A 1,153,433-nucleotide genomic window follows, 5' to 3' on the forward strand; every position below is an offset into this window, starting at 1 on the left:
TCTCATTATGTAGATGAGAAAACTGAAGCACTAAGAGTTTGTATAACTTACCCACAATCAGAGAGTTGGAAGTGTTAAGACAGGGGTACTCAACACTGACTGCACATAAGAATCATGTCAGGAGCTTGTAAAACACTTAATGATCTACCCATACCTCAGACCAATTAATTCAGACCCTGGTGGGTTTTTAAATCTCCCAGATGATTTCAATGTGCAGCCAAGGCTAAGAACCACTGTATTAAGGCCCAGTTCTTACCCAATGACCAGAGTAAGAGGCCAACTCACCTAATATTACAGCATCCTCTGGGTTTAAAGACTGAGTTTTCAGAAGGTAGTTCCTAGAGCATTGCATGAACATTGAAATGCAAGTGAATTGAAAATTGTCATGTCTCCATCAAGACCTTGGATCTGTGTTTTAACTGTCCTACAAGGTAATTCTGATGCTTATTCAAGTTTGGGAACCAGTAATATAAGGATTAGGACAAGTTTCTCCTCCTGTCTTATATCGTGGCCTAGGAGACCAAAAATCTGAATTTAATGCAGAGTTTTGTCTGTAGATGTTTATCCACCAGCAAGTGTTTTGACCATGAAGTCCTCAGATTTCTTCAGTTGTGAAGAGAAAGACAAAATCTCTTTCTTTTTAAAATTTTTTTTAATGTTCTTATTTTATTTTTGAGAGAGACAGAGTGCTAACGGGGGAGAGAGGGAGACAGAATCTGAAGCAGGCTCCAGGCTCTGAGCTGTCTGCACAGAGCCTGACATGGAGCTTGAACTCACTGACTGTGAGATCATGACCTGAGCCAAAGTCGGACACTTAACTGACTGAGCCACCCAGGCTCCCCTGAAGGACAAAATTTCTAAGATAGTCTCTGAGGTTAAAAGTCTGCATTCAGATAATTCTTCCATACGTTTCAGAACTGATTCAAGTTCCCTGGTGGAAGGAGATTTTCCTAAACCATAAACAAATGCATAGCAAAGTGATTAAGAGCATGGCCTCCTGGTTCTATCTAGGTTTGAATACCATTTCTACTTCTTCCTATCTGATCTTAGAAAAGTTTTTAAATCTGTGAGCCTCAGTCTTTATTATAAAGTTGGATTCCTATTCATACTTAGGCTTGTATCAAGGGTTAAAAAAAAGTGCTTGTAGAACACTTAACATCAACTCAGGCACACAGTGAGCTCTCAATAAATGAAAGCTATACTTATATTTATAATTATTTTTTCATACTGGTTATTGCACAAAATTTGAATTTCAATATTGTCCCTATTTCCAGGCATACTTCAGAGGCAGGTATGAAATGAGAAAGCTTTGGAAATTAGAAGAGAAAGTGACTGTAGAGGACATGGGGCTATGAGCAGAGATTATATAACAAGAATGAAATCCTAGGATCATTTAGTCTTACAGCTGCCAGGGACCTTAACTGTCTTCTAGATCAACCTTCCAACCCTGTAGATCTGGGGAAAGAGGCCATGTTAGAGTAGAGTCTTGGCCTTGGAGGGGCATCAATTTATGAAGCCTTAATGGGTGGGGTCCTATTAATGGATGTGACTGGGATTGGGTTCCTCCAGAGGCTTTCAGCCTACAAATAGACTACTTTTAATTCAAAGTGAAAAGAAAAGCCAATGTAGGAGACAGAAGATTTTGTATTGAGGAAGACCCACATTGTCTTAACCATCAAACCAAAATTTAAGTGTCTTCTCAGCTCACCAGAATGGCTCCTGGAAGTATTGCACCTTGCATACTGACACGTGTTTCACCTATCAGAAAATTCTATGTCAGACACCTATAAGATTTACCACCTGTGCTACAAAATTCCCAGTATCTTTCCAGTGCTAAATACTAATTTTACACACACATGAGATGAAGGCCAGTGAGAGGGGAGGATGCAGAATGGAATTAAGGTTGAAAGAGTAACACAGGGCTGAGGAGGGCACTGGAAGGTATTCTTGGCTATGAGAAAGCAGAGTGGGGTGCTGATACCTGAGGCCAGAGGCATGAGAAGGAATTGTCAGGTGTAGAAAGCAGATGTGAGAGAGTGTTGAGGGCAAACTGTACTCTCTTAACAATCATGTATTTTTGATCCCTGGTCTGTGATAGTCTGCTACTTTATCAAAAGCAGAGGAGGGTGGAAAGTAAAAGACCCTGAATCACTGTAGCAATATAGGTCTTCTGGGAAACAGCCTCTAATAATTTTCTGGGGCTGCTTAAACAAAATTCAGAGGCTAGAAGTCCAAAACCAAGGTGTTAGCAGGGTTGGTACCTTCTAAGTTCTGTGAGGGAGAATTTGTTTCATGCCTCTCCTAGCTTCTGATGGCCTCAGGCATTCCTTGGCTTACAGATGGTATTCTCCCTGGGACTTCACATTTCCTCCTTCTGTATATGTCTGTCTCTGTGTCCAAATTTCCCCTTTCATAAGGACACAGTCATATTGGATTATGGCCCACCCTAATGACCTTATATTAATTTGACCATCTGCAAAGACCCATGATTTCTAAATAAGGTCACATCCATAGTTACTAGGGGTTAGGACTTCAATACCGTTTGGACAGAAACACAGTTCAAACCATAACATAGCCCATGCTCTGCTCCCATCTTCTGGTTAACATGAGGCCTACAGAAACTTCCCTTGGTCACTAGATTTCTTGAGTCCAGTTTTCTATCTCTAATTCAGGGCTGCATGTCTTTCAGACACATTCCCTATTGTCTTCCACGTGGAGAAGTGTAGGGGGTCCTGTACCTCCCTGAAAGGTACTCTGTCTAGCAGAGAAAAGCCTCAAAGTCCTCTCCCTATAGCTGTTGACAGGCAGCTGTTGCACAAAGAAAATGTAGATCTGGGAGGAACCTCAGTACTCATGTGGTCCATACTATAGAAAAGTGGAGTGGGACCCAAAAAGTCATTTTTGTTCAGGTGCATGGCAGAACCAGTTACAAACTCAGTTTCCTCATTTGAAGGGCAACACTCTTCCCATTCCACTTTTGACCAACTCAGTATTATGTTAGGCACTGTAAGAGAGTCAAAGGAAGTATAATATTCCATTAGTTAAAGATGTGCATTATTTCATGTTTTTAAAATCTTTGGAATAGAGATGCTATTTATAATCAATGGCAAGTCTAATTGGCAGCATTTTCTCCTTATTAGTGGAATACAACAGTAAACACACATCTTATTTAGATATCTTAAATCCAATAAAATATAGTTTAAGAAATAATCCTAGCCTTCATGGTGTCTCCCCTCTAGTTAGGAAGATAATATTTTGTCATTTGATGTCATAATAAGCATTATTAAGACAGACTGTAACTTAGAAATTCACACTAACAGCTTTGGCTACAGAAAAAGAAAAACATAATTGAAAATTCACAACTCATCATGTCCCTAACCACTCCCTTTTTAAAACCCTTCCAACAGCTTCTTCTTGCTCTTAGGATGAAGACTAAACTCCTTATGTGGACCATGAGATTTGGTATGTCCTGGCACTTGTTAAGTTTCTATCCTCATCTTGCACCACTCTTCTTCTTTCACTCTCTCTACAGTGGTCCTCTGTTTTTCTTTTCTTTTCTTTTTTCTTTTCTTTTCTTTTCTTTTCTTTTATATTTATTTATTTATGTTTGTTTGTTTGTTTGTTTTAGTCCATCTTATTTCTATGCCTCCCCCCCGCCCCCCCGGAATTTTCCCTTGCTGTTTCCTCTTCTTGGAGTGTCTTCCTTAACATTCTTCAACCAGATAACTCTTAATCCTTCTTCTGATTTCTTTAAAAGAGTCACTTCTTTGGAAAAACTTTCTCTAATTTTCTGATTAAGTCAAATTGGTTCCTTATATGCTCTCAAAGCAATGTGTATCCTTTTCTTTGTAGCCCTTGCCATGAATACATATAGTTACATATTAATTTGATCATTTGAATAATACCAGTTTCTCCTATTAGACTTGAAGCTCCTTGGGGATGGATTCCTGTCTGTTTTTCTCATTATTGTGTCCCAGGACCTAGCATAAACCCTGGTACATGGATGATGCAAATACATATGTATTGATGAATAAATGATGAATCTGTACATGTTCACAGAAGATGTCATGGTAGCTTTGTGATTTGACCCTCATCTTGCAAATGGTGGGCAGTGAGCATAGAGAATATTACAGTCATTGGGTCACACTAACATGAAGTAAAATCTCAATTCTGCCTTCAATGGAATTATTGAGATCATTAAATTATCATATACAAAACACTTGTGCAGTATCTGGACTGCAGATAACACTTAATAAATCACAGCCTTTATTGTTGTTACTACATGCTTATGTCTAAGAGGCTGTTTGGAGGTTGGGGTCATGCCCGATTTTTGTACATTTGTAGTACCTTCTGCCTGCCACGTGTCCATAAACATCCATAACTGAACACATGGCATTAAGGTTAAAGAAATGTTTCTGGGAGCAAGTATAGGAATGATTGAATTTGCTTTGTGTCTAGGTCCATGTCTAAATAATTACTGTAAAAGTTGCCTTTATGTTTTTCAAGAAATCATTTATGAATGGTAGGAAATCCTTCTGAATGGTAGGGAGCTATCTAATCTTTCTCAGTGCAAATGTTCCTCATGCAGCATCTGTGATTCAGTAGCATTTTCAGGTTTGGCACGAGTACATGGTTTTAAAGGGGAATAGAATCCCTAAATCAAATCATGGGGCAGGGGCTTATTAATGCCCCTGGCTTATGAATTCCCACTGTGGCACCCAGGGCTGTTCACAAGCTCCTGGCTCCTAGCTACTTCATCTGGCTGTCATTTTTGGCTGCAAGCCTCATAATATAGAAAGTATGTCACAATGTGTTTAAGAATAAATTTATTTTCTCTCATTAGGCCTAGATTTTGAGGAGTCCTTTAAATCCATTAATATTGGCATTTTTCAGCAGAGAAACATTTTCATCTGTTTTTACCTTTGATCATTGATTTTAGTTCCATTTTATAACACTATTTGTGTATTGGTTCTCTATTCTCTTATCTCTAATTCTCTCTAAATGTCTTTATAGTTTTGGGGTGTGTGTGTGTGTGTGTGTGTGAATTAACATTACTTTGAGATCATTGTAGATTCACATACAGGTGTAAGAAATAATATATAAAGATCCCATATACCTTTTGTTCAGTTTTCTTCCAGGGTAATATCTTTCAAAAATATAATAAAGCATCACAGGCAGGATATTGACATTTCTACAACCTACCAATCTTATTCAGATTTCCCCAGTTTTACTTGTACTCATCCGTGTGTGTGTGTGTGTGTGTGTGTGTGTGTGTGTGTGTGCATACTTAGTTATATGTAATGTTGTTACATGTGTTGGCCCATTTTCCACCTCCATAGTCAAGACACAGAATAGTTCCATCACCACAAATATCCCTGACATTGCCTTTTTATAATGACACTCAACTCCTTCTTGCCTGACTCCTCACTTTGTTCTTTTTTTCTACATGACTTTTATATTTGTCTACCATATTACTGATTGGATTTTCTGCAATATCAATCCTGCTCTTCACTGCTTCCAGTATAAATCGTAATTATACAGACATACTCTTTTTCCTCATAGTCCTTTTTAAAAAATCTTATTCATATCCCCTGCTTTGTTATTCCCTTTTCCCTTTGTAGCTATTTTCACATGAGCATAAATAGGGCAGGATCCTGGGGAGTCATCTAATCCAGGGAAGCAAATTCTTGGAAAATATGCTGACATATACTTCTGTACTTCATATACTGCAGGCTTATGGCTTGCAGTTCTCCAAGGCAAATACAACTAATCAATTGGATATGGCATACAAAAGCAAATCTGTTTGCCATTCATGGTCTTTTCCAATCTTTCATTTCACAAATGAAGAAACTAAGGACAAATATAAAAGAGTCTGTAACAAAGTATACAGATAAGATTGGGAAACAGATCCATATCTGAAAATGATGAAATGGAAAACCAATGCCATTTGCATTCTTATAGTTCCAAGTCTTTGCTTGACCTCAGGGATGTTTTGCATCTAGGCTGGATGTATGGTACTTCTGGATGACAAAGAACTCTCAGGAAGGATCTGCTGATAAAGCTATTTTTCAAAAGTGTTCTGTGCCTGAAGAATTTCCTGCCTAAATAAGGCAAAAGAACGAAGGACTGTGGATCCCACCTCTAGTTATATGTATGTTATTTGAGACTTTTCTTCCCACCTTTCTCTTCAGCCAGTTAAAGAGCTTTAAAAGCAAGTGGGATTCAACCTGGCTGTGTGTAACTAACAATGTAAAATAGCACTGATAAGAATGGATAATAAAGGGTAATTTTCAATCTTGAACACAAAGGATGTGGTCATATAATATAGACCTCACTTCAGAAGAGAGGCAGTATTATTTAGTGGTTAGGGCCATACACACTGGGTCCAGCTTCTGAGATTTGAAGCCAATCTCCAGCACCTATTAGCTGGTGACTTTGAGCAAGTTACTTAACTTTTTTTTGCTTCAGCTTCTTCATCTGTAAAATGGGGATTATAATATCAGTACCTACTTTACAGCAATGTTGTGAAGATTAAATAAATCAACATATACAAAGCACTTGGAAGGGTTCCTGACATATAGTAAGTGATATATTCGTGTTTGCAATGGTTATTTTCACCACATCTAGACATAATGTATGTATCTTATGAAGTATATATTGCTTTTCCCATAAAGGAAATAAAACTGAGGAAGTTACATAATAAATAAGTACCAATTTTGAATAGAGAAAAGAAAACTAATATTTCTAATTTGGGGAAGTCATGGATGCTTCTTAGAAGAATAGGCTGATGAGGGGCACGTGGGTGGCTCAGTCAGTTAAATGTCCATCACAGTTTGAGGTTTGAATAGGTTTGAGTCCTGAGTCGGGCTTTGTGCTGACAGCTGAGAGCCTGGAGCCTGCTTCAGATTCTGTGTCTCCCTCTCTCTCTGCCCTTCCCCCACTCATGCTCTGTCTCAAAAATAAATAAACATTAAAAAAAGAAAAGAATAGCCAGATGACTACATATGGGAGGAAGGATACTATTAAAACAGGAATAGATGGAGAAAAGAAGAAAACATGTCATATCCTGGTGTCAGGTCTCCTGGGGGAGGGTACCAGATGCATAAGACCTAGAGCAGCAATGTCATTTCATTCCTTACCTATTTATTTGGCAATAGTTAAATATATACCATGATGCAATTATGATGAGGAACAAAAGACAATAAAGAAACTAAACCCCAGCCTCAAATATAAGTAACGTGTTCTTCCAGGAGAGAAGATGTAGAGGGTAGAGATTGGTCATTTTCATGCCCTTTTATTATATTACTTTCTAATAAATTTTTTAGCACTGAGTAGGTGAAATTTTCCAGAGAGATAATACTTTGAGGTCCTTTTCTATTACTGAAAATATCATCAGAGTTTGTCCTCTTGATGATGGCTTCAGAATAGGGGTTGCAAACTCAAATCCTACAGGGGCCATAAGGGACAATAAACCAATGAAGCATTCTGAGTATAAGTGTAGGAGCACCAGAATGTAAAAGTTGGGGTCTAGACCATGGAAACTTTGGGAGCACACAGACTATATAAAGGGCATCCATTCTGGAGTAGGTTATTGCCAGGTCTTTTAAATCTTTGAGAGAATTCAGAAATACAGAATTTAACATGAAAGCTCTTTTTTTATTTAAAAATTTTTTTAATGTTCATTTATTTTTGAGGAAGAGAGAGAAACAGAGTGTGAGTGGGGGAGGGACAGAGAGAGAGGGAGACCCAGAATCCAAAGCAGGCTTCAGGCTCTGAGCTGTCAGCGCAGAGCCCGACATGGGACTTGAACTCATGGACCTTGAAATCATGACCTGAACCAAAGTTGGACGCTTAACTGACTGAGCCACCCAGGTGCCCCAAAAGCTCTTTATTTTTAAATACTGCATCAAATACTGTAAACAAAATAGGTGTGCCAAACAAAGTGTGTTTGAATATCATTTTTTAGCCTTTGGCAACCAGCTGGAATTTAAACAAGCAATGACATATAGTGGGTGCTGTTGTCTTTCCAGCTGTCTGAGAAAACCCAGAGTTCCTGCTCCAAAGCCCACCCCCCACCCAGATACTTTCTACTCTATCCTCTCACACCCACTGGCTCTCCAGACAATAAGCTGGACAACTGAAACCAAGAGTCTTACTGCCAATGTATTGCTGCTGAGATTTTCAAGTTTCAAGTCCCTGGTTTAGAGTGAGTCATCTCAGATTCAATTAATGGAGAATTCCTCTGGGTTTGTCACCATTGGCAGAGGGGGAAATGACTCAGACAGAGGAGTATGCAGTGCCTAATGGGTCCAGCATGTGAGGGCTTTTGAGATTGCTGGGTATGGTGCTCATGGTGCCCAAAGGGAGCACAGAGGAGGGCTAGAGGTTACAACATGCTCTCAGCTAAATTCACTGCTGGCTCTTTTGGACTAAAAAGAATTTGAGATATTTGCATCTGACCTCAAACGTAAAGTAGGTCCAGCATCTCAAGGAGATGTATTATTACAAGCTCTCTGTTTCCTTCCCCAGCCTTATTTCCTTCTGCCTGCCCAAACTGTGCACTTTGCATCCTGGTATCACCAAACTACTTACAGTTCTCCCAACCCCCTTTCTTGCTTTTATACCTTTGTAAATTCCATTTTGCCTTTCTGGAATACCTTTGGCCTTATATTTATATTTTGCCTTTATTCCACAGTGCCTTGTGCATGGACAAAGGTTTATAAAACTGTATTGAATTGAATACAGTCACTACACAGCCCTGAAGTGACCACAGTGTGACCTGTCTCAATCCTGTGGGTCAGACCTAAAGCATCATTGACTCAGGCTCTGCCATCTAAGCCCTTCTGAGTTATCTGCGGGCATAATTGGGGTGATTAGAGCACAGAAAGTAGGAATGCACAGATAACTGAGAAGCCAGTAGTTTCACCTTACTGCTATCATTCACTCACATTTAGGAAACATTCATTGAAAAAATACTTTGTCAGGCATTGTTCTAAGCACTGGGGATACAGCAGTCAGGAAGAGGAATCTCCTTTTCTAAAGTTTCTATTATATGTGGCAGGGGAGAAGTAAATCAGTAAATATAAACACTAGAATACCAGGTAACATTAAATTCAATGAAGAAAACCACACAGAATAATCTGATACAGCTAGAATAGTTGGGGTAGGATTTTCAGATAGAGTAGCAGTGTTGGTCTTTCTAGGAAAGCATTTTTTTGTGTGTGTGCTGAGACCTACATGATTAGGACTCATGGTAAGACATAAGGGAAGAAAGTGCATTCCCATAGAGGAAGGAATGACTGGAAATGTTCAGAGCTTGGAATGAACTTGGTGTGTTCCAAAAAGAAAAGGGCAAGAATGGCTGGAACAGCGTTAGAGAGGGCAAGAAATAAACTCTGAAAAGTACTCAGGTGCCAGAGAATGAAGGGCCCTGTGAGACCACAATAAGGAATCTGAACTATTGTGAGTGTGATAGCAAACCAGTAGAGGGTTTTATGCAGCTTCCTGTATGTTATGACTTTCCTTCAGTTGGTATGGATTGCTGCATGACAAGAGGAGAAACAGTAAAATAACTGAGACTGAGATTGAGGACTGGATGCCCCTTTACTTATGGACCCAATTTCAGACCAAAAGGCCTTTATTAGTCATATTGAGAAAAATGCCTTGGCAGTGATATTAGGAACTTGTAGACTCCATGAGGTGCAGTATTATTGAAATGATTGGACATGGACTGTGTCCTTTCTTATGCATACAAATATCTTTGTGGGCCTATATTCCTCCTTTGCATATATAATCTAGTAGTATAGTGTTTCTTAAACCTTAGCATATGTATGAAACACCCACAGATCATGTTAAATTGCAGGTTTTGATTTGATAGACTTGGGGTGCTGCATTTCCCCCTTTTTTTAGCTGCCTGGTGAATAAGTTTATTATTGTCTTTATCTGAAAAATCTTCATAGAAAATTGTGGTTTGGTTTATTAGCTCTCAGCAGCCTGCTCCTAAGCTCTAAGGAATCTTGCCTTCTGAACTACCTAATCTTTCTTCTGGACAAGAGACATTTGGGGGGATGGTTTCACCTCTTCTTCTTAACTTATTTCTTAGGCTTCTTCTTATAAACTGGATTCTCTCATATAGCAGTGTGAGCTTTCTTAAACACCCCCATCATGTCTGGAGTTATGTTGTTCCTTATGTAATGAGAGAATTGTTTCTTGTAAGAATCTTCATCTTTTCCCACTAGGTAATGCATATAATCTGCAACTTTCTGACCCAGGATGTTCTCCCAGTATACTTCTACATTGAATTCCTTGCTTTCTGAACTATACCAGGGAATTGTTTGAACTGTGAAGGATAGACAAGCCTCCATCCACAGCTCCCTTGAGGGCCCCATAAACTTTATTTCTAGTAGTAGTTCTGGCAAGCCCTGTATCCAAATAGCAGCTGAAGGTACCAGGTTGACCATCAGTGCTTTCCACATTGTATTCATCTCTAGTCACCTCCATTTGGCCTTCATAGGTCTTGTCCATACCAAATGAGTTAAGAAGACTGCAGGCCAGCAGCAGGCTGGTACAATATGCTGCAACATAATTTGTCAGGCCAACCTTCACACTTTGGGAGCTCAAGAGCAAAGCTACACAAACTATCATATCTCCTTCTCTACAGGCATAAGCAATCTGACAAATGATATGCATGAACTATCATCCTCTATTTAGATGTGTTGTACTTATTTTTATCCTGAATTACCAAGTGTTTCCAAGCATAGTAATCATTTTACCCTCTCATCTGTTTCTAAATTTCATTTGGTATCTCTTGAAATAAGCCTTATTCTTGACACTTTTAACAAACCCCATCCTGTGGAACAAAGGCCAGTCAGTGTCTATGGCTCACCACAGACCAACTGGGGTGCTGCATTTCTAATAATCTCCCAGGTGGTGCTGAGGTATCATGTAGTCAGATTATGCAGTCTGAGGACTACATTTTGAGAAGCCCCTTTGACCAGGATGCAATCAGAGTCCTTCACCTGTTTTCAGTTTACCTGTTCAGATTCAATCTCCTTGGTTCCAGGGTTGGAGTGACCTTGTATAAAAGGAGATAGAAGATGAAAAGTGATGTTGAAATCATACCTAGGCCCATGGGATCCTGAATTAAGTAGCGAGGCCAGATGGACTATGTCAATTCAAAGTCCTCTCCATTTTAAGTGGTCATTCCAGATGCCCTCCTAAGGCACCAGGGCCATTTGTTACAGAATCTCCTAGAAGACAGAAGGCAATTTGAAACAAACCTGAGCCCTGAGCCCTGAGCACCCAGGACTGGCCAGTGGGGCCAGCTGACCATAATCTAATGGCACCCCATTTCTGTTTCCTAGAAACACCAGGCTCCCCTAGCCTGTTCCTTCAAGGAAAGCTCTTTGTATTGCTTCAAAGTCTTGCACAGGATATTAGCCACTTCCTTCTCTATAATTCATCCTTCCACTTTGCCATCTGGAATATTTCTCTTTTACAAGTGCCTAAGTTGTTACAGTTTGAGGCAGTTGAATCTTAAATTTGGTAATTTATTGTTTTTAATGCTTTCTTCCCCAAATTCATATTTTGTGGTTTGAAACAGACTCCAGCCAGGATTTCTGCTTCCTAGCTAGACATCTGGTGGTCTGCCCTTTCCAGGTCTTCTCTGGGTTTATTTTTCAGCTTCCCACTAGTGACTATCAAGGGTTTCTTCAGTTCACTCCTCCCATTGCATCCATTAGTTTCTTTCATCTCATCACTGCCCTGAATGCCTAGGACAGACCCCTTATGGTGGGAGCTAAGATAGAGTTACTGGGGACCAGTAGGCTATAATTTCAATTGCAACACAAAGCTCTTGCTGTGCCTGAAATATCTTCCTACTGATACTTGAAATCCTACCTTTAAAAACCATTGGGGTTATGGGTCATATAAATAATAGGTAGAAATAAGTACAAGGTAAACAGTGAGATTTGAGAGGAAAGGGACCTCACAATTGTTGAATATTTACTATGTGTCAAACTCTGAACTGGGATAGAATAGGTAAAATCACCCTTACTCTGCAGATGAAGAAACCAAGTCTCCAAATGTCCCAAGGAATTCTGATTACAGAATGGTGGGGTCAAGACTTGAACAAGATCTAACTCAAAGCCCATGTGTTTGTCATCAGGTTAGTATTGAAGAATTACATGAGGGACAGGACACAAGGCAGAGGATGTAAACCAGATTCTGGGAGGTATTTAAGGGTGGGATAATTGAGTACAATCAAGCCAGGAGGCACAATGGGCACAGAATTTCCAGAACAAGGTACCAGCTACTAGATATAAACTTCATATTGAACTAACCTTGGCATTACTTCAAGATTTTTTGAGCTTCTTATTTATGGCAAGAACTGTACTTCCAGTCTGGTTAGCTTGAAGCTTGTAAGTAAAAGTGAATGGCAGTAATCTGCTTTATGGAAATTCTGAGTAGGAGTAGGACAAGATTAGTTGATCCCTGGAACTTTTTCCATGATTTTCTTTGAAGAGGTGCTTTTAGGTAACAATACCCTGGTGGTTCTCATCCCATGGAAGTTTTAGCCCAATACTTGGGCCCCATCCAAGACCAACTGTTGGGTTTCTAGCTGTAGGACCCTGACATCTTTGCTCTCTGAAGATATCCAGGACTGATGAGAAGCCACAGTTAAAACCACAGCCTCAGGATAAATGAGCTTACTATTTTTCCTTGCTCTGAAAAGGACAAATCTAAAACACAGGACAATTCTAGGAGGCAGAGGAAAATAGGGAAAGTTTTTTGGTGCTGAAAGCTAGAAAACTGAATTTTTGTCATTCGGAAGGAGAAAAAGACAAATTTTGACCATTTTACAATTTTGCCAAAAGACCAACCACCCAGAAATTCCCTTCATCTCATGTTTTGATGAGTCCAACTTCCAATGTTTAACCTTCATGGAGTCAAGAGTCAGGAGTAGGTTCGATTCCGACACCCACCTGAAAAGCTCAATTTTAAAACTCCTTATACTACATACAGGGTCCCCTATTTGTCTAAGGTACTTGCAACTAGGAAAAGCCTGCTTCATTGATTTTAGATCCAGAAAATCTAAGAGACACAGTAGTTATTTGTCCTGACCAAGGTTGCTTACTAAGTCATCAGGGAGCCAGAGCTAGATCTGTGCCCTCCTAGAGCTGTCTTCTTTAAGTGTGGCAGCATTTAAGACATTACTGGAGGGGTTCCTGGGTGGCTCAGTCAGTTAAGCGTCCAACTCTTGATTTCAGATCAGGTCATGATCTCACGGTCATGAGATCTAGCCTTGCGTTGGACTCGGTGCTGGGCATGGAGCCTGCTTGAAATTCTTTCTCTCCCTCTGCTCTCTCTCTCTCTCTCTCTCTCTTTCTCTCTCTCAAAAACAATACAAAAGTGCTCCTGGAATGTGATGAGGAATACAATCATCCCTACAAGATTAATAGGGGATGCTGAGAGAAATAGTCTGTGTGCCCAGCTTAATACAGCCTTGTAACAGTGGCCTAAGGATCCATGGGGCACCATGGTTACAGTTACAAGTTTTTAGCAAGTCTCTGTCTTTTTGGAATTGCTACAAGACCCCAAGATGAACTATGTCCCACGAAATCAGAAATGAGCTGTAGAAGATGATGGAAACTTCAGAGCAAGATGATCCCAGCTAGCATTTATTCTTTCTGGATTTGTCCTCCATCTATTTCTTGCGATTTATTAAAATCCAGAAGAAAATAAATGAACTAGATTCACGATATGTAAATGAGCTTTTTGCCTAAGAAAAGGTATGGCCAAGAGAGAAAACATAAAAATCCCAAAGAGTTGAAGTAGACTTTTATTTTTATTTTTATTTTTTTTTAAAACTTTATTCATTGTTGAAAGACAGAGAGCATGAGCAGAGAAAGGGCAGAGGGAGGAAGACACAGAATCTGAAGCAGGCTCCATGCTCTGAGCTGTCAGCACAGAGCCCGACGTGGGGCTTGAACTCACAAACTGTGAGATCATGACCTGAGCCGAAGTCGGATGCTCAACTGACTGAGCCACCCAGGCGCCCCGAAGTAGACTTTTATAGATCATCTAGGTCAGTGTATCCGTCAGGATTGGGAAAGAAATGAAAATGTCTTCCCCATCTCACATGAGTGAGTTCATCTTATTGGTAGAGTGTAATCCAAATGCAAAACTCACACTTCAGGAGGTCTGAGAAGTACAGTTTTTGTCCCTAACCACTCTAAATAGAAGGATGGTAAAAAGAAGGTTTAGAGAATCAATCCAACTATTAGGCAAAAACAGCAGTTCAACCAATAAACCATAGAATAGTGAGATGTAGCTACATGTTATTTTTTAAAAAAGAGATTTTGTTCTCAAATGAATTTGAGCCATGCTTGGCAAAACAAAGTTGAATATGGTTCTTTACTGAAATATGTCTCAGGATCTTCAATATCCACTTACACAGCCCCATTCTTCATATTTTGGAAAACATGAATTAGGTAAACACTTATCTAAGCCCATTTTGCAGATGGGAAAACTGGAGTCCAGAGAGATTAAATAAGTGCCTGAAATTGAATAGCCAGTTGTTGGCAAAGCCTGGACCAGAATCTATGCCTCTTAACAAGCCAGGAGTGTTCTTTCTGCTAGGAGAGAATGAGGAGGAGGTAAGGGTGGCAGGCAGGCAAGAAAGAAGAAAGAGGAAACTGACAGGAAGGTGAGAAGAGCTAGAAATCTAGAGGAAGACTATGCATCTCTGTCTCCCCCAGTTACTGAGAGTAAAAAGTACACTCTGCATGCGTCCTGACCCCAGATGCAGAATGAATTCATTAAAGAAGGTCAGAGCCCTGAACCCACATCTCATCCCTTCCCACATGTGCCTGGAATATGTTGATGCTTTGGCCTCGATTAGTAACAGGGAAAACTGGTTCTGTGGAACATGTCATCTTTATAAATAGAACCAGAGGCCAGCGGTTTCTAAACAGTCAGGAGACACTCTGTCTTCTGGTGTCAGCTATTTATTTGTATTTCCGTTTCATAAAATGCACCTTCTCTGGTTCTAGGCTTTGCCCCATTAGACGTCTGCTCTCCTGCCCCAGATGTGCTACACAGATTCCTGGCCTCTTGACTCAAACCCCGGGGAACGGGGCCAGTGGGCACTTTCTCCTCTGGTCCCTGCCAAGGTTGTCACTGTGGTGAGGATGTTTGCATTTGATAGTAATTCCTCCTTTAGATGGTGCACTTAGGGGAAAGAAGAAAAAGAAAAATATCTTTCTCAGCTGCTATGCCTCAGTGGCCACATCTCTTTCTTTCAACCAACGTGCACATTTGTTAATTCTTTTTAACAAAACTTTTGGTGGGTTAGTTCTTTCTGGTTTGTCATTCACAAGAAGTAGGTAGTAATTCTGAAATGATGAGCAATCTGGTGATGTTATAGTGCAGTCTCTTCCCCACTCATGTCTTTCTTCCTTCCCTCCTTCCTTCCTCCTTCCCTCCCTCACTCCCTCCTTTCCTCTTTCCCTTCCTCTGTCCATTTCTTCCTTCCTTCCTTCCTTCCTTCCTTCCTTCCTTCCTTCCTTCCTTCCTTTCTTTTTCTTCACACTATCTTCCTCAGGTAAATGGACACAAACCTATCCTCAATCAACAAGGCTAAAAAAGGATTTAGGGTTCTCCAGTGATACAGCATTTCCTTTTCTGATAGACTTAATTTTATATGAACCATTCTGGAAATGGGCAACTCAATCCTCTGTGAAGCAACTTATACTGTGGATAGCTATTTATCTCCCTTAGCCAACACACGTTTTGCCACAAGTAATAGAAGAGCCAATTAAAACTGGCTTAAATCCCACCCCACGCATAGCCGCCAGAAAAGGTAATTTAAAGATCACCCAAAGAACAGTTAAGGAATAGACCTACTTCTTGTATTTTTGGATCCAGGAGCTAAAACAATGTTACCAATTTCTCTGTTTCTTCCTCTTAGTCCTGCTTCCTGTATGGAAATTCACCCTTAGAAGACTTCTCTTCACCAAGACACCCCCAGATGCCCCAGACTGAGGAAGAGAGATTCTATCCTCCGACTGCTCAAACAGGTCCTGATATTTGTCTCACTGTACCAAGTTCAACCATGTCCAGTCTCCTGAACCAGTCACTGGCCAGGGCTGTTCATTATTTGATTGCCAAGGCTGGGGTCATGGGCCCACTTCTGGAGCCAGGGGTCAGGTGCTATTACCAGGAAGGAGGGCAATGCATGCTGATCAGGAGAAAATACTCTCAGTTACACTCTGTTTATTTATCATTTGTTCATTCATTCATTCATTCATTCATTCATTTTGCAGAACTGAATTGAGGGCTTGTTTTGTGCTGGAAACTAGGGATAAAATCCTGGATAACTACTACTTATCTGTCATGATGCAGCTGAAGAATCATCAATTTTATGAGGAATTCCTTCACTGACACCCTGTCCTGATGCTCCTTCTTTTCTCAGTAAATGCCTCCACTATAGCACACACCATTCAGAACTATATTAATGTCTCCTCATCTTTCTCTCTAGTTTACATGAGCTTCTGAAGGATAAGCATTGTATCTTATTTATCTTGGACTCCCCAGGTACCAACAGTAGGCACAAAGCACTCAAAAAACCTTTGTTGAGTAAATATATGAGTGTTGAGTTATTTATTTAATTATGAATTAATATATATGGCCCCAGTCCTTGGAGATTTTGAAAACTCTCAGGGGGAAAGAAATCCATACATAACTAACTAGAATACAGTGTGATCAGTGAGACAATAGCTATATGAACAAAGGGCTGGGAAGCACAATGGAAGATGACATATAACAGAATTATTGAAAAGTTTTAAGTTATCCTTTCGTATTACAAATTTATTTTTTTATTATGAAATTTATTATTGTCAAATTGGTTTCCATACAACACCCAGTGCTCATCCCAACAGGTGCCCTCAATACCCATCACCTACCCACCCCTCCCTCCCACCCCCCCATAAACCCTCAGTTTGTTCTCAGTTTTTAGGAGTTTCTTATGTTTTGGCTCCCTCCCTCTCTAACCATTTTTTTTCTTCCCCTCCCCTATGGTCTTCTGTTAAGTTTCTCAGGATCCACATAGGAGTGAAAACATATGGAGTCTGTCCTTCTCTGTATGACTTATTTCACTTAGCATAACACTCTCCAGTTCCATCCATGCTGCTACAAAAGGCCATATTTCATTCTTTCTCATTGCCATGTAGTATTCCATTGTGTATATAAACCACAATTTCTTTATTCATTCATCAGTTGATGGACATTTAGGCTCTTTCCATAATTTACTATTGTTGAGAGTGCTGCTATAAACATTGGGGTACAAGTGCCCCTATGCCTCAGTACTTCTGTATCCCTTAGGTAAATTCCTAGCAGTGCTACTGCTGGGTCATAGGGTAGGTCTATTTTTAATTTTTTTAGAAACCTCCAAATTTTTTGACGAACTGTTTTCCAGAGCGGCTGCACCAGTTTGCATTCCCACCAACAGTGCAAGAAGGTTCCCGTTTCTCCACATCCTCTCTAGCATCTATAGTCTCCTGTTTTGTTCATTTTAGCCACTCTGACTGGCGTGTGGTGATATCTGAGTGTGGTTTTGATTTGTATTTCCCTGATGAGGAGTGACGTTGAGCATCTTTTCATGTGCCTGTTGGCCATCTGGATGTCTTCTTTAGAGAAGTGTCTATTCATGTCTTCTGCCCATTTCTTCACTGGATTATTTGTTTTTCGGGTGTGGAGTTTGGTGAGCTCTTTATAGATTTTGGATACTAGCCCTTTGTCCAATATGTCATTTGCAAATATCTTTTCCCATTCCGTTGGTTGCCTTTTAGTTTTGTTCATTGTTTCCTTTGCTGTGTAGAAGCTTTTTATCTTCATGAGGTCCCAATAGTTCATTTTTGCTTTTAATTCCCTTGCCTTTGGGGATGTGCCAAGTAAGAAATTGCTGTGGCTGAGGTCAGAAGGGTTTTTCCCTGATGTCTCCTCCAGGGTTTTGATGGTTTCCTGTCTCACATTTAGGTCCTTTATCCATTTTGAGTTTGTTTTTGTGAATGGTGTAAGTGGTCTAGTTTCATCCTTCTGCATGTTGCTTTCTAGTTCTCCCAGCACCATTTGTTAATGAGACTGTCTTTTTTCCATTGGATATTCTTTCCTGCTTTGTCAAAGGTTAGTTGGCCATACTTTTGTGGGTCTAGTTCTGGGGTTTCTGTTCTATTCCGTTGGTCTATGCGTCTGTTTTTGTGCCAATACCTTGCTGTCTTGATGATTACAGCTTTGTAGTAGAGGCTAAAGTCTGGGATTGTGATGCCTCCTGCTTTGGTCTTCTTCTTCAAAATTACTTTGGCTATTCGGGGCCTTTTGTGGTTCCATACAAATTTTAGGATTGCTTGTTCTAGCTTCAAGAAGAATGCTGGTGCAATTTTGATTGGGATTGCATTGAATGTGTAGATAGCTTTGGGTAGTATTGACATTTTAACAATATTTATTCTTTCAATCCATGAGCACAGAATGTTTTTCCATTTCTTTATATCTTCTTAAATTTCCTTCATAAGCTTTCTATAGTTTTCAGCATACAGATCTTTTACATCTTTGGTCAGGTTTATTCCTAGGTATTTTATGATTCTTGGTGCAATTCATATTACAAATTTAAATCTATCTCCCTATAATGTCTCCCTGCATTTTCTTAGTTCTTCATTCTTGAATAGCTCCAAATATGTCTACCTATTTTTCTAGCACCTGGGACAATTCCTGACAACACATAGACCTTTAATCAATATTTCTAAAATAATTAATTGCATTTTTTCAGCTATGTAACAATATCAGTTGTGTAAAGGTAGATATCTTATCCTACTCTTGGATATTCTCTGATAATGGTTGTATCATTGTAAGCAAAATTACTCTCTTGTTGATAATCCCCTGTGTTGGTATGTCTGCAACCAAAAGTCAACTTCAAAATTGGTTGTTTGAAACCTGAATTACATTTTCTTTTAGGTAAAATATGGTCAATGCTGCTTGCTTTCCAAGCTAGTACACACTAGCTAATTTGGTGGATTTTGGTACTGGTCTAGATCTCAGGAGTCAGAAACCTCTAAATAGTCCAAACCTTCATTTGAAGTATGAGTTGAGTTTTGAGCAGAACTGGGCCAAATCAGTCTTGGCCTCCCTTACCTGGCGGTATCCCTCTTCCTTCCTCTATTGTCCTATTCATCCATCGCCTTCTGCTACACTAAGGCTTCCATAGCTATGGTGGCCTTAAAAATGCACCACTTAGAATTCCTGCTGTGTCATGGGGACCATATTTAATAAATATCCCTAGATGCTGTGCTCCAAATCCATGCCATCTGCTCTGAGGCTTTGCTTCCCTTGAGATACTCTCAGCCAATGATTGAGCACAAGGGGGGTTCTAAGGCAGGCCCATACCTGTGAGATGCTAGATAAATTGGTACTAGGGCTCTCTATCAACCTAGCCAAAAATTTCCTAGCACTGTGCTGCAGTCTGAGACTGCTAACCCAGCACTCTGTCCTTCTTTCCCTCTTGCCTTCACAGGGTCAGCCCTGTTCTATGGTCTGACAGCTCTCCTTGTCTTCTCTGACTCCACCTCTGTTTCTCTCACAGACATTTTCCAGTAGATTGCTTGCATGTCTAATTCCATCTTGGCTTCTGCTTCTTGCAGGATGAGGTGTAACAGATTTGTGACCTTGAGATTGCATACAGGAAGCATGCAGCAGGGAAGCTTCTTCAACCCCAACAACTGATGAGCATTTCCTTGCTTGGGGTACAGAAGAGAGTGGTTGGACAGTGCATCAAGGAAGTATTAATTTGAACAAGAGGGGTTGGATCTACCTAATGGAGCTGGAAAAGATCTTAGACTCTTATACATGCAGTTAGCACCCAATCTTCCTCAAAACCCTAAGGTCAAACACGTGATCTGTTCTTCCTCATTTCCTGACTTATATTTCAGACTGTTTCTTGTTTTTACATTATTAAAGTTACTTTGAAGATTCACTTTGATCTGATTTAAATGGAAACAAATAGGAGTAGAAAGAAAAGGTTTCCAGTGCAATTTTCTGCCCCTTCACTCCAAGCACTATGTGTGCATCCAGTCCATACTGAGACGTTGGGCATGTCAGATGAGTAACTTCGGTCCTTTTTACATGATTTTGTCTATTCTTTACATTTCTATTCAATATTTAATAGGAATGGGAAAAATAATAAAAGTAAATGCTTTTTACATTCAAAATAAAGGTATATTTTCCATGTACATATTACATGTGATTTTCTGAACTAGACAATTTATTGAGAGGCATAGTAAACTCTTTAAATGTAGACATTCTAATAAATCATCCCCAGGAAAGAGCACATACAGCATCATGAATTTTTCAGTTTCAGAATTTAAGCAGGCTGGACTGTTACAGGGAACTCCCAGAAGGCCAGTCTCAAAGTTAGTAGTGAGACCTTATACACACCATGTAAATTTCATGTATTTGCCATAAAAAAATATCAACAGAGAGAGACTGGCAGCAATAGGGAGTGTTTAATTGCAGCCAAATCCATTCATGTCTCATGAGTTTTGTCAGCAGTCATGTATGGAGACCTGAATTGACTGGCTCCCTACTCTAGTTTTATGCCAGTAGCATTTTTGTGGCCCCTATTGACTGGTGCTCTGGACAGCTGCCTAATGGCTCACCCATGAATCTGGCCTGTATCATCCTAATCCTGGGGTATAGAATGGACTCAGCCTGAAACACTGTGTCATTTCTATGAAATGCCCCCTGGAGAGCCTGGGTGCCATCTGGCCAGAGGAAGACTGGGGAGAGGGGAGCCTGCTGGAGCTAGATGAAGGGATTTGGTTTTGGTCATGTAGCTGGAAGGGTGAAGTATAGTTGTGGTAGAAAGTCACAGGTTTTTCTCACCATCTGAGAGGGAAAGTCTTCAGAGAAATAAGGGAGGTGGCAGTGCTTTTCAGTTTTGCCATTCTTACCACCTGCAAAACATTTGGCAAAGTATGGAGACTTTTTTTGTGGTTGTCACAAGTGGCAGATAAGTGCTACTGGCATCTAGTGGGTAGAGGCCAGAGATGCTGCTAAATATCCTATAATGTTTGGGACAGCCCCACAACAAAGAATTTTCTGGTCTAAAATGTAAGTAGTGCTGAGTTTGAGAAACCCTGCTAGACCCAGGATTAGCTCTAGTCCTGGGCTAGGATAGATTATGGGTGTTTTCTTTCCTTTCTAGGATAAAAGCTTTCCTGCAAGGCCCACACCTCCCTTTGCTTCAACCTTGGCTTACCTTCTTCTCATCTGAGTCTTGCAGCATCTACAGTCCGTTCCGCATCCTCACCCCATACTGGTGGAGAACATGCATGGCCAGAAGTTGGGAGGGAAGGGAAGGCAGAGAGCTTTGATCTAAGGTACTCCCCATCTTCACTGGCTTTCATTTGTACCCTGAGGCATTCACAGGAAGGAAAGGTTTTATAGACTAACAAGGAGACTGGGCTCAAGAATTAGTGGGGTCCGGATTTGTGCAGAGGAGGGAAAGATTCCAAGAAAGAGGCTCCTTATTAACAGTTATGTGGGAGAGGGAATGTGTGTGGTATGCTTATGTTCCATTTGTCTAAATGTTTCCATGAAGTCAGAAACATTACCCAATATTCTGACTATCCATAAATGCATAACAAATCACCCCTAAATTAGCAGCTTAAAGCAATTTGTTAGTATCTCTCACAGTTCTTGAGTTGGCCTGGCTCATCCAGGTGGTTCTTGCTTGGACATCTTACATGTGGTTATAATCAGATGGCAGTTGAAGGCTGTAGTCATCTGAAGGCTCGACTGCCCTGGATGTCCAAGACAGCTCACTTGTATGGGTTGCACTTACTGTTGGCTCTTGGCTTAGAACTCAGCTGAAGTTGCACCTGGAACATCTCCATGTGGCTTCTCCATGTGGCTTGGGTTTCTTACAGCAGGGCATCTGGCTTCTAAGAGGGAACATATGGAAAAGCAAGCTGCAAATCTTTTTGTGACCTAGCCTCAGAAATCCCAGATTTCAGATGGTTAAAATAAAGTCACTGAGGCCAGCTCAGATTAATGAAGAGGGAAATTAGACAACTTCTCTAGATGTGAAGAGTATCATGTACACACGCAGGAAGGGAAGGGATTGATTGTTGCCATCTTTGACTGTTTACCACCTCCTACTCTTTGATGCCTCAGACTCTCCTTCCCAACTCCAACACCCCAAACAAGAAGGCCTAGCATTATGCTGTGCCAAGTAGGTGAGAGCCAGTATGGAGTAGTGGTTAAGACCATAGATGTTTAGAGGCAGGGAGACCTGGGTTTGAGTATGGGATTTTCTACTTAACAGCTGTGGATCTTGGACAATTTGTCTAACCTGTTTGAGTCTCAGTTGGCTCATTTGTAAAAGGGTATTAATATATATGTACCTCCCTTCTTTGTACCTAGTTGGGGGTGAGAAGGGTGTTGGCCTCAATGGATTCCTTTGGCTTTCTGGCTTATATTTAGGTTCAGGCATTGAAGGATCCAGCAGGAGACTGGAGAACACAAGGCAGGAGAGTTTGAAATATTTAATCCCAGTGGAATGCTGCAGTTCTGTCATTATCTGTGACATTTCATGACCACAGCTTCTGCAGGGCAGCTCACTTTCCTGGCTCCAGCTCTCACTGTTCCTCCCCTTGCCTCTACAGGCCTAGAGGTAAAAACAGCTTCTCAGTGTTGCTTTTCTTGGGTGCCTCAACATCCCTCCTTAGTTCCTTTAACTCCCCCCATCCCCATGAAAAGAATTCCTTCTGTAAATTACCCCAACATTTAACCTCAAGTATGATTCAAGGAAACCAGCAGTTTCCTCCTGAGGCTGTAAGGGCTACATCCACCAATGACTTCCTATTGGTCTCAGGGTGGAGCTCAAGCTCCTCTTCACAAGACACCCACAGCCCTGCCAGATCTAGACCCTGCCTGCCTCTGCAGCCCCACTGTGCTGTTTGTCTCCTTCTTTGTATCTGGTACCTGACCCTAACTCAGTTCTTAAAATGCTCATTCCCACCTCTCAGCTTTTGGATGTGCCTTTATGTCTTCCTGGAAATCCTATCCTCATTATCCTTCTTCCCTTGCAGAGTTAACTCCACTTACCCTCAGCTCAAATGTTGCTTTCTTCCAAAAACCTCCATAAATCACTAGATTGTGCATTATATTAGTTCTTTAGATTTCCTTCATACTTGTATCACAATTGTTGCATTTGTTTGATCAGTTTGTCTCTCCTACTAGACTATAAGAAGGAAGGGATTGAACTCACAGAAGCAGAAAATAGAGAAGTAGTTACCAGGGGCTGGGAAGTGGAGGAAATAGGGAGAGCTGGTAAAAGGGTAAAAATTTGAGCTATAAGATGAATAAGGTCTGAAGATCTAATGTATAATATGGTTACTTTGGTTGATAACATTATATCATATAATTGAAATTTGCTAAGAAATATGTGAGGTGTTGGATGTGTTAATTAACTCACTGGGGGGGAATCCTTTCACAATGTGTATGTTTATCAAATCATCACATTGTACACTTTAAATATCGTACAATTTAATTTCTCAATTATACCTCAATAAAGCTGGGGGTGGGGCAGAGTTAAGGAGTGGGCACCGTGTCAATTTTGGCTTACTTTTATATCCTCAACATGTAACATGGTACGCTAGTACATTGCAGAAATTGTTAATCAATATGTATAATCCAAAATCCCAAATCTTATCACTGGAGGATAGAAAAAAATGATTTGGTGCTTCCAAGGTCATTTTAAGAAATTAGACACTGTGTTAAGGACTTGAGTCACCAGATTGCATATAAGTTAAATTGCCCCTCTGCACCTCCAATTCCTTTTGGATATTTTTAGAAACCATGTGTCCAAACAAAGCTCTGCAAGGAAAATTTATACCCCTACCACCACCACATGTGTGGTATGCAGCAGAGCAGAAAAACAATCAGAAATGCACTTGATGAAGAAGAAAACAGCAGAATGTGAGTCCCTGGGCAAAGCATCTTGGAGAAGCCAGCCCAACAGCTGCTTGCATTAAAAATGATTGCTTTATATTTATGGCGGACAGGCAACAATAAGCAGTTTATAGCCTATAATCTAACACAAATGACTTGGGAAAATAGTCTTAATAGATAGTTTAGCTGAGTGTCCCAGGGCGTTAGGAAGCCCAGCAGGGAACACTCAGAATTGGCCTTTATTGATCTGACAAATCCTCCCCGACTGGCTGCATGTTAAACCATTTCTCTGCACAATTTTGTATTCTCCCACTTAAGGAAACTGCAGAAGACCTATCAAACGCCGGGGGCACAGACTCTCCTAGGTAGTCATCCCCAGACTATCTTCTGGCTTCTTAGAAACCAAACCCTCCTCCCTGGGCTGTATCAAACCAGGGAAAATGAAGCGTGACCTTGTAAAATATCAGTCCCTGGCTGTTTTCCCCCCTAATTGTGGGGATGTTATCATGGCAAAAGAAAAATATCATTTTCCGCACTCCATTCTGGAAAACGATATCCATCTGTGGGAACGCTGAGTAGGCATGACTGTTGTGGCCAGGCGTGGTATCAGACTGACAGGTTGAATGAGAGTTTGGTTTCCATAAGGGGTCAGCAGAAAGAAAAGAAGTAGGTTCCAGGGGAATTCGAGTTCTCAGTGCCCTTTCTTCTGGCCATCTAACTGTCTTCCCTTGGGCCTTTTTGCTGTTCAGTGATGCCCATTTGAGCTCAGAACACCATCTTATATCATTGGATCCTATGTTGTACACACGTATTCCTAACTGGACTGCATCCTCCTTTTTTAGGCATGCCTCAGACCTCTTTGTCTCTCTTGGACCACATTAGGACAATCCTTTCTATTAAAAAGGACTAGAAAATAGTAGTTCCGTCTATGAGAAAGAATGCAGCCTCCTACTTTTAACCACAGGTAATATTTTGTATTGCACCAGTCCCCCCCACCCCCGTGTTAAACTGGTCTGACCTAAACTCCTGTTTCTCTGTCCCTTTAATGATTAAGAATTTAAGATCCAGTGCTAGGGAATTAGGGGCCAGCATTCCAGCTGTCTCATTCCAGTGGTGTGGTCTTTGGACAGTTATTTAACCTCTCAGAGCTTCACTATTCTTATGTGTAAAATGTGGATAAAAATGATATCTATGTCACGGCGATGTTATAAAGCCTGAGTGTGATGTGTGTTAATGTCGTTTGTACAGTGCATACAGATAGTTAGCACTCAATCAATGTTAGATTCTTGCTGTAATTTGAATGTTTATGTATCTTCAAAATTCAGTTGTTGAAATCCTAGTGGCCAGTGTGATGGTATTAGGAAGTAGGAGCTTTGGGAGGTGATAGGGTCGTAAGGGTAAAGCCCTCAAGAATGGGGTTAATGCTGTTATAAAAGAGACTCCACAGAGCTCTCTCACCCCTTCCAATGTGTGAGAACACAGGGAGAATGTGATATCTATGAACCAGGAAGAAGAGAGACCTCACAAGAGTGTGACCATGCAAGTGATTTGATCTTGGACTTCCCAGCCTCCAAAACGGTGGGAAATAAATTTTCTTTTTATAATCTGCCCATTCTGTGTTATTTCGTTATAGCAGCCAAATGGACTAAAACAATTCTTCTCTCCCTTTCCTTCTTTTTCTTCTTTTTCATGAGGGTAATCTCATCTTGGCCTAAAAATACTTACAGAATGTTTAAAAAAAAAAGTAGATATTTCTGCTGGAGATGATTGTCCTAATGAAGTCCAAGAAAAAGAGTTCTGAGACATGGATCTTTCCTTGAGGAGCTTGTAGTCCAGTTAGTGATAAATGTGTACAATACAGGAAACAACAATATAAGACAGTGAGCTCTGAGTTCACAGCAAAAGATCAAATGCTGTGAGCACAGAAAGAATGAGCTCTGTGAGCATGAGAAATCTTACCAGAGAAGCAGTGTCTTCAAGTTCTCAGAAAAATTAACAGGAGGATAAATACTCTGGATAGAAAAATGACATCAATAAAAATCTTTAGGTAAGAAATAGAGTAGTAAGTTCAAAAGACAACAAATAGACCATATGACTGAATGGTCCTACATATGTTTGGCCAGTAGTGAAATATATGGCTAGAGAAAGCCTTTGCTCCATTAACCATAGCTCCCATGGGTGTTTTTACACATGAACTTGGGCTGTTCAACATCATAGGATAAACATAGTATTTTTTTCTGCAGCTTCAACTTACTTAAAAATTAAATTTTAAATGCATCATGTTTTCATTAAAATAAATCCAGATATAATGTGGGGTAGACTAAAAAATTCACATAAAAATTTAGGATAAATAATGAGAATTTATAAGTACTTTGCATTTTATTTTATTTTATTTTATTTTTTATTTTATTTTATTTTATTTTATTTTATATGTTAATTATTTTTGAGAGAGAGACAGAGAGACAGAGAGCAAGCAGGGGAGAGGCATGAGCCACAGGGAGACATAGAATCCGAAGCAGGCTTCAGGCTCTGAGCTGTCAGCACAGAGCCGGATGCGGGGCTTGAACTCACAAGCTGTGAGATCATGACCTGAGCCAAAGTCAGATGCTCAACAGACAGAGCCACCCATGTGCCTCTATAAATGCTTTGCAATTTATTGTATCTTAGAGCTATGTCGCAGATCTTATGGAGACTCTTCGTGAGAGTACTTGGTAGTCAAAGTTTGAGATTCACAACTAAACCAGTGGTAGACATTGCATGGGACAAAAAGGGGTATATTTTGGGTCAGAGGAAAAAAAAATGATGACATGTTAGATACCAAATCCTTTTTCCTAATTTTTGTATAGAGAGAATGAGGTTTCAAGAGAAGGCAGTTTTTGCCTGGGGGTGCACAGGTAAGGCTCACCAACCAAGAGATAGCTCATATGTGGGGTGACTGTAATATAATTTGTTTGCCTGCTTCTGAGATGCTCTCTCAAAATTAAACCTTACAAGTTGCAGTAGAAACCTTGTACAATGTTTTTGATAGCTGGTAAGTTTTCTATGTGAAATGTAAAGTTTTCCATTCAGGGATACTGACCTAGGTACCATTTACAGTCTGTGAAAGGCATGTAGGAAATCTTTCCCTGGCAGCATGTCATTTGTCGCTGAAATTGTGACATTTTAGATCTCCAGTCTTTTTAGCTTTCATTCTGATGGTGTCAGGTGAAGTGGCTTCTGGAGGTCTAGGGTGACCAGTGAACGCTGAAACCTACTGACAGTCAAGAGTCCTAAAGACATAAGTCAGTAAGGAAAATCAACCCAGCTTCAAGAGCAGTGTCTACATGGGTCCCAGAGGAACATGGAAATGTCACCTACTCCTATGGTGTCCACACCACACTGTAGCAAATGGAAAAGCAGAAATGATACATTTTAGCAAATAGAGACTACAGAAATCTCAACCAAGTAAGGTTTTCTTCAGACTCTAAGGAAGTTTTACAAGCCACAAACTAGAAGAAAATACTTACAATTCACTTACAATTATATCCAGAAATTACAAAGCTTCTTCATAAATCAATAAAGGAAAGATTAACTCAAAATATAAAAATGGATAATTCACAGAAGAAACCTGAAAAACCATTATCATGGGAAAAAAATCTCAACCTCATAGTAATCTTGTAACTACAAATTGAAACCATAATGAGAGAATATTTTATATCAGATGGAAAAAAAAGTAAAAGGTCTAACAAAACCAAGTTTTGACTTGGATATTGAACTCAAGATTGGAACACCTGGGTAGCTCAGTCAGTTGAGCATCCGACTTTGGCTCAGGTCATGATCTCACAGTTTGTGGGTTAGCCCAGCATCCGGCTCTCTGCTGACAGCTCAGAGCCTGGAATCTGCTTCAGATTCTGTGTCTCTGCCTCTCCCCCACCAGTGCTCTCTCTTTCTCTGTATCTCAAAAATGAATAAACATTTTGAAATGTTTTTTTAAAAAAATAAAAGAAAGAGGGGTATCTGCGTGGCTCGGTCAGTTAAGCGTCTGACTTTGGCTCCTGCCATGATCTCATGGTTCATGGGTTCGAGCCCAGCGTTGGGCTCTGTGCTGACAGCTCAGGGCCTGGAGCCCGCTTCAGATTCTGTGTCTCACTTTCTCTCTGCCCCTCCCCCACTCGCACTCTGTCTCTTCTATATCTCAATAATAAACATTAAAATAAAAAGGAAAGTCAAGATTATATTCTCTATCAAAATGTTTATGGCTATAAATTAGCACAACCACTTAGGATAGTAATTTGTCAATACTTAATAAAGTTAAAGATTTCCAAATCCTATGATCCAATAATTGCAAAACAAGCATATAGCCCAAATAAACTTCCACAAATGTGTGCAAAGAATATTCATGCATCAGTAAGTTATAACAGTGAAGAACTAGAAACAACCTATACTTACAATAATAGAAAAATCATAAAATGTTGAGTTTTTGAGGTTTTTTTGGTAATGGAATACTACACAGCAATTAAAATGAATGAGCCTGATCTGTATTGATCAGCATATTTAAATCTTCAAAATATGTTTACTACAAGAAAACAAGTTGATGGGGCGCCTGGGTGGCTCAGCCGGTTAAGCGTCCGACTTCAGCTCAGGTCACGATCTCAAGGTCCATGAGTTCAAGCCCCGCATCGGGCTCTGGGCTGATGGCTCAGAGCCTGGAGCTTGCTTCCGGTTCTGTGTCTCCCTCTCTCTCTGCCCCTCCCCCATTCATGCTCTGTCTCTCTCTGTCTCAAAAATAAATAAACGTTAAAAAAAGTTTAAAAAAAAAAAAAGAAAACAAGTTGCAGTGCATAACCACAACATGATGCCATTGGTATAAACTTTAAACCGCAGATCAATAGTGTACAGTAGTTTTAAACAACCCAAAGTATAAATACATGAATGGGAAGGATATAAGCCATCTCCAAATATGAATCACCTCTGGGGAAGAGAGTTGGGAAGGGGTAAGAAAAGTTTTAACTGAATCCTCTATGACTCAGAGAGGTTAGAAATTTCCCATGAGAAATCATACCCTGGGCTTGGTGCTGGACAAGTATGAGCCTAAATTTACACAGCTTGGATGACATACAAATCTCCACCTGAGAAATTGTTTAGAAAAAAAAAAAAGCAATATTGGACTGATGAATCCCTGAAAGCACATGATAGAAATACTTCCACAACTTGGGGTACACAAGATTGACCTACCATAGTTATGCACACATAAATCCCTACTGATAATCAGCTCACAAACAAAAATTAAAAAATACACAACCTAGAATGTAGTCCATCATGAGGGAGAGTCAGGAGACACTACTAACTGGAGAATGAGCCTTCCAAGAAGCTGATATTGTAGAACATTCCTAAAGAAACTAAATAATAATCAAGAAGTTCCTATCCCTATTGAAGTGGGCCTTCTCAATATCTGCCCAGTGCCATTTTAGAATGGCTATCGACCAAAGACTGCTCTGCATCTTCCTTTCTCCCATTTCTGAATGGATGTGTTCACTGAAATTATCCTGCTGGTATTCTACCACAGTGTTGGGGAGAGGGGCAGAATTTGTCTTTTTGGTGTATCAACCTTAAGGCAAAGAGGAACCATGTCCAGATCTGAGGGAGTTTGGATGAAAGGACTGGATAGACCTTTGGGTAGCTTCCCTTGGGGGAGGGGAGGGCTTGAATGTGTTCTACAACTGGGAGGAAGAGGGAAAAAGAGTATTCAGTGATTTAAAAGTAGAAACACTTCCCCAACAATTTTCTGGCCACTTATGGTTTGTCAGGACCATGCGACTATTTCTAAGCAATGGATTGTAAGTGGAAGTGACATGGGTTACTTCCGGACTGAATCATAGAAGAGAAGGCATAAGATCTCCTGCCCTTCCTTTTCATTCCTCAATGACAGTGGCAGCTCCACCTTGAGATAGTTTAGCCACTAGATGGAAACAGCTGGATTGCCAGATCACTGCTTAGAAGGAGCTGCAGACTTTCCATGAGAGAAAAATAAACTTTCATGTGTCAAGCTAAAACTCATATTGCATGTGACTCTTATACATAAATGCACACACACACACACACACACACACACACACACACAGTGCTCATTGAAAAAAAGATCACATACAAAAAAGAAAACTACGCTGGGAGGCAATCCACTGTGAGGAGAACTGCAGATATAACAAAATGAGAATTAATGCCCTGAAAGTCTGAAATAATGGAACTATATGATAGAGACTATATTAAAAATTACATTTTAAATATTTGAATTGCCATTTACAGAGATATAGGTACTATTGGGAAATTTTTTTAAACTATTTAAAGACAAAATCAACAGGCCTTAAAAAAATTTTTTTAAGTTTATTTATTTTTGGGACAGAGAAAGACAGAGCATGAGTGAAGGAGGGTAGAGAGAGAGGGAGACCCAGAATCCAAAGCATCAACGGGCCTTTTAAAAAAGGAAAAGCATTACATTTGAAATTGAAAAGTCAGTAGAAGACACACACATATATGTTTACTCATTTTATGACAAAGATGAAACTGAAATGTAGTAGGAAGTGAGGTTTCTTTTAAATAATTTAATTTTTCATTAATTGGATACCTATATGAGGAAACATTTTGATTTATACCTTGCATTATAAAAAATTCCAGATGTGTTATACATCTAAATATAAAAATAAAGTTTCTACATGAAAACAGGAAATATTTTTAGGCAAAGATTTCTTAAGTAGAATAACCATAAAATACTAACAATAAAAGACAGTTGGACTGTGTTAGAAGTAAGAAATTGTTTGTCAAAACATACCACTATGAAAGTGAAAAGGCAAGACATAGGATGTGAGAAGATATTTATAGTACATACATCTGATCAAGGATTGCTATCCATAATATCAAAGTAACTCCCACAGATTAATAACAAAGACATAAACCCAATAGAAAAATGGGTGAAGGACTCAAAGAGGCATTTCAGAAAGAAAGCTTTCCAAAAGCCAGTTATCACTGAAAAAGATATTCAGTATCATTGGTAACTAGGGAAATACAAATTAAAACTTCAGTAAGTTACCAATCCAATATCATCGAAATGAATAAAATGAAAAAATAAGTATTGGCAAAGATATCAAACAACTGGAACTTTCCTCTACTGCTATAGAAGTGTAAATTGATAGAGCCACTTCAGAAAACTATTACATAGTAAACTGAAACTGAAAATATGCATATTCTCTGTAGTAGACAGAATACTGGATCCCTGAAGATGTCCATGTCCTAATCTCCAGAACCTGTGTTAGATTACCTGGCAAAGAGGAATCAAGTTTGCAGATGGAATTAAGGTTGCAAATCACCTCATCTTAAAATAGATTAATGGGATGTTCCCAATGTAATCACAAGAGTCCTTAAAGATGGAAGAAGGTATGAGAAAAGACAATGGGTAAAACAAGAAGTATTCACATCAAAGTTACTGGGAGGAAGGCAGACACAAGCCAGGGAAAGCTGGTGGCCTCTAGAAGCTGGAAAAGGTAAGGAAACGGATTATCTCCTAGAACCTCCAGGAAGAAAGGCTGCCCTTCTAAAACCTTGACCTTAGCCCAGTGAGATTCATGTTGGACTTATGATCTACAGAACTGTACATTATTAAATTTTTGTTTTAGGCCACTATGTTTATGACAGTTTGTCACAACATCAAAAGAAAACTGATGTATCCTATGGCTCAGTAATTCTACTCCTAGATATATACCCAATGGGAATGCAGAGATACATATATTTAAAAAAAAAAAAAAAAACATGTGCAAGACTGTTCATACAGCCTTATTCATAGTTACCTCAAATGAGAAACTACCCATATTTACATAAATGTACAATGGATCATGTGTAATATCTTAATACAATGGAATACTAAACCACAATGAGAAAATTCGAATGCTACATACAGTGGGTATGATGGCTCTCACAAACATAAAGTTGCATAAAAGAAGTCAAGAGTTAAGGTTGAAAATTCCATTTATATTAAGCATAAGACTAGCAAAACTATTCTATTGTGTTATAATCAGAATTGTGGTTGCCTTGGCAGGGGTCTAGTGACTGAAAAAAGGGTGCAAAGGGGTTTTACTGGGCGCTGGCAACACTCAATTTCTTGATCTGGGTGGTGGTCTCACAGTGTGTTTGGTTTGTGGAAATTGGGCTGACATTTATGATTTATGCATATTTTGCATATTTTTGTATGTATTCTTTATTTCAATAACTAGTTTAACTTTTAAAAGGCAAGGGATTGGTTAGAAAACATCAGACACAACCAAGGTGAAAATTGAAAATTGAGAAATATACCTGAAGAAATTCTCTAGAATGCAAGTAGATGATTAAAAGATGGAAAATGTGGAAAGGAATGTAGGAATGAGAAAGATCAAATTTATCTATAATAGATGCTACGTAAGGAGAGAGTAGAGAGAATAGGAGAGGAAACATTCAAAGAGATAATGCTAAAAATTTTCCAGGCCTAATAAAAGATATAAGTCCTCAGATTTGAAAAGCAGGATAAATAAAAATGAAAATAAATACATACCTTGATATATTGTAGTTAAGCCAAGAAATACCGTTAACAACAATACAGGATAAAAACAGTGCAATAATAATTTCAAAGTTCAGAGGCAGAAACAGAGCAGTCAGCCTAGATTTTTTTTAAACCTAGGTGTATTAAATATAGTTTCCATAAGGCAAAATTCTCTTTTTAGTGTATGGTTCTATGAGATTTGACAAATGCATACAGTTATGTAATCTCTAATGTTATCAAGATATAGAATGGTTCCATCACACACACAAAAATTCCCTCATGCCCCATGCTGATCAACCCCTTCTCCCATTCAGTCCATGGCAACCACTGATCTATTTTCTGTCCCTGTAATTTTCATTTTCCAGAAATCATATATATCCAGAAATATCATATAAATTGAATCATACAGAAGTTAGTGAGAAAGACTGATTTCACTCAATATAATTCATTTGAGATTTATCTAAGGTGTTGTGTGTATCGATTCGTTTTTTATTGCTGCATAGTATTCCATTGAATACATGTACTATAGTTTATTAACCTATTCACCAAGTAGAAAGGCATTTGTGTTGTTTCCAGACAATAAAGTTTGTGAATAAAATTACTATACATATATGCATACAAAGTTTTGTGTAAATATGTTTCCGTTTTGGGGGTTAAGTACCTCCAAATGCATATTCAACTATATGAAGAAACTGATGGTTTTCTAATGTGTCTGTACTGTTTTGCATTCCTACTAGCAATATATGAGAATTTTGCTTTCTCTAGACCCTCACTAGAACTTTGTAGTATCCATTTTTTCTTCTAATATGTGTGTAGTGATATTTCATTGCCATTTTAATTTGTATCCTTTCATGTGCTCATTTATCATTTATCACTGGTATACAGTTTGGTTAAGTGTTCAAATCTTTGCCCAATTTAGTTGGTTGTTGGTTTTCTCTTTTGATTGTTTTAACTGTGTTTTGAAGAATAGAAGTTTTTAATTTAAATGAAGACTAATTTGTGATTTTTTAAATACATGATGCTCTTGATGTGATGTCATATCTAAGAAATATTTGCCTAATCTAAGATCACAAAGAATTTTTCCTTGGTTTTCTTTCTAAGAATTTTATACTTTACCTTTAGGTTTATATCCACTTTTAAAAAAAAAAATTTTTTTTAAACGTTTATTTATCTTGAGACAGAGACAGAGCATGAATGGGGGAAGGTCAGAGAGAGAGGGAGACACAGAATCCGAAACAGGCTCCAGGCTCTGAGCTGTCAGCACACAGCCCAATGCGGGGCTTGAACTCACAGACCGCGAGATAATGACCTGAGCCGAAGTCGGACGCTCAACCCACTGAGCCACCCAGGCGCCCCTAGATCCACTTTAAATTCATTGTTGTCAATGATATGGGTGGAGGGCTTTTGTTTTTTATTTTGTTTTCTTTCATGGAGATGTCCAATTATTCCATCAAAAATTGTTGAAAAGAGCATCATTTTCTACTGAATTACCTTTGTGCCTTTGTTAAAATCTATTGTGTATATATGTATGGATCTTTTTCTGGACACTGTCTCTATACTATCAATCTATATGTCTACTTTTTCACCAATACCACGCTGTCTTAAATACTATAGCTTGACACTGAGTTCTGAAATCAGGTGGTATAAGTCTCCAACTTTGTTCTTTTTCTAATTATTTTGACTATCCTAGTTTTTTTTTGCCTTTACAAATAAATTTTAGATGCAATTTGTCAATTTCTACCAGAATGTTGGTTATCTTAAATCTATATACAGATTTACATCTGTAGAATATTGTGTTTATCCATCTATAATTCTGATGTATTTATTTTAAGTCTTTAAAATTGTTTAAAATTGTTTCTTCAATATTTTGTAACTTTAGCATACAGGTCTTGTACAAATTTTATTAGGTGTACATCTACTTACTTCATTATTTTTGGTAATATTATAAATTACACTGCTGTTTGAAATTCTAATTTTTCATTGCTATTTTTCTAATAGAAAAAATTATTTTTGAATCCTCTATCCTATAACATGTTACTATTGGTAGATTTTTGGAGATTGAGATTTTCTATATAGCAATCATGTTATTGGTGAATGTAGACAGTTTTGTTTCTAATTTTTTAATGTAAAAGCTTTTTTTCTTGCTTTCTGGAACTGGCTAGTACCTCTAATATGATGTTGAATAGAATTCATGAGAGTAGATATCTTCACTTTATTCTTGAGGAAGCATTCAGTAACAATACATCTTACATTTTAGTAACAATACATCTAAAAAACTCTACAACTAACATCACACTATAACAAATGCCAAATACTAACAGTATAAACCAGCACCCCAACATCTATTGAGTGTACCATGTAAGTATTACTGTACTAAGTTTTGCCTATATCAGAGAATTCATCTTTTATAGCTGTACAATGTAATAGATAATGCCAGAATCCTTTTTCATAGATAAGGAAAATGAAACTCTTATTTATTAAGTCATTTTTCTTAGGTCACACAGCCAGAAAATGGAAAGGCTGGGTCTCTAATCCAAGTCTGATTGATTCAAAGTCTGCACTATAAGGGACTAGCATGCTTTCTTTATTGAGTTCAAGGCTTTTCTCACTAAAGTTTAGTGTCTCATGGGTCTAAGATTGGAAAGGCAATCTCTCATTCCAGTCACCATAAGATATTTTATGGCTTACACTCCACCTCATGGACAGCCATTCTCACATACCTATAGTTCAGAGATAAATGGTCAGTATAGTATATGTTCCTTCCTACATATGTGATGTAGCTACAAGGATCTACCTTCAGAATAATGAAGCCTAAACCCAGAATTAAAGACGGTAGGAGACTTCCTGAAGGCACATTTGGGAGGAGAGCAGAGGTCTCAAATGATCTTTTGACTTTTTTTATTTATTTAAATTTTAGTTAACATACAGAAACACAACATGCTTTTTAAAATTTTACTTCAATAAATGGATTTCCCCAAGCATATGAATAACTTATATTAGCTAGCATGGGTTGAATGGAAAAGCTTGGAGTCAGACAGACCCACCTCTTTAACCTACCATGTGAAATTAGGCAATTTGCTTATTAGTTTATTCATTCAGTGATACTATTTTGAATATCTACTACATTCCAGGCTCTGTTCTTAATCCTGGGTTATATCACTAAACAAAGTAGAGGGTCCTTCCCTCAGGAAGCTCATATTCTATCACAGGAGGTAGTCAATAAATAATAAACATGAAAAAATGAGTGACTTATACCAAAAAAAAAAAGGTAAGTTCTTGGCAAAAAAAGGAAAAAAAAAAAATAAGGCAGGGCAAGGAGGAGTCCTGAGAATAGGTAGGAGGGAATGGAAGTAGATGGCTATATTAAATAACATGGTCAGCATAGGACTCATTGAATAGTCATATATGAGCAAAGACATGAAAGGGGAAAGGGTGAGACAAGGGGATATATACGGGAAGTTTGCTCTAGGCTAAGGGAAAATGTGGAGCAAAGCAAGGTTTAACAGTGTCTGGCATATTCAACAAACAGGAAGGAAGTCAGTGGGGCTGGAGTGGAATAAACAAAGCAGGGAATAATAAGGAAGGAGGTCACGGATATACTGGGGGTATGTGTCCGACTATGTAGAATTTAAGACATTACAAGGACTTTGGCTTTGAGTGAATTGGGGTGTCCTTGAGGTATTTTGGACAGCAATGATAGAAACAGCCCAGTTAAGGGACTATTGCAGTACCCAAAGAAAAATGTGATCATGGCTTGGAGAAGGGTCATGGAAGTGGTGAGAATTAGCCAGAATCTGAATGTATTTTGAAAATTAAACTGACAGGATTTTCTTATATATTAGATATGGGGCGAGAAAAGGAAAGGAATCAGGGATGATTATAAAGTTTTTGGACTGAGAGCCTGGAAGGATGAAGTTGCCATCCACTGAGATGGGGAAGGCAATAAACAGAAAGTTTGAGAGGAAACACCAAAAATTCAGTTCTGAATTTGCTAAGTTTGAGATTTCCATTAAGCATCCAAGTAGAAATGTTGAATAGACAGTTGGATATTCAAATCTAGAATCTAGGATAAAAATACACATTTGAGAGCCATAAGTATAGAGATAGTGTTTAAAGTCTTGAAATCAGATAAGATCACTGAGGGAATTTGTAAAGAAAAAGAAGAGATGCAAGGACTGAGTTCTGAAGCCTGTGAACATGAATAGGTTGGGGAGAAGACAAAGCAGAGAACACTGAAGGAGACTATTCAGCAAGGAAGGAGGAAAAGCAGCTAAGTGTAATGAAAAAAAATGTATTAAGAGAATGATTAACTCTGTGAAATAGATCAAAACGATGACTGAAGACTTAGAATTGACCATGGATTCAGAAACACATGGAGGTCATTGTTGACCTTGGCAAAGGGTTTTTAGTGGAGTGTTGGAGGAGGAACACTGGTGGCAACTGGTGGCAATAGAAAACTTCCTTTCAAATTGGAGCAAAGTTGGTGATGGATGTTGAAGTGGGGTCAAAGAGAATTTTCTTTTTTAATTGGAGGCAAAACATGTTTTGTGCTGAGGGAAAGGCCTGGTAGAAAAACTTAATTATATAGAAGAAAGAGGGGAGAATTGCTAGAATGATCATAGAAGAGAGGGGTTAGGATCTGGTGCACAGGTGGAGGGGCTTAGCTTTAGATGGGAACGTGGATGTTTCACACACAGGTGAGAAGGCAAAGAGAAATCTTTGGATGGAAATTGTAGCAGGTGGCTAGATGTGGTGGTGGGATCTATAGAAGTAGAAATTCTCCTGTGGTTGCTTCAGTTTTCTCAATGATGTAGGAAGCAAGTTCAGACACAGAGACTACGGAAGTGGAGAAGAAGGAAGTGAAAAGGGGAAAAACAGGACAGAGAAAAGGAGAGAGACTCTTGTGGTGGTTTGAGAACAGAGAGGATGTGAAAATCACATATATCTTTGAGCCTCAGTTATATTGGAGATAAGAATTCATGAATTGCACAATAGTATATCAAAAGCCAATGTTCAAAAACTTACAGTTATCATCATCAAATCTACTGTCTGTATCTGCTTCTTGCTCTCAGGCTCTCAGTTTGGAGAAGATGAATCATGTAGCACTTTTTTCTTTAGATGCTACCTAGAAAAGTATGAACTCCATTTGATATCTGAATTTTTTAAATCTAAGGAAATTGGAACAAAAAATTGCAGAGAGAGGAAAAAAGATAAATCACCCATAATTCTACCACTTCTCTAGTGTTATGCTTTTATTTATGTCAGTGTGTATTCCAATCTACTCCTAATTAGATATCACATATACATTACACATTGTTTCTTTAATATTATATATTAAACATTTTCTGTAATGTTAATCTTCAAAGCCATTGTCTCACTGGTTGCATATTTTTCATGTGTACATTCATGTGAATGACTGTATTTTATACAACAGTTCATTATTGGACACTTAAATTGCTTCAAATATGTTATTAAAATTTATTATTATGAATGTATTTGAGCATATTTAAGAATAATTGGTGAGTTTATAATAAAGGTACCTACCATTTAATCACTAATTATCTACTACCAATTATAGAGCAGTGTGCTAATGATTTTTCATACCTCTCATTAGATTATCTTAATGGCAGAAAAGTGATTTTATGTTGAAATACTTTAGCATATGTAAAAGTTGGAAATTAATATAAACAAACATTCTTTAACTGCCTCATCATCTTTACTAGATCTTAATATTTCGCTATATTTGATTTATAATTTTCCAAAGAAATAAAATATCGCAGGTAGAGTTGAAAATTCTTATTCCATTGCCCTCCCTTCTTCACCGTAAGTCACTACTATCCAGAATTTAGTGTTTACATTTCTACTGATCTTCTAATGACTTCATTCATATAAATGTGTCAATAAAGAAAATTTAGTATTAAATTTGCTTGTGTTAAGCTTTATATATATGGCATAATTCTTCACATGTCATTTTTGAACTTCATTTTTTACTGAATTGTGTTGTATATTTATGTTGATACACAATACTCTCATTGATTCAAACAGCTGCATATTTTTCACTGTATATATAATCACAATTTATTTAACCATTATTTTGGTAGACATTTAGGATCTCCTAATAATTTACATTTGTGAGCAATGCTATATTAGCATCTTTTTACACTAAGTGTGGAATTGTCAAATTCTTTAGGATGTATATCTAGATGTGAAATTAGCTACAATGGTGTTTGGGAATACATATAGTTTAAAGTTTTTCCAGGATGTCTAGTGTGTGGCCTGGGTTGAGAACGGCTGCTCTAGATTTTATCCTTCTCAGGTACAGTTAAATTATTGCCTACCTTTTTGCGTTATAAGTGTACAACTAGATGCATAAAATTGTGGCCACTGAAGGTGCTGCCTCAGTGTTTTGGGGCTGACAAATCTTAAGAGCAGCTGTAGCTTTCTGTGTATATGGTCTCTCAGAAGAGAGATTCCAAAGCAGACTGGTCGGTCACTAGATGACACCTTTGCAATTCATCTGCCACCTCTGTCTGTGCTTTCACCTGTAGAAGGGAAGAATCAATACGCAAGCCAAACAAGCTCAGCTAAAACAGGGATGGAAAATGATTCTTCTCTACCATTGAAAATCAGTTGATGGAAGCTTCCTCAGCAGAATAACAGGAATGATTGGAAAGCCACTTAGGAACTCTGTGGAAGGTTGCTGTGATTGATTAGTGATGTCTGCCATGGGTTGAATATAAGGAAGTGGTCATATGGGTGCATAATTACCAACTCGCCCCCCATGATTTGCCTACCAGCAATCAAGGAAAAGCAGCTCTCTGGAGATTGGCTCTGTTATAATAAAAGAGGAGATCTAAAGGTTGTCAATGGCTTAAAAGGAAAGTTTTGCCAAGTTTTTGTTGTTTTTTTTTTGGAAGTCTCATTTCTTTTTCTCTTTTCAAAAGTTTGGCCTAAATTTACCCCTGGGCCAACATGTTCTTGCTGATAGGCAGGGTGAACTCTTGATCCTTCTCACCCAGGGAAGAATATAGGTTTTGGACAACAAACATAGGTGCTGGAGCCCAGATCTTCAAGTCACAGGCTGTGTGGCCCAGGAAATGCCATTGGGATGCTCTGTGCCTCAATTCCTGATTGTAAAATAGGGACATTACCTATGTCACATGTTGTTCTGAGGGGGAATTATAGGTGTTTAGTATTTTCCTGAGCCAAATTACCAATGAATGGTAATGATTGACATATTATTATAATTATTGTAATTGTTATAATTTTTATTAAAAAGCAAAATAATGATCATGGTGGTGCAGTTTGAAGATAGGTCTGGTATAGAAAATTTAACTATGGGTAGGTTTAAGGAGTCTGTCTCCAGTTACAATGAATGACTAGAAATTGGGCCCATACAATGGGATACACCAGGATGGTTGGGGGAGAAAATCTGTGAAGGCAGTAGACACAAAGGTCAAGCAACAAGAATTCCTGTTAGAGTTGTAATAGGACATAAACACAGGCAGAGTTCTGAGGCCAAATGAAGGAATACCCCCACCTCCAGAGGAAATGGAGGAAAACACAAAATGGATTCAATTACTCTGAGCATAATTATGTCAGCTATGAAGATGCATTTACATGTTGTACTGCTGTATGTCAGAACTCTGATACCTCCTAGGCCATGAGAAATAAATACAAACATTTCTGAGAAATTCTTCCTTCAACCCAGTCAACATTCCAATGCAAACTAAGAAAAGAGGTCAGGGTGTGAATTCTAAAAGCAAAATGTTCCCACTACAGTTTGGAGTCTAGCATATCTGCTTGGACCCTGAAAAGATTGACTTTCACTTCCTCTTTTATTAAATATCATGCTCATTTAAGTATTGCACAATTTACTAGTACATATGAAGCATAGTGAAAGATGCTTGTCATAAGTATATTTTAATTTTATTTCAATGACACAAAATGGCAAATAGTAATCAGAGCATTGACTTAGAAATCAGAACCAGAATGATATTTCCATGGAAAAGGATCATTAAAAAAAATCATAACAGTGGCTACAAATGTATAAATGAAGAAACTGAGGCTTACATGTAATTTTGGGGGATCAGGTTTATTGAGATATTTATAGACAATAAAATATTCCCTTTTTAAGAGTGTAGTGCAGTGAGTTTTGACAAATGTGCATAGTCCTGTAACCCAAACCATTATTATGTTAGAGACCATTTCTATTACTAAGAAAAGTTTATTTGTGACCATTTGTAGTCAATTATCTCCCCTCACCTAGTAATCAGTGACCTGGTTTCTGATCTGTTTTTTGCCTTTTCAAAATATCATACAAATATAATCATAAAGTATGTAAGTTTTGTACCTTCTTTCTCTGGCATAGTGCTTTTTTGAGAGTCACCTATTTTTTTTTTTTTTTTGCCTGTATTGATGCTTTATTTTTTATTTCTAAATCATATTCTATTACATTAACGTACCACAAATTAGTTATCCATTTAGCAGTAGATGAGCATTTGAGTTGCTTCTATTGTTTATTATACATAAAGTTTCCATAAAAATTTACATACAGATCTTTTGTGGATATAGGTTTTCAATTTTCTTGGTTAAAATATGAGGGGTGGGATTTCTGGGTCACATAGTAAGTGATGAATGCATTACTTTACTAGAAAGTGCCAAAGACCTTACCTTTTGCATTCCCATGAATAATGTGTATAAGGCTTCCAGATGTCCTATTCTCAATAGCACTTTTCAGTTTTAGCTATTCTTATGGGTATGTGGTGATATCTCAATATGATTTTAATTTTCATTTCCTCAGTAACTAATGATGTGTTTCTTTTCATGAGTTTGTCATCTATATGTCTTCTGTAGTAAAGCTTTTACCCAGTTTTTGCTTTCTTGTCTTACTGAATTTTGAGAAGTGCTTTATATATTCTGGACATGAACCCATTATGAGATATGTTGCTTATCTTTTTTATTTATGTCACCATATCTTTCAAAGAAGAGATGTTTTTAATTTTGATTAAGTTCAACTTATTTTCTGTCTGTTGTGGTCTGTGCTTTAAGTATATTATCTAAGAACTCTTTGCCTAATTCAAGCTCAAAAGGATTTTATCCTATGTCATCTTCTAGAAGTTTTTATACATTTAACACTGACATTTAGATATAGACCATTTCAAGTTAATTTTGTACATAGTGCAGGAAAAGATCAAGGTTATTTCCTTATTTAGCATATAGATAGCCAATTGCTCCAGTACCCATTGCTGAAAAGATGATCTTTTGTCTGTTGAATTATCTTGGCACTTTGGTTGAAGATCAGTGACTATATATATATGTGGGTCTATTTCTGAACTCTTGATTCTATTCCCTTGATCTCTGTGTCTCTCTTTTATCTAATACCACACTGTCTTGATTATTATATCCTTATAGTAAATCTTCAGATCAGGTTATTTGAATCCTCCAACTTTATTCTTTGTATTCAAAATTACCTATTTAGCTATTTTAGTTCCTTTGTTTTTCTGTATAAATTTTAGAATTAACCTATAAATTTCTACAAAAAAAATCATGCTGAGATTTTGATTGGGATTGCTTTGAATGAACAGATCAATTTGAAGAGAATTGATATCCTAACAATGTTGAATTTTCCAATCCATGAGCACAGGTATAGCTATCCATAGATAACTTCCTCTTGATTTCACTAATCAACATTTTGTCATTTTCAGCATTTAAATCCTGTACATATTTAGTTAGTTTTGCCTCTAAGTATTTCATGTTTTTTAATGCTATTATAAATGGTACTGTTTTTGTAATTTCAGTTTCCAGTTATTCTTTGCCAGTATCTGATGAAACAATTGATTTTCATATATTGACCATATATCCTGCAACCTTACTAAACTCACTTATAAGCAGATTCTTTAGGATTTCTTATGTAGACAATCATGTTGTCATTTATATAAATGTAAGTTTATGCCTTCCTTTCACATCTGCATGCCTTTTTACATTTTTTCATATTACTGCATTGGCTAGGATCCCCAACATAGTGTTGAAAATGAGTGGTCAATCAGACATTCTTCCCTTGTTCCTAATTTTAGGAGGAACACATTCATTTTCATCTTAGCTAACTAGTTTTTTTTCTAGATGCCCCTTATCAGGCTAAGGAAGTTTCCTCTTTCCTAATTTCTGAGAATTTTGTCATGAATACATGTGAAATTTTGTCAAATGCTTTTTCTCCATCTATCTAGATGATCATATGCTTTTTCTTTTTTATACTCTGTTAATGTAATAAATGACACAGATTAATTTTCAAGCACTGAACCAACTTTTCATACTTGAGGTAAACTTCAGTTGGTCATGATATATTATCTTATTAAATACTGAATTCCATTTTCTAGTATTTTGTTAAATTTTTAAATATTTATGATGGGCATTGGTATATAATTTTTATTTTTTATAATGTCTTTGTCTAGTTTTGGTATCATGGTAATTCTGACCTCATTAACAAGTTGGAAAGTGTTCTCTTCTATTTTCTTGATGACTTTGTGTAAAATTGGTCATTTTTGCCAGGGAGACTATAACCTGGTTTTTTTTTGTGGGAAGGTTTTCAAACTATGAATTCAAAGTTTAATAGATATAGGGTTGGTTTGGTTATTTCTTCTTGAGCTTTTGTAGTTTGTGTCTTTCAAGAAATTTGTCCATTCCATCTAAATTATCAAATGTTTGGCATAAAGCTTTTCATAATATTCTATTATTCTTCCTTTAATGTTAGTTGGCTTTGTAGAAATGTCTCCTGTTTCATTCCTGATATTAATCATTTATGTCTTCTCTTTTTTATGATTAATCTTTCTAGAGATTTTCAATTTTATTTGTCTTTTCAAAGCACAAATTTTGATTTCATCGGTTTTCTCCATTGCATCTCTGTTTCACTTTTAGTGATTTCTGCTCTTCATTATTCTTTCCTCCTCTTTACTTTGTGTTTGACATGCTCTTCTTCATCTAGTTTCTTAAAGTAGAAAATTAGGTTATTGATTTTCATCCTTCCTTCTTATCTAATACCAAAACATTCCCTTTAGACACTGCTTTAGCTTCATTCCACAAATGTTCACATGTTGTATTTTCATTTTCATTAAATTAAAAATATTTTCTAATTTCTCTTGTGATTTCTTCTTTGACCATGGTTTATTTACAAGAGTGATGTTTAATTTTCAACATTTTAAATGATTTTTGTGTGTCTTTGATTTCAATTTTAGTTCTAATGTAGTCAGATAATATTTTTTTTTACAATTTGAATCCTTTAAAAATTATTGAACCTTATTTTATAGTCTAGACTATGGTTTATCATAGTGAATGTTCCAAGTGGATTTGAAAATAATGTATATTCTGCTGTTGTTGGGTGGAGAGTTCTCTAAATGTCAATGAGTCTTATTTGGTTACTAGTGTTTTGTTTGTTTGTTTGTTTGTTTTTTAATTTTCATATGTCTTTAGTGATTTCTTGTCCACTTGTAGCAATTACTGAGATAAGAGTGTTGATAGCCACAGCATAATTATGGATTGGGCTATTCTTTTTTTTTAGGCCTACTAGGTTTTGTTTTTATGTGTTTTGAAGCTCTCTTGTTGGGTACATCCACATTTAGGATTGTTATGTTCTCTTGGTGAACTGACCCCTTTATCATTATAAAACATCTCCTCTTTATCTGGGGAAGCAATGCTTATTTAAATTCTACCTTATCTAATAATAATATAGCTACTCTAGCTTTCTTTGAGTAGTGTTTTCATGCTGCATTCTTTTCCATCCTGTTATTGTCACCATCTTTGAGTCTATTTATTTATTTATTTACTTTTTATTTACATTTATTTATTTTTGAGAGACAGAGAGAGAGCACAAGTGGGGGAGGGGCAGAGATAGAAGGAGACACAGAATCCGAAGCAGGCTCCAGGCTCCAAGCTGTCAGCACAACGGGGCTGTGCCTGGCTTGAACACACAAACTGCGAGATCATGACCTGAGCCGAAGTCGGACGCTCAAGTGACTGAGCCACCCAGGTGCCCCGAGTCTTTATATTTAAAGAGGATTTATTATAGATATCATTCAGTTGGGTCTTGCTTTGTTTAAACAAACCCCATAAGTCGCTGGCTTTAAACTGAATTGTTTAGACCATTTATATCTGATGAAATTACTACCACATGGGTTTAAGTCTGCCATCTTGCTATTTGTTTAATATTTGTCCCCTCTGTTCTTTAATTTTTTTAATGTTTATTTATTTTTCAGAGAGAGAGAGAGAGAGCGCAAGCGAGCATGAGCAGGGGAGGAGTAGTGAGAGAGGGAGACGCAGAATCTGAAGCAGGCTCCAGGCTGTGAGCTGTCAGCACAGAGCCCGGTGCGGGGGCTGGAACCCACAAACTGTGAAGTTGGAAGCTTAACCAACTGAGCCATCCAGTCACCCCCTATCTGTTCTTTCTTGCCTTTTTTCCTATTTTCTTACTTTAGATATAGTGAGAATTTTTCATCATTTTATTTTATTTCTTCTGCCGTTTTGCTATATGTTTTTGCTTTACTTTTTGATAGTTTCCCTAAAATATTGTTTACAACACATATTTCAAATTTTCATAGTTTGTCTTCTACTCTCTAATAATATTATACCATGTTCCCTATAGTGGAGTAATCTTACAAGAGTATACTTCGGCTACTTTCCTCCTGTCCTTTTTGCTATTATTTTCATATCCTTTATTTTTGCATATATTATAAACTCATTGATACATTGTTGTTATTTTACTTTAAACAATTGTCTTTTAGCAGATTTATTGAGGTATAATTTAAATACAATAAATTTTTTAAGTTCAATTGACTTTTTGAGTTTTAGTAAACTTATATAATTGACTGACTATCACCAAAATCCAATCTTAGAACAATTCCATTAACCCCAAAAGTTCTCTTATACCTGTTAGCAGTTAATTTCCACTGTCCACCCTACCCCATCCCCAGTTCTAGGAAACCACTGATCTGCTTTCTATACCTATAGCTTTCCTTTTCTTCATATTTAATTAAATTGATTCACACAATATGTAGTCTTGTATTTGTATCTGCCTTATTACAATTAACATTATGCTTCTGAGCTGCGTGAGCTGTATCCACATCGTTGCATGTATCAGGAGTTTGTTCCTTTTTTAAACATCTATTTATTTATTTTGACAGAGAGAGAGAGAGATACAGCACTCACATATGGGTGAGAGGGAGAGGAAGAGAAAGAGGGAGAGAGAGAGAATCCCAAGTAGGCCCCATGCCAGCACAGAGCCTGATAGGGCTCGATCCCACCACTGTTGCAATCATGACCTGAGCCAAAACCAAGGGTCAGATGCTTAACTGACTGAGATACCCAGCCACTTCACTCTTTTTAATTGGGGAGTAATATTCCATCATATGGATGTATCATTTTTAGTTTTAGTTTTTATCCCATCATCAGTGATAGACATATGGATGGTTTCCAGTTTTGAGCTATTATGAGTAATATTGCTATATAAGACTGTGTAGACATATATTTCCCTTTCTCTTTGGTAGGCATTTAGAAGCAAAATTACTAGGTCATATGATAAGTGTGTGTTTAACTTTTAAGAAACTGCCAAGCTACTATCCAAAGTTGTACCATTTTTCTTCCTATTAGCACTGAATGGGAGCTCCAGTTTCTCTATGTCCTTTTCAAGGCTTAGTAATTCCAATCTTTTTAATGTTGGCCATTCTAGTGGCTATATAGTGGTATCTCATTGCGATTTTAGTTTGCATTTCTCTTATGATTGATTTTGAGCATCTTTCCATGTGTCTACTTGTTATTTATATCTCTTCATCTACCTTCTTTGATGAAGTGTCTCTTCAAGTCTTTGGTTTATTTTTAATTTGGCTATTTGTCTTTTAATTATGGAGTTGTAAGAGTTTTCTTTTTTTATAAATAAATTTTGGGCACAAGACATTTTGGTGAATTTTACCTGCTGCCAATACCATCCAGTGCGTTTACATGTTAAATATTCTATTTTGCATTTCTAGAAATTCCATTTGCTTCTTTTTATATCTTCCATTTTTTTCTACTTCCTAAATATACAAATTATGTTTATAATAGCTGTTTTAATATCCTTGTCTATTAACTACATCATTACTACCATTTATGTGTCTGTACTGGTTTTCTTTTCTTCTTTTTTTTTTTTTTTCTTTTTTCATAAGGCATATTTTCAGGCTTGTTTGCATTGCTGGTGATTTTTGACTGGATGGCAGTCATATGAAATTTACATTGTTTGGTGCTCTTGTATATCTTTAAACAGTGTGGGACTATGTTCTTGTCACAGTTAAGTTACAAAAAATCAGTTGGAGCCTTTTGCAACTTGTTTTTAAGCTTTTCTTAAGGTGGGTCCAAGATATCTTTAGCTCCACTGCAAAAGCAATACTCTTCTGAGGTTTCTATTCAATGCCTTATGTTATTATGAGGGTCTTTCACTGTGGCTGGTGGAAACACTAACCATTCCCAGTATTGTGTGAACTGTGGGAATGATTCAGCCTATTCCTGTCAGGTGGTTCTTTCCTCAGCCTCCTGTATTTTTCTCTCACAAATACTCAGTGAAAGACTCAAAGGAACATCTCAATAGATTCTAGAATTCTCTTCTGTTCAGTACCCACCTCTTAGGTACACAGTGTTACAAGTCTAGACACAGTTGTCTTTCCAGTCTCTGTCTCCTCAACTTAGAATGCTGAGTTCGCATCCCTGGACTTCAGCCTAGAAATTATCTCTTGGAAGTAAGGTGGCATAATTGTACAACTTTACCTCATTTGTTTCACATTTCAGGGAGCAGTCGTATACCTCCTATTTTCCAACGTTTGAAAATCATCTTTTTTATATATATTTGTGTCCACTTTTCTACAGGCTTCAGGTAGAAAGGTGAACCTAGTTTTTGTTATTCCCTACAGCTAGAAGCAGAAGTCTCTATAGGAAGCTTTGGATCATAAGAATTACATGATCAGATGTATATTTCAATAATGTGGGGCTGCTGAGTTAAAGGTTGGCTATAGAAGGTGGGGGGTAGTAGAGGCAAGGAGTTAGGAGATGACTGCTAGGATCCAGATGAGAAGTGACAGTCATTTGTTGTAATGGTAGACATGAAACAAAATGATTGAATTCTGGACTTGAAGAAAAAATATAGGAATTGCTGATTACTGGGATGTTGTGTATGAAAAGAACGGAGAAATTAAGGATGACTAAGACTTTTGGCTTAATTAGTTAGAAAAATGGAGAGGTCTTTGAAAACAACAATTTCACTATTGGGGAGAAATTCTGAAAGGGGTGTACTGAAGAAAGAATAAGAGAGGAATCAGACACAGTGAGGACAGACAGCTCTCTCAAGAAGTTCAATCAATTACATTCCATCTGTCAAGAGACCTACAATCTAGTTGGGCAGGAGTATTATTCATAAATAGATAATTATATTAGTGTAAGGAGTATAGAATAGAGATTTCTACAGCCACAAATCAAATGAAAAAATCTCTAATATAAGGAGGGTATTAATGGAGGAAAGTATAAAATGCTTCACAGAGGTGGAGAGGCTTGAGCTGCATGGCAAAAGACCAGGACAGTTTCACCAGAGGAGGTGGGCCAGGGCATTGCATAAAGTGTGAAGAACATGAGGTAACTTGACAGATGGAAAACACATCAACACTTTCAGGAAATTATTTTTAATGTTTATTTATTATTGAGAGACAGAGACAGAGCATGAGCATGGGAGGAGCTGAGAGACGGGGAGACACAGAATTTGAAGCAGTCTCCAGGCTCCAAGCTGTCAGCACAGAGCCCGACACGGGGCTCGAACTCACAAACCACAAGATCGTGCCCTAAGCCAAAGTCAGACGTTTAACCAACTGAGCCACCCAGGTGCCCCAACGCATTCAGGAAATTTTAATTCTCTATGGCTCAGCTTAAGGTGGGAAGGATTTGTGAAAAAAAAGAAGCAAGAGACAAAGGCAGAGACAAGGTTGATTGACAAAGACCCTTCTTTACCATGTACATGCTTTAGACTACTTTGTAAGTAATGGAAATGCCTCTAAGTATCTGGAATGTGACTGGAGGTGGTGAGCAGTGAAGTAAGTGGGTTGAAGGGCCTGGGTGAGAGGCCTTTATGGCCAGAACAAATCCAAGGAGAAGGAACATTTGGAGTAGGATCTCACAGTGTTTGAAGTTGAGGAGTCAACAGGTCTTGGTCTTGGTGAACTGATGGATAGGGTGAATTAGAGGATTAAAAGGGGAAAGTTAAAGATGATGTTTAGGTTTTTGGCTTGGCCATCTGGGTAGATCGTGATACCATTAGCTAAACTTGGGAAATAAAATATTTTACAGAAATTCACACTCCTCACCCAAGACTGAGTGATCACTCATTAAGGTGGTAGTTCCAAGAGTGGGTTAGAAGGTCCTTAACCTCCTACTCTAGTGGTTTTCATCAACTCCACCCCTTATCCCCTAGCCATACTGAAAACTTAAAAGCTGTGGGAAAAAAGAAAATATGATGCTGCCTATACAAAATAGCTTTGCTACAAATCCCCTAATTAACATGCCTTTTGTCAGTCCCTTTATCTACAAATATCCCTGGAATTGCAATTGACTCTGCATCAGGTCAGATTAGTCCAAAACATTAGACTTCTCTTCATACACACAAATGATAGTATTACACCAAATGATAGTGGTATTACCACTCATGGTAGTACTTCACATAGACTAGGCTTAGTACAGTGGTGAAGAAGAAATAATTCTGACCTTCTCAGAAGGGGTCTCCCTCACGTTCTAGGATCCATCTACAGAGCCCTTTCTTATGTTTCTCCAACTATCCCACTCATACCAGGGCTTTTGCATGTGCCATTTTGTCTCTTGGAGTAGTGACCTATCCCACTACATACCTTATTATTTAAAAAAAATTTTTTTAATGTTTATTTATTATTGAGAGACAGAGCATGAGCATGGGAGGGGCAGAGAGAGAAGGAGACACAGAATCCGAAGCAGGCTCCAGGCTCTGAACTGTCAGCACAGAGCCCAACACGGGGCTCGAACTCACAAACTGAGAGATCATGACCTGAGCCAAAGTCGGACACTTAACTGACTGAACCACCCAGGCACCCTTCTCCATACCTTATTATATCATAGCCAGATTCTTCTTGTCTTTTGAATCTCCTTCTATGGCCATTTTTCTGAGACCTTTCCAGCCTCAATTAGTCTTTATCATATCACCCTGTTGATTCTCTTCCCAACACTTTATAATTTTTATTCATATATTTATTCTCTTGCTTAATTGATTGTTTTATATCTATTGCCCAAACAAGACTCCATGAGTAGCAATCATGTTTTACTTTGCCTTCACTATAATGTGACCTTCACCCAAAAAGTATACAGTAAACACATGTGGAATCAATAAATAATAAATAAAAGGCAGATAATTAGGGCTACTATTTAAAAGCATTTCATTAATTGACCAATAGGAAAAGGTATTTATTTTGGGAAGAGGAGAATTTCCTGTTGTTTCTGAAATTATACCACATAGATAACAGCTTTCCCTAAGATTCGTCTTGTGTGATTTGGAGAAAATATAATTTCAAGATTGCATTGGTATATCATCCTGGGCAAGTAATGCCAATGACTATGATAAACAACCTCCAAATCTTAGTTGGGGGGCTTAGGTTATTCTGTTAAAGACTGTATGGTCATTGCCTTCTATGTGTTGATTCAAAGATTCCAGTGTCTTCCTTTCTGTGGCTCCACCATCCTCTTAGGACCCTGTGATTCTTCAGTGGATCCCCTCTATTTGTCTAGCCAACAGGCAAAGACAGAAGACCTGCCTGATTATAGGGGTTTCAAAGGCCATGTCTGGGAGTGATATGCATCACTTTTGCATAAGCTCTATTGGTCAAAATGAAGCATATGGCCCCAACTTAACTGCAAAGGAGGCTGGGAAATATAGTCTTCCCGTGTTCCAAGAAAGAACTGTATCTGTGAGCATCAAGCTAGCCTCTGCCACAATAGGGGGCTTCATTTGGTTGTTATCAAGATTAGAGAGTTTATATACATGAAACACTCAGAACAGTACCCAGCATATCAGGGGCATCAATGATGCCAGGTAAGTTGCAAGAGGAGTTTCTTTGAGTTGGCACTAATTACTGCTTGCTAAACAAGGGTGGTATTCTAAAGTTTCTTTCAGTCCCAACAGCTGGCTGGAGAGTTTTGTGAGCCCCAGTGCCCAAGGAAGCCAGCCAAGAATGCAGATGCCACCGCCAAGTCTGTGTGGCACATCTTCATGCTTTGTTTAATTTGGTTCCCTGGGTGGGATGAGTTTTATGAGCAGGTGTTCTGGTTAATTAGGTGATTAATACTCCTCAAATTGGAGAGCCATTTCCCCAGTGACAATTCTTGATCTGCTCAAATATGAGACAAATCTTCATTGCACAGTTTGGACAGACCCATGATTGCACTCACCTGTCTGCTAGGCTTCTCAGGTCAGCACTCTGGCACTGAGAACTAGGAGCCTGACCTCACATCTGGCTGAGTCACTATCTTGATGCACCAGTTTGGAGAAATAAGAGCTCCCCAATTCATTTGCTGTTCTTTCAGACTAGGGCAAAGTCGATCTGGGGCACATTTATGGTTCCTTTCTGGGGATTCCAATCCATATAATCTCTGAAGATCAGAGTCATTGTCTCTGCACAGAGCCCTCTAGCTTCTAAAGCAAGGTGGCTGACCCACATCTAAGGGGAAATCAGGCATCAAAGCTTTTACTCAAATTTTCTCTCAGACCAATAGAAATCTGCCCTAAATTCTCCTATATTCCACATTCCCAAATCCCTTTCCTCACACTCATATACCATTCTATTTCTGTCTCCTTGTCTTTGCTTTCCTCAAGATGAAGACCCTTTTCCTCCCATTGAGATCATCAATTCTATATATCCTTCCAAAGCCAAATGGCATTCCTCAGCACTTCCAATCCAGCTTGAAGTGATTTCTCCCTTTTTAGAATTTTTGTAGCACTTACTACCTGACTCACATTAATTAGCATTTAATCATATACCATATCTTTTATCTTCTTTCATGTATCTTAATCTTATCTTCCTAATTGGATTATTGGCAGCTGTGGGCTGTGTCTTCTAGGCATATATAAAGTTCTCAGTAAATCGCTGTTAATTGCTAAATTAAGCTAGAATGCCTCTTATACTTCCAGAAAATGGGTCAAATACCAGCTCGGCCACACAGCTGAAAATATGGCTACTAATTTTAGTTCCTCACATGCTCAAGCTTTACAACCACAGAGGGACTGAATCTCTTCCTCCAGTTCCAGTTGGAAAAAATTCAGGGAAGACCCAGATTGGCTTATCTCAGTCATGTGCTCACCCCTAGAAAATCACTGTCTTGACGAGGCGAGATCTGTAAGAACAAGAAAGTTCTAAGTTATAATCACATAGTTGGAGTGGAAGATCAAGTAAGAGTTGTCCACTACAGAGGGATCTGGATTTTGGAAGGTTCTATTCTATCTTCTTCTCCAGGATAAGTTATTTATTTAAAATTATGTATTCATTCATCAAACATTTACCTAGTCAGAGTAGATCCTGCCCTTTGGAGAAGGTCAATAGTTTAACTGGCAGTAAACCTTTACTATTCTTTCTTTCTCAAGGGCGAGAAAAAGAATCATTTGCATAGAAAAAAAAAATAACCTTCCAGGTCCAGCTGATAGTACCTTTCCTTAATCCTGTGCTCCAGAAGTGACCTGAAATTCACATATGTGAATTCTTCCCTCTCCCAGGAAGATTTAATAGGAATCACAGTCTTAATCTCAAATTAAAGTTTTCATCCTCTTTCCCTCCCCCTCCCCATTCACATACTCCTCAGAGAGCTGCCTTGATGGCTCAGTGAGGTAGTGTTTCAGTTTCAGGGCCTCAGATAGGAAACAGACAACACAACCTGAAAGAGTCATTTGAAGAAGGGTTAGTAAAGGGACTATTTAGAAAAGTGAGGCAGGGTTAAGGAATCAATAAGAGATGAGGAGTCCCTAAGGTTTAGGAATAGTGGGAAGCCATTCCTATTCCTACCCTCTAAAGAGAAAAGGGGATGGGAATGGCAGCTGGAGGCCAGGGCTGGAGAACATGAACTATGACCTTCAGTAAAGGAAGGCAGCCGCTGCCAAACTGCTGTCCTTATGGAGGAAGCCCTGGTTTTTCCTCCAGATCTCTGGGCTAGTTCCCTACATTGGCAGACCCAAGAGTATACGGGTGATACAGTCCATAGAGGTCAGCTTTCCGGTGAAGATAATGGGGTGTCAGTGGGCAGAGCGATCTGGAAAATTCACTGGAGAATGACTAGCACAAATGCTAAGTTTCAATGAGATAGGAGCAAACATACCAGAATGGAGGTGTGGGGCAGGGAATGTGTATAGTTAAAAAAAAAACCCACTCAGAGATTCTAGAAGAATATAGTCTCATCATCCTCCCCCAAAAGGTCGAGTAACACTGATCAAAATAAGTAAAACTGCAGCGAAATAATGTCAAATAAGCTAGCTGATTGGGTGGATCATTCAAATATTTGTTAATTAGTCCTTCGTCAACCATCACAGAGGTATTTGTACCTCTAGGCATCAAGTATGCAAAAATGAATTAGATACTTCTGTATGTTTGAAATTTTTTATAATAAATGTTGCCTTAATGGATTACACAGGTTCACTGACTTTGAGAATCCAACAGATTGGACCAGCAAGGTTTCCTGGAGGAGTGGACAGCTCAGCTGACTCTGGGCTAGTCAGATAGGAAAGAGCCAGGAAGAATGCTCTGGAGGGATGTTGAGAGATGGGAGAGTGGGGGGAGATGAGGTATAGAGGTATAAATCAAAGTTCAGGATTGCATTGTCAGGTGTGCATTTTAGAAAAACCCCTTGATCATCACGGCTAAGGCTGAATTGGTGGAGGAAACCAGACAGAGACTTGGTGAGGTGGGGGGAGCGGTATGAGCATTGGCCATGCATGAAGCCAGGATCTGAACAATAGCAGGAGATCCAAAGATGAAGAGGGGCAGATCAAGTGATAATCATGAGGAAGAATTAATGGGACTCAGGAACTGAAAGGCTGCGGTGGGAAGCAGAGTCAAGATGCTTTGGTGCTGTTTGGCTTCTCGTCATCCCCCTGCTTTTTTCACCTAACAGCTCCCCAGTTTTTCTTTGAGAGCACAGCTGCTTACCTGCCCAACTGAGTATAGTTTCCATGGAACCGTTATCCACACATTCTTGTCTTCTTTGACTAAGAGGACGATTACATGACCTAAGCCAGGCCAGTCTTTCCCTCTTGGGAATTTGGATACCTTGGGCTTGGGCTTGATCCTAGATCCAGCCTTGATTTGTGTCTTTTTTAAAGCTTCCTTCTTTAGTTTCTTCCCCCTTAATTTTGTATGCTACCCAAAGACTTTCTTTAAAAGTATTACTTTTTTACTTCAATCAGTTATTTTCTATTGTTGCAACCAGAAAACCTCAACTAATTATAGTGGCCATGTAAATGGTGGTGCCTTTTCCTGAGAGACAGAAAAGAGGTAGAGGAGAAAATTTGAGGTGGGTTTCTTGGTAGGCAGTTTGCTTTTGAGAAGCCTCTAGAAAACCAAAGGGAAGAATCCAAAAGTTTGCCCCAGAGGCTTATGTGGAATCTGAAAATCACACCACAGAGTGTAAAAGCCATCTCTGGCAGTTAAACATAAAAAGTCCTACCCAACAAACTGACCTCTGAAGGACTTACTCATCTTATTCATGCTCCTCTGGGAAGAGTAATGCTTCCATGTAGAGGCTGACATATTCTAAAGATGCCTCAGAATTAGTGGGGGAAAGTGGATAGAGCCTAATTCTAGGCACTGGGAGCCCTGGGTCTTGGCTCTGGTTCTTTCACTAATTAGCTTGATAAACTTGTACCAGTGCCCTTCCCTCTCTGAGACTCAGTTTGTGTGTTATTGAATACAGGGGCTGATTGATATTGGGTGGTCTCCAAAATATTCAAAAGAATTTTAAGTTTACATGTAAACTGGGAAACTGGGTTCAAAAAACCTTAAACCAGTTTCCTTACTACAAGACTTCTCAGGGTCATAAATATGCTCATCGGAGATGCAGATCTCCAAGAGAGGTGAAAGTGAGCATTTCTCACCCTGTTTTTGCCCAAGATCACCCCCCACCAACATTCTTGAAGAAACATGTAGAACTAGTAGTCGTCAGAACACACATGCAGAGATTTTGGATTAGGTGGTAGCTAAGATTGTTCCACTTACACTCCCTGATTCTGTATGGCTGGTGTCCTGTGTACCTCCTGTTTTTCCCACTTGTCCCTTCCTCAGGGATGCTGGACTCCCAGGCTCTGTTCTAAAGTGTTCTCCCAAGGAAAAGCAAGCACGCTTGAATGCCTATGAAGTCACTTAAAGATCTAGTCAGACTCATGAAATCCCCCATCAGCTTAAATGGAAAACACAGTCCCTGCCCCCACTTTGCCCCCGCCCATCGTACTGTGCTCAGAGCTCAGACCCAGGCCCAGCCTAAAGGGATTGCAAAACATGCTCTAGCGTGGACTTGGGAAAACAAAGAAAACTCTACTCTTTTCTCCTCCAGACAGTCTGAGACGCTTTTGTGCCCTTGGGCTTTTGCCCAGTTCTCTCATCTGCCTCAGTCCTGGTACTAAATTGGTTCAAGGTTTGGAGGAAAGTTTCAGAGGAAAGGATGTTTAGAGTTCTTAGAAGCTGAAGTCACTCTATGGACCAGAGCATAGACCACCTATGGCCACCAGAGGGCGATGACAACAGCTTCCTGTAGAAAGCTGCTCCCAAGAATAACAGCAGTAAATTACACCTAATGTGTTTATGAATGATGGAGGGGCTGAAGTGTGTGCGACTATACATGTATGTGCAGTTGGATGCCTGCAGCTATGAGTCTGAAAACATGCTAAATAGAATAAAATAAAAGCTGTACCTCTACTATATATTCACAGGATATGGCCAAGTCGTTGAAAATTTCCTTGAAGGAAAATGAGGTAGAAGGAATTAGAATAGCATTCATAATTGTAATTGTGGTATGCGTGATTGTGTGTGGTGTGAGAGTATGCATATACACGTGTGTATTTGAGTGTGAATGTGTAGATGGATGTGTGTGTGTGAGCCTGAGTGTAAGCATGTGTGTGCACAAGTGTGTGTGCACACGTGTGCACACGTGCACACGCATGGTCAGGGCTTATTTAGACTTTGCCAGTATGAGCAGACTTCAAGGAAGTCTGGGCAATGTTTCCTACAGTTCCTGCCCTCTCCCTCCAAACAAACAAACAAAATCATTCCTACAAGTATTTATGGAGCCTGTAACACACGTGCCCCTCCCCACCAGCATCTGGAAAAGCTCAGACCTGGCCAATTTAGAGCGCTATGGAAGAATGAAGGCTCTGGGGGCTGAAGGGATGCCTCACATGCGAATGACTGTTTTGCAAAAACACTTTCTCTTCTTTGATGCTCGAAACATCCCAGTGAGGTGTTCCCAGACAGAGCTGTGGCCCCTTGCTTTGAGGAAACCAAGGCTCAGAGGTGATGTGATTGGCCCAGAGTCATCCAGTCAGGAAGCAGAAGCTGACTATGAACAGGCATTGTCAATCCAAGTCCCTGTCATCACTGCTTTGAGCAGCACAGCTGGCACTGGGTCTAGGCAGAGCAGGACAGGTCTCTGAGTAGGGGTTGACAGCAGCAACCTAAACAACACGGACAACCATTTTATGTGACACATGTGACTGTGAAGTGTGTTAGTATCAATACAATAGGTCCTTTAGGAAGAACTTGGGGATCTTTGCCGAGATGAGGTAGGATCTTTGCCAAGGTGAGGTAGGATCTTTGAGGATCTTTGTAGATGAGATAAGGACAAAGCTCCTATCGGCTGTGATGTAAAATATGAGTGAATGTGAGTGCTGCGGTTTGGGGTACCTAGCAGCTGTGTGGCCTTGGGCAAGTCACTTGACTTCTCTGAGCTTTATTTCATCTATAAAACACGGTACTCAGATGCCCCCTTGCGGGACGCTGTTGGAATGGAAGGAAAGACTAGGAGCAGAGTGCCTAGCTCAGTGTCAGAATAAAGGAAAAGTGCCACCAGCGAGAACAATCCTTAGCTCCTTAAAAGTTAATGGATCTCAATTCTGGGGCCCTTCTGGCGAAGCCCCTTTCCTTCCCTCATCTCCTGCCTCCTCCCCTCCACGCTCTCAGTTGCTCCAGCAAAGTTCCCAACTTAGTCGACATGACGCGCGGCTCAGCCAATGGGAGGCGGAGCTGGCGGTTTTGGGGGGGCGGGAGGGGTGGGCCCCGCGTCTCCGGTGTCTGCCCTGCTCAGTGAATGGAGAGAGCGAGCGCCGGCCAGCTCACCCGGCTGCCCCGTGCCCCAGCCGCCGCCGCCGCGCTCCCGAGCTCAGACTCAAGCCGGACCTCCCCAGGCGCCGTGCCCCAGTGCGCTCGTCCTCAGGTCCCCGACCCGGCCCACGCACTGGGCTGCGGGCCACCGGGGCCAGGAGGCGCTCGGCACCTAGGCACTCCGAGCGATGCGCAGCGGGGCAGCGCCGGCCCCGCGGATGGAGCTGCTGCTGCCGCCGCCGCCACCGCCGCCGCCCGGCGCGCCCCGCTCCGCCCGCGCCCCGTGCGCCTGAGCGCCGAGCTCGCTCCTCCTCCGCGCCAACTCCGCCGCCGGCTCCCCAGGCCGCTCGGGCTCCGCGCGCGCTTCCCCAGGCTCCACGCGTCTTGCCCCGCCGAGGCAGCCTCCTCCAGGCGCGGGCCCATGCACACCATGGCCACCGGGCGGACAGGGGCCGGCGCCGCCGTGCGCGCCCGCCTGGCGCTGGCCTTTGCGCTGGCGAGCGTCCTGAGCGGGCCCCCAGCCGCCGCCTGCCCCACCAAGTGTACCTGCTCCGCCGCCAGCGTGGACTGCCACGGGCTGGGCCTGCGGGCGGTTCCCCGGGGCATACCCCGCAACGCCGAGCGCCTGTGAGTACCTCCGCCCCCGCCCAACCCGGGCCACCCACCTGGGTCCACAGTGGGGCCCCAGGCACCAGATCTTTCCTTTCCCTTTGGCCACACTGGATGCAGTCTCTGCTGTCACCCTCTCCTGGGTCGGATCTTTCCTTCTCTGAGTTGGGGTCTCTGGCGTTGGGCACGTCTAGAGAGAGGTCTTGAAGCCCACCGGGATGGGCAAAGAGCAGTGCTTCTCCAGGGGTGAAGGCTCCAGACGTAGGGCCCGGTGACAGCTTCCAGCAGAACGCTGGCAGGAAGCGAAGGGAGTAGACAACACTGCAGCCAGCGAGGTCTTAGGGTGAGAGCATGGGGTCTGCGCTCATGAAAGAAGGGAGGCGAAGGAGAAAGCTGAAGGGTGATGGGGCGTCAGGGCACGGAGAGGGGAGAGGGCCGAGACTGTGACCAGCTTGGAGATCAGAATGGGCCACTTTCCGGCTGCCCTTGCGAGCGAAGTTGGGTGTGTGTGTGAAGGTCTAACTTCTGAGGAACCAAACGAATTCAGAGTGGGTGCTTGCAAAACCCGCCCTGCCTGGAGTGCAGTCTCAGAGATGCCAAGTTGCAGCCCGGGTGAATTTTTTATGGCTCGGTTATAAATGCCTCCCCAAACGGGCCGGAGAATGGAAATGCTGACAGCCCTTTAAATGAGACCGAGCGCTATAATCTTACAAACCGCACTCAGCCTCGGATCCAGGGTTTGGCAGCGAGAGGAGAGGCGTTTGGAGAGTGGGGTGGATTGACCCTCGTTTTAACCCCAATTGTGCAACCAAATATTTACTTTTCATATGTCAACGTTTTGGAAACATTTATCATTTTGATCCTCGGACCAAACTCAAAACTTGGACTCCGAGGGTGGGCTCTTCCCAGCCCGCAGTTGGGGAGTACGGAAGGAGGGAGAAATGGTGGAGGGGGTTGGAATCGGCCTGGGAACACAGCCCAGAAGTGGGTGAGGGTTTGCTCCAGTGTAATAGACTTCTCCACGTCTTGCTCTCCTTGTGTCTCCCTTCCCCACGTGTCTTAGGGGTAGGTGCGTGGGTATTCCATTCTGCCTTCTTGACTTTAGGCTGGCAGAGAGAGAGTGGCATGAGACTAAGTGGATTGTCCTGGGGTGTGTTATTCCTCTTGATCACGTCCTGTCACCCCACTCTCTTCCTCAAACTCTATGTGTCCCTGGGCAGAGACTCAAAGGTACTACCCTCCTTTTCCCTGGAGCTTTCCTGTGGCTCAAAACATCTTTTTTTCAAGTGCATTGATTATTCTGTGTGGTCGTGAAATTCTAGAGGGTTGGAGCTGAACCTTCGTTAACACATGTAGAAAAGGTTCAGAAATGTGAAACAACTTGCCCAAGGTAATACAACAAGTTAATGGCAATAAAGGGGCCACAATCTACATTTCCACAGCTTAATTCAGACATTATAGTTTACCGTACCAGTTACAATTTTGTTTTAGTGGTATTTTGGGGTAGCTACCACTGTGCTAGCCATCTTTGGAACAAGAGTCAGTGTGGGCCAAAGTCTGTAAACAGACAGTCTTGGGAGGGTTCTGGCTGGGCTTGGGTCTTCGAATAGGGTGCTCTTGCTACTGTTTCAGGTATACCCTGCAAACATTCAGTTTGCTTTGACATTAGCTCTCCTGTTGGGAGTTTTGAGACTCCCTCTCCTCCATTGTAAAAAAACATGGTGCATATTTGGGAAGCCAGGGGGAGTGAGCCCTTCTCATGCTGTCATGGAGGAAGTCTTCAAAAGCTGCAAGCACAGCACAGCAGCCAATATGCCACCCACCTACCTTCCCCAAGAGACCCAGGCAGCTTGGGGCTGTCCATCTGCTCTACAACTGGAGAAACTGGGTGGAGACTGAGTCCTGGGCGTTCACATGGGGCCCTGCTGCAGTCACGGTCATTCGCAGACCTTGGCAGAGTGGGCTGTACTTTGGAATAGTCTCCGGTCACTGGTGCCTCTTCGGCTGGGGTGCATTGGGTGACACGGCTACCCAGTCTAGCTCCTCATTCTGTTCTCCTTCCTCCCTGGGAGAGGGGGCAGCCTTTAGAAGAAAGCTGGGCAAGGAGTGCTGCGGGGCTAGGAGCAGCCGACCAACAGTCCTTCACCACCTCTCACCCTCTTTTGGTCAGCCCAGCTGTAACATTTGAATTCTGCAAACTCTCGGGTCCAGTGTGTGTGTGTGTGTGTGTGTGGGGGGGGGTGATGTTTGGCATTTCAAAGCTATGGAAAGGATTTCTTTAGGGAGGAATTTCTCATTCATCCCTCTCTTCATTCATTCAACAAACATTACTTGAACCCCTACTGCATTCCAGTAACTGTATATAAAATCATTGCATATACAGAAGAAAACTGGCAATTCAGCTTAAGGAATGTAAGCAAAGGACCGAGCAAAGGGAACTTCCTTTAGTGAGTCTTCTAAACTTTCCAGGACTCATTTCTTCATGGGGCATATGTTTTGTCAGCATCAGCATCATATGCTCGGGACCTTCCTAAAATCCAGTTTTCTGATCTCAAATGTTTCTGTTCTGTTTTATAACAAAGAAGAAGCATTTCTGCCTTCTGCATTCCTGCTACTTTACCTCCCAGAGAGGCTTTCCTGAGGAGTGTGTGTGGTTGGTTTTCTGGGGGTTTTTGAGTTCTGAGGCCTCATTTGCTCATGCTACCCCTTAAGGAAAATCTGCCAGGGGATAATGTGGTCACCATTTGGACTTTGCTTCAGGCCTGAAATGGGGTCTATTATATTGTTCATAGTTAAGCTGGTATCAGAGTTGGGGGGGGGGTGTCTGTGTTCCAGCTTCTTCTCCATAATGTCAGCACATTGCACAGAAAGAGAAACTCTATGTCGTTTATAAACTACCAACAATCTTTTTCCCTCAATGAGGAGGTGACACCCACAAGAAAGCTAAATAAACGCAGGGGAGAATTCAGTGTAATTTATTATCCGTGCAGCAAAGATAGAGGACAAGAGGAGAGGAAGTGAATGGTGGTGCCTGAAACAAAACATTTACCATGGAGCACAGAGTAAACAGATGTCGCATTTACCCCTCTGAGTACAAAAGGAGCCCACAGATGTAATTCTTCTGCAACCACAATCTCAGCCTGGAAGAAGAGGAGACAGATGAAAATGAACTCTCACGAGGGGCCCCTTCTCTCTGTGCTGCCTAAAGGCAGGCAGAGGCCTACTTCTCACCCACGGCGAGGTGGTGGCCCAAACAGCAGAGTGGGGCAAGAGTGGACATCTTTGGTTTTTCACTTGGCTCCGGAACATAATGGAGACTGCTGTATTTAAATAAACATTTCCTGTTTGCGAAGGAAAACGGGCGAAAGGCTGAAACGTGAGAATGTGGTAACTTAATTTTCTCCGTCACTCCAGATGATGGCAAGCTTCGCCGGTGGTTGGGTCCAATAAAAACCAACACCGTGTCACAGGCTTTCCCTCACTTGACCACAGAGGTCTCCAGGTCAAGTGGGAGGCTTTCCAAGATGCTCTGTGGCCAGGCCCTGCATCCTGGTATTCTTAGCCTCAGGGCCAGCCCAGAGGACTAGGGGCAGTTTGGTGAATCCTGGGGCCTCTCTGAACACAGTGCTCTCCTGGTGAACCTGTGGGTTGGACACGAGCAGTTAAGTGCACCTGCCTCCAGTGTACTGTGCAGCTGAACAGATTGCTCTACCTTTCGGGGCTTATTTTCCTGAAAGCAGAATTCTAGTGTAGTCCTAATAGTTTTCCTTGTATGGGCCTCTTCCCCTGTGCCTAGAACAGTGCCTGGCACATAGTAGTTTTTCAACCAGTATGTGTTGACTAAATGAATGCATCTCAAAAATACAAGTTTTTCTTTAGTTCTTGCACGTGAAAGATGGGCAATTAGAGCTTTGCATTTTTTATGTATGGCCAAGGGCAACTTACTAGTAACCTATTATATGAGTTATTAAGGGTTCCTGAAATTTAGCTTTCATGAACTAAAATTATTGCCTTACTAGAGTTAGCAAGGACTCCTAATGAGTGACACAACTCTGGAGTCTGGTTGCCAGGCATTGCTTAGCAACCTTGCAAAACTCCTACTGTGCACATGCCCCTGAGAAGAGCTAGAAATCCCGAACACTTAAACTGTAGGCCTTTCTAATCAGGAACTCATCAGCATCATCCTGCGCTCTCTGTGGTTTTTGATTGCTGCTCTTCTTGTATTAATTGATGTATTTGTAGGATCATTATTAAGTTTTGCTTTCGCGGATCATCTGGGTCTTGTATATTTCTGCATTTTCTTTGCATTTTAACAGTTATTTTGTTTCTCTCTGGTTCTGTTTGTTGTCACTGAGTTCGTCCTCCCCTGGAAAGTGAGAATGGTAGATCTGAGAGCCATGGAGTCTTTTCCACCGACTAAGTAGACTACATGGGCCGTGGCAAGGTTTCAGAACCCTGTGCCTATTAGTTCAGGGTGTCGGCTCTGGAGGCAGAAGGCTCTGGTTTGAATTCTGGCTCTGTTACATCTTTGCTGTTGCACCCTGTGTGGGTTACTCCACTTCTCTGGGCTGCAGTCTGTTTACTCCCTTTGTACTGTATTTCCACAGCTCTACTACAGGGATGACGATCACTCTGGCCCCCTGTGTGCATGTTGTGAATGTGGCCCGAGACAGATCACATCATACACTCAGCACAGCGCTTGGCACTTCGATTCTCCAGCTACCTCTCCTTACTTGGAAAGTATGCATAGTAAATGTTCCTCTTGGGGAATCAAATGAAATAATGGACAGGAAGTGCTTAACACAGTACCTAGCACTTAGGCCTCCATTAGCCATTGATGGTAGTGACCATGGCCATTATTTCTATGGCTTCATCTCAGGCCCCATCCAGCTGGAAAGCTTGAGATGCCCACTCTAAATGTACCCCATGGAGGCAAGGTCTTCGCCAGCACGTAGGCTGTGCCCAGCAAGCTCGTGCCTGGTCCCCCTCCCCCTTCCTCTCCAGTTAAGCCCAGGTTGGCCTCCGTTCCATAAAAAGGGGATTACAGTTGAAGTGGTTTATATCTTTTCCATGGGCGTGCTGCTTTGTGGTATATTTAAATAAGGAATGCATTTTATTTATTTATTTTGGGGGGTTAGATTTTCAGGGGGAATTTTTGGCCCTGACTTTTTTTTTCAGTGCTCATTCCTTCTGTCTTTCCCTAAATACCTTTTACTGACTTCCCATGTCTGCCTCTGTTACTGCTTTTACTTGAAACAGCTGTATTTACTAGTATGCTCCACCCTCATTATGTAAGGTGGTGTTAACCCTTTTTAGAACTGCTGAAAAGGAAACAAAACAAAACAAGTCATGGGAGGCTTTTCCAGAAAGCTGTTGTGGACCATCACTAATTCCAGATAGGATAGATGCAAAAGGTGCCCTGCTATGGTGCACGGTGTTGAGTTTTCAAAGCTCTTCATTATTTGTCATTCTCCAGCCTTAAATTTAAATCAGTCTTGCCCAGGTAGGAAGAGCTCACAGTGGGAATCTTCTGCTTCTCTGTTCTGCAGACCTGGATTATGTTTTGTAAGTAGTGCTATTGCTGGTCTGCCAAAGGCTGTACTTTCTTCCCACTCACTGTGGTCTTCATAGTTCTGTCGCCAGCACTATATTTGATACGCCATTCTCTGGGAAAAATTCCTCAAGAGTGTGTGATTAAAAGTCCTCAATAGTGAGGGGAGAGGGAGGTGAGAAAAGTAAGGATCTTTAGGTAAAGGTATAGACTTCAGAGCCAGATAGGGTCCGCTCCTGGTTTCTCCATTTACCAGCTGGGTGACCTCAGTTTTCTCACTTGTAGAATGGGAATAATAAAAATACTGCTTCCCCCCGCCCCCCCGCCTTCATAGGGTGCTATGAGTACTGAATTTACTCTCATAGACTGCCTAGATCATAGTGCAGCCTTCATAAGTGTGGCTGTTATTGTTATCATCATAATTCTTACCAACTATAGTCCTTCCAGAGCTCCAGATAAAGCCTGATTTGAAACAATACAGATTGTTAGGGTTGAAAGGGCTCCTCTAGTCCAAGTTCACAGGCAGCTTGATCTTCCACCAGCATAATTTTGGAGAGAGCGGTCATTCTCCTTTGCTTGGTTACATCTAGTGGTGAAGAACTCAGTTCTTTCTAAAGCAATTAATTCCATTTTAGAAAACAGTTTTAACCTGAAAATTTTCTTTGCCTGGGGGTTGAGCTTATCTCCCACTGACTGTTGTTACACAGAGCAAGTATAATCCTTCTTCCAAATGGTAGGATTTCAAAAATTTTATTGCCGTTGTGTTTCTCACTACCCACTTATCTAAGTCTTCTCCTCTCTTCCATACATTTTTATAATTACCTCAGCGGTTCTGTATGTGTTAGACTTTGAGACAGGCCCCCTCCCCATTCCCAGTTGTCTTCCTCTAAATACGTTTCACTGTTCTTTGCTTGTATTAGTTTGATTGAGTCCTTCCACTGCCTTGCTACCTTGACTTCTGTTGACATCCTAAAGGGACATTTTCAGTTTAGACAGGCACACCCCTAGGTTGGCTCATTTCTACCAGGCTATTCCCTGCCTCCCCCATGTCTTCCAGCCTTCCCTGCTGTTGATCCTATTTTCCCCATCCCAGATTTGTGCAGTTGGCTTTTTGGAGTCTAAGCGCAACACTTTGCATTATCCTAATTAAATTTTGGCAAATAGTTTAATTACATCAGCTTTTCAGCAACATTTTCTATTTTGATTCTCCCATCTAGTGTGTTGTGACTCCTCCCCCCACTCCCTCTGCAGTGAGGAGCTTGCCCTGTGGATCTTTATCCAGGTTGTCAATATAATCAGCACAGTCTTCTCTGCTCTCTTGAAGTCTTTCTATGGCCGGGATGTGGATCATGTAAATATATTGTCCAGTTCTTTCTGGCTGGGAAATTTTGAGGTCTTATTGGCCTGTAGCATCTTCTTTCCCTGGGGTTCTGTTGTTCATATTTTCTCTGGAATGATTTCCTATTAATGCTTAATTCCTCTGTTTGTTGAGTATTTTCTAAACTGTTGGTTTCTCATAGCACTTTCCATTGTGATTTTAGCTTCATCCTTGTTCTAGTAGTCTGATGCCAGAAGCCCTACCAGCATAGGATGTGGCGTGTGTGTGTGTGTGTGTGTGTGTGTGTGTGTGTGTGTTATTCTCTCCTGTAAAGCATTGTAGCCTGAGAAATGGGGCTCTTCTGTCAGTAGCAGAGCCCAGCTGAAAAGCCTCACTCTTGTAAAGTGATTTCCTTTAGCATCTTTTAGCACAGAGCACATTCTTTAGCACAGAGCACATTCGCTTGAGTAGTGCTGAGAATGAATGTGTTGGAGGATGAAGCATAGAGGTGCACATGCTTTCCCCAAATTGCTAAACAATAATAATGATAATGACAATGACAGTCACTGCCACCGCACCAGCTGCTGTTTATTGAGCCCCTCTTTGTGCCTGGCACAGCTCTCCCACTTTACACACTTGCTCTCACTTAATCTAACAGTCATGCAAAACAGAAGCTCATCCTGTCCTCATTTTACAAATAAGGAAACTAAGAGAGGCAAAGTGACTTCCCCAGGTTGGAGCAGTAGAGTCAGAGCTCATTCACGCAGGCTGGTCTCAGCTCCGTGCCCCACCCGCTGATCATGCCAGTCTTCAGCAAGCCTTTGAAGTCGGCCCCCTTTCTTGTCTTCCAAAACCAATTCTCAAGTAAGAAGAAGAAGGAAAGAAGGAGGAAAAAAGTGAGTCCCAGTTGAAACAGGGAGCACCTGTTTGAAGCAAGGCACCCCGAGAGGAATGGCAGTGCTGTGTTCTGGACCTCTGGTGGTACAGCCGTCATGTCCAGTTTGGGGAAGTAGGCGGCATTCAAATTGGAGCTTGAAGGATGAATAGTGTTCCCGGAGGTATTAATGGAAACATGGTAGAGATTTGCAGAAGTTCATCGTTACCTGGAACGAAAGAGAGCCTGCACCCATTTTAAAATGATAGGAGCAAAGGTGGGGTCTGGGTGTCTCAGTCAGTTAAGCGTCCGACTTCAGCTCAGGTCATGATCTTGCAGTCTGTGGGTTCAAGCCCTGTGTTGGGCTCTGTGCTGACAGTCCAGAGCCTGGAGCTTGCTTCAGATTCTGTGTCTCCCTCTCTCTCTGCCCCTCCCCTGCATGCTCTCTCTCTCGCTGTCTCTCTCTCTCTCTCTCATAAATAAGTAAGTAAATAAATGAAGTTAAAATGATAGGAGCTATACTTGAGGAAGTTTCATCTAACAAGGGTGTTTAGAGATAGTCAGGTCTTAGGAAAAGTATCACCGTGGTTATGTGGCTAATTATTATTTTTATTTTGGATTTTAGGGGATAAACCCTCCAGGAAGGGTCCTGATGAGGTTTCTTGACCAGTATTCTTCCCCCACAAGGATCTGTTTAAATTTTTGTAGGGACTGCCTTTCTCTCCAGTTAGAGGTACCACTTGCCTTCTCTCAGCCATGATCTCTGGGCTCCCCCACCCTGAGATCAGGTCCTGATAGAACAGGACAAGTATAAGATGCATCCTGGCTGGAGTGAAGATGACTTCACTCTTCACAACCTTATCACTGCTTGTGTGGCCTCAGACTCCTCTTGTCCGAAACACCAGTCTGGGTTCTCGACCCCTGATTCATTCTGCACTTTGGCAGTACTGTGAATTGTGGTTCCTGAAAGTCAGCCAGCACATTTAACCACCCACCTTGACTCCCTCTTGAGTTTTTCGGCCTCCCTAGTTCCTGTCTGCTACCTGGCATACCCACTCCTTGCTCCCCTGCACTCCAGAATTATTAGTGTATGCCTTGACTCTGGCTGTGGAGTTCACGGTCCTCTTCTGACCTGAGTTGTGTGTGGGCTTAACCATGGACTTGTGTATTTTCTGCATCTCTCCTTGAGCTTGAGCTGCTCCTGGCCCTTGCCTTGACCCTTCCAGCTTGGCTTCTTGCCTCCTCACCTTCCCCTGCCTTCCATGTAGCTCTCCATAGCCTTGGCGCTGAATTCAGACATTCATTCTCTAAGCCTCAGGTCCTGAGATTGGATTACAGGAGCATCTTTGTGGCCTGGACCTTCCTTGGAGACTGGAGACTCGAGACTCCAACTTGTGCTTATGTCCTGGAAACAACCTCAGACTTCATCTTCATGGCCACCTGAAAAGCCTTTTATGATGTCTAGCGTGAAATGTAGAGATGAAATATAGAGATGTTCCAGGGCTGGACTCTGTGAATGATAAATTGCTTGCAACATGCTCCCAAGTTATCTGCAACCCAAACAGAGGATAGAACATGTTTTTCTGTATTGAAAAGCCCAGCAATGGTGATTTCATTGAAGAGATGTCCTGTTCATAAATGTGTTACAGAAGTTTCTGGACTATCTAGTACTTTGCTGATATTCTTTCTTCTCCTCCGCATCTCTGCCCAGCCCTAGAATGTAGTTAGAGAAGTGTTTTATATATGGGGTTTCTAACTGGTATTAATGTGAAACCAGTAGGGAGTCCAATTTGATATAACTTAAAATGAGTAAAAAGAGGGTGCCTGGGTAGCTTGGTCGGTTAAGCACCTGACCCTGGATTTCAGATATCAGTTTCATTGGTTCAAGCCCCCCATTGGTCAGTGCAAAGCCTGCATGGGATTCTCTGTCTTTTTCTCTCTCTGCCCCTCCCCCCCAATTGTGTGTACATGCGCTCTCTCTCTCCCCCCAATAAATAAATATTTTTAAAAAATGAGTAAAAAGACCCAGGCAGAATCCTGGTTTCCATCCCCCTCCCCTTTTTCTTTTAACTGTGGGACTTTGTAGGAGCATCTTTCTGAGTCTTAGGTGCCTCATCTGTAGCCTTTAGAATGGTAGGACTAACTCTTCTCTCCTGGGGCTGATGCAAGGTTTATATGAGATCAGATGTCTGCAGATACCTCCTAAATTTAGTGCTCTGCGAATACCTTAATGAGTCCACCCACGATATCTGATTTTAACCACTAAATCCTGTATTTGAAAGATCAGTGTGAATTTTCAGAAGAGGAAATGCAGTGAGTTCCAAGTCACCCATGCCTTCACGCTCTTGTTGGGGGTTCCTTTTCACTTACTAAGGTGCATTGTTTACAAAAGGAAAGAAAGCGCCCCACTAGCCAAGTCAGCAGCCCAACCAGGTGGAGCTTAGAGGACTTTTTGTCTAACAGAGTAATGAATAAATGGCAGTTTCCAAAAAAGTAGAACCCCATAAGGGGCTGTATGAAGGATGAAGTTGTTTAAAGGAACTATTTATTGAGTGCCTACTATGTGCCAGGAATGGCGATGCATAAAGCAAGCAAAATGTCCTCATAACTAGGACAGCTCAAAATAATATGATGTAGTCTGGGCCGTTGCTTCCCACAAAATGACTGACAAGGCAAAGGCCACCATGCTAGGTTCAGAGAGGAGATTCATAGGATGGCAGGGGAAATGCTAGAACAATGAGGGAGGCGGGACACCAAGCCCTCAGGAACCACTGATGAAAGCGAGTCTCACTCATCCCTTTTAGTGGGTACAAATATGCAGAAAAACTCACACATCATAAAAAAAATAGTACAAGTGGAATTAAAAAAACTCATGGGGAAAATATTAATCTGAGAACAATTGTATCCGAGAAAGCATTCAAGTATGCCTCTGCAGCTAGCTGGCAAACAGCACAAGTTCTGCATTTTATTAGAGCCCTAACTCTGTGTAGAACACTGACCTTATTTGAGAAGCATTTCATAAACACTGACACACAGCACAGCAGCATTTGAGGCTATGAGGAGATACAGGGCCTCCTCTGGGCGGCCAGCTTCCCTTCCCGGACGCTTGCAGCTGTAACCAGACCACTGGACGTTGTTCCCCTGTGGTGTTATTTCACTTATTCTCTCTCAGGTTTAACAAGCAGGTAGGAATTTTCTCAGGGGAAAATGAAAGAGGGGGCTTTGGACTGAAATGTGCTCTTTGGGCAAGTTTTCCTGGGAGTGCAGTGGGCCATGAGCAAGACTAAGCTTTGGAGGGAAGGGTCTGAGAACTTAGATTTGGCCCAGTTTCTTGTTGGAGAGCTCATCCTGTGCCTGGAAACCAGTGATGTGTATGTGTATAGGAGGGTGGTTCTCAAGCAGCTTTTACCTGGTCCTGTGGAATAGAAGACCCGTGGCTTGCAATAGCCCTAAGAAATGTGTGCACCGCCTTTCCTCCTACTACAAGTTGGCAGTTTTCTTTCCATCTGCTGCCAACTTGAAAGTCCTGAATTTCTGCCATGGAACTCGGTTCTGTCCCTCTCCCTCTCATTTCCTTCCTTAGCCAAGAGATTTTTAGGCTTTTGAGGCATGTTTGGAGATCATCTGGTCTGCCCCTTCCCCACTGATCTGACCCACCTGGACAGAGAAGTGTCTCAGAAAAATCGTGGGAGGGGATGTCATCTTTGTGGTGGGAGCTTCCCTTCTGAGAAGCTTGCCTCCTTTCATTTCAGCCTTGCTCACAGCATTAGTCCTGAATAAAGATCTCTCAGCCTTAGGAAGCCTCTGCCAATCTGAGAAGCTAGGGAGAGAGAAGAGGGACCAAATCTAGTACAAAAATAAATAAGTAAATGAAAGGGATAATGTGGAGCTAGAGGGGAGAGGCACAAAATGGGTGACTTGGGATTGCAGTCCCAAGACCCTAAGCACCAGGTACAAGCAAGTACCTAAGCTTGTGTAGAGTCTAGAAAGGGAAGCCCTCAGATAGGAAAACTGCAAGGGAAGGGACGCGGGGAACCAGGACTGGAGTGGGAATCCAAAATGGGAAGGCCAACTACTTCATGGGAGTTTTTAATGAGTCTAGTGCCCCCCGCCTTCTAATTACTTCTTACTACAAGATGGTAACCAGTCTGTTCTGTTTACTCTGTTTACGCATACATTTTAATACTTTCTGAAACATTTCCCATAAGCTTCCTCCTGCCCTGTGTCCTCCTTGTATGTTCTAGAAATTTTGCAAAGACCTAAATCTCCTCTGTGTTCTTTCCCGACTGGAGCTGCATGCTGATTCAAGCCATATTCAGCCAGGAAGCTCTCTTGCCGTCTTTAAAACAAGAAACATCTTCTTCTGAGAAGACTGCACTACAGTTTTCTTTGTCTGTGTTGCTAACGAACAAAGAGGCCCCGTTGCAAAACAGCATTTCACGAGCAGAGCGGGGCTGATAGCACCTCTTGCCAAATGTGACTGTGTGTAGTTGTGTGTGGGGGGAAAACAGCTTTGTCAAGAGGAGAGCCGACGGAGGCAGCTCTGGGGAATTTTTAGCAACTGCAGCATGGTGTAGTGGAAAGAATGCTTGCATGGGAATTTGGAGACCTGGCTGTGCCTCTGACCCACCGTGTGACCTCGGACAAGTCACTTGACCTCTCTGGGCCTCAGTTTCCTGGTCTTTAAAGGGGATGAAGGGAGCAGGCTGGATGATCTCCAAGGATCTTTTCAGCCCCATGCGTCCTCACTTCTGGGGGCTGGGATTTGAGGTTTAGACCTGAGCCAGCATCCATCCAACCCAAGGGACTTTCTAGAAGCAATAGAATGGCCAGGACAGCTGCTTCAGGGAGTGGCTGGTCCTTGATTAAGGCTCAAATAATTAGCTCAGCTCCACAGTTAGCCTTCTGAAATTAGGAAAGAAAAAGATGTTTAGGTTCAAAAATAGCAGTTGGGGTTCCTTAAAACCGATTGGCTTTGGGCTTTGTACACTTTATGCACAGACATAATTTCCCTTCCTCTATAGAAAGCTGTTTAAAGTATTGATACTGGAGTTAGTGTGACCGGGCTTAAATGCCATAGCTAGGTAGGTAATCTTGGGCATGTTCTTTGATAGTAACCTGCTTCATTGGGTTGCTGGAAGGTTCAAATGAGGTAATACATTTCAAGCTTAGAGGGCAGTGTTTAACCTTAAATAACCACTCAGAAAGTCATTTTTCTGATTACCTATTTCTGCTTAACAAATCATCCCAAAACTTAGGGTTGGAAAGCAACAACCGTTTCATTGGTTGTTTCTCCATGCTTCTTTGAGTCAGGATTTGGGACATGGCTCAGAGGGATGGTTTGTCTCTACCTCCTGATGTCTGAGGCATCAGCTAAAGAATGTGAGAATGACTAGGGGAGATTTGAACCGCTGGGTGTTAGAATCATCTTCAGGCTGTTCTCTTACACATCTGGCAGACAGGCTGGGCTGACTTGAAGGAAGGTTGGCCTTAGGCTGGGATCGTTGACCAGAGTCCCTCCATGTGACTTCTCTGTGTGGCTTGGGCTTGTTTGCCACATGGTGGCCATGAAGTGTTCTAACTTCTTACATGGAGACTCAGAGCTCCAAGAACAATATGCCAGTAAATAATCCAGAGGTTGCATGACTTTTTAGGAACTAGCCTTAGAAGCAACAAAGTGCCCCTTCTGTTGTATTTTATTGTTCTAAGCAGCACAAGTTAGTTAGCTTGCATTCAAGTTAAGGACCACCTGTCAAAGAGAAGTCCCAAAGAATTTGTGGCCATGTTTTAAGACCTCTGTAGCCATACAATTATCATTGTTACTTTCTGTACTGTGTATATAATCTCTTAACTAGATAAGAAGCTTCTTGAAGGCAGAAGCTATACATTTCTCTACAGAGGTTTAGTACAACACTTATGAATGTAGAGCTAAGTGAACACATTTAAAAAAATCAAATTGACTTGGATAGGCAGGAGGTTTAGTGGAAAGACCCTGATCATTAAAGCCAAAGAGAGTTTGGTTAAAAAAATGAATTAAAAAAATGTGCCCTTTGGCAAATCACTTGTCTTTCTAGACTCAGTTTTCTCACTCCCCGCTCAAATGGAGACATTATACCTATCTCAAGGATTGTTGTAAGAATTAGGGATAATATGTGCAAAATGGCCAACACATATTTGATGCTAATGAGCATTGTGAGGCGTTGTGGCACTGTGGCAAGCACATAGATGCTTAAGGTGACAGAGTGGTTTCAAATCCCATTGCTTTCTTTTCTTGGAGGGCAAAATGGGTATAAAAGTATATTATGTCTAGGTTTATTGTAAGGAAGATTAATACATCATGTAAAGCTTCCAGCTCAGTCCCTAACACATAGCAGGGACTTAATACCTGTAAGGCCTATAAGAGTACCTGTTGAGTAGCCACAGTTAAAATTGCTGTTCTTTTGTTTGTACACTGATTCATTTATGAATTTATGCATCGAACAATTATTTATTTAATGCTCATATCTCATAATAGCTTCATTTCTTAAGTCCTTGCTTGGTAGGGCCTGTTAATGCCTAGATCTGGGAAGATACATTCATGGGTGGAGAATTGGCCCTTCAGCAAGGAGCTCACAGGTGCAGGCCAGCTGCTTGGGACAGTATTCTATTTGAACACAGGTGCAATTGAGTTTTAATTGTCCCTGTTGACTTTTGACCCGAGAGTGCCTCCTGGCTTCCTCCAGTTATAACCCTTTTTGCTCAGATATCCACATGTGTCCTTTCCTCTTTGAGCCTGTCTTCTTATTTTTTTTTTAAGTTTATTTATTTTGAGAGAGAGAGAGAGAGAGAGAGAGAGAGAGAGCCAGAGCACATAAGTACATGCATGAGTTGGGGAGGGGCAGAGAGAGAGGGAGAAAGAGAATCCTAAGTAGGCTCCCCACAAGGGGCTCCATCACACGAACTGTGAGATTATGACCTGAGCCAAAATCAAGAGTCCGAGGTTTAACCGACTGAGCCACCCAGGCGCCCTCGGTGGGTCCGTGTTCTTTACTACTGTGTAACTACAGGCAACATGTGAGCTCTTTGTGTCTGTTTTTGCTGTTGTCTTTTTAAAAAGCATTGTTTTCCTAGCTCAGATGTGTCAAACTATACCAATCTGGTCTGTGTGGTGCCAAGAAGGACACTCAGTCATTTCTCCAGGTGGTTCCTAGGACCTGAGGCTCTATTAGGAACCATTGACTAGGAGCTCCTCCCTTTCTTCCTGAAGATCCCTCCCCAAAGCCCTAGCCTTAGCCTTTTTTTAAAAACGAGTCTAGAGAATCTGATAAATTGTCTTTGTCTTTAGAAAAATACACAGACACAATACGAACACAATGTATTTTGCAGACGATTTTGAGGTTATTCATGGCCACCTCACCAGGTGGCATATTTCTTCGGAATGATTCTGTTTTAGTGATTGTGATTACACCATCTTCTGGCCTTTTGCTGAGTTCTACTTGAGGATCATAGTGTACCTGTGAGACTTAGGTCTCACTTTTCCAAGTCCTGCATCAGTCCATTGCGGTAGACATGTGATGTATTTGGCTGCCAAGAACTCGGCTTTCCTTCCTAGCCAAGTATCATCTTCTGCGCCCACAGGATGCAGTTGACTGGGTTTGTCACCAGGGGCCTTGCCCTCCTCTAGTCAGGGGATGAGCTCATGCCCCAAGTCAAGTCCTTTGGGTGCTTCCTGCCTGGAAATGGAATCTTGACCAAAGGGATGAAGAGATTGGACATGATGGCTTGCCATTTCATCTAAGCATTTCTGCAAAATGGCCAGACATGCCTGCTTTTCTTTTCCCCAGACCTGTTCTTCAGATTCCCATTGAATCCAGAAGTTCCTGATAGCCTTCTAGTGAATTCCCTTTTGCTCAAGCTTATAAACTTGCCACCAGATAACACTAACTGAGAAAGCAACAGACAACAAACTTGTGGAGGAGAAAGTGGCATAATGAGAAAGATTATGACTGGCGTTTGGAGAAAGGCAGACCCAGGTCTGAATCACAGTTTTACCATTCACCAGCTGGGTACCCTGAGGCAAGTTCATTCTTCTCTTAGGATGTCAATGTCATTGCAAAACAGGGATAATGAGTCCTTAAACCTTGATTCTCAAACTTGGCTGTGCATGGAAATCACCTGGGGAGATTTTAAAATTACTGGTGCCTGGGTCCCATCCCCAGAGATTCTCTTGAATGATTTTTGGGGTGCTTTCCTGGGTGTTGTGATTTTATAACGCTCCTAGGTATTTCTGATGTGCAGCAGCGTTGGAGAAAATTGACCTAAAGAAATTCTTCAAATTATAGAGGAGATTAAATGATGATAAGCACAGTGGAGGGATTGATAAAAGTCATTCTCCTTTCCTTTCCTTTCTTAAGGTGAGCCAGAATCGCTTGCCTTTGCTTCTAGTACAATTTTCTTTGTTTGGAACATTCATCGCCATGCATGACAAGCACGGTGCAATATAACCCTGCTTATTTATACCATTTGAGGTGAAGGCCAATCGTAGATGTATCCAGAATTATAGAATATACAAAAATGTGACTACTGGCACATCTGGGGAATAACTAGGACGAGTTCAACAGTGTTTTGTGAGAACGTTCTATGGAGTAACTGCTTTTTTTTTAAATTTTTTTTTTAATTTTTTTTTTCAACGTTTTTTATTTATTTTTGGGACAGAGAGAGACAGAGCATGAACGGGGGAGGGGCAGAGAGAGAGGGAGACACAGAATCGGAAACAGGCTCCAGGCTCCGAGCCGTCAGCCCAGAGCCTGACGCGGGGCTCGAACTCACGGACCGTGAGATCATGACCTGGCTGAAGTCGGACGCTTAACCGACTGCGCCACCCAGGCGCCCCTGGAGTAACTGCTTTAATGAGAGATGAAATTGATTTATAATTACCATGGCAACAGCAAAATAGAGTGATGTCTCCCCAAGGGACCTGGACCAGGACCCATGAGGATTCTCTCCCACGTCTTCCCTGTAACTTGCTGAGTGGCTTTGGCTCAGACAGTTCATCACTCAAGTCCTCGGTTTCCTGAGAGCACATTTTCTGATGGGTGCAACTTCAACAGAATTTTTTAGGAAATCTGTTGATGTGACTGTTGTTAAGACACTGATGAAAAGATTCTATAGGAAGCAGAGTGAAAGCAGGGCCTTGAGCCTCTCAGAAAAGATAATTATAGATATCGGTTCTCCTATCTCCCCTCTTCCCCTACCCCACAGCCTCTCCCACATCTTACCATGTAGGAACCTGTCCAAACCTCTATCTTTATGAAGGGCTTTCTATAGAGAGGGTACCAAGGGAAACTCCTATCTTAGCCCAGGGCTTCTCTACCTAGGAACTATTGACATTTGGGGATGGATTTTTTTTTTTTTTTGGTTGTGGGGAGCTGTCCTGTTCGTTTTAAGATATTTAGCAGCATCCCTGACCTCTACCCACAGATTCCAGTATAAGCAAGCCCCTCTCCTGTCTGACATCCAAAAGATGTCGCCAGACACTGCCAAGTCTTCACTTCCAGTCTCAGCGAAATGGGTTTAAGTAAACAAAGCAGCATAAATGTTGTGGGTGCACAGTGGTTAACCTCCTTAGTGCCCTCAAATCCCAGGGAGCCAGACAGCTATCAGGAATCCCTACATCCATTGTTACAGATGGGGGTTCTGAGTTCCAGAAAAGTTAATAGTAATCATAATAACCACCGGCTACCATTTATTGAGTGTTTATTATGTGTTATGTGCATGGCTAAGTGCTTTATATATTATATTGTCTCAATTAATAGTTACATTGACAGAGCTTGCAAACCAGTGGCCAGTAGGCCAAATTCAGCCTTCCAGTGTGTTGTACTTGGCTCACATGGTATTGGCTCATAGAGTTGTTATTTTTCTTTTGAATGTCCGTTTCTTGCCAACATTTTAAGATTGAGTGAATTCATATAAAAATCTACGTCCAGCTTCTTTTTAAGAAATTGGTAAATTTGGGGGTACCTGGGTGGTTCGGTCACTTAAGTGTCTAACTCTCGATTTTGGCTCTGGTCATGACCTCATGGTTCGTGGGTTTGTGCCCCACGTTGGGCTCTGCACTGAAAGTACAGAGCCTACTTGGGATTCTCTCTCTCTTTCTCTCTCTGTGCCCCTCCCCCACACGCAGTATGCTCTCTCACTCTCTCAATAAATAAGTTTTCAAGGTAAATTTGGCAGTAGGGGGTCAGATTGGCTCAGTGGTAGTAATTGTCTGGATTTTAGATGAGGCACGTCTCCTTTGCACTGCAGTCCCCACCACTCCTGGCTGGGACTCCCAACTGTGTGTCAGATGCCATTTGGCATCATGTTATTTTTCTTTTGCTTCCCTTGTTGATGTCGCGCGCCTGGCTCCTCTAGGTTGTTGCTCCTTCCTTATACCTACCCTGTGTTGCACATATTACTGTTCCAATTTTAAAGTTTATTTATTTATTTTGAGAGAGGGAGAGAGAATCCCAAGCAGGCCCTGTGCTATCAACGCAGAACTGGATGTGGGGCACAAACCCATGAAATGTGAGCTCATGACCTGAGCCAAAATCGAGAGTTGGACCCTGAACCGACTGAGTCACCTGGGAGCCTCAGTTCCCATTTTAAAGATGGGAAAACAGAGGCTCAGCCAAAAGAAAGCTCTTGTCCAAATTCACACAACAAGTAAGCTGGGAGAGAAACCCGAGCCCCGACCTTGCCAGCAAGCATACCCGTTCCCGACATCACAGAGTAGCTGCTGGGAGAGCCTCCCTGCATCCCAGGATGCCCCAGCCAGATCTTCGGCAGTTTAGGGTTTCCTTGGAGAACCAAATCTCATTGCCCTTTTGCTCACCAGGAAACCACATGTCACCAGCATAGGAAGAGTGTCTTCTGAGTGTAGCTCCCAAGCTGCGTTTCCCCTATGTCTGTGCCACTCTTTGGTCTGTGTCCAAGGGCTGCTCACACACTCCCACGTAGCTGAGGGGCCAGCTGGTGTGTGTGCTTCTGCCTAAGATGAGGCTGCTTGCCTGTGGGGAGGCTGTGATTGCTTTAGGAAATTAAGTGGGAGTGATTAATTAGGAAATGTACTGAGGACTCTGGAAAGAAATAGCTGAAAAAGAAAAAAAAAATTGGAACTCTAAATATGGAATGCTTCTGGCCACATGGCTAAGGATGCTGTGTTCAGTGGAACTGAAGGCATTTGATTCTGTTATTTCTGCTGCTGCTGCTTTGATATACCCCCCTTGCATAAGGATGCTGGAAGGAACCACAGAATCAGCTGGCTCAACCTCTTCTTTCACCAAGTGGCAGTGAGAGCTCAGAGAGGCCACCAGGGGAAGCTGGCAGCTTCAAAGGAACAGCAAGGCTTGAGACTCAGAAAGACCTGATGTATAATCCTGGGCAAATCTCTGAGTCTTGGGCTTCTTACTGTGAAACCAAGGTAGCACTGGCCATTGCCAAGAGTTGTTGCAAAGAATTAGTGAACAAAAGCATGAGCACTGACTGCTTCTAAGTAACATGTGCCAGGCACTGTTCCAGCATGTTGCTGTGTTTTCTTACTCTACGACAGTCCTATGAGGGGGGTACTATTATTAGCTCAATTTATAGATGAAGAACAAAGGCACTGAGAGGATACATTATTTACTCAGCGTCCACAGCTGGTCAGCAGCAGAGCCAGGTTTCCTATGCAGTCTAAGAATCCACCTTCTCAACCACTAAGCATTCAGCCTCCTTTACATATTGTATAATGTGTAGGTGACATTATATAATCAATAAAATAGGGAATTTATGTATGATACAATTTATTGTGTATAAGATAATTAGCATATAAGTAATTAATATATAATGTGTTATATTAGGTGGAAACCTATGAGATTGCCTTTTTTGTTAGCAGGAAATGTTTAATAGTAGTAATTTCATAGAGTTCATCCTAATATATGATACGTAAGTCACAGAAATTTTTCCGTCTCTCACCTTCAGTGAATTCCCAACTTTGAACCTTGGTTTCTTCCTCCATAAAGTGGGGCCAGCATCCCCACTGATGCTGCTATACTGTATCAGTCAGACCATGTGTGGAGAGTACCTAGCACAGTGCCCAGAAAATAGGATCCATTATTTTTTGTTTGTTTGTTTGTTTTGCTTGTTTCCAGTCACAGCCATGGCTCCCTACACACCTGCAGAGTCCTGATATGTAATAGTCCTTTCACCCCCAGTGGTTTGGCTTTTGGTTTGAGGGTCTCCGTGTCCAAGAAAACTTGTAAGTTATAGGTAAAGTATTGGGCCCAGGGACTGTTTTTCATTCCATGGACTTTGATATTTTCAATATGCTTCAGTCTAATATAAAGCTTCCTGTCAGGCCAAACTGAATGTGTTGCCTTCCACTCACTTAAGAATTATGGTGCTGCCTGCATGAAATACCACCCCGCCTAGGCTCGTTCCTTCTCTGTTTCCCCTTGGGTCCTTGTGGTAAAGCCCCTTGCTATAGTTACTGAATTTTTGTTAGTGAGCCTTGTCTTTGGAAACTCTACCCAACTGGAGTCCTCTCTGTGGGTTTTAATGAAAGTTCTCTCTGATCCCTTGGGGTATGGGCTTTGTATCCTTGCAGGAGAACCATATGGTGATGGCACCACTCTCTTTACCAAAATGAGAAATAAGACTGAGTCCTCATCTCAAATCCTGGCTGTGACTCTGGATGGGTATTCTGAGTCCTTCCAGTCAGCCTGGAAGATCATTAGGAGACTAAGTGATGAGTCCGCCCTCATCCCAGAGCTCTTCTGCTTTCCCAGGGGTCTTGGAGACTAGAGGAAGTAGCTGAAGCAGGGTGTGGAAGGAGGGTTGGGTCTGTGCAGTAACCCTAGAGTAACAATAAGAGCTTACTTTCATAGGGACATTACATTGTGTCAGGCCCTGTACTAAATGTTTCTTATTGTTTCATTTAATCCTCACAAGACTAGGATTAGGGCCTGACTGAGGCACAGAAGGGATGAATAGTTTGTCCATGGTCATACATGTGACAAACAGTAGAGCTGAAATTCAGGCCCATCTGTTTGACCCGTAACTTTGGTTTCTTAGCCACCATGCTCTATAGCTTATAGTCTTCTTTAATTTTGAGGAACTACCAAGTGGGCTTCCTTGATTCCAAAGCAGTAAGTTTTACTGATTCCTAAGTGTGAAAGCAAAAGCAGAAAGATGGTGCAGATGGTCCGTGAATTAAAGCCCTGAGCTACTTGTCATCTCAGTTGCTGCTTGGGTCTCTTTTGTGGAGCTGTGCTTCCTTGTGCAAGTTTCAAATCCTGTAAACAGGAGACTCAGGGAAGAGTTGTATAGGACATCAGGTACCAACATACTATCCATTCGTTCATTTGGCAAAGCTGTACTCAGTACACCCATATGCACCTGTGATGCTCTGATGACCAAGCCATTTCTTATCTCCTCAGTTTGCTCTTCCGAAAAACAACCACACATCACACCTACCACAATGGCTGTAGTCAAAACAACAAAACAAAGACCAAAAACCCAGCAAGTAACAAGTGTTGGTGAGAAGGTGGAGAAATTAAAATACAATGTAAAATGGTTTCTGTGAAAAGCATAAAAATAAAACGGTTTCTGTGAAAAGCAGTATGGCGGTTCCTCAGAAAGTTAAACATAGAATTACCATATGATCCTGCAGCTCCACTACCAAGGTTACACTCCAAAGAATCGAAAGCGAGGACTCTAACAGATACTTATGCCACTATTCACTGTGGCATTATTCACTAGCCAAAAGGTAGGAACAATCCAGGTGTCCATCAACAGATGAATGAATAAGCAAAATGTGGTGTAAGCACACAATAGAATATTATTCAGCCTTAACAAGGAATGGAGTTCTGACACACAACAAGGATGAGCCTTGAAAACATTATGTTAAGCAAAATAAGCTAGACACAGAAGGACCAATGTTGCATGATGTCACTTAAATGACATATAGAATAGGCGAATTCATGGAGATAGAATGTAGATTACAGGTTATCAGGGGCTGGGGGTAGGGTGGGGAATAGGAAGTTAATGCTTAATAGGTATAGAGTTTCTGTTTGGGGTGATGAAAAAGATTTGGAAATAGATAGTGACTGCGGTTGCGTAATATTGGGAATGTTCTTAATGCTACTGAGCTATGTACTTAAAAATAGTTACAGTTGTAAATTTTATGTTACATATATTTTACCAAAAGATGATAAAAAAATAATCTCATCACAAGAGAAGCAAAAAGTCTTCTCTGTAAAGGAGCAAAATCTTACAGACATCTCTTATTCATCTCAGCACCCAGGCCTTACACCTAGCACAGGGCCTGGTATATAGTGCATGCATATTCCTTTTTTTGCTGAACCAAACTGGGAACAGACTAATTCCATTTGTAGTTGAAAATGGCAGTGAGGCTGTTGAGTGTAAATTTTACTACCATGGCAACTGTGGAACACAAAGACAATAAATATGAAAATGCAGTAATATTTTTGGCAGGTGGGGTCAGCCGGAGGTAACATGGCCCATTGCAGGTAAATATAAGATTTGAGGGAGAGCAAAGTGTTAGTGATTGTTACAAAAACTCAGAAAGCACCCAAGCAGTGTCCTCTTTGTTCTGGTTGGGAGCATTCAGACAGCTTTCTGGGCCAATAGAACCAAAATGGGTAAAAGGTTGGAATCCGTGTTGGTGTTAGACTCCAGGAATCTTTGTTCGAAGCTCTCAAGGGCAGGCGAGAGGCCAACCATACTTCTCTCCATTTATTCATGACATCGTTCAAATCCTCAGGAAGAGGCGTTGTGGGTCTACACATCTCCTTGGCTGTTGGCAGAATGCTATCCACTATCTAAGGGGAAGAAGACAGACCACAATTTGGCATTTAAGGAAATAGACTGGGAAGAGATGAGAGGGATTCATCTTGCTGCGTTGTCTCATGGGCCAAAAGCTTCGTTTCGAAGAAAATGGTTTCTCAAAGCTGGTGTGAGTTTTGTGTTACATTTAGTTGTGCTCCTTCTGTGCACAGAGGCTTAGATAACCATTTTGGGTGGGAAAGAAAGTCACTTCTCCTCCTCCCCTCCAACACCCTTTCCCTCTTGACTGATACACACATTTAATCATTATTAGCAAGTGGGGGTCCGTCTTAGAATCCAAGAGCCTGATCTCCTGCAGTGTCCACCGTCCTGCTGTCAGCCCACCTGTGACTTCCTTTCAGACTCAGAGTTGGGAGCTGTATTCCCTTCTTATGTTTTGTGTGACACAGTGTCACCATGAGAGAGTCTGGCCCTCTGACACTACTCGGGGGGTAGACCCCATTTGGAAAGATTCTTAGGCAGCCTGTGGAGGAAGTCCGGAGCTGATTTCATGACAGTAGAAAGACCGTGGGGTTTGGAATTAGGGCTGCATTCGAATCCAGGTTTTGACACTCGATAGTTGTAAAACTGTGATGAGTCACTAAACTTCAGTTTCCTTATCTGCAAAATGGGCACAGTGGTAGTTAGGTCTTAGGGTTCACTGTACAGCCCCTATTCATGAGAAGTACCTGCATACAACCTGCAAGTAAGCATCTGTCCAGTACTTGGCAGCTACTGCTGGTGTGAAGAAACCCAACAGCTATTTTGTGTTGTTTGGATCTGGCACTCAAGCATAGTGATGCTGGTCTGCTGGAAAAATCCCAGCCAGTCGTAATTTAGTAGAGGTCAGGGTAGCATCCAGCTGCATGCCGTGATACAAAGAGCTAACATTTAGAGATGGCTCGCTATATTTAAAGCACCAAGCTGATTGCTTTATGCAAGTTAATCGTGTTCAATTCTCACAACTCTATATGTTGGTCCTATTATTATACCCATTTTTCAGAAGACAAAACTGAGGCTTAATGAGGTTAAGTGACTCATCTGAGACCACCCAACTAGTAAGCACTTGAGCCCAGATAGTTTGACTCCAGAGCCCCAGTGCATAAGCAACACATGGCTGCTATGGCGGGAAAACCTTCCTTGAGATTGCTTTGCAAGCTGAGCCAGGAAGATGCCAGTCTCAAGATCTGTCATGTGTTATGACCACTCAGTCTTAGAAGCCTGTGTCTCATCTTGAAAATCTCCCCATTTGCCCAAGAATGAAGTCCCCATTCTTTGTTGCCTTTCCAGGCTTGCCAAATCCAGTCCCCATCAATCATGCATTAATTAATTAGTTCATTCTTTCATTCACTCTGTCAACATTCATTTGCTCAACAGCTCCTTTGGACCATGACTATTAGTGCTGGAGATCACTTATGGAGTACTTGCTAGACCCCAGGCACTGTTGTGGTGACTTTTACACATTACCCAGGTACTCATAATACAACTCTACATGGTAGACCTCATTACCGCTTACTGCTTATTACTACTTTACAGTTGACAAAATAGAGGCCATAAGGAGGCTAAAGTAGTTGCTTAAGGTTCCAAGAAGTGTGTCAGAGCCAGGAGTCAAATCCTTTCATCAACCCTTGATCCGAGGAACTTTCTTCCCTTTCTCAATGCCTGTAGCATTAACTAGTTCTCTAAACTATTGGTTCCTAAACTTGAGGAGGCATCAGAATCACCTGGGCTTGTTTAAAAATAATTTTTTAATATATATTTATTTTTGAGAGAGAGAGAAAGAGAGAGAGGGAGAGAGAGAAACAGAGCATGAGTGAGGGAGGGGCAGAGAGAGGGAGAAACAGAACTTGAAGCAGGCTCCAGGCTCTGAGCTGTGAGCACAGAGCCCGATACAGGGCTCGAACTCATGAACCGCGACATCATGACCTGAGCCAAAGTCAGACGCTCAACCGACTGAGCCACTCAGATATCCCATGGGCTTGTTTAAACACAGACTGATGGGCCTCACCTCCAGAAGTTCTGATTTAGGAGGTTGGAATGAGGCTGAAGAATGTGCATTTCGAATAATAGGTTCCCAGGTGATGCTGATGCTCCTGGCTGGGTGACCCCACTTTGGGAACCACTGTTCTAGTCCAAGCTCTTTGAGGACAAGGATCCTATCTTTGTTGTTCTCCTTGCATTACAGTACCTGGCACAAAGTAGATGCTTGATGTGTCTTTGTCATTTTGAATTGTTTGATCACATATTCATTTCTCCTTCATATACCATGTTTTTATTTCTCCATGTGCAAATAGGCTTTGCCATGTAGGATTTAAACTCCTGGGGGTCAGAAATTTCACCTTCTTAAAAAAAAAAAAAGGAATTTCACCTGATATTTCATAGCATCTTTTACAGAGCCAGCCTCGCACACACTGGGTGTTAGGTAAATGTCAGTTGGTCGGTTGGTTGATTCAGAGACCAGCCTCGCTAAGACCGAATTTACAAGCCACTTGAACTCTGCACGTATAGCTCTTGAGACAATCTCTAGATACCTAGAAGAGGTCCCAGTATATAGTTCGTGCTCAGTAGTGCCTGTTGAATGAATATCCTCAATCTCTGTGGCTTTGTGACCAAAAACCTCAGGTTTCCCTCATATCTTGAGCACAGTTCCAGCTTGGGAGCTCAGCCTCAAAGTGTAGTTTGGAGGATGGAATTTTCCAGGGTTTTTGGTTTACCCAGGGCAATGATTCTTAACATTAGCTACACATTGGAATCACCTGGGGGGCTTTAAAATAATATTGATGACTGATACCTACCCCTGGAGATTCTGATTTCATTGTTCTCAGTGTGGCCTGGGCAGCAAGTTTTGTATAGATCCCTTGGTGATTCTACTGTGCATCCAAGAATGGGAACCCTGATCTAGAGCACTTGGTGGCATAAATTTCTCTTGAGCATTTGTAGAAGGTTGTGCATGTATGTGAACATGAGTGCACATGTGTGTAGAGAAGTGCAGGGCTATGCGCTCCTGGAGTGGCACAGAGTGATCCTCTCTGACGCTAGAATAAGGGTACAGGAACTAGAAGTCAAGCCTTGGGTAAAACCCTGGCAAAGCCAGAGGGTACTTGAGAGTGCTGAGCAGGCCTGCCTCTGTCTCCCATGGCTGCCTTTAGCTGACTGTTGGTTGCCACATTCCGTGGCCAAGGAGGCTCTGTTTCAAGGCTGAATGCAGGTGGTGTGGCTTTTGCAAGGCCCTTTTGTTCACTCTCAAATCAGAAGGGGCTGTCCTCCCAGGGGCTGAGGTGTGGGGCTTAGTATTTGGCATCACGCACATCAGTGCTGAGCTTATTCTTAGGTTTCTCAGTGGAAATGCACCCGGCTACTTGAGACCCAGGAGCTGGCTGAGAGCAATGGGAAAGGTCATGCCTGGGCCCCCACCCTAACAGGTTGCTTGACTCAGCATAATCCTGGTGTAATTAAGCATGACAAGAAGAAAAGGGGGAAAGGGCTAGCGGTTACCAGTGTGCACTCAGCCCAGGCCCCCAGGGACTAGGGTATTCAGAAGTGCCAGCTGTTCTCAATTTTATTGGAGCTAAGACTTGGCTCACCTACAGCCATCTCCACCAATTTGTCCCTGGGCATTTGGGGTGTGGTTCAGTGGACCTGTAGCATCAAGTATCCCAGAGAGATGGTTGGGTGAGTAATTCTTCCCTTCTCTTCTCTCTTGTCATATCCTCTCAGAAGCTGTGTGTGAGAGACACAATCACGTTAGTACATACAAATCACCCACTGTTGTCTGAGTGGTTGTATTAGGTAAGGCAGGCACTGTGCTGGGCCCTGGAGCAAGGACTAGTTCCTGAGACTTGGTTACACTAGTGGGAAAGCATTTAGTCAGGATAAAGTCTGGAATCAAATCTAATCACGTACTTGAGCCAGATAGATAATATAAATGGGTGAATTGGGCTGCCTGTGAAGACATAGGGAATGATGGGGGCTCATAAGGGCATACGTGAATGGGGGACCACACGCTCAGCAAAAACTCATTATTTAAAAACCCTTGTTTTCCAAGCAAACAAAACAGGGTCTGTACAGTGGGATTCAATGGTGGGGAGCCAATGTGACACCCACTTCTAGCCACTTAGGGTGGGGAGTACTCAGCCAAAAGATTGCAGGCTCCCTCATGTCTATGTGCAGGTCTAGAAACCTAAATTCCAGAATGGACTCATGATTCTGGAGGTGTTGTCTTTTGGGGCCAGCTGCACCCACAGTTGCTGCTTAGGGAGTCTACATTGAGCATCTGTGAAAGCTTCCAGAATGCAACTGGCCAAATCAGGAATTGACCAGGAATCAGGAATCAGGAATTGGTCTGGTGGAAACATCTAATAAGACTGCAAACATGATAGGGAAGAAATTGCAACGACTCTGCCCTCACTCTCCCTTTATGTTCCCTTAGGAACATGAGAAGCAAAGGACAGAGGAAGGAACAGAGAGGGATCCTGAGCACACTTACCCATGTTTCCTTCAACTTAGACTTAGGAGAGCTTGGTAGATTTCTGTCCTGCTCCCACCCAGTTTCCTTCTGGTCTCCTTCTTCCTCACCTGCCTACCTTACCCAGCACTGTGTTCATTTATCCATCACTGAACTATGGACCCAGATTTCCCAGGGGGAAGCCCCAGAGGCTTTTCCTGTGGTCTCAGTTTCCTGAGCTCTACTCTGCAGTACTAGGGTCAATGGCAAGGTTTCTGTGGATCACGAGGCCTTCAAAGGTCAGAGCCTCAAAGGTCCTTCCAGCAAGAGGCTTGTGAAGAAACAAGTCACTTGTGTTTATGGAATTTGAATGGCAAGTCCCTTTCTCTGGGGTTTGAAGCACTACATAGCTTCTAGTGCTTGCTCGCTTCTGACATGGAGCTATTTTTAGCATTGTTCTCCAGATATATGGGACTCTCCCACTGTTGTTCTCTTTTTATTTGTTCATCCATGTGCTTGTATTTTCCACAGTGAGTGTGCTGCAGTGAAATGGTTTCTGCAAAGCCCCTTGCCTCCTTCCTAAAACAATTTACCCCTTTGCAGTGCCCCACACACCAACACCATGGCCCCAAGCCACGTCAGAGTGAACAAACCACAGACTGAAATTGCAACCATTCAGGAAAGAGGAGTCTTTAATTTGGGCTTAAAATAGTCCACAGCCTGAGAGTTTGGGGGACCAGGAGCAAGGTGTAATCGTAGGAGTGGGCATTGGAGACCCACCCTGGAATGACTGGGCAGAGACTGTGGGCAGAGCGAAAGACAGGCATAGAAGTTGGGGGTCTGGGCTGGAGTCCCCCACAGTTCATTTAATACTGTCTTCTTGAGTCTCTTTTCATAATGGAAAAGTGAATGACATGGCAATAAAAATACATGGCAACCACCTACTCCATTTGGAATGGTGTGTCTGCTCCCCTCTTTCTTCAAAACTCTGTGCAGGCATCATTGTAATATTAGCTGTAATCAGAGCCACCATATTGCTGAACTCCTGGGTAACTATGCACATTATGTCCTTCAGGGGTGCCATTCTCACTGTATGCTCTTGAACAGCATCTCCTGAAGTTGTGCAAGCAGCAGGAGTGGTGATAATAAGAGTAAAGGGATGTTGAGCGTTTATGGGCTGGGCATTGTCCTGTCCTCTTGATATGCATACACTAGATTAATTCTCAACCCATGAAGAGGACATTGCAATTGTCTCCATTTTACAGATAGAGAAATGGAGGCACAGAGAATTTAAATAACTCCCTGCATCATGATGCTAAGTCAGCCACGGTGCAGAATAAGCTTCAGTCCAACCCTGGTGCCCATACTTAAGCATTATGCATCACCCTCCATGTTAATATTGTGGTTTTTATTCTTCTGGTTATTGTGAATGCTGCCTGTCTTAGCTCAGGATGCTATAACAAAATGCCATAGACAGGATGGCTTAAACAACAGACTTTTATTTCCCATAGTTGTGGAGGCTGAAAATCTGAAATCAGGGTACAAACACGATTGAGTTCTGGTGAAAGCTGTCTTCCTGGCTTGGGTATGGCTGCCTTCTCTCTTCCTCACATGTGGAAGAGAGTGGTCTGATGTCTCTTCCTCTTCTTATAAGGGCACTCATCTCCTCATGGGGCTCTACTCTCACGACCTCATCTAAACATAATTACCTTCCAAGGCACCCCCTCCAAACATCATCACACTGGGGATTAGGACTTTAACAGAAGAATTTGGGGGAGACACATTCAGTTATAACACTGATATTTCCTTGTTTTCAAACCTGCCAGACTTTGTAAGCTCCTAGATCAGGGGTCAGCAAAAATTCTCTGTAAAGTACATATTTAGGCCCTTGGTACCAGTCTCAATAGCAGCTACTCAACTCTGCCCGTGTAGCACGAAAGCAGCCACAGACAGTCTATAAACAGATGAGTGTGGCTGTGTTCCAGAAAAACTGTATTTATGGGTACTGAAATTTGAATTTCATATATTTTTATGTGTCGTGAAATATTATTCTTCTTTTGATTTTTCAACCATTTAAAAATATAGAAGCCATTCTTAGTTCATGGGCCATACAAAAACAGGCAGTGGGCTTGATTTGGCCTGTGGGCCATAGCTTGCTGACCTCCATCCCAGAGTACAGGGATTTGGAAGGTTATGTATTTATTTTAATCCATGGCTTCCCAGGATCTCTCTTGATCCTGACCCTCAGTTTCCACCCATAAATGCTGATTGAACGAATTACTGCATAGTAGGCTCTCTGAGGTATACTAGATGATTCTGGGATACTGATTTTCGGAAAATGAGTAAAAAGTTCCCTTTACTCAAAGCAAGGGATGGAAATCCAGTCTTTGTCACAATTGCTAGAGACGGCAGGAGCCTCCCTTCAGGGATTTTTGTAGAACAGCGAAAAGAGAATTTTTTTTTTCTGCATGAAGTGTAGAGATTTATTCTTCGCAAATAGACCTACAGAATGTGATTCGTAATAGGAAACAGATTTTCCCCTGAAGATAAATGGAATGTCCCCCACCTCCCAAACTGAGAAGAGAATTGTTTCCTCTTTACAAAGGAAACAAATTGGATTCTCAAAGGAATCATCAGAGAAGTTTTAAAAATTGTCATAATAAGCAAGATATGGTTTCATGAATGATGAAAGGGATATTTGCCTCTTTGGGTCTGGACATGCAGGACTGGTTGGAGAATCAGATGAGCCCTTCTCTCTCCCAACCTAGCTCTTGTCCCTAGGCATTTTATTGGTGCCAGATGCAGGAAAGTGGCTCCCACCTGACTGGGGTTGGTGGGTCCATCACTGCCCCGCTGGTGTACTATAAAGGTATCCTCTTCCTTTCTAGCTCTTCTTCTTTAGCACACTATTAAAGAAGGTCCTTATTCCTCAGCCAAGCTTCCTGTTAGCTACATTCATTTTGGTCCATGGGAGAAGGCATTACAAATGGGAGACTTGCCTGAGCAAAGGCATGGTACTTGAGATGAACCTGGTGTGTATGTGGGGTATGGGGGGGGGGGGGCAGTGGGTGGTGTGGAGAACCTGCCTAGATAGATGAGCTCTTTGGGCTACATTTCAAGGCAGCCAGGGCACAAGGCTGAGGCCTCTTGTCTTGCTGAGAGCAGAGAAGCACAATGATGCTTTTGGTTATGGATGCCAAGAGTTGGTACACAAGAGTGGCTGGGTGAGGGAGGAGCTAGTCATTTGATCCAAAAGCCTTAATTTTCCCATTCTTTGCTGGATCCTGGAGATGTACAGGAGACTCCCACACAACCCTTGCCCTCTGGTTGTTCATGGTAAAGTAGACAGATATAATTCGTTTAATTCCTTCAATTCCTTGTGATGTAGGAGAGCAGAGAGCAGGGAGCCCTGACAATCTAGCCTGCCTTCCAAAATCATTACTTCGTGGATAATACTTAGATGTGCGAACTGGGGGATGTTGCATAACCTCTAGGGAGCTCAGTTTTCTGTAAAACAGGGCCAATAATAGTACCCACCTCTTAGAATTTCTGTGGGAACTCAAAGGAGATGAACAGTACCTGACACATAGTGATAAATCAACACATGCCAAACTATTATTATTATTGTTTATTATTATTATGCTTTCCAGCAGTTATACTTTCCAACATTTGTACAACTCTTTTAATTTATCAGGCCCTTTATCTTGAATATTTTATCATCTTGAAAGCCTGCTAAGGTTCAGTAGGTGCTATTAACCCCATCCTCACATGAGCAGAGCGGCTTGCCCCAACCACACAGTTATACTGTGTCGTGATCCCTGATGGTACAGCTTCAGCTCTGTGCCGTTCTGCTTTCTTGCAGGGGTACGGGGCCATGTCAGCCTGATGGGTGATTCCAGATAGGTGAGAAGTATTCTCTGCTCTCAAGGAGCTTATAGTCTAGTTGAGATTTGAAGAGCCTTGTTCTAGGAAGTAGAGAGTCCACATACAAGTAGAAGCCACTTTTGCTGTCTCCAGCAAGAGAAAGCAGGCCAGAAATGGACTGGCCAAGAGTCCTCTAATGGAACCATCAGATGACACCCAGAATCTTCTTGTGCTGAACCTGCAAAGACCTGTCTCTGATTTCCTGCATGTCACTCGGCAAATTCCCTCCATGTGTGAAATGAGCAATGGAGCCAACTCTCTGGTAGATGGTGTTAGCTCCAAGTTGCATCACATTCCACCCCCTCCTCCTTCGCAACAGACCTTAACATTATTCTGTGATTACTTCGCATCATCCTTCCCAAATGTGCATCAAATTAAAGAGTTATTAGGGCATGGCAGGACATGTTTATGGGGAAGAATTTCCTTTAAAGTCACAGCTCAGCCTGAACTCACTTTATTAGTGTTTATACAAAGTATGTAGTCTGTTCCAATGCAATCCATGTTTATATTCCTGTAGCAATCATTGCATTCCTGGGGCTGCTCCTTCCTGTTTTCTTAAAGTGATTACTGCACCTATATTAAAAGTTAATAGTGTGTGTGCTCTATGGCTGTTGGGTTAGGAGATGTGCATCATTTGGAGAATGACACTTAACCATGACATGTCCTGCAAATGGTATAAGCTTTGAAGTGTTTGCCGCCCAAGTGGACAAGAAGGGACATTCCTTAAGAACAAGGACATTGTGAACAGTCAGGCCCCTTGGGAGTACTTCCTTTGTCACTCACCTCTGTTGTGGGTTTTTGTGACTGTAGCTAGGATGACCACTTGTGCTGAATTGCTTAGAACAGTCCTAATTTCTGCCTCTTTGCCTGAAATAATCATTAATGGCATCTCCTTTGATTCACAAAAGCATTCAAGTTTGGATGAGAAATTATATGATCACTCTAGTTCTAACTGGTGATCAGATTTACTGGTACAAATGAAATACTGATACTGAATTTGGATCACAAGTCATTGTCAATGAAAGACAAATGTAACTCAGTTAAAAATGTCAATAAAGAGCTAGGTTCAGATCACTCAGCCATTCAACAAATGTTTATTTGTGCTTTTTATATGTCAGACATTGTGCAGGACCCTGGAGATTCAAACATAAGTAAGATACAGCCCCAACTCCCAAAAAGTTGGAGTTTACTGGTTTAGCTAAAATTGTGGGTATGTTAAGGAAACTCTCTGATCAGACCATTTCATTTTGCCTTTCACCCCTCAGGACTCTATTTTTTGCAAGTTGATTGATTGCTAAGTTCTCAGGCACTGACCTCTAACTGTCTGAATATAAATGCCCTTGGTGTACTTACCAGCTTGTAATCATAGATAAGGGTCATAATCTCTCTGTGCCTCCATTTGTTCATTCATAAAATGGGACTAATAATAGCACCAGCCTTGAAGGCTGGTTGTAAGGATTACAAGAGGCACTGAATGTGAAGTACTTAGAATAGTGCTTAGTACATGGTCAACACCCAGCACACATTGGCTCTTGCATAATAATTACTCCACAAATATTTATTTAGACTCTAATGTGGGCTGGCTGCAGGTTTCCTACCTCTGTTGACTAGAACTTAGGTGGCCTTCTTAAAAACATAATTTAAGGTAATGTGTGTTAATGGAGTCCAAAGCCTGTGAGAATTTTCATGGGTGAGAATTCAGGGTCAGTGAGATTCTGACCCTGGGGATCAACCAGTTTATTTTCCTCCTTTCAAAGGTTGGGGGCAGGTAGCTTTTCCAAAATCATGCTATGGGTTAGAAACAGAGCACAGAGAAAAATCATGGATACTTAGCTTCTTAGGCCTTTCTTTCCCACTCTGCCAAACGCCCATGTGTATCAGTCAGTACGGACAAGACTATGCTGCAGAAACAAATCCAGATTAGCAGTGGCAAAACACTATAATATTGTATTACTTTCTTATATCAGAGTCTAGTGTAGTTGGTCTTGGTAGTAGGCTGTGACCATCTTGTCACTCAGGAACCCAGGTTCCTTCCATCACAGGACACTATCATTTTTGAGACATGGCCTACACATGTCAAAGAAGGCAAGAGAAGGGAAGAGAGTATAATGTGAAGGATGTTTTATAGCCTTGCCTGGAAATGGCTTGTATCACTTTCATCCACATTTCTTCAATCAGAAATCAGTCAGGTGGTCCCACCTAGATATAAGGGGTGCCCAGAAATTTAATCTTGCTGTTTACCTAGGAGGAAAACAGAATTGTTTGGTGAACACATAGCATTGTTCCTGCCATATCATGTGCCTTACATTTCTTGCCACATTTTCAAAGGCTGATCCCAATCTCTTCTGAGATTTCTGTTTCATAATTTCCAGCGATTTGTGGAGCCTTTCACAGATGCCCTCCTCTATAGGGTAGAGAGGGGTTTTAAGAATGGGCCTTCTGGGAAGAATTTGGAAGGTTTGAGATTTCTGGACATGTAGTCATTACCTGGAGGTTACTGCTCAGAAAGAAAGAAATTGTCATATGTCATTGTAGGAAGAATTGGGGAAGGATTTATTCTTTTGTTTGTTTCTGAGAGTCAGGACTGGGATGCCCTGGGGTGTGTCATGAAGGGAGAGATAATCCCTCTGGATGTTTTATTGAAGGGTGTGCTTGAGTGGACTAGGAAGATCTGGGAAGAGAGCTGTGGATTGGAGTATGCGTGCCTTTGAGTTTAGTTCAGCACTGAGGTCTCACTAACCTATTCTCCATCTTCCTGTGCTCATGTTTTGTACGAATAATAATCAACAAATTAATGACAATGTTTACATATTGGGTATTTACTAGATGACCGGTCCTGTGCTAAATCACTTTCTCATCTCATTTAATCCTCACAACATCCTAGGAAATAGGCACTGTTATTATACCCATTTTACAGACGAGAAAACAGAAACTTAGGGATGAGTTTGCCTAAAATCATTACCACTGTCTGGTAAAATTTGAGCCCAGGCTGTCTGATTCTAGTGCCTGCTTCCTTAAGCATTATGCTCTGGAGCAGGGAGAAGGATCTCAAACTGCAGTGCCTGTAAGGGCCAAGCAGGTGGCATAAGTGAGGAAGCAGATGAATGAGAGTCCATACCTTATCCAAAATGGGCACTTGCCTCTTAGCTATAGTTTCCGGTGGCCATGAGAGCCCAGTGGGTCAGATCACCTGATTTTTTGGAGACAATCTAGAATTCCAGATTTGTATGTGAAATGCTTCCAAATTGGCAATTAATTAATAAATGTTAAAAGTATATCAAGGGCCAGACTAAACATGTCTGCAGGCCAGAATTGGCCCATGGGCTACCAGTTTACAAGTTCTACTCTACTGCCTCCAGCAAAGAGCTAGATATGCCCCCTGTATGCCCTTTCCTGCTGGAGCATGAAGCTGAACAGAGCAAGACAGGGGCCAGCCGGGAGCCCTCCTGCTGCAGGGAGAGGAAGAGCAGAGACCCATGCTTGCCCGTCCTCCTTGTAGGGCCCTCACCACCCCCACATCCAACCATCCAGGTTGCCCCTCTCTCTGGCTCCTCTCCTCCCTGCAGGTAGCTGTCTGTATAGCACTGGCTGCAAACTTCTGCAGGTGTAAAATTATATATGCGAGAGTGTTGCCAAGTCAGAAATTCAGCCCAGGGAGGCTTAGTTCCCAAACAACTGAGGTAGTGTGAAGCCAGTTTTTTAAATCAAATTCAGTCATTTCTCTCCCGAATGCGTGTATGTGTTTTTAAACTTGTATGTAGTTATGTAACTGATGAGGATGAAGTGAAAAAGTCAGAAAATAAATCAGTAATGTCTCTGTTGTACAGGTTGGGGGGGGGGCGGGTAGCATGAAGGGGAAGCTCTGTGAGGGTGATCCACAGTGAAATGTGGCCACGTATGACCTAGTGGGGTGGTGATTTGATGGTTCTTGAACACATACTGTTTCCTCTCCTCTATCATGAAAGATGAATGGATGGCTGGGGAGAGAAAGCAAAGAAAGAAAGACACATATAAGCATAGGGCCATCTGAGCAGATTCTAAGAACTGCCCTTGGGCTTATCAAAGTACATCTTCCTTTGGCCAGATTTCCAGCTCTTAGATGGCTTTAGCTCTGCTGGTCACTTTAGCCATGAGAAAAGTCCTATTTCAGCCAGGCCACTTTTTCCAACATTTTGCGGGGGAGAGAGGGAAGGGTGCGTGAGTAATACATATTTATTGCAGAAAACATTGGCAGTCCTAAGAAGCAAAATGTAAAATATTTAAGGAAAAAAACAACAAAACTCTTCACCCCAGCATCCAGAGAACGCTAGTGTACATTTCTCTGAGTGTCTCCAAGGGACCTCACTTCATCCAAGGTGTCTGGGAGGAAGTGAGGGGAGTGTGATATGTGGTTTTGGCTCCCACAGAGCATCACAGTCCTTTGGGAGACGAGACAAACACACAGGAAACAGGCAGCACACACGAGGTGGAAGGAAATGTGATGAAAGGCCAAAATGGATTGTGCAGAGGCTAAATGATGCAGAAGTTCAGAAGTTCAGAGAAGGGAGAGTCAGTGTGGGATGGAGAGGCTGGGAAAGCTGCAGAGAAGAGGCTTGGGGGGGCCTTGCAAAGCCTGAAGAGAAGCCATATGTTTCCCGAGGTGGCCAAACCAAAGTACCACAAACTGAGTGGCTTAAATCAACAGAAACACATTCTGTCACACTTCTGGGGGCTAAGAGTCCAAAATCAAGGAATCGGTATGGCCGTGCTCACTCTGAAGTGTATAGCGGGGGGATCCTTCCTTGCCTCTTCCTAGCTTCTGGTCCTTGGTGGTCCTTGGCATCCACTGACCTGCGGCTGCCTCACTCCAGCTCCTGCCTCTGGTGTTTGTTCCTGTCCTCCCTGTGTTTGTCCTGTTGTCTTGTGAAGACTCTAGGCATATTGGATTGGGGCCACCCTAATGGCTTCATTTGAAACTAACTCCATCTGCAAAGACCCTATTTCCAGATAAGGTCACATTTACAGGTATTGGCAGTTAGGACTTCAACATATCTTTTGAGTAGACATAGTGGTAGGATTTGGAGGGAGAAAGGACGTTGAGGGCTTTCGAGGCCAGCAGATAGCGGGGACGTATGTGTTGATAGAGTGCCTCACAGAGTCCCAGATCTGTAAGATGTTCAGTAAAGGTTTGTGGACTGAAAGAAGAAAGAATTAAACGTGACAGGCTGAGGATAGCCATGATGCCCACCTGGCTGCAGTGCTGCTGCACTGTGAGAGACATTGGCATCTTGAGGACACAGATCTGGTTGTGGGGGTAGGTTTAATGTCAGGGGAAAGAGCCGAGGGCTGTTAAACCAGTTGCTTCCCTGCTTGACCTCTTCTGTGGTTCTGAGTGCTGAAAGCATGCAGGCTGCCCCATGGATGCTCCACAGCCTGGGTGCCCCCTGCCTCTGTGACCCCATTTGGTATCTGCTCCAGTCACTCCCATTCTGCTCCAGTCACCTGACCTTTCTGTTGCTTAGACCCTCCAAATGCTTGCTCTACTCAGGGCCGTTGTGATTCTGTTCCTGTATTTGGAAATATCTCCCTTCAGCCTCTCCCTTCACCTGGCTCCTCCTTTCCCCTTCAGGTCTCAGGCCAAATGTCTCTACCAAAGAGAGGCCCCTCCCACCACCCTTGCTAGAGCCTTCACTTCCTCTCATGCTTACTTTCATTCTCTTAGCCTCACCCTGAAATGATTTTCAGATATTTATTTTTTGTAACCTGTAGTTCTGTCATTTATTCGTGGTTGCCTGTGGCCCCCTGTGTTAGTTTTCTGTTGCTGTGTAACAGTCTTACCACAGACTTGGTCGCTTGAAACAACTCCTGTTTATCACCTTACAGTTCACCAGAGGCTTCTGCTTCAAGATCTCACAAAGCTGTTAGTTGGGGAATGTGGTCTCATCTGAAGGCTGAACTGGGATGGAACCACTTCTAAGCTCTTTATGTTGTTAGCAGAATTGCAGTCTGTTAGATTGAAGACTTCAGACTCTTGGTGGTTGTCCTCAGTTCCTCCTTGGTTCTTTTGTGGGGACTTCCCTTAGTTCCTTGTCATATGGGCCTCCCTAATATGGCCACTTGCTGATCACAGGTAATAAGAGTAAAGGTCCCCTAGCAAGATGGGCATTATACTTGTATGTAATATAATCACAGAAGTGACATCCTGTCACTTTGCCATGTTATATTGGTGAGAAGCAAATAAGTAGGTCCTGCTTTGCTCAAGGAGAAGGGATTACATAAGGGTGCTAGTACTAGGAGACAGGGATCATGTAACCTACCCTATAGTCTATCTGCCATGATTACTAAGAGAATAAAGTTCCCAGAAGGGAACTATTTTTGTTGTTGTTCAACACACTATCCCTAGTCATAAGTATAGTACCAGGTCCAAAGTAGGTGTGTAATAAAGGCCTATTGTAGGAATAAAAGAAGGATGAAGGGAAGGACAGAAAGAGGGATCGAGGGATGGAGGAAGGAAGGAAGGAACAAATGGAGGGAAGAAGGAAGGAAAGATGGAGAGAAGGGATGTCCTGCTTTCTCCTGTAACATGCTTTAACAGCCCAACAAATCTGCTTGCAGTTATCCTCAGGTAATGCCTCTAGGCTTTTATACGTGCTCTTTCCTTTACCTAGAATCCTTTTCCTCCCTCTCACATAGTCCTATGCCAGCCAACCTGGCCATGGCCAACTCATCCTTGAAGTCTCAATTAAAACATTACCTTTTCCTGGAAGCTCTTCCTGACCCTTAAAACATGATTTTTCTATACTCTCCCATAAGCTTTTGTTTATACCTCTGGCACAGTATAGAACAGGAGTCTGTAAACTGTAGCTTCCAGACCAAACCTGGCCTTCAGCCTGTTTTGTAAATAAAGTTTTACTGGAGCACAGCCATACCCATTAGTTTATGTATTGTCTATGGCTGCTTTCATGCTACACAACTGAGTTGAATAGTTGTGATAATAAATATGGCTGGAAAAACCTAAATTATTTACTATCTGGCCCTTTACAGACAGAGTTAATCAACACTTAGTGTAGACTGTTTAGCACAGCCTGTGGTAATTGATCCTTTCTATTTTTCCTACTAAACTCTGAGTTGCTTAAGGTCAGAGACCATACCAGTCTTGTTTACACCTGCATCTCAACATTTAATATAGTAGCTGAAACTTAAGGGTTAAGACAGTTTATTGAATGAATGAATGAATGATGTATCATATCAGTCAGAAAAAGAAAACCGGTAGAAAAACTCAAATTAGAATTATTCCAGAAAGGTTGATTTATAAAGGGACTATTTCAGAAACTGGGTGTAGCTCAGGGAACCAGGACTAGAAGCAGTAGGGCTGTTACCGCCCCTGAGCCAGAAGAGATGAGAGGAGGCAAAATGTTCTGGAACCAGGAAGAGGTCAGTCATGAAGAGGAACCGTGACATTTGGTGGAGACAGTAGCTAACCTGGATGACCTCTCAGGGAGGGAAGCAGGAGAATAAATACACTGTCCTCACTCTCTTCCCTTCCTCTATCTGCTGCTCAACTCAAAGCGAAATAAGACACAAGAGCCAGCCCTGTAATGTGGTCCAATCAGGTTAGTTTCCCAGGGTAGAGAGTGAATAATTGAAACTGAGGTCAGAGCCCCTCCACTAAGTTATTCTGGTTTGGCTGGAACCTGTTCTTTGCTAGTGGTAAACAAGGGGTCAGGCTGGACCACAAGACATCTTAATTCTGCCCCCCCACCCTTACCACTTTCCTAATCCCCAGATTCGGCTTTGGGATCTGGAATGTGAATGCATCACACCGTCTGAAGGCTTGTTCAGAAGCTTGTTTTCCTTGTCCTCAGACACTCCACTTCTCTGTGATTCCTATCATGGCCCTTGCTGTCACCACCCCATCACAATGCACTTGCTTCCCATCTGCTCCAGGTCTTCTGAGCTCCTGTTCTCACAGCAGTCTCAAATCTTTGATTGTTCACTCTCCATGGAATCTAAACCACATCTCTTAACATCTAAATTTTGCATATTCTTACATTGTTCTCTAAGTAGCTTGCAAGTCTCAGTTCATCTCCTCAACGAGACTCTAAGCTGACGGCAAGGTCTAAGCCATATTTTTTAAGGCCACTTGGTTCTGGGCCCCCAAAACACAAGAGTTATAGATCACAAAATTATTAAGACTTTATACGTTATGTTGTCCAGTTTCCTACCCATCACAAGTACATCATGTCTGGCGTGAGTTAACTACTAATCTCTGCTTATATACTCCTGTAAGAGGGAATTAATTCATTGTGAGGTAACCCTTCCAAGTTCACCTTATACTGAGATCTTCTTTCCTGAAACCCAGAAAGCAGCACTCTGTAGATACTTGTTGTGCAGGGGCAGATGGTCTTATCTGAACTGATGGTATGTTCTCTAACTCTGTACATTGTACCATCACACAGAAACATCTTTTTTTGACACCAGTCCTAACTTCTACCTCTGCATCCTCTTCCAACAAGTTGTTGGCTGTGAGTGAAAAATTAACCACCCCAAATGCTGTTTAGAAAGTGTTTCCTCACACAGTTTATCTCTTGAGCCTTAGAGCTGGTGTTCTTGGTCATATTTTATAAAAGTCTCAACAACAATACCAACAACTGGGGTTCAACAGATTTAAGTGATGTTCCCAAATTCACACAGCTAAGAAGGAAGAGGGGACTCAAATCTACATCTTATGGGTTTGGTGTTGAAGCCCTTTTCTCCACACTATGCTATTTTACTGGAGGTTGTTTTTACTGCTTCCTCTTCCCAGATGTGCCATGGCAAAAAGAATGTTTTGCTGGAATGCCGCAGAATGAATCAAAAGAAGGATGTGAATATACATATGCCAAGTTAGGGACAGTAGTCTGCCCTAGAACATTTTTGTTTCATTTTTTCCAGTGTTGTTCTGAATTCCTTGCCCTCCCTACCCCACCCAAGGTGTCAAGCAGATGTGAAAATACCACAAAGCTGCGACTCATAGCATTGGTTTGTGATTCACTGATTGGGATGGGGGAAAATAATGCTGGAGATTACCATGGTGATGCCTGTTTATGGAGGCAATATGGTAGATGATGAGCATCATGGCAGAAACCAGACATGGGCAAAAACAGCAAGATAGCACTCCCCCCTGGAGTTTGCAGAGGGGCTCAGCACTCCCACTGGCCCAGACCTCACTGGAAGACAGAAGAGGAAATGGGCTCTGTTGGCTGGAGAGGGGAGCAGCCAAACCACCAGGAGTGCCCTTTGCTTTCTTCAAGATGGGATGGGAAATTCTACTCTGTACTGCTCTGTTCTATTTATTTATTCATTTATTCATTCATTCATTTTTCTTCCTGCCAGAAGTTCACCTGATGCAGTAAATGCTTAGACTCTAGATGTAGATGGACAGCATGATGTGATTTAAAACAAAACAAAACAAAACAAAACAAAACAAAAACACAAAAACACTTGTCTTCTGCATCCAGAGAGCCCAAATTCACATCCTAGCCTTTGCCCCTTACTGGTTGTGTGACCTCATGGCAAGTTGCTCTGTTGGTAAAATCTAAGCTAGACTGGTGATGGAAGAGAGGATGCTTCAGCTTCCTCATGTGAAAAATGGGGTAATAATAGTACCTACCACATATGATTGCTGTCTGGGATAAGAGAGAATGAACATACAGTTTTTAGCACAGTGTCTGGTGCAGAGTTTGGGCCCCAGAACATCAGCTTTTGTTAATTCGTATCTTCAGTATTTTTATCTTGAAGGAAGATCGTAACACTTATGTTTCAGAAACTGTTGCAAAGAAAAAGGAAAAAAAAAGATGGAAAGTTCCTGACTCAAAGATACTGCATTTGTCCATGTAGACTGCTGTAACGAATAGGCCCCAAATTTCAGAGGCTTAAGAATTATTTATTGAATGTGTATTATGAATGTGAATTATTATTTATTGAATGAGTTTTATGTGGGTAAATGGAGAGACAGGGGAGGGAGGGTCTCTATTCTGTGAAGTCATTCAGGGACTCAGGTTCTTTCTGTCTGCCAGTCTTGGAGTCCTCCACTGGATTTACTGAATTCAGCCGAAGATGAAGGAAGAGAAAGAGCATGGAGGACTGAGCAAGAAGTGTTATGGGTCAGGCCTGAAGGCAGCACATATTGCCTCTGCCCACATAATAGTGAGAACTCAGTCACATGGTTGCACCTACCTGCCAGAGAAGCTGACAAATGTACACTATCTGTGTGTACCAGACAGGGAAAATGGTTCGGTGGACAGCTTGCCAGGCTCTGTTCAATGAATGGTACCCACTATTGTGATTACTAATAATACACCAGGGTGATTCTCATGGTGTCCTAAGGCCCACTTGGTGGGATGGACAACCTTAATTACACAGTCTTTACTCCTGAGAACAGAGATGAGGGCCAATTCTCACTTCATTCCTAGGATGACAGGGTATCTTTGGCCCCTTGTGATCCATCCTTGACCATATGACAGGACTGAGGATCTCAAGAGTGGCAGTCAGGGGCAGAAAGGACATGCCTTTGAGAGTTATCTGAAGGGCATTCCATTGTTAATGGTAAATTAAATATTCAGAAAATGTCTTTCTCTTCCTTTCTCTTCCATATCTGTATTGTGCCAAATGACTCATTTCAGAACTTAATGGCTTAAGACACAGGACTCACTTTAGTATTCTTCCTCATAGTGTCTGTGGGCAGGAATTCAAGAGTACTTCAGCTAGGTGATCTGGCCCAGGATTTCTCATAAGTCCTACCCAGATGGTGGCTGGAGCTAAAATCTCAAAGGTGTTGCACTTACGTGCCTGACCTCCAGGCTGGAAAGAATCAAACAGCCAGGGTGGAACCACCAGGGCTCCTTCAGCACCTCTCTGTCTCTCTCTGTATTCTCTTTCTGGTCTTCTTACGTGGCCTTAACCAGTGGCGACTCTAGGTCTTCTGGTCTTCCAATGTGACAGCTGAGGACTCTCATGCAAGTGCTCTGAAAGAGAGCCAGGCAGTCACTTCTTACCTCTTTTAAGCCAGCCTCAGAAATTCCACATCATTCCTACCCCAGGCTTGTCTAAGCAGTCATGAGGCCCGCTCAGGTTCAAGGGAGAGGGACACAGAGTGTACATGTCCATGGCAGGTTTGTCAAAGAAACAACTTGCAGACATGTTTTCCTGCCACCCCAAGTCCCTACCCCTCATCTAGAACCATAGTGGCTTCCCATCTCATGAGCAGGCTTGCAGCTGGTTTGGAACTCATGCTAGGTAGGCTAAGATATACTAATTCCCTCAAAGCCCAAAGCTGAAGGCTAAGAAATCTGGCTAAAGTTCCAGAGCAGCCTGGACTGGGCCGGGGGGGGGGGGGGAGGGGGGGGCTGGGGGAGTGATGGGCACATGAGGTACTGCAGCCTCTTCTCAGTGTCCATTTAATGAATTCTTATGTTCAGCCAAGCATGCTGGCAGTCTAGTTTGTGTTTCTTGCCATTCGAAGGTTGCAAGTAGGAGGGGCTGACATAGAGCATGGAGGCTCAGCGAAGTTAAGTAAAATACTGAAACTCACCCAGCTGGGAGTGGGGGGGATGGGGAAGAGATTTGAACCCTGACCTGTGCCACTTCAAAGCCCATGAACGTGTTCCCTGACCTCCTCCCTGGCAGTCAGAAGGATATGGAAATAGGTGTCATAGAAATGTGAGAGAGAGGCAGCGTGAGGGGCCTGCTGGTAGTGCCATCCTACCACTTATTGGTCACAAAATGCACCCCTCTTTCATCTGTAGGAAGATAGTCTCTTGGGGATCCCAGGATTCATCTGTAGGCACAGAGTTTGAGGTGCTGCAGGCAGCAGCTCTTGGTGCACTGAAATTTCAGAGTGGAAGTGGGGGGGTGCAGGTAAGAGGGATGCAGTTCAACTGATTACAGTAGCAGTAGCTGCCACGATTGAGTCTTTAACAAGTGCCAGATAAGCACTGGGATAAGCAGTGCGTACGTATCATCTCATTTGACCTTCCTAAAAGCTCTGGAGGTTGAGGTGATTACCCTCATTCTGTGGATGGAATAGCTGAGCCTCAGAGATGAAGTGAACTACCGGTAGGTCACTCACTAGGTGGCAGGGCAGGAAGTCAAACTCACGGCTGCTTGCTTCTGAAGCTCCGCCTCCCAAACATGGACTATGTGCCTGGGGCAACCCTATGACCCGTCCCTGCTGAAATCCTCAATGTTTCAGCAGAGCACACTATGTGCCCCTTCACATAATAAATATTAATTGAAAATATTGGTGCGATAGCCACCAGCACAAGCTGCTAAGATATCATGCTGTGTCCTGGTAATTAAACCCTGAGATGCATTGTCATATCTGCAATTTTCAGTGTCCCCAAACATCAGTCCCAACTGAGACTGGAGGTGAGAAGAATACTTAGAGTGAGGATAAGCATGAGATTCCTGTCTATGTGCTCGTTTCTAACCCTCACACGAGCAACTTTCTTCATTTTCCTGTGTAATTCTTGCTCTTCCTTTTACCAGCACTCCACTACATCTGAAAAGACTGTATACTGCCTCACTCCATCACAGGCTGGCTAAGAAACAACTTGGTTGCTATTTTTGGTAGTGGAAAACTGGATGAGGAAGGGAGGTGGTTCCCAGGTGAGGTTACCCAAGGACTCACTTGATTTTTATTTTTGATATTATTTTCAATACTAGGAGAATAATCCCTCCTCATACCAAGTATGAGAATCTGAAGATTGTGTCTCCATTCCCTTTATGCAGCTGTAGAGCTCCCAAGTCCCTCTGAGGCATGACTGATGGATGGCAACTTTAGGACTTGGATAGGTAAACCAAAGAAATAGTGAGCGTGTGCGTGGGGATCTGTCATGGGGAAAATGGCCTCTTAGTTCCTGAATGTTCAGGAGGGAGCAAAGTCATTTTACAAATACCTTGTTGAGGGGTGCCTGGGTGGTTCCGTCAGTCAGGTGTCTGACTTTGGCTCAGTTCATGATCTCACGGTCATGAGTTTGAGCCCCACATTGGGCTCTGTGCTTATAGCTCAGAGCCTGGAGCCTGCCTTGGATTCTATGTCTCCCTCAGTCTCTGCCCCTCCCCCACTCACGCTCTGTCTCCATCTCTTTCTCTTTCAAAAGTAAATAAAATATTTTTAAAAAATCTTAAAAACAAAACAAAACAAATACCTTGTTGAAACTACAGTGTGGCCAAAACCTGAAAAGTTTCTCAAAAAGGCATAGTAGATAGGAATTAATCACTCAGTATCTATTATTAAGAATTGTAACATATTATTCCTGGTCTTACTTGTTTATTTATTTTTGCATCTAATCTTCTTAGATAATTTTAGTAAACATATTATATATATATATATTTTATATATATTTTATATATATATATTTTATATATATATATATTTTATATATATATTTTATATATATATATTTTTATATATATTTTTTATATATATATTTTATATATATATATTTTATATATATATTTTATATATATATTATATATATATTTTATATATATATATTATATATATATTATATATATATTATATATATATATATTTTATATATATATTTTATATATATATATTATATATATATATTTTATATATATATATATATTTTATATATATATATATATAACTTGTTCATAGGTTCATTTTTGACTTTGGTTTTCTCTAACCCTGGTGTCCTAAGACCCATGGTACCCTTTTTCGCCAACACAAATATCACCATGATGCTTTCAGTTCTTCCATGGCAAGTTCTTCTCTTTGGGACCATTTTTGCAGGAGCAATCCATGTAGCTGCCTTTACCTAATGTATGAGATTAGTAAAATTACCTCCACTCTCTGCCAGGCACATACTTTCTATATTGGGGTATGGAGTTAAATGAGATATTATCTTTGTCCTCAGGGACTTTACAAACTAGCTGGAAAATAAATAGTTACCTAGGTAGGTACCAAAGTCAGTCGAGATTCTTTTGTTTTCAAGTCGTAGAAAATTCAACTCAAACTGTTTAAAGATAATAGGGATATGGGATAGACGGGCTCGTGTGATTTTGAAATACAGAAGTATTTGGCTTCAGCATGGGCAGGTCCAGATACTCATAAGATAGCACCAGGAATCAGTCTCTCTTTATCTTTTGACTCTGGAAAACTCTCTCTTCATAGTGGCAAGTTGGCTTTTGGCAGTGCTGAACAGCTTGGAAACCTAGTGGGGAGAGAGCTGTTAGAAATTTGAGTCATGTACGCATTTCTGAAACAATTCCTGTGGTCAGAGGGAGTGAAGATGCTTACAAGCCTAGCCTGGAGCTGGGAAGAGGGGCAAGCCTCACTTATGTGACATGATCTGAGAGTTGGGGGAGGGGACTTCCAAAGAAAAGTTGTTACCCAAAGAAGGGGCAACAGAAGCCAGGAAGCTAAATATAACAGGGCTCTACTACATATATAATGGATGGCTTATTCCATACAGTATCCTTAAGTTGGTTGGGCATGCTCAGGGGATGACATTAATCATTGGAATTACCTTTTCCTTGACAAGCAGCATTCCTTCAAGACTGTCTGGGTTGAATAGACCATAAACGTAACCTGCAAAAATCTGACCTAGATCTGCTCTCCATTGCAGTGACCTGGACAGAAATAATATTACCAGGATTACCAAGATGGACTTCGCTGGACTCAAGAACCTCCGGGTCTTGTAAGTAACGCATGGCTCTCCAGTGCATTTCATTTTCAACTCTTAGGCCTTGTGAAAATGTTCTGCTGCCCTGACATCACACCGTATGCACTAGGTGACAGGACTTACCATTCTGCAGCAGAAAGCACTTCATTAGTGTACCCAGGTTTTCACAGGTATCTCATTCTGTGTCTCCATGCTGCTGGCTAGGCTAGACCGATGGAAGAAATCAATTCCAGTGACAGGGAAAACAGAGGGCTATTCACAAATAAATCAAAAGGCCCAGCTTCTAGGATGACAGCAATGTCAGGTTGACTGACCATGCTACTCTTCCATAGAGATTATAATTTCTTCTCCAGCCTGTGCATTAAAAGAGCAATCAGAACAAAAGTTATTTATGTTGTTGCCTAATGGAGAGGAGGAGAGGAGGGAGGGGGAGAGTCAGACAGGGTCAGAGCCCTTGTTATACACCCACAGCTGTATAGACAGGTAGCAAAATTTGGGACGGGTATTGGTGCAAAAGGGGAGCAAGGATATCAGGTTTCCTTGCTAAATATTGAACACTTTAACCCATCCCTAAATCTGTCAGTGGTAAGAATGTGCCTAAAGGCTTGTCTATTGGCAAGTCTCGGACATTTAGAGGTATAGGAGAGGAGCAATTGGAGCCTCTTTCCTACTTTATTCAGAGGTTGATTTTGACCCATAAGTGTGGCTCCAGACCTGGAGCACCGTTTGGGCAATCTGGCCACTGCCTTGGTGTTTGTTGTGTTATGGAATTGTGGATGGCAAATGTCTACTAGAAGCAGTGGCTAAAGTCTTGGTATCTGAAGCCACCTCCTTTTTACCAATAGCCCTTTGTAATACAATGAATTTTGTGGTAGGGACAGGAAGCACCAGGTTCTGGTCCTGCATCAGAATTAACTGCCCATGGGATCTTAGGTGAATCACTGTACCTCTGTGGGCTTCAGTTTTCTTGTGTGTAACATGAGGAATGGCTAGTATACTAGTTTGCTAAGGCTGCTGTAACAAAGTACCACACACTGGGTGGCTTAAACAACAAAACTTATCACCTCACAGTTTCTGAGGCCTGAAATCCAAAACCAAGGTGTCAGCAGGTTTGGTTTCCTTTTGAGGACTGAGAGAGGGTGGGGATCTGATCTAGGCCCCCCTTCTAGCTTCTGGTGGCCTTGGGAATCCCTGGTTTCTAGATAATTGTCTTCTTGCTGAGTCTCTCACATTTTCTTCCTTCTATGCAGGTCTCTGGTTTACATTTTCTGTTTTTATAAGGACACCAGTCAGATTAGAGCCCACTCTAATAACCACAATTTCAACTTATTTACAATTTCAACTGAATTACCTCAGTGAGGACCTTATCTCCAAATAAGGTCACATTATGATAGCCTGGAGGTTAGGACATCAACATATGAATTTGGGGGGCATAAGTTCTTCTGACTCTTATAATTGTGCATTTAATGCTTTATGGTTTTAACATTTTCATGTAGTCTATTTATTCTCACTACAACCTGTGGAATATTACTTGTGCTATGTTGTTTTCCTGATTGAGAAGTAGATAGTACTGGGGTGCCTGGGTGGCTCAGTCGGTTGAGCATCCAACTTCCACTCAGGTCACGATCTCACGGTCGTTGAGTTTGAGCCCCATGTTGTGCTCTGAGCTGACAGCCCAGAGCCTGGAGCCTGTTTCGGATTCTGTCTCCCTCTCTCTGTGCCCCTGCCCCCATTCATGCTCTGTCTCTCTCTGTGTCTCAAAAATAAACATTAAAACAATTTTTTTAATTAAAAAAAAAATTTAGAAAAGAGAAGTAGATAGTAGTAATGATGGTGATGACAACCAATGTATATATGGTACCTTTCACAGACCAAGCTCTGTGTTATGTGGTTATTAACTCCTCTATGCCCAGGAGAAATAAGGGGCATAGTTGGTTTAGTTGTCCCAGCTTCACATGGCAGGTAACCATGTGGAAGAGAAATCAGAACCCTGAACATGTTCTTTCTGACCTCTGTGCAGAGCTGCTGTCCATTTACATTATAGAAATTTTAGAAAACCAAGAAGAAACAGCCTACCCATTTTGTAAATGCAGCCCTGATGTGCGAGTAAGTTGCTTATGTGAGTTTCCCTGAACACCAGTGTGTGGGGGCACTAGGATCTGAATGTCAGGCCTCCAGATAACAGATGTTTTCCCCTTGATGTGTTCTCCAGTCTGTGACATGTTCGCGCTCCTCTCACCATCCTCTGGGTGGGAGTGGTGGGGGATGGGGAGAGAAGGTGGAGGGCAGAAGGGGGAGACTCCACCCTCTGCCCAGTCTTTCTTTTGTCCTGAGGAGTCACATGTCTGTGAAATGACCAGCAGCTCTCACAAGATGTGTGTGGGTCAGAACTGAGACTGGGACAGGTTGAGGGAATTCTATGGCTCAATTTCAGGGTAATTTTATTGAAGAAATAGAGGTAGTAAACTCCTGATTCCAGGTCATTTGACAGCTTAAAGAACAAACATGTAACTTCTGTTTCCATTTCCGCCCCCTGTATCTGTTAGAGATTTCCTTTTATATAAGTCAGAAATTTTGCCTAATGTTTAATTTTCTAACCAAGTTAGCAAAGAAAACCCTTTGATTTTGTTACCATTACATCAGAAGACTAATAAAAATTCCGATTTCCATATCTGCTCTCTACAAATAAGAAAGTTTAAAATAATCACAAAAGATCATATTAATATCTTCTGTATGGTCTACAGCATTTCTTTGACTCCAGTTTATCTTTTGTTTAATTGGCACATTCTTCTTATTTTGATAACCAATGCCAAAACACTGCCCCTCCCCTGCTTTATAGACACTGTTAATATACTGTGTTTCATTACCTTCCTTATCAACTCAAAGACAATTCCATTCAAGTGGCCCTTTATTACTGTGAAAGAATCTGCTAGGTGGGATAGCTGAAATGCTTTCTAACACCAGTAAAATACCCAGACATTTAAACCATATTTTCCCTCACTCTATTCTTTTCAGCTGAGTAACCTAGACAACTATCTTTTTTGAAAAGCTTTCATCACACCTTAGCACATTCCCTATATCTGTTTCTTATTTACAATTTATAGTGAAGCCAGAAAAGACTCAATAGTCCTGAATAATTTGAGTTTGCCACCTATTTCCATGCAGAACTGTTAATACAGTGCAGGTGAATGGGCAAAAACAGATAAAATGGAGATTAGGGAACTTTGGTCTCATCGAAAGGCAATTTTCCCCAAATAAAGTACATTCAAGAAGATATAAGAATTGCCCATAACAATCCTTTGTCCCACAGAGTGGGAGTAAGGAAGGATCTCTTCTGGTGGTATCAATTATATTCCCTTTCTTAGTAGTCTGTTGCAAGAACTCTGCTATGCCCACGATGTGGGAACCAGCTTTACCCCAAATGGGGTTAATAAAAGAGTTAAAATCCACCCAGCCATCATCACAAGGGGCGATTTCCGATTCTGATCCAGTGTTAAAACTAAAAAAATAACAGTGCCAAAAGAGCTGAAAATGAACACAGTCTGTGTGTCTTTAACTCAGAACAGACTCAAACCATGGGCAGCCTTCTGGTCTTCCAGCCTTTCCTGGATCCCTGACCTCCTGCATCTGGTCAGTAAAATGAGAGCGATATCAGTGGCATTAGCACATTCTCCTGAACTGCATCCCAACCTAGAATTCTGGATGGAAGGTTCACAACGTCTGCATTCACTGATTCATTGATTCATCAAATGTTGATTATTCATTGAGCCTCTAAAAGTCAGGTACTAGGCTGGACTCTGATAGATCTAGGAATTAGATCTAGAAAGGAACCCTAGCTACCTTACCAGTCAGGATGCCAGCAGGAAAAAGATGGCACTCAGAGCTAAATAAAGAATTATTTACCAAAGTGTGGGCAAAGTTAAGAGAAACCAAGGAGACATGGTGCAGTTTCCTGGGTATAGTGACAACAAAGAGCCCCAGCAGCCCTCTGGGCCTCAAGGAGCAGTGGGAGGAAGTGGTTATCTAAGCCTACAAAGGTAGGAGCTACCTGATAATTGGACCTATGGTCTTAGGTAGAGGGACACAATCAACCTGAAATGACTTGGCAGGGAAGGAGGTGGCAATAAATCCCTCAGTCTCACTTTTGTCCTGCCCTCTCATCTCTTGCTGGTGACTTCCATTGGCTAAACCCAACTGGAAGCCAAAGTCAGAGAAGCTTCTTGAAGTGATAAAAGTTAGATTCCCAGAGCCTGAGCAAAGTGGAGAAGAGGAAGATATCTAACAAAGATATATTTGCATTTTTTTTTACCCCCCTTTCTGAAAGAAGCAGAACTAAAAGATTCATCATAGGAGGTTGGAGTTAAACTCCTTCAGAAACCCGGTGAGAATATGACACTCAGTCCCCATCGTGTTGCTCCTTGTTATTATTGGGAAGTAATCACAACAAGCTCTGTGATGGATTGATTGATAGTAAAAACCCAGCTAAACAAACCCCCAGCCACTAATATTGAACTAGCTCCCTGGTTAGCAAGATGTGCTAGTGTGAGTCTGTTAGCATTCCAAGGCACTCCTTGCCATATGGCAAAATGGAGAGGGAGAGAAGGGAAGAAAAAGAACATTTATTAAGCCTCTAATTGTACTCCAGATCCTGGGCTAGATAATTTATACACTCGGTTCCATTTTTATTCAGACAAGGACTTATGTGATGTTTTATTTATTTATTTATTTATTTATTTATTTATTTATTTATTTATTTATTTTAATTTTACAAATGAAACAGAGTCCCTGAGAGGTTGACTAGATAGCCCAATGTCACACCATCAGCCGGTAAGAAAGCAGGAAAGGGATTTTATACCAGATTTGGCAAGCACACCAGACTGGGAGTTAGGGAGTCTACCCAGTATACAAATAATTTTTCCTTGGGTGAGTCTCTTAGCCTCCCTGCTCCATGGTGTCCATATCTGTTAAGTAAGGAGGGCCAGCCTCCAGAGACAGAGTAACATGAATGTACAGACTGAAGTAGGTGAGGACGGTGGAAGACTGAGGAACCTGTGTGCCTTGCCTGACCCCATACTCAGTTCCCGCCAATTGTTGGTATTTGGAAATGCAGGAGCTGATTTTTCAAAAGGAGTTTCTTTTGTGATGTGATGTGATGTGATGTGATGTGATGTGATGTGATGTGATAGTGATTTTTAATTATTTGTAAAAAAAAAAAAACAAAAAAACTCACAAAAATGTAGAATGTCATTGAACCCAAACAAAATACCCTTATCATTCTGATAGTCTCAGACACCTCATGCATCCTAGACTAGACTTCCTTGATATAAAATCAATATGTTATGCAGCCCAAAGTCCTCTTTAGCTTTTCATTTGTCAAAAGCCTTTATTAGGTGGCTGTTGTGCTAGGCAACTGTGTTAGGGCTAGGAATATGATGACGAGCAGAAGTTCTCACCTTCTTGGGCCGCCTGGGTGGCTCAGTCGGTTAAGCATGCGACTTCAGCTCAGGTCATGATCTCACAGTCTGTGGGTTCGAGCCCTGTGTTGGACTCTGGGCTTACAGCCCAGAGCCTGGAGCCTGCTTCGGATTCTGTGTCTCCCTTTCTCTCTGCCCCTCCCCTGCTCACGCTCTGTCTCTCTCTCAAAAATATAAAAAAAAAAAAAAAAAAAAAAAAAAAGTTCTCACGTTCTTAGTCCTTACACATAGTGGGAAAGATGGACTTAAAAATAAATGCAAAGACCCAAGTGTTAAGCCCAAGAAGTACAGGGGTTATAAAATGCCTTGGAGGTGGTGGGCTAGCATAGATTCAGTTGTTTTGAAATGAAGGCCAAACCTTCCCTAAAGTTTCCTTCTGTCCTTCTGATTTTCCTTCAGGTGCTTCAGGGCACCCCTCCTCCTGCCTAATCCAGAGGAACCCTAGACTCTACCTTCCAAACAAACATCCTCCAATCACAGATGCATCCTCCTAAGTCTCATTCAGTGACCAGGGTTAGTCCTAGATGGAAACTGTGCAGCCTCCATATTTCCCTTCCCTACTGTTCAGCTAATCCATTTTAGGCTGCCATTTTTTTTTAATTAGGAAAACAAATGTTTCATTGTATACTCAATTCTTAGGATATGGCGTATGCAGGAATCAACCTCGCTTAATTAGTGGAGGACTTTGGAGGTCAGCAGAGTTCGTGGCTGGACTAGCTTTTAAAACCATCACCCAGATGTTGGGAACAGCCAGGCCCTGGGCAAGCAGAGTTCCTGGCATGGGCAGTTGTCCAACAATAGGGTCACCCTTCCTGCTAGGTGACCCAGAGACAGTGCACAGAGAAGGCCCTTTTTAATGAAGTATTTTTGAATCCTTAGAGGAGGGAGCTCCAAGGGAAGAGATGCTGAATATATGTGTGGTTTTCATAAGAAGCTGCTTTTACCTCTTCCTTTTCTGTGCAACATCCTGCAGTGCTTGGGGGGACATTTGCTGAGAACATTCTTAAAATAGAGGCATGGAAACCAATCTGTCAGGTAGAAGTGTGCAGGCGGCGAAACCCTGGTTACCGTGACACCAAGCTGGCATGTGAATTATCTTGTCCCACCAGACTGATCCCAGCTGGGGGGCGGGGGGCAGGGCAGAGTGTTGTGGGAGGGGCTGAGTGACCATGCTTGCTGGGCCTGTTGCCTAGCATGGAGACCCCTTAGACCGCTTGTCCTTGACCACTGCTGTCTCTGTGGTTCTAGGCATCTGGAAGACAACCAGGTCAGCGTCATCGAGAGAGGCGCCTTCCAGGATCTGAAGCAGCTGGAACGATTGTAAGTATAATACAACCTCCTTTCTTGAAAAGTCTTTTTTTTTTTTTTTTTTTTTTTTTTTGTAAATTGACTTCATTGCGACCTTGCCAAAAAAAAGTCTCCAATGTTTAATAAAATGTTTGCTATTTTATTTAAAGCACATCAGATGCATGTTAAAGAGACATGGAGATCCTTTTAAACTCTTTTGCTTTATTTTATTTTTTTAAAGTCTTTCTCTTCAAAAGATGCTAGATTTGGCATCTGGGCTTTGTTTTTCTTCTTCCCAGGCTTGAGCCGTTGCTATTGGTATCTGTACATGGGGGTCCTTCTGGACCAAGCCTCAGCCTTCCCTTTTGCAGAGGAAGGAAGCCAGAAGCCGGTTATCCCTGCCATGGAGGCCAGTGTCAGATACGCTCTATTCCCCTGCATGGGTAGCAGGCTCCCTCGTCAGGCCCTCTCCTCCCCGAACCCCCTCTGCCCCTCACAGGAGAAGGATGGGAGAGTGGGCAGTACCGCTGGTGTGCCTGTATCTCCTCTGAGCATCAGCCTGTGTCAGGGAGCCCACATGTTTCCAGGAGAGAATGTGGTGCCAGGGTTTAAAAATAGGCTGCTGTTCTGACTATCAGAGGGAGAGATGAAGAGGGATGGGGATGGAGATGGATGGAGCCTCCATTTGTTTTGGTGATTAATGCCTTTGCAGAAAACTCTTGGGTCACTTTGATGGGGTGCTGCTCAGATGGTTAAGTGGGCAGCTTCACCTTTCCTCAGTTAATCACATCTGGCAGCTCATAACATATGGAGATTTGCTTCCTGCGCTCTAAGTGGGGATTGTCCCCAGGAGCACTTAGTCATGCTGGTGGGCGGCTCTCTTCCCCGTTTCCCTCTACATCCTGGTTGGCCTGACATTTCAGCCTCTTTCTCCTGCAGTTGGGGAATAGGGCTGCAACAGCTCCCTGCTCCATCATCCTCCCTAGAAGGATCCTGTTCGATTTACCTATTGCCAAATCTCGTCTACAGAGATGGGGTTGGGTGAGGTGGAGGGCCTGCCACCACCACGTTAGCTTTGTGATCCGCCATCTTTTCCCTTGGAGTCATTGCATCTGGGGCAACACAGCTATTATCCAGCAAAACCCTTTACTGCTCCTCTTTTGTGTGAACCGTCCCATTTATTGCTCTCCTTGTAGGTCATAGGTCAGCATATGTTCTGTTGTTGGTTTAAAAATGTGAGGCACCTGGGTGGCTCAGTCGGTTAAGTGTCCAACTTTGGTTCAGGTCATGATCTTTTGGTTCATGAGTTTGAGCCCCGTGTTGGACTCTGTGCTGACGGCTCAGAGCCCAGAGCCTGCTCGGATTCTGTGTCTCCCTCTCTTTCTCTGCCCTTCCCCTGCTCATGCTCTGTCTTTGTCTCTCTCAAAAATAAATAAACATTTAAAAAATGTGACATTTATTTTTTTATAAAGGAAAAGATTTCTAAAAATAATGAATGCTGCCTCTGTTTACATTTATATTTTTAAGTTTCTTAAACTTTAAATTCTTCTCCTTATTTAGACCAATGGAAAAATAAAAGTATTTATTGAACCTGGTTCCTTTGTATGAGATATTAAACATTTCTATGGAAGAGTAAAATATATAGTCCCTTGTGTTTTATGTTAATGTTTATTGATTTTGAGAGGGTGGGGGGAACATGAGTGGGGGAGGGACAGAGAGGAGGAGAGAGAGAATCCTAAGCAGGCTCCGCATTGCCAGCAAAGAGCCCGATGTGGGGCTCAAACTCATGAACTGTAAGATCATGACCTGAGCCAAAATCAAGAGTCGCACACTGAGCCGACTGAGCCATCCGGGCGCCCCTGTACAGTCCTTTGTGAAAAGGCCACCTCTTGCTTAGTCTTCTGATTAGAAGGGTAAGCAAACTCCTAATTTATTCATTTCATGATTGTTGGGAGGGAACTAATTGAGTGCCTTAGACATGCTGGGAACTATGCTGATGTTTTATGTGCTATCTGTTATTTTATCCCCATAAAATTCCTGTGAGGTGTTACTACCCTCATTTTGCAGATGAAGAAACAAAGGCTCAGGGAGGTGAAGCCAAAGAAATGTCAAGGGTGGGGGGCAGACAAAATTCAAAGCCACATCTGTCTGACATCAAAGTCCTACACCCTTTCATACTTCTGTGCTCGGACATTAGATGAAGTGTGATCTTTAGCAGTGGCCCTGCAAATGGCCTCTCACATACGCACTTAACTCCAGGGAATATCAGTGAAATATGCTGGCAAAAGGCACTTTTCTTTGGCATGGTGAACACAGCTGAAATACTGTGCATGTCTGGGGGACTGAGGGGATTACAATTGCAGGGTAAACCTGGCTGTTTCTCTACTTTGGTGTATTAAGAAGCTAATGCTAGCTGCTGTACTAGATAAACCCTCAAATCTCACAGCTTAACACAGTGGAAGTTTACCTCTTATTCATATCAAACCCAGTAAGGGTGTTCTTGGTTTCTGGGCCTCTCCCCTTCAAGGGGAGAGTTGGGGACACAGGCTCCTTTTACTCTTCAGGTCCGCTATCATTAAACCTTGGCTTCCAAGGTACCAATGTGTGTCTGAATCAAGCCACTGGAAAACAGCATGAAGGGTTGCACGTGGAAGGTTTTCATGGGCAAGACCTAGAAAGAGTATATATCACTTTCACCATTATATACCTTGGATTAGAAATTGTTCATGTGGCCACAGTAATCTGCAGGAGAGGCTAGGAAAGGTAATCAAGCTATATGCCCAGGAAATAGAGGAAATGGGGTTAGTGAAAAGCTAACCAGTCTCTGACTTATAGTGCAAGTGATCTAAAGAAATGGTTGGGCAAGAAGGAGAATGGAAGTAGAGGTAGCTGGCTCAGTGTGCACAGTTAGATGGGCCCCTTTAGTTAGGGTTTCCTGGTGTCAGTGAGGGGGAGGGTGTATGTGACATTATCCTGATGTGTTATTCTGGTGTTGGTTTTCCAGTCTGCTCCCAGACAGATGAGAGCTATAGAATGGGAAAATGTAACATATTTGTTGTTAACAGCTAAAGAAGTAGACGGCTGATTGTGCCGTCTGTAGCTCTCACTCCTGGCTTCCCTTACCTGTGTCTCCGTATTTTGTGGTAGATTCATCTTTGTCATACTTTGAAATACAGCCTAGAAATGTTATGGGTTTTGATAATTCATTTCTGAAGTACTGATTTTCATTATGAATGGTCTTTATTGGTTCGATCTCTTGAGCCTTAATGAGGAAGGAGAGAGAATTCTGTCCCTCACGTCTCAAATCTGAGTTCTTCATTCTTCCATGAAAGGCCTCTGCTGTAGACTGAGTAAGGTGCTTCTCCTCACATACAGCAATGATTGTCCTTATGACAGCACTGATCATACCATGTGTTAATTCTCTATTTGCCTGATTCTTCCTCCCCAAAACCATAAATATGTTGAAGTCAGAAATCCTGTTTCATTAGGTCTTAATCTCAGAGCTTTGCACAAGGCATGATGGTTAGTGCTTGTGGAATACTTATCAAATACTTGGGTTTTTGTTCCTTACCAGTGGTTCTGAACTGGGACCAATCCCCCCACCCCCCATCCCCACCCAGAGAATACTTGGCAATGTCTGGAGACATTTTTGATGGTCACGACTGGAGGATGCTACTGGTATAAAATGGGTGGAGGTCAGGAATGCTGCTAAACATCCTACAATGCACAGGACAGTTCCCACAACAGAAAATTATCTGATCTAAAATATTAACAGTGCTGAGGGTGAGAAACTGTGCTCTTTATTTACTATGTGTCAGGTAGCATCACAGACACTTGACGTATGCCATCTCATTTAATCTATACAATATTATGAGGTTAGAATGACTGTGTCCCTGACATGACAATATAAAATTCAGAGCATTGCCTTTAAAGTTGTATTTGTAAATATGTCTTCCCTACATCTAATTTAGCTACATCTCACTTTTGGTTTCCCAAAAGAGGATAGGGTAGAGGACCGAGTTAAATGAAACCAAGAAGCATAAACAAATCCCGTAGGTGGGACATTCTACAAGACAACTGCCTTGGTCTCTTCAAAAATCAATGTCATGAAAGACATGGGAGTTGGCAGTTGCAGATTAAAAGAAGCTTAAGATATAAACAGTAGCAAAAAGTTGGAAGGGTCAATAGAGTATAAGTGTTCTAAGATCTTTGAATTAACCAGGAAGTGATAATATCACTAATGTTTATTGCTTTATCAAATCAAGGATGCATGTTGCAATCTGTAGGATAGCTTCTAGAAAGAATGGTTTAAAAAATATAATAGCCTAGTAGAGGAAGAAAGCACATAGAATGACACAAAGAGAAATACGATTCATTCAAATCAGGGATAAAAGGAAAGAGAAAGGAACATAGGACAAATAAAACACAGAGAAAACAAATAGAGGATGATCTTAAACACAGAAATATCACAATTATTTTGTATGTAAACAGGTTACTCCTCCATTTGAAAGGCAGAGTAGATAAAATAACAAACAATAATTATATGCTTTATACAAAGACAAACATTAAGCATGAAGATAGAGACAAATTGAGAGTAAAAGGATGGAAAAGATACCATGAAAATATGAACCAAAAGAAGGTTGGTGTGATTCTGTTAATACTACATAAAATAGACTTTTAAAAAAGTAACGCTGTTGGAGATGAAGAAGGCTATTTCATAATGATAAAGGAGTAAATACACCAGAAAAATAGAGAGAATCTGTATTTGTATGTGTCTAAAAACATAGCCTAAAAATACACAAAGCAAATATTGACATAATTAAAAGGATAGGTAAGTTTATATTCATAGTTAAGATACTGTTATTGTAATTAGTGGGATAAACAGATACAGTTATTAGTAACAACACGGATTATTATGATATTAGTAACAATATGAAGTATTATTCATAACAATGTGGAATAATATGACAGACTTTGCAGATCTGACCCAAATCATATGTAGAGAACACTGCAACCAAAAAATGTAGAATAAACATTTTTTTTCAGGTGCATATGAAACTTTTATCAAGCACTGGTCTACAATCGGGTCTCAACAAATATCAAAGGGTTGAAATCATATGGAATATTTTCTCTGACTACAGCAGCAGAAATTTTTAAGTCAATAAGAAAACAATAACTGGAAAGTTCAATATATTTGGAAATTGAGAATTATACTTCTAAATAAAATCTTAAACTATCACATGGAAACTGGAAGGTATATTTTCTGAATGTTAATAAACACACTGTATATCACACAATGGATTATAGCCAAAGCCATGCTCAGAAGATAGTGTATAGTCTTTAAGCTATATTATTCAAGTTATGATATATGCTATCATATACTTAAATTGAAGTAAGGATAAAATCTTGATGAAAGAACCCATCTTAAGAAGCTAGAGAAAGGACAAAACAATAGAAGAAAGGAAGTCAGTAAAAGCAGAAGTATATGAAATATAAATATAAAAAAAAAAAAAAAAAATATATATATATATATATATATATATATATATATATATATATATATATTTTAAAACTCTGAAAAGCCAAACTTTCATTCTTACAACAATAAAATTATAAAAACTAACAAGACTGATCATAAAACAAAAAAGAGGGGCACGTGGGTGTCTCAGTTGGTTAAACATCCAACTCTTGAGTTTGGCTCAGGTCATTATCCCAGGGTCGTGGGATCAAGCACTGCGTAGGGTCCATGCTGAGCATGGAGTCTGCTTAAGATTCCCTCTCTCTCCTCTTCCCCTACCCCCAGCTCTCTCTCTTTCTCTCTCAAAACAAAAATAAAACAGAACAAAGGAATACAAAAAGAAAGAAGTAGTCTTTCCAATTGCCAGTATGAAAGATAAAAAGGAGGACATTTGTATGAATTTTACAGATTAAAATGATAAAAGAGTAGTTTTTTTAAAGTTAATTTATTTTGGGAGAGAGAGAGAGAGAGCACGTAAGCAGGGGAGGGGCAGAGAGAGAGGGAGAGAGAGAACCCCAAGCAGGCTCTATGCTCAGCAGGAGCCCAGCACAGGACTAGATCCCACAACCCTGGGATCATGACCTGAGCCAAGGTCAAAAGCTGGATGATCAGTCAACTGAGCCACCCAGATGCCCCAAGAAGAAATTTTGAACAACTTTAGTTCAATGATTTTAAAGATTAAGTGAAATTAAAAACTGAAGCAAGAAGGGATAGAAAATCTATATAGTCCTGTATTAAAGAAATTAAATCTTCAACTGAAACACCCCACCCAAATCCATTTACACTCAGATGGCTTAACTAGTGAATTCTACCAAAGTTTTAAGGAATAAATAATATCAACATAAAATTATTGTATAAAAAGAATGGACATTTGTCATTTGGACAGTATAATTTTTATGGCAAAATCCAACAAAAACATTTCAGGAAAAAATATAAATCAACATATTTTATTAATATTTATATGAATTTCCTAACAACATATTAGCAAAGAGAATTTAGTGGTACATGAAAAAGATATATTAACAACCAAGCTTGAATTATTCAAGGAATACAAGGTTGGTTTAATATTTAAAGATCCCTCTCCTATATAAAAAAATGTGAAACTACTAGGATAGCAAAGCCAAAGACACACACATCTACAATAAAACTAGTTTACAAAGTATCTTAGTAAACTCTTGCACCCCTGATAAAAGTAGACAGGGAAAAACAATCGATGTTTACAAAACCATTGTGTTATCTCATCTGTGTAGGACAAAGCAGAGGCAAGCCAATTGAAATTCTTATGACTCTGGGAGCAGATCACTTAAATGACTAATATGTAGTCATTGGAAAACATAGTGGCCAGCCTGAAAAAGGCTGCCAAAAATGGAGGGGAGCTGGATTAGATGCATTTCATGGTAAGTACAGAGGAACCATGATGTGATAATGACTTATATAGTAGTTGGAGTATTCTGGGCCCTATAAATTCTTTAACAAAAACAGGGCTCTTTTTCAAAGAAAGGCCTAGCATTAATAAGTAATTAATAAGTAACCTGAGAGTAGTTGATCAGAACAGGAACAATAGTAGAAATGAAAAGAGAACTTCTTCGTGAAAGTGTTAGAAATCACCAGAAGAGTTAGATCTCAGAAAATACAAGGCCGTGGTTTTCATTATTTTGTGCAAAAAAAAATAAATAAATTAAAAAAAATAAAAAAAAAATAAAAAGCAAAGCAAGAATGAACTCTAGACTCTTGAAGCTAAAAAAGCTATCAATTCCCACCCCTTCCTCATAAAACTACAGGAATTTATTTCATTTAAGAAATAACCAAAAAGATTATGGTTGAAGATCATACAAAGTGCTTTTTCATAAGAAAAATTAAAAAAGTAAGAAGTATAATAACCTTTCTAGAAACAATGAAAACATGCAAGAAAGTGGTACCCACAAAACAGATGAAAACTATAATAGAATAGTTCAAAACCAGCTACACAAATTTAAGGTCTTACAAACTATAAAAATAAAACATAAATTTGAATAAAAAAACTCAGAATTTAGATGATTAGAGAAAAATAGGATTTGAAAGGAAGGATAAAGAACGCAGGGAATGATTTTGAAATAAAAGAACTAATTTAAAAATAAATGCTGTCAACTCTGAAGAAGAAGAATGAACTTGAACTTGGAGAATCACACTATCCATTTCAAGACCTATTGTAAAGCTATAGTAATCAAGACAGCATGGTATTGATGAAGCAATAGACATATGAATTAGCAGAACAGAATAAAAAAGACAGAAATAGACTCATTCAAATATGGTCAACTGGCTTTTAACAAAAGTGCAAAGACAACTCAATGGAGAAATAGTCTTTTCAACAAATGATACTGGGACAATTAGATGTTCATATGTAGATAATTGAACCTAGATATAAACCTTATATCTTACACAGAATTCAATTCAAAGTGGATCATAGACCTGAATGTAAAATGTAAAACTACTAGACTTCTAGGAGAGACAAGAGAAAAAATGTACATGACGTTGGGTTTAGGGATATGTTTCTTGACATAACAACAAAAGCATGATCTATAAAAGAAGAAAAAAACTTGATCAATTGAACTTTATTAAAATTAAAAACTTATGTTCCACAAAGAACACTGTTAGGGGAATGGAAAGACCAGTCACAGACGGGGAAAAAATTTTTGCAAAATGCATATCTGACTTGCATACAATATATACAAAGAACTTTCAAAAATTTAACAATAAGAAAGCACTTCTACCCCCACAAAGAGAAAGAAATGGGCAAAAGATTTGAACAAGTACTGCATCAAATATATGCAGATGGCAAGTAAGCATATGTAAAATTCTTGATACCACTTTTTTAGGGTAATGCAAATTAAACAACAATGAAATATCACTCCCCCCCCTTAATTATAATGGCTAAAATACTAAAAACTGGTAATACTAATTGGTGGTGAGAAGGTAGGGTACTAGGGACTCTCATTTATTGCTTGTGGGAATGCAAAATACTATAGCCACTATGGAAGACAATTTAGCAGTTTCTTACAAAGCTAAATATAGTCATATCTTACAGTTCAGTTCAGTGTTTAGGGGTGCAGAGAAGAGGGGATGGAGGGTTGAATAGGTGAAACCATGGGAAAGGAGGGGCTTAGGGTGGTGAAATTATGCAGTATGATACTAAAATAGTGAATATATGACATTTGCATTGATGAAAGCCCATAGAATTTTATAGCACAGAGAGTGAACCTTAATGTATGAACATTTCTAAAAATCATTTAGAAAATTGGAGGATCCCAACATGGAATACAGACTGTGACGATGAATGTATGAATCAACCTCTTAAAGGTAATGGGGAAAGTTGCTGACCTAAATGGATTTGAAAATGAGCAGAGGGAACCACACACATGAACTGTACTGTGGTTGATAAAATTTCCCACAGGAGTATGGGTTACTCTGAAATCGCTGTACATGTGTATTGGAATTGAACAATGGATGGTGGATGGTAGAGACAGGTTTCTCATTGCTGAAATGCATGGTTACAGACAAGCAATGAAGAAAACTATAATGATCTTTGTGGCAATGGATAAGAGTTGGAGACATCAGTATGAAAAAATGTTTAGTCTGATAAAGATATGTTCACTTAATATAGATGGATATATATAGAAATATATAGATATAAAAAAAAAGAAATATATTGATATGTAAATATACATAGGCTTGTACACAAGCAGATACGTCCTTGTTCTCTTAGCAGGAGAGCCTAGAGGCAGTGACACCACAGCAGCAGTGAGCATACCTAGTGTCCTGATCTTGGTTTCTAATACCATTGTCCAATGAAAGGGAACTAAGACTCTTGGAGAAATGGGTTGATTCTAGGACTTGGTATGAGATAGGTTGTACCAGAAAGGAAGTGCTCAAAACAAAACAAGACAAAACCCACAATTAGGGGATATATGAAAAGAACATAGAAGCAAACCAAAAGAGCTAACTGCCAAAGCTGAAACCATTTCAGCAACAAAGAAGCAAATCAGTATTGGGTTATAACCAAAGTGTAAAATATTCATGAGTCCATACTGACATAAGTAAATGATTGAATAAATAAATGAATGGGGAGAGGAGAAATCTCCCATTCAGGAGAATTCTAAATGATTTATGTAGATTTTCTGTTCTTAAGGAGGAGGAACATAACTCTCCACTCCTTAAATGGAGGCTTTGCACAGTGACTTCCTTCAAAAGAGTACTGTATGAAAAATGGCAGAGCATAGTAATTTCACAGTGGAGAAATGTGACACACACTACTATCTCAGCCAGATGATCAAGACCAATGTCCAAAGTGGTAAGTCATGTTGATAGTATGTACCTTTGATATGATGTAATGAAAATAGCAGTTTACATCTGTGATCTCCAGCTCAAAAACCCCTACCTACATTCTAATGAGAAAAACATCAGAAAAATTCCAGTTGAGGGACATTCTTAAAAACATCTCAACAGTCCTCAAAACTGTCAAAGTCATCAAAAACAAGAAAAGTCAGTGAAGCTGTCAGAGCTAAAAGGAACATAAGGAGACATGATGACTAACTATAATGTGACATCCTTGATAGTATCCGAAAAAAGGGGAAAAAAAAAACCATACAGGTAAAAACTAAGGGAATCGAAATAAAGTATTGACTTTAGTTCATAATAATGTATCAATATTGGCTCATTAATTGTGGCAAAGGTACTAATGTAAGACATTAATGATAGAGGAAACTGAGCAGGGGATATATGAGATTGCTCTGTGCTATCTTCCCAACTTTATGTACATATAAATCTATTCTATAAAAAGGTTATTTTTTTTTAAAAAGTTGACTATGCCAATCCCTACTTGAACAACAGATTCATAAGCAAAATAAATGTGGTTATTGTTTTACACCAAAAATATATACATACATATTAATCTAGATATAATTCAAGGGCATATAAATGTAATGGATGATGTCTTAAGAGAAATGAAAAATGGAAAAGAGTAGTTTTTTCAATCAATAAGAAGTTAGTACAGAGATTAAGAGGATTAAATACAAAGCGATAGATACAGAAGTCAAAATCTTTCTATCACATTTATAATACAAATTTCTGAGGAAGAAAACTAAAGCAATTACTCTGAAAAACTCTTTGGCAGTATCAGCTAGAGCTGAACATACACATACCCTGTGACCCAGCAATTCCATTCTTGGCTATACATCCCATAAAAAGATATACACAAGAATGTTCATAGGAGCACTATCCATAATAACCCCAAATTGGAAACAGGCCAAACGATCATCACCATGAGAAAAGATAGATTGTGGTATATTCATATAATGGAATAGACTGATGGAAAATGAAAAGTTACACCAACACAAAACGACTGCAATATGTAACAACACGACAAATCTCAGAAACAGAATGAGTGACAAAAGCCAGACATAAAAGAATATATATTACCTGATTCCATTTATATAATCTTCAAAATAGGCAAAACTAATTTATGGTATTAAAAGTCAAGGTAGTGTTTATCATTGGAGGGCTATAAATGGAAGAGAGCATTCGAGGGTTTCTGGGGTGTGTCATCATCTGTTTCTAGATCTGAGTAGAGGTGTTGTGGATCTGTTCCACTAGGTGAAAGTGCTTCTAGCCACAAAATTTACATTTGTTTATTTTTCTATGTATATGTTTTACTTCAAAACAATTATTTTAAAAGGAGACTTTAGAGACAAATATAACAACCAAATTCAGTGCCTTGCTCTTAATTGAAGCCTGGTTTGAAGAAACGAATATATAAAATAAAATTTTGAGACAAATGGAGAAATCTGAACATGGATTAGATATCACGAACACAATGTCAGGGAATCGTTTATTAATTTTGCTAAATGTGATAATGGTACTCTAGTTATCTGGGAAAGCCTCTTAAGGTTTTGAGATGCATGCAGAAATCAAACATCCTGATTTCCATAATTTACCTTACATGGTTCAGAGTAAAACAAATACAGCAAAAGGAAAATAATTGTGGAATCTAATTGGTGGGCATACAAGGTTCAAAATACATATTTTTTCTTTACACTTGAACATTTTTAATTTTTTTGTAAATTTTTTAAAGTTTATTTATTTTGAGTGAGAGAGAGAGCACACACGCTGGGGAGGGGCAGAGAGGAGAGACAGAATCCCAAGTAGGCTCCACGCTGTCAGCGCAGAGCCTGATGTGGGGCTCAAACTCACAAACTGTGAGATCATGACCTGAGCCGAGATCAAGAGTCGGACACTTAACCGACTGCGCCACCCAGGCGCATTTTTTATTAAAATTTAAATCTTTTTTAATTATCATGTACTTTTCATGGAGAAAAAACCCTGAAGCTCTAAAATTAAGGTAACTTGCCACGCTGAGATTTAAATCCAGGACTATTCTGAATTTAGGTGCTAGGAAAAGAAAACATAACTGTCAGGAATTTGGAGGAGATTATGATGTTGTATTATCCAGTTTCCTCATTTTACAGACAAGGAAACAGGCTAGAGAGGAATTTGACTTCTATGAAATGTTAATGCAGCATGCAGTATTTGAGGGGTTGAGTTGCCTTGGTGTTAGCTCAGTTTTTCCAAAGAGCAGAACACAATGGTGTTCTTAGCCCTAAGCCAGAGTTCCCATTTACTCTTTAATTAGATGTGAAGTCAATAATTAGATTATATATTTAAATGCATATGTGTGGCAAATATATATTTTTAAATTATTGCAAGATTTATTTTGTTTCTGGTAGGATAGAAGTCTGCTTGTCCCACCAGAACTAAGATTGTGTTATGTTCCTTGAGCCAATCATTTAGAGGCCAGACATTCAAACAGCCCATGAATGTGGCTTTTTCTTCCTTTGGCCTCATTTGTATCAACATCAAACACTGACCATTGTTACTAACTCAGAATTATGGACAGGGTTTTCTTTGTGCAATTTTATCGCCTGCGGTGTCTACACTTAAATTACTCTACGTCCATGAAAAAAAACCCAGTGCCTGTGTGGGTGTATAAGCTGCCAACACCAGAAACACCACTGTTGACAGATTTTTGATTGGTTTATGTTTTTATTCCCTTAAGAAAAAAAACTTCTATCTTGGAATATATTCTCCATTGGTTCCTTAAGAATTGCAAAACAGTGTGAAGGGTATGCCTTAAGACTAGGGAAATGTTAGGGGAAAAATAAAAACTGGAGACTGTGTTCACCATCACGCCTGGAGGCCTGCGATCATAGACCAGCCTGCTTGATTCTCTCCCACCAAGCCCTTTCCTCTCTGGTTGCATTGAAGGACCAAGACAGATGAGGAGGAGGTTGTTGGAAGACTCAAACCTAAAATCTTCAACTATACCTTATAACCATAACCATAACCATAACTATAACTTCGTATAATGGGCGTTGGGGCCATCTCCCTAGAGAACAAGACTCAGGATTATAAGCTTAGTGATGGCAGGAAATTTAAGTGAATATGTAGGAAGTGTAGCAAAGTAGTAAGGAATGTGGGCTCTGACATCATGGCCCACACTTACATGCTGTTTGACCTTGGACAAATTAATGAGCCTCTCCTAGCCTCAGTTGCCTTATCTATAAAACATCTGTATATCTACCTCATAGGGTTGCTGGTAAAACTAAATAGCATACATGAGAAGAATTTAGAACAGGGTCTGGTTCGTAGTAAATGCTTGTAAGCATTTCACTGCAGTCTCTGGGGGGAAAAAAAGACTGATTATGTGTTCCTGGAGATTCCTTAAGACCAGCATTTTCAGACTTTTTTCCAGCGACTTCCTCTCCCACTCCACCCTACAGCAGCTCACCCATCTGCAGACAATTCCAGATTAACAAACATCTGTTAAGCATCTGCTATGGCACCAGGTACTATGTCAGTTCAAGAGTTTTTGAGAAGAATACAGTGGAACCCATGCCATCAAGTTGCTTACAGTCTATTTAGGAAGGCAAACGTGTAATCACAAACCTTTCAACACGGCAAATAGTGAACCCTCAAGAGTACAGAGGAATGGCCATCTCTACCAGTGAGGCCAGGGAAAACTTTACCCAGGAGGCATTGCTTGAACTGAGTCTTGACTATCAAGGAGTACAACTCGTGACCACCACATCGGCAAAGGATTATATGATCTGGGGTCATTTGGAATAGAAACAAGAATAGCAAGGGCCAGTCTCTAAAAGTTTCCACGGGCCCTTAGATCTGCCAATTTTGATAGAGTGAGTGTGTGATAGATATTTAGTCTAGTGATTTAAAGATTAAGAATGTGGACTCAAAGTTAGGGTAGACCTGGATTTGAACTGGGGTAGGTCTTTCCATTTCCCTTACTAGCCATGTGTCCTCAGGCAAGTTTCTCAATAGTTCCAAGCTCCATCTGTGAAATGGGGATAATCATTGTTGAGTAGCATTGCCTTTTAAATAGAAACCCATTTCTAAAGTTGGCATGAAAGATTAAAAATGGAAAATATTCAAAATTCTTGACAGTTCTGTCTCCCATGAACAAGACATGTAGGGACTGTTTTATACTGAAAAGCACTATTGACCACTGGAATCCCCATCAGCAAAATGCTCAGGGTGAGTGGCACAGGAGGACTGAGATTGAGGGAGGGGCAGATTCTTGTCTCTCATCCGAGTCATTTGGGGGCACAGGTTCATTGAGAAGAATGTTGGTAGGACCTGCTGTACCTTGTATTTCTTATTGTCTTTTAATCTTTGCTGAGTGCCTGTACTTGGGTTCACCCATAAATTACAGGCACATGTATTGTGATTCCACTAGACCACTTCATGAGGCGCTCACGAGATGACCCATGTGAAGGGCTTCATTCACACAGCGATTGGCACAATTGTCATTCAGTGTATTGAGTCATCCTTGCAGATCCTCCTCTTCTTCTTCATCGTCCATCATGGGCTAAGAGTGATGGATAAATAAAAAGAGCAGTTTATTTGACCAAATGAGCCAAATAACTATATTTTTATGCATTGCTTTGTTTCCAGCTCTTAGGCCAAAGACCCCGTGCTAAATACGTGCCAACTTGGCTTCCTGTTCTTATTTTCCCATTAAAAATCATCAAAGCATGTTTTCTCATATGGAAAATGAGCCTAATAGTATTTTCTGTCTGATAAGAGTAAGGCTGTTGTCAGAAAATATGTATCTGCTAAAGTACTCTAAAAAGGCAGACAAAACAAAGCAAATTGTCATGATTATTTCTATCATCATGTGGGGGCACAGCAACATAGCCGGGTTAGATTGTACCCACTTCTTCCCCTGAATGCCTTGAAGATCAAAAGAATTAATACTTTTTGGTTCATTTGTTTTATTCTCTTTCTTTATATTATACTATTTTGTGGGAAGTAGAGATCTATCTGAAAGATTGGTCTTCTAATTTCAAAGTATAACAAGTAGAGCGCTCTAAGTCTGGGAATATGTCAGCCAAAGTTTCAATCTCAAAATGCTTGTGTCTCTCTCGCTCTGCCTCTCTGGGGTGAGTGTGTGTGTGTGTGTGTGTGTGTGTGTGTGTGTGCACATGTGTGTGTGTGTGTGTGTGTGTTTTGGGCTTCTCCAAGACGTGGAGGTTTGGAATGAAAATGGTAATTGACCTTTAACAAGAGAGCTGAGAGCACTGCTTCTGTGTGTTATATGACTGTGAGCTGGATTTTAAATGTTTGATTAAGTTATTAGAGTGTTTTGCTTTGGCATAAAGTACTGTAAATTTACGATTGCTGGCCAAAGCGGTTAGTCAGTGGAGAAGAATAAATTGTTTTGAGAGGTGCTTCAAAACCTGGATTTTATTCTCTTGGAAAGACAGGGTTTTAAATAAATCATGTAATACAAATGAGAATTTCCATAATTGAGGTTCAAACCAGGAAGATCCCTAGGAGCTTTGGAGTAGTAAAATGAAAAACAATATTCCAAGATGCTTTCTTTCTTTTTTCTTTTCTCTTTAAATTTGTGTTTTGAAGGTGCCTGGGTGGCTCAGTCAGTTAAGGATTTGACTCTTGGTTTCAGCTCAGGTCATGATCTCATGGTTCGTGAGTTTGAGCCCTGTGTCTGGCTTTGTGCTGACAGTGTGGAGCCTGCTTGGATTCTCTCTCTCTCCTCTCTGTCTCTGCCCCTCCTGCTCATTCTCTCTCTCTCCCCCCTCCTCTCTCTCTCTCTTGCTCCCTCCCTCTCTTTAAAAAATAAAGAAACACACTTTAAAAATAAAATTTACGTTTTGAGTGTGCTAACTTTGTTTTTAGGGATCCAGAGACCAAAAAACACAAAACAAACACACATTAAATATATGTTGTCACACAATTTTTGTCTGAGATGTGAATGCTGTAGAGAGACTTAAAAAAAAAAAAGTTTCCGGGACACCTTTGCTTATAGTGATTCACACAGTTAGAGGCCCCTGTCATCTGCACCCATGTCATTACCTGGAGAATTTCTGTCTGGCAGTCCTCACTCCCTGTCACCCAGTAATTTCATTCTCTGACAGCTTTCATGTTTTCAGAGCATGTTCTCTTCTGTCAGTTAGGAAATCTATCTTAAATGGCAACTCCCCTCTCTTGGGGGCCTTTTTTGGCTTGTGGCCTCAGACCTTCTCCCAGGATCCTTCCACCTGTTTCCTCAAAGTCCCCAGCCTTCCCTCAGCACAGCTAAGCTTCTCCCAGGAGCACCAAAGTAAATAAAACATGATTAAATGTATGTGATTGGTTTTTGTACTGCTTTATGTATTTGATATAGGTATACACTAGAGAACTTTGTACCATACAGTGTATAAATATACCACATATAATTAATTAAGTAGGGCAATTGTGGCCATTTCTAGAACAGTATGCCACCGACCCTCTGTTTGGAACCTGGGCATGTATTCTGATATTTGTTTTTATGGGGTCATGTGAAATAAAGTTAGGGCTGCAGCCCTTTGTACAAGATTGTAGAGCGCTACCCAAATTGTACTGCTAAAACACTGATTCTCATAGGAGATTAGCTCAGTGATTAAGAGCACAGGCTGTGTCCTCAGGCTACCTCCCTGGGAATCTCAGGTTCTCCACTGGCCAGCGGCACAGCCTTAGGCAAGTACCTTAATCTCTCATCTGTACAAAGGGGTAATAGAATTACCTACCCCAGAGTTGTTGAGAGAATTGAATGAAATAATGCATGTTTTGGGTCTAGCAAAGCACCTGACACAAAACAAAGTAAGTGGTGAATACATATTAACTATTAATTACAACATCATCATGATCAGATTTAAGTGGTGTTTAGTATATAAAAAAAAAAATCTCTCCTCAAAATGGAAACAAATGTAAATGTGGGGATGGTCTGTTCAGCTGTTCCCTCACTCATGAATGCTCAAGTATATGCTAATGCCCACCCTGGGTTGGACACCCCAATCATCTGTACCCAGCAACACTCATCTCCTCAGTGGCCTCCATGCCTCCCATTCACCCATGATCTTGTAGACCTGCTATTGCCTGGGAGCCATCCTTTTCCCAGCTGGTCCTCACCTCCTGTAGGGTGAGGGCTATTTTGACAGGACTGAAGGATGGAGAGTCCACAGATGTGGAAAGTTCAGTAAAGTCACTGGCACTCCTCCAGCCTTAGCATCTATCTCACTGAAGCATCCCCTGGGCTCAGAATGTTAAAATAACTCTTCCAACATCCACATTGTAAGATATCAGAGAGATTCCAGGCCTGGATCTTAGCAAAATTGAAGATGATCTTGAGTCTTTGAGCATCCTGAGACCTACCATTACTACCTTTAGAGTTTGTGACAGAGTGAGAAAAGGGACTTAGGATAACAGATGTGTTTGTGATTTTGGCCTTTACCTTGCCCTTAGAATAGTGAATAAGTACTGGCATTTATTAAACACCTTCTTAGTCAGACACAGTGCATGGTTCTGTACAAATACTGGCTCACTGCATTCTCTGAGCTATCTTCCAAGGCAGAGGTTATTGTCAGCGTTTTACAGATGAGGTCACTGAGTCTCCGGGAAGTTAAATCACTTGTTTTCAGCCCCACAAAGCAGAGACCGGAGGCTGCAACCTAAGTTTAGACCAAAGCCAAGTGCTTTGGTCTCTATGGGTCTTTGGTTTTGTGTTAGGCACCAAATAGGTGGGAAGTGGTTATAAGGCCACTTTCTTTCCACCCCAGGAGTGGGGAAGGAGCAGGGAGAAGACAAGGGCTGAGGAGGAGTCCATCCTGTCTCCCAAATGCATGTCTAGAAAGAAGTTGTCCCCCACAGAGGTGCAAACATTCAGCCCCACTCTCTAGTCCTCCTTCTACCCCTTAAGAGTTCTCAGATTTACCTAGCTCTATACCTCTGGAGCTCCCATTGCTCAATGATGAGTGGTTAGCAGACATGAGGGTGGGGATTTCACATCCATGTTGATATTCCTAGGGGGTGGCAGGGCCTGGAGAGGATTGCAGAGTGACAGGGGGATGGTGGGGGCTGCGTCCAACAATGGCCTCTCGTTTCTCCTCTCATCTTCATCCCCACCACTGCTGAACTCACCCATGTCATCATCAGCTCTTATTTGAAGGACCACAGTTCTCCTCTCTTACCTGTCTGCTTCCATTCTGGCTGCAGAGAAAGTGTTCTTCACTCTAGAGTAAGCCAGAGTGAGTTTCTCAAATACATGTAGTGCTTAAAATTTTTCGCAGTCTTCCTTTGGCTCTTAAAATCCACTTCAATCCCTTGTCCCATCTTCCTTCGCCCCCTCCTCAGCTAAAACCACCAGTCATCCTTTGGCTCTTAGCAACAGGGTCCCTTCCTCAGTTCCCTTCCCTTTCTGTGCCCCTCCAGCCTGCTCAGTTCTTCTCTCACACATTCTTACAGGACCCTGACCTTTTGTTCATCTCAGTCTGTATTGAAACATTCCTTAGTGATGCTCAATTGATGTTTGTCTCCCTCACGAGACTGTAAGCCCCCTGAGACAAATGTGTCAGTGCTCAGCACAGCAATGCTAGCACCTAACATTCAGGTGTGCCTAGCCACACCCTGAATTTGTTAACATTTGTCATGTGTGTGAGTAACATCACTGGTGAGTCCTTGCTTTGGAAACCTAGGAAGAACACACATACAGATGTAGCCACACTATGGTTACCCCTCACCGCTTCCCTTCCATTTCCAGTTAGAGAGGCTCTGCTGGGCTCTCCTCCGCCCCACCCATAATGAGAACTACCAGCAGAACTTCCTTTGGGGTACCTTCTTGTTATACTCATTATTTTGTGAAGCCCTACACTGATCCTAGGGAGGAACCCATTTGTGGAACACCTCTACCTTCACCTCTCCTGTGGTTGTGAGAGAAGACCTGGCACATAGTAGGTATTCTGGGAATATTTGGTAAATGCTCAGCAGCATATTTCTTTGACCATTCTGTATAGCAAATATTTTTTATTGAAATAGGTATGTATGTAAAAGAAAATGTATACATTTTGAATGTTATGTAATTACTTGTTGGAATCTACATTTTATTTAAAAACTGGGTGATCCATTTGGGGCCGGGTCAAGTAATTATAGTATGTCAGTAAGCTGAGCAATGTCGTATCATAGTAATTTTCTCTATACCATCTAATTTCTGTAGTGATCTCCTGTTATGGATCTGGCATTCATTCATTATTTAATCCTTACCGTAATGTTAGGGAGTACTTACTATTAGCCTCCCATTTACCAGTAAGGAAACAGAGAGGGTCCAGAGAGGTTAAATAATTTGGCCAAAGTCTCAATGCTGTGAGAAATGGAGGCAAGATTTGAAAGCAGCTCTCCCTGCCTCCAGAGCAGATGACATTGCCATTGTCCCATCCTGTGCATCTCCTTAAGATCTAAGTAGTAAGGACAAGATGTGGTTACAAATCAAAAGCCTGCTTGTTTTGTGCGCCTTGTAAATAGACTCTGAAGGGGCTTCCTCCACCAAAGGTGGAGGACTCCTCTCTCAGCCCTTCCCATTCCCTGCAGCCTCCTCCCTTCCCTCCGAGATATCTCTGCAGATGGTCTGGGAGACATGCGCAGGCCTTCCTACAGAATCAGATCTCTGAGTCAGCCCTTGAAAAAAAGAAATCTCTTTGCTGGTTTTATTTTTCTTGGTTGATTTATTTGACAAGGAACCATTTTGTACATCATTTTGGAATTTCAAAATCTTTTTTTATCTCCAAAGGTCTGTCTTAAAAAGCTGAAGAAATAAAAGAGAGGCTATGTATGCTATTCCCTGTGTGATGCTTTCTAAACCAAGGCTCTGCCTTTTTATTTTGTGACCCTGAGAGCACACAGGTTGCAGGATAGGGGCTGAGAAGAGCTAAATCCCAGCAGGTAGGAGTCCGATTTTCACTAATCCCTAAAGACACATCTCTGTCACTGTTGTTTGACTTGTCAGGACACCTACGTTGCTAAACCCCACAGAGGAAGAGCAAGCACATGAATTATTCACTTTCTGACAGAGCTTCTCTGGTGAGATTAGGTGTTGCAACCAGCCAGCAAAAGGAAATGTTCCCAGCTCTGGCTGGCTGCAGATACAATCACTGTTGATCTTTACCTGGAGGTCCATGAAGCCCCACTCTGAGGCCTTCAGTAGATATTCTAGCTTGGTGTTCCTGGGGTCACAGTTTCAGCAGCAAGTCATTTCCAGAGGAATCCTTTATCCTGGCACATGGCATGTCAGATGCAACCAAAAGAGGCACCAAGCTTCCCTGGAACTTTCTCCACTTTCACATGTGTTTCAGCTGAGGGAAAAGCACCAGGGGCAGGAGGGTAGGGGGAGGTTGGGAGAGCCTCTGACTGAATTTATAGTTGCATTTAATTACCCATGCAACTCAATTTATTAGGTCACAATGCCCCTTTGAACTGTGGCATGAAATTTTGCATGCATAGTCTGGTTTCTCCAGTGAGAAGCAGACCTTCCCCATTCAGTTTTGTGTCCTTGTTGAATGAAATGTCCATGCCTTGACCATTTTGGTTAAGAACAAGCTTTGATCAAGCGTGGACTGGGGCATTTCACCATGGCCCTTGATGCTTATGTCTGCTGACAGTGGCTAAAGCACTGTACCCACCCATGTGGATTACCATCCGTGTACCAACTCTGCATGAAAGGTCTGCATCTGCAGACATTCTTCCTCCTAAAGACACTTAAAGCAGAGTTCTGTGTCTTTTTTTTGCAAGCTCTGCTTTCTGTTTTGCTAAGAATAAGTTATGGCATAACTTTGTCTGTTTCCTTAGACCCTTCTAATTGAACCAAGAAGTTCAGGGCGATGATGTTTTTTGAGCAGTTTCCAAATCTCAAGGCGTGGAAATCAGGGAAATAATTTGCTTAGATCGTGGAATATCTTTTTTTTTTTTTTCACCACAATCCTGAGAAGTAGAGTTTGGTTAAATGGCACCTGAGATCAATTCAAATGAGCGAATTTATATTGAGCACTTATTGTGTGAAAAATCCCTTGCTAGTGATGATGGGAGATAGAGTTCAAGACAAAATGGAGTCTATTGACTTCTGAGTCATGATTTGCCTTGTAAGAGTGCCAAGGTGTAAGAGACATAACATTTTCATTTTTATGATTTTTTTGTGATGTGTATTAGATAAATAGCTCTTCAAATGCATGGCCCTGTGGGTGATTTCACTATGAATGAGAGTAAAGCAGGCATTTAAGGAAAATAAAAAAGGTGAGTTAACTTAGGAATACATTAAGTAATAATATAGATGATACCTAGAAGTGATAACAAGGTAGTTGGTGATTTATTAGAATATCAAAAGCCACTATCCTAGATGTACTGAAGCACACATCTCCAAGGAAGCAAGTCAGTTTATTATTCAGGAAGGTAAGCCAAGGGCCTTTGAGTATTTGACGATACCTGGTCATTAGCTTGCATGGCTCACTGCACAGCCAAGCCATGATGGATTTTAATGAAATTGCTCACACATGTCCTTGTGTACTTCCCATCATCCACACAGCAGTAACATTGAGATGTAGACCACTTCCTGCCATCTTGACTATCCTGATGTGGAGGAGACATGGTAGAGAGAAATGAGCTTCCCATTAAGCTTTGCACATCCCATTCCAAGCATTTGCATTGGAAGGGAGTTGCTGGAGACATGATGAAAGGCGGATACAGCACCACAAGCTAGATGGCCCAAGGTCAGAGGAGAGACAGAGGGAAAAGGATGTCTTGAGGCATGGGGACTGCTGGTCTGATGTGCCACAGCTAGTGACATCCCATCCCCTGCAACAGAAGCAATGTATAAACCCCACCACACACCCCTCTGAGGAGCCTTAAACCCATTCAGATGTGTAATACTGTTGAGTGCAGTGAATAGACTAATATCGTCTTGGCATCTCTGCAGTGACTAATTTGTGGGCTCTCTGATTTTGTTCTGAGTTAAGTGGTCTTTATGTTCCAATTCTGGCTGCACTGAACAGTGATATATTGTGTCCACAATTCCGCCCGGTTTATTGGCGCTCACATAATGACAGCCTGTTGAATGGGAAGAAGTAGTGCGTAAACAAAACAGCCTGAGCTGGAGGGGAAGCACTAATTTTCTGAGCCGTGTTTGTTCTGAGTTAGGCGTGAGATTTTCTTCTATCTGCGTAAGTTGGGATTTTGAAACTTGATATGTATATAAGTTCACATTTACACTTAGAGTTCCAAAAGAGCTTAAGTTTGATTACATGGGGAAATCAAAAACTAGCATAAAGCCATCTTTGCCTGATAGAAGAAGTGAATTCTGGAGTCCTGACTCCTCACAGTGCCTGGGAGAATCCCTCTAGGTTTGGGATCTCAGGAGTCAACACAAGACACCCCACACTAAGGAGAACCCTGAGGGCCTATCATGGGCAGAGTCCTTTGTCCTAAGAAGACAGATCAGTTGATTAATACAAAGAGTGGGAGCTGGAAATAGAGGCCATGTTCCGGGTCACACACTGGAAGGGTCTGGTACAAAAGAGGAGCCACTGTTGGTGTCAGGATTGAAGTGGATGCTGTGTTTGTCTTGAAGTGTGTTTTTCATTGTTGACATGTGTCTAGTGTGCTTTGTCGGAAAGGAGTTGGTTTGAAGAACCAGTTTAGAGTGGACACATGAAATGATTGTATTTCTCACTAATTCCATATACTTTTTATTGTTATTATTGGCTGGTTTTGAAATTGAAATTAGCAGATACTACCTATTCATGGTACAAACTATTAAGGACTAAAAGTATATAAAAGAAAGTGTCCCTGCTTTACCTGATACCTGGTTCCCCTTCCCAAATGTAGCCGTTGTCTTGTTTTTTGTTTTTGTTTTGTATATTTCCAGAAATTATTCTTATACAGGGTCATCTGGGTGGCTCAGCCGGGTAGGCTTCTGACTTTGACTCAGGTCATGATCTCACAGTTCATGAGTTCGAACCCTGTGTCAGGCTCTGTGCTGACAGCTCGGAGCCTGGAGCCTGCTTCAGATTCTGTGTGTGTGTGTCCTCTCTCTCTGCCCCTCCCTTGCCCACACTCTGTCTCATTCTCTCTCAAAAAAAAAAAAAAAAACATTAAAAAAATGAAAAAAATTATTCTTATAGATACTTAAGTGTGTGTGTGTACATATGTATTTATGTATATATGTGTGATTTTCTACACCAATCAGAACTCTATCCATAGATAGAGAAGATAATCATTTACTTGGTGTGGTTGAAGGAAGCCAGAAGGTCCCATAGCCAAAAAAACATATGCCCAGGGCCTACCATGGATCCAAGGTTGTTGTTGTTTTTAAATTTTTTTTTAATGTTTATTTTTGAGAGACAGAGACAGAGCATGAGTGGCAGATGGGGAGCGGGAGAGGGGAAGACACAGAACTCATAGCAGACTCCAGGCTCTATGCTGATAGCCTGAGGCAGGACTCAAACCCATAAACTGTGAGATTATGATCCGAGCCAAAGTCTGATGCTTAACTGAGCCACCCAGGCTCCCCTGTTTGGTTTTTTTTTTTTTTTTTTTGAACTATTTGAAAATTATTCTTTAGATTTTAAAAAATTATTAAGACTATTTTTTTAGAGCAGTTTTAGGTTCACAATAAAATTGAGGGGAAGGTACAGAGATTTGCCATATGCCTCCTTCCCCTGTACGTGCATAGCCTCCCCCATTGTCAACGTCACCCACCAGAATGGGAGAGTTAAGACAATTGAACCTACCTTGACACATCAAAATCACTCAAGAAAACACAGTTTATATTACTATTCATTCTGGGTTGTACGGTCTCTGGGCTTGGATTTAGATTTTTTTTTTTTCTTTTAATTCCAAATTAAGACTTCTCTTGCAGTTGACTAGGATTCATCTGCCCGTTTGTGAATGAAGAGGGCCTGTTTGCAAGTGGGTTGATTTTAGTATCTTTTCTCTGCCTGTGGGGGCCACATGGGGGCACTTGGCCCACTGGGCACTGTGGTGTGCAGAGCAGCATGGGGTCCCAAGGACTGGCAGGGGCTGAATGGGAAAGCCATGAGTGCAGCAGGACCAGAGGCGGGGAGTGAGGCTGTGTCTCACTGTCACAGAGGAGGAGGGGAGCCAGGAGACACTACTGGAGAATTGGGGGCTGGGACAAGAGCCCCATACTCACTCGCATTGGCCACCTGGTGCGTGGTGTGTAGGCGGTGAAGAGACAGCACGGAGGAGAAATCACAGCCTCCATGCTTGCGTCTGCATCTGTCTCCGCACACACACAGAGACATTGAGTCTCTGCAACCAGAGACTTCTTGACAACTCGGGGTCTCAAAAGACTTCTGAGAGCAGCAGGGAAGGAGCCACTCAATGAATGCTCACCTATAATCATGTGCCTTTGTTGACAGATGCCTGTCTTTGTACTTAGTGTGATAAACTGCTTCTGTGATTTCATCTTTTGAATTTCCATGTTGCTATTCCTTGGGATAGGAATAGGCATCCCAGAAAGTGTCACCACTTGCTTGTAGCTGAGGCTGAGTAAGATGAGAAGCCCTCCCTCAGGCGTGGTGTGGAATCCATCCCTCCCAAGATGGGGCGAGCTCCTTGTTGCATGCCTCAGTCAGCCCACCCTTGCCTTTTGTGGGCAACACAGGATGTCCCGGCCACATGGACAGATGGCAGGAGAGCAATGGTCAGTTAAGGCACAGATGAGGTGCAAGGGGCATTGGGCACCCTGCCAAAATCCTAGTTCTGCCACTTACTAGTGGGGTGATGAATCATATAATAAGTAACTTAAGTTCTCCAAGCCTTGGTTTTATCATCTGTAAAATGATATAAGTAAATAACGGTCTGGACCTTATAGGGTTGTTGAGAGGATTCAATTAGTTAAAACCTACAAAACCCTTAGAACACTGCCTGTGAGCACTCAAAAGAGGTTAGGTGTTGCTGCTGTTAATCTGGAAGCTTGTTCTGCTTCCTTTGTCAGTTGATAGCACTGTCTGTAACAAAGGTGGGTCAGTCCAATCCTATGGCCTTTCTCTTCCTTTTGGCTATAAACCACTGCTGGGCTGGGCCTGAGGTTGACCCAATTTGTATCTGCATCGGTCCTCTGCGAATGTGTCCTCTGGAGGCCCGGGTGTGTTAGCTGATCTAATCAGGGGAGGGATTCAGGGCCCGTTCCAATGTTTAAGTTGGCACTCAGCCTAATCTTGTCTGTCTTGAACTGTAAGTCCAAGAAGATGGGCCAGATCTGGTTCAAGTACTCTGCAGGGTGGAGCCTTTCAAACATTTGGAGTGATAAATAAATGTATCTGGGGAGGGTGGCTGGGTTGGTGGTAGCTTAATCATAGTTTTACTGTTTCATTCCTTTGAGACCATCTTGTTACCTGAAGAGAGTGGTCAGTTGGACCATCATTCTGCCCCCTGTCTTGGACACTGGGTTTTTAATAACCATTGCTGGCATTAATTGGGCATTTACCAGTTATAAGCTTGTGTTAACCACTTCCATATGCATGGTTTGGGGCAAGCCTCAGAACTACCTGATGAGTCAGCTTGATTGTTTTTTCCTCTGCCTAGATGAAAAAAATGGAAGCTTGGAGATGTTAAATCACTTGCCTAGGTCACAGATGTTGTAAGTGCAGAACCAAAATTTATGCAGCCTGTCTATAGAGCTCTAAACTCTCAGACCTTAATGTTCAACAAGTCACCTGGAGATATGGCTAACAGGCAGAGTTGGTTTAGCAGATCCCAGGCATGACCTAAGAAACCGCATTTCTTACAGGCTGACCTGTTGGTCCCTAGACCATGCTTTGAGTGACATGGCACCAAACCAGGAAGTCACATAGCCTTGACCTGACATGTTATCTTTTTGGCTGGGTCTAAGGGTTGACCTCACACACAGTTTCCTGAAAGCTATCAGCTCACCTCCTCATGGTGAAAATGATGTCATAAAGGGCTCTCCACAAGTGACGCAATAAACAATACACTCTTAGAGTCTTTGGCAAAGGTACTTGTTGAGACCATTGCTCTGCCCTTAAAAGGTCTAATAATGCATCCTACTTGACTGACTGAGGGCCTTCTGTGCCCCTGAATGTTTCTTTTTTTCTAGTCTCAGCTGGGTTTCTGGATTTGAGACCTAGGGGAGGCTACCATGACCTTAATTTTTTACCCAGACCTCTTTCTCTTGTGCTCCCCCCGTCTCTGATCATCGTCTCATTCACCCTTTCATTCCCCCCAGGCTCAAATATTTTCAGGAGTTTGAATCCTTCCTTAACCCCAGCCTTCCTTCAGTTGTCAAATCTCAAAATAATTCAGCCCGCAGAATATCTCTGACATCTCTGCCTTCCAAAACCTAGAGAAAGGGACAAGGCCCTGATCACCTCCTGATAAAAGAAGCTGGTATTTATTAGATAGCCAGTATGTGCATTATCTACTTCACTGAGCTCTATCACTATCTAGCAAAGGCATTATCAATTATTGCCATTGGTCTGATGATATACACAAGAGTTAAGATACCCAGTCACTCCAGGTCACCCGGAAAGTAAGTTTTGGCTCCAGGACTGAACGCTGAGCATCCAACCCAACCCTCTCACTCTTAACCCTATGCAATACTGCCTCTATCCTTTCTGTCCATCTCCACTACAGCTAGAGGCACCACGATCAAACACATTTGGCCACTTGTTCATTCACCAGCTACCTATTAGACCTCCAGTATGTTCCAGCACTATATGAGGTACTGGTGATTACAATGGCTAGTGATACAGGTATACTCCCTACCTGTGTGGAGTTTCATGTCAGTAATCACATTATTGCTACTTGCTAGCCATGTGACTTTTATTGGGTAATTCAACTCCTATGAATCTATATGGCCCATATGAACCTCAGTTTTCTCATCTGTAAATGGGGATTGTTACAGTACCTACCCAACTGGGATGCTGCAGATATCAAACAAGGTCATGTATGTAGCAGTTAACACTGGCATATAGTAGATGGACAATATCTTACCTGAAATTGCATGTGAATGAAATCTATGTTCCTCGGCATGCCATTCCAAAACTTTCATTCCAAGCACCCATGTATCACCCAAGATAAAGCGTTGTTCTTTCCCAGGTATGGCACACTTTTTCCCGATTCCATGATCCTACTCAAATACTACTTTCCTTTGTTGTGATGGTATCTTACCTCTTCTCCACTCTCAAACTCCCACCTACTCTTCAAAGCCCAACACAAATGGCACCTTCTCCACTAAGCCTTCAATCTCACCTGTGTAAGAACAGCTCTCTGTCCTGTGATTCTCTTGTACTCTGTCTCCCGTGTAGTATGGAATCATGCTTCCTTGTGTTCTAGTTTTTGAGTCTGCCTCCCTGGCTTTTCACTCATTAGCAAATATTTCACGGACATTCACTGCATGGTAGGTACTGTGCTACCTGTGGAGGTATATAATGGAGCTAATAACTGTCATGATACCTCTTTTCACAGAGTGTACAGTCTAGCACAGCACTGTCCAATAGAATGTTCTCTGCATTGTCTCTGCATTGTCCAATATGATAGCCATTAGCCGCATGTGGCTATTGAGCACTTAAAATGTGACTAATGTAGCTGAGGGACCGAATTTATTTATTTTGAGAGAGCGAGAGAGAGAGAGCGAGCACAAGCAGGAGAGGGGCAGAGAGAGAGGAAGAGAGAATCCCAAGCAGGCTTCACTCAGCATAGAGCCCACTGCAGGGCTCAATCTCATGACGGTGAGCTCACAACCTGAGCCAATATCAAGAGTTGGTCTCAGTATTTAAGAATCTCTCATGGTTTGCCTCCCTCCCTCTTCTCCTCCCCCTGGGTGTTGTATGGAAACCAATTTGACAATAAATTATATTTAATATAAAAAAAAGAGTTGGTCTCTTAAGTGACATCCATCCAGGTGGCCTTTAATTAAATTTTTAAGTGTATTTATTTGGCGGGGGGGGGGGGGACAGAAAGAAAGGGAGAGAGAGAATCCCAAGCAGGCTCCGCACTGTCCACATGGAGCTGGTGTGGGGCCCGATTCCATGAACTGTGAGATCATGACCTGAGCTGAAATCAAGAGTCAGATGCTTAACAGATTGAGGCACCCAGGTGCCCCAATTAATTTTAATTAAACTAGTCACATGGCTAGTGGACACTGTATTGAACAATGCAGGTAGTGGGAAAAAGCTGTTAAATAATCACACACACACACACACACACACACACACACACACACAAAACAATGGAAGGTTACAGTTGTACTAAGTACTCTGAAGAAGGAATGCATGGTTGCACAAAGGCATACTAGGACATCTGACTTAGTATGGGCGGGGTGGTAGTCAGGGAAAGTAATGATTTCCTGAGGTAGTAATGATTGAGCAAAGATCTGAAGCTTCTCAAAAGAAGGTTAGGAAGCATGAAGGGCATGCATGCAGATAAGCAAGCAGCATGTACAAATGGTCTGTGGTGGAAAAGAACATGTCCTATGAGATGACTTCTGAGAGTCCAAGAGCAAACACCATCTCCCTCCTTTCCTCTTATTTGAAATCTCCAAAGTACTTAGCACCATGCTTTGCACACAGTAGGCATGGAATTAAATTTCAAATTCGGATGTGTGAAGCCAGGGCCTCACTAACTATGCAACCTCACCCATTTCCTCCTCAGAAATGCCCCAGCTGGAGAGCCAGGAAACAGGAGCCTCCTAATCCATCTCTGCTGTGGTGGCTCCAATCACTAAGGAATCTTGGTTTTTGTCTCAGAGAACTTTCTTTACTATATATATGGCTGGCAGCCTGCAACCTCCCACCTCTTAGTATTGTGGGAAATTATTCCAGGTGTTGTTTGGAGGAGATGTGGCCATAGGCAGGGCTGGAATCACAAGGGAACCTGTATTTTGTACCATTTGTTCATTATTGGACAAACATGTGTGAGTACTTACTACAAGCAGATGCTCTGCTAGGTGTTGAGGATGTGGTCAAGAAAAAAGCAATAGTGTCCTTGACCTCACAGAGCTTGTATTGTGGCAAAGAACCTCAGGAATCCCAGCCTATAGCAGCCAGGGCTACTAGCTCTTGGTGGAAACAACAGAGTGTTTGTGGTATTCTTTCATGTTCTCCTGGGTCAATGCACAACTCAAACATGCTCTCCAAACCCAGTCATCCTACACTGGGGTCCCAAAAGCCTTGGACACAGAGTTGAACCTTCAGATTGCCCAGTAATTGAGCTGTAGACTTCTGAGACCTATACATAATTTGCTATATATTCTCCCCAGGAACTCTGCCTTGCCTACAAGTTGGGAGTGTGTGAACTCTACAAAGTCATCATCTTCTAATAAGAAGAAACAAATAACTCCTTGTTTACACCCCAGCTTGCAGTCCCCACACCAACTTCTTATTCACACCCTTGGCTCACAAAAGAGCTTAAACAAAGTTTAGTTCCCCAAGGCTGGGGGAAGGGTGGAAAGTCTAATTTTTTTTTTAACCTACTCAAGGTCTTGTCCAAACGAGTTGTCACCAAAAAATGAAAGCCAGATGTTATTTTAGTGAGAAATAAATATGTGGCCAAGCTGCAGATTGAACCTGAGGTCCCCCTGGATAGTTTCCACGTGTGTCGGTAGCTGGACTCCCAGGTATCGGCAGCCCACATTCTTTCTCTTGTCTTTTAGCTGAGGCGCAGCTCGCACAGATGGCTAATGAGCAATTAACATCTCAGCCTCACATCCTGCCATGGTGATACCCATCGGTTCATAAGTTAGATTCAAACCAGTGCCGTGAGTTGCCAGGGGCTGCTGAGTTCAGGGTGAGAGGCAGAGACCCATGTCTGGAAAGGGGGGAGAGGACAAATTCAGGCTGAAAGTGCTGCCTCTAGCTTCTCAATGAGGGATCTGCTTTTGTTGGGAGCCCTTAAATCCTCGCAGGGAACATACTTCTGATAAACATCGAGGAATTACAGATGAAATCAGGGCCTCGGAGCAAAGAGCGGCCCTTTGGGGTTTAACATTACAGTGTGTTCTTCCTCAAGTCTGATTCAGTGGTGAGCTTTTCAGCCAAAGGAAGTGTTTTTGGTAATTGGCCGAATCTCCGTAGGAAGACCGCTGAGCTTGCTACTGCTTCTATCAGAGCAGTTTTCATCTCTTGGATTTTTCTCACACTTTTCAAGTTCTAGATGCAGTCGTTTGTGCCCTGGACTTTGAAATAGGGCATGCTGGTATTAGAACTTCCTTGGAGGACAGAATCGAGACGAGAGAGGGGAAAAGTGAGAGAATGGAGCTCAAAGGGTCAGTAGGGCCCAGAGTAGTGCCAAACCCCTGGGGAAAAGGCCAGCAGTATCAGACCCAGAGATTGTGGGTGAGGCATTTAGAGGGTTAGGCAGGCAGGCGATCCAAATTAGGAACGTGTGACCTCAGACTGGGTGCATGGCACATAGGCACAGCAGGCCAGGGGGAGGCAAGGCTTCAGGCCCACCACAAAGACAGTGGGGGAGGAAGCCCAGTGAAGGTCTGGATCACTGGCACTGAGCAAGGGTCTCTAGAGAAGGAGGGCTCTGCTGAAGGCAAGGCAGACCTCTAGCTTTGAGGAACCTCTCTGAGGTTTCTTCCTGCGTAAACTGAAGACAAAATCGTTCATAGCTCATAGGGTTATTTTGAGGATGTAATAGATTCATCGTTGTCAAGTGTTTAAAAGGGTGACACTCAACAAATATTATTTCATGACAGAGTTTCAAACATGAGGGAATAAGAAAAGGGACAGTTCCTAAAATACAAGTTTAATTCTAGGAAAGATATTTTTCAAACTAGGTCAGCTTGGCCTTTAAAACAGCATTCATTGGGGCACCTGGGTGGCTCAGTGGGTTAAGTGTCTGACTCTTGGTTTTGGCTCAAGTCATGATCTCATGGTTCATGAGTCTGAGCCCATCATTGGGCTCCATGCTGACAGTGTGGAGCCTGCTTGGGATTCTGTCTGTCTCTCTCTCTCCCTGCCCTTCCCTTGCTCATGATCTCTCTCTCTCTCTCTCTCTCTCTCTCTCTCTCTCTCAAAATAATAAGATTTAAATTAAAAAATTAATAAAACATATCATTCATTTACTCATATATCCTTCATTCAATCTTTCCTTCTTTATTCAAGAAATCTTTATGGATCCCCTTGGGTGTATAAGGAATTCTTCTAGTCCTAGGGATACAGTGTCAGTCTAGAACAGGGTTTGGCAAAGCATAGCCTTCAGGCCAAATCCAGCCCACTGCCTGTTTTTGTAAATAAAGTTTTACTGGAACACAGCCATGCCCATTCGTGGATGTGTTGTTGATGGCTGCTTTTATGCTACATTGGCAGAATTGAGTGGCTGTGACAGGTAGTGTAAAGCCTGAAAAGCCTAAGGTAATTGCTACCTGGCTCTTTACAGAAAACATATACAGACCTTGGTGTCGAGAGATCTTTTAGTACAGCACTCACTCTCCAATGAAAGAAGCCAGCCAATGGGAAGTTTCAGTATAGTGAAATAATTTCAGAGGACTGTAGGAGTAGAGGAGGGTCAGATAGGATTCCTAGAAGAGATACCTTCTCAGTTGAGATCCGGAGGCTGAATTGGAATTACTGAAGTAGAGGAGAAAGGAAAAGAATTCCAGATAGAGGGAATCTATCTGCGGAAGCCCAGAGATGAGGGAGAGCAGGGTATGTTCAGGAGCTAAATGAAATTCATCACAGCTGGAGTGAGAAGGGACAGATGACACCAAGCTTCCCAGGTAGGATGAAGATATTTTAATATTTTTGGAGAGCAGTGAGGAGCTATTGAGGAATGTTCAGCACGGGAACAACATAATCAGTCTCATAAGGAGATAAATTCACCTGGAATATGTAGAATCACTTTAAGAGTTGGGTGGGAGGGGGGCGCCTGGGTGGCTCAGTTGGTTGAGTGTCCGACTTCAGCTCAGATCATGATCTCACGGTTTATGAGTTCGAGCCCTGCATTGGGCTCTGTGCTGACAGCTCGGAGCCTGGAGCCTGCTTGGATTTTGTGTCTTCCTCTCTGTCTGCCCCTCCCCCATTCACATTCTGTTTCTCTCTCAAAAATAAATACTTAAAAAAATGTTAAAAAAGAGAGTTGGGTGGGAGGGTGAGGAACAAGAATAGAGGCAAGAAGGCTGGCAGGGGGAGCCCCTGGTAGCCTGAAGTATGAAAGAGGCAGTGGAAGTACAAGAAAAGCATGGTTTGAAGACATGCTTAAGAGGCAAAGCTCACAGCACATAGTGATTTGTGGCACATGGGGAGTGTCAAGTGAAAAGGAGTGAAGTACGAGAAAGGATCACTCCCTCAGATGGGGATCATGTGGGCAAGAGCAAGTTTGGGGTCGAGGGAGATGCAATATCCACATTGGACATGCCTATGGGATGCTCATGAGAAGTCAAGTTGGATTCTTTTCAGAGCAGGCCATGTCATTTATTGTACTGCTTGAGACGAGATGAAGATGTTAGCTCTTTGTGTATCTGAAGGAAGTGTTTTCTAGGAAGAGGACAGCAAGGGGATGTCCTGAGGATGGGAAGACCCTGATGTGTCCCAGGAGAGGCAGGGAGGCTGTGTAGCTAGAGCAGCATGAGAATGTGGGAGAGTGGAAGGAGCTGAAGTTTGAGAGGTAAAGGGGGAGGGAGGTAGACAGATCATGTGGACACATGTGACCCATTGCAAGACCATCGACTTTCACTGAGTTAGATGGGAGCCACTAGAGGATTCTGAACAAAGGAATGACTTGATTAATGTGTATTTTGAAAGGATCTTTCTAGCTGCTAGAGGTGAATAGGATGTAGGTGGGCAATGGTAGAAGCAGGGGGACCAGTCAGGAGACTACTGCAAATCTGAAGGCAACTCCTCCTCCTCCCCCGCCTCCTCCATATTAGTCAATTTCCCTTTTTATCCAAACAATCTCAGAATCTCAGTGTCTTATAAAAATAAATGCCTGTTTTCCTTGCTTATGGGTCATAAGTTGGCTGAGTTTAGCTGATATCAGCTGACTTCAGCTAGGCTCAGCAGGGCTTGGGTTCAGGCTGTAGACTAGGTTTAGTATCCTTCATGTGATTTCTTATTCTCCTCTGGCTCATGACTACCAGAGGCCTATTTTTCTCAAGCACGTGGAAGAAGAGATGAGATCCAGCCAAGTCAGAGAAGCGCATTTAAAGCTTCTGCTCACATCACACCCGCCAACCTTCTATTCGCCAAATCAAGGTACATGTCCAAGTCTGGCACCAGCAGTGCAAGGAGATATACACTTCCCCCTTTCATGGGAAACACTGCAAAGACACATGGTCCAAGTCTTAGGTATATGATTCTATAGCAGAGAAGGAGGGAAGAATTAGAACCCATCTACCATGGTAGGGTAAACCCTATCTACCATGTTCTGTCTGTATTCCAATTATCCTCATCTTCTGTCATCACGTTTTGCCTTGTCATCTTCCTGTTTGTCAGCCAGTTTTCACTCTGGTCATGTTTGACTTACACAATGATCACCTTCATTTTCTCCCCCATCAGCTCTTGCTTCTCCCCGATAAAACATCCTGCATGCCCTGCCTGAGTCTTCTTCCTACAGTGTTCCTTTCTTCACGTCAAGCCTGGTCGTGAAACTTGAGTGACCATTTAGCAACACAAATTTCCCCCAATGCGAGTCATTTCTGTATGCCCTTCATGGTTTTGGTCAACCTGTGTAACACCTGAACTGTTATTAGTTAATATTTTCTTTCACTTGACTTTAAGTCAACTTACTTTTTTTCCCCTTTGCTTCATCTTTTTAAAACAGATTTTTAAAAAAATTTTTTTTAACTTTTTTTAATTTATTTTTGAGACAGAGAGAGACAGAGCATGAACGGGGGAGGGGCAGAGAGAGAGGGAGACACAGAATCGGAAGCAGGCTCCAGGCTCTGAGCCATCAGCCCAGAGCCCGACGTGGGGCTCGAACTCACGGACTGCGAGATCATGACCAGAGCTGAAGTTGGACACTTAACGGACTGAGCCACCCAGGCACCCCTTCCTTAGCTTCATCTTAAGTAATAACTACCATAAGAGAGTTGCACATTATTCTAAAAACATAAAAATCTGTGCTGATTAAAATAAACATACTTACTCATTTACTGTCTGAAATCACTTAGAAGTCTGATGACTGCATCTTGGGGACCCACAGGCCTCCCACCAGCCCTAGGGCCTTATCCCCATCCATCTACTCTTCTGTCTCATCCCTATGTATTTCTACTGCTGGGACCATGATGGTTGCCTGTCTCTGCACCTGTTGTGGAAAAGCATTTGCCCCTAGCTTTGTTCATACTGCCCTCTGAGCTTGGAAGACCCTCCCTCCCCCTTTCTCTCTATCTGTCCTTGAAGACTTGCCCCATCCACAAGTCCCTAGTCCCTGGTTGGCTCTCTCTCCCCACTTCCCTTCCAGTCTGTGCCCATCACCCAGGGTTCCAGCTCATGCTTCTCTCATTGCTTCATGTGTGTTTGTCTTACCAGCTCAGCTCACAAGTGCGCCTTGCCTCACATGATTATATCTGCCAAGTCTTAGTCCACCCACCCACAGGAGATCCTCATCCTTCACTCTTTCACGTTGAAACAGATGCTGGTTCTATAGTGTCCTATCACAGGTCTTTTGACCAGGTACTCTCTCTGGCCTTTTTCTGTTTTTCTTTTTCTTTTTTTTTTTTTTAATTTTTTTTAACGTTTATTGATTTTTGAGACAGAGAGAGACAGAGCATGAATGGGGGAGGGTCAGAGAGAGGGAGACACAGAATCGGAAACAGGCTCCAGGCTCCGAGCTGTCAGCACAGAGCCCGACACGGGGCTCAAACTCACGGACCGCGAGATCATGACCTGAGCCGAAGTCAGCCGCTCAACCGACTGAGCCACCCAGGCGCCCCAACTGTTTTTCAGTCCTTTCCTCCTTCTCTTTCCAGATGCTAATCAAATATCGCCTCCTCCAAGAAGCTGTAAAGACTTCTCCCACAGCTTCCTAGATTTCCTTCTCCATCAGCATACAGCACATTTGCCTGTGGTCATCAGTGAACTTATCTTCCTTCCCTACTAGACTGTAAGCTCTTTAAGGAGAGGATCTCGCTGGATTTTGTGTGCCAGAGCATGACATAGAATAGGCACTAAGAAGATGTGATGATATAGGTATAGATATAGATATAGATATATAGAAATACAGTTACAATTACATTTACATATACATATAGACACAATGGAATATTATTCAGCCGTAAAAGGAATGAAATCTTGCCATTTGCAAGATTTAGATGAATCTAAAGGGAACAATGCTAAGTGAAATAAATCAGAGAAAGACAAATTCTATATGATTCCATTCATGTGGGATTTAAGGAACCAAACAAAGGGGAAAAAAAAGAGACAAAAAAACCCCAGCCTCTTAAATATAGAGAATAAACTGGCTGTTGCCAGAGGGGAGGTGGGGGAATGAGTGAAATAGGTAAAGGGGGATTGAGTACAATTATTTTTGGAACACTGAAAAATGAATAGAGTTGTTGAATCACTATATTGTACACCTGTAGCTAACACTGTGTGTTAATTATACTTGAATTGAAAAAAGGGAAGCATCCAAAAAATGAGTAAAAATAAAAAGGAATAGGCACTGAGTAAACATTAAATTTCTCAATTTATGAATTAAGTCACTTGAACTTGGCTGTTTCAGCAGGACTCTATGTTCATTAAGGCAGAGATCTTGCCTTCTCTCTTTTTTCCTTCCCTATATTGCTTGTCCCAGGTAGGCCCATGGTAGGTGCTTGTTAAATTTGCAATAAGGGGAGTTTCATAGGAAATGCAGGAAGTGGCTAAGATGGGCAATGAAAATTGATGCCAATTAAGATAGTTCAGCAATTCTAAGCACCTTCAGGCCTAACCCGATTTTGAACATCAAATGTATTATGCTTTTGATTATCGAAGGCAAGGGGGATATGTTTGGAGCCCTTTGCCTTTGTCCATGATTGAAAAGATGTAATTCGTGTTAGGTAACTAGTCCTGTCCTTTCTACATCTGGAGATGGTGTCGAATTCTTTTTCAGGATAGAACTGGTGTGTGTGTGTGTGTGTGTGTGTGTGTGCGTGCGCGCACGCATACACATGCGTGTGTGTGTGCGTGTATGTAAAACAGAGAAAAAGATAGCAATCCAGATGCCAACACACCTGGAATCTATTTGTGAGGATCACTGATTCAGTCCACAGCTTGGGCCATTCATTTATTTCTTGCTAAGTGAACATCTGGGATTCAGTTTGAGACGCCAACAAGTTTGGAAGGGATCTCAAAGCTGTGGTTGGGATGGGGAACTGCTCGCCTGAGGTGGGAGTGAGAGAGGTGAGCAGGGGCTCTTAAACTATTCTGCAGACTTTGGTTCAAATGCAACAGCCAGAGGGTTGAGAAACCATTCCCATGCTGGAAAAGCATTCACAGAAAGAAAAAACCAAAGAAGATTCAATCAGATTAAAGCAATAATGCAATCTGAAAAATGCCCCCTTTCCACTTTCCCCATTCCCTTTCCACCTCACAGTTATAAATGTGTCCAGGTATCTTCCTTTTCTAGGAAAAAAGAAAAAAAAAAGAAGAAGAAAAAAACCTTGGACCTGGACCAGGAAGGAAATGCTATGAGAAAGTAAAATTCTAATTAGTTATAGATGAGAATTGGTCACAGATAATTACTCTGCATTCCTTGGCTCATGCCTGAGAAAGCCTCAGAGATCTTTTTTGTTGCTTGATGTGTAGACATATATCTAGATACCTAGATAAACACCCAGGAAAGCGCACCGTCATTAACAAATCTTGCAGAGCGAGAGTGTTTATAACAGAAACGAAAGGGAAATTTGTCATTCACAAGCTAGGAATGTTTGAATGATTTTGCTGTCAGGACTCTTTTTTCCTTTCTCTCTCTCTTTTTTTTTTTACTTTGAGCTTTCTTAAACCAAAAGCAAAGGCCAATGGGTTCAAACAGGACCATTTTAAACAGTACACTTCCAGAGGATTTGTGCTGAGTCGTAGGCGCCCCCGTGACATCCACCAGCTAGAGTATTTCTCCTTCGATTTGCATCTGTCATTTTCCTACCTGTGGGTCAAAGGGGTTGGAGACCCAGATGACGGGCTGAGAATAAGCCAGAGAGAACATGTGAAGTCTGTGATGGGCTGTGCTCATGCCATCCTATTTAGAACCAGCTTTGCTGCATTGTTTGGGGGATTTTAAGTGGGGAGGGGGGTACTCCCATAGCTGCCTAAAGTATTTTTCTCTTAAATCCTAGTAGAAATAACTTAACATTAACTATAGGCTGCTTGAGGCATGCTTAATGTCTTGATGGAGTGTGCTTTTACAGAGCAATACTGACTTCTGGGGAATTCTCAATCCTTCTCCTCTGCCCCCCAACATGGCTCTCCTATATTCATTCCCAGACAGATAAGAGAGAGTTAGCCTTTGGGGGCCTTCTACCTTTTCTCTTTAGCACCCCTCATTCTGCTGATATAGAGGCCCCACTCTAATGCCCCATGTGGTATAAGGGACCGTCACCCTCCCTCTGGCTTTCCTCGATTCTGAAACTGTCCTTGCTTCCCCCTCAGCCCACTGTATAAATCAGATGGCATGTGCCCAGTGCTCCGTACTCTTAGGACCCTCCTTCCGGGACTGTGACCCAGGGTTTTAGTCTCTGCTATTATGATTGCAACTCTCCAGTAATCTGGTTGCAGTACTCCAGCAGGTCCCTAACAAGATACTCTGGTTTTAATAACCAGAGTGAAATGGCCAGCACAGGGGTGCTTGGGCATCATTGCATAGCAACGTACAGCATGGCAGACTTCTTACAAAGTTTACCATCTCTGTCTCATTTGTTCCCCAGTAATTTTGTGGAATAGGTGAAGTGGGTATTCACTCACTCACCCATTCATTTCATTTAACCAACCAACCAACCAACCAACCAACCAATCAACCAACCAATCAACCAAATAGCCAAACAGCAAATATTTGTTGAGCACTATTGCTTGCTAGACTAAGTTCTGAGTTGCAATGAACAAAATTGACCAAAAAAATCCCTCTTTTCTCATGGCACCTCTTATTTTTGTGGATAATCTAATAGGTATCATTATTCCCATTTTTCATGTGAAGAAGCCAAGAGAAAGAGAAGTTAAACCCAAAGGACTCTAGAGGTGGATGTAGAATCCAGGCATCCTACCCATCTTTCAGAAGAAGGAGAGTTATATAGGGATCTTAGGAATCATCTCAGTAACCCACTGATTCTGTTGATGTAGAAAACCAGGGTACTGTGGTTTACACAGACCTGCAGCTCTTGGGGATAGAGCTAGGACCATCACCCAGCTTCCCAAAGCCCATACCCTGTCCATGAGTTCTTGGCCCTTATAGGCTCTGTCATCTTGTCACTGTCCCTCACCCACCTAATGACCTCAGTCTTATTCCATTTGGACTGCTACAACAAAAGACCACAGACTGGGTAGCATAAAGCAACAGACATATTTCTCACAGTCTGGAGGCTGCAAGTCCAAGATCAGGATGCCAGCATGGTTATGTACTGTGGAGGGCCCTCTGCTGGGCTGACTTCTTGCTGTGTCCTCACCTGATGGAGAGGGCAATAGATCTCTCTGGAACCTGTTTTACAAAGGTATTAATCCCATTCATTAAGGGTTTGCTCTCAGGTCCTCATCAGCCTCCCAAGGCCCCATAACCTAAATCATCCCATTGGGGGGTAGGATCCTAGAATATGAATGTGTTGGGGGCAGGGGAGACACAAACATTCGAACTGTAACAACCTCTCCCCCCTTACTCCTTCAACTCCCTTGTCCATCTTTTCCAACATTGTAGTTCCTGGAAAAACCCCAGCTTAGGCTGAATTCAATTTCAGTTGTTTGCATGCCCTCACCCAGGCAGCTTGGATGTGTCTGGAGAACAGACACATGCTTATGTAGGCAGATGTCACAACTCAGGATCACTAACCTCACTGGCTGCTGTCCCACCAGCCTCAGCCTTTCCTGATCAATTCACTCTCCTGCTCTTTCCTGAACAATGGTTTCTTATCTCCTCTCCTCAGTCACTCAACACCTCCTTCCCCTCCTCAGTCTCTGCTGATGATCCAGCTTCCTTTTTCAGTGAGAAAACAGGAGTAGTCAGAGGAGACCTTCCATAGACTCCCATAACTGTATCTGCCATACCTCTGTCCCCTAACCTCTGCCTCTCCTGCAGTTGCCACAGGTGACCTGTCTTCCGCCCTGTCAAGGGCCATTGCCATCACTTGTGCATTGGAATTTTCCCTGTCACCTATTCAGGAGCCTTGGTCTAAAAATTTCCCCCTCAATCCCCTGCTTACTTTACCCTGTTTTCCAGATCATTCTCATCAGCATATAAAAATGTTGCAATTCTCCCCCATCTTAAAAACTAAAAACAAAAAGCCTTTCTTGACCCCATGTTCCCTACCAGCTACCAGCCCGTTTCTCTCCCCCTTTATAGCAAGCCCCCTCAAAATCAGTGTTTCCCCTTGATTTTCTCCTCCCACTTTTTCTTGAGCCACTCCAGATAATAGTCAATTCCTACCTCTACACAAAGCTGCTTTTTCCACATCACCATTGAGCTGCATGTTGCTAGAGCCAATGTCATCCTCATCTTTCTATACCTCTCAGCAGCAATCCCACCCCGCCTTGGAACTCTCTCCCCTCAGTTGGCTTCCACTATTCCACCCTCTCTTGATTCTTCTTCTACCACACTGGTGGCTATTTCCTGCTCCCTCTGCTCTCCAGTGGATGGCACAGCCCATGACTGTCCTTATCCCTCTTCCCCTTTCTTCATTTCCCATGGTGGGGCTGTGGTTAGTGCATTTATTTATTTATTTTTGAATATTTATTTTGGGAGAGAACGTGAGCATGGGAGGGGCAGAGAGAGGGAGAGAGAGAATCTCAAGCAGGCTCTGCACTGTGAGCACAGAGCCCAAAGGGGGGGTTGATCTCGCAAACCATGAGATCATGACCTGGGCTGTAACCAAGAGTCAGACGCTTAGCCATCTGAGCCACCCAGGTGCCTCAGTGGTTCATGCATTTAAGTATCATCTACATCTCTATCATGGTCTTATTCCTGAAGCCCAGGTTTGCGTATCCAACTGCCTACCAGGTATCTACACTTGAGTATTTATAGGCATATCAAATTTAATATATCTGAATCTGGTTCCCAGACTTCTTCTGTCCACCCTCCTCTCCCTTCTCTAGTAGCAGTAGTTCCACAGTTTTAGATGCACAGGCCAAGCCTCGGTGTCAACTTTCATCACCCTGTCTCTCCAGCTTCACTGCAATGCATTGACAAATCCTGTCTGCTCCACCTTCAAAACATTTCTATTAACATCTCCACGGCTGCCATCCTGGTCACAGGGTAAAAAGAATTCCCAGGGAAGGGAAGAATGTGTGCAAAAACCCTGAGGCAGGAGAGGATGCAAGGCTGGAGTATCTCAGAGGGGATGAGTCATGATTCTTGAGTCTGGGGAGCTGCCTGACCTTTCAGAATGAGGACATCACTGTGCAGATCCAAGCTTTGGCCATCGTCAAGTAGTCTGGCTGGCTGAAATGGATCTGGTCAGCTCTGAGGGATATACATGGCCCTGTGGCATGCTCAGCATGTCTGCAGTGTATGTTGGATGCACATGTGTATGTATGTGCATTGACATGCATGCACAAATGTGTGTTTTCTCCCACCCTAGACATGTTTTCCTGGAGTCTGAGCCTTGGTGTACTAAGGTGGTTCCATGTACAATCCACTGGGAAATTCCCAGAGACCCCTGCTTGTGAATTTAGTCCTAGATAAAGCAGCATGTTGGTCACAGTCTCTGGGGTTCCCTGAATTGTTCTAGGCATGGTGACTTAGGTGTCATGGGTTAGCCACCCCGGAACAAGAGGGCTCTCAGTGCCTTTTGGCTCATTCTCTGTAGAGTCAGTGGTATTCTGCTATAGCTGCACACACAGGACTCTTGCCCTTCTTTCTCTCCACCCCCTCTCCCCTCCTGAAATCAAAGTTTTCTGGAGGGAGGGGTATTTGGGCATAGGGGTCAGAGACAAGGCAGGCTCAGGCCACTGATGTGCTCTGCTTTCTTTCTGACAACCGTGTAATTGGAGGAAAATTGGTCCAATGTGAGGTGCGGGGAAGTTCAAAACGGGTTGTTTGGGAGTCTTTGTGCTTGTTTTCTTTTCCTGCTAGCATCCTGAGTTGGATCCCAGCAAGGTGAGATGTTGGGCAAGCCCCAGAGCTCCCTAGAACAGTACATAAACCCCAGTACAAAGTCACGTACAAGGGCAGGCAGGGAAGTTCTGAATGGACAGATCCTTTACATCTGAAAGGGGAACGAGAATAAATGTCCTTTAGAAATGGCTCTGGATTTCCCTCCTGCCCTGGGGACAGTGATTCTGGGACCCTCAGAGCCTTCTGAAACCAGAGGGAAATGATCATTATATAAGCCTTGGACAGTAAGACCAAGAGAGCACAGGCTCAGCTTCCTAGTCTGCCTTGACTCAGTTTGTCTCGCTATAAAACGGACAGATGCTCTCTATTGCTGACCTCCGTCTTGGGATTGTTATAAGGCCTGCTGGTCAACCAGCACGAAAGTGTTACTCGGAAGCAGAATGGTGAATGGATTCAAAGACAGCCTTTGGTATCAGAGAGACCTCTTTCTAAACCTTACTTATCAGCTGTGTGACTTTGGACAAATTACATAATCTCTCTGTTGCCTCAGCTTCCTTATGTAAAATAATGACAGTAACAATGTTTACTTCAAGAGTCACTCTAAGAGTGAAGTGAGATAGTACATATAAAACATCTCACACTGTCCTTAGTACAGCATAAGTGCCCTGTCTTAATAGAAAAAAAGGAAGGAACAGCAAAAACAAAGAGATCATCATTGTTGCTTTAATGTAAAGACAGCTGGCTATTACCATAGTTCTTACCAAATATCCAAGATCCCTGTAGATTTCCCACCTTCCTTTACAGTTCTGTTCATGCTGTGCCGTTAGTTCTGGCCAGTAGACTGAGTGCAGAAGTGATAGGAGTCCCACTAGGTGGAGAAAGCTGGGAGCTGCTGGCTCCTTGTTTCCTCTCTTCCCTAGCGCTGTAGCCTTGGAGGCCACATGTTCCCTCTGTCATCTGGCAAGATGGAGCAAGTCCTTTATGAGAGTGTAGAGTCTGTGTTTAGTGTGTTAACCCAGTGGGATTTAGGAACTCATTTGTTATGCTAATAGCCTTGCTGACCAACACAGTCATCTATGGAGAAGTAAATCTATATTTCTGGGTCCTGGGGCATCTAGGGATGGTGATGCTGATAAGAACAGTTGCTGCAACTGCCATCATTTATTGACTCTTTGAGAAGCACTACGGGGACCTTTGCAGTTGTTAAACCCTTCCTCCCTCTCAGGTACCTCGTGAGGTACGTGTTTTGCTATTACATAATAATTGTGTTCCTAAAATACACTTTAAGTTATTTTTAAAATGGGTTCTCTCAAGCAACTTCAGTGAGGAAAAAAAAACTGCTTAGGGGCAAGAATTTTAGATGATGAAAACAAAGTTATTTCTCCCACAGAAATGTCAAAAATAAAGATTTTTAATTGCTATTAAGGACGTTTTGAAGTTACAAACTAAAAATAACAGATTTTCAAAATTGGCATAAGCCAACCTAAATGTCAATGAGCAAATGCTGAATTCTGTGGAAGATGAGACTCAGGTCAACTTGCTTCATTCAGAACCATCAAAATAAATCGTGGTTTGGACTAGAAGTGCTTTTAAAAGGAAGCCCCGTTAGATCTCAAGAAAGCTGCTAGCAAAAGAAAAAAAAGAAAAAGGAGAGAAAGAAAGATTAAAAATGGAAATCCCACTGGCAAAGAAGAGTCAGTCACCCAGCGAAAAGAGGCCATGGGTGCTGAGGCAAATAGGCTTTCTTTCCACACATATGGGAACCATTTCTGACATGACAATGATGTAAACCAACAACATCACAAATCAGTTTTCTTACTGAACTGATCAGGTTACATCCAGTTTGCATTATGAAATTTGCATAACAGGAAAAAAGCCTGAATTTGATTTGTTTGACCAGTAAGGAAACCAAAAAAATAAGAGGCCATTGTTTTTATAGGGAGCAACTGTAGAAATAACCCCAAATCAGGGCTGTCTGCTTTTTTCCCTTGCCAAAGTTCAAGTTTTTTCTCTTATGCTCACAGAGTTCCCCTGATGTATAGTGACACCCGTATATCCTCATGGATGATGGTGCCACCTCTGAGTTTGGTGCTGCCCTTCTTCTGGGCTTGCCTGGAGCCCCAGCTCCATGGGCCTCTCTATCTATCCACTGGGGGAGGCTTGGAGCTTCTGCTCTGAATAACAAAGCCACTTTAGCCCTGTTGCTTAGACATGTTGATGCTTCTGAAAGTACCAGTAGACCTGGAGAGCATCCAGGCTGCCTAGCAAAGTGCCTGGGGCTGAGGAACCAATTGATTTCATTACTAAAGTAAGCAATCCCAGTGACCTTTGGGAGTTAGCACACTGACTTTTTCCCTCCTTCAGGCCGTAGCTGGGCAGCTGGACAGGCCACTGTTCCCTGAAGAAAGGAAAGGACTTGGCAAGCCTTGCCCTGGCTTGCTGACATACATGCTTCTGGCCTGGAGGCCTCTTGCACTGTCCTTCCCCCGGGGGGTGGGGGAAGTACTGAGTGAGCCCCCATAGTTCTTACCTTGCCTGACTATCAGTGAGGCAGGTGAGTCTGCAAGAAGTTTCTGGAGAATGCAGACAGACAGGTGGACCCTCTGGGAGTTTTATTCACCTCCAAACAGGATGACTTCTGTCACCTAGCCCAGGAAGGCCATTGATCTTTGAGGCTCCCCAAATTTGCCGTTCCTCCCTTATGATTTATTCATGAAACTCAACAGACCCTTCCTGAAGCACCACCCGCTTGCATGCCTGGGGCTTTGTGGGCTAAAGTTGGGATCGCAGGGAGACAGTAGATGCATATTCTACACTTGAGGACCTTTAGAGTTTCCTGGGAAGATGATACTCATACATTAGGTGATAAGACAGTCTATAATGAAGAGCTAAGCTAAATACTATCATTATCCGTGGCAGCCAGGAGCACAGACTTCACATCAGGTGCCTGGGCTCAAATCCTGTCACCATCATTTTGGTCAAGTTGTTCTTTGGGCAAGTGCTTTAACCATTTTAGGCTTCTGTTTCCTTATTATGGGGCTACTGAGAGTACTAGCCTCAAAGCATTTCCGTGGGTAATGGGAAGCCCAGTGCTTCATGGTGGGATAGTTCATGTAAAGTGCTTAGTACAGTGTCCGAGTCATGGCTTTACTGTTATTACTAGCTACTGATACTAGTTGTCAGAACATATTTGAGAGATCCCAGTAGCATAGAAATCTTGAATCTGAACACAGCGCGTTCTGCATGCTGTCTCCCTTCTCTGTTCCTTTTGGCAGTGATTGGTAATCTCAGCTGATCAGTTACCCACTTAGCAGGAGCCCTGGGGGCCTGTTTTAACACCTCCACCCCTGGAACTCCTTTGGACTGTCAATGATGCCTCACATGCATCTCCTACACTCCAATACCATTCTCATCCTTAACCAGGTCCTCACACAGTCATGTGGATTATGCAAGAGCCCTCATAATTAGTCTCCTTGCTTCCTTTTTCACTCTGCCAAACGAGACTTACTGCTATTCAAGAGGACTTTCCAAAACCCAAGCCAGGTGATCATTCCCTTGCTTACCCCTCTCCTGTGGCTTCCCATTACTCCCAGGAAACAACCGAACCCAGATCCTTTATCATTACCCATGAGGGCCCTTGCTGTAAGACCTCTGCCTGGCTCTGCAGCTTCATTACTTCTGCTTCTCATGTCCTCTCTGGAATCCAGCGGTGCAGCCTACTTCCCAGGGGCCCCTTGGTGTCGTGGCCCTCCGTAGACATACAAAAGTGTAGAACTCTTCGTCCCTGTCTCTTAAAGAGTTGTACTCCTGCTTCAAAAGTAAATTCCAGCCACTTCCTTTTGGAAGCCCTCCTTTACCAGGTCTGGGTTAGCTGGCCCTCCTCTGTACTCCCATGATACCTTTGTTTTCCTGTCTTCTCCACTAGCATCGATATTCGGAAGGGAATATTCTTACTCATCTTCATACATTCCTACTTAGAAAGGACTGACGAGATGAATGGATGGGGGTTGGATGGAAAGGTGGGTAGATGGATGATTGAAGGGATAGATGAATGGACAAATTCAACAAAAAAAGTGGCAAAATCTCGAATCAGATCTTACACCCAGGTACCTCCAGAAAGGTGATCAGCAGTACTGCAGTGCTTCATGGTTCAGGCTGAAAAGCAGTATGACCTTGCAACTCACAGCCTGTGGGCTTTTGACATTGATGCTGCCCATTGTTCTAGCAGGTAAAGCTGAAAAAGAGTGCTGATCTCCGAGGGACAGGGGATAGCCAGGAGGGCTTTATCTTATCACTGACCTGGCCTATGGTTGGTGTCAATCCCCTCAGGTCTGCCCTCATATGAGTCCCATTTGGTCCTTTTCATCCAGGCCTGATGGATCTGTTTTCAGCTTGAACCACAGTAGGAGAGTTTCACCTCTGGATACAGGGTGACAGAGCAGTGGATGACATGAGGGATGGAGGGCATCATGGCCACAGCCCCTGTCTGCAGCCCAGTGCTTCCCTGTTCCTCTACCAGGAGAACGGCACATTGTGTACTATTCATTTTCCTGCTCAGGAGCTGCTCTACAGCAGCCACGTGGGAAATGCACTTTATGCAGCTTAGAGCCTCCATCAGCCCTTCAAGGAAGACCTTTCAGCTGGCTCAGTTTGCTAAGTAAACGTGAATAAACCCTGGAATGAACTGGAAATGAAATGGAGCATCAGACTCCTTGTGATAGGGAGAACCAGCATGAGGCCCGCCCAAGCTGAAGCGGAAAAACCCAGAGGCTCTGGGAGAACAAGCCGGGTCCAGCTGCCCTGGAAGCCTCATCAGGGTTTATGAAGCAGCAGGCAGAGCACAATTGGCTCAGTTTGGTTGTGTTTTTATTTTTGTCCAGCCACAAATACTGAAAAATGATTCCTTCCCTTCCTGGAGCTTTGGAGCCAAGCTGGTTTTATTTTTAGCTTCAACTCTGGTTTAGGGCTTTTAGCACACTAAACACCCTACCCACTGCAGGCCTCGGTGGGCTGAATTTTAGGATTTTTGCCTAGACTGAAGTGTTGGTCGTCTGAATATAACCGTCACCCGGCTCTGTGCAGCTGTGACAATAGAGGGTGGTTCCAGACAGACACATAGAGACCCAATTCTGGCCTTAGGGACCTCCAAGAGAGTTCTTTTCAGGGAGGGAAATGTATTCAGGATGGATGGTTGTCTGAGCTGGGGCTGAGGAGGTGGTAACCCTGAATGAAAGGAAGGAAAGGGGGGAGGAGAAAGAAGAAAGGAAAAGAGGAAGGGAACTGTCAGTTATTACAAGGCTTTGAGAGGTTAGTGGTTCAGAACTTGGGCGCTGGAGGCAGACTGCCTGGGTTCAGATGCTGACCCTACCACTTCCTAACACTGTGGCCTTGTGGAACGTACTCATCCTCTCCAGGCATCAGCATCCTCATCTATGAGATGTGGGTAGTAATGATGCCTGCTTCCAAGCTCTCCTGCCTGTGATTGTGCCCATCCAGCATGTAGCATAGCATCTGATGTGCAGTTAGGGCTGCATCATTTTTATTATTATCTCCATGCTCTTATTGCAGTGCTAGACACTTGGGCACACACTGTGTCATTAAGAATTTCTGTAACCCAATGTATAGGGTTATTTTGAAGATGGAACACTGAGGTTCAGCAGACCAGGTAACTACCCAAAAGTCCCACAGGGAGATCAAGACATAGTTAGACCTGAACCCAGCTTTGGCCAAAGTCATATCACCGCACCTTCTCTGGGATCAGTGCTCCCATATGACATCAAAGGACATATCACAAACTTATGGGAGCTGCTCTGAAGAGCAACTAGATTACCCATTACCCTTCTCTCCCCTGGGCTCCTCCTGTATTTCCATTTTAGTGACAGGAACATGAACAGTGGATACTGGGAGTGATCACTGGTCACAGGGCACCTGGGTGGCTCAGTTGGTTAAGCGTCTGACTTCGGCTCAGGTCATGATCTCACAGTTCGTGAATTCAAGCCTTGCGTTAGGCCCGGTGCTGACAGCTCAGAGCCTGGAGCTTGCTTCAGATTCTGTGTCTCCCTCTCTCTGTCCCTCCCCTGCTTGTGCTCTGTCTCTCTCTACCAAAAATAAATAAACATTGGGGCGCCTGGGTGGCTCAGTTAAATGTCCATCTTTGGCTCAGGTCATGATCTCGTGATTCGTGAGTTCAAGCCCCACATTGGGCTCTGTACTGTCAGCTCAGAGCCTGGAGCCTACTTTGGATTGTGTGTCTCCTTCTCTCTCTGAACACCACCCCCCCACATCTCATGCTCTGTTTCTCTCTCTCTCTCTCTCTCTCTCTCTCTCTCTCAAAAATAAATAAACATTTAAAAATTAAAAAAAGAAAAAGCAAACACTGGTCACACTCATGGAAACAGAAAGTAGAGTGCCGGCTATCAGGGACTGGGGTGGGGAGTTGTTCAATGGTGATAGTGTTTCAGTTTTGTGAGATGAAAAAGTTCTGGAGATCTGCACAACATTATGAATATACTTAACACCACTGAACTGTACACTTGAAAATGGTTAAGATGGAAAATTTCATGTTTTTGTTTTTTACCACAATTAATAAAACATTACAGAAGAGCACTAGTGTGGGAGTCATGCTGCTTTTGGAGTGTCGCTGGGAACTTGAGCTTATCCGTCCAACTTCTCAGCCTCTTGTCTGGTCTCCTTGCAGTCAGGAGGCCCACAAACAGCATCACTGGACCACACCTGCCCACACACACCGTGAGCCCCTTCAGGGCTGAGCAGCACACTTCTGACAGGAGCCTTATTCTGGGGTCTTCAAAGCTCCTCTCTCACATGCTTTGCCCTTTCTGACCTCCTGCTTGTCCCCTGTCTCTTAGAAATTTTTGGCCATCAACCTGGGACAAAAGGGGGAAAATAGCAAAATCCCCCCAGGGAAGCATGTCTGCTTGGCGTGGTGGAGAGAGTGTGGGCTTTGGGCAGAAGCAGGGAAGAAGCTCATCTTATCTTTTCTTCAGCTTGCTTAACTCTAAGATAGGATAGTATGGTTGTCCCAGGTAACGAAATGGGCAGGTCACTCCAAGCAAAAATTTCAACCAGGCTATAAACTGTTCTTTTGCTGCAGGAGATTCTGAGGATTCTGGGGACAGGTTTGGAGACACTGGTTTGGGCACTCACTGATGAGGCTGTGTAAAGATGCTAGGACAGAGAGTCATGGGACTGGGCAGGGATGAGGGTCTCCCTCTTGGCCTCCTCCTCCCCAGAGAACAGCCTTCTTGGAGGCCACAGTAAGGGCTTGGTGTCCCTTGAAAACTCATGTGGACTTCTTCACTGTTGGCATTAGCATTGACCATTCTCAGGAGAGCATGAGATTGGCTCTGTTGCTGCCATCCAATGTGGGGCATCCCTTCTGGGAGGAGTTTACCTCCAGCCACATGGCTTGCCCAGACTGTGGTTTTTGACCCAAAGCTGACTGCTCCATTAGGCACAGCGGGGACAGTGCTCAGGGCCAACAATACTTTCAGAGGCCCATGAAAATGTTTTCATTTCTTTTAAAATTAGAAGGAAAAAAAAAGCCTTTCAGGTCAAAGTGAATGTTATAATATATAATATTAATATATTTTTATACCAACATAGTTATAAAATGTGATATTAATTTTTTATATAGAGTTAGGGGCATGCAAAGGCAAAAGTGCCAAGGGCCCATGAAAGTTATAATACAGCCCCACTCCAGGCTGGCAGGGATTCCATTTGGCCCCTCAACCCATGGCCTCTTCTGTTTCCATAGTAACTGCTATCTCCCTACTGCAACCACCACCACTATCTAGGATGAAATACTCTCTCTGGTATTTTATTTCTTTTTAGGGACCCATTTTGCATATCAGTTTCATCACTTGGCGATTGCTACCTGGAGCACATGGCCGGAAAATTTCAAAAGCCTTGTCTGGAATCTGTGGGAAAGAATGGTGTGATCAATTAGTGATGTCTGTCCTAGGCTCTTGATGGGGAAGGGACAGCACACATGCTGTGTTCTTGCCTTTGACTGACCTTTGCTTTATATCTCCAACTTGACTGCAAGCCTTGCAAAACAGAATATGCCTTAACATGCTGTGCATCCCATGTTGAAATATCTAGAAAGTCTCTTAATACCTGTTGATTGATTGAAGTGAGTATCTGTGAATACTCTTAATCCATTTAATGTCTCCTGATACCCTTTCATTCTGTTCTTTATCTCTAGGCGCCTGAACAAGAATAAGCTCCAGGTCCTTCCGGAATTGCTTTTCCAGAGTACACCAAAGCTCACCAGACTGTAAGTAGAGCCGAATTATGTTCTCTACCTGGTGTCCTGCCTGGCTTTGGTGATATGGATATTGTGGTTGCCTTTGTGAGTGGAGCCTAGTACCATGCAGAGCTTGGTAGTTAGGCCATATGTATGGAGACTAGGAGCTGGGCTTCAATATGGCGTGCCCCTACACTCCCCTCCACACCTGACTTTTGCTCCCATTCTTCAGATATCAGTGGCTTAAGTGGCCAATGAGGGCTGGTGGCTTGTGGTAGTAGATCTCTTCTTTGCAAAGAAGGACACACTGCCATTTAACATGGTCTGACCTCACCTCAGGGAAATGCCCTGGGGATGGGATTTGAGGTAGGTTTACTCAAAGGAGACACCAGTGGTCTCAGAGGGCATTGTATTGGACTGAACACTTTAACCTCACCATCCTGCAGACCAGAACAACTCCAGCCCTTTGCCTGCTTCCTACCTCCGCCAGTCTGAGAACCCTGGGTCTGGAGATCTATGATTTTGTGGGAAAAGGAAGAAACATCTTAAATTTTGCTTTATCTTCTGGAATGGTCCAAGACATAATGCAGGGGGAAGATTGGAGATGTTTCTGTGCATTTATTCAGTATGAGAGTTTGGAGGTTCAAGGAACTTGAGATGCACGTCAGAATGGAGATTGCGGTTGGCATATTGTGGGTATTAGGCAAGTGTTAATTAATTGACAGTGAATGACTCTATGATTCTGAGCCTATAAGTCATACTGGCAGTGACTCGTGTAGCTCATGGGGTGAACTGGGTTGGCCCAAGCCTTGATTTTCTGAATGGAGTGACAGTGTCTGGCTGCTTAGTAGCCAAGCAGTGAGATTTACAACCTGGGTGGGAAGACTGTAACATTACTGGGGAGGCTCCAAACTTGTGGCCACCATTTACATTCCCAGTGGCTGTGTTTAATACCTATTTATGCAGTCAAACAATGCATGTAGGCTCCAGGATACATTGAGAAATACAAAACACATGTCAGTGTGTGTGCTTAAGAATGAGTTCTGAATTAGGAGTCTGTATCTATATCTATATCTGTGTGTGCATACACAGAAAGAGACTATATACATAAATGTATTTTAAAGGACACTTTGTTGGAACAGGAACCACAAGGGTTGGCTGGTGTTTAAGTGGTACAGCAGCGTTGTTTGCCTTCTCTAGGACACACCTGTACCTTGTCAAGGTCTTCTCGTGCTGTGTACTGCATTTCTCTGGCTTGGTCCACCTGGCTGACTTTGCTATTTGTGGGGAAGAGTATGCCCCCCTTTTCGCCCTTCCACATTGAATCCATCTTGATGGGCATGAGGATGGCTAAAGTGATGTTCAGCAGCCTGAGCGTCTAGCTGAGCTGGATAAACAATACTAAATGGGCATATGGGGAAACAACCTGGTTTTTAATTTCCTCTTCCTATGTAGTTCTTTCCTTACATGCTCACCTAATAGCTGTCTTTCCACCCAGCACCACATTGTGCCTTTTCAACCTGCTCCTAAATAATGCTGACTCTAAGCTCTTCATCTGGAATCTCAGCATCACATTCTAAGCAAACAGAAGGTGTCTGTGGGGCTGGGGCTGCTGGAAAGCTTTGAGCAGGTGGGGTCTGAGTGTTCCACTTGTTGCAGGGTGTCAAGCGGGCTGGTTCTTGCTCATGGAACATGGCCTCATAGCCGCTCCCGTCAGATGATGCCCATTTTGTGCGAGGCTGCTTTTGATGCAGGCAGAGGAGGAATTTCAGGCAGTGATAACAGGTCTCTGAGATGCTGGGGGCCAGGCCCAGGCAGGCAGCCTAGGGCATGGGAACCCCCAGGGTGGTATCCTGTCACTTTCTGAGAGAGGTTGGGGGAGTCATTTTCCCTTCTGTGCCTGAATATCCCCATCAGTATAAGGCTGACACTCCTCTTCCCTTTTATCTTCCTCGCCAAGGAGCTGTGAGTATCAGATGAGATCACAGTGTGTGTGCATTTGTTTTCTAGGGTTTACAGTGCGGTGTGAGTGTAATTACCAAGATAACTAGTGTTACTCCCGCACTTCCCATTTCCTCAGCTTTGGTCTCTGATCTCTTTCTTCCGGATGCACGAAGACACTGGCAGTTGCTATGGGCACTGAGGTGGATGACTCTGAGCTTTTGCTTCAAGCCAGAGAGCTGCAGCTGGGAAGGCAGGCACGACATTTGACTCAGTCTGTTATCTGTCCTGCTCCAGGTCCTAGCCAGGCACAGAAGTGGGCACACATAAGCACTCAGTGAATGGATAGATGAATAAGTGATATAGGGATATAGGCCTAAGTATTATAAACAGTACCCTTAGGGAGCTTTGGTTCTTTTATCCTTCATTCATTCATTCCCTCATTCATTTATTCAGTAAGCTCTTCCTCTGTGCTTGTTCCAACCTGGCCTCTGCTGGGTTTTCAGGTACAGACATGAAGGATGCCCACTTCTCGGTATGCCTCATCATGACACATTCTGAATGGCTGCCAAAAAGCTTAGAGCTAAATATAATTTTTTTTTATTATTTAAGCAACTATATTAACTCAGGTTTTGGCTATAATCAGCAATCTCTTTTTTCTCTCTGGGCTTGATCTTTGATTTTTCTTAATGGCCCTATTGTGTCTTTGTCTTATTTTGCAGGGTACAAATTAGAAATCAATAAATGTGCAATCATGGGTATGTATACATATGTCACTAGCTCTGTAAAGGAGTGTTGCATCTCAATAGACACAGTGAACCATTTTCCAGGGAATGCTAAATGTGGGTACTGTGTGGCTGTCTACTCCGTAGCATGCCATGTGGGATAAGTAGCAATTCTGGACACGCCTTTTCCTTTCTTACTAGATCTGTAGACAAAAACTGCTTAATACTCACTATTTATCCAAAGAATACCTTTTGTTAAGGCTATGGATGTGTAATAAGATGTTTGGAGGAGTGATGGGAAAGGGAAATAATATTTGTTGGAAACCTGCTATTATAATAACACTACTAACCACTAAGTGACAGAAATGTGACTAAAATTAGTTTAATCCAAAGAGGAAAGATACTGGTTTATATGCCTGGAAAGTTCAGGGACAGTTATGGACAGCTTCAGGAACAACTGGATCCAGGGGCTTGGTGAAGTTATTGGGACTTCATGTCACTCCTTACATCTTTTGTAGCAGTGCACGTGATGGTGAGCAAAAGCAGAAGACCCAGGGTACTAATCTGGCAATCCGGGTGGAGTCAACAGTCCTTCAGAAAAGAACCAGTGGTAGATTGCTTAGCTTGGTGACATGTCCATGTCTGAGCCCATCGCTATTGCCAGTGAGGTGGTGTCCTCTGACCAGTCAAGTTTTGGAAGTGGGTTCATCCCACTTGTTTGGGGATGAGAGTTTGCAGGGCTTGGGAATGGGTTTCCCAAAAGAAAGAAAAATTCTGTTATCCAAAGATGGGGGAAATGATGCCAAACTTGAAAACAACAGATGTCTACAAATTCATTGAGCAATGACTTTGGTCAGTCTGCTGTGCTTTAACTGAATGCGTTGGGTCCTCAGAAACACTTCAACGTAATAACAATTGCAAACCCATTGGCTGGCAGATACTGTTCTGAGCACTTGAGGTATAATTCATTTGATACTCCTTACAGCCCTGTGGGGTGATACTATGACTAACATTATTCTATAGATGTGAAACTTGGGCTTAAAGAAGTTAAGAACTTGCCTGATATCCTACAACTACTTAGTGACAGAACCAGAGTTCACATTTGGGTAATCTGACTCTGGAGTCTGTGCCGTTTTTCTACTATAGGCAGCAACCTGCCTCATTCCTCCCATTTTATAGTAGAGGCAACTAAAACTCAGAGTTTAAATTACTTACTCATATAGCCCACATTTCTAAGAAGTAGCACTACCCTGGGGACTTTGCCTCAATGCTCAGACTTAACCTTTACACTAATCCTATAGAGAGAATCATTATCACATCTACTTCTGAGGCTGAGAGGGGTTATCTAACTTACTCCATTGCTGTACAACCAGGATACAATGGAACTGGGACTCAGATGTGTGTCTGTGTCACTGCAGAGTCCTTCAGTTTTCTACTATGCCAAGCTAGCTATTGTGGAGACCTAAAATGGTGATAAAAAGGATTGATAATGGACCTGTCATATGTCCAAGTGCTTCTGTCAGGCCTTGCTGACCACTCTACCCCCATCCACCCTCAGATCCAGCACCAGTAATTCATTGATCCATATGTATATTAATGGTGTATCTGTCCTCTTCCTGTTTTCAAGCACACAGAGAACAGGACAGAGAATCCTAGAGCTTGGGAGTGCCCTGAAGATTAGGTAACATCACTGTGGTCTGTAAAGGGCCAGCAAGGTCTCTGCCATGCCTTGGGCACTCAATAAAATAAATATTAGCTTCCCCTCATCCTGACATAGATCAGAAGGTTCTCAAGTGTCGGGATTATGTTTCTGCTCCTCCTAAGTTCCCTACCACTCCTGACTCAGAGCTGGGCATAGGAGGTGGCAGTAGAGTGGAGGGCTTAAGGGGCTGTGAGCTCGTGGACAAGTCACTTAACTTTCCCAGGTCTCAGGTTCATCATCAGTACAATAAACAAGAGAACCTACTTCTCTACATTGTTATGAGGATAGATGGAAGTGGCCCATGGACAGCCTTCAGCATTGACTGTAGCACATAGCAAGTGCTCAATGAAAGATGTCTGTGGTCGACTATGCTGGCTGACTGAGGCGAGCAGTGCATATGCTATGGCTCTGGCATCGGTGGTGTCAACACTTCAGCACCTGACAGGGTTCAGGCTCCGAGAGAGATGAAGATGAGGCGGCGGTGCCCTTGAAGTGGGAAGATCCTGGTGTTCAGACTGGTCCTCCACCACCCACAAGCTCTGTGGCCTAAGACATGTTACTTTCCCTCTCTGGGCCTCAGTTGTCTCATCCAGACAGGATGGCACAGAGCATGGTCTGTTACATGGTCTATAGGTGATTAGTTTCTCCTTTTTTGTGTCCCCTTCCAGCTTTCTCTTTCACCTACCCATGGGAGAGGGAGTGAAGGATTTCTGGTTTTTTGGAGGTTAAAGGGTTAATGTTACCAGAAATCCTTAGAAGGAGCAGAAGACAAGGTGAAAACAGTGATTGAATGTCCTCTGCATTCTACTCATTAGAGAGCTTTAAGGAGATGAGGGGCACAATGGTTCACAGCCGGTTTTTAAGAGTTGGACTTTGCCATATGAGGATGAGCGGGTCCTGTTGGCCCCTCTGTTCTGGATTCATGTCCAAAAAGCCCATTCAGTGTTTGGTAGTGGTTTTCAACCTGTCGCTGAATAAGCAGCTTGATAGCAGCAGCACAGAGGCCTCCAATTATTCTCCACTCAGTTCTACGAGGTATTTGACAGCTTTAAAAACATGCCACTGGGGTTAAACCCCCTGGCCCTCACTCGCATCTGCGGAGTTGCAAGAGACTTGGAAGGTTAATCCCTCAGGCCGCTGAAAACACTCTGAAGTGTGGCCAGCCAACTAGCCCCAAGTCACTGGGGCTGTTGTCGTGGTGGAGCACTGTCCTTCCCAGAAGTAAAGGCTGTAAAACCTCAGTTTCCAGGGAACTTCCTTCCAATGAGGGAGACCTCCTCTGAACTCTCCTCTCTGCTTGCTTGTACCTCTCCTTCCTTTTCTCCATCATCCTGTCTTGTCACTGCCTTGTGTGTAAGTGCCATGTACTCCCCCACACACAGAAAGTTGCATTCAGCAAGGTGGTCCAGTGCCTCTTTGAGGCAGCCCAGTGCTAGAGTAAAGAATGTGGCCTTTGGAGCCGTACACACCTGGGTTGGGGTCCTACCCTCTGGTGACCCTGAGCAAGTGACTTCAACTTTCTCCGCTTCGGGTTGATTCACTGTGCAACAGAGGTCACAGCCACAGCTCCTGTCTTTGTTTGCTTGGGCTGCCATAACAAAGTATCTCAGATGGGATGGCTTAAACAGCAGAAATTTGTTTTCTCATAGTTTGGATCCTGGAAGTTTGAGATCAGGGTGCTGGCAGGGTTGGTTTTCTGAGGCCTCTCTCCTTGTCTTAGAGCCAGCATCTTCCTGTGCCTCTACGTGCGGTTGTCCCTCTCTTCATGCTCAGCCCTGGTGTTTCTTCCTCTTCTCATAAGGAAACCAGGCATACTGGTTTAGGGCTCCTCCCTTATGGGTGTGTTTTAACTTAATCACCTCTATAAAGACCTGATCTCTAAATACAGTCACATGCTGAAGGAATGGGTCCAAGGGCTTCAATTTTAGGGGGACATAGCAGTCCACAATAGTTCCCAAGTGCATATTACATCGGGTGCTTTGTGACCTGCTTCTATGTGAATCCTCCTTCTACATCTCAGGTGTAGGAGGTGAGATACTGTAATATTTCCTTTTTAGAGATGAAGAAACAGAGTCCTAAAGATTTGGACAGCTTGCCCAAGGTCACAGAGCCAGTAACTGGCAGAGCCAAAATTCAAACCCAAACTTGCCTGACTCCAGAGCTTACATTCCTTACTGTACTTATGAGAAGTTAATAACTAGTTAATGTGCTGGGCACTTAGTAGAAGCTCAGTTAATGTTTGTTCCTTTATGTCTTTGAAGCCCTCAGTGGGCCGAGACGTGTTGAGTGACTGGGGCCCCATAACTCTAGGTAGTACCTTTTGCAGTTCGTAGATCCTTTTGTAGCCAGCCACCTTTAGTCTTCCAGTTCTACACTAAACTTGAAAACATAACTACATGCAATATGTGTCACCATAAAACTCTATATCAATGTGAAACAATACTATAAAAGTGAAACACCAGTGGAGAAAACAAAAACCATACTACCCAGTTTTCTAGCAGAGTTGTTATCTGATGTGGTGAAATGATAATAGGGCGATGGGGAAACCAATCCATCAGGATGGTGGGGGGTTCAGAACCGCCTGCCTGCCAGGAGCTGCATCCCAGAGACCCGCTCCCCCTGTGCCGGCCTAGCCCTCAGAGGCCAGGGACGGGCCAGCCTCACCGTTGCAGACGTGGGGTCATTTTTTCCAGGGGCACAGCCACTAAAAGCTCATGGAAAATCTCCCTGCAAACTGGAGCTCCATCCCTACTCCCTCTCCATTCCCCCACCCCCTGAACACTGCAGTGAGGCCTCAGCCTTCTGTTTGTGTTATGCCATGCTCTGTCCCCTGCGGTTTCATCATGTGCTTGAGGACAGGTTAGCTTTAATCTGCATGTGGACAGATAATGGATTACAATGGGTGCCGTGGCACTCTTGGGATTTCTGTTTTACGTGATTTGCTCGTGCTTTAACCTAGAGCCAGGAAAGAAGGCATGGAAGGTTTCTTTTCTCCTCCACTGAGGCTTTATCCAGCTGAACACAAGTCTGTTGTCTATCCACAGAGTTGATTACAAGGCTAATACTTTGAATTGTCCTGTAGACTCTTAAATGATAGAATTTTAGAGGTAGGAATTAAAGTTATCCAGGCCAGAATTTCTCAAACTTCTCTGAGCATCTGAACACCTGGGAATCTTATTAAAATGTGAATTCTGGTTCTGTAGTTCTGAGGTGGGACCTAGGAGTCTGTTTATAACAAACTTCCAGGTGATGCTCCTGGCCTAGGACCACATTTGGTGAGCAAGGATCTAAGTTCCACTGCTTCTCAAGCTTAGCACATGGAAAAAAAAAATCTCTTGAGGTGCTGGTTAAAATGCTGATTCCCAGTCTGTGTAACCAAAACATCTAGTTCATGAGATCTGGAATGGACCCAGGATTCTGACCTTATAAATAGGCAACCTACACCTTTGGTGTATGTCACCCACGGGTATACTTTGAGAAATGCTGATCTATTACAAACCCTATTATTTTATAGATTGGGGAGCAGGCAAACAACCAAACATTTCTTGAGCACCTACTGTGTACTAGGCACCTTATGCGTATACAGTCTTCTTTAGTCTTCCTGAAGTGTAGATATTTTTATGCCTACTGTACAGATGATAAAACTGAGGCTTAAGAGTTTAACTAAGTCACCAGGAATAAACCCAGGCTTTTCTGACCTCCAGTTCTGTGGGTTGTTTTCTACCTTATCATGTGCCCCTGTGCTGAAACACACCTTAAAGAAGAGAGAGGAAAAACAATCATGGATCTCTGAAGGTTTCAAGGTTCAGTATTTTGTACTTTTATGCTTATATGAGCCTCTGTGAGCACGTGCTCATATCTGAGATCTAAAGTATTAAGACTTGAAATATTAAAACAGAAAATTTATAGACTCAAATGCATGTGTGCGAGTAGAACTTTCTAAATTCCCTACAATGTATCAAAGTTAGAGTTGGGTTTTATATTTTAAAACTCTTCGGCCCTTTGGGCCAACAGAAGAACTTTCTAAAGTGATCAGGTAATACTTATACTGAGAACATTCTACCAGCTTGAAAAGTTTTTTGTTTTTTTTTTTTCCAGAAAGAAAGAAAACCAAGCTGTGACTTTACAATGCTTTGGAATTACAGAATATGCTTGTAATTTTTACAATTCTGCACAGACTTCTTTGCCACATCTGGTTGATATTACTGGCAGGGATATATGGGGGAATAAACCATAGGCTGGAATGTGAAACATCCCACAAAATGAGTTTCTTATAGGTTGCTGCATAAAACATTTTGATTCTCCCTTTCTTTGGAAGGATGGCTTAAGTGATTTCATGGATTTAGTATTTTCTTTGGTTTGAAGGTAAGAGGTTTTGCTGGTCTACCTGGTGGGGGTTCCAAGGTGGCTTTCTGAAGATGTGTGCAAAGGGTTAACTATTCTATAGTCATGCCATGGATCACGGTGAGGAAAGTAACCCTTGAAGGTCAGACCGACACTGGACACTGGTGATGATGGTGAAACCCTGGGGCCAGCTGAATTGCTACAGAAAAGGGGAGAATGTCGAAAGAAAAGGTTATATGTATAAGGGCTTCAGAAAACCTCTTGAATTTTAGTTCTGATGGTGCATTAAACAGCTCACAGCAAGAAGAGCTCAGCTCCTTGCACATACAGCCGGAAGCCTTCATATGTCGGTGTGTTCTCTGTGCTGTATGTGAAAACAGTGAGTTGAGAAGGTGGAAAAATAAAACAAACACCCAGCTGATACCTGGCACATAGTCCATTCCCTGTTGGGGACATTCCTGCCCAATTCCTAGGAAGAGAACTGTGTGACCAGGGACAACTAAAACATTCATTAAACACCTACTGTGTGTGTGTGTGTGTGTGTGTGTGTGTGTGTGTCTGCAATGTGCTGGTTGTTGGGATGCTGAGTATAGAATGCAGACATGTCTAATCTGAGCCCAGAGGGTGTGAGGATGGGCTTCTTGCCACCTGGCTTCTTCTCAGACTTCCTTGGCTGGGACCCACCTGCAGAGTTGGAACCTCTCTGTACAACACCATGTGCTGCTCTCAGCACCTTGTGGCATGTGGTAGAGTCAGCTAGCCTCAGCGGGTCTGTGTGGCCAGCACCAAGGGTGCTCACATAAAGACTGTGCTCTCAGTGGCAACTTAGCCCATTATTGAGAATGAGAACCAGAGGCCAGCCTATGTGCACACCCGGGGATCCTTGTTCCCCTTATCTGGAGTTAAAAACTGTCAAGGGAATTGAAAATTTCTGGGAAATATCACATTATATATAGAAAAATATAAGTCTTTTGAGGTGGGCAGACCCCAAACACACGTTCTTCAATTGCCTGAATGATGCAAATGTACCCACATCTAATAATCGTGAATTATTTGTTCTTGAATCACGTTCAGCATCAACAGAAACATTTCTGAGAGCCTAATTATCCCTCATTTCCAACCAACATTTGGGAATCTTTCCAGGGGACAAATAGTGTTTTAATTTGATGCCCAAATTCTAGCATAATTTCAAATTATCAAAAAAAAAATAATAAAAGACGTCTGTAACTTTGACTTTCTTTTATCTTTCCTGTGGGCTCAGTATCGTATATGTTGAACATTAATCTTCACTTGTAAGGTTTTCAGTCCATTTACAAAGTCCTGGAGATTGAAGATTGTAATGAAAATGTTTATGCCTTATTAACAACAAAACTGTGCTAACACAGTACTGTCTAAGCCAAATAAAAAATGGAGAAGTTTGAGGGGACAGTTCAAGAAGGAAGCATAGGAAGATCCTGAACTCACCTCCTTCCATAGACATGCCAAATATATAGCTACATATAGAACAATCCTCTATGAAAAAGACCTGAAAACTAGCTGAACAGCTCCTCCACAACAAAGGATAAAAAGGCCACATAGAGATGATTAGGAAAGAGAGAGATATGGTCTTGCCAAAAGCCCCACCCCTAGTTAGGAGTAACCCACTACTGGGAGGGGTCCTATAAATATAGATTGTATCCATAAGGAGCAAGGGGTTCAAACCCCACATTAGGCACCCCAGTCATTGGGACCTGGGCTGGAGAAATGAGCCTCCAAAATATATGGCTTTAAAAACCAATGGGGCTTATGTCCAGGAGACCTAAAGGGCTGTAGGATACTGAGACTCAACTCTTAAAGGGCTCACACAGATTCACTCACCCCAGGACCCAGCTCAAAAGCAGCAAGCTGAAAAGCACCTAGACTATATGTGAAGGAAATTCACTGGCTAAGCTTAAAGGGTCTGCCAGAGGAGTAGAGGTCTGTTGGAACTCTCTCCAGGAACAGACACATGGGAAGGCACCATTTTTGTATTCTCCCTCCACCTTGCTACCTTGTCCCACCCCCCGTGCTGTCCTGCAGCCCTGCCAAACCCAGTAAGTGGGCTCATCCCAGCCTAGCATGCCCCCACAGCCCTACTTTGCCAAACCTGGGGGACCTCTTGCCCTAGGCCACTTCTCTGCCATGACCCCACCTTGCAAAACTCACTTGGCAGGCTCATTACAGTCTGGCACTCTCCTATAACCTCAAAGTTAGCAGGTGTGCACATTCCACACAGGGAATGCCCCTTGAATGCTTGGCTTTGAAGCCAGGTGTACTTGCATTTCTGGGCCCCACAGAACTGAGATAATAGAAGAGTTAGTTCTTATAAGGCTATGACACCCAGGGCATTGCACAGACATCAGACTGAAATTTACCTCCAGGCTTCCTGTGACCACTTCTTAAAATTAGGAGAGGTATCTGCTTTGCCTAATACACAGAAAAAAAACACAGAGAGTCAAGCAAAACAAGGCAACAGAAGAATATGTTCCACATGAAAGAACAAGATAAAACTCCAGGAAACATTCTTAATGAAATGGAGATAGGTAATTTACTTGATGAAGAGTTCAAAATATGGTCATAAAGATGCTCACAAAAAGAAATAGAGGAAGAAAAGAAAATAAAAGCAAAAGATGCTCACCAATCTCAGGACAAGAATGGATGAACACAGAGAGAATTTTAAGGAAGAGATGGAAAATATAAGAAAATACCAAACAGAAGTCACAGAGTTGAAGACTATAGTAACTGAACTGAAAAATACACTGAGGGGTTCAACAGCAGACCAGATGAAGCAATAGAATAAATCAGTGACCTGAAGACAGAGCAGTGGAACTTACCCAGAGCAGCAAAAAGAAAAAGGAATTTTAAAAAGTGAAGATAGCTTAAAGCACCTATGGCACAAATCAAATAGATCAACATTCACATAATAGGGAGTTCCAGGAAGAGGAGAGAGATAAAGGGACCTAAAACTTATTTGAAGAAATAATGGCTGGAAACTTTACTAACCTGGGGAAAGAAACAGACATCCAGATGCAGGAATCCCAGAAACTCCCTAATAAGGGAAATCAAAGGGACCCACACCAAGGCACCTTATAATTCAGGTGTCAAAAGGTAAAGATAAAGAAAAAATATTAAAAACAGCAAGGAAAAAACAATGTTTTACATACAAGGGAATCCCCATAAGACTATCAATTGAGTTTGGGGCACCTGCATGGCTCTGTTGGCTAAGTGCCTGAATTCAGCTCAGGTCACGATCTCATGGTTCATGGGTTCGAGCCCTGCATCAGGCTCTGTGCTGACAGCTCAGAGCCTGGAGCCTACTTCAGATTCTGTGTCTCCCTCTCTTTCTGCACCTCCACCTCTCTGTTCATTCTCTGTCTCTGTCTCATTCTCTCTTTCAAAAATAAATAAAAACATTTAAAAAAAATTTAAGACTATCAGTTGAGTTTTCAGCAGAGATGTTGCAGGCCATAAGGGAGGGGCATGATATATTCAAAGTACTGAAACTTCCAACAAGAATACTCAACCCAGTGAGGTTACCATATAAAAGGAGAGAAGAATTTTTCAAACAAGCAAAAACTAAAGGAATTCACCACTAATAAGCCAGACTTACAAGAAATGTTAAAGGGACTTCTTTTTAAGCCAAAAAGAAAGGACACTAATTATTAACAAGAAAAATTATGAAAGCAAAAATTCTCACTGGTAAAAGTAAATATATAGTAAATGTAGTGGACAAATCACTTATAAAGCTACCATGAAGAGTAAAAGACAAGGTAGTAAAACTATTAAAAATTAGTTAAGAGATAACACAAAATAAAAATATGTAAAATATGACATCAAAACATAAAATGTAGGAGAGAAGAGTAAAAATGTAGTTCTAGAATGCATTTAAACTTAACTTTCTATCAACTTAGAATATCTACATCTGTATGTCTGTATATCTATATCCTATATATACATACATACACACATATATACATACGTACACACATACATACATATGTGTGTAGGTGTGTATGTTTGTGTGTGTGTGTATACAGATACACAGAAGATAATGAGAATGGAGTTGGAAAATAACACTAAAAAATGGCATCAAGCCACAAGGGAAGAAAGCAATAGGATAAAAGAACAGAGAGGAACTACAAAACCGCCAGTAAACAGTGAACAAAATGGCAATAAGTACATACCTATCTATAATTACCTTAAATATAAATGGACTAAATTCTCCAATCAAAAGACATAGAGTAGCTGAATGGATATACATACATACATACATACATACATACATACATACATACGACCCAATATATGCTGCCTGGAAAAGACTCAACTCTGAAATAAGGACACCTACAGACTAAAAGTAAGGCATGGAAAAAAAAAAGATGTTTGTGCAAGTGGAAACCAAAAGAAAACTGGGGTAACTATACTTATATCACAAAATAGGCTTTAAAACAAAGACTGTAGTTGAAGAAAAAATGGGCATTACGTAATGATGAAGGAGTTAATCCAGCAAGAAGAAATAACATTTGTAAATATTTATGAACCAACCTAGGAGAACCTAATACATAGAAAGTAAGTATTAACAGACCTAAACATAAATCAATAGTAATATAATAATAGCAGGGGATTTTAGTACCTACTTAAATCAATGGATAGATCACATAGATGTAAAATCAATAAGGAAACATCAGCCTTAACACATTAAATCAGTTGGGCTTAATAGGTATATACAGAACATTTCACCCAAATGGAGCAGAGTGCACATTCTTCTCCAGTGCACATAGAAGTTCTCCAGGATAGATCATAGGTTAGGCCACAAAACAAGTCTCAATAAATTTAAGAAAATTGGAATCATATCAGGTATCCTTTCAGACCACAATAATATGAAACTGGAAATGAATCACAAAAGAGAAAACTGAAAAAAATCACAATTATGTGGAGGTTAAACAATACTTTACTGAACAACCAATGGGTTAATGAAAAAAAATCGAAGGAGAAATTCAAAAATACCTTGAGACAAATGAAAATGGGAATGCAACATACCAAAATCTAGATGCAGCAAAAGCAGTTCTAAGAGGGAGGTTCATAGCAGTACAGGCCTACTTCAAGAAAAAAGAAAAATCTCAAATTAACAATCTAGCTTTAAACCTTAAGAAACTAGAAAAAAGAGGAACAAATGAAGGCCAAAGTTAGTAGAAGGAGGGAAGTAATGAAGCTCAGAGCAGAAATTAATAAAATAGACACTAAAATGACAATAGAATCAATGAAATGAAGAGCTGATTGAAAAGGTAAATAAATTGATAAAGCTTTAGCTAGACTCACTAAGAAATAAAGTGATAGGGTTCAAATAAATGAAATCAGAAATGAAAGAAGATATATTACAACTGATACCACAGAAATATAAAGGGTCATAAGAGACTGCTATTAATAATTATTTGCCAACAAATTAAACAACCTAGAAGGAATAGATAAATTCCTAGAAACATACAATACTTCACAATCAATTCATGAAGAAAGAAGATCTGAGTAGACTGATTACTAGCAAGGAGACTGAATCAGTAATCAAAAACCTCCCAACAAATAAAAGTTTATGCTTCACTGGTAAGTTCTACCATACAAAGATTTTATACCTATATATCTCAAAGTCTTCCAAAAAACTGAAGAGGAGGAAATCCTTTCAAACTCATTTTACACAGACAGCATTACCCTGATACCAAAACCAGACAAGAAAACCACAAAAAAAGGAAAATTACAGGAATATATCCCCAATGGATATAGATGCAAAAATCCTCAACAAAATATTACCAAGCCAAATTAGATAATTCATTGACAGGATCATACACCATAATCAAGTGGAGATTTATTCCAGTGGAGATTTATTCCAAGGATGCAGGGATGGCTAATATTCACAGGTCAATTAATGTGATATACCACATCAACAAAGTGAAGGATAAAAATCATATGATTATCTCAGTGGATATAGAAAAAGCATTTGACAAAATTCACCATCGATTTATGGTAAAAACTCAACAAAGCAGGTATATAGAGAATGCACCTCAACATAACAAAGGCTGTTTATGACATACCCACAGCTAACATCATACTCAATGGGCAAATCTGAAAGCTTTTCCTCTAAGATCAGGAACAAGACAGGATACCTGCTCTTGCCACTTTTATTCAACATAATATTGGAAGTCCTAGCCAGAGCAGTTAGGAAGTAAAAGAAATAAAAGTCATTGAAAACAGAAAGGAAGAAGTAAAACTGACACTATTTGTGGATGCCATGACATCATATATAGGAAACCCTAACATCACCACTAAAATTGTTAGAACTAATAAATTCAGTAAAGTTTCAGGGTACAAAGTCAATATACAAAATTTTTTTGCATTTTAATACACTAACAAAAACTACCTGAAAGAGACATTAAGAAAACTGTCCCATTTATAATTGAATTAAAAAAATAAAATGCCTAAGAATAAATTTAACCAAGGAGGTGAAAGACCTGTACACTGAAAGGTACAAGACATTAGTGAAAGAAATTAGAGAGGGCACAAATAAGTGAAAAGGTATTTCTTGGTTATGGTGTGGAAGAATTATATTGTTAAAATGTCCATATCACCGAAAGCAATTTACAGATTCAGTGCAACCCCTATCAAAATCCCAATGGCATTTTTTCACAGAAATAGAACAAACAGCCCTAAAATTTGTATGGAACCACAAAATATTCTGAATAACCAAAGCAATCTTGAGAAAGAACAAATCTGGAGGCATTCCTGTGCTCCCTGATTTCAGTCTATATTACAAAGCTATAGTATTGAAAACTGTATGGTATTGGGGAAAAAAAAAAAAAAACAGACACATAGATCAATGGAACAGAATAGAGAGCCCAGACACCCATTCATATATGGTCAATTAATTTATGACAAAGGAGGCAGGAGTATACAATGGGGAAAGGACAGTGTCTTCAATAAATGTTATTGGGATAACTGAACAGCCATATGCAAAAGAATGAAACTGGACCATCATCTTATACCATATACAAAAATTAATTCACAGTGGATTAAAAACTTAAATATAAGATCAGATATCATAAAACTCCTAGAAGAAATCATAAGTGGTAAACTTCTTGACATCATTCTTGGAGACATGTTTTTGGATCTGACTCCAAAGGTAATGGCAATTAAAGCAAAAATAAACAAATGGGACTACATCAAACTAAAACACACAGTGAAGGAAACCATCAACAAAATTAAAAATAAAACTAAATGGGAGAAAATATTTGTAAATCATAGATCTTATAAGGGGTTAATATCCAAAATATATTTTTAAAAAAGCACACAACTCAATAACAAAAAACAGTCTGAATAATAAATGGGCAGAGGATCTAAATAGACATTTTTTTTAAAAGACATCCAGATGGCCAACAGGCACATGGAAAGATGTTCAACATCACTAACCACCAGGGAAATGTATATCAAAACCACAATGAGGTATCATCTCATAATGTGAGAATGGCCATTACAATAAAGACAAGAAATAACAAGTGTTGGTGAGGATGTGGAGAAAAGGGAACCCTCATGCATTGTTGGTGGGAATTTATTTATTTTTATTTTTATTTTTTAATTTTTTTAATGTGAAATTTCTTGTCAAATTGGTTTCCAAACAACACCCAGTTCTCATCCCAACAGGTGCCCTCCTCAATGCCCATCACCCACCCCGCCCTCCCTCCCACCCCCCATCAACCCTCAGTTTATTCTCAGTTTTTAAGAGTTTCTTATGGTTTGGCTCCCTCCCTCTCTAACTTTTTTTTTTCCTTTCCCTCCCCCATGGTCTTCTGTTAAGTTTCTCAGGATCCATGTAAGAGTGAAAACATATGGTATCTGCCTTTGTCTGTATGACTTATTTCACTTAGCATAACACTCTCCAGTTCCATCCACATTGCTACAAAAGACCACATTTCATTCTTTCTAATTGCCAAGTAGTATTCCATTGTGTATATAAACCACAATTTCTTTATCCATTCATCAGTTGATGGACATTTAGACTCTTTCCATAATTTTGTGGGAATTTAAATTGATGCAGCCATTGTGGAAAACAGTATGGAGGTGCCTCAAAAATATAAAAATAGAACTACCATATGATCTAGCAACTCCACCTCTGGGTATTTATTTGGAAAAAAAACAAAAGCACTTATTTGAAAAGATATCTGCACCCCTATGTTCACAGCAGTGTTAGTCATAGTAGCTGAGATATGGAAACACCAAAGGGTCTACTGATGCATGAATGGATAAAGAAGATGTGGTGTTTATATATATTAGAATACTACTCAGCCATTAAAAAAGAGAATGAAACCTTGCCATTTGGGATAACATGGATTGGCCTCGAGGGCATTATGTTTGGTGAAATAAGTCACAGAAAAATACTGTATGCTCTCACTTATATGTGGAATGTGAAAAGCAAAACAAATGAACAAACAAAACCAACCACATAGATGCAAAAAAAAGAGTGGTGGTTGCCATAGGGGAGAGGAGATTAGGGGACGGGTGAAAAGGGAGAAGAGGGTCAAGAGGTACAGAATTCCGATCATGAAATAAATAACCCATGGAGGTGTAATGTACAACATGGTGACTATAATCAACAATGTGGTATTGCATATTTTATAACTTTATGGTGGCAAGGAAGCTAGGCCCACTGTGGTGGTCATTTTGCATTGTATACAGGTGTCAAATGGTTATGTTGTACACCTGAAACTATTATAATGCTATATGTCAATTATACTTCCATAAAAAATAATAAATAAGTAAAATCTGTTTTAAGTTAAGAAGAAGAAGAAGAAGAAGAAGAAGAAGAAGAAGAAGAAGAAGAAGAAGAAGAAGAAGCAGCAGAAGCAGCAGCAGCAGCAGCAGCAGGGGGAGGGGGAGGGGGAGGGAAAATGGAGAAGTTTAAGTAAATTTTGTGCTCCTTGCCTGAATGTGGTGTGCTGGACCTGAGTTTTGGTTCATGGTTTAGAAAAATATTTTGATCTTTTATTCATGATGTTTCTTTCTTCCCATCCTTCCTTCTTTAATTCTACTCACTTTGCTTATGGTGATGAAGCCTATTTGGAAGTCTGGCCTCATCTTGATTGGGGCTGCCTGTTGTATAGCCAAAAACTTACCATGGTTGGCTGAATGGAGTAGTTAGCTATTAAACTGATGGTTTGGCCTCTCATTGGTCTGTCTAGGACTCTGGATGAGAATTTCTCATGAGTGAGTCAGCTTTTGATCAAAATATACATAGAATCATGCCAACATATCTCCTAGTGAAAACATCTCAACTTTTGGAGGTCAAAATGCTCTAAGGGAAAAAAAATTACATCTCTAAGAGGGTTAAAGGGTAACCAAGGACTAATCCCCTCCATCTCAATTTCATTTAATTTTAGATGTATGAGATTCTAAGATGTATGTGTGTCAAGATGCTCAGAGAGATCTAACTTCAATAATTTTTTAGAATGTTTTGCATGGGAATCAGTGATAGGTATAGAAAGAAATGCTAGATCATCCATTTTATTAATATCATGGCCTTAATCATCTCCTTCCTGTGTCTCCACATCTCCTACTCTGTCCTTTCTCTTTCCCAAAGTACTTGCGCATATACATAACATACCACCCACACATACACATAAAACATTCTCTCTATAGCAGAATCCTAGACAGATAAATGAAGCTCCCTTCCAGGCTGTTACATCTAAGCACAGATATAATTTCACTTTAGTACAAGATACTGACTTTTAAATTAGCTCACATTGTTGAGCAACACTGTGAAAAGATATCAGGGGTCAGAAAGGCAGCACTGGTGGTGGAGGGGAAAGATGCTTTTTCTCCTTGGCTCATAATTGGTGTTTTAGGTGCATAAAGATGGTAGTGGCAGATCTGTGTCAGAGACAGTAAATTATTAGTGTAAATGTTTTCCAGTCTCCAGAGAGAGCTTCTGTCTTCCCTGGAAGAGACGTGCATGGTCAGGCTTCTCTACCCGAGACCTTCCAGGGTTTTCATCCCATTTTACAACACAGAACAGAGGATTGTCAACCACCAGTTCCCAAGGGTTCAGTCATTGGGCAAAATTATCTTAGGGAATAATTGTTATGGCTTCTGTCACTAATGGTGTTTTCTGCAGATCCTGTTCTGCATAGCACTTCCTTTATTTAAATGAGAGTGAAAGATGGGAGATCATTAAGCCTAATGAGGCCAGGAAAGCAGTAGCAGGGGAAGACGGGTAGCCCAGAGACTACTCTACTCACAAGTCTCTCCCCAAGTGTAGAGTCATTGACAGGACGATGAGGAGATTGGGTAAAATTCGTCAGCTCTATCTTTACCAGTTTGTCCACCACCTTCTGTCTCTGCTGCTGTCACCCTAATACAAGCCACCATCCTTTCTTGATTAGATGACCTCAGGGACCTCCTCACTACATCTTCCTGCTTTTACTTATGTTCCTTCATTATCCAAGGTCCATCCAACAGATGCCCAGATCGTTTTAAGACAAAAATCAGATCTCCTCATTCCACAATCAAGCCTTCCAATGACTTTCTGTTGTTCTAAGAAAAAACACAAGCTCCTATCTTACACAGTCTAACCTCTGCCACTCTTCCTGGTGCCATCCTAGGCCACTGTCCCCACTTCCACCATGGCAGCTTTACATGCCTTCTTCCTGTTGCCCCAAATCTCCCCTATCTTTCTCAACTCAGGGTCTTGGACTTGCTATTACTTCTGCCTGGGACTTCCTGACTCTAGATGTTGGCCTGGGTAAGTCCTTCTTGAAATACATATCCTAGCTCAAACATCACTTTCTCAGAGAGCCCTTTTCTGATACCTATAGCATTGTGTCTTCCTTGCTGGTCATTGTACGTAACATGATCCTGTTTTCTTCATGGTACTTACCACTACCTGAAATTCTTTTGCTCATTTATTTGTTTAGTTGTTTATTTTCTGCTCTCCCATTCCCTATTAGAATGTAAGCTTCTTAAGAGTAGAGGTTTTGTCTTATTGACTCTATAATTGCCTAATACTGCATCTAGCACATACTGGGCACTCGATAAATGTTCTGTAAATGAGTGAATGAGAGAAGGAACTTGATCTTTCCAAAATCTACTTTTTTTCCCTCACTGTATAGTCAAATGCACCTTCTCTTCCAAATCATTGCCCTGAAAAAGCCCCAAATCACTATTTAATAGCACATGTGCACATACAATGCATACATGCACACTCAAAAGTGAGGTAACACACAAGATTTTCTTCCTCAGTTTCTGATCTCTACTTTACTTTTGGCAAGAAAAATGACTTGGCTTTAAAAAACAGAAGGTTCCTGCCCTGGAGTTTTGAGAGGGCCTTCGTAGGATGAGCCCATCCACACACAGGTGGGGCCATGCTGCATGCAGGGGAGCTGACTTCAAGAGCCAGCAGGTGGATTTCATACTCCCACCAAAGAGAGAGAAACAGCCTATGCGAGATCCTCTGCTGGCAGATGTGAGCCAGTGCCTGAGACCGAGAGCTGGGGAGGGAATGCTATTTTTTGATGCTTATTTCAAAGGCCTGGGAATAATATTCTGTGATACAATGAAATGAAAAGATAAACTGTGTTTGCTTCATCTCCTGGCCTCATTGATTTTTTACTTCTAATGGGCATTGAAAGGGATCGTGTAGCTATTGGGAGCCTCAGCTCAGTGAAGGCTTTACAAAAAAGGAAAAAGAAAACTTGTGGGGGATCAAACAAAAACCAAGCCTTAGTCTGGAAGAAAAAAAAAAAAAGAATAGATTACACTAATTTACTGAACACTGACCTAAACCTCCAAATTATTCTTCTCTTGATCTGAGATCTAAACCAGAGATTGTTTGAAAGACATCTGGTGAATTAGTCCAAACCTGAAGTGAACCCTGTCTTCTAAAACAATTGAACCAGAGCCATACTGGAACATCAAATTATTAATGTTTTCCAAACTAACCCTCTCTGAGTGTCTGGCTGGTGTTGTATAAAGCTGCAATACCAATTGCCCTTTATTCATCTTTGCTCCCATCCTGCCTCCTGCTCCTATCCACCATTTCTCCCTTCTGTGCGGATACCAGCCTTCAGTAATGGGTCTACCCTCCATACTGCACTGTAGAATGTGGACTGTCTGTCCTGCTTCTGTGATCGTGAGGGATGCTGCTGTTCTGAACAGCTTGGCCCAGTCACCAGCTTTGATTTCACGTCATGGGGAAAAGAGGAGTATCTTTTCAGTGAAGGCAGACTTACTAGATAAATTGGGGGAAAAGGGACTATAGAATGGAATAAAGGAAGAAAACCTGGAATAAGGAAGAGAGGGAGGAAGACCAGAAAGCAAACGTGGAGCAGAGGTAGTAAAGATGGGGACTCGGTGGAGGACAAAGGAAAGGAAAGAAAGAGAATAGGAATATTTGGGATGGCATGTATTTCAGGTTCATTTTTGTCTTTTTCTCATTCCTTCCAAGGTAAATGGAATAACTTTTGGTCACACGTGTCCCTCTTCAATCTGTGCCAAGCTCATTGTGAGTTCTTGTCTGTACAGTAACCCCCCAGGAGGTAAGAAGCATCATCTTCATAGATTACCAGAGTTGAACCCTTCTGGAACTTCTAGACCAATGCCCCTATTTTATAGCTGGAGGACCTGAGGCACCGAGTAGTAGGGAATGCACAAACCCCAGCCCTCAGATTTTTGGTCTGGTGCTGTGGACCCAGCTGGAAGATATATTCTTTACCTTGGCCATGATTTTTCATTAGGTGACAGAGAAGAGAAACCATGGAAGAAGGATCATTGGCTTATAAGGAATCAAGTATTGATGCCTGAGAGGTCAGGCTACGTAGCAGTTACCTTAATAGAAAAGGATATTTCTTTGAAAGATGTAATACTGGTAATAGATCTGCTGGATAAGTAAGGATTAGTGATTCTTGTCTATGATAGGATTGTTGGAGGTTCTATGGAAGCATTATGACTACTTTCTAGTAGTTATGTCATGACATATCTGAGGAAGGAAATTGAAAGGTCAAACCCCACATGAGAGCCATTCCAAGGAAAAAAGCACCAAAATAGGCAATCAGAAGGCATGAATAGAGGCTAACTCCCTAGGATTTCCACCCTGGTGTTGGAAGAATGGACAAGAAGAGGAAGTCTTCTGGAAGCAGGGTGATGGAGACTGCTTCTCGGAGCCTGCAGGCTTCCCAGGGACAACAAGCCTGGTATATTTGAATTTCCACCCCGTAGGAATTTTAGAAATTCAGAAGCTGAAGGCAGCTTGGTATCAGCCTGAGCAGCATTTTCTTTCCCTCTTCTTTCCCTCTTCCTTACTTCTATAAGGACACATTCTTTATAAGGAGCCTGTGCATTTAAGAAAAAAGACTCCAGCCTGTTACTTATAACCCAGCAGACACTGAGGAACTCACCAGGTTTTCCTAGTGGGCAAGGGCACTGCACCCTGCTTACCTGTCATAAATAACCCATTTACCTGGAGCTAATTAGCTAGACTTCAGTGTGGAGTCCCAAATTGCTATGCTAATGATGGCAGCCCTCCCCTCCCAAGCAGTGCTGATTTCCCAGCTCAGCATGAGGGCCTTCAATAATATCTCTTTCCAATGATATAATTTGATTCCTCCATGGGAGACTGCTCTGGTCCTAGCTCACTTAGCACTAAATCTCTTGCTAGATAGTCTCATTACTTAATCTTTTCAGGCCCCAGACCAGCCCCGGCCTCTTATTTATTTATCTGGGGCCCTGTTTACTTCCCTCTTGTAAATTATTTCTGGCTCCTGGCCGTCTGATCGCTGCAGTGATAGACTAATAGCTCGGAGCTACCGCATTTGCCTTGTGTGATGAGGCAAATAATATGCTTAACTTATGGGAGAGAAGTGCACCCTCCATTTATTTCAGTGGGGGAAAATATTACTCAGGGGAAAGGGCCAAATCATTTACCTAATGGCTGCTGGTGGAAGTCGGTGTAATTACTGACAGAATTATGTGAAACAAATTGCCACGTGCATAAATCTAAACTTCCAGTTTCTCAAAGGCAGAGAGAATTTCAGCAGTTGGCAAGGGTTCTGCATTTCTGATGGGTGGGTTTCTGAGGGGGTGTTGGCAGAAAGAGGATCTTGGCCCACTGGTTCGCTTGGCAAGGGGGACACTCTTCCTCAGCTCCAAACTCTTTAAACATCTAAGGCCCGGATGGGCAGTCTACAACCTTCTTGCCTGTGCAGCCCACTGCCACCTGCTGTAGTAAATAAAGTTTTATTGGAACACAGCCACACCCATTTATTTACATAGTGTCTGTGACCCTATCTGTGCTATAGTGGCAGAGTTGCATGGTTGTGGCAGAGACTGTATGGCCCCCAAAGCCAAAATTATTTACAATATGGCTCTATAGAAAGTTTGCTGAGCCTTGCTCTACCAGAAGAACCTTCGAATATTTTATATGGAGATGGAGGGATTAAATTGGATGACTCCCCTTAACTTTACTTCAGACAGTTCAGTCCCATGGCAAGGAAATTTGAAGGGAACTAGAACGGTTATCTTGCTTTGTAGGACTTCTGAAACTATTCATTGACCCTTCTCAACAATTGTGTGGTTTGGTAGGGATCGTGAGCCCAGTTGACAGAAGAGAAAACGGAGACCCTGAAAAGTGAGGTGTTTTGCCCAAGTCCTTCAGTGAGGAAATTGCAGAACTGGGATTCATGCCTTCACTGTCTGGCTCCAAATTCTGTGCCCTTTCAGCTAAACCTCACTTCTTCCCAAGGTAAAGAAGGACAGAGGCCTCGGCAGTGGGAGAGGATGTATCTAGGCAGAAGGGCTACTGAAAGGGGTCACATGAGCCGCCAAGTCACAAGGAACACCAAAGCTAGAGGAGAAATGAGGGGGCTCTTGCTTTCTTCAGTCCACCCTTGCAGTGGGGTAGATGGTGGAGCAGTTGTAAGAGTACCTTATCATGAAACACAACAGCCACTTGTCAGGCAGCAAGAGAAAACCCAAAAAGAAGAAAGCCTGGGTGATAAAAGTTTATTTCATGGCCTGTGTTGCCCATGCAATGCCGGTTGCTGAAGAAAGAGCCTGGTCCATGTGGCCTCCTTCTGGGGGAGGTGAATGCCACCAGCTGTGCTGCAGCCAGGGCTGAAAGCTAGCCTTGGCTCTTGGAACCCTTTGGAAGCAGTGCTCTAGGCTTTGGAGCAGCATGGAGGCAGACTCTGATGCCCCAAACTTCTGCTCTGAGTGTGAGAAGGGTGGGGTGTCCACAGGCCTGCAGGCATCAGCAGCGTGCCTGCTGCAGGTATAGACATCTCTGGTTGAAAACGTGACCTAAAACTCCTGGCAAAGCAGTCTTTGGGCGCTGCACCTAGGAAGACAGGAGGGCACAGTGGAAATGATAGTAAATAACACAACCGTGGAGCAGCAGCTACGATTTGTTGGGTGCTTACAAAGCACCAGACATTGTTCTAAACCCTGTAATCTTCAAGAGCTCACTTAATCCTCATAATCATCCTGTGAGGTGGGTGTAACTGTTCCATTTTATCAGAGAGGAAATGAAACTCAGAGATTATAAAAAATCTGCTCAAGCTAATGTATAAATGGTGGAGCTGAGAACCGAATCTGCCTGACACCTTAACCGTTCCACACACCAGGGGTGGGAGGTGCGAAAGCCACACACACAGAGCCAAATGCCATAGAGTAGCTCAGCCATGTGGATACATAATTTTGCTCCTTAGAACCTCAGTGTCCAATGTTTGAATGTATGTAACAGCCAGGGGCGTGGAGACAACCAAAGGTGATGGTATATTTTCAGCCTAAACCTGCTGTCTGACTCATAAGAGCTAAGCAGGTTCCTCTTCACTTTCTTCCCTCTTCCTGTGCCTGATAAAACACAAATCCAAGCTTTTCCATCACTACCATTATTATCCATGATATTCTGCCGAGCTCCGCAGGGAGTGGGATACACAGACCCAGCCTCTCCCTTTAAGGCATTTTCTGCGGAGATGGACATATATTTACCCATGTATAAATGGATATGCATTTATGGACTGTGCCAGGGGTGTGGGGGAGAGAACATTCCACCACATGTGAATGAAGCAAAAGGTTTGTGTATTGCATGCATGTCAAGGGAAGTTGTGTTTTAGAGGAAGACGTTTTTACAGTTCATTCATCCTTGCTGAGCTGCTGCTCTGGGAGATAGAAAGCAAAGAGCAATTTGAAAATAGGCAGATGGGACAGATGAGGCCTTGCTGTTACTTGTCTTTTGACCAAGCCACAAAGGCTCTTGGTTCAGTCCTCTCTTCTCCTGGAACTGGCATGGATTGTGAGTACTGATGGGTTGCCTTCAGTAGGATATCTTGACACACAAGAGAATTAACATTGTTTTGTGTTGTACTACATGCTGGGCAAGTTCTTTCTCTGGAATTTTCACTTTTTCCTTCCATCCCTGTGAGGTGGAACATTTTATGTCCATTTGATGTGGAGGGAAGAAGTTTAAAGCACTTATGGTCTTACAGTTAAGGAGAGATGGAAACAAGATCAGAACCCATATCTTTCCAACCCTGGAGCTCATTATACACTACACATCAGGTCATGTCTTCACTCTGAGAAGGAGAGGTACTGTCTTTGTGCCCTCTGCCATTTCTCATGATAGCCCAACTGTCTCCAGAGAATTTCTAGAAATTATTACAGGGTCTGTGTATAGCTTCTTGGGGTGTGACCACTTCCAGCTTAAAGAAACTGGGATTTTTAGGACTGTCTCAAGATTACCACTGATAGAAACCTGAAGCAAAGTAGAATAAGGAAAAACTAACAAGCATCAACAATGACAACACAAAGCCATGAGATGGGACTGGTGTTAAAGATCCCAAGGTTCTAGGCCTAGAGCCCACTGGGTCTTTGTGACTCTCCAGATGTCATCTCTGCAGCTCTCTGCCTGGCAGCTCCATTCATTCGGGTGCTCCCCTGTGATAGAGCCCTAGCAGACTGGCACTATATCCTTACAGCTTTGGTCTCTGGACCAGTCACCCTGGCCAGAGCCTGAGCCTATAATCAGCCCAGTCTGGGTCACATGCCCACCTTCTGTTGCTGGAAGGAAGTTGGATTGATTCTAGGCAGACAGAGCTGAGAACAAACATGCCTCAACCAGGTGGGGTTCTGACTATGATTCCAAGGGTCATAGTCACCTTATATGCAGAACATTAGGCCTGTTCAAGTCAGCAGCCATGTCGAGAGAGCCTTGTTATTTCATTCCTCATCTTCCCTAAAATAGGGAAGGCACATCTGCAGCTCTTGCCAGGACTCACACAAAGGGAGCTAAAGAAGCACACTTAATAGGATTGGGAAGACATCAAGGCTGCTGGAGGAACAGTGAACATTTGAATTCCTAAGGCTGGGGAAATCATGGGAAGAAGGGAGGCAACTTGGGAAGGCCATGGCCTTGTTTCCAGAGCTAAGAGACAGCATTCTTGGAGCTTGGCAGGACTTTAGGAGAACAGAGGAGACTTGATGCAAGTCTAGATCTCTCCTCTGCCTCCCTCTCCCCCTTTCATTCCTGCCATGCCTTCGCTCACTTCTTCTAATCCTGCCATTTCAAAACTGCCTTTTGCAGTTCAGAAGTTCACCAGGTTTTATTTTCTCTGCATCTCTGTGCCTTCTTATTCATATCTAGAAGGCTCTTCTCACATCGTATTGTCTAATTAAATGTCACTCTTTAAAACTCAGCTATCATTTCACCTCCTCCAGGAAGTCCTCCCTGATGTCACTGGTTTTATGTATTAGAAAGAGTTCCTCTGGCCCTAGCCTCCTGGGCGAACTATTATCTGAGGATCAACCACACCTACTCTTGAGACTGATGCTTTGCCTGACCTTCTACCTAACTCTAAGCCACTTGTGAGTGGGGAATTGTTTTTGTTTTTTTTTTTTTTTTTTTTTTTTTTTTTTTTGTTATCAAGGTTTAGTACAGTGCTAAAATATTTTTATTGGAAAAACTGAGTAAATGATGTCTTAGCTCAGACTGTTACAACAAAATACCAAAGACTGGGTGACTTATAAACGATAGATATTTATTTCTCACAGTTCTGGAGACTGGAGGTTTGAGATCAAGGTGCCAGTATGGTTGACTTGGGGTGAGAGCTCTTTTCCTGGTTTGCAGATGGCCATCTTCTTGAAGTATCCTTACATGGAAGGAGAGAGACCAAGAGATGGGGTGGGGAGGGGAAGAGGGGGGGAGGGATGGAGGGAGGGCGGGGGTGGAGAGAGAGAGAGAGAGAGAGAGAGAGAGAGAACGAGAACAAGAGAAGAGAACTCTCTGGTCTCTTAGAAGGGCACTAATCCCAACATGAAGACCCTACCTTCATGACCTCATCTAATCTTAGTTACCTCCCAAAGGCCTCACCTCCAAATACCATCACATTAGAGGTGATGGTAGGACACAAACATTCAGTTCATAACAAATGGGAAGTAGTGCCATAGAGCAGATATTGATTTTGTAGAACTAATTACCTCAGAGGTATTTGAGGTGGAGGATTTGAACATCGCTCTTAAATGTCTACATATGCATTTTCCAGATGTGTTCTGTCTTAATAGATCTTCAGCAAAAGAAAAAGAAAAAAAAAAAGTGTCCTGGTCAAACCAGTTTGGGAAATGTTTTAAAGGAAATACGGAAGGCTTCATGATTGCATGACTTATTTGAAACTTTATTTCGTCAATACGCATTGTGAATTTCCAAGAGGTGAAAACAAGGACGCAATTAGTTCCCATTTTTTGACTGTGGAATCTGTTTTCATGGTGCATTTGGTGGGTCTTGAGGTTTATAGGACTGGTATTGAGATGATATGAGGTTAGTTAAAACTTTTTTATAAATTAGGTTAATCCATAGAGCCTGAAAAAAATACTGAGGGCAATTCAGTATTTCCTCTGGGAATGCCATGGTGATCAAAGCAGGTTGGTGATTCTAAGGCACCATTTAATTGCAATCTCACTGTGGCCCTGGAGAGCCTTCTCATTGTTGGTTCTGATACGGTGCTAAGGTCCCTCTTCAGGCACTTCCTTCCACTGAGGTCCAGAAGCATTTCAGAGGCTTTCTTAACATCCCACCTCTTTCTCAAAGCTTCCCCTGATTTGCTAGAGGAAAGGTGTTCTTTTCCCTCTGTGCCACTTGTCTAAACTTCCTGGTCCTCTCTTTCTCTCTCTCCGGGGCCTACCACCCTCAACATTTCCCCTTTGACTCTATCTTTGCAGAATTCCTCTTGCCTCAAAGGAAGAGAATATCTGTGGCCTGCTGAGGATTCTGAGTGGGTTGTGGGAACCCAGATCCCTGTCTGAATCCACTATCCTTACCCCAGCCCGCCCAATCTCCCTCCAGAGGTGGAGTGAGTTCTTCCCAGCTGAATCCTATGAGATGGGATGCCTGCAAATATTCAGCACATTCCCCAAAGCTATTAATATTTATGCATTTACAGGGTGGGCTACATTCTAGCCTAGGGTCCTTTCCTGCTGGGCCACCCTGTCCCTCAGGACTGTAGTCTGATCCATGTACCTTCCGTGGGGAGAATGGCAATTAAGTGGAGCCTCAGAATCACCAGCCTGGATTGATCACCATGGAGCTCCCAGAGGAAATACTGAATTGCTCTCAGATACTTTTTCTCTTTCCTGAGGCTTCAGATCAGGGGAGGGCTACACCACCTCAGGGCTGCTGTCACCTCTGGAATCTTGGTGTCAGACTCTTGCACAAAGCACATAAGCACAAAGGAAACCTTCAACACATGCCCGTACCTCCCCCTCCCCTTCTGCCCACGCACTTGTTTGACCGATTACTACTCCCCACGCTTTTGTTCATGCCCATTTCTCCTGCCTGGGATGCCCTACCTTCTCTTCCAAGACCTATCCAAGGCTAGAGATGGTGCCATGTGGTTCTTAAGAGTAAGCATTCTAAGTTGGAAGATTATTGCAAACATTAAATGAAGTATTCCTTATAAAGCGTTTAGTAGACTGCTTGGTGTTCAGTAAATGTCAGTTACTTTTATCTTGTCCACAAGCCTCAACACCCCCCCCCCCATTCAATGAAGACCTTGTGGGAATCTCATCCCACATTGGTCCCCCAGATTCCTCACTGTGATCTCCAGAACCACTTTGATCACACTTCTGATGATATCGTTTGCACTGTTTTAATGGACTGCTGTTCATCTTTGGTGTTATTAAACAGGGTCTTCCCTCCATTTCTGTCTTTTTCTCCCACCTGCATGGTTGACAAACATGTTGTCTTCTGGAGTAGACTGCACACACAGGCTGGTTAATTTACTTGTCTGTTTAATTCAGACACCTGAGTGGCTAAAGTCAAAGATTTGGAAAAATCACCTTTGTTCTTCTGGCAGCCACCCTTTCATTTAAAGAGCTTGCAAAATGGCAGTCCCACAGATGGAATCCTGCCCACAGATCTATTGTGTTTGGCCTGCATAATTAAAAAAAAAATGGACTACATTTAAAAATTGAGAGTTCATATAAAAATCCAGATTGCTTGTTCCTCCCAGCAAATCAGGAGCTCTGGCAGCAATACAGGGCCCCGATTCCCATGTAACAGCAGTCCTCAGAGCCAAGTCTTGGGAGCCCCTTTTGAGGAACATGCTTTCTCCAAATTGCTAAAATCCCATCACTGTCACTGCCCCACATGGGCCTTGCTCATTTATTTTCCTAACCCTTGTAGTCTTTAAAATCTGGGTACAAGACCACCTTTCTTCTCTAGCAGCATTGTACAGAAGAGGCACCTGAGGCCGACAAAGCGAGGGCCACTGATCAGGCAGTGATGGCAGAGATCTTTGAAGGGGGATGGCCATCAGGCCACTTCTCCATTCCCCTAAATGAAAAGCAGGTCCCTAGCAGGATTTCACACTCCTTTGCTGGATTTGGAAATTGTGGAAGACCCTGCTGGGCGTTTCTTTGATGGTTTCCACAGTCCTTTCACTCTTGAGCAGTGGGTAGGGCAGACCTCATGATCTCCATCCCATAGAATAGGGTGCCCAGCAAAGTTGACGTCCTCAATGCTCTTTTGGCCCTCTGAAGTCCAGCATGAGAGCCTCTCAAATGTGGGAGTCTGAGGAATCTGCCACCTCCAGTCCGGCAAGATCAGATCTCCCACTCTGGGTGCAATCATGCAAGCACAGAGAGGATCCCCCCTCAGGGCATCCCCCTAGGAAGTACTCCACCTGTACACACCATTCCCTGTCCCAGGAAAGGCACACCTGAGCTCCCTGCCCCATGTTACAGAGCTGTCCCCCGGGGGGAGGGCTGGACTCAGTCTGTGTGGCTGGTCCATGCAGCCACTAGTGGCATCACATGGTCAAGATCAGGCCTTGGAGGTCCTCTGCCTGGTAGGGCTTTGCAAATAGGGTGTTTAGAGAAATGGGAACGTCTGTTTTTAATTGAAACAATTGCTTCACTTCATCTCAGAGTCCCTGGGTCAGGGCTCTGTTTTTGCGGTAATGCTGCTTCTCTAAAGTTCAGGCCTCTCTGTCTCCAGGTCTTACTTATGTTGTTGCCGGCAAGTGATTTGGGGTGCGCTAATTACTACCTGAACCGAGCAGCAATTCTCTGTGGTAAGAGAGACTTCCCGTGCCAGGGATCCCCTCTCTAATTTTCTGTACCGTGAAAACTTCCATTCTCTCTCATTTGACATCTCTAAGTTCCTGGACTCAGGACGTTTTTACAAGGAAAGGTTTGGGGGAAGCCAGCTAATTTATTTTCCCAAGTTATGTCATTGAAAGCTGATTCCATTATTTATTCCAGAAAAAATGTGTGTTTTCATACACTTCGTGTGTAGACATACCATAAAATGATATATTCATCTGGAAGGGTCCTTTGAGATCTTCTCGTTTAGGCATGGCAAATAGATTACATCTTGAATGCCAACTGTGATTAGATAAATAGCATGCAGGGTAATACGTTGAAAAGGATTCTGGGGCCCATCCAAACTCGGGCAGGCACCCTGAGATCTATTACGCCTGGTTGCCCAGGAGTCAGTACCGGAGTGGCAGCACATTCTCTAGGTACAGTTACCCCCAATGAGGGTCAGACTCCCCATTTTACAGATGAGGAACTTGTGCCCGAGAACTGAAGGCAGCTGGGGTTCTATTAGCTCTTAACAACACCCCAATGTGAGGGGCACCTGGGTGGCACAGTCGGTTAAGCCTCTGACTCTTGATCTCGACTCAGGTCATGATATTACAGTTGGTGAGTTCGAGCCCACATCAGGCTCTGCCCTGAGTGCACAGAGCCTGCTTAGGATTCTGTTTCTCCTTCACTCTGCCTCTCCCCCACTTGTGGGTGCTCACTCTCTCTCTCAAAAATAAATACATAAACTTAAAAAAGAAACACCCCAAAATGAGTTGGAAGAGGAAACCTCTCCTGGGCTGTCAGTGCTCCAGGATCACGGATTTGGAATGTATCTTAAATGAATGACTCCTAAGAAAAATTCCCACTACCATGGTGGAGGGAGGAGAGTCACAGAGCTATCCCAGCAGGGTCTCTGGCCAGTGGCCACATCCTGTCACCATTTCCTGTGGTCTCTACTGAAGGATACAGGCAGGTCGGACATCAGACATCAGCCATCAGCCGTTAGGAGCATTCCTTATAGTTGAGAGCTCGAAGAAGATTCTGTACAACGAGTGGTTCAAGACTGTGAAATCCAGACAGACATAGGTTTGAATTCTGACTTTGACACTTTGGGGTCCTTGCCAAGTTACTTCATTTCCCAGAGATTCAATTTTGCTTTATTTTGTTTTGAAGTAGTGATACTAACACCTACCTCATTGAGCTGTGTAAAATTTAAATGAGATGATACATGTAAAACTTCTAGCACAGTGCACAGCATTTAATTAACACTGTCCCAGTAAATGTATGCTATTTTTATCATCTGACTCCATGGAGCACATGTTACCCTGTCAAAAGGCTCTAAGGCATAGAACTTACCAGATTATTGGGCAGTCCCAGGGCTCTGAGAATCTATAGTCCTGCAACAATAGAAAACAAGATGGCAGAATACTTATTATTTTCTAAAGTTATTTTTTACCTAATTAAAAATGATTTGAGCAAACAATTTTGGAAATAAGTGCTAAATCACAGTTTTGCAAGACATGTAGCCTACTGTCTAGAAACTGTTTTCATTACCATGAGGTTGTAGAAAGGGGCTGACCCTTGCTCAGAATGAATGGCCCAGGAGAATGTGTGGGACTCTGGTTCTGTTGACCTAAGGTACAAGAGAAATGCTTGAAAAGGATGAAGAGGAGCTCCCACAGGAAATTCCCTCATTAATGCCCATCTTCATTGCCAGGAACCTCAACAGAGCATTAAAATCCAAATCCTCACTTTGGAGATATTAGGAAGTTCTCCAGTAGTGCTCCAAAAGAGCTGTGTGCTCCCCTTCCCCCAGGTCAAAGCACTTTCCAGAGTTCACGCACTCCCTGTCCCTCCTCCCCTCCCACCTCCTCCTGCCTGTGAGGAGGCAGGTGGGGTGAGCAGAAGTGCCCAAATTCAGCCAATCTGGGCTTGAATCCTGTGGTCCTTATCTCAGGAAGATTATTTCATCTCTTGGGGTCTCAATGTTGTCATCTGTTAAATGGGTATGATAATAGTTCCTAGCTCACAGGATTGCTGTGGGGATGAAATGAGTTAATGTATATAAGTGCCTAGAACGGGACCTGGAACTCAGTAAGCATTCAGTTCATGTTGGCCAACATCATTGTTACTAATGCAAGAGTAGGGGAAGGGAGGTGGGAATGTCACTTTGGAGAATGTCCCAGATTCTTATGGACTTTTGTAGACAGGAAGGATCATTTTCCTCATTTCTATCTTTCCTGAGTTTCTCCTACCTGTACTTTCAGTACTATTGCTGGAATAAACCAGAAACTGGAAAGGATGAGACCTGTAGCATTAGGGAAGTTGATATTGGCGGGGAGGTACCCACCAATTCCCCAGCCCTCTGTTAAGTGCTTACTGGATTAGCCTAACCAAAATGCAAGGGAGTGTTTCTCTATCAGTAAGGAGATGGGTGCCAGGAGAGGTGAACTGACTTGACAAAGATATCACAGCTCTGTTATAACAAGGTCTCACTAGGAATCATACTGACGTGTATGGCTCTGGGACCCAGGCTGTTTCTGCCACCTTTACTTCTGCCCTGTTGCTCAGGAAGATTCCCGTCACCCTGCCAACAATAACACCACTATCGTGTACCTTGATATGTCCGCTGCTAAATGAAGCATCTGAGCATGAACACACTGAGTGAATCATTTACCGGGCAGCAGTTTTCTCATTAAGAACACGTGTCAGCAAATGAGTCTGTATCTGGGGATGAATGAGTCCTGTGGAGGGGGAGGGTGTCATTGGTCTCTATGCAAAAGAAGGCCAGAAACAAAAGCAGTGATCCCAGAAGAGGAGAAGGAGGAGGAAGAATAAAAAATAAGGAACAGACCCTGACCTTAGACAGAAAAGTGAAAGAATATAGTGTGTGGTTTCTGAATTTGAATCCTGGCTTTGATCTTTACTGTGTGACCTTGGATTAGTTATTTAACCTTACCAAGCCTCAGTTTCTTTATCCGCAAGATAGACATAATGATGCTAATACTACTGACCCTGTAGGTTTCATTCAGTCAACAAATGTCTGTTGAGTACCCACTCTGAGCTAGACCATTCTGTTCCAGTTGCTGGGGACACAGCTGGGAATGAAATAGAGCAAAATGGAGGCACCTGGATGGCTCAGTCAGTTAAGCATCTGACTTTGTTTCAGGTCATGATCTCACAGTTCATGGGTTCAAGCCTTGCATTGGGCTCTGTGCTGACAGCTCAGAGCCTGGAGCCTGCTTCAGATTCTGTATCTCCCTCTTCCTCTGCTCCTTACCCCACTTGTGCTCTGTCTCTGTCTCTGTCTCTGTCTCTCTCTCTTTCTCTCTCTCTGTCAAAAATAAACATTAAAAAAAAAGAAATAGAGCAAAATGCCTGTCCCCAGGGAGCTTATGTTCTAGTAAGAAGTGCATATCATAAACAAGGTTAATAAGTAAAACAACTAGTGTGTTGGATAGTGGTACATGCTAAGAACAGTTACACAGAGATGATTGCAGGTGGCAAGGTGAATTTTAGGTGAGGTAGCCACAGAAGCCCACAGTACAAAGGTGACATTTGAGCAGTGACCTGAAGAAGGTGAGACAAAGAACAACGTGGGTATCTGGGGAAGAACACTATCGAATGAATGCATGCATACATGCACGTGTGCATGCATGGGGTTATGTGGATGAAATATGATTGCCATAAGTGTAAAGCACTTAAAACAGTGTCTGATGTGTAGTATGTGCTCAATAAATGTTGGCTATTCTTATAATTTATCAGATTAATCACTGAAGTTGCTGCTGTACCTTTTGTTTCTGGCTTTCTGAAAAGTCATTTTCAAAATAGGCAGAAAGGAAGGCTGCAGAAACCGCTTTCTGATTTGTTGGGAGCATACAACACGACCCCTCTTTCAGGTTGGCCTGGGCACAAGTTGAGACTCATCACACATTCAGGGATTGTGCTCATGTTTCCTCACGCATGGAGCCCTTTGGAGATTCTTCATACTTTCTCATAGCCTGCATTACTTCCCACAGCCGCCTGGGGTAGGAAAGGCAGGCGCTTCCCCACAAAGGGGATCTAGTGTCTCCTGAGTAGCCTCTCTAGAGCCAGGTGCTCTGTAGTTCCTTCATGCTTATGTGTCCGTCACTTCTCTTAATCCTTCCCGGAGTCCAGTAGGACCTGAGTTATCACTGCTATCTGACAGGTGAGAAAACCAAGTGGGGCTAGGGCCGTGGCTGCCTCAGAGAGGCACAGCAGTGAGTGGCCTGGGGGGAACCCCTGGCATCCTGTGGCAGCACATCTAGGGTAGCTCATGTAGTGTGCCTGCCCCCATCTTTCTCCCTGGTGCCACCTTGGGATGGCCAGCCATGCATGGGAATCCAGGGGACAGGGCCTGTGGTAGGCTTGCAGTTGAAGTGAAGTGGAAAGCAGCCCAGTGAGGCAGGCACACATCTGCTAATCCTGATCTTAAGAATGTCAGAATTCAAAGCAACCGTGGGCCCAGAGAACAATAGCTCCACATACCAGCAGAAAGGGGCATGGGTCACTGCCCCCCCACCCAAACAACTGTTCTTTATCTAGCAGAGCCAGGGCCTGGAGGGTTTGGCTGGGTCCAGCCCAGGAAAAGGCTGACTCACAAGAGATGAGAGAACTGTCCGGAGAGAATGGGAAAATGCAGAAGCCAAGTTTGCCCCTAGTGACATATACTTTGGGGCTGAGTAATGTGGCAGACAAATCACTCCCTTTACCATCCCACCCAGAATGGAAGCACACCCTGAAACCGCAAAGATAATTTTTACTACAACAATAAAGTAAAAGGGAACCACAGACTCCACTGCTTCTTCAGGAGAAGATGCTATGGTCCTGAGCCCTCCCCCTACCCCTCCCGCCCCGCCACTGCTTTCTAGAGTGGGATCTTTGGAAGTAAACATTCCTCTAAGGGAATTGAATTAGCCAGAAATATTTCCGATCACATCTTCCCTCCCATTGACTTACAGTTACTGGTCTTGGTGGGGAGTCTGAGGGTGGTGTTTAGAGGGCCTTCAAGGGAAATTCTAAAACAATAGGCTAGACTTTCAAATATGTGGTCATGTTGAGATGTCTTGGGTTGTTTAACCCTGGCTTGGAAAAGGAGCAGCCAAAACATCTTGACTTTCTAAAATCTCTCCAGAACATAAGTCACTGGGTGCTCTTAGAGCTCATCGTGAGATGGGCCCAGTGCCCGTCTCCATAATCTTCCAGTTGGACTCTGCCCTCCGCCTCAGAGCCGGTCTCTGCGGGGCCAGCAAGCACCATTTCTGCCCAGGCCCCAAAGGAACTAACAGGACAAAAGTCTGAGAAATGTGTCTTGGTAAGTTTTACAGGAAAACTAGCCTGAAAGTCATAAGATTGGAAGAGGACAAGAGTGACCGTGTCACATCCTTCCATTGTCCTGGGGATTGTTCTTGGACATCTTTAGTATTTCCTGATATGCCCTAGGCAAAAAGGTAAACCAGAGTTTCCAGGTCTTTTGCTCTTGCTCTGGGCTAATAGGTCATGCTGTTGAGGTTTTAGGACTCCAGAACAAGGAGGAAATACATGGGACAGAATCAAAACTTAAATATTTTTCAAATATTTTTCCCAGCACATGAGTTATATTTTGGATATTCCTCCAAAGAATGTCCAGAGAAAGAGGAATAGCTATAGGAATATCCACATCCCTTTTCCTGAACACCTGGTGAATTAACAGAGTGGCTTAGAGAGCCTGTATCCAGCTGTGTCTAACACACTACGAGATCTTGATTCTGCATTCTCAAGGTGAAAGTCATGTAGATCAGACTGCTTTGGCCTACTGTTAGCCTGGCATGCTTTTTAATTTCCTTCTTTAATCAATGGTACCAGGGGTGCCTGGGTGGTTTAGCCGGTTAAGCATCTGACTTAGGTTCAAGTCATGATCTTGTGTTCCATGAGTTTGAGCCCCGCATTGGACTCTGTGATGATAGCTTTGGAGCCTGGAACCTACTTCAGATTCTGTGTCTCCCTCTCTCTCTGCCCCTTATCTGCTCATACTCTGTCTCTCTCTCTCTCAAAAATAAACATTTAAAAATTTTTTAAAAATTAAAAAACACATTTAAATAATCAGTGGTACCATTTTCTTCTTTCCCCTTATGCCCATTTGCTGAGATTTTCACCCTACGTTGAAAACAAGTTCAAGTTCCTTTCTCTGTAAGCCTTCCTCTCTCAGCAGCCATCTCCTCACCCCATCTTACCTTTCTGTCATGATTTGGCAATGTAATCTGTATCATCTGGTGACAAATCTTAATGATGACCCCAGCCATTTAATAATCAAGCCCTATACCCTGTGCCAGCCACCATGAAAGGTGGTTGACCTAATTTCATTTCATCCTTAAAGCAGCCCCAGGAGTCAGGGAGAGAAGCCGGCCCCATGAGGTCACATGACTTCATTAAAGTCCCAGCTTGTGAACATGGAGACCAGAGTTGGCACCAGCTCTGTTTGACCTCCCAACCTCTGAACACTGATGCTTTTGACTCCTAGCGTGGTCTGCGCTGTTGGATAACTCTGTGCACATGCTTGTCTGGGCTTGATAATCAGGGAATACTCTCCACAGGCAGGAAGCTCACATTTCTTTGTGTCCCCATGGCATCTAGCACAGCACCTTGCACCCAGAAGACCTGTGTTTCTGTGTATTTTTGAAAGGTGTGTGTTCTGTTCACTTTGTACCAATTACCAGGAGACAGGAAGAAAGGAAGCTTCTTCTCTTGCTGTGAGGGGAAGGTGGTGATAGGGCATCTCAACCTCTCGGCATCACACCCTCCTGAAGAGCTGATTAAGATATCACTGAACCCACCCCAGAATTCCTGACTCAGTAAGTCTGGGTGGGGCTGAGGAATTTGCATTTCTACCAAGTTCGTAGGTGGTCTGGGACCTCACTTTGAGAACCATTGTCACAGTGGGAAGTTTAACCCAAGTTCAAATCCCAGGTTTGCCACTTACTGTCTGACCACAGACAAGTTTCTATAACTCAGGGATGCAGTAGACTTTTCTCTAAAGAGTTTCTCTAATAACCTCATCAAGCCATTGTGAAAATGAACTGAATATCATATATATACACATATATATATGTATGTGTATATACATATATATATGTATGTATATACACACATGTACATGTATAAAGTATACATATATATAGTTGTTGTTTTTTATTTTTTTTTTAACCAAACATGGACATAGCTCTTGCTATCCTTTATAAATATGAACTCATGTAATAGCTATAATGAGCTTAGGAGGTGATCCTCTTATTTTCTTCATTGTTCAGAGAGATGAATGAGGCCAAGAGAAGTTCTGTGACTTGCCCAAACTCCCCTAGGTAAGTCTGTGGAGCTGGGTTACAACCCAGGCGGACTAGCTTGAGTCCATATGCTCAGCACTACACAATGCACCATACCTGGTCCATCGTTGGCACACATTCTTTCCCATTCCCAGGTAGGCTAAGAACAGGCTCTCCAAAAGGGCAGAGAGACTGGTTTTCTAGTTCATAGGCATATTAACCAGAAATGACAAAGAAAAGACAACTGTTTTATGACCACAGCTTGAAAATCACATGCTTGACCTCACTTCTGATACCAATATGTTTGGTAGGGAGTGGCTGTTTCTCTTTAAACTTCTCTGGCACCAAAGTTTATCATTGCTCAGAAGGAGGGTGCTTGAAAGAAGCCTTGTGGGCTGAAGGAGTGTAGGAGGTGGGTTGCGGGTCAGTAATAAAAGCAGAGAGAGGTTTGCAGCTCCCCTGCTGAGGGCCTCAGGATTCTGGTCAGCAGGCGGGTGCAGAGGCGCAGCCTAAGGAAGGGGCAGTGATGGACAGAGTGGGAGGGGAGCAAATAGTTTCAGCCTGGCCGGGTAGCTGACTCCAGAGAGCAGGCAGTGGGAGAATTCCAGCTATGTCATGGGAAATGGCTATGGCCAGGGCTCTGATTAGCAGCCGACCACAAATCCTCTGGGACCCAGCCAGGGGTCAGGAGACTGGGGCACACTGAGATGCCAAATGATTGCTGTATTTTATTGTCAGAGAAGAAGGAGGTGATTTTGACTGTTATCCCTGAATGTGAATGCTGGCACTGCCAGGAGCCGAGAGCTGGGTGGGGACGTGGGAGTGAGAAGGAAGCTAGAAAAATCCACTTTTCATTCCAGGGAACATAGAGGAAAGACCAAGCCATGCTGCTGGGGCTTGGCATGATCTCAAAGCTTTTTGACCACCCTCTCTGAAGCATCTCTGCCCTTTCTTCTTCTGTCAGCAAGGTGAGACGTCAGAGTCTCCCATTGCCATGTTGGGGACATTAAAGGGAAAACTTGACCTAGATGCCTCAAAGTGTAGGGGGGTTGGGACAGCAGGGCTTCTGGGAGAATGGATGGCACCAGTGAACCCCCATAGTCTGCTTGTTTGACATGTTAGGCTTGGAGCTGAGCAATGAGATGTGGAAAATTCCACTTTCAGAGTAAACAAGCTCAGTGCCCAGGCTATAAATGGGGACACCTATGGGAACAGGATCAGGTCACCTAATTCATTCTTCCAGCTTATCTCAAGGCCCAGTACCATGAAGCCTTTATAAATGCTTGTTGAATGAATGAAGAGGCTGATTCATTAATTGATTGATTATGTCCAAAAGGATAATAGATTTAGCAAGAATATTAGCTAACTCTTTTTTTAATTTTATTTTTAATTTCTTTTTAAATTTACATCCAAATTAGCATATAGTGAAACAATGATTTCAGGAGTAGATTCCTTAGGGCCCCCTACCCATTTAGCCCATCCCTCCTCCCACAACCCCTCCAGTAACCCTGAGTTTGTTCTCCATATTTATGAGTCTCTTCTGTTTTGTCCCCCTCCCTGTTTTTATATTATTTTTGTTTCCCTTCCCTTATGTTCATCTGTTTTGTCTCTTAAAGTCCTCATATGAGTGAAGTCATATGATTTTTGTCTTTCTCTGACTGACTAATTTCACTTAGCATAATACCCTCCAATTCCATCCATGTAGTTGCAAATGGCAAGATTTCATTCTTTTTGATTGCCGAGTAATAGTCTATTGTATGTATGTGTGTGTGTATATGTATATATATATATATACACGTGTATATATACACGTGTACACGTGTATATATATATATATATATATATATATACACGTGTATATATACATCTTCTTTATCCATTCATCCATCGATGGACATTTGGGCTCTTTCCATATTTTGGCTATTGTCGATAGTGCTGCTATAAACCTGGGGTGCATGTGTCCCTTCGAAACAGCACACCTGTATCCCGTGGATAAATGTATTAGCCAACTCTTTAGAAATGTCTGACAAATAAAAGCCTTCTCTGGACTCACATGGTCCCATGTGACTGTGAAAGAAGCCTTTCAGCCACAGGGAATGGTACAAGCCTCTTTTTAAAGGGGATTTTACAAAAAAATAAAAATAAAAATAAAAATAAATAAAAGGGATTTTACTTGGTTTTACAGTACACTGTTTAGATTAACATCCCAGGCCCTGCAGTTAGACTTCTTATGTTTGTACTGGGCAGATGAAATGTGTGACCTTGGGCAAGTCACTTAACTTTTCTGAGCAGTAGTTTCCTAATCATTATCAAATGAGGAAAATAGTTCTTTCCTCTTCAGTTCATTAAAATAATCTCTTTGAAGGACTTGGTATAGTGATAGACCCGTAGTAGCTCTCAGTAAGAATAACTCTTTGATATTAGTGAGCGTTGGGTTTAACTGCAAGAAATAGAAAAATCCCATAGTAACAGGGTTTAAACAAGATAGAGATTTATTTTCCTCAGAACTAACAATCCTTGGATAAGTCCAGAGTTGGTGTAGCAGCTCTGCTGTAACAAGTATTCAAAGAGTCAGGTTGCTTTAGCTTTTACTTCCATTTTCCCTATGTTGTGGCCTTACCCTGACAGTCTAAGTTGGAAAGACAGCCATCACCTATAACTACTAAGAGACAGAATGGAGGAAAATTCAAGAAGAAGAAAGGACATGTGCCAGTTGCCTTTTTTTAAAAAATTTTTTAATGTTTATTTTTTTTTTGAGAGACAGAGAACGAGTGGGGGAGGGGCAGAGAGAGAAGGAGACACAGAATCCAAAGCAGGCTCCAGACTCTGAGCTGTCAGCACGGACCTAATGCAGGGTTCAAACTCATGGACTACGAGATCGTGACCTGAGCCAAAGTTGGACACTTAACCAACTGAGCCACGCAGGTACCCTGTGCCAGTTGCCTTTTAAGGGAACTAGCCAAATAACAATTTTGCTTACGTTGTATTAGCATATACTTGGGTCATACATCTTTTATTTTAACCCATCAATCTCTGTCTTTAAATTGGTGTATTTGGGTTATTTACATTTAATGCAATTTATTGTAATTATTGGCTTCTTAAGTCTGCCATTTTATTTTCTGTTTTCTGTTTGTTCTTTTTTTTTTCTTTTGTTTTCTTTTTCTTGCCTTATGGTGGGTTACATGAACATTTTTTTAGAATTCCATTTTGATTCATCTGTAGTGTTCTGAATGTCTCTTTTTTGTATAGCATTTTTAGTTGTTCATCTAGGTATTACATTATATATACTTAATTTATCACATTCTACTGGTGTTGACAATTTACCAGTTTGAGTGAAGTGTAGAAATCTTCCTAACCTCCATTTATATCCCTTTATCATCCCCAATTTATAATAATTGTTTTAAATATTTCTTCCGAATACACTGAGAAGCACAACAGACAGTGTTATAGTTTTTGCTTCAACCACCAAACATAATTTAGAAAACTTAAAAGAAAAGGAAATAAAATTACCCATATTTTTTTTTTACTCTTCCAATTGTTCTTTCTCTTTTTTTAATGTTCATTTTCTTTCTGTTTTGAGAATTTCCTTTAACCATTCTTTCTTTGTAGGCTATATCTGCTAGTGACAAATTCTTAGTTTTATTTACTAAACTTTATTTACTAAAATTTATTTACTAACCATTTACTAAATGGTTTCTGATGAGAAATTTGCTGTTATTTACATTATTTTTTCTCTAATAGGTAAGGGGTTGTTTCTCTCTCACTGCTTTCAAGATTTTTTCTTTTGTCTTTAGTTTTCAGAAGTTTGACATATGTGTCTTGGCATAGATTTTTGTTTTGTATACCCTGGTTGAGTCTGCTCACATTTTTGAATATGTGGATTTATGCCTTTTTCCAAATTTGGGAAGTTTTCAGCCATTATTTCCTGAAGAACTTTTTCAGCTCTGCCATCTTTCTTTCCTTCTGGGTCTCCAATAACATGTTAGGTCTTTAAGGCTATGTCCATTTCTTTTCAGTCTGTTTTCTCTCTGTTGTTGAGATTGGGTCATTTCTATTGTTTTATCCTCGAGCTTATCAGTTCTTTCCTCTGTTCCCTCCATTTTGCAGTGGAGCCCATCCACTGAATTTATCATTTTGATCAGTTTATTTTTCAGTCCTAAAATTTCCATTTGGCTCTTCTTCTTTTATCTTCACTTCCTTGCTGAGAACTTCCAGTTTTTCATTTGTACCAGATATCTTCTTTGTTGCTCATGGAAGCATTTCTCCTGTGGCTGCTTTAAAATCCATGCTAATATTGGCATTTTTTATTGTCTTTTCTCATTTAAGTTGTTATTTTTCTTGTTCTTGGTGTGACAGGTGATTTTCAATTAAAATTGAATAATTTGGGTACGTAATGGGACTCTGGATCTTATTTAAATCTTTTGCTTTAGCTGACATTTGCTTGGCTCCTGACATTGCTCTGGTGGGGGAGGAGTTGGCATGGCCTTATTACTGCCAGGTGGGGGTAGGAATGCTGATTCACCACTTGGACTCCAGTGATACCTGGAAGAAAGGGCTCTGTGTTACAGCTGGGTGGGACTGGGAATCTTAGCTCCCCACTAAACTTCTGTTGATGCTATCTAGCTGGGAAGGCAAGAATATCCTATTACTGCTTCCCACATGGCCTTACCAACACCACAAGGGTAGAGGGTGTAGAAGTGGCCTCATTACCACTGGGTATTGGTAAAAGTACTGACTTTCCTTAAGACTCCTCTGATACTACTTCAATGGTTATTTCGTTGGGGAAAGCCACCATGTTACCTACCACCAGGTAAATCTAGAAGACCAAACTCCCCCCATGGTCTCCACTAATATTATGGAGAAGAATTTCTTTACTACTCAGCAAGGATAACATGCCCTTATCTGAACAAGGACTTGGGGTAGTAATGAGGCTGATGAGGGTAGAGGTCTAGCTTCCCCACTCAGCCAGTGCTGGAGGAGGTGATGGCTACAGATTTTTCAGTGTGTTTGGTTGGAGTAAAGTCATTATCATCTGGAAGTTTCCTGTTTGGTAGGCTGCCTCTTTTCTACTCCTTAGACTAGGAAAGCAGGCTTTATTTGTTTGTGCCCATTGGCATGCTGGGGCTGCTGGCTTCACTAGCACTAGGTATGGGATACATGAAGCAGAAAGATAACCCAGAGAACTCACCACAATCCTATTTCTTGGGTTCCAAGTGCCTGGCCAGACTACCTTCTTCTATCCATCTCTTAGAGTCTTCTGATACTTGTTTTATGTCATGTCCAGGGCTTTAAATTAAACCCAGTGGAAAGAATAAGGAAAAGTGTCTGTATCTATTCCATCTTCCCAGAAGAGGATGTCCTGTAAATGGACTTTTCAACCATTTTATCAGGTATCTCAGTGGTTCTGACAGAGTAGACCTTTGATGATTTGGGCCATGGTTTGTTCATATATAAATCTACCTTTAAATCCCCTGTGATTTTCTTTTAAAGATTCTGCTTGGTGCCCATAAGAAGTGAGATAGAAGATTCTCTCTATTGAACTCTTGATAAAAAGCTGCCCTCAGTGGGAGAAAACAGGCCAAGACAGGGCAAAGGAGGGGCAGAGATGGGCCTTCAAACCTCCACAGCCTGGGAATGCTTCTCCTCCTGCCGATCCCAGGACCAGGCTGCTGGAGCAAGAAGACTTGACTGGCTGAACAGAACATTTGTTATAGTAGCCACTGGGGGTGGGAATCAATCAGGACATCCTCAGTTTGGGTCATAAGGGTCATTAAATGGGATGTTGCTTGGCCTTGTGTGTGTGTGCGCTCACACACACATGCATATGTGTTACAGCTTTCTGCAAGACATCCGTCTTGGAGGAAACCATTTTTTCAAGGCTTTCCCTTTACCATTATGTTGATTTCCTACTCCCGTCAGGGTGGAATGATCCAGGATGAGAATTGTTGGTTTTTAGTTAGCAATCAGATGAATGAACTAGGTAGCTTATAATAAGCTTGACATTTCTTGAAGCTTCTATGGGCTAATAAATTACAAGGTCTCTCAGTTATAGCCCTGTATCCACATTAGAAATGAAAATTCTCATTTAGGGGCCATTTTGCTTCAATGATTTGATTTTAACCTAAGACAAAAGGTTTCTACCTTAGCAGCTTCTGGGGCATTGAGGTTTTCAATAAGTTAATTTCAGATCCAAATTGTTCATGATGTTGCTTTATGTAAACGTGACTTGGGCCAGGAGAAAGGCTCTGATTGCTATCAGTTGCAGACACCGAGGTGTTGACAGCGGTTGGAACAGTCTTGCTTTGTCTGAGTAGGAATGCAGCCTCCGAGAGCTGACCGCACCGATAGGGAGAACCTGAGTGAATTGTCCTTTTGTTGAGGCAAAACTGTGGATGTGCTTTGTAAATTAGTTCTTATCTGACTCACAGACACAGGGTTCAAAGACTCAAACACCAGCCACGGACACTGGGTTACCAAAAACTGCCACCACATGTGTAAATTGTAGTTCCTTTAACCAGGTCCTAGTTGAGGCCTAGTAGGCCAAAATGTCTTTCTCATCCTATCTTATCCTTAGAGCTGAGTTTTAGACGACTTCCTCTGATAATGTTCCTAAGTAAAGCATTCTTTTTGCCATGAGATAGACCCCCCAAAGGACTTGGTCTGAGGTTGCTTTGAAGGTGAATTTGGAAAAGCCTTGGTGCACTTATACATTCCAAAGAAATGTTCTAACCAGTCATGTTGATTTTCTCTGATTCTCATTCTCAGTTTGCTTCAGACTTCATAATAAATTTTAGAATTCCCAAGTGTTGACACCACATAATTAGTATAATAGCTAATATTTAATGTGTACTTAAAAGTTACCAAGTATCATACTATTCTTTCTATTCATTATCAGATTTAATTCCCACAACAATTCCATGCGGCTATGTTGACTTTACAATGAGGAAAGTGAGGCACAGAGTGATTGAGGAATGTGTCCATGATTGTACAGCCAATGAAGCTCTGGGGCTGGGATTTGAAGTCAATAATCTAACCCCAGAGACTATGCATCCTCTTTCAGAACAGGCTTGGGCATGGTCCAGTTCCTGGCATTGAGATGAGACAGGCAGGCAGAGGCTGGACCTGGAACCTGAGGAAGAAGCAGAAGGGGCATAGTGTAGGTGATGACAACAGGAAGAACCCAGGAAGTGGAAGGTATGGCTCAGGTAATGCCAAGGAGCTGTCAGCATGGGGAGGTGCAATTAGGAGTAATTCAAGCAGAACAAAGGATGAAGTCAGGAGTCTGTGTTACCCAGAGATCTGGAAGGACTGGGAGCATCAGGTCTCAGCTGGGTGGGTAGGGTTCAGAGGCAGGACCCACACGTGAAGAGACTCCTGTGCCACCTAGTTAATTTCAGTGGACCTCAGGCCAGAAGAAAATGTCTGGAACCTATAACCAGAACCAGAGTCCAAAGTGGAGACTGAAGGCAAGATCTGATCTGAAAGGTCACGGTTAGAACCAGAGTCAAAGCCATATTGATGATGGAGAATCCCAGTATGTGAGGCAGAGATCCCAAAGTCCTCTCAGCCCAAATGATAATTAACTCCTAGTATTGATTCAAGACATACCCCCCCCCCCCCCCGGTAGAATGCAAGCGAGCTCTGCCTGACACACCGCCTGTCCTGGAGCCAAAGAGAAAACCCAGGCCTGGGCGTTTCCAAAAAAATGCCAAGTATCTGAATGTTGTCTGACAGTCTGTTAGTGGAGATAGGAAAACAGCAGACTTGGGTGTTGCAATACCACCTAGCTGCTCACTCAAATAAAACACTGTCTGCTGCCACAGTAGACAGCATGTAATATTTGTTGAGAGAATGGGAATTCTACAAAGGGACCTGTAAACTGCGCAATATAATTTCCATTGCTTTGTAAAGTCTGGAAGTTGGAAATGAAGTTTCTGGACTTCAGCGGTTGTTCAGGGAGATAAAAATCATTGTCCATTTGCCCGATACTGGAAATTCGCCCTGGTCCTCCTGCGCTCCTCCTGGGCCTAAATGGAGTGAGGGGTAGGCCATGTAACTTGGTTTGAGGCAGCTTGTCAGTACTCAGCTGTGAATTCTGAAACCTGGCCCACATCAGCGAAAGTGATGTCTTATCCAGACACACGCCATAGGAGATATGAACTGGATTGAAATCAGAGCAGGGAAGGCTGTGGGGACCTCAGCGCCTTCTGAAGGTATTTTTAGAATGCTTTTAACCTGAAAAAGGGAAAGTGCTACCCTTCTGGAGACCATGAAGCTGAGAATGGCTCATAGATAAATCAGGCTAATACTTAATTGGGGGGGAGCCCCTGGGCTGCTCGCCTGGGATTGGGGTAGGCGTGTCTGTTGTAATGCTCTGGGAATGTGACATGCAGAGGTTGGTTGGCTGTCATCAGAGCCACCCCTCCCCCTCTCTTTAGCCTGAGACTGGGACACCAACAGTGTCAGGGAAGGAAATAATTATTCCCTATATTTGTAAATGTGGTTTATAGAACACATGGGCAGATTTTATACCAGTGACAGCACTGGATACACAGGCTACTGCCCCCACTTTTCTCATGAGGGTCTCGAGGATCACACCACATGTCCACACAGCTCTACAGGAGACCCTGCCTGGAGACTCTCAGCCCCTACATTCAGCACATAAAGCAAAAGATTATATATAGTCAAAGTTACTCTGAAAAATCACACAAATCGCCCTCCGAAAACGGTGCCTGGCCAAGTTTGCCATAGTTGGATGAGATCAATCTCTTCCATGGACTACTGGCGCTATAGTTGCCTTGCATTTAGAAGTCATGTTTTATGGGGGGAAAAAAGAAAAGAATTTCTTTGTGCTCAGCCTGCTGAGATACACACACAGGAGAAGCATGTAGAAGCTGAGACTGAGTGAGGGGCAGCTTTGAGTCCTTTGTTGCATGCTCAGTGGAGGCATTTGCCTTCTGAGCAGTGCGGTGGCCAACAGTTCAGTAAGTGACTTTCTCTCTCTTCTCCTCCATGACAAATGCATGAAGTTGAATTTTCCCAGTTTAAATGTGTGTGTGCTGGGATTGTACTGTAAGACACAGAGCAGGCGTTCCAGCCAAAGGTCCCCACCTCAGACCTGGTACTCTTTGTGCCATTTTCCCTGGCCTCCCATGGTCCAGTGTCACCTAGCTATGGGAACTGTTGTCTGCTAACCTTTTAATAATAATAATAATAATAATAATAATAATAATAATAATGGTAGAAAGTATTGAGATCTCATCTTGCAGTAAGTGTGGTACATGCTTTATCTTCTTTGCTCTCCAAACAACACCTTGGGATAGGTGCTGTGATTATCTCCATTTTATCGATAGAGAAACTAAGGCACAGAGCGAATGAACCAAGTCACTCATCTTATAAGAGCCTGGAGCAGGATTTGAACCCAGACTTAGGCATCACCAAAATCCATGCTATTATATCACTTGGCTCTTCTGCCTCTGTCTTACCCTTTTCCTGACCACTGAGCCCTGAACCCACATACCCTGTTAGGAAGGCAAACCCTCTAGAGGCCAGAAGGATCAGGCCTGAGCACCTTACCCTGGGCTCTCTGGTTTGCTCTTGATCATGGTCCTGGAAGTTAGTAGCAAATGACCCTGTCATCTGACTAAAGTTCCCAGGAAGTGTGACACAGATGGCAAGTGGAATCCCAGCCAGCCCTTCTTCTGCCCATACTGACAAAGTTCCTCAGACACTACACACTGTAATCTCCAGAGGGGGCTCATCTGGGTCCCCAACAGGGGGTTACCCAGCATTGGTTTTTCAACTGCTAGAGCTGTTATTCCAGACTAACTAACTTTTTCACTCTTTGGAGTGCCACACCTTCCATTAGAACCCCTTACATCTGATGGCACTGGCTGGAACTCAGGGAAGTCTCAGAAGTGAGGTCAGGAGTTTTGATCACAATAAAGAGGGAAACAGGGTCATGTAGGGCAGACGGAAGTACACTCTCAGTCTGCTGATGGTGCACTTAATAAATGGCCACCGCTGTGCTGAGAGAGGGGGCCCCAGCCAGGCCAGGAGCCCAGGCTCAGTTGAAACAGGGGTGATAGCTGCTTTCGTTCAAAACATTGATCTCAAGTGTCCCTTTCACTGACCTCTTTCTCCCAGCCCCAGTTCCTGGCCTGCCACCCAGCTTCCAAGTCCCAAATTAATGTTGCTAGTGTTTCTTCTCTCATCCAGAAGTCCAGGAGCAAAATGTTTAAGGGCTCTCTTTTCTAGGGAAAGGGGAGTTTAAGTTTTCCTTTCCTCAAGTTTCTGGGGACTTGTTTTCAGTAGATATTTCCAGCACCTCTGTCATGAGTTCAAATTGCCTCTTCCCAACGCCACATTCTTCTGATTCCCAGGCCAGCCTTCTTACCCTCTACATTCTGGTGTCTCCATAAGGCAAAGAAGTTCCAGAGTGACTACTCCACCTGAAATTCTTAAATTCCTATGTGAGATAGGTGTGTGTGTGTGTGTGTGTGTGTGTGTGTGTGTGTGTGTGAGATTGAGAGAAGTACATGTATGTGATATGTGTATATGCTCACACCTGTGTGTATGACAGAAGTGGTGTATGTTTGTGCATGATCACACATGTGTGTATGAGAGAGATGTGGTGTGTGTGTGTGTGCATGCGCTCGTGCGCACAAAGTAGGATGGGAAATTATTCCTTGATCCCACACTGGGACAGAGACCATTTACCCTTCCTTATTTAGACCTTTGTTTAACCCAAGTGTCATTTGCTTGTCCCTGAGAACCTGCATAGCCTCATGGCTTTATCTCTATCTTACTTTATATTTAACCTCATTAGCTATTGGTGGGCCTCGCCTGGGCCAGATCATAATGGCAGACACACAGGATAAGGGGCCCTGATGTTTATCTCTGCTATGGAGTGTCTGGTATAGTAATTAACTTTGAGGTCTTGAATACAACAGGATATGGAAGGAAACATCAGAAAAGCCCTTGCTAATTTGCAGAAGGCTTTATAAAACAGAAATCAATTATTTATTTGTTGCCTGTATAAGGAATATTTACAGTATCCAATTGCACATCAAAATATAATGGAGAAGAACCTGGTTTTGGCCTGTAGCTGCCAGGGCTGGAATCCTACCCACTGGCTGCATGATCCTGGGTGAGATACTTTATCTCTCAGAGCCTCAGTCTCCTCAGGTGTGAAACAGCAATGATAAAATGTGGATTAAATGGAATATACAGTTAAAGCACTTTGCATTTTCCCTGGCATGCAGCAAGGTCAACAAAAGTAGGAGCTCCTATCCAGCCTGCTGTAGCCATCCAGTGACCAGTTGTACCCATCATGCCTGCAGCTTAGATTCCGGCTGATGTGGGGCCACCTAACAGTGATCATTCCAACATCACATTCAAAAGTGAGTTTAATTTAATTATTAAGGGAGTACCCCTAGACCTTCCTACTTTGGGATACCATTGCAAAAAGAGATTTTAAAAATCTCAGATTTAAAAAATTATTCTATATTATTCATGTGCTTGATCCCTCAGGTTGTACAGTATCTGGTAACTTGCCCCTCTTTGCTTTCACAGGAGCGCGCACCCACACACACACAAATGTTGAATGTCTCCTTGATTTGTGGAAGCTCCCAGTGTCTTGATTCTGTGGATTTGTCCTGATAGCCACTAGAGGGTGCCCCAGGGGTCTCTGGGGTCTGGGTCTCCTACTGATAGGCTGAAGAGTCAAGTCAGTAATAGCAGAACCCTCCTAGGGAAGAGCCAGACTGCAGTTCAGATGATGGGAACAGGATTTTGGAGCTGGAATTAATAAAGGATTCTTGCTACATGATGAAAAAAAGCCCGTGTTGTATTCCTTTGTGAAGTTGTAGGCCATATCTTTTTCTAACAAGACCATTTACAATGATTTTACCCCTAAACAATCATTGAGTACAAAACGCCTATCTATAAGCAATCAAATAAAATCTGTGAGTATCATTTCCTTTTAATTAGTCATGCAATTAGTGTGTGATTAGAATTTCCCAGGTTGTCTTTCTTCTGTTTTAGGAGGCTAGGTGGCTGGTGATCATAGATTTCAGAGTTAGATCTAGCTTCAAATCCCAGCTTCTTCCATTACAAGCTGGGTAGCTTTTGAGGTCATGTAACCTTTCTGAGCCTCAGTTTTCTGCTCTTTAAAATGGGACTGATGAGGGACATCTGGCTGGCTCAGTCGGTAGACCGTATGGCTTTTGATCTAGGTGTTGTGAGTTCGAGCCCCACGTCGGGTGTAGAGATTACTTAAAAAAGTAAAATAAAATGGGACTAATTATATTCCTTTAAAGGACTTCTTTGCCTGGGTGGTTCAGTTGGTTAGGCATCTGACATCAGCTCAGGTCATGATCTCACGATTTGTAAGTTCGAGCCTCACATTGGGCTCTGTGATGACAGCTTGGAGCCTGGAGCCTGCTTTGGATTCTGTGCCTCCCTTGCTCTCTGCCCCTCCCCCACTTGTACTCTGTCTCTTTCAAAAATAAACATTAAAAAAATTAAAAAAGAAGGACTTCTGTGTATAGTAGATGTATAGTGAGTCCCATATTGATCTGGGATGTGGTAGCTTTGTAATAAATGGCAGATATTATGCTCACTTTGATTCTTTTAAATGACACTGTTAGTCACAAACATCACTGGTCTGCCTTGGAGAGCAACTTCATGATATAATGACATGTGTCAGCTCTTCGGCCATCACGGTTTAAATTTGATCCATCCTATTTCCTTGTTATGTGTTTATTCAACTATTTAAGAAATAAGCATTTTACACAGCACCAATGCCAAATCACAATTAGTGACAACTTTTATACAACACATAACAGAGGCCGGGAACTGTTTATGCAAGACGACAACAGCCACTGAGCAATGTGCAAAGAAAATATTGTGCCTTCCTGGCCATTCCTAACATTTCAAGTCAAGGTGTTGCATTTAATGAATCTCCAGAAGGTTTAATCTTAGACTTATTAAGAGCATTATTTTGTGCAGGCAAACAAACAGCCCTGCTGGCGGCACCAAACATGTTTATTCCGAATAGTTAATTACATTGTGTCAGTTCCTGCCCTGGAGCCTTCAGGCTATTCTGTTTTTCTACCCATGTGGACATTCCGTCATCATTCATTTTTATTTCCTCTCTGGCCTTTTAAAAAGCCAAGCGGAGAGGAAGCGCATGCATGGGTGTAGCTGGAGCATCTTGCAAAGTGAAATAGGCCAAATACAGTCCCAGTGGCTGTTGGGAGCTGTCTTCAGTGTTCAAAACTCATTGGGGTTTTCCAGCAACGTCAAAAGATTCCTGAATGATTCTGACCTTGAAGCCTTAGCCCCAGTGACCAAGGCTTGGGAGTCTTTGGAAGTCCCTGGAGCTTGAAGCTGTGTGGAAAGAGGAGCATAGATTGGAATCTGGGAGCAAGAAGATATGGCGGTTGGCTTACAAAACTACTAACCCACATCTCTTTCTCTTTCTCTCTGACTTGCAAAAACAGGATATATCAGCTTAGGATCTTTCTCTAAGAAGTATGGGGGCCTCCTTGGGACGCCTGGGTGGCTCAGTTGGTTACGTCTCCGACTTCAGCTCAGGTCATGCTCTCGCAGTTTGTGAGTTCAAGCCCTGTGTCTGTCTCTGTGCTGACAGGTCAGAGCCTGGAGTCTGCTTGGGGTTCTGTGTCTCCCTCTCTCTCTGCCCCTCCCCCACTCGTGCTCTGTCTCTCTCTCTCTCTTTCTCTCTACCTCTCAAAAATGAAATAAAAGCATTTTTTAAAAAATTAAACAAACAAGTATAGGGGCTTCCTTTGGCTTCAGGAAAGCAGAGTGCCAGCCCTCTGAAGGGCCAGGGGGACACGGAAGCAGAGGGAAAGGCACATAGCTCTGTTTGCCTGGCCTGGAGTATATGGTGAGTCAGCAACAAGGAGACTCCAGTTCTTAGACATCCAAGGCCCAGGGACACTGGATCTGGGGCAGGCTGGACCAGACACCCATCACTGAGAAGCAGGAGGCTCCAGGTCTCTCCACACTCCCAGTCTGGCACCTCCAAAGCAGTTAGAAAGGAAGGTGTAGCGAGCTAAGCACTCCCAAAATAGTCCACAAGTAGATCCGTACTCACCAGTCATACTTGCACATGAGCATCAGACATGGTTCCATCCTCAAGGAGCTATAATTCTCTGTGATAGGGAGTAACAATGGACATTTATGGGGCACTTAACTGTGAGCCAGACACTAGGCTAAGTAGTTTCCCTGCATTAACTTCAAACACCTCTATGAGGCAGGCACACTCGTTATCTCCATTCAGCAATCTGGGAAACTAAGGCACAAAGAAGTGAAGCACCTTGCCAAAGGTCACACAGCTAGTAAGCGGCAGCTCAGGGATTTTGTTGCATGAAAGGATAATAAATGGTGTCATGAATTAAAACACATGCATATACCGGCTTGGCAAACTTATGTGCCAAGTAAGGCCTGAAAAACTCCAGGTCAGGAGGTTTCAAGGAAGAAGGGGTCTCAGTGAGCTGAGTTTGGCAGAGGTGTCGTAAGACATGGAGGGGTGCACCAGTTGGGTTTGGAAGGACCTACAAATGTAGAGAGAGGCAGGAAGAACATCCCGGCTGGAGAAAGTTTTGCAGGTAGCCGAGGAGGCAGGAGGAGCTGGGATGATCCGAGCAGGTGGCAGAGGAGGATGTGTGAAGGGCAGGAGGATGGCTGGGGACAGCTGGCTCATAGAGGGCCTTGAACTTGAAGCCATCGTCATCAAACCAGAACCAGAGAAAATGAAGTGATTAAATCCCTGCAGCTGGCAGAGTCCTGGTGGGGGCGGAGGATGGCACTGGGCTCCACAAGGGCAGTCAGTCCCCTTGCCAGAAAGATGGAAACTGCCCTCAGTTAGCAGGGTCATGGACCAGCCACCGCATCACTGCTATTTTACAGCACCAGCCTCTGCTTGAGAGGGAATATGCTTTGTGGTTAGGAGCAAGTGCCCAGGTTTGTGTTCTGGTCCTGCCGTGGAGCTCTGTGTCAGTGAAAGAGTGACTCAGTTTCTCTGTGCCACCTCAGTTTTCTCTGCACTATAAAATGGAGTGACGCATTCCTGGTGGGATTGTTGTAATTGAACTAAAGTGCTTGACACGTAGTAGGTACTCAGTATGTGTTAGCTACTACTGTTTCTGTTGGTGGTGGTGCTGGTGGTGTTGTCATTGTCATCTCCAGCTTTGAGACATGAGCATCATCCCAGAGCCTAGAAAATGGCAGGGACAGACTATGACTATGCAGGTTCACTTATCTCGCTGTTTCTCAGCCATGTGAGGTCGTTAGCGCTGCTAAAGGGTGACAGGGAGACCAACCAATGTGGTCTGGCCACTTGGGTGTGACCAACTTCTTTTTGGCTGCCCTACCACAAGGCTAATAGCATAGGTATGGTTCTTTTGACACACAGAGCCTCAGCCGGTGGAGGTCCATGCACGGGGGCTCTGCCTGTGGCTTTGAGCTTCTCTAACATCTGCACATTCATGTTTGTACCTTATGAGCAGCATTGATGGGGGAGATGCTGACATGCAGTGCAGTGGCTTTTCTAGGAAGGCCTCTTGTCCTCAGTGGACCTAGTGTGCATTGAGCAATAATAAATTGTATTTCCTCTCCAGTCCAGGAGGCAGGAAGCTCCAAATGGGACTCTAATTAACTCTGAAGGAACAACAGATTTCTCCAGAGCCTGGCAGTTCCGACGGGGTCTGAGAAGGTGTCACACAGCCTTGGGAAATATTTACAACCATAATGACGATGCCTCAAAAGTCGGGCTCCTGACGCTACACCTCAAACAAATGTGTGTTTCTCCCTCCTCACAAGGTTCGCTGCCCTTAATTGCTACCCTGCTTCATTAAGGGGCAATTAATTTTGTGACTGGGTTTTAAAAGGCCGTAATTATAAGGCGAGGACAAAAAGCCCATGGTTAAACATAATCAGCTGGATGTAAAAGGTGTTCCCTGGCAGATTACAGAAGGAAAGAGAGAAGGATCTTATGTCCCAGGCAGCTGACACTTCTTTACGGTTTTTCTTTTCTCATTTCACAACTGCCTCTGCTGTTACAGGGTCGGGTGTAGAACAAGCCCATCTTTTTGAGGGTATGAGACTTAACTATCTTATAGATCTTTGATTTTGAGATATTGGCCCAGTGGGCTTTCTCCTGCCATAAAAGTCGACTAGAAGGCCTGGGCCAAGGTCAGTGACCTGAGGTCTTGAGTGGGGGGCCTGGCTTCCCAAAGAGACCAAACCCCTTTTTAGGATTTTTACATGTTAGGAGTACTTTTTATTTCAGGATCATTCTGGACACACATCCATTTCTTCATTCATCACTCATCAAACGTTTGCTGAGAGCATCATAGACACCATGCTAGACTCTTGGGATGAAATGGTGAGTGCAACAAGCATGTTCCATGCCTTCAAGAGTTTATAGTCACGGAGGCCAGCTGAATGTTAATGAGATGATAACCCATATACATCATTAGAAGGAGGATTTTTTTATTTATTTATTTAAATTCTGGTTACTGAACATACAGTGTAGTATTGGTTTCAGGACTAGAACCCAGTGATTCATCACTTCCATATAACACCCAGTATTCATCCCAACAAGCACCTTCCTTAATGCCTGTCACCTATTTAGCCCATCCCCCACCCACCTCCCTTCCAGCAGCCCTCAGTTTGTTCTCCTGCCATGAGACAAAGGGGGGCTATGGGAGCAGAAACTGGAGACATCAGAGTGGTCACAGAAGATGACCCCAAGAAAATACTTCTGCACTGAGGGAGTGGAACTCAGTTAGCCAGGTCATGTGGGAGGGAGGGAGTATTCCAGGCCCAGGGAAGAGCGAGTATAAGGGCTCCCAAGATAAGAGTGAGTGTGACACTTCCAAAGAAGAGAAAATACAAGTCAGTGAAGTGCGGCACAGAGGTAAAGGGGGATGGGTGTCACAAGATAAAAGGAAGAAGCTGGGTAGCTTAATGGGCCTCACTTTTCCCATTGAAATAAAAATGGTATTGCCTTCTCTTGTCTACACCAGAGAGGATAAAGTGAGAGAATAGCTATATGATTGTGTTATCTGTGCAACAGTATTTATTAAGCTCCTGCCATGTACCAGCCTATTCCTTTGAAGTGGATAGAGAGTTAAGGCCTCAGCTTAATGTCACTATGTAATGTGAGCCAGGTGACATAATAGGACCTTCTCCTTTGGTATTTCTGTATTGTTGCCCCATTTTCACCATGGACCCATGTGATCCTGCCTGTCATGAGCCTTCCCCCTCGACCCATCTCTCTTTCTCTCTGTCTCTCTCTCTCCCTCCCTCTCTCTGTCTCTTTGTCTCTCTCTCTCTCTCTCTCTCTCTCACACACACACACACACACACACACATACACACACATTTTTTATGCAAATAAAATTGCAATCACACTGCAGCAAGATAGTATGGGGGTTAGGATGGGGGCATGGGCTTCAGTGCCATTGAGTTTATATCCTGGCTATACTAATCAGTAGCCATAGAACCTTGGAAAAGGTACTTAACTTTAAGCCTCAATTTCTACATCCGCTAAATGAAGGTGAGAACATCTTCACTGGTGGTGTTTGGATTAGATGCAACGGTCCTGGAAAGCCTTTGACAAACTTCAGGCCCTCAATAAAAGTAACAATAGTCTTAACATTATTAGCACCCAATGGCTTATTGCAATGTTTGCTACCTAGTGGGTGCTCAATAAATGATACAGTTATTGAAAGTAGGGTTAATGAAGACTCTTTGGGATAACGAGCAGGGACTTAACTTACACAAAAATGAGGACCCCCTAGTCATTAGGACTCATCTTCTTTTCCTCTCTGCTTCTTTCTGCATCTCAGTTTCATTCTGCCTTGGGCAAGTAGGCTTTCTTTTTGTTTAAAGACTTTATTTTTTTTAGAGCAGTTTTGGTTTTAGAGCAAAATTGAGAGGCAGGTACAGAAACTTCCCACAAGCCCCTGCCCCTACACATGCACAGCCTCCCCCACGATCAACATCTGTCACCGGAGTGGACATTTGTTACAACCGATGTGCCGATACTGATACATCACAATCACCCCAATCCCATAGTTTATGTTAGAGTTCAGTCTTGATAGTGTACATTCTGTGGGTCTGGACAAATGTACACTGATGTGCATCCCTTCCCTTCCCTTTCCTCCTTCCTGTTTTTTGTGGAAGGTGGGGGTGGACCTTTGTGGAGGTGGACCTCTGTGTGAAAGTTTGCTCTTGGAAAGAAGGAAGGAAGGAAGGAAGGAAGGAAGGAAGGAAGGAAGGAAGGAAGAAAGGAAGGAAAGAAAGAAGGAAAGAAAGAAGGAAGGAAAGAAGGAAGGAAGGAGAGGGAGGGAGGGAGGGAGGAAGGAAGGAAGGAAAGAAGGAAGGAAGGAAGGAGAGGGAGGGAGGAAGGAAGGAAGGAAGGACGGATGGACTGCAGGGTATCATAGAGCATTTTCACTGTGAATTGGCTTTCTTCGTGTAGCAAGAAATGTGGTCTCTGGTAGCTCCAAAGACGTGTTCTTCCATCGAGTAAGCAACCTGGAAAGGGATGCGGCTATAGTATGAACAAGCCCGAACGTGGGCTCTCACTGGCTCTCCTTGGATATGTACCTCACACTCGGAGCAGTCACTGTGGCCCCTGGATCCAAGGTGGGTGACTGGCAGCCCCCAACCATATGGTTGGGTTGAGGGGTGGGTATTGGGGGATGGGAACAAAGTGTCCCAGAGAGGGTGGGGCAGTTTAGCAGAGACAGCCCTTGATGAGGGCCCATGTCCACAGTGTAGCACGGTCGCAACCTACTGACACTCCTGCCCTGACCAGTCTGGTTATGTGGGCTGAGAGGATGAGGGTGTTGGGACCTAGACATTTCATGAGTCCCAGTTTATACTCTGTCTGAGAGCTAATGAACTGCTTTGCCATTTCTCTCTGTCTCTGGGCTGAATCCAGTGGGCAGTGACCCAACGCCCAAGTGATTTGTGGGCCTGAAGGAGGAGGGGAGAAGCTGATTATGGAGTCAGCAATTACTCTGCCCAAGCCCATGCCTGGCAGGGCCTTATCTTTATTTATAGCTGGCTGAGCCTCCCAGAGCCCAGTTTTTGCCCTTGAGTGACTAGTGCACTGCAGTTTTAGTTCATAAAACACTGTTTGTTTATAATCCTTAACGGATTCTGTTTTATTAAAAGAGAAGGCTCCATCCAGAGTATAAATAAAGTTAACTGGTTAAGTTTTAGTTTATATCCACAGTGAATATGCAATGGATGGGCATTCACCACAGAATTATGCACACTCATGACCTAACTTTATTAATTTTTTTAAAGGTCTCTGTGGCCTGGACAAAACCTTTTCCAAAGCAGGGCGGGTTAGAGTGGAGGAATTTAAGAACCTAAAATCAGCTTTGTGGCAGTGGGGTTTTTTTTTTTCTTTTTAGTTACTTGTGTTTTTTGTTTGTGTATCGCAGGCAATATGTCTTCACGTCCAATTCTGTGATTTGGGGGATGAAATTGGGGTAGACTCAGATATGTTTCTATTTTACTGTGTGTATGAGTATAAGAATGTGTGTGTGTGTGTAAGAGTGTGTGTGGGGGGGGGGGGAAGGGAGGAAGAGAGAGATTGAGCGAGAGAGCACAACCCAGGGAATAGTGAAGGCTTCTTGGAGCAGGTGGCATGGAGCTGAATCTTGAAGGATAGATCAGATTCTGACCAAAAAGCAAAAAGGAAGGAAAAAACCATGAGTCAAATTCATGCTCAAGGGGGCAGTTGAGGTTGTTTTGGTATTGCATGAGGATTAATCTGTCAGGAGCATGAAGATGACACAGGGGAGACTGGATTCAAGGATAGGGTCTCCTGCTGTCAGATCAAAGGTTTTTATACTTGACTTAGAAGGCAGTGGGAACTGCTGATTTTCTGAGGTGGGGGAGGGGCATGGTTGGCCTTACCCTTTGGCTTGTGTGACTCTTCCAACTGGCACCATCCCTCTTCCCTCTTTTAACCAGTATCTTTCCTGAACGCTGGAAGAACAGCCCCACATCGCTCTCCTGATTGCCCCTCACCCTAGCCTTCCTTCTCTTCCTCCTGGTCTTTGTGGTTGCTGCAGCCCCAGGTGCAGGTGGGCCTCTGTGTGAAGGTTTGCTCTTAGAAGGAAAGATGGGCAACTTCAAGGTCTCTGCGAAGTGAACGGCTCTGAATTTCTTACCCAAGACCTCCCAGGGCTCCAGAAGTTTCTGAGTCAATTTGGCCACTGGCAAGCAGAACAATGTTTCAGGTCTTTCTGCAGCAGCCTTGACGAGGGCAAATAAGCCCAGGTGTGAAGATGGGATTTTTCAAGGCAGTGAAGCTCCAGGGGATGAGGGGGGTGTCCTGCCTGCATCCTCCCTCCCTTCTGGGTTTTCTTCCAATAAATATATATTTATTAAGTGCCTGTTATATACTTGCCATTCTGCATCGCATGCTCCACTTTCTCTCCTTGGAGGGACCTGGAAGGGTTTCTTGACAAAGAGAAAACAACCGCAAGTATCATCATTACCCTTATACACTCAGGAAGGCATGGCAAGTTATTGGCCTGTTTGTTGAGACTCTCCCCCTGTGCCCATGGTAGACATCACAAATAGATCACAAGACACCATCTCGTAGAGCCTGGAAGGTGCCTCCGAACCACTCTTGACACAATGCTCCAGGCAGCAATTTGCAGTTAGTACGACTGGGCTTCTAGGATTGCCCCCTGCATATCTGACATCCTCACTCTATACCAGCTGGGCATAGCTGACTTCCTTCACACAGGTCTTCCTGGCATGCCTAGAGGTCCATGTATGCCCCACTCCTCTTGCCCTGCGTCCTATACTGTTTCTGTAGACACAGCGGCCTCCCCTAGAAACTGGCAGTTGATATTTGAGCTTGGGGAGGCAAGTGTTGTATGCAGGGTTTACTACTGCAGAAAACAGAAGCCTGGGCCCTCTTCTGGGCTTGGCTTTACTGCTTAGGACCTTGGGCAAATCAGCTCACCTGCCTGGGTCTTGGTTTCGTCATCATTAAAAGGAGAGAGTGGATGAAGTGGTATCTTGTGTCCCGTCCAGCTCTGGCATTTTCTGATCTGATCAATGAAGATACTTCCCTTTCAAATCTAAGAAACTAAGTTCCAGTCTTTTCTTTAGTGACAGAAAAAATAACAAGGGGAAAAAAGGCAAAATGGGTTTCTGGTTTTTATTACTATCTATGAGCCATATACATAAATATAACTAAGATCTCCATCACCCATAACTGAGCAGAACTCAGTGCTGGGTCTCCACTTTGACTGTTGGCATCATTATTACATCTCTTGAGCTCCTTGTTCCCTGGGTCCCTGTTCCTGGCCTAATTTACATATCCCTGAAGCCTGCAGAAGAAAGTGATGGGAGTCCCTGGAGCTCTTTATGCACAGACATGGCTCCATCCCCAGCATGCCCGTCCACTTGCCTGTCATGAGGGTGGCAGGTCTTAACATCCCCTGGACTCTTGTTCCTGAGCCAGCCCTGGTTCAAGAGCCTTGCAGACCCCCCCACCAGGAAGGAGATCCTGTTTCTGGCTCTGATGAGGGCCACGGGGGAGGTGGCAGGGGGCCAGGCTCCCCCTCCCTGCTGAGGCATGCTCGCTGCATTCGCAGTGTTTGAACTGTGGTTAATATATCAATATTTGCTCGGGAGGGTATTTGGCACAGAGTGGGTCCCTGGGAAGCCGGCAGATAGATTGCCTTCTCTTGTAGCATTCTTTGTTTTCTGGCAGGGGTGGAGGGGTCCCTAGCTGCTGACAAGAGGCATGGAAAAGGAGCCCCTACTTTTCTCATGAACACTTCCATCTCACAACTTGGCACTGTATGATGTTGTCAGTGCCTCATGTTGTCCCCATCATTTACTGTTTCCCCGTGTACCTCACTCCCCCCGCCTCTGCTAGAATTCTGTTCCTTAAACTCACAGTTATTTCAGCCACTCCACTGAAAGCCCCTGGGGGTCAGGCTAGTGTTAGGAGGGGTGGAGCTTAGTAGAGGCGAATGTGGGCCAGAAGCAGTCTGCCTGGGATGACTCCTGCTCCCTTTGTCTAGACACACACACTGGGCAAGCTCCTTGCTCTCCCACAGTCTCCTATATCCCTCTGGGAAGTGACAGGGAGGATGATAGAAGAGGTATGAGGATTAACTAATATCACCTATGCAAAGCAGTTAGCAAAACACCCCATGCATAGTAAGTGCTCAGTAAAGGTTGGATCTTGGTAATCATTGTTTTTCTTTTTCAGTAAATGTCTGATGATTCTTGTGTCCTTTTGCCTGCCCTAAGTTTCTGGAGGACAAGGACTGAAACCTTGATTCCTTCTCTAGTTTTTCTGTCTCTCCTAGAGCAGGATTGGCTCCTTACAACTTTGGGGTTTTAATCTAAATGTTCCTTATCAAAGGCTGGTGCCCTCACAGCCCTGGGAAGTGGCATCCACAGAGAAACCACCAGCACCAAGGAGAAAACTTGTCCCTGAACTTGGGACAGGGCTTGCCAGTGGAAGATGAGAGGAGGAACCTTCTGTCTATGATCTCTTTAGGAAGCACATTGAAAGAGGACCCAGGCCTCCTGGAAGGCCTGGGATAGTGGGGCCTAGATGTAGGCAGCCATTCTCAACTGTGATCAATGTAAGAAATCTGCTATTTCTCCTACTCCTGGGGCTTGCAGGTGGTTACTTCAAAACTCAGAACAATATCCTCTGTAACAAGGTTATAGGGACATTTCCATTCTAGAATAGAAGTTGTGAGTCAGGGGTTGCATAACAGCTTGGGGTACCCAGCATTTGGTACACCTAGGATATGCCCGTGCACCTGTGTCATGCATGGGGGTGTTAGCAACTGAGGTGCCACAGGGAGGCAGGGGGAGACAAGACTTGTGGTACCATGGGACAAGACTAACTCATACAGGTCAGCACAGAACAGCTAGAGTACGGGAACTTACTATGTGCAGGCTCTGACAGGATAAGCACTTTATCACAGTCTCTCCTTTAGTCTTTCCAGCAGTTCTATGAAGCAGGTGTCTCAGCTCATGCTCTCTAGGAGCAGAGCCTGAGCCAGGGATTCTTGGACAAGTGATTTGTTGAGAAAGTGAGGGAAGCGGGATAGGATGGGGGAGGAAGCCAAGCAGAGATGTGGCTGCAGGAAAAATCCAGTCTCTGCCTGACCCCACAGGGAGCGCTGGCATGTGAATGGCACCACAGATCTGTTCTCACTTGAGGCAAGGCAGCTGGGCTTCTGTTCTCTGGTGTCAATCAGTCACTGGCTATAGGTCACACTTCCCAGGAGGGTGTGTGGCATCACTTCCTATGCATTTCAGGAGTGACTCCTGTATTCCAAGGGCAGCTTTATGCTATTAGCAGCCAAACCCCAGCTGGGGGACCAGTGTACCAACCAGGAAAAAGGGAACTGGGTGGAACACCCAACAGCTTGCCGACCATCTACTGGTCAGTACAATTAATAGCCCCATTTTTCATATCAGTAAACTGAGGTCTAGAGTGTTCATGTAATTGGTCTATAGCTGTGTAGAGCCAGAAATCAAACCTAGGCATCTGTCTCCAAGCCTTTGGTCTGGCATGACTTGTATTCCCTCTCCTGTTAACTCCAGTGTCCCTGCTGTGGGCCAAGTAGGAATTGGTAAACCAGAGATAGATAAGACATGTGCTCAGGAGGCCTGGAGAAAGGTCATCAGAGGAGCCCAAGGGGGCAAGACCAGACTTTAGGGTTCTAGAGTATGACCAAATCATCCTTCTTTGCTCAGGACTTTCCCAGTTTTGACGCTGAAAACTCTGCATCCTGGGAACCCCGTCACTCCTGGGCAAATCAGGTGGGTGGGTCAGCCTGGCTTTCTGGATGGGAGAAAGGTAAGAATGTGAGGGACCTTATAGTGCTTGGTGGTGTCAGGTGAGGCAGGGTTAATGGTAATTAGAGCTACCATTTCCTGGGCTACTAAAGTCACAGCCACCTTACCTAGAGGCTGTTTGGGGAACATAGGTATGGGGGACTAAGCCAGGAAAAGCCCCTGGCAGGGGGGTATCCTGTCCAGGAGCTAAGCAGAGAGGGTGGTCTGAGATCCAGGGTGGGCTAATGAGAGGAGAGACTTGGATGGCTCAAAGAAGGGGAGGGGAGTGAGTTACCAGTCCCCTGAGGCCTCCTCGGGGAGCTTGCCAGAAATAGATACCGTTCTCCTGCCTCAAAGCAGGCTGTGTGTTTGCTCTGTGTGTGTGTGTGTGTGTGTGTGTGTGTGTGTGTGTGTGTGTGTGAGAGAGAGAGAGAGAGAGAGAGAGAGGGAGGGAGAGAGAGAGAGAGAGAGAGAGAGAGAGAGATTGAGAGAGAGAAGGGGGTGATGTACATTTGAATTTATTTGTGCATTTATTTGTCCCATTAAGTTCCTACCCCATCCATAGGGTAAAATAGGCTCCTGTGCTTTTGAAAAACCCCATCACCTGAATCTGAGTAATATTCTGTAGACCTAATAAGAAAAGCTATCAAGAAGCCAGGAGCCAGGAAACTCATGAATAATCATGTCCTTTGGTGAAGCTTCCTGGGGAAGAGTCAATGAAGGTGATTAAGACCTGAGGTCCAGAAGTCTAAAGCAAAAAAGTGGGTTCTGGATCCCCAGGGTTGAGCCCTGGGCTATAATGGGTCAGCAGTTATACATAATACACATTATACACACACACATACACTCACACATATGTATTCATGTATGTGTATACACACACCTATACATGTACACACACACACACACACACACACACACACACACACACAATCTCCCTGTAGCCAGAAAAACATGCTGGCCCATTCTCCATATGGGAAAGCTGAGCCCAGGCCCCTACCTATGGGTTAGGCTTGTTTTTCAGAGTTGAAAGGAAGGTCCAGGGGTCACCAGGTTTAACCTCCAAGGTGGTCAAATTGCATTGTTGACACATGGTCCAGTCTGACCACATGATGGGACTGCTCTCTCCTGCCACCTTAGGAATGAAAGTGCTCACTTGATTTTCCAGCAGCCTAGGAGTGAGAAGCAGCCCTGCCTCTGTTGCAAAATGCCCCACCTCAGTGTCAGGAAGCCCTGCCTTGGTGGCAGGTGGTGGAAGGAAGTGTAAGGCGTGTCCAGGATATGGCAGCATGGGTTTGGAGGGATGTTGGGAAAGTGGCAAGCCAGTACAAGAGGCAGTGCCCACTGGCTCCCTTTTATTTGGAGTCTTTGGGTTCACCATGGGTATTTCTATCTCATGCTGCTTTTCTAACAGTCCCTAATCAGCATTTCCTCCTGAGTGGTCTGCCACTTTGGAGGAAGACTCTGGGGAAGGGGCCCCCCTCCTCCCAGCCCTGGCCTCTGACTGTGGTGTCCAGCCTGGCTCCTCTCCATACAGTAGTGAAATGGAGAGAGATTATTCCTAGTTCTCTCTATCTGGCATTCTGACCTCTCTGTTAAATAAAGGTGATAAAGGCAGGACTGACTGAGACATGCCTTCCTGGGGACCAAGTCTAAAGTCTCTTCTTGGTCTCCGGGGTCAAAGAATGCTGTCCCATTTAGACAGATCTTCCCAGCTTGCCCTAGGGGTGAAGGGGGAGTGGGGAGAAAGATCCTGGAAGGCCAAGGCTGGGAGCCAGCTTCAAGGTCTTGGAGCTTCTGTAGTCCAGGCCTTTCCCAACATCCCATGTTTGTAAAACTTGTTGATGTTTTTTGTCTGTGGCCCACAGGAATACACACATATCCTTGACATCACAACCAAGTGAACAAATGCATGCAAATATATAGGTGCCAAAAAAAGAATATCATGAAATGGTACTTACCCTTCTGGTTTCACTGGTGGTGAGAGTAAGCATTGTTTCCATGTTTCTGGTCATTTCTATGCGATTTCATGTTTCTGTGAGTGTTAGTCTTTGACAACCACTGAATTGGTCTCATGAATCCAGAAGTAGATAACCACCCACAGGTGGAGAGAGCAATGATCCAGTATACACTCTCACTTTGTAGAAGAGAAAACAGGTGCACAGTGAGGGAAATGACACCCAAGGCTGGATATAATCACCTAGGTTTATTGAGCAGTTACTACATGCCAGGAACTGCCTAAGGTGGATACATAGTAGTGAGCAAAACACATGTGATCTGTATCCCCCAGATGCTTAGAGTCTCATAGGGGTGGTACACATTGAACAGTTAAAAGAACAAATTGGCATATAAAATTATAGCATGAAATGTGATCAACTATGGGAAAGGAAGCCGGGAGCTTTAGTGGAGACCAGCTGGGGTCAGGGAGGGGTAGGGACTCCTTTTTGTAGGGTGGTCGGAAAGCTCTCCCTGTGGCTACGAAAGCTAGGTCCAGTCCTGTGGAAGAGACAGTTACGGAGGGGTGGGGGATGGAGGAGAACAGGAGCCAGAGGAGTGGCAGAGGAGTGTGCTGAGCAAGGGAAGTGTCCAATGTGAAGACCTCGGGTAGAAGAGGAATTGAACCTGAACTGAAGGAAAGACAGTGTGGCTGGAGCTCAGTGTCCCTAGGCGGTCAGGAGGAGGCATAGGAGTGCTTTTGGCCTTTGGATCTTATTCTGAGGTCACTGGGAGCGTTGAAAGATCTTAAATCACGTATGTGACATGATCTGACTTATGGCTTTAAAATATTCCCTTGGCTGCCATGTGGAGAAGAGATTGGATGGGGCAAGTGTGGAAAGAAGGAGAGATCTGTCGATTTTTGTCTGCAAAGTCTCTAGAAGGAGGCCAGTGGGTCTGCCTTTGTAGTGGCCCAGATCTATGCACACTTAAAAAGACTGCACTATTAATGAAACGTTGGCATCTTAGGAAATGATAAAACAGGCTGCTACATGTAAAAATTAAGTAACTCAATTTGTTTTAACAGCTTGTGCTCTAGTACAGCAATTTGTTTGGCATATACACAGGCTCCATCTGAACAGTAATTATGCCATGCTAATTATTTTACTGCATTGTGTACATCTGACATTTAGTTACGGGCAAGTGTGTGAGAGTAGATTTTCTTCCTCCCTCCACCTGCGTGACAGGTAGTTTTGTTTCCCGTACCTCTTTTCCACGTACATTGTCTTTATGCCAACTTGTCATCTGCAACGAAATCGTGTTTCCATGACAGCTTTGCTCAGCCATGTTGCCTGCAACTAGCAGACAATCACCAAAATAAACAGTTGACACAGATGTCATTCTCATCCTCCCATTCTGCCTCTCCCTCCCCCTTGATCTAGCTCCTACTATAAAGATTTTATTTTTTTTTTCTTCCACGTTGAGAAAGGAAAGTGATCCCTGTCAACCTGCAGCATATCCTCTGCTACGTCGGCATGTCTCTCAGTGGCTTCTCTTGTGACCTCTGCCCTTCTCCATGGAGACTGCTGGCAAGCTGACTCCTGTGGCCCTGTGCATGGGTGACGCAGTTCAGCAGCTGTGGGTGGTAGACAGACAGGCTCCAGTCTTTGCATCCATGGGGTGGGGATGGGGGGTGACAAAAGTGGGCTCATGGTTCAAGAAGCTGGACCAAGGCTGCAGCGTGCCCTTCAGATGGTGCCATTTATGAATACCATAAAGCCACATCAAGCTTGGTACTGGCCCTGCCTGCAGAGATGGGCCGAGGGCTGGAGGGGGAGGGCTGGGGAATGACATGAGAAAGGACAGGAAGCTCCTGCCTATGGACAGAAATGCAACATCTCTGCTGGGATAAGGGCAGGAAAAGGAGGGAGACACAGATCAGCACCTCCTGTTGGTCTGTCCTCTAGGCTGGTGTCTCTGTAATGGCCTTTCCACAAAGAGGAAACACTGTGCCTCTCTGCTGGAGGGAGGTAGTTGAAAGGAGAGGGGGGGGAGTTGTGAGACCAGAACAAGAAAGAAGAAATGTCTTGCAAGAGAAAGCTACCAGAACCCCATAAGGCATTTTATAAAAAAATGAGCCTTGCTATAGGACTCTAAATCTCAACATATAGCACATGCACATTAAAATGAACACGCAGTCTTGTTAAGGGTAAAAATAAGTGTCCTAGGGGTTTAGAGATCACAGAGCCTTCCCAAGGCATTCTTTGTGTTCATTATATTTCCTTGTGTACTTGGGGTTAGCTAAGATATGTGGTGTACCTTAGGGAAATACAGACAATAGACATGAAGACCTTCCACTTGGTACAGAAATGTGCTCTCTGAGAAGTACTGGTTCCTGCTAAGTTCAAGCAAGCTTAGATTTGGATCTTTCCAGCTTACATTTTGCTATTTCAGACCTAAAGCTGCAAACCCTCTGGCCATGAATTTGCATAATCCAGCGCTCCCTGTGAGTGCCAGGCAACCTTCTGTTGGTTCACGAGATGATTTTTGGTGGCACATGAGCCAATATATATGTGTGTGTGTGTATGTGTGTATAAATTTTAAGAGTTATGTATTCATTTTAGTGTGCATTAAAATATGTATAACCAGCACATCAAACCCATGTTTTAATGGATATAATAAAGTTTCTTGTATAAATACAGGTTTGGCATGCCTTCTTTTTCCTTTCTGCGAGGCTTGTTCTCACTTTACATACTTGCTCAAAACTTACTCCTTTTAGGCATCCTGTCCTCAGTAATTCCACCTGCTCACTGTAGCCCTCAGTTCTCTCTCTACTTCTTGTCCCAGAATGACATCAAAGTCTTCCTGATCCTGCACCCTTCCCGTGTGACCCTCATGTTTGCAAGAAGGCCGCTACACAGGACTGATGCCTATGTAAGACCTCCTTCCCTCCAGACTGTATTTTATATTTAGAAAGCTCAACCCTTTCGCTCACATATCCTAGGGGGATCTATTTCATACGGGTGTACCTACCGCAAGGGAAGTGGAGAGTGCGTTTCAGCTTTACAGTCTCAGTAGTAAAGGAAGGCAAGGGAGAGCGAGGTAATGGATGGATTAGGGGTAGCTAAGCCACAGTCAGCCAATGGAGAAGATAGTAAGAAGTACAGATAATGGTCTCTGGCCTTATATTCTCCAAGGTGAAAAAGTCTGATGAAAAGTTAAACTTAAAATCGTTTATAAATTTCATATTAAAAAAAAACTACAGAGAAAAAAACAATAAATAACCTTTCTTTAAAAAAAAATAGTTTAAGTCAGTTTATGGTCATAAACTTGGAGAATTGAAAAGGAATTGGGAGATCATTTGGACCTGATCAGTATTTTAAGAAATGAAGAAATAAGTCAGAGATAAAAGGGCTTAGTTTTGGCTAAGCAGGTCAGGATCCCTTCTCGGCCCACCCTGCTAATCCAGTGGTTCTCATCTGGAGCAAGCTTCAGAATCACCAACAGGGTTTATTAAAACACCCGTTGCTCAGCCCTACCCCTAAAGTTCAGAAGGTCTGGGGTGGAACCTGTGAATTGCATTTAAAAAAAAAACATTTTAAGTTTATTTATTTTTGAAAAAGAGACAGAGCACGAGTGGGGAAGGGGCAGAGAGAGAGGGAGACACAGAATCTGAAGCAGGCTCCAGGCTCAGAGCTGTCAGCACAGGGCTCGAACCCACGAACCGTGAGATCATGACCAGAGTCAAAGTCAGACGCTCAACAACTGACTGAGCCACCCAGACACCCCAAATTTGCATGTTTTAAAGTTTATTTATCTTAGGAGAGAGAGAAAGAGAGAATGAAAGAGCACGTGAGCAAACGGGGGAAGGACAGAGAGAGAGGGAGAGAGAATCCCAAGCAGGCTCTGTGCTGTTGGCACAGAGCCCAACCTAGGGCTTGATCTCAGGAACTCAGCCTGAATGGAGATCAAGAGTCGGACACTTAACTGACTCAGCCACCCAAGTGCCCCGACTTTGCACTTTTATAAAGTTCCCAAGTGATGTTGGTGCTGCTGGTCAAGGAACCCCACCTCGAGAACCATTATGCCAACCAATTGCAAGCATGCAATTAAACCAGTACTCTCACAGCAGGTTTTCCTAAATTATGCTGTTTTAATTTGTGTTTCTTTGTGTGCTCTTTAGCAACTAAGTAATATAGTAGCAGATAATCAATGTGGTTAACAGGCCTGCTAACTTCATTCTTGGAATTGTCAGTGGTCGCACTGTTCGGAAGCCAGAGTCTCTCTGCTAGTATACCTCAAAACGGCTGAAAAGTGGTCCATCTCAGTCACTCTGCTCTTGCCCTGCAATGACCACTACGACACATCTAAGGAACCTTTCTGGTCCACGTTTCTTGATACTTTTCACCATGCAAATAAGTACCTAGAATCTGTATATGGCAACCTTTTATGTATTCTCAGGCATTTTGCATAAATGGTATCACATGTACTGTTGTGTAACTATTTAACATATTTTATTCAACATTATGTCAAGCTCTGGTTGTAGTGAAACATCTCAACCTACTTTATTTTAATTGCTTTGTGGTGTTTCATTTGCATATACCCAAGTGCGTTTACCTCCCCTTATGTTTCAAATTATTTTCAATAGGGTTGGTAAGGTTTTAATATTGCTATTAATAGAACAATAAATTGAAGTAAGATTACCATTTTGAACTTTGTTCATATATTCACTCACATAACGATCATTTGTCAGGTAGCTAATTTGTGCCAGGCACTGTTATAGGCACGGGAACTACAGCAGGTAATGAACTAAATCCCTCCCTCCTGATGAGTACTTCATAGGATACTTGAAGCAAGCCTGCCCCACACATGTTACTACTCATATTTCACAGATGAGAAAACTAAAGTTCTCTGATGTTAAGTGACTCACTCAAGTTCTCATTGAAAAGAGCAGGGAGTTTTGAATCAGATCTTTTTTCTGTAATTCCAACCGTCTTTCTAGCATTTCACCCAGATTTCTGGTGAACCTACAATTACCATTCCTCATCTTCATTCTCTTTGGAGGCCCTGGTTCCTTTTTTTAGCAAACTGTTAATTTGGAAGTAATTTTAGATTTACAGAAAAGTCTCAAAGACAGTACAGAGAATGCCTACATACCCCTCATCCAGTTTCCCTCATTATTAACATATTACCGTGATATGTTTGCCAAAACTATGAAACTGACATTTCTGTATTACCATTAATTAAACTCTAGACTTTGTTTGGTTGTCACCAATTTTTCCATTAATGTCCTCCCTATTTCAGAATTGTGTCCAGGTCACCCCATTGCATTTAGTTCTCATTGTCTGCCTGGCACCCTTTGGTCTCTGACAGCTTCTCAGTCTTTCCTTGTTTTTCATGACCTTCACAATCAGTGTACTGAGGCGTTTAGTTGAGTTCATTACAAGGTCCAATTAAGGCAGTATCAAGAGGTTAAGGGGCTGTAACCAACTCACCTGAGAATTAGTTTTGTGGGCCCTGGCAGTAAAGGGAAGTTGCCACTTCAGCACATCAGAAAGGGACATCTTGTCGACCCTGCTGCCTGATGCTCTCCTGTTGCAAAGATGCAGGGAGACAATGGAGTGACCCAGTGTCTTGAGTGAGGGTAGAGGGGCTGGATGCTGGCCATCTATGGCTGATGATAGGTTTCAGTGGCTTACCAGGGGATTTTAACCTCCTGCCCCTCAAGGTCCTGTTCCATTTCTAAGTATCATGGAACCTCAATGTGACATGATTGCATCTCCCCCACCTCTGCCTTTTTTTATGAATATCTGTATCTCTCATAAGTGTGTGCTTACTTCTGATGACTCCCAATAAAAGACCTTCAGTCACAAAGGGATGAGAAGGAGCTTCCACTGTCTGGGTTCTGTGATACTGTCACCAGAAGGAATTTGATTATTACATTTTCCAAGCCCACTGTCCATGTTGGCAGCAACATGGAGGGATCAGAACTCTTTGAAACAATGTATAAATTATTGATTAAAATTATTATTAGGCTCAGGATGGGAGAGCCCAGAAAGGGTCAATTTTTAAAGCCCACTAAATAGCCACCTACTTTCTTAGAAGGGCAGTGTTTGGGACAGTTTCCATTTTAAATTTATATATGTAAGTATATATATTTTAAGTTTATTTTATCTTGAATTTATATTTATATATGTATATGTATATATATGTGTGTATATACATAAGTATATATATAGATGTGCATATATATGTGTGTATATACATATATGCGTGTGTGTATATATATATATATATATATATATGTATATATGTGTATATATATAACTTGTATGTATATAACTTGTTTACTTCCACCACATTATAAAGTGAATGTTCAATGCAAAATTTTTAGAAAATTTTTGGAAAATAAAATCTAAAAATGACTATCTGTGATCCACTTCCTGGAAGACAATTACTGTTGGTATTTTGCTTGTTTCCTTCCATACGTTTTGTTCTCAGGACGTATTATGTAACATACTTTAAAAATATTTTTCTTACGATATGATCATAAGCAATTTACTTGTTTCAAGTAACTATAAATAAATACATAATAGTTTTATATTTAACCTTTAATTCACTTGATCATTCTATGATACATTTGGTTAATTTTTGATACTGAGAGAAATGTTTTTGAAAGTAGAGCATGTCCTTTCCTTATATATTCAATTAACTCCATAAAATAGAGTCCCAGAAGTGGGACTACTGGGTCAAAGATTATAAACATTTTTAAGGCTTCTGATACATTTTGAAGTAGAGGGGCAATTCAGCTCATTAGAGCTCTATGGCAGCCAAGTAATGGTGCTACCTTTCCTAACTTTGTCCTATGTCACAGCTTGCTCTCTAGACTTCAACAAACTTTGACTTGTTCATAATAACTAAAGTTCTGATTCTTTCATTCCTTCATCAGTCAGTGTCTGTGTCAGGCTATCAGATGCTAAGGATAAGCGTAGCAAAACCAGAGCCCCCCTGCTCTTGTGTCAGAAGCAGCATCTGGCGCTGGAAGACCCTGATTTGGTTGAGAAGAGAGTTAGATAAACCCTTTTGAAAGCATCTCTCTTTACCAGAGGCTTGATGCCTACTATCTACTTCCTGAACCTGAACTGTTTTGATTTTAGAGAAAGATGGCCATCCCATGTTCAATTTGAGGGGCATTTGATCTGAGCCCAGGAGACCAAACTAAAGTATTTTGTTTATGATGGATAAACCATTTTAATTGAAAGGCTGATGCTGGGGCCTTGCTGTTGCTGCCTCCTTTTGACAATTGAAATACACCTGGATTTCTCATAACAACTGAAAGTGAAGTCTGGAGGGTTTCTTCACTGGTTTTGCAGGCGGTACCTACTTTACTGTTCTCTGAGTAAAGTCCCTGGTTTTATGGCTCTACCCTTTAGATCTTCCTCATTGGTCATCTTAACCTCACACAAAGGGTCTTCATTTGACTTTTTCCTTTTTGTGATTTTGACTGGGTGGGAGAGTGCCATCTTGAAGTGGCTTCCCAAAAGGATTGGAGAAACAAATGTCTGCGTCTTGGCAGCCAGTAACTGAAGTCTACAGGAGTAACTCTCAGACCAGCTCTCTGATGATGAAGCCGTGGTCAGTTGTCTGGGGAACATTTTGTCTAAGTCACTTGAATCATTGAAATCAGTGTAGACTTTTCATTGTAATTATGTGGATCATGAAGTCCTGATGACTCCCAGTGGATGTCAGTAAAGAGTGACTAATGGATCATGGGGTCATTTGGTTAAGTTGGCGGGGGGAGAATCTGGGCAACCAAGGACAGTGCTTGAGGCGGTCCTTATCTGTGGCCAACCTCTGGCAAGTGCTCTCTCCTTCTGTCACTTAGGAACTCTGACTCATCAGGGCCTGCCTCCCCAGCTTCATTACAGGAAAGCCGGAGACACATGGGCAGGTTTGTGCCTCTCCAGCTTTGTCCCATGTCCCCTGGTGCCTTGGTAGTTGATATCACTGTGTCAAGAGAGCAGAGCCTGTGTCTGTGAGCAAAGCTGCCATGGAGTGCTTGTGAAAGGCAGTGCCCAGTGTCAACCATGATGTCATTTGAGAGTCAGCCCAGCCCGTGCTCTTTATGATGTCACCACTAAAGTCTCTTGGCTCTGAATTATAGTTGTTTCTCTTATGCTAGCTTTTTGTGTTGTTAGAGAGGAAATCGTCTCTGCAGATATTTTACCTTTACCTCTAAATACTTTAAATATTTTATCTCTCGCAACATCCTGATGTTCCCTTGGTGAGGTCTCGCATCTCTTTCTCTCTTTCCCATTTCTCTTTCTCTCTCCCATTCTCTCCATCTCTCTCTTCTTTTTTATATACATTTGATTTTTAATTGGTCAGGGTACCTGTCACTTCAGAACATAAATAGAATATCCAAAGTGGATGAGTGTTAAAAGAAAAGGTTTTAAATAAAAATCTATCATAGATCTTGCATGGGAGGATATTCCTACAGGGTCTTTTGAGGTCAATTTTTGCCATAGGAGAGCTGGAATCAGGCTGTATCAGTCTTCCTATGGTTTATGGGGCCATGGGGCCCCTTCTCTCTGTGGGCTCCAATGCAAATGTGTTGTCATGAGATGAACTAAAGAGCAAGTTAACCAAAATGAAGTCCCTAAGGAGTGTCAACTCTGGGACACCAGTCGATGCTTTTCCAACATTCAGGCTAGAAGCGCATTTCATCTCTTGGCAAGCTGGTTTCATCTCTACCTGAGGAAAAATTAAGAATTTTGCTCAGGAAATGTAAGCCCCTGTTCCCAAGCCTTGTTCCTCTCAAGCTGATGGACAGGTATGGAAGGAATGCGTTTGTTGGCAGGTATTAGTTCATACTCAGGCACAAATGGAAGTCATGTTCTCATCCATCCTCTCTGGGCTTTGGGGAAAAAAGTCATGGTGGGGGAGATATTGTGCAGGGAGAGGGTGCAGAACAAGCTGTCTTAGTTTCAGCCAGCTGTCACTTGTCAGTGGATTCCAACAATGGCGTCTGGCTCAGCAAACATGGAAGCCAGGAATGTGCCTAGTGATGGAAGTAGAGTGACCAGTGGGAGGCAAGATAAACCTCCACTGCAAGTCAGGAGCAGGCTACGAGGACTTTGCTTGCCCTGGATATATTCTCCCAAAGAAGGGTTTTTCCCCACCCTGTGCTGTTAATCAGTCATGGCTCCATCCCAACTGGGAGGCTTGGTATTCCCTTTGCTTCTGTTTCCAGACAGATGGCTTTTCATGGCAAGCAGGTGGCTAAGACAGGAATTTAGAGACCTAGTTAACCTGAAGTTCCAACCACAGGCTTGGCCAAATGCATTACAGTTCAAGAGGATGCTGCATGGCTGTTGCAAGCGATGCTGGAGATCTTAGCTCCTGTGTAAGGATGTGCAGGATGTAATAGGCAAAAAGCAAAGGCCATAAAACAATAGGTACAGAACATTACCATATTAGTAATCTCTATTCTCTCTTTTTTCAATATGTCTTTGAAAAAGAAGAATGGAAAGCAAACATGCCAAAGATTTAAATAGTCATAATTTCTCAAGGTGGTATTTTTTCTGGTGGTTGTTTTTTCTTTGAGTTTTTTCTGTTTTCCAAATTTTTTTATTTCCCTTGATGACATATGATCACTATGTCTAACAACCTCTACCTATATCCATAGTCCATATCCATGTATATTTTTCTCCAGGGTCGCTGTACAGTGGGGTAGGTTGAGCACTGCACCAGCACTGGCTTAGAAGGGGTTAGTGGGGTCTCAAATCTGTCACTTGATTTAATTGTCAAACTATCCCTGGACTATATCTTCCCAGAGAAAAGGAAGCCTTTTTCTAATTTATCTGTGCAGAAGGGATGCCTTTTTCTAATTCATAGAGTGACACTGGATTTCTTGGAGCAGCCCTGCGTGTGTGTGTGTGTGTGTGTGTGTGTGTGTGTGTGTTCATGTTAATAATTTTGGCCATTCCATTTAATCACCATATTGTTTTATAAAGGGGTAATTATTCCTCACTCTAAATGTGTCAGGAATCTTAATACACAGATTGAGAGTTTGGAAATTGCTTCCCGGAGGGGTAAAGTTCAAGAGTTCTTCAGAAGGACCAGTTTTCTTTGGGCCTTATGACTATGCTTTTATGTGCTTAAATCCATATTTCTTAGGGGTCAGAATGGGTTGGGGGAGGAGGATGAATATGTCACTTTAAATTTGTCAGTAACAGACATTAACCAATAAAAGCTCAGGTAAACACCCAGTGTCGTAGGGATGTAGTCAGTGTTCACTGTTCCAGGAGATAGTGATGGTGTCACCAGCAGCGTGAAATAAAGGGACCATGACCATGTGGCTCTGCTGGGGAGTGGGAGATGCAAATTCTTTCATCATCTTCTAATCTATTTGTGTAGCCTCGCCTTTGTTATGTTGAGGAAACTGAGCTAGCTTAACATAGAGAGCATATAGTTAGCATGAAATATCCAGCAAGCATGAAATAATGGAACCAAATGGCTCCTAGGGTTCTTTCCTCAAGTCAGAGAAAAGTGTGACGAGCTAAGAGGATGCTGGGCTTTGATACACATGCTCAAGGCAAGCTCATTCCAGAAATAGTATCCCTGACCCCAGAGATGGGGGAGGCCTTGTTTTAATTTCAGGGTTGGAATAATGACAGTTTTATGAACAACCAAATAGTTATTCCGGGTTCTTCCCTTGAGAGTGTGGTCTGAGACCTTGGCTTGTGTAGTCTAAGTGTGTAATAACATCTGATTGTGCTCCCAATGATCCTGTGACAGCCTTCATTTTGAGTTCTATTTCGGAATGCCCTCCTATCGGGGAGCACCTAAACATAGGCCCTAGTGGGGCGGAATTTAGAAGCAGCATTATCTCAGGACTGTCTGGGGCCAAGCTGGTCAACTCCCCACTCTCAGCTCGGTGAAAAGAAAAAAAAGTCACCCCCAACATTTTGGGGATGGTAAAAAGAGCTACCATTTGGTAAGCAGAGGGATTGCTTGTAGGGTGGCTTACGAACAGCTCTAGAATTCTCTGAGGAATAGCTAGAATTGGCATGTCAGGTAAGGTAGGGTAGAGGGAAATGCACAGAATTGGAATTACAACAGCTCCTGGGTGACTCAAATTCGTCATTGTCCTTGATGTTATCTCCAGTTTGCAACTAGAGGAAAAGCTTTCAAACCAGAAAGGAATGTTGATTGGTTTTCCCTCTCTTTGCAGAATAAATGCTTCCAATTTTTACTGACAGTGGGGTCTTCAAAAATGTTAATGATGAGATTGTGTTCACTTCATAGAATGGCTTCCAAAAGTAAATACAGAGCAGCAAGGAATATCAAGATGAGTGATCCCTTGATTAGTGGTTGATTATGAAAACCAAGCCCCTTCAGTTCTGAACACTAAACATCAACAGGATAGGACAGCCTTGGTGTCAGTCAGTAGTTGAGGTAGACAGGCCATCAGGGGTCATGGGAGAGTCTCTCTATGGAAAAATCAGGTGTTTGAGGCCCAGACACAATAGACACAAGCCCATGCGGGGCATCTTTTGCATCACTGTGGTTGATAAATCTAAAACTATATAAAGTATGATACTCTAGAACTTGGATTTAGTCTTGCTCTCTCTTGAATGCACTTAGGTAGAGATTAAGTCAGTTTCAGCACTCACCAGAAAGGTGTAGGTATTGAAACTCCTAAAGTTAATTCTGAGCCATTGGAGTTCAGAGATAAGGTCCTGGGCCACAGCTCCTGGAGTTTCCCATAGGGGTGGTTCAAGAATGGCCATGCTGAAGAGTCCTTGAGAACACAGATGTGGAGTTTGGCATCTGGACTGCAATCCTGGCCTTACCAGTTAGTAGCTGTGTTAATAGTTCTCTAACTTCAGCCTCCTTGTTGCTAAATGGGGGGAAATACAGTATTTCTATATATAGTAAATAGTTATGAGACATTAGAGATCTCATGGCAAATTCCCAAGGAATCGAAGCTAGGATTATAAGAGAGGATCCTATATGAATCTTGAGACAAAAAACACTACGTTTATCGTTTACTTATTTTATAACTGGAGGGTTGTACCTCGTCATTCCTCTTATCTATTTCTAAAACAAGTAGGTCTTGAGGTTGTAATGTACGACTTAGGGAATATAGTCAATAATATTGTAATAACTTTGGTAACTAGACTCATTGTGGAGATCATTTTGTGATGTATAAAAATATCAAATTACTATGATGTATGCCTAAAACTAATAGGATATTGAATGCCAATTATACTTCAATTAAAACACACACACACACACACTATGAGCAGACCAGGCAGCACAAAAACAGGGAAAAAGAGGCTATCCAGCTTCTGGGATGTGGGTGTTGGGTCAGAAGCAGGTAAACCAAGACTGTGGTAAATAAAAAACCAGTGAGAAGCTAAGGGCAGATAGATGCAACAGTGAGGGTGGATGGACACAGAGCAGGTACGTGTGCAAGGTAGCAGAAGTCTTAGATCACATGCTGTGTTAGTTTCTTAGTATAGCTGTAACAAATTACTACAAATTTAGTGGCATACAGCAACACAAATTTATTATCTTACAGTTCTGGAGGTCAGAAGTCTGAAATGTATTTCACGGGGCCGAAATCAAGATGTTGGCAGGGCCACACTCCTTCTGGAGGCTCTAGGGGAGAATCTACTTCCTTGCCTTTTGCAGATTCTAGAGGCCACCTGCATTCCTTGGCTCATGGTACCCCCTCAATTTTCAAAACATCAGCATAGCATTTAAATCTCACTCTCTGTTTCTGTTATCACATCACCTTCTTTCTTCCTCCTGGGCTGGAAGTGAATTCTGATGGATGGCACTAGACAGAAATCACTTTTCTTAGAAAGGATTTCTCCAAAGCATGTGTTCCCAGAGCAACTCTCTGAGGAAGATGGGCAAGGCTAGAAAATCAGGTCTCTGTTGCTTCTCTTATTTATGTCTTATACCATCACCCCCAAGCCAAGCACTCTGACATTGTATCTGTGATCAACTGACTGTGTTTCTTGAAAGATCAAGTTAAGTCCAATTTTAAATGGGAAGAAAGGTAGGACTCTCTTTACATTCCTACTTAAGGAGATATTCTTCTTGGTTCTGTTCTGCCCGTGGAGTAGTTTTAATAGCCAGAATCAAGGCTGGTTTTGGAAGCTGATGAGCGATGAAGAGCTTTATAATAAAAGGGCTTTTATTGGCCTCCCATCAGTTAGCTGATTTTTTTTTCCTTTCTTTAAATAATATGACAAATTAGTGTTCTGATAAGGTTGCCTTTGGTGTGGTTTCATGAGTTGACATAATTAAGAGCCATTCCACTTGGCAGTGTTGCAAGAAAACCATCCAAGTCAGATGAACAAGGAAATTACTTAATTAGCCACTCAGGTGAAGACTGGCTCTTGAGAAAGTGGATGTTAAGATTGGAGGGAAGACAGGAGAGGCACACAGAGGCAGCGTACCGTGGTTGGGTGGCCTGCCGAAGACAAACTCCCCCATCCCTTTCCTGCTGCCCCTGCATGAGTACTTGCTGACCGTGTACCTGAAATGGGACATGGATGCATTCTGGATGTACTGCTGCTCACCTGTCAACACCAAAGAATGATTGCGATTTTGGTTCCCTCCACTTCTCATGAAATAAACATCACCTGGAAATTCCTTTGAGATTGATTAGTCACTATTTCTTTCCCCTGGGTCCTTCTTTCTGAGTTAATCATTGTTCTAAACAATGGCAGCATTAATCAGGATGATAACAGTTTTTAGTCATTAACAGCATAACCAGCTTTTGTGCCTATTGGAGGTGCCTTTATCAAACCATCATGAAGATCGGAAACTCATTCTACAGTGGGCGCTATTTCCCGGGAGAGCCACCTGTGCCCATATCAGGAATGTGCCTGTGGGAGACTTAGTTTTGGATAGTTTCCAGGGGTCAACTGCAAGGCAAGCTGGAGAAGTCTGTTCTGGTGGAACTCCAAGACCTTTGCTGTGGGTGAGCCAGGGTCTTTGACTTCCATATGTATCAACTTGGATGCTTTTAGTAGCTGCAGAGGCAGTCCAAATGTCGTAGTTCAGTAGAATGGGTTTGGGATCTAGACAGACTTAAGTTCAAATATAAGCGTCAGCACTAACAGGTCATTGGACCTTGGGAATATTTTAACACAAGAGTAAATATAATCATCTATGTGGAGTACTTTTACATGGTGCCTGATACATGGTAAGTGCTCGTAAATGGTAATTTAAAAACTGAGACCACTGAAATTGTTTAAAAAATTCATGAGACTCCAGTCTGTTTTCTGGGACTTTAGAACCATGGAGTATATATCCTGAGGGGGCAGAAACAAACCACAGAATGTCATAAATGCCATTCAGGTGAAAAGATGGCTAGAGTGTTCCCTACTCTCAAAGTGAGTCACCATCAGAGTGGCAGACTAGTGTATAAACAGGTTCCTACAGGTGCCAAATGACACAATTACCCCTTTTAACAAATGTTCAGTTTCATCTCCTATTGATGGCCAAGGTCCTAAATCCCTCAGAACTATATACCATCCAAATTCCTGGGTCATCGTTTCTCTGGAGATCCAGAGCTGACCACTTGGGTGACTACTCTTGCACCTTAAGCTTAAAGTGCAGACTGAGGTCTGCTCCTTGACCCTGTTCTCCTGGGTTAAAAGCTTGGCCTTGGGTGCCTGGGTGGCTCAGTTGGTTAAGGATCCAACTCTTGATTTTGGCGCAGGTCATGATTTCACAGTTGGTGAGATTGAGCCTCACGTTAGTCTCTGCTCTGACAGTACAGAGCCTGCCTGCTTCGGATTCTCTCTCTCTCTCTCTCTCTCTCTCTCTCTCTCTCTCAAAATAAATAAATACACTTTAAAAGAAAAAGAAAGCCTCGACTTGGTCTGGCTCTGCCTAGGGTTTCAAGAAGAACAGTTAGTGAAACCACTAACTCCAAATCTTCTTTCCATTTCGTGCTCACATCTGCCCTATCAAAGGTGGGGCACTGAAAGACTGGATGAAACCTCCAGGCCAGAAACAGCTCCAGGCACTGTCACTAAGGAGGCAAACTCAGAGCAGGCTAGTGCGTGGTCTTAGCGCCATCTGCCAAAGACTTTTCCACCAATACATGCAAGTCTTCCATTTAAGACCTCATGTGACACACAACCTATCTAACATGAATTCCTGGGAAAATAAAGACACTGTCATATGTACACATCAGAAAGGTACATGTTTCACAAATATTCACAAATTCACAAAAAAAATCAGTTTCAGTGGTCTCAGTTTCTAAATTACCATTTATGAGCACTTACCATGTATCAGGCACCATGTAAAAGTACTCCACATAGATGATTGTATTTATTCTTGTGTTAAAATTTTCCCAAGGTCCAAGTGGAAAGCATGTATCATAGAATCAAAGAGCTACGGCCACTGTTCTGGGCCCATGTCAGAGTGCCATTTCCTTGTTATGTCAACTCATGCTTAAGAAACACTCTGGAGGGTTCTCAGGTGCTATTTAAATGGCTGAAAGAGAAAAACTCTAAGTTTTCAAATCTATTACATCTATTTCTGACTTCACTGGCAATGTTCAGAGCTCACCTTGCATAGGCAGACAAGAGAGTTCTTCTGTTGAGAATAGAGACCTCTGGGTGCCATGGAATAGTATTTGTCAGATATTTCCAGGGAATGGGAACCCTTGACTGTGGGTTGCATAAGATGTTTTAAATAAACAGGAATTGGCTAATACCACCCACGAGTGCTTAGAAATCCTGCCTTCCTCTTCCCTACAGCAAACTTGAGGTGACGTTCTGGTTGGCAGCAGCTTGGCTCTGCCATCATGTTCAAATTCCACTATTGCTGGCCTGAATTTGCTTTTTCTGGCAGACTTGAGCCCAGTCCCAATGAAACATATCCACGGCTTGCAAAATTACTGGCAAAATTGGGCTGGCAAGAGGTGAGGGGGAGAGGAGGGAGGTTGGGGGGGAGAGCGTCCAGGGTAATTGCCATGAATGGCCCAGTGATGAGTATCTACATCCAGGAAGTAATTTCGTGAGATCTCTGCTCACTCACTTCTGGTTTGGCTCTCCCAGCTCACTCATGCTGGTCACAGAGCAGTACTTTTTACAGACCGTAAGTCCATTGTGAGCTTATGTATCCTAGCAGTTTGTAAAGTGGTATTTTCTTCATTTTTAATGGTGGAATAGTACAGGCACACATATTTATTGGTGCCTTCCCGTTCCACACTGTCCCCAAATAACTGAGAAGGACTGTCCCCCTTAAGCCATTCCTAGCAAGCCATGTTTCTTCTGGGCCCAGGACAGCTTCTGATTTGCTGTATGTCCCTGGTTGAGGGTCCCCCAGCCCATCCCAATGTCGTGGGAATGAAGGAAGCATACGGTTGCAGCCCTTCCTGAAGGGTTGTATAAATCTGAAAGATTTACTTTGATCCCGGCCAAGGGAAACTTCAGCTAATCAGCAATCCCTTGCTTTTTGTTAGACTCCCCATAAACAATGAGGCCACAATTGTGAAGGAATCAGAGGACGGTAGGTGTTTGATGCCTGAAGCCTCTCCTCGAGTGCCAGTGCCAAGCAGTTGGAGCTTCTTCTCGTAATGCAGGCTTGATTAGCTGGTTCTCCTTCCGACCTCAACCTTTTGTGGAAGCATTTGTGGCCAAAGGAAATATAATTAGCAGAAAGATCCTGTACGCAAACTGTCGTCTTATCAGTGATGATAATAACAGGCCTGGTTTCCTATATTTTTCCGGTTAGCCACCGTGTTCTGCCAGTATGGCATTCATAACTCCCCCCTTCATTCCATTATCGATGTCTTTGGACTCCTAGTCTTTCCCTCTACAAATCCATCCCAAATACCATAACCAGGCCATTCATCCTGGAGAGGTATCTTGGCACGTTGCCCCCAAACATTCAATAGTTCCCTATTTCACAAAGGTAAAATCTGAACTTGGTATGTGACATCCAAATCCCTGCACGGTGTGGTGTCAGCCCGTATTTATGGCATCATGCCCTGTGCTGCCTCTGTGTGTACCATACCAGAGAGCTCGTGGTCCCTCAGACACCTGCCTTACCACATCTCTGCTCAGAAGGGCCTCCTTTGTCTGGACTTCCTGCAGTAATGCTCCATTCAGATCCTCATTCCTCACAAGCATCTGCGACAGCTCTATCCCCAGGGTCTCTCTCCTCTCTCTCTCTCCCTCCCCTTCTCCCTCACTGCAAGCTCCTTTAACACTTGTAAACTGGGAACGTATTTTTCACCACTTTGTAGAATACCTGCCCCAAGTGCAGGGACCACCCTCCACCTCTCTGCAGAGCCCATTGAGCCTGCTCTGCTAGATGGGCCTTGTCCAAAGCAGAGGTGGACTGACACGGAGGTCTGGAGCACCAGCCTGAGTCAGGAGCACTAAGCCTTGAATCCCACCATAGTGCACGGCCCTGGCCCAGTCCCTTAATCTCTCCGGTCCAGAGTCTCCAGGTTTGCAAAGTAAGGAGTGATGACTCATTTGACGGAAATAGTTGTAAGGATTAAATTAGCTATTCTGGGTTAGGCACTTAGCATGGTGCTCAAGGCACTATTGGTATCATTCTCATTATCGTTAAGTAGATGTGTGTTGATGAATAGACTTCTGGTCCTAGGACCCCGGGCCTTTCTGAGGAGTTGGACACATGGCTTGGTCTGCATGTGGAACCCCTGGTCTACTTCTGTAAGTTTGACTAAATCTCAGTTTCCTCGTGTGTAAATCGGGAAGAAGAGGAGTCCCCATATCCCAGGTTGTTGTGAGAACTGAATATGATGATGAGTATAAGATGTCTGTGCTTAGGAAAGGCTTGGTTAGTGAATAAGCTATGGAATCCTGAGAATGGCTGGGGTTAGCAGTCAGGAATCATGACCTGTGTCGTGATTTCTTTCCTTGCAAGGCTTTCCTTGCAAGGGGTCGGGGCAGGGGGCGGGGGGGCTTAGTTTCCCTAGTCCCTACATTGAGTCACATTGGGGTGGGTGAGGGAAGCCTCATCAGACTCTGAATTGACGTAATTCTCTTCTTCTGCCACCCTTTGCCCACCCTATCTGACCAGAGCCGGCAGAATTTGGGGATCTTAGAAAGATGGTCACCTTCAAGTGGCCATGGCAGACAGGTCACCTGTGTGCCCCCCAGGCAGCTCATCCGACCCCGCAGATGCTTCTCAGTGAACACTGAGCACCCCTGGGACGTTGTGCTCTGGGCGGCTGTGAGGGCTAGTGCAGACATATTAGCACCCCTCCTCTTCGTCCCTGCCCCCTCCTTTTCATCAGCTTTATCCTGAGGTGGATAATGTTTCTCTAACTGCCTAATTGGGAGAACTTAGCTGGAAAATTGCCATCATGCTCTCTTTAAAAGGGTGCCAGCAGCCGGAGGCTGCCAGCTGTAATGTCAGTAGGTAATCCTGGCTTTGCTGCCATGGAGCTAGGAGTACCCCTCTCTCTTCAGTCTACTTTCCTCATGGTTGGACCATGCCACAGGCTCTAAGAGAAAAAACCGAACATGGAAGAGCAGGACAGAGGTAGCCCAGGAAGCTGCTGCAAGCACTGATCAGTGTTCCTCCTGCTCCCCCCCCCATGGCCTTCTGCTGCCTGTACCAGTGGGGGATGAAATGCCATCAGTTGGACAGCCAGAGCACCTTGGCACCACACCTTGGTGCGCTGGTTAGCTCCATGGACTCCCACGGCAGCAACCCTGAGTTTAGACTGTGTCTGAGGGCCGTCCCGGAAAAGGAAAATCTAATCGTGAAAACTTGTTCCTGAGTTTGAGAGAGTATGTACAGCAGTGTTTAGGAGTGTGGAGCCTGGAGCCAGACCGCTTGCTTTATTTCAAATCTAGGCTCTGCCACCTGCTCGACAAGTTACCAAATCGCCTGATTTTATCATCTGTGAAATGTGGGTGATAATTCTAGCACCTACCTCTGCTCCACACATCAAGGGACCCTGGCTGATGGCAGCACTGCCACCCTTACTTAACACATGGCATCCAGGGTCATCCTGCAAGGTGGATGTCTAGCCCACACAGAGAGAAGGCACAAAGGATTGGATGTCAGAGGTTTCGATGGACCAGGCTTAGAAGGGGGACGCCTCACTCCAGTCACATTCCACTCTCAAGAAAGAATGTAGTCATATGGTCCCAGCCTAACTCAGCTAGAGAAGATAGTTTGCTGGTGCTGAAAATGAACAGGCACGGCACTCTAGTCTCTGCCCCACAGAGAAACCTTCCCGGTAACAAACAGCAGGCATTAATTGAGCACTCGCGTTAAGTGCTTTACACGTATTAACTAAATTACTCAACATGACATGATGAAACTACACACACATACTATATATCAGTGAGGGTCTTGCTAGAAACCCAGTGGAACCCTCAGAGGACCAATTAGAGAGGGTTTAAGGATATCTGTACGACATGTTCATAACAGTATTATTCTCATTAGCCAAAAGGCAGAAGCAACCTAAGTGTTCACCGACAGATGAATAGATAAGCAGAATGCAGCATGAACGTACATAGAATATTACTCAGCCTTTTTAAGGAAGGAAATTCTAGTACGTACCATATAATACAACATGGATGAGACAGAAAGTAGAATGGTTGTTACCAGGGGCTGGAGGGAGGGGGAAGGAGGTCTTACTGTGGATACAGAGTTTCTGTTTTGTAGGAGGAAAAGAGCTCTGGAGAAGGGTAGTGGTGATGGTAGCCGAACAAGGTGAATGTATCTCATGCTTCTAATCTGTAGGGTTAAAAACTATTCAAATGGTAAGTTTTATGCTACATGTATTTTACCACAATGAGGAATCATTTTAAAAGAGGGCTTAGGGGCACCTAGGTGGTGCAGTCAGTTAAGCCTCCGACTTCGGCTCCAGGTCGTGAGCTTGTGGTCTGTGAGTTCGAGCCCCATATTGGGCTCTGTGCTGACAGCTCAGAGCCTGGAGTCTGATTCAGATTCTGTGTCTCCCTCTCTCTCTGCCCCTCCCCCGCTTGCATGTGGGCTCTCTCCCTCTCAAAAATAAAGATTAAAAAATTTAAAAGAGGGCTTAAGGAAGGGGCTATTTGCAAAATGTAAATGAGTCCTAGGTGCCAATGAGTGATGGCTAAGCACAGAGGGAAGAGCAACCATGGGAAGCTACATCCACCCAGAAACCTGAGGGGTAGAGGAGGGAGCAGTTACCAGAATGAGGTGGGAACAGTAGCCATGGGAGAAGGGCCACTGAACAGAAGGTGGGGCTTTAGGTAGAGGAACTCAGCACTTGCAAACCACAGCCCAGCAGAGTGGAACCAGTAGATAAATACCCAGATCCCTGTCCTCCTGCCCATGACCCCTCTGGCTGTACCCAGCTGGAATCAGAGGGCACGCCCGGGAAGCTGGTGATGTCTTCCAGTGACTCAGCCTCCCCAGGGCTCAGAGATGGGCTGAGGGTGGAAGAGAACCCTTGGGGGTAACCAAAAAAGATTGGGTTCAGCCACCATATTCCCATTCTATAGATGGGGATACTGAAGTAAAGTAACTCACCCGAGGTCACACACTTAGTGAATGCAGAGCAGGCTTTCAGCCCTGCTGGCCTCAGAGCCTCCTGCAGGAAAGGGCAGAAACTAAAATGTCAGGAAGGTCTGCGAAATACCCAGCACTGTGCTTTCTCCTCAAATGAGTGAGAAAAGAGAGACTCAGAGAGCTTAATTTAGTAATTTTCCCGGGTCAGGCAGCTAATAAGCAGCAGATCCAGGATTTCTGACTCCAGAGCTAAGCACTTCCCACCCACTACAGGAACCTTCAGGCAGGCAGTCACTCACTGTCACCACCATTATCACCAGCATCAGGACGCGGTCCGTGAGCAAGGCTTTCAGTGTGCCTTGTGTCTGGACAAAGGAAGCCACTATGTACAGACCCTATGCCTCTCCCACCCCCACTAAGCCTTCAGGCCAGGGCATCTACTTTGTAAAAAGCCACACTAAACACGAACCCAAAACACAGTCCCTCCCCTGTCAGCAGACACCAGAATGTTGAGCTAAAAGATATGTTTGAAGCCATCTATCAAACCCCCTCATTTTGCCTGGGCTGAAATGACCTGTTTGTCCAGTGTAAGTTCAGGTCACAAGTTCAACGTTTACTGAGCACCTGGCTAGTGCCCAGCATGAGTTAGATGTGAGAGTGACCCAAGATGCAGACCTGGGTATCTCACATACCATCTGCTTCTTTTAATCCGCACCACCATCGCCTAGACCCAGAGTCCAAAAGCTATGGCCCGTGGACCAGCCCCACCTGTTGGCTGTTTTGGGGCATCAAGGGTCATTGGCACACAGTAACACCCTTTGTTTACCTATTGTCTATGGCTGCTTTCACATTATGACAGCTTAGTTGAGTAATGATGACAGGGATATTATGGTCCCTCAAGCCAAAAATATTTATATCACACCCTTTAAAGAAGTTTGCTGACTCCTGACCTAAGCCAAGTGCGTTAGTTTGCCGTGGCTGCCCTAACAAAATTCCGCATGTTGGGTGACTTAAAATAACAGGCCTTTATTGTTTCACAGCTGGAGGCTAGATGTCCAGGATCACTGTGTCAGCAGGGTTAGTTTCTTATAGGGGCTGCGAAGGAGAGTCTGTACATGCCTCTTCTAGCTTCTGATAGCCTCAAGCATCCTTGGCTTGGAGATGGCATTCTTCTGTGTCTTCACATCACCTTCCCTGTATGCATGTCTATCTCTATGTCCAAGTCCTCTCTTTTGGATAGTCATGTTGGATTTGGACCCATCCTAATGACCTCATCCTTATTTGATGGATCCAGGAAGGCCATTTCCCAATAAGGCTATTTCCAAGTAAGGCTACTTTCACAGGCGCTGCGGGCTAGAATATCAACTTTTCGGGGGACACAATTCAACCCATAGCCCCAAGCTACATTATCTCTTCCTGAACTATGGCAATAGCTTCCTAACTTGTTTCCCCCAGCCATTTTTGCACTGCACCTCATCCCATCCTCAAACCCTTATTCCACAACCCACTGTCCATGTCTCAGATTAATCATTTCTCAGCGTCATTGGAATATGTCATTCTCATGTTCGAAGCCCTCCAATGCACACTCTGTGGGTAAAGGCTGAACTTTACTATCATCTGTGATGTGCTGCTGCCCCTTGGGGGACCTTGCCACTTGCTCATACCCCATGTACCTGTACTCTCTCTGTTGCTGCCTCGCTGGCTTTCCTTCTGGTATTCAAACTTGCCATGCATCCTTCCTAGACAGGGCCTGTGTTTAAACCATCCCTCTTCCTGAGCCTTTGTTCACCTCACATCTGTGGGTTCAACTCTTACTCATCCTTCATAGATCATCATAACTATCCTTTTCTCACTCGCTAGGTCACATCACCCATTAGTGGCTTAGAGCATTTCTCTGACATTTATCCACAGCCATAATGCTCTGAGAGATGAGTCCTTTGTCATTAGGTCCATGAGATAAGAACAGGATCTTTATGCTGCTGCTGTTGTTTGCCTTTGTATCCTAGCAACTAGCATACTGCCCAGCCCACTGTGAGCACTCCAAAACCATCTGTCAAAGGTAAGAAGAACGGAGGAAAGAAAATGGAAAGACAGTCAGGACCTTGCCCCTGAGGAGCTCAGGGCCTAGTGAGTGCAATCAATGTGCAAACAGAAAATGACAATATAGTGTCAAAAGTTATTATAGAGCAAACATAGGTAGCATTGGGGGAGGCACAGATGAGGGACTTCTAGAATGGGAACAGAGTAAGAATAGGGAAGGTTTCCTAGAAGGGATGATGTTGAAACTTAGTCTCGTGAGTGCCCTTAGTCCCACCTTTGCAGATGGAGGAAGGCCATGATTAAGGCCTGGAGGCTTTGTTGCTTTTCCATTGTTGTGTAACAACTTACTACAAACTTAGAGATTTATAAACAGCATACATTTACTGTCTCATGTTCATGTGGTCAGGAGTCTGGACACAGTTTGGATAGAGCCTCCATGCAGGGTCTCACAGTACTATAGTCAAGCTGCTGGCTGGACTTCATTTCATCTAGAGGTCTGACTAGGGAAGAATCCTTTCCAAGATCCTTCAGGTTGTTGGAAGAATTCATTCCTTTGCGACTGTATGAATGCCTGCTTTTTGCTGGCCATTGGCTAGAGGCTGCCCTCATGTTCTAGAGGCCTCCCACACTTCTCTGCCATGGGGGCCTCCCCAACATGCCTTGTTTCATCACACCAGCAAGGAGAACCTCTCTCCAGTCCACTAAAAACAGAGTCTGGTGTAACTGCAGGGAGTCACAGGAATGACAGCCCATCACTCTTTCCATATACATAAAGCAATCGTGGGAGGCTCATCTTACCTCCTTTGCTATGTTACTTAACTGAGTTGAGGAGTTACATTCCATTACCTTTCCCATATTCTGTTGGTTAGAAGCAAGTCACAGGTCCTTTCCTCACTCAAGGGGAGAGATCACACAAAGGCATGAACACCAGTTGGTATAGAGTCATCAGGGGTCACTCTAGGGCCTGTCCACCACAGAAGCCTGAGAGGAAATTGTGTGAGGACACCAACTATTCCCTCTTTTACTCACGTAGGCTTGATGGAGGACCCACTGTGTAGCAGGCACCATCCTTGGTGCTGAGAACACAGTGGAGAACAAGACAGACCAACCATCTACCTTCCTGGAGCTTCTCCATTCAGAGTAGCTGAAGTATGCAGGGGAGGGGGAGATTACTTTCACTGGCATGGTCTTGGGGAATCTTCCATTCAACAGCCTGACGAGTAGAGGACCTTCCTTATGGAGAGCTGCTGCATCCTCTAAAAGCATTAGGCGGGGTCTTTGGCCCAGCCATTGGTTTAACCATCCCAGAGACCTCATGGGTTATTATGCCCCCAATCATTACTAGCAGGTGAAGCTGTCATTGCTCACTCTTACAATATTTGAGCCAACCCTCTGTGGCCTTATGCCCTTTCTCTGCCCCTACCATTTTTCCAGCCCTGCTTCTTCCCAGCCTTGAAGAGATATCTCTGAAAAACCCCTCTGGACTTCAGACCAGTGGTAGGATGCTTCCCCTGGGTCTGTTTTTCTGCTGGTCCTTAGAGTGTGCTGTGCCAACTGCCTCTGAGTCTGCCAAAAACCTGCTCTTAAATGTGGAAATATAAGCATCCAAGTGTCCAGGCCAGGACTTGAACCCAGGTCACCTGGACTTGAAGACCCTTCTCTTCCACTGCAACTTGCTGTCTGAGACTGAGAGCACCTGATCCTTGCCCTCCATCTGGAGAATTTTTGATCTCTTGCTTATCCCAGGGGTGTTCATTGAGTGCCTAATCAGTGCCCTAGGCTGAAAACAGGCAGAGTGCTCGCCCTTAGCAAGCTTACAGCCTAATGGGGGAGACAGGTATAGATTGAAGTATCACACACATAAATGGAAAAGGCATCTGATTCCACCTGTAATAAATGTTAAGAGTGACCAGAACGTGGTGACAAGAGAGCCCATGGGACAGCATTAGAGCTGGTCAGCAAGGACGGGAAAGGCACCCCTGCCTCACAGGTTCTTGACCCGAAATTAGGAAGAAGAAAAGTCAACTAAGCCAAGGGCACAAGGAGAGGCAGTTAGAACAGTAATCCAGGCAGAGGATATAATGTGGGCAAAGGCTGTAGACTGGGAGAAAGTTTAGTTGGGCTGGAGGGAAGAAGGCCAGGTGGTTGTTCTTGCTCAATCTGAAGTCAGACAGCTAGACCCAAACAGAGAGAGTGCAAAGGCCCTAAGCTTGTCTCATTCCCAGGCTCCCTGTGATCCCGACATGCCAAGGCCTCCCATTTATCATTCTGAAGAGCCCTGCCATGCTTCCTCCCTGGGGCTGTCACCCCTTGGGAGAGGTTATCACCACATAGAAATCCAACCAATCCCTTTACCATATTTAAGGCACACAACTTAGAATAATAACCTTTTTTTTCAAGCCTTCAGAAATATCAAACCCACATATATTTGGAATGTAAGATGAATAATACAACTCTTAGCACCAGGGAAGTATGCAGGCCGCAGCTCTTAGGAAAATGAAACCAATAAGCACATGCGCATCTGTAAAAGGGGAGAGAGAAGCTTGGTTTTCTACACCTTCGGGTTTGGGAGTGCAAGGTTGCACTGGGAGGACAGCAAGCTGCAAAGACTCATCTGTGAAAAAGGGAAAGGGAGACAGACAAACCCACTCGTCTTGTCCATGAGCAGCAAGGAGCAGGGTCCAGCCATATGGGCAGTCATGAGGAGGCAGGACTGTGTGCCCTGCTCAGCACTAATTAGAAGCAAACTAAGGCCTGGCTGGAGTGGCTGCAAGGACACCCAGCAGGGACCATTTCCTGCACAGGGCGGGCTGCCCTGGACGAGGGGGCCGACAGGTGCTGCCTCCTCTGACACTTTTGGCAGCATCTCCCCTGCTCTCCTCCTGCAGCTCATCCCAACAAGCGCGTGACCTTGGAATGCCCAGGGAAGCTGGGTTTGGCTAAAGGTTCTGGAGGCTGCTTTCTGCAGGCGATTACTGTCTCTCCAGCTCTCTCTTTGGAGGGCTTATCTATAAACACTGAAGGACCTTCGCGTCTTCTGAAGTTCAGCACAGGAGTGGGTGGTAGTTAGACCTGGCCATCTTGACACAGGGTCATTTTGACATGACCTAGAAATCAAGCCAGTAAATTGTCAGTGTGTATTACGATGCCTTGATGTGCCACAGGGAGACAGGGAGGGGGTGACGGGACATGTGCAACAGCCTCAGAGATGGGGAAGCTCAGGACTGAGGCAGAGAATGAGAAGAGGATCAGAAATAGTAAAAGGTCCAGGATACGACAGCCACACTGAATATCGGTAATTTTTAAAACCGTATTTTGCATGTTGAAGCAACAGTTGTAACATTGGAACGATTGTGTCAGAAAGCTCAGATCAACATGACCCACTTTGCATTGGTTGTACAGAGGAAGTGTCTATTTGACAGACTCTCGGAGTTCTTCCCTCTCTCCTTTTCTTTCACACCCTTGGCCTAGACTTCCGTCATCACTCACTCATACTATTGCAGCAGCCCCAACACCGATCACTCTGTGACCTACCCTCCATGCAGCAGCCAGAGAGATTTTTTCTGAAAGGCATCTGATTGAAAAGGATGCTTGGCCTCTGAATCCTGATACCAACTCAAGGCTGCTGACCCTGGTCCCTGAATCCTGTTCCTTCTACTTCCCTCTGCTCTGGAACCTGTTGATTTATCCAAAGATGATCTTGAGGGGCATTAACTGGTAGACAAGTCTGACCTTCATAAGCCTGATGCCTCCCAAGGCTGCCCTCTACCCAGAAGGTGTCCTCAAACCTTGGTAACACTCAGCACGCCTTCGGAGGGCCAGGGGACAGTGTTGTGGAGTATGGCCCTCGTCCGCTCCTTGGCCTATGAGCTGCTTCTCCATGAGGATGAAGAAGGGACAAGAAGTTGTACCTTGGGTATTTCCCTGGTTTAAAAGGAAAAAGAAAAGCCTTCTCAGTCTGTGAGCACGTGCATATACGTGCATTAGAATTGTTAATGTTTCTTTGAAGAGAGGTAAAATTTATGTGTGGTTTAACCAAACGATGTGTCTCCAGTGGGGGAGAAAACCGCCCCTGACCCCATTAAACACTATTTGTGATGCATGGGGGCGGGGGGGGGGCAACCTTGAACTCTATGAGCGTGAGAAAACAAAGGGGAAATCGAAATTGTGCATCTGCCAGAAACCTGCCATTCATAGAGCCCACAAATCACAGGGAAACAAAGAGAAATGGAGAGATTTGGTATTAAAAACCCATTCTTCCCTGAACCTGTGCCAGCATCTATAAAACAATTACATGTGATCATACTTGAGGCTTTTCTGAGACACTAATTCTTCTCTTGACATTAAAATGTTGTACATGCTGCTTTCAAAATGTCGCACCCAGTCAAGAAGGGCACACATCAGAAGGGCAGACACAGCATGCAGGCCAGGTTAGCCCCGCTCCTGAAAACTGGGAATCCTCTGTGGTTTTCTTCCTTTTCTCCCCTGGGAAGTTTCCTTGGAGCTGCTAATTTGTGACCCCCAGGGTGTGATATCCTTGCCTAGCTCCCAAACGGCTCCCTTGTTGCCAAGAGACCAGACAAGGGGTGGTTGGTTCCCTAAGTTCCCCCCACGCTCCCTCCTCCAAAATTTGAGAAAACTCACCAAAGCTCATGACCAGGAGAAGGTGAGGAGGCTTCAAGCGTGGCCCAAGGTGGAATGAATGCACATGCTCAGTTACTGTGAGAAAGCTGACCCCCAGATCCATTTGTGGATGCTGAGTTCCTCATTGTGTTCAATGGGTCTTTGATTTAAGATTAAATAGGGCCCCTGTGTGAAATCGGCTGTTAGTTTTAAAAGCCTTTTCATTTTGACAGGTGAAAACTTCATTAGAATTACCCTATGCAAAGATGTCAGGAAAAGTATACAAAGGGAAATTGGAAAATGTGATTGAGTCGAGCGTGCGCTTCCTCTGTCCTGGTGTTTCTGCACGGGCATATTTATTTCTCATGCACTTGCTGTTTGGCATGTCCCCTAATTGAGGCTTAGATGTAAAAATGCACAAAAGGCAGGTGATTCCACGGCTTTTGGCTCCTTGCTGGCATGGTTTCACTGGCTCATTTCTTGGCAGGGGACCCATCTTTGGATCAAATGTGGGGGTATTTCCAAATTGAGCTTTGAGAGGAAGAGCCCGGAGAAGGAGAGGCAAGAAGAAAAATAGGTGAATTAAGTGAAAAGCATGTTGTGGGCCAATTTAATTAGGGCTAATATATCAGGCCCCATATTGTTTTTGGAACTGGATTCGGGAGTAACAGGATCCCTGACAAGTTGTAGCCAGCCCTGCTAACGAGTGACTCTGGAGTTCACAGACCGGTCTTGAGGAAACCCCAACACAGAGCAGAAAGTGGCAAGTCCTCTCTGGTGGCAGGGGTGGGACACGGGGCCAACCATGGCTCTTTCTTCCCTTGGTCTCACTGCCCTTCCTGCTGAGGAGAGACAAGGGCTGGGAGCAAGGGCTTCTGGCAGTGTGGCTGGCCCTGGGCCGTGCAGGCCTGCCCTGGCCAGAGGTATGGGCCTGCTTTCAGAAAGCTCCGGTATGGAGAGCTGCACATGTTCCATCTGGGCCTAGAAAACGGGCAGACCCTTCCATCTCCCAGTCACAGCATGGGGACCATGGGGAAGGGGCTCTGAGGTATGTAATTTAATCCCCGCATTTTGTGAATAGAAAAGGACTGGCCCAGAGTAGGAAAGGGTCTCACTCCCCACGTACACTGCTGGCTTCAGCCCAAGGGAAGACTTAGGAGACTAGCAGCCAGGCAGAATTGACCTTTCTTTTGCTAGGGACCACAGGCTCCCATATCCTCTGCTTGGTTTCCCTCACAGACTTTGAGGATCACTTGAGCCATGGCTTCTCAAACCCTTCCTCAGAGGCTACAATCCAGGGACACTGCTAGGAGGAAGGGGCCACATGTCCACTTCCAAGAAAATAGGCTTGATTTGTCTGTTTTATGTAACGTGCTGAGGAGAAACCCTACTCCTTGTGGTCAAACACAGTCCTCACTATTTGTAAGCTGTGTGACTGAATATGTTATCTTACCTCTTCTTTGTCCCCAATTTCCACCTCTGAGAAATGGGAGTAGAATAATAGTACGTATTTAACAGGATTTCTATGGAGATTCAATGAGCCAGTGTATGTAACACACCAAGAATGGGACCTGGATGTAATAATCACTCAAAAATGTTACTACTACTACTACTGTTTATTTGTATTACCATGGTTATTATCATATTAGAGTTGTAGGAAAGATTCAGTTTGAAGAAAAAGGGGGTTTCCTGAAGGATAAAACAAGTTTGAAATCTATTGATTTGGAACAGAAGTAACCTGTGATAGTAAGTTAAATATGTCAACTTGACAGGGCCATGGGATGCCCAGATATTTGGTCAAACATTAACCTGGGTGTTTCTGTAAGGGTGTTTCTGGATGAGATTAACATTTGAATCGCTAGACCAAATAAAGCTCTCTGTGGTGTGGGTGGGCCTCATCCAATCAGTTGAAGGCCTGAGTAGAACAAAAAGGCTGACCTCTCCCAACTAAGAAACCATTCTCCTGCCTGACAGCCTTTGAACTAGGACATCAATTCCTCCTGGTTCTATAGCAGCCTAGTGGCCTTTGAACTCAAACTGATTTGTCTGTTTTATGTAAGGGACATCAGCTGTATAGATTTGGACTTGTCAGTCTCCATATAATAAATCTTTCTTTATATGTGTATCTGTATGCATATAACCACACGCTTATTATATATGGAGTATATAATATATTCTATATGTAACATGTATATATAACAGGATATATATACATATATGTGTATGTATGCACACATACACACACATAATATGTATCTCCTATTGGTTCTGCTTCTCTGAGAACCCTAATACATGACCTAAGGACCACACTTGGCCCTCAGTAATGTGTATGTGTGTGTGTGTGTGCGCGCGCACATGTATGCATGATTGTCTACATGTTTTCATGTTAAAAATAATCCACATATCCAGTTTCTTTGAAAAATCATAAGGTATAGTAGCAGTAGTCTCAAATTGGCTGAAAGTGATTTCAGCTTATTCCCATTAGGACACGTGATCCCCAGTTCTCACCCAGACCTAGACATATATACTCCTTTTTATAGCCAGCTCTACATAGGGAATAGAGAAAAATTTTGAGGGATACTGGGAAAGTTGATTGCCCTCTAGAATACAAGATTCATTCATATAGTCAATAGCACTGGTAGGTGGCATGGTGAATTAGACATAACTTAAGGAGCTCATTGTCTTAGAGAACAGACATTTGAGTGGAAAACTGAAGTGCTGAATGGTAAGGGGTAGATCAGATGAAAGGCCAAGTTCTCTGGGGTTATACAGTCTGGGATATAGGAGATGTTGAGGAAGGCCCCTGGAAAGTGAGGAATCCTTGAATTGAGTCGTAAAGGTTGCATAGACATTTAGATAACTGAGGAAGAAGATAAAAAAATAGCTCTAAGAAGAGGGAATGGCATGTGCAAAGACCCTGTGGTAAGAGAAGCAGAATAGATTTAAAGAACATTTTGCCATAGCTGGAGCATATGGTGGCACTTAGATGTTGAGGCCAGAGAGATAGGGAAAAGAAGAATCATCAGGATCATTTTTCTTGAAAATGATTCAAGACCATTAAGGATTTTTAGTAGAGAAATAACAGATATATTTCCATTTTAGGAAGATCTCTCTAGCTACATTATGGAGAACGAGTTGGGAGGAAAAGCTGTAGATAAGATGACCAAGGAGTTGCCATGGAAGATGTCTGAAAGTCTAAGATTTCCATTCTAGTAGTTAAAGCTTGTATCCCTGTCATATTATATATGGGATAAGAACTTAATCTCTATCACTCTTCATTGTGAATAAGTTCAGGGACCTTCTCCAGGAGGGGGTTTCCGTAGTAGGAGGTGCAGAAGGTAGTACGGCATTAAAAACAAATGTCACTTATTCATGATTTTGCCCAGGTCGTATCCTATGAAGAGGGACCATTCAAGAGCTCAGTAATGACCTTTAGGGGGATGTTTATAGGCTGTTCTTTGGGACAAAGAGACAAAGGTCTCTGCCCCCTGATGTTCACATTTACGGCTTTCTTCTTGGAGAATGATGACCAGTTTTCCTTTGTTCCCTAAGACTATCAAAATGAAAACACTATTTTCAGACATCCATGGGACTCAGGGTGAGACTGAATGCTCGACATTAACTTTTCCTTTATAAAAACAAACAGAACTCAAAACCAGTTAGCCAGGATGAGTCCCTTGGGATTAGGACTCTGATTGTCAACTTTTACTTAGGCTCCCACAGTGGGCTGTTTGTTTAAACATCAGGAGGACATTTGGAGAGGCAGCAACTAGCATTTTCTTGCCAGCAGATATTGTTGATAAATGGTGTTTCCCTGTGTCAGCTTATCATCAGTAACCATGGAGAGAATCCTAATGAGTCAGCCTGATCCTAAACCTTGAAGCACCCCTAGCCCTTTGGTAAAGATGGAAGCACCTAGAATTAGCCACAAGTTCACTAGAAGATGGAATGAGTCAGTATCTGCTCTGGCCTCTCCCCCCATCGCAGGCTTATGATGGAAGTTCTGGTACAGGTCATCATGATGAAGGTTGTAGATCATGTTCTTGGTGTCTTTGTATCCCTGTTTTCCCTCGGTGTCTAAAGAAATGATCCAACATTGAAAGGGATCTCACACATCATGTGTTGAGTGACCAATTTCTGCCCTCTGCCTAGGTGAGAGCATGGACCCTCTTGCATTTTAGAACATCTTGCCTGCTTTCATTTACAGAGCACTTTCTTGGCACTCTTCCCTTTGTGGCTGAAATAACCCTGTGAAGGTGCAGTTCATAATCCCTATTTAACTAATAGGTAGACTGAAGTTTGTCTACTTTGAAGATCTTGACCCAAGTTCACAAAGCTTCCATAATTGCTCCAGGACTGAACCCAGCTGTTAAATCCAGAGCATTTTGCTGTCCCATCTTCCGCATCCAGCTGGTGGCTGTAACATTGTCTCCTCGGGCCCAGGGGAATCCTGCAGTGCCACTCTTCCTTGGCTTTCCTTGTTTTGAACTGGATCCCACACTCTGCCCAGCTCTGCTGCAGGCCTGCACCTCCCTGCTTCTACTCTGTTATCACTGAATCCTGAGCACTCAAGGAACCAGAGGAGGGCTTGACAGGGTGATTAGATACATTGGAGGTGAGGCAGAGCAAGGCCCTCCGAGCTCAAGGCCAGTTGCTTCTCTGACATCTCCCTGGGGAAGAAGCTGCTCTCTGGCTCAAGGTCAGTTGGCCTTTGTTTAAGTAAACCCAGTAAGTGGGACTGGACCTCTCTCTACCAGCTGGCAAAAGTCCCACTTGCCTTCAGCACTCACCTTAGGTGAGTATTACCTGGACACCTTGTTCACTGTACCATGAGCCACTGAGGCTGAGACCAAGGTTATGTGGCAGGCCACTGTTACAGTTAGGTCAGTAGCCGTATGACCCACTTAGAGGATGTTTTCATATTTGTGAAATAGAGCCAATAATCATACCTGATCAAAAAGTTATTATGAGGATAAAATGGCATGATGTCTAGAAAGTATTCAGCATTATGGAGGGCACACAGTAGGTGGCCATCATGTCAGTTGTTGTTGTTGTTATTTTTTTTATTATATTGTATTGCTAGTGTCTAGAAGGTACATATGAATGGGAGAGAGGAGGAGGAGGCAACTTGGAAGAAAGAATTGATTGGATTAAGAAATGATGAATGATTGAATAGCTGATGAACAAGTCATATGTGTGTATTAGTCAGGCCTTTCCAGAGAACAACCAAAAGGAGATGATAGGCAGGTGGATGGAGATTTAGTGTAAGGAATTCGCTTTTGCAACTACAGAGGCTGAGAAGCCCTACAATCTGCCGTTTGTAAACTGGAGACCCAAGGAAGCCAATCGTAACTCACTCTGATGCCAAAGGTCTCAGAACCAAGGAGCCGATGGTATAAATTCCAGTCCAAGAGCAGGGGGAGATGAGCTGAGATGTTCCAACTCAATCAGTGAGGCAGGATAAAAGGGGTAAATTCCTTCTTCCTCTGCCTTTTGTTCTATCCAGGCCCTTAACAGATTGGATGAAGCCCACCCACACTAGCTAGGGAGGGCCGTCTACTTCCCTGAGTCCATAGATCTAAATGTTAATCTTACCTGGAACACCCTCATAGACACCCCTAGATGTAGTGTTTAATTTGGGCACCCATGGCACAAAATTAACTGTCACATACAAGCATGAGGATAAAAACAAGGCCCAACAGTACCCTGAATCCTTCCCACCAGCCTGATATGTCAAGGGCACTGTCTTTGGGGGCTGCTGTGCCTGTGAATCACCTGTTTTGTGAAAACACAAATCATAACCTGAGAGGCATATTCCACACTGATCAGAGATCCCAAAAACTAGGAAGGGCAGTCCAAAGAGATGGCAGAAGTCTAGGGAGAAGGCGTGGACCAGGGAAGATGCTTGCTTAGTGTTCAGACCATCTCTGGAAAAGGTCAAACAGAGGGAGTGGGTTTTTGAAACCTTCACCAGGCCATGGGGAACAGGCCTGAGCTCCTGAGCTTTTGTGGTGGTGGGGGGTGGGGTGGGCAGACACCCGAGATCTGACCTCTGAGCTCAGTGCTCTGGCCTCCTCTTGCCTGCCCAGGTGTGTGACCCTCCTACCCCCCTGGAATGCTGCCGTGCTGGAGATGTAATCAGCAGAATTCCTCTGACTTCTCAAGAAATGCCCCTTTGGGAGGGAAAAGTACAAACAGGCTGGGAAAATGCGAATCCTGTTTCTGTGGCTGAACAATTGCTCCATTGTAGTGACCGTGTGCCGCAAGGTAGAAGTCTAAGATTTCAAATGACATCTTTGTCAAAAGCCATCCACATGTAACTTACATCGTTTGATGCATTTGTAGGAGGGCACATCAGCTTCATCCACCCTTGCTGTTGTGTTTATTTGCTGAGCTATTTTATGTCTACCAAATTATATGCAACATCTCTCTTTCTGGAATTATTGGAGCTGGAAATATCCAGAACTAGACTCATGTGATGTGTGGAATGGTAGATGGTGAATCTATCAATAGATGGGATCCTCTGTGCCTACCAGCATTTGTTCAGATTCTGGCTTAATGTCATCTAAATAGCCTCCCCTGAATCTCTGGGCTCAGTAAAGAAAACCTCTGCATCTGCTAGGAATGGATTCACACTCAGGCCAAAAATGTGCCTAAGTTTGTGCTTAATTGTTAGTTGCATGTGGAGAGGTGTATGTGCATGGGCCTGGTGTGGGCAGGGGATGCCCACATTGAAAAAGATGAGGTTCTTTTTGTAGAAGGAAAGACACTTGGTCAGTCTGCTCCTTGGAAAGGAGAGTTCTTCCTTGAGTAATTTGTGACCGAATACTGGTCTCCAAGCCATGAAACCCCACGTGTGAGAAGATGTCAGCTCTCCAAAAGAAATAAAACCAAGCTGGGCCCAGTGATAACCATCAAGAAGGCATGGGCAGCCTGCCCAGAGTCAGAGTTTTCCTTTGCTCTGGGCATCCCTTCTGACGGGTTTTCCCCAAACTGGGAATAAGCACTTGTCAAGTATATTAAAACATTAAAAAGGAGGAGAACATTTAGAATGGTCCCTGATTCAGGCCCCTTGGGAGTTCCCCACTTATATTTTTAAAACTCGGGCCTTGGCAGGTCTTGGCTTTCCAGTTGGCATGAGATGGAGTGGAAAATACACTTGATCCTCCAAGTTGTGCCTGGGAGTTGAGTTTGAACCTAACAAAGGGCAGATGAGGGGCAGCACTTGGGAAGCTCTGGGGCTCCAGAGCAAGCTGCAGAACACCAGTGTCAAGTTGGCAGCACTCCTGGTACTGCCACTTCACCTGGCTATTCCCCCTAAACCACCTGTGGCTGAAACTGCCCATGGCTGCTAAGCTCACATTATCCATAACTGCTCTTCTTGCAGAATAAACGTCTCCCTGGTAATCTGCCCTTGATAGTCCCCAAACTGTCCCTAAGAGGTCACAGCACATGGCTAAACACAATTGTAAAAGCGCATATACCTTTAACAGTAGTATTCTTGTATTCCCTTCTCTTGACCTCCCTTCCTCCTTCCGTCCCTCCCTCTCTCTCCTCCCCATTCCCCCTTTTCTTCCCTCCCATCCCTCTGTTCCCCCTTTCATTCACCTAGTCATCCATCCATTCCCTTGTCATCCTTTTGTGGGAAGCTAGTTTTAATGTCCCTTCTCAAACTTCCTGGACCAAGGCGGAAAGAAAAGTGAGGATCTGAGGATCTCTATCCAAAGAGGGGAGCTAAGAGCTACAGTGTCTCAGTGCTATAGGCAAGGTAAGGTGAACACTGCTGGTAGAGCAGGCAGGTTGTAGTGTTTCAGCATTGGGTAGATGCCCAGCCACATTGAGTGCTACTATAGTGAATCTTAACCTAAGGCTCATGGGTGGCACTTGAGGGCTCTCTGAATGACCTGAAATTATAGGCAAAATGTGTGTGGATATTCCTGGGAAGACAGTCCAGTAGAACCATCAGATTCGCAGTTGTAAGAACCATCTGGGACTTAAATTACTGACTAGCTAAGTTTTAACCCATCTTCATTCTACCTCTTCTCCCCTTAGTAGAAGGAAGACATTGTGGTTTAGTAATTAAAAAAAAAAAAAAAAAAAAAGACAGAGACATGCTACCTGGATAATGCCAGCTCTACCAATTACCAGCTAGCTATGTGACCTTGAAGAATTATTTAATTTACTGAGCTTCAATTCTGCTACTTCATAGGAATATTCAATGGATTAAATGAGATAATGTGGGCAAAGTATGTAGTAGTGGGCATACTGCATCTAAGGGGCTCAGGAATTTAGTAATCATCGGTGCTATGGTATCGTAACCTAGAAATACCCATAAGATGCCAGTGTTCTAGTTTGAAGGTATGCTCTAAGCCAAGGGATAGCAAACTATGACTTGTGGGCCAAATCCTGCCCAATGGCTGTTTTTATAAATACAGTTTTATTAGAACACAGCCACACCCAGTCATGTACATATAGCCTGTGGCTGCTTTTAAACCACAAGCACAGACTTGAGCAGTTATGATAAGAACTGTATGGCCTGCAGAGCCTAAAATATTTACTACCTGAGGCTTTACAGAAAAACATTTGCCAACCCCTGCTATATAAACAGTCAGAAAACAATAATCTACCCTGGAGATTACCCTGTACTCACAAGTACACAAGGAGGCACAGACAAGGATGTTTGTAACATCATTATTTTACTCTCAAATAGCTGAGACCAATCTAAATGTCAACCAGAGGAGGAGTGCTGTGCTCATACTGTGGCAGATAAAAAGAATGAATTTTATCTATATTGAGTAATGTGGAAAAGTCTCCAGTAGGGATTGTTGAGCAAAAAAAAGCAAGGATGTTTTCATTTGTGTAAAACATGCCAAACATATTGTATATTTTCTACTAGTTCATATGTAAATATGCAGATGCTTAGAAAGGACACTGGAAAAATATGCAACAAATAGATAATAACGCTCGCCTTTGAGGAAGAACGGAGCTTGGGGTTTTTGTCAATAGAGACTTTAACCCTCTCCATAATGCTTTCATATTATGACCAGGAGAATGCATTCATGTATTTCTTGTTTAATTAAAATGTATTGAAAGAACAGTGTATGTAAAATGAAAGACACTTGGGCAGAACATTGAGGGATGGGTGTGATTCTGATAGGTGGAATGATGAGGGAAGAACATGAGGCCAAGCAGAAGGAGAAGGACTACAAGAGCAAAACAGTGGCAGGGAGGCAGGGAGGCACTGATGTCAGTGGGCAATGAGGACAGTGACCAGTGTGGCAGGTCACTGAATGGCAGAAGGTGAGGCTCAGGGAGGGGAGGCAGACAATTAGCATGAAAGGAAGTCATTTATCACAGTAAAGGTCAGAAAGGAGAATTAAGGCATTACACCTAATGCCACCATGGACCACTCCAGAGAGGCAGCAGGCTGGAAGGTCACAGATACTTACAGTGAGACTGGACAGAGCCCTGGGGTCCACCTGGCCCTCCAGACTCGGGGATGGGAGCTTACTCTTCTCAATTCCTCCCTTTTATTTATTTATTTTTTTAATTCCCTCAGACTATGTTCTAGGGGAAAGAAAACATAATTCACTCTGCTTCTCAGGGCTTCGTAAAACAACGGGATAGTTGGATAGTTAGGTTTGGTTTTTAGCATTAGGAGAAAAAAAAAAATGCCTGTTTCTAAAACAGGTGCTGTAACACGTAAAAGTTCCAGTCAGATGTGGTTTGGGGCAAGATGACTCTGCATTGATATTTTTAACATAAGGAAATCACCCAGTTGGAGGACACCTTAAATGTGCTTCCTGGGATGAGGAGCAATTATACAATAAACAAGAAGAAACTGAGTAAGGAGCCAGATTTGGGGCTCTCGTTTGAAATGAGGGTAGGCCCTGGCTATGAGCATTTGGTAGAAATAGGAAGTTAGGGCAAGGAAATAAAGTTTCAAGGCTACAGAGATGATTGTCAAACTTTGTGCCATTAGATACTAGGGAAGCAGTCATTTTTTGCTGCCCCTCGTCAATCCACAGTGGTCCCTGTGGTATAAGGTGCAACTAGTGAGACATGAGCCATCCCGGGTCATCTCCAGGCAGGAACTGGTTGGCAAGCTGTTTCTGTAAAGAGTCAAATCATAAATACTTTAGGATTTGCAGAACAGGGGGTCTCTGTCACGGCTGCTCAGCTCTGCTGCTGTGACATAAAAGTAGCTGTAGATAGTATATAGATGAATAGAGATGGCTGTGTTCACATAAAACTTACAGATTTGGCCCATGAACCATAGTTTGCCAGTCTCTGTTCTAAAGCAGTGATTTTACACCTTAGGGTATCAACACTATGTTTTCTCCCTTGGGGATTTGCCGTATGTTGGGAGGTGGTTAAGAGCAGAGGCTTTGAATTCTGGCCCAAAGGCCTTATTACATCTATGATCTTGGACAAACAGTGTAACATCATAAGCCTTAGTATCCTCATCTTTAAAACAGAAATAATGCCTACGTCATTGGGCTCTTTTTTTTTTTAATTTTTTAAACTTTATTTTGAGAGACACAGAGCAGGAGCAGGGGAGGGGCATAGAGAGGAAGAGAGAGAATCCCAAGCAGGCTACATGCCATCAGCACAGAGCCTGACACAGGGCTTAAACCCATGATACTGTGAGACCATGACCTGAGCTGAAATCAAGAGTTGGGCACTCATCCAAGTAACCCAGGCACAGCTGGGCTCTTTTGAACAATAAGTTAAATTATTGAATGGAGACAGGATAACATAGTGGTTAAGAATATAGAATGCAGACTTACTGGGCTCACACTCTGGTGCCAGCATTCATTAGCTCCATGATTTGGGGCCAGGTTCTTTTCATTTCCATTCCTCAGTTTCATCATTTGAAAAATGGGATTAGTAATGATGTCTCCTTTGTCATATATTAAGACTGTGATTTGAGTTCATAGATAGGAAGAGCTTAGAACAGTGCTGGAAACATAGTGCACTCTTAATAAACATCAGATATGGTAGTAAGTGGTAGTAATTACTCTTATTATAAATATTTTGTTTTACATAATAATAGAGTTTTACCTACTTACAAGTTAATTAAAGCTGATTTAAGGCTATCCTTATGATAAGGTCACTTTACTTACAGAGCAATGTAATTTTTTTTTGAGAGGGTAAGAAACAAATGGACCATCGTTTTATAATCAATAGCCTGTCTTATATCTGACACAACCAGTGGAAAAAGCAACTAAATTCTACTAATCATACGTTAAGTATTGTAGAATAATTTTAAAAAATTAAAAACATGAGTTACTCTATTGTAGAACCTTCTTCCCATAAATTGGGGAAGTAGGAAGGGTAGCAGGGTCAGGGTGTTCAGCAAAATGTCAGAACATTTAACTGAATGACTGACTTAACCCACAGTATAATCCAGGTCTGGGTTAGTCAGCTTCTGGCCCTCACCCCACTCAACCCTGACCATAGGTTAGAGTGGACAGGTGACCTGAATGTGCCCAATTGTACTTCCAGGATTTTGCTGGACTTTGAGGAAAAAGAAGCCTTTTTCTTTCTCCTACTGTAGTTGGTTAGCTGTGGGCTACAAACCTGGAGGAGCCAGAGACCATTAAGTGAACAGAACCTGCTTAAGAGTGAAGCCAGGAAAGAGGAAAGCAAGAGAGTTAAATTCTTGACGTTACTTACCTCACAGATCCAGCTGTACCTGGATCCTGTTAACCCCCATACTGTACAGTTATAAATAAATTCCCATTGTTCTTAAATCAGTTTCTGTCACTTGTACCTCATAGAGGCCTGACAAATATATCCAACTTATTATGCTCTGACAGAACAAAAAAAAAATTGAAAATCATTTTCCAGAGCTTTCCTCCAGATAAAACACGGCAAACTTCCTCCAACTCCTTAGAAATAAACCAGTCAACACTCTGGATTGGTCAAGCTTAATAGTCCTAAGGAATAGAAATCCACACTGGCTGAGGTAAACAGCAGCTTCATTTATAGGAAACAAATCAGGTCTCAAAATTGCTAGAGATCTGCAGAGCTGTGCTCAGGATAAGGGTGTGAACAAGGGTGCACCAGCACCACGAAGGCCAGGACGGAGACGCCACAGCTACTGCCAGCACTGGACACTAATCCCAGATAGAGATGGTCCTATCTGGCACCCCAGAAGTGGGCTGTGCTGCCCCGCCCCGCTGCAAGAATTCTGCATGCCAACTGACACCATCCCAGGCAGGTGCATCTGAGCATCTGAGCCGGGGTCACATGCCTGCACCCTTGCCACAAAGGAAGCTGGGAAAGTGATCTGGCTATTCTGACTTCTAGAGAGGAAGGTAGACTACACCCTGCACTGAGATTTTGTGTAGAAAAAAAAAAAAAAGTGGAGTGGAGTAGAGTAGAATAGAATAGGAGTAAATAAAATAAAATGGCATATGTCCACCATGGCTCATCTTCCCTTTCCTAGAAATGCTGCCACCCTGCGTGGGTCCCTGCTCACCATCCTCAGTCTATAGCAGCTGCCACAGCTCATCTCCTACCTGCTGTGGGTCAACCGGAACCCATAACGTGATCAGCACTGCCCACCTCTGAGACATTTTTCTGGGCCACTCGGTGATTTCACTGGGACATGTTACCTCCCTGGGCTGTCAGCCTGGATGGTGTGATTTCCAGAAGGCCCTCAGCCCAGCTCACGCCATCTGTGAGCAGACTCTAAATCCGCCCACAGCACTGAGTAATAACTAATTATCAGGCCAGTCCAGCCCTGCCATGAGGCTCTGCACACTTCTGCTCGGCATTGTGGCAGAAGGAGAGCTAGGCAAGGAACAGCACTGAGAGAGTCACAGGTCCCAGCAAGCCTGCCCTCCTTGTCATTTCCCTATTGTCTCCCTGGAAACTAATCCTGTCCCTCTTGACAACTGCATGGTGAGGCTGCTTGCTTCAGTGATCGTCAAGGTAGCTTATCCCCTTGTTAATTAACTACTCAGGAAAATGCTGTACGACACTGTGCTCTTGGGCTTCTAGCTTGTTAACACGGGGGACTCCGGAGAAACTTTGACCTGGCCTGTGGCTGTGAGTTGGATGACTCAAGAGAAAGGCTGGATGGAGGGGTGCTTGCTTCCTGCATAGCTCACCATCACTTTCAGGCACTGTGGTTTGGACATAGGTAGGATGACTGGGACCACAGCTGCCACTGGGAGATTTTGCTTTCTGCCACCTAAAGCAGAGTGTCCCTTGCAGGGCCTTGGGCCATGGAGGCTGAATGACAGAATAGAAAGGCCTGCAATGTAGAATGTAACTAGAGGGCTAGAAATTAACCTCTTCATTTGGGCAATACTGTCCAAAGGAAGAGGTCAAAGATCAGGTGTGGCTTAAAACCCAAATTCAATTTACTAACATTTTTTTGGTCATCCATTACATGCCAGACACTATGGTGAGCACGGGGGAAAGAACTACCCAAGACATAGTCCCTCAGGGAGGTCAGTCTATGAGGACAGATCAGACAATGGAATAGGCTACGTGGATGCAGAGGGGCAGTGGACCACGGAGGTGAGCAGGGATGCTGATGGGAGCATAATAGAGGGGCATGGTATTAGCTTCCTGAAGCTGCTATAACAAATTGCCATGAATTTGTAGCTTAAAACAACAGAAACATATTCTCTCACAGTCCTGGAGACCAGAAGTCTGAGATCAACAGGGCTTCCCTCCCTCTCCAGAGGGAGAAGAGAATTGGTTTCCAGCCTCTTCCAGCTCCTGGTGGCTCCCAGCCATCCTTGGCCTGTGGCTGCATCACTCTGGTCTTGTCTTCACGTTGCCTTTCCTCTGTGTGTCTGTCTCCCTCTGCCTCTCTCTTGTAAGGATACATGTAATGGCTCTTAGGGCCTGTTGAGAAAATCCAAGACAAGCTCCTTCTCTCAAGATCCTTAACATCTTTGGGGGTGTAAAGTAAGACTGTCCCATAAGGTAATATTCAAAGGAAGTGAGTGTATCTTCAGGGAACCATTTTTCATCTTGGGCTTGGGGCAAGAAAAGCTTCCTAGAGGAATTAAGGACTGCTGGTCTGCTTAGGGTTGTTTGCCTTCAGACCCATTCCCCACCCTTCCCTGCTCTGTTCTATGCCTCTGGGGGCCATCTCCTGCAGACTGTGGTTCCTGTGCTCCTGTGTCAGCTGGCTCCTGAGTCCTACCAGACAGAGCCATTCATTCACAAGAGACATGAGGAGAGGGGGCTGGGAGAGAGAAGCCAAGGTACTCTTTTCCTTCTTGTTTCCCTAACTACTCCTCTGGTAGTGACTGTGTCACTGTGTCTCCTTCATGGTTGCCTCTCCTGCCATTTGGGTCCCTGGACTCTGGTCACATTGTCTGCTCACCTGTGTTTCTCCAACATAAGAGTGGGAATAGCTTCTTATTGCTTATCTGTGGGATAGCTCAGCATCCTCTGTTAGGCTCTCGGCTCTGCTCTCACCTGCATAGCCAGTTCGCCTGCATTAAATTCCTTCTGTAGAACATACTTACAGTGGCTTCAGTTCTCCTGGTAGGCCCTTGACCAACACCAAGTCCATTTGGAGGATAAATCATTTAGGAGAGGGTGGAGGAGGACTGGTGTGCCAAGGGCTAATGGTGAGCAGGGCAGGCAGACCTTGCCTCTTTGGAACCCTCAGTCAGATGGAAGAGGCAGACATCAATCAATTCACCACCCAAATACCTGTATGATGACAAACAAGGGTCAGTGTATGAAGGGAAAGTAGGATGGCTTTAGAAAATGCAGTGAGGGGACATCAATCCAACATAAAGTGTTATTAGGGCTCCCTGAGGAGTGATGTTTGAGCTGAGCATTGAGACCTGAGCTAGGAGGTAACTCAGCAGAAGCACTCCAAAGACAGGATGAGTCATATGCAAAAGTCCTGATGTAGGAGGGAGCTCTCAGGGGTCTGAAAGAAGGTCAGTGTGACTAGTACCAGCAGCCTTAGTACAGGGCTTCCACCCTAGTATAGGAGGGGCGGAAAGGATAGGCAGAAAGCAGGTTGGACAGGCAGACTCTTGTGGGATTGGGGTTTGGGGAAAGCAGTCAAATGGTAGGTTTTTTGGGGAGCAGAAAATATAGTCTAGGCTAGAAGCCACCTAAGGAAGGTCTTAGCTGGGCCATAGGCGATCAGGAACAGATGGAACCCCACTCCCAACCCTGCCGTGGGTTGCCATGAGCAGCCATTGTACTTCTCAAGAAGTGAGGTAGCACATGCTCAGAGGCCATGAGAGAGAACTGCAGGATCCAGACACCAGGAAGAAGTTTCTAGAAATTTACAGCCACAGAGGGGCCTGCCATCCTCAAAGAAGCCCTTGAACTCAATGATGGATAGCCAGAATGAAGAATGAAGAAGACTCCAGCTGTGACTGGACAGGGGTCCTTAAGTTTCCTTAGCACTTACATGCAGGCCACAAGTCCAGAGCTGGTTGCATGAGAATCCTAGGCACATTTGCTCAAAACACAGCTTCTCTGGCCCCACCTCTAGAGACTCAGATGCAGTATTTCTGAAGAAGGGCTTGAATCTGTATTTGTCAAAGCCCCCTGGACTTTTTTATGCACAGACATGTTTAGCAACCAGTGCTCAGTCTGATTCTTCAGTGGATACCTGCCCCATGTCTTATTTGGGGTGTAATCCTTACTCCCTCCACACTACATCCCTCTCTCTGCTCGTGTTCACTCCTGGGGCCCGTTATAAATCCCTGGTTCAGAAATGCTGGTTTTATGCTGTGATTCTTTCTGGGATGGCTGTGCCAATGCCCATTGCTTCTGTTGTTGTTAATGTTGCTGTTGTGATGGTGGCAACAGCTTCTTGTAAGAAAAAACTGGGGCAGTTTTTTGACAGGGAGTATGGGGCCTGCGGATCTCAGCATGTTGCAAACGCCCTTCTAGACCCTCTGTAACCCATATTGTGGCTTCTGAAACTTCTGAAGCACCAGATACCACCTGGCTAAGATGAGAACAGCTTAGGAAGGCAGACAGGTTGTTCTCACTCACCAATGCCAGACAGTCGGACGGCTCTACCCAGCCTGCCCCCAACTGTAGGAGGTAGAGTTGCTGAGTTCCCACCTTACCTAAAGCCATTGTCCTTTGTTTCCTACTTTAGAGAACCTGGGGAAGAGTCATGTAGAGGGGCATCAGTGTTGGCATCTGGGGGCACCCCTGCCCCCCTGCCTCCATTGCCCCACCTTCTTAGAAGCCAGGGAAGTCCCCACTTGTAAGTGGTCTGGGAAGAATAGGTGGTGGGAGAATAAAAGAGGACATGCCCAGGGACTGGGGCAACTTTTAGAACTCAAAATCATGACTTTGGACTCCCGGGTCCTGATCTGAGCTGTTTGTTCTCCTGCAAGTCATTTATGTTTTGTTCATGTGTAAAATGGGGTGGTTGGCCTGTGTAACCTCTAAGCTTTTTTTTTTTTTAAGTGTTTGTGCTTCTTGGCCTTGACCATTCTCACAGGAAAATAAAAATCGATTATACAGAATGCTAGAGCTTCTGAAGGACACCCCGAGGCTGGGAGTGGAAACGTCACTGGCTTTAGAGGTGGGTTGACATGTTTTGCTCAGGAAGCTGACTGCGTGAATCAAGGTCTCTGAGAAATTTCGGGAGTACCCGTGTGGAATAAAGGTTGGTGCTGACTCCCTGGGCTTCAGGCTAGTGTGTGGTGGCCAAGTCTGCTGTAGATCAAAGATGCCAACGTTGGACCAGCTAGCTTTTCAAGAAGGCTAAATGGTGCTGCCTGGCAAAACCCGTGTTGTTTCTGTGCATGGCTTGGCCACACTGTCTATCTGGCCATGAAAATCACAGAAGGAATTTTCATCAGCTCTTTCATTAGTCCAGAAACTAGGGAGAGGATGGATCGGTATTAGGACTGGGGTGAGCATCGCATACCACTTGCTTGTCCCTTTAAGACCGATCTGCTTTGCTGCGCTGGGGCTGGCTGTGTTTGGTTTGGGTATTGACACCAGGCCATTCTGATTCACAGCAGTCACCTCCTTCTTGTTTCCATTTCATTAATTTTCATTAAGGCTTAAACAGCCATGCATGTGGCCTGGATTTGGGGAATCGGGTGGATCTGGACAATTAACAGCTCTTTAAGTTTTGCAGGTTATCTCTGAGTAGAGAGAGGCCAGAGAGAAAAACTCTTCCCCCCGCCCCCTCTTTTACTGCTGTGTTAGTTGAAGCAATTTCAGTGGGATTAATTGACTGCCGGAATGATTTGCATTTTACTGCCCAGGTCTGCTCATTGGGTTAGAAGATGTCTTAAAAGCAGAAGGCCAAGGCTGCTGACAGCCTCAGAGACAGCAGGCCGCTCCACAAGGAAAGTGGACCAGCCATTCTCATTCTTTATAACTCGGTGGTGTAATAAGCCCCATGTGTTTCCAGCCGTCCTGCTGTGGCTCTGAGAGTCAGGTTTTCTGTTTTTCCAGGGCCCAGGGAAGCAAGTAAGCCTGAGCAGAGGGGGTTGGGGGTGCTGAGTTTAAGAAAGCAAGAAAACTGGGGTCTAGAAAAGACTGGACTTGGATAGCAACCCAGTAAGAATTTTCTCTGAAGGCTGGGTAAAAATCTAATCTATGTGTTGGTGCTGTTGAACTTGTAAAAAGTTTATAGCTGTAAGGTGTTGTTGTCTGTAGCAGGGATTAGACCCTCCTACTGGGAAAAGCAGGTAACATGAATGGGTAAAGTCGGTCAGGTGGCCAGTGGAAGGAACTGAGCTCCTCTGGCCCATAGTGAGGCTTTGTGTGAATTAGGAAAAGGGGCCCCTTTCTCTCCATGGAAGCCAACTAGACCAGCTTTGATTTCATCCCGTCTGGGCCCCCTCAGCAGACACAACCAAATGCAGTGTCTCCCCAACCTAAGAGGGGTGCTCCACTCAGCTCCAAACAATGTTTATCAGGCAGGCGTGTGGACCCAGCTTGCCAACTGCTTCTGATTCGTTTTTGTTTGTTTGTTTTGCTTGTTTGTTTCAGAATAAACTGGAAATCTAATTTGCGTGTGTGAAATGTCACAGGTTTAAAATGTATGCCACAACTTCAATTTTCTGTTTCACCTGAGGAGTGTTAGAGGGTACCACCAAGGCATGTGCGAGGGGTGGACTGGGCTGCAGCTTGCAGGCTCTGGTGCTATACCATAAAGGAGTTACTAATACTCTTGACTCCTACACACACACACACACACACACACACACACACACACATACCTGAAATGAAAAAGAGTTGAGGATTCTGGGATTCTTTTCTTTGATTCTAGTACGCAAATGAGCACACTTTTGGAAAACAAATGCCAAGCATGAGCATGTTCAGACCAGTAAGGTGGAGAGTGTCCTTGAAGAGAGTAAAATCCCAAGGGAGTGAGATGCAGTGAATGTAAGAAAAGGGGTGTGTTAAGTGAGGCAAGCAGAGTTAACCAGGAGGGACAGTTCTGCTCCAAGGTGGGTATTTTTGATAGCCCATAATGAGCTTTACCTCATTAATTGCCAGGCAGGCTAGAAAAATTCCAGGTGTTCCCCTGGGCATTAAAACTTGGGAAGGGGAAGGAAGAATTCCTGGAGGGCAGCTGGCATGCCTGCTTCCTGGTGGACAGAGCTCTGGGCAATACTGTGTGCTTCCCAGAGGCCTGTGATGGCCGATTCCAGCCCTGACAGTGTTTGGTCTTCCCTGCTGAGCCCAGATTGAGTGCATAGAGATGGCTAATTAAACTCTGAACTGACAAACACTGGAGAGGCTCCCCTTTGAAGAGCAAGAGATCACAAGGACAATTTCCTGTTTGCCAATTTGCAACCCCCAGTCTCATCAGTATGGGATTGTGTTAAATTTAACTAAGGCATATGATGGCACTCAACACCATTTCCCATTTGCTGAAAGTTCTCATTCATAGATTGGTGGTGATCTCTTTTCTTCTCCCATTTCATTTTCAGGTATGTGTGCTTTGGAGGGGATGGGGAGGTAGGTCAGTCAAGCTTTAATGGCCCAGTTAACCCCGAGTCTTTTCATAGGAATCTGTCTGTTAAAGGAACAGATATAGGTCCTTCTGTCCATATATGTATATTCACACATGTATCCAGATTGCCATAGGCATTTGATAGGTAAATGCAGATGCACATAACAAATACAGAAGTAGAGGTACTGATGAGGTTAGTTTGGTTTGGAGCCTTTTCGTGTCCTCTTCCCTCTCTGGGGTGGCCAGTTGGTTCCCAGATAGTACTCACAGAGTGCATCTCACTGGCAACCAAGAGAACCAAATTCTTATCTTGGCCAACTTATGTCACATGTGGTAGTCATTCAATAAACATTAGGTAATTTGATTCTGAGATCACTGCATTTGCTTTCAAGCTGTAAGAAAAAATGGATAAGTTCAAATTGAGAATTTACCCTGTATTGGACTGCAGGAACACCCCTACCAATGACTCAGTGACTGGGTAAGTGGTGTTATTGAGTGAGGCAAGGAGGAAGCAGGGATAAACTTAGCTGAATGGAGCATGAAGTTGCATATGGTTGCTGATGAAGATACCAGGCAGAGGCAAAGGATAGTGGGTCTCATGGAAAAAGAGTGTTAAATAACATCACTTTCAGATCTGTCATCTCTCCACTTTTCTCTGGGAACCTCTGGACTGATTCAGTGGCAAACTGTGGTAACTCTTAGCTCTGGTGCAGTCTTCTCCCATTCTGCCACGTGATTTTACACACACAGTACACACGCACACAGATACTTCCCAAATTCCTGGGCACTGGGGTGGGAAGAGCAGAATATAGAGAGCCAGTAGACAAACATCCAGCTTCGAGGAGTTTCCAGTGTGGTGGACGAAGGAGGCTTATGTGTTACTTTTTTAAATAAACTGCCTCATTACTCTTTTGGAAATAGGCAAGGCAGACAGTATTAAAAAAAGTGATAATTACTCCAACATTATCTTGACGAAATCTTTGTCAAAAACTCAAACCAGAAGCTCTGTAGATTAAAAAGAAATCAGAGGATAAAATATGAGCCCTATATCTTTGATATCTATCTGTGAGCTTCCTTAGGAATATAGGGGGGGAAGAGGGAAGAAGCTAGAAAAGATTGAACGTTTTCAACCACCCACAGAAAGCTGTGGCTTGTTTAGCATGTTTTCCACTCATGGACCAGTTTGCTGGAATGGGCAGAGGTTGTCACATTCTATCTAAGGACATTTTACTGTGTTACTCTGTGCAAATCCCTATGCCTCTCTGAGTTCTATCTTCGTCATTTGCAAAATGTGTTAATAACAGGAATCTTATAAAGAGTTGTTCGTGTTAAAAGGGAAAACAAATACACCTTACCTTGTACAGTACTCCCTGAACCTTACAGTGTGGGGTCTGGAGACCCACTGACCTAGGTTCAGATGCTGGCTCTCCAGTCCTCTAGCTGTCCATTTTCTCAACTGAAAAGCTGTGCTGATACCGCATGTCATTGTGAGCAGTGAGACAGTGTATGCAAAAGAGCATAGTGCAGGGTCCGACTTAGAATGAATTTTTTTAGAAGTCTGGGATGTCATTAGCTGCCTTAAACATAACTCATTCTAGCCAGCCTCTTACTACCACCACTGCTGCCCACTACTCAGACCTCCCACTAGCTGACAGATGCTTCCAGTAACTTTCTGGGACCTTCCCAGAGCAGACTCCTAAGTTCAGTATCCCCTCTCCTTGGAGACCCTGATGGGAGAAGGTTCTGAAACATCCAGTCACTCCAAAACATGCCATAACCCCTCCCCGCCAGAGGAAAGAGCCCCTTAGCACTTGAACAATCGGAGACCCGTGTCAGGAGAATGGCCAGGAGCTTCCTGCTGAATGAAACCCGAGGGCATGGCAGGTTTACAGAGGCCCTTCATTAAGATGAGTTATGAACCTGTGGGTCTCTCTGGCTCTATTTGGCCCAGGCTAGGAGTCTGAGGCCCAGCTGGCCCCCTGCCGGCACTGCCTGAAACCCTCTTCCTCTCCTCCCCCTCCTGGTCTCCTTCCCACCCTGCTGTGTACCCCTTACCCTTGTTTAGTGAAAAAAGAAAAAAAAAGCCGTCAACCCCTCCTGAAGGTCCCCAGAGCAAGAGGTAGAGTTCAACCTGAGAAAATTCTTTCTTGTAAGTGGCAGGCACCTGGCTGAGGAGGCCTGGCCCAGACCCTTTGTGATGTGTGCTGAGACCTCTCCTGTCTTCCCTCTCTTCCCCCAGGCCATTTACAAGTCCTCACAGCCAGGGGGGGAGGGGAGCCAGGGGGGTGGGAGGAAGCAGGCACAGCCTTCGAACTGTCTGTGTATTTCCCATCCTAAGCCACAGGTCAGAGGCTATCCTGTCAGCTCCTCCAGTGTGCCTGGCTTTTTATGGTTTTGCTTTTTTTTTTTTCTTTAAAACCGTGAAATATGATAAATCGTTGTTCAGAGAAGCCAAGCACAAATGCTCTCTGGAGCAGTGGTTCTTAAATGTTAATGTGCTTACAAATCACCAGGGAATCTGGGCTTCACAGGGAAAGCCTCCAGCACGAAGGTGACATTCAGTGGCAGCCAGCTGAGGCCTCCGAGGGCTCATCTTCAGCATGAGGGATGGGAGTTAGACACTAACAAGGTCTCCCCACCTGGCCACAGAGTTGGCTGTATGGCAGAATGGAGAGTTGCGGACGGATCAGAGAGCTGGGAGGTTTGTGAAAATAACTTCCCCAGGAGAGTTTTAAAAATAGAAGAGGAAACTAATATTTACTGAGGGTGAACTGTGTATGCGCTTTATAGCTTTTGCCAGAATGACACAGTGGTGCCTGTGTGGTTTTGGAGCTGGACTGCCCGGGATCAAGTCTAGCTCTATCACCTTCTAACGGGATCTTAGGCAAGTTATGTCATGTCTTCCAGCCTGAGACTCTGTCTTTATAAGGATCATAGTGATAGGTATGCGTATGTCACAGCATTATTTTATTGGGGGTTAAATGAGATAGTATGTAAAAGCACTTAGCAGGGTGTTTGGCACATAAACACTCCATAAACATTCTGTGCCATCAACATCATCATCATCATCATCTTCATCATCATTAACATAATCGCCTAGGACTTCAAAGTTTGCGATCCTGTCTCTGATTCTACTCTCTCTGGTCAGTGGGAGCTTTTTTTCCAGCTGAAAGAATTGAAATTCTGTCAGGGACTAAGGATAAGAAGCAAAGCTTCTTTGTTTAGCTGGAGGCTGTGAGAGCTGAAAACAGAGACGCTGAAAGGAGTCAGGTGCCAAGAGGCCTCACCCTTTACTTCTCTGGTTTATACATCCACCTGGGTGAACCCTAGCCTGACAGTCTTGGGTGCTGTGAAGTATGTGCTCTCCCTCATGGAAAAGGAGGGAATGCATCAGCGAGTCATTGCCTGTTATCAGCAGCATGAGGGACAAGGACCTGCCTTTCTTTCCCCATCACCCCCCACCACCACCACTCTCCTTCCCTTTTCTTTCCTGTTTAGAGTGTCAAAAATAAAGGCTGATTCTGGAAGCTGTGCTTTTTCTGATATTCCCAGAATCCCATGCAATTAAGCTTGAAATCTGGAGCCGAGGGGCTCTCCTGGGTGGCTCAGTCGGTTAAGCGTCCAACTCTTGGGTTTCGGCTCAGGTCATGATCTCATGGTTCAGGAGTTATATAGTTCGTGAGTTCAAGTCCCCCATCAAGCTCTACACTCTCAGTACAGAGCCTGCTTGGGATTCTCTCTCTTTCCTTCTCTCTGTGTCCCTCCACTGCTTGTGCTCACTCTCTCTCTTTCTCTCTCTCTCTCAAAATAAATAAATGAACTCAAAAAAAAATTTTTTTTTAAAAAGAGAGAAATCTGGGGGCGCCTGGGTGGCTTGGTCGGTTAAGCGTCTGACTTCGGCTCAGGTCATGATCTCGCGGTCCGTGAGTTCGAGCCCCACATCGGGCTCTGTGCTGACATCTCGGATCCCGGAGCCTGCTTCGGATTCTGTGTCTCCCTCTCTCTCTCTGCCCCTCCCCTGTTCATGCTCTGTCTCTCTCTGTCTCAAAAATAAATAAATGTTAAAAATTAAAAAAAATAATAAAAAGAGAGAAATCTGGAGCCAAGAAGAAGGATTTTGGGTTTGAACTATGACATTGAGGCTAATTAATTCTTCCAAGCCTCAGTATCTTTATCTTTTGAACAGAAATGGTAATGAGAGAATCCACTAGACCATAAGCAACTTGAGGGCAAGGAATGGATCTTTCTTTTTTTTTTTACTCATTTCACTCAGAAAGTCTAGTGCAATATGTGCCATGCCACACCATTAGTGTTCAATGCCTATCTGAGAGAATGCAGGCTGCCGCCTTGCTGAGTTGCAGCTACCTGTGGAGATGCTGTGTGTGAAAGCCCTTTGCCTGCTTCTTTTTGCTGCTGTTAGGGAAAGAGGAAGGGTAAAGAAAGGAAAGTGATAGGAAGGGGACCTCAGAGAATAAGGAAGGAAGGAAAAGGACAGCAGGCTGAAGCAGGGAGGGCTCCAGGTTTGGAGGAGGCCTGCCTTTTATCGCACACTAGGTCTGTGGTTTCCGAAAGCTTGGCCATTTGACTGATCTGAGTCTCAGGCTTCTCATCTGAAAGATGGGAGTAAAAACATTCACTTTACTAGTAGTGTGTATCTTAGGAGAAACACATTTGTGGAGGCAGCCCCCAGAGGTCCTTGGGTGCAGTAGGTACAAAATGCTATGAAATCTGAGGGGGGAGAGGAAAAGAGAAGCAAAGAAAATAGAAAGAAGGGAAATATGAAACGGGAAGCAAAAGGAGAGAAGAGGAGAGGTTTGGATCTTTTGCTTCAAAATACAGCCAGTTCCTGCTGCTTCTGGCCAGTATGGGTTGGCCTTGGACCTGAGAAGTCCTTGACTTGGACACCACCTATTGTTGAACCCTGTATTTTTAAACCTGAGGTGATTCGAGCGAAGCAGTGGACAGTTGTGGTCAGGAGTGGGTTATGTATGCACAGGTTGCAGTTCCTATGGAGGAAGTAAAATGAAGGGAGGACCCCAGACTATGCTCCTAGAAAGTTCAGTGAGGTTTCCTGGCATTCTGCACCTTGCACATAGATCCTACCTGAGCTGGATGCCGTGATTATCAGTTGTCCCAGCAACTGTGTGGACAAAGAGACATGGCCCAAGAAAAATACACCTGGGAAGTACTGTTATTTGTTTTAAATAACTTTTAATATTTTAATGATAATTTCATTATTAATAATTAATAATTAAGGAAGGCACTCAACCTGAAACTTTTGGAAAATGTAGAAAAGAATACCTAAGCTCATCACTAGCTAATCCACAATGGACTTTTCGCTGTACATTTCTTCATATGTGTACATGTGCACCTTGCTTTTGGGTGAGAGCATATTTTTTATTATCCTCTAAGGACTTAGATAGGTTTCCCAAGACCCATCCATTCAATATTATTTCTTTGAGTATATATGAAGTCCTGAACTAGATTCTGATTAACTTTTCTACAGTCTGAAGTCAAAAAGAATAGTCTTGGGAAATGTTGTTAATTGCAACATTCTCTAATTTATTCTAGAATTTCCAAAGACTAGAATTTCTTCCAGGCATTGAGTTATAATATGTTCCCTATTTCTGTTAACCTCTCAAGACAAATTTCTTCTGCCCTCTCTCTTCGCTTAGAGTAAGTAAGAGCAGGAAAAACCTGATTTTGACTATTTTATTTTTCTGTGTGTGTTCTATAAAAGAGAGTTTTAGTAAGCTAGAGAGAGGGGTAGGGGAATAAAAAGGAGAATGTAGGAAAGGAAGGAGGAAGGAGAAAGAGAATGCAAAGCTGGTAGAAGAAGGCAGGAAGTGAGGTGAAGGGGAATCTGTGGTGATACCTTCTTCTGCTGTGGGACTTGCATAGTCCTTTGTCCAGCTGATAACTTACGGCATGTCCATCATTTGCCAGCCCTATGTAATAATCACAGCCTCCTGAACAAACCCTAGCCCTAATATATGCTCTCTTTGATCTCTCTGAAGTCTGAAAAAGACTCCCAATCCCCTTGACCTTTGAATAACACTCTTCATAAACTATTGGAGAAATTCAATTTATCTTCTTTCCTGTAATCCCCTTGCAACTCCCTGTGGCCAAGGTCAAACCAACCCAGCACCAGGACCAGTGCCAGGTCTGTTCTCTTTTGAATGAAAACTTCCCTGAGGGTCCTGACCTTGTTGGTGGGCCTTCTGCAGGGAACTCTTAGCCAGAGCACAAGGGGACTCCACTTTGTTCAGCAACCTTCCTGGGATATCTCTCACCACACTGCAGATTCTCAAAGAGCAGGGTAGAGTCACCTTCCTACCTGAAGATGCCTGTGCCTTTCCCTTTGCCACTCTGATGGGGATTTGTTGTAGGAAAGCCCACAGAGACTAAATGGATAGAGCAATGGATCCATCCAGAGAGAGGGAGGGAAGATTGCATCTTATGGTAGGTAATTGACTAGTTGACTCTTTCACTCGAGAAATTTCTATTGAAAGAAAAAAGATACATATGTGAGGGTATGGGGGTGTTGATTAACTGGATGGAGGAGTCTTTTCTCAAGTGTGTTTATCAAATCATCACATTGTACACCTTAAACAGCTGACAATTTTATTCATCCATTATATCTTAACAAAGTTGAAAAAAGTCCTCATGCTTGGGCTGCTGACTGGCTCCTCTGGGTTTGGAACCAAGGTGAGCCTTCTTTAAAGGTGCACACTTACACTATCAAGTGTTCTCTGCAGTGAAGCTGAAACTTCTTCCAGAGGGACTAGACTGTGGCCTTTTCCCTTGATACACACTGTGAGAGTGAGGACCCAACATGGGTCCCCAGAGCTCTCTGGGTCCAGAGACACCATGGGGATAAGCTAGCTGCTGGGAAGACAGAGGGTGTTCTCTGGAAATGTCACTGTTGACCTCTTAATCACCATCCCATGATTGGATTAATTAGACTGAGAGCTCTGCAGATTGAGCTGTTCTCACACAGGGAGTGGTTTCATAATGCACGAAACCCATCGCAGAAGGCCAATGGTCAAGAAGGAGAGTTGGGGGGTGCCTGGTGGCTCAATCAGTTAAGCTTCAACTCCATTTGGATTCAGGTCATGATCTCATGGTTTGCGAGTTCAAGCCCCGCGTTGGGCTCTGCACTGACAGCTGGGAACCTGCTTGGGATTCTCGCTCTCCCCTCTCTCTTTTTGCTCCTCCCACCATGCACACTCACTTGAGCTGTGCACTCTCTCTCTCTCAAAAATAAATAAGTAAACTTAAAAAACAAAAAGGAAGAGAGTCAGATATAAGCATAACACGTCACTAAGAGGCTCTACTTATGGTCAGGTCATGATTCGTCACCTGGAAATGATTGGTTGTCTTCTCTTTGTTCTGATTTTGGACCGGACACTTTGAGATGTTGGTTGGTTTAACATTTTAATCATCTTTTCTCATTCCACGAGGAAATCTGAAGTAACTGTGATTTGGCTAGGAGAGGGAGGGAGGAAGGGATCGGCTGATGCCAGGATTTTTATGTTATTTTTCTTGAACGAACTACAATAATCACATACTTGAGGAATAAGGTCTCTGCATCAGGGGTGAGTGAGGACCTGGAATTTTCCCTGTCGGTGTGTTTTTGGTGCTGCTTATGTATGTATGTTTAAATCCTGGGAAATAATACCAGCTGTGTCCTAAAATTTTGTGAGGCTGAACACATTTTGTTAAGAAATTCTCCCTTCCCAAACTCCAAAGCAAGGAAAGTTGTTTGCTTAAATTTTAGCTGTGTAGAGTGGGCTATATGAATGCTTTCTTTGCAGAACCCCCTCAGTTTTGTGAAGGGTTGCCTGAGCTTGGTGTTTGCCCAGAATAGTCCAGGCAGAAGCACAGGGCAGACTCGGCTTCTTATATACAGACAGAACAATGGAGGAAAAAATTATCAATGACAGTACTCTCTTCAGAGTTCCCATTGCCCTTCATGCAAAGCCCTACATGATCTGGCTCTTTTCTGCCTCTTGGATCTCATCTAGCACTTTCTTTAGCCATGCTAATCTGCTTTGGACCAAAGCAGATTGGTCTGCTTGGACCAGCCAAGCTGGTCCTCATCTGCCTTCCCATTGACTCTTCCCTGCCTTGGCCATTCTCATTCCACATGCAGGTCTAAAGCAACCCCACCCCCACCCCCCAAAAGTGAGGCAGGCTCTGCCTTCATTGGCATTTAGAGCTTTGCTACTAAGTGTGGTGCAGGGACCAGCAGCATCAGTATCACTTGGGAGGTTGTCAGAAACACAGTCTTAGGCCCCACTCAGATCTTCTGAATCAGAATCTGCATTTGTAACAAGATCCCCAGAGGATTCCATTCACGTGCAAGTGTGAGAAGCCCTGAGTTAGAACTCCAGCTTGAATGTCACACCTCCCTGTCCCCTTGGAGACCTTCTCTGAGCATCCAGTTCCCCAACCAGAACCCCCCCCCCACACACACACACACTGCTAACCATCACTTCTCTCCTGCCTTGTCCTAGCTTGCTTTCTGCAGAGTACTTATTAGAATGTGACATTTCTATTTTACTTTCAGTGTGTCTGTGTGTCTGGAGCCTCTGAAGTCTCGGTAGGACCATGGAAATTATCTTGTTAGCTTACCTGAGTGCTCCCAGGGCCTAGACCAATATCTGGTGCGTAACCAGAGTAGAACTCTGGGGACCCATCCCACATTGGGCCCTCACTCTCGTGGTTTGTAACAAGGCTAAGGGAAAAGGCCTCAGTCTGGTGCCTCTGGAAGAATTTTCAGCCTCACCACAGGGAACACTCGACAGTGTTAATGTTCCCCCTTAAAGAAGGCTCACCTCAGTTCCAAACCAAGAAGAGCCAGAGTCAGCAGCCCCAAGCATAATGACTTTAATTCAGAATTCCATACTTCAGCCAAACTCCTTAGGAGGTGGTAGAGGACAGGGTGACCCTGAAGACCTCAGCAAAGTTACTTATCTCTCCGACATTCTACTCCCTCAACTGTAAAATTGGATTACTGATCATACGTACTTTTGAGGGTATGTTTTAGGAGTAAATGAGTTATTATATAAAGAAAAAAACCTTTGAGACAATGTCTGGAATGTGGAAATACTCAATAGATGCTAGCTATTAGTAGTAGTATTACTGTTACTGTTATTATTTGTGTCATTTGGTGTATTACTCAGAATTCCTAGTCTCAAGCTATAAAATCAGACTTAGCTGATTTGAGTAGAAAAGGAGCTCATTAAAAATGATATTGGGTGGCCTACAGAATTTCCCAGAGAGATGGGAAATGAGACCTGGAAACCACCCAGACAGGAACAACACCCCAGATCACCCTTGAGTGCGACACTGCTGCCCAACTGCTGCCCACACTGGGCTGTAGATGTGGGTGGTACATACTACTGCCCACTCTAGCCACTGCTACCCCAGAACTCCATCTTGCCCAGCCTCTGAAAATGAATCTTCCAAATCCCCGTTTCTTCAAGGAACACACTCCTCATTCACTTGTGGATGACCTCTGTCTGATCAGCAGAGCCTCGATGACATGTCCCTATAATTACTGCAAAGAGGTCCAGGAAGCAAATATCTGCCCATTGTCTGGTTCTCTTGTAGAAGGGGGCTTTACCTCCCAGCGAGACTCAAAATAAGGAGAATTCCTCAAGTGTTGGAAGAAGGATGGGCTTGGGCATGGTTGTGACCATCATGTATACAGGCTTCAGCCCCCCACCCCTTTTGACGTGCTGGTGCTTCTGGAAGTACAGGAGAACTAGGAGATACAGCTCCCAAGGGGAAGGCAAGGGACCTGAGAGGCTGGGGGAGGGGAGGCTGCAGTGTAAGAAAAGGAGCTTTAGAATAAAAGCTTAATAGGATGTGAAGGATCAGGTCTGAGGATAAATTTCCATTGTTTACATGCCCCCTGCACTGCATGAGCATTTACGAATAAATAGTAAATGAATGTGCTGTAATTACTGGATGAGCCCTCTGGCCACCTGGAGCCACCACTGTGTTGGAGGTATGCTGGGGTCTGCCGTGGGGGTTGGCAGTGTTTTAGCAAGAGGCGGGTCCCTTCGCTAGAGCAGTTTGGGCTGCTTGCAGTGAGCCCTGCGGAGAAGCAAGAGGGAAGATGTTGGAGGCTGAGAATGGCCAGAGGCAACAGGAAGAGCATCCAGACACTCACACTGGGGTAGGGCACAGTGTTGCTTAAGACATTATTCTGGCCAGTGACCCAGCCTCATAGGTGATCTGGCATGAGTTTTATCTTCCCTGGCTGGACTCCCACTGCTCTGTGCTGACCCCTGCCCAGCTGGAGTCTAGAAACATCCCTAACCCTCTCCCTGGAGGGCTACGTCAGGATAAAACTTCTACAGACAGGCTAGACCTAGTGTGGTTTCTCTGCTTGATCCACCTGAGAGTCTTGAGCTCTGAATAATAAGTCACCTCTTCATTTGTACTCACCTTTCATCACAGTCCCCTTAGAGCTGAAGAGACCTGATGTGAATAATGGAAGAGTTGATTTTATACAGAGCCATACATGCCTTAAGTCATTTGCTCCTTTCAACCCCTTGAGGAAGGGCTAGCAGATATTTATATACCTCATGTGATAGATGAGGGAGACACCTGGGGTTCAGGAGGCTTATCGGAGTTAAAGTCACACAGCAGTAAGTAGAGACTCAGGTGTCTTGTCTCCTAGTCCAGGGCCAACACACCTTGTGTGGAGACACATCAGTGCAGGAGATAGGAGAACATTGTCCTTGAGAGCCTTGGGACCAGACTCAGACAGCCGAGGTTGCTGTAAAGGTTAAAGAACAGTTAGCATGGAGCAGCCAAATGACAGCACTCAATAATGCTCTTATTCTGCATTTTTTTAATTAAAAAAATTTTTTAACGTTTATTTATTTTTGAGAGAGAGAGAGAGAGAGAGACAGAGCATGAGCAGGGGAGGGGCAGAGAGAGAGGGAAACACAGAATTCGAAGCAGGCTCCAGGCTCTGAGCCATCAACACAGAGCCCAACATGGGGCTCGAACTCACAGACCATGAGATCATGACCTGAGCCGAAGTCGGACGCTTAACCGACTGAGCCACCCAGGTGCCCCTCTTATTCTTCATGTTTATTGTTATTATCTGCTGTTTTCTGGCACATGCCCAGTTGTCTGCACCCCCGCCACCACCACACCTCCATACTGCAGAAAGTCCCCTCTGTCTTGATCCAGTACTTCCACGTGGGGACCATCTTCCTCTCCCTCTCACCAGTTTCTGGAATCTGGAGGTAGTAATTCTCATACCTGTTAATAAATGACTCTTTTTTTGCTCTTTGGGGATCGAAAGTGAGCTATTGTTCTAGTCCCAACTCAAGCCAACTTAGATACAAGAAACATCAAAGGGAGCTTTTGTTACCTTCTAGCATTTCCCTGTGACATTCTGAGAGCCCTGCACCTGTCATTTCCCCCTTTTTCCTCTAAACACAGTGACCCAACACCCCTCCTCTGCCTGCCCCATCCACCATTCCACTAGCTCACACCGGAATGGAGAAGGCAAGAATAGCTATTTCCTGAGCAGGAGGCCAAGTCAGTCGTAGTGGTAACTCAAGAACACATAGCCCGTGCGGTGGAAAGAGACAAGGCAGGCAATTTCCATTCCAGTGGCAACCCTGGAGTCTAGCTCACCCCCGGCCATGATTCCCAGTCACAGGGATACAGTAGAAACCCCTTCTAACCTGGAGGCTCATGTTAGGGGAAAATGGAGAGCACCGAGTATTCTAAAGGCATGGGGATTTATCAGAGGACTGAAGCCTACAGAATATGTCTAGAACGAGAACAATCCCTCCTCTGATTCCCTTTTCTAGGATAGCCATTTGTCACTCTGCATGCCCTCTACCCAGTAATCAGTGTCTTACGGACTACCTTTCTAGCAAAGGCTCCTTCTCCTTCCTTATGTTACACAAAAGAAGAGTTTAATTAAACTCTGGGTTTCTCCTGCTGCTACTTCACAGAGCAGTGAAATATAGCTGGAGGTATTAGATTGTGCAAGAATGATTATATCTGTTGTTTCTGCTTATAAGGAAGAAGAAAACGAGCATGATCCCTGGTTTTGTGTCAGCTACATGGGCTCCCCATCGGTGCTGAAATGAACATACACCTTCTGAGAGATTAAGTGTACTAAAGACTTTTTGACCATGATGGCCATGTATATCAAGAACTACCCATGTGACATCACTGATAATAAGCACCATCTCAAGACCCATTTCATATCAGTCTCACAATTACCTTACCTGTAACACTTACCTAAGTGCTCTTAGAAGTAGCACTTTACAGATGGGGAACTGAGGCTTATGGAGGTTAAATAGCTTGCGCAAGGACACACAACTAGCCAGGATTCAAACCCCATGTGCTGGCTACAAAGCCCAAGTGTCTAATTGCTAAACATGCTTCCTCTTATGGAAGCAGGTTGATGATGGGTGGCTCAGCAGCATGGTATCCTAAAAAATATGTAAGGACAGTTTGAAAGTGGGGACATCAGGCTTTTTTTTTTCTTTTTCTTTGGAGGAAAAGATATGGAGAAAGTCCAGGCACATGTTGGTGGACATAACACAATGGCATTCAGGCGATGGCATTGGGAACTCAGGTGATGAATCTGGCCTTTGCATCTTTAAATACCTCAGAAGGTCAGATTAGCACAGAAACCCTGATGCTGAACCAAATACTTGGTCTTCCCAGTTGGCAAACATTAGCTGGTTGAAATACTTCCTGATGGAAATACCGATAACACGCTGACAAAAGTTCAGACTTGTTTCTAAAGGTCATCTCAACCAACGGAGCAATTAGTTCAAGTTTGCCTTTTGCTTTTCCCTGGCGAGAGTTTTAGCCGAAACCTCAAATTTTAGACCTCCTTGCAACATATGGTCAGTGGCGGGAGACAGCCTGACAATGTACCTCATACAGAACGTACAGTGATCAAAGTTTCTCTTCTTCTGGGCCAGAAGCAGAGTTACACATTCTGACAGGGTCGCAGAAACAGACAGCAGCCTCTCCAAGGGAAATCTCTTTCCTGGGATGTTCCCTGAAACACAGAGACATCCAGTGCCCTCCTGCACATAGCGTCTGAATACTCCAAGCCCACAGTACCACTGTGTGGAAACCCCCTAGAGCCTCCTGTCCCCTCTGCATTACCTACCATCTTCAGCGTGGAATCTGCTTCAATTTTCATCTTACCCACATCTCTTTTCCCTTCCTTTTCTTTTCCCACTGCCCTTTTTCACATCCCGTAACCTTCTGCCTAGCCTGTTACAGCTACCCTGTCTTCATCCCACCTTTCTGTGTCTCCTCCATATGCAGGTGGAGGGACCTTTCTAAGACCCCCATCTGACCTTGACTTAATCCTGCTTGAAATCTTTCATAATTTCCGACTGCTCTCAGAATAAAGCCCAAATTTTTCTCTGGACTGGACACGTCCCTATTTGCTTCTCTGTTCTCCTGTGTTACACACTCTTCACATACTTTTTTCCCTTTCACTCTGTCTGCCTCCCTTGACTCTTGCCAAACCCCGGATAGCCCATGCTCTCTTACACATTTGTATGCTATATTGCCTCCACCTGTAATCATCTTAACTACTCACTGAGTATGCGAAGTGGAAGTTGGACATCTTCTCCCAGGCAACCAAGCCTTCTGGGACCACTCCTACAAGTCGGAGTTCCTCAGGGACCCAGGGCAGGGGCCCTCTCTCTGCAGTGAATTGCATAGCACCTGGTACACAGTCAGTGCTGCAAGCCACCAATAGAACAGATGAGGACTGAATACACCTTCGACATCGCTGCTCAGTCTGCTGACTCTGGTCCTAAAGTGATTCTAATGGCAAATCTGCCTAGAGCTGTCTGGGACCCTCCATGGTATTTCCTCTTCATGTGCCTCACCTGCCAGCCGTATGTGACTCTTCTGCTCCTTGTTATATGTCCCCGGCTGTGATAGGTGGCCTCTGGAATTGGGCTTGCATTCATCTCCAGTGTCTGACACTAAGGATTTCCATGCCTCCTGATATGCACCTCCTCTGTCAATCAGGGGCGGTGGTTATAACTCTTTCTAAGGGTTGTTGTGAGGATTCCTTGATGTAATTTACATAAAGCATATTTGGGTCTGGCTAGTCAGTCGAGAGGTCGCTGCTCTTCTTGCTGTTTCCTATCTGTGCCTTCTACTCCATTGTAGCAGAGTTTATGCTGTCCACTTATTTCTCCTGTATGTTGTAGACGCTAAAAACAAACCCAGCAAACTTATTAATTGAGACTGAATTGGCCCTGAGCTACTGGATGTTAGAAGGTAACCTTTCTCTATGGGATCATAAAGAAAGGATTGTGCACTCTTTTTTTGAAACTTTTAAAATTTGCATGTTTCATAGGACTTTCCCCCTAGTAACAGGGTAGAAGCACTATGGTAACTCTTCTCCAGCTGGGTGGGCTGTGAGTGTGCTGTATGGACATGTGTGTGCTAGTTGTGCTCTGACACAGTCCCCTCACTTGCCTGTCTCATCAGACACCTAGCTGCCTGGACCTAATTGCTTTAGACCTTTAGAGACTTGCGTTTGCTGCACAAGGGGCATCCTAAGAAACAGTCTTGAAACTTGCCAGGACAATAGCCTTTCAAAGGGTATTGTCGGGACATTGTTATTTTGAAACTCCCAGAAGAAATTCCTTCCAGCTTTTGATTGTCAGAAAGGACTTTATTTCTGTAGAGGAGATTGCTATGTTTTGAACGTTTGTATCTCCCTTTACTTTGGCCACTGGGAAGCTCAGAGTATAACTCACAGTCAGCTTTATATAGGTCCATCTGGTGCTCAACACTGCCTTCTGACTTTACCTGAGGCTGCATCTTGGTGCCTTACCTTAGTTTCCTTTTACTTTAGTCTCTTTACCTCAGCACCTAGCTCAGTTCTGGGCCCATCATAATTAATTATTAACCATATTCTGTTTTCCAAAGTCTACTACCAATAGACTACTCTTTGTACTTTTTTCTATGAAAATATACATATGGGACTTCATTGGAAAAAGGCAAGATATAAATGAAGAAACCTTGTTATTGACATTTTTTTCCTCTCTCCCTTGCTTTTTTCCTCCCTCATTGTCTCTCTTCTTAAAACATAGTGAGAGTTCCCTTAAAGTAGGATTTATTGTACTTTTACAGCCGAACAGGGAATATTCCTTACCAGCTTGACTGGTGGAAAATTTCCAAGCTGCACAGTTCACTAGTTTATATTACCTAATAGAGAGATAAATAAGCCATGATTCTTCTTAAGGACTGGCTTTTAATTAGATTTTTAATGGATCCTCTTTGACTTTCCCAAGCGTAAGTACTGCTGTATTAGTTCATTATTGTGATTAAAAGCGGCTAATAATGATCATAACTAAATAATTTTCCTCAAGTGTTCCAGCCCGGTTTTCTGCCCTGTGTGTTCACATGAGCTGGCCTAAGCCTATCTCTTTTTCTATGCAGTGCACAACAGAGCCACTGTTTTGTGTTGGAGGCAGGAAGCCTGCAGACACAGGAATGTGCAGGGGACAGAGAGCGCGGTCTCTCAGAGCCATGTCTTTGTGTTTTATGGAGTGCTGCTCAAAACACCCTCCACCACATTCCTCTGACATCAGAGGCCCCTAACAAACTTAACCCAACTGGAATATTTCCCCAGGACTCTAGTTAGGATGTAAGTTGGGAGGCCCAACCAGATAGAGGTGTGTGAGCTTGCAAATGGCTACTGTGAGGCTCAGCCGCCATATTGGCCATGGGGCTGAGAATTAAAACTCAAGGCCTCCTCCCGCTGCCTGCCAGCTCTTCTACCTGAGAAGTGTAGACATGAATGAATTGTCCCTGTATGTGCGGTAGGGAGCCCCCTGGCCTATGTGGGGTAATTAGTTTTCATTCTTCATATATATTAAACAAAGACATAGTCATTGTGGAAAATTTTGAAAGCTCCTAGGAGGGACAGAATAATGATCACTAGTTCTTGTACTATTAATATTGCATGTTTGTTCTTGCCTTTTACAAAGCGTATATATATTTTTTTAAACGTTTATTTATTTTTGAGACAGAGAGAGACAGAGCATGAACGGGGGAGGGTCAGAGAGAGGGAGACACAGAATCCGAAACAGGCTCCAGGCTCCGAGCTGTCAGCACAGAGCCTGACGCGGGGCTCGAACTCCCAGACCGCGAGATCGTGACCTGAGCCGAAGTTGGCCGCTCAACCGACTGAGCCACCCAGGCGCCCCTACAAAGCGTATATTTATCTCTACGTTTTTTTTTCAGAAATGGCATCATGTTGTTGCCTTAGCAGTATATCATGACCATTTTCCCATGTCATTAAATCATCTTCTATAAAAATTATTGTTTAAGATCTGTAAAGTATGTCATTACATAGATATATCATAATTTAGTAATCTGTGACTATTGTTGGACATTTGAACTATTTTTAAGACTTATATTATTATAAGCAGCTCTGCTATTAATATCCTTTTAGAAATATATTTGAACACTACCATGATTTCTTCCTTGGGTAAGAATTTTAGATCCAGTCAAAGGGAGTGGAGAATTTTTTATGGTTTTGCTAATGTTCTCCAACATGGAGAATTATCATTTTTATGATTAATATTCTTTTCTAAGTTCCAAGGCACAGAGAATGGTGGTTGATTTAATTTAAGCTTTTGTCCTTCCATACAAGTCAGATTGAACTTTTTTTCACGCATGTGTTGGCTATTTGAATTTATTTTGTGGATTGCTTCTTCCTATCCTTTACCTATTCTGTGTTATGATGTTAATTTTGGTATAATTACCATTTAAGGGATTCAGAGTGTCCTAATTTACCAAAAAGTAAAGTAACTCACTGGCTATATCACTTCATGCTTAAGGCCAGGATAGGATCAACTCTGGGTTTGGGATTGGGAAAATATGATACCACTGTAGTCAAGTCCAGGAAAGTATATGCACCAAATTACAAACCACCCAAAGATATTTGTAAATGCTATTGCCAGGTGATATTGTATTATTATAGTTATACCACGTCTTAGTCCAGCCTGCCTCTGCCATTTACTTGCTTTGTGAACTTGGGCCAAGGTCACTTCACCCCTCTGAGCCTGTTTCCTCATTTGTCAAATGGGATGATGGCATTTATCTCACAGTTTTCTTTGGAAGCAAATGTGCTAAACCTTATAAAACACAGTGCCTAGCACAAAGATGGCAGTCATGAAAAACACTGTTATTATAATTTAAATGACTGTGCAGAATGAGGTCCGATTTTCTGTTGAAACATGTCACTTTTTAAAAAAAATTTTTTAATGTTTGTTTATTTTTGAGAGAGACAGATACAGAATGCAAGTGGGTTAGGGGCAGAGAAAGAAACACTCAGAACCCGAAGCAGTCTCCAGGCTCTGAGCTGTCAGCACAGAGCCCAATGCAGGGCTTGAACTCACGAGCTGTGAGATCATGACCTGAGCCAAAGTTGGATGCTCAACCAACTGAGCCACCCAGGTGCCCTGAAACATGTCACTTTCGAGTAGTTTTTTTTTTTTTTTTTAATTTTAATGGGTAGCTTTGATGTACCTATTGGGGCTGCCCTCACCCTCCTTCCCTCTTTGCTGATAGCACAAGCAGGGAGAGGTACATGCTGTGTTAGAAAGAAGTTTTCCAGATCCCATGGAATGGCCCCTCTTCGGGGATTTGCAGATATCCCACCTTCATCCTGACCCACAATACCATGGGAATAGAAGTATTCCCAGGACCCAAGGACATCTTGGAGGTTAGGGGGCTACTTGGCCTCCAAATGCCCCAGCGATGAGTGGGATGCCTGATGTGGCCAGGTCAAAGGCCAAGCTAAAAAGAGAATTGCTTTGGTGGTCAGTGCCTCCAATTCGTTCCCAAGGGACACAGTCTTAGAACTTCTGAGGATACCAGGACATTGGCCCAACTTGACAAACACTTCAGAGGAACCACCCAAGTGGAAGGTAATGGATTTATGAGGACTCTGTCATGAACCTTGGGCCCTGCTCTGTGTGATGGTTTTCACATTATTCATTTGGGTTGAAGTAGAGAGAATTTGTTTTGCCATTTTTTTTATTCTAGCACCCTTTATGATACACTATAAACAGTATCAGTTGTGTAAATGATGCTGAATGTTTACCTAGTAGTCAAAGAGGAGATTTGACTGTGTTTGAAGCTGGTTTGAGAGGGACATTAATTTTACTTCTTATGAACATGTAAAACTGTCTAAGGGATCCTCTTTGAGAATTTTAGGTAATACTGATAATTCCAGCTTTGAACCTCTCCACCGGTACCATATACAACTTGTAACCATGTGAATTTTGCTCCTCCAGGCTTCCATTTCTTCAAGGACAATAGTAATAATTTCCACACCTTCTTCAAAGAAGATGTTTTGAGAATAAAATTAAATAGTAGGAGCAAAACGTCAAAACTCATAGTGTCAAGATGAGCAATTAGTCTGGGCTTGAGTTTCAAAACTACCAGGAAGAGCCTCTGAGGCTTTTATGTCACCATCTTTAAAATGAAGAGTTTGAACTGGGTCCCTTATAGCTATAACATTCTGTGAGTCTATATGAAAATGTCCAAAAGGATTCATCTATAGCAAACCCCTAGAATATAGACAGTACTCCTAGAACTGAGTTAGTATTGAAGGAAATCCAGCCTCACAAGACAGACTATATTCACAGAGGGAAGAGACTGCCCACCCTTATACCTGCATTCAGGTAGCAGTAATGCTCAGAATACAGGTAGCATTGCATAAAAAGTATATTAGATTTGGCAGCAGAGGATCTAGGTTCAAATCTTGACTATCACTTTCTAGCTCTATAACTAGAAATAAGTCATTTTACTTCTCTGGCCTCAGTTTCTGTCTCTGTAAAAAAAAAAAAAAAAGAAGAAAAGAAAAAAGCAGAGTACATTTGCTGGGTTTTTGTAAGTGGAAAATAAGGTCATGTGTCCAAAAATACTTGCATATTATAGGGCCTCACACATAGTGGGCATTCACTAATGTGATCACCATTGCTATTATTGGACTAAAACAAAGAAGACAAGTTTTCTATTTCAACCACCCAAAGAATCCAGAGGCAGTGGCCCAGAGCCAAGAAATATTCCAGCGGGCAATGATTGTGTTCTGTCCCCCTGCCTTCCCTTCCCACTTCGGTTAGGGTCCTACCAGGAAGTCACAGGTGAGTTATAAGAGTTAAGTTTGACCTTTAATAATCCAAGAAAGTGCATCTGCTTATCTTTTTAAAGGAAAGCAACAGAATCCGTTTTTTTTTTTCTTGACACCAACCAGAATGGAAAGGTGTTCCTTTGTAATGGGCTGGTTTTATGCCTTAAACCCTTTCCTTATGAAAATAATTTATCCTGCTAATTACATCACATTAACCAACTACTCCCGGTATAGATTAAGGGGCTGATTTTTAAATCATTCCATAAATTAAAAGCAGTCCTCCCAGATACATGATTTCATGGATAAATGCTGCATTTGTGTTGTCAGAATTTATGTTGAGAGGAAATGGAGGAAATGTATCCTTAAAGAAATATTTTGCAGTAGTTGTTAACACCTTCCACTCCTGCTCACTGCTTCTGGTACCGTAATATAAATGTGCAAGCTGTTAGCGTGAGATGAACATTCCGGAGCTTCAGGGGCCACCTGCCTGCGTGGCTGGCTTGTTATTTAAATTCCCTTTGCATTTCACAGATTTAAATACTGCCAGCGTCCTGATTTATGATGTCCACATCACACACATAAAACTTTCACTTGGATCTCCCTCTTTCTCACACATGAGAGGAAGTCAATTGTGGCCACAGGTGGAATGGATTGTGGAACTAGTTGTCACCAGCAGGGTGTAAAGACCAGGCGAGAGCATCCAGAAGCCAGCTGGAATGTGGCACCGTTTGGGAGCCTAGTTCTGACGAGTCTGTCTCTACTCCTTCCATCAGCCACAAGAGAATTGAAGGAACATGGAAGGACTGAAGGGGCAGAGACATACGCTAGAAAAAATCCTAAGGGGTATCATCTGCCCCTGGTACAAAAGAAATCCATAGCCCCTCCTCCCAGAGATGGAGCTCATGGGATGCTGGAGAGCAGTCCTCTAAAAGGAGATTAAACTAAGTGACCTTGGAGAATACACAATTGACAGTTAAGGCCCCACATCTGGCACTATGCCAAGTTGTGGCCCTCCATGCTCAGCTGGCTCTGGGGCTTTATCAGCCCTGAGAATTCCAAAGCCCCCTCCTCTAGGTATCTGCAGCAGCCAGTGTGCTAACCTATCCAAGCATCAAGCTTGGGAGATAATCCAACACCTGCTTTTTAAAAGCAAACAACAGTTTGTGCAAGTAATATTTCCATTCTGAAATGTAAAGGAACATCTTAGCAAAGGCTTGATTTTAAAGAGGTTTATACACATGCACGCACACAGACTCTTTATGAAGGTCTTGTTAATCTTTCTGGTCCTTCACATTCATAGCTGAAGGTCTTTCTCCCTCTGGCTATGTTGAGAACTTCTCTATAAGGGTAAGGCAGGAAGGGCACATTAATGGTGAAATGAGTGCAACAATAACACCTTATGGGGCCTGACTCTGTCAAGGGGACTCATAGGTGGCAAAAATTCACAGACAGGGCCTCTGCTCTCATGGAATTTACAATATCTTCGGAAGAGACAGACTGTAAGAACCAAACACATGAGTAAATGAAATAATTTCAAAAAGTAAAAAATAATTAGAAAACACAGTCGGATGACAGAATTATGACTGGGGGCAAGGACAAGAAGAAGGGGATGGACTTGACAAGGGGTAGAAAGGAGATAAGTGTGGTGAGGACACAGTGAGTAGGGGAGGGGGAGTAAAGGCAGATAAAATCAGAGAGAGAGTAGAGGCCAAATGGTATAGGATCAAGGTGGGGACTGGAAGATGTGAGTGCTTGTCTATACCATGAAGGTAAGGAAAAGGATGAGGCAGTTACCAAAGTGTTTCCCTAGATATCTGTATAGACTCAGTGAGTAGTAATATGTTTCCTAAAGCTTTAGCAAGTGCTGAATGAATTGGCTGGGTTTATATTCCAGCAATAAGAATTCAGCCAAAAAGGATGACTGGCAAATGTCTGTCAAATGAACTGTCTGGAGTTTTTTCTGGGGTGATCTAGATTCTAACTGTCCCCAAAGTAGAAGGATAGACTCAGCCTCCCTGGGCACCTTCCTGACCCCAGAGGGTGAAGGGTGGAGGTGGAGAAGGATTCTATCACCATGACACTGGTCTGCAGGTGGAGAGAAGGGAGGGTGTTTCTTGGGGCATAAGTCATGATCCATAGACGAATGATGTTCCAGCATCTTCCCAGGAAGGTCTGGCAGCATCTCATTGATTCTTGCTTTCAAGTCTTCCTAGTCCACACACTCAGGGTTTCTTGTTCCATTGTCAGTGACTGATGGAACAGAAATGAAGCCAGCCTTGGCCTTCCCAGCCTCTATCTGGGACTCCATTAGAGCTCTGTAGTAAGGTCAGGTGGAGATGGGACAGGGAACCAAATGCTACATAGGAGTGTCTCTCCATCTGACCTCACATGTGTGCTTAACAGGATATTCTCTGTAGCCAGGGCTATAGGGTGGACAGTAGGGAGCCAAATGGTAGGTAAGTGGGCCTCTAAGTTATGGGTGAGGGGAGAATTACACAGAATGGTTGGAGACCTGAGGGCAAGCAGACTGGTGTTCAGTTCAACACATGTCGCCAGTCACCATCCAATTACACGTACAGCATATGGGCAGCATCAATTCAGAGCCTTTCTCTCCTTGGCCTCTTGGACCAAACTGCTGACAGAGTCCTGCAAAGACGCCACTGAAGCCACACACAGCATCCACCCCATCGGAGCATTCTCCTCCCTGGGTTGAACTGAAAATCCCTTTAAGTCATCTAGGAAGGAAACAACGGGAAAATAAGAGTTGTTTCTGTTTATTGAATATTTATTCTAGACACTGTGCTCAGGAATTCTCTCATTGAATATTCACAGCATCCCAGTGAGGTAGATTCTGCTACTATCCCATTTGCAGATGAAGAAACTGGGGTGTAGAGAGGTTACAAATTTGTTCAAGGACATAGGTTAGGAAATGACTGTGCAAGACTTGAGCTCAGGTGTCTGTGACCCCACAGTCCATTTGGGCACCATTGCAATTCCCATCTAAGGGACACAAGCAGTTCATCATAAGTAGGCAGGTGGAGGGTCCCAGTGGCACTTGGACAGCTGTCCGGATTTTTAGCCCAGGCCCCGTGGGTCAGACCCAGCCAGGATCAGTGCCTCGCACAGCCTGGTGAGCACTACTTTCATTGTGTCTTTGGAGGCTCTTCTCTGCACGCAGTGGGGCTTCTGGTCAACCACAGACTAGAACCACACCAAGGAGCAGGGGACAGAGCTGCATCATGTGGTGCAGAAGAGAGCAGGAGACACACAGAGTCCTGATCCAGGATGCTCAGGCTGCAGTTATACCCAAGGTGGTTGTGACATAAGGCCATACGCAAAACTAGAGAAACTCACACACCTGCGGGCTGGGCAGGTCACCTAAGGGACAGAAGCCAGCCAAATGCTGCCAGCTCTCACCTCTTGGGCCCTGTGGTAATGCATGACTGGTATACTCAGGTCTCTGAATTGTGTTTTAAGTCAAGCTAGAAATTTGGATTTTTAAAGGTGAAATCTCCCATCTTTAAAATACTGGCAACTTATTTAAAAAATTGTTTTTAATGTGCTGTGCATATAGGCATGTCTGTGGGCTGAAAGAGGCCCAGGGACTGCCCATTTGAGACATCCACAGTGTAGTAGGGGATCAGAGTGAACAGCTTTGGGACGGACTGCACCGGGTTCAAATCCCTACCCTTCTACTTCCTGGCAGTGCCACTTAAATAATATGACCTGGCATCTCCATCAAATGCCACCCTGCAGGCTTGCTGTAAGATTAAATGGATAATGAAATGCCTGGCTTTTGAAATGCCAGGTCCAGTGACTGTCAGGTAGTAAGTGCTTAACAAATGTTGCTATTGTTATCCCTGTTGTCAAGTAGGTATGAAGGGGGAGCTACCTGACTCTGCTCCTAGGAAGCAGGAAAGGGGCTTTTATTATATCGTGTCCTTCAAAGAATCTCTGTGGTCCTCTAGAACTGGAGAAATGGCAGCTCTCTGTTTGCCAGGAGGATTCTGACAGTGAGTTCCCTACCAAGAAGGTAAAGGATGCCGTGAGCTTGTGATCAGTGAGACAAAAGCAAGTGCTCTCGGGGCTTGTGCTTTAAAATGAACCCTCTTATTCAAGATTTCTCACAAGATTTCTCTTGTGGAAAACTCTCCAGCATCTGTGTTCCTCACTCTGCATTGCAGCATCCTCACAGTGTTTGGTCTGTGCCAAAGGGACCTGAAATGGCGGCTCCTGGCATGGAATATTCTGGAAGCTCTTCCTTCCCCGACCTTCTGGAGCAGCAGAGAGTCCTTTTCCCTGGGGAGATGCACTTTCTGAACCTGAGGTCATCCTACTCTCTCCTCTGAGTTCAGCCTACTGTCTGAATCTCATAGAAGGAATGAGAGATAGAGGAGGGCTCCCTCACCGAGGTCAAGAGGTGTGGTGTGTCACCAGAGCAGGGAACAGACTCATACATTGTTGCAATCCAGAGAAAGCCAAGTTGCTCCATAGCCTGTCCCAGCATAGTGAAACCTTCAAACAGAATCACAGACCAGCATCCCAAAAGAATGCCCAAGATCTCAATCTTAAAACACTTTCTCCAAAGTTACAGCACAGAATTGCATTCATGTCACACAACAGAATTTCTGTGAATTCTCTCCATATCTCACATGTCAGGCAGCTGCCGCCTACTCCCCAGTTCCCCCCAAATGTTCTTCCAAATGTAGCCTGAGCTGTTCTGGCCTCCTTGACCTGCTTTTCTTACCTTTCAGATCTAATTTCTTCCTAACTCTGCCTTCCCACGTGACTCAGGCTCACCTGCCTGGCTTCCCCAGGTCTGTGCCCCTGGCCAGAACTCCAATAAAAGCAAGCAGGCAACAAAAAGGTCTGCATGTGAGTGCTGCTGGGAAGGAAGGCTGTGAGTACATATGCACTCACATTTGGCCCCATCACATTAATAGAGTGGATGTCACAGGCTCGGGAAGAAGCCATTTGAGAGACAGCTCTTTTGAAAGGCAGAATGTTTGAGAAGCAGTGTGAGGAATAGACTTTTCATGTACGAACAGGGAAGTCCCTACATCTGCAATAATACTCATCTCATTTGACACTGAAGGAAATTCCACTCTTTATACCTCATGGAATGGAGCTGATCTTTTGATTTGCTACACAGAGAGGCAAGCAACCAGGTAACTTATGTTCTGTAGCCAATCTGATTGTGATCTCAAGCTCTCATCCTGCTGAAAGGGGAGGGAGAAATCCCCAACCATTCCAATGAAAAGAGAAGCCATATCTTTTTGCTTAAATAGTTTCTTGTGGGCTTAAAGAGAAACTTAAGTTCTTCTAATGGCAGGGGTGGACACAAGATCCTTGGTTCCATGCACTGGCTCCATCCTAATCATCCAACATCCACTGCTGGAGTCCACGGTGATGAAATTTGTGGTCTCTTCTCTTCACACAGTGGGGAGTCTTGATGACCTGTCCCACCCACTGCAGAAGCTGGGACCCACCTACCTCCTGCATCTTCTCTGTGGTTCAGACATGTTTTCCTTCCAGCCCCCAGGTGTATTCCTCCCTCTGCTTCTGCTAAGCAATCCTTTTACCCTTCACATGATAACCTCATAATAGGCCCACCAGTTCCCTCAGCCACCTTCCACCCCCCATCCCCCACAAGGAGCTCATGGGCACTCTTCACTTTTCCACTCTCAAAACTCTATTTATGCCTAAGCCCAGCATATCATTTCCAGGCTTCACTAGCTGCCCATGCTGGTGCCAGGGCACTTGGCAAGGCAATCTCCTCCTGGAAAAGGGAAGACAGGGTAGGGCCCCACTGAACTTAGCCTCTCCCCAGTCTAGCTCAGGTAATTGTTGTTGACCTGTCCTCTGGGCCTCAGCTCGGTGAACTTTGCTGAGTACCCTCAAGACTTGGCCCCTTTGAAGTTCTCCCATCTTGTCCAAAAGAACGTTCTTTTCTTTTCCTGATTGAAGGAAGCTCACTACTATACCATATCCTCCTTCTCACCTTCCCTGGGTTGTAGGTGATAGCTGTTGTTTTCTTCCCTGGAATATGAAACCTCAATGTGGCTTCTTGTTTACTAGAAAATGGGAAATAGATCAGAAAGTATTTTTAAAATATCAACACCATTTCACTTATAACATGCTTGCTTTTGTCGTAATGAAGACAGGTATGGTAGATAACATTTTCCTATTTTCCACTTGAGAAAACTGAGGCTCTGAGAAGTTAAGAGACCTGCCAGGGTCACACAGCTTGTTGTTGGCACAGCTGGGAAGAGCACGTGGTTGTTTTGACTCTGGGTTGACCCCCCTTCTGTGACACTGCACCACTTCCTCTGGTAGGGCACCCTTCTCCTCCGTGAGGCTGTGAAGTCAGCCACAGGGCACCATTAGCTCCACCAGTCTGCTCCCCTGTCCCTTAAAGTGATTATAAAGTGGAAACCATTGAATCAGCAACCATAAGAACGGCAGGAATTCTGCCTCAAATAGGCACAAATCCTGGTAGCCAGCAGTTAATGCTGAAGTCACTGTGAGCTTCATTTAATCTTTTTTTTTTTTTTTTTTAAGAGATTGCCAGCTATCAATGTCTGGGAGGTGGCCAACGATCTGTTGTAAGCACTTAATAATTTGTAAGACAAACCCCTGTATTGATGGCAATGTGATGTCGAAATCACTCAACTTAACACACATTAAAAAGACAAATCAGTTATCCCTGGGTCTCTCGAAAGGTGGTTTGGGATGGCAGCACATGGATATGTAAGTATGTATAAGCATATATATTTAATGGATTTCAGAAGGAATAAAAACTGGCATAATAATTGAGTAATCTTTTGGATTCCGTTTCTTCTGGCTGGGAAACCAAGAATCCACAAGGCCCCTGAGTCAAGTCAGAGCTGTCTCCTTATCCCCTGGGTTTAGGAGGAAGTGAGGCTCCCTCTGCGCACAACAAAGGTGCTGGAGTTCTGCGCAGTACTCTTACACAAGAAGAAAAGATGGGACATCTTTGTCTCCTCCAAGGTCCCTACAGCTCCACTGTCTCCTCCAAGCCCTCTACATCTCCTACCTAGAATTTTATGAAAGCTGCCTAACGAGCCTCCTTGACTCTACTCTGCCCTGTGCAATCCATTATCTGTGGAGAAGCCAGGACAGTCTTTTGAGAACCAAGGTCTGATCATGTCCTGCTCAAGCACACTTCCACTGGTAGCCCATTGTATCCAGAATAAAATCCCAGTTTTGTACCATGGCCAATAAAGTTCTACATGTTTTGACCACTGCCTACTTCTCTGACTTCTTCTCATACTTATGCCCAGCACCCTCCCTAAGCTGAAGCTTCTTCTGGTCTTCTGGTTCTGACTTGAACAAGCCAGGATGTCCTTTGGGTCAACCTCTGTTCAAATGACCAGCTTTTGATTTGGCACATTATTCGAGTCTGATTTCCAGTATTATTTCCCCTTCAAGGCAAAACAAGTTACGCTGTTTTATTTCTTTTAGCACATATTTTTATCTGAAAATGTATTGGAGTCAGTTATTCATCTGCCTACAGTGGAAGGTTCCAGAAAGCAGAGTTTTTCTGTCCAGTACCTGGAGTGCTATTTGGCTTATGGTTGGCATCCTTGGGAATCTTGATTGACTGGACTGATTCCTTTCTCCCCCTACCTTTACCAATTGAGAAACTACCATATTGAAGTTTATCAGAACTCCAGTCATTCATTTTTTGAAATTTATTTGCTCAACAAACATTCACCAATTCCCTACTATTTTCCAATCTGTATGCCAGCCACTGGGGCCAAGGAGTAGTCTGTGACCTCAAAGAAATCAAGATCTGGAAAACTCCATGATATCTGTTCAGTATGATGACATATATAACAAAGATGTGCATCATGTTCTCAGAAAATGGACTCCTAGATGAGAGCTTTCAAAGAAGAGATTTCAGAAGGAAATAAACCTTGAGATATACCTTGGAGGATGTGTGGGAGTTAGGCAAACAAGGGGTGGAAGCATTCTAAACAGAGAATAAGCAAATATGAGATGTCCCTCCATATGGCTAAAGTAAATGATGCTCATGAAGGAGAAGCAGGAACTAGGGAGGCAGTTAGGGGCCAGATTAAGAAGGACCTTTATAACATTAAAGAGTTTGGACTTGATCTTGAAACTAGAAACTTTTAAGAAAATCACTTTAGCCCCAGCAGAGAGGATGTGTCTTTCAGAGGAAGAAAATATTAAATCTTGAGAGACCCTGTGGGCCTGGATTCAGGGAGTGTAACAGTTTCCTAAGGCTGCTGTAACAAATGACCACAAACTGGGAAGCTTAAAACAGAAATATATTCTCTCACATTTTTGGAGGACAAAGGTCCAAAGTCAAGGTGTTGGTGGGTCATGTTCCCTCTGAAGTCTCTAGGAGAGGGTCCTTCCCTAGCTCTCCCAACTTCTGATGGCCCCAGGTGTCCTTTGGCTTATGGCAACATCACCCCAATCTGTGTCTCTGTCCTTACATGGCTATCTTCCTTTGTGTGTCCTTATCTCTGTATGGCATTTCCCTCCTCTTACACAAGAACACCAATCATATTGGACTGAGGTCCACACTAATAACCTCATCTCGATTCTCTCTCAAAGACCCCATTTCAAAGCAAGAACACATTCTATAGAACTAGGGTGTCTTAATCCTTTCAGGCTGCTTTACCAAAATCCCACAAACTGGGAGGCTTATAAACAACAGAAATTTTTGTTTCCCTTCCATTACTTACAATCATCTGTTTTGTCTCTTAAAGTCCTCATATAAAAAATAAAAAATGAAAACTGAAAATAAATTAAAAAAAGAAAATATAAACTCGTCAAATTATCCTAAATAAAATATGTTTAAGAGAATAAATCTAAAGACAAAAACAAAAACAAAAAAAACAACAGAAATTTATTTCTAACAGTTCCAAATGCTCAGAAATCCAAGATCAAAGCACTGGCATATTCAGCGTCTGGTGAGAACCCTCCTCCAGATTTCAGACTGCTGACTTTTCGTTGTATCCTCCATGGTGGAAAAAGGGCAAGGGAGTTCTGAGGGGCCTCTTTTATAAGAGCGCTAATCCCATTCATGTGGGTTCCACCCTCATGGCCTAAGCGCCTCCCAAAGGCCTCACTTCCTGATACCATCACATTGGGCATTAGGTTTCAACATATGATTTTTGTGGAAGAGCACAAACAGTTGATACATAGCACGGGAGTTTGGATTTCAGTATATCTTTTGGGGGGACATAATTTAACCCAAAACAGTGAGTAAATGGAAGAAGGGGAAAATTCCAGAGTGGAATAGAAATGGATTCAATTAAGTCTTGGAAGCTAAATGAATATGAAAGTTAGAAGGAGAGGTGGCTACCTAGAAAGATTCCCACGTTTTTGGTTTACGTGATCAGGTGGAGTGTGGAGCCATTCATTATAATATAGACTGTATCAGACAGGGTTTAGAACACATGATCCCTGTTTTTCTTCTTCAGATATTTAGCCCATTATCCAATGTAATCTTAGTAGCCTAAAGGACATCCCTAGAGAGGAAGAAGTGGAAAAAATAAAAAAGAAGGTAACTGCATGAGTAAAGCAAGAGGGAATGTTACCTTTCTCAAAATTCAGACCAGAAGCTAAAATGGAAATCAAATTACTGAATTCAGTTGGTTTCTTAAAAACTAGAGCCACATACACAACCTGAGTATTCCTTCTGGAGGAAAGGCAGAAGCCTGTTTTCCCAGTCTAATCTATTGACCCTTCATTCATTCGGGACCCAAGCCGAAATCAATAGTGTCTTGTTTGGTTGGGAAACTTTAGGGAAGAGAAGCCAACTCTTAGCCCAGAGCTTACTTGAGAAGAGCTTTCACATGCACAGGAAACAGCAGACTCTACAGGGGTAGCACCTTTTGCTTCGGCCCCAGTCATACAGGATCTTGTTCTGACATGGTTCATCCGGCGCCTATTGCCAAGCCTCTTTGATGTCCAAACCAAACACAACCCGCATTCCCATGGGCATTGGTGCCTTTTAGCATGTATACCTGGAGGTGGTGGTTCTGTGCAACAGCCATCTATGCTTTGAAATAGAGTGGGGCAGAGGTAGGTAGGTGATCCCCGTGAAAAGGCTGATTGAATCTGTAGACACCAGACAGAGACGATGATGCAGTATTTCAGCAGTGGTCTGAGAGGAAGCTTGGATGGTGTGGAATGAAATCTACCTTCCTTCTACTTAGAACCCGGTTCAATCTTGGAAGACCTCAACAGTGTGATGGCTTATTGGGACTGAGACATTACCGGGTCAAGGCCAAAGAGGCTGTGACCTACCACATTACACAGATTGTTGACAGAAGGGCTTACTGGCCTTCACACTCTGCATTCTTCTGGACATTTTCCCTCCCTCTTATTCTTCTGACACTTGGAAAGTCTTGTATGGCTTAGCTATCCTTGACAAACTTTCTGTTGCCTAAGGCCGGGAAACCACCTCTGCTCTTAATCTGACCCAGCTAATTGGCCCTGAAGAAGTAAATTATGTAGAAAGAAGAGCTGTCTGCGACTCTTGCCACATATATCACCTAAGTATAAGATACACAAAGAGTGACCACAGCCTTCTTATAAATCTATTATGGCCTCTTGACCTCTGAGCAATAATAAATAGTATTCTTGCAGGCTGTCCTGAAGATATGAAGACGTTTTGTTGAGAACATCTGGCATTCATTGACTCAGGAAAAGGAAGAAAAAAATCACAAGCCCTGGGACAGAATTTCATTTTCTTTTCATGTTGCCATGTGGGTGAAGGAGCCCTCTCTGTCTTTAAGCAAATGTGTGTGGGGGGATAAGGGGGGGGAAGGTTGGTGGTGGTATGTGAGCTCCCTTTCAAGTTTTAAAGGGGGCATAAAAATGCACATGCATTTCTGTGAAGAAGTTCTCTGGCAGGGGGAGCATCTTTTTGAAGGGGGCTGGGGATGTCCGGTTATTGTAACTTGCTGTCAATATGTCTTCTTTCCTTCTGCTCCTGTGAAGTTTTCTCTGTGCTGCTCTCCAGGGAGACTTGAGTCACAGAGTATGGATTCTGTAGGTTTGTCAGGGGACACCAGAGTGTGCAAGCTTGAAATGGACAAGAACCCAGAAGGCTAGTATGCATGCTCCCTCTCTTTGTCTCTACCTCCTTCCCTCTCTCTCTCTGTGTCTCTCTCTGTGTGTCTCTCCAGTTCTGTAGAATAACCTGGCTCTTCAGCTCAAAACCAACAAATTTAGATTCCCCTTGGAATGCAGTGGAAGTTCACTTCTGAAGCCTGGATTTGCCTCTTTTCCCACCGGATAAGCATATGCTCTCCTTCCCCCACACAAAAGTTGGCCTCTCTTTGATCAGTGAGTTTAAATCAGAATAGCTCTTAGGTAGCCAAAGTGGCTTAAAATGTTAGCAAACAGTGGGATCCCTTTTAATTTTTAAAGGGAACTCTAATTCTACCCTTTATGACTTGCTTAATTATCCTGGGCCCCTGAACAGCTGTCTATTGATTCCAATTAACATGATTGACATCTCCTCTGGAAGGTAAAAGCTAATCAACTACAGGGTCCCCCACTGAGAATTCATTTCCTTCTTGGAGTCACTCCTGGGCAAGAGGAAACTTAAATAGAGAATTGAGATTCGGCACCCACAGCTCTGATTTACTCTTTTATATACAGTCCCACAGTGTCTTGTGCAGGAAAAAAAAAAAAAAAAAAGGCTAGAAATAAAAAACAAAAAATGGCAATTTATTTTTGAATCAAACTAGTGTTAATTCTGTTGGCTTTCCTTTTCCTTCTTTTCTATTTTTTATGAATCTAAATTGATCCCTTGGATTTTGATTTCCTTTTCCTTTCGAGTTCTTAAGGACCCACAAAATCTACTCTTGATTACTTCTGACAAGTTCATAAGTTGGCACGAATTTTCTGGTACAGTCAGGTCTCTGTTTTCCATCTTTTAGATGGAGATCTTGATGGTTTTCTAGTGATATTCTCAGATTAAAAACAAAAAGCAAATAAGAGAGAGGTTATGTTAGATAACGAATCAGGCTCTATAAAGATAGCAGAGGGCTGGAATGATGTTGAACCCAAATATGAAACATAAAATAAGTAAAGCCAACAAATTCATTCAACATGTATTTCTGCCTATTATGTGCCAGGTACATGGAAGCTTCTAGAAGGGGTGGGTGTGATCTGGCCATGATACCTGTGGCATCCGCTTCCCTCCATGTGTATTCCTTCTTGTCAGAAAGGAAATCTGAGTGTTAACAGTTGGCAGCAAGCTCAATATGAACAGTATTATATGGTTGCAAAAAAAAAAAAAAAAAGGTGCCATTATGGGCCTCAGAGTATCCAGTTCAAAGGGGGGCAGTGGTTAGGCAAATCCTCACATTGATTGGCATTTTATTTGACTATAAATTTCATTAGAGCAGACACAGTGTTGGTCTGGCTGATCACTGCATTCCAATAGCCTAGCACAGTGCTTGGCATGTCACAGATACTGAATGGAGATTTGTTGAATGAATGAATTCTCTGGGCACAGACCCAATAATTTCAAAGAAATGTAGACCAACTTTGTGCTCAGAAAGCTGGGTAGAGAGAATGATTATTGGATGGAGAGATGGACAGGCGGATGGATAGATTAGATAAGGTGAGATTAGAGAAAAACGAGATGAGATTTTGTTTTGGACAAAGAATGTAGGATAACTGACAATGCTCAGTGTTGACTCTGAAGAAAGAAGTGGTGGACTGAGGATTTGTACTTAAGAAGACCTAGCCTTGCATCCCTAACTCTTGAGTGCCCCTCGCTCAGTTGGGTTGGGCAATCAGCGAGAAGAATGGCGCAAGAACCCTTGACAGCAAGTAGCATGGTCCAGCAAACCCAGGTCAGCCACTATGTTAACTTCACTCTACTGACTGGAGAAAATACTCTCCTGACACACCCCTTCTTTTTTTCTGTCATTCTGGAGCCATGTCATTTACTCGAAGGAGAAATGGGGAGGAAGGGAGACAGCCAAGAAAGAATAAATGGTTCGACTATGCTGGGAAACCAGTGTCCAAGTCTGACTTTGCAGGCTGCTACCTCCCTGGTGCAGATGAAACAATTGTGGCAGTATTTCTTGACCAAAATGGAACCAACAACAACAAATAAAAACAATACCACAAACCCACCCTGGGAGCTGCAGAACACTTTGATTTTGTTTCTTGTTCACCCATTTCCGAATGTAGGTTGTGTCTAACAGATTAAAGTGTGTTGGCTATCATTTGTCAACCCCAAATGCCAGTTTCTGGGTCTTAATGTCACTTCCTTTTACCACTACAATAAATCTTCAGACAGTGAGAAATTTCCTAACTTCCTGCAAGGAGTCCAGAGCCCTAAACCAGACGTCCTAGAGGGAAGCAAGTACTTCTGATGCTTCCATTTAAAGCACTTTGTATAATTTTGCTTCTTATATTTGATTTCATGCTTTTTTGTATATTGGGGCCAATATATTTTTTCCAAACATTTGCCAAACACTTGCCTATACCTTGAGAAAGTTTCTGTGATGAAGATGTTGATAAACACGTAAAATGACTTCACCTGCCATAGTGTCCCCACTGGCTCCTGACAGGCAGTTGGCTTCATAAGACACCTGCCTGACTGTCATCTCTGTTGAAGCTGGGTTTTCAGTCATCCACTGAAGGTCTAGCTCTATGCTGGTCACAATGTCCTTTGACTCCCAAGGGCCCCAAGCTCTGGCCTGTTCTTTTCTCAGTCTAATCTGGAACTCCACATTTTAAGAACAGTATGTTAATTAAGTGGAGGATTTTTTTCTGAGCAGCTGAACCAATGGGGCAAGGGAGCTGGGTTTCCCTTTCCAGATTGTTATTCCTTCCAGAGGAATCCCATACCACCTGCAGAGATGAGGTAGAGGCGGTCACTATAACAACTGCAAATGGCTATTATCGTCTGAAGCAAAAATGTTATGGCATTTAACGTGCATTACTGTTATTTGGATCTGGAACTCAGAACTTGGATCTGACTTGGCTTTTTATACTCAAAGACTCAAAAGTACAAACAATTTTGAGTCCTTGGCAGCAACACTGGAGGAAGTCTGTAGGCAAGCTAAATAACTCTTGCTTCAAACAACCATATCTGTGGTGATGTTTGAATTCTGATAAGTTTGGGTAAGAAAATCCCTCTCCTTTTCATTGTCTCACCTCATCTGTCACCCCAGCTGGACTACCAGCTTCACCAGAGCAGAGAATTTTACAGCTTGAAGAGCTGTAGTCAGTAAAAGATCACTAAGGACCATAATACAGACAAATAATAAAAATTGTCATTCATTGAATGCTTACCAAATGCCTGGTTCTGTTATGGAAACGTTTTGTACCTTATCATGTTGGTCAAAGGTTAAGGCAATCCATAAACCAGCTGATGATTCTGTTTAAGAATAAGGAAACTGAGGCTTTGAGAGGTTAAGGGAGCTGTCTGAGAGACCACCATGGACAGAGTGTGAATATTCAAACCTTGTCTGCTGCAAAAAGTCTGTGCTTTGAGTCCTCTCAGCTTCTCCTTTCTGGCTTGAGTTTCATTCAAGGGTCATTGAAAAAACAAAAATGAATTTTGGAGGCAATATGCAGACGTTAAGAGCAGTGAATTTGACTTTTGTTCCATTTTGTTTCCTTCTTTCCTTTCTTCCTTACAAAACCACTTACTAGACATTGTGCTAAGCTGACTATAAGTTGGCCCTGCTCTCAAGTCACTGGTCACTTACAGCATGTGACAACATGTGACAACATGTGACAACACAATGCTTGTGGCAGAATGGGCTGAGGACCTTCACGGAACCACCCCACATTTGCTATAGCACAGGGGAAATAGCAACCGTGGAATGGGGGCAGATAGTAAGTATCCCCACACAGAAGGAGACAGCATTGTATGGGAAGACCTAGAAGCAGGAAAACTCACAACATATGCAGAGAGAGACAACAAATCCGGGGGAACGTGGTCAGACCAAATGGATTGAAGGAACTATCATGGAAGATGATGGTCATAAGACTAAATGGAAAGGCAATTCAGAGCCATACTGTGGAGACCTTTGGAGGATGCTAGAGGCAAGAGACCCCAATAAAGATGGTTGCCAGTGGTGTTAGGACAGAAGATATCCAAGATGAGGTAAGGGGTTGTATTCAAATGATATTTCGGTTGTAAAACCCATAGGGCCTCGAGACATATTTGAAAAGGGAGAGAGGGGTATAGGGGAAAATGAATCTGAGGGTTTCAGCTAAAGCCATAGGGTGGTTGGGGAGCATTGTCAACCAGTATGAGGATGAAGAAGTGGCTTGAGGTGGTGGCCAGGGAGTCATCATGAGTGCAGTTTTGGACATGTTGAGTCTGAGATGCCTACAGGACATCCAGGTAGAGAAGGTTTTTTTGTTTTTGCTTTTGTTTTTGTTTTGCAGTCTACAAATAGAACTAGAATCCTCCTTAAAGAAGTGAAGTTGCCAGTAAAAATAATGTCAGCATGAATGTGTCTTGACTGTGGCTGGGGTAGACCCCCTGTGGCAAAGCCCGGAATATAGAAAGCAAATGGTGTTTTTGGCAGTCAGGGACAGGCACCCAGCTGCTAAGTAGGGGTTTAGGCCTGGAGAGGGGGCCAGAGGGTTGAAGAAGGATGGAGAAGAGGAGGGGGGCCGGCGAATTATCTCTAAGAAGAAATCACTTTTGTTTTTAATTTTGCACACATGGGGCTCATAATACTTGCAAGAACAGGGCTTAGTGATGGAGAGAGATGGAAAGATAAGAATGAGCCTCCCTTCCCGAGAGGCTGGGGGGCACTGTTGTTTTCTGCTGGACAGATTCCGGTGCTCACAAGAATGGATTTTTGGTAAAGAGGGAGAAGAAGGTGATTCCCAGCCCTCTCATGGCTTTCTTCATGCTTTCTTAAATGTGCAGTCCACCTCTCACTCCTGCTCTGCCCAAAGTATACCCGGGAGATTGTGGGTCTGGAGAACTTTCAAATATACAAAAGAGTATTTCTCTCTGGTGTGCCTTATTTTTACTTACTTACCTAGTTACTTTAAAGCAGTGTCAAAGGGAACCAGTATCTTCTGCAGTGTATCGGATTCTGGGAGCCTCACCTCCCTTCTTGTATTAATTTAGGAATGTTTCATTTCTGCAAAAATGGTGCTGTGATCTTTGCTTTTCTATGCATGCCTTTCATCTGGCGCTCACAATGTGCTGTACAGATGTTCCACTGCCAGACCCTGGTGCCCCCTAATTTGCTTTGAGATCCCTGGCTAGTTACAGTCCCTCTAGGCAATACCTTTACCTGTAGCTAAGCGCACAAACAGGACACCTTAGTGGGGGAAGGGCTCTCCCTCCACGTACTACTTTCTACTGCTTTCCTTTGCCCATCAAACTCTTCCCATATTCTGCCTTCTCTGTTCAGGCTATACAGCTCCCTCTCAAGTTATGTTCATTCGTTAATTCAGTATGTCTGCATTGAGTGACATACTAAGTACTGTATTTGTGTCCCTTGGGATACAGCCAGGAACAAACACAGTCAATCCCTGCATCTAGGAGCTCATAGTATAGTGGGGGAGATGAAAGAAAAGTGAGCATAAACTTACGATCTGGTTTATAGATGCTAAGGTGGGGGCAATTGCAGGGTGCTATGGGATCACAGAATATGGGCCCCTCACCCTGGTGAAGCAGAAAATGCTTCCTATAGGAAGTTAAGACCTGGCTTGCTATTGTCTGGATCCTGAATACTGTATCTACTATTTACAAGTTGTGTTACTTTAGGCAAATCACTTAATACTTCTGTGCATTTACAATATGATAATGAATTTAAAACAGTAAATACCTAGCACATAGTAAATGTTTAATGAATACACTTCATTCACTCCATTCATTCATTCACTCCTTCAATCAGTAAGTACTCCTTTATTCAGTAAATACTCCTTCATTCAGTGGATATAGGCCACTGAGTACCTACTGTGTGCTAGGCAATGTTCTTGAAGGTGTGGAGAGGTGTGCCCAGGTCTTGGAAAATCAGTTCTTCTAGGAAGTAGATACTTCTTCTCAGCCCATTTTATTCTACATAGACCGTATTTGGAGAAAGTCTTAGAAGGTATATTAATGGACGTTCTCTTTTGCTGCCTGTCAGGTGGCAATCAAGAGGCCTTTCCTAGGGGTGAGGGAAAGCCCAGGCAGTGGGGAAGTATCAGGTGTTGCTGTGCCCAGCTTCCACATTTCAGGTCCTCAGCAATTCTACAGCTCCACTGGCTCCAGCCTACAGGAGTCCCCTTCTCCGGAGACTACCTGGCTCCCGACCCCCATCTCAAATATAGGTCTACTTAGCATGACAAGGCACATAGGAATACATTCTCATCTTTTGCTGCTGTCAGAAATAGTCTGAAACCCAAATCTGTTGCCTTAAAGTTACCAACACCCACTGCGGCCGAATACTTGAAATTCTTGGAAATAAAATGCACTGCCCTCAGGGGCTCTTCCTCAGGGAGAACCTGACCATCGCATTCAGCTGCAGCTGCTTCAAACCCCTCACATGGAGGAGGACACTGTAAACCAGTGCTGCCCTGAGACCTTAGCGTGACCCAGCATCTCTGCGGCTGCCTTGCCCGAGAGCAGCTCTGAACCGTGGAGGGGTCCTCCCCATGCTGCGATGGACAGGGACTGACTCTCCAGAGAAGATAAACATGGTACAGAGCTAAGGAAGCCTATACTTAGTGCCATTGTGATGTTCCAAAAATGCAGCAGTAACTAGTCTCCTTTTCTGGAAAGTCCAGAACACAGAGCTGGTTCTTCAGCCCCACTGAATTGAAAGACGGTAAAGCACCACTGTTGGGGGCCCTTCTTTTTCCAGAAAACCTTTGCCCTGTTTTTCCCCTTGAGATATAATTCAAAGAACATAATATTCACCATCTTAAAATATATAATTCAATTTTTGGTATATTTGCACTATTGTATAACTGTGACCACTATCTAATCCCATAGCATTTCCATCACCCCTAAAAACAACCTGCTATACATTAGCAGTCTCTTTCCCTCCCTCGCAGCAGCCCTGGCAACCACTAATCTACTTTTTGTCCCTATGGATTTGCCTTTTCTGGACATTCCACATAAATGGAATCATGCACTGTGTACCCTTTTATGTCTAACTTCTTTTGCCTAGCGTAATGTTGGCAAGATCCATTCATCTGTAAACATGTAACAGTACTGCGTTTCTCTTTTATGGCTGGGTAATATTCCATTATTTGGGTAGATTGTGTTTTGTTTATCCAGCAATCAGCTGATGGGCATTTGCATGGTTTCTACCTTTTGGCTATATGATAATGCTGCCAATGAACATTCATGTGTAAGTTTTTGTGTGGGTGTATGTTTTTAACTGTCATGGGTATGTACTCAGGAATTACTAGGCCGTATATGTTAATTCTGTGTTTAACTTTTTGAGGAACTTCAAAACTGTCTTCTACAGTGGCTTGTCATTCATATTCATACCAACAATGTATGAGAGTTCCACTGTCTCCACGTCTTTTTCAACGTTTATTATTGTCCTTTTTTTCTTTAAGTGTAGCCACTCTACTGCCTACTGGGTATGAAGTGGTGTCTTTTCTTATGCATGCTAATTTGGTCATTCTAAGCTTTTTCTACTTCTCTCTACCCATAGCTATCCTATCAAAGATCCAGAATTTTTCCTAGAACAAAAAGAAAGATGATGGACAACTTACAGTGTGTTGTATCTCTCATAGTTACATCATTCTTAACGTTAACCTGGCCAGAATCCGCATAATCCCAATCTTGATCCCCCAGTACACATGCCTTCCAAAGACCAAGCTCTCTTTTATTCCTGTCCTTTGCTAATTTTAAGACCTGAATTTGATAAACCAGAGATAGCTACTCCTCATTAAATCAGCCACCTTTTCCTCTCTGGGCACGTAGAGGGAGGAAAGAAGGAACGCATTGTTTTCACATGCTTCTCTTTGTTTCTAAACCAAAGGGTTAATGAAATACACAGCTTTGGTTTGGAAGAAATTAAAAGCTAAGCATAATCATATCAAGGCTTACTATTCAAGACTTTGTGTTTGAACATAACACCAGCTCAAACGTAGCCAGTGTAAAGTGTCTTCAAAAGAGAATTTAATATGCATATTATCAAGTTACCCTAAACCAACTTCAGGGAACAGAGTATTTTCATGGAATTTAGTTGTGTGTTCCTGTTACCTCTATGTGTTGGGGTTATGACTTATAAATTGTTCTTATCATTAAAGTAAGTCCTGAAGGATCTCCAGCAACCAGGAAAATCACCAACTCATTGTGTATACTCATAGGTAATCTGTGCATATTTTATAACTCAAACTTTTCTAGTAAACTTAAGTAGTCATGTGTGTCAACCAGCCCATGTTAATGGTGTTTTATTTCAGTCTGATTCCTATCAGGATAGTGAAAAGCAAAGCAAAACAGACTTTAGTTTCAATCCCGGGTCTGCTCTGGCTGTATGACCTTGGGCAAGTCACTTTTCTCTAGTATAAAAGGAGATTCCGATATATAGGTTACAGGGCTGTTTTGAGAAGTAAATGAGATTACTTATGTAAAGTGTCAGCCCAGAGACAGTCACATAAGTATCAAGACACTGAGTAGAAGGAAGCCTTTAATAGCAGTACCTTTAAATAATAGGTGTATTCCAGAAATGGTACAAGTAAACACCTTTTTATTTTTGTTTCGTGGACAATGAAACATATTAACTAGATTAGGAAACTGATTTTTAAGGCACACTATGGTGAGTCCTCCTTTGTACATGGATGAATCACTTTGGGTTTTATCAGGTTTATATACATTTTATTTTTTTAATACCAGGATTTGGTATTAAATCTCCTGCCTCTGATTGAAAAAATATCACCATGATTCTCATGTTGTCAAATGCTGGTGTGGCAAACAAACATCCCACCCCACCCTCGATGTAAGCAGACTGTGTGTGAGAGCCCAGGGTCTATGGACTGAAGGAGGTACTGGCTCCTGGGAGAAGAAGACCAGTTTCACTAATCTCATTCTCCATTGGGCTTTTAAGGGAGATCTTACAAAGATGTTTTGGTTAAAATGAAAGCAAAGTGCTCAAACCATAATAAGGATCTCAATTACAACCCTGGGAGAGCAGATGGGCACCCGATTGATAGAGAGGACCCTTTTAGCACATCTGTCTTTGATAACTTCTAACACAGAGAGTGGCGCCTTTGAAATTAATCGGTAACTCCAAAGCAGTGTTTTTATTAATGTGACTGAGAACCTTTTGTTATGTGGAACAGTCCTTACTGGTGCTGACTTTGAGGACTGAATTAATTTTTCATGAGTTCATAGTGCTTTGGGCTACCATTCCAGCCTCTCCTAGTTTCTGAGGATTTTTTTAATATATAATGTGATTTGTTTTAAGCATCTGCATATGAAGGTATTTGAGGGGCTCTATTTTGTCCTTGGTCACTGTCTGGAAGAATGATTCTGGAGTTTGAAAATTCTCCAGTAGGCCCTGTAAACTGGTCTATCTCACTTTGCTACCAAATATTCTTCCTCCATCTTCCATTTTTCTTGTATATGCCATGTACCAGCAATGTACACACAGCCATTGAATCAAAAAGGCAAGTGGGAGAGGCAAGCTTCCCTCTTGGAGAAAAGTGCCTTCTTTAGAACTGCAAGATTTGAATAAGGGATGAGATCCATTGCTTACTTTTTCCTTTTCATCCCAGAAGGATTCTTAACACTCTTTAGCAGCCCCTTGGGTTCCTAAGAGGTTATGTCCTCATAAGTCTGGTTGCTGGAAATGAGGGTCTCATCTAATAGATGTAAAAAGCACTTACTTTATTGTTAGCCTATTTTAGAAAGCAAGCTCCGCCTCCTCATTTTCGAAGTATCTTCCAAATACTCTACTCCACACAGATTGCCCCCATTCTCTGAAGTCCTACAGCAGCCATACTGTCTGCAACATTAGGTATAGCATTTAATCATCCATAGCCATTCATCAAGTAATATATATTCATGGCATGAAAAAAATAGAAACTATCTTTTTGCCTGCCTTTCTTTCCCAACATTTTATAAATATGTCATATTTTACCAGCTTGTAAGCGCAAGAATTGAAGCATGCCTAAGAAGGAAGGAAAGTAGGAAGGGAGGGAGGGTAGGCCCATAGTAGTTCTGTAGTTTAGAAGACTTGATCTAAGTGCTGAGGCCACTGCAAGTGTAATGAATAAGAAAAAAAAAAAAAAAAAAAGCCTTCCCTGTGTATCCTCTTGAGTCTGAGGTAGACATCACTCCTATGTATCTCCACAGTATCTGGTACTTGGTTCCTTCTAGCATTGCTCACACTCAGTTGTTATTACCCGTGTGCATGTCTGTCACCCCCAATATTCTGTGTTCCCTAAGAACAAGGAACTTATTCTATGTCTGTATTGTTTGAAGATCATGCCTAGTGCTGGGCACACAGCCTACACCCAGCTCAGTAAATGTTGAATGAATGAATAAATGAGTAAATGAATGGAAGTGCCATGTAAATTAGTTGGGGCTTCTTCTCAAAAGAAATGATACTAAAAAATAATATGTACATAGCCAAGATATTTAGAATTGATTCTAAGAATGATGCAGTACTTCTGTAATTTAGTTTGGGCATAATGGTACCAGGAATCATGGGAAGAGTGACAAATATTGGAATATTGGTCCAGTAAAGAAACTGTGGGCAGCTGAAGGTTTTGTACCCTTTTTCATGTTGTATTGACAGTACATCTGTTAATCACCATCTCCATCAGTTTAGGAGCCACACATTAATGCACCATCCTTTGCAGAGGTGGGGAGTAGGAGAAAGGAGCCAGCTGTAAGAAAGATTTCCATCCTCTGAGGATAGTAACTAAGCAGCAAAGGTAGGATGCCTATTGGTGGGATTCTTCAGGTCATAATGTATGCACAAGACCTCTTTTTCCCCCCTTTATTAAGGGATAATTGATTGAGGTCAGAAGTTTTTGAGAGTCCTGGGAGATTTTTAATCCAGTGCCATCATGCAAAGCTTACTACATCAATAAGACGGTTCCGTAGGGGGATAGAGGAGTAATTGAGATGCCATACCAGCTGGAATCCAGATGAAGATACATTTGGAAGCTTAATCACAATCATGTTCTACACTAAATATTCATCCGTCTGTCTCCCAAAGAGGACAGGAAATTAAGTTGTCAAGGGCAGGGGGGATGAGGGTTTAGCTGAAAGAAGAAACCCACACCTCAGCCTTAATCTCTAAATATGCAAGACTGTCTTCAGTGGTTGAAGCAAAATCCTCTTCTTTCCAGTTTTATTTTCTGAGAAATATTTGAGCTGTTTATACACAATTTATCAGCTTTACAGTTACCAAAATGGACTGTTAAGATAGCTCAGGCTTCTCGCTGTGGGATAAATACAGATGAACAGTGCCATCTCAATAGAAAAATGCTTTTACTGAGCCAATATAGGAAAGTATTAAAGTTGTGTAAACACGCAAGGAGGAGCAGGGGAATTCCTAAACAGAGCTGACGGGCTGTGATTGCACATGCCATGAGGTTCTGTGTCCCGAAAGTTGGACCAAACCCTGCATGTAGTCAGTAGGAATTACGTCACATACTGTGAGTTTTCTTTCATTTCGTTTTTCTTTTTTTTTTTATTTCCAAGTTAAACTCTTATGGTCCCTTCAGGGCATCTAAATTTCATTTCAAAGGGTGATTTGAAAAATGTGTGTTGCCACCATAAACTAGATGATAGTTTCCTTCACATTTTGGTCTGAGATTATGAATCAAACATTGGCTTGAATTAAAAGTGGCAGTGAAGCCCAGTGATATTATCATGTGAGGAGGTTGTATCAGGCAGGGTGTCTTTGGGTGCAAGTAACAGAGCAGTCCCCACTCAAATTAGTTTTAGTAAGGGAACGTGCACAAGTTTCCCTTTTCTCTGGAAGTTCGCCTTATGCCACATCACTTTTACGGAAGACCTACGTTCATACCTGCTTTTGCTAAAGAAACAAAATCCAAAGAGGATTTTCACTTTTACAAAATGGTGTCTTCCTCTTTGCTTTATTCCACTTCAGCTTACAAAAGTGAGCTTTTGGTTCGCAGGGGATATCTGTATTTCACATGACGGAAGTCTTTAGGTGGGAGATACCCCAGGTGCAGGATGTTAGGGCTCCTGCTCTGCTTCTCTGTGGCTCTCTTGGTGCTCTGCCTTCCTCAGTGTGTTGACACCATCCTCTAATTGGGTCTTAGATGGCTATAGGACATCCCAGCCATCATGTCCTGATGCTTCAGTCCAGCAAGCAAAGGGGCCATCCCTTCTCTATGCCTTTCTCTTAAGGAACAAACTTCCTAGAAGCTCATTACTAGGCTCGCTTTCCCTGGAAACCTACCTCGGCCAGCCCACTGGTGATTTTTTTACAGCCATCCTTTCTTGGAAGTGGTGGTAAGAACACACCCATCCTCTTAGTGCTCTCTGTGATGTGACTAAGACATAGCTACCCATGACATCACCAAATTCATGTGGTGCAGCAGAAGGAACATGGGCTGTGTGGAGTCCGAACTACATTTGAATCCCATTTTCACCCCTAAATAGATGTGTGACCTTGGTGAATGACTTACCTTCAGTGAGCATCACTGCCCCTTGGGTAAAATATGAGGATGACCCACCGAGAACTTGGGAGAATTCAAGCATGGCACACAGTTCTGGGTAGACATAGCTCAGTCATTATTCCCTTTCCTTGCGTGCCTTTTTATCGAGTGGTTCTTGGTGCTAACTTGCTAGCTAGTTTGCACCATTCCTCCTAGGTATAGGTGTCCGTTTTGCAACCCTATCTTCTAATTACATGTATGGTATAAAACATAATTTAATTGAATGTATGCGCCTACAGCTATGTTTGATGTGAATGCATCATATATAGACATAATGTGTGTGTGTGTGTGTGTGTGTGTGTATATATATATATATATATATATATATATATATATATTATATGTACAGCACATATATCTTCAATCAACAGGTACATATTGAGGAGATATCTTAGGTTCCACGTTGTTCCAGGCACCCCAATGTTTTGCCATGGTGCTACTCAAAGTGTAGCATGCAGATTGGTGCCGGTTGACGAACTGTATGTTACTCGTCTGGGACAGAGAAGGAAATTGAGAGTAAACATTTAGACACATCATACTTTGACACTGCTAAGACATCCGTACCCGTGTTCGTCCTTGTGATCCTTCATTTTGATCGTATTCTCCAAAAGTACTGGTGCATGCCAGATTGAAAACTAAAACAAAAAGAAAACCAGCCAGCCCTTCGTGGAGTCACCAGAGGAGTTTGCTAGAACAGACACATGCTCAAGCTGCTCCCCGCCTGTCAGGTGCTGCAGTTTATTTGTGGAGTGAGAAAAGACCATTACACAAAGTCCTCAAACAACAATACAAAGACAACAGTGAAAAACAATGTCATGAGGCAGTCATAAATGATCCAGTGCCACACCAGTGGTCGGGATGACACTTGCCACAGATGTCCGTAGGGGGACGAGGTGTCGAAAAAGTCTTCCCTGAGCAGGTGGATTTGTTTTGATTTCCCCTGCATTGCGGGCCTCCTGTCAGGGTCTGCTCCGTCCCTTCTCACTCGACAGCCTGACGGGTTAATCTCCTGGTGAGCGAGGGCCTGTGAATGAAGCTGGATGGAGTTATATGTCAGCCTACAACGGGCACACTCTAAGTATCCCGCTTCATTTTCCTTGACGGCGCTTTGATGTTAGCCTAAGACACGTCAGATTACAAGGGACGTCATGTCATGTGTCAAATCAGTGTTGGGGCTCCATCCTGACACTTTAATTAGTACGGGTGGAAGGAAAGGATGTATTGTTTTTCTGTTCCAAGGCAAAGACCCTAACACCCACTGAGAACTGTTAGGTTCTGCCCAAGCCCCTTTTAAAAACACAGCCTGTACCCCCTAGGATAATGGCCACAATGTCAAGCTAATGAAAAGAGCCCCCAGCCAGGAGATATAAACCTCCCTTGACTCCAGTCCACCAGCAACGCCTTGTGTGAGCTATGTCCCCCAAGTGTCCTGTTCAGTAACACAAATGCTTGTTAATTATTGACCTTGCAGGCTTCCCAGCCTTAAAAAGTAGCTACTAATGCTTTCATATACCTCACAGGAGTATTAGCTGTTGAAATCATGCCTCTGACAGTGTGTCAGATGCCACAAATGATGCCAAATGGGGGGAGGGTAGGCTATTGTGTGTGTGTGGGGGGGGACGCCATTGGAGACCTTTGCTTTTAAGAACCATTGTCAATTACCAGCAGTTTACTCCACAGCTGGAAACACCTGCAAACACCTTGCTTTGCTTGTGCCACTGCAAGCAAGTGGGGGTGTCAGAGTTCAGGGACGTATTCTATCCAGAAAAGTGCCCAGGCATGAACGTAGCCCTTTGCCATTTGCGAACGTGGCCCTGAGTAATGAGAAACCTGCACTTTGCTTTCTGCTCCCGGAAGAAGGTCGTCCAACTTAATACTGAGTGAAATCTCTGAACGTCAATAAGCTGCATTCACTCTGACATCTAGACTCCTGTGTAATTAAGACCTCAGGTCTGGCGCTTGGTTTATCAGTGTGTCACTTCTCATTTACATAAGACTTTGGTTTTTCCCACATCTCTGCACAGACGCCGCCAAAAAAAATACTATTAACAATGAAAGGGCTGAGGATAGAGTTACACAGCCCATCGTGTCTTTAATCCCTGCTTAACATTTCCCTTAAAAAGAACATTGCCCTATTCGGAAATTAAACGCAATGTGTTAGATGTTCTTTATGGAGGGAGAAGGGAGGTGGATTTTCCACTGCTTTATTTTGAGCTTGAAAACATCCGATTTCATGCCCTTTATTCAACTGTGAGGCAGAATCTGCTGCATAATTGGAGGGTGGTTTCTTCATCTCTCTTTTAGAAAACAACAGACTCTTCTCACCTCCCTGTAGCTGGATGCTAAAAACTCAGACTAGACTCAAAGATCCCCTAGGTGTGTTAATCTAGTTTTGTTTATTCAGACTGAAGTCTGTTGGGGGAAACTGGATCCTACAAAGGAGAAAAGTGACTTCTGGGCTGCTGGAAACCATCCTTCCCTCCCCATGCAGCTTTCTCCAGGGCAAGGAGCAGTGGGGACCCAACACTTTGGATGCCTCCTCTTCCAACGTTAATGGCTGTGAGGCAGAGTTCATTGTTGCAACTCAAATGAGAAAAAGCGCATCCAAGAGAAGTTAGGGGACTCTCCCAAGACCACACGTGGAGTTGGTTATAGGACCTGGGAAATACTGCAGCTTCTACAGGCCTTTATTTGCATGCCAATATAATGTACTCATCTGCCAAATTAGGGATAGGGAAAGGAGTCTAATAAAAAGGTACAGAGGGGCACCTGGGTGGCTCAGTCAGTTAAGCGTTGGACTTCAGCTCACGTCATGATCACACGGTTCATGAGTTGGAGCCCCACATCAGGCTCTCTGCTGTCAGCACAGAGTCTGCTTCAGGTCCTCTGTCCCCCTCTCCCTGTGCCTTTCTCCCACTTGCATTCTCTTTCTGTCTCTCTCAAAATAAACAAACAAGTAACTTTTTAAAGAAGGCACAGAGATAGGAGATTCTGGTTCATAGAACAGGATGCCAGGCCCTAAGATGTCTGTTTTAAGTAGCAAGCCAGGAATAAAGGATGGAGACTTGGGCTTGCTTTCAAGGGTCCTCCATTCCAGCTCTGTCACTTCTACTGTGTGACCTTGGCCAAGTCCCTACACCACTCTGGGCTTCAGATCCCTCATCTCAGAAGCAGATTATTATGGTGCCCCCTTTGCAGCATTCCTATGAATACTAATGAAGTAATTCTCATAAACTACTTGGAGGAGTAACTGATGTAAACTTAGCTTTCAGTGAATATTGCCTATTAGTAGTAGCACTGCTACTGTTTTTATCCAGATGGTTAGTCCCTTCTGAATGAGACAAAAACAGTGATTGACTCCACTGCTGCCAGATTTTCCCCATGTCTGTCCTCAATATCTGGACAGTCCTAGGAGGCCCAGGCAGCCCTGGAAGGCACCCAAGAATCTAGGTCAGTTCTCAACCTGGGCCCTAATGAGAATCATCCCAGGGAACTTGGCAGTATACTGAGGGTCCCATGCCTGAAGATTTTTGTTTACTTGATCTGGGGTCCAGCTGGGCATCAAGAGTTTTAAAAACTCTCCAGGTGATTCTAACGTTAAGAACCCCTAGGCTAGCAAAAGGCCCTATTAATTTTGATACTGAAAAAAAGTCCCTGAAATATGAATGGTACAAGCTATTGTTTCCCAAGTATAGTGTTTACTACTGATGTTATGTGAGATCCTGATAGTTCAGATTATTTGTATGTTGATAGCCTTCCAACTATTTTAATGTGAATTAGGAATCAATATTTCACAAGTGATATTCTTGAGATTTAAATTCATTAAAGCTAAAAGTGGAAGGGAATATATATAAATTCAATTTAAATAAAATACCAAGTATCTTTATGCATTTATGGTTTAAAAGTATGACTTTAAAACATAAATGACTAAGGTTTGGGAGATACAGTATGAAGCAAGTATGGCTATAGTCATAATTTTGAGAAAATATGATAATTCTAAAGAATAAAATTGAGTAATTGTACAACTTTATCATTTGAAAAATTAAAGGTAGATTTATGGTGGAATATAATGAAACTCTGAACCCATCTAAGAACACAAATTCCTTGGTGGCTAGTAACTTACTTTGGGGATGCAATTGGAGATAAAAATGTTATTCCATATTTACTCAGAACTATAATTATAATTACTGTGTATATACTGACATGGTTAATGATAATGGCATCCTGTATTTTAAGAATGCCTTAACATTTACAAAGTACTTGCACTTACATTATGTAATCGGATTGCCTGATAACTTGCTGTGGTTGGGCTATTGGACCCTCATCACAGCTGAGGAAAATGAGGCCTAAGGGCTTGGTTAAATGACCTGTCTCACATTACAAATAAGATGTAATAGTGCAGGGCTGGGACCTTGTCATCCAAATCTAAGGTAGAACTTCTCATTTTTACCACTCTTGTTCTTCTAAAGTCTTGTCCATGTTGCCTGCTCTCTCCCTTCCACGTTAAATTATAAAATCTCCCAAGGGCATCTCTGTGTGACCGTGGATTTCCTTTCTGATAACTGGCTCCACTCTCAAGAGCATCCAGTGTTACTTCCAGTATTAGAAATTAATTGGGCCAGTTAAGTCACATATATACAAAACCACCCTAATGAGGCTCCTAAAAGTCTCTTCGCTTTATACCCTTGACCAACCCCATTTTTTTTTTTCCAGACAGTAGCCAAAATCATCTTTGGAAACATGTCAATCCATCATAACACTCCTTACTTAAATATCTGCAATAGCTATCCATTTTGCTTTGCATAAATTCTAAGCCCTGCACCACCTGACCCGTCTCCCATCTCCTGGCACTCTGGGCCAGCTCATGTCCTTGATATCCCTCAAACAGGCCACACTCTTGTTGCTTCATATCTAGACAATATTTTGTTTTGTGCAGCAGAAATGGTCTCCCTCTCCCTCTCTACCCTGCCGAGAAAGCCTCGCTTCAGTATTGTCTCCACAAAGTGGAATTCTCTGACCTCCTAAGTGGATGAGACCCCCTCCCCCACCCTTACTCTTTCGTACAGCAGGCAGATCTTTCCTTCCTATTCCTTATTATGATTTGGAATTATTTATTGGTGTGAAGCTGCATGAGGGCAGGGCATCAGTCATCTTCATACTGGTTTTCTATTATTCTAGTTCCATACTCTAGCACGGAACTTAGTACATGGTAGTTGCCTAACAAATTTTGTTGAATTGATGAACAGAATATGAAAAGGCTGTGGGGTAGCTTACCCCCTCTGAGGACAGGGCACAGTTTTCACCTCCCATACTGACAGCAAGCTGGGAGGTCAGAAGTGTTTATAAGATCCTCAGGGCTGATCAGGGCCGCCTGCAACTGTACTATCCTGAAGCCACTGTCTATACCTGACAAGTACTACTAGCTGGGTACTCCATATAGGAAATGACAACTTGCCAGCAGCTTCCAAGCTGCTTTTTAAGGGAGAGAACATTCTAGTTAAACCCAGGGTAGGAGACCCAGAGCGCTGCCAGCCCCACCCTTCCATGGCTCCCCTAGGAGTTCCCAAGGTGGCATATAAGAACCCTGCAGTTTTCAGAACACAATTTTAAAACTATGCATCTAGTAGATAAATACAGCACCAGATGTTAAAAGTCTGTATTTTGTTCCCAATGATACCACTTTCTATTGCTGAGCCAGGAAGTTGCTTTTATTGGCCAACTTTTAGTTTCCTTACCATTATAATAGATATAATACTGCTTATCCTACTTGTTGGATTGTTTTGTAGACAAAATAAGAGAAAATGAAAATATTTTGAATAGGTAGAAGCACTTTATATTATTATTTGAGCCTGAGTTACACAGATATGATGTCTTCTCTATAAAGGCTTTTAAATGAAGACACACTTATTTTCACAGATACAAAGGCATCCCAAAGACATAAACACAGTGAAAGCACAAATGCATTATTCATTAGTGTTATGGGTTTAGGTGGGTAGTCAGAAAGAAACAGTGTTCTATAGCAGGAAGGTCTTCGCCTGCGAATCAGGAGACCTGAGTTTGAACCTACCTTGTCATCCAGTTGCTATCTGTGGGAATTTGATAGGTTATGTAACCCATGGAAGCTTCTATGACCCCCATCTGTAAATTGCAGGGGGCCAAAGTGGGTGGGAAAGCGGAGAGGGGTAATGATATTACAGTAGTTTGGAGGATCCCGTGAAGCAAATAAGAAAGGCCGCTGGAAACAGCAGAGCGTCTTAGCAATGCAAGGCATTAGTATTATCCAAGCTCTTGCATTGCTTAGGCAAGGAGAAGTCAAGAAGTTGTCAGGGAAGGCTGCCCAGAATAGCAAGGGAGTACCAAGAGCGACTTGCGTAATGACAGGGAGAGGCCAGGTCTAGCCAGAGAACGTGTGCTTCGGGCGAGGGAGCAGCCTGGGAGAGGGCTTATTTCCAAGGAGCTGGCAGGACCCAGCCAAGACGGTGAGTCGTCCCCCCTTCCCAGAAGCTGAAGTGGCTCCTAAAAGCTCTGGATTACAAGGCAGAGGACAACATCCAGGTGGGCAGAATGTGTTAAAAGGATCCCAAGCACACTCAAGGATGTTTGTTTTTGATTGGAAGATAAGGATTAACTGGATTAATGGAGCCTCATGGATAGAGAATGTGCAGACGCTAATTGCCCCTAAATTACAGTGGATTCCATTGGAATTGTGTATTCTCCTCTACAAGCCTAACCGCTGCCCCTCCTTCCCTCTCTCCCTTCCTCCCCACACAATGCTAAATGAACATGTCATGGTAACTGAGATGAAAGGCCTTGAAATTTATTTTCCACTTCCCTCCAAGATCTCTTGTTTGCAAAATACAAGAGGAACTAGGTTACTAATCTAGTTTCAGTTTATTCCATACCAAAAAAAAAAAAAAAAAGTGTATTCCAGGGTCTCAAATTTCTGGAAGATTTTTTAAAGCCCTCTTTCCTTGTTATGTTTCTCTGCCACACCGATGGCCTAAATAAGTGGTTCTCAGAGTTGAGTGTGCTTCAGAGCCACCTGGAGACCCTTTTGAAGCACATTCCTGGGACCTACCCCCAGACTTTCTGCTTCAGTTGTTCTAAGGAGGTCCCCCAAACTTGCATTTCCCACAAGTTTCCTGGGAATACTGATGGTGGTGGTCTAAAGACACACTTAAGAACCACTGAACTAGGGAAAACGAAAGCATTTTGAAGAACCTGGTCAAAGGAAGAACAATGCAAACCTCAAAATCCTGGGGCTGCATTTCCTGGGAAATGGAGGTACAATCATTCAGAACTCGAAAACTATTTATTTCCTAAGTCAAATATGCATATTATCTTGGATGTTGTAAAGCCTGTAGGATAAATGTGCTTTTTTATGCATGGGAAATGCATAAAAGTCTGTAACTGGAGAAAGTTCTGGCTGGTGGCCTCCACCTGCTCCCCCCTTCACTCTGGTTTGCCCACTGCCTCTCCTGTGGATTACTGTTGTCAAGAGTTTTTTGGCATCTCCACAGCCATCACACCTCCAGACCCCTGAACATCCCCTCTGCCTTAACCTTGCCAATATGTGTTCAGTCCTGTTCCACATTTATTCATAGATCACTTCTTCTGTGCACCACTGGGTAAGGTTTGGGCTCCCTTCGCTAATGCCTTCAGAACTTTGCAAAGCACTGGACAGTGAATCAACAGATTTGGGGGTTCTGGTTCTGGCTTTGCATCTGTCTGGAAAGAACACTCTAAACCTCTGGGCATGATTTTACTCATCAATTAAAGGAGAAAGTCTAGCTAGATTAGTGGTCCTTCCCCTTTAGGAGAAAATGAAAATTAAGTGTATAGACCTATTCCGGGAAAATGCACATATGCATGACATGCAAAGTGTTGCTTACAATTTTTAAGCTGCATAAATAATAGTATAGTAATAGCAAGCAATAATAATAGCTGGCATTTGTCAAGTGTCAACTTTATGCCAGACACTGTGCAAAGCACTTTACATGTATTACCATATTTAATCCTCGCAACAACCCTGTGAGGGTATCAGGCCCAGTTTCTAGATGAGAAAATCATGGCAGCAACAGGAAGGAATGCATCTCAGGTCACCTAGTAGTACGCAGCAGAAGGGAGATTTAAGGCAATTTACATTGTCCTGAGACTGATAAATGGTCCTCCAGGTTAAGAAGGGACCCTGTACTAGGTGGTATTTCAAGTTCCTGAAGCTCTGAAGTCCAAGGATTTGCATCTTGCCCCCAATTTTCCTAGTCCTGAGAACCAAACATCGGGGAATGACACATGGTGTTCTCAAGGCTTTTATACATCAGAAGTGATCACGAAAGTTAGAATATAAAGGAGATTTGGGGTTCACACTCGCAAAGCAAGTCACTTCTGTCCTTTGTGTCTGTCTTAAAAATGAATGCTTTCTTATCACGACTTCTAACCAGAGGCAGCCTCCTCTCAAGGCAAGGGGAAATACCCATCTCGGCTTGGGCAGGTCAGTGATGTGACAAGATAAAGGGCAGATCCTTAATGAAAACCACTCTGCCTCCTGCCAGCAAAAGAGTTTTCTTAGTGCATTTCAAGTCCACTAACACCTCTTCCCAGATCAATGGCTTTTCATAAATGCACCAGGAGATCTTTGAACCACTAATGCTTCAGGGGCTGTTTAGGTTTGGAGTCAAACTGTTTAATATAACTCTCCTCCAAGTCTGGCTCTATTGAAAGGTCTCAGGAAACAAGGCAGGGGGATGTATAAAAAGCAGAACTGCCATAGCCAAGTGACATCCCCCCACCTAGGCCTCCTGTTTATACAAGCAAATTGGACCAGGCTGATTACTTGCAGGAGGGGAAAGAAGGAATGAAATGACACGTGGGTCATGGTAGAGAGTTGAGTGAAAAGGAATCAGATTAAAGGTGCCTTTCGATTGGAGGGGAGCAATTCATTTGCTTGGGGATGGAGGGAGCCATTGATTGGCTTCATCAACAGATTAAGTCACCAACAGATTAAGCACTACAATGAATACTGCGCTGTGCCAGGGAGGCGTGGGCCAGGCTTCCCTGTTCCTGGGAAAATGAGTGCCATTTTGTTTAAAACTTCTTCAAGCACTTAAGCTAAAGGAAGGATCTTTCCCAGAAGGTAGAGGACTGTCAGCATCAGGTGATATTATGCCAAAGGGCTGTCTTCCTTGTGTCTGTGCTGTGCCCATACCTGCTTTCACAGAGCCCTTGGTGAGAATGGTAATGAATAGTAATGGTAATAGTTGGTATTTCCTGAATGTCCCTGTCGGCACTGTGTTCTGTCTTTACCTCATCTAAACAGCACAGCAGTCTTCTGAGGTGGGTCTTCTGCTGTTACCCCACTTTTAGATGGGAAAACTAGGTCTCCATGCAGATAAACGACTTGATCAATGTCACATCCATCTGGGATGGGAATCTAGATAATCTTGTCCACTTAACCACCTGTGTCTATCTACATGTGAGAACATGATCCACCATCATTGAATGTTTTGCTCATTTACTCCTGAAGATCTGGGACCTAGTGATTATTTCATGTATCACCTTGTTTAGACTTCAAGCCCTGTGAGGGCAGCGACCATGTGGTTCCTTTAATTTACTTCCCACCAGAGTTCCTGGTAGAGTAGAGACCTGATCCCTATCTTTTATCCTTGAAAAGTCACTTTTTTTAATGTTTATTTATTTTTGAGACAGACAGAGATAGAGTGTGAGCTGGGGAGGGGCAGAGAGAGGAGACACCAAATCTGAAGCAGGCTTCAGGATCTGAGCTGTCAGCACAGAGCCTGATGCAGGGCTTAAACTCAGGAACTGCGAGATCATGACCTGAGCCAAAGTTGGGTGTTTAACCGACTGAGCCACCCAGGCACCCCGAAAAGTCACTCTTAACGCTACTTTAGAGTTTTGTGGATTTTTTGATATAATATTAATATAAAATCACCACATAAAATATTGCTTTAGGCACCAAAATTTTAGAAAGATAAAAAGGAGAAACCACAAGAGGTAACAGTGATTAACATTTTGCTATACAGCCTTCTACTCTTTTATGTGTATAGGCACATAAAAACATACCTTAAATAGGATTACACTAGGGGTGCCTGGGTGGCTCAGTTGGTTAGGCGACCGACTTCGGCTCAGGTCATGATCTCACAGTTTGTGAGTTCGAGCCCCACGTCGGGCTCTATGCTGACAGCTCAGAGCCTGGAGCCTGCTTCAGATTCTGTGTCTCCCCCTCTCTGTACCCCTCCCCTGCTCACACTCTGTGTCCCTCTGTCTCTCAATAATAAATAAACTTTTTTAAAAAAATTTTAAATAGGATTACACTATATACGTTGTTTTGTAGCATGATTTTTTTGCTAACAACATATTGTGGACATCTCTCCACATCAATAAGCCTAGATCTTCAGTTGTTTGTATGTCATAATCTTGCAGTGTTCCAATGTGTGGCCAGGTAAGAATGCAGTAATCTGCAGTCAATCGACTGGGTGCTTCCTAGTATTTGCTTGTCCCTACAAGATGCAGCAAGCCTCCCTACACCTACAGCTTGCTGCTTCTGTATTTCCATCACTGCTCTTGGCCCCACTTCTTGAAAACGTCACTCCCTCAGCAGTTGCTTGGATCACAGTTCTCGAAATGGCAAAATATATATGCTGTCTGTTTCAGGATGCCTTGGAGACTTATACGATCCAGTTTTTAATATAAAAATTTGGCTGTGGCATAGCCCTTAGAACAGAAGGAAGTCACAAGTGCCATTTCTGACTCAGTCCCTCCGGACATACTAGCCTTCTCTCCTGTGAATGCTCCATCCCTGGAGTAGACGCAACCTGGGGCTTGTAGCCACTTCCAGAAATACCCTGTCTGTGAAATTGCAATGGACAGCCAATAAACCCGGGGTCAGGGGTTAATAAATGCCAGGAAGAGCATGGGAAGAGGAGGCAGGCTGGAGGTTTGGGAGTTTGGGGAATGAACCACTCGTCAAAGTTCCTGGGCTCAAGAGCATCATGGGGAATCAGGTGGCTGTAACTGTATGAAGACCTGGCCAGGTATGAGGGTGGAGCTGGGGGAGAATTCAGGGTGGCAATGAGAGTTAATATAAGGTACAAGCCTGGGAGCCCTATTTATTATTTTTCATCAGCCAAAGAAGGCAGTTTTTAGATTTAGGTTTTTTTTCTTTGATGAGCTGTCACCATGGTGATAGAATTGGAAATTCTTTTTCTGACAGCATTGCTGTTAAGCCATTTGTTGAATTATTTGCATACCGTGACTCTAGAAGGCCCCCAGAGCTGTGTGCTTCCCTCTCTGTCAAGAAGAAAGTTGGTGTCAGCATCTCTTGGGTTCTTTGCCACAGAAATGTCCAGGTTTCCTGCATGCCTGGTCTCTAGCAGGTATTCCTGGATTCCCCATAGTGCAGCCAGCAGAAGGAACTCACGAGAAAACAAAATCAAAGAGAAGAAAAAAGTGAAGAATTTACCATCTGTTCCAGAGAAATTTGAGTCTCTCTACTTTTCTCTGGACCCATGTGGTTTGGTCTCTGGTACATCACATCTACAGAATCCACCACAGGGCAGAAGTGCTTGGAGGAGACATGCAGTAAGTATGACCTTCCAGAATGATCCAGGCACTTAGGAGCCCAAGTTGCTGCTTCCATTATGGGGCTGGAACTATCTGAATTCACTCCTGTTCTTCTGTGAGTGATAGTTTCTTTAAGATTCCAGATGGATCCAAGATAATTTTTGAAATTCTCTTAACTTTCTGACTGATTTCAAAACTGTGTCTGGAAAAGTGCCTTCTTCACATCCTTCTCTGACTTGGGCTCAGTAAAAGGATGGATTGCATTCTGAAACTTGCAGCACTTTTTGCCCTGACTCACACTTCCATTCAGACCTCTTCTCTGCAAAAGCACCAGCCACAGTAATGAAGAGCCATATCCTAATGAGAAGAATTGAGTTTACTGATTATCTTCTAATTCAGTGAGACTTGGATGTGTCTGGAGACTTCAGGAGTCGCAGTTGGCCTCTGATCCCATGGCCCTTTGAGAACTCTATATGCCTAGGTAGGAATTTTTTGAAGCTGCCCCTATGTCTTGGGTTTGTGTGTTCTCATTTTGTCTCTTCTCTGCCCCCATTCCTCTGCTACTCTTCTTTAAAGACAAGTAGGGGGTGGTGTATTCTGGGTTGCTATCAGTTTGCTTCTGGAGGATGGGGTGCGTGTGACAGCTTGGGCAAGGCACGGAGCCCAGGCTGTTTGTGTCACACTCCGTTCCCAGTGACAAACACTGCTGCTCGCCTCCCTGTCCAAATCTAATAGCACGTATGTTCTCCCAGTTCCGTGCTGTTGCTCAGGAAACGGAAGCAGCAGCATGATCTAGAGTAGGATTATGGCTTAGTCAACCTTAAAGCCTTGCAGCCCTTCTGGCAACTTCTGGCAGGAAAAGCCTATCTGCTCCCACTGCCCAGGGAGAGGTTTGTGATAGACAGGTTCCTCTCCGTACTGGGAAGGTTTGCCTCCTGAAGTTAGAGAATATGTGTCTGCCCACAGCTCACACTGGGGCAATGTAGTTCTCAAACTCTAGGATCTCAGCCAAATCCCAGTCTTGCTGCTCACGAGATAAGGCACATGAGATAAGTGCTTATTAAGCACAAGCTGTTATCATAGCCCCTTCAATGGCTCTCCTCTTCCTCCCTGGGTGGACTGGCCGTCCTGGAGTTTCCCAGTTGCTAGACCTTAGTGTTGCTTTCCGGATTAAGTTCCTGGCTCAGAGGCTTACCAGCTGGATGATTGGTCATGTTCTTCACCTTTCTGATCCTCCCGTTGGTTATTCATAAAAGAAGAATAATTATGCCTATGTCCCAGCTGGTTTTGAGGATAAATAAAATAGCACTCATGAGGCCCATAGCTCAGGACGCACCCAATGTGACCTTCTGGCAGAATCTAATTCTCCAAATTCAGGATATAAATGTTTCCACTGGGGAGAAAAAACAGTTCTTTCCCTTTCCCTGTATTCAGTCCTTGGTCCCTTTCAGAAAATGCACCTGCCCCTTGTATATCTGCTCCCCTCTGTCTGAGGAGATGGGTGAAGCACAGGTGAAAACACAACCTCTGGCTCCCTTACACACACACTGACACACTCACCCAACTTTTCTATCTCTGCTAGCACCTTGCAGAGAAGGCTTTTAATATGGTGGGGGAGCCCAAGAGTTTGGGGCACAGGAGGCAGGGTGAAGATTCTAGGAGACATCCGTGGGAGAAGGTAGCTAGGAGTAGGATGGAAAGAGAACAGAAGGTAGGAATGAGGAGGAGGAGACAGAGAGAGAGAGGAGATCTCCCAGTGAGCTTAGAAGCCCCCTAGTTTCCTAGAAGGCTTTGGAGAATTTACCATAGCTTCTTGTCACTGCCAATGGCCTCCAACCCAGAGGTCTAGAGCTGTCCCTAAAGAATACTAAGGACCTGTGAAAACCTTTAGTCTTATAGTCATTCTTCTTTTTAAAAAGTGTTTTTAATGTTTTATTTTTGAGAGAGAGAGAGACAGAGCATGAATGTGGGAGGGGTAAAGAGAGAGGGAAACACAGAATCCAAAGTAGGCTCCAGGTACTGAGCTGTCAGAGCCTGACACAGGGCTCAAACTCACAGACTGCAAGATCATGACCTGAGCTGAAGTGGGACACTTAACCGACTGAGCCACCCAGGTGCCCCATAATCATTCTTCTTTAAATGAAAATTCCACTGCCTCCAGTTTTTAATAGAACCCTAATATAACACCTTTTTTTTTTTTTACAAAGAACAAACCATTTTCTTATAATAATGGAGGAAATGAAACCCCAAGTCCATCTCTGCCAAGAGACTCACTGCTGTAGATGCCAACATGTGGACCTCATGGAAGAACTCACACTAAAGCCTTCTTTGGTTCTCAGGACCTTCTTTGGTGTGCTTGCATTATATGCCTGTGTGTATCTGGACACTCATGCAACTCCTCACCATAAGATGGCCATCCAGAGTGATAAAAATGTGGCTGGTATGACAATAAATAAATTGATTAGGAAGTTTTCAGGAACTCACAGAGAGTATGCTCAGATAATGGAAGTCAGAGCTTTCATTTTCATGGGCCCCTTCATATAGCCAGAGAATATCATTTAAAAAATGTTTTTAAATTGTTTTTATTACTGAGACACACACACACACACACACACACACACACACACACACACACACAGTGTGAGTGGGGGAGGGGCACAGAGAGCGAGAGGGAGACAAAGAATCTGAAGCAGGCTCCAGGCTCCAAGCTGTCAGCACAGAGCCCGACACAGGGCTCAAACTCAAGAACCGTGAGATCATGACCTGAGCCAAAGTCGGACACCAACTGACTGAGCCACTCAGGCACCCAGGGAACATCATTTTAGACTGGGCGTCTCTAGAAGTACAAACGCTACAGTGCTTTCACTAAGAAGCACATTTTTGCTTACTACCTGTTCATCGTTTGCTCATTTTCTTGTGGAGCAAGGCAGAGCTTTAAGCTTGGATGGGGTGTGTTTCCTCTTGGTGAGTTTTTGTGTTTAAGCACAGAGCACATACTCTATTGTTTACTTGTCATGGCTCTTGTTCCCTTCAGGAGGGGAGTTAGGGCATGTGCCAGAGAATTTTGTCTCCTTTACACACCCTATGTTTCATCTAAAACAGTGACAGGTCTGAAACCACTTCCTGCATCTTCCTGTTACCCCAGACACATTTTGTCCAATAGGATACCCTTAGCTGCAAGAAACATTAATCTCTGACTCGTAGAACTGATCAACCTTTCATTATTTTCAGTGGCAGGATTGTGTTTGTACAAGGAAAATATAAGAAATACATAGTGTATATAAACGCAGTCTGCAAACATCAGTTTATATAACAATTTCTCACTCATTCCCACTTTCCACAAAAGCTAAACCTCACACACTGCTGGGGCTGTGTCCATGCTCCTGGGTGTTTAAATGGTGCCCACATAAAGAAGGAGGTGATGGGCATCTAGTTCAGAGCATTTAAGTCTGTCTACCTGGGCACCCAATAAGACAACCCCCTCTTTACATCCACCTTCCTTCTTCCCTGCAATTCTGCCCAGCACAGGAAATTATTCTTCTACTTCCTTGCCCCTCAGAAGCTCTGGGAAACTCTCAAAGACTGTCTCCCCTTCAAGACTGCTAATTGCCACCATGAATCCATTCTTCTCTAATGCACCAGGACAGAGCAAAGGTAATTCTGAGAGGCTTTGTCCCCTCACTTGGCTCCACCTGGCACAGTTGGTCTCCTCAGACCTCAGCTTCTATCATTCTTCATCCCATCCACGTCCAGTCCTGCTGCTTGGCAGAGAAAGGTTAAGAAAGGGGTCTCTACCATGTGCCCATCTGTGTCTCAACTCCCTTCACAATCCTTTTCAATATTTTTCCCAACTGGAGAAATCTTTGGATCAGAGAATTTACTAATTCTGACTAATCCAGTATACCCCAAGTACTTAGTGCTTAGATCAGCACTGTCCAACCGAATTCTCTATTATGATGGAAATGTTCATTATGGTAGCCACAGCTACATGTGACTGGTATGACCAATGAACTGAACGTTTAATTTTAATTGACGTAAATTCACATAACCACATGTGGCTAGTGGCTGTCCTGTTGCACAGCACAGGTCTAGATTTTTCAAACTTAAAAGCCACGAGTTAATTTCTTTGTTCTCTATGTTGTATAGGACAATCCATCCCTAAGGCAAAGGTAGAATATATCCTGTGTGCTTGGGTACAAGAAAGTGTATGGGTATTGGTGGGTGTGGTGTGGAACATATCAGTTATCGCTTTAAAATACTATCCCCCCATAAATAAATAAAAAGCCATGCCATACTGGTTCAGTCAGTGGGAAGCCCAGAATCTACCCATTGCCTATCCCTTAAACCTTATAGAAGATACTGAGAGACCTCTGAAGGATCACAGGGATTCTTGGAACTTGCTTTGGAAACCACTGAGCTAGCTTATATTTGAAATCCAGTATGGTTCTGACATTTTAAAGATGTAGACTTGTTTTGATGAGGAAGTCATGCCTTCAAAGGGGTGGTGACTTACCTTAAGGTACACAGCTAATTCTTTCAGGAAAGATCTGAAAGCCAAGTCTGCCACACCTTATCAGAACTCTTTCCCCTGCACTTTGTGGCTTTCTACAAGATATTAACCTGGATGCTAGACTTTTCCATCTCCCCTGAAGGTACTTATTTCTTGGAGAAAGGGACCAGTCTCTTCCTCTAGCACTGTGAATGACAGGGCTTCTACCTGTCATCAATGGGGAGAACAAACTCATTATGCTGGCATTACAGGATGTGACACTAGCCCTCAGGCCAAACAGTTCCCACAACCACTGCCCTGTCTTCTCTAACCTTCTCTTTCCCTGTAAACAGGTAGCAACCCATTATTTCCCATCCTGCATTTGAAAATGCAAAGGACCTCCCTCCTTAATTCTTTTACCTATGGAGAGAACTCTGTGTTTAAATTGAATTAATTGGGCTGCTCTAGCAAGTGAATTCAATATAATGTATAATGACCCAAATTGATTGAGATTTATTTCTCTTACATAAAGCCCAAAATGCGTTTTCCATGCATGAGTGGCTTGGTCCCAAGTAATGACTAAGAGAGACCCAAACTCCTTCATGAATCTCTGGAACCTCCAATAGGATGACACCTAGGTTCAAGGCTAGGCTTGTCTGCAGCTAGGAGGATCAAGTCAGGGAGATTTAACAGTCCAGGCCAGTCTCAATTCCTTTCCTCATTTCCTTGACCAGAACTCAGTTACATGATCAGGCCTAACTGCAAAGGAGGCTAGGAAATGTAGTCTAGATACGTGCCAGGAAGACAAAGAAATGGATTTGTCCAACAACTAACCATTCTCTTCCACCCTTCTAAGCCATAGAATCCTTTATATGCAAAAAGCCAAATAGGAAATATTTTCAGCTTTACAGGCCATACTGTCCACTTCTGCATTGCAGTATAAAAGTAGCCATAGACAATATGTGAACAAAATGGCATGACTGTGTTCCAGTAAAACTTTATTACACAAATAGGCAGTGGGCCAGATTTGGCCTAAGGACTATAGCCTGCCAGTCTCTTTTCTGGACCAGGGAACATGTGTATTCCTAAACAAAACACAGAACAGGAATATTTTAGACTATTTACAAAGAACTGAAAAAAAGTATGTGTATTTTCTGTGGACGCTGGAGGCAGCAAAAGCAAATGGATTATGAGGCTATAGGAGGTGTCGGGGGACTTATTTAATTAGTCCTTTATAAAAGTGGAATATTTTCAGCTATGCTTCGAAGGAAAGGCATGATAGGTATGAAAAGAACATTTATTTAAAATGTAGATTTCAGGATTCCACCCTCAGTATTTTGGGACAGGGCCCAGGAATCTGCATTTTTGGCATGCTCTCCAGCTTGTTTTAAGCAAACGGTAGAGGTGGTAGGTGATCACAATTTGCTGAAAACTGCTAAGCCATTAGTTTTTCTGATTCTCATGGATGTAACAGTTATGACATAACTATGGGCCTTCTGAGTACATAGGAAATAAGATGCAAGGCATAGACAAATTCACTAATCTAGATAAACCTAATCCCCTTTTCCTTCAAGGAAGCTATCGGAATGTATGGGAGTGGGAGTGATCCTACAGGTCTTTCTAGTTTAATTTTTTTAACTGAATTAGCTTGGGACAGTAATTAGCGACAAATTGCATATGCCACAACCCACAATTGGTTGTGAAGCAAGGAATAGAATCAAGACTTCCAATGAGACTGACTGGCAGGCAATGTTGTTTCATTTAGGCAGTCCACCACTTGCATCCCCTCCTCTGAAAAATGGCGGCTCCCAGATCTGAGAAGCACCAGTGTTTGCACTGGTGAGAGAGTCACAGTCGTAGGGAATGAGTTGACACAGTTGGGTGATTCTGATTCTTAACACAGTATCCCTTCCCTTTCCCTCTCCATGATGCAGCTCAAAGTTCTGTGAAACAACCCTGGCCAGCACTTCCCCTCCTATCACCCAGCAGCCCAGAGTAGGAGGAGGCAAATCGGCCTGGGAGAATCAGCAGAGGCTAGGCATCAAGGCTGGGTGCCAGTGGACACCCAGCAGAGAGAGGCAAAAATTCGCTCTCTGCAACCTTGAGGAAGTCACCACAAGAGTGCCCAGGAAAAGGAGTCCCTTATGCCAGCCTGTGTGTTCATGTTGCAAAGATGTAGTTGCAATAGAAGGAAAAAGAAAACTGCCTTCTATAATACTGTATGTTAATTATACTTAAAAAGAAAAAAAAAGACAAGTTAAAAACAAAACAAAAACACTGTGTAGGCCAAAAAAACAAAACAAACAAACACATAAAAAAAAGAAACATAAGTGCCTTCGAGCCCTCCCCTTTCCCCTGGATCAGCAGTCACACACCTCAGAATGGGTGGAGATGTTTTCAGTCCCTTGGCAAGAAGACTGCCCTGCGCCCAGGAGCGAAGAGCAAATCAATATGTGTGTTTGCACAGTTCAGCGCCTAACTCAGAGATAAGAAGAGGGAGAAAGATAAATCACTGTAAGGTTTCTTTCTCTAGTAGAGGATGGGAGTGCTGCACTCAGATCTGATTTCTAGGCACAGGAATTTGCCCTTAAGTGACGTTTCCCACCCCATCCCTCCAGGACGAGGCCTGGCAGCCCCCTGTCAGCTGTCTGTCTGTAATCAAGGGTTACCGACTGAACCTGTATCTTCAGCTCATCAGCTTGGCTGTGCCCTGGGGTCAGGGTGGTACTCTAGCACTGAGCAACCCCATCTCCCTGGGAAAGGCACCTTTCATTTTTATTTTAGTGCCCTTTGTAGCAGCCCTCTGATGACTTTGATAAAATGCATACACTCAGAAAATTCAAGGTGGAAGGCACCTTGCCTTGGTTCACTCCCTGATTTCCATGTAAATAGGAATCACCTTGGGAGCTTGTCAAATTGTGGTTTATGGTGCACCCATCTCCCAGAGATTCTGACTCAATAGTGACTGAGGTGAGGCCTGAGAACTTGTATTTATATAAGTTTTCCAGGTAATTCTAATACAGATGGTATAAATGATGCTGGTAATACTGGGACAAATGGTGTAAGTGGGAGACATAAAGGACTGGGGAGGAGAGGGAGGGTTTGGGGAGTTTTGGTTTGTTTGTTTGCTTTTGAATTGCTTTTTGGAGATTTAGAACCATAACCTCACTCAACAGTGAAACCTAGCAATCTTATCAGCCTTGCATTCAAAAAGAGCTTTGTTTTGTCCGACTGGAATTTTTCTCCAGCTTAAGCCTTTTCCTTTCTTTGATCCTCATTGGCTCCAGATTGTTTCTCTGACTTCTCCCCATATAAGCAAATAAACGAAATAAAACTTGGGAGCTGCTTGAAGACACTAAGGCATTCCTTAGGCTTTTCTTTCTCTTACTTTCTTCTTTTCCTTATAGACAAAATTCTTCTAGGACTGCCTCCTAGGACCAATTATCTATGCCACTTCTTCCATGCTTCCTAGTTACTGCTGTAGTACATGCCTTTGAGGTCAACCAGGAAATTTGGCCCCGTTGCCATATAGAGGCTTATGGGAAGCATTCAGTGGACTCTGAGGAGCTGGCTGCAGATGATATGTAGTTTGGCCCACCCTTTCCACCATGCTGCAAGCGAGGACTGGCATAAGTGTTATGAACGCCCCCCAAGGTAGCTGCTTTCCTTTCCTTAAAAGCTTTTTGTGAGAGCCTCCAGCATTGCTGGGTCTATGCCTTTCCAGCCCCATTTCATGCCATAGCTCTTCTTGGCTCACTCCTTGACTTTTCTGTGTTGGGGACCCCCAGTGCCTGGGGTGAGCTGGGTCATTAGGGAAGAACAAAAGGGAATGTTCCAGAAGAGTCTGGAATGGGGGGGAGGGGTGGGCAAAGAGGAATCACAGATGATCATGAAGCACCTGATCTACTGACCTCAAGGTAAAGACTACAGGCACCTCTAACTCTAATTAAGGCCCTACTGTATATGCCATATATTTGCATGACTTTTCCAAGGCAAGATTAATTGACCTGCAGATCCACAATGACTTTTAAAGGTAGATTGCAGGTCTAGTTCCAGAAGGTGCAGAGTTTACTGGAAAATTTAAAGAAGTTGTCATCAAGCAGTGATAGTTTACATCACAAGGGCTGACAGAGTGTGGTGACATGCAAGCCATGTGACCTCAGAGAGCTCACTTACACTCTCTAGACATTAGTAGGTATATATGGAAAAATGATTCCATCAACAATAAGTAATGTTTATGGAGCATTTACTACATTCTTAACATTGTATTAAGTGCTTTATATAATATTTAATTGAAAAATCATACTAACCCTATGTGGTATATACTATTCTTTGTCCCATTTCACAGATGAAAAAATGGAGGTATAGAGAAAGCCAGAATCTGTGTGACTAGCAACATGCTCTTAACACTGTGCTGACATCAATCTCCTGTTTTATTATGGACTGAATGAGGTGTGTATGAGGAGTTTAGTGCAGTTCATAGCAGATAGCACTCAACAAATGATAACTACACATACTATGTATGTTTAATGGATGGGTCCATCCCAAATGATGTGATTTCTCAATTTATAGGAGTAGATGCACTTAATGAAGAATGAGGATATTATGTTTTGCTAACCTTGAACATTATCATGCCCTCTCCTAGGAAGGCTTTCTGGATCCCCAAAAGTCACTTCTCCCACAGTCAGCATGATGCCTTAGTTGCTAGATTTCCCCCATGAGCCTGTCTTGATTTCTGCAGCAGAAATGTTGCCATTTGGGCGCACCTGTTTCTGTATTAGACTAAGCTTCTTGGTGCAGTGACTGTATTTATTGTTCCATACCACCAGGACTCAGTCAGGAGACTCTCTTTTGCTGACTGGCTGGTATGTCTTATTTAATGCTTAACAAGAGACTTGGGGATTTGTCTTAGAGCCTAGGAGCTGGATAGTTGAACCATAACCATGGGACATCAGCTACTCCAAACCTTGTGAAAACAGTTGCTGATTTGCTGGCTTTCCTGGTTGGCTGCTGGGGGTCACTGGCCCCTGTGAGGCAAATGAAGGGCACTTGGTCAAGAGGAAGAAAAGAAGAAAGGCAGAAGATGAAACAGAAAGAGCAGGGGAGAGAAAAACAAAAGAGCATAGAAAGTAATGTTTGCATAGAAGTCTAAAATTTTTAAACTGAAAAATCCTTAGAGGGTACCTATTCCAATTTCTTAATTTTATCAAAAAGGTTTGAAGGCTCTAGACAGGTTATTACACAAAGTTACACAGCTATGGATTATGTATCACTTTTGGACAATCCTAGCAGAAACCATTCTTGCCTGTGTGTGTGTGTGTGTGTGTGTGAACATGCATATTGCCAGACTCTGGCTTCTGGGACCCCATTGCTCACTGGCTCCTGAAACTCAGAATTCCAGCATTCTTTTGCAGATGTACCCACAGCCTTTAAATGCACACCTGCAGGAGTTCTCCCACTGGATTCTGGGTCACCAGGAAACATGCCCTGAACCTGCCCTTCTAGCAGGAGCTCATTCCATCCTGCTCATAAGAACAGCTGCTAAGAAGGGGCAGGTAGTGGTAGTTGCCATGACAAGGAGGGTGGCCAGAGCTGCTCCTGTTTTATTCTTTCATAATATATAGAAAATCTGCACTGGGCCAAATCTATCTGTCAAGGGTGTTGCTTTGTTCTCATTTGGTTAGGTGGTGTGCAGTTTATTTTTGCATGGATGTGCAGCCCCCCTCAATAACTAGGTTTTACTTTTTGCCCTTTTGGCAGTTTTGTTCTGTAGCCTACAAAGTCATTGCAGCCTTGTGAGGTTGCTTCTTAATCCTCCTGTGAACAAGGCTTCCCCTTCTCTGCCCTGTTCCCCATCCTTCCCTGCAGCCCCATGTACAGAGAAAGCTGTTGCCAGCTCAGAGAAGCAAAGGGAAGCATTTGTGGCTACGTGAGGGAAGCTAGCTTGACATGAGTCTCGACCTGCCCCTTTTTGTTGACCTGTTTTAGACTTCGCAAAGCCGCGACTGTTCCTGTTCTTTCTCTTCCAGACCCCATCTCCCCAGCCTCCCGCCCCCACCAATACTTCAGATTTCTTGGCTCTCACCAAATTTATACTGACTTACCACTCCATGTCCTTAGATATCCAGGCCCTCAGCAATTTGGGCTCAGCAAATTCACTAGATACAGCAAGAGAGAGTATGAGAGAGAGACCATGTGTAATATATAATGGCCAGCCATACTTCCAGAGAAAACGACCTTGAGTTTCTCAGGCCTTGTGTACGATGTCAGAGACTATAGTCAGTTCGTGTGTGTGTGGTAAATCTTTAGAACATCAAAAGTAAAAGAACATTACTGTCCTTCCTTCCTTTCTAAAAAGAACATTCTCTGTACTCTAAGCCCCAATGGCAAGCAGGAGTCTAGATTTTTGTGTGGCATCTTATAAGTCTTTTGTTCTTTTCCCTTATCTCCTCAGTGCAAAAACTAGCACATGCTGGGCCCGTAGCATGAACAAGACAGGTAGAGCTTCTCTTCCCAGGGATCTGACAGTCTAGGGGCATCAGGCAAGCGCAGGTAAGCAAATACATACGTGAGATGCTTTGGAATAAGTGGCATGAAGTCATAGAAAAGGAAAACGTGCAGAGGAGACAGGATGCATGGGACTTTATATTTGGAGGTCTGGCGAGGACTCTCTGAGGGGTGGACACTTGGGCAGAGACCTGAATGAGTAGAAGGAGTCAGTCTTGCTCAAAAAATGTCCATCAACCCAGGAACTGCTTCAGGCCCTGACTGCCCTGAACTGCCTGTATAGCCCGGGTTCAATTCTAGGTGGGTCTTTGCCTCAGTATGGGCTTAGGGAGGGGTCAAGCAGCCGCTGAACACAGAGTAACCCAATCTTGGCGACATGTTGGCCCTTTGAAAAATGAAACCTGTGTTCAGGTCCCCCAGAGCACAGGGATTTCAGTTTTAAAGAGATGCCCCTGCCTGTATCCCATTTTGCAAAATTTCAGTTTCTCCTGGAAGAGGGCTTCCTGCCTTGGATCCTGGAGGCCCTGGTATGCTTACCTCCTGAGGATACCGGCTCTCTGAGTATCGCTGGACACGGAATCTGGGCAGTGAGCTCACAGGATAGTAGGGTGGAAATAGAGTCCCCAGATGTTGTGTGCAAGTGGGTGATGAAAAGTGTGTGGGAGGTGGGGACCAGTTACAGGGCTGGTTAGTGTTCAGATTTGTGGGCTGCTGCTCGAATTATGACATCACAGAAGGATGGGACAAGTTGTGAATCCAGCAGCATGAACATGGCTTTTCCTCTCCTTAGTTCCCCATGTAGCTGGCAAAAATTCTCTTAAACACAAGATAGAGCAATGCAGCCTTGCGGGGGGGTGGGGGGGGACCCCCCCCGGTGGGGGGGGACCCCCCCCCTGTTGATAGCTCACATTTTTGGCACCTGCTGTGTGCTCAACACTGGGGTAGGCAGTGGACATGCATTACTTTCCTTAACCGTCTCAATATTTGACACAGTAGGTCATAGTACTCGTCTCATTTTATAGATGCAGAAAGTGAGACTCCCAGAGGTTAAGTAACTTGCCCAAAGTCATCCCAGTCGGATTCAATGGCCAGGATTTAACTCAGGCCTGATTTAAGAGTCTGTATCTCTCTATCCTTCACCATAGTGTTTCACTGCCTGTTGGCTTAGGCGCCAGACCTGCCAGAGTAAGACAAATGGAAAGAGGTGACCCTACCTTCCTAAAGGCGTTTTCTGAGGTGATTTCTAAAGCTATGTGATACGGGTAACTTTCCCGGATTCACTCAGTAGTTAGTTGCTTAATGGATGAATAAGTAGGATCAGGGGTGGGGGTGGGAAGCAGGGAGAAGGAGAGACATGGATGGAGAATGATTTCCAAGGCTGGATCTTTTCTTTATTTGACTCTAGTAAATTTTAACAAGGCCCTTAATAAAATCCCAGTGCTTAGCAGAGCCTCCACGTTTACAAGTCACTGGCCTGGGGCGGAGGAAGGGAACTTGGAATCCTTGGAATCCTGGCGCAGAGCTTAGACCTGCTGACCTTTCATCGGATCAGGTGAACCGGACTGGTCAGAACAGGCACCATACTCTGAGTGCATCACTCCTGCCAGATACATGGACCAGGAGTCCTGATGCTGGCACGAGAATGGCTCCAGCTCCTTGGAGCTGGCTCCTTAGAGGACTTGCTCCAAGCCAGTGGATGAGATGTTTGAAAGAAATTCTCAGATACAGTCATCACAGGTCTGCAGAGCTTCATGTCATTGTGCTTTGGAAATGTTACAAAATAGTCGTTGGTAATGAATACTGTGGTGATCGTCAGAACCCGTGTCTCATTCCCCAATCTGTAAGATGCCCTTTCTCACACCCCAGAAGTGACTTCCACCAATAAGGAGGAGTTATCATTGTTGGTATTAACTATTTAGTGGGCAATAAATAATATGTATAACATATCAAAGTATAAAGAATAAAAAATGGCAATAAAACTGGTTCTTGTCTTCTAGCACTTAAAGAAAAAAAAAGCAAAGCAAAGAAAAACATTTTCCTGCCATTGAAATCCTCTGTATAGAGTGAAAAATGAAATTTTAATCAAAGTGGGCAGTGGTATACATGGGGCTTCTCCAGGATCATATTCTTTATTTCCTACAACATACTTAAAAAAAAAAAAAAAAAAAAAAGCACCAGCTTTTGTAATGGCAAAAACAGCTGCGGCCCATTTGCCGACAGCAGAACCAGGTAACTTTTCAAGTCTGGTTGAGTTTTTTTCCCTTCCCTTTGACCTGACATCCATAAGTAAAGATTTTAGGATGTGTAAAACCCTGCGCTCTGACAGAGTGGCCCCTCCCCCCAGGCAGCAGCTGTCTTGAGCTGCTGGACAGAGCATTCCTCCCGCTGCTCTCAGGCTCTGCAAAGCATCCCGAAGTCAGGCCTCCTGCTCTGCTCAACTTTCTTCCCCAGAAATCCCCATCCACACCATCCTTGCTGAGTCCCAGGGGAATCAAGCCATCTTATTTGTAGGCAGTTGTCACCTGACCTGGAATATGATGAGCCCAAAGGATTAGTAGCTAGACCTGTTACAAGTCTTGTCATCCTGGAACCCACAGATGACAGAGACTTCACTATGGACACCTCACCAAGTAAAACCATTTTCTAGCTCTGGCCCTTCTGCAAACCAGAGAGAGATCATCTGGAATCGGACACCTCTGAAACTTCATGCTTCACAGAAGCCTGTGAGAGGCATTTTGGAACTGAATGGAGTGCTGTCATGTCTGGAATGCTGGAGCCTGGGCCAGGCTGGGACTCGGGGGCAGTGCAGGGTCCCAGAGCAGAGCATCATGGGAGCTGAAAGCCAGTTTGGGTTATAGCCTTGGCCCATGTGGACTTAGCAAGTCTTCGGCAGACTTAGCTTCCCTGATCCCTGTTATCTTTTTCTGGGAAAATCAGACCCACATTTCTCATCTCCCCAGGTTATTGGGAAGGTCAAATGATACAGTATATGTGAAGGAACCTTATAAACTATAATGTGCCCTAAAAATAAAAGGTGTTATATGTAAATGAGTATAAATCACAGTGCACCATTTCAGTTCTGCAAACTCAGATAAGAATTTTTGTCCACATCATTTTTGTCATCTTAGTTTCTACTTCAAGCCCAATGTAGGGTTGCCAGACTTAGTGAATAAAAACACAGGACACCCAGGGCAGGCCATCCTAGATTGTTTCTGGCAACTTCACCCCATCCGTCCAGGCCACCAGGAAATTGTGGTAGAATTGCTTGGGTTCCACCCTGTCTGGGCCATTGTTCTAGGGATTTGTACAGAGTCAAAGTAAGGCAGAAACCAAACAAGTTACCTCCGTGTTTCCCCTTACCTCCTCCATATGGCAACACTGGGACTGGCTGCTCTCTGTGGGCACACTGGAGACCTGAGAATTATTTTTGCAGAAAAACAATTTGCCTGTATTTGCCTAGACATACAACATAGCTACTGCCTTGTGGAAGTCTTATTGTGACAAGAATCATGAGGTAGAGTCCTCTTTGCCTAAGCACCCAGCAGTCTAAGCCTCAGTCTCTCTGTCTCTCTGTCTGTGTCTCTCTTGGTGTCTTATGCTCTCATTCTGCCCCTAGCCCCGGGGTATTTTTTTCTGTTCTGGGAGAAATCTCTACTTTGACTTTCTGCAGTTCACTTTGCCTCTTCCTCCATCCAGTTCTTCTTTTGCCCCTTTGTTCTCCACAAACCATATTGGTTCAACTCTGGGCATCAGCTTTTGGAATACCAAAGCCAGGGAGCCTTGCCAGTAACTTCTTCTTTCTCTCTGCAATGGACCATCTCTGAGGCAATGAAGGCAAGGCTGATTGGCTACTTGCTTAAGGAGAGAAGACAGGAAAGGAGAAAAATAGATGAAAAATAGATACAAATTAATGGTTCAAAATGTGTTCCAGCCATAATTTAAATGGTGCTCACTCATTTAGCATGTATTTAATTACCCTTATGTTGTAGCATTTCTCCAGTAGTCTTTTCCTGCAGTACATTTATAATTTGGGGGAGGGACAGGCACTGTATCATGTACGCTATCTGATCCAAAGTGAGTGCTCAATGTAGGTTGAACTTGTTTACTGGCTTAGAGCTACTTTGTGGGATGTTGGGATGCACACTATCAGATGCTAAGCAACTTTCGGGAATGCTGGCTGCTTTTGATGACAACAGCAGACCCAGTATTACCTCTGTGGGTTACTGTTGGTTTGTTCTTCATCAGCATAGACAGCTGGAAGAGGAGCATCAGCCCCAACAGGCTGGAGGAGCCTGGCACAGAAAGGTGATGTGGAAAGGAGCTGGTAGCTACAGGAACACTTGCTCTTTGGCAAGAAAGGAGGAGAGTGTTTGCAAATGGACTCCCCAGGTGACACTTGGCATCATTTCGAATTAATGATACCTTTCCAAGAGTCTTGCAGACCTTGTCAGCTGACTCCATCAAGTTATGATCGCCCAGAGACACAGCTACATGGGATCTGGAAAGTGAATTAGCAGGCTGTGGGTTTCCAAAGTTGGAGGGGAGTACATGCTGTAGAATGGAAGTTTCAAGAGGAGGAAGACGATTTTCTGCTTTGATACCTTCTGAGGTCCTTTTGCTTTGTGTTCCAAGGCGACCCCTCTCTCCTGATTTACATTTCCTGGATTCTTCTAAAATGAGCAGTAATTTTTGCTCATGCTGAAATGTGACTTTGGGTGCAGAAAAATCAAGCTGCCTTAGCTCAAATCCCAGCTCACCCACTTACCAGCAGTGCGACCTCAAACAAGTTAGCTCATCTCTGAACCTCAGTTTCCACATTGGTAAAATGCAAATAATAGCACATACGGACCTTCACCATGAGGTGGTACGAGGGTCATGTGCAAAAACATGTGAAGGTGCTTGCCGTATTTGACAGATAATTAGGGCATAGTGAATGTTTGCTATTAGTGCTTTTGGAATAATTTATCTTTGAGGCAAAATAAGACCTGAAAGATTTCCCTTTTGAAAAAAGGGATGGCAAGTTCAAGTGGTTTGTTCAGACTGCAAGGGAAGTCAGCAGTTGGGTTGGGAGCCCATCTTCCTCGGTAAAAGGTGGACCTGGCCAGGACCACAAACTCTATGGGTTTCTGTGGCTCCTGCCAAATGCCACCTCTAGCTGTGACTGTGGTCTTTCCTTCAAGGCTCTGTACTCCTCTGCATGGCTGAGGAAAGCAGGTGCCATGCTATGCATGCTCCCCCTCACAACCTCACAGCTCTGTTGCCACAGATGATGTGCTGACCCAAAGATGAGTCACCACAGAAATCATTTGCCTTGTTTCGTAAGAGTCTAGAGACCTTCTTCTCCATGAGACCCAGAGTTTTTCTACCTCACATCCTGCCAGAGATTATTTCTTTCCATCACAAACAATTAATCTTTTTTGCTTCTTAATCTCTATCTTTTCTTGTGTGGACTTCACCCTGGAGAAAGATAAAGTTATCATCACTTTAGGGCACCTCCATGGCACAATCGGTTAAGCGTCAGACTCTGTATCTCAGCTCAGGTCATGATCTCATGGTTCGTGGGTTCGAGCCCTGCATTGGCTCTGTGCTGATGGTGCAAAGCCTGATTGGGATTCTGTCTCTCCTTCTCTCTGCCCCTCCCCCACATGTCTCTCTCTAAACAAACTAACTAACTAACTAACTAACTTAAAAAAGAAGAGTTATCATCACTTCACCAGGAAACAGAGCTGGGGGCATATGCCCAACATGGCAGCAGAATGACCTCTTTCACCTGGGAATACTGAAAGCAAGTGGCAGTTCTCTGAAGACTGGGCTCCATGAAGCCCCAGAACCTCCTGGCAGACTGGCTGCTTTGCAGAGGTCACTGTTCAGTACCCCATTAAGGCAACAGAGAAGAAGGGAGTTTAGTGGGGAAGATTAACATCCAGATTAACACCCAGAGATGATATCATTGTCTCTGAGTGTTCTAGCTAGAGAATTCATGGAAAACCCAAGATCTCTAAAGGCAAAGTGGGGGCATGTACTGGTATATGTACAGTATAACTGCATTGGGAAGAGACCATCTTAAGCTCTGATAAATCTTAGGAAGAAAAGCTATTGAGAAGTTCTTTCTACTTTAAGAAAGCCAGGAGAGTTAAAATTGTAGCAAAGCCAGTGGATAGGTATTCAGTCAAGCCGGCAGACTGCAGTGTATGTAGGCAAACACACATAGACTGTGCACCCCAAAATATACACTTTTAAGTACACACACACATGCACAGGTGTAATTTAAACACATTTACACCCCTATGTAGAGACTCCCAGGCCCTCTCTACCTTAATCTCATGTTAAAGTCTATTATTTCTGAGTCAAAGAGTACATATAATACTTTGGCTGGGCAAAAATACTTTGCCTTGATGGTCAGGGCAGGTCCCCTGAATTTGCCAGGGAGCCAGGATGATAGAATAGTGGAACATCCACATTCTGAGGCCTGCAGGTGTGCAGGTGACTGCTGGGGAGTAAATGAGCAGAGCTGTGTGACAGGAGTTCTGTGACTCCCCCAGTACCCAGACCACTGCCTGGGCACCATGCTGCCTCCTCATCCTTTGCCAGGGTGTGACAGCTGAGAAGGCCAAGAGGGTTGGCTTTGTTCTCTAGTTGGCTTGGGTGGGTGGCACTCATGGTTGCTGGTAGAGCAATCTCTTATCTATGAAACTTTGTGCAGGAAAGAAAACAAGTAGAGGTGTAGGGCTGGGTTTCTCTCATTGGGTTTTCAGATCCTGTTTCTAATAGTAAACACCAGGCTGTCATCGGCTTTTTGTGCTCAGAGAAGTGGGAGTGTGTGTGTGTGTGTGTGAGAGAGAGAGAGAGAGAGAGAGAGAGAGAGAGAGAGAGAGAGAGAAAGTGTGCGAGCAGGGGGGAGAGGGGTGGGAGAGAGAGTCTTTAAATTTTAATTGGTCTGCAATGAAAGATTTAACTGTTTAAAAAACAAGACCCTCTTAGTCCCAGACCACAACTTATGTGCTAATGTGGGAGGTTAGGAGCTAGTGAAGAGAGGAGGAGGGGAGGGGCAGATTCCTAATGGATCCTGTGGGGAATCATGCTGTTAAGGGACAGGGGAACCAACCATATGGATAGTAGAATACAATCCGCATCTACTACTAGCTGTCTAACTGTTGTCTCATCTCTTAGGTAGGGAAGGTAATCTTTGCTTTCCTTCTTTTTAAGAGTATTGTATAAATGAAATAAATGATTAGGGCATGCAAAGTTGGTTTAAGGTTTAGCTTATACCCTGCTTCAAAAGATGGTGGATAGTTTGGTATAAATCCCTGAAATACAGTGATGTAGCAGATGCTTTGGGGATCAGGCATTGCCATTTGCTAAGATGATTGTTTTCTTATCTATCTTCTCTTCCCCTTCACTTAGATTATACACCCTAATCCCATGGCATCCCTGGGCCCAGCACAGTGCCTGGTACTGAGGAGATGTGTCAGCAAATACCTATTGGATTTTCTGTGGGCATTTGGAGAAAATATAGCCCCTAAGTTCCTGTGGCCCTGATGATTTCTGTACCCTGCCATTTGTTTGCAGCATGAGCCTTAAGTAATAATTTCAGATGGCCTTTAAGGCATCTTGCACTGTCTGCTAAGGTTGTGTTTCAGCCCCACCCTCCCCCTCCCCCACCCCCACAGCGGAGATGATTGTGCTCTCCAGAAGGACAAGGATCATGTCTTCCCTGCTTATAGCTATATCTGCCAATCTAGAAAAGTGTCTAGAACATAGTGGGTCAATAAATATTTATTAAATGAATGACTGATTGGATAAATGAATGAATGAATGTTATAGCTGCAGCTGCATTTGTTTTTTTTTTTTTCCTGTTTCTTGATTGTCCAGCTGAAAAATGACAGTAGGGATGTAAGTACTGGTACTATCACAAGTGCCATTTGCAAATCCATTCTAAATGGCCTTGAGTTGAGTTGAACTTAATGCCTCTGTCTTGCTCAACAGGTCATCAGGGAAGATTGTGATGGTGTTGGTGATGATGATGATACCTGCCATTAATTGAGAGCCTGCCATGTGCCAGGAACCCTCTGACACATTTCACGTGTATCATCTCACTGACTTTTCATAGCTATTCTATAGTGCAGTTACTCAGTTTCTATTTCACAGTAACCGGAGCTCAGAGTAGGTTAACCTCCATATCCAAAACCACAGAGTTAGGAAGGTGTAGAGGCAGTATTTTAACTCAGGGCAGTTGACCAACCCCAGAGCCCCTTCTCTTACCTCCCTGTCTTGCTGAGCGATGTCAGACTCAGCATTGGAGGAAGGCCCAGAAGGGTTAGTAAAAGCAGCAGAAGAAAAACAAATTGTAGGGAGTCTATTATGGTTGATCTTAAAAGTCTTGTAATGATCTTATTTTCTCTGGAGGACATTGTGAAAGCTAGTGATTTACCATACTCCCTGGCTAGGGGAAGATGTCCAGGCAGCCGTCTCTCCCTACCTGTGCCTCAGGGCTCCAAACCTAACCCAACAGGGATTCCAAAGGAACTATTCCCATCCACTTTTATTTCCCTTTGACACGCAGAGTATCAGCCCCTCCAATTTTGTGGGTTTTTTTTTTCCCCAGGCGGATAATGGGCTTCTAGCCAAAAATCCTTTCAATTAATGGACTAGGAACAGCACCCATGAAGAAAATTAGAAACAGATAAGAAGAGAAGGGCCTCTGTGCTCAGAGCAGAGGAAGGGAATAATTCTTGGATTATGCTGATGATTTACCAATGTTTTCCTAATGTGAGAATCGGTCAGTAGGGGCCTGGGTTTTTTATGAGGGAGGAACCTCTTCCAGACAGCTCACTCCCCAACAGCCCCGATAAATCCCCACACCCCCACTTCCAGTGAGAACGTTGCCCTCTCCAGAGTCACGGTGTCAAAGCCTGTTTAGCTGTTCTTTACGTATCAGCCACAACCCCAACATTAGTTCATGCTTGGAATATGAAGCCATTTCATATTTATTCTTGTTTTATCTGGCAGGGAGCCTTAAAAAAAAAAAAAAAGTCCCCTGCTGGTGCTGTTCAGCTCTTATATCTTTATAGTCTCTTGAATTGATTTGACAGAGCAATCATAGGCCATGGGTGAGACCAAACGCCTCTCTCAGCAACAGGCTGGAAGAATGGACAAGACTGCACAGCTCACTTCCCTGGGGCTAGCCAGGCCACATCCATGTTCTGCCCTGAAGGGGTTATGTGCATGCCCTCACCCACTCTGGCCCATGCCAACCAATACCATAGAAAGAGTTTCCTGTGGCAGTTGTTCAGTGGGAGTTTCTGAAAAGAGCAAGGGTGTCTGGGGAGCCATTAGGAATGGGTTTCACCTCAGAACATTCTAGAAGCTGAGAGGAATCTGACTTCCCCAGAGGAGTTGCAGGCTCTTGAAAAGGCTTCCCCAAAGCCACAGTGAGCTTTGGGAAGATTTATCAAGTGACCTGGCCTGCTGAGAAGATAAGGTTCACGTTTTGCAAGCTCCAGATAAGTCAAAGGGTTTTAACACAAGGGACAGTGACTTGAAAGGGCATACAGAATCGTATGTACACATAGACATACACTCAGTTTTCTGGGAAAAGAATCTAGATTTTAGTGGGTAAGAAGAGCAGTCTGTGACCCCAGCAAGCTTAAGAACCTATGAACTAAGGCAACTTTCACTGATAGTCTGAGATGATGTTAAGTACATGTCAGAAAAATTTATTTTACTATCTGTGTACTTGTTTTCATGTGGGTTAAAAAACTAATATGTCACATTTATGATTTTACAGATATAACAGATTATGTTAAGTAAACCCAATAGTCAAGTTATTCACGGATAAGGATAAAATAAGTAAATAGCGGTACAAGTTCTGTACCTCCATAGTAAAATTCACTTTTGGTGAATTGGGAAATACTTTGATCCAAGAAGAAAAACATGGAAGATTCTAGCCCTAACAACCTCTTGTCCCAGTTGTGGAGATGTTTCTCAATTAGACCCCGATTTTAGTTTCTCCCACCAGCTGCCTGCACGCCACCCTGCATTCTAATACACATCAGAACAGAAGGCTGTGCTCTTCCAGAACACACGATGGCTCCCTGTGGCCACTACATTATGTCCCATATCCTCTAACTGGGTTCGCAAATCCAGCCTTCTATCTGATGTTAGCCCCACTATTTCCTGCTCTGGAAACTCTTCTCCAGCCAGACCATTCTTTTCACTGTCCTCCCCAACTCCTGAAAGTCCGTATTTATTTCTGCCCTGTTGCTTTTGCCATGTAATTACCTCCATAACCTGTGCTTCTTGTTTTCTCTTGAGCCACCCCACCCCCTAGAAATCTGTGGTTCCCACCAGTGTTTTCCTTCTCTGAAATATCGCTGCCTGGCGATTTTGCATGTCAGAAAAAAAAAGGGGGAGACTTTTGGTTAATTCCTCTGTTTGGCACCAGTAAGCCTAGACATGGAGAGGAGCCACAGCCAGGAGTCTAAACCTTCCCTTTTGGCTTGTTGAGCTTGTTGACGAAACAGGATAAGTTTGGGATTAATCATTGAAAAACAAGTGAGATAAACTCCTGGGTTCCAGAGATATTAACTCCTTGGTCCTCGTCCCAGCTTAGGTTATCAAAACCAAGATTTGTTCATTTTTCACAGTTTATGAGGTTTATCTTTGGCCTGTCATGAGACGCTGACAGAAAGATGAAATTGGTCTGTTTCCAGTCTATTTCACTCAGTCATTCCTGCTTATAACAAGTTGAAATGCTCCATTGTAAACACTTGAGGAGGAAAAACATAGAGACATGAGCAGTGAATGGTCATGTACCTCTTGCAGTCATCTTGCATTTTTATCTACATGTTTTTTATCGTTAAAGCCAAACTCAAAAGGTAGAGGGCCTCCCCCTTCATTCCAAGCAGAAGGTTAATTTGAAGTGATTTGGTAGGGGGAGTGGCTGCAAATGATACATGGGGGTAGTTTGAGAACTTTTTGTTTTCTCAGGATTAGACAGAGAAGATATAGGTTCAAAACACTAACGATGAAGGAGGTGCTAGATATGAGAACCTTCTAAAAAGTGGTGACTGACAAAGCATTTGGATAAACGTGAAAGTGATTTGAAGTGTGAGAAGTACTGTGTATGTGCAGAAAAACACTTTTTCAATTGAATGGGATTTTTAATGTTCCTCTGATGTATCACAAGTTTACTGATAAATAAGATCACAGTAGACTCGGGCACCCTGCTCTGTGTAAAGTCCACTAAAAAAGGTTTCAGAAACAACTCAAAAGACGGATTAGCAGGAAAAGTTACTCAAGAGAGGTGTGGAACTAAAGCCTCCAATAATGAGCATCTAGGATAAAATAAAGACTGACTTAAAAAATTGTTTCTCATGACTGTTATTATTAAACAGTAGATTAATATTAATCAGATGTTTACTGAATTCTTAGAGGGTTTTTATAACTGGCAAGTGTGTGTCTTTCTTTTGGTGACTATGTTTGTATAAAGGTAATTTCTGACCATTCTTTAGTGAGGTTGAACCAGGCCAATAATGTTCGACTCTGTATCATATAATTCATCTCATGCTTTGACTTCTAATACCATAAAGTCTCTGTTATTCATTCTTACCTAAACGTTTTTTATTGTCACTGGTGTTTTTAGATTGTTGAGCATTTTCTGTGATTTCTTTATTGTGTTTCTCTTTGTGTAATTCTGAATTGTAGATTTCAGGATTAATGTAGCTGAAAGAACTTTCCAGTTCTGGAAAGGGTCACAATGCTGTGTGTTCTTAACTAATTTTTATAAGGCAAGGCACACATGTTTCAGAATTCCCAGTGTCGCCCCAGCCAGCACAGCACAGTGGCTAGGGACACAGGCCCTGTAGGATGACCACCTAGTCTTGAACTTGGACCCTTACTCACTGACTATGTAACACCTTGGCTACTGGCTGAGCATCTTGTGGCTCAACTTCCTCATGTGTAGAACTGAAGTGAATAATATTACACCTACCCACAGAGGTATAAGAATTAATGACGTAATACATTGATTAATACACACCTGGCCCATACTCAATTCTTCACGTGTTTACTGTTGCTATACCTGCCTGACAGGAAGCATTCAGTGTTACCTTTTTTCTCCACATAGCAATCTGGAAATACTGTATAACTTCTTAGTAACAGCCACAGCATTTACTGAGCACTGATTTTTGTAAATCATGGGAAATGCTTTACCTCTACTTCCCCTATTTCCATAGAGGGGCAGGAGCATCCAGGCCCCAAGAGGAAAAACTATGAAGGTCCTTCAGGCTGTCTTCTCCTCTCCTTCACTCACTTATCCCTAATACAAGTCCTAAGCTACAAAATCTTTGAGGTTAAGAGCACCATTTGAGCCAGGAGACTCCTTTTTGTATAGATCTGCCAGCACGCAGATGGGCACCAGCTCTGCACCTGCCACTGTAGGGCCCGGCCTGCCCTTAGTGTGGGGCCAGGACTGCCTTTGTGAGGCCTGTGGATGTATCTATCCTCTTGGGGTTTGTCAGTGGGAGCCTGTGATTCATGTTAAACATGGCACCTCTGCATATCCCACCCTCCAACCCTGCTGCCAGACACGTTGTCCAAAGTTCTAGGAGGCAACTAAGAAGTCTAGTGGTCAGTGGTGGCCACACACCTGAGTCACATCTTTTATCTGAAGACCTTTAGGAACAGTAAAGCCAACGTTTTCTATCTGGTTGATTCACATTAGTCTCAAATTTGGAAGGGTTGGGGGTTGTGATTAGTTTTCACAGAGTACTCCCAAATACCCGCACTCACTTGATCTGACAACCCTATGAGATAGGAATTATTAGTATGTTGACCAGATCAGAGAACCAGGCTGAGAGTGGTGTAACCAGCAGCACAGCCTGGTGCTTGGTGAACAGCCTGGTGCCTGAAGGTCTGGATTCAAACCAGGTCTGTCTGACTCCAGAGCTCAGTGTCTTGAACCCCCTCACCAGAGGTTCTTATACTCGGAAGTTTACCCAGCATCCCCCAAAGGACTCATTAAAGCAAGGTTGCTGGCCCCCACCTCGCAGAGTTTCTGATTCCATAGGTCTGGGGTGGAGCCCAAGAATCTGCATTTCTAACAGGTTTCCAGCTGGTGCTGAGGATGCTGGTCCAGCGACCCCACTGTGGGAACCATGCTGTATACCCAACCTCGTACTGTCCAGTGGCTGTTTCTTAGCTTCAAGCTTCAGAGTCCACTAGTACATGAGGTGGTATCAAATTTTGGTGTAAAACATTAGAACCAGGAAAGTAAGCTTATTTGAATGATTAACTAAGATGTCTACGATCTTGCATAGAAGACAGATCCGTTTGAAGGCATTTTAGAATTTGTTGTACTTTCTAAAGCTAAAATGCATCAAGGAAGGGATGAAGGGATGTGTCACTTTAAGCCATGACAGAGTATTTTATTCTTAAGATACATTTTCCAGTGACATTTTATTCTAGAGACAATCTGAATGACTTTCCTTCTTGTAACTGTGAAACCAGGAACCATCCCTATGTCCCAGGTGATTCCTAGAATTTATTACTGAGAGCTTCCACCTGGTTTTGAATATGAACAGTAAAGAGGGAGAGAGAGATTGGAAATTGGTCCCAAATTCAGGGAAAAGTGATTATGTGAAGAACAGAGCCCCTGGTCATTCAATAGACACCAAAGACAAGGCCAAACAAGGGTTATAAGTGGGTGTGAAGTGCCCAGGAAAAACTCGGATGTGCAAGAAATACCATTCCCACAAACCTGATTTTGACCATTGAGACCTTTAAGTTGGAAATTCCATGTCAGTCACTACCTGGATCTCCCCCGTTCTGTCTTCCAGCATCCCACCCAGTACAGTTAGGAGTTTGCATGTGCTGAGACACCACAGATGGCTAGCACTGCTCCCCCACTGTTGCGCTGGACCACTGAGGGCCCTTGGAGCATAGCAGCTCTAATTTTTCTGAGTTTTGCTGGGAAGGGGAATTTTTGGCAATTTTGGCTTCCAGATGGGCCAAGAGGTGTGATTCTTGGGGTCTTTCCCCCTCCCTGGGGCACAACAAGGAGTGAAGGCTCTCCCAAATCTTTGGGCCCGGTGCGTCTTTCCTTCTCTAATTCCTTTCTAGTTTTCGGGAAAGAAGCCACTTCCCACCTTTTTTTGATGCCACTCTCCCTTCAGTCCCATCCTTCCCCAGTGGGACTCGATGCCAACTGTTTCCAGGAGGTGCAGAAAAATCATTTCATTCTATCCTTCTAAAAGGAGAGAAGGGGTAAGAAAACCAGCAGAACTCAGATTTGATCCTAAAACAACGTCACTCACCTCAGATTCAACCATGGTTCTCGGCGGAAAGGTGTCCGTCTCCAAGCCTCCCCACTCTTGAGGAGTAGCACACCAGGGGCACCGAGCACAGCTTTTGCCAGATGGTGATGTGAACTCTCAGGGGACTAGCTTCCAGGCCCTATGTCCTGGGGCATGCAGATGTCACTCTGGGATGGGGCTGGCATTGTCCAATCCCCTCATGTATGGGGCAGAAAGCTAAGTCTCACTAGGATAGAAATAGAGGACAGCAAAGACACTGAGGAATCTTTGCCAATGAGGCAATCAGTCCCTCCTTCCCGCCATGATTTCCTGGGAGGGGCTTGCTGTTACCTTGCCTCACAGCTGTAAGGATGACCTATTGACACAGCAGTCACCTGATAGTCCTACAGTAGCTTAAAGCTTCTGAAACCTGGTCAGACCATGAGCCAGATTCTACTCTTCATCAGCTCCTCCCCAGCTCAGGGTGCCCTTCACGAGGCAGGCCTTAGTCTCATACTGCGTCCTGGTGGAGGCCATAAAAACATAGGTGGCTGGGACCCCTTACTGTCAGGAGTCCTACTTCCTACCACCCTGCCTGGGTACTGGATGGACTAGCCTGAAGCCAAGTCACTGACCAGCCCAGAGTGACTTCACCATTTAAGAACCTGTTGTAATAACTTTCATCAGGTCAATTCCCATAAGCCAAACATTGTTTAGGGTCAGAGTGGACAGAGTTTCTTACGGGGTTTTGAATTCACTGTCTTTAAGAAACGAAACAGTGGGGGCACCTGGGTGGCCCAGTGGGTGGAATGTCCTACTCTGGATCTTGGCTCAGGTCATAATTTCACAGTTTCATGGGCTCAAGCCCCATGTCGGGCTCTGCATTGATAGTGTAGAGCCTGCTTGGGATTCTCTCTCTCCCTGACTCCCTCCCTCCCTCCCTCTCTCTCTCTGTCTCTGTCTCTGTCTCTCAAGGTAAAATAGATAAACACTGAAAAAACAATTTTAATTAAAAATAAAAGAGAGAGAAACCAAACAGTAGCATCGTGAAGGGGTTTGACATTGTAGCTGAAGCCCCAGGTATAACTAAGCAAGCCTAGAAGTCACAGATTATTTCTCTTGCATAAATTTGGGGGTATAAGTACCTATGAGAGAATACTGTATTGTGTCTGTTAAAAATGAAACTTTAGCTCCAGGCCTCCCTCTTCCCATCTTTCATCCACTTAAAATGGAACCATTTTGTGTCCCTGTGGTGTGAAATGGGAAAGGATATTTGCAGCTCAGATGTCCCCATGTTGACTTCAGCCTAGGGAGGAGGACAGTTCTGGAAGGGCTCTGCTTGCAGACCCGGGACCTCTGTATTTGCTCCTCCATCTGAAAGGGCAATGGCCTCTCTTGCAGGGAAGAGCTTCCCCAGAACAGAAGTCTAGTGACACCCACTCTCCCAGCTGCCCCCAGCCATGCTGAGCTTTGGTGAGCTTTGTGCCATGCCTGCTCTGTGCCTGGCACTGTGCTGAGTACTTTTGTGTCTGCTAATGATCTTGGCAGTCACCAGTTGAACGTTTGAGAGTGTGAGGGTTGGGGAGCGGGGAGGGGTGCAGTGCTCGTGGTTGGTCAGCAGTAGCCAGAAAGGATAATGCTGAGGGAATTGGATTCAATAGCAGTCTTTCTCTGGGAAGTCAAGCATAGTTCTCAAGCTGTGTACAAGAATGCAGGATCAGATGTCCAGTGTGTTTTGGCTTTGCTATCTGGGAGTTGGGCTGTGTGCAGAGTTGACAGGTGCCAGCTTGATGCTGGTTTGCCATGCAAGCAATTATGCCACAAAAGGGGGCAGGAAGTAGGGGTAGCAAAGGAAGCCTCCATTGGAGACCACAAGTTCCCAATCCATTGGAACCATTTCCATCTGACTAATGAGAATAATCTATTTTGCAAATGTGTCAAGTGGGCGCTCTCGGGGGAAGAGACTTCTTGACACTGATGATTCTCAATTTTCTGACAGATTAGCCAAGGTTTTTTCTTCTTCTTCTTCTTCTTTATCCCCTAACACAATTCCAATAATTTTCTTTCATCACTTTGTCATTGAGACCCGAGGAAGACAAACTAAGTTTAGTATTAGCTTTAGTATTTAGTGTTAGCTGTGCAAACAATGAGTAAGGTATCACAGTTAAGAATGGGGGGAGTATATTTTTAAATTGTATAATTAATTTGATAGCAGAATCAGTGACTTTGAGTGTCCATCCTGTTGGATGATCAAAGTAGCTACTTTTTTCCTTGCTCTGTCTACATGCCCCCATTTGTAGCCCAGCCCTAAACAGCTCATTCGTGAACCTTTTTCTGCTGTGTGTGAAAGAAAGCCCTATGTGCTCTCACACGGTGTCAGTTTGCTTGGTTGCATCGTGAATATCCTGAGGCATAGCATCCACACTGCAGTTGAGGGGGGTACACAGGAGATGGGCTCTTAAGTGAGATTGGATTGAATCTTGCCTCTAACCCCTACCAACTGTGTAATTTGAGGCAGGATACCAGATTGTTCTGGCCTCTGTTCCCCTCTGTATAAATGGGGGTAATGATAGGTCCTAACTTTGTAGACTTCTTATAAGCATTAAATAAGACAATTTGTGCAAAGTAGGAAGCCTGATGCATGGTGGATCTTAATAGCACTTACTATTATTATTCTCTTCATCCCCATTTTGACCACGGGACAGAAGGACTGTTAATCTTGGAGGCCAAGGTGGACATATAGATAATTAATTTTGTTGGGCATGGGAGGACACCAAGATGGACAGATAACTGAATTCTGGGATGTGCCTGTCACCATTGTTGGAGTGTGAACAAATCTCAGGTGAGAACGTGTGGAAAATAAAGGTCAAGGACCGTGTAAAAGTTGGGGCTGTTTTTCTGTACAAACCCAGAAGATGACTTTTGATTGTCTGTGTGTGCCAGAAAGCCCTGAGAGAGAGTCTTAACCAGCCACAGCAGCTGACCATCACACCCTGCCCAGCACCAAAGGACACACTTCCCCTGCTTGTTCTTTATTCCATGAGGCTCTGGAGCCTTCCAAGGATCCCACACAGCCTCCCACTCCAGTGCCTGTCGGACAAGGGTGTCTTCCTGGTAAAGTCATTTTCTTCTCCTTCATCTTCTCTCAAGGCTACACAGTGAGACTTTTAGGGGCAAAGTCAAAACAAGAACCCCAGTCTCTGATTGCCCGTCCACATCCCCAGATGCCGTACAATCCTAGCTGATTCTAGAAGCCCTCAGTCAGCTGCCGCTAGAACCCTACATTTTGCAAATGTTATGTTTTGCTTTTGTTTTATTTATAATATGGCATCAAGAGGACTCCAAGGGCTCTCCTAGAATGGGGAAAAGGCAGGATGCAGCAGAGAAGGTGGGCACTGCCCAGGAGCGAGGTGATGGCTTCCCATGCCAGTGGTCACTTTTTCTTATTCTCATTTTCTGCCTTTCATCACTGATTCAGGATATTTTTTCCTCATTACTTAAAAAGCATATGAGCAAACAAAACCCTTTCCATGAATCTTGGAGAAGCATGTAGTCACTTAAAATAGAGAACAGTTGGAGGACTAAAACAGAGCAGGGCCTGAGGGCACGATGAGCTAATAGAGGGAGAGTGCCCACCTGGGGGATTCTTTGACCTTCTGCTCACACTGCCTCAGCCTTGATATCTGTACAATAGGCTATTATCTGTCCTGCCTGCTTCAGAAGGATTACAGGAAAGGTCCCTGAGAAAGCAAGGGCAGCATCTCGCAGGTAGAACACCATGCACAGGGCTTATATAAGTGAAGGCTAACATATCACAGCTCTTTTACCAACCCCAGGAGCCTGGGCCAGAGCACAGAGCCCCGAGTCCTGCTCTGTCACAGCAGCTTGTCAGAAACTTCCTAAGGACCCGGCCATTCTTGCACTTGACTGACATCTCAGGTTTCCTCAGTCCCTTTGGAGATGGAGGGGAAATGTGTATTTTCAGTTTGAGAAGCAAGATAAATCTCAAAATGTCAGACCTGAGGCTTAGAGTGAGTACATAAGGGCCGTTTTCATTTGGGGCCTGACAGAACTGCGTGGGTTTCCTGGCCTCCAAACACCCACCTACTGAAGTCCCAGAGGCTGACCCTCCTTGAGAGGCTCGAGGGTAAATCCTGCACCCTGTCACCCTTTCCAACAAAGGGAACTCTTTGAAGCTCACACCAAGCTCTGGTGGTCATTATTCCACATGTAAAGGGCCTTTGCTAATACCCACTGGCACTTTCGAGTACAAGGAGGGCACTGTATCAACCCCCACGAAACGGAAATGCTATTGACACTGGCATAGGAGACCGCAGTTCCCTATGTTCAGCAATCCTGGGAGGCACCTACTAGAAAATATGTTCTGAGGAGTATTCACGCATAGAGAGCAGTGTTTCTCAAACTGTATCCTTCAGAACCTTGAGGTTCCATGGACTGTGTCTCAGACTGAGGCAGAAAGTCTGGAGGAAAGGGGAGGGAACTTGGGAAGCCCAGCGGGCAAGGCTCCAGGCCTTCCTCCTCCAGAACTTCTGCTTTCATCTGTCTTTTATGTCATGGTTCTGGATGCTGCTTCACTGACAGAAGGTTCCTCTGCTTTTAAAAACAGCTTGAAGACCACTGGCTGATTTCGAGGTTCTCTTCACAGGATTCAAGCTATAATTATATCCATAGAAAATAAATAAATAAAAACCATTGACAAATCTAGGCGAATTAGCCCTGGCATAAAGTGAAAGTAAACTTCAGTAGAGTTTTACAGGATTCTGAAGCGTCATAATCTTCTGGGTGTACTTGAGGGTCCTTATATGTGTCCTCAAGCCCCCCTGCTCCTAACTCATGGGGTTGCCTTGCACTGTCTGTGAGAAACTTCCACGGACTCTAGCCAGAGAGTGAGCAAACGTGAAAAATCTTCAGCAGTCTCCACAAAGTGAAGCAAATGCAGAGGGTCACTGTCTTTTCTGTAAGGGGCAACTTTTCAACCACTGAATGGTGGCCCAGGAGAGGGGAAGGGGGTGGGGGTGGGGGGTGAGTCCAGAGGCAAATGCAATGGCTTTGGGCCAAAAGGTAAAACGCACGTTTTCAGGAAAATTAGAAAAATTTGCCTGAGGCAGGTCCTACTTGCACACTGAGTTCTTATATGGGCCCTTTTATATTGCTGTTTGCTTTGCTTTTAAATAAAAAATGAGGGCCTGCCAACCAGGGGGCCCCTCAGGCCCTGAAAGCGTCTGCACAGAGCTGTCCCCACCCCCACTCCCAGGCTCCTGGGTCAGAGGCAGATGGGAATTGCAAACCAGTGTCTATGGGGGGTGTGGGGGGAAGAGGCAGGCAGGAGTCTGGGCTGGCTTTGTCCCATAAAGGAAAAGCAGGGATGGCCACTCTGAGAAAGGGGCTTTCTCCTCTCAGGTTTCAGGGGCGGGCCCTTGAAAACAATTTGCCTGCTAGAAAGACTAAAAAGGATCTTCACAGGGTCCCAGGCAAAACCAGGAGAGAATGGCAAGCCTCTTCCAGGCTCTCAGGACAGACCACCATAGCACTGGGTTTTCCCAGGCCAGCATTCCCTCAGTCCTGCTGGAGGAAAAAAAGCCAAGATGGACAGCATGATTTATGATGCCTGTGATCCTCCTCCACACCCAGGGCGTAGTGTCCTTCCTGAGAGGGGGGCTGCAGGCCCACAGGCTGCCAGGCAGGTGGCAGGGTGAGGCCATGCACTTGCTGGTGAGACCAGGAACCTGGGAGTACTTCAGATCCCAACTGACCACTTCCTCCTGTTGAGCCCTCCCAGCCTCGGGTTCCTCACCTCTCATGTGGACACAAGAACAGAACTGCTTTCTAAGGCTTTTTGGAAGGCTGAAAGGAGACAGTCTGTGTGGCACGCACAGCTCAGCCCTTGACACATAGTAGCCACTTGTGTGAGTGTTAGATATCACTAATTTAGCCATGCTTGTTGGGAAGCCAGCACCCTAATGTAGTATCTAATAAGGGCATCCCTTTTGTGATAAAAAAAAAAAAAAGATCTCAGCAATGTCATTGCTTCCTGTGTGATTTTGGATCAATTCCTTGACCTCTCTGAGCTTCACTTTCCCCTTTGGAAGATGAGATGGTAATGTCTATATCACAAGGCAGCCAGGATGAATGAAAGGATGTAATGAAGATAAGTGTTTAGCACAGGGCCTGGCACTTACCACACAATGAATAATGATAGGTATCATTATTAATGCTAGCTCTCAGGTATGGTATTCACCAAGGAGAACTTAAGTGCTTGCTTTTTTCCCCTAAAACCTCTGTTCCCCAAACTGAACCGGTAGTCAGGAGAGGGACATAAGCACTGATCCACCGGAGAGCATCAATCTCCCCATGGGCCCCGCACCCTGGTCCCTTTGTGTCTCCTTAGAGAGCTGTGCTGTTGACAGCTCTTGGCTGGGACAGGGACGAAATTGTTTTCAGTGTTTTGATTCTCATCAAATTTAATAAAAATCACACTCTTTAAGGCTGTGAGGTGATGGTCAAAGGTATATAGTGAAAGATAAAGTCCTAGCTATGAAAGTGAAGCAGGGGCGCCTGTGTGGCTCAGTCAGTTAAACAACCAACTCTTGATTTCAGCTCAGGTCATGATCTCAGTTTGTGAGTTCGAGCCCTGAGTTGGGCTCTGTGCTGATGGTGCAGAACCTGCTTGGGATTTTCTCCCCACCCCTTCCCCTCCCCCACTCACTCTTTCTTTCGAAATAAATAAACTTTAAAAAATTTAAGAGGGGCGCCTGAGTGGCTCAGTCAGTTAAGCATCTGACTTCAGCTCAGGTCATGATCTCACAGTTTGTGAATTGGAGCCCCGCGTCGGGCTCTGTGCTGACAGCTCAGAGCCTGAAGCCTGCTTTGGATTCTGTGTCTCCCTCCCCAACTCATGCTCTGTCTCTCTCTCTCTCAAAAATAAATAAACATTAAAAAAATAATAGTAAATTTAAAAATATTTAAGAAAAAAAGGAAGCGAAGTAGAATTAACAGGACTTCACAGGATTTGAATCACTTAAAACAAAACAAAAAACATGTAGCATGAAAACAAAGGTTTTCCCTGCCTGTGCATTTGGAAGCTGGGGTAGGACTTTCTCAACCTGTCCTATCCCCAGCTCACCACCCCCATCCCCCACCCACCTGCCAGTACAGTTACCAAGGGCAGAAGACGGACATCCCCCCGCCACACACACATCCCGAGATCTCCTGCCTCCATTGGGCTGTCCTCAGAGCTCACCCCCTTCACATCTTTTGGGGAAAGTTGCTTTAGGATCTGCCAACTAGGTCTGAGCACAAGGAACTCAAGACCCTGTTCTGAACCCAAATAAATAGCAGGAGAGGCTGCTGTGGAATTTTTATGGAATGGGTCTGGACTTTCTTGTCTCCTCAGCTTAACCTCTAAACCGTTTTGTGCCAGCTACATACCTATTCGCAGAATTGTTAGAAATAAAAGGGACCTCCGAGGACACTCAGCCTGACCCCATCGCTTTAAAGGAGAAAGATATCGAACCTCAGGTGAATAACGTGTTCAGGATCCCACCACCAGTTTCTGGCCGCCCAGGGAGTAAAACCCAGATCTCTCGAAGCTGATGACCTGTTTCTCAACTCACTCTCTCCTGCCCTCCCATTTCTGTAGAGCTGTGGGGGCAGTGACTCTGCTTCCTTTTCCAGGGCTTTTGCCCACACTGTTTCACATTAGTGTGTGTCTGCCTTTTCCATTCTTGTGGGTGTTGGTTACAATTCAGATTTGCCTAAATCTTTTAGGGTTCAGCTGTTCTCCCACAGAGAACTTTTGGAATTATATTAGGTGCAGAGTGGTTAGCTGTGACTTGTCCTGGGCCTTCCCCCAGTCGGGCTCTCCTTGCAAACCCTGAGGAGCAAGACAAGAGTGGCAAATCCCACAGGAGATTTGCTAGTCTTTACTGTGTTCTTCGTAGATTCCTTTCAAGTAGCCGAACCCGGGTTTGAGTCCTATTTTGTGGAAGAATCACTTGGTTCGTTCCTTCTGCATGTAGATACTCCCATTTCCTGCAGAGTTTGTTTTGAGAAACCAATTTCTCAATGTTTTGTTACTAGTAAGAATTCTGTTTTGTGAGAATTTTTAACAAACAAAAAAAGTCCCTTCTTGAAGATGTATGCTTACCGTATTCAGTTATTAATGGATTCACCTGGTTTTCATGACTTTGGAAGAGAAGCATTCTTTCCCTCTTGTTTTGCAAAGCTTCCCTGCATTCAGTTTACCTTTCTTTTTTTTTTTTAATTTTTCTTAACGTTTATTTATTTTTTAGACAGAGAGAGACAGAGCATGAATGGGGGAGGGGCAGAGAGAGAGGGAGACACAGAATCGGAAGCAGGCTCCAGGCTCTGAGCTGTCAGCCCAGAGCCCGACACGGGGCTCAAACTCACGGACCGCGAGATCGTGACCTGAGTTGAAGTTGGACGCTTAACCGACTGAGCCACCCAGGTGCCCCAGTTTAGCTTTCTAATAAAAAACTTGAATTCAGGGGTGTGTCTCTGAGCAAATCCATTCGGTAGTGCCAGGGCTGGGACTGTGGAGATAATAAATGTCTGATAACATTGAGGGCAGAGGTTGGCTACAGCCAGATTGGTTAATGAAAATATATCCAGAAAATTTTGCTTTCTGAAGTGAACAAGGAGGGCTGACGGCTGGCACAGCTGAGATGGGGAAGTACCAAAGAGATAACAGGAGAAAGCTAGTACATTCTTTGCTCTGGAAGCAAAATGCAGGTAGGCTTGCACGGCTCAGTTCGTGCCCTGCTGGCCTTTGGGGGAATCTCCTAGTTAATCCTCCTCCAACCTACCCCACCATACCAAAGTGAGGTCTGGGCAGGTGTGCCATCCAGTAAATTTAAATCCCAGCCCTTATTACCCTTGTATGATGTGTGCCAGTTGAGGGACACATTAATAATATCCCTGAGCATGTGGTGTGAAGTTTGCTGTAAGTTAGATCTTTCAGTCTCCCTGGGTGTATCCTGCTCTGAGTTGCTGTTTTCCAGAAGTTATTCTGAGAGAGTGGCCAGGAAGCCAGACACCCCTCCTTCTGTATCCTGTGGCTCCAAGTGGACGGGAAGCCCATGGAAAGAGCTGTGTTTCCCATGCTGGGAAAACTGGATGTTGTCTATGATCTCTTCCAAATATACAATTATAGAATTCTAGGGCTTTGGCAAATTGTATGCCCATGTCACTGTGAAGGAAAAGAAAACCACGTGGTCAAGTGAGAAGAGCAATGTGGCAGAGAAATGTCCTAGAATGACCAACCACCCCGGTCTGCCAGGGACTGAGGGAATTCCCAGGACCCAGGACTTTCAGCTTTAAAACCAGGAAAGTTCTTAGGGCACCTGGGTGGCTCGGTCGGTTAAGCGTCCAACTTCAGGTCAGGTCATGATCTCATGGTTCATGAGTTCGAGCCCTGCATCAGAATCTCTGCTGTCAGCACAGAGCCTGCTTCGGACCCTCTGTACCCCTCTCTCTCTGCCCCTCCCCACTTGCACTATCTCTGTCTCTCAGAAATAAATAAACTTAAAAATATTTTAAATCAAGAAAGTTCTGGACAAAAATCAGTCACCTCAGGTTCACTTAGGTGCCCCACCTCAGCCTCCCTGACGTGTTATGGTAGATATGGGTTGGGGAAGCCCAGCCTAGAGGGGATTTCTAAACCCAACAGGCTTTCTGGTGGAGCATGGCTAATGGAGGAAGGGGGGTGGGTGCTAACCCAAAAGGATGCCAAAAGAGAGTGCCTTGAAGTGCTGGTGACTTGTGTAATCTGCTTTAGCTGTGCCTATTTGGGCTGTTGTGTACCGATAAAAAACTCACAGACAATGGAAACAAGAGCTTATGAGGATTCTGAGTTCACCCCTGCCCCCACTCCAACACCATTAAAGGAAAAAGAAAAGTCATCTCTATATTCCATAAGAAATCATTTCATCTTCTTCCTGTTCTGGGAATGGAAGCTTCCTCTACAATGGATAGGCTGCCACCTTGTGGCCATAGGGGAATGTGGGACAATGCAACTAACCACAGAGAAGGCAGTGCCCCTGGGTTAGAATCAATTCAGCTCCCAACTACTAGGAGGCAGCAAGCTAAGTTCTGTGCAACTAGGGCTGTAATGAGATTAACAAGGGTAGAGCATATTATGTGCATACGAGAAACAACTATGCCTAGCACATTCCATGCAGTTTCTCTGAGAGCGCTCCCATCATCCTGAGAGGTAGGTGTTATCATCACCATTTTACAGATGAGGAAACAAAGCCAGGGATTGTCACTTTTTTAAGGTGACAAAACAAAGAGCTAGTGCTTGAAAGCAGGAGAGCCTGGCCCTAAAACTCATGGCCTCAACCACTTGTCTGGACAGAGGGTGAGATTAGCATGAACAGAAACAGCACAGCACAGAGTCTGGGTGGAAGAGATGGGCCATCCTGAATATATGGGAGAGACTCACCTGGGGGACCTGAAGGTTGGATGCAAGGCAGGGGGTGGCTCTGATGTCAAATGCAGTGGGATCCAGAGTACAGGGAGAGAACTAGAGTTGTCAGAATTACGGGTTAGGCAGAAGGCAAGATGGAGCAGCCATAGGAAGAAGGGTAGGAGTCAGGTGAGCACCGTTATCTACTGCTTAGTGACCATTAAATGATGTGCTGACAGACCCCCAGCGCCATAAATGTTAGCTTCTATCACCGATATTTGCTAGCGTGAGACCCATGCTAAGCGTTTTGAACATATTTCATTAATTTGCAAGAGCTCCGTGAGATCTGATTTATTATGAACCCCGTTTCGTAGGTGAGGAAACTGAGCCTCGGAGAGGTTGTCACTTACCCATAGTCATAAGGAGGATAAATGAGAGTCACGGCTTGCACCCAGGTCCTTCTGACTCAGAGCCTGCACTAAAACCTCCACGTGTTTACTGGTGGAGGAGAACAAAACCAGTGCAGACATGGAGAGCAGTGCTCACAGCATGTGCGGAAGAGTCGAAGCCAGGCAGCAGCAGAGAAGGGTTTACGCGGGGCAGATGGGCGAGGGTCTAGGAACCGAAACAAGGGCCCGGCTGCCTGTGTTCTGGCTGGTGAATGTGCTGGGAGCCCTCTCCCTCCACCTACTGGTGTGGGTGGAGAGCTGCCTTTGTACCACCTAGGGGAGAGGAGGACCTCACAGTAGCAGGGTTGACTTGTCCTTATTCACACCACTGGGAAGTGCATGGTGTGACACCTGCACTTATCAGTCGACCCCAAGCAATTCACCTCTCTGAGCCTCAGTTTTCCTACCTATAATATGGGGATCACTGTGTTTACCCTACATCATGGTATTTACCTACCTAGCAGCTAGCACCATGGGAGGGCAAATTATGAGAATTAACTGTAAGAAGAGATGTGAAAAGGACCACAGGAGAGTATGAGTCACAGGATGAAACTGAATGTATGTGCCTATGGGAAGACTCGGTGTCAGCATGGTGTATGAAGAATCCGAATGTAGTATGTTCTTTGTGAGGCTGGACAGCTCATTTAAAAAAAAAAAAAAAAAAAAAAAAAAAACCTTTTCTAATGTTTGTTTATTTTTGGTAGAGGCAGAGCATGAGAGGGGGAGGGGCAGAGAGAGAGGGAGACAGAATCCAAAGCAGGCTCAGAGCTGTCAGCACAGAGCCCAACTCGGGGCTTAAATTCATGAACCGTGAGATCATGACCTGAGCCAAAGTCGGTCGCTTAGCCAACTGAGCCACCCAAGTGCCCCTGGATAGTTCACTTAAAAAGCCCTACTACATTGGTTAGGTATCTTTCAGTTACAAAGTTTTAGGAAAAGCCAACCCAAATTTACCTTATTAAAAAAAAAGAGTGACTGTATCATGGATCTGAAAAGCACCCCTAGGATGTTTTAATCAAGGATCTGGATACAACCTCCATATCCCCAATTCCTGCCTCTCTCTCTCTCTCTCTCTCTCTCTCTCTCTCTCTCTCCCTCTCTCTCCCCCCCCCCCCCCACCACTAGTTTTCTCTGCATTACCTCCACTTGCAGACAGGTGCTCCCCTCACTGTGGTAAGGGGACCACCACAGCTCCAGACCTCACATCTTCTAGGCTCAGATTGAGTGGAGAATAATACCTGCCTTTGTCTCTGTTCCAGCATTTCTGCAAACACGCCCTCCTCCCGTTGGGTGCAGCTGGGGACAGAGGAATGAGAAGCTATGGCTCAGCCCCGGGCCACATGCTCTGCCCACCCAAGCACAGGAACCGACACATAGAGAAGGCTGGCTGCACAAAGGAAGATGGGGGCTGTTGCAATAAAAACCAGGGAGAGAAATGCTGGGGAGATAAGGCATCAGTCAATACATGTTCCCCCTCTTTGCCTTGCCCTTTAGTTTGGGATAGACTCCTTCTGCTGAACCAAAGCCGCTACTTTGTTCTTCTGATGACTCGCTGATGAACCGCAAAGCAGAGATTGCTGAAACGTAATCTCTTTCTGCTCCCTAAGACCTTGCAGAATCCAAAAAAAAAAAAAAAAAAATGGGCAGAGTGACCTTGGAGCAGGATGGCATATACCTGGCTCAGCTCCTATGACAGCCATAGATGGAACTGGGTCCTGACTTCTATTGAAAGAATTCAAGTGTACTCAGGCTGCAGTTTGGTCCCCCTTCTGAATTGAAGTCCTGCCCAGGTGGCTGGCTATAGGTGCAGCACCAAAAATCCCTGGCCTTAAGAAATTTCATCTGGTAACCTGAGTGGCTCAGTCGGTTGAACATCTGACTCTTGATTTCAGCTCAAGTCGTGACCCCAGGTCATGATATCAAGCCCTGTGTCAGGCTCTGTGCTACGTGTGGAGTCTGCTTAAGATTCTCTTTCCCTGGGGTGCCTGGGTGGTGCAGTCGGTTAAGCGTCTGACTTCAGCCAGGTCACGATCTCGCGGTCCGTGAGTTCGAGCCCCACGTCAGGCTCTGGGCTGATGGCTCGGAGCCTGGAGCCTGTTTCCGATTCTGTGTCTCCCTCTCTCTCTGCCCCTCCCCCGTTCATGCTCTGTCTCTCTCTGTCCCAAAAATAAATAAAAAACGTTGAAAAAAATTTTTTTTAAAAAAATATTCTCTTTCCCTCTGCCCCTTTCCGCCACTCACTCTCTCTCACACTTGATCTTAGCCAAAAGGCTGAGAAGCGATCACTCTCTCTCAAATTAAAAATAATATTTCAAGTATTATTTTTAAAAAAAGAAATCTTGTCTGGTAGGGAAGGCACTTAAGGGGCAAGCCACTATAATTCTATGCAATGACTTGAAAATTTTAGCTAACTCCTTTGCAGCTTCTTATAACATTCCTTCTGTTGTTTCTCTCATATGTGATGTTTCTAGGTCATGTCTCAAAGTGTATCATTAGAATAATCTGGGTACTTGAAAGTACAGAATTGGTCCTATAAGAGACATCATGATTCAGAATGGGGGTCGGTGGGAGAACAGGAATCTGCCTGTTTAATAAGCACCCTGGGTTGCTAAGTCCGCTGAGGTTTGAGATATTCTTCTATTATGTGTAAATTTCCCCTGTAACTCACATTTCATCTGTGCTTAACTGAAAATCAGCCTCATATTCCAGTTACTTCCCTCTAAATTCCGGAACAGTCCATTAAGGAGTAGAGAACATTGTAAATGGGGCCCTTCCTCTTGGAACAGTAGGGCAAGCAAGGGGTTTGAGAGTTACCCTGACATTTTCCCAACGAGAGGTCATTAGACCCCATATAGTCTAACCTTGGTATTCCACAGGGACTAGAAAAAGAGCGTTCTTCTGTTGTTGGCTTTATATAGACAGTGTGGCTGCCCTAGCTTGATGATCAGAAGCCAGAACAGTTAAAAGACGAAGCCAGCTGAGAGAGAGAGAGTATTGACAGGAAGCATGCCAGGTGACTTAATTGAATTTGGGCAATTCAGATGGGGTAGCTGGTTCTCATTTAGGAAATTCAGATTGAATAACCAGTTCCCCTGTTAAATAGGGGGATGCAATTTGAGGAGTTCTGCATGAGACACAGACAACCCCAGCCGGTCCCTACACTGAGTTCTTGCTCCTGCTCATGTTCGCTGGCTTTTTAAACTCACTTGGTTTTGTTTTCCTCCTTCCCTGGGAGTTTTCTGTTCTATCATTATGGTTCTTAATTTTATGGTAGTCCGTTTCACAGTCTGGTTTGTCACAAGTGTATTTTACAATGTCTGCCCTCCTGTCATCCATTCTTTTTCCTATCAGACTCTCCATTTCTCTTTCCCTCTTTTCCTTCTCCTTTCTTCCTTGGCCTCCTTTGAACATGGTAATGATATCCTCATGGAGTTTCCATCCAAGACTCAAATTTGAGGGGTCTGGTTCTTTTGACAAAGGAAACATTTTCTGTGATTTGTCTGTCTATATCACGTACCTCAAAAAACCTTTTAGAAATAGCTCATATCCTCTTAAATAAGTAAATAATAATGCCAGCTAATATTTACTATGTGCCAGGCACTGTTGTAAGTACTTCATAATTTAATTTTCACAGTAAGTCTAGGAGTCAGTTCCCCCCATTTTGCAGATGAGGAAGCTTGAGGCACAGAGAGGTGAGGTGATTTCCCTCAGGGCCCACAGCTGAAAGGTGGTAGAACAGGGAACAGACCTCAGACCTTGCCCCTTCTCCACCACCCTGTGCCACCTCCCAAAAAGAATTTTAGCTTCAGAGGAAGGAAGCAACATCAAAGCCCCACTTAGGATTTATAATATTCAGATGAAGAAGATATTTGCTTCCATCCTGGGGAAGGGATTGCAGGGCTTAGGTGGAGAAAATCACAGCACTAACCTACTATTGATTTATGTGAAAAGATAAATTGGCACCAGACAGGGAAATCCCTGGCTTTAGATAGTCTTGGGGAGTTTACCTGGGGGATGAGACTTGTAAGATCCCTACGTAGTGAGGAGCACTTTATTGTACAGAGAGTGATGTTTTGATCACGGAGTTTTCTGGAGCCAGTAGCTACCAGGAAGTCTGACTTAGCCTTTTGACGTTCAAATTCATCTCGAGTACAAGTGGAAATGTCACTTGAGACAGGGGCCTCAGTTCACCCAGGCCTTCAGGACAGCAGTGTGACTGCTTCTCACCTTCCAGTTTCGATCGTTCAATAGCTTACATGGCATGGCTGAAAATGCATGATTATTCTTTCACAAAGGAAACAAAGCTAGTAGGTTAAAGCTGTGGGCAGTATCTTAACCTCCCCCATTTTCTATATACATTTTCTTGTAGCCGAGGTTGTTTTAAAGAAAACTTCAATGTTGCTGAGCACAGCTGCATAGACCAGAAAGTTTGAGTGAAATTTCAAGAAAGCAGGGTGCAATGAGGATAATGACGATGTATGAAATAAGGAGATTAACAGTGGGAGTCCCTCGGAACAAAATAAGGATGTTATGCTCCAGAATTGTCTTATTCCATTAGCCTGTTCATCAGCTTAGTCCAAAAAAGAGTCTTAGAAGACCCTGATGATCCTTCCATCCACCACCCAACTGGGGATCTACTCAAAGATAAAGCTGTACCCCAAATGCCGGCTCTGTTCAATTCTTAATTATCTCCATTAAAAAAAATCTGAGAAGACAAAGCTCATACCTACTTGGTTACTTCTGAAACTATCTATGGAGGTGGATTTTTTCCTTTAATAAAAAAAATCATTCTCGGGGCGTCCGGATGGCTCAGTCGGTTAAGTGTCCAACTTCGGCTCAGGTCATGATTTCACAGTTTGTGGGTTCAAGCCCTGCATCAGGCTCTGTGCTGACAGCTCAGACCCTGGAACCTGCTTTAGATTCTGTGTCTCCCTCTCTCTCTGCCCCTTCCCTGCTCATGCTCTGTCTCTCTCTCCCCCCCACCCCTCTCAAAAATAAACATTAAACAATTTTTTAAAAAATTATTCTCCAAACCACAGATTAATGTATTTGTAAAATATAATTAAAATGACCTACTAGAAAAATGACATTAAAAAGACATACAAAATGGGGGCACCTGGGTGGCTCAGTTGGTTGAGTTTCCAACTTCAGCTCAGATAGTGATCTTATGGTTTGTGGGTTTAAGCTCCATGTCAGGCTCGCTGCTATCAGCACAGAGCCCACTTCAGATCCTCTGCCCTCCTCTCTCTCTGCCCCTCCCCCTGCCTCAAAAAAATAAAATAAAAAGACATACAAAATAGAGGCCCAAATATTTGATTTTTAGATAAAACAGGCATAGAATGACACTTCAAAAAATATAATCAGAAAAACAGGAAACAATTACAACACTGCACATTGGTCATGGAAAAGATGTGTGGAGGTGATGATTAAGATCACTAGGATGTGGCAATGTGAAATGGTTATAAAATTTTCTAAATTACTTACTTTCAGCTTCTGTATTTATGTCTTCAGGGGCCAGTAGTCAACAATTTGTGGACTGGCAGCGATCCCTTGAGAGTTAGTAGGACCCCACTCTCAGCTCTAACCTTCCGTGCCCCTAAATAACCAGGGTCCCAGAAGCTTCTTGGGAAACCAGAGTCTTTTGATAGAGTAATCCAGGGCTCTAGGAATAATGCTTCTGATATTGATTCAAACCATTTATCAGAGGAATATGAGAGCAGATGATGTATCTTTAGAATTCAGGCATAGAGCTCTTGATCAGAGAAGAAATGAAAACTTATGGCTATTCTCGTAATGGGTGGGTGGGGTAGGGGCAGCAGTGCCCTAGGGAATTAGGTAACCTTTCAATTCCATCAGTAATAATTAAAATCAGCGAGTGTTGGCTGGGCACATTGCCAGCTGATTAGGCCTGCTCTTGGCTCTGCTGGCCCTATCACCTAAGGCTTTATTTGTTTTATTTTTATGGGCATGGGGAGGGTCTACGTATGGAACACCCACCACATGCATTGGCACAGCTGTTTATGAGGAGGGAATAATCCCCGTACCTCTTTCCCCGACGCTTCCCAGCCTTACCAGGTTTTTGTCTTCTCCTCTGTCTATTCAGATCTGACTCCAACCTCCCTCAGATCTCCCCGTTACCAAAATGTGACTTGTACTGTCAAATCGCTGTTAGCCTGCACCCCACAGGGTGCCAAGTACATACCGATAAATAAACCAATGTGTGATTCAAAGTACATGTATGTTGATAAACAAAAGCAACTTGCTAATGTGTGGTATCATCATCACACACATAATGACAAAACCATATTATTGAGACAGTTTCTAAAACTAATGCCTACACCTGAGTGTTGAAATTGTTTTTAATACTTTTTTTTCTTATTAAGAAAAATAATATGTTTTGAGGGAAAAAATACTGGTTAGCAAAAAGAAGAAATCCTTCTAAGGATTTCAGTACTTGTACAGAACTCATTCAGATAGAGAGAGAGAGAGAAAGAGAGAGAGAGAGAGAGAGAGAGAGAGAGAGAAACAACTCATTATTTTCCATGGAGTCACGGTACCCTATTGCAAGGCTATACCAGAATGGATGTATCCTTTAGTTTGTGGATGGACATTTGGTTACACATTCATTTTTTTTTTCACTTGACATTACATTGTACAAACTCTCATGTCATTAGAAGACTATCTATCTTAGTCATTTAATGACTACATAGTATTCTATGGGTATAATATTTTATTTAGCCAATGCCATATTTTTCTCCCAAATTTCTGCTATCAGTGGTGAACATACATCTTTGTCTGCCTTCACAATTATTTCCATAGATGAAGTCTGTAGCTTTGTAGGCAGTGGATCAAAGGGCATGGGACCTTCCCGAAGTCCTGCCATATTACTCACATCAATATGGAAAGACAAGACCTTAGACCGTGGAGAGGGCTTTGGTCCTAATTCTCACTCTGCCACTTACCAAGCTGGGTGACCTTTGCTAAGGACTAACATTGTCTGAACTTCAGTATAACGTAGGGATGGAAGTATAAACATTGACTTCACAGGACTGTTTTGAGGTTCAGACAAACTCATGCATTTTAAGCCTTGAGCACAGTTCCCCACCTAGAAAGTGGCCTTCCCCTTGGTCAGATGGTGTACGAGTGAGGACTCTGTCTGCCATCTCCATCAGTTTTTACACAAGGCTCAAACTCAGGCATCGCTCCTTAGTACATTCTAGGCGGAGAGAAGGGTGTGTGGGTTGGAATTTGGAAGGCATGCAGAGCTGGTCTAGCCCTTCTAGAATGTGAATAAAACCTCATGTGAACAAATGGTTACTAGATAAAAAGTGTTTGGGGTTTGAGTCTTCTGAGGATGGTGCCCCATTCTCTACAAGCATGGAACCTCCAAGTTGTGTGGTTTTGCTCACTTGATGAGCAAGGCAGTGATGTCAGGTTCTGAAATCCCAGGAGCTGAGAGGAGACCGTTTTTGCCCAGGTCCTGCTCACCCAGGGTTCTTTGTGCAGCTTGCTGAGGGCTCAGGAGAGAGAGAGAGAGAAATGATACCCACTGATGCCCAGCAGAAATACATGCACTTCACTTTGATGTGCTTTGGTTGAAACCGACAAAGGATAAAATGGAGAAAGCCCCCCGGGAAGGTGAGTGGTATGCAGTTTGCTTTGTTTGGGACTTGAGTCCCCACGTCTGCCCTTGCTTTTACAGCAGGCACATTTGTATGTTTGGATTTTCAAGAAGGGATAAATCACACAAACAGAGCACCTAGAGAATCCTTCAGGGAGTCCAAGTCTGCTCCAGCCCCTCCTGTTAAAAACACATGCCCCATTCTCCAGGCTGTGGAGAGTGTTGCACACACCGCCCTTGTCTGAAGAGCTTTTTTCTGGAAAACTCATTCTTGGAGAGAACTTTCTTTGTGCAGCAGTTCAGCATTTTAGACTAAACAGATGATGAGAAAATAGCGAAGCAGAGGGGGGGGGGCGGGGAAAGAGTTCCTTGTGGTAAATAGAAAAAGGAAGGAGTTACCTTCAGTCTGATGTTCCCTACTTCTCTGATTCATGTACTCCACGTTGACAAGTGGCACCCAAGCCAAGAAAGATATTGAGAAACAGACCCTCTATTTCACTGTGTCCTGCTTTCTCTTTGTTTTCTCATTGCTTGGATGGTGCTGTGAGCCCGTCTGGCCTCCAAGTGCACATCTTGTCCTCTCTGGGCCCCAAAACAGGCCTGTGGTATTTGGCCTGCAATGCAGCATTCATTTAAAATCAAAGCTTTGAAGGTCGGTCTGGTTTGAGAACAATCTGGGAGCATGGGATTCCTTGGCATGTGGGCCTCTTGGGGCTAAGTGGAAAAAGCAGAGTCTCCTCAGGAGGAGCCCCAAGTGATGTTCAAGAAGTCTCGAGGATGATGGGTCTGGCTCTGAAACCAAAGCCGGGACAGTTTCCCCTGTCCTACATCCCTGTCCTCCCTCCATTTGGGCTGGTCTGTGGCACTCACATCCTGTTTTTATTATGAGGTGTATTTTGCTTCCAGCCCCCTCCACTCCAGCCCCCACAGCCCCCCACCCTCTGAGATGAACACTGGTTCCATTAGCGTGCTGACGGAGTCGGGGCACATGACAGCATGCCCAAGGTTGACCTTCCAACTAAGGAGGGAGGGAACTTTGGACCGGCAATTTCGGGAGACAGTTAAAAGATTAGATAGTAAATTTACTTAACAGAGACTAATCGCCTGGGACTGGGTTTCATATCCTGTTTTGAAATAATGTATTTTCTTTTGTGCTCTGGTCTGAATCTGTCATCCCTCCTCTAATAATGAGAGGCAGTGGATTTTTAATCTTTGACCCTCTTCCACATAATCTAATCACAGTGGTTTTCGGCTCCTCTTCTCCTTATTTGGTGAAGTACAGGAAAGAGAAAGAACTCATTTCTCTGGCATCACTGGTCATTCTCTACTTCTTGTAAGGAACTGGGATGACTGGGAGGATCAGACTCTACCTGTGAGATGTTCAGCTCTGTGTCCTTCAAATGGGGGAAGGTGGGGAGAAGAGAAGAAGAAAGGAAAGGAAAGCCGAAGGCTCTTCTGAATCAATGAGCAACAGGGGCAAATAGAAAGAAGGTCCAGTAAAACAGTCCTGACATCTGTTTCATACCAAGACTGCCTCTTGAGCTGTGAGTCACAAGACGGGAGTGGCCTTAGGTGAGGCAGGCATCCTCCCACAAAGTCTCTGAGTTTTAGTAGAATTACAAATGAGACCCAGGTAATCCTCCAATTGTCTACACATGGAAATTTTACACATGTAGCATGCTCTTTGTCCCTTTCAAGCTGGGAGGTCTTTGGGTGCCTCTCCTTTTCTCCTGGGGTTTTGCTCATAGGTGGAGGCTTGTTCCCCCGGCAACCCATGCTGAGGTCTTCCCTTCAGGTGGGGTTGCCAGATAGGGTGTTTCTCCAGGCTCTCTGACTTGGGAGTCGCTCCAACAGGAATCCTGGAGGCTGGGAGGTTGGGTTTAGTTGGAACAAGAATTGGAAGAAAAAGAACAGAAGGATTCTTTCACTTTCCTTCCTGCCCTGCTCTCCCCGTCTGTGTGGCTGTTGCTTGACTGGGGTTAGAGACGTGGACAAGATCTCTGTCACTTCCCTCTCCACCTTTCCCATCTCTCAGGGCTCAGTGACTTCCAGATAAAGTCAAGTCCCTTAACAGCTCAGGCAGAGTTCTCTGGTTGAAAGTAACAAAACACAACCAAATCCAAATGAAAAAGGATTTTTGAAACCATATGGGGGTGGGGCATCTCAAATCAAAGAGAAGGTTGAAAAACAGAGCTTGCAAAGACAGGCACTGATCATCTTCAGAGGATCTTAAGAGCAGTGATCACTTGACAGTTATACCCAGGCATCACTGCTAATGAATACATGCCAACTACATTCAGATTTTTTGGTTCCTTTGCCTGTAATTCAAATGCCATTTGGTAGGGAGAGAATCTCATGGGCCCAGCTTGGGTCATGCGTTTGGCCAGGGAAAGGTAGGGCATCTTGAGTAACAGCCCTACCAGATTGTATGCAGGAAAAGACAGTGCTTCAATAGGTAATTGGACAGTGTGCCTCTTCTTTATCCAAAGAAGATGAAGGTGATGACGGGCAGCCAAAACCAACTAATTTCAGCCATACTTCTGCCATTCCATGTCTCACTAGGATATAACCTCACTTAGTAGGTCTTGCCATGGAGCACACAGAGTAGAGCAGTGTAAACGCCTCACAAGAAACACTGGTGATGCTCTCTTCTCTTGCCCCATTCCCTTCACTGTACTGCCATCATACACCCACACCCATCCTCCTGCTGGCATCACAAAGGGTAGAGAGAGACGTCCAGAACTTGACCTTCTGAGTTGAGGTTATCTTATTTCTTTTGCATCTCCAGGGTTCTACTCTTCACTTGTCTTCATTAACTTTCCTCCTGGGCCCCTTTGTTCCCCATTCAGATCCCTGCCACCACTCAAGATCCCCGTCCCAACCCCCTCCCTCAAATTCAGAGCTGAGATAAATAATTCATAGGCAAAATAAATATCCAGCCCCCCCCCCCCAGCTTGGTGTAATTACCTCCCTGGTGTGCCTTGGCTTTGCCTTATGGGAAATGTGAGAAGGGAAACGAGTCCTTTTAGCCCATGAATGGTGCTTTATTATTTTGATGCATGAATGCGGAAGGAATAAGAGACAAAATAAAGTTAATAATACATTGCAGTGTAGATAATTCATCACTTAAATCAATAGGAACTGCAGGGCACTGAACTGGAACTGGTGTTACTGTGATCCAAACATGGAATTAATAATTGAAACTACACTGATCTGTCTTTCTGGAATGGGAAGACAGACAACCCCAGGGATAGATACGTACAGCACAGGAGGAGCAAGGCGATCGAGACAGACAGATGATTCATTTAATTCCTACAGCTGTCACATACAGTAAATATGAAAATCTGCTTTCTATCTGGAATCAGTCTCATTTGGGAGTGAGGTTAGCTGAATTATATCCTTAGCCGTGTGTTTATTTTTTCATTTATTGCAGGAATTTAAAATGATTGGTTAGCATGGAATGCCACATTCTCTGAGGTTGGACAAGCTCTCTAGCAATAACTAGGCAGTGGTGTGGACAGCATATGTGGCCCCAGTACCTCTTCTTCACTTACCTGGAAATTCCGGGACCTCAATTTCCCAGGATGCTCATTTCTGCAGCCATGTTGAGGACAGTGGAATCAGTTAGTAAAAGAGCATAACAGAAGAGTCAAAAAGATGAGTTCTGAGCGGAAGGCCTCAGTCCTGCCATCTTGGGCAGGTTACGTAATCTCCCTGAGTTTCAGCTCCCCTTCCTGCAAAAGGAGGTAAGGCACACCTACCTCATAAGGCACGTGAGGAGTAAATGTGTATGAAGGAAGAGTACTTAGAGTCACAGCTGGAATGTGGTACCCACAATGTTTGACATCGTTCTTGGTTGTTGGCCGTCAAGTCTCTAGGCCAGGGTAGGGTGAAGTTTGTGGTTTATGGAGAAATATTTATTGTTGCTGGAAATTAAAAATCAACCCTAGCTGCTGTGGCTCTTAAAGAAGTAGTAGCACCAGTTGTAGAAGTTAATCTGTGCCCTGTTGCCTTCTGCCTGAGAGAGTGAGGATGAGTGGGACCCCGAGCAGGGGTGCACAGCTAGGTCTGGACACATTCCAAAAGTAGGACTTCTATCTGGAGTGGGGAATTTGGCAGAATTGAACTGTCCTGCCTGATAAGGTGGGAGAAAGTGGGGCAAAGGTCAGGTATCCAGAGGACGCTTTTGAGAGAGGAAAGCAAAGGAGAGAATCCAGGGAAGAATTCAGGAAGTAGAGCCTTGCAGAGAAAGGTAGCTAAAAGTTTTAAGAACAGAGATGCTTAAAATTAAACCTCCCTGCATCCCCTCAGTCTTCCCTTAGTGGGCATCCTATACCAGTGTTCTGTGTGTTTGTGTATGTTGGGTTGGGGGTGGGGAATGATGATAACAGATAGAGGAAAAGGGGTTGGTTTTCCTGGCTGAAGTGACATGGTACATGTCAGAACGACACATCTGAGATCAGCCAGATGATTCATAAACTGATGTAGTTTAGAAGTAGGACTTCAGAACGATAGCCGCCTAGGAAGAGCCCAGTTTTAGCTTCTATTCCAGGCTCTGGAGAAACCGGATGAGCACAGGGCTTCCTCAGCAAGTGAGATGAGTCTTGCACCCATTTCACTGGCTCCTGTGTAGGCTGACGAGGGTCTGGCAAGCGTCATCTGTCAGGTATGCAGAAGTCCTTTTTCCAGGAAGTCCCTTGCTATGTTTACCTGCATTTCTGGTGAAAGTAGGGTCTGCTTCTCCCTTGTGGTGACTTTTCTACCTAAATGGAGCACACATCTGAGAAGGTCCCGGGGATGTGTGGCCAGCCGTGGGAAAGAGAATGGCAGGAGGCCAGCCCCCTGAGGCCACGGAGGAAGTCCCAGCAAATGAGTAGGATTTCTAGAAGGGAACTCCCAGTCCTTTCCCCATCCTCAGAGGAGAGGCCAGAGTCATGTTTACAGGTAGAAGACCAAGCCAAGTCTTAGTCTCTCAGGCCCAGAGCTCAGGGCAGAGTAGGTGGGTAAGGGGCCCAAGTTTGCCCAAGGCTACCCCACTAACCGATACCAGAGTTGGAATTAAACCCCATCCAACTGGCCTTAGAGATGCATCTCCTTGCACTACACTGCTTCGCTGTCAGGCTCTCCACCCCTGGGCCATGTCTGATACAAGAAGGCAGAGCATCACCTGGGTTGACCTCAGCTGGGAACCTGTATATGAGGCAGCTCAAATTTTTTAACTCTCTGTGCATGTCCACAAATGACTGCAAAAGCAATACTATGAGTATTGATTTGGGGGTTATAAATAAATTTTAGCAAGCAAGTGAATTTGCAAGGATGAAATCTGTGAATAATGAGGATCTGCTACTTATGTAATGCCAGCCATTTGCATTCTAGTCAAAGCTAGAGAAGTTGTTCATTCTACTATTCTGCTGTTCGTGTGCCCGATACAATTTATGTATCTCTTTACCTTGGTAAACTATTGGTCAAATTAGCTAGGGTAGGACTCCTTGAACAAGTCAAAATCTTCTCACTCCTACTAATGAAAAACTAAAGTGAAAAATGTATGCATTATAAAAATAAAGTGTAATTTATGTAATAGTTCCCTCCTTCTCATTCCTACCCCTATTCTTCTCTGCCCCGCCATTCCCTGCTGCCTCCCCAACTCCCACCCTCCGAGAGAGGGTCCTGTCTTTACCAGTCTAGTTCCTGAATGTCTTGTGATGTGAAGTCTGGAAAATGGACAAGAGTTGGTAAAATGGCAGGGTTGATTGAGCGATAGGGGTGTGTTAGCAAGTAGGAGTGTGCACAGCATCCATGAAGTATGAGTATGACACATGGAGATCAGGAAGGTGTCTGAAAAGTCCTCTTCCAGGTAAGTGTAATTTAAGAGGTTCAAATAAATATTAAAATCCCTTTTTAACCATCTGTATGGCCTAACTTCTTTACATATAACTCTATGTAGAAACGACCATCAGGGTTATGGGACAAGCCTAAAATCTGTGTCTATTAATGGGTATGTTTATATAGTCTTTGCAGCATTATTTTTCTTTTTTTTCTTTTAGAGAAAGTATGCCTGCAAGCAGGGAAAAGGTAGAGAGAGAATCCCAAGCAGGCTCCATACTCAGCACGGAACCAGATTCAGGGCTCATTCTCATGACCCTGAGATCATGATCTGAGCCAAAATCAAGAGTCGGATGCTTAACCGACTGAGCCACCCAGACGGCCTTGTGGTATTATTTTTCTGTATTGAAGTAATTAGAGGACAAGGAGGTGGTTTTGGATGAAAAACTATGAAGGTGAATTTTACTTCTTTTCTGAAGAATGAACATAAAATTGGAAGGGGGTGACTAGTATCATCAGAAATATGAACCTTTGGAAGAAAAAATGTTCAGGCTCAATATAACTATATCTTTCATGTTTGGTTCTCTTAGGAAAATCAATCATGGAAAGTATCTAGGAGTTTCTCTTTCCTTTTATGTTATTTAGTTTCTGTAAGCCTCAGATTCCACATCTGTAAACTAGGGGTAATAATAGTACGTATCTCAGGCCAGTTGTATGTGGATTCAATGAGATAAAATCAACACACTTCCTGACACCAACTAACAACACAGTATGTTATTTGCTATTATAATGGTCATTACCATCCTACTGGTGGGAAAACTTATTTTAAAAAAAGTTTTAAAAAGTTATTTCTTTTTTTTTTTAATTTTTTAACGTTTTATTTATTTTTGAGACAGGGAGAGACAGAGCATGAACAGGGGAGGGTCAGAGAGAGGGAGACACAGAATCTGAAACAGGCTCCAGGCTCTAAGCTGTCAGCACAGAGCCCGACGCGGGGCTCGAACTCACGGACCGCGAGATCATGACCTGAGCCGAAGTCGGCCGCTTAACCGACTGAGCCACCCAGGCGCCCCTAAAAAGTTATTTCTAAAAAGAAATGAAGACATGTCCAGACATGTTGTACACAAATGTTCATAGCAGCATTCATAATACCCCAAAATTGGAAACAGTCCAAGTGTCAGGAATGGACACATGGATAAACAAAAATAAGGTGTATTCATGCAACAGACTATTATTCAGCCATAATATATAAAGTAATGAAGTATGGGTATATGCTACCACGTGTGCATCTTGAAACATGCTAAGTGAAGAAGCCAGTCAGAAAATACCACATAGTATATGATTCCATTCATATGGTAATGCAGAATGGGGATATCTGTAGAGACAAAAAGTAGACTAGTAGTTGCTTAGGGCTGCGGGTAGGGCAGAGATGGGAGATGGGGTGATAGTTAAAAGATACAGAATTTCTTTTGGAGCAGATGAAAAGTATACACATTGGCCACACTGATGGTTGCACAATCACTTGCTTTAAATGGATAAATTAAAAGTATATGCATTATGTCCTGATAAAGCTGTTTAGACATTTTTTTTATGAAGAACAGGGGGCGGGGAAAGTTACTTCCAGATGATTTCATTTCTGACCAGGAAGGAGTCAGAAGCCAACAGTCAGAAAATTGTCATCCTATTCATGGCAGACATGGAAACAAGACCGAAGGAACCTGTCTGCGTCCCCTTATCCCTTTGGGATCTGCAAAGACAATACTCAGAATCAGTGTTAAGCTCAAGCTTAGCATCCTTAAGTTGGAAAGAATTTCAAAGGTCATCTGAGGGGAGCATGCCCCAGTCACTGCCAGCATTTTGGCTCAGCCAAACACTTCTTATCTCTGCTTGCACCAGGAAATTACACCTACAGAGGGGAAGGGAACGTAAAAGTCCATGTGGGGGATATTTGTGGCACAGCCTGGGGGGAAGAAAGGACTTGGGAAAGAATGCATTTGATCCCGCAAATGGAAGGAGAGAGCAGAGTGACAACAGCTGCCCTGAAGTGTGGGAGAGATGTTGCACACTGCTCACACCGAGTGCGGGGCACTAGCAAACACTGAGTGAAAACAGGCAGAGACAGGTATATGAGCGTACAGAAGACAGCAAAGGGAAGAGAAAGAAAGGGAGCCAACAGTCACGGAACCCTCATGATTAGTCACCACACCAGGTGCCACACAAAGGTCCTCTCGCTTACTGCCTGCAACATCCCTAAAAGTAGGTGCTAGTACACCACTTTTAGAGGCATAGAGGGGGGTTCAGAGACTACCTTATCAGAAGGTAGTCAGTTAACACATGGGGAAACTGAGATTCAAGCGTAAGATCTAGAGTGTCTTTACCAATATTGCCCTCGGAAATGGGTCCACCATAATCCACTCAGGTACTCCAGACAGAAACCTAGGAGTCATTCTTTACACTCGGATTTCTTTTCCTACTTTGATTCCCAGCCAATCCATCAGCAAGCCAGGTTGGATCAAACGTCCCCCCGCCCTCCGGTCTCTCCAGGTCCTGCACAGCCCGGCTCCACCTTCCCTGTCCAATCTCATCCTGTACCATTCTCTTCCTCTTGCTCACTCTTCCCCCCAGTCCATGGCAAGGCAGCCATGCTTCCTCTCTGCCTGGAATGCCCTTCCAGGTCTTCTTCCCCACGTGGTCCTTTTCATTCTCCAGATCTTAGCTCAGAAGTTGCCACCTCTTCAGAGAGACCTGTTGGCATCCCATCTAATGCAGCCTCCTCCAAATATTTGCTGTCCCATGGCTCGATGATTTCCTATGCAACATTTACTAAACCTGCAGTTATTTTTGCAGTTTATTTACAAGTAGTCTTATTTGTTCCCTATGTCCCCAACTACAACATTAAGTCCAGAAGGAGAGATTCAATTCTCTCTTTCCCCAAGATAGTCCTGGCACCTACAACAGTGCCTTGTACTTCGCAGGTGCTTGAGAGAGATAAAGGGTGAATGGAAATGAAGGGGTGCTCTTTGGAGGCACCCCAAAGAGAATGGAACCCCAAAGCAGACATTTCTATACAGCAGAGGGCTCTGGGATGCCCTGGTCTTCTGCTTATCTGCTGTGAACATGTGAACACCTATCTCTCCCGTGCATTTGTTTCTACAGATATTTATTGAACACTTCTAATAAAAAAATAAAATCCAGTACTTGGTAATTGAAAGCAGATATCCTGGAAGGCAGGAAATATGGTTGCTAACGTTTAAATTTGTCCATGAGGTACAGTTATGAAGTCTGTGTTCCCTGGTTAGGTGTGGGAAGGGTCAGGACTGTCTAGGAAAAGCAAAGCTCCCATCTGTTTTAGCACACATTAGGTACAACTTCATTGAAAAGGGAGAACTGAGAAAATGTCTCTCTGGTCCCTGCAATACAGCAGAACCTCCACTGCCCTGGTCAGGTGATTCACATGTGATGATAATGAAGATGATGATGATAGCCATGGCCACCATACAGAGCAAGCCTTTGCTTTATGTCATATAGGTCCCATGTGATTTTGATACAAACTTAGACTCCATAAGAGCGGGAACATTGCGTTTCTTAACCATTGATCACCAGCACCTAGAGCTGTGTCTGGCCTATAGAAAATATTTGGTAATTATTGGTTGGATGAACAAATAAAGGATGTGGGTCCTATAATTACCTGCCAGCAGCCAAGCCCTTTTAATGCAAGGGGCTTTTTTGGCTATGGTTCTTCTCCACAGATGTGATGCCTGGCACAAAATAAGCACTTAATAGTTGCTAAATAAGCAACTCCCCATTTCACAGATAAGGAGACTGAGGCCTGGAGAGATTATATAACCTGCCTATGGGCACATAGTGAGGAAGTGGTGAAGTGGTGACAATCCAGGCTCTTAAGTGTTACAAATAAAGGGTACTTCTGCTTTAGGGGTGGGAGTAGGAAACTAGAAAAGAATAAGTGAGGGGGGGGAGGGAGTTTGAGATAGCACCTCCCCCCCCCCCCCCCACACACACACAAATGCAATAACTTGCCACAACAGCTTTATGTGATGTAATTTGTGGGCAGACAGCAGCTTAAGTGCTGGACTCCTGCAGAGAGTCCATTTCTGGGTTTTCTTACCCAGTTTACTGTAGAGAGCGTGTATTTGGTTTTGTTTGGTCTTGATTTTAAAGGAAAGGATGGCAAGGAAGAATTAGGATGGGAACTAACCCTACGTCACCAGAAGAAATGTTGTCTCAAGGACCCTAAAGAAAACCCCAGGTGTGCATTCTCTTGCCTAGGAACCAGGGCAACCGCAGGGAAGGAAGGCAAGTTCACGGAACTGCACCTGTAACTGACAAATTTAGGGCGTCTCATTCCCATTTATCTAGCTGTCAACTCCTCACCTGTCAGAAAATCATCTAGATGTGTTTGAGTTTATCAGGCAGATTGAGCAGAGCAGCCCCATCCGGTGGCTTTTCTTGCTGATAGCTTGATGGCTGTTTTCAGAACGACCTGAGAGAGGGAGGGAGCTTCTTCCTGCTGCTGTTTCCCTGAACAGGAGAAAATCAAAAACAAACAGAGCCCCACAATTTGGGGTAATGTCGAAGCCAACAGTGGACTGCCTGTGGCCAGGGATTGCACAGGTTAGAGATGTCCGTGTCTGGTGGCACGCTGGTGCCTGGGCAGTAAGCAGCTCAAGGCACAACATGTCACCTGAAGATTAAAAGCAAAGCTGAAAACCTCCGTGTGATTTATTCCTCACTACCTAAAATTGACTCCCTGTTTGTCTGCATTCAGGTTGAGCCCATTTAACTGCTTCCACTGTGTCTGTTTAAAGACAAAACAGAAGAATCAGCTCAGGGGGTAAGATAAACCAAAACACCAACTACAACAACAGTTCTTTCCTTTTACTTCTCAAATGACTTTGTTCCTCTCTGCCGGTTAAGATGAAAATGACTCTGCATCAAAAATGATTAATTATTATGATTATTATAAGTTTGGTGTCTCATAAAAAATGCACTGGATATTTTTTTTTGAGCCAAAGTTCTGTAGACAGGGAATGCAATGCTTCAGTCAGACTCCCAACTGGGTTTTCTTCTGCTTATGAAAACATCAGTGCATAGTAGACATTATTGTCACCATTTTACAGATGAAGATCAGAGATATAAAGTGATTTGCCCAAGGTCACACAGCTAGAAAGAGTCAGAACTATGACAGACCTAAGTCCGTCTGAGTCAGAGTCTTGAAATTTCCCTGAGTTTCATGTAGGAGACTGTGGTCAGTAGGGCAAAGACCTACAGTGGAATGTAGCCAAGAAACTATGAAGTAGGAGATAGATTTGGTAAACACGAGAACTGACTCTAACTTCAGAAGAGTAGTTGTGATTGACAGGTGAGGTAAGAAGCAGATTTCTATGGATGAGCAAGTTAAGGTTTATATCCTATCTCCCACTGAGATTTATTGCTACTTTTTTTCTTTATGTATTTACTTAGAGACAGCTAGCAGGAGAGGAGCAGAGAGAGGGAGAGAGAGAATCCCAAGCAGGGTCCACACTGTCAGCACAGAGCCCGATGGGGGGCTTGAACTCATGAACCGTGAGATCATGACCTGAGTCAAAATCCAGAGTCAGACGCTGAACCGACTGAGCCACCCAGCCCCCCGAGATTTTTTTGCTCCTTAAAGACAAGTACTGCAAAAGTATATACAGTTAGATCTGCAGAAGGATTCCCTTTGTAATGCGCTCACAGAGCCCACTACAAAGACAGCTTCCAAAGGTTACAGTGATGCTGTTGACAATGATGGCAGTGGAGATGGCATCTGCCAGGTCGATGGCATCCCAGAGATGGGATTCTGCCGTTGTGCACATGTGGAGACAGGAGCTTCCATCTCAGCCATATTTGGGGAGAGAAGAGTTTGAAATTCCAGGAGAACAGGGAGAGGTAAATGAGAAGATTTACCTGTTGCCCTTGGAGACACAGGAAGAATAACAGTTGAGCAGGGCACAGATTGGGGGAAGCCGAGAACGGGTAGGCTTGCTGATAACGATGGCGATGAGCAATACCCCCAGTCCCGCTGACCTGGGCAAGCAGAGGAGGAGATCAGCTCTGAGACAAGAATGCCATGTTTAACAGGAGGGCAGAAATAAATAATTCCTTATGTTCAGGGAGGAGTGTGGTGAGGAATCTTAAAAACCCACTCTCTTTTCCAAGGCCCAGGGAGTGCAGTGAGGAAGGAATTTGAACACCTGCCAGAGCAGGTGAGCAGGGCTTGGGAAGAGAATCCAGAGCAAGCACGCGATGTCGGCAGGAGGGAGAGTGTCTGAGAGCGCAGACCTCATCTTTTCTGCCAGCTTTGCCATGGCAGGAAGAAAAGTGGGAAACCACATTCTATCCTTTCTGCAGAGGCAGGCTGACCACACGGTCTCACGGTTGTAGAGCCGTGAGAGGGACAGGTGCAACTGAGGTAATGAAAACCCCTCAAAGACTTGAGACAGGGGTTCCAGAGGAATGCAACAGTTTTTAAGAGTTGTTACGCAAGTATTATATCACATGATATCTGCATCACATGATGCAGAGAAGCCAAAAAATAAAAATTATTTACTCATACTACCTCACCTAGAAAAAAAATCACTATTCATACTTCGATGCAATTTCCCCCCAGATCTTCTTTCCCCATACATGTACACACACACACACACACACACACACACACACACGCACATACACACACACTCATACATGTGCACACATGTGCACATTTCTATTTATAGCATTGGGTTACACCAAGCAGATCTTTGGAAACCTCCCTTTTCACTTAAACTGTATCGAGAGAGCACTTGTCTATCAACAATCTTCTTCCTTTTAAATGGCTATTGGTTTTCCACTATAATGATAGGCCATACTATTCAGCTCCTACGGTTGGGAAGTTTAGGTGGTTTTCAGTTTTTTCCATCTTCAAAAGTGCTCCAATGACCAGTCTTGTCTATATAATTTTGTGTGCTTTTGTCATACTATTTCCTTATAAGTAAAGTTGCTAAACAACAGGTTATACACATAGTAAGAGTACTGAGATGTATTACCAAGTTGCCCAATCAAAAGGTATTACCAGGTTTTATTCCTTCCGGAAGTGAGAGCATCTGTCTCTCCCTATCCTCATTTTCATAAGGTATCGTTTTTTAAAAATGTGTTAATGCTGTTAAGTTTGCGAGGCTGTAGGGAACATCCTGACCTAACTCCTCCTTGAACCCCCACAGCGCTCTTTAGGCCGAAAAGGTTCAGGCGTTGAGGACATTTAGAGCCCTCAGAGATGGATTTGGGGGAAACAAGCCACATATAGAGGAAGACATTTAACATATGCACAATGGTGGTGACTAGGGGGTTCTCTCTGTCAGTTTAATATGTAGACGCAAGAGACAGCTTTTGCCATCAGAGTTGACAGTTTAAAGAGGTGACACTGGTAACAGGGAAAACATGGTGGCACACAGAATGGCCTTCTCTTACTCCTCTTCCTGGTGATGCCAATGAAGGGCCCAACAATTTGACTCTCTGTTATAAAAACCACTCCAACTTTAAAATTAAAAAAAAAAAAAAATCCAGTGCTCTCCTCAGGCTCCTCTAAGCAAAAGATTGGACTTCATCTGCGTCCCATTTGAGAAGAGTAGGCATATAAAAGTCTGACATAAATGGCTCAGATAAGATCGAGAGCTCACCTGGGGAGACTTACAAGTGTTTCACATTCAAAGCACATGTCTCTAATGCTAATCAGATAACCGTAGCGTTTAGTTCTTACATCTGGCACAAAACTCTTGCTTTTATGTTTCCTATTTTTTCCCAGAAGGTAATAAAATTCACAATTGTATCTCACAATCAATATAGCATCTCTTCAGGCACTTCTGCACATTATGAGCACCAAAACCCTGGCCCGCCTCAGTTAGGAGAACCATATGCTATTGCTTATTTTTCTTTGTTGAGATGCTCAGTTCTAAGATGTTGTCACTGGAGGATTTCGAAGGCAGATATTGTTTCCTCAACAGGGTAAGGTGACAGAGTGGACGAGTTCATGGTTGGGAAGGTAGACACATCACTGCACATTTCAGTTGGGGTTATTGAGCTATTCACCTAGAAACTATAAGCACCAACTCAGAAACAAACAGAAGGTTTGCCTTCAGAAAGACAGTGAACTTTTTAGGTGTAAGTGCTGACAAGTGATAAGGGAAGAATTCGGTCTGTACTCAGAGTTGCCGTATAATATCAGCTTGTAACACTGGTGTGTCAAAGTGCTCTTAGCACGAAGTTCCTTTTGGATGACCAACAGGAGATATGTCATAAGGGCTCCAAGCTTGAATAGGCAGAACTTATTTCCCTGAACTAATTTAATATTGGTCAAAATGCAGTGAGAGTCACAATTATATACATATTGGGACTGATGAGAATGGACAAAGTATCTTAGTATCTTATAGCTGTCTCAAGTTCATATTAGAACTTCCTCACAAGAGGAAAAGCCCTATTAAAGTTTGCTTCTGGGGTATACTGCTCAGAAACTTCATCTTCCTGTTCCAGCTTTACTTGAAGTTTTACTATCTTTCCTTATTGAAGTAAACAAATTCTCACACCTAATTAATGTGTTACTTATCTCCTCAATGTTTGAGAATACAACTAATGCCCTAATTTTGTTCTTCCCATTTTGTCTTCAATAGATACTTTATCATCTTAAAATGTTTCTCTTTCACAAAATTCTAAATGGAGGAAACCTCCATTTCTTCTCTTGGAGAGTCAGCCATTCGGGCTCAATTGTTCTGAGAACAAAAAGTCCTTGTCAGAGCCTAGACCAGGAGAAGACAAGCACGGTGCCCAGGGTGAACCATTTGAGGAGGCACTCACTCTGAGACATGTGTACATGCAGGATTGCACCTGCAACTGAGCACCTCCTTAAATGGTGTCCTGTGTGCCTTCACTAGCCTCACCCCAGTCCTGGCTCTGGGCCTGGTTATGATCTCCAGATGTTTGGGGGACACATCAGTGATATCTAGCATTTAGGCCTTCTTCAACAGAAATGTATTAAGGGCCCTACTAGATGTCAGAAATTGTGCTTTGTGGTGTGTGCAAATAATAAAGAGCAGACATGCCTTATGGTAAAGGGGTCCCTCTTGGCTGATCTGCAGGTGGCTCAGCTGCTAACGTAGGTTGACTGCTCTTTCTTCAATGCCCAGCCTGGTTTATGTTACATCTTTGCCTCCATTACCACATTTGGGCCAAAAGATTTGAAATAAATACCACTAGGTGACCAGAAGTCTCAAGGGTTGAGCATACTCAACTGGACTAGATCTTTTTCCAGTTTTTGCTTTGTTTATAAACAGTAAAGTTCACTCAGTTCACCTGACTTCTTACCTTTTGTTCAGCTTAAAATATGAAATGAGGTTTTTGGGGGTTTTTTTTGGCAGTATGTATTCCACAGCCTCCTAACCTCCCTTCATACGTCTTACTGGCCGATAATATGTGAAACTGTGCTCCAGGCTTTCTGTAAATGCATGTCGATATCTGCCTCTCTCTTATCTCCCAGGGTAGTAATTTATCCAGGAAACTTATTTATAACAGGTTAGGTACTAAAGTCTCCCTTACATAAACCCACATTGATGTCTCTGATCAAATTATAACTTTCAAAGTATTCCATCACGGAGTCCAGTTAAATTGTTCCTAGTGTTTTCCCAAGACTAGGCGATTTTAAAAATCTTGACTGTGCTACAAAAGTGTTTTCCCAAATGCTTTATTAAATTAAGATTTGCACAAATGCTCACCTTTTATCAGCAGAAAGTCTTGGCCCACTTGGAGAAAAATCAAGCTAATAATTTTTTTTTTTTCTTTTACCAACCCTCTTGCATTTCTCTCCATTCAGGCCGCCTTCTTTGAGCTTGCTATTGTAACTAGGGACAACCCTCTGTGGCCTCATAAATCAGAATTGTTAATATTTATGGCTTTGTTGGTCTTTTAAAATCCAGTTTGAGGATTAGGGTTCCCCCCGCCTCTTGAAACTTTACTTTTTGTTCTTTTTTAAAGGCACTAATTTATGGAACTAAAGTATCTTCTCCTGGTTTTTAACCCCAAACTAAGTATAAGGCGAGCCCTAAACAAAGCAACCACCAACAACAAAGCCTGAAGCTTGAAAATGAACATTAGCCCTTGGCCATTGACTCAGCAATCCCAACGTAGCATTTTTGAGGGTGTGTCTTTTGACAAATGCTTATCAAGTGCCTATTAGGAGCCAGACTCTGAGCTAGAAACCAGTAATAACCGGATAAACAAGACAGGCCTAGTTCCTGCCCTCATGGAGTTTACTGTCTAATACAGGGGTCACTAAACTTGTTCTGTAATGGACCAGGGAGTAACTGTCTGAGGCTTGGAAGGCCCTATGGTCTCTGTCACAACAACTCAACTGCCGTGTATTGCAAAGCAGCCTCAGACAGTCTGTGAAGAAATTAGCATAAATGATTGTGTCCCAACAGCAACTTCATTTACAAAAACAGGCAATGGATCAGATTTGACTCGTGGACCATAGTTGGCCAACCCCTAGCCAAATGAAGGAAAGAAGTGAAAATTAGTAAGGAAGTGAATATGGTTGCAATGTGCAATTATTTCTATAAAAGATAGAAGCTGGGCACTGAGCTATGCAGTGACAGGGAGACTGGCTTTGGGTGGGGTAGTCTGGGAAGGAAAGGTGGCTCCGCAAAGGTGTCCTTCAAGCCGAGTCCTCAAGGAGGTGTGTGATCTGCATGGTGAAGTAGGGGGTTTCAGGAGTGAGAACTGCATGTTCAGAGGCTCCTAGGAGTGGGGCCACCTTTCATCCCTCCCCACCTTCACTGTGCTTCAAGTGGGGCACTCCTGTGAAACATGGAGAGTCTGTTGGTGTGCCCCAGAATCTGACCACGAAAGGGGTGGCCCAAGCTGTCCTGGGGGATTCCTCAGCACTTCCAGTGTGTGGATAATGACCTCTCCTCTAGCCACCCAGGGAAGATGGGGGTTGGGTTCACTTTTGCTTTTGCTTTTTTCCCTTCTACTTCTTAAGGGAGGACCTTTCACCAGCACATGGAATACAGAAAGCTTGCTTGGAATGTGTCAGGCTAAGCAAAAACACATGGTCTGGATATATTCTCCTAAAATAGAGCAAGAGAGAGGCGGGAAATAGAACAGCCTCCCATAAATCATCATTTGTCCAGGGAAAAGGTTTCTGACAGATATGCAGGGTATCAATGTGTGTGTGTGTGTGTGTGAGTGAGAGAGAGAGAGAGAGAGAGACAGAGAGAGGGAGAGGGAGAGAGGATGTTATTGTTTGATTGCCAAGGCAGAATTTCATTGTCCGGTCCTGTGTGGAGAGCAGAATGCTGGTGCTTTCTACACCTGGAAACTGTATCTCAGTGTGGCCAACCACTAGAGAGAGACGTCCTGAACCCTTTGGAATATTGAAACTCCTTATGGGTGCTCCAACTGTCCAGAGATCCCCGGTGGGGCAGGAATAAAGCAGGTGGGGCAGCCAGGGATTCTAGAACATCAGAATCCATAGTTCTGCCCAGTAGAAAATGTGGAAACGCCACAGTCCTGTGCAGTGGAGGTATCCAGGGGAATCACAGGGCTCTGTGGCCTTGTCACACATTCCTGGCCTTCCCCATCCACGCTCCATACAGTACCCAGACTGATCTTTTCAAAGCACAGCTTTGACCAACTCTTTCTCTCCTTCTGTCTTGTCTCTCTCTGTGTGCCTCAGTCTCTTTCTGTCGCTCTCACACATGTATATGCAGACACACACACATATGTACGCATGCCTTAAATCGGTGTCCTATTGCTCTTAAGATAAAGACAAAAGTTCCTAACATGACACAAAATATCCCAGTGGTGAGGACCTCAGGTTCTTTCTTCTCTGGATTCATCTTGTGCTGTTTTCCAACCACATCAAACTTTTTATTAATTCTACCAATCCATCCTATTTCTTTCTGCCACAGAGCCTTTGCACATGCATGGGAAGTTCTAGTCCATGTTACCTCTTCATTTTGTTCTCAAGTCCAGCATCTGGCCTCCTACTTAGGTCTAGTTTCTCTTCTCTAAACTCCTAAAGCACCCTGTATTTCTCTTTCAAAGCACTTGTTGCTACTATAGATTTACATGTACTTATATTATTTGACTAATATTGATTAGTCTTTGATTAATCTTGGTTCTTACCTCCCACCCCCACCCTCCTCATCAGTCCTGGGACAAGAGACAGGGCAGAGTCTGTGTATAGGTTTTGGTTGTGTTGGTTCCATTTTTTTGTTTTGTTCTGTTTGTATTCCTCATTGCACTGTATCTGGTATGAAAACAGTGTCTGGTACATGGCTGAAACCAAAGACATTTTTTTTAATGAATAAGTGAATGTCCTGGCTATTCCTTTCTATAGTGGGCACCTGAGTATCTTTGGGGTTTCCCCTCTGCCTGGGCTGTCATCTAATCAAAGATGCATTGGTCCCTGACTGGGTATTTCAGCACTGAATGGGGAAGGGGTAGAGGGAAAGAATGACAACCCTTTCTGGAAATAAAGATTTTTTGAGTGAAAGGTGATTGTAGAGATTATCCACTGACTCCTCATTATACAGGTGAGGAGATAAAGTGTTTCAAGGTCAAGGGCTCATTACATTACCAGCCATATTTACAGCCCAAATTGTCAGTACTTGAGACACCAATTCTTACATAAAGTCTTGCTGCCTGCCCTCGTTCATAGAGCATGATCCTTCCTGAGTGCATTGCCCTTTTTTCCCTAAAGCTAGGTTAACCTTCAGCAAATTAATAAAGCTCCAGCATCTCTTCTCCGTTCCTTTTGGATTCCCTCTCTTCAGTCTCAATGTCCTCCTCCAACTAGGTGCAGTGACCCTTTCCACTCTAAGGGCGCCCCCTGTGCCCACCTTTCCTGACCGAATTTCATCCTTAAAACTTACCTGTTCTATATGCATTATACATTGGTTTGTAACTTTGTTGATTCAACTGTCGAACACCCCACCTTGTTGTGTTCCTGGGTTCATATGCAGCACAGCTCAGTTAACACACACATTCAAACTGGGACCTCCTGGAGCTATTTAGCAACAAGAATTTGGGACACTGTTATTAACCAGTATGTGAGTTTATATCCCACTTGCATTAGGTCAGACCTGTCTCAGCAGAAAAAGCCGTAGATTTTACCTCTCAAACAGGGATTCCCCCAGCCAGGCATATGTTAAAGACTGCTTGGACTCATCAAAACTGAATTGACTTGGTTCTTCCATCACTTGCCATCTGTACATGGACTGAAGGTTAAACCTTGAGTGATTTGTGCCCTCTAAGTGTACCATAAGTCATTCAGGTCCATGTGGATAGTGTAAGACACCCTGGGTGCTATCATTGGCTCAGCCATGGTTGTTGGAACTAACTGTTCCTGCCCTGACTTGCAAGTGTGGAATATGTCCCAGGTCTTAACTCCCCCATCTGTAAAATGATTCTGACTCAACAGCTGCCTTTTGTATGTTTCTATATGCATACATGTTATTTTACTTAATTGGGGAAAGGGAGGCATGACTTGCGTTTATTGTTTAATACCTGGGAGGTATGGCTAATATAAGCCTGGTGTCAGACAATAGAGAGTGGTGGAGAGCATGGTGCACTGGGCATGTGTCCACCAAGAGGGCAGGATGGCAGGATCTGGTGGGTAATGAGACTGTCTCTTCAACCTCAATCCTCCCCCTCCCCAATTGGGTAGCAGCAATGTGCTTAGGATGGAACCCCTCCAAGCCAGTTGTTATGCTCCCCACTGGTATAAACTAATCAGAAGAATTCTGTACACCCATGCTATCATTATTGTTTCAGGTAATCCAGGTTTAAACCAAACCACAGCACAATATATAAAGCCGTAAGTATTAGTTCAAGGTGACTTGATTAACCCAAAGCTCTGATCTTTGCTGGATATTCTGAGGCACATAAAGTCTGATTGCTTCTCAGTGATACAGAATGAAATTGTAATGTCTAGGACCACAATGGCCATTTTGCCCCCATGAGGGGAGCCAGCCTTTTGATGAAGTCAGCATCTTAGAAGGAAGAATGGAGGAAGTAGAAAGAAATTGGGTCCTCTATGACCTTATTGAGCTCTATCTCTAACCAGCCTTGCCTTCTGATCTATTTCTGGACTTTTCAGGCATTTAGCTTGGGTTTTTTTGTTTGGTTGGTTTTTTAGTTTTGTTTTTGTACTACTTAGATTCTTACTCAAGTTAGCTCCATCCAATATTTACTAGATGAGAATACAGGACCATGGTTTTCATATCTTCCTTTTTTCCCCCAATAAAATCTGGAAATTTGGAGTTTTAGCTTAAGTTACATTATTAAAGTACCATATAGGCCAAGTAAACATCTCTCTGAACTCCCATTCCACACATCCTACTGCTCTAGCGATCTGACTTTAATATTCTCTGGGTCTGTGACTACAAATCCTTGCTGGACCCCAGTATTTTCTCTCCAGTAGTCTTAACCTGGCTTTGTGTGGCCAGCTGTGTGTCAGAATCTTAACATTTTCTGGAACACTGAAGAATTAACCTTTCAGTTCCCACTGAGCTAATGAACGTTTGGATAACTTAAGGACTTTGTGGTTTCATAAGATTCAGGCAGAATGGGGAAAATTAGAAAAAAAAAACACCTAAGGGTATCATATCTACCTTCTCACTACTGTCCTCTTCACCACCACCTCCAGTTGGCCAAAGAGAAAGCACCTTCTCCCAGCTCTAGCAAGACCGACTGCTATGTCTCCTGACCCTGCTCTGGGCTCTGTCTCTTCCATTGAGTCACAGACCATCAGAATAGGGAAGAATTATCTGCTTGAGCCTCATCATTTTGCAGATGCTGGAAAGAGTTCCCAGACATGAGATAACCTTACCTATGACTACATAACTAAATTAGTAAAGCTATGCCAAGCTTTAAATCCACAAATCTTGACCTTTACTTAATTTTATGTTATCTACATTTTACTATGTTGTGCCTCTTTCTTTTATCCCAAACCAAACCATCTAAGCCAAGATTCTATTTTTGGTAGAACACATTGTCAGGGAATGTTCATGATACTTTAGAGCCAGTTGGCCATGAGTTTGAATCCCAGCTCTACCATTTAAATGTACGTGATCTTGGACAAGATATGTGAGGATCCCAGAGCCTCAGTTTCCCCCATATGTAAAGAAAGTATGAAATCGTACTTCTTTTGGTTTTTATGATGATTAAAGAAACCAGTCATGTAAAACATTAAGCACAGTATCTGGCATGTAGTGGGAATTGAACAAATATGCTTGACTTCTTTCTTTTCAGAAAGCTTATACTTCTAGGGAGGAGGCATTACTGCTTAACTCTTGTCTTCTGGATTTTACACACTCATCTGATTATGCAAGCATTGACCAGAGATTAATGCACACCTACAATGCGCATGCATTTGCTAGACAACATAAGTACAGTAGCGAATAAGTAAGGCATGGCCCCTGCCCTTCTAGCATTTGTAATCCAGCAGGGAAGATAGTCACTTAAACAAGTGTGTAGAAAATGTGCAACAGAGTCCCTGATTCTCCCTAGAGCCAGAAGCCATGTTAGGAAATTGATATATGTGGCCAAAATGTAGGTCTCTCAGTCTCATTGTGCAGGATTGAGTCCTGGGTTGGCCTTCTACTAGTGTGTCACCTTGGGCAAGTTGCTTAACCTCTCCATGCCTTAGTTCCCTTACCTCTGACATAAGGATAATAGTTCCTGCCTCATAGGAACGTTGCAAGGGTGCAAGCGTATATAATAGTGCCTAGCACAATGAGAGTACTCAATAACATCCCTTGTTGTTATTATCTGGGTGGCATTGTTCTCACTAATGCCAGACATCTTGATGTTCACTGGAAGCCACAACTGCGGTCCTGCATATCTGAACTTAACAGAGAAGAAACATCTCCAAGCTGACTGCCAAGCACAGAGAAGTCAGAGCTAGGGGCCTGGGGGCGCAGAACTAAGCAGCCATGTCCTCAAGGCTCCAAAGCCCTCTGCCCACATCACTAGAACAGATTCTTGGCCCCCACCTTGGGTTCCATTCCAGAGAGATCACCTGCTCCAGACAGCCTGGGAGGTGAGGCCTCTGCCAGGTTGTCACTCATAATTTGAACAAACGATATCGTGTTTGCTTTTTCTTCTACTTACAGACACTTTATCCCACAAAGTCAAAGACAGTGTGGAATAGTGGCCTCTGCAGGGTGGTTCTCACATGTGCAGGGGGGATTTTCTTATACATGTTTGATTGTGCAGTCATATTAACACAGACAGAAGCTTTCTTTCCCCTGATGAGCTCCACCTGGCTTTGAATACCTACCTGCCAGGACATTGGATGTTATTTTTGGGAGAGGCTTTAGATTCCCTAGGGCCTAGGCCAACTCCTTCTTTTATGGATGGGTAAACTAAGGCCTAGGATGAAACATAACCTGTATGAGGTCACAAGCAAGGTAGTATAGGAGCCAGGATTAGAACTCAGGCTTCCAGATCTATGTCTATTTCTAGTGTTATTCCTATTTTGCCACAGTGCCAGTAAGGCTTAATGCTGAAAGGCAGCCACTTTCTTTTCAAATCTCAACCTGAATCAATTGGCTATGCCTGCCTGGAGTCGTCTGCAAGGCAGAGTGGTGAAGCCACATCAGCCTCATGAAAAGAGTTGTGATGGATTAGCAATGTCTGCCACGGACAGGAGCGTGAGGCCATGTTCTGCACACATTATTATTCTTGACTTCTTGTAAGCCAAGAGAGGCACCACTCAAGGTACAATTTCAGTCAGAAAACCACAGGCAGGAAGGAGAGTCTGAAGTGTTAAGTTAACTTGGAGTGGAGTGGGGAATGTGGAGGAGAGAATGCCGGTTCACCACTTCACCCTCTCTCATCAACACGTGTGGTCCAGTTGCCCCCTGCAGGCAACCGTTTAATCTTTCTGCACTCCAACTCCCTCCCCTTCTCTTTCCTGAGGAAAAAAATCCTCCCTAAGTCAAGGAATTGTCATGGGTTGTAGATGAAAAGTGGGTGTGTACACGGTGGTTACAGGCACAGACTGTGCAGGCAGAGAGTTCTGGCATTGAATCCCAGCTTCCCACTTGCTAGTTAGTTTACAATGAGCACCTTATTTAATTTTAGGGGGCTTCAGTTTCTTTCTCTGTAAAATGGGGATGCTAATGCCTGTCTATCCCATGGGGGTTCATGAGGAATAAAAGCGAGAATGCATGTAAAATCCTAAGGACCATCCCTGGCATGTTATTAATTCTCATGTAATGGTGGCAGAACATGAATATATCTTGAAACCGTAAAGTGCTGTGGCCATAGCAACTTCTTTCTAGATATGTGTCCTGAGGCAAGGGAAACAAAAGCAAAAACAAACTATTGGGACTACATCAAAATAAAAAGCCTCTGCATAGCAAAGGAAACAATCAGCAAAACTGAAAGACAACCTACGAAATGGAGGAGGATATTTGCCAATGACATGGCCGGTAAAGGCTTAGTATCCAAAATATATAAGGAACTCATAAAACTCAACACCCAAAACACAAAGAATCCAATTAAAAAATGGGCAGAAGACATGAATAGACATTTCTCCAAAGAAGACATACAGATGGCCAACAGACACATGAAAAAATTCTCATCATCAATTATCAGGGAAATGCAAATTGAAAGTACAATGAGGTATCACCGCACACTTGTCAGAATGGCTAAAATCAACAACACGGGAAACAACAGGTGTTGGTGAGGGTGGGGAGAAAAAGGAAACTTCATGCACTGTTGGTGGGGATACAAACCGATATAGCCACTGTGGGAAACAGTATCTGGATGCCTCAAAAAGTTAAAAATAGAACTACCCTATGATCCAGCAATCACACTACTGGGTGTTTACCCAAAGAATACAGGGGCGCCTGGGTGGCTCAGTCAGTTAAGTGGCCGACTTCGGCTCAGGTCATGATCTTGTGGTCTGTGAGTTCGAGCCCCGCGTCGTGCTGTGTGCTGACAGCTCAGAGCCTGGAGCCTGTTTCAGATTCTGTGTCTCCCTTTCTCTGACCCTCCCCGTTCACACTCTATCTCTCCCTGTCTCAAAAATAAATAAAACGTTAAAAAAATTAAAAAAAAATAAATAAATAAAAAATAAAAATAAATTTAAAAAAACAAAGAATACAAAAACACTGATACAAAGGGATACACGTACCCCTATGTTTATGGCAGCATTATTTACAATAGCCAAGATACAAGAGTAGCCCAAGGGTCCATCAATTGATGAATAAAGAAGGTATGTGTGTGTGTGTGTGTGTGTGTGTGTGTGTGTGTTTATGCATGTGCGCATGGTGCATCCCCAGTGGAATATTATTCAGCCATAAAAAAATAATGAAACCTTGCCATTTGCAAAGACATGGATGGAGCTAGAGTATGATGCTAAAAGGAAGACAAATACCATATGATTTCACTCACATGTGGAATTTAAGAAATAAAACAAAGGGGAAAATAAGAGAAAGACAAATCAAACAGATTTTTAACTACAAAGAACAAATGGATGGCTATCAGAAGGGAAGTGGGGGTGGGTAGTGAAATAGGTAATGGGGATTAAGGAGTCCATTTGTGATGAGTACAGGGTGATGTATAGAATTGTTGAATCACTATATTGTACACCTGAAACTAATATAACACTGTATGTTAACTGTATTGGAATTAACATAAAAACCAGGGCACCTGGGTGGCTCAGTCAGTTAAGCATCTGACTCTTGGTTTTGGCTCGGGTCATAACCTTACGGTTCATGAGATCGAGCCCAGTGTCGGGCTCTGTGCTGACAACTCGGAGCCTGCTTGGGTTTCTCTGTCTCACTCTCTCTTTCCCATTCTCTCTCTGCCCCACCTCCACCTCTCTCTCAAAATAAATAAACATAAAAAAAAATAAAAAGGGGTGCCTAGGTGACTCAGTCGGTTAAGGGTCAGACTCATTTTTTTTTAATGTTTATTCATTTTTGAGAGAGAAAGAGGGGGGGGAGGGGCAGGCAGAGAGGGAGACACAGAATCTGAAGCAGGCTCCAGGCTCCAAGCTGCCAGCCCAGAGCCCGACACAGGACTGGAACTCACAAACCCTGAGATCTTGACCTGAGCCGAAGTCGGACGCTTACCCTGAGACTGAGCCACCCAGGTGCCCCAGGGTCAGACTCTTGATTTCAGCTCAGGTCATGATCTCACCATTTGTGAATTCCAGCCCCGCATCAGACTCTGTGCTAACAGTGGGGAGCCTGCATGGGATTCTCTCTCTCTCTCCCTCTCTCTTTCTCTCTCTCTGCTTTTATCCCTCTTGTTCTCTCTCTCTCTCACAAAATAAATTAATAAATAGACTTAAAAAAATTTTTTTAATGTTTATCTATTTTTGAGAGAGAGAGAGAGACAGAGACAGAGTGTGAGCAGGGGAAGAGCAGAAAGAGAGGGAGACACAATCCGAAGCAGGCTCCAGGCTCCATACTGTCAGCACAGAGCCCGATGTGGGGCTCGAACCCACAAAGTGTGAGATCATGACTTGAGGCGAAGTCAGACGCTTAACCTGAGCCACCCAGATGCCCCAAATAAATAAACTTTAAAAAAATAATAAAAATAGAAAGGAATTAACAGTGTTTAGATAACCAAACTGCTATTTATATCAAACCCCCACTACAGTGCTTGAGACTCAGTGTGGTTTAGGGACTGATATAAGGTTACACAGCGAGTAACCAGGACTAGAATCCATGGCACCTTGATCCCTCTCCACTTCCACATATACACAGCAGAGGGTGCAACAGAATCATCTGGGAAGCTTGTTAAAACATACACACCTAAAAAAAATATATATATATATCAGAGCCTCTGGAGTGGGGCCCAGAAACAGGTACCATTAAATCAGCTGTGATTCTGGGGCACAGTCAGGTTGGGCAACCATTGCTAGGCCTTGGCTACTCAAAGTGGGCCCAGGGAACCAACAGAATTGGTATCACCTGGGAGCTTTTTAAACCTGAAAAGCAGCCCAGGCTCTGGTCCAGACTTCCTGAATCAGAATCTGCATGCTAACAAGATTCCCCTGGGTGGCGTATTTGTACTGATGTTGGAGACGCCAGGTCTGTAAGACGCACAGCCACAACGTCCTCGTGGCCAGTCCCAACAGTAATGTGCTTTAACAGGTGCCAGAATTAACAAAAATATCTGCCTTACACTGAAGAGAGTATACAGACCTGGGATGAAGTAAAATTAAGCCTTCGACCTTGTAGGTATCAGCAATATTTTCAAAACCCAGCTACCTCAAAGACGGGCTTCCTCTGTTTCTTCGTGGATCAGTTGATTGAAATTTCTCACAGCAGGTCAAAGGTAATTCGATGGGTTTTTTTGTTTGTTTGTTTTTTAGTGAACCTTAATATTTCTTCAAATGTCTTGGCATCCGTCTTACTATCGTCTACATAAACGTACACCAGTTTCTCCAAGTTGTTCTTATCTAACATACAGAGAACATCTTCAGCTGACTTTCTTACACTCTGACTTCTCAGAGACCCTAATGGCTTTTTAGGTCTTTTGGCATATGGTGGATTGTTTCTGAAGAAGAGTTTTGTTCTGATGTTACTTCAAATATTGGTATTCGTGGAGTGCATGATAAACAGCCTTTATGTTTGAAATAGGCAGGAAGGAATTTCTCTCTAGGAAGAGATTGTTTGATTTCTAGTTGGACAGGCACCATTTGTGTGTGTGTTTCCCCCCTTTAAATCCCAAATGAGTTTCCCTTGTGCATGGTGTGCTTGCATCCAGGATCTGTGTTGCACTAGACCAGCAGATCACTGCCCCCTCTGTTTTGCTGGCATGGACAGAACCCAAATGTTTTGTTGGCTGGTCTTTCCTCCTATTTCTTGAACAAAGTAAGACCAAACTCAGGGGGATTCACTTCTCCAAACCTGAAATCTTAGCCACTAATGGACATGGTCCTACAGAATTAATTGGGGGGGGGGGGCGGGGGCGGGTTGGAGGGTGGCTATCAGGGGCAGGAGGGAAGGCTCCCTCGCATGTCACAAAACCGAACTTACACAGACTCGTCTTTCGAGCTCTCTTCCCTGCTGGTACTCATTTAGGTCTCCTCTCCCTCCCTCACTGCATCACACAGTCCTTAAAATCCCCTCTCTTACCCTAAACCTTTCAGCAGTGGCCCAAAGCCCAGAGGTTTGGAAGTGGGTCCAACAGTGACCTGTCTCCCAAGCCTGCCCCTTACAGGCAGCAGCTTGAGCACCTGGCCATATGGCCGATACAGAAGCGTGTCTTCCAGGGTGTAATCAGAGCCAAGGATTTTGAGCTCCAGCCTTCCCATCTCTTGGTCTTCAGAGCGTCCTGACCCAGGGCAGGAGCTCACTAAACCAGCAACCTGAACTAACGAACAGGCTGGAATCTGTTGGCTGGAAGGGGGAGATACGGGCGGGAGAGCAGGAAGCAGTTTAGTCCTGACCATTAGTATTCTCAACTCTGAGAAAGCAGCCATACAGAGTCCCTCTTGGGGGAGCCTCCAGGGAGTACTGCTGTCTAACCTGCAAAAATAGAAAAATAATTTTCTTTTCAAAACGCCACACTACCCAAGTGATTTGCTAATGGGTTCTGGCAGGCTTTGTATTAGCTTGAGAAGCCATTCAGACCACCACTGACAATGTCAAACTTATAAATTGCTCTTGTTAAAACCTGCACATCAAAATTAAATAGGAAACACCTGGTAAGCTGCCCCCCCCCCCCCCACCACAGAGAAGGCCAGGAGGGCCACTAGGTGGTCAGAGAAATGTGGCCAACCAACAGGCCTTCCTGTAGAATGCCCAGAGACATTCTGAAGTCATTGAAGGCAACAGCGGGAGATGGGGTTAGGGCTTTGGGCTTTGGGTCACATCCAACACAGAGGTGCAGGTAGGGTTTTTCTTCTTTTTGTGACCATTAAATATACAGTTTTTGTTTTGCTTGAAAATGGGAAGACCTGGCCACCCTCGCCCACATTCTCTCATGGCAATAGTCAACTAGAACAACTGTGCTCTTTAGGTAATCTCTTTACTTTGCATTTTACCAAACAATTGCTTTCCTTCTGGCCTCTTCGCTCTCCTGCCTTACCTGCTATATCCTACCTGCAGACCTTGGTTTTCTCATCTGTAAAGTGGAGGTGATAATGCCCACCTGGTAGTAATAGCTCAATTAGCCAATAGAATAATTATTTCTGGTACCCTACGTCTTGAAGCATCAGCCAGCTGAAAACTTTAAGACAGGGATCCTTGAAGCCATGAGAGATGCCTTTACTCTCACGGAGCCTCTTTTACTCTAAAGGAGGACTTTTTCCTCCCCGGCCCCCAACCAAAACAGCCAGTATTTCTAATGAACAATTGTAACATTTACAGAGAGAACCTTGTATGTGCCAGACACAGTTCTCTCACTTTGTGTCCATTATCTGTGTTTCTCCACACCCAGCAAAGCTGGAACAATTATTCCCAGTTTATTGATGAGTAGGGAGGGCCCAAGAGGCTGACTAACCTTCCCAAAGCCACCTCCTTCAGAGAAGCTGTCACCAAAAACATCCTACCTCCTCCTTCCTGTGTTTGATCACCTAGAATAAGACAATTTTCAGTGAATTGCTGGGCTCTGGAGTGACACCTGTTTCCCCAGAGCAGAAATGACACCTTTGAAGTAAAATTTTCTTAGCTCCCAGCTCTACAGGAAAAACCTATTTGGGGGCCCATTATGGCTGCATTCTGGAAGCCGTCAACTCGGATGCTTAAATATAGCAGCTTTTCAGTTCCCGGGCGCTGGCGGCAGAAAAACATTTTGAAGGGCAAATAAATATTTATGTATGAGGGCTCTTTGTGCACAGTAAATGTTTGATTCTGTTGCCCCAATTCCCTGGGCTGAGAGTCAATTATGGAGCCCAGAAGAGAGCTTGCAAGTAAATATGCATTCACCACCTAGATTCCTGCAACCAGGTTAGAGTGAACATCTATCTATATGTGGGCTCTGCGCCCTGTGTCAGTGGAAACAAGCTATGAAGTGCTTGCATGTGCCTGGAGACCTGCCTAGTGCTTCGCACTAATTATCTCATTTAATTGTCGCAACCCTTCATTTTGTAGATGAGAAGCAGCTGAGGTTGTTTCTGACCTGTTGTGTGTAGACATGGGCCCAGGAAGAAAAGCTAATCTCACTTTTCTCACTTTTCTCCCTTTCACACTAACCTGCAGACTCCTTGGAGAGTAGCTGGGGTGATAACAGTTGCAAAGATACTCCTGGGCCCTTTCCAGAAGGCAGCCCCTCTAAGCACTTGCTGTTGCTGCAAATCCTCAGAACTGCATGCTAAATGAACGAGTGAAGGTATACTCATCTACTCACAGTCATGGTAGTGGGAGGAGAAACCTCCATGTGGATTATTCCTAAATCTGTGGAGAAGATATCAGAGCAAAGAATCCTCCAACTGGATCTGACTGTTATGGGAAGGAATAGTGTTCTCCAGTGGATTTGACCTTCTCTCGTTTTCCTTTTCTTACTTTCCCTTGTCTATTCTTCCTTCTTCGTAATCTTTTCATTTTCCTTTTGGTCTCATTTTTGTTCTACTCTTCCATTCTCTCCTGTTTTGGGGAGTTCCTCTTCCTCCTCCCCCCTCCTTCCTCCCCTCTCTTCTCTTCCTCTTCTTCCCCACCCTCTTCTTCCCCACCCTCTTCTTCCCCACCCTCTTCTTCCCCACCCTCTTCTTCCCCACCCTCTTCTTCCCCACCCTCTTCTTCCCCACCCTCTTCTTCCCCACCCTCTTCTTCCCCACCCTCTTCTTCCCCACCCTCTTCTTCCCCACCCTCTTCTTCCCCACCCTCTTCTTCCCCACCCTCTTCTTCCCCACCCTCTTCTTCCCCACCCTCTTCTTCCCCACCCTCTTCTTCCCCACCCTCTTCTTCCCCACCCTCTTCTTCCCCACCCTCTTCTTCCCCACCCTCTTCTTCCCCACCCTCTTCTTCCCCACCCTCTTCTTCCCCACCCTCTTCTTCCCCACCCTCTTCTTCCCCACCCTCTTCTTCCCCACCCTCTTCTTCCCCACCCTCTTCTTCCCCACCCTCTTCTTCCCCACCCTCTTCTTCCCCACCCTCTTCTTCCCATCCTTCTTTCTACTCTCCTTTCTCTCCTTCTTCTTCCTTCTCTTGGCCTTTCTCCTGCTCCCCACATAGTTCACCTTCAGACACCCAAGACTGCAGGGGAAATATTTGCAAGGACTTCTGGGCTGAGGGAGCCAGGGGGGCATGCAGCCACTTGGGGGAAGTAATGCCAGATGTGTTGTCGGTGCTAACAATCAGCCTGAAATGTAAACGTGGGCCGAGCTCCAGTAATAAAGCCCTTACAGCTGGAGGGTTGGCAATGCCAGAAGGAAGGAGAAGTGAGGCCTTGCTTCTTAACCAGAGATGGGTCAAAATCTGGTCTTTGCATATATTTATGCCTCCACCATCCCTTTTTGCTTTTGCAGAAAGGTGATCCATCTTCCCCCAAGTTTATTAGAGGCGGTTTTCCAACACCGCTTATAAAATATTACAGGCAGCCCCATGATTCATGGCCTCATTTATAACCCAGAGCACTTGGGAAATTTGGGGGAATATTTCTCATTAAATCTATTTCCCAACTCTTTGGCACTGCCTCCACCTCCCCGAGAAACACCAGGAAATTCAAGACCAGTTTGAGCAGAGTGGCAAGGTGGATCTCCTGGTGCTGAACCCGGAAGGCTGAGTTGCAGGTGATACACTGCGATCTTCCAACTGGGCTTCTCAGGGCTGTGTGGTGTATTTCACACATCCATAGAAGCCTCGTGCACCTAAGCACTTCTTCGTGGGCCTGTTTACTCGTGCCTCTGCATCTTTCTTTAGCAGAGGTGTCTCTCCATGAGATGGTTTTGTAAGAGTAGAGAAAAGGAGTGATCTGTCAGGCCAGGGGTCACGCTATTGGTCAGTAGGAACCCTTATTATAAAGAGGGTTCCCTTCTATAAGGAGTAAACTGTACCTCATGTCTTGGGCTTTGCTATCAAATGGTGCAGCTCCTTACAATCGCTTTTTTTGATTTTTTTTTTCTTAATAGTAAGCGTTGTTTTACTTAGTAGTGATACTTTTCTTAATAGTAAGCGTTGTTTATAGCTGGTAATCAATTTCTTTAACCAGTGTCAGCTTAAGTCACTCTGCCTTAAACACTAGACCAGGTATCTGTAAGGCTTTCATGAGAACTTTTACACATTGACTATTATTTTTTTAAAAATTTTTAATAATTTTTGTTTTAAAATGATATTATCTTGCTGAAACTTGGCAGTGAGGAAACCCAGAGCTCTTATCTCTCATACCAGTAGCTGTCCCTACCTAATCTTCTGTCCTGGGGCCGATTTTTTTCTTGGTGATGGCCATCTCTTGCGATAAGGGATAGAACCAAACTTTTACAATATTTTCCCTTCCTGCCACCCATGGTTTAGATATGCCAGTCTAAACCTATAGGATACAGCATACCTCCATGAAATTAGGAAAAAGATAAGCAAGCTTGGTGGTTTTTATATTTATATATTGGGTTGCAAAGGGCAATAGTCACCTTATGGAAATCAACTCTGTGTTGAACAGCCGGAGGCAGATAAATCATCCAAATATTGGGCAATTTCATCTGCCATTCTGGTCAATGTATGCCCAGGGAGACTGTGAGATAGAAAACATGCATCTGTTTCTTACTGTCATCCCCCACATCCTTGTGTAGTAGTGTTTTCAGACCTGATTTTTGTAAAACAGGTCCTTTATCATATTCTGTAACTAAAAGTGACAAAGTATGGCCTGGGAAATTGGCTAGAGGGCCAAGTTTGACCCACTGCCTGTTTTTGTAAATAAAGTTTTATTGGAACACAGCCATGCTCATTTATTTATCTTTGGCTGCTTTTTTGCTACAAAAGCAGAACTATTGCATAGTTGTGACAGACACTATGTGACCAACAAAGCCTAAGATATTACCCTTCTGGCTCTTCAAGGAGTTCTGAACAATTACATATTACTGTACTGAGCTAGATACTCAGAGTCATCCAATGTTGTCTTTCATGGGTGATTTAAGGGCTTTTTAAGGGCAATTTTAACTAGCTGTGACTTTGTCTTACACTGACTTCTGTTTGCCATTCCAGCAAAGATCCCCCTCTACTATGGGCATTCTGCTGTTGTTTTTTTTTTTAAACCCAATTCAGCCAGCCATTTTTGGCTTCATGTGTGTATAGCCATGGCACTTACTTTTGGAGGGTTCTGAAAGGGAACCTTCTCTGGAGTATGGGCTGGCTGTAACAAGAACATCCCTGTGATGTGTTTTAGGGACTGGGGTTTCACAGTCCCCCATGTGTGGGGGACATTCTACAGATATGAGCCTCCAATGATGACCTGATGCTTTCTCTCTGTGGCATTTCTCTTAAAGTGTTTGCATATGCCAAATGATCCCCATAACTGCCTGGATTTTCTGTGGCCTATGCTCTGGGGACACGTTGGGAGGGAAACTTAGCTTACCCAAACCCAGTCAGGTTTATTGAGAGTTAGAAGCAAGGCTGCAGAGCCTTGGAACTCCTGCCAGTGAAGAGAATATCACAGGTCAGCTTCCTGTCCAGGGGCTTCCAGTCCCAGGCATCAGAATCTCCAAAAATCCTTTTGAAAAATACAGATGCTTAGGTGTTACCCCAGGAAGTGCTGATCTTGGAGATGTGGGGTGGGGATAGTTATCTGTGTTTACAAATTCTACCAAGGAGTCTGAAGAACAGCCAGGTGTGGGAGCTGCTAATCTGGTCCACATGCCTCCTTTGAGAGCTCAGGAAGTGGGCCCAAACATGTCCCAGCAGGTGACCAGCCAAGACCAAATTCTGGGGGTCTTGAGTCCCTACCAGTGGTTTCCCAACCAATGTCAGCAGAGCTTGGGGTTTTCACAAAACACCTTTGAGGCTACCCTGGGGTAAGAATGACAACCAGTGGGGAGTCCAAAGAACAGGGCTCTAATTTGTCCATGTTCAACCAGACTCCCTTCACTCACATGTTTTATGTATTAGGCTCACATTAGATTTTGTTTCTAGAGCAAGAACAGGCAGGAAAAAAGTATCTGCTAATGGGGCCCCAAAAAAAGGAAGGTGTCAGCCCTGCATCTTGTAGCAAATCAATCTACCTTTTCTACTAGAGTCTCCTTTTTTGAAAAATCTCAAGGGACACTTTACTATCTAAACCTGAAAAGTGTCACCAATTCTCATGATCATTTCTCTCAGAAGTGGAGAGAAAACTGCTTTCTGTTCTCCACAGATCCCAGATCTGAACTTGATTTGTACCTAAATCCCACCTACTCCAAACTGAGCCCTTCCTACTCTCTCTCTCCTCTAGACCCAGAAGACAGCTCACCTCAGCATCATGACTGCAAGTCACATAGTGTTTGAGCACCTCCTACATGCCAGACAATGTGTAAGGCTCTGGCCCAGGCAGGCTTCCTGCTCCGGTGCACCATCTAGGCTGGGGAGAGGACAAAAGGAGGAATGTGTCCCTCCACACCCTTCCCCGGGCAGCAGTTTCCTCTCCTCTCCTACTTTTCCTTCAAGATGATGCAAACTACCTTTCAGGCCCCTTCCCTATTGCTCAGGCCTTGGGTCCTCACCCTGCCTCAGGCCCTGGCTACGGGACACGTGCTTCAAGAAGGATTTCACGAAACTCAACAAACTGTGCAGAGAAACTGGCCCCCCGATGGCTATGCTGGCAGCCCTGGAGTTGTACTGCCTGGACAGGCAGTGTCCCTGCTCCTTCCCTGGGCAGGGATGCAGGGTGTAGATGATCAGGGCATCCCAGTCTGGTTTTCCTTTTATACCACCTCTTTGGGCTTCAGTCTTATACAGCATCTCTGCGCTGCCACCTCCTGGCCAAAATAAGGAGCGAGCAGGGGCCCGAGGGAGCAAAGTCCTGCAGCCCAGGTTGCAGACAGCAGCTGCTCCCGCAGCTCCTGAGGGATCCAGGGAACATCCAGGAGCACAGTCTGCGGAGATGAAACCTACAGGCCATGGACAGGTGATGGGATGACACCAGCCCAAATGCTCCCCCAGAAAATGGTCCCGGCAGAGGCAGGGGTCTGTTTTCTCTCTCATTGCCTTTCTTTCAGCCTTTCAGCTTGTCTTCCCCCTGGTGTCTGTTTAGATGTTTAAATGCTTGCATATTTCTGTGTATGTATGCGTGTGTGTTCAGGTCTAATTCTCTGTGTGGTATATGTTCCTTGCTTCCATAGACAACCTTTGTACTCTTTATAGTGCAGCTCAAAACAAGGGGAACAGCCCGATGAATATGAATAAGACAGTAGTGAGGGACATAATAGTAATAATAGGACACCCAGCCCACTTGCCATTTGCTTGTGAAACTTTTCTCTTTGAGGGAAGGACTGAGCTCATGTTTAGTTCTAGAAACAGCTGCTGTATCATCAGGTGGTGCTGACAAGATTTCACGAATAGAGATGTGTTTAGGGAGTGGGGAAACCTGCTTTCTATTCAGTTAGGTCAGATGAGAGCCACCTTCCCTAAATGCTGGTCACTGAGCCAAAGGCTGGAGGAGTGTGGGGGTGAGGACCAGGCCAGGGGGAAGCCATGCAGTCTGTGTAGAAGGACCCCCAGCAAGCTGCAGGGGGGTAGGGTTGCTGACTGACAAGCCCCAGATGCCCAGCCCCTGATGATTCAGGGTCTTGTATGTCTGCAAGTCAGCCTGAAACCTGCAGAGATGCTGGAGCCTGGCAGTCCCTGCCATCACCCAGCCTCTCCCCTGGATGTCACTGTTGTGCTATGTAAGCAATGCTGGGGAGCACTTTATGGGACCATGGAAAACCCTCCAGGGCAGTGCCTGACCCTTAGGGCTGGAGAAGACCCAGTAGGAAAGGGCAGGGCCAGGCCTATTTGCAGGCTTTTGGGAGAGTGGGGTTCAGTGTCCCCCAACTGGATGGTGCTGCCCGTGATAGCAGCTGTGGGCGACGCCAATCGCGGGTCCTGAGGCAGGACAGAATGTTCAGTACAGAGAGGCTTTGATGGCTAAGAGAACTGGGCAGCTGAGCCCCACCCCCACCAAGGCTCTCAGGCCTGTCCGTGGTCACCGAGTCAGAAGCAGCGAGAGAGGTTTCCAAGCCAGCGTGGTTGGTTAAGAACATGGACATGAGTCCAAATCCCAGCGTCACTGTCAACAGTCCAGTGACTTTGGGGAAATTGTCTCATCTCTCAGAGCCTCTGTTTCCTCACCTGCATTAAATGGAACTCCCTCATAGCATCATTGTAAGAAGTAAATGGGCATAACGCACGCAAAACTTCTACGTAGAGGACAGCTGTTATAGCAAGGGATTTAGAAAGAGTACACCAAGACCTTCCAACCCTTAGCCTGGGAGGACAGTTTTGTGTCTGATCCAATCATGAAAATCAGCACTAGCTCAGAGATTACAACAAATCAGGAGATTTGGCCCAGGCCTAATAGCCGAGTACCCTCTTTTTTCTTGGTTTTGAGTTTCCCTAAAAACCTAGCTGCCTCTTCACAGAGCCACATATGCATGTGTTTTGATCTACGTGTTGAGAGAAAGCACAGGAGTTTACCCCTAAAGCAGTCAAAGGACTTTTTTTCTGTATCGCTGCTGACATGTTTGGAATAACTGAAAGCAGACTCAGGACACACTAAAAGCAAAGCATGTGCAGAGAGTTCCAGGCAGGGTCTCCCATGGTGATGAGCAAGAAGAGCATAGACCCTCTGAGGTGCAGCCAGGCCAGAATGTGTCAGCCTCTACCCAGTCCTAATAATGCAATCCAATCAAGAAACCCATGATGATCTGCCGATTTTCTTCCCTGGAATGAGATTTCATGCTGTAAAGTACTGAAACAACTCTCTGATAAGAATCAGTGTGGTGTGGCTTTGGGTGGCATAGGCTGGTTTTACTACCAAGGTCTCGCTCTGTTTATGGAAGTTGCCAGTTTCACCAGGGTCCCATTCACTTTGCACAAGTTAAGCAGCATTCCTAGGATCAGAGCTGGAGAGAGGTTCACCCGTGGAGGGCCATTTCTTTCCTCCTTCACCATCCTTTCCTCCAGTAGCATAGAGTTGTCCCAGTTGGGGTTCTGACACTCCTGCTTCACCAGCATCTTCCTCTAAGTGTTGAAATGGGTCAATTAAGTGAGACCACCACTCTCAGTTCAAGGTAACTGAAGGATACAAGTGAGAGACCCATGTGATATTGAAGAACCATCATTTTCCCATACAAAATAGCTTGGGAATGGCCAGTCCAGATTTGCTAACGACTTCTACCCATAGACAAAGAAAAACTAGGAGATGGAAGGTGCCCTTTTGTTTTATTGTGCATTTGAATTCTCTGTGTTTAGGGAGCCCTTTTGACGTCCTAGTTTCACAATCACTGACTCAACCCGAACTTCCTCTTTCAGAGTATTTTGAGCCTAGTGCCCCCAAAGAAGCTTTGCATCTTGGTGTCTGAAAGGTAACGGAGAGAGCAGAGGCGAGCATGGCATGCTTTCGTGGGAGGAAGGTAAATTGGAAAAAGAGGAGGGAAACCATGCCTGAGCAGCTACAAAATTGTTCAAAACCATTTGCTCAACTCGGTTAATTGTTCTTCCCCATGGTGCAGAGACACCTACGCCTTGCGAAGTCTGTGTTTCTGTATTACAAGGAGCAGCCTATTAAAGAGAGACAGATAGTCTACCAGGAGCAGCTGACTCTCCGCCCCTGCCCCTCTCGGCTTTCCCTCTCTCCCACTTCTCTCTTGCTAACACCCTTGCCTCCCAACACAGAGCTCATGCGACTCTCTCCCCCTTGGCATCTGCTTTATCACTGGGAAGAGTTGTCAGTGATGGGGGGGGGGGGGGGGGCGACTCAAACCAGCTCTGCTTGCAGAGTAGGAATAATTACAAAATCTCAGGCCGTTATCCAATTACTTTGACATGTGGCCATTCTAGGGAGTTCTAACTGGATTAAGTTCATTATAAAAAGATTAGTCCTAGGATGGGGACTGTGCATAACAAAGTGAACCTTCAGAATGTGTGCTGCTGAGCCACCAAGGACTTTGGGGGTAAAACCAAGTGAATGGCTTTGTTTATTGAATTACTGTTTAGGGATTTGCCAAGGAGTTTTGTTCAGATAGAGTTTGTGGCTTAAAACAACGGTCAGCAGTTTTCTGTTTGTTTTCCTTTTTTCAACAGCATTCTTCAATACCATTAGAGTTATTGTCAAAGCACTAATCCAAGATGTTTGTCCCCAATGTTTTATATGAGCATGGAGGTGAGATTATTGAGCTAAATGGGTCTGAGCCACACAGAGCTTATATATTATTCATAAACTATGTGTATATGGGCACATGGAGAGAATGTGCCTATATGATACCTTACATTTGCATAATGCTTCAAAGTGGTGCAGAGCACTTGCACGTTTCTCATTTGACCCACACAGCAGTACTTTTGGATAAATAGGCATTATTATAATGATTTTACGTATAATGAAACTGAGACTCTGAGAGGTTAATCTGTGGTCATCCAGCTCGATAGTCCAAGGACTGAGATTACAACTCAGATCTGCTGTTCCTAGCCTAGCATTGCACAAACACATGGGAACTCAGTTTATATATCTATTTTTTTTCTAATGTTTCTTTTATTTTTGAGAGAGCGAGAGAATGCGAGCAAGGGAGGAGCAGAGAGAGAGGGAGACACAGAATCTGAAGCAGGCTCCAGGCTCCTAGCTGTCAGCACAGAGCCCGATGCGGGGCTCAAACTCATGAACCATGAGATCATGGCCTGAGCCAAAGTCAGGCGCTTAATCAAATGAGCCACCCAGGTGCCCCTTTATATCTATTTTAAACACATAGTATGTGTTCAGCTAATGGCAATGGAATATTTGGATTAGCCAAGTTGATTGAGTCCAGTTTTCTTCCTCTATTTCCCATGAGAATTACAGCAGCTATCAGTTTCGAACAGCTCAATGTAATTGCTTAAAAACTTTCTTTCTTCTGAGCTCAAGAAAATTTTGTATGCAGAAAACATCGTGGAACTATTCTTTGGGGGTCACCCCAAACCCTTCTTCTGATACATTCCCTAAAGTCTGTCTTCCTTTAGGGCAATTAATCATCACTTCATCTTCCTAGAATAAATGCCCAAGCCCTTGAAGATCCTGAGTTTTGACACATAGATGTAAAGGTCAGTGGAAAGATACAAATTACCAATCTCTTATAATTTCACTTAGCATGACTTAGCTGTTGAAGGTTCCATACCCTTCTGGATGAACTGGTGAGATTTAAAACTCTAGGTAGGTCAATAGGAGACCCCCAACAAATGTGGATCAGCAGTGCTCCGCTTCCTCCTCCTAGGCCCACTGTGGATGCTTCCTATGGATCATCACACACTTCTCTACTTAGCCTGGACTTGCGCTTACAACACATCTCAGAAGTCACGAGTTGGCTAGCAAGATGGCATCTATTTACCACCTCGATCCTAGACTTTGGTGACCCCAGAGAACTCCAGAGGCCTTGAGAGCCTCCATCAGACCAGCCCATCAGCCTCTTTATGTCTGATATCATCTTTATGGCCTCGTTTCATGATAAGCAATTGGAGATACCCAGGGAAGGTTAAAGAGAATGTAAATAATCAAAAGCCTTTAGATTTAGGTAGTAAATATATTCAGAGTACAATTACAGTAAAAATTAGTGCAGAAGTTAGTGTGCCAGAAAAGAAAGTTTGTGCATAAAGCAGAAATCTAGATTGCTACAGACCAGTAATTCTATATATCCCCTCTCCCCAAAAGGAAATACACATGAAAACAATATGTTGTACAAATTTTTATTCCCTAAGCCCATCTAGCTTATAGATCAAGGTTAAATAACAAGCAAATAAGCAAAACCAATATAGACTGTTGAAGTACATAGTCAGGATTCTCATTTGCAAATAATACAACCCAAGTTCAAAATGATGCAAAAAAAAAAAAAAAGGAAAGTTATTGGCTCATAAAACTCAAGATTTAAGGGCTTCAGACACGGCTGGACCTAGTGGTTCAATAACATCATTGGGACTTTTTCTGTGGTAGCTCCCAGCATTTCCAAATTACCCCTTCAGCATGGAGTTTGGCAGAAAAAGAAGCGTTTTGGTTTTTTGCTTTGTCCTGCCCCCCCCCCCATAGTTCCTGTAAAAGTTCTGGAACTTATTCTGATTGGATCTGGTTTGGTCATGTGACCACCTCTGAGCCAATCACTGCTGCCAGGGGATGTACTATTTGCATTGGCCCGGCCTGAGTCATGTGGTGCCTCTGGAGACTAGCCCTACTCACTCCTCCACCCCTAACACATGCACACCAACTACTTACACTGAAAATGTTAGAGATAATGGTGACTAGAGGGAAAGCTCAGTTCATTGCTTGCTGTGTACTAGGTCCAGTGCTAGATGCCAAAAGAAAACTTTACCAATAGGCCCGAAGCTTAGCAGCTTGCAGGCTCTTTTCCTACAGATAATCTTATCTGACCCTGACAAACACAAGATATTTTTATTCTTACCTTTGTACACATGAGGAAGGTTATGTTCAGAGGGGTTCAGTAACCCACTCCAGTAGACGCGGCACTTGACCTTCCAATTTATCCAATTCCAGATTCTGTTACATTTCTATAATCCCTGTTTCTGGATAGGTGACAGTAGGAATGTGAATATTTGAAATTTCTCACTCATTTACCTGAAAGAGGCAAATCAGAGACAGGATTTCAGTTTCTCCACTTAGGAACAAGCCTTGAACCCCAAATCAACAGGAGAACTGCATTCTCCACTGTTCGTCAGCACTTAGGTACAATGTTGAAACAATATCAGCTGTTGTTTATTGAGCACTTACTATGTGCCAGGTACTATGTAAGCACTCAACAAAGAATATCCAATTTAATGGTAAAAAAACAGCCCAGTGGACTAGCACTTCTTATTCCTATTAGACAGCTGAGAAAAGCAAGTCTCAGAAGGATGAAATGACCTAACCTAGGTAGTGTGTGGAGCCAGAGTTTGAATTCTCCTCCCTGTTCTTCCTACCAAGAAATGAATGAGCCCCATGTCTTTGATTTCAGTCACTAACTGGTTAGAATTCGTTAGAAAATTGGGTAGAGATGGGAGATGAGAAAGGCATCAATCCTAAACTTGGGGGGGGGGGAGTGGGTAGGAAAAAAATGGAAGAAAATCAGATTGTAGATGAATTCCTGGTGATTCAAAAGGCCTCAAACCAAAATAATGAGAAATAAGCAGACAAACTACAGGCCAAAACAAGAAGATCATTTTTCAAGGATTTCTAAAAGTTAAAACTGACTAGGTTTTAATTGTTCAAGCCCTGTGGGCCTGTTTGCTTTCCGTAGGAAAGTCTTGTGTTTCGCTTGCTCCTGTAACTCACTCAGGAACGACAATAGTCCCTGGGGGATCCTGAGTGGTTCCATCTGGAGATAAGGGGAAACCAGCCAGAGCTTCACCAAAGCAGTGTATACGCTCCTCTTCACAAGCCCATCCTTTGCCATGTCTGTTTGCTGCAAAACCCGTATTTCCTCATCATTTATACTTTTCAGGGTGCATGTCTCATGACAACACTGGCAGCTTTCAATTTATTAGGCTTATTAGCAAATAAAACTGTCCTGAAAAGCCCAGATTTGATATCTGGAAGATTCATTTCAGGATTGATTTAATGCAACCTGCCTCGTAGTTTATTTCACATCTCCAGATTGGAACTAAATCACCCTCGTCTTGTTGATACCCTTAACATGATGGTGTTTGCAAAATAGACCAGGCTGTAAAAGAATCCGAAGACTCCACTTCTCTTCTTTTTTTTTTTTTTTTAACAGAGATGATAAAAATACTTTATAACTTTATATGTCTAAGAGATTCTGAGGTTTTTCTTTTTTTTCTCCTTCTTTGCTATCAGTGATGGTATTTGAATGTAAAGAGTGGTAAATATATTCAAGGATGTGGTCCTCCTTAACTGTTGATTTACAACAGTGGGAAATCACCTACTTTCTCTGGAATCACCACTCTGCATGAAGGACCAGTGACACTGGCATTCAATATGAGTGAACCTATAGAAGCACCATCCAGAAACATTCCATCATTTAAGTCTCCTTGTTCTTAAGCCCTGGGCAACAGCATACTTCTTCAAGATGAAGACTTGAACAGAACAAACCTGTTATTACCAAACCAGCCAATGGCACTTACCAAGGGCTATTACCCTCTGTTAGCGTTTATCACCCGCATCTCATTTGACACTTATCATTTATTGCCTGACAGTTTTATTTAGCTTTTATCCTCCCCCACTGTATTCCCATCTGCTGAGGACATAGGCCCCAGAGTTAGTCCAATCCAGTATATATTCCATCTCTGCTACTTCATACCTGGGTAACCATGGCTATTTTAGCCCTGAATCTGTTTGCTCATTTGTAAAAATAGGATAATGGGATTAAATTAAGTAATGTATGAAACATCTCTAAAAGAGTGCCAAGCACATGGAAAGTGCTTAATAAATGGTAGCTGTTATTATGATGATTAATATAGGAGCAATAATACTAATAGCATTAAAACATGGTCTTAAATGTTACTTTCCGTTTCGTATACCAGAGTGCCTTACATAAAAGTAGATAATGTGCTTCTGTAAAACGTCCTGATTATAGAACACTTATGGAAAAAAGATCCATTTCACTAAATTTTATTTATATAGATGTAGATACAGATATACAGATATATAAAATCTCCTTAAGTGAAAGAGAGTGGAGATGCTGGCAGCTTACTTTACAAGAGAACACTTGAAACTGTCCAGTGTGCTTTGAATGTTGGGGTTTTTTTTGTCCGCATAAGTCTCCCTCTATCTTGTCTGCTTTTGTAAATTGGTTAGCCAAGCCTTCCTTCATAGAACATACATGAATCATCTCAAGCCTTTCTTAATTAGCACAAATTCCAAATTTCTGAAGTATGAGAATCCACGAGTTTTGGTGTATTCCTAGGATATACTATACTCAGTAGACCACAGCTCTAACTGAAATTCCTGAGCCAGGTACACATTTGTGCTCTTGTCTGTTACCCATTTTAACATAGTAAATCAGAGGCCATGTGACAGTGGTCGCCCATGTGCCCAAGCACAGCAGTAACACCTGAAGACCCCCACTCATCAATCCCAGCCTTCACCGGCAACAGCACTGGACTCTTTTAGGCCCAGGTGCCTCCATCTGGCTTGCTGCTGCTTTGCCTGCCTTGGGTTCTCCTTTATTCTGTATTTCTGGTTCTTTGCATGCCTGCCCCTCAGTGTTCATTCCTGTGTCATCTACAGGGTTTCATATACCCAGCGAGGACCTTTTTCATGTCCTTGTCCTGCAGTTGATCTAGAAGTGTGTCTTGTCTTCCAGTTTAGTTTGTTTTCTTTTAAATGTTTATTTATTTATTGAGAGAGAATGCGCGTGCCCACACACAAGTGGGGGAGGAGCAGAGAGAGAGAGGGAGAGAGAGAGAATCCCAAGCAGGCACACAGGGCTCAATCTCAGGAACCATGAGATCATGACCTGAGCCTAAATCAAGAGTCAGATGCTTAACCAACTGAGCCACCAAGGTGCCCCTCACGTCTTCCATTCTGAGCAAGTATCTCTGTTTTATCAATGGGGATAGATTGGCCTCTGCTACAATTATTATGTAGAAAAGTGGGTAAAATAGAATAGAGGGGATTAAAAATTAAATTTATTAAATTATTGAATTTAAAGCCCTGGCATTTAAATTTAAGATATTTAATAAGTGCTCTGAAAGGGTTCTTATAAATTATGTTCAGATATCAAGGTTTATTCTAGAACACACAATATCTTCATTAGCAACATCACAATCGTGCCACCATGTATTTGTCACTAGGTACAAGACAATGTGCTAAGCACTTATGTGCATTTCTCACCCATTTCCTGTTTAAATGCCCCTTTCTCTCACACTATAAGGTCTTGTACTGGAACAAAACATTCTCTATAAGAGTTAGGTGGTAGATTCCATCTGTTATAGCAGTAAAAGCCAATAGGAGTTTTTAGATGCTTTTTAGTCTAGTGTTTAGCCAGCACACACTTCATGTTCTCTCACATGGACAGAATTGCAGCAAATTGTATGAATTAGAAGAAGTTCACCCTTCCTCCAAGTAGTTGACTCCTACATTTCAGAAAATTGTTATGATGTACTGGTTTGTTAGGACAAGGATTTTATGGCCATATTCTGGGGAGGAAAATGTATTAACTCTACAGATGTACAGTGTCTACCTTGTGAATGGACCCCCTAGGATAATGACCATATTGTATACTTGCATTCTGGAAGTCAGAAGTTCCAGCCAAGATATTTTAGGAGTTTTAGTGTGGATCTGATGGCTTGCGCTGGGAAAAATTACTAATGATGATTATCACTACTGTAATTTATTAGTCTTATTTACTGGGCACTGTGTTAGACACCATACTTTATTTTACTTCTTAAAAAATACAAGATAGCCATTGACATCTATGAATCAGAAAAGGGAACTAAGGTGCAGGAAGGGCTACGTGACTCACCCAAGGTCCTACAGCTAGGGAGCAGCCAATCCAGGGTCCTCACCTATGTCTGTGATCTTCCTCCTCAACTCCAGTAGCTTCCAGTGTCCCAGGCCCAGAGAACACCAGAAGCTCCCATCAGCTGTTCAGGCTGGTGCCATGTTGGAAACCACCCCATCCTTTCCCCACCCCCACCTCATCAGTCTAGTTGATTATACTTCCGAAACATGTCATCGACCCACTTCATCTTTTCCCACTGCTTCCACCCGAGGCCAGACTGCCACCACTTTTTGCCTGGACTGCTACCTCCTAAATGGTCTCTCCTCATGCATGTTTCTCCCTGTTCAACTCCTTCTCTGTAAAATCAGTGTCTCTTCCAAAATACACGTCTGATCCCCTCACTGTCCTGCTTAAAACACTTTCACGATTTTCCCTATTCTCTTAGGGTAGAAATGAAAATCCTCCCACATGACCTATAGGGACCCTGCCTGGCTTCAGGTGATGACCCAGTGTCATCACCACACTCTGCCTCAGCCCCTGTCCTCCAGACACACTGGCCTTCTCCATGTCCCTCCATTGTGTTGGATTCCTTCCTACCCCAAGGCCTCATTTGAAGTTTCCTCAGTCCCCTGACTCTACCTGGTTTAGTCCTACTCATTCTTTAAACCACTGCTCCTCCAGGAAGACTTCTCTGACTGCACCCTTAACCCCATATATACCTCTGTGTATGATCAACTCTCTTCCATAACACCAAGCCCAGTTATAATTAAAGAGCCTAAAGAGCCACTTGTGCAGTTGTTTAACCTCTAGGTACCACCTCCAAATGGGAAGCTCCAGGAGAATAGGGATTACCTTTTCATCTTTACCACTGTGGCCCCAGTTCCTAGCACAGGACAAGACCTAGTAGGTGCTCAATAATTATAGGATGATTAACTAAATGACCTACTGATTCCAAAGCCCCCTCCTTTTGCTGACCACCCACCTTGCATCCATTAAGGATCAGCATCAGCATATCACCTGGGCTACGAACAGGGCATTACAAGAAGTCAAATGACATGGAAAGGTGTGTGCTTGTTATCCTGGCATGGTCTAGGCTGTTCATGAAGTTAATTTCCTCCCTTCTGTGGACATTTACTCTTTCAGGGTAGAGACCTGTGGTTTGGGAGGTCTCTAACCACTTGCTTTGAGTGGAAAAGCTGTGGTCCAGGAGGGGCATGGGAATGAGCTGGCCCCATCTTTGGTCTTGGCCTAATGATTGTTGATTTCTCATCCACAAGTAATGGGATCCAAATACCTTAGTGCCAAGGGGCAAATTTCTTGAGAATCTCTTTGTTCCGTTTCACTAACTTCGCATCCATGTGGTCCTCCCTAGGCTAAGCATCCCTAATTGTGTGGGGAGAACTAATTATAACTATGAGATTCCAGAGCCTTTATTTGCTAGGCCAGGTTCAGTTCATTGTTTGAAATTTGCTTTCAGTCTGATACGTTTTTTTAGTTGCCAAATATAAACAGATTTGCTTCTTTAATGTTTGCCATCTTGGAAATAATCTTTAAACAAAAATCAGACACAAATATAAAGGATGATTCTCAAAGAAACCACACCACAGGGTCTGTGAGGGCTGTGATGGGATTTCTCTGAATTTCTCCAGGGCCCTGGGAGCTCAGAACAGAATGTGCTGAAGCTCTCTTTCCTTGCTTTTCATCGTAACCCTATACATCTCTATTTAGAAAACACCATGAAAGCTGAAATGCTCTCAAACTTCCCTTTTGGCTGGGAGTTAGAGACATGTGTAGACCCAACAGGCTTTTCCATTTAAAAAGATCGTTTCATCAGTATGGCACTGGAACAAAAGAATGGTCAATCAACAGATAATTCTTAAGGTGCTATGGGAGAATTAGAACAAAGGAATGAACAAACCTGCCACAACAACAGAGTAGAAGCTGCACCCCCGACCTTGAGGAAGGTCCTGTCTGGTTGTGGAGATAAGAGGGAATCTAGTGCTAACCAGAGAAAGAACAATCATCCTTGTAGACTGATGAAGTCAGGAAAGGCTTCCTGGAGGAGGTGTGTCCAGAGAGGCCCTCCATGCACAGGGAGGTGGCTCTGGTTTCAGGAAGAAGACCTGCAACTGAATCCTGACTCTATTACATTTAACAGGTAAACCGGGACCAATTATCTACCCTCTCTGAGGTAATTTTTCATCTGCAAAATGACAGCAAGACTTACCTTGTAAGGTTATTCTTGTTGTTTTGTATTTGCAGATCTGTGAAAAAACGTGCATAAGGCATTAGCCTAGGGCCTGGCCCACAATAAGTGCTCAAAAGTAGTTAGACGTTTATTGTTGTGTTCATTCCCAAAACAGGCTCTCTTGCCTCTCCCTTTGCACAAGCTCTCTGCCCTCCTAAACCACTCTTGCCCTGTCTCAGAGGCTTGCTTCACTCTCCTTTCGGGACTGAACTTGAATGTCATTCCCTGCAGGAAGCCTCCCCGTCATCCTCTGTGGCTCTGGTAGCCTCATGCCTTTGCGGTTATCACAACGTGGTATCAGCCTGACCTCTGCTGAAGGCAGACACTGTCACACTGACCTCTGTTTCTTCAATAATTACGAGTGGAATGAATATATGAGAGAATGGGCTACTTCTCTCCTGTAATTTTGCTGTATGCAAAAAAAAAAAGTGAATCCGGAAGTGGATCATCTAAAGACTGGCTATTTAAGGTAGAATCCCAACAAGCGGGAAGGGAAACCAGGCTTGGGTGCCTCAAAATCAGTAGTCTGTCAGCTCTCTAGTTTCATTCCTTAATCAGGAGCTTCCTGTAGGTTAATTGCCCCTTTGGGAACCCCTAGCGAGTGATTATTGCTGTGCCATCTGCCAGCAGGGCTTGGCCACTTTGGCAAGCGGATCTCTTTAGAAGAGGACCAAACCAAAGTTCTGGTAGGCTTCTGGGAGGCAAATCAAGCCCATCATGCCCTCGGAGTACTGCAAGTCACATATTTGTCGGACTCCAGAGCCACTGCTGCCTGGTACAGCGGAACATGAGCTCCCAGCCAGAAAGGGAGAAGATGGACAAGAGGCACCTTCTCCACACCACACCCCATAAACACGGGCCAGATAACGATGACTTCCTCCTTGTCCCTCACCGCTCCGTGTGTCATTCGACTTGCCCCAGCCAGGTTCATCCTCTTAAAACATCCCTGTTCTCATGACCCCCTTCTGCTGCAAGACCTTCCTTCCCTCCCCATTGCTTCTCCCATGAAATCCAAACTCTCCTGTTGGGCCTTTGATGACCTGGGTCTGGCCCCAGATGATCCCAGTCCTTTTTCTCTCTCTTTACCCACACCCATGCTTTGGAGTCAGAGGCCCTGGCCCAAGTCCGGACTCATTCGCTTACTAATGGTGCTCTCTAGGGGAAGGCACCCTGCCCTTTAGAGCCTCAATGTGCTCATCCCTAAAAAAGGAACCACGATCTTTGCTTCCTCTACCAATTACAAGAATTAGCAGAGACGCTGGTCAGAAACACTTGGCCAACTGCAAAGTCCTTTCTAATGTGCCAGTGATTATTCGATACCCTCCACTTCAGCCCAGCTGTTCTGTTTCACAACCCCTTGGCTATCTCGGAGTCTTTGCTTATGCTGTTTTCCCCTCCTATCCTGCAGGATTCTCTGTATCCATTGATGGTGAGTGTTGTCATCTTTCTAAGCTGGCAGTCTTCCCACTTTGCCTGGTAGGCTTGGTGGTGGTATTCATATGGAAGGCTCCCTTATGGTGTCAGCTGCCAAAGGCTAGGATCTTGTAACAACAGCTGCCACAGCTCTTGCTATGGGAGGCTTCTACCTATGGTTATGCATGTTGCACAGAGTTCAACTCTAGTGAGTGCTACCCAAATCATGCTCTGAGCTGCCAAAGTCTTTGTATGTGTGGGGCTGGTTCAGAAGTGTATGGCTTTACTACAAGCAGACCTGGGAGGGTCCCCAGGCTCCCCCATTTTACAGGTATGGAGACAGGGTACAAACTGGCCCCAGTCACACAGCTGGGATGTGAAGGAGCTGGGATCTGACCCCAGTGCTTTTCCCTCCAGGTTTATTGGTGACTATGATGCCCCCCAGGGTGTCCCTCAGCCACATGTTGATTGATTGAGATGAATACACTAGGGCTTTGTCTGCAAACAGGAGGAGGAATTTTGCCACCCAAAAGTGGGAGGTGGGTGGCCAGGAACTACTGTTCTGTCTCCTTATAAAAGGAGGGGCCCAGGAAGAGAGAGGACTTATAGAGAAGAAACTCATATGTGTATGTTTTTTTCTACTCATTCCCTTCCTGCTCTTCTTATCTAGTCTGGAAGAATAGCTTGAAAAGTTATGGTGCCTTCTACGAAAAAGAAAAGTGTCAGGAATGGAGTAGGGAGTTGTGATTTGGAGCTGAATTGGGAGAAACGGTCCCAACAGGTCCTGCCACCTGCCAAGGAGCTCCAGGCATATGGCAGCCAGGCTCCCCTGCAGCAGGCAGCTTCCCCTTCGTCGTCATCTGTGGTTCTCAGTGGTAAAATGTAGTCCCAATTCTACCATATTTGAAATCATCACCATATCACTGGGAACACTGTGATGGCTACAGGCCAAGCAAACAGGTGGATCTCCTAAAAAGGCAGGATTCTGCCCCTCCCTACACCCTCCCCGCCCTGCCCAGGTCTGTGCCTCAGAGTAGAACTGTCAAAAACATTTTAAAGTCTGGCCCAGTGCTTGGGTACGTGGTGAAAACATGTCCCGGAAGCTATTGAGCCAGACTTTGAAAGGGGAGCCCTCAGGAGTCATCTCAGGCCAGCATGTCCTGGGCCGTTCTCCTTGTACAGAAGCATGTGCTGACATACACTGGTGCCACGAACCTTCTGGCCATACATCGCTGCTTTGTTTGCTGACCCTCAGCAAAACATAGAGGTAGGGCTACTGAAGCCCCGATCACCCAGTACCACCTGGCCCCACCCAGCCCAGGTCTCACCCTGCATTACATGCTTTCAGACACACTATGCCTTTCCTTCCCAGAGAACTTTTATCAAAACTCTCAACTTATGACTTGAATTTTTGTGGAGGGGCAGATGGGATCAAGGTCTCTTTCTTTCATTTCAGCCTTAAGCTCAGTGATGCCAGGGACTGTTTATTTTGCTTATCCCTGTATCCTCAGATCCTCACATGTTTGGCACATAAAAGATGCACAGTAATATTTGTGGGGTGGATGAACGAGTCAGTCAATCAGTCATTTGTTTTTCAACTCCATCTGATTTTTTTTTTTCCTGAAAGGCCATTGCCAGGTAAGGGGCAGTTTAAACTCCATGTGTAGCATATGAGAAGGTGAAATGGAATGCAGTCTTTCTCTTTAAAAAAAAAAAAAAAGTTTATTTCTGAGAGAAGGAGAGAGAGAGTGCGAGCATGAGTGGGGGAGGAGCAAAGAGAGGGAGACACAGAACCCAAAACAGGCTCCAGGCTCTGAGCTGTCAGTACAGAGCCCAATGTGGGGCTTGAACTCGCGAACTGTGAGATCATGACCTGAGCTGAAGTTGGATGCTTAACTGACTGAGCCACTCAGGCACCCCAAGGAATGCAGTCTTTCTTTTTGGGGGGTGGGGGGTGGACACATTTTTGGTGTCTGCTGCTCTTACTTGCCTAGGGAATTTGATCTGTGCCCATGTTTCCTCCCCACCAGATCATGGACAATACTAGTAAGACTATTTTTGAGGGACTCCCGGACCTTCTGTGACAGGGGCATGGAGGGCAGCGGGCCTGGGCTGGCTATCACCAGTCAGAGCAGGAGGCTGTATTTGCAGAAGGAGGCAGCAGCTCTGAAGCATTTATCCCCAGAAATAGGCTGTTCCATTTTCCCCAGGCACAAAGCACATGGGTTATTGACCAGGAGGCACATCACTCACGGCACGCGGCACCGTGAAACAGGACAAGAGACTCCGTGCCAGGTGGATCAGGCCTCTGGGGGCTCCTGGTGTGAGAATTTCCAGAACTGGAGTTCCACTACCTCTATGAACTAAGCTGTAGGCGTCAGCTGCGAACTCTTTCCCAGGGTTCTGTTTGCAGACATGAGCTGGGGAGGAGAGTCCCCCGGAGTCCCTTACTAATCCCATTAGTAGGGGTAACAGTGCTGAGGCCTTGTACTTGCTGAGTACTGACTATGTGCCGGACGCCAAGCTCCGCTCTGTCCGTGCTGTCTCCTTACAGCGCTGGCACCTGGAGCCCCATGGGAACGGTTGTCTCCCCTGTGGAGACAGGAAGCTGCGGCTGTGGGAGGTGTGAGTAACTGGCCCAGAGTCACCAGGCTAGAAGTGGCAGGGTGCATATTGGAAACCAGATCCCTTGACCTCAGAGCCCCAAGTGTGTCTGCCTGTTTTATTGTTTGCTTACTTATAGGCCTATATATATATCCCTGGCAGGCCTGTGTGGGGGAAAGCTGAAAAGGGTGTGATCCCCTCTACACCGATGGCCCTGCCTACAGCGGATGGTCCTCCCCACTTCAGAGCCATCTTTTCTTTAGGCAAAGATGCAGCCATGGGCTCTCAAAGCTGAGCGTGGACTCTGAAATACCCAGTCCTCACCCCCATAAGTGCTGTTTCATCTGGGGGCGTACCCAGGAATCTGTGCTCTCACCTCTGCCCAGAGATGTGGGTGGTAGCTTCCCCCCTGCATCACGCTGCCTGAGCCCTTGTTTCTGTCCCCTGAGGGTGACTTGTCCTACAGGTCCCTGGACTTGCCATGTGTCCTCCTTGCCTGGCTGAGTTACGTTTAGGTACCAGGCCCAAAGGTGACTGTGGTCCTCAGGGCACCCTGAGGAATAAACCAGACCAGAGCCTAACTGTAAGGAGGCATCTACCTCTCCTGCCAGCCTCAGCCACTTCCCAGCAGTTGGTATTCTACCCAGGCACCCGTGTGAGCCATCGGACAGTCTTCCCAGGCACTTTCCTCCCTCATGGGAGCCAGACCTTGTCTGCCCATGCATGAACAGACTCCTCGGGGAGGCTTCAGATAAATAAGCTGCCAGTCAGGAGACACAGCTGTCCCTCCGGAGTAACTGAGGGAGATTTAATCCCAGGAGGTCTTCCAGTTGGACAGAATTTTCCCACTCTGCTCTTCCCTCACCCGTACCAATCCTGGTTTCAGAACATGCCTATCTGTGGTCCTGCCTTTCCCACTATCTGCTTGCCCACACAGCTTGGAATGGGCTGGTTAAGCACTCTGTGCCTCAGTTTCCTCATTTGTAAAATGAAGGTTCTGATAACACCTACTCATAGGATTGTTGTGATTATTTAATGACTTAAATCTCATAAAATGTTTAACACAGTATTTCGCATGTAGTAAGCCCTCAATAAAGGTTAGCTATTATCATCATAACAGCAACAATAGTAATAATGCTTAATATTATTATAGGACATTGGATGGGGCTGGGAATCGCTTGCTGGTATCATCTGGAACAGATAACCTATCCTCTATTAGCCTTGGTTTCCATATCTATGAAATGGACAGAATAATAGTACCTAAGATAGGATTGTTGTGAGAATTGACTAAGTTCTTAGAACAATGTCTGGCAATATAAGCACTTGCCAAATATTAGCTATTATATTATCATTGTTATTACTCAGTATTTTTAATGAATAATTTATTTTTTGTCATTGGGCCCAGGCCAATAACATATAACCTGATGGAGAGAGTCATGTTAAGGATCACAGGCATGTATCACCAGTCCAGGGACTTTTGGGCAGAGGTACTTTGATGACCTTAGCCAGGGTTATTACTCTCTCCATCTATAAAATAGTGCCCATTTCCCAACTTCCTTCCAGAGATATTATGAAGAGAAAACGGGAGAACGGGTGTGAAAGTGTTTTGGTTCTAAAAGTTCTATTTTAAGTAAAGTAGTACCTAAAATATTAATTAGATTCACTCCTGACTGTTTAAATGTTAAAAAATAAATAAGAAATCCTCTAAAGGAGAATGTCATGGCAAAAGCTAGAGATTTTTAAATTATGTTTGGCATTTCCTCCTTGTAAAAGTTGTGAGCACCCATCAAGGAGCAAGAAGTGGCCCAGAGGCCAGGTTTCTAAGCAGAGGGAGGACCAGTGGGCACATATGATTTACACAGCAGCTGCTGCTGCCATCTTCCCTAGGCGTGGTCCAAAAATCCAGTCCTTGCCAGAGATCTGGAGGGACACCAGAGTGGCATAGAAGCCAGGGGCTAATTCTTTACACCTGTGTTTCTCAAAGAGTGATAGTTAACACAATATAAAGATACATGGGAAAACTTTCAAAAATTCATTGTTAATTTAATGGATAATAGAGAGAAATAGAACTCACACATTAAACTCTTGATTTTACTGATATTACTGTTTTTCCTCTTTAAATAATTTTTTAAATGTGAGCCAACTTAAAAGGAAGTGTAAGTAAATATGACCAAAATCTTGCAAGTGGGGAAAAAAATGAGAAAAGTTTGGAAAATGCTACATTAAACAAACCTTTATTGAGTACCTATTACACGCCAAGCACTCTACTGGGTCCTGGAAGTGTCACACTTAATAATGTATCATCCTTGGCTTGAAGCTTTCCATCCAGTGTGAGAAACAGCCACATCCACGCTAACTATAACACGATGTGATAGGTGATGTGCCAGCAGTTGAAGAAAGTGCCAAGCAAACCAGATACAGGAGGGATCCATTCCACTAGGTAAATGAGAAGGGCTTCAGAGAGGAATGACATTTGACTGGGTGCTGAACGTGCCAAGTACTCCAGTTAATGGTTGGTGAACAGTACTGTGGTTAACGGTGTCCCTATTGTCACAAAGCTTACATTCTTGCAGGCAAGATAGACTAAGTCCTAACAGTCAAGGAAATACATGATGCAAATGCAAGTTTCAATAAGTGCCACAAAGGAAATGAGCTACAGAATAAGGAGGGGCCCTTCTATGGGGCATTGGTCGGAGAAGGTTTCTCTCAAAGGTAAAGCTGAAACATAAATGATAAGAAGCCATTAGCCATTGGAAAAAGTAAAAGGTTTTAAGAGTTTTAAATTGTGGTATAACATACATAACATCACATCTTAACCATTTTTAAGTATGCAGTTCAGTATTATTGAGGACATTTACATTGTTCTGCCAGCAATCTCCAGAACTCTTTTCATCTTGCAAAACTGAATCTCTATACCTATTAGATAACAACTCCCTATGTCCCCACCACCCTCAGACCCTGGCAACCACCACTCTGATTTCTGCCTCTGTGAACTTGACTACTCTAGGTACTTCATATAAGTGGGATTATACAGTGTTGGGGGCTTTTTTGTGACTGGCTTATTTCACTTAGCATAATATCGTCTCAAGGTTCATCAGTGTTGTAGCATGTGTCCGAAGTTTTTCCTTTTAAGCAAAGGGCCTTTTAAGGGCCCAATAACAGTCTATGTACATACAGGATTTTGTTGATCCATTCATCCTGCAATGGACCCTTGTGTTCTTTCCATCCTCTGACCTGTAAAACATGTTCCTGTGAACATGAGTGTACAACATTTCTTCATGACCCTGATTTCAGTTCTTTGGGTTATATACCCAGAAGTAGAATTGCTGGATCATATGTTAATTACATTTTTAACTTTTTGGGGAATTGCCATACCAATTTCCACAGCAGCTACACCAGTTTACATTCCTACCAACAGTGCACAGGGGTTCCAGTTTCTCCATATCCCCTCTAAAACTTATTAGGAATTCTTTTTAAAATTGTAGTCATCCTAAAACAGAGATGGTGTGGTATCTCATCATGGTTTTGCTTTTCATTTCCCTAATGATTAGCGATGCTGAGCATCTTTCCATGTGCTATTAGTATATCTTCTTTAGAGAAAAATCTGTTCAAGTCCTTTGTCTGTTTTTTAATTGGGCATTTTTGTTGTTGAATGGACTTTATGACATAGCAATGAAAAGCTGAAAGGCTCTTGAGCAGGGCATTAACATAGATCAGATTGTAGAAATATACGTCTGGCAGTAGGAAAGACGAATTGAAGGGTAGAAGCACAAAGTGGGGCTCTCAGGGTTGGTGCTGTGATGGCCCAGTGGAGAACTGTTCAGAAGTAGCACCAAGGCAATTGTTATGACCAAGTGAATAACTGTTTGTGTCTGCTTATGCCTGAAAACCTCATCTCCCAAATCAGAGATCTATGTTCTCTCAGAGAGATGAGCTTCTTCTCAGGACCTCATAGGCTGAGTTGGGTGGGTGGATGGACTTAGTCTTCTTGTGTTTTGGGGAGCTATGGGTTTCCGTTTTATGATGATCCTGATTCCTGAGTCACTGCTCCCAAACAAAAGCACTGTTGTCATTGAGTGACCTGGTGGATGGAATGTAGTCTGTGCAAATCACTTCCTGAATAGTGAGTTGCTGGAAAAGCCAATGGAGATCCCACCTGGGTTTACAGCCAACCCTGTCAGCTGACTTCTAATCCATTTTCCAGCAGCTAGCTGAGCTCTGAAATGTGTCATTTGGGGCAGTAAGAGGACCTAGACTTCACTTGGTTACTGTTTTTAAATATAACAAATGACATTCTCTTTGTATTAGAACAAACAAGCTTAGAATTGACAAACCTGGACTTGACTTTGAAACCAAGCACATCACCTTCAGAACCTTGGTTTCTGCTTCTATAAAATCAGAGAAATAGCAATCCCCCCCCTTTATGCATTCTACATATTGCCTCATTCCATGTTCATTCCAATATCTTCCTTGTGTACTTTTCTATAATGTAGAGACGGGAAAGCTAAAGATGGAAGCTCCCAGACCCTACTGCAGCTCTGGGGTGATTTAATATCTGCCACCTGATACGCTTGTACAAAACTAGAATCCAGAACTAAGTTTACTGGGAAGAGACGAGTCCTGCCAGGGATCCCTCTTGCTGGTGTGGATACAGAGCCAACTGTTCTGGATATAGCTTTTAAAATCCCCCTCTGGCAGCTAGATGGTCTGACTCTGGAACCGGCTCTTGGGGCAGTTGCCTCCTGCTTCCCCAGCTTGTGCACTGTGTAATAGCTCTCTTGGCTGGCCAGTTCTGCAGTATTGCTCCCTGGAGCCATCCGACAAGTTAGTAAGCATTTAATCCCATTTGCTACAATATCGATAGATGCTTATAAAAATTGTTGGTCGTCTTGTTCCAACTCTCTAGAGTAGCTCCTATTAACCTGTAACGAATCCCAGGCTCATTTACATGGTTTAGGAGCACAGCACAAAATAACAAGCAAACATTCCTCACACTGTTCTTGACTCCTAGAAGATGTTCAATCAATACTGATTGTCTCTGGCTCTGAAATTGGGAGTGATCTCCTCGGTGGAAGATACCACTGCTTTCCTCTACGATGGAACCTCAGGGATATGAGGAAGGGCTTTCTCTACCTTTTCCCTCCACTCTGCCAAATCCTCCCACCTGCTCACTGATCTTGAGAAGGTTTTTTTTAAAAAGGAAAAGACTTTCTCATTTAGACTAAAGACTCAAAACTCAAATGTTCCTGTATTCATTACACTGGCTTGAGTTGAAAAGAGGTGCAGTGGTTGATTTGGGCTCCTATGCTAAAAGGGGGATTTGAGGATGAAGGAGGGAGAGGTGTGGAGGGTACTAGACCCCGGTCTACAGGCGAGAAGCAGGACAAAGGAAGGGAAGCCAGACAAAGACGGGAGCTAGGGATGCCCTTCATCCTAAAGGCCTAGAGTTAGGATACTCACGCCAATACATGGCCACTTAATCCCTTTCTGTGGCCCCTGTGAACAGCTGGAAGTTGGCCAGAATGGCTGAAGTGCCAAGAACAAGGGGATCAGTGACACGAAGGGAGACTGGAGAATTAGGCAGAGGTCCAATCAGGCAGGGTCTTGTGGACCAGTTTAAGGACTCTTATCCATGGTTGACCAGTGTTTTCTGTAAAGGGCCAATCTCTATCATAACTATTCAACTGTGCTATTGTGGCACAGAAGCAGCCACAGACAATACATAAACAAGAGGCTGAGTTCCAGAAAACCTTGTTTCAGGCAGCAGGCTGGATTTGGCCCATAGGCCATAGTTTGCTGACACCTGGCCTAGTCTAAGGGCACTGAGAAGCCTTTAAAAGCTATAAGGAAGTTACCTAATGATGTTTATGTTTGTGAAAGAGCTCTCTGGCTCCAGGGAGGAGAGCTGATTGCAGGGAACAGAGGCTTTGGAGTAGCCCCAGAAGAGATGGTGATGGCTCAGGTGAGAATATGGCCAGTGGATAGACAAGTGGATTGCACAGACACTTGGAAGTGTAAATGATAGAGCCTGGTGATTGGATGGGTACAAGAATCAAGGAGAGGGAAGCATCAGGACTGATGCCCAGGCCTCTGGCCAGTAGAATGTTCTGAGTATCAGTTTGTTTTACCCTTCCTTGTTTCTTCCATCTAACGATCTGTTAAACCCTTTCCCCCAAAACATTCTCAGTCCCCTCCTTCTGTTTCTGCTTATGGGCTCTCTATCATTGTCCCAGTCATCAAGACTCCAGGCTGGAATCATCCTTGACTCCTTCTCTCCTATGAGTCCTGCTCTTTCCTAATTAAGTACATGAGCTGTCATCTCAGCTCCACCATCTGCAATTGCAACCACCCCCTCTCTGTGACCTTGGTCTCTCACTCTTCCCCTTCCAAACCTCTTGGTCTTGGTCCGAGCACATTCCCATGGTGCACATTCCCACCTCTGCAGATTTTAATTCATATTGGTTCACACACTCCACTTATTGTGCCTAGTAGGATTGATCTTCTTTGCAAAGACCAAGACCTCCCTTTGAAACCTTGCTCCTTGACACAGTAACACTACAGAATGGGGCCAGTTGCTTAACTTCCGAAATCCTTAGTTTGCTCATCTGTAAAATGGAGTTAACTTTATTAATATGAGTATTAGCATATTGCTATGAATACTAACAAAGAAAACTCACAGAATCCATTTAGAATATGACAGATGTTCAGTAAATATTACTTTCCTTCTCCCACACTCCCAAAGGGGGTTAAATAATTTGGGGGGGGTTAAATAATTAAGCAAAGGGCACCTGGGTGGCTCAGTCAGTTGAGTATCCAACTTCAGCTCAAGCCATAATCTCGTGGTTTATGAGTTAGAGCCCCGAATCAGACTCACTGCTGTCAGCACAGAGCCTGCTTTGGATCCTCTAGCCCCTTGTCTCTCTGTCCTCCTCCCCTGCTCACATTCTGTCTCAACATAAATAAAACATTTTAAAAAATAAATGAACAAGCTTTTATGGATAAAATACTTAGAATAGTGTCTGACACGTAGTATGTGCTCAGTAAAGATTGACCAACTTTTTTCCTATTTAATGTAAACATCAGGCAGAGTTATAAACTGTTGTCCCTCTGCTTGTCATTCCATCATTATGCTAATCAGTTTGGGGAACTTGCAGATCAAGAGTGGGGGTGGGGAAGCAGCTTGGAGCAGGGACGGAAGAAGATGCAGCTGGAGACGAGAGTAGGGCACTAATGGTGTGCAGTTCCCAAAATCAACTTCACCTAATTTTTAATTTTGCTAATGGCTAGTCTTTATTTGAGATGTCATGCTGAAATAACTCTTTTAATAAAGGAAAACTAATGCACTCATTCCCCCCCCCCTTCCTCTACATCAGCAAGGACTTGGTGCAATGATGTATATCACCCTTTTATTTTAATTAAGCATATAGCTGTGAGAGGCTTGTAAAAATGTTGCCAACAGAGAAATGCTTTAACGGACGTGAACTTGAGGTTGGCTTGTCCCATATATCTTTACTACATAAAATTGCCCTCTTCATCTTGCACGTGAGGTGAATAGATGAGCCCCAGTGAGCACCTCTGGGGTGGAGGAAATAGGGTGTTTGGGAACATGAAGAGTGTGCTGTTGCTAGCATTTTCAGGAAGACTGAGAAGAGAAGAAGAAAAAGGAAAGCTGTTTTCTGTGCATGATCACATGCAGGGAAATATCCCCTTTGAGGTTTTCTATCATTTGCCCTCCACGTGTCACATGACAGATGGTATCTAAATGCACAGATTTTGAGGGGGGCGGAAATCGAGTTTTAAATCTGAGACCTGGGATCAAATTCCAGCAGTCCAGTTCCAGAGCCTCTGTGTTCAGTCATTGTGCTAAGCTACTCCCCCACTGACAGGGCATAGCCAGGTGTCCTGGTGAGAAGATTGCAGGTATTCCATGAACTGTAGATGAGTGAGTGATGCAATGTGCAATGCTTTGTAACTAGTAGATCAGTGAGTGCAGCACGGAAGGCTGAGTGTGGGGTGTCTGTGATTCCTATTTAAAAAAATATACAGGGAGAGAAACTCTGTTTAAGCCAGGAAAAGAGAGAGAGACCGAGAAACTGACTTACACAAAAGAGGTTTTAAGGGAAGAGACCACACACACACACACACACACACACACACACACACACACACACCCCTCCTAGAGAAGTAAGCTTGTCCTGGAGGAGGGAGAAAGAAGGCAGCAGTTTGGGAAGCAACGTGGAAACCCCCTGAATGCCCACACTCTCCACTCACGAGGGCTGGAAAGCGCATTAAAACTGAATAAGGAAGTTGGTGAGATGTAGCCCCACAGGGGGCATCTGTATTCCCTCTGTGCAGCCACAATTGTCTCACTGGTGAATAATTCATTCTGAGATTATCCTCCCAGGCTCTAGTTAAGTTGTTGTGCTTGCTCTCTGCAAAATCGGCTGGGTGTACGAAGCTGTTGTGCAGCATCGTGGAGAGGGGAAGTTCATAGAAGCAGGGTCTCCACAGCTGTGGGGGCTCCGGGTTGCTGAAACCTTTCACTCCCAAAAAGAAGCCAAGTGCATCCAGTCAGCATGTTTATCTTCCCCGAAGGCAGGTTTGACTTCCTTACTTTGTAGCCTTTTATTTTCCTCTTCTAGAATTCTGTCCAAATGGAACTAGACATCCCAAAGCTGTTTATCTTCTAGAATCAAGGTCATTGTTACAGAGAGTTTGCTGTTCCAGAAACTGGGTTCTATAGATTCATGCTGGAAAGAAATGACAGTCACTTCCGTGTAGTAACAGCCAAAACCCCCATTTGATTTTATCCGTTCTAAATCATTTAGTGTGTACTACTGATTATGAACATTGACTTTTCTCAAAGTGAAGTCCTTGAATAGAAGAAAGCATATTAAGTAATATCATATTGAGAGTAGATCACCAAAACATGGCATGGGAAAAAGTTCTTGGCTTTTATGTTCCCACTTTTTATCAATGAGGAAGTGACTTTTTTTTTTTAATTTTTTTTTTAACATTTATTTATTTTTGAGACAGAGAGAGACACAGCATGAACGGGGGAGGGGCAGAGAGAGAGGGAGACACAGAATTGGAAGCAAGCTCCAGGCTCTGAGCCATCAGCCCAGAGCCCGACGCAGGGCTTGAACTCGCGGACCGCGAGATCGTGACCTGAGCTGAAGTCGGACACTTAACCGACTGAGCCACCCAGGCGCCCTGGAAGTGACTTTAAACAATAATCTATAGAATCCAAAATATAATTTATTGTTGAAAAGTTAAGGCACTTGGTGGTATTTAACCTGGAAAAGAAAAGCCTAGCATGTTGTTCAATTTATCTTTATTAAATAAGGCACTTTCAGAAAACAAAGAACAGTATTATTTTTATAAAAATCAGGTATTACCTAATCTTACGATATAAAAGTTCCTATCTACAGAGATAGCCATTATTAAAAGCTTGAGTATCTTTCCAGAAAGTTTCTATCCTGTTCAAATGGAATCAGATTATATATTGTTTGCAAGTTTGCTATTTCACTTAACAACATATCATGGCAACATTTCCATGTCTGAACAGAATTCTCTTTGAAAAAACTGCTTGGTATTCTCCTGTCAAGATGCACTAGAATTTAGTTTAACATTAACCAGGCAATCACTGATAGAGATTTAAGTTGTTTCTAGCATCATTGAGACAGTATTGTAGTAAACATCCTTATGCATCTATCTTTGTACATTACTCTGAGTATATTTATAGGATAAATCTCTAGAAGTGGAATGGCTGGGGCAGAACATTTTTAAGAAAAAAATGAAATGGGCACAAATTAAAGCCAGGGTTCTTTGAGCTAGACAAAAGTAGAGTTTTGCCGTCCCTATATAACCTTGGATGCATCACTGAGGCTGTGACGTCTTCTTTTCCAAAGAGCTTTAGGAAGAACCACCCCCTGTCCAGGCCCAATGCAGCATTGCCGCATCAATGCTTGGGGAAGCTGTAGCCACGCCACACGTCTGTCCATGGATCCACACCGCTGAGAGCTCAGTTCTTCCACCTGACTATAATTAATGGCAAGTGCAAGGAAGTTGTTGGAAACGCAAATCGGGTTCACAAACCTCTTATAAAATATCTTCTAAAAGCCCTCACCTCACTGCAGCCATTGACAACATGGCTGGGGCCTCAGTGACAACTGATATACGAACTTCCTTTACCAAAGTATTCCTAGCCCCAGGGACCCTTTAAATCTCATTTTCTTTTGCTTTTACCCAAGTCGGAACACTAGGCAGAAATGCATATATATGTAAGATGAATACAGTGCACAGTTGAGATTTCTCCTGCTATGAGTCTCTCCACACCTTGAATTTTGGACTCTCAAGCCGTTTTTAAATGCGGCTTCATTTTTCTTCCCTGTCATTACCTGATTTCATCTGAAAATCTCAGCATGTGGTTCTCTTTTCCTTTAATTCAGTAGATTTGGCATTGCTGTTTATTATATCAACGTGACATCTATCTAATATAACATCTTTGAAGCACCAGGATGTTTAAAAAAGGGGGGGGAGCTTAACTCTTCAAGGCTAACTGGAGACTTTAAATTTATAGAGGTGACTTTAGCCCTTTGTAGATCTTCCTCTAGATAGAAATATATTTGTAATCAAAATGATAATCCATATTCCCTCATTCCTCAGCTGAGATGAATGGAAAGAGACTTGGGGGAAGGCTGAGCTATTTATTCACAGATTGTTTAAAGTCAGAGTTAGTCTGTCTTGGGAGAAAAGATTGTATTAGCTTGATAAAGCTAACCCTTTCAGCCTGGGGGAGAAAAATTACACAATAACATCACAAAGGTTTCCTTGGCGTCTCTCAAGAGGAATTAGATTTTCACACACCAAAACCTTCCATATTGGAGGGTATGCTTCTAGAGATAATATGGACATAAAAGCAATACCAGATTTTTCTTCTTTTGATGGGAAACAGGAGACATTACAACAGACCCCAGGATTTAGAGAGAAGGCTGGCAGGGAGCCACAGGGGCATGGTGGAAGGGCTATGGCCATCTTTCTTCAATACAGACAGTATCTTGCAAAAACCTGTCATTAGTGTCTCTGGCCAGAGGTGCCTTGTTTGGAGTTCTGGTTGGGATTCTTCAGCATGGAATATCAATAAGAAACAAATAGGGGGCTTTGACTATGATTTATGTCAGGAACCAGTCCTTTCGTTTCCCGCCGTGCCACACACAGATTGGGAAGTAAGCAAGGAAGCAAGCTGATGTATACAGCCAAGGCACGAGGCACAAGACAGAGCTAAGCAGGAGGGGTTGGAGCTGTTAAAATCTGGCTTGTAAATCTCAAGGTGTGAGAACACTACGACTTAGCTAGAAATTGCTGTTGACTCTGACCCTGGAACCTAAGCTCACTCTACATTTGACCTTAGATAGGGTGTTGATTTCAGTTTTTTAGTCTTTCAGGCCCTCAACCTGATGATGATTAAGCAATAATGCTGGGGGCCGTCTGTTCCTAGTTACTCATCATCCCACTGGAGGGATAGAAAAACTCCTATTTAGCACTCCCTTCATTTATTTCTGTCTCCTTTGTACCTCTGAAGCTGAACATATTAGTCATGTTGTATGACAAGGATCGCAGGAATATTCCCAGCTGTTTGGAAGGAGACAGGGAGAAATGACAGGCAGAGAGGCCACTATCAAGAATACAAAGCACCACAGGTGAGGTGTGTGGCATTTTGGTGTTGTCAGCAAACTAGCCAGATCCCAGTCAATCTCTTGTAGGAGGTGTGCCCAGTGGACTTGAGAAAAAAGTTGCCTGGAGAAAGAGTTGGGTAGAGGGGCAGGTGAAAAACTCCACATAAGACTGAGAAATACATTATTTCTAAAATTGACAGTCCTTTTTGATGAGTTAAGTGGAAGCGAGTTATGATCTAAATCAATAGAATTGATAATTTTTTCATCTTGAAAGGTTAACCGTATTTTTGACACTCCCCTATCTCCCAAGCAACTTGGCTTTTAAGAAAAAAGAAAAAAATCCTCTGGGCAAGGAGCCTCAGATACACTTAATTTAGGGCTGATGTTTATGACTGGTCATTGACCTTGAAATTCCATTAGTGCTAATGAAGGACAGTGCTGGATGCGTCCTGCCCAGAGACGGGAGTCCGGTAAGTGACAGGCTTGGCGCCTGGAGGGCCCCCCCCCCCGCCCCCTCCTCCAACTCCACGCTCAGCTAGATCTGACTTCCCCGGGTCCTTCTGCCTCAGCCAAGGCTCTGTCCTGCAGGCCTTCCAGACAGCCTCCCCCTGGCTGCGGGTCCTCCTGGACCTTCCTCCCAGAAGAGAGGAGAAAAGTCCTATTAGAGTGAGTTTATTGTTTGCTGTATCTGCTTCTCCTTTCCCAGAGCCCTGGAATTCAAATGCAGATATGCAGCTGGCATCCTAAAATTTTCCATCTGAAAGAGACAAAGATAACCGTTGTGAATATTTTGCTACTGGTGGGGTTGCTGCTGTTGTTTTGCCAAAGTATTTTAAAGTAAATTATGGACATTGTGACACTTTTTATTCCCAAATATTTTAGTATGCCTCATTAAAAAGTAAAAATATGCTCTTCCACAACTATAACACCATTATCATGCTTTTAAAAAATGAATAATTCCTTAGTATCATCCAATATCCAGGCCATATTACAAGTCCCCCATTATTCTAAAAATATTTTTTTTAGCAACGGGTTTGTTCAGATTACAAACCAAATGGTATGCCTGTTGCATTTAGCTGTTATTCCTTTTTAGGTCTAGAACTATGCTGTTCCCTACAATAGCCTCTGACCACAAGTAGCCTCTGGCTTACAAACACTTAAAATGTGGCTAGTCCAAATTAAGACATGCTAGAAGTGTACAAAACATACCAGATTTCGAGGACAGCACCAAAAGCAAATGTCAAATGGCTCATTAACAATTTTATATTGATTCTGTGCTGAGATTATAATATTTTGGATGTCGTGGATATAATAAAATATATTAAATATATTTCAGGTGTTTCTTTTTACTTTTCTAACGTGGCTACTAGAAAATCTAAGATTCTGTAGGGGCTGGCATTTGTGGCCCATATTATGTTTCTATTGGATAGCACTGGTCTAAAAGATCACCTTCTGCTTTTAATCTGGAAGAGTTTCTTCCTCTGTTTTTCTCTTGCCCTTGATTTATTGAAGAAACCAGGTCCTGAGGTATGCCCCATCTTTGGGATACTTTTTTGATGGCTCCTGTATGCTACAGTTTAACTTCTTCCTCTAGCCCTAGATTTCTAACAGCTGGTTAATTAGGCTTGCTTAGATTCAGGTTTCAATTTTTCCCCAAGAAGCCTCCACGAGTGACACTGTACTTCAAAGTACCACCTCAGGATGCCCCTAATCTTTGTCTCCTTGCTAAGATTAATCAAGGAGTTAGGTGGTTACTGTCTGATCCCTTTCTTGAAAAGATGCTTTTCCACCCTCATTACCAGCAATAAGCTGTGACCAAGTATTGGGCGCCCTGAATCTGCCTTTAACTTAATGATTTAACATTCATTGGTGATTGTTGCCTGAATTAATTATTTAATTGGAGGTTAGGTTGCAAAATGACTTTTTCTACCATCTGTTTAGGTCTGTTAGTTATAATTTACATGTAAAGAAAAACTCAAAACCTAGACCATTTGGTTACTGTGAAACACAGTTCCTACAGGGGAGACCAGATAAGGTGCTTGATGCCTTCTCTTTACCAGTTTTCAGAATAAAGAGTTGTAGAGTGGTGACAAGTGAATTTTTTTTATTTCTCTTCTTGAGTAGTACTGTGTACGTAGGGATTTTTGTATATTAAATATCAAGTAGGATTTTACATTTTTAAATTCGTTCCCAGCACCTAAAAATCCAGAAAAAGAAATCTAGAAATTTTGCTTTAAAATCTGTAGTTCTGGGGCTCCTGGGTGGCTCAGTTGGTTAGGTGACTGCCTTCGGCTCAGGTCATGATCTCGCAGTCTGTGGGTTCGAGCCCCACTTTGGGCTTTGTGCTGACAGTTCAGAGCCTGGAGCCTGCTTCATATTCTGTATCTCCCTCTCTCTCTCTGCCCCTCCCCAACTCACGTTCTGTCTCTGTCAAAAATGAATAAACATTAAAAAAAATTTTTTTTTAAGTCTGTAGTTCTGAATTCCCATGGGAAACTGGGAGCTCAAGCAACAGAGGGCTCACATGTTCACCATGCCCTAACCCCCACCCTCCACCCTGGCCCCCCGGAGCCATCTGGAGGGGAAACTCAGTCCTCACACAGGCCATCTGCACCCTGCCCCTGAGTTAGGTTCTCTGCCTCATCCCTGTAATTCGTTGTGTGACCCTGAGTCCACCTGATGTCATGAATAAAGAAATTAAAGTACAGAGAGAAAAGCCTGGCTGAGGGTTAAACAGCACGGTGAGGGGCGGAGGAACTAGAAGCCAGGTTTCCTCCCTCCCAGGAGGGACCACTGGGTTCATACTCTGTAACCAGGAGGCTGTTCCCAGAAAGCCTAAGTAACAGTACAGCAGCTAGAGGAAGGCGCCCATTCGGTGTGTGCTCTGTGTTGTCTGCATGCAGATGACAGCTTAATACTGCTGCTACTGTGGTTCTCTCTGACTGTGATTAAATTTTCCCAAATCCTGGGCAGACTCTGATGCTGCCCACAGCATTAGCCCTCCTTGGGGACCATGACCTGTGGAGTCTATGTGAACTACTCAAAATAAATAGGATTAGTACAACCTCTTTGGAGACCCCTTGGGCAATATTTATCAAAATTTTAAGTGCATATACCCTTTAAGACCCAGCAATTGCACTGCTAGGAATTTTTCTAACAGATATATTCACAAAATATTCCAAGATGTGTGTGCCTTGAAGTTCACTGTCCTCACAGAGAACTGGAAGCTGCCTTCACTAGGGGACCAGTTAATAGTTTATGGCACATCCATATATAAAGGAATAGCACGTGGTCATTTAAAAGAGTTAGCTAGACCTGCATGTGCAGATATGGGTGAGGTACAGTGAAGTTTAAAAGGTACCATTAAGTTAAAAAAGGAAAATGTAGAATAGTGTGTATATTATTTTCTTATTTGTGCTTATTTTAAATAATATGTATAAATGCCAGTATATGTAGAAAGACATTTTCAAGAAAGATACACAAGAAAATATTAAAATCTTCATAGGTAGAGACTAGAGGTCAGAGTGAAGGCAAAAAATAATTGGTTTTACTCTCCATTTTGTATCCTTATGGATTTTTTATGGACATGTATTAATTTTTTAAATATTAAATTTATAGGGGCACCTGGGTGGCTCAGGCAGTTATGCATCCGACTTTGGCTCTGGTCATGATCTCACAGTTCGTGGGTTTTAGCCCCGTGTGGGGCTCTGTGCTGACAGCTTAGAGCCTGGAGCCTGCTTCGGATTCTGTGTCTCCCTCTCTCTCTGCCCCTCCCCTGCTTGCACATGCACGCTCTCTCTTTTAAAAATAAAAACATTTAAAAAAATATTAAGTTTATAAACAAGTTTGAGTATTCAACTCAAGCAGCTGGGTTAGGGGAAAACCAGTGGGTGCCATTCTTTAAATCTGGTCTTCTGGTCAGAAGGGTAGTCGTGTTTCTCAAACCAGCAGCAACCATAGATATACACCGAGCAAGATGCAGCAGGGGAGGTATTGGCAAGTGGTATGGAGCTTGCTGTCAAATTAGGGAGGAAAGACTGATGGACCTAAAGTGATTCAAACAAGGGCATCCAGTCTGGAATGAAACGCTCATCTTGGCTTCTAGGCTGTTGGTGCTTCAGAATACAGAAGAGAATCTGTTATCAGGAGATAGGGCAGGTCTGGGTGGAATCCCAAAGCCAAATGTTCAGTAATAGGTGCATCCAGGCTGGATAGGCACAGAGAAGTGGGAGGAAAGTCTGGGGACAGGGTGGGTAGGACAAGAGCAGTGGAGCTGAGGATGATGGAGTGTGAGGGGGGGCCATTCAGAAGGTTCAAGGGCTTTGGTTTGGTGGGACACGAGTTTACAGCCCAACTTGGTCACTTGTTGAGGAGCTATAAGCAAATATTGTAAAGTATATAAACAGTTGTAAAGTATATACAGTTCCTTCAGTTGTAAAGTGTGGAAACTCTATCCTAGAGTCAGAGGAATGGAAGGGTCTGATGTACATTCAGTGGTCAGTCCATGTGGGACACACACCCCAACTTCTGGTGGGGCACGTGGACATGGAGGAAAAGAGGGGGGCTCAAAAAAGGGGGAAGTGAGAGGAAGCATGTGGTAAAGACGACTCAAAGCCTGAGGGTCTGGCTCCAATTCCTCACTCTACTGCCTTCCTGGCTGTACTGTGGGAGGCTTCCCTGACCTCTCAGATCTCTGGTTTTCTTGTCTGTTAAATGGGGAGAAAGTGAAAAAACTGGGACATCTTAAGTACTTGATAAAGGGGAGTGTGGTTGTGCAAATGAAGATCAGTTGGAAAAGTTGAGGGTAGTCTGGCACAGCCAGCCTTGATTTTTATACAGGCTAGGTTTGGGGGCAGTTTCAAAACACTGTTATAGAAAATCCTCCCTAAGACCGTATAGGGGCACCAGGATGGCTCAGTCAGTTAAGCAAGCATTCAACTTTGGCTCAGCGTCCAATATGGGCTGAAGTCATGATCTCATGGTTTGTGGGTTCGAGCCCCACATCAGTGTCTGTGCTGTCAGCATTGAGCCTGCTTCAGATCCTTGGCCTCCCTCTCTCTTGGCCCCTCCCCTGCTCATGTGCCCTCTCCCTCAAAAATAAAAACACTGTCTAAGACAGGGCACCCGGGTGGCGTGGACGGTTAAGCATCCGACTTCGGCTCAGGCATGATCTCAAGGTTCGTGAGTTTGAGCCCCACATGGGGCTCTGTGCTGACAGCTCGGAGCCTGGAGCCTGCTTCAGATTCTGTGTCTCCCTCTCTCTGCCCCTCCACCACTCATGCTCCGTCTCTCTTTCTCTCCCAAAAATAAATAAACATTAAAAAAAAATTTAAAAATAAAAAGACTGTCTAAGATAAGTGTGGCAAGAGGGCTAAGACACAATGAAGAAAAAGGTTTCTCCAAAAAGTGATTCAGACCTGAATCTGAATCGGCTACAGCTCTGAACTGCCGCTTTGATCGCTCTAATCCTGACGACAAATGTGCCATCTAACATAAATCTCCCTTGTTCTGAAATCAGGCTGGAATTATTTAGAAAGGCAATCAGAGGATGGCTAAATGATGGCCACTTCTTATTGCTAGAGTACATGGATATGTTTTCATTATGCTAACAAGACTTGGTGTGGTGAGAGTGTTTCAAGAAAGAATTTCCTAAGCCCTGCATTTAATTTACATTTTGCAAAACCCCATTTTTAATCAGACTCTTTATTAAAAGCATACTCATTGGGAGCTAATGGTAAGTTAGAGAAAATAAGTTTAAATCCACAGTGCAGCTGTTCTGCCACGTGCACTAGTTACATTACACCAGCATTTGGAGATTGTACAGAAACGGGAGAACCTAACAGGACAGCTACTTCAGCTCAGATACCCCATAAATTATTCAAAACGTACGCACTGCGGTCTAACGTACATATATCTGCTACGTACGTAATAATTATTCCCTCACAAGTGTTTTTAATCATTTGGTATTTAATTACTGCGCGCTATTTGTCTTGGGAAGGCAGTCTGAGATGGGAGTTAGGGCAGAGAGAGGAGGCTGGCTTTCATCAAACCAATGGAGAAACCGCTTGATTTTAAACACAGCTTTTTTTGCTTTTGTACCTGGTGCAAAACATTAGGCTGTATTCTCTGTTTCCCAGAGTCTAGGATTTTCATTGGTGTTTTCTTTACAAAGGAAGGATGGGGGCTGTGACTTCCCTCCACAGTCTCCCAGGCGGGGCTCCAGATGCCCTTCTTAAGGAGACAAAGCATAAACTGCATTTTATAAGAGGTTCTATTTGCAGAGGTCATTTTGATCAAGTGTACAGACCCACTTGTTATTACCATTTAACTTTGCAACTGTCATGGGATGGTTTAATCCATCATCAATGCATGGCCAAATATGTATGTGTGTAAGCATACGGATATGCATAGGTGGTTATATAAATGTGTGCGTTTGTGTGTCTTTGCGGATAAAAAATTTTCTTTAAACAACCGGAGCAAGCTAATGTAATGGAAATTCTGCTCATTTAGATGTTTTAGTCTTGAAGTTGATTTTCCTATGACAGGAGAGTAAGTTACATTGAACCTTTCGTCTCATTACCGTGTAAGTAAACAGACCTCATCTATATAGCTAGACCAAATCAGCCAAAGAGCCAAATACTCTGTGATCCACCATCAAGGGGAGAAAACAATTATTTTAAGAAGCTTGTTTTCAACCCAGATGGTTTGGTTCTGCACAAAATCACTTGATTATGTGCTTCTCTCAACTTTGAAACTATGGACCTATCTGTCCATGTTTAACAAGAAAGTAAATGCCACACATTTGTAACAAATTAAGTTAATGGGTTTAAAGCACGTAGCACAAAGGGGGAAGTGGGACTTCTTTTGGGGTACAACTGGAGAGTATGGCCAAGTCTAGGTAGGCAGGTCTGGAGTCTTGGCTCAGTGGACTATGAGCTGCAGTCCCTTGGAATGCACTCAAACCCAGACCAGAAACCTGTTTGTTTGGGTTTTTTTTATTTGATATTTATTTATTTTTAAGAGAGCAAGAGTGGGGGAGGGACAAAGAGAAAGGGAGTGAGAGAGAATCCCAAGCAGGCTGCATGCCCAGCACAGAGCCTACTCTGAGGCTCGAACCCACAAACCATGAGAACATGACCTGAACCGAAATCAAGAGTTGGATACTCAATCGACTGAGCCACCCAGGTGCCCCAGAAACCCGGTTCTGATGCAAGAAAGAGTGAGGGGAACCGCCATGATGCAAAGGAAAGCTAAAGGCGTTGTTTTGGGTTTTTTGTGTCTCTTACTTTTTATAATGCCTAAATAAATCTTCAGGCCATATTCTCAGAACTCTAGGCCAGGGATTACAACTCAAATGCCTTCAAGGAAAGTAATTGAGTGAAGCAGGCGGACATAATAAAATTATTTTTCTATGATGAGAAAAACAACAATGTAAGTCCAATGACAAATGGCAGTGGACACAGGGACCTTAATGTTAGGAGGCAACAGGGACTTCTGTGGACAAAACCAAACTCAAAAACTGCCTGCACCTTCCAGAGAGGGCTGCTGCCGCTAGCTTTATGCCATGGAAGAGAGGGCCTAACTTGATGGATATTTGGAGTTTTCAAGAGTAGCCACAAATTCAGATGTTCATATAAATGTTCCAATTTTAAAATGTTGGCTCAGTTTTATTTTTAAGAACATGCAGTTCAAATCAAACACCAGTTTGCATCATCTGTAGGCAAAGGAGGAATCCACAAGAAGTAAAATGATGCCCTAAATATTGGTCCTCTGCGGGAGAACAAGTCAGGGATTATCCCTTGCTATCTAAGGTGCTATTTATTCACACATACACACGGACATGATGGATGTATGGCTGGAGGACAGACATCTGTGTGTATATACAGGTGTGCATAGAAAAGCCCTTCGACATATTGGGAGAAAATGCAAGAACTGGGTGTGTACCCTGATGTGGTTCCCATGACACTTCCAATCTGTAAGAGAAGTTGCAAGTCAAGGTAGGGGTTAGGTGGGTGTTGTGAGCATGACTGAGGAGTCTCATACACAGGGTTCGTGAAATGTGTGCCTCTATATAAGAAATAACTGCAGTTCCTCCACGGGTCTTACATGGGAAGCAATTTTGGTTGAAACAGAGGTTGAATGAACACCTTTATCATTCTTTATGAAATAGGGTAATCAGGTTTGGAAGAATTGCGGTGAACTTTATTACCTGGTTTGCTGTTTTGTATTATTTCAGGCCAAGAAAGATCTGTAATAAGCCATGTTTGCTGGTCTTCTCAATGACTTTTTTATCCTGTTTCCTTGCACGGTTTGTTACTCTGATTGTGGGTGTTCCACAATCCCTTGTCATAAGAGGAAGAACTCTCTGGAGCCACCTTAGGAGCAATCCATCAATAGCACTGTGTCCCTTCTTGGTTTAGCAGTGTGGTCCATGAAAGGTCTGGGATTTGGAGATGCTGTTAATTCAGCCTCTTCTTAGTCTCCTGCCCTCTCCACCACTCATGCTTCTTGACAGCAGGATTCATTCCCATAAAGTGACATCAGCTTTGCTGGAAAACTGCCCTCAGCCCTCCGCAGACCAAGCTGTGGGCTGCATGCAACATAGGCAGATTAGGAAGAGAGTTTGGGCAAGAGTGAGAAGGCCAGAAGGAAGAGGTGACTTGACCGTCACTGATGTGACTGACATGGTCACTATTCCTTCCAGCACATTCACAAGGAATTTAGCACAGCCACTCAAAAAATGACTATGAAATGTGATAATACAGAAGTGCTTACTACAGTAAGAAATATATATTTTTTAATTTTTTTTTTTTTTTTTTTTTTGCGAGCGAGCAGGGGAGGGGGCAGAGAAAGGAGAGAGAGAATCCCAAGCAGGCTCTGTGCTGACAGCACAGAGCCCAATGCAGGGCTTAAACTCACGAACTGTGAAATCATGATCTGAGCTGAAATCAAGAGTCAGACACTTAACTGACTGAGCTGCACAGGTGCCCCAAGAAATTATATGCTAATCTATTTTCAAAATAGGCAGTGCAGGGGCGCCTGGGTGGCGCAGTCGGTTAAGCGTCCGACTTCAGCCAGGTCATGATCTCGCGGTCTGTGAGTTTGAGCCCCGCGTCAGGCTCTGGGCTGATGGCTTGGAGCCTGGAGCCTGTTTCCGATTCTGTGTCTCCCTCTCTCTCTGCCCCTCCCCCGTTCATGCTCTGTCTCTCTCTGTCCCCAAAATAAATAAAAAACGTTGAAAAAAAAAATTAAAAAAACAAAATAGGCAGTGCATTCAAATGGTTCAAAATTCAAAAGATTCCAGAAGTATACAATGAAAAGTTTTCTTCTCACTTCTATATATGGCCACTCAGGTTGTGATGTGATGTTAAGTGAAAAAAGAACAGCATAAAGCCAAACCTTTCTCCTTCTCTTCCCCCCTCCCTCCCTCTCCCCACCCCCTCTCAACATGTATATTTATTTATAAATTTATTTGCAAGCATACACACACACACACACACACACACACAGATGTATCCATAAAAGACTGAAAGAAATAAGCAAAATGGTTTCAGTGGTTGAGAAGGAGGATTATAGATAATTGCTTCTACCTTCCTATATTTTCAAAAGTGTCTTTCTTGTGTGTGTATTACTCTAAGGAAATAATAAGTTTTTTTGTTTCACATATAATACCATCACTGAAGTCTGTAAAGCAAAATTGGACATGACCGATAATCAGTAAAGAAAGAAAGAAAGGTCACTCATTTCGTTGTAACCCAGAACTCTCCATCGATGGTAACTAATGTTTTTGCACACTGCTTTCCTGGCCTTTGCATTTACATGATCGTACTTGAACACTGCTGGATAACTGGCCTTCTGATTAGCAAAATATTCAGGATATCTTTTCTGTTACACAAGAGAAAAATTACCCGAAGGAAGAATGTTGCATGTACACTCAGACAAGTGGAAAAGCTGTGGGTAAATTTGCACCCTGATAAACCAGCAACAGAGATGAGGAAAAGGACAGTGGTCAGCTGTGTTCCAGTGATTCCCCCATTGGGTATGAGGTCCTAGCACCAGACTGCCCTCCTCACAGCCGTGGTTCTGCCAGGACATGGGGCTCGGCAGAACAGAGAGCCTGGCATCAGCCGCTTGGAGCACAGAGACTTAAAATAGTTGCTGAGAAAGTATAAAAAAAATCCCTCCCTTGATCCCAGGGACAGTAAAAGGGGGCTCTGAATGTATAATCACTCACTTTAATGTTAACTTTCAAGTATGCATAAATAATCTATGAATACTTTACTATAAACATTACAATACAGAAATACCAAAATTATAAAGTATATGGTTTGGGCCATGTATTTTTTCTTTTCCTCTATTTTATTATTGAAAAAAATGTAGATTATTCCCCTTAATTCTTATCTCCCAATCCCACTCCTCACTGGAGAGAGAACCGTTTGGGATCTAGGCAGAACTTTTCTGAATGTTGGATTTGCATCCAAACCTATAATCACACACAGATACATAATGAATGGATGCTTTTTTTTTAATTAAACTCTGTTTTTTTATCCTCATGGGCTCTAAATCTCACTTATTCTAAAGCTCTTTTCCAAAGCAATAATGTTTCCCACATATGAATCACCAAATGCTAAATGTGCTCTTCTCAGCAAATGCAATTCATTTGAGAATAACTCCCAATAAATTGCCTGTGATGTTTCTTTATTGCTGGAGACAATGGACAACGCCACGGCAACGAGGGGTGCACACCAAACCAGTCATTAGTTTTAATGTGGTCTGGCAGTTTTAATCCTTTCTGTATTTTTAAGTGTAATAGCATGGTGTGCTGTGTTAAGATATTTTTTTTTTCATTCTTTTCTTTCTTGAACAGTAAAATACAGAGGGAAGGTGGGGAGGAGAATGTGATATTTTCCTTACAAGAAAACACACTGCCTACCCCATTTCTGCAGACTCTGAGCGATGTGGGGCAGAAATTAGGACTTGCTGGTAGTTAGGGTTCCAGGCTTGCTGTTTCCAGTATGCCCACTCAGTCCTCTCTCACAGGACCTTATATTTCTTTAGCTCCAATCCCCTCTGAATGCTTTGCTGCCTAACACTCAAAGCCTCAGCCCAGAACTTACCAAGAAACTAACTTCCGTATGCAAGTTTATGCTACGTGATGTGGGATGTCAGTTAAAATCTTTTCAAAAGATGGGGTGCCTGGGTGGCTCAGTTGGTTAAGCGTCTAACTTTGGTCTAGGTCATGATATCGCGATTTGTGAATTAGAGTCCCGTGTTGGGCCCTGTGCTGACAGCTCGGAGCTTAGAGACTGCTTCAGATTCTGTCTCCTTCTCTCTCTGCCCCGCTCTGCTCATGTTCTGTCTCTCAAAAATAAATAAATGTTAAAAAAATTTTTTTAATCTTTTCAAAGGAGAGTGTCTCTTCAAATTCTGTTCTATCCCCATCACCTCATCACAAATGCTAAGCTTCAGTGTGACCCCAATAAATGAAAGATGTTGAAATAAAATAGTATTTAACTCCAGAATATTTTGCAATATTAAACCAGGAAAATGCCATCTTCTTTCCGAGTCAAAAGGTCTAGACCTCATCTCCATGTTCATGGGTACCAAAGTCTGTCCTCCTTTCTAACTGTGATACAAGAAGAAGTGGGGGCACGAGACGGATGGGATTAACCAGGCCCCTCCAAGTAACTGTTGGAGTTTCACAAGGGCAGGACAAGGCTCTGGAGTCAGACATGTTCAATCCCAACCTCTCCTTGCCTTGTGCCCCTGGGCAAGTTGCCCAGTACTTGTCCTGTGGTCTCCTTAACATGTACGATTAGAACAGTGGTATTTGTCTCAGCATTTTGGAAGTGGAAGTAGACACATAGTAGGTCCTTATCAAGTAAATGTTCATCTCTCTGCACTAAGTGCAGACATAAGCTAGGTGCACTCAGACATAAGTCTAAGTGTAGACATAAGCTAGGACTCCCAAGTATCTCCTGGTTCTCTGTGGCTACATCCCTGTTGGGGAGCAGAGTTTGGAAATCTCTTCTTTTTAAAGAAGGTTGTGAGATTAGAACACTGAGGGACCCCAGGATTATCTAGAACTTCTGTGCCAGCCCAGGGCACCCTTGTGCTACCAAAACTATGGCACCAAGGAACTGCCCTTTCCCAGAGATCAGAGATGTGACCCCTTTCACTATGGGTTCTTCTAATTATGCACATGTGTCTATCTGAATGTATTATCTCCATAGCAATTCACCCTCCTGCCATTATGCCTGCCCCCAGAGCTGGAATTAGCATTTTGCAGAGATGTCTGGGAGTTTTTCCTGCATTCTCCTGATAGGAAAGAGAAATTGAAACCTATGCCAAAATGCTTGAAAGAATACTAGCAACAGATAAGGGCTAGTTAAGCATGTGCAAAGTGTTTTTATCACGATTACTATTTCTAAAGTAAAGTTTGCTGGATTAGCCCCCCAGGGGAAGTAAGGGTCAGAATGTTTAAAGTTTCATAGCTTTCCTCTCTGAGGGGAGCTCTGATTCACTGCTGTGAATATACACAGACTGATTAGCAGAAATGGAGCATCAGGCAATTTGGGGTTTTTTTCCCTTCCCTATTCAGCTTCTCACTAATCTCCTCCTCCAAGCAAGCCTAGCAGGACAGGCCTGGAGGGAAGTGAAATGCATTTTTTTTTTCTTACCTAGAACATGTAGCCCCCAAGTCAGTCAACTGGAAGCAAGTAGATGAGGTCAGACTTTGAGTCTTCATGGAGTACAGTCTTCCCGCTCTGAACGTTTGTACGCTTCTGGAAATGGAGCGCGAGGGACAGAGTTCTGGAAGCAGGCCTGATGGGGCCTTGGTGGTAGCCCTCTCTCCTGAGTTCTCCGACAAGGCTTTGATCCTCGTGCCTCAGCTTGGAAGCAGTTGGTAATGCTCAAAACCTGTCAAAGCACCCTGGGTTATTGGGGGTGCAACAAAGCCTAGCTCCCCATCACCTCACCACCTCAGTCAGAGAAGATCCAGTGTGAGCTATTTTGTACTTCAGGGCACTACGGAAATCATCCATTGGACAAAACAATTCTGCATGTAAATAGCAGTTTAAAACCCACTGAACTAGCTTAAGGCATGCTGGAAGGCACCACCGTGACTCTGATATTCACAGAGAGTAGGGAGGGTTAGATAGTAGAGGTGGGCTCAAGGGCAATGACAAGAGGTGAAGAGGGGAGAGAGGTGGGTGGGGACCTTGAGGACCAGCAAGAGAGTGACATGCCCCAGGCATGCCCACACAGCAGGGATGACCCAAATGCCCTTTGACCCCCAAGTCGTTTATTCTATGCCCCCCACAAGTGCCACCTTTTTGCTTGAGAAGCTAGAATAAAGCAAGGGATTCGAGGATCCTGCCCTAGCTTTCTGTGACATTGGGGTTATGCGGCAAAGCCTTGGCCCTCTGGTCTGGAGGACAGGACCCAGCATCCCCCTCTAATGAAGTGCTGAGGTGAGATAGATTTATAACCCATCAGAAAATGCCAAAGCATGCTGGGGTTCCTGGGGCACCAGGTTCACACCCCGCCCCCCCGCAGGGAGCCCAGCTGCTTTTGAGTTCTTTATCCTTGCATCTGCCACCCCTCCCTTCCATGTGTGTAGACTTGGGGCGTGTTCCTCCCTGCAGAGCTGAGTGAGGAAGAGGCTCAGGGTGACAGAGTGTCTGTGGCTTCTTAAGTGAAAATCCACATGTAAATGTGAATTCGTTAAAGTATCAGTTATTTTTTAACGCAAGAGCATAAAGAAGACCTATTCCTGTTGGTCTGCTGGTTTAGTTTTGAAAGTCTCACCAGCATTCATGAAGAGCTGTCCCCTCCCTGCTTAGTACTCTCAGTGGCTCTTGTCCTGAGACCCCTGTCCAAACCTGATCCCATCTGCCAGCACCTCCTCTCCTCCCCACCAGTTTCCACTACGCCACACCCTGCTCTCACCCCATTCTGGCCACTGTCCTTGGTCAGCTTCTCAAGCCACACCATCCCCCTCCCAGCATGCTCTACACCAGTGGTCCTCAACCACGGGCATGGGCCAGCATCATCTGAAGGCTTGTTTAAAACTCAGGTGGCTGAGATGTACTCCTGGGACTTTGTTTAGATCTCAACTATGGACTGTTAATTTTGTTATGTGTAATAATGCCTGATGGTTAAACTTAAAGTCCTTATTGATTAGAATTGCATACTGGAATACACACACACACACACACACACACACACACGTGTATGTGTAAAATGAGTTGATGTCTGAGATTTGCTTTGAAATTACTCCAGAAAGAAAAAACAGTGTGTACATGGAAGGAGGGGGTGGGGAAAGAAGAAATAAAATTTGCAAAATATTGATAATTGTTCAAGTTAATGTTTATTATACTGTTCTCTCTACTTTTGTGTCTGTTTTTAAATTTCTCCTAAAGCACCCAAGTGGCTTTTCCATACCCCTAGAGTTTCTATTTTAGTATGTCTAGGATTGCATTCGAGAATTTGCATTTGTAATAGTTTCCAGATGATACTAATGCTGTCGGTCCGGAGACTGCACTTTGAGAACCACTGCACCGTTTCCTTTGCATGATTCCTGCTCATCCATTTGAATTTCACTTCCCCTGGCTGCCTAGTATGGATTGAGAACTCTTATTATACACGTTCCTATCATGTAAGCATCTTCTACTTCTTCATAGTATCTAGCTGAATTATAAATGTCCATCTGTACAATTGTTTGCTTGTGTTTGTCTTCCCTATAATTCTATGAACTCTGTGAACGAAGATCCTGTTCATCACCTATCCCCTGTGCCTAGTATGTAATAGCTGCTCAATAAATGTTTGGCAGGTGGATGAATCTAGAAAGAGGCAGGTAGAGCATTAGGAACGCTGTTCAGATGTTGCAGAGAGATAACAGAGGGGAGAGGGCACCTGCCCAGTTAGCCAGATCAGCCAGGTGCTCCCTGGCAACCAGGGAAATGACAGCTACTGCATCCAGACCTCCCTGACATCCTTCCCTTTTCATATTAAACAGAAACAACACATGTGGAAGGCAGAAACCTTCTCCACAGAATCTGGGTCCTGCGTTCTTGCCCCAGGCTCTGTGACATTGGGCAGGCCCTTTCTCTCTTGGGGCTCCAGTTTGCCATCTGTAAATCAAGAAGCTTCAATCTTATAGCTCTAAAATTTGTTGGGAATCAACATTGCTCATTCTGAGCAAAGAGGCTTTATTCTGAATAATAATATCCAATAATGGTTGGGGTGTTTGGTTCTTTTCCCTAAGTTGGCCAGCTCATGTCAGCAAAGGGAATCAAATGAGGAGGACCGGCTGGCTCTTGCTGCCCTCCCTAGGAACTGGCAGGGCATTGGCTGTGAAAGGGTGAGAGGCCACAGATACAGCCCTCCTACACCAGAGCCTCAGAGGAATCAGGGAGCACGAACGTTTGAGGGGTACCCACTTCCTCCTTCTTGTCATTCTCCTTTATTGAGGGCAGCGTTCCAACCGATGGCCTGGCTTAGGTTTTAGGACTTGTGTATTTTGAATCAGTGCTCCAGAATAATTTATATTTTTTCTTTTCTTTCTTTTTTTTTTTTTTTTTTTTTCGCAATTACAGTTTTCGATAGTAACTCCGAACCTCCATTGTAAAACATACAGCTTTGCTCGTTCTGCCTGGGACTTATCTGGAGGAATCCACTACAGCAGTACAAATGCCTCCTATCATTCAAGTGTCTCGCCTTCACTCTGTGTGTGTGTGTGTGTGTGTGTGTGTGTGTGTGTGTGCGCGCGCGCGCACGCGCTTGTCTAGAAGGCCTCTTTGTTTTCTATCTTTGGGGACATAGACTACAGTTATATACAGAAATAAATTGATTAAGAAAGCTGAAGCCAAACAAGCATAAGAAGAGAGAAGCAAGAATCTTGGCTTGCTTTTGCCACATTATTTAGTTAGAGAAAATAGGCTTTTAGCCTAGCTTTTACATAGGAGATTAAGAATACTTTTACCCAGATGTTTTGATGTTCTGGTAATAGCCTTCTCAGTAATCATGCCTTTTAACCCTATGCCCTGTTTGGGGTTTTGTTTGTCAAGGCAGAGGGTATGCTTTCCTCTCTGCGGGTGTACCAAGGAGGTCCAGCTACAGACGACTGAAAAAGCAAGCTTCAGAGGACCAGAAGAAAGTGAGGGTGTTCGCAGGTTCAATGGTGTGAAGCTTAGAAAAGTTGATAAGAAGGATTAGAATTGAAAAATGAAAACGACTCTTAAAAAACCAATTCATTATAGGGTCCATTACTTTATATATATCATCCAAAATCACATGAATAAAGGGGAAAGAAAAGACGGGAGAAAAAAACTGGCTTCAGTTCAGAACGTCAATTTTGTCTTTTTTTAATCCTCTTTTTACAATTTATTTGACATTTTGAACAGTAGCCAGAAAAGCTATTATAACTATAAAACATATTCATTGGTATAAATCTCATTAGGTTGGGTGATTTAATTAAAGTATTGACATGCTTAATTGATACGTGTAAGCCAAGACCATTTTCATATCTCATTTCCATATGCTTTCTGCTTTAAGAGAATCAAGGAGCTGGAACTTTAAAAAAAAAAAAAATCTCCCTCCATAAAAAATGCTATAGATTCATCAGTGCCTGACATCCCAGGGGACCACTTCCTGCCACTCTTCTTGATTCTGAGCCAACTACTCCTCTAAGTGGCGCTGCTCAGAGGGAAGGTGATGTATACCCAGCTTGAGTGCCTGTCAGGCCCTCTTATGATCAATAGGAGAATATTTATATTAATAAAGCACCAAGTTAATTAAATAAAATGGTCCTCTGGGTAAACTTAAGATACTAGAGGATGGGCAGGGATCGATATATTCTGCCATTTGAACATTAAGTATGTGCCTTGAAATTTTATGGAGCTTTTAAAAACTCGCTTTGTAATGTAAAAAGTTTGAAACCTTCACAAGTTTCCTCTGGCAGAACCTCTAGTGCCTGCCTTCTGGAGCTGAGGGAGGCAGGGACTGGGGCAGTTTGTTAGAGATGGGAGCTCTAGGAGACCTTGCCCTGGGTAGCTCCCCTCCTTGTGCGGGGCTGGTCTCCCAGACAAGGTTTGGGAGGGGGTGGAGGCCTGAGCTCAGTGCAGGGTCCAGACAGTGAGGATGGCACTTCCTGGTCTCCAGAGCAGTCTCCTAATTCAGACGTGAGAGAGGCCTTAGATCCCCTCCCCTTCTTGGTGCCCTCATCCTGAGAAAGCCCAAACACAATGGATCCTTTGCAGAGGAATCTCTGTGGGCCAGCATCACAACCCCCTGGCCAGGTTCCACCTGATCTTTGCCTCTTGCTTTCCTCTGCCCCTTGTCCTCTCAACCGGGCTCTTTCTGTGTGTCTCTTTTGTGTGTGTGAACCTGTCTCCACCCTGTTTCCCTTGTCTCACATTTGTGCTTCTTTCTCTGTGTGTCTCTGCCTTTCATGGTCACTTCTGGGAAATAACTCTGTGCATGTGTGTTTCTCTTTGACTTTTGCTTTTCTTTGTTTTCTCTAGTTTTATTCTCTGTTTCACTGTGTCAGACTCTCTTCCTCTTTGTTTTTGTGTCTCTGCCCATTTTTCCCTCTCTCTTTCTCCATTGCTCATGCTCTCTCTCTCCGTCCCTCTGTCTGTCTCCATCTCTCTCTCTCTCTCTCTCTCTCTCTCTCTCTCTCTCTCTCTCTCTCATCTATCTCTGTCCCTCTCTGCTTGGGTTCTCCCACCCATCCACAGCTGACTTTACAGATCACAGACTCAGCCCCTCCACACCAGCACTCAGAGAGTGACTTTCTGCTTACTTCCTCTCATTCCTTGAGCAGCCTCCAGGATGGGTTTGGGAATAGGAAAGAGAACAGAGGCCCGATGTGTCTTGCCTCATACAGCCAGGTCTGTTTGCTGAGGTGACTTTCATTCCCTAAGAGGTGACGTCATACTTGCTGTCCCCCTTTGTCCTCTTCCCCAGACTGTGTCTTTTCATTTTCTTAGCTCTGACCCATAGCACCTAACTCCATGGGTGCACTGTAGTCACCTTATTAATGAGGACCTTTCTTTGAAACGTAAGCCCTAGGACAGTTTTCACAGAGTAGGAAAGACAGCCAGGGAATTTGCTTTAGTAGCAAATTCAACTCACCTTCCATCTTGAGTGATCTCAGCCTCTCCTCTTCTGGCTGTTTCCTGCATGGCTCTGCACCCAAGGTAAGCTCACTGTTCCCCAGCTTCCTTTGGAAGGTGGAAGGCTGCCTTGACTTGTCCTGAGTGTGTACAGAGATGAGTGGTCACCATCCTGCTCTCAGCCCCAGAGTCTGTGTTGGGTTGAGGCCACTCCCCTGTCTAAACCCTGCTGTCATACCAGTAGTCCCACCAGCTGCCTCCAGGCCTCCTTCTTGTCCTTCTTCTTTGTGGCGCCTCCTGCTGGCTTCCCTGCACAGCAGTTGCTGTTCAGTCCGAAGTTCCAGCCAGCTTCCTAGGGCATATACAGAGAGCTGTGGAGCTTTTAACTCTATGCCCATCTTGAGCATCCATCCAAGGACAGTCTGGTAGATTCCGTGAGGTCGGGCCTCCCTGCAGGGCCCAGAGAACCTTTGAGGCACAGCAGGCTGAGTAGAACCCAAGTATTGCTTTCTTTGGTATTAAATTTGACTGGGAGTTGCTGCTTTACAGTTTGAGTTCCTCTGTAATATTCTCTGGGACAAGGAATTTGTGGGGATTTTCTCTTCTAGCCATAGTGTATGAATGCACACTTGAACAGTTACAAGCACTCATAATAATTGGTTTTTATTTAAAGTGCTTATTATCAGCCAGGTAACATACAGACAGCTCTAAAGTCATTAGCCATTTTATAATAATTCCCTGACCTAAGTATTTTCATTGTCCCTGTTTTGCAGATGAGAAAACTGAGGCCCAGACAGGGTAATAAACTACTCATACAAAGTCACATAGCTGGCAGGAGGCCAAGTCTGAACTCACACCAAGATCTTCCAGGCCCCCAAGCCATGTTTCCAGCACTGTGCTTCACTGTGTCCAGGAGTCTTGAGCATATGCAGGACCTGTGGGGTCAGGTGTGAAAGAAGGGGACTTGAGTTACCAGGCAGAGTGTGGCTCAGGCTATAGTTAATGAACAGTCTCAGAAAGGCAAGGGAGCTGTTTCAGAAAGAGTGGCCCTTCTGTCCCTCTGTGCCCCCACCTCCTGCTGTGGAGGTCCTTCCCTCTTTGGGACAAGCGAGTTTGTTGTACTGGGCATAAGACTAGTAGCAGCAAGCGCACATTCAACACCGATTACTCTCATCTGTGCAGTTCACTGGGTTCTCCCGGCACGCACCCCTTGTCCACTGCCTTTCAAGCTAAATGGCCAGAAGCAGGTCTGGGATTAAGCATTAGTGTTAACTTCAAGCTTGGTGTAAACCTATTGAACTGCATCCATTTTTACATAAATAAGCAAGAAAACAGCATCTATCCTGCTTTAGTCGATACCAGGACACCCACAGGTGTGAGTTATTAGCAATAACTGTAATTGTTTTGAATGGAACAATAAATAGTGCAGGGGGTCACGAGGAGAAATGTTCTATAGTATTAACATAGCTTAATAGCTTTTGCCGCTATATGCTTCATCCAACACTGGGCTTTGAGAGGCTGGCCTTGCAACTCAGGATATGAAGCTCTTGCTGAATTGCTTTCCTGCTTGGGGAGAAGATAATTTTGAGCCTTTCTGAAGCCGCATTGATTTTATCAGCAGATGGCCTCAGGATAGCATCTCACCTTCATCCCTGAGGTTTCACTTATTTAATGGGGTTCTGAAAAGTTACAAGAAAGAACAGGCATATACAAGCCCCATTTTCTTGAGCCTCAGCTCTGCATTCCAGACCCCAGCCACAAGGCAGCTACAGCCCAAGGCATATGTTATCCCTCCCCTCCCCTGCTCCTGGGAGCTCATGTTTCTTCAGTGAAATAGAATGGACGGCAGAAGAGGGACCTCAGTGGCATATTCCCCAGTGGAGGAAGGAGGGGTTGCTCAGTCCACAAACATTAGTCTTGGGGTCAGGCACACGCAGGGTACCCAGAGGAGTGTTCTTCATGGCCAACCTGAGCACTTAAGGTTACAGGGGATAGAAATCAGGAAATGGCTTCACCTGCTCCCAGACTACAGGGCCTTAGCCCTTTGGGCTGCCTCTCTGCTTCCCACCTTCCCCAACTGGACTTTTTAATCCACAGCTTTTAGACCCTTTGGCAGAAAGGAGAGTGATCACAGAGCAAATTATCACACAGATAATCTAAACTTTCCATGCCTTTCTAACATCTCCTTAGCTTGATGCTAAAAGTGTCTCCTGGGGGGGAAAAGAGTGTCTCCTTTTGCACCCAGAGTTTCATTATCTGTATTCTCCTAGTCTCAGTGAGTTCCAGAATTTAGAAATGGCAGGGAGGAGGAGGAGAAGATGTTCTTGGAGACATGTTCTTGTCGGCACACAGCCCTTTTCTAGATGGAATCCATTTTCCAAATCTGTTGTACCCTCTGAGACCAGGTTTAAACTCTGTTCCAAAAAACCAAATTATTTGTCTGCTTAGCCTCCCTCCCCAGGTAACTGCTCATTCCCATACTTCAGTTTAGCTCACTAAACCCTTTTCAGTTAAAGGCTTTATCTGTGGCTCTTTAGCATGCAAGCCTTTTCTAGTGACATTACTCCTCAAGCACAGTACTCCACCGAGAGGCAGAGATAGAAGGGTAGGGGCAACAGGGGGAGAGCTCTTTATAATCTAAAGGGACAAACTAGACTTGGGTGGGGGGAAATCCCTATATCTTGAGATTTATTCTCGATCATCCATGAGCCATATGCAATAGCATGAAATCATTTTCACTTACTTTTAATCCATTCAACAAAAATGTTTTTCAGCTGTATGTCAGGGCCTTTGCTCAGCAAAAGTTTCTGACCACACAAAACTAGTAATTTACGAAGAAGCCAGCAGAAACGACCATGTTTCCATATAAACTGGACATAGATTAGCAAATGAGCAATCTGTCTAGGTCAAAACTCACTTTTACCTGTGCCTAAATCCCTAATCTGCCTTTAGCTTTTTGGTAAGGTCAGATTTAGCAGTGCCCTGGAATAGTCACTGAGTTAAAGGACCACCAGTGTGGATGATCCAGCATTTTGTTAGAGCTTTCTTTTTCAAAGGCAGTAAGAGGTACTTGGAAAAGAGATTGAGTCAGTCACAGATACTCCCTCCTTCCTGATGCTAACAGGAATGGGCCCAAGTGGTAACTGAAAATATAAATTTCGAATCCACCGAAAGAACATGTCAGAAAGTATACTTTCCACCCCCCTGTAATTTTTGCTAATTGTACAAGCAGATCTTCACCTATGGGATATTATGCCTCAGAACCTAGGCTACCAGACCACCATCTGGGAGGCAAATGAAGGTGCCCAGGTCAGCAATTAATCATGAAGCAGCCCAAATGCACATACTTCATTTCAGAACAATTCCACAAACACTCCCCCAACCCCTCTGCCTCCCCCTCGCTCACAAGGTTTCATCTCCTAATTGCAAAAGCTTTTTGGCATGGGAATGTCTTTGTGAAGAGGAGAGGACTCAATTTGGGCCATCTCTCTGAAGAAGACACGGGAACAAGGACGCTTCTCCAATTAATCAGCAAATGCTTGGCTCCAGCTTTCGGCCAGAAGATCGATTTACATAAAGCTATTCTCAAGATGAATTTGCCTCCCCCTCTGCTCCCCGTGCACTCCCCTTGTCCAGCCAGCATTAGACGTGCTACTGGGTTTCAGATTGACAGTGTCAGCTACGACAATCAAATTAGGGATGAAAGCCTCAGAGGGATGCCAAGGGAGAGGGACGGAGGGAAAGGAGGGGGTGGGAACAGTATGTCAGCCAGGAGGAGGATGGAATGCAAAGAAATGGGCTCCCTTTCCCCAACTCTACTGGGCAGACACATAGCTTCAGACAAGGGAAAAAGAAAACCCTGGTCCCATGCTTTTGAACCAGGTGGATACCCTACACCACATACTCACACCAGGATTGGTAAATTAAATCAAAACATTTCATTGGGCCTCAAAATTGGCAGAGGACTATCTCAGGTATATAATTAGATCCTTAGACTCTAATGATTTTCAACATCAGATTTCTGCCTACGATGTAAAAACACCAAAATCTCAGTTATACCTCCTGAATGGTACCTGGCAATGGACACACAAGCTGGAGTCAGACGATGATAGTGAGAATCCTAATGATGTTTCCTGAACCAGTTAGTTAAGCAGGGATGTCTGGACCAGAACAGAAGGCACAATTGGACTGTTGAGAGCTCCTCATACCTGTCTAATGTAACTACCTTGTTGCTAAATTGTGATAATTCTAGGAATTAGTGAGCTGTTGAGCAGCTCAGCCTCTGTACCATTTGCTGGAGATGGTCAGTTATAAAGCTGTCTCATGAACACAAAGAGCCTTAGTTGGCATTACATATGATAATTAAATTAAGGAAGCTTCTGTTTGGACTGGAAGCATTGGTTAACCCTGCCAGCCCTGGAGGGGTGTTGGTTCAGAAAGATGCAAATTAAATCCTAATGGCTGGAAGGAGGTTCTCTGCTCATAGGAGGGATGGCTGAATGACTGGGAGATTTCAAGCCAAGGTTTGCTTCCTTAAATCTAAAGGTTTCTATCTTGAATGGTTCCCTTTCACATTTCCTATTGTATACCCACCCCCCATCCCCAAGGAGGTCCACATTGTGCTCCTTTAGATTGGTTCCAACATTTAATACTCTTTTCCTCTCTTGGCAGAGAGTGGGTGCAGAAGTACAACATCCAGCTCCTAGCCTTATTCTAGAGCTTCACTGTCCAATGTAATAGGTGCTAGCCATGTGTAGTTATTGAGCACTTGAAATGTGGCTGGTCTGACTTGACATGTATATAAAATATACACCAGATTCTGAAGATGCAGTATAAAAAATAATGTAAAGTATCTCTTTAATATATTTTTATATTTATTACATGTTGTAATAATATTTTTGGATATATTTGGTTAAGTATAATACTTTACTGAATTCATTTCACCTGTTTCTTTTTACCGTTTTTAATGCAGCTAATGGAACAAATTAAATTGCTTGGGTGTCTCATGTTATATTTCTGTGGAGGAATGCTGTCCTAGAATTAGCAGATCCTTTCTGGGGGGGTGCTGGCCTCTGTACCCTTCAGGCCCTGGGATGAAGTGTCCTGTTGACTAGCACAGAGGGATATTTGTTTTTAATTGGGAAAAATTCATTGGGGTGGGCCCTGCATCCCCCATTTCACCCCTCACTTCCTTTGTGTCCACAGTCAGCCTGTTTTGCTCATTTCCTTTAACCTGCATGATCCTAATGCATTTGAATTTGTGATTTTTAGAATATCTGCTCATAAAGAGACAGGAAGGATGTACATTAGTGACTAATCGTAGAGCAAACCAATAACCCTAACCTTACATTCAGCCCTCAGTCCCTGTCTAAGTGATACTTAGCTCCATGGTGCTCAAACACCAGGCCTTCATCTGCTTTGGAATGGTCACAGCTTGAGATCTGCCTCAGGGCCTGGCTGCTCATTACCTACCTGCCCTCCAGTGCTCTCTCCCCTCTACTGCAACCCTCCTAGAAACCTGGGAAAATATTTGTCTGTGAGGCCCCACCAGAATGTGCTAATCACAATCGACAGAGTCTTCCCTGCACATTTAGGAGAGGCCCGGGACAAAATGCTTGGTTTCCTCTTCCTGAATTGCTGGGGTCCTGGGGGAAGTTTTAAGCATCCATGGACTCTTTCCCTCTGCTAGTTCAGCTTCCAACTGGGCCCCTGGGTGGCTTTGTCAAGTGTGGATTAGATATTGTCACCCTGTTCCCCTTCAGCCTTCTCCTGTGACACTAGTGTCCTGTAAGCATTTTGCCCAAATCCAACAGGCTCACACCTGAGACACAGGAGACCTTTGCATCTTGGACCCAAAATTTCCCCTAGACGCTTAAGGTAGTAGGATGCTATATTTGTTAGCTTTCTGCTAAAAAAATGAAGATACTGATTTGCCTTTCTATACTGCATTCAAGTATAGAAGAAGCACTTGATTTTTTATTACTCTTGATGCTTATCTGGATTTCACAGAAGCACAAGTTGAGGCTCAGAATTGATTGATGCTCTTAAAGACACAGCCCATTAAGTAGCACAGCTAGGGTGTGAACTTGCCACCTAACCCCATGCACAAATCATCCTACCCACATTCTCAAACTTGTTCAAAGTTTACACTCTAAAGCCTATCCCCAGGGTTTCTGATTCAGTAGATCTCGGATGGGTCCCAGAAATCTGCATTAATGTTTTTTTATTATGGAAAATTTCACACATACATAAAAGTCAAGCACAAATTATAAATGAACTTCCTTTGCACTCAGCACTCAGCTCTTCAATAAGTATCCATTCATGGCCAATCTTAGTCCATCTATACCTCCACCTACTTCCCCCTCTTCTACATTATTTCGAAGCAAAATCCAGACATCATCACTTAATCCTTAATTATTTCAGTATGTATCTCTCAAAGACAAAGATCTAAATGAAGGGAAACATAACCCACAATACCATTATCCTATCTAAATTATTTTGAAACCAGGGATCTGTATTTTTTTTTTTGAAGCATCATCAGTAAGTTCTGATTAGGTAGACCATGAGCCCCACTGCAAGAACAGCTGCCCCGTGCCATGCCAACTCTTAATAACATCTTCAAACTGTCATGATTTTTATCAGACTGTCCACTTTGAAAGACAGAATCAAAGTACTTAAGGAAACAAGACTGGATCCCTGCAAGTCCCAGTGATTCGATTGGCATCTTTCCCTTCCCCTTCCCCTGCACTGCCATCCCAAAACTAAAAAGATTTTGAGCCTTGAATAGGTAAAACAAAGCTGTGAATTATTTTCCTTGCTGGTTAGCAATAATCCTCAGTGTAACTTTAGACATAGGATGTCTTCTTGTTGAAAAGGAAAAAACAGTGAAACTACAGCTCTTACTTTTGGGGATGTCTAGGTATTTATTTTCCAGTCATTTGTATGAAAAGGTCTGTTTATTTGTATCGGGGGCCGAAGAGAATACAAGCTCCAGGAGAACAGAAACTTGGTTCCGTTTGCATCTGTGCCTCAACATGTGACATAGAATAGCATACAGTAGGTGCTAAATTTATTTTCTTGTTGCGTGAAGAGTCTGAGCTGACATTTAATCTGCCAATCGTAGACATCTGAATGGTATGATTAGGACTTTTCTAATGAGATTGTTGGAGAAGGCAGAATGAAAGGAGCTCTTACTGATCTCTTTCATTCAGTGACTTTTTTTTTTTTTTTTTTTTTTTTTATTTATTTTTGGGACAGAGAGAAACAGAGCATGAACGGGGGAGGGGCAGAGAGAGAGGGAGACACAGAACCGGAAACAGGCTCCAGGCTCCGAGCCATCAGCCCAGAGCCTGACGCGGGGCTCGAACTCACGGACCGCGAGATCGTGACCTGGCTGAAGTCGGACGCTTAACCGACTGCGCCACCCAGGCGCCCCACATTCAGTGACTTTTTAACATCAAGGAAACAAGCACATAAACTGGTGTGATGAAATATTTAGAAACTAATTGGAGCAGTGGAAAATAAGTTTTTGGTCATGTTTTGGTTTTCTGTCCCCCATTGATACTTTGATCCTCTGGATCCCTGAGGCAGGTGGCAGTTCTTTCAGGAAATGGTTCAGTTTTTCCATCATAATCTCTCTTGGACAAAGGATACCATTGACTAGACACCCAGCCAGAGGTACCAGGACTTCTCAGCTGAGACATATGCTTGGGGCTCACCTGGTTTTGACAGTGACCCAACTGAAGACACACAATCTTGCTTATTAAGATAAATTGCCTGCAGAAGAGATTTACCTTTTAAGATAAATCCTCCCCAAAGTTCACACTGTAGAATCCCCAGGGAATAATTTTTCCTGCATGTTTGTCCCTCCCTCCCACTGTATAAAATAAGGTAAGCAAAACAACATCTTTCTCTTCTGTTCTGAGAGCAAGAGTGATAATGTCACAGTTACTATAGGAGTTGGGGCTAGGGGGAGCAGGCCTTGTATAAGAAGGCAGCAATTGCGAGTACAAGAACTTTTAGACTCACGGATTATCCATCAGAAATGTTTTAAATCCCTAAATGAGTTTTGATTGATACCTACTGCATCAGTGGGCAGGTTTCCTCCTATTAGGCAGTGAGTGGGAAAGTAATTTTAATACATACTCAGGCCAAAGAGAATCAGAATAGTAATCCACTTCCCTGATCTCAAATCCAATAATGGTTCCAAATAGAAATGCTTTTAGATCATCCCCTCATTTACTTTGGCTAATCAAGGGTTGGTAGTTTTTTTGTTTTTGTTTTTGTTTTTTTCTTTTTTAAGTTACTAAAAAAGTGCCTGTTGGTCTCAGTGCAAGGTCTGGGGAAGTAGACAAAGAAGGCATCAGATTGCATTGTTCTAATTTCCTTTGGTCACTAAGCTTCTCCCTGTGGCCTCCTGATCTTTGGTCCTGGATATGTCATCTTTCATGAGTGATTTTTTTTTTTTTTTTTAATCTTCTGAGAACTTCCTGAATCAGGAGAACTGTCCTTGAAGCCTTCTTATGAATGCTTTGAGATGGATCCCTTGGGTCCCTTTACTGACTCTGGCTCCCATCTCCTGCTTCTTTAGATTTTGCTGATAAAGGTCATGACTGGGAACCTCCTCAGCAATCTGTCGTTGAGTCTTGGAGTCACCGTGTTCAGCCTTATGGAGAGCAGGCAAAGCCCAGCAATTTGTATTTCTCTTGGGTGATCCCTAACCAAGGACTGTCTGATGCAGGGCTACAATGACCCAGATCCCTTGGTTAGAGACAAGGCCAGGACTTTACCTAACTGACCTATAATTATTTCCCTTGTTCATCCTGCTTCCTGCATCCTTTACTAGTCTCTCCCAGGATGCAAGTGTGAATCCATCACTTGGCTAAATGTCAACTTCTTTGAGAGCCCAAACTGAGACAGACCTTCTCTCCTGAATCAAGCTCTCCTCTTTCATTCAAAAGACTCTAGAATCAAATAGAGATACTCCTGTTTAGATGATAGATGAGGGAAACTTCGATCCCTCGCTCAGATTTTATGGAAAGAATATTAGTTAGCATTTATGTGTTTTATTCTTTGCATAGTTGTAGGCATATATCCTGAAGAGGATGATAAAGGATGTTTTCGGCAATGTAAAATTCAGGGCTAACTGGGCAGAAAATCCAAGAAATAAATGCAGCCATTCGTTGAATGCCTACAGGATTCCAGGTGATTTTCAAGGTGCATATATATCCATTCCTTTCATCCCCATGATTAACCTAGGAAGTCAGTAAAGCCCCTGCCCTAAAGATGGGGAAACGGAGGCATAGAGCATTTCAGTACCTTGCATGATCATACCGCTAATAAGTGGCCCTCCCCACTTCAGAAACAAGAATTCACCAAGGTTGGGGGAGCTTCTGAACCCCTTCTGGTACATTCAGAATAATTCAAGGTTGATATCTAGGAACAAATTTCACCTCCCACAAACTGCCATTTAACACAGACAAGACTTCCAGGTAGCGTGAATGTGACTGAGACCAGTGCATTGTCCCCACTGAGCAGAGGAAACTGTTTTCCTGCTTCTCGCCTTGCCATCTTCCCTGGTAAACATGGGGTGGGCAGGGGTGGGGGTGAAGGTGGGGACTGTCATTCACTGTTGCTCTGAGAACAAAGCCTGCCTGACATTGCAGAGAGAGCACTGGGAAGCATTTCAAAGCTCCACTGGAACTAGACAACCTTTCAATCCATTTATCAAAGTGTCTGCAGTTCCCGTTTCAAGGTAGATGAAGCAATAATAAATTTGCGAAGAAAGTTAATCTGTGTCCAAAGCATTTTAGTAAATTAAAAAAGGGGGGTGCTGGCTGGAAGGGGGATATATTGGTGCTTGCCAACTCCTATTTGACTTACTGTCTCCTTAATAAGTCCTCTTTGGTCTTGTGTTTTTGGATGGAATAATCCGTCGGTTAATCATTTTCCGGAAGCAGGAAAATGCACTTTAGCTAATGCAGTCCTCCTTTCTTTCAGAGTCCTAATTATTTAAAAAGGCATCCCAATCCATAGCCCTACTGCCAACCAAGAAAACCTTTCCCACCAGCCATCTTCCTTTATTTCCCCCAGAAAATTTCAGCACACGCCCCTTACCCTCTCACTGTGCTCCAGCCTCATACCTTATATCTAATGTTTTTTTTAAAAAAGTTCCCTTTCCCTGGTTATTTCTGAACATTTTCCCTCAGGAAGGGCAAGGCACTAAACCCCCAGCAAGCAATTGGCCGGAACTAGGCTCTTGGGCACTACGGATAGATTTTGTTATTTTTACTTAAGTGTCAGCTGAAAATGGTGGCTCTTGTGGCTCTCATGGGTGGTGCTTAGCAATAGCTCCATGCTCTGGCATCACGCTGAGATAAACACGCTATTAGGAGCCCTCACAAAGGCCCCAAGATAATTGTGAAGGGACAGTTACCGAAAATGAAGCACCCAGCCCTGAACCCTCCTCCACGCCCCATCAGTAACACCATTAGAGCTGTCAGTTTGTCAGCCCACTGGAGGTATTTATGAAATCAATATACAATCCTGCAGATGGATGGCAGTGGTATTGTTAGCTGGAGAACAGAGGCTCAATGGAAAATAAAATTAATAAAATTTACAAGCAGATTGTCATGGGGAACAGATAAATTCCCTACAATCCACTGTTTTCCTCAGTTACAGCAGGAGGAAAGCCATGGCAAGGAGGTGGAAAGAAAGCTGTGCTTTTAAATGGGGTCCCTTAAACTGGGAGCAAGACTGGGTGTATTTCCAGCAAGAAAGTAGTGACCAGAAACCCGAGAGGCTGCCCCGTGCAGTTGCAGGGTTTTGCCTGTGCGATGGCTTTTGTGGAACGTCTCTCAGGAGGTGGGCCAGATTTTTCAGCTAAAATGCTGCTCTCCTCTTTTCAGCCCACCATATGGCAAGTTGGAACCTTTATACAATTGTTATTTCTTCAGGATGTTTGAGGCTACATGTCAACTCATTAAACTCAAAGGCTACATTAAACTCAAAGGGTTAATGCATTACGGGAATAGGTGCCCCTTCACCTGGCTTCCAGACATGGTTAGAGCTGACAGTCCAAACCTCTCTCCTGTTTGCTTCCCCTGCCCCTGATTTTGATCATTCCCCCTTGGCCGGCACAGCGGCCTGAGCTGTTTCCCAGAGTGGCTGAAGATAGCGGCCAAGCCTGGGAGGATAGTGGGCAGGGGCTCACTGTCCTGGAGACCAGCCTTCACCTGGCAGAAAAGACTAGACCCATTGTGGTTGCTGGAGCCTTGAGTACAGCCCAGATGCCTGGTGGAAATTGCATTAGTCAGATGACAGGACCTGCACCCCCTTCCCCTGGAGTCTGATGGAGAGCAGAGGAGTGACCTTGGTGAACCTGCCTGACCTCTGCTGTCACCATAGGCTTTGTTCGGTGCCCCGACTCCAGGCTGGAGCCCTGCTCATTGAATCAGGCCTGGCCGGGGGAGCCTGCAATGGGGCTCCTTGTGCATCTAAATTTATTTACACCGTTGCAGACAGAGGAAACTGGATTTGAGATGGGGAATACCCTGTTATTCAGCCCCAGAAGCCACTGGTAGTTATATCTGCACCCTACCCCAACTCTGAGCCTTGCGTTGGGGCTTAACAGTGGCCCCAGACAATCCCCAAGTGTCTGAAACTCCAGTCACCCACTCAGAGTGTGGTAGCTCCTCTCAGCAGGTGAGAGCAGGAAAGTGATGCCTCTCTTCTGCTTTCTGTTTTTCCTCCTGCCCCTTCACAAAATGTTAATTTAGATGGCCTAAGTTTCAGTGAAGGATGGTTGTCTGACCTCTCTTTATTTGGAATCCTCTTTAGCTTTTGATTAGGTTCCCGTGGAAACCTAAGTGTAGGAGTGTCCATTGGTACAATCTCCCTCTAGGACGACTCAGCAGTTAAAGACGTTTACCCTGTGACCCAGCACATGCTCCTTATGGGACTTTATACCAAGGAAGTGGCCGAACAATTGTCCCAAAAATGTCTGGGGAGGAAAACCCATCCTCATGTTTCCTTAAATGGCAAATACCCAACAATGTGGGATCACATAGCCCTCTATACAATTGGATGATATACAGTGATTAAAAATGTTGGCATACATGTACTGTTAATGACATGAACAGATGTTCTCAATATAATAAGTGAAAAAAGAGTTTATGACTGACTATATACTATGAGATCATATTGTGAAATTTATACATATTGCTGCTAATTGGTAACAGTGGTTATGGTCTGGGTAGATGATTTTGTACCTTAATATCTAAAAGTTTTTGTGTTATTTTTAAAATAATTGAGATATATATCTGTATCTATAGATACATGTCTGTATGATTGATATGTATGTATATGTTTGTGTGTATGTGTGTAGAGACACGCAGTTATGACTGATTACTCACTGAAATCCCAAGCAAGCTTGGGGTATGAATGAAAACAAGTGTATGTGTTTGTTTAGGGGGAAAAGGGGGAAGCAAAAAGGAAAAAAAGCTGCATAGGTCTTAGGAAAGGAAACTGAGGCTTTGGGGATTCTTAAAGAGGACCCTGGTACGAGACCCGGGTTTGAGCCAGCTTCAAGACCTGACACTTTGTCCCTTACCTTTCCTCCTCAAAGCAACACATTAGCACCCTTAATGCTAGATGGGGTGCCCATGGGACCCCCATTTTGGACAGGTTTGTGCAAATGCAATTTGAATTCACCATGGCTGTCACTTAGCTGATCTAGGAGGCCCCCAGGGTGTCTGGGTCTCTAGAATAAACAGAGATGGTCATCCCCCATCAGAAAATCAGGGTTGCCAGGTTCCCTTCCAATCCCAAATGACAAAGGCAGAGAGTCCCTGAGAGATGGGAGACTGAGTGCTGTTGACCCTGAAGTGGGGGAGGGACGGCCTGGGGAAGGGGGGCCAGGGGTCTCTCTGGGAGGTGGCAAAACAGAATTGGGTGCGGTCTGTGTGCAACAAATAACCCAGCGTCTTGGCTCGTGGCCTGGAGGTGCGAGACCACCCACAGAGCCCGCCCTGGAGGCGAGCTGCTCCCGCCTGGTAACCATTTCAGCAAAGGCCATCACTAGAGGAACAATGTGAAGGCTCATAGCAGCCTGGGGCCTGAGACTAAACAGTGCCTCCAACACTCCTGACCGCAGAGGCAGCCTGTGAGAGGTTTTGTTGTCATAATGAGATGCAGATAAAGCCGGGCCTTGGTCGTTAATGCATGTGCCTCTTCTCTTCTTGTTTAGAGATCTGAGCGAAAACCAGATCCTAGGGATCCCGAGGAAGGCATTCCGTGGCATCACCAACGTGAAGAACTTGTAAGTGATGTTTTTTTGGTTTGGTTTTTTTTGGTTTGTTTTTTTTTTTTTTTTTTTTTTTTTTTGCTTCTCTACGGATGTGGCTTTCTGGCCAGAACAGGGGTGAGGGACGGGACAGGAAGGTGGTGTCACTGTGCTATGTGCTGCCTTGGTGCAGACGCCTTTGAGACAGATTGAGGGATGTGCCTGAGTGGTTTCCAGGGAACATGCATCAAGTGCCACAACAGCTCCACAGAGTCCTGTTCCTCTCTGGTTTTTCAGCCCCAAGTGTGAGCACTAGAGTCCCGGACCTGGGTCAGAGCTTGGCCTACAGTAACTCTATGGCCTGGGGCTCTACTCAGCTCTTCCCAGGGTCATGATCTTCTGCAAAATGGGGATGATATTCTGGTGGGGGTATTGATGCCAATGAGAAAGTGTGCTTAGTACATAGTAAGTGTTCCATAAGTGGGAGCCTTGATGATCATGACCATGATCCTGATGGTAAAGGGGTGGCTGTTACTAATAAGATATTGGAGAGGGCATTGGCACTTGTGTCCCAGGCTGGTGGGGAGACATAGCCAGATCCACTCACCGCACTAGGTGCTTGGTTTTGGGGGGTGTTTTTAGTTTTATTTTGAAGTAATTATTGATTCACAGGAAGTTTCAAAAATACTAGATAGGTCCATGTGCCCTTTTACCCCAGTTTCCTCCCAATGGTAACATCTTACATAACAGTATGATCTCAAAACCAGGAAACTGACATCGGTACAATCCACAGACCTTACTCTTCAGATTTCAGAGTATAACACACACTCATTTGTGTGTGTACATGCACATGCAGTTCTGTGTAATTTTATCACATGCAGATTCTTGTGCCCATTGATAGAGTCAGTGCAGAACTATTCCATCAACTACATTTTTTTAACCTGCCAAATAACCCTTGCCATTTTTTGTCTGGTCTCCACTGTTTGCTGTTTAACAGTGAATCCTGGACCATTACTTTCACAAGGAGTGTGCCTTTCAAGTTTTCCACCCATACCACTGTGTCCATGCGTTTAGAGCATGTGTTGGGAGATGGTTTGTCTGGGCAGGCATTTCTGTCCACTGGCCTCCTACGCAGGCTCACATTCAACTTGAGAAGTCTTGGAGGAGGTTTCTTTAAAACTAACTACTTTAGCTATCAGCTTTCCTTATAAGGACTGCAGGGATATTAGTGTCCTGGGATGCTGATGATGGCTTCCAGATACAGGCTACCTGCTTCCCCTGTCCCTGAGAACTTACAGGAAAGCCTTTGGTGTTTAACATGCAAAGTACACAAGAGGGCAGAGGCATCTCAAGGTGAAGGAAGCCTAGGGCAGAGAGGACTTTGCAAGGGGATCCCACATAGGAAACTTCCCACTGCTTCATCTGGGGGCATTTGCCCAGAAGCAGGAGAGAGCAGGGTGGAGCAGACAAAGCCATGGAGAATGTGACTCAACATTGTACATATAAACCAAAATTAAGAGGTTGTGCTAATTAGCATCCCAGAAAGGCAAGGCAAGAGAGGAACTTAGAGATCCTCTAAAACCCCACAAGTCAACAGTGAGAAAATTGAGGACCAGGAAAGGGCAGTGACTAACTCAAGTTCAATAAGGTTCATGATGGTTGAACCCCAGATTAACATTTTACATATGTAAAGTGGTATATCTGTTCTGTCTCATGGCTCTGATTTTAAATGGGCCAGTTAACAACAACAACAACAAAAACATTGCAGTGATGTGTAAGCAGGGCTGTGTAATTACCAACTTCATTTTTGGTTCTCAAGAAAGTGATTAAATCTCATAGTGGTCCACGATAGTTGTTGAATCTGGGGGTTGTTGTTGTTTTCCTGTAATATGTCTAACTTCACAAAGGCCTCAGGAGCTCAAAGATTCAAGATTCTGCAGACACAGATTCCTGAATCACTCAGGAACTACTGTCAGACCCTCCTTCTCCAGGCCATGCATATATTTGTTACTTGAAGGCCTGAACTCAGCTCTGATCTTCTCTTTTATTTCTACCCAGTGTCAGCGTGTGGTCCTGGGGCGAGAGGAGGGGCAAATAAACCCACTGCTCAAAGGATGAATTAGCCAACAGAACTAAGTGTGTGTGTGTGTGGGGGGGTGTTGATTACTTTATACTTCTAATCAATTTCATCAGGATACATTTATTGGGCAGAACCTATAAGACCCAAAAGTATAATTTATATTCTCAAGTGGCTTATGGTAAAACTAGGGAGAAGAAACACATGTGTACAAGAGAGTTTTTAGTGATTTAACATTCCACATGAAAATTGGCAAATGGGGGGAGAGGCACCTGGGTGGCTCCGTCAGTTAAGCATCCAACTCTTGATTTCAGCTCAGGCCATGATCTCAGTCGTGGAATTGAATGAACCCTGCGTTGGGCTCTGCACTGAGTTGGAGCCTTCTTGAGATTCTCTTTCTTTCCTGTGCCACTCTCCCCCTACTCATGCATGCTTGCTCTCTCTCTAAAATAAAAATTAAAAGGGTACCTGGGTAGCTTATTTGGTTAAACGTCTGACTTTGGCACAGGTCATGATCTCACAGTTGGTGGGTTCAAGCCCTGCATTGGGCTCTGTGCTGGCAGCTCAAACCCTTGAACCTGCTTTGGATTCTGTGTCTCCCTCTCTCTCTGCACCCTCCACCCCCACCGCTCGTGCTCTGTCTCTCTCTGTCTCTCAAAAAATGAATAAATGTTAAAAAATATTTTAATAAAAAAATTAAAATTTAAAAAAAAAAGAAAAAGAAAATTGGCAAATGAATGGCCATGATGCACAGTAAAGGCTTGAGAGCTCGGAGAAGAAAAATGGCTTTAAGGAGTCTAGCCTAAAGGTTAGAAACATAGCTTTGGCAACCTGATAGATCTAGGTCTGATTTTCAGTTATTGTGCATACTGAGTCTATGAACTCAGGCATATTACTTGATGCTTCTGAGCCTAGATTTCCTCACTGTAGGATGAGGATAAGAATTGTACTTAACCTCCTAAGGTTTTTGTGAAAGTTAACAAAATAATGAGTATGAATAACTTAGTACTATGCTTGGCACATGGGACATAAAGTTCTAGCTACTGTTACTGCTGCATTTCTTTGTTGCTGTTATAATTGTAAAGACTTTACCTGGGCCTAAATGATGATTGGAATTCACAAAGTCAACAAGGCAAATAGTATGTGCAAATACAGAGGTAAACCTGTATAAGGTGTATTTCAAGGACACAGGCAGAGCCATCTTGTGGAGGTGTGGGATTGTGAGGCAGAACAACAGGTGATAAGATCAGGAAGAGTTGGCAAGCCTTGCCTGAAAGGTATATGGATTTTAGATGTAGGTACTGAGAATGTAGATGGCTTCCAACACAGGAAAAGTCATGATGAAAATATTTATTGTGGAAGAGGAGCCTAGGATGGGAAGAGGTGGAAAAAGGAAAGGCTGGGGGCAGGAGATGAGGCTGAGTCCAATGTAAGGGGTCAGGGCTCATGCTTGTAAAAGAGAGCAGTCAGAAGTGAAGGAGGAACCAAAGATGCCAATAGGGGCCAAGTCAACAGAAATGGGCAATCAGTGAGGTATTAGTGGCTGGGGGAAAAAAACTAGAAAATGATGAGTTTCAAGCTCAGATGATACAAGGAATGATGGCAAAGCTCCATAGTCATTCATCGTTGCAGCCATCAAAATGTTTTTTGAACCTACTAAATGCCAACTCTGGGGGAAGCCATAGGAAGTAAGATACAGAGATCTGTGAGATTCTTAGAGCTTCCAGTCCACGAAGACTGAAAGGCCAGGAGGAAGAGCCAGACATGAAGATCATAAGTTGGCTGTGAAGTGATGTCAAGTCCTTCCACGGGCTGTGTGGATGGAGCATCTTCTGTGTGCTTGGAAATTGGTGAGCCTGACATCCCATCCTCTTGACCCTGCTGGTGAAATGACTTTGGTCTTTGAGCCACAACCATGTCTACAGTCCCCATCTTCCATGGTTTTAATAAGAGGGATATAGGTGAAATAATCTTACAGCCTTAAGAGAAAATATCATGTGGGTAATTGGAGATATAGGAGCTGAGCTGAAGAGCAAGTTCAAGGAGGGAAAGCATCTGCCTAGAGGTGATAATTGAAGTTATACATTTAAATATGCATTGGTACATGTAAAATAGAAGATGCTTTGCAGAAATTAAGTTTGTATAAAACCTATTAAGGAAACACTCCTCCTCCTACCAGACCTCAATTACCCACATGTAGATAGTCTCTCTTGTGACAAATTTTAAATCTCAGGAATGTACATCCCTGTCATCAGTCTGTTTGAGAACCCCCTCCCATACCCCCATCCCCAGCCTTCTCTACTGCCTTGTGTGAGCTCAGGGAATATAACACTGTTCTATTCCTTAAGTAACATAGGAATAGAAGATAAATTACTGGAATATCAGGCTACAAAGTGACAGTAATTGGGCCTAACCATGATACCATATGTTAATAATAGAAAGGGGGTGCCTAGGAGGTTCAGTCAGTTAAGCATCCAACTTCGGTTCAGGTCATGATCTCACGGTTTGTGAGTTTGAGCCCCGTGTCGGACTCTGGGCTGACAGCTCAGCGCCTCAAGCCCACTTTGGATTCTGTGCCTCCCTTTCTCTCTGCTCCTCCCTTGTCTCACACTCTGTTTCTCTCTCCTTCAAAAATAAATAAACATTTAAAAAAGAGAGAGAAGAGAAAGTCGAGGATTATCTACTTTTTTTTTTTATAATTTTGTAGTTTTGACATGGATTTTCTTTGCTTGTCCTGACATTACCCTTCAAGAAGGAAGAAACTGTGATACATCCATTTTCCAGATGACAAGATTAAGTTTTGATCAGTGTGTCATTTGGCAAAAGTCAGCAGACAACAGTTGGGCCTAGGCCTCCCCACCTACCCTATCCTTAGTAACAGACCCAACCAGGTTTTAGACACTGTCCATAGACCTTTCTGTCTACCCAGATTCCTCTCCCCTCAGCCATGCTAGCAACAGGAAGAAAGGAAAAGTAACCAAAGAGGCTGCTAGAAGATGAAGGCAAAGAGGCAGGTGTGCAGCTTTTATCAGAGCCAGAGGGCAGGACACAGGTGGTGTTTGAACCCAGTGGGAATGGGTGCTAAAGGGACTTGGCATCCTGCCCCAGACCCAGCCAGGCAGTGGAAGGAAATCCCTAATTGCTTCCTGCTCCTCAAGAGAAGGGAGACAAGGTAATTAGCTGGGGATACCACTCTATGCAATTACTAAAAGCTGGTTTTATGGGATGGTTCCACTCTGTTGCCTGTCTGGAAGAGGGAGAGGCGGTATATTTAAAGAGAAGCAGTCAGCTGGACAAACCGATCTGGAGAAAGAACTCTCAGAGAGACCGACCTGTAGATAGAGCAGCATTTAACACAGCGGTAGCAACTGCCTCCCGTTAGCAACTGCCTCCCGTATGCACATGCCATAACAGGTTACGGGACAAAGGCATAGTGAGGGAGAGAGAGAGATAATCAGGAAAACACAGAGATAGGGAAAAAGGAAGAATTGGGAAAAAACAGAGATGACAAGCCACAATCCAACAAAGCATAAGAAGAAAAAGACAAAATCCAGTACAGATTGTTTTTTTTTTTTTTTTTAAAAAAAAGTCCCCTTGCCCTATCTTTCTCAGCCGTTGTGTTTTCCTCTGTTTTTCAGTTTCTATTTGCGAGGACTCTGTAGGACGTGCATTCCAGAAGGGAAAATCAATAAGCCCTGTCTCTGCCAGCTAGTGGAATTTGGAATTGACGGTTTCAAAACAAAGCTGGGCAGGCGGCCTTTGTGTTCTCTAGTTAGTCTGGGTTGCCGCACTGCCCGAGTCTGCCCTCCTGCTTCCTGAGATTAATGAGGGCTGTCTCCGCCCGCCCGGTGAGCAGCCAGTAATCTTGTGTGAGGGTGAGGGAGGTGTGTGGAGGGACATGAAGCACCCATCCGCTGGTAGCATCCCTGTCTGCGAATCTCGGTGACCATTCATTCTGTCATTGTGCCTGGAACAGAGTTCACGCTCCTGGTCATACCCTGCAAGGCTCTACATGGCTGGGCCCTCCCTCACCCACATCATGCTTCCTGTGCTCCGTTTCATCCCTTGAACAACCCAAGCTCCTTCCCTGCATGGGACGCCAAGCCCTTGGACCTCTGTAGGGTCAGTTCCTTCAGATCCTATAGGTCTCAGCTTGAACATCACCTCTTCAAAGTAGCCTTCACTGACCCACCCAAAGCAGCTCCCCCAGCCCCCACTGTCCCTCCTCTCTATCCCATTACCCAGTTATATTTCTCCAGGGTACCTATTGCCCTCTGAAATTATCTTGTTCATTTATTTGTCAACCTGTCTCTGTATGTCACACAGAATGAACATGTGTAGGCAGGGACCCTGCTGCCTCTATCACCATGGAATCCCCAGTGCTTCAGCGGTTTGTGGCAGAGAGTAAGGTCGACTAAAATGCATCAAATCAATGTTTGTTCATTCATTTCTCAAGTATTTGCAGTTGACCTATTACATATAGGAAATCATACATGATCATTATAACATTTAATATGAAAATAATATTATAAAATAACGAGATACCATTCTTGTACTCCAACAACTCAGTCGGATGAGGGGACAGACTAGTAAATGAGCAGTTGCAGAACATGGGCCAAGACTCCATTGGAGGTAAGGATGAAGAGGTGGGAAAGCACCCAGACAGGCCTGATTCTGGCTTCACTCAGGAAGTGACATGAGTTGGGTCTTGAAGGATGAGTAGGAGTTCATGCAAGGGAAGGACTTTGCAGACAGAAGGGGAACCGCATGTAAAAAAAATCACCCACCTGTGCAAAGGCACAAAGGTGTGTGAAAGAGTTGAGGCTTGTCAGAGATTGATGGCTGGAAAACGAGCAACGGAGGCAGTGGAGAGAGATGAGGTTAGTGAGGCAGGGAGTTGGGGCCTGAGGTAGGGAGGACTTCGAATGTCATGATCCATAGCATGAGATCCATGGAAGGGCTTATAATAAGGGAATGGCAAGATCAGATTTTAATTTAAGAAAGATCATGCCGGTGACAGTGGGGAGGACAGACTGCCAAGGGAAGACTCAAGTCCAGTCACCTGTGGGGATACTTGTGCAGTTATTAAGAGATGACAGGGCCCTGAAGCTGGGCTCAGTGAACCCAAAGAGGGAGCAGCAAACTTCAGAGACCTGCAGGGACTGACTGGGTGGGTGAATTGAGTGTGTCACCAGGGCCTAGCAGGCCAGAGGCAGAGGCGGCTTTCAACACAAGGCATCTCTGCCAACTTGTACCCAGGAGTAGTGCCTGCCTCTTGTGAGGAAAGCCATGCTGCCTTTGGAAGGTGGGTTGGGAAATCTGCTCACAAGGGGGCACACTGATACTGCTCTATCACCTCCCCAAGGTACAGCCAGTTTTCCAGCCTTTCCTCCTTTTCATTCGTGGCTCTGAGTATGTCAGGTTCAGAAGTGCTGATGGAGGAAGTTGGACTGGACCCCAGTCTGCTAAGTGCTACCCAAATAAGCTGTCTTTAAAAAGGGATCAGGGGTTCCTGGGTGGCTCATTTGGTTAAGTGTCCAACTCTTGATCTCAGCTCGGGTCTTGATCTCAGGGTCATGAGTTCAAGCCCTGTGTTGGGCTCTGCGCTGGGCATGGAACCTACTCAAAAAAGTGGGGGAGGGTCATGGTCAGCCCACCTCCCTTTCTTCCTTCCCTTCGTTTCTTCCCTTCGTTTCTTCCCTCCTGCCTTCTGTCTGCTTTTCCATCTTTCCATTCTTCCTTCCAACATTCATTGAGCCCATACCCTTACCAGACCTGAAGCAGCTCCTAGAAACAAAAAGATGAGTAAGACATTGTCCCTGTTCTTGACAGATTTCATCTTCAGAGGGAGGGAAACATATATAAATTCTTCCCTAGAGCACTCCTTCTTATCTGTTCCATGGCCAGCAATGCAAGTGCTCAATAAATACCAGTTGATTTATTAAAGTAAATCCACTGAAATGAGAAAAATAGTAGAAGACACTGGTGAATTAGATCCCATTAGTCTGGAAAAGATATGTTACTGGGTTGTTCAAAGGCAAGGAGGTGGTGGTGGTAAGTGCCCCGTCCTGGAAGTATACCTGGAATTGGCAATTGTGTAAGTGACAAGTAGAATCCCTTCCTGGCAAGATCACACAGCTTTATAGTCTGTGTTAGCCGTCCTCTATTGGGCTTTGCATATTTCTTATGCTCACTCTAAGTTATAACTGTCTGCTCAGTTGTCTTTCTCCTCCAATGGCCTGAAGCTATGTAGACAGAGAGGTCAAGTCTGTCTTGTTCACCGTCTGTTTGTTTGCAAGAGTCAGTCCTGTGCCCGGCACCTATGATAGGTGCTCAAACAATGGAAATGAATAAGTGGATGACTTTCAGAACAAAAAGACTCCAGCACTTGAAGAATTACTAAAACCCTGAATGAAAGAGCATGATCACATCTGGGAACAAAGAAAAATTAAAGCAAAGCACCAAGAACCAACCCAGAGAAACCCTCATGTTTTTTTTCCCCCTCAGGATAATGGAGCCTGCTATTCTGACTCCAGCACTGAAATTTACTATCTGGAGTATTTTCATTTGTGGATAATATTCTTTTTTAACTCACCCCAGATATGTAACCCTCCCTGCCCCGAGCATTAAATCCACAGGAAATAAAGGGTTTAAACAAGCATGTAAAATAGAATCTCATCTTTCCTGCACACTGGCAAAAGGCATAGTGATTCTGGGCTCCTCAGAGTAGGGCTTAGTGGTCTTATGAGAAATTCACCATCGGGCTGAGCTTTTGCCTGGAGATTTTTAGCTCTAAAAAGAAATGAAAGGGTGTGATCAGAAGAGTCAAGACGAGTATTTACAGTAAAGATTACACTTTGAGACTCTAGTAACTATTGATGTTCTGACTCTTTGTCTCATTGGAGTCAATGTAGTGTTTTGAAAAGTATGAATATAAGGTATAAATGGAAAGTATGAGTTTTGGAATCAGGCTTGATTAATTTATTGTTTATTATTATTATTATTATTATTATTATTATTATTATTACAGCTTTGCTGCTTATGACCTGTGTGGCTTTGGGCAAGTTACTTAACCTTTCTGAGCTTCAGTCTCCTCACCTATAAAATGGGAAAATACTAGTGAGGAGTTAAACAGGGCAAGTATGTCCCTTACCTGTATGAATAATAATGCTTTATCATTTGCCCAAAGCCTTCATAGGTATTATCTTATTTAATTACCACAACAGTCCTGCCAGATCATTAGGGAAAAGTTTATTAGCCTCTAGGTATAGATGAGGAAGTTGAGGCTCAAAGAAATGCAGGAATTCTCCCAAAGCAGCAGAGCTGGTCGGTGGCAAGGCTAGGACAGGATCTCAGGATGCATCATTGCTGTTCTGAGAGGTTAAGTCAGGAAGAGCTCTGAGATTTGGTGAGCATGGAGTGATGTCTTGTAGGAAAACAGCAGGGACAGATCAGTGGGGAATGTTGTGAAAGCATTTCTGGCTTCCAGCACCAGCCAAGACCCTGGGTAAGAATAAGCTGTGATGGTCACCACTGGGAAAGAATTTCTGAGAAAACCAGCAAGAATGTCTGAAAGTGTGAGTTCATTTTTTAATTAATAGACTTAATTCTTTTAAGAGCAATTTTAGGTTTACAGAAGAATTAGGCAGAAAGCGCATAGTCTCTATACCTCCTACCCCCACACATAGTTTTTCCCGTTAACATCTTGCACTAATGTAGTGCATTTGTTACAATTGCTGAACCAATATTGATATACTTGACTAAGATCTGTAGTTTATAGTAGGGTTCACTCCTGGTGTGGGACGTGGGTTTTGGCAAATGTATAATGATACATATCCACCTTTGTAGTAAGGTGCAGAATAGTTTCACTGCCCTAAAAATTCTCTGTGCTCCCCCATTTATCCCTCCCTCCATTCTCTCAAGCCCCAGAGTGTGAGCTTTTAAATATACAAGAAATCCCTTCATTTTTCACAGCCTTTCCCAATGGCTATTCCCCACAGCTATTGCCAATATTTATTCAGACCCAAACAGCACAAGTCTTTTTTTTTTTCCTTCTTTGAGAGAGGGTAAGTGACACCCTGCAAGTTTAAGTGCCATAGAGAAAATCAGCAAGAAAGCCAGGACCAGTCCCAACTTCCCCACCCATAGCCTGAGGTATGAGCATTAGAATTGCCTCCGGACAGCTCTCCTTCACAGAAGACCTGTAATTCAAAAGACCTGCCCAGGCTTCATGTTCTGTATAGACACCGCATGAACTCTGAGGGTGTTTCAATAATGGTTGAATTCTTAGGTTTCCAAGTGAGACTTCCTGGAGTCAAATGAGCCCTGGCTCTTACCACCTATGTGATCTTAAGCAAAATATGTAACTTTCTTAGTCTTGGTTTCCCATTATGTTAAGTGGAAATAGTACCCTCATCATAGTGTTGTTATGAAGATTAATAATAATTATTGCTCCTTTATCTCATCTCTGAGATTCTATTTGAATCAGACCAACACCTCTGATGAACTATCTTCTCCTCCTAGACAAAATACTTGCCTGAAGAAAAAGCGTAGACTTCCAGTGTTCTGCTTCAGACTCTTAAAAATAGTTAACTTCATCACGCCTTCTCTTCTTCCTTCCAGTGGGGCTGTCCTGTTCTGGTCTATGGCTTGTAATAGGCAAGTTACAAAATGGGTCAGAGAAAAAGAGGTGTACCTTCCCCACCCTGATCCCTCTTCCTGTACCCATCAAGACACAGAAAGTACCAAAAGAGCCCAGGGGTTCTGGTCTCAGTCACAGCTTTCCTGTTAACTGCTGCCTACTTGTGATGGGCTAGTAATGGCTCCCCAGAGGTGGCCACACCCTAATCCTGGAATATGTTACTATGTACCCTCCATGGCAAAAGGGACTTTGCAGATGTGATTAAATGAAGGATCTTGAGATGGATAGACTATCCTGAATTATTCAAGTGGGCCTAATATCATCAGAAGGGTCTTTATGAGAAAGAAGACACATACTGAAAGCAGAGGGAGAAAGACCATGTGATGCAGCAAATGAGGACAGAACCACTCCTGGAAAAGACAAGGAAGCAGATTCTCCCCTAGAACCCCCGGAAGGAACACAGTCCTACTTACATTTTGATGTTAGCCTGGTGAAACTAACCTAGAACTTCTGACCTTCACAATGCTAAGAAATTATATGCATATATTAAGCCTCTAAATCTGTGATAATTTGTTATGGCAACAATGGGAAACCAGTACTGATACTACACTTAGGCTGCTACTTAACCTCTTGGTCTTGGCTTCTTCATCTGTTAAAATAAGTAATTGGTGTGTTGTGATCAGTGGATTTCAGTGTGTAGTCTGAGACAAGAGCCTACAAATAAAAAGTTACTCTTAAAATATGTTCTTTAAGGGGCACCGCCTAGGTGGCTCAGTTGCTTAAGCGTCCGACTTCAGGTCATGATCCCATGGTTTGTGGGTTTGAACCCCGCATTGGGCTCTGTGCCGACAGCTCAGAGCTTGGAGCCTGCTTCGGATTCTGTGTCTCTATCTTGCTCTGCCTGTCCCCCACTCATATTCATATTCATTCTCTCTCTCTCTCTCTCTCTCTCTCTCTCTCTCTCTCTCTCAAGAATAAATAAACATTAAAAAAAATTTAATATTTTTTTAAGTTTATTTCTTTATTTTGAGACAGAGAGAGAGACAGAGAGAGCATGCATACACTTGAAATGGGAAGGGGAAAAGAGAGAGGGAAAAAGAATCCCAAGCAGGATCCCTGCTGTCAGCGTAGAGCCCAATGCAGGGCTCAGTCTCACGAACTGTGAGGTCATGACCTCAGTGGAAATCAAGGGTTGGATGTTCAACCGACTGAACCACCAAGGCACCCCTAAAAAGTTATTTTTAATAATGATAAAGTTTTAAATTCTCCCTTTTAGACTTTGGTGTTCCACATGAGATTTTGTATAGCCAAGAGACCTACTTTAAAAAAACTTGAAAAATCACTGGACTGGATAGATGATCTTTCAGGTAGGTTCAGATTGTAAAGTGTAATGATTCTTTCAGACCATCATCCATCAGAGAGGAGCTAGGTTGTGTCATTTGAGACAAAACTCAGCAGCAGAGTCAAGAAGCCAGGGTCTGGTGGAGACCAGCAGAAAAGAAGATCAGAATAATACCATATGTCAGTGTCTGGAAACTGGTTACCCAGGTTGAGGGTCTGGGATAGGCTCACCTTCAGAGAAAAAGAAAAGGTAATGTTGGATGTTGACTGGGAGAGATTTTCTGGAACGGGGCTGAAGGTCTCTGAAATCTTTGGGGCATCCTTGTGACTGGTTACAGATTTCTGCAGCAGGTCTGAGTTCAACCAGCTTTCCTGCACAGCCTCTCTTCCTACTTGCTGCACCAGTTAGACTGGTTTGCATGTCAGGGAAACGGCTGCTTCAGGAAAAAGAATTCTTTAAGGACTTGGAGGACAGAAGACTTGGTCAGCCACAGCGCTCAGGAAACATTTGCTAGATAAATAAAGAAGTCCTTTGTGCAGCGGGTGAGAATGGTGGTTTTCAGAGCCTGAGAAGTCAGCCTCAACACTCACACACTGATGATTACGGGTGTGTTATTGGAGCTGGTGTTTCAGAGTGCCTTGTAGTATCAGAACTGATACTACAGAACTGATACAAATCCACATGCACAGCGCTTGCCACGTGAGAGCAGAGCAGTTCTGTGTCCGCCACCATCGTTCAGCTCTGTAAGGGGACAGTGTGTTACAATGTGTCCATTTAGAATGACAGCCATTATTTGCCATTGTTAACAATCTTCTTTAAAGCCGTCTCTATAACCAGCCCGCAGGCGCAAGTGCCCAAAGCTAAATGACTTATAAATGCCAGTGATCAGCTCTCAGGTACTGTGTCTGCCAGGAAAACTACCTAGCCAGACAAATAAGTATCCAGTAGATAAGATTTGGTTTATACAGCACACGGCCCAGCAGCAGTTCTGAGATTTTATAGCTAATTAGCATTTTATTATGGAAGTTTGCACTTCTTTTTCTGCTTTCTGAAGGAATACCATTTCTTGGGCTCAGCAATGAGGTATATGTGCTGAGATCCCTCTAAAGCCTGTGACTTAACTGAAATGCTTCTATCTACTCTCCACTCCTTCACAGAATAAACAGAGGCTGGTTCAAGAAAGGGGTAGTAGCTTCAAACAGACACTCATTGTTCTTAGTAACTAATAAGTTCTTAAAGAACCCTTAATCTGATTAATTTCTATCTATTATCTCACTTAATGCCCATGACAACCTTATGATTATTATCCCCAGTTTACGGATGGTAAAACTGAGGCACAGAGAAAGTGATAAATCGCAGGGTCATATGCTAATAAGTGGCAGAACTGGGACGTGAACCCAGAGAGTGTAAATCTAGCACCTGTAACCGCTATGCAGGGCTGCCAACACTTAGAAAGAATTTAATGAAAATCAAAACCAATTAAACACATCCCACTTCCAGACAGGTTTTGTTTCTTCTTTGTGGAGTTTCAAAGATCTATACATTTTGCTGGAGAAATCTGGATTTCCAGCTTCTTTAGAAAAATCAGATGTGTTAATATTGGACGCTGAGTCCTGCATGGCAAACAGTAGACTGAAGCTTCCCTCTTCGAAACAGTGTGCTCTCCTGTCCCCTGAAGGCCTGCTTCCCCGGTCTTGCAGGCTTCTGAGAATCTCATGGTTGTTTACGGCCATCTCTAAGGAAGAGTCACCGATCCACCTCTTCCCTTAGCAGGATCTCCAGTCTCCAGGGGTTGGCAGTTTGTGCTTTGCTCCTTACGTATGCTACTTCTGTTCCCTGAGCCTTCATTTCCTTTTCAGTAAAAATGAAGATAATAAACCCTTAACCAAGCCATACATTTTCTCGTAAAAGTTAAATGAGAAGACAAGTGGAAAGGTCCGAAGGTAGAGCTTGGCACAGAGTAGATCCTCAGTAAATATTAGTATTCCGCACCCCATTTCCCCACGTTCTTCTTCTTCACCTTCACTGATGCGAGGAGAGATAATCCCACAGCTGGCCTATTGGCATGAAGGGTTGGAGGAGATGGAGGGGTTTGGGGACTGGGTTGGTTGTCTTGGGCATTCTCTCTGTTCCTGTATCTTGAAGACAAGCCCTTCAGTAGGGGATTGTAAGCTCACATACCAGGAGTATGTTGATGGACACAGCCTGAGCACTATTGAAGAAGTGACCGGAAGTCGTAGGCACTATGGCTAACTGGAGAGTGAGTGCTCCAGCACATGCATATAGGCCCACCTTTAACAATTTTTTTTTTCATTTTCCTAAAAGAAGCAAGAAATTTAGACTTCTGTGTAAAATCATCTGATTTCGAGATGCTGGCATCTAATGCAAAACTCTTTTAAATATTGAATGTCCACACTGTGCAGGCTAAATAACACCACCTGTGGGTCAGATTCAACCTCAGATATCTGGTGCCTCCCACTCCCTGAGGAGAGAGCCTGCTACAGGAGTGGAGTGAATGGAAGGTTCTAGTGGTTTGTCCCAAAGCCCCATGTGTCAATAATTTGATCCTTGCTAATGTGTTGGCAGGCCACAGTGCCATAATTCCTTAAGCCAGTTAAAGTCCACCAGTTTCCAAAGGCCCTGAGAGAGTGACTCTGATAGTGGCAGTCAGTATGGCTAGAGAGGGATAAATTTGAGAACAGTAGTCCTGTAACCACATCACACAGATCACTGCTAATCATTCTGAGCAGAGCACTGTCCCTGGACTTGAACTTTCCTTCTGACCACAATCCATAGTGTTTTCAGGCCGAATGCCCTGCCAGGAATTGGGTTTTGCTGCATCAGAGTATGGCACTGGCCCATTCCTGAAGTGAGTGACTTTGCCATGCTTCTTTCAAAGTCACACCCCAGTGGTCATCTTCACTGAAGCATCCCAAAGCTTCCAAACCTCGAGGGACTGACACATTCTTTAGCTTGACTCTGGGTTATTTATTTGGATAGACTGTTTACTCAACACATGCAGATCCATCTGTGTGCCTCCACTGGCACCAGCATCATCTCAACGCTGTCATTGATCGCCTGTCCTCTCAGGGCCCATGAGTCCTGTAGCCCCGCCTCCTTCCCCTCTCCCTAGCCAACCCCCATAATTTCTCTCCGTTTGTTTTTTAAAATCATAATTGTAAAGTAATCATTGCCTTGCTTCATTATGGCCATGTGTAATGTCTCCCAAATGTGACATGATGACCCCCTGCTTCCAGATCTGGACCTCATTAAGAATGCAGATTCCTGAGCCCTGTTAATGACTAAATGCATCTTTATTTCTGGTCAAGTCCCTAGAATCTGCATTTTAGCCCACTCAGGGCTGATTCTATAAGGTTTAAGAACCATGGCATGCTGGATAAGAACTTGGCAGTGACATGAGAGAAATCTGGGTCTGAGTCCCAGCCTTCCCCACTGATCTTAAGCAAGTTGCTAATTTCTCCGAGACTTTTTTTTTTTCCATGGAGACTAAAGGCAGTGCCTGTAGAACCCACACATAGTGAGCACTTCAAATATGAGTTATTATCTCATGGAATTGTTGTAACAGCCCAGCAAGGTAGGTGGGATTATTCCTCTTTTCAAGATGAAATTTACACTCAGCAAGGTTCAGCAGTATGCAGAAATCACACAGCAGAGCTGAAATTTGAACCTAAATCAATCTGACTCAAACAACTAACTATTCTTAAAACAATAGTATGAAATCAGTCCAGAATTAAAATAAGAACTAGGGGCCTGGAGCATAAAGGGTGGGGATCCAGCCTTGCTTGGGAGATGTCTGTGAGAGGCACTGGTTGTGGCTCCCATTGACTCCTTTGTGTCTAATGCCCTGGCCTTTGTTGCTCTTAATTTGTCAACCCCTTGGAATGTTGTCAGTGGAGGAGGTGCCCTGTCCCGACAATGTATTGGAGAACTGGGAAGGCCTCATCAGGATGGAACCCAGAGAACAAAGCCTCCTTTCAGTTACTTTGAGGCCTTTGTCTCCCCAAAACAGTGTAGAGTGGAGGACCTCTGGCTTTCTTTGGAGCCTTTCTGGGCTTCTCCCTGTGAGTGCCATACAAGCTGGGGGATGAGTCTGGCCAGTTTTAAGTTTATGCTGACTACACTGCACCAGTAAACTGTGACCCCGGCGGCTGGGCTGTGAGAGGTTTGCCATCTGCCTGAGGCCGATATAATGCACACATCTTGTAGGGAGAAGGAAAAGGGCATCTAAAAAAAAAAAAGATGTCAAAACTCATCATGCTTCCTCAAACTTGGTTACTCCATGAGGATGATTTTTTACCTATGGTGGGTGGTGGGAAGGTGAAACCCACTACTATTGCTGTTAGGAAAGAAAAAACAGCTTGAGATAAGGAATTAAGCTAGTAAAGAATCTAGTTAATATATCATTAAGACTTCTTGTAAAATTAGGTTACCAAACCATATGTTCTCATTTTTTTTAAGAAGTGTAATGAAAGGTACATTTAGAAGTATGAATACAGTTTTATGTATGTGCATGTTCACATGAGAAGTAAAGTCTGAATGATATAAACCAAGATGCCAACAATGGTTATCTGTAAACGGTAGGCATTTAGGTGATTTTAAATTTTTAGTCAATTTTATCGAGGTATAATTTACTACATTAAAATGCATTCATTTTAGCTATACAGTTCAATGCATTTTGACAAGGATATAGTCCTGTAACCATCCCCCAAAATGTGCTTTGTGTCTGTATACAGGCAGCCCCCACTCCCCCTTACCCACACGTCGACCCTGGCAGACACCAACCTGCTTTCAGCTACTAACATTGAGGAGCTGAACGTTCACATAACTGGTCTCATACAGTGTGTTGCCTTGTGTAACTAACTTCTCTCACTTAGTATAATATTTTGAAATTCATCTTACGTTGTATTATCTATTGGCAATCTGTTCTTTTTTTTTAATTTTTTTTTTTTAACGTTTATTTATTTTTGAGACAGAGAGAGACAGAGCATGAACAGGGGAGGGTCAGAGAGAGAGGGAGACACAGTATCTGAAACAGGCTCCAGGCTCTGAGCAGTCAGCACAGAGCCCGATGTGGGGCTCGAACTCACGGACCGCGAGATCGTGACCTGAGCCAAAGTCGGACGCTTAACCGACTGAGCCACCCAGGTGCCCCCAATCTGTTCTTTTTGATTGCTGAATAGTACTCCGTGGTGCGGATAGACTACAATATGTTTATCCATTCTCCTCTTGATGGGCATTTAGGTTGTTTCCAAATTTGGATTATTATGAATAAAGTTGCTATGACCTTACACTTACATTTTCATTTCTCTTGGGTAAATACCTAAGAGGGAGTTTGTTTTATTTATTTATTTTTTTACCTTATCTATTTACCAATATTTCTACAGTGAACATACATTACTTAACAGCAATCAGAAGAAATACCAGAGTAGTATATACACCATATCCTGTTGTTTTAGAAAGGTGACATAAGTTGGGAAAGCAAACCTTAATATATTTAAACCATGGCTGTCTTGATTCCAGGGTGGTACATCCAACTGCTCCCTATGAGATTTAGATGTGATTAGAGAGATTCTTGAGTGCTTGCTAAGAATTCATGGGGCACTGAACTGGCAAGGATGTTGAGCAATATTTTACACTGACAGAGGGAGTGTCACCAGTATAACCCCCTTAACGAGCAATCTGGCAGCCGCTATCAAACATGAAAATATGCATACCTCTCAATCTATCCTTTTAACTCTGATGAATTTGCTTTAAAGATAAACTTGCACAAGTCCCCAAATGATGTATAGGTAGGCGTCATTTGCAACGAAGATGTCTTGGAAGCCACCTAAAAGCCCATCAGTAGGCCACTAGTTAAATGAATCATGGTATGTCATTCACTGGACTGTTACAGAGTAGTTACAAGCAATGAGATTGATCTTTGTATATGATACAGAACAGCATCCAAAGCTGATAAATGAGAAAACAAGATGCAGGAAGGTCAGTACGGTTTTTGTCATTTGTGCTTTTAAAACCATATGCTTGTATTTGTTCTCATATGCTCTTCTATATGTGAGGTATTTGTGGATACATTTATGGGAAACTCTAATAGTTGCTGCCGGGGAAGCTAAGTTCCAGAACAGGAGGGTTAGGGCAGGAAGGGTATTACATTTCACTCTAGACTTTTTGATGCCCTTTGACCTTTTCTTCATAATGTGAATATATTTACATATTTAAAAAATTGTGGGTTAAATCCATCTGATCTCAGCCCAAAGAATGGGAGCTCTCCCATTTCACTTGATTCCGTGGTATGACATAGATAATAGAGAGTGCTTTTCTGAGCAAGAACTCACAAGACTATGAGCCAGCCATGCCCCATGCCACCTGTCTCTGTCAGTTGACCCCCCGTAACTGGAAACTATGATCATTACCATTTGCATAAGTACAACCACATTGACCCACAGTTCTGGCTGCCAGTTTTGAATGAGGGGAATTATTTGTATTCCATAGGCATCTCTGATTGTGGCCTTGACCAGCCCTGAGATATCTTTCAACAACGAATCACCAGCAGCCAACCCCATGACCTTTGGAAAATGAATTTGCCCGCCGTTGGGCCGGCCCCAGTTCTCTTGCCCAAGTAAAATGTCAATTAGATCACTCGCTGAATATCGCTTTTGTCTAGTTAAACATATTCAGCTCACAAACCTGCAAATGTTTGCTTGATTCCTTCTAAAAAAAGATTCCACACCCAAGTTTGAAGTGTGCTTCTGGCTCTGTGTGGTCACTGAAAGGAACCAATGTATTGATTCATTGGGAAGATACAAATATTGAGTCATTATTCAATTGTCAGGCAAACCAGATGGTATGGTGTTGTGAACAGCCTGCATTTAATTTGGGTTTGTGAACACTCTGGTCTCATGGCATGGGGGTCTTCTGTACAGCGTTTTTCTCCTTCACTCCCAGCCTGCACTGCTATCTAAACCACATGAATGAAGAAGATAAAACCTAACTTAGATGATCTTTAGGAGTTATAGACAAGAGAGAAATGAATGGGGAAGAGGAGAGGGCTGAGCAAGAGAGATTCACCCCAGAACCATAGAGCAAGAAGACACTGCCAGGCAGTAAAACCTTAATTAACTGTGACCAGTTTCTGGAATCTTCTGCCCTAGACTCCAGCACATTTCACTGGGGTTGAAACACAAGGGGTTTTCCTGAAATTTCCTTAAGCAGAATATCCCTGCCCACATTCCCTTTTATCTGCCTTTTACTGCTCATGCCTTATTTTAAATAGCCCAGGGGATTCCTTTGGTCCCGAGTCAGCCTTAGGCCTGTTTTTCAGCTAAAGGGAAAATATATAGACCACAAAGCCAAGATTCTGAACTCGAACTCTACTTTAGAAATGGTCCCATTGTGTCCTCCAGAGAGAAGGCCAGTCTCCACTAGTTACATCTCTCATCCATAGCCCATTAAGTGATGTTCTCACTGTCAATAACCAGCTGCTACTGTTTAAAAGGGCTCATCTCTGCCCTGTACACAAAAATCCCAAGGGCCCCAAGCTAAGGACTTCTTCTTTGAATTTTGAGGGGCTTCCTTACTGTGTGTCTCAGAGGTTAAATGGTTGAGTCAAGCCTTTCCGGGTCCTCTTCATGTGTCTTGGGCCATTTTAGAATGAGCACTGGCACTCAACTTTCTTTTGGCTCCGCTCTGAAATTCCTTCATAGCATTTGCACCTTCCTAGCAATTAAGATGGCCCATGTGCAGTTGGGGGAACCTGCTGTCAACCAGTATAATTGAGTTGTGAATGTGCAAATTTTCTCTGCTGGATTGTTCATCACAGAAGACGAGCCTTCTCAGTAGACTATTAATCCAAATGCCTTTTCTGGAATCAGCTCCTTAATGCAATTAGATTTCCTAAAATGAATTCCTTTCTTTGCCCATTTTACCACTAGACAAGTATGAGCTGTGCTTTTATAAAAAGTGGTTTGGCTAGCACGCAATTCCTCTACTGCAGCCAGCCTCTCTGCCTGTTGAATTGAGGACCTGAAATTCAAGTGGCTCTACTTAGACTCCTAGACTTAGCCAAGCTAGAAAGGACTTGAAAACGCAGTCTACACGTCTCCTTTTTTAAGAGGTGATGATTTAACTTGTCCAGAACCATTCAGACAATGAGCAGGAATTGTGACCAAAACCTGGGTCCCTTTGACCTCTGCCTGGATCTTGGTTTGTAAAGGTGGGTGAGTGATAACACAGGGAGGTTCAGTGCCACTGGGAAAATAGTTCATTGTTACTCAGAGCCATCCTAGAAATGAGAGGCACACCATCCAGGGAGAGCCACATAGGGAAGCACCAGAATCAGGAGGCAGAAGCAGGAGCAGAGGGGAAGCAGAGGCCTGAGGCTCGATTGAGGTTTGCTTGGGAAAGGCAAGTCAAGACAGGGTAAACACCTTAGTATGCCTAGTTCGAATCATTCCAGTGTGCCTTGGGGTATGGGGGCTGTCCCTAGTGGTCTGCTGCCTAGCCCTGGGTGATTAAGACAAGGGGATATTGGCCTGGTATGTGAGAGAGAGAAAGAGACAGAGACAGAGAAAGGCAGCTGTTGCAGGGGTGGACTCAGGATCAGGTGGTTTGTGTATGAAAAACAGGCTCCCCGACAAGTTGTTTACTACCTTCAGGAATTAACTAGCTCTGGGAGAGACCGTCTCTCCTCAGTCAGCAAGATTCCCCACCCCCCCACCCAGATGTCAAACAATCATAAAATGCAAAAAAAAAAAAAAAAAAAAAAAACTATGATGGCTATACCCCTAAGTCCCTGGGACTCCAATCCTTTTTAGCCCCCCACCTCCTCATCATACTTGAAGCCCTGGATTTGAAAGGGCCTTGGATTGAAAGGATCAAGCATCCCTGGATTCTAGGGGCCTTCAGACTTGACAATACAATTTGATCATCATTCACTGTCTTATTTTTTTCATTCGTGTATCTTATATCACTCTTCTCGTCCCAAGTAGTGTGACCTAAGGAGTTTGTGATCAAGTCCTGGCTATTCTGAAAGTTATCTTAGGATTTAAAACAATTATTTCTCTCTGATCCTGTCTGTCCTTTTCTTTAAAAATGATGGACTTGGACTGGATGGTATCTAAGATTGCTTCCAATACGAAATTCTACGATTCTATGGTTGTCCTCACCCAGAGAGCTGGAATCTCCTTTGGCAGGGTGGAGGGCCGGTCATAGTAGGTGATATTGTTAATGACCTAGAAGCAAACAGTGATGCTCTGAAGTTAGGGGGATGGAACAGTAGGCAGGTAGATGTTGCCCGAGAAATAATGTTACAGTTTGCTATCAAGGTGCAGAAAATAACTCGAAGGAAGAGAGCTCATTAGGACTGAAAGTCTTGGCGATCCCATTCCCTTTCTCCCCCACCTCCTCCTGCCCCCACTCCCGAATAAAACAAAAAGGTCATCTTCTCCTACACACACACACAGATTCTTTTCTGAAATATGTGGGATGCATAAAATAGCAAATGCCGTCAGATCTCAAGTTGGGCAAATACAGAGACAGCATTTTCAGTCTCATTGAAAAGTAGTTGTCAGAAATATGCCATTCATTCAGAGTCTCTAAGTGCTCTGTCAAGCTTTAACTTGATTAAAATTGAAAACCACATTGCTTGAAAACCAAACGCAAAATCGAAATCTCTTTACTCGGTGCTCTTAGATTCTGAAGCCTGGGCTTATGGATTATCCTCAGTTAATTTATGCCATCTTTGTGCCATACATTAATTTTGAATATATTTGTTGAAAATTTCCTGTAGCTTGCATTTATGGTTGTCAAAGGGGCTTTTATCTTGAAAAAAATGGTGCTGGTTTTAATTACAATTCTAAATAGCTTCATAACCATCGTGAACCCTGGATTTACATCATCTTTATGACAGCCACGCAATTCCCGCTTTATTGATTTTGTCATTTGCTTCATTACAGTTAATGCAAACCTTTTGTACAGACACAATTCTGGTGCTGCGCTCTTCTTGGAGGGGTTCGCATAGAACATCATGACCGAAGGAGACCCCATCCCTCCACCCCTGCTTCCACTGCAGTGCTGACCAAAGGAAAAATCAGGACGGGAAATAGTTCCAAAGTGGCTATCCATCACAGACAAAGGAAACCTTAGCTCTGATTATCCAACCCTTTCCTCTGATCCGATGGGTTCTGACTTTTCTGTTTTGAAGTCCTGTGAGGTGACATCGCTCACTGTGGAAGGACTGTTGGGTTCACCCCACCCCAAGCCACACGTGCCCTCTGTTCAGAGAAGACCTGTAGCAGCGGTGACCGCCTTCCACATTTCACACGCGACCCTGCTGCACCCAGTCCAGCCAGGGGCAAAGGGGCTGAAGCGTATTGGGATGTAAATGTGTTGTGTCCTATGCTGAGCTTCGTCCCAGGGTGTGAGTACCCAAAGAGTGAGTGTGGAACCTAGGATGGAAAATTGAAACCTTGGCTGGTGAATTTGAAAAGGAATTTTTTAAGGGAAAAAAAAATAGAATGAGAGAGCTCAGGGAAATGTAAAAAGACACGAGCTTATCCATTTGTATCCATCAGGCACAAGCTTCAGAAAGCCAACAGCAGCTGAGGGAACAAAGATAGGTCCTGGGCACCCCATAAGTAAGGGAGTTTCTTTGCGGCAATTTGTGGACAAAGGCCAGGACACTATCTAGGGGGAGTTGGGACAGTTGAGAAAACAGCACTTTTGACCTAGGAATGAGCATTTTCCCTTTCAGGTCCAGCTTCAAAGGACCCTGCTTTTCCCAAAGCAAGGGTTGTAAGAGAACTGGCCTTTAGGCAGGATATAAAATAGGGTGAAGTTACCAGAAAGAGCAATGTGAGTCCAAAGATCCTTTCAGGAGGGGAGAGGGGTCCCATTTCTAATGTGCTTTAGGGGCAAATCCAGGAAGGTCCTAGATGGCTTGTCTGCCCTGGGACCTCCCAGGGACTTATCAGTGAATCACTCAACTGGAGGGTGTCACCAGGATGGCCTTGTCCTCTTCTGCCTTCACACACTGTGTTCCCACTTCTACACTCTCACTTTGCCAGTCCCCAATTTCATGGGGGGACTCTAGCCTTAGCTTTCTGAGGCCACTCAGAAAAATTAGTGAAAGCTTTTCAAAAGTTGCCTCTGGGACTAACAGGATGGGAAAAGATGCCGTTTCTGACCAGGAAGAAGAGACGTTTCACAGAGATGAGGTAGAAGGAGCCACAGCAGCCTGATCCCTTATTTCTAACCCCGTAAACATGCAAAAGCTTGAAAGAGCAGGTCTTTTTCTAACTAAGAAATGCTACGTGAATCTCAACCCGTTAGTTAGGCACTGTTGTGGCCTTCTGAGCTCAGTGGGTTTCCCGTGGAGCATTTTGGCAGAAGTTAATACCACTTTTTGTTCATTCTTGTATTTTTTTTTCTAACCTGTTCAGACCTCCAGGGCCCCCGTCCTAACTGCTCCAGGCAGAGGAAACTCATATTTGCATTCTCAACATGCTGCATTAAAAATAAAATCAACTCCTCAGATAGTACCTGTAACAACAAAATGAGAAAATTCTCATGTGAGGACTTCAGGGGCTGGATTAAAATTCTGCAGCCCTGAATATCAGCTCTGGAGGGGTGCACAGAAATCATCTATTTCACAGCTTTGTTCTACTGATAGGGAAATTTTAGCCCAGAGAAGTTAGGCCACAACCCAGCAAGGTCAAAGATCTTTGTCATTTGATTCCCAAGCAACCTTTATTTTTTCCCACTCAACCATACCATCTTAGATAAAACTGTACTGCTGGCAAATGAGTAAAAGAAAATCATTCTTTTTCCTTTTTCCCCTAGCACGGTACTTCTTATCCTCAGTTCTGAAGTGTAAGCCATGCTCTCATTTCCCATTCCTGGAATCAGGGAGGAATTAGAAGCTGATTTCAGGTTTGACATGACCAAGTGGCAGTAACCACAGTGGAAAACCAGAAACCTTCAATCCTGACGTGGAAGCTTGTTGATAGAACTGGGCCTCACCATGCACCCGGGTGGGAACTGTTTCAGTGGGGTCCCTCTGGCTTCTAGCCCTTTCTGTCCTCTGTTTTTCTGGCCTCTTTCTTCCATTCCAGCTTGTTTAGTTTCATTCAGCTCCCCAAGACCATGTGGCTGCTCCAGAGTCCAAGTTAGAGAGGGAAGAGTAGGGAAAATGAAGAAGACTCCCCATTTCTACCCAGCCTTCATCCTCCTCTCTTTCCCCAGGAGCCTTGCCCGGGGCTCCCAGAGGCTCCAGCAGAGAAGAACTTCTGGTCAGAGACACTTCTCTTTCTGCGCCAAGGAGAAGATCATGGCCTCCTTGCTAGCCTTTTTAGGGGCACTAAAGAACCAATCTGAGGAATGGGAAGAAAGAAACTCAATGCAGCCTACTGAGTTATCTGTGCTGGGTACCAGTGGAGAAGAGGGTGCAGTGGTGTGGACAATACAAACTAGTGGCCAATCCCACAACATTTTATATTTGACTTGGGAATTGAGCAAATGATCTCTCCCCCTTGCATCAAGTTTGCCGTCCTCATTCTCTTTGCTTAAACTGTTTTCTTCTTGTTGTTTTTATTTTTTTGTTTTGTTTTGCTGAGTGCAAAGTGACAGGTAGTGTCCCCAAAGCCAGCTAAGAGAGTTTTTAAATTTGCTATAAATAATCCCCAAAAGTAGGTGGATTAAATCTCCCCATGTTTCTTTCCTTCCTTCTCTTTGTTCTTCAGATGCCAAGATCCTTCTTTCCACGTGAGGTGGAATTGGTTTGCCTCCTGATGGTACCTAGTATTAGCTCTGGCCCTGGGCTTCCTTGCCTCTGTGATGATGTCACAAGAAAATTATCGTCACAGTGTGATGCTCTCTTAAAGCTCCTCCCTGCCACAGGAAGAGCAAGCCCCTCTTTGGTGGGGGGTGCAATTCACATAACAGAATTCAACATTTTAAAGTATACACAATTCAGTGGCATTTAGTACATTCACAGTGTTGTGCAGCCATCATTTTTATCTAAACCATTTTCATCCTCCCAAAAGGAAAACCCATACCCATTAAGCAGTTACTCCCCACACCCCTCTTATCCCCAGTTCCTGCCACATACCAATCTGTTTTTCTGTTTCTGTAGATTACCTGTTCTGATTATTTCACATAGAGTCACATAATATGTGTGCATTTATGTCTGGCCCTTTCACTTAGTATAATGTTTTCATACTTTCTCCATGTGTATTGCAGCATGCATCAGGGTCCCATTCTTTTTTTTATGACTGAATAATATTCCATTGTATGGATATGTCACAATTTGCTTACCTGTTCATCTTCTGATGAACATTTGGGTTGTTTCTGCCTTTTGGCTATTGCAAACTGCACTTCTATGAACATTTTTATACAAGTTTTTGCTTGAGCAAGTTTTTAGTTCTTTGGGGCACACACCTAGGAGTAGAATTGCTGGGCCATCAGATAACTCTATGATTAACTTTTGAGGAACTACCAAACTGTTCCAGGCTGCACCATTTTACATTCCCACTATCACCGTGAAAGCCTCCCTGTTTCAACACATCACTTTCTAGCTTTTTGATTCTAGCCATCCTAGTGGGTATAAAGTGGTAGCTTGTTGTAACACCCCCAGGGTTGTGTACCATGTACTTCCTGTGTGCCAGGCACTATGGGGCAGGTGCAGCTGTGAGCAAGACAGACCTTGCCCTGCTCTCCCATTGCCAGTGAGTCCAGGCACTCATTATTCATTAAAAGTAATGGTAATGAAAAAAGAAGCCAGCCTTTTCCTAGAGTATTTCAGTTTGGTGCATTAGCTGGATTGAATGTGGTTATCAGCACTGCCCATGTTGCTGAGTTTTGGTGCCCCCTTTTTCAGCAGTTAATTACAGGGACCTTGATGTCCCATTACAGTGAGCTTACAAGACATATTTTAATTGGCTTCTGCTGCCACAAAGACACCTTTGAATGACACCTCACTAATGGCCACTGACCCTGCACATCCCAGTACATGACCTGGTTAGTACTGCTCAGTTGTTTCAGGTTGTACAACTTTAGAAGACAAGCCTGTGTCACCACTGGGGAAGGCCATGTCCAGGAAAGATTGATTAAAATCTGTGCAATTTGCCAGTTGCCTGGAGCAAAGAGAGCCATTTCCTTGAATGTGCCTCAACCTTGCTCAAGAAAGCACTAAGCTGTCCCATCGTGGTCAGAGGCCACCTCCCAGGTCCCAATAGGCAGCTTGAAATTATAGCATCTCCTTAAGCTGTAGGTGCCTGCCCGTTATCCTCAGCAACTGGAACCCAAATCAGTCTGCTTCCCCCAGTTAAATGGCATGGGACTTCCAGGGAATCTAATTGAGAGACACACAGGGGACAGTGAGGGGAAACCATTGAATTACTGCCCTTACATACCATCTTCTGGGTAAGAATGCTTGCAGGCCAATGAAAGTAACTGGATTCCAGTGACATATGCCAAGACCAAACCTTCACTCTTCTCACTAGCCTCTTCCCAACTGAATATAAATGAGTTAAGTCCACATGGTCCTAATACATGCCCCCTATCTTTGCACTTTGGAAGGCAAAGAGAAGGATGGCAATGGAGGGTAAGCCCTGAGTCCCCTGGATCAGGAAGACAGGTTTGACTCTGACTCTCTGATGTATTAGCTGAGTTACCTTGAAGATGCTATATAACCTCTCTGAACTTTGGTTTCCTCGTGTGTTTACAATTAGCCCTACTACTGTGAAATAAGTGTTTTAATGGAAGGATGACCAAAGGGTCAGGAGGTTTGGAGAGAGTTCACTTCGCTGAGTTTGCACAGGAAGGTTTCCCAGAGGATGTAGCCTCTGAGGAGGGCCTTGATGGATGAGAAGGGATTCCCCAAACAGAGGAGGCAGGAAGGACCAGCACGATGAGGCATGGAACCATGCAAGCACTTGGTACACTCACATATTGCCTGCAGAGTGGGTGGAGTGGTGCCATGCTGAGGAGTCTGAGCTGTGTACAGAGAAACAGCACCACCTGTATCATTATCATTATGAGCATGGGCAGACCTGGGTTCAAGGCCAAGCTAAGACTGAACTCTCAATGTCTCACTTGCTTTTTCTGTAAAACATGGATCATGATGTTTTTAGACCCAGCAGAGATAAGACATTGAAGATGCCCAGCTCAATAAATGGTGACTAGGTGCTATGTGCAGTTATGATTGTGCTTGTGTTATTGTTATAACTTGTAGGCCATGAGGAGTCATTAAAGGCTCATGTCCAGATGAAAGAGTGTCAAGATTAAGAAATTATACATCACTGGGTGCCTGGCTGGCTCAGTCAGTGGAGCATTGACTCTTGATCTCAAGGTTATGAGTTTGAGCCCCGTGTTATGTAGAGAATGCCTAAAAATAAAATCTTAAAAAAATTATAGACAGTAGTGTGGCTTTTGGCTATTTTTGGTGCTCAACAGGTAACTTGACTGAATATTGATTTAAAATGGCCACCAAGGAATGGGGCTCAATTTTGTAATCACTCTCCCTAAAGGTTCTCACCTATGGGAATTGTAAGTATGGGCCCATGTTGACAACATTCTCCCAGTAAGAGAAAAATTTGTATTTTCTTTCATGTAGGCTTTTGATGGCTTCTCATATTTCAATCTCCTATCAGCTAGAGAAGTACAAAAAAGCATATGAGTCTGAACTGCTGCCCTCAGTCCAGAAAAAAATATATTGAATATCTCAAATAATAGATTCTTTGGTTTGGGACAGAAGAAGAGGGGATAAAGGGATAGGCTCAAAGCACAGAAGGATCTGAATAAGATGAACAGGAACTTTTTCTTAAGAATCTCATAAGAAATTGACCTCAGGCCACGTAACTTCAGATCTGAAGGAGACTTTAGAGATTATATAAGATGAATTCCTGTATTTACTATTATTTATTTCAAAGGAAAGAAAACTAATGCCACAAAGACATTTTCAGAGCGCATACATTTCATTACTTTCATACTCAAAACTTCCTTTTGGGCTAAATGTTATTCCCTCCATTTTACAAATGAAGAAACAGACGTGGGAACATGAGTGCTGTACATAAACGGGGTGGTTTATAAACAGTCCAAGATCAGGGTGCCAGCAGATTCTGTGTCTGCTGAGGGCCTGCTTCCCAGAGGGCCGGCAGTCTTTTTGCTGTGACATCACGTGGCAAAGGGGGCAAGGAATCTTTTCAGGGCCCTTTTGTAAGGATACTAGTCTCATTCATGAGGGCTCTGCCCCATTTCCTAATAACCACTTTAGAGGAGAGTTTTCAACATATAAATCTTGGGAGGGGGGAAGACACATTCAATCTATAGCATTCTACCCCTGGCCCCCCAAAATGCATATCTTCTCACAAGGAAAATATGTTTCATTCCATCCTAATAGACTCAACCTCATTCCAGCATCAACTTAAAAATCTGAAATCCGAAGTCTCATCTAAATCGAGGCTCAAGGTATAACTCACTTGGAGCAAATTCCTCTCTAGTTAGGAACCTGGGAAATCAAACATGTGCTTCTAGAATGCAATGGTGGGACAGGCCTAGGACCAACATTCCCATTCCAAAAGGGAACAATAGTAAAGAAGAGAGGAATGACAAGTAGGTCCAGAGCAAACCCAAAACCTTAAAACTCAAGAATAATCTTAGGCTCTGTGCTCTGCCCTCCAGGTCCACTGAGACAGGTGTGAGTCACTTCATTCATCAGCTAGAAATTTATGGGCACCCCAGTCTTCTATTTTATTAAAAAAAAAAGGATAGCAAATGTTGAGACCTTCCAAAAAGTTACTTCATATGGGTTGGAAATATGAGTAAATTCAGAACGTTTTAAAGTTCTACATGAGAGATTCATGTGATTCTCCTAAAGGGAGACAAAGGTCTTTGGAGGTCTGAGAAGGCCATTTCTGTGCTTCCTTGATATGGCCTTGACGGACTGTCAGGGAGAAATCCTGGACCAACCCAGAGTAGAGCTGCTTACATCCTGTATTTGAATGGAACCCAGCATCCCGCCTGGGCTCTTATGCCTGAAGCTGTTTCGGTCCAGGAAGAAGTACTCGGCTCTGGCTGCCGTGTGTTGCTCATATTCACATGGCTGGAATAGTTTCTCTAGAGTCCAATGGGAAAATTTCTGAAACCCCTGTGGGGGCGAAAAAATTTAAAAATTCCCAACAGTTTATGCTGATTGACTTGAAAACAGAAATAAAAAACCAGAGATGTGGACGGTAACTTTCAAGCCTGTTAACAAAAGTACTTTTCATCTTTCTAGTTTCTCACTCCCTTTCTCTTCCACCAGGGAGGAACCCCAGATGGTTATCACTCCAGAGTGTAACTAGGGAAACCACAAACCTGCCCCAATTGCTATGGAGACAACCTTTTTTATTTGTTTGGCCTCTGAGTATTCATGACATCAGCAAGGAGGCCAAGAAAAACACGGGTGCTTCTTACAAAGGCATTTTAATTCCCAGTGAGGAAAATTAAGAATGCACACTAGGACCTCTCAGCAACTTTCAGGGCTCCCACCAGCCCCGCTGTGGGTATAGGTGTGTTTGTAAAGGGACAGCCCATTTTACAGGAGATGCAGTGAGGAGCCTTGAGTTGATGTCATTGATGTGCAGAGAATAAATCTGTTTCCAGTGGAGTCAGCCCCAGGGATACAACCGGGGAATGACCACCACAGTTTGCTGGGATGGATGAGTTCCCCAGGATGGGTGTCAGAAGTTTCAGTGCTAAAATGAGAAAGTTCCAGACACACCTTGGCAAGCTGGACATCCTAGGTATAAAAGCACTTTGTTCCTAGTATCACAAGAAAGGGACACAAAAAAAGGACGGATTTGAGATCACCCTCAAAACAGGAGAGCACATTCTGCAACAAACACCAAACTTCCTTGATCCCGTGGTCTAAGAGTGGCCACTAAGTGAATGAAACTCTCCTCCACGTGAATATAGTGTGTTTTTGTTTGATCTGCTTTTGTTTGGTCGGTTGGTTGTTTTTGTTGTTGTTTTATTTATCTAGAAATGCTAGAAATTGGTTTCAAATGGATACTCGTCCAAATTAAATGAGAGCTCAGCTTCTTCCTAGCAACTATCCTTCATGCTAAATTGGTTTGCAGGGATTTTCCCCCTGCATTTTTCAGCACAAATTCATTTGCCAAATCCCCAACAAACCGGAAACTATGTAAACACAGAAGTGGAGTTATTGATATTTCCCAGTGATGTGTAAAACACCCCTTTATTCTCCAAGGTCTGGCGTGCCTCTTTGGTGCTAATCCATCATCTGTGTTTGCATTATTGCAGAGCTTGGTTTCAGGAGCATGTACTGGAGTGGATGCAGTTATTCTCCTGCTGAGAAGTTGCATGTGTTGAACAGCAATATGATACATACTTAATAAAAGGTATTATGCTAGGCATGTGGCAAAGTGTGCATAAGGATGCTTGTTGAAATAGATTCTGCTTCAATTTTTAAGTAAGTTCTAAGCAGGATGTTCTGATCAGAGAGCTTAATTAACCTAGAATTCTGTCCTTTACAGAGTAAGTGTGGTTGGTTAAAATCTTTAGAATACTAACAATCACTTAATTATCTAAATATATCTGTAAATATGACTGGAGATGGGCACATTAAATTTCAGAGGTCAGCAGTCACTTTACCCATTTTACAATATGCATTTGCATTTATATGCATACAATAAGGAGATATTACATATAATAGTTATGTAAGAAAAATAGACATAAAGTTGTCATCTGTAGACAGGAATCTTTGTGGATACATAAATAATGCATGGATCGGTAAACATATCAATATGCATGTGTTCTTGGGTCTGGTGGACAAGTGTACCAAATGTGCAAAATAATAGATTCACCTCTTTTTGTTCATTTGAGATGTCATTTTAATGTGGAATTACAGTAGCTCCTTAATGATGAGAAGTAGTGACAATTCATTAGCAGACTGTGGCTTAGATCAAGTGTTTGATTTGCCTACAAAGTGTGGCCAGTACTCAATTATATGGAGTGTATGCTTTCCTTTTGAACATATTTTTTCCCCTTTGCCAGTTAAAATAACCTTGAGCTTTTTTTTTCTTTTGAAGACCCCAGCCAGCAGCAGACAAATTGTTCTTCAGTAATGATTTTTTTTAGAATCTTAAACTGTCATTAAAAAAACAAAAAAACAAAAAAAAAAGCCCTTCTGAAGCGCTACTAGATTTCTTGTTTTCTGCTTAAAGGACAATCGGATAATGAGAAGAAAAGAAACAGCATGTCAGGGCTACTTCATGTTTTGTCTTCTGGCTTGTTTTAAGAAAGCAGGGATTCCCTGGGGGTTTTTTGTTTGTATCTCTCTTTCTTTTTAATAGTTGCAACACTTTGAGTACACTCCCAGTACGTATGAGTAGGAACATATATTTTTCATCAAAAATAAATTTGAATTGGTTTTTAGAATCCTCTTAAATCTTTTAAGATAGTCAAGATGTGAAAACTGCATGTGTCGCTTCTCCCAAATATTTTCAAAGGATGTCGTACACTTTATTTTGTATCCTAGGCACCTAATACAGTATGAACATCTACGAACACTCAGTTGCTCTTATGGGTTAATTAATTGTTGGATTCTGAGACCATAGGCTTGCTTTGAATTTCTCTTGTGAATTTCATGCAGAAGTCCTTCTACTTACTGTGCGCATTTTATGGAGATAGTTTTGCTCGGAAATTAGCAAACCGTTTAATTCCAAAGAGCGCTGAACCTTAGCTACTTCTCCCATTTAACGTGAGGGCTGCAGTGACGGCAGCTGCAGTCCTGGAGCAAACACTGCGGCTGGATTGGGGGCCGGAGCAACAGTGCCCTTAAGCTAAGTTTAACCATCCAAGGGCGGAGATGCTGGGGTCGCCCAGAACATCTGTATGAAAAGGAAACATCTGGATGGATGTGCCTTGGTATGTAGACCTTGTATCTAGATGACTAGTTGAGAATTCTACTTTTCTTCCAGATATCCAAAGCCTGTTTCTGGAGATTTCTGTCTTCGAGGTATTTCTTCCTCATGGGGACTCAAATGCATCAGGGAAATCATGAGATTTTCTTTCTGCCTTTGTTCTTGTTGTAGGATGGTGGTGGTGGTTAGGAGATAGGTACATTGCTCTTAATATTGTAATCAGTTTTTTTAAACCCTTTTAAAAGGATTTAGATCTGCTTCTTTAAGTTTTTGAAGTGCAAAAATATTTCTGTCCTGCCTCAATTGTGAAATTTGAAACTGTGATTGAAAGAGATGAATCGTGATAATGTTATGCTTATGAATGGGAATTCTTACAAAAGCACTATCTCCCTGTCTGCTGTGGGTGAAGATTATTTTAGGTCCTCACTCACGCTGGCTTTCCCTTCTGACTTGTTTATATTCTCAGAGTATAAAAATACAGTAGTCAGAAAGCTCCTCTCAGGGAGTCTGCATTTAGTTCTTGTCAGAGGAGTCCTTTCTAAATGGACTCTGGTATCATTTTAGCACACATTGTTTGCTGAAATCTGAGCTGCCCAGGGAAATTAGAGCAGTTAATTTAATATTGTGAACGTTTTGGGGCTTCCAGGCTTAGTCACAGGCAGAAAAGTGTAAATCAAATTGAGTTTTCTGTATAAAGTAGATGACAATGAAAGTTGCTTCCAAAAACCAGCCCAGCTTTCCCCCATCTGCTGCCTTCCCGCTCCTCATCTTCACGCTGGGCCCACAGAAATTCACGTTATTCCAACCTTCTCCCCAGATGCTCCCTCAGGGGAGGTCTGTGTGGCAGAAAGCTCCCAGTGTGGTCGTAGAGGGAATGCTCCACCATTACCCCCTGTTAATAGGGCCATAGGGCCGCAGCCAGGACTGTGGAGCTCATGGCTTAGCATCTCCCACCATGTAGTCTGAGCCTAGCCCTGCTGTACTTCAGGACAAGGACTTACCCCTGCAACCACGCGTGACCAGCTGGGAAGTCCCTGGCACTGTGCTAGGCACCAGGGCAGGCTGTTTTGTATGGTAAAATTGGATTCAGTAACAGTGCAGTATATACCTCTTACCGCCATGGGAAAAATAGAGCGCCATCAGGCATCCTAAGACTGCCGAGTTCTCTGTGCTCCCCTTTCTAAAGTTCCTTTTGCACATATAAGCCTCCTGAGTAATGGAGTAGGGAGTGAGCAATGGGCTTTTTGCTTTGTTATTGAGAGGATCTTTGAAGGAGTCCTTTCAAAGCCATGAATTGGACCTTTGACCTGAGAGCTTAGAACACAGTTCAGCAGCCTCCATCAACCCCCAGAAACAAACTGCTAGCTAAGTCAAAGGCTTTGGCCTTAGCTCTGGCAGATTCTCTGTGTGTTTAGTCGTGCTCCACTCCTAACACCTGCAAAGAAATGCTGGGCTTGCGTTTATTTTGTACTCCCTACTCCATGCTTCAGGACTAACTTTTGCATGTCTGAGATGTAATTTTGAAAGAAAAAGAACCCTTATCTGAACCAAGCGTGTATTTACTTTGCTTTAGGAGCTATTTGCATGAAATACCAGGATTGATTACAGACAATTAATGACCTTTTTATGAGCACTCTAATACTCGGTGCCATAAAGATATTATAGCTGGACAGTGAAGTAATTCTCAGGTTTTCGTTTGCTTGACGTGACCCTCCTAGGTCTTGTACCCCTGTAAACTTCCCTGATGAACAATGCAGATGGGGAACGACTGACAACTGAGGCTGGGAGACTGTTTATCTGTGAGTAGAGTGAAAGGACACAAGCTTGGTTATAATAAATGTTTTCCAGAAGAGCACACTTCTGCATAAATATTTGAAATTTTGATACATTTCATACATTCTAAACCAGTCTATAAAAATACACGTACAGAGATGCTTCTGATATTAAAGCTCGGTTTTCCCCATTACTAATAAACGACTAGGTGCCAACTTGTGACACCCACTGAACCTGTTTAAACATCATGGCACACTGATCATTTGTGACACCTCTCTGCTTTCAGCCTCACAGCGACCAAGCCCCACCTAAGACTCTGTCCCCACTGTGCCAGTACCCTTGGTGGCCAGGCTCCAATGGGACGTGACTAGTGGGTTTTGATTTTCATCTTTCGCACGTGTCCTTTCCCTCACCCTTTTTAATCTCTTTCCACCACTTAATTCTTTCCCTTCTTTTTTTTTTTTTTTTTTTTGAAGTTTTTTACTTATTTGAGAGAGAGAGAGAGAGAGCAGGGAGGGGCAGAGAGAGAGGGAGATAGAATCCCAAGCAGGCTCCCCACCAGCAGCTCTGAGCCTGACTCAGGGCTCAAACTCAGAACCATGAGATCATGACCTGAGACGAAACCAAGAGCTGGACACTTAACTGACTGAGCAGCCCAGGCGCCCCTCCTTTTTTTTTTTTCTAGGAGTTTCTCTTCTCCCCTGTAGATTGCATTCTTTCCATAATTCTGTATACTTAGAGCATCCTGTTTGGTTTCTGGTGCTCAAAAAGAAAAGGAATAGAACACACCTGACAGATCCAACAAATAAATAACATTCTAAAAGCAAGGACCTCTTTCTGAAATGTCTGCCCCAAAGCAGATAGATGCACGACAAACTGCCATCTCTACGACACTCTCCTAGACTTCTCAATGTGATGATTTAGAAACTTTTCTATTTAGGAGGATGCGGCCATTTTTGCTGAATTCAGCATATTTATTGAACAATTTCTTGGAGCCAAAAGCCAACTCCACTGTATTTCTGCTTGGTAAGGTTTGGTGGCCTTGGTATGGGGCGGGGGTTGTTGATTCATCGACCCTTAAACTGATGATAAATCTAGAAACTGGGCAGCAGTACTAGGCTGCCTTAATAGAACCTTTTCAGGGAATCAGCAGCCTCAGTACTTACGGGAAATCTTTGGAAAGGATATCCAGCAAACTCATGTGAAGAAAAACTCCGGAAGAATTCCGGGTAGCAAGAACACCGAGATTTCACATGAGTGGGCATCAGCGAGAACTCTGAACACTCGATGTAGAAGTTGCCGACCTAAAGAGTGCTTCTGCTTCATGAGATACCCATTTCCTGTTTATTTTTAAGGCCTAAATGTCTAAGTCTCATATCGTGAGCATTTATTGGGATGATTCCATTCCCTGTAATATCGTGACAGAGCCCATCTGTTGTGACACACGACATCAGTCTAATTGTATGTGTTTCATCCATGTGCACGTACAGAATCCTGTATCTATCTGGTTTCTCGATGAGAAAAGTATTTTAAATCCTCCTTCCTGCTGCAGAATATAAAACCCTCTGTGAGGGTTACCGAGTGTTATCATTGATACATCTTTTGCATGGAGTTGTTGGGATAAATGAGTACAAGTCATAAGTGAAAATTCCAACATCAGGCAATCCCTCCACCTGAGAGGGGCTGATTTTTTCTAAGACAAAAGAAAAAAAAAAAGTCTGTAAGCGAGTTTTCTTAGTACAGCCATACTTCTTTAGGCCATTCCCCCCCAAAGACCGTGGTATGTTCTATACACAAAATGCAATAGAGAATCTGGTGCTAATACACATTTTCTATATCCTGTCTTTTAGCAAACAAATTACTGATATATAACATGATATTTGAGTTGGAATGTGGTCTTGACTTACACATCAGATCTATTTTGATTTAGAGATAATGGTGTATATTTGTTATCCTTCAACTAAAATACCTCAATTGCCAACTAGAATGTATACTAGTCAAGACATCCTTTTAAAAGACATTATTTTCATGCTCATAAGATGGAAAGGAAAATTTAAAAAAAGGAATCCTGAAATAGGTGCATTTAATTCTCCCCAATTTAAATTTAAGTGGTACATCTTCAAGGCAATAACAATATTCCTTTTTTTCCCCCATCAGGAATGCTTCCATCAATGGATTTCTTTAATGTTGATGGTGGTTGGTGCAGTTTGAGGGAATCTGTATTTAGTCAGAAAATGCTTCAATAGAATGACCTACCAGATGGGCCCCATAACAAAGCACGGAGGCATCAAACCACCACAGACATTTGGTGCTTAGAATAATAAAAAGACTATAAAATTAGATTAGTTGAGTCTAATTTGGAATTGGTATATTCCCCATGCACCCTCGCTGCTCTTGGGCAGATAAAGCCTTGAGATTTAGCACTGTGTCAGAGCAGAAGACTGCAACTTCCAGTAAAGGGAGACGAGGGAGAGGGAGAGAGGGAAAAAAGCATTCTGGGAGGTCGCGGAGGGCAGAGCAGTGACCTCCAATGATTTACAGGCCTTTAGCTTAATGAAATTGTTTCAGTGACATGACGGTAAGAGCTCGTAATGGATTGGATGCCCTAATGTAATGAAATTACTCCCTTCTGCCTAAAAAAAAAAAAAAAAAAAAAAAAAAAAAAAAGCGCAATTAATATTTACTGAGACCTGACAGCCTTTGGTGCGCTCGTCTGTGTAGTTCTCTCAGACAGTCAGAGAGCAGAGACGGAGCAGCGTGGCAGACAAGCTGGCTCTGCGCGAGCTCCTGGCGGGGACGAGCAGAGCCTGCCAGGGGTGGAGGGACAGGCGCTAGGGTGGCCGGGGACGCCCGGCCCGGGCCGCCCGGCTCCTCGGCGCTGCCCCCACTCAGCCTTCATGCCCTCCCCTTGCTTTTCCACAGGCAACTGGACAACAACCACATCAGCTGCATTGAAGATGGAGCCTTCCGAGCGCTGCGCGATTTGGAGATCCTGTGAGTTGATTTTGCGACCGCTGCCTTGTGTGCGTGTGCGTGTGTGTGTTGTCCGTGTGAGGAGGAAAGAGGGGGAGTGTGTGTGCAGGGGGGTCCGTGTGGATGCCTTTCTGTGTCTTCTGCTGCAGTGCTATTAAAATTGGGAACCGGGAGATCCCTCTGGCTCACCTTGGCCAAAGTGTTCGCAGGCAGCAAAGTGTGATTTCTCACCTCCCACAAACTGGGGTTCCTGCTAATTAAGTCTCAATTGAGTCCTTTCTCCCCCGGTGCTCCGCGGTATTTGTTGCTGGGTGGAACAGATGGGCTGGAATAGCCCCCCAGCGCCTGCCAGAGCATTCAGGGAGAGTGTGTTTGAGTGTGGGCATGGGAAGAGACAGGTTACAGGTCTGGGAGATGAGAGAGGGGTAAGACCAAGGGGTCAGTAGGAATCACCCAGAATCACAAAGGGACCTTGGCACAGGGCTGGGGGCGGGGGGCAGGGGGGAATGCCAAACAGCCTGGTGAAATCTGGTCATTGCCATTGCTCCTGGGATCTCATCTCGGGTTTAAATCCAAACTTTAAGCAGTAACCTTAAAGTGGCAGGGTGGGAGCAAGATGAGAAGAGGTGGAATCCCACCCTATATAGCTTGTCTAGAAAAAAAAAAAATTGTAGGTGCCTTTGTGTGCCCAGATTTTCAAGTGGGTCCAACCTGATTTCCGGGGAGTCAGTGGGGATGGGGGTGGGGGGAGGGTGGAACTCAGCTAGGAATCATCTTGGGGTCATTCAAACTAAAGTTGAATGTGTAAGAAAACATTTTGATTGTTGTCCCCAGAGCGACACTTCTAGCTGTCCCTGATTTGGAAAAGCCCGGAAAGGAAGGCAGTAAAGCCTAGTAGAACTTGTGTCAAGAGATGTGTGGTTCAGTCCCGACTCAGCCCCTAATTAGCTGTGTGACCTTGGGCAAGTCCCTTCTGCACTTGGGATCTCAGTTTTCCCGTTTGGAAAATAGAGGGTTTGTTGCTATATCTTGCAGGCGACTTCCCTTTTCCAAGCTCTGTCACTGCTTGGTTCTAAAAATAATTCTGATGGTACAGTTCTGTCCAGTGAATGATAGGGTAGGATTTGTTGAGCATCCCCCTGAAAATCAAAAATTACATAGTCGCCAGGTTACAGATCTCTGACTTCCAGAAGAATGAATAAATGTTGAACAAATGAATGAGTGAATATGTAAAAACATCCCTTTATACGTGAAGGAAGGTCCTCCTCCTACCTTCCTTTCCACCTGGCCCCTGCAGACAGTAGGCACGGGTTGGAGAAAGCCTCTCCACGTTGTGTGAGAGGAAGGTGATTCCAAGAGGAATCACGGGAAATCAAAGGGGATGCTGATGCTGCAAGGTGCCGGAAATCTGACGAAAGCCGCGAATTCCTGGGACAGAAACGGCAGGACCCACAGCCAGGGAGGTCAGGTTGTCAGTCCTAAGACGGATGATGGCTTCTCACCCAAACTCTGACCCCGGAACCGGCAACAAATGCAGGTCTGCTAGGGAGAGGGTGCCAGCCCAATTTAGTGACTTAGGACTTCTCTTATCAAGAGGCTGAGGCTGAGAAGGGTAGGCGCAGTTTTCCCAGCCTGCAAAAAAAGCATTTCGGGAGAGGGCTGCTAGGAGCGTTTCACCCTTTTCTTGGGAAGGATGAGAAAATTCCTTGGGAAGAGACCAGGAAATGGAAATCACCAGCTGCCATGAAACAGCTGTGATGACCTGACAGCCTGCATGTAGTTCTCTGCACTGGGAGTAGTGATGCCTCGTCTCAATGGGAGACGAGGGCTGGACAGTCAGATACCCTGGGTATGGGGTCCTGGGTGCAGTGGGACTCAGGCCAAATGGCTCAACTTCTCTGAGTCTGTTTCCTCAACTTTAAAAAGAGTCAGCTTTTGTACACATAGAAGTGGCTTTCTGAATGTCGTCCCATCCACTCCCCTAACTCTCCATCATGCCCGCACCCCCATCAAACCCCGTCTGGGACAGAACAGAACTGCTCCTCTCTATGCCAGTGCTTTGCTATTTTTAAAACATTGGTATATTATAGCAGGTTGGTACACCAGGTTTCTCAAACTTGAAGCTTAAAAGCCTCTGGTGGGGGGGGGGGGGAGTAGTTCTCCTTCTCTATTATTGCAAAGAGCCCACAGGACCTGATTAGTTTATCTCCTCAATTCCAAACAAAGCCAGATCAATAGCTTTGTTTTAAAGACGCTCTGATTTGGCTTCACATGGCTAAGTACTTAAAATTAATCATAATCATTTATTCCATGGGTTTTTAATTTCCAGCAGAGGCACACGGCTTTGGAACCATCTATCTTAATGGTGAGCCATTCTGAAATTGGCTGGAGCCGACATCTCCATTTAAAGAATCTCCTCTCCCCACCCCCAGACCTTCCAAATCTCATTTGCACATTGACATTTTATAATACTTCTCCATAATCACAACTTAGCTATCATAAAGAACCTTGACAATGAAATAATAAATAGGAACTAAGTGAAGGCATCATATATTAACTTAATAAGTTTTTGAGAGAGAGAGGTTCAAAACACCTTATCCCCAGAAAACTCATCTTTAAGTATCAAAAGCTTTAAAAGTCTGCAGATTAAGAAGACAAAATAGAGTAACTTCAGGTGTATTTTCTCTCTGACATTAGGCAAAAACAAGGAAAGGCCCATGATTATTCCATGGAAAGCTCTCTCAAAATTAACTTAAGGAAAGTTTGTGGATGTCAACTAGTGGAAATATTTCACAAGGGATCCCCCTGTTATTTCATCCTTTCTGTGGATGAATGCTGTAAAACTTCTTCCCATCCAGGCTGGGGTTGGTCTCACAGGATACACTGAATGGGAACTTAGGAGGTGAGCCTGGGAGGAACACTGGCGGTAAGAAGAGAGGAATGGGCACAAGGCTGGAAAAGACTGTGACACCTGCTCTCTTGATCCTCATTTTTGGCTCATACCCCTGGGGGAGGTCTAGCAGAGAATATGGTGAACAAAGGAAAAGAGCCACCACCCTTCTCCCCTTTACAGGTAACCAGAAAAGGGGCTAAGGAAAAACAAACAAACAAACAAAAAAACACAGCGTGAGTGAAATTTCTCAAGGCTCCAGTGCCACCAAAGAAGAATCATGGTGCACATGATACTGCCTTTGTAGCATTTGTTGTGCAGTTATCCGTGCCCAACCGTGCTTTTACATACCTTGCCTGTCTGCATCCTCACAACCCTCCATGAAGCTGCCATTGTCATCTCCCTCCTTCTGCAAAGGACCCATCTCATAGAAGTCAAGTAACTGCTTAACTAGTAAGCAGCAGAGCCTGTGTGATTAACCATTCTACCAAGCTGCTTTACTGATCTGTGTGGCCAAGGCCCTCATGGTGTTGGCTCTCTGAAGCATGGCCAACATGTGGCACTCAGTGATGTGAACCGGACCCCAGAGCCAGGCTAGGCGAGCTATCAGAGAGTTTGGAGCCTCCCACATGCTTGTGAAATTGTCATTTTTTTTTTTTTAACCCAGTGAATGGGTCCCCACAAAGTTGAAGGTAAATCAGACTTGCCAGGGAAAGAAAATAATCCCACTTTCTCACCGACTCACATTCTGGTCCCAGGTGTGATTTATTCTCACTTCTGGACATCACCATTTGACTTTGACACTCAGTGGTTTGTTGGCGCCATTCTTCAGACCTTCCCACAATACAGCCCCAGCTTTCTGTATGGCTGTAAGGTCCTTAACTGAGAGTTTCTACGACTCAGACACCTTCTGTTACCCAAATCACTGGCCTTTCATTTCCACCTGTTCTATACATTTGGCGATTCACTTAGTCCGTTTCTTTCTGGTTGTGTTTACACTACCGTCGAATATGCCAAGACTGCATTTCTGACTCTGTGTGGTCAGGAATCATTTGTTGCGGTACCCTGAGCCGTGGGTTTCCCTGACTGCCAGGTTGAGGACAGCCAGGCATTTCGCCAGTAATACCAGTCACCTCCCTGCCCAACATGCCATCCTGGGTCAGAAATCTGTTTAATGAAAAAAAAAAAATTAAGCATATGGAAAAAGGAAACAAAATGAAAAAACCTACTTAATAAAGTAACTTTTTTCAATAGTACTGTGGGAGAGGAAAAAAGATTTTCAGACATTGTCTCCCGACTTTATGCAGCAAATCAGAAGTTTAGTAGATGTGCTGCCAAAAAATGCCAAACCAAAGATGTCAGGAGCACAGCCCGAAAATGCTCATACATCCCAGTGAGTAGCCTGCCCTTGATAAACCCCTGGTAACAGCTAAATTGTATGCAGGTCCAGCACATCTGCAGATAACTAATGTGTGCTGTTTGGAAGGGCTCGCTCCATTTATGTCACTTGCCAGTTTTTGAAATTCAGCGAAATTATTGTAGGCGGGGCCAGGAAGGATCTTAGTTGTCTCCAGAATGACCTTTTATTTTGAGATAAGGCACAGAAAGATTGAGTGCAGGTGAGAGCGAGGACCAGGCCACATAACGTTTGGCCCGGGAACCCCGCTTCCCTTACCCTTGTCCAAGCTCTGGCTAGGACATTTGCCGAGGGAAAACAGCAAGTTAGTGGCAGCAAAGGGTCGACAATCTGGGTCTGCAGACCCCTGATCCTATGTTCTTTTTCCACATTGGACACCTCCATGCAACTAGGCTATTCAGAAAAAAAAAAAAACAAAAAAAAACCAAAAAAACCCTCAGTAAGATCAGGGATCCTAAGCATAGCTGTCCTTTCAAAACCATTATTAAGTGTTTGCTGTTATTTAGGAGATTGGGGCTAGGGGGCAAACTTTAGTACATGACAGAATCAAGGAATGATTCTGCTTTCAGCTCTCTTAAAACCAGAGGTTGCAAACTAGATAGATCACAGACTATATTGCAGCCACAGATGAGTTTTTAAAATCCCGTTGAGTAGTTTTTCATTGAAATCAGCATTTTGTATTTTAAAATTACAAAATTCTTCATAAAAGTATAGATTTCCAGCTTTGGATTTCTGGCAAGCCAAAAGCATTGGCAACCCTGGGCTGCCAATGTGACAATACAATCAGTTGTGGCTAAAGAGCACGTTCCCTCCCTAGATGGGATGTATAGACTCCACCTTCCCATCGACCTCCATTCATTTCAGTTCCCCACCAGCCCAGGTGGCCCGTGCTTTAATCCATCCAAGATGCAAGGACACACTATGTGCCAGCATGGCACCAAATGCCAGAGACAATAAAGCTTTAGAAGAAGAGTCTCTGGCGGACCAAACACTATGGGCCAGAGCTTACCAGAATTGTTGAGTGGACATGTACAAGCAGAGCTAAGTGATATGGAGCCCAGAAGTCCCAAACCGAGCAGGGACACTACAGAAGCAAGCAGGAATCTCTCATTTCTCATCTTCTGGGAAGGTCTTCTCAAAAGTTGAACTAGCTTCCAAATTCCCTTTGACTTTAAAGCAGTGGTCATTGGATTTATGCAATTGATGAGAAATAAGAGATAAACACCCCCCACCCAATTTCATGCTCCCTAGACCCCTTTGTCATCCCATGTACTGAGCTCTTGCTTAGCCCACATTTAGAGAAGAGAGATTCAAGACTTGAGATTTAAGCAGTGGAGTGTGGAAATTGGCCAGACTTTCAGGGTAGTTTTAGTTCTGCCACATCTGGGCAGGTACATGACATGGCTTGTGACCCCAAGTCCCACTTGTAGACACAGAAGAATAGAGAACAAAGTCCTTTGCTGGTATAAGAAGAAGGCAGTGACAAGAAATTGGCAATCCTGATACCCATGTCAGGGTGCGCTCACTTCTCTAGCATGGGGTTGTTGTCCTGGCTGAAGGGTGCAGGGCATTGGGTGTAAGGACTTTCATAGACACTGTTAGCCTGGTAAAGAAAACCCAGAGCTGTATACAAGTGGAGGTCTATCCTCCACTTCAACTGAGCTTCCTCTGAATGTAGAACTAGATGCTCTGATTAACAAATAATAATTAACAATATATAATACAATGATATTATAACAATTATTAGTATAGTCACTATAGATATTATAATTACTGTTACGGCCTCTAGTTCTTAGTGTCCGCTGTCTTCCAAGTGCTATGATATTAGGATGCAGCATTTTATGTAAATCCTCACCACAACCTTACAAGGTAGAACCTCTTGATCTCGTTTTTCTCATGAGGAAACTGAGGCTTAGAGAAGCTGCACGGCTTGTCCAGAGTAACACTGGCAAGTACACGGGACTGCTCTTCAAGTAGCAAATCCAGCCCCTGCACTTCCCTGCTCTGCTACAAAAAATTAAAATTAAAAAGTGCATTCTGCAGCACCCATACCAGAGAAACAATTATATGCATTAGTAAGATTACAGGCTACTGTAAATGCCCACAGTGATTCAGGAATGATAGTTTTTCCTTTTGAAAAGTTGACCCATAGGGCACTCAGATCTATACCTATGACCTCAGCTTAATCAGACTTACATCCAGTTCTACAAAACTGCCCCAGACCTGGAGGCATGAGGCCACATTTGACCTTGGGGGTGTTAGAGTCCTCCCATAGGACTGGCCTCCAGGCCGGCTTCACCAAACTGGGTGGTTTGGGGTTCCTTTACTCACTGAAAAAATAGTAGCAGTAATACCAACCCCTTAGGCTACTATGTGGATTAAAGGAGATACCATAGGTGTCTGTCTAGCAAATAGCACACAGCCAACCAGACGCTCGTCACAGCCAAGGTTGAAGGATACACCTATACTGTTTCACTGCCTTATCTCCAGAACTTTACACGAACCTGGAACATAGTAGGTAGTCATTTAAAGACAGAGAACCCAAATCGAGTGGAAATTAACTGAATTGAAGCCTACTCCACCCTATTATGTCTATGTTATGTCTCGGTCCTACTCAGAACTAAGGTTGTGGTTGTCCCAGAATTATTTTAAATATTGAACAAAACAGTGTCTTTGGCTTTTCATTCCTCCAGCAATGGCAATTTTTTTTTATTACCAATGAAAAAATTAGAGCCGTAGTGAAAATTGGTGTTTCTAACAGACAAGACTTGTTTTCGTTTATTTACAAAGTGTTTCACCTGGGTTTCTCTGGGAGCTGGAAACAGTTGTTTCAACTGAATTTTGAATCAGGGTATTTAGTCATGACATACCTTTGAATATAGAACTGTCATTGCCTAATGAAAGTCTTAAAATACCTACAGAATATGATTTTTTTTTGGTACTGTGCTACAAATTGTGATTTGTTCAGGTAATCAGAATTAAAATTGTACTTTGTGGAGGGCACCAGTAACTTCCGTTCAGCTCCCAGAATACTAGGAAAGGAACTGGGTTTTCTATAAATGCTCACGTGGGCCACACAACACACCCCCCTCCTTTGTAGTCACCCAAACTCAAGGCTCAATCATAGTCATGTTCTTAAAATGACTAGCTTGGTTTTGAGAACATCAGCTTAAGGAAAAAGTGAAATTTTCTCTGAAATACAGGATAATTTTTTCCATTTAAATAAGCAGCCCTTGAACAATTCAAGTAGGTAGAATCCAGGTGGGGGAAGGTATTCTAGTGGTTTCCATTTGATTTCATGTTTCTGTTAACTAAAGGCTAGTTTAGTCTCTGAAAAGAAAATGTGTTGGTGTACATTCCTGGGTTAAGAGGATGTGGTGAAGGTCACTGAACTATTTGTTCTTGATCACAGAGGATCTGTAAATTGGTAGGAGTACCATTTTCAGCTTCTATGAGCACCACTTGGGTGGAATCGGGTGTTGGAAGTCTTGCTGCTCGAGGGAGCCACAGACTCCAGCCACCAGGACCCTGGGCTGAAATTCTGTCTTGACAAACTAGATTTGAGAGCAGCCTTTTGGTTTTCTTTATCCCACCTAAAACAAACTAGAAAAATAGCCCTGCATCTTTGAAAACAGAAAGATAACAGAGAGGTTTTTTCTCTGGGACAAGATGCAGAGGCCAGTGGGGTCAGTTCACTTCTAAAATACAGCTTCTACACTGATTTGCAAATGTGCTCCTATGCCAATAGTCAGCCTCTGCCTTATCTCTATCCCCCAGCAGCCAGCAATGACTTTGGTGACCAGTGTGTGAGCACTTTCAGTGAGTATCTTGCCCTTTTTTCAGTTCTCATCTCGTGGCTCTCAAGGGTCTCCCGGCCAAGAACCATGATGCCTTGAGAAGCCTAACCTGCCTCTTGGCTGGAGCTGCCACTTCCATCCAGGATGCAGAATATCGGATGGTTTGGCTCACCTATGGCCAAGAGCCCATTACTCTGCAAGAACTGTGTCCTGAAAGCCAAGTCCTAGGAACTCAAGCAGGATATTGACCCCTTCCTGTTAGCTGGCTTTATGGAGGAGAGGATGGCATGGGGAAGACATGGCGATGCAGTACCGGGGAGAATCAGAACATCCTCCCTTTCTCTGAGCTTCCATTTGCTGTATGCAAAACCACTCAGGAGCAAGGGATGAGGAGGAGGGAGGGTGGAAGGAATCTGATTCTGTTTCTCCAGTGTCATGTTTGTATTCTTCGGACTCACAGAAGCTCTAGCGTGCCCATTCCATCTTGATTTATAACTAAATCAGAGCACCCCAACTATTGATTAATAGTTGATTGAAAACTTCAGCTGTGGAATTTGATTTTTTTTAATTGTTTTAGTCTTTATGGTGTTTTAAAAAATTAGAATTAGTTGCCAGTGTGTAAAACTCAGGTAATTATTTATTATAAATAAGACACTTATTTGTAAGTGTCTAAATTCAACTTTCCCAGAATATCTGGAAGCTGTGGCAACCCTGGGCATGCTTTTGTCTCTGATTGTCTAGAGCCGCACTGTCCAGTAGGACTTTGTGTGATGCAAGAAATACTTATGCGTGTTATCCAATGTGACAGCCACTAACCACAGTGTGACTCTTGAGCACTTGAAATGTGGCTAGTACAACTGAGGAACTGAACTTTTATTTAATTCTAATTGATTTAAATTGAAATCACTACCTTTAGCTCATGGCTACCTTATTGGACAGCACAGGTTTAAAGCTGAGTGCCGAGTACCCCATTTGGACAGGGATTGCCCTCTACACATCTCCATCGCTCCCACGGGGCCTGCTTTCCTATTTGCTTTGTTCCAAACCACTGGAGCCATTTCACATTCATTAAGAAGCACATTTAAACAGTGTATTTTCTGAAACTAAATACTTTAAGATATCTGCCACTCCCCTCACCCTCCACTCTGTCCTTTCTCTATCTGAATTTAACCATTTGGATCTTGTGCCTGCAAAAGACCCATTTTCATTGAAACCCAGGAGTATGATTATTAAAACCGTCTCCCCCCAAAGTGAAATCTCTCTCTGTGAAAATTAGTTTCCTGATCCCAATTATACACTTCTTTCAGCCTTGCAAATCACTTCCACGAAGTCAACTGGGTAGGAAAATCACTCCCATGTCTGGACCCGTCCCTTCTCCATACATAAGCTAGATATGCGGCAGCTAGTTGGGGAAGCCAGCCCATTAACCCAACAGAAGCCGAAGCTTTATTTCCATAAAGAGAAAAAGAAAAAGAGCTGACCCTGCATAACTTTTCAAATGCAGTGGGGGTTAGTTGTGACTTTCAGAGTCGGGCCAGACGTCCTATCTTTATACAGATCTGGACATCCACAACCTCTTCCACTGCTGTCTGGAAAACAGTTCCCATTCCAAAATTGCCATTTTAGAGCCAGCACCAGCCCAGTGGGAATCGGAGAGTGTAACTGTAGTTGGAAAGACCCTGGAGATCAACCAGTCCTACAATTTGTCTTAAAAGAAAGAAACACCCAGAAGGTTGAGTGAGTTACACATAGCCATGGAAAAACTTCATAGAAGAACAAGCCGGGAAACAAGTCTGTTGGCTCTTTGTCTAGTGCTCTGTATTACCGTCTACCTTTCCCCTGTATTAGCAAAAGGGAAGCAAAGACTAGTGAAGCCAGCCTCTATGCTCTGTCCAGCCCATCATCTCTTAAACTCTAGCATTTTTCCAGAGAGAACAGTGTACGTTCAGTATGGGGACCAACACCCTCCCTTTCTAGGGCCTTCTAGTCCTGCAGGCACTGCTGGGGTGTTGACCACCCCAGTGTCCACCAGGTTGCTATCTGTTAGGAAGGCAATCTGGGAAGAGATTGAATACTACATCGTTGATCCTGGCTACCAGTGGTGACCAGAGGCCTGATGAGTGAGCACAGGGGTCCCTGCCCCTCTTTGAGCCCAAATAGCCCAAGTAAACTGTGCCTAGCTCCCCAAGAGAGCCCTTTCCTTGCAAACATCACAGGGTGAACCCAGACCTTGCCAGCATCTCCACTGAGAAACAGAGCCTCGTGCACACTGTAGCTTAGTTCCAAACTGTTCACAAGAAACAACTTACAGGTTTAGCCACAGGACTGATGCATGGTGTGTGGGAAGCTGGCAAGGGCACACTTGCCTGGTGGGACACAGTCTTACCCTTAGAAACAGAAACTTCCTCAGGGCTCTTTGTCTCCAGATAATGATAGTGGGACGGGAGATGGGGGGAGGGAACCTTGAATAATTTTCTATCATTTAAGATAGTTCATTTAAATAGTAGGTTCCCAGTGGCTGTCCTCCCAGAGATGCAGTACAGAAGGAAGGCGTTAACTACGTCTCACTATTAAAATACTTATTTTTTTAAAGTTTTTAATTTTTATTTATCTTAAGAAAGAGAAGCCTGAGTGTGAGCAGGGGAAGGGGCAGAGAGGGAGGGAGGGAGAGAATCCCAAGCAGGCTCCACACTGTCATCGCAGAGCCCAGCATGTGGCTCGATGACCCCATGAACCGTGAGATCATGACCTGAGCCAAAGTCAAGAGTTAGACACTTACCCGACTGAGCTACCCAGGTGCCCCCAAATACTTTGGATTTTATATATATATATATATACATATACATATATATATATATACATATATATATATATATATATGTATATGTATATATATATATATACATACACATATATATCAAAGTATGTTATATATGTGATATGTATATTTGATATGTGATATGTATGTGTTAAATATGTGTGTGTGTATGTATATATATGTGTGTGTGTATATACACACACATATATATACATACACATACATATATATGTGTGTGTGTGTGTGTGTACATATATATATACACATATATATATATATTTGATTCAGATTGTTAAATTGATCTTTTTGGTTCAGAGACTAAAAGCTGGCATCTGTAATCCAAATCCAAGGTATGTCTCATTTGTGACTTTTGTTGCCTAAGATGATCTATTCACCAATATTAAAAAACCAGGAGACTTCATATAAGAATTCTAGATGTCTGGCTTTCTCTTGAAAAAAAAAAAAAAAAAGGAATAAGTGGCAGCACTTGCACCCACATTCCAGCATAGCGACAAGCCTTTGAAACAAGAAGTGACCATCCCATGTGGCAGAGGTGGGTTTGTTGCAGACTCCATACAACCCACTTACTCAGATGTAAAAGCCTGGCTCCTGCAGGCAACTGAGTTTACTCCTGGATCATCCCAGGCGGCTGTTCAGAGCAGAAATTTATTTTTATGAAAAGATGCCAAAAGCATGACCCTTCACATTCTAAAACTCATCCATCCATGCAGTAAATATTTATTGAGTTGTCCTGTGTGCCAGACTCTGGGCTGGGCCCTGCCTATACAACAGGGTGCAACACTGGCGTGTTCTCTGCCCTCTCACTGTGCACACATCAGTGGGCATTCCAAGACTTCCCGTTCTTCCCCTCTTACAGGCTGAAATGCAGCTGAGGGGGAAATTGTCCATTTCTCCCCCTCTCGCCTGCAAACTCACCTGTTCGGTTATGTAAGTTGGAGGCCGTTCTTCCATTCTCAGTCCATTGCAGACATCTTGGCACACTGGCAACTTCCTGATTTCTAAATAATGTAGTAGACAAGATTGATTGTCCAGATTCCCAGCTTATGGATAATGAAACAGGATCGGCAGAGGCCACCTCATTCATGTTGTCGTTTAAGTACATTTTACAATTAAATCGGTCATTGGGAGACAGTTGAATGCTTCTGAATCACCACTAGGCAGTGTCTGTGATGATCTCAAAAAAACTGGGTAAGGAGATCTTCAGAATTAAGGGATGTAAAACACTGGAGCATCAGGAATGCCTGCACTACCAGCCATCTGACTGATGATTGGCACAATTTGAAGATCCATGTTTCCCTTTTGATCTTCCACTTTTTACATTTATTTTGGAGGCATCTTTTCTTTCCTCCTTTTAACACTGAAGCTCTGCCGGGTAGAAGGAGATGAGTTTCTTCCTGTCACAATATGAATATATAATGAAGGAAGAACCAAAGACAAGCCCTTTTGTTAAGGAATCCGTACCATCAAAGGCTCAAATTGGCAGCTGATTGTTTTTATTTATTTCTGTAGGTTTTACATGACACCTGGAGACCATTTAAAATGTTACTTGGCGGTGAGAGCTCTGTGTTTAAAAATAACGCTCACCCGGTGCCAAATCACTTTAGAGTCGGGTACAAATATTGAGACAAAAACCCCAGCTGTTATTGCTTTGGCTGCTAATTTGAGGTGTCAAATGAGAGCTCGCCTGCTATACGTCAGTGAATAAGGCCCCTTGTGAGATCATTATGTTTTCTAACAGTTGAGAGTAATGGACTAATCAGTGCAGCATCAGTTGTTTTCATTATATGCCCACACAATGGTTATGAGCTTTAATTTAAACGGTCCGCAGGGAGATCAAGGAAATCAGTAATTGGCGGCACCCAGGATAGTCCCGGAGAGCAGGTGATGTGAGAAGTGGCTTCCCACCATCCTTTCTCCTCTCTCCCTTCATCCCTCCTGCCCCATCTGCCCTCAGAGACTCACTACCTGCTGCAAATAGCCAAAAGATGAGCTTTGCTTAAGAAGCAGACCTGTACTCTTAGTTCTGCGGGGGTATGCTTAAAAATTCCAGTCCACCCATCCAACAGTAAAGGTGGCTTCTGGCAGCGATTAGACTTGTTAGCCAAACCTTGACCTCAGAAGGCTTTAAGACCCAATTTCTCTCTCTTCTGTGTAGGCTCTACCACTGCCCTCGCTCTCCATGCTGGGCTCTCTGTTCTGAGGACAAGAGGAGGGTCAGGTAATGCTGTTGTCTTTGAGCAGCCTTGGCAGTGAGGCAAACTCCACAGTCACTGCCACATGGAAGTCTGTGAGGGCTGAGACCAGCACTAGCCTATAGGACTCATCTCTGCCTTAGGAAAGACATGGAAATTGGACAGCCAGCATCTGTTAGACGATCCTGTAAGAGGCAGTTTTGTGTAACAGTTAAAAATATAGGGCCCTGGTGTCCCTTTTGCCTGTATTTGAACATTGGCTCCACAACTTACTAGCTGTGATCAGGGCAGAGTTCGATCTCTAAGTTCAACTCTTTGAAGAGTTCATCTCTAAGTAAGTTCATCTCTAAGTGAGTTCATTTCTTAGGCTCCAAAATGGAAATGACTACCTGAGGATTGGTGCCAGCACATAGCAAATACTTAATAGTATTGTTATTGCTATTACTGACATCTTTACTGGAAGCTCTTGGCAAGCTCACACCCAAAGCAGCATTCTTTACTAGTCTCACTCATTAGAAGGCAGAGTTTGTGGAAGAACCTATAATATTCAGTTTAGGTTTTCTCAAAGGGCGTGTCATTATACATTCTTCCTGATTTCTGGAGTTTCCTAGAGCCTCCAGCCAAAGCAGAACAGTGCACAGCTGGGTGAGAAAGGCAAGTTCAACCTGGATGGGAGGGGGACATGCAGAGAAGCTTCAACCAGAAATGACTGAGTCAATCAGTTGGGGAGCGATTCTGGGCTGGGGGAAAGGCTTGGGGTTGCCTCTCTCAAACTTAGTGGGCATTTGGCATGTGTTCTCCTGCAGCCAAGTTCACAAAGAGACACCACCTACACACATCCTAGTGGGCTGAGCCAGCCAGCAGCATTCACATTCCCAGGACTGAGAAGGATGTGGAAGGGCCTGGTCATCAGCAATAGGCCTTGATTCCTGGTGCCATGATGGCTGTCCAATCAGCAGCCACTAAGAAAGACCAGGACAGGCTAGTCCTGCTTTGACATGTAAACCAGAGAAGAAAGCAGGCACCTAAAGCATCCTCAATTTCATTCCTCCCTCCCTGTCCGAGCCAGCAAAAGGGAGAGGGAGAAGTGAGCCTTCAGTCCCTCCCTTTGAGGTCCACGTGCTGCCAGAATCCCTCTGTGCTTTTCATTCCCCATGCCAGCAGTTTAGATATTTCCTACAGGGTCTAGCCACACTGTTTGCACTCAGCTGCTCTTCAGAAAATGATGCTGCCTACTTTGGTTTGTGTTTGCCCCTGTAAATTCAATATAAGCACTGTTGGAGAAGTGGTATCTTCAGGGCCTAGAGTGCTGGCCATTGGGACCCTGGTGTCTGTAAGTACAAGTCAGGGCATCTCCAAGCTCACTTTAAAAAGATATTCTGCTGCCATGGCTGCCAGTGACTCACCAAGAGTCTCCTTCCTGGGGGTTATTAAGGAGGGAACCTAGACTTAAGGAACAATTAACCTGCCTTGAGACAAGGGAAACAGGCCAGCCTTCCAAGAGGATTTATCTAGCCCAAGGAGTTTGGATTCCCAAAGGGGAATAGGAGGGGCTCAAAGAGTATCCCAGGAAGGTTGGCATACTGGGAAACTGCAGTGGCACTTATTGTGGATGCCTGGTTTTGTAATTATGTGATACATGCTCACAGATAATATTGCTGCATTAGAGCCAATTACATAGTGTTATGGACACACAACACGCAGATTACACCCAGAGCCAAGAAAGCACAGAGTGATAAAGCGATGGCCTAATCGGAGGAGACAGAGGGAAATGTCAGCCTTATTAAGGTTGCCAGGGTGGTGTGGCTACATCTGGACTTAGCTCCTCCAGATCAAAGATGGCTATCTTGAGGGATGTGAAGGAAAGCCACACTCCAGCACTCAGCAGAGAACAGTAGGGAGCCAGGGGCAGATGCCAAGTTGGAGCTTTCCCAGGGTGATTACAGCTACCTCCATGGAGGACTGTGTACTGTTTCAGAGCCTGGGCCTCTTTCTAAGCAGGAAAGCACCATGCCCTCCACAAAAGAGGCTTTCAAGTCCCAGAGTCAGCAAGAAGATAGCCTATATTCTGTCCTCTACACTTAGGTAAAGGCTCTATTCTTAGCTATGCCTCTAGCTCAATGGTTTTCAAACTTGAGCTTGCATGAGAATCCTCTGGAGGGTTTGTTAAAACGCACATGGCTGCGACCCCCCTCTCCCCCAGAGCTTCTGATTCAGTGGTCCTAGGTAGGGCCTGAAGATATGCATCTCTAGCAAGTTCCCAGGTGATGCTGCAGGTCTGAGGACCACACTTGGAGAACCACTACCCAAGTTTTCATCCCACACCCAACCCAATCTGGGTACACCTGCCCTGTCCCTTGAACAGGGCCTTCTCCTTGGCTCCGATTTCATCACAGCATTGTAGCTTCTGGATGCAGTGGGAGCCATTTTCCAGGTGGGACCGTGGTGCAGGCCAGATATGTGTGGATTCTAGAGTTAGACCACCGGCTTTAGATTCCCAGCCCTCCCAGTTGCTACTTGGGCTTTCCTACCAGTGTTTTGACAGTCTCTGACCTAATCCCCTCTTCTTACAGAGCAGTTATGCCACTTGCCAGCAGGTCACAGTTAATTACTGACAAAGGCAGGACTGGAATTTCCCAGTTCTAGAGCAGCCAAGGGTCGGCAAACATTTTCTATAAAAAGGCAGATGTTAATATTTTAGGCTTTGTGCCCTGTGGTCTCTGTTGTGTCTCCTCGGCTGTTGTGACACGGAAGTAGCCATAGACAATACATAAACAGGTGGGTAAAACTTTATTTACAAAAAACATTCGGTATTGGATGGTGTTTGACCTGTGGGCAGTAGTTCGTCAATCCCAGTACGTGCACAGCTTCCCACGCATTCTTCATTACTGGGAGCCCTTGTCTTGCCACAGTGCCCTGGTATTTAGCTGAGGAACACAAGCACATTTTTTCAGGGTAGCAGGGTTCTAGTTGGGCTCTACAGGAGCAACAATAAGTTCACTAATCCCTTAGTGCCCTGGGGGAGAAAAGTTTAAAGCCCTCCTCCTGGTGCTCACAACTGAGAGAGAATGGGATCCATTGTTAAAACTAGCATTGTCCACATGGATCATTTTAATAGGGAGAATGATCCTTTTTCATTAAACATTTATGTTCTGATTATGACAAAATAGAAGAGCGACTACTCAGTATACTGGCCACACTTAGTCTCAATATAAACATAGTATAATGGGGTAATGGGTTTTATAAAAGAGAAATGGGAGGTAGACAGACTGTCTTTAGATCTCATGGGCATTGGGAAGGGAATGGCTTTATTTCTAGTTTAGACTCAAATGCCCATTCAGGAGCTCTGACAGTGCAAAGGGGGGAGACCAGAATAGTTCTGAAGTCTTACAGAATTGATCTGAGCCTGGCTTGATCTTGACACCTGATGGAAAATGCTGAATTGAGAGCATTCATTTGGGAGTAGCCTCCAACCTGGGTGACTGGGGATAAAGTGTATTTTCTCAAAATCTGTCCAAAGGAGCAGAGCAGTGAGGTTGAGACTAGACTATGGAAATGGCGGAACCCCTCCAAGAGATGGAAGTAAGAAAGACAAGGGATGAGGTCACCATAGCCTAGTTTGGGCCAGCCATGCAGTAGGCATGGGGGGCATTGTCAGACCCAAACATTTATTTTCCTGTTAGTTAATTTTCAAGGAAGTTTACAGAACAGGAGACACTTGTGCAGTTCTTTCTAACTTTGGGTGCCAGGGTAGACACGACAGAGAATGTCTATGGTGGGGTAATAAGCTTGCCCTGAAAACAGGAGGCAGTGGGCAAGCTGGGAGAAACTGTGGTGTAAAAGAGAACAGTAATTCCTGAACCCTCCAGGAGCTGATGTGCTACCCTGGGTGTCCCTCTCATAGCTTAAAATTGCTCATCTATACAGTAAGGGTAAGAATCCCAACCTCAGGGTTCTACAAGCATCAAATGACAGGAATGTGAAAGCATACTGTAAACTATAAAATACTAACAAACCCAAGCTAAAATAACAGCTGATCATTACTGAGCATTGCATGTGAGCCTGGCTGTGTGTAACAAGTGCACTTCCCATGCCTTGTTTCAGGGTGTGGTAGTCAGCTGGGTAATGCCCCTCTCTCCAAAAAATGTCCTTGTCCTCATCCCAGGAATTTAGAAATGTTACCTTATATGGCAAAAGGGATTAGGGAGATGTGACTAAGGATCCTGTGATGGGCAGGTTATCCTGGATTATCACTTGGGCTCTGAATGTCCTCCCAAGGGTCCTCATAACAGGAACGGATCACAGTGAACAGTGGGAGATGTGGCCACAGAAGCAGAAGCTCAGAGTACTGCAAGGAAGGGAAGCACAGGCCAAAGAATGTGGGTGGTCTCTACAAGTAGCAAAGGACATTGAAACATTCTCCTCCTGATGCCTCCAGAAGAAACATGGTCCCACGAACCCCTGTTAGACTTCTGACCTCCAGACTGTGAGAGAATAAATTTGTGTTTACGCCACTAAACTTTAGTAATCTGTTATCCTAGCAGTAAGCAACAAATCCAGGCATCATTCCTGGAATCAGGCTAGTTTGGATTCATATCCTGGTCCTACCACTTGCTTCATCCATGAAACAGAGGTGATAACAAAAATGCCTTCCTCATAGGCTGTTTGGAGCAATTAACTGAGATGGTACATGCAGAACCCTCAATTCAGTTCCTGCCTGGCATACATTAGCTCTCAGTCCATGTTGGCAATTATTAGTATCATCTTATTTAATTGCCACTAAAGCTCTGTGAGATTGGTGCTATTATTATCTCTGTGTTACAAAGGAGGAAACCTAATGAGATTAAGAAAACTTCCTCATGGTTGCACAGGCTATAAGTGGCAGAGCCAGAATCTGAACCAGGTCTCTGCCTTCCAGGCGCATGCTCCCCCAGCCCTGCCCATCATGTTGGGGTTATGACCACACCACTTCCATTGAAGGCCAGCTACTTAGGGATGCGAGAACCAGATAGAGCACTGTGCTCCATACATGGGTAAAGGCCACCAAGACTGGAGATCAAATAAATCTGTGTTTATTAGGGAAACAAAAACTGTAACTGCAATGGAGATCAGCATCCAAGAGGTGACCAGCCCTCTGACATTCCTGGGCTGGCCAGTTACACGCAGCAAATCATGAAAGTCTGAATACTGTGTTTAGTCATTTTGGTTCTGGAATAATTGCTATTATCGTAAATGTTTTATAGCCCTCATTACAGCTCACATTTAAATATCAGTGTAGTAATACATTAATAAGTCATTGCTGCCGGACTACTGCCGGATGCAGTTAGAGTCGAGCCCTGCATATAACTGCACTGTGTATTCAGCTAAATTAGGGCTGGCTGTGAACTCAACCTGATGTGAATGGCTGGGCATGGTTGGAAGGAAGCCTCTTTTCTGCAAAGGCTTCTTGCTTTTTACCTTTGAAAGAAAAAGTCTGGTAGTGAGTCAGTGATCCTAATAACTAGGTATTGCCCCAAGAGTGGAGCCTAGAACTGTGGGACAGATAGAAAGGGAAACAAAGGCCATGATTTCTGCCCCAGAGGCATTCCTAATCCTATGGAGGACTGGAGTGAGGCATAGTCCCTACTTCCAGGAAGCTTCCTACCAAGGAAGTGGAGTGATGGATTCTTCAACCTTGTCAGATAAGATATTCAGAAGGTTCCTGGGTGTGTGGAGACAGGATGGGTTAGCACACTTCACAGAAAAGTTAGGCCACATGAAACAAAACAACTACTTAGGTTCAACTTCATAAAATGCCAAGTGTGCACTGGAGCGTTGGTAAAGTATGGAGGAGGCAGAAGCAGGCAACACAAATGTGGTCTACTCCTTGCTCTTTACCATGTGCCTAAAATAGTACTGGACACATGGGAAATATGGGAAGGGGGGAGGGAAAAGTACTAGGTTCTGTGTCTTGAGGTAAATAGATTTCCTTCTGGCCCAAGAGCCAAACAAATGCTAATAAGGCCCTAGGGAATTGAGGGATAGCCTGGGGCAAGGGGGTGTGATCACTGGAATCCTCCTATGGCCTGGGGTGGGGGAAGAAGGAATCTACACAGGCCCCTAGGGTGCAGTGGGTTTGGGGGCCACTGTGCTGAATGCAGCTGTATTTTTGCTTCCATGGAGGTCCAGGTAGGGGGAAACAGGAATGACCAGGACAGGACTACATTCTCTCCACCAACATCAGTAAACTGGTAGCCTCCATTTACTGAGTATATACTGCACACTAAGCCTTTTACCAACCTGTGAGGTACCATTACCTGCCTCCTGCCAATGAATAACCTGTGGATAAGAGATGCTGATAATTTGCCTAAGATCACACAACTAGGATATATATGACTCAATTTGAAACACGTATGGACCAAGTCATGGGGCTATATAGTAAGGCACAGGACAGAAAACGTTGGAGGTCATTTTAAGAGAAAGGCAATGTGTTTACCAAGAACCAAGGACAAAAGGAGTCTGCTTAGTTTCCAAAGAAAGGCTTCTTTCTGGGCCAGTGCGGGCCTATGGCAGAGTAAGACGAGGTGAGCTACTGAGAAAACACTAACAATGAACTGTCCACATAGACCCTGTATTAGGCAGCATGTACAATGGACAGAGCAGGGAAATTGGAGCAAGATAGTGCTAGATTCACATTCCATCTCTCACGCTTAGCAGCTAGGGGTCCTTGGGAAAACCCCTCCGTTGCTCAGCTTCCCCATCTATAGCACAAAGATAACGCCCACCTGGTAGGTACATGTGTTACTAAAAAGATGATATGTATATGTTTTCTTCTTTCTAAAATGAGGACACTCGTATGTAACTGGCACTGTGGTTGTGTGAATTAGTGATGCCATAATGAGGCACTCAGCACATAGTAGAATTTCAGGAAGTGATACTATGGCTCCAGATGGGTAGGTCCATAAGTATGGCAAGGACAACAGAGGGGAGGAAAGAGCCACCTGAAAAAAGGAACGGGGGGGGGGGGGGGGGGGGGGGAGGGTGCCTGATTAAGCATCTGACTGGCTCAGGTCATGATCTTACAGTTCGTGAGTTTGAGCCCTGCGTCGGGCTCTGTGCTGACAGCTCAGAGCCTGGAGCTTGCTTTGGATCTGTGTCTCCCTCTCTCTCTGCCCCTCCCCTGCTCATGTTCTGTCTCTCTCTCTCAAAAATAAATAAACATTAAAAATTAAAAAAAAAAAAAAAAAGGAATCAGGGATCCTCTTATCATCTGGAGATCAGACCTCTTATCTCCAGCTGCTCCATAGCTGTTGACTTATGATTCTTCTGGCAGTCACACCTGTTCCTCCTGCCACCTTCTAGAAGCATCTTGGTGCTGCCTTCCCCCCCCCCCATGTTACTTCCTTGTTAACCATTTCCCTTTTCCTCTACCTTCACAGCACACTCAACAACAACAACATCAGCCGCATCCTGGTCACTAGCTTCAACCACATGCCGAAGATTCGAACACTGTAAGTAAAGATCGCTGCTTCTGCCCCCACGCACTACCGGCCTCACTCAGCCCTACATGCTGCACCCTGAGCTGCTAGTAAAACCTATTGTGCTTGCTCTGCAGATAGGTCCTGGAGGAAACACTGCCTTTCTCTACTGTTAACTAACAGGTGTTGGGGAGCAACAGAAGAGGGGGAAGTGTGACAGTCCCATCCACGGCTCTGAACCCCCATTCCACAGTGGACAGATTCATTTCTCTTTGCCTTAGGACGTGGGGATTCGTCCTTGTGTTCTTCACCCTGATGGAAAGTCTATTAGTGTCACAAAACATATAGAACTGGGACATAATGACTTACTATTTTTTTAGCTAATGTCGTGTACCATTGGCAGTTCCATCATAGTGCTGTGGTTATGTTTTCCCGCTATGTCCAGTGGAGGAGAAGGAGTCCTAGTCCCTGCTTCTCCCCATCCTCCCAGCCCACACCCAACATGCTCTCCCCTGCTCCCTTGATGGTATTCTGATATTAGAATGCAGGAACTTGATTCTTTTTTTTTTTTTTTTAATTTTTTTTTTTCAACGTTTTTTATTTATTTTTGGGACAGAGAGAGACAGAGCATGAACGGGGGAGGGGCAGAGAGAGAGGGAGACACAGAATCGGAAACAGGCTCCAGGCTCCGAGCCATCAGCCCAGAGCCTGACGCGGGGCTCGAACTCACGGACCGCGAGATCGTGACCTGGCTGAAGTCGGACGCTTAACCGACTGCGCCACCCAGGTGCCCCTTGATTCTTTACCTTTAATTTGGGGGTAGGCTCAAGCCTTCCTTTTCTGTGTAGTCAGAAAGCAGATCCCCCCATAACACCCCATACCAAGAGCAGTTGCTTATTACCTGGGAAGTTCTTTTCTCCTCTCAGCCAGAAACCCTTTTGTGAGTTACTCTGCAAATGGACTCCATTCACCTTTCCACCAGAGGTTCATATTGATGGTTGTCTTGGTGGAACCTCATTGGTGTTTGTATTACAGTAATAGAAGAGAGCCAGCCCCCAAGAGTTTTCAGCTAAATACATTTAAGGCCAAGGCAAAGGGCTGCAATTCCTGCTGCACCCTTTGTGAGCTCTGGGACCTCTGTTCTCTCCTCTATAAATGGGGGCGGTGGTGAGGATCAGATGAGATGATGAGGTATGTGCAGTGCCTGAGGAGTGAACAATAAATGGTACTGTTACTGTTATAACTGCTCTATCCAGAAATCTGGACTAGAAGTACCAAGCAGCCAGCTAATCGATGGCTCCTGAACAACATGGTATCCACAGAGATTTAAAAATCCTTAGAACAGTTGTTCCCAAAATTAGGTCCTTGGACCAGCAGCACCAGCATCACCTGGAACTGTAGACCCATGGAATCAGAATCTCTGGAAGTGGGTCCCGCCTTTGGGTTTTAACAAGCCCTCCAGGAGCTTTTGATGCTCATAAGGTTTGAGAACCCCTGCATTAGTGAGAAAGTGACCTTATCTTGGGGGTGGAGAATGAAGCAGAAGCCAGTGAAGGCACTGTGTAAGGAGACAGTACAGAGAACCTGAAGCAGACCCGAGTTAAAGGTGAGCTCTGCCACTTTGGGCAAGTTTCTTTGTCTCTCCGCCCTGCAGGGACAGTGAATTAAATGCTTGTCTCACAGTTGTTGTGAGAATGAAGTGCACTAGCATGTTAAAGGGCCTGGTCATGGTGTGCACTCAACAAATGCTAGTTATTATGAAGAAGAATCTGAGCCCGGTGTTCATCATTGCTCCCCGTCTCTCCCTCCGATCCCTCGTGTGATAGCATAATTCAACCAAGAAAATCTACCCTTTTGCTTCCGCTTTAAAATGGGATGGTGCAGTCATGGAGTTTTAAGGAGAAACCATGGGGTCTTCAAAGACCTCTTCAAAGTCCACAGCATGCCACAAATGAGCCTCAGGAGAGTGAGCCGAGGGCTCCTGGCCAAGAAGCTGAAAGCGAGTGTCCAGGTACAGGGCCTGCATTTCCCCAGACAGGTTGGTTGAATAGAAGAAAAATGGCCCTCGCCTACAGAAAGCCAGAGTCCAGCTCCCATGGCTACTCTTCTGTGATTTCAGTCCCTCTTGTTGTCAGTCTAAGAGTAGCAATAACAGAAGCTGGGCCAGGTCCACGGGATGGGGGCCGGGGGTAGCTAGGTCTGGATCTCAGGTGCTTTATTCGGCTGCGTCGGGTGGGAAAGGAGGGCAGAAGAGTTTCTTCTCCTCGTTTCTGTTGTCATCCTTGCCTGTGGTCCTGAACACTCATCTGATGAGTTCAGATCAATCAATCAATCTCATCTGTTCTCTTTGCTCCGTGCCTGCTGCCACTTTCTCTTTAGTTTAATTTCAGAGACGGCTCTGTACAGAACTCCCCAGAGACTTGCGCTGACTAATCCCCCTTTGCTGTAATTAAGGTGGGGGTGGGGGGAGACTAGTGAGGGGAGATGGGGGAAGAGGAGAGAGGAAGGAAGTCATAAATGGGATTTCTAAAGGAAAGCTTTTATATTTAATTCAGAAAGCCACATTTTATAGAAAATGAACAGTGACCCTCTCTAAAAGGATTTGCTGGAAATTTAATTTAGCGCCTGTGGCTAAAAGGCACCTTTTACAAATTGGCATTAGGATTCATTCACCTTATCTTTTGTGAAGGTGGTTTGGCCAACATGGAATATGGTGTTTCCAGCGGCAAAAGACTGCAGAACATGCGGGAACCACCTAGGCGCCTTGATGCCTTGGTGTCTAAGTTAGAAATGGTAGCCTTGTACAGGGGAGGGCCATGGGTTGGGAGGAGACAGAAGTGTGGACCTAGCATCCTCATGACAGTAATGACCACAGACGTCACTGTGGTGGCTCATGGTTTGCAGGGCCTTATGCCAAGCTTGTCTCATGAATTCTTTCAGTCCTTACAACAGCCCTGGAAAGGGGGCACCGATAATATCCCCATTTTACAGATCAGAGCATTGAGGCCCAGAGTTAAATCCCTGCCCAAAGTCAGAGTAGGAAAGCAGAGAGGCAATGTCAGATTTGGGCAATTTGGCATCAGAGCCAGAGCTCATTCCATTCGCCAGAAACTAAGGCAGAAGGGTGTGTTCCAGGTGAGGCGAGGAAGGAGAGAAGGGCCACTGGAGGCCACCTTCCCCCAGGTCATTGCTATCCCAACTCACCAGAACTATGGGAAGTAATTAAAATAATTTTCTGTCTCAATCAAGGGGATTAGGAATACTCCTGGCAGTGTCCAGGCTCATGTTTCATGATAAATGTGATTACTTTTCTTTCAATGTTACTATTTGGGATCATACTGCTCAATTCGATCTCCCAAACATAATAGGAAAGGCTGCACTTTGGAAGAATCTGCCCAGTTCAACTCTGCCAGCGCTTCTGGTGGGTAAAATTCCAAGAGTGGGGATCTGAGCCCTTCCATTGTCCTGGGCTTTTGACAAGAGCCTTCAGGTACCTTCTGAGTCAGTTCTGGTCACCTCTTTTCCATGGTCCCACGTGGAAGGGGAAAAATTCCTACAAAGGTGGACAAACGGTTAGGAACCATCTGTAGCAAGGTTAGGAAGAGAGGTAGCTTGGGGCCAGCCAGCAGGGATTGAAAAAGAACCATCCTAATGTAATTTTCCAAAAGGAAATCTTCAACATTTTCATTATCCCAGAAATTAATCAGCTAAGGATCTGACTTACTTAACCCTCATTTTTGTCATTCCATTGATGTCTTACCCCCGATGGGAACTGATGGGGAATTGGTTGACGTTGATCTGCCTTGTGGGCCCATGCTCAGTGCTTCATGGGAATCCTGTTTCCTCAGCTTCCATACCTCACTGCCAAAGAAGGCAACTGCCTTTCCTCATAGAAGCCAGACTCTCATCAGAAGGCTCTGATTCTCCTGGCACATGAAAGAGCCCCAACGCCTCAGCCTGTGCTACCATTGGAGCCTACCTCTCTTCACCTTGTCCCTAAGAACCAACCCACCTTTGCTGTTCTCCTAGGCAGCCTTTATACCCAATGGTCTATTCCTAGCCATAGAACCAACACTCCATGCCTCCTTCTCTCTCCGCCCTCCTGCCTCTCTTTCTCTCCCTCCCTTACTTTCTCTCCCTCCTGTCTATCTTTCTCTCTCTCTCTCTCTCTCTGTGTGTGTGTGTGTGTGTGTGTGTGTGTGTGTGTGTCTATGTATCTGTCTCTACAACTCACTGATAGATCAGGAAACAAATCATTTTCACTCATGCTGAAATTTCCCAAGAAGGCCCAGTATACAAGAGAAATTCCCTCCTCTCCCTCATGTTCTTCCCCTAGTTTAGGATTTTGCCTCCCCTCCCCCTTCCCGCCTACAGCACTTCTTTCTGAAGTGCCACACGAAGAGAAGGCAGCATAGGAGTCTGGGCTTTGAAACTCAAAGGGGAGAATTTCTTGGAGCCCATTACAGACATAGCATCTTAGGCTTAGGAACCTATGAAAATGTGTTCAACCTTAAAGTATTGGCTCTGAAATCCAAAAGAACATTACAACATCAAAATTCATCATTTTGAAACAAAATCATAAACACCATTTCAAATTGTTTTTCAGCAGAAAAAATAATTGCATTCTACATGGGATATAGGTTCATTTAGTCGGCAGATATGATGGGATCTTGGGACCCCCTGAGGCTGTCAAGGCCCCTAGTGGCCCTGGCCTGCCCAAGGTTTGCACCTGTGCAATGGCAGGAATGCTTGGCCGGCACACCCCTCAAGTTAGCTGCACTTGGCCGGTGTTCAGCAATGCTGACTTTATACTCAGTCAAGTGTGGTCAAGAGCCCTTCAGCGTTCTCCATCTCGGGCATGGAGATAGCCCAAGCCGCTGCTTCAGGCTGCCACTCAATATTAACCAACTTGACACAGAGCACTTGAAAGTCCCAAGATATCGCTGGCTGATTAGCATGTCCAGGATTGGGCATTTGAAATCTGCATCAGAAACCCAAGTGTGTGATAAGCTGATGTAACTAAAACTTTCCTACCACCACTTCTAATGACCTAGGGTTGGGGGGTATGTGCTAATAGGAAGACCCTGATAGAGAAGCCTTGGGGAAAAACCTGTACAAGCCCCTATATATCCTTAGTTTGCCCCTCAGTTGGTGGAAAGTAAATTCAAGTCATTTAACCATATGGGATTCCTTTCAGAAGTAGAACATACAGATCCCTCTAGGAAATCTTAATCACACAGAGGTGAGAAATTGATCTGGAATCACAGCTACTGCAGGAGGAAAAGCCAAAGAGTCCTGGAACTGGTTAGGGGGTCTTAACAGGGGCACCTAAGCCAGAATAGCAAATACACCTGGTAGAATTTAACTTGGGAAGGAGAGGAGGGCAAGGTGGAGACACTGCTGTGGGCTGCAAGGGTTTGGAATGGACAGCCCTTTATTTGAATGGGGGTGGGTGGAAAGAAGGTATAGGACCCTTGCCTTCATGCTTTGCTCACTGGGCTACTGCACACAAGCCCTCCAGCTTTCCATGTAGGGGTTCATTCACCTTAGGGAGGAGAGGAAGGAGAAAGTGAAGGCAACGGCAGGTTTTGGCCACAGTGCCACCATAGACTGAAGCATTGAGATTGAGAAGCTGTTTGAAGCTATCTGGAACCCAGGCTAACTACAGTACTAAAATTTGCAAGTCAGTCACCCCTTTGAAAATTTGACTCAAATCTGAAGCATTGCTTTAATAATGTCACTCTCCTCCTCCTACATGTTGAGACTTTCTTGAGTGGGAAAGAAAAGGGTGGAATTACTATTAAGAAATGGGGAATTGTTCAGAACCCTGGAGGTATCAGTTGGATGTGGTCTGCATGTGAAGATAACAAGTCATTTGTGGTTTGGCAATAAAAGGGCTGAGGCTCCCATGGTAACTCACTTGTACAGCGGGAAATGCTTCCCTGGGCTCCGGAGGGTTATTACACTGGGCAAAGGGGCACAGAACGTTTGGCCTACTCTGTTCACTTCACTCTGTGACAGCATCTTACCTCAGTCCCTCCCTCTCCTAGGCGCCTCCACTCCAACCACCTGTACTGTGACTGCCACCTGGCCTGGCTCTCAGATTGGCTGCGACAGCGACGGACAATTGGCCAGTTCACACTCTGTATGGCTCCCGTGCACCTGAGGGGCTTCAATGTGGCAGATGTGCAGAAAAAGGAGTATATATGCCCAGGTGAGGCTGTCCCACCCTCCTCCCCTCTGTACTGTGACTCACCCACCCCTGAGCTCTCCCTGACATCACACTGGGCATGAACCCACACTTAGCCCAGAGCTTGGTGTGCACTCTCCTGGGTTCCTCAGCACTCTATAGTCACTTGGGCTCTGGGGTGCCTCAGAGGCTTCTGAAAAAGCAGCTCTTGTCATCTGGTAAAGGAAAATGCTCAAGGAAGTAATGAATCACTTTCTGTTAAGCTTCATCATCCATTGATGCTAAGAAACTTAACAAGTGTTAAGTACATTGTTTAGCATTTCCTAAACATGTGCCTGTCGTCTGATTGTCATAGAAATTGAAAGACAAGTTAATGGAGGCGGTAGGGTCAGCCTGCTTGGCTGGAAACCCTAGATCTGCCCCTTAGTAGTGTGTGACTTTGGCAAGTTCCCATATGTTTGCAAAATGGGAAAATCATAGTACATAACTCAAGGGATGGGTGGGAGGATTAAATGAAATAATGCATATGAAGCACTTAGCATAATACATAGCACTTGGTAAGAGCTAATAAGTGGAGCTTAATTATTATAGTTTAGTGGGTCCACAAAATGTGCTGAGCAAACATAAGAGTTTGATCTGTGGGTAATTGAAGTATAATAGAAGCACAGATCGCCTGCGTAGTATAGAAAACAGAACTGTGCACAGACATAACTGAACACAGCGCAGATCTCCAGGGATGGGAGATGCCTGACTGACCTGAGAAAAATCTTCTCAGTTGATGTAGTGGCTTTTAACCGAGTCCTCATTTTCACGCTTGCTTTTTTGTTTTTACTTTTCATTGACACCCTCCATTCCCACCGACTCCCTCTTTCTGGGAAATCCCTGAATTTCCTCAAAAACAGGAAGTATTCAGTTCAGGAGTTTTCCACAGAAGCATTCCTGATTTCCAGGAACCCAGTCCTGGAACTGGGGCTCAGTGGCCTCTGAAAGCTGATGTTGGGAGTCAGCCTACAGGAAAAAGGACAGATTGCTCAACACTGGTTGGGGCTACAGTCCTCACATTTCTTGACTGTTGTGTTTTCAGTATTGAAGATCACCTAAGCTCCATGTGTGCTGCAGGGAGGGCTCAAACCAGTCAGCAGTGTAGACTGGCCCCCTTCTGCTCTTAGTCTGCATTTGCAATATGGAAGACTTTTTTTTTTATTAATTCAACTTCATCTCGCTCCCTGCCATTCTCTCTTGTCATGTTACTACTTCATCAAGTTATTTATTATCCAAAAACATTTTAACATGTCTCAGAGCAGTACCTTAATAATTTCCTATAGACGCCCACTTAGAAATCACTTCCCGTCAAACACATATAATAAAACCGTTTATCACACAGGCACCAACCTCACATATAGTGACTATAATTACAGTAATTATTAGGCAAAGAGTACAATATCGGCATAAGTGCCAGTGAAAGAAATAATTATAGAGTGCAGGAGTCATCCAAGAGCTAGTGAGAAAAACTAATTAGACAGAATGTTAAAACACACCATTATAGGTGGGTGCCGGGCTTAATGCTCTGCACGAACACAAATACGACTTCGTCAGAAAAGCACCTTCCCGTCAAAGGAGAGGCGAGACATTGCTTCCCCAACAGCAGTTAAGATCCAAACCCCAGGGAGGAAGGCTGAAGCTCCTAGGTCCCAGAAGTGCTCGTGCCCCAAATCTCCTGCCTGGAAAAGGCTGGATCTAGCGGGCAGGTTAATACTTAACATAGAAGCATCCCTATCACCTCCTCTGTTTATGTCAATTAAGCCTGTGGCTTGTGATAATCCCTCACACTTTTCAGTACTAAGCCAGGTGTCTTCTGAGGACACAGGAATCAGGTCCACGGACTCCAGACATGACTGTGCTATTAATCTACACCCTGCCTCACCAGTAGTAGAAATTCAAGAGAGCGACAGTGGAACCCTTTGTGGGAGGGATTCTTCGATGCTTTCCAGGCTCTCATGGGTTAGGGACAGAATGCTGTGCAGCGTTGCTTTCTGTAAAGATCTAAGTCAGATATAATGCTTGGCCAAACTGAATATCCCTGACGAATGGGGAACTATCATCATTAGTGGGGTGCAGGAGTAGCACCCCCTCCAGAAGGTACTACTCCTTTAATAACTGTTAAAGGTGGTTTGTGAGGCCATGTTAAAGGGATGCCAGAGGAAGCCATGTGGAGCAAGACTCCACACTTGGGAGGTGGAAGAGGACAGCTGTTTTCACGCACTGACTATCCTTCCCACACACCCCACCATGTGCAGGCTCTACCCATGGCAGAGTCCACAGGGTATCCTCGTGAGGCAGTTTTGTATGGATCACATTGGTCGTACGCTGCAAAATTGTCAGTGTTCCTCATTCCAGCTCTCCCCCAATGACTCACAGGAGGAGGGCTTCAGTCAAGAAAGGCAGGAGTAAGAACATCTCTGTAAAAGGAGAGGTCATCTGCTCAGGAGAAAAAAAGGCATGGGGTACCAATTAAGCCATCCCTGCATGTAGTTTCATCACCAGTGGCCCCTGTCAGGGAAGCATCAGAAAACCTCCTGGGGCCCTTAAACCATATCAAAAAATTCACCAAACACATGACTCCAGACACAGGAAAGAGTTTTATCTCGCTCAGCCTGTGAGGGCCCTGGCTGCCCAAGTCCCTGCTATCTCCCTGTGAATTAAATCCAGCCGGCTGGAGCCCATCCTCTTCTCCCCAAAAGCCTTGGCTGCAGGCTCCTTATCACTCCAGCTAACCCAGAAATTTGCTAGCAGCACACTTTGACAGAATTCATCTCCTCTGTCACCCGTACCCCGCCAATCAAAGGTATTTATTTTCTTCCTCTAGAGAGGCACCTGAGAATTTTTCAAAGGGTGGGAGACTATATCTTTATTTTATTTTTTATTACTGTTTTTGTACAGTATGCAGCCAGACTTCTTTGTTTCCTTCAGCCACTGCTGCAAAAATTTCCGTTAACTTTTCTTGTTTTAGAGAGGAAGGTTAGGGCCCTATGACTAGAAGGATCTGTGGTCCCCACTTGTTGCCTGTACCAGACGGGGACTTTATCGAGTTCATGATACTAGACCATAGAAGAGGTTCTACTATGGCCACTACTTGACTCATGTGAGTTGCAAGTTTTGGGTTTTTGCCCATCCTTACCTAAAGGGTTTATGCTGGGGTTTAAACTCCAGGATTTATTTTCCGTGTGTCAATTTTCTGGTTACCTTAATCTGAAAAAGTTTCTTCCAGTCACAATTCGTAATTCAAGGGTATTAGTTAAATATTTGACCTCCTGAGTCAGTTATCTCTTTCCTTTAAACATCTTTCTATCCACTGGCTTGTCCACCTATTTTACACTTATCTTCCCATAGCCTTTGAATGTGAGATACCCTTTCATGAAGATCGATCTTGTCTTCTAGTACTAAGGGGTCACGTTTTTAAGGTTGCCCCAATGCCTGGAACAATGCTTGCTCCTAAAAGCCTCTCAAGAAACACTTCCTCATTTATTACTAAAAATTAAATCGGCATATAACCCTGGAAACAAGAAATTTTCACCACCACCCCCCCTTTTTTTTTTTTTAATTTGGGACTAGTTACTAAGTATAAAGATAATTAAGGTAAGCCATGACTAGCCGCCCATCTCCTTAGGAGGTTTTAATTAAAACACCATAATTGGACATTGCAAGAATGAGATTATTAGGTTTATTTAGCCATTCCTAAAATTATCATGCCTCTGGTATTTAAATCACGTTCATTTATATTCTCATCATAATTGCTCAAACCCCATTGTCATTGCAGTCTGTTGTTGGCTTTTGAAAGGCCAGAGGCCAACAGGGATGCTTAATTTGAATGCTGGAATTAATTTATTTCCACATGCTCACAAGGCCATTGGATTTTTTGGTTCTGTGCACTCTGCTGGGTGGGATTCCCTTTAAAGACGGAAAGAAATAAACACAGCTCTAACAAGAGTGCCCTGCTATCTCCACTGTAGCTTACACAATCTGTGTCTTGGCCCCTGAGGCTCTTCTTCCTACCTCCTGAGATTCCCAGGCTCTGATGGCTTTCAAAGTCATGGCAATAAAGAGAGGCATTTGGGGTATCTTCTTGGCAAAGGAGATGGTACAAAGAACACTGAACCAGAATTTAGAATGTGTGGTTCACTAGTTCCATGATCTTGACCAGTTTGCTTGACTCCCTGTTCTTCCCTTTCCTCATCAGTATAATGGAAATAATAATAATAAAAGAACGTACGTCATGGTTTTATGAGAACCAAATGAGCTCACACATGCAAAGCCCTTGGTGCAGCATCTAGCACTTGGGAAACATTCCATAAACGTTAGCTGCTGTTATGACAATGACATCATTCTTAGTTGGGCCACCATTGTGTCCCTGGGCAAGTTCTCTCCCTCCAAGATGTCTGTTTCCTCATCAGCTCCACGGCCCTTTCTAGGTCTGAAGTTCAATGAGCTTTTCCCCCTTTAATTGGACACACCAGTTAGGACTTTCCACTTCCAGCGTGATGCCAAATAGAAGAACAGAGTTGAGGAGGCACCCTGGCAGGAGCCAGTGTCCCTGGTCATTGCTCCTCCTCCTTGTCTCTCAGACTGGAGGGGGTGTCATGCAGTCACCAGAGACACGATGACGTGATCGCTGTTCGTGCCAGCCATCACAGGCACTTTGCCATGACAGGTCTGGCCGGGGACACATTCCTGCCCTGCCCTTGTGCTCATTGAGGACCCCCCCCCCCCATCTGAGGGGACAGCAGCCTGATAATCAGGGAGGGGAGGATCAGCACCTCAGTTGCCCTGTGCTCTGCCCTGCCCTCCCTCAAGACATCAGGCCACAGTCCTGGGAGTGGGAGTCAGGGGACATCAGAAGGCTGGACATCCCAGTGTCCTCTTTGGGTGACACGGAGGTGGCTCTGGCTCCAAAGTGAAATTCCTGAGCTGAAGTGGTGATTCCGGAAAGGGGAGACAGGCCCCGAGAGGGGAGACAGGTACTTGGCCCATATCCTCGTCTCCCTGTTCTGGATGAGAACTAGCTTCCACCTCAGTGCAGCAACATTTTGTCCCACAGGAAGAGTTCCAAGGGCAGATAGCTTGGGCACCCATTTAAAAACAAAGAGCAAGTCCACATCCACTTCAAGTTCCTCACAAAACATCTCAGAACATGGATTACAGGGGTTCTGTGTGCTAGTGCATCACTACACTCTGATTTAAGCTGCTTTCTGTGCCAGGAAAAGGAGGAGATGGTACCAGCAGGCAAGCTTGCTTGGGGATAATGAGTATTCACGAGCCCTGTGAGCACGTGTTATACAACAGGAACACACATGTTCATGTAGGCACAAGCCCACATAGTCCTCTCCCCTCAAACATGTGTGGAGACTTTCCACCTCGATCAAAACACTCTATTCCCATTCATCTGCTTCTCAGCTTGTACAGTGCTCAGAGAATTTCCTGGGTAGAACCATGGGTTTTTCCTCACTTTGCCCCCCTTGGAAATTCTCTGTCACCTGCACCACCCCCTTCACTCTCAATATGTGTGGACAGGAAAGGCTGAGAGGAAGGGGTTTGCAGACAGAGCTAAGACGAGTGCCTAGGACACCCTGAGCTGTGCAGGTGAGCAGGGCTCTGCAGGAGCCTCAGCAGAGTAGCAGATGGCCTTTGCCAGCACTGAGCTGTGGTAGAAAGACATGAGCTTCAGGCATGAAAGTCCCATCCACCCATAACCGCTTCGTTCCCTACCCACCCACCCCCACACACACTATGGCTGGTCCTAGCAACCAGAGCCCAGGGCACTCAGAGCTCAGGGGTCTCCCCTTAAGGCCCTTCTAGAAGGATTACTCGCCCCCATAGCTTGGTGACATTCAGCCCCCACTCTGCCAGGCTTCTAGACGAATTCCATTCATCTATTCATCCTTCCGCTGACCCAAGGTATGTTTACAGGGTTTTGTGCTTTGGCCCTGCTTTAGGCATTGGGGACATAACAGGGAATAAGACAGAAAAGACCACTGCCCTTGTCAAATTTACATGTTAGTCTCAGTCTATCCAAAGACAAAAAGCAAAGGGGAGGGACTTCTGCCACCATAGCACTCAGAGGCTCAAAGGGAAATGCACTCGGTCCATTGGGCATGGAGCAGAGGGGAATGTTTCCGGGGAAAATGAACCTATCTTTCAACCCCATCTTAAACCTGAAGTGTTTTGTTTCAACAAGAGGATAACACCCTCACCACGTGTGAATGCCTGGCTGGGGAGCCACCAGCCCGGGATGCTGACAGAGGCTATAATTACCTTTGTTACTCTCTGCGTAATTAAAGGTGTTGTTAGTGACCTGGTTATGGAATCTTTTTCAAAGGCTTTTTTTACCTTGACAACATCCCTTGAAATGTAGCACATACTCCCTACAGAATCAGAGCCACCCTGTGAAAGACCCAGCTCATTCCCAGAGGGATTCAAGGCTACAACCTGGGGCTGGTTTAAACAGAATTAATTCTAGCACAGAAGTCAAAGGGGCATTTTTGAAAAAACGCCCATTTCAGAACTTCCTGTTGCCCGTAGAAGCCCTGACTGTAATGTCTTTCTCCCCCTCTCCCTTCCTGACACACCCCAACCAAGTAACAATTTGACAAATCAGAAGAAGGACAGCCATCCAATTACTGTCTGCCTCAATGGATGGAAATACAGGAGGAGCACAGACTTAATCCTTCCACAGAATCCCTGACATTTCCCAAACAGGAAGGTGCCTGTGGTGTGGCGATTCTCCCTGGCTTTGTTAGGCACCCTAGCCCCTTGATGTGGAGGGCCAAGCCTGGCAGTTTTCTTTGGGGAGCGTCATAGGCACTTCAAAAGCCCTGACATCTGAAGCCATACCACTCCCAGCCTCTCTCACATGTGGGGAAAGGGTGGGAGCTCTTCACACTGTATATCCTCTTGGCCCCCTGCAAAGAAGCAGAGCCAGGATGGACAGGTACTGTTGGGTGTTTTACTCCTTCTCTGCTTCGATTCTTCTGAAGACCAGGAGTAATTGATCTTTTCAGTCCAAAAAGGACTTCAGAAGTCATGCAGTCCAAATTTCTTATTCACTGAGATGGTAACAAAAGAGCTCAGAGGGATATTATGATTTGCAGGCAATTCGTGGCAGAGGTAGACTCATTAACAGTAATAACAGCAACTAAGCTCTGACTCTGTGCCATGCATTCTTCTAAATACTTTATATGCATTAACTTTCTTTGCCTTCACAACAAAACCATGCTGTGAAATAAGTATTGTTATTTCTTCCCATTTTACAGATGGGGAAAATTGAGGCATGGGGATATAGGGATGAAATGACAGATCCAAGATTCAAATTGAAGCAGTAGGACTCCAGACCCCACTCTGTGAGCCACAACACTCTCATTCCTGATCTGAGGCTCTTATAAGCTGATTCTCTGGGGTTGCCATTTCCTTAGAAATGGAAAACTTCCCCAGTTTGGAACAAAGCTTGTATCACCTCTCCCAGAGAATGTTCCGGTTGGGGATTTTAGTGAAATTCATCATCACTCTGGCATTTTTCATGGTCTCCATGAGATCTGCTAATGTGAGTAACACTGAAGAGTTTGAAGTCCCTATGCCCTAAACATGAATATTTTCTCAAACGTCCCAGAAGGGAGGATATTTTTAATTTGGGGTATGTGTGTATGTGTGTATGTGTGTCTGTAGGTGTGTGTGTGTGTATGACAGAGACAGAGACAGAAAGGGAGAAAAAGAGAGAGAAGGAGATGGTGAGGCCAAGAGAAGTAATCTTTGATTACTGAGTCAGCACTTTCTGGCAAGGTAAATGTTCCAAAACGAGCCTTCAGCATCCATTTGAGCCCTTGCAGAAGGACTGTCCCCAGGCACAGGGACTGTTGAGCATGAAGAGGGGGATCCTCCACTTTGAGTCTCAATGTCCAAACAAGCATTTGCCCAGGCCCCCTTGGTTCTCTGATGCATCCACTTTGGCTGGACCCTTCTGACTTCCCAGACTCAGCTTCTCCAGTGAACAGGGGCCAAACCAAAGTCAGTGTTTCCCTGCAGACATTTTCAGGTTTCATATTGAATCTCTGTCCAAGGGCTCCCAGTCAGAATCCCATGTCCAGGCAGTGAGAGATCGGCAGAGTTGGTCTGAGCCTGTGGTCCTCCACTCTGGGGATGGGCATCTGGAAAGACATCAGGTAATCCCTGCTGGCTAGATCTCGCAGGCAGTGGAGAGGTCCTGAGGAGGCTCTGGGGTCGAGTTTACCTTTGGGACCACAAAATGTCCACATTTAGAAAAAAACCACAGGTCTGAGATTCTTACCTTACTTTGAAGAAGTAGTGATAGCATGAAAACTTTTATGTGTTTAAAACATTTGAATGTACTTCTTGTGACTCTTTGAATCCTGGGTTAGTTTGCTAATATATATCTTTATCTTTGTGTGGTTTTCTAAAGAAGTTCTTTAGATGCCATTTACTTGGGTTTTTACCACTTTGCTTTAAATTCACACAGGTTCTCACCTCAAACAAAATTAAAAGCTGACTCCAAAATACGTAATAAGTTATTTGCCTTTTTTCTAATAAGATAGGTTTTATTTGCGTGTTCTCTGGACATAAAAATTGCTTGAAAATGCTTTGGATGATGTCACTGCTGATGACTATAGACACTTTGAGAACATCAATGCCCCAAATAATGAAATTCTGACAGCTTCCCCTACCCCAACTTGGTTTTAGAGTGTGTTCAAAACTCTAGAGAAAAGAATGAAAGTGTGCCTATACCTAGCATCCAATCCCCAAATAAAAGCCAAAAATCGTAGGTGTTCAGACATTGGGCACCCTGAGCAAATAGTCCCAGTGTGCCTTTTTTTGCATTCTGGTGGCATATTTTCATGTGGGACTGACTCTGGGAGCAACCCTTTCTCTGAAAGACGAGGATGATGTGATGACAGAGCCAGTAGAACAATCCAGAAACAGGTCAAGGTCAGAATCTCTCCTCTTGGCTAAATATTTAGCCAGTTGCAGCCATGTCTCCCAGATGAGAGGAGATGTCAGCTGGTGAAAATTTTGCAGGTATTTTATCAGGTGCTGCTTCCTTGGAAGCTGGTTAAGGGGCGCAAAAGCTCCAGTGGCTCCTGACACTGTCATGATTGACCATGTGTTCTGGACCTCCAGGACCCCACTCAGAACCTCCATCCTGCAATGCCAACTCCATCTCCTGTCCCTCGGCCTGCACATGCAGCAATAACGTTGTGGACTGTCGAGGGAAGGGCTTGACGGAGATCCCTGCCAACTTGCCAGAGGGCATCGTCGAAATGTAAGTGCCCCATCTGCTACCCTCTGTCCCTGGTGAGTTTATCTCTCTGCCTCAGCCAATCCCTCAGTAGTCTGGTGGCGCGTGGGCCTGTTACCGCTAACTATTAAAAAACACTCAGAGATCCCTTTGCTAACTGTCCAGGCTTTCCCAGGTGTGATACCTCAGTTGTCAAGAGCATAGATTCCAGAGCTCAGTCAGCAAACTTCTCAGTGGTCCAAATATGTCCACCATTTATTTCTATAAGTAAAGTTTCATTGGAACACACCCAGAGCTATTTGCATACGGATTGTCCATGGCTGTCCTCGTAAGGCAGTATTGAGTAGTTGTGACTTAGCCCACCAAGCCTGATATATGTGCTATCTGGCCCTTTACAATAAAAGCTTGCCAGTCCCTTCCCTGGAGTCACCCTGTGATTATATCCTAGCTCTACCATTTACTAGCTGTGTGACTTTGGGCAAAATAATCGCTCTTTTTCATCTCTACTTCTCTCATCTATAACAATGTGATAATTACAGTATTGTCAATGGGTCATCGTGGCAACAGAATGAAATACTGCATGGAAGCCCTTAATAGGGTCCTTGGCACGTGGGCAAATGCTCTATGCACTGGTGGTAGTATTGGCAGAAAGTACACAAATGATGAATTCATTTCATAGCTACCATTATCTGAGCAAGAGTGAACTGTTAATCATTTCAAATCAGATCGTTGTCCTCTAGATTAGAACTGTAGGTACAGAGATTGTGTATGTCTGTGTGTGTGCACAGATGTCCACAATACCACTAGAAATTTCTTGACCGTATAGTTCAATCTTGTCCACTCTTGCCTTATACATTAGAAAATGGCCAGTTTCTCATTCTGGGTCAAGTAGAGGGGTCAGTCAACACCAACCTCAAGATCACTCTCTACATGACCACAAATGTTTTCATTTTTTACCTTCACCTTTAGGTGGCTTTATTAAAAACATGCTTAGATAGAATCTTCCTAGTCAAAATATCATTAGATAAAATCCCTTCAAATAAGACACGTGTTTCCCTAGCCCCTCTGCTCATCTGCTCCTTCTCTCCCTCTTCCTCCTCCTTTGCATCCCTTCTGTTCCTGATGCATTCCAATAGATGGCCCATTAACTCTTTCAGCCATTCACACATTCATTCAACACATGTCTGTTGTTAGCCCCCTATGTTCTAGTCATAGTTCTGTGCTCCAGGAGCATCAGTGAATAAAAGATAAAATTTCTGCCTTTATGGTGCTTACATTCTGGTGGGGTGCGGGGAGGTAAGAAACAGTAAACAAAGCAATGTAAATTATATGATATGATAGAAGGGGGTAGCTTCTGTGGAGAAAAATAAAGCAAGGAAAAGACTTGAAGTCAGTTAAGGGGAAAAAAAGCAAGTGGATACGTGGAGGAAGAGTGTTGCAGGTAGAGGGCACAGCATGTGCAAAGGCCCAGAGGGAGGAGAGTGCCTGCTATACCAGAAGGCCAGTGTGGCTAGTGTGAAGCAAACGTAAGGGGCAGAATTAAGGGATAAAAGTAGAGGGGCAACGAAGGGCCAAATCATGGGGGCATTTTAAGGACTCTGTTTCACCCTGATTGAGATGAGAAGAAACATAGGATTTACAACAGTGGAGGCTTCATTTCTTCTTTCATTGGTTTTGTCAACTTTTCCCTGATTCCCTTTAAAACTGTCTTCCCAGCCCCAGTAGACACAACTCATGCCTCTACCTCTTCCTGTAGGCAGGAGCTCGTCAGCAGAGCCTCCTTTTGGCCTGACAGCCACACCTTCTGTAGCCTCCATCCCTCTTCGCTCACCCTTCAGTCTTCCTTTCGTCAAGAACCAGCAGTTAATTTGTTCACGTTTTGCTGTTTTCTCTTTGCTCCTCACAGTCTGTTGCTCTAGACTTGAAGATCCCTTCCTTCATGAACTCGCTTCAACCTCATGCCTCTCCTGCTCACCCCCTTGCTTCTCTTCTTCTCCCATTTCCTTTTGTTCCTGGCCTTACTCTCTCCCCTTTCCGTACCATTTCCCCCTGTGTTTATACTCCTCCCCTCATTCATTTTCTCCCTTCTCTCCCCACCCATGGTCTTCCCATGTCACTTCCCAGTGCCATCTTTCTTCACCCAGTCAGCTCTTCCTTCCTTGTTGTAAGAGCCCCTCCACCTTCCCTCTCCATCCATGACAGGGTAGGACATTGACTGTCTCAAACAGATGTGCAAGACGGAATTCCTGCCCACATTCATCTCCTTTCAGATTCCCACTTTTTCTGCCCCACTTCATTCCTTTCTCCCTCCATCTGCCAGGTTTCATCTTCTGTCTTTGGCAGCTATAGATCTTTCCTTGACCAGGTCTCAAACCACAGCATGATGAAAGAGGCCAGTCTAGTAGATAAGCTATAACCATTGACCCGCACCAACCCCCGACTCACCCTCCTCTCCTCCACATCATTATACCTCCAACTTGGGCCTCACAGGCACACAGCTTAGGTGTCTAGGAGAGAGGAATTGCAGACGGAAATTGTACATTGGAGGTGGGACCCATGCAGGCCAAGCCATACTTGGACTGTTGGGCTCATACCTGGACATCAAATTTTTAAAGGGACATTAACAAACTAGAATAGTTTGATTCAGTGATTTCTGAAAGGCTGTCTGATTACTGGAATGTTTTTCCCAATGTGAGGTAAAGTGAGAAAAACAAGAACAATGTGATTTTTTTCTGATGAGCAAAAATATTCCATTTAAAGGAGACTTTATTTTAAATTCTTGAACTTCCTTATTCTATTGCTGTTATTAAAAATACCCTTCATCACTTGTTGGGATGAGCACTGGGTGTTGTATGGAAACCACTTTGACAATAAATTATATTTTTGAAAATGCCCTTCATCTTATAAAATCATGGCCACTAGAGGCAGAATATATATGTTTGGGTGTGCATGCACATGTATGTGCTAAATATGTGCTTAATTAACACGTGTATAAATGTATGTCTCTATATAATATACATTATATATAACACACAGAGCACTTTCACTGGCAAAATAAAAGGTCTATAACCACCTAGCCTGTGAAATCTAAAAGTCTGGGAATGACCAACCTAGCTACAGTGCTTCTAAAAACAGCCACAAACAGCAGCCATTGAGGGTAGATTATGGATTCAGGGAGACCCACATACTAGCTCTGGCCATGCCTTTTGACTCTGGACAAATAACTTTTCTGTGTCTTGTTTTCCTCAACTGAAACATTCACAGGCCAACTGTACCTTCTGAACAGCTCTTGCAAAAGTTAAATGAAATGTATGCTGTCAAATGCTTGGCGTTGTATCTGACACATAGGATATACTCTGCTGGCCATGATTGTTATTATTTTACTACTGCTAGTACTTGTGTTGCTATTGTTGCTGCTGCTACTACCATTTTATTAGGCTCCGTGAGAAAGGTTGGAAACCATATCATAGGAGCTGAAGCTACCTGCATTTGGAGATCCTTCCATAGAACTAAGTCAGGACTTTAAGGGTGATGGTTGACAGAAGAGGTTCAAGAACCGGGCTAGCCACTTGCATTATGAATTGAGCCTGGCGGTAGCTCATCATCATGCAAATGTATGCAGACATGGAAATAAGGCCGCCCCTGCTTGTGGAGCTCCCACGGCCCACCAGACAGATTGCCCAGGATTTCTCTTGCTGTGCTCACCTCCTTCTCCTCTGTGATGAAATGAAGCTGAGACATTAAAGCAGACGAAGCAAGACTCTGTGGTTAGGAGGCTACAGGCAGAAGTGACATGTAAGAGAGACCTTTGAGGAAGAAACCTGCTTGTTCCTCAAGGCAACAAAACCTGTGGCTGGGGACTTGTGTGTTGGTCTGAAAGTCTTGAAAGCAGCTGAAACGCAGCCTCTTAGGGAGAGAAGACCAGCAGGTGGGGGAGGTTGAAAGATGAGACAGAGAGTGGAAACTGCAATACACCCCCCCGGATGAATAGAAGTGTCTGATTTATCATCCCAAAGACATCTGAATGTGACTTTTCCTTTTTCCCATCAAGAATTTTGACTCGTGTCCATGGCCACCCATACAATCCAGACTTCCCCTTTCTCCTTAGGGATGCTTGGCACCATATCAGGTTCTTCAGACCCCATGGGCCATCCTTAGCCAGTGGTGATGTGTTAACACCTTAGGAGGGGTTCTGCACTCGCCAACATTTGGGGGGAGGAAGGACTATCTCTCATGCAAAGCAATCTGGCAAACTCTTTTAGAATGTTTTTCAAAGCCAACGCAGCTCAGAGGAGTGTCTGCTGGTCTCCCCGCATAGCAGAGCCAATTCCTCTAAAAATAGCTTTCTTCCAGAGAACCCACAGTGAGACAGTTCCCTGCAGATTTTCCTCGAAACTGAGCTCCCACCATCACCATTCTTGCTGCTCCCTGTTGATTCTCTGAACCAGCTCCAGCCTCCAGCAGGGATAGATTCTGGGAAGAGCCAGAGGCTCACACCTTCCTCTCTTCTGTGGTCTTCTGTCTTCACCCCTGAGTCCTCAAGCCTCCAGAGGGACCATCTGTGCCTAGAGCCCCATCTTAATCACTGCCCATCTTCTTCCAGTTTGCTCTACACCCCCACATAGTGCCATCCAGTGTGTCTCATGCCCTCTGCGGTAGCACATAGATTCAGGTGATGGAGAAGGGCTGTGTGGATGCACTGAATGTCAAGTCATAAGTGAAAGCATCTGGGGGAGAGGAACGGTAGCCCCACTCTCCACCTAGTCTCACCTCACCCCTGTTGTTTATCTGGGGTGGACAGACAAATAGTGGTTTATCTGCTTAACAAAAGCAAATATTTTCCCATGACACAGGTCACCAGGGCATATTAAAAGGAGAGAACTAAAAAACAAACCAAAAAAAAAAAAAACAAAAAAACAGTCAAAAGAACAAAAGGACTGGAGGATTCTGGAAGCCGTCAACAATCAGGATTCTTAAATGTTCTGAGAGCACCAGGTTTCTGAGGGATTGCCACGTGGAAGGAGGAAGATGGGGTGGATTGGGGCAGTAGTCTAAAGGGGAAGCCGCTGAAGCATAGAGAATAATGAAGAACAGAGCCTTAAATAGTTCAGGGTTTGAGTCTCAGTTTCGCCTCTTACTTTGCGCATCTTTCTTAACATCTCCTGCTTCACTTGGTCCGCCACTGCCCACCGACCCCCCCCCCCGACCCTTGCAAAATGGGGCTCATCAGACCTACTAGAGATTTTCCATGAAGATTAAATAACACAATTGCACAGAAAATTAGCACGATGTTTGGAAGGCACTGAATGAAATCTAAAAAGAAAAGCCTATGCATGTGTTGCATGGACAACATGATAGAATGGTTTGGTCTCAAGTTCCCATATTATTTTTCATTCATTGTTTTCTAAGATGATAAAAAAACAAATTCTGTGGTGGAGGCATGTGGGCATGTGCAAATAGTAAGAAGAGCAAATCTGGCTCTCTCTCTGCTTTCTGCAGGCAGTGCCAGGTATTCTGCAGAGTAGGTTAGGAGCGGCTCGTGTCACATATGCCTGCATCCCTCAACTTCGTTGTTACTATATTATTAGTAACACTTGCTTTGTAGTTTTGCTGAAGGAATAAAATGAGCCAGTATGCAAAGAGCACAGTGTCTGACATAGAAAAAGCCCTCGATAAATGGTAGATGTTCATCGTTATTGCCACCTCAGCCACACCACTACCAATATTCCAACCCAGCTCCAGGACGTCTTTATCAGGTGACTTGTAGCCATGCCCTCGCACTAGCCATGCCCCTGCCAGTCTCTCTGGCATCATGTTGACTTATGCATTGCAAGAAATATATTGTGTTCAGTCGCATGTTTGCAAATGACAGATCATTAAGGAAGCACCGAGAAACTAGGGCAAATCAATACAGAGCGCAAACGGCTGAAATCCCCATCAGATGTTCCCATTGTTTTTACTGGTGCCGGAAGATGTTCAGATGTTTGATTTGTATGTTTGTTTTTATGCCAGTTCTATTAAATCAGTTTGCAGCCTGAAGAATGTTTGCCAGACAAAGAAAGACACATGTGCCATTTAAGAGAGACCTAAAACAGCTGTTGGCTTCAGACACCTCTCTAAATGTGACAGTTTTTTGCTGATGCTAATGCTTCTTTTTGTTCTTCACACTGAATTCTTGTCACTGGGAGTATGGATCTTTGCATGCTTGTTCCAGGCTATGTAAAACCTACCAGGGGCTGTATGCTACATAGAAAGTTTGTGTGTGCACAGGCACTGTAGTCTTACTCCCTTCACAAAGGGGCCATTTCTCTGAGGATGAGCTGCCGGCAACTAAAAATGGAGATGCCTCAGCTACAAATGGGATTCAACAAAGCTTAGTGACTGCGGGCTCAGGTTTTCGAATTGAATAAACTTGCCTGCATTTCCTTCCAGCTGTAGCTCTTCCTGACTTTGTGAATTTGGACAAGAGACTTAACATCTCTGAGCCTCCATTTTCTCACGTTTAAAGCAGGGATGGTAACGATGAATAGGACCTGCCTCACCGTGGTGTAAATATTAAGATAAACAAGCCATGTAAAACTCTTAGCCTAATGCCTGACTTACAAAGCACCTGACACCTCATAGCTCTTACTATTGTTATTACCCCTTCCCTTGCCTTTACCTCACATTCGAAGGACACTGACTATTCACAACTGTACCACCCCAGACAAACTCTGATCCCCCCTGGAGCGAGGTTAACCCACATCATGGCATGGCCTTGGCACTCCATAAGGGATCCGGTATCTAGCCAGGACCCACAGCAGCATAAGAAGCAGAGAGACTGCAGAGACAAATACCATCCCCAGAGTGTACTAGTCTGATGGGTACAGGATGCACAGAGCCGTCCCTGCTAAGATTGAAGTTCTTTGCTCAAAACCACACCTTTGTACTCTGTTTGCATATTTGTATGTATTCGCATCTGTATTGCATCTCCCTCAACTCCTACAGCCTTTTTACAAAATGCCTACATCTTTTTTTTATTCCCTTATGAAATTTTATTTTAAGTTTATTTATTTTTTAAAATTTACATCCAAGTAAGTTAGCATATAGTGCAATAATGATTTCAGGAGCAGAAGCCAATGACTTCATCCCCTACATAATAACACCCAGTGCTCATCCCAACAAGTGTCCTCCTTAATGCCCCTTGCCCATTTAGCCCATCCCCCACCCACAACCCCCACCCCCAGCAACCCTCATTTTGTTCTCTATATTTTAAGAGTCTCTTATGGTTTGTCCCCCTCCCTGTTTTTATATTATTTTTGCTTCTCTTCCCTTATGTTCATCTGTTTTGTATCTTAAATTCCACATATGAGTGAGGTCATACAATACTTGTCTTTCTCTAACTTCGCTTAGCATAATCCACTCTAGTTCTGTCCACGGCGTTGCAAATGGCAAGACAAAATACCCACTTACACAGAGGCTGCATGATGTCTCAGAATCAGCATTGGGGTCATAACCTCCTAAACTCTTCTGTGACTTTGGGGAGGCCACTTTAGCCTCTAGGCCTCAATTTCTCTGTTTTCAGAAAGAAAGGCAGTATGTCCGATGTGTAGAAATAGGTGTCAGTTCTGCTTCTTGCTAGCTCTGTCACTCTGGATGGGCTATTTGATCCCTGTAGGTTTTATTTTCCTCATCCACCAAATGAGGCCAACATAGCTTGCCTCATACATGTAAGGATTAAAAGAGATAATAGACATAAATCAACTTGGCCTCATAAATGATAGCTCTTCCTGTTTGTTATAATAGCAATAGAATTTGGTTCTGTGGTGGACCATCTTGGGCTGTCTCTATCCCCAGATGATTAAATTCCTCAGAGACAGGTACCACATACTGCTCATGGATTCATCCCTCCCTTGAATCTTACACCCCTCACTAAAATGGAGGTTAATTGGTTATGAATTGCACTGACAGCCGGCCGACCGCACACCACTGGCTGGCCTGACTTGCCTAGGTTCTTGGCGTGCAGCTGGAAGCAGTGGGTCCTCTTGCAAAAACGGAGGGGGTTACCATCGTTACAGACAGTGGCTCTCCCCAGAGGCATCATCCAGCCGCAATCCCTTGCCAAAGTGGCAGGTGAATCACAGGATTCCTGGAGAGCATTTTCCACCTGACTGACAGCCCCAGAGACCCATGGAGCTGTTGCCTGGGCTGAGAAATCCCTGCTGAACTCTGCTCAGCTGGAGAACAAGAATGTCCTTGGAGTTTCCCTGCTGCCTCTGCGGCTGGCTGTATCGGGTAGCCCACAGTCTCTGAGACCTTGTGGCACGCTCTTGTGCCTTACCAAGAACCAGCCAGGCCCCTGTCTGGCCAGCCTGTGCCCATGTGCCCAGCAGAACACGCTCCCCACCCCCTCCAGCAGGCCACAAAGGCTTTCTTAATAGACCGTGGCAGTCTCATTTGTAGACTCTATTCATCTAGCAGCCAAGAATGATCTGTCCTGATGCTCCCTCCCTCCTCCCACCCGCCTTTCCTCTTTCTCTCTCCCCCACCCACCCTTCCTTTGGCCTAGAGAGTGATTTGTCTGTGTTATGGGTAGGCCTGACAAACCATTCCACATTAGCAGCTGAGATGTTGTTTGAAATGGGAAAATTGCTGGCAAACTGCTCCATTAGCGGTTCCAGTAACAAATACTCTCTTCCCCCAATGAAGATGAGATCGCAGAGGCACAAATTAATACGACTGTCTCCCCGACTCTGCAGCGGGGATTACTCTTCAAGATGAATGGGTTCATCCCAGCCAGAAATGTGCAGCCACTGGATGTAGCCTCTGAGGGAGCCACTTCCGCCCGTCTGTTCCTTCTGCTCCCCCCACCCCCCGCCCCCGCGCACACCTTTTTTTGTGTCTTCCCAGCTGAGAGGTTAGGGAACATCCGTGGCAAATGAGAAGGTGATGAAAAGACCCGTGCCTTGGAGACAAGGGAGATGGACGAGAAGGAGATGCTGAGTCCTCAGCCGAGGCCTGAGGGCATCACTCATCACCTCTAATAGAGGGCCCTGCCTCCTACTCAGGCCTGTTTCCCACCACACCTGTTCTTAGTAACAGGCAGTCACCTGAGAGGCGAGAGAATAGAGATGCTTACTCACTTCTCTTCAAGAAAGTTCTCGGCCCTGGGCCTGGGGCCTATGACATCTTTTGTCATTGCAGAGTTACAAGAGAGGAAGGTCTTCAGGAAAGTCTGTAACATAGTAAAGCCACAGATTCTAGCAGCATCCCAGGGGAGTGGTCCGGTCGGGGCCCCTAGGGTCCTCAGGGTGTCGGAGTCAATTTGATGAATGGCAGGCTAGGAGCCTAAAGACTTGAAGGCCATTTCTCCAGCATATTAGAACAGCCCATTGAAAAACCCAGAAACAAATAATCAAATGTTATTTATTGTATGTTGTATTCCTGAAACTAATATTATATGTCAGTTATACCTTAATTTTAAAAAAGGCTAGGAATGAAGTCAGCCATTGTCATTTCTGCCTGTACAATACCCCAGTGGCAGTGTGGTTGAGATTTTTTTTTAATTTTTTTTTAAACGTTTATTTATTTTTGAGACAGAGACAGAGCATGAACGGGGGAGGGCCAGAAAGAGAGGGAGACATAGAATCTGAAACAGGCTCCAGGCTCTGAGCTGTCAGCACAGAGCCCGATGCGGGGCTCCAACTCACGGACCTCGAGATCATGACCTGAGCTGAAGTCAGACACTTAACCGACTGAGCCACCCAGGCTCCCCAGTGGTTGAGTTTTTGACAGAATGGTGACATGCTTCCAGGGCAGATGGGCATTGCTGGCCCATAGGCCACCTCTTTTTCTTCTCTTTATCCCTTTGACTTTTTCAGCATGCCAGTTACTTCCCACAGCTTTTGTGAAGAAGACATCTGCCTTCAAAGACCACTTAGAATAAGCAAGAACCAAAATCCTGCAGAAGTTTGCCCAGTGTCCTGCAACCAGTATCGGGTGCCACATGATGGGAGGGGCCGTCCTGTCCCCCAAGGCCCTCGGCAACCGCCTGTTGACAGGTGGATGGTTAACTGACTCTTCTCTGCTCTGTTTCCCAGACGCCTGGAACAGAACTCCATCAAATCCATCCCTGCTGGAGCCTTCACCCAGTACAAGAAACTGAAGCGAATGTGAGTTTCCCCTGGGGAGGAATGAACCAGATGTTTTCAGTTTGGGGGGTAATATGCCCTATGTAGTAGGCGACCTGCGCAGATGACAGCCCACATCACATTCCTCATGGAGAGCTCAGTGTCGGGCCTGGAATGCTTTCCTGAGATTGCGAGGTAACGTTCAGGAGTGTTGCTTTCAGATGGTGAGGTGTAGTGATGTAGACACCTCAGAGCTGAGGGCCTCTCCAACTAGAGCGAAGTAAAATTATCTAGGTGAGAGGTGCAGCTGCATTGGCCTAAAAAAGCCCATACTACCATGTTTATTGTCCTCTGGCTTTCATGATGTGGACCTGAAGTAGGAACTTCAGTAAAAATGAGATGGCAATGGCCTTGTATCAATCTCCAGCACCCTAACATGTTGGCTGTGGTACATGCCTACAACTGTGCACACATTCACCTAACAAAGAGTATCTACCACCTGCAAGGAATTGCAGGGTCTGTGGATAGAGCATGCTCTAAAATAAAGTCTGCTGTCATGGAGCTCACACATTTGAGTGGGCGAACACAGAAAAGAGACAAATATCAGAAATTGCTAAGTACTAGAAAGTGAAACAAAGGGCGGGCCCATGAAAGCCTCTCTGTACAGGTGATCCAAATGAAGGGTGGGAATGAGGAGCTCTTGAGAGAGAGCAACTGAAAGGCCCTGGGGAGCGTGCATGGATGGGTTGCAGAGCAGGGAGGGGGACAGAGGCAGGGCTTGTGTTGGAGAGGTGGGAAGGTAGAGGCCAGATCCTGTGACCCTTTAGACCATGACAAGGACTTTCTGTTCTTTCTAAGTGAGATAAGAAGCCTTGGGCCCTTCCTTATTCTCCAACCACGTATGACTTGCCTGTGATTATCCCCACCACCCCCATTACCGCTGCATCCGGTATCACTGCTACCACTACGTCCTATCAGTCCCTGGTTACGCCAGTGCTGCCATTCCTTCCCTCTCACGGCTCCACTGACAGCATCCTGTACCATGGTCCTCATCCCCGCCATTGTGGTGATGTCATCATCACCACCTTCCCCAGCCCCATGACTGCCCTGAGCACGACTCTGTGAGTCATGCAGAGCAGGGCACTCCGAGAGGACACCAGTAGGATTCAGAAATGGCCCAGCCATTGCCAGCTTGGATATTTAGAATCTGGGAGGGAGATTCCTTTCCCTTTTCTGAGCTGAGAAATCATTTCTTACAGTCCAGTAATCAAAATGCTGCTCTTATCCCAGTTACTTACTGTCTCTGGCCTCCCACGGAGGAAAAAGAGAACAGGTAGAAATATGCACAGGCTCGATCTTGTTCCCTTCCACTGAAGGCTGATTCATCGGTTTCCCTTGAGTAGGAGGGCCTACATTGAAGAGGTTAAGTGTCTGCTGACTCCTTTTATGTTAAAAATAAACATCCCCAAGAAACAGTGGCATGGGTTGGCTTTACCCTCAGATCTTGGGAAGGCAACTTCCCATCTCCCTGGAAATCCAAACCAAACAAGATTTTCTCCTGGTACAATTCCAGAAGTGGAAACCAACCTAATGAGCCAGCCCTGAGCACATACTTTTCCCCTCCCCTTGGCAGCATTCTTGCTGGAGGAGCTGTATAAATATAGGCCTTAATATTTAAAACCTTAGGCCATTAATCTCCTGGTCTCCCTGCTTCCCCAGCTCACTCCATACCCCCCCCCCCAATTCATTTTTAAAGCCTAACTTGATTATGCAGCCAGATAGTAATTTCAGTGAAAAATGACAAGTTCAGTCACTGCCCCAACCTATATCTCTTGCATGATTTAAGTTACTGCTCTAATTTTTTGTGAGGTCCAGGTAATTTAGAGCTTGGCTATGTTTTACTGTCCTTTCTTCATCCCATTGGAGTTGCCATGATCTGTGCATTCAAAATTCATAAGACCTTCTCAGTCACGACCTGGGAAGTGAATTTAATTTTTGATCACTTCTGATGTTACTGATATTTATTATGATGCCCCCTTACCTGCCCCCCCCCAAAGGGATGGCGGTAGGGAAAAGAGACCACTTACAGATTTTTCCAGCTAACAGAACCTCACAAATCAAGATGGAAGTATGACGGCTTGGGAGAAGTAGGGCCCCTGGTCAGAATGGGTTTTAAAACCCTAAGTGTGAATTCCTCATAGGTGTACATGAACCAGTCTCTCTCTCTCTAACAGAAGTTTCCCCTCAACTATGAATGAACCACACGCTCCTCCTCTCTTTAATAATAATAACAACAACAACAACAACAAGCCCCTGGAATGAATGACTTTGTCCCTATTTCTCATGTCCAGCTTAGTAGAAAAAAATACTTCCAGGTAAAAACTAGTATCAAGGTAGAGCCATTTGAGAAGAGAACAGAGGGCACTAGAGAGAAGCCCTCAGTTGACAGGGTTGGTTAACTGATGGCACTGACACATGGGGACCAGAGCTGTGTGGTGTGGCTGGAAGGGCGTGTTCTTTCGTCTCCATGCTCTGAGGTAGAGTAGAATCCACAGGTGCCAGCACCTCCCCACTTGAGACTTGCCCACATGGAATTTGCCACCTTGGCTCCGAAGAGTCTAGAAAGTCTGCTGCCTCTTGTCCATCGAGTTTGTAAGCCCCAGGGGACTGGGGTGGGTCAGAGACCAACCAGGCCATAAAATGCTGTGGCCTAAAGTATGACCCAGGGATCACGTGCATGGGAATCACATAGAGATGTGTTACCTATGCAGACTTTTTAGCTCCCTTCCCCAGGCTAGCCAAAGCAGACTCCCTGTGGGTGCACTTTGAAAACCACTGATCTATAGTGACCCAGATGCCTGGAGTCAGCTCAGGGCCACCTGCTATGGACCGGGAGGGGTCAAGCATGGAGACTGGTAGGCGGCAGAAGCCTTTCCCAGCCTGCCTTCTGTCCAGTGCCACTACCTTTTGCATCCATCTTTGTGAAGTGAGGGGAGACTTGAGATGCCAGCCCTCTACCTGAATAGCCATGTCAAGTCCCCTCTGGCTCTGGGTCCTTGCCCTCAGAGGGTTGCTGTTTCCTTCCTGCAGTATTAAGAACTAAGATGAAGTGACCCTCCAGGAGCAGTTCCCAGCTAAACTATCACTTGTCCAGTTCTACTCCCCATCATCTCCAAAACCACAAGACATCCCTCCTGTGCTGCAGAGAGGAGTGCATCCAAAAGGCTAGCTGTGGACTGAATACCACTTTGCCCTGACAAGGCTAAAGCAGAGGGCTTTCCCTCCACCCCACGTCCCAGAACTTCCTCTTGCATACTGGGGGGTCTTAGTAGCTTGAAGAGACGTCCCGTGATCAGGAAAACAAAATAAAAAACCCAGGCTTGCTCACTAGTCTGATCTGAGCACAGACCCCGCACGCCTGCCTGGAATGCCTTGCTAGGCAGGCAGGCCAAGGGCGAGCAAGATTAGGATAATCCAGGGCATTTGCTTGTTAAGACCCTTCTACAAAAGTGGAGCGCTGAAGAAAAGCCTGGTGTAAACTGACGAGTTTGTGAGCACAATCTGTGGATTTGTAAGAGGCGATCTTGCCAGCTAAAGGGATAAGCTCGACAGCTGTGCCTAAGAAGCCTTAACCTGTGAAATATCTTTCAACTTACCGGCTTCAGAAGCAGGGAGGGAAGAGAGCAGAGGCCTAGGAAAAGTGGTTGCGCAACGCTTTAGAAGGAGAGGAGAAACAGACAGGGGGAGGATGCTTAAGAGGCTGGGGGCTGGGGTGTCTGGCCTCGCTAGAGGCAGTTGCTTAAGGATCTGCTTAGATGTGCTTTCTTCTCCGTATCCCCTTATCTCCTCCTCATTGACCCTCCAAGACCTCAGCTCTCTCTCTTCTGAACAAAAGCAAAGATCCATTGATTTATTTTGTTAAAGGAAAAGAACTGGAGAGGTACGTTGTCTCTGGAAATTGGAGCATCTCACCTTCCAGTGACAGGAGCCCAGAGGCCGCCTCTGAGCTAATGGCTCAGAACGTCTCCCCCCTCAGAACTGAGGGCCGGGTGCTCACAAGTCACTGGGATGCGGGAAAGGGGACAGCCCCTGGGCTTTGGGGAGGAGCCGGGTCAGGGAGATTCCTCTGCGCCAGCCCTGCCAGCCAGAGGAGCTGCCTTCTATTACACAGCGTCCCTCTCATCCACGTTACCCCAAAGCCCTAGGCATCACTCCCCAGGCTTGTGCCTTTCTGAGGAGCACTCCAGTGACAAATCCACATCTCAGAGGCATCCCGTGAGAATCGCGTGATGTGCTTACGTCACACGACCTGAAGGATGCCCTGAACCAGACAGAGACTTAAGTCCCTGCTCAAAACCTCTTTTCAGGTCAGGAAGGAAAGGTCACTGGGGAGGTGAAATGACTCAGGACTATTTGGGGGAAAAAATAAGCATTGGCTGAGGCATGAGACAAGAAGATGATGCTTGCAAGAACCCTGGCCTGTGTTTGGGTGAGGCAGGCTTCTGCTTCATTTATGCTATAATTGCTTGGTAATGCGACAAGGCCCTAATGTGACTGAGTGCAGTCTTCCCTACAAAGTGAGGGCTCACATGTGCAAAGCCATATGTCAAAGTCAGGGTGCCGTGGGTGGGCGTTCTTTGAAAGCCAAGAAGAGTGAAAACATGTGGCATATTTTATGAAGAGACAGTTGAACTGAATGGTCTTTAAGCCCCTTCTCTTGTACGATGAATACATAAATTGATTAATTCTCACCATTTTCAATATCTGAAATGCTTGACTCACACTTAAGAATGGTCGTATCACACCTTTGAGCTATGTTCTCAGACTCTCCCATTAATGTTTTTTAGAGACATCAGCAAGAATCAGATATCGGACATTGCTCCAGATGCCTTCCAGGGTCTGAAATCACTCACGTCACTGTAAGTGGGGAGCAGAGTCATGGGGGAGTGGCGGGCGGGGCGGGGGGGAATGTGTCCATATTTTTCAGGAGGTGTTTATCAAGGCTTTATGTTCCCTTACACACTTGTGGCAACCTGGTAAAAGAAACAAATATTTCTTCAGGGGAAATTGATCTTAGGGAATATTTCTACAACCCAAATGCATTATTTTTATTGATTAAGTGCCCAGCAGCCTTCCTAGCTATTGGCTTCTAATTCAAATGCATCTTCAGCTCTACCCGCACGTCCCCCTCCTGCCCTGCGTGCCTCAGCAGCGCTCTCTAGGGAGATGGAAGGACAGAATGGTAATGTATGTTTATTACCAACGTGCCCATTTCTCCCAACTATGTGACCTTGTCAAGGGAGGAGCTAATTTTCTTCCCCTGATTTTCAGGCTTTTTCTCCAAACCAACATCATGGCCTTTGTTCTGAGAAAGCACACTTGCCATCCTGTAAAGGCTTCTTTTCTTGGGTTTTGCAACCCTAGGGCAGCCTACTGGATGGAACCACAGCCTCATCCACCAGAGACTCAGAGACCCACAGGGGCAAGAAGGCATGGGGCTTTGTCCTGTGGCTCACCATGTGGCATGGGTAATGTGACTTGAGCCTACTGTGTATTTTCCTCACAGACAAAACAAGGATAGTGATACCTTTTCTGCCTACCACATATTCAATGGTGACCACGATTACAATAATTGGCAGCACTTATTAAGCACTTACTGTGTGCCAGATACTGTTCTAGGAGTCTTGCAATTTTAATCCTCATAACAACCTAATACATAGACTCTATCCACTTCCTTCTTTTACAGTAGAAGGAATCGGGTGATCTAAGCCCCACACAGACAGGGACTTTTATCTGTTTGGATCCTGGCTGAATCTCTGGCACCTCAAACAGTACCTGGCACATGATAATTGCACAAAGCTAAAGCGTGTTGAATGAATGCAATTATCTGAAATCCACAACTGGGAGATGCAGGATTGGATCCCAAGCAGTATGACTCCAGGACCCATGCTCTCAATCCCCAATGCTATGCTGCCTCTCGAGATAATGTGAAAGAAAAAGTATACAGTAAGATACAAGAAAAGCATCCTCAGTTGATATTATTTATATCATTTGGTGACCTGCCCACTGAGTAAGAGTGAGGACGCTCAGAAGCAAGCTGTCAATGCTTCCTTCTCTCTGTAACCTGTTTGCTTAATTTATGAGTGGGCAGGTAACAAGATCCACATTTGTCCCCACCTGGCCCCATCCCACTGGGAAGGGGCTGAGGACAGGGAAGTGTCTTGATTCAGCTGTTGCCGGCTGCTTGCAGAGTAAATTAGTTTCATTTATCGAACAGAACATCTGGCTGGGATATCAAAGACAGGATTGTATATGAGATTAGTGTCTGCGTATTATGCCGAAGATCACAGAGGAGCAGGGAGAGTGGCTGTGTGCTGCCAGGATCCTGTCCCTGCCCCCACCCTCCTATTCCCCTTATCTAGTTTCCCTCTGCTGGGACTTGGGAACAATCCGAGGACAGTGAGATGCTTCTGGTCCTACAGGAAACAAAATTCAGAATCTGTTTGTCATACGTGAAATGGCATCCCACTAGCCAGTTCCAAAGTACACACTGGGGCATTAAGTGAAGTGCCCCCTGACCTCTAACATATGCATTCATCCTTCCAAGTATGCCTGCTAGGTACTGCATCGTCTTACAGGCATGGAGAATGTGGCAGTGAACTGGACGGACAAGACCCTCGGTCTCATGGAGCTTGGAACACAAACATACCCAATCCAAACTCACCAGGGGCCAAGCTAAAGGGCAGGAAAGCCTTGCCTGTACTCATTCATTTATTCTTTCAACAAATACTGTGCTGAACCCTGTTCAGCTCTCAGCTCTAGGGACCCTGCCATGAGCAAGCCACATAATATCGCCACATGCATGGAGCCTATGTTCAAGTGAGCTGAGAGGTAGGGGCACAGAAAATGTTTAAAATAAAGAAATACATGAGTAGTAGAACATGACATAATGAAAAGTAATGAGGAAATAAAAATAAAGTGACAGGTGGTGAAAAACTTTAAAATATTCTGGAGAAACTTCCCAAGGATGAGATGTTTGTGCTCAGATATGAAAGGTGTGAAGAAGGCAGTCAAGGAAAGATTTTGGGGGAAAGCCAGGTGGGTCTACACCCAGATTGCTCCACAGTAGACCCACAGCCCTCTTCAGTCTGCCGGAGGGTGGTTTGGACCCACGAGGTTAGAGCTGTCCCATAGAGAGGTCTGATGGGTCATGTGAGGATCCCCTGACCCAGTCCCTGGCCCCTCCGCCCCACCAGCTACTGCTGCACCACAATTTCTGACATCAGCCAAGACAAGCAGACAGGGACACTACTACATTTGGCACAGTGAGCAGGGGGACATTCATATGAATTACAAATTGAGCCTGAGCCATCATGCTGACTTTTATTTACTCATTAATTTGTTGAAACATTAATGAAACCCACCCGCAGGCTGAGTGAGACACTCACGCTTTTTCCTGGTGGTGTCTGGACAATAGGGGGTTTGGTTTAGCATTCCCATTTCCTATTTCCCCACCCTAATATTTTGTCTCCTCAAAGACATATAACAACCTGAATTTGCGGTCTGAGTGGGAATTGAATATTGCATTCATTCAGGATACTTCAGGGCCCAAGAAGGAATTGAAGGGGGGAAAAAAAAACCAACCCTCCCAAATCAGTTCTCTCCATCTCAGAGGAGGCTGGGCCCAGGAGAAGCAGTCTGTGCCGTGGATGAGAGCAGAGGGCGGCCAGCAGTGTCTTTAGCACCTACATGGATGGCCAACAGGACCCCCTGGGCGCTGGGCTGGAGAAGCAGACAGTAGAATTCTTCCCCAAGCGCTCCCAAGTCACCAAAGCCCAGCCCACCAATAGGAGGCGCAGTATGAGGGACCTGTACACCTACTAGAGAGGAGAGTAAAATAATTCAGAGTTTCTTGGTTCCTAGAGCTCAAAGACTAGGAAAAGGGGCTGGAGTGTGGGGGCCATTGCTCTGAGGTAACAATTCCTTGCTCTCCAGTTTTTCCTGTGAGCCAGTCTTTGACTCTGTGGTCCCTGTGCCATCTGGATAGGACCCCCAAAACTCAAAGCCCTGCCTAGAGGGATGATTAAAGAACTCAGCTCAGGAATTCCTAGGATACAACGGGATAGTAAAAGGAAACGTTCTGTAGGCTGGGCTCAGCCTGATCAATATCCATTGAAGACAAGAAGACACAGGGCCGGCCAGCTTCCTACACATCTTATTTATTGCCGAGGTGTGAGTCATATTAGCAGCTCAGGGAGACACTACAAGGGGACTGCTGTGCCCTATTGTGGATTATTTATTAAGCTGGGCTGCCCAGTAATGAAACAGGATGGAGCTGATTTCTCCTTGCCTCCCAGACAGCCTGTCTCTGCAGCCCCTGTGGCACTTGCCTGCTGTCTCACTGGTAAGGAGGAAGGGTAAGGCCGGCCAGGGAAGGAGATGCTCTGAGAAGCCCCACCCACCTACGGGAGTTGGCAGAGGTGATGGCCTCTCACTTGAGTGGGCTTCAGTGGCCTCACATCACAGAGACTGCTGTCTTCTCTTTTCTAGGGTGCTGTATGGAAACAAGATCACCGAGATTGCCAAGGGACTGTTTGATGGGCTGGTATCCCTACAGCTGCTGTGAGTAGGCATATTGTCACTATGTATGTCTCTAGGAATGTCTACAGGCTCTTCACCTGCAGACTTTGAGCCATGCTCAGTTCAGTTCTTTTGACTTTACACACACCAAAAGCGGTGGGGGGGGGGGGGGATTCTGAGCTGTCCACCCCACACTTCCACCACCTCTTTTTGATGGAAGGACAGCCAGGGAGTTGGCAGAGGGAGACCAAGGTCAATGTGAACAAACCTACATGATACATTACAGCTCAGGAACCTGGACGGGGCATGAGTCACTAACCATAGGTCTGGAGGCTAGAAATTAAGGCTGAATGGAATCCTACAAGGGGAAGCATCTTGCAGGAGCATGCTAGGAATTTAGGGAACTAAAACATTCACACCTTATTCCGATAAAGCTGAAACAGCTGCTGATAGACATGTGACCTTGAAGAAGGGTTGGGGGTGGGATGGTGAAATAATTATAGAAGAACATAATCAGTCACCAATATGATTCTATCTGGGTAAGATATAGCTGAGGGGGTAAGAGTTTATTTAACTATTTATTAAAATTTTTGTTAATGTTTATTCAATTTTTGAAAGACAGGTAGAGACAGAGCACAAGCAGGGGTGGGGCAGAGAGAGAGGGGGACACAGAATCCGAAGCAGGCTCCAGGCCCTAAGCTGTCAGCACAGAGCCTAACGCAGGGCTCAAACTCACGAACCGTGAGATCATGACCTGAGCCGAAGTTGGATGCTCAACGGACTGAGCCACCCAGGCACCCCAGAGTTTATTTAATTTAAAGGAAGACTTGTTGCCTCAAATTTTAAGCTCTAGGATTATTTATTTGCATTTATTTCATTCTGGTCATTTGAGCTTTAAATGTTTGAAGAAGATAATTGAACTCTGATGTGGAAAGGCAAGGAAAGGAATTTAGCTTGTCATATATTTTAAGATTCTATGATGGGGGAGAGTTATCTGTAGTTTGTGATTAGGTAGCCGTGGGATCTACGCACATGTGCCGTGGGCATTGGAGTACATGTGTGCACATACACATCCTGCTCGGTGACCATCACAATTCCTAGGAGTATGAGGAATTGATCTTGAGTATCCTGGGAACACTGGAGAATGCCAGGTCTCAGAGAGGTAAACGCCTTACCCTCAATCACACAGCAAAATAGGTGTGGAAACTGGAGAAGAGTTTACATGGCCCTGTGCCTCAGAAGGCTCTCAGCCTTCGAATAGAGGTGTATATCTGAGTAAAGATGAGTGAGTGAGTGTGTGTGTCTTTGTAAAACTATCTCCCAAATCACAGGTAGTGAGGAAGGGGCCCAGGGCCTCCGGACTTCCTGTGTGCAGTTAAACAAAGCTGCAGCAGGAATTTGCAGACCAGGTAGGCAAGCTGGGTCTCCGGGTGGGTGGGAGGCCAGGCACAAAAATAGAGAGAGGAAGGCCCGGTGACTCCCAGAGACTCTTCAAGAAAGAGGAAATGAGATTTGTCCTCAGCCTTTACCTTCTCACATCTTTACTCCCTCCCCTTCCCTTGTCCTGTAAGACTCAGGCCTGGACGGTTCTCCTAAGACAATGCAGTCATGTAAATCATGCCCAGCTAGTTTCCAGGCAGCATGTCCTTCTACAAGCAGCAGTCAGGTTTGTTTCAATGAAGCTGAGAGCAAGAGAAAAAAGATTCTTTTGTGTCTTTTCTTCTCTGTATCTCCTCTCACCTCCATCTCCACGTCTGTCTCACTCTGTGAATCTCTGTGTGGGCATCTTTGAGTTCAGAGGTCCCAGCCCTTGGGTGAGCCTTTAAACCTATTTGTTACAGTGACCCACCAGGGCTCTGCAGGGAGCTGGGTGTTTCACAGATGGTATTCTTTGCTTGTAGCAAAGAAACTGTAAATCGTAACCACCTCCATAAGGCTAGTTAACTGTAGCTATTAATCCCTTGAAAGAAGAGTAACAGTAGCATTGGCGTTGAGGTAGATTTGGGGGTGGTTGTGTTGCACTGGGCTGGGGTGAGTATCCTTTTACAATCTGCGTGTCTAGTGTAGACAGAAAAATGTCATTGCATGCATTAAGGAGAAATCTAGCATGCATCAAAGTGCCTAGCAGAGCGCATGGCATGTTGCAAAGATTCAATAAATGCATGGGTTTGGGGGGAGTTTATTTCTGGGGGGGTTGCATATTTTTTAAAAAAGGAAATGTCTCCCAGCTTGGAGCAGACAGCAGTGACGATATTAATAGAACTCACAGGATTTGCATGGGCCAGGAACTCTAGTTTAATCTCACCAAAATTTTGAGCAGATGGAATGGAATAGCTGGGAGTAAACTAGGAGTAAAGACAAAGCATCCCTGCCTTGCGCGTGACCAGGAGTTGACACAACTCAGGCAAGCTTGCTCTCCAGAGAGAAGCAGCAACTGCAGCCGTCATTGGGCTTTGACCTGCCGCTGAGCTGTTGGAAAGCAGGTCCTGATTAGATCTAATTTAGCGTTCAGCCCGCTGTAGATTGGATTTCTCCTTGTTAGACTGGAGACACTCTGATAAGAAGGCTCTGATTAGAATACCCTGGTAGTCTGGGTAATTTCCTCTCCTTTGACTCCAAGGCTTTTTGTAAGAGGTTCGTGTTTATTTCTCTCTCCCTGTTTCTCAAATTATTGGTGCATCACAAAGCCAAGCTGTCTCTGCCACGTGAAGCGATCTCGGATATTTCCTCTCTGGCACAACTCACGGTGTTGTCGGTAGTAAAGGGGGTACATTGTAGTTGTTGTCCTGCCTGCTGTCCCTTGTCCCATTGTTCCACATTTTCCAGTCATCCTGCCAGATTTTCCCAGGCCCTGCATGTACTCAGTCCTCCTGGGTCCCGTTCTTGAGATGCTTATTGCAGCAGATGGTCAACACTGAGAATAGAATATCTCAGGCTTCAGAGTTTCTTGGAGGCCACCAAAAATGGGCTACATGGAAACACTTAAAAGTCCTGGGACTGACCCCCTAAACCCAATGCCCTGTCCTCTGGGTGTCAGCCTCCAAAGAGTCACCTCCTTTTGTTTAAGTTCCAGAATTTTAGAGGTCAAAGGAACGTCAGGGCTCCAAGCACAGTCTCCTACCCAGCTAGTGCAGAAACCCCTCCCACGCCCTCTGTGACAAATTTTTCTATCTGTTCTTGCTGATGGTGTCTGTGATAAGTCATCATTGTGTACTTAGAAAGTTAGGCAGTTCTTTCTTAGAACTGCCAGTTGGTAACCAGAAGGCAAATGACCACCCTGGTAGCTGTTGAGGGAGGGAAGGAGCAAGCCAGGTCACACTAGGGGAGGCCTTTGATCCCCCAATAGCAGGTGATAGCTGCCGTGTCCAGTCTCTCAGAATCTCCACTTCCCTCTGCTTGTACCCTGTTCCTACAGTTCTCCTCTGTCCATGGACTCCAGGGAGGTCCTGTTTTTCAGACAGGCCATCCAATGGCATTGCTACATTTGCAGTTTCCCGTGCATTAGGAATCACCATGACAACCCACAGCCTGTGACCAGCAGTGCAGCCATTATTGGGAGGGAATGGAAGAGTCTTCTTTGTCCCTAGTTGGGCCTGGGACGGTTCCTCCTGTTTCCTCTCCTGAGTGTTGAGCCTGACGTGGCCCAGAGCAAGACTGGGCAGCGTTAGGGTTTCTTGACCTCGTGGCACCAGGTATCACCAGGCTTCTCCCCATGTCTGGCCTCAGTAGCTTCCTGAATGTCAAAGTAAATCCCCCATACCATATGGTAATGATGAGAGCATAGTATCTGTGCTAAGGCAAGAGAGTAGGTCTTATTAAAATTAATGTGTAAAAAAAAGTCAGGAGCACCTGGGTGGCTCAGTCAGTTAAGCGTCTGACTTTGGTTCAGGTCATGATCTCACGGCTTGTGGGTTCGAGCCCCACGTTGGGCTCTGTGCTGACAGCTCAGAGCCTGGAGCCTGCTTGGGATTCTGTGTCTCCCTCTCTCTCTGCTCCTCCACCTCTCTCTCTCTTTCTCTCTCTCTCAAAAATAAATACATTAAAAAATCTTTTTTAAAAGTTCAGGATGACAGAGGGTTAATTCTGGAGAAATTTAAAAAAAAGAAAAAAGAGGAAGACATTAATGAGAGAGGTTTGACTCTGTGTCCTGCAGCTTAATCAGGGGTCCAAGATGCCTCCCCAGATTGGTATCCTCACGAATAGTTTATGCCAATGCATAATGGTGGTAAATACTCACAGGGAGAGACCTTTTTCTGAGGAGGAGCAATAGAAAAAATGCCAGGCAGTTATTGGTACCGTCTTTCTCCTCCTCCGTATCTACATCTGAGTATTTATAAAACAAACTGACTCCCCAGCCTTGTGTTAGGAAAAGGAGGCTCCCCCAAGCATCTGCCCCCTTGGCAGGAGCCTGGGCCAGCTTTCCATCTCATGGTCTTTCCTGCAAGGACTTGACTAATTTCCAGGAAGGGGGTCACTACGCTCTCTCTTGGCACCAGTTTTCTGAGCAAACCTTGTACTCTGGAGTTTAGAATATGCTTTTGGCATTTCCAGACAAATACCACTCAAGTAGGAGGGGCAATGTAACTGCGGTCTTCCACAGACCCACGGGCAGGTGTGGAGAGTATAAATACCACCCAGAATGTTAGCGCTGGGCCACTGAATCAACACGTGAATTGCTAGAGTTGCCAAGGTGATTTTAATGCAATTTATCATTAAAGCTGACTCCCAATGTTTGTGTTTTCCGAACCGTGCAGCGAAGGCCTGTGAGCTCTGTGGGAATCTTCACTGAGGAGGAGATGTGGGCAAGGACAGTAGCTAAAAATGGGGTCTCAGTGGCCTTCTGCCCTGTTGGCCTCTTTAGAGAAAGTGGGTGTGGTAGGGCCTTTTCACTGACGAGGGTGGACCTCATCTCCCTCCTGTGGTTCTTCTCTCTCTATCTCCTGGACCTTGAAGGAAGGAAGCTGCCAGCTGCTCCTGTGTTGAGAGAATCTGGGACCTTTCTGGCCAGGGCAGGCCGGGTCCCCGAGCAGGAGGACTTGAGTCACAAGAGCCCTCCTTAGCCCAGACCCAGGGTATTTCACTGGCCCCTCTACAAGCTCCAGCTCTGTGGTTCTCTGTGGCTTATTTCCTGCCTGGCCTTTTCTGAAGGCAATGGTTCTGGAAAGGATTATCTCTTAGCAGCATCGTTATGTTGGTTAGTCAGTGGACTGAGTGCTAATACCTCTTGACATGGAACATATGTGGAAGCTGCACGTGCTCATGGAAGAGGGGTTGGGAGAAGGCCTCGTAGGGCTGACACTTGGAAGTAAATATAGAAGGTGATGTCTGTGCACTGCTGCTGGATGTGCCATTCTCCTTAATCCCCTCTGAAGGGAGCGTGGTTTTTTGTTTTGTTATGTTGTAGAATCGTCACTAGCTTAATGGGAGTAGCCACAGAAAACATACTGCCATCTCCTCCCATCAGCATTGGGTGATTCCCAAGGTCCATTAATGGGCATCAGGGTGGTATAATGGGTGGGAGCAAAGCCTTTGTGCTAAGATAACATGGGTCCACTTCTCAAACTGCCACTTACTACTGTGCAACTTTGGTCACCGGTACTTAAGTTTTCTGCGTCCCAACAGTTTTCTGTGTCATCTGTCCGATGGAGATAACACTTACTCTCTAGTGGGGACATTCAGTGGGTTAGTGTTTGTAAGGTGGTTGGTGGGTGTTTGATCATACAACATGCTTGTTACATGTTACGTCGTGTGGTCCTGCTGTTCATCTGGCCTGTCCATCTCAGCCCTTCTCTCTCCTTTTGCTTATAAAACCTTCAAAAGAGGTTCTTTGGGAGGTGGGTCTGGGAGTAGGTGGCCCCAAAAGATGGCTGGATTTGCTTCTGGGGGAAATATTTATGAGCACAAGATGCCCTCAACCCCCAACTCACTGGATCCAACAAGAGATCAAGCTGAAGGTCTAGTTGGGATGTCAAAGTTTTGGCTTTGAATACCAGGCAGCCTTTCAAATGAGGCAACCTGGAGCATCTCATCTTGCATGAGGGTTGCTGCTGTCTCTGCTTCATCACTGTCCCCTGATCTGCCCAGGGTAGAATGAGAATTCAGAGGAGCCACGCATACTGCTCCCAAGTCAGCATGTGGTTAATGATCGCTGAAGGTTGAAATGCTGCTTCGTGTGTGTGTGTGAGCCCCTCAGTGAAGAACCTTCCACTTTGTGCCAATGGCAGTTTGGTGAGCATCCCAAAAAGCATCCCATCTCCAACAACTTGGTGCCAAGTCCTTCCTAAGAGTTGGCAGGATTCCTGATCGCTCCAGACAACCAAACGGCGAGCAGTCTTCCTGACCCAACCAGACCTCTGCCCACCTGGTGCATTCCATGCCCAGGTGCTTCCAAAACTAGCAAAAATAACCACTCCCAGAGACCAGGAACATGCTTCACTGGGCATGGGAGAAAGAGTATGGATTCTCTGTGGTGGATAAAAGCTGAGGTCTGGAGTCAGGCTGGTATGTTTCACTTACTGCTTGGTCAAATCTGCCACCACTCGGACCCTCAGTTTCCACACCAGCAAAATGAGGACAATCTTAGTGCTGCTGTGAGGCTGAAATAAAATACTGCGTGGAAAGTGCTTTGGAAAACGCTTGGCACGGGGCTGCACAGAGCCATGGTCCCTAGAGATGTCACTGTGTTATTAGTATCATTTCAGCAGCTGCACTGCTGTTGTTCCTCAAAGGGAGATGAAATAGGACAGACCCAGCAGCCTTGAGGGGAAAAAGAGGGAAAATCGATCTCTCCAGGGAAAGAGACAGAAGGCCTGTCTTCAGGAGTTCTTATGGAAATGCTGAACCCTATTACAAATAGTTGTTTACTCTCTGTTTGCTCCACAGCATGTTTTTTCAATTCCCCTCCAACTCTTGTCCATGTACCAGGTAGCTCAGGGATCCTTTCGTGGAAGACAGATGGAGTTGAGTAGCTGCCAGCCTTCCTCCCAAAGGAGAGAGGACAGAAGGACGGGCTGTTAGATCTTGCCGGTGCTAGGGATCAGTGAGGCTGTCCTCAGCATCTAAATCGGGATAAGCAGCTTAATTTTATCTCTCCCTGCACCTACGTGTCTTGCCTTAGGGAGCCAAGCATCCTGGGAGGGAGGGAGTGACCAAGAGACTGTGCCCTTTTGTATTTCCGCTTGCTCCCTGCTTCATGCACTCTGCACCTCATGCTGTCTTTGCCTAGTAATTCCGCCAGCCTGGGGTGTTTTGATGCCTTCCATCTTTGAGATAACACCCCATGCTAAGACATCTAGAAGTAGGGAACAAGGAAAAGCATTTGGATCAGAAAAAGAAGCCTCAGTAGTTCTGATGAGTGAGGAGGGTTGCCCCCAGGAGCATGCAGATTGGCTACCCTTTCAAGGCAGGTCAGAGTCACCACTGCTTTCTCCCTGGGGGTTCCCTCTTTGTCCAGGGTCTAGCGTTCCCCAGAACTGCAGCTGGGCTCTTTAATCTGCACTAGGGTCTCAGGTATGAGTGCCCACTCAGGCAAGACAGGCGAAGAAGCTGGTGAAAGGCATCGCTAGGGAAGAGTGAGGACTGTGGCAAACAGGGAGCATGGGTCCTATCGAAAGGGGACAGCCACCCCATAGCTGCCTCCAGTGGACTCCATGTTGCTAGAATTTCTGAAATTTTTTTTCAAGAGGAAATAGAAATCTGGCATGTGTGTGTGTGTATGTGTGTGTGTGTGTGTGTGTGTGTGAGAGAGAGAGAGAGAGAGAGAGGAGAGAGGGGGAGAGAGAGGGAGGGAGGCAGGGAGAGGGAGAGAAATTTCCCAATTTTAAAACACTGGGATGGTGAATGAACAGAGCATGTGGGATGTCACAATATATTGCAGGGAAGATTCTTTCTTCAGGGCATCAGATTGGTACCTCTGACTTGGTCTCTTTACTGAATTGTTCAGTATTTCCTAGCAAAGGGATCCCCTCTTAAGGCCCTGAATATCAAGGTTTGGAATAAATCATTTACCATGCACTTTATTTTCCTTTGTAAACAAGCACACCAAACACCCGTGTGTGAAGGGTCCATTCCTGCCCCATGGGTGCTTAGCCCTGCTGGGTCCCTCCGGCTTTTCTCCCTGTTTCTTTGCTCCTTGGTGTCCTCCTTGGAATGTCCCCAGAATGGATTGACCTTGACTAAAATGCAATCTATAAAGCACAGGACATTCTTGGCGGGGGAATGCCACCGGGGGATAGACAGATGGGTGGGGTATATAAGGTGTTCATAAAGAAAAAAGTGTACCCTCCAGAGACATCAGTTCTCGTAACTACCTCCAGCATGTTCCCTGGAAACACATGCAACCTTGACCAAGCCACCACATTCTCAGACTCAGTTCTGTCACCTAAACTTGGGAGGCTGGCTGTACCCATCTGCCTAGGTTACCGTGAGAACAATTGGATGTCAGGAAAGCACTTTGGAAAACAACAAGAGTATTCTAGCTTTTCTCTACTGCAAGGCAGGAGGACATCTGTGTGAACCCTTGGGAGCCTGCCCATTATTAGCCAGATTAAACACGCAGCTCTTGTACTTGTCACTGCCACAGCTGCCTGCCTGCACGCAGGCTGCAGGGGCCCCACTGGGAAGACGGGCCTCCAGCAAGGGAGAGGTGCTATGGAAGGCTGAGCTCCCAGGGGCAACTCCCCATCACCAACTCAAGTCCCCTAGACCCTGGCATCAGAGCCTGTGGAGGCCAGCCCGTTACGAGTCTCCTGGGCCACTCTCCACAAGAGAAGCTCTGAGCCAGCCTTGAAAGAGAAATGTTAAAAATTTAACATTTTTATTGGTTCGTCTAGTTCTCCTCTCCCCTACGTTTATTGACGAGGGAATGAGAAATGATTTTATACTAGTTAAGAGGGTACAAACAGTTGGTCTAGGATCATAAAGGAAATTCTCAGGACTCAGATTTGCTTGACTTGCCAGCCCCATGCTGGAGAACTCTTCTATAACCCTCATGGCATCACCTACGCTGGACCAGAGTTTCACCCGAAAGGCAGCTTCTTTTGATGCTTTTTTTTTTTTTTTTTTTTTGGTGGAGGGAGGGGTATGCAGATCTAAAACCAGGGAAGACAGGTGCCACCTTAGAGTGTGGTCCCCTGGAGTTGTGTACAGGGTTGGGTATATTTCGTAATAAATGCTTGTTGCTGAGCACCAAGAATAAAGGGAATGAAGTGATGTCATCTGTGACATCAGGGCTTACAGTCATCATAGGTGGGAGGCCAGTGGTAAACAAGGACAAACACCCTGTGATCACAAATGGAGAGAAGTACTACGAAGAAAATAAACTGGAGCTAGGAGAGACAGTCATGGGGGGGCTGGGGGTCTTGCTGTAGGTGAGGGGATCAAGGCAGGCCTTTCTAAGGAGGTGACATTAAGCTGATATGTGGGGGAGGAGAAGGAACCACCTTATGAAAGGTGGTAAAGAATGTGTTCAAAGGACCTGGGCCAAAATGCTTATGGGGGCGTTTGAGGAACGAAGTGTAGTGAGCAGGGATGCATGGAGGAGGGGAAAGGGGTAGAACTTGGGTCACAAGGGGCTCCATCCATGTTGCGTGTGTGGGAGCACGTGCATGTGTGTCAGAGAGAGAGAATGTGTATGTGCACACACCCATGCTTGCCCGTGGATGTATCTTTTCCCGGGAGGATTGGATGACCTATAACTTCCATCACATTTCCAATGGGATCAGTGATTTCACAGAACTCAAGAAGACTTCTGAATCAAAATTGCCCTTCGTCAGTCAACTAAAGCTTTGAAGCAGTTGTGCCAAATGAATTTTTTTTCCCCCATTCCTGGAAGCTCTGTGTTCTAAAGCAGAAAGTCAAGCATGTGTGCTGCCATTTCCAGGCTTCCTCTGAGGGCCTGGGTACCAGGGAAGGCTGCGGGGGATTTCAGTATGTGGCCCAGTATCCTCGGTAGCTGGTGTACAAGTGCCTGGACATGTTTGGAGTTTTGGTGGCCGCGGGAATGCAAGAACCCCCCCGCCCCCCCCCCCACACACACACACACACTAGCGGCAGGGGCCCATGGCTCTCAGGAGAGCATTAGGCTGTCTCTGGAGGAGAGCTCTGAAGCCTGTCTCCTGCATGTGCAGCCCTTGCTCCGTGGGTGACTCCCAGGATCAGTGAGTCACTGGCCTCTCTTGTGCTTGCAGCCTCCTCAATGCCAACAAGATCAACTGCCTGCGAGTGAACACGTTTCAGGACCTGCAGAACCTCAATCTGCTCTCCCTGTATGACAACAAGCTGCAGACCATCAGCAAGGGACTCTTTGCCCCTCTGCAGGCCATCCAGACCCTGTGAGTATGCCCCCTCAAATGCCAGCACACGCGCAGGCAGCCAGTGACCCCAAACACCCAGGCACAGACAGCCCCCAAAACGAAGGCTAGGTGAGCGTGTCCCAGAGCATGTCTGGAGACTGCGGTGAGAATGGCCGTAAGCTCACCTGTACTGAGCACCCACCCGGTGCTCGACACTTTGCTAAGCACTTTCCCCGTGTTCAAACCTTTAGATCTCACAGCAACCCTGTGAGGTAGGTGTTGTGAGGATCCCTCATTTCTAGGTGAGCAAACCAAGGCACAGAGAGGTTAAGTAACTTACTCAAAGTTGCACAGCTAGTAAGAAGCAGGATTCGAACAGGCTCCCCTGCTCGCTTAACCACTGTACTCTGAGCAGGCCCCATCTCTGCTAATAGCCCGATCCTCCCCACCAACACCCCGCACCACCCTGCAAAATCAAGCCTCTGCTACAGGCACTCGGAATTTTTCACCTTCCCTTCAGGAAGCACTTCCTCACTGCAGAGGATCATAAATAACTCCGTTAGATAAATAACACCTGAGGACAGATCTCAGCCCATCCCAGGCCTGACCATGAACCTGGGGCTTCTGGATGCCTTCTAAGTCACCTGGCACTTACTGCCCCTAGCCAGAGACAGGCGCCGATAAAGAGCTGAGAACAGCTGCTGCGTGTTGAACACTGACCATGCGCTGAGCACTGTGCTGGCCCTGTGGAGTTTTCTTATAAGCCGGGCAGAGCCGGACCCACGGTGCTGCCCTGGTGATGATGAGGGTAACAGCAATACCCACTGCTGTATGTGGAACACCCACCATGTGCCAGTCACCCTGCCAGCTGCTTTATGTGCCTGGCGTTGCTGAGCTTAGAGAAATAAAATCCAGGCTACTGTAAGCACAAACCCTGAGCCTGTGACTTTGCCCATCACAGCTGGTGTCGGTCAGAATCGAGGTGAGTGGTGGGTCCTGCCCCAGGTCAGAAGAGCAAGGAGATGACATCAGCTGATGCCAGCCGCACCTGTGACCCTCTCTGGCACATAGCAGGCCTCAGGCCCCACCCGCTCTGTGTTCTGCCCGATGAGGAGGGGCCCAGTGCCAGGCACAGTGGAGGTGGAGAGTGGCACCCCGGGTCACTCCTGATCAATTCTCATCCCTCTCGCAGCCACTTAGCCCAAAACCCATTTGTGTGCGACTGCCACTTGAAGTGGCTGGCCGATTACCTGCAGGACAACCCCATCGAGACGAGCGGGGCCCGCTGCAGCAGCCCGCGCCGGCTGGCCAACAAACGCATCAGCCAGATCAAGAGCAAGAAGTTCCGCTGCTCAGGTAATCAGGTTACGGGGCTGGGCCCCACCTTCCGACTCAGTACTGCAGCCCCAGAGAGGCCAGTAATCCAATCTGGAGGACAGCAAGCGCTGTAATGGCTCCTAGGGAGCATCTTTGCAAATTAAATTGGGGAAATTCAGTTAGTCCTGCAGAAAACCAATTACCTTATGGATTTAAAATAAAACACACACACACACACACACACAATAAAAGCATGGGGTGGGGCGGGGGGTGGTGCACAATTTCAGGAGAGACAGAACCCAGGTGGCAGCCTATCTCCAGGGTCAGGTGGAAGCTAGGGGAGGGGCAGCCTTTACACACGTGCCTTTTAGAGGCTGCGATTTATTTTCTTTGAGTCTCCAAAGCATGCTCCCCAAGTGGCAGATAGGGAAAGAAATGTGTCCCAAGCCAGGCTGCAAGGAGCATGTAATGTTGGGAGGCTCCCATCCCCTCTAAGACTGCCTTTGGTACAGCCCTCAGACCACAGTTTGTTACAGACTTCACAGACATTTTAGCTAGCTGTCTCCTCCACCCTAGACTGGTATAGTCTGTTCATGGAGAAAACAGCAAAGAGTTGTGCTCTCTAGGAAAGCAAAGCCTCACTTTCCAGTTTCCAAGCTCTTTCTGGAATCCTTCCTCCCTACTGCACCCAGGAAAGACACTGGGGGTGAATGCCAGAGGGGTTCTCAGGTCATCTTGAAAAGACAAGTAACTGTCCTTGACCTGATAGCTAGATAAACAGGCAGTTAAAAATGGCGAGCATTTGTGCCATTTGCTACTGGAAAAAAATCACCACACTGCCTTGTGCTCCCAATGGTGAGAGATTGATAGTATAATGTGCTGAGATGGGTTGGTGCCAACCATCACAATCTGTGTGTCAGCAAGAGCCCTTCTTCTCCCCTGCCCAAGAGCATCTTATGTAAGCGGCTTCTCCCAGGGAGAATGACAGCATGGTCACTGGTCGCTGGGAGAAGACCAGCAGACAGACTTCTGCTCCTTTCATGTTGTTCTTGGCCTCTAAGTCAAATCCTTTAGTCCACGTCTCCAGAGTGATAAACTTTAGCTATTTTATCTTCTTCAATAGAACCTAATACCTCGAGAGGGCTTGGAGATACCACAGGGACTTTGTGGCAAAATGAGGCGTTGGTCCCAATTTGTCTGCCTCAGAATAACAATGTCAGTTTCTTACTTGTGATGAACTCTGTGCTGAGTGCATCTAGTTTGACTTGGTTCTTCCACTAGTCCTGTGAGATCACCCGGAGGAGTCCTCATTCTGCAGCTGAGGGAGCCAGGGACTCAGAGGTAAAGGGCACCCCATGGTCACAGCAAGCAGACAGTGGAGGCAGCCCCCAGGTCTGGCTCACTCCTCGACACCATGCAGCATGTAGGAGAGAAGGAGCATTGGGAAAACAGTCCAACTGTTTGGATGACTCTCTTCCTAGTCTATGGTCCTATCCCCACTCCCCAAAACTCTTTCCTTAAGTTCCTTCTTGGGCCAGCAGCATCTCTGGGAGGGAAACCCTCTCCCAGCCCTGGAGTGTCACCTGAGGCACAACCATCCTTCCTCAGGGCCTTTCTCATAATGCACACCTCTTCTTCCCTCTGTCCCCTCTGTTCCTATCCAAGTCTGGGGGTGGGGGGAGCTGACTTAATTAGCTGTAACAAGCAGTTGTGCCCCAGAAGAGGGGGCGATAAGAAGCAGGGGAAGGCAGAGTGCCATCTCCCAGCCCCAACCCCTCAGGCTCATAGGGGACCTGTCAGGATCTCAAGGATTCGTGTTGATGCCAAGACCATGGGGCCACACAAAACAGGAAGGGGATCGGCCCGGGTCTGAGGATGGCATCTCCCAGAGACAAAATCTTGGCAGGTGCCTAGGAATGACTGTGGGCTGAGACTAGGGGTGGCAGGATGAGGGTACAGATGGAATGAAGTAGGAGAAAGAAAATAGCAAGCTGACCTAGGGGACAGTAACACATAGTTCTCGTGCTGTGCCACTACCTGCCTACTTTTGCATGGGAGAGATCCTGGCTGCTTTTCCTACGGAGGGCAGGAGTGCTTGGAAATTTTAAAAAGAAACAGAAGCACAGGGTTCTTGGATTGACCCTGTCTAAAAGATTTTTTTTTAAATCAATACTAAGCAGATTATTCCTGTAAAGGTAGGGAACGTCAGAGCTGATGCCTGACAGATAGCATTCTATGTGCTATTATTTCATGTAGCTGCAGAGAAGAGAGGTAGAGAGACCTACTGGTGAGTATCAAAGGCCTTGGATTTGACAGACACTGGGGCCCAGGCCTGCCTTGGCTTTAGGGGATACAGAAGCCATAGGTCTAAAGCTTTGTGTTTCCAGGAAGCTCCAGAAGGAGGGTCAGGTGATGCGTACTGGAGTTGACAGATAATAACTCTGCATTTTACTTTCCCCTAAAAGCACCCCCATTGCAAAGACAGCTGATGTAATTAGAAGCCAATTTGAGGGCTGCTCCTGCAATGCATAAAGCCCCTCCTTAGGCAGGGCGTCTGGTTCCCAGCTGCCCTGTGTCTGCCTCTATCAGCTGCATCCGCCGCCCTGGGCAGCAGTATCTGGTTAGAGGTGAATGCTGCCAGCTGGGGTAATCTGACCATCAGATTAAGTCCCCCTGAAAAGCCGCTGTCTGGCTGCCTGGGACCCCGAGCCCATCCTCAGGGGAGCACTTGGCAGTTGGAAGATATCTTCCATCACACCTCCTTCCTTTGTGTGTAGCGATCTGTTGGCAAGAAGAAATTCATGGTGAAAAGTACAGAGGGTGATGACACAATATGAGAAAAGATGGCCAATAGCAAGATACTGCTCAGGGCATCACAGAGTTTTAGAGAACTCAGAATTCACACAGTCCCTGCTAGAAATGAAGAAATTGAGGCCTACACAGCAGGAAAGTATTGTCTGAGGTTATAGAGTAGGATTTTCAAGATGAGATCTGAAACCCAGGACATTCAATGTGCTGCGAAGATTTTCTCTCTTGTCCCTCCTTTTTGTTGTTGTTGAGGGAAATCAAGGAGAAGGGTTAAAGGCTTGGGGTCAGGGGCACAAAAGGCATGGATTTTTCCTGCTCTGGTACCAAGGCCCTGATCCAACTTGAATGTGAAATCCCAACAACCAGGGTGTTACAGAGCCCTGCATGTCCAGACATCAGAGCAGAGTTGAGACTAGAGTACAACGGCCACTCTAGCTGGTCAGATGGGAGGGCTTTGAAAGAGGTCAGACCTGGGGCTGTGGAGTGACCTTCACTCAGTGGTCAACCATTGCAGATAACCTATGCACTGTCAAGATGCTGTGACCATCTCGCCCCAAAAACACATTGTAGGGGAACAGTGACTCCGTTCCTCTTGTCAGAGGCCAAGAGCAGGGAGGATCCCAGTCACCTGGCCCTGACTTCTGGTCTGTTCAAGAAGTACATATCTCCTCCCAGTGGCTTGGGAGGAAGTTCATAAAAACTGTCGCTGATCTATTGCAGATAGGGACATGGAGTCTGGATGCCCTCACCTGGGCCCATGGCACCCAGAAAGTTTGGTTGTTGGTCCCTCCACCCACTGCCATGATTCACAACCATGGAGGAAATCTGCAATCAGGAAGGACCCTAGAATCTGGTGTCTTCCCCCTTTCCTTCCTTCTCTTAGTCTGAAAGAGACTACTCATCGTGATGGGAACTGGTCACTGTTCTCAGACAGTTGTGACTGTAGGTTTCCCAGTCCCAAACGCAGGGCCCCATTGGCTTTCCCATCTTTCTCCTTGGCTAGGGACGTGTATTTTCTTTTGATACCGTACCCCCCTCCCCCCGCCTTCTCCATTACATGTTGAGTCATCTGGAATGAATGTCTGTCAGCCAGAGGGTTTCTGGGGGTCCTTGAAGGATACTGAGATTTCTGAGGTATGGAATATGAAAGGGGCTTTTCCTAAAGAAAAGCTTTCCAGCTTCGTTAGGCCACTGGGAGTTGTGGCTTGTCTCTTCATGCAAGGGGCTGGGGGGACAGACTGTTATGGATCCACTGTGCTGTGGGGATGGGCCCCAGGATGCAGAGTGTGCAGAAGCTGCTTCTGCTAAGTGTGATGTCTTGGCAGATCAGTGGTACGATCGAGCGGGATTTAGAGGTTCTGTTCAGGCCCGTGATATGACCGGAGACATCTGCGGCCATAACCCATCGTGCCCTGATTCTCCTGAGCAGGGGTGTCCAGTAGTCTCCCGCCCGATCTCCTCCCTTTCCCCTGTGACTGCCCCAGGGCGGGGTCCAAGGGCGGTGGGGCTCCTGTCTTCAGAAGTGTTCCTGTGGAACCCTGCTCCTGGTACTAATCACGCTCCGTGGGGGCCTGCTCCGGCTTCCGCTTCTCCACGCTGCTTCCTCTGAGCGCTCCTGTCCTCTCTCTGACGCTGCTTCCTGACCTTGATTCTGACCAGTCGCCGCGGGGCTTTCCTTTGTGCTTGATCTAACCATGTGGTGGAACGATGGAAACGGAACATGGTTCTGTCAAGCACCGCGGAAAGCTCCGCGCTCTCCTGCAGCATGGCCCGCCGCCACCGCCACCACCGCCGGACACCTCTTCTCTGCTCTGGAGCACCGCAGCCCGCCATCTGCCAGACCCACCTCTCCTGGTCTAGCCTCACGGAGGGCGGGGGGCGGGAGCCTCGGAGGATCCGCAGAGACCTCCACCTCCAGGTAGCGGATTCGGGCTGAAATGGGTTTGGAGGAGCACACTGGGGACAAGCTAAGATCTAGAACCACATCTCCTGCCCCAGATAGAGTCATCACCCCCTCCCCCAGGCTACTCTGGATGCCGGCCAAGGGGTAAAGTAGCTAGGCTGAAGCTCAGAAACCACTGTTTTTCTTCTGTTCAAAGAGAACAGGTACACCCAAGGCCTGTGCCCCATCATTTCATGGAAAAGTCCCAGTGCAAGGTCATCTTCCCAAGTGGTAGCTAACCCGAAGGTCATACTGCTTTGTGACCTACTCCCTCTCCTCTATCTTTACCAGAAGCATCGGGGATAAATGTGAGCATGAGAATTAGTGAGAGTGGCATGAGTCTGAGACTTTGGATTTAACTCGCACCTCCTCCTGGACCCAACCCCCACTCCTCATGAGTACATTGGCCCTGGTCCCCATGTAGCCTAAAGTCCAGGCTGTTGCCTTGACCTTCCGGGAACAGTGAACATGTGGCCCAAGAGCTGGGCTCCTCACGTGGAGCTAGTCCAGTGCCACGTGAGGGCTGTGCAGAGATCTGCTATCTCTGATAATCAAGAGAGGGATCTTGGCAACCCCCATTCTGTTTGTTTCTTAAGTAAATCCTAGGCTCAGTGTAACTAGAAGATTGTGGTTTTGGTTCATGCCATGAAGTCTGTGTCCCACCCCAGATGAGAGAAAGCCATGCTGGGAACCAAATCCTGGCATAGGCCTGGAAGCCAGCTCTGGCCTCTCATGGTAACATGTGACTTGACTGTCTCCTCTCCCTCAGGTCACCCCTCAGAGCCAGGGCCCAGCCGTTGCTGAGTAACAGAGTCCTGTTGGCCTTTCTGGATGCTTTTACCATTTACTGAGTGCTTACTCTAGGTCAGGTGCTGAACTATTTCGATCATTACCTTGTTTTAATTTTTACAACAACCTTATAAGTCCCATTTCACAGATGAGGATATCAAGTCAGAGAGGTTAACTAACTTGCCCAGGCTCAGATGGCTGCTCTTTCCAACTATAATACTCACCCTTCCTAGCTACGGACAGTCTCATCGCCTTGAATTAGAAAATGAAAAAGAATGATAAGATTGACTTGAATCGATAGGGAGTTGAAAAACATTTTAACACTCCCCCTCAAGCTTGCTTCTGTTAATGGAAAAAAAGTTGAGTAAGCACGTGAGCAAGCAGTGCTGTTTGAATGGCTCCTCCCTCCAGCATGGATATACCAAGATCCATTTGGTACACAACAAATCCCTGAGCCTGGAGCAGTCCCCTATCCTGAACAGAGGGGGCATCCTGAGTGCCTTGGCACTGCCCCCACCATGACAGGGGCCAGGCCTCTGGTCCACAATGGCACCTTCACGGGCACCTCCCTGGTTCTGCAGCAGCAGGCTTGGGACCAGGCAGTGCCCAGCTGCAGGCCATGGGCATTTCCCTCTGGTTTCAGGCAGATGGCTGCATTCATAATAGACTGTGATGGGGATAGCTTACGAGGACAGCTGTCTGCCCAACTGATCACCAAACTCCTGGTAAAACAGTTGACATTTTCTAGTCACTGGTATCTAGTCCCCTAGCCTTTGCCCATGAGTGGATAACTGTGTGCCTGGCAATGTTCTCTTGATTCCATTTCTTACTTACAACCCTTTGCTTGTCCACGTGGCTCTCTCTTCAAGCTGACGATCTCCCCCCCCCCCCAATTCCTCTTTCTGCTCCTTTCCTCCTTTCATCCCACCCACGTTAGGGATATTGGAGGTAGAAGAGGAGAGCTCTGGACACACGTGCATTGGCAGGGCCATGGTCATCAGATAACAGTGAATCTGTGACTTTCATTCAACAAACTGGTTGCCCAAAGAATGACACAAATCCAGACCACTAAGGACAGCAGCCATCCTGGGCCCAGCACTGGCCTCTGCAGCCAAGCCCATCCACAGAGTGGGAGCTGTGGCTCCCTACCTGCCCCAATCCCATGACCATCCAGATGTTAAATACATGCTGTCCTGGGAAGTGGCCACAGGGCAGGGATTCGTAATAAAATCGCATTGCTATGGATTTCCACCCCCTGGTCTATTAAAGCTCTCTGTGATCATGTACCAAGTGTCGTTGTTCTGAGCTGCCCGCGTAGAGGGAGGAGGGCTACAGGGGCAGGAGCAGGCGAAATGCCAGATGACATCAGCTCTCCCATGACCCATTTCAGCCGGGGTTTTGTTTTATGGTCCTTCTTCAAGTCCTCCGAGATCTCTGCTGTCTGAACTCTCCCCAAAGAGAAGAAGCAGCGGCCTCTTCAGTTACTCCCCTCCTCCTAAGTATTTCTGGCAGTGACAAATATGCATTGAGATTGAAATTGACTTTTAAAGCTCTGGAAAAGTTAAAAATACTTTTGGGTAGTTATGAGCATTAGGCATAACAAATGGCTCCGAGAAACCCAGGGTAGTTTCGGTAATGAAATATGAAGTGATGGGGTGGCATTTCAGGCTGGCTCTGACTGGGGAAGGAACTCTTTGGGTTACGTGCAAACGCCGTTATTAACATTTCTGGCTGCCACTCAAATAAAATATCACACTCTGACCCCCTCATTACTACAAACCAGGGCAATAACAAAAACAGCAGGGGGGGATGCTGGAAAGAACATATTAGTCCATTGAATCTAATTGCAAAATCATTTCATTAAAATGGGTCAGCGGTTCCATCGCAGAGGTCCACCAGTTATAATCTAACTATACTACAGAGAGCGATTCCTGCTAACTACAGACGCTCTCACCTTGATTAAAACGAAAACGCATTTAATCGGCGGCAGTCCCCGGCCACAGCCCAGCCAGGGTACATCTTCAAGCTCATCGTGTTGAAGAGCAGCACACTGTGCTCCCTCCTGTCTTTCAGAGGCATTTGATCAGTGCCCAGGGTTCCTCCACTTTGCAGGGATTCCATTGTAGACACCTTCTGAAAGAAAAATATATGCATATGTCCAAAATGCCCCTTCACACCATCACCATGTAGAACCACTGGCAGGGAGCAAGAGAAGATTGTCATTTAGCAGGGTTTGCAAGATGAAATTCATCCAGGACACAGCATGCTGATGTGTCTGGAGGAAGATGGCCCAGGTCAGAGTTATTCAGTGGGAGGGATGCTGGCAAGCCAAGGGCAAGAGATTTGCATAATGCATTGGATTAGGAAGCAGCCCAAATAACTGCGGGGGTACGTGCACAGATTGTGCTCACACAAGCCTGGGAGTGGAAGGGTGGGATGAAGGAGGGGGACAAGGAGGGAGCAGAGGGAAAGGTCCAGGCCTCTGATCCTCTGTCTTAAGTAGAAGACACTTCAGAATCAGAGACTTCATTCCCAGTCAGGAATTGGCATAGGTTGATAAGGTGAGGGGGAAGAAACCAAGAGCATGGAAGATGTCTGCTTCCTGCCTCCCATAGCCCTCTGCAGGAAAATGCCAATCAATCTACCTCTGCCAAGTTGGACTCTATGATCAGTTCTAGAAGGACTGGAATAAAGGTTTTGTCAAAATGCACATCTGCAGGAAACCATAGTATTAATCACACAAGCCTTGGCTTCAGCCTGACTGGGTTCATCCCTCTGTCATATATCAATTGACCTGAGAGCCTCAGTTTTCTCTTCTATAAAATGGAGTCACAATGATCTCGAGAGTGTTGCAGGGATCAAATGGGTGAGCCCATTTGAAGTTTGATGAATAGTGCCTCGTTCATGGTCTGTGCTCCATAAATGTCAGCTATTATCACTAGCTACACTGATATTTTAATGACCTCTGATATGCCAAATATTCCACTAAGTTCTTGAAAACAATTGTAGTAGAATCATAAATATTTATATGATTCTTTACCCTTCCCCAGAGACTCTTCACTGCCTCGCTCTTCCTTGCATTTTCATGACCACCCCTGTGAGATAGGGGCAAATACTAGATTCCCATTTTACATGTGGACAGACTGAGGCTAGTGAGTGCCAGAGCCTGGACAAACCCACTACTGCTGAAACTTCTGAGCTGCTAGTGCCCCACGTTGCCCCTAATGCAGATAAGATCACCAAGGTCTGTCTCAACCAGTTAAGCACTCCAGTGATGTCCATGTTCTCTGAAACACTTTCAGAAATACTTACAGGACAACTGATGTGCTAACGGCACATCCTGTTTACACCTCGGGCAAACATGGACCAAGCCCACGTTTTGTACCTAGCATGGTGCTAATGAAACGTTGGCCCCTGCCAACTAGCTGGTGGCTGGTAGGAGAGCCAGGGTTTCCCCAGTCACCTCCGCTGTGATTGCTGGTCTCACGAAGTTTGCCCAGGTACCAAGCAAGGGAGTATTTCCAATCAATAAAGCAATACCCCTGGACATCTTGTGAGACATCACTTAGTGATACTGTTGCCATTACTGTGTGACCTCAGGAGAAAGTCAATGTCAAAAAAATAAATCTTAGTTCCAGCTAAGAACTGGCCTTTCACTGTGGTTGAACAGAGCTTATTCTCAAAAGATCGGGCAAATCATTCGGACCCTCACAAGAGCTGTGCTTGTCTTGACAGTTTTTAAATGTTAATTTATTACTACTGTGTTTTTAAAGAGGATCATCAGGCAACTCTGAGCCAAATTCCCGAGCGTTAGGGCAGTGGGCTTCAAATCCCAAGGTCCCCAACCCTCGTTATTGTTTTCAATGCTGAAGTCTAGTGTCAACAGTCATTGACCACCATATGCTGGGCCTCCTTTATTGTTTCCTTACTTGCTTGAAGATAACTGAGTGTGAACCCCCCTCTCTTACCTCATCCTCGCCCTGACAGCCCTCATCAAAACCCCATCAGAATCTCTTCATTTGGACTTTTCATGGACATTTAGACAGTCCACAGATGATGGGCATCATGGACTAAGTACTCTCCACCCCAAATTATAGGACAAATTCTGCACACATGCACCTAAGAGCATTTCTCTGAGGAGAACATAAGTTTGCATCAGCTTCTCAAAAAGGTCCGTGACCCACCAAAGCTTAAGAGCCCACAGAGCTTGAGCCTGGTTTCCCAGAGGACTGAAATCATGAATGACAAAGACTAAATGGAAAGTGGGGATCTGGGGGTAGAGAGGGCACCAGCAAGGTGGCCACACATGAAGGCAATGCTGTCACTGGGCCCTCCCCACCACCCCCCCCCATGTGCCTCCCCATCCCCCTGCCAACAACCTCAGCTGGGCCGGGAGCCCCGGTGGTCCTGACGCCCCCCTCTTTGGCCCCGCCTAGGCTCAGAGGATTACCGCAGCAGGTTCAGCAGCGAGTGCTTCATGGACCTTGTGTGCCCCGAGAAGTGCCGCTGTGAGGGCACCATTGTGGACTGCTCCAACCAGAAGCTGGCCCGCATCCCAAGCCACCTCCCTGAATACGTCACTGATCTGTAAGTACTACCTGGTCTGGAACTCCCTACATGTCCCCACACCCCATCACCCTGAGCCAGCCCAAGCAGGGTCCTCTGGAGGCAGCCCCCTCCCGGCTCAGTCACATGGGCACTCCGTGGCTGTCCTCTGCATCCTTGGCACAGGATAGACACCTAGGCATCCCCTCCCCGCTCCCCAGGAATAGCTTCCTCAAACATAAAGACAGTCCATTCATTATACAAATATTTTCTGAACACCCTCCGTGAGCCAGGCACTGTGCTAGGCCCATCAGCCTCCACAATGAACAAAGCAGATGGTCCCCCCAGGTCCTTACTAAGCTTACAATATAATAGAAAAATGGCTATAAGTAATTGTCAAAAGCGAGAAAACACTAAAATGATTAGATCTATCTGAGCCTCCAATTATCCATGCTAATAAAAGGATGTGTTGGTTGGTCCACAAATGGAAGAGCTAAAAAGCTACAGCATGGTCGGGGTGAGGGCACAGCATGTGTGGAACCAACACACCTGGGTCTGAGTCTGGTCTTCTCCGAGTTTCCTCACATCAAGCATGTTGCTTCTCAGGTCTGAGCGTCCGATTCTTAGCTATAAAATAGAAGTGATGGTGCCTACCTCCTAAGGGGGTTAAGAGGATCAAGTAAGAGAATGCAAAGCACAGAATTCATATTGAACCATGCATGGCACGGGCAAACCCGGCATAAACGATGGTGGTCTTCATTATTAGTGTTGTTAGTGTGAGGGTTATCTTTGACTTTACACATCCCAGGGGCACACAGTGAGGCAGCACCTTTCGGCCCCTCCTTCTCTCTGACTTTCCCCAGCTCTGCTGACCTCAGCTGAGTGTGAGGTCCTGGTGGCAATTCAGCTCAAGCCATGGGGGAGCTGTGGGAGGGTCCCATGGAGGGCAGCAAAGGAGGCACCCCATCCTCAGCTACCCCACTACCTTGTCTGCTTATTTCCCATGCAGGCGACTGAATGACAATGACATATCTGTCCTAGAGGCCACTGGGATCTTCAAGAAGTTGCCCAGCCTGCGGAAAATGTAAGTCAGCCTCGGGAACTTAGCAGCAGCCTCCAGGCCCTGGCCAGGGTCTGTCCTGCAGACTAGAGCCGTGTGCCAAGGCATTGGTGGCCCCCTCACCTCTGCTCCAGCCCTTCTCAGCCTCCTCCTGACCCCACACTGGACATGTATTTAGAAGTAGGACAGGAAGGCATAGCCATACAGAGACAGACCAAAATGAAACTTCACTGTTTTTACATTGTCAGTTATTCTGCAGATCATGCATTCTACAGCATCCCGAAGTCTCCAGGTCCCCTCTGTTCATCCTGATCCCCCACACCCAACACCTACCCCAAGGAGTGTTAAGAGGGACTCAGGTAAGGTCCAGCAATGGAACTCAGAGGTCTAGGATGCACATCACTTCATACTTTTTACAAGGTGACAGGTGAAAGGTCTGTTTTTAGATGGCCTCTAGAGGCTTCTGCATCAGACCTTGGAGCAGAAATGCCAGATGTCTTGTATGTTGAGCTGCAGTCTCGGTGTCCCCGGGCCTGAGTGGAGCCTGACCTCAGGCAAAGGGTCCATGTGCTTACGCTGGCTTCTCCAATGCCATGGCTGCCTGTCCTCATAACCCTCTCCCTACCTGGGAGTTTGGGCCAGACAAGAATAATGTGGCTGAGCTAAGGGAGTATTTGTCCTGGGCCAGGGGCCACATTCCCTGCCTCATGCACATCATCTCATGAAGTCCTTATATACCTGCCTGCTTCTGCTTCACACTCCTCTTTGTGTGGCTGAGGAGGCTGTCAGGGCTCAAAGAGGTTTTATGACTTGTCTGAGACCACACAGCCAATAAATGTCAGAGCTGGCACTCATACGTGGGTTCATCTGTCATCGCACTAGTGTGCAGGTGGGCTCGCTTCCCTTCATCCTCCCTTCCCACATGCCCTAGCAGAGGAACCAGCACCCATGGGGACTCTCTACCATCTAACTCCCTTCTCCTTGGCCTCTCACCCCAGAGTCCACATCTCCTGGCCCCAGAGTTGGGTTTGCCTGTGGAACAAAGGAAATACAATTAAGCCTCATTACTCACAAATCCCATATTTGCTAATTGGCTTACTCACTGAAACTTATTTGTAATCTCAAAATCAATACAGTGCTTTCATACTCATTTGTAGACATGGACGGAACAGCAAAAAACTTTGAGCCTCCTACACGCATGTTCTCAGCTGAAATCAAAAATGGCCACGCATGCTCTGATTTCTCGTTGCAGCTCTCAGACTGTAAATAGGTGTCCTTTTCACAGCATATTTGGTGCCACATCCTTTCGCATGTTTACGCTTTTTGTCAGTGATTTTGCTATTTAAAGGGCCCTAGTTTTAGATCTTTGCATAGTGCTGAAGGGCTATCTAGCCTTCCTAAGCACAAGAAGGCTGTGATGTGCCTTATGGAGAAAATGTGTGTTACATAGCTTTGTTCAGACATGAGTTATAGGGCTGTAGGCTGTGAGTACAATGTAAATAAATCAACAGTGTATATTAAAATAAGGTGTCTTTAAGCAGAAACACATATCAGACAATGTTATGTATTGATCAGCTGATGAAAATGTTGTGACCAGAGACTCACAGGAACCTAACCCTGTATTTCCTCTAGGAGCAATGGTTCAGCATTCCCTAATTCATTTTTCCCCGGTGACTTTATAGAATATAGACACCATGAATAATGGGAACTGACTGTAACCCTTAATTTTTGTCTTGTTCTTCAGTCTTCCCCCCCCCATCAGTCCCCTGCAGGCAAAGAGGAGAAAGACCTTCCCCTGCCCCGTGCAGTACCCTCCTCCTTCCCTCCCTGCCCACGGCCACCACCTTGCCCATGGCCTGTCAACTGCTCTGTAACTGGGAGCAGCAGCACTCTGAAGGGACAGATGAGAGAGGGACACATGTGGGTCCTGGTGAGGATTGTGGCTGCCTGTGTGTTAAGCTTCAGAGGCCAAGCATAGACATCACCCATCACCTGCAAGGAAATGCCCTTTTGAATTCAAACTTGAGAAAGGTGTGCTTTTTTAAACCTCAAAACAGAAACTTCCATGTATATGGAGATAAGGCAGGTATCAAAATGAGTAAGGCTGGCCAAGTACATATCTGCACAGTAAACAGGATCAAGTAGTATTTGCTTCCATAAAGCAATATTACCCCCACACACACCATGTTCAGTGGAGTTCATGCACTTTGAGTCTATCTTTCATCTTCCCATTTGTAACAGGGATGGGAGAACAGAGAACCATTTCTGTGCACCAAGAAAACAATAGCACAAACACAATGATAAGTGGCAACCAACTCCCAGCATCCACATCCAAGCAACAAGAGAGTGGTGGGGACTGTGGCAAAACACAGACCCAGTTCTCGCCCAAGGAGGCACCGGTTGCTTGGCTTGTCCCAGTATTTGCCTTGCTGGAATGAAGGTCAGGGTTGCCAGATAATCCCTTCAGCAGCCAGAAATCCATGTGTGGGGAAAGAACAGACCTATGTTTCTTCTGAGTTCAGCTCTGTCCCTCTCCTGCTGTGTGACCCTAGGAGTGTCCTTAGCCTTGCTGAGCCTTAGTTATATTATTTACATAATAGGAATAAACCCGCCTTCCTTGTAAGTTATGATGAGGATCAGAAATAAGTATGGGAGCGCCTGGGTGGCTCAGTCGGCTAAGGGGCCATCTCTTGATTTCAGCTCAAGTCATGATCCCAGGGTTCGTGAGATTGAACCCCATGCTCAGCGAGAGCTGAGAATTCCTGCTTGGTATTCTCTCCCCCTTTGCCCCTCCCCCACTGATATTCACTCTCTCTAAAAATAGATAAATAAACATTTTTTAAAAATAAATAGGGATGCCTGGGTGGCTCAGTCGGTTAAGCATTTGACTTGTGTTTTTGGCTCGGGTCATGATCTCGGGGGTTTGTGGGTTTGGGCCCTGCTGTCAGCACAGAGCCTATTTAGGATTCTGTCTCTCCCTCTCTGCCTCTCCCCCGCTCACACTGTCTTTGTCTCTCTCAAATAAATAAAATAAAATAAAATAAAATAAAATAAAATAAAATAAAATAAAATAAAATAAAATAAATAAAACAGGAGTTGCAAATTCAAATACTTTCAGGACCCAGGAAGTAGCACAAATGTGGAAAGGAGCTGGGTACAGGGCAGTGTTAATAATAACAATAATAATAGCTAGCCATTAATGGTTACTAAACACTGTACTCTGCCCCAGACTGTACTGATACTAATCCATTTAACTCCCACCAAGAGAACCAAAAAAGCTTTGAGATTGTTTCCTTTTACAAATAAGGAAGCTGAAACATAGAAAGCACCTTATCCAAGGTTAAAACTCAAGCAGCAAGGGCATCTGGGTGGCTCAGTCAGTTGAGCATCCAACACTTGATTTCAGCTCGGGTCATGATCTCATGGTTCATGAGATCAAGCCCGTGAGATTGAGCCCTGTGTCTGGTTCTATGCTGACAATGCAGATCCAGCCTGGGATTCTATCTCCCTCTCTCTCTCTGCCCCTCCCCCCACCCGTGCTAGTGCTCTCTTTCAAATAAACATTTAAAAACAAAAACAAAAACTGAAGCTGCCACACCAGCAGTGGTAACAGTGGGGAATGCATGCATCTCTGAAGGCAGTAAATGCATGTGTGCACATGTATGTGTGCATAAATGCATATGCATAGTGCTAGCCAACCAAGCAAATGACCCATGGAGCAGATCTGGTCCCAAAGACCACCGGCTACAACCAGTTATTTAAAATAACGTGACGGCAACTCTTTTTGTTAAGGCCCTTAAACTGGGACCCATCACCATCCCTATATCCCCGTAGAGGTTGTGGCTCTCAACTGGATCAGAGTAAGGTTAAAGCCAGCAGTGCCTGTGCCCAAGTCGGCTAAGCTTCCCTAAGGACTGTGGGGTTACACTCTCAACCTGACCCTGACAGGGCACAGGGGCCAAGGAGAAGGAACATAAAATCAGGTGTTTAAGCTCCATGGTGTGTGCCTTTCCAAACTCTGTCTGAAGCTCTGTGCTTTTACCTGTCCTGTTAGAATCATGAGATCTCCATGAGTATCACATGTACTAAGTATACCAAAAAGAAAAAAAAAATGTATAAGCCATTACCCAAAAGGTTTATTAGTACTGTGATAATTCACAGTGACTCTTCAAATGAAGGAAGTCACATGGACTACAGTCCTCAGGCAGACTTCTATGTCAGTCCTTATTGTGAAGGAGAATCTCAGCCATAGGCTAATGCCCAGCAGCCCTCTAGCCTAAATCAGGTATACACAGGTGGATTTGTTGGCACTAGTTGTGTTTTTAATAAGAATTAGTTGCCCACTTTTAAAAATCAGGATCGTTCACACAAACAAAAATCCAAATTTCTGGCATCTTTTGGAAAGTCAGAAGATCTGGCAAAACATGGCCTGCGTTCCCAAATGGCTCCAGTGGAGTTGAAGTGAGGGACAGCCTCCCCCTTAAATAGGGCCTGTGCTTTCCTGGTCGCTGGGCTTGTGGCCTGTGCTGTCCCCACTGGACTTGCTTTCTACTTTAAGTCACCATCCTGGGCCCTGGGGACATTTGAGCTTGTGACCCCAGCTTGAAATAGAATTTCTACCTCAGGGGGAGGGAGAGGTTCATAAAAAGGTGGATAGGACCTCCCTGACCTGACAGTGTGCCAGAGTGCTCTTTCATTATGACCCAGTATCCTCAGTTTCTAGAAAAATCCACATAGCTCTCTCCCCACTACGTTTTCGTCTGGGACTGGGCTTTAAACAGGATTACAGACGCTTGCCTGTTGCCAGAGTTTATGCACTGTCTTACGAACCATGGGCTAGAAGAGGCCTGGGCTTGCCTTCTCAGACTCAGGCTTCCCAGGGGTAGCTAGACGAACCCCAGCCTACAGGGGCCTCAGTGTTTCTTGGAAAGATGAGAAGAAGGTCTGAAAGGTACAGGCTCACTGGGGCTGTCCTGCCTCTGCCCCTCTGAACAGACCCCAAGTCTGCATAGTGTCCAAGGCTGGACCCTTTCAAGTGTAATATCCCATCCACATCAGAGTCAAAGCCATGATGTAGCCATATTCCTTCAGGTCCATTGGTGGAGACAAAAATGGAGAGAGGCCTCCTGAGTGGTCCTGGTTTTACATCTTGGGGTTCCTGGGATCTGGGGTGTCTTCAGGAAGATCCTGATCTGAGAGTAAGACAGAGTTCCTACAAAACCCTGATGTCCTTGTTTTGTGTATGGAGTGCTTGCCTCAAGCTGCCTATAGGTTTGAGCAGTGCTTTGATGAATGGAGAGACAACAGCAGCCTGGTCTTCTGGAAAATTCTATCCCCTCCTTTTGTGCTCTCCTTATGTTTTCCCTTCTCCCAGCCTGAGGAAATCCAATTCACAAACCTTACAGTAATGTGATGTTAATTTTGTTCATTTAAAGAAACAGATGTCAGGAAATGGGAGCCCTCCCCCTTCATGGCTGCTTTAACTCATCTTCATTGCCCGTCCTGTGTACTTTAATTCCCCAAGGAGCCTAACTCTCTGGAGCAAACTCCCGCTCCTCTGGCATTCAGATGAGTTATAGCTGCTGGGAGAGCCTTTATCTCTCCTCCCATGTCTAATTTGGGGGTAATTTGCAGTCTCCCCAGTGCATTACCTCCATTCCTGGGTTATCCTGGACCAGGACTACCAGGATTTATAAGAAAACAGGCTGAATTTAAGGAGAGCCAGTCAAGGGTACAGAGCAGAAATCCAGTTAGAGTCTCCCAGCTCTCTCAGACCTTGGGGGAAGGATGCTGAGGAGTATTGCTCCTGGTTCCCAGGCAGGGCAGAAAGTGGGAGGAGAGCAGGGCTATGACAGGAGCACCAAGGGAGCGGTCAGAGTACCAGCTGTTTCCTCCGCACCTGTGCACAGGTGTGAGTACTGCCATGCCTTGCGGGACCAGTCCCTGCCTGGAAAGAAGGCAAGGGGCTGGCGTCAAGCCCACGGGTGCCCAGTTCCATCACTTGCTCGGAGCCAGCTGATGAAGGAGGCTTCATCCCCTGGGGTTGCCATGGGTGAGCCCAGAGCTGCATGAGACCGGTGCAGGAGAGAAACACAAGTACCAGGAGCTCAGGGTGCTACTCCAGGACCTGGAGTCACATCCTCACCTGTCTGGGCCTCAGTTTTCCCAGCCGTAAAATGCGCCAGCTTGTTCATTTCCGGTGAGCCCTCGGTCCCAACCACATCAGTGTGCTTAGTGGGTTAGTAGGCTTCTTCTGCACCTGCAGATGTCACTGTTCACAAAACACTATTCCCTGTGCCAGGCATTTGCTCCAGAGACTGGATTCTTCCCCCAGTTTGTGTAAACACCATCACTTTCCACTCCATCCATCCTGCCCTGAATGCATTTCAGGCCTGACCATTTTGGGTGGTCCATGGAGACCCCCTGCCAGGAAGAGCCCGGAGGGACTCCCAGCACCAGCGGCCCTGCAGGATCTCTCATGAGGCCTGGCATGTGGTGATTAGACATCTGAGGGAAAGACCATCTTTCAGAGCTCAGGGGCAGACTCAGAAGGGGCAGTCCCAAGACTTGATAGGACCAAGGTTGCTAGGACTGTAAGAAAATCCAATACCCCAAGCTCTGAATTCTGCAAAGCAGTAAGGATGGGTGTGAGTATCCATATCACCAAAGGAACATTCACTCGAGAAAGAGGCAGCTCCCTGGAGGACTTTTTATGCACCAGAAAGCGGGGACCCAATCTCTTTTCTATCAGCACGTGACTTTGGGCAAGTTACTTAATAAATTCTCTGAACTTCAGTTCCCTCATCCATAAAGTGAGACAATGATAATATACATTAATATTCCTCTGAGAGGCATTATTTTAAGGATTCGATGTGATTCCGTGGTCCTAACCCCTCACACGGAACCTAATACATAATCAATGCTGAAAAAGTAGTAACCAGAAGGTATCTATTTACATCGAGGACATTTACATCGAGGATCTCAACTGTAGAGCTGGAAGTTCTGCAGATGTCCCACCCCCACTGAGGGCACATTTTGTGTTTTTGTCCTGCCCCCCACTTGAGAAGCACCGCTTGGCTAGAGCTTCTGTTGAAGGGAGAAAATCAGTTTTAGAAGCACCATTTTAAATCTGCTCATCCCCAGGGAAGAGGAACACCCTGAAAAGACTTTAAGTTCTGCACGGCCCATTTCATACAGCAACCCCACCTGTGTGGATTGGGGTCCCTGCTCCATGGCCGCAGGTGCTGAAGACCAAACCTCAGGAAGCCCCACCATCCAGAGGTGCCTGAGAGTCCCCACTGGCTGCAGAGCTGACGATTCCCTTCCTGCACCCTGCCCCACTCTGTCCCCTCCTTCTAGAAACCTGAGCAACAATAAGATCAAGGAGGTGAGAGAGGGTGCCTTTGATGGAGCAGCAAACGTGCAGGAGCTGATGCTGACTGGGAACCAGCTGGAAACGGTGCATGGGCGCATGTTCCGCGGCCTCAGCAGCCTCAAGACCTTGTGAGTGCCCAGGGCCTGGGCCAAGTCCCAGAAGGGGATGGGAGGGCAAGGGCATCAGAGGGGGATTACAAAGGCTGCCGGCCAGCTCCTGGGCCCGGGTCTGTCCTGACCTGTTGAGTGCCTTTCTTCCTAGAGCCAGAGAGGCGCTATACATTTCCCAACCCTTGATGGGAAAGAACTTAGCACCCTCAACACACACACACTGAAAGATACTTGCCCTAAGCTGTACACATATATAGATTCGTACTGGAAACATGCTGATAGAGGCACATGCACGTTTACCCACATAACACATACACACATATGCATAACAATGATACACACACAGTATGCACATAAGCACATACACAAATAAGCATGTACATACAGGCACACACACACACTCAAGCTGATGTCCACAGCCACATCTTGACACCCAGTTTCACTGTACACAAAGCAAGCACAGGCAAGAATGTACGTACACATTTACATACATGTAGCCCCGGTGGGGACCCAGACCCTACTATCACAGAACAAACCTCAGCAACATGACTAGTCTGGGCTTGGAGTTGGCATCCCACCTACACACACACACACACACACACACACACACACACACACACACACATTGTGTGGTGGTGGCTCTGTGGTGGGGAGGAGAAGATAATGCCTGTGCTCCCCTCATCTCCACCCCTCTTCTTGCAGGATGCTGAGGAGTAACCTGATCAACTGTGTCAGCAATGACACCTTTGCTGGCCTGAGTTCAGTGAGGCTGCTGTCCCTCTATGACAATCGGATCACCACCATCACCCCTGGAGCCTTCACCACACTTGTCTCCCTATCCACCATGTAAGTCCCCCTGTGCCCACTGCACACTGACTCTGGGCCCCTCTCCTGCAGACCTCTGCCCTGGCAGCTCCCTACTATCTTTGGCCAAGGTTATTTACCCATCTTTCAACTTAATAACCATTTGCTAGGCTCCCTCCATGTGCCAGGCACCGTCTAGGTGCTAAGGATTCACAGACATGGTCCCTCCTTCCTGGAGCTCACAGAATAGTAAATTGACACAGAAGGGAGGTCCACAGTGATATGAAAACCCACCACAGGCTTTGTCAAGGAACACTGGAGCTATGTTCTGGAAGGTGGGTAGGAGTTAACTTGTTCAAGAAAGTGGGAAGTGCTTCCATGGAAAGTGCTTTCCTTCCATGGAAAGAACGCATGCAAAGGCCCTGTGGTAGGTTGCTACAGAGCAAATGTACAAGACTGAGAAAAGTCCAACATGGTCCAGAGCACAGAGTAAGAGAGGGTGAGATATGGGGCGCCTGGGTGGCTCAGTTGGTTAAGTGTACAACTCGGTTTCAGCTCAGATCATGATTTCATGGCTCGTGAGTTTGAGCCTCATGTCAGGCTCTGTGCTAGCAGCGTGGAGCCTGCCTGGGATTTTCTCTCTCTGCCCCTGCCCTGCTCTCTCTGGGAGACCAGGCTACAGGCCTGCCATGGACTACTTTTATCTTCATCCAATGCATGTCAGGAAGCCACGGAAGGTTTTAAGCAGGCCAGTGACATGACCTGACAGGGATTTTTAAATGATGCCTCTGGCTGCTTAAATGTATACCAGAACCAGAATTAGACTGTAGCTCTCAGGACACCTAATGAGTACTCCTGCCCAGGAGCACTTTTACTATATTGGTAAAAGGGGCTGTTTAGAATAATGATAAAGTGATGGGCTCTAGAGCCAAAGCTCCTGGGTTCAAATCCTGGCTTTACCTCCTATTAGCTACGTAACCTTAGAAAAGTTACTTCACCTCTGAGTGTTTCAGTTGTTCCTTCGGTAAAATCTGTCTGGTAGGATTGTTATGAGGATCGAATCTGCTAATATTTATAAAACACACAGCAGGGGCCTGAACACGTTAGCCTTTATGGTTGTTCCTAGTACTTCTATGTGGCTCCTTTAACCTCAGGTGCTGGTCCATTCACTCTTTCCTTCCCCAGTGACTCTGGAAGTCAGAAGAGAAAGGCTTTTGCTGCATTTGTATTGCTGCCCATTGTTATGTTCCCATACACCTGCCTCACTGGGAATAAAAGCCAAATTGTAGGGGTCCTAAAAAGCCCACGCCATCCAGTCCCTCCAAAGCTCCCTCCAGGCCAGCCCCACCAGCCTCCCTACTGCCCCCACCCACCCACCGTACCCCGGACCCACTCCCGCTACCTGAAACGGCCTTCCCCTGGCCTCCCTCCCCACCATCCATTCTTTGCTTAAGTGTCCATCGCCTCGCCCCACTCTCCTCCTGTGCCATCACCCCCAGTTCCTCAGCCCTGCTCTCCTTAACCTTTTCCGTAGCACTGACCATTCCTAATATACTATTACAACTGACCTTTGTGTTGTTGGTTGTGCACTGTCTGCCTCCCATCAGCTGGAATGTAGGTTCCAGGACAGGGATGTGCAGCTCTTCTGTGCACTGCTATATCCTCAGTGTCTCTATCTGTGCCTGGCAGTCAGTAAATGCCCATTATATAACTGGCGAATAAACCGATGCATTGAATGAATGAGTGACAGCCAGACCGGGGACTGTGGGTTAGGAACTAGCACCAGCAGGTTGGTTTATTTTAGCCTTCTTTTTACTCCTCCTGTTTGCCTCCAAACTGGGAATCCAAAGACACAAAAGATGTCAAGAGAGGTAGAGTCACAAAGCATTAAGGAAACCAGCTTCGACATGAGAGGAAACTTGCCTGACTTCACGCAGCTGCTGAACATCAGCGCCAGGATTCAAACCCGGGACGTCTGACTCCCAAGCTCTTAATTGTCCTGTCAGACCACAGCCACTCAGGGCTGTCTGGCCTCTTGTGTCACCTCCCTAAGCTTTATTTTCCTCATGTGTGAAATGAGAATAATGTTGCCTCCTCCCCTGGGCTGCTGTGACAAATCTGCATGGGAGAACAGCTTTATGAATTGCTTAGCCCGGTTGTAGTCCTTTGGGCTACACTCATAGCCTGACAGCTGCCCTCCCCGATTCTTCCACCAATCCACTCACTGCATTCCATAGGTACCCGTAAAGAGGCCGTGCTGGTGCCATACTGGATCCTGGAGACATCGGGCAGACAGACAGGGCTGACCCCCACCTGGGAGAGCTGAGAGTCTAAGGAGGGAGGCAAACATTGCCTGTGGGTTCTGTGCAGGCACCAGACAACTGGGGGAGAAGACTGGGACAGGCAGCACTCCTCATTTCCTTTTAGGGGAGGGGCCGTCTGAGCCAGGAATGAAGCCAGGCCAACACAGAGAGATTTATGCCAGGAGAGGGGGCAGCAGTGTGGAGGTGCTAAGTGTAAGAGAATCCTGCCGAGGGATTGAAGACAGCCAGCAGCCCGAGCCCAGGGAGGAAGGGAGGGCGTGTCAGGAGACCGAGGTGGCGTCTGTGTGTGGAGGTCCGGAACAAGGCCCTTGCAAAGACTGCATCTGGATCTTAGAAGAGAGTCTGCACTTCCTTCCCCAGATCTCCTTCCTCCTTTAACAGAACCCAGAGCCGGCCTGCCTGGAGAGCTGGGCCCCAGGCTTGCAGACCTGGATCCCAAGTCCCACTCCCATGGGGGTGGGGGGTGGGGGTGCTGACCACTCAAAGAGAGCCCTTCTTTCCTCTCAGAAACCTCCTGTCCAACCCCTTCAACTGCAACTGCCACCTGGCCTGGCTGGGCAAGTGGCTGAGGAAGAGGCGGATCGTAAGCGGGAACCCCCGGTGCCAAAAGCCTTTCTTCCTCAAGGAGATACCCATCCAGGATGTGGCCATCCAGGACTTCACCTGTGAAGGTGAGAAGGCTGGGGGCGGGGTGGAGGAGGGGCAGGGACAGGGAAGGCAAGAAAGACACCAGAGAGGGCAGGTGCAGCAGGGGACTGAAGGTCAGGACCCCCTGAGATCTCACTTGCCCTCAGGCATGCATCTGTGGCTCTGAAGGCCTCTGCAGGTCTGCTGCTAGCCATATGGCTCCTTCTTACAGATTAAGAAAAGGAGCCTCTTTCTAAAGACATTTTACTTCTGTCAATCAGAAATGTGTTGTAATACACTGATTTTGTTAAAACAAGATGACTTATGACTATCTATGAGAACGCTGTTGTACTCAATATCCTAATCTATCATGTCAGTGAGATTAATGCCCCTTCAATGATGAGGCACCCTTGTGCAGTATGTAACCTACACAGCTGTGCCTGGGAGCCCAGGCCCTCAGTTTTCCTGTCTGCATCGTGATGAGGCTCCGAATATCAGACTTCAACATGGGCTCCTGGAAATTTTCTGTCACTGGCTAGGGAGTTATGAATACCTGGAGATCCAAGGCTTTGAGTGTCAGGATTCCAAAGGGCATATTTGCATAAATTCAAGCCAGTACTTGGGTCAACTATAGGTTATCTGGAGACAAATTAACAGGTTTGTAGATTAACTGAGGTTAAGGTATAATGGGGGCTGGGGACACATTTACCACTCCAGAGGGATTATGGCAGTGGAAGGAGTGAGAAAGGGAGGAGAAAGAGGAAGGAAGGAGACCAGGCTCTCCCCCTCCCCCAGACCTCTCCTTCAGTAAGGTTGAATTATTCCTGATTCAGTTAACCATGACCTCTTTCCTGCCTAATACTCTGGTTGGTCAAGTTTTGGTTTGGTTTGTTTGTTGGGGGGTTTTTTTGAGCCTTAATTTTATGTTGAATGTGGTAGAAGACAGGTGACCCTATTCCCCGACCCAAGCACACATTCTTTTCCCTTTAACCCTGGGTGAGACCAGCAGGCTCCTTGTTCCTGGTTCTGGCTCAAAATGGAGGGCTTCCCTTCCCTGAAGATGGTGCAGTGCCTGGTGCCTGGCCTTGCTCACCTGCCTCTGCAGAGAGTTTGTCTCCCGCCCTGCTCACTCTGGGGCTCTCCACAGGCAATGACGAGAGTAGCTGCCAGCTGGGCCCACTCTGCCCGGAGCAGTGCACCTGCGTGGAGACAGTGGTGCGGTGCAGCGACAGGGGGCTACACACCCTACCCAGAGGCATCCCCAAGGACGTGACTGAACTGTGAGTACTGCCACCCCCCACTGAACACCCTTAGATCCCCCCACCAGCAGCTCTGTCCCCAGTGTCTCAAGCAAGACTGCCTGGGATGCCCCTCTTTGAGGGGGTCCCAGCAAGATGGCAGCAGGGCCTCAGCCAAGGGTGGGTCGGGCAGCAGCGTGGACTTGAGAACAGGAGTAACTCCTCCCCAGTGCCTCTGCCTGGCAGGTGACCAGAACCTAGCCCTCCAGAATGCAAGCGGGAGGGTTCCTGTCTTGTCTTTTAGATCACCCCAGGCCCCCTGCTCTGACTCCACCTTCTAGATTCCCCAGCAGTCTCTCAGTCTGACACCAGAAATGGCACAGGATCATCGTAAAAACACTGCCCAGCTGGCACTATGGCTTACTGAGCTCTTCCACCAATATGATCCTTTTCCACCTTAAAGCTACTCATGTTGCAGACGTCATCTTAGTTCTGTATCCTGTTCATGCTCCAGCCAGGAGCCATCTGACTCCAGAGCCCAAGCTCCTGACACTAATTCCTCAGGGTTGTTCCTGCCCCAGAAGCTCCCACTTAAATAAAAAAGACAGATCATTCCCTTCCTGAAGGGCTCTTCCTATGGTGCAGAAAACTGCATTTCTGCCCCCCGGAAAGCTCAGCCAGTCCCTGGGCAGGGAGGCCTCTCTCGAGCGTGCAGAAGCAGCCCGGCCACAGCAGGTGAGCACAGCCAGCACAAGCCACACTCACTGTTGCGTGCGTTCGTTCATTCACTCAGCGTGTGTTTATTGAGTGCCTGGTGTGTCGGGTGCTCTGCTCACACCGGGGAGCCAATGGTGAGCAAAACAGGTGTGACCCCCACCCATGTGGGGCCCATGGTTCACTGGGGAAGGTGGACATTTGTTCCATCATCTCAGCAGCACATGTGAGATGACAACCTTGAAAAGTGCTCCAAGAGAGGAACAAGGTAGTGACGCCCGAAACTAGAGAGGTGTCACTTGGGTGTGGAGATCAGAGAAAGCTTCTCTGGGGAGATTAAGCTGGAGCTGAAACCTACAGGGTGAGGAGAAGGTAATGAGCAGGGGAGGGGGTGCTGCAGGTTGGGGCAAGCAGAGCTGGGTGACATGTGACGGGACCCAGGCTGCCTGAGTGAGAAGACACACTCACACGCCATCACCCACTCACATCTCAGGCTCGTACTCTCTCCCTGGATCCCAGACACCAGCAGGGAGTGTGTGTCTGGCACTGCCCATGCTTGCTGGGGAGGAAGCTGAGTAGGGCGCCGTCTGTGAAGAGCGGGTCGGTTCCTGGGTGTGAGTTGTGGCTCCCCCATCTCCTGACACCCAGGGAGGTTGCAACCAGGCCTGCTGATCCCAGGGAAGGAAGGAAGTCTTGGCGGTCACTAAGAAGTCCACAACAGCCCCGCGTTTGGGCCCTGGCCGTGCTGCTGGAGGTCTGCATGAGCAACGCCACTCAGTGCAGTGAGCTCCGAGCCCTTTCCTCAGCCAGCAGTGCCGATGGGTGGGGGCTGCCGAAAATGACCCAGGTCCTTGCCTCCTTCTTGGGTCAGTTGAATGCCAAGTGACATGTGCTAAAGAGAAGGAAATGCCATGAAAACAGGCCCACAGAGGCTTTTCCCCAGAGTTCATGACACAGAGATTGAAATAACAAAGATAATTGGCTGTAATTATAAGTAAACTTCAGAGCTTGGGGAAACCTGATTTCCTGCTTTGGAAATGATGGTGCTTCCCTTGGCCACACTGGTTTCCAAAGCGCACCAAGGACGGCAGCCCTCACCTCTGAGCCCAGACGGCCTCCCGGAGGGAGGGGAGGGGAGGGAGGGGAGGAGGAGTGTCCAGGGAGGGGAAGGCAGGAAAATTGATGCCAGAGAAAGTGAAAGCTGCCAGGCCCAGAAAACAGTGGCTTGGAGGCCTCTGCTTTCAAGGACTAGATGCAGTGTTTGGATCCAGTGCTGGCTTTCCAGCTCCCTCAGGCATCATCCGTGGTCTCAGGCAGAGCTGCCAACTTACAAAACAAAATTAAGGTTAATTCACTGAGAAGAAAAAAACAAAAACAAAAAAAGCTTCGTAGCATTTCTCCAAAGGGCAGGGTGTGGGAGTTCAGTGTAGGCACTAGTGAGCAAGGCAATGAGAACCAGAGGGAAGTCAGTTCTCCTGCCAGCCGTCTGCAACCCCCTGGCCCTTCTCTCTCCTTGGGAGGAGGGCCGCCCGAGACCTGTAGCTCTCCCCTTTGCTCATTCAAGCTGTCACCGAGCTAGGCCCTCACTCAGTATCCCTGACTCACCTCACTGGTGAGAACTAAGTCACCCCCCAAGCCTCACCCCTGGTAAGCAGCCGAGTCACGATCAGAAGGCACTTTGGTCTGACCCCAACCCCCTTCTCTAGCCCCCTACCCCAGAAGCTCTTCATCTTTGGGGTCTCAGGACCCCTTTATGTTTTTCAAAAGCAGTGAGGACTCTCATTGAACCTTTGTTCACGTGCTTAAATCTGTTGATGGCACATTGGAAACTACTACTGAGAAATATTTTTAAACATGTGTTTATTAATCCATTTAGAAATAAAAATTTACACATTATATGTTTGTATTAAAAAAAAAAGCATACTTCTATGAAAACCAAACCAAAAGACATTTAACTGAGAAGTGTGACATTTTTAGAAATGTAGTTGAAGGCAACTGGATGTTCATTTCCTACTTCAGCACTCACTCTGTTGTGACAGGGTTTTGGGTCAAGTACGAGAAGAAAATCCAGCTTCACATAGACACATAGTTGAAAAAGGGAGAATTTTAATATCCATTCCAAATAATTGTGGAGATTCTTCTTTGATAATATGCCAAAACTGCATGGTGTTACAGGCTAGTTGCTGTGTGGAACCTAAAAGTTTATCAATGAACTTTTTATACTCTGTTACAACCCATGGGTCTATCTTGTGCTTTGAATGGAGCTTTCCCTGCCCCCGTGCATGATCTTGTAACACTGTGCCCTGGTCCTTTAGTAAATACTGGTTCACAGAGTTACACAGATCTTCGGATGCTGACACATTGCATTATACCGTATCAAAAATGTCGGATCCAAAATGTCATAGCCATTAACATGCATCACCAGAAATCTCAGCAGAAAAGTCTTTCAGTAAAGGGATGCTGCTCAATGTAGCCGTTATGGGTTTTCTAAAATTTTAATTTTCACTTGGAAGCAAGCTTGAATTTTTATCATTGCCAGTAAGTACTAGTTCGTTGTTTTCCTTGAAGTGACAGATTCACTCTGTTCACTTTTGAGAAATTACTTACTAAATACCTATCCCTGAAAAACCTGTTTGCTAGTCATTCTTTTAAGTAACAATGGTGTTTTATGGGGGGGGGGGGGGGAAGGCTAATTCAGCTTGTAAGTCAGTGACACCAGACCTTTTTCTTAAGACAACCAAAGCAGAAAAGCTTTGTGCATGCCTCCCATTTTGCCACACAGAATATTAAAAAAAAGATGTATGCTCAAGCGTTGATATTTAATGCAATTAATAGTTTTTTTACTGCTTCATGGAGGACATTCTTCAGTGAAACTGGCTTTTTTTTTCCCCTTACCGTCATGTGCTTGAGGGGGAAGAACATAATGACCACTGATATCATATGGTGCCATGGCCTTGATTCCTACTGAGGTGCCAGCAATTTTACTCACACAGTGAAAATGGAAAAAAATGTTTTAATCTTATCACAAAAGTAGTTCCAGCCTCAGAGAGCCCTGAAAAAGTCTAAAGGACCCCCAGTGGCCAGTAGACAACACTTTAAGAACCACTCGGGTAATTCACACACTAGCAGGCAAACAATACAGAGACATCTGCTAAGTTCCTGATTCAAAACCAAGCCTACAAGGGCACCTGGGTGGCTTAGTCGGTTGAGCATCCAACTCTTGATTTCAACTCAGGTCATGATCCCAGGGTCCTGGGATCGAGCCCCATGTCAGGCTCCATTTTGAGAATGGAGGAAATTTTGAAACTGATTTTGGTCTCAGGGCCGTGAGCATGGATTTGTTGTCCCACCACTGATATCCCAAGGACAGGAGAGGGAAGGATGACATGTGTCCCCCAGGCACCGCTGTTGGAAGAAGGGATTTCTGCTGGGATGCAGAGTCTGAGGACATCAGGCTGGCAGTGTGTGCATGCACATGCACACACACACACACACACACACACACACACACACACACACACACACATAGCACTGATAGGAGACTTGAAAGGGTTTGGGGCTTGACCAGCAGAGCGCAGGCTGAGACACAGCTCTGTGAGATTGAGTGTGGCAGGAGGTGATGATAAGAATGCATTGCTTGATGGAGACGGTGGGACCTGGCCCTGCACTGGTTAGTTCCAGACCATCAGGATGGGGCTTTGGGGTACAGCAGGCAGCTCAGATGAAGCTTTCTCCTCATCTCAAGTCTAGGGCAATGGAGGTGCATGCCAGAGAAGGGGCAGAGCAATGCAGGAGGTGACAAGCACAAAGGAGTGGCATGGAGAGTATGTGCTCTGGGATAGGGAAGAATCTAGGAAGTTCTGCCCACGCTGGCCTTTAGGAAAGCAAGGGAAGGTGTCCTGTGTGAGTGCAGTCCACCACAGCCAGCACTCCCAGAGCATTTACTGGGTGCCAGGTGCTATGCTAGATTTTTCTCCTATGTGATCTCATTTAGTCCTCCCAGCAATCCTGTAAAGTAGGCATTGATAATCCCATTTTGCACATGAAGTAACCGAGGCTTGGGAAGGTTGAATGATTTCTTAAGATCACACTGCCAAGGAGCAGCAGAGCATTAGGCTCGAGCCCAGGGCTGTCTGACCCCAAGGCCCATCCTTTAGCAACTCAACTACTTTCTTCCTTTGGCAGAGGCCTGGGTCCCTGTGTGCTCTGGCCGGTGGCCTGGCTCGTCGGTGATTTGCAGTAGACAGTCATGGTCTCTTTGGAACCTGCCATCTGCCCATAAGCGGGGAGAAGGCAAAAACGGCACCCCTGCCATGATGCCGTAGGTACCTGTCAATGGTTCTGGCTAGGTGGGTCCTGACAGCTGGATCTTCTCTAGCAATGCCAGCTGCTGCTTTCTTTGCACACTTGCCACCCCCCACCCCCACTCACCAGGCAGGCTCCCAAGAGCACTTTCTAGAGAAACTGCCCAGCACTGACTGTATTCTTGCCTTTCTTTGGCCCGGGGAGAGGGACAGAAATTGTCTGCAGCCAGCTGGAGGGCAGCTGGCTCTGGGCACATCAGCACTTAGGAGTCCTGGCACAAGCCTTGGCCCAGAGAAGACCTCAGCAGATGGCTTCAGTAGAGGACACTTCTAGGCTATCAGGCAGTCATGGCCATCTGTGGGAGGGACGAGGGGAGGCTGGAGCACAGACCACAAGCTGTGGGAGCCCTCTTCATTCAGTCAGGTGTTCGCTGAGTTTATTGTGCCAGATAATGTCATAGGAGCTGGGAGCACAGCAGCTAATGTGACAGATAAGCCCCCCTGATGTCAGAAACTTACAATGGGGGAGAAAGACAATAAGAAAGCTAATCAGTAAATTAGGCATTTCAGATAGAATAGTGTTTCCCAGGGGAAGCGGGTGGGGGTGGGACATGGAAAACAGTAAAAAGAAAGAAAATGTTCTGTGAAGACCCGAAGGTGGAAAGATCCTAAAGTCGGGAAACCACGCAGACTGTGAGATGGAACAAACAGAATGGAAAAGAGACTGGTGTTCACTGAAAAGTCAAGGAGGGATGTGCAGTTTTTGTCGGGCCGTGGTGAGGGCTGACTCCTCATCCCCGGAGAAATACAGACGCCGAAGAAGAATTGTAAGCAGGAAAGTGCTGTGGTCCAATTCGCATTTTAGAAATATTACTCTGGGAGAAGAATAGAGAATAGACAGCAAGGGAATCATCTGTTTTCTAATATTCATATGTATTATTGGATGGAAGGGTGTGTGTGTGTGTGTGTGTGTGTGTGTGTGTGTGTGTGTGTACGCGCGCATGTGTATTCAAAGCACATTAAACACTACTGTGCCAAGCAGTGCTTCAAGGGCTTTCCACTGAGATTCATTGAATCCTCAAAATCACTTCAAGGTGGTGATGATGATGAGCCTCCTTTTGCAGGTGAAATGCAAGCTCAGAGAGGTTAAGTGACTTGCCCAAGGTCACACAGCTGTTAGTGGAGCTAGGATACAAGCCTGGGCGGCTGCCTGACTCCAGAGCTACAACCATCATTCCAGGCCCCTGGTGGAAACCCTGGCCATGGTGGGGGCTCCTGGAAGGTGGCTGCCAGTCTCCTTCACCATTCAGCAGGTTTGAAAGTCCCTGGGGCACTTAACAGCACCACAAAGCTGCTAACAGAGATGGGGAGCTCTGTGTGGATTTTCGTGTGAGGCAGACACTTCCTCATGTGCTCATGCTGGGGCTGAAACAGAGCATTTAAATGCAGATCAACGCAAAGGTTGACCTGCTAGAGATGCTCTGATAGTTCTGAGGCTGGAGGGCAAGAGTGCAGTTTTCTGAAAGGGTCCCTCTGGGGCCTGGGCTGCAGGCTACAGGCAGCTTTGGAGTTCAGAGTCTTCATGAAGGGCTTTGCACAAAGAGAGTTTTCCCACACAGCCACATCTGTATTTGTGAAGTGAAGCCTTTTCATTCCACGTCTTCTGGGCTGCAACACCAGGTTGCCAGGGACATTGTGCACTTAAAGCGGCTGCCACACGGGTCCCATTCAGCCCTGCAGTGGCACACACAGCTCCACCTGGGGACTTCTGGGGTTTGCAGCATACAGATGGTGTTTCCTGAATATCTACTGCTATCAGCCTGTGCACTGGGCTGCTGTAGTGAGCAAAGCAGACACAGTCCTGCCCCACTAATCACAGAACCACACTTGGATGTCACATGGGGGTGGAATGCTGTGAAGAAAACACGCTGAAAGCTTGGATTGAGCAGCCTGTCACGTCCCCAGGGGGTGTGGGAGATGGTGTCGGAGGCGGTGCTCGAGCTGAGTTCTGAGCCACCGTAGGAGTGAACTAGGCAAGGAGGAAGGGGAGGGGCATATGTGTGCTGAGACCGGCTGCCCAAAAGGAGCATGAGGCATTCAGGGAGGGCTGAGGCCAAGCAAGAGAGAGTTTGCTGTGGGGGTGAACAGGAGAGGGAGGCAGGGACGGGGATGGTTAATTTCATGGGTCAACCCACCTGGGCTGTGGTCCCAGGTTTTTGGGCAAACACTACCTACATGTTGCCCTGAAGGTATTTTATAGATGCAGTTAAGTAAAGGAGATTACCCAGGATAATGTGGAGGTAGGCCTCATATAATCAATCGAAGGCCTTAAGAACGAAAAACTGGAGTTTTCTGTAGAAGGGGGAATTCTGCCTCAAGACTGTAACGCAGAAATCCTACTTGAGTTTCCAGCCTGCTGGCTCTTCCTTAAAATAAATTCTCTCTCCCTCTGTATATATATTTATATGTGGGTCGTGTGTGTGTGTGTGTGTGTGTGTGTGTGTGTGTGTGTGTCCAATTGGTCTGTTTCTCTAGAGAACACTGACTGATCCAGGGCAGACCACAGACAGCTTGGCAGGATTTGGGCAGGATTTGGGTAGTCCTTCGCTGGCAAGCAGTAGAAGCCAGGAACGATTTTAAGCAGGGAGCAAGGTTGATCCAGTCAGCATTTGCAGAACATCAGTCAAGCCAGGTTGGAATCTGGGGAACTGGCACAGCAGTCCCAGAGGCTCCAGAAGCATCTGTGACATACCGCTCATCCTCCAAGGCCCCCTGAACCTCCCCATCTCAGATGAGGACACTGTTCGAATCCCTGAATTCCAGTGGTCTTTCTATGCCTTCATTCAATTGTTGAGCAAATACACGCATCTATAGAGCATGGCCTGCCTTACGGGTGGACGTGGGCCAGACCCAGGGCATTCTTTGAAACCACTGCAGGTTTTTGTTTAATCCAGGGTCCTATGAACAGCCCTTCTCTGCATTCATTCATTAATTCATTCATTCAAATATTTGAGGTCCTGGGGCACCTGGGTGACTCAGTTAAGCACCAGACTTTGGCTCAGGTCATGATCTCACAGTTTGTGGTTTGAGCCCCGTGTCGGGTTGTGTGCTGACAACTCACAGCCTAGAGCCTGCTTCCATTTCTGTGTCTCCCTGTCTCTGCCCCTCCTCCACTTGCGCACACGCTCTCTCTCTCTCAAAAATAAAACATTAAAAAAAATTTTTAATATCTGAGGTCCTACTATTCGCTAAGCTCTACAGTATGGTCTGGTGATGCAACAGGAAACAAACCTAGCCCGAATCCCTGCTCATCACGTGGTAGAACATATCCTGTCAGGACAGAGATGGCCAAACGTCAAAATAAAGAGCTCCAGGTGGAGAGAGGAAATAGCATGTGTTTGACTTCTTGGGCTGCTCAGCCCTGCCTCCTGGACTCACTACTCCCCTCTCTGAGCCTCAGTGTTCTTGTCGACAAAAATCACAAAACACCCAGCAAAATATGGCCCCCTGTTTAGAGAATTAGATGAGGTAACAAACCAGAGTCTGTCTCATCGCACTGAAGTATGCACCTGTTGTTTCTGTTTCATTATTTTCCTTGTCACCATGTTGTCTGTGAGGTTAGGTAACATGCTTCAGATATGCTTGTCACAGGACCTTCTGTAAATATCCCAGCAGGGAGACTTGGGGTTTTGGTGTCTTATTCTGGGTTTCATCTTAGATGCCTCAAGTTTGCTAAGTAGTCGTAGCAAACAAACAAGAATGAAAGAATAAGCAGCATGGGAGAGGGTGAGCCATCACTGCCAGCCTGAGGCCAGACCCCTTCAAGTGGCTCCCTCGTGGTTAATTAGCCTCCCTCCAGCAGAGATGCTCCCTGGACCAGTGCCTCCCCACTGGGCCTGTTCACTCATCCAGCTCCTGCCTCCCTCCCTCCCTCCATGCCACACTATCCACAAAACACTTCCTGCAGGCAGTGGCCCAGCATGGCTTGCCCCTCCCCCTGCCCCACTCCATCAGCCTGCACACATGCCAGAATCCTGCCATCTCCACAGAACCTCGCTGCCCAGCAGAGAAAGCTGGAAGGTCTCCTTCACAGGCCTGCCCCTGGCCACCACTGTTGAGGCACAGGGCCAGTGTTCAAACGGAATGTGAATGTCCTACATCCTGTCCCTCAGGGCACAGCAGAAGGGTGAGTGCAGGGTAAGCTCTCTGCAATACCAGCACCCTGCACCTGTCTGAAGTCACTTGTTGCACTTGGAATGAGCCCACCTCCAAGGCTTCAGTGTGATCCACCCATCTCCCTTTGCCCCCCAGACTGACCTCCCTGGCCTTCTTTCCCTGCCTCAACAGCCCCAGAGCTCAGGGCCCTCCACAGGCCTCACTCTTGCCAGACGGCACCCCCCTTCCCCTGCTCCTGTCATCCTGAACATCCCCCTCAGCTACGTCTTTCTGCACTAAGTCCCTGGGCATTCCGTATCCTAGCACCTTGCTCCTTTCCTTCAAAGTGCACATCACAGTTCATCATTTATGTGGCTTTCTGTGTGTGTCCTCTCCTTCTGACCCCCTGCCTCTTCCCCTCTCGCTCCCCCTCCACATTAGATTTTTAAATGCCCGAAAGTAGGCATCACTCCTGTCTTCTTCACCAGTATATACACTACCTGGCACACTGCAGTTGCCCAATAAATATTTCTGCCTGAATAACTGAATGCATCAGTGAATACGTTTCAGCTCCTCTGCCCGAGGGCATGATCTAAGTGTATGTGGCTGAATTTTAGGCCAGATGATCAAACTCCCCGAAGGCAAAAATGCGGTCTGGTTCATCTTTGTATCTACCCTCCGCCCTCCCCACCCCCCCAATCTAGCATAGTTCTTGGCACATAATGAGTATACAGCAAGGGATTAAGGACCAAAAGGACATTAATCCAACATGCCACGGCAACCTAAGACCATATGCAGGCCTGCCCGGTATTCAGAGCCCTGAGGATTCCCAGGGACCAGCCCTGGAAATAAAGTTGCTTGGCCTTAATTTACAGTAATAACCATTCCAACTTACCCTCAAAGCTAAGCCTGGTTTGGTCATTGACAAACTGACTCATATCCTGTTTTAACCCATTTCATCCCATTCAGTCATTTGGCGGTGGGTCTACTGGATGCCAGGTAATGTGCTAGCACCTCATTATTCAAAATGCAGCCTGCAGACTGGCAGTTCCCACCATCACCCAGGAGCCTGTTAGAAATACAGACTCTCCGAACTGACACAGACCTACCAGATTAGGATCTGCTTTTTAGCCAGATCCCAGGTGATGTGTACATATGTTAACGTTTAAGAAGCACTGGGCTAGAGATAGAGACTGAGAGTCTGCTGTCTTGGAGTTTAAGGCAAACCCTGCACCGGTGGACATCACCGCTGGGTGTTGACCACTCCAAGAGGAAGCTATGGGAGGCTTATGTCAAGAAAGTTTCACCCAGGAGACCAGAGGCAGTGTTGTAAGCCATCTTAAAGGTTTTGTAATGTTGACCCAAAAGCAATAAGAAGCCCAGGTGAAGGGGTTTCCAGCAAGGATGGGAATAAATAAATTGGCCCATGTCACCCCCTAAAGGTAGTGATAACTTTTGTAATTCATGATTAAAACGAGACTTCCTTCTCTTGTTCTCAAGCTCACTCAAGTGTCCAAAGAGGTGGCCTCTTCCTAGGTGAGCAGGTCAGTGCAGGACCCTGAAGTACAGACAGGTCTAGGTTCAGCCTTTGCCTGTCCAGGAGGAGTCTCCATCTGTTGGTACGTCCCCAGTCTGAACCCCTGTACCCTCTCACAGGCAGTCATCCCACTGGGAACCTTAGCACAGTGCTCCAGGAACATACCCCCTTTCCTCAGCTTTCAGAGGCACACTAGAGAACAAAACAATGAATTAGAGTTCTTAGCATGAATCATGGCTCAGGAATCCCATGCCCTCCAGTAGCTAAGTAGAGGCCATATGGAACTGTGGTAAGATTATAGTCAGAGGGACCTGGGTTTGAGTCCTAGCTCAGCCACTCACTCACTGTGTGACCTTGGGCAAGTGTTTTAACATCTCTGAAATTCTGTTTCCTCAATTGTGAATCCAAGAGAATTGTGAGGGCTGGGTACAGAGTGAGTGCTTTATTTATTTAACAAATATTTATTTGACATCTACTGTGTGCCAGCTCTGTACGTACTCTTGGGGGATCCAGCACTGGGCAATTTTAGACAACAGCCCTGCCATCAATGGAGTTTAGCAGTCCAGTGGGAGAAAATGTCATTAGTTGAATAATCACGCATATAAATATAAATGACAAACGTAGTATGTGTTTTGATGTAGGGGAGAAAAGAAGCTGAGAGAGTAAAACAGAGGCCCAACCTAGCCTGGGGGAGGTGACTCTGAGAAATGACAAATTGTGCAGTGTCTCTTGGCCAAGCGTCACTCTGCCCCTCTCTTTCAGGTACCTGGAAGGAAACCACTTAACAGCCGTGCCCAGGGAGCTGTCCGCCCTCCCACACCTGACACTTATGTAAGGAGCCCGGCATCGGGTGGGACAAGTAATTTTCTTGCCTGGGGGAGCTCAGGAAACTGACATGGAGGGTCAGGGAGGATGATCTGCAGGCTTCACCACATTCCTGCACTTTCTCCCCGGGTGGAGCAGAGAGAGGCAGCTGGGAGGAGTGAGCCAGCCTGATGGGCCAGGTCTTACCAGTGAGAGCTACACAAAGAAATACCCAGAGCCTGGCATCACTGACTGTCCATCCACATCAACTTCCTCCTTGGCATAGAGAGAGGTGGGACAGCCTCTGACTTTCTGGTGCCCCAGTTAAATCCCAAGCCTCCTCAGTCTCCAATTTCTTGCAAGCTGTGGCTGCACTGAGGTTTGCCAAAAGCTTAAAGGGGCGTTTTTTTCTTCCTCCTCTAGTTGCCCAGAAAATGTTCCAGGTAGATGGTTGAATTTGAGGTTCCTTTGGGTGGTTACTGCCACTGGCTGCAAGTCTGCCAAGATCCAGGAAAACTCCCGAATGAGGAAATGTGGGGCATGGATGAGGCCCAGGAAACCGGGTGGTCTGTAAGCTTTGTCCCTTGACCGCCTCGCTGCCTTGCCAAAGTGGGACCCATGAGAATACAAAGTAATTCCTTGGGCGAGTGGCCATTGGAAGATCACCCTGGCTGATTAGGGGGTGGGGAGCTGGTCCACAGGGGGGAATTGAGAGTTCTTTCACAACGAAACACTGTTTCCCTTGGAAAAATGGGGCTGCTGAAGAAAGGTGGAAGAAAGCCACCTGTCACCTCGTTCAGCCTCACTTCCTAAATATCCCCCAAACCAGCCTCTGGATGAGATCTCTCAGCTTCAGCCCTGTGGGCATTTAGAGCCAGATCATTCTTGGTTGTGGGGCTGTGGTGGGCATTGTGGGATATTTTGCAGCAACCTGGGGCCCCTACCCACTAGACACCAGCAGCACCCCTCCGCCAGTAGGAACAACCAAAAATGTCTCCAGACATTGCCACATGTCACTGGGGAAGCAAAAGTGCCCCGAGCTGGGAACCCCTTCTCTAGAGCAATGGCTCTGAACCTCAGCTGATTAGTCTGTTTTGTTTTTTTGTTTTGTTTTGTTTTGTTTTTTTAATACTGATGCTCAAAACCACCCTCAAGCAATTAAATCAGAATACCTGATTTACAAGCCAGAATATCTGGGCATGGAACCCAGGCCTCAGAGGCTGTAAACATTCTGCAGGTGATTCTGATGTGCAGCTACTATTGGAAACCACTGCTTAGGATATTTATCCCTGAAGAGAAGCTGGAGGTTGTAATTGGCAGAAGACTATACCCCTACCAATCTCATTCCCCCTAAGAGAGAATCTGATAAGATGGAATGAATGAATGCCAGAAGAGAGGGAGGAACAGTGAAAGGAAGGATTGACCTGGGAGGAAATGGCACTGGCATAAGGAGAGATCTTATGTGTTATGTTTTGCTGGAAGAAGGAAATGGACAGATAAACTTGTGATTGAATGGTTGAATAGGTGGATGGATGGATGGATGGATGGATGGATGGATGGATGGATGGATGACCAACAAATGCTTGAATGAGCGATTGAAATCTTGAATGAAAAAATGAACATTTGGATGAATGGGTGGGTAGGTGAGTAGATTGGTGAGTGGATGGATGGATGGGTAGATAGATAGATAGATAGATAGCATGCACAAATGTATGAAAGTTGCCACTAACAGTAAAGTGTTACTCTTCTATTTGTCCTAGTGACCTGAGCAACAACAGCATTGGTGTGCTGACTAATTACACCTTCAGTAACATGTCTCACCTGTCAACCCTGTGAGTACAATGGGGCACTGTGTTCAGTATGGGCCTGGCAGTCAGTGGCCTGGGGCCATCCTTTCTCCCTGGCCCCTCAGGCGTACGTTCTCTGCTCTAGTGATCCTCTGGGCTATGGCTGCCCCCATGTAGAGCAGACCTTAACCAGCAGAAGGAAAGTAAAGTAGGTCAGAACTCTACTGTCTGGGCAGTTAGAGAGGAACTAACACCTAATTACTTCTGAAGAAGGCCCTCTTTAGCTTACCTTCTGTGATTTGTGAATTTTCTTTCCCAGTGGAGGGTTTCCCTACACAATTATATTTTGCTCAGATCCATTTATTTCCTATTAGCTCTGCACATTGTGAGCACTGACCATTTGACAACAGAGGGAGGTGATGGCAAAGCTGGTTAGGAAGCCAGCCGGCTGTGGAAGATGAGAGGAAGCTGGGAAAACGAAGCCAGAAGCCAGTGAATGTCCTAGAGTGGGGGAGGGTGTCCCCCTTCCCTTTATTGTTGGGAGGCTTTTTGTCAAAATATTAAAATTGGGAAGATAAATAAATCATTTGCTTTGAGCGGTCCACAGTGTGGACCGTACGCCCATATGTATGTGAGAATAGGAATGGCCGTGTGTCTTTGTCCACAGGATCCTGAGCTACAACCGGCTGCGGTGCATCCCCATCCACGCCTTCAACGGGCTGCGGTCTCTCCGAGTGCTGTGAGTACCCAGAGCCCTGAGTTCGGCTTCTGCTTCACCATGTAATAGCAGGCGATACTCAGCACAGTTCCCACACACACTTCCCCAACCCGGCACTCCTACTGGCTCAGTGGGGTGGGGCGGAGGGGGGAGGGCAGAGAGCCAGCTGCTACCACTTGTGGACCTGGATCAAATCACAAACCACTCTGAGTTTCTACTTCTTTCTGTGCCCAGTGAGATCACTAGCACCTCCCTAGTGAGGATTAGCATATGCAACTGTATTCTGCACCCTAGTAGAGCACAGTGTGTGGCTTATGGCCACTATCTTGATGATCATTCCACTGTTGGTCCCTCTGACTTTAGAGCGGCAGGGTAAACACTGTGAAACTCTGCAAGGAAACCAAACGCATCTATCAGAGGTCACAAACTAGAAGCCCAAAGACCTGGCTCAGCTCACAGACAGCTATTACTTAGCAATTGTAGAGTTAGTTGGCTCATAGAGTATCTTTTCAAACAAGCAGTTTGGGGGCACCTGGTGGCTCTGTGAGTTGAGCATCCGTCTCTTGATTTCAGGTCAGGTTGTGATCCCGGGGTTGTGGATCAAGCCCTGCATAGAGCCCTGCACTGGGTTCTGTGCTAAGCTTGAGGCCTGCTTGAGATTCTCTCTCTCTATCCCTGTGCCTCTCTCTGCCACTCCTGCTGTCTCTCTAAAATTAAAAAAAAAAAAAAGTTTTAATAAGTTGCCAACAGTTAAATATCAGGAGGCTTCTCATACAAAATCCTAATTTCTATTCTCTCTTAGAAAATGGAGAGACCTGGTCATTCCAGGGCTCCCATCTACATTCTTGCATGGCTGAGCAGCCCTGCCCCTTTAGACCAGACTATATAGTCTGCAGCCTCCACAACTGCCTCCCCATCACCTTATGACACCTGCCTCACCCTGTCCTACACAAGGTAGAGGACAGCCCACTGAGGCAGATGAGCCCCAGCAAAGGCACGATGACCATGAAGTCTACCTGCTTTTCAATCATGGCTCTGCCCCTCCCTAGCTGTGTGTCTTCAATAAAATCCAGATGGTAATTACCTCACAAGGTCTTATAATGATTAAATGAGATGCTGTATATAAAGCATTTAACGTAGCTCTGGCCCACAGTAAGCACTTTATAAATATTTGTTTGTTATTACTGTTATTTGTTATTACCTTGCAAGAGCAGGAATGGCACCTCACTGCCACCCCCAACCCTTGGTCCTGTTGTTGCCTGATTTTTGTGCCTTCTCATCTTGAACATTTTGTCGGGAAAGGAGGATTCTCTGGATGATATTCCCATGAGAACAGAAATGCCACTTTCTGTGGCCGTTGCCTCATATAACCCTTTGCAACAGTGCTGTAAGACTGAGGGGATTAGGCCCATTTTAAAGATGGGAAAACTGAGGTCCAGGTTGTAACTGGCCCAAAATCCAGCAGTCAGGAGCTTGCAGAATCCAGCCTCCTGACTCAGAGCCCTGGACCCTTCTCAGGACCCAGAAGCAACCAGCAAACAGCACCCAATGAGCCTGTCCATTTCAGAGCCTCCAGGCTGGTGTGATTTATCGAAGCCCACAAAACACTGGTGTCAGCGACAACTCCCGCCACATGTCATCTGCGCTGTTATTAAAAATCAATTCTCTGGAGGCAAAGAAGTGCCCGCGCTGACAGTGTGCAATCTGTTATTGTCACTTATTTATTATCCACCTTCTCTGGGGAGTTTGAGAATGGAAACATCAGCAGAACCATTTCCCTGTTTCCAGTTGAACACAACGGGAGATGGGCTTGTCTCATTGGCCAGGGCTGCGGCTGAACCTGCTCCCCCCTCCCACTTCCCACCATCCTCCCTTAGTCCCACCTTGTCTCCCATCCTGGTCTTTTGGTTCTGTGCATGGGTTTGCTCCCAGGGGCTGGGCCTGGGACCCGTGTGTATATGTTTGTGGTTAGAGAGGATCTGGCGGGGCAGCTCAGCACGGAAAAGGGAGGACGGTGGAGAATGCTCGCCTGTCCATTTGTCTGGTCTCCCATGGTGTTGGCATGAACACCACCAGGTTTTCTGCTTCCTAGCCACCTTGTCCGCCGTGTTCCAGATCACTGTCATTAGTCCACCAGGAGCACACCTCAACATACCATGTGCTTGTGCTTGCTTCTTGAATTAAGAATTAGTAGGCTTTTAACATCATTTTAGAATCATGGGCTCTTAGAGATAAAAAGGGGTCTTAGAGGCCCTCATTCCACCCACCTGCTTCAGTGGGGAGCAACTATTTTCTGCATAAAGGCCAATTCAGGAAAAATAAAAATGTTTATGGAGTACGTTTCTTTTATGATATTTGTATCCTTTCTCCCAGTAATTGCACATCTAGGAATTTATGCCTAAGAATAATCCGATATGAGGGAAAGATTCTCTGTGCTAAAATATTGGTTGCTCTGTTATTTTTAACCTCCATTTTAAATATTACCTACAAGTGCCACAGTGGGGAAATGCTTAAGGAAAGCATAATGCAGCCAGTCAGTGAAAGGCAATTATTAAAAGAGGTAAAGACGAAAACTAGATAGCAGTGTGGGGAAGTGTTGACCACATGGCCTTATGTGGAAAAGTAAACCTAATTTTTTACGTTATAATTATAACTTGCATACATTTATAATTATGAAGTTCTAAAGGAACATAGGAAACTTTTAAAAAAATCATTGATAGCTAACTGCTAATGTGAAGTTATTTATGTAATAAAAGAAGGCAAAGTTAAAGATGACTGAATATAGTAGGATAGTCACAATTTAGAGGGTTAGGGGGGAAAGGTAGGTTTTTTTGAATTAGTATCTACAACTGCGTTTGAGCATTCGTGTATTCTTTTCTCAATTCTAAAGGGTTTCATTATTTTAGTGAAAATTTCAGAAATGACCAGAGGTCAGGGATGCAGGCAGTTTGGGATGGGGGAAGAGAATGAGTATCAGGTTTAGCCATAGACAAAGGCCAAAAAGTATTCTAGAAAGACCTGACATTTAATAGTGAGTGAGTGAGTGAGTGAGTGAGTGAGTGTGTGTGTTGGTGAGTAGATATGTATGAATACATTTCTGAGACAGGAGGATTATCAGGGACCCCTGAGTACAAAACATTGGGTGAAAGTATGTGAGATTTCCCAGTTTGCTCTTAATCTAAAAAGAGCTAGAAGGGAACATTCTCAGGGACATTCTAGTTCTTCTTTTCAGGGATCTGTGTGTTCCCTGATCGTTGCCCCACACCGAGCCACATGCCTTGTGCGTGTGTGGTCCCAATTGTCACTCCCCAGCCCCAGCCACAGGAGGGCCACCTGGAATCAGTTAGCTGTGGGAGGGCTATTTCAGTGTGTGCTCAAGAGATGTGGGGTGGGATTATCATTCATCATCCTCAGTATTTTTAGCCCCTCATCCCTGAAGTAAGATTGTGCTTACTATTTATGTATATGGGGCTGTTCATCTCTCCCTGCTCTACCGATCGCATGGATCCTCCTTACAGCATCCCTACAAAGGGCTCCATTGCCCTTTGCTTGATTATGTTTAGATACCATGAGCTTACTCCCTTCCCAGATAATCCCACTCCATTTTTGACCAGCTGTTGAACATTAGACAATTATGGTGAGCCAAAAGGTGATTCCTTAGGGACTTAAACCCTGGTCCCGGTTTGGCCCTTTGGTGCTACCAAAAAATAGAATTAATTGTGAATTTTAGAAATGGGAAGTGAGTGTTAGAAATTATCCTATCCAACCTTACATTTATAAGGTAAGGAGACATACTCAAAAAGGTTTAGTGACTTGCCCACAATCATTCACTTATTTTCTAAATGCCAATTGTGGGTTCAATGCTAAACACTAGACAGGAAAATAATGAAACAAGTTCTTGTCCTCAGAGAGCTCACAGTCTAGAAGAGGAAACAGACAAGTATATAAGCTACTGCCACATATGGCCATACCTGTGGGAGAGCCATGGGACCCAGTGTGGGCCCTCAAAAAGGCTTTCTGAGACAAAGATGGTAATCACCACTGACATATATTAAACCTTGACCATGTACTATATACTGGGCTACATACTTTAGTTACATTATCATATCATATCCACTTTTCATATCAACCCTATGAAGAATGTACCACTATTAGCCCTATTCCCCAGACGTGGAAACAGAGGCTCAGCAAGGTTGAGTCACTTTGCCAAAGGGATGTAACCACTACAGAGTAAAGTTGGGATTTGAGCCCAAGACTGTTGGCTCTTAGAATCACTGCCCTGAGCTTGTACTCCCAAGGCTGAGTCTGCGCAGCCAGGGAGAGTTACCTGTGTGATGGGAGTGGAGAATATTCTAGGCAGGGAGAATATAAATTCCCTAGACAGAGTCCCTGAAGTCAGGAAGGGCATGTGCACAGGGACCACAAGGAGCTACAGGTGTGGCTGGATGTGGCTTCTGGGAATGGGAGCAGGAAGCTGTGCTGCAGACATGCCACAAGGTGGGAGCAGACGCAGGGCTGGACCCTGGTTTCCAGCTCCTAGCCCAGTGCTCTTTCCACCACATTCCATCCTTCCCACCAGAGATTATCTCTTTTCGTTGCCACCCATTTCAGACTTTTCTTGAGGATTAGAAGGATGTGGCCCAGAGACGCCTCTGATGAGAATTAAGGAATGTGGTGGAAAGACACCTGAACAGGAAAGGTGACAGGCACGGGGTCACTCTGCCGAAACCCAGTGTTCCTCTTCTCCAGTCCTGGAGTCTGTCACAGGACATACATGCTGCATAGCTTCAGGCTTCCCCTCTGTGTGTGGGGAAGGCTTTGAGAGGACTAGTCCCAGAACACATCCCAGAACCTAGAGGGAGGAGTCATGGTGACCTTAGCCATGGCCGCAGCTCACGTGAAGGAGTCTGCATCAAGTACAGGCCCTGCATGTAGCCCTGCGCCATCTGAACCACTTGCATTGTGTCTTTTAAGCTTCACAACTAGCTTATGAAGCGGTACGTTAGATCCCTTCCTGGCTGAAGGATAGGAAAATCAGCTCAAACCACATTAGGCATGAAGAGAATTTATCAAAGCATATTACTGAAAACTTCAGTAGTAGATATTACGTTCTAGGGCTGGGTGCAGGGACTTCCAGTGGTATCAGAAATGTGCCTCTTTCTGCCTTTCAAAACTGCCTCTGTCCTAATAGTTCCAGAGAAAGTCCCAGAAATATCTCACTGGCCCACTTAGGTCACCTGCTCAGCCTCAAACCAATCTCAGTGACTGATTGGGCTGACCTGGGCCATGGTTCTGCCCCTGAGACCAAACCAGTTGGACTGAGGGGAGGGAGGGGTGAGTCCCCCTTGGAAAAGGGAGGAACTGTTACAGAAGACAGATTGGTGCCAATTAATCCACATTCCTAAAAAGATATCTACTGCAAGTGGATCCTGAGAACTCCCATTTTAGAGATGAGAAAACTAAGGTACAGAAAGATTGAGTCTGTTGAATCAGATAATCACACAGCCGGCAATGACTCACACCCAGGAGGTCTCATCCAGGGTCATTTAACCCTTAGGAGTGACCTAGCCCGCTGAAAAGAGACTTCACCCACCCCAGCCCACATCTGGGATGAGGATCTTCCCTGCCATCTATCATACACACTGGAACGCCTGTGCAATATGCACATTCTGTGAGCACCTGGGGATCCAGAGACCCAAGGTTCAGGCAACCCAGAATTAACATGAGATGGTTCTGCCTTCATGTTGCTCTAAATGATGCCCTCATCCACATCCCAACATTCCCAAGTTTGCTTTAACACCTATTAAGAGTCAGCAGGGAAAAGGAGTCCCAGGCGCTTGAAGATGGGTCATTCTGAGTTGGAAATTGCTTGCCATCACCAGCCCCATGAGGTGTAAGGGGAAAGGGGAGGAAAAGCAGCGGTGGGGGAGGGAGGAGGGAGTGCTTCCTGGGAGGGAACCTTTGTCCCACTTCCCTGGCATCCTTTAGGATGGTGGTTGGACACGCAAGAGTCTTTCTTTGGGGGCAAACCAGGAGAGAGAACCTGCAGTGTAGGCAGATTTCTTTTCGCGTTGTCCCAGTAAATTACAGCTCCAGTTACTCTGCAGTTTATGGAGATCTCAGCGGCTCAGCTCGTAATAAATGGGAGCGTGACTTACAGGAGTCACAGCGCCAAAGCTGCCTTTGGGTCATTTGGTGTTTTTAAATTAGGGCTTCGTGCCTCTCCAGGGGCCCAGGCCTCATTCAGAAATGATTAACAACAGGGCCGGGTGCATTTGCCAAACAGCAAGCAGCCATGAAGTCATCCAAGCTAATAGCAGGCAGGAGCCGGTGTGATTCATAAATAACCACATGCATTCGAGACTAAATGATACTGATAAGTGTTAGGAAGTACTTCTAGCTCCTTCTTACGCAGGCTGGTGAGAAGCTACCTCCAACACTCTCTAGAGGACTGGTTACCTTCTTCCTGCTGTCCTGGGGAGCGAGAAGGGCAAGGAGCTTGAGGTGATGAGGATGACAGCCTGGGACAGCTAAATGTGGTCCGGAGGACCAAGAGCATCAGCATCACCTGGGAGCTGGTCAGAAATGCAGCGTCTCAGGCCCCACCCCAGACCCACTGAACCAGGGCCCCTGAGAATGGGTGTCAGGAATCCACCCATGTGTTGGCTCCAGCACTCAGTCTGTGTTACATGTAATTAAGCTCCTGTCTGTATTTCAGCTCAAAACCCAGGGCAGGCTAACATCAGCCAAAAGGAAAACAAAAGGACAGATTCATTAGTTATTATCCTGTTTACACTTCCCCAGTCAACTCTAATCACCCCTTTGTTTTACTAGGGTTCCTTCACAGCACAGGGGACAGTGAGCAGTAGTCACTAAAGAAGGCTTTGAGTGTCTATGAATTTCACCTACCTTGCATTTCACAGCTCAGACCCAAAGTGAGTCATCGGTGTGGGGATATTTTTGTATGCAGTTGAGGCTTAATCCTTCAAAGGAGGGTATAATCCATGAATTGTGGATTTACTAGCATTGTTACTTGAGCACCGGAGCAGTGTTCATTTGGTATTTTTCTTGTGGACCTATTCTCCAGGCATTTATTGGAAGGGCAGTATATGCCACCACTCTGCAAGTGAGAATAGCTCCCGGCCCCTATACCACAGGGTGGAGAGAGGTATAATTAATACCAAGTAGGTTGCCTGGCCCCTTGGACACGCAGTCAGAAAATGCCCTCAGATGCACACAGTGCCAGATACATACGTGTGTGGCCCAAACCCTTCCCCATAAAGATGAGGGTCCAGCCCCAGGCAGTCTTCCCAGGACCTGAGTGCTCTCCCCATCTATCACCTAAGCTGGGATTGATAACATTTCTCAATCTTCCCAGAATCTCTCTAGGTGAATATGAAGGGAACTAATTTATTGATCTGGCTGGGCCAGACATTCTTTGAGATCCTTTCACAAATATTGATAATGGTTGGTCATTCAGCGCGTAGAAAATGCCAGACTTTATATGGATTAATGCACCCACAACCACCTTCCATGACAAATCTTTTTACTTTTATTCCCGTTTTACAATAGGAAACTGAGGCACAGGCAGGTAAATAACTTTGGCCACAGTCACACAGCTTGTAAGTGGCAGAGTCAGGATTTGAACGCAAGCAGCCTGGTTCTAAAACATACAGTCTCAGCCAGTTCTTCACATTCTCTCTCAGATGCCTCCGTTGGGTATCTCTCTCCATGCTTCAGGTGCAAAAACGGAGGCTCGGAAGAGTAAAGTTAACTTACCTAATGTTCCACAGTTAACAGGGGCTGGTTTCTGATTCCATCCCAGGCCTGTCAGATTCAAAAACCCATCCTCTTCTTTCCCACACCCTCTACCCCCAACATCCCCACTGCTGAGCTGGGCATGGAAACATTCACACACCTGCCGAGAAGGAGGACACACCCCCCACTGTGAGCTTTGGGGCTCTGAGCACAGCTGAAAGGCATCTGGGCCAGCCTGGGACCCCAAGAATGTACTGAATTCAGAACTGTTACTGGGGGGTTAACCTATGACCTGTGTTTCTGCTTCAGAACCCTCCATGGCAACGACATTTCCAGCGTTCCCGAAGGCTCCTTCAGTGACCTGACATCTCTTTCCCATCTGTAAGTAGCCATATTTCTGCCTGGTGTGGATCCATTCAAAATGCAATATCATTAGAGTGCCAGAGATGATGCTGTGACTGCTAACATTTCAGTATTCATTCTTTCCGTATGCATAGGGTATGTTCCATGAAAATGTGCCCACGTTGTGCACGTTGTGTGTTCTCTACTTCAGATGCCTTCAAAGGCATCATCAATTATGTAAACAATGTAAATGTTTAATAAGAAGAACTAACATAAAACTCTTACTGTGTGATAAACACTTTAGATGAATTATCTCATTTACTTCTTATAGCAATAAAGCATTTTTATCCCCTTCTTACACAGTGAAGCTTAAATGGAGAAGAACCAAAGAATTGGTCCAAGGGTCACACAGCTAGTAAGCAGCAGAGCCCTGGTTCCAACCCAGGTCTGCCTTGGCTCCAAAGCACATATTCTCTGCCACTCTGCATCAGGGATTCTGTCCCCATTGCACACAGGGGAAACCGAGGTCTGTAAAAATTAGGTGTTACAAACCTTTGCCAGGAACATTTCTGAGTCTATATGTATACAGCTCTATGTATATTTGATTGTTTTCAGATTGCATGCATATATTGTGATACTGATACATTATGCATACACCTTATAAAACATCCAAAAAATAGAAATTCTAAATGATACGATTTTTAAAATAAGCAAAAATCCTTGTATTTTCTCTCTGGACACCACTGTTGAGAGGTCTGCATCAGCCCATGCCGTCCCCCAGCTGTGCTTTTTTAAAGCTAAGTGGTGTAGCTGGAGGAAAAACTTGCTTCTACCCCCTTAGTTTCTGTGGCTGGTCTAAGAATTAGACTGACATAAGACAGAGCAACCGAAGAAAAGGATATAAATATATTTAATGTTTTTATGTGTATGTGGGAGTGTTCAAATGGAAAATGAAGACCCAAAGAAGCCATTGGACCCCAAAACTTATATACTTTTTTATACAAGGAATGATAAATTGTAGGGATGTAACAAGACAAAGGGCCTTGGGCTAGGGCAGCAATTGTGCAGTAGTGACTAGGAAATATATGGAGAGGGACCACTGGAAGGTCAGGGTTATTTGAGCAGGTTGGTTTGGCCTGATCCATTTTAGTATTCATTCCCAGTCTCTAGTGATAAGAATATTTTTCCCTTCTTGGTGCAGGGAGGGCATCTTTCTCACAGGAAACTTTCTGACTTGCTTTTAGGTAGAGACAGGGAGGTCAGAGAGCCCCTTCTGCACCTGCCATTTTTCAAGTACCTTTAGCTTGAAATAACCAATATGCCAAAGCAGCATATTTAGGGGTGGAGTGCTCTGAACCCTTTCTGTGGCCTGAAGCTTCTCCCTAGGTTGCTGTGTATCAAAGCCTTCTCTGAAGAGTGCATCCTTCAGTGGACCCTTCAGTAGGGCAAGGGAGCCAGATAATCAGATGGCCAAAGGTCCAGAAGCATCTGAGAGGGGCTAGGATTGGATTGAGTTGAGGATTAAATTTTACCGGAGTACATGAGAGCAAAACATTTTTTTCAGAAGTGGGAGGGGGTTAAGCAGGGTGGAAACATCTGGAGGGACTGGAAATACAGTCTGGAGTCACTGACTTTGCCCCAATGGAAACTCCTTCTCTGCTGGTCCTCATGTCAGATACCCCCAATCTAGTCAGAGTCTGAAAATTCTGTTTCTCCAGAGGGCCAAGAGTATGGAGCCTATGGGCCAAGCTGGGCAAGGGGGTGACTTCCTGCTCTGCTTCCTAGGGCGCTGGGAACCAATCCACTCCACTGTGACTGCAATCTGCGCTGGCTGTCAGAGTGGGTGAAGGCAGGGTACAAGGAGCCTGGCATCGCCCGCTGCAGTAGCCCTGAGTCCATGGCTGACAGACTCCTGCTCACCACCCCCACCCACCGATTCCAGTGCAAAGGTACATGCTGACTCTCCCCCACCTCTCGAGGGGTCTGCTCTGTCTCCAACAGCCCACCAGAGCTGGGTGTCTCAACAGACGTGACTTCTAAACCACTGCCCTGTCTCTTCCATGAGCTGCACAGAGAGACTCAGGTGCTGTTATCTCCTCCAAGTTTCTCTGCTGGCGTCCCTACATGCTCCTCTCTGACTTCATTCTCTATATCATTTTGCACAGAGAAAAATCTTTAACTTGCATTTTTTGCACCCAACATTCTTAAAGCCTAAGCCTTTTCCCATTTTTACTACAGCAAGCTTTAGGTACATGAGATTTTAACTGACGACAACAAACTGCTACTGGGTTTTTATGTGCTGGACATCATTTTAAGCACTTTTTTGTGTGTTATTTCATTTAATTCTCACTTTCCAAGTATTTATTCAGTTCCCCAACCCTCTCTGGGTTAGACTTCAGTATCACCCTTATTCTTAAGAATGAGAAAGCTGAGGCTTACTGAGGTTAAGGGACTTCTCAAGTCCACAGTTAGGATGATTCCAGGTCTTTCTGATTCCCCTGTACCTACTTGTGGCCACCAGGCTTTAATAATTCCACCATAACGTCTTTAGCCAGTTCCTGGCCCTGAACCTTTAGTCTTCACTGGGTATTTCCAGTTGTTTTCTTACCACTGATGCATAAAGGTCTTTCTCTATTGAAAATTATTCCTTAGATAAGATTCAGAGAACAGAAACTACTGAGCCAAAGTATGTGATCATTTTTAAGGTCTTTACACATATCGCCCTGCCATTTGGTGTCTAAAAGAGGGTTATAAACCACTTTATGCTCCCAGTAAGCACCATTTGAGTGCATTTTTCACCAGACTCTTACATTATTTTATCTCATTTCATCTCATTGCTAATTAGATAGGTTTAAAAAAGTATGTCTCCTATTTTGTGTCTTTGCTTATTGGGGAAGCTGCATTTTTTTCAAAAATTTACTTTCCATTTATGTCATACATTTGTCTGGTAGTGTCCTGTGCCCATCTCTTAGAGCCTTGAGTTTATTTTGATTTATATATATACTTTTATTACCCTATAAACTTCCTGTGTCTCACATTTCTGCTTAAAGCAGGAAAACATTCTTTTGGCTTTAAGATAATTTTTCATTTTCTCCTCCTGCTTCCAAGTCATCTCACTTGATTGATGCTAAAGAGGCCCAGATCAGTCTAAAACAATGTTTCTCAATCCTAGCTGCACATTTTGGAATCACCTGCAGAGCTTTTTACTGGTTCCCTGGCCCAACACTCCAAGTTTTGATTAAATCGGTGTGGGGTACAGCCTGGCCGTGTTGAAGATATTTAAAAGCACCTTCGCTGTTTCCTCTGTAAGGTGACCAATTCATCCCGGTTTGGCTGGGGACTTCCTGGTTTTATCACTGAAAGTCCTGTGTCCTGGGAATCCCTTCAGCCCCTGGCAAACAGGACAGATAGTATCCCTGTTCTAATGGAAGCCAGGGTTAAGCCAGCTTGTACAGATTCTTAGGCCATCCTTTCTGTTCACCCGACCCACAAATGGTCAGACTTGCCCTGAGGTCATTCTCAACCCAATCTCCAAAGCTCTGTTCAAGGACCATGACCTCCACCCCTCCAGCCTTTGTAGCTGAAGAGAACAGAACATTGTCAAAACTGTCATAGATGCACAGTGTGCCTGAGCACAGTTTACCATCTGTCAACAATATCATTGCTGTGTCTTTTGGGGCCACTTCTTACTTCCTCCTGCCAGTCAAGGGTTCCACAAGAGGGACTTCCTATGTGTGTCTTTGACCCAGGCACCCTGCCTTCCTTAGCCTAGCATAGACTATTCCATGGGGAGGGGTGTTTAGGGGCAGAGGAGTGGGAGGTCCAAATGGAGCCTGGGACCAGAGCTCCCCGAACATGAAAAGATACACAAGGGGTTTCTAATTATGGTGTATTGTTTATAGATTAGCTCCAAAATCGGATCAGGCTAATTACAGTAATTTATTTGACTGCAGAAGTGCTTCTGAATGATGTCCCACTGTGATTTTTTCCTCACTGGACAATGGCTGCATTAATGGGACTCAGCTAGACTGGATGGTGCTGGCTGGGGAGCCACCCTCTGTGTGTAGAGATGGAGAGGGGCCGGCAGCTGGCTGAGGAAGGGGCCAGAGAGGAGGGAAAGGGAGGGAGGGGTGACAGTGACCTGCTACCAACATCCTGGTTTTGCTGTCCAGGGCCAGTGGACATCAACATTGTGGCCAAGTGCAATGCCTGCCTCTCAGACCCGTGCAAGAACAATGGGACGTGCAGCCAGGATCCTGTGGAGCTCTACCACTGCACCTGCCCCTATGGCTACAAGGTAAGATAGGAAGCCCCGCCCCCACCATTCACAGCCCAAGGAGGGCACTGTGCCCTGCTGACCCTCCCTTCTCCAAGGGCAGCCTGGAGAACTGCATTTCACAGGTCACTCCAGAGTGGCACTTGGCACTTGCCAGTAACACTGCTATTCTACTGGTGGGGGCTGCCCAGTCGTGTCACACTCATGCAAAACACAGAGAACCCCATCTTGGCAGTGACACTCTAAGGAGGAAATGTAATATTTATATTTTCCTTGTTAAACATGAGGAAATAAGTCTCAGAGAGTGAAAATGCTTCCAAGTAGAGGCATCCCTTGAACTTACTATCCTGGCTTCCTTTCAAGGGGATTTCCAGACTCTCCCCATCCCCTCCCTAACTCTGCCTCAGGAGGGCCAGTGCTGAAAGTGGGTTCCAGTTTGAGAAGGGACAGGGATGAGGGATTGAAAGGCCTGGGAGCTGCCAAGCTAATGCACTGTTGACAGGCTCAGGTCAGCCAGGAAGGGGATGGAGACCCTCGTTCTCCTGGGTGTCCTCCCCAGAAATCCAGGCTAATTCCAAAGCAACTTTTCTTCCTTTTTTCTCACCCAACACTATCTATCCTAAGTCCCTACTAACATCTATAGAGTATGGACTACATGGCCAACAATCTGCTTGACATCCTATTCACCTTTTCTTTTTAAACACCCCTTATGAGGAAGGCTCATTACTTCCCATTTATAGATGTGGAAACTGGGCCTCAGATTGTTGAAAAGGCTTGACTCAGTGTCTCAAAGCTCATAAGCAGTAGGGTTGGGGTAAGACCAAGAGCTATATGATTCCAAAGTCCCCACCTTTACTCCTGGATAGCCAAGCCCTCCGCCGTGGCTCGCTGGGGTCAACAAAACAGTGGTTCACTCTTCCCCAGGACCTTCCCAGCTTCCAGCCTCGCCAAGGCACCCATCCGCATACAGTGGGCAAGCCAAGCATTCCAACACCACCCCAAAGCCCATCTACTGCACATGCCTAGTACAGGCAGAGCGGGAGGGAGCTGGATCACTGGTCTCCTGTCCCCAAGGGGACTTGCATGTGTAGTGACAAGCTTGAGGGGCAGAATCACTCTGGGGAACAGGGCTCCCTGGTGGTTTTTCAGCTGTAGCTGTGCCTCCAGCAGATAGTGTCACAGTGCCACCTATGGGCCTGCCACAGGAGAGCCCAAGGATTCCCTTTGCAGCCAGCCAGCCAGACGGCCTTGCCCCAGGCAGCCACCCCAGATCCATGCATCCTACATGTGCACACGCACAGACATTGCAGGGGAAGTGTAGAAGTGAAGATACCATACTCAGGAGGCCTAGCTCCTCAAACCCACTTATATTAATTCAGTGGAGAAAACTCAGGCTGTGGAATTATACAGAGGGCACATGTGAACTCCAGCTTTGCTGTTTACTAGCTATGTGGTGATGGCCAGTGGCTTTGCCTCAGCCTTCCCGTGGACAAACCAGGGCCTATCTCACGGGGGTGCTGTGAGAATCAAATGTGCAATAACATATGCAAGGCACCTAGGACAGCTGTTCAGTATGCACTCTGTACACTGGCACATTGCTACGTCTCTCTTTACCCTTGCATGCTGGTCCTGATACCAGGATGTGGATGGGCCGCCATTAACAGGCAGTATGCTGCTGGTCTCACTAGGGATTCTCAGTCCATGACACTGTGAATTGCCAGAGATCATCAGTTGCTCTCCTGGAACGGTGATATGTGCATTTATAACATCCCCAATACCATACCTATGCGTCGACTGTGGGTCAGGCACTCAGCTGGACATTGGCATTTATTCCCTTCTCTGAGTTGTATAATTAACCTTTGAGGTGGGCGGGATCATCCCTATTTGAAAGATAAGGCCACTTGTTCAGACTTTGCTCATAAGATTCTGAAGGTCTAGCAGAAGAATCTGAACTGAGATTTTGACCTTTACGAAGCTGTCGGGCTCATGCAGGCCTGGAGTACCTTAAGGAGGAGGATGATAATGGTGGTGATGGTATGTGATGGTGATGATGGTGATGATGGTGATGATGGTGAAGGAATATGAGCAGCCAGCATTTACTGAGTGCCTATTACATACTGACAGTGTACTAAACAAGGTACAAGCATTATCCTGCATTCTCCTCATCAAAGCCTAAGGAGACAGGTCCTAAAATGACTTTAATTTTCCAGTTTAGGAAACTGAGATAGTAGGTGAGGGAGTTGGGATTCAGAGCTCAGAACCAATGGATTCCAGAACCCATGTTTTTGACCATTGTATTCACAGTCCATTGAGAAGCACCATGAATGCAGGGTCCCTAGCCATTTGGGACCTAAGTCTCCAGAATAGGGAAAGTAGTTTATGCTGGTGGAAAGAACACCAAGCAGAATGGAAAGAACACTGTGGAGCTTGTCCCTACCTGACTGTATGGCCTGAGACAGCTCCTCCTCTCCTCCCCATATCAGGTTCAATCTCAAAATGCAGCAGGTAGAAACGAAGAGGTCCTTTAACCTTTAACCCTGGGTTGCATCATACCCCCTGCTCTGCATTTATTCCCTGGCTTTCCCCTCTTCCTGGATTGGAGCCCACCCAGGCAGAGTGACTGAGGTAGTAAGTTCTGGGTGAGTTGCTAAGTTGACAATAATCACCAGACACCCACAAAACCAAGTTCAAAGTTCTGGCATTTCTCCATTTATTTCCAGATACCGCAGCGTTTCCATTGACTAGCTGAGTGACCTTGGGAAGCCACAATATTATCCAAAACAGCATGACCCCCACTGTTCAGTGTTTGGTGGCAGCTACTGGTCATCTATAATGGCAGGCTTTTGTGAAGCAATTTGAGCACATTACCTCATTTAGCACCCTCAGTCACCTTCTGAAATAAGGTCTGTTAACCTCTTTGGGCAGATAAGGAAACTGAGGTTCAAAAAGATCAGATAACTTACCCGAGCTCCCACACCTAGGGAAGCACACAAACTAAACCCAGAGCCCTCCTCTCTCACAGGAAAGTCCCCACACTCAGTGCTCCACTAGGGACCAGGTCCCTCAGAGCCTCACTCCCCACCTGGAGATGTGAAGCATCACACTCACCTGCAGAGCTCCTAGAAGGATTCCGAGTGTCATGTTTGTGCTTCGCCCGCCTTGGTGCCAGGATTCAGTAGGCACTTCACAGAGAGACCTGTTTTACAGCTGTTTTGCGTTGGGGGAAATAAGATGTATGTTTGGGCTCGTTCTTTTTCAGCCATTTAGCTTCACGTGTGCATGCTCAGCGTCTACACGCAGTGCTTCTCACGCTGTACTGTGCGTGAGAACTACCTGGAGGTCTTAGTAAATGCAGCTTCTGATCCATTAGATCTGAGGTCAGGCCCAAGTTTGTACCTTTCTAACAAGCTCTCAGGGAACGCTGGAGCTACTAGCCTGAGGACCACACTCTGAGTAGCAAGGTCCTGGAGCAGCCCTCCTGGCTGTCTCAGAAAGAGGTTTCCAATAGGGACAGCTACTCCTCGGCTCCTTTAAAAGAAGCCAGAAGCCCCAGCCATGTCCCTGTCTCCCACCTTCCCTCCCTCTCTATTTCTCTCTCTTTCTCTATTTCTCTCTCTCCCATACACACACACACAGCAGTGGGGACCAAGGAACATCATAAATCTAGTAGATTTTAGCAAAATGAGGCTGAAGAGAGTTGAATTGAGCTAATTAACCAGGTTTGAGAATGGTGATTATTTCTCAAGGACATGTAAGTGACAGAAATCCTTACCTCCAGGCCCATTTAGCACATCATCAAGAGCTACGGTCTGCCTCCTGGTTTCTGAGCTCAGTATAAGTGACCCGAGTAGACATCACCAACCCCACCCCCAGGGGAAGATCCCAGCTGCAGTCCCTGATACTCAAGAGTTCCCCCAGAGCAAAGAGGCTGGCCCAGGCAGGGGCCAGGGAGGCCCTGCCTTGACTTGATCAAGTTCTCTTGTCCTGATCTTCATGGCTCATCCATCTAACACACACAAAAACTCCTGAACAATTCGGTACCAACCAAATGCCTGAAAAAAAGTCTTTTGAGCTCCCACATTCAGCCCTGCCTCAGACCCCTGTAGTAATCCTCCTCCTCATCATCCAAATAGCTCTTATTTAGGTTGCTACCATACATGCCTTGTGCTTTATATATGTGTGATTTCTAATATTCATTCCATAGGGTAGGTATTATTCCCATTTTACAGATGATAAAAACAAGGCTCAGAGAGAACTGGTAGTTTCCCCAAGGCACACAGCAGCCAGACTGGAGTGTGTGCTCCAATGTGCTACCCCTGGAGCCCATGTTTTGAGAGGGCAGCATCAGTGACCCAGCAGAGGGGTTCCCAGTGCTGGCTCTGGACTGGATGCCTGGGTTCAGCTGCTGCCTATTCCACTTAACTGCTGTGCAATCTTGGACATATTAGCTCACTTTCCAAGTCTGCCTTCCCAATCTGAAAAGGGCAGTAATAACAATCCTACCGATCGCATAGGGTTGTTGTGAACATTATATGTGATTGTGAATATAAAACACTTAGCGTGAGGCCTGGAATGGAAAATGTTCTCAATAAATTGAGAATGAGTATTGCAGTTTCCGTTGCACGCAATGACTTTGTGTAAGGGATCCTGTGTTGTTCTGGTTTAGGATAAGCCCAGATCCCACATCAAACTGCATTCTCCTACTCCCCCTCAAGAAAACTCTGACTGGCCGTTAGCTGTGAGGGGGCATGAAGGGAGTCAAGACAGACGTGGCCATGCCTCCTGGCTGCTGGATACTGCAAGGGCTTCAGGGTTGGAGACAGTAGGGAGAGTCGTAGGCCCAGTTGGCAGCGACCTTCGAGCCAGGGAGCCCAGCCCCACTCCGTCACAGGCACTGGCAGCAGCAGAGGCGGGAAGAGGATTTTCTCAAGCAGATGGCGAGCAGGTGGTATGGCAGTGGGAGGGCTCCCGTGATCACCCCCGCCTGGCATGGTGCCCACACCAAGTCCACAGACCAGAAACAAATACAACGGATGCCTCCCCAGACCCCGCAGGTCCTCTAAGGGACTGCTTGCCAAGACTTGGGTGTAGCGCTGGTGTGTCGGTCCCAGGGGAGGGGGTAGTTAGAGCCAGAGGGCCAGCGGGCTGCTCCCCAGTCTTAATGTCCACAGCCTCTGCCTTGGCCTCCCTCCTCAGTGCCTTCATCTTCACTGTCCTTCTGCCTGGCATGCTCCTCCCCACCTACTGCAGTTGACTCCTCAGCTGAAACGTCCCCTCCAGAGGGGCCTGCTCCAGAGGAATGCCACCGCACACAAAATTGTCTGTCCCAGAGGTCCTCAATCTGGCCTAACATTAAAATCGCCTGCAGAACTCTAAATACCAACACCTGGGCCCACTTCCAGACCAATTAAAGGTAGATTTCTGTGGAATTATCACCCTATAGGGGCAAGGTCCTCTGGCCACACTTCAGCCCCAGCCCTCCCTACTCAAGTTGTGGATTATATTGAGGCCTCAGTGCAGCTAAGAGTACCGTGTCCTCTGCTAGGTAGCTCTGTGAGGTAGGCTGAGAGTTAAAAGGCTTAGATGAGGTCATGGCCAGCCAACCAGGAAGAGATGAAGCTGGAATATGAAACCAGGTTTCCCTGTACCCAAAGCCCATGCTCTTGCCCTGCACTTCAGGATAAAGAAAAGGATGTGAATTCCAGGAAGTAGGGAAGCTGGGGCCTGAACTCCTGAGTTCTCAACCTTCTCTCAGTGTGGAACGGCCAAAAGCAAGGGCCCCCTTTGGCGTCCTCCAAGCCACACAGCAGAGGCCACAGAGAGGCCTTCTGCCCGGCCTCATCCCAGAAGACGCTGGGAACTCCAGGGGGCCTCCTGGTCAAGTCAGCCACTGAAAGCCTCCCTAACCAGGTGCTTCTCCCTTTCCTGCTCCTCAGGGCAAAGACTGCGCTATGCCCATCAACACCTGCATCCAGAACCCCTGTCAGCACGGAGGCACCTGCCACCTGAGTGAAAGCCACAAGGATGGGTTCAGGTAACAGCTCACCCTTGGGCCTTCCCTCCCTCAGGGGGCTTTATAGGCAGACCACTGGGGCAGGCTGATGCACAGCTGTTCACTGAGGGCCTGCTGTGTGCCCACACTGTGCCAAGTCTGTTATGCATATCATCTCAAGGCTCTTCCCACCCTGTAAGGGAGCTACTGTGATCCCTACTATACAAATAAGAAGATTGAGGCACCAACAGGAGCTATCCTTTGCCCACAGTGACACAGTTAGTGAGCGTTCCTATGGGGAATTCAGAGAGTCTGTCTCCAGAGCCAGGAGGATACCAAGGGAGGCTAAAGCTGCTGGCACAAGTCAGAGAAGGATGGCATGATGGCCCAAGCCCCCCCCGCCCCGGCAGCATGGCAATTCCACCTCTGTTTCCTGTGTGCTAAAAACAATGATCATAGGTGATATTGACTACATGTTCATCATGTGCCAGGCACGAACTAGCCGTGCAACCTCTAATTTAAATGCTCACAATGAGCCTACCCACTGCGAGCTGGTACTATCCCCACTTAACAGATGAGGAAACTGAGGCACAGAGATTTACTTGCTCTAGGTCACATATCCTGACACATTCCTGGATCTTCCAACCCCACTGCTTTCCTCCCAGGAATTCAGAGCTCAGGAAGAAAAAGGGATAGAAGCCACTTAAGTTTTCCCCATCCCTGTCAATTAGGTGGACTTTGGAGGCCTCTGCCAAACCTCAGGCTCCCTTCCTGGTTCCCACCCTTCCCAGCTGTTTTCACGTGCCCAGCTTGCCGGCCCGTGGCCCTGGCAAAAACAGACCTGTGGAAACTGGTTCCTTTAGCACCCCAGTGAGCGAGTGGGTCAGGCAGTAAAGCAGGGGCACCCAGTGCAGAGCTGTGTGTGGATGTCTTAAGCACAGGTTGCAAACAAGTAGCAAAGGCACTCTGGGTGGGGGGAAGGAGGGGCTGCTGTGCCATCTGAGAAAGAAATCAGGTTCTGGGCCCTAGTTCTTCCGACAGAGCCCAGCCTGCCCCCGTGTCCACCTGCCAAGCCAGCCCCATCAAACTCTGGCTCTTAAAAAGTGAAATAAATTCAAGGCCAGGTTTGCTTTCCTGCCTGGAGTCGGCCAAACCACCCACTCCCACCTTCTCGCTGGGAGCAGGGGTAAGGAGAAACCACACAGAAATTTCACAGAGGTGGCCACATGGCCCCAGCCAAGAAACACACCTCCAGGGTAAAAGCCTGGCTCTGCCCACCCTGCCCAAAGATGGAGGTCTGCAAGAGTGAGGAGTGCCCCCTGCAGGCAACTGTCTCTCCCCTCCCTGTCCCCTCTGCATGTGCCCCCCTCTCTGTCTCTTTTTGGGGTATCTCTCTTCATCTCTGGAACTGCAGGTGAGCAGAAGGATCTTTCCTGGTTTCTACCTTCCGTTGTTGAGATTTGAATGAACTGGAAATACTTTTAGAATTTAATTTTCGAGGAAAAGGGCCCAGATCTACAGGATTAGGGAAATGGGGTAGAGGATTAAAGCAATGAGGCCCACATGCTGGGGAAAGCATAGTTTGTGTGGGCCTGCCAAGGGGCAGGAGCACTCCCCCTCACTAGGTTAGCACCTGATAGGTTGGCAAAGGGAGGGACACCTGTCAGGGAAGCTTTGCTCCCTTTTTCCCTCCTGTGTCCGTTTGCTGGGGCTGCCATAACCAAGCAGCGCACCAGGGTGGCTTGGACCAACAGAAATGTATTCCCTCACATTTCTAGAAGCCAGAAGTCCAAACTCAGGGTGTCAGCAGAGCCACACTGGCTTTCAAACCTGTAGGGGAAGATCCTTCCTTGCCCCTTCCTAGCTTCTGGTGGTGGCTAGTGATCTCGGGCCTTCCTCACTGCAGCCTTCATCCTCATGTGGCATTCACCCTGTGTCTCTGTCTCCACATGGCCATCTGACAAGGATGGCAATAGATCTGGGGCCCATCCTACTCCAGTATAACCTCATCAGAAACGACATCTGCAAGGACCTTATTTCCAAATAAGGTCACATTCTGAGGTGCTGGGGGTTAAGACTTCCAGATACCTTTTTGAGGGGACACAATTCAACCCATAACATGCCTTGTGAGTAATAATTTTAGAAGTTTCACCTACCTCTTCATCAGATGCTTTGCTCATCTTGATGCATTATCTGATCACAAAAAGAGCAAAGACTGGCAGAACTGGCCGGGCAGGAGACTAAGACGGCCCCACAGCTCACTGGGTGCCCCTGGAGTTTCCTTGACAACCCCCAGCCAAGGTTTCCAGGGAGGGCAGAGGAGACTTTAGTCTCCTTCCCTCCCTCTGTCTACTCCATGAGCAGCCCAACCCCTAAGAGCCATCTGCATCCCACTTTCATGCAACCCTAAGACTGGGGACAGCCAGAGTAACTCCTTTCAGGAAAATAGGCAACACTATGGTTTCAGAACCTTAAAAACCTACTATCCGTCCAGCTCTGAAGAAATCGCTTTTCCTGAACTTCCAGGGTCCCTCCTAGAAAAAAGAAATGCATCATTTTGCTCCACCCCAAGAGCTCAGACCGAAGAACCTTTTGTAGAAAACATGACATGGTGAGCACCTGGGTGGCTCAGTCAGTTAAGTGCCCAACTTTGGCTCAGCTCATGACCTCACGGTTCCTTAGTTTGAACCCTGAATTGGGCTCTCTGCTGTCAGCACAGAGCCTGCTTTGATCCTCTGTCCCCCACTCTTTCTGCCCCTCCCCTGCTTGTTCTTTCTCTCAAAATAAATTTAAAAACTTAAAAAAAAAAGAAAAGAAAATGTGACATGGTTTTCAGGTTGTAGAGGAAAGGAGGTTAAGTAAGATTCCAGAAATCCACTTCCTATTAGTTTAGTTTTATAGCTAAATCCCAAATCGGAGGAATCTGTAAAACAGAGGCCTGGAAAGCTGGAAGGTATGTTCGTGAATGGGGTGTAAATCCCTGACCAGGGGGCTGGGCCACAGAGGGAGTAAGTAAGTGCCTGCAGCTCATTTAGTCAGCATTTGTCTCCCGCATGCCCCTTCCTAAACTCCCCTGGCCCCTTCTCATCTGGTCAGCTTTATCTATCCTGACTTAGTTTGCAGGCCTAATCCTGGGGTGTGGCCAGGGTTGGGCAGAGGATGCAGGAAGTCTGAGGTTTGTATCTAAGAGCTGTAGCTCTCCAGGTCCTCCCACCCCATCCCCTTATCTGGAAGAAGCTGGAGGGAACAATGGCATCTCTGAGAAAGGTCAAGGAGGCTGAGTGTGGAAGTCATCTAGAACTGAAGCTAACACATTCTGAGTCTTTTCTATGTACTAGGTCTCCTCCTAAGCCTTTTACTTATATAATCTTCTTTTATTCCCCACAACCAACCTGGAGATAAATGATATTACCCTAGTCCATAGATGTGGAAACTGAGACACAGAATTTAACTAATTTTCCTAAGATCGAATACCTAGTGGCAGACTCAGACTTCATTCCCAAGAAACTTGGCTGCAGATCCTGATCTTGGCCACTTTGTCCTATTCCTGTTCAAGGTAGAGAGGCTTTCCTGGAGTAGGAAGTCGCTCAAAGGGGGGTGTTTGTTATGCCCTTTATCCCTTTGTCTACAAACCACTCCCTGGAGAAGAGGGGAAGGAAGACAGCTGGAGGAATTTAAAGTCTATCCCGGGGAAAGCACTTCCAGCTGGGGGGATGGTGAGGGGGCATTGCTGGTGAGAACTCCCCAGAGCTAACGCAGCCATCCTCGGCCAGGGGAGATGGAATTCTGCCCAGAGATAGGGGTCTAGATGAAATGACCTCTCGGGCTCCTGAGGGTCTTCCTGCTCAGGACCCCAAGGCTTCAAGTATCCAGAGTGCTGCCTCGGACCTCCATCCAGAGAGAAACCTGACTAATTATATCCCCCCAACATTCTTTTCTGCCACTCCAACCCCACCCAACACTCCTTATCCCCTGGCTCCCCTTCTTCCCCACCCCACACACCCCCAAAGCTGCTCCTGCCCTCTGGGCTTTGAGGGGCAGCGGTGTGAGATCAATCCAGATGATTGCGAGGACAACGACTGTGAGAACAATGCCACCTGTGTGGACGGGGTCAACAACTACGTGTGCGTCTGCCCTCCTAACTACACAGGTAAGGTCCCCTGGTGCCTGTGCATGGTGGCAGGCCAGGTGTCATGCACTAAGGAATGCTGTTATCTTAGTTTTCAGGGCCTGCACCCACTCCCCTGTGGACAGAGATGTGAATCCCCAAAACCTGGTGCTGTGCCATGACGGGCTTCCCAGAGGCCCTCTCTGTTTGCTTGTCCACCCTCACCACCTACCCCAACCCTGCACGTCTCTGGCTCCTCCCTACTTTGAGACAGGTTCCCAGGGCAAGTTTGCTGTCCATTCCATTAGCCTTCCCCTCCTCCGGGAACTGGAGACCCAGTGGCGATTGAAGCTAGTGAGAGGGGCTTGCATTACATTTAATCTTCATTCAGTTCTAGTCTGCTTTCTCTAGAAATTTACTTTCCAGACACTTTCCAGCTAGGAACTGGAGACACAAAAATGACCAAGACAAAGTCCCCTCTGATCAGAAGGCTCATTGTCAAGTAGAGGGAGACGTGTATTCAGTAGAACGAGACTATAACACCTGGAAGCCTGGGGGGTCGTGGGGTCACAGAGGATGAACCTAACCCAGCTGGGGAATAAAAGAAGGCTCCCCACAGGTTATTCCTCAGGATAATCATCCTACCCACCCACCCCCAAAACACAACACCTTTATTTCCTATATTAACAGCTCCTAATGAGGACAGTTAAATATACCACTAGATTATGAAGCAAAATGCACCTCAGTGGTGCAAGCACAACCTCCTTTGTTATAGGATCCACCTAAAGTGGCATATCCCAAAATGGAATTCCATGAGTTCTTTGAGGAAAAGGCTCCATAAACAAAAAGTTGGGGAAACGCTGTATGTAATACTAGCTCTCTTCCACATGATACAAATGAGCCTATTAGAGGTTTTCACAATTCCTGTTTGAAACAATGCTATTTAACTTCTTTTAACCCAGTAAGTTTCAAATTTATTTTAAGTCAGAACTTCCCTCCTACCCTACCCCCAAACTCCTTCCCAACCCCAGACATCCTGTGTTGCAAGAAACATATTTTAGGAAATACCAACCTAAGGTGAGGATGAAAATAAGGACCATGCAACCCAGGGACTGCCACACCCTACCCTGCTGGCACCTGGCATGATGTCAAGAGTGAGGTAGGGGATGGGATATACAGAAGCTGATTAGAAGCCTACAGAGAAGGAAGCCAGCTAGCCCCCATTGCTCCTCAGGGTCCTGTGGCTGACACAGACCTCAAGCCCATTAGCCATGTATTCCCCAAGCACATTCTTGGGACTGTGGTGGAGCGTGCCAAGACCAACTGAGAAAACCACCTGCTCTGCTTACTCCTTGCCTCTTGCGGTCCCAGAGAAGGCTTTACGCTTGGGGAAAGTGCAGGGAAATCTGCTGAAGGTCTACTTCCCTTACCCCTTATATCTTCCATCTTTGCAGAGAGGAGTTGTAGCCAAGAGTTAAAGTAGCAAGAGGCAACACTTATTATGCTCCTACTGTATACAGAGCACTGAATTAACTAACAGGGATACCAAGAAGTCTAAAGTATACCCTCCAGCCACAAGGGGCATCTGGTCTACCTAAGATGAGAGGAGGGGTCATGTAGAGCCAAATTATTGGTCCAGAAGAATCTGCTCACTGCCAGAAGAGAGACAGTAAAAATCCCAGCAGTTAAAAAAAGAAGGCAAAGGGACTCAGAATAGGCTTTGGGGCAAATGGGCAGTGGAAGGGGGACTGAGGACACATTTGTTGAGGTGGTTTCCTGCCCCAGTGGAATAGCCTAGCCTGTGGCTGCAGGTGACTGAAGTGCACCTCTGCCCGAGAATGGGTTGTCATGGTTTTCTCTGTCCCAGAAAATGTTGCCAGTCCCACACAAACACCTGTGTGCCTCTCTGGGTGTCTCCAGGAAGTGAGGAAGAGGAAAAGGCTTATAAAGAACACAGTGCCCTCTGTGGTCTTGAGAGGCTGGCAAAATGAGGACAGGGTCGGGGTGGGCTTGTCCCCACCACAGCAGAGAACAGACTCTGGGGCTGTGGATGTCATTCATCTCCTCCCCAGCCACCCTCAGGACCTTCCTCTGCCCTGTCCCTGCAGCCTTCTCTGCCCCTATTCCCACCCCGACCTCTGAGAGAAATTCTGTGGGTGAAGCTTTCCTCTCTTATATCACTGTCCACCTGGCCAGGTGGAATTTAAGGGAACCCAAAGCTCAAGGGTGCATCTGCCACTGCCCTCACCCCTGCCATCCTGTCTCACTTCCCTCCACATTCCCAAAACCCATCTCCGATGGCGTGAGCTTTGGGGAGCTTGGACATGCAAGGACCTCCCTGGGTATTTATGACCTGTTCTTCATTTCTTGGCACGATGAATTTCAAAGGGAGTGTATTCAGAGACCTAAACATTAAATTCCTTTCATATTTTCTTCTTTGAGAAAATCCAGGGTGCTTACTTATCTACAGCAGGTGCACTGTGCTGCTAAGCCATGTCCACTCCTCCAGGAAGCCTCTGGGCTTCCACAGAGTTTATCCCTGTGGTCACACATCTCTGTGTTACAGTCACCTACTGATTTATAGATCTCCCCCACTAGGCTAGGGGGAAGACAAGACCTGGTCACTGTTGTGTCCCTAGTACCCATCACAGTGTCTACCACACAAGAGGTGCTTAGTAAATTGATGGGGAATGAAAAAAACAACTAAACACAGCCCAAAGTCAGGGGCTGATGTCCTACAGTTTCAGCTGCAGCAGCCCCTTAATGGTCAGGTGAAACAGCCCAATGATGGTGCTGTGACAGTGCCCAGGGAAAATCCCAGAACCTTCCCATTGTTACCACTAGGGAGACTGAAAAAGAGGTACAGCAGAAAGGATACATCGAGAGAGCAAATGCAGGGTGCCTGAGATCCATGACCTCCCGACAGGGGGCTGGTTGGACCTGACCTTCTAGTCAGGGTATCCCCCAGGTCCTCCCAGGTGCCTGAGCTTTCTACCCACCCCCACCAGGTGAGCTGTGCGATGAGGTGATTGACCACTGCGTGCCCGGGATGAACCTCTGTCAGCATGAGGCCAAGTGCATCTCCCTGGACAAAGGATTCAGGTGAGGCTTGGCTTTGTGTCCCCAGCAGCACAGGCTCCTGAGGACTCTGCCTCAAATTGGTCCCTTTCCATTCTCCTCCTTCCCTCTCCCGATCTCTCTCTCTGCCTTTTACTTGTACATTACCATGTGCTTCACTGTGTCTCTGACTAGTCATGGTCTAATTCTCTGTCTCACTGTCTCTATGCACGTGCCTCTGTCTCTTTGTGATTATCTCTCTTTGTAAGTCTCTATCTCTTTCTGTGTGTTGATAGATATATAGAAATAAAGATATCCCTCTTTCCTTTATACCTCTCCTTCCTACTCTCCCCACTTCTGCCCCTACCCCCACACACCAGCATAGCTTTCCTTTCCAGAGCTAATATGGTAGAACAATTCCACTGATGAAGCTGAGTCCAAAGGTTAGTTGGTCACCTTCCTTGTGTGCATCCTTCCCAGTGTTGTGCCCTCTGTGGCTCCAGCAAGTTTGCCAAGTTTATGCATCTGTGTATGTTAGGGGGTCGGGGAGAGTGAGCACTGACTCAGTTCAGCAGCCATAGCCATTTGTGGAGCTGTCTCTGTGGTAAGCAGCAGAGCCTATAGCAGCCAGGGGATTCCAGGAACAATTCTAAGGGTGGAAAAAGAATTTGCCTCAGGAGAAGGCACCAGTTCCAGAGCCTGAGACTCAAACAACACCCCTGGGAAATCACTCCTGGGCTCTGTCCCTACTTCTTCCCTCCATTCTCCTTCATGAAAGCATGTGCCATTGCCTCTTCTAGAGAAAACCCTGAGACCCTTGAGTCCTGGGATTTTCTGATATCAGTAGGGACATCCCAGGGAGCCAAAATAGTCTCCCCTAAACACTCTCCCAAAGCTGCTTTTCACACACAGTTGCTTCCCCTCATCTCTAACAGGCTCAGTCCAACATTGAAGGGTGGGTGGAAGCTTCTAGCACCAGAGAGTTTGGGGGAGCAGCTGGGGAAACCCCAGATGAGCCTTCAGCAAAGATACCTGAAATGACTCTACAGAGTCACCCTAAAGATGAGGGATGTGGGTCTGAAGCTCGATGCCTATGCTGAGAAGTCTTTAATGAGAATCCTGACCAGCATTTCATCCAGTAGCCTCTTCAGCCTCTGAGGGATGAAGCTCATGGTCTGGGTCTAAAATGTCTCCAGGATCTGTCATCAGTTTGAGTCTGTCTAGCTTTCAGTCATAAGGCAGAGAGTTCCCAGATTCCGGGGTTTTTGAGACTATGATGCTATACTGCAAAACTTAGCACTTTATGGAAAACAAGGATTTTAGAAAGCCTGAGACTAATGATATCATAAAGTCACAGAATCTTAGGACTCTTAGATTCATAAATCTCTAAGACTTGAACTTGAGAACTCTTAGGATCCTAGAATCTAAGAATGATGGGTCCTAGTTGTTGTCCCCTGGTGAGCCAACCCTTCAGTCCTCAAATTCTCATTGTGGTGAGTGTAGTGGGTACTATAAGAGGTTTTTGATTCCCTCCCTTTCAAGGCCCTTGACGTGGACTTGGGGGGGGTATTTGACACAAAACAAATGTTTAGAAATTTCTGGAGCCCTCAACTCTGGCTCTGAGTGCTGCCAGGGTGTTGAGGAGGGGAGGGAAGAACCTGCTGAAGCAAAGAGAAGCCCTCCACATACTTTAGGAGGTGAGCTGTGACATTAACATCAAAGGATGGGTGAGATTTGAATGAGCTGAGAAAGGAGGGAGGGCCCCACCAGTGGGAGAAGAATCTAGAGTAGGTGCAGGTGAGAGGGGGACATGAGCACTTCTTGTCTGGTGTTTTCCTTTCCTATTTTGACATCTCAAGTCTGGAGTTCATCACCAGGGAAAATGCAAGAGGCATGTTAGGGGCTCTGGTTTTGCTGAGAACAAAGGAAACTTCAGTGTTTCCATGCATGAACCGTCATTCAAATCTCCCTTATCTGCCCTGGTCCCCTCTGAGAGGGGTTAGGTGGGCTCTTAGGCAGTTGAGCTACTAGAGTATAAGTAAGGGCGAGGGATGCCTCCCAACCCCATTTTCCCACTCCCAGATTTGACTTCAACTCAGGGCTGCTCTTTAACTGAAGGAAGAGGCGAAGGGGGGGAGAAGAGATGCATGGAACACAAACTTGAACCCAAAGCACAGCAGGCTGCACTGACCAGCAGCATGCTTTGGGCATGCCTACGAGGGGCAACAATAGTGACCAGGCATCTGAGCTGTGAAGAAGTGGTAGAGTATCCATAGCTGGAAAGGTGATCAGTGGAATTGTTCAAGCTCAGCGGATGCTGGCCTGACAGAGCACAGTGAGCATGAAAACTGGTCAGAAGTGGTCCAGGGTATAGGTCTGGGGTCGGGGTGCGAGGAGCTTGGGACCAGACACATAAGCAGGGCCAGAGATCATGATCCTCTGGTACTTCTCCCTAGAAACCTCACTCTACTTGAGTTCTAGGGGAATACAGAATAGGATACAGAATAGAAAGAATATAGAATGTAGAAGGAAACCAGTCTTGCTTTCATATTCTTGAGAGAATGTATTTATGCACAGTGTCTCCTAGAATCCTGAAGAGGTCTACAGGCCAGCTCAATAATGTGAATTTTGTTTTATTAAAATACATTTAGGTAAAAAAATTCCTTCTCCCAATGAAACATTTCCTAATTTTATCCCCCTCATCTCCCCTCCCCTCTCATCACCTACATCCCAAGGCAGGCTGCAGGGACAGTAACAAGAGACAGTCAGTTGGTGCAACCTTTGCCCAAGTTTGAAGATGTTTATCCTTGAAGATTTCCTTATGTATGTTTTAATGAGGCTCCAACGCAACATAACAGATAAAACTGTATAACTATCCGTGATATAAACACTGAAATCATAATATACCAAAACCCTGACAATAATGAAGAACACTCCCATGAACACTGAAAGTGACAATGACAAAAACACAGATCACGATGACTAACATGCACTGAAGACTTACTCTGTGTCAGGCACACTGGCCTATCTCCTGTAACGCTCCACAATCTTAGGCTGTAGAAACAGCGGTCTGCTTTCTGGATGGGGGCTGAGGCACGGCGAGGTGAAGCAAGCTCCCTGTGCACGCACACACAGAAACAGCTGGGGCTGCAAGCCAATCCCGACCTGACTCTGGAGACTCCCAAAGTCCTGGAACCAAGCACATCACTTGGTTACACCCCCTTGTCCAGAATCAATAGGTCATATATATAACAAAATCGTATAAGCCTTATACTTTTGAGGAAAGGTAAGGGGAGAACATTTGAGAACACCAGGGAAGGCAGGTTGTACCAGCAGACGCTTCTCTTTAGCAGATGAAGAAATGTAGGGTAGATCCTTGCTTTGGGAGGGAGGTGCAGGAACCAGCAGCATCACAGGGCAGCTTGTTGGGAGTGCTAATTCCCAGACCCTACCCAAACTCCCAGATCAGAAGCTGTACGTTCACAGAATGCCCAGGGGCTTTGTTTGAAAAGCAAGGGTGTGAAGAGGGCTATAGCATTGACAGTCTCCACACCTCCATTGCTCCTTCTGCATATCTGTGTCTGCGAGGAACCAGGTCTTCCCTGATTCCTCATGAAGACCTCCTCAGCCACCTTGACTCCATGCCTAACAGGCTAGATTTTACCCTGCAAGCATTGAGCAGCAATTGTTGCCTTGGAGAGGCTCATAAGGCTTGAGTTGCTCTGCAGGTACCTAGAATTCAGGAGACACAAAGACAAATGCCTACAGGGGCCAGGCTTACCACTAGCAGAGTGTATTGACCACATGCCCTGACAAAGCCTTGCCCAATCTGTTTCTTTAATTTTTTTTAATGTTTATTTATTGTTGAAAATCAGAGTCAGAGCGTGAGCAGGGGAGCAGCGAGAGAGGGAGAAGGAGACACAGAATCTGAAGCAGGCTCCAGGCTCTGAGCTATCAGCACGGAGCCCGATGCGGGGCTCCAGCTCTCAAACTGCGAGATCATGACCTAAGCCGAAGTCGGACACTTAACCGACTGAGCCACCCAGGTGCCCCCAATCTGTTTCTTTAAAAGACTAGGGTGGAGGGGCGCCTGGGTGGCTCAGTCGGTTGAGCGTCCGACTTCGGCTCAGGTCATGATCTCATGGTCCGTGAGTTCCAGCCCCGCGTCGGGCTCTGTGCTGATGGCTCAGAGCCTGGAGCCTGTTTCAGATTCTCTGTCTCCCTCTCTCTCTGACCCTCCCCCGTTCATGCTCTGTCTCTCTCTGTCTCAAAAATAAATAAACGTTAATAAATAAATAAATAAATAAATAAATAAATAAATAAATAAATAAAAAAAAGACTAGGGTGGAGTGTGGGCTCTGACATGAAAGTTCACACCTTCTGGTGCAGCAGTAGGTCACGTATTTCAAATTTACCCTTCAAATAAGTAAATGTGAGGGGCGCCTGGGTGGCTCAGTCGGTTAAGCGTCCGACCTCAACTCAGGTCACAATCTCGCGGTTCATGAGTTCAAGCCCCATGCTTGCTCTGAGCTTGCTGACAGCTCAGAGCCTGGAGCCTGCTTCGGATTCTGTGTCTCCCTCTCTCTCTGCGCCCCCCCACCCCCCGCTTGTACTGTCTCTCTTTCTCTCTCTCTTTCAAAAAAAAAAAGTAAACATTAAAAAAAATAAGTAAAGGTGAACAGGTCAGATCTTAGCAGGTATCAGTTCTGAATGCAGGCTCAGTAAGTCCTCTGATTCTAGAACTTGTCCTTCTCCAGGGATACCCCACCCCCCAAGTGTCTACCTAGCCATGAATCCACAGCACAGACTATGCTCTGCCAACCAACCCCAGCAATGCCAGGATCCACTTATGATTCCACTCTATCCACAACTGCAGGGAGAGGAGCAAGGCGGGGGAGGAGCAAGGAGAGGGGGGAGGGAGGACCATCCCTTTGTCCCGATGCTTCCCCTGTCAGTCTCCTCTGTCCCATGTGTATTCAGAGGTCTTCTTCCCTCTCCATCTTGGCCACCTGTCCCACCTTCCTCCTCTGCCTCTGCTGTAGTTATTATTTCTATTCTGGCCAGTAGAATTCAGTGGGTGGGCCCAGAGAGGTGCGCAGGCTCCAGCCTGCAGGAGGCAGAAGAGCCAGGAAGTGTTTGTGTCCACCTGTGCCCATAGGTAACACGGTGCCTTCAGGTCTGTTTCTTGCTGGAACTTTGGCACAGTGTCACCCAGGTGGAGGAGCCCAGGGATGCGTGTTCTGGGCTCATGCTCAGGGAGTCCCCACGTGAGGTGCACCTCTCGGGTGTGCACCTGGGCCAGCAGGGCCGGTGGGGGCAGAGAGAGGGTGCTGCAGCTCCCATCCTCTTCCCTGAGGAGCAGCACATCAGCAGCCCCACCACCCACTCCTGAAAACAGGAGTCACCACATGAAGCAAGCAAACGTCAACTTGCAGGGACCCAGAGCCCATGGATGGCCAGTGAAACCAACTGTGGGCCAGGTTTTGGGGAGTCCTCAAGAGTTGAGAGGGACTTAGGAACATGGGTAGACAGAGACGACACAGGGCCACCTAGAAGCCAGCCTGGCACATGGACAGCCTTGCTCTGCTGTGTTCCAGGTGTGACTGTCCCCCTGGCTACAGCGGGAAGCTCTGCGAGGTGGACAATGATGACTGCGTGAACCACAGGTGCCGCCACAGGGCCCAGTGCGTGGATGCAGTCAACAGCTACACATGCATCTGCCCCCAGGGCTTCAGGTATGGTGGAGGGGCCCCTCGGGAAGGGGCCTGCAGGCTGGGGACTGGTGAGCTAAGGCAGGCTCACCCATGCCCAGGTAGCCCTAGCCCTGGGCCTCCTGAGTTTCCTTGGAAGGTCAGTCCTTCCTTGTCAAAGACCAGATGTTGTCAACCCCGTGTTATAGACAGAAGAGCCATCCAGGGCACCCATGTGGAAGTTGGACTTAGGGTCCAGCTCACAAAATGTCAAGCTTGGGCATGATTCCTTCTAATGGAAGATGCTACCATCTTGGAGCTCAGCTTACAGGATAGGGGTAGCCACATGGCCACACTGGCAGGAATCTTATTTTTAGGCTGGAGAACAAAAACCTTGTGCCCTAATGGTAAAAAATGGAGGCAAATAGGAGAGCTTGGGGTTAGTCACTGGAATCACTGAAGCCAGAAGAGAAGGAGGGGATGGGAAGCACTGGCCAGGGGGTCAGGAGAGGTCCATGGGGTATATACAAGGAGAAACTGGGTTTCAGCCCTCACACCTACACTGCCTGGAAGGGAAGGGTGTAGGGGGCACTGGAGGGGGAGGCAAGGACCAGACCTGAAGTGGCGGGGGAGGGGGCGGCCTGGGGACAATTCCATGTACATCAGTACTTGCTGCATGACATAAATCCAACTATGCAAATGAGCCTTGGTCATGGACTCTGAGAAGGAACCACTCTGCAAAGGCCAGTTTTTCCAAAGCCTGATTGAGACCATGTTGAGGCTTGGGAACATATAAATTCCTGAGGCCCACCCCAGAGCTACTAAATTAGAATGGGGGCGGAAAGAAGGGGCTAGAAATCTGCACTTTTTTTTTAATGTTTTCAAATTGTGGTAAGATATACATAACATGAGATTTACCATCTTAACCATTTTTCCATGTACGGTTCAGAGGCATTAAGTGCACTTCCATTATTGTGCAGCCAATACCACCATCCATCTCCAGAACTTTTTTAATCTTGCAAAACTGAAACTCTGTCTCCATTAAACACTAACTCCCCATTCCCCCTCCCTATGGCCCCTGGCAGCCACCATTCTACTTTCTGACCCTATAAATTTGACCGCTCTAAGTGCCTCATAAAAGTGGAGCCACACAGTATTTGTGTTTTTGTGACTGCTTTATTTCACTTGGCATAATGTCCTCAGGGTTCATCCATGTCGTAACAGGTGTCAGAATGTCCTCCCTTTTTAAGGCTGAATAATATCCCATCGTATGCATGTGCCACATTTTGTGTATCCACTCATCTATGGATGGATGAGAATCTGGGCTTTTAACAAATTCATCCAGATGTTTCTGATGACACTGAAACTTGGGGGCCAGCACTCTCATGCAACCCTATTATTTTAAAAATGGGGAAACTGGGTCTTAGAGAAGGAAAAGGCTTGCCCCAGTTGGTGGTAGGACTGGAACAAGTCCCAGTTACCATCTTTCTTCCCTCTCTCTGCTGGTGGCTCTTTGGCCCAAATAACTATGATTGTCTCCCCACACTGTTCTTTCCTCATCCCTCCTCCGTCCCTCCTCTCCCCTCCCCACAGCGGGCTCCTCTGTGAGCACCCCCCACCCATGGTCCTGCTTCAGACCAGTCCCTGTGACCAGTATGAGTGCCAGAACGGGGCCCAGTGCATCGTGGTACAGCAGGAGCCGACCTGTCGCTGCCCCCCAGGCTTCGCCGGCCCGAGGTGCGAGAAACTCATCACTGTCAACTTTGTGGGCAAAGACTCCTACGTGGAACTAGCCTCCGCCAAGGTCCGGCCCCAGGCCAACATCTCCCTGCAGGTGCGCCCCGCCCCTATGTGCCCCCCAAGCTCCAGTTGTTCTGAGAACAGCTGTTGTTCTACAGACAACTCTTGACTGGCTTTCACTGCTAATAGCAGTCCCCACGTGCAGCCTTTTCCATTCATTTATCTAGAAAATATTCACTCAAATATTATATGTCAGACACTGTGCTAACAATGGGGATTCAGTGATGGACAAGACAGAGCCCCTTGCCCAGGGGAAATTGACAAGCAGAGGGACCAGTGGTAACTCTGGGTGTTGTGGGAGCACATAGGTGGGACAGAGCTCCCTCGCCCGCTGAAAAGAATAGGATAGGCTCCCCAGAGGCAGTGGTAACTAAACTGAGATCTCAAGGATGAGTAGGAGTTTGCCTGGAGAAGGATAGAAGAATGAGGGGCTGGCAGAGCAGGATGAAGAGGGGATGCCATCTAGCCTGAGACATCAGCATGTACAAAGGCCCAGAGGCACAAACAAGCAGGGCCTTTTTCAGGGAATGAAAAACCACTTAGTAGGAACCAAATTCTTTTCCAGCTAACTTCTTTCAGGTTCCTTACCTGTGGACCTGAGCAAATTTATTCCAAAATGCATTTCTGGGTGACCCAAATGCAACTGGGAAGGGTGGAGCAAGGATGGTATATGGCTGAGAAAGAGCAGGCTCTGGCCCCTAGGCATTCTGGGGAGGAAGACCCCAGAGACACAGCTAGAGGATGCAGCCCAGTGAGTGGCCCCTGCCACATGGCACTAACTATGGCCCTGCTCTCCTTCTGCTCATGGACACTCTAGCTTTAAGCTTATGGTGAAAATACTTGTTCAACACAGATCTGTTGCATGCCTCTGCATGCCAGGCACCATTGCAGGTACTGGGGCTGCAGAAATGCACAGAAAGCTCAAACTGCCTCACCTTGTGGAGCCTCCAGTCCAGTGGGCAGGCGTCTGAGATGAGGGTTGACCCTGAACACACACACACACACACACACACACACGAAGGAAGCTCTGGGTGTGTCAGCCCCTCCCGGGTCCTCCTCATTGCCCTCCTGCCTTCCTCCCTGCATCCCACCCACCCAGGGACCTGAATGTTGGGTCCCAGCTAACCAGAGCAGCACCTGTGCCCCAGACATCCAGAGGGTCCATCAGACCACCTGCTCCACATCCATTCCTTTAAGCTGCACTTGTGCTGGGCGATGGGAGTGGACAGGCTAGTCAGACAACCCCAGCCCTGCAGCGGGGTGTGCCCTCTGGGCAGCAACTTCTGAAACCAGTGTCTCTCGGCCTTGGCAACACATTAGAATCATCTGGAGAATGCCTAAAATTGTCTTTGCCTGCCCCCTCCCCGACCTTGAGAGTCATATGTAGTTGGTTTGGGGTGAAGCCTAGACAATGATTTTTTTAAAAAATTCCCCAGATGACTCTTAACACAGCGCCTAGTTCATAGTAAACACCGAATGAAACGGTAATTGTTAGCATTTTGTTTATGATTGAGATTATACAGAGAGACGGAGGCCTTGAGAGGGGCAAGGATTTGAGTGGGATTACATTGTATGCCGGTGGGAGAGGCTAGAGTAGAGCTTGGGGTTCCTGACACACACATACACACACACACACACACACACACACACACACACTAAAATAGTGTGTGTTATATTTATCTTATAAGTGTATACATAAACAAAGTGGCTCACAGTGGGTGCTCATTAAATAGTTATTGAATTGAATTGCACCATCAGCATTTGCTGGAGTAGAAGTATATGCCCTCCTAGCAATTTCCAGACCAGACAAAGGAAAAAATAGGGACATGAACTCAGATCTGGGGTCCATTCAGAAGATGCCTCCCGGAAGAGGTCTCTGTGAGGGGGGGGTTGGGGAGGCTAGTCCTCAGGGGAGCCCTAACCCACATGCCTCTCCAGGTGGCCACTGACAAGGACAACGGCATCCTTCTGTACAAGGGAGACAATGACCCCCTCGCGCTGGAGCTGTACCAGGGCCACGTGAGGCTCGTCTATGACAGTCTGAGCTCCCCACCAACCACAGTGTACAGGTAAGGACCACAGCCCCTCCCGCCAATGCTCACAGGTCCTGCGTCTTCCCTCCTGCTTCCTGCCCTGAGAGAAGATGCCAGGGCCACTCTGATGCCTCTTCTCCCTGCTGCCCTCCAAGCACACACACTCAGAGTGGCTGGTGGGAGGGAGAGGGGCGGTGCTGGAGGAAGAGGCAGGAGATGAAGGCTGACCCCACAGGGAGATGACACCTCATTACCATAAGATAAATGGCCAGCTGGCTACCGTGCAGAGCTGTGTGTGCCAATGGGGATGAGGCTGCTTAATGAGGTGCCCTTTTCAAAATGTCATCCTCATCTTTTATTAGTTTAAGAAAGAAAACAGGGGGAGATTAGCATGCAACTCAAGGGGAAGAAATTCCAGAGCACCGAGGGAGCAGGACTATTCCTTAAGTGACTTTCAAACTGTTCTGAAGGATGGTTTTTCCTAAACTTCAGTCTTTCCAACAATCGCCCTGATTTTTACAAAAAGCTTGTAAAAATATGGTATGTCAGCTATACTGTTACTTAGCAGGTTACCTTACATGGCCTTTAAATGTGCTCACTCTCTACCCTGAGCTTCATCTCAAGGAATATCGTCTGTGAAATCACAGATATGCTAGCTCAATGTTAGATTTGTTTCTACTTCTCAGCGGAATAAGTACTAAACACAAAAAATCATTTTAGTCATAAATATTTTGTAATAATTATAAAAATAACCATTGAGATGAGAAATGTTTGTGTTACACCTAAAAATCACATAAAACTGCCCGAGGCAGGAGAGCCATTCATTGGGGGGAGAGCACCGTGCGTGAGAAGGGCCCGCATCCCGAGGCCAGCCTTTCCCCTCTGCAAGCAGGAGCACATTGGTTAGGATTGGGGAAGAGCAGCAGTTTTCAGACTAAATCATTTATTCAATCAAAACTTTTCTATTGAACTCAAGAATATTAAATACACAAAAGCAAAACTGTCCTGCAGGGGCTGGAGAGAGCCAAGCTTCTTCCTTCACACTTCCTCTCATGAAAACCCCCAAAACAGCACCTACAAACCCAGTCGAGAACCATTGGTTTAAACCAGTGGTTCTCAAAGTGTGGTGCCAGGGCTGCAGCAGCAACGCACCCAGGAACTTGTGAGATGGGCACATTTTCAGACCCCACCCCACACCTACTGACAGAAGCACTGGGGTAGGGCCCAGCCATCTGTTTCAGGGAGCTTCCAGGTGATTCTTTGCACAAGCCTGAGAAGTGTCAGCTCACGCGGGAAACCTTCCTGGAGAAGGAACCATTTATGCTGGGTCTTGATGAGAGGGAGAATTTATATGAGCAGAACAGGTGGGCAAGCAGGCTGAGGGGACATCACTGGCAAGCCTAGGGGACAACACAGGGGGTTCGACCAGAGCAGAGGTTCACAGCAGGGGTGGGTGAAGGGATCACTGACCAGGCTAGGACAGTTGGGTACAATAGATGCCAGGAGAAGGAGCTGTCACCAGTGGCTTCACGAGTTCCCTGGAGTCAGGGCCTCCCAACATCTGTGTTTCTGGAGCCGCTGGTCATGGGCCAAGTGGACAGAGAGCCTGGGTGCAGGGCCTGGGGCAGCCTGTCACACAGCCTGTGGTATCAGACACATCCAGGTTTGAACAAGGTATTCGACCTCTTGCCTCAGTCTCCTTCCCTGTGTACTGTGGATAATAGGACATACTTCTGCAAGAGGAGGGCAGGATGGGGGGGGGGGGCTGTTTGGATATTGAGGGTTGGCAGATGAGAAAGTGCTTGGCAAATTGAACCTTTACATGAGCATGTCAAGGACAGAAGGTGGCAGCCAGGCTTGGGGAGGGGGCTGGGTTCTGTCCAGAGCTCTGTCCAGAGCCCATCCCAGCAGAGCCTAGCCCTTCCCTCACACTGATGTTAGCTGCTGGGGGGTGGGGGGGGTAAAAGCGTGATGTTGTTGGTAAGAATGTTGGAATGCTTTTCTGCTGTCTGAACCAGGTTGTGAAATAGGAACCCAGAGAACTACTTTCGCCTATAGAACTACTCTCTCTCCTTGTCAGGGGGTCAGTCGGCTGAGGGTTAATAGGGGGCCCTGGGGAGACCCCAGGCTCTTCCTTTTATCCACAGGAGGAACCCAGTGAAGTATGCCCATGCCCACAGGCGAAGCCTAGTGACAGACTCTTAGTGCCCTTCAGCTCACAATCCCGAAGGGCCCAAGTCTCCAGAAATCCCATTATTTAAAATGGGTTTGCTTCCAGTCTTCTGTGTGGCAGCACTGGCTTTGCCCCAGTTGTGCACTCTTTCACTCAGCAAGCCTCTCCCAGGCACCTTGCATGGACCAGGTCCTGGGCTAAGTGTGGGGGACCCAGAGTTAAGCAAAACACAGTCCAGGGAAGAAGGCAGGTGTGTAAACAAGCGATAGTCACATGGGCAGAATAAAATAGGTCTTGCAGAAGATACGGGTGCATGCTATGGGAGCAGACATTTCTGCTTGGAGGACTAGGGAAGGCTCCCTGGAGGAAGTGGTAATGTTGAGCTGAGGCTTCAGCGGTGGCTGACAAGCATTTCCACAGGTTGCCTTTCCAGAAGGCACTGGGCTGGGGGAGGCCCATCAGTATGCACAGAAGCCATACTGTGTGGGACTGGGGTTAATAGAGGGCACAGGATCACTGTGGTGACCCCTGGCCACCTAGGAAGGCCTCCTTAGCCTCAGGGCCAGGGTGCCAAACCAAAGGTAATAATCAGGGGAGTTGGCAGCTTGCAAAATTCTGCCCACTGAGGCCCCATGGACAGCCCCAGAGTGAGAATGAACCACCAGTGCCCCCCAGCAGGGAACCACAGGTCTGGAGCAGCAGGATTCTGAGCCTCCTCTATGTGGGAGCCTGGTTTGATTCATCTGCCTAACTATAGCCACAGGGGAGTGCTGGCGCTTCAAGGTCTGACCCCAGGCTCCAGGGCAAATACACAGAAAAGCCTGTCTTTGCCCCTGCCTGCCTGCCCCAGAATGGGAACAGGCTGCACTGTTCTGTAGTTCTGAGACTTGTCAGAGGAACTTCAGGCACTATTTCCTACCAGAGAGGCCAAGGGGCCAAGTAAGGGAACCAACCTGGGGAAAGCGGACTGAGGTCTCCGTGGGAGTGTGAAGAGTGTGGTAGCCTGGGGAGCACAGGCCTTGTCCGAAGGGACAGCTGACCTCTGCCCCAGGAGATGCTGCCCTGTGGGAATGCAGATCATCAAGGAGCACTAGAAACTCGGGGTTTCTATGTGAAATAGCTCAATGTTCAAAGGTTGGCCAAACACCACAAGAGAGCTCTCTTTGGACCATCACACGTGCTCCCTGAGTCTTATTTACCATAGTCCCATCCATTGCCAAGGTCTTTGTCTCACTTGCTCCTCACCACAAGCCCTAGGGTAAGCGTCATCACTCCTGTTCTAGGGATGAGAAACATGATGCTCAGGTGAAGTTTTTGGCCCTAAAGCACACAAACCAGTAAATGGCGGAGCTGAGATTCAAACCCAGGTCAGGCTCCCACCAGAACCCATGTTCCCACTGTGCTGGGGCATGAAGGCCAGAGCAAGAGAGAGTTGGGGCCATGGTGGTCCAGGAGTTGGGGAGTTGCTGCCCTGCAGTCTTTGAAGTCTCTGACTTTGAAGTCTCTGACTTCGGCTTAACTGAAATCCCAGGGACTATTTGATCCTGCGAGGCTCTATTGCCACCTAGTGGCCACAACTCAGCACCCAGGTGAGCAGGCCCAACAGCACCTGGAGGAATGGCCCACCAACCGTTCACTCCCCGGGGAAGTACAGTCCCTGGTTTAGGAGCTTGCGTTTCAGTCTGCCTCCACCACTTCCACTTTAAGTCTTTGAGCTGGACACCTTAAGTCTCCAAGCCTTAGGCCTCTTATCTCTAAAATGGCAAAAAAATTGTATGTCTCGTTTAGGGGCTTGTTAGGGTTAAATGAGAGAATGCAGGTCAAGTGCTTAGCACAGAGTAGCACAGTGCATAGTCCTGTAGCACCCAACATACTCCCACTGTTGATATTAAAAGCAGAATAGAACTCCACATGTCCTCATGCCGGTCCCACACAGAAGCCACCCAGCTAGCTCTGACACCTCCAGTGCTCTCTACCTCCCACTGGATGCTGGTTCATGTGGCCCAGTGCATACTGGGAAAGACTCTCAGAGCCCCACTGAGTCTTCCCTGTAATCCCAAATCTCTCTCCAGGAGACGAATTAGGAGGCTTGGAACCACAGTGGGATCATTTCTTTTAGAGTTAACAGCAGGTGGTTTGGGTTGGAGTTTTTTGTTTTGTTTTGTTTTTTTACCCCAATCTTTTTTCTTATAGCAGCAGAGTCATTTTTCTCGTTATATACTTCAAAGGCCAAGATTTAAAAGGTGGGGGGAGGCGGGGAAGTAGGTAGAAATGGAGCCATCCTGATTTGTTAGATGGTGGTGAGAAATCACAGCCTGCAGTCCCCTCCAGGGACCTACAGTGTGAAAACCATTGGCTTTAGCATCATTTCCAGGAGACCCTAATAAAGATGTGCCAGGAAGGCAACCTGCCAACCCATGAGCACCTACTGGCGTGGGTTATGGGAGGTTTAGATTTGGAATCCATACTGACTTTGAACCTCAGTTCCGCCACTTCTAGCAATGTGGCCTTGGTCAAGTTACTTAGGTTCCCTCTCTGTAAAATGTGGCTCTCATGAGTGCCTTCCTCAGAGATGGTTATGAGCCAGTGGAAGCAGACAGAAACCCAAAGCCCTGGGCATCTGGAAGGTTGAGAATCAGTAGAAGAGTTCCTCCAGGTCCAGTAACCTGCTCCCCAACTTCGTCTCTCCTGCCACACCCAGCTCCTCCAAGCCCAGGATCAGGGTGGAAGAAATCATCATTCCACCTTTGAGTGCTTGCCAGGTGTCAGGGGCCCTGTGTTGTCAATCAGAACTCAGGTCAACATCATCACCAACCCCATAGCATGTAAGTGGGCTTGCCAAGAGTCCCTCAGCTGGAGGACCCAGTGTGATACCAGATCTCTCCAACTCCTGAGCACGAACTAGCTGAAGGGTATAGCTGGAGGAAGGGACCTGCCTTATGGGAATCAAGAGAGGCTCTCCACACAGCCAAGTGGCTAGGGCACTGAGGAGCCTAGCACTTAACTGGGGGCAGGAAGGGTGGTCTCACAGTCCTCTCTGCTCCTGCGGCTCCTGCCAAACCACTGTCTCCAGGCTGGGACCCTCCATGGAGGAGCACCAGGGCCCGGACCAGCGCATGGAGTGCAGGAAGGAAAAAAGGAACAGACTTGGAGCAAGTGGCCAGGAAGGGGTTAGTGGTATGTGTTTGCTCACTGTGTCTGTGGGTGTTTATAATGGGATAGCGGCTGCCTCAGACTCCCTGAATTTTAATATTGGAAGGGAATGCCAAGACCACCCACCCAGAGCTGCAGCCTCTCTACAACTCCTCTCTAACAGGTGGCTGCTCAGCATTAGTTACACACTTCAGGGGAGGGGGAGCTCTTTCAGGACAGCATCAATTTACCAAATGGTTTAGGGATACAGCTGCATGTTCTTGCATGTATGTTTAAAAAACTGTGTTAGGGCTCAAGGTCAGAGTTTGTGGTCTCTGCACACCAGCCCTCATTCCCCCACTGACACCATCATCAACTCATCTGCAGGAACACAGGTCTCTGCCTTATCCTCAGCTCACTACTTAGAGTAGCTGGAAGCTACTGAAATAGAACAGCTCCATCTTCTATGGCTTCTTGGCTCCCCATCACAAATGAGATCCTCCAATGGACTCTTAGCTATCACTCCACCCCCCACTGCCCTATTTCTTGACCTGACCTGACACTACTATGTTGGTGGTTTGATTTAAAGGAAAGGCTAAGGAAATGTGGGCTCGTGATGGTACATGTCTGTACTGTTTGCCACTGGTTTCGGTGAGCGAGTAGGTGGATGGATGAGAGACAAGTGATTGGAAGGATAGATGATGGTTGGATGATAGGTAGATGGGAGAGTAAGAAAGTTCATGATGGGTTTGGGAAGGTCTTGGGCTCCTGCATGCCCCCTTCCACCAGCACTTTCTCCCAGAGATCAGAACAAGAGCAGGAGTCAGGAGGTTTGCAGGCAATGGTCGGTTCTTATCGTCGTTAATACTCTGACACTAGTGATAATGGGTCACATTTTCTCAATAATTTACAGTGTAAATTACAAAGTCTTGAAAGGACTTTCAAGTACCTCCTCTGATTCGATCATTGCAGTAATTCTGTCAGGTTGTTCTCCCCCTTTTACAGATGAGAAGACCGGAAACCCAGAGGGGTTCTGTTTCTGAGTGGCCACACTCGCTGAGTGGCCACACCCACTGAAAAAGGGGCTAGGACAGACTCCATGCTTTCTCCACCCCACCCCAATTTATCCTCTCTTCTCCCAAGCATTTCTCTCACCTCTTGGCTGAGATTTCTAACTCCAGGTCAGTCGTTGAAGCTGTCCCTGCCTCCCAGGTAATCGGTGCCACCTCTGGCGTAGGATCCTCTTGTTGGATCCAACTTACTGGGGATTTGCCAGGGAGAACTCAAGGGGAGAAGGAGCCTCCATATTCACCACCCACATTTGAATGGTTAAGACAGAGTTCAGCGTCCTTCTCAGAGAGCCATTTTCAGGGAAGGAGTACCATATCCCCCAATACCTATCACCTGCACTCACTTCTCTCTCCCAGGCCCAGCCGAGAATCAAGTAGTGGAAAGAGCAGAACTTTATGGAGTCAAATGTTTTGCCTATGAATTCTGTCTCTGGAACATACTAGCTGGATGACCTCAGACAAACCCCTTAACCTCTCTGGGCCTCAGTCATCTTAGCTGTGAAATGGGATATCTGACACCACTTCATAGAATGATGGTGAGGCTCAAATAATAGCAGAGAACCATTTAGCCCTGTGCCTAGCTCTTGTGTCTCATAAGCCCTTGGTGACTGCCTGCTGGTACTGAGGGAGGCGATGGGAAACGGGCATGCATGTGGGCTTTGATGCTAGATGCACCTCAGTGTACATCCCTAGCCTATGGCTTATTAGTTGTGGGGACTTAGGAACATTATTTAACCTCCCTGAATTTCTGTTTCCTCGTTTCTATAATTCTGTAAACACGTGAAGCAGTGTTGTGTGGTAATATTAATCCAAATATGGCGTGCATACTTCTGATGGTGCATGAGACGAATTTAGGTGGGACAAAGACACTGGTGACATTTTAACTGAGAGATCACTCTTTTTCATATGTACTAGGAAAAATATATACATCATACTGAAATAGTCTTTTCGTGGACAGTATTCCTTCCAAGAACGTTGGCCTTATTATATCCTTACTGGTGTTTAAGGGGGAAATGGAGCAACTGAAGAAAAATTTAATGAGATAATGGTTCCAGTGGCATGCAGTAGAGCAAAAATTGAGAAGGTGGTCGGAGGATGGAGTTTGCTTACCTCTGTAAAACACTGGAAAGGAATGCAAACCAATAATGATAACCATGAACCACTTGTGCTTCATGGTTGGCCAAGTTCAAATGCTGGCTACGTTCACAGCCCAGGGCCTGGCTACAGAAAGCATAAAGCAAACCCTCTGATTCTCACCCCTTTTCTCTTGCCCAGTGTGGAGACAGTGAATGACGGACAGTTTCACAGTGTGGAGCTGGTGATGCTAAATCAGACCCTGAACTTGGTGGTGGATAAAGGAGCCCCGAAGAGCCTGGGAAAGCTCCAGAAGCAGCCGGCAGTAGGCATCAACAGCCCCCTCTACCTCGGAGGTAAGGCTTTTCTCCCCTCCCATCCCCACCACCTACACCCCCCACCTATGCTCAGGTACCCACACCCAGGCCCACTGGCTGGGGTTCCCCTGCTCTCAGCATCCACTGCCAAAACAAATGACATAAGGCTTCTTGGAGGAAGTGGCAAGTAAGCCAGATCATGGGGAGGAGGAGAGGAGAGAAGACAGGGCTCCTTCTGGGAAGCACAAGTGGTTCAGGAATGATGGTGGGAAGAGGCAAAGATGGAATGGGGAGGGAGGAAATAGACACAGAGTCCAAGCCCCATGATCTGCAGGGGTCATGTTCCCTCTGTTCTGCCACCATGTCAGACACTGGGAGGCTCAGGTGATGCATTTAGAACATGTTTGAGATTAAAGTCATATAAAGGCCAAAAAGAAGTAGCCACCTGTCTGGCAGAGCCTAGACCTGAAGTGCAGCCCAGGACCTGTAGATGTCAAAGGGTTATGTGCAAAAAAAAAAAAAAGTCACCAGAGCAGCTTGTTCAGCACAGAGATTCCCAAGACATCCCTGCCAAGGAGCCCAGGAATCTGTATTAACAGCCATTCCAGGTGCCAGGGGTCCAGGGAAAGCCTTCAGTCAACGGCAGTCCCAGAAGGGACACAGTTTGTCCCCCTGTGAAGACCCCCAAGGTTCCACAGATCAAGGCTGCTTGCCCAAACCCCTTCTCTCCCAAACTCTAGCTCTCCAGCCTGGTGCTGTGCAGGGCTAGGACAAGGGATGGGGACAGGAGGACCTGGTGGGAACAGTAGAGGAATGGGAGGCACCATCCCTTCCCTGCCTAGAGGGTGGGCTTCCTCCATCCAGCTAGTTGTGGCCCTGTGACTAGCCAGCTCATCTTTTTTTCTAGACAAGCCCAAAATAGAGATTTTAGAAATTTTCTATATTTAAAAGGTTGGCAACAAATTCACATTTTTAAGAGTCAAAGTGTAGGAAAAAGGACACAAGTCCTTCTGTGGACAAGGTCCCAGGTTTTGGGTCCATTCCCTCAATCTGAACATCGGAGGCCCAGAGCTGTGAGCACTTAACTGTGAGCATATAGAGACCTCCTCCTTGCTCTGAGGGGAAGTCTGGGCTGGTGGGCAAGGGAGGGTCTTCAGGCGGCTGTGCTGGCGCCCCTCCCCCAGGCATCCCCACCTCTACGGGCCTCTCAGCCCTGCGCCAGGGCACGGACAGGCCGCTGGGCGGCTTCCATGGCTGCATCCACGAGGTGCGCATCAACAACGAGTTGCAAGACTTCAAGGCCCTCCCACCGCAGTCCCTGGGGGTCTCACCAGGCTGCAAGTCCTGCACTGTGTGCAAGCACGGCCTGTGTCGCTCTGTGGAGAAGGACAGCGTGGTGTGCGAGTGCCACTCGGGCTGGACCGGCCCGCTGTGCGACCAGGAGGCCCGCGACCCCTGCCTGGGCCACAGGTCAGTGTCCTGAGAGCCTAGACTCCCTGCCTGGATTCAGTCCCTCCCCCCACCCCTTCCCCACCCAAGAAGTGGCACCGATAAAAGCTGGAGGAATTGTGGTCAGACTGTCCACAGGTCCTGCTTAAGAGGTCAGGAGCTTACACAGCCAAACAGCAGGTCCCACTTAGAGACCTCGGTGTGTGAGGACCTTGCTGAGAACACCAGTCTCTGGCAAGTGACCCTTTAGAACCTGTCCAGAGCCACAGCACATACCTACATGACTCTGGGCAGATGCAGCCCCATGAGCATTTGGCTTGGCAAGTGGAATGAGGGTGAATTTCAGCCTCAACTTCTCCATCTAGGAGATGTGGATAAGACTGTCTTCTACATAGAAGCAGCAGAAGAGAGGTGATTGTAGAAAATAAGAATGATGCCAGGTATACAGCACTTAGTCCCATGCCTGGTACCGTTGATGATGGTGTTGGTAATAGTTCCATTGCTATCAGTTAAGATAGGGCAATTAAAATGTTCTGAACTGTGACCTGCCGCTTGGATATGTGAGTTCTAATGCCTAGAGAACAGCAAGCCAGCCTCATGGTCACAGCTGGCAGTGGAGTTTGGGTGATGTGAGCCTCCAGCTGTGGCAGAGTAAGACAAGACTGCTGCTCAGCCGCTGGGCTAGCAGAGGACAGACCATGGGATGGAGAAGACCTAAGGTTCCACAGCTCTGGGCCTGCTGGTCAGAGCCTGGTCCCTGGCTGGGCTGGACAGAGAAAGCCTCCAGCAGCACCGTCTCTGCCCCTTCTCATTCTCTCCTCTGCCAACAGTTGCAGCCATGGGAAATGTGTGGCAACTGGGACCTCGTATGTGTGCAAGTGTGCAGAGGGCTACGGGGGGCCCACGTGTGACCACAAGAACGACTCCACCAACGCCTGCTTGGCCTTCAAGTGTCACCAGGGGCAGTGCCACATCTCAGATCGAGGGGAGCCCTACTGTCTGTGCCAGTCTGGCTTTAGTGGGGAGCACTGCGAGCAAGGTGGGTCTACTGTGTGCCCAGGAGGGGGAACCAGAGAAGGGTGGAGGGGTCAGAACTGGACCCCAGAGCCAGACTGAAGTTTGAATTCTGGCTGTGCCACCTGGAGGCTGCATGACCTTTGTCAGCTGCTTTCTAGAAAAGCCTCTGTTCTTTCATTTTGAAAATGGGGGCAATACCCTACATTGCTGCAGCAGTTGTCTATTGCTCTGTAACAAATTAGCCCCCCAACACAGCAGTTCAAACCCTCCTTACTCTCTTCCCCTCCCCCAGCCCCTGTAGTGCATTTAAAAAAATTTTTTAATGTTTAAGAGGGAGAAACAGAATGCAGGTGGGGGAGGGGCAGAGAGAGAGGGACACACAGAATCCGAAGCAGGCCCCAAGCCCTGAGCTTTCAGCACAGAGCCTGAGGTAGGCTCAAACCCACAAATCATGAGATGATGACCTGAGCCAAAGTTGGATGGTTAAACAACTGAGCCACCCAGGCACCCCTGTAGTGTGCTAATATTGAAGTAAACAGGAAAATTAAGACTAGATTGTATTAGAATTCAAATCCACCTCCCCACAGGGGGTTATTTTCCTGCGTGGAAACTGAAGTCTTCCTCCCTGCCACTGGATTCCTAGGCAGACCACCTTGTCTCTAAGGGACGCTCACATTTATATCTAGTTGAAATACTATTCAACCAAAACTGATGTTTTTATAATTTTTATTAAATATTTTGAAACACGATTTACAGAAAAATTGCCAGAATATGAAGAGCTCCCACCTTCCCTTCACCAGATTGCCCAATTAACATGTTGCCACATCTGGTCTCTCGCCAACCACATTCATACACTCGTACACTCATTATCTTGTAACAATCTCATAATTTAGAAGAATTATATCAAGCTTAACAAAATTCATTAAAATGCATAAAGCCCTTTCTCACTCACAGTCTCCTCTGAGGCTCATAAGCTGTGAGACATAGGAAGGACAGGGAAATGTATCACCATTTCCAGACAAGGAGACAGGCTCAGGGATAGTGAGGGTCTGGCTGATGGCCAAAGCCAAACTCTAAGCTCAGTACGGTCTTCCTCAGTGCCTTGCTGCAGCCCTCCTCCCAATGTCGTAGGGACAGTGCAGTCAGAAGATGACAATCCAAGCAGATCTCACCTCCAGCAGCACTTTCCAGAGCCACATCCCTGGGCTGCAGCAGGCTGTTTGCCAGGTACTGTTCCTATAGAGCATCCACCTCTGTTTATCATTACTTATTCTGTCATCGCTGAAGTGAACAGACCTAGATGCTGCACCAGTGGGGACTGGGGCAAACCAGACACTTCCTGGTTTTCTGTGAAGCCAGAAATCCCAATATTTAATCTCCTGGGGTTTTTAATGGTGACATTTAGCTCAGTTTCTAAGTCTAGGTGGCACATCAAAACTGAGGCACAGGAGTTAGCCCACCATCTACTACTTTGCCACATCGAGTTTGGTCTTGGAGTTCCTTGAAGGAAAGGATGGGGCTTGTTTTTGTCACCATTAGATCCTCAGGGCTTAGTCATAAATCCGGTAGAGAGCCTGGCCCAGGAAAGGCCTTCATAGTTGTGGAATCATTGGGCAGTTAACAGGTGGGAGACAGAGGGATGAGTGAAGACGTTCAAATGGTCTTTACATCTCAAACAGCCTACCCAGGAACTGGCCTGTCGTCGATGCCACCAATGCCCTGACCTTACCTTTTCTACCCTCTGCAGAGAGCCTGTGCCTGGGGGAGGTAGTCCGAGAGGTGATCCGCCGCCAGAAAGGCTATGCGTCTTGCGCCACAGCCTCCAAAGTGCCCGTGATGGAGTGTCGTGGGGGCTGTGGGCTGCAGTGCTGCCGGCCCACCCGCAGCAAGCGGCGGAAATACGTCTTCCAGTGCACAGACGGCTCCTCGTTTGTGGAAGAGGTGGAGAGACACTTGGAGTGTGGCTGCCGCGCATGTTCCTAAGGCCCTCTGCCCCCCCACCTCTCAGACTTCAGCTTCGTGGGGCTGCGACAGCCACGTGGGACCCCCTCGAGACTCGAGGTGAAGAAGTGGATGCTGGAGAGGAAGCAGAAGAAGAGAATATTAAGTATATTGTAAAATAAACAAAAAATAGAACTTATTTTTATTATGGAAAGTGACTATTTTCATCTTTTATTATATAAATATATCACACCGTCTGAGTATATGTACCATATAGTGAGTTATTTTTACCAAGTCTTGTGTTGTGTATTTGTCGTGTTTTTATAAACCGCTGTTAAAAATTTTAAGAAAAAAAAGACTAATAAAAATGTTTTAAAACAAAAGGATAAGAATAAAGAAGTGATAGCCTGTCCGAGGAAGAAGGAAGTTTTTAATGTGATGAAACAGTATCATGGCAGCAGAGATACCAAGACCTGCTTACTGAGCTCAGGAAAAGGAATGATAAGAGGAAGAGAAGGAAAAGATTTTTCTTTGTTTCTTCTTATCTTTAATGACTGTTTTCTCTTCCCTAAAAGCACCCAGCTTTTAAGTCCTGTTTGCTGAGGCCCATCCTTCCAGGACAAGCTTTTGCACCCCGGCCACCTCAGACTCGCGGTTGCCGCCCCCATCTGCCCCAGGCCACCAGTGGGGTCTGGGCCCTCTTCTCCCTCCAGGCTGGCCCTGGCTTCCACCACAGGGCTATCCGAAACTCTGCCACAGCCTTCATCTGAGCCTGTTTTGCCAAATTTTAAAACACCGCCTCTTTTCCTGACCCTCTCCAGGTGAGTCAAGGGAAGAAGGGATTATGCCGTCTCCTCAGGCCCCAACCACTGGTCCTTCCTTTGGAAAGTTGTGCACCATCCTCTTCCCTCCAATGTCCCACGAATTTCACATTAGAATGCAGTACTGGGAGAGCAGGCAGCCAGGAGCCCAGCCTGCCCACAGCCTGGGTACAAGTCCGACTCTGGAAAGTTCTTGGGGGATCTTCCTATGGGAAGCACAAGCCTCTGCCACCAGATCCTCCAGACCACCGTCATATTGATGACAAGTCCTTGCCCATCTGCAACACTTCCCAACACATATCCATACCGCACCATATTTTATCCATATGAGAAGGGTAAAGCCATTCAGCCCCATTTCACAGACAAGGAAACCAAAGCCTCTCTCAAACTCTGTGTCTTGTCTTAAGCCACATATCTGATAAGTAGAAGAGCCAGACTCAAAAGTTCTAGATTCCTTCTCCAGAATGGTGTAAACAGGAGAAATTCAGGTAGTTTAAGTTCATGAGACAAGCCCTACCAGGAGAAGAAAGTAGATATTCTCTACTGCTATTTTTCCTGCTCATGTCCATTCCTTGTTCTGTTCCCCCAGTATCCAAAGTTTCTAAACAGAGTTCTAGGAGAGCAAAGGCATACCTCCTGATGGAGACTTGCCCTGGCCTCTCTCCCTACTCAGTCTAGTGCAGAGGGCTCCAGGGCTCAGCTGCCCATCTCTCACTCATCCCTCCTTTCCCCTGGGAGCCTCCCTTGCAGAAGTGTCAGGGAGGAGAGTGTGGGGCTCAAAGGACCTTCCAGCATTGAGTGTCCTCAGAGGAGCCTAGTGGTTCTGTGAGTACCAACAGTGGGCCAAAGGCTCCAAAAATCAGGAGGGAAAAAGAAAAGATGGAAGAGCACAAGGCAAGTGGCAAATAAGGAGGGAAGGAGGAAGAGAGAAGGGGTGGGGAGGGAGGGAAGGAAGGAAGAGAGGGAGAAATTAAATGGAAGAACTTACTTAAAAATATGCATACTTAGATTATATTCCAGGTACTTAGTGTACCTCATGATGGATTTGTTTCAAATAGTAATAGATTCACTTAGTATTTACTACATTATACATCAGATACCATTCTATATTATATATATACACACACACACACATATATAGGTATATGTGTGTATATGTATATAATATTCATTTAATTTTCAAAACAACCCTGCAAAGACATTACTAACCCATTTTCCAGTTGAATAAGTTGAGGCACAGAGAAGTTCAGGAACTTTCACAAGAGCAGGCACCTAATAAACTGTAGAGCCAGGATTTAGGCCCAGGTAGCCTAACTCCAGAACTTACTCCTCACGGGAAAGAAACATCTGCCTTTAAGAATCCTACAATCCAGGGCAAAAACAATCATGGGACAACTGCTTTATTATAGGAGTTCCCTGATGGCAATATGAACAAGGGAAGTGGATGTCCAGAGTTGGAAGTCTCCAATTCTGGATCTTTAAGGATGAATAGGAGTTTGCCAGGGGGTTGAGAAAGGGAGTTAATCGCCCAGGGCATAGCCTGTTAAAAAGCAGTGAAACAGGAAAAGACCCGGTATGTCGGGAACAGTCAGAGGTCGGGGGGGGGGGGGGGGGGGGGGGGGGGGGGGGGGGGAGCAGGAGGGTGGGATGCTCACTGGGGAATAGGAGTCAGTGGGGAAGATGTAAAGGCAGAGGTTCAACCACTAAGAGCCACGTGTGGCGAGCTAGAATGCAGGGACCCAGCCGGGTTTTTGAGCAGGGGGAAGGTAAGACATGCTGTGTTTTAGGAAGAGAACCGGGGGCAAAGTCAAGACAGGCTTGGGAGAGACAGGGCTCCACCACCCAGAACGGCTTGGGGGCTCCCAGTTGTTCAGTTTCTTGTGGCTAAACAATGCTGATTTCCAGGTGGGTCCCCAGAGTCTTCGTGGTAGCTCAAAAGTTCTGTCCTGAGATCTGCCCAACACCCCTCCCTATCCCTCATGCTCTGCCAGCCCACCCCACCCAGGCAGGTAAACCCTAGGCTTATTCTACCACCAATACTCCTAGCTGGCCTCTCTCCACATGACATAAAGCCCACTCAGCCTGCCATCTTGAGAGCCCACCCCAGGGTCACTGACTTCTCCGGGAGGACTCACCAGGCTGCAAGCTTTCCCTCTGGCTCCCCCAATGAACCCAAGTCCTGCCTCTGTCAATCATGCCCCGGGCCCAATCCTGAATCCAGCAGCAGTCAGCCACAGAGGACCAGGTTCTTAGTGTAGCTTGAGGGGATTTTGAGTCTTCCCCTTAGTTTTGGAAACCCTGACTTTATTAAATGCCTAAACAATATCATTAAGAAAATTGTCCCCAAAAGGAAGTTTTTATAACAAATAGAGATTAAAACTCTTATTTCAATGGCCAAATTCTAGAAACAAAGTCCCAGAGGGCAAGAAACATTTAGTGAGGTAATTTGCATGCTTAAAAGTATTGTTCAGTGTTTGTGTGTGGATACGTACACATGTGAAAAGGGGGGTTAGGCTCTGTTTCGCCCTGAGCAGGAATCAGGCAAAGGAAAAGGGAGAATCCCTTTGACTCAACCAAGAGATCCTAAAATGGCTGATGAAATGATGTATTTAAAAGTTATTTGTAAAGTGTAAACTAAAAACCTTTAATGTAAGATGTTATTACCATTGTTGTTGCTGCTATTGACATGCCAACAGGCTCCATGTAGAAGATGGCTTTGCCTTTTCAATTTCAGAAAGGAACCGGAGTCTGACACTTCAGAAAGAGGACAAGGAAGAGGGGGCAAGGAAGGGGAAAGAGATTACCTAAAGCCAGAGAATGAGAGGTAATCCCCCAGAATGACCCTTAGGAACCCAGGAGTGGCCAGGATGGGGCTGGAGCTAACCTTGCCTTCCACCATATACAAAGCTACTTTGAACCCTAAGGCCAAGCAGCCACCCATTGACTTTGCTGTAAGAAGCCCCTAGCATAAATGGGCTTGCCCCTCAAAATTCACAGGGTCTCAGTATTAAAGCTGAAGGAATCTGAGGGAATCCCTGATGAGTGATAAACCTGAGAATCAGAGAAATGGAAGGTCTAAACCAGAGACCAAGGTCATCGAACAAATTAACACCAGAAACAAGAAGAGACCCTGGTGTCTACCCAGGCCATCATTCTTCTTGCTACTCCACCATGGGCATCCAGGAAGACTGAAATTTGAGAAAGACCCTGTAATACCTTCTAGGTGGCCAGGAAAGTACCCCCCCCCAAACCCTTCCCATACAGTGCACTCAGATGTCTGGGAAGCTGGGGCATGGCATGGTTTGGTGACACTTACCCATATATTCTAGTCTGGATTAGTGCCAAAGGAAATGCTTGGGGAAAGTTGGTGAAAGATGCCAGCTACCAGAGAAGCAAAGACAGAATTGGGCATTTGGCAAAGCTTATTTCTCTAACCCAACAATAGATTCTAAGAGGAAAATTTTTTAAGATGTTTTTAAAAACAATGCTATAGTGCCACTTCACCGCTATGGGATAAATAATGTACATTTTTTATGCAACAGACTGTCATATTCTGATGTCATTAAAATAAATGGATGAGTCACAGGAGAGCCTTCAGATGCTCTTGTGAATACCAGAAGTTCAGCCCTACTCCCTGGTGTGTGTTTTATTTTTACTGCTGACCTTCACTCCCTGGGGCAAAGATTACTGTAATTCATGGGGTTTGGGCAAGTCTGGTGTGGAGTTAGTGAAAACAGTTGGTTTCTTGAAGCATGAAGTGGGGAAAAAGAGATCCAGAGTTCCCAAGAGACATGGGAGAGAAGGCCCAACACATGGCTTAAAGTCTGCAGGGCATGTGATTTGTATGGTCACAGACTGCCAAGGGTCATGGGGAAAGATGCCACTCCAGTGCAGAGAACACTTATTAAGATGTGGAGGAAGATTTGTCCTGGGCACTCCAATGCCTAATTAAATCCCCTCCTTTATTCATTCTTTCTCAAGCATTTTCTGAACATCTATGTGCCCAGTACTGGTCTAGGCACTGAAGACTACACAAAAGATGATCAAGACAAAGTCCTTGTTCTCCTGGAGCTTAACTGAGTGTCAATCAACAAATAAGTAAAGATAATATCAGATAATATTAAAAAGTAGAGATGTACTGGTGGGTACTTTCCACAGTGAAGTCAAGGAAAGCCTCTGTGACAAATTGAGACGGGGGGTGGATGAAGTACCAAGAAATGGAAGGAGGAAGCCTGACCCCATAGTGCTCACTAGATAATCTGCCCTCACACAGGTGTATCCAAGGGACGTAGAGAGCTTGAGCATCTTAGTAGGCCAGAGGTGATGACATGAGTGAGACAGCACTATGAGAGGGCTTTCAGGGGTGAGGGTGGAGACAGAACTCACCCTTCAGCCTCCCAGCCCTGGGACAACCTTGGGAGCCAATGGCCTTTCTAAATAAAGAATGTCATGGATCTAGAGGCCACTACCAACTGACTGAGGACCATTTCTGCTTCCCTAGAAGATAGACCTATATCTCCATGAAAAACACAATTAGGAAGCAAGACGCTGGTGGGCAGCAGATGCACCAAATATAGGAAAGGACCCAGGCCTGTTGTTCCTGGGCCATAGCAAGCAGGGCCATACAGTCTGGAGGCCCTGAGTGTCTACCAAGATGCCCTTGATATTAGCTTCAAAGCTTTCGGCTTGAAAGAATCTGAAATGAAAGCGGGGAGATTTTGTGCTGACACATATTATGTCAGGCTGCCTGGGCATCTCTGCCAGAAGAAGCTGCTGGCAGGAACCTACAGCTTCCACTCTCCAAGCTTAGACAAAACAGCCCCTCCTCCCAGGTTTGGGACCTATAGTTCTACTGATCTGTCATATTTCCCTTTTGTGTCAATTGCAGAGCTTCTCAACTGAGAGAGATATTGCCCCCAAGGAGACATTTGGTAATGTCTAGAGACATTTTATATTGTAGGACTAGGACAGGGGAGCTACTAGCATCTAGTGGGAGGCCACAGGTGCCACTAAACACCCTATGATGCCCAGAATGGCCTCCATAACAAAGAATTATCCTGCCAACATATCAACAGTCTTAAGACTGAGAAACTCTGGCTTGGACTAATCAGCTCCTTCCTGTAACACCTGAATGGAATTGTTTACAAAGGAAGAAGGGGGTAAAAAAAAAAAAGGGGGGGGGAAGAAAGGGGCAAAAATGCTAAATAGGTAACAAATAGGCCTCCTCAGGGGAACATGGTCTGTTGGTGAGAATACATAGCAAGCTAGTGATGTATACTTGTATTTAAAACACAGTTATTGATGTGGGACCAAAACATTCCTGGCAATGAGGTACCACCATCATCCTTCCTTTGCCACTCTGTCCTTACCACTCAGTCACTGCAAATGGGTGAACAGTGGATTATGGATTTATTATGCTTAGGTGACACATAAAATATGGCAGAGCAGGGGACATGCACCTTTGGACCTGCTATAGGCAGAAAAATGAATAGGATTAATAAAAATGTTTTTTCTATTTCTTGGAACTCTATTCCTCAGCTGAGTCCCAGCAGGAAGAACAGCAAAGGTTATCAAATAAAGACATGAGGACCATGGATATGTCTGTGGAATGTCAAAGGTGAGCAAAGAAAGTGTGGGTCAAAAGGCTTAAGCAGCCCAACTTCAAGATGGGGCAGGGGATGTTGGGCCAACTCCCAGTAAGGATGATAGGATTAACTGGTTGTCAGAGTAACCTTGCTCACTCAGAGTAATCTTATAAATTGCTACAGGGATAGGACAGGCTCTCCGTCCAACCAGAGCTCTGTAAATGGACCCTGTAAATATCCACATTTGCAGGAAGAGAGGAGGAGAGGCAATCCTTGAGAGCAGAGATTGGAGTAGGGTCTAGGTGATAAGAGCAGACCTCTGTCCAACTCCAGCTCATGGCCCTAGAAAGCTCCACATCTTCTCCCCTATCTTGCTGTTTGATTTTAGCAATATCAGTGTGAGATTCAGTTTGTCCTTCTAAAAAAACAAAGATGGCAATACTTGACATAATCAAGGCTCTGTAGATTACAAGTGGCAAAAAGCAATTCAAATTAACTTAAGCCACAAAAGGAATATGTAGGCTCAAGTCATTGGAAAATCTAAGATCATTCTCACTGAATCAGACAGAGATGTATGTATCCTGGAGCTCAATACAATCTCATAAGGGCTCCGGTCTCTCATGCATGCTTGGCTTTCTTCTGTATTGGCTTCATTCCCATGAAGGTCTCCCTAGAGAGTTGGCAAAGTGACTCTCAACCACTGCACAATGAAAGCAGTACAAACTACTAATTTCAAGTCGAGAAGAAAAGGGCTTCTCTTTTCCAATAATCCCAAGAGACATCTCAGCAAAGTCACTGCCACTGACTGGCCTGGATTCAGGTAAATGTCCATCACTGAACCAGACATTATGGGCAAAACAATAAGACTTCTTGATTGGCCAAGCCTGTATCACATGATCATGCCTGGAGCCAAAAACAGGTAGTTGAAGGTGAGGACAGGTGTTTCCCCAAAGAAAAGAAGTAATAGATGCTAGGTGGGCAAAAATTGCAGATAATAATTACTCACAAGGAATTAGTTAGAAACTATGACAAGTTTCCAGTTCAAGATGGCAACACAGAAGGATCCTGAACTCATCTCTTCCCACAGACATAATAAATCTACAACTACATATGGAACAATTTCCACTGAGAGAAACCCAAAAATTACTTGACCCACTCCTTCACATTAGGTGAACATGAAAAAAACCCATATCCAAACAAGTAGAAGAGGCTGAGACACAATCTTACCATAAATTCTACCCCTTGGCACAGAGACCCACAATCAGGAGGAAAGTAACAACCTTGAGCTTCTCACTGAGGCGTGAAGGGTTTGAAATCCACATCTGGCACCCCAATTTTGAAGACCTGCACTTGAGGGGTGAGTCCCCAAAACATCTAGCTTTGAAAAGCATCAGGGCTCACATCTACAAGACCCACGAAGCTATAGCAAACTGAGAAATAGTTCTTAAAGGGCTCATGCCTGTAGACCCACCCACCCCAGAGCCCAGCACAGAGGCAGAAAAGTGACCAGTTTTTCTGTGTAAGAGACTTATGTTAAAGCATCAGCCTGAAGGGCAGACATCTGATTTAACACATGTAAGGGACCTACTAATATATTCTCCAAAGACAGAGGCCAGTAAGTACCATCTTTGCACTCTCCCTCTGCTTGCCTCCAAGTCACCAGTATCTACTGGAAAGGAGTTTATGCACCCATCTGGTACCCCAGTTCTGCGGCTATTGCCCAGGGAACAACTTGATCACCTGACTCTGCTGGCCAGTGGGGCTTTCACTCATGGGTCCCACAGGACTGTAACAAATGGAGAAAGAGTTCTTAACTGGCTACACACTAGGGCACAGTGGGAGGCAATAGACTGAGGTTCCCAATCTTTCTATGAAAGAGACCAATTAGCTTATCTTCATAGCTTTAGTCTCAAGGGCAAGCTTCTAATTAAACACACATCTAAGGGCTGACTATAGTCCTTCTACAGAGACATTGGAGGGCAGGTGCTCCAGACCACCATTGTCTCCCAGAAAGGAGCTGGGGCACATGTCTGGTGCCCTGTTTTTTTTGTGGCTACCACCCAGGGGATGATCCTCGATCACCTGACTCTGGTGGACAGCAGGGCTTACATTTGCAGTTCTATCAGTGCTGAAAGTAACAATCTGCCAACCGAGAATATTCTACCTGGCAAAGTTGTTCTTCAAAATTGGAGAAATAAAGTTTTCCAGACAAGCAAAAGCTAAAAGGAATTCATTATCACTAGACTGACTTTACAAAAAATGTTAAAGAGATTCTCCAAGTGGGAATGAAAGGGTACTAATTAGCTACAAGAAAACATATGAAAGTATAAATTTCATGGGAAGGATAAATATATGGAATTCCAAATAATGTGATGTTGTAAAGACGGTGGGTCAATCACTTATAAACCCAGCATGAAGGTTAAAAGACAAAAGTAATAGAAAACCTATAACTACAATAATTAATGGATACCCAAGATAAAAAATGTAAATTGTGATATCAAAGTGATAAAGATGGGAGCAGGGGGAGTAAAAATGTACAACTTTAGAATACGTTCAAAATTTTTCAGTTTAGGGGCGCCTGGGTGGCGCAGTCGGTTAAGCGTCCGACTTCAGCCAGGTCACGATCTCGCGGTCTGTGAGTTCGAGCCCCGCGTCAGGCTCTGGGCTGATGGCTCGGAGCCTGGAGCCTGTTTCCGATTCTGTGTCTCCCTCTCTCTCTGCCCCTCCCCCGTTCATGCTCTGTCTCTCTCTGTCCCAAAAATAAATAAAAAACGTTGAAAAAAAAAATTAAAAAAAAAAAAAAAAAAAAAAAAAAAAAAAAATTTTTCAGTTTAGATTATAAATCACTTTATATAAATCTCATGGTAACCACAAAGCAAAACCTATAGTAGACAGACAAAATAAAGGAATCTAAGTATAACACTATAGAAAATCATCAAATCACAAAGGAAGGGAGCAAGAGAAGAAAGGAACTACACAACAGCCAGAAAACAAAAATGCCAATAGGCATCAATAATTACTTTACATATAAATGGACTAAATTATCTGATCAAAAGAATTTTTTTTATTCATTAAGCCACTCTGTCTATCTATACAGAGCACACACACAGTGCAGGGAATAGAAAAAGATATTCCGTACAAATGAAAACCAAGGGTTAGAGTAGCTACACTTTTATCAGACAAATTAGACTTTAATGCAAAGATTGTAATAAGACACAAAGAAGGTCATTACATATAATGAAAAGGGTAAATCAGACAAGGTAGAACATTTATAAATATTCTGCACAAAACACAGGAGATTTAAACATATAAGGTGAACATTAACAGACTTAGTGGGATAAAAAGTCAGCAATACAATAATGGTTGGGGGATTTAATACTTCACCTTCATCAATGGATGGATCATCCAGAGAGAAAAATCAATAACATTGGCCTTAAATCACACATTAGACTAGATGGATCTGACAGACATATACAGAATATTCCATCCAAAAGCAACAGACTATACATTCTACTAAAGGACTTATGAAACATTCTTCAGGACAGGTCACAGTTTAGGCCACAAATCAAGTCTTAATAAGTTTAAAATACTGAAAGCATATCAACCATCTTTTCTAACCACAATGGTACAAAACTAGAAATCAATTACAAGAAGAAAATTAGAAAATTCACAAATGTGGACATTAAGCAACATGCCACTGAACAACCCACAGGCCACATTATACAATCAATGGAGAAAATAGAAGACCTTCAAACAAATGAAATTAGAAATACAACATGCCAAGACTTAGGGATGCAGCAAAAGCAGTTCTAAGAGGGAAGCTCATGATAATAAATGTCTACATTAAGAAACAAGAGGGGGAGGGGCCATGATGGTGAAACAAGATGGAAGTCTTTTTTGCATCTCTCATCTCTGACTTGCAGCCAGATCAACACTAAACCATCTTGCACACCTAGAAAACTGATTTGAGGATTAACACAACAATCTGCACAACCTGAACCACAGAACTCGGCAGGAACGCAACACCATGAACTGGGAGAGAGAGAAGCCACAGAGTGCAAGGAGTGGATTTTGCTTGCGGAGAGAGGAGGGAGATGGGGGAAAGTACAGGAAAAGCAGCACCTCCCCCCAAAACCAGCTAGAGAGAAAAAGTAAGAGTGGAAACAGCCACAAGGCAGGGGCTGAACAAAAAAGGGAGAAAGGAGGAGAAAGGAGGAGAAAGGAGAGGGTTTAAATTCCACGAAGACTCTATAAACAGGGGAAGTGCAGAACCTGGAACTCCACAGCTCAATACCTGGCAGCGCTCTGGTAGGAAGAACAAATCCCTGAAAGCAAAGTGTGAGATCCGAGAGGTCCTCGAGCCACATGGGGAGAGGCGGTTCCCCTGCTGGGAAGACATTTGGTAGAGGCAGTGCAGCCTCCCAAAGGCAAAAGTCCCAGTGGACCCCAGAGAATGGCCACATTCACTGGTGTTGGAGTGAGGACATTAAGGGTGAAGCCTGGCACCAGATGAGTGTTGTGATTTGCCGTAGTCCCTGAAACACTGCTGCTACACAATCACATGAACATTTTCTGGGGCAGGATGGTGCCTGGCCACAGTCTCTGGGCATCAGCAGCAGCACAGTCTCCCAAATGTTCCTGGGGGCGGGCCCGCACCTGGCCATTTCTCAGTAAGACCCTCCCCCAGAGGGTCAGAACAGGTCACAGTCCCTCAGAAGTGAGGTGTTGGGAAACGCAGCCTCATCTGAGATAAAAATCAGGAGGGAGGCGCCCCCTGGCAGCCTGAGGGCTTGGTTACAGTGTAGAAGAGGGGAGTGGATGGAAGCTGGAGACAAAGGAGGGGTGATTAATTGCCTGTCGGGAAGAGCATAGAGTCCATACTAGAGACTGGGTAGCTGGTTGACAATTTTCAAACCTCTGGCACATAAGCATACATGCCTACAGGCACCACAACAATCCACCCCAGTAAGTTAAGCAGCGCCACCTACTGGAGAACGGAGCTGTTACACTAAGTCCCACCCAACTGGGTCAACCGCGATCTTGAGGAACACAAGTCTCTCTGCCTGCTTAGTTTATGGACTATAAAGTGCTTCATAGTTTGACTATGAAGGGGAAACCAGATGTAATTTCAATCATATTTGACTCTGTTTGCTGGTCCATCTGTTTTTTTCTTTTCTTATTCTTGAATACAGAAAGAGAAAAAATTTTTATTTTCCATTTTTATTAAAAATTTTTATCTACTATATTTTTTATTGTTTGTAAATTTTTTATATTCTATTTTATTTCCATTTCATTTATTCTATTTTATTCTACTCATTTTTTCAAATTTTCAAACGTTTTCCTTTTTTCCTTTTCTTATCTTGCCCTTTTTTCTCTAATCTATCAAGTTTCTTTCAACAACCAGACCAAAACACACCTAGGATCTAGCATCCTTTATTTGATTTTTTGTGTTGTTTTTGTTTAACTTTTTTTTAACTTTATTAATTCCTTTTCTTCCTTCAAAATGACAAAAATGAAGGGATTCACCCCAAAAGAAAGAACAGGAATAAATGACAGCCAGGGACTTAACACAGATACAAGCAAGATGTTTTAACCAGAATTTAGAATCATGATAATAAGAATACTAGCTGGGATTAAAAATAGATTACAATCCCTTTCTGCGGAGATAAAAGAAGTAAAAGCTAATCAGGGTGAAATAAGAAATGCTATAGTTGAGCTACAGTCTTGATTGGATGCCACAGCAGCAAAGATGGATAAGGCAGAGCAGCAAATCAGCAATATAGAGGAAAAACTTATGGAGAACAATGAAACAGGAAAAAAACAAAGAGGGAGACTAAGGCAAAAAGAGAATGATATAAGAATTAGAGAATTCAGTGACTCATTAAAAAGGAATGACATCAGAATCACAGGGATCCCACAAGATGAAAAGAGAAAAAAAGGGGTAGAAGGTTTATGTGAGCAAATCATGGTGGGAAACTTTCCTAACCTGGGGAAAGACACAGTCATCAAAATCCAGGAAGCACAAAGAACTTCCATTAGATTCAACAAAAAACAACCATCAACAAGGCGTATCATAGTCAAATTCATGAAACACTCAGGCAAGGAAAGAATCATAAAAGCCGCAAAGGAAAAAAGTCCTTAGCCTACAAGGGAAGACAAATCATGTTTGCAGCATACCTATCCACAAAAACTTGGCAGGCCAGAAAGGAGTGGCAAAATATATTCAATGTTCTGAATTGGGAAAATATACAGCCGAGAATTCTTTATCCAGCAAGGCTGTCATTCAAAATAGAAAGAGAGATATAAAGTTTCTGAGATAGACAAAAATTAAATTAAAGGATTTTGTGACTACCAAACCAGCCCTACAAGAAATTTTAAGGGGGACTCTCTGAGGGGAGGAAAAAAAAAAACAAAACAGAAATAAAAACAAAAAGACCAAAAGCAACAAAGACTAGAAAGGACCAGACAACACCACCAGAAACTCCAACTCTACAGGCAACATAATGGCAATAAATTCATAGCTTTCAGTACTCACTCTAAATGTCAATGGACTAAACACTCCAATCAAAAGAGTAACAGAATGGATAAAAAAAACAAGATCTATCTATATGCTGTTTACAAGAGACCCATTTTAGACCTAAAGACACCTTCAGATTGAAAAGGGGATGGAGAACCATCTATCTGGCTAATGATTACCAAAAGAAAGCCATAGCAGCCATACTTATATCAGACAATCCAGATTTTAAAATAAAGACTGTAACAAGAGATTAATAAGGGCATTATGTCATAATTAAGGGGTCTATCCACCAAGAAGATTTAACAATTGTAAACATTTATGCTCCAAATGTGATACACCCAAATTTATAAATCAGTTAATCACAAATATAAACTCATTGATAATACTACTATAATAGTAGGGGACTTGAACACCCCACTTACAGCAATGGACAGATCTTCTAAACAGAAAATCAACAAGGAAACAATGGCTTTGAATGACACATTGGACTGGATAAACTTAACAGATATACACAGAACATTTCATCCTAAAGCAGTGGAATACACATTCTTCTTCAATGCACATGGAACCTTCTCCAGATTAGATCACATACTGGGACACAAATCAGCCCTCAACAAGTACAAAAAGATAGAGATCATACCATGCATGTTTTCAGACCACAGTGCTATGAACCACAAGAAAAAATTTGGAAAGATAACAAATAGTTAGAAACTAAAGAACATCCTACTAAAGAATGAATGAGCTAACCAAGAAGTTAAAGAAGAAATTAAGAAGTACATGGAAGCCAATGAAAATGATAACACCACAGCCCAAAACCTCTGGGACACAGCAAAGACACTCATAAGAGGGAAGTATATAGCAATCCAGGCTTTCCTGAAGAAGGAAGAAAGATTTCAGATACACAACCTAACCTTATGCCTTAAGGAGATGGCAAAAGAACAGCAGATAAAACCTAAAACGAGAAGAAGGCAGAAATAATAAAGGTTAGAACATAAATCAATGCTATCAAAACCAAAAAAAAAAAAAAAAAAAAAAAACCCACCCCCAAAACAAACAAAAAAAACAGTAGAACATATCAATGAAACCAGAAGCTGGTTCTCTGAAAGAATTAACAAAACTGATAAACCACTAGCCAGTATGATCAAAAAGAAAAAGGAAATGACCCAAATAAATAAAATCAAGAATGAAAGAGCAGAGATCACAACCAACACAGCAGAAATACAAACAATAAGAGAATATTATGAGCAACGCTACACCAATAAAATGGGCAAATTCCTAGAAACATAAAGTACCCAAACTAAAACAGGAAGAAATAGAAAATTTGAACAGACCCATAACCAGTAAAGAAATTGAATTAGTAATCAAAAATCTCCCAAAAATACAGGAGTCCAGGGCCAGATGACTTTCCAGGGGAATTCTATCAAACATTTAAGGAAGAGTTAACACCTATTCTCTTGAAGCTGTTCCAAAAAATATAAATGGAAGGAAAACTCCCAAACTCATTCTATGAAGCCAGCATTACCTTTATTCCAAAACCAGACAAAGACCCCAATAAAAAGGAGAACTACAGACCAATTTCCCTGATGAACATGGATACAAAAATCTTCAACAAGATACTAGCTAACTGGATCCAACAATACATTAAAAGAATTATTCACCATGACCAGTGGGATTTAGACCTGGGATACAGGTCTGGTTCAATGTCTGAAAAACAATCAATGTGATACATCACATCAATAAAAGAAAGGATTAAGAACCACATGAGCCTCTCAATAGATGCAGAGAAAGCATTTGACAAAACACAGCATCCTTTCTCGATAAAAACCCTCAAGAAAGTAGGGATAGAAGGATCATACCTCAAGATCATAAAAGCCACATATGAAAGACCCACCACTAATATCATCCTCAATGGGGAAAAAGTGAGAGCTTTCCCCTAAGGTCAGGAACACAAGAGGGATGTCTACTCTCACCACTGTTATTTTACATAGTATTGGAAGTCCTAGCCTCAGCAATCAGACAACACAAAAGGAATAAAATGCAACCAAATTGGCCAGGAGTAGGTCAAACTTTCACTCTTCGCAGATGACATGATACTCTATATGGAAAACCCAAAAGATTCCACCAAAAAACTGCTAGAACTCATCCATGAATACAGCAAAGTCACAAGATATAAAATCAATGCACAAATACCGGTTGCATTCCTATACACCAATAATGAAACAGAAGAGAAATTAAGGAATCGATCCCATTTACAATTGCACCCAAAACCATAAAATACCTAGGAATAAATCTAACCAAAGAGATGAAAAATCTACACACTGAAAACTATAAAAACTCATGAAAGAAATTGACGATGACACACACAAAAAATGGAAAGATATTCCATGCTCCTGGATGGGAGGAATATCGTTAAAAATGTCAATACTACCCAAAGCTATCTACACATTCAGCATAATGCCTAATAAAATAACACCAGCATTCTTCACAGAGCTAGAACAAACAATCTTAAAATTTGTATGGAACCAGAAAAGACCTCGAATAGCCAAAGCAATCTTGAAAGAGAAAACCAAAGCTGGAAGCATTACAATCCCACTCTTTAAGATGTATTACAAAAATTTAATCAAGACAGTATGGTACTGGCACAAAAACAGACACTCAGATCAATGGAACAGAATAGAGAACCCCAGAAATGGACCCACAAACGTATGGCCAACTAATCTTTGGCAAAGCAGGAAAAAATATCCAATGGAATGAAGACAGTCTCTTCAGTGAATGGTGTTGGGAAAACTGGACAGCAACTTGCAGAAGAATGAACCTGGACCACTTTCTTACTCCATACACAAAAATAAACTCAAAATGGACAAAAGACCTGAACATAAGACAGGAAACCATCAAAATCCTAGAGGAGAAAGAAGGCAAAAACCTCTTACTCAGGCAGAAACTTCTTAACACATCTCCAGAGGCAAGGGAAACAAAAACAAAATTGAACTATTGGGACCTCATCAAAATAAAACTTCTGCACAGCAAAGGAAACAATCAGCAAAACTAAAGGGCAGCCAACGGAATGGGAGAAGATATTTGCAAATGACATATCAGATAAAGGACTAATATCCAAAATCTATAAAGAACTTATCAAAATAAACACCCAAAAAACAAATAATCCAGTGAAGAAATGAGCAAAAGACATGAATAGACACTTTTCCAAGGAAGACATCCAGATAGCCAACCGACACATGGAAAATGCTCAACATCACTCATCATCAGGCACATACAAAATCAAAACCACAATGAGATACCACCTCACACCTGTCAGAATGGCTCACATTAACAACTCGGGCAACAACAGATGCCGGCGAGGATGCGGAGAAAGAGAATCTCTGTTGCATTGTTGGTGGGAATGCAAGCTGGTGCAGCCACTCTGGAAAACAGTATGGAGATTCCTCAAAAAATAAAAATAGAGCTACCCTATGACCCAGCAATTGCACTACTAGGTATTTATCTAAAGGGCACAGGAGTGCTGTTTCAAAGGGACAAATGCACCCCAATGTGTATAGTGCGCTATCAACAAGAACCAAAGTATGGAAAGAGCCCAAATGTCCATCGATGGATGAATGGATAAAGAAGATGTGGTGTGTGTGTGTGTGTGTGTGTGTGTGTATAAAAATATATAATATATGTGTAATATATATATTATATACCTAGTGTACGTGTGTGTATGTGTACATGTGTACGTACATGTGTACATGTGTATATGCACATGCGCGTGGTGCGCATTATGTGCGTGTCTACATGTGGGCCTGCGTGCGTGTGCGTGCCTGCGTGCGGGTGCACGTGTATGTGCGTGTGTGTGTGTATATATGTGTATATATGTGTATACATGCGCATGTGTGTGGGGCGCATCACACGCGTTTGTGTGTATATATACATATGTATACAAAACACACACACACACACACACACACACACACTGGAGTATTACTCAGCAAGCAAAAAGAATGAAATCTTGCCATTTGCAACTATGTGGATGGAACTAGAGGGTATTATGCTAAGTAAAATTAGAAAAGAAAAATATCATATGACTTCACTCATATGAGGACTTTAAGAGACAAAACAGATGAACATAAGGGAAGGGACAAAACATAAAAGACTCAAATATAGAGAACAAATAGAGGGTTGCTGGAGGGGTTGTGGGAGGGGGGATGGGCTAAATGGGTAAGGGGCATTAAGGAATCTACTCCTGAAATCATTGTTGTACTATATGCTAACTTGTATGCAAATTTAAAAATTAAAAATTAAAATTTTAAAAACTAGATCTCAAACAATCTAACTTTCCACCACAGAGAACTAGAAAAAAAAAAAAAGAATAAATCAAACCTGATGATAATAGAAAACAGAAAATAAGTCCAGAGCAAAAATAAATGATACAAAAACTAAAACAACAGAATATATTAAACTAAGAGCTGTTTTTTTAAAAAAAAGATCAACAAAATAGGCTACCTTTAGCTAGATTCACCAAGAGAAAAAGAGTGGACTCAAAATGAAATGAGAAATGAAATGAGAAATGAGAAATGAAAGTGGGCACATTACAACTGACACCACGGAAATACAAAGGATCATAAGAGTCTAGCTACTATGAACGATCATAAGCCAACAAATTGAGCAACCTAAAAAAGAAATGGTTAAATTCCTGGAAACATACAGCCTACAAAAGAGTGCATCAAGAAGAAATAATATAAAATTTGAACAGACCAAGAATTACTAATAAAGAGATTGAATCAGTAATCAAAAACATCCCAACAGACAAAAGTCCAGGACAAAATAATTTCACTGGTAAATTCTACCAAACATTTAAAAAACAGCAGCAATCTTCCTCAAATTCTTCCTAAAAACTAGAAGAGAATGGAACACTTCCAAACTCATTTTACAAAGCCAGCATTACCCCGATACTGAAACCAGACAAGAACACTATAAGAAAATTATAGGCCATTATTTTAGATGAACATACAAAAATCCTTAATAAAATAGTAGCAAACCAAATTCACATATACATTAAAAGGATCATACAAGAATGTCATCAATGTAGAGACATAGGTCATTCCTGACTTCACTCCTCATCACAAGAAAATCAACCAACAACTATTCATGAACAAGATACTACTGAGACACCATGTAAAACATGGGGGTGAAGCTAATGCATCTTCCTCCACCACAGAAACCAAGACAGCATTAGAAGGGTAGGAAAAGTGGTTACATGTTGACTGCATTGCCACTTCCCCAGGCCACTGCAACATCCATTAAGAGGTCTCCCCAGAGCCTACAATTCCTCCAGTAGGAAAAGGGAACACAGCATAAAGATCTAGCTCCCTTAACATTGTAGTCTGCTTCTTGGGAACTCCCATTTTAGTCTCACACCATGGGGATTTCAGGGGAATTTGCAAGCACTAACCACTGGTAACCTGATTGTGAAGAAGAAAGTGGAAGGGGCTTGCAACAACAGCACTCAAATGCTTGCAGACCAATTTCCCACCTGCAGTGCGCAAACAGATGTCCCAACCAGCACCTTTGCTGATCGGAAAAGCCAGGACAGTAGCAAAGTCTGATCAGGCACCTCAGCAGAGCACAGGTCCTCCTGACTTGGCACCTTAAATGAAGAGCCATGCAGCCTCATATACTGGCCCCACCAATCCCCACCCCTGCAAGCCCCTGCAGGCAGAGGAGTAAAGTCATATCCCCACCTGCTACTAAGTGTAGCTCCTGGCCATGCTCAAGCAGAAAGGGCTTTGCTGGACTTGAAGCCACCTATCCTGCTCAGACAAGATAGGTGAGCTAATTCAAAACCTTGCCCACTATTTGAGTATAGCTCCTAATCCCTCCCAACCACAAAGCTTGACATATGGATCTCCTTGAAAACTTCTTGGATCTGGCCCTCCCAACCTGCCAAAGCAGGGTAGCTAAGTCATAGCCCTGTCCACAGCTGAGTGAAGCTTCCAGACCCACCCAAACAGAAAGACTGGCCAGAACACCTGGAAAGCCATGTAGCCCAGCAATGCTGAAGCAGAGAGTCTACCAGGCAGGACTAATGGTCTCTAGAGCAAAGCCAGTGGCCTAGTTAGGCCAGGGAAATTAGGGTGCAGCTTGCCTAGAGTCAAGACCATAAAGAGTCTTTCCAAGCTTGAAACTAGTTTTCTTGCTGTGTGTGGGCAGGGAAACTAATCTGTAGCCCCATTATTTGCTGAATACAGCAACCTGAACAGAGAACCTAACCCACATACACAGGAAACTACATAGCCCACCCAACAGCACTGTTTACAGAGGCTTTGAACACAGAACATAGCCCATGGCTTTCACTGTCTGCTAAGCAAACCAGGGGCTCTGTCTGATCAAGCAATTCAGTGCACAGTCTTGTCTGATTTGGGTCCCCCCAAAATAAGCCATGCAGGCCCTCAGACCCATCCTACTGCCCCAGCAGGGCAGAGAAGCAAATTCATAGCCCCAACCACTACTGAGTATATTACCCCATCCCAACCATCTATTAAGCCTGAGTAGAGAACCCAGTCAACAGCAGATTAACATCCTACAGTCTCACTTAGGCAGGGAAACAAGACAGCAATGCTAGCCAACTGTTCTCAACCAACAACACACCCACCCCCTGACCTTTGAGCTTGGGCAGTGGCCTTGCCCAAAAACAGACCCTGACTGAAAGCCTCACATATCCAAAGACATTACCAGCAGACATGTCCAGAAACCCAAACATATCTGACTGGTGAAAAAGGGTCTCTGCCAAAACAAACCTGTAAAATCTGGAAATGGAGACTACCTACTCAGATGTGCACATACCAGGGTTCATGGCTGGCTCGGATGGTGGAATGTGTGATTATTGATTTTAGGATTGTGAGTTCAAGCCCCACAATGGGTATAGAAATTACTTTAAAATAAAGTCTTTAAAAAGAAGTGTACATGAAAAGATACTCAACATCACTCATCAGGGAAATACAAATTAAAATCACAATGACACACCACCTCATACCTGGCTAAAATTAACAACTCAGGCAACAACCGATGTTGACACTGATGTGAAGAGGAACACTTTTGCACTGTTGGTGGGAATTCAAACTTGTGTGGCCACTCTGGAAAATAGTATGGAGCTTCCTCAAAAAATTAAAAAATAGAACTACCCTATGACCCAGCAATTGCACTACCAGATATTTATCTAAGGGATACAGGTGTTTCAAAGAAGCACATGCACCCCAATGTTTATAGCAGCACTATCAACAATAGCCAAATTATGTAAAGAGTCCAAATGTCCATTGACTAATGCATAAAGAAGATGTGGTGTGTACATATATATACATACATACACACAATAGGATACTACTCAGTGATGAAAAAGAATGAAATCTTGCCATTTGCAACAACGTGGATGGAACTAGATAATATTATGCTAAGCAAAATCAGTCAGAGAAAGACTGATATCCTATGATTTCACTCATATGTGGAATTTGAGAAACTCAACAGATGAACATAGGAGAAGGGAAGGAAAAATAAGATAAAAATAGAGGGAGGCAAACCATAAGAGACTTAAACACAGAGAACAAACTGAGGGTTCCTAGAGGTGCGGGAGATGGGTTAAATGTGTGATGGGTATTAAGGAGGGCACTTTTCAGGATAAGCACTGGGTGTTGTATATAAGAGATGAATCACTGGGTTCTACTCCTGAAGCCGAGACTACACTATAAGTTATCTATCTTGAATTTAAATTTTAAAAAAATATACATATACCAATAGAAGAAATCAAAGAGCCTAGAAAACTCTAACAAACATGAAGCCATCAAAGGAAACTAGTAAAGCTCCAATAACTAACCCTAAATAGAAATGTATGAACTATCAGATAATTCAGAATAGTTCACTTAAAGAAGTCTACCAAAAAAAAAAAAAAAAAGTCTAGTGAACTACAAGAACATACAACCAAATGAAATTAGGAAAACTGTGTGTGAATAAAAACGAGTAGTTCAAGAAATAGAAAACAAAATAAAAGAACGAAAGATAAATTCTTAAGCTGAAAAATACAATGACTGAAATGTAGAATTCAATAGAGAGCTTCAAAAGCTCAGAACTGAACACAGAGAAGAATCCATGATCTAGAAGAAAAAAATATTTGACATTATCCAGTCAGTAGGTAAGAATGAAAGAGTGACGAAAGGGTAAGAAAGAAAAAAAAGAAAGAAAAAGAGTGATGAAAGCCTATGGGATTTATGGGACATAATCAAAATAAATAAAATCCATATTATGGGAATACCAGGAGAAAAAGAAAGAAAGGGACATAAAGTATATTTAAAAGTAATAATTGGGGCACCTGGGTGGCTCCATTGGTTAAACTTCCCACTTTGGTTCAGGTCATGATCTCACAGTTCATGAGTTGAACCCTACATTGGGCTTTGTGCTGACAGCTCGGAGCCTGGAGCCTGCTTCTGACTCTGTGGTGTATTCCTCTCTCTCGGCCCCTCCCCTGCTTGCATTTTGTCTCTCCCTCTCAAAAATAAACATTTAAAAAATTAAAAATAAAAAAAATAAAGAAAATAAAAGCAATAGTGACTGAAAATTGCTTAAACCTGAGGGAGTGAACATCCAGATCCATGAGGCCCAAAAAAATCTCAAGTAGGTTGAATCCAAATAGGGCTAAACCAAGATTCATTATAATTAATCAAAATCAGTCAAAAGTCAAAAACAAAGAATTTTAAAAGCAGCAAAAGAGAAATTAGATAAAAGGAACTTCATAACACTATAAGCAGATTCCTAACAAAAATGTTACAATCCAAAAAAGAATGGGATGATATATTGAAAATATTGAAAAAAAGTTGTGAACCAAGAATTCTATACCCACCAAAGCTATCCTTCAGAAATAAATGAGATAAAGACTTTCCCAAACAAACAGAAGCTGAGGGAATTTATGACAAGATCTGCCCTAGAAGAAGTGCTAAAAGTAGTTCTCTGACCAGAAATGAAAGGTAAAACCCTAAGAAAGGAGTGTAAAGTTTATTGGTAATGGTAAATATATACTCAAAGTTAGATTCTATAATACAGTAATGGTGGGGCATAATTTACAAGTCTAACTTAGAAGTTTAACAGATGTAGTAAAAATATCCATAACTACATTAAACTATATTAGTTACACAATATGAGAAATATGTAAATTCTAATATCAAGTCTAAAATGTGAGGGAGAGAAGTAAAAAGCATAAAGTTTAGGAATTCTATTGAAGTTATAAGTTTAAAGTTGGAGTTATAGTTTTAAGATTTTCTGTAAGCCTCATGGTAACCACAAGAGAAGAAAACCTGTGGTAATTACACAAAAGAAAATGAAGTCAAAGCATATGGATACCAAAAGATATCACAACAGAAACAATACAGGCAGATAAAAAAAACAAGTCACAATGTATCTACAAGGAAGCAGTGGCTTTCAATGACACATTGGACCAGCTGGATTTCATAGTTATGTTCAGAACATTCCACACTAAAATGGCAGAATACACATTATTTGCAAGTGCACATGTACATTCTCCAGAATAAATCACATAACAGGCTACAAAACAAGTCTCAACAAATTCAAAAAATCAAAGTCATACCATGCATATTTTCTGACCACAATGCAGTAAGACTTGAAATCAACCATCAGAAAAAAATCTGGAAAGAGCACAAATACATGAAGTTTAAGTAACATGCTACTGAACAACGAATGGGTCAACCAAGAAACCAAAGACATCAAAAAATATATGGAGACCAATGAAAATAAAAAATACAATGGTCCAAAATCTTTGGAATGCAGCAAAAGCAGTTCTAGGAGGGAAATTTATAGCAATATAGGCCTAACTTCAGAAGCAAGAAAAATGTCAAAAAATCTAACTATATCTCAAGGAGCTTGGAAAAAAAAAAAAAAAAAGAGAATAAAACCCAAAACCAGCAAAAAGGAAAGAAATAAGAAACATTAGAGCAGAAATAAAGGATACAGAAACTGAAAAATAAAATAGATCAATGAAATCAGGAGCTGGTTCTTTGAAAAGATCAACAAAATTGATAAACCGCTAGCCAGAAACATAAAAAAAAAAAAAAAAAAAAAAAAAAACCCAAATAAACAAAATCAGAAATGGATAAATAGCCACCAATAGCACAAAAATACAAAAGATAATAAGAGAATACTATATAAAATTATATGTCAACAAATTGAACAACCTACAAGAAATGGATAAATTCTTAGAAACAAAAACCTACCAAAACTGAATCAGGGAGAGAGACAGAAAATTTGAACAGACTTTTAATCAACATCATACTGGAAGTCCTAGTTATAGTAATCAAACAGTAAAAGGCTTCCAAATTGGTAAATAAGTAAAACTTTCATTATTTGCAGAGGACATGACATCCTATATAGAAAGCCCTAAAGCAAAAAACTAGCAGCAAAAAACTGGCAGAACTGATGAATGAATTAAGTAAATTCTCAGGATACAAAATCAATGTACAGAAATCTGTGGCATTTCTATACACTAATAATGAAGCAGCAGAAAGAGAAATTAAGAAAAAAATCCCACTTACAATTGCACCAAAAATAATAAAATACTTAGGAATAAACTTAACCAAGGAAGTCAAAGACCTATACTCTTAAAACTATAAAACATTGATGGAATATCAATTGATATTCATTGATGAACATGACACAAAGAAATGGAAAGACATTCCATGCTCATGGATTGGAAGAATACGGTTTCTTTTTCAAATTAAAAAACAAATTTTTTTTAACATTTATTTATTTTTGAGAAACAGAGTGCAAGCAGGGGAGGGGTAGAGAGAGAGAGGGAGACACAGAATCTGAAGCAGGCTCCGAGCTCTGAGCTGTCAGCACAGAGCCAGACATGGGGCTCAAACTCACAAACTGCCATGACTTGAGGCAAAGTCAGATGCTTAACTGACTGAGCCACCCAGGCACCCTGGAAGAATAATGTTACAATGTCTATACTACCCAAAGCGATCTACACATTTAATGTAATCCCTGTGAAAATACCAACAGCATTTTTCACAGAACTAAAACAAACAATCCTAAAATTTGTATAGAACCACAAAAGACCCCAAGTAGCCAAAGCAATCTTGGAAAAGAAAAACAAAGCTGGAGGTATCAGAACTCCGTATTTCAAGTTATATTACATAGCTGTACTAATCAAAACGGTATGGTACTGGCACAAAAATAAACACATAGATCAGTGGAATAGGATAGAAAGCTTAGAAATAAATCCACAATTATATGGTCAATTAATCTTTGACAAAGCAGAAAAGAATACACAATGGGAAAAAGTTTCTCCGTAACAAATGGTGTTGGAGAAACTGGACAGCTACATTGAAAAGAATGAAAGTCAACCACTTTCTTACATGATATACAAAAATAAAATTCAAAATGGCTGAAGGATCTAAATGTGATACCTGAAACCATAGAAATCCTAGAAGACAGCATAGGCAGTAATTTCTCTGACCCTGGACATAATGACACCTCTCTAGATAGGTCTCCTGAGGCAAAGAAACAAAAACAAAAATGAACTATTGGTACTACATCAGAATAAAAAGCTTCTGAACAGCAAAGGAATCAATAAAACTAAAAGATAACATACTGAATGGGAGAGGATATTTGCTAATGACATATCTGACATTAGAGGATATTTGCTAATGACAACCAAAGGGTTGGTATCCAAAATATATACAGAACTTATACAATTCAAAAGCAAAAAACAAATGATCCAATTTAAAAAGAGGGCAGGGAGATCCTGGGTGGCTCAGTTGATTGATTGTCCATTTTGATTTCAGCTCAGGTCATGACCCCAAGTAATAGAATCAAACCCCACAGCAGGCTCTGCACTGAGTGTTGAGCCGGCTTAAGATTCCCTCTCTCCCTGGGCCCCTCTCCCCTGCTCACACACTCCCCCGTCTCTCAAATTAAAAAAAAAAAAAAAAAAAAAAAAGAATCATTACTTTTTAAAAATGGGCAGAAGACATGAACAGACATTTCTCCAAAGAAGACACATATGGCCAACAGACATATGAAAAGATGGTCAACATGATTTATCATCAGGAAAATGCAAATCAAAACCACAATGAGATATCACCTCACATCTGTCAGAATGGCTAAAGTCAAAAACACAAGAAACAAATGTTGGTGAGAATGTGGAGAAAAAGGAACCCTTGTACACTGTTGGTGGGAAAGCAAACTGGCACAGCCACTGTAGAAGATAGTACGGAGGTTCTTCAAAAAATTAAAAATAGAATTACAATATGATCCAGTCATTGCACTAATGGGTACTTAACCAAAGAATACCAACAAAAAACACTATTTTGAAGGGATATATGCATCCCTATATTTATGGCAGCATCATTTACAATAGCCAAATTATCAAAGCAGTCCAAGTATCCACAGACAAATGAATGGATAAGATTTGGTATATACATACAATAGAATATCATTCAACCATAAAGAATGAAATTCTGCCATTTGCAACAACACGAATAGATCTAGAGTATTATGCTAAGTGAAATAAGCCAGAGAAAGACAAATACCATATGACTTCACTCATATGTAGAATAAAAAACAAAATAAAGAAGAAAAAGAAGAGAAAGAGAGAGAGACTCTTAACCACAGAGAACAAACAGATGATCATCAGAAGGGAGGTGTGGAGGACGGGCTGTGGGATGTGTAATGGATGAAACAGGTGAAGGAAATTAAGAGTACACTTATCACAATAAGCAGTGAGTAATACATGGAATTGCTGAATCATTATTGTACACCTGAAGCTAATAGAACACTATGTTAACCAAATTAGGATTAAATTTTTTAAAGTTTTTTTTTTTTAACTATTGATCTGGTTTTAGTAAGATATTATAAATATTTTTATCTTTAACATTATCTGCCCAGAAAACAAGGATTCTGTATTTTCCCAAAATAATTACCTGTGTTTATCAGGTCTTTGATTTACTTTACAAAAAAAAAAAAAAAAGTCTTAATATTCTAAAAAAGCTAAATTTTGCTCATAGAAATATGGTCTGATGCATTTGTCTTTGATATCTTTTATTGTTACTTTGATTAAGTGGATAATTGAATATTGTTTCATACTAAAAACAAATCAAATTTACAAAAAAAGATCATATTTGTGTTTACCAGAGGCAGCAGGTGGGTGGATGGGGGATTGGATAAAGGCTGTCAAAAGGTACAAACTCCATTCTAAGATAAATATTAGGAAGGTAATGTACAACCTGATGATTATAGTTAACATAGCTCTATGGTATTTACGAAAGTATAAATCCTAAGGATTTTCATCACAAGGAAAAATAATGTTCATGATTGTAAGTCTTTACAAGATAATGGATTTTAACTAAGCTTTCAGTGATGATCATTTTACAATATACGTAAGTCAAATCATTGTTCTGTACACCTTAAAGTTATATAGTGCTATTATCAATTATATCTCAATTTTTTTTTAACGTTTATTTATTTTTGAGACAGAGAGAGACAGAGCATGAACAGGGGAGGGTCAGAGAGAGGGAGACACAGAATCTGAAACAGGCTCCAGGCTCTGAGCTGTCAGCACAGAGCCCAACACGGGGCTCGAACTCACGGACCGCGAGATCATGACCTGAGCCGAAGTCGGACGCTTAACTGACTGAGCCACCCAGGCGCCCCAGTTATATCTCAACTTGGAGGGACGGGAGGGACGGGAGGGACGGGAGGATCATTATAATCAAGTGGGATTTATGCCAGAGATAAAAGCTTGGCTCAATCTCTTATCAATTGATGTGATTATCCACATTAACAAAATGAAGGATGAAAATCATATGATCATCTCAATAGATGCAGAAAAAGCATTTGACAACATTTAATGTCCATTTATGATAAAACTCCCAACAAAGTGGGTATAAAGGTAACATATCTCAACATAATAAACGTCACATACATATCTACAATTAACATCATACTCAAAGCTGAAAAGCTGAGAGGTTTTCTTCCAAGATCAGGAACAAAACAAAGATGTTCACTCTCCCCTTTAGTTCAGCACAATACTAGAAATCTTAGCTAGAGCAATTAGGCAAGAAAAAAAAAAAAAAAAAGCCCTCCAAATTGGAAAGGAAGAAATAAAACTGTCACTTTGCAAGTGACATCATATGTAGGAAACCCTGAAGACTCCACCAAAAAGAAAGAAAGAAAGATCCAATCAATAAATTCAGTAAAGTTTCAAGATACAAAATGAACATACAAAAATCAGTTGTGTTTGTACACACTAAAAATGAACTATTAGAAAGAGAAATAATCTTGTTTACAACTATATCAAAAATAATATGTAGGAATAAATTTAACCAAGGAAGTGAAAGTCTGTACACTCAAAACTATAAGACACTGATTAAAGAAATTGAAGACCCAAAGGAGTGGAAAGATATTCCATACTTTTAGATTGGAAGAATATTCTTAAAATGTCCATAGTATCCAAAGCAATCCACACATTCAATGCAAGCTCTATCCAAATTCCAATGGCATTTTTCACAGAAATAGAAGAGTCCTAAAATTGGCATAAACCACAAAAGACCCCAAATAGCCAAAGCAATCTTAAGCACAGAGCTGGAGGCATCACACTTCCTGATTTCAAACTATTATAAAGTTATAGTAATCAAAACAATGAGATTAGCATTAAAAACAAAGGTCAATGGAACAGAATTGAGAGCCCAGAAAGAAATGCAGGCATATATGGTCAATTTTAGCAAAGGAGCTAAAAGTATACAATGGGGAAAGGACAATCTCTTTAATAAACGGTGTTGGGAAAACTGGACATGCAAAAGAATGAAACTAGATTACTATTCTATGCCACACACAAAAATTAGCTCTAAATGGATTAAAGGCTTGAATGTAAAACAGGATACCATAAAACTAGAAGAAAACATGGATTATAAATGCCTTGATGTTGATCTTAATCATTTTTTGGATTTGACACCCGAATCAAAGGCAGCAACAACAACAAACAAAAAAACAAGGGAGACTACATCAAAACACTTCTGCACAGCAAGGGAAATCATCAATAAAGTGAAAAGGCAACCTGCTGAATGAGGGAAAATATTTGTAAGTCACATATATATGGGGTTAATATCCAAAATATATAAAGAACTCACAACAACTCAACAGTAATAAAACAATCTGATTAAAAAATGGTCAGAGGATGGGGCGCCTGGGTGGCTCAGTCGGTTGAGCGTCCGACTTTGGCTCAGGTCATGATCTCGCAGTTCGTGAGTTCAAGCCCCGCGTCAGGCTCTGTGCTGACTGCTCAGAGCCTGGAGCCTGTTTCAGATTCTGTGTCTCCCTCTCTCTCTGACCCTCCCCCATTCATGCTCTGTCTCTGTCTCAAAAATAAATAAACGTTAAAAAAATATATACTAAAAAAAAAAAAATGGTCAGAGGATCTGAACATTTTTCCAAAGACAACATACAGATGGCCAACAGGCTCATAAAAATGGGCAGAGGATATGAATAAACATTTACCCAAAGACAACATACAGATGGCCAACAGGCTCATAAAAAGATGCTCAACATCACTAATCATCCGGGAACTGCAAATTAAAACCACAAGGTATCCCCTCATACCAGTCAGAATGGCTATTATCAAAAAGACAAGAAATAACAAGTGTTAGGATGTGGAAAAAAAGGGACCCTTGTGTGCCATTGGTGAGAATATAAATTGGTGCGACCACTATGGAAAACAAAATGGGGGTGCCTCAAAAAATTAGAAAGAGACACCTGGGTGGCTTGGTCAGTTAAGCCTCAGACTCTTAGTTTCAGCTCAGGTCGTGAACTCATGGTTCATAGGTTTGAGCCCTGCATCAGGCTCTGCACTGGCAATGCAGAGCCTGCTTGGAATTCTCTCTCTCCCTCTCTCTCTCTGCCTCTCCCCTGCTCTCACTCTCTCTCAAATAAACTTTTTTAAATTTTTAATAAAAAAAAATTAAAAGTAGAACTCCCCTAAGATCCAGCAATTCTGCTTCCGGGGATTTATCAAAACAAAATAAAAACACTATATTAAAGAGATATATGCACTATCCCATGGTCACTGCAGCATGACTTGTAATAGTCAAGACACAGAAATAACGTAAACGTCAATCAATGGATGAATGGATAAAGAACACGTGAAAAAGAGTATCATTAATATATAATTACTAATATAATGACTAGTAATTAGTAATTACTATTATAAATATATAATATTCCTTTGTGTGTATATGTATATATATGTATATACACACACAATGGAATATTATATGGCCATTAAAAAGAAGGCAATCTCACCATTGCAACAACACATATAGACCTTGTGGGCATTATGCTAACTGAAAGAAGCAGACAGAAAAGATAAATAACATATGGTCATACATGTAGAATCTAAGGAAAAAAACCGAACTAGGGAACAGACTGGTGGTTCAGAGCAGGGATTAGCAGCTATCCTGTCACCACCATCCCCCCTCCAAGGTAGGATAAGATACATTTTTAGGCTACTGAGATGGGGGGGGGTGAAAAGGGAGAAAGTGGTCAAAAGGAACAAATTTTCAGTTATAAAATAAATAAATCTAGGAATGCATTGCACAGCACGGTGACTATAGGACTGCATTGTTTATCTGAAGTTGAAAATAATACTGAAAGTTGCTAATTCTTAAATAACTCTTATTACAAGAAAAAGTGTGTTAACCGTGTATGGTGATAGCTGTTAACTAGACTTGTTGGGGTGATCATTTTGCAGTATATGCAAATATCAAATCATTATGTTGTACATCTAAAACTTATGTAATGCTATATGTCAATTACCTCAATAACAAATATGATAAAATATCGATGTGATAAGCTAAGGTTAGGAATCCACTTTGTGAATTCCAGCTCACCAGGCAAATATATGGCAGAGGCCAACATTTAGAAGCTAAAAAATAACATGAAGTTTCTTACTAAGATTTTTGAACGTCTCTAAGTTTCATCATTGGACTCAGGGTGCTATTTTCACGTAGACTTAAAAATTAAATTTAAAAATGCAGCCTAAAAATCCATCTTTCCTTACACTGGAGTGGGGGTGGTGGTGACAGAACAGCCACTGACCCCTGCTCCGAGTCCTAGAATAAAATATAATTAGCTGAAGAGGGAGGCTCAGGCTGACCACTTCTCCAGTGACCCTGTTTTGAAAATGACCTCATCTTTCGTCTCCTTGTGATGGCAGCTAATAGGCTGTAGGAGCAGTGTTTGAAGATTGCCTAGTCACAGGTGAGAAGGTAGATTCACAGAATGAGGTGACAAAACTGACATTCAGGCAGCACATGCCCTTTATCACACATTTATACACATTGTTTTGTGTAAGCCCCAAGCAATGCTGCCTGCAGGTTCTGTTCTCCCCACTTCACCAATGAATGAGCAAGACTTGAATCCCACACGTAGGAAGTGGGAGGGGGGTGATTTGAATCAGGTTTGACTAAGAACAATGCCCATGTCCTTTCCACTATTACACCATGATTTGCACGCCCTTGGTAAATGTCTCTTGTTGGATGCCTTCCCACATACAGGGGGTCTTGTGCAAGATGCTGGAGCTCATGGGATTAAGGAAAGCTGCAGAGCTAATTAATCCAAGACTGAAACCAGACCTTGTGTAAGTGTTGGAGTAAAGCCAATGCAACTATTAGGAGGAAATAATGGGAACAGTTTTTATAGAGCGGCGGCTGTGGGCCAGAGGTTTTACACATTTATCCCCAATTCTCACAAAAACTCTACATGGTAGGGATTGTTATCTCCGTGTCGTAGCTAAAGAACCTGAATCTTGGAGAAGTGAGGTCATTACCCAGGGGTTCCACAGCTAATAAACTGCAGAGCTGGGATTCAAACCTGGGCCTGCTATGCTTTTTCACTCCACCATGCTATCCCACCTTTGGCCTAAAGAACAGAGATCTCTATTTACCAGGGGTGGGGGAAGGGACTGCAGGAAGTGTTTCTGAAGATAGGAGGAAGCCATGAGTCCAAGGAAGCTGTGAGTCCCTGGAAGCTGAGTCCTGAGTCTCACTGGCAGGCCTCAGCCATAGTAACCCAGGTGTAGCTGGTAAGGCTGGTCCTTCCCCCAAAGAGCTTTCAGCTTAGGCCTATGAGAGGCATTTCCACATTCATTCTCGTGGACTCAGAACTTTTCAGCTGAGGGGGACTACTGCACTAGAGAAAAGCACACAAACTGGAGCCCGAGGGCCACCACTGACTTGCTAGGTCACTTCAGTAAATAGGTCATCTTTCTGAGCACCTGCAAACAGGGGAATGGGTTGGTAAAAGCTACCCGAAGCCCAGAAAAGTTACCTGGTTAATAGGTTCTTCATTAACCCAATTTCCAATGTGGGAAGAGGGGGATTTGCCCACATACCACCAAAAAGTCTTGGACATCAGCTGTGTGTCCAAGTCAGTTGTGACTCTACCCTGCAATAGCATCAGATTCCACAAGAGTTCAGTCCTCCAAGACTGCCCCCCAACCACTGTTTTCTAAAGCTACTTTTAAGTCCAGGTTGTTACCAATAGGCTATCGACTGAAAGTTCTAACGACCTCCTCCTCAAGCTCAATAAGTTTGCTATAGTGGCTCACAGAACTCAGAAATACGTTTTACTTACTAGAATATCAGTTTACTATGAAAGGGTGTAGCTCAGGAACAACCAGATGGAAGAGATGCTGAGGGCAAGGTATGGGAAAGGACATGGAATCACCATGCTTCCTCCGAATATACCACTCTCTCCAAATCTCCATGCGTTCAACCAACCCAGACGCACTCCAAACCCAGGCCTTCTGGGTTTTTATGGTGGCCTCATCACTTAGGTGTGACTGATTACGTCATTGGCCTTTGGTAATTGAACTCAATCTCCAGCCCCTCTCCTCTCTGTGGAGGGTCAGGTGGTGAAACAGAAAGTTCCAACCCTCTAATCACTTGATTGGCTCCACAGGCAACCAGACCTCATCCTTCCAAGCTCTCTGAAAGTCGCCTCATTAGCATAACAAAAACCACCTTTATGGCTTTCACTACAGGGAATTTCAAAGGTTTTAGGAGCTTTGTGCCAGGAACAAGAAAACCAAATGTGTAATTCTTACCGTAAATCACAGTATCACACCCGGCAAAACATTTACCATGAGAAAAAAATTATGTGCCTACACTTTGTAAAAACTACAAACACCATGAAGATATGGATTAATCCTAGAAACAGTACCCAATCTGTATCAATTTCCTAGGACTACCATAACAAAGTACCACATACTCACTTAAAACAGAAATCTATTCTCTCCACACTTCAAGAGGCCAGAAGTGCAAAATAAAGGTGTCAGAAAAACGGATTCCTACTGGAGGCTGAGAGAAATTCCCTGCCTCTCACCTAACTTCTGGTGCTTGCTGGCAATCCTTGATATGCCTTGGCCTGCAGACTTATCCCTCCAATCTCTGCCTACCTCACCTTCACAAGGCCTTTCCTGTGTGGCTGTATGCCCTTTTCTGTATCTTAGTGAAAGAGGACTTCAACTACCTTCATTTTGACCTCAAACTTTCTAATTGATTAAGTTATTTGCAGCTCATGTCTTAACTCAGGCAAAAGAGCCCTGTGGGCAAAGCATGTCATGAGGGAACAGATACTACCCCATCATGCAGTAGGAACCCTCCTGAGCCAGCAAGGCCCAGCCAGTGATGACCCCAAGACAACAATGGACCTGACCTGTACTGCCCGCCTGCATGTACCCACGGACCTTTGTCCCACATTTTCCTTACATAAGCCTAGAAACATTTTCAGCACTTTGGAGACTGTCTTCCTGGTGTCGACCTCACTGAAATAAATCTTTGTTTCCCCACCATTCGCCTCTCTCTTTTGGATTTTGTCAGCGGCAACTGGCCGAACCTGGTCTGTTTGGGACCCCCACTGCCAGGTGCACCCCAACTACATAATAAGGAGACTCTCCTTTGGATTTAGGACCCATCCTATCCAGTAGGATCTCATGTCAATCCTTACCTTAGTTACATCTGCAATGACTCCAATTCCAAATACAGTCACATTCTAAAGTTCTGGGTAGATATGATGAATTTGATGGGAGACACTATTCAACCCACTACACAATCTAATACATTGATTTACAGCTGAGAAACCTGAAGTTTTTTAAAGGGAAATGACTAACCCATGGCCATACAGCTTCACATGTGTAACAGATGTTGGAGGGAGGAGAGGCATGGGCACTATGATTTTCATAAGTGGACAGCCCTTCATAGGTCAAGATAAATAAGCCCATCCTACATGAAGACAACCAGAGGGAGTCTACTCAAAACATGGTCTATAATTTCAACCCATATCTTCCCCTCCTAGGAAACAGAAGTAGGCATCTCACTCCACAGAAAAACCATTGAAGCCAGAGAGAGAAACCACAGAACCAGCCACCAGCCAGCTCTCTTACCAGACACAAAGAGAGAAACCACCACCTCCCATTTCCTCCTCTACAATTTCCTCCACTTAAAGTTTCAAAACTCCACCATAATATTAATCAGAGAAGTGACGGACCTGGCCCACAAGTTTATGATGTGCGTCTCCATGGCATCCGTGGTTCTTATGGCCAGGTGCAGCCACGTGGAATGTTAAGGAGCAACTTGAACCGTAGCTGTTTCCCCATGTTTTTCTGTCTGATTATAAATACAGCTTGGTGAAAATCCAGCCACACCACAGTTTCAATAGGGCTGCATTTTTTCCAAAACCCAACTTGCCTTCAAGGGCACAGAGCATCTGTTTCAAGTCAGAAGCCAGGGCAAGCCTGTCTCACACGTGGCATGGCTTAGAAGCCCCAGCCATGGTACTTAAACCCTAAGTGCCCCGAGATAATTGGCCTCCAAAACAAATTCAGCGGCTGGGACCTGATCAGAAATTGCTGGTGGCTTTTTTCCTAACCTAATTTCATTCCCACCGCCCACCCCTGCCCTCTGACCTTCTTTCCTTTCTCTGGCCTAAATCCTGGAAAATAGAGTTTGGAAATGCCTGGGGGATTTCTTGGGTGGGCCCCAAATCTTCAGGGAGAAGAGATAGGACTGAAAGTTACCAGAGGGATAAGGAAAGAAGCCAGACACGAAAGGTCACATATTGCGTGATTTGATTTGTAAGAAATGTGCAGAATAGGTAAATTCAAACAGACCAGAAGCAGATTGGTGGTTGCCAGGGTCTTTTGGGAGGAGGCATGGGGAGTGACTTCTTGAGTTGGGGAGTCCCTTTTGAGGATGATGAAAATGTTTTGGAACTAGATAGAGGTGACAGTTGCACAACAGTGTGAATGTACTAAAGGACACTGAGTTGTTTACTTGTAAATGGTTACATTTCTGTTTTGTGAATTTCACCTCAATTTTAAAAAACATTAAAAGAGGAAGGGTAGAAGGGTGGGAGGAGGAGGAGGAAGGAAGCCCTGAAGCTGAGAAGAGCTAGCCTCAAGAACAGCCAGGGGCCAAGTCTAAGTTAACCCCTCCCTTTCCAGGACAAAGCTGCTAGCTGAGTGCCTGCTGCAGTTTCCCCAGAAGCTTCAGCTGAGAAACTGCCCTGAGCCAGCTGGTCAGCCCCTTAAAGCTAAAAGGTTCTGCCTCTTCAATGCTTCAGCTCAATCACAGGCTCTTTTCTCTAATAGGTAATGTTTTGAAAGAGAGAGAGGAGGGACCCTACCTATTTCAGGAGCTTAAAATGAAATTAAGCGGAAAGACACGCAATGGGGGGGAGTTTTTTTTTTTTTTTAAGTTTAGGATTCTCTGCTTCCCTACTCAGAAGTGCCTAAAATGCACACTGCCTTCTCTAAATTGAACGGAATTGCTGTTTTGAGCCCCCATCCTGTAGCACTGCAAAAACTTTATCTCACTTGCAAAAACTTAATCTCGGTTTAGCATCTGGCCGTTGCTGTCTTCATGTATTCCTGTGAGGTGCCAAAATGTGCCCATACTCTGGACCTCTGGACAACTGTCCTGACTACTTTTGTTCAATCTGTCTGGCAGGTCTCCTCCAAGTTTGCAGGTTCTCTATGCCACTTCTCTATGCCACCTGTCTGTTCCCCACGAATGTCTGGGAATTTGCCAGTATAAGAAGTTAGGTGGAGCTAAGACTGTTCACCTACTTGCTTTCTACTCTTAGCCACACAGAAGAGTCGTTTCATTGCTCCCCCACTGCACAGAGGTTTGGGAACTCTTCAAGGCTGACTCAGTCATGGTGACCAGCAGCTATTTCTACTCTACTTCCTTTTGCAGCATGTTATGGCATATCCAATATCCCTAGGGATGTGCCCTTTTCCCGGGCTCTGCCTCCTAAATGGACACAGGTCTTCTCTACTCTGGGATTCCCCAAACCTATATGCAGTCTCTGAGGTGGAATTCAAATCCAATTTGACTTTAAAACACACCTACTTCCTCCTACACAACACTACCTTGTAGCATTTAACCAGGTGCCTTAGAAAGACATCAATCTTTTGACTGTAGTCAAGATGAAAGGACTTTCAGGAAGAAAAACTGAATTAGGTACTCCTACAGAAGAGCCTCAAAGCACTGTCAATGGGATGTAGAAACAGAAACTTGGCAATGGGTCAATGTGCCCCACTGTGGTAGGGTCCCCTCCCTAAAGAAAGAAAGAAAAACAAAAAACAAAACCAAAAAAAAAAAAAAAAAAAAAAAAACCCTCAAGGTAACCTGGCTATAAGCTTATGTGACAACATCCGTCATGACCTTGTAACATGAGACCACTTAATCAGTGTGTTACCATATATGGGAGACAAAGAAGTAGAAAATAAATTTAAAAACCTAGGCCACATGGCGTTCGGGGCTCAGTTTTTTAGGTACGAACCCAACTGAACAGTGCCGGCACAAATAAAGTTGCTTCCTGGAAAGAAAAGCCTCTGTCGAGAACCTGCTACACTTCAAGGTTCCCTGTTCCCTACAGGAAACCCTCATGGAGTTAACTTGAAAAAGTCGAGAGACAAAGGAGTTTATTCAAAAATGAATGTCTAAAAAATTCCCGGCAATGGGCGAAACTTGAAGACATTATGCCAAGTGAAAGAAGCCAAACACAAGGAGTCACATATTGTATGATTCCATTTACATGAAATGTCCAGGGAGATGAATTCATAGAAACAGAAAGTAGACTGGTGGTTGGCAGGGGCTGAGAGGAAGAGGGAATGCAGACTATTAACAGGAATGGGTTTTCCTTCTGGGGTGATGAAAATGTTCTGGAATTAGACACTGATGAAGGTTGTATAACATCATAAATGTATGGGAAATCATTGACTTATACACTTTAAAATGGTTTAATTGGGAATTTTCTGTTAATTTTACATCAATAAAAAAATCTTCCCAGACATACTTGGATTTGGTCATTAAGACTACTTTATGCTTGGAGGGCCTGGGTGGCTCAGTCAGTTAAGCATCCGACTTCAGCTCAGGTCATGATCTCATTGTTTGTGAGTTCAAGCCCCGCATTGGGCTCTGTGCTGACAGCTCAGAGCCTGAAGCCTGCTTCACATTCTGTGTGTCTCTCTCTCTGCCTTCCTCTGCTTGTGCTCTCTCTCTCTCTTTTAAAAATGTATAATAGACATTTTAAAAATTAAGAAAAAAAAAAGACTACTTTATGCTGGTTGGAGTGCTCAGGAAAAAGACCTATATTGGAATAGGGTTTGGGGGAAGGCATCATCTCCTAGCCTCTGCCCTTGATATGCATTTCCACCAGCTTCTTGTTTAACTCCATCATCTCTTTAAATTTCCCTTTAAAATTCTTGATAGATTTATTTCAGACCCCCCCTCCCCAGTCTTGATAGCTTTACCTGGAATGCAAAAATGTTCTAATGTTTGGGACTTTGCTTATTTCCAAACAACTGTGAATGTCTACAGTTGGAGGCATAGACTTCTAGTCTGAAAAGCCCCAATAGAAGTCATCCACGTACTGTCTGGAAGAGAGATTCCTCTAGCTTTGTCCCCTCTCTTTCAAGCCCTCTGTGAAAGAACACATTGTTCTCTTAACAGTAGTGACCACCTTTGGTTATGATTATATGCCAGATATGGTGCCCTCACTCCCTCAAAAACTATGAAAACAACACTATCATTCTGATTTTGCAGGTAAGAATATAGGGACCCAATCAGTGGAGCATTTTGTGTAATCTCATACAGATGATAAGTGGCAGGGTTGAGATTAAACCCAAGATTGTCTCCACAGTCTATGCTCTTAATCATTATATCATACAGCCCGTTTCCTATTAGCCCTGTTGAGTGTACCTCAGCGCTTTGTGTCATTGCTTCCCTGACTTCTTAGTTCTTCCATATTCACTCATGTTGAGATTAGCAGAAAGAAAAGTGAGGAAAAGATTCTGGTTCTGGTAAGAACAGAATAGCCTGTATAAAACTAACCCTCCCACATAACTTTTATATACTCCGGATAAAATTTTTTAAAAAACAATTGCCTTAAGGCACTAGACGGCAGCCAAAGCAGGCGGAACCTAAAGGGATCCAATCCTTGAAATAAAGGAAACACATTGAGTGAGATATTCCCCTAAAGGCACATCCCTTTTTTACAATGTGCAGAGGGCTTGAGTGACTGGAAATTGAGGCATGAAATCCAGCAAATGATGGAAGCACAGAAGAGTTTCCCTAAAATCTGTGTGCTGATTCTCCTCCAATACCTGTCTGACTGCTTACAGTTCATACATAGGGTAAGACTGTAAATTACCCATAGGTTAAGAGTAAGGACCACATCCTAGGACTAAGGTCTACACCCTAGGAATAGGATAGAACTGGAAGGGACAACTCTAATAAAGGCTGAAACTACACTTCCACAGGATTAAGGTGATCTGTTAGCAACTGAATCATTCACTAGGACAAAACTTAATACTTTTCAGAGAAAGACCACAGAATCGAAAGACAGTCTTCTATTCTTAGAGCCATTTCACTCACTCAGCATAGTGTTACCATGCTTAGCACGAAGCCTGCTTAGGATTCTCTCTCTCTCTCTCTCTCTCTCTCTGCTCCCTCCCCTGCTCACACGCTCTCTCAAAATAAACATTTTAAACATATATTTTATAGGAAAAGATGAATGTAACAGCTAAAGAGCTGGTGAATTTCAAGATAGATAAGAAAATTCTAAAAAGACAAATGAAACCTCACAAACAAAAAATACAATATTTGAAATTAAAAAAAAAAACACTAGATAACAGCATACTAAATACTGAACACTTTAAAAGTAGAGGTAAAAGTAAAGACACATCAGCAGAAATTATCCAAACAACTACAAAATAAAGAAATATTTTTCAAACATGAACAGAGTCTCAATAAGAAACATTAAATAATCTGACATCTGTGTCATTGGAATCCCAGAACAAAAACAGAAAACTAGGAAGAAAACAAATATAGCAAGCAATAATGGCTGAAAATTTTGCAAATTCAATAGAAGAAACTGCAATCTACAGATTTAAGAAATTCAGAAAACCACGACCATGATAAATACACACCCACATCCACACAAAACCATGCGTAGGCACATCATAATCACATTAATAATGACTAAAGATAAGGAGAAAGTCTTTAATATATCCAGAAGGAAAAAAATACATATAGACAAATGAAATAAACACAAGAACAAATAGAAATACAGCTTACTACTTATCAGAAATGATGGAGGCCAGATGACAATGGGATGACATCTTTAAAATGCTTAGAGAAAAGTGGGTCACCTCTGCAACACCTGTGAAAAACCTACTTACACGTGAAAATTATTTTCTGTAAGCATCTGCTCTCAATAGAGTTAAAGTTGAATGTTTTATCATTGATACAAAGGCAGCCCTGAATTTTTACTCTAAGGCCCAGTCCTGGAAGTATACTAGGTAAGTGCTATCTAACCTTTTTGACCCAGAGTTCTCATATGTAAATGGCGATGATAATAGTACCTTCAGCTCATAGAGCTGCTGTGAAAATTAAATAAAGTTGTAAATGTAAAGCACTTAGTACAACGCCCAGTATATAATGGGCTATAGACCACAGGGCGACTGGGGATGGAGAAAACGTAGACAATGGGGTCCAAGACTCCCAAAGTCCTTTCCAACCAACTAGGCAACTGAGCTCTATGGCTAAGGATATTGGATATGATGAGGGCCCAGACTGTGGTCACAAGCACCTCAATGAATGGGACCACAAGTGAGCTACCAGGACTGAGAGCAGGAATGGTAATTCCCTGGATTAATACTAGGGGCTGTCACTAAAAAAATGGATGATGGAGGTGGAAGGTAAAGAACAAATGTTTACCCTAGAGGCTAAAGGTGGGTCACAGTTTTCCCTCAAAGAGCTCGCGTATAAGGAAATAATTCAGTAGGAGACAGAATACAAGGCACTAAGCATTGTGATAGAGGGATGCACGGGTTCTAAAGGGGCAAAAAGGGAGAGGAGAAAGGGGTGATCAGGGAAGTCTTCTTAAAAAAGCTATTCATTTGAAATGAATATTCAGGGAAAAGTAGGAGTCCACAACCAAAAAAGAGGAAGAAGATTTTTAAGGCAAGCCAAGACCTTGAAGAGACGGTGGGAGTTGAGGCAGTAGAGACAGAAGCGGGTTGGGTCCTGCTTTGTGAGCCATGCTAAGGAATTTGACTTTCTCCTCTAATGAGTGGCTTTCATTGTGTGTATTGTGTATGTGTGTGTATGTTATACCAAGATCCACAATAATAAAATCATTTTACATGGCCACCTGAACCATAGCAATAGACATTGTATGTGTATGTGAACATATGCACGTATAAATCTCAAATGTAACTATTCTAAAAAAATGGAAGTTTTAGGGGCTCCTGGGTGGCTCAGTAGGCTGAGCATCCAACTTTGGCTCAGGTCATGATCTCACGGTTTGTGAGTTCGAGCCCTGCATCGGCCTTTGTGCTGGGAGTACAGAGCCTGGAGCCTGCTTCGGATTCTGTGTCTCCCTCTCTCTCTCTGCCCCTCCCCAATCACGATCTGTCTCTCTCCCTCTCAAAAAAAAAAAATAAACATTTAAAAAAATGCCTGGAAGTTTTAATAGTTATCATACATCTACCCCGAGGCTCACAAATTTTACTCCGATTAGCATGGCTAAAAGAAATGAGTAGAAATGAAAAGACAGGTATAAGATTATTCCCAGGAGCTTTGTTCATAATAGCCAAAAAGTGGAAACAACCCAAATGTCCATCAACAGAAGAAATGGATAATGAAATTGTGGTGCATTCACACAACAGAATAATGAAAGCAGACAAACTACTGCTACACACAACATCACGAATGTATCTCAGACATACTGAGCTAAAAGAAGCCAACCCCCAAAACCCCATTCAGTTCGAGAACCAGCAAAACTAATTGATGATTATATCAGTCAGAACAGTGATGAACTCTCAGGGAGTGAGGGGGGTTAGTTTGGATTGGGAAGGGGCATGAGGGAGCCTTCTGAAATACCAGATGTGTTTTATGCCTTGGTCTAGGTGGTGGCTAAATGAGAGTATGCACATATAAAAATCCATCAAGCTGCACACTCAATACTTGTGCACTTCACTGAATATGTTATAGCTGTTGGGGAATGTCATCAAAAAGATATGACTGCCAGTTGGCCCATGAGCTGGACCTGGGCACTTGGAGGCTCCTCACCTGCTCCCCTGCCCTGGGAATGTGGGTTCCACTTGCTTTTTCCCTCCTGGAGGCTGCTCCTAGGGCATAGCCTTAAGATGGTGAGACAGTTGATAACATCTGTACCGTACATGTGACTGAGCCCAGTTAAGTCCTCTCTATATGCTTTTAAGATTTAAGGGGTGGATATGGGGGTCCATTCATCTTGCAGCTGCCCAAGAGAAGCCTCGTTATATAAGATCCCTTTGCTTGTTAAAAGTGCCACCTACCCACCTGGAAAAGCCTGCATTTCTTTGGTCCTCCCTGTCCTTCAAGCATGGAGGCTGAGAGGTTCAGATTATACTCAGCTCCCAAGAGGAGCTACCATTTAAATGTAAATGCTTACATTTAAAATAATCTGAAATAAATGTTTCACAAAACAATACTTATATATGACTGAGGCTTACATTTAATCCGTTCAATTTTTTTAATGCTGATTGCAATTCACTAAATTGATTTCAGAACTCACTAAAGGTCCTTTTTTCATTATTTGAAAAGCACAGATTTAACCACGAGGGAGCCACTGAGGATTTTGAGAAGAGGAGGGATGCAAATGAGCTAGCGTTTCAGGAAGTGCCCTCTGGTGTAAGGTGGAAGGTGGGTTCAAGGTGTGAGACTGGAGCTGCAGGGCCAGGTGAAGGCCCGTTAGGTTTGAGGATGGGCACTTGAAAAGAGCATTGTTGAACTGGGTCTTTCTTTCAGGTTGTGGGGTTTTGTCTGCACTCTGCACAGACCTCTCACCCTGCATCACCTGGCCCCAGTGTTCACAGAGTTGACCTCCTTCCCGCCCTGTCCTGCAGGTGGCATCCCCCCAGGGAGTGGGTGGCTAAGAGGAACAGGCCCAGTCTCCCCACCATTACAGCCAGCATACAAGGGTGTGGACAGAACCCGCCCTCCCTCTTCCCAGCAAGCAATGCTCGCCCTATGTGCACTATTAGTGTAGTAGGGTTCTCGTGCATAGTCGTGACACCGAGGCTTTTCTTTGCAGGAAGCAACTTTATTCCTGCCGGCACCACTCTGTTGGGTTTGTACCGAAGAACTGAGCCCCAAATGCCACATGGCGTAGTTTTTTATATACTTTCTACTTCTTTGTCTTCCATGTATGTTAACACACAAACATGCAGTCTGATTAAATGGTCTCATGTTATAAGGTCATGAGGGATGTTGTCACGTACGCACATAGCCAGGTTACCTTGAATGGTTTTTTGTTGTTGTTTTTTTTCCTTTCCTTAGAGAGGGGACCCTACCCCATTGATGCTCAGACCCCTCTATTTTGGATCAAAGAGCATCATCTTGGTTTAGAGGTTTATATTTCTGTAACATAATTACATGAATGGCCATCCTTTTTTTTTAAATCATGGCCTCAATGAGACTGGAGACAGACCAAGGGAGCCAAGCAAGGGAGGATTAAGCAACCTCCCAGAATTAGGAGGATAATTTTACGAGAGTTTGAATTCCCCAAAAGTTGAAAACCATCCTCCAAATAACTCCCCAGGTTTCAACTGTTCCAGGTCTGGATGGGGACATGAACAATCCTTTTTATTTGATTTGTGATCTCTTTTATGACTTTTTCCCCCCTTTATCTGAAAACAGCAGTTGCTTAGGTTAAACTTTTTATAAACCTTTTTTTTTTTTTTTCCAGAAGTAAGCAGATAATATAAGGCCAAGAGATTTTCATAGATAGTATTGCACATTTTGGTTTGCTGCTTGGCTAGTAAGTTAAGAGCTCTGGCAGTTTTATTGGCAGTTATAATTTTTATAACTGCTTGTAGTCTGATTATGTGGTTTAGCATGTAAATGGGAGTGTGGTAGCCCCAGGACCCATCCTCTGCCCAGGTGGCAGGGCCATAGTATTGGATTATACGCTTGGGAGGCCATTTATCGTCTTTTTAATTGCCAATTTGTAAGGCACACTGTTTCCTTTAAGTCTCCCTGTTCCCATACATTTGGACTCCGAAATGTTTCCCTCTGGCAAGTGGGAGCAGGAAGAAAGATGGACGAATGGTTTCCAGCACATATGACCCTGACCAGACTGAGGGAAGTACCATATAGGCTGTCCTTCCACATATCTAGTATAGTCCACCTGGGGCCCACCATTTCATGGCTGTGTTGACATTGTCCCAGGCCTCTCAGAGATGAGAGAAGTTAGAAAAGGGGTAGGGACCTGGCTCAAGGTAATTTGGGGTCCCCCACCATTGGGTTTTCTGAGCAGTTCAGTTATAAAATCTTTGGCCTAGGCATGTTAAGTTTTTAATAGAGATGATGATGAACTTTTACCCCACCAGACAAGACAGTTTTTCCCAATAATTGAGCTTTTGAGAACCCAAACCCCAGTAGTAGGACTGGGGTATTTTGTTTTACTAGAAAATTTGTGGGGATCTAATTTTCTAATCTCTTATGGCCATTGTTTCCCCATGTTGGTACCAACGAAGTATCCTATCCACAAAAGGAAGGTGAGTGCTCACAGAAACCTCTCACCACTTTTCTAGCAGGCCTGGGCAGCCTCAGCCAATCCTATGGCAAAGAGCAGAGCAAGAATCATAATAGTGAGAAACAAGGTGTGACAGTGCATCACAGTAAGGAAACAGATATAGAGAACAAGGACTGTCTTTTGTTTTGCCGGACTGTCGATTCTTCAAGCTTCTGCCACATGAAGATTAGTCAGCTTCTGGAGTGACTAAAGCAGGCCTGCAGTCTTCCAGAGACTCTGGAGTTGCAGATTGCTTCTTCGGTATGGTCAGCTTACATGGTGTTGATGGATCAGGAATGCACTCCCAGTTTCGAGATGCTAGCTTCACTCTGATGTAATGAATCCAGGGACCCACTTCGGCTAAACTGCAGTAGGGGTGGCCAAAATGACAGTGAACAGGCCCCTCCAATGGGGTTTCAGGGGTTGGACATTTCATTCCTTTATTTATATTGCATCCCCTGGTTTAAAGGGGTGAGTGTCTGTGGTCAGACTCACAGGTAATTGCTCCCTGACCCAGGGGCATAAGGTGGTTAGGGTAAAAGCCAAGGGCCCACATCTGTTGTCTTATTGCCTATCTCATTTAGATACTCCCTTAGGCCCTTAATAATGGGGGGAGGGTGCCCATAAAGGATTTTATAAAGAGAGAACCCCATCTGTTCTTTAGCATCCCACTTGCAGCTGCCTCCCTGAAGGTTCCTATCTCTCCCTGCCTAATGTTAACCCTTTCCCTATTCATTTCTCCCCCTGGAATAGGGCCCCTAACTCCCATTAGGGTACAGGGATTATGACTGTTCTGGCTTCTTCAAGCTGATAAGGGACGATATAGAGGTACAGCAGTTTGAGTCTACCCAAGGGTCGGTCAAGTGGCCCACAGTATGGTTCTACAGGAAGGCTGGCAGGCATGAGGTGGCATAAACATTAGCAGACACAAGGAGAAAGACACAAAGTAAAGATTATATTGACCAACAAGATGGCATTTAAGATAATGTCCCCAGTTCCCAAACCTGTCAAACAATCTAGGAGAGACCCTGACTTTGTAAACAACATGTGTCAGGGAACCTCTCATAACCCAGGTGATGGAGGAGGAGGAACAGTAAGTAATCAATGGTGGCTCTATTGCCAAGTGTTTGGCCCTAACTTAATTTAAAAAAAAAAAATTTTAAGCATCTAATACCTGTGAGGTGTTATTTAGAGTTTTGCTGAGTATAAGCAGGCAGTTTGCTTTATTTTGAGGTGTAAAACTTTTTCAAGAGCCAGGAGTTCTACTAGAGAAAGAGTTAAGGTAGCCATTTACCATTATTAATTTGCAAATCTTTAGGTAAGCCAAACCTAGGTATTATTTTATAGAGCAGAACTGTTATTACTTTTTGTGCCGTTTCTGTCTTGTAGGGGAAGGCCTTTACTCGATTAGTAGAAGTATCAATCCATACCAACAGACGTTGGAATTCCTTTGACCTTGGCATAGGAGGGAAACCTAATTGTCAGTCTTTCCTGGATGGCCTCCAGTTTCTTGACTGCCTGGGAGAGCAAGTTTGTGGTTGAGAGGATTGTTTCTAAGACATATTTCACAGGCTGATACTACTTGTAGAACTGTCCTTGACAAATTTTTTCCAGTAAATATCCTTTGGGCCATTTGATAAGTTTTGTCCCCCCCTAAATGAAAGGCCTGATGCTGTGTTTTAATGATCTTTTAGCTTTGTGAGCTTGGTAATAGTAATTGCCCTGCTCTGTTTGTAACCATTCCAAGGGCTGGAGACAGTGTCTAGGAGACAGACCCTAGTTTATTTATATGTGTGTGTGTGGGGGGGGGGGGGGGATAGGTGGGACTGAGTCTCCTTTAATAATTGATATAACAGGCAAAATATTTTCCTGAACCCTGGTATTTACAGCCTACAAAATCCAGTAATTCCCAAAAACTTACACAATTGTTTATTTGTTCTGGAGTTAGTAGTACTATAGTCTCTAATTTAGTTATAATGTCCCTTCCCAGCAAGGGAGTAAGGCTCTCTGGTATTATCAAGAAAGAATGAGAAAAAAATTAGTTTTTCCCATATGTATCCCAGGAGCTGAGAGAAAAATTTAGTTATAAGTTTTCTGGAGATGCCTCTAATCGTCATGCTGAGTTTGGATAGTTGGCCTGGAGTGTAAAGGAGGACAGAAAATGTACCTCTGGTGTCAAGAAGGAAATCAACTGGGGTGCCTGGGTGGCTCAATAGGTTGAGTGTCCGACTTCAGCTCAGGTCATGATCTTGCGGTTTCTGAGTTCAAGACCCTCGCTGGGCTCTGTGTTGACAGCTCAGAGCCTGGAGCCTGCTTCAGATTCTGTGTCTCCATCTCTCTCTCTGCCCCGCCCCCCACTGTCTGTTCTGTCTGTCTGTCTCTCTCTCTCTCAAAAATAAACATTAAAACTTAAAAAAAAAAAAAAGAGAAGGAAATCAACCAGTTTTCCTTCTATAGTTAGAGTTGCCTGAGGCTCTGGGTTTCTGATAGATAGTTGGTTTAGGGGAGCCACCATGAAGAGCCCCAGGCCCGGTCAGTCCCTTCCAGGGACACTGGTAATCCGAGCCCTCACAGATAGATGTCCCCAAGGGCATTCAGATCCCCAGTGATTGTCTCCACATAAGGGGCATGGCTTAAGGGGTTTTCATTTTGGTTGTCCTCTCTGAGGACCTTCTTACTTTTAGTGCTCTGAACGGCCATACAGATGGCACTTGGTGCCAGGAACCTCGGAAGTCCGGTCTGACATATTATGTAAGGCTACAACTAAGGCCTCAGATTTTTTTTTTTAGGCCTCTTTTTCTGTTTTTTTGTTTTTTGTTTCTTGCTTTTTTTTTTTTTTTTAAATTCTCTTCTTGATCTTGGTTGTAATTACCCAATTGGCAGCTTGTAAGAGCTCCTCCAGGGTCACTTCTGGACCAACAGCCAGTTTTTGCAGTTTTCTCTAAATATCCGGGGCCGACTGAATGACAAATTTGTCTTTTGGAATCGTCTCAGCCTCAAGGGTGTTAGGGGAGATAGCCATATATTTAATGAGAGCCTCCCTTAACCTTTCCAGGAAGGCCACCGGGGTTTTATTTTGTGTCTGTAAGATAGTGGCTAATTTAGCATAACCTTAGATCTCCTGACCATATATAAAAATTTTTTTAAGATTTTTCTTTACAAACCTTTTATAACTTTGCTTTTAGATTTTGACCTAAGCCTTTATATATATATATATATATATATATATATATATATATATATGTATATGTATATATATATATATATATACATACAACCAGTCTCATTTAGGACAAAATTACTCTTTTTTAACTTTAACAAAAAATGCATTATCATTTCTTATATATATATATATTTATGTATCTACTCTTTTACATGCAGAGTTGCTTTTCTTATTTTCATTAGTCTTAACTATATTTGGCAGATTTTTAACTCTTACAAACCTTAGTCTCCAGTGAAAACTAAGTAGTAACCAATTGTGAACTGTTACATCAGAATTTTTTAGACAGCAAACTTATGAATCAATTAAGCACAAAGCATGTTTTCCAACAGGTCCAAATATCTTTAGTTTCTCTGCAACAAGTCAAAAGCACACACCTACATCTAGTAATTAGTGCTTTAGCCTCTTATCTTGTTAGACCTCCAATGAATTTAATCCCAATTTAAACTTTAACATTTTAGTTTACCAAAGACTTTGAAAGCTATCTTAACAATTACCCATGAAAACTATGAGACAGACGAAGTTAACCATTATTTTAAGTCCTCCTTTTGCTAACAAATTTGAACAGAGATAACATAGGCATATTTGACCTTCAGCAAATCTAGGTAGAATAAAAGTTTTTGTTGTTGTTGTTGAATAAAAGTTTTTGTTGTTGTTGATAAACATTGTCTGTTTCAAACCAACAAACTTAAATTAGCTTAAACACTGAATACATTTTACTTGGATCCATTTAAGACAATTTGCTCCCCATGGTTAATTTTTTTTTTTTAATTTTTTTTTTAACGTTTATTTATTTTTGAGACGGAGAGAGACAGAGCATGAACGGGGGAGGGGCAGAGAGAGAGGGAGACACAGAATCCAAAGCAGGCTCCAGGCTCCGAGCCATCAGCCCAGAGCCCGACGCGGGGCTCAAACTCATGGACCACAAGATCGTGACCTGGGCTGAAGTCGGACACCCAACCGACTGAGCCACCCAGGCCCCCCTCCCCATGGTTAATTTTTACCTAGAGCACTGGTGGGGAAATCTGAAATGGGTGGTCTTTGCTCCAAGGCCTCTAGGGTGGGAGGAGGAGCTGATGGTGTCTGAGGCATTAAAGAGCAGTTATGCAGGCTGCCCCCCAGGTGGTGCAGAATGGGGGGTGGGGGGGAGGGAAAGCAGAAGAGGCCAGGTGCCAGCAAAAGGCAGAGAAAGAATTCCCAGTTTTAAATCTTGTCAGATCAGACAGAGGAGCAGACTCCAGGTTTCTTTTGTTTTGTTTTGTTTTCCATTAGTGGAATTAGGCAGTCAATGTCAGTTGAGAGAAGACAGGGAATTTCCCCAAAATGAAGAGTGTTTCAGCAGCTATTTGGGAATAGTCCTTAAAGTCCCCGTTCTTAGGTAGACTATCCAAAGACAGTTGGCTCTAATTATCATAGTCATTGACCCAGGAAATGAATGAGAGACAAGTCCCCACACACAGTCACACAGCAACTCCAACCCATCTATCTCCCTACATTCAGTGCCTTAGAGTTGCGGCTTTGTTCCTCATCCCTTGTGGAACTACTAGGGCAACTCTGGGAGGTGATCAGGCTCCCCTTCTGCCTCTTAGGGGCAGGCCTGCCAAAATGAACCCTGGTTCTTACCAGTCTGATGGGCAGCGCTCCCTGAGCTGGTTCCTGGGCCTTATGGGTTCCATTGGCGCACACAGGGTCCTCACCCTGGTACTGGGAGGGCTAGTCTCCTGTGGATCAAGCCATCTGCTGGCTCCAGGTAAGGCTGCCTCTCCCGGCCCTCCGGGATTCATATCTCCTGCAGCAAAGGAGGTGGAAATGCACTGTCTCCAAATCCTGGACGAGCCCCCAAGTAATGTAGCAGGATTCTCACACAGAGTCATGACACCAAAGCTTTTCTTTCCAGGAAGCAACTTTATTCCTGCCGGCACCACTCAGTTGGCTTCATACCCGAAGAACTGAGCCCTGAATGCCACATGGCATGGTTTTTTATATATTTTCTTCTTTGTCTCCCATATATGGTAACACATACAAACATGCAGTCTGATTAAGTGGTCTCACATTGTTACAAGGTCATGAGGGATGTTGTCACATATGCACATAGATTACCTTGAGGTCTTTTGTTTTTTCTTTCCTTAGGGAAGGGACCCTACCACATTAGGGACCAGGCTTCAGGTAAAGCTGATGAGGAAAGAAAGCAATTTGTATGTCCTACTCTTTCCCAGACATTACGCAAGTCACTTTATGTGTGTTATCTCATTTTATTCCTCCAGCAACCGTTTAGAATAGATCTGATCAAGGATGAAGAAAGCGAGGCTCAGAGAGGGGAAGTGACACCCACACATGTAAGCAGAGTCACACAACTGTTAAGTGATAAAGCCAGGCTTAGAATCCTGTAGGCTGATGAAAGGTGCAACACTTTCTGAACAAAAGGCCTAATAATGTGAGTGTGTCCCACTCGATCTGAGATGCAGGCTACAGAAGGGGAGCCCGAGTCATAGCATGTGCCAGCACTCCTGGGCTCTTTGAGAGCTTCCAAAGAGGGCTGAGAAATCTCGAGGAAGCAGCCCTCTCTGTGTAGTACTGGGACTTCACACTCTCTGTCCAAAGTGTGGTACATGGTGACCCTTCCCACTCTTTGGTCCTTGTTTCAGCTGGGCCAGCACTTCTGCTGGCAGCCCCGACCTCACAGCTCCTGCACTCAGCACTGGGCAGCACTGGTGGCAGCTGTGTTACCTCATTTCTCTAGCCTGGGATAGCAGGTTAGAAAACTGGTGAGCAAGAGTAGGACGTCTGGAGCTTTGAGGAGAGTGGAGGTCAGGAAGGGCCATATCCCTGGCTACCAGGCCCAGACAGGCCCAACAACACTGCCTCTATTTCTATATGAGGATTGCAAGACAAGGAGAAGCTGCTGAAATGCCTAGGCTCTGAAGAACCAGGTTTCCTTCTAGTCTAGTCACCTCCAGAGAATTCTGGAGGCAGAAGATGATTCTAGTGGGAAGCGTTGAGGCCACTGCAAGATGCACCTCTCTGAATGAGAAACTGAGCATAATGAGTATCTCCCAACAGTGCCTAGGGAGAATAAATTTCCAGTTCACACACAAGCATGCATGTGTACATGCACACACACACACACTCACACACACACACACCAGCCAACCTAATCACTGCTGTCTCCGTCTTGTGCCCTGAGACCCAATCCCAAGGACAGTATCCTTTGGGTTTCCTTTTCAGGGTCCTTGCTGGAAGCCCACCACACACCCATGGTAGCTCTGATTCCTCAGGCAGGCTCTAGCCAACCTCTTTTTTCTTTAAGTTTATTTATTTTGAGAGAGAGAGTGAGAGAGCAGGGAAGGGGCAGAGAGAGACGGAGAGACAGAATCCCAAGCAGGCTCCATGCTATCAGCGCGCAGCCCAGTGCGGGGCTTGAACTCACAAACCACAAGATTATGACCTGAGCCAAAATCAAGAGTCAGATGCTTAATCAACTGAGCCACCCAGGCGCCCCTAGACGACCTCTTGCTTTCAGTTTTAGGAAGGAATAGGCATCTGTTCCAGATTGCCCTCTGAACTCAAGGTGATACCACATTCTCTCAGTGGTTCTCAGGGAGCCTCCTGCCCTTCCTTTGAGGTATGTGTGGGCAGGGATTCCTGCTCTTGGTCACTCTCTCTCCATCATTTACATGCCTGTTTATACTCCCAAAGCAGCAATGGAACCAGATTTTTTGATCCCCATTTGGCATGTTCTGCATAACTGGTCTAGCTCCTCCCTTTAGAAATCGAGGGCTCTTAATGCCTTTTGTTCTCAGCTTTATGGGTATTTTCAATCAGAATATTAGAAGATCAAGAATGCTGTACACCCTCCACCTACCATTCCTTCTTTTTGGCACTTCTGCATATAGCGGATAGATCCCACCCCCTAAATACATGTGCACATCTGCACAGATGCATACACACACACACATGCATCTCCCATACACACACAAATACAACAAGTAGCTGAAAACAGAATCTAAGAGACCCAAGTGGTAGAGATGTTATCTCCACAAATAGCATCTGGGCCCAAAATACCTGTCACGCGTCAACCTGTGAAGACATCTGGTGGGTGTGAAAGGTTTTGAGGCTGGGATCTATGCAGGCCCTCCAGCTGCACTTCAATGTGTGTTCATTTCAGTATTGGACTGTAGGAGGCAGTCTGATTCCCTCATTTCTAAGTAATCAGGGGGAACCTGATAATAGTCTGCTGATACTTAAAATGACTCCAAAAAGGATGGGTCACACCATGGACCCTGTGCCTGCATCCCCCCAGGGGTCATCACTGTGTAATTGAGTCCTGGCATCATCTGAGCCAATAACCAGGCAAAATTAGATATTTTCAGTGAATGCCTTTCCTCTGCCAGCAATGCACAGCTCACAGCTCACAAGGGCCTTCCACACACATCACTTTATCCCAGTCTTGTGCAGAGCTCTGTGAGAAGAGAATATTACCCGTCTCTGGGAAAGATGAAGATGCCCATTTCAAGACTCCTGAGGTTCTTAATAAACCAAACTAAATACATTGGCAGAAACCCTGATTACTTTCCTCCCCTACCCCATTTCTCCCCATCACAAACCTACCTACACTGATACGGCTTCTCCCCACCTGCAACAACGGGCAAGGATCCAAGGCACACCTGGGCTTGGGACCCCATTGCTCTGCTCCTCAGGGCAAGTGCTGTTCCCCGTTCACCCTGCCTTCCTCAAGTTGGCTGCACTCTCTCTCCCAGAGCTTCCTAGTCACCTGCTTCATTTGCAGAATGATCCAAAGTTAAGCTTAGAGAAGAGAACTAGAGGAAGGAAGAGGAAAGGGGTGAAGGAGAAGGGAAGAAGGAAGGGGAAAGAGATGGGAGAGATGGAGTTGGCTCTCTACCTACATGAAACAAACCCACTTGTGTTTCTTCTGACTGGACACTTCTCCCAGCCATCGCCTTAATCTCTTTCCTTCTTTTCACAGCCAAATATTTGGGAAGAAAGGTCTATACATGTCTCTACTTCTTTACTTCCTCTTTCTTTCCCAACTGGCTATAATCTGGCTTCTGTCCCCTCCTCTCCACTAAAACTGATCTAAATTCACCAAGGAGTATCTGACTGCTAAAAAAAAAAAATTAAAAACAAAAACTTGTTTTCTCCAGAGCCTCTGGTTCTGCAGATGACCCCCTTCCTTTTCTTGAGACTTTCCTTTCCCCTGGCTCTGTGGCCCTATCTCTTCCTGAGATACATCCTCCCTCTCCCTCTCCTTTTCTTTCTTTGTCCACTAACCCCTAAATGTCAGGACCCCTCCCTACACCATCTTAATTCCTCACTCTTCATTACCACAGGGATGTGACATTCAAATCCACAATTCTAACCACCAGCCTCAGCTCCCCACTGATGATGGCCTACACCCTGTCATAATAACAATAGCTCATATGATTAACTGATACTATGTGCCGGTGCTGTGCCAACCCACAATAACCCTCTGAAGCAACCCGTTATCAGCCATATTTCACAGATGTCCAAACTTAAATAACTAGCCTGAGGTCACATGGTTATCAAGAGGCTGGTTTTTTTTTTTAATTTTATTTTTTAAATTTACATTCAAATTAGTTAGCATATAGTGCAACAATGACTTCAGGAGTAGATTCCTTAATGCCCCTTCCCCATTTAGCCCGCCCCCCTCCCACAACCCCTCCAGTAACCCTCTGTTTGTTCTCCATATTTAAGAGTCTTCAAGAGGCTGCTTTTAAAGTCCATTCTCACTGCTGTTTCTGGTTTCCAGCAACATGATAAACTAACAAAGGGCTGCTGGCTCCCTCACCACAGTCCGACCCTGGAGGAAAAATGAAAGTGATAAGGAGCTGGATGAGTCTGAGGTCCTGTCAAAACTGTGAGGAATCCCTCTGGAAAGCCAGAAGATGGTTGGGTCCCAATGGAGATGGAAAACAGTAGCATAGGGAATAGGAGGACAGCCAAGTGCCAACCAGGTGACAGATTCTAAAGAGGGCCTTAGAGCTGCTCTTTCCTGCATTTCCATGGGGGCTGAGGGTAGGACTGCCTGCCAGCCAGTGCCTGGAGACAGAGCAGCAGCAGGGCACTGGCTGGTCTGTGAACCAAGAACAGCAGGTGCACCCAAATGGCCTGGCTCAGGACACTCCTCCCTGCCCCACAGCCGGAGGACAAGGGGATGTCAGCCAAAGAAGACAGCTCTTGGAAAGAGCAGTGCCCAAGGGTAAGTACGGCCAGGCTCCTCAGGGACAGGGAAAGAAGCAGTGGTTAGTTCCAGGCTGGAAGGCCAGGGCACTCATCTTGAGGTGTACACCCGAGCACACATACTCACATTCTTAAAACTTTGCAGAACACAACAGGGGCCAATCCTTTCAGCCCTCCGCCTGGACACACATTCCCAACCAAGGCGATGAGCCCCCAAGGGGAAAGCTGGTGTGTGTGATCACAAATTAGAATAACCAAGATGAGCAACACCACAAAAGAAAGTCAAAAGGGTAGCCAATGAATATCAGATAAAGCCCAGCTGAAGGGCCAGAACAGACAATTCAAATAAGCACAACAAATATCTTCAAAAATATAGAAGAGTTTGTAAAATGACTCAAGAACAAATACTCATGTTGAAAAATAATTTAAAAAAATTAGCAAAGCTGGTTTGCAAAATAGTAACTGTTTTAATATCAATTAAATATTAAAATATTAAATTAAAAACCAATGCTGTTTTTTTTAAAAAGGAACTTTATAGATTGGTTGAATAACAGAATGCAGAAACTTATTTTATTTATTTTTACTTCTTTTTTTTTTTTAAGAAACTGTTTCTTTCCTGTCAACCTTATTTCCATTTTGTTTGCCTTTATGGGAAAATAGCTCAAGACCACTCAACGGTTGTTCCTACCCATTCAGTGGCCTGAATAAACTTGAAGAATGAATTAGTGAGACTGGAAATTCCAGTCAAGACAATCATCCAGAGGAATAACTGGGAAGAGATGAAAAAATAATAAACTATAGAAGAGAAGCTACGAGACATATATGGAAGAGAGAAGCAGACCTGTCAGCATTTAGATAATAAAAATCCCAGAAGGGGTAAAAAATAAGCATAGGTAAGAAAATATTTGAAGAAACAATAACTAAAATTTTTTCCCAAGATTAGAAAGAAAGAATAGACTTTAGATTAAAAGATCTCACAGTGGGGTGGCTGGGTGGCTCAGTCAGCTAAGTGTCCAACTTTGGGTCAGGTCATGATCTTATGGTTCGTGAGTTTGGGCCCCACGTTGGGCTCTGTGCTGACAGCTCAGAGCCTGGAGCCTTCTTTGGATTCTGTGTCTCCCTCTCTCTCTGCCCCTCCCCTGCTCACACTCTGTCTCTCTCTCAAAAATAAATAAACATTAAAAAATTTACAAAAAACATCTCGTAGAGTGACAAACAGATATGTATAAATAAACCCACTCTTAGTCATGTTAAAATGATAGCTTAGGATATCAAAAACAAAGAGAAAATGCTTCCAAAGAGGAAGAACAGATCATCTCTTAAAAGCAGACAATGGAATTCTGAAAAACATTTATTCCAATGTAAGTATGTATATATACATATACATATATAAAATTTATATATCACATAATGTATAATTATATATGTAAATAATTATATATTTGTATCTCACCATTTATAAAGCACAGCTTGATTTTCACAATGTGAATACATCTGTGTAACTAACCCTCATATTAAAAGGCCCTTTTAATTGGCCCTTACCAGTCACCATTTGTACCCCACAAACAACTCCATCCTAACTGCTAACACCATGAATTAGTTTTTTTCTATTTTTGAATTTTACATAAATATATGCACACTGTATATACTAATTTGTATCTGGCTTCTTTAGCTCAACATATGTTTATGGGAGTTATGTGTTTGCATCCATGTAGCAATTGTTCATCTATTCTCACCGATAATAGAGCAGAGTTTCTCAACCTCAGCAGTGCTTATATTTTGGGCCAGATATTTCTTTTATGGGATGACTGTCCTATGCAATGCAAGATATTTAGCAGCGTCCTCAGTCTCTACCCAGTAGATGCCAATAGCAATCCTCTTCCCTCTCCCAACAAGTTATGAGAACCAAAAAAATATCTCCAGACATTGCCAAATGTCTCCTGGGAGGCAACGTCGCTTCCAGTTAGAAACATTGCTGTATTGTAGAAATATAGGAAAAGTTTATTTATCTGTACTACTGTTGATAGACATTTAGGTTGTTTTCTAATTTGGGACTATTATGAATAATACTATTATGAAGAAAAGCAGTATTTTCAAAAGTTTTAAAGGAAAAGAGCATCAAAACTGGATTTTTTAAGTTTATGTCTGTCTGTCCATCCGTCCATCCGTCCATCCATCCATCCATCCATCCACCTATTTATTTTAGTAATCTCCACACCCAGCATGAGGCTCAAACTCACAACCCTATGATCAAGAATCACATGTTCTTCCAACTGAGCCAGCCAGGAACCCCTCAGAATTTTAATCTATATAAAAAGTGCCAGTTTTATCACTCAAAACAATATTCTCTTTGGAAATATTCTTTGAAAATTCTTTTGTAGTTAGTATTCCAGCAAGAAGAGAAACAAGGGGCACCTGGGTGACTCAGTCAGTGAAGCATCCGACTCTTAATGTCAGCTCAGGTCATGATCTCATAGTTTGCAGTATCAAACCCCACATTTGGCTCTGTGCTGACAACATGGAGTCTGCTTTGGATTCTCTCTCTGCTCCTTCCCTACTCGTATGCTCTCTTGCTCTTGCTCTTGCTCTCTCTCTCTCTCAAAAAAGGAGGAGGAGGAATAAGAGGAAGAGGAGGAAAAGGAGGAGGAGGAGGAGAAGAAAGAGAGGAGAAACAAATCTATATGAATGCTACAAGCTATATGTAAAATAAAGGTGAGTAAACAGCGTAGCAAAGTATGCTGTTATCTAAAATAGGAAAAACAACTTCCACTTCTGGGTAGAATGTAGGAGGTTGAAACAGGCCAACCCTGACACTAACAACTATTAAAACCTAGACAGATTACCCAAAAAAAAAAAAAAAATCACATTTTCCAGATGTCAAGGACTTTAGAATAAGGACTGAAAGGACTAAACACTCCACAGAGGAGAGAACAGTTCACTGGAGAGCTATCAGATCAGCAGCTGATACACTCCCCTGGCAGCATTTGCCACATCGGGACATGGGTGGAGGACCGGGACTTGGCCCAGGCAGACAGCCACTACTGGGGGAAAGGGAAACCATCAAAGCTTTCTTCTATTGCTGGTGGCTAGAGTGGAAAAAACAGAAATGAGGAGCCTTCAGACACACTTGATTTTCCTGACCACAGGTTTGCGGACTCCAAAGCAGGAGGGCAGGAGGCTAAATGAGCTGGGCTAAAAGCTTCTGAAAGTCAAATAAAATCTGATGCAGGGGCACCTGGGTGGCTCAGTCGGTTAAGCGTCCGACTTCAGCTCAGGTCACAATCTCACGGTCCGTGAGTTCGAGCCCCGCGTCAGGCTCTGGGCTGATGGCTCAGAGCCTGGAGCCTGCTTCTGATTCTGTGTCTCCCTCTCTCTCTGCCCCTCCCCCGTTCATACTCTGTCTCTCTCTGTCTCAAAAATAAATAAACGTTAAAAAAAAAATTAAAAAAAAAAAATCTGATGCATATGCTAATCCATAAAACAAGTCTTAATAAATGTAACAGGACTGAAATTATACAAAGTGTGTTCTCCAACCACAATGGAATTAAGTTAGAAATTATTAGCAGAAAGAAATCTCAGAATTGCTCAAATATCTGGAAATTAAACAACATATCTCTAAATAATCCGTGGGTCAAAGAAGAATTCCCAAGAGAAATTAAAAACCATCTTGAACTGAATGAAAACACAACCATAATGTCAAAATGTATGGGATGTGGTAGGGGTGCCTGGGTGGCTCAGTTGGTTAAGCATCCAACTTTCGCTCAGATCATGATCTCATAGTTCATGGGTTCAAGTCCTGTGTTGGGCTCTGTGCTGACAGCTCAGAGCCTGGAGCTTGAGCCCGCTTCAGATTCTGTGTCTCCTTCTCTCTCTGCCCCTCCCCTGCTTGTGCTCTGTCTCTGTCTCTGTCTCTCTCTCTCTCAAAAATTAATGTGTTAAAAATATTTTTAAAAAATTATGGGAGGTAGCTAAAACAATGCTTAGAGGGAAATGCATACCTTCAAATACCTATATCAGAAAAGAGGAAAGACTTCAATCAATAACTTAATCTTCCACCCTAATAAACTAGAACAAGGCCAACAACACCTTAGGAAAAGGTACAAAAGATCTCTTTGCAAAAGAAGATAACCAAATGTCTGATAAAAGGTACTCAGCTCTGCTAGTCATTAGGAAAATGCAAAAAACCACAAGGTAATACAAACCAACCAGAACCAGGACAAAAAGAAACAGAAAAATATCATGTGCGGGTGACATTGGTGATGGGGGTCTAAACTGACACACCTACTTTGGAGATTTGGTTAGCAGTATTGACCAAAGCTGAACTATACATACCTGACGAACCAGCAGTTCCACCCCCAGTGATATACTCAACAGGAATGCCTACCTCTGCTCACCAAAAGCCATGCACTAGAATGTTTATAGTAATTCTATTCATAATAGGAAAAACAAACAAACGAACAGAAAACTGGAAAATACCAAATGCTCATAAAAAGTAAAATCAATCAATAAATTGTAGTATGTCATATCATGAAACACTATGCAAGATACTACACAACAATGATCAGACTACAATTACATACAGCCACCGAAATTAATCATACCAAAAAAAGGGGTTAAGCATAATAAGATAGATACAAAAACATACATGCTGTATGATTCCTTGTATATAAAATGCAAAAATTGATAGGACAAAAAAGAGTAAATAAAAAAATATTTACTCTTTTAGAAGTAAGAATTGTGATTTACCTTAGTAAGGGTATGAGGAGTGATTGGTGATAGGCATAAGGAAAATTTGAGTGTTAGTAATGTTTTGGTTTTTTATTTCGCTAGTTACACCAGTGTGTTCATTTTCTGAAAATTCATTGAGCTGTACCTTAATTATATGTTTGCCTTTGTATATGCATATAATATTTCAATTAAAAATTTCAAAAAATCATGCAGTAAGTGATTCAGACAGGATTCAAACCCAGCCAGTCAGATTTAAGAGAATGAATCCTAAATCTCAATTCTAGATTCAAGGTTACACCATTCTCGAGAATGATTGAAGAAAAAATCTAAGTATATCCCTATGTTAGTCAGGGTTCTCTGAGGAACAACAATAGGATGTGTTTGGAGAGACAGAAAGAGGGAGAGAGCAATTTTTTGTTTAAGAAATTGGCTCCTGCAGTTGTCAGGGGCTGCCAAGTCCAAACTCTGCAGGGAAGGCCAGCAGGCTGGAGACTGAGGGAAGAGATAATGTTTGGGCTCAAGTCTGAAGGTAGTCTAGAGGCAGAATTCCCTCTCCTTCAGAGGACCTCTGACATTTTTCTCCTAAGGCATTCAGCTGATTGGATGAGACCCACCCACACTATATAGTCTAATCTGCTTTACTCAAAGCTTATTGATTTAAATGCTAACCTGTAAAAAATGCCTTCACAGAAACATTTAGACTGGCTTTTGACCAAATATCTGGGTACTGAAGTCTGGCTAAGTTGACACATAAAATTGACCATAGCAATCTCTAACAATTCAAAATGAAAATTCTAGACAAAGTCTAGAGACAAAAGAGTGGAGACAAAAGAGAAAAGAGTTGTCGAGTGGAGACAAAAGAGAAAAAATAAGGGATGTGAAAACATGCTAATATTTTTGTCTTGTTCAGGAGGAAAATAGTGACAGTATTATGTTTAAGACATTATTAGGGAGGATAACTACAAATATTTGTCTTAATTCATTAAAAATAGAATGCATGGGGCACCTGGGTGGCTCAGTCAGTTAAGCGTCCGACATCGGCTCAAGTCATGATCTCGCGGTCCGTGAGTTCGAGCCCCGCGTCGGGCTCTGTGCTGACAGCTCAGAGCCTGGAGCCTGTTTCAGATTCTGTGTCTCCCTCTCTCTCTGACCCTCCCCCATTCATGCTCTGTCTCTCTCTGTCTCAAAAATAAATAAACGTTAAAAAAAAAAATTAAAAAAAATAAAATAAAAATAGAATGCATGTATTTCAAGCCAACAGAACAAAATTCAATTTAATGAAAGGAAGGAAAAGAAAAAAAAGAATAAAATATAAAGTGTAGTAAACATAAAATAAGAATAATTCATATATAATATGAATCTTAGTTTCAACAAAAGTAAACTCACTGCTCAAGAGACTATTAGATTCTATTTTTGAAATATCTATATCAAATATATTTCTTATAAGTTACTGGTAGAATTTATGTCTACAAACAGCTAAGCAAATTTTGAAAAAGAAGAACCAAGAAAGACTATCCACATTACTAGTTGTTAAGGCATATTTTAAACCACAATAAGTCATCAATGCATTGATATAAAGGAGCAAATAAACCAATGGACAGAATTAAGAGCTCAGAAATAGACCCAGGTATACATAGCAATTTGTTAGATAATAATAAATGGACATGGATGGATTTTCTTGGAGATGATGTTGGGAAAACCAGTTTACCATATGTGAAAAATAAAGTTGGATCTCTACTTCAGACCATACACAATGGTGAATTACAAAAAAGTAAAGGCATAAATATAAAAAGTAAAATTATAAAGTTAATAGAAACTCCTATCTGTGTGACCTGTGAGAAAGAACCTGTTAACACTCTAAAAGCAGACATTACACAGAGGAAAATATTACATTTGACTACACCAAAATTAGAGATTTCAGGGGCACCTGGGTGGCACCTGAGCATCTAACCTCAGCTCAGGTTATGATCTCACGGTTCTTGGGTTTGAGGCCATGTTGGGCTCTGTGCTGACAGTTCAGAGCCTGGAGCCTGCTTCAGATTCTGTGTCTCCCTCTCTCTCTGACCCTCCCCCGTTCATGCTCTGTCTCTCTCTTTCTCTCTCTCTCAAAAATAAATAAATATTTAAAAAAAATTTTTTTTAATTAGAGATTTCATAAACAAAATACAGATGAAAAATTGGGAAAAGATACCTGCAATATTTAAAGTTGGTAAGAGATTAATATCTACAACACTCAAAAATTCCTTCAAAATCAACAAGAAAAGAACTGGAAACCCAGTAGAAGAATGAGCAAATGGTATACACTTAAATTTACCGAGGAGGAAACTTGAGTGGCTAATAAGCAAAAAAAGAAAAGGATAAAGGCCTAGGAGCTCCTGGGTGGCTCAGTGGGTTAAGCGTTTCAAAATTTTTGGTTTCTGCTCAGGTCATGATCTCATGGTCTGTGAGATGGTATCCCACTTCATGTGCTGTCAGCACAGAGCCTACTTGGGATTCTCTCTCTCCCTCTCTCTCTCTCTCTGCCTCTTCCCCGCCCCCCCACAAGAGCTCTCTCCTCTCTCAAAATAAATAAACGTGAAAAAAAAGTTTTAAAAAAAGAAAAAGTTAAGAAAAAGCCTAAATTTACTAGTAAAAAGCGAATTACAAACTGTCATTAGATATCCCATCAAATTAGTAAAAATTAAAAAGTCAGGAAATACCAAGTGTTGGCAAGGATATGGGAAAACACCAACCAATCCTCTTGCACTGCTGATGGGAGAGAATAACAGAACAGCTAAACTGGAAAGCAATCTGCCAGAGTTTTCATACTTGACCAATTCAAGATACATGTTTTTTGTGTGCTATGAACTGAGGAGTAGGTGATTGCACATAGCCATATGTCTATCTATCTGATTCCCACTGAGGCTTAAATTCATCATGATCTAATGTAACTCATCATCTTGCTCTACCCTCTCACTCCACTCCTCCTCCGTTTCTTGCATTAAAGTCCCTGCCAGGTTAATATTATCACCATCTACTTAGTCACCTAAAGAAGGTAACTTGAGTCAACTTGTACTGTTCCCACTCCCTGTGACTTTGGTCAGTTCTCCCATTTGATGATTCCACCTCTAAAGTGGTCTTGAATCCCTCCATTTGTGTCCATCCTTACTGCCACAAACGTAATATAAAATCTGGTTACTCCCCTTTTAAGTAACTAAAGTAGCCTCAGTCCTGCATCTTCCCCTTTCCTCTTCTATTCACAGTGCATACCAGCAGCTAGAGTGACCGTTCTAAAATATAAATGGGTTCACAGAACTCTCTCCTTAACAGTCCTTCACCAGTTTCCCAAAGTTCAAGTCCTTTAAGCTGTAAAGCACATCTTCACCATCTGCCTTCTGCCTCTCTCCAGCCTCAATGCTCTCCGCTCTTCCACATTCAACCCATGACCCTGAAACACCAACCTGGTGACACCATACTCTGTTCTTGCCTGGGAAGCTCCAGGGTTGGCCAATTACAAGGAAATTTGATTATAGAAATAATTATAATAGATTATCAAAATAAATGTCTATTTTTTACTGTATATATTTTTGTAACTTTGTATTTTTATATCATTACAATCTTAGAGAAATTTGCATGAACAATACAAAGAACTGCATACCCTTTACCCAGATTTATCAGTTATTTATATTTAGCCCCATTTGCTTTGTCTTCATAATTCTCTCTGTATTTTTTTCATGTCATTTTTTCTGAACTATTTGAAAGTACGTATGTTGGAGACATCATGGCCCTTTATCCCTACATATCTCAGAGTATATTTTCTAATAAGGACATCATCTTACACAATCATGTACGGTTATCAAAATCAGGAAATTTAATATTGATACCATACTATTATCTAATCTATAGATCTATAGTCCATTTTCAAATTTTATCAATTGTCCTAAAAACATCTTAAAAAAAAAAATGTGTATTTATTTTTGAGAGAGAGTGTGAGCCAGGGAGGGGAGAGAGGGGCAGGGGATAGAGGATCCAAAGCAGGCTCTGTGCCGACAGCAGAGAGCTGGATGTGGGGCTCAAACTCACAAACCATGAGATCATGACCTGAGCTGAAGTCGATGCCTAAGGACTGAGCCACCCAGGTGCCCTGTCCTAAAAACATCTTAACGTTTTGCCTGTTTGGAACCCAATCCAGAGCCACACATCTAGTTCTTATGTCTCTTTGATCACCTTTACTCAGCCTTTTATTGTCTTTCTTGACTTTGACGTGTTTGAATTGTTCAGGCCAGTTATTTTGTAGAACATCCCCCAACTTGTGTTTATCTTGTGTTTCCTTATGAAGAGATTGGCATTTTACATTTTTGGCAAAATACCACTGCAGGGACATGGTATCCCTTCTCAGTGCATCCTATCAGGAGGTACAGTTTGATCCAGTATTGGTGATGTCAACTTTATCATTTGATTAAGTGACAACTGTCAGGTCTCTACACCCTAAAGTAAGTTTTTAGCCATTTTATTTTTGCTTTAAACATAAATATGCACTCATTCACCAATCTTTTCATTCAGGCCAAGGATTTTTCTTTGAGTATCGGTCTGCTAACTGGATCTTTAAGCCATTTCCAATGCATTTCCTAGAATGCATTGTCTAAAACTTCCGATTTCAATTTCTTTAAAGAAGAGCAATAACTGGGGTGTCTGGGTGGCTCAGTCAGTTAAGTGTCTGACTCTTGATTTAGGCTCAGGTCATGATCTCATGGTTCATGAGTTTGAGCCCCGAGGTGGGCTCTGCACTGACAGCACGGAGCCTTCTTGTGATTCTCTCTCTCCCCCTCTCTCTCTGCCCCTCCTCTACAATTTCTCAATCTCTTTCTCTCTCAAAATAAATAAACTTAAAAAAAAAAAAAAGAACAAGAACTTAAAGCCACTGTCAAAGCAATCTGAGTGCTGAATTATTCTAGAGTTTGTATTTTCCCAGTCTTTTACTTTTTTTTTTAATGTTTTATTTATTTTTGAGACAGGGAGAGACAGAGCATGAACAGGGGACGGTCAGAGAGAGGGCAACACAGAATCTGAAACAGGCGCCAGGCTCTGTGCTGACAGCTCAGCTGTGCTGGGTGGCTCAGTCGGTTAAGTAGCCGACGCGGGGCTCGAACCCATGGACCGCGAGATCATGACCTGAGCTGAAGTCGGCCGCTTAACGGACTGAGCCACCCAGGCACCCCTTCCCAGTCTTTTACTTAAGCAAATTGACTTCATCTATTTTTTCCCAAAGTTTTCAACCTGGTTTTCCTGGTAACAATTCTCTTTTCATACTTAAGTTCATTGGTAGGTACAATTTTTAACTAATTTATATAATTCTAATAACAAGTGCAACTGGCATAAGCAGGTTTGGGAACAAATGCAACTGACTGATAGTGGTAATTAGCACACAAGTCAACTGATGGAAATAAAAACTATGGGTTTTATTTACTCCTATGTATGAGCATTTAAAATGCTGTAAGCATCTATCAATATATTTTTCAGGCAGAATGGATAGTGTGGGTTAATCTAGTAATGCAATTAAGTAGAAGTCAGTTAACAGAGCTTTTGCTAGAAATTAAACCTCCCAAATGGACAGACATGAGTTTTCAGATTGAAAAATCCCACCAAGCACCCAGAAAAATAAATTTAATCCATCATTGAGAAATGTCACTGTGCTGAAATAAGGAGAAAACCCTAAAAGAATCCAGAGAGGAAAAAAACAATATTCACCTACAAAGCAAAGAAAGTTGTAATTGCACCAGATTTTTCAATAAGCTTCAAAATTCTGATGGAAAATCATTTTCAGTCAACATTTATGTACAAAGATAAACTATGAACCAAGTATGAGGGAAGCCCAGCTACATAATCAGTTATGCAAGATCTCCCAAGCAATCTTTCTTATGGAGGTAGTGAAGAATATATAAGGAACACAGTAACACAAGGGAAGATGCCGAATCCAGGAAACAGAGGGCCCAACCCACAAGTGTGGGCAAGTATCAGCTGTCCAGATGAGAGAAGAAAGATGTAAGGAAGCAGAAGAGATGTCTCTGGTAGGGGGAGAGGGGAGAGGAGAAACAAAGTATTGAATGGAGTACCTGATGTCTCTGAACATTTAGAAATATTATTGATAGGCATTTGACAGATTTTAGTAGCAATGGGAATAAAGAGCAATAAGTACCTTGAAAACTAAGCAAATGACAAATACTGAAGGACCGCATCAACTAGAAAAAAAAGTTGTATAAAAAACAAGAAACAAAAAAGTATCAGAGCATAACTTTTGGCTGAACAAAGAACAGTATTTATACAGAATAATACAAACTCTGCCTATTGACTTAAAAACTCATGTAGAAGTAGAATGTAAGCTTTATGAGAACTGAAACCCGGGTGCCTGAGGCTCCACCTCAGTCAGTGGAGCATGCGACTCTTGATCTTGGGGCTTTTCGAGCCCCATGTTGTGTGTAGAGATTACTTAAAAATAAAATCTTAAAAAAAAAAAGGAAAAAAGAACTGAAACCTCATCCTAGTCACTATTATATCCTAGTATTTCGGACAGTGTTTGGTACATTGGAAATGTTTAAATGATGTATCTTGTTTTTTAATGATAGTATTTAGAGCTCAAAATTTTAAGTGAAGGCTAACAGAGTTTTGTTTTTTGTTTCGCTTTGTTTCGCTTTGTTTTGTTTTGTTTTAAAGATCTCTAATGCGAGACTTCCTGAGGCCATACAGAAAACTAGCTGGTGGTGTGAAGTCTGCCATTCTCCCAGGCACCTCATCCATATAAAAACATGTTCTCACAGACCGTCCCCACTCATCAGTGTCCCATCTTGGTGTCCCAGCCCTGGATATTCACAGCTGGTGGTCACACTGTGCTCATGCTGCACCCATTAGACTGATACATTGGATCTGAAGCTATGTCAGTCACTCTTGGTGGGGCAAATTTGTTGTTCCAAATGAATTTAGCCTATGTTAACAGACAAGAAAAGTTTCTGATGGATTCTGCCCCTTCCCCCCCAATCTGCATAGTTTGGTTCTACAAGTGTTTATTTTCTACACAATTGTAGATCTCTGATCACTAACAACATACAACATAATTTTTCCCAATGTTTATCCTTGTTCCCTCTGATTATCAACATAATAAATAAAGATTGCAGAAACCTTGGAAGAAGAAAAAGAAGTAAAATTAAAGTAAAAATAATGTAAAGAAGTAATCCTTCCATACACTGTATGTAACTAAATGGAATTTAAATAAAAACTTGAGGTAGGGGGAAGAGGTAATCCTTTCAAATAACCAGAGATAACACTATTAAACATTTTTTTTCTGAGCCCCTTTTTTTTCTTCTCGACATTCAGATTTTACTATTGTAAATATTATTTCATGCTTAGTTTATTAACCATCGGAAATAAGCATTTCTCCAATCATTAAAAACAAACCTATAAGCAATATGAAAGATTGTTTCAAACTTATTGCCCTTAAAAGAGCATTTTAGCTGCTAGGAAAACCCCTTTTTATAAAAATGGTAAGGGAACAGAATATTTCCTCAAAGTGCTGGTCCGTGGGAGGAAGTCCATGTGATACACTGGGGTGAGGCTTTACCACCTGGGGCTCCACACTCAGGCTTTGATTCTAATACTAGCCAATGACCTTGGAAGTTTCCTTATCTGTAAAATGGGGATAATGATATCTCCCTCAGAGTTATTAGAAAGATTAAAAGAAATATGGCATGTCAAGTGCTTAGCACCACACCTAGAAAAGAGTAAGGACCCAATGAATACCAACTGCCATCAGTCTCTTCCCTTCCATCATCATCCTAATTAAGGGTTAAGACAAGCAGACACTCCTAAAGCTTGGTTCCATCTCCTGCAGTTAAAATAGCATCTCAGAGCTTGTTGTCTTTGCTTATTTGATCCTGAATATTTCTGTTCCAATTAATACTTAGTTTCCTTTTGGAATGCTGTAGCATTTTGCCTTCCAAAGCCAGCGTTTAATTAATGCTTTCACCCATTCTGTGCCTTACCCTCTTATCCTTGAGAAATGTTAAAAATCTAACTGCCAACTTTGGCCGCAAGCCACATGTGAGAAAATAAACGTACGGGCTAAACATTCTTTGTTGTAAAATGAAAAGAAGAAAGAGAACTGAGTAAGTTCTGAGTGAACCATAACCTGGGCTGTATGCTTTTTCCACCAAAATTCTGCAGTGCAGGTATTTTACTCCTTCTTGGCAGATCAGAGAGGGAAAGCAAATTGCCCACAGTCACAGAGCTAGGAAGTGGCAGATTTAGAAATGGGAGCGAATTCTCTCAGATTTCAAAGATCTGGCATTTTCCACACTATCATGCCACCTCTAGAATGTGCACTGCCCAAAAAGGTTCAGAAAACACTCCACCATCATTAATAGTTGATACTTACTAGGCAGTCACTAGATGCCCAGTGCTCAATCTATTTCATGCAGGATCTCATTTAAGCCTTATGTTGGCACCATGAAGTAAAAGCAGGTATCATCCTTGAAGAGGAAAAGTGAGGCTCAGAGAACTGAAGCCACATGCTTGAGGCCATGATGCTATGAAGAGTCATTGCTGGGACTCCAACCCAGGTCCATGTGACTCCTGGGAGCAGGCTCTGAACCACCACACCCTCCTCCTTCCCTGTCATCCTTCCCTCTCTTGCCCACTCATAACATCTGGTTGAAAAAAAGGAAATCAATTCTTATACCCCAAGTTCTTCATATTGATTCTCTAACTCAGTTCGTAATTAGTGAACATGGAGTGAACATCCTAGGAACCAAGGGGAGACAAAGACAAAGTCCTTTGTAACAGGATTCCTGTTGTGTCCATCATTATCCAACTATGAGATCCCAGAAAGCAAACCCGGCTCCATGGTCACACTTTGCCAGGTCTCTTCATTGTCCCTGTGCCAAAAGCCATCCCAGTAGAGACAATATCAAGCATTACAATGAATTAAAATATCTTCAAGCCTGAAACTGTTTTCCAAAGAAATTGGGCCAAAGGCCAAACTTCGATCTTCTCTCTCCTGAGGCTGAGGATCTGATTCCCCTGAGACAGTTTTCTGAAAACAACAACAGACTCTGCTCCTTGATCAAAGAAGAGGCCAAGGACTGACAGGGGAGGATGTAACAGACAGGTTGCCAGGGTGGGGTCAACTCTATGATCCTGTGAGGGCTCCAGAATGCCCTGGGGACATCAGGCTACAATAGGACTCCTATTGAGACCATATTCTTACTTAGCTTTTTGTCACCTTGTCTTGCTTCCTCATTCCCCTCTACCTTTTTTGCTCCCTCAAAAAATTATTATTATTTTTTAATTATTATTAGTATTTTTTTAATGTTTATTTATTTTTGAGAGAGGGAGAGACGACAGAGTGTGAGCTGGGGAGGGGCAGAGAGAGAGGGAGACACAGAATCCGAAGCAGGCTCCAGGCTCTGAACTGTCAGCACAGAGCCCGATGCGGGGCTCGAACCCACGAACTGTGAGATCATGACCTGAGCCGAAGTCAGACGCTTAACCGACTGAGCCACCCAGGCACCCCCTTTTTTTTTTTTAATTTTTTTTAATGTTTATTTATTTTTGAGATGAAAAAATTGTTTAAACAATAAACCCCATCTCAGGTTCTGCTTGTAAGGAAACCAGTCCAAAACAGTGGGTACCAGAAAGAGTCCTAAGAAACAAAATGCATGCCACAGCAATGCCATTGCTAAGACTTCCACCTACAAAGAAGAGGCAGTGGTGAAGTTGAAGGGAACACCAGATAGTACAGTCCCTCTGGCATCTGAAAGGTCTGGGGCAAATGCTAACCAAACAGACCATGGATTAGGTGGTTCTTGCTAAGTTCTTCCAATGTGTTGAAGAAAGAAGATGACAGATTCATTGATAAACAATTCCAGAGGGCCTATTTGGCAATAATTTAAAGAGATACTTACGTCCCACAGCTTGCGGGCTACCAGAGCTGAAGAGCAGGCACAGGACTGCACTGTAAGAATGGCAGAACTTCAAAGAATGCCAAGTGCATCCCTTTACACCAAAGACAAGGCCCTGACAGGGAAAGAGGGGACACTTATCCTTGGGAGAGGCTATCTGTAGAGATAAACCAAGAGAGTCCTGAAGCCTGTGGACCTGCTGAAGTGTCCCTGTTCCCTTACTGGAAGATAAACACTCTACCTTGCTTAAAAATGAGTCAGGTGCTTTATAAAACAATATCTTCCCTCCTATAGATTTGTCCCACCTCCACTCCTGGCCACCAGACTGATCATGGGGGTAAAACCTTAGCATGGACCAACTCAGAAAATGCTAGGCCTACTGAGGAAAGAAAGGGATTATATATCAGATCTGGCCAATGTGCATAAACCAAACTTAGGGAGAATGTCTGTGGAGGATTCCAAGGGTGATAGATCAAAGCAGGTAAGATATAAGCTCGATAAGGTAGTTTGTTGATGTGAAGGGGTCCTCTCTCCAGTGCCACAGGATGGCCCGAGGGGTTGGTTCTAATATGCTGGTGGGAGGCTCTTGAAAGACTAGGAAAAGCAATGAGCCAAACTGAACAATGCAGAGATGCCACAGCTGCCATTGCAAACTAGAGGGGAGGTCTGATGAGCTCAGAGAAGTGGGCATGCTAGAATGGGTCTACCATATGAGACAGGAAAACCCACCAGCCAACCATGCTCCTTGGGAAGTCCTGGAGGACTCCCCCTTTACCAATGAGATAAGAAAGTATGAGTGAGTTTGGCAACAGTACCCCAAGAAGCTCCATCATGGCTGTCCTTTATAGGAGATGCTGCAACAGAACTGTGTTCCCCAGGAAAAATAAAAAAGTGAAATTCCAGAATAGCAAAGACAAATGGAAGCACTCAACCATATGACACAAGATGGGTACAATTACCATAAAAGGCAACAAGGGTGGAATAGTGGCCAGGGCTCCTGGACCTGCAGGCATCTAGATAGCTGGTTCATCGAACATAGTAATGTTGGGAGCAAATTAAGATAGTTAACTAGGGTATACACAATCAGAAGAGATCAAGAATGGAAGGAGCACAGAATGAGATCAGAGATACTCACAAGTATAAGATCAAGGCAATCACACAGGGTCCAATGCTCAGAAGGGCCTCTTGCTTGGAGTTCAATGCTCTGCACTTGCCATCTTGAACTTCTTAATAATTTTATCTTTGAATCTGCTTTGTAGGGGAAGTCCTATTAAATTAAGACAGTAAAGATGAACAGAGACTTGGAGTCTTGGTTCACAGGTAGTGCCACTTCCCAGCACCTCTCTGCCTCCTCTACTTCCTAACACCCTTCATTCTCCCCCACCTCTCCCTCCCTGCCCTGTCCAGTGATGGTAAAAGCCCTCTGCCCTTGGCAGGGGCCTGAGTGCAGACATTAGGAAAAGTGGGGTTGGGCAAAATGGTAGCTGTCCCTTCTTCTGGTTGGCAATGCCATGGCACATTTGGCAAGCATTGTGGCAAGAACAAGCCTCTCACCTATCCCCCATGCAGGTAACTGTATGTCCCAGAATGGAGGTTGAAATAAGCTTAGGGTCTCCTTCCACTGTGGGCTGCAGTGGGTAGCCTGTGGGAAGGGGAGGTTCCTGGCTCAAATTTCTCAGCCAAGATGCATCATGGCAGGTGCTGGTGTATCTTTCTGCCTTGCACACCCTCCCTTCCAATCTTCCTGGGTCTGGCTTGTGTTTGTGTCTTCTGACGAGGCACCTTCTGGGGATGAACCACAGAAATACAAATTAACGTAATTTTGGTGATATTTGCCTTTCAAATTGGCATTGCACAAAATGAAGATAAATGGTAAAATTCATGCTAATAGTTAAAATTTTTCATTTTCCTTTACTTAAAACCACATTAAATAGCAAATAAAAATACCATGGCAAGTTGAATAAAAATGGTAGAAAGAAGAAAAAGGTTTTATATGTTATTATCTCTCTGTTTTTTTTTTGTTTTTTTTTTTTTTGAGAGAGTGTGCACAAGCAGTGGAGAGGGGCAGAGGGAGTGAAAGACAGAATCTTAAGCAGGATACATGCTCAGCATGGAGCTTGACATGGGGCTTAATCCCATGACCCTGGGGAACATGACTTGAGTCAAAATCAAGAGTCAGATGCTCAACCGACTGAGCTACCTAGGCTCATACTAAATATATGTTAGTATCTGGACCTAAAAAATTATGTAACCAGTCCTGCTCACTCCCCATCTCCTGAGAGCACTGCCCCCCATAAATCACTTGAACAGGATCCCTATCCTTCTCCCACCCAGCTATTAGAAAACCTAACATAAGATACATGGCAATTTATCCAGAAAAGAAGAAAATAGAATTCCGCCAAAAAACATGGGAGCAGTAAGAAATAGCCATTGTGTCCTGTCAGCAAGAGCAGAACTGAGTTCTCCTCAACTGTCACACTTTCTCTTCCTCCCAAACTCACCCTGAGTTCCTCTCTAAAACCAGTAGACAGGGTTATCTCTGGGATTCCCCCAGCACCTTTGTTCATTTACTCCACAGGCAGGGGTTGAGCACCTAATAATAACAGCTATCAGACAAGTGCTTACCATGCCTTGTGGCCAATCCACAGGTCAACTCTAGCCAGCAGGTAATAGGATCCCCATGTTAGAAACAGGATACAACCTCACTGGCATGGGGTCACTTGCCCAAGATCACTCATCAAACAAGTGGCAGACTCAGGATTAGACTGCAGGGCATCTGCTTTTCATCACCAGATTACTTATCCTCTGTCTGCCCTATGCTAGTACTGGAGCTAGAGAGGTGAGCAAGACACAGTCCTTACAAAAGCACATCTTGTTAGTGAAATATTGGCTTATTTATACATATTGCAGGCTTAATGATATTTACAAACAATTTGCATCTAATCAGAAAGTCCCAAAATAGAAAGGGGGCTCAAAGTAAGTCTAAATATGTCTCCCCTTCACTAGTCAGCTAGCCTTCCCAGGAGGGTTAGTATGGCCTCCTGGAATCAGACAGCTCTAGTGATGGGATGCTCACTCCCACACTGGAAATTTCCACCTATTTTCTCCAGTAATCACCATTGGAAAGAACATACTTACCATCTATTCCTTTGTAACTACTTCTCTTTGGTCTAGCTCTACTCCTGAGAGCACAAACTAGAAAAGACAAGCAACAGCCCCAACCAGCAACAGCCCCTCACACAGGGGTGAACACTGCTGGTCTCCCTATGACTTCTATAGGATATGGTTTCCCACCCCCCTCACATCTTGGCTGCCTTGTCCACTCACTCCAGTTCCATAAAGGCAGACTCTCTTGATTCCAAGTGTCAAAAAGCAAAATCAACCTGATTAAAAAAACAAAGAAACTGGAAGAACTGCATTTATTGGCTCAAGTAACTGAAAATGGAAGCTGACAAGATGGAGGAACTGGAATGATATATGAGCATGGAGTCTCTTGCCTTGTGTACTCCACTCTGCGGTAAGCTCTCTCTAGAGGGTTGAAGCAGAAGAAGCAGGCTTACATCCCCAGAGCTTAGCATCCCTGAGGGGAAAGAAGGCCAATAAAAGCACTAAGGTTGAGCCTCATTGGTCCAGCTTTGGATTGTATTGCCAACCTTGAACCAATCACTGTGGCCAGAGGAATGGAACATGCTAATTGCTAGGCTTACCTAGAGGCTTACCTGGACCTGGAACAGGGATAAGAGTGGGAGAAGGTTAGTTTCCCAAAGGAAAAAAAAAAAAAGTCAAGTTACTTTTATAAGACATGAGAATGAATATTCAGCAGGCACAACCCACAGATGCCTTCCAAACACCCACAGCCAAAAGCATGACACCATGTGGTCTGACAAGCCCCGTGATGGCAAGATTCTAATTCTTTCTGTCCTGCCCAAGGGAGAAAGATGGTTTCTGGGCCTCCAATGGGAACTGTGACTTGGACTCATGTTCAATTTTTTTCCTTTTTCCCCTCTTTTCATTTCTTCTTTATCCAACCCACTAACACAGACCCAGACTCCTTCCTGTTGAATCCAGAGGCAGAGAGAAAGACACATGGTATACTAAGGGACCTGGATTCCTTTGGCCTCCCAGAACCTGAGAAGACTACCAATCCCAAAGACACTCCTTCCAGGGGAAAGACAACCCAGGACTAGTGGGATTATCTTGAGGCACTCAGGGGAACTGATGGAGAAATAGCTCCTTCCAAGTGATCAGGTTACACAAGTCACTCTTCCAGGTAGGCCTCACTTTACATAACATACATGATTCTGTACAGGTTGGTAATTTTTTAAATATCAAATTATAGTTTAAATGTACTGTGAGGGGCGCCTGGGTGGCTCAGTCGGTTAAGCATCCGACTTCCGCTCAGGTCATGATCTCATGGTTTGAGTTCCAGCACCACGTTGGGCTCTGTGCTGACAGCTCGGAGCCTGGAGACTGCTTAGGATCTGCGTCTCCCCCTCTCGCGCACTCTCTCTCTGTCTCTTAAAAAAAGAATAAACGTTTAAAAAATAAAATAAAATAAATACACTGTGAAAATAATATAACAAAAGCTACCTACCATTAATTAAGTATCCTCTATTTGCGGGGATATTTTAAAATTTTATGAACTGGGTATTATCATCACCATTTCGCAGCTGAGAAAACTGAGTCTCAGAAACTGCCCAAGATTCCAAGGGCAGTAAATGACAAAGCAAGGATTTGAATCTAGGCCTGTTTGCCTCCAAAGCCCCTATTATGTTTTCTATCACACACATTAAAGGAAAGGAACCCCACAGCAGTGATTTTTATAATATTCTTGATAATGCCGCAGAATGTCAATTTTGTGCATGTAGATTTTTATATCCAAACTTGTTTATAGTACAGTGTACCTATGAGTTATTCTGATGGTTTATGAGAATAATCAGTATCAAATGCTTTTTGACAACGAGGTTGCAGACATATAAGCATATTTATTCATCCACTCAAATGTGCTCTGTCCTGTACTGTGCCTTCCATATGCAGTTTAGCATGGTGGTCAAGAGCAAGATCTATGGCATCAGACTGTCAAGACTTCGCTCCAACTAGGTGAATGGCCCTGAAAGACCACCTTAGTGGTCCCCATCATAAAATTAATGCAACAATAGGACCTATGCCATATAAGTTTTACAAAGATCAAATTAAATAATATAAGTTAAATTCTCAGCACCATACCCTAACCCAAACCCTAACCCCTAACCCTAACCCTAACCTCGTAAGTATTCAATGAATGCTCCTACAAGACTATAAGCAATATGAGGGCAGGGAGTGTGTGAACTTTTCTTCACCCTAAGGTTCACTCAACCTTAGAACCTCGTCCGGTGCTTTGCATGCTGTAGGCATTCAATAAACATTTGTTAAATGAATACTTTATTTAAGCTAGATCATTTAATCCTTAACTAATCCAAAAAGTAGGGACAGAAAATAAACAAACACAACTTGTTTAACATATAATAATTTTAAGCAGTGTTAAGGGCAGGAAGAAAAACAAAGCAAAGAAGAATAATGAGTGACAGAAAAAAAAGGGTGGGGTGGGGGGAACATGTGTTGTAGATAGCCAAGAACTAAACCAATTTAGACCTAACAGGGAGTGTTATGGACTGAACAATTGTTTTCCCCTGCCCCCCACCCCGCCAAACTCAATGGTAAAGCCCTACCCCTCAGTGTGGCTGTATTTGGAGATGGGGCCGCTAAGGTTAAATGAAGTCATAAGGATGGGGCTCTGATCCAACAGGGTTAGTGTCCTTACAGAGGAGACATCGGAGAGCCTACTCTTCCCATCAGTTTCTGCACGTGCATCTAGGAAAGACCATGTGAGCACACAGGGAAATGAAGGCCATGTATAAGCCAAGAGAGGAGGCCTCAGGAATGAACTTACCTTGTCAGCACCTTCACTTTTGACTTCTAGCCTCCAGAACCATGAGAAATAAGTTTGTGTTGTTTAAGCCACCCAGTCTGTTATGGCGTTTTGCTACGGCAGACCGAGCCAAAAAAGACAGGGCATGTTCTAGGAAAAGGGAACATCAAGTGCAAAGGCCCTAAAGGAGCCTGGTTTTCAGGAACAGCAGAAGGCCAGTAAATGAACAAGACAAAAAGTGGCAAGACAGAGGGTCAGAGAGCCACACCAGTCCTACCCATAGGCTCTAACAGTACCGTACCAAAAGCAAGCCCTCACTCCAAACAAAATCATTATTATCAGCACCATAATATTTAAAATGAACAACTGACTTTTTCCCAAACTTAGGTAAAGGGTAAATAAGGGCCTTTTAGAAAACTAAGATACTATAGTTCTATAACACAGTCTATAGATCAAAAATATTCTTGCCATGCAAATTTAGCTTCTATGCAAATCAGACATGGCCCCCTACTGTGAAATTCTGTGTTAACCCCTGGAAACAGAACCCTTTCCCTCTCCCTCAGGCAGTGACAAGTGTATTCCAGCTCTAAGCCACCAAAGCTATGACCCTCAACCCCTAGATGGGGCCCGTGTGAACAGTGCTAGGGAAAGGCTCCAATTTCTCTATGCTATCAGATCTGGCCAAGCCTGTTATTTTTCCTGCCAAGGTAGATCAACAGACCTGGTTAATGCTGAAATCCCTGGAGGTAACTAAACAGCAAAACTGGGCTTGGCCTCAGAGAAGGAAGGAGGGAGGGGGCTATGTAGATTTTCCTTTCTTCAATGCCAGCCAGCACTACAAAATTGGCATTGTTATCTACTTTCCTCCTGGTGACATTTACTTTTGAAGCAAAAACAAAAACAAAACAGGGAAGAGGAGTCAGGTGGATTGGGAAATCAAATTCAGAGGTGGACATAGCTTTAGGCATAAATGTCTGCCTTTTATCTGAAGAAATGGTTTGCAATTGGCAGCAAACTTGTCCACCTAATCTGTATCCCCCTGGCCCTTCTCGCAATATGTGGAAACATTTTTGGTTATCACACTTGGGGTCAGAGGGAGTGCTACCATCATCTTGTGGGTAGAGGCCAGGGATATTGCTAAACATCCTACCGTGCACAGGGAAGCCTTCCACAACAAAGTCTCATCCAGTCCAAAATGTCAACTCTGATTTAAGAAAACAGGACAAGGAAAAATAAACTCAAATATTTAAGGGCCTTCCATGTACCAAATGATATACACATATACCTGCACATACATATATGTCATTTAGTCTCTACACCAAGTCCACAAAGTGATGCCCATTTCCCAGATGAAAAAAATAGAATGCGGACTTCACCCAGTTAGTAACTGGCACAGTTAGCAACTTCACAGGAGGAATTTGAACCTGACTCTGGGTGGTTCTCACTAAACTGTGAGCTCCATGAGGACGGGGACCTTGGCAACCTTGTTTACTTCCTCATACCTAGTGCCTAGCAGAATTTATACTTAATGGAAATATAATAAAGACTTCTTTGAATTAATAAGTATCTGAGTCAGTGGACCTAAAGTACATGATTGTTTCTTCCCACCACTCCTTAGAATAATGAAGATCCTCACGATATCCCTCTAGGGTTCCTGTCAAGTCAATATGTTGCATGTCAGAGTCAGAAATCTCCCTAGGCCAGCACAAGTAAAAATGGAAGTTTATGGAAAAATGCAAAGGTATTATGGAAACAAAGCATCGCCAGGACTAAAGGCTTGGAAAGCCACCAGGAATCAGAGTGCCTCATGTTCTCTATAATGTCTACATCTTGGTTTTCTTTTCCAACAGAAGACTTGCACTGTGTAGCCATCTTGCAGATGGTCCTATGTACCAGCCTCAGCAACATTTTGACTCTGAAAGTCCCCATGGCCTTTCAGCTTGGCTCTCCTTAGTTAAGTAGCTTAGTCTATCCATATCCCAGTTATTATACATTCCCTGAGGAGGGATGAGATCGGCATAGCCTGGGCTAACCTTCAAGATGCCCCTGGCCCCAGCCAGACAATTGCAACTTCACGACACACTCTGAGCAAGAATGGCTAAATTAGCACCTTCAAGCCTGAGGACCATGAACTGTAAAAATGATTGTTGTTTTCAGCAACTATGTTTTGGGACGTTTATTATCCAGCAGGTACCAGAAACAGATTTTGGTATAGAAAGTGGGTTGCTGCTACAACAAAAACTTAAAAGTGTCTCAAATTATAATTCTGCTCCCAGTTCCAAAGTCTGAAGACCAAATATATATTTCTTACTAAACATCACAATATCATAATTACCCTTGTGTTTGACCAGCAGGGAGAACTAGAAGGGCCTTGGAGAGTATGTTAGTGAAAGTCTAAAGGGTCTTGATGATGACTTAAAGGAAAGTGAGGAAAATGCTACTGAAAGCTGGAGGAAAGGGGACACTTGTAGCTGGTGGAAGGTTTGGTGACACTGTCATCTGCTGTAATGTGGAAAAGAAGGAATTGTTCCATAATGAATATGATCATCTGGCCAACCTGATTACAGTACAATGCAAAGGAGAGAGAGCATCTAAAAGAAGAAACTTTTTTGGTTTGAGCAAAATTTAGATGCTACGTAAAAAGTGCCAGGGTTTTCTGAGTTTGAAAATAAAACAACTTCTCATGCCCAACCTCTCCAGAGGGCAAACTTTTCTCAAATTGAAATGACTTTCAGCAAAGGGTGGGTACAGCATCTTTTGTTAGGCACTCAGAAAGGTTTCAGAAGGTACTTCATAGACCAATTCAAACAGACAAAATCCTTCTAAAAAACTTTAGACTGTGCCTGGCTGTCTTAATTAAACAACAGGATTTCCTAAAAAGGCCCCCAAAATAGAAAGGACTTATGTAAGCCAAAGGGATTTGTGGTCATGGCTTTTTCCCCAATGGAAGGAACTCCAGGAAGAATCATTTAAAAACTCAACATTTTTTTAGAATGAGGTTGAACTGGGGCGCCTGGGTGGCTCAGTCGGTTAAGCGGCCGACTTCAGCTCAGGTCATGATCTCACGGTCCGTGAGTTCGAGCCCGGCGTCGGGCTCTGGGCTGACAGCTCAGAGCCTGGAGCCTGTTTCAGATTCTGTGTCTCCCTCTCTCTGACCCTCCCCCATTCATGCTCTGTCTCTCTCTGTCTCAAAAATAAATAAACGTTAAAAAAAAAAATAGGTACGTATTAGAATGAGGTTGAACTAAAAAGGAGGAGATAGTGTAAGGTGGAAAAAAAGGGCTTTGTATTCCAGAACTTCTACGGGCAGGAAGCAGGTTCAGAAACTACTCCAGGAAAACACAGTTTATGTTCCATGGAAAAGGAAGGTTAAATTCAGAAGGTAGAACCAAGAGCATGGGAGGAAGAGCTGCAGAGATCACTACAGAGAATTGGTCCTAACCAAGGAAACTATAATGCTTGCTACAGTTTTCCGATGCCGATTCCAATATTGTACATTGGGTGTGGAAGATGAATAACCTGTCTTTTTTAGTTCAAAGATACTCAAAGCATTCTTGAAAAGCTGTAACTAAGGATCAACACTCAAGGTACCTCATCTACACCTGGAAGTAATAGAGAAGATGAGATTCTGGACTTCATGTCTGTCCATGATGCCATTAACTGTTTGGGAGAGTCTTGGGATGGGCCAACTGCCTTTTGAGTGAAGGAAGAACGTAATTTGTGATCAGAGGCAGACTGTGATAGTTTGAAAATCTGACCTTGCAACTTTTTGACATTCCTACTATGGAAGAATGGTCTCTTTCTCTCAATGACTGCTTGATCAACAGAAAACAGGAGAAGTGGTACTGTGCCAGTTTCTCGCCCAGTCCTTAAGAAATGAGCAGCTTCTATTTCCTCTTTCTTGAAATTCTTGCTTTTGGATCCCACCCATCATGCTGTAAGGAGTCCAGGCCACAGGGAGAGGCCAAGGGATTGTGTTCCAGCAGACAGCCCCACTAAGGTCCCAGTCTATAGCCACACGGGAGTAAGAAAGCTTTAAGAAGATTCCAGCCAGCCCCAGCCAATAACCAACTGTAACCGCACAGAAGACAGTGAGTGAGATAGTATTAGCTAAACCCAGGCAGACCTCAGAACCATGAGAGATAATTAAATTATTGCTGTTTCTTTAAAGTCACTAAGCTTTGGAGTGATTTTTTACACAGCAATAGATAACCAGGACAAATATTTGCTGTAGTTACTTTATGTAATCTTAAATTGCTTGAATTAAAACAATAACCTTAATATATATATACAAAACCTTAATAATAATAAAGAATCACTAACATATAAAATGAATTAAAAGTTACTATTAAAATATTACTATTAAAATGACACAAGGCTTTGGGATCAAAGAGAACTAGGTACAAATCCTGGTCAGCATCCTATTAGTTGTATGACATTTGATAAGTTACTTAGCCTCTCTGATTGCCAGTTTCTTTCTCTTTAAAATGGAGTAAAGTGGAGGGTACCTGGATGGCTCAGTCGGTTAAGCATCCAACTCTTGATTTTGGATCAGGTCATGATGAACTGTGCCACAGGCTCATGCACTATGAGACTGAGCCCCAGGTCAGGCTCTGTGCTGACAGAAGGAGCCTGCTTGGGATTCTCTCTCTCTCCCCTTATCTCTGCCCCTCCCCCACTTTATGTGGGTGTGCTCTTTCTCTCAAAATATATAAATAAACATTTAAAAAAAATGTTTTTAATGGAGTTAAGGGACACCTGGCTGGCTTAGTTGATGGAACATGCAACTCTTGATGTCGAGGTTTAAGTTCGAGCCTCATGTTAGGTATAGAGATTATTTAAAAATAAAATCTTTTAGGGACACCTGGGTGGCTCAATTAGTTAAGCATCTAACTCTTGGTTTTGGCTCGGGTCATGATCTCATGGTTTGTGAGTTAAAGCCCCATGTCACACTCTGGGTTGACAGTAAGGAGCCTGATTGGGATTCTTTCTCTCACTTTCTCTCTCTCTGCCCCTCCCCCACTCACACTCTTTTTCTCTCAAATGAAAAAACATAAAATCTTTTTTAAAAAAACCCACACATTTAATGTGTCAATACAGCCTTCCTTAAAAAGGAAGAAAGGCCTCAGATACACAACCTTACCTTACACCTTAAACAGCTGGCAAAAGAACAGCAAATAAAACCCCAAACCAGCAGAAGACAGGAAATAATAAAGATTGGAGTGGAAATCAATGCTATCAAAGTAAAAAAAAAAACAAAAAAACAAATCAATGAAACTAGGAGCTGGTTCTTTGAAAGAATTAACAAAATTGATAAGCCCCTAGCTGGTTTGATCAAAAAGAAAAAGGAAAAGACCCACATAAATAAAATAATAAATGAACGAGGAGAGGTCACAAACAACACTGCAGAAATAAAAACACTAAGAGAATATTATGAGCAATTATATGCTAATAAATTGGGCAATTTGTAAAAAATGGACAAATTCATAGAAACATATAAACTACCAAAACTGAAACAGGAAGATATAGAAAATTTGAACAGACCCATAACCAGTAAAGAAATTGAATTAGTAATCAAAAACCTCCCAAAAAACAAGAGTTCAGGGTCAGATGACTTTCCAGGGGAATTCTACCAAACATTCAAAGAAGAGTTAACTCCAATTCTTTTAAAGCTGTTCCAAAAAATAGAAATAGAAGAAAATTTCCAAACCCATTCTATGAGAATTACCTTGATCCCAAAACCACACAAAGACTCCACTAAAAAAAATAGAACTATAGACCAATTTCCCTCATGAAGATGGATACAAGAATTGTCAACAAGATACTAGCCAACGGGATCCAACAATGCATTAAAAGAAATAACAGGGGCACTGGGGTAGCTCAGTCGGTTAAGTGTCTGACTTTGGCTTACGTCACGATCTTGCAGTTTGTGAGTTTGAGCCCTGCACTGGGCTCTGTGCTGACAGCCCAGAGCCTGGAGCCTGCTTCAGATTCTGTGTCTCCTTCTCTTCTGTCTCTCCCCCACTCACTCATTTTCTCTGTCTCTCAAAAATAAATAAACATTAAAAAAAAATTGAAAAGAATTATTCACCATGATCAAGTGGGATTTATACCTGGGATGCAAGGCTGGTTCAATATCCACAAATCAATCAATGCAATATATTACATTAATAAAAGAAAGGACAAGAACCACATGATCTTCTCAATAGATGCAGAGAAAGCACTTGACAAAATAAAGCATCCTTTCTTGATAAAAATCCTCAAGAAAGTAGGGATAGAAGGATCATACCTCAAGATCATAAAAGCCATATATGAAAGACCCACCACTAATATCATACTCAATGGGGAAAGCTCTCAGTTTCAGGAACATATGTCAGGAACACGACAGGGATGTCCACTCTCTCCACTGTTATTCAACAGCGGATTGGTAGTCCTGGCCTCAGCAATCAGACAACACAAAGGGATAAAAGTCATCCAAATTGGCAAGGAGGAGGTCAAACTTTCACTCGTCACAGATGACATGATACTGTATATGGAAAACCCAAAAGATTCCACCAAAAAACCTCTTAGAACTTATTCATGAATTCAGCAAAGTCACAGAATGCAAAATCAATTCACAGATATTGGTTGCATCTCTATACACCAAAAATGAAGCAGCAGAAAGGGTAATCAAGGAATCGATCCCATTTATAATTGCACCAAAACCCATAAAATACCTCGGAATAAACCTAATCAAAGAGGTGAAAAACCTATACACTAAAAACTATAGAGCGCTTGTGAAAGAAACTGAAGAAGACACACAAAAAAACGGAAAAATATTCCATGCTCATGGATTGGAAGAATAAATACTGTTAAAGTGTCAATACTACCCAAAGCAATCTACATATTCAATGCAATCCCTATCAAAATTACACCAGCATTCTTCACAGAGCTAGAACAAACAATCTTAAAATTTGTATGGAACCATTAAAGACCCTGAATAGCCAAAGCAATCCAGAAAAAGAAAACCAAAGCAGGAGGCATCACAATCCTGGACTTCAAGCTGTATCACAAAGCTATAATCATCAAGACAGTATGGTACTGGCATAAAAACAGACACTTAGATCAATGGAGCAGAATAGAGAACTCAGAAATGGACTCACAAACGTATGGCCTACTAATCTTTGACAAAGAAGGAAAGAATATCCAATGGAATAAAGACAATCTCTTCAGTGAATGGTGTTGGAAAACCTGGACAGCAACATGCAGAAGAATGAACCTGGACCACTTTCTTACACCATACACAAAAATAAACTCAAAATGGATGAAAGACCTAAACATAAGACAGGAAACCATCAAAACCCTAGAGGAGTAAGCAGGCAAAAACCTCTTACTCAGGCAGAAACTTCTTACTCAACACGTCTCCAGAGGCAAGGGAAACAAAAGCAAAAATGAACTACTGAGACCTCATCAAGATAAAAATCTTCTGCATGGTGAAGGAAACAATCAGCAAAACTAAAAGGCAACCAATAGAATGGGAGAAAATATTTGCAAATGACATATCAAATAAAGGGCTGGTATCCAAAATCTACAAAGAACTTATCAAACTTAACACCCCAAAAAACAATCCAGTGAAGAAATGGGCAAAAGACATGAAAAGACACTTTTCCAAAGAACACATCCAGATGGCTAACAGACACATGAAAAAATGCTCAACATGACCCATCATCAGGTACATACAAATCAAAGCCACAATAAGATACCACCTCACACCTGTCAGAATGGCTCAAATTAACAGCTCAGACAATGACAGATGCTGGCGAGGATGCGCAGAAAGAGGATCTCTTTTGCATTGTTGGTGGCATGCAAACCAGTGCAACCACTCTGGAAAACAGTATGGAGGTTCCTCAAAAAATTAAAAATAGAACTTCCATATGACCCAGCAATTGCACTACTACGTATTTATACAAAAGATACAGGTGTGCTATTTTAAAGGGACACATGCACCCCAATGCTAAAGCAGTGCTATCAACAATAGCCAAAGTATGGAAAGAGCCCAAATGTCCATTGATGGATGAATGGATAAAGAAGATGTGGTGTATACACACACACACACACACACACACACACACACACACAACGGAATACTACTTGGTGATGAAAAAGAATGAAATCTTGCCATTTGTAACAACGTGGATGGAACCAGAGTGTATTATGTTAAGCAAAATTAGTCAGAGAAAGACAAATACCATATGACTTCACTCACATGTGGAATTTAAGATACAAAACAGATGAACAGATGGGAAGAGAAGCAAAAATAATATAAAAAACAGGGAGGGGGACAAACCATAAAAGAATCTTAAATATAGAAAACTGAGGGTTACTGGAGGAGGTGTGGGTGGAGGGATGAGCTAAATTGGCAAGGGCATTAGGGGGACACTTGCTGGGATGAGCACTGGATGTTATATGTATGGGAAGAATCACTGGATTCTACTCCTGAAATCATTATTGCACTATATGCTAACTTGGATGTAAATTTTAAAAAATGAAAGTAAAAATAAATAAATAAATAAATAATAAAAACCCCACACATTTAAAAATTAATTAACTAATTAATCAAATGGAGTTAATTGAGAACATCTGTTGTTTAAGATTGTTGTGAGGTTTAAAATCAGAGGATAAATGTAAATCCTTAGCCCAGTACCTGGTACATAGTAGCTATTCCATAAACATTTCTCATCACTGTTACTTGATATTGGTTGAGCCAGTGTTGGCTAGCAAAGCCTCTGGTAATGAATAGGTCTTTTCTCACGTGGGAGCATTGACAATTCTATTAAGCAGGCTGGCCAAGTACCTACCAGCTTGCCTTGTGCCATGGGCTCTGTGGCTGGATGACTGTGGAAGCAGACATTCCAAACAGGGCTTAAGCATTTATGTGGTTCCAGATGAAAATGGCTCCAGTTCAGTTGCTACTGAAAACCAACTCACCTTCTAGCCTTAAGCATCAATGTAAACAAACGAGAAATGAACAAGATAAAAGGACAGACATCCACAGCATGGACAAGATCAGCCTTGTGCTTAAGGACTCAGCTTCTGTAGAATAAATGGAGAAGTTAAGCTGCTTTTCTGTTAGCTAGTCAATTCAACTAATTGGATATTAATTAAAAATTGACTTTGACAAAAATCTGTTTATGCTATAAAACATCCAAAGCAAGAGTTGGTAAGGCTCATGACATAAGGAAACTTGTGGTCTAATTAATGATGTTAATTCAATCAATCTTAACACTTATTTATTCATTCCCACTGCTGGAATCTTCGCCTGAGCCCCACCTAAGCCACCACCTTACCTTTACCAGGCCTGAGTAAACTTTCTAAAACCTAGTTCTAATCCTGACACTCCCCTGCTTTTAAATCTTTGATGGGTCTCTGTTGTGCTTTGGATTAAGTCCAAACTCTTTAACATGGTTTCCAAGAAACTTTATAATCCGGTTTAAAACCCTCCAATGGTTTTGCATTGCTTTAAGACTGGAATCCAAACCCTTCTCTGTGTTCTACTAGACCTGCATGAACTGGATTCTCTCTCACCTCACCTCCTTTACTCCACTCCAGACACTAGTCATCTTGTTTCACCAATGTGCCTCAGAGCCTTTGCACATACTCTTCTCTCTGCCTGGAACACTCATCCTTAAGTTCTTTGCTTGACTGGCTCCTTCTCACACTTAAATGGAAGTCAACCATTCCCTCATCAACCAATCTTTTACACATTAAAGAGTTAGTTGACTTTCTCATAGCATGTATTGTAAACTGGAATTATCTCACTTCTTTATCTGCAGGCCCCTTGAAAGCAGGAATCCTATCAGCCAAGGTCACTGCAATAGCCTCAGCTTGCAGAATAGTTCCTAGAATCTAGTATGTGCTCAAAATGTTGTTGGTCAAGAATAAATCTCCATTTTCCAGATTTGGAATCTAAAGCTCAGACAACTTAGAGGACTTGCTTAAGTAGTACAGCCAAGTCTGACCAACTTCAAAGTCCACGCTCTAGGCCTGTGAACTACTTGTTACTGGTCCAAGCCTAAGATAGTGACAAACTGGGCCAACATGTAAAACAGTGAAATGCCACCTTCATGGAGTATATCTTGCTAGGAAAAGAGTACCAACTGAACTAAAAACAGTGTGTCAGTCAGTGAGGCAATTGATGTACATTTTGCTGCAAGCTCCCTACCCCACTGGGAGCTAATCCCAGGCAGGGGTCAGCACTGCCCCGCGGGCCACAGTTTGAATGGCATCTAGCCTGGCCACCACATTATACTCTTCACTCTTCCTTATCCCTCATGCAGTGACTTTGTGTGAAGCACACGGTTTGTTCCTGACTCCTTTATCCTCCCATCTGTGGGCTTGTGCACAGGAAGGGTCTGATAATTTGTCTTGTAGATACAGAGAATAGTGAAAAGGTGGGTGGGGTTTTCTTAATCCTGCTTTTCAAAGTAAGTAAAAAAATAATTTTTTGTGGATTATTCCCAGTTTTGGAATGTTCTTAAGGTTCTAAGTTCCTACAAGCTAGCTATTCTTAACGGGTAGTTGGTTAAACTCTGTCAGAGCCCTGATTTCCAAAGTACAACTATGCAAACTATTCTTATCATACACACTGGCCTCATAGCCTAAGGCAGTGACAGCCTTAAAAATCCTATGATGAAGGGCCTGTCCTTATGTGCTCTTAGTGTCTTGTTTCATTGGTACAGAGCTTGCTAACCAGAGTCTGCCCCCATTCTCCATCAGTATGGGCTTTCTACCATGCTAATCTCACCAAATAACACCCCCTACACACACACACACACACACACACACACACAAATGCCCCATGCCAACATAGCATGCCAGTAGGGAAGGCTTTTACATTCATTCAAATAGTCAGTGAGAGCTTTCTATGGGCCAGTAACTGTGTTAAGAGTTGAGGATTAAAGACCAGAGTTCTTGCCTTCTAGGAGCTTTCTAAGCTGAATGAGGACATCAGACTAAATGTGACATAAATAGTCTCATGATGAATGCTATGAACAAAGTACTCACGTTTTACAAGGTCAACAGACACCCTAATGCAGTCAGCTTGAGTGCGCTAGTAAGAGAAGAAGGGACATTTACACTGAGGCTCAAATATAAGCATGAATGCTTTGTTTCTCTAATAGTTCCCAGTAAGGCCACACTTTTGCTCCCATATGATAGGTACTATGTTAAGCACTTCAGATGCAGGAAGTCATTTCATCTTTACAAAGGCACAGGAGCCTTTTTTATCCTCATTTTATAGATGAGGAGACCAAGACATAAAGAAGTAAAATTACCACTCCAAAGTTGCACAACCAACCAAAGATCAAAACCTAATTCTGCCTAATTGTGATGCCTAGCTTTTACCATTAAACTCTACTCTAACCTGGTCAAAGCCTTGATAAATACAGTCTTACAGGTGTCCTAGGCCCAGGAAGAGGCCCAGCTGTAATTAGAGGTGCCCTTGATTAAACACAATGTTAGGAAGTACAGGATGGCTCCCAGGTCATACTCTCTTCAGTATTAACCCCATAAAGGACAATGATTCACTCCTGCTAAACTGCCTTCGTTGCCAATACTTACTGGTTCTTAGAAGTTTCTAGAAGGCTGAGAGTTTCCAGGTTGCATTTGAAGGTCTTGGACCCAAACTCATCCAATTTATTTATTTGTGAGCCACTATTCTGGGTTAGCCCCCATGCTAGGCTTGGGGATACCAAAAAGAATAAGTCACGGTCCTAGACTTGAAAGAGTTCATTTGGTAAGTAAAGGCATCATTATATTACTATGCAAAGAATGGCAAGGAGAAGCTTCTGCTGGGACCAGAAGTAGCATGAAGGAAAAGAAGTCTTTCCAGAGGAGGTGGGGATTTCTGGGCTGGGTTTTAAAGTATGAATAGGTGCTCAATGGGAACTCAAGAAGAGAGTCTTCCACATGCAAAAGGGGTGACAGCATCAGGCAGTACAATGTACTCCATTTGCTAGAAGCAGCTTTTATCTTATCAAAGCATATATAATGAGGGTGCACAAATACAAGGGAAGCAGCTAAAGAAGTTTACACCAGCCAATCATAATGTGTCTTATATCTCAGGCTAAGGGGCTGGATTTCATCCTGAAGACAACACTGGGGGAGAGCCATGGTTCTAAGCCCTGGAAATGGTACGGTCCAGTTCGCTTTTGAGAAAACTCACTCTGGCATCAGTAAGGAAGGTAGATGGAAAAAAGCCAGTCAAGAGGCAGAAAGAGCCTTTAAGAGTAGACATGGGAGATGTGGACGCTGGTGCTCAGATGAGAGTGGTGAGGTTGGATAGAAGTAACAGACATGAAGACAGCAGCGAGAGGACTTAGTGACTGGTCAGATGTGGGCTGGGAAGGGGCGAGAAGAGTCCAGGATGACTCCCAGATTTCTGTGTTGGCAAGTGGGTGGATGCTGGCACCACCAGCTGAGACAGGGCCTTTAGGAAAGTGAGAAGGCAGGAGAAGAGGGGGAGGAGGATGATGAGATCATATCTGGACTTGTTAGGTTAAAGTGCCAGAAAGCAGGGCTCAGTGGTCCGAGTGGAGCTCCAGAGGATCTTCCCTGTCCCCACAAGGAATGTCCAAGGGAACTCATCCCCGGGCAGGGCAGAGGTATGTGACACCCCAGCTGGGAGCCTCTATGATACAAACCACCAAGTGTTCAAACATGCTGACCACTATGACAAAACATGGACTGCATCCCCAATTTCAGGAGAGGAAGGTCCTGGAGGACCAACAAGGCCAAGGCAGAACCCTTGACTTCCCATTTACTTATTCCCCATGCTCCTTGGCAAGTGACACTACCACACCCTAAAACCTGTCCTCTTACCTCCCTTTCCTTCCCCTAATCCACTTCACTAGCTCTGTATCTCAAACAGCCCTATCACTCCTGATCTCTGTCCCACTTTATCTTCATAGCATTTATACTTTCTAAAATATTATGGTTAACCAATGAGACAAGAGTCTACTTGTTTACTATCTAGGTCCCCTTTGAAATGTAGACTCCAGGAGGGCAGGACTTTGTCCTGTTCTTAACCATACCCCCAAAACCTAGAATGTTAACTGGCACACTATAGGAGCTCAGTAAGCAGTTGTTAAATGAAGTTCTCATCCCAGAACTTCTCTCCCTCTCTGCTGCCACCACACTGATTCAAGTTCTCACACACTTCCCAGAGTGTTCCTGGAGCCCCTTAGACATGTTGACTGCTTGCATGTGGGCCAGGAGGGCGAGGGAGGAGCCTTTCCATTTCCAAGTCATGGAACCTCTCCAATCTATCCATTCTCCACATTGTAGCCAGAGTGGCTTTCTAAAATCACAGATCATGTCAATCTCCCACTTGAAAATTTCCAGGGGTCCTCAAGGTCCAGCATGCTCACCTCTCCAACTGTACCTCCAATCACTTTACTCCACTTTACTCTTTACTGCCCATACTCTGCTCTGTTCCTCAAGCCAAACCTACCTCCAGTGCCAGTCACACCTCTGTCTTCCCCAGAAATCTGCAAGGATTCCAGTTCATACACTACCTCCTTGGAGAAGCCTTCCCTGACCATCCAAACTAAAATAGAGCCCTCCTTCTCTGCCCTCACACATCCACCTGATTTCCTTCACATCACTCACCACAGCCTATTCTTGTTCACTGATTTGTTAACTTGATTATTTCTCTCTTTTTCACTTCTCTCTTCTCCTAGCATGTATTCCAGTGCCTAGAACATAGTTAAATCTCAGTTAACATTTGCTGGATAAAATTGTGTTTCCATTGTCATGATGGTGATGCTTATAGTAATGATGCCCTCCCACAGTGAGATGCTGGTTTGAGTTTGTGGAGCCAAGGTCTGACTGGAGCATGTTCTTGACCATCTAATTAGAGATAGAATCCACTGTTACAAGCTTGGTCTGGGCTTTGAAGCCAAGGTGTATGTGTGTGTGTTTACTTTATGCCAGGAGACCTCATCAGCATCATTAGGTATGATCTACCACCTATCTCCATTGACACACACTCAGCAAAAGCAAAATGAGGATGTGTCCATTCTCCTCTATTCCTCTGCAAGATAGGGTGAATTTATTGTGTGTGATAAGCTATAAATATTGAAACAGGAACACAGTCTCTTGGCCCCTTTAGATACTCTCCCCAACTCTCACACTCACCCTGCTGGGAGGGGTTTTTACGACATGATAGAGAAGAGAGAAAATGCAGTTAACCAAACAGTACTGGAGGGAGGGATGGGGCTGATAGTCAATAGGGGATGCAGAAGAAAGTTTCTGGCCAAAAACCGAAGCAGGATAACCTGTCAGTTTCAATACCACTGGAACAAAACTTAAAGGAAAATGCAGTTGAACACATCTCATAATGTTCCTGAAAAAGAGACATATTTTAGTGAACCTCAAAAATCAGAGACAGAAGAAACCTCAATTGTTTCATTTTAAAGATGGGTAATCTGAAACCTAGAGAGGAAACAGGACTTTCCCAGGACCACACTGAAATTCAGTGGCTGATCGGGGTGCTTGGGTGGCTCAGTTGGTTGATCGTCCGACTTCGGCTCAGGTCATGATCTCACAGTCCGTGAGTTCGAGCCACACGTTGGGCTCTGTGCTGTTAGTTCAGAGCCTGGAGCTTGCATCAGATTCTATGTCTCCCTCTCTCTCTGCCCCTCCCCCACTCATGCTTTGTCTCTTTCTCTCTCAAAAAATGAATAATCGTTAAAAAATCAGATTCTATGTCTCCCTCTCTCTCTGCCCCTCCCCCACTAATGCTGTGTCTCTTTCTCTCTCAAAAAATGAATAAATGTTAAAAAAAATTTTTTTTAAAAAGAAGAAGAAATTCCATGGCTGAGCTGAGACTAGAATTCTCACTGTTCAAAGTTCAGTAGTTTTCTGGGACACAGCATCACCAGTGTAAGCCTAACTTAGCTAAATTGAACTAAGTCATCCACATGTACACTCGTCTCTGTGGCCACGGAAACTAGCAAAAGCTTGTGTCCAAAACTCACCCAAATTCTTATGGCTTCTCATTTTAGCTCTCCTTCCTCTTGGTCCTTGGCCAGCCTATCACAAGACACACATATCACTTCCCTTCTGACTCCCAAGCTGATGCTGTCAAAAAAAAGCAGGAAATAACTGAAAGATATATGCTGGTAGAGAACAGGGTATGTACATTTTTACAAAACCAGCGGGTGAATCATATTAGATACTGAACACTCTTTGAAGCCATGTCTGATCAGAAATCATGATTCTCACCCAATAAAATTGTGGGCAAACAGGACCATTTAAGAATATCTACAGCTCCATATGGAATGGAATGACAAGAGGGAAAAAAAGAGGAAAAGAAGGTTAAGTCTACCACTCATGGTTCAGAGATCAGGTCAGATATCGGGAGCTCAGAAAAATGTTTCTATAAAAAATATAAATAAAATTATATTTCTAAACGACAAATGTGAAAACTGGGGTCAAAAAAACAAAAAATAAGGAACCACAAAGTACCAATTAAACTTGAGGTCCAATCCCAAATAATTACTTTAGGCAAACAGTGTAGATAATCTTTCTTCATCTTTACAATAAGGATAACAACAGCAATCATAGATGTAGTCATCGCTTACAGATCACTACCCATATGACAGGCAGTGAGTTAACTACTTTATATATCCCTTCTTTCATCTAACCCTCATCTAATCCAACCCCAAGGAACATAGACATCATTATTTCCAATGAGACTCAGACAGATGAAGTAATTTGCCCAAATTTATTGCCAAGGTATAGGACCAAGATGTACATTCAAGTCTGCAGTTCTTAATCATTATATTTCAAAAGGGGGTTGTGAGGATTACATTTAAATTAAATTAAATTAAATTAAATTAAATTAATTAATGTATGTATTCTTATTTGAGAGAGAGAAAAGGCACGAGTGGGGGGGGGGGGGCGGGGAGAGACAGAGAGAGAAAGAGAATCATAAGCAGGCTCCATAGCAAAGCGACACGAGGGCCTGATTCCAGGACCCAGGGAACATGACCTGAGCTGAAATCAAGAGTGGGATGCTCAACCAACTGAGCCACCCAGGCACCCCTAAATTAAAATTTTAAAAGTAAGCTCTCAGTACTTGCTCCCTGGTAGTTTGTGTCCCTTCCTGTCCATATTTACGATCCTTGTCTCATCCTCCATAAGAGAGGGCAATAAAGCTCAATCATCCATTGCCAACTCTCAGACCATCTGTTGCCAAAGTCACTGAATTCCTGGTCAGCTTACTGGCGGACAGAGGTGGAGGGGAGGCCAGGAAAAGATGCTCAATGCCATCCCTTCCTGTTCCAGCTAGAAGACTCAGAAAATAGGGGGCATTGAGAAAGGGGTCTCTGGCTTTGCTGTGAGAACTGGAAAATCTAATTTTCTTCTCTGGAAATTTCCCCCTTTGGAAAGAGGAAGCTGGACTGCAGGGCCCCTGAAGGGACCACGGAACTGTGGCAAAGAGCACGTGTTTCCCAATTTATTTAACTCCTCAGGTCCCACCCCATCTTCAAAATGGTAGATAATAAAATAATTGTAGGCAGTTTACAAGGTTGCTCAATCGAACTAAATAATTCCACAAAAAGTGCTTAGCAGAGTGCCTAGGACATGGTACGCATTCCATAAATATTATTATTTTTATTGCTATTATTAGTATTCCAACCCCATAACATTTGAGGTGTCTCTTAAGCCAGAGGGTCCCGTTGTGAATGACTTTAATTTACAAATGCATTCAACGGTCTGCCTAAAGAGCGGCTCTACAGCCCTGTGTTTAGTGCTTTCCACCGCCCAATGACCAGGTTTTCTACCTCCAGGGGAAGGCTGCGACTTACAGAACAGCCATGACAGTACCTGCACAGACATAGTACCCTTCCCCTTCTTTTCCAGCCGCGGGGTGAAGCCTGAGCCCCAGACTTCCGCAGCCCGCCCAACTCAGCCACCATTGGTCGCCTCCTCGCTGGCGTGATTAAGGCCCCGCCCCTTCTCTCTGGGACCACGCTGAGGCGACCTCCGGAAGCGGAGGGGCCTCAGAGGAGGGACTGCGATGCAGCCTGGGCTTCGTAGTCCGACTGGAAAGCTGCAGCCAGAGACCGGGGCATCGCGACCCGGAGAACTACCATCCCCAGCAGCCGGCAGAGAGAGGAGGGGCTGGCGTCACGTGGGCGCTCGGCCTGGGCGGGCTATTTCTCAGTGCGGCGGCGGCGGCGGCGGCGGCTCGGGGGACCGGGGCCTTTTGTTTGGAGCGGCTGCGGGGGGGCCCCGGAGCGGCGAGGCCGGAGGCCTTCCCCAGCTCGCTCGGTCCCGGCACACCCTCGAGGGGGTGGGGAGGCCGCCCCCTGGGCCGGGCCTCGCCTTAGGCGCCGCCGCCCCGCCCCAGGCCCGCCCCGCCCGGCCTGAGGGGAGGAACCGGCCGGGCCTTCCCGCGCGGCCGAGACACCTCCGGAGTCGACTCCACTACCCCCGTGCTCCGGACTCGAGGCTGCCTTTGGTTCCTTAGGCAGACGCCATGAAGATCAAGGATGCCAAGAAACCCTGTAAGATGGGGTCTTGGGCCCCCCGGGTTGGGAGAGCACTTTGGGCCCCGTGTAGAAGCGCCTTAGCGGAGCGGCGTTGTTCCCGGCCCGTCGGCCCTCGCAGGCGCCCGGCACGGGATGGGGGGGCGGAAGGACCATTTCAGCATCGGGGTCGAGGCTCGCTCTTCATTCCCCTGTGAGCGCGTGACGAACGCCTGCCGCCTCCTGGCCCTTTCCTCCCACTTCCTTCTCGAGATCTGGAAGGCACTTGGGGGAATTTTTGATTCGGGTTTTGCCAGACCAGACGGGAGCTATCAGTCCGCTCCCCCAGCTGGCTCTGAAGTGAGGTTGAAAATGGGTGTCATTTGCGCAGGGGCATTTACCGCCCCCCCCCCCTTTTTTTTTTTTTTTTTTTTTAACTGATTTCTGAGCTTCCAGCATGTGTCCTTGAAATCCTGGTGTGTTCCTGGGAGTTGTCACTGCTGTTACAATTAAAGCCTTTTTAAAACACGCCTGTAACCTACCAGCGGGTAATTGCTTTGGCTTGTTTTTGTTTAGAATAACAGCTAGATCGTGTTTGCTTGGAAAAAGACATAAAAGGATGAAAATCATAGGTATTCCCGCCGCTCAGGGCTAACCACTATTAATATTTTGGTGAATACTCAGATTTTTCTACGCCAGTATATATGTGCGAACTTTTTAACGAAACGTTCTTTCCCATGTTTTAAACGAGCGTATCAACTTTCATTTGCTTCCTTTTATTTTTAGCCTTTTAAAAACCTTTACTCCTGTAAATAGCTTATTTAGTCATTCATTGTGATTTCATACTAAGTACATTCTCCCAGAGCAACTAGGAATGTGGGGATGCATGCTTATTTCTTAGAGTTGTGTTGATAGTTCACAGTTTTTAGTGTCTCAAGTGATAAAACGGAGCACTGACACCTTCCCTTCTGGCCCATCAGGGTTCTTGTTACCTCAAGGGAGAGGCAACTTACTGCAGCACTCTGAAAACTATGGATTGTTATTTAAACGTGAGATAATTCATTCTTAATGTTACTGGTGAGGCAATTGAATTTATTTAGCCCCAGAGTAACTTTTCCAAGGCTATGCCAACCAACTCTGCTAATGAGGCTCAGGGCCCTAAGTGAACTCCTAGTCCAGTGTTCTTTTTTCTGCACCCACAGGGCATAGTTTAGTCTAAATACTTAAACACAAACCTTTCTGACGTGGTGATTTTATCTGCCTGCTGAAGAAAATGTGTATTTTAACGATGATTTCTTGTGATCTTTAAAGAGTACTTACTCAAGGGGTCTATAGAATAGTGATGGGAAGGTTTAAATGACAGTTAATAGAGAACCAGTTTTAATTTTCTTTACATTTGCTGAATTAAACTAACCTTGAACAGATGCAGTAACGTCGAACACTTGGACATGTTCCTTTAACACATACATTTTCCCTGCTTGTCTTAGAAGTTCCATTTGGTAAAATGAGTTGAACTTTGACAAGCTCATATTCTAACTCTTAGGGTATTTTCTTTTTGCCATGATGCTGATGTGATTTGTTAGATTTGGGCACACTTGTAATCAGGTATGAATGCTGCCTCTGTCAAAGGTGCTTCAGCAAAGATAATACGTAAAGGTTTATAAAATAAACTAAGTTGAGAAAGGAGCACCTGTTTTTTAGAAGTTGCTTATTACTGCTTAGGGCACAGTGTTGAAGGAGTCATGCTGAAACACTAGTCAGTTAATCGGATTTAGAAGTCTAAAGTGACATTTCCCGTTTCTTATATGTAAAAGGTGACTTTGCTGCTTCCTCAGTTCTTCACTGGGAAAGTAAAGAACATCTTGTTTTTGTGTGGGGGAAGTATTTCAATTATGAGCTATAAATATATAGAACCAGAAAGTGTCATTTCTGACGTTTCAAACCACTCCGATTAGGGAAAGATGTATTTGTGTTGTTTTTGAGTACTTGTATAGGGTTTTTTTTTTTATAATTATAAACTAAGTGAGCACTTCCTATGTGTAAGGCACTTTTTACGTGCTTTGCAGCATTAAACAAGTGGCTTTAGCTTCACACTCTTACATTCACCTAAGGGTTAGAAAACATTGCTTTTAGATACAACACTAATATATTACAGGGTTAGAAACCAAATGCATGTATTTAACCAGAAAGTGAGAAAAAGAATCCGTTTCGTCCTCTAGTTGTATAAGGTTAGCGTTAATTCAACTCCAAGGGAAGGATGAAGTCAAACATGAACCTCATGACAAATTTTTCTAGTGAAAATTTTTCTAGTTTTCTATGAAAACCTGAAAAATGACAATGTTGGCTTGCTTTGCCTTATGTTTTTCACACTGCTTAAGTATTAGATGTTAAAAAGCCAATCACGGGTTCCTCTCTACCTGGACTGACCTGGACTGATATCTTAAGATATATTCAGTCTTTGTTTTGCTTACCTTTGTGACATGAAGCCTGATTAACAAGGGGACAGTAAAAGATAAATTTTTTTAATTTGATGAGATAAAGGTTTTTGAATCTCTGCTTTGCTAACCCAACCTGAAGCTTTTGTCAAGACCAAAGAGAAGTATATGGCATATATGTGTAGTTTGGCCTGTTTGTAAATTGAATCATTGTTTAACAATTATCACTTCCAGTAGATAATAAGGTACAATTTAATATGATAGTTTCTAACATTCCCTTAGATGTACCTAATTTACCAAAGGAAAAAAAAATCTTACGTGATGCTTTTCTAAGGAATTGTGACACTGAAGGTGTGAAGGTGATTATTTTCTTAGTCTATTTTGAAACACCAGCATTTTTATTTGGAGTGATTATTGGGAAGAGCAAAATGTCTTTTTTATCCAAGAAGTTGAAGCATACTTGGAGTTTACCAGTGCACATGCCCATTTTAGAATTTTGTTTCTTAAAATAATGTCTTGAACATTTTCATCATTTGGTTTCTCTTTCTGCTAAAGAATAATTAAATCCTAATTTGGCATAGGATCCCTTTGGGCTGAAATCTGCATGGGGCCAATAGCAATTAAATGGTTTGATAATGCTTCTCCCCCACCCCTTTACAATGCCTAGCAAGACACCAAACTCACGTAACACAACTTACTAGAAATTAACAGTTTGCCCTGTGGCTAGGTATCTCCTGCTGTTTAATCATTTCCAAAGGTGACTGGACATGCAGGTTTCTTCATTCATGATCCACCCTGGTAAGGAAGATAATTCTTGGTAGCACTTTATGCTTATGGTAGTCCTGGATATTTTTGTTACTTGCAGGGAACTAATGGCAGCTCTTTTAGGCTCGGCTGAGAAATAGACTAGGAACTATTATTTTTTTGAAGTCCAAGTAAATCACAGGAGATTCTAGGAAAGTCTGGGGAAGGCAATGCATATTTGCCATCATCAAAGTACGTATTTGTATTTATGGAGTGTGTGCTTTGTTTTTTAAATGTGTGTTTTGGTTCATTTTCTTTTTTTACCTTGGCAGTGGAGAGTTTAATTCTCAAAGAATAAAAAAATATTTAGCTTATATGCAGTAAGTAGGCTGCTCATGCACTGGTGACCTACTTTTAACCTATCCCTTGGCTAAAAGCAACAAAGCTATAGGTATAGATACTTGCCTGACTTTTTAGAAAACTGATGTTTTTATTACCTCATAAGCTATTAGTGGACCTGTGGTTGTACTTAATAACCTTATATTTGCTTCATGCTTTCATTGCAAATAAAGTTTGAGCTCCATGATCCTTTCCCCTCCTATTTTGGTCAGTGAGAAAATGGGGTTTTTTTTTTGTTGTTTTTTTTTTTTATGTACTGAACAATGTAAAGATCGGTTATTTGACCACTTACTAAATGATAGGGAGTGGGTCATAATTAAGGATTTGTGTTTTCTGTGGTGCACGCCTGGCTGGATCAGTTGTTAGAGCATGCAGTTCTTGATCTCTGGGTTGTGAGTTCCAACCCCATGTTAGGTGTAGAGATTACTTAAAAAATAAAATCTTAAAAAAAAAAAAGAAGAAGAAGAAGAACTTGTGTTTTCTGTGTTCTTATTGCCTTCTCCATACTTTTTGAATGTGGTCCTCCCCACCTGCCCACATAAGGAAATGAATTCCAGAATTCTGCTGAGTTGAAAGGCTCACTAATACCAAAGGTGGCTGTTACCAGTTTTTGTGTTGTTGTTTTTTTTTTGTCAGTGGCAAGGCTGAGTTCTCTTTCAGTATCTACCTTCCTGATTTTAAGAAGAGAATTACCATAAATGAGATTTACTAAGAAATAGAGGGAACATGTTATGATCTAGATTGCACATGATGATGAGTGAGAAACTCATCATTTACAATCTAGTTACCCTTCCTTTAAGAACAGACATCTCCTAGGCTAGATGTGAGATGAATCTTGAGCTTTTTGCATTCATAATTTTAAAAGCCTACCTCTAGGCAATAACCCCTAAAGAAATTACATAGTTCTTCCAACTTAATCTGAGGTATTTGGAAGAACCTTCTGTTTCTTTAGTGTACAAAAGTGGCTACACAAAGATTTAAAATTGAATGGTAGGTGTGCCTGGAAAGCTCAGTTAGCTAAGCTTCTGACTTTTGACCTCAGCTCATGTCTTGATCTCCCTCGGCTCCGTGCTGGGCTTGAAGCCTACTTAAAAAGATAAAATTGAATGGTAGTACTCTGTTTCATAAGTTTGTCGTTGTTGATGGTTGTTAGGTCATACGTATTTTATATTCTTCAGCAATTAATGTAATTTAAAAGAAATGAGGGATTTGGTATACTGTAATAATAAAACATCTTTGTTTACAAATGTTTTTTACTTTCTGTGTGGAGTTTTCCTTTTCAGATAGGACAAGTTTGGTTGTTTCATGCAAATAGGTCAAGAAAAGCCTTTTAAAAGAAGTGAAAGGTTTTTGTTTTTCTTTATCATTTTAATGATAATTACACCTAAACAGTCATTTTCTGTCTCTGAGAAAGAACTAGTTAACACTTTCTTGCACCCAATCCTGTTTCATTCACAAACAGGATTTCATTCTGTGAGCCTTTCTGTTGCCTACTCCACAGTTCCGTGTTTTGGAATTGGCCATTGCCCTTTGGGGTCAAAAACCTTAGTGCTAACCACACAGGTTTAGAAAAGTAGAAAGTTTCTTCCTCCCCAGTATTTTTATCTGTAAACTTATCTTTATCAGATAAGATATCTGATAAGATAAGATATCTTATCAGATATCTTCCTAGGCAGTAAGTAAGGTTCTTTTAAAAATTATGGTTTCATGTAAGAATTAAAAGTTCTTCACATAAGTGTTAATTGGTTTTGTTTTTTTTTTTCTTTCAAGAATGGCAGTGTTCACTTATTTATAAGCCTGGGAGTAGGCAGGGACTTCTGACTAAAAATAAAAATAAAATGAACTTTGAACTTGGTAATGTTTCAGCGTTATAGTTTGCGTGGAAGTAACATTTTTATTTGTATATTTTGACACCTGACAAAGGCATAGAAAGAAAAACTATAAACTTAAACAATTTTTAAAGTATTTTGAACTTTGGAAAATAAAAGTTTTTAGCTCAATAAAACTCACCTTGTAGAAACTTTTCTATCCCAAAATATACTTTGCATATCAGCAATGATTTGCACACCCACCCCCATGAAATCTAGAATCAAGTATCAATCAAATGAATCATTTTGGTTATATAATATCAGAAGCATTCCTATGTTTTATCTAATATACATTGAAAAGTGTCCTAACTGCATATCTGTTCAACAGTTTGGGAAAATTTTGAAGGCATCTCTGATTTATTGGATCAGTAAAGCTACTCTGTATTGTTTTCTTTTAAGACCAACAGTTGCTGTGAATATCTCCTTTGTAGCTGTTAGTATTGCTACTTCCTAGTAGGGATTGAAAAATTGAGAAACTTTAGCCTGTTTCTTTTACTACATCTTAGTTATTTATAAAAACATAGGCATAAAAGCATAATGCCTCTTTGGGGTCTTACTGCCACCCAGATTATGGTCTTATATCATTTTACTATTTTTTTAAAGAAGTTTCTATTTTAAGATTGTCTTTATTATAGACCTGTATCTGCAACTTGGGTTTCCAATACAAAAACAGGCTAGAAAGAAAGAAAAGGAAAGAAAGAAAAGTGAGCTCTTTCTCCAGGAAAAGAATTACACTTCCTCATATTTAATATTAATTTCAGTAAATGTAAAATTCTGTAATGGAGAAATATATAGAATCCTATCTTGCTGAATTGTATGTTCCTGGTTTCTAATAGTCACACATAACAAAAACACTAATATTTAAGAAACAGAATTTTAGAGGGAACTAGTCGTCTTTGACAACTTCTACATAAAAACCTGTTATATATTTTATTCTGAGGCATTTTGTAATGTATGTATTTAAGTATTAAATTATTTTGAGTATCATCTTGTTTAAGATCCCAGAGAATAGAAACAGACCTTAAAGAAACTTGGATTCAGAGAAGTTAATGGCTCTTCTAAAGTCATATAGTCCAGTTAGTGAAAGAGCACCAAGTCCCAACTTATCTACCCAAATGATAGAACTGGCTGCCCACATATGCCCCAGGTAGACTTATCTTCAATATTATTAACAGCTAATTTTATTAACCAGATGTACCAAAGAAACCTAATGCTTAATGAGAAAGAATAAGATTTCTTTTTAAGGAGGTACTTTTACCTTGGGTTACTTGAAGTAATTATAGGCCAATTTTACTATGTTACAATGTTACTAGAAACATCATCAAGTCCTAGGTGGTGACCTATTTATTAAAACAGAATTGTTCCAAATTTTTCCTGATCCCCTGCGGCATATGATAAGTATTTAATAAATGAAAAGGAATGCCTACCTGACCAGGAATTAAAAGGCCCTGGACCAGCTCTAAGCATCCTATGTTACAGAGTTTTAGAAAATACACAAAGTAATGCTTCAAATGGAAAAAGTTGAGTTGCACATAGAAGATGCATCTTACCCCCAAAATATTACTGACTGCATGATTCAGAGTAAGCGAAATTTGTGGCTAATTAACTAGTTTCTAACTAATTTGTGTTTCTAAAACCAGTGTAGATAAAGTTATTACTTTTTTTAATCCACAGCTTTCCCATGGTTTGGCATGGACATTGGGGGGACTCTAGTAAAGCTCTCCTATTTTGAACCTATTGATATCACAGCAGAGGAAGAACAAGAAGAGGTTGAGAGCTTAAAAAGTATCCGGAAATATTTGACTTCTAATGTAGCATATGGATCCACTGGTATTCGGGATGTACACCTTGAACTGAAGGATTTAACACTTTTTGGCCGAAGAGGGAACTTGCACTTTATCAGATTTCCAACCCATGACCTGCCTACTTTTATCCAAATGGGAAGAGATAAAAACTTCTCAACATTACACACGGTGCTATGTGCTACAGGAGGTGGTGCTTACAAGTTTGAAGAAGATTTCCGCACAGTAGGTATCTGTTACTTAAAGCCAAACATTGATACCCATTCTCTTTAATTTTTAAAACATGAGTCTAGGTTTCCTTCCATCTTACATGTTTCTTAGATTAGTTGCCCCTGCTTGGATACAGAGGAAGTTTATATTCATGACAAGCTTTTCATCTGGGACATGTTTTTGGCGGTGGGGGGTGGGGTGGGAGGGGGCAGAGGGAGACAGTCTCAAGCAGGCTCCACTCTCAATGTAGAGCCCAACATGGGGCTCCATCTCATAACCTTGAGACCATGACCTGAGCCAAAATCAAGAGTAAGACATTTAACCAACTGAGCAACCTAGGCACCCTTCTTTTGGGGCATTTAAACACCTTTATAGACTGAGTAAAAAATCACCCAGATTTGGCCTTATTGTACATAATGTTTGGTAAAACCTGCTAGGTTTAGGGACTGTTACAAAGCTACAATAAGAAGAAATTTCAGTGAATTAGGTAGTGTACAAAGCCAGATATAAGTGGGGTTTGAATTTTCACTATTATTGTCCTGTGTTTGCATTGCTCTTTGTTATTACTCATATAGCCCTCTCTCCTAGGGCCATCCCCCTCCCCCAAAGAAAAACAGCTGAAGCCAGTGTCTTTTGACTAGTAGACATCTGAATGAAAGTCCCTATTACCTCCTTTTCCTGATTTTATCTGTCAACATTACCATGGTCTTGTCTCAAAGAGTGCCATTTGGAAATGGCAAATGTAAGCATTGATTTATGTGCTAGTGGGGGTTTGCCAAGCTTCTAGTTCTTTCCATTAGAGTAAAGATTAGAAAGTTGGCATTTGGGGCTACTGAAATTTGTTTTCTGTGAAAATATGCAAGTGGACCGTTTAATTTCTTAAATTTATATAGGGAAAATCTTAATAGAACATAAGTGATCACTTACATGGCTCATATAACATAAGCCCCTTAAACTTTGGGATACTTTAAAAATCTAAATTTTTTTTTAATTCTTTTATTTTGATGGATAATACTGATTTGTTTTCAATTTATTGAATAATTTGAACATAAATTTCATGAATTTGAGACCAGTTTGCTTGGACATGAGATATTTGATGTTTAGTATTCTTACCAAAAGCAGTGTCCTTGATGCCAGCTTTCATTTCACCTGGCCACTATCAATATTTTCTAGTGATGAAGTTCTGTAATAACTTTCCTGTTGATGCTCCATCATTTATTAAGCTAATAATTGAGCATGTAGTATATGTCAGGTATTATGCTAGACACAGCTCAGCTGGAAATAAGACACAGTCTTAGCCCCGAAAGAATGTAGTAGTCTAGACCACACAAATGATTTAAAAGTAAAAGTACCGTGTCTGATAATTAATGCTATTGCTGTGAAAAACAGTGCCACGGGAACACCAGAGTAGTGTGGTACCTAACAAGTTCTGGAGAACGAAAGCTTCCCAGAGGAAGTGATCTCTAAGCTGAGATTTTATTACAAATACTTTATAACATTCTTTACTAACCTGAAATGAGTTTAATAATTTCAAACTAGTACTCAAAGTATAATATAGAGACAGGAAATGAAGTTATTTATATATTGGTAGATTTCTCTAGTAGGATCACATAAAAGGGGCATAATGAAATAGTTAGATGCTGGCACTTAGATATAAATTCACCGTAAATTCTAAAGCCACAAATGGTAACAGATTGATATGGAAGTCCAGTATTCCCTCAGTTTATATAATGGTTGCATTCCTAGCAAATTTAGTGTATATATATTAAAACCATATAAAGAATACTTTATGTTTACACAGGCATGGATAATTATAAACAAATTTTCCTACTGCTACCTACAAAAATGTCTGTCAGAACAGTGAAAGATAGAGCAGGAATGGGATATTTCTTTGTTTTGCACAACTGCCCCACTCACTGGAGTTGTGCCCCACTCATTTGCACAACTGCCCCACTCATCTGACATCACAAGTCCCTGCCCATTAAATGTTAGTTTGTTTCTTTTCTCCTCTCTTTGTGAAAACTGAAATAATCCCCACAAATACCTCCAGAGGTAATACCACCATCACCAAGAATCATAGGACTAAGAGATATTGACACAAAACAAGTGGAAATGTATAGATGATTTTGAAGTTTTATAAAGTATGTGAAAATTATACAGTGCATTTGAGTCAAATATTTTTAATACTGTCCCTTGTTCACTTTGTACAACTTTTTTGGTGTTTTTGTGTGGTTTTTGTTTTTGTTTTTTACAGATTGGAAACCTCCACCTGCACAAACTGGATGAACTTGACTGCCTTGTAAAGGGCTTGCTGTATATAGATTCTGTCAGTTTCAATGGACAAGCAGAGTGCTATTATTTTGCTAATGCCTCAGAACCTGAGCGATGCCAAAAGATGCCTTTTAACTTGGATGATCCCTATCCACTGCTGATAGTGAACATTGGTTCAGGAGTCAGTATTTTAGCAGTCCATTCCAAAGACAACTATAAACGAGTAACCGGGACAAGGTAGTAACCTTTTTGTTCTTATTGCAGCATTCATGTTGTTTTATACACAGAAGTTGTGAACTCATATTAATGCCAGCCTTTAACATGTATTTATGAAAAAAAAGGTAGATGTGTAAGTAGAAGTTAAAGTGTTACAGATAATTTTGTTTCATAAGGTATGTGTGTAAAGACTCAAACTGAAATCATTATTTATATTTGCTTAGCAACAGTTGGCACTAAACTTTCCACAATTGTAAGAGGGAATTTTTATCTGGAATGATTCCAGTGACTTTTTTATTTTCCAAAGCATTCTTCTCTCCTTTCACTATTTTATAGATATATTTAAGCCTAATGCTTGACACTGGTTAGCTTGCATGCTGATTGGATTAGATTCATATTTAAGTGTTGTGTTAGACAACATTATGATAATTCTTATAGGATGAATTGAACATAAGCTCTTTATGGAATAACATTAATGTTCCAAATATCCCATAGTGTTTTCTATAATGCCTGAAGTATTGTGAAATGAAATTTTTAAATTGTCCTTATGATTCTGATATATACTTGAGGAAGAAAGATTTTGGGGTTTATGAAAAATACTCATTTCCATTTTAAAGTAGTGCTCTTACTAAAGTGATACTTAATATTTTTGTTCATTTTAACTAAACTGCCCCCCTCATGGAGCTCAGACTCACAACTCTGAGGGTCACATGTTCTACTGACTGAGCCAGCCAGGTGCCCCTAAGTGATCCTTAAATTAGTATTTTATCTCTATGGTAGCTAAAAATCTACCTCTATTGTGATGCTCTATGCCAGAGAATTACAGGGAAGTATTACCTACTGCAGTCAATTCTAAAAGAAATTAAGTCTGGTTAACTAAATTCCAGCAGTGACCAGGAATAGAGTCTGTTAGAAATTGAGGTGAAACTGAGGAACAAAGGTTTTGATTTTAGGGGTTAGAGAGACATTTCATTTTATCAGCATATCCAAAAGAATAACAGAACCAAGTAAATTTCTGGCATTAACATATTGACCAGACTGACAAAAATTTTCTCACCATATTCATTTCTGGGTCACGTTAAATGCTTATGTATCACAGTGAATTGATTTCAGCCTTGTCAGACCAAGTAAATAGATCTTTCACTAAATCATTTCCTGGAAACCATTTAGAGTTACAAATTTTCTCCTTTTAATTCATATAGCAATTTTTAACATTTAAACTGCTTTTTCACACACATAAAAGCATTTATTTTTTGGCAATTACAAAGTGTAAGGAATTGGTAAAGATGATAGAAGATATAAAATATCTCTTCCATCCTCATGATGCTTCCACCAAGTGATTATCTTTCCCTGTGGTTTATTTCATCTGACAAATTTAGTTTTGCTAGGCATTTTTCTTACCTTCATTATGTTGATATTTCAGCACTTGGCATTAGCAATATGTTCTTTCTTCGTGTTTGTTGAATATATGAATACTCTTATTTTTACTCTGGAAGAAGAATACAGTGTATAAATGTAACTTACCCAGTTTTATTTTCTTTAGCCTTGGTGGAGGTACCTTTCTGGGTTTATGCTGTCTGTTGACTGGCTGTGAAAGTTTTGAAGAGGCTCTTGAAATGGCATCCAAAGGTGACAGCACCCAAGCCGACAAGCTGGTCCGTGATATTTATGGAGGAGATTATGAAAGATTTCGTCTGCCAGGTTGGGCGGTAGCATCTAGGTAACTTTAATATTTATGTTCTAATGAAAGTTGCTTATTTAGTTTTTAGAAAGCAATATATATTAGGAAGTTGTAAGGAGGCTTACTTACTCTTAACCCAGTTTAGGTTCCAAGTTTTGAACATTCATGTAGTTTAAAAATTAGATACACATTAAGAAGTCTCCCAGGTATATACCCTATAGGAAACCATTTTTATTCTTGTGCATCCTTTCAGTTTTTCTTGATGCAAATGTAAATACATATCCTTATCCTCCCCTTATTTAGAAGGTAACTTTCAAAAGGTAATATTTGTATACTACTATACAGCATACTGTATATACTCTTCAGTAGGCAAGATATCCTAGTCTATCTGCTGGCCTCCCACCCTACCTTCATTTCTCTCTCTTTCTCACCTTTTCTCCCCCTTCCCTTTTCCTCTCCCTCTCCCCCCCCTTATTAACAGCTTCTTGGTATTTTATTGTGTGGGTTTATCAAAGTTTGTTGGATGTTTTGGTGGTTTCCAAACTGTGTATAGTTGCTGTGTATAGTTCATGGGTCAGTCAGTAACCTTGTTAACATGCATTATTTTGTACATACCACATTTATCTGTAAGATAAATTCCCAAAAATGTTGATTATCAGCAGAACTGATTTTGTCTTTCATTTCTTTGCAGTTTTGGGAATATGATTTATAAGGAGAAGCGAGAATCTGTTAGTAAAGAAGATCTAGCAAGAGCAACTTTAGTTACTATCACCAATAACATTGGGTCTGTGGCACGAATGTGTGCTGTTAATGAGGTAAAAAAATTAACTGCATGGAAAATGTGGATTGAAATTTTATTTATGTACAGCAGGGCTTCTTTATGTTCCTTAAGGAGGTCTCTAGGATTGAGGTTACTCATCTCTGTTAAATCCCAAGGCTCATTAACTAAATATCATGTGTACCCACTTATTGTTATTTGTAAAGAAAATAGCAGATAATTCAAATTGGAAGGAGGACAAATAGATATTTATATTTCAAATTTGTCTAGAAGCTTTTCCACAAATATACCACCTAAATCTCTTGAAGATAGAAAATTCTTTTTTCAAACATAGGACATTTTTGAGGTAACTACTGAAAGAGGGTTTGGTTTTGTTTTTTGGGTTTTTTTGGTTGGTTTTTTTTTTGCTGTTAATGTTGCATTTGATTAGCAAAGTGCTTGGAAGTTTTCTTATTGCCTTTGGCTTCTTTACAGTGCTGCCTTGTTGCATATGGATCAAGCAGCATTGTACAGGGCTATGAAGGCATTGAGACTTGTTCTTCACATGCAATTTGAATGATACGTACTTATGAAAAGCATAGATTTACCTCGTAGATTTGCCTCACTATTGGGTTATTTTTATATGAAGGAGAGTAAATACACAGTTCTGCCTTCATGTAATAGATGTATTTGCCCATTTAATTTTTGTAAATAATCAAATACTTTAAATGAATTGGAAATTTTGCTTTCTGAGGGAATCCTTCATTTGTTCATTCATTTATTCATTGTGGAGTACCTTGTACCAGGTATTTTTCTAGGCACTAGGGATATATTAGTGAAAAAAACAAAGACCCCTGACTTTGTGGAGCTTCCATCTATTCTAGTGATAGAGTAAATTTTTTAGTATATGTTAGGTAATAAATGCTACTTTTTACAAAAAGAAAACCAAACAAGATAAAGAGAATGGCAGAAGACAGATTGCTGCGTAGTTTGCTTGTTAAAGGAAGGCTTTATTGAAAATGTGACCCTTGGATAAATATTTAGAGGAGGTAAGATAATCATGCATATTATTCTGTGTTAAAATCCAGAGTTCTAAGTGTCTCAATAACAGTTTAGTAAGTTGGTGGAAAGAGCCACTAACAGGTGTTTTAACCCAGGTTTGGGGAATATTTCACTTTTGGGGGCAGACAATATTCTGGGACCTTTTTTCTTAGCCCTGTAGATCTATCTAGATTTTCACTGGCCACTTAATAGTAATTAAGGCCATAGCTTACACTATCCAAACTCAGTGTGCAAAAATGTATACTCAGAAGTCAATATATTGTGAGAATAGAAAAGCATTTTGGAGATTGAAACACTAGTTCCTCCATCTAAGATTTCCTTCAAGGTATCTAGGGAACTAAATTAGTGAGTTGCATCTTAGCAGAGAGTAACTTGATGGGTTAGGCAGGGCCGGAGATGCTGGAAGCCTCAAGTTTACAGTGTTTTAATTCTAAACACATTTAAAATACTCTTCCTTGGTTTCTCTCCTTTAATCTCAATAATATTTCTCCAAATTACTTTCTTAATAGGTTATTTATTGGCCATTTTCAAAAACAAGTCTCATCTAAAATCATTTACTAGGTCTTTCGAGAACTTTTCTTTTTTAAAATAGATTGTATTTTTTAGACAAGTTTTAAGTTCACAACAAAATTGAGTGGAAAATACAGAGTTCCCACATATACTCTTGAACTCCACTATCACCCAAAGCCCATAGTTTACATTTTGGCTTACTCTTGGTATATATTCTATGGATTGTGACAAATGTGTAGTGATATATCCTGAACTAAATTTTATATATTCAGGATTATGGAGGTATATGTACCAGGAATGTAATAGACACTAAAAAAAGGTAGTGGCTAATTATATTTTTAAGTGGAGATTTTCTAAACCCTACTGTATTATAAAATGTACTTGATAGCTCTTATTTCAGGTCATTTTATTTGTTCTTTTCTTTTAGAAAATAAACAGAGTTGTCTTTGTCGGAAACTTTTTACGTGTCAATACTCTCTCAATGAAACTTTTGGCATATGCACTGGATTATTGGTCAAAAGGTCAACTGAAAGCATTGTTTCTAGAACATGAGGTATGATAGGAAAATTATGTTTTGTGAATTTTAATAGTATGCTTTTTTATATGCAAGTTTTATATTGCTTCTTGCTGTGTACTTAGAAGTATAAAACTGCGATTTACTAAATACTATATTGAGTCCCACACTTCAGTTTGAATTGGGGAGATAGGGGTTACTATAACCCCCATAAAGGTTACATGGCCCATTAATGCAGGCGCCCCATTAAGAGGGAGTTTCCCACTTCGTCTGACCAAGAGAGAGCAGTATTAGATCTTATTAACTCCTTAAATATTGGGATTGCTTGTGTACTTAGTGGATTTGTTTTGTTAAATTGTTTTTTGTTTTTTTTTCCTCCCTTGAAATAATATTAAATGTGAACAACACAAAAATATATAATTTAGCAGTGAAAATTTTTAAAATTCTTAATCCTCCCATCACAACCTCACTTCCACCTCCAGAGGTGACCACTGTTAAAATTTTGGAGTTTATTCAAGATTTTTTTCCTATTCTTTCACTACATCCATTTATTCTGATCTGAAAATATCAGTTCATGTAATATTTTGGGTTAAGTAAATTAACCTTGAATTATTTTGTTTCTGGTCAAGTGGACATATTAATAATTTTAATAACACATATTCAGAGTTTTCCCTTATAAGTGTCTGTTTCATTGTCCCTACTCTCACCCTGTAGTTGAGAATGGTGTCCTGCTGTGCAGGCTCCGCATGGCATGCTGTATGCTGTATGCTGTGAGGATGACACATGAACAAAAGGAATTGTGTTTGAGGAAAAGGGGCAAGAGGGGTAGAGTTGCAGCAATAACCTTAGAAGCTTTTTAATGTCTAAGAGCAATACTTTAAAAATAGGTATTTCAGGGGTACCTGGGTGGCTCAGTTGGTTAAGCATCTGCCTCTTGATTATGGCTCAGATCATGATCTCACCGTCATGAGATCAAGCCCCAGTTGGGGGCATGGAGCCTGCTTAAAATTCTCTGTCTCTGTTCTTTCCCCGTGCGTGCTCGCTCTCGCTCTCTCTCTCTCAAAAGCACGTATTTCATATTTTCAGATATTAACTGATAACACAGATTGGTAGATTTCCAAATAGATGTTCTTAAATAGATTATAATAAATATCTGTTCCTAATAATGAATATTGTATGCTAATTTAAAAGCTAGACTGCATTAATAATTGTTTTTAAATTATACAGGGATACTTTGGAGCAGTTGGTGCACTTCTTGGGCTGCCAAATTTCAGCTAAAAAGCATCCGGTTTCTCTCTGCTAATAAATGTCATCCAAGAGGAACTGAAAACCAGAGGCATCATTACTGGGAACCAAAGGATAACAGAGTAGCACTACTGCTGTTGATTTTTAAATGTCAGAATGGTAAGCTGCTGAAAGTTGCCATATTAAAAGAGAGCTTGGTAACATGTGAAGTATTTCTAATTGAAATGCTTTCCCTTCTGTATATAACCAGTGTTAAATCCTTAAATGCAATACAGCCTCTGATTCTTGAGCTTCCTCTGAGAAGATTTTCTATTTATTTTATGTAGCCAACATTGCAGTACTGTATGCTCAAACACAAATCTTAAAGTCTCAGAAATGTTTAGCTCCTGAAAATAATTGAATCTGAATAAGTGTGTTCTATGTGTTTTGGTTACTAGTAAGTGGACAGTAACATACTCTGTATCAAACTTATTGAAATGGCTATCAAAGATGATCATTTTTATGTGATTTTAGAAATGTTAAGGCAATATTAATTTTTCATTATTGTAGTTTTGTCAGCATTTCCCCCGGCCAAAAAAGCACGTTTATGTGATCTTTTCCCAGACATACAGCTTTTTCAAATGGTATAATTTAATTAAAATACTATTGTTAAATATTAGCCTGAATTTTAAAATGAATCCTAGAAAATTATTTAAAAATGTTTCATATTTTTTAATTGGAGGCTCAATTACTTATTTGAAAGTCCATTTAATGAAGTCCCAGGACTCTTCTAGTAGAATATGTTTTGCGTGCATTGATAAAAGTCTGTGATCTTTCTGTACCACATTTATCTTGGGCCCAAACTGAGTCATTTCTGTTTAATTAGGTCTGACCATCAAAACTACAGACTTTAATCTATTATGAACAGCAACCAAATCATATTTATTCTAAACAGATGTGATGGAAATCTGAAATATGAATGGTTTTGAAGCTGTAGGAGTCTGAGGCAGTATTACAGAATTCTAAAAAGATCAGTGTTTTACCATTTTGGTAATAGAGGCATTATAGTTTCAAAATTTGTAAGTCCTTTTGCCTTGGAATTTGTTCTCTTTGTTGAAGTCATTTTTTATAATGTTACAAATCTTTTCAGATTTTTACTTTGGCAGCAACATTTTGGAGGTCCTGTAGTTCAGCAAATATTCAAGACCATTACTTAATGGTTTACAAAGTAAACTTGGAGAAAATATTCACCTCCTTAAATTACCAGTAAATCTGGATGTACTTGGAAGAGTTTAAAAATTGTGTATATTACAGGAAGAAAGAAGTATTAGTATGTTTTTATAGAACATAATTTTGCTCCATAAAGAACAATTTGCAGTAGAGGTGCTGGACATTTCTCCTTATAGTTTTCAAATTTTGTGCTCAAATATTTAAAATTCAGTTTTATTTATCTAAAGAGATGAACATATGAACAATAGGAGTGAATACTTAGAGGAAAAAGCATGCAAGGTAATGTTTTGGATTTAGAATATTTGGAACTTGGCATTCATGTTCGGTCAGTAAGCCACTCTGAAACCCGACAGTGACTAAACATCTGTGACTTTACTGTTTCCGTTGTTGTGGTTAGATCTTTCTGTCACTACAAAAAGCTACATGTTCAGTTTATTTTAAAATTTTGTGATTTGGACATTTGTACAAAAAGTTTTTATTTTTAAATGATAATTTCACGTTGTATCTTGTGGCAAACTACCTTACCAGCTGTAGATTTAGGACTGTGTTTAAGAAAGAAATGGAGGGGCACCTTGCTGGCTTAGTCGATTGAGTGTCTGACTCTTGGTTTCAGCTCAGGTCATGTTCTCACAGTTTGTGATTTTGAACCCTGTGTCAGGCTATGCACTGCTAGCATAGAGCCTGCTTGGGATTTTCTCTCTGCCTCTCCACCACTCACATTCTCTCTCTCTCTCTCTCTCGAAATAAATAAAAACTTAAAAAAGAAAGAAAAGAAAATGGAATGGTCAGGGTCCATGTAAGTTAATTTGATCAATGTTCTGGTTAATCTGAGAATGTGGTTCATACTTTGTGTCCTTTGAAACTGAAATTTCCTATTAAAATGCATATAAAGTGAACAACCATTTCAGCACTGTTGCTCTTGGCCATTCTCATGTACAGTCAAGAATTACTTGAGTAATAAGAATGAACACAGAGTTGTGATCAAGACTGCCAAGATTATGTTTTTTTAAACATAATCTCATGAAATTCTTTGTAAGCATACAGTGGTAAATAGGTTTGGTTCTAAGCCCAAACAGCATAATGCCTCAGAGCTCTATTTCTACTAGGCTATACTGTTTAAGAACATAAAGTGTGAGCAGTATGTAATTTTATATTTTCTAGCAGGCATATTTAAAAAGTAAAAAGAAACCGGTGAAAATCATTTTGATTATATATTTCTTCTTGACCCAGTATATCTGGTATGTTACTATTTCAACGTATAATCAATATAAAATGTTATTTAGGAGATACTGTACCTTTTCTTTTTTTTTTTTTTTTTACTTTGCCTTCAAAACCAGTGTGTATTTACACTTAATAGCACATGTCAGTTTAGGCTAACCACATTCCAGGTTCTCAGTAGCCACATTTGAGTAGTAGCTACTGTACTAGACAGTTCAGTTCCAGAACCAGCTCTTAAAAATGACCACTATCAAGTATCCATGAAAATTTTATGGGTAAGGGCTTTTAAAAGAATACTTGAGAAGGGGATATGGGAAATGTTATTTTTTATGGGAAAAATATGGAACTTTTTTAAAAAATACAGATTAAGAAGTACCTTGTTTGGGCTAGTTTATTTTACAAAGACAAGCTGTATTTCTGACTGTTCCAAAAAATAGCTTACATTGGATCCTGCCATTTCATCATACTGTGTATCATTTTTCCAGTGATACACTGGATAAAGTTGCTCAAGACCCATCCTGACTGGTCTCAACAGTCTCCAAAATGTCTATTTCCTTCACTGAAGCAAATTTGAGGATTCCAGTGACTTAAATCCCCTTCCCACCCCCAACCTCATCTACTTGAATTTAGAGAAGACAATTTTAAAGGACAAAAAAGAGACCCTTTTAATTTTTCATTGAGTTGTATATACATGAGAGAATTTTCTTTATAACTTTTGGATTTAATTTTCATTCTTAAAAACTGATAATATTTTCAGATGCAAAGAGCACTATCAGTTTGTTTGGGGGCTTGGTAAAGAACACAAGGTCTAGAACTTTCCACCACCAACCCCCTTCTCCCCCCAAAAAAGATTGCCTTTTAACTAGAGACTCTTAGAACTAATGGCCTTCAGTTCTATAACCAGTTTCTCCATAGAACTAGTATTAGACTTGCTTGACTGTCAACAGGGGTATTTATTCCTTGTTCGGCTGCTCTAATTTAAATAGGTGGGCTCTTAGTTTAAATAAATGGCCATTGCCAATAACATATACACGGCAATTGATAGTCTTTCAAAAGGTTCAGATTCCTTTGCCAAATATTAGACTCTGTAAAATTCCTGAGTTTTTACTTTTACATGCAAATGTGATTACTGTATTCTAAGTACCAGTTCCTGAAAGTCCGTTTCTATAAGAAAAATGATGCAGCTGAAGGGAAAGGTTTTCCTCTATGTCCTATGGGACTCTTACCTTTGAGAGCAGTCTTGCCTTGATTTCTAAGGTTGCATTCTTGGGTGGAAAGCTTATTAGCAAGGTAATAGTTCCCAGATATCCTTTATAACCACTTTGCTTGTTATATGCAAAAATTTTATATTTTGTTTGGTGTATCTTTTTTTTTTTCTGTTGAGCACTTTATGCTTTTTAGTCTATTGCATTTGAGAATGTAGTTTAGAAATCCTTTCTTATTTAAAGCCATGTAAAAACTGTTAAAGGATAATCACCAGAAAAAATGAGTGTGCATTATTTTGCATTTAACTTACTGGTTTGTGGTATGTATAAACAAAATATTAGAAATATATTGCCTTTTTGTAATACTCTTTGACCTTATTTAAGATGATTTGCCAAGAAATATCATTGATGTCCTGTTTTCCTAGTAAGTTTATTTTAGTGTGTTTTATTCTAATACTGAAGGAATTCAGCCAACTTTGTTTATATTGTCAGATAACCTCAGAAAATAATGTGCTTTATCTGTATTACTGCCTATTTTCAATATCTGAGACAGTAGTTGTCTTATATTTTCTACTGAGCCTAGTAATAATCAGCAAAGACCAAAAGAAGTAATTTTTTTCTTCCTTTAAGGTATTTTTAATAGCCTGATAAAAATAATGGTGGCTTGAAAAGTAAATTACCCCAGCTTTTTGACCATATCTAAGTTCTGAGTAATTTCCACTTCTAAAAAGTTCAGATGTCTTCTAAAAGCAGTCTCTATTGCTTGTGTTATCTCTTGTGTATTCAGTAGATGTGGGGATCACGATTTGGTATTACATTGGAAATAGTGCCAGCCACTCTTCTAAATTCTTTGAATATTATTTTCTTTCATTGTAAAATGAGGAAATTGATTTGTTACAATGGGAAAGGACACTGTTATCATCAAGATCCTGAAAGACAGTTGGTTGCTCCATTCATGGCAGCATTTGGAGACTAAACTCATTATGTTTAGATATTTGGTGTCAATGTTTTGGAGTTAATTTGATTTGTATATGTTGATAGGTACTAGATTCTGGATTCTCACCAAACCAATAGAATGATATTAGGTTTCTCTCATAATGTTATGTTATTGCCTGTAATGGCCAAGTAGATCTATCTTAAAGTAATATAAGAGGTTTTATATCTGTATATTAAAACTGTGTATGTGTGTGCTTTAATCTGTGGAAGTATCAGAAATTTTTATTGAGTTAACTCTAAAATTATGTGGACATTATTAGAACTTTTCCGTTGTACAAAAAGAAACATCCCACTAAATTCATGTATGTATGAATATTAGATATATTTGAGATTCTTCAGTGGCCATTGTCTTCAAGTTCTTTCTTTCTGGTCATTGTGAGTGGGAACAGATGTGAGATTAACCCCTCCAAGAATTACTTACTGCTTTTGTCAAACACAGTTTGTAGCAAAATGTATAAAACAGTTTTAATTACCTCCAGGTGAGTTGAAATGTCATGTATTCTAGTCATCTACATCCAATATGATGAAGGCCTAAAACACTTTTATCCTTAGAATTATCTGAGGATAATCAAATTGTACATGTGTGTGACAAAATAATGTAGCAGTGAGTTGATCTGGGACTTCAAGTACATGAGTTCGTGCTGAATGATGTGTTTGAGGGGAATTTCCCCCCCCTTAAAAAAAATCTAGAAATCTTTACATTCTGGCTTTTTGTATAGTGAAGAGAATATTTTTCTTTTGTATTGTTAGTCATTTTGCTGCAGCAGCCACTAATTCTGTGTTTAAAAGAACTAAGGTGGAATGTATTTTTCAAAGGAGTGAAAGAAGTTAAAATTCAAGGTTTTGAATTATATAAAATATGCAACTAAATTTCAATTCTGAGATATTGCTGGTTTTGTTTTTGGGGGTTTTTTTGTTTTTTTGTTTTTTTGGTTTTTTTTGCTATTTCTTAACATCTTTCATTCGTTGCAGTACTTACAGTTTCAATAGCTTTCAAAGAACATTTCAACTTTTACATAATTTGTAAAGCATATATAAGTAATGCAAATAGTTTGAGATAATTTTGGCTTTACATTGTATCTCTGAATCATGGACATCATACCTGTCACAGTCAGTAGTGATTACAGATAACCAAGCCATTTTGAAATTTACCACTTTTTTCCTGAGGGGCCCTTTTTAGTTTACAACATTTAGAAGCAAAGGGTAACTTTATACATCTAACATCAATATCTTAGTCTCTTGATCCCAAATATAATTAATGGAATTAGGATATAAGTCATATTAAGACAGTTTTATCATGTCTTTATTTGAGCTTTTTATTTGAACTACATTGAGAGTTCAGCTTTTTAAATAAGTTGAATGGCACTTGTCTTACTTCTGCCCAGTGATTGACCAAATCCTATCTAGGTGTTTGTATGTTTGAATTTTACTTACACAAGCCATTTCAGTTTAAGTTGCCTTATTCTGTCACATCGTTCTTGTCAGGTCTGAGCTTTGTCATGTTGGAATTCTTCTAACAATGAATCTGTGATGTAAAAATGTATGATGTGCTACAAATTTTATTCATAATAAACTAAGTTATAGCCTATTGTAACCTATAAAACATTGCTTGTAAATCGTCTAATTTATTTTTTCATTTATGTACATTTTCTTATGTAAATTTTAAAATATTTGTTGTGGCCTGTTCTATAAACATTCTTGTACTCTTCTCCTTAATCCTTATTTGCATGAAGGAAGCTTAGGTTTTGCTTGTTTATATTGGCTGGCAATTAGGCCAACTTCAGTACTTTCTGCCTTCTTTTCTGTAGTTTAACTTTTTCTAGTTTTCTTCATATTCTAAATAAATGTTAAAATCATACTTTTTATTTCCTACTTTCCAAATAAATTCTCTAAGTTGTTTCCTATGTGTATGTTTTTATTATTTCATTTTATATATTGTACTCCCACGTTTTCACTGATTAAAGTTGTAGCTGCAATTACCTATAGTAGAATGTAAACTCTGAGAACAAAGACTTGGCAAAGTCTTACCTTTATCCTGAGTAGTTGGCACAGAGAAGGCGTTCAATAAACAATTGTACAGAAAGTGTCTTATCTGTCATGTAAGAAGTAATTGTTAGTTTTTCCCCACCTTCTTCCCATCATTAGAAAGTACAGTTATTCACAGATGAGAGTCTTAATGACACTGGGTAAAAAATTAAAGATTTCATCTAAGAGTAAACTTCAAATTAGAGGTGCCCTGGTATCTCTCACACACCAGTAGCCAGTGACCAGTCAAGTTTGGGCGCTCACGGACTGCCGAATCAAACCTAGGATTTTACAGGGAATTACAAAGCTCAGAAAAGTCAACTGTACTGTGCCAGGTCACACAGCTGATTATTAGCAGAACCAAAACTAAACTAGTTTTTCTCAGCCCATTCCACTGTTGTTGTTTTAACCCTCTTCCTGTTGGGCAGGTAGCATATAGGAACAGAATGTTATTCAAATAAATTTAAAAATAATTAGGTGATAACATCCAAGTAAGATAGAACAATCAAAATAGAAAAATTAGAACAACTATAAGTACACAAGAAAAATCAGAAAAGGTAAATATCTTCATAAACACAATAAAATTAAGTATACTAAATTTGCCAATTGAAGAAGTAATTTGGGTTTAAAGGGAGAAACATCCATAAGCTTTTTATAAAATAGAATGTTGACTAAAGTGTGAGAGAGGTCAAGACACCATTTTACAAAAAAACCCATTCCCAATGCAGCAACACAATAGGGAAGGATCTCACCACAGATACTTCTAGACGTGAAGGATTTGTGCCCCCTATCAGGTACTCCAGCCCCTGGGATCTGTACCAGAGAGACAAGCTCCCATAACATCTGGCTTAAAAAGCAAAAGAGCTGATGTCTAGGGATCCCAAAGTGCTATAGGAAATAGATTCCTCTCTTGCGGGGGGTGGGGGGGGGGTTCATACACAGTCTCACTAAACACAAGACGGCCAAAAGCCAAAAAAGTTGGGGAAGTGCCTGGCAGCAACCCATAAATGAATACCATAGGTTCAGGGGTCCTTCCTCAGGAGTGAGGGGTTCAAGCCCCAAATTGGGGATCCGCTGCTCTGGAGATCTACACTGGGAAGACCTGATTTTGAAAATTGGCAGGGCTTAACTCCAGGGGCTTTGAAAATCAGTTGGGTTTAACTACAGGAGAGCCCAGGGCTATATAAGGTTACCAAAATCCTGCTTTTAAAGGTCCCATACACAATCTCATTCACTCTGAGGCATAGAACAGAGACAGCAGTTTGAAAAGCACCTGGGCCATGAGTGTAGGAGAGCTATTGACTATAAGGTATATGCCAGAGGGGCAGGGATTTGTAAGAACTCTGGGAATAGAAGTGCTGTTGGGCACCATTTTTCTTGACCTTTTTCAGTCCAGCTGGATCTATGCTTGTGGGCAACAGTTCTGACACTCTCCAGCTAGCTACATTGCTAGTACCACTCAGCCTGGTGTCCCTTGTGGACCTACCACACCCAATGAACCAACCCAGACAGGTGTCCTTCCAAAGCAGTTCCTGCCATACTACACCTAATAGGCAGACTTCTTTGGAATCAGCAGCCCTCCAAAGCAACTCCTGTCCTCAGGAGGAAGGGAGACAACCAACCTGCCCACCAACATGCATATAACAGTCGTTGCCAGCCCCCTCAGCCAGCACCCCCACAGCAGTCACCTCCCAATCATAACAGGAGGATACACAAAGCCCACACAGGGGACACCGCAGGAGCACCTGGTTCTGGTAACCAGAAATTGTACTTCTGGGAACCAAAGGCCCACACATAAGACCACTACCTTCAGGAGATGAAGTTGACCTACTAATACATAGAAACACAGAATCAGACAAAATGAGGAGACAAAGGAGTATATTCTAAATGAAATAAGACAAAATCTTTGAAAAAGAAACAATGGAAATAATCTACCCATCTGAGAGTTCATAGTGGTGGTCATAAAGATGGTCAGTGAATTTGAAGAATAAAACTCAGAACTTCAACAAAGAGATAGAAAATATAAAAACCAAGCTGAAGAATACAATAATGGAAATGAAAAATACCCTAGAGGGAATAAACAGATTAGAGAATGAGAATGGATCAGTGTTCTGGAAGATTAGGTAGTAGAAATCATCCAAGCTGAACAGCAAAAGGAAATTTAAAAATTTTTTAAATGATTATTTTTGAGATGGAGAGAGAGCATGAGCGGGAGAGAGGCAGAAAGGGAGACACAGGATCCAAAGCAGGCTCCAGGCTCCGAGCTGTCAGCATAGAAACTGACACAAGGTTTAAACTCAATGAACTGTGAGATCATGACCTGAGCCAAAGTCGGACGCTTAACCAACTGAGCTACATAGGCTCCCCTAGAATTTTTTTAAAAATGATGATAGGCTAAGAGCCCTTTAGCAAAACATCAGGTGTACTAACATTCACATTATAGATGTCCTAGAAGAGAAAGAGAGAAAGGGGCAGGAAGTTTATTTAAAGAAATAATAGCTAAAAACTTCTCTAACCTGGGGAAGGAAACAGACATCCAGATCCAGAAAGCACAGAGAGCCCAACAAGATAAACCCAAAGAGGGTTACTAAGACACAGTAATTAAAATGTCAAAAAGTAAACATAGAGAATCTTAAAAGCAACAAGAGAAAAGAAATGTAACATACATGGGAATACCCATAGGACCATCAACTGAGTTTTCAGCAGACATTTTTCAGGCCAAAAGGGAATGGCATATTATGTATATATAAATAAAGTGCTGAAATGAAAAAAACCTACAATGAAGAATATTCTACATAGTAAGGTGATCATTCAGAATTGAAGGAGAGATGAAGAATTTCAGAGACAAAGAAAAAATAATTTAGAATGTGTTCAAAGTTAAGTGACCATCAACTTAAAATAGACTGCTATACACATGGGGTGTTATGTATGAACCTCAAAGTAACCAAACCAAAAACTTCAGGTAGATGCACAAAAAACAAAAAGAAAGAAATCCAAGCATAACACTAGAGAAAGTCAACAGATCACAAGGGAAGAGAGCAAGAGAAGAAAGGATCAGAGAATTACAGAAAGAACCAGAAACCAAAATGGCAATAAGTAAATATCTACCAATACTTACTTTAAATGTAAATGGAATAAAAAGGTCCAGTCAAAAGACATAGGGTAAGTAGGGGAGACTGGGTGACTCAGTCGGATTAAGTATCCGACTTCATCTCAGGTCATGATCTAGCAGTTTGTGAGTTCAAGCCCTGCGTCGGGCTCTGTGCTGACAGCTCAGAGCCTAGAGCCTTCTTCTGATTCTGTGTCTACCTCTCTCTTTCTGCCCCTCCCCTACTCACACTCTGTCTCTCTCCCTTTCAAAAATAAATAATAAACATCAAAAATTTTGTAAAAAAAGACATAGGGTAATTGAATGGACAAAAAGATCCATCTATATACTGCCTACAAGAGACTCATGTCAGACCTAATGTTACATACATACTGAAACTGAATGGATGGTAAAAGATATTCCATGAAAATAGAAATAAAAAAAAAAACACAAAACAAGAACACTATGGTACCATTAGTTATATCAGACAAAATAGACTTTAAAACAAAGACTATAACAAGAAACAAAGGGCATTACCTAATAATAAAGGGATAAGTCCAACAGGAGAACATGAACACTGTAAATATCTGTGCACCCAACATTGGAGCACCTAAATACATAAAATCTCACAGTAAGAAACATATGGGAGAAATAGTATGATAATAATAATAGGGGACTCCACTCCATGTACATCAAAGGATAGATTATCCAGACAGAAAATCAATAAGGAAAGTATCTTTGAAGGACATATTAGACCAGATGGACTCAACAGATTACATGTATATTACAACACACACACACATACATAAACAAAAACATTACATCCCCAAACAGAATACACATTTTTCTCAAGTGTACATGCAATATAATCTAGAGCAGATAACATGTTAGGCCACAAAATAACTCTCAATAAATTTAAGAAGATTAAAACATATATCAAGGATATTTTCTGACCACAATAGTATTAAACCAGAAATTAATTCCAAGAAAAAAACTGGAAACATAAACACATGGAGGCTAAACAACATGCTATTAAACAACCAAAGTCAATGAAGAATCAAAGAGAAAATTTAAGAAAATACCCTGAGACAAATGAAAATGGAAAAACGATGTCCCAAGATCTTTGGGACACAGCAAAAGGAGTTCTAAGGAGGAAATCTATACAGGTCTACTTCAAGAAACAAGAAAAATCCCAAATAAACCATCTCACAACTAAAGAACTAGAAAAAGAAGAACAACACCCAAATTTAATAGAAAAAGAAATAAAGACCAGAGTGGAAATAAATGAAATAGAGACATCAAAAACAATAGAAAAATCAATGAAACTCAGAGCTGGTTCTTTGAAAATATAAACAAAATTGGAAAACTTTTAGCCAGATTTATCTTTAAAAAAATAGAAAGGACTCAGAATCACAAATGAAAGAAATTACAACTGACACCACAGAAATACAAAAGATTACAAGAGAGTACTAAGAAAAATTATGTGCCAACAAATTGGACAACCTGGAAGAAATGGATAAATTCCTAGAAACACAATCTTCAAGACTGAATCAAGAAGAAATAGAAAATCTGAAAAAACAGATTATTAGTAATGAAACTGAATCACTAATTTTAAAACTACCAACAAAGTCTAGGATCAGACAGTTTCAAAGGTGAATTCTATCAAACTTTTAAAGAAAAGTTAATACCTATCCTTCTCAAACTATTCCAATAAATTGAAGAGGAAAGGAACAAGTCCAAATTTATTCCACAACATCAGCATTAGCCTGATACCAAAACCAGACAAAGACATTACAAAAAAAGAAAATTACAGACCAACGTCCCTGAGGAGCATATATGTAGATGTTATCAACAAAATATTAGCAGATCAAATTCAATAATACATTAAAAGGATTATCACCATAATAAAGTGGGATTTATTCTAAAGATGCAAAAATGGTTCAATATCCACAAGTCAATCGTGATACACCACATTAAAAAAATGAAAGATGAAAATCATATGGTCATCTCAATAGATGCAAAAAGCATTTGACAAAATTAAACTTCCATTTATGATAAAAACTCTCAGTAAAGTGGGTGTAGAAGGAACATATCTCAACATAATAAGGCTAACTATGACAAACCCACAGCTAATTCCATATTCAATAATGAAAAACTGAAATCTCTTCTTCAAAGATCAGGAATAAGAAAAGGATGCACATTCATAGCACTTTTATTTAATATAGTACTTGAAGTCATAGCCACAACAGTCAGAAAACAAAAAGAAATAAAAAGGCATCCAAAGTGGTAAAGAAGTAAAACTTTCACTCTTTGCAGATGATATAATACTCTATATAGAAAACCCCAAAGACTTCACCAAAAAAAAAAAAAAAAAAAACCTGCTAGAACTTATAAACAAACTCAGTTGTCACATGATACAAAATCAATTTACAGAAATCTGCTGCATTTTTATACACCAACAATGAAGCAGCTGAAAGATAAATTAAGAAACAATCCTATTTACAATTGCAACCAAAATAATAAGATACCTAGGAATAAACCTAACCAAGGAGGTGAAAGACTTGTACCTGGAAACTATAAAACACTGATGAAAGAAATTAAAGATAACACAAAGAAATGGAAGGACATTCTATGCTCATGGATTAGAAGAACAAATAATGTTAAAATGTTTATATTACCTAAAGCAATCTACACACTTAATGCAATCCCTATCAAAATACCAACATACTTTTCACAGAACTAGAACGAACAGTCCTAAAGTTTGTATGGAGCCACAAAAGACCCTGAATAACCAATCAGCAATCTTGAAAAAGAAAAGCAAAGCTGGAAGCATCACAATTACAGACTTCAAGTTATATTACCAAGCTGTAGTAACCAAAACAGTATGGTACTGGTACAAAAATAGACACATGGATCAATGGAACAGAATAGAAAGCCCAAAAATAAACCCACTATTACATGCTCAATTAATCTTTGATAAAGCAGGAAAGAATACCCAACGGGAAAAAGAATGTCTCTTCAACAAATGGTGTTGGAATATCCGGACAGCAACATGCAAATGAATGAAACTGGACCACTTTGCTAGAGCTCAGGGAAGATGGTGGAGGAGTAGGGCAACCCTAAGCTTGCTTCCTCCCTCAAACACAGCTAGATAAATATCAAATCATTCTGAAGATGCAAGAAATTGATCAGAAGTCTTAGAGAACAAAGCTGCTCATCTACAAACAACAACAACAAAATATGACCTCTGGAAGGGAGGAACTGCGGAAAGTTGATTCGTGGGAGAAAAGAGCTCAGGCACTGCCCAGGAGAGGGAGCCCTGATTGTGGAGGAGTAGCAAGAGAGGAGGAAAAAGAGAAGGAAAGAGTGGGGGAAGGGGGAGGAAAGTGAAAACACACAAAAGGGACTGCACAAAAAAAACTGTTCTCCAAAACCACTGACTAGGAAAAAAGAGAGGGTTACAATATCACCAGTTTTTTAACAGCTGAGAGCAGAGTCTGAAGTTTGGGGGGTCAGCCCTGGTCATGCCCTGAGGAGGCAGGGCAGAGCCCAGGGAGCAGGCAGAGCCTGGTCTGGGTGTCTCCTGTGTTTCACAGGGAGAAGTGGTTCCCCAGCTTGGCATGCATTTTGTAAAGGTGATACAGCCTCTCTGTGAGCAAAAGACCCAGCAGACACCATAGAGCTGCCTCGCTTTACTAATATAGGAACAAAGACCCCTGAGGGCAGCAATCCCTGGTGGTGGCTGTGTGTTGCAACTTACCATACATAAATTCAAAGGGGCTGCCACTGTGCAGTCACGCAACCATTTTCTGGGACAAGCCAGTACCAGTCATGGCATGGCAAGACCCATGCCCAGAGGATCAGCACAGGTCCAAGCTGCAGGGGTCTCTGAAGTGTGGGGTTTTAAAACACAGTTGTACCCCCTAAAACCTAGAAGGGCAGTGCTGCCTGGAAGGCAGACAGCTGGGACACAAACAGGGGGAAAGTGGGAATCTGACAAAAGCAGGGGACACAGAAGGGGTAACTGCACGTATGTAAGGGCATCCCGAAGAAGGGTGGGCATGTATCTCCCAGCTCTCTCCAGAGTGGTAAACCATATTTACCCCATGCCCACCAACCTGATCCACCTCAGCAAGCTAAACAGTGCCACCAAATGGAGAAGAGAACCACTAACCCAAGCCCCGCCCCCCTGTGCCCTGCAAAGGCATCTCCACTAGGGCAAATCCACCTGAGCATCACAGCAGCAGAACCCTCCCCCAGAAAGAGCAGCACAAACCCCCCCTCACCCACACCAAGTCTACTGATCACAGAGTGCTGTAAAGCTTCAGCTCTATGGGAAATAGGATCTAACTTCCTTTGGGTTTTGTTTGTTTGCTTTGTTTATTTTTGCCTTTGTTTTTGTTTCTGGATACAGAAAGAGCAACTTTTTAATTACTTTATTTTTTAATTTCATTTCATTTTTTATTATTTTTAAATTTTTTTATGTTTCTTTCTACCTTTTTCTGTCAAGCTTCTCTTAACAAGAATACCAAAACATACGTAGAATCTATCTTCATTTAATTAAAAATTTTTTTCTTTTTCTTTTTTCTTTTTTTTTTAACCTCCAAAATGACAAAACAGAGGAATTCACCCCAAAAGAAAAAAAAAAGAAGAAGAAATGAGGGCCAGAGATTTAATCAATACAGATATAAGTAAAATGTCTGAACTAGAATTTAAAACAATTATAAGAATACTAGCTGAACTTGTAAAAGGCATAGAAGACTCTAGAGACTCCCTTACTGCAGAGATGAAAGAACTAAAATCTAGTCAAGGTGAAATTTAAAATGCTATTAACAAGATGTAAACTCAAATGGCTGCCATAACAATGAGGATGGACAGAGCAGAGGAATGAATCAGTGATACAGAAAATAAAATTATGGAAAATAATGAAGCTGAAAAGAAGAGGGAAACAAAGGTAATGGATCATGAAGGTAGACTTAGGAAACTCAGCAACTTATTAAAATGGAATAACATTTGTATGATAGGAACCCCCAGAAGATGAAGAGAAAAAAAAAGGGCAGAAGGTTTATTTGAGTTAATTGCAGCTGAAAACTTCTCTAGTTCAGGGGAACTTCTCTAGTTCCCCTCTGGGGAAGGACCCAGATATCAAAATCCAAGAAGCACAGAGAACTCCCATTAAATTCAGCAAAGGCTGGCCATCGCCGAGGCATATCATAGTCAAATTCACAAAATACACAGACAAGGAAAGAATCCTGAAAGCAGCAAGGTGGAAAAAAGTCCCTAATTTACAAGGGAGGGCAGGTCAAGTTCAATGCAGATCTGTCCACAGAAACTTAGAAAGCCAGAAAGGAATGTCAGGACATATTCAATGTGTGGGATGGGAAAAATATGCAGCCAAGAATTCTTTATCCAGCATGGTGGTCATTCAGAATAGAAGGAGAGAGAAAGAATTTCCCAGACAAACAAAAACGTGACCACTAACCAGCCTTGCAAGAAATATTAAGGGGATCCTTTGAGTGGGGAAAAAAGGACTCAAAGCAATAAAGACTAGAAAGGAACAAAGAACATCACCAGAAACTTTACAGGTAACACAACTGCACTAAATTCATATCTTTCAATAATCATTCTGAATGTAGATGGACTAAATGCTCCAATCAAAAGACATAGGGTATCAGAATGAATTAAAAAAAAAGACTCATCTACATACTACCTACAGGAGACTCATTTTATACCTAAAGACATCTGCAGATTGAAAGTGAGGGGATGAAACTGGACCACTTTCTTATACCACAAAAAAATTAATTCAAAACTGATTAAAGACCTAAATGTGAGACCTGAACCTATAAAAATCCTAAAAGAGAACACAGGCAGTAACTTCTTTGACATTGGCCATAGCAACCGCCTTCTAGATAAGACTCTTGAGGCAAGGGAAATAAAAGCAAAAATGAACTATTGAGACTACATCAAAATGGAAAGCTTCTGCATAATGAAGGAAAAAATCAACTAAAAGGCAACTTACTGAATGGGAGAAGATATTTGAAAATGCTCTATCTGAAAAGGGGTTAATATCCAACATACATAAAGAGCTTATACAACTCACACCAAAAAAACCAAATAATCCAGTTTAAAAATGGGCAGAAGACATAAACAGACATTTCTCCGAAGAAACAGATGGTCAACAGATACCAGATGGCAACATGAAAAGATGCTCATCATCACTTATCAGAAGGGAAATGCAAATCAAAAATTACAATGAGATACTACCTCACACCTGTCAGAATGGCTAAAATGAACAACACAAGAAACAACAGGTGTTGGGGCACCAACGTGGCTCAGTCAGTTAAGCATCCAACTGTTGATTTCAGTTGAGGTCATGATCGCACAGTTTGTGGGATTGAGTCTGGTGTTGGGTTCTGCACTGACAGGACAGAGTTTGCTTGGGATTCTTCCTCTCTCTATGCCTCTCCCCTACTCACGCTCTCTTTTTAAATAAATAAACTTAAAAAAAAAAAAAAGAAACAACAGGTGTTGGCAAGGATGTGGAGAAAAAAGAACCCTCTTGCACAGTTGGTGGGAATGCAAACTGGTACGGCCACTGTAGTAAACAGTATGGAGGTTCTTTAAAAGTTAAAAATATAACTACCTTATGATCCAGAAATCAGACTACTGGGTATTTATTCAAGGAATACAAGAACACTAATTCAAAGGGATACATGAACCCCTGTTTATAGCAGCATTATTTACAATACCAAAGATATGAAAGCAGCCCAAGTGTCCATCAATTGATAAACAGATTAAGATATATATATCACACACATGTGATATATATATCACACATATGTGATATGTATATATATGTATATGCATATACATACAACTGAATATTCAGCCACAAAAAAGAATGAAATCTTGCCATTTGCAATGATATGGATGGACCCAGAGGGCATCATGTTAAGTGAGAAAACTCATACAAAGAAAGACAAATACTGTATGATTTCACTTATATGTGGAATATAAAAAGCAAAACAAATGAATGGACAAAACAGAAACAGACTCATAAATTTAAAGAAGAAACTGTAGTTGTTAGGGGGAGGTGAATGGGGAAATAGGCAAAATAAGTGAAGGGAAATTAGAAGTACAAAATTCCTGTTATAAAATAAGTCATATGGCACAAGAACAGACACTCAGATCAATGGAACAGAATAGAGAACCCAAAAATGGACCCACAAACGTATGGCCAACTAATCTTTGACAAAGCAGGAAAGAATATCCGATGGAATAAAGACAGTCTCTTCAGCAAGTGGTGCTGGGAAAACTGGACAGCGACATGCAGAAGAATGAACCTGGACCACTTTCTTACACCATACACAAAAATAAACTCAAAATGGATGAAAGACCTCAATGTAAGACAGGAATCCATCAAAATCCTCAAGGAGAAAGCAGGCAAAAACCTCTTTGCTCTTGCCTGCAGCAACTTCTTACTCAACACGTCTCCAGAGGCAAGGGAAACAAAAGCAAAAAATGAACTACTGGGACCTCATCAAAATAAAAAGCTTCTGCACAGCAAAGGAAACAATCAGCAAAACTAAAAGGCAAGCAGCGGAATGGGAGAAGATATTTGCAAATGACATATCAGATAAAGGGTTAGTATCCAAAATCTATAAAGAACTTCTCAAACTCAACACCCAAAAAACAAATAATCCAGTGAAGAAATCGGCAAAAGACATGAATAGACACTTCTCCAAGGAAGACATCCAGATGGTCAACTGATACATGAAAAAATGCTCAACATCACTCATCATCAGGTACATACGAATCAAAACCACAATGAGATAGCACCTCACACCTGTCAGAATGGCTAACATTAACCACTCAGGCAACAACAGATGCTGGCGAGGATGCGGAGAAAGAGGATCGCTTTTGCATTGTTGGTGGGAATGCAAGCTGGTGCAGCCACTCTGGAAAACAGTATGGAGGTTCCACAAAAACTAAAAATAGAACTACCCTATGACCCAGCAATTGCACTGCTAGGCATTTATCCATGGGATACAGGTGTGCTGTTTTGAAGAGACATATGCACCCCAATGTTTATAGCAGCACTATCAACAATAGCCAAAGTATGGAAAGAACCCAAATGTCCCTCGATGGATGAATGGATAAAGAAGATGTGGTGTATATGTACACACAATGGAGTATTACTTGGCAATCAAAAAGAATGAAATCTTGCTATTTGCAACTACGTGGATGGAACTGGAGGGTATTAAGCTAAGTGAAATTAGTCAGTGAAAGACAAAAATCATGTGACTTCACTCATATGAGGACTTTAAGAGACAAAACAGATGAACATAGGGGAAGGGAAACAAAAAGAATATAAAAACAGGGAGGGGGACAAAACAGAAGACACTCATAAATATGGAGAACAAACTGAGGGTTACGGAGGGGTTGTGGGAGGGGTGATGGGCTAAATGGGTAAGGGGCATTAAGGAACAATGAAATCATTGTTTCACTATATGCTAACTAATCTGGATGTAAATTTTTAAAAATAAAAAATTAAAAAAATAAGTCATAGTAATATAAAGCATGGCATAGGGAATATAGTCAATATTTTAACAAATTTGTATGGTGACATATAGCAACTACACTTATGATGGTGAGCATTTTGTAATGTGTGTGTGTATTTATGTATGTAGAGAGAAAGAGAGTCATTATGCTGTATACCTGAAATTAATATGATATTGTATGTCAACTGTACTTCAATTTTGAAATAAATACAATAAAAACATATCAGGTAATCATTAATAGATCAGGCAAACATTTACAAAAAGCTTATGCAGTGATATTCAGGCAAGAAAATAAACGTGAAGACAAAGGCCATCATTAGGAATAGGGCCATTACATAATCATTACTAATCAGAAGACATAACTATTAAATATATATATGCAACCAATAAAATATCCACAAAATAAAGCTAAAATTGATGAAATGTTAAGGCATAAAACCGCCATCACAGTTGGACATTTCAACACCTCTTTCAATCATTGACAGCTCAGGTAAACAAAAAATCAGTAAGGCCACACACTGAATTATGCATCCAGCTGTAAAAGAATACACATTCTTTTCAAGCATACATAGAACATTTGTAAACATTGATCATATACAAGACCATAGAGTAAGTCTCAATAAATTTCAAAAAATAAGACCACATTCTCTGAGCGCATCACAATTAAATTATGTGATGTTATTACATGATGATAACAAGAAGATAAAAGCTAGGTATTTGCTGATGACTTGAGAGGCAGTATAGAGTACTGGTTAAAAGCTAGTATTTTGGAGCATGGGTTTAATCCTGCTCTGACTTACTAGACACATGATGTCAGGCAGATTTCTCAACTCTGTGTACTTCACCACATGCAAGATGAGGCTAATAATTGTACCTTCTTGTGGCTCTCATTAATGTTGTTCAGCAGAAATTTTTACTATTCCATCTTTCAGACACATAGTGGGATTGTACTTCCCAGCTCCTTTTTGATTGGATACGTTCATATGACTAGTCCTGGCCAACTTGTTGAGTGAATTGTGATTGGAAATGATGTGCACTACTTCTCAGCTAGATCACTTAATCACCTGTGTGAGAGCTTTCAGAATCATCTTTTCCCTTTAGTTTGACAACCAGCAACATTCAAGATAGTGGCTGCTCTGACAGCTTGATCTCAAGTGATGAAAATTAACAGAGGTCCTGTCTCCTCATTCACCCACCAAATAATGAAGGTGCTGTGGTGTAAGGGAGAAAATAAACTGTTCATTTAGGCATAGACTTGGGGATTGGTTACCATAGCATGATCCATTTGATATATCTATCCCAACTGATACAGAAATTGGATCAAATAGGAATGCCACTGAATACCAAAAACCTAAAATACGTGGCACTGGCTTGGGGGCCAGCGGCAGGTGATGAAGAAACCACTATGAAGGGACAAAAGGATGGTGATTCATGTTATGAAGAAGTGAAGCTTTGGTCACCTGATAACTTGGAAGGTAGGAAATGTGCCAGTGAACTTGGGGCCTTAAGAGAAGTCGAAAAAGAGTGTTAGTAGCATATATTGGCAGCTTTGTTTCCATTTGATCATGTACTCCAAGAAACAGATAGGTTCAGGAAAGAATTGGACAAGGAATTCAGCAAGGAAGTAACTATAGTGGACCATGAGATCTTAGCCAGGTAAGGAAGCAGGGAGTTGAAGGAGTGGTAAAAGATGGTGGATCAGAGTGTTGGGGGCCTTCATGGGGTTCATGGGGGCTGGATCTACCTTTTTTTTTTTTTTGAGAGAGAGAAAGAAAGGTTGCACAAGTAGGGGAGGGGCAGAGGAGGAGAGAAAGAGAGGGAGGCGGAGAAAGAAAGAATCTCAAGCAGTCTCCAAGCTCAGCATGGAGAAGAGAAAGATACTGTTTTCCATAAAAACAACTTCTGGTTTCCCCCTCAGCTTTTTTTGTCCAGTGTTTCTGAAAGCCTTCTTGTTTGGCAGAGATAGAGCACTCTGCCACACACAATGGCTGCTGCATGTAGCCAGAATTTTTTTTTTTTTACCATAAACAACAATTTTAACAAGATGTAGTAAGTTCTCTGACCAAAAGAAATGCAGAACAACAGGGTTATTCTAGCATTTTTTTTAAGTTATTTATTTGAGAGAGAGAAAGACACAGGAAGGGCAGAAAGAGAGGGAGAGAGAGAGAATCCCAAGCAGGTTCTGCGCTGTCAGCACAGAGCCCGATGAAGGGCTCAAACTCAAGACCCATGAGATCATGGCCTGAGCCGAAATCAAGAGTCAATCATTTAACCAATGGAGGCACCCGGGAGCCCCTATTCTAGCCTAAGCAGAGGAGAGGACAGATAGAAGAAACAGGAGACATGGGAAGAGGGGACAGGGAAGACTACCTACAGGACATGTCTGAGCCAAGTCTTGAAAGCATGAGGAAGGAGTAAGTCAAATAGGGGATGTGGAGAAGAAACTACTCTACAGGAAGAAATGATCATGAGCAAGGCCCACAAGTATGAAACACAAGGCCATACAGGCAATTTAGAGGTTCTGAAACAAAGTTCAAAGCAGTATGAAACAAGATTGAAGTTGTCAGAAGTTGGCCCCTGGAGGGCTTTGAATGCCAGATGCCGTTTTAGTCATTTAGGCTACTGTAACAAAACACCACAGACAAGGTAGTTTATAGACAACAGGAACCTACTCCTCGCAGTGCTGGAGTCTGAAGTCTGAGGTCAGGGAGCCAGCATGGTTGGATTCTGGTAAAGGTGCTCTTCCAGCTTGTAGAGCGCCAGCTTCTTGCTGTGCCCTCATGTGGCAGAAGGGGAAGAGACCTGTTGGGGCCTCATTTTTTTAATTTTTTTTTTAACATTTATTATGTTATTGAGAGAGAGAGAGACAGAGAGAGAGACAGAGCATGAGTGCAGGAGGGGCAGAGAGAGAGGGAGACACAGAATCCGAAGCAGGCTCCAGGCTCTGAGATGTCAACATAGAGCCAAACGCGGGGCTCGAACTCACAAACCGGGAGATCATAACCTGAGCCGAAGTCAGATGCTCAACCGACTGAGCCACCCAGGTTCCTCTGGGGGCCTCTTTTGTAAGGCACGGATCCCATTGGAGAGGACTCTGCCTTCATGACCTAATCACTTTTCAAAGTCCCCACCTCCTAAGTCGGTTCTGTGCCCCAATTCCAAAATGTGGAGACAATTTTCCCCCCATACCACCACCAATTCTCCAACACCATCTAGCTGTCCTACAATTCAACTGAACTCTGACATTCCCTACCTGGAGATAGCCTCAGATCCCACAGGCTGAGGGCTCAGTCCCCCAAGATTCCACACTCCCAATGTCAGATGCCAACAGTAAGCCCTGGTTATTACCTGTGCTTCTGACTGACCAGCTATAAATCAGAAGCTCCCCAGAATTCTTGTGTGATGTTTTCAGGCAACCAGGTCCTCCAGGCAGAGGTTTGGCTGGAGGCAGTAGGTGGAAAAGTGTTTAATGGACAGTGGACATAGAGCCATATCTGATTGGAGACTTGGTGGCCACCAGGGAGTGGGAATGGCAAGCATGAGAAATAGAAGGAAAATGCAAAGGCAACATTTTGGAAAGAAATCTATAAATGTTTTTGCTCAAGAGCCAGAAAAGCCCATACAAGACAACTTAAGTATTGAGTACTACTTAGAGTCTGGATAAGGAAATAAACATCACAGAATCTGGCCCCTGATTAAATATAGATGTGTAATCTCTCATGTCTGATCAGAGGTGATCACAAAGGCTTTACTCGGCAGATAGGGTGCCGGGGGGTGCACAGGGGGAAGCCGCCTCTCCATGCCAGATTTGGTGCACAGCCTGCACATGAGGTCTCTGAAGGACTCTGGGCCCCCAGCAGGTAAATTTACACTTCTACCCCGTCCCCTCCATATATAGGTCTCTATCTGAAGCCTTAGAGATCTCCTTCAGGCACCTCTGCCACCTTCTGGAGGCAGCAGGAAAAATTGAAGACACTTTTCCCCTCTCTGACTTAGTACTCAGAACTTCTCCAGTCCTAGCCTTTCCCATCATCCCCGCCACCACCTACCTTAGGGTCCGTAAAATTGCTGAAGCCTTTTGTTCCAGATGCTGGAAAGGGTGAGATGACTGCCCACCCCCATCATGGAGCTCTTATCTCCCTGACCCTCAAGCAGGGCGGATGGAATAGGGGAGTCAGCACTTTCTCTAGTTTTAGCTTCTTGCTCATTCCATGGCAGTAATTAAAACTAAATTCTGACACCTGACAGCTCAGTGCTCTCCCAGCTCAGCTGAACTTTTGACAAACATGATCTGCATGCAGCCCTCAGGGGCGAAATGGACAGCAACATCGGTAACTTTGTTTTCAAGCATACACTTTAATCCTCCTCGTCTTTGGAATCTTAGGGAATATCCTGGCCTGTCATAGAGGCCCCAAGTACCAGCAGGTACTGGAGAAAAGTTCAGTTTGTCTTTCAGTTATTCAAAATACTGTCCTAAATTTGCCTTTCCCAAAGACAAGAATGGTATGGGATTTTAAATAGTGGGTATCAGCCCTGGGTGCACATTAGAATCACCTGGGGGACTGATTAAAAAAATAAAACACCGAAGCCAAGTCTTTCCCTAGAGTATTTGATTTTAATTTCACTAACTTAAAGAAACAACATAATCCTGTTCTAGAACATCCCAGATCTCCCACTTTCTAACCAAACCACATTGGGTGATTCATATCACTTTCCTGAGCCTCAGTTTCCTGATCTGTCATATGGGGGCAATAACCCTTGCCTCCAAGGGGGTGGTTAAGTTAAACAAGTTGTCTGGAAGCACCTGACACATAGTATGTGCATAGTTAGATATTGTCTCAGTCAGAACATGAATCAAGAGCTTTCAGAAGAGGGATTTCCTCTGGGCCCAAAGGCCTGGAAGACTACTTCAAAGAGTTAGATTTGCCTCCTTAAGAAGGAATGTTGACATTTGTGTGGGTAGAGAGACAAAGGGGCCACTCTAAGACATAAGCAATGAGAACACCTTCTCTGGGCCCCATACTTTACAGGACTTTGCTCTGGCCTTCCTCTGTCAGCACCTTGTCCCACAGGGCAAGGAGGCCATAGGAAACAAGTGCCATGCACCCCAGGAGCCCATGTCCCCATCTTCTAGATCGTGGATCAGACACCAGAACCCAGCCTGGGCAGCCTGGACCTGCTTCTATTGTATTCCCCAGGCCAGTTCTCCTGGGAGATAACACTTCCAGTTTGCAACTCTAGTCCCATAGAGTGCCTTAAAGAAGGCTATTTAAAGGGCATGGGGACAGAACTTGGATTTGAAGGCTGGGATACTACAGACGTGTGCATGAGGCCTTTCAGGGTATGCAGGAGATGAGGGGTGGAAAGAGGAAGGGCAGGCCATGGGCCAGGCAGGGGCTTTCATATATTCTCTTTATCCAGACCACACAAATATTAGAAGTAGCTCCAACAGCACTGTTCATTTTATAGCAATTCATTAAGCTGAACATTTACATTTCAGTATTTTTCTGGTACATTTTTTCTCATAATGAGATGTAAAATAATATTTTTAAAATCAAATAATGCTTAGCTCCATGCCTGAGACCTCATAAGTGCTTGAAAAATACGAGTGAAGCAGAATCCAAACATACTCACTGCAGCTCAGATGTGCATCTTGCTTTGTAGTAGGATTGCAGCTCAGGAGGAAACTGCCAATTTAAAGGAAGTTGGTTTCTTCCAGTTTAAAACAGTCTCTTTTGGATAAAGGTCCGTTCTCACAGGTCTTCACCCTCTCTATTCTTCCTCCCTTTATCCCAGAAGGCTTCTGGGCAGGGGGAGGCTGACAGACATCATGGTGATGGTGAGGGTAGGTGAGATTGGATCTGTGTGTTCTCCGCTCCCCCGCACCAGCTTGTGCTGACTTACTTTGGCGCAGAGATCATCACTCCTGATCCTCAAGTATCAGCTTTTTACCTTCATGCACCTGCTGCAGAGGTGACTGCAGGAGGCCATGCACTAAATGCTTGGGCCAGGCTCTGCTGTGGCTCTTGCTAGGCAGTTGATTCTCTGAAACTCAGCAACAACTTCTATCCAGCTTTCAGCTTGAATATCGGGCCCAACTGAAACCCTACTAAGTTTGCCAACCCCTATTCCAATGCAACCTTTGGCTTTTATGCTAATTCCTAATTCTCAGCTAACTTGTCATCTTATATTGCCAATAAGAGGAAAGCTGGGAGGGAGGAACAACATGCAGAGCTCTGTGCAGGTATTTCGCATTGCACGTGGGTTTCCTCAGTCAATCTTCACAAGCCAGTAAGAGAGGCATTTTAGCTGAAGATTCCTGTCCCTCCCTAGTGTTATAGGCTGAGCTGTGTTCCTCTAAATTCAAGTGTTGAAGCCTTAACCCTCAATGTGACTGTATTTGGAGATGGGGCCTTTAAGAGGTAATTAAGGTTAAATGAGGTCATTAAGGTGGGGCCCTAATTTGATAGGACTGGTGTCCTTATAAGAAAAGGAAGAGGGGCACCTGGGTGGCTCAGTAGGTTGAGAGTCCGACTTTGGCTCAGGTCATGATCTCATGGTTTGTGGGTTCAAGCCCCGTGTCAGGCTGTATGCTGACAGCTCAGAACCTGCTTCAGATTCTTTGTCTCTCTCTCTCTCTCTCTCTCTCTCTCTCTCTCTCTGCCCCTCCCCTGCTTGCATTCTGTCTCTGTCTCTCTCAAAAATAAATAAAACATTAAAAATTGAAAAAAAAAAAAGAGGAAGAGACACAAAAGATAGCTTTCCCTATCCCCTTCTCCTCTCCCCTTCTGCCCCCTACCATGCATACAGAGAAAGGCCATGTAAGGACACAGGGAGATGGCAGCCATCAACAAGTGAAGGGGAGAGGGTCACTGGAAACCAACTGTGCTGGCACCCTGCCCTTGGACTTCCAGCCACCAGACACGTGAGAAAATTAGGCATCCAGACTGTGGTATTTTGCAATGATGGCCCAAGCAGTCTAAGACACCTAGAAATCACAGTTTAATACCTTCTGGGAACTCAAACATTCTTGGCCCTGAGCATCTCAGGTGACCCTGAGCATTCACTGCTGCCTATTTCCTGGGCCTCTCTGCCCCCTGGAGTTACAGTCCCATACTTTTCCCTGCCTTTATTCTCCAAATCAGGTTCTAGCTTCCTTCCTATTTTCCCTTAGTTCTAATTCCCATATTTCTCTTGGTACTTACCATGTTGTTCCATTGGCCCAGGAACGCATCTGCAACTCAGAGACAATCTTTAGGAGGCTGTTTTCATGTCATTTCTCCATTGATAGTCTCATCTCAAGCAGGTTCAGACATGAAGTATAAATTGTCCCTGTGTATGCATGTGAGGGTTCTCCTGCCAAGGAAAGAGGCTGAGTTTTCCTTGTTCTGTCTCCCACCCTGGGGAACAGACACCCTGTAAAGAAGAACCAAGTGTATCTTCTTGAGGCTGAGCTCACTTTGACAGAGGCTGGATCCTGTAATGCTCTGGAAGTTTCTTGCAAGTCTATCCCCAGCCTCAGGGGTTCATCCCAGCATCAAATTGATAAGCCTAGGACTGAAAAGAGGGCTTTTCAAAGCAAAAGAGCCAGCATAGATTTCCATGGAAGGGCTACAGATTTCTGAGTCAGGTTCCTGTGTATTTGATTTATGGCTGAAAGCCCTATGGGAAGAACTTAAGCAAGCCATATCATCTCTCTGAACTGTAGTTTTCTCACTAAATGGGAAAAACAATCCTTGCCTTTCAGGATTGTAATGAAGATTTCACATTCTTTTTTGGAAATGACTAGTTGGGTTTTTGTAGACATTTATTCCATTCACCCTATTTCACCTGTGTCACTCCGGACAACAAATCTGAACTGTAGCTCTTGGCTTGCAGTATAGCTTTGGTGTGCATGTGGTGGGGGAATGAAGGGAGGCGAGGAGGGATGGATGGATGCCTTTTTAAAAATCTAATTTATCTCATTTTGTTCAGGAAATATCCTCTCAGAAAATGCAGACTAACTTCAGTCTCTGCCCCAGCACATCTTTAGGAAGGCAGAACCATTCTCCTAATAATGCATTCCTGAGTAATAATTCCCAGACTCAATATCAATGACCTTGACAATTGGCAATGGGGATTTTCTTTAATGTATGAGTAAATGAATAAATAAAATGTCTTTTAAAGGACTGGTTTTGGAACATTCCCAGCTCTCCTGGGATTGCTTATTCTCCCACTCCCTTTGGGCTAGTTTAGAGAGCCAGAATTGAATGTAATGAGTCCAGCAACTCAAGATCTGTAGGAAATGGCTTTCAGAGACAGGTACTTTCTGAAGTCCTTTATATGGTTGTTTCTCAGACACTAGTTGATACCACTTTGGGCATATTATGCCTCGCAGTAGGAACACTCTGTGAAGTAGATCCATCTCCTACCTCCCTGCCCTGTTTTGCTCTTTTGAAATCTAAAGGTAACACAGGGAAGTGGAAGAAAGAATACAATGAAACCACAGAACTCCGTTCTGTGTGTGTCCACATGTTGGGACTTGCGATCTGTCCAGTGTGGGCCATGCAGAGGAGAGTTAAGATCCCACTGGCATAGAGGAAATAGCAGTGAATTTAGAGCCCAAACATTAGGATTTAGATTCTATCTCCTAACTAGTTATACAAACTTGGGCAACTAATGTACCTTCAGAAGCCCTGTTGTTTTCCATGCAAAAGGAAAATGTTTAACAAAGCCATCTCAGAGCTGGTATGATGAGTTAATGAACTAGGGAATGCAAATGGTCTTAGTTGAGGAGTAAAGTACTAAATATATATTGTACTGGAACTTTGGCTTCGAGTCAGACAAATTAAGTGTGTTACACTATACTATTTTCCATCAATATCCAGTGCCACTCCCTGGAGTAAGGCTTGATTGTGTAACTTTGCCAATGTAAACCGAAGTGCCCCCTCAATTCCAATGAGGACTTTACAGGCTTAATAGCAATTCCCCAGCTCTCTACTCCCTGCCCCTGTGATGAGAAAGCATGTGTGAAGAGAAGCTGAGGGGCCTGCAGGGCCCTAGGTGATTAGAGTAAGCACAGCTCCCATGCTGTCCCTTGATGGGTTCCTATCAAGAGCTACTTCAGCTTTTTGGGGATTTGGGGATTGATTGTTACTGCAGCAAAACCATCTGGCCTCCTGATACACCTGGGTACTGTTTCTTTAGACCATTTAATAGAAGAAAGAAAAACAACACACAAAGAAAACACATATACTGAACACAGCACAGTCTTGGGGAGATCTCAAGGACAGCCCTTGCTGAGTGCTACTTGCTGCTGCCCTTGGGAAGGGGCCGGTAGACCCCGACGACTACAGCGTGGTCCCTCTCATAGGGCTCCAGGGTCAGTTGCTCTTGAGGCTTTAAGTTCTCCTGCTGCAACTTCCTCACCTCTGAAGCAAACACCGCCTCAGCAGATGCAGTGGAGTCAATGCAATTGGCCTTAATGGAAATAAGGAAGTGGCCCCCGTTGCGCAGGAAGGTGTGGGCATTCAGAGCCACTATGCGGGACTGGTCAGGCTGGGCCACATCGGCAAAGATCACATCCACCATTCCTATGAGCATGCGGTACTTGAGTGGGTGCCGGGCATCTTCGAGAACTGGGATGATGTTGGTTCGCTGCTTGGCCACATTAACCAGATCGCGGCCAGCGCGGTGGGAGAACTCAACCGCATACACAAGGCCATCGGGGCCGATGATGTCAGAGACGTGAGACACCGTGGTCCCCGAGGCAGCACCCAGGTACAGCACTTTGGACTTGGGCTTGATGTGGATCTGGTCGACCCCGCCCAGGATTGCGGCTGCCAGCTTGGAGCGGAAGGGGTTCCATGTGCGGTATTCCTGCTTCACGCCGCCCTCAGTCACTGTGATGCGCCGTTCGCCGTACACCGAGTGGCCCGGCACCATATTCAGCGTTACCAGCGCGTCCTCCGCTCCGCGGTAGATGAAGACACCCTCATGCCTGTGTGGCTCCACCGTCACGGCATTGGCGCCCTTCCGCCGGCGGTTTTTGCTCCTGGCCACGCCGCCACGCCGCTGCCCGCTGCCACCGCGGTCCCTGCTGTCCCCGCTTCCGCGCCCCCGCCCCCGGCCTCCGCCCCCGAAGCCACGCGACCGCGCCCCGAAACCGCCTTTGCCTCCGGGGCCGCCATCCCCTCCTCCTCCTTTGCCTCCTCCGCCTCGACCCCCGCCCCAGCCACCACCCCAGCCGCCACCACCACGCCCACCGGACCCACCGCCGCGGGAACTTGAGGCAGACTTCATGGTGCGCCCCGGGCCCCCGGGTGGCTAGCAGGGATTGTAAGGTGTCGCAGATAACTGGCGGTGGTTGTTAGGGGTTACCAGTGGCTTGGAGCCGTTGTCAGGGGTCACTGGTGGTTCTGGATGGTGGTCCTGGCGTGGGACAAAGATTGCTAGCAGCGGTTGCTGGCTAGGTAGGCTGGCCACGGTGGGAGGCCGGGGCAAGGTGTGCGGCAGTCGGGAACAGCTCTACCGCAGTCCCCCCATCCTTGGAGCCGCCCTTTGACGCAGGGGCTGGCGTGATTGCATCACACCCGCTTTGGCGACCCTGCAGCCCCGGAAGCCCCCCCTTCCTAACCCTCTTGCAGCTGCAGCCTGCTGCCTTATAAATCTTCCCCTTCCTCCTTGCTCGTCTCCTGCTCTTTCAGACACCCTTTGCACTTCTCCTGGGGTGCAGGGAAGGAAGCGTCTCCGCTGCGAGAGGTGAAGAAGACAGCATCGGCTTTAGTTCTTGCTGTGCCACTTGCTGTGTGGTCTCAGGAAGCTTCCCTGACCCTCTCTGAGATTCTTGTTTCAACTTGACAAGTTTCTGGAACTGAGTCTCAACATCCCACCTGTAAAACAGAACCTATCTCAAAAGTTTGATTGATTGATTTTTAAGTAGGCTTCTCGCCCAACTTGGAGCCCAACGCTGGGCTTAATAAAACCCTGACTTGGGTGGTGAATTCGTGATCTCAGGTTCGGGACTTGAGATCAAGACCTGAGCTGAGATCAAAAGTTGGCCGCTTAACTGACTGAGCCACGCAGGCGCCCTCAAAAGTTTTTTTAAAGTGCTACATACACTTATCCCAGACATGGCACATGATAAGTACTCTGTTAGCCTTTCTTTTCTTTTCTTTTCTTTTCTTTTCTTTCTTTCTTTCTTGTATTTCTTTTAGTCTTTTTATTGACATATAGTTTACATACAATAAATGCACTAATTTTTTAAGTAAATGCCTCTTAGAGTTTTTGCCACCCTTGTAAAAATGGCTCTTGCACACTTATACAACGTTTATGAGAATGCAAATTGGTACACTTAAACAATATATCTATACTTTGACTTATTCTACTTTAAAAATTTTATCGTAAAGGGATGATCCCAACAATTACCAATGATACTAATTAGAACTGCTAGAGTGAGGGTGGTAATGGCGGTTGTGATAATGATCATTGTTGTCAAAGAAGTTGCAGAGGTCAGATGAAGTAAACTAATCCAAGAGAAATATTTAGAAGACAGAAGTCATAGGACTTTCTGATGGAATGTATGTAGGTCAGAAAGGGGAAAATTCCAAGCCAGAGATTGACTCCTCTTTAATGGTTAATAATCTACAAGCTGCAGCCCTGGTTTCTCTCTCTTTAACTCTGCTCTTTTCCATCAACTGCACTAAATCCCAGAACTCATTCTGGGATTATGGGGCAGCAAGAAATTGTTTCTTCAGTGTGAATGGGGACACAAAAACCCAAGCCCTAAATCCTGTAACACACCTCAAGCAGGAAAAATCTCATGTTTATTCCTGAATTATAGTTTATTCTTCAAAAATCCACTCGTTCAGTCTGCATCATCATTTTGAGCATTAAAAACAAAACCAAAACACGGTGGGCATCACAAAGAGTAGAAAACAGGTGTAACGTGAAGGCCTGAACTTTCAGTCAGCACCACGGACAGCGACGCCAACCGAGGACCGACTTGGGACTTGTCCAAGGGCAGGATAAGGGTGGTGTGGGTAGGTGAAATAAGCAACCCGTGGACCTCCCTATTAGTGGAATTAAGTGCCTGCTCCAGAGAAAGACAAAACGTACCTGAAGATCGGGGCAAATGTCAGGCAGGGTGTACTGAATGTGCATATGCCAAATAAAGCTTTTACTTCATCCTGGACTCTTTCTCTTTCAAATTCATGGACAGCAACACCAGGTCTGGTTTTCTCAGAGGGCTAGAGTGCCTCCTTAATAGGGGCCATAAGTTTATGTGTTGGAATGTGGACAAGCAGTCAAAGAGTGCAATGTACAGTTCCTGAGGTGGATGATTGTTACAAAACATTCTCCTTAGAGGCTTCGTTATCATTATAAATTGAGGAGTGTGCTCCAAAATGATGAGCTATGCTTGCTGCCTTGGTAAGATTTCCCCCAAATCAGACCTTATAATGGTTTATTTTATGGATAAATTTGACTGGACCATGGAATGCCCAGATGTTTGGTCAAACTTATTCTGGTGTTTCTGTGAGGGTGTTTGGGGATGAAATTAACATTTAAACCAGTAGCCTAACTACATAGAACAATGTGCCCTTCATAATGTGAATGGGACTCATTCAATCCATTAGAGGCCCAAATAGAACAAAAGGCTCACCCATCCCAGAGTAAGAGAGAATTCTCTTGCCTGACAGCCTTTGAACTGGTATATTGACTCTTCCTGGTTTTATAGCAGCCTGCCTGCCTTCAGATTTGAACTCCCACATTAGCTCTGCAGATTTTGAATGTGTCAGTCTCTCTAATTGTGTGAACCACTTCTTTGTAATATCTATATATAGATGTAGATGTGGATATAGATCTAGGTACAGATATAGATCAATCTGTCTATACTGTTGGTTCTATTTCTCTGGAGGACAGACCCTGAGGCAAGAACATGGATCCAGGTTTTTTTTTTTTTTTTTCAGGTGGTTTTTTAAGAGGTAATCCCAGGAATCACATATAGGGGATGGGAAAAAGAGACAGGAAGATAGAAAGGCTAAGACAGGACACATTAATTAGCAGATTACTGCAGTGGGAGATGAGGGCTCAGTTGTGTTGAGCACTCTCTGAGAAATTGTGTGGAGGGCATCTCATAATTGTTCTACTGCAGGCTGGGAAGCTAGGGCATTAATTCACCATTCTCCCTTTCACTATTGTTGGGAGTTGTTTCTGGGGAATTAACTCCCCTGCCTTTTGAGTTGCTCCTGTGTGTGGTTAAGCAAACTCCTATGATGCTGCAGAGAGCCATCAGACAGAGAGGCAGGCGCTTGGGTGGGGAGCTGCTATCATGGTAGAAACTGTTTACCACAGCTGCAGATGAACTCAGAGCTGGGCCTAGGGGATATTGGGTAAGGCGCCAACAGTGCCCGCTTCACTTGGCTACTACATCTCCTGTACAACCAGAACTTTGTAACTTAGAAAATGTGCATGAGCTCATAAAGCTTATTACCTCAGGAAAGAAAGTCCTACTATAATTGCATCAGCACTCTCTGTAATAAAGTTACTCAACTTAGCAGTACCAAACTATCATCAATATTTTTTACTCTAGTACACAGTATCATGCAACTATGCAATTGTATTTGAGAAGTTTATTCCTTCTTTGCTTTTATTCAGGGTACTAGAGCACAATCCTTCACAATGAACCCTCTCCATTATACCTCCAGACCACTGTAGAGGATCCATATCCAACACCAACAATCTGTCCAACTTTCACCTAAGACAGTTTAGATAATTCTGTACAATATTCCAGGTATAAGCTTTTGAGGGCATATCAACTGACTTATTCTGAACTTTGTCTTATCACTTTCTGTTATGCTGTTATTAATGCTCCTTTACCACAATACAAACAAGTATCTCCCAGGTTTCTATTCCTAGCCTCTGTTTTAAATGGACTGAGGTAGACTTTCTAGTGTACTTGCCGTTCATTTCAGAACTGACATTCTCAAGAATGTCATGCATTCCCATGTGATCCATTAAATGGAATCCACTGAGAGGGGTGGCTAGTGATTTAAAATTCTAAATCTAATGAGCAACATCTTCATGAATTTAGAGTTTTGGGAGTAACTACTGTAAACTGGCAATAGCAGTGGGCTACCTCACTGGTGGTAAGGCCCACCCTACTCACTAGATTTCATGCCAGGGCTTGAAGCAGCCTCTACCACACTCTACAAGTGACAATTTCTCCAGGTATCTTTTCCCCACCCTCATCCTTCATCAGTCTCATCACATTACTGCTGTCATTTTCAACAAGATTGTGGCTTAGAGTTCCAGAACCACCCTCCCTTATGGTATGCAAACCTCAGCAGCTTTCTCAGGCCTCTTCCCACTGCCTCATTGCTGGTGGCAGCTTTGGAACTGATAAAAACCAAGTTTTCAAATCTTGCTTTTAACCAGAAGCATCCTTACCCAGAGCAGTGTTTGATGACTCCCAGAGAACTTTTCTGTCTCCTGGCTTCGGTTCCTACCTGGCATATCCATTTCTTACAGCCTGTCTGTTGAGATGCTACAGCCTGGGGGCACCCATCAGCCAGCAAGACTTTCAGTCCAGTTGGACATGTTCCACCTATCCTGTGCATGACTCCAGAATGCTACCAAAGCAAGGATTTTACCAGGTATTGGCATCCTAAGGTGTCAAAACGCTCTTCCATTAAACTTTTCATCTGGGGCCACTGATAACATTGAAATCTGTCTCATTCCCAAAGGTTTATTCACGGTGGGTCCTATCTACTCAAGATATTTCTTCAAGTGCTAATTTGGCATTATGACTCAGACAATTTTCTCTGACAGAGAATAAGAACAAATATAGCCAGTTAAAATTTATTTACAATTGACTTGTTATTCCATAAAATATGGCCTATAGTGATGTTCATAATTATATCTGTGACTGGGCCTTAATAGTTAACATGGAGTACAACAGTCCTACTCACAGACTTAAAAAGATATATGAGAAACTTTGCTATATTTCTCTCATACACCATTCTAGAAAATTGCTTGAGGATGACCAGCAGTGATTTAGGTAAAACCAGCTGGAAGCTGTGTAACCTCATCCCCGGTATCATTAGTATTTAAACAGTCCTGCATGAAATGGCTTCTCCAACATGGTTTCTAAAAACCTTGGTTCACTTCCAAAGGTGACTCCAGGGATTTGTATCTCCATCCCCAGTGAGTCACAGCTGTATCTAATCAAGATGGGGTGAGCTATGGTGCAGCAATGTAACCTTCAAATCTCAATGGATTAATATAACTATGTATACTTCTTGCCTACTTTTCATGTCCATTGAAGGTCCATTGGAGTTATGCTCCACATAGTTACTGAAGGGCTCAAGTATCAACATCTTGTGGCTGTAATATGAGAAACAAGAGGGCTTCCATTATTACCACTAGGGAAAAGAGTGCATAGAGAGCTCACATTCCTTTTTCTGTGTGTTGGCCTAGGGTTTGATATAGTCATTTCTACTTACAACTCATTGACTGGAACTAGTTACATGCCTTGTCTAATTGGAAGGCAGCCTGGAAACAGGAGTGAGATAATCAGTGAACAGTAAATGTTTTTTGCCATAAGTATCTATTGCATAATGCCAGGCTAGCACACCTGGATCAGTGTATCCAACACAAACATCACAAATGAAATTTACTGTTCAATGTGCATATATTTAAATTTACTCATTGAGGGAAAATATATTACCTTCTTACTAACACATGACTGAAACCTAGAATCATAATCAAATTTGTGGCACATATCTAATATAGCTTGTTAACTAAAGCAGAAAAAGAGAACTGTCTCTCCTTTCCTAGTCTCTGGGCCTTAGAGAACAGCTCACGTTCCTTAAATGGGATTCCATTAACATTTGGCCATTCCATCACTAGTTGTGGCACTTTATGTCTAGGGTGGATCAGACTCTCTATTTCCCTCTATAAAATTAGTGACTGGGGCTCAGTTAATGCTTAGAAAGCTTTGGTGGGTATATTAGTCAGGGTTCTCCAAAGAAACAAAAATTTATTTTTTCACAGCTCTGGAGACTGGAAGTCCAAGCTCAGAATGCAAGCATGTTGGGTTTCTGGTGAAAGCTCTCTCTGGCCTGTAGATGGCTTCTCTCTGTGTCCTCACCTGATGGAGAGAAAGAGAGAGAGTGAGCTCTCTGGTGTCTCTTCTTATAAAGACATTAATCCTATTAGCGTCATACCCTAGGACCTTAATTAATCTTATTTACTTCCTTATTCTCAATATAGACATTGAGAGCTTCAACATCTGAATTTTGGAGAGACACAATTCAGTCTAGAAATAAGGAACTACTTTTCCAAAGGTTTTCTTTCTAGAAGAAATCTTAGAAATCATAAGTAATTCCTCTTTTTTCAGAATAGGAAATTGAGATTCAGAGGTTAGCTGGCTTGTCCATATTACAAATCCTACAATCTACATATTTTTACAAATTACCTAACATCCCCACAAAAATACAGTGGGTCTAATTGAGCTTTCATCAATCCATTACATTTTACCTTTACAAGCATTTTATAAATTTATTTCATGAAACTCTTGGCCAGTTGGAAACTCAAAGCACCAAACAACAAAACAGAGCAAAAATGTTTTACCTCAACTGGCCAACCACATGTACTTTCATTAACCTCAATAAAATTTCTATGATCCAACCAAACATTATTTAACCAATTTTCTAGGACAGTTAATGCTGGCCACTTGAGCCGATACTGGCCATGAAGGAAAATCAAAGAATGACAGGGAAAATTAACAAAAAACTGCATTAAATCACATCATGCCCTCGTTTAAATTCTCCATAAGAATTAATTGTTCAATGGAGAAAAAAAATCAAGGCTGCAGATGACTCATCATTTACCTCAATATATTAAGAATAATTTCTCTGAGACCCCATTTGGACTATTAGTTTGCTCTGCTTTCTAAGAATTTGATAGCTAGTAGGGAAACCACAAATATAGCCATAAAAATTAAAACACTTTTGAACTTCAGTTGCTCTCATGGCTCCTCTTTGACACCAGTCAACTCTAAATGACCTGTGTGTGGTTTCATTCTTGCCTGTATGGATTCCCTCATTTCTCTAGGAATTCTTTGTCAGTGGGGCCAAATCAGAGCCTGACAGAAAACATAAGCAACCCCATAATTCCTTGTTAACCCAGAGTAACTCTGACTACAGTTTAGTTTCTTTGTCAATGATTTTTAACTTCATTTTGGCTTCTCTGCTCTTTAAGAATTTCTAGGGAGATGGAGAAATTCAAGACTTCCAGAAAGAAATAATTAGACTAAAGTTGACACCTCCTGTACTACTGATTCCTTGATGATTCCAGTTTGCCTTTGGAAGTTCTCCCTGATGTCAGATGATAAAAAGTGAGTTTAATGAGTTTTAATGATTTTTCCCCAGCTTTACTGAGATATAACTGACATAAAACATTGTGGAAGTTTAAGGTATACAACATGATTTGATATATGTATGTATTATGAAATGATTACCACAATAAGGTTATTTAATACATCTATCACCTTACATCATTCCTTTTGTTGTTGTTGTTGTTGTTTATTTATTTTAAGAGAGACAGAGAGATCACAGTAGAGGAGGGGCAAGAGAGAGGGAGAGAGAATCCCAAGCAGGCTCTGTGCTTCTGCCCAGCTCGGTGTTCAAACTCATGAAATTGTGATAGCATGAATGACCTGAACCAAAGCCAAGAGTCACATGCTTAACAGACTGAGCCACCCAGGTGCCCCCTAGTTACATTTTTTTTTTTGTATGTGATAAGAACTTTTAATATCTACTCCCTTATCAATTTTATTTATTTTTTTAAATTTACATCCAAGTTAGTTAGCATATAGTGCAACAATGATTTCAGGAGTAGATTCCTTAGTGCCCCTTACCCATTTAGCCCACCCCCCCAAAAAAAACCCTCCAGTAAGCCTCTGTTTGTTCTCCATATTTAAAAGTCTCTTATGTTTTTGTCCCCCTCCCTGTTTTTATATTATTTTTGCTTCCTTTCCCTATGTTCATCTTTTTTCTATCTTAAAGTATTCATATGAGTGAAGTCATATGAGTTTTGTCTTTCTCTGACTAATTTCACTTAGCTCTACATCTACTTAGCTCTAGTTCCATCTACATAGTTGCAAATGGCAAGATTTCACTCCTTTTGATGGCTGAGTAATACTCCATTGTGTGCTGAGTATAACTCCATATATATATATATATACCACATTTTCTTTATCCACTCATCCGTCGATGGACATGTGGGCTCTTTCCATACTTTGGTATTGTTGATAGTGCTGCTATAAACATTGGGGTGCATGCATCCCTTCAAAATAGCACACCCATATCCCTTGGATAAATACCTAGTAGTGCAATTGCTGGGCTATAGGGTAGTTCTATTTTTAGTTTTTTGAGGAACCTCCATACTGTTTTCCAGAGTGGCTGCACCAGTTTGCATTCCCACCAGCAGCACAAAAGAGATCCTCTTTCTCTGCATCCCTGCCAACATCTGTTGTTGCCTGAGTGGTTAATGTTAGCCGTTCTGACAGGTGTGAGGTGGTATCTCATTGTGGTTTTGATTTGTATTTCCAGAATGATGAGTGATGTTGAGCATTTTTTCATGTGTCAGTTGGCCATCTGGATGTCTTCCTTGGAGAAGTGTCTATTCTTGTCTTTTGCCCATTTCTTCACTGGATTGTTCATTTCTTGGGTGTTGAGTTTGAGAAGTTCTTTATAGATTTTGGATACTAACCCTTTATCTGATATGTCATTTGCAAATATCTTCTCCCATTCCATTGCTTGCCTTTTAGTTTTGCTGATTGTTTCCTTCGCTGTGCAGATGAGGTCCCAGTAGTTCATTTTTGCTTTTGTTTCCCTTGCCTCTGGAGATATGTTGAGTAAGAGTTGCTGCAGGCAAGAGCAAAGAGGTTTTTGCCTGCTTTCTCCTCGAGGATTTTGATGGCTTCCTGTCTTACATTGAGGTCTTTCATCCATTTTGAGTTTATTTTTGTGTACAGTGTAAGAAAGTGGTCCAGGTTCATTCTTCTGCATGTCGCTGTCCAGTTTTTCCAGCACCACTTGCTGAAGAGACTGTCTTTATTCCATTGGACATTCTTTCCTGCTTTGTCAAAGATTAGTTGGCCATATGTTTGTGGGTCCATTTCTGGGTTCTCTATTCTGTTCCATTGATTTGAGTGTTTGTTCTTGTGCCAGTACCATACTGTCTTGATGATTATAGCTTTGTAATACATCTTAAAGTCTGGGATTGTAATGCCTCCTGCTTTGGTTTTCTTTTTCAAGATTGCTTTAGCTATTCAGGTTCTTTTCTGGTTCCACAGCAACTTTCAAGTATACGGTATTATTTACTGTAATCGCCATGTTATATATTACATCCCCAGTACTTACTCATCTTATAATTGGAAGTTGGCACCCTCTGACCACCTTCACTCATTTTCTCTCCCTGGCTACCATCAATCTATTCTGTTTCTAGGAGCTTTGTTTTTTTAGATTCCACATAGTGAATCCACATAGATTTCACCTAAGTGAGGTCATGTAGCATTTGTCTTTCTTTGTCTGAATTATTTCGCTTAGCATAGGATCTCTAGTTTCACCATATTATCATAAATGGCAGAATTTCCTTCTTTTTTATGACTGAATAACTTTTCATTGTAAATATATACCACAATTTATTTGTCTATTTACCCAGCAGTGGACATTTACATTGTTTCCATATCTTGGCTATTGCAAACAATGCTGCAATAAATATGGAGGTGCAGATCTCTTTGAGAGAGTGATTTCATTCCTTCAGGTATATATCCAGAAGTAGAATTGTTGGTTTATACAGTATATATAGAGTATATATATTATATTAGCCCTATTTTTAATTTTTTGAGGAATCTCCATGCTTTTGTCCACAGTGGCTACACCAATTTACATTCCCACAACAGTGAACAAGTGTTTCCTTTTCTCCACATCCCCACCAACACTTGCTACTTCTTGTCTTTTTGATAATAGCCATTACAACAGGTGTGAGGTGATTACTCATTTTGGTTTTGTTTTGCATTTTCCTGATAATTAGTGATGCTGTCATGGCCATCTGTATGACTTCTTTGGAAAAATGCCTGTTCAGATCTTTTGTCCATTTTTAAATTGGGTTATTATTTGCTCAGATTTTTTGTTTTTATTTTCTTTTTGCTATTGAGTTATATGAGTTACTTACACACTTTAGACATTAACCCCTTATCAGATATATGGCTTGCAAATATTTTCTCCCATTGTGTAGGCTGTCTTTTCATTTTGTTGATTGTTTCTTTGCTGTACACAAGTTTTTTAGTTTGATGTGGTCTTACTTGTTTATTTTTGCCTTTGTTGCCTGTGCTTTTGGTGTCATATCTAAAAAGTCATTGCCAAGACCAATGACAAGGAACTTTCCCCCTATGTTTTCTTTTAGGAATTTTATGGTTTCAGGTCTTACGTTTAAGTCTCTAATCCATTTCCAGTTAATTTTTGTGAGTGGTGTAATACAGGAGTCCAGTTTCATTCTTTTTCATGTGAATATCCAGATTTCTCAACATCATTTATTGAAGAGATTATCTTTTCCCCATTAAGTATTCCTGGCTCATTTGTCAAAGATAAAATTTTAACATTTAGAACACAGGTATGTTGAAATGCAGTGATACTGCCCTCACATAGTACCTTAATTGAACTCATTTATTCAGTTCCCTTGGTCACAATATGAAATTGTTATTGTTAAAAATATTCAAGTTCTCCAAACATGCTATTTTTTTAATGTTTCTTTTTTTTTAATTTATTTTTGAGAGAGACAGAGTACAAGCAGGGGAGGGTCAAACAGAGGGAGACACAGAATCCAAAGCAGGCTCCAGGCTCCAAGCTGTCCACAACAGAACCTGACGTGGGGTCTGAAGTCACAAACCGTGAGATCATGACCTGAGCCAAAGTCAGACACTTTACTGACTGAGCCACCCATGCTCAGTCAAAACATGCTATTTTTATTTTTTTATTAAAAATTTTAAAAAAATGTTTATTTTTGATTGAGAGAGAGAGAGAGAGAGAGAGAGAGTGTGAGCAGGGGAGGGGCAGAAAGTGAGGGGGACACAGAATCTGAATCAGGCTCCAGGCTCTGAGCTGTCAGCACAGAGCCCGACATAGGACTCGAACTCGTGAACCATGAGATCATGACCTGAGCCGAAGTTAGATGCCCAACCGAGCCACCCAGGCGTCCCAAAACATGCTATTTTTAAAACCAGCACCTCCAATAAATTCTTTATTCATCCTGGAAAGGCTGAGACCTTTTCACTGAAATGCCTGCATTGTCTTCAGTAACTCAGAGTTCTCAGAGGTCCTCAGCTCCCAGGACCCTGTGCATCTTGGTGTCCTACTCAGGGCTCTGTGCCTTACAAAGAAAGGGTAGCTGGCATTCCTCTCAGTCCACCAGATACAGGGTCATGGGAACAGATGATCTTGAAGCTACAGGGATAGGTGATACTCCTGGTATGTGGGCACAGGTAGGCCTGAAATCTGGATGGACTAGAAGGAAAAGGAAGGAATCTGAAAAGTAGTAGAGGAAAAAGAGGAGAGAAAGAGAAAGTGGAGGAGGAAAAACATACCATTTAAAGCTAAGAGACATGGGTCCCAATCCTGGCTCTTTGAGTTGTCAACTGTGTCTTCAATGGAATAATCAGGTTATAAGGAGTATAGAGTCTAACAGTAGGTGCTTGAATGAGTAGTTCTTACCAAAGCTATTAAGCCAGAGCAGGTACAGAGGGGCTTATGATGTTGGCAGAATTTCTTTACTGCTAGATATGGACACATTTTTATTTAACTATGCTTGACATCTCTTAAGAAGCAAATAGGTATTTACTAAGCAAAATCATAGGAAGAAAGAATTTCTTTCTTTCCTATCCAGTCCTTATTCTTATTTCAGTTTCCTCCTAGATTGGTGCTTCAGCCTTCTTATGATTTTTGCATTCAGTCATGCAAACCCAGTGACAGGCAACTGAACATCAGCCCAAAGGAATTAAAAGGATTATTTTTCCAAGGGAAAGGGGAAAGACTCTTGACAAGAATAAAGACTTAATTTGACCAAGTCTCACTGATTCAACCCTGACTTTAGTGTTCTTCACAAAACAAACTCTTTGGGTTGCTAATTTGTCAGGCATTAAACATTACTTTTCTAAATACCTTTTTAAAGTTATTTATTTATTTTTAGTAATCTCTACTCCCAACATGGGGCTCAAACCCACAACCCCCAAATTAAGAGTTGCACACTCTTCCAACTGAGCCAGCCAGGCATCCCTATACATTCTTTAAGCCCAACGTGGGGCTTAAACCCATGAACCATGAGATCATGACCTAAGCTGAAATCAAGAACTGGACGCTTAACCAAATGAGCCACCCATGTGCCCCCTTACACATTATTTTTCTGACATCACTTTCTAAAGCATTCCTCAGAGAAGAAAAATTCCTCCTACGTTCCTAGTACTGAGCTAAATGTTTCATCTCCTATAATCCTCACAGGAACCTTGGAGAGAAGGTATTATTGCTTCCATTAACAGATGGGGAAGCTAATGACTGAGAGAGGAAGTGACTTTCCCAAGCCAAGGTACATAGCTTGTAAGCAGTAACTAACATTTGTTGAGTGTCTACCAAGAGCTATCTCAGTTATTATTACTGGTGGTGGTGATGGTGGTGGTGGTAGTAGAAGCAATGGTAGTTGACTACCATTTTGTAACACTATATATATATATATATATATATATATATATATATATATATATTATATGTATATTTTGGGAGAGAAAGAGTGCACAGGTGCATGAGCAGGGAAGAGGCAGAGAGAGAGGGAAAGAGAGAATCCCAAGCAGGCTTTGTGCTGTCAGTGCCAGTGCAGAGCCCGATGCAGGGCTTGATCAGACAAACCGTGAAATCATGACCTGAGCTGAAATCAGGAGTTGGATGCTTAACAGACTGAGCCATCAAAATTTTGCAAATATACATACACACACACACACACACACACACACACACACACATATACACTCACTCTCTCTCTCTCTCTCTCTCTCTCTCTCTCTCTCTCTCACACACACACACACACACACACACACACATATATGCTAGTGTTTGGGGTTGATACAAAAATATATATTTTAACACTGTGCTTATAGTATATAGATGATATATATGTATATATGACTATCAAAAATGATAGACACTACCATATAATTGTTAGCTATTATGTATAATATATAATTCTATAATTCTGTCTAGTTGGAAAGAGTAAATAAGAATACACACACACACACTCACATACATATATACTCATTTGTCCTCCTCAACTAGATACACAAATTATTTAACATGTCCAGAGTCACACAGCTAATAACTAGTGGAACCAGGGTTTAAAACCATATCCAGTGGTGCCTGGGTGGCTCAGTTGGTTGGGCATCCAACTTTGGCTCAGGTCATGATCTCACCGCTCATGAGTTCAAGCCCTGTGTTGGGCTCTGTGCTGACAGCTCAGAGCCTGGAACCTGTTTTGGATCTGTGTCTCCCTCTCTGTCTCTGCTCCTGCCCTGCTTGCGCTCTATCTCTCTCTGTAAAAAATAAATAAACATTAAAAAAATTTTAAACCATATCCAACTTTATACATTCTGCTCTTAATTGCAGTCCTACATGGCCACATCCCCATTGTATTAGTCTGCTAGGGCAGCCACAACAAAATACCACAGACTGTGGGTGGCTTAAAAACCAGAGATTTATTTTCTCACCATTCTAGAGACTCAAAAGTCCAAGATCAAGATACCAGAAGAGTTGGTTCCTGATGAGAATTCGCTCCTCGGCTTATGGGTAGCTGCCCTCTTAATGTGTCTTTACATGGCCTTTCCTCTATGCATGTGTGATGTGGGAGAAAGAGAAATATCTCTGGTGTCTCTTCCTCTTCTTATAAGGACACCAGTCCTATCAAATTAGGACCCCATTCTTATGACTTCATTTAACCCTAATCACCTCCTTAAATGCCCCATCTCCAAATACAGTCACATTGAGGGTTAGGCTTCAACATATCAATTCGGGAGGGAGGAGGGGACACAGTTTAGTCCATAAACTCACCATCTTCATAGTTGGTAGGCAAGGTTAAGGCAAGGAGAAATTAAGTAACTCTTCCAGAGCCAAACAGCAGGGCAGTAAGTGTTTGAACTGTGTAAAAACCCAGCCCATATCCTGTAAACTTCTTCAGAGAAAGAATATGTACTTCTCCTGTACTTTAACAAAGAGTTAGGGCATGATTTTAAGCTTATTAATTTTTCTACTAACCTTGCATTACCAAATCTGTCAAATTCAATGGCCAGTACTGACAAGGTACAGAGACATGTAATTTTCATGCATTGTTGCTGACACTGTGACATGGTACCCTCACTCTGGGAGCCATTTGGTAATATGTGCTGAATCCTATAATATGAGTGCACCCTCTGAATCAACAATTCCACTTCTTTGCTATGTGTTAGAAGATCATCATGGATATGTGCAAAAATTTAGCTCCGAGAATCTTCACTGCATTCTTATCTGAAAAAGCAGAAGTTAGGAAATAAGCTCTGTGCTCAACAAGAAAGGATTAACATAAATTGTAGTATATCCATAAAATGGAATAAAAATTCAGCTAAAAGTGATGTTTTGGAAGAACATGCAAAGCCATGGAACAATGCCCATGCTATATTAACTGAAAACAAAATGGTTAAAATATGACTCTTTTCAATTATAAATGTAAACATATGCATGTTTGCACACAGAACAAACAACATACAACGTTTATAAATATAATAGAATTATTGGTAACTTTTGTTCTCTTTTTCTTGTTCATCTATAGTCTCTAAAATTAGTTTTGTGGCAAGGGAAAAAACATTGTTGTTTAAAAGAATAACTATAATATTACATCTGAACTGAATTTTGATTAAAACAATTTGAGTATGGGGCATCTGGGTGGCTCAGTCAGGTAAGCCTCTTGACTCTTGATTTTGGCTGAGTCATGATCTCATGGTTTGTGAGATTGAGTCCCACTACTAGTGCAGAGCCCGCTTGGGACTCTCTGTCTTCCTCTCTCTCTGTCTTTCTCCAGCTCGCTCTCTCTCTCTCTCTCTCAAAATAAATAAATAAACATCAAAAAAAAAAAAAAAAAAGACTCTGGGGCACCTGCATGGCTCAGTTGGTTTAGCATATGACTCTTGGTTTCAGGTCAGGTCATGATCTCACAGTTCCTAAGTTCAAGCCCCACATTGGGCTCCATGCTGACAGTGCAGAGCCTGCTTGGAATTCTCTCTTACCCTCTCTCTGTGCCTCTCCCCCTGCTCACTCTCTATGTAAATAAATAAATAAACCTAAAAAATAAAAAAGGCTCTCTTTATAAAAGTATTCGAGTATCTTTAGAAACAAAGAAAATGTAAAAAGGACAATAATAAAAACTTAATATTCTAGCTTCAGAAAAGGTTGCATTTCTTCTTCTGTAATACACTGTCTAAGGGAGTGGTCTAGAGAGGAAATACATAAGGTTCAACTAGGATACAATGCTCAGATCCTGCTTTTCTAATCATGAGCTAATACTTATTTTGAAAAAAGAACCCACTTTTTAAAATTAGGAGTTTATTGAATAGTTGACTTCAACTCTCTACTGAATTTGCCCTTGATATTTGGCAAATTCTTTATATAAAACAAAGCAAGGGAAGTATGCTGGTCTAGAAGCTCAAGAAGGTCAAGGTTAGCAGACAGCCTTTACACAATCTCGCCACCTTTTAATTTAAATAGACTATTTTTAGAGTAGATTTAGGTTCACAGCATATTTGAGTACAAAGTACAGAATTCCCGTATAACCCTGACCTCACACACGCACAGGCTCCCCCACAACATCCTGTGCCAGAGTGTACATTGTTCCCATCAGTGAACTTACACTGATTCAACATTATCAACCAAAATCCATAGTTTACATTTGGGCTTACTCTTAGTGTTATATATTCCATGGATCTTAACAAACCTAGTTTCTTTTACTTAAAGAACTAATTCTATTAAAATTAGTTTTATAATTACAACTAGTGCTTACTGGGGAAGGTAGGAACAATGTTGAAAGAGCCAATTGGAGTGAAGGGAAAAACTACATTATTGTCACCATTCCTTCCTACCTAAGGAATGTGGCAAAGGGTGTTGATCCTAACAAAGCAGAAGTCTCCCAGAGAGTGGTCTACAACAGGCTCTACCCCCTCTGGATCCAGTCTGCAAAACACACTTACATGGGATTTCTGGACTCCTGTCTCAGGCACCAACAGTAGACTCAGCCTGGCATTCTTTGTGGCACAGTGGCCTTTCAGTGCACTGAGGCCCCTATTGCACATCTAAGCTCTATGTTCAGTTAAGAATTACCTGAGGATGGGACTTGCCCTTCCCTTTCCCTTAAAGAATACAGGGAGCAATCCTAGATGGCCTTCCTTACGCATTAAACCTCCTTTCCTTGCCAAACTAGAATCAACTCAATTTTTATGAAAATTATGGAAATGTTTGTTTCTGGTTGCTTTTTGTTCTCTGCCAGGTTAACTGTATAGACTTTGTCCTATATATCACTCTTCAAGCCTGCAATCTCCAAGGATGCAGCCTCTTCCTGCTCTGTCCCACTTTATACCACCATGCTGGAGGCTTTTTATTCCTTTCTAAAGTGAAGAATTCTTCTTGCTCTGATCTATTCCAAAGGAAGTGGGTTGGCAGAGAGTCCTTCAGCCACACCCTAGACCTCACCATTGGAGCCTTAGACCTTTTCAAATAATTCAGCTCACTATTTTAACCTATTTGTATCCATGCTGGTTTTCAAAAGCACTTACAGAAGTTTGAAAACATTCCTTATAAAGGTAACAAGTGGATCTGAATATTTGAGATATAATTGAGGCTTCCCACACTAGGGCTCTCTGGTACCCTTTACTCATGGCGTGCTGCCCCATGTCAGCTGAGAGCTCCTTAATGTCTGAGGTAGAGTTTTCCTGGGGCCCAGTCGGGAGCCTGGTACGGCTAGTGTGTGTGCTCTGTTCATGTTTGTTTGCCATGCCTAAGTAGATTCATCCAAAACAGTTAAATGAGGCAACATCCTTCCTGTAGACTGCCTTTTACTAAAGAGGGGGTTGCAGTTAAGTCTATCTGCAGCAGCTCTGGGATCTCCCGGCGAAGGAGAGCAGATACCACTACACCCATTTTAGAAATAAGAGAACCAAAGCTTTGTGAGTTTGGACCCTTTGCCAAAGGTTACACAGTAGAGCGGGAAATGGACCAGTTTCTTGGCTCCTGGTCCCTGCTATAACCCCTGAAGTGTGTGGTTACTCTGCCTCAGAAATGGATGCAGCCTCTCAGGCTCAGCTGGATTGTGAACTGTCAGGGAGAAAGCTTGAAAGTTCGATGGCCTTCTTGCCCACAGAGCACATAGATAGACAGGATTAGGTGTGGTAGGCTGAAAAATGTTCCTAAAAGACACCTAATTCCTGGAAACTGCAAATATTAAATGGAAAAAGGGTCTCTGCAGATATAAGTAAGGATCTTGAGATGGAGAGATTGTCCTGAATTATCTGTGTAGGCTCTAAAGGCAGTCACATATAACTTTATCAGAGAAAGGCAATGGGAGCTTTCACCCACAAAAGGAAAGGTGATTTGACAGAGACAGAGATTGTACAGATGTGGCCACAAGTCAAAGAATGCTGGCAGCGGCCAGAAGCTGGAAGAGGCAAGGAACAAAATTTCTCCCAGAGCTTCTGGAGAAAGTATAGCCCTGATGTCTTGATTCTGTCCCAATGATACTGATTTTGGACTTCTGGCCTCCATAATTGTGAAGGGATAAATTCCTATTATCTTAAGCCATCCAGTTAGTAGTAATTTATTACAACAGTGATAGGAAATTAATACATTTAGAATATGGGGGCCTAACCACCATAAAAGGAGTGTTTGCTTCATAGGACAGAAACTCTGAGCTGCTGACCCATCAGCATTTTCAATTCGCTTTTTATAAGCAGTGAGTGCCTGTGTGTGTGTATAGGAATTTTAGAACTACACAGGTTCACCAGAGATAATATAGTCCAAAGGGACATAACAAAAGGATAGAAAATCAAGTCACCAGCAAGATACAGTCCTCCTTATCTTGGATTCCATATTTGTGAATCTGCCATCACAATAACATTTATTTGTAATCCCAAAACTGATAGCTGAAGAGTGAAGAGCTTTTTCAGTCATTCATGGATGTGCTCAGAGTAGTGAGAGATTTGGGTCATCCAAAGAACACGTTCCCAGCTGAATTACAAGGCAATGTTCTGCCATCTTGTTTTAGGCCTCAAACATTTGTCCTTTTCATGGCCTATTTAGTGTCACATTTTCACATTATTGTGCTTTTTGATGGTAATTTCACTGTTTAAAATGGTCCCCAACCATAGTGCTTAGGTGTTCCTAAGTGCAAGAAGGTTGTGATGTGCCTTACAGAGAAAATGTGTGTTACATAAGTTTTGTTCAAGTGTGAGTTATATAGGGCTGTTGCCTGTGAGTTCAATGTTAATGAATCAACTTAAATTATGTCTTTAAACAGAAACACACATAAAGTTATGTACTGATCAGTTAATGAAAATGTGGCCAGAGGCTCTAGGAATCTAATCCTGTTATTTTTCCAAGGAGTAATGGCTAACTATTCACTAGTTCAGTGTTTACAACAACTTTATAGAACATAACTACCACAAATAATAAGAATTGACTTCAAAGTTGTTCTAAGTTGTTATAGATCAAATAATATAATGTTAACATATACAAGGCAGAATTTGACCAAATTAAAAGAAGAAATAGACAAATCTTTTTAAAAACAGTGGGAAAGTTTAACAAACTTCTTTCACCAACTGATTGAATATCAGATGAAAAAACCATCAAAACGTAAAAGATTTTTAAACTGAAACAAAATCACATAACACAGAATTCCTCAATTTAACCATTTAAAAGTATAAAATCTATTGGTTTTTAGTACATTCACAGTATTATGCAACCATCACCACTACATAGTTTCAAAACATTTTTATTGTCCTATAAATTATAAACTCTATGTCCATTAAGCAGTCACTTCCTATTCCCCTTTAATTCTAGCCCCTGGAAACCACTAATACACTTTTGGATTTGCCTATTCTGGATATTTCATATACATGGAATCCTGCAATTTATGTCTGGTTTCTTTCACTTAGTATGTTTTCAAAGTTTATCTATGTTGCAGTGTGTATCAGTACTTCATTCCTTTTTATGGGCAAATAGTATTTCATTGTATGGATTACCAACTTTTGCTTATTCCTTCATCAGTTGATGGAAATTTGGGTTATTTCTACTTTTATCTTTTATGTATAATGCTATTAACACTGTATACAAGTTCTCAAGTGATTCTCTTGGGTATATCTAGGACTGTTATTGAAGGGTCAAGTGGTAGCTCTGTGTCTGACCACTCAAGGAACTCTTTTCCAGACTGTTTAACCAGACTGTTTTCCACAGCAGCTGCACCATTTGACATTCCCACCAGCTGTGTATAAGGGTTCTAATTTCTCCACAACCTCATTAGTATTTCTGGCATTTTTATTGACATACCAGTGGTTGTAAAGGGGTAACACGTTGTGGTTTTGATTTGTATTTGCCTAATGGCTAATGATGTTGAATATCTGTTCATGTATTTATTGGTCATTATATACCTTCTTTGGAAAAATGTCTCTGCAGAGTTTTTTGCCCATTTTAAAATTGGGTTGTTTGTATTTTTGTTGAGTTCTTTATATATCCTATAAGAGAACATATAGCGTAAGAGATATTTATATATTCTGGACAATTCACTAATCAGATTTATGATTTGCAAATATTTTCTCCCATTATGTGGCTTGTCTTTTGACCGGCTTGATAGTGTTCCTTTGATGTATAATAGTTCTTAATTTTGATGAAGTGCAATTTATTTTTGTTTGTTTGTGCTTTTGGCTGTCAAATTTAATAAACAATTGCCTAATCCTAGGTCATGAAGATTGACACCTATATTTCCTTCCAAATTTTATAGTTTTATCTCTTACATTTGGGTCTTGGATCCATTTTGTCAATTTTGGCATATAGTATGTAGTAGGGGTCCAAATTCACTCCTTTGCATGTGGATATCTAGTCATTCCAGCACCATTTGTTGAAAAGACTACTCTTTGTTGAGTAATGTTGGTACCCTTATTGAAAATCAGTTATGGGTTTATTTCTGGACTCTCAATTCTATTCCATTACTCTGTCTATCCTTTTTAATTTATTTTTATTTTAGAGAGAGAGTGAGTGAGTGAGTGAGCAGGGGAGAGGGACGGGGGAGAGAGAGAATCTCAAGTAGTCTCCATGCTCAGCGTGGAGCCCAATGCAGGGCTCAATCCCAAAACACTGGGATCATGACCTGAACAGAAATCAAGAGTCAGACATTCAATTGATTGAGCCACCCAGCATCCCAATCTCTATCCTTAATACCAGTTCCAGAACCCTTGCTTGGGATTCTCTCTCTATCCCTCTCTCTTCCCCTCCCCCATTTGTGCTCTCTCAAAATAAGTAAACTTAAAAAAAAAATGCCAGTTCCATACTGTTTTGATTACTATCACTTTCTATTGTTTTGAAATTGGGAATTTTGAATCTTCCCACTTTGTTCTTTTTTAGATATTCTCTAATTGGGGTCTCTTGCAATTCCATATGAATTTTAGAATCAGTTTGTTCTGCAAAGCCAGGTAGGATTCTACTGAAAAGTATAGTTTGTAGATTAATTTGGGGAGTATTGCCATCTTAACAATGTTAAGTCCTCCAATCCATGAACACAGAATGTCATTTCATTATTGAGGTTTTCTTTTCTTTCAACACTGTTTTGTAGTTTTTAGTGCACAAGTCTTATACTTGTTGGCTAAGTGTATTCCTAAGTATTTTATGCTTTTTGATGCTATTATAAATGGAATTATTTTCTCAATTTCATTTTGTATTGTTTATTGCAAATATATAGAAATGCAAAACACCTGAAATTGTGGCAGCCATCTTGCTATCAGCTTGAGACTGATGTCAATGCTAAGAGCAGAAAAAACATGGAAACAACCATATCCAAATGATACCATAATGAATCAACTCAATCTGCAATCTCTACAACTGGACTGTTTCCTTAGTGCTTATGCCAGTTTGTTTCTTTGAGAAAAAATTTTATGTGAAAAACTCTGTTGACTGTCTGCCCAATGTTTTCCCCTCTTTATTACTATGAGAACCTCATTCCTCCCCTCTGCCCAGGGAGGGAAGGGCAATATGCCCAGCTAAATGTTGCTTTCTCTTCAGATTTCAGCTAGAAATCGCCATATGACCCATCTAATTCCAGCTACTGAGATAGAGAAACATTTCAGAGTAGGGACACATGAAAAATCTTTTTGATGGGAATAGGCTTCTCCCCCACCCCCACCTTCTAAACTGTCACATTTAGGGTTATAGATAATATTTGCTGAATTGTGGAGTATTCCATCTAGGTATAGATTGTATATTATCTAGCAGATAACCTTCAGAATTTGGAGTGTGGCTTTGTTGCCATGGTTTAGTTTATAAACAGTTTACATCCAATTTGAGGTTTTCTTGAGTTTTGTTTTTGATCACAAATTACTAGATAATAGTAAGTTATTTGCTGGTGTTGTTCAATAATGCACCATATTTATTTTTTCTATTTACCTCTTGACTCCCTTCACCCATTTCTCCCATCCTCCACTCGTCTCTGGCAACTACCAATCTGTTCTCTGTATGAGGGTTTTTGTTTGCTTTTGTTTTGATCCCACACGTATGGGAGACCACATGGTATTTGTCTTTCTCTGACTTATTTCACTTAGCATCATGCCCTTGAGGTTCATCCCTGCTGCTGCAAATGGCAAGATTTCATTCTTTATGATTTAATTAATATAACAATTTACTATCAATAGTGTACAAAATCTTCGCTATGTCTGCCTCCAACTTTTTGTCAAACCTTTATACATTATGTGCCCATAAACAGATTTATTCAGTTGTCTTCTAAATAAGAAAAAATGTTACAGACAAAAAAATACATAAGTATTGTCATTTATACTTATCTATATAGCTACCTTTACTGGCATTCTTTACTTGTGTGGATTTGCATTACTATCTACTATTATATTGTAGGGAATGTCTGTCTACTAGTGACAAACTCAGTTTTTGAGAATGCCATTTTCATCTTCATTTGGGAGGGACTGTTTATAAAATTATTTTAAATTCCAGTATAGTTAACATAGTGTATTTGTTTCAGGTGTACAATATAGTGATCCAATACTTAACTTACATCACCCAGTGCTCATCAAGACATGTGCCTTCTTTAGTCTCCATTACCTATTTAACCCATTCCCCTACCTACCTCCCCTCTGGTAACCATCAGTTTGTTCTCTACAGCTGGGTCTGTTTCTTGGTTTGTCTCTTTTACTTTTCTTGTTTCTTAAATTCCACGAGTGAAATCACGTGGTATTTGTGTATTCGTGACTTATTTCACTTAGCATTATACTCTCTAGTTCCAACCATGTCATTGCAAATGGCAAGATTTCATTTTTTTGTGGCTAAATAATGTTCCATTGTAGAACTTCATTTTTGTAGTTTTTCCAGACATTGAAGTCTTGGTTAACAGGGTTTTTTTCTTTTACCTCTTCAAATATGTCATTCCATTGTCTTCTGGTCCTCATGGTATTTGATATCCTATTGAAGATCCCCTGCACATGAGTAGATCCTCTTGTTCTCAAGATTCTCTATTTGTCTGTGTCTTTAAACTGTTTGATCATGTGTCTAAGAATAGGTCTGAGTTTATCTTAGAGTTCCCTGAACTGGTATGTGTAGATTTGTGTTTTTCATCAAATTTAGGAAGTTTTTAGCTATTATTTCCTCAAATACCTTCTGCCTTTCTCTCATCTGGAACTCTCATTATACATATATTGGTCTTCTTGATGGTGTCCCATATGCCTCTTAGGCTCTGTTCATTCTTTTTCAGTTGGTTTATCTTCAAGTTCACTGGTTCTTCCTTCTGTCTGCTCAACTCTGTTGAGCTCCTCTACTGAATCTTTCATTCCAGTTATGCTTTTCAGCTCCACAATTCTACTTGGCTTCTTATAATTTCTATCCCTTCATTCCTATTCTCTATTTGGGGAGATATTCTTATGGTTTCCTTTAGCTCCTTAAATATATTTCACAGTTGATTGAATCATCCTTATGTCTAATGTCAGGGTTTCCTGTGGGACTATTTCTATTATTTCCTTAGGTACGGGCCATATTTTCTTGTTTCTTTATATGCCCTGTAACATTTTTGTTGTTGAATACTGGACATTTTGGATATTTTAATGTGGCAACCCTGTAATCAGGTACTCCTGTTCCCACCCCAGGGTTTGTTAGTGATGCTTGTTAACTTTTCTTATTTTGTAAAGTGTGTATTGTTTGTTGTGTGTAGCCACTGAAATCTCTGTTCTATTAGCTTAAGGTTAGCTAGTGATTGGACAGAGGTTTCCTTAAAAGCTTGTAATCTAAAATATCTTCCAGTCTTGCAGATGGGCTCTGTGCATACTGGTACAACCTTCAACACTCAACCAGGAAGTTCACAACTCTGCCTTTGTAGTTAATCCCGCTTGCACAAAGCCTTAAAATAAGCTAGAGGTGGACTTTTTAAAATTTTTGCTGAGCATGTGCACAGCCCTGGGCAGGTGCATGGCTTTCTAGACACCCAGGAATATGTCAGAGCCTTTCAAACTTCTTACTCACCAAAGCATCTCATTCCTCAGCCTCTTAGCAAGCTCTTTGGTTAATCTATTGTTTTCCCAACTGCTAACTATTCCCTGAGCCAGCAACAACTAATATATTCACCTGTAAATGTTCTTGAAAAATGCCCTTAGGTAACTATCTCCATACCAGAGAGTTCTGAGTTAGGTAAGACAAAGGCAAATCCTTTAAAATGGTACTCCAAGCCAGACAGTTCAAAACAAAGAAACAAATCATGTTTGCTTTTTTTTGGGTGCAAATTAGTTCTATTATACTCACTGTGGTACTGATGTACTTACAGGATGTGACTGTTCTCTTCAAGGCCACTGCTAAGCTAGGAAGAGGGGGAGGAGACCAGGGTAAGTTAAATTGCCACAAAGCTGTCCTTATCAAGATTCAGCTTTCTCTTCTTGATTGTGTTGCCCTGGCTACTGTAAGCCTCTAGATAGTTCCTGGCGTTCTGAAAAAGTTTTTTCTTTCTTTCTTTTTTTTTTTTTTGCCAGCTTTACATTCCTTTTAGTGAAGGCATACTTTTCAAGTTCCTTACTCCACCAATTTCGCATAAGTCTGGATATGAAAGATTTAAAGAACTATATAGGATAGTGTATCCAACAAACTGCAGACATCACGTTCTTTTCAATGCTGACACAGGGCTGCCTCATACCTTCCCTCATCCAGACAGAGGTCTGGTCTGCCAGTAGTCCATTCTCTCCCTCTGCAAACCCATCTCCCCACTGGGAATTTTAGCTTTGTTTCCTGACAGTCCCATTTTCTCCCAAAGACCAGCATATTAAAAACAAGCTAATCAGAGCTCTATTATTTTCTAAATAAGTTTCTTACTATTTTTAAAAAAATTTTTTAATGTTTATTTTTGAGAGAGGGTGAGCAAGAGCCAGGAAGGGGCAGAGAGACGGGGTGACAGAGGGTCTGAAGCAGGGCTCTATGCTCACTCAAGAGCCATGAGATCATGCATGACCTGACTCACCTAGGTGCCCCAGGAGAAGTTTCTGATATTATCTATCACCTAATGATATTTATAATTTCTGGTAAGACAATGTTTTCAAGATGAAATAACCACATAGTTACTATCTCAGGAAGCAGAAAACTGACTTGCCAGCATATGAACTAATCATGACCTCTGGTTAATTTAACACATTCCCCAGTCTTTCATTAGTTCCTCCTATCTCACTGAATCCTGTTTTGCACCCATAAAACTCCTGGATCTTCTAACCAATGGACTCAATACTACAGTAGTTTTTCTCTTTGCAGATACCAGGCTAAGAGGAAACTGTTTAGCTTCCATGTTTGCTAGAGGAAATAGTAGTGATCTAATGTGAACACCTCAAACTTTTACATACTCATTTTGTTTGTAAATTGTAGTTATTGTTATAACTCATTAAAATCATCTCTTGGTTTCCTTTGGAGACCTTTGGAAACAGCATGGTACAGTTCATGTTCATTAAGCATTTGTTTTCCCGAATATTACGTTAAGTTCTTTACATGAATTTTAATCTAATCTTTGTGCTGGAAAATTACATTAACTGCTGACCCAATAATCACTATTACTAACCCCCTCCCCCACGCACCTTCCCTGACTACCCTTAGTGCCGGGAAAAATCTCCACCTTATCTTTTTACAACTCTAATTTCTTGGAGTGAAACAATACAACATGACTAGGAGATGAATCTTGACTCATTTAAGGAAATCATGGCAAGTGTTCTCCTTTGCTTAGATATTCAAGTTTTCCAGCTTCCTTTGCGACTATAATTGGCACATAACTAACAAGATGTGAAGAGTAAGCTTCTGAAAAAATACCAGGCTGTTAAGTTTCCTGACCTTCCCCTGAATCCAGGTTTGTTATATTGCCAATGTCATCTTTTACTAAAACAGAAAAGAAGTTAAATTTAGGAGTCAGACACACATAGATATGAATCTTGGTTTTCTTCCTGAGCAATACAGGGGAAGATACTTATTTCTGTGAAGCCTCAGTTTTGTCACTTGCTAAACAGGGAAAATGTTATGACAGAACAACAGAATAAATAATAAATGGGGCAATAAAGGTGTGTAAATTTAGTTCCTGGGGTCTATAGTAGAGCTCAATAAATGGGACTGCTTATCAAATTAAAATGAATGAAAACACATCCCAGCCAAACCAATAAACACTCCCTAAGCCACACAATAAACCCTCTTCTCCATGGCCCCACTAAGTAATTTTGGTTTAATGGTCAGCAGAAATAAACGTATTTATGAAAGTTATGTTTTTCTTTTCAAAGGCCCAGTTGTTAGAAAAAAAGCACAAGTTATGTAGACAGCTGACAAATTTCCTTTACTTATTTTTGTATCCACATGATTGTAAAAAAGCAAACAGTGTTAAATGGCTATTTCTGGTAAAAACACACAGTGTTCAAACCTAAGAAGGATTACATTCTTTGGACAGGTTTTATTCCCAGGATATCAAACGCCTTGGCCATAACAGCAGCTACTGCTTCACACAGCAGCATACGCCACATGTTTACTTTCAACACTTGTCCTGAGAAAATAGAAAGAAAAAAAAAAAAGATTAATTTGTCTTCTTGAAAACCATTACTAAAGAATCTGTATTACTTCTGTATTTTACTGAAAGGTGAATAGCCTAACCCATGTTTTGGGACTTTAACTAGAATTACCTTCACATTAAATACAGACAATCCAAGATTAAAATACAGACAATCCAAGGTTAAAATACAGACAATTAAAGAAAGATGTTTCTGTTCAAGAAATCTGTTTCTGATAAGGGGATACAAGTTCTACAATGATTAGAATGATAAATTTTATCTGTCTTCTAAAATTCTTTCAGAGTTTTATCTTAGGCCTCATAGTTTGAAATAACTATAAACTTTAATTTCAGGATAATGGTGAGATTATTTTTCCTAATGAAATTTCAATTCTCAGGCATGACTCTCAAAAACACCTACTTGCCCTGTAATAAATTACTTCAGTCTACTTCAGTAACTGTAACAGAAGCTAGCAAAAAGCCTAAGGTAAGAAAAGATACCACTTTTCTCCCAAAGGCAGTTTCCATTGTCAAAAACTCCCAAAGACTCATTCTGGGACCCTCAATAACATTGCTTTCATTGGAAATGTCCTATTCCTACTGGTCTTCCAATTGTTTTCTTTGGAGTTCTATGGTTGGTTCCATGCATGTGCCTGAGGGTGGGGAAAACTACTTTGTGTGGAATGAGAGTTCCATTTATGCTTTTATTAGATTTGTTGAATTTTGTCTGTTATATATAATAACGACCAGTGTATAGTTGGGAAGAAAATCTAGGAGGGGCGGGGGTGGGGGGGTGGGGAGAGGGGGTGTTCCATAAATAAAACAAGTTGAAAACCATCCATCCACACCCAATTCAAATAAATGCCTTGCTAATGCCCCGTCCCCAATATGACCACTGAATAGACACTTACCAGTTTGTCGATCCTTTTCCACACAATAGCAGCTATCATAGAATTCTGTGAAAGTAGTTGCCAGCTCATAGATATAATCACAAAGAGTGTGAAGAAGTAAGTCATCTAAAATCTTCTGGAGAATCTCAGGGAATCGTAAAATGCACCGGCCTAGTTTCCATTCCTTTTCGTGGTCCAAAATGATCTTGGTCTCTTGAGCTGCTTTCTGGAGCATCTCTTCATCAATATTGGCCAGACGTGCAATAGACCTGAAAAATCAGGAAACAGCCATCATTTTCTTTTGTTAGGCACATCCTTCTCCACTCAGAAATATGTAATAAGAAATGACTGATGTAAATTAAAAATCCTATCAACTGATTTAAAATAGAACAATGTTATACAAATACCGGATTCTAGTGAAGGCATACAACAAGTAAGCAGCTGTGTTTCCTCTGTCATCCAACATTTTGTCAAAGGAGAATATGTAGTCATTCAACCGGTTATGAGAAAGATCTGCATATTTGATACAACCATAAGCAACGGATGTCTGAGCAGCCTTTAATTCCTCTGCAGTTAAGACCTTTTGGAAAACAAACAAACAAAAACTTCATAGCTTACTGAACGCTGCCTTTGTCCTGGTGCTAAGGCAGAAAAAGTAAACTTTAATAAATATCGACACTGAGGAAACATGGGTCAATCTACAAAGGGAATAATGAAAATATAACTCATCAGCTCTGCATAACAAAATGTTTTTCTATGAGATTTATAAAATATGAAGTGTCTGCTTGAATACTTTCCCCCCAATGTATTCGGTAGATATGAAATAGAAAGCACCAATAATTAGTTTCTATCCACTTCATTCCATAAAGATTCTGAAGTAGCTTATAGAAAATAAAGTAACATAGCAAACTAGAAAAAAACTTAGGGTTGGGAAATTAATTGAAATTAAAACAGGGTGTCACAATAGAATGGATACATAAGATATGGTATATATAGATAATGGAATTACTCAGCCATTGAAAAGAATGAAGTAACATGGATGGATCTAGAGGGAATAATGCTAAGTGAAACAAGTCAGAGAAAGACAAATAGTATGTAATTTCACTCATAGGATTTGAGAAACAAATGATCAGAGAAAAAGAAGACAAAAAAACAGACCCTTAAATATACAGAAAAAACTGGTGATTACCAGAGGGGAGGTGGGTAGGGAGATGGGTGAAACAGGTGAAGGGGATTAAGAGTACACTTATCCTGATGAGCACTGAGTAATGTATAGAACTGCTGAGTCACTATGCTATATGCCAGAAACTAATGTAACACTGTATGTTAATTACACTGGAACTAAAAAAACAGGGTGTCAGGAGTAGGAGGAAGAACTCGTGCATTATTGTATTGTTAATATTTAGCCATGCATTCTAAAGCACTATTAGGCTTCAAGTGATTAAGGTTCTTTTCTAGACACAATGGAGTTGTCTATAGTAGACTAACCCTTCTACCAAAAGCAACTATTTAAAAGTTGGATAAATCATAGGAAGCAACTATATGAAGTCACTAGAGAACATCAATATAAGCAAAGTTTGAGGGGCTATATATAATCTTTGGGAGAAGGAAAACACAGGAAGTTAAGTCCCACATTTACCTGACCTTTTCCCCTAGGGCACTGTCTAAATCACCATGTGGTAGTGACAGAAGGGAACAAAAGCCAAGCAGAAAGAAGTGGTCTTACTGGGGTAAGAAGAGGGAATTCAGAGTTTGGGGCTTCCAAAAGAGTGAGGAGAAAATCACCAAGATAACACAGAGGAGTGAAAAACACCTTCTTTCAAACTATCCAATGGCTGGCATTAACAAGGCAGGACTCCCAAAAAACCCAGCAGGAAAGAGCAAACTGGTAGGTGAAGAACTGAGCAGAGATTTCAGCAGCTGTGTGAGGCTGGGGAGTCCCAGAAGGAGCAAGGGAGAAGGGCACTAGTGAATTACCTGGTGAAACTAGAAGGGCCATATTTTACCAAAAAGAACTGTACCCTAATAGTAAAGATAAAACTGAAATGCTTCATTCAACCCTAACAAAGCTCCAGACCAAGACCGGCAGAATTAAGATCACCAGCTGGTATGCAATCTGCCAGAAAAAAACTTAATTGGTTGTTGGAGGAAGATGACATTATCCAAAACCTTTATAATTTTGCATTGCATTCACAACATCCAGCATCCAGTTTGGGGGCGGGGGGGGGGGGGGGAAGGCAACTTAATAAAAAAGCCAGTTGATATGACTGAAAACCAATGGGTGGGAAGAGGACCGACAAGACAACAGAAACAAAAAAGACAAAAGCAACTTTAAAATCTGGAACTGCTTAAAATAAAAAGATATTTAAAAATACTAATTACAGGAGCACCTGGGTGGCTTGGTTAAGCATCTGACTCTTGAGTTGGGCTCAGGTCATGATCCCAGGGTCGTGGGATCCAGCCCCGTGTCAGGCTCCATGCTAGGTGTGGAGCCTGCTTGGGATTCTCTTTCTCTCCTTCTGCCCCTCTCTCCTGCTCACACCCTCCCTCTCTAAAATAAATTTGAAAAAAGGTAATAAATAAAAATGAAGACATTAAAAAGACATGACAACCAACTATAATAGGTGATCCCGAACTGGACCCCAGACTAGAAAAACAACATGCATGAGACAAATGGTAAACTTAAATAAGGTCTGTAGACTATTAACCAGTGTTATATCATTAGTTAGTATCCTGATTCCATAATTATACTATGGATACATAAAGTATTGTTATTTGGGGAAGCTAACATAGCAATTCTTTGTACTATTTTGTAATTTTTATATGCCTAATACTATTTCAAAAATGAAAAGCTAAAATGGGAATGCAAGCTGGTGCAGCCACTCTGGAAAACAGTATGGAGGTTCCTCAAAAAACTAAAAATAGAACTACCCTATGACCTAGCAACTGCACTACTAGGTATTTATCCAAGGGATACAGGTATGCTGTGCTGAAGGGACACATGCCCTCCAATGTTTATAGAAGCACTATGAACAATAGCCAAAGCATGGAAGGAGCCCAAATGTCCATCAATGGATGAATGGATAAAGAAGATGTGGTATGTATACACACACACACACACACACACACACACACACACACACACACACAAATGGAGTATTACTCGGCAATCAAAAAGAATGAAATCTTGCCATTTGCAACTACGTGGATGGAACTGGAGGGTATTATGCTAAGTGAAATTAGTCAGAGAAAGACAAAAATCATACGACTTCACTCATATGAGGACTTTAAGAGACAAAACAGATGAACATAAGGGAAGGGAAATAAAAATAATATAAAAACAGGGAGGGGGACAAAACAGAAGAGACTCATAAATATGGAGAACAAACTGAGGGCTACTGGAGGGGTTGTGGGAGGGGTGATGGGCTAAATGGGTAAGGGGCATTAAGGAATCTACTCCTGAAATCATTGTTTCACTATATGCTAATTTGGATGTAAATTTTAAAAAATAAAAAATAAAAAAATGGAAATAGTCTAAAATAAGTAGAGGTAGATTGTATGTTGGTAATATTTTAGATATGTTGGGTTAAATAAAATACATTATTAAAAAAAAATGAAAATCTTAAAGAAAACTACAATTGAAATACTCAAAAAATTAGAGGAAAGGGGCAAAACAATGTAGAAAAGATTCAAAATGAAGCAGAGGGAGAAAAAGCATGGGGAAGAAAAAGCAGAGGGGCACCTGGCTGGCTCAGTCAGTAAAGCATATGACTTTTGATTTTGGGGTTTGAAGTCTGAGCTCCACACTGGGGGTGATTACTTAAATAGTTTTTAAAAAGCAGGTGTGAGAGACATGTAGGACACACAGTCAAAAATTCTAACATATTATATAAGTACTTAGAATTCTGGGGAGTACAGAATGGAGCAAAGATGAAGTAATTTAAGAGATAGGGCTGAAAATTCTAAACTGATGAAAGAACACAACCTACAGATTTAGGAAGCTCAGCACCTCCCAAGCAGGATAAGTACACTCCACACGCCTCACCTGCAAAAACCCTCAAACCAGACTTAGGCATTTATTTAGTCTAAGTACCAAAACAAAGCCTAAGAAAAACAGTAAAAGTAGTCTGAAAAAAAGATACACTATCTTCAAAGGAGCAATGAGACAAGTGATATTGAAAAGAAACTAAAGAAGCTAAAAGACAATGGAATGCCACCTTTAAAATGCTGAAAGAGGGGCGCCTGGGTGGCTCAGTCGGTTGAGCGTCCGACTTCAGCTCAGGTCACGATCTCGCGGTTCGTGAGTTCGAGCCCCGCGTCAGGCTCTGGGCTGAGGCTCAGAGCCTGGAGCCTGCTTCCGATTCTGTGTCTCCCTCTCTCTCTGCCCCTCCCCCGTTCATGCTCTCTCTCTGTCTCAAAAATAAATAAACATTAAAAAAAGAAAAATTAAAATAAAATAAAATAAAATAAAATAAATAAAAAATAAATAAAATGCTGAAAGAGCTATGGGACTACAATTCTACACTCAATCAAAATACTGTTCAGGGGTGCCTGGGTGGCTCAGTGGTTAATCGGCCGACTTCTCTCAGGTCACAATCTCAGTTTGTGAGTTCAAGTCCCTCATCGGGCTCTCTGTTGGCAGTGCAGAGTCAGCTTCAGATCCTCTGTCTCCCCCTCTCTCTGCCCCTCCCCAACTCACACTCTCTTCCAAAAATGAACATTTAAAAAAACAGATCATTCAAAACTACAGGCAATATAAAGATGTTCTCAGACAAATGCGAACAGAATTCACCACCGGCAAACTTGCACTACAAAAAAAGTATTAAAAGGAGATCCTCAAGGAAGAAGTGGACAGGAAAGAGTAAATATGTGAATAGATATAAATACAACAAACAATGGGTAAAGGACTTGAAAAGACCCCTCATGAAAGATATATAAATAGTCAATAAGCATTAAAAAAGGCAATCAACATTACTGCTCATCAGGGAAATGCAAATATTAACCACAGTGAGATGCCACTGATTTCAACAGAAAGGATAAAAGACTGACAAATCAAGTGTTGGTAAAGATATGGGGCAACTGGAACAATCAAATATTAGTGGTGGGAGTATATAATGGTTACAATACTCTCTCTGGCAATTTTTAATAAAGTTAGGCAAAGCCAACCCTAACCTTACTATGCAGTAATCGTACATCTCACATCCTGCCTAGGCCAGGACTAACATCTTATTCTACTTCTTCTGTAATTGTACTCTTCTGTTTATAGTAGTTCCATCCATTCCCTTATATCACTTGACTTACTGAAGAGTAAAAGACACAAGACCCTTTGAATCTCAATCCTTGACCTTCCTAATGTAGGCTGCAGAATCTAACCCTTTAGTTTGCAATATTTTCCAATCATTCATTCAAAGTTGTGACAGGAGAAATGCCAAGAAGCAGAGATACTACACCACAGTAACAGCAGGAAAAGGTCATAGCCTTTTGTAGTAGCCAAGAACTGTATTTTCAAACTCAATAATGAAACAAACTTACTGTGCAATAAAATCTGAGTAATATAAGCTTACGTGGATTTTCTAATCCTCCCCAGTTCTCTCTCAAAAAAAAACTTAAAAATCACAACACAGCACATGGTACACAATATGCAAAACAAGGCTTTAGATTACCTTGTCTCTTTCTTTTTCCTTCAATTTGTCCATGGATCGTTTTAGTCCTTCTTCTAGAAGGTCTATGAGACGCACTGTTTCACCTGAACGTGTTTTAAACTTCTTCCTAAAAAAATGTAAGAATCCCAATTAAGTAGATTTTGAAACAGAATTTACAGCTTAGAAATCTTTGAAAATGACGTTTTGACAATGTTTCATTCCACCTGGCAACCGAGGAGAATGCTGAAAGAAAGAGTGGTACTTTCAATTATCTTTCATCTTATAGTCCTCAAATCAAAGCATTCTATGCTTTAGGCTCCCCATAGCATTCTCTACATGTTGACCTATAATACATTCCCTAAAAGGGAAATAGAGAAGACATTTGTTCATTTTCCTCAACATCGTTTGGCTTAGTTATTTTGCCTTCTCAGAAAAATTAATAAGATACATGGTTGATTCTAGAACTGTCTGGGAACTAAGCAAATTCTTTTATTTTTTTATGATTCCAGGAGATTCCTTAATGCCCCTTACCCATTTAGCTCACCCTCCCACAATCCCTCCAGTAACCCTCTGTTCTCCGTATTTAAGAGTCTCTTATGTTTTTGTCCCCCTCCCTGTTTTTGTATTATTTTTGCTTCCCTTCCCTTATGTTCATCTGTTTTGTCTCTTAAAGTCCTCATGAGTGAAGTCATATATTTTTCTTCTCTAATTTCACTTAGCATAATACCCTCTAGTTCCATCCACATAGTTGCAAATGGCAAGATCTCATTCCTTTTGATTGCTGAGTAATATTCCATTGTGTATGTGTGTGTATACACACACACACACACACACACACACACACACACACACACACACACACCTTTATCCATTCATCCATCAATAGACATTTGGACTCTTTCCATGCTTTGGCTATTGTCGATAGTGCTGCTATAAACATTGGGGTGCATGTGTCCCTTTGAAACAGCACTCCTATGCCCTTTAGATAAATACCTAGTAGTGCAATTGCTGGGTCATAGGGTAGCTCTATTTTTATTTTTTGAGGAACCTCCATACTGTTTTCCAGAGTGGCTGCACGAGCTTGCATTCCCACCAACAATGCAAAAGAGATCCTCTTTCTCCGCATCCTGGCCAACATCTGTTGTTGCCTGAGTTGTTAATGTTAGCCATTCTGACAGGTGTGAGGTGGTATCTTATTGTGGTTTTGGTTTGTATTTCCCGGATGATGAGTGATATTGAGCATTTTTTTCATGTATCAGTTGGCCATCTGGATGTCTTCTTTGGAGAAATGTCTTATTGATGTCTTTTGCCCATTTCTTCACTGGATTATTTGTTTTTTAGGTGTTGAGTTTGATAAGTTCTTTATAGATTTTGGATACTAACCCTTTATCTGATATGTCATTTGCAAATATCTTCTCCCATTCCGTTGCTTGCCTTTTAGTTTTGCTGACTGTTTCCTTTGCTGTGCAGAAGCTTTTTATTTTGATGAGGTCCCAGTAGTTCATTTCTGAGCAAATTCTTAATTGGAATCTCATTTTTATTTCTCTAGATAATAACCCCAACCTGTTGAGTAGCGACCAACTCTGGATGTACAAATCAGCTGAAGAGCTTAAACACAGGATGTCAGGGCTCCATTCATACCACTGAAATCAGAATCTCTGAGAATGTGACAAAAGCTTTGACAGACACTGTCCTGGGCAATGGTACTATTAAAAGCATTTCACAAAAACTGGATTTTACTGGGACAATTGGCTGGCTCAGTTGGTAGAGCACGGGACTTGATCTCAGGTCATGAGTTCAAGCCCTACGTTGGGCTTACTTCAACAAAAATTGGATTATACCTATTAAACAGAAGTTTGTACAACACTGAGTATATAATTTTCTTTTTTATTAAGTTATCTTCATATCTAATGTGGGGCTCAAACTCATGACTCTGAGATCAAGAGTTGTATGCTCCACCAACTGAGCCAGCCAGGCACCTCTAATTTTCTCTTTTTAAAAAATTCTTTGGGTAGGGTGCCTGGCTGGCTCAGCTGACTGAGCATCTGACTTTGGCTCAGATCATGATCTCACGGTTCATGGGCTCAAGGCCTATGTTGGACTCCATGCTGACAGTGGGGAGTCTGCTTGGGATTCTCTCTCTTCCTCTCTCTCTGCTCCTCCCCTGCTCGTGCTATCTCTCTCAAAAATAAATAAACGTTAAATAAAAATAAATAAAAATTCTTTGTGATCACCTTGGCTGGCTCATTCAGTTGAACATGCGACTCTTGATCTTGGGGTTGTCTGAACTCCACATTATCAAAAATAAAATCATAAAAAAAATTCTTCAAATGCAGAAATGGTACAAATGAAGCATGCTTTTCTAGTCAACACAAAGCCTACCAAAATAATCATGGTATTTCCCATTAAAGTTGTATTTTCAGCATTACCTTAGAAAGGATCTTCTTCTTGATTATAGTATTAAAACTTACTATCCTACAAATTCATTAAATACTTCTGTGGCTTTCCTTATGCCATTCCCTACTGCTTGACTATTCAGCGACTTCCAAATCTTCTGTCTGATGAAATGATAGCCATCAAAAGAGTTGCCAAAATGCTAAGGGAGGCCTTCCTATAACATCTCTACGATAACTGGTCTTTTCCTTTACTGCCTATATACACCTGCCTTGAATTTTTCTGCATTTTTTTGGTGCTGGTTTACTGCTCAGACTAGTGGTTCTAATAGAAGGAATCCATACCTGAATATCAAGAGTTTTTAAAAAAATGCCTAATACCTACTTTAGTACGTAGTAAGTCAATAACTTCCCTGGTGGGGCTGGCATGTATACTTTAACAGTCTTCCCAGGGAACTGCTCTGCTTCACAAGACAGGCTCCTTAGGGAAAAGTCCACATTCTATTATCTTTGTGTACACACTGGAGCATCCAGACAATGCCATTCATATGTGCTCAATAAACAGGTGTCCAAAAAATAAGAGGAAGATGTTTAAATAAAAGGACAAACTATTGCAAAAAGCTTTAAAACAGAAAATTCCACTAAAAAGCAGATGGCAGAATCTGTGAGCATTTCAATGTAAATATTTAAAATATGGTACGCTGCCACTGGTTAACTATCATTAAAATTATTCTTCTCTTTAATGGTGCAGGATGCCATAATTACATAATGGTGAGAGTGCAGTAATATGAAACAACAAAAAAATCATGGAAAAAACCTCTTAGCCATTATGTGATCAAGTTAATTGCCAAAATATGAGTACTTGTGAGAAATATAGGTATAAAAGTAAATTTGATAATTTCACCCAACTGTAAGAAAAATCATCTAAATATCAGTCCAGGGGCGCCTGGGTGGCTCAGCCGGTTAAGCATCCGACTTCAGCTCGGGTCATGATCTCACAGTCTGTGAGTTTGAGCCCCGCGTCGGGCTCTGTGCTGACAGTTCAGAGCCTGGAGCCTGCTTCAGATTCTGTGTCTCCCTCTTTCTCTGCCCCTCCCCTGCTCATGCTCTGTCTCTCTCTGTGTCAAAAATAAATAAAAAAATTTAAAAAATAAAAATAAAAAATAAATAAATACAAGTCCAAAAAACCAACAGTTAATAAACTAAGATACTATAAGCAATACTCAACTCATTGGCTGATTTTCAAGCACTTTTTTAGGACCACGACACCAAAATGAGGACCTAGTGTCTTTTGATTCCAAAAAAGTGCAGCTCTATACAAGAGTGTAATTTAAATTATAATTTAAAAATGTTTGATGCTGGGGCACCTGGCTGGCTCAATCAATGAACATATGACTTCAGTTTGGGTCATCTCATGGTTCATGAGTTTGAGCCCCACATCTGTCTCTGTGCTGACAACTCAGAGTCTGCATCAGATTCTAAATCTCCCTCTCTCTCTCTGCCCCTCTCTGCTCATGCTCCTTCTCAAAAATAAATAAAACATTAAAAAAATTTAAAAAGTGATGATTTCCACATACTTTAGCTAAAATACCTTCACACATCTAGCCTGATTGTTGTACACTTCATTAAGGCTTTTGTACATTGGCTAGCCAAGCATCTTGAGCTACTTCATGTGGTTTTTAAAAGCATTACCACTTTTGTGTAATGACATTTGGGCTGGATCACTAAATCTAAAATGCCACAGATTTTTAAAACAATTTTTTTATTTTTTAATGTTTGTTTATTTTTGAGAGAGACAGAGTGTGAGCGGGTAAGGGGCAGAGAGAGGGAGACATGGAATCTGAAGCAGGCTCCAGGCTCTGAGCTGTCAGCACAGAGCCTGATGCGGGGCTCGAACCCACGAACCGCAAGATCATGACCTGAGGTGAAGTTGGGACGTTTAACTGACTGAGCCACCCAGGTGGCTAAAATGCCACAGATTTTAAAAGACATGATGTTAAATAGCTTAGTGACCCTAAGATACTACTGAATACAAGATGCTAAAAAATTTTATGCCTTTGAGTTGGTGATTATTATCTATATTTGCTTGTATTTATCTTTTATTTCATAAACATTGTACAGAATGTGGGGAAAAGACTGGAAAACAAAAACTGGATGTATGAATATTAACATGCAGGTCTCAAACTTATTATTTTTGAGATAAACATAAAAATGAAAGCTCAATTTTAAAACTCAATTGGAATCTCAATAAACGTGTACCTATTGACTAGGTGTTTAACTGTGAAAGAAAAAGACAATTACAAAATGCTTGAAATATACTGTTGAGTATTTTCTTGAAATCTGAGGAGGTACTGTGATCGACTTTACAATTTAGATCTGTGCAAATGGAAACCCTCTTAAAATCTGTTAAATCTAGCGTGGTTTTCATTCAACTCTTTACAAATCTCCCTAAAAGGCTACATTCTCTAATAGTGATAAGACATAGGTACAAAAAAGCTCAGCTGGCTGCATCTGCAGACTGAGAAAAATTATGCACTTTAATTCTAATTTAATATCTAATGAAACATAGCCTTTTGCAAATAAATCTGGGGGTTGTGTATGTTATTAATACTCAGACTTTCCAGACTTACTTGTCTTCACCCAGCACCACACCAAATCCAGCATGAAACACTCGAGTTACTTTAGGGTCATACCAACCAATCATTTGAGCAGCACCAAATATTGTCTGGAAGTGCACAGACTACAAAGAAACAAATAGAAAGTTATCTGCTAAACTTTCTAATAACAAAAAAGTGACTTAAAGCTTTATGTAGTGATAAAGATTTGTAAAGTTTAAATCTCACAAATCTTAGAAGGCAAGCATAATTATAATTATAAATAAGATCATCTTTATTCCCAATATATGAGAAACAGGTAGAGCAGGATTGTTACACTTTCTATGTTCAAAGGTTTTTAAAGTGACTGAATTAATAATAGGTTCATTGTGCAAAAATTTCAGTTATATTTTAGGTCTCACAACCCCCTTTCAGACAGGAATGGTCACTGATGTTCAGGAAAGTAATCACCAGTTGATGGAGAAAAGCAGAAAAGCTGGGAAATATATTCTGATGTGGTCAAATCCAAAGCCGGTTTTTTCTCTGTTACAGCAAAGTTCTGATCTTTAGTCTTTGGAAGACTTCTATGTGCTAAATGCCACAAACCTCGCCATACTGTCTCAGTTCCAATCAGACCATGTAAGAACATAAACAAATCTGCAAACTCACTTGTCCACTGTCCACTACATAGATAATCATATCTGCTTTTTCCTCAAATAGTCTTTGTTTAATAGCAGCCAGGTCAGATGTATCATAAGTGTAACCTCCATCTGATTTTACTATGGTTAATGGTACAGAACATCCTGGGACAAACACAATCTTTCTGCCATCATCCACTTGCACAAATCCTAGGAAAGAAATCTTCATTAATAATGTTAAAAGAACCCTGAAGGAATATAAAGGATGAGCCATTATAAGATATTTACCAGAGAGCTCAAGAAATCACATTTTATTTTCTATGACCTACTAGGAGTCCGGGAAAATAGCTATTGTCTGGGCAGCACATGATTTCCTCAGGGCAGAGGTGAGATACCTGGCAGTTTTCTGGATTCACACTACATTTGGCTCCTAAAAATGTCCCTAAAATTTTATTACCTTAAAAGTATAATCCCTAGGCCACAGATTGTGATTAATAAATACCATTTCCCACTCAAGGAGCCAGGCTTTCTTGGAGATACGAGATTAGCTGATTCTAGATCTAAGGCAGGAAATGTACAATAATCCTAGAATGTTGTATACCTGAAAGCAAGTAAACTAGCAAAGACTAGAGAGACCGTAGGGCTCAAGAAAAAGACAAAAAATAGGAAAGCCAATTTGAGGAAGCTACCATTAGCCAAAAAATGAGACAGTGATTATTAAATTATTAAAAATTATTAAAATTATTATTAAATTATTAAAAAGTATAATAAAGGCAAATGATTTCAAAATGTAGAATGGAATAAACCCCATTTATAATAATGCTAAAAACAACTCAGTTGTATCTGGAACATGCTAAGAAACTAATTTATTATTCTGAAATTGATAATTAAAAAGAATCAAGCATTTACACTGCTTATCTTGAACTGTACTTTGGGATGACCAAAATAATTATGAGGCATCATTCTACAAAGGAGAATTCGAGGTAACAGAGAAGAAACAACAGAATACTACCATTTTTCAACCTGTAATGAAGTAATGCATCAAAATCACGATAGCTGCTAAAAACAACAGGGAAGAGGCTAACAGGGAAATCTGTGGCTAGATCAGGCTGACAACACCTGAGCCCACTAATCCATCTTAACCTAAAGAGAGCCAACCTGACATTATTGGAATGCTTGCAAATAAACAAAACAAAAAAACAAAAAACAAAAAAAGAAAACCTAAACCAGAATTTAATCAAGCCATGGGGCACCTTGATTGGCTCAGCTGGCTAAGCGTCGACTCTTGGTTTTGGACATGTTCTTGTGTTTTGGGAGTTTGGGCCCCATATCCGCACTGACAGTGCAGAGCCTGCTTGGGATATTCTCTCTCTCTCTCTCTCTCTCTCAAAATAAATAAATAAACTTAAAAGAAACAAACAAACAAACAATTTAATCAAGCCTCTTTAGAAGATACAGATGGAGGAACTGTTAAATATTATATGGGAAATTCTCTTAGACAAATGGCCCAGTTTCTTCAATAACAAAAGAGAAAAATGGGGGGTGGGAGGCCCTTTGGCTATACAGAATGTAAGATATATATTAAACAAACATAATGTACAGACTGAAAAAAAAGCTATTGATTGAAAAAGAGAATGTTGTGTCCACTTTGACCTATTTGAAAATTTCCATAATGAAGTTAAAAAAAAGTAAAGTGCCTACCTCTATCTTCGAATTCCTTTACAATATCATTCATCCTATCTTGATAGAAGGACTCCCCCCTCTCTATTAAAGAGATGTCCAATGCATCATAGATTTTATTAAACTCTAGGAAAAAAATTTCACCAAATAAAATGTCTAATAATTTAAACAAACAGGAGACATGCATTTAACATTAAAATATATTATTTAACTACATCTGGAAGGTTAAATTTAATCACATTAAAAATATAAGATATAGAACATTATATATATATTGCCATTTTGAAAACGTGGAAAGAATATGGAAAGACACTCATCAAAATAATAGTCAGTGGAACTATAATTTTTATTTTCTTTTTCCTTGCCCACATTTTGTTCTACAAGAAACATGTACTTCTTGTATAACTTTTAAAACTCTACCTTTATAAAATGTAAATGCAAAGAAAAAGAACTCTCCTCTTTGGAGATCTAATATTTACTGAATTTTCTTATAGTTTTTCCTAAATTGTTCCATTTACCTATCTGTCTAGCCGTGCATCAGTGATGCAAATACTACCTATGGCAGCATTATAAAACATTTTACAAACTAGTGCTGCAAAATAGCTATCACTACCATTCTTTTATTGGCTATTCTCATCCATATATTCTTCAAAGTGACCTTAAAATTACTTTGTCAAGCTTGAAAACCTGAAATTGTTTGCGAAGTTTTCCCAATTAATTTTTTCTCCTAAGAAAGTTAAAATCTGCAGTTGCCTATATTAATATACTTTCTTAATAGCTGTTTCAGTGTCAGAAAATATTTGAAGAAAAAAATCCATTTGGCAGTCTTTGAAAGTTTAACACGTCATTACAGGTCAATTGAGTAAAAGACTCAAGAAAACTACATACAATATATCTTTTGGATGAAATGAACAAAGCAGAGAATTCACCTTGGCGGGAGACATCACAGATAAGCTTCCAAGCTTTTATAATATCTGGATTTTTACTCTGGAGCAGAACTACACATTGGTATGCTCGCTTCTTAAATTCCTCCTCGGTATCAAATCTTTTCTTGGATTCCTATGTTTAAAAAAAAAAAAAAAAGTAATGTTAAAAGAGCCAGCTTTGTATTTCTAGATACAGAGTGTTTCTAAAACAAAAACACCAAAAGCGAGGAAGTGAAAATTTACAACACCAGGACACAAACAGAACAGATGCTCTCTCTCAACAGCCAACAGTACAGTTACAAATCAATGTGCCAAAGAGCCCTATTATTTCTTTGAAATAATTTTTCTTGAAAATACAAAATTCTCACCACAGTGCTACCTCCACTTTTCCAAGTCATAAAATCATTCTTCACAGCAATGGTTTAAGAGTAATAAAGAATAGCTAACAGGTGGGCTGAATTTTCTGTGCTCCATTTTCCATCCTGGATGTGGTTCTGAATGAGTAATTACTTTTTTTGTAATTAAAAATGAAATTGCTGTCATAGTTTTATTTCTATTTTGCAAGAAACACATTTACTATTAAAAAAAAAAAAATTGTCTATCCCACCCCAACCTAACCAGGGATAATGCTTTGGTGCATAACTCTAGACATTTCTTTGCAAATACATGCCTACTATGTGTTTTAACAAAGCCTGACTATATATGGCTTTTCTTTTACTGTGCCTTTTGAATTTAGCCTCATTATATTCAGAACACAAAATTCCAACAGATTATATAACATTAGTTATGTAATTTACCAGTCTCACATTGGTAAATATTTTGTTTTCAATTTTTTCATTAGAAAATACTGAGACACATCCTATAAAACAAAACAAAAACACACCAATATTTTTGTTTTACTTTTAATGTTTATTTTTTGTCATAGTAATCCTGTTCTTGGGAAGTTGTCTATCGTAAGAAAATAATTTTAAAAAGAGAAAAAACTTCCATGTTCAAAAGTTGTTTACTGAATGGATAAAAGTACTCCAAAAACACCCCAACAATGGGGATTAACATAAACTTTAGCACATCAATCCAACAAAACAATGTGCAGCCAAACCATATAGTAACACAAAAGAGCTGATAGTGAAATGCTAAACATTAATACAAAAATTGTATTACATTCACAAATGGTGTAATAAATGTCTGTATATGGACATCACAAAGTCAAAGAAAGTTGACTACAGTGATTAATTTAAAATTACGGTTTATAAAAACCTAATTGTCTTCTAAAAACTATTTTTGCCTACACTTTAACATTTTCAACATACCAAATTGAGAAAAGCATCAAGAAAACTTCAAATACTGGGGTGCTTGGGGGGCTCAGTTGGTTAAGTGTCTGACTCTTGATCTCAGCTCAGGTCATGACCTCACAGTTTGAGTTTAAGTCCCACATCGGGCTCTGCACTGACAGCACAGAGCTTGCTTGGGATTCTGTCTCCCTCACTCTCTGCCTTTCCTCTGCCTGTGCGCATGCACGCACACTCTCTCAAAAAAAAAACATTAAGAAAAAGGCAGGGTAATGTGGGTAATGTGGTTGAATTCAACTTTAAAAAAAAAAAAATTTTTTTTTAATGTTTATTTATTTTTGGGACAGAGTGAGACAGACCATGGATGGGGGAGAGCCAGAGACAGGGGGACACAGAATCCGAAGCAGGCTCCAGGCTCTCAGCACAGAGCCTGATGCAGGGCTCAAACCATGAACTGTGAGAACGTGACCTGAGCCGAAGTCGGACGCCCAACCGACTGAGCCACCCAGGTGCTCCAAGAATTCAGTTTTTAACATACACTGATTCAAAAAGCAAAGATGGTGTGTGAAGGGGCAGGGAGTTTACTTTTAACTCCACGGTAGCTTCAAATACTATTCTGAACTCCCTAAAGAAAAGTAGTAATTATTATTAATGGTAAACATGCAAATATTTTAACAATAAATGATATCTAACCTTATAAAAGGCTTGTAGATCCCCAATTGGAGGTGAAATTGTTAGGTAATCTGGAAATTTATCTTGAAGGTGAGCGATGAGCATGCCAAACTGGGTCCCCCAGTCTCCCACATGGTTTAACCTAGTATCAGTCAGAATACAAAATCATTTGAAAATGAAAACCATGCTTAAATTAGACAAACTATATTCCATTAGGAACCACTAACATTGAAGTGCCAGTACATCACATTTAGCAACATCTTGTTTACTCAGTTGTCTCAACTGGTCTGCAAGCTCCAGGGGAGGCTGCACACAGCAGGCCTCTAGGATTTGGTAAATGAAGTCCCTACTGATGGATTATGATCCGTTGTGTAATTAACTGAGACACAGACAGGTGAGCCAACTGCTGATCATTACAATTTTGTGAAAATTTAATTTCTCAACCAATTATCTTAGTGTAATTTAGATCAGTGGTTCTCAAATGTCAGTGGACAAAATTCTTCAAAATGTGTCAATCCAACCATTTTACATCCCTCACTGTTTTTCACTAATCTCAAATCACCAGATAATCTCATAAATGGATTATAAAAATAGTCTTCTGGGGCGCCTGGGTGGCTCAGTTGGTTAAGCGTCTGACTTTGGTTCAGGTCATGATCTCATGGTTTGTGAGTTCAAGCCCTGCGCCAGGCTCTGTGCTGACAGCTCAGAGCCTGGAGCCTGTTCCCGATTCTGTCTCCCTTTCTCTCTGCCCCTCCCCCACTCACACTCTGTCTCTCTCAAAAACAAATAACCATTATTAAAAAAAATTTTTTTTAAATAGTTTTTAACCTACATTTCTGCCTTCTTTGCCTAGCTTCTTCACAGAAGTCAGACTAATCTTTATTTGGATTACACTGCTCTCCTAATTATGACTCTCAAGAGCTTCCCATTATATACTTAATAAAATCCTAATTTCTTACCATGGCCCACAGGCCCAGGATCTCTTTCTTGCCTACCTCTCCCCCTACTAGACTATAACCCCTTGGACACAGGAGGTACTCAAGAAGATCAAGAGGAGGAGGTGGAATGAATGGGGGAACTTTTTCCTTGGTTCCACTCCCAGAGTCTAAAAGTTATCCGTTCAGAGGGTCCCAAGACACAATTTATTTAAAAAGGCCACTGGATGATTAGAAGCAGAACTGGGGCGCCTGGGTGGTTCAGTTGGTTAAGCGTCCAACTCTTGATACTGGCTCAGGTCACGATCTCACAGTTGGTGGGAATAAGCCCTGTATTGGGCTCTATGCTAAAAACATGGAGCCTGCTTGGGATTCTCTCTCTGCCCCTCCCCTCCTGGTTCTCTTTCTCTCAAAATAAATTTAAAAAAAAAAGAAAAGAAAAAAAAAGAATCATACTTATAAATCAGTCATTTAGTCAAAGATTCTTTCTCAAGCAACATTTTTCATACCTTAGCACATCATATCCTGCAAATTCAAAGAGGCGGGACATACTCTCTCCTATGATAGTTGACCTGAGATGGCCTACATGCATCTCTTTAGCTATGTTGGGAGAGGAGAAATCAACTATAACCTGAAACAGACAATAAAATAGATTTCTTAGACAATAATATTGTACTATTATTATGTAATGTGATAAATACAGATACAAAGGCAATTACGTTAAAACACATACATGTATCAAAGTAATACCTCATACATCTTAAATTTTCACATCATGACAAATACTTTAATTAAAAATTTTAAAGGGGTACAAGACATTTTATTCTAATATTTATTAATAACATTTAATTGTAAACTCAGACATAAATAGTAGCTTGGGTTGTAACTCAAGGGTGTTAGGTTATCTGGTGAATCTACTTGTCCATTTTTAATTGAAAAGGAATAAAATTTATTTATATAGATAATCCATCCCTTATTTCAGCCAAACCTCAGCTGGCTACCCCAAATGCCTTGTGGAATAACGTGAAAAGAAAAACCACATAATAAACAAGACCCAGGAGAAAGGCTATTTCCATTATGTTCATAATCTCAAATATTAATGATTAAATCTCAATAGAAAAAGTGGAAGCTGGTCACAGCACTTCGCATTCACTTTAACGTATTAACATATCAACTGAAAACTATATATACCTTTTTATTCTCTCCAAGGGGAGGTAGTTGAACCCCATTCACCAGGAGATTGGTTAACTGTTGTGATACATAGTCCTTCCTTAAGTGGACATTAATAAAACCTAATGAACGGTAAGAGAGAAAAAAAAAAAAATCAGATCGTTTTCCTGTCTTGAATGATTGTTCACTCCCAAAGACTGTGTCAATTTCATTTATGCTGGCTCCAAAGTGCTGATCTGGCTCTGGCAAAACTCTTTTAAGAATTCCAACACCACCTGAGGCCCTCTTGGAAGCTCCCTGTTTCAGTATCTATTTCAAACATTACCACTCTCCTGAAAGCTTCCTACTTACTCCTGGGCCCCTTTATTCTCAGTACGTGATTTGTTCATCTATTAACAGAAAATTGAGGGCCCTTTCGTCCCAGACTTATCTGCCATTATCCATCTCCTTTTTGCTAATGAAACACTAAGTCACAGGGAGGTAAAATAACTCATCCAAGATCCAGCAGCTAAGTCGAGACTAAAACATCAGTTTCCTAACTCTCAGTCCAAGGTGTTCTTACCACTTTATTAGGTTTAAAATGGTTCTTTATTTCAAAAAAGACCCAACATCAGTACAACCACTTAAGAAGGGTAACACTGTCATACCAGGACCAGCAATTTCAACTTTTTCAACACATTCATTGTCTGGGAGGTGTTTGGTAATGTTTTCGGCAATTTCTCTTGGATTAACTTTCTGTTCCTTGGTTTTGAGCATCTATAACACAATATAAAATGATTCATTACACAAGTTCCAGAAATTTACTCAGAAATACACAACTGATAAAGCATGAGATGCATGACATTAAGACCCATCAAAAGGCAGAAGCAAAGAAGTCCAATGACTTGTATATAATCTTGAACACAGATTAAAGCATCAAGCCATCAACAGTGCCAAGAGGAATACAAAAGTGCCCAAACCACATGATCTCCATTTCAAAATGAGCTGCCACAGACATCTAGAACTCTTTTATGAAGACATAACAAAGTCTTTAGTTATGATGCCTGTTTCCAGGATATTTACATTTTGAATTTTCAAATCAGGAAAGTGTGCAATAATCAAACCTGGAAAATAAAATAGTACCCTTATAAACTTAACCCCAATGTAGACATATAAAAATTATTTAGAAAAAAAAATCTGGATTTTAAAAACCCTTCCTACTTAACAAAGAAAGGAAAACAAAAAGTCTCAAACCAGGGGCAATTAACCACAAATACATCAGACAATGCAGCTATTAAAAATAGGGAATTCCTCTAACTGAAAATGAAATATGTAAGCCCATCTCAAAGACACCAGAGCTGCATCAAATTATTTGATGGGAACACTGGTTGGTGAATATAACTTTTAATCCTTCACCTTTCAACACTCATTAGTAACACACAGCAATCCTGGACACAACAGGAAGGAAGTACCAATGCAAGAGTATCAACTACTAGCCTTAAATATTGAAACTACACATAAAATTTAACTGAATATTCAAATTTGTGGTTTTAAAATTAAAAACATACTTCCCCTATTCTCAAGTTTTTCTGAACTGTGGAAAATGTTCTTTTCACTGAGAATATAATTTGCTATTATTTATGTAAATAATAATGATGCCAATTAATGCTTAAGAAAATCAAATCACCAAGAATGCTTTGTAATAACACAATCACCTGTGAGATACCCATGGCACTATTACACTGATAGTCCCCAAACTTGGGCTGTTGACTTGGTGTCACTATCAGAGGAGGATTTTCCAGATCTGGATATGCAGCCTTAATGGCGCAACCAAAGACCTCTTGCAGTCGGCTATTGATGTTAATCATATTTTTAGTTGGTCTGGTTCTTTCTGCTTGAAGACTCTGTAAGAAAAGAATGAAAATATCAAATCATCATACAAAATGTTCCCAAGTATTTTAAGAAGCCTTCAGATGTCCTGAGAAGGTAACAGACACTTTGCAATGCTCTCATATCTGGGACATGCTGAAAAACGTTAATAGGACAACCATGCAGTGTTTCTAAGTCAGAGCATGTGACCAAAGTGACCCAGGGAAAGAAGGTAAGGTGCATGGGTGTCCACACAGTACTTTATTCATCTATGGCTTGTTCTTTTCTTTTCTTTGTGTACCTTGTGTTCAGTTGCCATTACTTAGTAGGGTAAAGTATTTGCGAAAGAACTAACGTGCCCTTCCTCCCATTACACTGAGAGCATTCTATTATTTACACATTAGAGTTAATGTGCATGATGGAAATGTGTATTAGAATACACTGTACTTGGGGTGCCTGGCTTGCTCAGTTGGTGGAGCATGTGACTCCTGATCTCCAGGTTGTAAGTTTGAGCTCCATGTTGGGTGTAGAGATTAAAAATACAATCTTAAAAAAAAAAAAAAAAAAGGAATAGACTTTACTTCTTTTGTATGTTTTTCCTCATATCTTCTGCCACATATTAGACATTTAATACTTTTGAATTGAAATGAATACAGAAATGAGTACACATCAGAATGAATGAGGTAATTAGAAAGGTGAAGTATCTGGGGGAAAGACTTCATGGAAAAGAAACATGATCTGAGAAGACTCCAAGCAAAGTGATTTCAAGCAGAACAGATCACAAGCCGGTGATAAAAACACTTCATAGGAGTCAGGTGGGCAGAGTCTAAGATAAATGAAAAGAATCTAATGCCAGTGTAGTCTGGCTGGAATAGTATACACACACAGGAGAACAATTATAGTGGTGAGATCATCCTCCAGGATGTGTCATCAGCAGACCTGAGAGTCAGGCCAAGAAATTTAAACCTCAACTAAAGCAAGCTCAGTTTTTTGACAAAACTGAGAAACACTACTAGATCAGTGGAAAGAAACCAAATATGGCACTGTAAAATATAAAAATAAAATTGTAAAACAACCAACTTAGGGCAGAGAAGGACTATGGATATATTCTATATTTTCTTTTGATAGAGAATTATTTAAAAAGATGATTTTTTTAAAAAGGTAACAGCATAAATTGTTTAAAAAATGTCTCAACTCTGCTCAAAGCCTATGTCAAGCTGGCCAAATATTTAGGATGAAACATTTCAGAGGCCCTGGAAGGACAAGGCTACACCAACTTCTTCATTACTTGCACCAACAACTTAGTCCTAACTGGTCTAATGCAGGGAAAAAGACAGGATTTCTTTCCTCACATCTCCAAATTCCTCATGGCATACTTTCTGAATCTTTGATAATAGTTTTTTTTTAAAAGGTATAATAACTCAAACTGTAGAATGAAAAACAACCCAGAATACTTACCCTTCGAAGGATATTTAGTCGATACTTTAATTTTAAATTTTCTTCTCGCAACTGCTCCAAATTTGGAGAAGCTTCTAAACCGCCACAGTTTTTTAACCGATCAATTTCAGCAGTCAGAGACTTAATCTCTTTTTCCTATGAAGGAAAAGGCAGTTCATTCAGTCCAGTATGATTGATGACATCCATAATGTGATGGACTGTCCCTAAACTTATTTCTTTTCCTCTCTTCAGCAGGGCATGGTAGAGGTGATGGGAATGAAGGGCCTTCCCTTTGATAAGTTGTGATTTTTCCTCCTTGATGCTTTTGATTACATTAGCACATTATCCTGTATATGAAAGAATCAAGTGTGTATGTTGGAGAAGAGGAACAAGAGTGTTAAGCATATAATGGGATAAGTCTTACATCCTGTGTCTCTGGTCTCAATAAACCACTCTGATTTAGTGACAGTACCAGTTAAGTTCAAGGGTGGCCAAACTGACTTTATTCCCAAATCTTAGGACTTTAGGGCTCCTTTAAAAATAAACTTTTTGTCACATTTAAAATAGCTCCAGTGTCTGCCTTTTGTCCTTTCTTAGACAAAGTAACTTCCTAATTTTTCCCTTAATTTCCCTTGTCTTATGTCCTAGATCAGGCTTTTTACTCTAATACCTAAACCTAAAAACATGCAAATTCAGAAGGAAATAAATAAAGCTTCCAACCTAACAGAATTACTAAGGAGGAGATTCCTTACCTGAAATGTGATAATGTTTACCAGAAGATAACTACAGCAAAACAAATTGCCATAATGAGCATATACTATGTTTCATGCACTGAGCTAAACATTTTTCAGAAACTATCTCTGGGGCACCTGGGTGGCTCAGTTGGTTAAGCATCTGACTCTTGACTCTGGCTGAGGTCCTCATCCCAGGTTTGTGGGATGGAGCTCTGCGCAGGGCGCTGCACTGGGCCTGCTGAAGATTCTCTCCAGGTGCCTGGGTAGCTCAGTTGGTTGAGTGTAGGACTCTGGCTCAGGTTATGATCTCACGGTTCATGAGTTCAAGCCCCACATTGGGCTCTTCGCTGATATGGTAGCTCAGAGCCTGCTTCAGATTCTGTCTCCCTCTCTTTGCCCTTCCCCCACTTTCTCCCACTCTCTCAAAAATAAACATCAAAAAAAATTCTCTGCCCCACTCGCACTCTCTGTCTAAAACAAACAAACAAATCATCTGTATAATTCTTTATACCAACCCAAAGGTAAGGTACTTATACCCCCACATTGACAAAGAATACATGGCTCAGAACCAGAAAGAACCTGACATTTTGCTCCACGAACTTGTATTCTGTGATCGCTGGTTTAGCATAAAACAGTCCCTGAGATCTGATGAAAGTCCTTAAACCACTTTCTTACTACCCTTCCCTACCTGAGCATAAAAGGTTATGGAAATATCTTACTTTCACTTTTATAAGCTGTAACTGTTTTTCCCCCAGGAATACCGAAGGCTGAGACCAAATTAACCACTCTTTGGGCATTTTAGGAATCCTCTCGCTCAGTATCATAGAGAGAACGGCGGCTGAGTTGCGAACCAGGATCAAGGGCTGCTGCTCTTATTCCACTTACCCCCTCTGCCTGACCCTCCCCCCACCCCGCATCCCGAGAGAGCACGTGTGTGTGCGGGAAAGGAGGGGCACAGTGGGAAAGTAGGAGCACTTGTACTGAACACGCTAAGCTCCAGCGCACCAAAGACGCTGGTTTGGGGGGCTCTAGGAGAGGGCAAGGACCTCTACACCGGGGGTGCTGGTTCGGGAGGCCACTGTCATAAGGGCCTTAGAAGGATGGGTTCTTCCTCTCCCGCGCCCGAGAAACATCTCTGGGAAGGTGTTTGCTTCGGATCTAGCACAGGCCCGGATGTCCGGACACCCTTGCCCACGTCTGAGGGGACCAGAGTGGTCCCGCATCACCGCCGCTGTCCCGACGCTGTTCGGGCAGGAGCTAGTCCTTCCCCTCCAGGCCTTTCTACTAATCCTATGTGGTCCTACCTGCTGCAGCAGTCTCGCGGAGCACTGAGCCACCAAACCTTCCATCCTCCCGTCAGCTACAATCACTCCAACTGGCCGGAAGCGGAAACGAACAGTTCCTCCCGGAAGCGGAAACCCTCCTTCCCGCGCCACGCTTTGCTGTTGACTGTGTGCCGCCGCCTCTGCTGCCACCTGGTGGGATGCAGGCGACACTGCGGGAACAACAAGCGGAGAAATGCTGGCTGTTGCCTTTGGATTCCTATGTTGGTGCAGGGGCAGAGAAATTGAGAGGAACTGGGCAAGAGCTGCTCTGTGCTTCGATTAATTTAGACAAAGACACGTTCCTCTGTCTTTCAAGGGCATCAGTTTTCCCTTCTGTGAAATGGGAACATAATGAACACAATCCATTCATTTATTCAACAAGTATTTATTTTGCACTTTAACATGGGGGACACTATTCCAGGCACTAGAACACAAGCTGGAAATAAGACAAGGTCCTCAAGAGATATGCTAGACAAAAAAGTAAATACCCTCAGATAGTTTTAATTGCCAGGAAGGTGTTAAAAGACAAAATTCAAGAGAGTCTGAAGATCTAATTGACTTTATTAAGTGATGGATGAATGAGACAGGTCCCATCTAAAATGAAGGAGAGATCCAAAGGGCTACAGAAAAAGAAAAGTTTTTAAAGATAGGACAAAGAAGTCATAAACAGGAAAAATGACTATTTGGGGTGAGGTCACCTTCCTTCGGAGATGAAAGGGTCTTAGTAGGTGGGTTACATCATCTGCCTTTGGGAGATGGAGAGGACCCATGTGACAGATTGATTATCTTATTGGTTCTGACCAGAACATTTTTAAGCAGTTAAGAATATATTTCTGCTAGAAGTTGAAAGTGCAATTAGGTTAGGTATTTAGCTCTGGTTTGGTGATTTGTCCTAAGTGACACCATTTGGGGCCTGTGGCTTGTTTTTTGTTTTTTTGTTTTTTTTTAAACAAAGATAATGTGATAGAGTTACTCAGGGCAGGAAAGACCTCTCATTGAGTTAAAATTTTAAACAGCTAACCTGGGACTTAAATGCTGAGAGGACAGGGACATGAATGGGAATGTTCATTCTTCCCTATGGCCCCAGTACTTAGAGCAGCAGTCTCTAAACCTTTTGCTTCTGTGTCTCATAAAAGGTGTTTAAAAATTCATTCTCCAATAAAGATTAAAAAAAATTTTTTTTAATGTTTATTTATTTTTGAGAGAGAGACATAGTGTGAGCAGGAGAGGGGCAGAGAGAGAAGGAGACACAGAATCCAAAGCAGGCTTCAGGCACTGAGCTGTCAGCACAGAGCCTGACACGGGGCTCGAACTCACAAACCGTGAGATCATGACCTGAGCCGAAGTTGGATGCTCAACTGACTGAGCCACCCAGGTTCCCCTCCAATAAAGATTTTTTAAAGTTGACATCTGAAAACGCTTGTCACAACTTTATTTTCTTTTTAAGATTTTATTTTTAAAGTAATCTCTGCACCCAAAATAGGGTTTGAACTCACAACCCCAAGATCAAGAGTCACATGCCTTACCAACTGAACCATCCAGGTGCTCCTGTCACAACTTTCAATAGTGGTAATGGCGTATTTTCTGGCATGATGTTTCCTGTATAAGTGTTCTCAATGTATTGTCATCAAACCTGTAGAGCTGCATATTTAGCCCGTCCAGAATGTTACCATATTAATTGGCAAAGCCAGTCCTCTGTCAAATCAAATAATTCAAATCATATCAGGCGAAGTTCTGGGGCGATGGGGGGTTTGTGGAGCCAATGGCCAAGAAAGAATTCTTGAAGACGTCTTTGGTGCATAAAGGATTTTATTAAACCACAGGGACAGAACCCGCGGGCAGAAAGAACTGCACTGGGGTTGTGGGGGGTGAGCATTTTATGGAGTCAGGGGAGATAAAGTCTAGAGGGGAGATAAAGTCAAGAGGGAGTTTCCAAAGAGATTTCACATGCCCAAGACTTACTGGAAGCCTAGGCTATTGTCAAGCTATGGTTGTTTTTTTCCCTCTAGCAAGGCATTAACATTGAGGCAGTAGGGAATTCCTGGACTGGAGGCTGTTGATGGGATTGCCTTTTTCTGGTAAACTGGTGGAGACTTACCAGTTTAACCATTTGTTTTTTGTCCTTTCTTGTTTTGGGGTAGCCAAAGTGTTCAGGGAATATCACACATGTCCCACCTGGGTGGGGGGGGGTGTGCTAGCTTGTGTTTTGCCCTCACCTTGCCTCACGATCCCTCATCAATATTTACTTAATGTTTTTAACTTAAAAGTTTACCTTTACTTTTATTTTTTAAAAGCATTTTTAAATGTTTATTTATTTTTGAGAGAGAGAGAGAGAGAGAGAAAGAGCATGGGGGCAGAGAGAGGGAGACAGGATCTGAAGCAGGCTTTGTGCTGTCAGTGCAGAACCCAATGTGGGACTCGAATCCACAGAATGTAGATCATGACCTGAGCTGAAGTTGGATGCTCAACCGACTGAGCCACCCAGCCACCCCTATTTTCTTTTAAACCAAATAAAAGTGAATACGTGTTCTCATGACATCTTGTTTCTAAATTCTAAGAGGGAAAGATGAACTCATGGAGGGATGAGTTGGTGGATTGACAAATGGATGAACAGAGCTCCACCTTCAATATAAAGCAGAAAGTAAGGGCTATCTTTTAATGGAGCATCTTTTGCTTGGTGCTTAAGGCTTTGCCTTCAGGAGAAATACATTCTGGAAGTGTGCCCTGTTCAGATCCTGTTATTTTATACCAAGAGCAATGGGAGAGGTATTATGCCTTTTCTTGTGGACAGGAGAGTATACAAAAAAAAGTTGGGTAACTGAATTTGTAGGCAAATCAGTTTTAGGAAAGACAATATGAAAACTCAAGATCTTTAGATGGATTTCCTTGATGTATACAGGTCCACAGGCCCCTTGGAATGTCTTCCTTGGAATGCACCTCAAGGTGCATATTGCCCATTTTGAAAGACCCTTCTTCTGGAGTGGTGCTTGTCACAGGGCATTGCCCAAAAACTGTTTCCTAATTGAATGAATAGTAAGGTTCAAAGCAGAGAGGTATCCAATGCAAATGACCTGAGGTAGGAGCTAAATGTATCTGAAAACAGAAAAGACAGGGATAGGGTGTGAGCCAAGTGGAGAAATTGGCAAAAGTGATGCATATAGGAATTTCTAAATCAGAGCCAGCATTTTAAATTTTATTCTAAGCACAATGGAAGCCATTAGAGGGTTTGGATAAGTAGTGGAAGAGTATAAGTTTTTGTCTTCCAAAGGGGGTGTTATGGGCTGAATTGCATTCCCCCCAGTTCATGTCAAAATCTTAACCCCTAATGCCTCAGAATGTGACTGTGTTACTACGGCATCTCTCTGATGGGATACGGCCCCTGAATGCGGGTGGGGACAGGTGATGCAGGAGGTGAGAGTTCACCAGAGGCAGAACAAAGGTGATAGAAGTTTATTGAATATAACACAAGGGAGTGGTGGGCAGGACAGCAGAGGAGAGACGGTCTGCAATGAGGCAGTGGGTCAGTGGTGGGGGGGAGGCTGTATTTAAAGGGAGAGGTGAGAAAGTATGAGAATGTATGGGATTTTACCTTTTGTGGTAACTGTACCTGGTTGTAAGTAACCCATTGGTCAGTTAAGGCCTATGGATATTTTGAGTTGGGTCCCCTGATGGGCCTGTGTGTATTCAGCCTGGTGGTTGCTGTGGGCCTTTTTGCCTTGATCAAGTTTCCGTTGCTGAAGCCTGTTGTCTAAAAGCAGCCTCTCCAGTTACCTATCCATTGACCATAGCCACTAACTCAGGAAACAAAAGGGGAAACCCTTGGCCAACTACTCCGTCCTGGAGAATCCCACGGGGGCTGGCCAAAAAAAAAAAAAAAAAAAAGCACAGTTCAGCTCCTGGCTGGGTTTTCCAACACTGTTGCCTAACACAACTCGGATAAACTCATTGCAAGAGAAGCCTGTAGCTCTGAAGATGAGGGTTTGGAAAAGAGAAAAGAAGAATTTGGGACACCTGGCTGGCTCAGTCAGTAAAGCATGCAACTCTTGATCTCAGGGTTGTGAGTTCAAGCCCCACACTGGGTGTAGAGATTACTTTAAAAAAAAAAAAGGAGAAATTTATTTTGGGTATTAGCAGCAGGGGGAGGTGGAAGGCTCAAGCCTTAACAACCAACCTCTTCACCTATAAGATGGACACCTAAAGTTTGATAGGAAGAGGTTTCAGGGATACATGCAAGACAGCAGGTAGGGAGCACATGATCATGAGTGAGGGGCAGTATGTGTTCAGTGCCTGATTATGGGCAGGGAAGGGGATGGAATGTGATCCTCTAAGCATTCCATTACTATCAGGGCTTTTATGGCCTGGAATAATCTGGTCATTGGGAATTATGGCTGGAATAATCTGGTCATTGTAAAACATCTTTGTCAATGCCTCAAGAAAGTGTTATAAGGGGATGCCTGCATGGCTCAGTCTGTTGTGTCCGACTCTTGATTTCGGCTCAGATATGATCTCTCGGTCATGAGATCCAGCCCCTCCTTGGGCGTGGGGGCTCCAAGCTGGGTGTGGAACCTGCTTAAGATTCTCTCTCCCTCTCTTTCTCTGTCTCTCTTTCTCTTTCTCTCTCTCTCTCTCTCTCTCTCTCTCTCTCTCTCTCTCTCCCTCTGCTCTGCCCCTCCCCTGTTGACACATAGCTTGCACACACACTCTCTCTCTCAAAAAAAATTGTAAGAAATAAGCACAATAGGTTTTAGTTAGAGCGTGAGTTAAGAGGTCTTGTCCATTTATGGTTTTAATTGCTGGGGTCTATAATTGAGCAAGAGGAATCACTGACAACTGTGTTTGGAGAGAGGGTCGGTAAAGAGGTAATAAAGTTAAAATCAGGTCATGAGAGTGGGGCCTAATCCAATCTGATACATGTCCTTATAGAAGGAAATTAGGACACACACACACACACACACACACACACACACACACCATCACCACCAGGTGAAGACAAGGGAGAAGAATGCCATTTACAAACCAAGGAGAAAGGCCTCAGAAATCACTGGCCTTGCCTGCCGACACATCGATGTCAGTCTTCCAGTCTCTAGAAGTATAAGAAAATCAATTTCTGGTATGTAAGCTCCCCAGTCTGTGCTACTTTGTATGGTTGCCCTAGCAAATGGATACAGGAGACTTTGGAAGTCCAATCCTTTCTTGGGCGCCTGGGTGGCTCAGTCAGTCAGTGAAGTGTCTGACTCTTGATTTTGGCTCAGGTCATGATCTCACAGTTGTGAGATCAAGCCTTCAGTAGGGCTTACGCTGAGTGTGGAGCCTGTTTGGGATTTTCCCTCCCTCTCTCCCTGACCCTCCCCCCTTTGATCTCTCTCTGTCTCTCTCTCAAAATAAATACATATTTTTAAAAATGTAAAGGAAGTCCAATGCCAGGTCCTATGGGAATTAGTGGCAGTACCTACAGAACCATCTTGGTGGCCAGGATGCAGTAACATCTCTAGGTTACTGCTGGTAAGTTAAGGTGCACAGGTTTTTCTGCCTTGTTTTGTGTAACAAAGGCAATAGCTAAGTGGTGTCTCAGAAGCCAAAAAAGAACCCCAGGCCTTAGGTTTCATCTCCAGATTCCCATATTCCAAGTCAGAAATTGCTGGTGGCACTTGCAAGTTCTCCATTTGTTTGGAATCGGTCCTCAGCCCTTGCTCCTGGGGCTTGCGGGTTCAGTTCTTTCCACACTTCTCAGATTATTAGTGTGGCTCAGAGAAAACAAAAGGCCTAGCCAAAAGAAGTAGGATTCTTTAAATCCAGAGAGGTAAGCCTGCCACCTTCGGGCACACTTGCCCATTTTCTAAGAACTACAGTCTCAGGAGTTGCAAATATCTAGTAAAATGGCAATGTCTTACTAAATCAACCTACAATTATAATGACCATGATGGGGACCGGTCCAATTAGATAAGATAGATCATTTGTGTACTTGAAAGCAAGCATTCCCAAGTTAAACACAATGGGAACTAATTGCATGCAGAAGCCTCCAGAAGGTTTCAAATATCCAAAATAGCTTCATTGAGAGATTCCTTGCAAAAGGATAATGACAAATTAAGGAGAGGAAAGGTACCAAGAAGTGGGGCCTATGAGACTGACATATAAGACTGATATAATTCCTCCCTGCTCCCTTCTATCCTTTACTGGAGTGCTCATTCTAGTAATCCTCTGAATTGCCTTTCTACTTGAAGACACTTATTAAAACCATTACCTTTTAAAATAAGGCCACCTGAGGCTACAGGCAATCCTTTTCAGGTATCTTTCTTTCACTCCTTGGTCACAGGCCAAAAGAATTTCTTAAATCCAGGGAAGATCCTCGCAAGTTTTTGTAAATAGATTACCTTCTGAACCCGGTAGAGAGAGAGGAAAAGAAAATTTCATGTCATCCTATCCTTTTCAAATCCAACCTAATTGGTTATTGATTCTTTCTCCTCACTGATAGCAATTGCCTTCTCATTTGTCTCACTTTACATCCTAAGGACTTGACTTGGCTTTCTGTCTGCCTGGGACATGCAGGTTGTTGGTCCTTTCTCTGGCTCTATTTGGGAGTGACTCCAGATCGTGGGACAAGAGTATCTTTTGCACCCTCTTTGAGGACAACTCTTGGGGCCCTGAAGTTATTTAATACTACAAGAAATATTTACGGTTTTTCCTGGCTGAATCCTGACAGGAATTTCTTTAGGCCTTCAACCCTAAGCTAAATGTACCCAGAGGGAAATGAAAGTATGGTACCAGAGGTGTGAGTGTGTGTGTGTGTGTGTGTGTGAGTCCTTGATGTCATTTAGGTGGCAACCCAATTCTTTGCAGAATCACGAACAGCTGTCCTTACTTTACACACCTAGTCTTTGCAGGACCAGAGGTGTGTTTCCAAAGACAACTGGAAGTTCACCAATCTTTTTTACTAATCCCCAAATTTCCCCTATTTATTTCAAAAGGATTGTAAGTATTATAAAAACTCTGGCTTTAAGGGGAAAATGTCTTAGGAAGAGTTTGCTTACCACCACCATCCTGCCTAGTGCCTTTGAGATATAAATGTTGTACCCAGGGGCACCTGGGGGGATCAGTTGGTTGAGCATCCGACTTTGGCTCAGGTCATGATCTTGAGGTTTGTGATCTCGAGCCCCACATCGGGCTTGCTGTTGTCAGCCTGACAGTGCAGAGCCGGCTTCACATCCTCTGTCCCCCTCTCACTGCCCCCAACCCGTGCTTGCACTCTCCACAAAATAAATAAATAAATGTTGTACCCAGAGTCTTTCAGAACTCTTATCTAAACCATCTCTTTGATATGCAAACTTTAAGGGGGGGGGGTAATTCTTTTTTAAAAAATTTTTTTTAATGTTTTTTTAAAAACGTTTTTTAATTTAGTTTTGAGTGAGAGAGAAAGAGAGGGTGTCAGCAGGGGAGGGGCAGAGAGGGAAACACAGAATCTGAAGTAGGCTCCAGGCTCTGAGCTGTCAGCACAGAGCCTGATGCGGGGCTCAAACCCACAAACCTGTGAGATCATGACCTGAGCTGAAGTTGGATGCTTAACTGACTGAGCCACCAGGCACCCCTGGAGGTGGGTAATTCTTATCAAAAGAAAAAAGGGTGCAGCAGGGAGGCGGGGTTATTTGGAACTTGACTTGTCAAGGACAAGTACAAACCTTTAAGTGTCTTTTCCACAAATATTTTATAAAGTTTGACCCATCTGGACAGTCAACTTAATCTATTCCATCTGCCAGAAAACAAGCTTAAATCTAACTTATAACTCTTTTGTATTATTGTATCTATTTTATGGCAGTCATTTAGCCATCCTGATGTCCCTGTATCATGGTGACAGTCTGCTCCTGAATCAGAGAGCTTGTGGTGGGTAAACGGGGCTGTAAATTAAACAGTTGGGGGTAATGGAGAGCCCAAGATGGTTCTTCCCAGCTACCTGACAAACCCCATTTTACAGTTTTTGCATTCCTTCACCCACCACAGTATATTTAAGATGACTCAAATTATGAATAGACATTGGTGGGGAGACTTCTATTCTTCATTGCAAGAGCCTGCAATGTCTGATCAGTCAGACCCATAATCCTGGAAAAGCTATTTTTATTTCCAGTAGCCTCCGACCTCCTCCCTCTGGACTCTTTGAACATCTGCAGCTGGCCTTCATTCAGCTGCTACTTAGTATGGGCTATCAATATGCTCTTGTTGTATGTGTGTCTTCTGGATGGGTTGGGGTATTCATAATGGCAAAGATAATGTTAGGGAATATATTTCTCACTTAGGGTATATCCTCCATAATCTCCAGTGATTGAGGCATCCACTTCACTGAACAAATCATATGAGCTCTTTTTTTTAATGTTTATTTGATTTTTAGAGAAAGAGAGCAAGAGAGCACGCATAAGAGGTAGGGGCAGAGAGAGGGAGACCGAGGATCTGAAGCAGGCTCCACCCGGACAGTAGAGAGTCCTGTGTGGGGCTCGAACCCACCAACTACAAGATTGTGACCTGAGCCAAAGTTGTACTTTTAACAGACTGAGCCACCCAGGTGCCCCAACTAATCATATGAGCTTTAATGAAAGTCTCACAAACTTTTGGAATTAACACTGTTTTATCATCCTCAGTCATTAGACATGGTTGAGAGAACTAATTGGTGTTACCAAGCTATTGGAGCTGCTAACTCAGAAAATGAATGTGGAAACCCCTGGCACTGTTACACCTGGTCCATCCTGGGGAGTCCCAAAGTGGCTGGACAAATCATAAGCACAGCTCCGGGCTGGGTTTGTCAACACTGTTGCCAAACAAAACTCAGATAAACTAACTCATTGCAAGAGAAGCCAATAACTCAAAAGACTGGAGTTTGGAAAAGAGAAAGGGAGAAATTTATTTTGGGTGCCGGCAGCTGGGGGAGGTAGCAAGTTCAAGCATTAACAACCAACCTCTCTCTTGACAAGACGGGCACCTAAAGTTTTATAGGAAGAGGTTCAGGGGATACACGCAAGAGAGAAAGTAGGGAGCACATGATCATGGGTAGAGCTCAGTATGTATTCAGCCTGTGATCATGGGCAGGGATGTGGTCTTCTAGGCATTCCATTGCTTTTCTGGTCTGGTGATTGGAATGTTCCAGTCATTGCAAAGCCTCAAGAGTGCTAGATAAGGAATAACTATTGGGGTGTATAGTTGAGTAAGAGGGCTCGCTGACAGTGGGATCCTCAAACTTAAAATTTCTAAACTTGCCAAAACTACCGGACACTCCTGGCCCAAGGTATTGCCTTTGGTCTTGCTGACTGTTCGAAGTTCCCCATTCTGGAAACATAAACTCACTCCACATGACAGTCACTAGCAGACCAATGTCTACTGACTGGCATAACAACTTTCTGCTGATCCCTTGTTTCATGCTAGTATGACCAGCTACTGGAAGTCTCTAATGTCTTATGCCCAAGCCTATCATCAACAGGTTAGAAGAAACCTTCCTAGATCCCAATTCAAAGCATCCTGTTGGTCATAAAAAAAGACTGTAACTACCTTCATTTTGACCTCAAACTTTCTAATTGATTAAGTTCTTTCTAGCTTATTTGTTAACTTGGGCAAAAGACCCTGCAGGCAAAGCATCCCATGAAAGGAACTGAAAATACCCCCTCAAGCAATAAAGACTGCTCTGAGCCAGCAGGACCCTGCCAGTGATCAACTTGACCTTCACTGCCCACCTGCACACATCACCAACCTTGTCCTACATTTTCTTTATATAAGCCTGGAAGTATTTTCAGCACTTTGGAGACAGTCTTTGAGACATTAGCCCTCTGTCTTCTCGGTGTTGGTCTCCCTGAAATAAATTCCTTTCTTGTTTTTACTGTGTCTCATCTCTCTGCCTTCAGATTTTGTTAGCAGAGAGCGGCCGGACCTGGTCTGTTTGGGACCCCTGTAGCCAGGTGCTCTGGCAGCCCTGCAATCCTGCTACAAGTCACAGTCTTAAGCTTGGTGACTGTATATTCTGGAAACATATCAGAGGAAGATGGCTCTCGGGCCGTGAGAAGGTACCTTACCAAGTGCTCCTGACTACTGACCTTGCTGGAGACCTCCACATCAACCTGACGAAAAAGGAAGTAGCTGACATTGAGGATGAGAAAGGAAGTAGCTGACATCGAGGTAGGCTATTTCCATCCAAGACTCTGGATCAAGATGTCATACTTTAAGTGAACATGAAACCTTTCTTCTTTCCCTTCCCTTCCCTTCCCTTCCCTTCCCTTCCCTTCCCTTCCCTTCCCTTCCCTTCCTTTCCCTTCCCTTCCCTCCCCTCCCCCTTCCCCTCCCTCCCCTCCCCTCCCCTTTCCTTTCCTCTCCTCTCCTCTCCTCTCCTCTCCTCTCCTCTCCTCTCCTCTCCTCTCCTTTGCTCTGACATTCTCTTAGGAAAATAACACCCTCATCTGCATTTTCCACACCATCGCTAAGGGGGGCAGGTAACCTGGAATTTGGAATGACCTTTTATTTCTGGATAGGAGAAAATCTAGCTGCCCCTAATTTTTCACAAGCAAAATAAGAGATCTCATCAGTCGACTCTCCTGAATTTACAATGTTGAGTTAGAAAGGACCCAGCAGGAGGCTTTCAGGATTCAGGATTCACTCCTTTTGGCAGGTCCCCATTTCCCTGGTTAGGCATAAATGAAAATGAGGCTTTCATCAGGAACTTCTTAATTCTTAAAATCATTGCAGAATCTGCTACTAAATCTATAGCTGCCCAACAAAGATTCTTAGGCTCTCTGGCCAGTGTTTTTTTTTTTGTTTTTGTTTTTGTTTTTGTTTTTTTTTTTTTGACAGGAGAATAGCTCTTGATTATCTTTTAGCTGAGAAAGGAGGTGTCTGTGCTGTGGCTAACACCACCTGCTGTATCTGGGTTAACACTTCTGGGGGAGCTGAAACTCAGTTGCTTGAGATCACTGAGCAAGCCACTTGGTTTAAAAGGCTGACTCCTGCAATGAGGTCTTTCTGTGATTGGTTTGGGTCTTGGGGACTATGACTCCAAATATTAGGAACTATCCTTCTTATAATCTTCCTGGTGCATTATATTCTCTCAAAAGTTTGAAATGCATGTTTGTAGCCACTAACTATCAAACAGATGATCTCCCTGAGACTGGGACACTGGAAAAGCAATGAGAATGACTGGTTTAGGATTATAAGCCTGGAGTTGTGATCTAAGAGTATCACAGGGTTAAGCAAAAAACATCATGACCTATGGATACCACACAAAGGGAACAAGAGAAACTTATGTAAGAGCTTCAGAGTAGCAGCTGACAGTGGCCCAAATACCTTCAATTTTGATCACAGCTCTCAGGCTGAGAGTCTGATCAAAAGGGGGGAATTGTTAAAAAGAAAGCCACAAACCCTAAATGGCATCACTTAAGCCAAGTCACCAAGTCTAGACTTAATACATAACCTAATTGCAGTTTCAGACTCCTCCAGAAATGTAGTCTTAACAGGTCTGTCAGGAATTTTCTGGCCAGCATCAGTGAGGTAATCAGCCACATGAACCTCCCTATCCTCCAAAGGAAAAGGAGATAATTTGCACCTAAGGCTCCATGCCTTCCCCAAAGGTAAGGTGATCTTGCCTGAAACACTCCTTTTCTTTTTCTTCATCTTTTTTTGTAAGTTTATTTATTTATTTTGAGAGAGAGAGAGAGAGACAGGGAGAAGGGGAGAGGCAGAGAGAGAGAGAGAGAGAGAGAGAGAGAGAGAGATACAAGAGAGAGAGAGAAAGAATCCCAAGCAGGCTCCACGCTGCCAGCACAGAGCTGGACGTGGGGCTCAAACTCATGAACTGAGAGATCATGACCCAAGCTGACACCAAGAGTCAGATACTTAACAGACTGAGCCACCCAGGTGTCCGGAAACAATCCTTTTCTTTTGATAATAACTTCTTGCCCTGCCTTCTTCCCATAAAAACCTTCCAATTTATAGAACTCCACAGAGCTCTCTGGTACTTGTTGGATGGGATGCCATGGATTCATGAATCACTTAATAAAGCCAATTAGACCCTCAAATTCATGCAGTTGAATTTTGTTTAACAAGTTCAATTATTTAAAGTGGAAACCACTAGTTTAACTATTAATCATGGATTCCAGGAGATGAGGGTAACTTTTATGTCCTTCTGTAGCACTTGAGTTTTTGGTTTTTGTTTTTTTTTTTACCATGTACGCTGCTTATTTACATAATAATAGTAAACAATTTTTAATGTTCATTTATTTTTGAAAGAGAGAGAGAGGCAAAGAGAGAGGGAGACAGAGAATCCCAAGCAGGCTCCATACTGTCAGCACAGAGCCCAAGGAGGGGCTCGATCTCGGGAATTGTGAGATCACGACCTGAGCTGAAATCAAGAGTTGGACACTCAACTGAGCCACTGAAGTAACCTTATTTTTTTAATTTTTTTTTTAACATTTATTTATTATTGAAAGACAGAGAGAGTCAGAGTGTGAGCAGGGGAGGGGCAGAGGGAGAGGGAGACACAGAATCTGAAGCAGGCTCCAGGCTCTAAGCTGTCAGCACAGAGCCCGACATGGGGCTCGAACTCACAAACCGCAAGATCATGACCTGAGCCAAAGCTGGATGCTTAACTGACTGAGCCACCCAGGCATCCCTGAAGTACCCTTATTTATTTTTAAAAAATTTCTTTAAGAGCACATGTGAGCAGGGGAGCGGAGCAGAGGGAGAGGGAGGGAGGGAGGGAGGGAGGGAGAGAGAGAGAGAGAGAGAGAGAGAGAGAGAAGAATTAAGAAAGCTCTATGCTCAGGGAAGAGCCTAATGCTGGGCTTGATCCTCTGATTCTGGGATCACGAACTGAGCTGAAATCAAGAGTGGGGTGCTCAACCGACTGAGCCACCCAGGCAGCCCTAGAAAACAAATTCCAAACTTAAAAAAAAAAAAAAAAAAAGGCACCAAGCTCCCATACTGAGGCTCTAGGTGAGGGCAAGCCCTCTTTGTTACCCTAGTGGTAATGAAAACTCTCCCTGCAGAATGACTTCTACAGAGAGGGGATGGGACTGAGACAAGGCCCTGACCTAGGAGGAGGTAAGTCTTCCCCATCCCATCAGAAAGCCTCTTTGTCCCCTTCCTGCTATTGGAGATATAGTCCCTGCTTCTCCTTCCCGCTGATCTGTCATTTGTCTGGGCCCAGTGTCACACCAGCCTTTGCACTCAGGTAGGAGGAAGCCAGAGAAAGTTTGGGAGGCTTGGACAGTGGCAGTTTTCCCATAACCTCCCCCCAGCTTGTTAAGGCACCCTTGGGACCCTGAGGGTTAAAGGGCAGTGGTGGGCACAACTCAGACCCAGACAGCCTCCTTCCCCTGCCATGTTGCTTCCTTCCTTCACCCCCTTACTTGTTCAACAGTCACTGTTAACTAGGATGCAATGGGAAGTTTCTCAAACAAGAGGGCTGAGAACGATCAGCAGAAGGGAGGGAAGGAAAGTACAAAGCAGGGAAGAAATGTGTTTTGTTTTGCAGAACCAACAGTTCCAGCCAAGGAGACACCCAACTATTGTTTCACCTGATAGCCCCTTGCTAGGTCCCTCTCACCTGATAGGCCCTACAGGAACCAGTTTGAGCTGGATTGGAGCCAAGGATATGCACAAAAGCCCCCCTGAGTGGACCTCAAGTTACATTTAGCTCATTATAATACTAAGATTTCTTTCTGTGGGCAGTTTTCTGCCTTTTTGAACACACAACGTGTGTTCTAGCATGTTGACGTGCTAGGCGTGTGCCATTGAACTAAAGTGCTTATGCAAGCTCCCTGCTCCTACCCACCCCCACAATACACAGAATAAAAGCTTCCTGTACTAAGCCCATGGGGGAGACAGTCAGTGCTTTGAGAGCTACCTCCCTGTCTCCTTGCTTGTAACAAGTGATTAAAGTTGTTTGCTTGGGTTGTGTTCAATTTGATGCACCCCAAGCAGCAAACCCCTTGAGTTTGGTGACATCACCAGCACCCATAGCTCAGAAATGGGCATCCAGGGACACAGATGAATTAGACATAATCTGTGCTCACAAGCAGCTGGCCATCATTGGGAGAGAACTCACATTAAAAAATATTAAGAAAAGGAAGACGTGTGTGGGCTGTTGATGGAGGTGGCAGTGAGGCCTGGGTGGTAGGTGATGAGGAAGTGTTTCTAAAGGTGGTTTGGGCTGGGTATGGGATGAGGGACATTCCAGGTGGAAAGAAGCCAAGTTGAAGGATAGGGCTCTGGGGTCAACATTCCCTTTAGACTTCTGGGTCTGCACTTGGAGGGTAAGAGGAATGGGTTCTGGGGGATGGGGATGGCAAGGTTACTGTCACTATTTCTAGAGCCCTGCGACAGAATCAGAATGCAGTGATCTGTGTTGTCTTCCTCCCAATGGGAGATGGCTCAGATGTGGGGGCTGGCACCAACACTGAGGTCGGGCCTTGACCTAGGAGGAGGGGATATTGCTGCTGTGGCTGCTTTCTGCTGCCTCTTGCATTTTCAACTAGATCAGTAAATCTTGAGTATGGATGAGGGAAGGGAGGGGTTTATTAGAATTTCCAGATGAAGCAAATGTATTAGAAAAAAGCAGATTCCAGGGGCACCTGGGTGGCTCAGTCAGTTAAGCATCCGACTTCAGCTCAAGCCATGATCTCACAGTTTGTGAGTTTGAGCCCCACGTAGGGCTCTGTGCTGACAGCTCAGAGCCTGGAGCCTGCTTTAGATTCTGTGTCTCTCTGTCTCTCTGCCCCTTCCCTGCTCATGCTCTGTCTCTCTCTCTCACAAATAAATAAAACATTAAATAAAATTAAAAAGCAGATTGAAAATAGTGATTTTATATTGCGGGAAGCACCATTGTTTTAGTAATAAAAATTAGAGTAGATCTAAGCTTTTCAAAAGGGCAGAGGATTACACAGAAGATACAATGGTAATTAGCAAAGGGCATTAGGACTTAGGGGAACATCGGGATGAAGTAGATGTGGAAGGAATAAGAAATGCTGCTCCAGCAGCACCCAGGTGGATCTCGTGTATCAGCCTGACCAGGCAGCTCTTACTGAGGCCACCAGATGGAAGCAGGGATAGAGACGATTCAAAATGGTCCCTGAACATCACTGTCCCTTTCTCTTAGCTACCAAGAGCTTAGTTTATTGCTGGCAAGCCATAGCTCCTGGGCCTGCTTTCTTTGCCTGTAAAATGGAAGATTGTGCAAGGTGACCCTTTAGAACTATTCTAGATACATTAACTCAGTCTTTCCCAATTGTGTTTCCATCATCAGGATTTTTGACATTTCTTTGTTCCACTGTATTAATGATGTTATCTTTTTCTTTAAATTGATTTACTTTAACTTACTTATCCCCGTCTGAAGTAGTAATAGCTTTGAATTCATGGGTTTGATGTGCAGGTTGAAGTGAAATTATAAAAAAAAATTCAGCTAGATACCACCTAACATTTTATCTGATGCCTCCCTTTGGGAAACACTGCATCAAGTCACTGTTATCAAGGCAGCCTGCTGAGAGGACTGGAAACCAATGGAAAGTGTCTGCCCAGGTTTGAGTGTCACTTTCTAGGACTAGAAACAGAACTTTGGTCTTAGTGTAAGTCATTCAACTGTTTGAGGGTCTGCCACCGGTCAGGGACTGCTCTGGCCCTGGGGATTAAAATAGTGAACAAGACATGCATGATGCCTGCCCTGAGATCTCCAATATTCTCATGAACAGATGGCCAAAAACAAAAAATCAAACAGATAAATGCAAGCGGTAAAAAGTACTGTAATGTCAGGCTTATGCTCCCTTGTCACTTCTGATTGGCTTCATGTATATTTTGCTTGTAAACTTGACTTACCATTATGTCCTACGTAAATTTATTTAGTCCCAAGTGCTCTGAGAGAAGTCTTACTAATGGTGTAGGACAAACTTTTAAATTTAGTTATCCCCAGAAACATCTAGAATATAGGAACTAGAGTATATTCCTGTGCTAGAACATAACAGCTTCCCTACCATTCACTAACAAATTCATCTATCTGTTCAGTACTTGAAGTGTATTATCTCCACGAATCTTCATGTTGCTTAGTGAAGATAGCAAACGCACTGAGAAGAAATGTCTGAGAGGCAATTTGTAGTTTCGCGTAGAGCTCTGATGGTGCATTTAAAAAGTGGAGTCAGGGGCTCCTGGGTGGCTGAGTCGGTTGAGTGTCCAACTTCAGCTCAGGTCATGATCTCGTGGTTCTTGAGTTCGAGCCCCACATCGGGCTCGCTGCTGCCAGCTTGTCAGTGCACAGCCTACTTTGGATCCTCTGTCTCCCTCTCGCTGCCCCTCGCCTGCTTGCACTTTCCTAAAAATAAATATTTTACTTTATATTTTTTAATGTTTTTGACAGAGAGAGAGAGAGAGAGAGACAGAGAGACAGAGACAGAGAGAGAGAGAGAGACAGAGAGAAAGTGTGCACACATGCATGAGAAGGGGAGGGGCAGAGAGAGAGAGAGACACAGAATCCAAAGCAGGCTCCAGGCTCTAAGCTGTCAGCACAGAGCCTGACATGGGGCTTGAACTCATGGACCATGAGATCATGACCTGAGCTGAAGTTGGACGCTTAACTGTCTGAGCCACCCAGGCACCCCTCTCCCCAAAATAAATATTATCCAAAAATAAAAGTGGAGGCAGTACTTACTTTACAGATATTCTCATACAAGTGTGGAAAGATGGATGGATGAAGATCAGTTAGACATCGTAAAAGCAAGAGATTGGCTATAACATAAATGACCATTGATTAATTTAGGGTACACCATTTAGTGGAATACTACATCATTGTTAAAAAGAATGAAGCTGCTTACGGATACCTTATTGAGAAAAAGCAAGATACAGGACAGTACATTTAGTATGCATTTTGAGGTGGAAAAAAGAATATACATATAAGATTATACATCCATTCACTGCATATTTACAATACACTGCCTATCCCTGGAAGGACCATGGAAGAAACTGGCAAGCTGGACTGTGTTTAGGGAGGGAACTGGCAGGTGGGGGCAGACGTGTGGAGAATTCTGGTTACTGTAGTGAGGTGTCTTGAGAGCACACACTGGGTTTAATCGTAGGTCTACCACTTATCAACTGTGTGATGTCTGAGCCAGTTTCCTCCAGGGTAAAATGGGAATGATCATAATAATACCTAACTCATGGGGTTGTTATGGGGATAAATGAGTTAAAAATAGGTGAATGTTTATTAGAAGAGTGCCTAGGCCTACAGTGAGTGGAAGGATGTGCTACTGATGCTCTTCTGTACCCTTTGGATTTCGTGTAGTGTGTAATAATTAGCTATTAATGCAATGCAACTAATTGTTACAGGCAAGAAATGATTTCGGGGTAAATAACCTGACTTTCCCCCCAAAGAATGTAAATACTGTGTGTGTGTGTGTGTGTGTGTGTGTGTGTGTGTGTTAGCAATCCCAATCACTTCTGCTTCTTCATGCTGAAGGGTGGAGTGTGTGTATTTGGCAGGGAGTGCACTGGGCTGGATCAAAGAGGTGTCTGCAACCTGGCACTGCAAAGAACAGCCTTCAGTACTCCTGTCCCACCCAGAATCTTCTTTTGTCCTGGTCAGGAGTGACAAAGAAGGGAGTGAACACACCTCTGGGGCAGACATCTGATCTCATTCATTCATTCCACAAATATTTATCGAAGACCCACTCTGTGTCACACCCAACAACAAAATGCACGGCAAACAGGGTCCCTGCTTTAAGATCTTATGTTTTAGATGGAAGAGACAGATGAGGAGATGTGACAAGATTACTACAGAGTGCTCTGAACAAACTAATTGGGTCATTGTGTCAGAAAGTGACATGTGTGTGTGGGGGGGGTAAGTTGCATAGGGTGGCCCAGGATCAGGGGGAGAGGTCTTTCTGAGGGGTGAGGCTTGAACTGGGAGCAGGATAGTGATAAAGAGAGAGCCATATGAAGACAGGATGATGACGTGGAGGAACAGTGGACTGGGCAGAAGGAACTAGAACTGTAAATACAGAATACAGAAAAGAAGTGTGAGAATACAGAGAAGAATGGTCAAAGAATGGTAAGAGAATGGTTAAGGTGGCTGGAGTCTGATTAGCAGGTGGACAGTTAACTGGACAAACCTTATTAGCCTTCGTGGATGCAGGAAGCACAAACATAGCCACTGTGTACATTGAAAAAGGTTTACAGTCAAAGGCAACCATTGGTTTTACGAAATGGTTGGAGCCAGTCTTTTCTCAGGCTAGTGTCCTAATCGTGCCACCTTTCTCCACACCCCCTTGCAGAGAAACCACAGGATTTCCTGGCTTCACTCTTCAAAACCGAATGTTCAAATTCCCTTCAAGTGGGGCCACGTGTGACCACAGTGCCATGAAACAGAAACCGGAGCTGAAACACAAAAGACATTTCGGAGCCGGCTGACAGCATTTGCATCCCTGCTCTGGTCATTTGTTATCTGAGAGACCCAAAGCAGATCTTTCCACATTTCTGAAATCATGTTTCCTGAAGGTTTTGGAGAACACACATGCATAATTCTGAGGGAAATGTCTTAATCTATTCTTCAGTTCTTTGCCAGGCAAACGATGGGATGTATTGGTGGGGTGCCGGTGAACGGTTTAGAGAATTCAGTGCCATGGCTGACAGAAGGCCTCCTGCAAATGCTCCATCAGCTGGACCAGCAACACTGAGACATACTGCTCGGGTAGGAGGATTTGCTCCACATAGTCTTCCCCACATACAAGGAGGGCGCCAGGAGCTCGGCTTTAGGGAAGATGATGCCATGGGTGTGTGCAGGGCTGACTGAGCTTTGAAGGTGTGACTGAGTGAAAAAGTCCCACTGCAGGACCTTCGTGTTTTTCTTAGCACTCTTGACTTGGTTCACCAGACAGACTACAACTACCATGAGGACAGAGGATTCAAACCCCATCGCTTCTTGGCCTTTTGGCTAAGATCAAGCGAGGATTCAAACCCCAGGTCTACCCCGTTTCCCCACTTTTTCTATCTGCTTCTCTCTGCAGGGGTGGTCCCAGAAATGTGAACCATGGCTACAGAAAGCTTTGGCAAGAGAAAATCTAGTTTCTGACCTTCAAGTGGAAAGTGTAGAAGAAGGGCTCCGATTGGCCCAGCTGGGGTGCCATGCCTATCTTTGCTCTAAGAGTGATAGCCAATGGGATGGGTCACTCTTGACTGTCCAGCTTGGGTCATCTGCTCCACTGCTGCAGCCAGTGCCCTTAACAGAAGACCAGGGCCAACAAGGACAGCATTTCGAAGCTCTGAGCTGTGCAGGGATGAGGGGCCACAGGAGCAGTGGGACACAATTCTTATGTTGGACCTGTTGTGACTGGTCAGGGACAGCATTGATACTCCTTTGAAGACACTGCAAAACCAAACTTCAACGTGTGGGGTGGAGTTTCACAGCAGAAGAGAGAATACACAGATGGCCGGTGTGTTTAGAGAGTGCAGTCCTGGGGGTGAGGGGAGGCCCTGGGTTGATGGTGAGACACTGCAGTGGATAGATGGGAAGGAGGGCCTGGACACATGTGGGGAATAATGGTGAATTCTACACCATTATAGGTTCCTCCAATGTAAGAAATATTCAGCTAACAAATATTAGCTGAAATATTAGGGGAAAAGCCTCCACAGCCAAGTGAAGGGGACTTGACTCCCTCTGTCACCCTCTCCCCAGTGGCCTAGAGAAGGTTATGCATATTAGTGTCACCTAAGTGACTTTCTCATGGGATTCAGGGCCACACCATTTTGCCTCTGTCTCTGCCTGAGCTTCATTCACATTTACGGGTAGGTCCCTCAAACTTTGGTGTGCATATGACCATGGATAAAAGAAGGTCTCTGGGCCCATCCCAGTTGAGAAAGGGTGGTGGGTCAGTGGGTCTGGGATGGGGTCCAGGCATCTGTATTTTTAACAAGCTGCCCAAAGTGATTCTGATGTGTTGGTGGTGCAATGTACCTGGAGGAAGGTTGCACAGGATAATGTCAGAAAAAGGAAGAGGGGATCGGCTACTTGTCTGTTAAAGGCTGATGTCCCATTATCTGCAACAGCCCTGGCTGAGCAGCCCTTTTAATCTAATGATAGAATGAGTGGTGGTTCTGGCAAAAGAAAAACCAAGAAAAACCGTCTCCTGCACAGGGGGATGGGCAGGGAGGAAATGGTTAGGAAGGGGCAGGTCAAAAATTAGGGAAACACAGATGCAGTGAGGGGAGGGGGAGAAAAGAGAGAGAGAGAAAATTCGTTCAGAAAGGCCACTTTATTGATGGAGATAAAACTGAAAGGAGCTTTCCATAGCCCTCCCTCACTCACTTCAGTGGTTTCACCGGGCGTCTGAGACTGGCGGGGGCAGGCGTGTGGCCAGCCAGCTCCTCGCTGCCTGCTCCATGTCAGGCGGCCACATCAAAACACATCACAGCTCATAAAGACTTGCAAATGCACCTCAGAATTCCCCCAATGGTTCCTGGCTTTTTTTTTTTTTTAATATTGTACAAAATATGTTAAGTAGGAAAGGTCAGCTGTGCTGTGACACCTACAGGACGTCCTTTTAGGATTACCGTCCCTGAAACATTACTTCTTATTGCAGTGAAACCTCTAGAAGGTAGAGCTGTACAAAAAAAGGAAAAAAAATTCTAAACAATTATATTTTAAGAAGAGCAGCAACTTAACACTGCTGTAGTTCATTTAAATTTTCTTTCTCAAAAATACATTCCTAAATATACAAACTATACAATCTTGTCATTTTAATGCTGGTTTTTTGTTGTTGTTGCTTTTTTTTTTTTAATAGAACCCAAACTAAAAAAAAAAAAAAAAAATCTGTTCGTCTTCACACCGACAAGAGCGCTAGAGGGCTTGTGACCCAGTACCTTCATATAACACCACATAAATAACTTTAGCCACAGTCTATGTTCACAGCGTGGTCAGTGGAACAAAGGAAATACTTTTCTGGCGATTAGACATCGTCTGCAGAGAGGGTCGGGATATTCATCCGAGGCTGGGTAAAAAATGCCATCTTCTCCCTGCAAAAGAGGCCAGCCCTTTAGACATATTATGGTCAGGATCATTCTTTGTTGTAGGGCTGCCTTGTGTGCTGCAGGATGTTTAACAGCATCCCTAGCACCGTGTGTCAGCATCAGCTTCCCCCACCCCCTTCCAGTTGTGACAACCAAAATGTCCCCAGATGTTACCAAAGGTCCCTGTGGTGCCCACATCATCCCTGGTTGGGAACCTCTCATTGAGGGACATTGGCAGGACCAGCCACCTTCAGTTCAAGTCATGGGCCTTTCTGAGTTTAAAAGGGCCCCCGGGTCACTTGTAGTGTTGTTTGTCTTAGATTCCCAGTTGCTTACAAAGTAAGAGATGTCCAAATACAATTACGCAAATGACAGTATATTTAAAATGTTTCTACTCCAGAAAGGCTTTTTTTTTTTTTTTTTTTTTAGCAGCACATACACAACCATGAGTGCCTTACCTGAGAGATATCATGAGTCTAAACGCAAGGCCCTCTGTGAATGGGAGGTCCCGGCCAAGTGGCATTTGGGGCCCTCCCGTGATCTGGCTGGATCCAGGCAAGAAGATGCCTCCCTGAGACCCTGGCAGGCAGCAGGCAGAACCAGGGAGGCCAGGCGAGCATCCGTCACCCCAGGCTTATGTATCATTTCAGCCAATCCTCCATAATGACTGGTGATGGAAATGCTAAGAGGAAAGGCCAGAGCAGGTGGCTCATTCATTAAACAAGAGGAGCTAACAAATTAGCTCGAGTTGTGTGGGGACTGATAAAGACAGCTGAGGGAAAGCACTGTGGAGCCCACAGAGTGCCAGGGATGGCTCGGCAGAGCATGTGCATCTGTCACAGGGAGAGCCGGTGCTCTGCCAGCGGAGGGGGCTCGGGACAGCAGCCAGTGAGACGGAGGCCAGGTAGGCTGGGTGTGAAAGGGTGGGGCCCACCTGCATACCTGAAAGACTGCACTTCCGGGGGCTCCTTACAGCTCTGGCCCCGAAGCCTGTGCACATCCTTGGCAGCTGCCCGCATCATCTTGTCTGTCTGAAGCTCACCCTTGTGCTCCGCTCGGTCCATCTGTAGGGCAAAGCAAGCAGGGCTGTGAGGTGGCACAGGGTCCTTAGGGCCTCTAGAAAGGGGTCAGCCAGAGAACACTTTCTAGCACAAATGAGGGGTCTACTATAGTCAAGAGGTCTGAGGATCGCAGAACAGACACACTCACTATTTCTGTTCCACCAGGAACCTCTGCTCACAAAGGTGAGAAGTGATCCCACCATCTGCCAGGGTGGACAGGTTTTGGGGGCCAGGGAGCTGAATACCCGTGTGGTCTGGAGATGTGTGCTGCCTAGTGAAATGTGTGCTACCTTTCTAATCCTCAGGGTCACCTAGAAAGGTAACTATGATACTTACTTCTACGTTACAGATGAGGAAACTGAGGTTCGGGCATGTTAAGACATTTCTTTAATGTCAAACACCTAAGAAGTGGTGGAAACACAATTCCAATCATGCAGCTGTGCCCAAGGGCTTTGGGAACATTGCACCCCTTCTTCCTAAGGCAAACCTACAGAAGCACTTTTGAGAACAAACCACAAAGAGCCCTGAAGTATCCATGTACCACATACTTGAAAACACTGCTTGATGATGGAATTTTGGTCAATGAAGCCATCATCTAAATGTTTCTTTAGTAGAAGGTCATTATCAGTCAGTCATGGATGTACTATTCTTTTGCTATTGAAAGGCCAAGTTTTCTTAACTGGTATTTTCTTAAGGCAGGGCACACAGGGCACATATGTACTTGTTTTCTTCTTCTTCTTCTTCTTCTTCTTTTTTTTTTTTTTTTTTTTTTTGCCTTGCCAACCAGGAACCTCAAAGATAAATGTAATAGACCACTACAATTAAGTTAGGGATATGTTTATTTCCTTCTCTCCTTTAAAATGTTCTCTAACTTTATATTTTCCTGTAACGCTCTTATTATAACCCTATTATAAGTATACAGGGTATAAGTGGTAAATTAGAAATAAACATTTCTGGAACTCAAAAAAATTTTTTTAATGTTTACTTTTGAGAGAGAGAGAGAGAAAGAGCACAAGTGGGGGAGAGGCAGAGAGAGAGAGAGAGAGAGAGAGAGAGAGAGAGAGAGAGAATCTGAAGCAGGCTCCAGGCTTCAAGCTGTCAGCACAGAGCCAGATGTGGGGCTTGAACACATGGACCATGAGATTATGACTTGAGCCGAAGTTGGATGCTTAACCGACTGAGCCACCCAGGTGCCCCAATGTTTCCGGAACTTCTGAAATTACCAGAGTCAATTTGAAGTCCTCAGGCCAGTCCAGACTTTAGAAGCTCACCACCACTTTCCTACTCTAAGGCATTATCACCTGTATTAAGAGCTGGGGCTTCAGCTAATGGCTCTCCCAACAATCCAGGCAAGTATCCTCTGTAAGGTGCTTTTTGCACGGTTTGGCTGTGAGCAGAGAAAACTAGCAAAGGTCATTCCTGCCATGGGTGACAGTAGATGGAGTCTACTGTCTCCACTGTATCCAGGAGTGGCAGATAGTATATAAATGAGTTGAAAATGGACTCTGTGTATTGACCATATGTTGTTACTTCTTCATGACAGGCTGGGACCTGTCAGCTTACGAGCCCACTGGTGTCAAAGTCAAGTTTTACGCATCCAATTGCTTTATTTATTTGTTTATTTATTTGAAAGAGAGAAAGAGACAGAGACAGAGAGAAAGAGAGAGAGAGAGAGAGAGAGAGAGAGAGAGAGAGAGCACACATGTGCCAGGGAAGGGCAGAGGAAGAGGGAGAGAGAATTCCAAGCAGGCTTCACACCCAGCACAGAGCTCAACACAAGGCTCGAGCCCACAACCCTGAGCTGAAATCAACAGATGCTTAACTGGCTGAGCCACCCCCACCAACTGCTTTAAATGTAGCTCAGATTTTTTTTAGCCATTTAGAAACTGCCAGCTCTACATACCCCATGAAGCTGTACCCTCTGCTAGCCATTGATAAGATAAAGCCCAGGGTTATAAAAGACCCTAAGCCACTGCTGCTTTGGAGCTCTCTGAACTGGAAAGTCCTCCTGTGTTGCTGAGAGACAGCATCTAGATGCCGGTGCCCTTTCTCTACTGGCATTTCCCCTGCCCTCCTCCCCTCTAGGTGGTGACCCAGAGCAGTGGCCATGGGGAGTTCTCATGCTATGAGGGACTTCTTCCACATGCAAACTTGTATCTTTGGAGATACCCACTCTGTGGGACCACACTGGGCACACACTGGGGCAGGTCAGCATTTTGTATTTACTCTATTAAAGTGTGTGTCCCAGCGCAGATTAGATACCCGATGTTTGATGAATATACATGTGAATAATAAGGCCTTGCACACATAAACAGGGAAATACAGCAAAAGGGTCTGGTACCCAGGTCAAGAGTTAATAAAGTTTACTGGGCAAAGGGATTCCTTGGTCCCTTTGCTGATGGACATGGGGGGCCCTGGGAAAACTCTCAGTGGGTCACAGGATTGTAGGAGCTATTCAAAGCTCTGGTCTCCCTCCCCTGCAGCAGCAGATGGTCCCCAGGGCAGAGGGAGCCATCTCCCTTGCCTCTTGCACAGCCCTTACCCGCTTTTCCAGCATCCTCAGCAGCAGACGGAAGCGCTCGTCCTCACGCAACCACTGTGGCAACTCCTTCTCCCCATGGCTCTTGGCTTGTTCAAGCTGCTCCTTGAGCTCCTTCAGCACTGAGATCTCCTGAGTCAGCTGGCTGTGCCAGGTCCTGGTCGCCTGCAGGTCTAGCTCAAGGTCCAGTGATGTGCGGATCAGGCGCTCAGCTCGCAAGGATTTGACGGATGAAGGCTGCAGGGGTAGGCATAGCTCTGACTGGTTATTAGAGGGCTGGGTTCAGTGAGCCCCTACAAACTGCTCCCCTGACCCTCAAATACCCTTTTGTGTTCAACCGCAGGCTTCCACTCCTTCAAAAATGGGGCTCGCCCTCTCCCAGAGCCTGTCGATTTCTCCCACTCCCACAGCTTATCTGTTGAGCACCTGTATGTCCCAGGCATGGCGCTGGGAGGTAGAGCTGAGATTCTTCCCCAGGCAGGTGGCTCCAGAACCACCTGCTCACCCTCCACACTGCCCGATTGCCCTGCTCTCAGGGCCCCAATTCACACTTGGCTCCTGGATTCTTGTCATTATCCTGCTCTGAAGTTGTTTCTTCCTCAGTGTAGGTCTGAGCTCCCTTGAGGGTAGACATTAGGTCTTCTCAACTTTATGTTCCCGTAACGGATGAGTGTTGGTTCTGCTTGTCCAGCACTTGCTTCCCCTTGCAGTAACAGTGCCCTCATCTTCCCTTGGGGATCCACTCCTACTTCACATTCAACCTACATGGTGGTTCATATGGGACTCCAGGGACAGGAATGTGACCCGAAACTTGGCAGTGAGAACCTCAGTGACTGTTTCAGGGGTGAGTATGTTATCTAAGCCTAGCCAATAACCTCCAGTACCAGAACTTTTGCTTAAAAAAAAAAAAAAAAAAAAAAAAAAAAAGCCATGGAAAAAAAGAGCATCCTTTACACACAGTTTGTTAAGCCAACAAGATATCAACCTGGAACTGATCGTGGCCATCTTTCCTACCATACGGTGTGACCCTTTTTAAGAATTAAGCTAGGGGTGCCTAGGTGGCTCAGTTGTTTGAGTGTCTGACTTCAGCTCAGGTCATGATCTCGTGGTTTGTGAGTTCGAGCTCCACGTCGAACTCGCTGCAGTCAGCACAGAGCCCGCTTCGGATACTCTGTCCCCCTCTCTCTCCGCCTTTTCTCCCCTTGCACTGTCTTTCAAAAATCATAAATAAACATTAAAAAAAAGAATTAAGCTATCTGGGGGGAGCAGTGCCATGGGAGGGGGACTGGGGCTTGAGGACACTGTCTCAACAAAGGATCAATTCATGCTTGCAGGTCCAGCATCCTGGGGTTTTCCACTAATGAGCCAGTGAATTCTCCTTTGCACTCTCCAGCTAAATTTGAGCTGAGTTCTTCTTATACCCATACAGATACAGTTATCTGTATGGACGAGATCCCCAGTAATACAACCGTTTCTTCTCCTTCTCTTATCACAAAACAATAATGATTTAAAAATGGCTGACTGAGGGAGGCAGAATTCTAAGCCAGCCCCAAGGTTCCCACCACCAACACCACGCCCTACCCCAGGCACGCCCTCCCTGTATAATGCCCCCTCTTCAGTTCAGGGCTGGGGGCACCTGTGAATACCATGGGATAGCACTCCCATGATTAAGGGGTGACTTTCCTGGTGGGCCTGACCTCATCCACTGAGGCGAACTGGGCCCTTTCTGGAAAGAGATCTCCTGCCGGCCTTGAAGAAGCAATGTGTGTTGTGAAAAGGGTCACATGGCAAGGACGTGAGGATGACTTTTTCATCCATTTCCTGCATCTAGCAAGAAAAGACAAGGGATTCTGCCAACGTCCCGGGGGAGCCTGGAAGTGAATCTTTCCCTACTCAAACTCCAGATGAGGATGTAGTCAGCCAACACCTAGATTTTAGCCTGATGAGATGCTGAGCAGAGAATCCGGCTATCTGTGCCTGAATTCCTGACCTGTGGAAACTATGAGATCCTGAATTTGTATCGTTTTAGGCTGCTAAGTTTGCTGCGATGTGTTATGCAACAGAAAGCAAACATAATGACTAACAGATTGATCTGAGAGATGGCACATAAGACATTACTGCCAGAGCTGAGCCATCCTCAGTTAAGGCTGGCAAGCATACTTTTGGGACCGTGAAACAGCTCAGTGCACAAGTTCAAGTTCTACAATACCCTTTGAGGGAGACCATCATCTAGTGTGTGCTCATAAAGGAGCAGGGTCAGGAAATTCAGTTGAGTGATCTGTGTGACTCAAGTTCTCAGAGTAACTCATGAGGCTCTTTTGCTTTGTTCTGAATGATGTCCAGCCTTGGAAACCTGCCTGGACAGGCTGAAGCAGAGAGAGACAGAGCTCAGGCAGCAAGGGGAAGAAGGATTGCAGGACCCAAGGGCCCTGGCCCAGCCTCAGGACTCTCCTGCCTCTCAGAACAGAGTTAGGATCTGAAGGAAATGTGGGCTCAGATCCAGCAAAGGTTCTGTCAGGAAGTCTTCCCACTGGCTAAGGGAAAAAGAGGTGAAGAGGGGGAAATTGTGCAGGACTGTCTTGATACAGAGTTGTAGGAACCACAGAGGGAGCAGGTAGGAGCTTCCATGGAGGCCTTTCTCCAGGTGTGGATCATGGAACACCTGCCTTATCAAAATGCAGTTTCCAGGACCCCACCCCAGCTACCGAATGAGACTGTCTGGGAGTGTGGCCTGGGAAATGTGCACTGCCAGGAACCTCCTTAGAGGACTCTTGGTGCTCCAGAGACCCTGCAGCACCAGACAGGGCTGGAGGAGGGGGGCCCCAGGTGGGTGGTGGGTCATCCCTGTCACCTGAAGCCATGTCCACAGGCCCCTGCCGCCAACACTTTTGCCCTTCCCTGTGGCCTTCTTTCTCCTGTGCTCTCTAGTTCTTTCTGGAGCCTTGGGGGGCGGTGATGATAGACAAAGGTCCTATTCCTGACTCCTCTGTCTGCAGCAGGTCCACAGGAACTTCCTGTGCTTGGTGCTGCTGGTACTCTCTCTCCCTGCATGTTCTTTTCGCTTTGCACCCTCTGCTTGTCTTTCTGACATTCTAACTCCTGCTTCTTCTGGTTCTGCAAACTCACCAGAGCTGCTGTAGAGTCTGTGCTGAAAGCCCAGAGTGGGAAGGGCTGTCTGCATCCCCTACAGCTCTGACTGGTAACAAAGTCCATACCAGGAGCCAGTCCTTTGCCTAACACCACTCGGTCCCCATCCCTGAGCCAAGCCTCCATCAGGCAAGGTGGGACCTTCTCTGCAAAGGCAGCTCGTGGCCTCTCCCTAGTGCTCTTCCAGCCGGACCGAGAGAAACCCATTTGCACCTCCCCGCTCCAGGTTGCTGCTTGGAGGTGTCTGGCTTCTCTGCCAGCAGGGAGGGCTGTCAGAACCTTTGCTCAGTCAGCTGGATGTCACGCTGAGCAGAGTGCAGCAAGGGGCAGGCTTCCATCAGTGACTGTGAGATTTTGAGTTGGTTAGTTCTTTAGTGACTTTGATTTCTACCCTGGAAGATAAGGCCAAGTACCATACTCTGAATCTTACCTATCTGTCATCATAATAATGTTACATTTACAGTTTGGAACCTTCCCCAGTGCCTACACAGGTTTTACAGTTGGTAAACACCATTAGGCTTGCAAAAGCAACATTGTTCAAACCGGTGGCTGAGAAGAAATGGTCAGACATGGGGGTTGTGCTCGTGAGGGGTGGGAATGATGGCGGAGCAGGTGCACAAACGGCTTTGAGGTGACTGTCTTACCCTCTTCATCCGGACACTACGCCGCTCCAGGGAGTTTCGAACAAAAGGTGGCTTCTTGGACAGCGTGGAGCTGTCACTGTCACTTCGGTTCAGCTGCAGGAAAAAAGTCCTGGGAAGTTAATTGGGGCCAGAGTACATCTGGAAGGCACGCTGGGGCCAGAAGGGTGTTGGGGTTCCCGTGTGGTTGGCAGCACAGTGGGACTGACACCAGACAGTGTGACGCCAACATCTCATGCCCCCCGGACCTACGACACCAAGGCCTGTTCGCATCCACTGTTCCCTGTCACCTGTAGAGCCCACCTTGATGGCTCAAATGGAGCGGCTGTCAAGATACATGAGAAATATGAAATATGAGATAAGACCGGGCAGACTGGCTCTGTGAGCTCCTGCCCTCCTCAGATTCCCTTCAATCACTCAGTTATCTGGACTCTCCCCAGAGGGCTAACACTCCCCCTCCATGGCCAGAGATCAGGAAGGACGCTTTTCTACTGAGAGTGCCCCAGACAGCGGAGGACTGGAGAGGGAGGCTGGAAGGGCAGCCCAGCCCAGGATGTGCAGGGCACAGGCTTCTTTCTCAAGTCACATTTCCGAGGTGGTGGGATGGCCACAGGCAGATGCCGCAGAGCCTGTTTGTTCTGGCAGGCAGCTGTCTGCTCACTTCTCAGGCCTCTCCCGAGTGTTTGTGTCGTTGCTTTTGTTGTTACAGATAAGTACTAGTGATAATGATATTAATAGTCCTGCAGTGCAGACGCACACGGACACGGGCAACCCCAGGGATGTAACTGACAAAAGCTACTGCAGGAGGCAGTCTTTACAGAATCAGAAACAGAGTAACAGTAACAATACATGCCATGTGCTTTATGGACAGTTATATTTAATCCTCAAACAATCCCAATGGAGGGAATTGAGGCCCAGGAAGATTAAGACACTTTTACAAACCACATGGCTGGGGAGCATCAGAACAAGAGTTCAAGTTTCAGTCAATCTGACTCTAAGGCTGGGTCCCCTCCTGGCCCCCAGGATGCACGGAGGGCTCAGAGATAAAAAGGATCTAGAGAAGGAGGGGTGGGCCATCTTGGCTGGGGTGGATTTGTACAAACGGACTAGCTGGATTTCATACCAGGAGGGGGCTTTGGCCCACACTGCTCCAGGCCAATGGTGGCACTCATGGAATGTGTGTGATACCAACTAGAAACACTGATCAGGACAACTGATCCTTATGTCATAGTTGTTCTGGGACTAAAGATGATGTTAGAAAAGAGTGATGAAAACTACATTAGGTCCTTAGACTTAATTTTTCCTTATGTGAAGATGTTTGGTTGCATTTACGCTCAGACATGGCAGAGAATACTGTTGCTTTATTATTTCCATGTAATGGTTAGGGACACTAGGAACAAAGAGGTGAAATAATTGACAGTTCTGGGCAGCTAGTTCAGGAATGAGAATTTTGGAAGGCCTGTTTTCATCAGGTCAGGATGAGCCAACCAACACATGTGACAACACTGCTGGTTATTGTGCAAGTGTCAAATACACAGGGGTGGTGGAGAACTGCAGGGAGTGGAACACATTGTCCCTATGCTCATGGACTTCAAGTTCAGCAGGGGACCAATCCAGGGCAACTAACCAAATGACACAGGCTGTGCTGATGACCAAAGAAGGGAGATACCCAGGAGAGGACACTTGGTGTGCAGAAGTGTGGCATCAGGCCAGCAAAGTAAACTATTCCTATGTACCCTGGGAGAGGGCAAGGGAAGTCCTTTGGGAGGTAGCTCTGAGTAACAGAAGGGCTGTGGGCTCTAGGGTCAGACCCCTGGATTTGTACCTAATAAGCTGTGTGACCCAGAGGACAGTACTCTGACTTTCTGAGTCTCAGTTTCTGCATCTGTGAAATGGGGTAAACATGATTTGCCCTGTAGAGTTGTTGCTGAGATTAGATGACACAGGAAATGTTTGTTTTGTAAGGAAATGGTGCTTATTAGCATTTGCAACTCCATTCCATGGGTGGGGAAGTCCCCACCTTCTGACTCACAGTGGGAGACAAAGCCCACCTTCCACTAAGGAAGCTGGAAGCGCCAGAGTCTTGCTTTCCCGGTCTTACTTGCAGCTAGAAGCAGGCATGGGACTAGGCTCTGTCCATTGCATGCAACTGCCCAGGCTTTGAATCATAATCTGGCTAGCTGGACCCAATGCTGTTACGGTGCCTCTCAGATTTCACCAGACCACTTGCTTTTGTTCAATGAGCGTGCCCTTTCTGGGAGTATCTCAGGGAGAAGCCATTCCTGGTGAGCAGTGGTGCCCGCAGCAGCAACCACAGCTTCCCTGGCCTCCTATAGGGTCAGGACTCTCAGGGGGAGGGATCGATATTGAACCCTGTGGCAGGAGTGGGACCAGCTGGGCCACGTCTGGCAGCAGCACTGGTATTATCCTCACTAGACTAGTTTTGTGGGATGATTTTAGCTGTGGTCTGGCCTGCCCCTCTTCCTGCCTGATTTCTGAGGCTGGTTCTACAACCTTCCAATGAATATGTGAGCGCCTCAGTTTCTTTTCCAGGAAATTCTTTCCTGCATATACTGCTCACAGTGTGTTTCCACTGTTTGCCATTAAGAACCCTGATTGGCACAGGACTTGATGGTAGGAAGTAGAGTGCCAGAGTCCCAGACTGGAAAACATGGAGCTGGCTGTGTACTGGGGGCAGGCTGGGGCACAGACCCCGGTATTTCCTGTGGGGAGTGTGGTGATATTCATTTTGTGGGTTCAAAACAGAGGGTTAAGTTGTCACCAGACCTCATGCCATCAGGGTTTTCAGGGAAGTGATAGGGAAAAATTCAGGATGTTGTACCACTGGCCTCTTTTTGCAGCCTTCAGTAAAATTTTACAAGAAAGAGACAACCTGCGGCTGAAGTGGGACAGTCAGAAAGCAAAAAGGAAAAATACTGGCATCCGTGCTTTTTGAAAGTGCATGTTATGCCACTTTGCTTTTACAAAAGACCTACATTGGTGCCTGTTTTCACTAGTTGAAAGACATGTGAAGGAGGATTTTTACTTTCGTGAAAAAGGCAAAAAGATAAAACAACACCTAGTGTTTCTTTTGCAGTGAGCCCTCATGGAGGCAGCCCTGAATGTGACAGGGGCACCTCTGAGCTCCTTCCCCAGGACCACACCGAGCATCTCAGCATCAGGCTGCCACAGCCTTGAACTGTGTCTGTGAGCATCTCCATTAATTCTGCGCATCTTTTAGCAGGATGCATCGTAAGGCATCAGAAAAGCCTAAGAGAGGTTATTTTTTAGGTCTGGAAGGGCTAAAAACGTTTTCCACAAAAATTAATGGTAATTGCTTCTCTGCTTTATGCCACTGTGGTGTTGCCATATGAAAGGCCCTTCCCATCTGTTGCATGTGATGCATGCTGCCTAGGAATTTCTTAATTTGCAGCCTTGCTGGGTTGGAAACTGGTCCAGATAATGAAATATGGGAAGGGCCCACCGTCGTGCTAGGTGTGTTATAGATGCTTAATAAATAGGATCAGAACTCCTTGTTATGTGAAGATGCCAGTCCTGAGAAAGGGCCGGTGAAAGGGAGTCCATCCAAACAGGGGACCAGAATCTTACTAGTAAGTACTGGGGAAAAAAGTTTGAGACTTTAGTTGGAAAAGAGAAACACTTTACAAGAGTTATTACCTTCTATCTTCCATTTGACAAAATTACAACTGCGTTCGAATTCTGATGAAAAAGAATGAATCAATCATTTCTTCTGGTGTGATTTTTCTGTCAAGTGACATTCTTCACTTTGGGTTTGAATTACAGGGCACAGTCACAAAAACAGCAATTTTGCCAAAACCAGAGGGTGTTCTCCACTACCCTAAGGGCTTTTCTAAATCTTTCAAATTATTCACACTTGCAGCATGAGTTGGGATTTTTCTCTTCTTCAGCTGTGACTCAGGAATTCCCTAACATCAAACTTACATTCAGTGACTTCAGGAAACTCTGTACCTTTCTCAAGATAGGCAGCCAATGGGCAGATGCTGACAAGCTCAAACGATTAGCTGGAGGCTTGACACAGAAGGGAGGGGTTTCTGTTATTTCTAGGAGGGACGTGGGGAATAACTGGCAAGTAGCTAGTAAGTTGGTTACACTGCCATATTATGAAAAAATTAGCTTCTCCAATATAATTCTGGCTTTGGATACTGAATATCAGACATCAAAGATATCCCTCGGGGCACCTGGATGGCTCAATCGGTTAAGTGTCAGGCTCTTGATCTCAGCTCAGGTCACGATCTCACAGTTTCGTGAGTTCGAACCCCACATCAGGCTTTGTGCTGACAGTGCGGACCCTGCTTGGGATTCTCCTTCTTTCTCTGCCCCTCCTCCATTCACACTCTGTCTCTCCCAAAATAAATAAATAAGCTTAAAAAAAAAAAGAAAAGGAAGAAGAAAATGCCCCTCAATATCCCCTCCCCTTCCCAAATAACATAGATGGTTAATTGACAGGTTGATGCAGGCGGGTTCCATGGGCCTTTCCTTCTGTGATGACTTACTGGAACACTAGACAAGGAAGGTTCTGCTTATGCTTCTAGTTGTTTGCTGGTTCTCTGTGCAGAGGGGAAAGAAGGATGTTGACATACCACTGAGCCCAGGACTCAGGTAAGGTGTGCATGTGTCTTATCTGTGCCATCCCTGAGGAAGGTTGGGAACCCCTGAGACGTGGTAAGCACTCAAACCCTTCACTTACAGGATGAAAGACGGAGGCTGGCCTACAAGGGGCAGACTAATGAGATAGACAGGTAAAGACGTGAGGGAAAGAGCCTCCTGCAGGATTTCTGAACTCCAGGGCAGCCTATAGGAGAAGGCTAGCAACCAAAATAGGTAAAGAGGGCCAGGTGGCCAGAGGGAACTTGAAAGCTGCTCTTCTCCAATCATTTAAGGGAAGCTGCCCCACTGCTTAGCTCCAGCCAGCTGTTGCCATGAGACAATGTGTGGCCCTTGGTGCCAGACAGTTTTTTTTCAAAAGAAACTAGAATTTTATGTTAAATGTCTTCATTTTTATTTAATTTTTAATTGCCTTCCCTGAGTTTTCAGTGTTGGCAACAGGTTCAATTAAAACCAAACTTGTGACTAAATGGTACGGGCATGTTGCCTTTTTGCAACCTCGGGCTGCACACTGGATCGCCATGGGAGTGGGGAAGAAATGACAGCTCAGGGATGGTGAGGGGTCAGTCTGACCTCAGCAAGCGGTCGTGTAGAAGGGAAGGGCAGGATGTAAACAAGGAGGGAAAAGTTGGTTGGAATTATTAAAAATTGGCCATGTACTGGTTACCAAGCTTTTCCTACACTTTCTCTAATGCAGTCCCTAAAACAATCCTTTGAAGTCAGTCTATTAATTCCACATGAGGTGAGGCATTAACTTGCCTGAGGATACCTGACAAAGTGAGGGTAACCAGAACTTGCACCTAGAACTCTGTGAGGCTGAAAACACTCACCACTCTATGGGAAGCAGGTACTCTGGGAGGAGGGCAGTACCACACATTTGCTTACCCGGCACACATACTGGCTTTGGGGTCCTGGGGAGAAGGTCTTAGAGCGGATAATGGTGCTCCCTCGAAGAAACGGCCCTGGGGATGGTGTGCCCACCCGTCGGTCCTTGGGCCGCACCACTGTGGGAGATGGGGCCGGGGTCTCTGTGTTGGTCTCTTTGTCCACCTGAAGAAGAAGTCAGAGCTTTGAGGCCACTTGTATCCACAGTGTATAGGCCACCCAGCCCAAGACTCGTGGGGCTGACTCCCCAGCCACTCCCCATTCCTGTCATGTGGACTTTGGCCCACAGACATAGTTGGGGGCTTCCTAGGCCCTGGCCCTGCCAGCGAGGACAGTGTCCAAGGCCCCAAGTGCTGGCCCCTATTCCTCCATGACTCCTGTGGGCTGGAGCACATTCAGTCCCCAAACAAGCTCACGTGAGCAGTATATGGATGGATGTCCTCAACTTCATACCCTCAGGACTTATATGCCAACCACATTTTGACAAAGCCACATCCAAGGCCTCCCCTGCTGCAGCCAAGTGCTTTCCTGGAATTTTGGAGGCAACCTGCAAATCTCCAATTTTAAACTCAGCGTTCAGGTTTTCTACCATCCTTTCATAGTTACTGGCAAAAGACAAACGACAACATCTAAATGCAGGGTCCTGTTAGCCAAAACAGTGCTTTCTAGAATTTTGAAAAAGGTGCCTGCTTTGGCTGGAGAAATTATGGCCTCTTGGTGGGGAGCCGTTGGAAGGCAGCCCTAAGTTCTTCTCCAGCCCCTCTTGGCCAGGTACCTTTGTGCAGTGCACAACTTGCAGCTCCACCCCTGCCTGCACACCATGGGGTGCTCTATTTCCTGCCGGTGGAAAAGAGTGAAGCTGGTTATAGTGTGTAACCCTAAGTGCAGCAGGGAAGGAGGTGGTGAGGGGAAACTGACTGGACTCCTTTTTCCTAGTGTACTTTGGGCAGATCCAAATGAAGAAATACATTCTTCTGAAACCTCAGAGCTGGTCTGCAAGGTCAGTATTATGGTCTCCATTTTAGAGATGAGCAAATGAAGGCTGGAGAGGGATGAAGGCACCTGCCTAAGACTACACAGCAAGAGGGTAGCAGAGCCAGCATCTGAACCCAGACTCATCTGGCTGCCAAGCTTCAGGTCAGTCCAGAGAAACAGGGGAGCTGTGGAGGGCAGGAGAGATGAGGGGAGAGCCAGCCTCCTGTGGTTCACTGTCAGAGATGACCCCAAATACAGGCAGGACACTCCTCTGCAACCTTCTGCAGGTCACCCTGTCCTGAGTGCCTGTCCTCTGATGATGGAGGAGCATTTTCAGAATGCCTAGACTCAAGCGCTGAGAGCTATTTCTCCAAGACAGCCCTTCCTGCCTCCCTGGCTCTGCCTACCTTTAATGCTGGGCACTCATCCCTATGCGGCAAGGCTTTCTCAGCGAAAACATCCTCCTCTCCCTCCTCCTCTTCCTCCTCTGCTGCTTCGTTCTCGCTGGTCTCCTCGTACCTCCTGTGATGACAAAGAGCTTTGGTTACCTGCCCAGAGACCACTCTGAGCTGCTCACCTGTCTTTAAATGCACCCAGGGCAGGGCTTCCAAGCCTTTTCACAACCGAGGACACATTTAAACAAACCAAAAAAATTAGTGAGGTCTAATTGACATACAAGAAAATGCATTCTTATCACTGTACAGTTTCATGAGTTTTGACCCATGTATTCCCCTGTGTAGTCATACCACACTTGAGATACAGAACATTCCATTACCCCGAAAGGTTTCTTGTACCCTTTCCTATTTAATCTGTCCCCATCCCAAGCCCACCACTGATCAGCTTTCTGTCACTACAGACTGAATCTGAGTTTTCTAACATTTCACATACATGGAATCAGATAGTGTATGCTCTTTTGTCCCTGAACTATGTTGGTGCCTGTTCACTTCTTTTTATTGAAGAGTAGCATTCCCAATAGGATGGACAGATCACAATTCAGACAGCCATTCATCAGGTGATGAACACTTGAATGACTTCCATTTCTTAGCAATTATGAATAAAGCTTCTTAAAGACATTCACCTACAATTCTATGTAGATACAGGTTTTCACTTCTCTTGGCTATTGTATTAGTTTGCTGGGGTTGCCACAGCACAATACCACAGACTGGGTGGCTTAACGAACAGAAATTATTTCTCACAGTTCTGAAGGCTAAAAGTCCAAATTCAAGATGTGGACAGCTTTGGTTTCCTCTGATGCCTCTCTCTCTGGCTTGCAGATGACCACCTTCTTGATGTCCTCAAGTGGTATTCCCTCTGTGTGCACATCCCTGATGTCTCTCTGTGCCCAAATTTCCTCCTCTTACAAGGACAGCAGCCATACCAGATTAGGACCTACGCACATTTTGATGGCCTCATGTTAACTTCTTCATCTCTTTTAAGGCCCCATCTTTACATTACAGTGACATTCTGAGGTATGAGCAAGGTTCAGAGCTTCAGCATATGAATTTGGATGGGTGGGTGGGGACACAATTCAGACCGTAACAGATGTATACTGAGGAGTAGAGCTGGGTCATACAGTAAGTATAGGTTTACCCCTTTAAGAAACTGACAAACTGGTTTTCCCACCGACAATATTATGAGAATTTCAGTTCCTCATCTCTATTTGCTATTGTCAGTCTCGAAGTTCAGTCATTCTGCTGGGGGTGTGTTCATATCTCACTGTGGTTTTAATTTGCACTTTCCTGCATTTACTGACCATTCGTATATTTTCCTTCGTGAAGTATCTGTCAGAGTATGTGGCCTGCTTTAAAACTTGGTTGTCATTTTATTACTGAGATGTCAGAGTTCATTACATCTCCTGGATATGAACTCTTCGTACATATTTGCTCCATGTCTGTGGCATGCCTTTTCATTTTCTAAATAGTATCTTCCAAAGAACTTTGGTAGTGATAAAGTCCAACCTGGCAAGTTTTTTTTTCTTTTATGATTTGTGTTTCTTCTGTCCTGCCTAAGAAATCGCTGCCTGTCTCAAGGTTACAAAGAGTTTCTTTTATATTTTCTTTTAGTAGTTTTATAGTTTTACTATATGATCCATTTCAGATTAATTTTTGTATGTGGTGCTCAAAGGTTTTATTCTATATGGATATCCAATGGTGTTCTGGTACCATTTGTTGCAAAGAGTTTATTTTTGGTGATATCTTTCACAATGATTCTTTCCCTTCAGACTCCAGGGTTGGGAGGAGTTCTTGTGGCAAAAGGACTGCATTTGTTAATTGCTAATTTTTCTTTAGTCCCATTTTTACTTCTCAAAGACATACATAACTGCCAGGCTTCTGATCAGCAGGAGACAGAGTGGCCATACTGAGTCAAAGGAATTCCAGCCAAAAGCAGAGAATTGGACATCCAGTCAGCTGGCTCAGTGAGACTGTGGACAAAAATAAAATCTCCCCTGGGATTTTCCTGATGGGGAGAAAAGATCTTGGATCTCCAGCCCCAGTCGCTTGACCAAAACCTCCCCTGTTCTTAGACGGGGACCAGTGCTAACAGAGACTCCTTGCTCTCCCACCCTTGCTTCACAGCATCTTGATCTACACATAAAAGGGCCACTGAACATGGGAACACACAAAGAGCACTTCCCTAAGAATATGGCAGATGCCACATTGACCAGCATTTAATGAAGGCTTACTAAGCGCCAGGTGCTATGCTAAGGCCTTACAACAACACTGAAAGCAATTATTGTCTCCATTTTACAGATTCAAAAGCTGAGGATCAGGCGGTTGACAGGCCTTGTCTCATGTCACAGACCACGAAGTGGTACAGCCAGGTTTCCAATCCAAGGCTGCCCAACTCCACTGTAAGTGCTTAATGACTACGGAAGTCTTTTCTTTTTGACCGGGAACCTGATCTAAACATTTCTGGAAAGGAAAAAAAAAAAAACAAAACAACTCAATTGTAGAGAAAAATGATTAAAGTAGACATCTTTTCACCCTTTAGAGTGGCAAAATATATAGATATCAGATAACATCAAGTGCTGGTGAAGGCATGGAAAATAGGCATATCTCCGCAGGGAACAGACATCAGAGCAGCCAATTTACACTCTGAAGTCACTTTAGCAGTATCTTCTAAAATAAAACACGTATGTATTCTTGATTAAGTACTGTAGTTAGATTATATTGAGTATTGGAGAGGGTGTAGCTTAAGGGTCCTTTTAATCGCTGCTGGTAGGAGCATTTGCTAGTACAATCTTATTTGAGAACTATTCTGCAATGCCTATTAAAATATAAAGCACACAGGCCCTGAGGCCCAGCAATGCTATTTCTCAACCTCTGCCCTAGACAAACACACACAAGTTCTCAAGGAGGCAAATACAAGGACTTTCACCCTAGCATTGTGATTATATTCTCTTTTATTTTCTAATACTCTTAGAATTTTGTTTTGCTTGTGGATCTTAAAAAAAAATCCAGTCTTGTGATTATATGCACTAAAGAAACCTAAGAAAATAAAAGGAGGGAGTAACTATGGTACCCTGGCCCTTGGGTGCTGAGAGAGAAGGAGTGGAAATTAGCACAGAGGGCCAGTCTTTGGGGGACCTCCACACATGACTCTGGAGTGGAGCAGGCACAGCAAACCTAGTTAACATTCCAGGACCAAGAGAAGCCTCCAGTCTGGGGGGGGGGGGGGGGGGTGCTGTGGATGGATTTACTCCAGTATAGCAGCTCTGGGATTCCCAGTCCTCTTTGTAAGTCAGTGTCTAGGGAAGTTTGAATGGCAGGGGTGGGGAGAGAGGGGGCCACAAAGGGATAGAGAACAGAAGGCAGTTGCTAGGGGATGGCTTGAAAAGTCTCACCACAAGCTTGGAATTTGGCAGAAACCACTGATCTTGTGCCAGGGTTTTGGAACACAGGTCCTGGGCCTTTCCGGCATCAGACCTTTGCACAGCCTAGCCTAGCACAGCAGTGTGCCACAGAGAGTTAGAGAGAGAGAGGGAGGGGAGAGAGGGAGAAGGAAAGGGGAGGTAGAAATGAATGTAAAGGGAGAGGAAAGAGGGGGAAAGAAAGGGACACAGGGAGGGAGAAAGAGAGAAAGAGAGAAACTGAGATAATTTAGAGAGAGCCCTAAAACAAACAAATGAACATATAAAAATTCAGGGACCTTACCCCACCCTTTATCACATGGAGAAATAAATAGTAAAAGAGAAGTGTGCCTGTGGGCCATATCCAGCCTACCGCCTGTTTTGGACAGCCCAAGCTGTGAATGGTTTTTATATTTTTAAATGGCTAAAAAACACAAACAAACAAACAAACAAACAAAGAATGATATTTCATGACCTGTGAAAATTACACGAAATTCAAATTTCAGCGCCCATAAGTAAAGCTTCCATGGTGGGGACATGATGGCAAGTACCATCTACAGATACTTTGATGCTGTAACAGGAGGGCTGAATAGATGCACCAGAATCCACAGGGCCCACAAAGCAGACATTTACTATCTGGACCTTTCCAGAAAACATTTGCTGACCCCCTTCTGAGACCACATGTATAACTGGAGGCTGTAACAGAATAATGCAGAAGAGCTACTGAGTGCTTCCCATGGGACAAAATCTGTGCTAAGTGCTTATCTTATCATGCATAATCCCATTGAGTCTACAAAATACCCCATGTGTTGTAGACACTCATTAAATCTGTATTTCACAGAGGCAGAAATGGAGGTTTAAAGCCATGGTTCTTGGCCCTGGCTGCACATTAGGATCACCCAGGGAGCTTTTAAAACTTACTGATGCTCAGGCCTCACCCAGACCCAGGGTCCCACAGGAAGCTGGTTGAGTAAGACTCAGAATCCCTATCTGTCTGAATTCAGAGCACGTGCACTTAAGCCCAACTGTACTTCCCCCAAATGGCAAATTCACAGGCTGTGGTCATTTCCGAGATGGGATTCGCCTTCTCCCTTCCTAGCTGGGAGCTGGCGTTCCTTCTCATTTCCTGAATGATCATTTCTACCATCTGCTGGGTGTCCGCTATGAGCTTTGTGCTTTATCTTCATTATAGTGGCTTTTCTTTTAGTGGTCTGCAGTAAGTCCACGCAGTCAGTGTGACGTCCCGCTTTTCCAGACGAGGCTCGGCCAAGGTTAGAATGACTGCCCTGACAGTGGCTGCCCTTGTGGTGGAGGGCAGCGACCGGCCCAGACTGGGCTTCCAGAGAGCCAGTTACGCTCTGCTTCTTGATGAGGATGCTGGTCACACGGGTAGTTTGGTTTCTGAAAATTCACTGAGCTGTACACTTAGGGGAACTTGTATGTGTTGTGCCATGCCGCAAGAAAAAGTTAAAAATGCTTTGCCAAAGGTTACACAAAAAACCATGAAGCTAAGATTTGAATCCTGGTCTATACTATTTTTTCCTAAATGTGTACTGAGACTTTTCTTTTAGGATACAAGAGACTAAGAAGCACTGAACCACACAGACAGAACGCTGTCTCCAGTTCTTTTGTGGACACCGAGGAGAAGTCTCTCTCTGGAAGCATGTCTCTAATGTATCTGGAGAGAGAAGACCTCAGGCCTGGAGCCTTAGCAAGCAATACGTTTGGGTGGGTTTTAATGCTCTTGCTTTATTTTCATTACATTTAAGTTTTCCAGTTACCTTCTGAGGCAGACAGGGCTCATGGTCTCCCTAGTATCCATTTCTACTTTCTTAGTAACGGAACCCTGATTTTTGTATCCCTTGCAGTTAGGTAGGCCAAATGGCTAAGCTCAGCCAGTGAGAACCAAGCAGAAACCGCTGGGTGGGACTTTGAGGAATGTTGCTTGGTTAAAAGGCATACAGGCACATTCTTTTGTCTTTCCTCTTTTCTGATGCTTGCCTGATGGTTGGTGACTCAGCAGCCATTTTGAGCTAGAAAGAAGCCTCAGTGATGGCAGTCACCCAGTAAGAAAAGCAAAGCAGAAATAGAGGAGGACACTGGGTTCCCTGTAATGCCATGGAGCTGACAGATGAGGCTTGGATTGCTTCTTCCCATTCTTCTTTTTAAGTAACAAAGCAATAAACTATCTTATTTAAGCCTATTATTTCTCCTCCCTGTTCCTAGCAGTCAAATGAAATTCCTTATTGAAACATCTTCAATTTATGGCAGAGGATATTTACTTTCCATTTATAGTAATATAATTTTTTTTTTTTTTTTACCAACATAAATGTGAGTCAAGTTAGGCACTAATATGTGACATAGCATGAGTGATTATAGCTCACAAAATGACAAACTGAGAAGAAATTTTGGGAACTATCATACCAGGCTATACACAGTTGATTTTGGAACAACATGGATTTGAAGTGCACTAGTCTACTTATATGTGGATTTTTTTTTTTGAATAGTTACTTCTGATTTTCTTAACATTTCCCTTTTTCTGGTTTACTTTATTATAAGAATACAGTATGTCACACATACAACATACAAAGTTTATATTAATGGACTGTTTATATTATTGGTAAGACTTCTGGTCAACAGTAGACTATTAGTAGTTAAGTTTTGGGGGAGTCAAAGTTCTGTGTAGATTTTGGACCATGCAGTGGCTCAGTGCCCCTAGCCCCTGCGTTGTTCAAGGGTCAATTGTACCGGCTTGTTGCCTATAGAGAACCCATGAGGAGAGAGGTTCTCTGTCTTCCCAGGGGAACACTTCTCTTGGTTGCCCTGGAGTTTGGGGAGCTCATTCCTGCATCCAGGTCCAAGCCAGATCAGTTCCTGAGGCCCAAGTGAGCCCTCACTTACCAGCTGTCTTCCAGGGTCTGTGTGTTGATCCTTCCCTCCTGCCTCTTCTCCAGCTCCACTGCTGTCTGTTCCAACAGAGCAGACACGGCATCCTGTGGAGACAAAGGCCCAAGGGTTCATCTGCATACTACTTGCAAGAATCACAGCTTAGAGTGTGAACTTCCCCGTGAACTGAGATTAACACTGAAGTCCAGAGTGGGTATGTGTCTTGCCCCAAAGGTCACTTATAAACTGGAAATACAGCACTTAGTTCATCTAATTTGCGGTTCTCCTGAGAATAACTCCTGTATGCACAGACAGACTTTTGGAAGACAGTCAAGTTTAGGAGTTGAGTGAGGCAGAAATATAGGTCTCTGGCTGTAAAGAGATTATAGTGTAATCAGGGAAACCATCACATGAACTGTCAATAATGTGATAATGTGAAACAATGTGATAAGGACTTTGCCAGAGGTTAAGCTTTGGATATTTAGGAACAACAGAGCAATGGCAGTGTCAGGTTGGGGTTGCATTCAGGGAAGACTTCCTGGAGGAAGAACATCTATACTGAATGGTGTCTACAATGAGGAAGCCCGTGTGACTTGAAGAAATTAATCTGAGACTCAATTTCCTCTAGAGTAGTTTCTAATAACTACTACAAAGGGTTGCTATGAAGAATGAGAACATATACATAAGATATATAAAGAAGAGTACCTAGCACATAATTAGCACTCAGTAAATGGCAGCTCATAGTAAAGCAAAAACTGACCTTGTAGCTTTCTGAGCACATGGCTAATTTGCAAACACCCTTTGTAGTGTGGGCCAGAGCTTGGAAAAATCCCTGAAATTCTCTTTTAGGGAACAGGGGACTAACACCAATTGAAGGCCTGGTATATGTCAGGCACTGGACAGACAGCTTATGTGTAACATTTTATATAATCTCTACAACTATTCTGAGAGATAGAGATTATGATTATTCTCTTGAGAAATGGAACAAGGAAACTAATTGTGCCTAAGGTCGGTGTCACTTACCCAAGGACATGCTCCAGAAAGTAGAGGATGTTTTCAAGATATTTGCCAGCTCATGGACTCCTTTTTGGAGTGAGGAAGACCTAGCTTTGTTGTTTATTGGATGTATGTCCTTAGGTAACCTTTCTGAGCCTTGGTAAGTGGCACCTAATAAACAGGACAGTGCCTGACACAAAAGGAAATGCAGGAAATGATAAGGATTATGAAAAAGAAGGAAGAGGAGGAGGAGGGGAAGGGAGGTTGGGGGGAAATAGATTTGATCCTTCCCCTTATCCTTACCACCTGACCTAGCCCATCTTCTCCATTGAAATTCTGGGCAATGACTGTCCAAAGTAACCAAGTACTGACAGAAGGAAGACACACTACAGAGAATTATGAGCTAATTTGAATCCCAAATGCTTTCTGTTTGGGATTCCAAAAGGATCCTGTATGCTGTGACACTCTATGTCCAAGGGCAACTTCACTGCTTGGTTGAATCTTGGCTAGCAGATGTGAGCTTCCCAAGTACAGAAAACAATTTCAGGACATTAAAAAGAAATTTTTTTTAATGTTTATTTATTTTTGAAGGAGAGAGAGAGACAGAGCATGAGCAGGGGAGGGGCATAGAGGGAGGGAGACACAGAATCCAAAGCAGGCTCTAGGCTCTGAGCTGTCAGCACAGAGCCCAACGCGGGGCTCGAACCCCCAAACCGCGAGATCATGACCTGAGCTGAAGTCGGATGCCCAACCGACTAAGCCACTCAGGCGCCCCCCAGGACATTTTAAAGTGTATTGCACTAAAATGAAACCAATACATATTTTTAAACCAAAAATAGGCAAATGTAAGATTTTTAAGAAATATACAATAATGAAACAGATACCATTTATCAAGCACTTACAGAGTGCTCTTCACATATACTTTTTCAAACCTTCCTAACCACCTTTTTAGATAAGGATTTGGCATGAAAAAAGAGGTTCAGAGCGGTGAAATGACTGATCTGTCACCCACCTAACACACCCCGGTCAGTGTTGTTTTCTGCTGTGTTTTACAGCAAGCCTCCAACATGGACCACTATGCAGATAGCAGTATCTCAATGAAGGTTAATTTTCTACCTTCTACAGGTTTCTCCTTCCTTTTCTACTTCATTAAAAAAAAAAATCATAAATTAAGGTTTTCATCAGGCAAGTTATACTATGGCAAGCAAAGTGCAGAAGGGGGGAACACAGATGAGGAAGGGGAAGGTTGCAGATCGGGGGCTACCTGCTTGTTTGCAGAGGTCTCTCCTATCTCATCATCTTCTTCTCTGTTCCAATACCCTCTGTTGCTTCCCCCACCTCTGAGGCCCAGTCATCTCCAATTCTGGGAGAGCTTTTCCTGTCATCCATCCAGATGCTGCACACCTAGGAGGGTGGTGCAAACCCGGGGCCCAACTCACCGTGCTTTCAGGACCTGGGGTGGGGACCTTGGCTCCCAGTGGCTTGGGCTCCCTGCTCGGCTTCTTCAAGTATTTGTAGCTCAGGAGGTTGTACCAGCGAGTCGACCTCTCCCCAGACCGACAGACCTCAGCCAGGCTGATCTGGGCGCCTCCCTAGTTGAGGACAGGAAAAGGCAAGAGTATAAACCAGGGCTGACAAGGTATATTCTGACAAGGCTCCTGGGGAGAGTATGAGAAACATCCTCAGATGAGATAGCAGCTTCCGGGAGGAGGAAAGGGCTAGTTGTTAATTATTTCCAATAACTCATTTATTCACTAACTTACTCATTCATTGGTTTACTCATTCACCAAATCTTTACTAAGCACCTATCGTATGTGTTTTTTTTTTTTTTAATTATGACAAAACCCATAAAATTTACCATCTCCTGCCCCCAGCTTTACTGAAATGTAATTGACATGTAACACTGTACTAGTTTAAGATGTACAACATAAAGATTTGGGTGGCGCCTGGCTGGCTCAGTTGGTAGAGCATGCGACTCTTGATCTGAGGGTCCTGAGTTTGAGGCTCATGTTGGGCATAGAGTTTACTTAAAAAAAAAAACAACAATTTGGTATGGTATTTATTATGAAATGATCACCACAGTAAGTTTACATCCACCACCTCATGGCTAGAAATTTTTTTTCTTATAATGAGACCTTTAAGATCTCCTCTCCTAACAACTTCCAAATATGCAATACAGTGTTGTTTATGTACCATAGTCCCCACGGACTACAGTGCATGGTTAGAACTTATTTACCTTATGACTGGAAGTTTGTACCTTTTGACCCTTCACCCATTTCCCCTACCCCCCACCTGTGACAACGATCAATCTGTTTTTTGTTATTATGATTTGGTTTTATAGATTTCACATGTAAGTGAGATCATACAAGTATTTGTATTTCTCTTTCTGGGTTATTTCACTTCATATAACGTTCTCAAGGTCCATCCATGTTGTGACATAAAATTTGCCATCTTAATTAAAGTGTATAGTTCAGGGGCGCCTGGGTGGCTCAGTCAGCTAAGCGAGCAACTTCAGCTCAGGTCATGATCTCGCGGTCTATGAGTTCGAACCCCGCGTCGGGCTCTGTGCTGACCGCTCAGAGCCTGCAGCCTGTTTTGGATTCTGTGTCTCCCTCTCTCTCTGACCCTCCCCCGTTCATGCTCTGTCTCTGTCTCAAAAATAAATAAACGTTAAAAAAAATTAAAAAAAAATAAAGTGTATAGTTCAGTAGTGTTAAATACAGCTACATTGTTATGAAACAGATATCCAGTACTTTTTTCATCTTGGAAATCTGAAACTCTACACCCATTAAGTAACTTCCCTTTTCCCTTCCCCTGGTCCCTGGCAACCACCATTCTACTTTCTGTTTCTGTGAATTTGATGACTCTAGGTCCCTCATATAAGTGCAATCACACAATATTTGTCTTTTTGTGACTGGCTTATGTGATTTAACACAATGTTCTCAAAGTTCATTCATGTTATAGCATGGGACGGGATTTCTTTCCTTTTTAAGGCTGAATAATATTCCATTATATCAAGAGACCACATTTTTAAATCCATTTATCCACTGATACACTTTTAGGTTGCTTCTGTCTCATGGCTATTGTGAAGAATGTTGCTATCATTGGGTGTAACCTTGGATATATACCCAGTTGTGAGATTGCTAGATGTATGGTAATTCTATTTTTAATTTTTTGAGAAACCCCCACCCTCGTTTCCATAGCAGCTCTGCATAATGTTTTACCACCAACAGTGCACAAGTGGTTTCTTTATTCCACATCCTTGCAAACATTTGCTATTTCTTGTCTCTTAGATAACAGCCTTTCTAAGAAGGGTGAGGTGCTATCTCACTGTGACTCTGATTTGCATTTCCCTGATGATCAGTGATGGTGAGCATCTTTTTCTGTACCTGTTGGCCTTCTGTATGTCTTCTTTAGAAAAATGTTTATTAAGAGCCTCTGCACATTTTTATATTGGATTTTTTGATTTTTTGCTATGGAGTTGTATGAGTTCTTTATACATTTTGGATATTAACCCCTTATCAGATACATGATTTGCAAATATTTCCTCCTATTCAGCAGGTTGCCTTTCCATTTTGTTGATGATTTCCTTTGCTGTACAGATTTTTAATTTGATGTAGTCCCATCTGTTTATTTTTGCTTTTGTTGCCTGTGCTTTTGGAGTCAGATCCAAAAATTATCACCAAGACCAATGTCAAGGAAGAAGATTTTGCACAACTCAAAGGGCCAGCAACAGGGGACTGGAGAAATAAACTATAATATATCTACACAATGGGATATTATATAGACATGTATAAAAAATGAGAAAGATCTCTAGGTGCTGATGTGGACAGACTTCCAGGCTGTATTGTTAAGGGAAAAAATAGAATAGTGCAGAAAAGAATATGCAGTATGCTACTTTTTGTATAAGAAATGGAAAGAGGGATAAGAATACATATATTTTCTCTCTCTCTCTCTCTCTCTAAATATATATATATATATATATATATATATATATATATATATATATATATTTATTTCTCTTTCTGGCTTATGTATATATACATACTATATTGCACCATATTTGAAGTGCAAAGGGTAGTGAACATTATCACATGCACGTATGTGCAACAAGAAATAATGGGAAGATAAAGACAACACTAATAAAGTGGGTAGCTATACAGGGTAGGTGGTGGAATTGGGTGCAAGGGGCAGGGAAGCAAGATTGCTTTTGAGTAAACCTTTCTATACAGTTTTTCTTTGAATGGTGTAAATGGATGCCTTAAGATGAAAACAACCTCCACAAAATTAATCTCACTGAATATAACCTCCCAGAGAGGGGATTTATTTCCAGTGACTTGACTTTTTACCATACATCCTTAGTGGAAAAAATGACCAAATACTTTTAATCATTCTTCACAGGTCTTACTATTGTTTCAACATGTCCTCTTTGGAAGAGCCCCAACCAGGTTTGGGGTTAGCAAATTCACTGTCCTGAAACACAACAGTGGCTGTGCCAGCGGGTGGTAGAAATACCACAAGCTGGTTTGTGAAGTGGGCCAGTAGCTGAGTGGAGGCTTGGGTGGTACCTGGGATGGGGAGGGGGCTCCCCAATCTACCTGGGATCCTTTCTACCAGTTTTTCCTTCTATTAGGATGCACCAGGGCATGGCATGGACTGTGCAAACTCATTGTGTGTCTAAAGGTTAATTTCTAGAACAGTGGTGAGCAAGTGGAGAAAACAAGGTAAATGACTCCTACCTGCAGGACTAGAGTCCGTTCAGGAATTAAATACCTGTGCATTTTAGTCACCTGTAATAAATTTAAATATACACAAATATGTGTATATTACTCATTTACTCACTTAATAAATGTCCTCTGAGCACTTTGCAGACTCTGGAGCCATAGAAACATGTAAGACAGGATGTTGCCCCCAAAGGGGTCACACTTTCTTGTGAAGACAGACAAATGTGTCAGATATTACAGTTCAGAACAGGCCAGGCCATGTTTGAGGGGCAAGGGGGAAAGAATATAATGACAGCTTTGAGGTGTAACACTGCCATCAGATTATTATTAATTCCAACAAGATATACTGTCTATTTTGGGCTGGCTCATAGGTATAAATGTGGCCTACTTTGGTAAATGATGCCCTGTGAGGGCATTCATTTATTTATTCAGTACACACAGATAGCTAAGTAGCCTCTATGTGCCAGACACTGTTTTGAAGGCTGGGGATACAGTAGGATTTAAGGCAGATAAGAATCTCTGTCCTCATGAGCTTACATTCCAGTCTGGGGGAATCAGATAAACAAATCAGTAAGTAAAGTCAGTGTACTATTTCATGCATTACTAAGAAAGAAAAATAGTTGTCAATTACACTCTGACCTGTCATCTAGTATAAACTGCATCTTGATTCTAGAGATTTGATAAAATGTGAAAATCATGTATACCCTAAAATCTGTAATACTGATAAATGTTAGGTGGGGGAACGTGCTGCAGAGAAAAATAACACGGGGGCGGGGGACAAGAGTGGAGGGGGAATGTAATTTTTAAATAGGATGGAAGAAAGACCTCCCTGAGAAGGTGACATCTGGGTCAAGCCCACAATGAGGCGGGAGAGTGAGCCCTGTCCATCAGTATCTGGGAGAAGAGAATTCTGGTCAGAGGGGCCAGCAAGTGCAAAGGCCTGGGGCAAGGAGCATGCTGGTATATTCAAGGGGAACAGGGAGGCTGGAGGAAGAGTCTGGGGATAAAATCTGAGAGATAACAAGAGACAGATCCCCGAGGGCCTTGGAGGGCAGGCAAGGGGCCCAGGAGTTGACTCCAGATGGACACAGAAGCGAATGTAAAGTTTTAGGTAGAGGAGTGTAAGCACTGATTTGCAATTTAATAGGATCACTCTGGTGACTCTGTTGAGAGGAGATGAAGGGAGGCAAGGATAGACCAAGGAGACCCAGGAGAGACTGCTGCGCAATCCAGGTGACAGACAGCAGTGGGACAGGAGCAGCGCTAAGTGGCCGGGGTCTAGGGATCTTCTGAAGAGGGACCTGCCAGGAATTCCTAAAGGATTAGATGTGGAGCGGAGAGGAAGAGACAGGTCAAGGATGAGCCTGTGGTCTCTGGCCTGGGCAGTGGAAGAACAGAGTTGCTTTTAGCTGAGACAGTAAAAACACAGGAAGACAGATCAGGAGTGTGCTTATGGACAAGTTCATCTGAGATGCCTCCTGGACAAGCAAGAGAAGATGTGGAACAGACAGCAGAGGTGTTATACAGCTGCGAGTGGGGAGGCCCAGGCTGGAGCCATACATCTGACATGGTGTTTGAAGCGGGAGAATGAGATGAGATTACCAAGGCAGTGAATGCAAACAGAAAAGGGGAGAGGGGTGAGTCCTGAGCCCTGACACACAGCAGTTGGGGAAATGAGAAGAATCAGCCAAGGAGACAGAGATGCCAGTGATGAGGGAAGAACACTGAGAGTGAGGTGCTGGGGAAGCCAAGTCAGGGCAAAGGAGGCCGAGGAGGATTCTGGGAGCAACTGAATCAAACACAGTCGACAGGCCAAGGAGGGTGAGGATGGAGAAGTGGCCACTGGGGTTAGCTACGAGGAGGCCACGGATGACCTCGGGGAGCACATTTCTAGCAGAATGATGACGGCAAAATCCCACGTGAACTGGGTTACAGAGAGAACATTTCACCTTTTGCTATAAAGGAAAGAAACAAAGTAGTAGCTGGAGGGAGAAATGGGTAAAATCTTTCTTTTTTTTTTTTTTTGTTTTTTTTTTGTTTTTTTTTTGTTTCTTAAGAGAATTAATAGCCTGTTGGTGTACTGATAGGCCAGGCCCAGCAGAGGAGTGAAGACTGAAGAGAGGAGAGAGCCAGAAAATAACAGGTAGTGAGAAGTTGCCTCACATGGCAGTGGGGGGGGCGCCAACCTCAGAGCCAGGAGAAATGGCAAGAACCCAAGAAGCGTGGGGAGCAAGGCCCTCAGCAGGGGGAGTATGAGGGTGGGAGAAGAGGCCAGAAGTCTGGGGACAGGGGAGAGGGTAAGAATTTGCCCCTGGGAAGGGGAAGGCAGTACCAGTGCTGAGTAGCATTAGGGCTCATGCGAGGTTTGTGACCACAATTTTAACACGAGACCATACGGCATGGCTGTGTTTTAGTGCATGGACGGAGAGTTCACTTTGACAGGGCTGGGTTTTCCCAGGTGGGGATGGCAAGGTGAAAAAAGCCTCTTTGTTGTAATGGTTAACTATGGAATAGGAGGGGTGCCTGGGAAGTGGGCTTTCTTAACAGAACCTGCTCTGAGTGGCACTGAGCTTAGCAGCTAGGGAGTGGACAACAGGGTGCAGCTGGAAAGCCTGTGATTATGCCATGCTAAAGCATTCAGTAGAACAGTTGCCGGAGATAGTGGGCAAGGCAGGCCACGTGTTCATCCAAACCCATAATCCAGGTCTGTGGACAGGGGGGACGTGGTAACCACCTGAGAGGCGGGACAGTATGAAGGCTATGTGTAAAGAAGCTGCAACCAGGAAGCGGACTTCTCCACTTACTCAATGGATGACCTAGGCAGGTTACTTAGCCCTTTTGCGTCTTGATCCTTCATCTGTCAAGTGGAGGCAATCCTAACGCTTCTTCCTCAGGCTGCTGTGAGCGTTAAGGGAGACACTGCATGCAGATTTCTTAGCCCAGTACTACAAACAGACGCTGCTCAGGATGGGTACCACTGTGGCAGCCTGGCTGATTAAGCAGCTCAAAGCAGACCAGGGATTCCCCAAACCCAGCAGTGTAGGGAGACCGCGTGGGAGCACACGGCCTTTCTAGTGTCTCACTTCCTCGCTTACTCCTCTAGCCACCAAAACACGGCAGCCTGACACTCTATATCCCCACAGGATACGGGAAAGTAGATTTCCCATTGGCCACAGACAGAGACAAGCCACAGTGGGATGAGCGCTTTGGCTGCTGCCATGGCAACCAGCAATGGCCACACTTCAATTAGGAAGGAGAAATAAAAGACATCCAATTAGGAGAAGAAAATAGGATTGAGTCTCTTCTCATTGAGGAATTCCCAGGGCTGAGGAAATGTTTCACAGAAGAGCCTGGGATTGGAAAAGCTTTCTGCTCTGGTGCCCAATATCTACCATGCTCACCAGTCTTCAGTCACTGTCCTACCTGTGGGTTCCAGGGAGCACCACACTGGTACAAACACCAAGGGGCTGATGTTGGTGGGCTGCAGAAGGGGAGCTGCCTAGCTTCTAACTGCTCATGGCTCTTCTTGATTGTGTGACCTTGGGAAGGTTCTTTTACCTCTCTCTAACTCGGTTTCCTCACTGATATAACAGTACTTGTTTTATAAGATTTTAGTGAGGGTCAGATAGAAAAACTACACATAAGGGGCTTAGCTCAATGTCCACCACATAAACTGCATTCAATCTATGGATGCTATTGCATTATTGTCAGTAGTAACATCAACAACATAAATGGCAATGATGCTGTTTTGTACCCCAGCTGAGGAGAGCAGGGGACTGATAGTCAGTGAGCATCTAGTATGTGCAGACACACTGTTGTTTTACATCCTTGCTATGGGGACCAGCGGCAATCAGCAGTACTTGGGAGCTTATCAGAAATGCAGAATCTCTTGGTGCCTGCCCCCACTACTGCCCCAGACTTGCTGAATCAGAATCTGAATTTTAACCAGAGCCCCAGGTAACTTGTGTGCATGTTCAAGTTCCAGAAACACAGCTTTAAGCCTCATTTAATCCTCAGAGAACCATCTGTGAGGTGGGCAGTGTTAGCTGGATTTTACAGATAAGGAAACTGAGACTGAGAATTAAAGAGTCCTAGGCAACGCAGCCTCGGGCACAAGGGATGAAGCCCTGTAGTTCCATGGTTGACAAAGGGGCTTCCCGCCTCCTCGCCCCCTGCTCTCAATGAGTGTGCCAATGCTGTTCACCTGTGCAACAGTCCCTGCCTGGAACCCAAGACTAGCTTAACACTACAGCCTGTGTTTTCTCCAAGCCTTCTCCCTGAAATACAAGGTGGGCCAATCTCCAGAAGGACAGACGGCTGGACAGTCAGACAGACAGACAGGCACAGCCCTCACCAGGCACTCCTCCAGATGGCTTCTATCGGTGGTACAGACATCAACTCTTAAGGTCTTCTGGTGAAGGGCTGGATAGGACATGGACACCCAGAACATTTCATTGAACACGAGAGTGTCTGAGGCATCCAGGGGCCGGGTCCGGAACAGGCAGGTGGTGCTTTCGGAGCAGGGAAGGATAGCTACACGAATGTTCCTAGAGAGAGACAGAGGAGAGCCTGAGTCAGCCTGGGTCTGGGATAATGTGTTGGGCTAAACTGTTGCCGCAAATCCCTAAGACAATAACAGTGGAGGAGTTTGTAATTTCTCAAGCGGTTATGCAGATATTTGTAAGGGAAGCAGAGAGGGCCCCAAGGATAACAATTGCTCTTCCTTCTCCCAAATCTCCAATCCTTAGAACCTCAAAGAGTATGGAACCTGAGGTCAACAGTGTGCAAACTTCTGTGCACAGAAGGATTAGCAAGATTGTTAACACTCAGGAATCCTTATACAGCTGCTGGTAGGAAGGCAAAATGCTACCGCCCCTGCAGAGGGGAATGTGACAACCCTAACACAATTCCAGATGCACTGGCCTTGTGACCCCATTCACCTTGCTTCTAGACACTCTTCTACAAATACCACTGTACAAGTACCAATGAGATATGGAGAAGGTTACTTGTTCTGGCACTGTTTGTAAGAGCAAATGACTAAAGACAACCCTAGTGTCTAATCTTCTTTATTCTGTTTGTCCTGCTTTCCTCCTGTCTTTCCCTTTCCCACATGTCACAGCCTCAGATGCTGGCCGGGTACAGACCTCAGAAATATAAGCTCCTGTTGCTGCCCCAATGCCTATCATCTAAAGGAGAAACCTGCAGGCAGGTGAATGCAATGAAACGTAAACCCGGTCTGCCAAGGCAAGAGCCAACAGGCAAATAGCACAGGTGTTTGCTGTATAATCAACTGTAAGGTAATACCCATCACGCCCTTCCAATAGAAGCACAGTGACAGGCGCAGGCTCTTGAGAATTTCAGGCCTCTTTCTGTGTGCAATATTTGAGCTTAGAGCAGATAATAGGGGCCATGACCCTCTTCTTTGTGAGGCTTCAAGTTCAAAGGGCAAGGATTTGCTCACCACCCCGCTCTTAGTGCTGGCACATGGTAGGTGCTCACAATGTGCTTGTGAAGGAACTGAAACTGCCTACAGTGCTTCTCGTTCCAGTCAGCGAGTTTGCCATCACGCCTGTATCCACATCCACATTCACAGTACTGACACTGTGCATCATGGCCACACAGATGAAATACGCACGGGGCCCGATGGTGCAGCGGGCAAGGGCAGGAGAGTGCCCCCAGGGATGGCCGCAGAGGTTGAGAGGCTCATACAAACCCTGTCAGCCACATACTCACACTTTCTGGTCTTGTTGCAGCAACAGAGCAGAAAGGTTACTGAGCTGGATGATTAATATTGCAAATTGCTTATTCTTCTCATCGTACCTGAAATGGAGAGGGACATATGGAGCACGTATGAGTAACACATTTCTCTCTCTCTTAATCATCACAGACGTGGCTGCTGGCTGCTTGGGGGACTGTGGGGAACTTGAGAGCACAGGCCCAGTGCTTTGGGCCATGTAGGGATGCAGGTTCAGACCTGCCGGTCTGAATTCTTATTTTTATTTTTTTTTAAATGAAGTGTCAGCTTAGATTTCCGTTTTTTTTTTTTTTTTTTTTTTTTTACATTTATTTATTTTGAGAGAGACAGAGTGTGAGCGGGGAAGGGCCAGAGAGAGAGGGAGAATCCCCAGCAGGCTCCACGCAGTCAATGCGCAGAGCCCAACGCGGGGCTTCAACCCCATGAAACCGTGCCGTCATGACCCAAGCCGAAATCGAGAGTGGGATGCTCAACCGACTGAGCCACCCAGGTGCCCCTATCAGTCTGAATGTTTAAGGAGAAGCCAGAAGATTGTGCTGTGTGAAATCTCTTGATACTTGAATATTGGCAATTTCTACTAAAAATAATATTGTGGCCATCCTGCATCAAGGGAAAACACAGGAACAACAAATCTGGGCTGCAGCCCCCAATGGCTGAAACTTCAATGGGACAGTAAGCCAAAAAACCACAGCAACAATGGCCCCAAAAAACAAGGCACAGGAGGTCTTGGTCATGGTCTTGCTCTGCCACTGGCCAGCTCAGTGAGTTGGGGCAAGTAACAAGGTCTTCAAAGCCTCATTCTTCTCTTTGGTAAAATGTGGAGGTGAGAGGGAGGGAAAGGGTTGGCCCTCTTTAGTTAGGAGGCCACAAGTGTCGGCAGGTCCTGCTGGTTCTGCCTTTCTCCCCTAGGCAGCCATGAAGGTCAAAACTGGGAAGATGCGGCTGACCACCCATGTGCTCCTGCCCTCCCAGTCACTTACTTCAGGGCAATCTGAACCCGGGTTGCACCCACTGCTTCGGATTCGTCACTGTCAAAAGCGGCAGCTTCTGAAGCACCCGGTCTGAGAGGCAACACAGGGAAGAAGGAGGGTCAGGCTTCCCTGCAGTCACCTGGGGCCAAAGTCATCTTCCAGAAACAGGGTTCCCTCTGGGAGGGCACAGTCGGGTCCTCAAGGAGGAAAGTCTGGGTCAGCTCAGACTCCCTGCAGATTCCGCCTTCCCACAACTGCTCAGGATTCCTGTCTTGAAGGGGCTGCACTTCCTCCAGCATGAACTCCCCCAGCCATACGCTCCTTAATGGCAATCGTGGAACTGGCACTCCCGCGAATGTGAAGTGCCCCCAGCCAGGAGGAGCAGCACTGTCTGCATCTTCAGCCTATACCACACAGGGCTGAGTCACCTGGCCATGCCCTTCTGTGGGTTCCTCCCACATACCTGAGGGGGCCCAGGCTCTGCATACTCAGACTTCCCAGAGACAGTCAAGACTCAGGGACCCACCTCTGCACAGAAGCCTCATACACACCACTGTCCCCGGCCACGGATTCATCTGACACAGCAGCTGACACACAGGCCACTTTCAGGCTGCACCCCTGGGCTGTATTCACAGCTGGAGAAAGGAAGGATGGCAAGACAGGATTCAGAAACCAGGACACTGTCTTTGCAACACACACTTATGACCTACCCTCTGCCCCAAGAGAGTCCTGCCAAATACCACCACTGAACTCGACAGCAAGGTCCTGCCTTCCTTTGGGGTGAAGGAAGGGGTAGCGGATGATTCTGTGTTTAGCATCCCAGACTTGGAAGCCAAACTGCATGGGTTCAAATCTCAGCTCCACCACTTACGGCTTCATGACAGTGGGACGTGGATTTCACCTCTCGAACCCTTGGATTCCTTATCTGTAAAACGGGAATAACAACACTTACCTGGTAGGGCTGCTGGGGGGGACTCAATGAGACATTATAGGGAAGTCCTCAGTACAGAGACTGGTGCAGGAAAATGCTGTAAAATTCAGCACCACTATCCTTATTGCAACGGTCATTCCCAGCACTATGGTGATGCCTTCTAGATCAATCCCTACACACCTGGGGCGGGGCGGGGCAAAGTAACAACTGCTGGACCCTTGGGAGGGGCAAGTAGAAGAAAAGGGAAGATTTCAGCACGAGCTCTCCTGCTCTGCCTATCCCATTCCACTCCTAACTCAGCTCTCCAGCTCCCTCCCCTTGACGGAGGGCCTCAAAGGTCTCCGACCCAGGGCTCAGACCAGGCACTTGGCTCATGCTGCACATTCCTTCCTTCTTCAAGTCACAAGCGCTGGAGGCGTGGCAGGCCAGGCTCAGAGCTACCAGCATGGATAGGAAGGCTCCTGAGCTCCATGCAGTGGGAGGGCAAGACCAGATTCAGGCCCTTCAACCTCACAGCTGGCACTTCTGACTGCCTGCTGTGTGCCAGGCCCTGGGGCAGCCTGGAGAAGAGGCTGGGGATGGGCCAGGCTGGGGAAAGGGATGGTGACATTGAGCCTGGGAGAAGCAAAGTGGCCATCTGGGTGCAGCTCTCCCAACCCGTGTTCCATGCCTGCTGCGGCCAGCGGAGACCTCCCGCCTTCAGACCCATGCATCTCCACCCTTCACTAAACCACTTAAGGAGATTAATTTGTCTGCTGACTGAACAGCGGCACTAATCACATAACCTGCTTAGTGTCGAGCTCAGCCTGGCATCACTCACTGCAGGGACGGCTTTTGGAGATGGCATGAAGGGAATGCCATCCTGAGACATGTGTGGTCCTTGGCCCACAAGCACCGAGGACACTCTGGGGGAGACAAGGAGGGTCACTCCCAGCACCTTGCTGGGTCCCTGACTTGGCTTATTGCCAGCCTTTGACAGAATGTCAAGAGCTCTTCTGAAGCCTCATTACAGGTTCCACCTGCACTCGCTCCTCTCCAGGGGACAATTTTCTGAAGTTTGCCACCTGCTGTAGTAGGAAGCCTGTTTTTATTTTTATTTGAGAGCACTCAGCAAGACTCCCTTCCTGATGAGGGAGCCCCAGGGATCTCTCGGCACCTCTTCTAAGGAAATGGCTGGCAATCACCCAGCAGACCCTTTAATTAACCAGGAAATTTCGTCTCCCCCCTCCCCGCCCCCCCCCCCCTTGCTCCCACCAGCCCTTGCACACGAAGAGATAATTCTGGGCATAGCGGCCAGAGCCTTATGGCTGAGATGGGTCTAGCTTCTTCCAGCTGGCGTTACAAGGAGCCAGGAGCAGGAGCCCTGTGCGCACGAAGCCAGCACATGTCTTAGTGTGGGTTCTGGGCAGGTGGTCCTGACCGTATCTTGTATACCTATACTCAATAAATCATGGCCAGGAAAGCCTGGGAGCCCCAGGGCACCCTGCTCACAGTTCTGACCTTCACATCAGATGGGCGTGGTGGGGCCAGTGAGCACCAGAAGTGTCCCAGGAATAAACACACAGGGCTGCCTCACATCCTGAGAGGAGTGTGACAATAAAGAGGTTGGGTTCTGGGGTCAGGAAAACCCAGATTCCAATCCCTTCTTTCCCACTTGCTGGCTGGGGGACCCATAGCAAGTAATATCACCTCTCTAAACCTCTGTCTCCTCATCTGTGAAATGGGCATAACAGAAGTAACCTATTTCACTGTATAAACCACACAGCCCGTCACACAACATACCCCAATAAAATGTAACTATTATAATATATAATAGAATTTTTCTAAAGAATTTTTCTAAAGAATTTTTCTCCTAATAAATCATAACTGTCACCATCATCATCTTCTGTTTTAGAGATTCCTACCTGAATCTCAATCTATACCAAAATATTCTTTCTGACCCCATGCAGAGTGGGAGCCAGATCCTGTCATTCCCTGGCTTCAAATGGTCATATGGGTCCTTGCTGCTATTAGGATAAAATCCAAACTCCTTACCATGGCCCACCAGGCCTTAAATGACTGGGCCCTTCCTGATTCTCTGGTTTGCTGGTGACCTCTAACCTGTGGCCTCAGAGATTTTGCTCTTACTTTTCCCAAAGCTGGCTCCTTCTCACCGTTTAAATGCTCACCCAAATGTCGTCTTCCTTCACAACCCAGTCTGAACTGACAGCTCCACCCCCACCTGAGAGGCCCCATCACATCCCATTTTATTTTCCTCCTAGGGCCTTTACTGGTCTGGTTGTATAGTTAATGTCTGTGCCTTCAATGGCATGTAAGCGTCTTGGGGACAGGGACCTGGAGCTTGCCAGTCTTCCACACTGTGTCCTTGTGAGTCACCCTGTGCCTGGCGCATGGCCCATATGCTGACTGAATAAATGAAGGAATCCATGTACAGCCATTAGCACAAGATCTGGCATTTAGTTTTAACAGATGCTTAATATCAATTGAATGAATGGATCCATCATGGAAAAACCCTTAGCCTGGGACCTGGAACGTAGTGGGTACGTAAAAATAATGTCTCCTGAATGAATAAATGGACTGATATACACGTAAAGCCTGGGCAGATAGAAAGCAGTCGGTAAATGGCCCTAATTATCACTGGGGTCTGCACTCAGGCCTGAGTGCAGTTCCTACCCTGCCCCCCCCCCTTCGTGGTCCCCCTCTGTACCTTGGCCCAACTGTTTGCCCTCCGTTCCTGGTTCCTCCGGCCGGTACCTCTCCCGGGTGCCACTGCCAAGGCTCAGTTCACAGAGAGTGGCACTCAGCTCTGGGTCGTCAAACTCCAGGGGGCTCAGGAAGGTGTCTCCAGCCAGCAGGGGGTCAGCAATGAGAGGGGAGCAGGGCGGGGACGGAGAGGAGAGTGAGGAGCGGGGGGACAGGGAGGTCATGGACTTTGGGGTGCCAGACAGGGAGCGCAGGGCCTGCAGGCGGCTGCCCCCCTCCGCCTTCTGGGTCTTTGCCACCTCGTCCTCATGGATAGTGGTGATGCAGCCTGAGGGCCGGAAGCCCGTGGCCCCCTCCAGGAGCAGAAACTCCACCTTGCTCTGCAGCTCCGAGTCCAGCTGCTCGAAGGGGTCGTAGTAGAGATCAGTGAAGCTGGCTGAGGTGGAGGAGTCCAGGCTAGAGGCGGCTAGAGAGCCCCGGCTGGATGCGAGGGATCCAGGACTGCTGCCTGAGGAGAGGGACTGCATGCTGCTTGAGAGGCTGGGGGCACGAAGACAACAGAGGGTGAGGACACACAGAAGGAAATGGGCCACCCTGAACCTCCTTCTTGGCTCTGAGAAGCCCTATGGCTGCTCGGAACACTTAATTTTGTTGGACCCCCTTGACAGTCTCCAGGGGAGACCATGCACCCCCATTTCACTAAAAAGGCATCCTGAGAAGGCCACATGATCAGAAAGTGGCAGAAGGGGGATTCCAATCCAAGTCAGCGGCCTTAAAAGTCCACTTTTTCCCGTTTGCCAAACCTCCACTGGCCGTAGTCCATTTTTACACTATGTTTTCTTGTATGAATCCAGCCCTATTTCTTGATATTTTTCTTCAAATAAACTCACTCTTTACTCTTCAACACATTTATTTTAAAAGGAAACTTTACACCCTAAGTGGGATTGGAAAAGCAGCATCATTTACGACAAATAGAAGGCAAGGATTAAAAATATCTGATGGAACAAAATATATTAAATTCCAGCGATATGCTGTTGCCCACTGAGGCCCAGGCCTGAGGCCTGTTCTCTCTGCGTTGGCAAAGCAGGTGGGCAGATATTAGAGATGTGAATGGCACCTGACCGGGGGGGGTGGGGGGGGGGTCTTCTCGGTGCTGTCAGGAGGGCTGAGGGCACCATGGTGCAGACAGGTGAGGGACCCTGCCCTGGCCATGCCACATCAGCCTCGAGTCCACCAGCCTAACCAGCTGCCCCCTGTGTTTCCAAATGTCCACACTCAAGCCATGGAGGACCCAGGAAGGGCAGAGCCTGGGCGACCTCAGGATGCTGGTGTCTGGCTGTCCCCAAGGCCACACTTGTGGCCCACTGCTCACCTTTTCAGCTGGGAATGCAGAGCTGCTACCTGCCGGGTGGCTTCCTCCAGTTCTCTCACCAGCTGGTTCCTCTTACTGTTTAACTTTAACCTGAAGGAAGAGAAGGCATGAGTGGGGAGCACGAGGGGGAATCCAGCCTCCATCTTCCTAGACGAAGAATCACAGGCATATACGTGTGAAGATGTACATGCAGATCCACAAACACACAAGAATTTTCTGGGAGTGTTTTACTATGATCTTTGGGGGAGATATGGCCCCCACATATGATCCTATAGGAACTGCTATATTCGTCACCTACTATATAACAGGCACTGTGCTAGGAAATGGGTAACACTGCCTTCATTCATTTGTACAAGAACCCTGCACAGCAAAATGGTTTTTACCACTTTACATATGAGGAAATTGAGGCGCTTAAGAGTTAAATAATTTAATGCTGGAGGATTAGTGGTAGAATTAGAATTCCACCCAAGCAGCCCTCCCTTCTCCTCCTTTTCCCTCCTTCCTTCCCATCCATTGGCCCCTACTCACCCACCAATATTTGCTTAGTGCCTACCTCATACGAGAACCTGGTGGCACTTGGCACTAGGGATAAAGATATAAGCAAAACAGAACTTGTTTCTGCACTTATGGAGCTCACATTCTGCTGGGGAGGGTGGGGGAGGACACACATTAAAAAAGTACTCAAATATCGAATATCTAATGAACATACTGTGTGTCAAGGTTTAGGAATAAAAAGTACGGAATAGTGGAAAAGAACACAGGAGAGACCCAATTTAGACTAGCAGGTGGGATTCTTGGAGCAAGTGGCTTTGTGGCTTAGCCTGTGCTGTACTGAGCTCCCTGGGCTCACAGTTGGACCTTTCATAGCTTCCCTGGCAGCTGGGTAGGTGGGGCATGGGACCAGGTTCTGGCCAATAGGAGGTGAGCAAAGGATGCGCATCAGGCTGAGGTGGTTAAGAGATGTTGGTGGATCTTCCCCACTGCTCCCTGGAGGGCTCTAAAGGAGCTCGTGCCACAGACGGAAGAGCCTGGGTCCCTGAATGACCAAACACACATAAGGCTGCCTGTCAGCCAGGAAAACTTCTACTGTATTTAGCCATAGAAATTTAGGGGGTTGTTTCCTGCAGCAGGTGGCCTCTCCTGACTAGTAGAGAAATTTAAGCTAATATGAAGGATGGGTAGGAGTTGGCCAGGAAAAGCACAGGGGAAAGAACATTCCAAGAGGGGAATCACAGCAGGGACCTCTTTCATTTTAAAGACATCATGGCTGCTGTGAGGAAAATGGGCAGGAGGCTGTGGATGGGAGACAGGGACAAGAGTTGGGGTGGCCATGATGGTGTGCTTCAGACGGAGCAGACAGAGAAAGGTCATGGGCTGGATGAGGGGCAAGGCCGAGGGAGTTAAGAGGAAGACTGTGAGGGCCCTGTCACTAGCAACTGAATGGATCTGAGATGGCCTCTGTCGGGATGGGAGAGTGATGGGCAGAGCAGCCCAGGGGAAGGGAAGAGTTCCCTTATGGATGTGTGCGTATGAACACTGAACAGGTGGGCTGTTGTAAACGTGGGGGACCCCCATCACATGATGACCACATGAAAAAGATGACCATCTTCTATGGACCAGATTGTGTCCCCTTACCCCCAAAGTCATATACTGAAGTCTTAATAACCTAGTACCTCAAAATGTGACTGTACTTGGAGATAAGGCCTTTAAAGAATTAAGGTAAAATGAGGTCATATGGATGAGTCTTAATCCAACATGACTGGTGTTCTTATAGGAGGAGATTAGGACACAGACATGCATGCAGAGCGGACCGTGTGAAGTCATGGTAGACGTTCATGTATGGATGGCCACCTTCAAGCTAAGGAGAGAAACCTCCAAAGAAACAATCCTGGCAGCACTCTGGTCTTGGACTTCAGGCTCCAGAACTGTGAGACAATACATTTCACCTATTTTGTGGTACTTTGGTGTGGCAGACCTAACAAACAAATGTACTGCCTTAGGGCAAAATATAGTGGGGGGAAAAAAGGGAGGGCCCAGGACTAAGCTCTGAGTATAAACAGCACAACAAGGTTGAATGGACCAGCAACAGTTGGCAAAGGAACCTGAGAGAATGAGCCCAGAAGGCCCAGAGAAGATGCAGGGAGTGTGGTGGAGTGTCCTGGAACTTGGGAGCAAAGATCTGCACCAAGGCAAGTCTCATATCTGATACTAAAGCCCAATTCAGTAACTATCTCCCTGGAGGCAAAATCCTTGCATTTAGAAGCAACCACTGGATATAGGCCCATCTCTCAGGTACTCTCCTGAGATCCTGCATGGAGGGCAGCTTGGATGGGCTCTAAGCAGTGTGCTGGCTCCAGGCATGGCTCTCTCTAACCCCTGGAGTGAGCCCACTCTAAGGTCCCAGGATCTGACAGGGAAGGGGCTCCATCAAGCAAGGCTGTGCCCTAGCAAATGCATGATGTGGGCTGCCCTCGTGTATCTGCTAGATTTATGGTTCTCAGTGTGTGGTCCACAGACCTCCTGTAGCAGAAAGGAAGGAATGGTTATTAAATGCTCAATCTTGGGGCCTACTTTGATCAACTGACTCAGAATGTGTGGGGCAGGGCTCAGGAATCTGCATCTCCATTAGGACTCACAGGTGATTTTTAGGCACACTAAGGTTTATGAGCTGCTGCACTGGTTGGAGGCTGGACGTTGTATCTCCCACAGACAAATGTGTTCCACTGTCGGCCTCATATCCCCTTATGCCACCCTGCTAGAGAAGGAATGACTGACCCGTTCGCAGAGCACAGCCAATCCGGCCTATGGCCTGGGAAAAAGAGTTCATTCTCATGGGAAAACCTAATCATGCCATCCCTCCACCAACACAGGCTCTGTGATGAAGACCAGAGCTTGCTCTAGACAACTGAACAAGATGGTGAGGGACTCGACATGGTCCTTGACCAGCTCAATCCCTGGTGCTGTTCTTCCAGAGTCCTGCTTGGGGCTGGTGGGGCAGGCAGCAGACCGGCAGATGGAGCCCATAATGAATAAAATCCTCGACTCTCAATGGAATGGACAAGACCGTGGGATCTCCTGACTCTCCATAAGAGCAAGCCCTTCAGGCTGTGATGTTGTAGGCTCAAGGAACAGCTGGGGCTCACCATTTCTACCTGCATTTTCCTGTTTTCTGGGAGAAAGGTCATAGAGACGTGTTCTGGCAGTAAATGCAGGTCACACTGGAGCCCAGCTAGGATGCCAAGGGGACTGGGAATCGGGTGGCCTCAACTTCCTGTGCACAGGGGCGTAGCTGCCAGCAGCAACATGCAGGTGCCGAGGCCTCCTAGTAGAGGCGTTGGGCTTAGTAGGACATATGGCATTTGTGTGTGATGCCTGGCACATGCTGGGAAGCCACAGACGCATCAAGCGTGGAAGTAGGAAGAGGATCCAGAAGGTGGAGCTGGAATCCCCACGAGCTGTGGCTCAGTACCTGGGGTGCTGGTTAAAAATGCAAGAGCTTGGGCTACATCTCAGGCCTGGGGAATTGGTCCCTGGGGAGGAGTCCAGGGAGTCCACACTCTAACAAGCACCCTTTGTGACTGCACAGCAGCTCTCAGAAGTGGTGGTGAGGGCCCACGGAAAGGGAGGGGGGGCATGGGGTGCAGGGATGTCTGACTGTGACTGATCTGTGATTGAGGTTTGGCAGGTCTGTGGTTCCTTCCTGGGTATGTCTATTCCTGTCCATCTCAAAGGCCCCTTGAGTGGAGAGGCTGATGTGTGAGGGTGAGGAGCATCATACACTCAGTTGGAGGCTGGGAGGAGGAGACAACGAGAGAGAAGAGAGAGGAACATAAGAAACAAAAGACAGAAAGAGACCTAGACAGAGAACAGCAGAGTCCGGGGGATGAACACATACAGAAAAACACGGGACTAGAAGCAAAGAGCTGTAGACACAGACAAGAGATTGCTGGGTTGGTTTTCTCCTCTCTCCTCTGGAGGATGATCAGAGCCATCAGCACTGTCCCTACCGTTCCTGAGGCTCTCTCCTCTTCCTGCCCACATGCCCCCCCGCAGCTTCCCTCTGCACGTATCTCTGGGACCTCTGGGCTGCCTGGCTCAGCCACTGCTGTGGAGTGGGGATTCTGGCTTCCCTGGACTGGCTGTGTAAACTTGCCGTTCTCAGTGGCAATCGGACCTTTGAAAGACAGGGCTGAGACAATAATAAAAGCCCTTTTGACTGGGCAGTGGCCTCAGCAAGCATGGGCCCCAGAGCCAGCAAGCCTGGGTTCTAATCTCAGCTCTGCCATGTGGTGGTGTTGACCGAGCCTCGGTTTCCTCACCTATAAAATAGAGAATAGTCTCAGGGTTGCTGAGAGATTTAAATGAGATGATACAGGATACTGGGTCTAGCACATAGTGGCGGCTTTTGCCTGTAGCATAGGAGTCTCTAAGATAACCTCCAATCCTACTTTCAAGAAACCAAAATTATTATAGCAGGGAAGAGCCTCAAATCACAATCTGATCCAACTGCCTGTCTTCAGACTATATAGGTATTCAATACGTAGTTATAGTTTTTTTCCCTATCAGGCAACTGAAGTCCATATTGGTCAATGACTTGCTCAGGGTCAGCAGTGGGATGGGTTTCTTTTTTGATCCAACAAGGAGTAAGGCTGCCATGAAATGTGTTCTCTTCAGCTGCTGGCAGTGAGCATCATCAACAGTGAAAGGTTCCCCATGGAAGCTGTAGGGTCTGGGAATAAGTGAGGGACCCAGGGGACTGTTAGAAGAGGCCAGAAGATACATGCAGAAGCCTGGGAAGGGTGTGCGTAGGCCGGCTAACCATTTATTCAACTAACACTGGAGGTACGAGGGTATATAGACACAAGCCTTCTGCCCAAAGTATGCAGCCCCAGGGAGAGCAGGACAGAGTCTTGCTGCTGACGATTTCTAGCAGGTACTTCAAGGGCTACAAAACACCAATTATGGAAGCCCTGTCCTACTCCTCCTCCACTTGTCTGGTGGTGGGTCACCCCATCAGCCATCCCTTCCAGGGGAGGATAGAAACACTTCCCTGGTAGCCATTCTGAGAAAGGGCTTAAGGATAAATGGACTCTGCTGTGCTTACAAGAGGCCAGGCAGAGGCTGGTCAACGTGACCCCTCGGGCACCCTACCATGTGCAAGGGGGGTTTATTCAGGTGCTGGAGTCGGATGTCAGCTGGGTGCTAGAGAGCTCAGAAGGCTCCCGAAGGGGAGATGCAGAGAGCGCACATCCAGGCCCCTAGGACTCCTGGCCTGCTTCCACTGGGCTGGAGGCAAGTTTACCTTCTTTATAAACTGGGCTTCTGCCTCTGATTTCACTGGAAAAGAGGAATTTCCTTGCTCATTCTCGCCCCCAAACACAAATGCGCATGTGCGCACACATACACAAACACACACACGTATGTGAAAATCACTACCTTTGCTTCTAAGCTCCTTAAGGGTAGGTACCTTGCTCACTAAAGTCTGCTGCCTAAAAAAGTGAAAGTAACTAGAATAGATTTTAAAGACACTGGGGCAGGGATTGTGACTTATTAATTTCTGAATCCTCCAAACTGCCTTGCATGGAAAATATGTACCAAAAAAGCCCATTTCTCAAATAAATGAATAAACAATAGCCTGACGGACAGAATGAAAGAATGAATGAGAAGCTGAGGACTGCAGGGCCTGTCCTGAACACAGGGTTGTGTTCTGTACATGTGGGTGTGGAGGCTGGGGAGACAGTGAAGGAAATCAAGTCTGTTATCCAGAGAACATAAACCAGTAGCTTTTGGGTTAAACCAAGCCCACAGATGAAGGTGATTTAGCCTTCACAATATTACTTAAAGTTATTAAATTAGCTGTCAATAGTTAAAAATACAGACAATTCTTTTCTTGAAATATGGGGACCTCTGGCAGCCTAAGACCTGAATTCCCACCAGCCAGAGGTGGGAGTTGGCACCCACGAGGGACAAGGGGGTTCTGTGCACTCCAGTGGGACCCAATCTATCAGCAGGTGGGCCTCCAGCATTTGTATTGCCTGTTTGGCTCCTATCAGTATTTCATTCTGCAACCGCATCGAAATTAGTGTTTTTCAAAGTACAAACTGCAACCCCTTAGCATGAGGTGAAATCAATTTAGCGGGTCATGTCGTCATGTAAAGGAATGCAAGAGAGAAAATATCAGAGGGCTATCACACATAGTAAGAGTATACATGCTCTATTTTGTCCCTGTCATGTGAGTCACTGTCACCGAGTTGGCAAAGGACTACTCTACATTATATAGGGTTGTGTGGCTTACGTTAGTCAGAAGATAATTTCTGAAAACTTGCACCCGAGCAGACTTTTTGGTGCTGCGATTCCCTGTGTAAACTCCTAGGTATCTGGTATTCCGGGTGGTGAATCATTTCCCCCAGTTTGCTACTTTAGCAAGTTGCAAGATTTCTACACCAAGTGCTCTTAGAGAGGAGCCCTTACGCCCCAGGTGGTCCCTCTTGCCCCTCCTGCTTCCATGGAAGATAGACCCAGGAGGGTGGGTCCCAGGCCCCTTCTGGCCCCAGCCCAGCCCCACCTCTCTGTCAGCGCCTTGCTCTGGGTGTCCCGGGCTGCCTGCAGGTCCTTCTCCAGCCGCTTCCGGGCCATCTCCAGCTGCTCCACCTCCCCCTGGGTCCACTTTCGGGGGCTGATGAAGCGCATCTCCTTCAGCAGCTCCTCCTTCTCATTGATGAGGATCAGCCGGTCCCTTTCGGAGTCTAGCACTCCGGGCCAGGCCTCACTGTCAAGCTTGGCCAGCTGGATCTTCAGGTTGGCGATCCTGTGGGTGGAGAGCATGACAGGTGTGCCCAGCGGCACTGTGGGAGCAGGGTAACAGACTGTGTTTCCAACGTTATGAGGTACCAGGAGCCATGACATCCTCAGAGCAATCTTTGGCAATGACTGTCTTCCTTGGACCAGCAGGCCATCTCAAGGAACATATTTTCATCTAACAAACACAAATGGTGCCTACCGTGTGCCAACAGTGAGTAGGCTCTGCAGGGGTGGGAACGGGATGTAAACAAAGCAATGTCCTTGCCCTCAGGGATATTAAGGCTGGTAGAACAGAGAGCTGGATTCATCACCAGGCAATAACCTCCTACCGCCAGCTATGTGACCTTGGGCAAGTCACTTCATCTCTCTGGAAGGAACAACAAAGGCTCCTTTGTCATGGGGTTGTGGTAGAAGGTTTTTAGACATATTCCATGAACTCTCAAAGCACGGTATTTGGCACATAGTAAGCACTCAAATGAATGTTTCTGTATATATATATACAGAATATAACATTGGGTAAACTCCCCAAGACTTGTTCTGAAAATGAGCAATAATGTGCTCAGAGTGTCTGGCACATAACTCGTGCCCAATCAATGGCAGTCATGGACCCACTACAATGACAGACAGCAAACCCTGAAATTGATAACTGTATGTTCCTAGCCCAGAGAATGGTGGCAGCACAGTGTGGTATAACCAACTGTGGATTTGGGGTCAGAGGCCTTGAGCCAAAGTCTTGGCTTTGGCCTTGACAGAAGGACCATTCTTTTTTTTTTTTTTTAAATGTTTATTTTTATTTTTGAGAGACAGAGAAAGAGAGAGAGAGAGCGAGCGAGCAAGCATGAGCAGGGGAGGGTAAGAGAGAGAGAGAGGGACATATGGAATCAGAAGCAGGCTCCAGGCTCTGAGCTGTAGCATAGAGCCAGATGTAGGGTTCGAACTCACAAATCATGGAATCATGACCTGAGCTGAAGTTGGACGCTTAACCAACTGGGCCACCCAGGTGCCCCTATAAAAGGACCATTCTTAAGAAATCATTTTGGTATCATAAGCTTCTAGTACACTGCCTGGTACACTGTAGGCACTTATTAAATGTTAAAAGGATGGAGGTGGGAGCTCAATCCCTTAACTTTTTTGAGATGCAGTACCCTCACCTGTGAGGTGGAACATGCAAGGTGGGTTATGAGAACTGACTGAAAACTTATCATAAAGAGCTCTTTATACATTGCCAAGTGCCCATACAGATTAGGTATAATTACCTTTGGATCCAAGAAAGATTCACAATATAACTAAGATTATTGCTACAAATATCCAAAGGAATCATGACGTGACCCTTTAGGATTCAGCCTTTGCAAAAAGGGCTTTCAGCTATCACATCCTAGCCTCACCTGATCCCTAAAGGGTGGTAAGAAATGGCAGTGAATCTGTTGGACAGATGTCTAGAAATAGGATATGGTTCACCTAAGACTGCAAGTCATAAATGTGGCCAATACATGTTGAGAGCCCAGGTCTCTGGACTCCCAGCTCAATCTTATCTGCAGATATGTGGCCCAACCGTTATTTTATAAAAACATCATTAGGGTCAAAATCTCCACACTGTGCAGTAAAAATCCCATGCAGACAAACACATCTAGGTTTGGTTATTGCCCAGCCAAATGTATCAGAGGGATTCTTAGAGTTGATTAATTTAAATTCCGCATTCACAAAGAGAGTAATCTGGGATAAATTGGTAGCTTCCACCACTCTGAGGATGGAGTGGCGTGGACAGGTCTGGCGGGGGCTCCATTGTGCACAGTACACTGAAGGCTTGATCGATGCTTACATGTACTTTCTAGTGGTGCTTTCCCAGTGTTCCTTAACCTTCAGGCCACCTTTGGCGAAGCTGATGAAACTACTAGACTCACTCTGCAGAAATGCACATGTGACAAAACATGGCACACAGACCTTTCGTTACAGCTACCTGCCCTCCTACCTGGAGTCCTGCAGCCTGCTTTCCATTCAGCGGCTGCTCTATCCTTGACACTTAAACTACCTCTGGGTGAAGAGTGAGGCTCAAAGCTGGATTATGGCAGATGAGCCAGGAAGCTCTGTGATGGGAAGCTTAATGGTTCAACCCCAGAGGGAAGATTTCAATTCTTCAGTCTCTCCAGAATGGATCTTCTAATATAGGCATCATTGCAGACTGGAATATATCCAGGGTTCAGAGTGGTCCCCCTTCAGAGGGGACACGTGGCTGTCCAAATGCAGAAGTCTTGTTGTTTTGCTGGGCCTCTAGGGGGAGCTGAAATAATGCACAGTGTTTTTTTTCTACCTGACCAGTATCCAATTTCTCCTCCTTCTGTTAACAACACTCCCAAGTTTTCTTTGGGATATCACTCTTCCAATACTTAAGTCTTTTGGTTCCCACAAAGCTGACCTCAATCCCCTTCCCAGAGTTGGGCACATGACCCATGCCCGGACCTTCAGAAAATTCTAATTCCTCCAACACTGCAACAATAATTGGATCACTAGGAAAAGCCAGGGAGCCTCAAGCCTTAAACCTGTTAAATCTGTTGGGATAGGTAGGTCCTCCTGCTGCTGGGGTTGCTAACCTGATAGTATATAACTCTAGAATTGCTGGGGGTCACCTTTACATTTTGAAAGGAAAGTCTGTCAACACAAAGGCAAGCAGGGTAGAGAAAAGAAGAGAAACTGAGTTTATGTAACCTGATTTGAATCCCTGGATCCAGCTGTGTCTGAAGCTGGTTTATCCTAGGACTTTGGAATTCAATAAGCTGACAAATTCCCTTTTTTATTTCTTCTACTTTCTATAGGATTTCTGTCATTGCTGCAAAGGATTTTGCTGCTCACACAGAGTTGGCAGAGGGGCAGAACTAGGCACTGCCACACCCTACATGGCCTGGCTTAGAATGCCATGGGCCAGGCAGTGTAACCTAAGGAGGAATGGATGCGATATTCCTAGCTTCATTCACCATTATGCTCTGTGGGTTCTTACCCAGTAAGGCTGGCCCTGTGCATAGGAAGCTCACAGACTTGGAGCCAGATTGTCCAGAATTCAAATTCTGACTCCATCATCTTGAAAAGTCATGAGACATCTCATATTTTACCTTTCTCTTCTCTAACATGGAAATCATATAAGATGTGCTATAAGGTTGCTTTTAAAGTTAAATGAGATGATACACATACAAATGCTTTAATACAACACCTGGCCCATAACAGATGCTCTAAAAACATCAGGTTTGATTATTGTTTTAATTTTATTTGTGGCAGTGGAACCCAACTGCTTAGGAGACTGTGAAGCCACAAAATATCTAGTAACTGGGATCTACAGTTTATAAGCACAGCTTGCTCCCAGTTGGGCAGGAGACACCCAAGTGTTCAGTATCCAGAGGTTTTTCTCCTATTGCTAAAACCTCAGAAGTGCTCCTTCAAACCAGACTACTCACAGGATCATTGGAAAACCCTGATTAGAGAAACTGAGCTCAGCAAGTGGAAAGATAACTAGGCTCTGAGGTTTAACAGATTTGGGTGCAAAACACAGCTTCTACTTTTTATCTAGTGAAGTGTCCCTGGCTCAGTCATTTCCTGAGTTCAGAGAAGGTTAAAATATATGTGTCATAATAGTTATCTTCATAATCTTTGATGATTAAAGATGAGGTGTGTGAAAAGCCAGGCATGGGGCAGGCAGGCACTCTGCAATGGCAATTATCATTGTTGGAACCATCCCGCCCCCAGCCCCTAATTACCTTCTCTTAGCTTCTTCATATCGAAGGCGCAATCTGACCTTCTCTGCCAACTGATTGTTGCTGCTTGCGCCAAACTGGGGGAAAGAACAAAGTGGGGAATTATATGGCCATTGTGGCCGGTGCTGAGTTGGATTTCAAGAGCTCACGAGAGACTTGACAGCTTGCGTGGGAAGTAGCTAAGAATAGCCCCCAATTACCAAGCTGGCTGTGTGATAGCAGGGAAGCTAGTCAGGCAAAGACACTTCCTGCAGGCTGTGGGAAGACCCTCAAATTCAGACATCTATCACTTCTAGAAGAGAAGCTGAGAGCTCAGAATATCATCTTGCAGCCCCGAATGGCTTAGAGCCCATTCAAGCCCCAGCAGCATGGAGGACAGCTGGTCAGGAGGAAACAGGGACAGCCAATATACAAGAAAGGCATCCTGGGGGTGCTGGGGAGGGGCTCAACTGAAAACCCAGGGAGGCTGCAGCCAGGACTGAAACACTGAGTGAGCGAGGAGAAGGTCCTAGAACCTTCAGGGAGGCCTACAGATGGCTTGTAGCTGGACACATGGGTGGTCTGGAGACGGAAGGGACAGCCCATTTGCCATGTCTTTCTGTCAAGAGTGGCAAGAAGCTACAAGGTTCACCCAAGCAGATATGGATATAGCTTCTCTTCACAAGTGGGGACACAGCTATATGAAGAATCAGATAGGAATAGCATTTAGCCATGGAGGCTGGGAGGCGACTTTGCTCAATGTCACCTGCTCTAGGAAAACAAAAGTTCTCCAAACATTCCAGATGGCTATGGGTCAGTCCTGCTCTAAAGCTTTCATGAAATAAATCTGGATGGTGCTCACACTATTCACTACGGTGCCCAGACTGAGCTTTTGAAGAGAGCTGTCTGAAAGCTGCATGTATTGTTTCAGGATGAACAGAAGGAAAGTATCATCTGCTTCACAGCTGGTGAAAGAAAAACAGAATGGTGTTGCAAATCTGTAGGAAGGAAACCAGAGAGAGCCACTGGTCCTTCACACATGCTTTCTGTGCAGCATCTAGAGACGCAAACGCATGGCTAGGCAACACTCAAGACCGAGGCTTTCCCCCCACAGCGTCGGCTTTCCCCCCCACAGCATCATCTCATGTCATCCTGGGGCCAGGAGGTCTGCAAGAGAATGGAGCTCCAGGAGGCCACGTTAGCAGGCAGGCCCACAGAGAGATACCAGTCACCTCCCAAGGTGAGAAATGAGAAGGCAGCTGCCCACTACGGCAGCCTCCTGGGTACAACGTCTACTCACACTTCCCGAGATGTCTGTCTGGGAGCTCACGTCCAGGTACTGTTTCGGCAGTGAGAAACCTGAACTTTCCAGAGAGCTGCTGCTGGACCACAGGTCAGAGTGGGACCCTCTGTCGATGAGGAAGCCGTCCTTCAGCATGGCGAGGCTCTAAGCAGGGGAGGGCAAGGTTAGCAACACAACTTTCTGGGAGGGAGCTCTGGTTTGTCACCCTCCATGTGCTCTCCTCTCCACTTCTGTAATGTGGTAGGAATCCTAGCTCTCTCTGGATATTCCACTTACCTTGTAAAGAGCTGGCAGCAAGTGGGTGGTTGCTCAGTGCCGGGTACTGTGCTGGGTGTTCTACTCGGGAAAGACTGGCATGGACACTGGCTCTAGAGCTACACTGCCTGACTTGGAATCCTTGCTCTGCTACTTGCTAGCTGTGTGACCTGAGCTAGTTGATTAAGCTCTCTGTGCCTCAGCTCCCTCTCCTAAACAAATAGGGATAACCACAGGGCCTGTCTCATAGGACTACCATACTGATTTAACGAGATGGCCAGTATAACGTGCTAGTATAGCCAATGCTCAGTAATTGTCAGCTTTATCATCATCTTACTTAATCCTCACATCAGTCCTCTGAAAAATGACCTAGGATTATCCCCATTTCTTTGCTAAGGGAGTTGTTACATGCAAAGGCTGGCAAATGACAGAGCAGGATGTGATCCTGGCCTGACTGAAGATGCAGTGCTCTTAAGTGAGAGTCATGATAGGAACATGGCTCACGACTGTCCACGAGCGCCTGAACGCTTTCATCAGGTTGCTGCCCTGGGCAAGAGCTTCAAAATCACTCTGTTTGTCCTAGAGCATAAAGCTCCCTTCACTACATCAGTTATAGCAACCCCGAGCCTCAGTCCTAATCTGCCAGTGGGAACACAAACAAACACAGTATCTCAGTGGTCAGGGTCATTCTGGTGAGGGGAGGTAGAGTGTCTAAGGGTTAAAAGAATAGACATCTGTGTCAGTGTTTATGGGTTCGAATCCTCACTCCACCATGGACTCTGAGCTGTGTAGCAGTTATCTGTATGAAGGGAATAACCTAGGGCTGATGTAAGAGATAAGTGAGATACAATGCATGCAAAGTGTCCAGTTCAGTTGCCTGGCATGTTAAATCACACCGATTATCATTTGTCTGGTCCTCAGCAGAGGAAGAGCATGCAATGTAATTCTTATAAAGATGTTATATTTCGATGTCAGGGCTGTGGATGTCAAAACCATCTCCCTCCATTTGGTTCTTTGAGAAGTAAGCCAGGTGGCCAGAGCCAGTGACAAGGACATGACCTTTGGACTCAACCAGATGGCTCCTAGTACAACTCTGCCAGTGATGTGACTTTAGGCAAGCCACCTATTGCTTCTGATCCTCCTTTTCCTACTCTACACAGTGAGACTGAAAGCCCAAAAAACTAGTGATGAGAGCTCAGTGATCTGTGCAGCATGTGGAAGTAGTGTGAGTCTTGGCACAGAAAAGTGCTCCAGGCACACGTGGGCAGCTCTGTCAGTTAAGCATCCAACTTCGGCTCAGGTCATGATCTCATGGTTTGTGGGTTCAAGTCCCATGTCGGGCTCTGTGCTGACAGTGCAAAGCCTGCTTAGGATTCTCTCTTTCTGCCCCTCCCTGATTTGTACTTCTCTCTCAAAATAAATAAACTTAAAAAAAAAAAAAAAAAAAAAAAACAGAAAGAAAAAGAAAGAAAGGTGCTCCAAAGAAATTGAGAGATGGGACCCACATCACTGGAGCTCTCGTACCTTAATGAGATCTTGCTTTTCTTTTTCTCCACAAGTGATGGCCTTTTTGATGGCTTTTGTTTCTCTCAACACAGCCTGAGCTTCATCCAGTTTGTAGCTGCCCTGAGCATCAGACATTTTCTTATCGATTCTAGGAAACAGTCAATGGGAAAGTTCAGAAAAAGACAGGGTGAGGGATGAAGTCTCCCCAGGGGATAAGACGACAGGCTTCGGTCCTGCAGCAAGGCTCCTCTCTGTCCTGCACACCCTCCCTTCCCCAGGTCTAGCTGCCTGTGAAATGTCCCACAGGGTGGGGCTGCAGAAGCAACACCACTCTTTAAGTCAAGGGTCCTCTAAGCATCAGCTCTTACAGGAATTGTTCCCTGATTACCTCCCTGCTTCCTCCAGGCTAGGCTAGGTCTTCCCATCACACTGCACATAGCTGGACACTGCAATCATTATGTTGTGTTCTAGTTAGCAGAGCATGTGGTAGTATCCTTGACTTGTTACTAACAGGCTTGGGACAGGGGCAGGATTGAAAATGTTTAAGTAGTTTCGGTATCTGGCACAGGACAGTCCTTTAACTCAAGGTCTCTCAACCTCAGCATCTTGACATTTGGGTAGGATGATTCTTTGTTGTGGGGGGCTGTCCTGCACATTGTCCGGTATTTAGTAGCACCCTTGGCCTCTGCCCACTAGGTGCCAGTAGCGTCTTGGCCCCAAGCTGTGACAACCAAAAATGCCTCCATACTTTGCCTAGTGTCCCTTTGGGAAGAAGAGATAGATCTCCCTCAATTGAGACCCACTGCCTTTACCGAGTATTTGCTGAGTAAACACACAAGGAAGGAAAGGTGTGAATGATGGAAAACTCTCAGCCCTGCTACTTAGTAGTGTGACCTTGGGCATGGCCCTTAACAAGAGGCTTAGCTTCCTCCTCTAAAATAACCCGGGTAATGTCACCTGCCCAGCCCATGTTCATGAAGCTGTTAGGAATGTCAAATGGGATAAAGGATGGATAATCAAGTGCACTGGGAGGTACGGGATAAAATCAGCTTATCTAGGCCCCATATACAGGTTCATTTTGGAGGGTGGAGGGGGAGTTTAAAAAAAAAAAAAGAAAAAAGTTAAGGACCACAATGCCACTTTCTGAAGGTCAGACCAAACCAGAGATGGTGGAGGTCCCCACCCTCTGGGGAAGGAGTCTGGGGTATGGAGAACCTTCAGAAGGCAGAGATAAATTTTAACTGCTTCACACTTTCCCCAAAGGCTAGGCCTGAAGTTTTAGTCCCCAGTGGAGAAAAGGAAGTTTTACCGTCTGAGGGAACACCACAAACCCATTATTTCAGGATGAGAAACCGCTCACAGGCATTCCTCTCTGGTTTCCTGCTAGAAGCCAAATTGTCCTGGGCTAAAAATAACCTGAGTGGGGAATCACTGATGGGGGGAGCAGATTTTCATCCTGGTCTGTCTGTGCCTCCGAACAGGAGAGAGGGAGAAGACTCGGGAGAGAACTCCGGTCTCAGCACGGCCCTCCCCCTTCCCTTCCCTTCCGTTATTTCAGCCTCCGTGGAGAGAAAACAAAGCCCCATTTATGTCTCCCCACTAAAAATAGCCTGTCTATTCCTTTCGAGGACTTGGGCCTGAGCAAGCCTGCCAGGTTGGCTAACACTGGTCTCAAATTTAGTTTGAAAAATTAGTCTAAATGGAGCTTTCTGCAGCAGAGGCGTGCCCGAGATGCTCTGTGGAGGGGAGGATCCCCCAGGACGGGAGGTGGCCCGGCCCCAAATGGAGGCGAGGAGGGCAGGGAAGATGCCATTTGCTTGAGTCGGGCTGGGGGCTCTGGGGAGGGGGCTGTGCCCAGCTGTCCTCTGCCAACAGGGTGAGGATGGCTTTGAATCCTCAGCAGGATAAGACAGAAGCGGTTTGTCTGCTGTGCCTTGGGCTCCTCAGACAGCCTCTACCTGATTTCCCTCAGGGGCCTTAGCAACCCAGGCTCTGGAATTTGGCTCCAGAGAGTAGCTCCAAGAGGGAACACTCTTGGGATTGAGGTTGGGGGGAGGGGAACAAAGGGTCACCATTATGTGCTCAGTGAATGAATCTCTCTCTCTCTCTTTTTTTTTTTAAGGGAAAGAAAAGTTATGTGGTTGTAGGGGAGAGGAGGGTGTAGTGGGCTGCATGTGTTCTAGAATTTCCAAATTATGCGGCTGTCCGGAGATTCACACACCCGGGAGCGTCAGGACAGCCACGCAGAAGCAGGGCAAAGGCTCTGACAGCAGGCAGCTCTTCTTGGCAATTCTTACCTGGGCAGGATGGCTTTGGGGGACGTGCCTTGAGATGCCGCACTGCTCCCCACCCACAGGGGTGACATGCCACATCGCATCTCCTTCCTGTTTACAAGGGCTCAGGGCAGCTGACAGGCCCAAGTCCTTTTGATTTTTCTTCTCAGGCTCCTAAGAGGCATCCTTCAATCCTCATCAACATTTCCTTTTTTTAAAAAAACTGGGGCTGCTGACTGTGAACTGGACAAATGGAAGAGTTTCACCTTCCCCCATGCTCTGCAAAGGGAGGAGGCTGAGATAGAAGTGACTAGATCACCTCCTACCACTAGCTTCTGAAAAAGATCCCAAGAGACAAGGAAAGAGGCCTCATGTTTTCTGGGTATGATGAGGGGGTTATCCAGGATGAGGCCAGGAAGGAAGGTATTAGCACATGAGCTTCTAAATCCAACAGTCCTGGGTTCAAATTCCAGCTTTGATGCTTACCAACTGGGGGTGGGGGGGCTGGGGTATATTTTCACCCTCATCAGTGCCCTCATCTATAAAGTGGGGCAGAACAAAAACTTCTCTTAAAGGGGCAAAGACAATGAAACGAGGTGACTGATGCACAGTCATTGCCCAGCACAGACCCTGCCCAGGGTAAATACAGAGTTCATCTGAGTTCCTCCCCATATCCAAGCAGGCACCCAGCTAGAGGTCACCCCCAACACCCCTTACTGACCCTCACACTCACTGCCAGGCATTGTCACATGCTTTAGTTTCATCTTTACAGTGACTGATTTTTCAGATAAACCAAAGCTCAAGGGGATTATATGTCATTTTTGTAAGGTCCCAGGGAACTGGGATTTGAACCCAGGCCATCTGCCTCTTGCAGCTACATTCCTAACCCTCTATGCCAAGGTGTGTATTAAAGCAGATGTCTTCCTCCACGCTGAATGTGGAGCCAGCTTTGAGCGTGGGCAGTCAGAACTACCAGGAGTCTTATCTGGGCCTGATATCAAACATCAGTTGGGCGGAGGGAGGAGAGAAAGAAGGCTTGTCTTTGGGGTTTCAGCATCAGCTTACCAAAGAACAAGAATTTTCAATGCTGCTACAGGGTGACAAAGTGGTAAAACAGGTTTGTGGTGGCTCAGAGAATAATGGGAAATGTTCTAACCAGAAGCTCCTGAGGACTGCAGGAAGGGGGAGGAGGGAAAGGCCCCTGCGGTAAGATGACGTGGGAGTGAGTAGTCTTTCAACTATGTGTTCAGAATTTGGAGGGCTCATGAGGTTATTTGCTTTATAGGTCACGAGAAGGAATTTTCTAAGCTCATATTACTGCTCTCAACTGTCACTGGCATACGTACATATACATATATTAATAACATATGTACCTATATAAGCACACATATATAAACCATAATTTATAATAACTTGGAATACCAAAAGAACCCTATTATACACAATCTATAATACAAAGCCATACTTTCTTAAACCTTGTGTGGTGGGGGATTCATGGTAGCTCTCCCCTCCAGACAGTGGGGGCTTGAGGGATGGGAAAACGTGAACAAGAACCAACCAACCCCTCCAGTGGTCACAGTTCCCTGGATTAAGAGAGCCTACAGACAGACATCCCCAGGCTTGGAGCTGTGTCCACAGAGTGGTGGGGGTGGATTTGAGGTTCAGAGAATGAGGAAGAGGTATAGTCAGACAGCGAGAAAAAGCAAGTGACTATAGAAGCTGCTGACTGTAGAGATGTGGCCTCCCTGGGAATCTACATGAGATGTCCCTTAGGACAGAGAAATCTCCTGGATGTTCTCCTTGGGGCTTCCAAGAGGGGTCCCAGGCACCTCTGTAATAACTACACAATGAGTCCTTCAGACATACCGAACATGACTCAATGCAGGTTTGTTGCATGTGTGATTATTCCTAATAATAACGTGACTCAGTTTCCTCATCTATAAAGTGGAGTTAGCCAAAAGAACATTCTTTAGAGAGTTGCAGTGAGGATCAAGTGAAGTCACTCAAGCAGAAACACTGAAAGTGCTTCCCGGCAGAGTAACTGCTCAACAAATCTTGCTAGTATAATAACGATAAATAGCCATCAATGCACCTGCTCTAAAGAAACAATAGAGATGTACCTTGGTGGCAAGTCAGCTTCTACAAGTGAAAATTACACTTGGTCAAAGTTATCCCGGGAACTCCTTAAGTCATCTATCTAGCACAGTGTGCGTGGCACCATGCATGCTCTTCTAGCGACTGGTGCTGGGGAAGAGGCCCTTGCTCCTACTGTGGGGCACATTCGCTGTTCGTCTTTAGGGGCTATGGGAAAAAAAGTTTGTTTTTGTGTGTGTATCAGATCCTACTGGATCTACTGGAGGACATGAGACAGGTGCCCATAAGTGCCCAGCAATACTCGTTTCTATGACAGAATACTTGTTTTTACGACTAAAATTCAACTGAACGGAACAGACTTTAATGGCTTCAGGAATTCAGATATCTCTGGTTTGAAAGGATTCCTCTCTTCTCCTTCTGAACCTCATCCTTGGGTGACAATATCTTGAGTAAACACCAGTGGAATAGAACTGGGATCAAATGATTAGAGTGGCCTTAAAGAAGAGAGGGAGAGAGAGAGAGAGAAAGAGAGAGAGAGGCAGGAAGGGGATTACGGGGCATCCCTATGCTCTGCATGGCAGGGTAGACTTACTTCTTCAGGGTCTGAAAGCCACGCTCTTTGAACTGCAGCTCCTGCTGGAGGTGAACCATCTCTCTCTTTAGCTTGTTGACCTGGATGGCAGAAGGCCACACATGGGGCTAGATCAGAGGTTGATACAGAACTGCAGGCTGCCTTCTCCTCTAAGGGGAACCCAGAGCCCCCCCCCCCTGCCCCTCAGGCCACAGGGTCACAACACCATCCCCTCAGTGATGCTGCCTTGGTCTCTGCAGCTGCTCATGTAGTCAGCATCCCAGCCTGGCTGTCCTGCAGGTCAATCCTGGCTAGCCCTCACTTGAGGGAAACAGGAAGTGGACAGGTGTCAGCTGACCTGGGATAGAACTTGGCCTTCCCACTGCCTTGCTGGATGACCTCTCTCGAGCCATCTCACCTCCCTGAGACTCCCTCTCCTGTTCTGATAGGTGAGGAATATGGTAATTCACAGGGCTGTGCATTACTTAAAGCAGGTAATGGGTATGGAGGTGAGAGGCAGTGCAATAACTTTAGAGGCAAGACATGGTCTGGGAGCTGGAATGGCTTGCAGGAATGCTGTGTTTGGTTTGCAGTTATAAAATTTAAAGAGTTAATTGCTAATAATGAAATATGGAGAGATTTCACATAATAAGCCTAAGTATAGTTCTCTTCTAAAAACAGAAGATCTGCCAACACTGAGCCCTCATTCCAGCACAGCCACAATAGGGTAGGGCTGAAACTCAACTACCCCTTTAGACAGGGCACACCTCTCTAAGGCTACACTCTTCCCAGCACACCCTACTGCTTCACCCCTGGCCCACTTCCCCCTTTTGTTTTCTTGTAGGCATGATTTTGGAAAACCTACCTGAAGTTATCACTGAGCCTGCGTTCCAAATACTGGCTTTCCCTTGAACAAGTCACTTAACTGCTGTGTCATAGTTCCACACCAGTAAAATGGGAATGATATTTATTCCCAAGAAGTCATGAAGTAATTATCATGAAGGAACTAAATAAGACAATATAGAATAAGCCACAGCTAGGAAGAGAGCACACTGCGTTAAGAACTGTAAGTTCTTTGACCTTGGGTAAGCCCTGAATCCTTGTGACCTTGGGGCAAGTTACCCTAACCTTCTGTTTGCTCATCTTTAAGTGCAGATATGGACAACAGCTGCTTCGTGGGTTTGCTGCAGGAACACGAGACAGCATTCATGAAGCACTGAGCACCATGCTTGGTCTACAGTGACACGGTCGCTGCTGTTACCATTACAATTACTGTGACAGCTGCTACCACTGCTACTACTGCTGTTATTTAGGGTCCTGTCAGTCAGCACTAGCCATCACTGCCTGGTGGAAGCGTCTCCTTTCGTCCAGTGGGTGGGCAAGTGGCCTGTGGCTGCCTCAGTGACCCCCCTTCCACAGTATAGGCAAAGAGGCCCTACCCGGGATTTTGCTGTAGCAATTTCAGCTTTCAGGATCTCAGGGTCATACTTAGAGCTGGATGACGAACCCGACACCACTGCAACGAAAAAGAAAAAAAAAAAAAGTTCTGTAGAAGAAACACATTTTGGGAGAGATGGCTTATTTGGACATCTACATAAACCCAGAAAGGAATCACTAATCATGAACAAACTAAATGTCCAACAAGGGGGGGGATTTTTATTTTTTATTTTTTTAAGTTTATTTATTTATTTTGAGACAGAGAGCACACAAGCAGGGGAGGAGCAGAGACAGGGAGAGAAGGACTCCCAAGCAGGCTCTGCACCATCACCGCAGAGCCGGATGTGGGGCCTGAACTCATGAACTCTGAGATCATGACCTGAGCTGAGATCAAGAGTCAGACGCTTAACTGGCTGAGCCACCCAGGCACCCCAGTGAAGGGGAATTTTGCTAAATAAATATGGTACATGCATAAGTGAGGATGATACAACTTAACGTGATTTAAAACAATTGTACACAGGAATTCTGAACAAGGGAAAATGTCCAAAACTTACTGCCACCTGAAAACAGTAGTTTATAAAAAGCCATAAGGAGTAACTTAAATTTGTTAAATATACACAGTTAACAAACATATATACACATATGCATCTAGAGAAAGCACAGAAAGAAATATACCAAAAAGATAATGTTGATATCTAGAGATATGGATGATACATAAGACCAATTTTCATCTTTGTATTTTTATTTTCCACACTAAGAGGAATACATTTGTATAATCAGAAAAATAACTAAAAGTATTATTTATTGTACTCTACAATATTAATGTACTTTAAAAAAAAATTTGAGAGCGTGCAAGCAGGGGAGAGGGAGAGAACTCCATGCTCAGTGCAGAGCCCAAGGTGGGGCTCAATCCCACAACCCTGAGATCATGACCTGAATGGATGTCAAGAGTTATCAAGAAGTGCTTAACCGAGTCACCCAGGTGCCCCCTTAATGTACATTTTTAAAGGAAAATAAATTACCCATAACCCCACCACCCTAATTCAATTCTCTTTTTCAAAGTTACTTTGATTATCCACAGTTGTTATGTAGTTGTAATTACTGCATTTAAAAAATTTTAAAATAGCATTTATGTCTTGAAAAGATATCTTAAGGCTTACAAAAATGAACACAACACAGTAAAATACATTTGAAGTAAGGACATGAGATGAAGGGAAAACAAGAATGAGGAATCACACCCACAGGCGTGAGGTTAGTTAGGGCTCATGCAAACATGGAGGGTCCCCTTCCTTACCAGACACCACAGACCTGGCTCTGAGCTTCCTAACTGGTGATGTGAAGAGGGAAAGGGGCCCAATGTACAATTCATGGTGTCCTTAATATAAACACAACCCCACTGTTCACGAAAAGGATAGGGGTTCTTAGTATGGAGGCCAGAGAAGAGCTTCTCCCCTGGGGCCTTAATCCCAACCAGGTGTGCAATTCCATCATTTCCCACCCCCCCGCCCCCCACCCCTCACATTCCACCTAGTGTCTTCTGGACACTATGTGTGCACGTGCACAGTGAGATCAACTGCTGGGGCCTGGAGTTTCCTGAGGACAGAGACTGGTGGCAATTTCCAGTGTTGGGAGGTAGGGCCTTCTGGTTATGCACGAGTTAAAATGGAACACTGAAAAGTTCCGGACAAGGGAAATAAAACTGTCTGCATAGTAACAGTAAAGATGATAGGCGGTGTTGCCTTTGTGCCCAGTTTACAGTGATGATGATGAGGAGGAGGAGGCTTTACCAGAAGAGATGGGTGGTGGGAACATCTGGATGGGTGGGGAAGACCTTGCAGTCCCCATTGTCAGCTTGGAATAGGGACTTCAGAATCACATGTTTGTTTCCAACTGGAAGCTTTCATTTCCTGCATTCTAATTCCTCTGATGTTTGCTGAACTTAGGGATTTCAGGGTGGGATTTGGCTGGATACATAGCTGGAGGCAGTGATTTAAGCAATTTCCCCCTGACAGTCTTTTTTCAACAAAATTTTAAGGTCATTAATATTTGTTACCCACTGATTAATTGTAAGAACATGATGAAAAGAGTCATCGGTGAGAAAAAAAGATGGGGATACACTCAAAAGGGGGTGTCCATTCTATGAGCACCCCATCCTGTCAACCACTCTGCTAACCAGGCTGTGCCACTGGACTTGGGTCTACACCACAGGGAACTGTAAACGAGAGAGTGTTAGCAGCCTGGGAGAACCCATGAAGAACTGTAAGACCTGACCCTAACAGGGAGAGCATGACTGTGGGGACCAGAAACACCAGTGCTGATCTGTGGAAAGTGGGTGTGCTCCTTGGACATGCTCAAAAATCTTGGAGGGAAGGAAACCCAAAAAAGAACAGACTCCTGGGGCACCTGGGTGGCTCAGTCGGTTGAGCATCCGACTTCGGCTCAGGTCATGAGGTTGCGGTTCATAAGTTCGAGCCCCACATCGGGCTCTCTGCTGTCAGTACAGAGTCTGCTTTAGATCCTCTGTCTCCCTCTCTCTGCCCCTCCCCTGCTTGTTCTCTCTTTCAAAAATAAATATTTTTAAAAGTTAATGAAAAAAAAAAAGGAGAGGCTTGATTTTATTCCTATTAAAAAAAAAAAAAAAAAAAAAAAGAACGGACTCCCACCAACTGAGCCACTGGGGGCTTGGATTCTTACGCTTTGGAGTACCACCGTGAAATGCACTATTTGTATCCAAAGCTGTTGAAATGGGATGTAGTCTGTTACCATTTTTTTTTTTAAAGTTTATTTATTTATTTTGAGAGAAAGAGAGCAAGAGCATGGGAGTGAGCTGGGGAGGGGGGAGAGAGAGAGAGAGAGAGAGAGAGAGAGAGAGAGAGAGAGAGAGAGAATCCCAAGCACCTCCACACTGATACAGGGTTTGATCCCACGAACTGTGAGATCACGACCTGAGCTGAAATCAAGAGTCAAAAACACTTAACCGACTGAGCCACCCAGGCATCCTGCCTGTTATCATTTCTTAAGTAAACATTTTACATAAGTAAAAAATACACGTGGAAAGGTGCACAAATCATGTGTGCAGCTTGATGAATTTTCACAAAAGAAACACACTCAGCCAATAAGCACCACAATCAAGAAAAAGGTCATTGACCTCCTTCCCCTTGTGCCACTATCCCCTCACTATCCCTCCAACAAAGGAATTTTATATTCGAACAGGACCTCACAGGGTGACTTTAAATGCCCACCTTTTTATAGCTTTTGATTTGTAAGCTTTTTTTCAAGCTACAGATGACCACAAGTTTAACAGTCCAACATAGTACAAGGTTTGTTATAAACAGAGAACGTTCCCCAGGTCCCTATCCCTCACTCCTGAAAAGGGAATCATTTCTATGTGTTCAGCTAATTTCTTGATTACCAAGAGGCAGCAAGTTATTTTTATTTTAGGCATCATGTACTTACTTACCTGTCTGGAGGACAGGGAGTTAGCTTCCCACCCTTCTCCAGGCCTGACATGGTACATGTGCACCCCTCCCAGCTCCCCATCCTCGGAGACAGCATAATCTTGGTGAAAGCCATCTTCAGTGTTTGCATTACTTTCACCCTGTAAACACAACTCGGGCCAGAGGCATGTAGCTGACTTTGCTTACTTTTCTTTTCCGGCACATTTTTTTGGGTTTGTTTTTCCTAGAGTTAATAATTGTCATTTTTATGCTTGCTCACTTTCTACAAACTGATCACAGATTCAACCTCACGCTCTGCCAGTTATCTGAATCTCCCCTCACAGGGTCCAGGCCCGTCTGCGTCCTGCTGGTTTCTGCTCTTTGGCTCTGCCTGGCCCAGGCACGTGCCTGCTTTGGCGTGAGCTGGTTGCTCTCTGTGCTGCGGGCATCCTGAGATGCCCTTCCTGCCTCTCTCCTCTTTCCTAAATACCATATCTTCCCCTCCTACCAGCTCATTTCAGTAGAACACCAGAAGCTTCCCAAGGAGGAAGCCACAAAGGAAAGAAGCTTTTGAAATCATGCATGTCTAAAAATATCTTTGTTCTACCCTATAGTTGATTAAAGGTAGTTTTGCAGGATATAGAATTCTAGGTCGTAAGTGATTTTCCTTAAAAATTTGAAGTCATGGCTCCATTGTTCTAGGTTTCTAGTGTTACTGTTGAGCTACTCTGAGTTCTGATAATTTTTGTGTGGCCTGGTTTTTCTCTCTGAACGCTTTCAGGATCTTGGATCGTTCCATGTTTGAAGCGGTACAAAGGTATGTCTTGGTGTGAGTGGACTTTCATGCATTGTGCTCACTAAGCCCTTTCAATCTAAGAACTCTCTTCCAACCGTTCTGGGAAATTCTTCTGAAATTATTTTACCTGATGCTTCTTCTTCTCTGTTTCCTCTGGAACTTTTCATTATTCTGATAGGTTTCCTGGCCTGGTGTTTTTTTTTTTTTTCCCCCTCTCTTCTTTTCCATCTCATTGTATTTTTGCTCTGATATTTTAGAAGATTTCTTCAGGCTTACCAGTCTTCCTACTGATTTTAAATTTCTGCTATAGCATTTTAATTTCTAAAGGTTCTTTTGTGTTCTCTTAATGTTCCTTTCTATAAAATATAGCATCCTGTTCTTGTTTCATGGGTGTGTAGCTTCTCTTGATGTTTTCTCCACGTATACTCCCTGTTCCCACAAGGCCTCCCCATCACCAAGGGTTTGTTTTCATCTCTATTTTGCATGTCAGAGGCTTTGGTCAGGTGTCTGGAATCTCAGTTGTCTGCTCCAAAAGCAGAATGGAGGGGCGCCTGGGTGGCTTAGTCAGATGAGCGACCAACTTTGGCTCAGGTCATGATCTCATGGTTTGTGAGTTCGAGCCCCGTGTCAGGCTCTGTGCTGACAGCTCAGAGCCTGGAGCCTGCTTCGGATTGTGTGTCTCCCTCTCTCTCTCTGCCCTTCCTCCACTCACGCTGTGTCTCTGTCTCAGAAATAAACATTAGAAAAAATTAAAAAAAAAAAAAGCAGAATGGAGTGAGGTTTGTTGACTGTGGCTTATATGGTACATGCTTTGGCTGGACTGTTTCATCCAGAAATGCCCAATGTCTTTACATCTCTTTTATCTGGTCAGATTCCCTAGACTCTGCTACTATCCAGCCTGGGTGGTAATAGCCTGGCACCATTCTGGGGACCAAGTGGTACATGTGAGCTGGGATCTCAAATCCTTTGGGTCCAAGTTCACTTAATCACTGTGTTTTTAGTGTGGTGCACCCCACCTTGTATCCTGCCAGGTTGGGGATGGGCTGTATGATTTGGGGAAGAGATTTGCTTGCCCTTTTCCTAAAACAGCTTTTACCCAATCCTCTTTATTTCAGGGCCTCCTCAAACTTGACTTACATTCCCAAGGACAGCTGAGGATTCCAATTCCCACGACTTTTGCCAGTGATCTATGTAGACCAGAGTGCTGGTTTTCCTCACGATCAGCTTGTATTCTCTTTTCTCAGGTCTATCAGATAGGTTGTCACCTGCCCATCTGCTTTCCAGCTTCCACATCTTATTGTCACTCTTTTTTCTCCCAGTCTCCCTGTCTTTGTGCATGTACTCCTTAAAAAGGAAATCTCTTATTTTGTATTTTCTTGGTTTCAGGAGTGAGGGAAATCAGGTAGGTGGTTCAACTGGCATTTTTAACTACAAGGTTCCCAATGATTGCTTTTTCAAATGGGAAACCAAGGCCTAGAAAGAGGAAGGAACATGGTGAGGGCCCAAAGAACCCAGTTATCCTGAGTTCTCATCTTTCAGAGGATGGGAGAACCCAAATGTAACACAAGAACCTTAGAATTTGACTGATGACTTGTATTAAATTAAGAGAAAATTAAAAAAAAATTTTTTTTAATGTTTTTATTTATTTCTGAGACAGAGAGAGACAGAGTATGAGTGGGGAAGGGGCAGAAAGAGACGGAGACACAGAATGAGAAGCAGACTCCAGGCTCTGAGCTGTCAGCACAGAGCCCGATGTGGGACTCAAACTCATGGACTGCGAGATCATGACCTGAGCCAAAGTTGGATGCTTAACCGACTGAGCCACCCAGGTGCCCCAAGAGAAATGTTTTTGAGGTTAGATACTCCTGGGTACAAAGGCTCTGCCACTTTTTACCAGTGTGACCTTGAAGAAGCTCCTTCCCCTCTCTGGGCCTCAGTTTCCTGATATGTAAAAAAGAAACAATATTTGCAGGATAGTTGGGAGGGGAAGGTTACTTTAAATAATGGATGTGGAATGCCCATCACATTGCCCTGCAGGAATATAACAGGTGCACAATAAATATTAGTTCTCTTCTCTTTCCCCATGGAGCCAGAGACTGCACCAGAGGTGCTGACAAAGCCTCCACCCCCAGGACCCCACCTGTGGCCAGGCCCCACCTCAGCCAAGGCCAGGTGGCAAAACTCTCACAAGCTCAGGCAAGCCATCTGAATTAGAAACAAGGCATGTGACCTCACCAGTCTATCAACATGTTGGAGAGCTTGACTTGGAAGACAAAGCTGGTTTTAAACCCATAGAAAGTCATGAGGAGGAAGGGTCATGTCTTTTTAACTGGGATGCTTAGGCTGGGGACGCCCCAATTCCTGGATGGTTTGGATCTCAGATCTGGTTACCAGAGATGACCTCAGTCACTTTAGGTGGAAGTTCTTTAACATTCAAACCAGTGGTGCCTTTGAACTTGATGGAGTCATATGATAAGACTGCATCATTATTTCCTACCACTAATCATGTATTTATTCTTATTAGTTCCAGGGATCTGTTAAAATCTTTTGTCATTTCAATGCCAGTAAATTAATAATATCAAACAATTGTTATTATTTATTGAGAGCTTAAGAATATGACAAGTACTTTTCCAAGTACTTTACATCTGTTAACTAATTTAAGTCTCATAACACCCCAATGAAGGTGATACCATTATTATTTTTTTAAATGTTTATTTATTTTTGAGAGAAAGAGAGAGAGCAGGTGAAGGGCAGAGAGAGAGGGAGACATAGAATCTGAAGCAGGCTCCAGGCTCTGAGCTGTCAGCACAGAACCTGATGTGGGGATTGAACTTACAAACTGTAAGATCATGATCTGAGCTGAAGTCGACACTTAACCGACTGAGCCACCCAGGTGCCCTAAGGTGATACCATTTTTATGTCAATTTTATAGAAGAATTTGAGGCAGAGAGAAGTAGCATATAACTTGGGCAAAGTTACACAGCTAGTAAATGGCATATCCTGGATGTGAACCCAGGCAGTCTAGCTCGAGTTCATACTCTCAAAATATTATGTAAAGTATTTAAGAGGAATGTTGAGCCATTAACATATTCTAAGGGTACTGGTTTACTGATACTAGTGGTTTTAAACTGGGAGAATTTTGCATCCCCTAGAGTATATTTGGCAATGTCTGGAGACATTTTTGGTTGTTACAGCCTGCGGTAGGGGGTACTACTAGCATCTAGTGGGTAGAGACCAGAAGTGCTGCTCAACAACCCACAATATATAGGACAGTCCCTACAGTGAAGATTTAGCTGGCCTCCAATGTCAGTAGTACTGAGGTTGAGAAACTCTGACATGGACCCAGGAGAGGAAGGTACCATAACATTTTATATTTAAACAGAAGGGATCATACACATAAAGAGGTGAAGTGGGGATTGAACTTACAAACTGTAAGATCATGATCTGAGCTGAAGTCGACACTTAACCGACTGAGCCACCCAGGTGCCCTAAGGTGATACCATTTTTATGTCAATTTTATAGAAGAATTTGAGGCAGAGAGAAGTAGCATATAACTTGGGCAAAGTTACACAGCTAGTAAATGGCATATCCTGGATGTGAACCCAGGCAGTCTAGCTCGAGTTCATACTCTCAAAATATTATGTAAAGTATTTAAGAGGAATGTTGAGCCATTAACATATTCTAAGGGTACTGGTTTACTGATACTAGTGGTTTTAAACTGGGAGAATTTTGCATCCCCCTAGAGTATATTTGGCAATGTCTGGAGACATTTTTGGTTGTTACAGCCTGCGGTAGGGGGTACTACTAGCATCTAGTGGGTAGAGACCAGAAGTGCTGCTCAACAACCCACAATATATAGGACAGTCCCTACAGTGAAGATTTAGCTGGCCTCCAATGTCAGTAGTACTGAGGTTGAGAAACTCTGACATGGACCCAGGAGAGGAAGGTACCATAACATTTTATATTTAAACAGAAGGGATCATACACATAAAGAGGTGAAGTATGTTCTCCAAGAGGACACAGTAACAGTGGAGATTCAAACTCAGGCCCTCTGACTTCAAAGTCCAATGATGGTCATCTCTTACCCTCAGGCTTCTCTGTGGAAATATATCATTCCTGCCCATTTGGCTCTTTTCCCCACCTTGACTTTTTATTTTGGAAACTAAATGTATAGCAAATTTGAAAGACTAATATAATATTAATATACCCTTCTTTTCCTAGGTCCACCAATTTTTAACATTTCCCCACATTTGTTCTATCTATCCCTCCCTCCACTCCAATTCTTCCTCTCACTGAGACGCCCGGTTCATAGAAAGCCCTCAATGAATGATTACTGAAAATGGTGGGTGGCCAAAAAATGCAAACCTGTCCTCTATTCAAAACCACCAACATGTCATTGGCAGCTACTGATCAGCTTACTGAGACTGATGGCATAGTTATATTGTTTTTTTTTCCTGCTAGATCTTTTTTGAAATTAAGCTGTAGACATGATGCCACATGCATGTCTTAAGAACAAGGACATTCTCCTACATAGCCATAATATGATGATCACAATTAAGACAATCTTCCAAATATCTGAGAATGTCTGTTATGGCTGCTTCCCCCTCACCCTCCCACCCCCCGCCTGCAACCTCAACCCAGGGTCTAACCAGGGTGCAAACATTTAATCTGGTTTATGCCTCCATAGGTTTTTGTTGTTGTTGTTGTAAGTATAGAAGAGTTTCCCTTCTTTCTAGTTTTTCACACTTTTTCACCCCTTGAAGAGTCCAGGCCAATTATCTTGTAGGACATTCCACATTATGGAGCTGTCTGGCTGTTTCTTGATGATTTGATGGATGGTAAATATTTTTGTCAAGAATCCTCCACAATGTTCTTACTGCATCACATCAGAAAGCACACGATGTCAGTTCGTCTCCTTACGGTGATGCTAATTTTACACCTGTGTAAGGCGGTAGCTGCAGTTCTTTCCATGTGAAAATATACTTTACCTTCTGAAATTCATAAGTGATTTGTGGGGTGATACTTTGGGTCCATGTAAGCATCCTGTCCCCCAAAATATGAAGGTTCATTTTTATACACACTTGTCACTTCTCAGACTGCAGGGCTTCAGGAGAAAACAAAATCACCCCACCTCTTCAAATCTGAGCTTCACTAGGGACAATAATATCTCCCTGCCAGGGCTGTGGCAAGGATGATGCTATAGATTGAATTCCCTCCTCCCTGCCCCCAATCCATATGTTGAAGCCCTAACCCCCAATGGGATGGTATCTGAAGAAAGGTCTTTAGGAGGTGATTAGGTTTAGATGAGGTCACGAGGGTGGGGCTTTCATGATGGGATTAGTGACTGTACAAGAAGAGACTGTGCTCTCTGTCTCCCTCTCTGCTATGTGATGACAAAGTGAGAAGGCAGCCATCTGCCAGCCAGAAAGAGGGCTCTCACTAGAACCAGACCATGCTGACACCCTGATCTTGGACTTCAAGCTCCAGAACTATGGGAAAATATATTTCTGTTGTTTAAGCCACCTAGTCTCTGAGATTCTGTTATGGCAGCCTGAGCTGCCTAAAACAGATTAAGTGCTAAAACGCTCATGACAGTCTCTAGGACATTACTTGACCTAGAAAAAGGTAATAAGTATAATACAGTTCTTTTCCATAATCTGAGACTCTGGGGATTTGCTTGAGTCGCCAGGGAAAAGGGCAGGGCTGGGAAAGTGAGTAACTGGGCAAGTTCTGTCCCCAAGGCGGACTGAACTTCTCAAAATGAGGGCTTCACACAGGAGAAGTATCCAGTGACGCAGTCAAGCTATGTCAACCTAACAGCATGGCCTAGTGCTGGCCCCTTCGCCCACACTGAAGATGCTGGAGGGGCAGATGGGATGGATTTACAACTTACTGCTGCTCTCACCAGCTCTAAGACCCTGGGCATGTCATCAACTCCGCTAACCTGTTTCCTTCCCTATTACAGGGGATATTAACTGTCCTCATCCGCAGGATTATTATGAGGATTCAGTGAAATAGCATTTTCAGCCTGACATGTACTAAGCACTCAAAAAACATGGGGCAGGGCTGGTTATTAGAAATAGTGGTAAAAGACAAAAAACCCCAACACATTGGCAAATGTAAGTAGGCTCCTGAACAGGTACTGGTCTGGTACTGCACTGGGAATGAAGGACTGGGGCCTTGGCATGCCTATTCTCCTGAAGATACCAGCGAGAACCAGGGAGACAGGAGCCCCGCCCTTACAGAGTTAACATGCCACTGGACGTAATACAGACATGTAAGCAGATGTCTTGTGACACATGCAATGAAGAAAATAAACAGAGAGACATTACAAAGGCTAACACTGGGGAAGGGAGTCTGTTGATGGAGCTGTCAGAAGTGAGCCTCTCAGAGAGATGACAGGAAGAATGGGACTGGAAGGGTAAGACCAGAAGGGTAAGAGGGAACCAGCTATGCAAACAGACAGAAGAGCATCCTAGGCAGGGGTACAGCAAGTGCACAAGTGCCAAGGTGGAAAGGTGCAGGGCAGGCTAGGGGAGCAGAGTGGGGGGCTCTGGAGCCCAGTGAACGAGGAATTGAGTGCAGCAAGTGGCCGCATGAGACGAGGCTGGGGTGGCTGCAGGAGTCTGACCACAAAGGGCAGTGGAGGCTGTGTAAGGAACGATGGGAAGCCACTGAAGGTTTTTTGTTTAAACTGTGTTGAAATATACATAGCGTAAAATTCATTTTTAAGTGTCCAGTTCAGGGGCATTAAGTACATTTAAAGTGTTGTGCAACCACCACCACTGTCCATCTCCAGACCATTTTCATCCTCCCAACTTCAAGCTCTCTGCATTGAAGAAGAACTCCCTATACCCCACATCCTCTAGCCTTTGAAGGGCTTTAAATGAGGAGGTCTGTAAGCTGGCTGATAGTCTGAGATGACTGCAGATGAATGAAAGGCATGGAATGAAAGAGGCATATGAATCATTGCAAGTCAGAAGCAGAAGGGCTTCGGAGAGGATGGTGGTTTGCACGAGAAGCAGAGATGGAAGAAAACTGGCAGATTTGAGAAGCACTGAGAGGCGAGCCAGACAGGACTGGGTGCAGTCTTTCCCGCCATCGTGCAGGGGTGCGGGCGCTGGTGGCGGGAGGTACTCACAGCTGACCTGGGAGCCCAGCTTGTGCTCCCAGACGGCGTGCAGCTGCTGATACTCCTGCTGTGCGAGCTCTAGGCGCTGCTGCTTCACCTGGTAGATCTCCTTCTGCGCGCTCAAGGCCTCCTGGGCCACCACCAGGTAATCCTTCAGCATGTGCTCCTGCTCCTGCCGCCATTGCACCCGGGGGTCCTCGATCTGAGTGGTTTCTGGAACAGACCCCAGAGACCCTAGGTCAGCACCTCACCAAGACATGTTGGGTCGGTGGCCTGTGGGATGCACTACCAGAAAACAGAAAATATAGTAAACAGAGTATCACGATAAAAGCAGATGCATTAAACTTACCTGTTAAGCAACAGAGACTCTCCGTTTGGGTTAAGCCAACAAAAACAATATAAACCAGAATTAATGTCCATACCCAAAGCCAGTCTGTCTCAGAACAGCAAGGAGGAGGACCAGGTTTGAGTTCTAATCTAGACAGAGGCTCAAGGATATTACAGATCCTTAAGGTCATCAGTTTTGGTAAAGAGTGAAGAAAAAGAAAACAAAAAATATTTTAGAGGCTATGAAAAATAGGGACCCGTTCCCTGCTGGAAATGTAAATTAGTAACAGATTTAGAAGAGGACTATCCGACGATGCACATTAAGAGCCTTGAAATGTGAATACCCTGTGACCAATAATTCCCCCATAGTATTAACCACTAATTCCCCCACAATAATTTATTACCAAGTGTAATAAAAAATTCAGGCAAAGATGCCTTTGTACCAAACTGTGATAATAGTGACGAAAAGGATAACAAGCGCTAATATAACAACTACTCTATGCCAAGCACTGTTCTAACTACTGTACATCCCTTTGCCCCTTCAATCCTCACACTAACCCTAAAAGTAGATTTTGTTATAACCCCCACTACATGAAAGAGAAAATCTAGGCACAGATTAAATACCTTGCTCAAGGTCACATGGAAAATAACTGGTCAAGTCTGCTAGATTTACACAACACGCTGCCACAGCCACCAAAAATTGTGTCTTCAAAGAAATGTGAATGAAACAGAAAGAGGCCTATTATGTATAAGTGAGTGGAGGTGCAGGGGGCAAAACTGAATAATGCTGTGTTTATTGAAACAATATGTACATTCTCAAAAGCATTGGGAGAACGCTTAGCAAATTATCAGCAGTAGATATGTCTTGGTGGTATGATATTTCTTCATTCTTTTAAAAAAATGCAATAAATATGTACAGTGATCATTTGAAAAAAGGTCAAAATCCAAAAAAACAATAATTTTTTTATATGTACAATGGAATACTATTTGGCAATGAGAAAGAATGAAATATGGCCTTTTGTAGCAACGTGGATGGAGCTGGAGAGTGTTATGCTAAGTGAAATAAGTCATACAGAGAAAGATACCATGTTTTCACTCTTATGTGGATCCTGAGAAACTTAACAAAAGACCATGGGGGAGGGGAAGGGGAAAAAAAGTTACAGAGAGGGGAGAAGCCAAACCATAAGAGACTTAAAAACTGAGAATAAACTGAGGGTTGATAGGGGGTGGGAGGGAGGGGAAAGTGGGTGATGGGCATTGAGGAGGACACCTGTTGGGATGAGCACTGGGAGTTGTATGGAAACCAATTTGACAATAAATTTCATATTAAGAAAAAAAGAAAAAAAATTACTATTAGAAAAACAAAAACAAAAACAAAAAAAATTTTAAAGCTGATTTATTTATTTTGAGACAGAAAGAGAGAGAGAGAGAGCAGGAGGGACAGAGAGAGAGAAGAAGACAAAGAGAATCTAAGCAGGCTAGAGGTTATCAGCACAGAGCCTGATGCAGGACTTGAACTCACCAACTGTGAGATCATCAGCTAAGCCAAAACCAAGAGTTGGATGCTTAACCAAGCAAGCCACTCAGGTGCCCCAAGATAGACATTAAGAAAAAAAAAAGGATAGCTAACAGCTGAACAGACATGGAAGATATCAAAGCAATGTCAAGGAATCGATGCCCCTCAACTGCCAACCCTTCAGCCATCTCCCCGCTGGTGGGTGGGGTTGGGGGGCAAAACACACCAGAAACTGTATAATCATGGTCATGTGGTGAATCCAGCCAGTGGACAGGTTCTGCTTAACCGAAAGTGTTTTATTAATTTTAAGTTGGTTACTGGTATATAAAAACAGGGAGATTTAAACATTACAATCCTGATCTCTGTTTTTTCAGAAGATCTGGCCATGCTGAGTCCACAGTTTGCCACAGACCCAAGTACTCCATCAGTCTGCTGGTCTGCTTCATTCATTTATGTCATGGGTCTGACTCCTGAGGAATTTGAGTTTGTGCCTCCTTTTGTAGGGCCGATAGCTCCCATTCCTCATTCACCAAATGAGCATTTCCAATGAAAGAAAGAAGGTATAGGGAGGATGATCACAGAAGCAGCAGGGCCAAGTTACTGTCCCTACCAGGAATTGCTGTGTTACAATGGGCAGGTTGCTTAACCTTTCTGAATCTACCTCTGTAATTGTTAAAGAGGATAACAGGTCCTGCTTACCCTGCTTCTAGGAAGCTATAAAGCACTTCTGCCCAGGTAAAGTAAACAAATGTTGGTGAGAGTAAAGCCCAAACTATTTACTGGGTCCAGTTTTTTAATTGTGAATAGCAATTCTTTAAACTCTTCCTCCTCCCTTTTTCTGGGAAAGAAAACAAAGTCTAAAGATTGCTGGCAGGAGCCACAAGATTGTTTCTCATAAGGAAAGCTCTGCAACCCTTCCACCAGGAAAGGAGGAGGAATATTTACAAGAAAAGATTAAAAAGGGGAGCATTTGGGGCGCCTGGGTGGTTCAGTTGGTTAAGCATCTGACTTCGACTCAGGTCACGATCTCGTGGTTTGTGAGTTTGAGCCCTGTGTCGAGCTTTGTGCTGACAGCTCAGAGCCTGGAGCCTGCTTCAGATTCTGTGTCTCCCTCCCTCTCTGCCCCTCCTCCGCTCACGCTCTGTCTTTCTCAAAAATAAATAAACACAAATAATAATAATAAATAAAAAAAAAAAAGAGGGGAGCATTTTATAAAGCTGGGTCCTATGTCCCATCAGTAGATAGGGATGCCCTCAGAGTCAGGGACTCCTGAGTGCCCAAGCGTTAGCCTCAGACATCCAGCTGACAGAGCCCACAGAAGATACAGCTGATCATGGCCAGGCTGGAGATGTTTTCTAAAATATGTAAATTTTTAAAGTTTACACTTTTGGGGAAAAATACAAAAAAGGAAAATCTCACAATTCTACCACCGCAAATTTATAAAATAAGTGAGAGTTTCCATGTCTCTAATCCTACTCCCTACAGGTAACTGGTGCTAGGAGTCTCACACACTAAAAGATACTGCCCTCTAATTACACATAAACCTGTTTGTTGATACATATGTGTCTGTATACAGAAACTTATTTTTAATGCAACATGGCCCCATGTTATATATACTGGTCTGTAATTTTGCTTTCATCTGCAAATGATATTGTTCATCCTTCCTTATTGGGTGAAGATTTACCTCAAGTCTTTTTGTTTATTCTTTTTTTTTAGTTTTATTACTGTTTTTATTTATTTTTTAATTTTTTATTTACCTTGATCATTTAAATGGTTGCATAGTATTCCATGGAATGGGATTAGGCTGTATTTATGGTAGGGTATTAGTGGCTTCCCAGACTTCTGGGAAATATTTGGATTGTTTTAAGTTTTTTTGCTATTACAAACAATGCTGCAGCGACAACTGTTAAAAAAAAATACTTGTGTGAACTTGTATGATTAATTCTGCAAGATATACTTCTTAATACAGGGACTACCTTTCGAAAGGTTGTACCAATTCTTATTCTCACAAACAGCCTATGAAAGTGCCTTTTCCCCCAGATTCTCAGCAAAATTGCTTTAAAAAATGTTGGTACTTCATCCAGTAATTTTGGGTCCTGGAAGTATATTAGAATCAGCTGAGGAGCTACAAAACAGCAAAAACACAAAAAACCCTGAACCCTGCCCCAGAACATTTATATCAGAATTTCCATGAGTGGGACCCAGGCACTGACACTTGTGAAAGCTTCCCCAGGTGTCTGTCCCCAGACAGACGTGGCTGAGAAACCTTGACTGACACAATTAGAATCACTTGGGGGGAATTTTAACACTCCTGATACCCAGGCCCCACCCCTGGATCAATTAGATCAGAATCTCTGGGGGTGGGGATGAGGCAGTGGTGATTTGCAAAGCTCCCCAAATATTCCAGTGTGCCACCAAAGGTGAAAACCACTCTCTCAGAGGTGACAGCACAGATGCGCTGAGCGCTCACTGAAGCTGGCAGGCAAGGCTGGCAGGTGTGATGCTGAGCTCCAGGTAGGATCTCCCGCCAAAGGGCTGGCTGAGATGCTGGCCCTTGACCAGCAGCAAGGGCACACCTGGATGAACCCTCCCCAGAGCGTTCTGTTTAGTAGCGCCCTCTCTGTGGCCAAGGTCCTCTACTCCTTGGAATATAAAAGTATGGGAGAGCCTTAATTGGAGGCTGGCTACCAATTTGGGTGGCCCAGTCTCTCTTTCATAGTAGAAACCAACACAGATAGATGAATGCACATGTAGACAAACAACACGCAACCTCATATCAGAACACTGGTTTCAACCTGGCTACATGTTGGAACTACCCCAGAGATTTCCACTTAATTGGTCTACAGTATGAAGTGGGCATCAATGTATGGCTTAAATCAACTTTATTAAGGCAAAATTTAAATACGATCAATGCAGGCATTGTGTATAGTTCGATATGTTTTGACAAATGTGTACACCATAAACCATCGCTTAAATCGATGGGTAAAATGTTCCCTTTACCTCAACGATCCCTGTACTCTTTCCTGGTTACTCCCACCCACCTCCTCCCTCCTCTTCAGCCTATTCAGAACTTCCTATCGATGGATGCGTAAGTGTATGATCTCTGAGCCTTCCTTCTTATGCTCAGCATAAGGCTTTGAGACTCATTTATGTTGTTGTATCAGTGACTTGCTTATTACTGCTGAATAAAATTCTATTGTATGAATATATCACAGTTCACTTTTTGAAAAACCTTTAGGTTGTCTCTCTCTAGTTTGGGATTATCATGAAAAGCTGTAATGAACATGCATGCACAAATCTTTGTATGGGCATATATTTTCATTTCTCCTAGGCAAAATTATCCAGCAATGGAATTGCTGGGTTGTATTGTAAGCATATGTTGAATTTTATTAAAAAAAACTGGCAAACTGGGGCGCCTGGGTGGCTCAGTCAGTTAAGCGTGTGACTTCGGCTCAGGTCAGATCTTACAGTTCATGAGTTCAAGCCTTGCATCGGGCTCTCTGCTGTCAGCACAGATCCTACTTTGGATCTTCTGTCCTCTCCACCCCCCACCTCTCAAAAATAAATAAACATTAAAAAAGAATAGAAAAACTGTTTTCCAAAATGGCTGTTCCAATTTACATTCTCACCACTAATTTAGTGGAGCTGTAATTCTTCCATATTCGCCAACCACTGGTATTGTTAATCTTCATTTCAGTCATTATAGTGGGTATGCTGTGGTACCCGCCTGCAGTTTTAATCTGCATTTCCCCAAGGACTGATGATGGAAACATACTTTTATGTGTCCATTGGCCATCTGTATGTCTTTAGTGTTTTTTAAATCTCTTTCTTATTTTTTTTTATTGGGTTGTTGGGCTTCTTACTATTTTAAGATAGGAGTCCTTTTATATATTCTTGATATAGGTCCTCTGTTAGATCTAAATATTATAAGTATTTTTTCCTTACCTGTGGCTTACCTTTTCAGTTTCTTACTGGTGTCTTTTGAACAATAGAGGTTTAAATTCAATGAAGCCCCATTCATCAATTTTTCCTTTATAGTTAGTGGTTTTTGGGTCTTGTCCCCCCCCCCCCCCCAAAAAAAAAAAATCTTTGCCTGTTCTACAATCTTGAAGATTTTTCTCCTATGTTTTCTTCTAGATGTTCTCTAGTTTTCCATTTTATGTTTGGGTCTATGGTCATTTTGAGTTTATTTCTACACATGGTGTGAGGTGGGGACAGAAGTGGGTATATTTTTTTCCATGTGGACCAGCAACTATTGAAAAGACTGTCCTTTAGGATACCGGGCTTTTCAAATTTCCCAGGGGTGTCTAGGGAGTTGTGTTAGTTAACAGCCTTTGTCCTGCATTAGTCAGACTCTGAGTGGGTCCCCCCAGGCCCAGCCTCTTCTGCTGGTACCCTCCTTCCTGAGTCTATCACATTTGAATAGATATCTTTACACCAGGCAGGATCCTTGAGATCACCTTGGCTAGTTATTTTTTAGTTCTCATTTTTTTTAAATTAAAGCTATACATGGGCACAGTTTAATCACTGAGCATATTACAAACCTGGCTACATAAAACATCATTATCCCATCCTCTTCCCTCTCAGGCTCTCCTCCCCAGAAGGCAGCTACTGCCAACACTTAGCTAAGTGCAGCCATCACTGAGAACCCCTTCCCTATCCTCCTTCGTGCTCCAAACCCCCATCTACAAACGTATTCCATGCACGTTCTCCACACTCACAAGCTCTGCATATATTCCACACACCACCTCCTCCACACACCACACGCCCACTTTCTACACACACCACACGCATACCCACACGGCTAATGCTAGTGCATTCTCCAAGGGCTTTAACAACAATTGTCTTAAAAACAGCTGAACATCTGGAGAATGCCCAACCTTGTTACTATGCAAAGGAATGCAAATGAAAAGCAGTGAAGCAACAGTTTAAACCTATAATGAATTTATCAAGAAATAAGGAAATGAAGATCGCCCCTTACTGATCAAGGCATGACGATAACAGTACCCTTACTGCCTATGGCAATACAGGTTGATACAGTCTTTTGGAAGTTCTTATCAATTTAGGAACGAATATGGATCAGAAGTCTCAAAAATGTTCATAGTGTCTTGCTTAGTAATCCTATATTTGGAAATACAAACTTAGGAAATTGTCACAAAGGAGAGGAGCAATATGAATAATGATTCTCCCCCTATTATTATTTATTTATAACAAATAGATGGAAATAGTGCAGGAGATCAGCAATAGGGGTAATTATGGTGCATTTGTTTTATGTGTTAAAATGTATTGCTTACATTCATTTGATGTACTAAAAATGACAATATGAAGACTGTGTGGCATCTCTCAAATACTCATGACACAATATGAAGGGAAAACACTAGAACACATAATTTGATTCCTGATTAAAACCATCTAATCAAGGGTGCTTAGGCTGCTCAGTTGGTTAAGTGTCTAACTCTTGATTTCAGCTCAGGTCATGATATGACAGTTTGTGAGGTCTGTGGGCCTGCAGGTCTGGGGCACCGCAATCGGGCTCTGTGCTGACAGTGTGGAACCCGCTTAGGATTCTCTCTCCCTTTGTCTCTGCCCCTCCCCTTGCTCATGTGCTCTCTCGCTCTCTCTCTCTCTCTCTCTCTCTCTCTCAAAATAAATAAACTTAAAAAGAAACCCAAAACACAAAAACCATCTAATCATGATGGATGGAAACAGTCTGTGGGAGTACTGAACACTCACATCTGAAATAACGAAATGGGTTATATTTTGGAAAGAGTTGTCTATATTTGCTGGTTCTCACTCCTCTGTCTGTCTGTCTCTCTCTATCTCTCTATCTCTATCTCTATCTCTATCTATCTACATATCTATATCTATATTTATATATAGATATAGATAGAGAGAGTGCGCAAGCAAGGGAGAGGGACAGAGGGAGAAAGAGAGAGAGAATCTTAAGCAGACTCCACGCTCAGCAAGGAGCCTGACATGGGGCTCGATCCCATGACCCTGAGATCATGACCTGAGCTACTGACTGAGCCACCTCAGGCGCTGCTCCCCCACCCCTACCCCTGGTCTTCTTTCAGACTCACTCCAGTCAGGCCTTTGCCCTGAGTCCTTGTCCACAGCTTCCCTCGAAAGTTGGGTCTATCTCAGTCTTCATACCTGACCCATCAGAAGCATCTGACGGGGCTGACGACACTCTCCTCAACATGCTTCCTTCAGGACGGCCTGGTTTTCCTTCTGCCTTTCTGGTCACTCCTCAGGTTTTTCTCCTTTCTGCACCCAGTTACTATCTGAGAACCCCAAGACTCATTCCTTGGTCCTCTTCTCTTTGATTTACTATCTGAGAACCCCAAGACTCATTCCTTGGTCCTCTTCTCTTTGATTTACTATCTGAGAACCCCAAGACTCATTCCTTGGTCCTCTTCTCTTTGATTTACTCCTTTGGTGATCTCAGCTAGCTTCATGTCTTTAAATACTACTGTGTTGTATGCCAACAACTCCCCAACAACTAGCTTTAGGCCAGATCTCTTATCCAAACTCCAGATTCCTCCATCAAACATACCAGACTTCTCCCTCAAGTCTTAGATGTGTAACAGGTCTAGAAGACTTGACATGTCCAAAATCATTTTCCTCCCTACACCCAATACTCTAGTTTTTTCCATTCAATAAATGGCAACTCCATCCTGCCAGCTGCTCTGCCCCATGAGGGCCATTCATTCCTCTTTCTCTCATGTTCCATATGCAGTCTACCAAGAAATCCTGTTGTCTCTACCTTGAAAATACATCCACATCTGGCCACTTTTCACTACCTCCACCACCAAGGCCTTGGTCTGGGGCACTGCCCTCTGTCACCTGGATGACTGCAATCATCTCTCACAAGCTTCTCTGCTTCTGTCCTTGCTCCACTAAGTTCTATTCTCAGCAAAGCAGCCAGAGTGGCCCTTTTAAGACATAAAGCAGATCATGCCACTCATCAGCTGACAACTCTCCAATGGCTCTCATCTCACATGGAGCAAAAAGCTAGAGCCCTTAAGGCAAACCACCACCCCATCTATGCCCTGCAACTCTCTGGCTTGAGGTCCTTCTCCCGGCTTGCTTACTCACTCTGCCATGTGCACACCTGCCTCCTTGTCATCCCCATGCAAGCTAAACGTGGCCACTACTCAGAGTTCTTGCTCTAACAATTCTCTACCTGAAAGGCCCCCTTATCTCCCTCAAGTCTTAGTTCAAATCTCATTTTCTCAACCAGGTCTTCTTCCTGAAGACCATGGCCACTGTCCTTCCCCACCACCCTCAAACTCATCCCAACACGTCTCAGCCCACACTCTTTTTCTTTCTCCTGTCATACTTTAATTGTCTAATGTACTACATAATATGCTTATTTGTGTTATTTTTTGTCTCTTCTGCCAGAATGAAAGCTCTGTAAGGGCAAGAATCACTGCCATTACAAACACTCTCATGTATCCCAAGTTCCAAGAACAGTGCCTGGAACATTGCAGATAGTCAGTGAATATCTGCTGAATGAATGAATGCTGGACGGTGGATTGAACCTATTCAATTCTCTTATGTTTATAACTGGAGAAGGTAATTTCAGTCCGTGAACAACACACACACAGAGGACTGGTCTGAGTCCCCGGCTCTGAATGCTTAGGCCTCGAGGGTCACACTCCCACCACCTGTACCCCACACAGGCTCCATCTGCAGAAGGTGGTGCCCTCCATCCAAGCAGGACACCTTCAAAGAAAAAGGCACCCAGTGGTCTGAGAGCTGGTAAAACTGTCAGAATTCTTCCTATTGTGGCCCCCATTTACTCACCCGCCCATACATCCCATTTCTGCCATCATCTCCTCAAGAGTAAACTCTGCCACTGCCTGCTATTCCTTCCTGCCTTCTATTTCTCCAACAACTCCCAGAAGCACCTTAAAATACTGCTCTTGCCATCAGATTTTAATGAGGGGGATGAACTCAGTAATTAGACACAAGGAAGAGACTGGTTTGGGTCCCTGTACATCACTGTTGAACCCAGCATACCGTGCAGCCCTCCAAGCATTAACCTCATTCCCTGTACACACTCAATTAGGCATATTTACTTCTCATTCTCTAGCATGCAATTGTGAGCGCTAATAAAAACCTCTGCTACCCCCAACAATGCAATTAATGTCATTAGCTGTCTCTCAGAAACTTGTCTACACTTTGGTGCCGACGAAGTCTGCTCATTCATCCATTTAGTCATGAGTTCATGCACGTATGCCCTTTCCTATTTAGCAAAGATCAAGTGCATACCTACTATGTGCCTTACCAAGCACAGGCCTGGGGCCGGCATGATGAATTAGACACTGCCCTGCTTTACAACAGGCAAATGGTTATACCACAGAGTAATGAGGGGCACGACAGAGGCATAGCCAGGTGCTACTGAACTTGGAGGAGAAAGCGAATCGGGGAGCACACTCGGCTCCCTAGCAGCAGTTCGAATCCCAGCTCTGCTGTGCTTTAGCCCTGAGTGTCAAGCAGTCAGTGATGACCTTTAAGTTGCATTTATAAGACAGGGATAATCATCCTAACACCCCTCAGGGGAGCCAGGAGGATTAAGTGAGAAGACGTCTATCAGGTGTCTATTCCAGCACATGGCACAGATTGTGTGGTCAGTAAACAGAGGCTACTAGGATCTCGTGCCCTATTCTCAGCCTTCAGGCCTGGCCAGGCACATCCCATTTCATTCCACTCACCTCTTTCCTGACAGGACAAAGGGAATCCTACACTTCAGAAGGCTGGAAGTAAGACAGGCATGGACACGTGGGGCAGTGAATTTCAGAGGACAGGACATAATCTTGGCCAAGAAGGTGTACAAAGGATGAAGCCCAAATACCCATTAAGTCTCCTTGGCTCAGGGACCATGACCTGGGTTCCTCCACCTGTTAGACAACACACTTGTCCCTTTCTCAACCTATTCTTACATCATTGCCTCAGAGATAAAGACACTAGGAATCTTTACTCTGGATCAGGATACTTGGATCATGTACATGAAGCAAAGGTCAGCTGACCACTATAATGAGCTAGAGACACCACAACTGATACCAATCCACTATGGACACACATGTATGCATGCTGCTAGGGACATGCCGGGGCTCTGGTCTGGTAATGACAATGACACATCTGCCTTACATGGAAAAAAATCTGTACACACAAAAATTGGTATATGTTAAAGAAAAGGATATCTGCATATACACACAAACATACAATCGGAACATTTCTGGAATGATACACAAGAAATTATTAGCAGTGGTTGCTTCTGTAAAATTAGGGAGATGGGTTGTGAGGGGAGAGTTTTAGATTCTATTTAAAATCCTTCTAAATGGTTATTTTGTACAAGCATATATTATCTATCTATATCTCCATCTCCATCTCACTCTATATAAAACAAAACACAATCTGGCTTCAAGAGCCTCTGCCGGCAGCTCTTCCAGACTTGGGGGGTGGGTGTGGAGGTAGAGGGATGGGGTGCAAGATGGGGAAGGGATGCTGGACAGGAACTTACTGGTGTTGTGGTCTATGAAGTAGTCTCCGACCTGTGGGTCATACGCCTCTTCCCATCCTAGTGGCAACTCATCACTAATGCAGTCGGCAAAGGTGAGTGGTTTGGTGTACCTGGCAAGGGAGAGGAGAAACACACTCCATCAGCCCACGGTCCCCAAAGCCCTGCAATTCACTGCTTCTCTCAGCCCCCCACTCCTCTGGATTGACCCAGCAGAGCCACAGACTTTGCACTGACCCCAACTCTGCTGTGCCCACGGCCCCCAGGAAGGTGAGTGCATGGCAGCAGCAGCAGGATTACGTCACCCAGGAGGGAAGCAGGGATTCGGCATTCCAGGCCCACCTCTGCCACTGATTTGGGAATGATGTGAGCACGCCAGCTTCCTTTTTTTGGGCCTCTGTTTCTGCATCTCTGGGCGGTGTGCAGAAAAAGGTTCGAAGGTCAAGTCTCGCTTCTGAACTGGGACTCCAGCCCTCACTGGCTTCTTCATCTGTGACTCACTCGCCCACCCCACCCCCAGTCTTCATCCTGGCTCTACCCTATGTCTGTTGTGCCCACTTGCCCTCTGGAAAGCTGGCTTACAGCAGCATCTAGAATGGCAGATGTTCCATCCTTATGAATTTGGCCAAAAGCAGTATTTATCTGCTTCTTGAGCCAGTTCCTAAATGCCTATACCCACCTCTGTCCTTCCCTAGATAACCCAGGCCAAACTGATCTTTTTGGTAATAACCACTCTCTAAGATCCCATTTTGGTGTTCAGTGGTGGTAATCACCCACTTGGTGGCTAAGCCAGACAGACAAATCATCCAACTAAATGAACTAAGGCCTGTCAAGGCTGGAAAACAGCACAAACCATCGTTTAAGCATTTCAGTCAGAGTGCAAGAAGCCACGAACCTAGATATACAGCCAATCAGCCTGAGTGGCCCCTCCAAAAAGCCCCTTTGGTTTCTCCTATTACTGCCTCTGCTTAAAACCCATACTCAGATGTTCTCTCTCTCCAGTCTGTTCCCAAGCCCTCAGAGTCCTGGAAGGCCACATGGCTCTGTTTCGTCACCCTTTGGATAGAGTGGCTAGCTTACACACAACAGGACAGGAAGAAAATAGACTGAAATAGGGTCCAGGATTTCTGATCAAGACCTTCCCTCCAAGCCTCAGAAAACTACCCTCTCTCCTGTACTGTGCAATCTCCTTTCCTATAACCACTCCAGCTCAGATTTAAAGCAAAATATATAGGGGAGGGGTGCCTGGGTGGCTCAGTTGGTTAAGCATCTCACCCCTGATCTCAGCTAGGTCATGATCTCACACTTCATGTGTTCAATCCCTGTGTCAGGCTCTGTTCTGACAGCACAGAGCCTGCCTGGGATTCTCTGTCTCCCTCTCTCTCTACTCCTCCTTCTCTGTCTCCCTCTACTCCTCCTTCTCTGTCTCCCTCTCTCTCTACTCCTCCCCTTGCCCTCTCAAAAATAAACATTTAAAATATATGTGTGTGTGTGTGTATAATTATATATATATATATATATATATATATATATATATACACACACACTATACTACTATACACACACACACACACACACACACACACACACACATACATACATATGTGGGAGAAAAGAAACACTGAAAGAGCCCCTGGTGGACAGAATGTGGTGTGCCCAACATGCCACTACATATCCAAGGTCAGGCAGGCTACGAAAAATACCTACCGAATAAATGGAGATTCCAAAAGCTTCTGTTAGTAATTTACTGCTGCATTGTGGGAGATGATGAGGGTGAGACTAGAGGTAAATATGATATGCGAAAGACTAAGCACCGTCAAATAAGGATTCAATAAGCATCACTTATATTGGCTGTGTGGGTTTGGCAACTTATTTAACTTCTCTGAACCTTAGTATTTGTATCTGAAAAGTGGGATAATAATAACTGTCCAGGTTAGGTTAACTAATGTCATGTTTTAAGAGCATTGAGCACAGATACTGGTGTGAATGAGTGCTCACAAAACATCAGTTATTGTTATCTCCATTTCCCAGAAGGGGAAACTGAGGCTAAGAAAGACTAAATAACATTCTCCAAGTCAATGATAAAACTGGGATTTCAAGCAAGGAAATGTGTCGCCAGAACTCCTGCTGTGTGTGAGCTCAAGGGTTCTTTTGAAAGTTGACATCTTCAGTGCATCTCCTGAGCCCCATGGAAAAATCACAAGCCACTGTCTCGGAGTCAAAGCAGGGAAAAATGGAGAAGACACACAGGTGATAGGGACTTCCCTCAGCAGACGATACTCCTCATTCAGGTACACCTGTGCCAGTCTGGATAGAAGTCTTGCAAAGCGGTCTTCAGCCCATGCCACCACCACCACCGCATGCCCTGCCCAGACTTCAGAAACAAAAGGCCACATCCCACAGTGCCACCCTCTCCTCAAACTTCACCAAGTGGTTCTCCCTTACAGACAATGAAGACCAGTGAACTCCAAGAGCCAAATCTCATCCAACAACATTTTATGCAGCAAATCTTTGAAAGAGCCTCTGAAGAAAAAGTCCACATACAGGCATACCTCTCCACGGAGAGTTACTCTCTTACTGAGCAAAGAAAAATCTGTGAGGGACCAGGAATGCTAGAGTCAGACCTCTTTTTCTGACTCATTCTTCTCTCTGCCCTCTGCCCTGAAAGCCTTGCCTGCCAGCCTGGCTGCAGAGATATGAATCTTACTATATATACCTTTTGCCACCCAGAAAACCAAGAAGATACGTCCCTTTCTGACAGTTCCCCTGGATCATCACCTTTCAAAATTCCTCCCTAGGGATTAATTAAATGCTTTCATCAATGGTGCATCTAAGCAACAGATTCCTGTGTCCCCCACAACTGGTGCTTGATAAATATTTGTGGAATGGGTGACTGTAATAATGAATATGTAGGAATGAAAAATAATGATGTATTGTTCTACATTTTGCTAATACGGAAGGATGCTCTCAATATATTTTGAGAACAACACTGTTGAAAGAGAAAATCGACAGGATACTACTATTGTATATTTTGCCTAAAAATTTGTGTGCAAGTGTGTGTGCATGTTGCATGCGTGTGTAGGAGAGAAACTGGGTGCTCACTTTGGCAGCACATATGGAAGAGAAACTAGAAAGATGTACATTAAAATGTTATCTTGGTACACAGATTTTAATGTAATTTCTTTTACTAATTTCTCTGTAATGTTCATATATCAGTGTAATTAAACTATTTAATAATGGCTAAATCTAAGCCTAGAAAGCAAGTTATATATGTCATGTTCTCTCTCTGGGTAGTAGGCACTATTGTTTCATTTTACGAATGAGAAAACATGCTCAATATCACACAGTTAGTAAACCACAGAGGTATAACCTGAAGCCCCACTACCTGATTCCCAAACCTGAGCTTTGCTCATAAAAATTAACAAGACCAAGAACAATCTGGAACACAAAGTAGGCTATGCCAGAGATACAGATGACGACTCTGGACCATCAGGGGCAAGTCTGAAGTAGGCAAAAGGCACTGGAGCTTTGGTATATTTGCACCTTCAGCCCCCTGTGCCTTGGTACGAAGATGTTCAACACATTGGATAATCCACAGCTGCTTAATGAAAAGACAATCAAATGTTTCAAAGTCATCCAAGTCATCAATACCAGTGATTCACTGAACTCTCTGTGAGGGTGAGGACTGGAGACGGGGCAGGTCTGCAACACCAAAATGCATCACTTTTCCAGAAAACCATATACTCGGCTGATCATTCTAGCCTTAGACACTGAGGAGTCAGAACTGAGATAAGTAAGCGCAAACATCAGTAATGTGACTGTCATAGAATATCCTACAGGAGGCGCTGAGAGGTGGACTTCTACTTGCCGCAAACACAGAAACTGTGCCCATCAGGGATAAAGAAGAGTGAGTCAAGAGGGCACCCAAAGACAGAAGAAGAGGGCATGTGGAGAAAGGCAGGCTCTGGTTTGATATTCAGGGTTCCCCCTCAAAGCAATCTTGGGGGAAAAGCCAGAGGGCTGATATCCTGGATCCCAGAGCTCTTCCATGGGAAAGAGAAAAGCTTCTATTGGGAGACTATGCAACTTACAAGAAATCTGGACAGCAACATTCTCTCTGGAACAAATGCCAAGAAGGAGATGAATTATTCAGTGTGCAGCAACGTGTCATTCAGAGAATCAGGATGAAGAGAAGTGTTTTTAGCTGCACAAAGATTTAAACACACACACACACGTATATGCACGTGCACACATTCACTCTTCCTGCCAGAGAGAAGAACGGTCTGTTTAAACCAGTTCCCCCTGGGAAACTGTGGGTGCTTCTCTGGCCTGCAATGTTTCCCCTTGGGCAAGTGCCAAGAATGTGAGCTGGGAAGAGATGTCTGCTTTCAGATGTGGCCCAGACTTGGGGGCTTGCCTGGAACTCCCTGCCCCCACCCTCTGATGAAGCGATTCACCCCATTTCAGCTTCAGGGCAGTCTCCAGCCTCCACGTCCTGGGCTACTGAAAACCCCAATCATGAAATCGAAATGCCCCAAACGCTGGAGGGGCAAGAGGGAAGAGGGCCAAGCAAAAACTAGTTCTGCCTCTTCTTAATTACAAATCTCTGAAGGAACACAAACATTCCTGAATGTTTCACAACAGGGCCTCCTGGAAAAGAGGCCCGGATGTGTCACCTTGGAGACAGGTAGGTTCTGCCAGGATCACCCTATGGGGAGCACACTACAGGGAGCACAAGGGAACACCTGTCCAGGAACACAGGCTCCTTGCCCTCCTCCAGCTTTGCGTCCCTTTCCTACGGTCTGTGGGAGAGGCTCCCAGATTGCCATGGCTGGCATTCGGTATTCAGGCGGTGCATCCCTTCTAAGCAGGCAGCTCAGAGAATGAACGGAAGACCTTTTGCCAAGTCTAACACTGGGTGGTGATTCTCTGGAGACTGAAGAACGCGTAGCATATCTTTCATGTTCTTAATGCTTCCCCAGCAATCTGAATGCTTCCCACAGTAACCTCATTATGGCCTTCCAGCAGGATGCTGGCCCCCAACTGGGCTCTCTCAGAGGGCCAGCTGGGCGGGATCACTTTCTAAAGGGCCCTCCAGATTCTAAGCCAAGAACTGTCCAAACTTTCAGCGGAACCTCTCCTCCCAGCTCAGGCAGGATGAGCCGGCAGGCTCCTCCGCCCCGGGTGTTTCACACGCATAGTTCCCATAGCTTAGATTGCACAACTGACTTCGCAGCCTCACCTCCAGGCTGCTGCAGAGCACAGCTGCCCCTTCACCTTTTGCACCTTGAAGGCTGGGGTGGGTAGGAAGAAAGTGCAATATTTGAAGTCCTCCTTCATTCCTTTAATTCAGTTCTGTTCAAACACCTTCATTCATACGTCTAACAAATCTGGGGAAGACAAAAACTAGCATCTCAGAGCTTGTTAGGAGAGCTGCGCACACAGAACAGCTGAACCTTCCTAAATGCCAAATGCAGAAGTGCACAAGACAGACAGGGACCTGTCCTTACATTCTAGTAGGAGACACACCCCAAACAGGAAGCAAGTCACCGAAATCATGTCAGAGATTCATGCTATTCAGAAAAATACAACAAGGGGGTGGGATCAAGGGTAATGGGGTGGGGGGTGGAAGAGAGGGAGTGTCAAGGGAAGCCTCTTACAGAAGATGATCTTGGAGTGGAGACCCGATGGTGGGAAGCAATGGGAAAGGCCAGTTGGGGCGGGACAATGTTGGCGAGTTTGAGGAGGAAAAAGGCCACATAACATATCTTCATGTTATAAGTGATGTGGTAGGGACACAAGGGTGAAGAGGACAGACTTTTAGGGCTATGGGGTCCCTGATAAGTGCCACCCCTGTGCCAAGTGGCAGAAGGTGATCTAGAGAAGCTCCCTGCCTCACCTTCTGCTTTCCTTCTCTCTCTCCTGTCCATCAGTCCTTCAAGCAACACATATTTATTGCACAGACACAGCAGCCTGGTCCCATGCCAGACACCATGAGGGCTCCAACACTTGCATAAGCCTCGTTTCTGCCTTCAGGAGAAGTGGGTCTGGCTAGGGAGCCAAGGCTTACCCTTAAAACAGGCAGTGACCCGTCCCCATGGCATTTGGTGATTGCATACGAAGTGGCTATGCTACCCGGGGCTGTGAACCACAGGCAATTAGAGGATGTAGGGATGGTTACTAAGCTGCTAGGTCAGCTGTTCAGACGTGAAAGGCCAAGGGTTTGGGAGACTGGAGAGACTGGGGAAACAGGGTGTCGTCAGGAAAGGCTGGAGGAGGCAGGAAGCACGAAGAAGGTGGTCGGCTTCACAGCTACTGTGGAGACAGGTCAGCTACTACCCACAAAGGCTCAGGAACTCATGCTAGTCTGAAAACTTTGCTCCACCTCTTCCACAATCATAGGCGTGCTACGTAACCTCTTTAGGAGGAGTTTCCTTCTCTGTGAAACTTAGAGTCCCAATCTCATAAGGGTGTGGTGGGGATCAAACGAGATAACCAATATGAAGTGCTTTGCACAGGGCCTGGAATGTAATAAGCCCTCAGTCACTGTGGGTTGTTAACGGGATCTGTTGAGAGGCTTTCTGCTCTGTGCATTGTGAGAATTGTGCGTCACCTTTCCTCTTAGGTGGTCAGATGTGTTAGTGATCCTCATCAGCATCATTCTTCATCCCAAGAGATAACCCATGGTGGCTAAAACTCCCAAGCTCTACAGTCAGCCACCTGTGTCCCCAAGCAGGCACTGTCACTTACTTTTTGTCCTTGGACATGAACCCTAACCTGCCTGAATTTGCTTCTTTGTCTGTATAGTGGGGATGTAGAGAATGATGACCTAATTAAGATGACCTGTGCGGACCCCATGGCATACAACCAACATTAGCTGGTATTATGAGTTAGGTTTTCTATCCCTATTTCCATGATGGGGAAACCGAGGCAAAATAATCGTCCAGGTTAATAGCCAATACACCCTGCACTGTACTCCACAGCCTCCTTTCCTGGAGGGGCTGGGACTACGTATACTCTCCCTTTTTGGATTAAACCACAGGAGTTAGGAGATGGCAGCTGGAGTGGGTTTGTCTCTCCCAATCTGCTCTCTGGAGGAGGTGTTTACACCAGGAACTCCCCAGCTCTCCTTCTCTTAAACAATTCCCTCCCTTCCTCCCTCCACTCTCAAAACACCTGTCTCAACATTCTGGTGTTTTTGCCCCCAGACCTCTTTGCTTCCCTACTTTGGTTGGGCTGGTTTATCCAGAAGCTTTCTTGGCCTAGTCCACTCCCATTCCTGGAATTTTTTTTATGGGGAAAAGATGAGGAAGGAGCAAAGCAGGAAGGAGGGTTCCAGACTGCTCTCCATGCACTCCTCTCCTCTTTAGGTTGCCCCCTTCCCATACACACCAGTGGCTCACCCCCCTGCTAAATATTGTCTTCACTTTGCCCCCACTGAGTTCTTGGGGCCAGTCTCCTTCCTCTACCTCCATCCCCAGGTCTCTAGGTCTAACCATTCCCCAATTCCCTCCAGCTCACTGACACAGTGATAAATCCATGCTGCTATCTCTCTGCATACCACTTGCTGGGATTTAAGATTATGGCCCTGAGAACCAGATGGTGCATTAGAGTAGGCATGGCCAACTGACTACTGGAAAGCCAAATTCAGCCTAGAGCCTGTAGTAGCTTGTTTTAGCAGTAGCTTGTAGCACTTTGTTTTAAAAGTGGAATTACCATGACTTTTGGGGGCAGCACTCTTACTGAACACCTTACCCTCTCTATAACATGTCACTCCAACTTGTGTCTTACCAAAAGGCAGCATAGAGTAATGGTTGAGAGTACAGGGCTCTGGAGCTAGACTCCTGGGTTTGAATCCAGGCTCTGCCATTTTCAAGCTGTATGACCTTGGGCAAGACACTTAAACTCTCTGCAGTCCAGCCTTCAAATGTGAAAAACAGGAAAAATAATAATGCATTTATTGAACACTATGTGCCAGGAACTCTTCTACGCACTTTATGTATATTAACTTACTTGGCCCTCATAACTACCCTTTTAGGAAGGTACCTTTCAGATCTACTTCACAGTGTTGAGAATTAAATGAGATAATGCATAAAACAGAAATTTGGAATACAGCGAATAAATGTGAGCAATTCATTATTATCTTCATTGCTGTCCAAAGGAGGCCTCTAATGCAGAGGTATTAATGAATGATAAAACTGAACAGGACATCTGGAATCTGACAAACCAACCCCCTTGTTTTACTAAGGATGATGCGAAAACTGAGGCACAGAGAGAAAAGACTTGTCCAGAGCCACCCAAGAATCCATTAGCAGAGCAGAGACTAAAACCTGGAATCAGTCCCAGGCCTGCATCACACTCATGACACCAAGAGATCAAGCCAACCTGGTGCTGAATTTGGCTCCATATGAAATGCAGTGAACTGAATACCCTGCAAGACATAATTACTGATAGTATTTTCTGGGCTAACTAACCCTGCAAAACTAAAAGGAGAATTACCACTGGGCAAGAACCCACTCATGGAGAGACAAGGCTGGGAGATGGACCCTTCGTTTTGCCCATTTCCTCATTAGAGGGCAACTTCCTGAAAGCCCAACACCACAACAGAACAGGGCACCTGCTTTATGTGTTTGTCCCTCACCCAGCTCCTCCCCAGCTTCATCCTCATTCCTGAATTGGAGCTAGGCTAAGACAGTTCTGTGCCCTATAGAAAGGGCCAGTTCTGTCCTTCTTAGCTGTGTAAATTCAGCCTATTCCTTCCCCAGCTCTGAGCCTCAGTTTCCCCATAGGTATAAAACGGTTAAGAAAGTCTGCCTTGCAGGGTTCTTGCAGAGGCTAAATGAATTAGTACATGAGAATGACTCAACACAGCACTTGGCATGTACTGTTGGGTAGGCTATGCAGAGCTCCTCCTTTCTGTAGTCAGGACCTTGAGGGCACTCACCCCCCAGCTTTACTCCTTCTGGTCCCATGAGCTAGATTTCTCCCATGAGCTAGGGGTCTCCCCAGGTGCTCCAGCTCTAAGAGCAGAGGCCATAGCCCACCCTTCCCTGGAATTTGACTATTCCTCTGTTCTGTGAGCTCTGACCCTCCCCCACCCATGCAGGCCAGAAGAGCTGGTCCTTCTAGAAGTAATTGGCTATGAAGGCTTCTCCGGGATCCTGCCTTGATCTGTGGCCCCTTCCATGACAGCACCACTTAGAGCATTGGAAGGGGAAAGACGAGATCTGAGTTTGAATCTTGATGCTGCCACCAGATTAGCCATGGAGGAAGAAGCCAGGCTTCCTACCCTTTCTGGGCTTCCCATCTGCAAAACAAGGGAGTTGTAATATGGTATCTTTAAGGCCCCCTTTGCAGTTTTAGCCTACGTAAATCTATTATTTGGCTGCCTGACCCAAAGGTCAAGAGCATTGTGTGGTTGCAGTGAAACAAGAATGAAAACATCTTTTGCTGAAATCCTGTTAAGTATGAGGCACTGGACCACATGCTCTATATAAAGTAAACCATTTCCTTTATCTTCACAACATTTCTGTGAGGCAGGTATTGCCACCTTTATTTAACCAACAAAGAAACCAATGCTGAATCATCACCATCACCACCACCACCACCACCATCATCATCATCAATGCTAAATTTTGTTGAGGGTTTACAAAGTACCAGGCACTATTCAGGCTCCCTTACATAGACTATATTTCAATGACTCTAAGCTGCACATTTAAAAATACATCTTAACATCTCCGAAATTGGGATGTGTCTTGCCACTGCTTACTGACATCTTCCACTGTCAGCCAGGCTGCAGTCCTGATGGAGGTGTTCCTGCCTGTGTACAGACATCAAAGACGTCATGGGCTTAGGATAAGATCCCAGAGAGGACAGTGGAGCACTTTTATCCCCTAGGAACCAAATGGTTGTGGGGAAGGGTTGAGAAGGCAGTGGCCAGACACGTTTAGCAACATTCCCCAAGCAGGAGTGCAAAGTAGGCTAACTCTACATGATTGCCTAGCTGGCTTCAGAGCTCAGCACCAAAGCCTTTGACTTCCTCTGTGGGTCGTTATAACAAGGCTGTACCACCAACACTTTGAGGGTAACAAGGAAGCTATTCAAAACACAGACACCAATAATCCTGAGTTAAAAAGTGACTCCAAAGAATTGGATTCATGAAACTAAAACAACACCGTATGCTAACTATACTGGAATTAAAATAAAATAAATAAATAAAAAAAAAAGAACTGGATTTAGAATAGGAAGATGTTTCAGGAACCCTGGATCTTTACTTTGTTTATCTAGTGGGGTTTTGTTTTTTTGTATGTATAAAAGTGACATGTGAGTTAAAAAAAAATCTAAGTTTGAAAGATTTATTTCAATAAGTATGAGATACGTGTTTTATGTAATTTTAAGACACTGGATTATAATTTAATTGGTAGCATTTTCCCTTTCTTAGTGGCACATGAAATAATGGTGCTTCTTAAAAAAATCAATGTTGGGGCGCCTGGGTGGCGCAGTCGGTTAAGCGTCCGACTTCAGCCAGGTCACGATCTCGCGGTCTGTGAGTTCGAGCCCCGCGTCGGGCTCTGGGCTGATGGCTCGGAGCCTGGAGCCTGTTTCCGATTCTGTGTCTCCCTCTCTCTCTACCCCTCCCCCGTTCATGCTCTGTCTCTCTCTGTCCCAAAAATAAATAAAAAACGTTGAAAAAAAAAAAAATTTAAAAAAAAAATAAAAAAAAAAATAAAAAAAAAAAAAAATCAATGTTGAGTTGATTTGTAATAACCCCAAGCTGGGAATAACCCAAATGTCCATTAATAGTTGAATGGATAGACAAATGGGTATCATATAATGGAATACTACTCAGTAATAAAAAGGAACAAACTGTTAATCCATGCAACAATGTATATGAATCTCAGAAACATTATGCTGGATATAAGTCAGGGAAACAGAGACTATACTATATAATTCCATTTATATAAAATTCTGGAAAATAAAACATAACCTATAGGGACAGAAAGCAGATCTGAGTTTGCCTGGGGATCCAGGTGGAGAGAGAGAGGGGTTACAAAGCGGCACAAAGATGGAAATGTTTGTTATATTGATTATGAAGATGGGTTCACAGATGTACATATGTATGTCAAAACTCATCAAATTGCCTCTTTAAATGCATACCATTTAGTGTTTCAATAATTAATTTCTCAATAAAATTGTAACGAAAAAAGGAAAGAAAAACCCCATATTCAATGCAATAGAATAATAACTTAATTTAAGATAATCTTATAAGAACTATTATCAGGTCCATTTTACAGATGTGGAAACTGAGGCAGAGAGCAGTGAGCTGATACACCCAGGAACACTCAGGTAGTTGAGACGTAAATCCAACTGGCCTCAATTCTCAGGTCTGCCACTGAGTGACTGCAGCCATGGCCTTTCCCCACCCTGGGCCACTATTTCCCCATCCCTACCATGAAAAGATGACACAGTGATTGCTAAGGGGCTTTTCAGTACTGAGTTTCCAAGACTGCCCTAAGTACTTGTCCACGGTCACACAGCCACAAAGAAGGAGATTCTCCTAGGCACCCAGATTTCCTGACTCCTCCCCCAGTTTCTGGTGTCTATATTCACTCATTCTATGAGCACCCCTCCTGACATCTCCTTATTATATACAGCAGTATATATTATTATATACAGCAGTAGTTCTCAACCTTGAGTTGTATCAGAATCCTCTAGAGGGCTTGGTAACCCACAGATGGTTGCAACCCCCCTCCACCCAGGTTCTGATTCAATAGGTTTCTGATTCTGGGCAGGGCTGAGAATTTGCATTTGCTACAAGCTCCCAGGTAATGCTGATATTTCTGGTCCTGGTACCATACTAGGACCCACCAGTGGGTCCTAAGCCTCCTTTGCCTATAGCCTCCTCTACCTCATAACTGCAGGGACTTTATTTTTTTTAAAGTTTATTTATTTTGAGAGGGGGGAGGGCAGAGAGAAAGAGGGTCCCAAGCAGGCTCCACAATCAGCACAGAGCTGCACGTGGAGCCCGACGTGAGGCTTAAACCCATGTACTGAGAGATCATGACCTGAGCAGAAATCAGAAGTTGGAAGCCTAACCGAATGAACCACCCAGGTGCCCCATAACTGCAGGGGCTTTAAAGAATGGTATCCAACCTTGTGTTCAAGAAATGCCTCGGGGCGCCTGGGTGGCTTGTCGGTTAAGCGTCTGACTTCAGCTCAGGTCATGATCTCACGGTCCGTGAGTTCGAGCCCCGCGTCGGGCTCTGTGCTGACAGCTCAGAGCCTGGAGCCTGTTTCAGATTCTGTGTCTCCCTCTCTCTCTGACCCTCCCCTGTTCATGCTCTGTCTCTCTCTGTCTCAAAAATAAATAAAAACGTTAAAAAAATAAAAAAAAATATTAAAAAAAAAAAAAAAAAAAAGAAATGCCTCTCCTTCTCCATGAAAGCTTTCTGCCTCCCGCCCCACTCTGCAGAGCCTGGTCACGGTCACCCAGCCTCTCCCAGAGCACAGCCATGTAGGCAGACTGTATCAGCCCTTTGCCAGTGTTTGCTGAGTTCCTGTCCCACACAGTATCTTGCCTGAGGTCCCACAGCCAGTGAGCATAGAGACAGCATTTGGATCTGATCCAGGAACTCAGGTTCTCAACTACTGGGCTGGTCTATTTATAGTAGGCCCTCAGTGAGCATCATTTTCTTTCCTATTTATTTCACATTAAATGCCTCTTTTCACTTTTCATCCCTTTGCAGATGGAAGGCCAAGCAGGGCTGGGGGCTGGGGTGGGGGCAGCTGGAGTACCTGGTCTGCCAGCTTTACAGGACCTTGTTCTACAGGTGCAGGACTAGACCACAGAGTCCACTGGCCCTATCTCTGCAACCATCAAGGGTCTTCTGGGCACCCTTTGTGTCTTCAGATTGACACCTGCCATCTCATGCTATAGCCCACACAACTTCTATCAGCCTGGGCCCTTCAAACTCTGTATCTCGCTATCTCTTGCTGCCCCTGTATGCATATATCAGGGGCTCCAAAAACCTGGCTTCCAACCACCCCTCTTCTCCAAGGCTTTCCACCAGGACCACTGAAAGAAGGCTTTTCAAAGCTGAACCATGTATTTGACACTAGAGGTGACCTGCCAAAGCCCTGGGGGGACATGACTCTGCCCCCCACACCCCCCAACACTATCCTATGGGCAGCAGGGCCAGGGAAGTTTCCTGGGTTGCCCACCTAGGCAGTTAGGACCTTCCTGATATCTCTCCTAGATATTGCAGCTGGCTGCTCTAGGAAAGCACAAGCCAGCATGGCCTGGCTGTGTCTGAGAATCTGAAAAGCTGCAGACACCCAAGTGTCTGCTGACTGCATCACAGTGAGCAGACTGATCTAGCCCAGAAGCTCACCTTGTCTGTCCATCTAACTGCCACTTCCTTATTTTCCAAGATCACAGAGGACTACAGTAACTGACTACAAAGGAGCCTTGCACAGGAGTTGAAAAGAAAATGGTTTCACCTCTAAGAAATAGGACTTTCTTTAAGGGTTTATTTTCCTCCCATCGTTTCTTTTTTAAAGAAGAAAATAAATAGAATGTTGTTCCCTGAAGGAAAGCCCTACCTAACAAGTGAACGTTCAACACCAAAGTGTTCTGAGCTGAAGACAGCTGAATTAAAGTCAGCAGCGAAACAAATAAGCAATTAAAACAGCTATTTCAGGAAGCCCTGGAAAGCAGCAGATACAATATGAATTATTCATTCATACTGCCAGGATGACTTCTGGGCATTGTCTTCTGTGCTCTGTTCTCTTGCTCTTGTTCATTCAGCCATTCAAGCACAGAGAGGGGACACAATACCCCGGCCCTGGGACACGGGTGCCCGAGCACACGCACACGCACACATACACCCCACAAGGAGGCCAGGTGGCCACTCCAGATGGTGAGCCACACTGAAAAGAAACCCACAAGTTGGCAGCCGCCTTCAGCTCCAGTGCCAGGGGAGAATGTATGAATATCCAACTGGCCCAAGAGGATTGTGGGGAGAGGAAGAGAGAGGGAGAGAGGTGTCACAAAAGATCACCTGCGCAGTGCAAGAGACTATATACAGTGTTCCTAATATTCCACAAGCTTCCCAACTGCTCTGAGATTGATCTGGAGGCTTTAAAGGCAATGGGTGGGATCTGGGATATCAGCTGATCCCCACCCTGAGCCCGCCTAGGGTCTGGATATCAAAGGGTGCATCCAGCTGGCCTGGAAGGGCTCCATCTGGACTCTGAAGTCATCAGTCCTCACTGCCTGCCTATAGGAGTAGCTCTGCTATGTATCTTCTCTCCATCAAGGTGATGGTGATCAAGTCCTTTTCGTCCTTGGGCCTCTGTTTTGCCATCAATGAAACAAGGGGAATGGACTCAACCAAACCCTTCCAGATGTGGCATTTCATGGTGCCATTTTGTCATGAAAATCTAATATCTGAAGGTCAATGCTCCTCTGTAAGGACCAAGCGTCAAAACCTTCAGAGAGTAATAACGCTAGCGCAGGCTCAGTCCCTTATGTGTACAACATGGCATTAAACTCTCAACAGCAAGCCGTTTAAGTGGCTCATACGAGCCCTGGCATAAATGAGAGGAGCCTTAGAGAACAACATTAAGTTGCCCAAGGCTGCTCAGCTATAAGAGGCAGCTTGAGGACTTGAATTTAGATCTTAATTCAAAAAATGAGTGGAGATCTCTGACTTACACTATTGGGGGGCCAGAAGAGGGAATTAATTTAAAACTATCCCCTATAGGTTTACAGGGCTCTGTTGCTGACAGCTCAGAGCCTGGAGCCTGCTTCAGATTCTGTCTCCCTCTCTCTCTGCCTCGCCTGCTCGCATTGTCTCTCTCTTTCTCTCTCAAAAATAAAGACACATTAACAAAATTAAAAAAAAAGCAGGGGGCACCTGGGTAGCTCAGTCAGTTAGGCCTCCGACTTTGGTTCAGGCCATGATCTCGTAGTTCGTGAGTTCGAGCTCTGTGCCAGGCTCTGTGCTGACAGCTCAGAGCCTGGAGCCTGCTTCAGGTTCTGTCTCTCTCTCTCTCTCTGCCCCTCCCTCACGCTCTCTCTCTCTCTCTCTCTCTCTCTCAAAAATAAATAATCATTAAAAAAAAAAAAAAAACTATCCACTATAGGTTTAAACAATAAAGCCTGGTAAGAAGGGGGGTTAAAAAAAGAAGGAAAACTGGTAAGAAGAGAAAATAAAGGCTATCTTTACCCCCAGCTACAAACTGGAAATTAGGAATTTTATTGGGAAAACCACAGGTGAGGGTGTGAAAGACAAGGAGGAAAAGAACTGTGTATTAGGTAAACTAAAAGAGACGTTCATCTTGGAGCCCTGGAAGCAGAAGTCAAGGCTGATGACCGATAAAACAGGGGTCAGAGAAGCACCTGATTCCTCAAAGACAAGGGGCCTCACTTGTCTCGCTGTTTTCAACCTACTCAGGTGCAACGTTTTATACACAAAGATGTTTAATGCAGCACTGTTTGTCATACAAAAAGATGGACACAGCCTCAAAATTGATAGGGAATGAATGGTGGGTAATAACCATTCAATGCAACTGTTTGAAAAGTTTCTCATGAAACATTTTGGATGATACAGGAAAGAATGCTTATATTACAGAATTTAAGAAGGAATAAAAAAGCAGAATACAAAACTGTGCAGGAAGAGGTGCCTGGGTAGCTCATTTGGTTAAGCATCTGACTTTGGCTCAAGTCATGATCTCACGGTTTGTGAGCCCTGCATCAGGCTCTGTGTTGATGGCTCAGAGCCTGGAGCCTGCTTCAGATTCTGTGTCTCTTTCTCTTTGCCCCTCCCCTGCTCATGCTCTGTCTCTCTCTCTCTCTTTCTCAAAAATAAAATAAAAATATTAAAAAAAAAAAAAAGAAAGAAATTGTGTACACAGCGTAATTTTACCTGCCTGCAAGAAAAAGGAAAAATGACTACAAGGAAAAATGCCAAAGTGTTGACCATGTTCACCTTTCAGTGGTGGGGTAATGTTCAGAGATTTTTTCTTCCTGCTGTTTTTATAACCAGAAAAAAGACAGAAGAAACACTAAAAATACCAAGTATATCTTCCTACTCCATTTCAGTTCTTCTATTTAGAACCTCTTACTACCCCTTCATAAAAAAAAAGTCATTTCAAAATGAACCCTAATTTTCTTAGAGAAAAATTCAAAGTATAGAAATGTATTAAAACATTGAAAGAAAACAAGCAGAAACACTAGTTACATGATCCTTGCTGAGGAGTGGAGCCAGGAAGCACAGTGGAGGCCAGTGGGACTCCCAGCGCGGCCCTGGGCCGGTTGCCAGCAGAGGAATACACTCAGCCCTCCTGGGTCTCCTCCCCAAAGCCTGCAGACCCCCAAAGGGATCAGCCTGGGAGGCTGTCTAGGGGCTGAGGTGAAAGGGCCTGGAGAGACTTGATAATTATTTCTAGATCCTCCTCCCAAAGGCATGTGGGTAGAAGAACATAGAAGAAAACCAAACCACTGTCAATCACCCCAAATTATAACCAGTTAGGTTTTGCTGGAGGAGTGCCAGAGGAGGGTAATAAATAGGGGGCAGCCTGGAATAGTCTGTGTCAAACTGAAAGTTGATGGAGATCAGATCATCCTGTCAGAACACAAACTGGTAAAACCATAGTTTGAATACTTGGCCATAGGAGCTATTAAAACAACTCTCACCCACTCCCCCAAACTCCTCTGTCTTGACAAGCTTCTGGCTCAGAAAAATGGCAGCTTCCTGCTGCTTCTGGTGAGGACACATGGCTCCAAGACCGCTCAATGCATACTCCATGCTATTTCCGATGCTCCATGCCTTTGTCTTTGCTATTCCTTCTGCCTAGAACGTCTTTTCCTGGGCATCTGTTTATCTAAAGCAGGGGTTGAAGAGTTATTATTATTATTATTATTATTATTATTATTATTATTTACCATATGTCCTTTCATTGTTTATGTGTCTGTCACCTCCATGAGTTTTAAGAGGGCCTGAGCTGTGTCTTATCAATCATGGCAACCTCAGCATCTTACATGAGTGGGCACCAAGCAAATGTTCACTGAATGAATAAATGAACTCATTAAAGAACAAATGAAGAAGGAAATATTTCACTGGAATTCCCAGCAGGGTTCACAGAGAGGCCTTCTACCTTCCAAGTTTTGCTTGTCCTAACAAAGGGAAATGAAGAAATACTTCAGGGTCCCCAGAGTTCTTCCGCATGCCTGACCTTATTTGAGTCTCAAAAAACTATCAGGACAACAGCATTTTTACCATCATCATCACTTCCCCATTTTACAGATGAGCAAACCAGACACTCTGAGACTTTCCTAAACTGACAGGGCTCCTGGGTTTGTACCAAGATTAGACACAGGCCACCTGAGCCCTGGCCCACTGCTTGTTCCCTTCCACCACGAACTCTCTCAATGGGTTTCCTTCCTCATTCCCAGCTCGCAACTAGAGAAATGTGGCAACAGTCCATTCTCCTTCCCCTGGGAGCGCACATCACAGTGGGTAGTGACAGAGGCCTTGGGCCCCTACTCTCATTTCACTCATTAGAAAAATCATCAGCGTGTAGTAGTGGATCTCCTTCTGGCACAGGCATTCTGCAGCCCTTGGATAGTCTGCTCATAGGCCTGGGGGAAGGAGCTGACACTGGAGAGTGGGAAGGATCCTTGTGGATTGTCTATGAGCTTCAGTTATTGGTGAGCCACTGGTCCACCACTACAGAAGATCCCCAGACCAGAGTAGGGCATGGGCTAGGGCCTCTCCCAGCCCAGCTGACACGGAGAGCCCTTGCCTGACACTGAGGTACTACTGCTTCTTTTCCATGGACATCAACACAGAGGAGACTGGAGCCTACCTTACTTAGGTCAGGGGAGCAGGCAAGGTCTTTGGGACCACAGAGAGCTGGCTTCCCAGCTATGATGGCTTGTGCCACGCTCTTCCCCTCTGTGGCCTCATACAGCATGCCCCCAGCACAGAACAGGGCTCAACAAGCATGAGTTCCTTTGCTTCCTTCTACTTTCCCAGGACTTCCCATCTCTGTATTTGCTTGTTGACATGTGGACTGTCTGTCTTTGCCACATAAACAGAGCTGACAGGCCTAGCTTGCTACTGTCTTACTATAATGGAGCACAGAGATAGTTGATGTTCTCTACTATCTACTGAATGAATGAAACATAGGACTTGTGAGCATTCCTTCCTTTTCAAAGGGAAAGGTTTTGAGTTTGTGGGGGCTTTTTTTGAGGGGTCTTCTCCCCCCTTTCTCTCTCTCCCAAGGTAAAGTCACTGAGCGCAACACTTACAAAGCCAGCTCCAGACTCCTGCAAAGAGTCCCAGGGGCACAAAGCACACAGCCCACTCCAAGGCCTATAATAGGTTCACCTTGAACTCAATGCCCTCCACAAAGTCCAAGGCGAACTGAAAACCCCCTGAAGAACAGGCCCTGAGAAACCTCCTTGCAAAGACTGAACTGACAGACCCAAAACAGGTCCATCAAGGAGAAACTCGCCGATGGAGTAGACTCCGTGGGCATCCAGTAACCTCTCTCTCCAGGCTGGCAAAAGTCAGACCCTGGAACTGGGTCCATGGTGAACACCCAGGCATCCTGTGAACTTCAGGAATAATTATTTATTCTTGTACACAGGGCACTGCTAGTGCCAGGCACACCCCAGGTTCCCCAAAAATGTAGAATGTGGAAAAGAAAGGATGATTTTTTAGTAAGCTAAAATGTACTTCAGAAATTTATCCAAATACTTGAAATTTTGCTTTTCCCTAAAGAACAGGAAAACCAATGAGAAAGCATTCAATAATGAACCCCTATCTGCTCAAGTGCATCAATACTGAAAAACAAAAGATGAGAACACATTCATTTTTTGAAAGAGCCTAAGCTAACGAACAAATAACTTTTACACAGCTTTTATGCACCTGGCACCAAATACTATATATGAGCTTAAAATCAGCTAGAAATAAACACATATTCATTCACACATGATAATATATATGGAGGAATGAAAACAATGAAGACATTGTTCAAAACGAAACTTTCGTGAAATGTGCCACAGGATTCACAAAAAGGAGAGATTCGTGCATGGGGGAGTATTCCCAGGAGGCTCCAGAAAGGAGGCAGGAAGCCTAAGGGCAGTGATTGTTCAACCAAATAAATAATGTCGTATGTCTCCTACCTTCACAACCATGCCCTGTGCAGCAGAGGAAACTAAGGCCTTGAGAGGGGCTGTGGCTGGCCCAATGGTACACGGCTATAAATCAACAGCTGGCAAGACCTCAGTTCAGAGGCAAAGGCAGTCCAGCCTCCTTGGGGGCTTAGGGAGGGGAAGGGCGCCAACCCTCATTCTTTGGGGTGGGAGACGAGAAGGCTCAGCAAGGTCAAAGCTGGTGGATGCCAGGAGCAGGGCTGTCATTAAGTTTGCACATTAGTAGCTTCTTGTCTCTTTACTTAAGAACTTTACATGCAAAGGGCAAGAACTGCCTCAGGGTCTGGAAGAACAGCGTGGCACTGGAAGAAAATTCTGGAAGGAAGAGCCAGGCTGGTCACGGTGGTGTAGCTCCAAGGAAGCTGGGGGTGGGGGGAGGTGAGGGGAGAGGTCGGAGTGGCCTTTCCTTAGGGAAGGCAGGAGGAGGAGGTGAGTAGACCTGCCAGTGTGAGTCTGAGAGACCCAGGGGAGGGTTTCCAAGTGGGAGAGAAGGCTGCTAGTGAGGTAAAAGGAACGGGTGGGCTTTGTAGCACACAGGTCTGGGTTCAAATTGGAGTTCAGCCATGCACCAGCTGAGTAACTTCGATTTATTAGTGATCATGACCGTGATAGTTCTCATTTACAGAGCATTACTGTGTGGCAAGCACCAACATAAGAGTTACACACACCAACTCAATTTAATCCTCACAGCAATCCTGTGGGAAGATTCTACTTTGTCTAATTAAGGATTGTTATCCGCATTTTAGATGGAAATTGAGGCCTGGAAAAGGTAAGCCAGTTGCTCGAGGCCTCACAACTGGAAAGTGGTAGAGCTGGGGTCTGAACCCCCCGCAAGCAGTTTCTGTGCTCTTAACCACCACACACCATGCCATTAGTAAAACAGGGAAGTTTTAAAACCAAGTTTAAAACATACCAAGTGATTTTCACAATCAGAAAAATGAAGAACGGAAGGCCCCGGCACCAAGTTGGAATTCAATGAATGGTAAGGGAACAATCAAGGGACAAACCCAAAGCACAGCTGAGGTCACTCAGGCACAGGAAGTGGCTGTCAAGGGGACACTGTGTGGTTCTTGCTTCGTCAATGTTATCTGATCACCTGGCAGAGAGGTCCCATTCTTCAGACGACAAAACTAAGGCTCAGGGAGGTTAACTTGCTTAAAGTCAGAGTTGGGAAGCAGTGGGGATAAGAAGCCAAGAATGTCTCAATTACTGCGTATACTCAGTAAGTGTGTATGCAACATATATTCAAGTTGTAGTCGTTGATGTTTATTGAGCTCTTACCCCATGCCTGGTTTTGTGCTCAGCACTCTGTGTGCCCGGTCTCATTCTACACACCCAACCATCCTCGAGGTGGGTACTCAGATTAGTGCCAGTTAACTGGATAGAGGGTCCTAAGGCTGGGAAGGGGCAGCTCTGGAGTCTGAATCCACATCAGCTTCTTTTACTGCACCAGCCACCCACTACATCATTCCAGGATGACTGGGCAGAGAATGTGGAGCCAACCAGGGTATCCTGGATGGAAAGAATACAGGGAATGAGAAGGTCACTGGGCAGCCACGCTGGTCTCAGGGCTGAGTGGAGAGTCTACTAAACGACACCATCAGGATCTGAGTTGGCACAGATCCAGCATATCTGTGTATGCTGCCTTGCTGTCTCCCTGCCCTTCTCACGCTCCCCCTCTGCCAGAGATGCCTGACCCCCTTCTCTGGGGAAACTCACTCCCGGGCATCAAGGCCCCCCCCACCTTCACCAGGTGCCCCACGGGGCATTCTCTTCCGGTCTTCCAGCACTTCATTTGGACCTCCTTCCCATTGTGTCCTGCCCTTCTCTCTCCTACTAGAATGGAAGTCGCTTTGAGGCCAAGTGTATGTTGGATTCACTTCTGAATGCCATCAGTATTTTACATAGCCCGTGTGGATACCGCGCTTTTCCGTGGCACACAGGACACTCCACGTGGCATATGTAAAGGCAGGAGTAAGCACTGGGTCTCTCAGTGAGAAAAGGATACCCTTTTCAATTCCCCTTTAGATTTTCAGATTCCAACGAGAACAGTCTCAGTCCGGTGATACTCTGTCCTTAACCTACAACATCTGCCAGGCTCCTTTTTGCATAAAGTTAGATCAGACTGTAGGTTCACAGCCTCCCCATGAACTGTGAGCAAGGGATTGAGAACATTATTTTGCTTCATGGCTTTTGCCCACAGTTGGGAAGAGGGAAAATAGGAAGAAGATGTACCAATGACTGAAGTTTGGAAAACCCTTACTTAACCCATTGTCTGCAGTCTTAGGTGTTAATGTGCATTTGCTGAACACATAGCTGAGTAAGCCAATGAGGAGATGAATGAGTGAATGAATGAAGGATCATGATAACGACAGGCTCTCCTCCATTTCCTCCCTGCCTCATCTTGCCTTTGGCCAGATACCATTCATCTCTGAGTGGAGAAAAAGAGAACATAGCTTAAAAATAGAGGGCCCAGGGTATGTGGGAAAATTAGTACACCTGGTCCATGTGGACAGCCTCTTGGACTAGCCCTGGGGACCAGCAGGGGAAAGTATGAAGGACAGTTGTTGGGATTTTGCTGCCAAACACCGATTTCGACCTCTCTGGGTGGGCACATTGCCAATTTTCTGGGGGGCATCACTTCTCTAGGATTCACAGCCCATGTGCTTTGGTGGGGAGGTGATTTCACCCCAGCTCTGGAGATACAGGCCTGACCAACCCTCCATGTTGTGCCCCCAAACCATGGCTCCTGGTCAGGGGCAGGCAAGTGACCCAGTATGGGCCAGTGAGAGCCAGAACTTCTGACTGAGCCATGAAGGAGAGAGACCTCTTTCTGGACTTGTCCTGAATCCTAGAAGCCCATCACATCAAAACTGAGAATGAAACCAACAAAGCAACAGGCAGAGTTGGGAGATGAGAGAAGCTATGGCCTGACACTATCACTAAGCCAACAGCAATTTTTTCCTGGATTTTTCCAGTATGTGACCTCTAGTATTTAAATGTTTTATTTTTTAAAATTTATTTTGAGAGATCACGTGCACAAGTGAGGGAGGAGCAAAGAGAAAGGGAGAGAGAGAATCCTAAGCAGGCTCTGTATTGTCAGCACAGAACCCCACATGGGGCTCGATCTCATTAACAGTGAGATAGTGACCTGAGCCAAAATCGAGAGTTGGACGCTTAACCAACCAAGCCACCCAGATGCCCCTGTGGCCTCTAGTATTTAATGTCCAATGCGGCTGAGGGCTTTTCCACGGGACCCTATAAGAATAACCTGGAGATAGAAGGTGAAACAGGTGTTTTAAGTAGCAGAGGTAGAGATAGCTCACATTTGGAGGGCCCAAGTGGATCACCACCCTTTCTGCTAGGTGAAATGTTGAGTACTGCTTTGAGGAGACCAAGGTCACTAAGAAACCTTGTACCTGTGTCTTCTGCAACCTGTTAGTTACAAGGTTGGGGCTGGTGGAGCTGCTGGTCCAGACCACCTCTTCTCCAAGCAGGAGGGTTTGGAAGACCCTGGCCCAGTGGGCCAGAAGCACTCAAGCTCATTCCCAGCCCTGTGCTGCTATCTGCCAGCAGAAGCAAAGTGAAGAGCCAGTTTAATGAGGGAGAAGGAAAACAATTCCTTGAGGATCCTATTGCCTTGTAAGAGACCAGGATGTCACTCCTAGCTTGGAGTAGCCACTCACTGACTGCGTGACCCTGGGCAAATTCTGTGACAGGTGCACAGTGAGTATTAGAGGGCTGGTAATTCCGCCTGCAGGGATATACTGAAGGCGAGGCTGCTTGGCCATGAGTAGGTCCTGCAGAGAGGGACAGGAGGCAGGAAGTTTTTATAGGGAAGAGAAAAGGGGGGTCTCTGGAACCTAGAGGTGGAAAATATTTAATACAAACAAAAACAAAAACCTCCCTACAGTCGTAAGGTGGGGGAATGCTGTATATGAAAGGAGATTTCAGGAGGCTTGCTCAGAAACAGGTGTGCATGGGGAGAACTAGACTGGGGTGTTAACAACCTAGGTACCCAAGAGGTCCTGCCCCTCTGTGGCCGAGTGACCCTGAAAGTCCCTGTGACACAATAATGGCACCTCAGTACTGAAGACTTTGAAATCACATCTACTCATTGTGGAGATGGGCAAACTGAGGCCCAGGGAGGGGAAGTGACTTGGCCATGGTCACTCAGTGGCAGAGGTGGATGTAGAACCCAGCTTGTTCCAGAACCCCAGGCATGTCAGGCATTCACAGCCTTGCTGTGCCTCAATCTTCTCCTCTGTAAAATGGGGTAACAGTAGTTCCCACCTCACAGGGCTATGGGTGGTTTACAGGACAATGTGTGTACCACCCCAGGCATCATATCTGGCATATGAAAAGCAGTCAAGGCATGTTAGCTATTATAATTTCCAGACTACTCAGGAACTTTTCCACCAGGAGAGAAACCCCTTTATTCCTACATTGCCAAGAACCCAGATTATAGTCTGGGAACTGGGCACCCCACCCCAACCAAATTCCTCTTAGGCCACATTCGGGAAAGGCCTTCATAAGGCTCTTTCCTGGGTTGATAATTTCTATCTTCCTTTGTGTTTCTCAAGTGGACCCTAACCAGCCTCCTCCTCTATCCTCCATGCCCCCAGCTTTCCGGAGGGAGCCTTTGTGTTTCCTCCTTGGAGAAGCCCTTGTTTGTGATGGCCATCACTCCCAGCTGGCAAGTCAGAGAAGCTGTCCTCCGGCCGCTCCAACATCGAGGTGGGATAAAGGCAGGCCTGTGCTCGCGGCCAAGCTCCCACCCCACCCCGGAACTTGCTGAGAGGTGTGTTTCCCCAAAGGGACAATGATGTGTGGCCCTTCCCTCTGCAGGCAGTGCCAGCGCGCTTCCCATCCGGCCGTGGATTAAAGGAGCCTGGGTAAGTGCCCAGGCGGAATAAAGCCTGCAAACATCCTGGGGACGTGCCCGTCCTTGGCAGTAGAACAGTAGAGAGGGTGAGGGCAACAGCTTGGGTCTCCCTGAGCTGCACCCTACCTCAACGTGTGCGCAGGCACATGCATGCACGTACACACACACACACACACACACACACACACACACACACAACACTGCAGTCATATCCCGGGAGCTCAGGGCCTGTTCTGTCATTTGGCAGCTGTGTGCTCTGCACCCATCACTTCATCTCTCCGTGCAGTACCCCACACCTGCTAAATGGGGCTGACAGTTAGCACCCACCTCACAGGGTAAAGAGGCCCAGGCATGCCAGGTGTTTGCACAGTGCTTAGATAGAATAGGTGCTTGATACTCTACACTCAGTACTCTTTGCCATGGTAGGTATTCCAAATAACTAAATCACTATCGCATGAACGACACTCCTCTGGCCTTTCAGACCAGGTTAGATCCCAGCTTCACTTCAAATGACTTACAGTCTTTCCTTGTGGACAGTGACCTCCCCCAAGGACAAGCATCAGAATTGTGTAGATCACTGCAGTTTCCCCAGTGGTCAGGGCACAGAATAATGCCCAGTGCTTATGGTGATAATGAATATATAGGGATTTGGCTTTTGGGCTGACTTTGCCTAAAAATGACTTTATAAAAAAAAATCACTATCAGATTTCACCCAGGGTAGTTAATAAACGAAATAGATCCACACATGGCTTCCTCTTCCCCTTTTTTAGACCCTTCCCCTGACACTACAATTCAGGATGTATGTGAGAAAACGAGGCCTGTGTCCAGATTGGGCCATGAACTGTCAGAATGGCAAAAACAGGGTTTTAGTTCCATCTTGGCGGGGGAACCACAAACAGGTCCCAACAGAATGAGCAAGAATTTTGTAAGACTGCTTCCTCAACACCAGTATCTTGAGAAAAGGTGCAAGGAGATCCTAGAACAGCCACTGGGATCTGTGGCACAGATTTCCAAATTCCCTCTCCAGGCAAGGCAAGGTGAGGTGAGCACTGTGGAAGGAAGATTGGAATCTGAGAGTGAACTGCTCCAACATGGTGGATGAGAGAAGTGGTCCCCTTGGAACTGCCTCACTCTGGGAGAGTCTGCCCTAGAGCACAGCTGGACCAAACCAGTTAGTTAAAGCAAGAATTCACAGTATCCTAGGCCCCAGGAAACAGCACACACCCCAGTGCTCCAAAGTCATGGCAGATGACCTGGAGAGACCCTGGCCATGGTCCCTGAGAAGGACTGTTGTTACTCAGGGGCCAGTCTAGTGGGTTAGGGGTTCTTGCCAATGCCTGGGGGTGACTTCTGAGGACCCCATCAGGAAAGGAAGAAGAAACCTAGAGTAACAAGCCCAGTGTCCCAGATTCAGAATGATTTTCTTAGGATTAGGAAACAATGCCTATCTAAGACAGGGGCTGTAGGTGTATTTCCTGTTCTGCTCAACTCCCCCTGTTCTTTATGGCCCCTGAGACTCCCAGCAGACCCTCAGAGCATTTGTCCAGTGCCCCCATGTCAGACAGAAAGCATCTGGGGGACTGAGGGTGACAGCTCCTGACTAACCACATGGCTCCACAAATCATTTTATAGGTACCAAAACATCCACCATCCCGTTAAAAAATAAGGCGTGTCTGGCAATCATTTCTAAACCACCACCAATTTATGGAACTATCTCACTCAAAGAGCATTCCAAACTTGGGCCCTGGGAGGTCCTCAGCTTTTACTTTTTAACTAATTCTAACTAGTCACACAGGTTTCTCAACAATGGCTCAGCTGAATTCCTTTGCTTACAGCAAAACAGTGTATTCTGCATGCATTTATTCCCTCAACAAGCATTCAGGCATGCCTGGTAAGTGCAATGTGTGTGCTATCTCTTTAAAGTGTTTTTGCATCTCCAAAATACAGATTCCTAGCGTAACTCCAGATCTGCTGACATTGGTCTGTAAACCTGCCCTTCCCACACCCTTCTCCTCTTTGCTTCTTATATCAGACACAAGGCACCTAATTAATTCCAGGGAGGCCTAAGCTCCATGCAGCTGGAGAGCCAGTGCTGTGGCATCCCAGGCCATGGCTCTTGAAGGTGCCTGCCTCCCTTGGCCATCTGTTTCCGTTGAGATGGGATCAGTCATTTCTCCCTGACAAGGCGGTGTAGGGCAGAGCTCCTCACACCACACAAAGTCCTTGACTGCTGGCAATACTCTTATTCCCAGCCTTGATGTGGTTCTAAGAGGCCTCTGTCCTATTGCAGCCTCGTTAATTTTAGAAGTTGGATTTGGATGTAGAGTGTCACTGCCATTGTGAACTGCAGCTCCACAGAAAAACTGGGCCACCGAGGAATAAAAAAATTCTGGTAAAAACTACAGACAATACTTGGTAGTAATAATAATAATTTTAGTATATGTGCTACCAAAGCAAACACAATAATATTTCTGAGGCTATACTGAGTTCCAGGAACTAAAGTAAGTTCTTTACTGCAGCTATCTTGTTTAATCCTCATAAAAACCCTGTGAAGTAGCAATGAACATTTTCCCCTTTTATACAGGTGGGGAAACTTGAGATTCTGTTGTCTCTTGTTAAGAGTCACACAGATGGTACAAGTAGATGCTGGGATCGAAACCCAAGTGTCCTGACTCCAGAGCCCACACGCTCAGTCATGGGAAAGTCAATGACTAGATAATTATTATCTTGATCCCTGTACTTAGAAGATCAATTAGGGAAGCAACAATCCTCACGATCTAAAAACTTCACCTATGAACCAAGTACTTAGAAAATCAGCACTACTCAAATATTATTCCCCATCTAATATCAGTGTCTAGCCCGTTAACATTTCAGGTCAGCATCCTTGTGGGTTTGGTTGGATGTCTCAGCAATCGACAAAGCAGTGCAAGTACAATGCACATCAACGGAAAGGGAAATAGCTAATATTCTAAGTGATGTGGGATTTCATGAAGTTGGTGAAAGCAAAGCCAAAGAAGTACTCACACTGGGTCCAAAAAGTGGCAGAGCTCCTCAGTTAACAACTGAGAAGACCCGCCGGGGTGAAGAGACAAAAGAGGCCCTTTAAATAAGGAAATAAATGAGGCCCTTGGGAGCTGCTGAAGCTCTCTCTCGTATTTTGCAAAAATGACCTTCCTTATGAGTCTGCTGGGAAGGTCACGTGAGGAGAGAAAGCTTTTTGCTATTGTTAATTGTGCCAAAATAATTATGCAAAAGGAAAATCAACACTCTGTTCATACTAAGCATTACGGTACAGTTGCAACTATGACTTAAATTTTGTTGACTAGAAAATACACTTATTGTCATAACTTTTAGTTTTGTTTCTCAAAAGAAAAGTCCTAATAAAATCCGCCCCCCGCCCAGTATTTACTGTGAATGTTTGACCTCTATTTTAAGTGATTTCTTTTCTAAATGAAACCTCCCCTTGGAATAGGAGCCCCCCTCCCCCGCACTGCTCTGTCAAGCTGTCCCTGCTTCCTGCGGTGGGAGACACATGCGGAGGGTTGAGCAATTATACCAGTGCCTCAGACATGCAGAGAGGCTTTCCTTCATCATAGTACTTTCTCATCTACTGTTTCATCAGATGACTTCAAAAATTCTAGGAGTTAAGGAAACCATGTACTGTTATCCCACACACGTGTACCCACTTTGTAATTTGCAAAGCTCTTATGCAAAGCTCTTATCACTTCTGTTATCTCATCTTGACCCAAAGGACACTTCTACAAGGCAAAAGTAACACTCACATGTTACAGGAGAGGAAACAGATTCAGACGGAAAGAACATGCCCGAGGCGCCATCACTTATTGGTGGAAGAATTAGGCTTGGAACCCAGGTTTTCACTGCTTATTTTCTTCCATGGGATACCTGACTCTCTCATGCTTCGAGGAACAAATGAAAATTCTGCAAGCTACTGAACATTTTTTCAGGCCAATAAAGTCTTTTCAGAAACTATCTGCAAGCCTTAAAACACCCCAACATACCTTCTTTCCTTTCACAGAAATGGTCCCAGGTCTTCAAGCAAAATAGTGATAATTAGTACATTTCCACGGCCCTATCCTGACTGTTGTAGGTGGAAAATAAGTATCAGAGGAGCTCTAATTCAAATGCTCAGAATGTAGAGGCCTTAAAAGCCTCTGTTTGAGTCTGCTGCTTGATAGCTTCCTGTCAGCTACAGTCAGGTGTTGCAGTGCCCTCTATTCGTAACTGAGCCAAGGGAGAAGCACATGAATGATCAAGAAATGCCATCAGTGGGAGACTGAGTTGGGGTGCTGGGAGAAACCTGAGAGGTCTGAACCCTGAAGGACTAGGAAGAAACACCCCTGAAGCAAGAGTTCAACTTCTGAGGTATAAATCACAACATTTTTGCAAACAGCCCTGTGTGCTGTTGCTGACAAACAGCATGGTGTGGTGGAAGCAGGAATGTTCTAGAATCACTAGAATCATTAGTGTTCTAGAATCACTAGAGCTCTGTGGCCTTGGGCAAACTACTTCCTCTCTTTGAGGCTTGGTTTTCCTCACCTATATGACGGGGATCATCAATTAACACCCGTTGTGAAAGTATGTGACAGAATGTGGATACACGGTTAGCACAGTGCCTGTTTCATAGTAAACACTCAAAACAGAGGCTATTATGAATAAATTCAAGTGGATGGCACATGATTTGTATTCAATAAATGTTAGGTCCTTCCATCAAAAAGCTACTTATGTGTCCCCTAGTGAGGGGACTTCTTGACCTTCAAAGCTATGACTACAGGTTTGTGCAAATGGGAGAGAGAACTAAAGTCAGGCAAGTTCTGTACTGAGAGTCCCCCAGCAATGGGAAGTGCATGCAGGGGCCTTAGGGGGACTCTCAGGGCTGGGCTGGTGGTTATGGAACAAGAACTCCAACCTCTGGGAGCCCAGTTGTTCCTTGGATGGCATAAACAGGAATGAGTTGCTTAACCTTGGAACTGAAAATGCCCTTTGTTCCCTGCCTGATGCCCAGACACAGGTACTTGGCAATGCACACTTGGATAAGCCCACTGGATCAGGGTGGGAATGCTTAGGAGCCCCACAACAGCGACCTCAATGCAGGTACAACGTGATCTGTCTCTGTGCTTTCAAACCCTCGTTCTCTGCTGAGGAATCTCCAATGGCTCCCCGTCACTTACAGGCTTCCTTAGCTGGGTCAAGAATCTTCCTCATCTACCCTCTGGGAGTTCTCTGCCTTCCCACAAACTGCCGCCTCCATGCAGTATGGTCTAGTCACCGGGTCCCTTCCTACTTAGATGTCTCAGCATGTGAGGTGTTCCATGACCCCTTGCACCACCCTCGAACACATGAGCTTCGGCCTTTCTAAGTTCTATAAAATCTCAGGGCCTCCACAAGGTCTCTAGGGATCTCCCTCTGCATGAACCCCAGCAGCATGAATCCAACCCTTTATCTAATTTCACCGCTTAAAACTTGCGTGCACACATCACAGGCTGAACTGTAAGCTCCCGGGAGGCGGGGGCTGTGCCACATGTGCGATTCGCCCACAGCATCTTAACACTGTGACCTGGACCCAGCCAAGTGCCTGCCAAATAAATACCTGCCCAGCCTCATTTGTGCTGACTCTACTCCTCCATGGTTCCTTCCTGGTTCAGCTCTGGTGACCCCCAGAACGTACAATCCTTATCTGTATGTTTTTCCCTCTCCCTTCCCCTGCTCCACACAATTCAGATAAAACCAGATCCGCTGGACTCCAGTTGTGTCTAACCTTCCCCACCTCTGAAGTCTCTTAGTGGGCTCCACCATCGCTCACCACCCTCTGCACTGAAACTACCCACTACGGAGAGGCCAGTTCCAGCAGCTAATGAAGCTCTTGGAACCAGCACCCGCAGAGACAGGACAGAGTCTGAGACAGGCTGCATGCTCCACTCTGGACCCTGCAGCCTGCCGGCACTGGGCAGGGAGCAGCGTGGTTCTAAATGTGTGGGGCAATCATAATTTGCTAACACCCCCCACTGTCAGCCCACCTGCAGAAATGGGGGCAGGCTCAAATGCTGCCAGCAAGAGATGACAAGGGCTTTCTTCTGCTGACTGTAGGTGAATCACTGGGTCCTCTGCATGGCTTACTTAAGAGGGGGTCAGGGGAGGATTTGGCTGGCCAAGCCCTTGGCAGGGGTGTATCTATTGATTGGCACCTTACTTTTCCTCAAATCCATTTTTCATCAGCAAATGACACCTGTACCCCTTTGAAGAGGAATGGATATTCTCCCCCATTTGAAAGGCCTGTTACCCGGAAGGAAAAAGATAAAAAGATAAAAACCACCATCCCAGGTTTAGATCTGAAGCGTACCAGCCTTTTGATGTGTAAGATGAGAGGTGGGGATTGAAATCTGGGTCCCCCTCTGCCCCTGCCCTGAGACATTAGTATCATCCAACAGCAAGACTTGTTCATGCCTGGTGCTTGGGCTGGAGAGGTTTCCCTTGGTCAGTATTGAGCTGAGGACCCATTATCTATGGCCCCCTCTGTGCCTGCTAAATGCCAAGTAAATGTTTGGCCTCCGAAGAATGCATACTCTACTGGCCCCACCCTGGAGGGCTTGCACCCTCCTTCTCTACCTGGTTAGCATGTCTGCACCCTGCATACCTAGTCTGAGCTCCTCTGATGAGGGCAAGTCCCAGGACCCACCAACCCACCTGCCAGAACCTTGTAACTCTCTACTGTTACAGCTGTCACACTGGCTGTTAGGATTCCTGAGTCTTTGATTATTGCACTGGCGTCTCCCAGTAAGCTTCACAAGGGCAGGGATGTGCCTGCTTTGCCCTATTGGTCTCTCTGGCTCCATGCACAGTAGCTGCTGCACAGAAAGCTCTCAGGAGGGCATAGACTCTGGAGTCAGACTGCCTGAGTTCTAATTATGGCTCCATCACACATTAGCTGTGTGATATAGGCAAGTAACTTAACCACTCTGTGCCTCACTTTCCTTGTAAAATAAGGATAAGAATAGTAACTACCAGATATCCAAGAGCAATATGAACTTATGTACACAGAAAAGCTTTGTAAATGAATTTCCATAACAGTATTATTCATGATAGCCCAAAGTGGAAATAACCCAAGTGTCACCAATGGGTAAACCAAATGTGGTATATCCACAATGGAAGATTATTTGGCAATAAAAAGGAATGAGTACTAATACAGGCTACAACATGGACGAACCTTGAAAATATCGTGGTGAGTGAAGTAAGTCAGACACAAAATGCCACATACTGAATGGCTCCATTTATATGAAATGCCCAGACTAAGTAAAGCTATAGCGACAAAAAGTAGATTAGTGGTTATCTAGGGCTGGGAGTGGGGGTAGGAGGAGATTGAGGGAATAATGGCTAAGGGGTACAGGGTTCCTTTCTGGGGTGCTAAAATGTTCTAAAAGTGATTCTGGTGATGGTTGCAAAACTCTGAATATACTAAAAGCTACATAGTTATGTTTTAAATGGGTTCCTTATAGGACATGTGAATTATATCTCAACAAAGCTGTGTAAAAAAATTATAGTATCTATCTTACAGTGTTGTTAGAAAGATTACATTAAATGTATTGTTTGTGTGGGGCACCTGCATGGCTCAGTCGGTCAAGCATCTGACTTCGACTCAGGTCATGATCTCGAGGTTCATGAGTTTGAGCCCCACACTGGGCTCTCCTCTGCCAGTACAGAGCCTGCTTTGGATCCTCTGTCTCCCTCTCTCTCTCTGCCCCCTCCCACACATGTGTGCACACTCTCTCAGTCTCAAAAATAAGAAAATTTTAAAAATGTTTTTACTTGTGAAATTGTTTATCTAAGCTAGCTGCACAATAATTAGTATTCATTAAACCTTGATTATGCACTGGGAGCTCTGCTAAGCACTTTACAAAGAGAACTTACTTCAACCACATAGCCCCGTGAGGTAAGCACTCACCCACTTTATAGATGAGGAAGCTGAGGCACACAGACAATAAGTAACTCACCTACAGTGACATGACTGGTAAGTGGCAAAGGCAGGCAAAACCCACAAACTGAACTGTCACACGCAGAAAGAACAATATTCTCCAAACCCAGGGGCCCCTGGACTTGAAGTGGGACCCACTTGGCAAAAATAGACAAACAATATTCTCCTTTACATCAGATGGGAGTGCCCTTGACAGGCCCCCATGACCTGTCAACTGGCATTCCCTTCCCCTAGGCAACTAGCTGAGGGGCGGCTCCCTCCCTCAAGTCCCAGGTCCCTCACCCCAACCCCTCTGCTCTTTAAGAGCCCAGATGGTGCAGCTCTGCCTCCCCCCTCTCAAAGCTCCTCCCTTCGCATACCTCCATGTGTTCTCACACATGCAAATGGTCATGGGCCAGGACTGGTTTCTTTAGCACCTCTCAACGTTTTTAACCCAGCAAAAGTCCCTTCCAATTCACAGTTTTTAAATATTTTTTGAAAATAAAAGAGACCCTGTCATGTCCCTGTTAAAGATTTTCCAGTGGTTTCTCACTGTGTTCAGAACAAAGCTTGCACTTTTGCCCAGGCCTAAAGGCCCCGCCAGTCTGACTCTCCAGCCTCCTCCAGCTCTGATCATTTTTTTCCAAGGCTCACTCTACTCCAGCCACCTAGCACATTCTGACCCATGCCAGGAATGTCCTTCTCCTTTCTCTGCATGGCTAGCTTCTGGGCTTTCAGAGCCCGGTTTAACTGTCACCTTCCCAGACAGGTTTTATCTGAGTCATCTTAATTAGGTCCCCCTTGGGTATTCTCCATCACGACACCATTTTATTTCCTTCATGGAACTCAAGACAAATGACAATTTCATGTTTGTGTCTTTATCTAGTCCTGTAATACCTGTCCCCAGTACCCACTGTAATGCAAACTGGGCTACAAGATCCACAAAAGCAGGGGGCCAGGTCTGTCTTGTTCATCACCAGGCCCGTATGATGGGTGCTTAACATAGATTTTAGGGCTTCTCCACCTTGGCCTTCACCATGAGCCCTTGATGACTTTTTGGGCCAGATGATCCTTGGTTGTAGAGGAGCTGTCCTAAGCACTGTGGAATGTTTATCCACATCTCTGGTCTCTAACCATTAGATGTACCCCCCCTCCCAGTTATGACAACAAAAATGTCTCCAGATATTGTCAAATGTTCCCAGGGGTAGAGGCGGATGGGGGAGGAGGTGTCAAAATCTTTCCCAGTTAAGAACCAATGGTATATTTGTTGAAAGATACAATAAGTCAAAAGTAAGGAAAAGAGGGGCACCTGGGTGGCTCAGTTGGTTGAGTGTTGGACTTTGGTTCAGGTTGTGATCTCACAGTTCATGGGTTTGGGCCCCGTGTCGAGCTCTGCACTGGCAGTGCAGAGCCTGCTTGAAATTCTTGCTCTCTCCTCTCTCTCTGCTCTTCTCCCAGCTTATGTTTTCTCTCTCCCTCTCAAAATAAATAAATAAACTTAAAAAAAAAGAAATAAAAAGTAAGGAAAAGAGAATTCATCCATAAGAGCCATATAGTTTGAGAGTGGGGTATCTGAACGCCAGACAGGGCTGTTAGCCACCTCGTAGAAGAATGGTCAGGGAGAGGACAGTTGCAAAGTCCAGGTGTCCACAGAACCCAGACAATTTTTCACCATCAGTTGGTGTAGGTGATTGGGTGGCTGGTAAGGGGAGTAAAGGATGATGCTCATTTTTCTTGGGTTGTCACCCTCATCTTTATATAACCCAAGACTTCCCAGCTCAGTGCTAATTTCTAACTATGGTCATTGTACCTTAGAAATAACACATGCTTTGCAATCAAGATTGTTAACAATGGCTGATATTTGTTGAGCACATACACCACCGAGTTTAATAGCAGAGCCTGGGCATCACTGCCTCAACACACCAAAGAAACTATAACAGGTTAGGCAGATAGAGTAGGTTAGGTAGCTTACCCGTGGGCACAAGCTGTGAGGTGAAGGTGCAGGGATTTGAACCCACTCAGTGTAACTCTTTGCAATAACTACTAATTTATATGGATTTCCTAGCAAGTCAGAACACCAACCACACAATGAACTTTATCTCTATTCCCTAGAGATAAGCCAGCCTCTAAACACACAGGAGGGTATTCTCGTACACACGCTGAATCCCTTTGGCTGGGGATCACAAAGAGGTGTTAAACCACAAGGTATTGCTTTTGAAAATGAGAATGTGCCCTGGTTCTTCTGCTAAATCCCAAATTACAGAAGCAGAGATGGCAGACCACACTGGAAAGGCCTTTGAAAGGTTCTCAAACTGGGTTCTATTCGAGAGTATGTGGGATATAGGAGACCCCCATATCCAGGCAGGCCGGTGACACTGAGAAGCAAAGGGAGAGCTTCACACGTCATTTTTTACACAATGGCTCCATTGATAAAAAAATTTAAAAGAAATATTGAAAACTCCTGAATAGAGTCCATTGTCCAAATTTTACAGATGAGAAAACGGAGGACCAGAGAGGAAAAGTGACTTGCCTTAAGCCACACAGACTCCCCTGTTTGCTGACGGGGGAAGGAAAGGAAGGACTCTGCAGGTGGATGAAGGTGTGTTTGAATCCCGGTTCTGCCATTTAACTAAGTTCTCTAAGCTTCAGTTTAGTATTTTGAGAAATTAAAGTGATCATATCTCCCTTAACAAGTTTTATGAACAATTAAATAAGGTAATAAAGTGGTAGGAAGACTAGATGTGTTCAGGTGCTGGCTGTCAGAGCAACTTGGAGATCGCACAGGGGTCAGAACAGAAACTAGGAACCTACTAGACGGATCTATGTTCAAATCCTGGCACTTCCCCCGCCAGCTGTGTTATTGTGGGCAGCTCATTCCAACTCCTGAGCCCTGATTCCTCATCTGCTTAAGTGGTGTGTGTCCTTGCTTATAGGTGTGTTGGGAAGCCCAGATCATACGAGGCATGTGAAGTGCTTACCATGTTGTCTGGGACATAACAGACACTAAATAAGCACCTGCTTCTTTCTCTGACTTCTGTGGCACCTTGGTTGGGGAACTGCTGCAGACATGTTCCTGTGGGTGCCCAGGGAGCATGCACCAGGAACCTCATTTCCTCCAGGGCATGCGATGCTGAGGAATCTTGGGAGGCACACCTGCACCAGCAAGAAGGTCTGGATGATGAGCGGAGCGTGACTTAGAAGCCCCCACCTCACGGCTCCCTCAGAAAGAATGTATTGCATGACTGCACCTTTTATCTTGATTTTTTTGAGAGGGGGTAAAAAATAAAGGCAAGAACTTCAAGGTCAGGTTCACTTCCCTGCAGGCTCCTCCTGGGCTGAAGTGAAATTTCAAGAATGCAGCCTCTGGGCCCAGTTTACATTCCCACCCTCTCCGGTATCCAGGATACCAGAGGGACCTGTCGCATTCCATCCCACCAATCAGCCTCCTCAGTCACATCGTGCTGGGGGCAGGGCCTACCACTGGTTCTTGGGAGAAGCATCACTGCCTTAGCAGGAGGGTCATCCATTCATTCATTTGTGCAACATTTATGTTCAGAGCTTACTGGAGCCAGGCACTGGGGATACGGTTTTTATGGAAAACCAGCCCAAGCTCCTGCTCTGGGGGAGTTTGCAGTGCAGTAAAGAAGACAGCCAGACATAATGTGAGCAGTTCTATGAAGCAGCAGCACACAGTGGCATGAAACTATATATGGGGGGTGGGGGGTCTGACCGACTCAGCTATGTTAGAGGAGGCTTCCTTGAATAAATGATGATTAAGCTCAAGGCTGAAGGGTGAGTAGGTGTAAATAGGTGAAGAGAGGGAAATACATTGGTAGAGAAACTAGCATTTGCAAAGCCTCTGTAATTGCCAGAGTACAGGGGTGGGGGAAGGTTGAGGTGGGGGACAGGATGGGCCTGGAGGGGCAAAATCAGGGTTAGACTTATGTGAGTATTCTATGGGCCATGTTAGAGCATCAGAGTGTTTCATGCAAGGGGATGGCATTGATCAGACTGCCTAAGAACCTCATAATAAGATCATCTTGGAGAACACAGTGGGAGGGCAGGGTATGATGAAAAGAAAGGGCACAAGTTAGGAAATTTTAGTAGCATGTCCAAGCCCCCAAAATGAGGGACTTGGGATGATGGTGGTTTGGGGGGCTATGCAGGTAAGAGCCTGAGTTGGCGGTATTCTTTCCAAAAGTCGGTCTCCTTCTGGAAGGCCCTGGCAGTCACACCAGCACTAACCTCAGTGTTTCTCGACGGACATTCCCTCAGAGTAGCATCTCTGGATTACAGTGGTCACAGAGGTGGCCCCATTAGGAATCTGATAAAACTACATCTGGCCTTGCATCAAAATCACTGCAGGGAAGAAATGCCATTTTCCCCACGGTGAGGCTCACAACACCAAGGCCACGTTATCAGACTTAAAGGCTCTGAAGAGATGGTCGAAGATTATAATGACATACACATTTTCCAGGCACCTCTAGTGCAAAATGGATGCCCTTCCAGTTTTACAAAGTGGGGGGGTATATAGATGCTAGTTTGACATTATATGCAGGAAACATGCTCAAAAACCATTTGAGGAAGGGAGGGGGACAGGGAGACAAGAGGGCAAGAACATAGCTAATTGGCTAGTTAGTAGTTTCTTGGACAGCCCATGAGCCTCATGGAATTCTTAGTCTCATGCACACGGAGATGCTGGCTGGCTTTTGGCCTAGTTAGATGGATAAACAAACCTGGCTACCCTGAATCTGGGGGTCTACCCTCTGAGATCAGGAAGTCAGGAGGCCCAAGATAAGGTTGAGACTCTAAAGGCTTCTCCATTCTTTTTTTTTTTAATTAAAAAAAAATAGAAAAATATAATGAAAAACAAAACAAAACAAGAAACAACCCACAAACATAAGTGACAAAAACCTTTTCCCTCTGGGACACCTCGGTGGCTCAGTCGGCTGAGTGTCCAACTCTGGCTCAGGTCGTCATCTCTATCTCACGGTTCCTGAGTTCAGGCCACACACCAGGCTCACTGCTGTCAGCTTGTCAGCGCAGAGCCTGCTTTGGATCCTCAGTCTCCCTCTCTCTGCCCCTCCCCTGCTTGCACTGTCCCCAAAATAAACAAACATTAAAAAAAAAACAAAAACAAAACTTTTCCCTCCTCACCATAGATGCAAGCCCCTAAAGGACCATGAATGTTAAGATTTCCTGTGTGTCCTTCCGGAAATATTTTCATAGACATAGCAGCATGAGTATGTACCTAGCAAGCACCCATGTGCACACCCACATGCATATATACATGATTACACACACTGAAACTCTACTTCATGAAACCTAAGAAAGCAAGCCTCAATTATAAAAGTTTTCTTATTCATAAAATGAAGAAAGAAAAACACTGCCAATAAACTATAGCCCAGTGCTTTCTTTACCTCAGAAGATTTACTTTATCTGTATTGAAAAAGCTCATTTAGACTTACTTAGACTCGCAGCTCTTTTTTCCATACACGGAAAGAAAAACAAGCAAAATAAATTAGCTAAGGTATTGATAAGCCAGAACTCTTTCTCAGCGCTGACTCATCGACACCTGTGTGTCCCTCACAGCACCATTCTTGGTGCCACTGAGTGCTGAGCCAGCATTTCTTTGAAGAGAGCTCCAATGATGTCTCTGTGATTTTCTTCCAAGCTACTGAGAGTTACTTTGAGTTTTGATTCTGGTGCCTTCCCGATTTTACCAGAGGATGCCAAAGATAAGAACAAAGGTCTGTCCACAGTTGCTCTTAAATGGTTTGTGGGGGAAACAGCACCAGTTATGTTAGCAGGAACACCAGAGTTTGTGCATCAGTGGGCCATGACCATGGCCAACAGCATTTCTAAGATTCATCTCCAATTTGAAGATGTTAACACATAAAACAAACAAAACTCACAAGTTAATCTAAAAAGTGATGAGGGGCGCCTGGGTGGCTCGTCGGTTAAGCGTCTGACTTCGGCTCAGGTCATGATCTCATGGTCCGTGAGTTCGAGCCCCACGTTGGGCTCTGTGCTGACAGCTCAGAGCCCGGAGCCTGTTTCAGATTCTGTGTCTCCCTCTCTCTCTGCTCCTCCCCTGTTCATGCTCTGTCTCTCTCTGTCTCAAAAATAAATAAACGTTAAAAAAAAAAAATTAAAAAGTGATGAATTATACTACAATGTATACACAACCTCCCTCAACTCTCAGTTGACTTGGGGTTGCAAAGTCAAATCACAACACAAGCCTGGCAGGTAAGTGAGTAAAGTGGGAAAGGTAGGGGCGTATGAACAGGAAGTAGTTCTAAAGCAGCAATTCTCCAAGGGTGGTCCTACACCAGCAGCTATATTAATCCTGTGTGGGCTAAACGTTTCCATGGAATAGAGAATTCCTTCAGTCCTCTCCATAAGACTAGTACATATGGATGTACAAGTATTTTTAACCCCATTTCTTTTAACATAAAACATACTATTCTGAATCTTGCTATTTGCTTAATTGTATACCTTGGGATTCTTTCCATATCAGCACCAGTAGCTCTACCTCATGCTTAACTACCTACATGGCACTCCACTCCACTGCATGGATGTCCCTCACCTTACCTACACAGCTCCCAGGCTATTTTCTGGTTTTGTTGCTGTCACACCCAAAGCTATGTGAGGAAGTGGCAAAGCTGCAGTCTGAAGCACGATCTCCTGTGTGGGGAGGGGGTATGATGGTGATCCCCGTGTGGAAGGCAGTACTCTGGTAATCCCTGTGTGGAAGGTGGTACTCTGGTGATCCCCGCTGTGTGGGAAGGGGTATTCTGGTGATCCCCCATGTGGGAGGGGGTACTCTAGTGATCCCCTATGTAGGAAGGGGTACTTTGGTGATCCCCCCATGTGGGAAGCAGTACTCTAGTGATCCCCCTGTGTGGCAGCTGGTACTCTGGTGATCCCCCCATGTGGAAGGTGGTACTCTGGTGATCCCCTATTGGGAGGGGGAATGATGGTGAGCCCCCTGTGTGGGAAGCGGTTACTCTGGTGATCCCCCTATGTGGGAGCGGGTACTCCGGTGATCCCAAACCTGGCTGTGTGAGTCACCCACAAGTGACTGTCTTGAGGTCAGTTTGGGGCTCTGGGGAGGCAGGAAGGGATTGGTTGTGGAGAATTCTGGATGTACTAGAAGATTCAGCAGCTGTAGGGGTAAGGATGGTGAAGAGGGACAGCTCTTTCCTGTTCTTCCTCTTCCTAATCTGCAGAGCCCTGTAGCCCCTAAATCCGGCCACTGTCTGCCTACAGCCCCAGATCCCCTCACTGCATCCTGCTCTCTGCTCTAGGTCCCCTTCTCCTGCCCTGCCAGCCCCACCTACCTCCTTCTATATGAACAGAGGAAAGAGAAAGGCAAAGGGGGCCTCAGGGAATGAGAGCCTGTGAAGTTGGAGGGAGGCATTAGTTTCATTATCCCAGTATCCCCTCCCACCAAATCATCCCTCTTCAGCATATTCCATACACATATGGCAGGCTCTGTAGGGGTAGGTGTAACAATAATGGTTAGTGAACACTATGCTGAGCATACGCAATCCCAATTAATCCTCATAATTTTGAAGGTACCAATTGTTAGCTCCATTTTATTGACAGGAAAACTGAGCCTTGGAAAATGTGAATGCCTTTGCTCAAGTTACACAGCATATAAGTGGACTCCCTGCACAGAATACCCTAGTTTTCCAAAGGTTCCTTCTAAGCTGGTGTTTCTTAAGCAGCAAATTGAAACTCAGAAGTCTTTTTCTTGGTGAGTGCAGGTCCCAGGCTAATCCCCAAGACCCTCCCACCAGGTACTATGTCTGTGGATGCAGTGAGGGGGACCAGGCTAGGGAGTGGCAGGGGAGCGGAGACTCCTTCAGGTAATCAAGTGAGGAACTTACATTTTTAACCAAAGCCACAGTTTTTAATAAATACAGCTTTACATAATTTTACTTTCCCTTTTATCTTTCTACCCTTTTTTAAAAAGTTTATTTATCTTGAGAGAGAGCGCATGTAGAGGAGGGGGAGAGGGGGAGAGGGAGAGAGAGAGAGAGCAAGAGCACAAGTGGGGGAGGGGCAGAGAGAGAGACAGGGAGAGAGAATCCCTAGCAGACTGGGCACTGTGAGCACGGAGCCTGATGTGGGGCTTGACCTCATGAACCATGAGATCATGACCTGAGTCGAAATCAAGAGCTGGATGCTCAACCGATGGAGCCACCCAGGCACCCCTATCTTTTTAATTATTGTTTGGCCCTGTTGCTCCCACTCGCATTCACTGACCACCCAAAATTGTGGAAGCAAGGCAGGTCTTCCTAAGCTTTCCTCTCTTCCAGTGGGCAATGGGCACAAGGTCCTGGAATTCATACAAAGTAACAAAAAGGCAGTCTACTAATTCCGGGTTCATTAGCATGGCTCGTTAATTATAAATACTCCCCCCTCCAGCCACCCCTCTCCCCAAAATACCCAAAGCAGATTAAGTTTTAACTTTTGCTGGCAGAACACCTGCTTCTGAAATTCCTCCTCCCTCTGCCTCCTAGGATTTACAACACAAAAGTAAACATTTACACTGGTTAAGATTTACCAAAAGGAAGTGAGGCCTGGAATGAATCCTTTGAAGTTCTGTCTCAAAAGAAGAAGGAGCCCTTTTTTAAATATATAAAATAAGAAACCTCAAAGCCTTCTGAGTGATGTCTGACTTGGGTTTGGAGGTAACCAGGCCTTCTCAATTTTTCACTTGGACCTTGACACCAGCATATGTTAAATCTTAAGTATAACTCAAAACTACAGGTCTCTCTGCTCCAGGGTAAATGAGGTTATCAGTCAATAATGCAATCAAGTTGCTTCCTGGAAACTCTAGGGTAGAACTTTCTTCCTGATGAGATATTACCAAGGGGGTAGAAAACGGTACCCTATAGAGGGGGAGCCAAAGGGCAAGGCCAACTTTACAGGCGGGAAAGATCTTGAGACCCACCTGTTCCCTCCAGACAAAGCTGATATTCTCAGTGAGGCATGTCTGTTTTACTGGAGGTGGAAGAGGGACAGGGCACAGCCAGACCAGGATAGATGTTGGCTAAGTTGACAGAGTAAGTACCAGGTGCCCCAGCAACCAGAGTCACCAGACACTGAGGTCATACAGATGCCTTTGGGGAAAAGGAAATAAAAAAAATTCCCCATACCTACCCCAAGATTGCTGGCATAAGCCAATGGAAATGCTATAGTCAGGAAAGGAAGGATGACAGTAGTTGTGTATCTGCATCCAATCAGAACCTTCTATTCCTTTAGTGACAGCACCTACAGAGCAATCAACCAAGAATCCTGAGCACATGGGGCAAGTCCCAGGCAGTAGTTGTGTGCACCTCTGAGTGAAGGAAGAGCGGACAAAGCAAGGACTCACCACGAAATAGCACCATTAATAACTGACTTTGTCCCAGGCACCTGTCGGCTGCCCAGTTAGTTCTCCGCTGCGGCCCAGGGAACAAGTGTTCGTATCCACACTGTGCAGATGAGATCATTGAGACTAGCTAACTTGGCCAAGGTTACAAATGATGCCTAAGCCCATTTTCTATTGCATTACGGTCTTCAAATGGAAGGTGTGTATTAAAAGCTGCTGCATGATACACTCGAAGCAGCAGTGAACCTGGAATCCTCCACTGTGGGAGGCCCAGCTCAGCTTTCCTTAGCTGGGTGACCTTGAGCAAGTCATTTAGCCCTCTGCAGGTGTTTCTGATCTCACTTCTGTCCTTAACCTCAGCATTTTAATGGGTTGCATAGTGGAACAAAGAGTCCACATCCACCTACTTGCTCCAACTTCCTGGCTGATCCAGCCAAGCATTCAGAATTTTATCAGCATGAATGCAACGTATTTATAAGGCTTTTTCCTTGCTCCTGGGTCCCCTATAAAGAAAGAAGCATGGGGGCACCTGGGTGGCTCAGTCAGCTAAGCGTCTGACTCTTGATCTCATGGTCGGGAGTTCAAGGCTCACAATGGGCTCTGCACTGGGCATGAAGCCTATGTTGAGAGAAGAGGAAAAAAAAAAAAAGCATGCTCCTTCCAAAATGAGCTTATATTTTCATTATATATCCTTCCAGAGTTGGGAAAACAGCCAACTCTGTTGATGCTACAAGACACCATATTACACTTGGGCTTTTGTTAGGTGAACATCTACAAACACTGGCTTTTCATGGTTCTTCAATCAAATTCAGCCCCAGCAAGGCCTCTTTACTTGGAGAGAGAGAGAGACACACACACATCCAGAGCCCCTGAGCATTTATTCTTGCTGCCTCTAGCTTCCTAGGGCCTCACTAAGCCACAATGTCACTCAGAGGAACACCAAATTCAGAACCAGAACCGCTGGTTCTGGTTCTCAATTTGATCCAAGGACCAATTACAAACCCATTTCTCTGCACTTCTAAAGCTCCATTTTCCAACTTGTCAATTGGGTATGAAAGAATTTACCTCACAAGGTTGTCAGTGAAGAGCTCATGAGACCCCAGAAAGTAAAACCCTTTTAATCATAAACATTCTAGCATTTACTATGTGCTGGGCCCTTTAACACACCATTTGAATGAGTCAATATCAGACACACATGTCAGAAACAAATACAAAAATGTAGGACACAGGCTGAACAAATGAACCAACTGATAAATGAAGGAATGGAGGGAAGGAGAGGGGGAAGGAATTAGGAAGGCCAGTGGGGCCCTGAGTCATGTTCAGAAATTCTGGGGTTTTCTATGGGCACTGGAGAACCATGACAAGTTTCCGAGAAGAGCGATTTGCTCTGGAAAGCCCTATGGAAGAAAATTCCAATAGAAGCTGCAACCTGAGCTGCTGGGAAATGATCTTGGAGTCTAGCCACCCTGTTCGCCAGAGACGATTACAACAGCCAGTGCCAAAAAGGACACCTGAACTCAGACGGTGGCCATGGGGACCACAAAGGGCCAACAACTGCCAGTGGGGTGGGTCAGACTCTAAAAGACCTCAGCTCCCAAACGATCTCAACAGCTCTGTCCTCTCCAAAACGCAGATTTACAAGGATAAATTCTCCCAGATGCTCATTTTTGTTCTAGGTCTCAAGTGTGAAATAAGGCTGTCACGCCAGTGTCCTGAACCACTAACTTCTGTGCCCACATTCACCTCGTTACCTTTAAACAAAATAAAACAAAATCAGTGCTATACTCTCAAGTTCACTGGAGTATTATTCACAATAGCCAAAAAGGTGGAAGCAACCCCAGTCTCCATCAATGGATGAATGGGAAGACAACAGGTGGCATGTACATACAATGGAATATTATTCAACCTTTAAAAAGAAGGAAACTCTGACGCATGCTACAACATGGATGAACCTTACATTATGCTAGCGCATGACGCTACCTGAAATAAGACGGTCACACAAACACCAATACTGTATTATTCCACTGACATGAAATAGCTGAAGTAGTCAAATTCACAGAAAGTAAAATGGTGGTAGCCAGGGACTGAGGGAGAGGTGAACGAGGAGTTAGAATTTCATGGGTACAGAATTTTGGTTTTGCAAGATGAAAAGAGTTCGGGATATGGACAGTAATGATGGGTGCATAGCAATGTGGATGTGCTTAATCCTATAGAACCAGACACTTAAAAGTGCTTAAGACTGTACATTTTGCTATGTGGATTTTACCAGAATTTTTTTAAAGTTTGGCGGGGGGCGGGGGGGGGGAAGGAAAGAAGGAAAAAAAGGAAGGAAGGAATCATTGTTGGACTGTCAGTAAATGGGGCAGCCTGAAACAATGCAGCTCTCTGCCAAACAGGCACACCTCATCTGAGAACCTCCTCCCTCTCTTCCAGGCAACTTTTCATTATTGCTTAAAAATTCCCTTAACCCCTTCCCCCTGTCCCACCTGATGCTGACTCAGACCCTTTTAATATCTGAGTGGCGGGAGTCAGCCTTAGGGTGGACATTGCCATCTTATCCTATACCTTGGGACACCTGAAGTTCCCAGTGACCAACACTGACCACATCCATCACTCCAAGACCCAGCCCTCTCCAGCCTCAGGAACAACAGCCCCACGTCCTTGCTGGCATTTCATGTGAGACTGGCAGTTTCCAGAAAATGCTTTATGTCAAGAAGAGGTGAAGTGCCCTGTGGGAACTATCTGTAAGGACTCCTATCAGAGAGCCCCAGGGCCTGCTTTCTGAGAGGCACAGGAAGGACACAGATGGTCACAACGCCGAGCACAGAATGAGGCCATGGAGTTCAGTTTATTTCTGCCCACCTCTGTCCTCATCACTGACTCAAAGAAGATCAGCTTAGAATGAGGAAATGCCTCCATCAATCCCTCCCTTTGCAAAAAGCCGGAAAACTTGCTCTACTGGATCCAATCACTTATTCAGGTATTTTGAACTCAGCTATTAGGTATGTACACATTCAGGATTACTATGTCTTTTTGATGAATTAACCCATTATTACAAAAGCTCTGTCTCTGTATATGGTAATACTCTGGTTTTCGTATACTCTGTATTTTGTCTTATAGCCATTCCAGTTTTCTTTTGATTAGTATTTCCCCATCCTTTTACTACTCGTGTTTTCCTATCCTCTTTTAGCCCAGCTGTCTATTTACGTTTAAAATGAATCTATCATAGGCAGCTTATAAACTTGAGGGTTGTTTTTTTTTTTTTTTCTCCTCCAACCTGACAGTATCTGCCTTTTAACTGGAGTGCTTAATCCATTTACTTTTAATAAATTATTAATACAGCTGGATTAAAGTCTACGAACTTGCCAGTTGTTTTCCATTTGTCTCATCTGTTTGGTTCTTCTTTTTCCTACTTTAAAGACATCATCCACAATATACTATTTATGTTTGCTTTAAACAGTTAGCTTTTAAAGAAATTATGAAAAATTTTAGAAGTCTTTTATATTTCCGGGGCCCTTAATTTCTTATGGAGATCCAAGTTTCCATTTGATAAGATTTTCTTTCAGCCTGAAGAATTTCTTTTGACATTTCTTTTTTTGTAAGTCAGCTGGTGACAATTTCTCTCAGCTTTTATCTGAAAATATCTTGATTTTACCCTCACTTTTAAGGATTTTTTTTGTTGGATAGAGAATTGTAGGCTGACCCCCCCCCCCCCACCAACCCCTCCCCAGCTTTAAGCTTTGCACTGTAGAGATATAATACAATTATACTTGGGCTTTGTTTCTGATGAGAAGACAGTAAAGTGTACTCATTGTTTTCCTGTACATAGTATTTATTCGCTGCCTGATTTTTAAGGTTTTTCTCTTTTCTCTTTAGGTTTCAGCAACTTGATTATAATGTGTCTGGATGGGGTTTTCCACATGATTCTCCTGCGTGGGGTTTGTTGAACTTCTTGGATCTACAGGTTGATATTTTTCATCAACTTTGGAACTTTTTGGACATTATATCTTCAAATATATTTTCTTCCTCAATTTCTGTCTCTGTCTCCTTTCAAGAATCCAGGGGCGCCTGGGTGGCTCAGTCGGTTAAGCATCTGACTTCAGCTCAGGGCATGATCTCACTGTTCGTGGGTTCGAGCCCCACATCAACTTGGAGCCCGGAACCTGCTTTGGATTCTGTGTCTCCCTCTCTCTCTCTCTCTCTCTGCCCCTCCCCCACTCACACTCTCGCTCTCTCAAAAGTAAATAAACATTAAAAAATTAAAAACAAAAAAAGAATCCAAATACACATTTGTTAGACTGCCTGATGTCCCACAGATCGCTGAGGTTCTCACCTTTTTCCCCCAGCTTTTCTTCTCTCGGTGCCTTGTGTGGAGAGTTTCTTTTGCCCTGACTTCACACTCATGTGCTTTTCTCCTACAATATCCAGGCTACTATTAGATCCATCTAGCGGATTTCTCATTTGGGATACTGTAGTTTTCATCTAGAATTTTTATTTTGTTCCATTTCTCTACTGGTTTATCTCCCTTTGAATTCTTTTTTTTTTTTTTTTTTTAATGTTTATTTATTTTTGAGACAGACAGAGACAGAGCATGAATGGGGAGGGTCAGAGAGAGAGAGGGGAACACAGAATCCAAAGCAGCAGGCTCCAGGCTCTGAGCTGTCAGCACAGAGCCTGACATGGGGCTCGAACTCACAGACCGTGAGATCGTGACCTGAACCGAAGTCAGACGCTCAACTGACTGAGCCACCCAGGCGCCCCTCCCTTTGAATTCTTAAACATAATACTTTAAGGTCATTTGCTGCTAATTCCGTCATCTCTACCATCTCTGGGTCTCTAGAGTCTTTCCTTCTATGTCTAAGTACCTATTCTATCATATGCTGGACATGATGAATACTGAGCTGCTGAGAATCTGTTTAAAAATGTTTTGTTGTGATCGGCAGTGAATTTATTGGCAGATCAGCTTTATTCTCTTGCAGCTTTTTAAGCTTTGTTGAGCCATGAGTTTAATGATGGAAGTCACTTGTTAAGAATGGTGGAACAGAGAAGTATAAGGAACCTGGGTCCTTGATGACTATGTGGAACCACCACTCCAATCCTGATTGGCCTTTTTTTATTTAATGTGATAAAGAAGTAAAGTACTATCTTGAAGGTAAGCCATTGTTATTTCTGACTTGTACTGCCAGCAGCTAAACACTCTGTTAAAAGTACTAAATATCTACTAAGTAAAGCAGGTGTTGGGGGATAAAGTAATTTACAAGTTAGATGTGGTTCTTGACCTGTCAGAGCTTACAGTCTAGAGCAGGAGGTGGCAAACTAGGGCCTGCAGGCCAAACTCATGCATTGCCTGTTTCTGTAAATAAAGTTTTCAATGGGACAGAGCCAATATTTGTTTACATATTATCTATGACTGCCTTTGTGCTATAAAGTTGAGTAGTTAAGACAGGCAGTATGGTCCACAAAACCTAAAATATTTACCAGCTAGTTTTTTATAGAAAAAGGTTGCTGAGTCTTGTTTAGGGTAATAGTTCTCAAACATTCTGGTCTCAGGACCCCTTCACTGTCTTAAAACTTGAGGACTCCAAAGAGTTTTTGTTCATGTGAGTTTTATTTATCAATATTTACCATATTAGAATCAGAGAAAATGTGAAAACACTTATTTCTTTGAAAATAATAATAATCCCATCACATGTTAACATAAACAATGTTATAATTAAATGTTTTTAATTTATACATGTATAATTTAAATGTTTTTATAATTAAATGTTTTCTAAGTCCCCTCCAAAAACATTAGTGAGAAGAGCGGCATTACTTTATATTTTTGCAAAATTCTTTAATGTACAGCTGAAGAGAAGATAGCTAAGTCCTAAGATCTGCTTTTGCATCAGGGTGTTGCAAAATCACACAGCATGTAGCCTCTGGAAACTCCACTGTCCTCTTGTTATAGATAGAAAGTAAAAAAAGCAAATAATTTCTTAGTATTATCATGAAGTTTTGACTTTGCAGACTCACTGAGAGAATCTCAGGGACCACACTTTGAGAATGGCTGTCTAGAAAAGTCCTAGGCGGACATTAAACAAATAACATGAGGTTGGGGCACCTGGGTGGCTCAGTTGGTTAAGCGTCTGACTTCAGCTCAGGTCATGATTTCATAGCTGGTGGGTTCAAGCCCCACATCAGGCTCTGTGCTGACAGTTCAGCCTGGAGCCTGGAGTCTGCTTTGGATTCTGTGTCTCCCTCTCTCTCTGCCCTTCTCCCACTCATACTCTGTCTGTCTTTCAAAAATAAATAAACATTAAATAATTTGTTTAAAAGAAATAAATGGTATAATTAAATAATTATCATTAAACAATTGATTAAAATTTTTTTTTAATTTAAATTAAATGACAGCTCAAGCTGTCAGCACTGGGGCTGTCCCTGGGCTCGAACCCAGTAACTGGGAGATCATCACCTAAGCCGAAGTCAGCCACTTAACCAACTGAGCTACTCAAGCACCTGTAACAATTGATTTAAAAGAAAAGAATAAACACTGAACCTGGCCCCATCTGGGGAGTCAGGGAGTGACTTCTTGAGTAAATGGTGTTTCAGGCTGGGCTTGGAAAAGACAGTTAATCAGGTGAAGGCAAGAGAGGGGAAGCTCTCCCTTCCTTCAGTGTGTCTGCTCCTCCTGCCTGGCTAAGGAAATTGGGTTAGGCTCTGGGGAAGGATCAGAAATGAGGATGACTTTCCCATGACATCCTCCCCTGGGGGGACCAAGGCAGAGATATGCTCTGGGAAACAAAGGGAAAGCTTTAACCCCAGGGTCCTCCTGACATGCCTGGAATCTATCCCAGGGACAGGGAAATCCTGATTTCTCTGGGACAAAAGCTGGTATTCTACAGATGGGGCACTATATGGAGGCCCAAATGCTGACACACAGGGGACCCAGGCAACGCAGGCCTGAGGACAGTTATCCAGGTCCTTAGGATGTGGTATCCTATGGTAACAGAGGTAGCAACATCAACCCTTAACTCACTGTCTTTCTTTAAGGCATTCAGAACCACTCATCATCCAGATGGTTAAAGTTGTCAAAGATGTAAAGATGGTTAAAGGCTGTCAAAGTTACTGGCTGAGGGACCAGAGCAGCTCCCTTCCACCAGACTGCCTGGCCTCATCCCATTTCCCAGTTGCCCACTCTGCAAACACTCACTCTCAAACCCAGATTCTGCCAAGTTTCAAGATGGATATTGGAGGCTGCCGCTGTTCTTTTTCCCCCTGACATGCCCACCTTGGGGTGGAAAACCACCAGATTCCAGCTACCATCTCACCCCAACATCCCCACTTGAAAAAAAAAGCAGGCAGAGAAGAAAACAACCCCTGGCTGATGGAAGGCAGCTGATTCTCTTCTGTTCACAGTAATGATGCCCTAAAGTTATCAAAAACACGTAAGGAGTCTTGAGGTATTCGATAGGGCTTCTCTGTATTAGTTCCTTGAATCCTCTCAGTAACCCCATGAGATCAGTTTACATATTATTCCATTTTACAGATGAGAAACTGAAGCACAGAAAGATCTTGCAGCTGACCCAGGTGACAAAGTCAGGAAGAAGTGGAATCAGCATTAAACCCAGGCAATTTGGTTTCTAAGATTCAGCTCCTCAAATGTACATTTTACTGCCTTTCTATATTCAAAAGGACACAAGGAGTTAGTTTTTTAAAAAGTATCTGTGTAGGGGTATCTGCGTGGCTCAGTCAGTTAAGCATCCAACTTTGGCTTAGGTCGTGATGTCATGGTTCGTGAGTTTGAGCTCCGCATCAGGTTCTCTGCTGTCAGCACAGAGCCTGCTTCAGATCCTGTGTCACCCCCATCCCAGCCCCTCCCCAGCTCACTCATTCTCTCTCTCTCTCAAAATAAATAAATAAACTTAAAAAGTATCTGTGTAGATGTTCAACACCGCTAATCATTAGGGAAATGCAAATCAAAACCACGAGATACCATCTCATATCCATTCAGACGGCTAATATAAAAAAACCCAGGAAATGACAAGTGTCTTGGTGGGGGTGTAGGGAAATTGGAAGCCTTGTGCACTGCTGGTGTGAAGGTAAAATGGTGCAGCCACTGTGGAAAAGAGTGTAATGGTTCCTCAAAAAATTAGAAGTAGAATTACCATATGACCCAGAAATTCCACTTCTGGGAATATATCCAAAAGATTTAAGGCAATGACAGGAATAGACATCCGTACACCCTTGTTTATAGTGGCATTCATGATAATCAAAAGGTGAAAGCAACCCATGTGTCCACGAATGGATGAGTGGATAAATATAGTATATACGCATACAATGGAATACTATTCAGCCTTAAAAAGGAAAGAAATTCTGACAACTAAGGGAAATGCTAAGGGAATTATGCTAAGGGAAATAAGCCAGTCACAAAAAAGACAAATACTACATGATTCCAGTCATATGAGGTACCCAGAGCAGTCAAATTGGTAGAAACAGAAAGTAGAATGGTGTTTGTCAGGGGCTGGGGGAGAGGTGAATGAGGAGGTGAGAGTTTAATGGATACAGAGTTTCAGTTTTACAAGATGAAAAGAGTTCCCCTGAATTGGACCCTTAAGTGGTTAAAACGGTAAATTTTATATTTTCCCCAACCAAAAATAAATTTATGTGTTTTTCTGTTTAAAAAAAATTTTTAATGTTTATTTATTTTTGGGAGAGACAGAGACAGAGACAGAGCACGAGTGGGGCAGGGGCAGGGGCAGAGACAGGGAGACACAGACTCTGAAGCAGGCTCCGGGCTTGGAGCTGTCAGCACACAGCCTAACGTGGGGTTCAAACTCACAAACGGTGAGATCATGACCTGAGCCAAAGTCATATGCTTAACCGACTGAGCCACCCAGGAGCCCCTTTTTATTTTAGGGAGACGGAGGGACAGTGTGGGAATGTGCGAGAGGGTGAGAGGGAGAAGAGGGTGCGAGAGAATCTCAAGCAGCCTCCATTCTTAGCACAGAGCCTGACTCGGGGCTCAATTCCATTACCCTGGGATCATGACCTGAAAGAATATCAAGAGTCAGACGCCCAACCAACTGAGCCACCCAGGCACCCCAAGGATAATTTTTCAAGTTTACCTTTTAAAACATTAATTTAGGGGCACCTGGGTGGCTCAGTACATTGATCTGACTCGACTTCAGTTCAGGTCATGATCTCACGGTTTGTGGGTTCAAGCCCCACATCAGGCTCCGTGCTGACATTGCAGAGTCTGATTGGGATTCTCCCCACTCTCCACCTCACCAGCTCTCACACGTGCTCTCTCAAAATAAACATTTAAAAACAGAAGTATCCTTGTAATACACCTTAGAATGTCTATTATTATAATTACAGTAGGAATTACCCTGAATAATTTTTTTTTTTTTTAAGTGTGGAGGGAGTGACTACATTTCTGAACTTCTGGAACTGAGAGAGCCTTTGCAAACAGATTAAGTGCTATGGCCTTTCCCTGGTCCACATGCCAAGCCAGAAGAGGTGATTAGCAGGCTTAAACTACTGGTTTCTAATCAGAAAGTTAAAAAAAAAATCCTTTGTCAAAGAAAACAGAACAAAGGGCCAGTAGGCCCAGGAGTTATACAATAAAAGCTGGCTCATGCTGTGTAAAAAAGGCCCTTCCATCTCCTCATGGCTGTGTCCTCCTAACACCGTGCTCTTCATGACATCCAGGGCTATTGTACTGTATTGATAACACATCATTCAGTGTGGTGTGGGCTCTCACAAAGGCAGGCAGCGCCCCTGCGTGCAAGCAGGACATTTGGGAGACAAATCCCAGGAGTCGTTAGCAACTGCATCGACACTGTGAACTGTTCCCATACACTTGCCTCTCCTTCCCACACAATCCTGCTTCTCTGTCTCTCTCCAGTGTGTTGAGGATATTGGGAATACTGGAGAACAGGACTCTTTCTGAAAAGGCCTCCATGCTCACTTTTCCAAACAGCTATAGATTCTAAGAGGCTAGGGGCCAGAGAGGGAAATAGAAGAGGACGGTATGGTAGGGGGAAGGGCCCTGCTGCAGTGCCTGGGAGCTGACAGGGAGCATGTGTCCTGTGGGTCATCAAAACCTCACCTCCTCCACACACCCCAGCCATGCTACCCACCAACCACTGGGCAGCACCTCCTGTCCTCACTGCCCTACAGAGGAGGGTCTGTGGGAGCTGGCTGCCTGTGGACTCTAGGAAGGACGCAGGAACTTCCTCCAGCGCCCGGATTCCAGCCATAGCACCCTGGAGAGTGCGAGAGCTTAACTAATTCTCAAATCAGGACACATACACAAAACCCTCTGAGAAGTGGTGGAGAACTCAGCTAGTGTTAGCAATGTTACATCAATGCAAGCCAAAGACCTCCAGGAGACAAAGTGGCAGTGACGAGCACTGAGCCGTCCTGGATGGAAACCCGACTCTCTTGCCAACTTGCTGTGTGACCCTGATAAATTCCCTAACCTCCCTGGGCCTCAGCTGCTTCATTTGGAAGGCGAGGACAAGCAAAACAGTAAATGCTTATGAAATTCCTTGGTACCCAGCAGCTGTCATAACCTCCAGGAAGTTTCCACAGCATCTAACAAGACTTTTGAATATAAAGTCTTGACCAAATGATAGCACAGCACCGTCCTCCTCCTACAAGTAAATCAAGTGTCATTTGAGGAGATGAGAAGAGAAAGGGAGTAGATTCAGAAATAATACCCTTATGAAGAAAGCACAAAAGAAACTCAGTAATTACCTACAACCTTAGCAGCAAACATCCAGAGGATTTGGACACAGCCCACATTAACTAGAATTGGACGCTCCCCTTTCATCAAGTCAATTTAAGAAGCATTTGCTGAGGGCCTACTGCATACTGAAGTCTCAGCTGCTCTGCCTGCCCCTAGAACTCAGCCAATTCTATCTTTTCAAAGGACCAAGGAAGGTTCTTAGCCTACTTTGGACTGAGAGCAGACTGCCCTTACCCTGACCTCAGGCATCAAGAGGTCAGTGAGGTCCCCTGTGGTCATAGCCGTCTGGGATAACCGTAGAGTTGCACCAAGACCCCTACATCCTGCTGGTGCTCAAAAGTCCCCTGCCTGCCAAACACACAGAGATAAGCAAGCAGGATCAGAAGAGGGACCCTGGACTTGCAAAGCAGGTTTCATGGTGCTCAAGTGAAGAATAAGGAACTGCATCTTGTTTTTCGAGAGAGGTGATGGGCCATGTTATCAGATCACAGGCATCTGGCTCTACCTCCACTGACATGATTGAGACAGCCTGTCCAGGGCTTCTCTCTGTGTGATTTCTGTTGGGTCAACAGTTACTGGTTTGGCAAACAGCAATTCAGAGCCTTACACAGAAAATCAGGGTAGCAAACACTGAGAAACTGGCGGAAAGTACTTGTGGGAGTTCCATGGTCCAATAGCGCTATTCTTTACCTCTCTTCCTGTCTGATGAGGTGGCTTGCACAAGCTAGCGGCTCTGGATGTGGGGTCAGGCCGGGGCTGGCAAACTGGCCTTGAGTCTGGTCTTCTACATCAGGAGTCTCCTTGACCGGCAGGCAACAGAGCTGGACCCCCACACAGGTGGGCTGTATCCCCAGCCAATCAGAGCCATGGGCTCTCCCAGGGTCCAATGCTTGCCCTCTGGCTCCAAAACTTGACCGGATGAAGAAGAAAGGAGTCAAAAGGTGACAGACTTCCTTATCAGGAGGCTTGCAGTCCTCACCCTTTACTCTGTGACTTTCCCTGGGCCTCTCAGCTGCCTTCAGGGGTATCCATTCATTTATTAGTACCAATCAGGTGTTCGACACCACTGTGCTGGGCCTGGGAGAACACAGACACGAAAAGAATGATGGCTCCGTGGTGGGTGCATGTGACAAGGGTGCACAGAGGGGCCCTGACCAGAGCTGGGACAAGGCAGGCTCCCCACAAGAGGAGGCCCTTATGCTTAGCAGCACAGGGAGGGAGGAATAGCAGGCAGGGCACACACACTGTTCATGCAGGCGGGGAGGAGAGGGTTTCAAGTTGAAGGCATATGAGAATCCTCTGGGTAGTATATTTAAAATGCACATTCCTGAAAGCCCCAATGATATTCTGATTCAGTAGATTTCAGGTGGGGGCCCAGAAATCTGTTTTATGAGCTCCTTGGGGGAGTCTAAGGCAGGAGGTCTATGGACCACACTCTGAGAAACCCTGCTTTGAAGGAATGGAAAAAAAAAGAGCCATTTGTGGCTTTGATGGAATATTGGTTTATTTTCCTGGAATTTTCCCAAAGGGACTTTGGCCAGCTCATTAATGATTCGTTCTTCCGTCATTTTACACAGACAGACATGCCAACATCAAACAAACTAGAAATGAACTCAGGGAGGGTGTTAGGAGCCCCCACTCACAGGGATGGCTGTCACTGTGTTCCACGAGATGACAATGGGCATCATCTCAGGAATGTGTCAGGTCAAAGTCCATGTTTACACCAAAGGCTGTCTACAGGTGAACTGGGGCCCAGAAAGCAGTGATGGGAAAGCCTCCTGGAATCTGGCCACACCTCCTCACCAACCTCACACCAGGGAAGGCAGGGCAGTCTTTAGATGTCTTTCAGACTTTCTCTGCAGCCCACAGCTGGCTCCCTGCCCCTCCTGTCCTGGGTCCCCCCTACCAGAAGCCTGGCCTCTGACACCCCAGCGCCACCTCACTCAGGCTCCTCCTAGCTTGGACCGGGGATTGCATGTTGGGGCTCTGGCTCAACCAGCCTAAGCCTTGGCCGAAGGCATTGTTTCTACTAGTACCTGTGCAGCAATATTTTTGTCCTATTCAGTGCTAGTTCCAGGGAGTCCACCATTTATTTCGCTGGCTCAAGACTCTGCCTGGGAAGCTTATGGGGGATTCCCAGCCCTCCTTGCTCTTGCCACTGGTCTCTGAGGCCTGGAACCCTGCCTTTGTGATCTCTGCCAAGTGCCTGCTGGGCTGCCTCCTTATTATGTGTTAGAGCCACAGGCACTAGCCTCCCAATGCTTCCCAACTTCCCACTGCCCCATGTTCCCAAGGGCCCAGTTCGGCTACCCTGGGGACTTCCCACACAGTCTGCATCTGCTTGGACCCAGCTGCTGAATACGCTGCAGCCTCAGGACCTGCCTTTTGTCAGCAGGTGTGATCCCCTTTCAACTGACCTTCACACCCCATCCAGCTTCAATCCCTCATCCCATGCGGAGCTCTGGGAACAGGCTAAGAACTCTTTTCCACGGACAGTGTTTATAACTGGTTGTAATAATCCAGTGTTTACTGATAATACAGCTATGTGGGATACCCTACATCAGAGTTTAGTAAGAGGCACAGTCAGCCATAGAACAAAAACCAAAAATTAAGGCGAACAAACAAGCCAAGGCTATGCAATGTAGTACTGAATGGTCTGGTCAGTGCTACTCAAACACGAACGTGCGTAAGGGCCACTGAGATCTTGTTAAAATGCAGTTTCTTATGCTTGCTTCGGCAGTACACATATACTAAAATTGGAACAATGCAGAGAAGGTTAGCACGGCCCCTCCGCAATGACCCACAAATTCACGTAGCATCTCATGTTTAAAAACAAACAACAACAAAAATCAGTTTCTGATTCAGCGGGCCTGGGGTGGAGCCTGAGATTCTGCATTTTTAGCAAGATCCCAGGCGATGCTGATGTGCTGGTCCACAGCCCACACTTCCCGTAGCAAGAAGGCAGGGATCACACAAGCGAGTGGGAGTTAGCCACACAGAGGTGAGGCCAGAAGCAGAGCTCAGAATCCAGCATGTGCTCAGATACAGTAACCACCAGGTCTTACTCACTGCCACCGAATCAGAACAATCTACTCTAGAAGTTCCGAGAAAGAATGACCTGGGGATGGCCACGTGCCCACAGCCTGTCCTGAGCAGACAGTTGCTGTGGTTGGCACCACGGCATCCCTGACGCTTCCCTTGTCATGGTTTCCTGTACCAGACTGAGTCCAAGTCAAGGTCAGCTCTGTGATTTTTTCCAAACCAGCATTTCTCATACGAATTTGAAATTCTGGACACCAAGTTAGCTGTGGTTGCTGGGCTGAAGGGTTATGAGACAGGCTGGGGCGGCGATAGGGGTCATCTAATGCTGTGGTAATATCATAACTGCTAACATTTTTGAGTATTTAGTCTGAGCCTTGTTGTCGGTTAAGTGCCTTACGTGGGAGAATCCATGGATTCAAAGTGAATGGCAATTTAAGAGTGAGAGCTCTGAAGCCAGACAACCCGAAACTGAACCCCAGTTTTGCCACTTTCTGTGTGACCTAGAGCAAATTACATTAGCCCCCTCTATGCCTCCACCTCCTCCTCTGTAGATGGGGAGAGTTATAGTACCTCTCCTAGATAGTCAGTGTGACAGCTGGCTGAACTAATAAATATAGAATATTTAGCGTAGCACTTAGCATTCAATAAAATCCTGGCTATTATTTTCTTATGCTTAGCCTTATTTGTAGAAAACCAGGAAACTGAGGCTCAAAGAGATTAAGTAGGTTGCCTGAAGTTACACAGCAAGTTAGAGGCAGAACTGATTCGAAACAAGGTTTGCAAATTTATGCAATTTATTTTAGATTTGTTGTTTGTAGATTTCAGGAGGCAGCAGAAACCTCTCATGGCCTCCAGTGGCAGCTCCCACCTGCCCAGCAATGGGGGCTGCTATTCCCTTTCTTAGATTCCTGTGAAATCTAAGCTCATAGCAGCCTCTTTTTTCAAGAACCACCTCGTGTGGGCTTTTCCTGCTTTTGACTAGAACAGACTTGACTTAAAGTAGATCCCTTCCAGGCAGGAGGAGGGAGGGAGATGATGGATGAGGGAAGAGGGAAGGCCCCATGGGGCAGGTAGCATCACCCGTGGCCTGGGAGGGAGGTGGGACTTCCCCGGATATAGGCAGGGGCTGGGAAACAGGCCCACAACGGGAGAATGGCAAAGTGCAGGACATGTTTGGGCACTGCCACTAACCCAGGTGGACTACAAGCAAGAGGACCAATAAAGACAGCTCCGTAACCACAGCTAACAATGACTGGCACCTACAATGCTGTTGGGCACTGTGTAAAGTATTTTAGACAGTTTAATTTAAACTTACTGAAATTGTACGAAGTATGGTTATGTAAGGGGATGTTTTGTTTCTTATACACACATATACAGGCATTCAGACACAAAAGATACTAAACACTGAAGTATTTAGTGGCAAAGAGACATGATGTCTAACTTGAGTAATAACCAATTTACTCTTAAATGGTTTATATATATAATGGTCTTATATATTAAATTATATGCGTTTGTATATATATACAAACATACATAGACTCACAAACTTACACGTAGGGAAAATGAGAGACTATAAGGTAACTGGGTAACATAAAAATTGGTAAATGTGGGTAAAGGGTGTATGGAAATTTCTTACATTTTTGCAACTTTCCTGTAAGTTTAAAATTATATCAAAATTTACAAGATTCCAAAATGTGCATGGGAAAAAGATTTTTAAAATATCTTTAAAAATAGTATGAGGTCAATACTACTATCACCACCATCTTATTAATGAGGAAAGTGAGGCAAAGAATGAGGGATGTAGAAAATGGAGTGGGACAGCTTCGAGAGGTTTTGACTGTCAAACTCAGAAGGATGTCCCTCAGTAAACTCAGGAGGGCCCTAAAGAGTATGAAGAGAGGGGTGGTCAGCATTGGGTTATGTAAGACTAATCTGAAAGCAGGCTATAGGTTGGCTGGAGGGGGAGGCCTCTCATTTTGTCTTTATTTTCAATTAAGCTTCAATAGGAATGAACAGAAAAGGAAGGAGGTGTCAGAGTCTACAAAATAAAGGGCAGAAGAATTGGCAGTTAGATAGGAGGAAGAATCCAGATGATGAAAACAGGGGTTGCCTGTGTGTGGTGGGGGAACTGGGTAAGTGGGGACCAGGTGGGAGGGGTACCTACATTTTGCTGTACACCTTTTGGATCTTCAGAATTTGAACCATGCAGGTTTAGCATGGCACTTTCTCATGGTAATGGCAGAAAAGGCAAGAGACCAGGGCTGGATTCAGGTTTAGATCTGTGGTAGACTGACTGCATGCAGTGTTTGTGTGGACCCAGAAATGATGTCCAGCAGATAACTGGAAATGGGCATTTGAGCTTTCACTGTGGAGGAGGTAGCAGAAAGCCTGGGGTCGGTCACAGGACACTATTAGGGAAGAGCAATAGGAGATAAGGCCAAAAAATGCCTTTCCTTTCCTGCATAAGAGTGACTGCCGGGGCACCTGGGTGGCTCAGTTGGTTAAGCATCTGACTTCAGCTCAGGTCATTGTCTCATGGTTCATGAGTTTGAGCCCCGCATCAGACTCTCTTCTGTCAGTGCAGAGCCTGCTTGGGATCCTCTGCCCCCCTCTCTTCTTGTCCCTCCCCAATTCGTGCATGCTCTCACGTGGTCTCTCTCAAAAATACATAAACATTTAAAGAAAAAAAAAAAGAGTGATTGCCAATAAAGGAGGTGTGTCAACACCACCACTATATGCCTGTGCATTGTTGGTCGGAATATAAACTGGTATAGCCACTATGAAAAAACAGTATGGGGGTTCCTCAAAAAAATTAAAAGTAGAACTACCATATGACCTAGCAATCCCACATCTGGGTATTTATTTGAAGCAAATGAAAACACTAATTCAAAAAGGTATCTGCACCCCATGCAGCATCATTTACAACAGCCAAGATATGGAAACCGATGAATGAATGGGTAAAGAAAATGTGGTGTATGTATACAATGGAATACTACCACCATAAAGAACAATGAAATATTGTGTTAATATGGATGGACCTTGAGGGCATTAAGGTAAGTGAAATAAGACAGAGAAAGATAAATACTGTATGATTTCATACGTAGAATCCAAAAACAAAACAAAACAAAACAAGCTCACAGATACAGAGAACAGATCGGTGGTTGGCAGAGGCAGGAGGTGTGGCGGGCAAAATAAGTGAAGGAGGTCAAAAGGTACAAACTTCCATTTATAAAAATAAGTCCTGGAGATATAATATACAGCATGGTGACTACAATTAACAATATGGCATTGCATTATTTGAAAATTGCTAAGAGTAAATATTAAAAGTTCTCATCACAAGAAGAAAAAATTATAACTATGTATTGATGGATGTTAACTGGACTTTTGTGATGATCATTGTGCAATATATACAAAACTGAATCATTACATTGTACACCTAAAACTAAATGTATATGTCAATTATATCTCAGCAAAATAAATAAAAATAAAGGAAAAAAAGGACATCGGTGACAGAGGAGGGGCAGCCACATTGTTAAGTCAAGGAAGATATTACTGTGTGGCTCCTGTGACCTTTCTGGAACTGTGATCAGAGCATGGGGGGGGGGGAGGGGAGAGCACTAAAACGTGAATAGGGGTTATGGAGCCAGTGGTTACAGGACTCCTGTGTTCTTCAGAGGGAGGGGTATGGGGTAGGAGCATACAGACTGAAGACTGATTCTTGGAGAGGGAACACCTGAGCACACTGGCGAGAAATCCACAGATGCCTGAAGAAAGGAAGAGATTTCTTTGCTATGAGGACCAAGAAGTAGGCCAGGTTGCAGAAGAGGCTGGAGGGATTCTAGTCCTGGTTGGGTTCAGTGGTTCTCAAACTTAAGAGGGCATCAAAATCACTTGGGGGTTCTTTTTACAAATGTGGAGTCTGAGAGTTCCACATAACCCGTAGATTCTGATTATGTTGACTGGCTGGGCCTGGAAATCTGCATCTGAGCCACTCTTAGGGGGTCCAGATGTATGCATTCAATAGACGATGCTGCCTCAGGGGAAACCTAGCTCCTTGGCCAAAGTTAAGAAGAAACCATGTTTGTTACCACTAAATTGAATGTGCAAGCTACTGACTGGAATTAAGAAAACCTGGTCAAAGAGGGAGACAGGCCATCATTATAGATGTACTTTATTTATTTATTTATTTATTTATTTTATTTATTTTTTTTTTTTATTTATTTTTGGGACAGAGAGAGAGACAGAGCATGAACGGGGGAGGGACAGAGAGAGAGGGAGACACAGAATCGGAAACAGGCTCCAGGCTCCGAGCCATCAGCCCAGAGCCCGACGCGGGGCTCGAACTCACGGACCGTGAGATCGTGACCTGGCTGAAGTCGGACGCTTAACCGACTGCGCCACCCAGGCGCCCCTAGATGTACTTTATTTAAAGGTAAAAGCAAATTCAGTGTTTCTAATTAGTTTCTAATTACAGAACTTTACAACTTTATGGCTTGACCTCTGGTGTCATTCACAAGGTCTGCTATTTTCTTTTAAAAAATGTTTTTAAGTTTATTTATTTGAGAGAGAGAGAGTACATGCAGGCACGAGAGAGCATGGGCAGGGAAGGGGCAGAGAGAGAGAGAGAGAGAGAGAGAGAGAGAGAGAGACAGAGACAGAGAGAGAATCCCAAGTAGGCTCTACGCTATCAGAGCAGAGCTTGTTGTGGGCTTGAACTCAGGAACCACGAGATTATGACCTGAGCTGAAATCAAGAGGTAGACATTTAACCAACTGAGTCACCTAGGTGCCCCAGAAATGCTATTTTCTAACACAGGATCCTTTTCATTTTCCTAGTATGTAATTACATTATGTTTTCATTATTTCTCTATAAATTCCATGAAGGGCAATGTCTGCCTTTGGTCACTGCTGTACCCCTTTCCTAGCACAGCTCCCACCAAAAACCAAATACATGCAGGTAAGGTATTCTTTTGTTTCAATTCTACCTAATGTGCCAAAGAAGTGCAAGGTAACTCATGCCCAGCTAGAGCCAGTTTGGGCCTGAGATGACCCAAATGACTTCTAGTGAACCCCAAACAAACATCCCACAACATGTTCCACTGGGCAAGCAAGAATGTTGCAGACCAAGCCCATGTGCTGTGAAGACACCAAGGTCCAAGAGGAACTTAATTCTTGCTAAGTCTTTTGTGCCAAAGTAATAAGAGATGGAGCTCTACTGAACACAGTCACTAAGGAAGGTGAAGAAGGATGCTGATCACCACCATGGACCAAAGAATTTGGTCAGGTCACTGAACCCTGGGGGGATTTTGTAAAACCTACTGTACTCAGAAAAACAGCTCACTCACCCTGCTTACTGAAGGAGGACATCTGCTAAAACGAGTAGAGCAAACACAAAAGTCTGGCTCTCCAAACAGACCCTGAGCACTGGAAGAAGTCGCCACTGCAGGAATCACCATAGTGAAAGGGGCTCTGGGCTGAATAACCAGGATGAAGTCAGTGTTGCTCTCCCTGACAGCCTTGCCTGACCTACAGGATGCTGAAGAACCTACATTTTGGGGGCAGGCAGACTGATTTTGAATCCTGGTTCTGCCACTTATTAGCTTATAATCCTGGGCCAAATTTTCAAACTCCCTAAGCCTCAGTTTCCCCATCAGCAGAATGGAGATAGTATCTGTTCTTACCTCATTGGGCTGCTATGAGAATTAAATTGGAAAATGCATTCAGAGCCCACAGCCCAGACCTTGGCATAATCTAAAGTCTTAATAAATGTTAGCTATTATTAGTTCTTACCCACAGGCTATGATCTATATGGTGACAATGTCTGCACTCCCCACTCTCTTGGAGGCTCAAGGACACAGATGTATGTATGAAATCCAGACTGGGTTCTGCTGAGGTCAGACAGAAGATGCACTGGAGGCCCAACCCCCAAGCTTACATCTCCACAGCAGCTTAGACCAATTTATTCAGAAGCATTACTGCTGCAATGGGAATTTAAAGATTTTCACATTAAGGCAAAGATGAACCTAAATCTCTCTGATCCTTAACATGCCAGGAAAGAAATCACAAGACAGGTACAGAATAGGGGAAACTGCTCAACGGGAAGGTGATTGACATCCCCCATAGATCTACTTCTTCCCTTCCACAACTATTTTTTAAATACTTCCTAAATCATCTCAATTTTTCTAGGTAGAACTGTATAAATCTCTAGTTTAAAACCTTTTAGACGGTACTCTCATGTAATCTCACTGACACTCTACAAGTGCTTATGAGGAAAGACAATATTTACCTACAGTCATGGTTCTCCAATCTGGCTCTACCCTAGAAATCCTATGCCCAGACCATACCCTAGTCCAATTAAACCAGAATGTCTGGGAGTGGACCAGACATGGGTATTTTTTTTAATGTTTATTTATTTATTTTGAGAGTGGGGAGGGGCAGAGAGAGAATCCCAGCCAGGCTCTGCACTGTCAGCACAGAGCCTGACACAGGGCTCAAACTCATGAACCTGTGAGATCATGACCTGAACAAAAACCAAAAGTTGGATGCTTACCTGACTAAGCCCCCCAGGCATCTCAGACATGGGTATTTTTTAGCACTCCCCTCTTGTGAGTCCAACATGCAATCAAACTTGAGAATCACTGACTGATCCTATTGTCCCCCAGCTCCTATCGCTGTTGTGGAAAGGAGATCAAGGGTTATTATTCCCTGTGGTAGAGCAATGGAGACTAGGGCTCAGGGAAGGCAAGTGACTTGTTGCTCTGAAGAAGGGCCAGAAAGAATCTAAAACTCACAACTGAGGAGCATTCATCTCCTGGCTCAGCGCACTCCTATAGCATGCCAGCCCCTGGGCTACCTGATAACCACGGATGGAGAACACCCAGGTAGTCAAGCTGTTCTACTACAGAAGGTACATGGGGAAGGCCTTTCTAAACTTCATTTGTGAACTGAAGCTTGAAGAAAAGATGCTGAGCAAAGGTGGGGCCTGCTGAAGGTCCAGCTTGGACAAAATAAGCTTGGAGATGATACTAAAATGTTCGTAAGGCAATGAAGACCATTTCAGTTGGTTGCACCTACCTGGACTCAGAAGGTTCTTCAAATCTGGTCAATTTTTGCCTGTGACCACTAACAAAATATCTTAGGTCATTCTGCCTGCAACATTTGGCCAGTGGTTCCCAGATTTGAAGGGGCAGCAGAGTCACTGGGAGGGCCCTTTAAAGATCACAGGGCTCCACTCCCAGAGTTTTTGATTCAGTAGGGCAAAGGTGGACATGAGAATCTGTGTTTCTAACAAGTTCCTAGGAGAAGCTGATATGCTTGCTAGTCTGGGACCACATTTTGACAACTTGGTCTGGGTGACCAGTGAGGAGGCTGATGAAATACCCAGGGTCTCCACTGGCAGCTGGCAAATGTTTATGTCAGCGATGGAACTAAAGCACTCAGGCTGGTTTTGAAACTCCCTCAGCTGTGAAGATATCTTTTAATAGTCCTATCTAGCAAAAGTCATTGTTTACTGGAAAGATGTTTATCTCTTAAATAAGATCAGATTTTTCAGAGAAACAAAAAGAAAGTGGTTTATGTCCAAAAGACCTGGTACTCTAAATATATGAATTGAGCAGTGACTATATAATGATCGATAAAGCTATAAAATATACTGAGGAGGCCTTAATTGCTGCATTTAGAACTATCCAAAAAGTGGAACTTGAATATAATGAGACACCTCTATTTTGGTATTGGTCAACCCTATGAAGTATGTTCTAACTTATTCTCATTTTGCCAGTGAAGAAATTGAGGCTCAGGAGGGTTTACATAACTTAACCAAGGTCACGGAACTTGTGACAAGGTGACAAGGATGGGATGTAAAATCCAAATTGTGGTCAAGGGGACCAGCACAAACAATGCCTCCCTAGAGGGTTTGTGAGGATTCAGTGAGAAGAGGGACTTACCTCTTCCACACACCTCTGCTACACTCCTTAGGGTTGAATTAGGACTGGGTGGATGGCATAAGTTCCCAGGGGTGAAGGAGCCCAGTGACCCTTTCTCCACTCTTTCTCCGCAGAGCAGCTCAGCACTGATGTCCTCTGATTCTCTCCAGAGTATGGATACATAAATGCTATACATTCTAATGTGAAGAGAAGTCCTTCTGGCTTGTGGAATCGCCTTAGACTTCCTGCTTCCCTGTACTTTATTTCACAATGGAGGAGAAAACCATTCCACATTTTGCCACCACTGGGCTTCAGGTTAGCAAAAGACCTAGAACAACTGGTGTGCTCTGAGCAATCAGAGCTATGCAGGTAAACAGTGCTTGCTTATGAAACCACTTCCTTTAGCATAAGAAGGAGGGCTGGGTTACCTCACCAGCTGTCTTCAGTTCCCCTATCTATAAAACAGGAATAATATGGTACTCTCTCCCAGGTTAATGTGAAGAGTCAATGAGCCAAATGCCAGTGGCTCTGCAAAGTATAGAGCAAAGACCCTCAGAATCACCTGGGGACCTGATGGAAATGCAAATTTCCAGGCCCCACAGCAGCCCTACTGAGTAGAGTTGGGGGGTGGGGGAGGAGGTGGGACTTGGGGAGTGGGGTTTAACAAGGCCTCCAGGGGGTTCTGAGGCTTCCCCATGTTGACAACCTCTGCTCTAAAGTCTAAGTTCCATGAGGACAGGATTTTTGTTGGTCCAATCACTGCTGAGTCTCCAGTGCTGGGACAATGCCTTATATATTACAGGCACCCTATCCTTTTACAGGCACTCAATAAATATTTCTGATTAAAGGAGTTCAGATGAAACAGGGGAGGAAGGAAACCAAGGTTCAGAGAGCCTGGCGTTTCCAACTATATTTGCCCAGCTTGATGACTCTCTCACTAATTTGTAGTAAATATTACGAGTTGGACACTGACTGTCATGTCTCACTCTCGCATTTCTAGCTCTTAGCGCACGCAGTGCCCAGCTCATCGGAACAGGCTCTTGGCAACACCCTACTGAAGGCACAAATGTCTCCAGTTCCAAAGCTAAATTCACAGCACAACTGCCAACAGGTGCGGCGGACAGGTCTGTCCCTCCATCTTCCTAAGATGGGGAAAAGAATTCTAGAGAACACCAAGCCCCCAGTTATAATGCAACTTATCTGTTCAACTATTTGCCCTTCTCCCTTGCCCAAGGGTACACCCTGCTGCAGCAGGGACTTTGCTCTGATCCTCAGCACTAGCAACGGAGCCTGAAGCCCAGTAGGCACTCAATAAATACCTGCTGAATGAATGGCCAACCCCTGGCTGGGTGGGACGAGATAAATACCAATGCCCTTCTGCACCACCACCATGCTAAAATCAGCAGGTTCTCAAACAGCTCTCAAACAGTCCTGGGGATGAAGAGGAGGGGGGAGGCACTTCTCGAGCGAAGAGACATGGTATCAAGCAGTTACAAATGAATTCCAGATACCTCCAGTTTTTGCATCAGCCTTTTTAGTTCTGCCATGACAACTGCAATTCATTACCCCTGCTTCACACACAGCCCTGGTGCCAGCTCACTGGCAAGAGTCACTTCACTCCAGAAATTCCAAAGAAGGGCTTGTCTCCGATAAGACTAGGGTAAAAGAATTTATTGACTTATTTATATAATGAGGGCTGCCAAGGTGGTTTGCAAGCTCTGATGTCAATCTGGCTCAGATGAGCCCTGGCTTACAGGAAGACACTTGAGTTGGTAAGGAAGGAACAATGGTTCCTGTTCCTCTACCAATGCACAGGAGGGCAAACGAGCCTGACGAGTAACAGCTCCCATTAGAAAGCCTCATGTGCACTAAGCACTGGGCTAAGAATTGACCTGTCTGGTGTCATTTCATCCTCCGGGGGTAGGTAGGTCCTACTCTGAGAAGAAACTTGTTCAAGGTCACTTACTACGTGTAATGATGGGGCCAGAACTTGATTTGGTGCCCTGTGAAGATCTTTATGAAGACCTTATCTACTTGCAGGGAATAGCGTGGAACGTCAGACCAATGTTGGGCTGGAAGCACACATTTTCCTCCACAGAGAACAAGACGCTGATAGGTGTGTTTCTGTTGGTTTCTCTGTAGTTAGAAAGGTCCTCTTCCCTTTGCTTCCCCCCCTCTCCAAATTTATTGATTGTGCAGTGGTGCAAAGAGTTAAGGCTCTGAAATCAGATGGGCCTAGATTCAGATTCTTTTTTTTTTTTTTAATTTTTTTTTTAACGTTTATTTATTTTTCAGACAGAGAGACACAGCATGAACAGGGGAGGAGCAGAGAGAGAGGGGGACACAGAATCTGAAACAGGCTCCAGGCTCTGAGCTGTCAGCACAGAGCCCGACGTGGGGCTCAAACTCATGGACCGTGAGATCATGACCTGAGCCGAAGTCGGATGCTTAACCAACTGAGCCACCCAGGCGCCCCTAGATTCAGATTCTAATTCTGCCTCATTCTACCTGTGTGACCTTAAATTTAACACTTGACCATTCTTAGCCTCAGTTTCCCCATTTGCAAAATGCCAGGAATATACAATGAGCACGTGACAGATACTAGATAACGATGATTAAATATAACTATTATTATCCTCATTACCACCAATGTTAATGCCAGTTATTGTTCTTGTTGCTAGTAATACAAAGACAAACCACGCACTTGGAAGAAATTCCTGGAATACAAAGTGAAATGCTAAGAGTCCTATCTAAGAAAAGCCACCACAGATGTTCGATCAGAAGGCTATCCCAAGGTCACCTCATCCTAGCAGCCACCTGATGCCTGTATCTTGCTATTTTATCCTTCCAAGTCAGGTACCAGTCAGTGGATCCTAAGGCTGCCCCAGTGACCAATGAAACAAGTAACCACCACTGGGCAGGGAGGAAGACAGTGTGGGGACAGCTGGGCTGCTACGGAACCAGGCCCAGCAACAGCAGGCAGCCGGCTGGGGAAAGTCAGCAGCTGCCGCTGGCCTGGTGTCCTGGCTGCCAGAGTGTGATGAATGGAGCAGGGGAAGAAAAAAGGCAACAAAGGTGTCCCTAATCTTGATGCAGCTTCACTTTTTTTCTGGCTGACCATTGAGTGAGAACTTAAGCCACGGTCTTTTTTCTTTGGCAGACATTTGAAACTGAAAGATCCCATTTCTTTCTACCGGTGAGATGTCATGGGTAGAAGCACTGAGGAGGCGAATGGGGCTGGGGAGGTGGGGTGGGGGCGGTAGGGGGAAGGGGAGGATATGACCCACGGCACTTGTCCATTTTTCCCTTCCTTCTCACTCTCTCTTCTCTATCCCCCACTGTGTCCAGCATCTTTATAGAATGTTCTATGTTCTCCCAACACAGCAACACTAAACGCCTGTCCCTGTCTCAATTATTTTGGCAAGAGGTTTACTGCTCAGGAGCTGGAGGCTTAATGGCCTGCTGGCGAAGGTTAAATAACAAAACACCACTGTATCCAGTTTCTGGGTTTTCTCTTCTTTTATCTCACTCTGAAACAGGGATTCAAGGCAGCCGAGAAGCCGGTCAGCAGCAAGCAGGGACTCTCGCTGTTCTGCCTAAGGGTTTGTAGCCGGCTGGCCCTCTCCATACTGGGAGACACAGGGCATGTGAATTTTTCACACACACACTCAGCCCAGATCCAGCCATCTGCCCTTGTCCAAGTGGAAGCACTAGGAGATGTCACCCAAGCCATTTCTCCAAGGGAAGTGGGGGTCTTATCCAGGGCCCCTCACTGAGCTGGGGATGTAGATCCTCACTGCCTGGAGGCAGGCATGGCCAGAGAGAACTCCTGACAGTCAGCATGGACTGCCAACTGCACCTGAATTGGCAACCCCTAAAATGCCACCAAAACCTGACCAAGACTTCTTCTATCCAAGATGCTGTGTGGCAGCACGCCAGCCACCTTCCAACTCCCATTTCTTTGAGCCTTGTCTCCCCTTATGTGCACCTGAGCTTGGTGTTCCTACCCTTGCAGTAACTAAGGCAACCTGATTCTCTTCTCTTCAAAAGAGCAGTGTTTCATAGCTACCTGGGATCCCAGGGGATTGGAGAATCAGGTCAGTTCGGCTAGGCAAAAAGCCGGAGGGGTGGTGACAGAGAGTAGCTGCCTTGGCTACTAATTCCCTGGCCATCGAGAACATTTACCCAAGCGACTTGGAAACGACTTTGAGCTCTCAACACACACTGTATCCTTTAGAGTTTCTCTGCCTCCATCTCTGCTCTCTCCTTCCCAGAGCTCTGGTTAGCTGGCTGCTCCCAGAAGGCGGCGGGGGGGGGGGGGGGTGCCCAACAGTCTCCTAATTCCCCGAGGATTTCATGGGCTTCTCTGATCAAGCCTCCTCTGCAACACAGCTCCCTGAGAACCCTAGCAAGTTTTCCACCTTATTGACAGGGGACTCTGGAGTAGCTACAGCAAATATGAATGTGGATTTAAGAGTCCAACTACCTGGCTTCCAATCTGGGGTGCAGCACCTCCCAGTGACCTTGACCAAGTTAATCTTTCTAAGTCTCAGTTTCCTCATCTGAAAATGAAAATAACAGTACTTACCGCACAAGGTTGGCAAAGGGATGGCATGTGATAATAGAAAAGGCTCAGCCCAGTGTGTAGCATAAATTCAGTATCCTAGGACACAACTAACCAACAGTCGTGACAGCATGAAAGAAACCTGCTGGTCTACACCACCAGAAAGGATTATGGAAAATAACTGAGCCACAAGCATAAAATATTCCCAAAATATTATGTGGGTGAGGAGAAACGGGATCTGATTTTTAGGGAAAAGTTTACATAAGAGAAAGAGGGAAAAAGATCTTTCCTAAAGATTCAAGGTGTGACCTTGGGCAAGTCACTTGTCTCTGAGTCTTAGTTTCATCAGTGAAATGAGAGGGCTGGGTTACAAGAGCAGAAAGGTCCTTCCCAGCTGAAAACTGGGGAGAGAGCTGGGCAGAGAGTCTCCATTTGACACAAGTGTTTCACAGGCATTTTCTAATAAAAGCTAAAAGAACTAGCGTTCCCACGTACCTCATGGGTATCAGGCTCCGTGCTAACTGCCCTATCTGATTTAGCTTATTTAATGTCCATAACATTATGGACAACTATATGTATGTCTCTATCACAGAAAAGACAAAACTAAGGCTCAGAGGGAATATGCGACTTGCCAAGGTCACTCAGGTAGCAAGTAGCAGATCCAAAATGCCAGGATTCATTTTTTTTAACGTTTACTTATTTTTGAGAGAGAGAGAGAGAGAGAGAGAGAGAGAGAGCGCACCTGTGAGCAGGGGAGGGGCAGAGAGAGAGAGGGAGAGAGAGAATCCCAAGTGGGCTCCCTGCTGTCAGCCCAGAACCTGACCCAGAGCTTGAACCCATGAACTGTGAGAGCACGAGCCGAGCCAAAAACCAACAGTCAGATGCTTTAACCAACTGACCACCCAGGCACCCCAAGATGCCAGGATTCAAAGGCTCACCCTCTTTCCGTTGTCCATACTTGCTCTCTGGTTAACTGTGGCCTGGTCACACCAGAATGGTACAGGTAAGTGAAATCATGCTTGTCCTCGCTCCATTCCCCAAGGCCAAATTCCTTAGGCAAGGGAGCACAGGCCTTGCTTCAGCAACTAATTCAGTAGGCAGCTGAGTAGTCCAGTGGTTAGAAATGCGTTTTCTGGTATCAATGTACCTAGCATTGGCATTACAGCTTCAGGCAAGTTGAGTGGCTTTCACCAAACTCAACCCCGCCAGCCTCAGTTTCCCCATTGTACCTATTCGCAGTGTTATTAGAAGGATTAAAGGAAATCACACATGTACTCAGCAGACTGCCTGAATATAATAAATGCTCAGTCGTTATTTCCTACCCAGCTAAACAGAAGAGCATATAGGCAGTGATGAGCAGTTTTGAAATTAATCTATGGCAGGAGTATGGCAGGGGTCCAAGAGCCCCCTGAAATGATGTGCCAAAATTATGCACTTGCACTTTCCTTCAGGAAGCATTTTTTTTTTAATTTGCATACAAGTTAGTTAGCCTATAGCGCAACAATGATTTCAGGAGGAGAACTGTGCTTCATCTCCTACATAGTAACACCCAGTGCTCATCCCAACAAGTGTCCTCCTTAATGCCCCTTGCCCATTTAGCCCATCACCCCAACCCACAACCCCTCCAGGGCCCTCAGTTTGTTTTCTATATTTAAGAGTCTCTTATATTTTGCACCGCCTCCCTGTTTTTATATTATTTTTGCTTCCCTTCCCTTATGTTCATCTGTTTTGTATCTTAAATGTTCAGGAAGCATCTTTAACCTTTGTCAGATTCTCATAAGGGCCTGTGGCCAGAAGGAGGTTAAGAGCTTAAGACTGTAGACCAACTTCCTACAATATAAATCATTTCTGAAATAACAAGGTTACTAGCAAAAGTTCCTCCTATCATGAGAGAAGTTGCTGGGTCCTCTTGACATGGCCTCTTAGCCATGTGGGCCTCCGGTACTTATCACATAGCCCCAGAAACTGTGCCTACAGAGTTCCCAGGTGGTTCCTGGAAGAAGGTCTGAACACACACCACAGATTAAGCAGGAATTAGGCTTCAAGAACCTTCTCTGGCAGGACCAGTTCAAACAACCCATTCTTCCTCGGAGAACAATCAGCATATTTGTTTTTGCATACCACTAAGTTAAATACACAAGGAATGCTGGCCCTTTGCTGGGAGCTCCCAGAAGCACCCAGAGCCATTCTGCTAAAGGAACAGTGCTCCAAAGGGCTGGGGAGACCTGAGCCGCAGCACCTGATTCCCCACAGGCCCGGCACCTTCCCAGGCCAGCCTGTGGTGCTGCTGGAGCCTTTGGCCCAGTAGGCAGGGCCCAAGCTGCCCACTGGACCCTCTCCGGTTGTTGGGACAACCGTCCTCAGGAATTTCGGCCTCCCAGTCTTGCCCTGGGTGAGAAGGGAAGAGAGTTGGCAAGGCCGCCTGCCTGGCTGCTCTTCCGACCCGCTGGTGAAAGGGGAAGCTGAAAACTGGATTCCCTACCCCCAGTAGCCTCCATGCCGGACAGCACACGAAACAGCTCAGCCCCAGAGGGAGGAATGTGCCAAGACATTCTTCAGGGTTGGTAACCCGAGACGCTATTTTGTTCTTCGTGGCTAAGAAATCACTTTTCTGACTGAAGGACCCTTTGACTTACTTCTTTTAAATTCAGGGGAATGGGCGGGCATCTCCCTGATTCAGGTAAGGAAAAAGCCAAGACAAATGCACGCGCGCGCGCGCACACACACACACACACACACTCTTAAGGAGCAGAATTTTTTATGTGATCTTCTGCTTCACAGCATTAATCAGTTGCAGAGATGTAACTACCCTGGCAGAATTGATTTCCCCCATCCCACCACCCCAAAGAAGAAGTCTGGCTCGTTTATGCTTTAATTTTTTTCCTCTTCCTCGTTATAGTCCCCTCTCCCCATTCGGCCATGGAGTCAAGAGGGGTAAGGTGAGGCCAAGGAGTCCGAAATCACATTTGAGACCTGGCAGGGTCCTGTGACCATCTAATAAACTGTCTTCTCTCACCAATGGAGCACTTTACCTCAAAGAGGTCAAGTGCTTTACCTGAGGCCACACAGGCACGACTACAAGACAAAATTCCTTAATGGGGTGTACAGGAGGGAAATTCCAGAGAGCCACAAGTGGATGTCCTCTGCTCATCTCTTTCTCAAAATTTCCAGTTGGCCCACCACAACAGTGACCTTGGGGTTACACTAGGTACACTTCAGCACCCCAAACTCAGTCCCCACCCCCACCAGCCCAGTGTGGGTGGAATGACCAGGAGGTAGGAAGATGCATTAAAACCAATGACTTGCAAGGTGAAGTGAGCAGCTTAGTTAAATGCCAGTATGTTTTTAATTCCTCTCCACTGCTTGCCAATCTGCCTAAAACAAAGGCTGGGGACACCTGTTGCTTGGGTATGGGTAGGCTACAGTAGAGAGCTACAGTATAATGGCACTGGATTGTTTTTTTTTTTCTGTTCCACTGTATTTTTGAGGATCTCTTCTATTTATGACAATAGATGTTACTGGTTTCCCATTTGTGACAGTTGAAAATTTTCAAATTTTCAAATTCAGTTGATTTAAAGTCAAATATTAAATAAGCAACAGTACAGGTCGATATAGTATAAAATCATGATGGTGGTTCACATGATACTAAAATTTGAAAAATAATGCTGTAGCCAAGTCAGTTTTACACTTGCCCTCTTCCAAGAGTAAACAATTGAGAAGCTTTCTCTAGCTGTATTATCCTCTCAGAGCCTCAGTGAAGTCCCTAAACTCACGACTAGGGTGAGGGAGCGCTGCTGGGTGCAGGGCTGTCTCAGTCCTCCAACATCCCACTGCTGACAGCACACTGGCCTCAGTAAGCTTCAGGAACCAAAACTGGGGAGGAAACAGAAGACTGAACCTGTGTATGTTCTAGATGAGAACAAGGGGCTGCCTAGTGCACCAACACTGTAACAGCGTCCCTGGGGACAGATGACCCTGAGGGGCAATGAAGAGGAAGGAAAGTGAGTCCGGACAAATAAGGTTAGAACGTCAGAGCTGGTAAGGAAAATGGTGTATTATGGCAAGTGGTGGAAAGATCAACAGATTCAAGCAAATCACACCTCTGAGCCTCAACTTTTCTCTTACCTTTGAAAATAAGAGCTGGGCCCTGATCATCTATGCCCCTTTCAATTTTTAGAGTTCAACTATTACTCCTTCCCTTCCAAGAAAACCATTAATCTTACAAACTGGGAACCTGAGGCTTAGAGTTAAAGCAGTTTGCCCAAGGGATGTTTTCTCTAGCATTAAAAAATTAAAAAAATTTCTTTTCCAAGGGTACCTGGCTGGTCCAGTAGGTAAAGCATGTGACTCTTGATCTTGAGGTCATGAGTTCAAGCCTCACACTGGGCATAGGGCTTATTTAAAAAAAAAAAAAAATTATCTTCCATATTACATTGAGACATCCCACATGGTACTGAGAATAGAGTAAGCACCCAGTAAATGTTAAATGAATTAACTTAAAGTGCTCACAGAAACTACTGGGAATCTCTGCTCTAATTTTCTTTCTGCTCCTTTTTTTTAAACCCTTGCTACACACCCCGTCTTGGACTTTCCGGGACCTCCATCCCAACCCCATAAGACGAAGGGTCCAAAAAATTCATCTCTATTGCTCTGCAGGCACCTAACACCCAAAGGTCACACTGGCCAGGTGAAAATTCCACATTCTTAAGACACTAAGACCACAGACCAAGACAGCGAAGGACAACAAAGCAATCTCAGAGGGTGGTTCTCGCCTCCTCTCAGGACATACATGCGGAGGGTGTGTGTATGTGTGTGTGGAAAGAAATGCCAAGCAATCAAAACCGGGTGAAAGTCTGGAAGCTAAGAGCCATGCCATACCAGTCATCTCAGACTCCACCTGCCTCAGCAAAATAATAAATAAATAAATAAATAAATAAATAAATAAATAAATATCCTGTGCTACAGCCGCCTTAGTGCCCACCAAGGTCAGGACGCACTGGTGCAGAGCTGAGGAACTCCGGACCCCGGAGGAAGAAAGGGAGAACGAGGCGATGGGCAGGGCTTTGAGGGAGGCCTCTCACCTCCATCTACATCCTAACAGCTTCCAAGTTGCTGTGAGATTCCTGGAGAACCAGTCTCCCAGATCAGCCCTCCCCCGCTCCTTCCTTTCCTTCCCACTCCGGCCTCCAGCACCCCTGGCTGCTCCTATGCTCTTCTCAAGAGCCTCCCAGGCACCTGTCAAAAACCACACTCTAGGCTGCCTTCCCCTCCGCGTACAGTCCTTCCTCCAGCAGTTTCCCACTGAATCCTGGGTCCCTACCACCCCCACCAAACTAGCTTCCCCATCACCCCCCTCATGCTGGGGAAAGCCTCCTTGGGAAGCCCCAGAATCACAAGGCAAAGTTGCCCGCCCCCCAGCCCCCGCCCGACCTCTTCCTAAAAGGGGCGGGGGGCGGGGCTAGAGCTTAAGGTCAAAACTCTGGGCAGGTGCCGGCTGGGGCCTAAGTCCTCCATCGGGGAGTCGGTGGGGGCTATGGTCAACCCACTGGCCGTCCCCTCCTCCCAGCAGCCCACCCGAGCAGGAGCAGCGCTCCAGACCGCGGGGGGTGGGGGTGGGGATGGGGGCGGCAAACTGAAGAAAGCGCAAGAGGCTCGCAGAGTTCCCTTGCTCCCCCTGCCCAGTCCAGGCTGGTAGCCCCAGGCCAGCCCGGGAGGTGTGGGGGCTGCCCGGGGTCCTACCTGTCTCGCGGGTCGATCCAGCTGGTGGTGCGGCTCGTGTGGTCTATGTAGTAGACCTTGCCGTCGAAGTCGCGCGCCTCCTCCCAGCCCTCCGGCAGGGGCAGCTCCGGCCGGGGCATCTTCCCGAGCGCGGCCCGCGCTCCCCCATGCAGCTCCCGGCCGCCGCGGGGGCACCCGGCTCAGCGGCTCCGGCCGGCCGTACCCGGCCCGGGCGGCCGCCGAGGCACCATGATGGGGGGGTGGGGAGGTGGCGCCCGCGGACTGGGGGCCCTAGTGGGGGCTGGCCGGGGTGGCGCCGCGGTCCATGCGGCCCTGCGGCTCCCGCCCGGCGCCGCCCGCTGCTCCCGCCGCCGGCCTCTCACGCTGCCATGTGCGCCCGCAGCGGCGCGGTGCGGGCCCGGGTACGCGCCCGGCCGGCGGGGCAGAGCGAGCCAAGCGCAGCTGCCGCCTGCTCTCCTCCGCCGCGCGGCGCGCTGCGCCCTCCACGCCGCCGCCGCCTCCTCCTCTTCCTCCCCCAGGCCGGGCACAGTCGCCCCTCTCCACTGAGCCGTTCTGCGCTCGCTCGCTTTGCGACTTCTGCCTCCGCCAGGTGCGGCTCGGGCGGTGCAGGTAACCGCGCTGCCCCGGAAACGGGAGGCGGAGCGCTGGGCGCCTGGATTCCCGGGTCCCCTCCCCGCGCCCAGCGCTGTGAAGGCGGGTCCTAGGCCCCGAGACGCGCCCCCTCGTGGGACTGTCCGAACCGGTGGCCGCCCTTGCAAGGGGAAAGGCAGACAGCCCGTACCTGGGTCCGGGACAAGGACTGGGGCCCCAGGTGGTGGAGCAGCACCCGCTATGCCTCTGCTTTTCAACGCTCCCGGCTCACTCCACCCCGTGTCCAGGCTCTTGGTACAGGTGGCCCCAAATCTTACAACTCCCCACTTCTCTGTTATGTAGCATCAGGAGTCAGGAAATAAGTGGTTAAATGGAAACATTCTTGCGAATCAGGGAACATAAGTTTTCCAGGATCTCTGGTCCCTTCCCCCAACACACTCACCATCTGTCTCCCTCTCATTCCATTCTTCTCCCCGTGTTGTTTCACCATCCCCCCACCCCTGTATTTGCTAATGTAACTAGCTCTCCTCAGGGTCCCTAAGATTAGGAGTACATACTATGAATCCCCTCCCCGGGGAGGACTTCCAAAGAGTGTCAGGGGGAAACACTGTGTAAAGTAATATAATGATGGTGTTGTTAGCTAAATTGAGTACTTAGCCCTTCCCAAACTGTGGGCTAGCAGCTTCACATGGGGCTCTGTTCTGTGATACTTTGAGGTAGGTATGTTATGGATTTGGGGGAAAATACAAGACAGCAAAACAAAGTTCCATTTTGAAAAAAATTAGAAGAAATTTTAAAATCGTAATATTTCTTGAGAAATTAAAAGTATGTAATTAAATATAAAAAGGTGGCATGATTAGGTTAAGGATCAACTGGCTTGTCTGTGTTTCCTGAATGTATGTTTTACCATTTTTGCCCTGGATATTTGGCAGGAAGCTGGCCTGGAGGACTGGAGCCCATTGCGGTGTATCCTCTTGTCTGAGCCCCACAGTCTCCCAGAGGAGCCAGCATCCTGTGCTGTATGGGCCAGAGTGTGCTGAGCAAGGGAAGGAATCCCATGCTTTTGGCCTCATTTTCTCTTGATAGGTAAGACCCACCATGGCAGTTCCTTACCTCCCATGCAAAGTCAGTTACTTCCCTGAGGCTAGACCTAGAGCTCAGTATTTGGCCCTTCCTACCCTCCTTCATTCCATAGATGCCATGCACAGAAGTCCAGAATCATGGGTCTCAGACTGGCCCACAACACCCCTAAGTAGGAGTTCTTCATCCTTTTAAGGGGAATTCTCACAGCCCTCTTCACTTCCTCTACTGGGCCAAACTTTCACAATATAAAAACCTATTATTACTGACTAGAGCAATAGCTCAAAAGTGAAGCCAAAATGGCACTAGGTGCTTCACACACACAATCTCATTTAGTCCTCACAACAACCCTTTGGAGTAGGGAATACTTATACCCATTGTTATTGATGAGAAAACCAAGGCTCTAAAATGCTATATTATTGTCCAGGGAAACAGAACTAATAAGTAGACTCAGGTCTGTTTGTCTTTGTCACTCAACCATTAACCTATACTTTCTTTCTTCTTTTAATTACTCTGAAACTCTTGGACCTACCCATGGTCTGGATCTGGAATATTATGGATACTGATGAATGCTTATCTCTGTTGATACTTGCTTCATAAAGATTTCGCTAAGAAGCAAATTCTCTTCAGTCTGTTTGGGTCCCAAACCTGTCCTATTTTCTGCCTGTGTGACCTTGAATAACTTGCTTAACTAAAGTCTCAAGTCTTAGGTCTGAAAAATATACAGATTCATAGGGCTTTTTAATAATTATTATTTAAAAAAGTTTAAAATGTTTATTTATTTTTGAGAGAGAGAGAGAGAGAGAGAGCGAGAGAGAGCGCGCACAATTGGGGGAAGGGCAGAGGGAGACACAGAATTTGAAGCAGGCTCTAGTCTCTGAGCTGTCAGCACAGAGCCCAGCACAGGGCTTGAACTCACAAACCATGAGATCATGACCAGAGCCTAAGTTGGATGCTTAACTGACTGAGTCACCCAGGAGCCCCCATGGGGCTTGTTTTAACGGCTAAAGGAGATGAGACATGCAGAGGGCTTGGCACCCACTGTAAGCCATCCTCTCAGGGGCCTCATTGTGGTACATTTGGAGCTCCATGCCTGGCAGCAAGCAATGTCCCTGTGAAATATGAATCAATGAAGCATTTTCTGTTCCAAACACGAACCCATGTCCTTTCCATCCCTGCAAATTTTACGTGGTTGCTTGTGACAATCATCCCAACTGCTGATTTCAGTTTTGTCTTCTCTTGCAACCCAGCCTTCTCACCTATTGGTGTCAGTTGTGAAGGGAAACACAGTGTAGACTACCAAATCCTGCTTTCTTTTTAGTGCAGGTGCCCAAGCCCTAGATTTTCCAAATGCCTTGTTTCTTTGGATCTTTAGACGTGAGCAGAGGAGCAGGAAAGAGAGACCAAAACTGGAATTGACTCCTTAAAGCCTTGGTCTGCTTTTCTGTCCCTCCTGCTTCCATTCTTCCCCCCAACACACACAAAAGAATCCTAGGTTATCTCCCAGAAGCTGCAAGCAGGGTGAGGTAATAAAACAGATGACTGCCTGCCCCATGTGATGGCGGGTGAATCATCCCCAGGCATTCTGCAAGGCTGAAGACAAACGTGAAAGGGATTAAAGGTAAAACCAGCCCAGCCACGTGATAGGGCAAACTGGACATTATTCTACAGGTGACTAAACTGCAGGAATGTGAACTGAAGACAAGAAGCCCAGCCTCTCCCGGCCTTCCTCCTGGGGCTGTGTCTGGCTGCCCGTGAGCTGAGTCGGAGGCATGGCCAGTACCGGAGCTGAGCAGAAGTGACTATAGGACAAGACTTTCTTCGTGTACTTTCACATCCAGGTGGCCCATAGGAGACACCTGAGCCCGGGACAGGTTCTCTTGTTTTTTAAAAAGACGCCCACTTAAAACCTTGCCCCCTCTGCATGAGCAAAGAAGAAAGGCCAGTTTGCACATATGTGTTTCAGAGAATGTTTGAGTGGCAGGGTAACATATTTCATGAAGATGGTAAGGAGGAGAAATTAAGTTTAAAAAAAAAAAAGGAACAGAAATGTCAGCAGTAGTTTCTTGTTAGCTTCTAAATTCTTCAGGGAAATGAAGGCTGTGAAGACCTCTGCTGAGATTTTTCTTCCTATTCCATGTTTGTAACTCCCTGCCTCATGCTGTCCTTCCCACACACACTTCCTTTTGTATGATTGAGCCCAGAATGTCCCTTTTCTATAGCCATGCATTATTTGAGGTTCATAACTGGGCTCATGGACTGTTCTTTTCAATGATGGGAAACATGTCCTAAGCCGGAGAAAATTGGGCTTGAAGAAACCTTGGCAATAGGAGAACCGAGGTAGAAGAGATGGCTTTTTAATTTATTTCTGGGTCCTCAGTGCTTAATACAGTGCTTGAAAATAAATCAAAATAAGTCTAGCACAGCCTACTCATTTTACAAGTAGAAGGGGTGTCTGAATAATGACTCATTGCCCTTGTTTTTACCAGTTCCATTTTACAGATGTGTAAACTGAGATTCTAAGACATAAGGTGACTTTCTTGCAGTGATGTAGCATATAATAGAGTCAAGATTCCAACTCAGCTCCTTCTAGTAAGTAGGTTTTGGCTTCTGAATTCATAACTGTGTGGGCTCTAGAGTGTCAGTGAAAGAGGAACTTCAGGACACAGTCTGGTTGGAAGGGGGTAGAGGAGTATCCAGGAGATTATCTTGAACTCCTGCTTTCATTTGAATTGTTTATCTACTTGGAGTGGCTGGACATGGGAGCCGGCATACTGAGGTCATAGCTGAGTTTACAATGAGAGGGCAGGATTGAGGCAGGGGTTCTGAGTTCTAAGCAGAAGATAGACCAACCTGATTCTTTACCTCTACCAGTGCTTTCAACAAGACGCTCCTGGGGGGTTAGGTATCAGGGGTTTGAAGCCCAAGCTGTTGCCATTGGAAGGAGGAGCACTTTTCTCCCCATGCTGCCTGCCTCTCTCCCCCCTTTTTATCCCTTTCTTGTTCATTTACTAACTGAACTGGATTTCTTCTGGACAGGAGGCTACCCTGGGGCTGGTAGGAGAGGTTTTGACTTTCCCATCCAAGAGTCTTCTGGGTACTGGGGGCTAGGAGCTGTTGAGTCTTTCCCTGGAGGATGAGGAAATGAATTCTGCACTGAAGGAGGAGGTGGAAATCTCAGTTTCAAGGGTGGGGGTGTGGAGAGCAGAGAGAGAGTGTGAGCAGAGGGAGGGAGTTCCTGCAGAGCAGTGCTTTCCTCTGCCCCCACCCCAGCAGCAGCAGAGGAGCCCTGGTGGGAAATAGGGGTGGGGGTGCAAGTGCAGTAACCAGCAAGCTGGCGGAAAGAAGCCTCTCTCGGGTATTTATAGAGCTTGCATCGCCATGGTACCCAGGCGCTGAAATTAAACTCCAGCCCAACTGCTTAGAGACGGGCGGGAAGAAAGGCTCTTTACCTGTCCATTGCTCACAGTTTGACGTCTCATTCTCAGAATTTTAGATGAGCAATCTGAGGGAATTTTGTAAGATACTGGCAAGAAGAGTGTAGGGCTGGGGCTTAAACCCAGATAAGTTGCCTCAACAGGGGGGCTGGCGGAGTAGTGGAAAATACATAGGCAGGGGAGAAGAAATCCGTGCGCGAAACTTGGCTCTGCATCTTGGCTATTGTTTGGGGCTTTGAGCATATGAGACTGCATCTCCTTGAGCCTCAGTTTCCTTGTTTGTAAAATGAGAGCAACAGTACCCACTTTCCTGTCAACATGTGACAACTACATGAGCTGATGTAAATGAAGCGCACTCTCAGCCCCTGAAACACAGTGGTTCTTTTAAAGGTGGGTCCCTTTCTTTCTCAGCTGCTTAGTCATTTATTCAACCAGACTCTTGTCTGTCAGCTGTGTACCAGACCATGGGTGAAGCACTCAGGACACAGGGTGGTTTCTGGACTCATGGAGCTTAAGTTTGGCAAGGGGGATATACAATGTACAAATCAACAACTGAAGAAGTAATTGCACATTGTGGTCAATAACAAGACAGAAACAATGGTGCTATGATAAAATTTCATAGGGTGGGGATTGGTAGAAAATCTACTTTACATAGAGCCAAAGGAGAAAGCCCTTCTGAAGGGTAACATTTCTCCAGAAAGCTGAGGTGGTCAGCAATGTCAAGAGGCAAGGCATGTACATTCCAGCCTATTGGAGCAGCAGAGAGAAAGACCCTGAAGATTTGGTGTGTTCAATGCCCCCAAAGAGCACTGTTTCCATTCCACTGAAAACCACAGGAGGTTGTTTCCATGAGGGAAACAAGGTAGGAGGTGGTCACCCTAAAATGTTGCAAGGTTCTCCAAACACATGGCTTCCTGCTCTGTCATTGACACACTGATTCAGACTGAACAGAGTTCTTTCTCCTCAGCCCTGGTTACTCATCTGGGTACTTAGCCTCCAAAGGTCTGAAACAGCTCAGTGAAAGGTTGGATCCTTTGTTTATTCCATATTTAATTTTCAAAAGTTTAATTGTGTGTCTCAGTATGGATTTCTCTGGGTTCATCTTGTTTGGGGTTCACTAAGCTTCTTGAAGCTGTAGTTTGATGATTCCTGTCAAAGTTGGGAATTTTTCAGCCACTATTTCTGATTCCTTTTACAGTTCCACCCTTTCTCCTCTCTTTGTGGGACTCCCATCTTTTATTATAGTTCCACAGATCCCTGGGGATCTGTGCTTCTCCCCCCCCCCCCCCCCCCCGCCCAGTCTATTTTCTCTCTGTTGTTCAGATTAGGTCATGTCTGTCCGTTGTTCTCTTTTCCAGATCACTGATTCTTTCCTCTGTCTCTTACCTTCTGCTCTTGAACCCAGGCACTGAGCTTTTCATGTCTGAGTTGTTAAATTTTTCAGTTCAAACTTTTCCATTTGTTCTCCTTTATGTCATTTATTCCTCTGCTAAGGCTTTCTTTTCTTTTTTTTTTTTTCATTTTGTGTTAACTGTGTTTATCATTACTTATTGAAGCATTTTTACCATGACTGCTTTAAATTTTTTGTCAGAAATTCTAACATCTCTATCATTTTAGTGTTGGCATCTATTGATTGTCTTTTTTCAAAATTCAGTTTGAAATCTCCCTGATCCTTGGTATGCTGAGTGAGTTTTTTTTTTAATTTTTCTTTTTCTTCTTTCTTTTTCTTTTTGTCTGAAACCTGGACATTTTTAAAAAAAATTTTTTTTAACGTTTATTTATTTTTGAGACAGAGAGAGACAGAGCATGAACAGGGGAGGGGCAGAGAGAGAGGGAGACACAGAATCAGAAGCAGGCTCCAGGCTCTGAGCCATCAGCCCAGAGCCCGACGCGGGGCTCGAACTCACGGACCGTGAGATCGTGACCTGAGCTGAAGTTGGACGCTTAACCGACTGAGCCACCCAGGCGCCCCTGAAACCTGGACATTTTTATATTATGTTCTGAGACTCCGGATCTTATTAAACTGGTTGTTAGCTGGCTTTCTCTGATACTGTTCCAGCAGAGGTGGGGGATGGTTGAAGGGGGTGGGGAGATATGGCACCCAGTTACTGCCAGGTGGAGGTGGAAGTCCAAATTCCCACTTGGTCTTGTTGACACCTGGGAGGTACCCTTTGGCCTTCTCTGACACAATCCCAGGAGTGTTGGGGCTCCTTATTAAAGCCTCTTAAAGAGGGAAGCTTAGGGTTCCTACTTGGCCTTTGCTGGTGTGACTGAAAATTGGGCCACAGTTTTTTCCATGGTATTTAGCTAGAGTAAGATGGTTATTGTCTAAATGATTTCTGTGTGCTAGTCTGCCCCTTTTCTGGCCCTCTGGCTGACTTTTGTCAAACATTTTTTGTATGGACCTATTGACATTTCTGGGTTTTCTGTTTCTCCAGCACAACAGTCAGGGACATGTGAAGCAAAAAGAAAATCCAGGGAACCCGTGTCATTTCTCAGGTCCTGAGGTCCCTAGCCACCTGCCTCCTTTTCTGCACTTGAAGAGTTGTCCTACATTTGTTTTCTGTATAATGTCCAAAGGTCTTGGTTGTACTTAGTGGAAGGAGTAGGGAAAAGTATACCTATTCCTTCTTTCTAGAAGCAGAAGTTTATTGCTTACTTTGAGCCAACAAAACTCAGTGTGTCTAAGTTGGAATTCACCCCTTTTCCTGCAGTTAGTTGCTTCCCTGTTCCTCCTCCCCACTCTACATCCCTATTTCCATTCATGTTTCCTACAGTTATCTAAGTAGGAAACTGAGAATTCTGCCTTTGTGGCCTCCCGTACTCTCTTCCTTCGTTTTGACCTAAGCCCTAGCTCAGGCCCTTTTGTCTGATTCTTGTCATTTGTTTTTTATTTATTTTTAAGAGAGAGAGAGAGAGAGAGAGAGAGAGCAAGCACGTGTGAGCAAGCTGGGGGAGGGGCAGAAGGAGAGGGAGGGAAAGAATCTTAAACAGTCTCCACGCCCAGCTTGACATGGGGCTCAGTCTCACATCTGTGAGATCATGACCTGAGCTGAAATCAACAGTTGGACGCTTAACTGAGCCATGCAGGTGCCCCTGATTTTTTTTCTTTTTTAATGTTTATTTATTTTTGAGAGAAAGAGAAAGTGTGAGTGCAAGCATGGGAAAGGCATAGAGACAGAGGAACAGAGGATCTGAAGTGGGCTGTATGCTGATAGCAGAGAGCCTGATGGAGGACGTGAACTCACGAACCGTGAGATCATGACCTGAGCCAAAATTGGATGTTTAGCCGACTGAGCCACCCAGGTGCCCCATGACTGTTGTCATTTGAACGGTGTCTTAACTGATCTCATGACTTGTAGTCTCCCCAATCTCTACCCCTCCAGAATACCTCCTAATCTTTTTGAAGTGACTGTCGACAGGTGCATTCTTCAGAGTTAAACTGGAATATAGACTGAAAATGAATACATGTGGAAAATGTTGGCTTTGATAGAGATTTCTTTACTGAAGGACTTCTCAGAGCATTCGGTGTACCTACATCCACAGTGAATTTTTCCAAGAAAGCCATACAGAATGCAGAATTGCCCGAACTTTTTGACTACCATATCCTATTTCTTCCTGAGGCATCTCTGGAATACGGTGATATAAAACAGAGGTTGGCAAATGTTTTCTGTAAAGTACCAGATAATAAATATTTTCAGCTTGGGAGGCCATATGGTCTCTGTTGTAACTACTCACCTCTTCTGTTGTAGCTGAAAGTGGCCATACACAGTATGTAAACAAGTGGCTGTGTGCCAGTGAAACTTCATTTACGAAACAGACCTCTGGCCTGCAGGTTTTGGTTTACCTTCCCCTGTTCTAAAACATTACTTTAATTACAGAGACTTGGGTGTCACCCTAGACCTCTCCCTTTCCTCTACTTCCTGTGTACATCCCACCTGCCAGGGCCTTGAACCCTATCTCCAAAGTATATACATCTGTTGTGGTCTCCATTTCCACTTGTGCTACTTTAGATGCAGGCCGCCATCACCAGCACCTTATGCAGCTCCCAGCTGGCCTTCCTCTTTCGCTTATCCCATCATTCTGTAGAGTGTGACAGAACGTTTGGTGTTAAGCTCTTAATAGCTCTTCACTGGTCTTAGGATACAGTCCCAGCAACTCCGTGCATGTTGTAGGGTCCAGTGTGGACTGATCCTGGTGTGCTCTCCCAGTCTTGATTCTGTGCCTCCTGTGTGACTGAGTTTGTGTATGTGCCTTATACATGCTCTCTCTCCTCGCTCTGGACATGCACCCAGGCTCTTTTTCCTGTTTAGGCTACTCCCGCTTTGTCTTCAGCTGGTGAATTCTCCTTCAGCTTGCAGCTTAGATGTGCCTTCTTTCTTCACTGTCCACGGTTGGGTTATGTGTCCCGCCATCTACTTTATTCTTTAGCGATCTGGCCTTATCATTAAAAAAATTTTTTTTAAAGTTTATTTATTTATTTTGAGAGAGAGCGCACCTGCATGCAAGCATGGGAGGGGCAGAGAGAGAGAGAGAGGGAGAGAGAGAGAATCCCAAGCAGGCTCCACACTGCCACAGATGCGGGGCTCAAACTCAGGAACTGTGAGATCGTGACCTGAGCTGAAATCAAGAGTTGGTCACTTAACCGACTGAGCCACCCAGGTGCCCCTCTAGCCTCATCATTTTATTTCTTTATTTCTGTTTTTTTTTTTTTTTCCTTTCTCCCAACTGGACCGTAAACCCTGTGAGGATAGGGTTGTTTACTTTATTTTTCCCACATGCCCAGTGCCTAAAGGCAGGCCTGGCACAGAGTGACATGGGCATGTGTCAGAGGACATACCTGATCAGGGCCTAAGATTCCCTGCCACCACCTTTTAACCATTTTTCCTCCTTGTCGGGAGCAGATGGCATTAATCTGCTGGAAGAATTATGAGTCCATATGCCCCTCTAAGAAATAATTTGCCCATCTGTGGTGAGGAATAAGCATGCAGCATCCAAGGGTCCTTATGGAAAGATTTTTCTTCCTCGTTTGAGTCGGAAGGTTCTTTCTCAAAAGTCTTTATTTGAGAGCTCTCTAACTTTCTTTACAGAGTTCTATATCTGTCAAAACATGAAGAAGAAGCCAAATGCAATGATCCACAAGTGTATCCTGGAGTACCTTTTTAAACAAAAAGCTACAAAGAGCATCCTTGGGACAGCTGGGTAAACGCGAAGAGGGACTGTGTGTTAGACAATATGATGTCAGTGTTAAGGGTCTCACAAGTGGTCATGGTACTTACTGTAGTTATGTAGGAGGATAACCCTAGTTCTTAGATAAAGGCAGAGGCATTTAGGGCGAAGTGTCATGATGTCTACAACTTATATTCAAACAATTTGGCGACTAGTTGAGCATTTCAGAGGGAGGGAAGGAGAGAGAAGACACATATGGACAAACATGTTAATTGGCGAATAATATCAAAGGTACTGTGTATTTTATTCAGCTCTCATCTTAGCACAGCATCTGGCATGGGATACACCTCTGAAAATGTTGGCTGAACTGTGACAGCAACAACTAGATGGCCTAAAAGTGTGCACCGAGTTAAGATGATCTATTGTCTTCCTATTTATGAACTTCAGATATTGGGCTGTGAGCAGCTTTGTAACCACAAACCAGCCAACAGTCATCTCTCTCCTGGTAAACCAAACGGTCTGAGCTCCAAATATGTTTCAAATTGCTTAACATTTTTACAGTAAGCCTTTATAAAGGAAACCAAACAAAGATAGGGAAGACACTTGCCCAGTTATAGTCCAAGTTAGGGAAAAGAAATCTGGGTTTGGATGTGACTGTGATGTTACAGTCTCTGATCCAAAATAAGGATGGAGACACGCTCTGGCCCGTCTTCTTGGACAGCTCTCTGGATGTCCCTTTACGAGCTCAGCTGCAGGTGGCATGCAGCCTCCGATGTCCACCCCATGCTCCAGTTCAATGACTGAAATTGCCTGGAAGGCTGAAGACTTGCACCTGCATGGAATCAGCAGGGATCCGTGGGCAGGTGGAACCCCTTCCCTGGCCTCAGTCACTTGGTGTCTTACGTTGCTATTTCATGGTGATCATACATAAGGTCCAGCCCAGAAGAGGAAGCCCCTACATTTGGCAGCCCTTAAGTCAATGTGACAGGCCTTCAAAGACTGGCTTGCCCTCCGACATGGCCATGGGCCAGAGGATGGGATGAGAGCAGGCATCAGTTAAGCCGCCTAGGTGTCTCATCTCTGTCACCAGGGACTTCTGGGGTAGGGGTGGGGACAACAATGAGGGATAAAAATGACAATTGTGGCCACTGACTGAGCACTTACCTGTTCCAGGCACTGAGCTGGCACTTCCCACATTTCTAGCCTCAAAATTTAAGTAACCCAGGATTCAGCCCTGGGCCTGCCTGACATAAGATGCAGGCTATAGGGTATAATGTAAGCAACTCCCCACCCTGGGGATGTAGAAGAGTCCAGTGGCACATGGGGTCTTGGTAAAGTTCTAGATTAATCTAAATGGTGGTATAACTCGTTAGGAGGGCACAGAGTAAGAAACTCCTCCCTTCCACAGGTTTTCTTGTTTAGCTCCAGCACCTCCGAAAAGAAACTAATTTCCAATCAGCAAGTTAATAAGTAACACAGTTGCCCCTACGAGGGTCAAGGGTCACGAGCGTGCTATCAGTGAGTGCCTAGATTGGGCAGGGGGATTCCTGAGGGAGGTGGGAGGCAAATTCTGTCTCCACTGGAACCACCGACATGGACACAGCCCACGGCCTGGAGTTTGTTCGGCAGAGCCCTCCTGTCTGCAGGGAGGCCAGGAACTCCCTTCTTCCAGGTGGTGGGGAAGCTCTCCATCTGTACCTCGTCTGATGAAGCGCGAGCTGGGGCTCGCATCACAAATGGAGCTTCTGAGCCAGAAAGCTGGCAAACCGTAAGTCCAGAGAGCCTCTGAGGAATGAATGAACGCGTGTGTTTTGTGAACTTCAAGGGGTCATGCACAAATAAGTGACAGGTGCCTGAGTCTAGGCTTTGGCGGTGACCGGGAGCTGCTCCTGAGCCTGATTCTTCAGCTTCGCCTCTTGTACTGAAGCTGAGTTGGGCTGACTTCTTCCCATCTGCACTCAAGAACCAGGGCCTGGGATGTGGGCTGTGTGTTTGGGACAGCGTGTGTTGTGTGCCTGGAGGTAGGGAGCGTGTATCTGCACCCTCAGATGTCTGTGGAGCCGACAGACCAGGTGGCTATTGCCACAGAGGTCCACTGTGTTGCTGAATCCAACACACGGGTGACGTTCTTCTGTCTCTTTCCCCTTGCTGTGCCCCTCAACAGAGATGCTGGCCTGAGAAACAGCAACACACACACACACTTCATGATACTTCTCTCTCTGCTCCCCGCACCCTCTTCCTAGATTGCTTAAAAGCACCCCCTGCAAAACACGCTGTGTTGCACCTCTCCGGAGAGGTAGAGGTGGGTAGAGGGTGTCTTGGGTTGAGTTCCCCTGGGAAAGACTCTGGGCTAGAGGTTTGCGTGCAGGCTGTTTCTTAAAGAGTGCACCAGGACCACCTGGGAAGGAGTTGAGGGCCCAGGATTGGGCAGCATGGAGGTCAGGCTGTGATGGCACACCAAGGGTGATCTCAGCCAATCCTCTTTCCAGCTCTGGCGCTGGGATAGCCCTTCACCAAGGCACGCAGCCTGCCTTTGTACCCCTGTATTGACCAGACCAGTGCTAGATGACTCCCACCCTTCTACCAGACCTACCAGACAGCTCCCTTCCGAGAGGGGGGCTTTGAAGTGTCTGCAGGCAGCATTCTTGGGGCTGGTGGGGAGGGGGGGGAAAGGGGTGGGAGGGAGGAATAAATGCCTGAGTCCCCAACAAAGGGATCTGTGCCCACTGCAGGGGGTGGTATGCACTGTGGCCCAAACAGTGTCTTTGTGAGCTGGTTAAACCCACCCTTAAAATTTGGAAGAATGTAGAAAATGTTCTCTGGCTGCTTCTGCCACAGTTATTATTAATTTTATAATGGTGCCAGGCCAGAGTTCCTGACCCTTGAGTTTCAAAGTGCCCACATCATTGAAGTCAACAGAGAAAGCTTTTTTAAAATTGTGGTTGGCACCATGTTAGATTAGTTTCAGGTGCACAATAGAGAAAGCTTTTAACCCATGGATATCCTCTGTCTTTTCTTCTCCCCATGCCTCTTTGACGTTTTTATTCTCTTTTGTGTCCTACCACCCCAACCCCACGCCAGTCTCCTGGAAATTTACTGATTTCCATGTTGTAGATATCCCCACCATGGCTCATTTCAAGCCACCAGGGTGATGTCACTGAACACAAGGCTGGGAGGAGACCCATGTATCAGCCTGGTGAGTGGTTCCTGAGTATAAGGAGTCCATGCTGTGTGGAGCCTCAAGGAGAAGCTGGGTTTGAGGCCATGAGGCAGTGGGGTGAGGCCTGTGTGTCATTGGTAGATGAGGGCTTGTCTGCCTTCCCTCTGTTCTTAGGGCATCATCCATGCTCCATTTCAGGGGCTGTGTGACTGCCAGCAGAGGGGCAAGATGGGAAGGAGGAAATAAAACATGACCCTGTCATCTCGGGTCCTAGCACCTCCCCCCCAAGTGCCAGGGGAAGGTCCTCTCATTTGGACTGCTCTGACAGTCATCAGTGTAACGTTCATGAGGCTGCCCCTTGCTGCAGACAGAGCCCGCAGCTGTTCTGTCTCAGGAATGCTCTATGCCTCTGGCTTCTCAGGGAGGTCTGGGGGGTGGAGGGAGGATCTGGGAGGGGTGGGGCAGAGCAATCAATTCTCTCCTCCTCTCTGGGCTCATGGCTCGGCTCATGAACTCAGCTACTGAGAACTCCCGGATGGTGAGCCGAGGAGAATCAGGGCAGAGCTTTATTAGTCTAGTTCTAGAACCCCTGGCTTGGGGGCTGTTCCTTGGATGAACATAGGCAAGCCCTGGTAAATGTCTCCTTAGGGAGAATTAGCCTCCCTAACCAGAGGGCAGAGGCTTCTTTCCAAAGGCTGTGGTCTGGGGAGAAATGAGGGAGGGAAGGGGTCAGGGGAAAATGAGCTAGAGCAGTGATTCTCAATGGAGGGTGGTTCCCCCCCCCCCCCCCCGCCCCCCGCTCCGGCCCTCATAAGGCATTTGGCAATGTCTGGAGACATTTTGGGTTGTCACAGCAGGGACACTCGGGACACACAGACAGGGAACCACCACTGGCATCTAGTGGGTAGAAGCCAAGGATGCCACTAAACACCCCACACTGCACCAAGCCAGCCCCCATGATAGAGCACCCCTGGCTCCAAATGTTGCTGATGCCCAGATTGAGGAAACTCGCACTAGAGCAGAGGCTGGTCCGATGGGCAGAATAACCTCTCCTTACATGGTTGACACTGAGGGGTAGTCTTGCTCCCCATATATTCAAGAGGAAAGGAGGGAGTGAGGGACATCTAGTTCCCTATACACAGTTCAACCCAGGGAGAGGTTCTCTAGGCTGGTGTTGATAAGAGGTTTCCTGTCTTCCCAAGGGAAGGAAAAAGACCCATGGTAGGTGGGCAAGAAACTTGGCAGGAAGCTGTGAGGGGCTGGATGCCTTTTTGGCTATTAAGATGCAGTGTATATCTTCCCAGGGCACTAGTGATACACACGCCCTTTTCCTTTCTTCCAAATCCCCATCACCCACTGTGTAGTTCTCTCCCCAGCACTTCCACATTGTGTTGCTATTGTTTATGTTCCTCACTAGTTCCTGGGTAGCTGTGTTTTATTCATCCTTGTATCCCTAGCACCTGGCTTTTCAAACGAACACCTAAGCTATGTTGGGCACTATTTATTGATAGAATGGACAAAATGAGTGATGTCAGTAGATATCCTATCAGCAGTTAACGTTTTTTGTCCAGGAAGTTATCTTCCTTGGGGGAGCCATCCCTTCCCTCTTCTTTATGGTCCTGATGGGATTTGGGCCCATCCAAGTTCTCTTGGAGTTTGAGGGAGAATCTCTTTGCCTTTTCCATGGGTACCATGGGGACGTAGGTGAGAGGGTGCTAGTAATCATCTTTCCCACATGTGGAGAAAGCCCACCTGGGAATAAAGCCACATCTCAAGGGAAGCAGAACTGGAAGGGGAGCAAAGACATCATTTGAGTGTCTGGATCCAGCCATGTCTGAAGCCATCATGTTTTTGAACTTCCCAGTTTTTGCTTTGAGTTAGTTGGGGTTCTGTCACGTATCATCTCTAGTCTCCTGATTAATCTAGTGATGCCACCTGGGGGCAGAGCCAAGCACTGTTCATTGTCTCCATCTCCTGTAGCTCGTGTGCTTGCCTTAAAGGCAGCTGGACAGATTGCTTCTGGCCAGGGGCCCTGCCTTGGAATAAAATCTACATGAGGTTGTGAGATCGAACCCTGTGTCAGGCTCCTTGCTGACAGCATGGAGTCTGCTTTGGATTCTCTCTCCCCTCTTCTCTCTGCCTCTTCCTGCCTGTGCTCTTTCTATCTCAAAATAAATAAACTTAAAAAAAAAAAAAACCTTAAAAAGGTGGAGGGAAAGTAAAGAAGCATGTTAGAATGAAATCTGCATGTATTTGGCTGAGCTAACACTAAGATAAGGGCTGTGGAGGGGGTGGCCCAGGAGTGGACATGATGGTAATAGACTGGGAACAGAACTACCAGCCCCCTGGGAGGGGCCTGTTTTGTTGTGTACCTTCTGGTTAGTTACTTTAGCTCTCTAAGCTCCTCCTGGCCTCTCAGGTGGTGGTAAAATTCAAATACAATCCATGTGGGCAAAAGGGTTTATGAATGCATACGCGTAAGGAGATCACTTTCACTGCCACTGGAGTTGGTTTAGAGGGAGAAGGCAGCCAGGGTGGGGAGCCATTGGAAGGGTGTAGAGAAGGGAGAGGGGGAGAGAATGAGGGGAGTGCTTTGTACAGGTGGCCACACCCATGGAGCACTAAAGACAGGTGGGGACAGGCAAGAGGAGGTTCTGTTCTGTTCTGCCCAGGCCTGGGGACCCTGGAGCCCTGGGAAGGCTTGTGGAGCTGGTTTGGGTGCCAGGTGGTCACCTCCTACTTACTGAGAACCCAGATAAGGACCCAAGCAATGCATTCCTAGTTCCTCTCTGGCAGGATGGCCACTGGGAAGGTTGTCCTTGAGGGGTCACAGGCCTCCCACTGTTAGGGCCTGCTAGCAGAGAAAGGCCCTTTTGCTTTATGTAGCTTGTGTGGTAGGAAGATGGAGGGGGCAGTGGAACCTTGACTTCTTCACAAATCAAGACTTCAAGACTGGGACTGTGTGTGCAGCTAGTTTCAAGGCGGGAGCCCCACCTTCAGTCCTCACTGACTAAGAATAATAGTAATTTGAGGTCAGTCAGTAGCCATCCCTATGTGCTAGGCACTAGATTGGGTGTTTATTACAACAATCCTGTGAGATAGTATTCTACCAATTTTACAGGGGAGGAAACTGAGTCTTCAGAGGTTAAGAGCCAAGGCTTAGCTAGAAAGTGGAACAGTTGGGATTTAAAGCAGCGTTTGTTTTTTGTTTTTGACTCCAAAGACCATAATTCAAAAAAGGCCTGATGTTTTTCCTGAATAGTAGCTTACTATTTAATATGCACTTGTTAAGTGACTGGCACTGCCCAGCACTTTACATGTAAACCCGTCTGGAGCCGACAGACGCAGCTCTAGAAGGTTTTGTGGGAAAGGCCGCCATCTAGTGGCCAAACTGCAAGCCCAGCATTTTCCAGGAAGAAGTGATCGCTGGGGAAGGTGGGGCTTTGGGAAACAGGAGAAGTCAGTGCTGGTGCAGCCTTGCTTTTGGAGGGCTGCTGCACAGTCATAGTGCCAGCTCTGGGCGTCAGAGGAGGCTCAGGCTGCCCAGCTCCCTCAGGATGGAAGGTGGGACTTGGGTGTGGCAAACCAGAATTGTCCTGGAAAGTCCCAACTTGGGCCCCTCAGAGGCTCCCTAAAGGTAAGCCTTAGACTTCTTAAACCCCTCTCCTGAGGTGTTGAGTACTTTCACTGGAGTGGGATGGGGAGGAGAGACGTTGGTGCACATGAGGCTTTCCTTGGAGAGCTACACGGGGATCCTGCCCTTGATGCTCTGTGTCGTACAGACACTATCCCCAACACGCAGGGAGTCCCACAGCCTTGTCCTCCCTTCTCTAATGGTGTTCTGAGGAGCTCTCCTTCTGTTCTCCCCAGTCACCCCAGTTCAGGTCCTCAATCTGGGCTGGTACATTCGGGCTGTTACAATTTCCCAGGCTCTATTTTGTTGGCTCTCCTTTACTCCCTTCTTTGCTCGTGGAAGGATTTCCTAATCTTGGAGGGTGGAGGACCCCACGTAGGCCCCCTCCAGCCCTGCAGGAGAATGTCCAGCTTCCTGGCCTGATTTTCATTCCTGCTTCAATCTCTCCCACACTCCTCATCCCAGGCCCGCGCCACTTGTTGGGCTCTGACCTGGTGCTTCTCAGTCCTGGCAAGGCTGCACATGAAAATCACATGGGGAGCTTCCATGCCTCCCCGTGCTCACAGTCCTGGAGATTCTGGTTTAATTGACCTGGGACCTGGAGGTCGTAGGTATGTTTCAAAAGCCCCCAGGTGATTGTAATACGTGGCCAGGGGGCTCATGCGTAGCCATTGTTCCAGCCTTTCTGGATTTCTCCCCGGTCGACTTGCATATTTTTTTCTCTCTCCTGTGTCTAATACACACTTCCCTCTCAGCCCAGAGTGCCCTCTTCCACCTTTTCCAAATGACACTCTCTTACCTGTGAAGGCTCAGCACAAATGCTCGTGGAGAGAACTTGCAGCCCTCTCCTCTAGGCTTCACATTTTTGTTTATTTTCTTTTAGAGAGTGCGTGTGTGGGGGAGGAGCTGAGGGTGGGGGGAGAGAGAGAGAGAGAGAGAGAGAGAGGAGAGAGAACGAACAAATCTTGAGCAGGCTCCATGCTCAGTGTAGAGCCCAACTCGGGGCTCAATCCCATGACTCTGGGATCATGAACAGAGCTGAGATCAAGAGTTGGACGCTCAACCGACTGAGCCACCCAGGCACCCCATGGGCTTCACATTTTTATGCATCACTTCTATGTGCCCTTGAGCCTACTGTGTCCCATTGATTGGCTTGTTTCTCCTCACACCTTGGACTATGAGATCTTGGACCGTGAGATACTTATCTTTGTATGCCCAGCTTCCAACATGCCGGACAAAATTGTGCTCGGTGATTGAATATTGATGGATATCAACATTGATGGGTGTCTTTCTCACATAGTCTGTCTTCATGTTGTTGAGACCTTCGACCTTGCAAATGTCAATCTTTCTGAAGAGCCCTTGAGGCTATGAACCAGGGTTTCACGCTGAGAGTACCTGTTCATGTTCCCTAGGTCTGGAAGAGGGGAATTGCCACGTGGAGTGCGATTTGAGGGTAGGTCCTCCTTCATCTTCCCAACCCCTGCATAAAAATCTCACCCATGTGATGAATGGCCCATTCCTCAATTTTCACACTTAGAAAACCTGTGCTTGGAGCAAAGATTTAAAAGTAATAAAAACTAACATTTCCTGAGTACTTAGCGTACGTTAGTGATACAGTATCTTATTTAGTCATCATGGCAGCCTTGTTCTTACTAATCCTCATGTACAAGTGAGGGAACAGAGGCTCTTGGACATGAGTTACATGTCAGAGACTGCTTGGGCTCACTAATATCCAGTCTCCTCTTCTGAAGGTCAGAGTCAGACTACATTTTCTAGTCTCTCTTGCAGCAGGTGGGTCCATGGATATATGAGAGTGGAGAGGCTATGTCTCATTTTCAGGTAGGACCCATTCAAAATAAAATAGTTACACACGTGGTCTTGGGTCTTGTGTCATCAACCAGCTCAATGGAGAGGATGTCGAAGATTCTGAAGACCTAGAAGACTGAGCCACAAGGTGAAAGGAGGCTGGGGCCCTGAGTGACTGAATGGAGCAGAGCCATTCCCATCCCTGACCCACAGTGGATGACTATATGAGTAAGAATTCAACTTTTTTTGTGTTAACTTATGCTGGGTATATCTCTTATACAACAGCTATTACTATTTACTCTAATGTAATCATCTCAAGCTCCCATGTTTAGGGAGTCATGGAGTTAGAACGTATTTCCAGGCAGGCCTTCTTTGCACAATTCTATCCCCTGCACTGCCTTTCCAGAATTCTGTATCAAGGTACAAATGCCCTGGGAGAGGTCAAGAATTTCCTCCCGTCATTCTAGGACCATTCTAGCCTGAGAAAAGGCAGGAGAGGATTTTTACCCAAGGCTGTCTTCCCCTTCCATGTTACTGATTCATGTGTGTGTATTGTGAGGGCTTGGACTGGTCTAGGTGTAGGAGGAAACTCATAGATAATTCAAAGATGGTTGGCATACAAGAGGAGAGTTTCAGGTTCTAGTGAATTTCTGGTGACATTTTGTGATTCCCTGTCTGCCACACTATTTGGCCACCCCTTTGGGTCTACCTGCCACCTAAGAGTCTGGTTGGGGCAGAGGAGCTCTGGGCTAAACGAGCTCCCCACTGGCTTCTTGCCTGTGATTAACTGTCATGTTTTGTCCCACTGGCTGCTTCTACCCAGGGAGACACAACAGAGTAACACCTTTATAGCCCCCAACAAACCAGGATTCAGGCTGGCCCCATGATCAGTTGGAGGCTGCTCTGTGAGTATATATCCAAGTGACCCTGACACCACTCAGATTAAAGGCAGGTAGCAGCTGGACCAAAGCACATAGGAGGAACTGATTCCTGCCTCCCTCCTGAAGGGAAATGGTGCAAACTCACGGCACTTGGCAAAAGTGTTCACATATGCTTCTGAGAGGGAAGTTGTCCGAAACGTGTTTGTTCCCCTGTGTGGTTTACTGAAGCCTCGCCTGCTGTGCTGATAATGCTAACAGGGCCCATGACACTTGACAACCTGGTGTAAAGCAGGCCACCCTTGCCTCTCTCTCCCTTTCCTTATGCCTGGGGAAACCACCCCTGGCCTGGCTGGATGATTGGGAAGGCAGCAGTGACTCGAAGCACTGGAAGGGTCTCGGTGGTGTCCTCCCTAGACCTCCTGGGGAGGCCTTGAAGTCAGCCACAGCTAGGCTTGAATCTTATTCCACCACTTACTGGCTGTGGAAAATTGGCTTCAGTTTCCTCACCTGCAGAATGAATGATACCAGGAGCTTGTCCTTGCAATCCAGCCACTCAATGCACTTCCATTTCCTTCTGAAGTCCCAAATGCCTTCATATCAGGTCAGTGGCCGCCAGCCATCTCCTTCACCTCACACAGATGACCACGTCAGCCATACTGTGTCCAGAGCACTTGTTTATGAAAAGACTCCCTCTTGTTTTTAATGAAAGAAAGACTGAAGGGTTTTTTCTTTTTAATCTGTGCATCTTCCGGTTCCTGCTAACCTCTTTTGAGTTCAGACTGTCTCACCACAGATCCTTTGGATATTCTGTTCCCTAGGTTTGGAATGCTTTTCAGTCTCTTCACCTGGTTAACTCTTTCAGCCCCCAGCAACTTCTGTGATGTTCTCACTCTAGGTCACCTCTCCAGTAATGTGCTTCCATAGCTTTATACATCTATCCTTCTTGGCGCTTAATACCCCTGCCATTTTCACTGCTTAGTGTAATGATTTGACTATCATCTGTTTACATCCTTGACCCTTAGTTTCAAGAGGCGAGGACCCATGTTTATGCCTGCCCACCTCCTTTATCCCCAGAACTTAGCACAGGACCTGGCACATGACAAGCTGTCTGTATAATGTTGCTGAATGAATGAAAGATGAGGATTAAATGAAAATATTGTGTGCAGAGCATTTAGCGCTGTTCTTGGCATTAGTAAGCATCAATAAATATTAGCTATTGATTATGGTATTCCTCTGTGGCCTTGGTGGAAGAAAATTCATCCAAATCATAAGTGTTCTCCTTATTTGGGTTGCCCCAAGTGTGCAAATATGGGAGTAAATTAATCTGGAAGAAAATATAAACACACACAAATACATGCACATCTCCCAGTGAGGTGAGAGGGTTTGCCCTCACTTCCTGTCAGCACTTCCTGGAAGTAGAATGTGGCATCAGGGAGAAGCCTGACTGTCCCTTGAGGGCTGGAGGGACCCACCCATGCATGGATCCAGCCCCAGGCCCAGACTTTCCTCACTTCTGATCCATGCAGAAAAGGGGGCTGCAGATGTAGGCAGAGATCATTCTAGCACTTAGAGCAGTTTGGGGAGCATTGAGCTGCCTTCTAACAAAAGTTCCTCCCAAAGTTTGAAATACCAGCTCAGCCTGTATGTCTAGGAAGCTCCCTTTTCTTCCATCAGCCTTTACATTTTCCTCACCTCAAAGCATTTCCACAGAAGACCAGTGTCCACAGGAGTTTTAGAGACTTTATTTATGTATAAACAATTTAAACACTTTGCCATAAATTATCTTTGCCTGTCCCTAGTCTTTGCTTAGCAGCAAATTAAAATTAATATAAAAACTCGATGAACAATTCATACATGTATATTACAAAAAAGTTCCTGTACCAAAGTTCTTATTAGACTTTTTTTTTTTTATTTTTTATTTTTTGTGTGTTTTTTTTTTTTTTTTTAAATTTTTTATTTTCTCTCCTCGTGGTGACTGTCATGTGATTGTCTCAGTTTCTGGACCAAACAAACACACTAATAATTTAAAATCTGAAACGGTGATTGTGCCTTGAGGCTTATGTATGTACAGGGTGATCTGAAGTGGTGCCCATTAGCAAGAGTGTCACAATGCCACACCTCTACTGCAACTGATACCCACGAACTACGGAATCTAAACAGACTACACCCTGTAACTGCGTATTACTGTCCACAATGGAATCTTCAAAGACAAAAGAGTATGAAATTTATCTGTAGTGATTATAGCCACCATTTTGAATTAAATTGTACACTCTGCACTCAAATAAATTAACTCAGGCCGGACTAAGTTGGGACCTGAGAGTTAAGTGCTGAACGGTATTATCTCGCTTTGATTTTTTGATAGTAATTTCCTTTTTTGTGTGTGTGTTTTTAGTTTTTTTTTTCTTTCTTTCTTTAAAAAGTATTTCCAGTGCTCACTCTTTCACTTGTATCCCCCCCTCCCCGGTCGCTACACACAAATCACCCCCAAAGTCGTGTTTTCAATGCACCTGTACTGGTTGAAACGAAAACGTCTGTGGTATTTGTCCAACAAGCAGTCTGAATCGGTTTCCTCAGCTGGTCTGTGACGCTGGCCCTGGTGGATGTGTCTGCGTCGCTCACGTGTGGATGAGTGAGGTAATAGAATAGGAGGCCTTCTCGTCTTCACGTCTTTGTTTTTCGGTCGTGTGTACGTGTTTTGTTTTTTTGTTTTTTGTTTTTTTTTGTGTTTTGTTGTTTTCTGTTCTCTTGTTCCTTTTAGACATTTCGCGTCTTTTTTTTTTTTTTTTTTTTTTTTTTTCCTGTGTAGACCCAGAACAAGTGGGTCATATTTTAGGGGAACTTGAAACATTTTGTGTGTTTGTTCATTCATTCGTTTGTTTTGTTTTCCTCAGAATTTTCAGCCAGGCTTTAGTCTACTTCAGTATGTGGGACTTCTTGCTTGGATAGTAGCATTTGAACTCAAAAAATGTGAGCTTCCTTGCCACTTGGTATCCTAAAGCAGCCCGGCCTTAGTGCCCCTGTTAGGTCTTCATCTCCTTAGGAGAGGAGATAACAGTTACTCCCGCCAAGCCATCCAGACAGGGAATGGCAGCAGATTATTTTGTTACCTCTTTCCCATCTCATTCTGTCTTAAAAACTGGATGTTGCTGCTACTGTCTGCAAGCTCTGGGTATTGCTCTACAGGAAGCACGTAATACCCCTCATAACCTTGCACACGTCCCGTGCTCAGGAGCTGCTGCTTCTCGCCCTCAGTCCACAGGCGGCTCCCCTCTCGCCCATCCCTGGCTTTCTGCTGCTCCTTGGCCCAGGCAGTGCCCAGGGCCCTCTGTCTCGCCTGGTCCAGGACGCGGGCCTTCTCTTCGTCCAGGGTGTCGGGGGTGAGGCCATAGCGGATACTGAGCAGCAGCGTGGAGTACTGGAATTCAATGTTGGTGAACCTTCGAGTCCTGCCGTTGACCAGCAGTGTGGGCTGCGACACGGTCACGTTCACCCCGCTCTCTAGCACCTTGCGGCCGATGGTGGTGCCCAGTGTGACCAGATCACCGTCGGCCGAGCCAATCTTCACAAAGTAGTGGGTGTCCTTGCCTTCAATGCTGTAGTGCATCTTGTCCAGGTAATAGGCATTGTTCAGCACGGAAGCCACCTTGCGGCTGTCCTCGCTGGCAATGCTGGACACTCCGGTAGTCACTTGTCCTTCTTTGATGGCAAACATGACGCCTTTGCCGATGATGGGTGTGGTGGTGGCAAACCAGTGGCCTGCTTTCTCTCGGATGTTGGCATGGAGCTTTTTCGAGATAACTTGCCCTTCCAGAGCCATGAAGGCCTGATTATGCCTCTCAGTTGTCTGCTGGACACCTGTAATGAGCTGTGGGCAGAAGAAAACACAGAAGGCTGAGATGATGGTCTGGGCAGCTCTTTGCATGGGCCAAGAAGCTCATTAAAAAAAGGCTCAGAAAGGGGAATTCTTGGACTCCCTGTAAGAACTAGTCTTCTATCTGTAACGATGCCAGCTAATACGTCCTACCTTTTGAAACTAGCAGAGGCTGGCTGGTTCCCAGTGCTCTGATGGTGTGACCTGTCCGCCTTGTAACTGTGACCCTAACTAAAAAGACAGTACAGAGGTTTGCCACCTTGCTGACATCTATACCCAGGCCTACCCACTTACCATGTCTCTCCATTATTGGAGAAGAGAGAGTCACTCTGCCCTCAGATGGTTTGGCAGCTGCCTTGCACACTTCAGACCCAGGACTATCCTGACCTGTAGGGCAGGGTGTTTGTTTGAGAAGCTATGAACCCTGCTGCTGTGACCTAGATTTTTTTCGAGGCCAATGCCCTGAGCATTCATTAACTTCCTTGGGTTAAGACCTTGCTACTCAAAGCATGGCTAGCAGCAAAAGAATCGCCAGGACCTGCCTTGTTAGAAAAACAGAATCTCAGGCCTTACTCCAGGCCTACTGAGTCAGAAGCTACATCTTAACGAGGCATACCCTAGGTGGTTTGTGTGCATATTAATGTTTCAGAAGCACCAGACTAAGAGGTTCTGGCATTGTGGGCCAGAGGGAATATCCCTGGGCTTTGAGTCATTTGCTTTGGATCCTAGCCCCAGTTCTGCAGAGGGACGAAATCACCATTATCTCCTTGGCCTTGAGCTCTCTACTCACAAATTACAACTCCTCTCAATTGGTGGTTGGGGGACAGGCTGGGATAATGGAAGAGGCTGTGTTTGGGAGGTAACAGCACTTAGATAAATGAGAGAAATGATGGCTATTCATCCACTGAGTGGTCCCCGAAGGGCAGAGCTGAGAGGACGTTGTTCTCAATTACCCACCAGCTCCTCCTTGTCTCTCTCTAGTTACACAGTGTGGATGATTATTCAGAGCAGCTGAGACCTTTCAGACTTTTATGTTGCTGGGCACTGTTCTGTAACAGGGGTTATCTGAACACTGTTGCCCACCCCTCCTGTCTGACCGTGCCAGTGTCTCCGCAGCACCCAAATGGAAACTGACCACCTCTCGGTCATCACTGAAAGACCCAAGCACAAATTATGTTCTGAAAACTCAATCTGTATACATTTGGGCCATAAAACGCTGAGGTTTTATGTCAGGCATAAAAATGTTCTTTAATGGGATAGAAACTACAAACCACAGTTATATTATGTCCCATAAAAGCCAAAAGGGTTATGATCTTATAGGCAGTGCAGATGGTAGGTTGCTACTAGGTTTCTCGGTGCTATTGTTAATCAAGGAGTGACTCAAGGGTATACACTGAACAGATAATGATAACACAATTAAGGTCATAATTGAGGTTGGGAAGAAATATTTGCTGCGCCAGACAGGTGATAGCCCTGACATTCGCTTTCCTGGGAAGTCACAATGTTTCAGACACCTTTTTATACCCAGCTCTGATGTTTTCCTCCCCTACTGATGTGCCCTTGGCTCCCATGCGGTTCTGTCTGCAACAGGGAATGAGGACAATAATTCATATTCTTGGCAGGAACCTCCGCTTACCTGTCCATTCTCACTGGCTTGACTCTCTGACAATTCATAGGGAGGAGGCACGAAATACATTTTGGCTCTTGGGAAGCCAGGAATTATGTTGCTAAGCTGAAATCCAAACATCACAAGCCAGCTTTTCACATCTATGGTGGAAACAAAAATAAAGATTTCTGAATCATGATGGATGGAAAGCAGTTGAGGCTCTTGGGGAGAGAACAAAACAAAATGGGTGGTTGGGTGTGGAGTCCAGCAGGGGAGGGAGGCAAGAGCTTGTGAAGGTCTCCTGGTCTGGACCCAGAGCTGCTTTACATGGGTCCTAGGAAGGATGTTCTTCCAACCTTGGTCACTTGATAACCCCCATGTGGTGATGTAGGAGGCCAGTGCTGGTGGAAGATCTAGTTTTGATTCCCCTTACTTTGTGACCTTGGGTAAGTTCCTGCCCCTCTCTAAGTTTCAGGTTCTTCAGATGTGAATTGGGATGATAGCTAGACCAGTGTTGTTGGGTTGTTGTGAAGGTTGAAGGAGAAATCCATGTAAAGGACTTGTCACAGTGCCTGGGACATAGATAGCTCAATAAATATGAACTCCCTCACTTGGCAAGTATTTAAGGAGGCATCTGTTATAGGCCAGTTAATGTGTTTGGAAGATGGACATACAATGATCAACTAGATGGATAAGTGATGATTATTAACACTACGTAAGACATTGGCAGGGGCAGGAGGCTGCCCTGAGGCTGGCTTTTTATAGAAAGGGTGTTCCAAAGGTATATGGAATGCCCAAAGTCTTCTGGCTCCTGAGACCCTTTTTTTCAGGTACCTACTCTTCAGAGAGAGGCCAGGAGAGTGCTCTTGCATGCCCAGAGTAAGACTTCCCTTCCCCTGCCAGGGTCATGACTGAGTCCCTTGTTTTGGGAATTCTATCTCTTGCCCCATGGTCCTGCTGTCCATTGACTAATTCAGGCTCTCAGAGTAAGACCGAGGCCCTCAGGCTGCCTTGTCTCCTTCCACAGTGATCAGCAGAGAGCCTGGGACATGAATCCCTTGAGCATTCAAAGTCTCACCCATGGCATCGACCTGGAGCCCAGCAGGAATCTCCCTTTTATGCTCCTTATCCCTGTTTATAATGGGCACCCCAACATCATGCCCTATGTCTCTCCACTTCTCCTACCGTTGCTGGGCCTGGAGGTACAAGTGTTCCTTGTTGCAGTCATTACTGACCCCTGGGCCACTCACTCACCTGCAATTTCTTGGTGATTTCCTGCTCCACTGTCCTTCTCTCCACCTGTTTCTAAATTCATTCTTAGTGACTTCGTTATATAAGGATTAATCCTTCCAACATTCTGGCCTCTTCATTCCTTCGATGCCCCCTCCCCCAACCCCCATATTCATCCTCTGGACCCTGTCATCACCACTGATTCTGATCTACCATTATCTCAATCATGCACATCACCCTCTGACCACCACCTGGACTCCTTTCTAGTTTACTCATTTTATAACCTGACACCCATGCTCCTTGATCCTCTCTCCCCCTCCCTGGGACCTTCAAAACCTCCTGAGCTTCTTGTCCCTGTTCCTCAACATGTTGGTCTTTTTTCTTACCTAGCACATATCCATAGCCAATCATTAGAATCATTCCTTGTATATATTCCCAGATCCTGTGTCCCGTTCTCACTTTATCACTTGCTCGGTGAAAATCACAATTTTGGTTAAATCCATATGTTTGCCCATTCCTTATTTGGACCTGTTCAGCTGAATATGTCTGGAGAAACAAACTTAACTACACTGACTGGTGTCCCTTTAAATTCTTGACCGTGAACCCCAACTGTGCCTTCCTGCTGCCTGACAATATTCCCTTCCTCCATCAGTCATTCTCCCATTCTGCTGGGTGATGTTACATTTCTACTCTCCCCTAACACCCTCAACATCTGCTTTCTCTTCTCACTAGAGCAGCTGACATTGTTTCCTATTCTGAAAACAAAAACAAAAACATCCTGATGCAGCCAGAGGGGAATTCCCCTAAACTCTCATCACATTTACTGGCCTTCCAGCATCGGTACCCATATTTCCCACCTTTTTCTTGTTAATCTAGATGAGCTGTTAAAGTCAACCCTCCCTGTGTGTAGTAGGTAGCATCTTTTCTTGCCCACCCAAGGATATCACTCCAGCAACTCTCTCTCTCTTCCCCATGGCACCAAATTATTCCCTCTTCCAATGGATCAACCCTGTCAGCATACAAAAATGCTACCAAATGTCCACCTTAAAAGAAATTCCTGGGGCACCTGGTGGCTCAGTTGGTTAAGTGTCTGATGATATCATGGTTTGTGAGATGGAGCCCCATGTTGGCCTCTGCACTGACAGCATGGAGCCTGCTTGGGATTCTCTCTCTCTTCCTCTCTCTGCCTTTCTCTTCCTTATGCATCCATGCTCTCTCTTTCTCTCAAATATTTATATTAAAATTTATATTAAAAATTATATAAAAAATAAATTTATTGTCCCTATTCTCCCATTTGCTACCATCCTTTTCTTTCACCCTCCTTGATAAAAACTTCTCAAGATCAAAATAATTCTCTCCACTTCTTGTTTCCTATTCTCCTTTGAACCAGACTTTGTCCCCAATTATTCCACTGAACCAACTCTTGTTAAGGTCATGAATGACCTTCATGTTGCTAAGTCATATGTTAATCTTGGGTCCTTATCTTATTTGACTTATCAGAAATATTTGACAGGTTGAATTCTCCTGCTTTCATTTTCTTCTTGACTTTCTGGTCAACACATTCACTTGCTTGTCCTTCTCCTACTGTGGTAGGCATTCTTTGTCCCTTCTTGGTTCTTCCTCATCTGCCTCATGATCTCTTTTTTAAAAAAAAATTTAATGTTCATTTATTTTTGAGAGAGAGAGTGTGAGGTGGGGAGGGGCAGAGAGAGAGAGGGAGACACAGAATCTGAAGCAGGGTCCAGGCTCTGAGCTGTCAGCAGAGAGCCGGATGTGGGTCTCGAACTCATGGACTGCGAGATCATGACCTGAGCTGAAGTCAAACGCTTAACTGACTGAGCCACCTAGTTTCACCCTCTTGATCTCTTTAATGTTGGAATGCCCTTTAATGTTGGAATGTTCAGTCTCTGAACATCTCCACTCTATCTACTCTCACAAACATGGTGATCTTATCCATCCTTAGGGCCCTAGCTACCATCTAAATGCTGATGCTGACTCCAAAATTTATATCTCCATCCTGTGTCTCTCCTTGAACTCTAAACTAATATATCTAATTACATTTCAAAGTTTTGTCCAACACTGAACCCCTGATCTTCCTCCCCAAACCTGTCCCATCACAGACTTTTCCATCCCAGATAATGGCCACTCCATCCTTCCAGCTACCATCCTTAACTCCTTTCTTTTCCTTGCTCTCCACATCTAAATCTACTGATAAATCCTCTACTTTTTTTTTATTGAGGTAATATTCACATAACATAAAATTCATCATTTTAATCATTTTAAAGTGCACAGTTCAGTGGCTTCTAGTATATCCACAATGTTGTACAACCATCGTTACTCTTTAATTCCAGAACATTTTCATCACCTCAAAAAGAAGCCTTATACCTATTAGCAGTCATTCTACATTCTCCTTTCCCCTCAGTCCCTGACCACCACCAAACTGCTTTCTATCTCTGTGCATTTGCCTATTCTGGACATTTCTTATAAACGCAATCATACAATATGTGACCTTTTGTGTCTGGCTTCTTTCACTTAATGTATTCAAGGTTCATCCTTGTTGTAGCATGTACCAATAGTTCATTTCTTTTTATGGCTAATAATATTCCATTGTTTGTATATACCACATTTTCTTTATCCATTCATCAGTTAATGGATATCTGGGTAGGTTTTACTCACAGATTTTTGTTTGAAAACCCATTTTCAGTTCTCTTGCTTATATACAAACTTAAGTGTGAAATTGCTGAGTAAAGGGTGAAATCCTCTACTTTTACTTTTAAAACAGACCCAGAATCTGTGTCCATTTCTTGTCACTTCACCACCTTGACCTTGGCCCATCATCCCTCACCTGGACTTCTAAGTGGCCTCCCTGCTTCCATCTTGCTGCCCCACAATGTCTTATCAGCATAGCAGATAAGACAGAACCAGGCTTTATTTTATTTTTTTATTTTAGAAAGAGAGAAGTGAGAGAGCATAAGCAGGAGAGAGGGGCAGAGGGAGACAGAGGGAGAAACCCAAGCAGGCTCCATGCTCAATGCAGAGCCTGACGTGGAGCTCAATCCCTTGACCCTGGGATGATGACCTGAGCTGAAATCATGAGTCAGACATTCAACCAAATGAGCCACCTAGGTCCTCCCAGAACGAGCCTTTAAACCTGGAGTAGACCATGCCATGCCTCTGCTGAGAACACTCCAGGAAACCCCCTTTTTTTCTCAGTGAAGAAGCCAAAGTCTTCCTACTGGTCTATAAGGGCACTCATTATCTGTGGGACCTCAGGTTCTCCCTTTCTCTTCCTTGCTCACACAGCTCCAGCCTTGATGCTGTTTCTTGAACATGTCAGGCACACACTCATCTTGGGGGCTTTGCATCGACAAGCTCCTCTGCCCAGAGTGTACTTCCCTAAAAGTATTTTCTGGCTTTCTGACCTCTTTTAAGTCTTGTTCAAATGTTGCCTCTTCAATATGACAAACCCAACCACCACATTTAAAATCTGTCCCCCTTCTCCACCACCAGCAATGCCAAGTCCCCGTACTCTGTTCATTGTCTCCACCCCTCTGTCCCTAAAGTAATCACATTCAAACACACTGTATCATTTGTGTACTTATTGTTTACTGTTTGTCTCTCTCAGAATGTAATTTCCTTCCAGGCAGGGAGGTAAAAGCTTTGTTTTATCCACTGATGCCCTCCCAGGTCCTATGATAATGCCTGGCACAAAATAGGTGATCGGTAAGTTTCCATGGAGTGAATGAATGAAAGAACACTGAATGTATGTGGCAAAAGCTGCCCTGACTAGTGTAAGTTTGACAGAGGAACTAATGGTACCTAAGAGCATACTTCTGAAGAGGTGAAGAAGACTTCCTGCCCTGGGACTGCTGTGAGGGTTTTAATGTTAGCTTTGCTACTAAATATATAGGCATAAAAGAACCTTCTGATGAGAGGGAATCTGGGATTCACAGTCCATCCATCATCCTTGGGCACAGACTAGTTCCTTCAATAACTTGGTAACTACTCTGTTAGGGATGGCCCATATAAGAGTCATTTAAGAATACAGATTTGCAGTTGCCTTAAGAAGTGTGTTTGCATCAAGCAGAGAGAAGCCTGTCTCTAATCCAGCAATGATCCTATATTTACAGAGCACCTATTCTGTGCAAGGTAGGTGCTGGCTGCTGTGGAGGATAAATTTCCCCACTTTGGATATTCATGGTTACTCAGTGCAATTGTTTTGCCATATCCAGGTATTTAGTTACTGATTGAAAAAACAAATCTGCCTGTTCCATTTAAGCCCATTTTATTTTTACTTTCTAATGTTTGTTTATTCATTCAAGTTTATTTATTTTGAGAGAGACAGAGCATGAGCAGGGGAGGGGCAGAGAGTGAGGGAGAATCCCAAGTAGGTTCTGTGCTGTCAGCACAGAGCCTGATGTGGGGGTCAAATTCATAAAACTGTGAGATCATGACCTGAGTCAAAAATCAAGAGTTAGACGCTCAAATAACTGAGCCACCCAGGCTTCTCTCAAAATAAATAAACTTAGGGGCACCTGGGTGGCTCAGTTGGTTGAGCATCCAACTTCTGCTCAGGTCATGATCTCATGGTTTCCGAGTTTGAGGCTTACATTGGGTATTCTGTCAGCGCAGAGCTGGCTTTGGATCCTCTTTCTGTCCCCTTCTCTCTCTGCCCCTCCCTCGTCATGTGAATGCATGACCCTCTTCCCCCCCTCAAAAATAAACAAACTTGACAGCACGCAGGTAAGTGGGGAGGGGTAGAGAGAGAATCTCAAGCAGGCACCATGCTGTCAGCACAGAGCCCAATTCAGGGCTTGAATCCACAAACCATGGGATCATGACCTTGACTGAAATCGAGTTGAATGCTTAACTGACAGAACCACCCAGGTGCCCTTACTTAAGTCCATTTTAAAAAAGAAACTTTATGTTACTATCATAAATGGGAAAGCTGACTCACTTGATGCAAACAGAATAACTGTAAAATTAAAGAAAACAAAGCCATGCAATTAAATTAGAGAAGGATTTTTGTTACCTGAGGGAAGTCTCAGACCTGCTCTCTCCATTAAAAGGGGGAGGTTGGAAGTGTTAATGAGGTGTGAAGTACACACCAGCATTGGGTGGAGACTCTTTCCTAGACTGGATTGGAAGAATAAAAAGCACTAAAGAGGCAAACTTTCCTCATCTGTGTTTCCATGTTCTTTAATACCTCATCTGTACACCATATAAAATCATCCTGTCTTTCGTCAGGGGTACATAGGGTATGTGGGGAATTCCCAGAAAGGCATGAGAGGTCTTGCTCTCAAAGACTCTCCCCATCCTGATCTTTTCACTGCAGGGATCCTTCCATAGTACTCAGGAGATGATGTTGAGAACCCCCTGCCTTTGAGACTAGAAACTTTAATGGCCACTCCCATGAACACCCATAGCACATGTCATCTACCTTCTTTTTCTTTCCTTAAAGTTTCTAACGTGGCTTAGTTTCAGAATCGAAACCTATTCTGAAATGTTTATTCACATTCTCATCTCCTCCATTCTGCTAGAAGGCACTTTCAGCACCACACAAACACCCCTCTTCCTTTTTGAAGTAATTAGTGTTATCTGGTGACAGGCTCCCTAAATAGTCTGTAGAGAGGGAGCCACTGGGGCAGGAGCCAGCGAGGTGGATGCTCCTAATGGCTCATTACTGTCCTTCTCTCATGTTCTTCAGAGTACGTGATTATGTTGGGGCCACGGAGCATACTGTCTGTCTCTGAAAACACTGTCAGAACAGCATCTTAGGTGTTAAGTGTAGATCTGAGAAGAGGGTAATGTGAGAAAGAGGTTGCGCCTCCCTCTTCACTTAGGGAAATTAAACTCCACAAAACCCTATCATGCTCACAGATGCCTGAGGTTTGTGAGCCCACAGACCCGCCAGGGAGAAGAAAGGGTGGAAAGAAAATACAAGTCATGGCGGATGACACCTAGGACATTTGCTTAGCTCACATCTGTCTGGGGTTTCAGGTTTGCCGAACCAGTGCCACTCAGGCCAGAGTTTGGATCTGTTTCAGGGTGGATCTGGAGACCCCTCCCCACATTCCTTAGAAAATTATGCAAAGGTGGCATCTCCACTCTTCACCTATGAACTCCACCACGTTTGTGGCTGCCTGTAAATAACAAATGCATCCCTATCCTTTACTAGCCTTAGCACTGTGCTAGGCATTTCACACTTCAGGACTCATTTACTTTTCATAGCCCCATGGGGTGGGCGCTATTATCACCCTTTTGCTGATGAAGAAATAAAGCCTCAGAAAGTTGCAGATCTCATCCAAGTCACACAGGAAGTGAGGAGCAAGGCCAAAACTGGGGTCTTGAGGTGTACCTAGGGTTCTAACATCGGAATGAACAGGTCTAAATTACAGGCCAGACATGGGGATGGGCACGGGTCCCCATTTGTTCGGGACTGAGGAGCTTCCTGTGATGCCCAAACTGGAAAAGACGGAGGCCCTGCAGGTTGTTGGGGGAGGGAGTCTGCCTCCCAGTATGTTTTTTTACATCCTTTCCCCTAATACCTGTTTATCACAGATATATTAATTGTCAACATATTACCTTAAAAAAATACTTGTTGGAAAGGGTGCTGCTTAGGAGCCCATGGGTGGGAAAAGAACCACTTCTGGCCTTCTTTCACCCCTCTGGATGGCTACACCTCTGCTCCAGCCTGGATGTCTAATGGGCACTCAACACTGTCCTCTTTCGTACTTGGTTCTCAGGAGGAAGCAGAACCTCCCCCCAGCCTCAGCAGCTGCCTTTTGCATTCAGAGAGCTCTGTTTCCAAAACATTCAACGAATTCTTTTGAGCACTGGTGAGAGAAGGTTCTGTTCTCTGTGTTCCTCCTGACTACATCTTAATTACTTCTGCTTAAATTGTGAGCGGCAAGTTCAACCACTCTGCTTGTCTCCTAAGTGGCAAATTAAGACTAATTTAGACGGGGTTTACAGATTAGCCAACATTCAAACAGCAGAGAATGATTTGGTGTTCTCTGCTGGGATCCTCTCTCCAGGGGGCAGCTCATCTTGAATGGGCAGCAGGTGTGGGCTTGTGCCTGCTATGACTCTGCCTGGGCCCTCCTTTCCCCAGCTTGGACTGTTCACATCAGCTCTATACACGTGCTTCTCTAACGCCACCTTTTATTTTAGACTCTTTTGAATGGTTTCTGGATTCAATTTTGTTGGACTTAGTTTTTTGATTCCCATTTATTGAGTCTCCATGAAGCACTGGAATGAGGAAAGGCATATTGCTTTTCAGAAAATTCTGATAATTCTTTTTTGTCCTTTTCAGAAGAACCAGGAAAATAGCTGAGGGGGTCAGTGAGGTTGACTGTGCTCTGTGGATGATTTTTTTTGGGTCTTGGCAGCTCTAAGTGTCCATTCAGCCCACTCTGAGAAGGCTTCCTTTTTATTTGACACTAGCTGCCTCATCCCTAAGTTATCCAGGGCTTTGGGAAGCACAGTCTGGAGGGTGAGGGAATTCTTTTCCTAAGGCTAAGATAGGCATGGTCTACCTTCCTGTTCTCATTGTTTCCTATGTCTTGAACACTCTTCCTTTCCTTCCACCTCTTCATAAAGGTCTCTGCTCAAATGTTGTCTCCTCAGATAGCCCTCTGTGAGCACCTTTAATATAGGAGAACTTTCCCGTCATTCTCTGACTAAAACCTTATCCCATTTTATCTCATAGCACTTATTTTTACCTGATATGTATATGTATGTTTTCCTGACAGGTACTTTAATTTGAAACTGCAGTGAAATGGGGGATAAAAGTCATGCTGAGCCATGGGGAAGAGAGATCATGGCAGGACCTCTCAATGAGGTATGGTGGGGAGAACAGGAGGGAACTAGCTTGCCCATAGTTCCTGTGCTCAAGAGGTACCAGCTGCTTCAGTTGTAGGGGGAATGCTGGACTCAACTTCAAAGGCTCTGGAACTTGACAATGAGATACCACATGGCCACAAGTTGATATTTAAGGTCATCTTTCTGTAGCATGGGACATTGAGGGCAGCCCTGTGCTCACCTAGTTGCTGCTTCCATTTCTGAGGGTGGGCAAGTGACCCCTGGTCACCTGAAGGTAAGGACCTTTTGGGTTTGATGTCTTTTTTGGCTCATGGCCAAGAGCTGTGGGTTTCCCAGAACTTGGAGGGTCCTGGACTTGGGGACCTTACTGTTTCTACTCTATAACGCATGGACAGGTGAGATGACCCTGGCTTCCTCGCTGAAAGTTGGTCTCTTTGCATCTATCCATCCATCCATCCATACATCCATCCTGATTTTCTTATTTTCCTGAGGATAAGGACTTTATCTTGTTCTCCACTGCATCTCTGGTACTTAGCCTATGTTAGATATTATGAAAATATTTGTTGAATGGGTGAATGGATGGAAGATAGATGGAGGTATGTGGATGGATGGATAGGGACCCTCATTTTACCAATTTCTCACTTTTCGTGAGGAAGTAGATTATTTGCCCTCCTCAGCCTCTCTATCCATACCCTTCTCCAAGCTTCCCATGTCCTTTTGACTTTTGTTCACAGTGTTTCTTTAGCCTTGAGCTCATATCTGCCAACCCAAATCCCCTTCATTCTTCAGGCCCAGTATGACATGAGGCCCTTCTGTGCACTGTGTCACAGTTTTCAAATTTGAAGTCATCTACACACACATACACACCCCTTTGAGAGAAGGGCATTTGTCTTGTTCATCATTGTATCCCTAGAATCTAGCATAATGCCACTGTACAAATGCTTGTTGAATAGGTAACAGACATCTATACAGTAGCACAGATTTAATTCTGCCTTGCATTATCATTGGCTGTTTGTGTTTGTATCTTGGCAGCCTGGTTGTGAGGTCAGGAACTGGGTCTTAGTCATCTCATGCCTATGGTTACTCAATGCTTCATTTGTCAAGATAATAGTAATAGCATGAGCAGATACTCTTTTGTGAATATTGACTGTCTAAATTTGCCAGGCACTAAACTTTACCTGTATTAAGTACACTTACTTCTTGCAGTTACCCTGTGGGGTTAGTTTATTAGTGCCTTTCACAGAGAAGAAAACTACAGCTCAGACAGTTTAGACACTGAGCTCAAAGTCCTTTGGCTTGTAAGTAGAAGAGAATTTGAACCAGATATTTTTGACACCAGAGTCCCATTATTTCCCCCTTCATAAGTCTGCTTTCCTCTCTTGGGGTAGGAAGGGCTCTTATAAAAGCTATTTCAACTAAATGGGCTTGAAAATGGTCAGGACATCTTCAAACAGATCTGAAGACTGCTCTGTACTGGTGTCACTTGACTGTTCTAGATACTGTACAGACCAGTGTTTATAGCTCTCCAGGATTCCCCTGTCATCACAAGTAAGACCTTCTTTTGAAGTTCCTGACAATCTACCAGGACAACCACCCCACAGGGAGCCACTGCCCAACTGAGGTGGTAAAGTCCTCACCTGTCACGTAGTTCTTCAAATCCAGCTCATTGCTGAGAGGATTGTTGCTCTTGAACATATACAAATTAAAGGGGGCTGGCTCCTTGCCCACGTTTTTCCACATGGTATAGTCTGGAGAGGTCCATCGTCCTGCCAGCACATCATAATCACGCTGAGTGAAGTGGACCAGCTTGGTCAGGGGATCATAGAGTCCACCATGGAAGCCAATGACCATCTGGAAGTCAGGGTTAGAGTCATAATAAATCTCCCCATAGGCCGTATACTGCAGTTGTTTGATCATGAGACCATTGATGCTGAACACAGCCAGAGGAGTGCCTGTGTTATCTGAGGCAACGTAGTACTCCTCCCCACTGCTGCTCTCCATGGCAAAGAGGTGACCTTGGAGGTCATAGTAGAGTGAGGTTATCTCTGAGTTGGAGTGATTATAGACATGGGTGATGCGGGTTGGGTTGTGAAGGTCAGAGTAGAAATACTGCAGGTGGTGGCCCAGGTTGGTCTTGTAGGAAGCCCGCCGCCCCACACCATCGTAGCGGTACTGGACACTCCACCCACTGGCCTTGTTGTAGGCTCTTGTTAGGAGGCCCTTGGAGTTATACTCAAAGATGTCAGCCCCTCTCTGGCACAGATAGCCATCATCATCAATTTTGTATTGCACATCACCGAGTCTGGTTATCCTATCCCGGAGATCATAGCGCAGGGGCATAAGGCGCACACTATTTCCCGGGTTCAGCAAATGGAGGTTCCCATTGAGGTCATAGCTATAGCGCCAGGTTGGGCGGTCATTGACAGCCACACTCTGGAGCTGCCCATCTCCATCATAGTCATAGGTATACTTTGTGGTGTTAGCATAGGGCCCCAGTTTTAGCTCCCTCTTTATCACCCTTCCCATACTGTCATACTGCACCGTCATCCAGTACATAAGGGACCGAAACATCTCATACTGGACTTCCTTGATCCGCCCGTGGGTGTCAAAGTGTTTGCTGAGGGTCATTACAGCAGTGGTGATGATCTGGTTGATGTCATAATAGATGACTCCAAACTTGCCAAAATGCTCCACCTTGCCAGAAATTTCATCGTAGCGGTAGAGGTCAACAGGAAGGGGAGTCTCACTTATGACGGGCTTGATGCTTGCAATCCGGAAGCTGTTGTCATGATAGGTGTAGTCAAACCTGGCATTGACCATGCCTTCCTCAGAGAACCTGTAGATCTGCTTGTCCACAAGTGGGCCAATCTTCCGGTACCTGATTGTGCAGGAGAAACCTCCACTCTGGAGACTGACCATTTTTAAAACACCAGTGGTCTCATCATACCCAAAAGTGACGGCAGTACTGTCATAGACAATCTCTGATAGCTTGGAGAGTTTCCCATACTTGTAGAATACCTGACGCCCAGTGCCCAAAAAGGACGTCTTGAGGATGCGGCCATCATCACTGTAGTCAAAAATGACTGAAGCATTGCTTTCAGGGGGATTATAAATGTTGCGGATGTAGCCAATGGAGGTATGGGTGGACATGCTGTGCCGGGCGACACTGGGCATGGTGACGGCGTGGAGACGGTCGGAGGAATCATACTCAAATATGTACTGACGCTGACTCTGAAGCAGGAGGACCATAGACTGGAGGAAGGAAAGAGGGGAGGAACATATGATTTGGTTCTTTAGGACCAGGCACTCAAGTGGACAGAATCTGTTCCATTCCCCAAAATGGTAATTCAAAAGCCATGGAAGGTTGGGGAAGTTTATACCAGAGATTATGACTAGATTGATTTCACTGGGCATGCTAGCTCTGACGGATCATGGTCACTACCCAGACCAGTGCTTCCCAAACTTTACTGTGCATATGAAATAACCAGGGATCTTGTTAAAAGGCAGATTCTGATCTAGTAGTTTGTTGGGGGAGAAGGGGGATCTGACCTGAGAATTTGCTTTTGTAACAAGCTATCAAGTGATCCTGATGTTGGTTGGACCATACTTTGAGTAGAGAGGGCTTGGAGGACTGAGGTGATAGGCACTGAGTTTGCCTCCAGGCTCAAACAAGAAATCCTGTGATTGTTTAGAAATGCCTACCATTGGCCCAGCAGGAGACAGGTATGACACACATACTATGCTTTGATCACCCCTCATTAAATCTAAAGAGAAAGTATATCTTCCATTTATAAAATACTGAGAAGATTACATAACCCAGAATCATCAAATTTGGGGGGGAATGAAATGGCCTCAAACTTCAGGCAATTGGGAGATTCTTGCCTTCTCTCATCAACCATTCTAGTATTTTGTGGCATAATGAGAACAGGATTCAGGGGTGACCAAAGGGACGACAGCCCCACTCTTATAGAGAGGGTCACAGCTCTGTCTACAAGTGACTACTGTAATTGTGAGGCAAGAAAGGAAGAAATAGAAATGGAACCCCTATCAAGGTGAGTACAGATGAGAGGTCCAGGCTGAGCAAGCCCCTGCCTAATGACTAGATCACCAGGACAGCCTTCATGAGTCTTGACTTGTGCCCCCAAGGGATTCCTTCCTTCCTTCCTTCCTTCCTTCCTTCCTTCCTTCCTTCCTTCCTTCCTTGATTTTATTTTTTATATTTTAAAATTTACATCCAAATTAGCATATAGCGCAACAATGGTTTCAGGAGTAGATTCAACTAAGGGATCTCTTCTTACTGCTGCTCTAACCTGACCCTTTCTGACACAAAGACCTGAATCTGGCACTTTCAGGCACAGGGAATTAGGTAGAGAGAATCCATTGGCTGTTTCAGCCAATAGGTCAAGTAGGAGGATGTTGCTCTGTGTGCTTGAGTTTTAGGCAAAATTCCCTACCCTGATAGCTTAACTTCAGGCAAGGCATAAATGAATCACTGCATTTCCAATTCATAAATAATGATTAGCCGTGATACCAGTGGGATAATTCTGTCTGCTTCCGCAGCACTTTTTGGGTTTTTTTTTTGGGAATAAAATTAGACAATCCATTCTTTTTGCCATTACTGAGTGTCTAGCACTTTTTTCTTTTGGTAATAGTGATGAGCTATGAATAACATTTTCCTTCAGATTTTCCTCCCTCCCAGTGAGGATGGAAGTGTGAGGGGAGACCTTGTAGAGTCAAAGTAAAGATGTTCAATGTCTTATGGCAAAGCATATCAGGTCAGCTTAAAAAGAGGAGTGTGAATAAGGGAAAGCTCCAGCTGAGTGAGGGCAGCACGTTCACTTACCTTGTCAAGGTAGGAGTAGCTCCACACTTTCCCATCAGCAAACATGCGGGACACAATTCGTCCCTGCTTGTCAATGTCTGTCCTTTCACTCATGGCTCCACGCTGAAGGCCAGCCAAGCGCCCATTGAAGAAGTATGAGACATTGACTGCTGCCAACCCACTACTGGGGAGCCAGAGGAATGGGCGCCCCACCTGGTCATAAATGATCCTCAGAGTGAACTTCCGGTGATCATCATAGATCTTTTCTGTCCGAATATTCCGGTCATAATCAATGGACAAGAGATTTCTTCCATGGACCTAAGAAAACACAATGGGCTTGGTATGAAAGATAACACCTGGGCATGTTGGCTTATATGGAGGACATGGCTGGCATGGCTAGGGAATGAGTGTGCACTGGAGGAAAAACCCACCTTGAAGTTATTTAGAGTAGTGTTTTCTAAACTCCTTTACATCATGGTACACAAAGAAAATGGTAACATTTGTAGGGTGCACTAGGATACAAAATGAGGCTGCTTATGGTCAGGGATGACTAATCTGGGCATGGCTGCCCTGAGCAGTTATGTAGGCCATGCACTACACAATTATAAGGAATGCCATCATGTCATAGAGAGTGTGAATGGTGAAAAATGTGTACTGCACGAATTAGTCATACACAATAGCCCTGGCACTGGGGTTCTGACTGTTCTGCCTGGCCACCTTGGAGAGCAACATAATATGTATATTTGCACACTTTCAACCCTCTTTTTTTTTTTTTTTTTGGCACATCACCAGCTGAGTAGCTAATGATCTTTAAGAGCAGATGCCAAGATTTCTTCTGAAACTCAAGTAAAGGTAGCTAGGAGGGTGGGGAGGCTGTCTAAGAAATCCATATTTCGCAAAGACCTGGGAATAGAAGGCTTATTGCTATGTGAACCTCTTTACTCCTATCTAGAGAAAAATCTTGCCACTGTCAAGGATGCAAGACATCAGTGGAAGACCTTATCAGGGCTGGGGAATTCCAACAAAGGGAACTGATTTACTTAGATTTGAAAGGAATAGTGGAACACATCTAGACATAATTTAATATTTATTTAGAAGTTGATCTGAACAGAGAAGAGCATCTGTCCCAGAAGGCAGAGCTGGGTGACTAGACTCTGGTTAGGGGCAAAGGAGAGGGACTCTTGAGATTCAGCTAGTCTTGACTGGATAACTGGAAGTGAATAAAATGAGGCTGATTGAGCCCAGGTTCTTTCAACATAATTGGTTGCAAATCCAGATGTCCCTGGGGTGACTACTGAAGGCAAAGGCAGATGTACACAGGCAGAAAAAAAAAGTAAGAGACATCTGGTACCTCCTTACCTTACCTAATAATTTAATAGCTCCTAACAATAATAATGATGATGGTGATGTTGATGATGGTGGTGGTGATAACTTTAACACATGCTGAGGGCTAGACATAGGCATTGTGTTAGGTAATTTGCATCTCTTGTCCGAGTTGGTGCCCACAAGGACCACTTGACAAGTGAGGAAATGGCCTGAAGCAGACAGGTTACATACTTGCTCAAGGTCACATAACAATGAAGTGGTAGGGTTGGTCTGGAACTTAGGTCTTCAGACCTGATCCATTTAACCACTTAAACATTTAATCAGCCATACTGATTCATGTATTATATATGCATTGTCTGCCCTGAGGTGTGAAATGCTGAGGAAACTGTAAAGCATAGCATAGCCCCTGAAGTCTCCATGTTGTAGCCTGAAAATACCACAGGCATTTGTTTTCTAGGGTGCCTCATTGTACACAGGTAAAGAACTACATTTCACAGCTTCCTCTGGAGAGATGGGTGGCTGACATGATGTAAGTGGTAGTTGTCATCTGGGTCTCCTGGGAACCTTAAAGGAGGATGACATAGCTACGATACAGGCACCCTTTTGTTCTTCCCACTTTCCTCCTTTACCTGGGTGGAATGTGGTTATGATCCCTGGAGTTCTAGCATTCACCATGTAAATATGGGTGACTTTGAGAATGGAAGTCTCAAGGATGATGGTCATTCAGAGAGAGTCTAGATCCCTGTTGACCTAGGTGTCTTTAATGGTCATCCATACCAGCCATGAATGGCTCACCTCTAGACTCCTTTTATGTTATAAAAAATAATAAGGCCATATCTTATTTAAGCTCTTGTTATTTCTAATGCCTGTTACTAGCAGTTGAGACTGAACTAAACGAAGATAATCCCCTCATACTTTGGCAGGTACTGTGCTGGGTACTTTATATACCTTATCCCAGTTTAATTCTCACAACATAGGTAGAAATTATTTTATATATGGGCAGTTGAACTCAGAGGGGTCATAAATCTAGATAAGTGGTGGAGGCTGGATTTGAACCCAGGACTACTTGACTCCTCAAACCATTGCTATTTCCATGGAGTCATCTCAGGGAGAAAGGGATAAAACACTTGAGATAGAACATTTTGGAAAGAAAATGCATCAAAGCATGGATATAGGAATAAAGGTGGTGAGCTGTTGGGATTGAGACCCCCAACTTCAAGTGGAGGATTCATACAATCAAATGTGCAGCCATGGGGAAGAACAGTCAAGAAAGTAAAGGGAGAGTGGTAGGATTTTTAAAAAACATGTCCAAAAGTTAATGCAGTCAGAATTATTGAGGATCTTGATCCCAAATTAGAGTCACCATATCCAAAGGAAACCACTAGATGGGGTCAGAATGATAAATTCCTCTGGAAAAAGAAATTTGGCTTTATTGGGTTGCTTCGTTTGGAACAAATGCAGAAGGCCATCAAAATTCTTAATCCTATGAGTTTGAAAATTTCAGTTTAAGACCTTGCCAACATTTTATTAGGCAGAATGAATAATTTGGCAACAATGAGGAAGGATTTTTAGGGTTTCCTGAGCCAACTGCTGGGGACTCCTTACTATACCTCTCTATTTCCCATCTCCTTGGTCATCCTTCTATCCTCCTCTTTCCTTACTAATTTTCCTTTTTTCTTCTCTTTGCTAATATCATACAGCTCCCTGTGCATTTATTATTTATTGAGCATTAAATCTCTGCTAATGTCAGGCTTGGTGCCTCCTCTGGAATGCAGGGATGAACAACACCAACAAAGCAATGCATTTTGAGAATTTATGATGGGCTTAGTGTGTTCTCAGAGCTACCCTTGTTTTATCTTATTTAATCCCCACGACACTCTCAGGCAAGCACTATTATCCCCACTTTACATACAAGGAACAGATAGGTTTAAGTGCTCTGTTCAAGCTTATACAAATAGTAAGTGGTGGAGCTAGGATTTCAGTCCAGAGCTCACTGTCTTCACCCCTAGGCTGTACCACCTCAATGGCCAGCTGCTCTCTATCAGGCATGCAATTTTAAGCCACCTGTGATGCTCTCTCAAAGCACTGCTGATGGGCTGATTCTGCAGCTGCTGAATCAGCCCCCTAGGGAATACGGGCTGGATGATTCTGTTGTGTACTCTTGGTTAAAATACAGTCGGATTAATAAAAGTCCCTATCTTCAGCTACCTGAGAGAGACCAACAGGCAAATCGTATAAATAACAATAATATAATAGTATGTATATGTATCTGTGTATATATATGAATATATACTATAACATGTAGCTGTAGGAGAGAACAGCATGTAAATCCTATATACAAGCATGACTATCATTGTAACAATTATATTAGTATGTGAGGGTGCTAAGATTGCAGAAAGAACTGAATAGTGGGCAAAACCAGCAAAGAGGTTCCTAAATTCTGACTGCCAACATTTGGGTTTATTGCTACTACTTAGAACTAACAAGGCCTCTGACCCCTGGCCTGGGTGCATCAACCAAAAAGAAGTAATAACCATTACTAACCATTAGCCATTGATACTTTAAGCTGGGATCCACCATGTCCTTGGGAATGGGATTTAGTTGTAGCACTGGTTCAAATGAACTTTACTGAACTTTATTTTCCTCCCCCTAACTTTATTGACATATAGTTGATATACATCACGATATATGTTTAAATTATGTAGCATAATAGACTTATGTGTATAATGAAATGATTTCCCAAATAAGTTTAGTTAATATCTGTCATCTCATACAGATAATGGTTTTTATTTTTCTTTAAAAAAATTTTTCACTTTATGATGAGACCCCTTAGGATTTTACTCTCTTAACAGTTTTCTACATATCATACAGCAGTGTTAACTATAATCACCATGCTGTACATTATATCCCTTGTACTTATTTATCTTATAACTGGAAGCCTGTACTTTTTGACCACCTTCCTCCAATTCCCACCCCCCACCCCACCTCTGGTAACCATAAATCTGATCTCTTTCTAAGTTTTCATTATTTATTTATTTTTAAGATTCCACATATGAGATCATACAGTATTTGTCTTTCTCTAACTTATTTCACTTAGCATAATATCAAGAACCATCCATGTCATTGCAAATGGCAGGATTTCCTCATTCTTTATGGCTGAATAATATTCCATTATAAATATATACAACAACTTTTTATCCCTCCATCTGTTGATGAACACACAGGTTGTTTCCATGTCTTGGCTAATGTAAGTAATGCTGCAATGGACATGGGAGTACGGATATATATTTGACATACAGCTTTCATTTCCTTTGGAAATGAATTCCAGAAGTGGAATTGCTGGATTATGTGGAAGTTCTATTTTAAAAATTTTGAGGATCCTCTATACTGTTTTCCATAGTGGCTGCACCGATTTACAGTCTTACCAACAGTGCACAAGAGTTCCCTTTTCTCCACATCCTTGCCAGCATTTACTCTTGTCTTTTTGATGGCTGTCCTAACAGGTGTGAGGTGTTATTGTGGTTTTGATTTGTATTTCCCTCACAATTAGTGATGTTGAGCATCTTTTCATGTACCTTTTGGCTATTCATATATCTTCTATGGAAAAAAATGTTTATTCAGGTCCTTTGTCTATTATTATTATGTATGTATGTATGTATGTATGTATGTAGGTAGGTAGGTATTTATTTATTCAAGTAATCTCTATGCTCACGTGGAGCTCAAACATGACTCTGAGATCAAGAGCTGCATACTCTACTGAGCCAGCCAGGTATCCTCCTCACTTTGCCCATTTTTAAATTGGATTGTTTTAATTTTGCTATTGAGTTGTAGGACTTTTTAAAAAAATATTTTGGATACTAACCCCTTATCAGATATATAATTCATAAATACTTTTTCCCTTTCTTTAGGTTGTCTTTTTGTGTTGTTAGTTGTTTCTTTTGCTGTGTAGAAGCTTTTCAGTTTGATGATGTCCTGTTTGTTTATTTTGATTTTGTTGCTTGTGCTTTAGGTGTTGTATATATATATATAAAAATCATTGCCAAGACCCATGTCAATGAGTTTTTTCTTGTTTTCTTTTAGGGATTTGATAATTTTGGTTCTTACATTTAGGTCTTTAATCCATTTTGAATTAATTTTTTTGACTGGTGTAAGATTTGGGTCCACTTTCATTCTTTTGTAAGTGAATATCCAGTTTTCCCATCACCATTTATTAAAGAGATTGTCTCTTCTCCATTGAGTATTCTTGGCTCCCTTGTCAAATATTAGTTGGCTGTATATGCTTGGGTTTATTTCTGGGTTCTCAATTCTGTTCCACTGATCTTTTTAAAATACCACTACTGTATTAATTACTATAACTTTATAGTATAGCTTGCAATCAGGAAGTATGATGCCTCTTGCTTTGTTTTTCTTTCTCAGGATTACTTTGGCTATTCATGTCTTTTGTGGTTTCAAATTTTAGGATTTTTTCTCCAACTTCTGTAAAAAATGTCATTGAAATCTTGATAAAGATTGCATTAAATCTATATATGCCTTTTGGGCAATGTGACAACCATGAAGCAATATTTCATTGTTGTGAGTTGCATTTTCCTGAAGATTAGTGATACTGAGAATATTTTCAGGTGCCCTTGACCACTTGTATGTCTTTTTGGGGGAAAATATCCAAGTCCTTTGCCCATTTTTAAATCAAGTTACTTGCTTTTGGATATTAAGTTGTATAAACTCTTGATATATTTTGGATATTAATCCTTTATCAGATGTATGATTTGTAAACATCTTCTCCCATTTACAGGTTGCCTTTCATTTTGTTGACGGTTTCCTTTGCTGTGCAAAAGATTTTTATTTGGTGTAGTCCCAATAGTTTATTTTGGCTTTTGTTTCCCTTGCCTGAGGAGACACATGCATGAATATGTTACTAAGGCTGATGTCCAGGAGATTACTGCGTGCTTTCTTTGAGGAGTTTTATGATTTCAGGTCTTAATCAACTTTGAATCTTTAATCCATTTTTATTTACTTTTTTGTATATGGTGTAAGACAGTGGTCTAGTTTCATTCTTTTGCATGTAGCTGTCCAGTTTCCCCAGTATCATTTATTGAACAGACTGTCTTTTCCACATTTATATTCTTGTTTCCCTTGTAGATTGATTGACCATGTATGTGTGGGTTTTTCTCTAAGCCTTCTACTCTATTAATCTATGTGTCTGTTTTTGTGACAGTATCATACTGTTTGGATTACCTGAGTCTTGTAGTATATCTTGAAATCAAGGATTGTGATACTTACAGCTTTGTTCTTCCTCAAGATTGCTTTGGCTTTTCTTTTGTGGTTCCATACAGATTTTAGGATTCTTTGCTCTAGTTCTGTGAAAAATATTTTGGTAGTTTGATTGGGATTGCATTGAATCTATAGATTTTGTTGGGTAGTATGGACATATTTGACAATATTAATTCCAATCCATGAGCACAGAGTACCTTCTCCTTTATTTGTGTCATTTTTATTTTTTTTTTTCATCCATCTTATAATTTTCAGAGTACAGGTGAAAAACCTGTTTTCTGGTACACGTCCTTGGTCAAATTTTTTCCTAGGTATTTTATTTTTTCTTAAAATGACTGAAGTTTCTTTCTTATCCAGGCTAAGTCCAGGAGACTCTCCAAGGTAGCTGCTGTCCTTCCAGGATGCTTTAATATTATGGTGCTTTTATATAGATACAAACTTCTCTGACATCTCTTTCACTTCATTTTTTAAGTTACTTTTTGATTTTTATTATTGACATATAGTTGACATATAATATTAGTTTTAAGTGTTAACATAGTGATTCAACAAATGTAAATGTTACTCAATGCTCACCGTGATAAATGTAGTCACTGTCACCATACAATGCTACTACAATATTATTGACTATATTTAATATGCTGTACTTTTCATCTCCATAACTTACTTATTTTATAGATGGAAGTTTGTACCTCTTAATCCCCTTCACCTGTTTGCCCTTACCCCTAATCCCCCTCCCTTTGGCAACCACCAGTTTTTTTCTATTTATGAGTTTGTTTCTGTTTGGTTGTTTGGTTTTTTAGATTACACATATAAATGAAATCATATGGTATTTGTCTTTCTCTGTCTGGCTTATTTCACTTAGCATAATGCCATGTTGTCACAAATGGCAAGACCTCAATCTTTTTTATGGCTGAGTAATATTCCTCACACATATACATGTCTGTAGGTATGTATCAAATCTTTATTGCTTCCATATCTTGGCTATTGTAAACAATGCTGCAATAAATACAGGGACACATGTATCTTTTTGAATCCATGTTTTTGTTTCCTTTGGCTAAGTACTCAGTAGTGGAATAACTGGATCATATAGTATTTTTATTTTTAAAATTTTGAGGAAGAGCCATATTGCTTTCCACAGTGGTTGTACCAATTTACATTCCCACCAACAGTGCACAAGAATACCCTCTCCTCCACATCCTTGCCAACACTTGCCATTTCTTATCTTTTTGATACTAGCCATTCTGACTGGTGATATCTCACTGCGGTTTTGATTTGCATTTCTCTGATTATTAGTAATGTTGAGCATCTTTTCATATGTCTGTTTCCCATCTGTAGTCTTCTTTGGAAAAATGTTTATTTAAGTCCTCTGCCCGCTTTGTAATTGGATTATTATTATTTTTTGGAGTTGTATAAATTCTTTATTTTAGATACTGGATATTAACCCCTTCTTGGCCATATCATTAGCAAATATCTTCTCCCATTCAGTAGGTTCCCTTTTTGTTTTGTTGCATTCCTTTGCTATGCAAAAGATTTTTATTTTTGTGTGGTCCAAATAGTTTATTTTTGCTTTTGTTTGCCCTAAGGAGGCATATACATACATATGTTTCCAAGGCTGTTGTCCACGAGGTGACTGTCTTTGTTTTCTTTTAGGAGTTTTATAGTTTCAGGTTTCACATGTAGGTCTATAATTCATTTTGAGTTTCTTTTGTGTATGCTGTGAGAAAGTTATATTGTTTCACTATTTGTATGTAGCTGTCCAATTTTTCCAACACCATTTATTAGACTGTCTTTTTCTCATTATATATTCTTGCCTCCTTTGTCACTGATTAATGGACTATATAAATGTGGGTTTATTTCTGGGCTCTCTATCCTGTTCCATTGATATTTTTGTGTCAATGCCATACTGTTTTGATCACTATAGGTTTGTATTTATATCTTGAAATCAGGGAATGTGATACCTCTAGTTTTGTTCTTCTTCCTCAAGGTAGCTTTGGCTATTTGGGGTCTTGTGGTTCCACACTAATTTTAGTATTGTTTGTTTTATTTATGTGAAAAATGCTATTGGTATTTTGACAGGAATTGCATTGAATCTGTGGATTTAATTGGGTAGTATGGACTTTTTAAGAACATTACTTCTTCCAATCCATGAGCATGGCATATCTTTACATTTATTTGTGTCATCTCCAATTTCTTTCATCAGTGATTTACATTTTTTTAGAGTGTGGGTCTTTCAGTTCTTTGGTTAAATTTATCCCTAGGTATTTTATTCTTTTTGATGCAATTATAAATGGGATTGTTTTCTTAATTTCTCTCTGATACCTTGTTATTAGTATATAGAAATGCAACTGATTTCTGTATGGTAATTTCATATCCTGTGACTTCATTGAATTCCCTTATTCTAATATTTTTTTGGTGGAGTCTTTAGGGTTTTCTATACATAGTATCAGGACATCTGTGAATAGTGACAGATTTACTTCTTTCTTTCCAATTTGGATTTTCTTTATTGTCTAATAATTCTGGCTAGGACTTCCAATACTGTGTTGAATAAAAATGGCAAAAGTTAGCATCCTTTTCTTGTTCCTGATCTTAAAAGAAAAGTGTTTGGCTTTTCACCACTGAGTGTGATGTTGGCTGTGGGTCTGTCATATTCAACCTTTATTATGTGGAGGTACATTCCTTCTGTACTTACTTTGTTGACAGTTTTTATCGTAAATGGATGTTGAATGTGTTCAAATGCTTTGTTTGAATCTATTGAGATGAGCATGATTTTTATCTTTCATATTGTTAATGTGGTGTATCACATTGCTTGGTCTGCATATGTTGAACCATGCTTGCATCTTTGGAATAAATTCCACCTGATTGTGGTGTATGAACCTTTTAATATATTGTTGAATTTGGTTTGGTAATATTTTGTTGATGTGTTTTGCATCTATGTTAATAGTGTGTGTGTATGTGGTGTATATATATATATATATATATATATACACACACATATATATGTACACATATATATATATATACACGCATATATATACATATATACATATATATACATACATATATATACATATATATATATACACACACACACACACAAACACTCTGGTGTGTGTATGTACACACAAACACACACACACACACACATATATAGTGGGTGATACAAAAATCAAAGTGATACCAAAATCAAAGATACCACACACACACACATATATATAATATGCATTATTAATTTTATTATAATAATATGCATTATTAATTTTTGGTATATATATATGTGTGTGTGTGTGGTATCTTTGTTTGGTATCAAGGTAGCATTGGCTTCATAAATTCAGTTTGGAAGCACTCCTTTCTCTTCAATTTTGAGAAGGATAGGTACTAATTCTTCTTTAAATGTTTTTGGTGAATTCACCTTTGAAGCTGTCTGGTTCTGGACTTTGGCTTTTGTTTTGTTTAAAATTATGGGTTCGGGGTTCCTGGGTGACTCAGTCCGTTAAGCATCTGACTTCAGCTCAGCTTATGATCTCACAGTTTGTGAGTTCAAGACCCGCATCAGGCTCTCTCTACTGTCAGCACCGAGCCTGCTTTGAGTCCTCTGTCTCCCTCTCTCTCTCTGCCCCTCCCCTGCTTTCTCTCTCTCTCTCTCTCCCCAAAATAAATAAACATTAAAAAGATTATGGATTCAGTTTCATTACCTCTAATCTGTCTATTCAAGTTTTCTATTTGTTCATGGTTCAGTCTCGGAAGGATGTGGGTTTCTAGGAACTTATTCATTTCTTCTAGGTTGTCCAAATTGTTGGCATATAATTGTTCATAGTAATCTCTGTTATCCTTCATATTTCTGTGGTGTTAGATGTAACTTTTCCTCATTCATTTTCTTTTTTATTTGGGCCTTCTTTTTTTCCAAATGAGGCTGGATAAAGGTTTATTGATTTGTTCATCTTTTCAAAGAACAAGCTTTTAGTTTCATTGATATTACTATTTTTAAGTTTCTATTGCATTTCTGTGCTGATATTTATTATTTTCTTCCTTCTATTAACTTTGGGTTTTTTTGTGTGTCTGTTCTTTTCCCACTTCTTTAAGTCATAGATTGTTCATTTGGAATTTTTCTTGTTTCTTGAGGTAGGCCTGTATTGCCATGAACTTCTCTCTTAGAACTGCTTTTGCTGTGTCTCATGGATTTTGGAAAATTATGTTTCCATTTTTATTTGTCTCAAGGTATTTTTAATTTCCTTTTCATTTCCTCATTGACCCACTGGTTGCTGAGTAACATGTTGCTTAGTCCCCATGATTTTGTGTTTTCCCCCATTTTTGTTCTTGTAAATGATTTCTAGTTTCATACAATTGTGGTTGGAAGGTATGCTTGATACAATTTCAATCTTCTTGAATGTATTGAGACCTGTTTTGTGGCTCAACATGTGATCTATCCTGGAGAATACTCCATGTCCACTTGAAAATGATGTGTATTCTGTACTTTTTTTTTATTCTGTACTTTTTTTAATGAAATGTTCTCTCTCTCTCTCTCTATATATATAACTATATATGTAACTATATGTAACTATATATATAACTATATATATGTAACTATATATATACACATATAGTTACATATATATATATGACATTAAGTCTACCTGGTTTAATGTGCCATTTAAGACCAAAATTTCCTTATTAATTTTCTGTTTCCAAAATCTATTCATTGATGTAAGTGGGTTATTAAAATACCCTACTATTATTGGATTGCTGTCATTTTCTCCTTTTATGTCCTGTTAATATTTATTTAGGTGCTCCTATTTTGGCTGTATAAACATTTATGAATGTTACATCTTTCGTGGATTGACTGCTGTATCATTACATCATGCCTTTTTCGTCTTTTGTTACAGTCTTTGTTTTAAAGTCTATTTTGTATGAATAAAAAAATCTTTATATTTTTTAGAGAAACCGTTTATTTTTGAAGGCATGATCAAGCCATTATTTATAATGCTCAACTTAGAAAATCAGAAATTTCAGTGATCACAGCAAAACATGGACAGTTTTTGCAAATTCTAACACAACTATGTGACAGAGTTGTGCCTCCAATAAGAAATCCTGCTTTTAAAGGACTTGGAATGGTGTAAGGAAACACATATGTGATATTAATCAAAAACAGGAATAAAATTAATTATATAGTCTGGTCTTTACTATGTAAAATATATGAATATGCATTATTAATTTTTGGTTTTTTAGCGGGAGAAATAAGAGCATGCAAATGACTCTTAAAAAGGCATTCTCTTTTTACAATAAATGTTAACCTTTTAAAGTAATTTTAATTTTTTTAATGTTTATTTATTTTTGAGACAGAGAGAGAGCATGAATGGGAGAGGGTCAGAGAGAGAGGGAGACACAGAATCTGAAGCAGGCTCCAGGCTCTGAGCTGTCAGCACAGAGCCCGACGTGGGGCTTGAACTCACGGACCATGAGATCATGACCTGAGCCGAAGTCGGATGCTTAACCGACTGAGCCACCCAGGCGCCCCTTAAAGTAATTTTAAAGAACAATTTCTTATATCCTTCAATTTCCTGAAAGAACATTGTTCGTATTTTTTTTTTTAATTTATTGTCAAGTCAGCTAACATACAGTGTATACAGTGGCTCTTCACTTCAGGAGTTGATTCCCATGATTCATCACTTACATACAACACCCAGTGCTCATCCCACCAAGTGCCTTCCTCAATGCTTATCCCCCATTTTCCCCTCTCTCCTGCCCTCCTTCCCCATCAACCCTTGGTTTGTTCTCTGTATTTAAAAGTCTCTTATTGTTTGCCTCCCTCTCTGTTTGAAACTCTTTTTTTCCCCTTCCCTTCCCTCCATGGTCTTCTGTTAAGTTTCTCAAATTCTACATATGAGTGAAAACATATGATATCTGTCTTTCTCTGACTGACTTATTTCACTTAGCAAAAAAGGGGGCGTCTCGGTGCCTTAGTCTGTTGAATGTGTGACTCTTGATTTTGGGTCGGGTCATGATCTCAGGGTCATGGAAACGAGCCCTGAATTGGGCTCTGCACTGAGCATGGAGCCTGCTTAAGATTCTCTCTCTTGCTCTCTCTCTGCCCCTCTCTCTTGCTCATGTGCTCTCTTGCTCTCTTGCTCTCTAAAATTAAAAAAAGTCTATTTTGTCTGGTATAATCATATTGTTATTCCAGTTTCTTTTTGTTTCCATTTACATGGAATATCTTTTTCCAGCCCTTTACTTTCAGTCTGTGTTTGTCTTTAGGTCTAAAGTTAGTCTCTTGTAGGCAAGATATAGATGGGTCTTTTTTTTTTAATGTTTGTTTGTTTATTTTGAGAGACAGACAGAGACTGTGAGTAGGGGAGGAGCAGAGAAAGAGGGAGAGAGAATCCTAAGCAGGCTCTGCACTGTCAGCACAGAGCCTGACATGGGACTCCATCCCACGAACCACAAGATCATGACCTGAGCCAAAATCTAGACTTAGCCCCTCAACCAACTGAGCCACCCAGGCACCCCAGGTCTTCTTTATTATCCATTCAGCTACCCTCTGTATTTTAATTGGAGTATTTATTCATTTACATTTAAAGTAATTATCGATATTTACTTATTGCCATTTTGTTAATTGTTTTCTCATTGTTTTTGTATTCTCTTGGTCTCTTCCTTTGAAATTTGATGGTTTTCTTTAGTGTTATGTTTGGGTTTTTTTCTCTTTATTTTTTTTGTATATGTATTGTAGGATTTTGTTTTGTGGCCACCATGATGTTCATATATATTTACATATATATAGTATATTTACATATATGCACAGCATACTTACACATATATGTCTGTTTTAAGCTGATAGTTTTTTAAGTCTGAACACTGTTTATTTATTTATTTATTAAAAAAAATTTTTTTAATGTTTATTTTTGAGACAGGGAGAGACAGAGCATGAACAGGGGAGGGTCAGAGAGAGGGAGACACAGAATCCGAAGCAGGCTCCAGGCTCTGAGCTGTCAGCACAGAGCCCTATGCGGGGCTAGAACTCATGGACCGCAAGATCATGACCTGAGCCGAAGTCAGCCGCCCAACCGACTGAGCCACCCAGGCGCCCCAAGTCTGAACACATTTTAAAAGCACATTTTATATTTTGATGTCTTATTTTACATATTTTTATTTTGTGTATACACCTTAACTACTTTTTATAGTTGTTAATACTACTTTTGTCTTTTAACTTTCATACTCACTCTTTAAGTGGCCAATTTACTGCTTTTACTGTATTTGCCTTTACCAGTGGGATTTTTTTTCTTTCATATTTTCTTAAAATTTCTAGTATGGTATTTTCCTTTAGGCTTAAAGAAGATCCTTTAATATTTCTTATAAGGCTGGTTTAGTGGTGATGAACTTTTTAGCTTTTGCTCTGCTGGTGAACGCTTTATCTCTCCTTCAATTCTGAAAGATAACCTTGCCAGGTAGAGCAAACCTTGTTTGCAAGTTTTTTCTTTTTAGCACTTTAAATATATCCTGTCACTCCTTCTGGCCTGCAAACTTTCTGCTGACAAATTTTCTTTTGCTGCCTTTAAGATTTTCTCTTTAACTTTTGCCATTTTAATTATAATATGTCCTGGTGTAGATCTCATTGAGTTTATCTTGTTTGGAACTTTCTGTCCTACATGGGCTTAGATGTCTGTTTTTCCCTCCACAGGTTAGGGAAGTTTTCAGTCATTATTTCTTCAACTAAATTTTCTGCCCCTTTCTCTCTTTTCCTTCTGGGGCTCCTATAATAAATATCAGTATGATCAATGTTGTTCTAGAGGTCCTTTAAACTATTCTCATTTTTTAAAATTCTTTTTTCCTTTTGCTGTTCTGATCAGGTGGTTTATACTATTCTGTCTTCCAGGTTGCTGATCTGTTCTGTACCATCTAATCTGCTGTTTAGTGTATTTTTCTAGTGTATTTTTCAGTTCAGTGACTGCATTCTCCAGCTCTGTGACTTCTGTTTGGTATTCTTGTATTTTGTAACTCTTTGTTGAAGTTCTCATTGTATTCATCCTTCTTTATCCTGAGTTTAGTGAGCTCTTTATGACCATTACTTTGAACTCTTTATCAGGTAAATTACTTTTTTCTGTTTTTTCCATCTGAGGTTTTATCTTGTTCTTTTGTTTAAAATATAGTCCCTTGTCTCCTCATTTTGTTTGACTGTGTGTTTCTTTTTATGAATTAGGTGGAACAGCCAGCTGTCCTAATCTTGAGAGTGGCCTTATGTAGAAATGTCCCCCTGTGTAAACAGTATGTGTCTGGCAGGATGGCTGGAGCTGGAGTGGATGCAGATCAGGGAATCCTGGGGTGCTCTGTGCTGGGGCTGCTCTGTTGAGACAGTTGAGCTGAAGCAGGCATGGGCTTGGGGGGTTTCAAGGGTTTTGCCTCTGGCTGTTCCCTAGTAGGATGGCTGTTTGTCTCTGGCTGTTCTCTAGTAGGATGGCATGGGCCAGAGTTCCCACAGTGTGCTGCATCAGTGTATAGGTCTTTCACCTCCTTGGTTAAATGTTTTCCTAATGATTTTATTCTTCGTGATGTAATTATAAATGGGCTTGTCTTCTTAATTTCTTTCTAATAGTTCATTATGTATAGAAACAAAACATATTTTTGTGTATTGATTTTTGTATATTATAACATTTCTGAATTTGTTTTTGCTAACAGTTTTTGATGGAGTCTTTAGGGTTTTCTGTATTTAATATTATGTTATCTGAAGATAGTGACAGTTTTACTTCTTCCTTCCCAATTTGGATGTCTTTTATTTGTTTTTCTTGCCTAACTGCTCTGGCTAGGATTTTCAATACTATGTTGAATAAGAGGTGAAAATACAGGTTTGAAGGGATACATGGGATCCCTGTAACATGGGATACCCCAATGTTAATAGCATTATCAACAATACCCAAACTGTGGAGATAGCCCAGATGTCCATTGACTTATCAATGAATAAAGAGGTGGTATATATACGCAGTGGAATATTACTCAGTCATCAAAAATTGGCATTTTCAATGACACGGATGTAGCTAGAATATATTATGCTAAGTGAAATAAATCAATCAGAGATGGAAAAATACCATATGATTTCATTAACATGTGGAATTTAAGAAACAAAACAGATGAACACATGGGAAGGTGAGGGAAGAGGAGAGAGGGAAACAAACCACAAGAGACTCTTAATGATAGAGAACAAACTGGGAGTTGATGGAGGGAGGTGGGTGGGAGATGGGCTAAATGGGTGATGGATTTACATTAAGGAAGGCAATTGTTGTGATGATCACTGGGGGTTTTATGTAATTGATGAATCACTGAATTCTATTCCTGAAACCAATATTGCACTGTATGTTGGCTAACTAAAATTTAAATTAAAAAAAACCCAAAAAACACAAAGACACACACACACACACACACACACACACAAAACAGAGGTGAGAGTAGGCATCTTTGTCTTATTTCTGATCTTGGAGGAAAGGCTTTCAGCTTTTCATCAATGCCTTTGATGTTAATTGTGGGCTTTTCATAAATGGCCTTTATTGTGTTGAAGAATGTTTCCTATGTACCTGCTTGGTTGAGAGTTTTTATCCTAAATGTTGAATTTTGTCAAAAGCTTTTCTGCATCTATTGAGATAATCATATGATTTTTACACTTAATTTTGTTAATATAATGGGTCATAATGACTGATTTCCACATGTTGAAACATTTTTGTTTCCCTGGATAAAAAACCCCACTTGCTCATGGTGTATGACCCTTTATTATTGAATTTGGTTTGCTAATATTTTGTTGAGAAGTTTTACATCTATGTTCATCAGGGATGTTGCCTGTAATTTTCTTTTCTTGTGGTGTCTTTATCTGGTTTTGGTATCAAGGTAATGCTGGCCTCATAAAATGAGTTTGGAAGAGTTTGCTCCTCTTCCATTTTTGGAAGAGTTTTAGAAGGTAGGTATTAATTCTTTGTATATCTGGTAGAATTCACCAGTGAAGCCGGACTTTTGTTTGTTGAGACTTTTTATTTTTAATCTTTTTTTTAATGTTTGTTTATTTTTGGGAGGGGGGGCAGAGAGAGAGGAAGACACAGAATCCAAAGCAGGCTCCAGGCTCTGAGCTGTCAGTACAGAGCCTGGTGTGGGGCTCGAACTCATGAAATGTGAGATCATGACTTGAGGCAAAGTTGGATGCTTAACGAACTAAGCCACCAAAGCACCCCAAATTTTGGGGTTTCATTTTCATTTCTTTCAAGAAACTTTCTATTTCTCTTTTGAATTCTTCTTTGATTCGTTGGTTGTTCAAAAGAGTGTTATTTAATTTCCATGTATTTGTGAATTTTCCAGTTTTCTTCCTATTACTGATTTCTGGTTTTATATTATTGTGGTTGGAGAAGATGCCCTCTATGATATCAAACTTCTTGAATTTCCTAAGACCTGTTTTGTGGCCCTACATATGGTCTATCCCCCCAAAATGTTCCATGTGCACTTTAGAAGAATGTGTATTCAGCTGTTGTTGGATAGAAGATTCTGTATATGTCTGTTAGGTCCATTTCGTCTATAATGTTGCTCAGATCCGCTGTTTCCTTATTGCTTCTCTGTATGGATGATTATTGAAAGTGGGGTATTAAAGTCCCCAACTATTACTGCATTGCTGTTTATTTCTCCTTTTAGTTCTGTTAGTTTTTCTTTTATATATTTAGGTGCTCCACTGTTGGGTAAATAAATATTTACAACTGTTATATCTTCTTGATGGATTGACTACTTTATTACTATATAATGATCTACTTGGCATCTTTCTACTATTTTTAGTTTAAAGTCTATTTTGTCTGATAGAAGTGTAGGGATTCCTGCATTTTTGTTGTTGTTGTTGTTAATACATGTTTGAAATCTTTTTTTCATCTCTTCAGTCTCAATGTATATGTGTCTTTAAGCATAACATGAATCTCGTGTATACAGGATATTGCTGAATTTTGTTTTTAGCCATCCTGCCATTCTATCACTTTTCATTGCAGAATTTGATGTGTTTATGTTTAAAGTAATTATTGATGGGTAGGACTTGCCATTTAAAAAATTGTTTTCTAGTTGTTTTGTAGATCCGTTGTTATTTCTTATACTACTTTTTGGGGGAGTGCTTGTCTTTTGGTATAAGTATGCTTAGACTTCTTGAATATTTTCTTTTGTGTATTCACTATAGGTTTTTCTCTTATTACCCTGAGGGCTACATAAATTATCTTCAAATTATTATAATGTATTTTAAACTGCTATAAACTTAACTTTAATAGAATTCCTAAACTTTATACTTTTACTTCTCTTTCTTGTCACATTTCAGGTTATTTATGTTATAGTTTACATATTTTTTTATTATGTAACTAATAATAGATTACTGTAGTTAGGGGTTGTTTTAAAACATTTAAAAAATATTTATTTTTGGGGGGGAGGGGCAGAGAGAGAGAAAGGAGAGAGAGAATCCCAAGTAGACTCCTCACTCAGTGTGGAGCCAGATGCAAGGGTTGAGCTCACAAACCGTGAGATCATGACCTGAGCCGAAACTGAGAGTCAGACACATAACCAACTGAGCTACCCAGGTGTACCTTACTACATTTGTTTTATAACTTTTAAACTAGAGTTGTGAATTTGATGCCACCATTAACATATTACAGAATCTAACATTGACTACATATTTACAATTAAAAGGAGTTTTATGCTTTCTTATTTTTTAAACATTTACTTTTAAGTACTCTCTATACCCAATGTGGGGCTCCAAGATCAAGAGTTGTATGCTTCATGGACTGAGCCAGCCAGGCACCCCTCTTTTTTTTTTTTTTAATATTAATTAGTATCCTTTTGTTTGCAATTAAAGAACTCTGTTTAGCATTTCTTGTAAGGCAGGTGTAGTGGTGATTAACTTCCTCAGCTTTTGTTTGTTTAGGAAAGTCTGTGTTCCCTTGAAAGTAATCTCTACACCCAATGTGGGGCTCAAACTCATGACCTCAAGATCAAGAGTTGCACATTCTACTGACTGAGCCAGCCAGGCACCCCATGTCTTTGACTTTTGACAATTTAATTATAATGTGTCTTGGTGTTGGCCTATTCAAAGTCAACTATTTGGGAGGTTTTGGGCCTCATGGATGTCCATTTCTTTCCCCAGGTTTGAGAAGTTTTCAGCCATTATTACTTCAAATATAGTTTCCCTTTCTCTTTGTCTTCTTCCTCTGGAATTCCCCTAATGCAGATATTGTTTCTTTTGAATATGTCTCATAAATTCTGTAGGCTTTCCCTACTCATTTTTATCCTTTTTTCTTTTTACTACTCTGGGTAATTTCAAATGTCCTATATTCCAGGTTATTGATTCTTCTGCATTATCAAGTCTGCCTTTGTAGCACTATACTGAACTCTTCAGTCACTATATGTTTTCTATTTTTTTTTAAGTTTATGTATTTTGAGAGAGACAGAGACAGCATAAGTGGGGGAGGGGCAGAGAGATGGAGAGAGAGAGGAGACAGAATCCCAAGCAAGCTTTGTGCTGCCAGCACAAAGCCCAATGTGGAGCTTGAACCCACGAAACTGCAGGATCATGACCTGAGCTGAAACCAAGAGTCGGATGCTTAACTGACTGAGTCACCCAGGTGCCTAGATGTTTTCTGTTTCTTTGTTGAACTTATCTTGTTCATTAGTTTATTAGTTTCCTTTGGTGGTGTTATATTTACCTGATTTATTGTGATCCTTGATTCCTTGCATTTGTATCTGCACATTTGAGTAAGTGGTCTCGCCTTTAAGACTTCATAGATTTACTTTGGTAAAGACAGTTCTTCACTAGTTAGCCCAGTTTGGGTTTCTGGATATGTCTGATGGTAATGTCCTTGGGCAAGTGGGCCTTGCTTCAGGGTTAATTTCTGGGCAAGGCAACTACCTGAGCTTTGAAGTCAAGGGTGAGAACAAGTTGCAGTGGACTTCTGGCTTGGTTCCTTGTCCAGTTGAGGCTGTAGGATGGGCTCTGTGGTTTCCTGGTTCTCTGGACAGGCTTATTAGACTGTTGGGCCTGGGTACTGTATTTAATCAAAAAATGGGACTGTGAATTAGCTTCTCTGCCCTGGCAGGATAGCAGAATGGGATCTAGGTCCTTCATAGCTTATTATTTAGGAATCCAAATCAGGGAAGAGTTTGCACTGAATTCCCTGTCTACACAGAGTCACTCTTTTTGTTCTGCAGAAGAGGAAAGCCAGGGGCTCTGCATTCTTTCCAAGTGCCACTGTAAGAAGGGCAATGCAGCTTCCTATGTGATATGGTTAGGTTCTGTGGTAGGGCAGGCTGAAGGCTGTATTCAGCAATAAGCAGGGCTATGAATTAGTTTCCTTGTCCAGGTGCAGCAGCATAACTAGTTCCAAAGCTTGTAAGACTCTTTGTGGTCTTGACTCAAGCCAACCCTTGCTCCAAGTTCCTTAGCTGAATAGGGCCACTGGCTTTGCTCTGTAGGCTATCAGCTTGTGTGCTTACCTCTCAGCTTGCTGAGAGGTGTATAACCAGACTTCAGACATTGCCACCAGCCCCTCTGGCCAGTCAGGATGGGAAATCACATTCAGCAGTGGGTGTGGTTATGATTTAGCTCCCTTGCCTGGGTAGAGTGAAAGGGCCCACTCCAAGAACCTCCAAAATTTTCTGAATAGCCTTTCTGGTTCAGTGGCTTCTGGTTTCTGGTTTCTAGTGGCCAGGAGCTATATTAAGCAGTGGGTGGGGCTGTGAACTAACTCCTCCTGTGAGGGCATACCCTCCTTGTCTGGTACTGGTTGTACTTTGGGGGTGATCAGCTCTGTCTGCCTTCCTCTTAGCTTTTCATTACTGGGCCATTCAGCTGCCAGGTGGTCTCACCAGCCCTCCCAGTCAGATGGGGCTGGGGTTATGGTTCAGCTCTCCTGCCTGGGGAGGGGCTCCAGGGCCAGTGAAACTCCTCATTTGAGGACCTACATCAGGCAGATTTGCACCCTGCTGAGTTCCATGTTAAGGTTGCACCAACAATTTGGTTCTGCAGATGAGCTGCTGGTTGGGAGTACTACTTGGGCTCTGTGGGTAAGAACTTGGTCTGCCAAGATTGGTGTGCTGGCTGTTGGCAAGGTTCTCCTTTTGTCTCTATCATAATCAGTTTCCTAGGGGTCAAGCCCTGCAGATTCTCCTGTAGTGCTTGTGGGGCAAGACTGGAGTGTAGGAGCTTTCACAAAGTAACCCACAGGCTGTGTGTGTGTGTGTGTGTGTGTGTGTGTGTGTGTGTGTGTGTGGCTAGATGTCCCATCTGGTTCCCTTTCACCCCTGGAGGACCTGAAGGCTCAAGGGAGACCACTCTACATGGTGCGGCACTGGCCTTGGGGAGGGACGATGTGGTCAATATGTAGCTGTTCCTCTTAGCCTTCTCATCCAATCCGTCTTGGTCTCTGTGGTTCAGGGGAGTACTTCAGCCTCACCCCCATGTTCTAGGATTGTGTCAGTGGTGTCCTGTCCATTAATAGTTGTTATTTAGTCTTGAGAGGGGGAGAGCGACTTACGTCATCATCTTGGTCATGTCACTCTGAGTTAGCTTTTGAAATGTGTAATTTCTATAAAAATGTGCAATCCTTCTAATAATTAAGTTTACTGGAAGCTGAGCCAAGGTGTTTAGGCCTGTTGAGTAATCAAGTATCTTTAATTACTAGGGTACCATTTGTGAAGAGGAGATGCCTCGGCTGTGGGGTGTGGGATGCGGGAGGGCTGGAAAGGCATGCTCAGTACTTCCTGGGCATCTGCCTCCAGTTTAGAGTGTGCAGGAACTTTAATGTAGCCACACTGTTCTTTTATTCTGAATTAAATTACCCATCTAACAATATTTAAATTAACCTTGAGGCTTCCTGGAGAACATAAAAGTTATTTTGAATTATTTTCACTGCCAGGATCAGCACAATTCCCTTCCCAGCCAGCTTGGTAGGTATTCAGTGACAGAGAAACCAATTTTTAAATTAATACAATTTTGTGTTTGTAAGGAAGCCATTATTTTTAATTATCGGGCATTTTCCTCAGCCTGGCTTCCCCAGTTAATAAAACTCAGCTATTTAGCATGGTTTTTATTTTTGCAGAGGGCGGACTTTGGGAAGTAGTTTCCCCTGTGGAATCTCCCCCCAGAATGTTTTGATCTCACCAAGTATACGCCTGTCACAAGGAGGCTCGTAAAAAACCCTGAGAAAAGGAAACGCTGTCGTCAAAATGGCCCTGCTGGGCCTATAACCAGTGACTCTAACTTAGCTCGAGGGGCAATGACAGGAGCTGGTGATTTGAGAAACATGAAGGAGGAAATTAACACTGGGCTGGATCCCCTCCAGAAAATGGCACTGTTGCACGGCAGGAGAGGTTTCAGATAGACTTGCAGAGGAATACCTTGCCTGTCGTGTTTTGAGTGTGGGAAACCCCAAAAAGGTGAGGTGGGGGGAGAGCTTTCCCATGCCTGGAGGCATTTAAAAGCCAATTTCCTGCCCTGGAGAGTTTAGGTATTCATCTACCCAGAGGAAAAGTGAGGCCAGGATGACATCTTCATTTCCTATCTGGGTCAGTCCTCTGGGATTTATAAAGCAGCTCTCCCTAGTTGCCATACAAGACTCAATGCTACATTGGGATCAGTGCTTGTGCAGACAAAACAACTTGCTATAAATTTAATATTAGCTTAAATAATGCATAATTAGAGGGGTAAGCCTCTGCAAACACATTAAATAATGTATTCCCTAAGCAAACATTATTTTTGGATGGCTTGCTGTTTTGGATGATGGTGAGGTGGAAGGGTAGACCTGAATTTGAGCTTCAGTTTTAACTCTGCAGTTTTGACACTGATTGGCTTTGTCATTGCAAAGCAGTCTTTCACCTTGAATGCCTCAGTTTCCTTATCTGTAATGGCCTGTGAGCTGCTGGTGGGTAGGGACTTCCTTTTTCTTAGTGTCCATGTTATTTTTCAAAGTGCTTGGTACTCGGCAAACATTGGTGAATAAGAGGGTTGAATTAGACCCACCATAAGAACCATGGCAACTCTGACGATGTACTGTTCTAATATGGAAAACTGGGAAGAGAAAATGTGATCTCCAAATAACTGAAGGGTTTCATTCCAAAGAGCAATTAAAGTCATTCTGGGAAGGTCCCCAAATCTGGAATTAATAGAGGTTTCAGAGAGTGGATTTTCATGACGTTAACTTAAAATCCCATTTATCAATTCACTAAATATTTACTGAGCACCTACTATGTGCTTGTTACTGTGATCGGCACTTAGGATAGAGCAAGACAATTATGGCTCTTGCTCTCATGGAACTTACAGGTCAGAGGAGGGTAAAGACACATGAACCAACCATGAAAATATTAGTGCTGTAAGGAGAGTAAACACTGGGAAGGAGGGAAGGATACTTAGAACTGGGCACACAAGGACCTTTTCTTACAGGAAGTGCTGCCTCAGTGGGGGCTTGAAGGAGGAGTAAGACTTTACAGGTGAGGGCAGGAAAAGAGTTGAAGAGAATAGTCCAGGTGGGGAGGTCAGCAAGTGAAAGCCTGAGTAAGAAGTGAAGGTCCCACACTGGTAGACAACTTAGTTTCAGGTGCTGTGGGAATATTCTAGTAGAGGTGGGCGGTCTGTTGGCATAGATGTGGCAGAAAAGAGAGGCATCTGTATGTAGACTCAGCCCAGGCAGCCTGAACAGACTTGTACCTGTCACCTTTCAACCTGAACTTTCCAGAATGCAAGTATGTTTTTTCCTCCTAGCCTCTAAGGAGGACAGTAGGTAGTCCAGTCTGCAGATGAATGCTCCTTTGCACTCACCAATGTGTCAATCTGGGGAGGACTTGTGTATTTCTAAGATCCTTACCACGGTCACTAAGGGCCTGTCCCTGTGACCTTGCCCCTACCTAGTTTGCTCCAGTCACGCTAGCTCTCTTGCTCAGGATATAAGCAACAGTTTCTTCTGCTTCAAGGCATTTGAACATGCTGATGCACTGGCATAGGTTTGCCTCCCATCCCATGCCTGGAAAATCCCTATTCTTCAGTTCTCAGCTCAAGTGTCATTTTCTTTCTTTTGAAAAATATATTTATTTATTTTGAAAGAGAGCATGAGTCGGGAGATGGGCAGAGAGAGAAGGAAGAGAGAGACTCCTAACCAGGCCCCACACTGTCAGCACAGAGCCTGACATGGGGCTCTATTCCATGAACCGCAAGATCATAACCTGAGTGAAAATCGAGAATCGGACACTTAACCGACTGAGCCACCCAGGTGCCTCTCAAATGTAATTTTCTTAGTGTGGCCTAACCTAAATCATATATTCCCTCTTATCTGCACCCTGTATTTTTCTTTATGGCACCCATCACAGTGTCTTTATATTATTTGTTCATTTATTCGATTATTAAATGTTTCCCTTTGCTAGGGCATGAGGGTCTTTTCACTCTTCCAGCACTCCATCCAAAAATAGGAAGTCACCCAAAAGTAATACTTGGTTGGGGAATACGTTGTTTAACATGTTTGCAGAGGCTTGCCCTTCTAATTATATATTAAGTTGGTATTAAATTTATCACAAAGTCCTGTCTGCACAGGCATACTCACATTGAGTCTTGTCTCTTCGGTTCACCAATATACCCTGAGTGCCTAGTACAGTGCCAAAACTCAGATGTTTGGAATATAAAATATTGGTGCAGGATGAAAGCATTGTGGCAGGAAGGGGCTGGTAAAATTCAGGCTTTCAGGATAACTGTGAGTGTTAACAGAGCTGCTTGAGTGGGCTCCATGCAGAATTGAGTTCACAAGCATGTGTGTGCATGCACAGTTGCCTCCCATCTCAGTCCTATGTCACTGTCATTTGGCACAAAGGCAAAACTAACACAAGCCAATGTGTAATTACAATGTCATATTAATCACATGAAAACCAAAAACAAAATTACTAACTCCCACCTCTTCTTGGGAAGAACACTAATACCACTATCATGATGGAAGATAATCTTAGAAGTGATTTTTCTTTTGTTCTGCTACCTACTCATGTAGTTGTTTCTTGCTTCTACAGTCTCCCAGCAAATTGTAATCAGGAGGAAATATCCTAGAGGGTGGTTGTATGCTTCCTTTTCAGAGAGAATCATGCACTAAATCCATTTCAGGAAAAAGCTGAAGTTTTAATTCTCAGTAGAAGAGGAGGTTGGTTTCTGTTCTTCCAAAAAATCTAGAAAAAAGACTTTCTGGTGGAGATGCATTAATAAACCCTCAGGGCCAGGAGTTTACCTTACGGATTAGGCTCTGGAGGGATGTAGAATATATTTGGTGTGTGTGTGTATGTGTGTGTGAGAGAGATATTTAACCTGCTATCTTCCTTATTTGGGTGTAGCACCCCATTTCTGTAAGGTTTCCTGTGTTTAGATGGTTTTACTGAGATGTCCATCACAAGATACATGTGTCCATGTGTGACCCAATCCTGGCCAATCATAGATCTGCATCTGTACCAACTTAGACACCTGGGATTATTACCATTTTTTAAACATAAGTGCTGTGGGAGATCCTTTCCTCTGGGTTCAGTAAGCTAAGTTGATGTCAGCCTGAAGTCAATTTTGGCCAACTCTGCCTGAACCCTCAGTGTGGAGAGGTCATTGGTCTACCATGGGAGAAAATGAGGCCAACTGCCAAGAGAAATAATGCTGGATGAAAGGGGACCATGAGAAAGAGAGAAAAAGAGATATCAGCCTGATGACATCATTTGGGCCTTTGGGGACCCATTACGCAAGACAATGAATGCCCCTTTTTTATTATGCTAATTTGAGTGTACTTCCTGTCTTTTGCAGTGGAAAGATTCCTGACAGATATAGGGCAAATGTGTTGGTGAACTCATGCCTGCTTTGGGTGAAAGGTGGGGGGAGGGAATTCACACACTTCTTCTAAGGAGGAGCCTTAAGGAGGCATGTCCTCACCTCTTCTTCATCTATTGTCTGAGTGCCTACCACATGGCACTTGTCACCAGGGATACAGTGGTGAGATGGTTCCTGTGCTCATGGAGCTTATAGATGCCCTGATACAACAGTTTCATGTGCTTTTGCAAGGCTGGGGAGAACAGAGAAAGGAGTGTAGTGGAAAAGACTCTTTCAAATGAGATTACCTGAGACATCCTTAGGAGACATAATGAAAATTATTCTCACATTGAGTTTGGGCCAGGAAGAAGGGACTAGCACTCTAAATTTTGTTGAAGCATCATAAAGTTTTTGGTGGAAGGATGTGGTTCTTTGATGGTCTATATTTACCATCTTACATTAGACCAGCCTATATGGAAATGCTATTGACACATTACTCACCTAAGAGATGTTCCTGACTGGATTGCTTGGAGGAGGGCTACCTAGGTGGCTTAGAATTTCACTGGGCACTGGTCTATCATGGTAGCTTCACTGGAAATTTTGGTTTCTTCTGAATCCTAGGGAAGCTCAGAGCCTTGGGGCCTTGCATAATTCAACTGGCCAGACTTCCAGGAGCTTGATAGTCCCTGGAAAGGTAAGTCTGTTGTCTTCAATGCTTGATACCCTCAGTTGCTGCACCATAGGTTCTCTGCAAATTCCCTGCTTTCCATGAAGGAGCAACACTTTCTTCCCTATTCCAAGAGTCAGGGCTGAGGCTGCCAGAATGCGACATGTCTGTCATGGGTTTCAGTTCCTAGCTTTTCTCCTTCACAAAGCCTGGTAGGCCACCTCACAAAGTCTAGACAGCCACTCAGTTTCCCAGTCCATATGACTAGGGAGAGGAACCCTCAAAAGGAGAGCATGATACAGCAACCCTGCTACTTGTCAAATCCTGTTAATTATGTGTACTAAATCGCTCTCAGATCTTTCCTTCCCTCTTCTTTCTCTCTTTAGTGTTAGTGATTTAGTTCTTTGTTTGGATTACTGCAATTGCTTCTGTGCTGTCCCTGTCTTCCTATCTTGTCCCCTTCTGATCTATCATCCTCCACTTCTAAGGAAGCCCAAGAGGTCTTTCTAAGACTACATATCCCAACACATCACTCTGCTAATCAAACCCTGGAACAGCTCCCCATAGTCCTCTTGATAAATGTCAGCCTAGCAAAATATGCTTTTCCATGTGCTGCCTCTGGCCAACTCATTTTTTTTTTCCTGCACCACAATGTAACACATTCCCCTTCCCCATGGCCAAACTGAGTTAAGTTTTCCTGAAATGCTCTTCCCTTTTTGGACCTCTTTGTTGTCTCACAGGCAACACTGTTAGTCTCATCACTCCTTCCCTGTATCTTTGCCAGGCTAATTCCCACTGCTCTGCAGAACTGATTCCAACCTTTCTATAGGAGGTGGCAGAGAACCTGCTATGTGTTCAACTCTTTTGGTTTTTTTTCTTCTTAGGCACCCAGAAAGACAACATTTCCTAGGCTTCTGTGCAGTTCAGTGGAAACGTTCTCACTAGGGTGGGTGGAAGTGATGTACACCATGCCCATCTCTGCTCATTCAGCCCCTCGTTCCTTCCAGAGCAACCTGAGAGGTCATTTGCTTACTGTGGCGGGGTCACAAGACAGCAAATGCCGTGAATCATCACTAGGTCAAGCTGCCTGCCTTATGTGGAAGGTGATGTGGTAAGCTCTTGAGATTTCAGGGCTTATTTATTATCTGGCCTCATCTCATCCCCTCCTGACACAACGAACTATCCAGTGTTCCTTGTGACACTGCCTTTGTTACAGCTTACACCACACTGTTTACATTGGCCTCTCTACTAGATTGCAAGCTCTTTACTGGTGAGGATTTAGTTTTCTCTCTCTCACCTCCATAGTGCTTGGCATATAGTTGGCACTTAGCCCACATCTTTTTAAAAGAATTTATAATATTGGTTTAATTTGCAGCCCAAATGCAGAGGAGACTTAAATCAAGGAGAAAATTAAAAAAAAATGTGTTAGTTATACACAGGAAAACAATTACAGCTATAAAATGTAATGTTCTCCTCTAAGAGTCCATTTGACGATGGACGTCAAGACAGAGTGAAAAGAAATGTCAGGCCAGAGGAGAGAAGAAACTGCTTGCCTTGTGGGGGCCAACAGGTACCTGTGGTTCAGGGGCTGCAAACTTCCCTGCCCTGGGCTCATAAAGAATCTGACAAAAAGGACACTCCCCAGTTCTCTTGATCCACATCCTGCCTCACCTTTCCTTTACACCTTCTTGCAATTGCTTTGCTCTCCTGCAATTTCTAGGAGTTGCTTTTATTTCATTCACTAAACAATTTATGAATTGAATTAAAATAAATGAGATGCAAATAAATTCCAGGCTTTCTCCCTCATTTTCAAATTACATTTTCAGTCCACTCAACCTGTTATAATCTCATAGTGATTTTCATTTAAGAGAGCTAAATGGATATGTGATTATTGTTACAGGAACTAACACCAGACAATTAAATGTTGAGGTGTTGATAGATAAAGCTGTGTTTTGATTTGCATAAACATGATGCCAGCAAATCTAAACCTGGCAGAAATTCAGTTATAAGATTTGCGTGCCTAACTTCTGCTAATTACCACAAGTACCATTATTAAGATTTTTAATATTCAGTGTTGGGATTATAGCCATTTTATTTTAGGGCCACATTTATCTTTATTTGGAAAACTTAGTCAAAAAGCATAACTGATTTATCAGAGAAAGGCACGATTACTACTTATAATCAACTTCTACAGTACAGCATATCAAAAATCAATTACACAGGCCTGAAATCCAGTCATTAAGGATTTAGCTACTAATCTCATTTCATTTTTTGTCTTTGGGAAGATAGTGCCGTTTGCAACTTTGCAGATACCAGCATTGGAAGGAAAACATGGGAGACTGCTGATAACCTAATGTGAACAATGAAACTCCAGCTAGATGAAAGCAGAATCTTAATATGCAGTGGCCTGGCTCTGCAGGGAGGTAACCTGGGCCGGTGGATTTCAATCCAATAACAGGCAAAAGTTATGCTGATGGTGACACTTCTACTCTTTTCCATTGTTTACTGTCTTCCTAGTGCTTATCTTAATCATAATTATTTTAGTTATTTATCACTGTATTCACTATCTGCCCTTCTTGTCCCTTTCCCCCATCCCTGACTGTAAGCTGCAGGAGGGTAGGCTTGGTGTGTCGTATAGATCTCCAGTGCCTGACCTGGGATCCCTGGCCCTCCAACCCACCCCACCATGGGGAAAGAGGTTAGCATGATGTTAAAAATCAGTCAGATGAGTGAGTAGAGCAGGACCCCGATTATCTGGATGACTATGAATTTAAACAGGAAGCTATGGGGCTTGGTGGTTAAGAATACTGGCTAGTGAGACAGACACAAATATGGAACTGGGACTGAGTCCTGGCTTTGCCATTTTCTAGCCATGGTGCCTTTGGACGGGTTATGTAGCTCCCAGAGCCTGTGTTTCTTTATCTGAAAAACAGGGATAACTATCCCCATGCGGTTGTTGAAAATAAGTAAAGCACTTAACATACTGCTTGCCTCATGGAATCCTCAATGAGTATTGTGTCTTTGTTTTTAAAAGAAGTAACTTTGGGGTCAGTTGCCTAGTCTGGGGAAGCTATGGTTTGTTAAAACTTTCTGCTTGGTTAGCTTGTTATTTCCTCTTGGGAAGCCTCCCCTTATCACCTTAGGCTGGGCAATCTCTCCTGTTCTGCGATTCCATCAGGCCCTGGATGTTCCTCTCACTTATCCCATTGGATTATCCCGCATCTATATATTCTACTGGACTGTTAACTCCTTGAGTGTAAAGAGTACATTATAAAATTTGTGTTCTTTCAGTATTCATCAAACTCCTCAGCACACAGTAGGCACTGGCACTCGGTGCTAAGTCGTTTGTCAAATTGGCCAAAGAGTGAAAGTTGAGGAAGAAGATGGCAAGTGTGACAAGAAGACTGAAGTTATTTCTAGCTAGAGCATAAGGTAAATCCCCACCTTGTTTTCTCCTAGGCAATGGAGAGGTTTTCCCAAAGGGACTGGGCTTCTATCTTCTGAGGGAAAGACTTTGTCTTTTCCAGGGAAGAAAGGAGTAATGGAGGCTTGGGACCTAGGAAATTTGCTCAGCTCCTGAGCAAAGGGTGTGTATCCCCTACCACTTTGTGGTGACAGATAGGGTGGAATCACTTACCCGGAGCTTCCTGCCAAAGATGGTGACTTTGCCTTTAATCTGTTCCTTTCTTAGGCGCCACTCAATGGAATTTAGGCCATTCTCCATGGGCAGGGAGATGTTGCAGCGCCCAATGGTGGGGGTGATGGTACCTGCTAGGACATGGGGCTCACTGTGGAAGCTGACACCCATTCCATTGGCATACATCACCCTCAGGGTACCGTTATTACAGAGCTGGTAGCTGTTCCGCACTTGATCTGGAGAAATGTAAGTGGGGGTGGGGATATGGAAAGAAATTATCCACTCTGTTAGTCATAAGAGAACAGAACCCCTATTTTTATAGGTTTCCATGGTACTTTGCAGCTGTCAGTCTAAGGCTGCCTTCAATTAGCACCCATACAATGTTAAGGTGAGTAGCAGAGATGCTACTGATCCATGGAAAGAAAAACATTATTAATATGTGGCACTCCAGAAATAATTATGCTGTGATATTTTTCTTTTACTCACTGAATACTATTAATAGTACCTTTAAAGATGTCTATTGCCTACACAATTTGTGTCAATCAAATCCCTAATCTATGTTTTAAATGGTAAAAAAAAAATGACTTAATTTTTCCCCCCCTTTTGCCTACCATCTACCGTGAAGTTGATGGTCTAGCTACAGATCAGAAGAAAAAAAGCAACCTTCTTGCCCCTCATGCTTCTGCTGCTGACTCCACTATGATGCCACCTTTACTTAAGAGAACTCTGAGAGATTCAAACAGCTTAAGGTAGACTGAGCTAGGGGGTGCTGATAACACGCGTTTATCTCCCCAAAGAGAATCTACACTAGTCAATCAGACTTCTGACCTTTTCCTTATCAAAAAGTTCCAGGAAGGAAATGTGAGTCCAAAACTCCTTTTACAGATACGTTTCTTCCTGATTATTTGGGCAAAGGAGTCCAGCTGGGCTGGCCTCTGAGATGCTGACTTTTGGGATTGTGAGCAAATGTGTATCTGTCACTCCTGCAACTGCAGCCATCATGCAGAAAGACAGAATCTACATCATTAATCATCTGGCAGAGCAGAAATAGAGTCATTGAAACAGGCTCTGTCGTGGGATAATAGTGCAGAAATGTCACCATTTATCTACTGAGAGGACACTTTTATCCTCTGACAACGGGCTAGCCCACTGACATTATATCTTAATTAAAAGAAAAATTAATCTGCACAATTCCTTTTCTTGCCAGCTCTTGTGCTTGTCCTGGAATTTGTGTCATGTCAAACAGCAATAGTAACTATGGGGTGGTCAGAAACCTTTGTGATCCCAGTCTTGGCAAGAGATTGCCAAAGGCTTTGGTTCCAGGACAATCAACTCAACAAACAAGTGGCACCAGAATGGAGCCAAAAAAGGAAGAGGTGAACCCAAGAGGATAAATAGCCTTTGAGAAGCTAACTCTGTGTGTTGGATTAGTGGGGAGTGCTGATGATGGAGACGTAAGAGCAAGTGGGTATGACAACTGACATTTTCAGATAAGTATGTAGACATTCCTAAATTCCTGGACATTTCGTTTAGTATAGATGACATTCTTCTGAATCTGATTAAGTCATTTTCTACAAGACTGACCTCTTGTAGAATTTGTTTTCTGTGGACACTTGAGTAAAATAGCAAGGTAATAGGTGTTCCACGGTTCTGGAGGTCCTCCCAGGCTTGCCTGGGGTCTGTGGGTGAGTTTAGTGGGCAGGGGCTTACCTTGTACCACCGTGTAGGAGGCCTCCACTGAAGACAGATTGGTAATGACAGTGACATCATCATCACGGTTGGAGTTCTCAATGTCAATGGTGATGGATTTCTCCATTTCCCGGTGCAGACTGGTCACCACCCCCGTGGGGCGTGTCACATTGGTCAGGCGGCCTTCGTGGTCATAGCTGGAATGGACACAGTGCACAGACACACTGGTTGGAAGCACAGTTACTCGAGCTGAAGGCTTTCCCACTACTCAGAACTTCACAAGGCCAGAGAGAGAGGTTGGAAGGTAGAATGGCTGGGTAGTGTATCACACAGAGGCTCCTTGTCACAATCAGCAAGACCTGGCATTGGAGACCATCTATGCTCATACAATTTCATCTCACTTGCCACCTCAAAGTCCTCTGGACAGTCAACCTAGGCCAAATATCACCTCCAGGACTTGGCTCAAGCACAGCAGGTCTGGCTGCCTATAACCCTTTCTCTGGTTTTATAGTCCCAAACTAACCACAGCTCCCCAAGCAGCCTTCTTAGACAGTTTTCCCAATGAATTACTTGACTTCACCCAAGTCTACATATACCAGTGATCAAGTTCTGCTGCTAGAAAGTTGCCTGAAATTGGGCCCTTCTCCTTTATCTGTATGTCATCTTTACTTTTTTCTTGAACTGTGGAATTGTTTTTTCTGCCTCCTTTAGCAAAAAGCCTTGCTATTCCACTTGGTGGAACATTTTCCCACTCTGAAAGTTTCATTGTAATCAGAAAGCTGGACCTTCCATATGCCCAAGTAAGAGACTCTTTTTAAGGTCTGAGCATAGAGGCCTTTGAGCTTTCCCAGATGATATCTGTTACTAGAGATATCTGTTACCAGAGAGGGGAGGAAGGTAGAGGAAATAAGGTAGTTTGCTTAACCTTTAGGTGTGACTCCCTCTGGACTGGGGACAAAGGTGGTAAGTTCTCAGTGATGGAGACTGAAGCTTGTACAGCATATGAACAGAACCATTATGGCCTATCTGGCTTTGTTGCTTAGAACTATGGAAGCAAATATGGATGGAAAATGGCTTCAGAAAGACAGTAAGTGATTTGAGAAAACACGATAAGAAATTTTTGCTTCCCGGGATGTTTGAAGGCAGAGAACAGAACCACATTAAGCTGGGTGGCCAGTTGGACAAAGGGAGGGAAGAGCTTTGAATGAAGGGCCCAGCGTTTGGCTCTACCCTCATCACTTGCCCAGGGCAGTAGGCAATAGGTGGTACAGATATTAAACTAACTGGACCACTATAGACACAGATGGGAGTCAGGCCCTCCAGGTCAAAGGGACTCCCTTTTGTCTTCTTATCTATTAAAGAAACTGCCTCTCAAAGATGTTATTTACTAATAGTGACAAATTTGTTAAATGATTAGGTAGATAGCTACCTATAAAGCCACAAAAATTGATGACAGTGATTTCTATCTATTGGAATGAAAAAAAATGTATATTATTGAGTGGAGTATAAAAATATATTCCACTGATAGTATAATGAGTATATATAGAAGAAATTGTCTTAAAATATAGACATCACAACATTAAGGGTGGTTTTTCTACCTGTGTTTGTATGTTCCCCTATTTTAGGAATTATTTCTAACCAATATGCCTGACTGTTAGGTTTTCTGATTAGAAACAAAAGGTATTTAAATGAAATAGTAAATGCCTAAGAGTTGGTTTTTTTAAAAGATAAAATTGACCAACCTTAAAAGACAAGAGTTCTCAAAAATCAGAGGTGTTACAACTGATATGACAGAAATACAAAAGATCGTAACAGATTACTACCAAGGAGTTTCAATCAGTAATCAAAAGCGTTCCAACAAACAAAACTACAGGGCCAGATGGCTTCACTGGTGAATGCTACCAAACATTGAAAAACTTATTGATAGAAATCCTTCTCAAACTCTTGAAGGAACTATTCCAAACTCATTTTATGAGGCCAGCATTACCCTGCTACCAAGATAGGGGCACCACACAAAAAGAAAATGAATATCTCAGATGAATATAGATACTCCAACATATTCATATTTAAATCAAATACAGAAAATCATATTCAATAGTACATTGATAGATGTATTCCAGGGAGGCAAGGATGGCTCAACAGATGCATAAAAAGCATCTGACAAAATCCAACACCCATTAATGACAAAAACTCTCAACAAAGTGGGTATAGAGGGAATGTACCTCAAAGGTCATATATGACGGCTCCACATACAACATCATACCCACTGGTGGGAAACTGAAATCTTTCCCTCTAAGATCAGGAACACGACAGGACAACTAAGAAAATGAAATGCATCCAAATAAGAAGTAAAACTGTCATTATTTGCAGATGATGACTTAACCTAAAAACTTAGAACCAATAAATTCAGTAAAGTTGAAGAATACCATTGTGTTTCTATACACTAAGAACGAACTAGCAGAAAGTCAATCCCATTTACAATTGGATCAAAAAGAATAAAAAAGCTAGGAAAAAAATTAACAAAGGGCATAAAAGACCTCTTATACTAAAAGCTATAAGACATTGATGAAAGATAGTCCATTGTTCATGGACTGGAATAATCAATGCAATCCCTAACAAAATTCCAATGGAATTATTCATAGAAATAGAACAGATAGTCCTAAAGTTTGTATGGAACCACAAAAGCAATGTTGAGAGAAAGAAACAAAGCTGGAAGCATCATGCTCCCTGATTTCAAACTAAATTACAGAGCTATCGTAATCAAAACAGTAATCAGTTTTTATGAGCATAAAAACAGATACACAGATCAATAGAGCAAAATAGAGAGTCCAGAAATAAACACACACTATATGCTCAATTAGTTTACCATAAAGGAGCTAAGAATATACAATGGGGAAAGGACCGTTTCTTTAATAAATGGTGTTGGGGAAACTGGACAGCCACATGCAAAATAATGAAAATGGGCCATTATCTTACTCCATACACAGAAATTAACTCAAAAGGATAAAAACCATTAAACTAGAAGAAAACAGGTGGTAAGTTCCTTGATATCAGTCTTGGCAATTTTTTGATTTGACACCCAAAGCAAAGGAAACAAAAGCAAAAAAGATGTGGGACTGCATCAAATTAAAAAGCTGCATAGTAAAGGAAACCAACAAAATGAAAAGGCAACCTACAGAATGGGAGAAAATATTTGCAGATCATATATCTGGTAAAGTTTTAATATCCAAAAAATATAAAAAACTCATACAATTCAAGAGCAAACAACCTGATTAAAAAGTATACAGAGGATCAGAATGGACATTTTCCCAAAGATAACACATGGATGGCCAACAGGTACATGAAAAGGTGCTCAACACCACTAAGCAATGGGAAATGCAAATCAAAACCATAATAAGATATTACCTCACACCTATTAGAATGTCTTTTATCAAAAAGAAGTAAGTGTTGGCGAGGATATGGAGAAAAGGGAACCCTTGTGCCTTGGTGGTAGGAATGTAAATTGGTGCAGCCAGTATAGAAAACAATATGGTGGTTCCTCAAAAAAAAAAAAAAAATTACCATATAATCCAGCAATTCCACTTTAGGTATCTATCCAAACTCAAAAAGATATATGCAGCCCATGTTCATTGCAGCATTATTTACAATAGTCTAGATATGGAAACAACCTAAGTGTTCATCAGTGGATGAATGGATAAAGAAGATGTGGTATATATATACACTCAGCCATAAAAAGAATGAAATCTTGCAATTTATGACAACATGGATGGACCTTGAGGGCATTATGCTAAGTGAACTAAGTTAGAGACAAATACCACATGATCTTATATGTGGAATCTTTAAAAAACCCTGAACTCATAGACACAGAGAACATGGTGGTGGTTACCAGAAATGGGGGATGAGTGAAAGGGGTCAAAAGGTATAAATTTCTAGATATAAAATAAATATGAGGATGTAGGGGCACTTGGGTGACTCAGTGAAGTGTCTGACTTCAGCTCAGGTCATGATCTCACGGTTCATGAGTTCGACCCCTGCATTGGGCTCTCTGCTGTCAGCACAGAGCCTGCTTTGGATCCTCTCTCTCTCCCTTTCCCCTGCTCATGCTCTTTCTCAAAAATAAACAAACATTAAAAAAAATATGAGGATATAATGTATGGCATGGTGATAGGTAATAGCACTGTACTGCATATTTGAAAATTGCTAAGAGAATAAATCTTAGAAGTTCTCATCACAAGAAAAGTTTTCATAACTCTATAGTGATAGATGTTAATTAGACTTACTGTGGTGATTATTTCATAATATATACAAACATCAAATCATGTTGTACACTTGGAACTAATATATATCAATTTTACCTCAATAAGAAAATAAAACACTTCTAAGGGTTTGCATATGGGGTGCCTAATGGAGTTCTCGACAACAGACAATATCTTCAAGTCCCACAGTCAAGCAGGGACTGTATGAAGAGTTCGTGGTCTGGGATCCAGGCAAAGATCGAATTCCAATGTACCTGGACACATACAATGGTGCTTATGAGAGAAGTGGTAGAAACTGGAGATTCTACACAGAGGAACAGAGGTTTGGGGCTGAGGCCAGGATCTCAGGGGTCACAGGAAGAAAAACATGTTCTAATTTTCAAAGAAGAGTAAGTTTCCTACAACCATGCTTACTTGCCCAGGGAGTATCTTCAGATTTAGGTCTTTTTGCAAATAAGTCTACACATAGTTTCAAGGTGCTATGAATTCCTGTAATGGGATCTCAAGGCCATTCAAGGGAACTACTACAGCCTTGGCCTGTGTGGGGCTGAAGGTTGCTTTTGACTCATTTATTCAAGTATTTACTGAGTGCCTACTATATGCCAGGCATTATACATGGCACTGGGGGCATGACTAGAAACAAAATAGATGAGAATCCCTGTCTCCATGATGTGTACATGATGGACAGAGTATGTCAGATGGTAACAAGTGGTAAGGATTAAAATAAGGGAGAGTGTGTGTATGTGTGTAAGAGTGGTTATAATTTTAAGTATGGTCCTGTGCCTTTCAGGGATACAGGCTACTCTTCTCCAGATGACCATATGTAAAAGTACCATGAAACAAAAAAAGTTCACCATCATTTTAGGAGGAACAGGAAAACCTCATGCATTTGAACCCCTATAATGGACAATTTGATTATAGGATTTACCTACACTATGAAAAAGCAGCTCTCCAAAAGAGAAAAAATCATGCAGTTTCCATGTAACTTGTGAACACTTTTAAAAAGCGTACTGCCCATATTTTTATTAAACTAGGGACCCTTCCTGGAAAATACTGTCCCAGTTAGAGCTAACGTCTAAAGATGTACCTGAGGCTGAACTTCTTTTTTTTTATTTTTTTTTATTTTTTTTCAACGTTTTTTATTTTATTTTTTGGGACAGAGAGAGACAGAGCATGAACGGGGGAGGGGCAGAGAGAGAGGGAGACACAGAATCGGAAACAGGCTCCAGGCTCCGAGCCATCAGCCCAGAGCCTGACGCGGGGCTCGAACTCACGGACCGCGAGATCGTGACCTGGCTGAAGTCGGACGCTTAACCGACTGCGCCACCCAGGCGCCCCTGAACTTCTTTATTATAGTCTCTAAGTCAGGCCTAATTCAGACTGGCCTTCTGAGCGTGACATTGGTTTGTCCTCAATCAGGTCAGACAACATATTGTCTCTGAAAAGCATTGGTCTTTAGGTAGAACTGCTAGAAAGGAAGGTGAAAATCTATGAGGTGTTTGGGTTACAGTATAGCTTTAACCTAACTTGGTGTGAGAGTTACAGATGGCACTAAGATGGTGCCTTAGGGACAGTGTCACTGGCTGGTAAAGTTTGATCAAGTCCCAGTGCCCTGGAGGATGCTAGGATGCTTCAGAAATCTGAGAAAGACAGCTTTGCCCAAAGAAAAAAAGAGAGCAAGGAAAAGCAATTCTACAACGCAGTAAATTTCCAGCAGGTGGCAACAGCTTCCTTTGCATGCTCCCAAACCCATTTGAGTACCAACTGGAAGTGAACATTCCTGAATCTAGAAGTGGATCAACAATAGGGTCTTCTGTTCTCTCTCTTGTACCCCATTCCCTCTGCCGACAACCCCTACCCAACTTACTAAGTTCTCGGCCAGCAGCAACACCTAGACAGAAAGCAAACAAGGACTCCAAATACAAGTAAGCTTCACTATCAAGGAGAGCCAGATACTTATAAATTCCATACCAGTCTTAGTGGTGACTGGGGGAATCACGCCTTAGAAATTTTCCCCAACCAGCATCCCACTGGTTAATACCTGCAGCAGCAGGCAGTATGACCAAGCGCTGCCTGCAGGAGTGATGGAAAACAGCTTTTTGGCAAAACAAACAGTGCGACTATTAAGTATGAGATAATTGTTAGGGGAAATATGACCAGCTCTCACATCTTTTAATATACCTAGCACTTTATCTGTATTGATCTGCTTCTGCTAAAGAGGAAATTCAGAGTTTATCTACCTGTCTGTGCAATCAAGTGTGTTGCTGGACCTACTGGCAAATTACAGGAGTCCCACCAGGATCTTGCCTTTTAGATTCTAATTTCCGCACCCATGGCAAACATGAATAATCAGCAAAGTTAATGAACACTTGCTCTCCCAGGTGCTGTGCATGTCCAATATCCTGAAATTGGAGGGGCAAGCAGGCAATAGGAATTGGAGCTCTTGTTAGGATGTTCTCTGATGTTCAATATCAGAGACCGAACAGTGCAAATCACTTAGAAGTCAGGGAGAGGGGACATGAATATCTTGAGGAGACAAGTTGACATTAAAGTTAGGGAGACAATGTGACTAAACAATTCTAAAATCTACATGGACAATCAATCCTGCTGCAAGCTAGGGTAGGGTAATTTTAAGAAATGCTTTACGAATGTACTTACTCATAGAAAGTTGTCCATCCTGTTTCATCACTCTTGGTGGCTAGGAGGCCAGTGTTCCCATCGTAGGTCATGAGGCCAAGCTCCAGATTCTGTGTGGACACGACTTTGAGACCTCCATTGGTGCCCACGGTGAGGGTGATGATCTGGTTGTCAGGCATGAGCAGGTGGCGGGGCATGCCACTACTGTCCCGACGGATCTTTAGGGAATTCCCATTATTGTCAATCAATTCGGTGACATCATTGTCAGCACTATATGTGAAATTGTACAAGTACTCCCCTGTCACCAGGCTCACGGTGTACTGGTGGATGCCATCAGCGTTGAAAACATACAACTCCTGTTCTCCGGGGGATGCAGCCTCATACTGGTTGAAAGCATTAAGAACAGGCTTGTTTTTGCTGACCGCCCTAATCCGAATATTTCCAAGATCTGCGATGTAGATGGTACCATCTGGAGCTACAGCTAAGGATGATGGGGAATTCAAGATGGCATCAGTCGCATAGGCATCGTCTCCTGAGTAGCAGTTGCAATTGACATCATTTTTGCAGTCACAGTCTGAGGCTGCCCCAGCTAAGAGGCAGATCTCCCCATTTGTTGTTACCTGGCGTAGACGATTAATCTTCTTCTCATCTGTCTCAGTGATATAGAGGACCCCAGTGTGAGAAATAGCAATGGCACTGGCTGATTCCAGAGCGGAGTGAATGGCTAGTTTGCTGAGTGAGTAGTCAATTCCAGGAACCTGGCAATGCATGGGGCGTCCTGCAATGATGCTGACTTGGTGATTCTCAGTGATTCGAAGGATGACGTTGTTCTCAAGAACATACAAGGAGTTGTCCATGGGGTTGACAGCAAGGTCTGTTGGCCACTCCAGGCGAACCTGTGGATGACACGGCATTAAAGAGCAGCCTCTAACATGCCCAACATTGAACTGTAGGGCACTTATACTGGTTTTATGCAACTGGTGAAAAAAACTTTTTTAACCACACTGTATAAGAAGTACCCATCATCAAACCACTTGCCCATTGCCAATGTCGAGTGTACACAATGAAAAAGAGGCCAAGTAACAAACATCTATTATATCATCTGCTATAGCTAGAGGAGGTCACCAGCTCTACTCTTGATGTTCTTCTCAGCCCCAGATGATTGGACCAGGGTCAGAGTCATATATAGTTGGACAAATAATTCACTGCACAAGGGGCTAAAGTAATTCCTTCTATCCTCTGCTCATCCAGCCATAGGCTTAAGGAGGCTATGTTCATATAGAGGTGGAACTTTTATCTCATACACAAAAGAAGCCATGCTGTTTGGAAGATGGCCCTGACCCAAGGGCAGCCAATGCACAGGCTGGCTAGTGAACTACAACTTGGGCATTCACTTGAAGAAATGAACTGGACCTTCTCTGCAAAACTGAAATGAAAATCTCTGTGGCAAGTTTTCAGTTTGTTGTGGAATTTGAGCTGAAATTAATGAGGTTGATTGAAGGTTGAAAAGGCCCTCATAGGAAGGGCAAGCATATATTCCAGGTTGTTTGAGGATCCATGTAATAAACATCATTTTCTCCTGCTGTCCATTTAAGTGAGCCGCTGTTCTCTGCCCCCATAAGAACTCATACTAAAGGAATATCACTTGGAAGAATATTGTAGAGGGCTCTGCTCTAGTTACTACTTCACAAAGTAAAGGTTTATATAGTGAGGATGCAATCATTTTAGATTAACAGTGAAGTTCTGATTGACATATAACACTGTATAGTACATTCTCAAACCTGCAATAATGATGGAGAAGAGAGGTAATTACACAGTAACTCCTACCCTGTAATCTGCCACGGCTGGAGTGTGTCACTAGCTCCACTTTTTGAGCTGAATCCCACCCTCCCCCTTTCCTTTCTCTCTTGCTCTCTCTCTCATTCTTGTCTAACATTTCTCATTCCATTTTGCTGCCTAGTTCATCTCAAGCCTTCTACAAACCACCCTGTAATCTGTATCTATAGCTCTTCCTCCCATTCCACTTTCAACCCAAACAGGCTGCAGGTGAGAACTTCAGGCCATGAACCAGGTGTGGCACAGTGATGAGCAGTAAATCCCACCTGGGCCACATCCATGCTGGAGTCACAGCTCAGTGGCCGGACAGCAGTGAGGTCATTGGAGCCCAGCAAAGTGGAGATGATTCCATTCTGGTCAACCTTCCGGATCATGGTGGCATCAACAAAGTACATGAGTCCGTTCTTGTCCACTGCAATACCTGATCAAGACAAACAGTGAACGTGTGTCTCTTGACAAGGAGTAGGGCTTGTGGGGGTGGAGGTGGGGATGCCCTATTGGGCATTAGCTTCTTGATCTTCTTGAACTCGGGAGCATACTGGATGGATTAGCAGACCCAGAGCAGTGGCTCTCAGCTTTTTAAGGTAAAACCCTTTCTCATAGGCACTCTGTTGAGATCTGCATAATTACTAGGGTGCTAGCTAGCTACATTACCACCCAATTGAAGAATGAACTTTGGGCTGCAAATGAACCAAGACTGCAAATGAATGAATGGGGAAATAACTTGGCATCTGCTCTCTTTAGAAAAGAAGTTATTTCCCAAGTTCATTGCTTGAAAAATTATTGGTAGTAAATTACTTGAATAACCTTCACAACTAATTACAACAATGAGGTTCAGAAACAATGATTCCTGTAGTCACAAACTTCCAATTCAAAATATATCCTCCAGGAAACATTCTCAATTAAGCCTTGACTCTACTCGGTACGCCCTGGGGGAACACCTGTTCTAGCACTCTCCTGGTAAGATGCAGACAGTGGCTTCTATTTCTTTGGCACCTTCACCCTAGTGCCCATGCCCAAGGCCATTCATCCTTAATCCATATTGCTAGATGCTTTAGTGATAGCTAAAAATATTAATAAGAATTGGGGCTTCAAAGGATCAATAGGTCTTTATCCCTAAGTATCTTTGGTCCTTTTCCAACAGAGATCCATTGGTTCTAAGAACACCTCCCCCCTAATCCCAGACTCTTGGAAATTATACCCATTCTTAATTGCTACCATTTATTGGGCATTTACAAAATGTCAGGCTCTGTGCTTATGAATATGTACACTATTGTCTAACATAAACATCTGGGAGTGGTTGCAGGCCCCCCCCCACTGGGCTCTGTTCTGTCTCCAGCCCACACAGCTGTCACTCTGGCTCATGGAGCTAATATTTCCCTCTGACTCTGTGACTGGCAGCATTCAGAAGTCTCCAGGAGCAATCCAACCCACTTTCTGTTTGTAGCATATGTGGGTGATGAAGTTTACTTCAAATAAACAATTTTTTTTAAATACTCACCCACACACCAAAGCAATCTATCAGAGTTAAATTATTGTAGAGAAAGCTGTATTTGTGACTGCCTGGACTTAGTTCAGTTCCAGTTAAGAAGAAAGACAACCTTGTGGCAAGGTCATTCTGGAGGAGGGGTTTTCTTCTTTTGTAACCTTTACCTCGAGGGCTCATCAGGGTTGCATCCACAGCCTTCCCCCCATCTCCACAGCGGGCTTCATCAAAGGGCAAGCACTGCTCTCCAGTCCCTGCCACCACTTCTGAATTCCCAGCCAGGTCTTTAGCTCCACTCAGAGACTTGACTCGGTAGATTCGCCGACTGTTGGTGTCAGACACGTAGAGAGAGCCGGACACAGGGTCTACTGCCAAATAGTACTTGTGTGCTGGGTTGTTGCTTTAGAAGAAGCAGAAAGAGAAATGAGAAGGGGGCTATGCAGCTGGTCTACTGGATCAAAGAGATGACAAAAATCCTGGTAAGACTCTGTTTCTAGTGTCTTTCCACTTTATTGAACTGGAAAGAATCTAGCATAACAACTTAGTGTTCTAACATATCATGGCTCTTAGCTATTTCTTTTAATTGGACCTAAGCTCTTCATGCTATTCAGAGAGTTCATCCTTTCCCATCATACTAAAATACCATTGCTTCATTTAGCTGGTACAAAAGATCCCAGTCTGGTCCTGCTTTTGTGTCAGTGTTTTGTGGGTTTCAGCCTTCTTTATTTTCCCCCATGGGTTTGATATATTTCTCAAGTGGGATTGAGGAACACTTCCATGAGACAAGGTTTTCTTTTAATCCATGCTTCCTTAATGTCTCCAGGGCACTAGATCATTAATATTAGGGCAACCTGGAATTTTCCTGACTTTCTGATGGGAGGCTCCCAGATCAATCCCCAGTCCTCAGCCTCAGGTCTTCTCTACTATTTCTCAGTGTGGATATGAATAAAGTTGGCATTTTAAAAAAATTATATTTTGCTGATATCACATCCAGAATCTATATTACTGAGGGAGAAGTTACAGTTTTAATATTTTATGTAATGGTGAGGTCACAAACGTGGATGAAGAGCTGCTAGGGCCCTAAGTGACACTAGACGTGTGTGTGAGAAACGTAATAGGAAGGCACTATTCCTCAGAGACCTGGACCTCTTTCTCTGCCATGCATCTAGCTGCCCTATATGTTGCTGATAAGGATAGGCCTAAGCCACAGGAAACTCTAAACTCAGTGTGACCCAGCTGGTGACCTTAAGTAAGTCTTTTGGCTGTGTTGGGTCCTAGACTGCTTATTTGGATAATGAAGAAATCAGATCATTTCTCATGTCCCTTTTGGCTCAAAACCCTACAGTTTCTTCCCTTTGCAGTGTCTGTCATTTGTTGGAGGTTGAGACCAGAATAGGTATTCATGCTATTCCTATACTGGTTATTAAAATCACCACCTCTAGGTTGCAAACAGTGAATGCCTCTCTGCCTTAGGATGCCACATGCCAAAAATCAGCATAGGCCTTTTGTTTTTCAGTTATTTCTCAATTGTAGTTTGGAATTATGGGAAGAAAGGGGATGGAAGAGGTGAAGGAAAGGTGAGGGTGATGATAGTGTTGGATGCATTTGTCCTGTAGACATTACCTGGTAAATTACTAATTAAAACACCCCCATTTGGATTCTTCCTTGATTTAAGGAAGAAAAGAACTAGGAAGCTATTTTTAGGAACAATTTGTGAGTCAAGACCATCTTTAATTCCAACTTCTCCTCGGGTTGCTATTAAGACACATAATTGAACTAGAAGTCAAGGTTTTTCTAAAATTCCAGCCTAGATAACTAGTTTAAAAGAGTAGGCTACCAGGGTTCCATTCCTTTCCGTTCCTTTCCTTTCCTTCCTCTTCCTCTTTCTCCTTCTTTTCTTTTCTTTCTTTTTCTTTCTTTCTTTCTTTCTTTCTTTCTTTCTTTCTTTCTTTCTTTCCTTCTTTCTTTCTTCTTTCGCTATTAAGTCTTTATAGAATATCCACATATGCAAAACGAATTAGGGCAGAAAGGGAAAACTTCATGCTATTTTTTTTAATTAGATGCTGTACTTTGTTACCGAATGATAGTAGCTGGCTAGCATCATGAGCAGAAGGATCAGGGCACTGCACATCTGTGCCTATCTGTGAGCAAGATAATTAATTCTGGACTTTCTTGGGAGCCTGATTCAAAGAGCCTTTTCAAAAACTCTGGTAGAAGAGCAGACAATTAAGGGTGTGAGGTCAGTTCTTGTTGGGGTCTCATTCTTCCCCATGGCCTTATACTTGCTCCAACCAAGATTCTTACAGAGAATCTCAGGTATGGACAGCCCATACTTCCACATTTGTGGCTATGGTGAAGGTCAAATGAGGGATGTGAGTTTGAACTGGGATGTCCTTTCAGGGCATTGTAGATTTATTTTTGCTTGGCCCAGTTGGGGTGCCTATAGGCAGCCAGTTTGGGAGTACCTGAGGAAGAGGCAGAGGGTGCATACGCATAGCTTTTCCACTGAAGTTGATGATCTTATACAACTTGACTCCATTTTTGTCTAATTCTCACCTAACATGAGGAAGAAGCCCCTTCCATGTTTCATTTCAAGAAGTGAGGAGAAACATTCCCTTGAGTATTAAAATACATTATTTTGTTTTTCTCTCTTCTTCTAAATAAAAAGGTCACTTTTCTTCCATTTCATTGCAACCTTGGGACAAGCTGGAGTTTTCCTAGCTTTGTAATGGGAAGCTCCCCAGAGCCATATGCACAAATATGTGTGTTGTACACTCCATATGTGAATTTCACCAGTATGGTTTTAAATGATAACCTGGAGCAGTTGAATGACAAAGGCTATTTAGACAAAAAGTACTTGGTCTACACCCTTCATAGTACTTAAAAGTGATTTAACTCCATGAAAATTCCCAATGCATCTGACTGTTGGATTCATTCTGACCAGCAGATTGGCAATTAACTTGTTTTTTTTTTAAATGACCATATATCCAGGGGAAAAAATCATTAATGAGTTGAAAATGAGTTTTTGACCCGTTTCCAGTTCATTAAAGCTTTTGTGAACCCAGTCCAGCATTTACAAAAGCCAGAAGTTTGCCTCAACTGTTTAGCCCAATTATGGACCGCGCTGAGCAGTCAGGATAAAAGTTCGCTGAGGGTTCATTATCTTGCACTTGCATCTCCCGGAAATTCTAATTACTGTCAGCTTATTTGGTTGCTTTTTGACTGCATTTCATAATTGCTAAAGCTTATCATATCCACAACACACAATTAGCACATAAAAAAGTTACTATATTTGGTACATAAAAATACACAACATTACACAAGAAGCACAAAACAAAAAGCAAACACAAGGAAGCAAACGAACCATATCAAATTATATGGGAAAGAGTTCTTCGTCTTACCTATGTTTAAACTCTTTATTTCTTTATAGAAAGAAAACAGAAGGAAAAAGAACAAACAGTTAGCTGAAGAATTGATGATAAAGCAAACATAACATTTTCATTTCTTGTATAAAGGGACCCAAAAAAAGGCACTCGTCTTCCTTTTTTTTTCCCTTCTAGCTGACAGCTCCTGGCTCAATTACTTGGGGAACACCCCTGATTTTGGACTCTTCCTGGCCATTGAAAAATCTACAGAAGAATGCTTGAATTCTCTGACCAGCAATGTGGCTGTCACATGACACAGGTGGCAACAGGTGAAAGATGTCTTTTGGCTAATGAAAGATGGCAAATAGTTTCCCTCTTGAGTGCCAATACTGATTGATTAGTGATGCCTGCCAGGAGCACAGAAGTAGAAGGATTCTGAAGCCAAATGCCAATCAGCTGTAACAAGTGCTGGGACTCATTTGTAATGTCTGCCCTGGGTGTGGGAGGGAACCTGGTGCCACCTGTGCCACCTATATGTTATTGGTGCATCACAGGGTAGAGTCAGTACCATCCAAGACAGCCTCTTCCCAAATCCATCTGCAGTTTGGCAAACATTCTGTTGAACCCTGAGAGTCTCAACCATTTCCTATTCCTGTTCTATGACACCTTCCCTCTCCCTAACTCAATTTGCATGTGTGGGACCCCTTGTATGCATTCTTTCCTACAGATAACATTCATACATGAAATTCATAGATATTAATATTCTCTATAATTGGAGCCAAAGACTCCATTTACCATTTCTTTTTTGGAAAAGTGGTAAAAGTGTTGCTGCTCTTTTTTTTAATTTTAATTTTAATGTTTATTTTTATTTTTGAGAGAGAATGTGTGAGAAGGGAAGGAGCAGAGAGAGAAGGGGGACAGAGGATCTGAAGCATTTTTTAAGAACAAAATTACATGTCAATTTCAACAGGAAAGAGGCTAGAAGTTAATAACATTAGGGCAAAGAGGAGAGATGCTAAGGCCTCAAGTAAAGAGAACTGCTTCTCATTCCTGAGACTTCTAGGCCAAAGTGGAAGGAGTCTCTAACCCCTCTTTCCCTCCTGGCTGAGGGAGGAGGCTTCAGGGGAGGGACAAAGAGAACTAATGCCCTGATTCCTGCTTAGGTGCAGCCTGGGCCTCTGCCAGGGGCCATGATTAGTGGTGGGTTTGCTCAGGGATTACATTTTTATATTTTATTCCAATGTGTTAGTTTTCGTTAAAAAAAAAAGTTAATTAAATGATGCTGATAACTCCTGAGCTCTGACTGACATAGTGCAATTTAAGATTCATTCTGCAAAGCCTGGTGTGTCAGGGTGGCAGCCGGGAATTCTCGCGTCTATTTTATATTGCTTAATGAAAGTGAAATGTTATCTGCCACCAGTGGTAGTCATATTTGGCTCTTAATTATTGCAATATCAATTCCAGTGTTTTAGTCAAGATTTTGTGAAAAGACTGGATGGGATTTGGGTCTGCAGACCTGACCTACTTCTTTCCTAAGAACATGTGCTTTAAGTTGATTAATATAATATCTATGCTGGGGAAAGGAGAAGGGCAGGAGTGGCAGACCAAGTCACTGAGTGTACAGTCCAAATGATCATATGGATATGAGCTTTGGAGACCAACTGAGGTCACCACTATTCCAGTCCAAGGCCATTGGCAGCATGGGTACTTAGTAGCCAACAAACCAAAATAATGGCATTGAGTCAATCGATGTAGATCAGCACAGGTGCCTTACATACAAAGGACAGGCCAAGGCTTTGTGTCTATCCCTCAATAATGCAAACCTTTTAGGCACAGCCTTCAAGGGCAGAGTGGTGTCTCAGATTCAAGAAGTGAGATGGCTTAGCTCATCAACATTTGAGACTGTTGCCTCCTTCCCTTCCAACTCCCTCTGTGCCACAGAATAGGGTGGTATTGGAGTGGCCACAGTTTGTTTGTTTCAGTTCTAATGAAAGAGAAGTTAGCTGGGATAAATTCAGTTTAGGAGGGACATGCTTATGTGTTAATTAGTTAATTAATATGCTTAAATTAGTTTTAGGGGGACATGCTTATGTGGCTCATATGTGGTCCTTTCATTATCTAGTTAGATTACTGCTAGTGTTGGGGCGCCTGGATGGCTTGGTCGGTTGAGCATCTGACTTCAGCTCAGGTCATGATCTCACGGTCCGTGAGTTCGAGCCCCGCGTCGGGCTCTGTGCTGACAGCTCAGAGCCTGGAGCCTGTTTCAGATTCTGTGTCTCCTCTCTCTGCCCCTCCCCTGTTCATGCTCTGTCTCTCTCTGTCTAAAAAATAAATAAACGTTAAAAAAAAAAAGATTACTGCTAGTGATTCTGGTATAGGAATGGCTTTCAGGAAAGCCTCTGCCCTATTGTTCAGACTCACTAAGCATTATTACTGGAAGTGTAATGCCCAATGTCACCAAATGGGTGTGGTGTGGCTTGCTCCAAGTGGGGGCCTTAGCTCATTCCATTGATGTTATGGCTTCCACAACTTGAGAGACATGGGACCAAGGACAGATTCCAACAAAAGGGAGGACACTGTTGCATGTCTCCTTTAACTCAAGCAGTGTGTCCTGAGCCCCTGATGTGGACCAGAAACTGTTCCAGGCATCAAGGGGCAAAGATGCCAAAGGTGTCTGCTCTACAGAAGCTTATACACTAGTGCCCTAAAGACTTACACAGAATATTTCACTATTACCAGGACATCAGTGACAGGCTGGTTAATGAGTGTCAACTCAAAGACTATTTAGATTATTCACTGTACAAGGAAATCTGAAATGCACAGAAATATTATTAAAGAAGGCTGATAAAGATTTTTCCAAATTTTACAACTCTAACAATGTTCATAACATCACCAGTAATCAGTTGTAGACATGAAACATTTACTAACTTATCAATAATCTGAAACAAATCTTGACTATAGCTATGCCAGAGGAAAGACTGAATATTGCTCTATTCTTTTTATAGGTAATGACATTACAAAATCATTGTCATATTAAAAGACAATCAAAAACTATGCAGCCAAAAAGTGTAGGAAAACAAGTATCATGGAAGTGTAATAGTGGTTACTTAATAAAACATTTTAGGTAATTCATCTGGATTTTGTGATGTTTGCACTAATTATCAGCTTTTCAAAATGTGCAATTTCTGTTGGTTTCCTTTTTCATCCTAAATAATACTACATTTCATTCAAAGTTATGTTAAGATTTAGTCCCCATGAAACCTGGACCTGCCTTTGGTAAAGGACTTTGAAAACAGTGCCAAGAACTGCCCCAAATTTTATGGGGATATTGTTGTTATTGTTATTCTGGGTAGGGGTGATATGTTATATTTTGTTTCCTGACTTTGGTATTTATAGCCTGATCACACAGGGAAAGCATATAACTAGAACTTTATATTCCTCCCTATCATTCTATGCCCGTATCAAGAAGGGTCTTTTCTCATTGAAATTCTCAGGCAAAGCTTATCTTTGGTGAAGCTTTCTTCTAACTTCTGCTGCTCTTGCCCTCTTTCTTAGGCTCCCATTCTCTTGTGATTCTTCCCTCTCTATCACTAATACATCTGGCCTGGACAATTCCCTTCCATGAAGATCTTCCCTGATAAAGCTATTGCTGTTGATCCACATCAATAGTACCATCAGAATCTCAGCATGGGAGGGACAGAAGGATCATACCTCAAGATCATAAAAGCCATATATGAAAGACCACTGCAAATATCATCCTCAAGGGAAAAAACCAAGAGCTTTCCCCCTAAGGTCAGGAACACGACAAGGATGTCTACTCTCACCACTGTTATTCAACGTAGTGTTGGAAGTCCTAGCCTCAGCAATCAGACAACACAAAGAAAGAAAAGGCATCCAAACTGGCAAGGAGGAAATCAAACTCTCACTCTTTTCAGACAGCATGATACTCTATGTGGAAACCCAAAAGACTCCGACAAAAAACTGCTACAACTGATCTATGAATTCAGCAAAATCACAGGATATAAAATCAATGTACAGAAATAGGTTGCATTTCTATACACCAATAATGAAACAGCAGAAAGAAATCATGGAATCAGTCCCATTTAGAACTGCACCAAAAAAACATAAAATACCTAGGAATCAACCAAAGAGGTAAAAAATCTATACACTGAAAACTATAGAAAGCTTATAAAATAAATTGAAGATCTCTCTCTCTCTCTCTCTCTCTCTCTCACACACACACACACACACACACACACACACACACACACACACAAATGGAAAAACATTCAATGCTCATGGATTGGAAGAACAAATATTGTTAAAATGTCAATACTACCCAAAGCAATCTACACATTCAATGCAATCCCAATCAAAATTGCACTGGCATTCTTCTCAAAGCTAGGACAAATAATCCTACAATTTGTATGGAACAACAAAAGACCCCAAATAGCCAAAGCAATCCTGAAAAAGAAAACCAAAGCTGGAGGCATCACACTCCCTGACTTCAAGCTGTATTACAAAGCTATAATCATCAAGACAGTATGGTACTGGCACAAAAACAGACACAGAGATCAATGCAACAGAATAGAGAACCCAGATATGGACCCACAAATGTATGGCCAACTAATCTTTGACAAAGCAGGAAAGAATATCCAAAGGAAAAAAGTCTCTTCAGCAAATGGTGTTGGGAAAACTGGACAGTGACATGCAGAAGAATGAAAATGGACCACTTTCTTACACCATACACAAAAATAAACTCAAAATGGATGAAAGACCTCAATGTAAGACAGGAAGCCATCAAAATCCTAGAGGAGAAAACAGACAACAATATCTTTGACCTTGGTTGCAGCAACTTCTTACTTGACATGTCTCTGGAGGCAAGGGTAACAAAGGCAAAAATGAACTATTGGGACCTCATCAAGATAAAAAGCTTCTGCACAGCAAAATAAACAATCAGCAAAACTAAAAGGCAACCGATAGATTGAGAGAAGATATTTGCAAATAACATCAGATAAAAGGTTAGTATCCAAAATCTATAAAGAAGTTATCTAACTCAACACCCCCACCAAAAAACCCCAAAAACAAATAATCCAGTGAAGAAATGGGCAAAAGACATAAATAGACACTTTTCCAAAGAAGACATCCAGATGGCTAACAGAACACATGAAAAAATGCTCAACATCACCCATCACCAGGGAAATACAAAGCAAAACCACAATGAGATACCACCTCACACCTGTCATAATGGCTAAAATTAACAACTCAGGCAACAACAGATGTTGGCGGGGATGTGAAGAAAGAGGAACACTTTTGAACTGATGGTGGGAATGCAAACTGGTACAACCACTCTGGAAAACAGTATGGAGGTTCCTCAAAAAATTAAAAATAGAACTACCCTACGTCCCAGCAAGTGCACTACTAGGTATTTATCCAAAGGATACAGAAGTGCTGTTTCAAAGGGGCACACATACCCCAATGTTTATAGTAGCAGTATCAATAATAGCCAAAGTATGGAAAGAGCCCAGATATCCATCAAGTGATAAATATATAAAGAAAATGTGGTATGTGTGTGTGTTGTATATATACATGTATATATGTATATATATATATATATATGTGTGTGTGTGTGTGTGTGCTGTATATATATATATATATATATATATACAGCACACACACACACATACATACACACACACAATGGAATATTACTTGGTGATCAAAAAGAATGAACTCTTGCCATATGCAACAATGTGGATGGAACTAGAATGTATTATGCTAAGCAAAATTAGTCAGAGAAAGGTAAATACCATACAACTTCATTCATATGTGGAATTTAAGATACAAAACGAATGAACATAAGGGAAGGGAAGCAAAAATAATATAAAAACAGGAGGACAAACCATCAGAGACTCTTAAATACAGAGAACAAACTGAGGGTTGCTGAAGGGGTTTTAGGTTGGGGGATGGGCTAAATGGACAAGGGGCATTAAGGAGGACACTTTTTGGGATGAGTGGTGGGTATTATATGTAAGTGATGAATCACTAAATTCTATTCCTGAAATCATTATTACACTATATGTTAACTAACTTGGATATATAAAAAAAGAATCTCAGCATGGGAAAGTGTTTTAGTTGGGTAACAAAAACATTTTTCGTATCACAACATAATTTTATATTTGGAAAATAAAAAGTTTTTTAGTATTTCAAAAATTATGGAAAGTGTGAGATTCTTATGTTTAGCACAAGAGGCCAAGTTAAGACAAGGCAGAGAGACACTGTCCCATACCTTATAATTTATTGCCTTATATTGGGATCCAATTCCAAAGATGTTCTCAATTGAGGAGGAAGAAAGATTTTTCTGTGCCAGAAATTCACTCTAAGGTGTTAGTCACTGACAAATTTACTCTCTAAGGCTGGGGGTTTCTAAGGATTACCTGGAGTGTGTGTAGTTATAAGAAAGGGAATATGCCACTAAAAGTGGGGTATCAGGCTTTTTGGGGAAGTGCATGATGAAAATGTCTTGAATGCTGGTGGAACTGCAGCATACAAATGATAACCATTTTACGTAAGAATAAGGCTCTTTCTAACATTAGAAGTTTTCCAAGTGCGTAGAACTCTGCCCCTGTATGTTTTTGTATAGACAAAGGAAGGAGGAAGAGAGAAGGAACCATGGGAACATTTATATAAAATTCTGACTCAGATGCTTAGATCTGGGTGGGTAAGTGAGATACGGATGGGCACTGAATCCTGAAACTAAATCATTTAGCTGCCAACTCACAATGGAGAAAAGACATAAGCAAGACAGGTCTCTTTCCCCTCCTCCCTCCCTCCCCTGGTTACTGTTTTTGAAGAGAGGGGATTGACAGCCCTTAGTTTTCAGTTATGTGGTGGGAAGAAAAGAAAAATCAAACCAGTATTCTTGTAAAAGCTTAACTTCTAATCGTCTCTGGATACCTGGCTGATGAAAGCAAGAACAAGTCTAAAGCAGTTAAAACGGAAAAAGAAACCACACAGCTATTGAGGGAAATTGATAGTTACACTCCCTCCAGCTGTCCTTAATGTCACCATGTGGGTGTGGTGTGCTGCTCTGAGTGGGCCCTTAGCTGTTATCATTAATGTTGTGGCCTCTACAAATTGAGAGACCTAGAATCAAGGACAGATTCCAAGAAAGGAGGACAATGGTCTGTGTCTCCTTTAACTCAAGAAATGTGCCTTAAGCCCCCAGTGTGGACAAGGCATTGCTCTAGGTATCAAGGGGCAGAGATGCCAAAGGTACCTGTGCTATGGAAGTTCACACACTAGGACCCTAGAAGACTTACATGGAAATAACTGAAAAACAAGGCAATAAATGGGGTCACTTTTGTGGAAAATTAGAGTTAAGTGACCCAGAGGAGGGTGAGAATTATTTCTGCTAGAGAGGTCAGGCTTCATGGAGAGGGGACCTTCAAAATGAGCATTAAAGATGGACATGATGAGGCTGATTAGACAAAGTATTTTAAGTAGAGCAAGTAGCATGAGTCCAGGTTTGGAGGTGGGAATGTAGTAGGCAAGTGCTGATTTAGCTCTGAGCACCTAGACCCATGACAAAGAAGTAAGGGCCAGACAATGGAGAGTTGGTTATAAATGTCAGATTTAAAATTGCAACCCTCATGGAAAAGCAGAATGCTACCTTCACTCCCTTCCCTGCCTTCTGCCATGGCTCTCTACTGCCAATGGGATTCCTGAGAAAAGGACTCTCCTAGGATAAAAAGGGAAATGAACATCTTGGGAAGGGGACCTAGTTGGGTAGCTCTAGAAAATGTGGTTTGTCTGATTGGCAATTTGACAGCTTGAGGATTATCTATTTGTCTCCTTCTCCTCTCACTGTTTATCTTTTGCTTATTATACTCTTCTAGTCTACCCCATGACTTCCCCTTCTTTACTTCCATGATGGGTGGTTGTTGGTTCTTCTACAATACTCATCCTGAATTGTCTCTACTTGCCTAGGTTCCCATCTGTCATCTTCAAATGGGTGCTCTTTGAGCCTTGTGTTTCATCCCCTTCTAGACCTTTAGAGCCCAGCACATGCTTGGCTCACATTATGTTCAGTAAATGCCTACTGGATCACTGAATCTGTAACCTTCTTGGGGGTGAAGCTGGGGTTTTCTCCTCTCTCTCTCTCTCTTTTTTAACCGCCCAGTGCTTGGCACAGTCTCAGGTCCCAGGAATAGTCAGCAGTACTTGCTGATGGTCTAACCACTGATCTCTCTCTCAGAAGGGGCCACTACAATGCAAGTGCAACCTGTGGCTTCTTCTAAGTCCTTCACATGGTAGCTGAGGCTACTTTAGAAAGCACCACCACCTCCTTGGTTGCTCAGGTCAAGATGCTCATCATAATCCCTGATTCTTCTTCTTCTTTTTTTCTTTTTCTTTTTTTCCATTTCTTACACCTGATCCATGAACAATTCCCATCACATTTACTTTGAAAATGTATCCCAGTTGGAATACTTCCTTTTCTCCCCTGCTACCCCTCTAGTCTACATCACCATCACCCAGACCCTGGTCAGCTATTACAGCTTCCCTGTGGGCTTCTCTGCTTCCACTCTTGCACCCCTACAGTCCATTCATCTACACAATGGCCAGAATAATCTTTAAAAAGGCAATAAGATCATGTCAACTCTACTGTACTTTCTACGTTAACCTCCAACAGCTGTCCATTGTAATAAGAATATAATTTACACTTGTCAACAAGGTCCGTAAGATGCTGAAGCATTGATCCCCTACTGACCTCACTGACCTCACTGACCTCCTCTGAAACACTTCCTTCTGAGCTTACCACCATGGAACCATATTGGACTCTGTCAATCCCTTAAGTAAACCAGATTATTGCCTGATATTAGGGCTTTTGCACAACTTCTCTCTCCCTGGAATACTTTCCCCCAGATCTTCACATGGCTGACCTCATCATTTAGGCCCTATCTCAGATGACACATCTCAGATGTTCCCTAACTATCTTATGTAGCTTCCTTATCCTTCCTACTCCACACAGTAGTCCCTAATTATTACCCTGTTAGGTTTTCCTTAAAGCATTATCATTTTTTAAATTTGTCCACATGAATTGGTGTGAAGTTTCCTATAAAATCATAAACACAACAGCTAGGGCTTTGCTTGTTCCTACCCTCTCCCTCATGTCCTAACAGATAGTCCTTGGCACATGGTATACATTCACCAAGTATTTTGTCCCTTATTTATAGAATTCATTTATCCCTCCACTTACAGATCACTTTCTAGGTTTTAGGGCCTGGAGTCAACTTTGCTGGGAAGAGAGTTTATAAGAACTTTCATCCAGCACAGAGGAATCTGGACTTCAGAGTTAGTAGCAAGCAATGACCAGGAGGAATCTACCAGGTGTGGCCAGAAATTAACTAGCAAGGACTATGCAGTAATTCTAAGTCATATCCTAGTGAATGTGCAAAGACCCAGAGAATTTATAGAAAGGTAGTACATAGAGGCACAAAATATAAACATTTGAATTAGTAAATGAACATTAGTGGTTCTCAAACTCTCATGTACATCACCATCTTCTACAGAGCTTGTCAAAGATAAAAACTGCCTTGGCTCATCTCTAGGCTTACTGAATCAGTGCTCTGGGGTGGGCTCCAGGAGTCTGTATTTTTAAGAAGTGTCACTTTAGAAACCACTGAAACAGATGAACAGCTTGAAGTAGTGGTTCTTTCATTGTTTGGTATGTATCAGATTCTTGTGTGGAGATTCTTGTGTGGATTCTTGTATTTACAAGTACAGCTACACAGGTCCCACACCAAGCACTATGACCTAAAGCTTTCACCCTTGTTTGTTTGTAAGTCAGGTGTTAACAATTGTATCCAATATGTGTGTGGTGTTTTATAGATTCAAAAAGAATTTCCCCAACTATTATTTGATTACAGGCCTAGGTTTTGAAGCTCAGCCCATTTTGTGGGATATATATTCTCTGGAGAACCCCCAATTCAGCCATCATTTGCCCAGGTAAGTTTTGTAGCAATGGGAACAATAGAGCAAAGGAAGGTTTTCTGTGTGGCCACTTACCGTAACTCCAAAATGCTGGTCACATTTCGAGAAGGAAAAATGCGCCGGATGTAATTGAAGTCTCCAACGAAGAGGCTCCCATCAATTCCAACGGCAAGAGCTACTGGGGCCAGTAGCTTGTTGCCTTCGGCAAGGCCATTGCAACTAGGACAGGAAATGCTTCGTCGGCGGCCATTGCCCATAATGCTGGTGATGATGGCAGGCTGCTGGGTCAGGAACTGGTTCTCCCCAGTGCCCTTGTGTAGGATTCCTGGGGAGCAGGAAATGGGGACAGTTACTGCAACCCTCTGGAGAGGATACTTCTATTGGCTTACTGAGGGTGAGGGGCAGTGGCAGAGAGAAGAGAAATAGTAGGAAACTTTGATCTTTGGAGAACTTGCCTATTTCCTCATGATGCTGTAAGGGAGTGGCTGAACCCCAAGGCTAAGATATTGCCTGTAGGGATAACTGAAGAAGAATTGTGAGGTACACTAAGGCAGATGGTCTGGGAAAAACAGCCTAAGATTCTTTGACATTTAAAAGGAGAAGGTGGGAAAACCTATGAGTGTTTTGGACATTTGATGAAAAATGCTAAGGAAGGGGAGGGGCCACCACTTAAATGTCAAGGCTGCCGAGAAGTTTCCGGAGGGGAGATCAGGATGTATTTGGGAAAGTACATGTGCCCACATACCACTTTTAACATTGAGAATGTGATGTTTGTCCAGGGACCAGCCACCGAGGTTGGAAGGGTCTAGCTCGAATCCTTGAAGGAGGGCTGTCCTTTTCTCCCACAGTATTAGACTGGGGCAGGTCTCGTATTCAAACCCAACAGATACTGAAAGATAAAAGTGGGTGGGGCAGAATGGAGAAAAGAGAGTTTACTTGATTACTCCAAAGCTTTCATGCTGGAATGAGAAACACATGTTCATGGTAATACAGATTCCTTTCCAAAAGCCCACTGAAGGAGGTGGGTTAATTGCTTTTTCTCCTTGTGATTCCACACAATATTAAATTCAGATTTCAAGCTGAACTCAACCTTGAAACTTACACAGTAGTATTCTGTAGGGATAGAAAGACTTTTCCAATGAACAGCTGGCTTTCAAAATATGACCCTAGTGATGTGGAAGGAGGAGAAGAATCATTTAAAAACGAAATACAACTCTCCTTTATAGATGGACAGGAGACTGTTTCTTTCAGCCTGGTGTTCACGGCATGAATTTATCATATTCTATGTTATTTATTCTCGCTCACTAGGAGGAAGGCCTATGGAAGCATAGTGGCTCATTTATAAGGAGATTCTGTAGGCAACAGCTTGTATAAGTTAAAGCTCTTTGTATGATCACTCAGGATTCCAGAGAGTGCCAGGCAAGGCAGGCATGGGGACAAAGCCTGCCAATTATGTGACAATTCAGTGGGGAACAGAATCCAAAGACTGTAAAAATCCTACATTTGCCACAGGGACAAATGGGAGAGGGAGGTGGGAGATGAAGGACTTCAGTTCTAACTCTGCTCCAGCTCACACTTCCTCGTGGCTCTGTTTTCCCATGTGTAAAACAGAGCAAGTGAAACCTCAATTTCTCAGAGAGATGCAGTAGGGATAAATGAGGCAAAATGCCAAGATGCCATACATTTTTAATTGCAACATTGCTTTAGAAATATGAGGCACTGTTATTATTGCTATTCCTACTACATTAAATTCTTAACTATGTGTGTCACCTTTGGGGATTCTCCACAGCTTCTTTTAAATCCTGAGATGCAGGAGCATCAATATGAATCGGAGATACATTTTATTAAAAAAAAAACCCACATATATTTCTTAACTTGTTCTCTGAAAATTCCAAGAAACAACAACCAAATCAGTGGCAAAGAGAATTTCTAGTGCCTAGCTTGTGATCTTGAAATATTATTTCTCATTAAAAGGAAATCAGGCAGGGCTCCTTGAAGAAATGGCTGGAGCAAGAAATGAACAAGATGAGACTAGGGTATTTTATCATACCAGATAGCAAGGAAGAAATCAAAATCTCCTAGGGTTATGTCAAAAGATAGGGAGTCAGCTTGAAGAGTGTCCCACTGACCAAAGATGGGATAGTTTGACCCTCAGTAGAGATAATAACTTCAATGGATCGAAACATATTAGACACATTTTATTCTATGAGTTCATAATGGTATTAGAAAATTAATTTGCCACTGTTAGAGAACAAACTTATTATATTGAAAACAGTATATAAAGGCAAACAATCAAGAATTTATTTCTTCTTTCTTATTTGAACTCTACCTCCTATAACCAAGTAGTTAATGAGAGAATATCTCCATGTAAAAGTATTGTAGCTAATAAATGGAAAAGCAATGAAAAAATTAAAATATGACTTTGCAATTCTTAATGACCTAATGGATCTAGGTAATGAGCATCAGTGGCCTCTGAAATCACAAAAGGATAAACAAGATGACATTAGGTGCCTCCTGATGGGAGACAACAGTACCACCTATCTAGTTGTCCTGCTGAAAAAAAAATTAGAGAATAAAATACTCAGGAATTAATTCAATCAAGGAGGTGAAAGACCTATATGTTGAAAACTATAAAACACTGATGAAAGAAATTGAAGAAGACACAAATAAATGGAAATATATTCTGTGCTCATGAATTAGAATAATTAACATCATTAAAATGCCCACACTACCCAAAGCAATCTACGGATTCATTGCAATCCCTAACAAAATTCCAGTGGCACAGAACAGAAACACAAAAATAGAACAAACAATCCTAAAATGTGTATCAAGCTGCAATAGACCCCAAGTAGTCAAAGCAATCTTGAGAAAGAACAAACCTAGAGTCATTACACTCCCTGATTTCAAACTATATTACAAAGCTATAGTAATCAAATCTGTATAGTGTGGGCATGAAAACAGACACACAGGTCAATAGAACAAAATAGAGAGCCCAGAAATAAACCCATACATATATGGCCAATTAATTTAAAGCAAAGGAGCCAAGAATATACAACAGGGAAAAGACAGTCCCTTCAATAGATGGTGTTGGGAAAACTGGACAGCCATGTGAAAAATAATGAAACTGGATCACCATCTTACACCATACACAAAAATTAATGCAAAATGGATTAAAGACTTGAATTTAAGACCTGAAACCATACAACTCCTAGAAGAAAACACAGGGCGTAATCTCCTTGACGTCGGTCTTAGTAAAAATTTTTTTATTTGACACCAAAAGCACAGCCAACAAAAAGCAAAAATAAACAAGTGGGACTGCATCAAATTAAAATGCCTCTGTGATGGGGTGCCTGGGTGGCTCAGTCAGTTGAATGTTCGACTTCAGCTCAGGTCATGATCTCCTGGTGAGTTCGAGCCCCACACCCGGCTCTATGCTGACAGCTCAGAGCCTGGAGCCTGCTTCAGATTCTATGTCTCCCTCTCTCTTTCCCCATCCCCTGCTCACACTCTGTTCCTCTCTCTCTCAAAAATAAATAAACATTAAAAAAAATTAAAATGCTTCTGTACAACAAAGGAAATAATCAACAAAATGAAAAGACAACCTACTGAATAGGAAAAAAAATAGTTGCAAATCATATATCTGATAAGGAGTTAATATCTAAAATATATAAAGAACTCATACAACTCCATAGCAAAAAGGCAAATAATCCAATGAAAAAATGGGCAAAGGATCTGAACACACATTCCAAAGAAGACATGGAGAAGGCCAAGATGTTCATGAAAAGATGCTCAACTTCATTAATTATCAGGGAATTGCAAATCAAAACCACAATGAGATATCATCTCATACCTGTCTGAATGGCTGTTATCAAAAAGACAAGAAATAACAAGTACCGGTGGAGATGTGGAATAAAGGGAACTCTTGTGCACTGCTGGTGGAAATGTAAATTGGTGCAGCCACTATGGAACACAGTATGGAGGTTCTTCCAAAAAAAAAAAAAAAAAAACAACTACAAATAGAACTACCATATGACCCAGCAATTTCACTTCTGGGTATCTATCCAAAGAAAATGAAAACACAAACTCAAAAAGATATCTGCACCCCATGTTCATTGCAGCATTATTTACAATAGCTAAGATATGGAAATAGTCTAAGTGCCCAATAACGGCTGAATGGATAAAGAATGTGTGTGTGTGTGTGTGTGTGTGTGTGTGTGTGTGTAGTATTATTCAGCCACAGAAAAGAGTGATATTTTGCCATTTGGGAAACAGGGATGGACCTTGAAGGCATTATGTTAAATTAGATAAGTTAGAGAAAAGACAGATACTGTATGATTTCACTTCGATGTAGAATCATCCAAAAAAAATAAAACAAAGCTCACAGATATAGAGTTAGATTGGGTCTTGCTGGAGGCAGCAGGTGGGAGGTGAAAGAAATGAGTGAAGGGAGTCAAAGGTACAAATTTCCAGTAATAAAATAAATAAGTGTTGGGGATATAATGTGTGGCATGGTGACTGTAGTTAATAATACTGTATTGCATATTGTAAGTTAAGAAAGTAGATCTTAAAAGTTCTCATCACAAGAAAAAAAATTCGTAACAATCTGTGTGATGGATGTTAACTAGATTTGTGTATATATTGCACCCAATATATACCAATATGGAATCATGTTGTACACCTGAAACTAATACAATGTTGCATGTCAATTATACCTCAGATAAAAAAAAAAAAAAATCAAACCTGAACCTGAAAAAGCCTCGAGTCTCAACTCTCAGTTTACAGGAGATAACAGAACAAAGGAAGACATTAAACAGCCACAGGGGTGCAATCAGAAAATAAACTAGACTATGGAAAATTCTACAGACAAATAATGCACTTTGTCCAAAATAAAATATAGAACTTAAAAAAAGAGCTAGAGATAGACGGGAAAACCATAGATTAAAGAAATTTAAGAGAAATCAAAATTGCAAAAGGTGGATCTTATTTGGATTCCGACTCAAACAAAGCACTAATATTTTATGATACTCATAAGACAATCGAAATATTGAATAATGGGCTATTTAAAGATATTAAGAAGTAATCATTTAAAAATTGTGATAATTATATTGTTGTCATGCTTTTATAGTGTGTTTTTGAGATACATTGTGAAATATTATGGATGAATTTATATGATATCTGAGACTTCCTTCAGAAAGTCATTGGAAGCAGGGAGGTGGATGAAAGGATGGACTTGATAATGTCAGAAGCTAGATACATGGGGGTGCATTATAATACTGCATCTACGTTTTGATGTTGGATATTTTTTTGATATTGGTAAAGGCTGGTATAATATTTGATTAGCTACTTTATAGTAAATGCACTAGTTAGTTCAATAACATTACTATCTTTTATGAAGTTAATAACTCCCTTTGCTGATGAGGCAGACTACTAGGGCCATACCCTGAGCATGTGAAACCTGCTAGGTACATGACGTTAGGCATCTTACTTACCCTCTCCCTCATGTCCTACTGCACAATGGGGGTTATGAGAGTGCCTCCCTGATAAAGTTATTGACATACAAAGGATTTTAGCTCAGTGCTCTGCACAAAAGGAGTGTCTGACAAACATTGGCTTCCAACTACCATGAAAATTTCTAAGTTTGCTGGTTTCTTATTTTGGTAACTTATTATAGTTCTTGGAAATCACAAGACTAGTGGTGAAGAAAATACAGGATTCTGGATTTTAATTAATCCCACCCAGACTTCCACAAGTAGGAAAAGACACTAGGTATGTTGATATCAATCTCAGCTCACAACTTTTCAGAGATTGGTAACCAACAGACCCTTCTCTTATGGTAATCTTTCATCAGTGGGCAGTTAAGCTATTCCCTAAAAGGCACAGCTTGAAACACAGCACGTGGCTTTCACACCCCCTCCATCTTCTGATTCTCCTGATGCATTCTGGGAACATGATCTAGCTCCTGCCCACCTCTTTCCCCTATCTTGAATATTCTCCTTGTCCATACATTCCAGCCACACTGCCCTTCTCTGTCCTTCAAACACACCTTAGTCTTCTCACTTTTTCTGCCAGAAAGATAATGCTTTGTTCCTGATGTTCACATGGCTCCTTCTTGCCATTCAAGCCTCTGCTGAAGGGTCACCTGCCAAGAAGTCTTCCCTGAATGCCCACCCACAGTTGCTCCTCCTTCCCAGTAAATTATTTTTACTTTAATATTAGCACTTATCACTGCTTGATATTTTCTTGTTCAGTCTGTGTTTATTATCTTGATCCCCCACTAGTACAGAAGGTCCATGAAATAGGACTCTTGTCTATCTTACTGACCAATGCATCCCTATCTACTGGGATAGTGCGTGGCACATATTAGGAACTCAATATTGATCAAATTAATGCATGACTAAATCCAAGGATCAATAAGGAGTTGAAACTGAAACATACCAACAGCATCAGAGAGTCCGTAAACCCTTTGGCCATATGCATCTGTCTTATCCCAGATGAAGGTGTAGGCCAGGTTGGGAGAGGCCTGGAATGACTTCTGGAAGAGGTGACCCTCTACAGCTACCATCAGATGAACCTTGATAAGATTCAGGGGCACCGTGGACTGGGTCATGGTGATCTTCAACAGAGACTTATAGCCTGCGGTCCTGGAGCTCAAGTAGCGAAGCTTCACAGTGGAACCAGGGAGCTCAATTTCTTCATGAAGAACCTGGAGTGGAAACATAGGGTGGACACGAGACATGCTTCATCCAGTGATCCCTGGGCAGGTGGGCTGCTCACAACCCTGAGTCTGCCTGTCTGCTGCTGCCCTCACAAAGCATCATGCCTTATGTGGGGTGCAAGAACCACTACCCACGACTGAGAGAAAAAAAAAACAACCAAAACTTTATCCTACACCATGGAGTAAAGGGATTGAGGTTATGATTTTTGGATTAATAATTATTCCTGGTCACTGTTGTGTTTCTTTTTAAAAACCACACTGTTGGCAAAAGATGTAAATAAGAACAGCAGGCTTTATTGCTAGCTGCATGTAAGAAGGCCACAAGAGGCTGTAATTATATGAACCTGCAACTTCCAGTGACAATTGGTATAAAGCAACAGGGAGGCAATAATGTAATATGCCCTCTGTCTTAACACTGATGTAGATCATTAAAGTGCCTCTTATCATGTATCTCTGTGACTAACAGGAATAAAAATGCAATTTGCAGGTGGGTTGCACATATGTATATTGTTTTTTTATTTTATTAAAAGCTCCGTTGACTGCCAAAGTCTTGAATGACTATCTGGAAACATCTGGAAGATATAGGAGAGATTCAGTTGTCTCTCCAGTGGCCATAAATTCTATTGTGTTCCTACTTTTTGTCTCTCTCCCTTAATATTAGTCTCTGGCCCACCCAGAGAGTGAGATATGGTGAGAGGAAGTTGGCCAGCCAGTTTGGGTTAGGGTAGGATTTGAAGAGACCTACCCTAGTACCTGCCATTCCTACCTGGGTCTCAGGCACGATGGGATTCTGCCCAGGGGCGGCGCTGAAGAAAGTGGACAGCGGGGAGGAGATGATGATTGGATCTGGTCGGACAAAGCCACTGAGGTCACAGCTGGGGATGGAGTTCTCCTCAGTCTTCATTACCAGGGTGTCCATGGCGTAAAAGCTATTCCATGGCAGCCACACGGTGCGCTCCTGGCTCATGAATGGGGCTCGTTCGAAGTGCAGGGTCAAGGAGGCACCCCCATTGGCAATCAGGTCAAACCTGAAGAGGGGGCAAGTGGGCTCTTAGGAATGAACTTAGCTTTAGACAAGGCAGGGGCTCTGAACTGTGCACCTGAGGGCAGTAGGAGGGGCAGAGCACATGAGAGATGAACGTGGGCTTTGAAGGCAGATGGTCTGAGTTAAAATACAATCTCTATCAATGACTTGTCCTGTGATTCTCTGAAAGTTACCAACCCTCTCTGAGCCCCAGTGTCTTCATCTGCGAATTGGGACCAATTATACCAACTTCACAGTATGGCTGAGAGAATGAAATGTGACGAGTGCAGAGCAGGGGTCAGCAAACTAAGCCCATGAGCTAAATCCAGCCCGCCACCTGTTTTGGCAAACAAAAGTTTCATTGGAGTACAGCCACGCCGATTTGTTTACTTATCCTCTCCAGCTGATTTTGTGGTACAAAGGCAGAGCTGAGTAGTTGTAACAGAAACCATATGGCATGCAAATCCTAAAATATTTACTATCTGGCCCTTTACAGAAAATGTTTCTCCGCCCCTGCTGTAAAGCACTTAGCATCATGCTAGGTTGATACAAGTATTCAATAAATAGTAGAGTTATAATGATCAATGAATGCTAAGTCATGGGAGGGGCTTTCTTCTTATCTACCTGGGCTGTTCTATATTTACATATATATATATATATATGTATGTTTCATAGAGGCTTAATTTTTGAGATACAGTTGACATATAACATTAGTTTCAGGTGTAGTACAACATAATGGTTTGATATATGCATAAGGTACAAAATGATGGCCACAAGAAGTCTAGTTAACATCTATCACTACACATAGTTAAAATTTTTTTCTTGCAGTGAAAACTTTTAAGATTCTTTTAGCAACTTTCAATATGCAATACAATATTATTAACTATAGTCTCCATACTGTACATTACATCTGCAGGATTTATTTATTTTATAACTTTATACCTTTTGACCCCTTCATCCATTTTGGCCTGTTTCTGATATATTTTTTTAAAGTTTATTTATTTTGAGAGAGGGGTAGAGCATGAGTGGGGGAGGCAGAGGGAGAGGGAGAGAGAGAATCGCAAGCAGGCTCCCTGCTGTCAGTGCAGAGCCCCACATGAGGGCTTGATCTCAATAACCGTGAGACTGGAGCTCTCAGTGCAGAGCCCCACATGAGGGCTTGATCTCAAGAACCATGAGACCACGACCTGAGCTGAAATTAAGAGGCAGATGCTTAACCTGAGCCACCCTGGCATTCCTTTGATAATTGTCCTTAAACCTTATTCCTGTTTGTTTTTTGAGAGCTGGACAAAGGTATATTGCTAGTAAGGTAAAATAAAGGTAGTTCTTTCCCAATTAACAGAAAAGAAGGAGGTTAATGGAGAGAAGTCTCCCAATTTTAAGTTTTATTCCTCCATCAAGATCTCAACTGTTTGAGGGAAGTAGTGCTTTTCTGTTCACTTCAGAATTTCCAGCAGTTAACAAAGTTCCTGGATCATAGTAAAAACTCAGTGCAAATATACAGACCCACTGGCTTCACCCAATTTGGGTAATACTTTTGGTGTTTTTTGTTTGTTTCATTTTTTTGTTTGTTTGCTTTGGTGTTTTTTTTAACAGACAAAAATGAATGAGCAAGAAGCACATGAACATTAAGGTGAATATCAGAGCATGTATGGCACAACAATTTATTACATGAACTTGTTTGTCTATTTATTTTGGGGAATGCATACCGGTGGGGATAGGATGGGTATAGGATGCAGAAGAGAGTCGAACGTTTTGATGTGAAATTGGTATGAAAGAACCAAATCATCAATGTCTGTGGGACACCCCACTATACGACAGATTGTGTAATTCCTCAGAGCATTCCCAAATACATCCTGTTACTTCCAGGGCTTTGCAACCTGAACAAGCTGAAGAAATCACTAATCCTGAAGGTTGGATAGATGATATGGGAAGTGGGTCTGGGCTGTAATTAGTCAAGAAGCAGCTCAGAAGGATGGGGCAGCATAAGGTAGGGACAGACAGCAGGCCAAGGACTTAGAAATGTCCTCTGTATTGTCATAGGACTGTGCAGAGTGGGAACACTGGCTTCTAAGAATGAACAAGGGATGAGGTAGTTCTGCGTATTACATAGTCACCATCCTAATGCTTTAAAATAATTAGATTTGGCTACAGAAATGTATGAGATATCAGAAAGTTTGTGAATACTGAGATCTTGATGGAAATCATCAGATGTCTTCTTTGGGTTTCAGAAGTGGGAATATGAGAATAGGGCTATTGTCAGCTGGTAAATTTTGAAACTACCAGCAAGGCTACCTTAGAGCATTAGAAAGTAAGGCCTGACTCTGCACCAGAGAAAGGCAAGACTCATGGTTCTTACCCACATGCTATGTCCATGATTTTGCAGACTGCAGTTTTATGGAAAAAGTGTTACATCAGATTTACAGCAACCATCTTCTTTTACATTTGGAATAGAATGCAACAGTTTGAGGGCTTGGGTTTTTTGTTTGTTTGTTTTTGTTTCTGTTTTTTTTTTTTTTTAGCCCATGGTGGTTGAGTGATTTCCCCATCCCATAGATTTCTTTTCTTCTTCTTCTTCTTCTTCTTCTTCTTCTTCTTCTTCTTCTTCTTCTTCTTCCTCTTCCTCTTCCTCTTCCTCTTCCTCTTCCTCTCCTCCTCCTCCTCCTCCTCCTCCTCCTCCTCCTCCTCCTCCTTCTCCTTCTTCCTCTTCTTCTTTAAATTTCAACTCCATGCCCAGTGGATTAAGGAAATAACATAGCTTTCATCTTGGTGGGGGCTGCACGGGTGCATGTTTCCAATCAGAAGATAATAGGAAAAGGTTGCCTCCTTCACACAGCAGGGTGACAGCTAAATGTATTTAATTAGACTTTTCTGATTACATCCCACCCCCTCAAAACAGGCACAAAAACAACACAGCTCCTAAAGCCACAGATGAAAGCAGAAGGGGTTCACCACAGGACACTATGTCATGTGGATGCTTGTCACCCTGCACTGACTTTGATTTAAAATAGGAGAGAATTTCCAAGAGCCAATTTGCCTTTTTCTTTCTAGAATCTGCCCTCCCTTAGCTGCAATCCCAGTACACGTACACGCCAGAAAAGTATTTACCTGACAGGGAAAAAGGGAGAATGATGGTTATTGGCAGCCTTGGACAGGCTGGCCCTTCTATTTGTTTTTCATGTTAGATACTATACCACAAAGCAAAAAAATGTATTTGGGGGGATCCACACTAGGGGTCTTGCCTGGTGGTCACTATAGTCCACAAGGGGAAGCCATGTGGTTCTAAGCCAATAGCATGATCTGTCTTTTTGCCTGCATCCTCAGTTCTGAGTAGGTAGAACCCCGCAAAGATACTTACGTGCCATCTTGGCGGGTGATGGTGTAGCCATATTTTGGGTATTTGACAAAAGACACATTCACACCAACCAGAGGAGTCCCATCTGTAGTTACTACTTGGCCTCGAATGAGAGAAACCAAGCTGAGAAAAAAAGAAACACAAGTCTTGAGCCACACACAGGAGAATAAGACAAGGGGGCATGTCAAGTTCTCCTTCCATCTTGCCATTGTCTCCACCCATCCTCATCTGGTTGCTAAGGTAAGAAGACTCTCAACATTAATTTCTGGATTCACATAATCACACCTCACGGAGAGGTCTTAACGCTTGCTTTCCTTGAGGAACAGAGCTGATGATATGTTGGAGTGAAATCCATGGGCAGCATCTCTAGTCACTTGGCTGGCCAATGGGGTCTCCTGTGCACATTCCCTCTACCCTTGGCCTTGCTCCATTTCTTGACATCATTTGGCTTTTGTTTGGCCCGAGCTTCAGGCTGCCCTCATCACTCGCGCTTGTGCCTTAGTCTGGCACAGAGAGTATTATACTCGGGTGAGAGCTTCCCCATCTGGCTACTCATTTCCTTTTTTGGTCTTGGAGAAAGGCAGTGTTACTCTTCTCCTCCAGGCTGGGATGTCAGAGGGAATGGAGAGAAGGGCACAGAGGTGTTTTTTTATGGGGCTGGGACATATACATACATTGTTTTTTTGCTGCCCTTTAAGAGCAAAATTTCTCACAATCCATGACAGCCTGAGGAAAAGAGAGTATTGGAGTTTTACATATTTTTTTCTGATAGAACTATCCTGGGTTCTGACTTCCATGTAACTATATTTCTCTTATATCAAATTCCTGCTATCTTGGTGGGGCAGGAGTGGTTGAAATCTCCCTCAACTTTTTTCCACTGTCAGAGAAAGCTGTCCTCTCTCCAGAGCATAGTAACTAGAACTTTTGCAAGAATGACAGTATCAACAAGCAACGTCTGGGAAATCCCCTAAAGCAAAAGAGATGCCACAACAGTCCTCTCAAAATCCATACAGGGAGAATGCACATGCCTCCTCTTACCTAAATTTTCTTGACTTCATAGAGAAATGGGTTACTGAGAACTTCCATTTTTGCACTGAGTCCTCAGCCTATTAGGCAGGTCTGCAGCTATATTGTTAGCCTTCAAGCCACTGGGCAATTTGACAAAGGCAGAGAGGTTCTCAGGTTTCCAGGTTCCTGGATACACTCCCAATTTCTGGGCTAGGTAATCAAGCTGACCTATTCTTTGCCAGAATCTTGTCCAAGTCTGTTTGATTTTTGGATCGCACTTACTTCTGCTATCTCAGGTGGGATGCAGGCATGGAGGAATGCTTTCTCCTGGCACCTCTCTATTAGCAATAACTACCCCCAGCCCCTGCCACAGTTCAACTCCAACCCTTTGATGATCTCACGAGGGTTTAGACTGTTCCACTGACAGCTCTAATTGTCTGCTACTGGCTGCCTGACAAATGCATCCCATTTTTAGCTGGTTCCAACCATAATGCCAGAGGCTTTTGAAAGTGGAAAACTAAATTATGAAAATAATTCTTTTGTTCAATTCCATTTCCTTATCTTAGTGCAGACCAAGATTTCTTTCATGCCTTCCAAGGCACGATTTTAAAATCGATGTGTGTTGATGACCACAAGGTACAAAGTGTTTATGATGAGAAAACAAACCTGGGAGTACATCTCGCAGTGGGTTTTTTCCCCTCCTTTTTTTTTACACAACTGTTATTTATTTTAAATCATTCCTATAGCATAAGACTTTACAGAGCACCACAGGAATAAAAGGGGCCTGGTTGCCTAGGCTTCCTACTCTCTATTTTCCTAGTTCCTCATTGTTGCTGGCTTCATATCGTTTCCAGGCAGACAATTCACAGAAAAGACTCAGCTGAGACATGCTATCAGTTCGTTTCTATTTATGATTATTGATGTGTAACAATTATCACATTATCTAGATAGTGAGATCTGCTCTATAAATTATAGTGGTGGAGTCAAGGCATTTTAGTTATTTTTGTATGCCATTATCTTGGGGAAACGCCTTCTTAGAAGTCTTGAATTAACTTCTTTTTTACTCCTAGCCTTCTCCTTCATTTTTTTTTTTTTTTTTTTTTTTTTTTTTTTGGTCAGAGGATAATATGCTAAAATTCACATGCTTGGTGAGCTTCAACCTATGTCTTGGAGTTACATTTTGTATTTCTGAATTATGTATCTACACCAACATGCTGGAGTGTGGGCTCATTTGGGTGGTGCTATTTATTGCTACTTTCAAAGCATCAGAGAAGCTTTCTCTAAAGTAAGTTTCTTTTGCCCAGATCTCCGGGGCTGCTATGGTCCACAAATATTCTGGAGTCCTTACCTCCTCTTCTGCATCTTGGCTGTGGCTCAAGGTGCCTTCTGGAAGTGTTAACTTTGGTGAGGAGGATAAAATTGAATTTTAAGGGACAAAAAGGAGAATAACAGGAAATTACTGGATTTAGGGTAGAAAAATGAAATGTTAATAGGAAACTGAACAGAGCATGGGCTTTGGAAAGATGCATTTATAGTATTAGCAAACTGTATGTAAACTATAGTGAAATGCTTATGGCCTGGTGCAAGGGCCATTCAGGACTCTTGGGCAACAGGAATTATGTTCATAATTAAGGGAAATATACCTGTAGAATCCCTGTCCAAGAACTAGGATTTAATAAGCAAGTACTTTTTTGATCAGATATTTATGGTTTCTTTTATTTTTGAGGGGTTCTTGTATTAAGGTAATAATATAACTGTGTGAGTATATTCTATAGTATTATTCTAATTTTATCAATCAAGAAAATGAAGTTTATAAGGTTAAATAAGTTGTCTAATATGATACGGCTAGAGGGGTGCCAGGGCTGAAATAGAAGAGGGCTGAGATGATTTTTTTTCTTTTTAGTAAAACTAGGACAGAGAGAGGCTAAAGTTGCTAGCCCAATGTGACCTTGCTAGCCCAAGAGCCCTCATATTAAAAGAGCTGTCAGGAAGTGGGGCTGCACAACTTCCCAGAGAGTTCTAAGGGGTTGTAGAATTAACTGGCTGTACCATTATTCCTTACCTCCCCATCCCATCTTTGCCAGGCTCTCCCAGGGAGAAGCAGAGTCTGAGTCATGACCTGCTGATGCTTCCTCCCCAAAGTCTAAGGTGGGGGCACCAAGAGAATCATTTATAAAGCTAGGGGCTCCTGTAAGAAGTGAGAGCAGGTATTTTATTTGCTGGCTGGAAGGCTGCTTGGGCAGCGTACTTCCTGAGTTGCTTCTGGGCCTCCCCAGAATGAAGTAGGATAAAGAGAACTAAGAGAAGAATGGGATGAGAAGGATAGTTAGTGGGGTAAGGAGGCCAGAAGTGCCCCACTCAAGTTCAAGGTTCCTAGAGGCTTCATGAAAGAGGACCCAACCATCCATTCTTAATTCTCTACAGAAAGGAGCATAGAGATGAGACAGATATCCCCAAGAAGACTACGCCTGCCATCTTCACATCTGCACATACCGTCGACATCTGGACCCAGACCCACCAAGAGCAAGATCTGTGATATGTAGGCAGACCGTAAGAAGTCCCCTGCCTCTTTCTCTTACCTCCAGAATCAGAAACAGTGCCTAGAAGGGAGAAGGGGATGGGATGTCTCAAAGCCAACTCTTCCCCCTGGCTCTCCTCTCTGGGTGTACAGTTCTAACTTGTCCTGGGAGGAAGGGCCAAACTTACTATATAATAAATCTAGAATTTGCTCCCAGAATATTCATAAGTCTCAAATTAGCAACTGAGAGCAAAAGTAAACACAAGAGAAACTCTATCATTGTGCAAAGAGGGGTAAAATGCCCCAGCATGACATCTTGCCCAAAGTAGGCAGTTAGCAGATGCAATTGATGGGGTTGCTGTGCAGATTAGAGATGGTCTATATAAAGTGTCTAGCTCATAAGTGCTCAATAAATTCTAGCCACTGGCATTATCTTGGCTCTAAGGTGCCAGAAATGATAAGCTATGTTATTAAGTTAATAATTGCTTTCAAAAATACTCTGTTGAATGAAGTATTTCAGTGATGATCAAACAAAAGCCACTACCAGAGGTATTTTATAAAGAGAGATAAAGTAATGAAATGTTGTAAAATAATAGATTATAAAAATGATCTAAAAACCAGACAATCAACAGGTGTCTCCAGCAGGTTCTAGGTTGAAGGTGGCCAAATCCTACAGACAGATGAGGATTCTGCTCTGGGACTCGACCCATAGAGAGCAAGGGGCCCTCTGTGAACCAGAGCAAGGAGCTGCCCTCATGGGGTAGTTTCCAGGCCAACTGGGCCCATGGAAAAACGGGAGCACCTCTTCCTGCTCTGATAGGGAGGCAACCAGCCACCTTGGGGTCTGTGTGGACAGAAGGGTGCCCACCTGCTATTGAAGGGGTTGTCTCCAGGAATGATGTGGGTGCTGTCTTTGCCTGCCAAGAGCTTGATGCGGTCATAGAAGGACTTCACGGCAGGCGAGTCTGTCTGGCCCTGCTGAATGATGTCCAGGGGGTCCCGGGACCCTCGGCAGAGCAGGCTGTTCTGACAGGCGGACTGCAGGCAGCAGTCAGGGTCCAGGCAATCCACCAGGCCATCTGGAAGGGCAGAGGGAGAGCCAGGGTCAGTGCATTGCACAACACAAAGCTGCTGAGAGATGCTAACACCTTTGTCATGAACAGCATCAACCCTTCCCAAGGGCTTGAAGTGGCAGGTTTCACACGACAAGTCTAGTTTAATTCCAGTATATATGCATAGAAAATAAAAGACTGAAAGGAAATAATTGAAAATGTGGACAAATGATTATCCCCAGGTAGTAGATTAGTGTGTTTCTCTCCTTTTTCTTTATTATACTTTGCTAGGATTTCTACTTTTTCTGTTATGAGCAAGTATATTTGAGTGGTTGAAATAAAACCAAATATTTTGCTTTTGGATAGGGCAGCACTAAAAATTACCCATAGCCAGTTCTCAGGGCCTTGTGCTAATTGGGTGCACAAATCATCAAAATGCATGGGATTCCTTAAATCTCAGTTTAATGGAGAAAAATGTTCCATCCCTGCTCCTTGTCAGACAGGGAAGGTACTGCTGACCAGTGTGAGAACTGGGTGGGTGAGTTTTGCATTTTCTGGGAAATGTGGAATAATGGCTTTGGTTCCAGCACCAAAAAAGTAAGCTATCAGTTCACCCAATCATTTCTGGTGCCATCTTGCTACACACCCGTAACACTTTGAACATCCTGATTTACTAGGTCCTTGGCCCTACATCCCTTTCCTGGGCTGTTTCTTATCATTCATGTACCATTCAACAAATATTTGAGGGCCATCCATGTTCTGGAAATGCAACATGGTATGAAGAACAAAGAATGATGGGGTTGGTCCTTAAGAAGCTGACAGTACAGTGGGGAAACAGATGCGACTCATCTTTTACAACCCAGACGAGGTATAGCCACCTCTTCTAGGAAGCCTTCCTGGTGATGCCTCTAACTAGGTTATGGTACTCCCGCTCTGTGTATCCCTGAATCACAGTTTCTCAAAGAATGGTACTGCATCAAAATCCCATGGGTCTCAAGGGTCTATTCCTGAGCTTCCCAGGGAGAGCCTCCAGGAACAGATCCTGGGATCTGCCTTTCACCCATGCTTGCCCGGTGATTCTAATGCACGATAAATTTTAGAAACCTTTGTTAATGCCAACTTCCTTGGGCTAGAATCAATTATCTCTGTGTGCTTGCCTTCCTGTCTGGAAAATGAGCTCTTTGAAGAGAATAACAGTGTCTTATTCATTTCTACATTCATGCCTTACTTAGTGCCAGCCACGGAATTGGGTATTCAACAAAGGTTTGTTGAAAGAATAAATGACTGTTTCCCATTCTTCACACGCGTGTTAGGGCTGAGCATGGGAATGTTTCGGGTAGTGTTTGCTCCTTGGAATTCCCTATTACAATGGATTAGTTGGCCAACCCTTATTCACTCTGCTGGGAATTGACTGAACACACAGTGGAGAAGATCGGAGAATAACTTGCTTGCACCTCCCAGATTTGATAGCAAGACACTTTGGGGCCATAATTAACATCATGGAAACATGTACTCAAACCCTGGGCTGGGACTTGACAGACACTTGTACTGGAACACTGAATCAGAGGCCTGGCTGCATGCTTTAAATTTACTACAATGTAATTTTTTGGCATTACTCTTTTCATTTGGTTCTGCTAACAAAATTGAAATATGTAATTTCACCGAAGTTCCACTGTAATTTAGCAATTAATGTACAATTATTTTAATGCATTACTTTCTTTTTAGCAAACAAACGAATTAGGAGGTTGTGTGTTTTGCTTGGCTTTAAATTACTAAAACTAGCCTCTCATTTTCCACATGGGCAAATGTGGCTTCAGTGCCTCGTAACACATTTAGATTTACAGAATTTCCTAGAAATGCAGACCCAGGAGGGTGAGCAGGCGCACACACTTTAAATTTAGAGACTTTCGAAATCAAGGCTCTGAACACCTCTGCCTGATATGCTGGCTGAATCAGGTGCTCCCTAGAGCCTCACAAATCTCATACCCAAGAAATGGGACCAGAGAATTGTATCTCAGCAGCAGGATGATGCTGGAGCACCATCACAGACCTATGTTCAGATCGTATAGTGGATCCCATAGCCGTTGGCAGAATAAGAAAAAGAAAAGAAAAAACGCATAGCATTCTGCCTTTAACATCACCTTCCGTGGACCGCCTCCACCAGACAGAAGGAATCCACCATGGAATGCCTGCTTTGGATTTAAAATTATCCTGCTGAGATAGGTTGGCAGTGCTTCATTCAGCAGCTACAGAAACTTCTCAGGTGAGAAAAAACACACTGTTAGTAGCACTATAGATTTCTTTAAGGCCGCTGGCCTCTTCCCATTAGAAGTTCCATCTGTCTCTGGTGGTCTTTCCCTCCTGAAGCTGGGAACATCTCCTACCCCCTATCCGATTTACCACCCCCTCCATCTAACCAGCTTGAGAACCTCATCAGGCTCAAATAATAATGTAGGACAGTTTTTCTATTAAGCACTCAACACTTTTCTCCCCAACCCCTGCTGGTCTGCCACTCATTCTGGACTTGCAACTTCTTCCAAAGGGTGGACCTCAAATTTCCCTACTGTTTTGTCGATTCTTGGCTTTTTATTTAAGGGCCTGTCTGGCAGGAGATGTCCCATAAACACATCAGCAATCGCAGATGGCAAATGCTAAAAAAAGAAAAAAAAGGATAGAAATGACTTCCTCCTACATGTTTGCATTGAACTGCTCCAGAGATTGTGCATTTGGGGTTCTATCGGTTATTAAGTGTGAGCATACGTTATTCCTGTAATGACCTCATCATGTTGCATGATTATGGGCTGCTGCTGCCGAGCACTTTCAGACGACACCGTGAACTTTAAATTGGCACTGCTATCTCCCAGCGGCCTGTCAGTCATGAGAGCCGAATCTTTATGCCAGCAAGCCCCTTGCATGGAGTCTGACATGGCAATCTTCAGTAAATTACCCTGTCACTGACAATCTTGCAGTTATCTTGCAAACAATCAAGCAGGCAATCAAACTGTCCTGAATTGCCAGTTCAGGACCCGAGAGGCTGCCAGCGTCTCTATTCAACAGGGGTGCGAGAGCGGCACAGCCCTCCCGTGACATTGGCCGATTTCTTTCTTTCTTTATCCACCTACTTGTTTGTCTGGTGGGCTTTTACCCAGTAAGGGTGTCGAAAGAGGTGTGCAGAGACCTCAAAAAGGGCCCAATTCTGACTCAGCGTTTTGGGAAAATGACCCAGGCCTTCCTGACCAGGCCCCACAGCGGTGTCCCACGTTTGCTTAATGGGTCCTCATTTACTTCACTCTGTGAGATGTGGACGTGGAGAATTATCTAGGTGCTTTCTGTCAGAATGCATGCTAAATCACAGCTCTGGCTATATTCCACACGTGTATGTCATACGCTAATTGCAATGGCCATTTCAGAGAAATATGGATGTGGAGAAACTTTCTGGGAATAATGTGGGAGGCATTCTTTTTACTGCTTTTGATAAAGAAAATCAGAGAGAGTCTTCCATAACAGGTCTGGCAACGTGAAGCAGAAATCAGGTTGATGCTAAATTGATTCCTTTGAATTAGAATTCCTAAAGTAAAAAGCCAAAAAGTCTACACAGCATCAGAGGGAGGTTCCTGGCCTCTGGAATCAGACAGATTTGGGATTGAAGCTCATCTCCTCTAGTCCTCGGTTATTTAAGCTTAGATAACCAGTCTTGCCAAACTTTAATTTCTTTGCCTGTAAAACTGAGTTATAATAATGCATATACCATAGGGTGCTGTGATGGGGAATAAATGAACTGATACACACACACACACACACACACACACACACACACACACACACATATCAGTTCGGCATAGTTTGTGTTCAATGAACTATAACCAGAAACCCTGCAAAGTTTTCAACTTTTTCAGTTTATAAAAACCAGACATGGCGGGGCACCTGGGTGGCTCAGTTGGTTAAACATCCAACTTTAGCTCAGGTCATGATATCACGGTTTGTTGAGCCCTGCATCAGACTCTGTGCTGATAGTTTAGAGCCTGGAGCCTGCTTCCAGTTCGGTGTCTCCCACTCTTTCTGACCCTCTCCTGCTCATGTTCCGTCTGTCTCTCAAAAATGAAAAAAAAAAAGTTAAAAAAATTAAAAACCAGACATGGTTATAAATGAAATTAATATCCCCTATTAGAGTCATTCACTGGTATTTGCTATGGGTAGGTTGAATCTTGTAAAAAATGCTATGTTTCTAAATAGCAATAGGTAAATGGACAGTATGAATAAATGCTATGGGTGGAACGAGATTTGCACATATCCTTGATTTAAATCCTCACATAACCCCACAGAGCAGAATAATATAACCTTTAAGCTGCATAGTCTGGATCAGGCTGTCTGGGTTTGACTCTCAGATCAGGTACCCAATCTGCTGACCCTGGGCTAGTAACCGCTCTGCACCTCAGTTTCCTCGTGTACAAAATGAACTGATGACAATGATGTTAGAAAGCACAGTTTGGAGGATTAAAGCAGTTATTACACATATAGTACTTAGAACAGTGCCTGGTACAGTGACTACTCTGTTAACTGTGTGTAACGCCCATTATCACGCCATCATCCACTCTATAAAGTTGGAAACTGAGGCTCTGAGAAGCTGAGTAAGTTATCCAAGTGGCTACGAAGCAGTTTTGGATAAAAAGTAGGAAAAGGCAACCGGTGAGATCATTACTCTTTGTCTTCTTCATTATCAGGAGGAGGTGATGTTTCTTTCCCAAAGGGAGTGTGAAGACAGGGCAGTGGACACCCATCAACTCTGGAAGTGTGGGTGGCCGTGAGATTTAATTACCTTTGCAGGCTTGTCTACTCCTACAGTTGGGAAAGAATCTGGTTGGTTAAAATGAGCTTCTAAAAGGAATCAACATGAGAAACGAGATACCTGGGGATTTATTCCCTGCACTGCAGGCTGCTGGGGACCACACTATTTACCTGTGAGATTCAAAGCCCCCATTCAGCTGTTTACCATTGGCACAAGTTGGCACTTGCCTTCTGGGCTGGCTACAAGTTTGTGCCAGCTGTTTCCAGCCCCTGCCTAGTTCACTCTGTTAGATTTTTAAAGGAGTTCCTTTAAAAGATTCAACCTCAAAGCCTTAACTGAACACTTACTAGTGAAGCTATGCTCAGGGGGAGGAGGCCACGGGTTAATGGAGAGGCTGCAGAGAGCCACAGTAGATACTGGGTATTTCAGAGTTGGTTGAAACATGAGCATGTTTTCTGTTTGGGGAAGGCTGTCTGAGTCTTTACATCACTCTTACAGGGAAGGGACATCTCCAGGAATGAGAGGGTGTTTATTTCATTCATTTCACTTATTTTCTTCTTTGATCTCTGTAAACTGGGCAGCTTATGGAGAATCCAGATGAAAGCATTTTGTTCAATTTTGGTGTCATTTATTCCCTGTAGCTTGGTATGCAAGTGATTCCCTTTATAACCTGCATGAACTCTCCAGCTTTCTTGGGTATTAAAGGCTTCAGAGAAACATCTAAATTTACTCTTCTTAGTTTCATTTTGTGACAGGGTGGCATGAATCGACTCCAACAACTCTCTTCAGGTGTTGTGGGTAGCTCTGCTACAGTCTGCACATAGCACCTGACGGGAATGGGTTATCATCTCAGATTTTAAAATTGAGCTTCACTCTTTCCAGATTATGGTTTGGTGAGTGGCATCACCAACCACCAAATCTGCCTTCCCTACTTCTTGGGCCAAGAGGCTGGTTAAAACCTAGGCTTTGAAGAGTACCTATATTTCCATTCATCAGATGTTCAAGAATAGGCAAACTGAATCAATTATGGTAGAAAGTTAGGACTTGCAGTTACCTTAATGGGGAGGTACTGGCTGGGAAGGACACAGGAGAACCTTCTGGTTGCTGGAAAGGTTCTAGATCCTCACCTTATGCACCTGGCTATATAGGCTATATATATACATATATGTGTGTGTGTGTGTGTGTGTGTGTATACACACACATACATATATATATATATATATATATATATATATATATATACACACACACACACACACACATCTATAGGATGTATACACACACACATTCATTCATCGGGATGTATATTTAAGATTATTCAATTTATGTACTTGCTAACAGACTGACTTCAGGCAAGATACCAACCTGCCTGTGCTCTGTCTTCCTTATTTGCAAAGTGGGCATGATGATACCTCACATGAGCAATGAGAGGACTAAGATAATCCACGCAAGGTACAGGAACAGTTGTGAGCACCTAGCAACCTAGTATGTGCTTCAGAATCTTTTCTATTTCTTTTCTCCTTTTTGAGTCTTCTTGGCATCATATAGGTTTGTTTAGCACACAGAGTGAGGTACTTGCCAAGTTCTCATTTCCCTAAGGAAAATACAGGGAATCCAGGTGGTGGACCCAATAAATCCTAGGGTCATTCTTGAGATCAGTTAATGATGGAGAGGTAGAAAATTAACAAAGAGTGGAGGGAAGGGGGGAGGCAACAAGTTGGGGCAAGAAGGAAGAAGCCCATGCTGTTTGGTTTTTGTGATGGAAATAAAGGAGTGGTGAGGGCTCGCTGGCAAAGGCTGGAAGTGTCTGACTGGCCAGGCACATAAAGAGGTTCTTGAGTAAAAAGAAGTGAGGCAGCTGTAGGATTCTTTTTTGCCTTGGGAATTATTTTCTTTTAAGGTGAGCTCTTTCAGGACTGTGTCTAAAGTGTGTGGGGTCCCTAGCAAATATTTTTTGTCCGGGCCCCTGTCTACATAAACAGTTTGAGTTACCCAAATTGACATATCAGCACCATTCTGGCAGGCTGATCTCACATGATCTTGCAAAATTTTCCTTCAGCCAGCAGGAGCAATCTACTTGCCAATCTGTCCACTAGAATTAAGGCTGGGCAATGGGCCCTGAGATATCTCATAAATGCAAATCCCCAAATATCTCTGAGAATCTGGTCAACCTCACATGCATGGGGGTGGGGTAAGGAATGAGAGAGGATCAGAAAGCACCCTGAAATGGAGAAATAGGGACCAGGGCTCAGGTGGGTCCTAGTCTGGGCTGGTGTGCTTCACCCATACAGCACTGCTGACCCTGGCCACTCCCTGCCACTGGAGGAAAACTTAGAAAATTTCAAAGGTGGAGGGCACTTCAAAGCTCAAGAACTCACTTGCCCAGAGCAGCACTGGATTCTTGGTCCAGTTAGACAAACAGCAAAATAATATGGGCTTTAGAGTCAGAATGGTTAAACCCTGTTCTATCATTCATTAGCTATGTAACCTTGGCAAGTGAGGCAAGTGACCGACTTCCTGTGACTCAGTTTTCCCACCTATAGAATGGACTTAATAGCACCTACTTCACCAAAGAGCATGGAGATTCTATAAGATGGTGCACATGAAATGAGATGATGAAGATATTGCACTGAATACACAGGAAGAGTTCAACTAGTGGAGGCTATTCTTCATAATATTTTCTGCACTCCACCAGGGAAGGTACTGTTCCATTTGCATTTTACCCAATGCCTGCTGACAAGTTGGAAGTGAGGGATAATTGAAAGTATTCTGGCTTGATGTAAGTAAAAAGTGAAAGGAGCAGGCAAGGCTGACTTGATTTAACCTGGCAATATGAGATTAGTTCTTCATTGCCTCTGTTAGGTCTCCCACATTGCCAACCTTTTAAAGCAATAGATTGGCTGACAGGGTGCTCATTTGGAAGGTTTCACCTGCCATTAATACCCCGGCTGCCTGATGGACCATCGTTACACAGGCATCCCCTCCCTCCCAACCAGAGCAACCGCCATTCTTAAATATTGCAAGAAGTGGGATTGTATTTGTGCTGCTTCTGGAAGTCCTGTTGGAAGTTTTCCTCTCTCCTCTTGCCAACTCTTTTTTGACAGTCCCTGAGTTCCAAGGCCAGAGATCCTTGCTCCAAAGCACCTTTGGCTTTTCTTACACTTAGCAATGGAAGATCAATCATGTCTGACCAGAGATCTGGCAGAATGGAGGCCCACTGAGAGTTGCTTTTCTTCGTTTCCTACTCTTCAGGACATGTGTGAAAAAGAAAGCAAAGGCTGCTTAGGAAAACCCAGGCACTGATACTGAAGACAGGGATATAATCTAGATAAGACCACTTTTTAATGGGACTCTAGCTTACCGGGAAGCTACTGGGGCATCTGGTCAACCCCTCACGTATGGGGTTAGGGGTAAGGGTTGGTAGAAATTTTGTGACAATGAGCTTGTAGTGTGTATCCAGTTTTTCTTTTTTCTTTTGAGTGTTTATCAAAAGTAAACAAATGGAAAACAAAAACAAAAACAAGCACCATCAATAAAAACCTTTAAAACCAATTCTTCTTAAAATATAACCAGCACTGGAATCACCCGGGACCTTGTTAAAATGTAGATTCTAATTCTCTGGTCCTACAGTGGTCTGCATTCCTTACATTTCCAGGTAACGCTGATGCTGCTGTTCTGAGCCCTGACTTCCAGAAGTCAGGCTCTAAACCACTGTTGGTCAAGGCATGCTTCCTGACCTCCTGCCCTGGAATCACCTCAGTGATTTTAAAATGCTGATTCTTGCTGTCACCCAAGCCTACTGAATTTCTGAGCATGGAAATGGAAAATTGGCATTTTAAAGAAGATTCCCAGGTCATTCTTTTTCCGACTAAATCTCAAGAACCCCTGCTCTGAGTTATTGAGAACGTCCCATAAATATCCATAGCAGTATATCTGACTCTGAGAGACTAAAGTGGTTTTCCAAACTGGGGGATGTTAATGGGGGTTCCCTGAAACATAGAAGCAGAGGTGACACTGGAGGATACAACTTGGGAAATGTTGGTGAAGCAGGTAAGCTAGTTTTTTTTTTTTTACAGCAGGACTTCTCAGAGCCTTTGACATGTGAATATGCATCATGAATCTTTAATATTGCAATGGAACATGAAGCATTTCCTGACCATGGACCCCTTTTGGCCCAGAGCATCTCCCCACAATAGTCTAGTGCAATACAGGTTGGGAAGCACTTCATGGACACAGAGCTCTAGGTTTGGGAGCTCTGTCCTTGGAAGGATGAGCCACACCTTCATCTACTCAATACTCACAAGCGGTAGCCCTATCTTTGAATGACCTTTTCACAAAATGCACACTTTGGGATGATTAGGTGCAACACACAGCACATCATCACTACTAGGACATTAGCTCAGAGTCCCTGTCCTTGGGCTTCTAGTGCCCCCCCAAAGCCAGTGTATTTCAGCAAAAAGACCCTATGTTACATGACACAACCTGGGGGGGTCAGTAGGATGAGGAAGCATTAATGGCAACCACGTCTAATCAGAGCTAATGGTTGGCACTTATGAAAAGCTTACTGGGGTGGGGGGCATCTGGATGGTTCGATCGGTTCAGTGTCTGACTGTCGATTTTGGCTCAGGTCATGATCTCAAGGTTCATGGGTTTGAACCGCACATTGGGCTTGGTGTTGGCAGTGTGGAGCCTGCTTGGGATTCTCTCCCTCTCCCTCTCTCTCCTCGCCTTCCCCGCTCATGCATTCTCTCTCAAAATAAATAAGTAAACATTAAAATAAAAAAAGAAAATCTTACTGTCTTACTAGGTCTTAGGCACCATGCTAAGTGCCCTACACTCATCCCCTCATTAAATCACCACCAGATTTTCAGGCATCATTAGCACCACTGTTTACAGATGAGGAACTGGAGATTTAGAAAGAAAATAACTTGCAGAAGACCACACAGCTTCTTGCATGTTGGGGCTGGGTTTGACCCAGTTTGTAGCACTCTGAAGCCAAGTCCTACATGGATCTGCAACATAAGGTCTGTTACAGTAGAATGTTCCAAATGGCTAACACACAGGAGTCATTGTGCCCACCACTATGACATGTTATTATCTGCACTAAGCTCTTTTACCTAAGGTAGGACTATGCCAATCAGAAGAGGAACAATTTAAATACATACTGGAGGGAGATTTACCTTTTGAAAATCTGGGATGCCAAGTGTTTTAGCCAGCCCTCTGCCCTCGCTCCCTCTTCTGATAGGTGGACCACCACAGGCTGTTCCTCTGCCAGCCGCTTAAGCTCCTCTGTGCTTTGGCAGCCTGCACCTTCCACCTTTTCCAGCCATCATCCCATATGCTCATAAGAACACTTTGAGGTGGCTTCTATGATGTCCATTTTGCGGATGAAGAAATTGAGGCTTGGAGAGGTTAAGAGCCTTGTCCATAATCACACAGCTAGTAAATGATGGAGGAGTGATTCACCCTCTGGCTGTCCACCTCCAATGGCTTCTATCCTCAATTCTTCATAGGAGGCTATGAGTAGTCATGGCCTTATAAAGGTATCCGGTGAGTATTGTAGGACATGGGGAACAAAATGCTGAGGCTTCAGAAAACATCTTCATTTTCTAGTTGTTCTTTCTCTCAGCCTGCTCTCTTTTTCCTTCCCCCCCTTTTCCTCCCTCTGCTGCTTCTCCTCAACCCAAACAGAGCCTCTAGGAATAATGATCTCACTTCATGAGAACTGGCCCACCTTGGACGTTCCCTGACAGGCCTCTCTGGCACAGTCTCACCCTTGTTAGCCTAGGGCCATGTTTTTTATACCTGGGGGATTTCTATCCTGGCTGCTGCCATCTCCCCACTTTTCTGTTACAAAAACTACTGGCAACAGAGAGCAAGGGTCTCTGATCTCAGCCACCGATGTCCCCAAATACTCACCCTCTGCCTGCTGTTCCTGGCCTCTTTCAGTCCAGTTATTCCCCCCTCCCCTGTGCCCCTCATCAACCTTGCTTTTAAAGAGCCCAATGACAGGTCAGACAGAAGCCAGCCCAGCAGGGGGTGGCGGGCTGGTGGGGTGGCAGACAATGACCTGCTGGGCCCCTCAGAAAGAAAAGGGGCTGTCACCACCGGCAACACCTTTGAGCAACAAGCTGGAACAGTTACTTTCCGTCTGAGGAGAGACCCCGTCTCCTGGGGGAAGGTGGGGGACTGTCCCCCCACCCCTCCTTGAGCTGAGAGAATTAGCAGAGGGCAGGATGTCTGTCCTTTTGCTGCATGAAGAAGTTATCCCCAGACTGCCAATTGGGAGAAGGGAGCAGACTCAGCTATTATACAAGCTTCCTGCTGGATTAAGGAAATCTGAAGTACTAATTCCTACACATGACTATTGCCATGGTCCATGTACTATGCTTAGCAGTCCCTGGATATCTCCTTGTTTCATTTCCACTTCCACTCTAGGGGCAGGCATAGGGGCTAGGAGCCAGTATTGTACTCCCAATTAACATCAAAGGAGGTGGAGGTTTGCAACTTATTGGCTGTGTGGCCTTGGGCTAATTAGCTTACCTCTCTGAGCCTTAGTTTTCTTATCAGTAAAGTGGAAATAATAACAACAACAACAACAACAACAATAATAATAGTTTAACAGGGCCTTTGTCAAAGATTAAATAGACCTTGTGCAAAGGCATTTAGTGTATAGCAACAATCTGTTTACTCTGGCTTTATAGATGGAGAACCCAGTCCTAGAGAGGTTAGGTTACTAGAAAGGGTTGGGCAGCTGCTCTTGACTGGTAGAGGTAGGATTCACACACAGGTGGCCCAGCCTCAAATATGCTGATCACTCTCACTACTTTACTCGTCACCAAGCTGGCCATGGTTTGTAAAGTCCGGCTTCGCTCAACAGTGATTCTTGGCAGCCCCTGCCTTTCCTCTTGTCTCAGAAGAGGACTATGGAGCTTGTATACCTACTGCTACCATCCCACAGAAGGTCCATGTGCAGGGTGAGCCAAGTTGAAAATAGAGATGAAAAGAAGTATAACTGTGTGTTCACGTCTTACTGAAAATAAATCATATATCTTACATTTAGATTTTCTTTGCATTAATAAAATGGTATGAATGGTAGGTAGTGATTTGGATGTCATTGTATGGGTGTATTTTTAATCCTAAAATGAAATGTATTCATACTAAAGTAATGTATTGCATTAAAGACAAGTGCTGTGTATCCCAGAGTCTTCTCATTAAAACCTCCATTCATTCAATTCATTTAATAATTAGTTGACCAAGACAGAGAGGGACCCTGTAGTTAGGAACCTAGATTCTAGAAGGGAAACAATTAACAGATAAATGCATATAGACTTAAAATATTTTTTTAATGTTTATTTATTTTTGAGAGAGAGACAGAGTGTGATTGGGGAGAGGCAGAGAGAGAGGGAGACACAGAATCTGAAGCAGGATCCAGGCTCTGAGCTGTTAGCACAGAGCCCGATGTGGGGCTTGAACCCATGAACTATGAGATCATGACCTGAGCCAAAGTTGGATGCTTAACCAACTGAGCCACTCAGGAGCCCCTAAAAAGTTTTTTTTTTAATGTTTATTTTTGAGAGAGAGAGAGAGAGAGAGAGAGAGAGAGAAAGACACAGAGAGAGGGAGACACAGAATCTGAAGCAGACTCCAGGCTCTGAGCTGTCAGCACAGAGCCTGATGCGGGGCTCAAACTCACAAACCATGAGATCATGACCTGAGCCGAAGTCAGATGCTTAACTGACTGAGCCACCCAGGCGCCCCAGGGGTTTACTACTTTAGATACAAGGCTTTCCAGAAGTGTTTGGGGAGACACCTGAAATGAGGAAACAAGTCATGGAAACCTTTGGAGGAAGAGCATTCTGGGCAGAAGAAACAGCAAGTACAAAGGCCCAGGGTGGCAATGTATCATCAGAATAGAAACAACAAGATGGTGGATGTTGGGCGGGATAAGGGAGAAGAGTAGACAGAAGATGTAAGTGCTGAGTAGAAGCAAGAGCTCACTAACGCAGAGCAATGGAAGCCATTGTTGCGACCTGGACGCCATTCTGTGGGAGATATAATGCTCAGGGAAGGTTTGCATGGGGGCATGATGTGATCTGACTTTTAAAATCCTTTTAAAAGGATTCTTCTTTTTTTCAGACAGCCAGGAAGATGATGGGAATACAGACTGAGCATGCCTACCAAAAGCAGTTGACCATCTTTCAAAACAAGAAGAAGGTCCTGCTGGAAGAAATTGGCAAGGAGAAGCTCCTGCCATACTACAAAAACATTAGTCTGGGCTTTCAGACACCCAAGGAAACCACTGATATTGATAAGAAATGCCCCTTTACTGGTAATGTGTCCATCCAAGGGTAGATTCTGTGTGGTGTGGAGCCCAAGATGAAGATGCAGAGGACCACTGTCACCTGCGACTACTACCTCCACTACATCTGAAAATACAACCGATTCAAGAAATGCTGCAAGAACATGTCTGTGCCTCTGTCCCTCTGCTTCTGGGATGTCCAGATCAGTGACACTGTCACTGTGGGTGAGTGCTGGCCCTTGAGCAACACTGTGCACTTTAAGGTGCACGAGGTCACCAAGGCCACCAGCACCAAGAAGCAATTCCAGAAGTTCTATGACTTGACATCTGCCCATACCCCAAGAAAATAAAGTTATCTTCCCAGCTTTGGGCCTAGCTAAAAAAATAAAAATAAAAGGATTCTTCTGACTGCTTTGTGTGGAATAGCCTGGAAGTTGGAAGACCAATAGTCCATCCTAGTGAAATTGGTGGCATGATCTGGGTTGAGGTGGAAAGATATTACAAAACCATGACCTTGATGGTTGTGAATAAATGGAGGGCCAGACAAGGGTGCATGCCCAGATCTGTGCAGCAACATTCATAGACAAAGGTGGCACATGAGAAATTCAGGAATGACCACTGCAGCAGACCACATGATAGTTGGGAAGTGACAGTAGTGGTGTTGGACACCAAAGGGTGCTTCGAGTGATGGGCGCCAATGGGCTGGAAGTTTCTCCCTGGATCTGCTCTCCCTGAGCCATGTGTTTTATGAGCGAGCATAGCAGAAGTAAGAGTAGGGGAAGCTGGCCCCAGTGACTTCAGTGTCCCTTTCTCTATGGATTCCCCTTTCCCTTGCCTCTCTTCTCCCAGAACTCAGCAGCCTTGGACTCTTTGGAGAACCTAATATACAACTACTTTCAGAAGAAGGGTCTGGGAGGAGCACAAGCAAGACATTTAGAATTAGGAGAGCTGGGCTCCAATCCCAGCGCTTCGCTGTTGACTTTGGGCAAACTACTCTCTAGCTCCTCAGTTTCTTTGTTGGCTAAATGCAATCCTCCATTGTTAAATGTCGGCAACTGATTCAAAGATGTTTTGTAGGCCAGATATTATCTGAGTGAGCTATCCAGATCACTGGGTTGTGATCTCTGAGGGAAAATACCATTCATTGTAGCATGAGTGGGTGTGGGATTGAGGAGGATACTTTAGAACAGGGACCAAATAATGGATTTCTGATTTTGAAATGTTATGTATTACTTGACATGATGGGCTTTTGGTTGGGAACAGTGTGTGTGTGTGGTTAGAGGATCTGAAGTCACATTACACAGGGAGATACTAATAATTAGACCTGTCATTTCAATAAATGGCATTCAGGCACTTTCTATAAACTTTCTAGTCAAACCTCACAAAATGTCTGCGAGGTTGGTGTTGCTGTTCCTAGTTTACAGATGAGGAAACAGAGGTTTGGATGGGTTACGTGCTTTGCTCAAGGAAGTAAAACCAGTAAGAACTGGAGCCAAAACTTACACAAGTCTGCTTGACCCAAGAGCCTGTGGACCCTGGCAGAAAAGGGCACAACATTGACTCTGTGCCTGAGGGGGAATGGGAGAAGCTCCAGGAAGTCACAAAGGTAAGAGACCAGGGCCAGCTACCACATACCCTCTCCTAGCATGCTCTTCCCACATCTGTCCTTTATTCCAGTGCTCTTAAAAATGGTGACAGATCCTGGGAAGTTGGGGCCCTGAGCCCCTCTCCATAGTCCCATCTCTGTGGCAGGTGAGTACAGTGATGAACCCAGGGTCCATATGCCAATCAAGTTGCCACTGCCTTGGGATGCAGAACTTTTTGGCCTGTACTCCCCATCAGGTGACCCAGGGATGCCACACTTGGAGGAATCACTCTATGTTAGCACTTGGGTTTCCCTCAAAATGACACCCATTGTGTCAAGTCAGTGATACCCAAAGTGTCAGTATCACCTGGGTACTTGTTAGAAATGCATATCCCTCGGCCCTGCACCAGACCTACTGTATCAGAAACTCTGTGAGTGGGGCCCAGAAATCTGTGCATTATGCCTTCCAGGTGATTCTGATGCCCACCGAACCATAAGTGTTTTCCATGTATTAACTCATCTGAGCTCACAGCATCCTATGAGGTGGCAGCTAGCATTACAGAGGACAAAACTGAGACTTTCAGAGAACAGTTTGCCCCTATTCATACTGTGAATTAGTGGTTGAGCCAGGACGTGAACCCAGAGCTCCCTGACCCCTAAGTCTCTTTATCACCCTGCCAGGCTGTCTCCCCTTGCAGCGAAAGATGCACATATGCAATGGAAGAAACATAAGGAAAGGCCACTGTTTCTCCTCTGCTGTAAGCACATGTGTTTAGGAATAACCCAAGAAGATAGATGATTGCAATTTTGAAGACCAAGATGCTAAATGGAGGAAGGCAAGGCAAGTACTTGGGGTGAACTTCACTCTGCCCATCAAGGCACATAAGACCTGGCTCTCTCTGTCCAGACCTGCTTCCCAAGCCTCACCCTCCACCACTCTCCACACAGGGTTGTCCTGTCAGTCTTCTCAGAGGTCCCCAGATGTGTACTGCTGTCTCATGCCTCTGTACCTTTGCCAGTTTCTTTGCCCACAGTGCTTTCCCTATGTTCCTGAGCGAAGTGCTCTGTAGCTTTCTAAATTCAATTTTACCTGCTCTGGAAGCCTCTGAAGCCCCTTCCTTCTCTGGGCTGCCATATCCCCTCAGCCTTATTCTTAAATGTATTTTTTTAAATGTTTATTTGTTTTTGAGAAGAGAGCACAAGCGGGGGAGGGGCAGAGAGTGAGGGAGACATAGGATCCGAAGAGGGCTGTACACTGACAGCAAGTAAGCTGGATGTGGGGCTTGAACTCACCAACTGTGAGCTCATGACCTGAGCCAAAGTCAGACACTCAACCGACTGAGCCACCCAGGTGCCCCATCGTCTTTATTCTATCCTGAGTATATGGCTTTGTAGTGTCTAGTTTCACATATGTTTTATCCCCTCCACCAGACGTTGGATTCTTTGTGGACAGTCTGTCTCATTCACTCATGTGGTCTGGCTGTGTGTGTGTGTGTGTGTGGCTGGTATAGGGCGAGGTGTTTGTTCACCACCATCCATGACAAGAGGTGCGAACAGGGCCAGGACTAGGGTAAAGTGAGTGAGGCTGGCTTCAGTGCACAATTAAAGGGGCTCACTCTCTCTCAGGTGCATGGGTGCCTAGTCTAGTTCTTAGGTCTCAGATTGACCTTATCAGTAATGCCAGGCACACATTCTCTTGAGGGTGACGGGGTCCCTGTGGGGGCAGCATGGCATAGAGGAAAGTGTGCTGGATTTACAGACAGGGAACCAGGCATCTGGCCCAGATCTGCCCTAGCCTGCTATTTGGCCTTGAAGAAGTTCCCTTCCCTCCCTGGGATTTTTGTACCTGCTGGAGAATCCACATTTTAGCCTCTCTGCCTCTGACATTCCCAGACTCCATGATTACTGTGAATCAAAGAGGTAGTGTCCCTCAGCGTGTGTGGCCACAGAATTCTGGAAATGGGCTTAACAGATCAATGCTGAAATACCTTGAGCTCAGGAAAAGGGAGGGAATTCCCCTGGAAAGGTTTGGTTTTCATTGTGCGGTGGGGGGGGGGGGGGGAGGGGGAGAAGGGCAGGCCCTGACACAGAGCTTTGGAACACACCTTGCAGTTTCCTTTGGATTCACATTCGGCCACATAGTTCTGGCCCCTCTCCAATCCCCCAGAGCTCTTGGCTGAGAAGATAGAAAGTCAAATAAAAGAGCACAGGCCTTGGGCAGCTGCTCGTGCTGTGCTACAGAGAACGTCTAGCTATTTAAAGTCCAACTGTTCCACTTTCCCTGCTTGTACCCTAGCATTCCAGTGCGTAAGCACTTTGTGGGAGAAATGCATTCCACATAAAAACTGGGGGGTGGGGAAAGCTAACGCCAATGCTATTCTTCAGAATGCTACAGAATTCATGTTTCTGAGGGGCAAAGGGTATTAAACACTCATAGATTGCCCTGCTCAGGTCCTGGACACAAGAGTCAGCTGCTGCAAGGGACCCTCAAAGAAGGTTCTTGACTTGCATTCTGAGTCCTGGCATGGCTACATTTTAGCTGTGGGGCCTGGGTAAGCCAATCCACTTATCTGGCCCTTAGCATCTGCCTCGATGTAAAGGATACTGAAAGCTCTTCCGGGCTATTGTCGTGATTTTTTTGGGCAACGTGGGTAAAGTCTTAGTAAGTGCTCAATGCATCACGTCTCTGACATCAAGCCAAAGGACACTCCCTGTTCTGGAACTGTCCAGACCCCTCAGATATGTCCCTAGGAGATGTTAATATCTGCACCAGATTTCTCATTGTTGGCATTATTGACATCATGCCTTGTTGTGGGGGTTGTCCTGTGGATACAGGATTATTTTGCAGCATCCTGGGCCTCTACCCACTAGAGGCCAGTAGCATCTCCTTCCTTCCTCCCTGCTGTGACTCAAAATATCTCCTGATGTTGTAAAATGTTCCTTGGAGAGTAAAGGTACCCCTGGTAGAGAAACACTGGTCTGGACTGAGGGGGGATTGTGGGAGCAAGAGAGCTAATCCTGGCACCAGGGCCCTTGAACCTTTATACAAATGCTGGTCACAGGCACGAAGAGGGTACTTGCTGCAATCCAGGAAGTTTCTCTGGCCAAGGAAAAAACACAGGAAGCCAACACAAGGCTATAAATGCTACCTCTTTGCCACCAGTTAAATCTGTGTTTTGATCCTTTAATTCCCTAAAATAAGTCCACAGTGTTTTAAATTATTAACTTTTTTTTGCAAATTATGCATTTTAATCACAATTTTATGAAGAATATTTGATTTGTCATCTAATCAGGGAAAAATATAATCCCTTAAGAGACACTTAATAATCATTTAAACTACTAAAAACTTCATTATAAAACACTGAAGGTGTGATGTTAGGTAAACCCATGAAGGTTTACCCCACCTGCCAACAATTCCATGGTCAAATACATTTAGTGTGAAAAGGTCTTCAATGGACAAGTTTTCTGTTTGAGGTGACTTTTACTGAGGCTTCTTTATAAAAAAATTCTGCACTTGTTTGACCCTTCTTCGGAAACAGACTCCAAATTTTGTTAGCATTTTAGAAATGAGCTGCTGCCTTTACAGTAGCAAAGCAATCTATCACAGTGGTTAGTTGGAAGTCTATTTTGAATATTACTTTCTCAAACCTCTGTATCCTTATCTGTGAAATGGAAAAACTATGAAGAGACAGATTCATAGAAACTCTGTTTCTGCTATGAGGACACAGACAACATACCAGGAGGATACAGATGGGATAATTTAGGAGTGTGACATATGCTGTGAAGGAAACACCACAGGGGGATGGGAGAGAGACAGGGGTAGATTTTACAGGTCAAGACAGGCCTCTTTGGGGAGGGGGCGCTGGAGTGAGAACGGAGAATGGCTGCAAGGAGCCACTCATACCAAATGCCCAGGTCAGAGCATTTCTGGCCCTGGATCAGCAAAGGCCCTGAGGTGTGCCTCAACTTAGCGTGTGAGGATGAGGGGCTGGCCAGAGAGGATGCAACAGAGTGGCCGTGGAGGGCAGTTGGGGACAGGTGAGAGAGAAGGAAGGGACATGTCATAGAAGGCCCTGCAGGCTAAGGTGAAACATTTGATTTTGATTTTAACTACATGAGAAGCCCTTTGAGGGCATGGCATCTGATTTACAATTCAAAATGATCTCTCAGGCTGCTGTGTGGAGGAATAGACAGCATGATGCAGGAGCAGTAGCATAGACCCCCACCTGTTGGTTGCCTTTCCCATTACCCAGATGCATACAAAGCTCTGCACAGGGCTCACTGCATGTAAACTCTCAACCAATGTCACTGATTATAGTCTTTATATGCAATAAAGAATGGATTCTATCTTTTTTTTTAAGTTCCATAGAAAACTGGTCCCCAACCCTCAGTTTCCTAAACAGAAGGTTCTCTAGTTAAATATGTTCCCAGAGGTCAAAGATCTTATTTACACTAGATGATCCAGAATAATTTCAGCCCTCTGTTGCCATGCGGTCCTCAGTTGGAGTTAGTTCTGCTTCCCTCCCAAGGAAAAGAGACCCAGTGCCTGGCCAGCTGGCAGTGGCCTCACGGCCAAATTTTCCTCCTAAGCATTAGATATATTGTCTTCCTCTCTGGGAGCTAATTGGGGACTCTGTTTATGACTCCAGATACATTTGCCACAAGGTCTTTGGACTGCAAGGGGAATCCTCATCCAACCCAATTAATAGAGCAATGTTGCACTTCTAAGCTGACCCCCACCCAACCAATCCATCAACATGATTTGCACACATTAATCAAGGCATTTACAATGGGTTCACCAAGCTTCATCTCTCATTGGATGAAGAAATGGGACTATTTGGACTTGACAACTATAACTCTTCCAGAATCCCTGAAGTCCTAAGCTTGGCTCTGCTAAATGCACAGACAAGGTGTTATTAATTAACAATTGAGATAAATGCCTGAATAGCATCCCTGAATCATGTCAAACCAATTTGGATGGTTATGGGATGGGGAAAGGGGGGAGGAGGCCGTGGGCAAGGGGTGGGCTTTGTCTGTTCCAAGTGCTTTGGACAGACTCCAGTGTTATTTCTCCTCATTTAGACCTGGCTGGAGTGCCTGGAACTCAGGCCAGCATCCACATCTCTTAACCCAAGGCAGCCTCCTTTGGAGACAAACAAGGAACCAAACTTTGCAGATGGAGGAGAGCTGGAAAATACTGTTGTGAAGAGCAGCCTGAGTGGAGCCTTTAATTTAAGGAGAGAAATGTAGAAGCTGCTGGTGGATGGAAGAGCCACAATCAGGGGTTAATGACCACACAGAATGGTGGCTTTGAAGACTCTACTAGGAGAAAGACTGAAGACATTGGCCTCCATATTGTGATGGGCTTTCTCTCCTGTCCTGTGGCCGACACCCACACTCTGTGATAGTCACTTCTCTATGTTCCCACTGAAGGAAGGTCTTCCACTCTGTCAGCCCTGACTATAATAATTATAATAATGTGTTTATAAATCTTATCTTTCCAGATGGATGTGGACTCTTTGCAGACATGTATCATATCTTATTATTTCCAGTGTCTAACATTCAGTAAACCCTCAATGAATCTTTGTTAAACCATGAACAAATAGCTAGTGGATGGGTGGATGGATGCGAATCTCCTGATGATGGAGAGTTAAAGGAGTTTTAAAATTTGAAGGTTTTTAAGATTTTTTTTTATTTTCAGAGACAGAGAGAGAGAGAGAGAGAGAGAGAGCAAGCACAAGGAGGTGAGGGACAAAGAGAAGGAGAGACAGAATCCCAAGCAGGCTCTGCATGATCAGCACAGAGCCTGGTGCGGGGGCTTGAGCTCACGAACCATGAAATCATGATCTAAGCTGAGATCAAGAGTCAGATGCTTAACTGACTAAGCCACCCAGGGGGCCAAAAGGCTTTTTTTAAATTTTGAAGCAAACATTGGTCACCTCTTCATCTGGGAATGGAAACCACTTCTAAAACACACTCAAATTATTCACTCGAAAACTAAACATGAGAAAGTGTTAATATTTTTTCAATTACTTTTTTTTAAGTTTATTTAGTGATTTTGAGAGAGAGAGAGAGAGAGAGAGATTGTGTGTGTGTGTGAATGGGGGAGGGGCAGAGAGAGAATCCCAGCTAGGCTCTGCACTGTCAGCATGAAGCCCAATGTGGGGCTCAGGAAAGGGCTCAAACTCATGAACTGTGAGATCATGACATGAGCTGAAATCAAGAGTCAGATGCTTAACCGAATGAGCCACCCAGGTGCCCCACTTATTTCTTCTTGAAATAAAACTCCCCTTTCCTCACTTTACTTCTTTTGTGTTCTAGGAATTCTAGGAGGGAGGGTTTGGGGTGTAGGCACTATGACCTTGGGCTGGGTCAGCCCACTCAGTGGAAACTATTATTTAAACAAGTTTGGGTCTGCAGACCACTTGTATCAGAATCCTCTGGGGTGTTTGGCAAAAATGCAGATTCCTATATCCCATATTTGACTTAATAAATCAGAATCTCAAGGGCAGGGGCCTAGAAATTGAAATGTTTTTTAATTCCTTTTTTAATGTTTATTCATTTTTTCAGGGAGAGAGAGAGAGAGAGAGAGAGAGAGAGAGAGAGAACATGAGCAGGGGAGGGGCAGAAAGAGAAGGAGACACTGAATCAGAATCAGGCTCCAGGCTCTGAGCTGTCAGCACAGAGCCCAATATGGTGTTGGAGCTCACAAACCGTGAGATCATGACCTGAGCTGAAGTTGGGCTCTTAACTGACTGAGCCACCCAGGTGCCCCTAGAAATCTAAATTTTAAGCAAGCTCTCCAGGGTGGTATACAATGCTGAAATTTGATAAGCACTAGTTAGAACCTCAGTGGTTATGGACTGTGGGAAAATTACTGATTGGGCTCCATCTATGTGGATTCGGCATCCGTTCTAGAAAATAGTAGCAACATCACTACTAATGACATTAGAGCTGGCAGCAGCCAACATGTGGGGACATCCCATGAGCCAGGCACTTTGTGAAACATATTGCATATGTTCCTCAGTGAAACTTCACATCTACTAATGGAGGTGGCATTATCATGCCTATTTCAAAGACAAGAAAAGACTTTGAGGAGTCAAGTTACTTGCAGAAGTGGGACACAAAGACTGACCCCTGAGTCTAGGCTTTTAACCTTTATGATGTTAGGGTGTCACCTGAGTAACCAGAGAAGTGACAGGAGAAGGAATAAAAGTCTAACTTTCAGGGCTGTGTTCAAGCAACAGAGGGAAACACAGACAGCTTGCTAATGCAGTAAAGCAGGATGTGATGCAAGTGGGACTGTGGACAAGCTCAGCTTAGGAAGGGCTTTCTCCCACCCCCTCCACTCCAGGCCCCCACCCACAGACTGGAGAGGACATCTGATGGGATTCCATGGACACTTCATACAGACTCCCAGGTTGGCTTGAAATGATGGGAGCTGGGCTTTGTAGAGACAGAGGGCTGGAACTCCTGACTCTTAAGTTCTGGGTGATAAAAGGGTGTGGGGAAGGAGAAGGGCCTGTCTTTCTAGGCCAGACGGTCTAACAACGCTTCCCCACTTTGAGGTTCCCACTTTTAGAGGAAATCTACACCCTTTCTCCTACCCCTGGCTGTGATGAACTAAATCTCACACCTCTGACTTGGTGGTGATAATTAAATATTATCCGCCTGTCACTTGGTGCACATGTTGTGTGTATTCTCAGACTTTAATGAGCTGGTATTTGTCTTCTGTAAGCAAAAATATTTCTTTGAGTCTCTTCTTTTTCAAATTGGGGTGAGCAGTTCAAGTGAAGATCTCTCACTATCAAAAAGACAGTCTACTTGCTGGCATGTGTGTCTGAACTGTTTCTACTTCTTCTTAGGGTCAATGGCAGGGAAAGCTTACCCCTTCAGAATCAGCCATTGCTTTCCTGAGGTTAAGTTAGCGGTCACATGGTTGGGGGGGATGGTTGTTGGGAGACTTTGAAAGGGATGGGATTAAGAATGCAGGGAACCAGCATAAACTGGTTTTGTGGGATATTTGAATGCAGCTTTTTCCAACAGGGCTTCTCCTGTAAGCACCGCAGAATCCAGAAAATATTTGGGTGAAAATTTTCTCAAGTCTTCTAAGGAAGGCACTTAGCTAGTACCATTCTAGATGCATAGGAGAAGAGTTAACTCATTCCATACAATGACTGTCTTAGGACAGTGGCTTTCAAAGAGAACCTGCATCAGCATTATTTGGAAATTTACCAGAAGTTAAAATTCTTGCATCCCACCCCAGGTCTGTGGAATCAGAAATTCGGGGGGATTTAGCAATCAGTGTTCAATCAAGCCTTCCAGGTGGTTTTGCTATAAGCTAAAGTTTCAGAACTACTAATGGCCATAAAGCACCAGGGCTTAATTCTCTCCCAGAGGAGCCCAGTGTGAAAAAGGCCGTTAAAAGGGCTTCAAATATCTGCATCAATATTTGTATCTATATCTATCTCAGTTTAAAATAAAAAAAAAACATCTATCACTTTAAACTGAGATTTTTTTTTAAACGTAGAGTGTTCCCAGATGAAAAAATGATTTGCCTCTTCCAACTCACTTTGGATGAGCATTCTGTTACTTCCCCATTCATGAGGTTCATAACAAATGTGTTCATTGCAGCTGCTCCCCAGGCTGATATTCATGCTCTGTCTGGGTGCCTCCTCTGACCTACTGTCAGGTTTGGAAGCCACATAGCCTTGCTTGAGAACTCCCAAAGCAGGAGAGAGCCTGGGGCAGAACTCCTATCCCCACCAAAACAAACAAAAAAGTGATATAATTAGTGTGCTGCAGGATTGGATCTGGAGTTGATGAGGAGCAACTTTAATATTTATCAATAAACAGCAAAGTGCTTAGCACACCTCCTAGGGAAGTAATTAACCATAAAAAGGATACTCTGTGCTGAGGAATCTCCTCCAAAAAAAGAACTCAGTTAATTGTGAATTGCTTACGCCAGGTGAGAGACAATCCGTGTCTACCTCTCTCACCTGACATAAGCAACTCTGAATTAACTGGGAGTTTCTTTTTATAAACACTATGCAGAGCCTTTTTTTTTTCTTGGTGGCTAATTACTTCCTTGGGAGGTTTGCTTTAATAGTTCCCATAACAAGGCCATTATTGTCTTTAGCATAATCACTGCCTCATTTGCTTTTGTGCCTTGCCTTTCTGATGCTCTGCCTCTGCCCAGCGGGAGGGACCCTGCACTGTGCTTGTAGCCTAGTCCTCAGACCAGCACCAGTCGCACCTATTGAAGTCTCCTCTAGCTCCACTATTTCAGGAATTTGGTTTTCTCCTGGAACGAGCTGCAATCAGGGAGGGGTAGGGCTGGTGGAGAAGGACGTAGATGGTGCAGGTTATGTTGGGGAGACTGAGTCCCCCTTCCCTATGTGCAGCATTCCAGCCATTTGCTATGCTTTTACCTGCTGACATCTGCAGTGGGGAAGGGCACCAGAGCAGCAGCTCCTTTCTGAAAGAGGAAGGAGCTGATCTATCTGTAAGCAACCACTTTGCTAAGTGAAATCACCAGGGACCAGGAAAAAAAAAAAACAAAAACTGAACCTTGTCAGGATAGGTAATGTGATTTTGACTCAGTCTTGGGAAAAAAAAAATGTATGGATATATGCAGTTATGCCTCACTTCATTCAAAAATGAATTAAAGTGGCTTCTGTTTTGGCTCTGTTTCAGTAAGGTAATGAATGAATGGGAGCTCTGTAAATTACATTGGCTCTATAAACTTTTTTGATTGGTGTACTCCTATCATTATATGTATGTTAGCTTATTTACACATTATGTACATGTATAACAGCAAGAATATATTATGGAAATTGCAAAGTGTCTATTAAGAGGACGAGGAAAAGTAAAAATAGAATATCTAACACTTTCAACCATCACCCTGATGGATTACACCCCCTTCTGGACACTACCTAAACTGACCTTGGAGTCATGAGAGCAGGAGATGACATTTCCAGAGCACAGGGATTGACAGAGTGGGACTATACACATTTTTATTAAATCAAATAGTTGAGTGCATGGATCCTCTTACACTCTGAAACAACTTGCACTCTGAGAGAATTCTGACCAGTTAGTAATTTTGGTGGGAGTGGGTCACACACCTGTACTAAATCCTAGGGAGCACTGCTCCACATTCTTAGGAAATCACACAGCCCCTATGCTACTGCAACTCCATTTAGCCCCAGAATTTTACCATTTCATCAGGGAATAACACAGGAAAGAAAATTCAATTCAGAAGTTCAGAACAGGGATTGGCAAATTTCCTATAAAGGGCCAGAGGGTAAATATTTTAGGCTTTATCAGCCATGTGGTCTCTAACTATTCAATGCTGCCTTTGAGGGTGATACATAAACTAATAGGCAATAGGCTATCTTCCAATAAAACTTCATAAATGAACACTGAAATTTGAATTCTACACAGTTTTCACATCTCTTGAAATATTGTTCTTTAGATTCCCACCCCACCCCCCCAACCTTTTGAAATGTAGAAACCAGTTTTTAGCTATATAATGCCAGGCAATGCATTGGATTCGGTCCGTAGTTTGCCAACCACTGGTTGGAAAGTGGACTTTGGAGTCAGATCTGGGTTTGCGTCCCAATTTTACTATTGGTAGCTCTTATAAAGTTACTTAACTGTGGTCTAAGCTTCAGTTTCCTCATTTGTAAAGTAACATCTCAAAGGGCTGTAAGAATGAAGGGATTGCCTGTGATGTCTGAGCACAGCGTGAAGCACATATTGTGATCATCATCATCGATTTGTTTGTAACTTCCAGCCCTGAAGGGTCAGGCAGGAGCAGGGACCCAAAGGCAGAGCCAGGGCCCAGCCACCTTTCTGTGGTGGTGCTACTTGCCAATCCAAAGCCAGCATCAAACCCCAGTGCCTTCAGCCTTGTCTCCAGGAACCCCCCCCCCCCCCCCCCCCCCCCCCCCCCCCCGCCCAACGATGCCCCCTCCCTCCCCCGTTCTCTGCTGCATTTGCTTCAAAGGAAATGTTACAACAACATTTGACAATAGTATAGGGGAGGTCTTTCAGGAAAAAAAATGACTCATGACGGAAGTATACACAATGCTCTGCTCTTGAGGGGCTGGGAATTAGAAGACGCTTGCTCACCTCCCTCATTATCCTTGTTATCAGCACAGGAGGTTTCCATGGCAACGTTGCATCCGGGCCCTCTCCAGCCGGTCTGGCAGACACACTGCCAGCTGTTCTGACCCAGCGTGCATCTCCCGTTGCCGTTGCACAAATCAGGGCAGCCATCTGGTTGGAGAAATGGAGAGGATGAGAAGGAGGGACGTGAGGCCATGCTGGGGCTGCAGGGGAGCCATGCAAAGGGGGAGCAAGGCCGCAGGGCAGCCACTGGGCCAGCCTCAGAGTGGGGCCCGTGCCTGCCTTCGAAAGAGTCAGGGAAGCAGGCAATGCATGCAGTTGCAAGACAGTGGGGTCCCAGATGCAGGGGATCCCCAATGACACTGACCTGTGTGAAGGGGTCTGAGGCAACCTTCCCAAAGTGGGGAATATTCCAGAAAACTAAACCAGCTCTGAGCTTAAAAGCCTAGGTAGGCTGTTATTTCTAGCCAGTAGCTCAAAAGTGAGGCTACCTCCAAAAAAAATTTTTTTTCCTCCATTTTTTTTTAGAAGTACCTTCTGCAGAAAAGAGAAAATTCCCTATCAACCCAGGATGGAGGCAAAGTGCCCTCCATCATTCAGAATCTCAAGGATACATTTATGTATGATTATTACAAGCTTCTTATGACCAAGAACTGGATGGCTCTGCTGGGCCATTTTCATATTTTTGTAATATTTAGTTTTAAGGGGCACTTTAAAATGTTGGCTGTTTATCACTCAACCTATTTATATCATGATTTAAAAATACTGCTGAATCTGAAGGCTGTGGAAGGAGTGGGTACTCAGTGTCATGAATGGGGAAAAGAGAGCAATGTGTATGTGCGTGGGGAATGAGGTGGTGTTCGAGTAATTCCGATTTTGTGGTAATATTTTCTTTCCTCTTTTTTTTTCCTGCGGTGGGGAGGAGTACAAAATCAGCAGCCTACCTAATTCCCTAATCGCTCTGGCACCCCAAAACTCTGCACCTACCACTCTTCTGACCTGAGCTTGGGTGCTAGGAGCCTGGGTGAGGGAAGAGGAGGAAGGGTAGCAGGGAGCACTAACAAGGGAGGGGAAAGTCTCCCCCCTTCCCCCCCGGCAGAGCCTCTGTCACCCTTTATAGGATGTGGAGAGCAGCACTGAATTGGTAGGATATCACCACACTCCCAAAACCTACTTGCTGGCAAGCTTTCCTGGATATGTTTTCATTTTTCCTTTAACAGCTTTATTGAGCCATAATTTACATACCATAAAATTCACCTGTTTTAAGTGCACAACGCAGTGACTTCTGGTAAATTTACAGAGTTCTGCAACCTAGTTATGTTCTTCTTACTTCATTTAAATATACCCCAAATGACCACTAATTTAATTGTCCCAAGAATGTAACTTCCCTGAATATCTATCTCTAATTCTATCTCCACCTCTGTCACCATATCTATCTCCAGCTCTTTCTATATCTAGTTTTAAACCACACAAAGTGCAGCAGGCGGGGCGGGGGGAGGTTGGACTGTTGTGAGGGGATGAAGAGCTTTGCAATGAGAGAGGCAATTGATGTGAAACCATTCTGGCCCAAGTCTTCTGAATCAAAAGCATGCATCTCCCCCTACTTCTCTCTCCAGGGTTCCACAGGCCTTAGAATGACATTTTAGCTCTCTTGAGTTTCCCTTGTGAGAATGCCAACAAACCTAATCTGTGCATGTGGCAGTGGTGGGAATTGAAAGGACTCCCCCCAGGAGGAAAGGTCTGGAGTGTCTGAAAATGAGTTGAAATTGGCTTATTTAAGATATCTTACATTTGAAAATTGTTCCCTCCCATCCTTTCCAGATAGTGGTATGGGTTAGGACCTGAGAGAACAGGATAAGGAAAGGAGGAGAAATTCTATTTGGGGGAGTCTCTGTGAGGAAGCTGAGCTGGCTTGAGAGGAGAAACAGGAGACTGTTACCAGAGAACCTGTTTCCTTTTGCTGTGTAGCCCAGCACTAAATCCAGGATGCAAACAAAGCATAAGTGTCTGCATAGCTCAAGAAGACTTGCTGGTATCCACACTTATTTTTACAGATCCCAGACCCAAATTTCCATTCATTTTCTTACCAAGGAAGTGACCATGGCCCTGCCTGGAGAACCGCTGACATCCCCTTTGTTCATACTGTGGGTGTGTTCTGGGAGTGGAAGCCATCAGTTTCAGAGAATTACCACAAACATTTCACAGGAGCAAAATGAAACTCAGTAGAAAAAGCCCAAGGGACTTCTCAGAGGTTCTCAAGGAAAAGAGTGTATCTCCAACCTCCAGCCACCTCCAGCTTTACAATTTCCACCAGTAGAGTTTTGGTTGAATGGATCACAGGGAATACACTAAATGACAGACCTAGCAACATTTGCTCAGCACGCCATCTATTATATGTGCTTTGTTATTTAGCCACTTTGAGGTCTCATGTTTGACTAAAATCACACCCAAAGTCTCAACAGAAGCCTCATTGTGCAGGAAACCCACGTCGACTACATAAAATTTAAATTTGCAAAGAACACTAGCATGTCAGTCAGAGATAGGCACTCAAAATATCTGTGCTCTTAGATTGAAATGAAGCTTTTTCCCCCTTTCTCTTTTGATTTTTTTTCCTCCCCCCAACCAACCGAAGTGAGATAAACAGACCACAGTAGCAGGTTTTCTCCACATCATATGAGGAAGATGAAAACATGAACAGTGGGAAGCTGGCAAATCTCTGAGAAGTTTCGGGTTAGCTGGGAATTAATGGACAGCACTTTGCTTTTAGCTTGAAGAGGAGGAAAGTAGCCTTGGCAGGTGCGTGGTGTTGCTAGGCAACCCCAAGCTATCCCCAGCACAAGTTCATTCGGCTGATGGCCTTCTGAGGAGGTGATTCGTTGTGTTTGTAAAGTGCAAAGCCAGCTTCTGCTTAAGGAAAAACAAAATGTAGGAAGTAATTAGTCTGGAGGGCAAATGGGCGTCAGGTGGCAACTTTTCTCTGGAGAGGATTTTACAACTAAAGTTGGAATGGACTTATGGGCTCATGCTTGGGGATCCAAAAGATCTCCCATATGGAGTCTTCTGGATTTCAGGCTAGCACTGCTGACTTCCTTCAGTGTCCACCTCTGAGATCACTGATATAGAATGCGGTAAGGCACATTTTTTCATTCTTTGCACAGCTAGGCAGCTGGCTGTCTGGAGACTCCAGGTTCTATCATGACCCTAGGCTAGTGGGTCTCCACTGAGGCTCGTTAGTTCCTTTTTCTTCTTTTAGGGGACATTTGGCAAGGTCTGGAGACATTTTTGATTATCACAACTTGGGGAGGATGCTACTGACATCTAGTGCATAGAGGTCAGGAGTACCGCTTGACATTCTAAAATGCACATGACAGTCTGCATAACAATACAGCTTCAAATGTCAATAGTGCCAAGGTTGAGAAACCTTGCCCTGGACCCTCAACTCCATGAAACTGGAGAGTTCCTTGTTTGCTGGCCTCATGTCAGGCACATTGTAGATGCTTGAATGAATGGCCAGTCAGGTTGTGCTGTATCATTTCAGCCTGCCTTATCTATAAACTCTTCTGAGAGTCATGAGAATATGGCGCCCCCTTCTCAAAGATCAAAAGAGAACTTTCAAGGCCATCAGTGATATCTTGGGCTGGTTCTATCAGAATTCCAATGCTTTTGGCAGGGTGGAAATGATATAGTTTCTAAGACTTCTACATACAGAATTTCAACCACTAAAACAACAACAACAACAGCAACAACAACAACAACAACAACAATCCATCAACACAGTTACCAGGTAGGCAGGCTTTTTGCCTTGACAAAAATTGACCTAATGCAGAAATTTGGGATTAAAAAAAAACAACAACCCAAAACTCACACTTATACTCCGATGACTCCCAAATCTTTACCTCCAGTCCTCTGAGGTCTATACCTGGACTCCAACTCACATCTCAACATCTCCATCTGTTCACTCACAAGTACCTCAAACTCAAGAGAATTTGGCCTCTTTACCCCCACCTCCCAAACTCTGATCCATTGATCAATGAATGGCACCTCCATGTACCCCAATGCCACAACCTTAGAGTCATTCTTAATACCCTCCACAGTCCTCCACCACCTCTGTCATCTCTTATACCTTGTCAACAACCAAGTCCTGCCCGATTTTTATCTTAACAATAAGAAGTCCTATTTGTCCTTCCTCCTAAATATCTCTGGAATCTGCATTTTGTTCCCACCCCCACTGCCTTGCATTAATCCAAGCCTCCTCATCTTTGCTCTGGACTCTTGTGAAAGCCTCCTAACTGGTCTCCCTGCTTCCAGTCTTGCACCACCATCCACTTCTCTATGTTCAGGAAACTACACAAAACACATCCACAGCTTTCCATTGACCCCAAGGTAGAGGCTGAAGTCTTTCACCTGGCTTACAGACCTTATGTGAACTGGTTCTCATGTCAGCCCATCTCTGTATCACTTTAGGCTTTGGTCAGATCAAAACTGTTCAGTCTTTCTTCATCTGCCTAACTTCAACCATTCTTCAGATCCCCACCCAGAAGTCATCTCTAGGAAGACTTTCCAAAGCTCCCAGTTCCAGGCTAGCTACACCTGTGATAGTGCTTTTATCCTGCCCTATCCTATCCTACCCTACCCTACCCTTACTTACCCTGCCCTACCCTATCCTGCTCTGCCCTAGCCTAGCCTAGCCTACCCTATCCTACCTCACCTTACTTTATCCTATCCTACCCTATCCTATCCTACCATATCCACCACACTGTATCAGAACTGTCTAGCATCTCCTTGATACTTGCATCCATGTAGCAGCCACTCCTTAAGACATTTTACTGTCACTTGCTAGAAAATTATTGCAATAAATGTGTACATAGCCAACTATAATTTGAATGGTGCCTCTAGACTTATGCAGTGTACAACTGAACAGCTTCCCTGGGCACTCCTGTTATGAAGTAAATATGTCAGGGCAGGTGCCATGTCTATCCTGTTTACTCTTGGATTGCTAATACTCAATAAATAGGGAAATGAATGAATGACTTTTAACTGAACTCAGAATCTCCAACATCTTTGGCAGAGTGGAAATGGAATTGTTTCCAAGACTTTACTACACATGGAATTCCAAACACTAAAAAAAACCCCCAAAACCAAACAACAACAACAACAACAACAACAACAACAACAACAAAAACCTCCAATGACACAGTTATCAGGTAGGCAGGCTTTTTGTCTTAACAAATGTTAGGCATGAGGAAAATAATGTCTAAAGTACAGTAAAAAGGGGAGCATAAATGCACTTGAAGAAAGCTGTAATTACCATAAAAGGCTTTTCTAAAAAAGCATAAAGGAATGTTCTGCCATGTGCAGCAATTTAGAGGTAGAAATAAGTGGCTAATAGTATATAAGGAGTGTAAGGGGTATGTAGTGTATAAGGGGTGTAGAAAGAGAAGAAAGATCTTAACATTCAGCATCAAGCACACCTTAGAAAAGCACACCCTACCCAGATAGAAATGAAGGTGAAAACACAAAACAGGCTGTGTATAAATGAGGACAGATGACAGGAAAGCTTGAAAAGTGATGGATCCCTGCTTGGCTCAAGAGACCATTAGGAGAGCTACTGCATCCTGGAATAAACCCTGGTGGAAAGTCTTCTGAATCAAGGGGAAAACCTTAACCTGGTTGGGGTCAGAAAATTCTGGGATTAAAACCTAGATTCGCCTCTTGCTGTCTGTGTGACCTTGAGCTGGTGTTTCACCTCTTACTCCTGTTGGTAAAACTCTGTATCTTACAAATTAATCTTATTTACTGTCCTTCCCAATATAACCTGCATGAAGGCTGGGACTTTGGTCTCTTTTGTTCACTGAGATATCTTCAGTGTCTAGAAAAACAGTTGGCATATAACAGGCATTTATTAAATGTTTGTTGAATAAATAACTCAACAAAGGTGATGATGATACTTTGTACAGATGCCAGAGGGGTGAAATGAAATTATACAGGTAAAGGTTTTAGCATAGAGCTTGGTATATTGTGAATGTTCAATAGATAGTAGCTCTTGTAGTTCGTGTTGATATGGCTGCTCTTGCAAACATTACAGTTAGTGCTGGGCTTTTCTCTGGGGCAAAGTTATAAGTGCAGGCTATTTCTCTTTGCCTTACCTCCAGGTCAGGATAAAAAACACAAGCCTATCCTGTTTCAGGTTAAAAAAAAAAAAACAAACCTCCGGTATTCTCAGTATATGACTGCATCCAAGAACCCAGCAATGCCAAGTTGGTCTGGGTAAGTGAGAGGAAAACCCACTGAAGCTAAGGGCAATTCTGAGGGGCAGGAGAGTTGAAGGTAGAATAAATGGTGGCTTTTTCTCTTGGACAGGATTGTACTTTGGCATGTTAACTTAATTAGGGAACCCCTCTCTTTCAATTGTTTTAGATATCACTGTTTTCTGAGAGCTGGGCATTGTTGGAATTGAGAAGTGGATACACACTGGAAATATGTAATAGAGTCTTCCACTGCATTCCAGAACTCTTGGGAATTGAAAATAGCTGAGGTGTTGGGGACCGTGTATCACCAGGGGTTCAGCAGCCATTTATACTAAACAGCAGTGGCAGACACTCAGAAAATTAATTTGGTGCTTCAAGACACTCTGGGGAAAGCTCAAACTAATTTTAGAAGATTGGCTGCCAAAGAAGCATTCTGGTACCCAGAAAATGGAAGTGCTTGTCCCTCTTGCTCACCTGTGTGAGGACGAGGGAGCTATGTAGGGACTCTGTTTCTAGGTACAAATTGGCATGGAAACTCAGCCATGAACCTGTACTTGAATGGCTGCTTCTGCTTTGTTAGGGAAGACATGGCAAATCCAGAGACAGATGTTTTTCTCTGTTTCAGCAGCCTCTGTATGTCTTAAAGGGTTTGTGTAGGAGAGCATATGGGGGATGCTGGGTAGGGATGGCTGGGAAGGCTAGTGATCCTTTCCATGGTCCACTGCTCATCTTCTGCTCATAAGGCAGAAATCATACCCCTCAGCCTTAGGAGCAACAGAAGCAGCAGAGCCTCCGTGCAAGGGGACATAAATTTGGATCCAGCTGTCTATGTTGCACGTTTCCTGGATGCACCTGGATTCTCACTGATCAGCATCATTTCTGTCTGCCCAGGAAAAGGAAGGCAGCAGGCTTAGCCTTGGCCTCAGAGAAAATGGTAAACTTAAAAACAAATTCCTTCCACATTGGAGAGAAAAGGGGAAAGGAAGATACATCTTTTTTTTTTTTTTTTAACTGTTTTGATGCTTTAAGCTCCTATTATTACTTTGTTTTTCTGAACCAGCAGAAGATCATGGGGGGTGGGGGTAGGAAACAGTGTTTAGGCAACAGTAACTGGAAATAGCTCTTCTTGGGAAGGGGGAAGCTCCTGCCAATTACTTAGTGAATTCAAGACTGAATCATTGTCACCCAGTAGAACCAGGGTTTCACACAAGACTACGCTTCCCTTGGGGGAGGCTTGCCTTCTTCCTCTGGAACATCCTCTTTATTCCACTTCACCTAACACAGGAGGATGTCGTGGGCTAGTGCTGGGAAAACATCACCATGTTGCTAAGGCAAAAACAACTGATACCATGTTGAAATCTGCTGAAAATGCACCAGGGGTTTCTCCAACTGATTAGATAGGAACAGTGCTTCTCAAAGTGTGGTCCTGGGACCAGCAGCATCAATGTCACCTGGGGACTCATTAGAAATGCACATTCTTGGGCTCCATCCCAGGCCTACTGAATCAGAACCTCGGGGGTGGGGCCTAGAAATCTGCATTTTAACCAGCCCTGGGGAGGGAGGGATTCCGATGTCTGCTCTGTGTGAGAACCACTGCTTTCTCAGGGTTAAGTCCTGAACCTCTAAAAGGGCCTTGAAGGCCCTGCATTTATCTGGCCCTGTCCATTTCTCCCTCTCAGGTCACATCACATCAGGCTCTGCTCCCTGAGCTTCAGCCACACTGCCTGGCTGGGTTCTAGAACACAGCCTGAATCCTCCTCTTGGACTTCTGCAGCTCCCGGTCCCTAAACAACACTCCCTGCACTCTGGTTAGAGCCATTCATCCTGGGCTTAGCCAGTGCTCCTTCAGAAGGCTTTTTGACTTCCAGCCTGGGGGTCCTCCCCACTAGGTGATGTCATGGCACCACCCACTCCCCCTCCTATAGCGCTCCTGCCTTGTCTCACTTCCAATTCATCCTTTGTTTCAAGCAGTGCGTCTCAACCTGGTGTGCATTAGAATTGGCTGAGAGTTCTGAAAAATCTGGATGCTAGACTGCACCCCAATTAAATCAAAATCTCTGAGGATAAGACTCCAGCATCAGTATTTTTATTTTTTTGAGCTCCCCAAGTGATTCCTGTGTGCGGCTGAGAGTGAGAACCAGCAGTTTAATGCCCATCATCCCGGGAGCCTCTAAGCCTCCTGAGTGCAAAGACTCCGACTCTGTTGTGTATGGCTGTTTTCCCAGCGCACACCCCAGTGCCTAGCATTACAGGTATTTGTTGAATGAATGCATAAATAGACCGTATGTGCGGTGTTTCTGCTGTTTCACTGTGCCCTTGATTCAGCAGCCAGGTAAAAGTAAAAGCTCCCCGCAGTCTACATCCCAAGCCCCTGGCTGGATGGCACTTCTCCAAGCAAAAGAAACAGCTGGTTGCAGCACAGGGTCCAAAACCAAGCTGATGACAGTGACTGTCAATAAGTGCGGGAGTAGGCCCGTGCCTTTCAACTTGGAAGAAGCTGACGCCTCCTGACTGAAAGAGACAGAATAGAGCACCCAGCGAGGTAGAAGAGAGCACGTTGGTAGATTAAGAGGGTGACAAGAGTCACACAAAGGCATGGATGACAATAATAAGAAAGTCCAATGGTTTAATTTGGTTCTTGGAGAATAATCAAGTTGTTGTACCTTATGTTGCTTATTCCCACAGCTGTCTGGCAAATAATGAATGTGGTACCTAACCGGTATGGAAATAGGGACAAAGACGCGACTTTGATTTCTTATTTGTTATTTTTAACCATCCAATTTCTATACCCACTGAGCATCCTTATAGCCACAGGAGGGTCATAAAAATACAAATAACATCTAGGAGGCCTGTGGGCACGGACTCGTTACTTACTGCAGGGCTGACGGCTCTCTTTTAACTAGTGTAAAAGGAGGCCAATGATAAATTGCTGTGTATTTGGTGGTTGTTGCTGTTTGTAGCACAACTTTAGGAAATGTAAGGAAATCTTGAATGCTTGTTTCTTATAGATGGTAAAAGAGCTAGGTTTAGAATCTATCTCAAGACTATGGGTTTTAAATTCTGGATTTTAACATGCTTTTAATATAATAACAATAACAACAGCAGGCCCCCAATGTAGACATTTCTGTGTTCCTGGCCCTCTTTTACGTGCCCGGCAAGCATTAGCTCATTTCAATGTCACACCTTATAGTGTAGGTACTATTATTATCCCTATTTCACAAGTGAGGAAACAGAGGCACAGAGAAGTGAATTAACTTGGCCAAATTTGCAGAGTTGGTTAGTGGTGGAGCCAGGATTTGGCAGCAGGCAGACAGACTCTGTAGCCTCTGTTCTTAACCAGAGTCACTAATGGTCCTTGTTTACCCGAAACTGTTTTAGCACTAAGAGTCCCTAATCCCAGGAAACTTCTTAGT

The 1,153,433-nt window shown here is 43.8% G+C and overlaps 6 protein-coding genes, 2 long non-coding RNA genes, 1 other non-coding gene and 2 pseudogenes across 16 annotated transcripts in view; 5 read left to right on the forward strand and 6 right to left on the reverse strand.

The window, feature by feature from the left end:
- Nucleotides 1-9,914: 9,914 nt before the first annotated feature.
- LOC122201448 lies at nucleotides 9,915-10,854 on the reverse strand (annotated as a pseudogene).
- Nucleotides 10,855-57,296: 46,442 nt separating this feature from the next.
- Nucleotides 57,297-652,278, forward strand: SLIT3 (slit guidance ligand 3). 2 transcript variants are annotated; one of them, XM_042947171.1, is made up of 37 exons: nucleotides 57,297-57,543; nucleotides 103,099-103,170; nucleotides 109,878-109,949; nucleotides 159,221-159,292; nucleotides 459,806-459,877; nucleotides 496,537-496,608; nucleotides 517,141-517,212; nucleotides 523,230-523,393; nucleotides 532,553-532,694; nucleotides 542,750-542,821; nucleotides 547,627-547,698; nucleotides 551,330-551,401; nucleotides 561,547-561,690; nucleotides 562,844-563,007; nucleotides 572,944-573,094; nucleotides 574,062-574,136; nucleotides 581,472-581,615; nucleotides 582,300-582,443; nucleotides 585,233-585,396; nucleotides 586,500-586,632; nucleotides 598,063-598,131; nucleotides 599,865-599,936; nucleotides 600,559-600,630; nucleotides 608,677-608,748; nucleotides 610,495-610,658; nucleotides 612,882-613,006; nucleotides 618,922-619,019; nucleotides 622,988-623,127; nucleotides 626,094-626,187; nucleotides 631,740-631,877; nucleotides 633,426-633,666; nucleotides 635,571-635,701; nucleotides 643,316-643,470; nucleotides 644,616-644,901; nucleotides 645,711-645,919; nucleotides 647,645-648,659; nucleotides 651,394-652,278. In XM_042947171.1, exons 1-36 carry the CDS (start codon nucleotides 57,338-57,340, stop codon nucleotides 647,878-647,880), a joined length of 4,581 nt encoding a protein of 1,526 aa, XP_042803105.1. In that variant the 5' UTR covers nucleotides 57,297-57,337; the 3' UTR covers nucleotides 647,881-648,659; nucleotides 651,394-652,278. The 2 variants fall into 2 exon arrangements, with proteins under 2 accessions (XP_042803105.1, XP_042803110.1); XM_042947176.1 differs by lacking the exon at nucleotides 57,297-57,543 and adding an exon at nucleotides 79,756-79,796.
- A 47,595-nt stretch (nucleotides 652,279-699,873) lies between these two features.
- Nucleotides 699,874-738,009, reverse strand: LOC122224880. 2 transcript variants are annotated; one of them, XR_006204979.1, is made up of 5 exons: nucleotides 737,815-738,009; nucleotides 735,960-736,062; nucleotides 716,589-716,819; nucleotides 716,170-716,301; nucleotides 699,874-699,997 (listed from the first exon to the last, which is right to left on the reverse strand). It is a non-coding gene; the product is annotated as an uncharacterized LOC122224880 (long non-coding RNA). The 2 variants fall into 2 exon arrangements; XR_006204980.1 differs by lacking the exon at nucleotides 699,874-699,997 and adding an exon at nucleotides 715,039-715,087.
- Nucleotides 738,010-738,335: 326 nt separating this feature from the next.
- Nucleotides 738,336-754,331, forward strand: PANK3 (pantothenate kinase 3). 3 transcript variants are annotated; one of them, XM_042947257.1, is made up of 7 exons: nucleotides 738,336-738,497; nucleotides 745,579-745,931; nucleotides 748,171-748,424; nucleotides 749,947-750,123; nucleotides 750,776-750,899; nucleotides 752,841-752,966; nucleotides 754,155-754,331. In XM_042947257.1, the coding sequence occupies exons 1-7, from the start codon at nucleotides 738,470-738,472 to the stop codon at nucleotides 754,203-754,205; spliced, it is 1,113 nt and encodes a 370-aa protein (XP_042803191.1). In that variant the 5' UTR covers nucleotides 738,336-738,469; the 3' UTR covers nucleotides 754,206-754,331. The 3 variants fall into 3 exon arrangements, with proteins under 3 accessions (XP_042803191.1, XP_042803203.1, XP_042803195.1); XM_042947269.1 differs by lacking the exon at nucleotides 738,336-738,497 and adding an exon at nucleotides 744,489-745,485; XM_042947261.1 differs by lacking the exon at nucleotides 738,336-738,497 and adding an exon at nucleotides 746,505-746,658 and having other exon boundaries at nucleotides 745,844-745,931.
- A 27,428-nt stretch (nucleotides 754,332-781,759) lies between these two features.
- Nucleotides 781,760-782,755, reverse strand: FBLL1 (fibrillarin like 1). The gene has a single exon (XM_042907378.1). It carries the CDS (start codon nucleotides 782,753-782,755, stop codon nucleotides 781,760-781,762), a length of 996 nt encoding a protein of 331 aa, XP_042763312.1.
- A 21,357-nt stretch (nucleotides 782,756-804,112) lies between these two features.
- LOC122224886 lies at nucleotides 804,113-817,166 on the forward strand. The gene is made up of 4 exons (XR_006204983.1): nucleotides 804,113-804,166; nucleotides 806,594-806,651; nucleotides 809,224-809,312; nucleotides 816,907-817,166. It is a non-coding gene; the product is annotated as an uncharacterized LOC122224886 (long non-coding RNA).
- Nucleotides 808,593-833,053, reverse strand: RARS1 (arginyl-tRNA synthetase 1). The gene is made up of 15 exons (XM_042947298.1): nucleotides 832,978-833,053; nucleotides 830,961-831,095; nucleotides 829,349-829,537; nucleotides 828,302-828,410; nucleotides 827,676-827,776; nucleotides 826,994-827,115; nucleotides 825,571-825,691; nucleotides 823,592-823,721; nucleotides 822,684-822,788; nucleotides 821,014-821,192; nucleotides 820,381-820,490; nucleotides 815,379-815,484; nucleotides 810,123-810,295; nucleotides 809,737-809,984; nucleotides 808,593-808,822 (listed from the first exon to the last, which is right to left on the reverse strand). Exons 1-15 carry the CDS (start codon nucleotides 833,020-833,022, stop codon nucleotides 808,713-808,715), a joined length of 1,983 nt encoding a protein of 660 aa, XP_042803232.1. The 5' UTR covers nucleotides 833,023-833,053; the 3' UTR covers nucleotides 808,593-808,712.
- A 20,175-nt stretch (nucleotides 833,054-853,228) lies between these two features.
- On the reverse strand, nucleotides 853,229-1,008,408 carry WWC1 (WW and C2 domain containing 1). 2 transcript variants are annotated; one of them, XM_042947325.1, is made up of 23 exons: nucleotides 1,008,237-1,008,406; nucleotides 934,781-934,890; nucleotides 923,418-923,621; nucleotides 912,046-912,122; nucleotides 910,628-910,707; nucleotides 905,687-905,816; nucleotides 903,905-904,051; nucleotides 902,629-902,702; nucleotides 898,650-898,892; nucleotides 892,085-892,174; nucleotides 890,717-891,252; nucleotides 887,605-887,713; nucleotides 887,088-887,168; nucleotides 886,086-886,172; nucleotides 884,707-884,899; nucleotides 877,068-877,220; nucleotides 874,648-874,739; nucleotides 868,304-868,418; nucleotides 866,922-867,086; nucleotides 861,393-861,485; nucleotides 857,605-857,838; nucleotides 854,944-855,065; nucleotides 853,229-854,007 (listed from the first exon to the last, which is right to left on the reverse strand). In XM_042947325.1, exons 1-23 carry the CDS (start codon nucleotides 1,008,353-1,008,355, stop codon nucleotides 853,941-853,943), a joined length of 3,321 nt encoding a protein of 1,106 aa, XP_042803259.1. In that variant the 5' UTR covers nucleotides 1,008,356-1,008,406; the 3' UTR covers nucleotides 853,229-853,940. The 2 variants fall into 2 exon arrangements, with proteins under 2 accessions (XP_042803259.1, XP_042803249.1); XM_042947315.1 differs by lacking the exon at nucleotides 853,229-854,007 and adding an exon at nucleotides 854,415-854,683 and having other exon boundaries at nucleotides 1,008,237-1,008,408.
- On the forward strand, nucleotides 989,697-989,800 carry LOC122202720. The gene has a single exon (XR_006194845.1). It is a non-coding gene; the product is annotated as a U6 spliceosomal RNA (small nuclear RNA).
- Nucleotides 1,008,409-1,030,770: 22,362 nt separating the features above from the next.
- Nucleotides 1,030,771-1,153,433, reverse strand: part of TENM2 (teneurin transmembrane protein 2) — a 938,525-nt gene continuing 815,862 nt past the window's right edge. For 2 of the 3 annotated variants that reach the window (XM_042947342.1, XM_042947337.1), the window contains exons 13-29: nucleotides 1,143,776-1,143,922; nucleotides 1,117,786-1,117,996; nucleotides 1,113,395-1,113,514; nucleotides 1,109,779-1,110,040; nucleotides 1,108,733-1,109,000; nucleotides 1,103,043-1,103,186; nucleotides 1,102,373-1,102,622; nucleotides 1,092,341-1,092,361; nucleotides 1,089,107-1,089,339; nucleotides 1,087,720-1,087,874; nucleotides 1,085,639-1,086,513; nucleotides 1,078,746-1,078,921; nucleotides 1,077,036-1,077,271; nucleotides 1,047,369-1,047,665; nucleotides 1,044,163-1,045,777; nucleotides 1,033,502-1,033,632; nucleotides 1,030,771-1,031,859 (exon numbers count right to left, since the gene is read on the reverse strand). In XM_042947342.1, coding sequence (XP_042803276.1) covers nucleotides 1,031,098-1,031,859; nucleotides 1,033,502-1,033,632; nucleotides 1,044,163-1,045,777; nucleotides 1,047,369-1,047,665; nucleotides 1,077,036-1,077,271; nucleotides 1,078,746-1,078,921; nucleotides 1,085,639-1,086,513; nucleotides 1,087,720-1,087,874; nucleotides 1,089,107-1,089,339; nucleotides 1,092,341-1,092,361; nucleotides 1,102,373-1,102,622; nucleotides 1,103,043-1,103,186; nucleotides 1,108,733-1,109,000; nucleotides 1,109,779-1,110,040; nucleotides 1,113,395-1,113,514; nucleotides 1,117,786-1,117,996; nucleotides 1,143,776-1,143,922 — 5,903 coding nt within the window. In that variant the 3' untranslated portion in view covers nucleotides 1,030,771-1,031,097. The remainder of the gene's footprint in view (nucleotides 1,031,860-1,033,501; nucleotides 1,033,633-1,044,162; nucleotides 1,045,778-1,047,368; nucleotides 1,047,666-1,077,035; nucleotides 1,077,272-1,078,745; nucleotides 1,078,922-1,085,638; nucleotides 1,086,514-1,087,719; nucleotides 1,087,875-1,089,106; nucleotides 1,089,340-1,092,340; nucleotides 1,092,362-1,102,372; nucleotides 1,102,623-1,103,042; nucleotides 1,103,187-1,108,732; nucleotides 1,109,001-1,109,778; nucleotides 1,110,041-1,113,394; nucleotides 1,113,515-1,117,785; nucleotides 1,117,997-1,143,775; nucleotides 1,143,923-1,153,433) is intronic. The other variant, XM_042947345.1, reaches the window with a different exon arrangement.
- Nucleotides 1,130,907-1,131,415, forward strand: LOC122224908 (annotated as a pseudogene).

The sequence above is a fragment of the Panthera leo genome, chromosome A1, assembly GCF_018350215.1.
Source record: "Panthera leo isolate Ple1 chromosome A1, P.leo_Ple1_pat1.1, whole genome shotgun sequence".
Taxonomy (NCBI): Eukaryota; Metazoa; Chordata; class Mammalia; order Carnivora; family Felidae; genus Panthera; species Panthera leo.

Coding starts and splice junctions, on each gene's coding strand:
- WWC1 (XM_042947315.1), bottom strand. CDS start 1,008,355: ATGCCCCGGCCGGAGCTGCCCCTGCCGGAGGGCTGGGAGGAGGCGCGC. Junction 891,253..892,084: donor CTGCATTCCCAGCTGAAAAG/GTGAGCAGTGGG, acceptor TCGTGCCCCCAG/CCTCTCAAGCAGCATGCAGT. Junction 867,087..868,303: donor ATGAGTGCCCAGCATTAAAG/GTAGGCAGAGCC, acceptor CTTCTTCTTCAG/GTGGACAAAGAGACCAACAC.
- SLIT3 (XM_042947171.1), top strand. CDS start 57,338: ATGCACACCATGGCCACCGGGCGGACAGGGGCCGGCGCCGCCGTGCGC. Junction 598,132..599,864: donor CTCCCACACCTGACACTTAT/GTAAGGAGCCCG, acceptor TATTTGTCCTAG/TGACCTGAGCAACAACAGCA. Junction 633,667..635,570: donor AGGCCAACATCTCCCTGCAG/GTGCGCCCCGCC, acceptor ATGCCTCTCCAG/GTGGCCACTGACAAGGACAA.
- FBLL1 (XM_042907378.1), bottom strand. CDS start 782,755: ATGAAGTCTGCCTCAAGTTCCCGCGGCGGTGGGTCCGGTGGGCGTGGT.
- RARS1 (XM_042947298.1), bottom strand. CDS start 833,022: ATGGAAGGTTTGGTGGCTCAGTGCTCCGCGAGACTGCTGCAGCAG. Junction 820,491..821,013: donor ATGTAGTGGACAGTGGACAA/GTGAGTTTGCAG, acceptor GTTTCTTTGTAG/TCTGTGCACTTCCAGACAAT. Junction 808,823..809,736: donor GGAAAAGGATCGACAAACTG/GTAAGTGTCTAT, acceptor CTATTTTCTCAG/GACAAGTGTTGAAAGTAAAC.
- PANK3 (XM_042947269.1), top strand. CDS start 745,407: ATGCTTCAAATGGAAAAAGTTGAGTTGCACATAGAAGATGCATCTTAC. Junction 745,932..748,170: donor TTGAAGAAGATTTCCGCACA/GTAGGTATCTGT, acceptor TGTTTTTTACAG/ATTGGAAACCTCCACCTGCA. Junction 748,425..749,946: donor AAACGAGTAACCGGGACAAG/GTAGTAACCTTT, acceptor TATTTTCTTTAG/CCTTGGTGGAGGTACCTTTC.